The following is a 1134127-nucleotide window of genomic DNA, read 5'->3' on the forward strand; positions in this document are numbered from 1 at the left end:
GGAAAGTTCTCCTTAAAAAAAAAGTTGATAAACTTGTTTTAATAAACTGGTTACTGATCAGTAACTGATGATATTTTATCAGTTAACTGAATGAAATATAATCTGTTACTGAATAGTAATCAGTTTATTGAAACAAGTTTATTAACTTTTTTTTGGATGATGTTTTGAAAGTAGTCATAATGATTAACATACTTTCTAAATTCAAATTTATAATATTATTTATTTAAAAAAAAAACAGTAAATAATGGTATAGGTCAATGGTATACTTATTTTATTAGTGGTATACTTACAACTATGCAATGATATATACGCTATCTTTCAGTAACAATACCGGTCTCTATATGCAAATATTTTCACAGAAACAGATCTTTTTATAGAAGACAGATTAAAAAAATTCTTTTTCAGCATTAAAGTGTAGATAATAACGAAATGCGATGGCAACAATTTTATATGAAAAACAAAATAAATTATAGTTTAATTATCGACTTCTGCAGTCGACTCGTGACAACATTTACTGCACATAAAAGTTTTGGACTTTTTACATATAAAACAAACAGCGCTCGCACTCAGATTTACAAGAAAAAACAATACGTGCTTTCAGATTGAGCCTAACCAGTTTTAGTAAAAGAGAAATAATGCTTAAAAAATTTTATGTGTAAATTTTTATGCGGAATCAGTATGAAGAAAAAAATGGTCATTTTCACCTGTTGTTCTTTATTCAAATTAAAAAGGTTAATTTTTCATCAAATAAATTTTGTGATTATTTTATTGTATAAAAACTTAGAAATTGTTGTCGGTTTAATATATTATAAGATCCTTTATTGGTTGGTGTAAGGTAATCCTATAAAGTAAATCTAATAAAATTTTCGTCAAATTTGAATATAGATTACATTTTTGCAGAGTGTCATGTGTAGATATTTATACACATAGCATATATAGCACGTACGTACAGAGTATTACTTGTGACTGTTCTATCATCGCGGCATGGGAAATCAGTAGATTTGACGTTTCCCAGGGAGCCAGGTAAGACGAATGATGAGTAGTCCTTTCTTTTGTAGTCCGCGAGTAAAAACTAGCCCCATTAACGGGAACATTACGGGCAATGAGAACGGAATGAAAGGCAAATGCACAGACATTATTATTGTTAGAATTCATCATCGCTATGTAAATTGAAAAAGATTTTTTTTTATTTTAATAATATTTATGTAAAATTGTAAATAAAATCATTTTTATTGGAATTAAAAGTTACAAATACAATATTTTATATTAAATATATTTATTATTACGAATTCATATTTGCAATGTAAATGAATTAAATTAAACGTGCTAACTTTGATAAAAAAAACCGATAAAAAACGATAGAAAGTGCCAGAAACCTGATTCAAAAACAATAGAATTTTAACAAAACTATAAAATCCTATTGTTTTTGAATCAGGTTTCTGGCACTTTCTATCGTTTTCAATCGGTTTTTTTATCAGGAAAATTATGTTGAAAAATGAAAAACTTCTAACAATAAGACAAAGGCTACGTTCCGTTTTACGCATGATGCGCATAATGTATCATTTCCTTCTTTAATATTTAGGGAATTACAACGATAAAATGGTGCCATACGCATTATACATGAAACGGACGTAACCTACATCTGAATTCAAGATAGTCCACGATTTGGTACGCGGAACGAAACGTTTGAAAATAATCGTAATTGGTCACGCCTCGCGCGGAAACCGGACGATTCTTCGTCTCGATGAACTCGATCGAAGGGCGAGCGTTCGCAGCAGGGGCAAATTCTTCCGATCGACTGCTCAACCCTTTTTCGTTGTCGAACACGACCAGGTGACACATTACGGGCGTGTCATCGCGGGAAAGAATTCGACCACCTCGAACTCGGCGAAAACTTTCCGCGCGATTGCGCCCCGAGTGCGTGACACGCAATTGCGTTCACTCTTGCGACAAGATCGGTACAGATGGGCTCGTCAATCTGGGAAAATTATATGTCTTTAGAAACTGCATACAAAAATATAAAGCTTGGAAATCCTTTTTAATTCGTCTCAATAACTTTGTGCGCGTACAGAAAATTGAAATTAAGGTTAATAATAACAAATAACAATAATTTTTTCTAATATGTCTTTATTTAAATGGATACTATAATACGCGTATAATATGTGTATATTAATCGTCATTATCATTGTATAAATATTATATAAGTATACATTTTTATTTTTTTCCAAAGTTTTTTGAAATAATTTTAAATTATTTCTAAATTATTTTATAAATAATATGCACTAAGAGATTTGTCCTACATCATTTTATAATGAATTAGATGTTTGTACGATAATTTGCGATAATCGATAATGTTTATCGCGCAAGGTGCGTTTCGAAAACAGGTTTTTCCCGGCGAGACGAAGAGGAAGAAGAAAAGTAACCGATCATTCATTCCCGCATGTATTGCCAGTGACGTGATTAGCATGTCACTTAATTCGCCGTGTCCGGCGGACATTTATTTAAATTTTACGCTCTTCCCTTCGTCCCGCAGATGTGCGAGTTATACGAGCGCCTTTCGCTACGACGAAGATCCGTGAAATCACGCGCACCCTTCCGATGACACAAAAGGACAACGTGCTCGTTAATTGGTCCTGAGATATTATCGCCGTTTGCGTAAAAGTTCTTGTCAATGTAGTCGTAGTGTCGTTGTTTTAGCTATACAATATATAATTCTTTTAATAATTAAATAAAATATATAAAATAATAATCACATTTTAATCATTTTAATTAATAAAATAAGCGACATAAATGAAAATACTTTAATTGAAACGTTTCAATTTTTTATATAAAACGTCTTCTGTAACTCGATCATTTAGCGATTAACATTTTTTAAAATGAAATGACATATTTTTATCGACGCAGTAATATAGTTTATAAAAAAAAACATTAAACGTAATTTGTTATATTTAAGCTCATTTTGAGGTCAGCAAATCCTTTACAAACTACATTACTACGTTGATGAAAATATGCTATTCTATTTTAAAATATGATTTCGAAATCTCATAAAATAATAAGCATAAAATAAAATGCTGCCTATCATGATATTTCCGCCTTCGAAACAATTTTGAATATTTTTCGTATTACTAAAAACAATGCGGACATTCTAAATGATCAAGTTACAGAAAACACTCTGTATATTTCTGTAATAAACTCTGTATATTTCTGTAATAAACACCTTTTTGAAAAAAAAATTGATAAACTTGTTTCAATAAACTGATTACTGATCAGTAACTGATTATATTTCGTTAATTAACTTATAAAATATCATCAGTTACTGATCAGTAATCAGTTTATTGAAACAAGTTTATCAACTTTTTTTTCAAGAGCGAATTTCAGATGTACAATTAACACCGTAATATTTTTACTCACATTGCAATGAAAGGAAATAGAGGGAAAAAAATCTACATCTTGAATTAAAATACACACGAATTACATGCGTCAGGAAGATGTTATAACTTTTCATTGCGCAAGATAAAAATTGGAGCTCTTACTAACGTTAAATAAATAATTTTCAAGGAGGTGCGCGAAAAATATCGTCCGTATCCGATAAGGAGGGTGAGAGATAAGCGCGTTCGTGACCAGTCCTTGATGTCCCAGACGAAGAGCGACCCCGATCGTACCGGGAGCTTAGACGAGCTCTCGCTCGCATACTCAGGTGTTCGCTCTCACAGGCTCGAGGCGCGGGACGTGAGGCGCGGGACGTGTGTTTGAGTGTTTGACGTTCGCATTACGAGCGAAACCCACTCGTTGCCCTTAGCATACGTAGCATACGTGCACGCATTACATATATATGTGACGTATGTACAAAGCGGAGTCCGCGCGCTTCAAACGCGTGACGAATGGGCATTCTCCGGAGTCCGGGCAGGTTTGCTCAACATCCCTTCCAATGAAATGCGATGAAATGCAAATAGGGAAGAAACCGGGGAAATAATGGCTCATCGAGCCGCTTTGTATCAACGCGGGCGTATGCGAGAATTCGCGTTCGAGAGGAGCATGATGCGCGCGATGAATAGCGCACCGGAGATTGCCCAATTTCATCTCATTGAGAGAAACTCATAAATGTTGAGAAACTCGTAAACGTTGCGCAAAAATATTATATCGCGTTGTAAATACAACTGCGCTGGACAACAGCTGAAATCAATTTCTGTTTCTCTCCCTGATTTATCTATTATAGTTGCCGTTGTATTTGGATATTGCTTTCGCAAATAAATAAGTTATTACTTTAGGAAAAATAAAAGTAAGGAGCAAAGTTTTTAACAGTATACTTCTACTTTTGGAATTTAAAATTATTTTTGTGCCACATGTTTGTTTTTTTTTTTTTTTAATGCAATAATTATCACAGTGGTGAAACGAAATTTTAATGCTACATAAAAAATAAAAAAATATATATCTGTAAACCGGCTCCTAGAATCTAAAACTCGTTGTGCCACAAAACCGAGCACTGTGTACAATTTTTTTCAATCGCGCGTTAATTTACTGCTCGACGCACTGCGCATCGAGAATTAAGTGATTCGTGATCGGGGATCAAGGGGAGCGAGTTCGCCCCGTAAAGTAACGGCGACGCGCAGGAAAAAAAAAATACACGTCGAAATTCTCGCGCCCCTCCTAGGAAATCCACGCACGGCTTATCCCGGCTTATTCCGGCTTATCCCAATCATTGCTGCCCCGCTCGGCTCCTTCCTGGTGCCAATTACGTCAAATCAACGTCACGGTACAATGGCACATGCGTGCGTGTGTGCGCGTCGAGGATATCGCGCGGTACGCAATATCGAGACACGAGGCGGCGCACTGAAGGGACCTTCCTGGCTATTCAGTTTTTAATTTCCTGCCCTGACCCCGGGATTAAAGGGCCGAGTGCCCTATTAGGTCGATCCTCCGCGAGATCCTCGAGTCGCGATCTTTGCGTCGCGGAAAAGGGTACCGATCGATTTCTCTACATGCATTTTTTATGCGGAATTATTTTGACCTGTCTAGACAGGTCTATGAATCGAATGTATGAATCGAAAAATTTGTATAATTATTATTTTGTGTGCAAATCGATATGTAAGATAGGTCAACAATGAGCAATTCAGTTTAGATGTGATAATTATAAATAGAATCAACTATGCAATTTACGAAGTAAAATGCATAATTGATGGTGGACGTTTTGGACTTACTTATCTTTTTCCAGCATGTTAATATGTTCAACAAATTAAAATTTTAAATATAAAATTAAATTACTATATTTAATTAATAATATAACAAATGTCACGAAAGCTTTGTGATCATGGTCGAAGCGCTTATATAATTACAATTTTGGACTTAACGTTCTTCTTATGAGCTGTCACATTCAAAGACAAATTCCATTTTTTGTAAAAAACATTTTGGAATCAGTATATTATTTTATAATTATTATAATAATTATTTTTATAAGTTAGAAGAAGTAGGTGAGAAGATTTAAAAAATACCTTTTGCTGATTAGACTCTCACATAATTCCTTCAAATAATAAAACTCGTCGATTCATGTTATACTTGTGAAATAGATTAAATTGAGGGCGAGACTCTTTTGATCTTCCCTCTCTTGTGACAAATAATTTCAGTCAAGTAATTTGAGCATATGTTGCAAAATCAATAGACAAAGAAGAATATGAAGAATATTTAAATGAAGATGACGTTGATTTTTTCTAATTTTGAAAATACTTTCTCCATTTTGTGGTACACTAAAATTACGTCTCGTGATTGATGTCATCGCGATTTATATCACCGGCAGAAATAACGACATTGAGCCATTAAAGAACACTCGCACGCTAAATGTGCGCGTGGCGCGTACGTTTCTCGTTTTCATTCTCGTTCTCGTCCTAATGACCGGCTGTCAATTTCCTTTCCACGAGCACACGGATGAATGGGACGCTTTGGGCAGCTCGTTTGCAGGCGGGGGTGGCTCGCGCCATTGTGATGCCCGAGTTCGTTCGTGCCGTTCCACCCGGTAGGGTCAATATTGTACGAGCGACGGTGCGTATCCCGTGTTTTTCTGTTTGCGTTTGTGCGCTACACAGAAGAACGGAGGAGAGAGCAGGTTCGCGAAATTAGCGCCAATTAGATTCGTATGGCACTGCGCCGCCCCTAGCAAGGTGCGGGGCACCTTTTGGCGAACGATACAACGTTACCCTCTGTTACCTTCTTGAAAATCATCAAACGAAACCAAACTGTTCGAACCAGCAGAGCAAACAGTGTCCACAGTCAGACCGGAAAATTAAACTCTGAATATTTCCTCGTGCATTTTTAAATAATTAATTATTTGCTTTCTTCGGATTACATATTTAAATTTTAATTCATACTTAAATTTGAGAAACGTTATATTTTCCAAGGGTTCGAATTATAAAAAATGCAACTGCGAATATTATTAAAATTGAAAATTCAAGGAAGGTTACTTTTATTTTCTATTTATAATCCTAAATATTTTGATGATATTTGTAGTTAAATTCTTTCACACACAAGATATTTCAAAATATCATTTTAACTTTTAAATTATCATATATGAATAACTGAGATAATTCCTCGCTGATTCGACTTTGCTCTCGCGTGCAGAAGAAAACCGAGATCAATTGCGCGGCGTGAAATCGAGAGAATCAACACTCGTGAAAACGTATGTCGTTTCGCACCGGCTGAGCCCGTTCACCGATCCCGCGGTATCGCCGCGACGGATCGCCGCCGTAATCTAATCCGATCAATCGCGAGCGATCCATTACCGTAATCCACTTTGCGCGGCGTGCTTTCTGATGCAGATGTCCCTTTCGTCGTCGGTGGAATAAAGGGTCGTGACGGAGCGATATGCAAATCGCCGGATCCTCTCGTGCGCCTCCCACTTTTTACGTCAATCGAATCGATTCGCTTTTTAGGACCAAGCTCATTTCTATTACGACTCTATCACGACGCGTGCTCAACAGAAATTCCTAGGTTGGCCCGTACACTAGCAAAAACATTGCAAAATATTACTGCAATGTTCCAGCAATATTGTAGCAACGATAAAACGTCCGCGAAAATGTTAATACGTAATGTTGTAGCAACGTTAATACAATATTATATATATTGTTGCAATGTTGCTGCAACATTACGTATCAATATTTCTGAAGTGAACATTTGACCGTTGCTACAACGTTTCAGCAACATTGCAGTAACGATAAAATGTTTGCAGAAATGTTAATACGTAACGTTGCAGCAACGTTAATACAATATTGTATATGTTATTGCAATATTGCTGCAACATTGCGTATCAACATTTTACTATTGCTGCAATATTTCAGTAACATTACAGCAATATTTTGCAATGCTTTTTCTACGCTGTGCTGTATGGGAAAAGTTAATCTGACATTTGCCGTACTTATAAGCGTGACGTTTCTCCAGACTTCTCTCAAGCTCACGAGAGACCGGAAGATAGAAATAAAGAAAGAGAGAAAGGATAATTTTCTTCCGTAAAGGCTGTCGAGCGATTCCCTCGCGCCTCGCGACGCGTCGCGCTTGCGTTACGACGGCGATCACGTTTTACGGCTCCGCGCGCGATGCAGGCGGAATAAAATCGGCGGGATGTGGTCGGAATACCTTGCGGCCTGTGCCTTATTTTGCGGCCGGCGAAAAACCGCAGAGACAATCGCGCGAGATGACTCGCCGGCGTTCGTCCCGCGCAACATTTTACGAAATAACGCGCCTCCGCGTGCGCTGACTCGAGAGCGCGAGAGTGCTGCGTCGACGTGACTTCGGCACGGTATGATCAACCGAATAAAATCGGAGTGATAGTTGGATTCATACCGAGGAGCCTAGTTGATATTCCTCTCAAAGTTGATATTCCCATTAAGAACGTTTCTCAGTTTTTAAGGCTATCATAATTCAGTTTATTTGTGTTAAAAAGTAAAAAAAGAATTAAAGTTATTTACATATTTAATTTTATAGTTTTCCAAATAATTTTGATTGTCGATAAAATAAATTTGTAGGTATTCGAGAAAGAATTATGAAAAAAATTTTGAAACTGGACTTTGGAGTAGTAAAATAAATTCTTTTACGAAAAAACTTTTTTTTACCAAAATATTGAAAAAGAGATATAGAAATTATTTTACTTGATATTTGTTATTATCCGTTTAATACTTCTGTTATTTTGATACTTAAATTTTTTTTTATTTGCAATTTTAAATTGAAATTGAAATTTTATGTTGTTGCAATTCTTAATGAATTGATAGCACTTTTTCGTTAATAAATAAAAACGTTTTTATGTGTTTTTTATTGTCGATTCATGAATTTTTAATGATTAAACACAAAAAAATGTTCTTGCTTAAAATAGACTTTAAATTAAGTTTCTGTTTTTTTTTCTTTTTTTTTATCGACAATAATTAAAATATATCCATGGTCATCGTTATTTACTGTAAAAAAAAAATTTTTTTTAACTAAATGTAAAAAATTGAATTTTAGAACAATAATATTGTATCAAAGAAAGTACGTATCCGAGTGAAAAATTTTTAAGGTCAATCTTCCCTTTTTATAGAGCTAAAAAATGACTTTTTCCATTTCTTTTGAAAAGTACTTGGGTCCAAAACTTACCTGAAAAAGAAATTTAACTGGAAATAAAAAAAATATCTAACTATCTTCTAGAAAATCTATCTAATCGAACTTACAATCAATTATACATTCTTAAAACAAAAATATGAGCGATACCCACGTTCACAAGTTCTCTATTGTTCTTTCTGTGCCATCTCAAAAAGGTATCCCATCGTCTGCTTAAGTGTCGAAAGAGCGTGTGACAGGATACCGAGAAATTGCGTAAATTTGGGGAGAAGAAATATACGTTATTCTGTTTGTGACGAACGCTTCGTTGACTTTTCGCCGTCACTCGCCCGAAGAAAACCCCCGTAACACGATATGTCGATTTACCTGAGCTGCCTGATCCCCGCCTGGCTGTCCGTTCGTTCGTCCATCCGTCTGTCATCGAGAGAGCAGCCCGCGTCGGCTTTTCGACTTTCCGACTTTGATTGACGTCCGAATCGGTTCAATCGCTAGCGAGACTATCGTGTGCGTTTTTATGCGACTCGCTCGATTGAGACCCCGTCGCATCTGGCGGAGAGAGACGTTCGATACGCCATAATTACGCACCATCCGCTCGCATTATGCCACTCCACTTATCAATGGCCAAGTGAGGAGACGGCATGAAAGAAAAAAAAAATAAAAATAACGCGAGCGAAATATGTTATGATGATTACACTGAAAAAAATCATTTCTTTTTTATTACAATCAAAATATTTGGCACGTATACTATGACTGGCAATACAAAATATTTTACTTGCGCCAACAAAATTGATTATAGACAGAGAAAATTTACAAATTCGTTTAAATCAGCACATCGTTTAAATCAGCACAACCAAATTATTTGCTTAATACTTTTCATTAACATTAATTTAAAGTTTATTATTAACAAAACAATTTACAATCAACAATTAATAAATATTGCAATTAATAAATATTGCGTTATTTTTTTAGTAAAATTCACTGATGCAAATTATTTTATGATAGAAGAATGAAATTGTTAATATTTTATTTCCTTAAATTCTTTATTTAGCACTACTGGAAATAATAATTTGGAATTAGGTGTAATTATCAAATTTAGTAATAGTCATGAAATCCTTTTTTCAATGTTCTAAAATATTATTGTCATAAATATATTTTTCATTAAAACAAGAAAAAAAATCTTTTCAGCAGGGACTAAATAGAAAGAATCCAATTTTTTAATTGGAAGTAATTAAACATTTGGTTGAGACTATATTAATCAAATGATATAGTTAGGTCTACCAAATTTTTATTACAACAAAATTCTTTCTTTTTAGTGTATTTTCTGCTGTTTAATTGTTACTATTAATACGATTGTTTTTATTTATCATCTTGCAAGAGAAATTACAACTGCAAAATCGATTAGATACAATCGAACGCACATTCACACGCGCGTAAGTTCCAATGAAATGTTGTGCCTTTACTTGTCTCCCTCGCGGAAGTTCTTTGGTTTCTTTTAATACCTATTTAACAACTTCGTGACTATGCATATATCAACGTCGAAATCGCTTCGTTCCTCTCGGCTCTATTTTCGGGATTGAAAAGACATCCGGCGACGACGCAACGTGTTCTGTCGTGTGCCGTAATAGAGACGTTCGCGTACGTGACGTGTAATTAAACCGTATAGCGTATAATCGCGCCGATTCTTTGCGCGATCGGGTATTTGTGATCGTGTTCCCCCGTGATGCTGGCAATTACCGGGAGCTTAGGGCATCGGGAATAACGCCGCGCCGGTGCTCAAAGATCGGACCACCCCTGGCCATCCCCTGGTTCTGTCGCGACGAGAGAGAGAGAGAGAGAGACACATGTCACGTGTCTGCAAATATTCATATCCCCTCGGCAACGAAAAGCCGAAGTCTCGGCCGAGACTGAGGGTAGGCCGTAACTTCGCGTTAGTGAAATTTGTTTGTATGAATCTCGGATTTTACGATGACAGATTTTACGACGACAGAACGATCGCGACATTTTTGAAATCTCAATATATTAGGTAAAGGTAAAGATTAAGGTAAAGAAAAAGAGTAGATACTAAATCGAAATGATAAAAGAAAAATTAGAACAAGAATTTAAAATAAAGATAACATGAAAATCAAGGAAGGGTTTATTATTTCTGTTATTTTTATTACGAAGCATAAGTAGCGTATTTTTATTTTTCACAAAGAAAATTGTAATTATAAGAAATTTATGTGTAATAAAATTTTAAATTTTTAGCGTGCGAAATAAAAATTCATGACGCTTAACATTTATTTTTATCATTAAGTATAGGTTTTTTATTCTTTACATTCTAAATACAAAAGGATGATAAAGAAATTGTAACTGTAAGAAATTTTTATATCAATTACAATTTCAAGTTTTTAGCATACAAAATAAAAACTAATATCAATTAATATTTCGATTCTGCCTTATTACTTTTGTCCACGTGCAATGCTTTCGTATCTCTATTAAATATAACTTTATTTATTCATTTATGTACGTGGTGTCTGCCGTTAGAAAGAAAATGCGATCTCGACCTTTCCGCAACAGGACGAACGTGACGGCGAGGAGCTCGGATCGGTTCGCGTCATCTTCGACGGGCAGGCGGGCCCCGGCGTGAGGGTATATACGACTCAATTGAACTCGAGTCGCTCTCCTTCCTCGAGCCCGATATAATCCCGATATAATGCTAGCTCGCGTTCCGGGAGCGCGTTTCAATTCGAAAACGACACCGAGCGCGGCCGAGAAAGCGAGCGGCGGCGCGGCGCCGGCATTAAATCCGGGGATGCGTGTTTGCGCATGTTTTACATCGGCGCCCCGTCTGTTTGCAGACAGTAAATTATGTCGCACAATGCCGGCCGAGCCCCTTTCGCTCGCGGATTATAAAACGGGGAAAAACGGAAAGAGCCCCCGGATGCCCTTTTGTCGGCCCGTCATGGAGATCGTTGACACCTTAACCGGTCCTTATCCGGCCAACTGGAACGCGCCTTTACCTCTACCGAGAAAAGAGAAGTTTTAAATACGAAGAACTCGCATTGTAATTATATCTTCTCCAGAAGAACATCGATATCTTCTTGTCACCTTTGTTTAACGAAAAACTTGTATCAGAAACTCTTTATAATAATAATTGTTGCTTACATAAAAGATTAAATTAATTTATGCGTGAGATAATTAAAGCGTGAATGAAAAAGAGAAGACACAAAATAAGATGCTGAAATAGAATTGCTGCCTGAAAAGATGATACAGAAAGCGCAGAGTGGATAAAATGTAAAGCACAAGAACAAGTTTAAATAGAACAAGTCATGGCAACGTCAAACTGGCATAAAAATGAATAGTGATTGCTCGGTAAATGACTTTCAAGAAATTTTGGAATCATTTAGACGTCACTTTGACTTGCTCTACCTGAGTACATTTATTCAGATATGTCAATCGCGACGAGATCGCAGAATTGCACGATGAGGATCTTCGATCAGCGTTTGAGGTAGGCGTCCCCCTTTAGGGTCGCGTGGAGGGACGCGGCGAAATTCCACGGGACTACGCTTTTATCGCGACGAGGAATCCAATTACATCGGACGCAGGCGCCGCGACGCTCCTCGGCGGCCATCGCAACATCGCCATGGTTACCAGGGAGGAGACGAGGAGGAGACGTCGCCGTCGGTTAGCGATCAATACCGACGCCCGCTGCCGTCGCCGCCGCCCTTGCCACCTCCGTCGTCTCCTCGTCGTCCTCCTCGCGAGATTATTTTCGGCGTCGGTAGATTTTAGGGCCGTTAAATGTACCAGCGTTCACGGCTGCGCCGTGTAATTCAGATTTTTGATACGCACGTTATCTATTAAATTTGAATAATTCTGTTATGAGCCCACATATTTATTTTAAGAATGTATAAGTTAAATATGATAGTCAGGCTTTTCATTCAAGCTAAAGATTTCTTCTCGATAAGTAATATTGCTTCAAGAATTTCTCTAAAAACACACAGTATTCCTAGAATGTTATACGAATATTATTAAATATTAAAATAATATTCCGGGAATATTATTCAATATTGTTTTAATATTATGAGAATATTGTTTTAATGTTATATATGTCCGTTTTGACATAATATTCGTGGCACTTTATAAAAATATTTTACGAATATTATTGTGGTTAAAAGAATTAATGTGAATTACTATGTATAAAATATTTATAAACTTTATAATTATTACATTTAAAAGTTGTATTCTCGATAATTTAAAATATTGAAGTAAATAATGTGATTTATTTTTTCATATATTATTTATATAATACTATCAGGACATATAACCATTTTTTCTTAATATTCATAAATATTATTTAATATTAAATATTATTATAGTACTTATAGGTTTTCCAGAAGAACTGAAGTTCGTTTGTAGTTATTTGTAAGTAGGCAGTACTGACAATGAGACTGCGGTGACAGTTCCTCGGAACTCTACACGCTGATGTCTACACACCGGATTCTTATGTAAATTGCATATTTTTATAGAAAGCAGAAATGTAAGGTCAAAATAGAAATTTGTCTTACTGAAAATGCATTCTAAAAATGCATATTTTTTACATACCGTGCATATTTGCACATTTTATGTGCACGTATTCGCAATAAATGTTTGCATAAAAAATCTAATGTCTACTAATATCTGGCAAATTGTCTGATAAGTACGGCAAGCGGGGTTATTAATTGTAACGTACAAATCTAAATTTTATCGTAAAAAAATTACAAAATAAATTGAAATAATAATTTCCGCGAATCGCGTAAGTGATCTCGCTGCTACCGATAAATCTGCATAGAGATTCTTTCTCCTCGCTCGATCTTCGATATCCGGAAATTTTTCTCTCAATATCGCGAAAGCAGGTACAGAGTGAACGCAAGGCGTTTTCTCCATTAACCTCCAGCTAAGAGCATGGAGTGAAGCACTTTGCTGTACCAAAAACCCAGCGGCTGAGCAGAAGGGGTCGATATAGGACGGTGGACGCTGTGTGTGCGTGCTCGTGCACATTAATAAAAATTTCACCGGTGGATGCGTCCGCACCATAGCGAGATCTCGCCGCGGGTACGTGCCCAGGGCGAATGCGCGCGGGAAGACGTAGTCGTTTATAGGCACAGGTAACTCTTTCGACGCGTACTGAAGCTTTTCCCCCCCGCAACCCCCTCGGACTCACTCTCCTTTTTCCGGGCCGTCGCCCAGCGGGGCTCTCTTTACGTGTGCCTCTCCCCTTTTATTTTGATTTATTCGACGTTGACTCGCCTCAACGCCCTTCGCCGGGCTCGCGCCCCCCGTGCCGTGTCCCGGTGCCCCCGGTGAACGGATTGTGACTTACGTCAGCGGGACTTCAGCCCGAGGAAGGGCCTTTTTCTCTTTTGTTTAGCATGCGCGTTAGCCCTTCCTCAGCGTTGATACGTTGTAATAGACAGACGGCTAAATGGTTGCAACATTTTTTTTTCTTTTCATTTCATTGTCTTAATTTTGGATTAAGAAGCTTCATCGACGCTGGGATAGATATCAACGCAAAGTATTTTTCTCTCTTCTTGGAATTAAGAAATTTTAATATTAAAAAATTATTTTTCGCGCTTACAGAGAAATACTTGCTGGTAATATGAAAGAAGATATCGATAGTGAAATAACACGATTCGTGACGTGTCGCAACCTCCCTCCTATAAAAAGGACCCGTCACAGTTTTCCCGATAAAGATGGAAATTCGCGGCGTTACCCCATCGCATTACATTTACCCGGAACGACGCGACGAACGGGTAACACATGTCGATGAAACACGGGCGAGGAGATGGAGACGATGGGGTTAGATTCGAACGCTTTTTACCCCAAAAGTGGAGTTTAACGTCGCCGGCCCCGGGGTCGTAAATCAAGCGGCGTAAAATCAATTACCACTTATCGCCTTGCACAATCGTCGAGTTAAAGAATCGCCCTGCGAACCTGTCGCCTCGTAGTTTTTTGCACGCGAGCTCCTTTTTTTGCAGATTGTCCAGATGTCGAACGTGCACGTTAACTTCTGCACATTTTCCATAAATGTGGTAAAGCGTTAACGAAAAATCGTCACGTTATCTCGACAAAAATCTTAACGCGAATGATGATAAGTGGTATTAGTTGAATCTTTTAATATACAATGTTAATTACAATTTTTTTACAATTATTTTGTATTTAATAATAATTGTTATAACACCGAATAACATATTGTATATATAAGAAATTTATTAATGAAAAATAGAATGGAATAAAAAAAATAATAACGTAATAAAAGAAACGAAATTAAATCCATTTCGAGGACGTCGTCGGTCTCGTGTATCGATGTGTCCATGGAGATGGATCAGAATGCGTCCTCCTTCAAAGGATACCGAAATAAGAGCTCTCGCAAGGAAGCGCTCGTCCGCCGTCTCATCTCCGCGTCGATCGACGATCTTATCGATCTCGAACTGCAATAGATACCCTTATTCTCTTCTTTCTTTCTCGAGAGCTCGTCCTCGGGTGACGCGTTCTCTTCCGGCGGGAGGGAAAAGAAAAGGGAAAGCGAGGCGTAACGACACGGTAGCGATCGCGGCTCTTGCCGATTTCTCGCGCCGTAAAACACGAGTCTTCTCGCTGTCCTGCGCGTGCAGGACTCGCCGGGCCATTTCGAGAGGATCACTCACAAAGGACGCTGTTGGGGTACTTTAAAAGGAGCGAATAGAAAAAAAGCGAAAGCGCAATAAAACACTTAACATATACGTACAATAATGGAAACTTTAACAATAACGGAAACGGAAAAGAAAACTACATAAAAAAGTTTAATGGCATAAAAAAGCAAGTTTTAAAATATCAAACTAACATTTTGAAAGAGATACATTGCACTCGGAGAAAAGAGAGTTTCTTCTAGTTAGAAAAGATTTGTATCAAAATAATTTGTGCATTGCTATACGATTGAAGAAAAGTTTCTTGGATTTGAAGCAATTCTTTGTTGTTCCTTTTATTAGAATGAAAGAAATAGTTTGGCTGTGCAATACAAATCTCTTTCTTTAAATAAAAGAAATATATTTTTAAAACCAGAATAACTATAATAAATTATTTCTTACATTTCTGTCAGTACTTTCTTTGAATTGAAAAATTACTTGTTTATGTTTATTACTTGTTATTACTTGTTAAAGAAATAATTTGTACAATTGATTTACTATAAAAAAGGGCTACGTAATAGCGTCATTTCTTGAAATTTCTTGAAATCAAATAAATTTTTATTTTACTCAAAGATATTTTTATTTTAATTTTGAAAAATCCAGTTAAAGAAATGATTTCATCAATTTAATCATAACTTTTTCTTGGGTGTATTATTATGTATAATATTACATATCTCATGGCAATATAAGATATCATTTATAAATCACCCAACATGTTTTCCAACCGGTGGCTTCTCGGCCATTATATTGGCCGCTTCGACTACCGCCTTCTGTTTGCCTTTCCCAGATATACGTATAATCTGCCGATTTTCTCCCGGCGTTTTCGCGCCTTTGCATTGTCGCGAAACGGGTAAATAAAACGAGCGGGAATCCTTCGGGAATCCGCTTAAGTGTCCCATTTTCGATCGCTGACGTTTTGACGTTTATCGGGCAACTTTGCGAAAGGGTGAACCGGATCCCTGGCCATTTCCCAAAGGCACATCTCGAAACACGTATTTAATTTCCCAGGGATGTGTCGACAATGGTAAATCAATATGATTCAGCGAGTACTTAGTCAAGAAAATGAATGACGCTCGCGTCTTTGGTATCATCACAATAAGTAATAAGTTACTATCACTAATCCTATCAATTACCGCGACATCTTCATCTCATTTATCGCGGAACAGAAGAAAACTTCTTACAAAATATCTTTATAATATAAATAAGTAATAGTTCTGAAATATTAATAAAAAATGGTAGTTATACGTCCATTTCTGATAATATTATATGAATATTATATGAAGAAGTAAAAATAATATTATTTACTTCAATATTTTAAAATATTGGAATGTTATAACTTATAAATGTAATAATTATAAAGTATATGAATATTTTATGCATAATAATTAACATTAATTTTCGACTACAATAATATTCGTAGAACATTTTCATAATATTCCACCGATATTGAAGTAATATATTATACCATGAATATTACGTGAAAACGGACATGTAACATTAACACAATATTTCCGTAATATTAAAAAATATTAAATAATATTTTCAGAATATTATTTTAATATTATTTTTAATTTTTAACAATATTCGTATAATATTCTAAAAATATTTTGTGCTTATAGGGATGAAATTCTCTTCCGTACAGCCAACGTGTATCGCGATTAATATTATCGGTACTGGCCCAAGTTTCGATTTCATAAAAACGTTCCCCCGAAAATCTCGAGAATCACCCTCCTGTCGATCGAAAACTCGTCATATCTGGTGCGTACACACGAGAGAGAAAGAGGCGCGCGCAAAAAAAAAACTGTTTTTAAACGCGCTTCACGAGCAGCGGATTAGCTTGCTCTCGATCGCTCGGCTTTCAACGTGCTTGTTTGAGCCTTCGAATGGGAGGAGCAGGACGCGGGGGTGCCTCCGGAGGGAGCGAGGGCGCGCCGGGACTCCGCGCCGCATTCATCTCGCCCTTTAATCCGCTGATTCCGCTCTCGGCGCATGACGACGCTACGCGTCCCCGGCTCCGATTCGATGCCATTCTCCTTTTCTGCGTCCTTCCACGAGACGTTACGAGCGATTCAATTCGAATACCGGGATCCCTTTCAGGGAATTTGTAACGCTATCCCTGTTTGCCGACAGGACCCGCCCTGAACCTGGCGTTCGTTCGTTCGTTCGTTCACTCGTCCGTTTCTTTCGCTCACCCGCGGGACGTTTACGGCACGAAGGTACCCACGCATCTCTGTGCACGTAATTGCCGATTAACTTTTTGATGCATTGAAAAAGATTCCCCCGCGGAAGTAAACCTCGCGAACCGGGATTACGGAGGAAAACTTGAGACCTGAGTCTTTTCCGCAGCATTAGAAAATTATATCGAACTTTATTGTTAATGTGTCATCGGGCGATATGTATGACGTACTGTTTAATAGATCCTGAATTATCCTTTACGATGTGATTGGGTCTGAGTGAATCTTGTTTCTGAAGAGAAAGTTTAAATAGTTTTGTGAATATATTTATCGTGGCGCTGAATGATATTCTGGAAGATTTTCAGTATGATTATATAAATTACTAAAAAGTTTTTTTTATATTTAAATAAATACATTGAGGGAAATATTTGATGAGACAAATCAAACGTTTAGTTAAATAGCGATCAAATGACTTTTATAGTTACAATTACTAAATAAATATGTAGTTGTTTTGACGACCAAACAATCTGCAGCTTTAACCAAACAATTGTTTTTGCAACTTATAGCCAAATGATTCGTTAAATGTAACTAAGCTTTTGATACCATAGCAAATACAAAATTCATTTAATCAGTATTAATTAAATCACCAGTAACTAAACGTTTGATTAATATTTCTCTCAATTCATGTATGTTTATTTTAACGACATTTTCTTGATCTAAATAAATATTAGCTATCAAATATTTAATTTTAACCTTATATTTTATTTTTGTCAGATTTGATTTCGAAAGACTAGCAACGAAATATTTTACATCGTGGTGAAAGCTAAATAAATCAATTGTGAAGAAAAAATTATTTTGAGATAAATTGTTAAAAATTATTAAAATGTAAAAGGAGACGATTACAAAATATATTTTTAATAGAACGAACAAGAATATGATCCTAATTTTAAACCTAAGAAATATTTTTATAAATCAAGAATATGATGATAAAATGAATATACTTGAACAGAAAATTATTTTTTTTAGTGCAGGATTACTGACAAAATCCAACATCATTTTCACAAAGCGTTAAAAAATTGTATAATATTAATGTCTAAATTAGATGATATTTCTATGTTATAATTCGTATAAATTTTATTTCTGAAAAAATTCCGCGAGAGAATACTGTCCCTTCCAAAACGAAAGCGTGACGTTCGTACACATATTTGCACTTGTATACTTCACGGTTGAACGATATTTTACGACGAGGAAGTCACGCGGGATTTCAAGAAGAAAACGGAAAACAGATCTGTCATCGTTCAATCCATGGAAAGCGATGGCGTGCCGTTTTCCGCGGCTCTCGCAGCGCCCGTAAGTCCTTTCCTCGATCGAGGACGTGAGGATATATCAATTGACGTCCGCGTTTGACGGACGGGCACTCGAGCATACCGAGTAAGGTAGCGTGACGTGGATGTATCGATATTGATACGTGGCGGCGGCAGCCAGTGATCGATAAGCCAGTGATCGATAGGCATTCGCCGCCTCTGATCCGTGTAATTCGCGCGCATAAGAGGATACCGGACGGACGTATTGTCCGACTGTCGGCTCCTCCGTTTGCGGATCTCCTCCCCGCTTGCGCATTTTTGGAAGCCCCCGAAAACGAGGGAATGCTGCAACCAGCTACCTGCGGGCCCTCCCGATTTTGACGGAGGTTGCCCCACCCGGGGCGCGGCGGGCGCTCCATCGGTTCCGGCTTCCGTCACGCGCCTCGGACACGAAAACGTCCGCGCTCGATCGCGCCGAATCGCGATTTTACGCGAGCGGCCTCGAGGGGAGAGCGCTTCGTGTGTGGAAGATAAAGAGAAGATTCTATTCTGTGCCCGCAAGAATAAGGCAACACTCGAATTCTCTTACGCACGTTGGAGAACGCGTGAAATTATTTGAAAGGAAAAAGTACTTCGCATACGTCGGATGTCTTTTATATATTTTATTTTTGTCAGTTTCGATTTCCAAAGACTAGCAACGAAATATTTTATTTTGCGATGAAGGCTAAATAAATCGATTGTGGAAAAAAAAAATTATTTGGAGATAGACTGTTAAAAGTTATTAACATGTAAAAGGAGACGATTAAAAAGTATATTTTTAATAGAACGAACGAGAATACGATCCTACTTTATTTTATTACTCAATCGCGCGATAATTGCGGAAATTCAAAATTATCGCGACAAAAACTCTTTAGTGAATTTCAGATCTAAATTTAATCGATTATTCAATCTTTTGGAAAAGAGGCTGTTCCAAATACTTGCTAAGACAGAGAGCAAATTAATTTTGTTGCGTTCCACGAGAGTTTCTCACGGATCTCCTTCCTTTTCGAAGAAGACCAAAGGAGGAAACGTTTCGTTCCGAAGTGTCGTGAAGGTACACGTATCGAGCCTGACGCGATGATCGAGAGCGAAATTCGCGGAGAAAAGGGGCCCGTTGACGCGAGGAAAAGACCGAAAGGAAAGAAAGAGAAGGAAAAAGACGCGAGTCTTGGAAAGCGGCTAAGGTGCAACGCGTAGGTGCAACGACGCGCGTCGTTCATCGCGGATTGAATGGTGACGTTACATTTCAATCCGGAGCAGGGGTGGAGGGCGGCGGGAGGAGGAGAGAAAGGTGGCAGAGATCGAAAGTGGGTCCGGCAGGTAGCAGTCCGCCTTTAACGGCTTTAACGGCATTTCGGAGGTGCCATTTACACCTCCGAAAGCATCGTCGACGACGACGACGACAACGACGATGACGATGACGACAGGGGGTTGCAGCGTCGCCCTCGGCTCATTGTCGGGCCCCGCTTTGCCTGTATACGGTAGCCATTGACGAAGCGACTTCCCGTCACGCCAACTGCCCGCTCTCTTTCTCTCTATCTGCATCTACGTCGTTCCTCTTTCCGTTCAATCTCGCAATGTCGCGTGTGTAAAACGTGCGATCGTACCGCGCTCCGCGTGGGACTTCTGACCGACCTATATACGATGAAAGAGGACGCGATGAAAGAGAGGGTGTATTTGTAAAGAAGTAACTTTGTGAGAATTTATTTGGGAACGCGACGAGACCAATATAGACATTTATTTTACCAAAATATTGAAAGAGATAAAGAATACGTTCAAAATTATGTGGTTTTGAAAAATCTAAATTCTCAAGTTTTCTATCTTTCAATTGGAATTTTCGATACGCGAGGATAGACGTAAAGAAATATTAAAGTTACGCTTTTGTTTTGAAAAGAAACATACTCTTTCGTAGAATTTTTTCAGAAATAAAATTTATAACTTGAAATATTATCTAATTTGGCTAATTTAAACAATTAATATTATGCAATGTTCTAACACTTAGAAAACAATGCAATTTTTTCAGTAATCTTAATTACACTGAAATTTAAAGATTGACACTCGCTAATCTGAATCAGTGGAATCTTACTGATTTGCAGTATTATATTTATAATGTAATTGTCAATGACCATTTACTATTTTTTTATGATTTTGATTAAGAAGGGGGTACTCATTGATGAATTACTGAAAAATAGTGCATACACTGAGAAAAAAAGTTATAGCGGTGGCAACTAAAGGGGACAATCATACAAATTTTGTTAATAGAATTGTAATATATAGTTAAGTGAACTATATTATAGTTATTGCAATTAATGGTTAAGAGAACTAATAAAAAATAATTGTAATTACTATATATTATATAGTATATTACAACTATTTTTTATTACTTCTCTTAACCATTAACTTAGTTGCAATAACTATATACAATAGTACACTTAACTTAATATATATTATAATTCTATTACCAACATTACATGGCTGTCTCTTTAAACGTAGTTGTCACTACTACAATTTTTTCTCTAAGTGTATATCACTGATTGATATAATTATAATTACATCACTGAAATCAGATTATTCTTTGTCTTTCAGTGAATAATATACTGATTCCAATTTAGAGAGCAGATAGTTTGAAATACATACTCTTTTAAAAATGTTACTATATCCTCTACTATAAAGCATTCTTAGTACTCATCATTTAAGTTGCAACTAATTAAACGCATACGCACACCTACTTTATTTCACCGGCCGGTCTTTAATTTACGACTACAGAGCAACAATATCCCGAATCGCTTACAATGTAAAAGGAGAAAGGGCTCGAACGGGGCGCTTCCGCAGGAAGGATTTTGGGGATGGCCCGAGGATGGTCCCAAGGAAGAGCGGACTCGCGCGAAGTTTAGCACCTAGAAGACAGTTACGAGGCGCATCGGGCCGCGGGCGAGTGAAGAACGCTAATTTCACAGTCGTTTAAATGGCGATAACTCAACGAGATTTACAACACGCGCTGGAGGATTTCCAGCACGTGTACGGTCTGCGGGAACCGGGGCTTGACATCATATTCCATTAAAGCCGAAACCGGCCGCGGTTCTCCGCCTCGATTTTACGATCGTCTCGTCGTCAAGACGATAGAACCTCGTACCCCTTTACATAATACTGCATAAACGTTACCTTCTATTTTTTTAATAAATATATATTTAGCTAAAACAATGGCCGAGACTCGTTAAAGTCGTATCCATTTCTCATCTACGTCTTATTGTTAATAAAAAATATTTATTTCTTTTAATTTCATTAGTTTCAAATATGAAAATAGTCTCAAAAGATACATCTATACTAGAGAGCCAACGAAAAGAGATTCAACTTTATGTTATCTTCACCATTCTGATCTTACGAATTTCTATATCCAGAGAAAAGTTTCTTGGAGTCAAAAAATATTTGTTTGAATCAAAGAAACTTGTGCATTGCTCAAACATGATTAAAAAAAAGTTTCTTTGATTTGCAGATTTATTTCTTACATTTCTCTGCCAGTACTTTCTTTAAATTAAAAAATTACTTATTTCAATTAAACAAATAATTTGAATAAAAGTTTATTTACTTTAAAAAAGACTTCTTGAGATCAAATTTTATTTTTTTTAAAGGTATTTTTACTTTAATTAAAAAAATCAAATTAAAGAAACGATTTTTTAAATTTAAACGTAACTTTTTTCTCTGGATGTAAAAATATAAACAAAAGAAGAGAAAGTTAACAAGATCTCAAAAAAAGTTTTATTGGTAGATAATTATAAATTAATAGGTAATTTTCTTAATCAATTTCTTAATCTTCAGCTTATTTCGTCGCTGAGAACTAAACGAATCACGACGCGTCCGTCGGGAGCTCGTGTCAGAAATAGAAGAATCCTCTCGGAAGGGTCCCATGGTCTCGACGTTCAAAGAATAGTCCCGCGATCGCGTCACTTCCGATCTGGGTCGCACGAATTCCCGGGACACGTGGCCGATGTCGCGGAAAAGATCCGAGCTTTCTCGCAAGGCGGAAGGAAGTTCTGAGGCTACGCGTCGCGATGAGTCGCCGCCGTCGTCGCCGCCGGTTTAACGAGCAGACTCCGGACGGCGTCGTCCAAATAAACAGCGCGCCATACGCGCCCCCGCGGCTTTTATTATCGACGAAAACGACAATTTTATTGACGGAGACGAGGACTGTTTGGAGCAACCCGGGCGGGCTTGCGCGCCGCGGACGTAAAATAAAGCGCTTTGACGAGTGCCGACAACGCCTGACAACTGCCAACAAAGGCCGGAGAGACACTCAAGCCCCCGGTGGTATCTGGTACGCGCGTGATTTCTCGGTCAATGAGCCAGCCCCGTCTTTTTGATCTGGCTGAATTGGCGTACCGAGCGCGTTAAAACAGCGCGAAATATTTTACAGCAAATCGCGCGACGGCAAATCGCGCGACGTGCGCGTCTCGTCGCGCGCTGATAATCTCATTTTATAACAGATAGCTCAAACACGCCGTGCTCTCTAAATCTCGCGGAGTGAAACGCCACTCTGAAAGAGTGAAAATTGAGCTTGTGCAATCTTCGAGTGAGATTTTTCACTTCACACTTTGAGATTTAGAGAGTGTATTGATCATTAGAGGTCCGCAACCAAGTTCTCTTTCCCACTCGAATGAGATCTAAATTAGGCACGTAAACGAAAGAAAAAGACGTCGACGCAGGGGTGCGAGGTCGCACCCTGATCTCCCGTGGCGGATAAAACTGGACCGTCAAACTGGACGATGTCCACTTCTCGCAATTACCACGATAACGAAAATTGGCCGTGCGCTCGTGTCCGGATGGGCGGTGGTCGATCTCGCCCAGATTTTTCACCCTCTGCTCTCCCACTCCCCCCTCGTTGTTCCCAGAGCTTTTACCTGGTATTACGTCGAGTCCGCTTCTTTTTTCTTCTCGGAGCGAAAGACGCAGCTGCGCCGCAGTTTTCTGAACGCCGTAGGATTTAATTGACAGACGGGACCTCGCCACGGGGCAACCTTGTATCCACCTTCCGTGCCGCCACCCTGTCGCCTCCCTTCTTACATATATATATATATATAATTCGATCAAGCGCCCCGTTGACGCGTCCCGACACTGTTGACGTTTGGTTATTTTGACGTCACGCTGCGAGACGTCGTTGATTCAACGAGAAATAGCGAGACAGGATGGGAGAGAAAGAGAGAGAGAGAGAGAGAGAGAGAAAGGGGCGGCGAGGACCATTCTCTCGCTAGAACAACCCTTCTATGGGCCCTCGTGCTTCGGGGACCGCCCGCTGATGGACCGAGCCACCGTTTCGGTCCATAAACCTGGCCTGAAGGCGCCCTGAAATTAACGAATCCCGGAGAGAAGTCAAGACCAGAAATCGTAAAAGGCACACAAGCTTTCGTATCGCCACTTATCTCGCGATAGTTCGAACACAATCATTTGTAGATCGAAGAAAAGAGTGAATGAAGCTAACGATTCGCAATAATCCCGGAATTCCTTCTTTATGATCCTGCCTGCTTTATGATCCTGTGATTTCAATGCGCGTCCAACGCTTTATAAACTAGAATAACCCGAGCGGAAATAAACCATGCGCGTATACAAATAACAGGCGAGTAACTAGCGAGTAATTGGCTAGGCTTCTTGTTACTGGTTCAGTTATTAGCTACGCTCTGGTTTATTCTCTAATCGGACACTTACGGTTCTGAAACAAATGCGCCTTTGATAGCTCCATAACGTAACTATTAGTTGCAATTGTAAAAGACTTTTTTTTATCTATATCAATTCAACGATTAAGTGCGAGATCGTTATTGAGGGGGAATCCGACGGCCAACTATTAAATTCAAATGTAGTAGAGGCTTTCTCGAAACGTGAACGACGATACGACGATGACGCATGCGGAAAATATTCGGAAAATGGGTATTCGAGAAACGCTTTCGGATATATTCTCTCCCGCTCCTGCGACGAGAACATTTTGAGAAAATTTTACCGTTAATCTGAAATGGATGAATCGCTGTCCTCGATGAAAAATCACGCGGAGGTGCGCGGGCGATGACATCGATCTTTTTCCTATGAACACGCCTATGCAGCGAGACGAATGCGAGACGATTAAATCCGCCAGCACGAGTCATCTCGCGCACAAAAACCCGCTCGCCGTTTTTCCATCGAACTCGGCTAGGCCTTCACCCTTCGACTTCGTACAAAAGAGATCGGAACGGGACCTGATGATACAAAACGGGGCGTTGAAATACTTTTCGGCCACGAATCCCCATAACCGCCGTGAAATCATAAAAAATGAACCAGTTACTTATTTTTGACGAATAATAAAATAATTAAAAGTCAATGGGACTATTCGTTACAACATCGAAAGACGCGATCGTAATAATTATTTACGTTATGTTTATAATTTGTAAAGCAGATTTCATTCCTCAGCACAGTTTCAGCTTTCGGAATTTCTCAATACTATTTCAAATTTTACAAATATAGGTGATAGATAAAATTATGTGAACATTTAGAAAATACGCAATTAATTTTATTAAACTAACTTATTTTATTACTAAGAGGTTGGCCGATGATTTGCCTTTAATACAAATTTTAGCCTTGAAGTAGGATCATTACAGGAGCATTTTACAATGCTCAAATCGTCGATGCAATGTTATATATTCCTCTTATGCGGAATCACTGAAAGGCAGTAAATAATCACTGATGATCACAGCTGTAAGTACAACACTGTAAATCAGTAAGATTTCACTGATTCAGATTTAAAAGGCATATATTTCATAAAATAAAAAATACCGTAAAAAGTACTCTGACATTTGAAGGAGAAGATGTCGTTCCTAAGCGCACGAGGGATGGCACCTAACGCGAGGGGGTGCATCACCTGGTGGGACCATCCATCATGAGAAAAGGAAGGAGGGCACCAGCGAGGGCGAGGGAGTCTGAGCGAAAGGGATGCGTCCGCAATTTGTACTCGTCACGTTTCGCGCTGGCGGCGCTCTCCAAGAGCCGAAAGGGGTTGCAGCGGGGGTTGCAGCTCATAACCTTGTTACACATCGAAACTATATATTACCATCGACTATCTCCTCGCGGCTGTGCGAGGCAGCGCCGCGCCTGTCCATTAACTCCTCGTCGTAGGATATTAACGTTTTGTATATCGCCGAGGGCGGAAGGGAAGCGGGGGGGAAAATACGATCCCGGTTGAACTCGTAAAGCACACCCGGTGTACAAGCCGCCCACGTGGAATCTTCCCGCTATGCGAGCCTCCTTTGACCCTTGCACCGTCAAACGAAGGGTTCGGCGCAACAGTTTGAACGACCCTTTGCTTTAGGGAGAAAAGAAAATTAATCCTAAAATTGTAGAAATCAATCTTGAAACGACAATTTCCATTTAATGTGATTTAACTTAACTTAGAGACAGAGAAAGAGAGAGAGAGAGAAAGAGAGAGAGATAAAGCTTAAATTTAATTTCTTTTAAATAGAAGAATTTATATTTAATTGTCAAGTGGACAAAACAAATTTAAGTTTAATCATTTTGGATTGGCCTAAAAGTTTCTTAATTTATATTAAGATTATTGAAGTCTGATCACACTATAAACGACGCGCAATATTCATTATGATAAAGTTTGTATATCGGTATCAAATTATTTAAATTTAATTCTTTGACACGCGTGGAATACAAATTTTTTCGTTTTACGTCAGCTTGCATTTTTGTCCTTTCCCAATAAGAAAAGGGTGAAGCGCGCTGCCATTTGAACGTTTTAATGCGGGCGTAATTGAAGGACGCGTAAGGGGGCTGATTACGGATGACGCGAAAGGGGTCGCGGCACAAAAGTACGGCAAAGACAATGGCGAGCGGTGACACAGCCGGCAGTGATTAAAACGGGAATTAGGAAATTAACGGGGTACCCCCTAACACCCTAATTGCGCCTTATCGCCCTTACGGCAGCACGTGTCGCTCGAACTGTCAGCCTCGATCACGAATCTCTGAATCTGTCAGCTTTGCGAAAGTCCAACTGTCTCCTGTGGCTCGAGTCGCGGCGCTTCAGGCGCTTTAAAACTCTGTTTTCCCTTGACTTCGATAATTTGTACGTCCTACAGCGTTCCCCCGAGCAGCCGGATGGTTCCCCGGAGGATCGATGAATCGGTCGATCGATCATCCGGTGCGTCTCTTCTTGAGCGTGTGCCGCAGCCGGAAATAGAAGGCCGGTCTCGAGTCGGTTTCGGTCTCGATCGGTGTTTGTACAAGTTGACCCTCGTAGACCTCTGGCATAGAGGTCCTCGAAAGGTCCTGGAGAACTCCTCGAGAGTAATCGAGGACGCAGATGTTTATTTTGACGCGTCGGCCTCGCGACTTCTCTCGAGTGCATAAACGGGTCCGACGGCGAGGCGTTCGCTTGAAAGCGAAGCGCCGCCGTGGAAATCCTTAAAAAAATATTTTAGCATTAATAAATGCTGCGCACACAATTTTATATTAAATATTAGAGTTTTATTAATAATATTTAATAACGAGGACAGGAAAGAAAGAAACGAAGATTACGTTAGCCGAAAAAATGAAAAAATAAAGAACCATTTTTCAATCTTATCCGACCAAAGAATTTAGAAACCAGTAATCTCAATTACCCATACAGCACAGACTAAGCAAAAACATTGCGATATATTGCTACAATGTTTCAGTAATATTGCAGCAACGTTAATACAATATTGTATATGTTGCTGCAACATTGTATCAATATTTCTGAAGCGGACGTTTCACCATTGCAGCAATATTTTGCAATGCTTTTCCTACGCTGTGCTAAATGCAATGTTAATTAACATCTAAAAATATATATAATTAATAACAGGAAGATAATATAAGACAATAGTTAATTAGCGTGAAAGATTATTGCAGAAAGATTATTTACAAAGATACTTTCGCAAGTTCGATTTACGTAGAACAAACTAGTTGCAAGATGCAGTTAAAGCGAGTCTCGAAATCGAGGCTACCGAGGCAAAATTAAATAACAAGGCACTCTCGGAACACGGTCCACGGACTCGTCCCCAGTCAATCTGAACGTAACGGCCGAGTAAATTTGCGCGTCGAGAGAGGAGCGAAGGGGGCGGGAGAGAGGAACACTGAAGAGGACAAGAGTAAAAAAAGAGGATGGCTGGAGCGGCAGGAGGAGGAGGCAGGGGGGAGGACATGGGGAGACGAGGAAGCCGTTGAGGCGCGATCGACGATGTTCCCTTTGTGCGGTTTCGCTCGCCGTCGCGGATCGACGCGAGCGAGAGAGAAGGAGAGTAGGAAGGAGAGAGGCTGAGAGAACGTCTTCCAGCGAGAAAGAGCGTTCTCCATTGACGAAGCCAAAGTAACCGTGTAATCGAGACCGGCCATGGCGCAGTTTCTGGGCCTTTTCTCTCTTGTCTTCTTTTTTTTTTTGCCAGCGCTTCCTGCCGCCGCGCGAAATTCGCGTTCCCAGCACGCCCGATTTCGCACGATCGGCGTGACGCGCGAAAATGTGGATTTTTCCAGCGAGCAGACCAAGAGAAGATAGAAAACAAGTATCTTATATATTTTACGAAGACCAGCATTTTTATTTCATTTTGTAATCAAGAGACATTATGAAGAAAGCTTCCTTGAAATTCATTTTGATGTGAATCCTTGCTTAAAGAGATCTCTAAATCTTTTTTTATGATAATTATAATAACTCGATACACACAAAAGAAATATTAATCAAATGTTTAGTTAAATATGATCAGATGAGTTTTGTGGTTACTGATATACCAAAAACTCAGTTTCGTTTAACGAACCATTTGGTTCCAAGTTGTATAAAAGTTGTTTAATTAGGGCTACAGATGGTTTGATGAAAACAATTACATATTTAGTAATTATAACTATAAAATTCATTTGATCACTATTTACTAAACGTTTGGTCTATCTCGCCAATTACTTCTTTCAGTGTATAAAAAAAATCATGCGTATAACAGATGAATATCCTTTCAACCCTACAACAAGTCTAGACTTACGTTAAAAAGGAAAGCTTTAACAGAATTATTAAATTTAATACATAGTTATTAATACGTAACTGCATCTTTCAAAAAGCAATCTGATATCAGTAATGAATTTAATCAAAGCCTGTAACGCGTCTATTTTACAGATATCACCTTAGGAAATAATCGCAAACAAGTTCTAATTTTTTTTTCTTCCTTTCCCTGCTTTTTTCCACCGGTGTCGATTCAAGACAAGACGGCGTATAATTCGATATCGATATCGCAACTTGATATCCAGCAGTCGAGTCGTTCGCCGACCACGCGCGTCGTCAGTTCCCTGTATAACGTTTCCACGCTCGTCTAGGTGTAACGGACTCGTCAGAGCCGGTTACAGCGACATGAATTAGCTGATTCTGATAGCTCTCCCTCTCCCTACAGTCCCGTATTTTCGTAACGTACTTAGTTCTGGCGCATAATGTATGTCTCAATTATCATATTGAATTTCGAAAGCCGATAAAAATGTTGCAGAAAAAACGTCTTACATTTATCTATTAGGGGATAATTTATTTATCCTAGTGCGATATTATTCTACACGGAAAGAACGGTTTTGTTGAAGTACCTAAACATTATACCGGATACAGCACTGAAAATAATTTTGTTGAGCATGATAAGCGATCCTGCAAAAAGTGACATTCTAGCAATCAGCTCTGGAGCGTCCAAGATGTTTTTTTTTTTTAATGTCTAGCAAATTTATTTTTAGGTTTCTATCGAGCTAAGTTTTTAGATATTTTAGCAAAGCCGCATTTTTTTCGTCTATGAGTTCATCGTTAGTCCTAAATCTATCATTAATGTCAAAAATTCTGAAAAGACGTTCCCTGTGGGATAATTAAATTGAGTTGTTATCCTTGAACTCTCGAAATTGAAGCGCTACGAGTTATATCCCATCGAACGAAGGAAGTTCCTGCCGTCGTTTCTGCTCTTTTTAACGGCGAACCGCTCGACGTCCCGGCGAAACAGGAGTTTGACAGGAGTCGGACAGTTCGTTCGAAGGAGCACGTGCTAGTCGTTCTATGCGCTCGCCAGCTGCAAATATCCTGGAGAAGTGCACGCGTGCACGCACGGGGAGAACACGCGGCCCATCTGGCGCGTGCGTGACCTCCTTGAATTATCCTGACGACTTTCGCTGGCAGTCCAGCCTCCACGCGCGTATTCTCGCGCGGTCTTCTCGCTTCGGACTAAGAACGAGGGACCTAACGATCGGAGCCCTCGAGCCGAGAGTGCTGATCGATATTGTTTCTCCCGAGACGCTACTTGAAGTTTCAAAGTTTAAATTCTCTTCTAGTCCAATGGAACGACCGTTTGCCTTGCTCAGATAGCCGCTTAACATTGTTACTTGCGATTTTATAATTTATAATTAAGAAAAAGGGGAAAAGCAAGGATCCAGGCAAAACAGAGAGTCATTACGACGTCAAAACGATGTCAAAGTGACTGCAAAATGATCATTAAAAGTCACTTTTCTGTTAATCACGATTCATTGTGATGTCATTTTGACATTATTGTGACTCGTTGTTCTGCTTGGGAACCTCTCGCGTCAACGAAATTTTAAGATATTTTACGTTGAATAAGATATTGAACGTTGTACATAAATAAAAACACATCTGTGCGCTACGTTTGTTCGTGTACATAGAAATAAATATATTCGCAGCCTCTCTTCCAGAGAGGATTAAATCTTCTCGCGACGGAAAGCCACCCCTCTCTCTTCGAAACGGGACCCTATCGATTAACCGTGCCCTAGGCGGGTAGTCCCGCCCTTCCGCCCCGTTCGCGTTCCCCCGCGGAACCGTTCCACCCTTCGGCCACCCCTTCTCGTCGCGCCGAAAAGAGACGGAGGCACCGGGTGTCACAAAAATAGAGACGATGGGGTGGCTGGCCACCCTTCGTCATGCCGACCAATCGCGTCGCGAGCACGCCTAATGACGTCATTCCTCGTGCCCCCTTCCTCATGCCCCCTTCCTCGTGCCCTCGTAATTAGCCAATCCGATTGCAGGGGTAAGTCGACTCACCCCTCTCGGCCGGATTACGTTTACGAGCCAATGATTTTTGCAGCGCGATTTGCGTATGCGTGCGTGCATATGCGTGTGTCCAGATTGCAGACGGAGAGACAAGAAGGGCACACAATGGTGCCACCCTTCGCGCTCCCTCCACCCCTTTCTTCTTCCCTTTCTTCGTGCTACGCGAGATTCTTTGTCCCTCGCGTTCCCTATTTACGCCCGTTCCTGCCTTTTTACTTTGGTGTTCCGGAACACAGCCCCCTCGACTGCCATCCTCTCCCTCACCTCCCCTGCTCCCTTTCGAGAGTCCCTTTTCGCTTCTGGTGTCTCGCGCTGCAGAGCAGTTTATTATTTACATGACAAACGTTGCCGATCGTCGCCGTAAACGCGGATCGCGTGCGTCGCGCGCATCGCGTGCACGCTCGATCCTGGCGAAGGATACCGATGCTGGTCTGCAGGTCTTCGCGTTCGCTGAAATTTTTCCACTGATTGTAAGACGAAAGTTCCTTTCGGAAGGAAGACAGAGTCCCCGCGAAATCTCACCAAGAGACTGAGAACTGCAGAATTGTATTATAAATTGCGACGGCTTTAACCAGCGCGAAGCAATTACGCATTGAACCGCAAAGTATTTACAGCAAAATTTGAGGGCAATAGCATGAGAAAGGCAAGATTTACGGAATTATGTAACTTGACGCGAAATTACACAAAAACATTTAGACTGTTCAAAAAAGCTGTTTAAAGCGCGTTTAAATTGTGCTTTCTATTTTTGCATTACTTCAATTTCTACATTATCTAGGACTACATTATCCCTATAAGCGCTATAATATTCCTAGAATATTATACGAATATTATTAAAAATTGAAATAATATTCCGAGAATATCATTTAATATTTTTAATATTATTTTAATATTGTTTTAATATTATATGTCCGTTTTTATATAATACTCGTGGTATAGTATTTCAATATCCGTGGACTATTATGAAAATGTTCTACGAATATTATTTTGTGTTTAAAAATTAATGTGAATTATTATGCATAAAATATTCACACAAACTTCATAATTGTTACATTTAAAAGTTATAATATTCCCGATAATTTAAAATATTAAAGTAAATAATATTATTTACTTCTCATATAATATTCATAAATATCATCAAGAGTAGGCATATAACTACTTTTATTAATACTGAATAATGACATTATTTAATTATTTTATTTATAAATAATACTATATAATAAGTATTATAATAATACTATTATAAATAATATTCTAGCGCTTACGCAGGGACAATCTTGAATATTAAACTATTATATATTCGCTCATCTGGAACGAACAAAATCGCTGTCGAAGAGGTTCAGCGAGGTTTCAACGAACTCGTTTGCCGCCTGTGGGAAAGTGTGAAGATATCTATACCGAAAATGAGAGGTACGTTTATATCCACATTCGCCGCATTCCTGCCGGCGAACAAGGATGGAGGGGGCGGGTTTGTCGAAGGAAAAGAAGATCTCGACAAGATAGCCATTACGCGCGATGCACCGGGAGCGCGATGAAGAGCGCGGGCTGACTGTGAGGGGTGGTGGACCCGCCGCGTTTTCTCGTCGACGAAGAAAAGGAATCAAAGGCCGGCAGAAGGCCGCTTTCAACGGGAGAGGACCGACAATACCCTGGACGCGGAAGCTGCGATCCCTGCGCATGCATGTGGATCTGCCGTGTATCGGTATCGCTTTCCGCCGGGCTGGGATAATCCGCTTACATCGGTCCGGCCTCCTCCTCCTTCTCCTCCGCCCCGTAACGGCGCATTGTTGCCGGCGTATTGTGAGAAAACAGCATTTTCGACGCTCGAGGTGACGACAAGAAGAGGACTTAAACTCATCACCGTCACAACAATCGGCACCGCGCGGCGTGGGAGGACACCGGCCGATGCACCTGACACGCGGGTTGCGTGTGCGTGCATCCCTCGATAGTGTCCTTTCCCTCTTCCCCCCCCCCCCTCTTTGTGCAATTTGCTGCAGGAATGATGATGATAATTTTGGAGAGACCGCGGCAACCACGAAAGCATCTTAATCTGGCATTACTAACGCGGGGGGTATATTACACACAAATCTCAAATATTATAAAGCAGCGTACTATTTTCAAAACTGTTCTACGCCCGTCATTGCAATAGAAGAAAAGTTTTAAAATGAACTCGGTATTGAACTTTCTGTTGACACAATTTGTATTCAAGGATGAAACTTGATTTTAAAAATATTCTAAAAATTTTATATTATTATAACACTTATACGTATTCTAGTTTTTCATGCCATATATAGATGATGTAACAAAAAAATCTCGTGACCTGATTCATCTTATGAAACAATTCTCGAGGCTCAGATCTCGCGATATCGCGGTGCCGGATATCTCGATGAAGGGTTGCCGATCGGCGTGGACACTCCCCGACGGGGAAGGGCTCGTATAATCCCATGAATATATAATCCAGATGCAAACAGCCGCCACGCGTGCCTCGATTTAAACGGTCGCGATATTTCACGGATTATAACGCGAATATTTGCACTATTTTTCACGGTGTCACCCGAGATCGTTCGAGTGACGGTGTTCTAGTTCTGTGATATCTCAATCCTTCCGTTCTCACATTATTCATGAATGTCAGAAACGATATATACTTTATTATAATTATTTTAACGTTGTGTCTACTCGGCAACCAGTAGTCGCATCGCCTTTTTTTATTTCTTTTATTTTTATTTTTTAAGATCTTTTAGTTTTATTTCTTATATTAAATTGCTTAATTTATTATACATATATGAATTATTATATCTAAATACATTTTGAGAAAATTGTACGAATAAATCAAAAGATATATTTATAAGAATTAATTCTATTAAGAAGCGGTTTTGCTTTAATTTAATTTTTATTTAATTCTTAGCTTTTTGCAAGAGTTTTTTGACAAAGAGAGTTATGTAGAGGGTATATTTTGTGCCTTGCAATTGCCACGTTCGCAACTGCGGGAAGCAGCAAGATTGATTCGCAAAAATCGAGCTTTAAAAGGCGGCACAGATGCAAATACAGATAGTCCGATCTCGTTGCTTTTTTTACGGGATAAGCAAACGCGGTAAAAAAAAGTGTTGGCGTTGATGGATGAGATTGGATTATCGACTTCTTTGATACACAAAAAAAAAATCGTTGGTAGATAACCATAATAATCCGAAGAACGACGCTAACAAGATTGTCACTCGATACGTTAGAAGAAGAAACCTTTTCACTTTTCTTTTGTTAAAAAGTTTCAAAAACTAGGGGCCCAGCAAGCGGAAATGGATTCAAAATATTTAAAATAGATAGAAGTAGATTCAAAAAAGCAAAAATTTTTGGATTCGACAATGACCACACACAAATCCATTTTTATCCAATTAAAGTTCAAGAATTCCTCGAATCAATTTTAATTCATGAAGTGAGATTGAAATTATAGGATTTCTATTTTTTTCAATTCAAATAAGTTATGCGGCACGCGTAATCCATTTTAATTCATGAAAAGGAATTGAAACAAAGTGATTTTTCAATCTAAAAGTAGTTTTCGCTGATCATCCAATCCATTGTAATCCATGATATAAGTTTGAAATGATTTAATTGCCGTCTTTTAATCCAAAAAGTATTTAATTGTATTAAAATGAATTAAAAATTTTCAATCCATTTCCGCTTTTACTGGGGAGACAAGGGGCAAAACAGGTGAACGCGAACTTTTGTCAAAGAGTATTATTATTGCAATTAACGCGTGTACACTGCTGCGAACAGGATGACGGACTTAACAGCTAAAATTGATTAACACGCAAATCGGCACGTGTGAAAAGGAGGCTCCGGGATAATTATTAAGGCAGTTGTGTGCGAGGTTCGACGTATCGTCCTCCTCCTGGGACAATCTCCCTTTATCCATCGCGCGATAATTAATAACGACCTCGTCCAGGCCAATTAAACCGCTCAGTTACGAACAGAGTTTCATTATATATACTAATATATACACAATATATCCTACACATTGAAGCGAATCTTGCTGGATGAAATTAGAACGAACAAACATATACAGCGAAACTGATCAAAGAACTCCCTTTACAGTATAATCTTTCTTCTCGCGTGCTTTTCAATTTGAAGGATATTTACAATTGCGAAGTGTTCGTCCCACATCGAGCGAAAAATGTACTCGTTAATACTAAGAGCGAAGAACAAGTTGCATTCGTCCCTGCAACGTGAAAACGAAGATCCCACATTCTTTACGTAAATAATAGAGAACGAACGATTACAAGTGTCTGCAACGATTGCTATAGTCAATTGCGCACAAAATACAAAATAGAATCCCGATAAAAGTATATACTTACAATATCGATATAAAAATTGATCGTCCATTGCTTAAAGTCGCTTCCCAAAGTTATATTTATATTAAGAATTGTGCACAATATGAATAATTCTATTAATATTTATATAAATATATTATATACAATTCTTAATATAGTGATACATATGTATAGATTGCTATGAAAGTGTCAGCTTTAGTCATAAAATAGACGAAATATATATTTTTTAAATGATGTAACAGCCGACGCTCATACCTCGCGGATGTAACATCAATCAAAGTTATCACATTTAATTTGCATTCTGAATAACTCTATAACGTGATACGACGAACACTCGCCGTATCCAAAATGATGGAGGAAATATATGAAGAAAAGAAAAAAAAAAGACACAAAAGGATAGAATAAATAACACAATTTATTATTATATTCCCGTTTAAATAACACAATCGGCGCAAATAAAAATCGAGAATGTTAAAATAAAACAGCGATAACGCGCAGTAGACTAATGTGTATCGGGTAAAACAGTAATAAAATTTGTTATCTAGTAAAAGTAACATGTAAGATGGTTCGACGGCGGGCCGGAGTTTGCGAGACGCAAGTTCCACGCTCGGGATTGTATTGATACGTCGGGTGTGACAAACGACAACTGTTGGCGCAACTCGGAGCGAAGTTACACGCTCGAGATCGTGGATCACGATCGATATCACGCAACGTATGAGCGTAAGCTTAAGCTAAAATCGGCAACGTGCGTGAGCGTAGCCGATCGGAGCGATAAGTTAAAGGACGATAAGTTTATACAGGAGCATTCGAAGAGCACACGCACACGGGATGCATTCTCTCTTTCTCTCTCATATTTTTATTCTTCTCACACTCTCCTTCTCCCTTACAAAAATAAGTTGGACGGAACAGACGAGTATCCTCGTAAATTTTCTTACCCCCGTTTCGAAGGCGACCGTTTTTTTAGGCCCTCCGGCTGGAGGCTTGAGCTCCTCTTCCCTCGCCCTCATTCCGCGAAAAGACGCTTGGCAGACTGCAATTCGCGAAAAGTCTATCCGTGCTAAGAGTGCTATTAGATGGCATTAAGCAAAGTGCAAAGTGATTCTCGCAACCCGAGGACAATGCAAAAGTATTCGAGAGGATGAATACAATGAGAATTTATACCCGTATAAAAATAGAAAACAAATCACCTTTCACGGCTCTTGCCGTCAAAGTTTTCCGCTTCCGTGGAAAATAGTGGATTTCCCACCAAATCTTATAAATAATTCTCGTTGTGTCTCCATCTCGAAAATTCCGTCCGTTCCCTTTGATTTCTGCTTTTTGTGCATTATATTTCTCTAATGTATTCTAGCGTCACGAACAAATCGAAATGATTTTATTCTCTTTAACGTGGTCATCAATTTTTTTATGGATTTCTAATGGAAATGTTTTTTTCTTTTTCCTAACGCGAAAGAGTATTGTTGCGGGGGCATGTGGTAGACGACGCGCTGTACAAAAAAGAAAAAAAAAGAAAGAACACGTGAGACGTAAAATTAACGAAAGAGTTGTACGCTTTATTACATAATACTTCGAGGCAATGTGTCGAAAGTTGTAATATCTATATCTCTTGGGGCACCGCTTCCGCCGTCTCATTCTCGTGACAACAACGCGCATGTGTTCTCTTTTCCTCGAGGACGAGAGAACGTGAATGTGAGTCTCGCTGCGCACAATATTGCGATCTATATAATAAATAATCCTCTTCATTGGTTGCGATATTAGGATCGCCTCTCGTTGGAAGGGAAAGTTGAACGATCGACTCGATTAACAGAAGACGTGACTTAATTAACGGATTTAAATATTTTAAATTAAACACATAAAGTCAGCAGTAAAAAATGAACTATTCTGACGACGATAAAAAAAAAAAACACGAAAAACATGAATGCGAAGAGGGTTCCTAGCTGCAGTTACCTTCTCAATCTTTTCCAATTGATCACCTATATTACTGCAACTCGCATAACATGATCACCATAACACAGAGGAATATTATAAACTTCCAAGAGCGGATTATAAAAAGTCGTGATATACGGAAAATGTTATCGCGACGAGATTAAAAGGCAGCAATGTTTCATTCCTCTCGTCGCAATTTGAATTCCAAAAATATTTCGCGAAGTGGATTCTCTCATGTACGTTAGGCAGTAAAGACCCAGAATTATATACGAGAGCCACAGCTGGGCGCTAAAAAATGCGCAAAAATATGATAAATTCTGTATAAAAAATACTTCCGCGATAAATACTGTTTCGGATAATACTTGATCCGACTTTTGTTGCATGAAATATGAAAATATAGATTGCTCTTCCCTTAACGTTACAACACGTTAATCAGTGCAACGCTTAAATTAATACTGGTTTGATCTCTTTGCACAGTCACTGCCTGTTAATCATGTCGCGAAACACGAAAATGTAAAATACGAAGAGACAAATATCTTGCGTCTATTGTCTCCAGGGTGTATTCACTTCGCTCCGTCGTACTTTCCGCGTGCGAATTAAAACGTTCATTCGGCGACAAAAATAGAGTATAAAAAATTGTTCGGAAATCTTTAAAAAAAAGCACCTTTATGGCGCTTATATAATAGCAACACCGCACCGACGCTTCATTAACAACATTTTTATATTTAGTTCTGTGAAATATTAGATAATCGCAAACGTCGAAACGCAAATACAGTTCACGATCCACCCGCGCTATTGTAAAAAGAATAATTTAAACGTGAATATAAAAAAAACTAATCGTTTGTCGACAGGCGCTTTTCCCGTTCCAATTCCCAACCCTTTTCCCGTCCTTTACAAGCGCGTACAAGCTCTCGTTTAGGCTCTTTCGCATCTCACCACCTATCACATCTTACGACTTTGTCTCCGTGGGGTATCTACGCTTACGTTAGGCTTGTTTTATTAGTAAACAGACGCAAATACCTCTTGGAAAAATACAGTTTCTTTCGTACACTAAGGAAAGTGTGTTATACACTATGTTACACTTCGTTTTATTCGCTGAATCGTATCAATCGTCGTCGCGCTCATCGTCTCCTTGGACCTTGAGGCCGATTCAACCTTGAGTTGAAACTTCCAATAGGTGTGTAATCTCTGGCAAGAAGGGCGCAAAACATCGTTCAGCGAGACTTTATTTTGTGCTGCGCGAACGAATCGACGCTCACTCGGAACGTTCCCCGGCTAATTTCCACGCGAATCGGAAATCGATATACTGATGCATCGGGATTTGGCGAATCCATTTCTTATTCTTATTTCGTTACTGTTTTGTTTATAAAATTAAAAATCTTTAATTGACACGCGTAGAGATACGAGTACTTTAAATAGAAAAAGCGAGTTTAATTTGCATACTTTCCTCTCGTGAATCATTCTATTCAATTTAAATAGTTCTTTAAAAACTGCGATATGTACTCTTATGTTTTAAAAATTTCACATTAATAACAAGAATATATTTCTAGATTTCCCCAAAAAACAATTTAATTGACAATTTTAATTTCTAAAAAATCAAGAAGAAAAAGTTCTAAAATCCTTTAGAGATCTACGCGTTTTTTAAGACAGATAAAATCGATGTTTAATCCTGATGTTTCAGTATAATATTAGATATGTTTGGCGACAATCCTTCCTCGCTTTCACCCGCCTGTCATTTAACTCCGCACACTTTTCTTCATATAGATTTCTTCCTTTCTTTGCCTTCGCCGACGCTTCTTATCTTTCTTTTTTCTCTATCAATAATGACAAATCGCACGACTAGTCCGACTAAATAACAAACGTCTTTTGCAATTTTTTTGTTCGCTTTCTCTGAGAATCGATGCGCGACTGCGGGGAACAATGACGAGGAGGAGACGATCGGCAAGCGAATCGATCGAGAACGATGGAAGAAGGCGACAGCAACAGCAGGAACATGTTTTCACGGACACTTCCTCGATGGCGGACCGTAATCTTGTTGCTACTCCTCAACGGAGTTTTGTTTCGGTTCCGTTTAACAGGCACAACGCGGTCCTCGTTTCGCCGTTGCTAAGCCGATTGTCGAGAGGAAACCGATGGTCGTCCGATCGACGACAATACTGGCGGTCAAATTCACGAGGGTCTCAGACGACACCGCTTTCGAGGTCACTCGAGGCTCCTGATGAGCACTGCCAGTTCGCGGAACGAGGCGCCGAGTTTGCCGGGCGTCGACTGTTTCTTCAGCAGAACCGCCCGTATCGCCGTGAGCTTCTCATAGCAGGAAAGGCACTTGTGGTACCTAGAAAGAGAAGGAGAGAAATGGCTCGTGAGGTTTCCATCGATGGAGCGACAAGATAAAATGTTACGTCATGCCAGAAAATATTATCTTGCTTTTCTAGTATTATTAGCACAGCACGATAAACACTTAATATTCTTTATTGCTAATAAAATTTCCGACATTTACGCGTCTGAGAGAATAACTAAGGATTCGAATAAAATCAAGCAATATTTGACACCTCAGTTTCTAATCTAGAAAGATATTCAGAAAATTCAAATTATAAAGTTTATTTGTGTGTAATCTACCATAATAAATACATCAATAAGATAAATGGATAATTTAATAAATTGAAAGTCGCTAATAAAAACAATGGCGTAAAGTTCGAACAAAGATATTTAAATACAATGTGAGAACTCACCGTTCCTCTCGCGACACGTCGACACCGATCGTGTGAAGAGGTGCCTCCACGTTGGATTTTATCACCGGGGCAAAATTACGAAGGATAAGTCTCAGTGCCGAGCAAGCTACCGTTATATACCTGAAACAAATCCAATTTTGCCAACAATTAATGTAACAAGTACATATATCATTCAGATTACAGCCTAAATACATATGTACAAAGCAGATTGAAGATAACGTAAAAATGGTAAAATTCATCTTTAAAATAAACTGAGAAATATAAATTAGACAATAAATTAACTACTAATTACATGTAAAGTAATTTAGCTACTTTAATTGAGAAATAAATAAAGCGGGTTTCCATCATGTAATTTATAACACGTTTGTCTAGGAATGGCTCGAGCGTCCAGGATAAAAACAATTGTGGAATGAGGATGGGAGGCCGTCTCGTAACACTGGCCCCCGGTCACGCCTGGTCCGTTTGGTAAAACGAGCATTATTAGGCCCGTTAACGACGCCAATAAATAACGAAAGGCACGGAAGGCTTGCCTACACGATTCAGCACGCTCTCGCTTTCGGACGGACGGGCGATAAAGGGTTCGAGCTCCCGTTCGAATCGGCGAGACGAATCGCAAACGGCCTCATGAATGCAGCGCGCGCGACGCCGATCGACAACACCCCGTGTAATGCACCATGCACCGGTCGTGGCGATACGAATTTTATACGACTTGTAACAAAATATGAAATCGATGTGAGAATAGTCGAGTCGTAATCTTTGAGAAAAAGCGTGGATATATCACAACTAAAATGATTAGGTAATAGTTATTTTAGATAATAATTAATTCATTTAGATATAATTAAAATATCGTTAAAGATAATTAAAAAAAAATTAAAACTGTTCTTTTTCTACAAAATAAAATAGAGAAATAGTTTCAAGCTGTCTGATTGATTTAAACTTCGCAAGTTAATTAATATTTGATTTATTTCTATCTTTATTTAATCACTAGCATGCGTAATAAACATTAAAATAAATTCTCTTTTCTTATTCCTTATTTTTCTAATTTGATTCTTTATTTTATTTAATCTATCTTTCTATAATCTAATAAATAATAACGTTTCGCGACAGGAAAAGTGCTTTTCTTTCCAAAATCAGATCTATGGGGAAGGAGATAGACGGTAAAGGGGGAACAGAGTGGGGTGCGAGAAGCGATCGCAAAATTGGAAAACGATCGGGCGGGGCGCGAACCCTCCCCTGACATGTGACACGCGTCTAGACATTCTGGCCGACGATCTCTTTTTTTTTTCTCACGAGGCACCGGGTCCAGGACGAAAGGCCGCGACGAATGAGCCGTGAAAATGACGAGCGAACTGTATGCAAACCGCCACTACATAATAAGTCGTCCGAGATGTGTATATTTGTCCGCGTCGTCGATTTTATGACCCATCCGATTGCGAAATCAGAGTATAATCATATAAGATAATATCATGTACTACTATATAATTAACAGAAATATTTTTATTTAAAAATAAGAGTTTTTTAAGTTGATTATTTCTAAACGATAATTAGATGGAAAGTAATTAGGTAGCTAAAATCATTTTTTAATGTTCAATGTTAAATTAAGCAGTGAAATAATTGTAAAAAAAACTGAATAAAAAAACTAAATTAATAAGCTTAATGTCAAAGTAAATGCCAAAGACTTAATTTATAAATATAAGCTAATTATATAATTTCCGAATAGTATGTGGCAGGTACCAGCAAATGGCTCGACGGTCTCGCTATTATAAGTCGACGATTGTGAACGACAGCTGCTCAGCGGCGGATAATTAGTTTGAATTCACTTTTCATGGTATTAAATACATACACAACTGCTATATTAACCGGTTCACTGAAATTACTCCAGGCAATCGACACGAGTGGTCTAATTAAAGCAATATTTTTAAAAACAAAACTGTCAAAAAAGTCTTGCTTCTTAAAGTATAAAAGTGTGTATGCAAAATAGAAATTATAAAACATTTTTTAAAACAACGTGTTACAAATTTCAAACTCTATCAGACATAATATTAAAAATTATCAAAAAAAATTCAAATCGCATCAATTAGTATGGATATACAAGTCGATAATAAAAAAAGTACTGAAACTAAACAGCTGTTAATTTATATACACTAAAACAACTGTTTTTATTTTTAAATAAATATTTTTTTAATAATAATTTAATAATAAATCTGAGCGGAAAAAACTTTTTGTCAGTGTAATAAATGCATAAAATGAGATAAATTAAACATTACTCCACGTGTGCTGTAATACGTATTGGACAGAAAGTTCGAATAGAAAAAAGAAGGGTAACCCTTACAAGTTCGTCGAAAGTTGCACGACCGATCTACTGCTCGATACAACTAATTAATCGTTAAATCCATATCAAAATGATTTCCGGCTCGATTTAACCGAGATTGCAGATATAGAAAATTGAAAATAGCAAAATAAAATAACGTCAATTTTTCTGATTACAAAATAAAAATTTGTGACAAATACTACTGCGTGCTAATAATAAAATATAATAAAAATCCAGTGATATATTGCAATGAATTTTAAAAATATATTATAAACAAACATGTAAAACTAATCAGAGCAAAATAATTTGTTGTAACATTTTAACAGACAAATGAGAATCTAATGCTTTTTTTTTACGTAAAATATTTTGGCAAAAATTGAACGCAAGACCGAGTTATAATTAGGGCTTCTAAAATTCATGTGAGAGTGATCATGGATCATTATCGAGTTATACGAGGGCAGATTCTTGTAAGGTAACACGTGCGCAAAGAATAAAGGACGTGAGGGTGAATAATGGCAGTCCACAATAAAACGCGGAAGGAAACAGTCGTTTCTCGTCACGACAGAGTAACAGCTTGGAACTGAGGGCAGTCGGTTAATCGCCCACTTTCGAACGTCAAACGGACATAAAAAGACAAGCTCCGTTCCTCCCCCCTCTCGGATTTATAGCCGAACAGTCAGGAAGTGGCGCGTATCTGACGAGAAACCGTTTAAATTTGCAGTTATGGAATGTAACGGTAATCTAAAACTTTATCTCTCAAATAAAATGTCTAACTTTATTAAACATAGGTACAATAAAATTCAATTTGTTCCTTTTCAGTAGCGATCTCTCGGTATACAAAGTTACCACAAAAAAAGAGAGAGAAAGCAGCTGCTTCGATCTTTCTAGTTCAACTAATTTTCCAAAATCTACAAATTTAGACTTCTCAAAATGTTCTAGATTCAAAGTCCATTTCTTTCTTAAAATTTTAGAAAAATTTTTCTTTTTTAGACTTATTCATCCGATTTTTATTCTGCGTTATTCTTCAACGCAAAACGTGCCTCTAATTCTTGACAAGTTTCGATCGATGGCGACCGTTTGACGTTGAAGATGACACTCGGCCCTGTCTGTCCACTGTCATCGCGTCGCGCCGGCATATGCGATCGTGGCAGCACTTCAGATTTCAATTCGCGTCGCGAACAATACGACTCAGAGCGAACGACAGGAAGGATTCGCGCGCGTCTCGTCGCATTTGCATCTGCCGCTATCTCCTATTGTCTCGGCTAATTTGTGCACCGCCCTAACGTTCGCTTCGGGTTTCCCCACTTTAGCAAATTAGCCATTCCCATAGTGCGGCCCAGCGAACCTCGCATCATCCCCGTTAGAATATGGGGAGGGGGGAGGGGGATGCGACAGAGAAACCCCTCTCGGAAGGGTTGTCTCCATTTTCCAATACAAATGCCGCGCGCGGCATTTCGCCATTGAAGGTGAAGTAATCTTACACGATAATAGATGCAAAGCGTGCCGCGAAGAGTGATGAATATTCACAGTGTCATCGCTAAATATATACGCGTGATGCGACAATGAAGCGCGTGGACGCGCGTTGCAATCCGAACAGGAATGCAAATGCGACCCTAATTGTGAAGCGAATCGATTTGAAAACACGGAGTTTGAAAGAAATATCCCAACAAAAGAAACAGATCAGATTATGTTTAAAATAGCGATAAAAGTCATTTGCAAAATAATTACTATCTGTCGTTTATTGTAATGCGACAGATTTGTTTGAGGATATCGGTATATTTCTTAGAAAGTATTAGTAAAAAAAAAAATCTAAACCAGAATATTTCCTACTTACATTTCGTATTTACTCTGAAAGAGATCGCTAATAGGACCCAATAAGGAATTGCACAGGTCCAAGTTCCACATCGTTCTGCTAACAGTAATAAAAAACAATTATAAAACTAAATATACGCCTTGTTAATTAAAATTATGTCGGGTCGGTAAGACTACATACGGTTTTAATATGAGAATACCCAGAAGATCCACGATGACCGCCAAGTCGTTCATCGCGACTGCAGATTCCACCGCAGCCTGAAATCAATATTACGTTACATCATTCTCTTTATACGTGTTTCTACGCCGGATCAGATAGATGACTACCTTCATATCCTTATTGTGCCAGAGGGAATATATTATCTGTAATGAGCGATGCCGACTTTTAAGTACCGCCATCATCGAGTCATGGCTGCGCATCATACTGTTCAACACCTCGGCTTCCGACATTTCCGTCAGCACGCCCATCTGGGGATAACCCAGAGCCGTGGAACCGGTATAACTGTGCTGTAAAACATAAACAGAGGAATTAAAACTCAAGAACTTTCCTACTCGTTATACAAATATAAAATAGAGAATTTATTATTAATTTTGTTATATTTGCACAAATTTTTAAGTGAAAGGATTGCTTTACCGGTAAGAAATTTTCCACGTCCAAGCCATAAGGCTTATCGGCGCTCATAGGTACCAATTCCTCTTTCTCCGCATCCTCGACGTTGGTCCTTATCTGCGCGACGCGTATGTCGACCTTGGGATTCGGTGAAATCTGAGCTTTATTAGGTAGTTTCCTCGTGGTCGTGGAAGCGTTGCGCGCCGACAATGCGGTTGGGGTAGCGAAATTTCGATTGAGCGATGTCGACCTCGACTGCGCCGTATTCGGCCTATTCAGCGCAGGATCCGAAGGACTGTGTTTTATATTAATTCTGCAACAAAGAAATCATGTTAAAATCAAATAATCATTACGTTTTTCTAATATAATTAACTCAATCTTAAAATAATTAATTTTATAAGCATCATGAATATATTTGTAATTAAAAAATTATTTTTTCATCAAGATTACAATTTGAAAAATAAAAACATTACGTTTTATCAAAAAAGGAAAAACTTTTTTATTCATTTTTATTTACTTATATACTTAGTGATATTTACGTGATAAATATTTTACATATTTATATATTTATAGGGAACATGTCTTCACTTTCATTATTATCACACAATCTAGGCACTTACTGTACAGGGTAGTCGCTTTCGTATCCTTGTTCGCCGTCCCTGCTGCTCTGCCTCTTTAGGTAGTGCTTCGGGGAATCCGGGCTGGGTACTCTGTTCTTCAGCTTGCCGTCGTCCATCACGGGGATCACCGCGGCCATCGGTGCGACACGCGGTGTTAGAGTCGAATTCGACCTTTGTGGTCCTAAGGGTGGCGCCGGCGCCGTATGTTCATTAGTGGCTACCACCCTCTTCCCCGGAAACGGCGTAATGTTTTGCCGCAACGGCGGTATCGACGCAAAATTCTTGGACCCTCGTTGATTCAGCCCGTTGTTCGCTTGCAGATTCGCCCTGATCTGACTCGTCGACGTGATTGAGTTTCTCTGCACCGGTGGTGAGGACTTAATTGGCTGAACGCGTACCGGCACTGGCTTCGTCAGAGACACCGCGGGCACTGACGGCGGGGACGGCGAAGAGGGAGATGGCAACGATGGCACCTCCTCGCGCTCCATCGTGTTCAGGTTCGACACTGAGGTAGAGAGATTTTGCAGTATTTGTGGCTGCGCTGGATCTAAGATAGATTGACAGTATATATCAATGATATTCGTTCTTTTTTTCTAAGAAAAATTACTTAAAGATCTCTTAAAAGCATGATAATTGTGATCGCTCAAAAGACAAGCTAAAATAAATTTTGCCCCGTCGAATGAAAAATATCAGAGGTAATTATGTACAAATTAAATATATAAATAAAAAAAACATTGTCTATATTATTCAATCTTCTTGAAGTTTGTATTCTAGCATGCATTAAAACAAGATTCCGATCGAATGTCTTATATTAATGACGTTGTAGTAAAAATCTTGTTTCGGAACTTATCATAATTTAGTAAAATACAAATCGTGCAAAGGTTATTGAGACTCACCTACATCGTGAGGCTCCTGGAAAGCCTCAGGAGGTTCGGGAGGTGGTGTGCGAGACACTGCAACATATCATGCATGGCATGCTCATTCACAAACTATACAGCGTTTGCATTCGCATTTAAACAGTGTTTGACATTTATCGTGTGTGTTCGCTGGATGATCGTGAGGGATTAGATTAGATGTTAGACTGGAATTTTTGTCGCGCATATGAACACATACATACACACACACATATACACACACATACACTCGGTGAACAATAACATATTAAAAGACGGATGTGACAAATTACTTACACGCCCTGCTCGGTTGAAATATGTCCCTGTAATCGGTTACGTTGGGTATAACCGCGTAGGTGGCCTCATCCTCCGGATCAGTGCCGGATTTGTCCGCCTCCTCTATCGTTCGTACATCCAATCTGCATACACATTGTACATGCGTACAAATACGTGTTACAGCGATAGATGATAATGTAAAAAATCTGGCTTTAAAATTAAACTTTGTTCAAGAGGAAAGACTCACGTATGTTTTTTCAACCCGATTGGTCGTTCCCTGGAGAAGCTCTTTCTCAGGGAATTTCCGTGACTAAACGGCGAACTCACAGCAGATATTCCTCCCAGCGGAGCAATTTTTTTCAAATCGCACACGTACAGGAGGACATTCGCGGTATGAAGACTCGCGCCGATCTGAAAGTTTTGTCTTGATTAGTATTCTTAATTTTTCAGAAAAATAAAATCAAAGAGAAATCAGAAAAAATATAAAAAAAGATGACTATGCTAGTGTTAATTTTTCGGAAAAATAAAATTGACGAAAAAAATACGACTGTGATAGTGACAACGAACTTTATGATCAAATATTTATTATAACTCTTAAATGTGAAAACAATTTTACAATCATTAATGTAGAAGATCATAAAAATGGCATTATGTTAAAAAAAAAAAATTTTTTTTAATCTTTTTTTTTTCAAAATTTTCAAGAATTTTTTCCAACTAAAATCATTAGTGTCGACAAAAAGGGCGACATTATATGTATCAAGTTCGAAATCGCTAATGTCTTATCTTACCAATTGATTTTGAGCTACGGCTATATCCTGGACTTTTCCCCAACCGGTCGGTATCGTATCCAGGGTCCTGCCCGGTTCCCAGCCATAAACCTTTAAAACGTCGTGGCTACCGGCAAATAAGCATTCTCCGCCTTGACTAAAGTACAGGCACCTGAAACAACAACAACCGGCGTATCAATAACAAAAACTAGTGTGATGATCGGGTGATATCTGTTGTAGAATTATTACTATTGTCACTCACCGGATGGCCGAAGAATGACTTTGTTCCGTGGAAGATACGAGCTGAAACGACTCCAAGTCCCAGAAATGGACCGTTCGGTCCGCGCTACCGCTGGCTAATAAGAATTCGTGCGGATGGAACTCGACGGTCGTTGCCGGCCCTCTGTGTTCTGAAAATTCCCTTAGTTGTCTACCAGCCTTTAGGTCCCACAGCTAATTTGAAAATAACATAAAGGTCAACGTTTTCTGTTTCACACATATTGTAATAATAATACAAAGAATTAAAAATCGCGCAATACAAGATAAGAAGACTTAACGGTAACGATAAGACAAGATAAAAATATATTTATATATTTCTACGAGAAAATGACTCACCTTGACCATTCCCTCCTCACCAGCACTGGCAATCCACTGTCCATCAGGACTAAACTTTAAGCTATTTACAGTCTTGTTATGCCCTTTGTATGTAAAAATGCAGCCCTTTCTACGGATATCCCATAATTTGATCGCCGTGTCCAAACTACCAGATGCCAGCAGCTCCCCATAAGGATGGAAGTCCATACAACGTATCCCGGATTTGTGTCCTGTCAACGTGCGCGCTAGTTTGGCATGCTCCAGGTCCCAAATTTTCAGCGCGCCCGTCTGCGAACCGGCGCATACAAGGTCTTCCGTTTGACCGAAGCGTACGCATTCTATGGGAGTAGTGTGGCCACTCAGGCTCTAAAAAAAAGACACATGAATTATAATTTTAACAAATTTGAATTTAATAACAATAATCAAGAGGTATAACTTAGTGATTAAAATAGAAAAATTTTAATATAAAATTGAAAAAATCTACAGAGACAAATATTTGCTGTAAATCATCTGCATTTAATGTTGAATTTGACAAAGATAATGAAACTATTGTGCGACAATTACCATAATACAATTCTGCTTGCCAACGGCCCATAGGTTCACCTTTTTATCATCACCGCCAGTGACCAGGACACGACCCGACTTGTGGCCCAACGCCAAGCAATTGACGTTTGGCGTATGGGCGGCAAATTCCTCTGTGCCAGAAAAAAAAAGAGCATACATTTCACATTCATTTCACATGCGTGCTGACTTATTCAAATATACTGCAAGAAATGCAATGCAAAAGATGTTATCTCTTAATTGCATCTCTTGAATCGCATTAATACAATTAAATGGATCATTTTTGTCAATTTATTTATGAACATGAGGATTATGTAATTTTCTATTTGCATTAGAGAAAAAACTTGACCTATTTACTCAACAAACAAGAATTGTCTGAGCCTCTTGAAAGCCAAACTGATTGTAACTTTCTTAATTCTATTATATAGAAAATAATATATAATATATATATATATAATTTCTCATTAATTTTTCCTACTCTTGATTTCAGTGAAGTTGATCAGTTTGGTTTCTGAAAAATATTTGTAAAACTACAGACAGTTTTCTGTCAAGGACACAGATTAAATAAATGTCGATCTCTACTCTTCCAGCAAGTTTCCTTTTTAGACTAAATGTCATAATGAATTATGGTTACAATTGGAAAATGTTATTTTGGGGAAGAATATAAACAGAAAGTTGTTCGTTCATTGAGGAATTACAGTGGACACAGATTTGCAGGAGCTCATTTTCGTCAATAAGTCTCAATTATTCAGCACCCTCCTGCGCACTGTTAAAATATAGAATCGTCATTCCTTCAACGTGTATGAATTGTTCATTCGTAAAGGCAGGTGGAGATACGTCGTCCGTTATAAAGCAGATTCCGTCACCGTGGGAGAATGACTTCTCATTCTCGCCGCGGGACAAATTCCAGGTTGTGCCAGATGTAACCATAATTGGAAGAAACCGCGAGGTAGCGGCCTAAGTGGGCAAGTAAACAGAGACTGTTTACCCGCGGGGATCTCGTGGAAAAGCAGGATTCTCGTCGCGTAGGAGGAGAACAGAAAGAGATAAAGAACACAGGGGTGGGGGGAGAGAGAGCGTGAGAGAACGTGGGAGAGCTCGCACGGCGCGAGCGAACGAACGAACGAACGAACGAATGAGCGCGCGCGCGCGCGCACCAGGACACCCATTTTTTTTCTGATGAACGAAATCTTACGGAGCTTCCAGGACCTCCTCGTAGACGAGGCCATGTTCGTGCCGCGCGCGCGGACTTATTTGGCAGCGACGGCGGTCCGTGGTCCCGGTTGGCGCACGACGTACGTTCTCCTCTCGCTGCCGTTGCCGCCGCCGCGCGAACGTAACATGTTTATGCCAACAGCAACAGCAACAGCAACAGCCTCTTCTCTTCTCACGCGCGAGTCTCTCTTTCTTCCGCGACCGGGCACCGCGGCGCGTGTCGTCGTCGTCGCCGTCGTCGCGTGGCGTTACGTCGCGTCGCCGTTCTCCCGCCGGGGAGAACGTGGAAAATGAAACGCGACGCTGTTATTGTGAGAGCCGCGAAAAACGATCGCCTCTCTCTCACTCGAGAAACTGCCAGTGCCACCTCCTCCGCGCTGCCGTCCCGTATCTCATCTCATGAACCTGTCACTATCTGTCCCTCTCTCTTCCTCTCGCGCTCTGTCCAAACGTCCAACGGTCCGTCTGTGTGTGCGAGCTGACGTTACGTCTTCTTGTTAGATGGCGGCTAATCATTTTATCAATCGTCGATAAGACAGGCCTCTTAACCGCTGTAGATAATGCAGGAATGTGTAATTAACGGTCTAGTGGAGACTTTTTAACCTCTTCTCTTATATTACGGAAACCTAACCTATTTACAAAACTGAGGTTAGGTCATTCGTTTCAGCTGATCTGTGTACTTCCCATAAAAAATGTAAAATATTAGCGATTAAAAGACGGATTGGCTAACAAAGAAAACTTGTATTACTAAATAAAGCAAAATAGTTACGACTTACACCTGTTGACTGGCGATCCTTACGAAAGAAAATTTAATATTGCATATTCACAGACATATATGTATATATGCAAATATATTTACACCAATGTATATAAAGGCATATAATTTATATATTATGTACAATTGATGTAATCAACGTGACGTAGCATAATATCTAATTGTGATACAGATTGAATGCAGTTTTAGGTAACAATTTATGAATCTACTTACACATTGGAAATAATTTTCCATGCTCAATTATAATTGTTATACTTTTTTCTTAATTTTAGTAAATCTATTTAACAAGTGCTCCAAATTCTTGATCATATCGTAAGCATCATTGAGTTCGAATTTAGCAGAATGTCGTTGATACTTTGTATGCGTGCTGGCTTTGTGAAAAGTCGAAGATTTCCTTCAGCCAGGACCCTTGAGCAAAATTATGTGACGTATGTTCAAGGCCAGTCCCCTCAACCCCGCATTCGAGAGTACTTCTATTACATCGATCATCAAGGCATGGTATTTTTCGCTTTATCTGCTGGTTAAGTCTGGCAGCTTTTGCCATTAATATAATAAACAAACTATAACTCGTAAATAAACTTTATAATAATCACAGTTGTTCCTGGATGACGTCCGCATAAGGAATTTCACTTCCTGCTTTAAAGGTATGCAGCAGTTTTTACGTTAACTGAAAAAAGGGTCATAATGTAATTCACACACGCCGCGACCTCTGTCACAGATAAGAGATTCTTGGCATTTTTCTTCAAGCGCCTGGGAAAAAACAACACTGGACGTTACATGGACGACTTTCCGTTCTTGTCAATTTGTGGTGTGGAGAGGAACTATGTGAGATGTGACGATCTGCCAGTGGTTTTTACAAAGGTGATTCAAAAACGTAACGCGAAAACTGATGTGGAAGAGGATTGGTTCAGTTACGCACACGCAGACGATTTGCTAATGGTAATTTCGCGGAATTTAGTTGTAGATAATAAATTTACAATTTTAATAGTCTTACTGATATTGTACTACCATCAAATTTGCCACAGGTACCATTTGAGCCACAAAGGTTGTTTATGAATGTTAAAACGGGAAGAGTGTATCATCCCGCATCGGAAAAAGCGAACGGAATCGGCCTAGTAAGATCCAATCTGGCTATCGAATTTAGCACTTCATTTGACTTTGAAAACGGCGAGAGAAATGCGCCGACGCATTTCGTATGGAGAGATAAGCGATACCAGCTCGACACGGAATGGTATAGAGACAAATTGTCACATGGAGCAAATATAACGAAGCTTTGTTCATAATTTGTTAACAGACCAGACAACTATAAAAAAAAGGCTTCTCCAGTGATCTGGATGTACGTTGATCCTAAACTTTAAAAGGTTTTCAGTTATCGCTCTTTGCTCATTAAAAACTGATAAGAGTGTATAAACGAGTTTCAAATACAATAGCGATTAGAAATTTTATTATCTACATATTATCTATATGTTATAAATGCAAGAAATTCCTGCATTTTTATCCGAAACTATCTATGTTAATCCAAGTCTAATTTAAAATTTTATTTAAGTCATTTACTTTAATATTTAATAACTTAGTTGTAATTTCAACAACGTATTCAAAGTTTCCCTTTTCTATAGTTTTACCAAATAGAGATATATTTTATAAATCACGCTTTTATAAATATATGTATATAAATTTATATTATGTTTATGTGTGTATATACACTTATAAACATATTTCATTAGTATTAATATTTAATATCCTATATATATATATATATATATATATATATATATATATATATAGAGGATATTAAATATTAACAGGGTGTTAATACATACAGGGTGATTATTAATAGTTGTAACAACTATTTACCATAAGAGTGACTTACTGACTTCACTCTAAATAAATTACATGGAGCGTCGTCGGAAGTCATTTCTTATGGTAAATAATTGTTCCAATGATTAATAATCACCCTGTATATATGTATATCAACATAGAGATGAAATGTCAAAGATCCTAGCAGTGCTGTCATCGGAAACTGTCAATGCTTTCTTCTCGTCACTGAAAAATTATAAAACACATTTACCAAGTACATACAAAAAATACAAAATTCTGTTCCATAAACAGAACACTTTAGATTCACAAAATGTTACTGATTAACGTCAAAGATTAAAATAATTTTAATTGCTAGAGAATATTACAATGCAAAATGATTGAAATTCATTATTTAAATTTTTCTGATTGATAGTTCTCTTTGATATACGTTACATTGCGAATTTAAGTGAAAAGGATATTTGTATCTATTTGGCATCAAGTACAATCAACACAAAGTACAATCAAAATTAATTAAAATTGAAATTAACCTTCAGAACGTTTCTGATTGTTCTGTTTTTATTTCTTTCGCGATTAATGAGTATATAAATTTTTTCAATTGTTTACCTGGATATACATAAGTCATATAAAGCCGTTTTGTGGCCTGAGAATACTTGGAGACGATGGCCTGCTTTCGCATCAAAACATCTTAGGTTACCATCTAATCCTGCTGTAAATAATAACGTTGTCCTAGTCCAAACCAATTTTGTGATGCCTCCTTCCTGACTCATCTCGTGCCTAAGAGTCTGAAGAGAGACACAACTTTTAGAACTCTTAGAACTTTTATTGTTTGTATATTGGAGAAATTTTGGATTTATAAAGAATAATACTTGTTTTGAAATATCCCATATGTAAATTTTTCCTTCTACGTCGCTCACGACTGTTCCAGTTGCAGCAGCGGGGAATGTAGGGTCTTTGCAAAAAGCCGCGGTCTCTACATTATTGGTGTTAACTTCAGCTTCATTTTTTTTCAAATCTTGAAGTATACAGACTACCTGAAAAATGTTTCAATATTAAAAATTACTAATTTGATCTTTATCTTTAAGCAACGCGAAAAGCCTAAAAATAATCTCTCTTAAAAATCAGAAAACGTAAAGAAAAAAATATAGATATTACTTTCTTTGTACAAAGAAAATTAATAAGTTTTCTTTACCTTGCCGTTATGTGCTGTGCTTAAAATAGTCTGACTTTCCAATGACACTGAAATCAACAGATTATTATCCATGTAACAATCGAGAGCGATAACAGCGGCTGAATGTCCACGTGATCTTGTTTGATCAGGAGGAATGGTCGACAATAACGTGTTCGACTTTAAATCTATTACGTGAATCGTGCCGCTTTGATATCCTATTGCGGCGCGTTTCCCTGCAAAGTTTTCCTTTGGATTATAATGTATTCTATTCCTTTAAGTAAATCTAAAATACTCTTATCACATACCATCTGGAAGAATTATACCGCTCTCCGATTTATCACCGGTACCATGCGCGAAAACCTTATAATCATCCTTTCGTACTTTTAACATATAAACTTCTCCTGTTACGACACCTGCTACCAAGACGTCACTCAAATGATGCCACTTTATCCACTAGACAATATAACAAAAAAAATATCAATAAAATGCTGCAATAATGCTTAAAAAAATCAATTTATACTTTATAGCTCAACTTTTTGTACTTCTCTTTTCTCTTTTTTTGCTATGAGGTCTAATTAAATAGCTATTTTAATGTAGAATGTAACATTTAGCTATAAAGAACAATTTTAACTCTATACATATAATTTGACAATTGTGATCTACTTTCTTTTCAAGACACTAAGAGCACTGTAATTAGCCTAGTAAAATAAACTCAAAAAGCAGATCATGTATAGATAAGGTGACGAAAAACAATATATGTTGTACAGAGGGATTAATAACTGTAACGTTAAAAGTGCTCACAGTAATATCGTTCATTACGGTAGTTTCCCAGACGCAGGTCTTATCACTTATCCTCCACAGCTTTATCTTGCCAGACATATCAGCTGTAGCCAAGTACTTGTCATTGTGGTTGAAGTCCGAAAATATAACACTGTCTTCGTGGCTGGTGCCTGTGTTCAAAACACTCTCGCTCGTACTGGTGTTCCAAAGGTATCCCTTGTCATCCTCATCCCCCGTCGCCGCCAGTTCGCCGTTTTTACTTAACGAGCAGCAAAAGACTGTGGATCCTGAGATAGGTTCATAAAAGAAAGAATCAATGCCACTTTTACCGATAAATGTGTACATTTATTTCTGAAATATATGTAAGCTTAAAAGAACATTTATCACAAAAAGTGAATATAGGCTAGTGAATATAGGCTAGCGCGCAAACCAAAACGGCGTTCTTACCGGGAGTGTGGCCGCGAAAGACGCACACGGCGTCGTCCTTCTGCGTGACAGTCTCTTTCCACGACTCCTCACTGTCGGACGAACTCGCGCTCTCGAAAATCGGATCGTTTAATTCGATGACTTCCTCGATGTCGTCTTCCACGATCATCTCGTCCGCGGAGTCGAGATCCTCCACATCGGGCGGAAACGGCGGGGTATGTCTGTCCTGCATCTGTCGGGAGGATCACGATCAATCGGCCTTCATCGATTGGCACAGCTATGTCGTACTTACCATTACGAAATAAATACGTGGTACAGTCGTCGAGCGAGAACGATCTCTAATCTTCTAGAACCTCCCGATGTTGGTGCGTTTGAAAAAACTTAGTGCACGTGTTCCACGGCACGTGGTCATCAAGGTTAGACAACGTCAGATTCGAACTGATTTGAACACCGATGAAGTAATGAGAAGTTTGATTTTCGTTGCAGAATTTGCTGCACCTATTATTTATCTTCTCTTTTTCTCCAACATCTAAATTATATATCTATCTCATTTGTAGTGCAGAAAGTGCAGTCACAAAGTGGACGTTATGCGTTATCCCTGAAGTTTGCCGCGCGTCAGCGCCCTCTCAACAAATCTGTCGGCCGAATTTAAATTGATTTAAAAATCTCAATCATATGAAACAGAGAATTTAATTTTGAGGGTCAGAGGATCTAGTCCTTATAATTGTTTCCTTCATTACAAAAATTGTAATACGCGAATTATCAAACGCAAATAACTGCAAATACTTAATGATTTTTAATGCATTAAATATTTTTATAAATTCACCTAGAAAATTATTATCGAGCACCAAGCACCGATTAACTGTTTTTCTTAATCTAAAAATGTTAAATATTATTAAGAGTAAAATAGAAAAGAGTATGTGCCAACGATCAGCCTTTATTCAACAACTATGTCAAGCCTATTTCAAAAGGAAACGACGCAACGTTAAACTGTTAATTGTATAACAAGCTCTTTCTGTATGTATTTGAATTTTACATTAGTAAATATACAGGGTGTTCATTAATGGTTGTCCCCACGTTTTACCATAGGAGCACGCATTTGTTATTTCTAATATAATAATATGTTAGAAATACATATCCGTCGGTAAATCATGCTCCTATGGTAAAAAGTGGGTACAACCATTAATGAACACCCTGTATATATATGGCACATTCACACACCATACGCAATAATATGCAATAACAATAGTAATATGTTATGTACAGATGATCGAACATAAATAAAACTAGATAATATACGACAACGTTGCACAGATTATTGCAATACGCAACAAAACGTTTACACGAAACTTTGTATCTTTAACTCGGAACCATGACTCGGTCGAGATTACGCATTAGCGGGATTGTCTACACAGTAGAAGTTTATTTAACTGAAACCCGCTCAATTACTAACTGGTATCTTCTCATTAAATGCCTAACGTTTCACTTCATTAGTCCGCCTTCAACGACTTCTTCTCTTTTCTTTTGATAGGATTCTTCTTGCAGTCGTTGTAAATATTATTGAGATCGAACGCGGCCTTTACGTTGTCCTGAAAAATTGAGACAAATAAACAAGAGTGGACAGACGTAAGTCAGAATTTTGACAAGTTAAATCTGATATGACGACGTACCAATGAGAAAAGAAACTTTACGAGCTTCCCTTTGTGATCCGCGTACGGACGTCGTTCCACCTCCTTGCCGTCTTTAAAGAGTATCAGCGTCGGCAGCTGCTTGCTTGTGCTAGAGTCGCTGATATGATATTTCGCCGCGGCATCCGGATACCTTCCGACGTCCACTTTACCGAATTTGAATTTCTCCAATGCGTATCTAAATCAATTATTTTTAATAACAGCAAATATATTCTAGCGCACGGCGAGATAGAGATATCAGATTGTACAATTGATTAAATCGCTTACTCCGCAGAGAGTTCAGAAAATATCGGCGCAAATGTTACGCAAGCTGGATTCCATGCGGTGTAAAACGCCACCAACCAGACCGTTTTGGTGTCGCGCTGCAACTCTTCCTGCAGTCCGTTAGCTCCGCGCAAATAGATCACGTTTTCAGGTCCTTGATACGTCGGCTCTGGTAATACCAATCCGCACACTGCACACAATGTGCATTTGACCAGTATTAGATCGCTTGTGACAACAGACTCACAGTTAGATTCAAAATGTTTAACCCTTGAAAATTTGATACGTTTAAAACTATTTAATAAAGGTTATAAAAACATTTTATTTTATGACACTTTATAATATCTACTTTAATTTTTTTTACTAGTTTAAAATTTTGTTTTTGTATGAAATGTTAATATAGATGCTAAAAATATTTAATAAACACTTTTATTATATCATGAAAGTAATTAAATGATTCTCAAACGTCTATTAAATGTAAATAGTCTGCTTGGAACTATATAATTCACAAGATAGTCGTCGCATCTCCTCATACATGTAAAAATAAATGCAAACAGAATGCCCATCCGCACGTCTGCGTAAAACCACAGGATCAAATTTGCCACCTTCGTGTACACGAAGCTGGATGTCAAGTAATTTATCATGGTCACACTGCCGGTCTTCCTTGTTCTTATCATGATAACAATCATGAGGAAAAAGAGAATTTCCGTCTCCCTCTAAAAACAAAAGCGCAACATTAACTGAATACCCAAATACCCTATCAAAGTTATATTGCTGTGTGATAAATGTGTCTACTATTCACCGTATCAAGCTCGCAGTTGTCTTGAGCAAATAGATAATTGCAAACTCCAGGAAGAAGGCGCTTGGAGAAGATGTAGGAGACACTGAGGAGGATATTTATCAGGTAGTACGGTTTCACGAGTAACCTTAGATCCTTCTTGAGCGACATTTCGAAGTGAGGGAGAGGTAACTCTTCTACAATTATAGATCACACCTGGTAATGCACTCGGTGAACGGACTAATTATTATCGAACGGCGATTGCCGTACGATCTGTCACGCAGGAGGTCCCACTTATTTTCCTCCTGGCAATTCCCGAAGGTGATCACTATCTCGTGTACATGGTGAGTGAGGTGGCGTCAGCTGTTTTGTGAGATTCATTCATGCGAGGAAGAGACGAGAAAAGAGACATGGATTCTGCAGTAGGAGCAAGTAGGAGTGAATGAGAGTCAAACAAAAACGAGGCCACATTGATGATACGCCCGACGTGCGTGTATTATTCTCACGTGCAAATGAACATGCGTTAGACAATGTAGTACGGCACGCTCATTTTGCAATGTGTCAAATTCTATCGTGCATCTCCGCTAACTTATCTCCTCTTCCTTTTAAAAGGCACAAATTGACACGAGTAAACACACTCGAACACAGTAGACTTTTTCCTGAATAGAATCTGAAAATTTGTCGAGTGAATTTGTATGTAAATGAAAAGCGATGTGTGTCGCTCTGTGTTAAAAGTGTCGACTGTGTTCTCAGGAAAGTAGCTTTAGTGTGGTTTGAGTCTTCGCTAACTTGAGTTTTTTGCTCAACGTGCGAGGGTGTGTGTATGTCGGTAATCTGAAAAGATATGTAAAACGGGAAAACTATATGTATTAGAAAACCGTCTGGGAATAGGGAAAGGCGTAATGGAGACAGGCAGGGCGAACGGATAACACTTTGTTATATAAAATATCACTTTAATAGTACTGAAAATACACCGAATACATTTCTCGTCTTCCCGCCACGCTGCCTCGGCGGTCCACGAGATGGCAGGTCCGCTATCTCAAAGTCCGCTATCTCAAACAGCCTATCACAAGCCATACACGCAGTCACGTGGCCTGAGGAGCCAGTAATACTACAAGCCTCGATTCACGAGGTTTAGCTAACCAATCGCGTACAGAGATGCATCTGCGAAGGAAATCCGCAGCGCTACCGCTTCTAACCTAATAACCTAACCTCCATTGGGGCATTGGGGTTTGGGGTCTCCGTGAGAGCTGGTGAGAGCTTACTGGACGTCGCTTAAAGATAAGAGTGAGAGGTTAGGATTGATCAGCCTGATTCAGTCATCTGAAAGCAGCGAGCTGGCTAAATCTCTGGGTAAATTTTCGTAATTATCAATTAATGGTATATGGATAATAGCAAAATGTTGACATTATCAATATAATTGAGTCTGAAATTCTCTACTGACGATAATACACTTGACAGCAAAATTAAAGTGTAACTTATTCTGACTTCCAACAATAGGCAAAATTCAAGAAAATGTAACTTTGTTAAAAATAATTGTAAAAAGATGTTCAAAAAAGCATTTGAAAGCTTGAAATCTCTAGTTTCGAGATTGATAATTCATTAAATGATTTACTGTTTGCTAAGAAGCTACGAGGATTCAAATGGGGATGCATCAAAACTCAACATTGTTTACAAAATTTGTAAAACTTTGCGACGTGAAATAAAAATCACACACAAATACGGTTTACAGCATTTGAAAACATGAATCTTTACCTTTAATTTGCGTACTTGTTGCACGTTGTACGATTTTTTTTCACTGAGTTATTCAACCCTGAAGCAAAAAGGGTCTTTTTAAATTTAATTAAGAAAGGATAAATTTAATTTTTTGTGTTTTTTTAGAAATTATGTTATAACTTGTTTTACTAATTAAATATTATTTTATTTACTGTAATATATCTTTGGTATTATAAATTAATTTCTTTGAAATAATTTTCTAAAACTCACTGAATGGTTTTTGCTGTCTTCCCAGAAACCATGCAAGAGTATGTTATATATACATATAATGTGGCATTAATCTTTTTTCTGTTTGCATTTGATATTCATGATATTATAACAATTGCAATTTAAGTGAAAAATAGATTATTTTCTTTTGCCTTGAAATACGATTTAATTTATTAATCTTCAGTATGTTAATATTGTATATCAGTTTATTTAAAAAAAAAATTTTTAATGCGTTAAACAGAATATGTAGCACAACATATTTATTATTATTAATTTTTAAATTCAATCATGGAATTTTTTTAAATAAAACGCTTAGTCATATATTATTTTTTAAATTAAAAAGCTGATTCTTACTTAGCCAGTTATGATAACTCACACACGATAACGTGTATAGCATAAGAAGAAGAATAGTGTAACTTCTTTGATTTTCTCCGCTGTTCCTTCTAGTTGCATTAAGAGTTAGTGACACGATGACCATACACTACACAGTCTCCTTTTATAATTGCGTCGTAATAACAATGTTGATGGCAATTATGACATTATTTTACATACAAAATTATCGTTAAAAAAAAGAGATAAATAAAAGGCATCAAATGTGTGTGCGCATCTAAAATCTCAATTTCTTTCTACAAAATCCAAGTGCTACTTTGTATACTCTTTAAAAATTCTTTCTATGCCAATCCAAGTGCTAGTATCTTGGGTTGGAATAGAAAGATTTTTCAATAACGTACAGAGATAGTGCCATTTAGATTTTGTATTAAAATTAAAGATAATACCACATGGGTTGGAATAGAAACATTGTTCAATGAGAATACAAAGATAGTACACTTGAATTTTGTAGAAAAAATAAAGATTTTAAGAGGTGTACACATACACACACACACACACACACACACACACACACACACACACACACACTTGGCGTCTTTTTTCTTTTTTTTTTAAAGTTGAATAAACACAATAACATATAATTAACGCTCTATACAGTTCATAATTGGAAATTTATATTGTAAAATAGTTGTCCAAATTTTGATAAAATTGATTTTTGATATCTTGATGCACTAATAATGTTTTCTTGAACACCTCGTGTATGATTACATATGCTTCGTGCAATGTTTACATGGTTCAATGCACTGTTAACAAAAAATAAAAATATTGACGATATGATAACACTGATAACCTAGTTCAAATGTCTCAGGACAATGTGATGATTCAATAGACTGTTTATAAGGTACTTGCCTGAAAAGATTTATACTTTTAATGACACTTTATTTTTAATTAGCACTATTGGGTAAATTAATATATCTTTTTAATTAAATCAAGGTGAAGTTAATGACTTAGAAAATTAATGTAATTACGTTAAAAGTTACATAAATAAAAAATTAATATTAAATTAAAAATTAATTTTGCATTATTCATATTAAATTAGAAATTTGTAATTTTTTAAAGTTAGATTACTCAAAATAATTATAATATCAAATCATAAAATTTTTAATTTTTATTTGTAAATTAAGTTTATATGAAATAAAAACTGTTTTTTTGTGAGAATATATTTTTTGTAGAAATAAATTTTTAACTTAGGAAAAAAGTTAATAAACTAAAGTTTGTTTCAAAAAGAATTAATTAAAGTTAAAAATTAAATTATTTATAATTAATTTAAGTTAACAGTTATTAACTTCTAATTAATTGCTAACCAATTCTGTTGATTAATAACAATGAGTTGTGTTATCACTGGAGTGACTTATCTTATTAACTTACTGTACATAGTATCAAATAGATATTCCTGTCTTTCTTGTTTATCAAAGATTTTCTCTCTTTGTTGTACAAAGTTCATGCTGTTTAATACCTCTGCAGGCACTGTGCCACTGTGCACCTCCAGAAGTTGCAGGCAGAATGAGGCTCGTCAGCTTTGTAGGAATTTTATTGCTCTTTGAGGTCTGCTTGTTTGTCACTGCAGTCGATGAACAAAATGTGGTCAATAACAGCTTTCCTGTAATAGTGATCACCTGGAATTACACATCTGCAACGGAGAAAGGTATATTAAAATATGTAATTGTGTCAACTTGCCAAAGTGAGAGAATTCTAAGAAACTTCAGGCAGTCAAAAAGCACTGATAATTATTATTTAAGCATGGGACGTGATATATAATCAGAAGAGAAGCGCTCTGGACGCAATAGAGGAAGGATGTTCTCTGTGCGAGGAGCAACAGTGCAGAAAAACTGTGGGATTTGGCGGCAGTCCAGATGAATGTGGAGAAACTATGCTGGATGCTGTCATTATGGATGGGTAGTAACGATAGTTGAAGCAACAAAAGCAGCCTTTTTTTATTGTACATTAATAAAATTTAAATTATACCATGATTATATTTAAGAAATATTTTAATAGAGTGGCGATGGATGTGGGTGGGGTAGGAGGACTGCGGAACGTGAAGAACGCCATTTCGGTTGCTCGCAAAGTACTGGAGCACACAAAACATTCCCTATTGGGCGGAGACTTGGCTACGGATTTTGCTGTGAATATGGGATTCAAGAAAGAGTCCCTACAAACGGACGAATCCAAAGAGATGTGGTTAAAGTGGAAGGCGAACAAGTGCCAACCTAATTTTTGGAAGGTACTGAAAGAGAGGCCACTTTTGCATTTTCTTTCTACGTCTTCTCTCACGATCATTACCTCGATAATTTGTTGATATTCTTGTTATTTCTAGAACGTTATACCGGATCCAACAACCACCTGCGGACCATATCGTCCAAGTGATATAAAAGATGATGAAAGCACGCTAGTGGGAAGCGAGGATAATCATGATACAATCGGTGTACTCGCGATAGACTCACAGGGACGAACAGCAGCCGGGACATCCACGAACGGCGCCAAAAATAAGATACCCGGCCGCATTGGGGATTCTCCTATTGCGGGAGCTGGCGCGTACGCCGACCAGGAAGCCGGTGCGGCAGCCGGTACCGGCGACGGAGATATTATGATGCGATTTTTGCCGAGGTATCATTCGCGTTACGTATTAATTGAATATAAGTACGCGTTTTGTACAAATTCTATTTTACATTTTAATGAACTAAAATACAATTTTTTTTTTATTTTTTTTTATTTTGAATTTTGTGGTTCTAAATTTCTTACTTTAATTTTGAAATTGTTTAGCATTAAATCAACAATATGTTTATATATAATTTTTTTTTAATATACTTTTATATGTGTAAAAGTAATGAAATTAGTTCAGAAGTGCCATAATCTGATCGTGCATAGAGGAAACGTTGAAAAACAATGTATGTACAGAGGGTTGATATTTAATATAATAAGAGTAGTATTTTAATAAGTTCTAATAGTTTAGATCAAGTTGCATACTTTTTCTAGCTTCCTGGCGGTGGAGGAGATGCGTAATGGAGCTTCGCCGAGTGCAGCTGCTAAGACAGCGATTAACAGAATCGCCCAGCATTATCCTAGCTTCTTCGGCGGGGTGATCGCGTTGAACAAAAAGGGAGAATACGGAGCAGCGTGTAACGGAATGGCAGAGTTTCCTTACTATGTCGCAAATCCCACTCTGGGCCCTAAACTACTTTCGGTTGAATGCAGCAACTATAATCCGCAGTGTGATAAGGACGATATTTGCTGATTTCATTCAAATTTTAATATGTGATAACAATATACGAGATTATATAAACATTCCTAATATAATAATGTAAATAAACGTTACACTAAAACTTATAAAAAAAATCTGAGTTATTAAATGAAACACAAAATTACAGAAGCAAAGATTCATATCAATCCATACAAGTATCATGAGATTTACGATAAAATTTCTTGCAATATAAATGATAATAAAGTTAATGCAATTTTAGCGTTCCAAATCTTTTATACAGTTGTAGTACAAAAATGTACAGTTTTCTATTTTATAAAGTTAAATTGAGCTTATTCTGATGAACATTTTTTTTTAAATTTTTTATATAATTTTTCAGAATTTTTCAAAATTTCTGTATAATTTTATAACTTTCTAAGATTTTTTTATACAAATTGCATGTGTGGAACACTTTGGAAATACTTAAAAAGTCCATCTTACAAAATTTTTCATGTTAATTATGAAATATTCTAAGGTTTAAAAAATTTTTATAATTTCTATAAAATTTAAAAGTTAAAAATATTTTTTTTTTAATTATGAGATGTAAAATTTCAAAATTTATATGTAAAATTCTAAGAACAGATGTAGACTTTCTCAATATTTTTAATGAAAGGTTCCAATTCGTATAAAAATTATATAAGAAACATTTTTACCAAGGTAGTAAAATCACTTGCTATTTTATCGAAAGTTGTAAATTATTTATTTTTTAATAATATAATCGGCAATATTTAATTATCAATCAAAATTCTTGAAATATGAACAAGATATTGGGAAAATATGAAAGGTGGCATTTAATCTGAAAGTTCGCTCACGAATTCACAGTTCGTGACCATTCGTGACTATTCGTGACGCTCAGTGAGATGTATGTTAGGTTAGGTTAGGTTAGATTACGTTTTGTGTCGCCGTACGGATGGAAAGTATCCGCGTTTGATCTCTCAAAGAGTAAGATGATAAAGGATTGTAAGGACGCGCGGATGGTAGGACAAGTTAGATGCACGAAAGCGCGTCACGAAGTTCCTGCCGTTGCGTTGGTTGCCCTCGTGCATAGCCTGCCCTAATAAGAGGTATAGGTACGAGAGCAACGCTGTCAAAGTAACGTGTACGCGCGAAACATCTGATATGGATTATGCAACGATCGTCGACAACGCGGTCAGGCAGTTTTACTCGGCGGGCAGCAACGAGGCGCATTCATGGCTCCTGCGGGTGCAAACCTCCCCCGAAGCCTGGCACTTCGTGTGGCAACTTCTGGACCCTTCCAAGGTAGCCGCGTATCAGCCAAGATCGTTCAGTCTCCCTTTCCCCTTTGTTTTCTGCAAAACTTCTGATTTATTTTTTTAATACGTTTTTAATACGTCCCTTTCTTGCTACTTGCTGCGACATTTCCTACCTGAAAGACTCCAAAAATATTGTAATTAAAGTCAGACAGATTATTTCGACGTTGCTTTTGTAAGAGGACGAGTCGGAAATATTTTTAGACAACTGGTTTGAGAGAACGATGCCAATAGCTGATTTTTTTCTTTTCTTTCAATACATTAATGAAATATGTTATTCTTTCAGTCGTACGAGGTGCAATTTTTTGCGGCAACGACTCTACATACAAAGATATCCAAGCAGTGGAACGAAGTGCCTGAAGCTGAGTATCCGGTGTTGAGGGAACGTTTGCTCAATAGCGTGAGAAGATCCAATATCCCTTTATGCATCCTTACGAAGCTCTGTCAAGCGGTAATACATGCTCTTTTATTTAAGAAAAACAGGGCATACTGTAAATAATTAAATAGCTCTTCATATGTTCAAGTGTTAATTATCTAATGTATGATGATTTCAGTTAGCCGCGTTTGTAGCCAACGTTTACAGTGCAAAGAACAAGGAACAGAGTGGGAGTATAGTTGACGAACTGCTTGACATTTTACCTTACAATTCCACATCTGCATTAGAATTACTGCTTCGAGTGCTCTCGACGCTTCCTGTTGAGGTAAAGACATAATAAAATATACATGAATTGAGGTTGTGCCACTTGATATTTGCTTTTCATTGAAAGTTGAAACTGATTTGTGATTATTCTCAGTACGAGAAGAGACACGAAGCGAAGAGTGCCAACTTGAATGTCAGCTTGGTCAACAGCTGGTGCCAAACTACATGGTTCTTGCAGCAGGTCTTTTCAATGTGTAACCCAGATTCCCAAGGCAACGACGGTGTATTATACTCCTTGGGATTGGAATGCGCTCAATCATGGCTCAAAATTGGTCAGCTACCTTTAGAGACCACCAGCCAGATCTATCCATATTTATTAATAGCCGCGGCTCATTACGCGCCTAATAAGTAAGTTGTATTGAAAGAGCGACGAGAATTTTATTGTGTGGTAATAGAAAAAATGATATAATAACTAAGTTATCAAATTACTAAATAAGATATCAATTCTTTTCATAAAGAGACGAGAATCATGGCGATGATGAGAACATTAAGAGCTGGGAGATAGTACAAGATTGTTTAATCATGATCGTAACGCACTATGATCTTCACAAACGGCCGCAAACATTTTGGGAATGGGCTAAGAGTTTGGTATTGATGGCGAAGCAGTGTAACAGAAAATACTTTTGCGAAATATTAACTGCCATCGGAGAGGCTCACAGTCGGGCGTTTCTGATCGCCTTGGCCGAGAATTCTAACGAGGCACACACGTGGACGGCCATGGGACTGATCGAGCTGCTGTTGGAGTGCTCGGAATTGGAAGGACGTTATCCCACCGATGAGACGCGTAGCTGCATTCCGTTTGGATTCTGGTACGCGTTGCAGGACGATTGCGCTACGTTAGATGAACCGTTGGAGAACCGAGCTTTGGAGGCATTGAAGCCGATTTATTTTCGGCTGTCTCAGGCGTTGTTGCGAAAATCAACGTTGCCCACGTCTCCGAGCGAAAGGGGAAACGCGGACGAACGCGAGCTCTTCAGATGTTATAGACAAGATGTAGCAGACACGTTGGACTATTGTTACAGCGTTCTCGATACCGATCTGCTGGCACTTCTTGGACAAAGATTAAGCATGGAAGACTCGCCGTGGACCCATATAGAATCAACATTACACGCTTTCAAAGCTCTAGCAGAGAGCGTCGGCACTCAGGAGTACTGTTACATACCTGCACTGATAAACTTGATTATCGTTCACATACCTTATCATATTTATCCCGAGGAGGTACGTACGATCGTTAATTTTGTTAACCATATTTCTCTTTAAATATCTTCGTAATGAATACAAATTTATTTTTAATTAGCTCTTTTTTTTGATGATTTACTTTTAAAAAAAATGTGTTTTCGTAATAATAACGTCCTATAAATATCATTTCATCGCCAGGTATTAACGTCTGCTTGTTCGACGCTGGGTGCATACGCCGAATGGATAGGAGAGCATCCCGAGCCTTGGCTGGAGAAAGTGTTGCAGCTCGTTACTCAGGGATTGACCAGAAATTCCGCGACAGCGCCGATTGCAAGTATGGCACTGAAAGATCTGACGAGAGAGTGCGGATCGTATCTCGCCCCTTATGCACCATCTATACTTCACACTATCAGTCAGACACTACCGAATGTCGAGCCTGGCGGTGGGGAAGGTTTGCGACTCATGTATGCGGCCGGAAAGCTGCTTAATGTGTTGTCTTCTATGGAGGAGCAACTGGTGCATCTGGAGGCGACGTTGGGACTATGCGTGACGAAGATAAAAGAGTTCTTGGGACAACCGTTGTTCACGGCGCGTCTCAGCGTGACGAATTATCTGAAGATGGTTACTATGTTCTTTAGTACGATCGAGGGCGCGATCGGCAAAGCCGTGCTGGACGGCGTGCTGCCGGTGTTCAATCAGATAATCACACATCCCGAATGGAGCCAGGACAACGCCACGTTGGAGGCGATGCACATGTGCGCGCAAAAATCCTTGTCGGCATTGCGGCAGCCGGAGATCGAGGCACGACCCTTGCTGCCAATCCTGTCGACCTCCTACAAGATCTGGCCACATCCAGCCGCATTAAATCTATTGAAGCAGCTCGTATTGCTTTTCGGCAGGGATCCGGACAACATTGTGAGTCCAGTGCTCGCGGAAATGAGCTCATTAACATTGAATGGTGTGAAGGCATGCAGGTCGGTTCAGGGTGACCTGTCCGAGTGGTCAGATCTGATGGAAGCCTACATGGGTGTGCTTGCGCAGATCTGCAAAAAGAACGCCCGGTTGTTGTTGCAAGTCCCGGATCAAATACCAGATATGCTGCAATGCGGTAAGTACATCATCGATATATCCTTAGAGATAAAAAAGTTATCATAATACAAATTTGTATTCTTGTTCATAGGGATTGCTTGTCTAACGCTTCCGGAGACAGCTACGGCCAAAGCGGCCGGACATTTTCTTAGTCACGCGATTGTACAAAGCCCACACCTGCAAACGTTTATTCAACCGATCGGACAAGAACTTGTCGCCGCGATTTTACATTGTGTCGGTAAGTACAAGACCTCTAGACGCGGTGAACGCGAAGCTGTTCATCCGCTCGCCTATTTATTTCTTTTTTCATCTCTATTAGGTGGAGCAATGCCTCATAATAATTTGGATCCTCACACCGAAGTTCTGTTAGCATTAAACAAAACGTGTCCGGAATGGACCGCGCAATGGTTACGCACCGGACTTGAGAATCAAAAAAACCTCGCAGCCGTATTACAGAAGGATGACGTTGCGCGCATTTTGCGTGAGAGGACAAACAGGTCGCGACTTTGCAACGTACTAAAGGAATTTAGTATTCAATGTCGTCAGAAGACGGGTATTTGACAATAGAACTCTCGTGGTGACAAATTTTACTATATGAAACTATCGATTTAAGATATATGTAATACAAAAGTTGACATAATTTATCTCTTCATAATAAACGCTGTATATAATTGTGTTTTATACAGGCTTATGCATTTACTTGAATTGTAAGATATTAATCGTGTGAAAGAAGCACTTTAGTGTATCGAATATGAAAATGTCCGCGTGATGCAAAATAAATAGTGATAATAAAAAAATATTTATAGTAAAGATAGTAAAATAAACAAAAATACGAAAATGTAGATATCCAATTCCTTTTTTGTTTCTGAGAAATATGATGAGAATATTAAAATAAGTTTTATTTTGAATTATTTAATCCTTTTGAGTGAGTAGTTACCAATTTTATTTTAAAATAAAATATAATAATTTTTATGACGTAGACAATAACGAAAACTTATATAATAATTCTTAGTTTAATAAAGGATTGTTTGGAAAGGTACATACAACCAATCACAAAAAACACATGAAATCAAGAAATTGCGAAGAATATTTAGCAATTACACTTCTTGTGTTTTTTTGTTTAATTTTGATTTTTGTTTTGCTGTTTCGCAGTATAGAAAAAAAGGAATAGAAAAATTCATTGAAGATACATATTTCTATTTACGGACTTAATATCACTTTCTCAATATCTTACATATAATATAACATATATGTTGCCTCATATTAAGACGCCCATATGTAAATTGACGAATATGTAGTAAAAATCGATAAATCATTGTTCTAAAAATCGCGATATACATTATTAAATGATAAAATCAATCTACTTTTGTAATCTAATTAAAACCTAATACAGTGTGAACTGACTACAAAAAAAAGAAAAATGAAAACATATTCGTCCCACTAATATATATATATATATATATATAAAACTGATCGTCGTGCACTCACACATACACACACATACATACAGAATATATTTTACAGTAAAAATTAAAATATATTATAAAACTAAAAAAAGGAACAATGTAAATGAAATAAATATTTAAATCTCCATGATTTAGTACTAATTTTTGTGCAATATAAACAATTATCTCAAAATATATATCTGAATTCTTATTCTGATATATGAATTGAATTGTTAATTAGAAAATAAGACGTGTATATAAGATATATTATTAATACAATTGACACCTGTGAAATGTAAAAAATATAAACTAAAAATGCTCATTCGATATAAAATAGTCATCCACACTTATACTCTTTACATTGTACGTTACGTGTATAAGTTCAGTGCGTGTATATACATTTGACTTGAGAGGGTCTAATTGTAAGTATTATTTGGTGCACGGACATGCGATCATATGTAAGTACGAAAAACTGTTTAGGTGCGTCAATAATAAAAATAAAACGTGTATTAGCCCATTGAACATCTTCGGAGAAAGGTCTGCTTATTTTTATTATAAAATGTAGAAAACGAATGATGAAGGGAAAAGGAGGGGAGAGAAGGATGGATCGGTATAATATCTTATATTTACATATAATTTGCAAAGCTCTACCCCACTCAGAGACAAAACAGAATTTTTACTGAGGGGGTTCACCGCCGTTCGATAAGGGTGGTGCACCGAATTTCGCAGCGACGCGCGATTTTCTGGGTCTGGATGATTTTCCCGAGTTCTGCTGCAGCTGTTGTTGCGGTTCGCTCGATGCAGTCTTCTCTCTGGGTTTATTTGAGACTTCTGGCTTCTGTTTCTATACGCGAGAAATTGACGATTTAATTATAAACATTAAAGTAACGAAAAGAAACGACTTAATTTTTATTTACGAACCTTGAACGTTTCCTCTTGCTTCTTCTGCTGCTGTTGCAGCTGTTGTTGCTGCGCTTTAGGGCTGGAGCTCTTCTTAGAATTCGGATTCGGATTCTCCTTCGAGGCTTGTTGCACGCTGACATTTCTACTCTTTTTCTGAGCCTGTAACGGAACGAACGCGGTGCTATTCCTAATCTCCATCTTCGGTCCATTTTGAAATCCTTTCTGCGGACCCTGATGTTTCACTTGCTGCTGCCTAGCTTGGCTGTACTGTGCAATTTGTCCAAATGCTGGATTTGGTGGTGGCAATTTTGGATTCCATTTTGGATAAAATAAATTAGGTTGCATAGGCAGAGTCGGCGGAATCGGCGGTATTTTCATAGGGGCCATAGGAGGCACCATAGGAGGTCGAATATTTTGAATCCAATTATTTTGTTGAGCATTGAACCACTGCGGCGCCATCATTACTTTTGTGTCGTGCACCGGCACTTTATTCAAATTTAATGCCTAACAGTAAGAACTACATTAATAAAGGAAAAAAGAAAAAAAAGTGACGAAAAAAAAAAAGAAACTTTTACTTGTCATTATACACATTACCTTATACGCTTTTTTCGCTGCACTTTCCGCGGCTTGCTCGTGAGTGGTGCTAGGATCGCCTTTAAAAACTTTCGCATTATCCAGCATAACGTGGGCGCTAATTAAACCCGTTTTTTCATCGATAGCATAAGTATATTTTGGTACGCCAGCTCCGTTAAACGAGAAATGTCTCAATAATTGAGGGATATACCAGACTGGATTTGCCTTCTCCTTTTTCTGTTCAGTTTGTCGAGCACGCTAAACAATACATCATATAAAATTATTTAAAAATATGTAATAAGTGCACGCGCGATTTTTGGAGAATATAAATATGTACATCGAATAACTGTTGTACCAAAGGTGGAGGATTTTGATCTTTCTGTGGGACTGTCGTTTTCTGAAGCGTTGCCACGGGCATGGGTTGTGGTACAGATTTACTTTCTTGTTTACTCGTTTGCGGATTTAAATCGGGAATCTTTAGCATAGCTTTAAGAAACGCACTGGGATCCTGCGGCTATAACATAACAATCTTTTAGATATATCGACGAAGCAGATATAATTTTAAAAATACATTATTCAACAGTATTTACCGATTGTGTATTGTGGTTGTTAAATGGCTTGACTTTCGTCGCTTGCACTGGATTAGACGCTACTTTCTCCGGTGGTCCGTTCGGCTTCTATCATATAGCAAGGATTAACTATAAGATTCGTAAAAGGAACTTGTGACTTAATATACGTTACACTCACCTGAATCTTGTGCAATTCATTCCATAATGCTTGGAACTCGGACGCTTGATTAGGCGGTACGTTCTGAGGATTGTGAGGCATCGGTATTGTTTTCGGACTCAGTTCAATCATGCCATGTTGCGCCATACCCAAACAAATATCACGATTCAGTTTCTCAAGTTGTTTCTTAGCAAGCTGCATCTGTGGATACGCTTTAGATTGATCGCTCTTCTTACTGGGAGAAGCGGAACTCGCCGTTTGCTTTCGATACTCCGTCGATTCATTCGCCGGATTTCCTTGTTCCGTTCTCTCGCCGAAGCTGATATTTATAAAGTCCATAGCTGTCAAACGATAACCGCGAAACTCAGAGCAACCACTTAACGTAAGTCCACCTGCAATATAAGAATGAACAACGAATATTCTATAAAAATTTACATGCGTTTAATATCTAAAATTTCTCGCAAAATTTCTCACCCATGAAAGGTTTATCGAATAAAACATCATACATGGTATCTAATAGATTATTTCCCTTTCGTATTCCTATGATAGTGCCTTTGCTTCCGAGCGGTACACTAAAATCGCTTCTGACACTGCGAATTCTATCGAACAAACGATTTTGCGAATTCGGATCAGGCGGTACGCTACGCAAATGTAAACTCGGCTTGTAAAGTAACTGCGGTTTCACTTGCAGGAAGACCGTTTTTTCCTCGGTCTTCAAGTACTCCTCCACTTCCTTCTCGATCTCTTTTACCAAATCCGCTTCGACAATATCCATACCACAAGCACGGCTTTCTAAACCTTGTAATTCTGTCTTTAACCATGCAACTGTTGTCTTCAGCTCATCAGATCTATATAACATTTACAACACATTATATTATTACATCATATATTCGTTGATTGTAAAAATTTTGATGAGTTTTTAATAGAAGTAACTAACTTGTCTTGTACAATTGGTAAACATTAATATATTGTGTATGTAATTAAAATGTAACACTGCTGTTTAAAAAAAAATAGCTAAATTCGAATAAATTATAGGATTTTGAAAGTAAAAATAAGTGAAAAAAAGTTTTCACTTACGTGTAATAATGATGTGTGAATTTTGAAGTAAAAAAAATATTCAAAATAACGTAAAAAAATATTTGTGATGTAAAAAGTTCTGTGCCAATTCCAATCTATAAAAGCTGTGCTAAATTTAAACAAGATGATTTCAATCTTAAAAACAAATGTTTTGGATAGTCTTCTGATATTGATAAAACATTCATAATTTAGTGGATACGGACGACTTTTTATGAAGATTGCTGATATTACTAAATTAAACATTAACAGATCGACTCTCCATCGGCATTAAAAAAAAATTACATCTAATAAAAACCCATCAAAACTCACCCAATATATTTTAACTTAAGAAAATAATTCGCAATGTACCCTTTTCCGAATAACTCTTCTTCTTGGAAAATGTCATTTGTTACATTCTGGGCCAAGCGTTCAAACAAATTAGGACATTTCGTCATATAATTTCGAATTAGTTCGATCGCTTTTGTGCTGTATAACCATTGGCTGTTCTCCTTTCTAGTGTAACCAGGAACCTTTGAAAATTTCGACAAATTAAAAACGAGGAAACGTGATTCAAAATATGCGAAAATAATTCTTTTTTTTTACCTCTTCATTCCTTTTATTAAACTTTAAGTTCAATCCAAGGTTATATTTCGAAAGTTCATCTTTCGATGCTTGTATAACATAAATTGTCCCAGTGATTCTACTTAAGAGATGACTACTTATTCCAAGACGTTGCGCGGCAATACTGCCGTGCATATATCGTGTTTTCTGATGACTATAGGCTTGCTTTACAGCCTCGAATGTTGGCTCCTTTACGTTATTTATAGAAATTTTGATTCTGCGCGACTTTGAACTATCCTTATTTTGCATAACCTGTATTTATAAAATTCTCTTAAATCAAACTATATTCACCGTTTTAATAAACTTCAACGTAATTCAATTAAAATAATTAATCCCGATTAATTTGATGTAAAAAATCTAATACGACTGTACCTTTCCCATCGCACCGTAATAGGGATGCCCCAACATGAAACAAAAGGTTCCTGGTATAAAAATATCATGCATAGTTTCAAAGACTGGCAATTTCTTGCTGTAGGTAGAAATATTTCTGACTACAGTCTGATAAGCGTAAACCGTAGGATAATCGTTCCACTGCTTCGTGATAGTAACCTTCCCTTGAGCATCAAAAACGTATTTGTTACCCAGGAATAAACGAGTATAAAGCAATATTTCTGTATCGCCTATATTTATCCCAAGACGTGACATATGTCTAAAAACAAATATTATACAGAATTAAATATAAATTTATAAAATATTATATAATTTAAACATTACATTCTCAATATATTACTGTATTAAGAATGTATTAATTTCGTCTCTTACATTTCTTTGATTTGTTTACAGTGTGCGTGCCATTCTGTAGATAACAGACCCTTTACGTCTTCCTTCTTCAGATTATTGGGATTATAATCGCCTAATTGATTAATTAAACTGAGTTTCACGTTAACGTTAGCCACGCCAATCACAAGGGCTTCCTTCAAATGAGGCCATTCTACATATACACTCTTTCCTAGTATCTCCGAAGCTAAAGTTACCACATTTGGCGTCGGTTTTAATATTAGACTTAGAATCATATTGTCTCCGACTGAAGGTTGTTGAAATACTTTAACCTGCAATGATACGTGTGTAATAATTTGTTAAAATTTAGAACAAATCGAATTCGAATTGATGTATACCTTCGCTTTTTCCAAATGCGCTGAATGATCTAAATGCCGTAGTATGGGAAATCCTGGATAATAAAGGTCGAGATCAAAACCTGGAGACAATCCTCTGATTAATCGTTCTCTCGGAACGAATACCTCATCGCGATTCATTAATTTTACTTGAGCATGGCTAATAAATTCTGGAAAGTATATTGTTGTTTTATGAACACTTCCAGCCTCTTCGCTGTACGAAAACAGACACATCGGTCCTTGTTTGTTTCTTGCTTGTTCTTCCATTGTTAATCTCGATAAGTGCGGTTGCATAGCTATTGCAGATAAGTGAAGAAACAGAAGAGCAATTTAAATAAATTATATCATAATTTCAAACAAAAAAAATTTTTGTTACTTAATCTACATTTTTTTATTTTATAAAAAGATATTTTCGAGCTACAAAAAAATTACCTACCGGACAATAACAGTTTTTCATCAATGAATGGGATAAGTACGACTGCTTCCCATTCCTGTCGTTTTCCATTTAGATCAGTTTTAAAATTGTGTGGATAATAACTGATGATAGGAGAAGATTCCTCTGTCAATAAAGATTGAAATGCATCTGGCAACAGAGCCTTGCTATATGCTGGTAATACAGCCAGCAATTGTTGAAAGGGCAGGAACGGTTCTCCTAACTCAAACTCCAACTTTAAATCCTTAAAGTCTTTTATATCGGAAATATATGGTGCATAGTGATGTGGGTAATACCACGACCAGCTACAACAACCGTGATAGTAATAATGTAAATTCCATTGAATTGCTCTCACATAGCCTTCAGCTTGTGAACGTAAAACCTCCCTGGAAATAAAAATGCATACATGAAAATACTAGAATACCAATCTCAATAGACATTATGCATAAAATCATACGTCTACAAGATACTCACTCGTCGACGTTTTCATATTCTAATTTGTTCATATAGTAATCTTTCTTATGCTGTACAAATTCCATGTTATATATATCACTATCGGATTCATCGTCTATCATTAAATCCATATCTCTATACTCTATAAAGACATCATCATCATCGTCAAAATTACCTAAGGACTGTGTTGCAAAATATTAATTATCATTAATTTATCTGTGTCTATAGTAATCATTAGAAATCTGTGTCTATAGTAATCATTAGAAATATTTTAAATAAGTACCATCTCTGTAGTACTTTTAATAAGAGCATCTAAATCTTTGTTTTGTGTTTTCTTTGGAGACACAGAGTTGCTGTCTTCCAATTTTTTATACACATGACGTTCGGATTCATTGGGCCTTCTACCAGTCTTGGCTTCAAAAAACTTTATATCGGCGTAATGCTCATTGAACTGTTCTACATCTAAACGACTAAGTTTCTCCATAAACTTTTCAAAACGGTCAAGTTGCAATGTTCCCGCCTCATTTATGTAACCTAAAGAAAAACATTTACTTAACTGTACAAACAAAATTTTGTTAAGATAACAATTGATAACGTTACCTTCTAGCGTCGGTAATACCTCCATGTATGCACGGTACAGAATTGGCAGTGCACCGTTGGCAATATGTAAATTTGGCAGATGGGGAATAAAATCATTTCCCACTAAAAAACCCATTAAAACCCAATCGTCGATTATTTTTTCAATATCAAATGGAAAGGACAACTTATCCTTGATCGGCGAGAATTCGTGCTCAATGTACTTTCGCAAGAGCGACAAGTGAAGAAGGCAGAACTTTGTCTCCTCAGGGGTGGTCTTCACTTGCTGTTTACCAAACTTGACCTCCTCTCTCAAAAGAGAGAAATTTGGTTCGTGTGAACAGAGACCTAACATTATTAAATCGGCATCCAAACCATATAAACAGTGTCTGGAATTACTGTCATAATCCTCGCTGGCCTTCATGTACCTTATGTAATCCATAATCTTATGTTCGCCCTCTCCAGGGACCTGGTATAGATTCAATCTATTATAATTTATCAAATAACAAGTATTCTGCTCATATAATTTCTGTAAAGAGCAAATTACAGGGTCATTGCACGAATCGTTTAACATTCACCAGTAGATGATTATTTAAGGAAAATATTAAAATAATTTAAAAAATATTCAAAATAATAAATTGTAAGTTAATTGTGTTGTGTTAATAGTGTTTAAATCTAATTTCCATACAATTTGATAAAAATATAATTTTAAAAATACAAATGTAATTATATTGTCTTTCTCTTCAGCTCATTTAATTTGTTTTCTCACTGGTGCAATGATCCTATATATCTCTTTTAGGTTACATCATTTTAAGAATACCTCAGCACCACTGAACAGTATTTTGCACTTCTTCCATCCTTCATCAACAGAAATCTTATACTCAACAAAACGCTTGAGTAGATCACCTAGTTTGGCCATAAAGAGTGTTCCCGGAGTAATACAATTTGAGTCAAATCTCTTCTCAGTGGGTATCTGGACACCCTTAGCTATAGCTTTCGCCTCCTGTATCTCGGCATCCTTGGCAGACCTGAAACGTCGGCCTCTCTGCTGATTGATTTTGGCTCTAGGCGCAACGCCGTCGATTGCCATGAAAAACAGCTTCTGTGGGCGGATCATGTTGAACAGCACCTCTATGTAGTGAAATATATTCTTAAACATCATCTCCTCGGAAATGCGGAAGCAGATATCGTCGTTTGGATGGGAACATGTGTGTATGATACCGTTCATGTCCAAGTATAAATAATCGAATTCCGGTATCTGAAAAAAAGAAAGAAATCAACGGCGAATGATTAGATTCGCAGTTAGGAAGCTGTAAAAAATCATACTTTTTAATAAAAAAAAAAAAATTGCGCTGTTTATGAAGGAAGACAAATCTGGCTTGCGCGCAATAACAAAAAAAGGAAAAAACGAGGAAAAAAAAGAGGTGAAGGACAACATAAAGAAAAGGACCCAGGCTTTATGTTGCTTTTTTTTCACCTCCTCTCTCCCTTCCTTCGCTCATTCTTTCTCTCACTCTCTCCCTCTGTCAAATACCTGATGTTCCTTCACGACCTCGCTCAGGCAGGGGTACCTCTCGCTTATGTATCTGAAGAATTTCGGGACACCCATCTTGAGGCCTCGGCTTCAACGTCGAAATAATGTTTCGTCCGGCTAGACTCTGTGCCCTCTGAGCGCCTCGCGCGTTCCTCACGTAAGGTCGTTCTATCAAAATTAAAGTTTTCGTTTGCTGTATCTTTGCTTCTTCGACAGTAACGTCCATCCGCAGATCATTCACTTTATCTAGATGGGAAGACGAGTATAGGAATCCCGGACCCGGGATTGCAGTATAATCAGTAGATACACTCCGCGAAAAAAGTTGCCGTAGCTCTCGTAATTGTCTGCAAGGTTCTTTGATACGATTGGTTATTGCCCTTGGTTCCTACCTTGGTTCTAAATGCACAGACAAATCATGTTAAAAAATTAGACAAGGAGAAAATTGACCAATTGCATTTGAACAATTCGGCCAACTAATTAATGTGATTGGTCAATTCTCTATCTGTCCGAGATCTCAGATCGATTTTTAGCGAACGCAGCCAATGAGATATAAGGGTGCAAATCCATGGAGCGGAATAACGTAACGCGGAAAAAGAGTGGAACCAATCACGAGCGTTCTCAGTTTTTTAACCAGTTTCCGAAAACTGTTGAACGATCGTGATTGGTTCCTTTCTCGTTCCGCTCCATGGGTTTGCACCCTATACAACAGGAATGTATGTATGTAGTTATGTACACACATACATACATATATACGTGCACAGGCGACTTATAAGTTTATATTTTTTAACTCATTTACTGGTTATTATTTTCGTATTAATTTTATTTATTATTTTGAAGTTTTTTTTAAATATTTTTAAGAGACAAACGAGCGTTTTAACTTTCGTGTCGATTTGTGTCTTCTAAAAGAAAAGCAGCCATTGTTAAATGGAAAATTACAACTAATATTCAAATAACTGTAATTTTATGTTTTGCTGGATATGTAAAATATAATTTTAAGTAAATAAATAAATTATAATTTGCAGAAAATGGACGAGGAAAAAATAAATTAAAAATTTTAATTGAAAATTAATTGTTTAATTGAAATAATTAAAAAATTAGGTTAGGGATGCATGAACAATTTTAATTTTGAAGTTGACAATTTATGAATTTAATCAGCCACTTAGGTTAATCGGAATTGGTGAGATTGGTCGTAAATCGAAGGCCTGCACACAATGAAAGAGTATTTAGATATTAGGAATACAAATTAAAATTTCAAAATTAGTTTCTTGAACAAATATTAAATGTAACGTTTAATGGATATTAATAAGATATAACACATCAATGTGTTAATTATACAAAACACAACATAGCTTATTATTTACCTATAATGTTTATTGAAGAAATTGACTCTAAAATAATTCTAATTCCTATTCTTTATATTTGAAATTCCTCCATTGTGCGCAGTGGCGGCAATTCGATAATTGCACCCTAATGCCATCTTAGGAAATATCATGGTATTCTCAGGAGCTGTGATCAATGACTTGAAATGAACGCGGATGATAAGAACGGAAAGATACGGCCTACAGTGCGATTGCACTGGATTGCATTTTTCAACGAAGAACATGGGTTGGAGAAGTGGATATTATACTGAACATGTATGGGTGGTACATATATAAAACAATGGAGATATCTGCAAATTGTTCGAATACGCGTATCAACGACGCATTTGCGCCTCATTGTAAATTATGCTTGCCCACGGATATACATACATATATGCATGCACTCATAAAAAATGGCCGACGACGTTCGGCGCTTTTGAAATCTTGGTAATTATGTTCAAAGTTATTCGTAGTTATTTATTAGATAAAAATAGAGACGCGATGTCTAATTATCGCGAATTTGAAGAGATGATTTTTGTCTTTTATCGAATAATGTCTATATGACTATAAGGTTACATTGATTTTTCGAAGCAACATATGACGAGATTTGTTTACTTATTTCATAAATGTAACAATAATTATCGAAGACTGATGGCAGTCGAAAATTAGCAACAATTTTTATAAAATAGCTTGTGGGAGATAGTCGCCAAACTGCTTGAAAAAATTCAAAATAAATTTTTAACCTATAATATTCATAATTTATTAACATTAATTAATTACAACATAGCATTGCAAAAACATTGCAAAATGTTACTGCAACATATAAATATTTTTGAAGCGGACATTTTAACATTACTGCAATATTGCTAAAACATTGCAGCAATATTTTACAATGTTTTTGCAATATGCTGTGCTCTGTATGGGTAATTTTTAATTTACTTATTAAATTAATTTTTTACAATTAAATTTATTGTTTATTACATTGCCAATAATTTATGAGTCAATTACCAATAAGTGGAGTAGAAAGAATTTCTCCTGGCTAAAATATTCCTGATTAGAATTGCTGATGAAATTCTGTACTAAGAATGAAGAAATGATAATTTTAATATGAGCCACTTATGTATAAGTATTAATCTCTTAATGTTTTTCAACAGGTAAGCATTAGAAACAATTGATTTAATAGAGGTGCTTTCCAGTTTTGGTCTCATTGCTCCTGGATCTTATTTTATATGTATAAGTTCTCAAATCACTCCGGCGAGGACGACGCAAATTATTCGCGCGTGAGTGCGTTTGGAGCACCAACTGAAAGCTGAAAGACGATCGCTCCGTGTTCTCCGTCATGAAAAAACGGCGCGGTTAAGCACTTCTGGGCTGACGCATTGTTCAAACATTTTGATTGTTGCCACGCAGTTGGGCACGCGTTAGCTGCGCGTCCCATTCTGCTCGTTGTTTCGGCCGATACGAGTTTTGCGAGCGAGAATAGAAGCGAGCGCAAACGATCTCATTATTGGCGTCTCACCGAATAATATTATATACCGGCGACGGCAAGCGTTAGAATTTCGGAGCTGGCAGCAGGCAGACAGAAAAGAAAAGTGACGAGATAGACGAGAGGGAAGGAGAGAAAAAGAAAAAGAGGGAAGTGAGAGAGAGAGAGAGAGAGAAAGAGAGACGGGTATCTTGATAAATGGGAAAACGCGCCATTACCAGGGCCGCTATCGGCACCACTGATCTCTGCGCAGATCGTTTCGTCGTCTCTCGCTACACGTTTGAATAATTAATTTGTTCTCCGCGTGCATCAGGGATGTCATGCGTTACGCCACTTCGGGTGGCCGCACGATGTGTTTACGCTTACTGAGAATTTTTAAGGTAGTAGACAGTCATGTGGCTCGACACAGATTTTTAAATTACAAAAACGGGGATCTGCGACCCAGAATACATTTTACTCTTGATTCGACAGTACTTGCAGGTCAACCTGTCTAAATCTTTCTTTTCTTCTCCATTTACATTTTTATCTGATACAAAAAAGAATGTATCAGTTTGATGAGAGAGGATAAAACTAATCCATTAAAAAATGGAAAGAGAATTATAGAAAATAATGTAATGAAAGCACTTAATTTTATTTTTAAATAAAAGCATAAAATGCAAGCATTCATAAATGTTTTGTATGGATAATTACATTTTGCTTTACATGTTGATAGTTTTTAAATTCATGATAAGATTTGATTAAAACTCTGGATACATTTTTAGGCACCTCTGGTGCAAGTTAATTTTCATTACTTTTATAGTACAGAAAATTTTTCAGTGACTGTTATATATACTTTAACATCTCTAAAAAGTGTTTTTGTTCTTCAGTAATTTAAAGAAATTGTTTAGAACCAACTAGCTGAAAAAATCAGAAATTTTTGCATATTTTTATATAAAAATTTATAATTTTGAAACAAAAGTGATTAAGGAAAAATATTTTCATATACCTTAACAAATTGACATTTTAATTTCCAAATTAGAAAAGAAAAAAAATTCAACTATTCAAAAAACTGTTTAAAAAATTGATTTATCTGAATCTGAAAATAACATAATTTAATATGCATGAATGAATATAAATTAGAAATATACTGCATTTACATAATATATTTTTTTATTAACATAGCAAAATTTTACAAAAATTTTAAACTGATTACAAGAAATATTTTTGAATATTACCTATAATATTCACAAATATGATGAGCGATGTCCTTTTTATTTCAGTTTTAAATTATTGGCTAAATTAAAATTGTTTTTAATAATTTATAAAATTTCTTTAATATAAACGAGAATTAGTTGGAAATAAAGAAAAAATAATAATTTATAAGAATTAAAATAAATAATCATTCTATACACACAATAAGGTCACTTATGATTCAAGGTATAGTTTTTTAAAATATTTTGGTGAAAGGTCATGTATAAACTTGAGGCTGGCAATGCATCAGACTGGTTCCCTGAATGCCAAACTTTCTTAGAAAAGCATAGAAATAACTATTTGGCTAGGTGTTTGTAGTATTTTAAAGAAAAGGAACGAATTGGACATTTTTGCCGAATCATGTACAGAATGCTATTAACTTTGTTATACATGTATGCTTCTCTTGTTTCAGGTCTTTTATTAAAGCTCTTACTATCATTTATTAAAGCTCTTGTCCTAGTCTTTGGATGCTTTTTTTTTCATTCGATCCGATGTCTCGGCTCATATTTCGCTTCAACGAGCAGTGTAACACCTTCCGTTGCATTTATACGATATCTTTCAAATGTTTGAAAAACGAAACTGAATGTTGCGACGTAAGGATTTTGGAAACCTTAAGGAGAGACTAGAGCAGTTTATATAACGATCACTATCTGATAGCGAACTGGAAAAAAAGGAATACAGTGAACAGAATTTTTCACCAGGGAAAGAAGAAATACACGTTCCCATGTATGAAACCTGGAACGTCAGAATATAAATGTGAATCTTTCTTGCCGATGTTCTCTTCGCTGGACTCGATATGCTAAGCTGATGGACGGACAGACGAACGGATACATCGGTGAGCTGGTGGCATCGCAATCGATATACAGTCTTGATAAAGGGAGGCACATTGGCCGGTCGATCGAGACGAAGAGGATGAAGAAGCAAGGAAAGAGGGGGAGGAAGAGGAGGAGAAGGGAAGAAGAGGAAGAGGAGCCGCGGCGGTTTTAGATCCGGTGATATAGGTGGCACGATATATAAGCAGTTCGTTCGTTCGTCCGTATCTCCATCCTTGGTCGAGCATACATAATCGGTTAACCGTTTACGTGACACGACACCAGTCGACTCGATCGGTGACGAGCGACGCGGCGCCTCGGGGGAAAAAACACGGCATTTCGATAGAAGCCGGTCGGCAGGATACGCCCGGCGTATATAAACCGTAGATGGACCTCCCATGTGTTTCAGTTGTCCGAAAACCCTTATAAGTTTTAGACGGTCTCTCCTTTTCTATGAAAAGCACACCTTTTCCCTTTATCCTCTTGATTTTTCCTTTACCTGCCCTAATTGCTTCGCGCATTCCTCTTCTCATATCTCTTGGGTTTGCCCCGTTCTCCAGTCCTCTACGTCGCTCATCTCCTCCGGCTATAGGTCTCGCATATGCACATCGCTGATGCACACATGCGTTTACATACTAAACTAAATCGCGCGTTCATCATCGCAATCTCCTCCCTATTCCTCTCTCGATCTCGTCCTCTCGTTCGCCATATACTGTCGTCCTTGTCCTTGTCCTGTCCTTTCTCGTCAGGAGTCCTCCTTGCCCTTTTTTTTCCAGCTACCGGCGAACGCGCAAGTCGTCTTCTTCGCCAGTACCTTCCTCCCTCTCTCCTATCCTTCACTCTCTACCAACCCGTCTAACTCTTTTTCTTTTTCTTCCCTTCTTTCTAACTCCCGTCCTTGTCGCCGTTTCTGACCGTTTTGCTTTTACGTTCTTGCTTATCTCTCCTGCAACGAGACCGGGCGATCTCTCCTGTATTCCCGCTGTGTAATTGAACTGAACGAGGATACGCTTCTACTTGCACGTCGGAATAAGGAAGCTGAAAGAGAGAAATTGAAAGAAAACACGGAATTAGAAAAACCGGGATAAGAAACGACAATGTTGCAATGGTGCGTCGCGACTGCGGTTACCCTACTGGTTGTCCTCATCTACTTTGCGTATTTCTTCAAATTCAACTGGGTGAAAGTGAGTGGTGACCAAGCAACTTTATGCGATTTATTTTCTGTGTTTTTCGCTGCAAAGTGTTCTAAGATTATAACTTGGTACTTCTTAAAGGACTTCAGAAGTGAGAGTAGGACCCAGCAGAATGGTGGCGTTTGTTACACTGGTAGAAAAAATCGGAAGGTGGGCAAACTACCACCAGTTTATCCAAACGGATGGTTTGCCTTGCTCGAAAGTTCACAGATAAAGAAGGGCCAGGTGAAACACGTGTCGGCCCTCAGCGAAAATTTTGCGGTGTTCAGGTACGTCAAGATGTAGAATTTTCTTTGATTAGTTTCCCTTAACTTATTCCATATATTTTTAAGATATACCTGGAACTTGGAATAAAATATCCTGTACATTCATCATATGACGTTTTACCAATTTCTTAAAGAACCGAAAGAGGCGTCGTCAACATTTTAGACGCTTACTGCCCGCATTTAGGGGCAAATATGGCCGAGGGTGGCCGTGTCAAGGGAGATTGTCTGGAGTGCCCCTTCCATAGCTGGACCTTCCGCGGAGAGGACGGCTACTGTGAGAACATACCTTACTCTGAAAAGGGTATTAATCAGGTTCTACATTACTTTAGTCGCATATATCTCAGACGATAGCTATTTAGCCTTTTCCTACCGGGATATACGGTTGAGATATTCCTATCTGATGTATATTTTTTTTTTACATCCCAGATCCACATTCCTGCCTGTTTGTATATTTTAACATACAACGCAAATATTTGATCGCCCGTGGCGGATTGCGGCAACATATGTATATCGCGTGCTGATCTAATTATTCACATGTCTTAGTTTTATTTATTTGGTAGGAACCATTCTAGCTATATTTAATCATTTGTTTTTATTTGCCACAGTGCCACACATCGCCCGAGCGAAAGTCTGGAAGTGCTGCGAAGTGAATTGCCTTATCTTTGTCTGGTACCACTCCGAATCAGTTGAGCCGGACTATCAACCCCAATCGCACACATGCATCTCCAACGGGACGTGGCGTTACCAAGGTCGTAATGAGTTTCTCATTAACTGCCACATACAGGTTCGTTGCGCATTCGATTCTCTAAAATGCGAAATATACGTTCCATAATACAAAAACCGCTCGGGGAAGACTAGAAATCGAAGAAAAGAGTTATAGTTTGCAAGATATAATAAAACAAATAAATGACGCTATTTGTTAGTGTTTGCTTGAGTGTCGAGAGTCATTCTTCAAAGTTACAGACTAGAGAAAAAAAATTAGTCTTTTTCTACTTTATCTCTTTATTCTGAAGAGATTTTATTTTTAAGGGTCTCTCCAACAGTAAACTTAATAGATTGCCGTGTATTAGGAAATAGCCGAGAACGGAGCTGATCCTGCTCATCTCGACGCGGTGCATGGTCCGGCTATGTTCCTCCCCGGTAACTTTTCTTGGTTGGCTCATCACTTGTGGATAACCAACAGTGGATGGCGGCCACACTGCTCGTACGAGAACAAGACGGACGATGCAAACGCCGATACGGAAGTTACAAAGATGCGTGCTAAATTGAACGACGTGTTGATCCATCCGATTGAGAATAGCAACGAGGATCGTCACCTCGCGGTCACGGAAAACGGCTTCGGCAAAAGAGAGAAGCATAGAGCTGGCTTGTATATGTGTCACAAATTGGTTCTGCTGAATCGCTTCAGCGTGATGGAAATTGACGTGCACGCCGAGCAGATCGGACCTAGCTACGTCGAGCTGATGATCGACACATCGTTCGGGCCTATGTGCATCCTGCAGACAGTTACACCGATAGAGCCGCTGCTGCAACGGGTGACCCATCAAATTTTCTCGCCGCCTCTGCTTGCGCCATACGCTAATCTGATTTTCCTGGGCGAGTGCGTGATGTTCGAGCGCGACATCATGGTCTGGAACTACAAGAAATACGAACGACAACCGATCCTGGTGCGCGAAGACCGTGCCATTCTCGCGTATCGCCGTTGGTACTCGCAGTTCTACTCCGACAACAGTCCCACTTATCAAACAGCCGTAAAGGATCTGCAATGGTAATTTCTTTTCGAAATGTATGCTTTCTGTTATATTTATAAGTGTTAAAGTAGATATGTAACGATGTAAGATATATAACGTTTATTTTTAAGAAAACGCGCTTGATATATATTGATTATAGTATAAGTAGTTAAATTTTAATTAGGATGTCAATGCATTTTTTTTTACTGTTGCTTTATATGTTAGACTTACATATATTTGCGATGTATATACTAAGTTTTATGACAATGATAAATAAGTTGCAAAAAAACGACCTTTTCTTTGCCTAAATCACATATTTTCTCACTTTTAAAATATAATGTTTGATAGTTTAGTTCTTAAGACATATTTAAAATTTAGGAAAGATAAATTATGAAAATTATAAATGTAATTAAAAGCAAATCTATGAAAAACTTGTACACACAGTATAAAAATTTCGATTATTCAATATTTATCTTTTGTGCGCTTTTATCAACTTGATTAGTGAACTATTTTACGAATGAGTCTTAAAGTTCATGCGATAAGTGAATTGCATGTCATTGCATAAAACGCGATTTTGTTATCGTGTTATTGTTGAAACGTTAGATATCATTTAAAGTTACAAATAAGATTACGTATAGTTGTTCGATGCGTGTATTCGACGTAAATTTATTTTGAGTTAAATATTATTTAGTGATAATGTGCAAAAAAAACGAGATGCGTTACGTGTTGCAATTTTCCGATTGCCAATTCCATTATTGATTGCGATCAATTATTAATTATTTTCCACTATTCGTAAACGTTATCGAGGCGAATGCAAGCAATTTATGTATTTAAAATCGAAAGGATAAAGGATGAAAATTTAATGCTTGTTATGTCAAATATCTCACGTTTTCAATTTTTCGCCAATTTAAATATAACTTGCTTGCCACTTCCGGAAATTGTAAATAATTCAAAACTGGAAAGTCATAACATATACTTATTCACACATAGCGATACGCGGTTTATTGATAATTCGTTCACAAAATTTATGTGAATTATTCGAAACATAACGCGTCAAAACACATAAACGATATTAAATCGCAATTTATATTTTTATCGTAATTAACTATTACATCAACTCACGTAGTCTCTCACGCGAGACTAATGTCACTAATGTGAAGTTGGCCGCGCGATCTTAATGGTTATTGTTTTAACTCGCGAAACGTTGATTTGTCAAGCGAATTGTTATTTTATGTGATCGCATTTCTCTCTGTCTCTCTCAATAAGCCTTTCAGCCACAATAAAACATGCGTCGCATTCGTGGCGTGTGTAAAGTATTACACGATCGTCATATTTTCACGATCGATACGCACGAGATCGCACCTAACCCTTTCGCAAATGCAAGTGCCGAAAGAGGAAGAAACAGCCAGGATTGGGAACACGAGAGGAAAAGGCGGAGAATGAGAACGAGATCTGGGAGGCTTGTCCGGAGACAGCAGAGTAGCGAAAGAGTAATTTATTTATTTACTATTTACTTCTGCTTTTACCTACGACACCGACGAGAGACTATTAAAGACCGCTAACCTTACGGGAGTTTGTGTGACTGTTAAATTTTTAATGATAAACTGACGTTACAGTACTAATTTTATAATTTATTGTTATCTTGAAGTTTCATAGACATGCTTATGTATTTGTAACCCAAAAATTCTCGATTTTTATTAAAAATTGCAGTTTTGATGTTAACATCCAAGTTTGATTATCGACAGAGATAATAACTGATCAAAAAGAATTATAATTTTAAAGCAATATACAATGATATTATTAAATATAAGTATGTATATTTGCTTATGAAGTATTTGTATAATAAAAAAATCAAGATTTTAATAACGTATTACTCAAATATTTGTATTAACAATCATATAGTCGATAACGTCATCGCTCTTCAATTACCGCCGGGCCCCTGGGGCCCCAGTGACGGCCTCGAAAATTTATCCAGGGTTGACGGTCTTTAATAGCCTCTCGTCGGTGCCTACGAGATTGTGTGAGATCATTGCCGGATCTAGAACGCAAATGGCACCCGGAACATCGTTTGTAGCACTCTGTGCAAAAGTTGCGTTAGGTCCTATCCAGAGAAACTCGCATAGCTGTACAACGATATGCACAAGGAAACTGGTTGACCCATTAGCACATGCATAAGGAAATAGATCAATTAATTAACTTTATGCATATGGTTATGCAGCTATGCAAGTTTAATTGTCTAGAGAGGCATTTAGATGCGATTTCACTTCACATTGCTGTTAATACAAGCAATTGGAGAAAGATTTTCAGTGCTGAGTAAAAATTATTTGAAATACAAAATATAAATACAATTGCTTGTAATTTATATATTAATTGCCAATATAATATTTTGTATTTCAAATACTTTTTGTTTAACTCTGCAGATGTCACTTTCATTCCAGTGGCTGAAATTTTGTAGTTTGAACAGTTGCTTACTGCTTCTTGCTATATTTTACATACAACAGTTGTCGGAATGATTCTGCGACAAAAATCATGGTATAATCCTTTTTGTCACTCAAATGGCTAGGTCATTTGAAATTATATCTTAATATGCGTTATATTAATATACAATATTAATTCCAACTAAATAATTTTGATTAAGATTTTTCTGAAAACTAAAGAATTAATTTGTATAAATTGTTCTACAACAATAATGATTTTTTGTGAATTATGTGGAAGTAAAAATAAACAAAAAGAAGTTATAAGGTCACTACACTAGTCAATGAACAAATAAGAAATTGGATTAGTTAATGAACAAATATAAAATAACTTAATACAATTACATTTTCAAATAAAAAATTACATTTTAATAAAATCTCCATGAAAATTAGATTTTAACAATATCAATTAATTTTGCAGTTTATTATTTTAAAGTCTTATTATTTTAATAATTTTTTGAAACAGTCATTTATTGGCAACTGTTCAGCGATTGGTACAACGACCCTATTCACACATTAGTTTAGAAAAAAAAGTTACTTCAAATTACAGATGCATAATTTAAATTAGTTTTTAATAGGAAGTTACAATATTGTTTTAGTAAAAAAATTGCTGTAATATGCATTAAACGTAACTTCATTTAAATATGATGTATTAATATACTTATGTATTTCATTCCACACAGTTCATTCAACTATATTTATTATTGTTTTTACTTTTAATTTTTTGTTTCATTAATACTATTATTGAATTAATAAGATATTTTAAATTAGATGCTGTTGATTCAACAATATTTTTTTCTCTATGATTAAATTGCAAAGCGATAAAATTTGAAAAGTTGAGACAAAGATTAAGATTTTTCGATATTTTTGCTATTAAAGTAATATTTTTTGTGTTTAGCAGTGAAATGATGTTTTATCGCAAGTGCCATGAAGGAAGGATCAACAAAGATGGGAATACGAGAACGTAAATCGGAGGAGGAAAACGAGTTCCGGCAGCTATCAGACGACAGCAGAGTAAGAGTAAGTAATTTATTTATTTGTTATTTTTTACCTGCGAAATTGTTCGTTCAGAACCTTTACATCTTGGGTGAAAATGGTGCGCACAGAGTGCCATTTTGTAGCACAGCGTGCAAAAGAGATATTTGTATATTAATACATAGTTTATTAATTCTCTAACTATAGAACTGAAAAACTAGTTTTCCTAAATTATTCCAATTATGGATTCTTGCAAAACATGTGGAAGTAAAAATGTATAACATTTGAAAAATAAGATGGACATACTCATTTGTTAATAAAAAAGTAATTTTAAATTCCAGATGCATTATAGATTAAATTTGTCTTTAACAAAATTGATATGATTAAGTTACGAATGCAGGAAATTTTAAAAGTCATTTTAAAACGTTAAGATCTTTAATTTTTCTGCTAACAAATTTGGTTTACCTAGCATGTTAATTATAATTTTAACAATTTTTTAAGAAATATTATAGTATTAGAAATATTAAAACTTACACTATATAAACTATGTAATTTGTAGAAGGAAAACGTCTTATAAATAATTGCAATATCTCAAATACTTGAATATTTATTTTTATATAAAGATACAGTAATTAAAGGTGGTTAAATTCTTACGTTTTACTTTGTTATAATCTTATAATTATAACAATTATGTTAAAAACATGTTATAAAGAATTACACAATTCCAAGTATATCTTATATTTTTATATAGAGATATAAAGCAATTAATAATAATTAAATTTTTTCTTATGTTTTTTATGATTTATTTTTATGATTTTTTAATTGATTTATATAATATCTTATACTAGTCGTAATATTTGCATAAAATATATTATAGACCATCACAAAATTTTGAGTATATTTCTATTTTTTTTATATAAATGCAATTAAGATTTTTTTTATATAAATGCAATTAAGATTAAGTTTAAAGAGAATTTTTTTTTACAATATGTAAAAACTAGTTACAATTTTTTTCCTTTAGATATAAAAACATAATTTATGACGCTGAGAGCGCGAAAAAGATTTGAAAAAGATAATCGTACTTAAAACTGTTGAAGATAGACCTAGTAGTAGAAGATTATACCTAGAGAACGAGGTCTTCAGTTTGAACTCCGCTTTCTTGTCATTGCTTAGCTTTTCATCTATATAATTTTTGAACGTTGTACATATCTTTTTAACGTTTTTGAGCAGGACTTTTAGACGCATGCTGGAGAATGCGTAAGTCAAGCGTTTTCTGCTGTTTAGCTAAACTTCTTACCAATAAAAACGAAGGGATTATATGATGTAAGTGGATCTAATTTAAAATTGATGGTAAAAATGGTGTTTTCAGAGAACTTCGAGAAATTAGTTTGCAGCATTGTTTTTATCATTTCCGGCTCGAGAATTATCAACGACGGCAACGTGAAGTTATAGATTTCGACCATGCTGCGACCCTTGTTATTTTGATCTTGTCACAAAAATCAGAGAAATGCGTTTTCATGAACGCCACCGATAGCATGTGACCGAATCCTGGCAGGGCTCTATTCACGCACAGAACTCCATGTTTTTACCAATACTTATAATTTTGCATCAGATAGAAGTAAAGGACTGTAAGCGCTCCAACAGTCAGAGATAAAGCACGATGTTCATGTTGCTTCTTTCGGACGATAATTGACAATTGGGATAAATCGGTGTAGCCTTGACCGTGTATCATTTACCACTCACCGTGACACAGCGGAATAGCTAGATGAAGTGTACATTGATAGCGCCGATTAACAGATGAACGAGCGAAACTGCGCAATTGTAATACAATTTGCATTGACGATTTTCAATGTCGATAAGTAAATGTATCCTGTAATATTCTATAATCAAGAAACATTTTTTACATTTGACTAAATTGATCCCTTTAGTTGTCGAAAAAAGTAATAAAAAGTAATATTAAATATTAATATATTTAAGGAAGTTTTGAATTATTTTTACATTGTATTTAAAACGCGAAACAGTAATAATATTTTAGTACTAAAATTGAGATAAAAGATTGGAGAGGAATTTTTTGGCTAATATGTTGCGTTCTACATTAAATTATTGCTGTTTATTAAAACACACCTTGCGAAATTAGAGACACTTATAGTAATTATAACAATTTTATTAAAATGGAAAGAGAGAGAACATGGTTAAAAATTAAATAATTACAAAATTCATATTTTATATGTTTCTGTATAAACCAAAGGTTAAATTCTTCATCATTTTCTTATTCAATTAAAACGAGACGTATTATGATAGGCACATAAAAAATATTAAAATCACTAATGATTAAATATTATTTAACTTTTATATAAAGGTGCAGTAATGATTGATTAAATTTGAAAAGAATTTCGTATTTACGAAAAGATTTATTACAATTCTTTATTTCTCACATAAAACATTATTGCAACGCTGAGAGTTCGGAATAAGTTTGAAAAAAATATTCGTACTTAAAGCTGCCGAAGATAGACCCACAATCCGCCTTTTGGTGTTTGTAAAATGGCTCCAGGAATCATTTGTAAAGGTACTTGTGTCTTCGGAGATAGTTCCATTCTGTATTTTTTCAGAATCGTAGTCAGACCTGCTTTTACCTGTAGCTGGGCCATTCTCATACCCACGCATATTCGCGGGCCTTCGCCAAAGGGTAGATAAGCGAATCTTTCGATGCTGTGTTTTCTGTCCGGGTTGAATCTTTCAGGATCGTACTTCTCTGGATTTTCCCAGTATTGAGGATCAGTGTGTAGAGCTTGAATCGGTATTAAGATCTCCATTCCGGGTTCAATGCGATATACGAGTCCATCGGATCCTTTCAGTTCGAATTCTTCCGTGCACCGTTTCTTTGAGACCACTCCCGCGGGTATCATCCTCAGCGATTCATTGAAGACCTGATCCATGTATGTCATCTCTCTCAAACCTTCATAAGTGATTTGACCGTCGTATCTGTTAAGCACGGTCATTACCTCCTCGCGTAATTTCTCCTGTACTTCTGGGTAGCTGGCCAAGTGGAAACCGATGTAGCTCATTACGCTGCTGGAAGTTTCATAGCCATCGGTGACGAATGACATTGCTTGTCCTGCAAGCATTTCAGTATCGAATTTATCGCCCTCTGCTCGTTCCAATTCGGCCATCAAATGAAGAAAATCGTTCCTCGGTATTTTGTCCTTTCTTCTTTGTTCCATGAGATCCGCAACCAATGTCCTGAAGAAATGATCGACATGCTCGGGGATGAATCTCATCTTAAAGATTTTGTTCAACGACGGAACGAAGAATACGAGAGCGAACATGATTACATTTCGCGTAGACGGCTCAAAAATGGCTTGTCCGATTTTTCGGAAAGATTGATCCTTTTTCTCGTCATCGAAACAGTATCCATCTACGCCGAAACCGGCGGCGGCTACCACTTGTGCAGTATACCTGGAAAACAGGGACTTCAATTCGAATTCCGCCTTCTCAACATTGCTTAGCTTGCCATCTATATAATTCTCGAACGTTGCACACACCTTTTTAACACTTTCGAGCAGGATCTTTAGACGCATGCTGGAGAATGCGTAAGTCAAGCGTTTTCTACTGTGTAGCCACTTCTCACCGGAAAGAAGGAAGGGATTATATGATGAAAGCGGGTCCAATTTGGGGTCGATATCGATGGCGTTTTTAGAGAAACTCGAGAAATTGGTTTGCAGCACTGTTTTCACCATTTCCGGCTCGAGAATCATCAACAATGGCGTTGTGAAGTCGTAGATTCCAACCATGCTGCGACCCTTGTTATTCTTGTAGATTTCATCACAAAAATTGGAGAAGTGCGTTTTCATAAACGCCACCGATAACATGTGACCGAATCCTGGTAGAGCTCCATCCACGCATGGAATTCCACGTTTTTGCCAATATTTGTAATTTCGCGTCAGATAGAAGTAAAAGATTATAAGCGCTCCAAAAATCAGAGATAATAGCACGGTGTTCATGTTGCTGCTTTTGCACAATAACTGACGCTTCGGATAACAGTGTAGCCTTGACGACGTATTATTTGCGACTAGTCGTGACACAACAGAATGGCTGAATGGAGTGTACATTGATAGCGCCGATTAACTGATGAACGGCGAGACTGCGCAACAGCCAAATTTGTATTGGTGATTTCCAGTCTCGTTAAGTGAATTTTATTATCCTGTAATATAAAGTAACATTTTTTCACAATTGTCTGATCACTTCAATTGTCGAAAAACGAAATATAAAAATATATTAAACATGTTAAGGTAGTTTTGGATAATTATTGCATTTTATTAAAAACATGAAACAATAAAAATATTCCTGTAATAAAATTGAGATATAAGATTGGAGGGGAATCTTCTAAACAAGGTTGCGTTAAGCATAAATTATTTGGTATTTATTTAAATGGCGTTTTTTACTGCATGAAGACAGAAACTGTTATACTTATAATAATTTTATAAAAATCAGAATAGATAGAACGTAACCAAAAGGTACACGATTTCAAATTTCTTATCTTATATTTTCGTATAAATTAAAGACGTTTATATTCTTCTATATTCATTTAAAAACATATAATGAGATGAACATAAGAAATCTAATAATCATAAAAAAAAATTATAAAACTAATTACAAAATTAATCAACGAATAACCATAAGACTTTGAGTATTTTATAAATTTTTATATTAAGATATAGTAATGATTGATTACATTTGAAGAGAATTCCATTTTTACGTGGATTTGTTACAATTTTTTTTTTTTTTTTTTTCCATATAAAAACACTATTGCGACGTTGACAATAAGAGTTCGGAATAAGTTTAATAGAAAATGTACATATTCAAAGCTGCCGAAGATAGACCCACAATCCGCCTTTTGGTGTTTGTAAAATGGTTCCAGGAATCATCTGTAAAGGTATTTGTGTTTTCGGGGATAGTTCCATTCTGTATTTTTTCAGAATCGTAGCTAGACCTGCTTTTATCTGTAGCTGGGCCATTCTCATACCCACGCACATTCGTGGGCCTTCGCCAAAGGGTAAAAAAGTGAATTTCTTGATACTCTGTTTTCTGTACGGACTGAATCTTTCAGGATCATAGTTCTCTGGATCTTCCCAGTATTGAGGATCTTTATGCAGAGCTTGAACCGGTATCAGGATCTCTGTTCCGGGCTGAACGCGGCATACAAGTCCATCGGATCCTTTCAGTTCGAATTCTTCCGTGCATCGCTTTTTTATAGGTATTCCTGCGGGTATCATCCTCATTGTTTCGTCGAAGACTTGATCCATGTATGTCATCTCTTTCAATCCTTCATAAGTAATTTGACCGTCGTATCTGTTGAGCACAGTCATTACCTCTTCGCGTAATTTCTCCTGTACTCTTGGGTAGCTGACTAAGTGGAAACCGATGTAGCTCATAATGCTGCTGGAAGTCTCAGTCTCGAGGACGAATGACAATGTCTGTCCTGCAAGCATTTCAGTATCGAATTTATCGCCCTCTGTCCGTTCTAATTCGGCCATCAAATGAAGAAAATCGTTCCTCGGTATTTTGTCCTTTCTTCTTTGTTCCATGAGATCTGTAACCAATGTCCTGAAGAAATAATCGATATGTTCGGGGATAAATCTCATCTTAAGGATTTTGTTCAACGACGGAACGAAGAATACGAGAGCGAACATGATTACATTTCGCGTAGACGGCTCAAAAATGGCTTGTCCGATTTTTCGAAAAGATTGATCCTTTTTCTCATCATCGAAACAGTATCCATCTATGCCGAAACCGGCGGCGGCTGCCACTTGTGCAATATACCTAGAGAACAAGACCTTCAATTCGAACTCTGTCTTCTCAACATTGCTTAGCTTGCCATCTATATAATTCTCGAACGTCGCACACACCTTTTTAACGCTTTCGAGCAGGATCTTTAGACGCTTGCTGGAGAATGCGTAAGTCATGCGTTTTCTACTGTGTAGCCACTTCTCACCGGAAAGAAGGAAGGGACTGTATGATGAAAGCGGGTCCAATTTGGGGTCAATATTGATGGCGTTTTTAGAAAAACTCGAGAAATTGGTTTGCAGCACCGTTTTTATCAGCTCCGGCTCGAGAATCATCAACGACGGCGACGTGAAGTCGTAGATTCCGACCATGCTGCGACCCTTGTTATTCTTGTAGATTTTGTCATAAAAATCAGATAAATGCGTTTTCATAAACGCCACCGATAGCATGTGGCCGAATCCTGGTAGGGCTCCATCCACGCATGGAATTCCACGTTTTTGCCAATATTTGTAATTTCGCGTCAGATAGAAGTAAAAGATTATAAGCGCTCCAAGAATCAGAGATAATAGCACGATGTCCATGTTGTTGCTTTTGGACGATAATTGACGCTTCGGATAAATCAGTGTAGCCTTGGCCAAGTATTATTTGCGACTATTTGTGACACAATAAAATGGAATGTGTATTGATAGCGCCGGTTAACGGATGAACGGCGAAACTGCGCAACAGCCAAATTCGTATTGACGATTTCTAGTCTCGATAAGTGAATCTTATTATCCTGTAATATAAAGTAACATTTTTTCACACTTGTCTATATCGATCACCTCAATTGTCGAAGAACAAAATATAAAAATATATTAAACATATTAAGGTAGTTTTGGATAATTTTTGCATTTTATTATTATTATTAAAAACATGAAACAATAAATATATTAAACATAAAATAGGAAAGGCTATTATTAAATCAATATTGAATAAATGTCGTAAGAGCCATCACAAGATGCTCGTGTGAGAATTAATTTACTTTAATTGACAAACAATTGTTAAACAGTTCGACGTTTTGATCTTCTGGTTTGATTCATCCTCAGTAAGCTTATTAATCCACATGATAATCAAAATTATGTGCAAAAATATATATTTTTTTCCTTTAGAATGATGCGACGTAACAACGTTAAATAACAACAATTGCATAAGTTAACACACAAAGTATGAGACAGAGATAGTTTAACTTACATGAAGCAAATGTACAAAATCATAACGATGTGGATTGAACGAGCGTTTACAGAAAACTGTGCAGTGAAGCTGACAGTGAATATATATAATAAATAAACAGTAAATCCGGAGAGAAAAGTAAGAGATAGAAACGTCAGGCATTAGTAAACAGTTCTGTATATAACGGGTCTAAGAGATCTGTGTCTGTCTGCAAATTTAATGGCTGTTTTTGTTTTTGGATATAGATTATTTCCGTTACAAGTCTTTTGTTTTAAACTTTTTTTTTTGTCTAAAATTTCAACTTTATTCCAGTCTATTTCATATGATAAGTTGATTCTATAATTTATATTCTATGATCGAGAATAAATATATTTTCGTAATAAGATTGAGATATAAGATTGGAGGGGAATCTTCTGGATAAGGTTGCGTTATGCATAAATTATTGTTTATTATTTATTTGAATACCATTTTTTACTACATTAAGAGAGAAACTGTTATATTTATAATAATTTTATAAAAATCAGAAGAGGCAGAACGTAATCAAAAGTAGAACGATTTCCAAGTTTTAATCTTATGTTTTATATAAATTAAAGATGATTACATTTTTTCGTATTCATTTACAAACATATAATGATATGTACAAAAGAAGTCTTCATAATCATCAAAAATCATAAAATTAATCATAAAACTAATCAAGAAATAATCATAAAGCTTTAAGTATTTTTTAATTTTTATATTAAGGTATAATAACGATTGATTAAATTTGAAGAGAATTCCGTTTTTACGTAAAGATTTGTTACAATTTTTTCTTTCTCACATAAAACATTATTGCGATGTTGAGAGCTTGGAATAAGTTAAAACGAAATATTCGTACTTAAAGCTGCCGAAGATACACCCAAAATCCGCCTTTCGGTGTTTGTAAAATGGTTCCAGGAATCATCTTTATAGGTAACTGCGTCTTCGGGGATAGTTCAATCCTGTATTTTTTCAGAATTGTAGCCAGACCTGCCTTCATCTGTACTATGGCCATCCTCATACCCACGCACATTCGCGGACCTTCGCCGAAGGGTAGATAAGCGAATCTCTCTATGCTTTGTTTTTTTTCCGGATTGAATCTTTCAGGATCATATTTCTCTGGATCTTCCCAGTACTGAGGATCTTTGTGTAGAGCTTGAACCGGTATCACCAACTCCGTTCCGGGTTTAATGCGGTATACAACTCCGTCAGATCCTTTTAATTCGAACTCTTCCGTGCACCGTTTAAGCATGACTACTAGTACGGGTATCATTCTCAACGATTCGTTGATGACCTGTTCCATGTACGTCATCTCTTTCAAACCTTCATACGTGAGTTCATTGTTGTGTCTCTTAAGTACGGACATTACCTCTTCCCGTAATTTCTCCTGGATTTTCGGGTTGCTGGCCAAGTGGAAACCAACGTAGCTCATAGTGCTGCCGGAAGTCTCATAGCCGTCAACGAGAAACGATAATGCATGTGCTGCAAGCACGTCAGTATCGATATCAATGCCTTCTGCCCGTGTTAGCTCACTCATTAAGTGAATAAAATCATTTCTAGGTATTTTGTCCTTTTTTCTTTGTTCGAAGAGATCTGCAACCAAAGTCTTGAAGAAACGATCGATGTGTTTGGGAATAAAACTTCTCTTGAAGATTTTGTTCAATGACGGAACGAAGGACATCATAGTGAACGTGATTGTGTTTTGTAGAGACGGCTCAAACATCGTTTTTCCGAGTTGTTTGAAAGATATATCGTTTTTCTCGTCATCGAAACTGTATCCGTCTACGCCGAAACCAACAGCGGCTACCACTTGTGCAGTATATCTGGAGAACAGTTCCTTCAATTCGAATTCCGCCTTCCCGACATTACTCGACAGCTCTTTGTCAATATAATTCTCGAACATCACGCATACCTTTTTAACACCTTCGAGCAGAATCTTGAGTCTCATGCTGGAGAATGCGTAAGTCAAGCGTTTCCTGCCATTTAGCCACTTCTCACCGGAAGAGAAGAAAGGATTGTATGATAGAAGCGGGTCTAATTTGGGATCGATAAAGGAGGCGTTTTCAGAGAAATTTGAGAAATTGGTTTGCATCACCGTTTTTACCAGCTCCGGCTCGAGCACTATCAACGACGGCGTCGTAAAATTGTAGAACCCGATCATGCTGCGGCCCTTGTTATTCTTGTAGATCTTGCCATAGAAATCGATGATGTGCGTTCTCATGAACGTCAATGACATCATGTGACCGAATCCTGGCAGCGGTCCATCCACACACGGAACTCCATGCTTTTGCCAATGATTGTAATTTCGCGTGAGATAAAAGTAAAAGGCTATAAGCGCCCCGAGAATCAGAGATACCAGTTCGATGCTCATGTTGCTTCTTTCGGGCGAGAACTGATGGATGAGCAGACAAATCGGTGCGATTTATCCCACTTAGACTTCGTTACTCGTAACATAGCAGATTTGCAGTTGTAGTGTACGTACGCTGATAGTGCCAATCGTTAATCAACGAATATTCAAGTGATATTGCATATAATAAAATACGCATTGGCCATTTTCATTATTGCTAAGTGAATCTTATTATCGTGTAATATCGAGTATCATTTTTTCACAACGGATTAAATTAATTTTCTCAATTTTATCAAATATTTTGTATTAAAAAAATTTTGAATTATTTTTACATCGTATTCAAAACGCAAAGCAATAAAAATATGCCAGTAATAAAATTAAGATATAGAATTGGGAGGAACCTTCTGGATAGGATTGCGTATAAAAAAAGCAACTTCTTACCAAATTAAAAATCTATTATATTTATTTTAAAACGAGAAGATCATGACAAAAAATTATGATTCTAAATATTCTACTCTTTTTTTTTATTTAAAGATATATGTTAAGAATAGTGATATTTTTACTTATTTTCTTATTTACTTAAAAACTTATTATAGTATATGAAAAAAAATATTAACAATTAAAATTTCAAGTATATATTTTTTTATTTTTATTTAAAGATACAGTAATAATGACTAAGTAAAATTGGAATAAAATTCTGTTTTATATAAAGTTTTGTCATAATTCTTTCTTTCGATTATAACAATATTTTTCGCAGCATTAAAAGGAAACATTCGTATTTAAAGCTGTTGAAAATAGACCCACAATCCGCCTTTTGCTGCTGGTAAAATAGCTCCAGGAATCATTTTTAAAGGTATTTGCGTTTTTGGGGACAGCTCCAGCTTATACTTCCTTAGAATTATAGTCAGACCTGCTTTTACCTGAAGCTGGGCCATTCTCATACCCACGCACATTCGTGGGCCTTCGCCAAAGGGTAGATAAGTGAATCTTTCGATGCTCTGTTTTCTGTCCGAACTGAATCTTTCAGGATCGTACTCCTCTGGATTTTCCCAGTATTGAGGATCTCTATGTAAAGCTTGTACCGGTATCAGGATCTCCGTTCCGGGCTGAACGCGGCATACAAGTCCATCGGATCCTTTCAGTTCGAATTCTTCTGTGCATCGCTTTTTTATAGGTATTCCCGCGGGTATCATTCTCATTGTTTCGTTGAAAACCTGATCCATGTATGTCATCTCTCTCAATCCTTCATAAGTAATTTTACCGTCGTATCTCTTGAGAACGGACATCACCTCTTCCCGTAATTTCTCCTGTACTTCTGGATAGCTAGCTAAATAGAAGCCAAAGAAGCTCATTACGCTGCTGGTGGATTCATTGCCATCGACGATGAATGATAATGCGTATCCTGTGACCGTTTCAATGTCCAATTTATCACCCTCTGCTCTTTCTAGTTCGGCCATTAAATGAAGAAAATCGTTTCTAGGTATCTTGTCCCGCCTCCTTTGTTCCATGAGATCCGCAACTAACGCTCTGAAGTATTGATCGACATGCTTCTGAATGAAGCCTACCTTAAAGATTTTGTTGAACGACGGAATAAGGATCCCGAGAATGTATGCCATTTTGTTTCGCAAGGATGGCTCGAAAATGGCTTGTCCGATTTTTCGAAAAGATACATCTTTTTTGTTGTCATCGAAGCAGTGTCCATCTATGCCGAAACCAGCGGCGGCTGTCACTTGTGCAGTGTATCTGGAGAATAAATCCTTCAATTCGAACTCCGCCTTCTCAACATTGCTTAACTGTTCATTAATATAATTCTCAAACGTCGCACACACGTTTTTAACGCTTTCGAGCAAGAGCTTCAGTCGCATGCTCGAGAATGCATAAGTGAAGCGTTTTCTGCCGCTTGCCCACTTCTCTCCGGAAAGGGCGAAAGGATTAGTAGCTAAGAGCGGGTCCAATTTAGGATCGATATCGATGCAGTTCTCAGAGAAACTCGAGAAATTGACTTGTAGCACTGTTCTTAACAACCTCGGCTCGCGAATCATCAACAACGGTGTTGTAAAATCGTAGATTCCAACCATGCTGGCATCATTGTTATCGTTGTAAATTTTCCAAATGAAGTTGGCAATGTCCGTCTTCATGCAGACCACCGACAGCATATGACCAAACCCCGGTAGAACGCCATCCGCGCACGGAACTCCGTGTTTTTGCCAATACTTATAATTACGCGTCAGATAAAAGTAAAAGGCTATGAGCGCTCCGACAATAAGTGACAGCAGCACGACGGTCATGTTGCTTACTTCTCTCAGACTGCGAGTGATGGTTAGTTATATCAATGTAACCTTGACCACAAATCATTCGCAAACTACTCCCGTGCATGTTACGATATCAAGAGCGTAGGTTGATAACGACTATTAATACGAGCCAGTGAGACTGCAGGATAGTAATTCACATTGGCGATGTAGCTGTGTTGAAATGTAATATCAAGCAACATTTTTTCACAATGAAAAAGGTTTGATAACTATAAACTTAACAATTCGGAAATTTAAGTACTAGTTTTACGAAGTAAGAGGAACCAAAGTAATACTAAATATAAAAAAAATAATCACTGTAATAATTTTCGTACACTATCAATTGATAATGAAATAGCGACTCAACTATATTATACAGCTATATAGACCTTATGCACATAAAATGTCCCGCAAAAAAATTTTTTATATATAATTAATTATTTGTATAATGAACGTATTTGATATATAATTATTTATATGTAAAAAATTTTTCCCGAGATGACAATTATATTATTCTAGTTGGACAACTGTTGTTTTCAAATGGAACATTATGCCGTAATAATTAATTAATCATTTACTACTACACACTTTGGCATCAATTATATCATAATATATTTTTCAACGAGACTGTTTTGTGTAGATATATAGGCCGATTCATATATGATCAAAATAGCTATCTATTATAGCAATGATGGTGTAACATCCTAAGTTTTAAGAATAAGATTCTCGGATTCAAATCTCAGCAGGCTCAATTTTTCCGTCGCTTACATTTGTGTTATTATTTTTTTTTGTATAATTATTTAACGAATGATATATATTTTAGCTCACATGTAACTTATTTATTGTTTTATTATGACTTTATAAAATATAATTAGGGTGTTATTTGTACTCGAATTTTTAGTTACTAACACGACTTTTTTGTTTGAGAATGTCTAAATTGATTTCCTCAATCATCGAAAAAACAATATAAAAGAAAGTATTATATATGTTAAACGTATTAATAAAGTTAGATTTGGACATTATATAAAAACAATAAAAATAGTCTAATAATGAAATTAAGATATATGATAAAAGACAAACTTTCTGGATAAGGTTGTGTATAAATTATTGTTTATTAGAATTTTCATCGATCTTATTTTATTTATTATTGCTTACTGTTTGTTATTTACAATATTAAAAAATTATTTTTTACAAAATTAAGAACTTGTTATGATAATTATATTTAAAGAAGAAAAACATAATAAAAAAGTTATACAATTTTAAATATTTGTATCCTTTATTTCTGTATAAGGATACAAATTGGAACTGACGCAGCAGTCCTCGAGGCTGAAGATCCGTCTGTGGCCCGCAGACTACAGTCCATTATGTCTAAAAAATAAAAATTAAAAATAATTAAATTGTTATTTAATTTCTTGTTTATTTAAGAACTTATAATAATATGTAAATAGGAAAATGTAAACGCTCGAAACGATAACCGATTCCAAGTATATTTTTATTTTTGTTTAAAAATGCAGTAATAATGATTGATTAAGTTTGAAGAGTATTTCGTTTTATGTAAAGATTTCTTACAATTTTTTTCTTTTGAATATTAGAATATTATTTGCAACATTAAAGGTTTGGGCAAGTTTATAAGAAAATATTCATACAATTAATTAGTTCCGGACTCTCGAAATTTAAATACAATAAATGATTTAATATTGATACTTGTGATTGCGCACTTTTAGTGCGCTATCACAAGTATCAATATTAAATCATGCATTGATTCTCATTAAGTTATTTTCCAATCATTAATTGTATTAAAATATTTATACTTAAAGCTGTCGAAAATATATCCATAATCCGCCTTTTGGTATTGGTAAAATAACTCCAGGAATCATTTTTAAAGGTATTTGCGTCCTTGGAGATAGTTCCAGCCTGTATTTCCTCAGAATTATAGTCAGACCTGCTTTTATCTGCAGCATGGCCATTCTCATACCCACGCACATTCGTGGGCCTTCGCCAAAAGGTAAAAAGGTGAATTTCACGATGTTGTGTTTTCTGTCCGGTCTGAATCTTTCAGGATCGAAGTTCTCTGGATCTTTCCAGTATTCAGGATCAGTGTGCAGTGCTTGAGCTGGTATCAGGATCTCCATTCCAGGTTTAACACGGCATACAAGTCCGTCGGATCCTTTCAGTTCGAATTCTTCCGTGCAACGCTTTTTTATGGGCACTCCTGCGGGTAGAAGCCTCAATGATTCGTTGCAGACCTGGTCCATGTATGTCATCTCTCTCAAACCTTCATAAGTAATTTTACCATCGTGTTTTTCGAGCACGGACATCACCTCTTCGCGTAATTTTTCTTGTACTTCTAGATAGCTTGCCAAATAGAAACCGACGAAGCTCATTACGGTGCTTACGGCTTCATTGCCGTCGACGACGAACGACAATGCGTGTCCTGTCATCATTTCATTGTCGAATTTATCGCCCTCTTCCCTCTCTAGCTCGGTCATCATATGGAGAAAATCGTTCCTAGGTATCTTGTCCCGTCTCCTTTGTTCCATGAGATCCGCAACTAGTGTTCTGAAGTAATGATCTACGTGCTTTGGAATCAAGCTCATCTTAAAGATTTTGTTCAACGACGGGATAAGGATCCCGAAAACGAATGCTATTTGGTTTCGCAAGGATGGTTCGAAAATGGCTTGTCCGATTTTTGTGAAAGACATATCCTTTTTCTTATCATCGAAGCAGTATCCTTCTACGCCCAAACCAGCGGCGGCTGTCACTTGTGCGCTATATTTGGAGAACAAGTCTTTCAGTTCAAACTCCGCCTTCTCAACATTGGTTAGCTTTTTGTCGACATAATTCTCAAACATCACGCACACGTTTTTAACACTTACGAGCAGCATCTTCAGTCGCATGCTCGAGAATGCGTAAGTGAATCGTTTTCTGCTGCTTGTCCACTTCTCACCGGAAAGGGCGAAAGGATTAGTAGCTAAGAGCGGGTCTAATTTGGGATCGATGATGAAGCTGTTTGCAGAGAAACTCGAAAAATTGGTTTGCAAAACTGTTTTCACCAAATTCGGCTCGAGAATCATTAACGTCGGTGTAGTGAAGTCGTAGATTCCGACCATGCTTCGACCCTTGTTACTGTTATAGATTTTCTGAATGAAGTCGGTGATGGTCATCTTCATGCTTATCACCGACCACATGTGACCGAACCCCGGTAGGACGCCATCCGCGCACGGAATTTCACGTTTTTGCCAATACTTGTAATTATGCGTTAGATAAAAGTAAAAGGCTGTGAGCACCCCGACAATCAGTGACAGTACGACGGTCATGTTGCTTCTTTCAGACTGCAGATGATACCTTAGTCAGTTGTATCAATGTAGTCCTGGCCATAGATTATTCGCAAATTACTCCTTATAAGTGCAGCGGAATTGCTGAAGAGCATAGATTGATAACACCTATTAATAGGAGCCAGCGGGACTGCAGGATAGGAGTAATTCACATTGGTGACTTCCAACGTCGTTATGTTGAATTTTATTATCATGTAATATCAAGTAACATTTTTTTACAATGAGAAAACGAAATAGTTTTGGCAACGATAAATTTAACAATTCTGAAATTTAAGTATCTGTTATTACTTTTACGAAGTAATAAGAACCAAAGCAGTGCTAAATATTAAATAAATAATTACTGCTACAATTTATGTGCACTGTCATTTGATAATGAAATAGCAACTCAACTACATTACTCTTGTTAGCGTTCTAAATTTTCCGAATGAAGTCATGAAACCTTATCTTAATGCTTATCATCGACAACACGTGACCGAACTCCGATAGGACGCCATCCGCGCACAGAATTCCACGTTTTTGCCAATACTTGTAATTGCACATCAGATAAAAGTAAAAGGCTATAGACGAAAATCAGGGATACTAACGCGACACATTGCTTCTGTTAGACCGTAAGTGATGTCTTGATCAGTTATATCAATGTAGTCTTTCACTACAGGTTATACGCAAGAAGTTATGCAACAGAATCGCAGAAGGTTGATAGGATCTATTAGTATGATCAAACCAGACTGCAAAATAATAATTTATATTGACGCTTCCTGTATATTAATGAATCGTATTCACTGATAATATCTGTTTACTATCTTCATAAAATAGTACAATGTAGATATTTGTCCGAAAAACTCACGAAAGTGTTGGTTGGAAGATTTAGCGAGAGATCCGCGAATGACGAATTTAAAGGCAAGTTTTGTCCGAATTTTGTTCTGAACCACAACACTGATGTGAATTTATAAATTAGCTATTCATAAATATCGCTTAGTCGGTTGTTAAGATGGGCGCGCTTTGCCACCAAAACCGATTATTAAGAGGGCTCGACTCGCCATTTTCAGAGAAATAAATGTTGGACAACGTTCACAACGAGTAAAAGCTTCCCAGCACTGAAAGTTTCGCAAACTGTAAAAGTGGTAGTTCAGATCCCTCGCTCTGAAGTTTTTAATCCACCAGACTGCGAGGGGGAGAGATCAGACATATCAGGTCGAAATTATTGAAAGTGGAGACGTGTAATTGTACTCCATCAACACGACAGGTGTTTATTCCTGTTAAGCGCGAAAACCGAACAAGTTTGTCACAAACTGCAAAATCGAGAAAAATCATGAAAATTGAAATTGATCAGGAAAACCTGAAGAAACGAAGGAAATGTAAATATTAAAAAGTCTGAAATATAAGCGTTTAGCTCACTATTTTCTTAAATGCTCTTATTCTGCACTTACAATTTTTGCAATGATACATGTTAGATATAATATCTATTGACGAGATATTAAAGATATATTAAAGACTTATAATCTTATGGAAGTTTGCGTGGCTATTAAAATGTAAGTAATTAAGTGTAAGATAATATCGTATTAATTTTATGTACTATTATCTTGTTATGTAATGTTAAAACTACAATTTTAATATTATTATTTATTTTTGATTATTCATAGATGATAGCTGTACAAAAAGAATTATAATTTTGTAGCAATATGTATGACATTGTTGCATAAATAATTATGCATATTTTTTTATAAAATTATGTAATAAAAAAGATCATGAATTTAATAATGTGTTATTTAAATATTTATTAAATTACACTTATTACTGTTTGAATATTTTTGTTAATAAACATACATTTTTTTCCATTGTGGATAATGTCATCGCTCTTCAATTACTGCCAGGCCTTCGTATTTTTTTTGTGGTTACAAAATTTTTCCCAGGATTGACGGTCTTTAAATATCTTATTTTAGTATCTTGTCGATGATAAATCTAACATTTTTTTCTAGTCAATGCATTAAAACTGTATAAATTATTTCTTACATGATAGCCGAGGCACAAAATAAAACTTGATTATTACGCCGTAAAACACAGGCAGTAAGAAAATTGACTGTCCACAGTCGATTAGTCTGATCGTAAAAAGGTAGAAAAATTGTGTTTATTCAATTATAAAAAATATGTTTATCTTTATTTTAAATTTGATTAAAAAATTATATAATAGTGTCGCTATAAACAGTTTCGAAACTCATGATTAAAGCTTCTAAATATTCTTTGATTATTCAATTTGTAAAATTCTTTGTTTCGATTGTCAAACAAAACTTGGAAGCATTTGTAGCGTTAAATAGACCGTAGTCAAATCTTGAAAACAGCTACCTATTGTGTTTTCAATTTTTTAGATATTAAAAATTAATGCTTGTCATAAGATCTTTTTACGATTCTTAGTTTTTGTTGCAAAAAACGAGTAAATTTTACAGTAAAAAATTGCTATATTTTTTTTATTTTTACCAGTTGCCGTTTTGTTTAAACGCAGTGTTGAAAAATAGATATCATCAAGAATAATAGACCTATATTTCAATATTTTATAAAACTTGTGTTATGCTGTATGTTTTGCTTTCTTGCACGTCGTTGCGTGAGAGTAGCAGAGATCACTGTAAATACCGTTTTTAGAAACATTTAGAAAAAATTGATAATGACTTTATTTTATATTACTTTTTAATAAAATTTAAATATTTATTTAAATAATAGAGAATAAAAACGACTTCTCTATCTCTTTCCGTTTTTTCATTAAAAGATTCGTAAAACTTGTACAGTTAGATCTTGTTTTGATTCATCTAATTGAATATGCCCTGTTAAGATTACATATTAGTCATGTAAAATTTTCTACTATTACCTAGAAAACAAAAAAATCAGCGGATTTTAAAATTTATTTTCTTCAACAACCCCAAAGATTTTCTCAGCTTGGATCCTCGTACTGGATATGTTGAGAATCAAATGTTTGCGCATTCTACAATCCATCATATAGACTGAATTGATTTCTTCAATTGTTGGTAAAAAAATCCAAGAAAATATATATTATATCATATTAAGAAAATTTTAGATTATTGTCACATTATATTTTTACATGATAAAAACGATACCATAAAAATATTTTAATGGTGAAATTGAGATATATGATAAAAGAGGAAACCTTTTGGAAGATGTGTTAGGTATAAATTTTTGCTTGTTACTTGTTCAAGCGCCATATATATTTTATTACAACTCGTAAGTTTATCAGAATAATAATCGTAACATTTATAAAGCATTACTTGACCTCATCGAGTAGATCGAGCTTGCTTTTATCTAATGAAAACATGTTGCTTCAACATTCTGTTATTATTATTTGTTATCATCAGTGTATCATTAATAGATAAAATTATATATATATATATATATATATATATATATATATATATATATATACATATATACATACATATATACATACATACATACATACATACATACATATACACAGCCGTGTATATATACGATAAGAGAGTTCAAACTCGCTTAAATTTAAATATTGTGTGAGACTGAAACTAAACGTACACCATAACATGTGGGTCATTTCCTTATTGAATAATAGCCGGCAGTTGAACAGCTCGGTTAAACGCATTTGACCTTTTAATACAGGGTTGCGCATAAAAATCGTCTCCATGTCAATAACTAGTAAATCTTAATAATATCAATGTCAAGCTAAATTTAAATAATATAAAAAATATCAAGTTACATTCGACGGAGATTATTTCTAATTTTTACGATTAAAACTTAGAAAACAATTAAAGAACAAAATCACGTAAGCAAAATAACGTTTTTTATATGCGAAGTCTATTCTTTACAACAAACGTTGCACAACGAACGTTACGCAACGAGTTTTGATTATCTACGCGTGCGCTGGATCATTATTCAGTATGCGCGTTAATCGACTGTACTAGTCACTATGTGTCAGTATCTTAGTCTGTCTGGTATATGAGTAGACAGTCGCAATTGATAGTCGTTCGAGTGAAATTCTCGGAACGTTGGAGCTCTTAGTATCCGTTCATTCCTTTTCAGCAAAAATGATTGTGCTCGCGATTTCGACTCTTGTGTTTCTGGTAGTTCTCTATTTCTACTTGACGAGAAATTTTAACTACTGGCAGAAACGTGAAATACCTATTGCGGATGGAGTCTTGCCCGGCTTTGGCCACATGAAGGACATTCTTTTATTAAAGAGCACTATCTCCGAGACCCTTCGCAAGATCTACAAGGAAAACAAGAATCGCAGTATGGTAGGAATCTACAGCATGTCGACGCCGTCGTTGCTGATTTTGGAGCCAGAGCTGGTGAAAACAGTGCTGCAAACGAAGTTTGTGAATTTCCATGAGAATTACCTCAAAACCGATCCCAAATTGGACCCTCTTCTGTCGAACAATCCCTTTTTCACCTACGGTGAGAAGTGGCAGACCGGGAGAAAGCGCTTGACATACGCGTTCTCCAACGTGCGTCTAAAAATTCTGTTCGAGACCGTCAAGCAAGTGTGCTTGAAATTAGAGGAGTACATGGATAATAAGATAGGCAAAGCTGGAAGAGCGGAGTTTCTGTTTAATCGATTATTCGCCCAATTTACTGCGCAGGTGGTATCTACCGTTGGCTTCGGCATCGACGGCTTGTGCTTCGATGACAATGAGAAGGAGTCTCTCTTCGAGATGGGGAATGTCTTTGTCAAGCCGAGTACTTTTAACCACTTGCTGTTTAACCTCGTGTTTCTTATACCAACGATAGGCAAACTTTGTCAAAGTAAATTCTTGCCGCAGAACATCGATCATTTCTTCAGAACAATGGTTAGGGACGTTTTACACCAAAGAAGAAAACAGGGGATACGCGGAAACGATTTTCTCCAATTGATGGTCGATCTGGAAAAGATGGAGGGTGAAGAGTTTGAAATGGACGTCATCGCGTCCCACGCAGTGTCGTTCTTCATCGACGGCTACACCACCTCCAGCTATACTTTAAGCTTTGTCGTCTTCCACTTGGCTAATAATCCAGAAGTGCAAAAGAAATTACGCGAGGAGGTAGTCTCCGTGATTAACAAATACAATGGTGAGCTTACTTTCGAGGGAATAAAAGATATGACATACCTGGAAAAGGTCATAATGGAATCAATGAGGGTCACACCCTCGTTGGGATTCCTATACAAGGTTTGTACGGAGGATACCGAGTTGGCAGGGTCCGACGGACTCGTCTGTCACGTGAAAGCTGGAACTCCCATTATGATATCCGTCAGAGGACTGCACGAAGATGCCCGGTACTGGGAGAATCCTGAAGAGTTCGATCCCGACAGATTCAGCGCGGACAGAAAGCACAGCATAAACAGATTCACTTATATTCCCTTCGGCGAGGGACCGCGAATGTGCGTAGGAATGAGAATGGCCCTGCTGCAGATAAAAATGTGTTTGATTACGATTATGAGGAAGTACAGTGTAGAGTTATCCCCGAAGACGCGTTTACCATTGAAATTAACGGCTTCATCTTTCCTGGACTCTCCGGAGGGCGGCCTGTGGGGTTTCTTCCGGCCGCTTTAATTACGAACGACTTTTCTTTGATTTCTCCTTGACGAATTTTTGACGATTTTTTTATTTCGATTTTTTCTCCATTTGGATTCTTGTAATGTTAATTTTTGCAAGATTAATGCTTTTAGTAATATTTTTGGGTTGATTTCAAATGATACTTTAATTAATACGAGCTGTGTTTTAAAAGATATAAACGAAAAACGTTAAATTTACTAGAAAATTTGAAAGTTTCTATTTATTTGAATTATAAATATTATGTGGCTTTTTTATTTTTTAATTAAGTATAAATTAGATCTATTGTTCTTATTTTAAACGTTATTCTTTTTTTAGCAATTATTCTGTGGTACGAAGGAAAATTTTAGTTAATGTTTTTGAAATTATTTTCCTTATTTGGATTGTACGTTCGGATTAGATATCATACAAAACGCTAATGTTTGGGAACTGGTTGAATGGATGCAGTGGCATAATAATAACTGAACTATATGTCCAGATTAGATATTATTTTAATGAAATACTGTTTTAAATCTGTGCAGTGACGTAGTAGGAAAAGAATACGTCCAAGATATTTCCTCCTCTCTCTCCGCTCCTTGTGCCTTTTTTACTATAGTGTTGATAGCAACCACCAATAGAGTCATTATTAGATAGCTTTTTCAATTTATTAAAAATGTATTCATGTACTTGTTATACAAGCAACAAAACAGACGAACACTTATCGTTACTGTAGCAAAAAGAGGAGTTGATAAAAGTTTGACAACTTTAATTGCTCCTCTTTTATCTTTCGCCCGAGCAGCCGACGTAATTTATGATTTTCTTCGTCTTTTATTACAAACAAATCTTGAATTCTAAATATTGTTTTTTAACGAGGAAGTAATTTACTATTAAATTAGCGTCTTTATTGAGACGGCGCCCGGAGCGGATCCCCCTCCGTCTCCGCGCTTACTACGCCGTTGAAGCTATGTACTACCGTATTAGCATACTTAACAGTTATTGCGCACAACCGTGTTCAACAGGCTATCAATTACGTGTGGCCTCGGCAATATCGCGATTGTAAAACATGTATAAAAAAATGTTGCATTAATGCATTAATGAGAGCTTTTATTTTATTCTCAGTAATCGTAGTACATACATTCGCGATAAGATATTTTAGTCTAGATTGCGAAAGATGTTTTTGAGACTTTTTTTTCCCCCAGAAAATTGCTACACATTTTTCTACAATTTACACATCTACTTGTGTGTACATATTTAGCAAATATGTACATATTTTAATATGGCTAAATATTTGTTAGTTTTTACGCCATAAATTTAAATTAAAAACTATGACTGAAACTTCAACAATCTTCAAACAAGCTTTATCGCTGTTTATCGCTGTTTGTCACTGTATTTACAAAGAAAAAACCAATTTACAACTATCGTGATAATTATAGTTATTCTTAGACGATAATAAACAGTATTTTATACGTAGATAAAAGTTGAAGTTGATAGCTTCAGTAATTTCTAAGAAATATAAGATGTGTGAAAATGTAGAAGAACATATGCAACAGTTTTTTGTTTTTAAATTCTAAAAAACAATTTTCAAACTTTTTTTGCTTATCTTGATATTTTCGCGTTCTAGGCTAGAATCTTATCCTTTCGAATAAGAATATATAGCTTTAAGAATATTTTGTAAAACAGTAATTGCGCTCAAAATTTTATTGTAAAGTAAGTCTTGCATTATAATTATGTGATTTTATTACCGTAATTAATAAGACTTATACAATAATTAAATTTCTGTGAATTTATCGTAGGAGAAAGGTAGATTTTGTTTATAAATAATAAAAAATACATTTTATACATTACATACGGAGTTTATTTATCAAATGTACTCTTACATATATTGTGTACATACATCGTATAGAAACACTTTAGTATTTTTCTCACGAAAAAAACAATTTGCGTATTCTTAAACTGCGTTATAAAACTAAGTTCTTATTACGCGGATGGAGTACATTAATCATATACGTACATTAATATCTATGAAATAAGGCACTATATGGTGAAACCAAAGTATAAAATTAATCTCGCAGACGATAATCCTTAGGCAATGTGTGAAGGTTAAAATTAAATTAATAATCCGGAACGTAATTTCTCTGCCGGAGTGATGTCAGAGCTCAACGCGCGCATCGTGTATCGTGTAACGTATGACACCTTTTAAATCTTTATCGTTCTCATCGAACTGACGATCGATTTGTATTTCGCCAATTAAAATCTAGATTCTTTCATCTTAATTCGATGATGGAAAGAAACAGAGTCGGTGAGGGAGTGGGGTGGGGAGGATAGAAAGAGCGAATTATGCTTGCTTTTGGTGCCGATTTAACAGTAACAAAACAGCTTCTACGACAAATTCTTTAAGAACAAAAAAAAAAAAAAAACTGGGAACACGGAACATTAATAGCAGACAACTTCTCGGTGCGGGGGATTTCCAGAGGTAACAACGGTAACTCAACAATAACGTAATTTCACACATGGGCGCGGCCTAATTAACATTCGCCAACGCTCTTGGACACGCTTCATCCTTGTTTTCCGTCGAATGTCACACAAGAACGAATGACGTTTGCGGGCGCGAGCATTAAATGGAACGCGTCCATATATAACAATAACCAAGGATACATAACAAGGATGAGATAACAATAACGAATATACGTGCGTTTCATGGTTTGTGGCTGGCCAAGTGTTTCCGACAATTAAACATTTGTCATAGAATTTAGCTGCGAAAGGGTTAATTGAGCTCGGTAATCTCATTACACAATTTACAGATGCGAATGAAGTAAAAATGATATTTTCATCTACGGCTGGAATACTTCGAACAATTATCGTTCGCTTCTATTGATAATAATATGACTACATCTTTTCCATTTACGAATTATTTTCAGGTAGGATAAGTTATACGTTTCACAAGCAAAATTTAAACCTTTAATTTTCAGTAATTTAATTTCACGTCTATTTTTTTGCAACGTTCTTTTCATCGTGCGAGAATCGTATTTACAACATCGAGCAAATCGTAGAAATATAAATTTTCACATATGCCAGGAGGGAAATATAAGCGTAAACATTATTAATTGCCCAATTGGAATCGATTTGATTGATCGCCCTGCCGTCGCATTGTCAACAATAATAAAGCAAACTGGAAATGTAATGTTCTCGTAATAAAATCTAAATAGCAAATATTAATAAAGATAATAATATTAGGGATCGAACAAGTGGGGTAGGGTAAACAAAAACGGTATTAATAACGAGCGAGATAAATGTGTGTAAGTAACGATTATACAATATGTTTTAGGCAGACAAAACTAATAACTTCAACTGACCAAAATTCAACGCAAAATACAGAACATACGTTTCAACTTGTACGAATTTTCAACAACAAAGATAATGGCGTGATGTGTATCATCTGGATTTGGAATGCAACAAAGTGTATGGATCGGGAAGAAGTAACGATTTGTTTTAATTTAGATCCAGAAATGACTTTTTAAAATAAATTTGTCAAATATATTGGGTAACATTACGTTATACAAGTTCTCTTTTCTTTTTGTTGAAATATTTTGATTTGGAAATTTAACATATTTACGTTTTTGCTGCAATTTTGTTGGATAAGAGCATCGATATGTTTCTGGCTAAATTTGAAATTGATTTACATTCTGTAGAAACTCTATTGTTACAAGACGGAAATGCAGCGAATATGTATGATATAACGTCATAATGGAATTTACAAAACCTGTCAAAAATTATAAACAAAGAGGAGGGGGGGGGGATATCAAATGTTTCCGAAAGTATGAGAAATACATTTGCGGAGTACTTTGACGAGAGGTTTTGAGGATACATAACGACGATGATTTACAACACGAACAAAGTATCAACAGTACAATCAACAAAGGGTTTAACAGCTTTAAACACAACTTTTGGATCAAAAACTGAGAATGTCCGAAGACTCGGTGTAACGGGGAACATGGGACAAAGTAACAGGGTTAACGGGGTAACGGGATGTAACATTCGATAACTTATTAACAGAAACAACGTGTGCCAAACAGAAATTCAACGTGAACAACGGGAAAATCTTGGAGGGGACGAGTGGCTCTGTCAGGTGACCAAAAGCGTAAAATTCGACACAAACGTAAACAGAAACAGAAACAATAACATTCAGATAAGCAACATACGAGAAGCATTCAAAAGCAGCATAATACGTTTGTGCGTTGTATCTGAACAATTCTCTTTCGTGGGATGGTAAATCGTCTCCTTTCTTCACGAAATGTACCTTGAACGCCTTCGTTCGGATTGCATTATTCCGGAGAAAATTTAATTTCAATCGTTACTACAGGCAAAGTACAAATCATCCAATGCTGTGAATTTCTTTCTAGGAAATCGACACTGAGTTTGCCGAGTTCCAGTTCTCAGTGATCCTTCGTCTGGGTAATTAGCATAAACGATTTTGTTTCTGCAAAAGTATGTATATGCGTTTACCCTAGACCTTAAAACTAACTTAACATAAAGGAATTTCATAAACAAAAAAAATGTTATCGTTAAACTATTTTGCTTAATTCGTTATATGTATATTGACGTCACTGTTCTTATGATTGAAAAAAAAAAAAGAATTTCTGATTACTATATTTGGATAAGTGCTTACGGATTAATATGTAGATCGACCTAAACTAATTAATTAGTCCTCTTACGAAAATTAATGCTCTTAAGTAATCTATGAGTTGAAGCTATCAACCGTAAATTGATAATATCTGATTAACTTTCAGGCGAATAATGTAAAGTTTAACAATGAATGTACTAATGAAATAAATGTGAATATGTAATAAATGTAGCGTTTCATAGAAATGGGAAAAAAAGGGATTACTCTATAAATCAGAGCAATCATTGTACCAGTATTTAATTAATTTGTGGCATTATTAATTTACAGTTGACAGACGGCATCTCACAACGCTAAATACCGTAGCGTCCACGAGCTTGTCTTTATCACTACTCACATGGGTATCATTCACTTAGGTCTGGGCACGTCTCGACCGAGAGCGTGCCGGCAACGAAATTAAGAGTTACATCTAGACGCAAAATACCTACGATACGATTGTGTGCAGCAATTAAATTTTAGATATACGGCTAATTAAGTAATTCACGTTCTACATCGCATCTGTCGATAATGGCCAAGGGACGAATTTTACGACGAGTTCTCTGAGTTTCGTGATTTACCATACATGTTTTTGCAATTATCTGAACGTTGAATGATTAAAACCGAGCGTCAGAATAATTTGAGACGACACGTTGAAATACGGAGATCCTGAAAGAAACCTGTTGGCCTCGCAGAACGGCAAATTGCTTAACAGACGATTCTGCGAAACAAACATGTCTTCACATCCTTTCAACATCTCCGCATGATTGTCTAGATAATTTACTCTATTTTTACGTTTTTTTGTCAATATTGAGACCCAAGTACTTATTTCTATTTCTGTTAGATAATTGCTGCTGTATGTTCAGTAGAATTACGCTGAATCACTTTTGGCGCGTCGGCTGTAGAACGTATTATTTCGCGTATCGTGCTTTATATTTACATGCCTATTTCTTTCGTTTTTTTTTTTTTATTATTTTTATGTTCTTTTTTATGAGTAAAAAAATAAATGAAAAATAAAAAAAACAAAAAAAGATAAAAGAACTTAAAACTGAAAATAAAATGAATAACTGATTTAATTCGTGAAATCATCGAAATGTAAATCACTTTAATAAATTTGTTCAATGAGTAGAGGATGTGTCTAATTCAACAGAAATTAAACAAAATATGTAACATGTTATAATGAAGCATGATATATAAAGTTCACAAAGCGTAGTTAGATAAAAAAAAAACTAAAGTTACAACATTTCAGATTTGTCGGATAAGTCTTGAATATAACATTTGGATGCGTGAAAGTTTATCATTCTTACAACAATTAGAAAGTTTATGCTAACAGCATCATTATTTATAATTATTGGCGTAATAAATGATTCTCACGGTTTCATATGATTTTAAATAGTTTTTGCAAAGTTCGATGTTTAAAAAAGGAAATGACAGAACTTTCCGCTCCATTTCTCTTATAATTCAAGTTACACAATTTCTATTATAATCGAATCTGTATCTTTTAAAATACGCGAGCTTTTGTGCTAACGTAAGACGCATATACGATGAAAAAAAAGAAAAACAAGAAATATACAATTTGTGTGTACTAAATTGTCTTTGAATTTCACTTAAAAAATGTGATAAACTTTCGTTCCAATCTAATAAGCATATATTTCAGAGATCTATAAGGAGCGCTTTGTGCTTTGATATTAACGACGATTTCACAAAATAGGCAAAATAAAACTGAACGAAATAAAAATAACGGACAAATTAAAAAAAAAATAAAAAAAAATAAATAAACTAAATCTACGAGAATTTTATAACTAATTAAATTTAAGGCTTTAAGTGCCCAAAATGCAGAAGTACCGATCGATTTTTTTCGTTACCGAATAGTTTTTTCGCTTTCAGTTAATACTTACGTTCGATAACGACTTAATTATAATCTAATAGGATAAAATTGTACAATTAGAACAAGGGATAGTACCTTAGCTGATGGTCCCACGATGTCCCACGACGTCCCGCGACGTACGTGTTAGTGACTCAAATGGCCATTGTTCCGCTATGATTTGGTGCTCGCGATTTTCCGTGTGTGTCCAAGAGTTGTCTTCCAAAGAGGGTAGGTCCTCCGATGAATTTCCACGAAACACAATTATGCCTATGCTCGTTCCTGATTTCTTGATAGAGCTCTTGATGCTTGATAGGTAGAAAACAAAAGAAATCGTTGTCGATTAGAAAAGCCCTTCACTGATTAGCTTGGTCGAGGATTCTTGCACAGTCGGAAAGGTCCGCGGCAGCGGTTTTTTATTTTTTTTACTTTTTGTACTGAGAGTTGCTTCGAGTCAGTGGTTTTCGATGAAAATTCTGTTCTTCATCCAGATTCGAATCTTCGTGCGATTCGCGTCGAGTTTTGTGCCCGAGTGTGGAGTTTCGTTAGTGTTCGAGAGTTTGTTCCAAGTAAATGATTCTCGCCATTGTTTTCTGGCGGTATTTTACGGCGGTTTTTGTGTTTCTCAAGCGATTTTTGTTGCTCGCTGGACGTAATTTTAGGATGAGACAGGTGATTCGCGCCGCTATAGAGCCGCGTGTAAAAGTTTACTTTTTGCTCGGTTTTTTTTTCTGACAGTGGCGAAAGTTCATTCGCAAGGGTTTGCTGGGAGAATTTCTGAGAGAATTCTGTTTTTTTTTTTCAGAGTATCCTTGGATTGGACCAAAAAGGACTCCGCGTGTACTGTTTTGCGTAGCGTCATTCGCAAACGAACGTTTTTTATAAATTAGTTCGACTGTGACAATCCGATTGATTTTGGGACTCTATGTAAATTGATTCGATTAATGATTTCGATTGATTTCGAGACGACATCCGTTTTGAATGTCGATCCTCCCGCCCACTTCCCTGTGGATTTTGTTTGTGAAATTTGCGCGGGTCACTTTTGAGATCTGTTTTGAGCGCTGCTGTTTGCTCTCTCTCTCTTTTTTTTTTGTTGCTAATCATTAACCGTTCGAGAAGATAAGGTCAGGTGTTTGACGATGCACGAACTCGTCGATCCGAAATAACATTACGAATTTCGATCGAGAGCCTTATGGTTTATTTCTTCGCCAGGTTGGAACTCTGGAAGAACGCATATTTTTTTCCTCCGGTGCGATTTTGTGCGTTCAGATGCCCGTGCAGAAACTGTTTCGGCTGCACGTTTTTGTAATTTACGTCGTGATTTCCGTTTTTTTGCGATTTGGCGCTTTTGATCTGCTCTGAAGCCTTGACTTGCACGCCGTTGATTGGCAATGCGCATTGATCGATCGTCTCCTGTTTGAACCGTGAAATGATCAAAATAGTCTTGCTGAAACTGGTTCCACGTAAAATTGCTGGGCAAGCTCAAATAATGATCGATAAAATCGTACGTGAACTTGGAATCACGTATGTACCTCTTTGGTGATGTCGCAGCGCGTTAAAGAACGTAGGGAAGTGTAACGAGAAATGTTTGTTTTGCCTTTTATTATTTTCGTCGCGGTGCGATCCGCGGTAATGTCTCCTGTAAAATCGTACATATACGAAAAAAGGGTCGCGCGTGTCCTGCTGCGACCGTTTGGCGGTACTCTGCGAAATAATATAATCCTGAGGCGCGAGACTTGCACTTTGTGTGGCGTCGTATAGACCGAAGGGATGCCTGGTTGAGGTCGGAGGAACGATTCCTTCCAGTGCCGTGAGCCTTTCGTAAGGAGAGACGTTTTGTCCTTTCCAATCCAATTTTCGAGCGAGGCAGAGAGTGATAGAGATAGAGAGAAGGAGAGAGAGTCCGGACTCTCTCGCAAATTTCTCGCGCTGCGAAACAACGCGGAGTACGCTATAATGTGTGGGGGCGCGTGCGTGTTACGCATGTATGGGGTACGTTATGCTTTTTGCCATCCGAAGTAATCTGCTGCGTATTATCCGAAGTGCGCCGCGTGATGCACGCGCTGTGTAACCGTTTGTGCTTCCGTCCAATTTTCCAATGACTTGAGAGAATTTTCGTCGATAGCGTTACTATCATTAGTATTAGTATCGTTGGCTGTGAGGATAAGAGTGACGTCGGCATTTTACTTTTTTTTTTGGAGTAATAATAATAGTGATAGTAAATATGTGACGTTCCAGGTGTTGCAGTTTTCGATGGTGCTCCGAGTGTGTTGCGTTGAAAGTGATTCGATTTCGTTTTTGCTTTTGCTCTTCGGTCCGGCGGGAAGGCGAGGCACAGCGGTGTGGTGCAGCCTCCGCCAGTCAGGAGAGATTTCTGAGTTTGGAAAAGAAGTTGTTCGCGTTTGGAGATCGAGTGTTTGACGATTGAGACTCCGTCCGTCGAGAGTGGAGTAGACCTCTCGCCGAGACGGATGGTAGACGGTCCAACGAAAGAAATTGCTGCGTTTGGTCTTGAGGTCGGAAGGTTCTTTCGTTCGATACTAGAACTCGCGGAGCATTGTGTACGCCCCGAGGATGACTCGTTCGAAGGCGCTTTCGAGTGTGCAAGATAAATCAATCATTAATATCCTCAGGCTCGCCGGGTAGACACGTGAAAGCCTGTTTTTTTTTTTCCATCTTGTGCGAAAATGCGTAAATGCGATAACTTGAACGAATGATGCGCGATAATTGCATTGATAAAAATCCAACTAATCCCGTAGATGCAATAAACGTAATATACAGCCTGGTGTGGATTGAAAGAATCGTTGCGATCGTCGCTCTTGATCTCCGATGACCTCCCCCGATCATCGAGGAACGAGATCGCGCCGGATATACGTTTCCTTATCCGTTTCGGTCCTCGTTTTGGCGCCTCGCCGGATAACTGGCTTCCGCCCGACGCCGGATTCCGGCTGCACCCGCTGATTTTGATCCTCCCGCGCCGTCCCGTCGACTGGTTGATGCCATGATTGATGCCCTGATTGCCCTTGATTGCTGCTGCCTCGTTTTCCCGGGCCGTCCGAGTGATGAGACCTGGAAGGGTGTGAGCGTTAGCTACGAAAAAAAAAAAAAAAAACAACACACAAGGGCCGGTTGTTCACGTTTCCGTGCGTAGTGTTGAAACTCTAATCTAATCCGATTTCTACCAAATGCTCTTTTTTTAGTGACGCTAAGAAACTAAAGTGAATGCCTTTGAGATTTCGAATAGTACTAGTGGTTCGAGAAGTGTGCGTGCGCAGTGGTCGCCAAGCGTCGTCTTTGAGAATAGACACCGGAAGCACTTTCGTTCCTCACTGTTTTGCCTTTTGACAAAATTCGCGAACGCCCTGTACGCCTCCCGAAGAGTTTCCACGAATGAGCGATTTCCGCCAATTTCGACCAGTACAGGCGTATTCTTCGTGAGATTGCAGCGACGTTATCGGTGCGGTGGACCATTTTAGAGATATTTTAGACTAGCATCCGTTCCTTTTGGTTCCACTTTTGATAGGCGATTTGTATTTCGATCGGGAGATACTACTCGCGACGCTTAACTTCACGGTGAATTTATGTCGGAAAATTTAGCTGTGTTGAAGAAAGGTATTGGTGTGGTGAAAATTTACGACCATGCGGTTGTGGTATGTCGGAAAGTCTATTTTTTTTTTTTCTTTGAACTTTTTTGAATCAGATTGAGTATCAACATTTGACGGATATCTGGCAAATATTTCGTTGATAATTTTTTCGACAATTTCAGCTGTTGGGTAATTCAGTTTTTTCTCTGTCATAATGGAATGCCTCATCCAATCTGAATTTTCTCGTGAACAATCAGCGATACATCAATTTTGATTTAATATACTGAATTTTATCTCTTGATTTTTGACTGACAACAATGACAAATCGACGTTTCAGAAAAGAAAGGCTGCTTTCCTCGTCATAAATAGCTTTTAGACGTAAAACTTCTAAATTCTGCATCGAGACTGTGGACAAGTTTTCCGGATTTTCAGCTCGTCAATTGAATTTCTGCCTTTGCGTTCACGAAATGGGCCTGGGAAGTCTGTCTGCCGTGAATTCACGTATACTCGATTTTTTTTTTAAGCAGTTCGATCGTTTGTCCAATAGATACGATCACCTCGAAGAACGATATTGTACAAGCACTTTTGTCCTTGAATCTTGCACGCGGTTTAGCACCTACTTCGATTTTCATAAACATACAGATGTGTCCTCGAACGATTCGCAATAAATCTCACTTTTATTCCGGCGTAAAAGATCTATCTTGATCAATGTTCTGTCCGTTTGTTTGCAAAACTTGTTTTTGTCAAGGGAGCTCGTATCGCGTAGATAGCCAAGAAATATGCTGATTTAAAGGTCATGATACTCGCGGCGTCGACAATTCCGAGAAATATTCTGAAAAAATCGAACGACGGATTCGTCGATGAAGCATGTCCGTTCTTATTAGCTACACTTTTTTCGCCGTTCCATTGCCTGGATGACGAGCGACTATCGCGGAGGGACTTTGTCATCTCGCTGCGAAGATTTGGGAAGGTTGCCGGATAATTATCTTGCTGTAACGTGGTCACAAATGAATCATTCGGATCGCGGATCGATGAATCGAGATCGAAGCGATTTTGAGGAAGTGATCTTGGAGAATTCTCCAAGTGCCAGATTCACGTATTTCTTCCGTATATCAATTTTTTTTTTTCCAACGGTAGTACGAGATATCGTAAAGCACGAGCCGTTTACTTCATCGTAATTGTATTTCGCGAGAGTAATCTTTTCGGACGCTCGTACCACGCTACGGGGTTCCCGTGTGTAGAAATCTCAAAGTTTCTCAGATTCGCGGCACTTATACCGCTTACCACGATCGAATACACAACAATCAAATGAAACATCAAGTTCAAATTCATATGATAATACGCACTATTGCGAGCAGCTGGTAGCTAGATCCTGCGGTCTTGAACGTAAAACGCGTGGTTATTTCGCTAGTGATCCGTCGACAATACGTCGATTATACTCGCGCTTCGGACGGTGCGGACGGTGGAAGGAAGTGAGGAGAGAAAGGACACGAGCGTGGAAAGTGTAGCTGAGAGGAACAGAGCAGAAGCGAGAATCAAAGAGCTCGATTGGTTCCCTGTGTGTACAACCGGAACAACCGGCCCCGGAAAGACCGGAGAGCACAAAAAGAGGGCGAAGCGTGAATCGTGGAAGAGAAGCGTGGCCGCAAGAGAAGAAGACAAAGAAGTCGTGCCTGTTGTACTGCCGATGCAAGATGCTGGGACCGTGGGACTTGTTGGCATTATGAGTTAGTTAGCCCCTTTTAGAGGTTCTCTCTCTTCCCTGGGAACGCGCGTAAATCACGAAACGCGAGGGGAGGAACGGGAGCGAAGTGACGAAATACCTTTGTACTGATGCAGAACGGCCGGGTACATACGTGGAACGTACGGACGGGGGCAGGGGGGTACTTTTAAAGCGGAATTTTTTTTTTCTGTGCCTCGTTAGATTCTCGAAGGCCGCGCGACAATGCCAATATGGGCTGTGGCTCTTTGTTGCGCGAGTCCGGCCCGCTTCGCGTTTTGATGTCCGGAATCTTTTCTTCCGCTAACGATCGCGTTTTGGTGTTTTTTGGTGTTCGTTCGTTCGTTCGTTCGTTCGTTGGTGCTTGGCGTTCGTTCAGATCGTTAGAGTGGTTGGTCTCGACGGGTTTTTCGACGACTGATCTTTGTCGATCTGTTACACTGATTCGCAGGAATAATTGTCGTGAGCACTTAGCTCGGTATGTTATACAACTGCGACGGTCGATTTCACGGATTATTCGGGTTTGCGTGAAACTATTGGTGAAGCGTTATAATCGAGTATTCTCTATTCATGGAACGTTTCAAAAAAAATATTGTCTCTTTGATAGACCGCGATTTCTCTAATTCTGACACGTCTCTCTCGTTATTTGCTGCTCGTCGAGATTTTGCTATTTTTGGATGGATATATTAAATTGTCAATTTTTTCACGTCTATATCTTTTTTTTTTTTATGCGGAAACAAAACGGCTTTACCCGGTCGTTTTATGACTTTTGAAAAAGTATTATAAACGTCCAAAGACACTTTGTACTCGTCTCGATCAATCAGAATTATTTTTGAACCATTATTATGCCGTAATATTGGATTTTGGAATTCTGATTTGAATATTGTCGGAAAATAATTTTTTTTTTGGAGAGGCTCTTTTCTTTTTGTAGCGCAGTATTAAAAGCGACAACCAATCATCTTTGTTTTGTTTCTATTGTTGTAGCTATTGCTATAATTTCTTGAAAAACGTGTGATTTCTAATTAAAGCTTTACTTTAATTCGAAAATGTTCTTCAGTCTTTATATCATCTTTCTACATCTTGTTCTCTTTGAGTTTTTTCGAATAAATCCAGTAAATTCCAAGATATACTGTCGTATTCGAAAATTCAAAAGGATTCTTTCTTTCTTAAAACACTGTTGTAAAGTGACCATTTCATTTCAATTTCTTTTTTTCCCATTGAAACAATGTGAATTATTTTTGAAATGATATATTATATTGACGCTCAATTTTAAAAAGCCAGAAAATTCGTTTATGATCCAAATATGTAATAGTCATTATTTCAATTATTGAATTGCCATCATTGTTCTATTGCAAGCCTACGTATCTAATATGTTATTCCCTTACGCGAGCGTAATTTTATTCAGTGGTATATTTACTGATATAATTTAATAAAATGCAATGACAACTTGGCGGGATGTAGCGCGTGTAAAAAAATCTGTCTTGTTGTTTCGACGACGTTAAACGAATTTGAATGACTTATTCAATAACAGGCTCTATGAAAATGCTTCAATTCTATTTGAAGAAACCAACTTTATCTGCGTATGTGTTTTCCCATAATGTAACCGATTTCAGAAAAGTATCGTAACGAAAAAATTCAGGGAGTAACGCACTTGTTACTCTTGTGTGACGGCCGGGACTATTATTATTTAAATATAGTGAAATTTCAAAAACCAAAACAGTATAAATTTTTTCAACTTTACATACGGACGAATCTTTATTTTTGTTGTACATTCTCATCGGGGGTGTGCAAGCAAATCCAGTTAGATGCGAGGATCAAATTGATCAAATGGGATGTGATATTATATGTCGCGATGCATGTGTGTGATATTTTTAGTAATATATAAATTCTTTTGGATATGAAAATACATTTGAAAGATTTATTTTTGCATGTTAATGTTATTCAATGATCGAATCAATGCAGTGTTTACACGGGTTACGTGGTTACTGATACGATCGACATGCTCTTTGCTTTCGGTGTGAATATGAAGAATAGAAAACCCTTCCCTTTTACATTGATCATATATGCGAACAGGTGAAAAAGCTACCCGAATAGCATAATTTCCTTTGCGATGTTTTGATACGTTTTGTAAATATCTTTATTTATTTCAGTTACAAGAGATAATTTTCAGTATTGCAAAGTATCGTCACATTAATTGTTCTTAATTTTGTTTCAAAGTCTTTATAAATTTATTTAGGTTAAAGTACTATAATTGTTCGTTTTATATTGTGAAATCTCTTTTTTTCTAATATTTTTTTTTATTGAATGTTTCTGATTTAGGTATTTTGGAATATTTCATCTGGAATACTGAATAGTTCTTTTTTGGAGTATCAAAAATGTAATCTTTTCTTGACTTTTTTAATAATTCTGCTAAAAAAAAATCTATTTTGAAATTTGCATAACATGTGTATATTATTTTTATTGAAATGAATATATCTATTGTTTCGAAACGTGATCTAGAAAAGTATATGTTAAAATTTGATATTGATTTAAATGCCAAATAACAAACTAATCCAATTTAATAATTTTATTCAGTGGACGTGCTATATGTTAAAAGAAAAAAAATTACAAATCTTAATTTTATTATTACATTTTTTTTTCTTTTAGAAAATGGATAGAAAATTGCTATTGCTTTATTGTAAAAGATTAGTCAGAATATTTGCCAAATACAGTCATAAAATTAACCGTGAGATTTTTGTCAGAAATAAATTTTGTTTTGATATACGTTTACATCATACATTGGAAATTTGAATATAGAAATACATTTGAATATCTATTATAATTTAGATGCTTTCTGAACTAAATAAAAATTTGGATTTTTTTTGGCATATAAAAAAATTTTCGTTTTGCCCACTAGTTATCAGAAAAGCTTTATTTTCCCCAATTTTCCATCTTATTTGTATCCAATTTTGTATTTTAATGTACTTTCTGCAATATTCGACATTTATTTTTGGATGTTATTTATTAAAAATCGAATTGTATTTGTTTAAGTTTTGCAAAACATCAAGAATGGCAATTTCTGTTTCATGCAAAAAGTTTATAACATATGTTTATTATGCCAAAACGTGTAGCGCTTAAAATTCGCTACTAACTTTTGTTAATAGTTTTATGAGTCCACTATTTTATCACTGATTTGTCTAGATAATATGATTTTGTCGTTTGAAAAAATCTTATTTCATTATGTTTTAAACATGTTTCTGTATTTATTTTATTTTACGTAGCTTATATTTCGAAAAGTGTCCATTTTGAAAACTGGCAATGCAAATTAAATTTGTTTTAACAAATCGATTGAGTCTGAATATTGCTTGAAATTGATGCAAAGTAAGCATGCCGTTGATAACAGCAAATTATAATCACGTAGATAATTGTCCAACGAACGTATCTTATCATATTGCTATCGGTAAAGTTTGAGAAATTTCTGTTGAATAACCGTTAATCAAAATTGCATAATCGATTAATTAATTTCTAAAATACCGAAATGAACAACCGATTAGCAATATCGGGACAGTGAGAACATAGGAATTGTTCTTACAAATTTCACGATTGTTAAATAATTCTTGTATTTCAAACGCGTCTATTTTCAGATTGATATATATTGTTCTAAACCGTAACGGACAAATTATTATCTCTTTTTTGTATTTATGTATTCATACATTCTCGTCTGTAATTTGCATTCTATTTTATTAAAGTACCACTGCATTGATTTATTACAAATTTCTGAATAGCAAATTTTAATGGAACTTTAAATCTTAACGATTAAAATTTATTAATCGTAAAGCTGTTGCGATTGTACAATATTCTCATAGCTGTTTTCAAATTTCAAAGTTCTCAGATTGAATGGAAATTTTAACCGGTGTAGCCGGACGATGAAGTCAATAATTTTATTTTGCAAAAACGGGGGAAAAAAGTTTTTACACGGATTACTTCGTGGAGTGTTCGTCAATGTCAATGTCACTTTTGATCGCATCGTTTTCGAATGGCTAAGGCTAGAGGCAAAATTTCACCTGCCTGAATCTGCACATTTTTTTAAAATTGAAACTTAACCCCGCTATTATATTACGTAAGTTGCGTCGCAAAAATTTCGATAAATTCGACACCTTTACATATTATATGAAAGCTTACGTAAGTCTCCGTTACTTCGCGCGAAAACGATGCGGCGGGTGAAGGAATTTTTAATATGCGGCACATGACGTATGCGAGGTGCAGAGGTGTCTACGCATGCAGATTTATTGCAGGTTTGTTAAGCAGCTGATGAAATGGAAAAGTAGATCAGAGATTGAGTCGGTACAGAAACAGCAGCTTGAAAATTTCAGAGTTTGAATGCGCGCACACACACACGTACACACACATAATGATGTGTTAGTTGATGGCATGCATTTTGTTAGTTTACGCAAAACTAATTGTACTGATGGATCTGTACATCTAACTGTTGATCTACGATCGACTATGAAAGGTTCGCGCGCCTACGAGCGCAAATTCTGGACACTCGTAAACGCGCACGTTGTTAACAGCAATTGAAAACAAAAAAAAAAAAACGTTCTGAAAATCTACAGGTACAGGTGAGAGAAGCTGAGAGAGTGTGATATCACTACTCGCAATCTAAAAAACGAGAAGATTAGCCAAATGATTTTAGTATCTCGCCGGAGTTGCAAGCCATACTCGAGCGACACGTGAAAAATTTGGATCAATCCGCCGCGCTGTCGACTCGATTGCCCGCACTGTTAAAAATCGGCAGCGGAATTTTATGTAATGCAGCGCAAACAAATTTCGTTTGATGTAAATTTAACGTTGACAAAAGTGCACTAAGTTCCACGCACATGTTTTTCTATTATAAATACTAGTACATTAAATTTAACGTGCAACTTAAAAATGCAATTGAATTTCATGACATTTTTAACAGTGCACATGAAGATTTCACGAAACGTTTCTCTCGCAAGCGGTCATTCCGCGCTCTGTGTATCGGCAACGTAACGTAATCGGTCAGATTATCAATGAACGCGCGTGTGAGTAGTGATAACGCCGTTGGCAGGAGAAGCAGTTTGAAGAGAGCGCCTATGTTTTTTTTTTTTTTTAGACGAGTACAAATTTTGAAGAATCGACTATTACACACAGAGCAATTTTGATCAGACGTGAGAAAGAGAGAGAAAGAGAGATGATGCAAAAAGCAGACAGAGTTTTCGAAAATACAGCGGCGAAATGGTTTTGGACAAGACGAGCAAATTTCAAGTCACATTTTTGAGGAGGGATATTAGTGCCTGGATAGAGTAGGTCCGAATGATCAATACGCGCGCAACACGGAATTTCGATCGTAGATTCACGCTATTCTGTCTCGCGAATTGTTATCCCAAGACAACCTCCGTCGCGATTAAATTCACGCCAAGTCTCTCGGCACGTCGTGGCGATTAATTTCTTTTCTTTCTCGTTTTCAGCAATTTGACCGTTTTCTACCTGCCCGAAAATTTTCACCGATTTACAGAGTACTAATCTGATAAAATCAGAACACCATGAAAGGAACAAGGAACTACGTTCTCTTCGTTCGTGACGTCGCGCGTGAATCTAATTAATCATGCAACGAGTAATTAATCGCGCGGTCGGTTACGACAAACGTGTGCTTTTTTTGGGAGGGGATTTAAATCGAACGTAAATCAATTCGAACGTCTCGTTATAAATTTTCGTAGCGTGCTAGCGAACCGAATCGCTTCTGGTGTTCTCATTTCACGATGGATCGTACTGTATAATCGACTGTCCCGTTCGCGAGAAACTAAGCGAGTCGAGAAATTCGATTAAAAATTTTAACAATTCAACACTTTGGAAACATCGATACGTTCGTCTGCTACAGAAATACGTGACGGTAATTGCAAACAGATTTTCTATAATAATCGCCTGTAAACATATTTTCTTCTCGATGGCGAATGTTAATAGAATGCGAACGTATTTTGGCTTTTGTTTTGTACGAAAGCTACGACAAGTTCAGTTTTTCGCGCGCGACAGTCGATTGGCTATTTCGAGGAAGTGCAAATTTCCGGCTTCACGAGGCAGAACGTCGAAGATCCGCGGGGCCGAAAACCAGATTTTAGACGACTTTTAGCGTAGTCTATCGAAGCACCAAGATCACGTGCTAGCCAGGACAAAAACCCGAAACTATACTCACCATCGTGGGTGGTTGGTAGACGCTCCGATCTGCGACAGAAAATGATGGCGATCGCCTGTTAGATGACTGCGGCTTCTACTTCCTCTCCACTCCTCTCGTCTTCGAGCCCTCCGGATCTTCCCCGGTCGTGACCGGGATGGCCGATCGGCCGAAGAACCCGAGATCTCCTCCGTTCACCGTTGACCGTGACGCTCTGAGGTCATTGCAGGCCGAGCGAGCCCTTATATACTCTCTAGGCCCTTCCTGCGTTGTGCACGTGGTGGTTGATGGGGGCCTCTTCAGGGGAGGCCCCTGGGAAAACGGTTCGGCGCAACGCTCCTTTTCAGATTCCTTTTTCGCTCCCCCTTTTCTGTCATCTTCGTTTCCCCATCGCCGAGGGGAAAAGAGATCACGGGACGAGACGAAAAGATCCTCCCTGCTCCTCCCCAACACGTTTGCTTTGCTCCTTACCTGTTTCTGCACGTAACGTGCGCAGCGCGTCGGTTTCTTCTCCATCGCACCCAGGGGTGCTGCTGCTCGCCCCCCTGAAAATCCTTCAAGGGGGCGAACGGCCCAGGTGCCGGCGGAAAGATAAACCGAGAACTTTCGGCAATTTCTGCCAAATGGCATTTCTTCGCGATGGTAAATCCGAAATACTGTGTGCGCGGAAAATATCTCCAGGTGGAGAGTCGTCCGGGAGTGAGATTTATTTGTCTCGCTTGTCCCGTTAAAATTAAGAGCACAAATAGAATTTCCTGGCGGAACGATATCAAAGAATGTCTGGCCTTTAAATCATCGCCTATTATATTTATATAAAAAAAAGTGAGCAGTCGATATTCTTACTTTAGTAATGCAGAGGAAATAATATTCTTCGCAATTAAATGACGAGGCGTTACTCGTAATGTTAAGTTTATATTTATACTTATTCATAGTATTGTGATTCAGCAGTTTTCAGCGAGTTAGCAAATCTCGCTTCAGACGTTCTCATATTTTTATTTTATCAGCTTGACACGCAGATCTTGAATAATTGTCAATAAATATGCAGATGTAAAGCGAAACAAATGTCATTTTTTTCTATATTTAAAGTGACGCAGTTTCGATGCGACTGTTATTCCTTAACCGTCATGTGCATCCCCTTTGCACGATGACGCTCGAGTTACCGGTTTAACGTTTGTGTCACGGCAGCTAAATCGATTTCCTCTTTTACATATCTCAACGATTTCTTCAACCCTTTAATAATAGCCGCGAATCCAGTTATGCGAGTCGCATCCGTTGACCGTTTCTCGTAGACCGTTTCTTTCTTTCGCCCCTTGTCCAATTTTTCACTAACGGTACGCGCACGTATATGTAACTTGCATAATGTATATAAAAAGAGAGAAAAATCTCTTTGAGATGACACAGCTTGTGAGACAATTTTAGTAAACCTCTTTCCCCTTTAAATGTTATTGAAGTTTTCTGAATAGACAAATTATGGTTGAGAAAGTGAATAAATGCTGCCAGATATAATTCAGCTGTTTGCTGAACAAATATTTCACTCTTGCTCAAAAAATTAACTTTGTTTATTTTTAATCAATTATGCTACTTTTTTCTTTTATTGTGTATCACCGTTCATAATCGACAGCAAAATTTTAGATAAAGTAATGAAAACAAATTTCAAGCAGATACATTAAAAATATTTAACGTAAATTTAATATTGTCAAAAATGTTTTTTAGCTATAGTTACGTTAAATTTCATGTGTAGCTTAAAGATACGTTGAATTTCATGATATTTTTAACAGGTTACCCTTAAGAAAAAGTGTTTTAATAAACTGCTTCCTGTATCAATAATTGATATTTTACTGAAACACTTTTTATCATTTTTTTTAAGCGTTCTAATTAATTTTTTCTTTTTCTCTAAATTAATCTCCATTAAAAAAAATTAATTAAACTAAAATTTGTAAATAATCAAACAAATGATATATAACGTATGTAATTTAATTTTTCGTGCGCTAACTACAAGTTATTATACGCTAGTGTATAATACGTAATTGCAAAAATACAAATCTCGTTGCCTTGGGAAAGTATTAAGCTGAAGTGACCACCCTGATGATCGGGGTGCTGATTTTTGTGAATATCGACACGCGCCACCCGCAGCACACGATATGCTCCTGATGGGAACTGACTTGTCGATGATTCAGGCAAGATCGACGTGAATCATTCGGCAAGAACAGTTAAATGAATTCTCGTCGACGCGCAGCGTTAACTATGCGGGTACCAACTATATTTACAGGGGGAGATTACCGGGGTAGATAATTGGTTAATGACTCCCGCTATTCTGATCTTTTTCAGCATGTTCGTCACGGTAATATAAGCATGACGATATATTTGTTTTCATTGTACGCACCGGAGTTATAAAAACCTCGCGACAGAATTCATCCATCGTGGAAGTTTTACGTATTAATATAACAAAATCTATTAATATTGTATGTTTGAAAGTAAAATCGATAGAAGTGAGATTTTTCAACAGATCTTGAAGTAAACACGGAAAGAAATTTATTTACAAAGATAATTATTCTATTACAAAGTAACTGTATGATATTAATTGATAGGGATGCTTTAACGAAAATATTGCTAATGGAGACAATGACGAATAATCAGATGTGAAGATTTAAAATGTCGGTTAGAAGATGCAATCTTTTTTGTTTTTTTTTTCTATAGCTTAATTATTTTTATAATATGTTCAAATTTCTTTATTTCTTTTGCTTGATCTAATTTACTATTTAAAGAGCTTCGGCAAAGATCTGCACGGTATTTGAGAAGTATTGCATGCACAAATGTATTCTTCTAAATATTTTTATCGTTATTGATTTAATATAAAAATATGCTACGGCGGAACCCTTACAGAAATGTAATACTGACAGTATTAAATTGACGAGTAATTTAAGTAATGTTATTTATTTTGAGTATCAAACGTATTAACAATAGCGCACTTTTAAATTACTTAAACTACTCACTAATTTATTACGGGCAGTATTACATTTCCATTAAGGAAAGTTACTGAAGTTTAAGGCAAGATGCTGACGACCGATAAGAATTTCTTTCCAAAATTTCAATTTTCGCGACTTCAAATTCAATGATTTTTTTTTTTAAACTCTCCCAGCATTCTTTCTCCTTTTTCCTTTATGTAACTCGATTTCTATGCTTGTCGCGATTAGCGTAATGCCGCGATTACTCGTTATTTCCGATAAGGCAGATGGCCGGAAGTGTAGTCCAGTTTCTCGATGCGGCACGGGTAGTTATTTATGCAACACTTAGCGCACGACCCGAGGGGCGGCCACCGAATCTGGGGTGGGAACACAGTGCTTCGGCATTTTTGCATCCCCCTGCACATTCTCACGCGAGCGCCCGATACGAATGAAAGGCTACCTGTGCAAAAGTATCATTTTTCAGACAGGTACGCACGTGTGCAACTCATTCATTTTCATTGATTTGATCGCGACATTATTAATGAGCGAGGCGCGATGTAACGGCTGTGATAATTGCCTTTCTTGTCAAATAAGCGTATAAATTTACTCGCTACGCAGATGCATTTAATAATTTATCGCGATTATCTAAAGAATAAAAAATTCCGAATAAAAATGCCTCGTAACGAACTGTATGTAAAGAAGAAAGAGAATTATTAAAAATGTTTAAATGGAAGCCCTAAGTCGTATTTTAATCCTGTCGTACCGAAGTTTTTAATAACAAAAAAAAAAACATTACAAATTATAAACGTTGGTCGATTGAATTTAATTAGATTAAATTTCGTTATTTTAATATTTGAATTAAATTAATGTTATAGAAATATACGCTCTCGGAATGTGTGTAAAACATAAAGTAATTAAATTCGTAGGTCAAATCTTGAGCTAATAAAAATATCGTTGTTAAAAACAAAAGTCCTCTTTAATAGTAAATATTGATTTGAAAACATTTGGTACGTTTTGGATATACTTCTTCAGCCGTAAGATAAACATATAAGTCAATATAATCGCAAGGCACTCGTATTGAAACATTAAAAGTTAAATGGATAACGTAATAACTGAATTAATTATATAGCGCGAGAATAAAAGGCCTATGTCAGTCAGTGGCGAATAATGATTTTTAATTTTTTCAATTTTCAATTGAAATGCGCCGCATATTCATCGGATTTGAAACACAGTTATGAAGCCGGAATAGTAATTATTATGCTTTAAGAAGCATATGTAATATCCCTTCTCTCCGGAACAATTGTAAATTGTTTTATTGCAAAAAAATAACATCTCAGTCAGGGTTCGATCCTGGATCTTTCAAATTCCGCGGACGTCTTACCACTTCGACCACCGAGGCACGTGTTATTACATCACACCATGTGTTCCTATTTCGACAATTACGAATTGATTAAGGGTCAACGTCTTATGTTGACTTGCAATAGGAAAACGTCACGGAAGGCTAATCATACAAACGGAAAAACTAGAACAGATTTTTCTAACTTGATTACCGATATACAGGACTGTATTAACTTTTTGTTAAGATTGATTAAGTTGTTAATTGCGTTTGTCTATATAATTGATTCAGTTGTTACGTTATCCGTGTAACTTTTATTGTTTCAATACACGAGTGCCTTGTGTTTATATTGACTATATATTTATAGCTGAAGAAGTATTAGTACAAATCTGAAATGTAAATGTTTTCAAATCAATATTTTTAATTAAATTCAAGATTTGACCTACGAATTTAATTACTCTAAATTAATGTGATTATATAATTTTAATAAAATAGGAACATATAGTCAATCCAAACGTAATGTTTGTATCTTTTTATATTTATTTCTCTCTTATTTTATTTATAAAAATATTTATTTTATGAATTATAAATTATATTTTTATGTATTCTAATAGTCCTTTATAGATTCGTGCAAATGTTTAATTTATTCGAATTGGTCAGCAGAAATTAATACCTTTCTCGATTTCCCTATGACAATACAGAGAGAGCCTTAAAAATTCGCGAGTTTTTTGAGAATTCATAGCTTATTTCGCCTGTCGTGCAATGAATTCGAAGGGAGAGCACGCTGTTCCTTGAACCCTTCGACCTCCCGACCCTCTGAGCCTTCCTGACCCTGATCTCAACTACGGGTGCTATTGCACAGTCGCTTGGTTTCGTACATTTCTATACTCACATCTGCCTTATGTTCTCACGCTATTTTCCTTCCAGCTTAGAGTCTCCGGCGAGTAACGGCGATGAGCTTTGTTATCGAGATACAAGGGTTAAAGCCGGTGTCCAGAAAATAAAAAAAAATTAATTTCTTTTATCGCAACAAAAAACAATCTATATTTTTAGTTATTTCTCTCGTGGATTGTGTGTTTCCCGATTAGTTGAATATCGATATTTCGAAAATTAAATTAAAATAAATTACAGAATGATTTTGGAAACATGACCAAACTTTTACTCTATTAATTTAATTATATAGAATATTTTAAGTTTTTTGACCTTTAAACTTTCTTTTTTTATTATACACAGCCTTTTTCATTATAGTTCGACAAGTTTTAAAAATTGTTAAACTATTTTTACTTGCCTGCGGCAACGAAACTTTCTGTTTTGGAAATAATAAATAAAATTAATCGAAGATATCTTTAAGAGATAATAAAAAAATTTTTAATGTCCAATTTATCGCTATTAAATAAAAAAAAAGTAAAAAAAGATCAACTATCTACAAATGAAAGACCTGCAAGTTTTTTTTTTAATTTTCTTTTCTTTTTTTGCAACAATTAAATGGTAAAAACACTGGCCGATTCGAAAAAAATCACAATTTTTTTGCATATTGCCATCTGGTTTTGTTTGAGAGAACAATCACAAAAAATTACATGATTCTTTTGTGAATTAATAATATGATAATTTTATGAATAAATTGTAACTTTCATAAACTGCCAATATTAATTTTGCTATAAATGAGACATATTGAAATATTTACCGAACACATACGAACTAAAAATAAAGTTTTGAAAAACGCATTGTATTTCGATGGCAATTTGAATAATAGATTTATGATTTTCACTTGAACACTTTCACAACTTGAATGGCTATAAAATCTTTGAGATTTACTGTTACATTTTAATTACTATTAACGTTACTTTTAAGTACCACTGTGTTTTCAAGCAGAAAAATTATTAACGAATTCTCATAAGTAGTAAATAATTACTTCGCACAAGGAATAGAGGGAAGCGAGGAATGAGATATAAAAATCAACATGAGTGTAATCAATGATACATCAATTCAAATGTTTTAATATTTAATAAATCATACAAAAGATTCGGGAAATTCGAATGTTACATCCCGTCCAGTCAATTGTTTGTACACTGAAGCGAAAGTATCGACCTGTCAAATAATAAAAAAATATCGTTAAATATTGTACAATTAAAATAAATATCAAATCTATACAATAGATTTGTTCGCGTTGTTTGACATTTCCTAAAATTTTTGCATTTAAAACGAGATGAATAATATATTCAAGCGTTTAAAAAAGAAAAGGTAAAGATGCCGAGTTTACAAAATGCAAGCAACGCGAAGAGACATAATGTCAGATAAAATTCTGTGTTCAGAGGACATGAAATATAATATAAATGAAATATAAATATACCTTGTGTTCAATATTCGTCTGTTCATTTTTGTCCAAATGAACTTTGATAACTTGCGAGCCGTCAAGCTTTACGCGAATTCGTTTACCCACAATTTCTACAGGGTAGACAATATCCTCCAGTAGAGCGTCATATACCGCGGTCAACGTACGGCTAAAATAAAAACAGATTATGTAAAACTAAAATCAAAATTCAAGTTAAGCGTTAAGCATGTATTGAATATACTTTCTGTAAAATATATTCAATGTTTACACAATGTTTACACATAAACCAAGTATTAATATGATTTAAATAAATTAATATAAGTAAAATTATATCTAACTAGACAAGTATTGCAAATTCAAGACAGATGTTATGTGTACATTAAAGACATTTTCTGAGAATATCATATTTATATGTAAACAACTTAATAATAATACAATAAATATTAATATGATTAAATCACATTTTATCCAATTAAATGAGTATCATGTTTCCTTACCTTCGAGGACGCTTCTGCTTATTCTTCGTACGCGTCTTCCTCGTTGGCTTCGGTAAGATTTTACGTTCGCCAACGAACATTACGTGCTTGCCAGAGAACTTCTTCTCCAGTTCGCGCACTAACCTCGTTTGGACTTTTTGGAAAGCCTTCAGTTTCGGCATTGGTACATATATGACGATCGACTGCAAAGAATGCAAGCAGCTCGGTACAGCTCTTCACGGTATTGAAGAGAAAGGTAAACGCTAACGTGAAGAACGAAGGTTTACCTTCTTATTGTTTGTTTCCAGTTCCTTCGCCTTGGTGATATGAAGTTCCCTTAAATGCGACTTCAGATCGCTGTTCATCTCCAGTTCCAGGAGAGCATTCGAGATGCTCGTCTCGAACTGGTCGGGCTCCGCGCCGCCGCTTTTAATTATCTTTGCGTTAGCCGTGAACATCTGAAAAAAAAAGGTTTTGAGGTTAGGACATTGTTTACGAATGTCAGCTACATGTACACGCGTGATGTTCGCCGGGACGTCGCGTGACAACGTTAACTCCGACGTAGATTCAGCGAAGACTCTGGGGATCGCCTTTCACGATACGAGAACGATCATCGAAAACACGGGAGTCGTCGACATCGCGGTGGACGCGTGGGACGACGGGAGCCGACGAAATCCGTCGTAATCACGTTGTGGACGCGCAATCTGGGAGAGACGTTGGTCGCCTCGCGTATCACGGATTCTTCGGTGTCGCGTGACTTCATACATTGCTTGTAACATTAAAAAAAAGGCCGCAAAGCCGAACGTTCGAAAATGCCCACCTTGTCCACCTGACCACCACATGGAAGAGAGGCCGGGAAAAAGGGATAGCTAGTATGGCTCCTTGCTCTCGACCTCCGCAAGTCGCTGGCATCGGCCTCCGACCGACCACGTGGTCGCGCGGTTGGTCTCCGGCGAAGACGATTTGAAGTGCATGTTGTGAACGCGTAGAGGCGCCAGTGAAGGCGCGGATATTATCACATTTATCACAGTATTTATGGCGTAAGTCGTGTATTTTTTACGTAAATTGTTTTCCGAAAATTGTCCTCAGCGAATCTCGAACGAATTTTTGATTCCTTCGTACATTCGAGTTGATATTGCACAGATTTATGTAGTTTCTTAATGTGTGGTGTACCACACTTTTCTAGGCTGCTCCAGAAGACATGAAGGAAGAAGTGTTTCACAGTATAATGTAGTAATATTGTTTTACATAATTTAAACATTTATTTTGAATAATTTATTTGATCGATTGGATATATATTTTTTATTCAGTATATGTTTAACTGAATTAATTATACGTAATTTATATGTATAATGGATACAGCAGACGATTTTTCAAATAAAGGTATTATTTATGATTTGTGTGATTCATAAGTTAATACCAAAATATTTGTCTAATAAACATTTTTTGCATTAAAGTACTAGTCGAAAGAAATACAATGCCTCAAGGTATATCGTTAGTCGATCCAGGTGCTGTAACAAAATCAACCCAACAGGATTTAATGGCATTGGTTGCAGAAATTGAAAAAGTAATATAATTTTGCGTAATATTTACAATTCAATTATAATTTTATTAGATATATACGTACTGATTTATGTATTTCTTATATAGGCAGACAACTGTGTAAAAGCCAATGCATGTAACAAGTTACAAGTGATCGCCGAACAGATCAGATTTTTGCAAAAGCAGGCTGAGGGTATTTTGTTGGAAGCAGAACGGAACGCCAAACTGCATCATGTACCTTGCAATTTCGTAAAGCAGCCCAATCACATATATCATTTGTATCAACGAGAATCAGGACAGTTTTACTTTTCCATGCTCAGCCCAGAAGTAAGTATCTTTCTATCATATATTTTTTGTAAAATCTTGTGTATTAACTTTTTCATTATATCAATGTCAATATAGGAATGGGGCAGTTGTGCTCCATCGCAGAACTACAAGGGCTCCTTCAGATTGGAACAAGATCGTTCGTGGACCCCACTGTCTCAATTGCAGGTGAAAAATGACGAATTGAACTTGCTGCAAAAATTCTTACCTTCCAACACGTCTACAAACGCCTTATTACATTCTGTTATATTAAACACCAGTACGTAACGTTATTAGTGAATTTGTTATATTATAATTAAGTTATGAAAAATGCAATTTAAGAACAAAACACGTTGATCGAGAAAAATTTAGCAACACTATTGAACTAACTTATCTTAGTTTGATGGATTAAGCGTTTTCGTCGTGTAACTCAACAAATTTATTTCGTGATTATAATATCGAGCTATTTATAATCCCTATTTGTAAACGTACATACAAATATACTTTACATAGGTATATAGAATAGATGGCTATATGGGTATCTGTATTTTATATTACTATTATAAATTATATACATAATTTTTCAAAGTTACGTATATAATTATATACATTTTTTATCGTCTGAAATCGTATCTATTTTGTACAAGAGTAAATTGTACGCTAATACTTTAATTCCGGTGTAAGTTCAGTAATCAACTGTGCAATTAATTAACAAATGTTTTTCTCTATATGCAATAATATGCATAACATAGCTATGGCTGATTATTTTTGTATCTATTCATAATGATCTTTAGATGGCTGTCAAAAGATCAATATGATCCTTGGAATTATAATACATTATGCAGTATTTCATGTAGCATGTCATTACACTTCTATAGGCAGTAAATAAGATGTGTCCAGGTTTTACTCTCTCTCTCTCTCTCTCTCTCTAAAGTACTTGGAATACGATTTCAATGAGCAAAGTGAGTACATATCGGTGTAACTCATAATTAAAAGTTTTGCACAATTAAATATCTATACATAGAGAATCCACTCCCGATAGAATATTTTTCTTGAAAAGTTTCTGTGAGATACACCTTATATACTCAACTTTCTGCAGACCAACTTGTTTTTCTTTGCTTAATCAGATCAACTGAATTATTGATGGTTGTGTTTTTTAGAAGGTTTTTGGGTATTAAAAAATTTCGAAAGCAGAGTCAGTCGAACAATCCATGGCTAAAAAGTTTGTTCAAGTTATCAATATGACGCGAGTTGGTCCATAGAGAGTTAAATATTACTATAATTATTTATTAAATAATAAAATACCAATTACTGAAAACAATCTTAATATACAAAGCTGAAGGATTAACAAATACTAAATTTTTTTACCCTTTATATAAAATTAAACCTCTAAAAATGAACAAATCTACACCGAAATAACGATGATCATTGACGGGAATTGCGACGACTGGTTTTTGATTTCAATGTTGAATCTGTATGTCAAGTAGTGTTCACTTTGTGTGCTGAAACATATAGATGATAAATTAGCAAATAATTAAATACAAATGTACTTCTAATAAACGGGCAAATTTTTACATGAGACTGGTATCCTCAGAGCTGCATCATCCTGTATAACACATTCATGTGTTTGAGTATGGAAGAGATATTGTACCAAAAGCTGCTTGTCTTCTCCCACACATGGATCATAAAATCCAGGTAATTGACTCTGCAATAAATGTGAATTTTATACAATTTGCAAGTAACATTTCAATCTTCGTATTATATACGAAATTGATTACAAAGTTAAAAATATTTTCTGTGAAAGTAAGATGCGAATGGTAATACATTTCGAGAATAACAAAAATTAATACATATAAAATATTATTTGTATAAAATACAAAATATGAAAAAATGCAGATCATTAAAAAATGATTATGCGCAGACTCGATGTACGAGATGAAATTATAAGAGCGTACCTTGGATGCTTTGTGCAGGATTAGTTTAGAATCCTTGACTAAACATTGCAGAGGAATCGTTACGTCTATCATTTCATCTCTGTGTCCACTTTCTTCTGCAGTAGTTCTATCCTGGGGATAAACAAATCGACCATACAACGCTTTGGTAATGATTAGTCCTTTCTTGGATTCCTCCTCAGCTCTTATCCTGCTGACGGTTTCCTTCATGAGTTCGGTGGCTGCTTTCGCTTCCCTTTGCTTCTCCATCATTCTGGATTTGTTAAGCTCTTTCTGTTTCTCCTTCTCGCGTTCCGTCCGCTCTTTCACAATGGGATCGATTACGAGTTTTTTGATGACCGTCCAGGTGATTATAGGTGCCACAGTGGCATAAAAGATCGGAGCTGGAAGAACTTCGTCGCACAGATGGATGGGGAACGTGTACGCTTGCGAGGCGCGACTCAATCTGAGTTTTAACGTGACACCAGTTGGAACGCCGATGCGCACGGCCGCCGAGACAGAACTATGTTTGGAGACCTTCTTTTCTGCACCGTACTCGAGAAACGCACCAAATGTTCCGGCTCTGTAAATTATATATCCAGTCGATTAGTAACTCTGTTGATGAAGTGATGCGTAACTTCGTATGAAAACGATTGACTTGTAATCAGTAGTTTCCAAATTCGATTCCTTATTTTATACATGCCTCAAAGCTTTAATAGATTCGTTAGACAAGTGATCCAAATTTAATTTACTACTATATTAAATTTGTTGTCGACAGAATAAAATAATGTTAATGGTACTAACTTGACACTACCACGAAGCTTGAGTTGTTTTTCTTCCATCTTATAAGTATAGTTAAGGCTGACGAAAGAATGTATAAGTCCGAAATGTAGAGAAAATGCCGTATACGATCGAGATGTGTCTCTTACAATCATGGTGCTCATGGCGTCTTGAATGCCAGCTCTATACGTGAGGTATCCCACCGTATGTTTGTCCAATTGCATTGCAAGAGCTGTAAACAAATAAAACAATCTTGTTTGAGATATCTTTTTATATATGGACGTGCAAATAATATAGAAGACTAAGAATTGCATGATTACAATTATACTATGAAAACCGCAAATAAACGTACTCCCAACGTAGCCAGCCTTCACGCCATGCGATGTGAATTGCAGTATTGTCGCTCCGTCGCAAAATAATCTTTTTGTCAATGTGCGAAATGCTTTGAGGGAGAACGTTGGACCGTTGCCAGCACCGACCTCAACTTCGACCCAACCTTTCGAGGATATCAGTCGCTTTGCTGAGACATTAATGGACCCGGAACCTGTACCGTTTTGGGTCCCAAGCTGACCGGACATAGTTACAGTGTCCCTCAAGGTGAGGGGCGCTTCAATAGACTGTGCGAATGACATCCCACTGACCTCGATACACGAGAACAAGCCATTGCTGAAATCATAACTTTTTAGTCAAGAATTCCAATTGATTTGTTAATACTGTTTAATAATTAAATTAATCTTATTGTAATAATTTAGATGGAGCAATTTTACCTGTCGTTGTAATCTTCATCATATTTAGTGAAAAGATCAGTGGCATTGATGTTTACTGTTACAGTGCCCTTAGGATTGGTGTGCTGCTGCAGTCGTCTCTCCTCTCTCTCCCGCGCCAGCCTCTCATATTCCTCACGAATCTCTTGAGGCGTTTTTGTACGCTGCACAATCTCCCATCCTTCTGTCTCTAATCCGCGAATTCCCAGTGAGTCATAAATTGCTCTCTGATGCGGATCGTTCAACACTACAACACAAAATATTACTTTCAAGATTCATGCATAAGTAAATTAAACATTTTATTATTTCTTACGTACAACAATGATAAAGAAATGATGAAATTCATTGCAAGATAGGAGCTATATGATGTGAAAGCAATGATTCTCAATATTCTTCTGATGTAAATCAATGGTACATTGCAATACCTTCGTAAGCTTTCTTCGTTCGATTAAAAAGAATTTCCGCTTCTTTTTTAAGCGTTGGATCCGCGTGCTTGTCCGGATGGTAGAGTCTACTAAGTCTGCGGTACGCATTGCTGATATCCTCGGGACTAGCCTGGAACATTAGAGGGAATCGTTGCAATGGATAATACGCGATTGCATCATGAGTAAAAATTTAGCTATTATGAAAGAAAAGCTCGAAAGGGACGGATTTAAAATGACATCCATTCATGTTTAACACAGAAGCTGAACGGATTCGCATTCTACAGTAGGAGATCTGCTGCAGGATAAATAATATGTTAGGAACGAGCGATTGGCGCGACAGCGTCGTGTTTCTCGCGATTCCTAGTGTCGGTCGCGGAAAAACGAAGGATCGTCTCCCAGGGCTCCGTTACGTCAGCGATTAGCGTACGCGAGGCGAGGGTGTCACGTGTAAGGACACGAGGCCCCCCCTGGACTCCACCCTCCGAAGAACCGGGCAGAATCGCACGCGAGGAATAATCGCGAGGAACGGACGGCCTTCTCACATTTCTTGAGATGTTCAGGAACGTGTAATAGTCATCCTCGATCGTGGTCTCGTGGTCGCTCTCGTCGTCCATTTTTAAAGCCGCGAACTTTGCACGCGCGCCGTCCGGCTGTCCGGTGATGAGTTCGCGGGCGATCCGTCCGTCTCTTCTCTCCCAGCTTTTTATAGGTTACGTGCGGAAGGGACAAACAGCGGACCGGTAGGATAGGCGGATTCCCTGAGCCGCCGTTAGATGGCGTTTGCTGCTCCAAATTCCGAAATTGCTCTCGGCGTGCGTGGGGGGACATCCCGGAGCGGAGCGGTTGCTGAGAGGGAACGGGAGGTTATAATCGTCGAGCAGAGAAAATTGGGAAGATGTAATTAAAACCGTTGACAAACCGCTCGTTACCGAGTCGCTTGCGAAGTGTATTGCCGAGCTAAATGCGGGACGTGGTAAGTGAACGTCGCCAGCGAGATTCGCAACGTGTAGCTCTCGTAGTAGCGCCACGATATCGTGTCTCACGTCCGAATCTCATTTACGTTTAGTTTTTGGGAGTATTTTGTGAATATTTATTGTGAGCCTTGTAAGGTGTTACACACAAATCGCGACAAAATAAATAAAAGCGTGAAATTTAAATAAACATAAACAGATGTAAATTTAACGTGCTGTTTGGTGCAAAGTAACATGAGAGACATACATTTAAAGGCATATTTAATACATTTAATACAGATGTATACATTTGATATATTAGAAATCTCTTTCTATAAGTTGTATATCTATAGAAATTATTATTCTATACGTCACTCGAATATTATATATATTTTTTGTGTTAACATTAATCTGTTTTCATGTGCAGACTGCTTATTGAGTGCCACAGTGACACAATGCCTGGAAAGATAAAGGTGAAGATACTGGCAGGCCGCAACCTGCCGGTGATGGACCGTTCCGGCGACACGACAGACGCTTACGTGGAATTAAAGTTTGGCAATATAACTTATAAGACGGACGTGTGTCGAAAGTCCCTGAATCCGCAATGGAACTCAGAATGGTACAGATTCGAGGTTGACGATGCAGAGTTGCAGGACGAGCCGTTGCAAATCAGATTAATGGATCACGACACGTATTCTGCTAACGATGCGATAGGCAAAGTTTACATTAATTTGAATCCGTTATTGTTGCCTGGAATGCTGCCACCAGTGAAAAACATTTGGACTCTAGAGGCAGCTATGAACACCAGCTCTGGTTCACAAGGTAATACATATATAATATATGAGATATTTATATTATATATTTTGTATATTTTTTAAATATTTCTTCTTTGCCTTGCACATTTACTCACAGGCTCAGTTATGACCGGATGGATACCTGTATATGATACAATGCATGGTATACGTGGCGAAGTTAATATTATCATTAAGGTGGAGCTATTCTCTGACTTTAACAAGTTTAGACAGTCGTCCTGTGGAGTACAATTTTTTTACTGTAAGCATATTTCATTCCTGTGGGCATACAGATGATTTTAAGAGAAAGATGAATATTATTACATAGAATATTTTTATATTGTGATTGCAACTGATTTTATGATTTATTTTTTCTTCTCAAGCTGAGTGTACTCTTAGTAAACGAACACCGAACAAACAGTAAATTCGAACGTTTGTTGTTATCATTTAGTAAATATGTATGTTAAAGCAAATGCGAATAGAATGTTTGATTCGCGTTTAGTTCGACTCACTCCCTAATCAGCACACAATATTTTTTAAATGTTTTTTTAATATTTAAAAAACGTAATAAAGAGAAAATATTTAAAAAGCATGTTAAAAATATTGTCATCAGCAGACATAGATATGTTTGGAGCTATTTGTTTGGTGTTTGTTCGTTAAGTGTGTACCCAACTTTATATAAAAATTATCTTTCAAAATTTAATATTTAATAAAAATATAATTTACATTATTGTAAATTTAATCAAAGAAATTTTGAGATTTGCAATAAGTAACCCAGATACATTTTAGCACCTAATATACCATATGGATATCATGCACAAATGATACATGGATTTGTTGAAGAACTTGTGGTCAGTGACGATCCGGAATATAAGTGGATAGATAAAATAAGAACACCCAGAGCGTCGAACGAGGCACGGCAGACTCTATTTTTTAAATTGAGCGGAGAAGTTCAGAGAAAGATTGGATTGAAAGCCCTGGATCTTGGTGGAAATGCTGTGATTGGGTAAATTTTATTCTTCCAACATACAGCTTTCAATTATTTTCATTATTTTACGATATCGCTAATAAACGGAAACTAGATAAGGAATTGATTTAAGACGGTTCAGTATTTTGATATTGTAATTTTATTTCTTAATTTAATTCCTTTGGTACATTAGGTATCTGCAAAATTTCGATCTGGAGGGCGAATCCGGTATCGTTGCCAGAGGTATAGGCACGGCGGTGACGCTCGTAAAACTGCATGACGTTCTCGGTTTCCCTTGCGACAGCGTCAATATTGAAGAGTAAGCATGTCTCTATTATGGATCCTCTATCCAATTATGGATTATCGGGCAGTTCTTGTCCAAACGTAATTGCGCACGTTCGGTCGTAAATGATAAACTGGTAAATAATCGCGCAATTACGTCTGGCATCGTACGAGCCAATTAAGTAGGTGTCGCCAACTCACATAATCTAGGATAAAATTGGCACTCGCCGAATGAGCTATTTCGAGAATTTCGTACAAGGAATTATAGCCATATTTATACGGCTAAAGCACTCTATTCTGCGTGGCTGAAAATAATTTCTGATAGATAGATGCGGGCGACCCGAATTTATTGGATGAAATAATCTAATCTGCAAAGAGCAATTAGGTGATTATTATCGATTAGCTTTCATTACTTGTTGTTCTGTTATCACGAGTAGATTGACTCAAATTGCATAGTGTCGTTAATAAAACGTTGATATCTAAATTGACACTCAATGTGTCGAAATTGAGATATTTTGTTTAATTCCATATCTATCAATTTAACTTAATTTTTGCGTAATAGAAGCAATTTTACGTTTTTCTGTTAGTTTTATATTTCTTTTTTAAAAATAAAACTATTCTTCCTTAGCAAATCGCTTCTAAATTAAAATCTTTCCTGGCCGCTTGAATCAGATTCTCCGTTTCACAGCTGTTTTTCATTATATCGCACTTTTCTAGGAAGTTTATACGAAGATTAATGGGTACTTTTCTTCTTCTCCCTTACCCTTATACATAGGATCGCATTCGCACTTTCCTCACGCACGATAGCGCGAACGGAACGTTATGCCGACGACAGCGCGCCGTTCACCCCCATATCTATTCCCGCTTCGTATCCCATTCGCATAAACAGAAATCTCGCGTTTTACGCGCACTCTTCGTCATCTCTAACGCGCCTGGAACGCGCCGCTAAAGTGCCCGTGATTCCCAGATATGTCGGCGCGCGAAGGAAACGTGCCAAGCGCATTCCGTTTTTGCGAACCAACACGTTGAGCATGTTGAATCTAAAAGTAACAACCGCGTCCAGCGGCTCGGATCTCACTCCGCCCCCGGAAATTGGCCGGAGTTTAATCAACGAGACGGTGAGATCTATACGTACCATATTAACGCCCGAGGACGCGAAGAAGGAGTCTAGGGATTGTCTTTCCAAGCAGATCAAACACTTGCGCAACAAATTTGATTTGGTCGGCGAGAAGGGTCACTTCGTCGAGGAGACCGAACACGATCCGGACGACATGAATCCTAAGAAGGAGAGAAATCTCAAAGAGACCAAGGCCAACGGTAGTATAATGGCTGCATTACTGATCGGATCTATACGGAACATGCCTTTGGAAGATATCGGGAATACCGATCCTGTTTCGATTTTTCTCAGCGACGATCAACCTAACGAGGAGATACAGAAAGAAACGTGCTGCAGAGAAAATCTTCATGAGAATACAGAGAGCAACGTTCAGAATAAACAGCAGGAACAAGATGAAGAACAGAAGCAGGATGACGAGCAGAAGCATGATGAAGAGCAGAAGCAGGATGAAGTGCAGAAGCAGGATGAAGAACAGAAGCAGGATGAAGAGCAGGAGCAGGATGTCACATCCTCGATCGATGAAACAGAGACGTCTTTCTTCGACGACGATAATTCCACGGGCGACGAGTCATCGGAGGACACCGCCAGTTACAATATCCTAGACGATTCGAGATATGATGTTGACAGAGACTCCGACAAGGTGGAGTCAAACTCGTCGAGTTTTCTAGAGAGGCTTCCCATCACGCACTCCAGCGCGGAAAGCTGCACTGATTCTACGCTGCAGATAGAATCGGACGTAGCGATGGAGGGTTCGCCCTCAAACCTGAATTTAGCGAGCACGGAAGACGTTATACGAAACGTTCCGATCCCCATAATCACCGTGAACGCTCGAGAGAGCACGGAGTCGGACACACCGATCGACACGTCCGGATTATCGAATAACGAAAGTCAGTCTGATGCCCCGAATCTCTTTGCTCCAAAATCAACTCTTTCGTCTGATAAACGAAAAATCGTCGACGCGAAACAGGTGTCCAACACTTCTGACAACAAGGGTCAAAAATTAAACTTGGAGGTGGAGGAAGACAAGCGACACAGCAGTGCTACATCCGAGTCGTCGATTCCCGAGACGCATCGCGTTTATCTGACGAAACATGAACGAGATTTATGTCGGGAGCGCAGTCAGTCCGCTCATCGACAAACCAGAGAATCGGCGCAACTCCAGTCACCGTCTCCCGTTGAAGGATCGGAAGATCACATGAATGTAGGTAGGAAAGGAAACAATCCGCCGACCAGTTCTTCGCACACGACGACACGGTCCAGCCTGTCGAACGAAGAAGCCCGCGCAATGGCGACCGTCGAGAGACGGACATGCATGCGCGATCTGATTAAGCTGATCGACACGAAGATGATGGTGTCCACGCGCCCAACGCGTCACAGCAAGAGAACCCTGTCGTCGAGAAGCATGAGGAGGAAGCGCGAAAGAAAGGCGTCCCACAAGGGCTCGAGAAAGGGGTCGAGGAACTCGTTCGACAAGTTTCCTTGCCGCGGCACGTCTATGAGGAGACGCGCTTCACACAAGCGTCACGAGAAGGACGTCCTTCGCGTTCCTCGCGTTCACTCCATTCCCGAGTGCCTTTCCTCGGGTCAGCATCCGACTCTTCATGCTGCCTCTCGTTCCTGCGGTTCCTCTCTCGTTAGCTTAACCGATCGTACGCGCGTGTCCGCGTCTTCAGCGTCCCACCGTCCGCACGACGGTTTATCCGGTACCTCGGGAAAATCACCGAGGAGTAGTCGCGGCAAACTTGACACGGTACCCGCGATATCCGTTAGTAACGCCTGTAATCTAGGGAAAACATATCATATTGATTGCACTATACCCACTAACAATGCTAATATGACTTACAACTCGCGTGTGTCCCGTCCTTCTCCCAATCTTAGGCAACAAGATGAGGCGTCGATCAGTCCGCCCTGCCCGCTTCCGACCGTTCCCACGGTGGCCACGAAAATGTCCCAGTCACCGGCGACCAAAACGGTCGCCAGCGTGCCGCTTCACCGGCGATCGAGCGACTCCGATCTGAGCGTTACTCCCAAAGGTGAGATGTTCCTTCAAGCAAAAGACGAGATAGGTAAATTCACGCAAAAAATACACTATGATTATTGAATACCACGATCAAAACACTTAGAGAGTGTTTCTTTTAACGTCAGTTTTCATTTTTATGAGAGAAATGATTGTCTGCGTATAAAATCATATATACATGTGTTATTAATGTTTGAGATTTAGTTTTTCTAACTATTTGAATGAAGAGGAAGAGAAAAGGTTGAATGAAAAGATTACATTGCCTCTTAGGTAACTCCCTTGGTAGCAGCGACAGATCGATAGCAGGACCTCTAAGGACACCGACCGCAGTGGTTAGACCTATGAATCAAGACACGTTGGAGATGTTAGAATACCCATTCATCACTATGCAACATTATCCACCTGGCTTCATATTACATATAGGTAACTGAGTATACTGCGCGTCTTCAAGATCACACTTTTAATTTATCATTATTTGATCATTATTTATTTATCGCAAATAAAAACATTAGTCTTCTAATGATAAATTTGATCAATAAATACATTTATAAAAAAGAAATGTAACAGTTCGTAATAATCTGAATTATATACATAACGAGAACAGGAGGTTTAGTGAGCTCAAAGTCAGTGAAATTACTCGAAAGGATAAGTAATTTGGAAGAGCCGGAAGGCCGTGATTCGTGGTGGACCGAAATTAGGATGGAAGTTAGATCGCATGCAAGAGCGTTAGGTTGCAATGTTGTTATAGGCTACAAGGAGGAAACTAGTATATGGTAAGAGCTTATTTGTTGCACGTCGATGCTATCATAACACACGAATTTTTTTTAAATAAAAATAATATTCACTAATGTAAAAAAAAGTTTTTAAGTCGTATTCAACAGTTTACGTGCAATTATTACCTTACAGCGACGACGTGTGCGTGTTAAGTGCTTCTGGTACTGCGGCAGTAATAAATTTTCACAATTCTGCTCAAGATTCGGACGGTGTCGTTCTGAATAAGCTTCAGCAGAGCGGCGTGCCTGTCGCTGCCGTGGATTCAGAAAAGGGCCAGCAAAAATCTGTGACGATAAAGGCAGAGAGAATCGACTGTGATACATCCGTCGTGACTCACCCGGAACGACAGAATGGGAAGGTGTGCAAGCATTCTTCCGAGAGTAACGATCACGAGGGCTCCGGCCAGTCACAGTTACGATGCAACCTGTGCCATCTCCCTTATAGTAAGAATAGCGTGCCATTTAGAGTCAACGTGTCCAAGTGTGCCATATGCAAACGTGCCAAAGTCCCGGATGTGATGTTCACCACTATAGAAGTGCCTGCGAATATCCCAACGACTGGAAGAGGTTGCTTCATTCAGGCGACCGTGTGCAAGAGTAAAAAGGACCTGCGGGGTGAATTAAACGCGAAGGAGATATCGGATTGCCTGCCGTTTTTGGAATATGAGCTGCACAGTTTATTGTTGAATAAGCTCAAGATCAAGGGTATGAACGCGGTTTTCGGCCTCAAGTTGCAGGTTTCCGTGGGAGAACGGTTGATAATCGGCATGGCGATAGGTACTGCAGTTTATTTGACGGCACTACCGCCGCCTACCATCCCGCAAATAGCATCCGGTAATTCGTGGCACAAGGAGGATCAATTGGGGGAAATGCAAAAGTCTATCGTCGAAACGGTGAAGAAGAATAGAGAGTTTTATCGTCTGAAACCTATCGGAGTCAACGTATGTGGGACTTAGAAACCGTTTTCATTTCAGAGAATATCTTAGGGTTTGATCGTTAATTATAATCGTGACGCGATTGTAGGAAGTCGAAAACGGACGCATTCCGAGCACTTCCGACACAGACGAGTCGGACGAGGATCTGCCGGAACTTGACCTTGGATTGGGCACTCGCGACGCGTGTGTCCTAGAAGTAGACGACATCGAGGACATGGACCGGATATCGTCGTTAATAGACAACAGGCCACCAGACGATTTCCACGTCGTTAACACGCAGACGATACCTGGTCTCGAAGATTTAGAAATCGTCAGGAATTTACAAATGTTCACGCAAATCTCAAGGGCTAAAATTCCCATGGGACAATTCGCGTCGATGCCATCGAAATATTTTGCCAGATTACTTCAGGTACAATTTTTCATCTCTAAAAAATATTTAGGAAGCACTTACTTTGCGGCACTTTTGTTCACATATGTTGGACTTGCGATTGAAAAAAAAAAAAATTTTCTTTATTTTCAGTCATTGTATTTTAAATTAAGAAGAATGGTTCCCTGTGCGTTATGTGATATGCAGTTTAAAGTAGCATTACCCGAACAAGACGAGATACAACTGACCGTTGTCGGTATGGCGCTTGGCTTAGGAGAACCTTTAAATACAAATAAATATAAAAGGAAAGTTGTGTGTCGTTCCTTGAGCAAGGATCAAGTAAGAAAATCAGGTACTTTTCGAAGCGATTTTTATAAATTACATTTACATTTCTATCGAAAATTTATTATTGTTAGCAATTATTACTACATTTTTGTTAGTTAAGCATTTCTAATACCATCCTTAATGCGCGTATATTTAAAAAAAAAACTAAAAAAATTAATTTTTTTTACTTTCTTTACCAGATGACAGTGATATGATATTTAGCCTTGATGAGGATCATATAGAGAACAATATTACATCTGAAAGTACGACACGCACTTGCTTAGGAAATCCCGCAACTTTAAGTGGTACTCCTGTACAAAAACCGAGACCACGCTCACCTTTGCGTTTAAAATCATTTATTCATAGACGTAAACATGTAAGGATTTTTTTCTTTAAATATATACATTATACGTAATTTTATTATCTAATTATTTGCATTTGTTATCGTAAGTCATTTATTTCTTGTAATACTCTCAATTTTTTAATTTATTTCATTACATAGGTGCCTTTGAAAGGAAGATACGGCGTAGATATAACGCCTTTATCTTACCTACCAGGTGGAAGAATAGAGAGATATCAAGGCAATCTGAATTTCTTTTTTATTCGCGAAAGCACATCGATACGGGAGGTAAGTTTTATATAGTTTGTACGATTACGATCATTCTCGACAGAATGTCACGAATTCAACGTAACAATTCTAACGATGATGTGTTGTAGAATGGTGGATTGAGTGGTTTCACCCACAGCTTTGTAATGGAAGTTTTGGCGATTGTTCGCGCGCATATTACAGCATTAGGTGGTAACGCTATGGTAGCGTTTTTCATGACGCAATGCGTGCTTCTCCATAGCCCTCACAAAAATCAAGTTAGTAAAAACATTACATTTTATATATTTGCACGCACGTTTTCGCGCTTGTCAGGATATATGTTATATTGTGTTACCAGGGTCAATGTCTCATTAACGTGGGTGGCGATGTTGTGACAGTATCTTATTACGCGGATGAGAAACATAGCGCCGTTTCAAATTGCTGACCCCAACCTCCACATTCGGCGCCGCCATGAACGACCATTTAATACAATGGCAATTAACATGACTAAATATTTGCCAATATTAATGTTGTTATAGATAGGATCGATTTTGTGTGAGACTTTTATTGCATTGCACAATGCTTAATCTCAGATGTCTCTTTGTAGCACTCAATATTGTTATTTATTAATTTATTTTACGAAGATATAAAAATTTAATTAATTTAAAATATTTTTTTTTGAGAATTAATACAATAGAACATAATGAAATATGACAAAGGTGTATCAGTCTGTTGTTATAAATTAAAAATATCTTGTATATTTAATACCTATTACGTGACTAAATATTTAAATGGCTTAGTATTAATGAATTTTAATAACTTAAACATAATTATATATGTCTCGTAGAAGGATATCTTAACCTATGAAATACTCCTATTATGTGCACAATCATATCACCTATTTTTCCAGTTGTATGATATTTTCAATTTTTTGTAATAATTAAATAAATATTCAATTACAGCAAAGTATTCCGTTATTGATAGTACAATCGGAAAGGTAATAGTTCTACATATAGAAAGCTTAGTCAGTAATAATTTTAACTGTATAGAATATGAAGAAATATACAAATTTATTTTTCTTTACCGATTGCACTACAAATGACAGACTACTTCATACATAACATACTCATCTATAGAATGCACAATTTTCTTTTGAAAATTTCTAAAAACAAGACCAAGATACAAGATTAAATTTAATTTTTTAAAGAATGATGAAATTCTGTCAAAAGTATAAAGGTTGCAGAACATTAAATGAAGCATTCGAATTTATCCTTTTAGAAAATCGATATGGTTTTTCTAACTAGGTGCCTTTAAAATTGTATAGAAAAAATTTCTTGTACATGATATAGTTAATAGACCTAGCGTAATCGTAATTTTCAAATTTAAATTCCTCGATGTCTACGAAATTGATAAAATAGCAATATTGTTTTGAAGAATGTAAAATAATTCTTAGATTATTTTAATGCCTTTAGTTTCTACTGGGAAAAAAGTACTAGTACAAAAGATAACTGCTTTATAAGAAATTATGTAAAGATACTAATTTTTATATTATTAATTTTGATAGCAAATGAGTGATCAGTGAGATGAAACAGTAACGCTTATTTGGCATTTTCAATCCTTTTAATTGTTGGTCACATTTAATTATATAAAAATACATATTGCTAATGAGCATTCTTCCATCGGAATTAACAAAAATATATAGTGAATGATAATGATAAAGAAATTACTTGTAATATATATTCAAGATTAATTTATGTAGCATAACTGTTATTTATTGCAATTGTATTCGCATAAATTTGTTGCTCGAATAACATACAACCAAACATGTCGAATTGTGGTCAGATGTCATTTTTCATAAATTAAATATCTAAATAAAGATTTCTAATTGACATTATCTGAACACAATTTATAAATTATATATTGTACCTATTTATCTGATCGTTTATACACAATGCTTTCTATTTGTGAAGCGAAATGTCTATTCGAATAATGAAACTCTAGTCAAAATGTCATTGTTATATTAATATTAAATTATGTTTAAAAAATATTTTTTTGTGTTGTCTTTTTGAATTGTAAGTGTCATTAAGTAAAATGACAAATAATTTTTAATCTCTTATTTAATAAATTTTAGAAATATATGTTATGATGTTTAGTAAACGAAGGAATATTTTTTATTAAAATTGAGACTTTCCAACATTTAAATACTTGATTTTATATTTTAGAATAAAAAACCGTAGGCGTTGAATGCATTTGCATATTACGCACTACATTTGTTGCAAGATGCTGTAATAACATTTAAAAATTTTACGGCAAAATAAAGAACAAATAAAAATGTAATAAGTAATCTGAGTCTCGGTAAACCGATCATTTCCGAATAAACTTGAAGTCAGTCGGGTAAGTGGAACATATTATGATATCGAATGATCATATTAGCTTTACTTTGCTACTCTAAAAGAATAGAGCTGAAGACCAAGTGGATCACTGGAATGTTTTATTTAAAGATTATTTCCTTAATAAAATATGGTGAAAAATTTAAACATAGTGGATACTTTTCACCTTAATCTTCTACTATTGCATTATATTTTTTGACGTTGGAAAAATAGTCGTCGGTAAATAAATATTTAAACTTTAATCATTTTTAACCTTTGGTGAACCAGAGAAAAATCAACATGACGAACCCATGTGAGGTATCTCATACCCCGTGCTACAATTACTATTATATTATTAATTTAGTATATCAGTTTTGACTCTGTCATAGCATCGATTTTTGTTTCTTTATAAAAAATAAAATAATTAAAAGAAAATAACTTTATTTTTTTTTTACAAGAAAAAAGTTATAGGAGGAAAAAATCTTATTGGGGTATATGTCCTACCTGATTCATCGAAAGTTAAACTATTATAATTTAAAGAAGAAAGAACTTATAAAGAAGAAATGTAAAATGCTTCTCGAAACTGATAGAAGTAGCATTTTATGTATTGACTGATTACGAGCGTGATAAAACAACAACAGTTCGTGTAATCGGACGATTATGTAAGAATTAAAAAGAAATTGAAACAAGTGGATATACGTTGAATCACTTAAATATACATTATTATTCGATAAAAAAAAACCAATATTCATAAAGGTAATATTGTCGCGACATACGTCGCGACTTATGGTATATGCAGACAGAGCGGACTGTCTGCACATAAGTCGCGACAATATTACATTATCTTTATGAATATTGATCTCTAAACTGATTGTCGAAATTTTCTGAATTATTTTACAATTGTGACAATAGTTAACGGGAAGTTAATTAGTACACTGATCAAAAAAATATTCAATTCAAATAAATATGTTATTAGTACTGTTTAAATAAATTCTTTACATCAAACAAATGAATATTACTTGTTTGAAATAAATATCACTGGTTTAATATAAAATAGTTATTTGAATAGACCACTAACAACATATTTATTTAAATCAAGTAACTTTCTCTCAGTGTAAAGAATTAATGCCACGCGCTTACGATTAGCGGCAGATCGGATTCAATAATCTTTGGTAATATGAAACACTATACATACAAGATATATATGTGCATGTTTAATTATATTATATTAAAAAATATTTTGTATGTAATTATCTATCCATATGTGTTATAATTAACAATTATATACGCCATAACAATTGTTTTTATTTTCTCAAATTTTTATAAGAAAGTGCAAAAATTATTTTTCTAATTTTTTTTCAACTTTTCTTTTTATTATATTTTATACAAACAGAGAAGGAACATGTGTGATTAATCTCATTGTACATGAAAAGGAAATTATATGTATAGCTAGATACATTTTACGTGCAGATAATTATAATTTTTTATATTTGATTATACATAGATTTTTTACAGTATATACAGCAAATTATATCAATATTTTTTTTAGAAAACAATTATTTTTTTTCATGTAATTGGATTTTTTACAGTATTCAGCACATATAAATATTAAAACATAATTAGATACGATAACACGTTTATAAAGATATTTTATATATTATTTGAATGTATTTCGACATATTACATGTGTAAATAAATAAACATCTTCTAAATTCTAAAATAATTTTCGAAATTAATCTTATTTACCCTTAATAAAAAGTTTGAACGCACGTTCTTGGGCGGACGAGATAAATTGTGCGCTGCCGGAATAGAATAGTCGCCTACGGCGATAAATGGTGGGCTAAATTAGGAATTAATACAACGGGATCTTGCAAGCGTTGATCGTATACCGGTGATAAAAACTACTTTGGATGCAGGACAGTCGGCAGGACGAAGGCGACGAGAGGAGAAACAAATATCGCCGCGAGAGTAATTGCTAAGACGACGACGGTGGGACATCAATCTCCGGAGTTCGTCCGTGCCGTTGTTTAACCGAAATTCGTAAATTCTTTCGGCTACGCTACTATGGGTATATGTGTTTTATGGCAGTCGCTCTCCTATTTATTTGATTGGTATTTGCGCCGAATTGAAGCGCAATACCATATTCTGCCTCCATTCAATCACGCTTTTTCTCTCTTAATACGTTTTATCTTAATCCTTGGTCACCCTTAATACGTTTTATCTTAACTCTTGATAAACCCTGCATACGTACGGTAACAATATTCTTTTAGAGAAAATGAAGGATAAAACTCTGAAAAATTTAGAGTTTTTTTCCTACGTGATAAGTCGGATCGACATCAAATTGATATCATTTTGATGGTTGAAATAAAATCAAATTTGACATCTACATGATGTTAAAATATTCGAATTTCGATGCTTTTTGGAAGTTAATATTGACATCGAATTGATATCGATTCGACATCAATTTCATTATTTCTCGGAAGTCGTTTAATACGGATTCAAAAGACGGAAAAATCATACCAGAAATTAAAATATTTAATTAAAAATACATTTTATGTAAAAATGTTATATACCTTCTTTTAAAAATATAATATACATTCCATAATACTTAAATCTGCCTATAATACTTCAATATATTTCTGAAATTAAAGTAATATAATACTTCCCAAATTGCACATAAAATAAAACAAACTGCCATTAGTATAATACTTTCCAAATTGCACATAATTTATAAATAATTAAAAATGATACAGTTTTGAATGTGCGAATGAATTTGTTAGTAACAATATTTTTTGTAATTTTACAAAATAAATGTAATGAATATTTTATAAAAACAATAATGAGTGGATGCCGTTAACATTCGGTGCGATGTCACATTTCTTGTTACTGCATTATTACATATTGATAAGTTATAAATAAATGTAAAAACATTTCGATAACACTGATAAGCTGGTATGTTTACAATAATTGACGCATCATTAGCGCTTTTTTATCTAAAAAAAATATATAATGAAACTGTATATAAAATATGTTTACAAGTTTTCTTATTGAATTGACATTTAAAATAATTTTAAAAATCTAATTAAAAAAAATTACATTCTAGTATAAAACAATACAAATAATATTTTTAACAGTAAACTTAGAATTTAACTTAATTTTCTTAATGCAACTTTAATTAATTTAATTTGTTGTGCAAATTTTAAATATTAGAGGAAAAGAGGGTAATATGGTACCCATTTCATTTTATTGAATAATTTTCTTTATAATTAATATTTTCTATTAAAACTTGAACAATTACATTTGTTAAAGTGTTATTTGACAAATTCTAGGCTCAAAGTAATGAGATATATATTATGTAGGACGTGATTTATAAAAATTTACATTCAAAATTTACAATTTACATTCCATTAACTTAAAGGAAACATAAAACATATATAAATTAGAAAAATGTATAATTTTCTTGTTATTGCGTTGTTACATATTGATAAGTTATAAATAGTTGTAAAAACATTCCATTAACTTAAAGAAAACATAAAACATATGTAAATTAGAAAAAATATAGTTTTTTTGTTATTGCGTTGTTACATATATTGATAAGTTAATAACTGTAAAAACATTCCATTAACTTAAAGGAAACATAAAACATATATAAATTAGAAAAAATATAGTTCTCTTGTTATTGCGTTGTTACATATATTGATAAGTTAATAACTATAAAAACATTCCATTAACTTAAAGGAAACATAAAACATATATAAATTAGAAAAAATATAGTTTTCTTGTTATTGCGTTGTTACATATATTGATAAGTTAATAATTGTAAAAACATTCCATTAACTTAAAGGAAACATAAAACATATATAAATTAGAACAAATATAGTTCTCTTGTTATTGTGTTATTACATATATTGATAAGTTAATAATTGTAATAAAGTTAAAATATATTAATACATTTTATTAAATTTACATACGTTAGAAATACATATGTTTAATAAATTTAATTTAGTTTAATAAAAGCAATAAATATAAAAAAAGAGAAAAAAAGAAACAAAAGAAAAAGCGACATAAAAAGATGATTATTTTCATTAACTATTAAGTTCTTTTAAAATATTGAAAAATTTTTTTTTATTATTTATTTATATTACATATGTATATGTAAAAATATATTTTGATTAAAATGACCGGGATGCGGGTATTAATATTAGTTAAGCTCACGTGTTTATTCTAGGTTTAATAAAACAATTTTTAAGCAATTACCAAGCAAACTCATTCCAAGACCAGTTAAGCCGTGATAAAGTTCTTGCGCCATGCCTTGAGGACGCATTCTGTGCGATTCTTCTTATCGCTGAAGATGTTTCTGAAAATCATAGGCGAAAACAAAAAAAGATGCAGAAATTACTAATAAAAAACCAGTTTTTTAAATATTTGCATAATAATAACAAAACTAAAATTAATTATTATTTAAAAATTTTAATTAATTACAATTAAATTTTATTTTTAATAATATAATTTTTTTTTATAAATAGTCAAAATGTTTGCTAAAAATGCTTTCATAAATAACTACTACAGAATTACTGTTTTAAATTGCCGCTTAGTGTGACGTAGACTTTGATAAATTCCTAATTGGTGCTTTCGGAAATATACGCAAGAATATACCTTTGTCTTTTTACCATGATATAAACATGGAGGTAATTCTTACCTCCATGGGTATAAACGTGGACAGAAATGCCTAGCCATCTGAATTTGCACGAATTTTGAGGCAAGTTCAAGACGCGCGCTCCTTTCTAAATATTCGTGCATTATGACCAATGATTATTCGAAAAACGGTAACGCAAATTTAAATTAAATAAAAATTAGTAAGTAAAACTAAATTAAAATTTTTTTTTTATTTTAATAATAAATAAATAATTTTTAAATAATGTAGTATTACTTTTTTTTTACTGAATTAGATTACGCAATTAGATTATGCAACATTCCACAATTCTTTCTTATTTTGTAAAACTATTTTTCATAAAAGAACAATGCAAAAAATTATATTTTTAATTCTTCTCTAACCGTACGAACAGAGATTATACGGCAGGAAAGAATCTAAACATCTTTGTCAATTATTGTCAAAATTAAATTGAACAATAATTAATTATTTATTTTGAATATTAATAACAGTACTTTCAATACTCAAAATAAATAATAAGTCACTAGCCAATTCAATACCAAAAAAGAATTATTATAGAATTATAGATTTATTATTATATTAAAATATAATTATATTATATTATAATATAATTCTGTAATAGTTTTTTTACAGTATTAAATTTGCTAGTGATAAATTAAATTAGACCATTTTATGCCCTATAACATTTATCTGAAACACTTTTCTGTAAAACATATATTTTTGAAGAAATGCGTCCATGTACAGTTTTCGCTAGGGCCCTAGAAATGTTTGACCTCATATCTCGCAAAGCACTTAAAAAAAAAATAATTTTATTTATTGCTTTGGAAAGCTCTTGACTCCAGCTATTAGATTTTGTAATAAAAAATAAGGCATTCTATATAAATAATTTATTTGTCTTCTACCTAGCCTTGGCGACATCCCTCCATGTCAAACTGGTATCATCAGTAGTTAGACCATTTTATGCCCTATAACTTTTATCTGAAACACTTTTTTGTAAGACTTATATTTTTCGAAAGATAAGCCCAAGTGCTACGAAATGCTACGGTTATAACTCGAAAAATAATTAAGGAAATATTACTTTGTTATAGTGATTTGAACAGCTCTAGAGACCAGCTATTAGATTTTGTAATAAAAAATTAGGCAATTCTTTTAAAAAAATTTACTTGGTCTACACCAAGCATTGGAGGCATCTCTCATTGTCAGTGCCGCGGTGCGCCCGCCTAAGGGTTAATATTGCACTTTAGCAAAAATAGAAATAAATACTATCAGAAATTTTTATTCTTTGCAACTGCGAGGATGTATTGTTGGTTATTTGTAACGAAAATTCCGGCTCACTTTTTTTACAAACATTTTTAAAAATTAATTAATTAATTAACTTTTTTTTAAAATTCAAGTTATTCATTTTTTTTCTTAATGCAGGAATCTGCGCATTTTCTTTAACCAAAGTGCAAAGATTTTTGATAGTTTTAAATTAACTTGAAACTGTGATGGAATAAACGCTTGATTGAAAATAAGTTCAAAATGGTGAAAAGTAAAAGAGTCTAAATAACTTTAACAAAAAGATATAATTATCAAATGACAATAAATTATATTGCATGATAAATTTGTCGGTTGTTCTCGTAAAAATTTGCTTATTAATACAACGTTAAAACACAAATTAAAAAAGAGAATTTTTCGTAATATAAAATAAATAAAACAAAAAACAAATCTAAAAGCCGGCTAATAAACTAAAGAATGATCACCATCTCTGTGTGTTCCGTTTGAATTCTTCGGCCAATACATCACGTGCCAATTTTTTCTCGTCGAGATTCGCGAGCAATTTTCGTTTCGCATCCAGTTGGTCCGCATTCTTCGCTCTAGTAAATTCGAATCCCCGCATGTGAGGGTAATATACATTCGACTTCAGCGAAAGAAAGAAGTATTACGAGCTGCTTGTTCTCCTCAGTACTCGCAACGCGCTAAGATTATGTTTTTACAACGCTAGTTATAAAAACCAAGCTGAGAAAACGTATTAAATAAAACGCTGGCTTATTTTCATTCGGTTAGAAAAGCGCATTTCTCCGGAATGTCGGACGCAGAGGTGTTCGCTAAATTGCCAAGTTGCCGCGTTTGCCGCAATTGCGAGACGTGGTCCGCGCAAAATAAGACCGCGTGGTGACGGGGACGTCGGGGAAATTTAAAATATCCGCAATAAAAATGTGGCGGAACAATATGTACGGAACAAGGCGAAAATAGAGAGTTACGTAGAGGTACATCTTCTCGGGGAAAATACAAGCGCGGCTGGAGAACACGGCAATATTTCCTCGCGCGCTTTACGAGTCGCGCTTACGTAACGCACTCACGTTAAACATATTAGACGAAATAAAGGGCGAAGAGGAGAAAAAGGAGGCTGACGAAGAGAGTATTCTCCGAGTACAAAGTGGTAAGGCGGACTTATTCTCTGTTAAACGTAATCGATAGCAATGAGACGCCTCTCTCGTGCGAGATGTCACAAAAACCCTGCACCGTTGCATAATGGCTTTTCTCGCCGACCCTCGACTCTCCTCGTCGGCGCACGATCGTCCGCTCGTGTGCCCCGCGACCGTTCTCATCCTCGTACCTAGCACTCGTCAACTTACTCGATCTCTCGCAGCTCGATTTCCGCAAGACGCCCCGCCCGTGTCGCCCGGAAATCGAGCCTCGTCGTCGGGGGTTGATCCCGCTCGTGGCTGGATCCCTGTTTTCTTCTTAATTTTTTCGTCCCTCTCGCCGAATCCTTTTTGAGCGTAGATAAAGAGATTCGACGCTACTCGAGCCGCACGCGGAAACGCCGTTGCACATGCAAAAACCGAAAAAAAAAAAAAACAAAGTCGCTGCAGGTTCACGCAGCAGACGTTGCGTTGCGTAAGCAGGTCTTCTGACGGAGTCACGTGTAATAACAGCCGCTTTGGTCTTGTAATTAGGAATCTGGGAATGTTATTTATAGTGAACAATAGATTCATAATATTGCGAATAAAAGAGCGAAACAGAGAAAGAGAGAGAGAGAGAGAGAGGATGGTGCAGTTACGTAATGTAATAAATGACAAAACATTCTGAGAGAATCATTTTATATGCGTGTGTATATATATATTTTTTTATCTGTTATATATAATAAATATGTATTATTACCTCGCAAGGTACGCGCGTTTTAGTGCGCGTCGCATCGGCCGTATCTTACCGTTCGTTCCGTGAATGATAACACATCCATAATGAGTTATGAATATATCGGACGACGTAAGACGTAGAGACGTTGGAAGCAGTGCGATCTCTTTGGGACAGGGGCGACTGGTCTGGCGAGACAGTTGGGAAAATAATTCGAATAGGTTCGCGATCAATTGGTTACGACAGCCGAATCGCGTCGCGACAGACAATGCGGATCGTCCATTCTCGTTATATGTAAACTGGATCTGTATTTTTCAAGATAAAAAAATTTGTTTGTTGATGACCACACAATTTTTTTTCAAAATGAGCTATGACTTCGGGTTTATAGAATACTCGTTGTACTGAAGAAAGTCCGAGATGTTTGTCCAAATTAACGATTATTCAATCAACAATTTATAAATTTCTTTCTTTTATGTGAAAGGTGACTCGTATTGTTAATCTTTGATTGCATTTGCATATTATGAGCTCTATTTTCTAATTTGTCATTATCGTTAACTTCCATTTAGCACCTGAATCGCCGTAATAATTTTAATTCTTTTCAATCTTTTTTTTTGTATTATTGATATTATTTGTATCATTAGAATTATTATACTCGCACATTTTCAAATTGTTCCCGTGTAATACAAAAAGAAATTGAAAAAATTGAAGTTATTAGCGGTGCCAAAATGGCACCGGTTAACGTTCTAGCGTTAATTCGGAGGTTTGTTTGTCCAAACGGTTGTGTAACATTAGTTCGAATCTCCATTCTTTTCCGTAATAAATATATAAGCTGTTCCAAGGGCGCCGACAGAGCAAACACATAGCGTTATCTAACTCAGAACTAATTTGTCCCAAGTCGCCAATAAGAGTTTCACTTAGCGTCACGTCACGAAACGTCAGTTGGTCAAGAATAATTGATTTTCATACATTTTTTTTATTTCCCCATGCTGATAATGTATTCAACGAGAGGAAATGGAGCAAAAAAGTCCAAAAATACCTTTTCATATTTTTCGGTCGAGAAAGTATTCACCGCTCGAGAATAATTTATTTTAACAGCTTTTCTTTTTACATTTAACGCTGATAATATATTTAACGAGAAATTCGAAAAGTTGCGAATATAGCGACCGTTCCACTTGGATGTTTTGATATCGAGAAAAAAATTCATTTAAACTTTTGTAAAATATAACTCCACCAATCTGTCCCTTTTTAATTTTGAAATAGTTTTGCACGTAAGATCGAAGCATAAGCCGAGCAAACCTCATTTGAATAAATGGAATTAAATTAAACAGCAAACGCAGGAGCGCGCATATAGATGAGCTCAAGATACTTCTAACACACGTTCCAGGAATTAATTTAAATAAATTGAATTTAATTAAATTGAATCTTGCGTTCAGACTAATTGCCCGTGTCCCCGATCGCATTGCAAAATGTTTTGATTTTATAAAATAAATCGCACGCGTAGGTCTTGTGCGCCACTCTTTACTTTCACGTGGAGAGGATCATTATCTCGCAAGCGACGCGAAGATGAGAGCTATTAATTGGAAACATTAGTCGGCGTGAAAATCGATGCGGCGCAACGTTCCTACGTTCTTACATTTGTAAAATGGCGATGTCAATCTGTCCTATAGTCTAGTAGTTAAAGTAGTGCATTAACAATTAAGTAATTGATTAATTAATAGACGAGTAAATTCGGTACAGCCACAGTGTGATACAGTGTAGATTGGAACGTTGTACATCATCGCGAGACACTTTTTCATTTGTGATGAGGACAACATGTAGAATGTGAGGTGTACAGCGCTTCAATTTTCAAGGAGCGTTTAATATTTTAGCAGTTGACACTCGTGTTCGGAGAAAGACCAAACGAAAAGGATGAAAAATGTCGTGGGATTCGTTTTCTTTTATTTTCGTAACTACCTACTTACTTCTTTTTTCGAGTGTTACACGATTTTATTGTGTTACTAGTGCTCTTTCGTGCGCCGGGATATTAGCTAAAGTGTGTTTTCGGAGAGAAATTATTTATATTAATTATGTTATGTAACGAAATTATTTTGCAATATAAAATTTTTGTGTTCCACGAATGGAACGTTGGCCGTTAATAGGTGCTGCAATTTAATATACGTTTAATTGCTAATTAAAATCCTTTAAACTTCTCGCTTTTGTTGAACAAAGAGGGAAAACTAATTGCGCTAACACGCTTAAAATCCATATTTAACAAGATATACACTTATACTTTCACGCCGGGGGGGGGGGGGTTTCAGGGCGCTCGAGGGGGACCAATTCGGTCTCTTGAACGCTGTTTAGACACAGCGAGAATGAAAATTTTTAGACCACTAACGATATTAAGAGTCGATCGTCTTTCGGCGAGTGATTGCGGGTTCCTTCGCTCCTTCTGCCTTCCGTTTTCCTTTCACATTTTCGCGCCACGAACGCTCTGTCGACGACGGGACGATCGGATCGAATAGGGAAACTTAAGGAGTAACTCGAATCGTTTATCGCTTGCGAATGGGGTGCGGATTATGATGTGCGTGCCTGGTTCTAACGTCGTTTCCCAAAGCGCAAGAAAACATGATCGACGTCTTGCCTCTTGACGCCTCTGTCGTACCGCGGCAAGTTCTCCTGGTATTCTGAAAGCAATTCAAATGCGAGCCATAATAATTATCCCCATCGCCGTAATCAATCCTTCTCAAGTTTGAGGAACATGGGGGTGGTGACGCGTATTCAGGCGCGGCATTAAGATAACATTGGCATTGGAGATTTCGCGGGCGGCGATAACATAAATTAATGTAGGCGCGAAGAGCAATTGCGAGAGGAGAGGGCTACATGCCTTTCACCGTTCAAACTAATTAACCCTGTATACGTGAATCTACGGCGTCCGTCGCGAAGTAACAGTAGCTCGTAGTTGTAAACTACTCGACGCGAGTCTACCTGTTCTGGCTACCCTCTCTAAAGAAAAAGTACGGAGTAAAGGGGACTCGAAGCCCTTAAAGCGCTGAAGGCTGAGCATGTAATAAAGTTTCGCACGGTTGTGTCAGATACATATGTGTCTTTTTCCCTTAAGTAAGAATTTTGCGAATTATTTATGAAAAATATTACTTTCAATCTTCTTATAAGATCTTCTCAAATCGTCGCTTTTGTATTTAGTTATTACCAGAAAATGAAATACCGGACGACAAATGAGAAGTTCGTTACTCGCTTAAAAATTCATTAAAAATAAAATGTTCAATAAGGAATGTTTATATGAAAATGTTTATAAAACCTTCAACCACAATATTTTATAGTGTATACAGATTGGTCATGAATTTTTTCAGATTCCCTTTTTTTTTAAGAGAATATGAATTGAACATGACAGAGCCACGTGTACACTGAGAAGGTATAAAAAAATGTATACGAGCGAAGAGTTATAAAGTCGTATAATTTGGCTGATAGGCGATTACCTCTGTCGTCGACGAAGTTATTCAGATCCTTGATGTCCCATATTCTGGCGATGGCGACACAGATTTTACGCAGTCTGGGCGGAAGCTCGTCGAGGAGTTCCGAATTGCATTGAGGAGGCAACGCGAGAGCTTCGCCGGACAGGACAGCCATTGTCGTGACGAACACGAGGATCATTAGCGACGAGCTCATCATTTTTGGGCTGTAAAGGAAGAGTACAATTGTTTGCGCCAATTCTCGGTTTCACCCAGAAAAAAATTACGTTCAAATTGATGAAATAGTTTCTTTAACTTGGTTTTTTTTTAAGTTGAAGTGAAAATACCTTAGAGGGAAAGACAAATTTATTTGATTTCAACAAATAATGTTATTAAATTAAAACACATATCCAGATGAAACAATGTCCATATGTTTATATTCTCGTTACATTTGTGAATCCATATTTCCACGCGTACAAAACCCTTTAAAACATTTATCATCGGTAATATTTAATCAGTCTACCAGGAATTACTAAACACCCTAATTTACGTAATAAAAGCGATATGTTATAGAAATTTATAAATTTTGATAAAAATAATATTAAATCATAATAATTTCGTTAATAGATACTAATTTTGAAATTTATAAATTTTGATACCACATTGCTTATATTATGAAAATTATAATATTTGTGTTGGATCGTGTACAAAATTGTTTTAGTAAAGTACCTAAATGTTGCCAATGACAGAGAGAGAGAGAGAGAAAGAGACGGTGGGGGAGGGAAAGTTTTAAAATCAATCCTTAAGTCATTTAAACCTGCTCAAATTTTGACAGCTTGAAGACAATCATCGTATTTGTCTGGTAAACGTAAAAAGATCATATCATCATTTTGATTCTTCATTCCAAGTAGTAGACGACCAATTTAACGCAATTTTTGTCGAATAATGTTAACGCTCATATAATATAGATTACTTTTAATTTTAATTAAGTCATTTTGTATTGGCGCGCGTTTCACGAAGATGAAAGCGAATGTTTGGGCATTGCTCAGTAGATGGAAGACCGGACCCTTTTTGTTACCTTTTTGTTAACCTTCTTGCCCCCTTTTTGTTACCCGATGACGCGCGACGTTGCGTAAGCGCAACGCAGTTCAGTTTGATGGCGTTTGTCGCGAAATAAAGACGTATTACAAGCTGAGTTTTTTCTTTGCCATTACAAACGAATAATATTATAAAAATAAGGATCTTGATATTTTTCACATAATTTGTTTTTGAAATTAATAATCAATTCGTCATATCTTTTCACTCTCATAACGCTATCATTTCTTGTTGAGGGAAAATCGCGTTCTCGAAGAATTTTACATGCCGATTATAAATTCGGCCTGTAATTTGTATGAAAATTAAAAATACTACCACTTGGGTTTTGCAGAAAAAGAATATTCTCTTTATAATTGGCGCAATTTAAAGATTCCATACATTTTTTTTAATGCATATCATTTAGGTTGAATTAGATTACACAATTACAAGATATTTATTTTAAGTACATACCACTTAGGTTGGAATAAGAGATTTTGTAAAAAATATTATTACATTTTACGCGGCTAGACTATTTGCTTCAGTATCAAGTTAATATATTTCTACGGGCAAGTTTACTCAGCAAAATTTTTCCATTTTTCTAGCAAAACGAATTTTATTGATAACATCGAACAATTGACTATCGCAACAAAATTTATTTGCTCTCCTATGTACAATAAATATGTAATAAACTAGTACAGTACAATATCCAATAGCAAATATATATAATTTTGTAGCGGCAGCTAAGTTATTTTTCTTCCACATTGTTGTTTCAATTTGGTTTATCATACGCGACTTATCAATTCATTCCGCATTCCATTCGCATTCGATTACGCTGAAAGAAAAGAACTCTGTACGTATATCAGGTATAAAAAAAAATCGAGCGCGTTTGAAGGATCAGAAATTATAAAAATTCCAAAAGTACGAAAGGCTCTGTGCAACTGACGCGTTTGAATGACGAGCTAGAAATTTTTCAAAATGTCTGTTCGATTTCCCCTCTCATAGGCGCGTTGCACCGTAAACAGAAGCGAGGGTGTCTGCATATATTGACCCGCGGCTATCGGTCCGACTTCCTAAGCATACGATTTCCTTGATACAATAACGATAGCGGACGTTTATTGAGGATTAGATGTCACGTACGCAATATCGAAGTTCATTCAATCCGAACGGAAGGGGAATGCCGTAACGCGGTTCTCGGCGAGACGCTCGACGTACAATGTATATTACAACGTGTATTACAACGTGGCACTTGCGATACAAAGGGCGATTAGCCTTACTTCAAACGTTATTGTGACATCGTGTATACAAATGAATATAACCATGTCAATCGATAAGGCAACGATATAATTAAGCAATACATTCGAGTACATTGGCATAAAATACCTTGTAAAGTTCAGACACTTGGGCCGACATTTATAGTCGATTCTTATATTTAAGATCGGCTTAAGTATCACCTTAAGATGCCATCAACCAATCAGATAGCCGTATTAGCATCTTAAGACAATCTTGAAATAAGAATCGACTATGAATACCTGCCTTAGATTAGTATTCATAATCAATTCTTATTTCAAGACTATCTTAAGTAATATCTCGTACAGCATAGAATAGCAAAAACATTGCAAAATATTCCTAAAATGTTTTAGCTGTTTAGCAATATTGCAACGATCAAATGTTTGCTTCAGAAATATTGTGATTAATATAATATTATTATTAATAATTATAATATTATTATTAAATAATAATTATAATAATTATAATTATAATATTATTATTAATAATTTATTAATCAATATTAATATTATATTATATTATATATGTCGCTGCAATGTTGCTGAAATATTGCTACAATGTTTCAGCAATATTGCAATAACGATCAAATGTCCGCTTCAGAAATATTGCGATCAATACAATATTATTAATTAATATTATGCAACATTATATATGTCGCTGCAATATTGCTGAAACATTGCAGCAATATTTTGCAATCATTTTTTTTATACTGTGCTGTATGGAATACTAATATCGTTCTGTCATTGATTGATCATATCTTAAGATAGAACTTGAGGTGGTCTTAAATATAAGAATTGATTATGAATATCGGCTTTGACAATTATTGAGACTGTTACCCTGTAACGGAGTAATCGCGAGGACATTTATTTTGCTACACGGAAAAAAAATTAGTATCAAATTAATAATCATATGTAGTATGTACATGATAAAATCTACTTGAAAAAATTTGATAATCTTGAATAAACATAATTTGCTTATATAAAGAAACAAGAATGTTTACATGTAAAATAAATTTTTTCATGTAAGCAAGTTATATGTCTATTTAAGATTATTGAATTCTTTCAAGATTTTATACTCTTGCTTATACAGAGAATTATTGATTTAAAAATAATTTTTTTCTGTTTTTTTCTATTTTTTTCTAAGCTCTGAGTTTTGTGATACAATATATAATTTAAGTCAACTTTCAATTTAATTGTTAATCTTAGATCAATTTCAGTTCATATATTATCTATGACAAATGTCCTTTTAAGGTAATATCCTCACTAGCGTATTTTAAGCTAGATAAAATGTTTTTTGTGCATGCCTAGAGGCGCAGCAATAATATTTCTTTATCTCGTGGATGTCATGCCATTTCGCGTGACTTTAACACGCGCGTTACCAGTATTATACTGCACCCAGACTATGCGTCATACCGTAAATGTATTCCGCCGCGACACGTGTAAGATGAATAGTTTGTATATATGACAGGAATGTTAAGGATGCGATAAGAGTCATCCAAGAAAGAAAGGTGGAGGTCGCCTTACACAGAAGGCGATCTGAAAACGTCTGATAAATAGGGCTTTTATTGATAAGAACAGGAGAGAGTCTTCCGGATGAATTCGAGGAGGAAAGAAAGCAGCGCATTACGCAGACACTCGGATGCACCGCCCGGTAGTCTTTACTTTGTTCGAATGGATAGCGTATCGAAGAGGAGCAAAAATTTCCATGGCGAACAAAGAGCGAATAAATTCGATATTCTCTCGTCTTTGTAAAAGTAGAAGAGAGCTAGCCGTATCGTTCGAAAACGCGCTGTTGCGTAATTTTACATATAAAAATTTTATGCGCGAGATTCCATCGAGGTAACTCGAACGAGATCTTCTCCTATCAGTTTCTCCTTAAAGAAAAAAAGACTCCATTTGTAAACATATGAAAATTAATGATTTTTGCTCCAATATACGAAGCAAGTATTGAGAAAGGAAATGATGAGAAACAAAGAAAAAGTAATGAGTTTAATTATCGGTCAATTAATGAGAAACATAAAATGCGTGTATTAGAAGACGTTCTCAAGATATATTTATGTTATCCTCGAATGACATCCTCTAGGATATCTCCTTGCAATCTTATCGTGGTCGCCTTAATGAGGAGGCGATTAATCTTCCTAAATTAACTGTCCACCGCAGGTCAATTTCCACATCCCGAGGTTACATCTCGAGGCTACATCCCAAGATTTCTTATGATATATGTGAACTCCGAGTATATTCCTGGAATAATATTTTACCGTGCGGTTATGCATACGACAAGCGTGAACGGTATACATACAATTGTAACACACGGATCGGAGCAAATAGGCAACCTGTTGCTGATTCACCGTCGCTCGCACTTGATGAACTCGGTAATCGCGTTTTATATATGCTAAGTCGGAAGCACGGACAGGTAGAATATGCGTATACGCATGTTGATAATGCCACAAGTTAAAATTTACTTGAATAAAATACGCCGTTCGTTAAAATTAAATCGCTGAAATAAAACCCACGGTCTTCAAGTCTCAAAGTAAAAGCAAAGAGAAAATGCAAATACACCAGGAAATTCTTTTCTTTAAGAAACGCTATTTGCCAGGACATTCTTCTTTTCAAAAGCATTCCGCGGCACGTTAACTTTCGGGAGAAATTTTGAAATTTCTTCAAGAAAGAGTTCGTCTCTTTAACGAACTTCTCAAAATCACCGCGATTGCTTAAGAGGAATGTCATGCATTTGAAAATGATCGAAATATCAAATTCTTTTTACGTATCTATTTTTTAAACAGGTACTTTTCTGCACATTTTACAATTACGTAAAAAAACAGTTCTAATAAAAGGATTTCCATCCTCCAAATTCAGTTGGAGAAAGAAAGAACTACTGTGTTGGGTCGTCAATCTCTCGTACGTTGTCTCGGTATTGTATGTATTAATAAGAATGTAATTAATTTTCACACCGAAAAAATTGTATTCTTGAAATATGTACTTAATATGTCCTCTTAACAGATATAAGAATATTTCCTCTTAAATTAAGAATATATTCTTAATTTGCAAAGATGATCGTCGCCGTCATATGCGCGCTGTGCGTGCATCACGTTTTCGATGATACGCATTTGTTCACGCCGCGCTGGATCGCGCCCGCACACACGGCAGACGCAGTCTCTTTTTATATTAAGAATATGCTTTTTAGAGGTTTTTCCTCTTAAATTAAGAAAATCCTCTTGGCGCGTATTTTAGAGGAAAACATACTATAGTTAAGTGGGATATTCTTAAGTTAAGAATACAATTTTTTCGGTGCAATGTAATTAATTTTTAACAGCTCAGGTGATTTGACGGCGGGGCGGCGAAATTAAAACGCGTGAAGAGAAGTAAATGTAGTATTGTTTGCATTCACTTATCACCAGCTGCGAGTGCACGTATGTAAATATTAGCGAAGCAACGACTAGGTAATACGACTCAATGCTAAAAACGTGTGTTTTCATGTATTTCGACATACGCGCGCGTCTCTCGATGTGTGCATAATTATCGCCTGTGTGTGTACCCTACGCGTTTAAAGCTTAGCGCAGTTGCAGTCACGAGAAAAAAATCAGGCATGACAATAATAAAATAAATAAAAAAAAAACAGCGATACGCGTATGAGAGTAAGTCGAAACTTACGGAAGAGAGATTTTGTACCGAGGATTCGAGAGATTAATGGTCGAGGGTAATTATGAAACTTTTGGCTTCTTTGTAAATGTTCTTAAGAGCGATTAGAGAAGGATGAACCTTCGATATTAAGATAGTAGCGCGATAAACTCTGATCGCTCTTATCCCGCAGCAGAACGGAAACGCTATTGGCTCGATATTACAAGTAACTTTTTAATCTATAATAAATGTCTGACAAACTCACATATGCGAAAATCATTAGATATTTTCTATATTTAAAAAATATGTAAAATAAAAGCACGTAGGGTATGAAACGCCTAATAATATAAATAACAAATACAAAAGATAATATAGTACGTGTAGACGTGCGTTAAAGGAATTCTGGAATAAGCCGCGGACTGCAAAAAACCAAAGGGTACGAAATTGAAGAAATGTATGTGTAAGAAGGGTACGGATACGAACGGAATACATTGGCTCATATTTCGCAACATATTGCGTTCTGAAATTTCCCGCTGAATCATTAACGCGCGAGTAACGTTATGCATACGCATATAAGTACACGTGTACCTTGAAAGTGCCTATTGTACGTTCGTGCTCCTTTCCGCCTTCTCTATAATACCGGAATAATACATATCACGCGAACCGTACATATCACGTGAATCGACTCAGCGTAGATACCTTTGAAGGCGTGATGAAATATTAATACCGTGGATGAGATGATGAGACCTTCTTTCGCCACCGCGAGCAATCGCACAGATGATCTGCAATCCAAAAGGATCGAGGATATTGGATCCTCCCTCGCACCTTATCTTTCCCGAGACACTGATTACTTTTCTCGTAAACCAAAAAAAAAAAGAGACGCGAATTTAATTTAACAAAATAATTAAGCTCATTTCAATCTGAAGTGGCTATATTAATAGATCTAGTCAGGGAACAATTGAAATATTCTTAATTCTTTCTACAATTGATAATCTCTTCTATAATACGATCTTCACCTAGGCGCTCAGACTTTAATAAATCTGGATCACAAAAGATAATGATCGAACTTCTCCAACTTCTCGAACTTCTGAATATCCTTGTTCACTGTATCGAAATTTCCGATTCACGTGCCAATGTCCCAATTTTTCTGGCTCGACTGCAGTCGATTTTATGCCTGCAGTATAAAAGTGTAATCCTTACTCTTAATCTCTCTTTCTCTCTCTTTCTTTGTTTCCGTTTTTCATTTATATCTGTCGTTCGATATTTTTATTATTCGTAAATTCTTGTGGAGTGCGTAGAAAACTTTCCCGATATTTCTGTCTATTCAAAAATAACTTTCTAGTTGCGAAGCAAGGAAATCGAACTGTTGAAAAAGTTTTCGTCGCCGATATCGAAACGTTATTGACGTTCTTCGCATCGCTTCCAACGAAAGTCAACATGATCCCTCATATTTCGTCGATTATGTTTCTCGAGGGTATCCAACGAGCGCAATCATTATATTACGTCACATTCGCTAACTTGAACGTCACTCGCCTCTGTTACGTCAAATACCCACGCATTGTCGCGCCGCGTCGTTGCAATTCCAGCGAGTACCTATAATTTTGGCAGAAAGACAGAGAGAAAGGAGAAAACGTCAGACAAGGAAATTCGCTTCGTAGGCAATAAGTCACTCACGTGGGCGTCCACGTGCAAGAGAAAGAGACCTCTGGCATTTCGTGACAATTCGCATTCCGAGGTATCGCATTTCGAGGCGCCAGTTGGCGGTCTAATGACAGAACTTTTCGTCTAAAACTGGACTTCCGTTTGTATTACGTTTATTGTACTTTAAGGAGCACTTTAACAAATCGAGCTCTTTCTATTACCGTGTTGCGCACACTGGTTGGGGATCCATTAGGACGGGGACTCCTTACAATGTACTTCCCCGTGACTGCAGCACTACCTTCGTCTTTCCATACTTTTTAATTTACCTACGAGTGTTGCAGAAAGCTTTTAATGAGTCTAACACGGAGAAATGTGGCATTAACGAGCCACGTGTCCCTGTTCACTGTGATTTTAACGAAGCTATTAATTTAACTGTTATTAAAAGTTTAAGAGTTACTGCACGCAGAAAAATATCCGTTCTACTGATAAGAAAAGAGTTTATTTTCTAAGCAATGGTTATCTTTAACGAAGAACATTGTTTGGGTGACTGTTTTAAAATATACTCAATTTTAGAAAAGCATTGTTATTTACTTAAAAAAAAAAGAATTTATAATTTTTTTAGAAAAATTTTATAAAATCGTATCGAAGAAAAGTCAGAATAATGAGCAAATCAAATTTTTTTATTTTAACTTAATATTCTTGATTGAAGCGTTATTAAGATTCGGAATACGTTTTGAATAAAATTAATGCTTATAATAAACTTATAATAAATTTGCGGATATATAAACTTGTGAAACACTTGAAATATAAATAGTATTTGCTGCTTAATTCAAGCAATTTATATAAAATATTATAAACTTATAAAAGAAGAAAATTAAAAATCGACTTACATTAATAACTGAATAGTGCTAATTGATTGACTGCTGTTAAGCTAGTAACAATTAATAGTCAGGCTATCTAAAGTCGTCCTTTTTATCTCAACGTTCACGCTGATTATGAGATAATTTCCGCTATCCGTAGATTTACCCTTGGTAATATCTTTTCCTTAATAAAAGGAACAAGTAGCTCTTAAGCTTTCCAATAACTGACTGGGAGGGAATTTTACGGTTGTCAACGGATAGCGGAAATTATCTCACAATCAGCGCGAACGTTGAGACGCGCGTCATTCACGAGATAAAGTCAAATTGGAAATGTCACCATCGATCTTATCGTTTTGCCGCTGCGATTCGAGCATCCGTGCAGCCGCGCACCGAAACCTCTCGCGTAGTTTCAGGACGAGATCGGGCGGATTGACGACGCGGCGGAACAACGGTCGTGCTCGTTAGATCAAGCGCGATTTGATGTGACGCGCACGGGAGAGCTGGAAGATGTCCGCGAATACGATATGAATGTTGATACCGGCGTACACGCGGGGCTGATATGGAATTACGAGTTCGTGCCATCGTATTACGATCGCGATTAAACTTGCGAAAGTTACGTACGGTATTAGAGACGCCGCAGAGGCCGTGTCGTGCACGAGATGGCCCGTCGCGCAACCCCGCCCCGGCCCGTACAGGGGATTAGCGTACCCGACGTCGCGTTCGCATCCCGGAGAAAGTTAGCGTTACGAATTTCGTAACTTTACGTTAAACAAAACCCTCTGCTCCTCCGCCCCCCGCCCGCCCTTGCCAGCCATTCGACCACTCACTTACATGCGCGATATTGCAGCCGCGAACTTCATCTCGCGGTTCGAAATACCATAATAGTTTCGGTACAATAAGGTCGCGCTCCGGGAGAGATTTTGTTCTCTGGTCGCGCTGCTCTTAAGCTGTCCGTGAGCAGGGCAGCGCACGATTCTTAGTATTTACTTCAATGAGAATGAAATTCCGAGCCCGGAGACCCGTCTCTTTACGAGACGTCCCACGAAATGTACAGTCGAGATATCGCGCACAGTCGATTAAGAGCCTTTAGTGAGAACGAAACGACTCAATATCGTCTGGGAAAGAAAAAAAAGGGGGGGAGAAAAAGGTATATTTAAGGGATAATTGCGAGATTCCGTTTCTCTGATTCGTTCCACGATGAAAACGCGCAAACAATGGAAGCTTCTGAGAAAATTAATTCTCGCATCTTACGCGAGAAAGAAGATATACGTGTATACATATACATATTAAACAGCAGTTAATTTACGATTTCGTCTTTTTTCTTTAATCTCTCCTTGCCCCTTCCCGTCCCTGCGGTGATTCCAATTACCGCGCGGGAAGATGAATCTAAAGACTAACGAGTGAAAAGAAAAGATAAGCGCGTTGAATCGCGCACATAATTAATTAAGGGCCGGCTTTGATTGAATGCTAATGAATGACATTTGTAACTGCCACGTGTTATGTCTCGTTTATAGTAATAAGCTCATAAATCATCGCGCGAAATCGTAATGTAACGGTAATACAGGGAGAATTAATTAAATCAATCCCGGTATATGCGATTCGTAATCCGATTGTTAATGTTCGTTTCTCGCGTATTAGAAACGTTCATCGTTTCATGCACGATCGAACTAAAATTCAGAAACGAAAATCCGGTCTGTCGTAATAATCAGTGCGGTACTTCGTAATCGAGTACCAAAGTATCGACAGCTGCTGAATTTATCGACGTAAAATTAATACACGTTAACTTGTAGACATTTTGGATTCTCATCGGAGCACGTTGATCACACGGAGAAAAGACGTTTGATGACTCTAATTACATGGTGAAATAATTATAGAATTGGTAAGCTTCATTTTTATAGTTATTGCACAATAATTATATATAACAAGATTATTTTAGATTAACAAGATAATAACGTTGTGTTTATAATTCTATGAACAAAATTTTATAAATTATAATAATTTGAAATATTAATATGGTATATCACGATAAGGATGTAAGATGGTAAAAAATAAAATAAACATTTCTGCGTAGTATAATAAATGCAGTGAGAAAAAAGTTGTTAACGTAACTAAATTCATTTCATTCAATTATTTATGTATTTAAGTTAAATATATAAGTGCTTAAATTAAAGTTTAAGTGTTTCATGCATTGAGTTAAATACATAAATACTTGAACTGAAGAAATTCAATTAAGTCGAAAAATTTAGTTAACAACAACTTCTTTTTCTCAGTATACAATCACAATAGTAAATATAACTATTTTTTAACGCTTATTTGCATAGTAATGATAACTAATAACTATAATTTGCAAGATTAAAGCAACTTAAAAATAATCATTGATACCGAAAATGACTATAAATTATAATTAAATTATGCAAATAATTGCAACCATTTTTTCTCTTGATGTACTTACGTGACGAGCTGCGAGGCTATTTTAAACGTATTTATCACGACAATATCGAAAGACGGTTTATCCCATTTCTCAAGGTATCAATTTCCAAGTTCGATATTTTTAATGTAGACAGACAGAAGTCTTCCACATTACCCAAATAGTCAAATAAAATTGAAACTCTCTCGCAATCAATTTCATCGTAACGACTTATTCGAATATAAACTTAAGATGTCAAACTTTGGAATTGATACTCTGAAAGATTAGGTGCGGCCCACATTTGTGTGCCAGCTTTCCGCGTCATCGGTATAAGTATAGATAAGCGTGAATTCTCAGAATTATGGTAAAATTATAAATTAAATTTTCTTTAAGAAGAACAGAGGATAGATCACAATTTGTTACAACTTTCCGAAATGTATCTTGTGTGTCGGTAATTAAATTTCTAATTAAAAGTTAGTCTGTTAAAGTCTACTTCATATCGAACCCAATAATGTCTTAATATACTTGTTCCTGTTCAAATTTAATTTCGCGGAAAAGTTTTTCGCGCTCGTTTCCTCGTGATTCAAAAATTATTAGAATCTCAAAAACAGTTTTACGAGATCGGAATTTTTGAACGAATATTTTTTTTCTTTACTTTTCCTCAATTCTGGCACATTCTATGCAATGTAAAATACAGCTGTTTAATGATGAAGTAAACGAATGATCCGATTTATATGTAGATGACGCAATATACACGTCAAATGACGTCGACGTCAAATGTTTGATCCGTATATAAAATACAGACGAGTTTTTGCTCGCGCGTTTTTCTGTGCTCGTAAAATTCATTGCTAAGCGACGAGAGAATTTTCAAGAAAAAAAATGTCAAGAGAAAATGTACATATCTTAATAAATAACAAGAAATGCCAATCGAGAATTAGTAATACTGAAAGTTTTACGTGCTTCATCAATAATAATTTTCTGTATGTTAATTTCAAACATCGGAATTCAGTAGGCAAATTGTATTTATATTTATTTTTATATCGCTGTAACTCAAGATAAGATCGTATTTTGTGCTTGCATTCCAGCACACGTACGCCGATGAAAAATACGAACGAGCGTTCGGTACGTAAATCAAATGATTGAGCAGGTAATCGTTGAAAAAGAAAATTTTCATGGCACTGAAACAAATTACGTTGGTTCGATTGCCTCAAATCGCTTTAACATTTCAATCCCTAATGAAATTATATTCTTCGCGTGGGAGTACACGTTATTCCTGGAAGAGAGTAGGTGGTGATACAGTTAATCCCTAAATTAGGTAAATATGAAAATCTTATTGTACATCAGGCAATAAGAAACAAAATCTTTAAGTCTTTCCAGAAGAAAGTTATCTACAACATATTTTAAACTTTCGTGTAAAAACTTCTTCTGTGAATTTCTCGGGCATGACTGTGTGAATTCTTCGGCACCGATGCGTACTTTTGCATAGAGTTCTTCCAATATTTTCAATTATAAATAAGAAGAAATATTTTATTTATTACTCTGAGAGAAAAAATTCTAAAATTTTAATAAATATTTTGAACTAATAAAATATTTACTAACGTTACATAAATATTTATTTGCATAAGAAAAAGTCATACTTAAATTAAATTAATGATTTTTGTATGAAACAAACATAAATTCACATGTAGTAAATATTTCATTAGTATTTTTTGAATAAATATTTATTGTTTACTAATTTTTCCCTTAGTGTATACATAGTTTTATATATTGTGACATGTGTTATATATTTATGTGATACGATAATTTATAATTCTATAAATCATAAACAAAACCGTACCAACCTGGCGCAAAGATAGCAAAGAAGATGGTTGTCGAGAAGAGATCGTCAGTATCGCGAAAGCAGAGGACCTCTACGGCTTCGTCGCTCCTCGTTCACCCCTTTTACCGCACGTTATCGCACTGTCAGACTGTGAGTTGGCTGTTGTCCTATAAGCGGAACCGCGAAATTCGCAAGGGGGATGAAGTAAGCCCCGATGCTCCGTGAATGACCTCTGAAGCTCTGACAGACGTCCGGTGGTAGAACAGTGGTGACGATGCGATAATGTTTTGGGGGGGATGTCCCGCGGAGTGGCGCGCGAGATGGACCAAGTGGACGTGGACGAGAAGATCGTGTGGAGATCGTCGTCGAGTGTCGCGGACGTAGACGTGGACGACGGCTCTCGGCGATGAAGGAGACGAAGGGTTGCGAGGGCGAGCGCCGCGTAGGGTGGCCGGCGAGAGGCCCGTGCGAGAACCGTGTGACAGTGGCGAGAACAGCCGGAGATCAGCCCTTAAATACGCGCCGTTCCAGCTGCCATGCGCGTTTCATGGGGCGCCAGAGAAATCATACGTCGACGCGTAACTTACCCTCTCTCGCCGCCCCATCGCTGCCCTTACCGCACCCTGGGCGCGGAATCGCGATGCGGCGCACATTCTCATTCGATACGCATGGAATAAAAATTTCACGATTTTGGTGGACAAACTTACATAACGCGAGGTCAAACTTGTTGCTTTCGTGGGGGAGGATGGAGAGAGAGAGAGGGGGGGGGCATGATGCAAGTTGCATGAGTTGCCCTGCATAACGTGAGGCGTTATGAGACAATTTTGATCTTTCTGAGATATGAAATATATAACATGTGATCTAATACTATACTATAAATAACGACAATAATAACAGATATCTAATATCTGATAAACAAGATAAGCCATGTACGGAAGTAATAATAATAATAATTTATGTATAATAATAAAATACAGAAATATCAATTGGAATTACGTGAAAGATAATCTTTTATGGTTTGTGTCATATTCGCAGTTTTAACATATTCTCTTTGTATTTTTATTATAATTTTTAATTAAAAATTATAATTTGTTTCCATAACTGACAATTTGTGACATAAAAAAAAATTAAACAATATTTGTTTAATTATTGCATGGAAAATATACTGTACGAAAGCAATTTTTTAATCTTTATTTCAGTCCTCGTATGACTTTTATCATTACACGCTGAGTAATTTACGTCGTTATTAAGATCTCATGCTGGTGTGATACGTGTCGTTTTACTTGTCTATAAATTTAGGTGGAATGTACGGCAAGTAAAAAAAAAGTAGTGGACAATTTATGTGTAGATAAAATATACAGTAAATTGTATACAATTTATGCGATATCACACATGTATGTGGAACTACTCATACGTCCCACAGACGTCGGAAATCTTCCTTGGAATAATTTTTCACATGTCTGCTCGTATTTTGTTAAACTTAGCAAAAAGATCATGTACATGTTTTTTTGCTCTCGTATAATCTTCTATTTTTTAAAATATTTTAATATATTTAAAAATCCTTATATCCCCTTTATTTTGAAAATGATTCGAAATCGTGAAAAATCGCGTACGTGTTCGATCATCTCGAGGGACTACTCTATCTCCCAACTCGCATAAAAGAGTATCGAAATGCGTGAACACGTACTTGGCGGTCTTTCATAATTTTGAACAGTTTTCGAAATATAGGGAATGGAACAGACTTTTTAGATGTTCTATATAAATAAATAAATTGCGCGCGATTTACATATTAGCCTGCCATGATAAATGCTGAACGTAAGTAACTATTAATAGCGTGATAGAAATTGCATTGATACGGTTCTAATTCAGATTTGCGTTCTACTAGAACTCGGAGCATTGTGAGGCGTCAGGTGCAATACCGAGCTACGCTATTAACGATTTTTCGCGAAGCTGTAGGCGACAGATTCTCCCACGTAAACTCGGAATTTCCCGCGTCGCGGCCTCTCGTCTGTTGTGTATCAACTTACAATTAAATGCACTAATAAGAGCGTTACACCTTTGTAAAGCTTTTATTCTAAATTATTGTCTTGAAATAGTCACGTTAATGAACCTAGCCTAGAAGTAACGATTCTTTTAAGGATTTTTTTTCAAAATTATTTCGTATATAATGATGACAGGGTTGGCAACGTTACTTTATAAAAGTAACGCATAACTGTTATCGTTAATTAAAAAGTAACGATCTTTTTTTTTAAAGTGGCATCCAATTGCAGTTTATGTCGCCTTGTGATTTCGATTAATCGCAACGTCGTGTATTGCATATTTATAAAGAAACAATAAAATTCGTTATCGCCACGGATAGAAAAAATAACGATCGTTGAAAGAAAAAGTTAAATATCTGAAAAAAAAGTGCATGTGCAACGATGAGACATCAGCTGAGCTGCTTCTGTAACGCCTGTAATAAAAACAAAGAAAGACAAAGTAAACAAAGTGTAATATGGAGAAAGAACGTGATAAACAAAACTATAAAAAAAAAAATATAAAATAAGAACCTAGCTAAAAGATGCACAATGCTGATTAAGTCATTAAAAATTTGCGCCACGTGAGATAATTGTGCTCACTTTCCACGAGGATAAATCTCCGGACGCTTTCTACGTAGTTACCTAAACACGCAAAAGAGTTTCGACTACACCCGATCCTTCTATACGTATCTGATATGTCTGGTGCGTTGTCTCAGAGTTTTGTATCTCCGCTCGTTCGCATTCCACCCGGTGGACAGCTAGGGTGTCCTCTCGATGTGGAGGAGCAACTTGCGGCTCCGGAATACAATAACTGAGCGGCGTGTGCATTGACATTCGTCCCTTGTCGACCACGTAGAGAAAACCATGTTGCAATTCGATTTCATGGAAGATCGAGTTCCATCGACTCTCTTATGCAGAATGCCCGTGACACCTTCGCGCCACGAGAACTCGTTTTACAGCGTACTTTTATGCGATTTACATTTGCGTCACTTATGTGACGCTAACGTACGATCACGTCTACGTATAATAAAATTTGTCTTTTTTTTATCTTCCTTTTTTGTTAACTAGTACGAAAGAAACTTGCCTCCTTCGACGTGACGACATAAGACCCAAGACAAACTTTCAGAGCCGCACAATGTACATACACATGAAAGAATCTTGCTAAAATATCTAAAAACTCAACTAGATACAAATGTGAAAAAATTTTGGTAAGATTGTCAAAATAATTATGTGAGATACTCAAGCATGCTTGTTAGAATATCGAAACTTCTTGCAGCATTGCCTGTCAGACTTGAAAATCATTTATACATTTACTTTGACGGCCTAAAAAATTATTTTCAAATTTGTATCTAGCTAAATTTTTAGATACTTTAACAAAGAAACCGTTTTTTCTATATAAAGAAATTTGATAAATTAAAAGTTTTTTATAAAGATGCCATGTTATTTATATTTTTCATACTAAATACGTAATTGGTTAATTTTTCTATATATACATAAAAAAATAGTTATTGAAATATTACTATTACGTAAATAGTAAGCAAATATTAAAAAATAGTTATATCCACTATAATTGTGATTGTGCATTTACTATGTAGAAATGTTTATTTTATTTGTACTACTCATATCTTGATATTTTACTATATTGATATTTGAAATTATCATAATTTCTAGTAAAATTTTATCATACTGATAGAACGATAAATACAAGGTTATTTCAGAAATGTTCATATATGTAAATGACATTTAATTATATAACATTGTTAAACAAGGTATATAAATATGTAGAATTCAATATTTAATTATATATAATTTTATAGTATAACACTGCGTAATTGTTATACATAATTATGCATAAATTTTTCATTGTAAATTTACTTGTAATTACATAACATTTATACACAATTATATAAAATTTCTTATAATTCATGTATAAATTTATATAATTATTATATGTATAAGACATCACGTGTTGTAGCTGTTATATAATTATAAAACGTAAAACCTTAAAAACATATATTTTATACGTTATTAATATTTAATATTATATTTAAACGAATAACAGAAAAAATTATTCCAGATGCTATTCCGCATATGTAAAAATCAGTAAAAACTGTTACTTTATATTTATTTATAAAAAATGTATGTATCTTAATTATATATACGTATTTCATTTATTTCTGATAGCATTTATTGAACTAAAAACTATCTCATAAAATTTCTCAAGATGTATCCATGAATATTAAATATTTATAAAATGTCAGTTTTTATACGATCTATGAAGTCGTGCAATGTTGACCGACGACCAATTGGATGGATGACTTAACGCTTTTGTAATCGCAAAAAGTTAAGTAATGTTAGTGACGGTGATTTGAGTGACCACGCTTGTCGCAAAAATTAAACGACAGATTATAAGCAATTCCTTGGGAAAAGAAACAGCATAAAATTAAAGAATTTTTTCATCAATATATTATATGTAAGATTGCGTTTAACATATTTGATATGTAATTTTGTATAATTATAACCAATTATATATAATTATATAAATAAACAATTTTTTACCAGAAATTATAGTATTAGTCGAGGGGAAATTCACAGCCGGCATTGGTGTACAAAATTTCGGCAGTGGACTGCCGAAAAAAGTAAGCAGTGACCTATAATATTGACGGCATTGTCGTCAGTGGTTGGGGAGTGGTGAGCTCACTTCAGAGTCGGTTTTTCGATCATGGGGTTGAGCACAAAAATTTTTGAATACTTCGGGAAAGCTTTAGAATTCTTGTGCAGGCATTGGCGTATGATAATGGGCACGCGGTAGTGTTCATAATTGCATGGCATTGCCTTAATTTTAATATAGGATTGACGGCATTGTAGGCATTGACTAACAATAAGCATTGTCGGCAGTGTACAAAAATGTCGGCAGTGTTTTACAGCAATGCCAAAAATCGGCATTGGTGTACAAAATTTTGGGTTGTGAATTCCCCCTCGGTATTAGTATTGCAATAATAATAATAAAAATTAACTCTTAACCATAATTATTTTACCAATTGCTATTACAGTCACAAATGCTAAACACGTTTTTCTGTATTGTATTGTATTTTCCTGCTTACTGCGTTGTCTCGCGGGCATTAATAAAACATATGTAAATTCGCACTCGACATCCCCGAAATTGGGTGCCAGTTGCCAAACTTTTTGCGGATTCAAGGAGAAATACCTCGCGCATGGCAAGAAGCGAAGGAATCAAAGGGAGAAATTGGAGCGACTTTTGCGAACGTCTCATTCGCCGTAACGCCCGGGATGTTGCCTCTGAAATCGAAACACTGCACGAGCGGTTTCTTGCACCCGTCGCCGTCGCGTTGACGCCTCGAGAATATTACGTCGAAACGCGAAACATGCCATCAATTGTATATTGTCATTTACACACAATATGCAACGTACAGTTTGTATATGCATACGTCTATCGTGTAGAAAAAACCGACGGATATTCTCCTTCGTCAGAACCAACTTGCAAGCGCAGTTTATAACATTCGGTTGCGCTTGAAAAACGCGACAGCTTCGCAGTAACTTTTCTTTTTTTTTTTAAAGTTAAAGCAAAAAAAAAAGTAAAAATTCCCCGCCGAATCTTTACGCGATCTCTGCAACGAATAGCGTTGAATATCGTTTCGATCTTCGAAACCCTCATGGAGAAATGCCGATGGAAACTCGCGAAAAAAAGCTATTGGAAGTTATTGGAAAACCATTCTGGTTCAGTATTGTACACTATTAGTTCCAACAGTTTTTTTACGAGTCCGTGCGAATCCAATAGTATTTTTCCATAAGGGAATACTCCGCCGTGACTTGTGACTTTGCGAAATTCGAGATTAGAGCTGCAAGAAGAAGGCTGTTTCAACGCGTTTCATCTACAATCTCGAATCTCGAAGCCGTATCAAAAGCGTTGAAAAAGAAAGGAAACGAGAAACAATCTCTTTTCATTCAGCTCTCTCTCTCTCTAATTTTTATAGAACCGTGAAATTGTTGGGAGAACGCTCTTGAAAAAGATGAGTGGAATCGAAACTCGATATTTTCATCGTTGCTTCCTCCTTGTAATTAATTCTTTACTCCGTGAACATCTGTCGGCTTATTGTTTGTCGTTCAATGTTGAGCCATTGAACTGTTTATAATTTAAATACAAACTCACGCCTCTTGTTTTCTTTGATCGCATTCGATTGCGATCGACAATAATACGAGTAATTGAGAATCTCGGGCTTCGTGTAACTCGATCAATCGAGTGTTAAAGATTAACGGCTGTGCACGTAAACGAGTTTGCGCGTATTACATTATTAATATATATGTTATATACAAAAAAAATATTGGATTTATTGCAAACACTTTTTTAACTAATGACCACCCTGCTACATTTATTTTCGAGACAATCAAAGCGAGCCGCTTTAAATCTCTAATTTATAAAAACACACTTAAACAAATAGACAATAACATGGATAACGATACCATAAAAGAAAAAGCTCTGTGGTTTTTGTTACCATATATTTCCATATAATACCAGACAGGTTCGAGACTATTACTAACAATTTAAATGTAAAATTGGCTTTTTTACAGTCTCAATAAATTAAGCAGAGTTATTAAAGTGCAGAAGAATGTTCTCCCAAAGAATTTAAAGGAAAATGTAGTTTACCAAATTGTATGTAAAGATTGCGATGCGTCATACGTAGGACAAACCAGTACAAAATTAAAAACGAGAATGAACATCACAACCACATTAATTGGAACACGAATAATCGTTCTGTTATTACCGAACACAGATTAAAATGTAATCATGATTTCGATTAAGCAGATGGTCAATATCTAAAACGCTCCATATTCAATTACAAAATAACAGTCTTAATTTGCAAACAGACACCGAATGCCTGCATCATGCGTACCTCTCATTATTGAAAAAATTATAAGAGAATCAATATTTTATTGAACAATGTATAATTTGTAATTTATTACAATTTCAATAGTTGATTCGTCACTGATTTATTTATATTTTTGTCCGACATTACCTCTTTTCATTCTGTCATATATTCTGTCATACATTCTCTGTTCTTATTTACATACGTATTTATTTATTCATATTATATATTTATGATTTGACCGCCAGACATTTGTTGCTTTGTTAATGTAATATATGTTTCGTTAATGTAATCGGATTGACTCTATTTAATATGTTCAGTAAACAGTTTTACTTGAGACAAGGAACACACTCTTTACGGAGCAAAAAATGTTTATTATACACTTTCGACAGAAGAATATTTCTTAAGGATAAACATTATCCACAAGGCTTCATTAGTCTTCATCAGTTTCAATTGATAAGTCACCTTGCGGTAGTTTTACTTAAAGAATTTGTTTGTCATCTAGAATAGAATATACAAAAATTTATAAATAAAAGTGTCATCTCCTTCGACATCGTTACGTGTAAAGATGCCGCTACGGATTTGGCAAACCATTGGTGACTCGACCGTTTCTTGCTTTGCAGACTGATGACAACTAAACATTTTTCAAAATTTTATTATCAAATACGCTGAGTAGTACTTCAAAGTGAGTCAAAACGTTTGCACGTGTTATTTAAGATAAATATTCATAATAATATTAATAATTGTAGTTGTGCACTTATACCCGCGCTATTCTCTCAGTAAAAAGACACGTGTCTTATATGCGCATTTTTTAAATTTGCTTTTGATAATAGTAATTATTAGAACTAATAATAATTCAGTTTATTCATTTAGAGTTTAAAATAAATTTGTTTATTATTTAATATCTTATTTAATATTTGTTTTAATAAAAGTATTAAAATAAATATTAAATAAGATATTAAATGATAAAAAAATTTATTTTAAACTCTAAATGAATCAAATAAATAAAATTATTATCAATTCTAATAAATACTACTCTCGCAAGCAAATTTTGAAAATGCACATGAAAAACACATGTTTTTTTTTTATATTGTTGATTAAAACAAAATAAAAAAATGTTATTAAAATTAAAGACATATTAAAATTTTAAACTCTAAATGAATAAAATAAATACAATTACTATCAGTTTTAATAATTACTACTCTCGCAAGCAAATTTAGAAAATGTGCATATGCATGAATTGAAGGAAAACCAGAGTAAAAAAAATGCATATAAGACACGTATCTTTTTTTATATTGTCGATTAAAACAAAGTAAATAAGTGTTGTGAAAATTAAAGACGTATTAGACCTGATAATAATTTTATTCAATTTATTTATTTAGAGTTTAAAATAAATTTTTTAATTATTTTATACCTTATTTAATATTTATTTTAATATTTTTATTTAGTATTTAACGTAACATTTGAATATTTATAATATCATCTCTTTTGCTTCATTTTTATGCACTACTATGTGAAGGAATTCACACAATTCAGAAAAGAAGGAGAGAAGCGAGTAGCTAGCTAAACCTCTAACCGATCAATTACAAATTTGTAGTTTGAAAGAAATAATCCTTAATAAAAGACCGACCTCAATTTTTTTCAAAAAAAAGGCACTATGGTCAAAGCTATGGATTATAGCAACAGCTCGTTGACGCGTGCAATTATAATGGATTCTGCTATTCATCTTGAGTTCTCTGCAGTTAGAACTTGATATCAAATTACCATCGTAATGATTTAAAATTAATGCGATGACCTGTGGATCAACATTCACTCAGGAAACGTAAGTATCACGTGATATGCGATTTTACACGTCTTGCTTTCAGTTGTGAAGGAACGGCTTTAGTTTTCCACTAAGTACATGTCCTAAGCACATCTTCTTTCTACAAGTATTTATAAAGTAGTGTATTTATAAAGTATATATATTTATAAATATTTATTGTCATAATATATATTATAAGCGATATATATACATATATGTGTGTGTATATGTGTGTGATATGCGACGTAAAACAACAATAACGCAAGAAAACAGAAAAAATTGCATGAAAAAAAGCTATTGTGCAGTGTAAAAAATCTAATATCAACCAAAGAAATTGTTACACGATGTACTTTAATAACTTTTTTTTAACAATTAGAACATTAATTTTAATAATTACGAAAGTATACTCTTTGATTTTTTTTATCACTACGGTATTACGAATATAACACATCTTAATTTAGTCTTAGTTTAATTGAAAAATCAAAAATAAAATTGCATTTAGCAAGTTACAATTATTAATTAACATTCTGAGTTGTGTAATCGTTTGGTTTTTTAAATTCATCAATGTTTTGCAACATAATTTATGACTTAAGTCATTTTTATGTTTATGTTTTATACATATTTTCTATTGTTCTTAGAACATTAGTATTTATAAATTTGTATATTAATACTTTGCAATTTGCATCATCTGACTGAGAAACTATGACTGTACAAATTGCACTCTTTTTACCTTTTTTAAACATATGAAGAAAATCACCTGTTAAATAAGGGAATTTAAACTGGCAAAAACATTACTCATAAAGTTAACAAACTTACATCGCAGTGGTTTCTGTAAGTCCTGAATAATTTTTGCAACGTTCAGTTTTTGCAAACTGCGCGCGTATATTTGTCGAACTTGAATACGTAACGGACATTGCATATGTAATTTTACAAATTAAATTGACGATTTAACAGTTTTGATGCTGAGAAGTACAAGCTTGTAAGAAGATTGTAAAACTCATTATTCAGCATTTGAAGAACTGCACCGTTGCACCTGACATAGACCTGCTAATTTTATATTTGATAAAATATTTCATTTTACTTTTAGTGTAAAGTTTATTCTTTTCTGTTGTAAGCAATAAGTTACATATTTTGCGTTTGTTTTTATTTTTCAAGTTAAAGGTTTAGAACAGTTTTTTGTCTAACTGTTAACAAAATTAATCTTAGATATATTGAAACTTTGAAATAATGAATAACAGATCTTTTTAAAATTTCCATAAAATAATTTACAAACTTTATTTTAAGTATTATTTAAATATACTTTAATTAATACTGCTCCTTCGGCAGACGACAAAGTTTTTAATAATTCTTAATTATTGATATGAATATTCGAAATGTACACAGTTCTCGTCCACATTGAATGGACCCGACCCTGTGGACACAGAGACGCTACTGCTATTACAAACTGTAAGTATTGTGTTTGGATCAACGTTACTTGGATTGACACAGTCGCATAATGTTGCATCAGAATCCCGATTTTTTGGACGCCAGGTCCGACAGCTCAGGAAAAACGCGCTTGGAGTCATGTATTGTGCGTCCGAGGAAATCACGAAAAGGCGATGGCAACGGTACGTACACATCATTATTATCATCATCATCATTATCATTCTGGCGTAACAGTCCTTGTTGGATATTGGCCTGCTCCAGGATCTCCACGCATCCCCTCCTTCATCCTTTCACCCCAATGCCTCGTAAGCATCCTCCTCCACGTCCTCCAGGAGGAATGCGTAGCGCATTCTGGATCTTTCTCCGTATCTTTGCTCCATTAGATTTTGAAGCATGATCAAATAATTAATAACTTTTAAATTAATAAATTCGTAATGGATCGTTAAGATCCATTCTTAGCATATATCCCATCTTAGGCGGCTTATCTTAATTGTCTTCATGATATCCAGGTCCTGATATAATTCATATACTTCATGATTGTATCGCTTCCTCCATAACCAATTATCTTTAACTGCTCCGAAGATTTTACGTAATACTTTACGTTCAAAACACTCTAGTTGCTTCCTATTATTTTTTGTTAGAGTCCACGCTTCAAAGCCATACATCAGTACCGACACTACGTATATAACGGTTATATATTGAGGAGAATGCACGCATAAGTTGACAAGATATAAACAATCTCGACGACTTGAGATGTAACATAAATGAGTGATCTGTTTCGTATATAACGCTTCCAACACGGATGATATCAGACTATTTTCGGAAGATCATAATCGTAAATAATTATACATGATAGCCGTTCGTAGACGTGCTTTCAGAGATAACGTAGATCCTGTACGCATCCCACGCGTTTTATCCAGAATTCCTTTTAGGGCCAAAGACTATTTAGTGTCAACGTTTCGATATTTTATACTATACCGATGAACTGAATGGCATACAGCAATTAGGAACGAAATTATGTTGCTCAGCAGAGTTTATTTGGTAACTGTGTCTTTCTATTTTATTTAAATGTAATGCCAAGTTCGCGTAATGAGAAAAGAAAAAAGTACTAAATATGCGTGATTAATAATTTTTCTTGGAAAAAGTGACACAAGGTTACTTTAGATAAAATAAAATTAATTATATACTATTAGTTCATAAATAAATTCAATTTGCAACTAAATATGAATTTAAAGCACGAACGCACATACAATAAAACAATTTTTTCTTCTTTCTTTTTCACAAGAACATTTTGTACGGTTCGTATTCGAGTTTCATGTGTAATCAATACAATATTTTCTCTCTGCTGCATTTCATATGCAACTTTCATGTTTATGTGTGCGTGACGTACAAATGTCAAGTCAATCCCACATGTCGTTTGTTTAATATAAATATGAATGATATGAAAAAATAAATAAATAAATAAATAAATAATACACAGATATAAATTTTTATTAGTAATTATACCGTGTTTTTCCCGCTATTAAATCTCTTTTTTTTTCGATTTGTTTTTAAGGCTTTATAAAACTTGATTACTTTGACGTAATAAACTAGTAACGTTTGATTGCAAATTTGAATTGCATATTTATGTTATGTTACCTTCGTACTTAAAATAATTTTGCCGACCTTGGAAAAGTCTGAATCATATCCGGCACATACCGATTATTTTAATTTAATTTAATTTTCTCTGATAAGATATAGATATTCTCTATTTCTTAAACAAGGAAACATTCTAATTTCAAATGTTGTACATGTCATTAGTAAATAGTTTGATTCTAGAGCTGGGTAAGTTAACATATTCTTTAAATTAAATTAGATTAAAGTTAATGGGGTATCAAATTAATTTTTTAGTTACGCTAAAAGTTACATAAACAAAAAACTAACTTTGTCTCGAGTTTCGTAAAAAATTACGACTCAGGATAGAGTGTAAGATAATGGACTGTATTTAATATTGCGATGTACACAGTGAGACCAATGCGGACTAAATTGCCCGGCCTCGTATCCGCAGTATTAAGGGGATGCTTAACACGGTCCTTTTTTACCGACTAAACACGATTAATTTTTGCAGACAAAATTCTTGTAATTGCATTTACAGATTTCAAAATCCTTCTCGTCAATGAAAGTATAGACATTAATGGACCTCATAGTAATTCACTTTATGCCGAAAACATTGAATTTATATCTTTTTTATCTAATCTTAACTGGCTCTGTAATCTAGAGTCTCAACGGGTGACAAATATTCACTTCATACAAATATTTAACGGTCTTTTCGTATAAAGTGAGTGTACTATGAGTTCCAAATTAGATGCCGGAACAAAGTAGATTTTTCAAAATTTGGCTTAGAAGTCTAAAAAAAAAGATTTTTGTCTGCAAAAATTTGTGAGCATATGTCCGGTCCGATGCTGGTATATCTCAGCTGATCGCAGCAAAAGAAAGAGAAAATTAGTTGCCCTGTATTGTGACAGATGGCAGTGTTCAAGTCGGACGAAGGAATCGATCTGTTTATCGACTGATTGGATTGAATCTAAGCTTATATCTTTTCAGGCTTGTGTGCCTAAAAAGATATCAGCTCTATTACATTTATTGCCAAAAGAAACTCATTTATACATAGTTTTTATTTCTATCGACTTTGATGAGTAAATATTTTTATTTTATGAATAAATATTTTCAATACAGATACATTATTATTATTATTATTATTATTACACATGTGTATAACCGACTATTCAAGCATTATTGAGAAAATGATAAAATACTTTCAGCAGCTATAGTATTATTACGGAAGAAGAATTGTAAACAGACCTCTCTGGCTGGATGTTCATGATTCTTGACTGTTATGCTGAAGATTTCAGGTTCGATTCCTCGGGACGAGATTTTTTTTTTTGTAAAGTGTAGTATTAAAAAAAATTAATAAATTCAAACATGCTTCTCTACAATTATATTAACTTGAATTTGGACACAAAAAATATGTCACAATTTTAACACTTTTTTTTTACGTTTCTTATTGTCAATTTTCATGGCGACTATATCTTTTGTATTCTTGAGAAAATTGAATTGAATTGATAGAGGAGAAGAGGGTATTATGGCTGCTGTAGACATTATGGCTACCGCTATTATCTCCGTTATTAGATGACAAATTTTAATGATTGTTTATGAAATTATTCATTTAGTAGCCCACTGTTTTTTAATGGCATTAATATGCTAATACACAACAGTCGACAATTATTATAAGGCAGTGTTACTTTTGAGCATTTCGAAACTTTTGACAAAGTATACTTTAACATTTAATTACACATATTTCCTTAATTTTTTTAATCTTGAGAGCGTATTATCACATGAATATATATATTCGAGTGTTTTTTTATATTTTTGCTTTTTATTTAGCTATACATATTTCGAGTTATACAAAATTATTCAATACTGTAAGATTTTCGATATGCAGCTACCTAAGCGGCCTCGTAATATGGCTGCTATCAAGATTTTCATATCGAAATATTTGATCGATAAGTCGATTGATAACTGCATTGAGATATCATTTTATCTTTATCGCATACCCGCTGTTAAACAAGGATAGCGGCGCACGCCGAGTCTAATCTCACCTAACCTATGATATAATCCGTCTACCTGTTCATGCCTATTTACCGGTTCGTACAAGCTCTTGTTCGTCCGCCTATTTGTGCTATGTTGGTTCGCTTATTTTTATTCGTACTCGTGGCTATCTGTTTACTTGTACTCTGCCCCGTATATTTTACGTATAATAAGATTATCGCTCGCACATTCGGCCGCATTTACTCTGCTGATTCGCCAGGCCGTAATTATTCGCTATCTTATTATGTTGGAGATTTCCGGATAAAATCACAACATCATTTAAATGTATGTATTTTACAATATTTTATTTGTTTCTATAACAGCGCATGATGTCGTACTTGTACATGTATTATCGAATGACGGACGATATCTTGTGCTGTTAAACTCAGTCTACATTTGCGTAAACGTTGTTGTAAAGTGGTCAAACTTCATCTTCCATGCTTATAACAGCGTTGGTTGTAAACGTGGAAGATGAAGTTCGACTATCTCCTACAATTACAATATACTATACAGCTGTAACAGCGGCTTACAATTCACAAGGGGACAACGCAATGTTCGGGTCACCGATTTGAACAAGAATTTTTTATAGTATAATACTCTATCAGAAGATTACCTGAGTAAAAGGACAGGATGCACCTTTTAACCGTTTTTGTACAAAATTATTGTAAAAAATATGGCGTTCCTTATATATCAGTTCTGTTACATCACTCGGCAAGAAGATAGCGTAGCTCAGCGTTTAAGCGCGCGACTACCGCGCTGTCGATCCGAGTTCAATTCCTGGCATTCTTTTTTTTTTTTTTTATGCAATCTAACAATGAAATTTATTTATATAAAGTAAAGTTAATTTAAGCAACAATTTTGTTTTGTATACTTTTAAATTTACATTTACAATTTCGTTGTATTATCTCATGAAATTTTAGGCCACTATTTAAACATAATTATAATTTAATATAAAAGTACAAACAAATGCGTAATAATGTGCTAACATTTTTATTTATCGTCGTTATCACTATCAACGTCTTGTACAAATTGTTTACAATTATTTGGATGATACTTGTCATAGAAGCACGTGAAACAAAGATTTTGCTCACACCATGCACACTTTATAAATGATATATCACAACACGCACAATTCTTTTTCAAAAGTGCTAGAGGAAAGCAGACGTCGTTTACATTTAAAAAAACTGATTTATCCTGTATTAATTTTGCAGCAAACCAAGCATACTTTAACATGGGAGAAAAGACGGGAGCGCTTAATTGATAGTGAACCAATGAATGTATTTTTATGGCATCTTCGCGCGATGCTATTTCTCGCTGATCTTTTAATAACGCAGAATTATTTTGTAAACGTTTTATCAAAATTTTAACCTGCCGATAAAAATATACGTCACACGGTTGACAAAGAGGCGTACATTTAGGAAGAATGAATTTTAATGTACAAGTCGCTTCTCCAGAATCATTTTCAAATATTATCATGTAAACTGCAATCTGTTTGCCTTTCCCAAGAATCAATAATTAATAGAAATTTTTCATTTTTTACGTATGGCACGAGAATACTTTTTAGAAATTCTTCATATAAATATTTTGTTAATTTTCCTGATTTAAAACAAGTAACTACAACATTTTTTAATTCTGCTTGTAATTTCTCTATAGCTTTTGAAACTATAGGGCCAAACTTATTTGTGGGCTCTTGTAGGCACAAAAAGACTCGGGGAAGCAACTTGCCTGACGCAGTTATACTGTACTGTGCGGTGTATGAATGAGTTATCTTATTCAAACTTTGCTTTTTCACTAATACGGTTTTAACTCCTTGATAGTCCTATGATCTGTTATATGTCATTTGATATTGGCAACCTGTTTGATCTGTGTTGATCACAAGATCCAAATCAAATTTAGAAATTAGTTTTCTCGTTTGTCTCTGAAATTTTTCTGCAGCTTCTACTGTTTCCTCCATGGTAGCGATGTCTCTTTTACTCACATATTTTGTAATTTTTCGCTGCTTTATTTTATGCTTTTGCTTGAAAACTGTTACCCATGTAGAACTAGCTTCAAACCGAAAGTCATCCGAAAGGAAAGGGAAAGCTGCTGTCATCGCCCATTGTTGCAATGTCCTAGTAGTAATCTATAAATATTTCATTTACATAAAAAAATACGCTACGTAGAGCAAATGTAATAGCAGAATGTGAAATAATATTTTTAAAAATAACAAAAAAAGTTTATTGCGATAAATTTGTTGCTTTTTACCTGCTCCAAAGAGCGTCTTGCTTCGATGAAACGGTGGTAAGTTTCAGAATCTATTGCTCTTAATTTGTCAATTCGCGTTCCACCTTTTTTAACGTCTTCCTTCCACCGCTTAAGGTAATCCTTTCTTTTCAATCGATGAGCACCCTTTTTCTGGAGATTGGCCAAACTCCATTTTGGATGTGCTTCGGCAAGAGCCACAACTTTCTGCTTATATTCCAACGGAATATATTCACATGAAGGTTCTTCAAAATCTTTTGGATTATAATCAGGATCGACCGTTGGATCATCTGTACACTAAAAAAAAATGAAAAAGTTGTGCTTTTGCAATTATCAGGAAATTTAATAAAATATCATTGCAATTGTAAAAGAAACAATAAAACACACCTCCTCAAAATCTTCTTCACCATCGTCTTCACTGAACAAAATCAGTTTTTCTTCCATTACAATTACACCTTCATTGAGCACATTTATTGTTGCTTTACTTATTTCATTTGCCATAGCCAAAGAGACAGAGCTCATTTTTTCAGGAGGATTATTTGTTAACAGATTCTGTTTTTCGTAAATAAATCTGGCAGCAAGAAGAGCGTTCGTAAATTCTCCCTTAAAATTTTCATCCAGCAATGATCTTTCTCCAAAATTCATGTCAAGTTTCTGACTGATTGGAGGTCCTGTATATTTTTCCATTTTTTAATCTTTGAACTATCGTATATTTTGTAAAAAATTTTTGCAAATAATTTTTTTCTCTTGTTTTTAGTTACAAGTTTATTTAACTTTAATTTCATAAACTTTATAAAAGCTTATTAAAACATTTTAGTTTATTTTGATAAAACTTTTTTTTATACTTTGTGATTTTCAAATCAAAGACAACTTTTATTTGTTTTGAAACTTCGCGGCTTTGTAGACATTAAATAGATATGTCTGTGATTTCATAACCAAAGTTAATATTTGTCTTCAAACTTCGTGCAATTATATTGTAAGCATTAATGTTTGTGATATTATGACCAAAGTTAGGATTTATTTGTTTTGAAGCTTCGCAGCATTACATTGTAGGCATTGTATATAGTTTGTTTCAACAAAATATATGATTTTATAATAAAATACTGTGTTTTTTACAAAAAAGTCAAGTTTTTCACTTTATTTTTGGGCTAGCCATATTACCACCACTTTTTCTTTTCCACCGATTATGCAGTGCTTCACATTTTTATAAATTACGTCCTAAGTAATAAATATTTCATTACTTTGAGTCTGGAATCTGTTAAACAACACTTTGACAAATATAATCGTTCAAGTTTTAATATAAAATATTGATTATTCACAAAGTTATCCAATAAAATAAAAATGGGTGCCATATTACCCTCTTCTCCTCTAATAAAAGAGCATTTATAAACTTACTAATATTTTTTAAAAATTGTTATATATATAAGTTGTAAAAATAATTTTTATGTTATACTAATTTGATACAATTGTGTCAAAATGACATTAAAATGATTAACGTAATTGATTGAAAAGTGACTTTTAATGATCATTATGTAGTCACTTTGACATCATTTTGATGTCGTGATGACTCCTTGTTCTGCTTGAGTAGTCAACATTTTTCCACGCATGCTATGCAGCTAACTAGTAATTCTTCTTCCGTAATGTTACTATAGGTGCTAGAAATATTTTATTATTTTCTCGTGAATGCCTAAATAGCCAGTTCTATGGTTTTGCTGTATGTAGTAAATTTATGAATGAATACTACATAATCATTAAATTTTTGATCAGGGATCGCCGAGTTCTCGCAATATTGCAAAATTTTTGTTCCATCGCCAACAAAAACGAGAATATTTTTTAGTAGAAAAACCCTAATAGGATGTAACGGCGCTCCGTGCACGCTAACTATCGTCGACCAATACACGTGTACTCGATCGATATCCGTAACGGCGAGGACACCGCAGTTGTCATAAGTCTACGTCACATCATGCTTTCTCTCTCGACCCAGCGTCAAATAAGAAAGATGCGTGAGGAGCTCTACTGTCTTTTTCTTTCTCAAGCGACAGGATTGATAGCGTCGGATTAGGATTCCCTTTCTCGGAAGATTTGACGAAGTAAGAAATCCGTTTCTTGCGTGTTTGTCGAGAAGCCGATGCTTAGAATCAGCTAAGCGGCAGTTGAGATTTCGCGCGAACGAACGACTCTCTTCATTTTGCCTAAGTACGCGTTGTCTCTCACTATCTTCTTCGGCCGAAACAATAACAGCAATTCCATTACTTCGTCAATTTCTATATTCAACTTAGCTAATTTGTAACAAACTTAATTAAAAGGTACGTTAAAATTAAATTAACTTAAGTTAAATTTAAAGTTAATTTTGAAAAGCATTATTTTTATTAAATTAGAAATTCATAAATCTTGAAAGTTAGTTTACTTAAAACAATTATGAATTATCAAACCAATTTTTAATGTTTTATTTGTAAATTAAGTTTATATGAAATAACAAAAAAAAATATTAATTTTTATGTAGGAACATACGTCTTCTGTTAATTTTTTTCTTTTATATAGATAAAAAGTTTAAGAAAAAAGTTAATAAATTAAAGTTTGTGTTTCAAAAATAACTAGTTAAAGTTAAAAGTTATTAAAATGTAATACGAGCCCTATATGTGCACCCGCAGTGTCAAATTAATAAATAGGTCGAAAAAAAGCAACAATGTGTAGATGGTTAATACAAAGATATATAATTAACTAAAAGTTATTCATTCCAACATGTACGTTTCAAGCTCTCTTGTCTTTTTTCAACATGTAATAGTATGCAATATGATTAGAAATTCATGAAAAAGTTAGCGCAATTAGAATATAAAAAAATTACAATCCAACTACAAAAGGTTAACTTGGAACGCATACAGACATTTTTTTATCAGAGATATTGCGATTGTCCATCCAGTTGTGAAATGATATCATTGACATCGGTATCAGAGATGTGAATACTCACCATGAAAACGTTATATACAGCGTTCTGTCCGTTGGTGATGTTAAAAACATAGTGAGTCACAATAGTAAAGTTATACATAACAAGAGCGTGAAATAACCATAGTTAGAGCTTGTGTTTCTCGCACAGTAGCATCGACTTGTATTCGAGGTGGGATTCGAAAGACTGTCAGTCTTGTTTTTAACATCGCCAACGGACAGAACGCTGTATATAATGTTTTTACAATTCAGACAATTCAAAGCAAATAAAGATGGAACAGAGCATGAGATGTTCCTTTGAGATGTCAAATCTTATCAACGTAAGAGTATATTAAGGAATGTTTCCGTTAGCCTGTTATTATCTCCGTTTAATACTGTAATAACAATTTTCATTTCTCGTCGCCTACGATTTTCTGAATCAAAAGAATTTTTTTTCTTTTTGACGACTCACTAGATGCTTGTAAAAGTTTATGCGCTGCGACTCTGTCGAGTTAATTTGTGCATATCCCAAGTGAATCCGTTTTAAACGCCAATATTAAAATTTAAATTTATTATATATTTCATCATATATTTCAATTAACTTTTCAACAGATAGATAAAATACTTTCATCCAAATATTCATTAAAAACATTGTAGACTTACTTGTTCCCCTGGAGTGGTTTTGCAAATTTAAATTCTAGATTTTAAACTCTTTAAAACTATTTTACACTTTTTAACATATCTTGTTAATTTATGAAAATGACTTGTCTACACAATACCGGCGTGCTTTCATACATCATATTCCACGCTATTAATCTCAGAATTTTATTTAAAAGACGATATATTTCTAAATATCTCTCAATGTATATATAATTTGTTGTATGCATTTTTATCAATAAAAATTAAATTAAGAGTATGTTAATGTTTCATATTTTGCACTAAACTGACAACTAAACGGCATAACAATTAGCAACGAAGTTTATTACTTGGTAATAGACTTCTTGTACTAGTATACTATTACTCATACTAGCATGCTAGTGTATTTTAAAATTGCATTTTCCCCTCTTCTTTTTTTAACGCAGTGATAAGTTCGGAAACGGGAGAGGGAACTAATAAACAAGTGCGAGATGTAATTACTGTGTCATTTTCTGATTTGTCACCCTTTGGTAACTTTTTGTGCAGTTGTGATTCAGCTTCGATTCTTTATCGGACAACGTGATAGTGTTATAATCCTGCTTAATTATGGTGTCAAAACGAAAAGGTAAATTTAAATCAAACTAAATTTAGTAAAGAAACATTTTTAAAAAATGTGAAAATATTTTTCGACGCAAAACTTCGACGATAAAGCGATAAAGTTGTAAGTAGATATCTGTCGGTGATAAAAAAACAAACATTCTTATACAATTTTCTTATTTTTACACCTTTCATGAGTTTATTAGTTCAGTTAATTTGTAATAATTATTATTTTAATAATTAATAATTGAACGATTGTCTTTGTTACCAAAATTGTAAATATTAAATTTTATTACAAATTAGACTTTATTGCAAGAATTATATTATAAAAGTTTACATAGTTTAAAATATTACATTTATGATCTTTATATAATCTTTATATAACCTCTTTTTAATTTTTAATCATTTGAGTCAATGCGAAAATTACTGGGCAATTAAATTAAGTATTGCACATTTTTAATGTCACAAAATTGCATACATTAATTATATACATAGGTGCTTTAATTATTTACATAATACCGACACATAAATTATAATTTTTTTCGACGCGTTTTGATATATTTCAAAATCGTTCTCAACAGCAAGTACAAAATTTGAAAATCGACATTGTGCTTACTATATGCATATAATTATATTATATATATGTATGTATGTATGTGCGTGTGTGCGTGCCTGTGTGCGTGCGTGTGTGCGTGCGTGTGTGCGTGCCTGTGTGCGTGCGTGTGTGCGTGCGTGCGTGCGTGCGTGTGCGTGTGCGTGTGCGTGCGTGCGTGTGTGTGTGTGTGTGTGTGTGTGTGTGTGTGTGTGTGTGTGTGTGTGTGTGTGTAATTTTGTGACATTAAATACGTAAAATATTATTAAAATCAAGCAACAATTTTTGCGCTGACTCTCGTAATTCTTTTCGTATCATTTTTTCGACTTTTTTAACACATTGTGAGTCTCGATTTAACTCATCCTTTTTAATTATTTATTTTTAAAATATTAAAAGTCTTTTTAATTTTTAATTTATTAATCCAATCTGTTCAATAACAGTAAAATCTGTTTCATAACCATAAGATCTGTTCAATAACCGTTTCTTCAATATTTTAATAAGAAATATTACATGTGTGTGTGTGTATGTGTGTGTGTGTGTGTGTGCGTGCGCGCAAAATAGAGAAAAAAGATATTCAACTGATATAACTCTCGTTTAAGAATTATACGAAGGTGTAACGAAAGCTTTTTATATTACTGCACACGGAAAAAAAATGACTTAGAAGTAGTAAATATCAGTAGCTAGTTCGATATTTTCTATCAGTGCTAAAAATTGACTATTAAAGATAAAGTATATATTTGCTGCAAAATACAGTTTTATTAACTAAAATAAAATGTGTGTTTTAACGCGTGTAGCTAAATAAGTGACAATTATTCCTCAATATCTTAGTCCCGGTCTACAATTAATGTTGCAAGCCTTAAATCGTAAAAATTGACCATGGTCGATTATTCTCCTCATATTCAACTATGATTGGTCAATTTCTTATGGCTTAAGGCTTACTACACCTATTGTAGACTGGGACTTAGAAGCGTGAAACTATATTATAGTGGGACTTAGAAGCGTAAAACTATACGCATTCACTAAACATTATTTGATTCTGGCAGCCAATATTTCTTGCTGTAACTGCTAATTTTAATAACTAATAAATTTAGCTTCGGCAGCAACGATATTAGCTGTCCCTATTTTAAAGACACATCTTAGTTGTTACAACTAAATTTTAGCTTTGTTGGCTAATCTTTTCTCTGCGTGCAACACTGAACGTGCTGTTTACTTTAGTAGCCTTGAAAATACATGGCACTTACAAAAAATTTTACTACGCATTCAGATTTAATTTGATATTCGCTCGATTAGCATCGATCACGGCGGATTCCATCGATAATGGAGATCTGTTGACGCAAGTGCTTAGAATTAAATTATTGGGCGCATCTGCTATTTTCTCGTTGTTGTATCATATCGTTCTCTCCGCCTGTTCTTCTTCACAAATTACGCACGTCAGATACAAATTAAGAGTAGATACAATCATCAATGGGATAGGATTTGTCGATATGTTTTCTATTCCCGTAAAAAGTTTTTAATAAGATTATATTCTGAACCAATCATAACTCATGATATAACGTGGATTAAATAATTCAACATTTCTAGTTATCAAATAGAGTCATATAACTTTATATTAATTTGCAAGTGCATTTATATGCATTTGTCACATGCTTCGTCAAGTGTTGATAACAATTCGATCTTGAAACAAATCTCAGTAGTCTTATGCAAAAAACCGAGAACACAATCTCGCGCTTTAATTAAATTGATATTTAATATCAGTGATGCTAATAATAATCAATTAAACTTACGAAAGAAGTGAAAATTGAAGAATAATAATCAAATTTTATAAAATCTTATTGTGAAAATTTATTGCAAAATTTATTGTGAAAAACGTGCCTTATAATTAATAAAATGTCAATAAAATAGTAGATTAACATTATTAAATTTAATCTAATGTGTAATTTACCTAATGTGTAACAGCAAGATAAGAGTTCATCATCCAGAAATACAATAATAAAGCTTGTCTTTCTACACAAAAAGATTTTACTGCAACATCTAAAAATTTAGCTAGGATACACAGCAAAAAGTAATTTTATGTTGGTTTACCATCAATATAATTATATAGAACTCTCAAGCATAATAACATTGCTCTCAAACATAATAACATTATAAAAATACATTTGACATTCTAGCAACCAGCTTAAACTTCCAATATAATTTTTTCAATGGTTCAACATAATTATTTACAGCTCTGTGTTTCAGCAAAATTGTTCTTTCCGTTAGATCAGACGTTAAATTATTTTACAACTAAAGGCGAAAGTACAGACGCTTGCATAACGCGCGCATAAGAAAATTAATCAATCAAAATCTTCCTTTATTTTCTTTTCCAGAAAATAAATGAAGGTCTCTGATTGGTCAATTTTCTTATATACATTCAATAATAAAATTAAAGAATCGCTTATTCTAACTTCAAAAAATAGGCGTAATTCAAGAAAGTGTAACTTCGTCAAAAGTGATTGGAAAAAAATGTTAGAAATAAGTTTAAAATCTTTAGTTTTGAGATTGATAAGTCATTAAACGATTTACAGATTGTTTACGAAGTTACGTGGGTTCAAATGGGGATGTGTCAAATCTCAAAATTTTTTACAAACTTTGCAATCTGTAAATCGTGTAAAGACTTATCAATCTCAAAACTAAAAATTTCAAGCTTTAAAATGCTTTTTTTAACATTTTTTATAACATTATTTTTGACATAATTATACTCTCTGGAATTACGCCTATTTTTCGGAATCGGAATATAGCTGATCCTTTAATTTTGCTGTTAAGTGTATTATGCATCTTGGACCTGGGGATCTGACGAACGTTGATCGGTTATTCGGTTCGCTGTTGTCAGGACTCGCTTCTGCGAGTTCTATCAAATAAAGTTACTTCGAGATGGCGTAACTTCACAGGTAGCAAGCTGATGTTATTTACCGTCAGCTTGCTATCTGGATTCTTATTTCTCTGAAATAAGGCCACGCAACCTGATACATCCCGAGAACTTCTAGGTCTCAAACCTCCGAAGGACTTTCATAGAAGATGTGTTTGTACGGGAAGACATAAAGCTAAAATATTCATCTGCTAGCTGATTCACGCTGTTGCTTATCTTCATCAGAACTTTACACGTAATACTTTAAAATAATTTTTCCTCTCTTCTCTCTCTCTCTCTCTGTTTTTCTCAATATATAAAGAATTTTTATTCATCTGTATAAGCCTTATTGTACAAATATTATACGCTTTGAAAAAAAAATTATAAGCTTATTGTACAAATACTACGTGCTTATTAAATTTTTTGCAAAATAATTTATATATTTATTTGGCATACACACGGAGAAAAAAGTTGTTAAATTGACTAAATTTTTCAACGTGATTAAACTTCTTCAGTTCAAGTAAACGTTTAATTCAATTACATAAAATACTTGAACTCTAATTTATAAACATTTATATATTTAACTTAAATATATAAATATTTGAATTGAAGAAATTTAATAAAGTTAAAAAGTTTAGTGAAGTTAACAATTTTCTTTTCTCAGTACAGTACAGAAGTATTTCTTTTCTTTATGGGGGAAATACTTTACCTGCGAGCCCCGGGGAAAGATAACGGCTTATACATAACTCGTGCAATTCCTATGGAGGGCAATCCCTTCCGTTAAACGCAGGACATACTTGCTAAAACCCCTATAAGAATCTATTACAATTCGTAGCAGGGGCCAATCGAAATTCGCCAGTGGCATGCACGCTGTTGGCCCCTGACAGTACGAAAGTACTATCGCACATAGTGGAAATGGAGAGAGAAGTAGAGTGTATCTGAGCAGAAGAAATTTCTCGAGGGAACGAACTAAATGTAAAACGTCAGAAGTAAATGCGCTTTCGTAAAAAAAAGAATTAAAAAAAGGCATTGTTAACAAATTGCGAGACTCTGCGTTGCTGAAGAAATACGTCATGAGTTTCTAATGATATCGTTCATTTTGATGATATCAGCCTGTGGTTTAGAGGGTAGGGGGAGTTGCCCTAACGCCGGACGGCACCTAATACCGGACATTAGCTATATCTATAACAGTTAAATCGCCACCGCGTCATTATTCCATGTAAGCCAAAAAGATGAAGAACAAACAATTAGGTTTCGAGACGTTACAATTACGTGTACATAGTTGAGGAAATTGATAGATCGTTGAGTTTAATGGAAAGCCGGTGCATCGTATAAATTATAAATCGTGATATCTACCAATTTGAGTGTTTTAAAGACGTGTGAGTTGCGTTATTATATTTTTTAGTATTTTTTTTATAAATATAATAATAAAACCTTTATATTTTGTGTACGCAATTGGTAAAAAGAATTTTTTTTTTAGATGGGTTTATTGTTTCCTGGTTCCGGACAGAACGATTTCCCCTATTGCCGAACAATACAAATATCAATCTTGCGTTTCTATTTCTATTGATATTTATTAATTTGGTTTTAGTGGTTAAAGAATACACCTAAGCAACGTGAATAGTAAAAAGAAAGGTTCGTGGGATGAAAATTGCACTTCAGAAAATTCTAGTAAAAGAAATTAGTCTGAGAGAGATATGATGGCATTGCAAGAAGCACTTTGACAAAGTAAATTGTATAAAATCTAATCAAGAACTTACTGCAAATTACTGCAAATTATATTAAAACTCTTCTGAGTTATATTAGTAAGTTTTACTGTGTCCGATACTAGGTGTCACTTGATAATCTCTCAAAATCATTAAGTTGACTATTAGGGTAATGTTGACTATTTTACTGCTTCATTTTAATTTCTATTGTTGTTAACTTAATAAATAATGCAGAATATAAAGAATATAATATATATTTTTTTAAATTTATTTAAGATAAAGCTTAAACGTCCGGCACTAGGAAAACCCCTCATATAGTGCAGCAACAATGAATTTCAAGAATAAATATAAGAAAAATAAAAACTAATAATCTAAAATAAATTTGAAGAAACAGCAAATAATGCATGACAATTTATACATTTTGTCAGACTATACACATGTTTGCACTTGTTTTTGAAAGAAAAATATTCGCAAAAAATTTTAAAATCATAAACATTCCAAACAGAATAAACAATCATCATAATGGCGTTAAAATGATAATAACTTATTAAAAGTCACTTTTCGATCAGATTTTACGATTAATTTTAACACCATTTTGACATTATTGTGATCTGTTGTTTTGCTTAGGATTATATAAAATCAAAAGCCATACTCATTTGAATTTATAGCTATGACGTGTAGCACTTTTTGCGATCGGTAGAAATACGTATAACATCAGGTGAGTGATTTACCGAGATCAATAAATTATTATATTCGTAGATGGCCACTAATCTTTCAGCATATTTTTGATCTTAGCGATAGACCGTGTTCTTGTCTGAGAGAAAGGTCAAATGGGCAGGATTATTATAATTTGTCCGCAGACACGATCGCAAGCGACGTCCAGAATCTACTTTAAAACTCAATTTTGTACAAGTTTCAAATACAGGAATCTCCCTTCCGATTTTGTCGTGTTGTTATTCAATCTAAAGGAAACATCTCTATCGGAAAAATATTGTCACTCTCGTTTTCATTACTTTGTAGAGTCGAATTTAAAAGCAGAGATATTACGCACGATTACCCAATAAACAAAACAAGGGTGACAGTTCTTCTTTTGTTAAATGGATTCGGCATCTGCGTCTCAAAATACATAAAATATGATTTATAAACGAATCGGAGAGTGGTACGCTATGCTCAAAATTTACCGAATATTTTAAGTTTACCTGATCTGAATATGTTACAAAATTATATGTTATTCTCTACGTTAACTTGAATATATAAATGAAAATGTTTAACATAGACTCAGCAATATTAAAATTAGGACATAAAACGTAGGAAATGCGAGTCAAACGCGGTAATTAATGCGTTAATAATAATAGTACATATATATCGCTTTTAGTACATCAATGTGCATACTCCGGACACGTCCGATATTTGTATGCACATTGATGTACTAAAAGCGAAATATATGTTATTATTGACGCACTCACTACCGCGTTTGACTCGCATTTCCTACGTTTTATGTCCTAATTTGAATATATAAGTTGACTACATATAACATTAATACAATATTCTTATAAGGTACTTGAGCCGAATAAGGCCCAGTACTAAATAAGGCCCACTTTTTAATTTACCATTTAAAAACCCGTTTTATGTTTGAAATATATGCTTAAAAGATATGTCATAGGAAGTAGATAAAGACTGAATAGGAAATTAATACCGGAGGCAACACGTTTATTCAGTGCAACAAAAGTTTGTAACAAAGTCGGTAAATCATTCGTTTTTATAAAAATGTGTTGTAAATTTAATAAGTATACATTATTTTATGGTTTATTACAACATATTATAATATTATTCAACTTTCTAATTGTAGGAAAAAACAAATATGTATATTAATTTTTTGGAATAAATATACTTTTTTATAAATAATGTATTAATAAATAAGGCCCACTTGTACATTTATCGTTATAGCTATTGTCATTTGTTTATTATGTATGTGGCTTGCAACAGACTAACGATTTTCAATGATACTAACTTTTCATAAGCTAAAATTGCACTAAAATAGTCAGAATTTCTTAAAGTTAAAATATTAATTATAGACAAAATTAAAAATAATTGTGATGTTTTACTAGTACAATAGATCTTAAAGGATTTCATATTTGTGATTAATAATCATTTTAACAGTGAGTTGAAAAATAATACTTAATTCCTTTGTCATTTTCAATTTATTTTTAATTCGGGCCTTATTAAAAGCACAAGAATTTAATAAGGCCCAATGTCAGAGTTTAAAAACATTTCTTTTTTGTTTACTTAAAAATGTTTTATATAGAAGATAATTTTATTTTGTCGAGTGGTTGAAATAAACATTTTATTCTCATTTAATTTATTTCAATATCTTTGTAAATAGAATTTATAAAAAATAAAATAAGTTAAGTGGGCCTTATTCGGCTTGGGTACCTTAATTTAATATTAAAATAATATTAAAAATATTGAACAATATTCTCGAAATATTATTTTAATGCTTTCAATTTTTAATAATTTTCGTATAACATTCTAAGAATATTGTAGCGTCCATAGAACAATAACGTTCTTATCCCATTCTCAGTTAAATCATTCAAAATCAACTTTTTAATTTGAAGTTCACAAACAAATTTCTTTCTATCGTTGGTTCTATCTTTCTCCGCGAGAGTACCTACATTCGAAGCTTCATACTGCGTCGAATACAGAATAAATTTCTATCGAGGAATATGCTTCTCCACCATACTACACGACGATTTCGATTTTCGCTATGTTCGCACGATCGAGGGACCTTAATCTCTCTGTCACATCCCCCGAGCAGATTTTTTTCGTATCTTTATTTAAACTAACTAAATGAATAAATAAAAGAAGAAACGTAATCTAGCGTCCGTAGGAGATTCGAGCTGTCGTCTCGAACGTTTTCATTTCCAGTCACCGTTCCCCAGTCGCGTTACATTTCTCCGTAACGGATAAATATCGCGGTGATGGCCCCATGGGATGCGCGGCGATGCGTGGTTACACGTGGGAAGAATCGGAGTGAGACGGAAAGGTGTGGTTCTCCTTCTTTGATATTTACGACCTCGCCAACCGGGGGTGTATTAAGACGGCGTGTCGCACAGTCCGTATTTCTCCCCGTAATTCACGGATACGCGGAAACAAACACGCGAGGCGAGATCGTGCCGAAGAAAAGCGGCGCGGCAGCGGTCCCAGATAGACAACTACCGTACGAACTTCTAGTTCTGTAGAGCGCGATGTATGCGCGACGCGTCGGAAATAAATTATTCACGCCAAGTAAAAAGTGTCGGCGGCAAGACGGTATCATCGCGAGAATGCCCAAGAAGAGGGTGTTCTGAAATATTTCATTTTACACCGTCATCTGACTAAACGAGGCGATGTATAGGGAAAAGGAGGCAGTTAGGATCGTGTCGACTGGAATAATTAATAAGAGGTACCGCGATAAGACAAATTAGGAGCGTAAGAAGCGAAATTTAATGCAAGTTGCTCGAAATGTAAAACCTCCGTGATAAGAGACAATCCGATAAAAGCCGAGTAAACACGCTAACGTGCAAAAATTTACATCGAATAAAAGTTTACATTACAATACAGGATCTAGGATAAAAATTCATGTTAACCTGCACATTGTGCTAGCTAAATGCTGTCTAGTAAAAGTTATTGTTACACAAAAATGTATAAGATAATGTGTCGTGAAATTTTTCTAGCTAGATACTGTCTTTTCAATGCGAGCAATAAACGTCAACAGTTTTTTTTTCTTTTTTTTTTTTTTAGACAGGATATTTGAAGAAAATGCGTTTTAGTAACACGGTATTAAATGCGGAGCTAATGCAAACTGAAAACAGTTCTTCTCTCTTGTAAAGTTTGTCACGATTTTCAATATAGCTTTCCTACGCATCCCCGTAACGTAATTAGCGAGATAATTTCCGAGAGCAAGTTTCGTCAAAAGCACTCGCATCGCTTGATGTAAAGCTTATTGTCGTCTAATCATCGTCTCCTTGCAGATTACATTATGAGCCCGCATTGGAACGAGTGCTCCACGTACGAAGATGCGTATAAGAAATCATTGGAGCATCCGGAAGAATTTTGGGGCGAGGTTGGCCACTGTATCGACTGGAGCAAGCCCTGGCACAAGGTCTTGGACAATTCCAACGAACCGTTCACGAAATGGTATCATCGAAGAAAAATCGTTATACTCTGTAATCGTAATTCTTTCGAGACTATTCGATTTTTACTTCAAACTGTATTAGATTCTTCTAGCTTTCATCCTATAAGCGCTGCAATTTTATTTAATATTGACTAATATTCTTGAAATATTAATAAAGGTAGATTAGTAAAGAGTAATGCTCAGATACGAGCAATTATTGGATCTTTTTAAAAATAAAAAGTATATATCTAATTCACAAACGGAATATATTGGCATACGTTTCGACTATACTATTGTAAGTCTTCCTCAGTTACATATAAAATTATAAATAAAAATAAACGCACGAACATAGCAAGAGCAAAATAAAATATAAACTAACGCATATTGTACAGAGGCGCAAATTAGTGGCAATTGTTTAAACAGGATGCAAGTGGAGCTACTTAGCTAGTAGTGCTCCTTTATTTCTTTGACGTGTCATGCAATTTGTTACACATTCTTGGTTCCAGAACAAGACTAGGGTCTAAACGAACAAGAATTAAAAATTGGAAAACGATCTGTGGATGAAATCATGCGTGGGTGTAAGTAAAGGGTCAAATTACACAATAAAAGATTATAAACTTACAATAACAGTTTCTTAAAAAAAAAAAATAAGAATATGTTGCGAAACGTTGGAAAATTTGAAATAATGTCCGTAGCTCATTGTGTTGTCTTATGTATTCGTAACTGACTTTTCAGAATGACATGAAAGAATAATTGTATGAGTCGTGTAAATAAATTGAGTGACAAAGTTCGTTCAGTTATTCAAAATAACACAATGAAGTCCAAAGTAAAGTAGAGTGACGACATATATAATACCTACAACCAATGGGAAATAACTAATAATTAATAAATAGATAAAAAATAAAAAAATAATAAATAATTAAAAATCAACTCTGAGAATGGGTCAGAAGTTAAAAACAAAAGAAATTAAAAGGTAGAAGTCAAAAATAAAATGAATAATAAATAGACGTCGACATATATTGGGATTGGATACTCTGACAATACGAACCGAAAGGCACCAATCAAGAGCGAGTAAGTTCATATTATTAAAATATTATAATACGAACAATGAAGTAGCTCAGTGTCCATGATAGACTCAAGTTCACAATTGAACAAGAGGAGAACCGTTGTTTGAATTCTTTGGATCTCTCGCTTAATGTTAAAAACGAGAAGATTTTAATTGACTGGTACCAGAAGAAAATATTCTCGGGCCGTTATTTGTCATATTTTTCGAACCATCCAGAAAGCCATAAGATTGGCGTTATTTATGGTTTGGTGGATCGTGTTATGTTTCTGTCACATCCTACCTTCTATGAAAAAAATCTGAGGTTTATTATAAATGTCTTCTGTGCAACGGTTATCCTCTCGAAACCATTTATTAAAACCGTAGGTTAATAAACGTACTGGCTAATTTTCAAAAATTTAATATCGCAACAAATGTTTTCGAACGCGAGGAAGCGAAGGGTAGGAACTTTATTGTTTTTCCATACTTCCGTCCGTTTACAAAATGTGTTTCACCGGTGATTGATAAATTCAAAACTTTAATTGGCTACCGATGTTTAATGTGACTTAATCATCTGATCAAAGTACACAGAGACAACAATTCTATATTATCTAATACAGACGTTATTTATAGGATTGGTTGCTCTGATTGCAACGCTTCTTATGTTGGACAAACTAAACGCCAATTGAGAACTCGTTTAAAAGAACATAAAATTATACCCGGATAAGATTTCTGTAATTACGAAACACATCGTAAATTCCAATCACAAAATGGATTGGGATAATATTAAGATTCTTGACCACGAATACATTCATCACAAGAGGCTTGTTTCCGAAATGATTTCTATTAAAGAACAGGAAAATTGTTTAAATTGTATAAAGAACACTGAGCTATTTCATTGTTCGTATTATAATATTTTAAATGAACTTACTCGCTCTTGATTGATGCCTTTCGATCCGTATTATCAGAGTATCCAATCTCAGTATACGTCGACGTCTATTTATTATTTAATTTATTTTTAATTCTACCTTTTAGCTTTTTCTGTTTTTAACTTCTGACCCATTCTAAGGGTTGACTTTTAATTATTTAATTATTATTTTCTTTTTTTACTTATTTATTGATTATCAGTTATTTAATTTATTTTGTTTCCCATTGGTTGTGTATGTCGTCACTTCACTTTGGACTTAATTGTGTTACTTTGGCAATAACTGAACAAACTTTGCTTCCGAATTTATTAACACCCATACGATTTTTCCATGTCATCCTCAGAAGCCAGTTACGAATATATAAGACAATACAATGAGCTACGGACAACCATGGTGTAAGAATACCAGGTGAAACATTGCGCATAATTGCGGCTAAATATAGAAAGAACCAATAAGAAGTTTGTCCCAAAATTACCGCGGAATTTAAACACAATATATTGAGAAAATTCTAATAGAAATACAAATCAATTTTAAAATAAAATAAAAGTATAACCCAGAAAGTTTAAGAGCTAATACAAACTTGATTTATGATATAAACAATGATGATATTAATTATTTACATCATTAAGAGGAGCAATATTATCTCTCATATTATAAAGATGAGGGTATTTCAAATTCTCCAATTTTTTGCAACATATTCTCATTTTTTTTTTTTTTTTTTTTTCAAGAAATTGTTATTGTAAGTTTATGATTTCATCCACAGATCGTTTTCCAATTTCTAATTCTTGTTCGTTTTGACCATGGTCTTGTTCTAAAACGAAGAATGTGTAACAAAACGCATGACACATCAAAGAAATAAAGGAAAGGACTACTGCAGCTAAGTAGCTCCACTTCATCCTGTTTAAATTATTGTCACTAATTTGCGCCTCTGTACAATATGCGTTACTTTTATATTTCATTTTGCTCTTGCTATGTCCATGCGTTTACTTTTATTTTTAATTTCATATGTAACTGAGGAAGACTTAGTATAGTCGAAACGTATGATAATATATTCCATTTGTGAATTAAATATATACCTTCTGTTTTTCACAAAAGATCCAATAATTGCTAATACCTAACCGTTACTCTTTACTAATTTGCGTTTGCTAACTACGACATTTATTTCTTAAAAGTAGATTATATATCCACTCCTGATAATATTATGCGAATATTATATGAAGAAGTAAATAATATTATTAATATTTTAAATCATCAGGAAAATTATTACTTTTAAATGTAATAATTATAAAGTTTATAATTTATATCAATTTTTTAAAATAGTATTCAAAGAACATTTTCACAATTTTCTACGGATATTAAAATAATATACCACAAATATTATACAAAAACGAGCATATAACATTAATACAATGTTCTCTATAATATTAAAATATTAAAAATGCTGAATATTTTCAGAATATTATTTTAATATTATTGTAATTTTTAATATATAATATTCGTATAATAATCTAAGAAAAGTATAGTGCTTATAGAGCAAAAGAAACATGAAAATTTTCAAACAATTTTTCAACTTCCGTTATATATCTCTTCTGTTAAAGTTGATTTCACTCTGTACTTTCAATCGCTGAACGTTTTAGGGAACCACCGAAAGTCTCGAAATTTGTCTCAGTGAAGAGTCTATTCCAAGTTGAAGGATTTCAGCCACTTTGAATTCATTCACATGTTACGCTAAGCTGTTTAGATGTAGATTTTAGACGCATTACGTGAGACTCTGTAGAAAGCTGTACTCGAGAAACAATTAATAGAATGCATTCTCTCTAATTGGCCTCGTGGGAGTACTCGTGCGTGCAAAACGGACATATATATACAGAGATCTCGCTTTTCTCTCACTCAGGTTTGTCGGTGGCGAACTAAACGCTTGTTACAACGCAGTAGATCGACACGTGCATGCCGGATATGGAGAGAAGACGGCTCTCATCCATGACAGCCCCCAAACATCGTTAATACGCAAAGTGACGTACAACGAACTTCTGGAGAAGACGTCCGTACTGTCGGGCGCGTTAGCGGATCTGGGTGTGCGCAAAGGCGACAGGGTGATTATATACATGCCGCTGATCCCCGAAACTATAATCGCAATTCTCGCCACTGCTAGACTCGGGGCAATTCACTCGGTGGTCTTTGGAGGTAATAATAAAATGACGGTAATCGCGAAGCGTTACGTGAATCAAGTTTTATTTTACTGCTATTATATTACTCATCTCTTTCACGTCGCATGGATTCGAGCCGAGAGAAAAATGTAAAGTTAACTGCAATAAAAATTAGCATGTTTGATCTATTTTAAAGACTTTTTATGTAAAAGGTGGATACCTATATTTTTCAGAAAGATTCATTAATCGTATCTTTAACGTCTTTTAAACTGTCAAACTTAAACGGTATAGAGACCTTGCATAATAAAATATATTGCTTCGACAGCGAAGAGACCTTGCATAACAAAAAATAAATAAATTATTAAATATTATCAATCTCATTATCATCAGTACAATGCAATTATACTTGTACATATATTTTTCAGGCTTCGCAGCGAACGAACTGGCGTCTAGAATAGATCATGCCACGCCGAAGGTTGTTATCGCCGCGAGTTGCGGCCTTGAACCGTCCAAAGTGATTAAGTATGTAAAGTCTCTTTATTCAAGGTATCTTAATGGATTTGCCACAATTACACTTTTAAGAAGCAGCAATTTAAATAAATACCTAAAGAACTCTCCATACAGCACTAAAATTTTTTAAAAATGTCTCAAAAATATTTGAACTAAAAAAAAATGAAACATTATATAAAGGTTGCAAAGTATGTTTGCATCATTTTTGAAATGTCTGTGAGATAGCAAAGTGTTCACGATTTTTGCATTTGAAACCTCAATTACTGAAATTTTTCTGCAATATTGCTGATCGCAATCGTCTGAATATATAAGTTTAAACATTATTTCTAAAGTTCTTTAAATTTCAAATACCTTAGAAATAATATTTAAACTTATTATATTTAGAGAGTTATACAAGTATTAAGAAGTTACAATAAAAATTATATGTAAAACATAATTAGTATCTTATTTTGTTTTTATTTATTATTTGCAATCTAATTAATAGGTGTAAATATAATTTCTGAAATATTTAATAAACGGGATACATAATGTAAGACAATATTATTTTATTTTATAACATTTTTGTACTCCTACTATGTAAAATATTTTAAAAAATAAAAATTTTAAGTACAATCTTTATTTAACATTCATCAATTTTTTTTAAATCAAAATAAACACTTTTAAACTAAAAAAAAATTTTAAAGCATTATGACAAAATGTTATTTGCTATTTTAACGTATTAGTACATTTTCTAATCCAATTTAAAAATTTGAAAATTTATTGCATGTAATAGATTTTACAAATATTTCTATTGCAACATTTCATATCAAGAAACCTTTCTGCTGTAAATTTTCATATGACATTTTGCAGAATCCTTTCAGGAGTATGCACATAAAATGTAAAAGGTTGAAAACTTCCCGAAAACTTTCGGTGCAACAATCAGTGCTGTATGGGTCTGTTTATATAATTAGAAAAAAGTTAGATGCATCACAGTGTAAACGTAATCAGAATAAAATTAACGACGACTTACGAGCAAAATTTAAACAATTTAAGATGTCGTAATATTCTTTTAGTCAAACGACATTTTAAAATCTAAGATAAACGTTTCGACAGCACTTCATAATATTCAATATTAGTATTTAATAAACCATGGTTTAACAAAAATCGTGAAAATATTAAATTATTAATCTCATTAGTAACATTATATGAGTCGTTAACGTGATAAAAAAAATCAACATGGTCAAAATTTCCGTTATCTTTATTTGTGACCATCAATTTAATCATGTCAAAGTTTTTTCCCACATTGACGACTTACATAATGTTACTGCGCTAATGAGATTTCTAATTTGTGCGTTATGTTTACGATAACATTTTTTGTTAAAACCTGGTTTGTTAATATTGAATATTATAAAGTGCAGTCGAAACGTTCGTTTTAGTTTTTAAGATATCGTTTGAATAAAAGAATATTGTAACACCTTAAATGATTTAAATTGTTGTTAATTTTATTAAACAATTAATTAGTTCCGAATTCTCAAAATTTAAATACAATTAATGAGTGGAAAATAGGCTAATGAGAGTCAGCGTGGATCAAAGAGCGCAACCACAAGTATCGATATTGAATCATTTATTCAATTTAAAATTACAAAACGAACGTTTCGACTCCCTTTGGAGTCATCTTCAACGCAACAAAAAATAGTACAGACAGATAGAAATAGAAGCCGTCATCAGTCATCGAAAACGGGAAGTTGCCAAAGTTGCATCCAAGTTGCCAAAGCGAGTCGAAACGTTCGTTTTGTAATTTTGAATTGAATAAATGATTCAATATCGATACTTGTTATTGCGCTCTTTGACCCGCGCTGACTCTCATTAGCTTATTTTCCACTCATTAATTGTTAATCTTATTTTGATTACGTTTGTAAAAGCAACCTTGTTCTCTGTATATTTTTATCATCTCATGTACATTGAAATTTAAATAAAAATGTTAACATTTAGTATGCGTTAAACAACACAATTTCTTTTTTAATTTATTTTCGTTTATTAATTTATATTCTCAACAGATCGAATGTCTGCTAACCGTTCCTGATTTAAAATGGACATTTGACGCGTTCAGACTTTTTACATTTTTTCTTCAACTCGAAATGCAGGTATACTACTATGCTAAACGGCGCTATGGATATGATCATTGCACCGAAGCCGAAGTGCATTGTATTTCAAAGAAGAAACGTGTGGGAATCTCCGTTACTCGAGTCGCAGTTCAATTGGGATGATCTCATGAAGCGATCGAAACCTCATCCGTGCGTAATGGTCGAAGCTAACGATCCATTGTATATATTGTACACATCAGGAACCACAGGTGATTCTTAAAACTCTACGGTGTGCGCTGTGCAGATTTTGCTAAAGAATCTAAAAATTTCATCTGGACAATACAGATCTAAAAATGATTTTGTTATAGAACTAAAATAATCATGTGAGATGCTTAAAGTTGGTTATTAGAATGTCAAAATTTTTTGCTCGTCATGCTTGAACTTTTTTCATAGTTACTTTAATGGTCCAGTAAAATTATTCTTAGATCTGTATTTAGTTAAATTTACAGATACTTTAGCAAAATTGTTCTTTCCGCGCACAATGTACCCAAGATTTCAGTCAGGAAAGGGCTTCATGCAAACTTTCTTACTTCTTTTTTTTTATTGCGAGCACCATTTTTCTGTGTGCACTTAGCATACATGGGCGGGCTAGCTTCCGATGATGTAATTCTTTTTTCTCGATTTTTTGTACTTCAAACATCTTCCCTTCCTTTCATTCTCGGAATTCTCTATTTTCATTTTTATAATGCATTATCTCTTTTTGAAAAACACCTAGTAAACGAAAATGGATTGAAAATTTTTAATTCATTTCAATTCATTCAAATACATTTTTTATTAAAATGCAGCAAGTGAGTTATGCCAATCCTATGTCATGAATTAAAATGGATTGGATGAGCCGCGGAAACTCCTTTTAGATTGAAAACAAAATTTATTTTATTTCAATTCCGTTTCATGAATTAAAATGAATTATATGGCTCACATAACTTTGGAAAAAAAAAATAGAAATCCCATAATTTCAATCTCACAAAGAATTCTTGAACTTTAATTGGATAGAAATGGATTTGTATGATCATTACCGAATCCAAATTCTTGATTTTTTAAATCCGTTTCTATCCATTTTAAATATTTTGAATCCATTTCCGTTTGCTAGGCATCAAAATCGTGCCCCCGTTTCGCGAACAATTATCACGAGAACTGTTTGATATTAGGGCAACCGAAGGGGATTATAAGGCCGGTCGGCGGTCACTTGGCGACACTCTGCTGGACCATGAAATCAGTTTACGGAATGAACAAAAACTCCGTTTGGTGGGTGGCCTCAGATATGGGATGGGTCGTCGGGCATTCCTACATTTGCTATGGTCCCCTTCTTTACGGAGCGACTAGCGTCATGTACGAAGGAAAACCAGACAGAACACCGGATGCTAGTCAATATTTCAGGTTTGGACATTTTTCGATTGAAGCAATATTGTTTGGAAAAGCGTTTTGTAATAGGACAGGGAAAATCTCTCTTCCACCGAAGTTCAATTTTTTCATCGCACAATCAGCAATTTGTTTTCATTATTCATAAGAAAAGAACAATTTTGCTACAGTATCTAAAAATTTACCTGGACACAGATCTGAAAATTATTTTGTTAAATCATCATAATTATTATGTAAGAAAACGTTCAAGCTTGTTGTGAAAATATCAAAACTTTTGGTAGCAATGCTCATCATGTCTTCCGTAATTATTTTAATGGTCCAAAATTATTTTTATATCTTTTAGCTAAATTTTTAAATATTTCAGCAAAATTGTTCTTTTCGTGCAAAAAAAAGAGCAATGTGGCTTAAAAAGTTTAAAAATACACGGAAAGAACAATTTTGCCGAAATACAGATCTGAAAATAATTATGTTGAATCACTTAAAAAATTGTATTGATATTTAATTATTGGTTGCTAGAATATCAGAACCGTTTGTTATCAGCAACATTACCATGCTTGTGCGTGTTACATAATTATTTTAATGTTCCCACATAAAATTATTTTTTATTTCTATCTAGTTATGTAAATTTTTAGGCGCTTCAGTAAAATTGTTCTCTCCGTGTATTTATTAACTGTTTAAGAAAGTTAATAAAATATTTGTCGATTTTTAATCTCGCGTTATTCTCTCTTGCAAGTAATAATTCTTAAAAAAAAAGTCTATATATTTCCCTGTGGTGCGATTCCTTCGCAGTTTGTACGCAAACGAGATACTAACACGAGTCTGACTTATTTCGTTTTTTACTACTTTCGTGGTCCTATTTCCATATGTCACGCTATCTCTAACGTTGATAATTAGAATGTATCGACAATTTACTTTAAGAAAGCCTCCTCTTTTCTCCCAGAATCATTGAGCAACATAGCGTAAACGCATTATTCTGCGTCCCGACTGCCCTACGAGTCATAAAACGAGCGGATCCAGAAATACTATTAGGAAAAAAGTATTCGTTAAAATCGTAAGTTTCAAACTAATCCAGTGATTATTCCTCCAGTCATGAATTTTTGAATTGCAATTGAAAAATTCAGTGACTGAACGAAGAAAAGCAAACCAAAGGACCGCAATCCTTTTCCTTCCTTTTCTGTATAATTTAAAAAATAGCATACGTATTTGTGTGTTATTCAATAAGAGCTTCTTCTTACATATAATTAAAAAAATTCTCGCAAAAGAAATTTCGGAAAGACGGATCTCTCATAGTCATTTTCTCTTACAGCTTAAAAACGATATTCGTGGCGGGCGAGTTCTGTGATTACGAAACGAAAGCCTGGGCCGAGAAAGCGTTCAAAGTGCCCATTTTAAACAATTGGTGATAGTCGGAGACCTGACACCACATCACGGCGTTGTGCTTGGGATATGGTCATAACGCTAATTTACCCAAGTTCTGTACGGGACTTCCTGTACCCGGATACGATAGTAAGTTTCTTTCGTTTTCAGGAATGCTTTCGCAGACTTTTTCCTTTATTATGCAAATAAAAAGCTACGCTCGGTAAATCGCCCGTATTTAAACAAATTCATCATCAACAGTACACATCCTGCGCGACGACGGGAGCCAAGCGTCGCAGCACGAGCTTGGACGTATCGCGATAAAGTTACCGTTGCCACCTGGATGCATGTCGACCCTTTATCAAGCGATCCGAGAGATCCAAACAAGTATACTTCTCAACATTTTCGGTAAGTAGATACGTTATCGCGTACTATTAGTCAACAGCCACAAAACATATATTTCAAATATAAACAATTCATCATAATCTCTTGTAATATTTTTAAGAACTTTTTATATTTTATATTTATAAAAATATTTCTATAAAAAAAAATAAATTTAATTAAAATAATTGAGTTCTTAAATCTCTTCAGGTTTTATAAATTTTCCTCAGAATGAGAAATCTTAGAAATCTGAAAATGTTTCAATTTCCCTAGTAACTTTTACATTATTGGCAAATTTATTAGTGCAATATTAGTCCAACATATTCCCAATGTAAATATATTGCCAATATTGGGCTAACGTTGCGCGAATTGTGACACACGTATAAAAAATTTAAAAAACAAAATCAGCATCTCCGAAAAATTATAAAATTATACAGAAATTTTTTAATGTATATAGAAACATTTTGAGAAAAAAAAAAAATCCCCTGAGAAAAAAGTTGTTGACTAAATTTTTCAACTTGATTAAATTTCTTTAGTTCAAGTATTTATATATTTAATTTATACATACTCTTTAAATTGGAATCAGTGTACTATTCACTGAAAGACAGTGAATATTCTGTTTTCAGTCATATACTTATAACTACTTCAATGATATATGCACTGTTTTTGCAATGATAATGCACTGATTCACTCAGTGAGAGTACCCCTTTCTTAATCAGAATCACTAAAAAATAATGAATAGTCACTGATGACCACAGTTATAAGTATAGCATTGCAAATCAAGATTCCACTGCTTCAGATTTAGAGAGTATATGTAGTCAAGTTAAATATACAATTGCTTAAACTAAAGTTCAAGTATTTTACGTATTTACATAAAATACTCGAACTAAAAAAATGTAATCAAGTAGAAAAATTTAGTCAAGTTAACAATCTTTTTCTCAGCGTAAAGAATTTAATTTCCTTAATTTTAATTTCCTTTTTAATTGAAATTCAGCTGGCGAAAACCTCGCCATCGCTTGAAACTCTAACGCCCATTTCCAACAATGTAAATTAACTTTCTCGGTTTAACTTACGTTTTATCTTTTTTCAATTCTTAGAACTAAAGAAAGATAAAGAGTAAGTTAAACTTAGATCAAAATTAATCTACGTTGTTAAAAATAAACATAAAACAATCGATGCCGAGGATATCTTTACCAATCGAGTAAGATTGACTTCGGATTTACCGTAAAATCTAAAAAGTTGCTAAAGTCAAACTCACTAAAAATCACGTGACTATCTATCTCGATAGTGAAAGATCCTGATGTTTTTGCAGGGTTACTACGATACGATGGACGCTGGGTACATCGACGAGTTCGGCTACGTTTATGTCACAGCAAGGGACGACGACATTATAAACGTAGCCGGCCATAGAATATCTACGGCTGCACTGGAAGATATTATTTTAGCTCATCCCGACGTGGTGGACGCCGCGGTTATTGGCGTGCCCGATTATACGAAGGGCGAAGTACCGTTGTGCCTTTACGTTAGACGAGAGGGTACATATGTCCATAATGCAATCGAAAGACAAACACTTATCCTTAATATCGATAAACGTCCAGTTTTTCTACACTGAAGAAAAAATTTCTTCCGATCAAATCGTTTTCTTTAACATATTAATTGTAATAAATATTAGTTAGTTAAAATAATTTATTTTTAAACTTAGGAAATATTTATTTAAATCAAGAAAATGATGTTAAATAAAAAATATTTTTTATTTTAAAATAAAAAATTTTTTTTCAGTGTACATAAATATCAAATGCTGAATATTTAATGGACTAATTCCAATCAAATTTCGATTAATTTAACAACTAATATCTGTACATACTAATTTCTTTGATAGAGATTTTTTTGTATTAAAAGAATTAGTGTAGAAAGATATTACTATAAATTAAAATTTCCTTAATTTAGACATTAATTTCTTATTCATTTAAAATCATTAAATTTTGTTGCATTAAACGAGTTGCGTAATTCTTAAAACTAGAAAAAGATACAAAATAAATTTCCTGACAGCGTACAATATTTATATTAAATAAATATTAATACTTATCATAAATTTTTAAATAAATACATTTTTAAATATTATATAAATATTTTATATACAATTTATAAATATTTTTATATTTTTCGTAAATCTTTATATTTGTTCAATCTAAAATCACAAAAAAATATTCATAAAATATTCAAATAAATATTTTGTCAATTTTTTATAAATATAGTGTGCTGCCTGAATTAAACCAGAATTATTCAAAATATTGATAGAAATATTTTGACGGAAAAAATTCTACACAAATTTAAGAAATGCTACAAAAATCCGCAAAAAATGCTTGAATTGGAACATTTTAATAATTAAATATATTTCTACAAAAAAATAATTTCTACAAATTTCTATTTTCAGAACTTTCTATTATTCACAAAAACTTTTTTCCATCAGGATAAATTATTTAGAAACATGTAGAATGTTGTAAATTGACCGAGAAATTCGTAGGAATCGCAAAAACGCGCGCGACGCACTACAAAAATACAAAAATTTGGAAATCTTTTCAATTCTTCAATAATTTTTATGTACACAGAAAAAAGTAATCAAATTAACAATTTATTGTTTCATATACACAACAATATAAAATTTGGGGAGAATTTGTAATCTTAAACAGACATAATTTACTTACATGAAACAAAATTTCTTCACGTAAGCAAATTATATCTGTTTAAGATTATAAATTCTTTCAAGATTTTATATTCTTGCCTATATAAAACAATGAATTGCTGATTTAATACTAATTTTTTTTCTGTGCAGATTTTCATAGCATTTCTTAAATTTGCGTAGAATTTTTCTACCAGAGTGGACAGTTGAATTTAGAATACGAAGTATTCTTCTTTCAGACGCGATAAGCAACGAGGAGGAGATAAATCAAGCGCTGGTCGCGCGGGTGAGGAACATGCTCGGGCCAATCGCGTCTTTTCGCGCCGCCGCCGCCATCACCGCGCTACCCAAAACACGCTCGGGGAAGATAATCCGCAAATCAATCGCCTTGTTGGCGCGCTCGAAGCAAATTAAGGTAGAGATGAATAAGCAACGACGAGAGATCTCCGTTCGACGGGAGCATAATACCGCGGATTGATCGAGTGAAAACAGAATTGAAAAATCAATCTCCATTTAACGTATCTCTCCCCCCCTCCCTCCCTCCTCGCCCATTCTCTCTCTCTCTCTCTCTCTCTCTCTCTCTCTCTCTCTCTCTCTCTCTCTCTCTCTCTCTTCGCTCACGGACGATTGAGACAAGTAACGATTGAATATTGTTAGCATCAATATGTTACATTGGTACGAGAAAATAAATTCGAAAGAGACTTACCCCTCCCGCCATTTCACCCCATCGCCATCGTCAACTTTATTCTCTTGGACTTTCAGATTCCAAGCACGATCGATGATCCAACGGTATTCCGCGAGATCAAGGAGGTGCTCCAGAAGCTTGGCTACGCGAAACTAGCCCCGGATCCGCAATAACAATTTGAACGAGCGACTTTTCCGCGCGCGCGCGATCGACGTGAGAGGAAAATAAAAAAAAAGAAAAAAAAATACGAGAATAGACAACTTTCCGGGGGGAGACCGAGTGTCCGTAACTCAAGCGCCGGCACTCTGCGAGATTCATCCCTCCTCCAATCGCAGGTTGTCCAACCTTCTCACGATCAGGGGAAAAAAGAATCGTGGACAATTTTCTGTTTCACTTATATTTCCCAGCGCTTTTTCCTGTGTTTGACAAACGAATTGAACGAATATTTGGAAAAAAAATGATCTGCGTGCGGAACGTGCAAACAGAGTAAGACGATTGTTTTTCGAAGAGCAAAAAAGTGCACACGAGGGGGGAAGCGCGTGATGAAGAACCACTAGACTCCGACGCCTTGAAGTTGTCCGTACTTGACTATCGATCAAATCAATTGCCCTAGCGATAGGAAAGCGCGGGATTGTATAAAAATCAGCGAGCAACTTGAGCAAACTTTCTTTTGTTAGCTCTGCAGATATTCATATCCTGTGCACCAAGAGCGAGAAACTACACCCAGTGCATTCGTAAATATCCCTATTAAATGTTACATATATAGAAAAAATGTTTTCTCCGACATGTAAAGAAAAAAGTTTTCTCAGACATGTAAAGAAAAAAAAAAATCATAAGCGTAAGTCATGTTACACGTCATGCGTTTCTTTTTTTCCCCTCCTTCTTATTATAATTCATATCGTGCGAACTCAAACCTATTTCCAATGTAAATTACTACCAGATAACTTTAATCTCGGTTTAATTTACCTTCTACCTTTTCTTCAGAATCGAAAAAAAGTGGAAAGTAATTAAATTAGCTATATAGGTCGTCATTGAACTAGAAAATATTGTAGACGAGAAAAACACGCGCGGGGCGCGGGACGAATTTGTTCGCCTTGAATATTTATAAATCCCATGTACATAAGTATAAACTTAGCTTATTTCATTTGCTTTTGGCGCGTGTGCGTATGTTTATGTAAAACATATATACATACATACACGCACATACATTTAGAGGAAATCTATCATATTGCAGGGATGTACGTGACGTACATGTACATCCACGTCCCTATTAAAATTATCAGGGCACACTTTTTTGCAAATTTGTTTTTAATGACAATATAATAAGAAACAGTATAATAATAATTGTAATATTAATTTTATAATTATAAATTGTTGTGTAACACTATTTTGTTGATTTATTCAATAAATTTCTTTTTCCAACTCTCTTACCACCACTTTAATAATAATTATTCAATAATAATTATAATATTAATCATATATTTCCTTAATGTTAATTTCGCAATCGATATCAATCACTTATTCCCAACTTTCCACGTGTCGCACCTCAGAAGAATAAAAATATCGTGTTTTTTCTTGTTTTATTATCAAGGAGACACGGTTTAATTATTTGATCTCGTCATAATTATTCCAATGCAAGTTGCCGTCATTCAGCTTATCTAATAAAAGGAACACACGCTCTTGAGTTTCTTTTTTTCGATTGTGTATGTCTCCTTACCTATATAATCGAATCTATTTGCTCTTGTATCAGGCTATAAATATTTTTTCCTTCTCCCCAAAACTCTCCCCCCCTCCCCGCCCGCCCCTCCCCCCCATGTTATACCCGTTGCGTCGTAGCACGTGGACGCACGTATTGTTTTGTATAGCTCTGCGATACATAGGTGTGAGTTGTGTTATGTTACATTATTACTAATTCACCAGAATTTTCATCATGCCCGTTTGGTTTGCTTAATATCTCGTGTGCTCACCTTGCATCGTCACATATTTGTCACATTCAAATAATGATCATTTTTTTTATTATTAATCTGTTGTAACACTTAAGCAAGTTTTTTTCCTTTACTCGACAACTTTCAGCACCTTGCCAATTGCGATAGTTTTATCTGAAATCATACAGAAAAAAATATATAGATATACACATATGTATTTGCATGCACATTATCGTGCATAGGATCGCGCGGAGGAAACAAAAGAAAAACGTAACGGCGATAAAAGAGGAAAAATCGCCACGTCATCATCGTGATACTCACTTTCATCCCTAAGAGTGAAGCGGCCCATTTGTTGGAATAACTTGAATCTTTCGAGACATATGACTCCCGCGCACTCGATTCTCATTATAGCCACCTGATCTTGCTTGACGAACCTCGGCCTCGTCTTGCTCTTATCGCCCGTTTTCTTGTCCACCAAACAGATCAACGCCTTCACCGTGACTTCCTCCGCGGCGCAATGGATGTGCATGACTGCGCTATATCCCGCGCATATGATGCTCTTGTGTTCCAGAATCACCACTTGCGCGTCGAAGACCTTCCCGGTCTTGATAGGATTGTTGCTGTCGCATAGAACAAATCCGGGACTGACGTCCTCCTCCTCGATGCCTTTCAGTTTAATCTTGACATTTTCCCCAGGTCCGACAGACGTCACTTCTTCGTCATCTGACCATAGCTGGTCCACTGTTACTGCCGTCTACGTGTATTTACAATGGAAAATTCTCATAGGCGTACATATCATCTTACTTATACTACAAAATATAAAGCATTAGGAATATAACAACTATAAACAAAATATTACAATTTTTCTATATTAGATTAGTGCAATAAATTCATTGTATCTCTTAACTAAAGTTAAAATTACAGTTCTAAAACAATTTTTGTTTAAAATAATACTTGTAAACAATTTTATTAACTTAATAATTTATTTAAAAATTTTTCAATTATTTTTTAAGAAACTTCAGATTCTACACATTTTGTTTAGAGTGAAATTTAATAGAAAGCAACATAAATTTTGCGTTATTGTAAAATATATTTAAATACAAAATAATATAAATTAATTCTCTATACATACCCTATTTGGCATAACGAGCAATGACTGTCCTTTTTTGGCTTCTCCCGCTTCAACCTTGCCCATGACTACTGTCCCCATATCTTTATATTTGTCGACGATCGGCATAATAAAAGGTCCATTGCTCTTACGATTAAGCGAGGGTAGTGAATCGATAAAAGGTATGAATGGTGGGCCGCTGTACCAATTACAGAGATGTTCGGGAATCGGATCCTTTAAGCCGATACCAAGCTGACCAGAAACTGGCATGAACGTAAGATCTTTCGCAGGATTAAATCCTAATTTACGAAGATATGGCAGTATCTTATCCCTGAAAAAATACATTAACATTTTACTATGCATGTGTGTACGCGAATCAAACATGAAAAAAAATATATATTTTACTTAAAGAAATAAAAAAAAGCAATCTTAATAATTTTAGTAGTTTTCTTTTAATAATTCTTAAATTACTTCCAAATAATATTTTGGATGAAATCTTTCCAAACATACATTCTCACAGATCTCTATATATATTGTTCCTAAATCTCATGTACATACATTTGATGCGTACCTGCATTCATTGTATCGGCCCTCGTCCCACTCAACCGTAGGATCGTCCATCTTATTTACTAATACAACCAAATGTTTGACACCTGCGGTTTTAGCGAGCATAGCGTGCTCTCTCGTCTGACCTCCTCTGTCAAAGCCCGTTTCGAATTCGCCTTTCCTCGCGGAAATAACGAGAACCGCCAAATCGGCTTGCGCTGCGCCGCCAATCATGTTCGGTACAAAGCTTTTATGGCCGGGTGCGTCTAATATTGTAAAGTGCTTTCGCTCTGTTTCGAAGTAGGCCCTTCCTACTTCCACGGTCTTGCCCTTTTCCCTCTCTTCCTGATTTGTGTCCAGTGCCCAACTTAAGTACCATGTTTCTCGACTTCTCTCTTTCGCCTCCCGTTCGTATTTCTCTAAGGTACGTTTGTCAACCATCCCCGTGAGTGCCATTATCTGGCCTCCAATAGTTGATTTTCCAGCGTCTGCAAAATACCAAATGTAATATTTTATAATCGATAACTTTATTAAAGATGTATTGAATAACTCTTTTGCAAATTCTTCTCTACTGAGTTTACATTTCACTTAAATTCCTTATAAACCTAGAATATTTCTTTATAACTTATTACTTACCCACATGTCCTATGAAAACAACGTTAACATGTTCCTTTTTGCTTTTAGTGTCTTCCGCTACTTTAACAGGTTTCTTTTTGGGTACTTTAACAACCAGTTCTTCATCTTCATCATTATCAGCCTAGAAATAATATTAAATATAAGCGTACAATATCTAAATGCTAAATAAATTCGTCAGAAACCAATGTATAAATTATATGTAACTTATTTAGGACACTATAATGAGAATATGTATCAAAGAAGCATGTTCAAGTTTCTAGTCAAATTAGACCTACTTCCTCATTTTCTGGAGTAAGTAGAGGATCCCCATCAACCGCTGCTTCTTCCCAAGAATCTGCAGGTTGATGTTCTGGACTGGTATTTAATTGGTCATTGACGTTCGGCGGTGGAGCCCCTCCCCCAGCAGGAGGTTCCTCGACTCGACTGCCAATTGGATCTGATAGAACGACGGAAGTAGAATTTCCTAAATTGAAAAAAATATATATATTTTTTTTTGCAGAACTTCAGTAATAATTACAAAATTTAAAATAATCACAAAGAGACATGGGAGGCTACTCAATTTCTTAATAAAGATAAAAAGAAAGAAATTTGATTAGATAACATTCATGTTAACTTGTCACTTAACAAACATAAAAAATACTTTATCTCCTAAATGCTTTATATTTGATCTTGTGATTTATGCACTCTAAAAAACAATAAATTTATTAATTAATTAAATTTATCTTTTTTGCCATGTCTAATATTTATGATAATGTTCCACATATCTAGAAAACTAAAAATATATTTCCAAATCTCTGTGAAGTAATTATAAGAAAATATGAATAAGTGATATATGAAAGTGTATGTCAAATCACAATCTTTCTTTGTTGCAAAAGTACAAAGACAGATTTTGATTCGCCATGCATTTATCATCGATGTTGTACACAGCTTGTTCCTAAAATATTTTTCACTTTTTCAAAATTAAATCTGCACAGATGATAAAACTTTCTATGTTACAGTCGTCAAACGTTGTAACATCAATAAAAAGGTGCTTCAACCTTTAATCGTAGTATGTCGAGTGTCGCATAATGCTCAGATAGAAAGTGACGGGACATTGTTAAGTGAAAACAATCGTAATTAAACACCCAACTACAAGATACACAGTGACAATCTCTTCCACCATGCCTCATTTCTCGCATTACAGTTCTGATCACACAAGAACCCTGTATTCGGTTTCAGTCATCGTGTAACAAGCAAATCGTATACTCGCGCGGTAACATTAACGTAAAAGAGCAGTCTGACAGAGTCGGTCTGGAGAGTCTTTTTATACATAAATGAAACCATATGGTATCTAAAAACGCGACGTCCGATCCGGATATGACGAGGACACTTCGCGTAAACGGGAGCAAGGGACGCGCAACCCTTCGCCACGCGGCCAATCATCCCGCGGAGACGGGGGACTTGGGGGGTGTATAGACGTCGAGGGGTTAGCCATGACGAGGGACCGCGTGCGTGCATGCGTGCATGTGTCACAACACGATGGAGCACTCTGCTCAGAGATAAAATTCGCGATCAGCTGGGGAACTGACCATGATGTATCTCGACGGGCACGGAGGTGGTGGTTACGGTGGTGTTGATCATCGTGGTGGAGGCGGAGGCGGCAGCGGCGGCGGCGGCGGCGGAGATGGTGGAGGCGGCGGCAGCAACTGTGGCTGCGGCGGTGGCCGCGGCGGTGGCCGCGGCGACATTGCAGGGGCTGCCGTCGGCCGTCGTGGTCACCACGGTCGCGGTCGCGGTGACGTTGCTCTGCTGCGACGACGACGATGATGACGACGAGTTGATGCAGAAGGAAGGCACGAATTCCGCAGCGTTGACATTCAGGGTGGAGAACTTGCTCTCGATGGACTTGTCCTGCGACGTAGGGGGGCCGACGATGTCGCCGTTCGTGTCCGCCTGCTGTTCCCACGAGTCTGGTGCTATGCTGTTCGCCATATTAACCAGTTGTTTCGGCGCACACACTACCGGCCCGCTAGGCTAAACGGATAATACGGATTCTCTCGCGAAGGGGAGTGGGAGAGAGAAAGAGAGAGAAAGAGAGAGAAAGAGAGAGAGAAAGAGATAGGGAGATCGGGACACGAGGAGTCGCACACGCCGCAACTGAATCGCCGCGCGTTCCGATCTGATCCAGATGATCCACCGGGGGTTACCGGGCTCCGGACGGGTCTTAAAAAAATAATTATTTTTCCAGCACACTTCTCGCACACACCACACAACGCGTACACGCGCGTACGATCGCTACTCCGCGTGCGTGCATACGTGCGTCCCCCGTGGTCTGCTTCGTTGCTGCTGCTGCTGCTGCTGCTGCTGCTAGTGCTGGTGGTGGTGTGCTCTGCTACCGCCGCACTTCGACCGGAAGTATCAAAATATCGCGAGATATCGCGAGACTCCTCACGGCGCCACATGGTGGGCGTGCGCGGGTGGTGCGAGCCAATCGCAAAAGAAAGATCCGGACAAGACTGGACAAGACTGACGTTTTAGTTACTAACCTGGAGCCAATCAGAGCTAATCGATCTAATAATTTGATTGCAAATTACAATTACAGCAAAAGCGAGTTTTTGAATTCATCGATTAATCAATCGATTAATTAAATTTTTAGTATTATTAACTTATTAAGTTATTATTAATTATTAACTTTAGATAACTTATTAATTAACTTATTAACTTCCTTCTTAAATTAAAAATTTACTTGTAAAAAAATTGTAAAAAAAAATGTATTTTTATGTAAAAAACAATATGTTTCTTTGTTAATGCATAGAAACTTAATTTGCGGGTAAAACAATTAAATTTATATGATGAATACTCTAATTGATTTGTTATTTAGAGCAATCCAATTTTAAAAACTTACGACATTCTAGTTTAATTTGATTCTTAACTGGCTTTTAACTGAGTTAGTTTTTTATTCATACAATTTTTAATGTAATTAAATTAATTTTGTAATGCATTAATTTTAATTTAATTTAGTTTTAAAAAAAACATTAACTTAGTTTGATTTATTATAAATTTGTATACTGAAAAAGTTTTTATATTCAAATAAATATATTTATTTATTTCAACATTATTTTTTCTGTATTTAAATAAGTATCAAATGATATAAAATAATTTATTTTTTTATTCATTTTTAAACCTAGGAAATATTTTTTTAATCAAGGAAATGATATTAAAATATATATTTACTTTAACATAAAAAAATTTTTTTTAGTGTATTACGCGACAATAACACTGAAAATTAAAATTCAACCAATTAGAATGAAATGATTAAAACTAAAATTACCTGATTGGTCGAATTCTGCAATTTGCAGTCTTTGAACTTCAATGTGCAGTGTGACAAGAGCTTTAATAGCTTCTAGGTTCAGCTGAGCGTTTTGACTGTTTTGACAACGAACGTCGTGGGACGATTTCTCGTAATTTTATTTTTGCTTATAACATCAAGATTTCGACCGAATAAACCGCCGGGAACATGGATTTACTGGGGTCCATCCTAAAATCCATGGAGAAGCCGCCGTCGGTGAACGAGAAGCAAAAGGCCCTCATAAAAAGTTAGTCAATTTCCAACCTAAGAATGCTCGTTCTAAGAAAAAAAAGAATGAACGGAACAATTTGAGAAATTATTTTGGCTCATGTGAACTCATTTCCAATTATGCAGAACAACAAGAGGAATTTCAGAAGTGTCAGAAGGCCGAGGCGGAGAAGCTCAAGATCTTTCGGCAAAAGGTGAAACAGTTTGCATCCTTTGTATCTTTCGACTCTTAAATCAGTCTGTCTAATGCAGTTTCCTACATAGGTCGAAGAGAAAATCAACAAATTTCTGCAAAATGATAATGTGAAAGAATTCAAATTTCCTGCCATGGACCAGATACACAGGAGTATCATGTGTGTTACTTTGAAAATGTAGAAGATAAACATTCCAATGACTGGACATATATCTACATTCAGACACACAAAAACTTATTAATCACAAATGCTTTCATTAATATATAAAAATTTAATTGCTCTTTAAATATTTAAGATTATAATTTTAACATTATAATAAAAAACATTTTAGATTAATAAGTTTTTGTGTATCTGAATATAAATACATGCCTGGTTACTAGGACGTTAATCTTACACAAAAATTTATTATTAATCTCAAATACTTTTTTTATAATGTTAACATTTAATTGATAAGATAGTGACTATGTAAAAGTTGTGTGCATCTGTTCTATATTGAAAATTCTAGTTCAAACATATCCAGAACACATTAGATTTTGAATTTATCACTATCTTTTGAAAGACAATGGTAAATTAGCAAGATTTTTTTTGCCAAGATAGTCACTGTGGAGTATGTATGAACATGAACCAAATGAAGACTATAATCTTCAGTCATGAAGGATTGACTTGAAAGAGAAAAATTTAATTGTAATCTGTATATATTTAAGATCATAATTATATAATAAAAAGCATCTGAGATTAATACATTTTTGTATAAGGATGTCTGGTCACTGTGAGACATTTACTTGTAGAACATTTTTGTTTAATATAATAATTTCCATTCTGGACCTCAGTCACGACGTGGCAGAAGTAGCAAATATCCTGGCATACTCTTTTGGTGAGGAAGGCGTTGATCGGTACATCATGATCTTCAAGAGGGAGCATCCACCTTCCGAAGATCAATTGAACACACTGCGCAGAGGTGACGAATGGAATGAGGAAGTTGCAAAAAAAATGAAGGAAGAGAGAGAGAGGAAAGCCAAGGAGGAAGCAGAATATGCACAATCTAGGAAACGAAAAGAGAATTTTGTGCCCAACAGTTTCTACAAAGATAAATATCAACACCTGATTGGCAAGGAGGCAGCCTTGGAAGCAGCTAGGAAAACAGAGGCCAATAGTAGTTATGGATGTGGTGAGTAGAAACATAGATAAAAATATGAATATACAAATCATCTAATTTTTACTGCAAAACAAATCATTTGCTATCTTATAATTTTATTTATATAATAATAAATATGTTAAGATTGTGAATTATAAATTAATTATATGCATCATTTATAAGGTTGTATAATAAACAATATTAACGTTTGTAGTAAAAAATGTAAAATTTAAATCTGTTTACACCAATATAATTAATCTCGAATTGAACTTGCTTTCCATCTTTCTAATTCTTAAAAAAAAGGTAAAAAGTAATAGAACGTTTAATTGCTGATTAGACCAGATACCAAATTAATGACCTATTTTTTTGCAAGAGAAAAGTTTAATTATGCAAGAAGTGCAATTAAAAAAAAAACAGATTATTGATTTGCTATAAATTAAACCAAGATTAAAGTTAATTTATATTGATGCAAACGAGTCTTATTGTGAAAAAGTTATTGTACTCATTCTGGATGTATACATGTATAATAGAATTGTCTTAAATTCTTGCAGTTCCTAGTGAAAATAAGAAGGATCAAAGAAGTATAGAACAAACTCTAGCCGATATACGTGCCAAGAAAAGGAAGTTGGAGGAAATGAATAACGAGACTAGCAATTGCAGCGACAACAGTACAAAATAGTGCTATTATATAAATAATCATAGGCATACATAAATTATATATACATATACATATATATATATATACATATATATATACATATATATATATACATATATATATATACATATATATATATATATATATATATATATATATATCCAATTAAACATGTAAATAATTCAACATATTAGTTATGTTACAAGTTATTACAAATTACTGCATTATACACACCATTAGGGAAGCCACGCCTAATTTGTAATTTGTCAAATTTCTCTTATTCGCGAAGTATTCTATGAGGTACTATAAGTTCTATGATGGCAGATTATGATTAATGTCTATCTGCATTAGAAGTGCAACAACTCACTTCTATATCGTCTCGTTATTGATACATGTATTTATTACTGAAGAGAATCGGGTCTCCTATTTACAATATAATACATCATCTCGTGTGTGCATGTACACATGCATACATGACACATAAGCATTTGTTTCTGTGATATTTTCTCTCGCCTATAAATTAAAAATTGCTCTGCGCGTCTCTATTTCAGTTTACAGATATTCCGTGGTAGAGTATTTAGGAATCGAAGTTCTCGGAGCCGGTCTCGGTTTCGTAGGCGATGGGGATTCGAATACGATCTGCTCTTTCAGAGCGAGTAGCTTCGTAAACTTCAGATTTGTAGCGGATTTGTACAGTTCCAGGCCCCGTACGATAATAACATCTCGCACATAAGCTGCATTGTTTTGTACTAATTTTCGCTAAAGAGAAGAAAGTAAAATCTTGTAAAGTTGGAATGATTCGTAACATAGCTTGATTTAGCGATGACGCTCGCTTACCTCTTGCTTCAATTTCGGATCCGTCAGTGAAACAATTAAATGTTGAACTTCGACGCGCATCACGGACACGAGCACACCGTCTATCGTGGATATAAGTTCGGGTGTAACTATGCTAAGACAGTCTTCCAACAGACTGACGTAGATCTTGGAAAAAGTCAATGTGTTGTACGTCAACGGTATCCAACAGTCGTTCGTCTGAAAGGATGGTATACCGATACCAAGATCATCGAGTTCGGTTAACAACTTCTGGAGATTTTGACTAGTTTCTAGATTAGTCGGCCGCCAATTATCCTCCGCCACGTGACGCTTCACCGTGCCGAGACAATTTTCACCCGCATCCTGGATAGCTTTGGCTAACGGAGATCTAAGTTGCCCGTCTAACTGATAACGAAAGTCCATGCCGAGCTGGGTCAACTAAAAATCGAGTTATTAACTTACATGCTGAAATTTGTGCGTATATACAGGGTGATTATTAATGACTGTTTCCACGTTTTACCATAGGAGCATGATTTACCGACGGATACGTATTTCTAACTTATTATTATATTAGAAATTACAAATGCGTGCTCCTATGGTAAAAAGTGGGAACAGTCATTAATAATCACCCTGTAGATATAAAGAGATTATACACCTACATATATATCTCAAGATTATTGCACAATGACAAGCATAGGCAACAGGAACGGAATAAGGAGCACTTTATACATTTTCCTTATTCAACATGTTGAACATTATTGAACTATTCCTAATTACTTTCAAAATAGAAAACTTTTTAACATTAGAATATAGACAATATATACCTGATCGCAGTGACATCGAACAGCGACAATGCACTCTACCAATGTGCTTAACGTAACTTGCGGCACGAATAATTGTTGAGCTAAGTGTGACGTTAGGTGCTTTATCTCCTGACTGCACCATACAACTAAGCCTTAAACGACAAATTAAATTAATCCCCTTGTTCGATCGCAGAACTTCTGCGACTTTCATCGATGCTCAATTACCAGAAGTGCAATTTGTAGATTTAGGGAAGGTTTTTAAGAATTCTCTCGCTATCTCCACTATGTTGCTGAAGGCGATAGCGCTGAGTTGCTTCACGTAAGCCACGGTCGAGCCTTCTTGCTTGATCCTCTTCAATCGTGCTTTCAGCACCGCGCTGCACAATCGCAGATACAAGTGACACGCTTGTGCACTCCTGTTTAGCTGTATCAGAAGCTTGACTGCGCGTCGAGCGCTTCTCAGACCGCCACCCTGCAACGACTTCGCTTCCGCGCTCAATTCAAGCTCCTTAGTCAGCACGTTCACCAGCGAGCGGCCTCTCTCGTTCACTTTTGTCTGGATTTCCGTCAACAGCGGCGTCGATTGAGCGTCCTTCAAATAGCCCTTCGCCTTCTCCAACAGGCCGTAAGCCTCTTCGAAGTGACGTTGCGCTATGCAGGAGTCCAGATCCTCAGCCACTTCCAGCAACCACTCTGGCGGAGGTTCATAGTACTCTGAATCATCGTCGTCCTCCATTCCTGGCGATGATTTGAATAATTGTAAAAATGCTCGACGAATAAAAACTCAAAAGAAAAAATATATAAAAGTAGAAAATATAGGAGTGTCTTGAAACGTACGAAGGATTCCTATGAAATGCAAAATTGTTTATTATTTTACCTAATGTATTTGATTCCAAAGACATCGAACGAGATGGAGCCGCTTTGTCCTCCTTTGGATTCTTATCATTATCCGGTGTATCGACTGAATTCTCCTCAGCTAATTTCGCCCTCTTTGCTTGTTCGCATTTGTCTAACCACTCTTTCTGCAAAATGAATTAATTCAAATAACATTCTTCCTCGTGATTTTCGATCGTTATTTTTGAACACACTAACTTTACTTGTCGCTGTGGCACACTGGAACACTCTCGTGTCAGAGAAGGCCAATAATTTGAATGCTAGTTTCACAGTGCCGTGATCCCTTACGTTGACGATCGCTAGGCTTTCTAGATTATAAACCGCTTGCATTTTATATCTAGGCGGGCCGCGTCTACCGCCGTTCGCCAGCCAAGACGCGACCATCAGGACGTCGTTAAACAAATATGCGTGAATTCTTTTTAATGGCGTGCCCTCGATCGGATCTAACTCAAGTAGAGAACCTTCATGTAAACACACGCGTCCTGGAGTTTCAGCTAAGCTCTGCCAAAGAAAAGAGAGAAATAGCTAAAATATATATTTTTTGTTGATATTCATACAAAATATCTGAGATTCAACAAGTTAATATATTTTTCAACTAAATTAAGTTAAATAATGACTCATAATATTAATTTAATTACATTGCATAAACAAAAACTCGTTTGAAAGATTAAATCAATTTAAATTAAAAGTTAATTTTAAAAAACATAATTTATATTAAATTTAAAGTATTTTTTTAATTAAATAAAATAATTATAGTATGGATCATTAACCATTTTTAATTAAAAAAAAATAGAGGTAAAAATTTGAACACTGAATTGAACTCGTAATTATTAAATTTTAATTTTAGTATTCAACTTTTAATTTTTTAAGTTAAAAGTTATGTAGTTACTATCCAACCCTGAATATATTTAGCTGTCTGGTCTAATACTAACCAAAGCACCTTCCACGTTCTCAATCAACTGAATAAGTTTCTGCTTCTGCTCCTCTTCCTTCGACATTGAATCAGTTGAATTCTCCTGCTGCGACTCGGGCAGATTCTCGAAAACTACGCCCGTCGTTCTGGTGGAGCCTAGCGTGCTCAGTAAGGCGCGTTGTTCGCTCAGAAGCTGGGACAGCTGGTACATCTCGCTCTCCAGGTGCGAGATCTCCTTGGCAGTTTCGATGAACTGCATATAATTCTGATAGACATTTCGTTTCAATTGGGCGGACGTATTGTTCGCCAGTTCCTGGATTTTCGAGCGCTGCTGCCTCAGTTCGTCTGCACCTACGCATTGTGCGCTCAACTCCTTCACAACTATGAAAAAAAAAACAAAAATGAACAGATATAATTAATTTTTCTCGTTCTTTGTACATTTTTATATTTGTCTCCAATTCTATACGTAATTAATTATTAAATAAACTATCTTGATTACACGTCAGATTAAGGAGACAGTACAGTACAAATCCTAAATTCTTCACGAGTAACTCACGACAAGTGTCACACGATAGGAAACAAAGTACGATCGGTCCCGTAATAAACTTCTTTTTTTTAAATCGTCCACGTTTTACGTTTACTTGACATAGCGTACGTGACCGCGGCGACTCACATTTCTCCGGGTTAAAGTCCTCGGCTGCGAAAACCTTCGATAGGTTATTCTCGGCCATTACGAGGGGATGGTTGTCCGCGGGGGAGTGTTTGCACTTTCGTCAACAGTATCGTGCCTCTGTCATGTTACGTTTCTTGTCGAATTCCTTCGTCGTCACCTGTCACAAATAAATCAACATGATTCGCGTCGGTTTACACCTCCGCCCCGATCTAACCTCGCTCATGCGATCACTCGCGATTGTAGATTGTACTCCAATGCCTCCAGTGCACTCTAGTCTCCAGTGCTTCGCCGAACGCGAGACCGAGACAGTCGATAATGTCGGGGCTCCTCGTTTTCCACTTACCAATCGCGTGGATTTACCTACCGTGGCGATAAACGAGGGCAGTTCAACGATTGGCTTCAGATGAATCGCTAGATGACGCTGTTTTTTTCTTTCAATGTGCATACATTTCGTAAATTTATTCCAATTTATTCGTGAAATTCTATCCTGTAAAATCATTATTTAATTACATTTGAGAAATATCTAATTCTCATTTTCACAATTATGACGATAATCATGAGACATGAGTTTTGGGGTCAAAACGATCGATCTCCGGTAGCTTATAACGGCAATTCGCAAACACTCTTTCAGCTGGGAGTGTGGCGTCTCCTGTAATCCGGCTACTCGGAGGCTAGTTGTGTTGGAGGATCTGAGGTCGGGGGCACCTGCTGGTGCGGGACTCACGTTGACTGGGCGTCCGCACTAAGCTCGCCATCAATATGGGCACCCTGGAGGAGTCCGGGGTGACCAGGTTAGCTAAGGAGAGGCGAACCGGGCCAGAGGGAAAACCCAGCAGCCAAAAGTCTCCGTGGCGGGCAGTAGTGGGATCGCGCCCGGGAGTGGGACCGCATTGGCAGCCTGGTTGATATGATCCGACACATAACTTTTGCACTTTTTTTTTTAATTTTCCAGTAATCTCCAAAGCCTCTTCATGCTCGTTTACAAGGATTCTGATTTTTTCAAACAATTTTTTGATGTATTTTTTTTATTATACTTGGCTATGTAACACTTCGAAGTTTGTCGAGAACGCAAAGACGATTCGCATTCTTGTCCTTTTCCTGAGTTAAATGTATCCTTCGTTATTAGTCATTAAGAATATGAATTATATTAATATTTTTAAATATTTTCTGTTAAAAAATTAGAAATTACCGAATTAAAATTTAATATCTTAGGGAGTGATTAACATAAGGTTTTATATCTTTTATATTTATACTGCATTGATATATTTTAGTTCATTTAACTCTGTATATCTAGAGTATTTTAATGTAAGTTTATTGAGTATCTACTTAATATGCTTACATTAAAACAATAAATTATTAAAATTAAATTCATTTTTAATGATTTATAACTTTCACGTTTTAAGATAAAATTCTATTTATAATTTTGTATATAAATATATTTTAAATTTATAATTTTTTAAATCTTTATTTTGTGTACATTTTAATAGCTAAAATTGATTTTGTATTTTTATTTCTAATTTTCTTTTCTTTAATGTTTATATATATGTTTATACAAATTTTTTTTTATTACACCCCTATTAGCAGACAATGTTTTTTAAATATTTATTCATTATAACGTTTTTTTAAATATTTAAAAAACATTGAAAAAAATATCTTTCCTAATAGGGACAGTATATAAAATTGAATAAAATTTTTCCCAAGTTTTAGAACAAATTATAAATCCACAATTTAAAATGAGTCTTGTTATTGGGACGAAAATAAAGGAAATTGCAAGGAGGCAAAACGTAACATAGCACATATTTGTGGAAAAACTTTTAATCCTATTATAACTGTTGTAATGAAGATGACAATGCTATCAGTCGCAAGGATTCATTCGAGGCAAGGAAATAACTTATAATAAGTAATATAAACACAATTGAATTGTGTGTAAATTAATTTCTTCCTGATACAGTAAATTTTGCCACCACAGTAGATTATATTTTCTGTCTTATCTAATATATAAAAATCTATGACTTCTGTTTTTCTTTCTTCGCTTGCTCTGCCAGTGCTTCTAATCGGTCATGTTCCGCAATTAAGGCATCTACTTCATTCGCTGGCAGAATTTTTGTTTTTGTTTGACCATTTTCGCGCGTTAGTATTGCCATTTCCACTGCAAATAAAGAAAAATATATATATCAGTAATTCTGCATTACAATATTATTTACAGAACAATATTGATAACTTTGCTTACAATCTTATCAACTTACAAAGTAAAGTCTCCAACTCGAAAATTCAAAAGCTTATGAAACTTTAGAAATACGTTGAAGTGATATCCTGATATGTAATAAACAATTTTTTTTACTGCCCAAATTTATTTTAATGGGATAAAATCAACCACTGAAAATTGGCCCATTTTTCGTCTTTATTTTATTATTGACTGACAAAAAAAGCAAAAATTTCATACAAAAAATTGAATCCCTTTAATAAAATTCGAAAACTTATTAAAATGTTTAATAATAAAATAAAAATAAAAAATGGATAGATTTTCAGGGGTTGATATTACAACTTCAGGATAAACAAAAAAATAATTTATTACATATCTTGTATGTATGTGCCAAAGTTTCATGTTTTGAATTTTTAAATCAAAAAACTTCCATTGTTAATATCGTCAATCACACCGATTGTAATGTAAATCAATTAAGGTATAAATGAAAATTTACCCTTTTCAGCAGAAAGTTTATTCATGTCTAATGTTTTAGAGAGCACTTTGATAGCGAGCGCCATTGCATCTTTCAGGGTGGTCTCGCCCTCTTTGTACTCTTGCTTCAAGGACGACACTGCTGCTGCCGAATTATTTCCGATACACGTCGCCTTCCAGCCTCCATAATTTCCGCTGGGATCCGACTGATACAACTGATAGCCATAGTACTTGTCCCATCCCATGTACAAGATAGACACACCAAAAGGTCTCTTTCCACCGTACTGAGTATACGCCTGTTTAACATCGCACAGCCATGAAACAAGCTGTTCGCAGGGTATGGCCTCGCCGTACTGAAGGAGGTATCTCTGTGCGATGAGGCGTAACTCGTTTGTCAGAACATTTGCATCTGAAGTTATGCCAGCCACAGAACATACTATGTCGTCGTTCAACTTGTAGATCTTTTCAGAAAAAAATACTTCATCCAACAGCTTGTTGGTGTTACGTTTTTCAGCTGCTAGTAGAATACCATCATTCGCTAATATACCTAGGCAAGTACCAGCATGGCTTATGGCCTCCATAGCATATTCGACTTGGTAGAGTCTCCCTTCTGGTGAGAAAATTGTCGTACGTGTATCATATCTACGTGCCTGTAAAATGTAATAAAACATAGCTCAGTTTTATACGAGTAAAATAAAACTCTTGTTGATCGAAAGCCTCAATAAAATAGAAGTTAAAAGGCATCCAATGCATTCCTTTATATTTTGCCAAGAGCAGTCAGAACTTCAAATTATAAATATAAATTGATTTGATTTTAACATCCTGTGTAATTAGATATGTACCATATTAGTAATAATTGCAATAAGGATCTGTTCATTCTTTAAAGTTATGATAAATGTTAGTCTTGATGACAGTGCATTTCCCACATAACCTATAAATAATGAAAATGTCGAGTACTTCAAAGAATATGATTCCAAAGCTGAGTAAATGTAATATCGAGCTACAGCGAGTCTTGTCAACTTACCATTTTGCAACGAGTTTCACGTTATTAAAGTATCTTTTAGTCCTATTGAGAAAATACCGCTCGTGAGTTCGACAGTATGACACCTCGGCTTGCTTCGGTTGCTTCGGCTCGAAGAATGATTGGCAGGTTGATTGGGAATGGAATTCTCGATTACTCGAAAACCGTCGCGCAAAATCGAGATATCGATGCACTTGCGATATTTGAAATCGATAAATACCGCGAAAATAAAGTGGCAGACATATGGTAATTGTCGATCTTTTCTTTTCGCAGCGTATATTTAATTGTATCTATCTTTTCATTCATCGCGTGTCTTGTAATTTTTATTTAGCAAATGAAGATCTTCACTGATGCGGAAAGGTTTCTTTAAATATTTTCTATGTACATAATACTCATAAGAAATTCTTTATTCAGTTTACATATAAGTTTATAAAGATTCACAATTACTCAAGATTAAACATACATATATAATGTATTTGTCTAGTGTGTACGTGTATAGATGTATTTATTATAATAAAATCAAGCATAACTTTTTCTTTCTTCAACTTACTTCCATAACTCTAATAGTTTCAACTTTGAAATATATTTCTGAGAAAACATAACTTTATTTTTTTACCCTGCATATGGAATAGGTAAGAAAAAATTTAAAGAGTGATTTTAGACGATAAAATAACCAAAATAAAGAAAATACTTAAGAATAACAAAATTACAATTAAAGCTGGTATTCATAATCCATTTTTATATTTAAGATTGTCTTAAGTACAATCCTAAGATGTCGTAATTTAATCACATAGCGTTATTAGCCTTTTAAGACTATTTAAATGTTCATAGAAAAAGTATGCTTAAACCACATAAATATTGGATATTATTAATTTAGAAAAAACCTTCACTGAACTCTTATTATTCTTAATTTTGTAAGTTTGAATTTTTAAATATTTACGTAAAAAAGGCTTAATACATGTAAATATTTATAATTAAAAAACAAAAATAATCAAAAATTAATCAAAATTTTTTATTCTTAACTTTTGCTTTATTCTATTATCTAGAATCACTTTTTAAATTTTTTTCCCACCTGTCACGAGACATGTATACCGATGTCTCGTGGCATATTTAGATAAATATACATATCTTAACATTACCTTTCTATTGTACAGGGTGATTCAGAACGACCCATGTGTCCCTGTAAAGACGTGTTCTTGGATAAATTCTGAGACGATTTTTCCTCTACGAAAATTTTGTTTGACGCTTACTTTTTGAATAATAAGAGGATAAAATTAGCGAATCATGGGCCGTGTACACATGGTAGACAAAGACGGCGCAACTCATCGTCCGACACGGGTAAGCGCCCGCGCTCGGACGATGAGTTGCGCCGCCTTTGTCTACCATGTGTACATGGCCCATGATTCACTAATTTTATCCTCTTATTATTCTAAAAGTAACCGTTGGACAAAATTTTCGTACAGGAAAAATCGTCTCAGAATTTATCCAAGAACATGTCTTTACAAGGACACATAGGTCTTTCTGAATCACCCTGTATATAGATCAGTTTTTTTTAAACACAAAACGGATTTTCTTGATTTGTATGTATAGTCGTGAGCTAAAAGGTTGCAACACATTTTCTTTGATGGTAGATGGTTTGATGCTTAATTGGTTTGATCCACAGGTAAGAACCAATGACGTTCGCCGTTTGATGAGCAAGTCTACATTTCAAAAACAATCGAAGAAAATGTGTTGCAACCTTTTAGCTCACGACTATACACACACATGTACGAGATCTTATTCTTTAATAAATGGTTATAGACGGTATTTATAGTCCAATCTCAAGAGTGTTTTAAGGGCGATATGCACACATAATCCAATCTTATATTAGAAATTGACTGAAGTCTGGTTGTGAGCAATTTTAAGATTCCTTCCACTAATGAAATAACTGCACAGCATCTCATAATCGTACTTGACATAATTTTGAATGTATATGAACGGACTATAAATGCCGTGAGTATAAGTAATATTCATTTTTTAACTCTTTATATGCAACGTTAATTATACAATGTATGTAACATTTAGTACCCTGAGGATTGTAAGACATAAAATTGTGAACGATGAGAAATGGTCTTGAAATATGTAATCGTTATTGATAGTTGGTCAGAATTATTTTTTTGCCATTTCTTCGCGCAACTTAAATTCTTTCATTTGTTCGATTAATCGTGCACTTTCCTCAGCAGCAGCAGTCTGAATATTTGTTAAATGCATTAATTGTTTATTAAATGCATCCCAGATCTCATTCCATGTTTGCCCCTTTTCACCTGAATCTTTATCAATTTCATTAACCTTTACAGTTTCCTGGATAGACTGACCCTGTTTGATACCCGATACTTCATTCTTCAATAAAGTTAGAAGTCTATCGGTAACTTGTTCACCAGACACGCTCGAACCGCTTGCAATACATTCATTTCTTTCTTTCTTTCTATTATCAACATTAAATGGTTCTGAGATTGTGTCTACCTCAGTTTTGTTAACTTTTGTTTCTCTACTTTGATCGAACATTGAATTATTCGCTTTTTCTTTACTTACGTGCTGAATATAATCTATTACGGATTTTCTCTGCTTACGAAAAGGATTCGTCAGATTCTGAGAATAATTTATCACATCATTAAAAAATTAAGAATAATACATTTAATATTCATTTATAGGCAAATTCAATCAATGTACTTATGAATATTTGATAAATATGATGCTTAAGTTTACATATTACCATTTCAGTGTCTTGTAAAGATTGTTTCATTTGTTTAATATTGTCATCTTCGGGAGCTAAATCGGGAGCATTATAAAGCGTGTGGAATGAATTATTAGGCAATTCAGGAACAAAACTAGCTTGCGTAGTTGTATCGCGTTCATTATCATCATTATCATCATTATGTACTTGCATGCTCTTATTAAAGTCATTTTGTAAGTCCCTTATAGGCGATGGAAAATTACGAGGAGGACGTAGTGGTATCTCTTGAGGCTACGATAGAAAAAATACATATATTGATACAAATTATCAATTACAATATAATCATACCGTTATTAATTTAAATATACATTTAAAACATTTGTGCAAAATGTATCTTACTTCTCTCATAGAAGTCTCTCTCATCATAGAAGATGAGGCTACGCTCGTAGAATGAACTCCTTTGAGATTTGCTATACGCATTCGTTCGTTTTCTCTATATTGTCTTCTTTGTGATTTTGTCAATCCAGATACAGGTCGTATCACTGGCCTATTTGCCGAAACTTCCATCGGGTTGTAAGTTGGAACTTCAGGGTCCTATCAAAATAAAATATAAATTAGTATTGGAATATAGAACCTATCCAGAAAAACTCGCATAACTGCATAACTATATGCATGAGGAAATTGATTGGTCCATTAGCATGCAATAGACCAATCAATTTTCTTATGCATATGGTTAGACAACTATATAAGCTTGTCTGGAGAGACCCTTAGACTAATCAATTTTTGATTATGTGTTCTATACTTCGTCCCAATTTTCAGTTGAGTTGTATGAGTCTATCATTATAGAAGGCTCTTCATCCTTTGGTTTAACAAATCCAGTATCTATTTCTAGTAACTTTCCTTTTTTGGGACATGATGCAATATGTTCCTATAAAATTAAAAAATGAAATAAAAATTGATATTAATACAACAGAAAGAATAGAAAGATTTTTCAAAGTAACTTGGAAAATTTGATACATATTATATTAACAAATAAATAAAACCATAACAATAACAATAAAATACAATAAATTTTTGAATATATTTAGCAATGCAATTTTGTCAGAGAAAAAGATGCTTTTAGTACAAAGAAATCGTATTGTATATTCCATAAATGTGAAAACCAAGACAACTCGTATATAAGATATGTGTGCAAAAACAATCCATACAAATTTATACCTACCCTAAGGTGGTCACAATCCACTATATGATTTTTGTCCAATGGACATTCTACTTTGTTTTTCGCATTATTACTGGATTTCTTGCATTTTATAATATGAGTGTGAAGTTTATATCTTGCAATGCGATGCGCAGGATTGTATGGACAAGAAACCAAGATGTCTGATTCCATTTCAAAAATCTAATTCTGTAAATGATATCAGTCATTATATCAAAAGCCACTTCCTTTTTTCATTGTTACTATATTCAGTATGAAATTTATTGCTAATAAATTCTGAAAGAAATATAAAAATATTTTCTAGTGTTATGTATTGACAACTTGAAAGTAAAAAAGCAGGCTCTTTAATCTTTTTATTTTACATTTGGATCGATACATTGATAATAAAATTTATGAAAAAAAAAATTATAAAATCTATGAAATAGTTCTACATGAAATATTAAATGTAGATCAAATAAAATATTTAACATAAATAGAAAGCTAAACAAATTTCTCTTTTGGAACAAAGTTACAGTAAAGACTAAAAAAAACATGTACCCTTTATTTATTTTTATAACATTTTAATAAGATCAAGTTTGTTGTCGAGTAAAATCATGATTGCAATGTCTATGAGAAATAGGACAAGTACGATATATAATAACAAAAAAAAAAATTTCCAAATAAAGATCAATTAGATATTCAAACAATGCCTAATTTTATCTTCCAATCCATAAATTGTCAAACATATATTGCACAGCTTATACAGTATTTCATCAATAGAAACTTAAATATATTTAGTTCACTAATCATTAAGTTGAAAAAATTCCCAAAGATGCTTTGTTGCGATTACAATTGTACTTACTTTCACAATCTAAGTAAAATTAAAGAAATCTTGTTGAACGTATCCAGTACAGAGGTGGTCTTCTTCCTTTTCTTTTTTATGACTCAAGATTTTTTATAAAACAACAATTGGCTTTTTTGCCTTTATCTCCTTTTACTATTTTTCTTTTTTTTCCTTTTTTTGTATAAATTTTCGATACACCAATGTCTCAAAAAGACACAGCAAAACGCTATAAAGATCCGTTATTTGCGGTCTTCTCTTCTATGGGCTATCTGTTTTTACAAAATTTTCTAATGGCGATTATTTTTATCCACTGATTAATACATAATTTGTCCACTAATTGACGAGTAATTATTCCTACCTGTTCCTAGCGAATTACTTGAGACTCGCTTGTTTCGGAGTAATCGCTTTCGGTGTAAAATATCACCAGATAACTCATTTGAAGAAAATAAATATGACAACTGGCAACTCTCTCTACAATCTACAACGTGAATAAAGTGAAACCGATGACCGCATCTGTTACCGAAAAAAGGGGGCGGGGGAAAGAAAGAGGAAATCGTCGATTTATACTTGCACTGTGTTGCAGGGTGCGTATCTCGAAGGTCAAATAATAAAGAGAAATCGACGCAAGTCGTTTGAACTTTGATTTTCGAGTCGTTGTAGACTGAGAACGTTCTCGATGTTCCCAATATATTTGTTCTTTTTCCCCGAGCTTTCTCTGTGGAGAGGTTACCAGAAGGTTCCTTCGAAAATGAAGTTATAGGTCGAAATCAGTCGAAATGCGCAATATGGTGTTAGCAGTGTGTGTTTACTTCGCGTGGACAGTTTTGATCTTCGTATGGAGTCATGTGACCATCCGCCATATAAGATTCAGGACCGAATAGGAGTGTTCCGTAAGGGCACAGATATAATACAGAGAATAATGTAGTTACTCTTTTTTTCATAAAAAATTTTGTTCATTAAAAAATTTTTCAAGAATACAAAATAATACATAAAATCAATTTGAAAATAATAGAAACTAGTAAATAAGATAAGAATTTAATTTATTATTTGTCTGTACACGTATATACGTTTCTGTTACGTTAGCTGCAATCCATTTAATGCTGCAAATTTGAAGTTTTTGATTGACCAATCGGAACAAAGAATTTTACAAATTGGCCAATGAAACAATGCTTCGAAGCATTTGTATCGTCAAGTGGACTATAGCCATGTGTCTAATCGGATACAATTGAAAATAAAAGCAGAACAAAAGATGGCGCGAGTACGTATTTTTTTTTTACATCTTTTCTTTTTTTCCAAAGTAAAAGAAAAAGGAGGAAAAGTGAATCGTAGTATTCTAAGGAATTATAATTTAAAAGTGGCTATAATTCAGAATGTCAAAACGGCGCAAAATTTGAATTTCAACCGCGAGTCGGAGAATACTGATAACTTCAATTTTTTTATATCAGACATTTCCTAATTTCGATTCATCTCTTATATTTAATTATCTAGGAAAGAGATAAATACAAAAATCTTATGTGAATAAAATAGGATACAAGCGTGAGATTGATATTTGTCATCAATAAAATATTATTAATGTGTTATTGATATTTCTCTTGTTTCAGATTTTTAATTCACTGAATTGATTGATTATATTATCCCATCTAGTAAAGAACAACGCATTAATTTTTCTTCATACACTTCACTTTTTATTTTTCTCTGACTATAACTTGAACTCTTTATACATCTTTCATAGCCTAAGTACGTGTAAATATAACAGAAATTAACATATCGTAAAACTCATCATATCCCTACATTTAGATTTCGCTATTGTAAATTCGTGGAATAATTGCGCATTTGTTAATTCTCGCAGTTTACAGTTTCCGTCGACATCCTCAGGCAGAAATGATGATCTCTGTCTGTAGATCCGGATATTTCTAGACGCGTATCTTCCAATTAATTAAAATCATATAAGTACGAATTTTCACACGATGCGCAAAGCGATATATTGCACACACAAATTTATAAATTGATCACAAGAATAATTTTGTACATCGAGATTAATCCAAAACATGTCACTTAATAATAATCTATAATTATGATCCCAAAACCTCAAGTTATAATAAGATATGCGTGAGATATAAATCCTCTTTCAAAGTGTAAATTAGTTTTTGACGTTAGAAGTCATATTAGAAGTCATAAGCGAGAAATGTAACACATGTAACTATAGTTTTATTCAATAGGATTTTATCAGACATATAAAGGACTTTATTTTGCACAATTTTAAGATTAAAAATTTAGTGCTTAATGTTTGTAAAGAACACACATCAATCTTGATGAATTCTATATAAAAAACAAATGCAGTTTTTATTTTTAAAAATTATTACCAGGATCTTATTTTGTACATGCTTTTTGTTCTTAACGTCAGTTGTCAGGTGTCATTACACAGATATTTTATATGGCAAAAAGCTGCACAACGATACCAACAAACGTTAAAAGCAGAAAGTGTATACAGAATAGGAACCCCGAGCAACTTAAAAAATCATATGTAACAAGCAAAACGTTTATATTTAAAACTTGAGACGAAATAAATTATTTAATATTCACATTTCAATTTTGGACTTTGCGTATATAACTTCTTAATGATATATATATATATATACATATATAAATTTCAAAAGAGCAAACGTATACCTCAAAAATCTAATTCATTCGAGCGCTATACACACATGTATAAATAATGTAAGGCAATAAATATGTAATAAACAGATATACACGTTTCGGTAAATAATTCAGTACAAATAATTCGCGATCTGCATCAATATAATTAAAATATATTACACAAATTAGCTAACGAAGATTTAGAGACACTCCTGCATGAGCTTACACAGATTTATATTAGTGGAAGTCAGAAATCCAATCTACCGCTATCGTCATTCGATTCTTCAAGTGTATTAAAATTCGGTAAATGTAATAAAATTCGATTTCTTACCGCGCGACGAAAATTTAGTTGGATCTTTGGCTGAGCGATTAACATTTCTCAGTTGTTAAGTTCATACAGGAATTTATACTCGCTTGAATACGCATTCGCCGTGTAATAATTATGCGTAGAAATCGGAAATTTCACAGATGATAATGCCCAGGTACGACGCTTTATTACAATTGTCTGTCTTCTTTCATGAAACAGCTGGGGCACGATTACGAATAAACTTACTGAATGAGGCATTTAAAAAGAGTTCTTCGGTTTGTCAATTTCCTCTTAGCAGAATACATGCTGCATCGTATCAATGTACGGATTTAATGTACAATATTGATATCTGTACATAGTTCAAGGAACTTTTCTTATTCAATGTACAAGTGATGTATAGATTCATAAAATATTCCATGTACATCAATTCCAATATACATATATGTTTTGTGGACTTGTGATGCATATAACGTTTTAAAATTTTAGGCACATCGAGCACACAACAATGATATACGTACACAACAAGTCTTAGTTACGGGAGCACCGTTAACTTTTGTACATATATATCTTCCAATATAATTAATAGTATACAAACTAAACACAGCAGCATTTTATGATTTCTATTAAATATCATAACGCAGCAGAACTTGTATATATTATTGTATGTATATTCGCAATATCTATATACCATTATAAGTAATTAACACTTTATAAAATATTTATTCTATTTCTTTAAATCTAAAAATATTTATAGATTTGATTTACTGCAATGTATAGTAACATTAATATACTTTTTTTTATCATTTGACGTTTGTACTACGGAGATATTCACAAACTAATAATTTTCAATGTTGATAATAAGTTTTGTATAACAAATAATAACAATATTCATCTCGAGAATTATCAAGGATATTTGTGTAACTATCTTATACATATATATATATAAAAACAAAATTATTTTGCAACGATTCATTATATCAGATTTTATATTTTAATCATCTCTCTCTCTCTCTCTCTCTCTCTCTCTCTCTCTCTCTCTCTCTCTCTATATATATATATATATATATATATATATATAGGATGCTCTTTTATATACTTTTTTTTATATTACTCTATCAATATTTTTAAGTTCACTTGATATATTATTTGAAATGTATGCGTACTTTGTACATGCATTTTATATAGGAATCTTTTAGATACGAATTGTTGTAATCTTTCGCAGATTTTACATAAAATTAACAACTTCTTGTCGCTATTAGTATAATTTATATCATATTTTTTTCGTATATTACTGTAATAGTATAATCATTATATCTGATTAGTGATCAAGCATTTTCATCAGTGCAATAAAATAACCAATATGGCATCAGGTTATTGTACTGATTATGCAAAGAATTATTAGCTTTTATACCAGATATAATATGAGGCAGTATGACAACGCTAAAGATTTTTGTTTTAAACATGTGTTGCGCAATGTGTTTGCGACAAAAATATGTATCTTGTTTTTCAATAGCAACAATAAACTTTAAAACATTTTGTATGTTTTCTGTAAAAAATTCTGATTTCTCAATCACTGGTAACATATTTCTCATTTCCATCTCTCAATATATTATCTATTTAAAAATTATATAGTTGACAATGTATATGCTCCAATAACTAAGACAAAATTATGTACACGCGTATAAACATGCTCCATAGATCAAGAATCTACAAATATATAGATTTACCTATTATATATATATGGTGTATATATATGTATGTAGATCTTTATATATAATTTTTTTATATAATATATATAACACGATACAACGAATACTGTTAGGTGTATCTTAAGTGTATCTTAAGGCACTCGTGCAAATAAAATCTAAAAACATTTGAAACAAATAAAGAAAAACAAAGTCGCTAACTTTAATAACAATTCATAAACACACCTAACTATTGTATTCAATTAAATATTGGTCCAGAACTAGAATTGATGCAAACGCTTTCACTCTGTGTTGTTAAACTCCCACAAGATAAATTAGGAAATAGCGTTATATATATATATATATATATATATATAAATGATCATCGAATACAATCGATCAATCCTGTATTAATATAACGTCTCATTGTAGCCTCTTAACAAGTAATATATTATTAAAACTCCGTCTAAAGCCAGGAACTAGTGCTTTAAGGAATGGTTTCACCCTTGACACGCACACGTTTTCACACTTTAGTTAAAATAACAATGCGAAGCACTTCTGCACTTCTGCATTGTTTATCATCAATCAATATTCCTATAGTCAATATTCTTTAAATAGATTAAAAATTAAGTGCGAAACAGGTGAAAAGGGAGGATGAAACTATCACTGTATAATATGTAAAACGTGTGTTAATAGAGACTTTAGGGTTGATATACATAAGGAGCATCACTATCCAGTGCTTGAACACTGCGCACATTATGAAATAAAACGTGTATGTTTAATTTAGCCCGTTTTTACAGAGAAATTATATATCATATATCGAGATTGGCCTCAATTCTCGCTCACTTTAAATTCCTCCTAATATTAATATCACGAGTTTTGTTTCGATAGATCTTCTGTTATGGCAATATAGGTACTCTCATCAATATCTAGTAACGCTAGATGCAGATTCTCTTCACAATCTTTTTCAACGCTTACCACAGCTTTTGCATTATTAACTACGATATGAGCTATGAGACAATATTTATTTTGCGTAGCCTGTCATAAAGCATATTTTAATAAATATAGCAATGATATACAGTCATAAACAATTCTTTTCACGAAGAATAAACGTATATAGGAATACTTTTTCATTCTTCATGTTTTACAATACACGATTTAATATTGTTACTTTTGAAATAACATCGATAAAATATACAAATAAAATAACATGTAGATAAAATATTACAAATAAAATTGAACAATAACATTTAAGCGAATAACGAAGGAAAAAGTTCAGCCGTTTGAAGTGCATTCGACACCAGCACAGTGAGAATATCACAAATCGATAAAATATAGAAATCACAAACAATGGTTAAGTAAACTTTTCACGCAAGATAAATTATTTTAATATCCCATAGCTCAGATTTTTTTATATATATTTATATATACATATATATAATATTGGAATGTTTCTCTTTTTTTCTTGCCCATTATCCTTATTATCAGAGATTGTACCATAAAACGTATTTTTTTTTCTTTTTTTTTACACAATTTTAACCGTATACATATTAATATAATGTTGCCAGTGTACTTCTGCAAACTGGAATGACGAATTAATTATATGTATATATCCATATGTACGTGTGTATTTATCTATCTACGTGTTATATATATATATATATATATGTTATATATATATATATATATATATATATATATATATATATTACATATCTCTTTATAATATAAATAAAAATTCGCAGTGTGAGCATATTCAGCGGCTGAACATCACTCGTAAAACTTTGTACAAATAAAAGACCAGAGTCTCTTTTGAAAAGTGTAAACAATCGAACGTGTATCATTTAGTTCTGTTAAAATCTTTGGCTACATCTAATTGCGAGCTAGAAGTAATCCTTGGGTAACTCTTTGTGTTAATGATCACTCGCATCGGTTGACTTAGCTAAAATCAGCAAACTTTTAAAGCCGTTCACACATTATCTAGCAGATAAAATTTCGATGCTCACGCCATTAACAGTGGCAGCTGAATTTAATGTATGATTCAGCTGCGATATAAAATATTCGTATCATTTATCGTTCATTTTGCAAACAACATTTGTAGAAGATTGCACTGTAAGCCGTTATTATAATCACAGTAACTGTATATATATGTATATATACATGTAATTCAAATAACTTACTCGCGATTATTTATCAATATTTTCTTTCTTGGGACTTTCCTGTGTATGGTCGAAACACTTTGTGACATCCTGAGAATAAAAATAATATATAACATTTATCATATGTATTAAATAAATGTTAATATTAAATTAACATTTATTTATTAAATTTATGAATTAAATAATTTATTTATGTATTAAATAAAAATTAATTTATTGTTAACATTTATTCAATGCACAAGAGTTAATTATTGTACTGTTATGCACCGGTAATAACTATAATAGTAATATCAATATTGAAGTACACACGTAATATACAAAGTACATAGTACCATGTTTATAAGTAGTTTAGTAAAGAGAATGCAACGTACCTGTACCGCAATTTGTAAAGGCGTTAATTCACCTACGGAGCAATCACTTCGTACAACATTCGCCGGTACTAGCCTGGGGCAAGGCTTGCCCGTGAAGAGTGTGAACAGTGCGTGAATACTTCTACGTTGTGTCAACTCTATGTGACGATGTTGGTATCCAGCCAAGTGCCGTCGATGCCGCGATGTTGTAGGGAACCATCTTTCGCACAGATTGCAGTATCGTCTGTGCTTTATCGTTGCCTGTGAAAAAAAAACCAGGATAAGCAAAGGATACCTCAAAAGAAAAGGGAGTAGCTAAAAAAAATTAATCTTATTTAATAACTTGGTTAATTTTTTCTCTCACCTTTTCATGATAAGCTAATTGAGTTATGAAATCGACAATGGACATCTCGCTCTTCTTATGAACGTCCTTCGTATCACTCTCAACTTTAATGCTTGATATTATAACTTCATCGTCTATCAATTTGGATTCCGCTATATCGATATCTTCACTGTCCTGAATTGTAATGACCGGCGGCGATCTAGAGTTCTCTCTGTCTGAATTCGCATCGAAATTTACGTTCACCTCAGGCTGTAATATCGGCATGTTATCCTCCTTCGGCTTGACTTCCTTTTCAACGCACGTATTAATCTTCTGATCGTTGGACCTCGATATTTTAGGAATTTTGTAAGACGACAGTCGATTCTTTTCTTTCTGCTGCGGAGTTCGATGCGGAGCATCGTCTCTTTGGTCAGTTGGATTCTTTCTTTTCTCGTTTAAGTGTACGGTACGAGTTGGGTTCTTGTTCGACACAACCTGATCGAATTGTTTAAACGTTTTCAAGGATATTGTATTGCATTCAGGCGTGTCTTTTACCATTTTTTTAGAATCCGTTTCGTTTTTCTCAGATGATCTCGATTTCTTTTTCATGAAGGAACTTTTACTATGTTTGGAATGTTTCTTATCAGACTTCTCGGCGTTAGATATATTTTCAGTCTTTTTGTGTTTATTTGCCACGGGTGTGGAGTTTGTCGAAGGCGTACGACAGCCTTGTGGCGCACTCGAGAGCGCTTTCGAGAAGCAGTTGATGTTGAAACTCGAGCCCTGCTTCTTCTCCGCGGCTGTCTTCGGTCTCGTATTATCTATCGCGCTGCTTTGTACATCGTATCTGGATTTTGAAAGGCACTTCTTCAAGGTTTCTTTGGCCGCCAAAACTTCTTTTATCAAAGAGTCGTTGCAACAGAAGCTTTCCCTCGTCGCAGCGAAACCCACTGCCTTGCAACATGGAACTTTCGAAGAAACCTCTCCCACAGAGCTAGCCGAGCTGTTCTCCAATTTAGATCTATCATCGTCATTAATATCAATGTCCAAGAGGCGTTTATTTTTACCGAGTGAGCGAGAGGAAACCTCGAATTTGTCATGTTCTAACTTCGCGGTTTGATCGCTCGACTCTTCAAATGTGCGACGTGGACTACAATACATAGGATCGAGTTTCGGCATGGATACATCCAGTATACCTGTGTTACTGTTGTCCGTGATCTCTAACTCCAATTCAAACTGGGTCGGAATTGCATCTGCCGAATACAATTGCTCGCTGTCGCCATCCTCGACCATATGGCTCTCCAATTCACTGCGACTGTTATCCGGCGAAGCAGGCAGGATCTCTATAGTCGACTGGCTCTCGTCCGAAGACTCGATTTTAATGACAGTGCTGTTGTTTACCTCAAAATTATCCAGCATACTCGCGGAGTCGTCCTTAAGCAGGTCGGTGTTATCCTGTAGAGTATAATCGTTGTCCATGTCGGTGGAACTCAGACGTTTTCTGTTTATCAAAACTTCGTCGTCTTTGCTCAAAAAAGAATCGGCATTCTTTCTTTGCTCCTTATTAGCTCGTAAACTTTCGACTTTTTCAGATGATGTTTCGCCCAGGTCAGACAATTTCACGAAACAGATATCTAACTTTGATGGTGTCTTCAGTTCCTTTAACGTGAACTTGGAATCATTTGAATGCTTAGCGAGAGTATTCCTCTGATCCATTTTATTTGAAATTGAATCCTCGTCCGCTTTCACCGTTTGTTCGCTATCAATATCAAAACTATCAGTCTTGTGCTTATCGCATTGAGAGGTAGTTTTCTGTGAATTAGCTGTTTCAGACGACTGATCGATTCCTTTATTGGACGAAGTAACATCCGCCTCCGATTGTGGATTATTGTCGCGAGATCTCGATCTACATTTATTGTCCTTTCGACATTCGTTAGTTGACTTGTAACCTCTGGCTGAATTCTTCTTCGGCGTGGTGCACATCTTAGTATCTTCAGAATATATATCTGGAAACGGCGCAAAATTCACATCAATTTTCAACGCGTCGCTGATTTTCTTACAATCGTAATCCGACAGTCTTCTCTGCTTATACTTGGCCGGAAGTAAGTCGGACGTTGAATTCGACCTGGACAGTTTGTAGTCACTCTGTTTTCTGTGACCGTCCTTGCGACTTGCAGACATTTTATCGATAGCTCGTAATGTAATGGGAGACAGAGTTAGCTTTAAATCCTTTACCATTTTGTCCAGGATGTCGTGCCTTTCTAGCTTGACCTCCGGTTGCCACTTCGCGCTCTTTGCGATAACGTTCTTGCAACTCTTACTCAGTTCGCATTTGAATTCTGCGCTGGCCGACGCTCTCTTGATGATTACCTTGGGAATTTTCTCAGACATACGTATCAAAGGCTTTTTCGTTTCGCATTCCGACGCGTTCGTTCGCGTTGAATCAGAGGAACTGCTGCGTTTCGTAGAATGTTCCGTCTCATCATCGCGTCCCGATGAGACGCAAAGTCTCTTGGATTTCTTGACCGGCACTTCTGAATGATTCGAGCTCTGTCTCTTACGTGTCACTTCTGGAGATAACGATCTGATCCTTTCTTGTTTCTTCAATTTCAATTTAGGTATCTTTTCCTCATATTTTCCCAAATCTCTCGAATTTTGAGAAGTCATACTGTTGCAAATCAAATCATCCGCAAGATCGGACCTCGAGGTACTTTTTATTTTCACTTTTGGTATAGTCTTCTTAATACTTTTGCGTTTAAGGCAAACCTCCGCGGTATCATCAGCTTTTGATATTTTATTAGAGTGCTTCTCGTCCAATTTAATCTTAATCTTGAGACTCTTATTCCCATAATTACTCGACTCGTACACAGAACTTTCGGAATTGTTCTCGCATAAGTCCTCGTTCGTGAGCAAGATCCGATCCGAGATATTTACTTGAGCAGGAGTTTCTTCGTGAACTGCCTCGATAGACGGGGTCCCCGGACGAGATCTCACGTTTCTGATGATCATCTTTGGTATCTTCGGATGGCAGACTGATTTGCTAGCTATGCTATCCTGTGTAATGGAAGAGGAACCCACCTTCGTAACGAACTTTGAGCTAGACTCGCTTTTCTTTATGACAATTTTAGGAACCATCTTTGTGTTAGCATTGCAATCCATCGCGTGCAAGTACGTTATTTTCTCGTAGTTACTGGAAGAAATTTGATTTTGCTCCTTGTTTTCGTCGTTGTTCGGTGTTGCGTTAGATTCGTCCCCGATCGCTGCCACTGATTCGATCGTTGGCATGGACTCATGAATCACCTTGTTTTCAATTTCAGTGGTTACCACCGCGACTTGAGAGTCCTTGGTAGTTGACATTCTTGAGAGGGACAGATGGCCTAAGAGCGAATTATCCTGGAATGAGTTAACCGCACCCGTAAAATCAATCGATGCCTCGTCGATGTTGCACAAACGATTAACGGCGTCCTCCTGGATCTGACTCGTCTCCCATACCATCGGCACCATGCTATCCTCTTCCGTGAAATCGTGCTCGGAAATTTGCGTTAGCGCGCATCTGTCCTCTACATAAATCCCGCAATCGGAAGAATCCATACACAGTAACTTGGAATCAATTATGCTGCCGCAATTCTTGAGATTCTCGTTCGTCTCTGGTTGTCGACCTTGCTGCTTATCGCCTTTAATGATGCTCTTAATAACAGTAAACTCCGATATATTTTGCTCGCGTTTCTCACATACGAATAAATCGCATACGTTTCCTTCCGTTCGTAAGTCCAAAGCAGTGACTGGTGTAGATATTATCGTGGAACAAGTGTCCACTTTGTCGTTTCCTTGATCCTTCAATGTGACTTTAGTTATCTGTTCATCGTTCTCCGGCCTTCCCGATTGTTGCTCGTTGCCTTTTTCGTCGAGCGTTTGTTCCACAAATGCGACATCGGATGGATTTTGCGAAGCACTCGGTTCGTCTTCTTTAGATACCGCAGAATTTTCTCCGTTACACGCGTCTGATTCACCCGTTTGATCGACATTAATCTCGGCCGAAACATTGGATTCCATTGCAGGCGCAGTTTCTTCTTCGTGTTTTCGATCGATTGAGGTTGATGAAATTTGTTGATGTACAGTTTCCTCCTGATTAACGGCAGAATCTGACTCATTTTTTGTCAAATTATTGATTTTATCATCTCTCACCAAATTATTGATTTTATCATCTCTCACCGAATCATTGACTTCATCATCTCGTTCATTCGAAGTAAGCACGGACTCTTGTACAACTTCCATATTTTTTGCTTCATTAAGTGAATCTTTAGATTCGACATTTAATTTAGACGGACTCGCAATTTTGGCAAAATCTTCATTGGTAATCTCTTTCGTATTTGCAATTTCAGCATTGGATTTATCTTCCTTTGAAGACCCTGTGCAATGTAGTTTCGAATCGTCTTCCACTGGATGTTCCGTTGAGGCCTCCTTTTTGTCTTTATCATAATTCATAGAACATTGGTTTTGTCTTTCTGAATCGCGAATTTTCTCATCTATTATTTTAGGAGAACACGATCGAGCCCTTTCAAGTTCAATTGCGCAATCTCGTTCTTCATTTCCATCAAATTTAGATTCTTCCTTTTTTGTATGTTCATCATTATTTTGCATATTCAATGACGTATTAAGCGTGCTTATCGATTTATCATTAATGTCTGCTGACGCATTGTCTTGATTATTACATCCATTTTCTTGCTCATTACAGCAAGCAGTGTCCGGTTGTTCACATCGCAAATTGTCATCTTGAATTGAACGTAGATCATCGATATAATTGCACGTTGTGTGATGCAACGTTGGCTCATTTATCACGTCACAATTCGCCTTAAGATTGCCGTTGTCGGAAGAATCTTGCTCCGGAAGCAAAAATGGAAAGGAATCCAGTCGTTTCTGCGCGGTAAATATTTCGCTGAAATTTAGTTCCTTAACATTATCATTGTTTCTCCTGCCGATGTGAGAGGAATATGATTTAATTGATTCCATCGTTTCTTCCCAACATGCAACCTTTGGTTCCACAAATAAATTCAAATCACGAAATTCGAACACGGAGCTTTCGTTATATCCTTTTTCGTATTCGAGAGGGTCCGCGAATCCTTTCGACTTGCAATGATTAACGCCGGCCACGGGTTCGCTGTCTAAGTGTACGCTTTTGTATTGCTTTTCAAGAAAATCCAAATCCACGATATTCTTCTTGGTATTTTCCGTGCTCTCCTGACTACTCTTGTTTACGTACTTGTCCGCGTCATCATTGAAGAACTCCAATTGCGACGTACCTCGGATCTTCGCGCAGTTAGCGCTTTTATGAGCAGTGTTTTTACTTTGCAAATAATCGACATGTTTTGCCACAGGCTTGGCATCGACAGGGTCAACTTCTCTCTTACTATCGATCTCTTCCTCTTTCTTTCTAACATCGCGATTTCTCTTGAATACCTTTCGTAACTTAGAGCAATTGTAGTAATCATATGACGGAGATTTCGCAAAATATGATTCGTGAGGGTTACCGTAACCGTCTTTAACGCGAGTCTCCATAATCAGCTCGCGATACGTACGAGGATTAGGACTGTAAGTTATCTTTCCGTCTTTGGTAGTGTACACAGGAACTGTATTTAAGTTCTCTGACTCGTCCGCACTGAAAAAGGTCGGGTTCACGTAGCCGCTGGTAGTTTCGTACAGGTCGAAGTTGCCGAATCTACCGTCGTCTCTCTTTGGTCTTTTCCATTTGTCGGCATGCCTGTCGCCGACGTCCGCAATTTCGTTCGGAGCAACATCAAAGTGATTGTAATCAAGATGCACGGGATTATCGTAACTGGCAACTTCCATGCTGGGTTCCACCGTACCTGAGGAAGTCGACGGAACCGCGCTTCTAGACGTAGCATCGTCTTGAAAATGTCTTGCGCTTCTGCACGAAGAAGCGACAACTATTTCCTGATGCTCCTTCTTCTGCACGTTGCCATTCCTCGATCCTGAATGTGGCGAGTTATCCGAAGAGGCTTTCAATTCCTCGTCGCAGAAGCTGGTGGTAGGAACTTTTCTTTCCGCATCTTGATGTACACTTCTCCTTCTGACTGTCGCATGCTCCGATCTTGAAGTTTTCAAGGCACTCGATGTTGGCGCAGAGTCTGTATTACCTGAAAGAGTATCATATTGTAAGATCACATCGCAACTAGGCGATTCTGTACAAATATTCAAGAACCTACCGTTATCTTCATATACATCATTGATCAATTCTTGTTCCGACAATGAACTTCGCCTCTTCTTTGAAACAAGCGTCTCGCCCTTCGTATCCTCCTTGGCTGCAATCACTGATTTGAGTTTTATTTCCGTATCGTCGCGATCCTCGTGAGTTTCATTACACGCAAACACTTCCGGTACACTGGACGGTGATCGACTACGCTTCTCATAATCCCGACGATCCGCTTTATCGCTAATCATCTTCTTGTCGTATTGAATTTCCGTTACACTCGCCGAATTCGATCGTGCTCCATTTGAGATCGAGCTAGTCAAGTGGCCGATTGTCTCGGCGACAGCATTCTTGATATTCTCATGCAGCAATTTCTCCGTTGTGTTCCGTTCCGTGCAGGATACATTTATCTCGATCTTGATCCCATCGAGAGAACCACCGCTTTTCGTCTCTTCCTTCAAATTCTGCATCCCTTTCTGGTGATCATCATCCTTGCGTTTCAGATTGACGTTTGTTACTTGAATGGCAAAATCAGTGTTTGCATTCTTAGTTACGAAAGTCTTACGTGTGCTCGCATGCTTCGTCTCCTGCTCCTCCGACGACTTAGATCTCGCAACGTCTTTCGGATACAACTGATTATCGCACGGTGACTGTGTCGCGGATCGCTCGTCAGGATTCGACGAACGACGATATTTCTTACTCGCTACATAATCAGAGGCCTCCTGCGTATCCTTAGCCTTATCATTGACCTCGCCAATGCTAAGTGATTTGTACTTTATTCTTCTGTATTCCTTTAGAAGCCGCAATCTTTCTGCGCCATCGACGCTAACGTTTTCGATCACTTTCGGTTTATTATGCGAATTACTGTCGGATCCTTTAGGATTTTCGACAGTACAAGATTTGTCTTTATGCGCTGCCGTCTCTTGAGTATGTTTATTGTGATGTATGATAGTTTCGCCGCACCTCTGTGTCATATTCTCCGATAAATATCTCTTTTTGTGAGACATCGCCTTCGAGTGATCCGCAAATTTCGACTGCCGAGAACTTTTCAGGTCCTTCGTATCGATTCTTGTTGATCTATTACCGTTGGCGCTCTTCTCCGAAGCAAAATCCTCTTTCGCGAATAATGCCTCGGATTTCCTCAACTTATCGCTACTGAGATATTTCGCACTGTGTGATGTGGATGAATTACTTTTAACATCTTTTGTCCTAGAACTCCTTGGAGTGTCGTTCGTCGGTGACAAATTTACCCTATTCGTTGCTGTTTGATGAGCCATTTCAGTCGATGCGCGTCTTCTTCCGGAATAACTGACATCATCTTGACCGCCGTCGAATTCAACGGAGTCAGAATTATGCGTGACATTTTGCGACGCGTTTTCCATTTTCGTAGAATTTTCGCAATACCGCGACGTGATTTTTGCATTCGTTTCTGACTTTTTCTGAGGTGCATTTAGATTTGCTGCTTGAGATTCATTAACGCGATGCTCGCTTATTAAGTTTTTATAAGTATGCACCGATTTATTTCCTGTTGACACGATCTTTAATTCATACTCACCAGAGGTCAGAGTCATATGCATGTTAGTGGCCTCCACAGTTTCCGTTTCGTCACCGTGCGCAAATATCTTTTCACTGTTATTTGCCGAGGCGGAAATTTCATTCGCGTGTTCTTTACCGCTTGTCGTAGAATCATTCTTATCGGTATTTGTGGAAAATTCAAATGTATCAAGAATGCCATCATGACTGAGCATATTATTATCATCGCCGTTGTTTTTGAAATGACTTTCCGTCCGGTATTTGTCTCCTAACGAATCGGTCGGTTTATCCCTGACGGTTTCCTCGTTCAAGTGATCGTAAGGCTCACTCTTCGTTGGCGATTGCGTGAAACTGATCATGGGACTGTTCTGTATTATCTCGATCGGATTTGTCGATATCGTGAGATCCTCGACGCGCTCCGACGATTCCTCGTTGTCAGAATGGATCGGCGTGTTCAGCGTGGTGGAGATCGGCGTGCACTCAGACGTGGGCAGGTCTGGCAAACTTATATCGTCCGGATTATGAGATTCCTCGCTCGCAAAACTGCTCTGCTTCTTCAGATTCGCGTCTCGGGTCGAATCCTTCGTGGACGTAGGCAGGACAGCGATTCCCTGATCAGCTGCTCGCGACGTTTGCGACGTATTCTCTACTGTTTTAGGTGGAGAGGGATCTTCAACGACGTATTTCTTCTTATTCAGGTTTTCAAGCGTTTCGGTGCTGTATGTGGTCGCGGCCGGTTCAGTCGTGTCGCCGTCGGTCTTCTTGAATTTGTCAGCCTCGAGAGTTATCGCGGCCGCCTCGACTTCCGTTCCCTGGAAGAACGGCACTGCATCTTGTCTCTCCAAAGTTTCGGTGACTTGACCATTGGTGACCTGCAAGATGCTACCTATTTCCAGATTGTCAACTATATGTATCGTCGGTACCTCGTCAGGCCCGTTGCTTATGCACTGTATGATATGGCCACCCGGCCGCACGAGAGTTTCCTTCGTGATTTCCTTGCACGTCGGATCCTTCGCGATCTTGACGTTCTCCGCAGACTCAAATGTTATCACGCTCGAGGTGATAACATTCTCCCCCGGTTTGGAGACCTCCAGATTCTCCAACGTCTTTGCCGAGAGATCCACGTTCTCGTAGCCCACGACCACTACCGGTGTCGAGTCGCTCAGAACGGCGTTCGGTAACTGTGTCATTTGGTTGGCACCTGTGCCGTCTTCGTCCTCCGATTCATCCCAGTTAGCGAGAAACTGCCGTACGTCGAGCTCTGGCTTGTCAGCGAACTCTTTGGATATTTTTTGTTGCATAGCCGTCGCCGCGTTGCTCGCATTCCCAGCTAAATTATCGAAGCTTCCCGTTTTTTGGACCTCAAAGTGATTTTGAGCGAGACTCTTTTGCGCAGGGTATCGATCTTGCTTCTGCATGCCTTCTGCGCACAGAGCGGTCGCATGACCGTTGTGTTGCTGCGAGACTAGTTGTTCCGGCTTTTGGACGTTATGATTCGCCATTTCGTTGGGAACGTTATTGCCGTCCTGCTTGCCCTGTTTGTCCACCGGATTGTTCATCGGCGCCTGAGAATTTACCGTTTGTTGCATCCTGGAAAAAGCTTCGGGCATATAATTGGTATTGATTAAAACACCATTCATATCGAATTGCAAGTTTATCGATGGCATGGCAGGGGTATTAACGGTCGATGTGGCGACGCACGGAGTCTGCTGCTGTATCTGTCCTGGATATGTGACGGACTGCTGTGATTTCAATAATTCTCTATACCTATGAACACATTCCTTATATTTGGGATGCGATTGATACCCGGATATCTTTGAAAACTCTCTCAGATTATGCTCCAACGAGTATCGCTGCATCATTATTTTCTGCTGATACGTTTGCTGATATCGCGGATGGGAAGGGGGGTGCATAGTCGCAGACGACTGCATCCTGTTCATCATAGATGCGTTATCGGTGACCTCCTGACAATCGTGCGAAGCATCTGTCGATAGATTCCGCGGGTACTGTGAATTAAAATAAGTGTTCTGCGCGGGTGGCATCATATTCGGATTCGGAACACTTGTGGACGGCATGTTGGTCGGCATTATGGCACCGCCGGTTTGATACGGCATTTGCTTGTTGTTGTTGTACTTTTGTTGAGGCATGTTAAAGCCCTGCTCCGGATGTTTGACCATTCCCTGATTCAGCACGTTCATGCTGCTCATCTTGGAATACTCTTTAACATTGTAAGGATACTTCTGATACTCTCCCGTGTAATTATAATTTTGCATAGGGTTGTAGTTCTGCAACATGCCCGAGGGTGGTGGGTAACTGCGGGAGAGCAGGCGGTCCTTGCGATGCTTCGTGTTGGATCCATTAGATGGTGGCACCATGCCAGACGGCAGAACCTCTTTGCCATCAAAATTGTCCTTCCTGAAATTATATTCGCCTCCGAATCGTCGAGCGTCCGCTTGGTAGCCGGCGGACGAACGAATGTTCTCCCTGTAAGCGTTGTTCTGATAACAGTACTTCTCCCATTGCTGATAACTCACGTTAGGATCCGAATTACAACACGGTGCCTTGCAGGGAACGAAAGATGGGGGTCCCGTTCTATTAGCGACGTGCGAATTTACGTTGGTGTTTCGTGGTCCTATTGACGCGTGTGGCGCATTCATATTCATTACGTTTGGTCCATTCATGTGCGAGATAGGCCCGTTTAAAGGCACCTGATTGTTTCTATAGCCTAGCTCCTCGTTTATACCGCCTATCGCGGCATTCCTTGGGTCCATAGGACCATTTAGATTGTCCACCATGGGATTTCTCGTATTCGAAGGCCCATAGTGGCCAATGCAACTCTGCATCTGCACCATCGATGCCAGGGGATTGCTGTCGGCGGCATTGTGACCGTGCGAGATGTTGCCCGGCAGATGCGGCTGAAAGTGATGTCTCGGATTGAAATTGGGATCGTTTTGATGTTTCTCAAGTCCGTCTGAACTGAGATTCAGGCCATTCAACTGCGTCGGACAGGTCGAATTAATACTGGGCATAAACGATAAGTGTCCGGAATTGACATTTTGAGCGGTCGATGTTACGTCATTTATTCCTGATTGCGGGGAATTATACTGATGCCAATCTGGCATATTTCCACTGTAGTTCATTGTACATCGTTTTGCTATTATTTTCTTGTGATTACATCGTTCTCCTTATTCGCAGAAATCTGTCCAAGTACTAAGAGCAGGAGGCTACCTAAAGACAAAAAAAAAATTACTCACTATAGAACTATACAAAAACTGTACATATCGTTGTTATAATTGTTTTTGACAGTATAAGTATATACTAGCATATATGTGTATATATATATGTATGTATATATATATATATATATATATATATATATATATATATATATATATATATAAAAGTCACGAAATTAATTGTTCAGACAGAATATTAGTAGAGTATTCTATGCTAGAAATTCACCAAATATTATAATTTTCTAGAGAAAAGTGAAATCAATTTAAAGTTAGAAGACCTTACTAGCGATACATTTTCATTGAAAATATGCTTTTGATTAGTATACAACAAACTGTTTATATCCAATATGCATCACTATTAATTTCGTTCCTATATATAAAATCATCTTTAATATTATTCCAATACAATTTCACCATCTTTTCCACACATTATCAAACTTTAGTAAAAAGTTAAAGATAAGAGAAGATAAAGCAGAATCAGCGCTTTGTTGCAATTTTATTCAAATATATATTTTTACTTTATTAACAACAGATCAATGAACTTTTCAATTATAATTATAAAATTTAATTGAGTTTTCATGAAACCGTTTAACTTAATTATTTAGATAAATTAAATTATTTCAAATTTAACTTAATTTTATATAAATTTAATTTAAAGTAATTTAACTCATTTGTGATTAATAAGATAAAGTTATTAACTTTATATTCTTATTAGTTAACTTTTTACATTTTAACTAGTTATTATCCAACCCTGATTATAACACAAGTAGAAACTTTTGTTGGAAATGTATTTTGCATAAATTTTCACGCTTTCAATCAAGTTTTCCTTAAAAAAATTATATCTAATATTTGATGAATTTGTAGCATAAGATAAACTCCTAATATTCTGTGTCCGGACAATAACTTTCATGACTATACGTCTCGAGTCATGTATATATAATCAAGTAAAATTATTTCTAAAGATAAAAATATGTACTTTTTAATATAATTAGATTCTTAGGCTGTATCTATGCTGTAGGAATAAATTATCTACATTTGACGAGCAAATAAAATATGAATTCGGGACACAAAGATAAAATTTTGATGAACTTTGACAATGAGGTATAAAAGATACATTATTTCTTTACTCCAAATTATTTTTCACAAACGAGTGAGGATCAAGTATCTTGTTTCTAATTTAATTCAAGTTGTGATTTAACACTTTGTACACACAATTTGACAATTTTCTGAGAAATTCTTTTCTTCAAAACTAAGAGCATTGTAACTAATCCTAACATTTATATACCATTTCTAACGCACATTTATATATAATTTCTTTTTTTTAATAAATAACCACCCAAATACTTTTTAGAGATATCAAAATATATGTGAGAATCATTAATGAATTTTCATGTTTACAACAATAATAAGAATTAAATCAGAAATGTAGTAAACCAACGTGTGTTAAGCCTTGTGTCCACAATATTAGAAATCGATCCGAGATCTCATTGTCAGACAAAGAGAGGATTGACTAATTGCATTTGAATAATTCGGCCACTTGATTAATGCGATTGGTTAATCCTCTCCCTGTCCAAGGCTTACAATTAGTCTGGAAGAGGATGACAATAGACAAATGGTCTTCATTTGTTACCGTTTGAAACCGTCACTAATTCATTATCTAAATAGTAAAGGTGAAGGAAACGCAAGTATGGTAGACCTGCGATTTAACTATTGATAACGCATAATTGAAGTCATAAAAACTTTTGGCTTTTTTCCTAAATATTAGGTGTTACCACCTAATATTTTTTTTAACGATTGTTTGCATAAAAAAACCAACCAGAAAGTAGATGCCATATTTATTCCATGGGCCGTAAAAGCTATCATACTAAAATGGTAAGTTTTTTAGCAAAACTAAAAAAAGTGATTTGTTACCGGCTCAGTTTTTATACACTGCTTTTTACTAATTGTAAAAAACGTGCAAAAATCCAAGTCATATCATTTGAGCGGACTTAAAGATTCGCCATTCTCTCATTAACATATCGAATTCTTAATTAAAAAATCATGATTTATCGGTTAAAGTTTTGTCCACACGTTTATAGTATGCCCGATGAATATGTTTATTATTCGAATAAATGAATAATTATTGAATATAAAAGTTTCTTTGTATTTATAAGAAATAAATATTTTTCATTTAATTTCAATAATTACATTTACGAATGTGCTTGTGAATATTTTCGATTTCGCGTTCACTTCCACTCTATCCACTGCCAGAACGCGGCTAACGCGGAAATCGAATTAATGCGACTCCTCTCTGAGTTATTGTAACAACCGGACTTGTAAGCAAGCGTAATCGTTTAGCTGCTGATACAGTACGTAAAATATTCTGCCTTCGAGCTTGGTTGAAGTTTGTGAAAAATGTTGCGAAGGAAAAAATAATTGCTATTGTTCATGTTTTTATCGGATAATAAAACAGCACATTAAATAATGTTGTTTCGTATAGGATCTTTTTAGTTAATATTTTATATGAACATAAAATTTATAAAATAAATTTCATAAATTTCGTATTTATGAAATAATCATAAATATTCAGGAATAAATATGAATATTTGCGAAATAATCATAAAATACTCATGAATAAATATATTTAAAAAACTAAAATTTTAAATAATTATTTAAATAAATACTTTTTTAATGCGAAAATTGTATGAATAAATAAATTTATAACCCAATTACGTACTTTAAGGGTTATAATAATAATGGGTATGTTTTTTATGTTTTCTGCGCGTGTGAAGATGCTAACATAGTGAATGGTATTACAAGAAAAATAACGCCTTTCTTTTTCTTCTTATGATTCTTAATGTTTCTTTACGTTTTTTAATTCCCCAGCTTCTTTTTACCTATTTGCTACAACATTCTTTTAAGCATATATTCTAGTCATAAAGTGGGTTTTTTAAGGTGATAAATTTAAAGTGGGCCTTATTTAATGCCGAGCCTTATTCGGCTCAAGCACATATAACATTAATTTAAATAAATCATAGGTAATAAAAGAAACAGCGAAAACGACATCAAGAGCAGCAGTGATAAAAACGATGATTGTACTGATAAAAGCAATAATAATGATGATTAGGATGATGATGGGTTGGACCAATATGATGATGACAGTGATGATGCGAGAGCGAAATAATCCTTATTACATTATATGTTAATATGTCAATAAATCTATCAATATGTTAATAAACTTATAAATGAGAAGAATTTAGAAAAGGATGATGGACTATGTGAGATGGATTTTCGGCTTAGAATTCTGCACACAGAAGTATATTATAACAAGAGAATTAATGATGAATAAATTAAGAGTAGAATGGGAGATAAGAGCTAGGAGATATAAGAACAGGATTAAAGAAGGGCAGGGGATATAGTTAAAGAATGCTGGTGGGAGAAAGAACAATATGGTTGAAGATGAATATGGCAAGGAAAGAGACAGGTATTATAACAGGAATGGATGGGGAACAGAAGTTAGAGAGATAAGAGAGATAGGAGAAGAAGACGATTTAGAGGCAGAATTGATAAACAGAAAGGGAGGTGTAGAAACAATGGGAGAATAGAAGGATAGACAAAGCAAGATACAATAACAGGTACAGGGAAATAGATGTAAAAAATAGGATTCCTGGGTATTTAGAGAAAAGGAATATTAAGAACACAACTAGAGGAAATATGAGGTATAACAAGAGCGATGATGAAATTAAGATGCAAAAATTTGGAGCAAACAAATAAATATTGGACAGACTGGGCATGTATATTCTGTGGAGGAAGAGATAATTTAGATCATTATGTAAAAAAATGCGAGGAAATTAGGGAATGATTTGTAGAATTAGGAGGAATTAGTAATGGAATTATAGAGAAAATTCGCAATAAAGATTTAGGTATGGAAAGAAAAAGAGAGAAAACTAAAGTAAAGAAATAGATGAGAGAGAGAGAGAGAGACAGAAAGAGAGAGAGAGAGAGAGAGAGAGAGAGAGAGAGAGAGAGAGAGAGAGAGAGAGAGAGAGAGAGAGAGAGAGAGAGAGAGAGAGAGAGAGAAGGTTAGTTAGGTACAGTAAGTGTAAATAGAAACGTGGAGTAGAAGTAGGAATAGGCTAAGAAAAATACTGTATTGTTGTAATAAAAAAACGAAGGCTGTAAGAAGTGATATTAAAATATTATAGATAATAAGTAGGTAGGTAAAAAACAAGAAGAAGGAATGTAATAAGATAAAAAAGGACAAATGTAAACACAAATGCAAAGGTAAATGTAAATGCAAAAATGTAAAATTATAAAATGGTAGAAATGCAAAGTAAAAGTAAAAGGAAACGTTAAAGTGGAATAAAGCGTGTAGAATATAAAAATAGATTAGGATATGGATGGATGGATGAGTGGTTAAGGATATAATTTGTAAACAAAGTCCCTTTCTTGGCAAATGTAAGCTTAAAGTGAAACAAATAAATAAATTTTATATATATATATATATATATATATATATATATATATATATATATAGTATATACATATATACATAAATGTAATATTTGATCACTTTAATATCTATTTTTTAATGTTTCATAAAAAAAAACATAATTAAGTCATATGTACCCAATATATCTGCCATACTTGCATTTCCTCTTTCATCTTCACCATTTAAATGACGAATTAATGACGGTTTCAAGCAGTAACAAATGAAGACCAGAAATGTGTCATCATCTCTCCGACTATAAAGAGAAACAGCCAGAAAACAATGCGTGTGCACAGAGTGTTAACAACAAATTCTCATTTTTATTTCTATTCCAATTATTTGGAGTAACTTGAAGAGTCCAAAACTACAGTTAACAATTATAAATGTGCGTTGCTCGGAGAATTCCGTTGTTTGGCGAAACGAGATATTATATCCACCTCGACATAGGACCGCAGAAGGGTTATAATACAGGTATGACCTAGATACTTCTTTGACATCTTCGCATGTAAAACCACGCACATATACGCACGCGTACACGCGCACGCAGCACGCACACACATACACACGCGCTCTTCAAGTCATAGTCGCCGTACGTGCGGAATGCAAATGATCTCGTCGAGCAATATACCGTGGGCAATTTTGTTACGCAAAAATCGGAGCGTACGCTGTCGAGCTGTCAAACCGCGGGTTCGAGGCCAATCGCGCCTGACGCGTCGGCCTCGGCGCTGGAGCGTGCACTAACAGGTGACACCATATTTACCGACGTTGTGGCCATTGTTCGCCACCCTACCCCCAGTCCGCGGTGCATCCCGTCTGTGATGTTTACGTTTCCACCTCGCGTCCACGCGTCGTCGTCGCGGACGCCAAGCGTGCCGCAGAGGATTCGCGATGCGGATTTAATATACGGGAGTAATGAAAAAAGCGCATACTATGATGTGCACGGGGCCTTGAAAGTACTACGACTGATAAACGGGCGATACGTATATACACACATACACACACACGCGCGCGCGCACACACGTACGTAGGTAGTATCACGACAAATTGTCGTCGCTCGCGTTAGACGCGCGTGATCGCGACGACGACGACGAAGATGACGATGACGACGACGTACGGCCTCGAGATAGATCGACGGTAGTGCCTCGCGGAACAAAATTCACGCTCTGAGACTTACCTGCACGTTAACATCGCTCACAACACGCACGCCATATTGGACACGACTACTCGCGAAAAAAAAAAGAGGAAAAACAAGTGTGCGCCCTCTGCAGTGGAAGGTGCGCACTTCATCCAGCGCGTGTCATACGTGTGTGCGTGATTGAGCGCACGCGCGCGTATTTATTACCTCGTACTTGAAACAAGAGTTATGCACACATAAAAAAGGCACATGAAGGAGTCTAAAGCAAATTACTACCTTTTTTTTTTATTAGAAAGTTTCTTTGATTTATAAAAATGCAAAGGACAATTTTATTTTAAAAAACTTATTGTTAAATTCATTAAACATATTTAAAAATTAAAAAAAAAGATGTTTCCAATATTGACATGAAATTGCTCTTTGTCCTTTTCATTTTTATAAATCAAAAATATTTTTTTAATTTAAAAAATCTGGAATTTGCTTTAGACTCCTTCGATTGAAATATTATTTTTTATTGCTCCTATCCAATTTAATTTTTTATCCAAATTTTATTTATACTTCATAAATAATATGTAAGTTTAATAAAATCTTTTCTCCCTGAAAATTCTTTGCACGGCTCTGCTTGCTGCGTACGTATGTATGTATGTACATGCATACGACGTGTGTATGAAGGAGGTTCATAAAGATGCTGTGCTAATCGCCTCAAGCCTTATTTATAGCCTCGAGTGTCATTGACTCGTTATGAAATAACTGCTCTTGCAGGTGTGAAAACCTTTTGTTATGAGGTGCGATGGTACGGAGTTTCAGCTGAAAACTTTATTTTAATATACATACTAATGACTCAGATGTGTCTCGTGTATGAACACAGAGACCACCTCGATTTTTAAGTATTCGATTTAAAAATTTTTAAATTCTTTTTACTGTGCCTCGTCAGACACAAGGTATGCTGCAAGTTATATAAAAGTTTTTTGCTTACAGATGTATGTACAAAATGTTTGAGTATTTTTTTGCTACTAACATACGGAAACACCTAATTTTTCATAATTATTTATTACAGGAATACACAGTTATGTATGTAATAATTTACAGTTTCTATATTAAAAGTTTATGTACAGTAACGCATTTTATTGCTCGTTTTTTTTTTAATTAGACAAAAATACTTGCAGCCTAAGTCACTAGCACTGAGAGAACATGAGTATATTTCAGATCATTATTTGCACAAAAATAGAATTTATTGCCTATTCAAAGAGAATGTGTGTGTGTGTGTGTGTGTGTCTAAATTACTATATTTTTAAAATACAATGTGAAGTAAACATAATCTATTGTTGAAGTTGATTAATAAGCTTTAAAAGGAAAATTATCAAACTTTCTCATAAAAAAGTATGGTTTAAAGATTAATCAAATTAACAGACAAGTTAATTAAAAAAGATATTATTATGCCGGTAAACATCTATACACCACAAACTATATTTTCTATTCTCAAAGGTAAAAAGTAGATTATATGTATAAGAAAAGCATTTAAGCATGTAGTTATTATAAACCACGACACTTGATTATTGTCCCACATTGTTTTCAATATACTTCAAGGGTTTAAATTCAATTTGACAGCTTCTTGCCGTATCACAGAGATGAGTTCTTGATTGATTAAAAATATGAATCTCAATCCTGCAATCTGTGAAAAAAATATAAATTGCGATTAAAAATTTTAATTAACAGGATAAAGTTTTGATAAACTGTTTAAACGCAAACTGTGTGCATATTAACTTTTTTGTGCTTTATGCAATTACCTCAATTACACTATTGTTATTTAATTTCATTTTATTGCCAGCCAAAATTGGTCTGCTGTCCACAAAAATCGGTCGCTTTCCTTCGGATGACAGAAAGAAGTCTCCATTATTCCTTAAACGGATAGTACCTTGTCGACGCGAAACTTTCCATGCTGGACCTTCCAAACTAAGATCCACATCGACAGTATGATCTTTTGTAGAACGTCCTACACTTATCTGAACAAAAATACAGAAAAATTGGAGATGTAAATCTCTTAAAAGAACTTATCATACATGAATAATTAAAAAATGTTCATTCTGTGTTTGCTTCTTACTTCTCTAGATCTCATGAGATATCGGACGAGCCTTCCCCTTAGAATCGCTAAGGTTTGATTATCAAATTCCGGAGGATTGCCGCCTGCTACTTGATCAACAAGTACCTGCCATCTGCCAAGCTCGTTTTCCAATACTTTAATTTCTCTCTTATTCTTTCTATCCGCTGTTGCCAATTCAGCGTCTATTAATTCATCTTTCGGTTCCATTAATTCGGTATCGTTGATCATATCTTCAGCGTCCGAAAAACTTAATACATGTTCACCACGTGGTAAACTTTGCACTGTTTGATCTGGAAGTAGGTGATACTGTTTCATCAGCTGCCAATGACTGTGTAATGCTTTCGCGGTCCTAGCTGGATAAAACGTATGTGCATTTGCTTCAAGTAATTCTTGAAATACTTCCAATGTTGGTTGAGAAGTCTGATGAGATAAAGTAAAAGATCATATACTCATGATAATACAATCATTTAGAAAATATTGAGACTAACTCAATGTATACAAAACATTATTTTTTTAAATAAAAGCATTTGTTGTATGGAATCTATTAGTACCCACCGATTTAATAGTCCCTAACAGATCCTCCTCGGCCTTGCTATACAATGTTCTTGCTTGAACACTGGCTATTAGTTCAGGATGCAAATTACGCATGGCTTGCACAGCTACGCGTGAAACAGCACTGTCATACAACAATGCGTACCATCTTTGCTGTATTTCCTGTAGCGTAAAGCGACAGGAAAATTTTGTACCTCGATGGACCTTAAACAAACAGTAAGAATATTAGAAATGTATTGTACTATCTTTTATTAGTATTATATAATATTATATAAAAGATTAATATCGAAGAAAAAATTAAGAGCAAGAAAGGTAGAAACTAATTAATACCATTCTTAAGTCATTTGTCTGTTGTACACCAGTAATCAACGCTAAATCATCAGCAGGTTTCCATCGTCCAAGGTCTTTGGTAGCATTAATCGAATGGGAGTGATTCTTACTCTTCTTATTCTTTCGTCCAAGATTCGAACCGCTCGGTCTACTCGGTCTGCGATTGCATCTGTCTGATTGCACCAAGGTGGTTGGAATAGGTATCGGAGTAGGTAGCGTTTGCGTCGGCAGGACATCCATAGGGCTGGCAGTTACAGAGATCATTCGTGATTTTGATGTTGACTTAGCACTCGTGGTAGGCGGTTGTAGATTAAATGTTGTCTCCACCACTTCATCGTCAAATTTCTTACGTTTTATCGTGCGTGAGGAGCTTTGAAAGAAAGAATGTCAATGATAGAAATATTTTATTTGACTGAGTCCCATTTTTATCAATATAGATTAACTTTAATCTTGGTTTAACTTATTTTCAATCTCATTTTAATTCTTAGAACTAAAAAAAAATAAAAAATAAGTTAAATCAAGATTATCAGATTTTTAAACTGTAAGTTCAGGAACAAATTTCAACTTTTTTATGAAATATACTCGCAATAAAAGATAGTCTGTACATAAAACTATTATTATTTGATATAATATTTGCAATTTTTTAAATTACTTTCATTTTCAGTCATGATCTACGAGCTGAGTCCACATTATGTTTATTGAAAAAGTTATGACAAGTTAAAATGACAGCCAATAATTAAAACATGACACAAACACTTTAAGAAACATAAAATACAAATTTTGAGACATTCATAGGACAAACTTTGCTCGAGAATACAAAATTCAATCCAAGGATTGTCAGGTAACCTCAAATTAAACCGACATTAAAGCTAATCTACATCGATGTATACGAAACGTAGTGTTAAGGCTAACAGATCACTTGACGCCTTACCTTCTCCGTTTCGTCGACAGAGCGTCCAGAGCTGACGATCCGATGGGAATGTTCAGGAACCCGTCTGTACTGTGCGTGAGTCCACTGTGGTTGAGGCTACTCGGAGTCGGGATATCCATCGTCTGGCGGAACGGACGCCAGAAGAGAGTCAAACCATAACACACGTTTGCTTCTAACGCACCTCGCTCTTCCTCGCGAATGAATCGCGATTATTCTAATTGCGTTGTAACAAATTCATGCAGCTATTCGAGATCAAAATAAAAATATCAACACGGGTAGTTTGACGCGAAGCGAATCGTAGAAAGGTGGACGTAAAGTGCAACTCAACGACGGCGCGAATCGATTCTCGAGCGGTCGATATCAAGGAAGGCGGCGACGTTAATCGATCCAATTAATCGCAGTTCTCGACGCTTGTAGAATTTTTAAATTCGTTCTATCACGCGTGTACAAATTAATTATTTAATTAATTGATCGAAATAAATAATGAGAGATGTTGCAAAGATGTCGTCTGTAATTTTTACAGAAAAGGATAGACGAAAATTATATCTCACTGCTCAACCAATGGTTTAACATATAGATTCATACGTAGATTTTAGAGCGACAAGATTTTGTTTTTTTTTTTTTAGAGGAGAGGCATTTTGACGAGAGAAAAGAATGGCGAAACAAGAGAGTCTAACCTCGTATTAAAAAAACGCAAATTCGCCGTCACACCTGTCGCTTGCCGAGGAAACGTTCGAAAAAGGCGGAGAGATCGCGTGGATTTCTCGATCGGTCGGCGCGCATGCGCAGCAGGCCACACTCGCGCGAGCGATCGGATCACGCTGGCACGCTGCTTCCTTCGTACAGTATGGCTCGCTCGATTCCGGTTGTGCTCGTTGTCACCACGTTCGTGAGGCAGGCTCTCCGTTCACCCGCAGGCACGACGCACGGCGAATAATCACCGTCGCAGCCATGGACGAGGAATGGGGTACGTATAGGCGTAAGCGTCCGCGTGGGGCTCCTGAATCGCAGCTTCTGCGATGTCCCCGAGATGAACGGGGGCGATTTATTGCGAGGTAGACTGACTTTTTAACCTCCACCCCTTTGCTGCGCCTCTTACAGATGTGGACAACGTCGAGGCGAAATTCGACCTCGCGATGAGATCGAACAAGTGGGAGGGCGAGGACGAGGAGGAGGAAGTCAAGGTAACGTGATTTCTTGTCGCATAAGCGACGCGCGGACCGTCCCACGCGTGCGGTTTCGCACACCTAACCTATAACGAACACATGTGTTCGCCACACTGTCGCATCCTGATCGCCGATTTTTCTTTTGTAAATTTCTCGCGACCTTGCTTGCATCCTCTTGGATTCGCGCGTGTGCTATGTCGCGTAGTACATAGTCATGAGAAGAAAGAATGAAAAGTGTGTATTATGATACATATGCACATAAGTAAACAAAGGAATAAAAACCAGAAAGTCATTCTTGTTTTTTTTTTAAATTTGTTTACTTGCTTAATATATCTAGTAAAAGTATGTACTTCTTGGTTTATATATTTATTGTAGAATCAATTGTATGTACGAATGAATTTACAATGTAAAATTTACTTGAGTATATATTAATTTCTTTGTTAACCTTTGTTGGTATGCATTTTTATATTATTTAATTATATGTTAAACAATTTATGATCAATATCTTATTCTTACGTTTTATTACTAATTATATATTAATTTGATTTACTTCAATCATTATTGCATATTTTTATCAGATCTTTATTAAACTTATACTAAAATTTTATTAAAATATTTATATATCGATTTGAACATATATTACATCAAAATTCTGTTACACTATAATGGATGTTTTTCAATAAAAAATACAGAAGGACACATAGTATAACAGTGAATTATTTTTTTATTCTTGTTTAGCATTATCTTTGTTATTTGCCAACTGTGTTACACTAGATCAACTATGTCTCTTACTGGAAAATGCCCATTTAGCACAATACTATTTTGTATACATATATATTCTGTTTTATTTATATTAAGTATATATTAAATAATCTAACAGGATAGCTGGGAAGACGTGGAAGAAGAGAAGAAAGATGTAGAGAAACCAGCAGAGGCTGGCCCAAAAGCAAAGCCGAAACCTAAAAAAGCCTTAGCTGAAAGAATTGAGGAACGTGAGGTTTGTCTTGACTTCTTAAGCTGCAACGCTACTTGCAGCTTGTATAAATTTTACTCATGTATTTGTAAAAATTCAGAAGAAAGCGAGGGAAGAGGCTGAACAGAAAGCGAAAGAAAAGGAGGAGGCTCTTACACCCGAAGAAAGGCGAACTGAATTATTAAGGCGTCAGAGGTTGCAAGAGGAGGCGGACCTACGACTGGCGATGGAAACTTTCGGTTTGTCGACTCTAGTAGATTTTAGCGATCGCAAATCACATAAAAAAGATAAAAAATGATTTTTTTTTAACGAACGATCTGACTTTTATACTATAAATTGATAGCTTTTTACCTTTAATGTAGTAATTTTTATTTGAGACATCTGAAATAGATATCTCATTATTTTTATCGGAGTTGCATTAGGCATTAGACACTTTATTTCATAAAGAAGAGAACTTTTTGATATATCTTTTTATTACTTTATACATTATAGGCGCACATTGCCATTGTAATATTACTCAGCTGAAAGATTGCGCTCTTTCTAAATATGCTTGGGATGATATACAAGCATTTTTGCTTTGTAACATAATAACTATTATTTTTATATAAGTATGATGTTTGACAAATTAAAAAGAAATATTAATATTGATCTATTTGGATGGTGATGCTACACAAATTGTTATATACATTAAATTAAATCAAATCATACAGTATTATGCAAGATAAAATATCTTTAAAAAAAAATACAACATATGAACACATACGCATGGAACATGTACATATGTTTTTCTTAATATTTTTTATTAACATTAATTAAAGATTGTGGCATAATAACTTCACATAATTGTAATCATTACAGCTATGCTAGACTTATACATTGGTTTATAATAGGAACTGCATCAAAACGGGCAGACAGATAGAAAGAGAAAATATATGAATATATATATACACACAAGCATTTAAACTTATTACAAACTCTACATTTAAATTTATTACTGATGTTGTTGTATTTTAATAAAAGTTGCTATTCTATGCAATATTTGTTGTGTTTGCATCAGTTTTTGTAACCTTATCTCTCATCTGTTATCTGTCTCCTGTATGATTCCGTTCCTGATCGATTCTTTTGATGCATATATTGTAACATATGACAGACACATGTCAAATATAGAAAATTTTATATTTGTTATATTAATTTTATATCTTAAAATGTAGTATTACAGTTCTAAAATAGCAAGCATATCTCTGCAGTTTTATAAGCTTTATCATTATTAAATGCGCAATTTATCATGAAAGTTTCACAAAAATAATTAATAGATTTAATGCATGTTATGCTGACTCGATAGCAAAAGATTTATAACATTTGATGAAACAATCCTAATGTTTATGTGTTTATGTATGTATGTATGTATGTTATTACAAGATGACAATTTCATGTTGCAGGTGTTCCAGAATCACCGAGCGAATCGCTCGATACTATGACACCCGACACAAAGGAGGAATTTGAGCGATTCGGTACAGCACTTTTGGAAAAAATTAATCAATTTAACAAACACGCGGAGTTTCCACCGTTTGCAGAAGAACTTATAAAATCCATTGCTCTTAATTGTTAGTATATCTGTTAATGATATCTTAACAAACAGTGTAACCTTTTGTCCATAAGATAAGGTTTTTATATTTGAAAATGGTTTCTTTTTGTTTCAGTATCATCACATTATTTGAAAAAGGTGAAAACTATAGTTGACAATTTACTTATTGAGAAACAGAAGATGGAGAAAGGTGACAAGGCGAAGAAGAATAAGGGAAAGGGAAAAGCCAAGCTCAAAATTGAGGGTGACAACACCTTGTTGAGTGAATACGGTGATTATGTATATGACGAGTTCGATGATTTTATGTAGCGACTTTTCACATATTCATACATTCTAGTCGCCTAAATACACGCAGAACAAATGTTAATTTGCAGAATTTATACAGAAACTTTATATTTGTAATTTTCTGCATATTGAATTGTAACCAAAATGTACAACGGTTTAATCTGTAATCCATGATATCGTTCACACACCTAACAAGATGAGAAACACACATAGCAAATAGAAGTGAAAGCTAGCATTATAATAATTATTGGCGGAAATGCTTAAAAAAAAATAAATAAAGGACACTCCGATAACTACGTGATGATGTCGCGTTCACGTAGTTATTCAGAACAATGGGAGGTTCTATAACTTACTGTTGAGTTTTGTCGGAATTTTATTCACGCGTCTGTCGTTATCAGTTTTTGAATTCTGATGTTAATATCAATAACAGGTTTACCTCTGAAAGCATTGAGTGGTATATGCGATTCTAACTTATTGATTGTGCATATATTAACACATTGGACAGCAAAGGATAGAAGTACACATTTACATCATTTAAGTTGTAATACGCGTGTCACTCTGTTAAAAAGGAAGAAACTCTCCTCGACTTTATATAGCTGCGCCATTTGCAGACTAAATCGTGTAATTATATTGTGGAAGTTTTATATATAACACAGCTTGTATTCATAAACGCATACACACGTAATTTTATTGAAGATCGATTAGAAGTTGGTTTTAAAGAGAGTATATTCCTAAATAAAGGTTGATTATAAATTATTCGCCTCTATAATTCTTGCTCACAGTTTACACTGATTGTACATTTATCGCAGAGAGAAAGAGAGGAAAAAAAGAAATGTCTTTTTTTGTATTTTGTTCCAACTGCGTTTCTCCACATTTGTAAATCGTACCTCGTTCGGCTGTTGATAGAAAATTGTCTACATCGTTCAGCCTAGAGAAATTAACGCGGGAACGGGAGTGGTATGTATCCAAGGAGTATTGTGAAAATGTTCATACAGTCATGTAACGATGCAGCATTAAATATTCCGATATCAGGAAAACTATTTTGCAAACTGAGAGTTGCGCGAACAATTCCTGAAATCTTTTTTACAGGTATTTACTGCTGCGAAGGAATTGAGATTGATTTAATAAATATCATTTATTTGACTCTTTGTTTTTTTTATGTCACAATTTGTCGAGTATCAATACTACAGGTCTTCTTCCTTACAAAAATTTACCAATTTTATACTGTATTAATTGCCTTTTTAAAAGTACTGCTAGTGCTTATTTTGAATATTAAAAGCAATGACAGTGTTTTCAAATAAGTAATTTAATACGGTTCTAACTTGATAAAGTTTAATTTTAAAGGTTGCCTTTACATTTAACATTACAATTCCTTTTATACTGTTTTTGATATTCAATTTTGATCCATTTTGCGATCTATAACTCTAAATATTTAAATTGTATGATCTCTTATCTCGATAAGATAAAAGAATGCTTACTTATATTCTACTTTTGGGTTCGTCTGTATAACATATGGATAAATTGATCGCAGGTAACCTATACTCGTGGCTGATTTCTTTCTGCACGCCCGAGAATTGTTACAATAAAAGCACGAAATCAGTAATTACGTATAATTACTCATGAGTTTATACGTGTACTAATTTTATCAATAAAAGTGTTAAAAGACAAGATAACTGATTCTACTGATACATTTGTTATTCTAATTTAATGAAAGTGCAAACGTAACCTTATAAGGTTTCAAAGAATGCCGAATATCTTGCAACGTAAAAATATGTACATTAATTCTGGTTTTCTATGTTGCAATAAAAAAATCACATTTTATTGATATCAGTTTTTTTTTTAAATTAATACTTAATATATACATATATAATTAATTTCATAGTGAAATTAATTCAGTGAAAGTGACTTTTCAGTGGAGGACAGTCATCCACAGTCATTCTACTTTTGTTTCTTTTTAATTTAGTTAAATAGAAAAATATCAAATTGTATACAATTATTGAATTTTATACTTTTACTGTAATGCAATCTAATCTGAAAAAATCAGATTTTTTTTTACTAACAGCTATCTGCTTAAGAAATAAATGACTTTGTAATACAGGTGCTGGCTAACTATGCGAGGGATGATATATTAAGGAACTTTCAGAAACAAACGTCTAAATAATTTCTCAAGTTTATGTGGCCTTTCGAATCTTCGTAAAAGGATTCTCGATTTAGGAAATGGCACTAACTGCGCGTTTACTACTTCGCAATGTAAACAGCGTGCTTTATCACTCTATCTCCAAACATAGCATCAATTCTAACTCTACGGCTACGGGAGAATCGAGTGACGACGCGATGAAGGATTGGAAAGTGGAGCTGTACAATACTATGAAGATCCTACCGGACTTTGTCAGTGAGAAAGAGGAGGATATCCTGCTACAAGAGGTTGACCCTTACATGAAAAGACTGCGCTATGAATACTCGCATTGGGATAATGTTGGTAAAATGTCTACTATCTTTGCTTTTCTGTATTTGAATTGTTTCGTCTTGAATTGTCAATATGTTGGTTCTTCTTCACAGGCGATACATGGCTACAGAGAAACTGAATGGAGGAAGTGGAGCGAGGATAGTTCGCGGATTCTCAATAGAATTCGTAGGAAAGCGTTTCCACCAGAAATGATTCAGCTCTCGCTTGTGCACATACTAGACTTGGCTCCTGAAGGCTGGATAAAACCGCATATTGACAGTGTCAGGGTAACGAAGCGTTATTTTTACCTTGCAAAAAATGCAGTGCAATCCTTTATTTATATTCAACGTAGATTAACTGTAATCTGGCTTTAATTCTGTATTGTTTCCTATTTATGAGAATTATAATTACTTTTTATCTTTTTTTAAATTCTTATAATCAGAAAAAGAGTAAGAGTTATATTCTTATAACTAGATAAAGTGAGTTAATTAAGTAAATTAAGATTAAAGTTGACCTGGCAATGGTAGAAATGGGCATTGAAGTGTTTAATTAAACTGATTCATTAACTTGCCTCAACTTATCAAGTAGTAATATTTCTGCACTTTTTATCATTTTCTTTTACTCCTGTGTTTTAAATAATTTATTTTTTGTTAAATATACATAGAAAAAGAATACTACACCATAGACAATGAATAATATAGCTGGAAATTTTGCTTTGAGCAATTTCTACTGGATGAATTGCCAATCCAGTTGATTAGATTAAGTTGCTCCTAACATGATTTTACGTAACGCCTCGATACGATTTCTTTTACAGTTCTGCGGGGGCATCATTGCAGGATTAAGTTTGCTGAGCAACAGCGTGATGAGATTAGCAATGGAAGGGCAAGAGAAGGAACGCGTTGCGTGCTTCCTGCTGCCAAGGAGATCGTTATACATCATGAGGTTCGATTTACTCACGGTTTTCATCGTGACTCTCTCATTATTATCGAACTTTCATAAATTCTTGTTCTCTTGTTATCTTATTATATTGAAAGTATTATAAATATTTGTTCATTTTTAGCGGTGTCGCAAGGTACAAATATAATCACGAGATCCTCAAATCTGAGGAATCGTACTACGAGGGACGACATGTACCAAAGGGTAGGCGCATTTCTATAATATGCAGAAGCGAACCCGATCCCGAAGTCACTTAATTTGATTATGTAAATCACACGTTACAGTGTAAAAATACCTCTGTAAATATCTAAAATTTAATCGCAATTAGCAGGAACAGAGAATTGTTAATAAAATATATTGTTTGAAATTAGTACGAGGTATACCGACATAGAAAATGTATTCGTATTCTACTTTATACTTGCGATATTGAAACTCGCGTTCGATCTCGTCGTTCGAACTTCCCGCAAAGATGGATGGTTCACCACGTGACTTTGTACAGACCGACAGATAGCGTTGGTGAGCGCGGCGCAGAGATTCAATCAGCGTGGCGGTCGTCTACGGGATCGTCGCACGTCGATGGTGGGGCCGTCGTACGAAACATGGCGTCCGCGAGGTTATTGCTGTGAGTGCTGCTCCGTTTTCTATTGTTAAATGCGGCATCGTCGCGCGGACTCCGGTCTGACGCGGAGCGTCGTGTCCTCGGAACCGGCGAGGGCATCTGCTTGAACCTCCGCCACCGTCCGGGTCTCGGGGGTCACTCGTAGGCGCGGTTAATCGGCCGTGTGAGAGAGTGAGAGAGAGTGAGAGAGCGAGAGAGGAGGTACTGGGCCCCCGTCAACACAGAGTGGGCGCTTGTGGGTATACACACCCTGATGCGCGGGATCTGAGCCTGAAGATTCCGAGTTCCGTTACGAGCGTGTCGCGATTTTTACCGCCTCGGCCGAGTTCACCGCTTCCGCGAGCAGCGACCCCGCGGCGTGCCTCCCCCAGGTAGAGGGCGAGCGGGGCCCTGTGCGCCGCTGCCGCCGCCGCCACCGCCGCCGCCGCCGCCGCCGCCACCACCACCGCACACACGAACACGCGCCTCAGAATGCCGGTCCTCTCCGTGATGAGATTGTTTTTGTACACGGGGTGGTAGAGGCTGCGAACACAGAAGATCCGTCTACTCTCGCCCCGCAGCCGCGAGAACGCTCGCCACGTTCTTCGATCTCCAATGGAAAACGGCGCGGCGGCATCGACGTGGTTGCGCATTGTGGTCCGAATTCACAGTCGTCGTAGTGCCCGCGACCGATCCCGAGTGCTGGCGAGGCCGATGCAAACGCGGTACCGACGGTGGTCCGCGCATCGTTAAGGATGCGTCCAGCGACGAGACAACGACGATAATACACGTAACATATGATCCCAATGTATCCTCACCATCGGGAAGCGGCGAAGTAAATATTGGACGGAATCGCGGGAGAAACAGTGAGTACCACCCTGGCGTTCTATTTTCCTCGTTGCGAGTGACACTGTCGTGCGCACGGAGAGAAGGGAAGGGTGATTTACGATACAGAAGAGAGGAGTAAGGAGAGTGTTGGGCCATATGCCGCCAGCCGGGCTTTCGGCGAGAGGCTTGTCTACCTTGATGGACCACGGACAACCGGATGCTCGTCATCGGAGCGAGCGTTTCCTACTCTACTCAGAGAATGGCTCCTCACATCCTCATAGTCCTAACACGGCCAATTCATCGCCACGGTATCAGTACAACAGCAGAACCAATAGTCATACTGCTAGGTAAGGATAGGTCTTTACATCATCGTGTCTCCCAAAATCGCATTTTCAGCGACGTTCTGTTATATTCGTGACAATTTCTTCTTGCAGTTACGGGTCCATATATGGACGTACATCTAGCAACAATATGTCGGATAGCAGCGTTTCTGACACGCATAGCGGCGGAACTGCGAGAACTGTCTCTCAACAGACTAGTCCATCCCACGGCACACATTCCTCTTCTCAGTCGCGCCAAGATAACAGCATCACCATCTTCACAGCCCTCTTCGATTACGTCGCTCAGGGTGAAGATGAGTTATCCTTGCAAAGAGGGGAAACTGTTGAGGTAATTTTTATCTTCAGACATAACTATTTTCTAATGGTGTAATATTTTCATACAAAAGAATACAAAATTATTACAAGACACAATTGTCATCTTCTGCAATAGGTTTTATCCAAAGACGCCAAAATCTCGGGTGACGAGGGATGGTGGACTGGAAAAATTCGTGGAAAAGTGGGAATTTTTCCAGCGAATTTTGTTGCAGAGGCAGAGAGTATCGACCGAGTTTCGTCGGTGATCGATAAGGTACAGCCAATTGAGATCGACTTCGAGGAGTTACAACTGGAAGAAGTCATAGGAGTTGGAGGATTTGGAAAAGTGTACAGGTATATACTTGCAAACTACGAGGTATGTTCGGAAAGTAAGGTTACGACAAATATTACAAATCGAAAAATGTGAATTTATTTGTGAAACTTACATGGAATGTTACATAGGTATATATATCTATTTTTCAACATAGTCACCATTCATTTCTTTACATTTAGTGAGCCGCGGGAACAATTTTTTTATGCCCTCGTTGCACTCGTTTCCCGCCAACTTCTTCGACCATTCGTAGACCGCGTTTTCTACCTCCAAATCGGACGAAAATCGTTTTTTACTGAGATACTCCTTTAGACAAGTGAAAAGGAAAAAATCAGAAGATGCAAGGTCCAGACTATGGGATGGATGGTTTAAAATATCCCAACCAAAAAGATTGGGATGTTTTAAACCATCCATCCCATAGTCCGGACCTTGCATCTTCTGATTTCTTCCTTTCCACTCGTCTAAAGGAGCATCTCAGTAGAAAACGATTTTTGTCCGATTTGGAGGTAGAAAACGCGGTCTACGAATGGTCGAGAAAGTTGGAAAACAAGGACATAAAAAAATTGATCCCGCGGCTCACTAAATGTAAGGAACTGAATGGCGATTATGTTGAAAAATAGTTATATACCTACATAACATTCCATATAAGTTTCATAAATAAATTTACATTTTTTGATTTAATTTGATGTAATATTTGATGTAACCTTATTTTCTGAACATACCTCGTAATTTATTTAAATAAAATCTATCATTATTATTTTTTAAAAATGTTTTATGGAAAGAATTTCGATATATTTATTCTGCAGTGCCAGAAATGAGTATATAAGTTCAAAGTTCAAAGTCTAATAAATCTTGTTTATTCTTTCTAGAGGTTTTTGGAAAAAACACGAGGTAGCTGTAAAGGCGGCGCGCCAAGACGCGGGCGAAGAACCTAGTGCAACATTAGAAAATGTACGACAAGAAGCAAAACTGTTTTGGTTGTTAAAACATGAAAATATTGTGCAATTAGAGGGAGTGTGTCTAAAGATGCCCAATATGTGTCTTGTGATGGAATACGCTCGCGGCGGTAGTCTTAACAGAGTTCTCAGCGGCAGGAAAATAAGGCCTGATGTGTTAGTTGATTGGGCGATACAGATCGCAAGGGGAATGGATTATCTTCATAACAAGGCTCCCATAAGTCTTATTCACAGGGATCTAAAGAGTTCTAACGGTAAGATATTATTTCAACATTAATAATGATAGTTGTATTTAGCAAAATGCGCGTGTTACTTTTATTGTGAATAATTTTTTTTTTTTACATCGACAGTATTGTTGAGCGAGCCGATTGAAAATGACGACTTCCAATACAAAACTCTGAAGATCACCGACTTCGGTTTGGCGAGGGAGGTCTATAAAACGACTCGTATGTCTGCGGCGGGCACGTACGCTTGGATGGCGCCGGAAGTTATTAAAAAAAGTACTTTTAGCAAAGCCAGTGATGTATGGAGGTCAGTTTTAATTGTTAGATTTATTATTTAAAGATTACATTTAAATATAATCAGTAAAGTTTCACTTTCGAAAATTTCAAATAAATTAATCCCAGAGCTGGTAAGAGTATGACATGGTAATAAGGTATGCGCAAATTTGTGTTCGGTATGTAAAATTAAATGCTCTGTGGCGAATTTGTTTAATGTAGTCAAACTGAACAACTCCCTCGCCATGGAGTTTTAATCGATATCCAAAATTTTGTATTTACTTTCTAAGAATGGCACAAAATAGTATCGAAATGTATAAAATAAATTCTACATACTGAACAAAAAATAATAATTTACACATTTACACACTTATTACCGCGCTATACTCTCACCAGCCCTGGGACTAATTTATTCGACATTTAAATACGTTTAGATTACAATTAACATTTAATCTTGGCCAATATATTTTTCCTAACTACTTATTTGATTGCTTTTTGTTATAACATTTAAAATATTTATTAATAGTTATGGCGTGCTACTGTGGGAACTATTAACTGGGGAAACACCGTATAAGGGTATCGATGCTTTGGCCGTAGCGTACGGTGTTGCCGTCAATAAGTTGACTCTACCTATCCCATCCACCTGTCCTCAACCATGGAGTCTTCTCATGGAAGGTAAAAGATTCATATTTAAATAAGATTGAAATGTTCTTTCTGAAGATATTGTTTTTATGCGCGTATTGTGAAGGAATATAGTACTAAAAGCGATCGTTATACAGCATGCTGGGCATCGGATAGTCACGCTCGACCGGGATTCACGGATATTTTAATAGCTTTGGACGAGGTGCGTAACGCATTCGCAGCAACGCCACACGAATCCTTTCACACCATGCAGGAAGATTGGCGGCAGGAGATCGAACAAGTTCTGCATGGATTGCGCATGAAGGAAAAGGTATCACTTAATGTTACACATTAATTTTTCTATATATAAACAGTTATAATTGTGTCTAATAGTCATAAATTATCTTTGAATTATATATGTGTAAATATGCTTAATAAATAATATTTTCAATCATTTTTTAAATGCTTTACAAAGGCATGCCGTTCTTTAGAAGAGGTAAGACAAAAGAGTTGATTAAAATATCATTGTCAAAGAAAACATTATATATTTATTTTGTCAATTATTAATAAAAAATAGATACTCTAAATACGTAAAACTCTAAATAAATACTCTAAATATAAAAAAATTACAGTTATACTGTTATAAATAAGTTAGATTATTCTGACATGCTTTCTTTTACTTATAAGGAGCTGCGCTGTAGAGAAGAGGAATTGACGAAGGCACAAGTGCAACAGAGACAGCACGAGGAAAATTTGAGGCAGCGGGAACAGGAATTAGCCGCGCGCGAAATAGCTATCTTAGAGCGGGAGCTTACTGTGATGATCATTCAACAGCAAAACACGCCTACGCCGAATAAAAGACGTGGCAAATTTAAGAAGTCACGATTAAAATTAAATAAGAAGGAACCTGGGAGCAACATTAGCGCTCCTTCGGGTAAGAACATCATCTATCTTATACTTTTATTACAGTCTATGTCGTGTAGTCAACGGGTTTCTTACAAATTTTATCGATACATCATTATTGTATTTCCTGCTTAAAATATATATTAGAAATTAGATGAATTAATATCGGGAACGTATCCTTTAGATTTTCGTCATACGATCACCGTTCAGGATACGGCCTTAGCCGCAGGCAAAGTGAGGAACCCGTCGAGACCGAACAGTCCGCCAGGGTCACCCAGCATTCCGAGGCTCAGAGCGATCGCATGTGAGTAGCCTTTTTCTTTTATTTTGAAATACCGCTTTTAGTAGTACCGTGATCATGACGCTGTATTGTGCAATATGAGTGACTCTACGAGTCAAACGTATTGGAATTGTAATCGGACAATTTGAGTGTAACACTGTTTGTTCGTGGTAGACACTTTGTACTTTTATTCGTGTCGATATATATTTAATTTTTTTTTCGGCATGGTGTGCACAATTATTCATTATTTTGATTATATTGATATTCTTCTATTTTATTTTCTATTCTCGCAAAAATCACGATTACTTTGAGCTAATGTATTATTATAGTACATACTTTACTTTACAATTGCTGAAATTAGCGTGCACAGTTATACAGTTTGACATATACAGTCGCTTATCGAAGAGTATATCCGTAAAGAAGCTTTACCTCCGCGCCGATTAAGCGAGAGAGATGTGAGAAGAGTAGTTAGTATCGTAGTGAGTAGCACTTTGTTTCTTTTTCTTTCCCCGTTTAGTACCAGCGGACGGAGTTAAGGGTAAGACTTGGGGACCGTCGACGCTTCATCAACGTGAGCGCGGGGCTATTATCACTCAGCCGCCGAACCCCGCCTCCCCTGGCGGCAAACGCTGGTCCCGTTCCGCGCCAGATCTTGAAAAGACACCTCTGCGTACAGCCCTGTTGGCGAGCGCGCACCGCTCCCCGCTTCTGCAGGAAATAGGTAACCCTACCACCAGAAAATTGTACTCTTCGGCCAATAACCTGATAGACAATCAGCCAGGATGTAGTAGCTATAACGATATGCCGCAAAACTCGCTCGACAGCATCGTGCTGAGCGGGCAGTGCGACTTCGGCGACGACTTTGTCATTTTGGACAATGACATATACGAGTCCGTAGTTCTGCATAACAAAAACAATCCCCCGAATAATCTTAAGGCCCATTTCTCGGAGGAGCCCTCGATAATCAACGACGATTATCCCCTAAAAGCGGTGGGTCATCGCGCGACCGCCACCACCACCACCGCCACAATCGCCGGGAGCACACTGTCGAAAGCTACGTCGCCCAAATGCCAAAAGCCGCCCGAGTGGGAGCCTTCGTACTCCACGAATTTCGTGCAGAACGTAGCGTCCACTCTGGTGGGTACCGCGAAGCGGGTCAAGAGTAAGAAGCGTGACAGGAGTAAGTCGAAGGAGTCGAAGCGCAGGGACAGTTCGGAATCGCGGCTGGCGTCCCTGGCCGATTTCTTCCGCTCACCGTCCGGCTCGCGTAAGAGCTCCCTCAATTCACCGCGTAGCGGCGAGAGAAAGAATTCGGTAACCATAAAAATTAACGACTACGACGGTCTGGAGTCGAGCCCCGAGAACTCGATCGGCGGCAAGACCCAGCAGTCCCAGCACAAGTCGCGCATTTCCAAGAGCCCGCTACGGGTGTTGAACAAGATGAGGACGTGGGGCAGCCGGGACGCGCTCGATGACAAAACCGCCGTGGTTAAAGTGGAGTACAGCGTCCTGGAGAACGTCATATCTATACCGCAACTGAGTCGTCGCGATTCGGGCGAACAGCAGGTGGGTAACATCGGAGTCTCGGGGGTACCCAGGTTTCTCGCGGCAAACTCGCGCGAGGGGATAGACTTTGAGAGTCTCGAGTCGGAACTGTGCAATTTCGATTCGGAGCATTCGAACGACAGTTCGAGATCCAAGAGCTCGTTGGGACCGTACCATGAAACGACGAGCTCCAGGCACAAAAGATCACCGATCGCCTTTGAGCTGGACGCGTCGTCCGTGAAACCGGTCACCGCCACCGCCGCCGCTGCCGCGTACCGTTTAGACCACGGCATCGAGATGAATTCCTTTTTGCATCACAAGTCCAGAAGTAACGAATACTTGCGCAGCTGCGACGGCGATAGCTTCGCGCAAACGTCGTCGCCTGCTTGCCTCCAAGAAGGAAACGATCATCAGAGCCCGCGTGCCAATTACAGTCCAAAGAGAAGTCTACCCGCGTCTCCCCCGGATTATGCCAGTCTCTGTCGTTCGACCTCCGAAGATACCGACGTCGTGTCTAAGAATTTTGCTGGCGAGCAATTTTCGAGAAAGAGTGACAAGTAATCGCGCGCGGCTTCGACGAAACGGATGTACTCCCCGCGACTTTTAGCATACAGGGCGTTCCGTGCGTGCTGCGCTGTGTTTCTCTCCATTCAAAATCCGGATTCAATTTCCGTTTGGGAAACGCGCGCGAATTCGCGATTTGTTGTGAAGAGAGCGCAGCCGAATTACGAATGCCCTGTATATGACGAGAACGCAAGTAGAGCCTGCAGCTCGAAAACGCATTTCGATGGCATGCCAACCTTTTTCCGCACACTTTTATCCATGGTATTTTGAATGATTTCGTACTGATCGTGTGTTTCTATTCTATCGCAGGCCTCTCTGAGGAAAGCATCTACCACACCCGTAAGTTTTCTCTTCACGCAACGTTGTTTTTTGTCGTATTTCACTTGATGTCCTCCACCCACTTCCTCCTATTCTAGACTTTTACACCAAACTTTATTTCTTTTTCGTTTTCCGTTCCTCTTTTTTTTTTTTATTTTTTTATAATAGAGCGACGATTTGTATTGCGTATTGTAAAGCTAAGGCAAGGATCTCAAGTAGACAATGTCTTTTTACTTTCGTAACTGAACGTTTTTGCAATGAAGCCTTATCACGTAGTTATTAGCTATTGCTTAGTTGATCACATAGTGATAATGCATGTGTACACCGATCGATAGTGTCTCTTTTCTCCATTGTCTCTGCCAATTCATTTGTGAACGACGCAATTAGATTTTGTTCTGGATGAATTGTACGGACTTCTCGTGGACGTCTGATCGAGCGATATTCTCGTTGTCCCGCTGTGTGTCTCGCGTCCAGTATATAGTATATTCCCAGATTATTTTACCGGGATGGGACTTGGTCTCCTGTGTGCAGCGTTGAACTTATTCAGACTTGCGAGGTGGTTTGGATTAGATTCGGTAAGGGACCAGATTTAGAAATTTAAGTTTAATTGCCCCCCACCCGCCCCTCTCCCCTGCTCTACGATGAGAAACGCGAAGAAGCTCTGGTGCATTTACGAGGGCTCAAAGTTGTCTCGAAAAAATGAAATTGTCGGAAGTATATTTAAGCATCAAACTCTTAAAACATGTTTATGCAGAGAGCACGGACTTGTTTTTTTTGTACCCTCACCCCCCTTCCCCCCACGCGCTATATAATTTACGAATTATTTATCCTAATTTAAGCCGATGTGATACTCGTAGTCCGAGTAAGCTAAAAAATCTAATAAGAATAATTAAAAAGAATATATATTATATATGTATATGTATACACAGTCTTTCTGGTGTTGGTTCTTTTCTGATTATTTATCTGGAAGACATAACATTTCTAACAAGCAGATCTAACAGCCTACCACTACGTGAAAGAGAGTCACACGCTTCGTCCATTACCGCAAAGTTCAACTTCAACGGTACTATTCTTTACATTGGAGCGTTGTCAAGGTTGTATGTCTGCATAGTCATAATTTTATCACGAGATCAAAATTACATCACATATATATATTGTATTGATATACGAAAAGAGAAAAAGAGAGCGAAAGAGAGAAAGATGGAGAGAGAAAGAGAGAGAGAGAGAGAGAGAGAGAGAGAGAGAGAGAGAGAGCGAAAAGGACGAAGAGAGAAGTATACATTTGTTAACGTAGCCCCTTCTTATTTCGTTGTTTTATGTGCATTTAAATCGATTTGCAAATTTATTAATTGTTAAATACAAACTTCCAGCGAACTATTCGTTTTCTGTATCTATTTGTTATGCCAAACTTCCAACGTTTCCGAGAGAGCAAAGATTTTTTTGCACACATCACATTCGACACACGGAGCCACACACGCACACACTTGTATTTAGAAATAGAAAATTTTTTTCAATAAAACCTTTTCAGTTGGACACGTTGAATTTTGTTTTTTCGTTTTGCTGAATTTTTACGCTCGGTCAGTGGTGATATTTGCTTTTGTGTTATATTTGATTATCAGCATAATATGTCTCTTGTACTTTTATTGGTGTACACTTGTAGGCATATATAATTTCAGACGATTATATTTTTGTTCATAATCAAATGTAATAGATTGCATTTTCGTCATCGCTTATCACTGTCACGTGTGATGTAAACGGGATTATATTATGTGCCGAGAGAGACGGCCGAGCGTAAAAAGAAAGAACAATCCTTGCATGCTTCCAGTAGAATCCTAACTGTTAACTCCGATTGGGTTTGGTTCCTTTCTCTTCCTCAGGTCCTAGGCTCGCTAAGAAATAAGTATTAATCGCGTGTTAATTCTGTTACGTTCACCATTTTTGGCAGTTGCGAAAAATAGGAGCCGCAAAAACATTGCCCGTCCGGCTAAATGCTTCCGCTACCGATTAATCCGGCTTTATGTGACTTTGTTCTCAGTCGTTTTGTTTTGAGTCTCGATGAATTGAAAGAGTGAAATGAGTAAAAGAATCCTTGTAAGTAAAAACGTTTGAGAAAAACAGCATCTCGATTTAATTATAAATTATTCTAAGTAGCGTTTGGCATGTTTCATATTTTAGATATGAGCACAGATGTCTTTCGAATCTATATCTCTAAATAACTTTGAACGTAATATGTATTGCACGAAGTTTGGATATTACGAAAAGATTTAATAGATCAGTAGAAACGTTTGTTTTGTGCGTTGAACTTTGCTTCTATTTGTAAAAATTGGCTAAGTCCAATATTATAATAAAGAAGATACTGAAAGATATTTCAGTATCTGAAATATAAAGCTTAAATAGTTTTATATATATATTTTTTTTTTCTTTTATTATTAAGTATTTCGTTGGCTTGGCCGATTTTTAATATACGCATTACATATCGTACAATTTGGGTGTATATAGTTTAACGGGATTAGTTCTTAGCAAGTAGAAAACAAGTAGAAACCGGTAGTGAAGATAATACTTAGTTTACATTTTTAATCACTTGCATGAATAATAATAATAAACAATTAATAAAACTAAGGCATGCGGATTACAAGCTATCCTATCGCACTACTAAACATTGAGTCGAAGTTCTGAGCGTAAAATGCAGCGATATATTAATTGAGGATTTAATTAATCACGCGAACAAGGTAAGCAATGCGTTTTCCCGATCGCATTTACGAATTTCAAACGGGAGAAGAGAAAAAGTGGCGTACATTATGCTTAAATAAGACCGTTAATTTCCGTCAGTCGTCCTTGTATAAATTCGCTTTAACGATCTTATTATTCTCGTGCGGACCTGTCGTCGCCCAAAAGAACAACCTGAATGTCTTTTATAGATTATACAGCATTACCACCTGATCTGTCGGCCGATAATTGGATAACGTCGGAATATCCGCTGAAGCCCGGGCTAACCGGGCCTTACATCATGCCGATGCCCGTGCCCATGCCCACCCTCTACAACGGTGAAGCGAAAAAACCAAAGCTAAGCATAGTCGAGCTGGTCCTGTACAACATTGCGGCGATGCTGGCCGGTGTAGCCACCGGCTACGACGTAAGAATGTCGAACATATCCCCGATACATCCGCGCCTGTATCCGAGGCTGAACGAGTGCGACGAGGATCAGCCGAGATGGTGGTTTCAAGCGGACACCGGGTCGAATCGTAACTCCTACCTCGGCGCTGATTATGAATTCAGCTCGAGCAGCGGCTATCCGCACAACACTTATCACGGACGGGCACACCATTACAGGTACAATTTGGAATCTACAAAAAAGAATATATGTTTTTATTATTATTATTATTATTATTGAGAAAGAAGAAGATGAACTCTGGAGTACTACTGTGCGAGTGAATTTTTACCCAAGTGCTAATTCAAGTTTAGTACGGTTCTTATGTCATTAAAATTTTGAGTTTAAAATAACATTTCAGAGATTTTGTTTACATTAAAAGAGAGTTATCAATACCTTGCAAAACTTATAAAGAAAAAAAATATTAAAAAATTCTTAATTTCGTGGGTAAATTTTCACCCGGAATAGTGTTAATTAAAAAAAATTTAAGCAGCACTCTAGGATTAAGTAAAAGTAGTCAGTTTAAATTAGCTCTACTCAATGCAGGTTGACGCAATTGTCATTGCAGGCCGTTCCTGAGTAACATGGGTGGCATAGCGCCTGGCCTTCCAGCCGCGGCGATGCCGGATAAGCCGTTGCGCTTCACGGACTCCCCGCAGCACTATACGAACACTACAACGGGCTCGAATGCCCCGACACCGAGCCCAAGGAGGAAGAGCAGCAGTACCAGCAACGAGGACGCGTACTCGCACGACGGGGCCCGCGTCGATCGTATGGAGAGGGTGCCGACGATATACATGGGTAACGTCGCCCCGTTTCCGGATTATGGGCCGCCATTGTACACTGTCGTACCTCCAGAATACTATCGGTCCACCGAACCACCGTACTTCATACCTGCGGAGTATCAGTAAGTATTAATATAAAATTTATATATCAGAATAACCACGAGATCAATGAAACTTGGGTAAAATTTTAATGGCATACGAATGAATCTTGCTTAATTGATTTCTTCTAGATTATAGACAGTTTTGGAACCGACTTGGAAAAATATTAAAATCATATATGCAGTACTGAAGCACGATTTTAGATCAATAAGGAATCTTTTATTGTTTTTAGCGACCGAATGCTCGAGTGTCCCGAGTTCCCGCACGCGTACGACAATCCGAGCAGTATGAGTAGCCCAGCCAGGCCGGTGTCCAGGCTTCTACCCTATACGCACCACCGCACCTCCTCTAACGCTAGCACGTCGAGCCAGAGCAACGTCAATCCCACATTCCTGGAAGATGAGGACGACTACGGCGTATACTCGCCGATACCGTATTACCAGCGACCCTCGAACGTTATTTCCAACTTGGCAACGACATACGGCGCGAATATACTCAATCATGAGTACGGCTCGCCGTTGCTAACTCGCCAGAACTCCCACGATTCCAACTCGAACTCCGGCGAGCGGCCGAGCAATCTAGAGGTGGTCACGCGGCTACGTTCGAGTCTGAAACGATCCAGTTACAATCCGTACAACTCACCGAGTAAGAGCGTGAGCAAAAACAACTCTGGCTCAGGCACACCGACGAATCCGACGCCACCGGACTCGCTCACGTCCGAAGATTCGAGTTACGTCTCCGCCAAGGACAGCCAGATCTCCATCAGCCGAGTGCGTTTCTCGCCGGTGACGTTCGATCGCGACGGCATGTCGGCACGCGATACCCAGAGAGAAACATTGCTGGACATTCCGGTTCATGGTCAGAACCAGGACGTCACGGTGCCCCTGCAGGCCAATCGGCGACTTAATCGGAACAGGAAGCCGAGCATCTCGGAGCTCGAGAGAGAGTTCTTGTCATAGCACTGGCTTATTTAAGGTCACGCGGCTCTCTCTCGTGTAGAACCGATTAGACCGAGCGGGTTCGTTGATATTTTATCTATTTATCAATATTTCTAGCGAACGGTAGTCCTAAGACAGATCTCTTTACGCCTCCGGTTACATAATCGCGATTACGAAACCTTGCGATCGTCGACCGGAAGAAGAATTTGCAAAACGAATTGCACGTTATCGAAGCACTGCCTTTCGCGGAAGATTCTCAATAGTAACAGTACATTAACACACTGGGAATCAACATTCCATATAATACATATACAATCCAGCGAAATTTACGTAATGTAGCGTAATACATGATTGAGTGAATTTTTAATTTGATAACGTAATGATATTTGATATACGCGCCGCGTGTAGAAACACGTATGTATATCACGAAGATTGCGACGCGACGTGGTATATATTTAAATTGCATATTACTACGAGAGCAAACACTTTTGTGCAGAATACAAAGTATATTACAGCTTCAACTGTTAACGATAAAATCTTCGAATTTAAAATAGAATGGATTTTCTCTCTGGCAGTCATCACAAAATTCGTAGAATAACAATTAACGTAGTAATGGAGTATCATGTACATCAATTATCTTCTATCAATAATTTGTATATAGAATGAGATAAAATTGCCATCTAACATCTTTGGTGGGGAATTTTATATTTAAAGATTTTATTAAAATTTAATTAATGGAATTAATTCCATTAAATTAATTTAAAGATCAAAAGTTTCAGATCTCAAAAACGATTTGAAAAGCAAAAATTATTATATCATAGAATGATCTTTTGTATATCATGCAACTTTTTTTGGGTAAATCTTTCTGTTAAGATTTTTGAGATACTAAAGATAATAATTGCCTGAATATGTAACAACATCGTTGATTAACAAGCATGCCATCACTCGAAACTATGCAATTTGACATTCTTTGTGGTTTATCAAGACATTCCAGAAACGTTATCGCATTTATATTATATAATCAGCATCTCAATGACACACGTGTATTTAAAGCGCGACGAGGAGAGCGATAGTCGAGCTCACGGTACAAAAAATTTATCGAGATGTGTATACACGTAATATGCAATTCCATTACACTAAGTAAGATTAAAGAAGGGAGCGAAGAGAAGCATTTTTCTTCGGCAACTAACGCATTCACGGCGTATTCGCTTTCGATATTTAATATCAACGTATATCAGCGTGACGAAAAGAAATTGTTTTTCTCGCATTTAATACGAAGTTATGTTGGTGCGTTACGTTCCTCGTGACAAAACTTTGGTGATATTTGGTTCGGCGTAATATAAAACATTCCAGAGAGATTTGTTGGAACGTAAGGACTGTTCTCACGGATACGGAATTAACATTTCGTATGTCGGATTTCGAATTGATGCAAGTTTAGATATTCGCGCTTTTTGATATTCGAAGAATCCAAAGTTACTTCTCTCAGAGATTTGTGATAAATAAAACTGCAAACGAAGCGAATGTCAATTCCGTATTGTTTAAACTGGTCCAGTTAGGACGAGGTTTTCTTTGCCGTATGTTTAAATAGCATGTACTGGTGGTTTTACCTTAATTTTCCTACTAGAAAGTACCGGCAGCAGTCTCTCGCGAAAAATTGTATAAATTTTTGTGTGCTCTGTGCAACTTGAACGAGAGCAATTCGCGTTAATTATAAATACGTAACGGCAGCTCGAGTATATTGTATATTAATAGAGAAACGTACGGTTGTTTTAGACGAATTATTAATCGATTCGAGCTGAAGAACAATCACTATTTATAAACTAATTTTATGTACTTTACAAGATACGGACAACTACGAAGTATTAGTTGTAGAATTATGTACTTAGCCGAGCTCTTTTCCCGCGATTATGTATTAGTCTACAGTATTTCCGACATAATCTCTCTCCTTCTTTATCGCAATCAGTGTAACTAGTCATTGTAATTGTATTTCAAGTTGTACCATTGTGATAGCGATACGATTCCATTTTCCTTCGTCTTGTGTGATGTGCTAAATTTAGAGAAGACTCTCTATCGCGTAAATGTACTCACTTTTTCAGCACTCTGTTTCCAGAGATTTCTCTGTAACTTCGGACATTCATGTACTGAAAAGAAGGAAAACGTTGCTGTGCCGCTATTAAAATAGTGCCTCTGCTCAATGATACGTTCATCGCGTCGTTCTGTTGCAATGCACAATTAGAGATGTACACGATTAAATACATCCACCCAAGATACTTCCACCTCTCGATTACGCCAATCGACGAAAGCGTGTCGACCGACAAGTACGCTTACAAAAATATGGAGGGCATGTACAGAGTTAGGATTTTCGACGTTTAAACGTGAATTGTATGTATCGTAGCGCGACGGACGTGATTAAATAGTCGCACCTTGCGCAGCTGCCACGCTTCTTTTGTACCTAATGAAAACAGCGCGCCGCTTCGCGAGCAATTCGCGCGCGTCTGTAGAAAGTATCTAAAGCGTGAGTCGCGTGCAAGTATAATTACACAACATATGCAGCTGTGCGAAACGCGGCCGGTGCATTCGCTGCAGGATCGTTGTAGAACGAAGATCCTCCTGCGATCCTATAACAATGTACATATAGAAGAAGAAAAAAAAGTAAGCACTGAATCATTATTACTGTTTAAATAGCGACTACTCACACATTCCTTATGCAATTGATATGCTGTGCTGTACAATATCCACGACGCTTCTCCGAAAGATATTGACGACGAAGGCCGGGTCTGCTTCGTGGATATCTTTGCACCGCATTCCACCAATAATGAACATAAGCATTTCAATTCGGCAGTACGGGATACCTAATCGAGCGTGTCGAGGGGAAGAGCGCGGGTTTCCGCTATCTTCCTTCCGATTGATATAATATAAAAGATATTAGGAAACGTTTGTACCCCGTGCTGCGTGCTCTATGTGCCCTGAATGTACATATGAATCGCTGAGTAATGAATTAGAACGCGACACACGTGACCTTAATTTATTACGAGACGATAGGGAACGCCTCGAATTTAGTTTGAATGTGAACTAATCAAAGTTACTTACACTGTCTTTACGCCGCAATTCGAAGCAATCAAAACTTATCTTGTTTGTACCGTGTCAATCTCACGTAGCGTATAACGGAGCCACGGATCCTTTTTAACTTCTTCGTCGTAAAAGCCGCTTCTCGTTTACACTGTTTTCCCGAATGACGGTCATCAGTATTGTAGATGTATGCTGTGCGATATACATGAAATGTGTTGGAGGAAAGAGAATTTCTTTAACAGTTTTGTTGCGAACGTGTCGTTTGACTGCAAAAAAAAAGAATGAAAAAAATTCATTAGCAATAAAATTCTTCTAAGAAATAATTTTGCGCGTACGATAGAAATACACAAATCTTTCTTAAATAAAAAAAAGCTTTATCGAATTGACGTTTACGCAATGATAAAATTTGTAATATTAACTTTACGTATTTATAATAATTTTATCGAATTATAACAGCCTCGTTTTTCTATTATAACAATTATCTCTTTCTTGCAACACATTTTATGAATATATCTTTCTACGCTATGCGAAGGTATTTCTGCGGTGCTAATATCATGTACTTAAATACGTTAAATAAGTGACACATAGAAATACAAAATGCTTCCAATGTGAGAGAGAGAGAGAGAGTGAGAAAGAGAGAGTGGGAATGAAAGAAAGAATGAGAAGATGTTGTGAAGGTGAAATGTGAATGCTGATATTTGAAAATAATTGTTCATATATAAATATATATATATATATATATATATATATATATATATATATATGATTTTTAATTATACAAGAATATGAAATGTTTGCGGCAGCTATTATTGTGTAATGGCGTATTCGTCGCCAACAGTGCTAGTCTAAGCTATATTTATTTTTTATATATATAACAAACACACCTTAGCATAGAGATTAAGGAGATAAGAATCCGATTTTATACTTTATTAGAGAGCATTTACGGAATATGTTTGACTCGTTGGGCAGTACGTGTATAAGAAACGTGTGTTCAGAATAATAATTCTATATATATACATATATATTAAGATAAATTACGTTGTATCATATCAAACGCAACTGAGGTCTCTTTATATATGTGTATATATCAGTTTATAAGTATATTTCACTGTAAAGAAAACTCAATAAATTTATCATGTATCGTTCGTATGACATATATTAATAACATGTACCAATGACAGTAATTTATTATTTCTTTTATAGAGATATCTTTTCTCGATATACATAACTTTAGTTTAGATGAGTTCAGACTTAAAATTATATAAGAGAAATAAATCATCTTCCTTTAAACAATGCTTTCAATATTAAATATTCAATATATAATATTGAATATTTTTTATTTTTTTCATTCACCTTCTCTCTGCCATTTGTTATATTATATGACACGCACTTTGATACAAGATAAATTTATGAAATTTATGAATTATGCGAGGGATGGGGGGGGGCACACGAATATAGATTACAAACATAATGTGAGATTCTCTCAGACACCTGTTTTTACGTAATATACAATATGCAACTCACGTTTACAACGTAGTCCTCACTAGTTTAGTTAGACCTAACGAGTGGACATCACCGGTCAAGGCACTGAAAAAAAAAAAAATACTCAGCCTCGTGGAACATATGATACTACATAAGATCCCGCTTTGAATTGCTGTTTCTTATGATATCATATTTAAAAGATGTAAATATATATACTTTACGACGTAACGGATTGTATCGAGATTGCATGCCGCTTACGCGAATTAGCAAATTGTACAATAACGACCACGACCAAGACGATTAATCGTAAACGAATTGTCTAATCGATGTACACACATTCAGCGCTGTGATAGCTCCTGTTTTTTTGTACGCTTCTGGCGTGTGTAGAAAGTTTAACGTAATGTATTTCACAAATATAAAAAAAACCGACTTATATCGACGCGGAGCTATCACAGTTTATATATATACATATATAAATACGCGAAATTAGATTTTTTTTCCGTCAGTATTCCTTTGTAATACATGAGCTGTAAAGAATGTAGGACTGTGTAACAGCAATTCATCAAGTCGCAAACAGTTTATTTAAGTATGGAGTAACTCTATAAGTATGTTAAGCTAAGTGCAATGTGTTCCACGTGTATTTAAGTGAGAATAATGAATCGCTTTGGTGCGCGCCTTAAAGTAAACGAGAAACATCGCAAAAACCCAAAGCTTTCGACGGGAAATTCTTGAATGTAACATAAGTAATAGCTTTTACGCGGCGATTTCTCGCGCGAGTTTGGGAATATTCACCTTCTGTATCCGGAAATCGAATTTTTTTTTACCGCTCACCCGGGCGACGGTTGCGTAGATTGCCAAGCGCGACGAGCATGGTCTCACGCAGGATCGTTTTTATCTAGCAGGAAAAGAAATGATTATTATATAACATGAATGAATATTAATTTCACGATGGATCCCCGAGAACTCGAGATTGTTTAAAAGCGAAAAAATATATCGTAATAATATATTCTGTCTTCGATTTTTTAATGTGTTGTCTCTACTCCTGACGAAGAATTCGAGACTCAGAAGGAGAAGTGTCTGTATGTCTGACTTGCACTAAAAGTTCTTGTATTTTTCCAAGTATTGTACATTATACTATAAATATTAATTATATAAAAATTATAAATAATAACTGGAGTATATATAAAAATAATAATAATAATAAAGTAGGTTTATTATTTTATTATTTTAGTACATTATTATAACTTTATGAATTACAAATAATATACTTACTTTTATTTTTATTTTTATTATTTTATTATTAATAAATAATTTTAAATAACAGCATCAATAAGTTTTAGCTCTTTAAGCCATTTTATATCTTCCACATTCCTAAACGTAATAACTCAAACAATTCAGAGTCGTCCAATAATATAATATAGGTCAGCGAGCTCAGTCTACAAAATAATTTTTATTTAGACCGAACATTATTTTACGAAAAAATGAAAATACGACTTTCTGATGTTGAAACAACGAAAAATTTAAAACATCGAGATAATTGTATTTCGTAACCTATTATCATTATTATCATTAAAAGTATTCTTTAAAAGTAATGTCACGAATTGTTTAATATAGATACGAGAGTGTAATAGCAAAATTTTTCGTTTTTATCGCGCCACATGTTACAATAAATGGTTTCACAGTAAACTGGAAAACGTTAAGAAGTGAAACATGGTCACCTATGATTGCAATTGCAAGGATGTTGTAATTACGGAGGGAATATTTGGAGAAGTTTATGCCGGTGTTTTGTTACTTCACAAAAGAACTAGACTTCTGTCACGGTGATAATGACATAAAAGCCGTTCTTCGTTGCAGAATCTACAGACGATAAAGTACGCCGTTATGACAGTGAGGAATATTACGAGGATATCGAATACGAGTGTAAAGGACTCCAGTTGGTGCCAGTAAAGTCATACACGATGATTAATAAAAATCGCTTAGAGATCACCGTCATTTCCTGGGGTGCCACGATTGTTTCTATAAAGTATCCCGATAAGTTTGGGCACGTCGCAGATGTTGTGCTCGGTTTCGATGATTTGAAGAGTACGTGCTTTGAATTTCTTGATGTATTTACATCATCCATCCTATATCCCAATCTTATTCACGGCTAACAGAAATAATTCGTTTCTTCAGGCTACACGAATCCCAAAATTAATCCGTTTATAGGATGCATATTAGGCAGATGCGCGAATCGCATAAGAGACGGCAGTATTGTAATTAAAGGTCAAACTTATCAATTAACGAGAAACGATCTCGGTAAACATCATCTGCACGGAGGTGTAAGTCTGCCCTCCGTCTCAACATTTCATTCAAGAAATAATGAGATTAAATGTCTCACTCAGTCCGCCTTCTATTTTAGACGAAAGGCTTTGGTCGGCGATTGTGGGAATCTTATATCGATAATTGCTCAGTCGTCATGACTTATATGAGCGAGGACGGCGAAGAGGGATATCCTGGTGCGGTATTGAGTACAGTGAGATTCAGGTTAACACCTGACAATAAACTGGAAATAGGTATCCGGGCGACAACGACGAACTCCACTATAGTGAACATCTCGCACGGTTCTTTGTTCAATCTCGCTGGACATGTAACTAACATACAGTGTCATCACAACTGAAGCTGAAACCACCTGAAAACGCAGAACTATACTTTAGAATAAATGCGATATTTTCTTTCTCTTATTTTAAACTAAAGAATGACATGGTTCTAGCTTTAAAATGTTAATAAGGATCGCATGACAAGTCTACTTATTTGAATGCAATACAGGACGCTGGTAAGAAGGAACTGTTAAAGCACAAGATCTCGTTGAATTGCGATCGCTGGACCTTCGCGGATTATACGGATCCGATACCAACCGGCGGTATTCGAGGAGTCGGGGGAACCGTCATGGATCTGCGTATACCAAAACTTTTGGAGGACTGTATTGAGAAGGTACCGAGTTGAAGTTCATGTAAATTCCAGTAGAATAATCCGTGTCCTAATAATGTGTGTAAAAAAATAATCTATGAATTTGCGTAAGCTAACAGGTTCCTTCGGGAGAGGGGTATGATCATAACTTTTGCGTCATGCCGAACTGGCACGGAGGTAACGCGTTCGTCGCTCGAGCGTTTCATCTCAAAAGCGGTCGGTAAGGCTTACAATTTCACTCACAGCACGAAAACTGTAGTAATATCCTAGAATTACAAATAAATGTGTGCAGCGTCTTGGAGATTTATTCGAATCAACCTGGCGTACAGTTCTACACGGGCGGCCGTCTATGCGATTCTTCCGAGGTACTGTAAATGTAATCTAATCGAGATACATAGTAATCCGTATTGAAATAATACAAGGAGTAACATTGTCGTAGGCTGGCGATAATACTGTTGTTGCATATGACAGTAGTTCAACTCGTGAAGAAGAGTATGAAGAAAAAGAAAACGCGACTGATAAAATAGAACAAGATGTGACATCAGAATCGTCGAAATTTATTTTGGGGAAGCAAGGTGCTCGCTACGCGAAGCACTGTGCTTTCAGTATTCAACCACAAAACTATCCAAATGCCATTAATTACGTGAGTAATTAAGGAAATAGTATTACGTTTCTTAATTCATTAATTTACAAGTTAATTTTTCTTTCAGTCGCACTTTCCCTGTTCTATTCTACGACCGGGGGAGATCTATACTCATGATTTAATTTACAAATTTGGCATTCAATTGGCTAATTACATGACGCGTTGCTAAATTAGGAAAACGTCAACTTTGTATCTGGCATAGAAAATATTCGGTAATGCTATAATTATTAACGTTACTAAAAACATAAGTATCCCAAGTAAAAACATTTTATTAATTTATCAAAACTGGTTTCCAATATTAGAAAAATTACAGATATTATTAACAACTGTTAATAAGAGTTTGTACTATCTTTAATTAATCTATCGACATATCACACTGGTATTACCACAGATTAAGCTTTCTTATTTCTTTTTGCTGCGAAAAATTTCGCAATATTACCAATTACAGATCCAAATGAATCGTTGATCGTCACCGAGCGTTGAATCCATTGAGGTAGTACTTTAACTTTATGACAATAACGTTTGTCTAACAGTACAACAGTCGAATAATCATTGATGTGACGAACGGATCGGCCAATACATTGATTCACCGCCTTCATGCAAGAATTTTCGTAAAAGCTACTTCCGGCGTCTGGTTTCTAAAATATAAAAATTAAATTTTTTCATATAAAATTAAGTTGATTTTCGAAGCTCCGTAATAAATAATTCTGCATTTAAGTATACGTACAACATGCTCGTTTAGATATTTCATTTTTTCTTGTAATTCTGGCGACTTGATGTTGGGATAGGGCAAGCCAATAACGATAACACATCGACCCAAATCGTCAGAGAAATTTAAACCCTCGCTTAATTTACCACCTACAAAATATTACGTAAACAATTTATTTTTGAAAAAATTTATATAATTAATATAAGTAAAATATAAAGATAAAATTCTTATAAAACTAAGATATAATTTATTTACCTACTACGCTGAATAGTAATGCTCCATTACAAGGGGATTGTGGATTCTTAATGGAGTGTGCATATTGATCTAATATTGTGTTAACCTACAGACAATATTTAATGATTTACAATAAAATAATTGATAATATTATAAATTTATTAATAAATGTAGCAAAAGTACCTGTGATGCTGATTTAGGTTCACGATAGATACATTTTTTAGCAGAAATTTTGGTTATAATACCAGATTTATCTAGATGCTTAAATACTGTGTCTTCATAGTTATAAGATGGGAAGAATGCTACTATTCCAGCAGGTACAACGTTACATAAATTTAATAGTGCTCTACCTAATTCATCTAGCTAAAACAAAGTATTAAGCTCATTGTTAATATCCTGCAATTAACTTTTAAATATCAAGATTTAGTAAATAAATCAATTCTACGTATATATCTATCTAAACAACGGAATAATGAAAAAGATAAAAATAATTTGATTACCAATCTCGTATCTTGTCGATTATGAAAATTAAATTCGAATTCAACTCCAGTCGGACCACGCATCACGACGTTGGATATAATATTCTCTTTAGGAATTACATGGTCGCACGAAAATGTCATAATTCTGTCTGATGTAGCACCCGCCATTAAGAATAATTGATCTATGAATTCGGATATCGGTTCCATCGTGCCACCAGCTAACACGACAGATCTAGCATCTCTCACTGTGTTTGCAATAACAAAAATTCATAAAGTAAACAAAATTCAATACAATAAACGTAATAAAAGTAAGGCAGCATATTAGTATTTAAATTCCAAATAACTATTCAATAAGTATGCGCTTACCGATATCATGAAAATGTGCTGCTGGGTTTAACAATAGAAATTTTATAATCCCTTGTCCAATAGTAGTGCCAGGTAAAATACATATTCTGCCGTCTGCGCAGCTGCTCTTTAAGGACTCCAAGAAGCTCAAGATCGCTATCAATGGATTTCTGGTCTGTTCCTCGTTACTTGGCGTATTCTCAACGCTAGCAGCCTCTTGAGAGGGTACGTCGTTGTTTTTGATAGAGTTTAAAAATTCCGTTATGCCAGATTTCTTTATCTTCTGTTCAGTAATATTTACGCTACTGCCATACTGCTCGACAAATCCTTGCAACTTATGAATGAGTTTCGAAGTTTTGACAAATTCCAACAGCTTGAATATATTTACTGTATCGATCTCTGTAAGCACTTCAAACTCTTCTATTTTGTATAATTTGGGCGTTATTTTATCGATCTTGTCATTGGGATGAGACCTCGTTGTTGCTCCAAAAAGAGTTAGAAGCTTCTTCAAGCAAAAACTTAGCTGGCCTAGGTACATCACGCTCTTAGCAGAAAACAAAGATTCAAATCTGCAATCATATTAGTCTCAGTCAGAATAATTTAACAATTTAATAACAATTGGAAGTAGTATATCATTAAAGCAATACCTTTTCTGATATTGCGACAGCTGACTGTAACAGTGGAGCAAATTTCTTCCGGTAATTAGAGAACTGTGCATTCCTTCAATAGCATCCAACAAATTATGGGCTTCATCAATTATTAATACATTTCCCTTTAAGTCTATCCCTAAACTGGTTCTGGTGTTTTTATGAAGAATGGAGTTGTATGGCACCAATATCAACTGTCCATTTTGCACAGATTTTCTTGAGCTGTAATATGGACAGGTGTTATTTTCCTGTCCTCTTTCCATTATCTCCTCAACATCTTGAATGTTTGATAGAATCTCAGCCATCAATAGCTTTTGATCACCCGGTATAAAGGGGCAACCTCTCGTCGTTTTTGATTTTTTTAAGCCCTTTTCCTTCTTAACAGTGGTCTTTTTTCTTTGCAGTTGAAGACAAATTTCATTAATCAAATTGATATGCTTCAATCTCTTGACACTTTTATTGATACAGTAATTTTGTCTGAAATTAGATAATAAGATGTTAATAAAAAACTGAGCAATATGCTCATAAATATTAAAAATAAATAAGAGATAGCTCTCATAAATATTAAAAACAAATGAAAAATACCTCGATGAAAGTGGCACCACAGAAATGTCTTGAGAATAGGGAGATTTTTTTAATTCATGGACAAACTGTGTCAACTGCGAATGTGTTCTAGAACAGAAAAAGATCTTGGTGTTTTTAAATAATGGTTCATCTGCGTTTTCCTCTTCAGAGCTTTCAGAATTTGACAATCCATCTTCCAAGATAAGATCCTTCTCGATATCGTCGCAGATATCAGAATTCACTTCCACTGTTGTATCAGACTCTGAAACTTTTTTTGTAGGTTGCTGCCTCTTTCCAGGTATTTTCTTCTGAATGGTTTTTTGTGATTCAATCATCTTCTTAAGTTTCTCTTTCTCACCTTCGTACTCAAGGAGTGCATTCAGTTTGGCTTGCAAAGGTTGTTTCTCAGCATTGAGCTTTATCTGCTCTGTCTGCACAGTAAACCAATTATCCAATGGCTTCTCGCAGCTCTTTAATTTACTATCTATCTCCACGATTGCCGACATCAACTCCTGCTTTCTCCATTTTTCATGATCAACCAGCCATTTGAGGGCACCACAAATCAGGGACAAGGATTTCCCAGTGCCAGTGGGGCTCTCAAAGAGGCCCAACTTACCACCCTCCATGCAACTATAGAGCTCTCTCATAAATCGCTGCTGGATCTCATATGCTGGGAAGGGAAATGGAAATTCCTCTGGAGGTTCCATTTCTACTTTCCTCTTAAAACTTATTGTATTAATGAATTCAACATCCAAGGAATCATAAAAATTTTGTATATTCCTTTAAGATGCAAAGTGTTGATAATTGTTTAAAGCCTTGGAATTACCTGGTTAAAAAAAATCGCTATTTAAAAATAAAAGAAAAATTTATCTTTGTAAGGAATTTAAATTTTTAAATAAAATAAAATTGTTCTTAAATATATCTCGTAACTGTTTTTAAAATCATTATTCGTTTTTAATGGATTGTATATTTGGAAAAAAAACATTGTGTTCATAATCTTTGCATGTGAAAATCAATTCATCTCTCACCTTTAGTTGTTGAACACAGAAGATCGTAAGTGTTAAATCATGTCACCTAATGAAATTCTATTTTATTTTGTATTCTTTCTACTTTTAGCCACGTTGAGCTTGCTGTGGTTTGCTGTCACTTGCTGTCGCGAAACTTGGCGAAACTTGACTCGAGTGTCTCGAGTTGGTCTTTCGGTTTGAAATTTCAAGAAAGAAAGAGAGGAAAAGTTTGTTTTTGTTGTTGAACTCTACACTCTTTCATCATTTTTCTTTTCTTTTCTAACGTCTAATTGTGCACCTATCTTATTTTAAGTGTAAAAAGTATACATAGTGTAGCAAAGAAAGAGAGAGAAAGATAATCCGATTTATGTACATGTTGGTTCTATCTCCGAGAGATGTCTCGATAGTCCCTTGACGGTCTTCAACTTAACCTCAAAAAATCCTGGTATGATCGAAGCAAGTATAATCGCCTTGTATCACAAGTGAACGTTATTGTTATCGAATTAAAATGTGTCGGCATGCATGAAATTTCTTACATCATAATATTATTGCTGACGCCGCATGTAAATTGTTGGAATACACTTTGTAAAGATAAAATAATTTTTGTTCAGAAGTATTACAACTTTCAAATGTGGCATGCATAATTTGCAAACATTATTTTGATTTGTATTTACAGTTGATCAAAGCCTCACAAAAGTGCCCATATACAATAAATTTGACAGACCTAAACACGAAAGGTGGCAATCATGAAAGAGCTGCTGACAAATCAAGCCACTGTGGGATACAGTAGCTCGTTTGTCAACAATAACAACAAAGATGCAGGCACCAGTGGTATCACAAGCGATAACAATTCGAGGAGATATGCCGTGCTCAGTACCGAATGGATCTCTGCCATCGGCGAGGAACTGGGCATGCATCCATTGTCGGATCCTCTTTTACACAGATTAGCCGAAGATGCTTCCTATCGTTTGAGAGAAGTTCTACATGTAAACACAACAAAATTTCTACTCAGTATTTAACTTTTTGGGATTTAAATTTTTCTCAACGAGTAAAAATCAAGAATTTTGTTCTAAAAACATTATATCAAGTTTAGATTGACTCAGGATTTCAAAGAGTTAATGGTTTGACATTTATAATGCTTCTTGTCCCTATAGTATTGCCTATTCTATTTCAGAAATGTGTTACAAGACTTAGGCATAGTAAGAGAAAACGTCTAACGTCCATGGATGTAAATGCTGTAATCACCAGCTTATGTGACGCTGATCCAGTCTTTGGTGCATCAGAATCCATGCCAGAGTATCATACAGAAGCAAAGGTGTATGTGCCCAGTGAATCTATCGTTAATCTTGCCAATCAGTTGAATGATCCATTGAATCTGACACAAACAAATGTGCCGTTTCTACAAGGTAAGTCTTTTAAAAATTTATACCTATTTTTATGATTATTTTTAATATATATATGGGGCATTCCACATGAAAGGGGTCCACCTAATTATATCCATTTTTAAAAATCTGAAAAAATTCTCAAAAATACTTCAATACATGTAGAATATTGTACCATAAAGCAAATTTTGGGATCGCAATGGGATCCTCTCACAAACTAATATTTTTTCCAATACAAAATTATAATTTTAGCCAAAAGCTAGATAACATCAGTTTTTATCGGTCAATTATTTAATACTGCGTAAATAATATATTTTTAACAAATAACTGTAAAATAAAAAATGGTTGTAAATTTTCTTTATATTTTTTAGACTTATTTATTTTGCAATAAAACGCGAAGACTTCACAACTATTTTAAAAAATGGATATAATTGTTTATTTCTTTATTAAAAACTAAAATTCAATTTTTTTCAATACTATTCAATTTTTTTCACTAAAATTAACGTTTTTATTTGAAAGTATGGGAAGAATCCTAAAAAAATTATGTCTAAAAATGTTTTAATTTTAGCTACAAATGTTAAAAAAAGGAAAATTTCTTTTTTAAATTTAAACAAAGATATTGATAGCCTTCAATATCTTTGATGCAAGGCATATAATACTTATTTTTTTATCATCAACCTTATACAATATGTCCACTAACATGTTTTCATTATCATTTAAAAAATCCCAAACAGTTTATTTTTAGCTGGACCCTTTTCACATGTAATGCCCCATATATATGATTTGATAAATCTTAATTTGAAATTGCTACTAATAGTACACTGCAGCTTTTTAATTTATACAAGAATTCTTTTTTTTTAGAATCTGAGATATGCGATATGAAGCTCACAGAAGCGCGTCATAACTATGCCAAACGTGCATTGAAAACTTTATTCAATGGTTCACAAAAAACTTTTCAGGTATACAGAAATACATATAAAATATTTTTTTTATTATTATCTTCAATTAAATGCAACATTTTTTTATATTAGGTTTTACTTAATGACTGTGCCACCAATGCACATTTAGGTGATGAGGGAGTCATTGACAAGTTGATGTCCATTGCTAGGTCTATGGTAATCTCGAATAACGCGCAATATACACGTGTTTCCACAAGAACGTGTCAACTTATAATTGCCATTACTAGAAACAGCGAAGCTGTCTATCCATATCATTTAACCTCGGTAATCAAATGTATAGAATAATTGCATCTTATAAATTCTATTCAAATATTTGTAGATATCTTTAATCTTCTTGTTTGCTTAAAGGTGGATAAACTAACGGAGTTGTTACTGGAACTGTTATTGGGTCACAGTTTCATACATCCGAATTTAGAGGTGCTCTTCAAAGAGTGCGCGCTCAAATTGATGCTTCGCTGGCCGTCGATTGCCGACAAGTAATAATATAAAACTTTTTCAATTTTTGTTCTCATTTTATAAAACATTTTTAAGAAACTAATTTTTTGAATATTTATGATATACAGATATATACCAACATTAGAGAATGTTCTTTTAATAAAAAGCGAAACGGAAAATAGCGATATTTACAAGAAAAGGATAATGGCAGTGGAATTGTTAGCAAGTATTCAGCCTCTTATATTTTTCCAACACGAAGTCTCACATACGCTTTCGATACAAAATGTTTTGTATTATTATGCTTCATGTGGTTCGATTATTTGGCAGCAAATGGCTGTTAGTACCGACATTATTCTACATTTATTCTAATTCTCGTATTTATTGCTTTTATTAATTTTTGCGTAATTGTTACAGCTAGCCGTTTGTGCCCTCACAAGATTGCAGGGTCCTTCTTTGGATCTCGCTCCTTTGATCGAGCATTACGGAGACTCGTTGTTACCTTATTTACCCGCTAATCGCGATGATGCGAAAAATAGCAGGAATAGGAAAATTGGCACACTGCCTATTATTGTGAAAAGCAGAATGAAATACGTTAAAGTCAGGCCATTGCTTAACAATAGAATGCTTTGGGACCGACAAACGGCGTTTCCGGATTCTACTCTAAGAGGACCGAGGCGGGAGATAAGGTGCGTAAAATTATAATGAAACTAATTGAAATTAATGTTAGCTACACTATATGAATGCATGATATCTTTATTATATAATTCGAACGTGATTACAGATTTGCGTTTGCTGGTGGTCGTCCGGTTCCACCCAATAACTTAAGACGTGTCAGTTTAAGAGCTAATTATCAAATTCTGAGAAGCGACCTTCAGGCCACTCTCGCTCTAGTCGCGTCGCGTAGGTTACTTGTAATTAAAGATAGAAAGAAGGGTCCCTATAATTTTTATAATTTAGCAAATGTTTGTCTATAATTGATATATGAAGATCGATATATAAGCTTTATTCGAATATTTTAGCATTACGTGTATGTATGTATGTATGTATGTATGTATGTATGTATGTATGTATGTATGTATGTATGTATGTATGTATGTATGTATGTATGTATGTATGTATGTATGTATGTATGTATGTATGTATGTATGTAGGTAGGTATGTATGTATGTATGTACGAACGCTGTCATGATTATTCGTTTTGTATTAATTATATCAGTGGATCGTTTCTATTAATTAAAACTCAAAGAGATCGTCATTGCTTCTTTTTCATGAAACTTTTTTTACTTTTATTATGATTTCTAGATGCCAAGTTTTATTGTCATCTCGTCAATTTTATTTTCTATGACACAAATTGCTGTCTGCGTCAGTCAAGAAAAAAAGTTCCTGAAAGTTTCTATGTAAAGTCTTTTTACTCTAAACTAACATTTTTTTTTTGTAAATTATGTAAATTATGTAAAATTTTTTGTATATAATAAGTGTAGCGGGAGAGTACGGGAAAGGATTTTTCTAAGTCTTACGAGTTACATTTGTACAAATCTTTTTTTTTTAAAGACAATCCTGTAGACCTTGCGGTAGCTCCATGTGCGTCAAATGCGAGTTATTTAGGCGAGTGTGTATTTTAACTGGTAGCTAAAGGGAGTTAATAAAATACATTTTTTAATTTTGTAATTTTTTTCATAATTCTAATTTACGTGATATCTACCTTTGCCGGATGTTGTCGGCTCAAAATCCCATTTTTGTAAAATAGCGTAACAGTGTCGTGTTGTATGATGTACATATCCTCCTTCTAAATAAGAGTTTTCCGTGATTATAAACAGATAAAGTATATTGTTGCGGCTATGACAAATAGCATTAATAATATAATATATGTAAAATATATTATTATTAATGCTACTTACTTCGTTAAAATATCCAAGATTCTTCTCATGTCTATTTCGCATACAAAGGTTATTGTTATGTAACTTATTATTATTGTTATGGCCATCATTATTATCATCATCTGCGAACTTATGGGAAGCACCACGTGCTTGATTGTCCTGGTTGCAATTTGAATTGTCTGATTGGTCACTGTAATTTTCTCGCAGCTGTTCCAATATGGATGTATAATTTTTTGAATCTTTCTCTCTATTCACATCGTCCAACCAATTTAATATGTATGCAGTTTTTTTTGCTATTCTTACTACCATCTCTCCATAATTTCCTGATATTGAAAATGGAATATCTTGTACTGGTATAATTTGTTCAAATTCTGACAAGGATTTCTCGAATTGAGACTGCTCATATTGAACACTAATTCGTTTATCATTAACGATATTTTCTTCTAAATTTTTTTGCAACTGATTTTCTGTGTTTATTTCTGTAATAAACATAACATTCTTAGATTTTGATTTCGACTTTTCAATCAACTCATTATGGATATTAAAGAACATGCAAATTTTATTGGATACATCATCCTCCGTATGTAATTTATTATATATTGTGTAGAGATAATGGAATAAATTTGTTTGAATTTCCTCTTATGATCTATGACGATGATTTATATCATTTGAAATAAAATTGAAAATTCTTTACCAGAACTGTACAACAAAATTTAAGTAAGCTTTGTATTTTTATTTTATTTATATTGCATATCTTTTTCGATAAATTTTCTCGTGCTCTAAAATTTATGATCAAAAAAAGAAAAATATAAACATTTATGTGCGCAAAGGGATACTTGCTATACTTTATCCAAAAAGATTCTATCTTCTTGACACATTCGACACGATATCGCTTCCTCGCAGACTCCAATCGCAGAAACATGGATTCTCTCATGAAAATTAAATGTTTCCCATAATACACCGATGAGTTATCATCATCCAACGTTTGGCGGGATGACTCCAATATTCTTTTACAAGCGGTACGTAAGTTACAGGAAGGTTCTATCGGAGGAACAAATGTATATATATACATATATAAAGAGAAATACTTAACATTAACAGTTAGCATTCTTACTTGTGCTTCTAGCATAGCGTTTCAAGAAATCTTTGTACACAAACTGGATTGGATATTTAACTTTGGCCAGAGGTAAAACATCAAGAATACCCGCATTAGCCAGCTGCCTGTGAAGCTCGTCTCGGTCCCATTCAGGGCTGTTCCACTTACGTCGCCTAAAAGAAACATTTTTTATTGTATAAAAAGGTAAACTCGCTACTCGTTACTAATAAATACTATACTGTGGCTTAATGCAGCGAACGTAATGCATGTCGCATTTATTTAGCTCCTCTATTAGCAGGTCCACATTACATCGCAGCTTAGACAGCATCGTAGACTTTTTCGCCTTTCCGTCATCCGGCTTACTTTTATTAATTAAGGAGTATAAAAACTTGTTCTCACTCACGTTGAATGTTATGGTTATTTCGTCCGGAATCTGTAAACGCGTTAACACCTTAAAGAGCATAACCCAAGTAGCAATGTTCTTAAAAATATTTTTAAAGTATATGAAAAATATTTTTAAAAATGTTAAAAATAATGAATTAAGTTTCTTTTATTTCATTGAACAAAGTTTATTTTAACGAAAGAATAAGTTTTAACGTTTGGAAAACGTTTATTTCAATACATTAAAAAAATGTCATTTAATGTCAAATAAATGTTATTAAAACATTTTAAAAATATTTGTTTAAGAGTCTCTGTTATTTATTAATTCTTATTTATTAAAGAGTCTTTAGAACATACGAAACATTAGATCAATGCAAAAGATACTTATCAAATGTAATTGAAAACAAATTTTTATCAAGATCGAAGTAAAATTATCGGCCTTCGATGTACTTCATTCTTTCGTTGAAAAATTTTTCAATCTCCTCGAAGAATTTTGATCCTTTTAATTTTATTCAATGGAAAGTCTGAAAAACTACAAATGACCTTTCGACATTATCCGCTTACCTTGTCGGTATTTTTGGAACATAGCTCGTAAGCAGAATATTTCACGATATCACAGTAGTGTCGTACAACGAAATTTTCATTCCTCACATTTAAATATCGCCTCGTCGCGGGGCAACTCTTGGCGCATATTTGGCGTATTAACGTGGACGAATCGTTCGAAATTGTCGACAGACATAGCTGCGATGGAGAAACCATCCGTCAATAAATTTTTCACACAGATATCGCTTATTAAATACCTTTAAGACAATTACATCGTTTAGTGTAGCGAACAAGTATATCTCGATTGTATTTATGCGGTCTTCGTACGATTGCATGATTTTAGACGGTTCCTCATAATCGATAAGACCCTCCTTTTGCAGATCGTTCCGGTAGGAGACCAGATATTTTTCCACGAAGTACTGCTGTATTCTCTCGTTGACATAATTAATGCAAAGTTGCTCGATGCCGTTGAAATCAAAGCACTCAAAACCGAAGATATCCAATATTCCTGAAGCAAAAAGTATCGATCGACATTAGTAAAAATTATATCATTTTATATGGATATCTCAAAGCTATCTCATTTTCTCGTTTAAATCCTGATGGAAAATTTTTAATGAAATTTTAATATTTTGTAAAATTTTTTATGTTTATTTTGGAATATTTCAAAATAAAAATTCATTACTCTCAATAAAATGTCATTAATTTCTACTTACAGAGTATCTGTGATTCTCTGTGTTGCAATTTCATCAAAAATTTATTACAAATTTAATCAAATTTCCTTACTTTCCTATTAAATAATTTTTTTTGTTGCTGAAATTTCATTATATTTTTATTGAATTCTCATTAAAATGTCATGTACTTTTTCTTAAATTCAGAAAATAATTTTTTTAGCGAAATATAAAAATTTTGTTGCTGATATTCATTGAAATGTTATCAAATTTAATGAAACGATTCAATGAAATTTCATTAAAATTTTTCTATCAGGGAAGTATTGGGAAAACGTTAGGGAAACATCTTTAAATACCCAATCGTTCGCTGTACAGATGGGCGGTCAAGACCTCATTCACTAAGTTGATCAACCAGTGGAAGAGAAGATCATACAAGTGGCGGATGATGCTATGCAATCGGTAGCGACAGACGTCACTCGTGTTGAGATTACGCCGGTATGTGGAGTGCCGGCGACAGTTACTGTGAGGATTTATCAAGGTGGTTGTAAGCAATTCGATGATGTCCTCTTCCTCAACGCAGGCGAGCCGGCACGTGTTCTCCAGGGCTCTTCTAGATTCTGAAAATCACGTGATATCTACCAAATTCTCGCTTCTCCCTATCGGCATCGCTCATCAGCAATGGAAAGCTCTTTCAACCGTAATAATTAACATACATGGAAAGAACGGTTTTGCTAAAGCATGTAAAAATTTAGTTGGATATCGATCTGAAAATAATTTTGTTCGACCATCAAGATAATTATGCAGGCTGCTCCCCTGGTGAAAATTTTTCTCAGAATTTTTTATATATATTTATTATGAAATATCTTAAGATTTATCAGATTTTTTGTTCTATCATTTCTGAAATGTTATAAATCTAGAATGTTAAAATGTTCTAAATCGAAACTAAATGTTATGAAATCTAAAAAAGTTATTTTTTTTTAAGTTGTGGGATGAGAAATTTTAGAATATTTCAGAATTTATATAGATGAAAAAATCTAAGAGGAAATGTAGACTTTCTAAGTATTTTTGAAAAATGTTTCAATTCGTATAAAAATTATGAGAAAAAATTTCACCAGGCTCAAACCGATTGCTAGAATGTCAAAACTTTTTGCAACACTGTTCATCATGTTCTTCATAATTATTTTCATGATCAAACAAAATTATTTTCAGATCTGTATTCAGCTAAATTTTTAGTAAAATCCTTCTTTCTGTATATAATTGTCGATTACGTACGTTCATCAACGATGTCAATCGTGCAATAGTCGTCGTTCTGCACGAACTGTATGTCTGCCATATGAACGAGCAGGGAGAGAACGAGGAAAACATCGTTTTTCTGATTATTTGTAAATCCTAGCGTATCCATCGCCTGTTGGGTCGCATAGAAACCGCCGCGGAACTCCTGGCGCATTCTTATAGAATCCCAGCCGCGGGTCCTCAGCATTGATTGCACTTCTCTCGACAATCCGGTGTTCGCGAGCTCTATGCCTCCTATCGTAGTTATCATCTGAAGTGGATTTAGCGAAACTTAGCAAAAGGCTCGACTAACAGTGTTTTACTTAAAATTAAAATGCGCGCGACCAGCTGAGGTCTCATCTTCACCTGATGAAATATCTGAAAATTGTGGAACCCTTTCGTGGCTCTATCCCTTTCCAGGAAATGAGAGGATATCGTAGCGCCGCATATTTCACCCATTTTGTACTCAAGCCATACGAGTTGCACATGTCTCGAGCTGACTGTGTTTCTTTCGGTGGACGCGGTTGTGAAAGCCGATATCAAACGGCAGGCGTCCGAAATCTTATGCAAGATATTGTAAACCCCGTCTCTTCTCTCATGAATGTGGGAGGATGCGCCGTTTCTGATCAGGAATTCCAACGCCTTCCATGCGTTGAAGGTCTTTCCTGTTCCCGTTTCGCCGCTCAAGACTATCACCTTTATGAAGAATGTGGGAGAAATTACTTATGTAGCAAATACAGGAAAAAATGAACAAAATCAATCTGATTCGTTCAGAAATAGTCACATTCAATTCGAGTGTACGACAGATTCCCTGATACCAGTTTTGAACCTGTGGTCTTTTCTCGGTTGAATTGTCTCGGGCTCGTATCGGTTCCGAATTGAAGAGACTGAGAAAGACATTACGGCGCCCGAAGAAGATTGCGCAGATCAAATCTTCCGAACGGTCGGAATTTACCTGGCTTGGTTTCCCGAGACCTTGAATAATCCTGTAACGCGCCCGGGCAGCCACGGCGAATATGTGAGGCGATACTTCCTTGTGGCTCATATCACATATGTTATCGTATTTGTAAGCTCGCGCAAGATCGTAAATATTCTCGGTGGCGATCTTGTCGGGGTTGATCGCCAGAAGAAGGCTGCCAACCCATGTGTAAATCTGACCGCTTTCCAAACGTTCCAGAAGATAATCTACGACTGTTAGAATTGTTTTCGGTTAATGTACTTGCGACACGTTTAGCGTTAGAGAGATATACATGTTTAAAATAATGTGCATACTCTTCTCCTGCGGTACGGCGCTCAGATCCCCCATCGCGTAAGACCTGATCAAACGTAGGACCAACTACTGAGCTCTTGCAATACGTTGTCAGCCACCGTGACAAAAATCTATGTTATCAAATATTGACGTACCTTTGTACACTTTGTGTTTATGTTTATACAGAGTTATTAGTGCGCGAGACTCATTGTTGACACTCATCAGAGATCGATAGTACATATGATTCAAGGTTTCCATCGTATATAAGTTTAAAAGGAAAAGTACAGGATGTGTATGTCGCTACGTTAAAGCAACTTTAAAAGCACGACGGAACGTCGTCTATTGATATGTAAGTTGACTTATTATAATTTTTGTAAAAATAAAAAAATATATCGGTCCGCAGTAGCGATCGTCGGACGTCTGCAAGGAATAAGTTACGCGTAATCACTGTGTTACGTATGCTCTTTATTTGCCATAATTTTTATACGATGCGACAGCATTGATTTTGCAGCTTTCAAAAATGTTCGCATTAGTCGCAGGCTCGCTCTCCAAAGATGTAGCGCCATGGCGGATGATTTACATCAATGTCGATTGTTCCTCGATAATATCAATAAAATTGCCATTCAACTTATTCCATATCAGATCTATTAATTTGTATTCGCTTATTAATAGTAAGTGGATTTGAACTACTCGGTACATTTCTACAAATACTCGATTGCAACTTGCGAAGATAATCCTGCGGAAAAACTAAGATTTCCCTAATCTCCATCTTGTTTTATGATATATTTCTTAGAAAATTAATGAGATTTTGTATATATTTATATATATTTCTTTTTTTTTCACTCTCACTCTCATTTTCCCTCCATTCTTATTTTCGCGTAAAATGAAAAATATGGACAAATAAACTTACAACGATCATATGATACTTAGTTTTTCCTGACATTCCGTCATTCTCCGGATATTATTTAAAGAGATATATACTGATTTTCACTCATCTCTTATTATCCTCGGAAAAGAGATAAATTTACAAATGCCGATATTTTAAAATGTCATTTGAATTAATGCAATTAAATTTAAAATCGAATTTTTGCATATTGATATAGTGTCTTTGAATGACACGACAAGATGTATTTGCAAATAAAGATTTCATTTAAATATATATGTATGTAAGTGTACGTAAAATATATATTTAGTGTATGTGCGTTACATACACTAACATGAATACATATTTCCACGAGAAATATTTTAGATTATTATTTTATGTACACTAACACAAATACGAGATCGTTATTTTGTATTTGCGAATACATTTGGACAGCACATCGTCAGACGGTATAATTGCGCAAAAGACAGGAGAATCTAAATATCATACACAAATTTACTTATAATATCGAATACGAATTTACTAGCACCAAGCACGTACCAAGCACACAATAAATTAAAACGACGTATGGAATTTACATAGTACCCTGGCTTCATTAATTGCGATTTACGTAATCCGTGCTTACTTGTCACGAGACGTATCTAAGAAAACTGTAGAAACGCCCGTGTAATTCTCACAAAATTATCCAAACGTATCTTTGAAAAATGAGGACAAACGAATCGTAATACGAACGCTTTTTGTAACATTAACAATAATCACTTGCGTTTAATTTTTGTTGGATCACAGCAAACTAGCTGTAAAGAGAAAATTTCCTCGATAAATACACAGTAATAAATAATATGTATTTAGAAAATCTCTTTTTTCTCGAGAAAACAGACTTTAGTATGTACATAAAAATTACAAATTCTAGGACGTTACGTACGTTTGCGTCCAATAAAATAACCTGAATATAAAAAATTCTGAATATCATCTCTCCAAAACATTGATTTTTCTCAGTTGCGAATGTACATCACACTTAAAATTAATCTCTTGCATTTATATTTACAATAAATTATATATATTACAAAAGTTGCACTTGATAAATATTGCAATTAAGGTTTCAGTCGAACTAAAAACATATGTAGGACTTCCGTTTTCAGCTGCCAAGATCATGCGGAGGAAGATTCCACACATATGTACGAAGCGCAGGTCCCAAAACGATCGCCGGATAGACAGATAAAGCGCGATCGCAATTTAGTGATGCGGATAATTCGCTAATTCCTATAATTTTACACTTGAGATCACGTTTAAGTGAGGAAATGAAATTTATCGTTAAATATTAACATAAGTGTACCCGTTCCCGTTACGCGCGCGGGCGCAATTTACACGCCGCCCGAAATACCCGCTCAGGAATAGACTTCGTGCGACATTCTGTGCACAACGTTACATAAATACGATGGCGATTTATATCAAACGAACGCGTAAATGACGCCGTTACGCCGTTAATGCGTGAAACGTGAACATCATTTACGCTGAGAATTAATTATGAGTACGAACAGATAGAACGAAAGATGTCTTGTACGTCCGAATCGAAGGTCGCCTGATAAGAATGTGATCGAATAACTATACAGATTCTTTCCAAATAATTCTTTCTAGCTGGCGTACGACGCCAGAACTATTGCAACTTATAATGTAATTGGAACGACTGTAGATTCAATTTAGATATCTAAATTTACTGAAAATGTAAATGTACTGAATTTAGTAAAAAATCGTAAACATTTCGTGTGAATCAAATTATTTGTTCGTAAAACAATTAAATGCCTTACGAAGATTTTCTATACTTCAAGGATGCGGACGTCTAGAGCGAAAAGAAACATTGCTATGCGCAAAAAAAATTAATATAGCTGGTCGGCGTGTCGTTAAAGCCGCAGTTTCCTAGGTGTCGGAATGAGGGACTTGACCGTGTTTCCTTCTATCTTGGCGTCACGTTGCTCCGTGTCGTTCAAATCACACGGCGATTTTATGCAGTCCTTCAGCTTGACGGACGAGCCGGACACGCATTCCGACGAGTGTCTTCTCGCGTGCGCGTTGACGCGACGTGTCGGGGTATGTTCTTGACGGAGTCTTAGCGTATGAGGTAAACGTTCAATTGGCTTACGATGGCTCCCGGCGGAGTTCAGCTCGGAGAGCAGTGATGGTCGCTGACGGTCCGACGAGTCACTCCAACTGCAATCGAAAAGTTGTCATTGTGAAAAGTAGATCGCGGAAAAATATAGAAGATAAACGAAAAGTTCTTAGTATTCTTAATTAGAATTCTGAATCCATCGAAAGAGGAGAATTCAAAACTCACCGCACACGGCTATTCAAGGCAGCGTGAAACATTACGGATTATAATCGAGTATTTCATCGCCAAAAATGGGAAATGTCAAGGTTCAATTATCATATTAACGACGGACTCTTACAAAAATGGACTATTACAACATGCCAGGAACGTTACTTTTATAAATGTAAATAGCAAGCAACAATCTACAATTTATATTCGAATAAAGATATTATATTAATATTCTCTAAATTATATTTACTACAAAGGATTAGGCTCTTTTCGATTACTAGGCACTTTAAAAAAAGAATGCACCTACTCGATTATTTTCTTTCGCAAATAAAGGAGAAACTGATTGGAGATATATAACAAAAAGCTGAACATAAAAGGAATAATATAAACATGGAAATCACAATGTTACAGTTTCGTAACGTTTGATCACTCAGTTGTTATTGTGTTACAAAATATAAAACGCAGAAATACAACAGTATATATATATAAAGCTACTACATTTTATTTATAAAATAATCATATTTTTAAACTGTTATGATAAAAACGTAGGAGCTGAAAATAAATTTGTCTACTTTTTTGACAAGGAAAATGCTTCGGTCGATCAGCTGAGAATCGCGAAGCAAATGAGAAGTCAGATTATCTTGAACCCATGCAAGATGTGAATGCAATGTTAATAACGGATTGTTACATAAGTGGAACGAAAATTAAAAAGGTGCATGAATATGAAGGCGTTAATTGCAGAGAGGAGTACATATCCCAATAGCAAGTCACACAGACTGACGCACTCTACCTTCCCGATCCTGAAGCTGTATCGCGTAGATTCACCCGAGCAAAGGGCGGGACCAGAGCAGCAAAAAGAACATTATTATTTATGATGCACATGATAGAGAACGCGATTGTGTCAATGATACAAGCGTAATTTGTGTAAACGTAATTTTTTATGATCAATGAGTATTGATAGTAAGAAATGTTGTACATCGTATAAAGATTTTTTTATAAATATTAGAGAAATTAAGCGTGTATCAAGAATTATTATAAGAAAGGATAAATGCTCACCTAACGAGAGGCCCCATGACACCATCCTGCGGGAGTGACTGTAGGAGCGAGGGACCCGCCGACACTGGTCGCGTCTATGCATTAAAACAATTTTTTAATCGAGAGCGCGCGATAAGATAACGTAAATGAATCACGAAACAATTGCGTAATAAAACAATCGCAAAAGCCTTTGTATCGTCACTATAACCGTAACGATACAAAGAATCAAGATAAAATGTATAAAGTATAAATGGATCAAAAGATTCGTGTCAGAAAGCGATACCTTCTCTGTTTGCGTAGCGGCGTTACAAGTGTCCGCGGAGGAAACGTTGTTGTTGCGTGTCGGCAAAGTACAGCTTTGAACGTCGCCGTTCTTAGGTCCTTGGAGCTTCGACATCTGGAGCTACAAAGATTAATATTTGATTGTCACTTTTGTGCAATTCGCTTCAAATGATATACATAAAGAGCGCTTTGAGAACGATTACCGATCAGATATCTCCGCCGGGAGAGGCGAGCTTTTCACAGTACAGAGCGGTAGGATTAATCGCGAGAATGGGATTTACCTCGTTATTTACCTCAAGTACTTCGATGGTACGATCTCGCACTTGTATCGTACGATCTCGGTCCTCCACCTGGCCTTGAAGGAACACCACTTGCCTCCTCAGATCCGCCAGTTCGTCCGCAATACTGGTACCGCCGCTTCCCGGTGACGTGCTCACGTCGATCGTGTTACTACCACCCTCGTTCAGGTTGCAGAAGAGGCCATTCTGTGACAATATCGACAATGTCAATTCTAATTTAACTTAGCGTTATCCTCAATTGAGCAGGCTCATTAAAAAAAAAAGAAAGTTTAAGTTATTTTAGATCTACTGGGCAAATTTTTTTATAGGAGGCATATAGACACTCACCTTCGGATTATCGAATGGGTTGAGAGTTTCCGTCTAAAAATCAATATCAAATGTTACCAGCTAGTACATTTATTTTTAACGTTGACGATAATTTTCATAGTTCATCATCAAGATCGAGTAAAACAGTGTTATAGCGATATGATTGTAAGTCTACTTCTCGTGATTGTAACTCTCTTCTTTCTTTCGTAGTTGCAAATCTCATTACTCTATTAATGTAGTAATTTCCAATAGTATACAAACAGCATCTAATAGTAATTTTTACTCGATCCTGTGTAAAAATATATATTATTAAAAATTATATTGTACGTATGATAAAATATATAAAATAAATACACATATACATGCAAGGTGACGCAAATTAGTGATAAAAATGTAAAGAAAATCAATGCAACATACCCTCGTCAAATCGTTCTCTCCTGACTTGAGACGCAAAATCAGGAAGGACGACGACAAAAATGAAAAATAAAAAAGATCGTGTTAATAAAATGGGCAAAAACAAAAATGCGCGCCGTGTACAAAAGTAACGGAATGATTGCGGTCAAACAACGTGTGTGCGGCGCGAACCAAAGGCGGGCTCGAGGTCTGTGAGCTCGAGCCTCGCTTCGGCAACGCGCGATTAAACGTGAAACACATTTACGGGGACAATCGCGAGAAGCGATGCAAGAGACGTGCAAAGTTTCTGACGAAGAGACGAAATGCAGCCGGTCGTACCTCCTGAAGGACCCGCTTGAGCTTCAGGAGCATCGTCTTTATGGAGACGATGTCCTGGAACATGTACTGGTACGTGCCGCGGTCTATCCTGAGGCTGGCTTCGTCTCCGGAATCGACGCACGAGGATGACACCTGCGGGACAGAGCGGAATATAAGCAAAGCTTTTCGAATCAAATTGAATTGAATGAGCCTAGGAACGTAGGAGACGACTTACGCTTCCCGACGTTCTCATAGGACTAGAAACTTGACGGTTGCGCATGTTGTCTAATGAACGTGGCGATTCCGTTCCCGATCTGCTACGCAACAGCCTTGACATCCTGTCACTTCCGATCCTGAAACAAGAACAGTGAAATCCATGTAATTTCACGTCGTCTAATCGCCGGAACTCTCCTCAAACCGCGTGCTCGGGAGCTCTCGAACTTTTAGGCTCGATGCTCCAACAACTATATCGAAATCCGAAAAAAATGCGCTATGCGAAGACGCATCTAATTAATTCGCTTTCGTTACCTTCATCTATCCCATGTCATTCTCTAAAACAGAATACGGAAGCAGCGTGACGTTTCGACGGGACGGATGACAATTAATCATTCCACATTGAGAAATAAATAATGTAGAAACGAGGATTACACACATGCCGTACATAAATAACAAGCAACGAGAGCTTTCTGCGAGTAAACGTGAACCAGCGGGGAGCCAGAAGGAATTGCAGCGCGTATTCGCGCATTATTATAATTCTCATCGCAGTCACGCTATCCCAATAATAAAAAGAAAAAAGGGAAAAGGAAAACGAGCACGCGGCATCTAATCTCCGCGCTATCTTGCATCTCTCCTACGCTAGAGTCGGAAATATCTGGAGAGAAGAGCCACACGCTTTTCCCGGAGGGAGCGGCAGAGTGAGAGGCACTACCTTCCGGAACTATTCTTGGCTCCTCGCGAGGAGGCGGCCGCGACAGAGGAGGAAGCGGTCGCGACGCCGATGCCCGTCGTGGAGGTGATCTGGCCGTTGGTGGTCGGCGTCCTGTGGGCTGCCGCGGTGGCGGCGACCCGTTCGTAGGCGTCGAGCTCTCGGAGGAGAGGCCAGAGTCGTCGCGTCCATCCTCGTGGGTTGCCGCGCTGCCGCCGCCGCCGCCGCCGCCGCCGCCACCGGTGGTGCCGTTCTCCAGGTTCGCGGGGACGCGGACGCGCGTCGGCAGGCCGGTGATGCGCCTCCGGGCGCCCTTCGCGGTCTCGGACGACGACGAGGAGGAGGCCATCATCCTCATTCGTTTCTCGGCGATCGCGCGCGGGTCATCGATCGCACACGTTCAACGCCGAGTCTTCTCGGGGAGCCTCCTCGACGTTGGCTTCGGCAGCACGCGGAGGAGGATCCGTCGCGTTTTCTCGACGCGCTGTGACCGGTTTAAGTTATCGTATCGCTAAGCGTGACAGTCCGAGCTTCGCCCGCGGGAAACGAGACAAAGTAAATAGAGGACGGTGCGCGGACGAGCATATTTAGCCGGATGGGACGGAATGCGTCGCGCTTTTCGACCGTCGAAGGCCGGGAAGAGGGAAAAGCGCGCGGCAGGGTGAGAAGCGAGGAACGTGTAACGACGTAAGGAGGCGTCGTCCCGCGACGATGAGTAATTCGGCAGACATGCATTTGCCGCGCTCACTTTCCCCCGCGAGAATTTCACGCGTTCCGCGTGTGCGTTTTCGCAATCCTTTCGCTAAGTTATAGCACACGCGAATTCGCGAGCGAGGACTGTTTCCCTCGTCGTTACACGCCTCGCTCGCCGATGAAGCGACGTCGCAATGATCGAGAGATGATGACATAAACGTGAACGGAGATCCTGGACATTAAACCGACAGGTGGACGGGGAGGAGGGCGATTCCAGGAGCAGGTAAAAAGGGAAAAATAGAAATCCAACGAACGCGATACGCAGGATCGATCTAGATCGCCGCTCGGATAGCGGTAACGCAATATTTTGCGGGTTGAGTCTAACGAGTCTTTTTCTTTTTCTTTCTCTTCCTTTCGATTTGCGTCGCAAGTTATTCGCGCCGTAAATTATCGAGCGCGGCGCGTTAAGCGCACCGAAAAATTATGCCTCTGTTTAATTAGTTTCTCGAAACGAGGATAATTTGCTTATTTCGCCGCATCCTCCCGCAAATTAATCGCGTCGCCAACGTGAATCCCGCCAACGTAATTCATGGTGTTTAGCGATATCTGGCTAGCCAATTCAAGGGTATTTCCAGGAGATTTCAGGAGAAAAATTTTTGTCTTTCCAGATAGATTAATTTTCATTACTTAATTTTCATTGACAACATTACGCTTAATTTGTATTCAAGTTAGAATTCTATATGACGAACGAATTAATAAACGCAAACAAATGTGGAACAATATTATTTGTGACATTATCAAAATGTCAAGTGGACATTCAATACGAATGATAATTTCTCTGTTATATTCTATTTTATAATTAAAAACTTTTAATTTTTTTCTATTAATAACTTGCTTTAGTGCACTTTTAAAATTAAAATTTATAACTAAAAATTATAAATTTATTACCATTTTATTAAATTATGAATTTAATTTTCAATGTCTGTACTTGCTTTTCAAGCTTCATCTAAAATTACTTCTTCCTTTTTCAGTTAAGTTTATTGCGTTTCTTTGACTCTTCAGTGTCGCGTAATTCTTTCGCTTGATTTATTTTTTGCACCGCTTTTTTATACCGAGCATGCGAACAAATGAATCATAGATTCAATTTTTCTAGAATGAAAAAAAAATTAAAAAAAATTCCACGTCAGTCTCAAAATTCCAGGGTTTTTTCAGGAGTTTTTCATACATTTATAAACAGGACATTTTCAGGATTCAAGGATATTTGAGGATCGCTAGAATGTAATTCGCTCATTAGCGACCTCCACCTGTTCCCACCTTTTCCTTCTTTTCGTTTTCATAACAATCTCAGACCCGGACTCGGAAGGAGTTGAGTCATCCTGTCGAGTGAAAGTTATCCTACCGAAATCTCTACCGGATAGCGTCCGCTGTTTTTCTGCCGGTGCGCGCACGATTACAATTTCAACTGCACCAAACAATTACCCGAGTGCATCGTTGTATTTCAACCTCTCCGAGAAGGTAAATCTGCGAATGCGATACGCTAAACCAATAGTTAATTAATTATTTAAATCCGGAGGGAAATCGAGCAGCCCCGTCGCGTCGTCGCGAACTGAATTAATCGAGACTCCCGCGCGCGCGACGCAATTTTGGCATGCCCCAATGCGGCGCGTCTCGCGCGAACGAGTTTCCGCTAATCCGATTAATCGATTCATACCGCGGGAAGAAGACTCGGGAGAGCGTGGTAGGTTTAAATTTTATGTGTGACTATTAATAAATCGCGAATCTTAATGCCGCGGCTAAATATATATACACATACGAACGCAGCCTCGCGTACAATGTGCCGTATCACACCGCTATCTTGGAAGACTCGGATTCACGTGACAGTGACGACGTTGGGAAGACAATGATGATAAGGGCCAAGAACGCGACTCGGAAACGGACTCGCGAACAAAGAAGAAGGAGGAGGAGAAGAAGGAGGAGCACTCGGCGTCGGGACCGAGCTTCACCTTTTCCACCTGGACTCGGGCGAAGCCAACACACGTCACGCTACGTCCCCTCGCATAATTTCGCGGCAGGCAGGCGGCCGGGATCAAGGATTCGCGCTTTCCGGCGCGGAAACGTCGGTGCCCGCCGCGAAGCGAGAGATCCCGCGATTGTCCCACGATCCACTGGATCGTATACCCGCACTACACATACACGCGCGCACGCGAGCGCGTCGAGCAATTTTTTTTCGGAGCGATATCACTTCGCGTCAGGAGGCCGGGTGCGTCGTCGCGTCTATAGGAACCTCGGCGTCGAAGGGGAACTCCCTCGCGAGCGCGACGACGCGACGACGCGACGAGGACTCGAAGCCCCCAGGAGTTCCGGACGGGGCCGCGACGCCGCGCCGGAGTGACCTACGGTGATCAGCCACCGGCAGGTAGACACGGAATTCAGGATCGCGAAGGATATCCTTCGCGAGGGGATATACACAGGGAACGCGTGCGCACCTCGCACTACAGCGACGAGCCACGGTTCGATATCGTCGCGGTGGACGACGAGAAGAGAGGAGGAAGAGAAGTCGGAGAGAGGTAGGGAAGAACGGTAGGGGGAACAGCTGCAGACAGCAGGGAGGAGGCAAACGCAAGGACGGTGGGGGTGATAATGCAAAAAGCTGCGGGAACTATTACGATTTAGGAGTTAACGATATACCGAACCTCCCTGTAGAATACGACTTCTAAACCCGTGGTCGAGAAAGTTTTCCCGACTTCTTTCACCTTTCTTCCGAATGTATTGCGCTTTGCATCTTATGATTTCCGAAGATACTGGAGATCATCAGCTTCGAAATCCCGATTGAGATAATGAATGGATTACTCGCGTCAAATGTAAAAATTATTATTTTACGCTTCGCTTCACAAATTATTTTACACTTCTCACTTTTTCTTAATTGGTATTTCAAAGATAATGATCTCTGGGAATTCCAGTGTCTCCAGGAATTCGCTATAAATAGGTTTTTGCTGCTAGAAGTAACGCGATAATGGAGTGAGGTGATTATTGAATTCACGCTGCTTCCGTCCCGTGGAAAAAGGTGAAACTCGATCCTGACGCCGAGTCCTCTTCCACTTCAATTAGGTGCAACGCAATGAATATTTCATCAGCTGTCAGTCCTAAATGAATGTGCTAAAATTGACATTAGCTGGGTCAATGACTAGCTCCGCTTGAGGCAGCAAATAGCTCTCCGATGAAAGAAAATTGATTTATACATATTAAATCGATATTGTTCAACCAGGTCGTTCCATATGCGGAAAGAACGGTTTTGCCGAAGTATCTAAAAATTTAGCTGAATACAGCGCCGGAAAATGATTTTGTTAAATTGTCAAAATAATTACGTGGAACGTTCGAGCAATGCTGCAAAAAATGTTGACATTCTAACAACTAGTGTGAATATGTTGACCTGGTTAAATGACCTGGTTAAACACTATAAATATACGAATCACTTTTCTGACGGCAAATCAATTTTGCGACTCAAGTGCCAGGTCATCGACTAAACGCGCTATCGCGGTAATCGTAGCGGACGATAAGAGAATCTGTTTCTAAAGCGTAGAGAGATATTTTCGCTCGTTAAAGCACGGTATCGTTTCAATATCCCAGAAGGCCCTTTATTTTTGTCGGGAGAGCACTTTATGGACAGTAAGGATCCGCTGGCATCTCTCCGGCGAGGTAAACGATCAATACTCCTCCAGCTGGCCGGCCCTTGGCCCTTAAAACCACCGCTTACAGCCGTCGTCTCCCCCATGCTCTCGCCACTCCCGCTCCTCGACGAGAGTTTTCCGCCGACTTGACTACAGCAGCGCGGCGAGAACCCGAGAGATTTACGAGGCTCCGCGAGATTTTTCGTACCCGTACCCTCCTCATCATCCTTGGTAGCCGCTGGCACTCATTTCTCAATCCTCGAGAGCGAGTGCAGTCTACCGGAATCCTGCACCCTCAGGGAATTCCTCTTTCCCTTTCGCCGAGCGCCCATCGAGTTCGCAATCCGCTCACGTCTCGCGGTAATAAACGACCCGGGATGAAGAGGGATGCCTATCTCGGAGTGCCTCAGCCCTATTGTTCGTTTTTTTTTTTTTTGTACACGCGACGTTTGATGCTATCGTTAACTAGCCAATTCATTTAGAAACAGCGGTCAGATCATTTCCTCGCACGTTGCATTTACGTATAGCATGCAACTTTACGGTAGATATGCAAGCGATACGCTCGAGGATCATTGGCGGCATTATGCGCTGTTGTCGACCGCGGCTGGCTATTATCGCTGAGAGGAGGTTTTAGTAAATAGACCGAAAGAGTTCACCGTTACTGACAATGAGTAAAACGGCGCGAGGAAGCTCCGTGGTTACATCGCGTAAGTTGTTTCCGCTACGACGAGCGCGACTGATCCGAGAGAGCAACACCTTTGAAAATGAAAATTGCCGCGCGCGCTCGCCTTCGCTTCTCTTTAACGAAGAGTTATATTGCCGTGCGCGACGTTGCATCCAGATGCAAAGGGAGAAATCGGGGAAACGAATCGAACTGCCTCGAGAGACCTACTAGAATCCCTCTCCCTTTTCCCCCCTCCCTGACCATTGTGCGCTCGACTCTTCTCCGAGTGCGTGAGCATTTCGTCGCAGATTGATCAATACGCACTTTTCGCGGCCGCGATGATACCGCCGCGGATCAAAAAATTCCGCGCCATCGCGGCACGGTAGAGCCGAGCGAATGACGAAGGAGGAGCAGAAAAATACCGGCTCGCGGCTAACTAGTAACGCTCTGATTAACGAGGAAATCGCGCCGTTTGGCTCGGCCCGACGTCTTCGACGTGCCGCGATCGGCTTCCGGCTACCTTCGATTCTCCGCCGTCGACGAGGGCTGAGAAACCTATTGAGCCATCAATAGGTTTCCCCCACGTTTTCCGCTGATCATTCAGCACCTGGACGAGCACCGAGCGCCACTGTTACTCGGCGGCGAGTCTCGTTACATCACGGCCGTCCATGTGGGTATGGGTCCGTCATACGCGGCCCGGGGAAACCGGTTTACACGGTTGAGCAAATTGTGTAAACCGCGGTCTTTGCCCCTTTTTTTTCTTTCTTTTTGCACAACGGCCAAGGTCGCGAGAGCTGGCTCCTCGTAGCGATCAGCAACCCTCCGACTGACCCAAATCCCAAAGGCAAGGGCGCAGACTTTTGCATAACGCATTAGACAATTAAGCGATCAGAGTCCTTTATTTATATCCTGGAAAGGGAAGTAAAGGATTCCGATTGACTGATTCTCTTATGCATCATGCGTTATGCAAGAGTCTATGCTCTCGTCCTGTCCCCGTAATTGGACTCCGGAGCTAAACGCTAAGTCCTAAATCTCGCACACCGCCACGGAGTTGAAATGAAAAGAGAGTAAAACAAGTGGTTCACGAGAGGAAGTGTGTTTTAATTAAATGCAATGGAGAAGATCGATATATATGCTTATACAGTAGTACGTATACGAGGAAGACAAAAATACGATACACCGCAGTCATGCGTAATGCCGTCGTATTGCCGTCTTCTAGAACTGGTCGGCGCTACGCCGCACGCTCTCTTCTTTCTCACTCTCTCTTTCTCTTCTTTGCGATGCCATTCTTACAAATTACGGATACACTTGAGTACACGCTTGTGGATATAAATACTCGGACATAAGCGCCGCGAAAACGTAGCTCGACACGACGTCGTCCAATTTCGCTAATTCAATTCTAGGAAAAGCTCCGATAAGAGTTTATCGAGGAGAGTAACTTTCTGGATATACGTATTAGATACTGGAATACCGTTGCGGGTCTTTTATTTTTTATTTTTATTTTTTTGGCCACAACAGGAAGCTACTGGAAATACAAGAGTTTGCGCAAGAGAGCAAGCCGAAACCAAAGAGTTATGACGGGCAGACGCGACAGAAGAGGAGTGGCTCTCCACGCAGGAAGAAGTAGAAGGAATAAAGCGGCTGCAAAATAAGCTGCCATTCAATTCCAGAAAAGTAACAATATGTTTCTCGTAAGTACTATGCTAAGTATAAGTGTATGTACGTTATGTTAATACGTGTTATCATCGCGCGTCGGTAATCGCGTACATGTATCACTGATACATTTTAAGGAGACGCGGAATTACGCGAACTCTTCAAGCCGTGTCGCCTCCCGACGCGCTCTTCCCGGACTCTCTCCGAAATAAAAGGTACACGTCATTTTTTCCCCCCCGTTTCGCGATTCAGTGAACTTAAAAAGAGCACCTATGTCGAGACAGGTATCTATATAAACGCATCAGCTTGCCTGATCATTTCTGGGGGAAAGTGGGAGAAAACGGGATCCGCTTGAAGACGGCTCAACATCACGCTCGTACTTCACTCATATTAGGAATCGAAGATGTGAGATAACGGTGTCTTCGCGAACGATAATGCGGAGGAAGATTTCGTGGACATGGTCACGGTGAAGGAGGATGGCACAAACGGTCGCGAGGGACTGAAAACACGCGCCTTTATTGTAACGTAACGGCGACTATCCAAAACCGAAAGATCGAAACAATTTAAAGTGTTTCGAGCGTGAAATTGACTACTCCGAATTATTCGACTGATTAAATTAACGGAATGCATACGTTATCAGGCGTATGACTAGACGTAGTATTAAAACTGCATTGTTCTCTCCTTCATTCAAAGGAGGGAGAGAAAGGGGGGAAAGAAGGGTAACATCGAGTCGATTACTCGTTCATCGACTCTCTTCTACGAAGCTACGCGTTTACACCTAACAAGCTCTCTATAATGCCACGAGTATACGATTAATTAATAGTTATTTGGTAGCGGGTGTTAAAGTGATTACCCCTTGCGTTACGTATACGTATGTTTAATTTATTATTAAATAGTATTAATGGTTACCGTTTAAAAGCGACGGCTGTTGGGGTGACTAGGATGAGGACTAGAGGGTGCATCTATCATACTTGGAATTGGAACCCGGTTTTGGAACCATGGACGATAGGACGACAATTTTGGAAGGACTCGGCCAGCTCGGCCATTGTTATTGAAAAAATACGAAATTAGAAAAATAATCTCTATCAACCACGCCATCAAATGCGCTCGCTCAATACCGGATACGCCGCGAAGAGTCGCGCGAACTTCTCCGCCCGGAGGAAGGATCGCTTTACGCTCAGGCGAATCCTCGCAGCATTGTAACCAGGACGCGGCGAGACGACTTGTAAACGACAAACGGTTTACACCGGTAAACGGTATTTCGGCGGGTTACTCTCTGTTCGGCACACTATGCTTCAACTACTTCTCGACTATACTTGAGAGAATCGGTAATTCTTGCGGTTATAATAAGGACGCACTGCAATCTCAAAGAAATTACCTTGTAACGTGAAATCACGTTAAGAGCTATACTTTCCTTTAAAAAAAAAAAAAAAACCCGGAAGAGGAGTGAATTAACCAATTGATCCGCGGGGATAGGACAACCTGTGTGAGGTAGCATCTTTCCCATCTACATCCGGTTTAAGAAATTGGGCGGGATGGGATAGCTGATTACGTTATTAGTTGCATACATATATTGATATTTTTCTCGGGATAAATTAATACCTCTCTCTCGAACTAAGAAAGACACGCAACACAGCACAAGTTTCGGAACGAATAATAATTACACGAAGCTTGTTAAAAGATTAGAAAAATATATCTACAAATATTAACGTTAGTGTAAAAAATTATTAGATTAGAGGACTGCGCGTAAGAAAATCTTCTTCTTACATCAAGTAACAATCGGGTTGCAATTATTCTTTGAAAATTTTAAAAAATGACTAACTCATCGAGCTACTTTAACTTCGCAATAAACTTGGAAACGCTCTGCATACTGAAAACAATTTTTCACGACATGTATCATCCCTTTTCTTTCATTTATCCTAAGCAAAAGTCACAGACGCATAACCATAATCAGTCGCTAGATTTACAACACCGTATACGTTATCGTTATCATCGCTCGTTATCATTCTTTCAATCGCCCACTCCTTTCTCTTTCTCTCTCTCTCTCTCTCATTCTTGACAATGACTATCTTTAACTCGTGAGTGGCTACGCCACGAGCATCGTGTGGCAAATAAAAGATCTTTATCTTCTCATACGATGAAATATCTCGTCTCGTCTCGCAACACTCATATACCTTCCAATCATCATTATCTCGAGAGCCTTGTGCGACGAGTTCATTTTAACGCGGTCTGTTTTTTTTCTTTTTTTTTATACGTTTCCTTTTTAACAAGACGCGACCACTCACGCGTTAGGCCTGCGTCCGTGTGTTATTATTATTATTACTGTGTCTCGGTAATCGGCTGCGTGCGGTTATCGGTTTTGCCTAGTCGACATTCAAGGGAGGACCGGCGGACCCCGTTCGCTAGTTAGGGTACGTCAGCTGGTAGTAGTCTCCACCCGCGGAGTCCTCATCGGGAATTTGCAATTGCTTCACCCGTTTTACTAGCGCGCTAGAACACAGAATACTGTCGCTGAATTGTGGCGTCTCCTGTGACGGATGTGTGCGGGCATTTCATTAATTTATTTCATTAATTCTGTACAAGCGAGAGGATGAAAGGCCACACGGTGTACGTATGTTTCGTACGACTTCGATCATCATAGGGAAGAATAAAACGCAGTCAGATACACAAGAGTTCGGCTGTTACACATTGCAGATAATTTGTGATATTTTCGTAAAAGAAAAAAATGTCTTGCTCTCAATTGGCAGACTGATTCTCGTACGAAAATATCGTTCGTTGCCAGCAGTGAAACAATGCACTCTTGTAAGCGACTACATTTCTTCCCTACAGATCTGCGTGTATCGACATATTGTTCAACACAATTTGCAAAAAGGAAATATTTAGTTTCTCTACACGACCGCACACATTGAGTCCGGCTGATCGTTATCACCGTTAATGAGGAGCAGAACGAAAACGGGCTGACGAAACGGACGAGTACGTGATGCTGCGTCTTGACGAAAGCTTCTAGGGTGTCGATTAAGAGCAGACGAGATCGAGGACAGGAGCGAGGACGGAAGGACATTCGAGGGAGAACAAGTCTAACATGTACTTCACAACGTGTACACTTCTTTTCTCGCTTGCCGAGAAAGCTATCGAGTAAAAAGGAGCCAGCGACGTGAAAGAGAGTAGGCTGTTATGCGCGTGTGGCCATGACGTGCTCGAAACTTACGCGACTTACTGCGGTAGCGCGATCGTTATTAATGTGTGATACCGCGATCCGAAATGCTGCTTCTAAAATACTTCATGCTCCCGATACGAGAAATATCGCTTCTCTCAATTAAGAGATAGAGAAGATGGAGCTTTACGCGTGCAATTTCCCCGCGCGATGTGCTTAATGATTTCTTCATTACAGTTTCGTATCATTTTCAAGATGCGGACTAAGATTGTAAAATTGCATATATATCGTATCTACAATAGCATATGGTGCGTATAGGATATGGAAAAAAAAAAAAAATCTAAAGGGTTATTACATGTGACACTCTTCCTCTCTAAGACTTGTAAACTGTTATTCAACTAAAACGGAATGATAATCATATTGTAAGAAAAAGAAATTCGAAATATATTATAATATAGTGCGTACAAAAGAAACGAAAACATCACGGATACAGAATCATCTAGAGAGAATCAAGTTTTTCATTGTGTGGAAAATTCATAAAAGTGCAAAAGACGCAATTTTCCCAGAGATGAAACATTGATGGTAATTTAAAATATATATACATATATATAAATGCTCCCATCTGCACACATCAATTTCTCATAATATATGATATTTTAATTAGTATGCACTTTTGCGAAATATTTTGTACACGAAATGATATACAAAAGATTCGAAAGGTCATACTGACTGTTGAAGTTTAAAAATGACTTATAGCTACAGAGGACACAGGCACAGCGGATATATATCAATTTAATGGTTGGATGACACATCCTTTGTCTCCCTTCTTTGCATAGTATGCATACTTTATCGACTAGCTACGTTACAGCTATTGACCAGGTACTCTTTCACTCTTCCTACACAGTTTACTGTCTCTAATTAAAGCCTGCTATAGTTTCTACACTTTTACAGTCTCTATTTGAGAACTCTGCTAAACGCATCAAAATTAATTAAAATTATTAACCAAATTTGCATTCAAAGTTATAATCGATATTACGTAACTAGAAAAACAAAAATGATTAATACAAGCGTACAAACTGATGTACAAATTCTTTTAAGACACAAAAAGGACAATGATGCAATTAGAATATTTAAGCGATACAAAGCGGAAAAGCTGTACAAAAAACGGAAAAAATTGTACTTTACTGGATTTTATCTATATGAACACCAACGAAGAAACGGTATGTGTTCCTTCGTCCCGATCGAAGGAGAGGAACATTTTTACATAATCTACATATAATTTGCAAGTACGTCACGCGTTGTAAATCTAACTGCGGCAAGTTTCGTTAATCATTTCCGAAGAAGCATCATGCATCACGGAGTTTTATGTTTCGACTGCAACGGAAGCATGAAAAGTAGCGAAAAATGCGAATACACACCCAGATTCGGTGGCGGCCTGATTGTTATTGTTACTCGTCACGTTGTTGACGGAATTGTTGTTGGCGGAATTGGAATTCGCCTCCTCCATGTGCGCAGTGTTCAGCAATGAACTCCACTGCCTCATCACTTCCTCACCCTGAGCTTCCAGTTCAGAAATTATAGTTGCGTCATCCAGCTCGTGCAATGCGGGATTAGAATTTAATCTAAAAAAGAAAGAAAGACAAACAGATGATAATTTGAGCCGACGATAAAAAAATGTACATTTTCTACATTTGGCCTAATCTGTAAATATATATATATATATCGCTTATCAAAAATAATATTGCTTAATGCTAACCGCTGTTGTTCCTCGTAAGAGCTCGCGTCGCTGCCGTCATAATCTAACATTAAATCATCTGAAGCGATGGACTCGCAGGGTGATAAAGTGTCTACGCTTCCCGTTCGATGTAAACGCTGCCCATGATGAGGACTATTCACTATACCTTTGATGTGTGCACCATCTGTAATGCAAATTGCATACATTGATAGTAACTATATTTCAATTAAATGCCTATTTAATTAAAAAATATATTTATTTTTAAATTTGTTAAAATAGTAATCATTAAAATTCAATAAAATTTTAGTAACTTAGAGCAGATATGATATATATTTCGAAAAGAATTTCTAGAAAAGAAAATTCACACTCACTCGTCTTGGAATTCGTCTCAATCAGAGTTGAATGGCTATTCTCGGTGATTACTTGACCACCCAGAGCGGACTGCGTTTCGGCTCTCGTCCTCGGATTACTGTCGTCGAAGATTAGTCCGGGCTGATCAGCGATCTCATCGTCGAAGAACTCTCTACCCTCGGACAAACTGAGCGAGTTGGAGGCGTTCGTCGGCGTGCCCGGACCGTCGTCCTCGAGAGTGTTGTCCGAACGCTCGTGCGCGTGTTCCTCATCCTTCTTAGAGGGCTTTCCATCCGACTGAGTGATGCTAGCGGTGGGACTGTCGAACAAGCTATCGACCGGCGAAGTTTCGTCATCTATCAAAGTAGTCGTAGTAGCGGCGGCGGCGGCGAATGCCGGATCCTCAATGGTGAGCAACACCGAGCGCAGAGCGTTCTTCGATGTCGCACTACTTTTCGCGGCAGCGGTGACTGCCTGCGCGTGCTGGGCGATGATAGAGTTGGAACGTTGGTACTCGTCACTGGAGCTTAACGAATACTCATCCGCCATAGCTTCACCATGGCCGTATTCAGGATCGTCCGAGCTGGGTGGACTAAAATCTGATTTGATGGACGGGACTTTTTCTGTGCGTGATCGATCCTTGTAGACTTTCTCCTCGCTAAAACAACCCTCGTCGTAGCCCTCCGAGGAGGTGGTGGACATTGACGCAATCGAGTCGGTATACCTATTATCCTTGTTGACGATTCGCTGATATTGCGTAGCCCGCTCTCGCACGAAGCCGGCGTTCAAACTAGCCGCGGCGGTCGCGAAAGATTTAGGCAGCGGAATCACCGAGATCTCCGTGACCGTGCTGTCGTCGTCACGGACGTCTCTCACGTCGAAGCTCTTGCCGGTCACTACCATACGTAGATTTCTCGGTCTGCCGACGCCGCGTCTTCTCGCGGAACCGTCGTCCATGTAATCTATCGATCTGAACCTATCGTTGTCCTCTGGTCCGGTCGGTTGGCTGCCAACACCCGAGTCCTCCGTTACCGAACCTTCCTTCGAACTGGACGAGCCCTTCGACGTCGATGTAGATATCTTTCTGCTCTGATTTGCTGCAGTCTTGGCAATTTTGGAGTTGGAATCGCTCACCCGCACGGCAAACTGCGGTAGCGGCAGATGACTGGTGTGCAGCGTGTACCTACTAATGGGTTCCGGAATGTTTGAGATTCGTTTGCTCGCGTCTGCGTGTTGCGTCATCGGATTGCCGCCATAAGCCGCATTACTTGTTTGCGACAGACGAGGCTTCGCCGGCGGTGTCGTGCCGCACAAGTGTTGCGGCACGTGCGCAACGACCCTATTCGGCTGTTGCTGTTTAACAAAATAGCTTTCCGATTGTTGCTGCTGCTGCTGCTGTTGTTGCTGTGGATATTGCTGCAGCTTCTCTTGATTGTAGTGGATGATGGTGTGACTGTTATAGATATCGCTGACCTTGTTAGTGAATCTCGCCTGCGGCTGCCGGTAGCCGAAGCGGTTTGTCCTGACGCCAATCCCGCTCGAGTCTTTCTTTGGCGGTGCTAGTCGTGGCGTCGACCTGCCGGATGATGAATTATGGATCACATTGCTGTTATCATCATCCATCATCCGCCTGCGATCCTGCTCCGGGCCAGCTGATTTGGATCGTGGATGCAGCAGGCTCTTCTCGTTGGTGGTGCTGCTAACGGCATAGTTTGCTATCGGCATCGGGATCCCGCTGGTGGGTCGTCGCCGGAAGCCGAAGGACATCGCGGTGCCGCGCGTGTGTGACGTACCGCGCTTCGTAGAGCCCTGAAACAAAGATTCATCGTTAGAGAAGCGAGATTAGATAGCATATTCTCATGTAAAAAAAAAGTGAGGAGCGCAGAATAGATAGACATGAAAAAAAACAAAACGCAACGTTGTAGAAAATAGAATTAAAGTAAATAACATACACACATCATTCTTATTAAAGATTCTTTTATCTCTTTCGATACGATTCGATTATTAAGAGTGCAAGGATCATTTATTACGAGGTTCCTGACGGGTCTTTGATCGGTCCGTCTCGATCGCTATCGCGTTTCTGCAGCCGTCACGAACAAAGGGTACTTCGTATCAAGATACAAGAGTTAGGATTATCAGCGGTATCGTTCCTAGTCACGCGCGTTAGCCGTGCCGATTATATTCGCGGAAGAAGATCGATATCCCGTATAATTGAATTTCAGCCAGACGGTGAACTTCGCCTTCAACCGATTATATACTATACACATCTTAGCCATTTAATCCGAGCACGATTTCGCTGCTTTCTTTCGTACTCTTGATTGATATTTCGTTTCTACCGAGCATCTCCTCGGCGTTAGGCTATCAAAAGTGCGCATGCAGCACGTTTTGTAAGGTCTGTTCGACGAACCTTCCGCGTAATTCCCAACTGCAATAATATTAATCGATATTCGTGTGCGAATTATATAACGGCGCGGCGCCGAGAGCGCATCTCGCTGCGTGCGAGAACAATGTGCACGCAACCACCGCGTTGTCCATGATCGAGACGACTGAGGACGACGATTGGAACACGCCTCTGTGCGCCTCGCGACTCGCGCGGAAACCGACTCGCGACTCCGAGAGCCACCGAGTGCAGCCGCCGCAACCCCATTTGAACTCCAGAAATAGCGTAACCGCGGCCGATAAATCTGGGATTGCATTCGCGGACGCGTCTGCGAAGAGGCTCTCAAAACCCTGACTCGCCGCGTCCAACACAGACGTCTCGCGACAGTCGCAAGTTAACTGCGAGGACACCATTCGGATGATTGCGCATGTGGTACACCTCGCAAGTTGCAGTGTGACAAATATATAAAATTATTGCAAGCAGCTACGTCTGCAGGACAACGAAGATCAAATCCAAATTGAGCCGTTGAGGGACGTGTATCCAAAAACTCTTTCTGAATAAACGACATCAGGAATCATTTCCAGTCCCAGAAGCAAGAAACGAGTTCATCGTGCTCGTAGTCTTCGATAAAAGACCATAAAAATTCGCGATCGACAAGATTCCAATAAACAATGACAGCGATGATAATTCTCGACGATAATCCTACCCGATTGTCACGCGCACTGTTACGACACCTTCGAAAGCTCGAAAGCAGATTCTCCGTACAAAGAGGAGGACGAAAGAAAGGACGAGGCTGTGTCTCGAACACCATCCCTTACCGCAACGCTCATGCCCTTCTCGTTCTCCAGCGAGTCGTCCTCGCACCTCGTGCTGCCGTACCGGTACTCCATGATGGTTGCTTCCGGGCCAATGTCACACAGCCGGTCGTCGATCGATCTCTCACGGGGATAAACGGGGCTGCCGTCTCTTCACGTCGCCATGCCCCCAATATGTATTTTTAACTGGCGCGGAGGACGCGTTCTTGCCGAGAGAGAAGGATGACAGAGAGCTCTCTTCGTGGTCCGTCACATCGCAAGGATGGCATACGACGGTGAGGGAAACGCGCGACAGCGCACCGACGTCGCCCTCCGCCGTCGTAGTCGTCGTCGTCGTCGTCGTCGTCACCCCCGCGTTGCACGCTCTTCCTTCGTCTCGCTCGCTCCTCCGCGACTTCGGCCTCGTCGTCGTGCGAGGCTCGGGCTCGCGTAGGAAAGCGAACGCAGGGATCGATCCGGCGGTCTGCGCCGGCGTCGCGACGCCGACGTGGATACGGCGACGCAGCCAGGGGCTGATTTTACGGATGCGCCCACGTCCCGGCTTCCATCCGGTATACAGGGTGTTCCTCGAGAAGCGTGAGGTGTGTCCGTTTCGTTCAACTCCGATTTTGCCCTCCAGATCATTCATACAGGCTCGATGAACACGAGGAATTCGAACGAAACGTCCCGGTTCTCGTTGGCCGGGCGCACCCCGGTGACACCACCCGACCAAGGCATTGAATCCAAGCGTCTAGAAAACGATATCCTACGCGACTCGTCCCCCGCACTCTCGCCACCAGGGTTTCGCTGAAGACGAATCGATTTCACGTCCCGCGAGAGAGAACGATCGCTCTCATTCACCCTGTATACCGCTTGGATGATTCATCTGGGTGGCGCGCGTCGATCGCAGCGCATCGTTATCAAAGAGGAGCGTTTCCTCGCAACCTCGCAACGCGATACGATTACACGAAATCAACGAACCGCGGCGATTTCCTTCGCGCGAACGACTTTAACGGCCCCATTAGGAAGAATCGCGAGAACGTCACTTTGAGCTTAGCGCGAATCAGTCTCAATCGAGGAGCAACATTGATGTAAAGACGATTACGTAATGCCAAGTACAGAGGTACAGAGGTCTGTATACTGAAAAACAACATGCTGCAATATGAATTAAAACGTAGCTCGATTCAATTAAACATCGAATCACGGGATATTACTAATATATGTAATTCATTCAATTAAATTTTATTCAATTATATTCGCTATTGTCTTTACTTTTAATCTTTTCGTTTCATCAGTACCATTACTGAATTAACGAGATATTTCCAATTAGGCTAATGTGTATTCAACAAGCATTTCTTTTTCTCTGTGTATAGAAACTATTAGTTTTACGAAGAAATAAAGATTCAATCGCGATACGATGGAAAATTTTTCGTAATAAACTCGGCTTTTGTCTCGTCATCGTTTCTTTTTTCTAAATTAAGATCTTCACCGTAATCGATCTTGCTGATAAGGCGGATAGGCGCGATAACGCCGCGGACAAAGGTAGCTTCGTAGGGTAAAGACTGGAGTTCAGGCGAAGTTCGAAATGAATCGACCCAACTTCTTATCCACGTCGTTCATCAAAACCTCTTGTTCACGTCTCGCGTGCACGCGCGTAACCGTTTCACCGAAGGAAAGGAGGCGCTTCCGCTCTTACACGTAGACATCTCGGGAAGATTTCTGGTTGAAAACGCGGCAGCCTCTACCGCGAGGACATCGGGGAACAATGGAAAAGAAGCGGCATTCTCGATCCGGCGTGTGATCTCGCCGTGCGAATCAGCACGATCGTGCGCGCGGGAAGCGGGAAGGCGAGGCAACGCCGGGACGAGACAATGGGGAGAGAAAAGACGAGAGTTCTCTCCGCGATTTCTCCTTCTTCGCACCTGAACCGTGCACGCGCCGCGCCGGGCCGCCGCGCCGGCTTCTCTCCGGGCGTTCTCCACAGCCTCACCGGTTTCCGGCGCGCGGCTACCGTGGAACCGGCACGCGTAATGACGAACAATGAAAAGCATATCGTCGTCGTCGTCGTCGGCCGAAACGAGATTGGTCGCGTGAATCGCGGCATGACTCCCGAGTGAGCATAAAAGTTCTCACAAGAGGCGCACGAGGATCCTGTTAAGAGGACGAGGAAGCTTCGACGGAACCGTTCGAGAAGCGGGTTTGCGCGCCGCTCGCGGAAACCAGCAATGATTAATGAATAAACATCGATTGCGTTAGTGGAAAGCTGGATGCTGAAATTCACGCGGCTTAACGGATCTCGTTGGGATGCGAAGAGAGATACGAATCGACTCTATGGCATTCGATTATTTTTAACCCTCCGTGATCTCTCACGTTCTTTTCGCTGCTTTCTCAATCCAACCAAGTGTCTATTAGAGTGTTTGAAAGGGTTTATTAGTTTTTGAAAGGGTTTAAGCTCTCAAAAGTTTGAAAAAATTTTGGCACATTCCAGGATACGATGTCACAATTGTTTAATTCAAAACGTTTGTCAGAAATTTTTTTTTATACACTGAAAAGAAATGTTTTTTAAGTTCAAATAAATGTATTTTATTTAACATCATTTCCTTGATTAAAAAAAATATTTCTTAAATGTAAAAATAAATTATTTCATACCCTAACTAATATTTATTTATAAATCGAGATAATAATATTAAAATAAATATATATTTACTTGAACATGAACTTTTTGCCAGTGTACGTGTCCGAATTTGAAGCAGAATAATTAAAAATTGAAAATTCGCCTGAGTCTCCAAGTGCTCGATTGGGGACTTAAAATCGCGCACCTTCGCAAACAATTAACTCGAATATGCGAAGGCTATTTCCTACAAGATTATATTTATTATGCGCTGACAGTGAACAGGATAAGTGCAAGTATAAGACAACGGTGATCACGTTTCATCACGTCACGTCCGCTCAAAGATAATTTATTCGTGCTCATGAGAAAGTTAACGCGAGCCGCGAAAGTGGAGATCGGCATAACTTATACAGGATATACATTCGAGATACGTTCGGCAGTCAAACTTTTTTTAGATTAATCGTTTAGCAGAGGCATTCAAGCGTGCGAGCGATTACGCGGTGCTTATCTGCAAATCGTATATCAAAAGCGTTGACTTCAATCGCGAAGTCGTCCGAAGGAAGGGTCGATAATATTAATTGTAATATCTATTTATATACATATCGCGTCGCAAAATAGAGCGGCTTGAGCATGTACATCGTGCAAAATTGACCTGTTTAGACTCATCCAGAGAAAACTCATATTTAACTTGATGAAATCGTTTCTTTAACTTGGTTCATTAAGTTGCAGTAAAAATACTTTTGAGGAAAATGAAAACTCATTTGATTTCAAGAAATGACTTATTGAATTATTAGCCCATTTTTAAAGGAAATAAATTATTTGATCAAATTATTTGTTTAATTTATTTAATTCAAAGAAAGTACCAATAGAAATGTAAGAAATAATTTAGCTGCTGGTACTAAAGATGTATTTCGTACATTTTTAAAAAGAGATTTGCGTCACACAACCAAACTGTTTCTTCAATTGTAACAAAAGGAGCAATAAAAAAATGTCTTCAAATCAAAGGAATCGAAGGAAAATCTTTTCTTTAACCGTGTAGCAATGCACAGATTTCTTTGATTCAAACAAATATTTTTTCACTCGAAGAAACATTTCTCTGTGTGATATGCGCGTCATAAAATAGCGAGAATTAAGCTTCAGACACAATGAACAAAATAAGGAATAGAAAAACAGGAAATAAGGAACAGTTCAATATGTTGAATAAAGTACACTTTTCCTTATTATACATATTGAATTGTTCCTTATTCTTCTCTGTTGCTATTCCTGTGCCTTTCGTTGTGCATTAGGCTTTATCATTATTCAACGCGTCGCGTCAACCTTCAACCTTCGTGTTACAACGAAATGTCATCAAACGCAATGTGTTTCGTCGCGCGTCGTCGACTGTGTCGGTTTTCTTTTTTTTTTTTTTTTTTTATGGAAAGGAGCAGAACGAGTTTGGCAAAGAGCGAACACGGATGCGCGCGAATGATCTATTCGCGGGTCGAAGCGCAATCCCGTTGCGGGTGGAATCGCGATTGAGGAAGGGCGTTGAACCTCGACGTGGCCTTCAGCCTAGCCGCCCGCGCGATCAGCCGGATTTTCCGCTACACGCATACATCTAAGGTATACGTGCGATAGTTGGCATAGTGCACATTCATACGTACATACATACGATTCATACGCGATCCCTCGTGGATATTGCGCAAATGCAATAACGGCAAAAGAGCCAGGGACACGCTCGACATCGATGAACGCGGACCTTGAAGTTCAACGTCCATCGGCGATATAGTCGACTTTGTTTTTAGACTTTAGAAGCGACTCTACGTTATCGCGTAATAGATAACAGACAGTGAAGCTCACCTGTTTCTGGGCCTTGTCCATGATACGGTACGAGGGCGAATTGTGATGACCGGATGCTGCGACGACGGCGCCCGCCTTACGAGACACGCATTGCCCCATATAGATCCGCCAACCTTGTCCCGACACCGAATGCTGTTCGCAACAAGAATACACGAGTTAGCAAAAGTACAAGTACTCCGTAAAATACGCGTTCGTGCGCTTGCGCTAATTGTTCAAGCCGTTTAGAAGAGAGCACGTAGAGTTGGCGAGAGATGATTTACATTCGCGTAAATTAGTATGCAGGCGAGAGAGTTTTTTCATTGACGCGTTATTATGCGCCCACATAGCACTGCTGACGACTGCACGTGCACAGCGGAAAGGATTAAATTATGTGTGTGTATAACAGTCCTCATCCCAATCGTACACCTGACTTCCCATTCACCTTCGTTAATATTTGACTTCGCAGACGTCCGACGACGACGCGAAGAATCCTCGCTCGATACCATCGAACGAAGCGACGATCATTAGGCGAAAGGAAAGTATAGGCGACGGAGAGAATATATGCAACCAGAGTGTGCTACCGAGAAGTAGACAAAGTACCACCACCAGAAGTGACATGTAAGTCCGGGAAAAGTTCCGCGCTGATCGATAAAGCCTATTTCTCAGTCGAAAGGAGAAAATGCGCGCGATTCAACCGGCGGCACCGGTCGAGGTGCACCATCCATGATTTACCTTTCGCGCTGCGCCACTCAATCTTGCAGGTCACGAACCGAACTCGCGTCCCCATTAGATGCGCCAGTGTTGCGATATGCAGAAGGGGATAGCGGCGAAGCGCGTGAGAAAAAAGAAACAACATTCTTCAAGAAATGTAAAATGCGCACTCGAATTCTTTTTTCCTTCTCTTTAAAGGAATCACGTGAGAAAATATTTAAACAGGAATTAGTATGGAAGAGATGTATTTAAAGTGGAAGAGAGCCGTGCCTAATAAAGTATTTCATCCCTCTAATGTGACCCGATTACCGAGAATACTGCGGCAAGATAAATCCGTGTCTTATAAAGGACGTGACTGTTAAATTCGGAATATAGGACGCGGATTTTAGAGGCACGACGAGTCTCTCGAGAGACGCTCTCCCCGAAAATTCGGCACGGATCGAACGCAAATGGATATTGACCCACGAGCGTGGAACGTGATAGCAGTGACTCACTAAACGTTCAATCTTTCACCAGATGAATATTACGATCAATACGTCGTCGCGAAAATATATAATAATATTTATGTATATGTCGAGGGGGAATTCACAACCCAAAATTTTGTACACCAATGCCGATTTTTGGCATTGCTGTAAAACACTGCCGACATTTTTGTACACTGCCGACAATGCTTATTGTTAGTCAATGCCTACAATGCCGTCAATCCTATATTAAAATTAAGGCAATGCCATGCAATTATGAACACTACCGCGTGCCCATTATCATACGCCAATGCCTGCACAAGAATTCTAAAGCTTTCCCGAAGTATTCTACACAATTATACAAAAAACTTCCAAAAATTTTATTTACGAACTGTATCTATACATTTTAATGTAATTGCACATTATTATGTGCTGTCTTATGCATATAACTTCAAACAATGGAACACTAAAAATAATAATAAAAATAATCAAAATAATGACCTTGATATTGTATTTGTTTGTAATCAAAATAAATTTTAAACATTCTTCTTTAAAAATTCTATACATTTTACTGTAATTGCACATTATTATGTGATGTCTTATGCATAGGTATACCTAACTTTAAACAATAGAATACTAAAAATAACAATGTCTGTTAAGTTAGCACCCCCACCACAAAATCGAAACGCCACTTATGCCAAAATTAAGTGCTTTTTATGTGCTAATTATGTACCCTATTTGAAATTTTTGTGCTCGAGCGGTTTAGCAGGAAAATGAGATTGAAGGTGGGGGTGCCAGCTTAACGTTAAGCCAGCACCAACTCACATAAATAATTAATAAAATAAAAAAATAAATACACTAGAATTAAGTGCTTTTTATGTGCTTTCCAACGATATATAAATAAATGTTCGTACTCAATCTCTTCGACCAGAAAATCGTCCCGAAAGTACGAATACACATTAACGGTACAAGAGTAAAGTACCAGAAAGAAAGCAATTCTGAAATTGATTATAGGCTTAAAATATTCTTTTATTTATGTGCTTTCGGAATATGCAAGAAAAAATTTTTGTGCTCAACCCCATGATCGAAAAATCGACTCTGAAGTGAGCTCACCACTCCCCAACCATTGACGACAATGCCGTCATATTATAGGTCACTGCTTACTTTTTTCGGCAGTCCACTGCCGAAATTTTGTACACCAATGCCGGCTGTGAATTTCCCCTCGGTATATGTATATATTTTCAATTTTGTATTTATCTTATATTTATATTTCTTCTATATTTCGAAATATATTTATTATAAATTTATTAATATATTTGAAATGTATAAAATATATGTCTAAAACAGGTAATTTAATAAAAACGTTCCTATGATTATCTGTACCTGTTCCTTCACGCGCGAATTATTCCTTGAAGTGAACGATGTGCTCGGCACCGGCCGAGACTACCGGCTTCAAAAAACATCGTAAGGAGCACCCGAGGAATTTTATTCGAAATGCATCGCATAGATGGTGAAAGGTGACCGGCGTGCTACGATCTCCAAATGTAGGACGATAAATGGCACTGGCCCGATTTGTCGTAGAGAGCATTGCGGATTACATTAGTTCGCGTTCCGCGCGGTAACGTCTTGCGGGATTGTTGAATAACGAGGGATCATTATGAGGGAAATTCGAAGGATCCGAAGCGAAGGAGCTCAGAGAATAAATGGAAGTGTCACGAGATCTAACGATGAGATGGTGTAACGTAGATACGGGGTTAAATTGTAAAAAGTTCAAAGTTAAATAATAAAATTAAAAAAATTAATAATTTTTAACTTAACTTGGTTCATTTTTAATAATTTAATTTTTAACTTTAAGTAGTTATTTTTTTAACTACATATTTAAACTTTATTTTCTTAATTTTTTCTAAATTAAAAATTTATCTATGTAGCAAAAAAAATTATTAAAAAAAACACATTCCTATATAAAAAACTATTTTTTGTTATTTCATAAAATTCATTCACAAATAAAATATTAAATTTGCTTGATAATCTATATTATAACTATTGAATAATCTAACTTTAAAAACTTACAAATTTCTGATTTAATAACACTTTACAAAATTAACTTTAAATTTAACTTAATGTTATTTTAATGTGTTTTAAATAGTTTTTTAAAAATTTTTACATAAATTAATTTTACAAACCATTAACGTAAATTAATATATTTTTTAAATTTACTTAAAAAAATATAGTAACTTAGCCAACCTTGCATATATTATATATATACAATATATATATACGTCAAAATCTAGTGTGAAATGCATAATTAGAGAAACTACTTCGCTTCAGTGTCGAATCGATTAGTTTTATTATATCAATATAAAATATTCATTGTCTCTCCATTAAGAAAGAAAAAGGATATATGTCACATCTCTAAGTATTACCAAAATTTTTTTACTTTTAATTTAGAGTTTTCTATTATTACGTTTAAGTGTCTTTGTAAAATTTAAGCATATTATTTTTATTAGTTCAAAAATGATTAAATTTTTTATTTGTCATTGATTCTTACATAATTTTATAGTATTTATTTGCAAATTTGATAAGGAAATAGGAAACATTTAAATCAAACTTTTTATATGTAATAAAACTAATAAATATTCATGCAAAGATTTGTTTAAATCTACTTATTCGTTTAAAAGTTATTTGCTTAAAATTGTAACAAAACAAGATCATTTGCATTATAAATCAAATTTTTTTTCTTCTTTGCAGCTGATTTTAAGACCAACATTCGAACATTTGTGACCAAAATTTTTTGTCACCGATTAAAAAAAAAACTATACACTGAAAAAACAAATTTGTTGAAAAATTTAAATATTTAGCTCGATACGCTCAACTAAACATTAGATTGATTCAACAATTATTTAGTTGTAAATTAACAAAAAATATAGTTTATTCATGCCTATCATTAACATTTTTAAATTAAGAATATCGACGGAATCAACGCAATATTTGATCATAATTGACTAAATATTGTAGATTTTTAACAAATTTATTTCTCAGTATAAGAAGTTTTCAGTTTTTAAATTTCGATAACTTTTATCTCGTATTGTACAGCCAAAAATATCCTTAAATGAAGCTTTACAAGTAAGATTGGAAAATGAAAGCTTTGAAAAAGGCAAACCATTTTCTTTCTTAAATGAGAAAAGCACTAAAGCGTTACTTTGATCTCGGGACTTCGTTTTCAGTTTCAATTGGCAAAAAATATCACAAGATCCCTCGTAGCAATCCGACGACTTCGGATGAACGTTCTTGATTTACCGTACGGAGCGATGTACGGTAAACGATCGCGTCTCGTGCATCGTGACCGGTGTCTCTCGCGTTGCGCCATAAATGTATGGAATCTGACCTTTCTTGCGCCGCGTTCGGCTCTCGCGCGAAATCTCCGCTTACCGTTAGCGGGGCTTACCGCCGCGAGGTGCCTCCGCACAGGTGCGGGTAATCCCCCATAATCGACGCGACGTTTTCATTACGTTATTCCCTGCCTCGGGGAAAGCAAAAACGATCACTGACGATCGGCGCAAAGAAAGAAAGAAAGAAAAAAAAAAAGAAACAGTGGACTTCCGCAATACACAAACGGAACGATAACCGCTCGTTGACTCGACGGGTCGTTTACTTCGTATTACTTGCCAATTCTTTAGCCTCGTAACGGCCTCCTAGAAAAACGGTGAACGTATCGCTGTTCGTATACATTGGATATCTGAATCCTGGAATCGCCCTCAGGGGCCCCTCGGAATCCTGCCTCCGATTTCTCCGAACTTGCGGCTTCTCGATCTCGCGAATTCTCCTTCTCAGATCTCAACTTGCTCCACTTGTTTTACGAGTGGAATAATATGGAATAATACTTCTCACAGAGATCGAGAGTAAAAGGAGCAGAGAGGACAGATATTGCGAGATAGAAAGAGAAAGAGAAAAAGAGAGAGAGAGAGAGAGAGAGAAAGAGAGAGCGAGAAGTGATTAGTAGTGCGAAAGAATAACGTGCATGCACCTCTGCCTATTCCCGCGGATTAGAAGCATACGCGGGTTGAACATCACCGCGTCTCCGCGATTCCTTACTCACAAAAATGAAAATCCCTGCGGTTCTATGCCTGGCCTGCCGTAGAGCAATCTCGCATACACTGGAAAAAAATAAAGTCGTCCACCTTCATGCGAGGGTCGAAGAGCTCGGCCGCCTTCTCGTCCCGTTTCCGAACGCGCGTTCGTTCGCCCACGACAGGGGTGGGAGGGAGTGAGGGGATGGTGGTGGATCCTCTATCCCGTCGTCGGAAAAAGGGTGCTTTCGACGTGAGAGAAACATCGCGATCGAAAGGTATAACGCGCGTACTCCGAAACTCAAGAAACGTACCGCGTGTCTTATCTCTGATCGTTATCAATCGATCACTATCTTTTGGAGTAACGCGCTCGTTAAAAAGAGAAAAAAAGAAAAAACGTTTCGTGACGTAACGCACCGCTGAGCAGACGTGTACACGCGCTACACGTTTATTTACGTGACACGAGATTGATTTACACGGCTGGTCGTTTCGAAAGCTCAGATGATCGCGAGGATCCCCACGACGACAACGACGACGACGACGACGTACAGCGCGGCGTCGATCACGGTTCCCCGTTACTCGCCCATCGTTTTTCGACAGCGAGTATAAGGTTAAGGGACTCCGCGCGACGGTGAAGGGTCGATCGCGAGGGGGAGGGGAAGTGTGCGTGTGTGTGCTACGACTCTTACCTCTTCTGCAGCTGAATCTCCCGGGTGAGTCGCGCGGATACGTGGTACACATCGTAGGAGGTAAACGCGGAGGTGGGGAGGAACACCTACGAGCAGCGACGCACGAGTGACCGTGCGTGCATGTCACCGCGATTTGCACAATTTGGACGGATGACGACGGGTGTCCCCGAGACGACGAGAGTGCAGAGATTCCCTCGGAGTAAACTCGCGTCCTCGCGACGTGCGTGCGACGGGTGTCCTTCCTCGCGTCTCCGTTGTTTCCCCTTCGAAGATGCGACGGTGCACCACGCTTCTCGGCCGTGTAACGTCAAACGTTCGCGCACGACGACGACAGTCACGACGATCCGCGTTCCTCGCGCGAGCGATCACGTATCGAGTGTGTGCACGGAATCGAGAGCCGAGCCGAGCCGAGCCGAGCTGTAAACCGCGCCGCGCCGCGCCGCACCGCACCACCTGTCACTCGGATTCGATAGCACGGAACATGCGTCGTGCGACGTCACCCGGCGCCCCGCCAACGCCACGGCCGCGGCCAATCAGCGCTCGATTCGCCGGATCGCGCTGAACTTTCGTTCGCTGAACGCGCGACGCTCCCCCGCGGAGATCATCGGCATCAGGTGATCGCGACGATTTTTGAGAATCTCGATTGTCGCGATTCGAAGTATCGAAAATTCTCGAAACTTCGATTCTCGGAAGTGTGAAAAATTCTACGAGTCCGGAATGACAATAACCTCTTTGCTTATTATGACGTTCTAATGTTTTACTTTATAGGCTCCGCAAATCTGTTTGTTTTGTCCGTGCTTTTCGCTGCACCTTTTACACTTGTCGTAAGATACACACATTTTTCGATGCATGCGAGAGAGAGAGAGAGAGAGAGAGAGAGAGAGAGAGAGAGATATGTCAGCTGGCAAAGTGCAAAAGGTACAGCTGAAAGCAATCACGTGATCACGAGCTCATAAACTGTCATAAACTTAACCTCACTTTACGTCTCGTGGAGGTTACGTAAAAGCATTTGTATTATCCTGAATAACAGGACACGAACGCGATGAATGCCGTGGACGCCGTTGACGCCGTGGACGAAGACGATCAGTCCAAGGCGGTGATGCTGTTCGGCCGAGACATTAGGAAGATTCCCTGTTTCAAGCAGAGCATGCTGTCCGGCATCTACAGCGGTCTCGCGGCCGGCCTGGCCACCTTCATGTTCACGAGTCGCGTGAAGCTGTCGACAAACGTGGCCCTGGGCTCCTACATGGGCGTTGTCGTGGCCTATTGGTGTTACTGCCGGTATAATTACGTGATGCAAAAGTACGCTATGCAGGACTTGCAGAACGTCCTTCGGCAAGCCAGCGGCAGTCGACGGGAGCTCAAGGAAGCCTCTCACGAGCATTAGAGAAAACTTATCGACGCTTAAAAACTTTCAAATAATGTACGACAATGATAGATACAAGATATGCAAACAATATTGCGCTATCGTATAATGTAATATATAAGATTATTGTATATTGTTTATAAAATGAGTGTAAAAGATTGCCTGGGTTATTTTTCATTTTTTTGTTTGCATTGTATATAACATTTACATATTTCATGTTTATGAGATTGTTATGTAATTTAATTGTATATGTATAAAAATGTAGTAATTTTGTTTAAGAATTGACACACAAATTCATAGATTTTAATATAAAGTTGTAATATTACGATAATGTAGCCATTGGGTATTTTCCAGCAAGTAACAGTTGACACAGTGAATTATTTTATTCTTGTTTGTCGATGTTAAACGAGGATTAAATGTTTCACTGTGTTATTCTGTGTCCTTCCATGTCTCTTGCTGGAAAACACTTATTGTGACTATGCAATTGTATTGTATTTTAGCGCTAATAGTGTGAAAAAGTAATATATCGTTTTTTATATTTTTAAATGCAATAATTGATACAATACTGATGTCATGATTGTATAATTGATTGAAATTGTGCTGTAAAATAAAATTATTTTTCAAACGTATATATTTAAATTTTTTCTTACACACTGTAGATATGATTGCGTTGCAGATGGAACCTAAAGCCTAAATTTTATATGCAATTTTTCATGAATCATAGAAATCTTGGTATTTTCTACAATGCAAAGGTAATACGATAAATAATTTTCAACATCCTATGGAAAAATACATCAAATTTCTATGATCTCCATGATTGTGTTTACATGTAAGACGTAAATAATCTGTAAAGTGACCTCTGAGAATCTCGCGAGTACGATTTGAGTCATTCCTACAACAGTACAGTATTTTCGGAGCCGCGAATGCAACACGGCGCGCGGCACGGTGTAAATAAAATGTGTAAATTTAATAGAACTAACGCTTCAATTCGACAAGAAATCTGTGTGCAATAAGGGACGATAACGAGCGGATTTGGGAAAATAGATATGATGTCGCAGAACGATACGAGCGACGATGAAACCGACCTGCAAACGCCACGGCTGTTCCTCAACCCGCCGATTTCTCACAGCGGCCGCAACAATTCAGGTATTTACAAACGATAATAGATCTTTATATCGACCTCAGGACTACAATAAGTTTATATCTTTTCACTCACACTGAATCTCTCAGACTCGATGCTTTTATACGCAGCTCCAAAGATGCATATTTCACAACGGAGCAAACTCCAAACGAGCAATTGTAAAATAATAAGATTAACATTCAAAATGCAAACGATTAAAATTTAATAAAGAAATTTCTAAAAACGTAAGTCGAAATTTTCGCTGAATCTTTTGAGCGAGTCACGTTTGTAGTCCTGGAATCTGTTGCAATCTCTCTTAGGATATGATTCTGTAACGAGTGTTCTCAAAGTTATTCGCAGTCCGATCAGTCCCACCTCCTCTGTTTCGAGTTCCGTGATATTCGGACAGATCCCCGACGAGGTGCTTCGCGCCTGGAGTCAGCTGCCAGAGGCGATCCGCTTGGATCCGAGTTTGGCGGTCTTTCAGAGGGAATATGATCGAATAAGAGAAACGAGGTAAGTGGGTCTAGAAATCGATATAGAAATGGGTTTCTGTACAACGAGAGATAACGCGCGATTCTAGATCTCCGGACTACATGAAGAGAGACTGCCTGGTTGTGAATATGTCTCTCGGGACACGGCCCGTGATACCAACCAGGTAAGTCACTCGCTATCCTCTTTACTTATCGCGGCTCACGGGGACTTTTAACGATCCCCTATGAGTTCTCGGAACAAGCGGATGTAATAATCCTGATATCTTCACAGTACTCACAATCAGAGCAATGCCGACGAAGACGGGCAGGACGTGCAAACGCAGGAGAAGCAGAAGCCACTTTGCCGCTACATCAAGTTAATCGCCCTCTCCTGCTGTTGGCTACTATTCACAGTAAGAAATCATAGGACCAATGTCAATTGGCAAATCTCACGTCGTTTCACATTGCAGGTGATACTGATGTTCAAGAACGAAAAGACCGAGATGATGCATCAGCTTTCCGTGTCCAGTGGAGAAAGTAAGAGTATCCTTCTAGTCGATCGGGAAAATTCGAACTGTGAATTTTCGTTTATTTTGAGCGAGATGAGATTCAAGAGAAACAAAATTTCGTAAATCATATATATAATATAGTATCAACTGGATACTTTCATTTCCTTAATTATAATATAGATTACCGAATCAACGAGCACGTTATGAGCAAGTTGATCAGCGTGACGATGGAAGGACCATTGCTACCGTTAGGCAAGAAAGGGCAGTGTTTACCTGCGAATTTATCGACGCATTATTTAATGGTATGGCTGCAGCTTCTGGCGGACGGGAAAACCAATTCATGGCTCTCCTCTACCGAATTGGAGAACTCGAAGGTGTCTACATCTTTAAACGCGCGCTTTGCGCAAAATTATTCCACGTACGCTCACGTTCGCGTCGAAAGTAAACGAGGCCGAAACTGAAACAGAGAAAGAAGAAAAGAAATTAGTCATATTAATAAATTATTATTTTACATATCCTTTTGCACACATCTCATAAAAATAATATAGTATCTTAATTATATTGCCCTGTATGCCGTATGTATTTGCCCAAATCAGAAACATTTGCTGACATTTTGCTTACTGGATAATTATGTCGCTAAACTAGCTATATTTGTTAGCTGCAGAATGTAAGCGACGTGTGGATCTTGCCAGTACTGCCCGAAAATCTGGTGAACATCTTTCCCGATCAAAGGTACCAGAAGACCTTCCAAGTAAACGTCGACAGAAGGTGCATTATTCATACTTTTCTATTGCTTAAATAAAATCTATAAATTTTGCCGGCAATTGCCAGAAGAAAGACGTAACAGATTCTCCTAACAAAATTATCGTTTTATTTATAGGATCCTATCGGGCGGCGTAATGTTCATCAAACTACGCACGAATTCGAAGTCTAGTCTTTCGTTTTCGATAGCCTACAATCTGTCACCGATAAACACCGATACTGGCATACCGTACGCCGCTGTCATCTTAATCGGCCTGTACATCATGATCATTTTCGAGGTAAATCATATACGCGAATTAAGGTGTATTTATTTCCTGTCGATTCTTAAATGCTTTAATTATCACGTTTGACCGAATCAGATCGTGCACAGAGCTTTGGCTGCCATGCTGGCGTCCACAATGTCCATCGCGACACTGGCGGCTCTAAACGAGGTACAGGCAAACATGCCTTTTCTTAAGTTTGCGATAGAATTTTGTAAGTGATCAATTTAAGAAGTAACATACTTGTATTTTTAGCGACCGACTATGAACGAACTAATTTCTTGGATAGATACAGACACACTGCTGCTATTGTTCTCCATGATGGTGCTGGTTGCCATCATCGCCGAAACTGGGGTGTTCGACTGGCTGGCGGTTTACGCTTACAAAGTGAGAAAAACAAACTGCCTAAGATGAAATAGCTAAAGCAATCCTGACGACGCCTTTATTCGCCATTTGCTTTTAGATAACCGCCGGAAAATTGTGGCCGCTGATTATGGCCCTTTGCTTCTTCACTGCGTTTCTGTCGTCGCTGCTGGACAACGTGACGACCGTCCTGCTAATGACTCCAGTAACTATTAGATTGTGCGAGGTGATGGAGCTAAACCCGGTGCCAATCTTGACCGCCATGGTGGTTTATTCCAACATCGGAGGTGCCATGACCCCGGTCGGCGATCCGCCGAATGTTATCATCGCTTCTAATAGAGATGTTAAAGATGCTGTGAGTCACGTATGCGAAATTTACACATCTGGAGTCGGTCGATCTGATAATCAACCAATAATTATCGCACCTATAGGGAGTCGATTTCGGTACGTTCTCGTTGCACATGAGCGTCGGCGTGGTACTGGTGTTGATAGTGGTCAGCGCGCAAATTCGCTACATTTTTCGAGACGTCACAGTTCTCAGGTTCGACGAGCCGCAAGACGTACAGGTATATGCAAACTATAAATTAATATAAATTATAATATATAAATATAAATTATAATCTCACGCATAATGGTTCATCCGTAGGAATTGAGGCACACGATCGCTATTTGGCAACGAGCGGCGGCCAGTCTGTCCAATTACAGCAAGGACGAGAATCTGGTAAGGGAAACGTTGCTGAAAAAGGTGCAACGTTTGTTATCGCAGCTGAAGAAGAAATTAATCACAGGTAGCGCGGCGTTAGAGAAGTACAAAACCACGCTCGAGGAATTACAGGAAAAGGCAAGCTGAATAGTCCTTTGTCTTTCGAGAGCTTCATTATGCTTCGATTATCAACCGCATTTCTTTTAAGAATATGTCCTTTTTCAGTATCCCATTAGGGATAAATGGTTGCTAGCAAAATCGGGATGCGTGCTTACCTTTGTGATCACGCTCTTCTTCCTGCACAGTCTGCCTCATTTAAATCTGTCTTTGGGTTGGATCGCTCTAGTCGGCGTTTTACTGCTTCTAATATTGGCCGATAGTGAGGATTTCGACGGTCTCATGGCACGCGTTGAATGGAGCACCTTGCTATTTTTCGCATCCTTGTTCATTCTCATGGAGGTAGAATCAAGAAAAATTCCAGCCAATTTTAGTGTCTAGAGATTCCTCGAGACGGAGTCTTCTTGGATTAACATTCAAAAAAATCTTGTAGGCTCTCTCGCGTTTGGGCCTCATCACGTGGATTGGTCAAAGAACTGAGTATTTCATTTTGTCGGTCAACGAGGAGTCTCGATTAGCGGTTGCTATATTGTTGTTGCTCTGGGTATCAGCTCTGGCTAGCTGCTTCGTCGACAACGTACCGCTCGCTACCATGATGGTGAGAATCGCCACGAATCTCGCCCAAAATCGTGAACTCGATTTGCCTATGCAGCCTCTGATATGGGCACTGACGTTCGGGGCTTGTATGGGAGGTAAGACATTTTAGATCCAAACGATCCTCGAAAGCCAAATTAATTCGAAACTGCAACAAAAGTTCGAATGTAAAATTATCTTTCGAGCTTTGTCACGATTCGATTCTCTCGATTTGGTTCGTGCCACCACGTTGAATCAACGATAATCAAAAGACATGTCGCAAAAGCTGGCGTTTTCGAACTAACGAATAAGAGCGCCCGTTTTTTCAATATTCACTGAACAGTTATTTTTAAAGGAAATGGAACTTTGATTGGAGCTACTGCCAACGTTGTTTGCATGGGCGTCGCGGAGCAACATGGTTACAGATTCAGTTTCATGCAATTCTTCAGGTAAGTGAGAGCGCGACGTTACGAATCGCTGCGTCTCGCGGTTAATGGAAAATGAGTCATTATTGCGCGTTTCAAAGATCTTGTCATTTCCCGTCATTGAAGTCGTAATTAAAGCCATGACTGCCTTGATTCTATTACAGGGTAGGATTTCCTATCATGCTAACGAGTACCATAACAATTATGGTTTATCTGATAATTGCTCACGTCGTCTTCGGTTGGAACGGAACATAAATAACAAGGACGTATGAGTGAGGATCTGTTTAATGTACAATGGTACTTGTACTCATAAATATGTACTTATTACATAACTTTTTTAAGAGCAGAATATTCATTACGCAAAATTACTGAACATGGTTCCGTAAAATATTATATAGAGAGCACAAATCAATATGGACAAAGTCGTTTTACACATTTCCAATATTTTTACATGTATTTGTATGAAACTGCTGCAGAAAAAAAGAAATCTGTATATAACTGCTTGTAATACGGCCGAACTTTTTTATTCTTCTCCCAAATCTTGTTCTTATTCTAATGACACACGCGTGTAAGATAAAAAAGTTGCGTATTTTGTCTTTCATTCGTTTGTTTTGTAAGGAAACTATGCATGTGGCCACATGGTCACGTGGCGAATATGCAACGGAGAAAGCACTAAAGAAGAATTTCAATTTATAGGGGACAGCTATTTCTGTGAATAGAAGAGTTCTGCTGTACGTAAACTCACAAGCAATCGTATAATAATGTTGTATTATATATTTATAAGTCTCACTTGCAAAATAAATATTGTTTCCTCAAAGACTCTTGTTATTTGCTGGCCCTTAATGATGAAACACAATAACATTAAATTTTAATATAAAAAAATTAAAATTGGCAAATTGCGCGTAATTGCGTAAAGGTTTAATGATCACATAAAATACACATACATGCTAGACAATTCGTTGAAATATTTTTATTAAAAACGAGACTCTGGGAGAAAACGATCTCAATTCCAAAGACTGTCGCCTGACGGATTTCGACAAAATCAAATAACTTATCGCAACTTATATTTGTATCATTCTAATTGTACATGCCCCACAATTCAGCGTAATATACACTCGAATTAAACTGAGCGTCAATATCTATTCTTCACAAAAATAATATTTTTATAATCGACAGTAAATTATCGTGTGATGTATTCCGTTAACACGAAATTTATTAAAACTTGTTTAAATACAAGCGTGAACGTTACGAGTTTGCTGAACTTGTTTGCGCTCATCAAACGACGTCTAGAATTGTGTGCATGGCATAAGAAAAGAAAAATTTCTTATAAACGGTAAAAAAGGTTGCGTTGGCTGCAAAAATATTGTCGTATTTACAATGAATATAAACGTACTAGTAAAATGTCATGTTAGAAACGATGTCTCTGCTCCACTGTAATCCTGTTATCTATAAGTACTACAGTTTCTGACGCGTCAAATTGTTTCTCTTCCATTTTTGTTGAATTTTATTCTCATACGTGCATGACAGAAGCGATATATACTTTTATATAAACTGTATGTTTGGGATTTTTGAAGCTTCGATAATCTGCAAAATAAAATCTATAAATTAACAGTGTGACATCTTGATCAAAATCATTTAAGCCTACTTGTGATGTCATCTAAACTAGCGGAAAGAGGTCAACATTCCTTGAAAAATTGTCACGCGAATGAGTAGTCCTACAGGTATAACGAAGGAAATCATCATCAGTTCGAAAAAAATTTAAACATAAACTGGTCAATTTTACTACTCGGTTACAATAAGGATTATATTTGTATGAGTCTGATTTTTATGCGATTATACAATGTTCTCGTCAAGTCATGCCTACGCTTTATCGGGGTATGAATCGTAAACGAAAACCTGCGTCTACATTTTATCTGCTACCATTGTACCGTATCGCGAACGAACTTAACTTAAAGAAACGAAGAATAAAGATGCAGAAAGAGACACTTAGCGCAGTAAAGGCATTCCTCGAGCTCGCGTAACTACCTGAGATATCTTATATAGTTTTCAGTCGTTGAAACGCACGGATTCCTATATAACACTGCTGGACTACTTAATACTCGGATAATACCGCCAAAAAACATACACGAGCGAAAGCTAGCTAATAAAGTGTACCCCAGTTTATAGGAATAAAAACTTTCGAGATACGATTAAAAAAAACAACTGATTTGAAGAAGCCAACACGTATCTTTCAACGGAACATCATGTACATCAGTTGCGTGGAATCGTGAAAAAAAATGCAACAATACAAAAATGTAACGACAAAAATTGCGAAGGATACAACTGGGATGAGATATGTAGTATCGCGTATATGTTTTTCCGAGCGGTGTAGCAGTCTTATATATTCGATATTCTAACGGTACAAAAAGAAAAAAACGCACGCATCCACATCAATGTAAGATAGCGCCGAAAGCAGCATCTAGAAACGCAGTTGGTATTAAACGTCGTCCTGTCGTCCTTAATATCGTGATTAAATCTTTGATCTTCCAATGGTGATGTACTGTGAAAAGAAGCTGAGACAAACAAGACGGAGTTACGCTCTAGGTGTTGCTAACGATGTTACTATCCCAAACAAACGATGGAAGAAGCAAGTCCTTATATTAATTATTACAACAAACCATGCAGTATTAGTAGCACTTGTGGAATGCCTGTCACGAGATTGATTTGTATATGTGCCGAGGCGCGTATTAACAAGCGTATGATACTTTTGTTTTCCAGAAATACTTCATCGAGAAATAGCGACGCGCATATTTACATTCTTCGCAAGTGTGCGTGCCACGCAAGGTACGAAAGATCCTGTAAAGAGTAAGTACAAATTATCTAGCTTTGATTTCAAGTGTGCTAGTGCATTGCACGGGTTGCATCCGCCTTCTGCATCGAGGAGTTTCTCGATTCGAAGGATGGCCGCGTGAAAGTAATAAACTGCTGCGAAAAATTATCATTACATTCATTCACCGGCGATGAGGTAACTAGGAAGTGCATTTAGATGGCAAGTGTGTGTAGATGTGCAGATAACAAATAAAGTGTAACATCCTTAAAACCTAAAATAAGACTTAATGGAGTCCTCTCGAGATCTACAGTAATTATACAGTAGTTCACCAGGAACAGAACACTTGAATAATTTCTTTAGATTTGAAGATGTCTAAAAGAATATATAAAAGTGTAGAATATATAGATTTCATTGTATAATTTTGTTACCTTTTTAATTTTTTAATTCTCTAAGAATTGCAAAATCGCAATTTATTGTCCAATTATCGCAGGGCGAGTTTTATTTCTATTATAGAAAAAGAACATTCTGTTCAAATTTTTTTATTATGCGAGATAACAGTTTTATTTACCTGATAAATTACTCTATATCACTAAACGATAACCTATTTATAATTTCGACAAATTTCTGATTATTCCAACATCTCATGTAAATTGAATAAGACAATTATCCATTTTAGTAACAACTACTACAATATGTAAAAGGTGGAAATATATCGTTCCACTAAATAAAATGGAAAATTTCGAAAAAATTATCTATATCTATTTGCCTCTTAAAATTATAACGAATGACGTCCTGCATCTTCAAATCTATAAACATTACCCAGTTGTATTATTTCTGGTAGTTTGACTGGTAAATTCTTAAAAAATATGTAGAAATTATTCGATGATATATGTGTATGTACAATAGTTTCCATATTGGCAATCGACGGTATCTCACTCTCATACTTATTTACCGGACTAAAAATTCTTAACTGAATAAAGCATCATCAAATATGAGATGTAACATTCAACACATATATTTGCTTTGTTTGCAAAAGATTGTATGTTCAATGTTTCTACACTTTAACCCTTTACACTCAAATTTGTGTTACCATTGATGAAAAAATATTAAGAAATCAATGGAAATTCCTTCCAAATATTATTTTAATGATCATTAATGTTTTTGATGAATTAAGCGAGAAACATAATAAACATTTAATAATATCCGCATCGACTGAATTATATAATGAGTGGAAAGGGTTAAAGATGATGAAAAGTCATTATGGCTGTGTATTTCTGTTTTACTTCAGAATATTACTATGAGTACAGGAAATATGCGCGTTTTCAAATATCACTTGTGTATACAGATCATCAATGCAAAAAGAACGTCAATTTTCAAAGATTTTTTCATTAATAATTATTTTAATGTCATAATATATAAAATGCATATATATGCGATGCAAAATTTAACAAAAAAAATTATATACTTTGACTTTGAATTATATATTTTATAAGATCTGACAAAGAAAGAATGATACTCGTCTATTTTAATTTAATAGATAATGTAGCTTGAAACTTAATTATACGCAATATACACACGATGGATTTTTCATAAAAAATCGTAAAAATCTTTCAAAACAGACATTTCTTGCGACTATAAAATATATGTTAAAAAATTTAAGTGTAATGCAAAGCTAATTACAGATCATCTTGTATAAAATTATAAGATTCTATTCGAGCAATCCTTGTCCAGTGTGTGTAGTATATAAACCTGCAATTACGTTTTTATACTATGGCAATGAAACCTTTGTTAATGTTTTAGTTTAGGTTGATTTTGATGAATAGCGATCGTTTCCTTCTTTCTAGATGAAGTATCCCACAACCTATGTTTGTGTCACACATTCAGATATATGTACAATTTATCTACGAAATATAATCGATGAATAATTGCCTCACACCTATCAAACAATTAAAACGTCTCAATACAGATTTACACGGGACTGAAATATACGCGATAATAGCTAATACTCATAAAAAAGTTGTACTTTCTCGCGTATTGTTGTGTTATGCTAACGAAATAAAGACACGATTAAAAACAAGTGCAAGAGACATCTGAATAACAGGTAATGCCACAGAGTGCTTTACAACATACGCTCCTAATGTATTATTGCTCTTTGCACTTCTTCAAAATGTTCGAAACGTCGCTATTTTTCCTATTCTAAAAACTCGTGTAAAAGTCGCTTGATATCGAAACCCAAGCAAGTTAACGACACAGCTTAGTAAAATATGCCTGTCTTTGAGTACTTGGAGTCGATTCTAAATCATCTGAATTCGAATTAAAACAAATGGATCGCAACGCGCGATCATTCCCGATTTTTCTCCTTTATAAGTTATCGTTTCACCGATTTATGTCAAGACTTCGTAAAATAGTGGTGCCTATACTATAGCGACGAGACTGTATATTGTCATTAAAAATATTATATTTTCGTGGATATATTTGGCAAGCATGCACGTTGATCTGGAAGATCTTTTCTTTTTCTTTTCTAAGTGACGATCCAATGAAAATCAATTATATAAGATAACCAATGAGATAATTAATGATAACTACGAGAGGACGGCTCGCAGTCTCTTCCAACGTGCCTCCCATTGAGACTTATCACCGACAGAATTCCAATCAAATGCAAACCCAGGACTGGCTATACTTTCGTTTGAATAAGCAATGTTGCTGTGGCTAAAGCCGGAATTGAGATTGGCCAAGTCGACGGTACCTAAGATTCGCACGGACGAAAGTCGAAGCTTACTCATTGGGGAGCTAAATACCAGTTTACGGCCTTGCTTACTGTTGTTGCCGATGTCTCCAATACTGCTACAACTATTACGATCGTTCTGTAATTGTTTTACTTTGCGGGAATACTCGGCGAGAAACGATTTCGCCATAGATCATTGCCGATACGCCTGCGGCGATATGCCGTTCCCAGGAGTCACGTAGTCACCGATCATCAGGCTGGGATTCACTGGATAATGAGAAGTGTTGCCGAGGACCAGCGATTGCTGGAAAGTAACACCAAGCTGTAGCGCGAAAGTCACGCAAGCAGACGTATTGCTTTAGTTTCCGTCTCTCACGTAAATTTATTAAATGTATAGCAAATTTTATATAAAATTATGTACACACGCATATTATAACAATTATCTCATGCTTGTCTGATTTTACCTAAAGCATTATTTTAAATAAAACACATTCTTTACTACTTCGATAACTCATTGTAAAAATGCAAATTTTAGAATTGTACTCACAGTGGCAGGCGACGTAAACATATTTGGAGTTATTCCACCGCCTATCAATTGTGCCGCTTGAGTGCTTGTAGCCGTACCTCCTACGCGACCTCGTCCTGTACTCGAGATAGAACCTGGATGAATGTTTGGTTGTCCTCCTGTTACATAAAAATTCGTACATTGTTTATCATGTACGAATAAAACGAGTAAAACAGTTTAAAAATATAACTCACACTATATTAAACTACTCATATTAAATTTTCATTAAGCAAAAAGATTATTATTTGAAAGAGAAAATAATTTTAAAAATTATGTTTTAAACATATTGTCATTGTATATTAAAAAGATTTTAATATTATGCAAAATAATTAAAAAAGTATATTCATAAATAATTTAATAAAAAAATATTCATATTATTGTATCCATCACTATCAGTGGATAATAATAATAGATTACTATTATAATATTTTTTTATCTAATCAGTTTAGCGGAAAGTTTTCATATATTACAGTAATGCAATAGTTGTCACTTATATCTAAATGTTGGGAGGAGAATACATCGTTTTTTTTTTAAATGGGATATTAGAGAGTATAGTTAATTTATAAATCCGTACTACTAAAAACAAGTTTATTTACACGAGTAGATTCTACAAAATATATATAAATAAGAACAATTACAAGGAACTTTTTCTTCTTTGTACAAGTGTCTTCCATGATGTAGATTAATAAAATATATGTCCATTCCGTAAGTACCAGTATAGTAAAAAGGTCCGGGCAATAATTTGATATTTATGTAATAAACAATTAATCTGTAATTATAATAACTTCAGCACCTAATAATCAAAAGTAATTTATATTCAATTTTTATCTAAACGTATTTCAAGTGTAATTATTTATCCACAGGAATTTTTACTCTACAATTTTTCAACACGTATAAACAAGAATATATACAAAGAAAAATTTTCTGTACTAAGAACATCTAATAGCTTCAAATCATTCTTGTACTACATAAATAAAATGTTTTGGAAATATTATATTTTATGCTAATATATATTTTTTAATTGAATGTTTATATGGCAGGAGTTGTTGAGAGAGGTTTCAATCAAACAGAATAAAAAAACAAAACTTGGACAAAAAAAACATTAATTATAATACTCTTATACATTACGTAAAAATGCATGGTAAATGATATACTGCAGAAAACAGTAGACGAAGGAAATAAACTTATTTTGAGCAACAATGGAATTTAGGATGTCTCAGATTATAAAGACTGGCATTTATTATCATTGAGAGAAATGTTTTATATTTACGTATTTTATGTTTTAAATATTGCATATAGCGAATACATAGAATGTGTACCGAGATCATTCAATGACCATCCGGCACCCTTCGTACATTTTGCGACACAGGACTTCATAAATATGTTTTGCACGAAAATTAGATGTCGAAGAATTAAAACCACTGGGACGTGATGCATGTGGCAAGAACGTTTGATTACAAACATTATATACTCCATACGACACAATTAATACATGTAATGGTACACTGAAGAGTCAAACCAAACCTTACCTATTGCCAGCAAATTATTTGGATTTACTGTTGCGCTTGTATCCATCGAGACTTCCCCCAGACCATTAACCGACATTCCATTGACCATATTCACCGCTTGCCGTGCGCCCTGCGCATCTAGAGTCGTCCAGTAAGCTTCGCTCGGCGAAGTGTTATTTAAACCGGGTGGCGGCTGTGCTGCGGCGCCTGTGTATCGGAAGTAAGGATTTTTCAAGTCTAAGGTGTTGTTACTGCTTTCCAGATTTGTTCCTTCAAGCTTCAGTTCTATTGTTACATCGTAGGATTGTCTGAAATAAATATATTATGTATTATAATGTAGAGAAATAAATTTATAAGTAATTTGGAATTAAACAACGGTACTAAAGCTGAAGTGAGAGCTAGACACTCTCTTACCTTTTATTTGCTATAAGAATGACTTTCCCGGAGAGTAGTTGCCCACTTTTACAAAACAATGGGTTTTCTAAGAGGCAGCGTACTTGATACCAGTGTGTGAGAGGTTCCGTAGGAGCAGTACTTAACCAAACTTGTTGTGTCGAACCGATAAACGCTACATCGAACCAAAAAGCTAAACCATGGCATGTACCACTCTCCAGTATATGAAAATCGACATTTATTTCTGAAAGAGACATAATTTGTTAAAAATGTTGCGTGTTATATCTCAATATATCGTAATATAATAATTTCTATTTTTCCATACCTATTTTATGTAAATCAGTCTCATCAGCTGTTTGGAAGTCTACTATGTGCCTCACAGATTTCGCCATACATATTCTAATATCAAAAGTATCGACAATGGGTTGTCTAAAATATTCTTTAATGGCGTTATTTCTCATGGCAGAGAGATCTACTCCATGAAAACATGTCTGATACCAAAAATTAGCCTTATTGAACTGTTCCATATAAAGATTTTCATCGGAAAAGGGCGCGATATGCAGATCACCTCTGGAGGGAAACATTCTTCCACCTGTGGATCAAAATTTGATTAAGAAAAAAAAACCAGCAAGATAAGTACGTAAGTCGCGAATTCTTTGATATATTTACCTGGACTTAACCATTTTTTCGCGTGCAGATAAGTTTCGAGCATTCGTTCATTATACAACATGTATCCCATAGGCTCACTCACTATACAGTCTACTTGCTCGGGTAGATCAATCTCTTCTATTTTTCCAGCTATGACTATTATTTTATCTGATAAATTATTAGCTGCAACTAGAAGCTCGGCATGATTTGCCATATTGCTAGCTTCCACGGCGTATACTTTTTTCGCACCAGCTTGTATAGCAAAGAATGATAATATGCCGGAACCAGCGCCTACGTCTAGTACAACTTTATCCTTAAAATCAGATAGATTTCCAAGAATCGCTCGTTGGTATGTACTAGTCCTAATGTAATCCTGCATCATATTTTGTTGCTGCGACAGATAACCGTAAAATTGGAAATACTGCATCGCCGAGGACTCTTCTGTTCTTTCATTGAATGCCGATACACCTTTCCCCATCTTGAGTTTTACTACGTGTGAGTGAAAATTGCGGAAATCTGTAAATTAAATATTAAAGTCAGTACTTTTTACAGGCACATCTCTCTGGATGTTACTACAATAAGAATATATGCTTCCTCACTTTTTATCATGTAAAAGCTTAATGAATGAGAATCTGTGGAAGACAGGGCTGCAAGAGTAAAGTTGCTGGCTCACCTGTTTCATTAGCAAATGTAATCAGTAAGCTATCTGTATCGAGTGTAAAAACATAACTCCGAGATGATACACGAGAGCATTCGGTACTGGGAGTCACTGGGAATTCCAACAAACTTGCTTTCTCCCTGCAGTTAACATCTCCTAAAATGGACATTGAAAATGTTAATTTTTCTTCTCATATTGCATTATACATAATCAAAGAAAGAAAGAAAAAGTACAAAGAGTAAAAAATATAATTGCATACATTAATAAGGATAGTCGCAAAGATTAGAAAGATAATATATGCAACTCTGGTTAAAGTGCTTCAGATCAATAACTTCCTACATTTTAAGTATCATCCTCTATCCTCATCTAATGGATAATAAAATAGCTTTTCGGATATAAAATACAACAATGTTGATATAAACAATAGAATTAGACTGGAGTTGTCATCACAAGGTTCGTTTATCGGTATCAGCCCAACAAATGACTAGAAGCAAATTCGCTCAAACATGCAACCAAAGGCGCGCACACACGCACACACGCACACACGCACACACGCACACACATACACCCACAAGCAGAAGAAAAAGAAAGACACAAATTGGGGAAGAAGGAAAGGACGCGAATCGGTCGAGGATGCTATCGCGATATTGACCGGCAATCGAGCGGGAGGTATTCGGAGACCGTCCCCTCGAGTCAGGGAACGGGAAGAATCGGCACGGCGCGACGCGACGCGATGGGAAGTGTGGTTATGTCGCGTCCGGGCCGCGATCGGTCGCGTGATCGATCAGCCGCGCGTCGTCCGTCGTCGTCGTTTGACGATGCGCCACTGGGGAGCGAACGGTGGGTATCTGTCGCGTCCGTACCTGAAACGAACTCAACGCTGAGGCCCTGCGGGTCGTAATTGATATTGAGCGTGACCGGTTTGTTGTATTTCGGTGTGGACAGTCCATTGTTTGACAGAGTCGAGACCGTCACCGCGCGAAACGTCTTCGCCATTTTTCGCTACACCGCGTGCCAGCGCTTCCCCGACGCTGTTTCTCTCTCCCTGCTTTCCGTCCGTCCCTCTCTGGCCTCGCTATCACGCTCCCTCTCTCTTTCTCCGTGCCTCCACCTCTTCTTCTTCTTCCTCCTCCCCTCCTCCTCCTCTACTTCTAGTACCGGTGGCTCGTAACGCTCCACGTTACGCAGCCGCTCCTCTTTTCGCGCCCGCCGCACCACTCGCGTGAGAAACAAAAGCCGCCACCGCCACCGCCGCTGCCGCGAGTACGTACGACACCTCGGACAGAAGAGAGAGAGACAAACCCCCGGCCAGGGCCGTCGTTGCGCTACGCTGCGCCGCTGCTGCTGCGAATTGCGAAATCGCGCCGATTCACGCTACTCGTGCTGACTCGTGCTCCGTCGACGCGTGCCCGGATGCCGCAAGGTGCCGCGAAAATTCGCTCACGACGCCGCCACCGCCCCCGCCTCCTCCACCCTGGGCTCACCGAATACGTAGACGTGCAAATCCTATCCTCATTGCCGACCGACCGTCCAGCCACCATTTTCGCCGTCATTGGCGTTCGAACGACGAGATTCCCGCCAGTTTTGCGCTAGTCAGGATCGTAGCTAGGCCTCGGGTGAATCGGGCGACTGCCACAAACGCGCAGAATAAGATATAAAAATTCATGGTTTTACGCGTTTACGCGTAAGATGTAAATAATCTTACATTACGCGTTAATAATGTAAACTGTGTATAAAATGTCATCTATACTGAGGAAAAAAGATCATTAACTTGACTAAATTTTTTAACTCAATTAAATTTTTTCAGTTCAAGCATTTATGTATATTTTTTTTTTTTTACTTGAATAAAATACTTGTGAATTTCAGTTAACAATATATATGTAACTTGACTACGTATATATTTAATTTAAATACCTAGTTACTTAAACTGGAGAAATTCAATCAAGTTGAAAAATTGAATCAAGTTAATAACTCTTTTTTCTCAGTATATGTAAACAACTACAGATCATAGAAGATTTGAACTTGATATATAACATAATGAAAATTGATCATTTTTTTAACTTTTTGATTTTTAATATTATATATTTTTACTTTAATACATTAAGATCAGATATATTAACGATTTTAAAACTTAATTACTTTTTTCTGTACTATGCTTTGTATTATCCGATTCACAACAGTTTACATATTTTACATTTTTATTATTTGCGGGAGAAAGGTTCGTGTAAACGTCACGTATTGCTTACCTTAAAAAATGTATGTTACAGATGGTTTTATATATAGATACATTAAATTTAATGTATAATTTAAAGATACATTGAATTTCATACTTTTAATAGTGTACGTCACGGTTCCATCTCTAACAGCTGCTTTTAACGACACGCATTTGTCACGAAATATTTTAATACACACGATCTGCATAACGATTATCCAAGTTATCCTTGATTATATTGTAAGAATTAAAAAATTTCATACAATGCAACTTTTTTTTACATCTTTATATTTCTGCAATCTATTTTACGACTCTAATCTAAACCGCGATATTCGCGGAATGGAATCTATTTCAAACTAAAATATCTACACAAACGAGAAAAAGTGCAGATATCCTACATAGAAGACTCTCGTCTATGGTAACTCTTGTTTTATTCTGGATAAAGATATCACTTATGACAACAGATATCCTGATCCGAAACAATTAATGTCGCCATTATCAATACTATTGCGGTGTATTTACATAAAGATAGACCGCAAATACATAACTCGCAGAAAGAGATGATGCATTTAACACAACGATTTTATCTTCATGCGTGCCAGCGATAAAACGCCCGATGAATTGAACGAGCTCCGCTTTGTTATCAGCGCATCCGCCTCGCGTACTACATGCGTGCCGCTTTGATAAGCGTCGAAAATCGCCGGGGCTCGTGCACGCTCGACCGATCAAAGCAACTTTCTGAACGCAAGAGACCCCGCGTTGCACCTCTTGCTCAGTCGGACTGGACGGCTTGTCAAAGCGGAGGCGTTCGAATCTGCGTATCACACTTTGCGTTGATCGCAGGACGCTCGAAACAAACACGATCCTCCAGAGGTGCGTCGATGATCCTTATTTGATTTGCCCAGTATTTTCCCCGAAATCGTCTTTAATTCGATTTAACCGATCTATACTACGTATTTTTTTTTTAAATACCTCTTACAAGATATAGAAATACGTATATAAAAATAATGACAAATAACAAAGACAAGTTATTAAATGTCCGAAGAAAAATTAGCATATTTATAAAAAGAGAAAGATAAAGAGATGTTTTTGCTAAGAATAATTTATAAAATTGTAGAAAGAAATGAACAAAATTGTTGCTTTAAACTTGAAATAATATTTCCTTTCCAAGTCCGTCGGTTTTTTTTCTTTTTCTCGTTCTTTTAAATGAGTTCTCAAAATATTAATCAAAGCGTACAACTTTGTTCTTCCAAGTCCGTAAAAATATTACCGTGTTTATACAACGAAAGATTTGAAGACGGGCCCGTTTCTTTACATTCTGAATATTTAACTTAAATTTTAATCTTTGTAGATAACCGTTAAATTGTTTTCCTTCAATAAATTGTTTTAAATAAGTATTATTGCAAGGTGTAGATATCGGGAAAAAATATGTGCATTTTTCTGATTATAACAAAATAAATGCATATAAATGCATCTAATGTGTTTATTTATGTACATCATTTTAGATATGAATATACACGTGCCTTTTTTTATTAAATATATCACAATAAATCTCTATATAAATATATAATAAAATTATATTACTAAATAATAAAATATATAAATCTCTATGCAAATATATAATAAAATTATATTACTAAAATAAAATTTTGTGCATTTATTACAGCGCCGAGTCCCAATTACTCCAAATTAAACTCTCTGCATTTATTTGTATTAAAATATACACATACCTCATCAAAATACATAAAGATGTAAAGAACTCTATTGTAAAATCCGAAATTACAGATCGCCTAAAGCAAATTTTGCTGGTGATGGTTGCCAATGCAATGACCAGTGGTGCAATACTAACGTATTGATTTACGTACAAAATACACTCAATTGTATTTAGGGGGTCATGTGTCTGTTGGAAGACCAATGCGGGACAACGAATACGTGCATCGATTGCATTTACCCATTGTATCGTTTGAGAAGTTATCTCTTTTTCGCAAAAAATAAATAAAGACGAATTTAATTCCCACGTTTTTCCAAGGCGCCGAAGTATCACACAATTAATTTCCGTGACATTTTTTTCTTTTAATCGGATGAAGTATTTCACGGAAGTATAGAGTTTTCTAATTGTGTTCGCGCTGCCTCGGAATTCAAAGTAATGCGAGGAGGATTACCGTGGGGCTCCGTCTCTAATGGAACGCCCCCGTGTATACGGGGACTAAAGGGCTAAGGTAAAGAGAAGCGTCCGTAAGCGGACGAAGGGTCAGGAGCAGCTCTTTCGATCAGCCAGCCGCGGCGAACGGGCCGGCCGAAATGTCGGGCGTGCGCGCGCCTCGTGTACGCGTGTGTATGTACGCGATTACATGTATCTGGCCGGCTGCGCGGCGCGACGCGCCGCGACGCCTTTGCTATTCAGGGTACATGCGCGAATTTCGCGTGCCGCAGCATGGAACGACGGTGGATTTGCCCCCTCCCGCTTTTTCCGGACGCACCAGCAACAGCAGCAGCAGCAGCAGCAGCGGCGGCGGCGGCTGCGACAGCAGCAGCAGCAGCAGCAGCAGCAGCAGTAGCAGCAGCAGCAGCAGCAGTAGTAGCGTTCCCCTAGCAGCGCGCTTTCCTCCGCAGTGTGGTGACTGTCGCGGTTGCCGATCGACGGCTGTCACGAAGGCGAAAGGCGGACGGCGCGAGCGAGCACCCTCGTTACTATGGTGAGTACTGCCGCAATGCCGCTGTTCGTCATTGTCGTCGTCGACGGTGCGGAAAATCGCTCGACAATTTTCCGTCCCGCGAAAATGCTTCACGCGAATTGACTGTCGCAGCGAGCTCGCCGCGACGAGCACCCCTTTTCCCCTCCCCTGTGAACATGCCATCAACATCCCATCAACATACCATCAACATCCCATCTTACCGCGATGCTCCATTTTTCCCCTCGCCAAAAAAAAAGAAGAAAAAAATAGAAGACACGATTCACGATTTGCACGAATCCATGGATTTCGCGATCTTACTACGCGCGCACGGCGATACGTGTTCCATCTGGCCCGCGGGCGGATTGACGTGGAACGCGGATTAAGTCGAGCGAACATCTGCTGACGATTAACGCGCGCAAGGAGCCTATGCGCGGATTCGCGCACAGCGTTTCGCGGGGACGGACAGAACACGGCATTCACCAAATGTCTTGCCAGTCGCACTTGGCCCCGCGAACATTCAACTTTGGGATTCAATTATTTAGGATCGATGGCATTTAATGTTAGACCAAGGCTCGTACAATCGTATTTATAACGTTCGTATTTTAATGTTTAATCCAGATAGAATCGTATCCTTTCTTGCGCGAGCCTCGTAAGCAGATCCAAGGGTAATCCGTCATTAAGGGTAGATAGAAGCGCGTTAACGTCTCGTGTTTCAAGGTTGATTACGCTGACAGATTGCCGAGATTAATCTGGATTAATGACCCGATGGCTTAACCTCAACCACAGTTCCCTCAAGCGAATTGTCCCGGCTGGGTGTCCGCGTTGCTCGAACCCGCAGCGGCGGGGACGGGACTCGGCACGAGAGGAACCGGAAGGACAGGCGGTATACGTTTGGCGTTCGGTGTGCCAACGCGTCCGGCACCCTTAATACCCATCCAAATCTAGCGTTCGCGATGAATGGTCTTCGACCGCGACCGTAGCGCTACCTTTACGTGGTGCCGATTACTGAGAGAGTGGGGTTGCCACCGGGGGTAGCTGATACCGGAAGGTCAATAAAGGAAGTGAAAATGTATTTAGCTTAACTTATCGGGAAGTTCTGGAGAACGCCGGTAAGGACATCAGCCGGAATGTCCTTAGGAGAGATCGACGAAAAAAATCGCCGTCGGCGAATGTGACGATTTTCGGTTCACCTGAACCTTAGATTCACGAGAGACAGATAGGGAAGGGTTAGGTGAGAGATCTCTTTCTGCAATTGTAATTAGCAAAAAGTAGAGATTGATCGTTTGCGATCAAAAGTAGGTCGTGGAGGTCTGAAAGAGCAATTCCCATGGGAAATTGCGGGCATTACATAAAAGGGAACTCATCACGTATTCTGGCGCGTTGAGAATTGAAGGGTAATTGGATTGCATCGAACCAACTGAATTATAAAAATAAGCGCGATACACTACGCCTGTCCTGTATACGGAGTAAACAATCTATTCTATCATTATCACAAAAACAAACACCCCATTTTGATAAGTATTATCGCTCGACACGATTCAACACGGTATTTTTCCTTTCCTTCTTCGAAGAAGAGATAATAGGAAAAAAAGGGAAAAAAAAACGTAGCTGTGACTTTCGATTGAACGTTTCCTCGGATAGATGCGATCGACCACGACCTTGATCGATCGCGAATGGCTCCAGAGTACACGTTTCCGGGCAGTATGCCAACTGTTCCTTATTGATAATCCCCAACGTCGCGTCCCTCCGTGAGATCGGTCACGGAAGGCCTCTGTCGAGACCTGGCAGGCGAGATATCCGATTTACAACATTATATATCATACGTTGGTATTATAAGTCACGATCAATATGACGACGGAGGTGGGATGGACGGAAATGGATGGAAAATGGCAGTGAAAGAGAGAAAGATAGGAAGATAGGGAGGTGGGAAAGAAAGGGAGACACATGGGCGCCGTGAGCAAAATCTCCAAGGGGATGCGCCTTATAATCTTTTCCGGCTGCTCGAAACGGGGGATGGAGAAAAGTTTCATTAAAAAGGTGCTATTTCGTTAGACAGACCACAGGTGCTCCTGATCGATAACGCGCATAAACGTGTTTAAACGAAGTTCCCTCCTATTCAAGCATGTCGAAGTTTCTCCCATTCAAGTGTCCTAACGCGCTAACATTCCGGCTCCTGCCATTACCCTCATTTTCTTCCGTGAATTACCGTCTCATACTCCGCATTATTTCACGTTTTACTTAATTATTACGTTACCACCCCTAATTGTACGACTGTCGTGATTTAATTGTTCGAGTCACGTGTATAATTATACATAATTACGTATGATGACGTGCTCTTAAACTAGATTGAAAAAATTTTGCTCTTTCTATTAAGTTTTGATCAAATAAAATTGGAAAGCTGAAGTTCTACGAAGAAAAGTAAAAGAAAAATTTCTCTTTTGAATTAAAAAAAATATATTGAAATCCGTAACAACAATTTTACTTTAATTTTGCTGACATTTTGGTATCTGAAACACTTTTGGTCTTATGTAATATCCCGATAGAACACTTATTAAATTATGTGATGAAATCTTGCATAAAAATTATAACCTTAATCATGTAGAAATATTTACAAAAATAAACGTAAAAATATTGCCTTTTTACAAAATATTGATAACTATTTGATCCTATTAATTTCGTGATAGTATTTCAACAAAACTGTAACGATATGGCGAATCATTTTAGCGATACACTTGTACAATTCAATTTGAAAAGAATTGTTTAAAAATCGAGAAAAATATTTCATAAAACATTTAGAAATATAATTAATGTATATATATGCTAATAAAAATGCATAATTATTCCTAAAGTATTATGTAGAAATATATTGCAATATATAAAATGTTACACATTTATTATGGAAAAATTTTTAATAAAGAATCAATTGGTTTTTGAAATAATTGTAAAATATCTTTACTTCAAATTTGAATTTCTAATTTTTGACAAATATTATTTAGAAATTTTATTCCGATAAAACTGCAGCGTTATAGCGCATCGTCTTACAATTAACGCAATTATTGTAAAATTTTCATCAATTCATGATTGCAATATGATGCAATAGTTGCACAATACGCTTATCAAAATATTAAACTGTAATGTTTCGTCAAGTGTGCGTCAAGTATTCTTCCTTTTTCTTTTTCGTCGAACATGACTGATACATTTTATTTTGATGCTCGTTATATTATCGCTTGTTATTACTATCGTTGTCTTGGTATTATTATCGTTATCTTGTTGCTCGCTTGAAAAATTGTGCCGACGCCCATGGGCAGCTATAGGTAAGAGGTATCGAGGGAAGCCAAAGGGGTATCAAAACCGAAAGAGAGACAGAGAGAAAGGAACAGAGAGAAAGAGAGAGAATCACATGGTGTCTACCGAGCGGTTATCGACCAGTAGCAGGGTAGCCATGTGCCCTCCAAATCAAAGGGCGCCACAGAAGACTGCTACAGGGTTGTACACCGGGGTCGACGGGAAAGAACTTCTTATTAGTTGCCGAAGCCCCCTCCCCGATACCGAAAGTTGCGTTACAAATTACGCGACCTCGCGAGATTGCGCCCCCGAGAATCTCGTCTGGACCGGCAACGTGCTCGGAAAGCAAATGCGGACCCCCCCCCGAGGGGGGTTAGCTCGCGCAAATATCCGCCCCGAAATTCGCTTCAATGCGAATCGATCAAACTTCCGTGCTCCGTGTCCTACCCCGCGCCCTTCGTCCGTGACGCGATCGTTGTGTTTACATAGTAGGAGATTATCCGGAGAAAAAAAAAGAAGACCCTAGGTCGAGGTAGTATTGAAATATCGTGTTTTATTCGCGTGATTTTTATTCGGATCAGAAATTCCGTTCTACAGCCCCCGGCTATAATATAACTACGTGTCCCGGAGACGTCGACGTTTCCTCGCGCTTTTAAACCTCACTGGACAGCCAGCGAAACTTTCAGACGGCTGTCTAATTAGCAATACCGAGGGCACAGTCTAACATTTCCAATACTTTGATGAACGGAGTGATGCACCGGTTGGATGCATCCTCGTTTGTTGGCACCCAATCGCTATGTAAAGCTACCTGTGTGCATATGTTGATTCGATATCAAGACAGTATTTACCATCCACTTGAGCCTCAGCCGTAATACCGGAAATTTTAATGAAATTATACCGTTGCGTCGGGTTACGCTCTGCGGCGCGGTACATCGCTAATATTTAATCAATCGATCGCGATCAGTCGGTGTGACGAGGATGAACTTCTACATCCTACGGCTAATCACTAATTCGGGTTACACCGGGTAAGAATTGGATTGTCCGTCGAACGATAACTCCGGTGCCTTATCTGTTTGGGAATAACTGGTCTCTCTGGTCGTCCTTCGTCATCGACCACTGTGCCTCGTTTCTGCCTCGTGTTATTGATCATTATACAAGTAGGTATACGTTGTGTACGTTTCTCCTCTCTCTCTCTCTCTCTTTCGTGTGGTGGTAATCGCGAGCACGTGCCGCCGTGCACGGTATCGTATCATTTTCGCCGCTAGCGCAAGCTTCCGAGGCACGGCGAATGCAAGTTACAACGTTATCCGATAACGTCGTATGAAGCGAAACGCGGGCGGAATACATTTGCCGCGGCACGTCGCGCATTTACAGAGCTAATTGGAAGATTAATAATACGAGGAGAACTCATGAATTTTTCCGCGCGAGTCGCGGCGAGCGAGCGATTCCGGTAGATTAACCGCGTTTGCGTCTAATCGCGTTTTCAGCCGCGACGAAAATTGCTCCCGCCGGGGCTATTCGCGTGTGTCGCCGCGATATATTCCGCGACGACGAATACGAGACCGCTGACAACGCGTTTTTAATGCACACGCACGCACGCGCACGCACACACAATTTGATATTCATGTACACGAGGACTTTACGCGAGGACGTATGTATGTACATACGTACGTACGTTGCAACATGTTCTCGCACGTAATATTTCATGTCTTTTCATGCAAAGAGAATATCGGGCGAGCTTTACATTGTAGAAGTAAAGCTCGCCTTATAAAATGAAGATGTGGCAACTATTCCGATTTGCCTTATTTGCCGGCAACACGGGTATACGAATGTAAGCAAGACATATATACGTTTGACAGAACCGATAAAAAGCTCGACAGTAACACCGCTGGGCGATCCTGAAATACTTTTAAACTCTATTTTTACAGATGTACCCCCAAGTGGCAGATATATCCTTCGATCCAACTTTTACAGAGAAAACACGCGTCGATATAGAAATCATTCCTAGAATAAAATTCTGTCGAATAAAATAATTGATGGACCGCTGTGATTCGACATGCTTCCAATATAAAGCGACATACGTAAGCGGCTGTATTTTTCAGAGAGGGGGAGGAGAAAAAGGGGGCTAATCGTACATGTATCGGAGAGATCAGAAGTACACCGATATACATGATACGCGTGGGTCGCTATGTATTATTCGTAAAGTTGTCCAAAGTTGTCCGACTTCGATCTGGATTCTATTGTAAAACACGACGTTTCAGATATATATTCTGCGTTTGTGAAATCGCGAAGGGACTCGACAGGGAATCACATACGTCATCTATTTTTCTGCGAGGCTCCGCACGGCAACTGGATATAAATATCATGCACGATATCGTGAACATGAAAAATCGCTTATTCCGTGCAACACGTACTCTTTCTCTCTCTCTCTCTCTCTCTCTCTCGCGTCTCTCTTTCCCTTATTTCCGATTTCTAATTAGAAACGACGTTCACTTAATCCCGTTTATCGCGCCGTACCTGTCCACGCGAACCGCGAGGTGAAAAATCGACGTCGGCACGTCGGCGACGGAGGCGAGCTAGACGTTCGCCGGCCTGAAAACGCGCTACTGCGCGCTGCTACTGAATATGCCGCCGAATTACCACAATCTGCTAATAGATTCTGCCACGTGATCTGCGTGATCCGTGCGCAGCACGCGCACGCACACGTGGGACACACGTACACACACACACGTCTCTCTTTCTCTCCCGCGTGTTACGACGATCGGTCCTTCGATCGGCGTGGTGGGGCACATTACGAGAAGTGGCCACGCGAGTAGGAGGAAACCGGCGGAAACGTTTCAGTGTCGAATCAACCGTGATTGCGTTGCCGTTTCGCTGTGCATCCGCGCGCGTCCTCGTCGTCTTCGTCGGCCTCGTCTTGATAGAGTCTTCTCAGTCGCGTGACTCCGAGATGGAAGGACGGTGGCATCATCGGTAAAAAGACACCGTCACCGGTGTCGTCGTCGTCGTCGTCGTCATCGTCATCATCGCCGCCGCCGCTCTTCCCGACCGAGATGCGCGTTTCGATCGTCCCACTCGTCGTTTCCGCGAGAACTCCCGTGGGTCAACTGGATCAAGTGCCAAGCGAAGCGGAGCGGCCTGATTAATGCCCCCGAGAAAGCCGGCTTCAAAACTGGAGTGCTTCTCCGTCGGCCGCGACGAGCGATTAGACGCGTGACGGGCCGCGCGATGAAAAATTGATTCGCGCCACGACGATGAGTGCGTTAATTTGTCTGGCTCCGCGCGGAAGCTTACGGATGATAAGTGGCTCTAGTTAAGGAAGCTGCGAGATTAATCGGCGGTCGCATTTATCGTGCTCCGGTTTCCGGCCGAATCACGAGCCGGTTGGTACGTAAACAATTGAGTAACGACTAACGCATTTATTATACGCTGAAATTAGAAACGATATATCAAATTCCGGCGCCTTGAAAAGTCCGCGCGGGCGACTATGCGCATAATGGATATTTTTAGGTATCTTAAGTACATTCCAAGAAAACGTACATTATAATTAAAGACTGCTCTATTAACGGCGAGCACGTATTGCGACTCTAAGGTCGCGCGACGCGGCGCGCGTGGCTTCGATGTCGAGCGACGAGCGTGTTTCGCGGAAAACCGATCGCCTTCCGATTGGCATTCGCGTTCAAAATATATATTTTCACGGGTGAGAGAATATGTAATGGACGGCGAGGTCGCGTCGACGGTATTGCGGCGCCACTCGAGAAGATTCGTAAGATACGCGAGACACAAATAAAAGCCGCAAACAAAAGCGCAAAACAGCGCGATAAGCGTAGACACGCGCGCTTGAATATGCTCGACTCGAAACGAAGAAGGAGTGATAAGGTCAGTTTTCTTGGCTTGATGCAAACGAGGTCTGGCCGCGGGTCTAACGCGGGGCATTAACTCGAATAATGAATGTTCGCCCCGGTCTCGAAGCCGGTTAAAATTTCGATTAGTTCGGTTCTAAAGCGAGGAGATTTAATTAATCGGAGTTGCGGAGCGGCGTGTCGGTGGAGCGCCCTGGGAAGTGCTCGATTTATAAAAGTTCCGGCCGAGTTGGCGCGGTTTGGCAATATCACGGCGTTTCTACTCGGATACGCGAGTACAACGTCGCGGAACGTCGCGGCCGCCGTTTGCGTCCGTCGCGTTGCACCGCGTGCACCTTGAACGATGCAAAGGAGGGGGGGGGAGGAGAAAAATAATTCCGCATAATAATCGTGACTTGGAAGGATTCGAACGATTTGTTGATTAAACTCGAATCGTTTCTTATGAGCAACTCCCTTCCCCCGCAATCTTAATAGGACAGCCACTTTATACGATCTATAATTTTCAACAGAATTAATAATAATAATAATAATAATAATGCGTTGAGAAAAAATTACTAAATTTTAATAAATATTTGTTTGAATACTTGCAATGAAATGTTTACGTTACATAAATATTTACCCAATTGAAAAAAGATAGGTAAATTAAATTAGAATAGTTTTTGTACTGAATAAATATTTGTTTACATTTAGTAAATATTTTATTGCAATTATTGAAACAAATATTTATTAAATTTAGTAATTTTTCCTTTCTGTGTATATAATAATAATAATAATAATTTAAGACAAAATACTATTTACAATCTTATATATCAAATTATGAACACAATTTTAATTGAAAAAAAAAATATATATTATATAAAGCCTATTTTACACAATCTATAATTTGCGGAATTTAAAACAGAATTCTATTTATAATTTTATATATTATATCAAATTGTGAGTATTATCATAAACGAGAAAAAATTGTTGTATTAAGTCTATTCTAAAATAGTCGTACCGTACCATAAGGTCATAAAGCTGTAAACCGCGATTGTACGTTCCATTTCTACCAATTAAGTTTAAAGCGCATTATAGCTTTACGGCTATTGTAGACCAGACTTTATACTAATCATAATTTGATTTGAAATTACGCAAAGAATATTTGATTGTTTTTTTCTTTGACAATTGTTATTAAAAAATAAAAAAATATGATATGTTTCGAATTCTATTTATACAGAAAACATGTGAACAAGCAAGACGCATGAAATACGCGCCGTATAAATATCCGTGAATTGTAAATGACATAAACCTATTGTCATATTTAACAATCCACGTGACAGTCTTGGTTTCGGAAGCAAGTTAGAATACTTGTTTATTAACTGTGAACGTAAGAAATAACCTTGCTTATATGTAAAATCTGTCAGTTATGAAAAATAAATATGCTCGTGCCGATGCATTGGAAAAAATGATTTAAACTAAAATGTTACTTGAGTAAATCTTCAAATTGCTTTTTATTTAATTAAAAAAAATTTGATATGCTACAGATTCTTCGATAAAAGTTCGTTATGTACCATATCATATTTAACATGGTACATGTTAAATATAATATGGTACATGACAGAATATTTTCTTTGCTCTTTTCTCATATGCCACAACTTACATTAAATATTTCTTTTACGTTTACGAAGTTTATTTTTTATAATGCAAGCGGATATTATTATTATTATTATAATTGTGGACAACATCGGAACTGATGTTATTATTAAAGAATTCTCCATAATATACTTTTATTTTACATGTATTTCTCAATAAATGTCATGTTATTTTTAGCAACCCAATTACGTCAAATATAATTTGATATAAAATTATAAATAGAATTCTGTCCCAAATTGTAGATCGCTTAAAGTGGGCTAAAAGCTTGAAACTTTATAAAAACTGAAAGATTTGAAATTTATATATAGAATATTCGAGTGTTTTTTTTCTTTGACAGTTAAATTATTAAATCTGTCGCAAATTATAGATCGTGTAAAGCGAGCTTAAAGCGAGGTCGGATTGCCGAATTACCAATTCGAAACGCATGCAAGTCTTTTGCTCTACAAACGTCACCACTTTTTATATATGTATACGCAAGCCTGGCCCGTTTCTACACAGGTACGTACGTACGTTCAATAACGTGAATGCGTCTCTGATTAAATCAGACGGTGAATTGCCCCGTTGATCGATATGCCGCACCGATTTGCAAACTGATTTAGATTAGAGACCGACGATCCTGCCTAGATTATGTAGACAGCACGGTTAGTTGGTGCGGAGCTGATCGGCCATGAAATTCTCAGGCGAAGCATGGAAACGAGGCAAGAAGAATCCCACTCCGCATTTTCCCGCATTCAATTAGTAATTTATGCGAATCCCCGCGGCGTTCGTCACAGCCGTGATTTAAGCCCCGATTTCAAAAGCTCGCGTAACAACGCGAAATTTCTGGCAAACAAGACAGCCATTGTAATTATTAATCGAGACGGCCAATGGAAAACAATTTCGCACGAGTTCGATCGATCTGCGAAATTTCTCGCGTGACGATCGTCGCGCATATACATTAATATACATATATATATGTGCTTGGACGCTCGAAAAGAGATCGTGCGGTTGAATTATATATTACTGTATTTGTTCTATCTATTTCCAACGCGGGGAGATACATATTTAATTATTTTTCCCGTAAATCTCATTATCATTGCAGCGAAAGATCGCATGTCGCGAACACGGCGATTTATTTCCCAGCGAGAATTTATTTTTACGTAAAATCAATGACGAACGAAAATTAATTTTCGAAACCGCACATCGGTCTGCTCGTTAGAAAAAAAAAAAATAATAATTTTGCGAATTTTGCGATGACGTAATGCGAGGTTTCATTCGAGAGAATCAAGGAGGTAGAATAAATATGCGACGACACTTCTCGTCCACAACTGTGGGTGGCACAATCGATAAGCTTTCACAGTACTGCGTGTTACCTTAAGGCCTTGTTTGCGGCTTACAATAGAAGGTCTTCTCATATAAACTTTACACGCATTTGTATGGATATTGTGAGCGCGCAATCGAGCAGCGAGCTTCTCAGGTAGGCGAAGTACTCGAATATTCGATGCGATTATGGAATCTCGTTACATTAACGATACCACAGCGATATTACGAATTCCAATTACACCGAATCTTCCGTCCGGTGATTTCGCATTGATCGAACACCGTGAAATAGGCGCGTTTATAAGAAACCTTATTGACACCTTACGCGATTTACCGAGGAAGCCGCTGAATTAGACGTACTTATCACGGGCGCTTAATTACGCGATCGATCAGGTTTCCGTTTCTCCCGCCATTTAGTTGAACCAAAATTTATCGCAACGACGCGAATTTATTGTTTCGCTCTTTCCGTCAAAGCGAGTGTTTACCAATTCGATTTGCCGTTTCGTCGGTTGCGAAAGGCAGTCATTTTCTCGCGTAACCCGGCTGCGTTTCTCCCTTTGGCAAAGATATTGTCGCGGTGATGGAAAAATGTTTTCGGAATTTTCAGAAAATCAGAAACTTCATCAGAAAGTTGACAGATTAAATTCGAGGGAGAAGAGACAGAGGGGGCGAAGTGACGCTTTAAGTTTAAATAGATTTTTAAACATGTTATCGTCGTAATAAAGAGAGAAGAATGGAGAGAACCTCGCTATTCTCTTTTCGTCAGAATGAATATTCATCGCGTTCCAACACATTTTTAAAATAGAATTAAGCTCGGATTGATTCACCTCATCGATAATTGACTCTGACGATCAACGACGCCGTGATGCGCTTTAAAATGTTTAATCGGCAAATTTCCGCCATTTCGTCGCGATTCTTGCTCGCTGCAAAACGCCACTTTGTGTCGCGAGCGCGAGATAAAGGCGATGAGATCTTATCGGCGTGTCGGCCTTTTTTTTTTTCATTTTTCCCCCCTCCCGCTGACATCGCCGGAGGCGAGGCGAAAGAGAAGTGCGTTTTGCGATCCGCGCGCGATACAGGATAGACAGCGTTAAATTCTCGGTGTCGCGTAATTTAGAGCGGCCGTCCTGCACATGACGCGGCTTACGTAAGAACGCGCGTTACGATAGCAACGACGCGTTGAAAGTAAATTAGAGAAGAGAGAATTTTCGAGCTACTTTGCGTAACGTTCAAAAGAAGGAACATCATTATCGACTTTCAAAGAGCGTACTGTGCAGGTACGCATTCTTCGTTTAATGAGGTGATGAATAGAGAAAAAAGGGGAGACAGCGAGAGAGAGAGAGAGAGAGAGAGAGAGAGAAATAAAGATAAAATTTCTACTCGCTGCAGCCTTAGCAGAAAGGATCTGCAGAGAAGCGAAGAGATAAGAATTAAATGCGTCGAGTACTAGTTCTTAACGTGTTATCATACGTCGTGAATACCGTGCTGAGCGTCTATTGTCTCTTCGCGCGCTAAAGAGACTATAAAATCGCGAGGGGGCGATATGGATGGAAGACGACGGTTATTAATGATAGACGCGGCTAACGCGAACCGCCTGATACTCGCGGGAGTAAGAAGTAGCGAGAGCAATTGACGCATCTCTGGTCTCTGTCTCTCTTTCTCTTTCTCTCTCTCTATCTTTCTCGCAGAGTGCGCGAGTGGCCGAGTTTAAAAGGACAGGCTAAAATTACGACGCTGGCCACGCGGGATTCCCAGGTTTCGCGCGGCCGCATCCCGCGGGAGAGCCCGCGCAAACGTCCGCGCGTATCTCGCGCGTTAGTCTCGTTCGTAAGATAAATCTCGAACGTTATCGTCGCTCGTTAGCGACGACGGTCCTTCGCTTTGAACGTCGCTCGCTTTATCGCCAAAGTCCGCGGGATCCTGACGGATGTTCTTCCGGCGACCGCGCTATCGGCTTAGTCGGTACGCCTGCGCTCAATTCCTCTTTCTCCTCCTCTTCTCCTCTCCTTCTCTTTCTCATCTTCCTCCCCCCGGCCTCCTCCGAGCGAATCCGGGCCTTTGGGAAATGCCACATGACCCGCGAAAATAATTAAACCTCGGGAGAACCCCGTGTAGTCCGTTCGATCGAGAATCGACTCGGCCGTAGCGCATCTCGAGAAGCGGACGCGACAGAGAATCATAATAATTAAATCCGTGTGGAGAGCCGCAATTAGTCGTGATCATCGATATGCGGACAAAGTGATCGAAAGGTTCGTTCGCGCATTACAATTTACCGGGACTTTACATCCCCGCGACTAAGTGTAATAAATTACAGCGGCTGCGTATCGTGCTGCTTTAGATGTAAAAACCTTGCGGCGAGTTATCACGAGCGTTACGACAGCTAATTACTTTTATGACAGGGCAAGAAGCAGCTCGCGGTTCAGGAGAGGCAGAGGAAACGACGGAACAGCCGACACATGTAGCATTCGGGTGAGTGAGCACATCTTTGTTTCAACTTTCAGCCCCGGGGCGAACTATTATGGCAACTCGACGTTTTCCGCCCGAGATCACGCGGAAACGGGATCATCTGCGCGTCGAGCTTTAATACGGGATGGCGGGAAATGCGTTTCAACGTCAGGTTTTAATTCACGTTAGCTCTCCACGGTTAATCTTCATCTACTTCGTTTCATCCGCTGTGAAATTTACATTTTATATACGTGTATAAAATTCGCACGATATACATTTATATTATACGTACGCTAATGCTCGGCGAATGGGGGGTGCCCGCCTCTTCCTAGAATGGGATTGAACCGTGAATCAGATTAAAATTGGAAACCCACTCAGTCCAGAGAAGATACGAGAATAGGACGTGAGAGTAACTGCACCTCGCGCCGAGCAGGAAAGTTGCTAGAGTAAGTTGAGGTGTGGTAAATTTTTAATCTACAGCCCGATTCATCTTCCACTCTCATTTTTTGAGCGAGATTAAAACCATTAAATATAGCTTAACGTACGTTTCTCAAAATGTAATCGAATCATCATTTTCTTTTTTAATCTCTTCCTCCTTTTTTTTTAAATCGTGTCACTCTTCGTCTCTCCGTTAAAATCGTTACTCGTAGTATATACATCATTTTTATCCTCGCCATTATTCTCGAACGTTTCTCTTTCTGTGAGTTCAGGCATCAGTATAATGAAGCCGTCCATGAAAATGGGAGTGATCGCCTTGATAGGGATCTGCGTAGTCTTTTATCAATATCACCTGTCCACCGGGGTTACTTTTGATCAAGTAACGGCCTTCAATGCCGATACTTCCGCGGATGACGCTGGGGATTTGCCGGGCGAGGAGGGTGACAGCAAAACCCCAAGGCTCGCCGAGGAAATGGTAAAAAATAACGATTAATATTTATTGCGCCGTACCGAGATCAGTATTTCCTTAAAAACTTATCTTGTCTAGCAAAGTATTTATTATTATATAAGGTACGCTATACATATATGGCCTATCCCTAAGCTTTGCGATTTTTTTCATTCTTTGCCGAGTCCAAAATTAAAAACTGATGGCCAAATTCAAAGTAATTTAAAATATGGAACAATTTTAAATATTTACGTGGGTGCAGTGAAGATTTTCAGAAAAAGTGCCAAGTATTAAGATACTCGAGATGATCTAATTATATATTGTCCTTTTCTTAAAAAAATGTTAGAAAAATAAGTAATAACGTGATCTAATATTACACTTATAAATTTATTAACATATTGGCATGTTTACTGACATATTAAATATAAGAGTACACCAAAGACTATTTTCATCAACAACCCATTAAGTAAACAATTGACTTATTTTAATTTTTTTCCCTTAAAATCACAGCCTGTGAATCGGAGTTTAATAGATGGATTAAAATTTATGATCAAAAGTGACAAAAGTATGAAAAAAAACATTACGATAAATGTGTGTGTACTCATTATTAATCTGTGATTAATTCTTCCTTCCTAAAAGTTTTCTTTGATCAAGCAGGACGGTATAACGAAAATATAAATTCAATACAGCGTTGTAAAGTTTATACTTTAGAATATAGAGCTCCAATAATATAAACTGCGAAGATTAATAACCATGAATAGTTACAAAGCACTTTCCCACGAAATATTAGATTATGAGAAACACAGTCGAAAAAATTCTACTTTTGATCTCACTGTCCACAACAGAATACATAATACTGAGCAGTCAACTGTCGCAAACAAGTCACGTTGACAGTCTGTGCGACATACTAGCGTTATTTCACTCAATTTAATAATGTAACTATTTAGAAACAGCAGGTAAGCCATATATTAGGGTACACTTATCTTTTATGTATGCATGTTAATTATTGGTACGAGAGATCTATACTTCATCAGACGAGTTATCATTTCTCTTTGCAGATTCGATACGCTGTGTACCGAGTACAAATTACGAACGGCCTGAGTCCGGAAATAAGCTCGATGCTCGTGCAGGAGCTTATCAATCAGTTAAGCAAAAATGTCTCGGTGGCCTCCAGAAATAATTTCAAGTCTTCGCCGCAATCGCACCCCCTGGCGACGGTGGTACATAAGGCGGTAACGTCGTCTCGTCCGTCGCCCCCTCCCGAGGAATCGTCCGAGGAACCCCTGTATATCATCACGCCCACATATCGAAGACCCGAACAGATTCCCGAGCTTACGAGGTTGGCCCATACCTTGATGTTGATAAAAAATGTACATTGGCTCGTCATCGAAGACGCTACCGTCGCCACCAAGCAAGTTACCACGTTATTGGAAAGAACGGGCCTGAAGTTCGATCATTTAATCGGTAAATTAATATCTGAGATGTTACAAATTTGCCATGCAATTGTATACGTGGGTATACTGGGTAATATAAGCGATACGAATGAATTGTGTTACGTTTACGCGCAGCTCCGATGCCGGAGAAGTACAAGCTCAAGAAGGGCGCCAAGCCGCGAGGGGTGTCGAACAGAAATCGCGGTTTGCAGTGGATCAGAGCGAACGCCACGAGAGGTGTGTTCTACTTCGCCGACGATGACAATACATACGATATTGAACTTTTCGACGAGGTACGATCACTCACGAAAGTGTATAGCCTAACTTCGCTAAAGACCTCTCTAAAGAATTTATCTTAACGCGTGCCTTTCAGATTCGCAAAACGAAGACGGTGTCGATGTTCCCAGTGGGACTGTGCACCAAGTTCGGGCTGAGTTCGCCGATTCTGAAGAACGGCAAGTTCGCCGGGTTCTACGACGGTTGGGTGGCCGGCCGAAAGTTCCCGGTTGACATGGCCGGGTTCGCCGTGAGCGTTAGCTTCCTGCAGCAACGGCCGAACGCCACCATGCCGTTCCGCGCGGGATACGAGGAGGACGGCTTCCTGAAGAGCCTGGCGCCGTTCGAGCCGCGGGACGCCCAGCTGCTCGCGGACAATTGCACCAAGGTGCTCGCCTGGCACACGCAGACGAAGAAAAACGAGCCGAGCGCGCCGCTGGACATGAAGCTTTACGGCGCGACGAACCTGGTGAAGCTCAAGCAGCAGATCGTATGATGTCGGCAGGGACAACGAAGATGCGTGGACTCAAACCTGAATCTTGTGTGTAATCCCGCCCCTCCTTCGCACTAGTTCATCGGTGTCACTCCAGGGGAATTCCTAGGTGCGGAAAACTGTGCGATTCAGTGCCTAAAAGTATATTATATCCTCTCTCCCACGGCGAGAGCGGGAAAACCGTTATTACCTTTAAGCATAGCCGGTAAAACGAGTCGTTTTTTTATCAGCTTTTACACACATCCGCAACAAGTAGCTCGCCTCGAAGACGGTCCGCCCTTGCTCCGAGAAAGGATACCGCGACGGGGAAAGAGAATAAAGTAGGATTCCCGGGGCAACGCTACGACCGCAGCGACTCGATTCAATGCAGTGATAGAAATTTACGCGTAGAGTTCGGAACCGTCTGTTACCTGTTACCTTTTTGGCATTTCCGCTTTCGCGCGCGCCACGTGAAACGACGTAAACGCGAAAAGAAAGGTGAATTTCCATATGAATAATACTAATCGATGCATACAGCGCGATAGGGTGGGAATGGTGTTCGTTAGTTATGAAAATAAAAAAAAAAGAAAAACATTTATGCGATTTCGAAACATCTCTGACGCGTATAAATGGCGAAGTCGCACACCGCGTAGTTCAACGACCAAAGAAAGCAAACGAGTCACTCGCTGTAACGTTACAAGCTCTTACACTTACTTTATTCTATCTGAGGGACACGTTCCTAAATTCTATAAATAGATCTATTCCATTCTATTACATTCTATTCCATAGCGAAGTCCATTCCTAAACTTGCTCTAGTACGACGCGAGATCAAAGATGATTCGATCAAAGAGTGAAAATGTATCCGGGCGATCTCACGCCCCTTAAATTCACGCTGATCGATCTCCCGATGATAAACCTGACTCGTTGCTCGTTAATCTAATTATCAAGTATAATGTTTAACGATCGTCGTTTAATCCTGTCCCGCCTCTTTTACGCGATTAGCAAGCATAGGCGATTACGAGTTAAAGAGTTAGAGCAAGTCTCTTAATAAGAATTCCTCGTAGCTCTGAAAGGTTCCGAAAAAGAGAAGATAAATCTTTAAAAGCCGAATCACGAAAATCGAAATATAAATCTCGAGCTTTGTCGCCAATTGTATTAGAGAAATTATCATTTACGCGAAAATATGAAAATTTGCACAGATATTTCCAATCGATAGATATCAGGTTGAAATGCACGAGATATCTTTGACTTATACTTTATTTAGCTTTCAGCATGAATCAGCATTGAAAAAATACCAAATATGCGCGTTATCGCAACTTAGTCCGAAGAAATTTTTCAGATTTTTAAAAGAACCTCATTGCTTTTGACAACTGAATATCAATGCCTATACGTGACGAGTGTCACTCGCCGAAACGAGCATCTTCTCTTGCATCATATTTGACTGAATAGAGAATACTTTTTAATTCTCGAGATTTGCGCTGCTCTTTCATTTTCGTTAACACGTTAAGCGCCGAGTTGATTGTGCTAACTTTTCTGTTTATGCCGCCATCGGTTCGCCGATTTTGAATTCTTCGTACCAAGTTATTTAAAATAAAATTTTTTAATAGCAAGGTGATGTTTTTTAGGGTGTTGCGCATTTCATACCGACAGTCGTCGATAATCGACGCGGCCTGAACGAAAAGTTTACTGTCATGGCGCTCACCGTTGTTAATTATGTAACCTATTTATTTCATCGTAATGCCGTTCACGAAGTTATGAACAAAATAGCGAATTATAATCAAATAGACGAGCGTTTCCGTTACCTATGTACTTGCGTGCATGTGCGTAGAAAATCTGTACTTCCTAGAAAGGAATACAACATTTAAAGTTATACATACATTTGATTATTCTTGCACAATATACTTCGCGCGAGTTAGGTAGTATTAAAAAAAAGCTAGGAAATAAGAAAAGTGTGCACTGACAATGAGTGCGAAATCCAAAGAATTCGTTTCGATTGCCTGCCGACGGCATCGGAATAGTCAGACTATCGAATTACGATCGTACAGTGGAATCTTAATAATTCCGAACGTTTTCATTCCTAATTTAACATATCACTATAAAAATTCAACCAACATTAGATCAAATATACAACTTTACGTAATCTTCTATAACTTTACTTATGCAAACATTTCCCGTATTATTACACAGAGAGAAAAAATATCTTAAAACAAAAATTTTACTTAATACAAAATATTATTTATTCGGCGAATCTCAAGCAAATCTCTAGCTTATTTACTTGTAAGTTAAACATTTCTTAATTGAAATATTTATGTAAATAAAATGAAGAAATATTTATGAATTTTATTCAAGTAATTTTTTCTGGAAACTATTTTGTTAGATTATTTTTATATCAAGAGACGCGGTCGCGTCAAGTGACAGGCGAAGCGAAGACAGCCCGAGCCTCTTTTTTCGAGATAACCAGATTTTTTAATCCAAAAAAATAATTTAATTAAATTTAATAATATTATTACTCTCTTTATCATTATGTAAAATCATTATTTAAATGTAAAAAATGTAAAAGTACAAAATTATAAACTTAAAGTAATATCTACTTAAAAGTAAATATTTTTATTTAAACAGAACAAACAAATTCTTGCATTAAAATATATAGTTTCAAGAAAATATTTTTTCATTAAAAAAATTTTTCTCTCAGTGTACGATTTATTTAAACAAAAATATGACGTAGTTATTTTTAATTAACAATATAAAAAAACCATTAAACATTAGTTACATGTATAAAGTAACAATTAATCGCGGAGCATTAATTGTCCATCAGTTTAATTAGTTCGGCCATTAGAAGTTCTGCTGTACAAACGCTCGGAAGACTGCGCAAAAATAACAAGAAAAGTTTCTTTCCTCAAGTTTCATAGCTTTGTAGTTATATATCTAGTAGGCACTCTCGACCGTACGTCTTTAAAATCGATATCGGAAAATTTCGTGTCGTTGATTAGATCAAGGTGCTAATTTAAAATATTTTCCTAAGAGTTCCCAATAATTTTTTGCGACACTTTAATTTTCAAAACTGCTCTACTTTACCTACTTTTTATCTAGCGCGTGACGCTTTATAGCGATAGATATAATTCCGGGGTATGGATGATAATTTATCGCTATTACGCCCTATAAGATATATATATAGTCACTATATATGACACCAAAACTCGAAAAACTGTAGCATATATACATAATATATCTATAGGATAATTGCACTATTTAGAAAATGATCAAATGTCGAAGCGAGAAGGCGCATTAAATTTTTCCCATTACATATCCTGCCGGAATGTGCGAAGGTGTGTACAGAAGATTATTTACGTTTCATTATTGATTTATATGGATACGGTCCGCAATAAACTTACGACAAGCAATATGTGCGATTTTCGCGCAGTTAGATTGTAGAGAGAGAAAGAGAGAGAGAGAAAGAAAGAGGACGCAAGCGAGCGAGCGAGCGAGCGAAAGAGAGAGAAAGAGAAGAACATAAATAGATGAACGATTTTACCTTTGTTTTATCATTTAGAATATGTAGGAAGTAAGTTTTAATTTTTAATTTTAATTCTGAGAAATTCTAGAGAGTACTTAGCGCGTTTATTCGAGGCCGTTTGTGATATACGATTGTATTGTTTTATAGTGTCGGTTCTACGCGATGTAGGCGAATGAAAACGTCCCCGTCGCGAGTAATGCTCAAATTACCGGCAATCCAGAGGCTGAATGTACATGCGCAAGCCGGAAGTTGTACATACATATCTTTATTTCTAAACGAAACAATTAATTCTTTGTTATATATATAAATATCACACCCAGATTTGAAAGAACTGGAGAGGATGGGAGCACTTTTTCATGGTATGACAATTACAGTGCACACACATTTCCCTCGCTTTTCTACTGTCATGAATTATTGAATGATCTTTTTCCAATTTAGTATATTTGCAAGTTTGCAAATTCGGAGTACAGATTTAAAATTATTCCGATGCGCATAATACTCTTGCTTTCATTTTTACTTTTAAGAATATTTTTGTATCAGGCCTGATTTTCTCTCAAGATACAGTTCTTTGCTATAAATAAATAAAGAGGCTTAGAGTAAGGAAGATTCGCAAATTGCATTTCGGTACCTTTTACTATACCGTTACGTGCAACATTTATATTCGATAAAAAAAACGATAACATAGCAAAGTGACGAGACGAAGGAGCCATAACAAAAATAGAAAATATAAAAAAAGTTCTCGATCGAGTCGTCGATCAAATGCGTTTAATGTATTGTGCGCTGACGATAATATACGTGCCGTGAAATTACAAATTGACAACCGTTGCTGTACAAAATTATCTAGCAATTTTGCCACAAGTTTCAGTTGTGAACAATAAACTTGTTCAAAAGTAATTATCACTCCCTTAACACCCTTCCTTTAAGAGTTTTGTCTCTCTCTAAAATGACATTATCACGTATAGAAAGAAAACGCGAGGGAAGGCGTCGAATACTCAACATAGAAACAAAATTCTCTTTTAATTTTGTACATTTGCATTCGTCGTAAATGTCACCAAGAAATTCGTTGGGTGTAGGGCTGATCTTCCCAGTAAAACACTTTGCTGGCAAAGATAACAAATTGCAGGCAATTGATCGCGAAGGTCGTGAGCGATTCGCAATATATCTGCCACCTTTCCGGCTTCTTTATATTTAAACGATAAAATACGTACGGTAGAATGAAGTAACGCGGCTCTACCAGTAATTGAGGTATCAGCACCACGCATACGCATATAACATAATTAATTTGCGTGAGAAACCTCAGATGCGCGATGTTACGCCACATGGCATACAAGCTCGCGCCGTAAATCGGTATCAGCAAGTACCTGAACGCCACGTATCGGCCCATGAATCGATTCCACACGTAAAACCAGTAATGCCGATTGTCAGCCAAGACGTACGGGTGAACGAGGGTGTTAAGACGTATCGTCGCGGCCATCAACGCAACGATGCAGCCCGCGAGAATCCAGTGGTGACGAAGAGATCGTGAACACGCTCGCAAATGAGGCACCACGTATGGCCACGAAAACAGAGAGACGAAGGCGGAGAAGTAAAGTATCTGGCAAAGGTGAACCGTTGCGACATGAGCGGAACGATCGCCGATCACTATGCCTCTGTTCCACACGACGAAGGCAACGAACGTGAGACACACCGTTAGGTAAGGAAGTAGACTACCGCATATCTGCGCGACGAACTTGACGAAGGACAGCGGACCTAGGCGCATTTCGTACGTTATCTGCTTCCAAATTAACTAAAAGTGATTCAAGTTTGCCAGATTAATTCCCCTAATGCATTCTCTTTTCACAGTTTCTCCTTAGTGAAAATTTTTCTCATAACTTTTATACAAATTGGAACATTTTTTTTAGAAATGCTTGAAAATACTCAGAAAGTCTACTGTCCATTTCCATTAATGTAGATTAATTTTAATCTCATTTTAACTTATCTTGATCTCTATCTAATTTTTAGAACAAGAAAAAATAAAAAGTTAATTAAACAGAAATCAAAGTTATCCTGCATTGGTGGAAATGGACATGCATCTCCTAGAATTTTTCATACACATGAATTCTAAAATAGTTTATGATTTTTTATCCATAATTTCTAAAAAAATGTTTTTAACTCTTTTAAATTTTTAACATTTCGTCAGAAATTATAGAACAAAAATTCTTAGAAATCTTATTTCATAATTAACATGTATAAAAAATTATGAGAAAAAATATACTCTTTCTAAGTATTTCTAAAAAATGTTACAATTCATACAAAAAAATTCTGAGTTATAAAATATTATACAGAAATTCTGAGAAAAATTGTCACCAGAGATACTTCATAATGTTACTTACACGAAAATGCAATGGAGTGCTAAGCACTCCAGGTGGAACTGGTTGCTCCATCCTGTGACTGAGTATATCTAATGCGCGTTCTACAGTAAAGAAACCAAGCCAAATGATGTTCGTCTGACGAACGAGCACAGCTAGCAAACCTGCATAATTTATTTACTTTTTATTTGTATCTCTTCACACTGGAAACTTACATTAGGTGCAGAATAGTTACCTGCAAGGGCCGTTATCATTGTGCGTTTATGTTGGTGCAGATACAGCATTAAGAGCACCAAATTCATGGACACAACGTCCGTGTAATAAAAAAAGCACCAAAAATACAGTGGTGGAAAGAGGGTAAGATTATACGCCGACGTGAGTGTCGACCAATCGTTCCACTGGTTTGTCCCGATAGACTTACAGTTTTCCTTTATTATCTCATAAAGGAGATAAAGATTCACGCACGTCCCCAGTAAATTTATGCATCTTATGTACGCGACGTTGCAAAGACGAAAAGGCGATAGAATCGCGGTAGTGATAATATATAAGCCTGGCAACGTGGTGATTTTTGGATCCCACTGAAAGCACAATTTATGATTTATTTCTAAATAAAAATTATAAGTAAAAAAACCGCGTGCGTTTAAGGGCATCGACAAATCATCTCCAAAATGCGGTTTACCTGCGTAAAGTTTCCCGCACAGTATCGCAATGTCTGAGGTATATGGAAGGCCTCGTCGATGAAATAATCCGGTTGAATACGATTCAAGTATAGAAAAAGCGATATGGTGCTCGTGAAAAAGATTATCAACGTAGAATATAGGAATGCCCTATAGCTCGGTCTCGCGTAACCGAGCCGAGATAGGAAGCTCATGATTTTGTAAACAAATTACAAATATTCGCAGGACTCATCAAACTTCAATGAAACATACGAAGAAACTAAAATGCCACGTCAAACGCATCCTCGCACTTTAACTTAACCTAACTAACTTCACCGTATTTCCAAAAAACCTTCCAAAAAACCAAATCGCAAGAGTGTATCGTTATTGCAATCAAACATTTAACATTTCGTGATAAGATATATCGTAAAATGTATGGGAGTTTAATGTTACTCTGAGCCGGTGCATCGGTGACACGAGCAGCGTGTTTACAACCCGCTCGGCGGAGAATGGGAAAATCGAGGTTAGGTCGTCAAAAAGCACGGCACGTCGCCCGAGTGTTGGTACACTTGGCGAAAGGAGCGCCGAACGCGCGTAGTACACGAATTTTATCGTTTCCGTCCTAACACGGTTTTCATGCAACTGACTGATTCGTTTCGTCGCATCTGTACCGATGATAATTTACGCGAATGCAATACGGACAAGGCGCGAATTGTAGAGGCAAATACAAGTACAAATTGACTCACCGTTCGCCGCTGGTCGTTCCAGCTCGATCCGTCCAGCTTCGCCTCGGTCGCAGCTCTCGCAAACGCTTCTCCAAAGATCCTCCTCATGACGATTGACGATTAGTCTCGATTCACACTTGGCACGACATTTCGCTTTCGACATTCACGTGCGTCGAAAACTCGAGATACGGAATACGGAGCAACGGAGAAGACGCGATTGAACACGCGACGCGATCTTGCATCGTCCCGACTGACTGACCGTTGCCACCATAATGCCAGTTACAGCGGCTATAAGCTACATACTCATTGGAGATAAACACACTCGCGGAAACGCAATCCGAGAGCGAATCAATTGTCATGCGACGTATATGCGTACAACACCCGTGATACTTCGTTGGACGCTTCCAAGAATAAACAGTCGCCGTGTTGTTGTGTCCTTTCGTTCTCGCTTGACTCCGACAAACCGACGACGCGTCCGAAAGACAAAAACGTTGCTACCTTCATACCGACGCCGCGCGGATACGACGCTAGTTGAATCAGAAGCCGAACTGCGACTGCTCCGACTGCCGTGCCGTTTGGAAATATACATTAGCGACACGCTTGGAAAGACAACAGCGAGCACGTAAATCTCGCGAGCTGGAAACGCAATTAAACGCATGTCGAAGCGTCACTGCAAGCCGTTATTTGATTACACGTAATCTATCACGTAAATCGCGAGTACGATTCACCGACTCCGCACGCGAAAGCGCCATGGCCGAACTACGGCACGCGTTCAAACACTTCGGTCGCTCATCTAACGGTAATCAAACGTAATTGGTCGGATTCGCGGGCGAGAACTAATGAGAACCAATCACATCAATCGCTCAACGCGCAAACTAGCTGCTTTGTCGTGGCGTCTGTTATCAAAATAATCGGTACGCGTTTGATCTTTATTGCCTTTCTGAGCGGAATAATCGTTGGCTGTTAAGCAAAAGTTACAACGAAACATTAATTTAGAATTTTGATATTCTCCTCAGAAGATGCGCAACACGATTGAACGCGACAAGACTTCCTATCATGCATCGCAATACATCGTATTCGACTGACGACGGATGTTGGCACGAACGCCCGACACTTTATTTCGCTTCCGACATTTCACGGCACTCTCGAAACACTCGCTCGCATCAAACACTATCGTACGGGATGACGAGAATGTGAATTGAAATGCCCTGCGACGCACAGAGAGACCTTCTGCCGTGCTCCCTAACCTGCCCTAACCGACCGACTGCCGGCACTGCGTACTGCGTAGCGGCGTGACTGGCGCGTGGCACGTCCACGCGCCTGCGCGTTGTTGCGCCGCTGCTACGCCGCTGCTACGCAGTGCCAGCACTGCCAGCAGTCGATTGGTTAGAAACCACGGCGGAAGGTTACGGTGCGTTGCGACGCATTTCAACTCGCGTCTTCGTCGTCCCATAGTCCGAGTTTTTCACGTAAGCGAGTGTTTCGAGAGTACCATGGAGTGTCGAAAGATTGAAGTGAAGTGTCGGATATTCGCCACGTCCGTCGTGTCGAATGCGATGCATGGTGAGAAGCTGTTTCGCGTTCAATCGTGTTTCGCATCTTCTGAGGAGAATATCAAAATTCTAGATTAATGTTTCGTTGTAATTTTTACTTAACGGGTAACAATATTTCACTCAGAAAGACAATGAAATTCAAACGCGTACCGATTATTTGACAATAAACGTCACGACAAAGCGGCTAGCTTGCGCGTTGAGAGATTAAACGTGATTGGTTTCCACTAGTTCTCACTCGCAAATCCAACCAATCACATTCGATTACCGCTCGTTGAGCGACCAAAGTGTTTGAACGCGCGCCGTAGTTCGGCTATGGCGCTTTCACGGAATTGGTGTATCGCTCTCGCGATTTACGTGACGGATTACGTGTAATCAAATAACGGAGTGCAGTGACGCTTCAAAGTACGTTTAATTGCGTTTCCAACTAGCAAGATTTACATGCTCGCTATTGTCGTTGCAAGCGTGTCGCTAATATATATTTCCAAACGGCACGGCAGTCGGGGCAGTCGCAGTTCGGCTTCTAGTTCTGATTCGACTAGCGTCGTATCCGCGCGGCGTCGATATGAAGGTAGCGACGTTTTTGTCTTTCGGACGAGTCGTCGGTTTGTCGGAGTCAAGTGAGAACGAAAGGACACAACAACACGTGTTTACTCTCGGAAGCGTCCAACGAAGTATCACGGGTGTTGTATGTATATACGTCATATGATTCGCTCTCGTTTGCGTTTTCGCGCGCGTGTTTATCTCCGCTGAGTGTGCAGCCGCTGTAGCCGGCATTATGGTGGCAACGGTCAATCAGTCGGAACGACGCAAGATCGCGTCGCGCGTTCAATCGCGTCTTCGTTGCCCCATATCCCGTATCTCTTTTCAACGCGCGTAAGTACCAAGAGTGTCGTGCCAAGTATGAATCGAGACGAATCGTCGTGAGGAGGATTTTTGGAGAAGCGTTCGCGAGAGCTGCGGCCGAGTCGAAGCTGGACGAAGCTAGATGGAACGACTAGCGGCGAACGGTGAGTTAATTTGTACTTGTATTTGCGCCTTATTCCCATTGCGTTTCCATAAATTATCGTTCGTACAGTACGGCGAGACGAATCAGTCAATCGCGTGAAAACCATTGGGACGAAAACGATTTGAAGTTTGTGTACGCACGCTCGGCGCTCCCTTCGCCATGTGTGCCAACACTTGGGCAGTTCGGTGCTCAGTGCCGTGCCTTCTGAGGACCTAACCTCGATTTTCCGTCGAGCGGGTTGTAAACACGTCGCACGCGTTACCGGTGCACCGGCTTTTACATACATTTTACGATATATCTTATTACGAAATTAATCGTTGTTTGTTAAATGTATGATTGCAACAGCGATACACTCGTGCGAATCTATAGGTTTGGGAAATACGTTAAAGTTGGTTAGGTTAAATTGAAGTGCGAGGATGCGTTTGACGTATTTTAGTTTTTTTGTGCATATTATTGAAGTTCAATGAGTCTCACAAATATTTCTAATTTGTTTATGAAATCATGAGTTTTCTATCTCGGCTCAATCACGTGAAACTAATATAAGTCTTGATAAAAGTACTTAACGTGTACGTTTAAACTTTTGTATCATATCAGTATATTAATGAAACTTGCAGATAAAGCATTTATTTGGCTGTTTTCCAACAAAGTACACAGTTGACACAGTTAACACTGTGTTCAACACAATAGGTGCTTCCTATTTAGTGATACAAGTCGATACAAGCATCGTTCGAACTTTATTGCTCATTGAATATAAAAAAAAAGGTAGAATGATATTTGTGGCGACTTGTATTATTAAATGGAAAATATCCATTGTGTTTCAACTGTGACACAGTGTTACACTGCTCGATTCTGTAAAAAGCTGAGTATAAATGTGTAAAATATGTCAGTATCATCACCTTTTTAAAATATTTTATGTCTAAACTGTGTTAATTATGTTAATTTATAATAGGAACATAATTTTGTATAGAGGAAGAAGATTATTGTTCAGTTATTACTATTATTAGAAATTGAATTGTAGAGTTTCTAATTGTGTTCCAACCAAAACCTTGCACAATGGAATACAGTGTAACATTAATGTGTCGTAGCTGGAAAATAGTCTTTACTTACCAATAAGTAAAATATACAGCATTTATTTTGCGACATAAATTTGTTAAACATTCTTTGAGCAAATAATATTTTATTTAAACGACTAGAATAAGATGTAATCAAAATCTAAACAAAAATAGATTATTTCAATGCTATTTCAATACCAGAGGTTTGAGGAATCATCGATGAGAAAGGCATCTATGACACACTGATATTATACTGTGTTCCACTGTGCAAGATTCTTGTTTGAACACAAAACTCTACAATTTAATTTCTAATAATATTAATGACTGAACAATCTTTCTTTATACAACTTATATTGTGTATATTAAAAATGAACATAATTAACGCATTTTAAACATATAGTATTGTAGAAAGTTGATGATACATATTTTACACATAACACTTGGACTCAGCTTTTTATCAGTACAGTTTATCACTACAGTATCGAACAGTGTAACACTGTGTCAATTATATCAACTGTGTATCTTATTGAAAAACAGGCAAATTCTGACTTTGAAATGGCGCAAAAGTAAGATTTTTAATTTTTGAAATAATTTAACTCTTTTTAGAATTTATTTGTAGATTAACTTCAATTTACTTCTCTAATTTTATTCAGATCTTTCTCATGTTTTTGTGCAATAAAGCTTGTCCTAATCACGCCATTTGCATAATAACACAAGATTCCTATATAACAATTTATAGAATCTTTTATTTTTTTATGCTTTAATCAATCCCATATAAATAATCGATTTTTGTTTAGATTTTGATTACATCTTATTTTAACCGTTTAAATAAAATATGTGTTAGAAGAATGTTTAACAAATTTACTGCAAAATAAATGCTATACTTATTGGCAAGTAAAATAAATGCTTCACTCGCAAGTTTTATTCCTGTTCCAATACGATACAAAAGTTTAAACCTCGGTTTAAACGGACACGTTAATTACTTTTATGTATAGACTTACGTTTCATTTTATAAAAATCTGAAAAAGTTCTACCCTCCCAAAAAAATAACAAAAGACTCTTTTCAAGCAAAGGACATGTGTAAGAAAATCAAGCGATTTGTTTATTAATCATTTTGTTATTTTCTCACATAATTCTTTTACATGTCACGCGAAGACAATGATTTAACAGTGATTATTTTTGTTGTGCCGAAAAATAAAAGATTGTAACAAAAAATAAAAGGCGTTTCGACTCTTAAGTACGGATTTTGCTTTACGTCATTTAACATGCTCTACAACAAAACTTTACACTTTTAGTTTACTTATCGAATTTTTTTTATCGCGTGAGAAAACATGTAAAAAAATGCAGTAAAATAAAACATAAAATTGCATATCCGTTTTCTCAATCGAGGAGTCGATGGGAGTGTAAAATGATCAACGTTGCTTCATACTTGAGGGTTAAGTCTCACAGTTCATTGTTGCTAATGGCATCGAACTTGTTAAGTCTGCTTTTATTCACTGGATATTATGTAGGTGTAAAAGCTATCTTCGAAATACGATGTAATCGTATGGCACCAACTGCGCGACGATATTTCCTAACATGTACCGCCGCGGAATAATATACGCGAGTAAAATTACATATGTAATTCTCGCTTGTATTGTCATATAAAAAAAGGTAATATAAACTATTTGAGACTCTTTGTCGTGTCAGATAAAATCCAATTTCTCAAATCGCCGAATACACTTCGCTTTTCATAAATCTGTTACGAGTTTCGCAATCTTAAATGCAATCTTCTGAAGAAACGTAGATAACTCGCGAAGAGAAAAACCGGATTGCGAATTATGCGACTCAAACGCAATGCTATACTATACACGTTACAGTATCAGATAAGCGTAATTCTCGGCAAACAAAAATGGAAGACGAATATGTGTATATACATACATATACATATTTCATATATATATATATATATATATATATATATATATATATATATATATATATATATATATGTACGTATGTATATACTCTATACTTATACATTTTACAAGCAAATTTGCTTAGTGGGGGCCTACATTTACTAAAGTTAAGAAGTATTTAGTTTCAAGCATATCTTATATTCCAAAATCATCTGAAGAACGCTCGTCGCTCGCACCGCGAGCTGCACGTTCAATAATCGATATTTAATGCCTTATCATTACGTATATTTATATCTTGTATCGCGGAATGGATGTCAATTACGTGACTACCAAAGTAATGTTTTTTTTTTCTTTATAGTACACTTGCGTACGGATAACTCTTGAATGAAGAAATTCGCGCACCTGTCGCATACCGCGTGCGTTTATCGCAAATATGGCATTACGATACGGTGGTACAGTTGATTGTTCCCTTCGCTCGTAGTATGGCATAGAGTAATTGATAACTAAATCAATTTGGCTAAGATAAAAACGGAACTTACTGACAATGAGTACCTAACGCAAGAACACTTTGTCAGGATCGCATCTCGCGATTGTCGCGCTTCGTTATGACGTACGATTGAAAATGTAGAAATGTACCCGTCAACGGTATATATTTCTCGAAATTTTATAACTTAAAAAAAAATTAGAAATCTCGGACATGACACGACTGTAACAAGTAATATCATGTTGTCGTCCATAAATTTATTCATGTTCTCTTAATCTTAATTCTTAATTTTATTTTCCCGCATATACTTTTAAATTCTCTCTGGCTCTTGCAAGTTCAAGAAGTTATAGCAACACTCCAATGATAAGCCGCGCGATAAGCATGTCGATATGTTTGCCATGCCATGGGTGGTCGATCCTCCGATTGCGAAGCGGTTTATGAAACCGCGATTATGATCGTCAATAGAGGAGACGCGATTTTAACGATTAACGAACACATTAGTTTATATCGACGTGGTCGCTTGACAATCGGCTCCGTTTTGCGTTTGCTGCGTGCTGTGCGGCAACGTCGAGAGCTCGTTCCTGCTAAGATGTTGGACGATCCCCGCGCCGAGCGAGTCACCGATAACGTTCACGGTCGTTCTAAATCGATCTCTGTAAATAATGCAAGGACACATTGTGTATGTTGCTCTTGAAAATCTTGATTGTAAAGTAAAAGAGAATACACTTACAGTAACCAGTCGACCGCGAGGATTAAAAAGACATCGTCGGCCGGAAGATGTACCGTGTTTAACACCATCACCATGGTCACTAGGCCGGCCTGCGGAATTCCAGCTGCGCCGATGCTGGCAGCAGTCGCCGTGATACTGAAACAGACATTAGATGCGAAATTAGAATATATATCTTTCTTTCGCGAGATGAATAGAAAAACTTGAAATGCATAGGAATGCTCACCTTATCGCTACTAACTGTCCGAAGGAAGGAGATAGGTTTCGCACTTGCGAAATAAAAATGGCAGCTATAGCTTCGTACAGGGCGGTACCGTCCATGTTTACGGTAGCGCCAATTGGCATGACGAATCTGGTGACACGCGGATCGATGCCGTTGTTCACTTCGAGACAATTGATGGTGATTGGCAGTGTCGCCGAACTCGAAGACGTGCCGAAGGCAGTGATGAGCGCCTCTGCTATATTCCATATGTAGCTATACGGGTTCTTCTTCGTACAGAGGAAGTACAACCCGGGCAGCACCAGAAAGCCATGTATAAGCAATGCGATTATCACGGTGAGGAAATACATTCCGAGCTGGGTGACTAGGATTTCGAGCGATTCTATCTCCGTAATTTTTGAAGCGATCAGGGAGAGCACACCAATCGGCGACAACCTGTACACGTAACACACAAGGTTCTTAATTCGAAGGCGACTCCGTAATTCGACGAAGGAGACGTGACGTGTCAAATTAGAGTCGAGATGCTATGGTAAAATTATTATAACAGAATATAACGCAATCATGACGATTACGCAATTGTCAATTGAGATTCTTCCTTGGAAAAATTAATACGTTTCGAGAAGCGCGGATATTCTTATTTGCGAACTGTACCATATGACCCATTTTGTGATCACCATCATAGCGTCGGATAGCGACTGGAAGAAGTTCAACAACGGCTTCGTCTGCGGTCCCATTTTACTGAGAGTGATGCCCATCACTATCGAGAACACGACGAGTCCGAGGATATTTGAGCCCGAAACTGACTTCTGGATCGGTTTCCAATCATCGTAGGGAACTAACGGACAGTATTTTAAACGTGAAATTTACAAGCGAAAAAACGATCAAAATTGAAATATACTTCTATCATTAAAAAGATTATTACCGTGTGCATTCGTTTTAGGCTCCTCCATTATAGTTTGATGTTGAAAAATACAAGCCTCCACGATATTTGGCGGAAACATGTTTCTGACTAGGTCCATTAACGTGTCAGCGGTGGAAACATTTGTTTTCGACGTCTGCGCTGCTTCCTTGGCTTCTTGACCTCTGCCAGGTTGAATCGAGCAGACGAGGATTATTCCTAAAATCAAAGTTTAACCGGTAACTGGTTGCGCGCTCAGCAGTCGGATATTTACCATTGTTTCTTATTCGCTTAATTAATCGCGGAAACAAATAAGCGGCGAAGAACGTCAGCGGTCGCGATGTAAAATCGGCGAGATAAGGTGCGATAACACAATGACGAGAAATCGTTTAGCTGGCGTGATGATATCGGATCGCAAGAAGAAGAGGAAGCTTTATAAAGAAAAAAAATCGAGCATACGATGATACGTAAGCGAAGGAGTTTCGAGTTATAACCGGTATAATCTCCAGACGAATGTAACATAAAACGTCATATTTGTCCGATGTTGCAAAATGTCGTGAACCCTCCGCGATAATGTCTCCGCTGTAATCTGCCGCTGCTAATTTGCGTTGTTTGACACGACGTTCGCGCTCAATTCTCTCCGCTCGGTGGCGCGCGTTAATTAACCGAGATGAGTCACGAGAATTCAGGACTATCATTCCCTTCGCGACCAGATATGTAAATGCGGCGGGTGTATTGTTGTCATCTGGGCATCTGCCGTTTGTCACATAGCGTTGATCCGTTTCTGAGAAACGTATCATTGTCGAGACGTCCGAGACACCGCGCGATTCCTTAATCGCGATTCGCGCGCCGTCGAGCAATTGTTTCGTTTAATCTCGTAAGCACATTGTTTAAAACACTAAATGTGTCCAGCTGTGGAGACGATTACATTAGAGTTTCCTATTTCTTCAACATCAATTACGTTTCCAATTTGAATGAAGCTTTCTTCAGTTTATCTTTCAGTTATTGCTCTTGTTTGCAATACAAAATAAAATCTCGATAAACCATGAATAATTAATTGTGTCGATCACAGTGCGATGAATCGAATCAGAAATTAATCCTATATTGAGCAATTAACAATCAATATTAATACCATATTCTATATAAAATTCATATAAATTTCTTTTAAAACCGTACATTTCGGGGCTACCATCTTCAGCGTTACAAATTTATTGTGTTTAAATAATATAAATCTCTGATAATCGCATCAGGTAAATATTTTCAGTTTCCAAATTGTAAGTCTGTAAAGGTATTTATTACGCAAAAACATCGCGGATTAACTCTTAATTGCCCAATACAGCATTAATTTTTGAAATTCTCAAGAGTTCAAAAAGAAAGCTTAATTTGAATCAAATCAGCTTTTCTCACTGACCTAAAATAACCGCAAGGATGGTCGTGACCGTGTAGTAGCCGATCGCGCGACCGCCGATCTTGCCGCTGAGCGACATATCGAGGGAGCCGATAGCCGATATCAGACTCGAGATGATTAACGGCAGAATCAAGCTCTTGAGCATCCGCAGGAACAGGTCGCCAATGTAACCGATGTACATGATCTCGCGGGGCGTCCATTTCTCACGTGTGCTTCGCAGGATTATGCCGAGTACCACGCCACCGATAACGCCGACGACTGTCAGTAAAGTCAGCGTGTTATGTCTCAGACACGTTCGCACTTTCTCTCCCTTGGTCTGCGGCCTCTTGCTGGGTTCTTGGGGATAATACGAGCTCCTCTCCTTGATCTTGCCCTGATTCTCCGTCCCCGACAGCGGCGACCTGGAACGAACGCATCGATAACATTTTCTTTCACATTTCTTCCTTCTTTGTTAAATAACTCCTTTTTCTTTTAAACGTTCAATCAGCAGCATTTTGTTACATGATATTGCTTCGAGGGGTAGTTATTGAGAACAATTCACTGATAACGTGTCGATCTCGGAAGATACGAGCTTTAATGCCTTTTGAATCTACGCGCAAATTTAATTTAAAAAACACTGCGTAGTCAACATGTTAACGTGTCAACTTCGAAATGATCACTGAAACATATAACATCAGATGCTTGTCAGTGGTATTCTCTGGCAATACGTGACTTTTACGTAGAGATTTTACATAGAGATGAAATATTCCTTGGAAAATAATGACATAAATATGACTTCCCGTAATGTGTGTCATAAAATGTCTCGTAATGTCTATTGCGTCTCTACTATCCTATATTGACGGCAAATGTAATTATATAAGTGTAGGATAAAATACATCGGACTTTGTTTTACTTGATATGTAGACTATAATTCTTCCAAATTACCAAGAAAATCATATTCTTACGGAAATTTATAATCACTTACGAGATATGCATAGTTAATATCGGTCTTGGCATTAGCTTTAAAAACACAAGATTTTTGTTTCTAAATTGTACGCTTATTTATGATGCACAAAAATTAAAATAAAAAATTGAAATAAAATATAGTTTAATGAATAACTTTTAAAATCATTCGAAATTCATTTATTGTTACTGTTATTATGATTATTGCGATTTATATGTGATAAAAGGATACATGATAAAATAATTTCGATAAATAATTTTCTCAGCTCAAAATTATAAATAGATTTTGCTTACTCTGTTTCGCCAGCTTCCATAATATTTGCTATAAAATACATCGAACTTTATTTTACTTGATATGTAGACTATATTTCTTTCAAATTATCAAGAAAATCATTCTCACAGAATTTATAATCACTTACAAGATATTCATAGTTAATTCCAATTAATATCGATCTTAGTGTTAACTTTAAAAACACAAAATTTTTTCTAAATTGTACGCTTATTCATGATAAATGAAAATTAAATTAAAAAATCAAAATAAAATATAGTTTAATGAATGGATCTTAAAATCACCTATTTTTACGAAATTCATTTATTGTTATTGTTATTATGATTACTGCGGTTATATAATAAAATAACTTTCTTGATAAATAATTTTCTCAGCTTAAAATTATAAATAGATTTTGCTTACCCTGTTTCGTCAGCTTTCATAATACTTGTGTTAATATATAAAACGATTTATAAAATAATAATAGGAAAAAATTTATTTTGAAAAAGTAATTAATATCTTCCAACGTCGCTGAACATCGCGAAACACATTACATTTGGAATATTTTTGTTTCTACACTTCTGTTAACTTCCGAACAATCGTACGGCTTATTTCAATAATTGACACCTTTTTTATAGTGGAACTAAGATTAACACTCGATTTACACGTGTCCCGATTGTTGGCAGCGGCACTTCGCACGACGTTGCCACAAACAATTCTTTTTAAATCAAATTTAGTGGCACTTTTTAGACAGAATTACCATAGTTAACCGACAACTGTTTTAAACCATCGACTATTTCAAGCTGACAAGATTTTGACAAGATTTCCTTCAGTTTATTAAAGCGTACATAATCCAATCAGCTACGAGGAAATATTGCTAATTGCATAAAAATTGCACGCGCGTGCATCTAGGAAAAAAATTGCAAGATATCGCTGATTTGAAATCGGGGAAAGTAATAATACGATTACGGCGATCGATTAGAATTCGATAACGGCTTGAAGGACAGAAATATTCGTCGCTGTAAAGGCGAATCACCTTTATCGCGATGCAGTACGTGATAAAACGCGGAAGTCGATCGACGGCACCCACGCGCGTTATACTTGTATGCAGCTGGCAAAAGGCGACAAATTGCACTGCGAATTGTCATCGCAGGAACTCTTTTAGCATCGCAAGATAACGATCTGTCAATCGTTATCTCCCATTGGAGAACACCACTATGTACCAATTAAGAATGTATTTTTATTATTACGTTGCTTGCCGACATGGAGTTGTTATGGAATTAAATGAGGATTAAGCGAATGATAGAGGCTTTAGTGTCACGATTATTGCTTTAATTCGACAATATGGCGCAGGTGTAGCTTTGCAAATACGTGGAAATTAAATTAACTTGGCGCCTTAAAGTACATACAGTGCTTTCTCATAATTTTTTAAAAAATTATTACTTAAAATTAAAATATATAATTAAAAAATTTTTTTAATATTATCACGTTAAATTGGTAATTTTGATTAAGGAAAAATAATCTATAAAATACAATTAAAAGAATAAAAAAGTAAAAATATATTCATTTTTAAAGTGAATATAATATAATAATATACGTTTCTCAAAGCAAGACAAAAACATAAAATTGATTAATATAATTAATGTAGTTTAAACTAAAGTAATAATGTTTTTGCCTCGACTCTCCTTTATAAAGATTCTTAATTATGTTGAGAAAGATTTGCAATTGGTAAAAATCGAAATGTATATATTAATTTATTATTTTTCCTTTATTCATTTTAAAATAAATATATTCCTATGTAGCTTTTTGATCTTTTTAATTCGTATCATTGACAATTATAATTTTATACTTGCATAACTTGTATTTGCATGTGTCAAGCTTGATAAACTTACATTTATTACATTTTTTATTATTGAAGAACGAAACGCGATCAACTGGAACACTGAGCAATCTCAGATTATATTTATAGATGACCGCGTCTTCTAGTATTCATCGGTTGTTTCTATGAATAAATAAGTAAGCCTCGCGTATGCAATCACACGACTTTTGTTGTAACTCAAGTTTCTAGCAATTTTTACGGTCTTAACCCTCAAGTGGGCTCGCCGCGAAACTGAGTGTCGCAAAATTTATTTTTCTGAAAAATTATTGATAATACATTTTTCTTTTATTGCCAATCTTCTCCTGTTCCTCATTCAATATCTTAATCATGAGATAGCATAGTTATCGCATTTTTCCTATTAAGTAATTAACCTTTTGTCCATTTTAAACACATTAAAACACGTTTTGCGCCACGGAGTACTGCGCGCGCTTCAAAACGTAAGAAAAATCGTGTTTATATAAATATTTGTAATAATGTGAGATGTTAATCATGCCCTACATTTTAATTTGTTTTTACTCGCATTAATGTTTAATATCCCTTTGTTAAATTTTATTTTATTTTTTTTTTAAAGTTTTAAAAAGTTAATTTTATATCATTATTCAGTAACAGCAATGTTATTATTTTTCTACGTTTGATTTTAAATGGATGTGTCTTTATTTTTAAACAATGATCTTACTTTTACTTTTTTAGTTACGTCTAACCAAATTAATTTCATAAGAGAATAGACACAAAATTTTAATACTATATTTTATTATAAATATATTTTGCTTGCTTTTATAACGATTTTATAATTATTTATCTAATTATTACAATTGCTAAATAATAAATTTGTGGTGCGGTACTCAGTGCCGCGCGTGTCCATTTAAGGATTAAGCGATTGCCGATTTAAACGTAAAATTCGTCCCACGCGATTATGCGGTGACGACATAACAAGACAACGAAGAAGATGTAAAAGACATGAGCTGTGAGCCTATTTGAATGGACTGACAATGAGTTATTAGAACGAATTACGCACGTTTGTCAATCGGTTGTAACCTTGGGTTTAAGCAAAATCGTCGTAAAAATGTCACCGACCCCCTCAATGACAGTGTATCTCAATCGTGCCGCTCGAAAGAGAACCGGTCAGAGAGACAAGCATGAATTCTTTATCCCCGATTGCGTCATCGAGCAAGGCCACTTCGCGTCTGTATCTAGCGCTATCGAAAAGACGCTGCTGTTGCGTCCTAATGCTAATGATCGTGATATCATCGATGCTAATACACAACATCGCCGATAAATCATTGCTTATTTTGTCGACAATGGCCAGCGAGAGTATCGGATTACCCGTGCGACTTAATAAGCGCAAAATTCAGAGCGTTTAAGCATGGACCAGAACACTTTGCGCATTCGGCGATCTCTGCCAAGTTCTCTCGAGTACCACGAATCGTCTTCGGAGTGCACCGGTGTCTGACGGGTGTTATACGTATATATACACGCGACCGTAAATCGACGACGCGAGCTCGCACCCATCGTGTCGTATCGCGCCCGATCTCTCGTTGCTCGCGTTTAATAATACGAAGTGAGGGAGGAGCGGTGCGGCGACAAATGCAGACAGACTCGCGAAGCCTTCGGTAACGCAACGAAGAGCCGCGACAATCGCACACGCGACTATTACTTTTATTCGTATACGTGGCCGTTCGGTCACGGATCGTTTCGCGGATTATTTCCATTATTTCCGCCTCTCGCACCGAAGTTCCGGCACTGACCCGTGTTGATACGGCAATGTCGTCGAGGATCGTGACCTACTTCTCACTGACACACTGGCCGGTATTTTTATCTTATCAGGAAATTCTCTTTAAACACAGCTGTATACGTCAGCGAGCCGTCTGGAATTTTTCCATTAAATTTCGCAACGGGGCATTCGTTGCGGCGCGAGTAAACGAGGTCCAGAGATAAATGAGAATTTTCGAGGTAAACGAACGACGACGTATAAGAGATGGCTCTTAATTGCGGCAGTTAATCCGTCGATAGCGCGACACGATACTCTTGGCGCATAACGTCATTCGCAGATGCTTGTTGACACGACCGGCCTCGCGCGTTGACCGTTGAAAAATAATCCGAACCCGCGGACAGATGGGAAAATATCGTCCCTGAGAATTAATCGCCTACGATGACGGAAGCCACGCGCGTTTCCGGCCGGAGTGTGTCTCTATATATATGCTTTCGCATTGTACGGTTTTTTTTCCACGGTTTTATATTACTGTTAATCGACGCAGCGGTTCACGAATACGAAGTTAAAGGATATCACCTTGTTCGCTCGTTTCGGAATAACGGTCTCAATTGAAACCTTTTCGGTTTAACGAGATGAACGTCGGAAGTAAAAATTTTATGGTTCTCGAATACCGAGTGACACCATACGTCGTATATATTTCGCCGGAAGCATAAAACCGACGATCGGCTTGCACGGCTTTTACGGGGACTAACGCTATTAAAAAGCAGCCGCAGCTAGTTAAAATGGATTAGCACGGAATGATTAAGCGCGGTTAGAAGTAAGAATAATAAGTAGCCGCAATTTAGAAGCGAGAATTGAGCATAGTTAGAAACAGGAATGATATAGCCCCGTTTCCTCTCTCTCTCTTTTATTTTTATTTTACTCTACTGTAAATACTTTCTCTCTTATACATTTTCTTTTCATTCATCTCGTTTGTCATATCTAACTTTGATAAGTTTATCTGTTTGTTTGTTACTTCTTTTTTAGGTTTTTCTCTTATGTAGTCTGTTCTTTATTATCATCTTTGTTTATTTTTTATTTTTATTATTATTTTTTTTTTATTACTATTTTCTTATTTTTTGATTTTTGTTTTATGTATGTTCTCTCACTCTGTTTTCAAATTACCTTGTATCTGTTACATTCTTAGAGAGCTGCGCCCCAGAATTTCAATAAACGTTAAATCTCTCTCTCTCTCTCTCTTACGTTTCAGTTTTTAATATTGTTCCGAATGTAAAGCGGCGCGAATGAATGGATAAATAAGTCAATAAGGTAAACATTAATTGGACTCGAGCTGTCGTAGAATGACACCGCATTGTGCTAAATACTCAATGTCACGACGTTGGCTCGAGTAAAAGTTCCAAAATTATCTTCGGCAAACAACTTGTTGAATACGCTTATGTAAGAAGTTGCACACTGCATGATTTACGATGCAGGTAGATCTCTCTCTCCCTCTCTTTCCTCTTCCCTTCCTCTCTCTTTCTTGTTTATTTCGAAAAGCCGACGTCATTGGACGTAAACCTAAAAAGAGTCTCTTGTTCTCTGCCTATAATTTCGTTGACGCTCAAAATTTCATTCACAGAAAGAAAGAAAAAGATGGAAAGAAACAGAAAAATATATGTAATGACAGAGCTTGTTACTTCGCAAATATTTACCTTGAATTTTGACATCTCGGTTAAGATTTTTTTCGCGAACGTCGCGTCGTTAACTATCGTACGAAGAATTTAAGTGCGTGTCAGAATATAGCGTCTGATTTCACACGTTATACCGCCGACAGATAAAAACCTCCGTAAAAACGCCCGGCCTTTTGACTTTCCTGTCTTTATCGCCTGTCCTATTGTATTTGAATAATTAACACGCGAGAATAACTTACCAGTACGTATGGTAACCGGTTTTACACGTATTACGCGTGTACATTGTAACCGACATCTTTATACGATCGGAAGATGTAAGGTTTCGATGAAAAGTGAGAAGGAAAGAATTACTTCTCCTCGTTTAATCTCGCGGCTGTCAAATTATTATTGATGACTTATGTCCATTTCTATCAATGTAAAGTAACTTTGATCTCGGTTTAACTAATTTTTTACAGGACTGTAGCGCGAACCTGGGAAAAATATATTTCTTGACTTTTCTCAGGTTCCCCGATCACTCTTTGGAAAAATTTCCTGTAGTCAAAAAGGAGCATTTAATAAAAACAAAGAAAAACTATTGACATTTTTTTACTAATTATTAGAGGAGAAGAGGGTAATATGTGGTACCCATTTTTACTTTATTGAATATAACTTTATTTATAATCAATTTTTATATTGAAATTGGAACGATTCTATTCATCAAAGTGTTGTTTACCAGATTCTAAACTCAAACTAATGAAATATGTATTATTTAAGACGTGATTTATAAAAAAGTGATGCATTACATAATTAGTAGAAGAAATTAGTAGAAGAAAAAAACTGGTGGTAATATGGCTAGCCCAAAAATAATTTTTTAAAAATCGATTTAGTTTAAAAAAATACAAGATTTTGTTAAAAAGTTATATATTTTTAATGTTCCATTGTTTAGAATTTTCCCGATTTAAAATTTTCCTCAAAGACTTTAGTTCAAAGACTTTAGAGATATCATAAGAAATATTATTTTATCTCTGTTTAACATTAAACAACAAACATAAAATGATATCTCTAATGTTTCTGAACATCACTCTTTAAAGTAACAACTGATTTATCGAAGAAATATTTCGATATGAAAATTTTGTTTAAAAAATTGTATTAACAAAATCCCATGTTATCGTTTAGCTTTGCACAACTCGATGTGTGTACAGCCGAATAAAAAGTTAAATAACCAAAAAATACTCGAGTTGAATAACAAAAAAAAACCGCTCAAGTTTAAGAACAATGAGAAAGTATGTGTAATTAAGTGCTAAAATATACCTTGAAAAAGTTTAGAAGTGCTCAAAAGTAAACAATTATTAACTATTGTGTATTGGTACATTAGCGCCACTAAAAAACGGTAAGCTATTAATTGAATAATTCCATAAACAGTTGTTAGAATTCGTTATCTAATAACGGAAATAATGATGTCAATCATAATGTCTACAGTATCCATAATATCCTCTCTCCTCTATGCAAACACAAATTTTTTTAAATATATGAAAAATAATATTATAGAATAAAATTTTTGATCATAATTTTTAACGCATTTTTAAAGCAAACTTAAAAAAAGACTTTATTTCACTTTTGAGAAGAACATTTATCTTTTTTTATTTGTGTATGTGAAATAAAGATAAAACATATCTCGCAATAAATCCGTTCGAAGACTGCATGATTACTGAATCATTTTGTAAATATTTTGTATAATTTTTTTTTTACAATCTTGCTGTGAGCGATTTCTGAAACATCATTGACAAATATAAAATTATATCTTGGCGTTGCAAAAATCTGTACATTTCCATAAATAATTTTAAAAATTATATTTAATGATGAAAATCAAATTTGAAAATTTAGAATTGATTTTATTTTAATTAAGTAATTTAACTTTATCTTGGGTTAATAAATTTTTTGATTCCCTTACCGCTGACAACTCTAATTAGAAAGGGATAAGTAGCAAGTTAAACTGATGAGATCAAAGTTAATTTACACTGGTAGAAATAGACACTTGGAATTTAATCCCGAGTTAAGCATTCGTTATTCCATGTCGGTACGATATGATTGCAAAGCTCATTAAGAGCAGGTAATTCTACGTAAGATTGCTCTCGCGAAGTGAAAATAAACGAAGACGCCTACTCTGGTAAATCAAATTCTATCGACTGCGACGATCGCATGAAATAAATTTGCGATAAACTTGTAGTTGTAGCGCTTAGTGTGATAGAAGCGGAGCAGGTATTTTCTTATCAGCAATAAGAATAATCGTGTGCAACTTCTATGCCGTATTCACGTTTCGCATTCGCGATACATCGACGTATTCCCACCAGATGTGGCTTATACTTGCGTGTTTTATTTAATTATAAATCTTCTTAACCAAATATTGTCTTCATTTCCTTCTACTTTTCGCCCAATCTCCTTTTATATTTTTTTGTAATGGAGGAGCCTCTATCAAATTCAAGTTTTGAGATACAGTTTAGGCGATCTAGAATTCGCGCACAAGGCAATCTTTTATAAATTTTTTTCTGCTGTCAACGCAGAGGTGAGTTGAAGAAGCAGAATGCGTGTATATGCAGATCATATGTATCGAAATGGATGATATACAAAACTATAAATAAAATGTTGCCATGAATCGTGGCCTGTGTGTCATCTAAAAGAATCGCGAGGCACGTCCTTACGAGACGAGACGAGACGCTCAGTCAACATACTGCACCGCCGCGGAAGCTGCATCTACGCACATTCTCATTACAATTGGCGATGATGTCTTATGCGCTGCACGCGCGCGCGGTCGCGACCGTTTCGTCTTCTCCCTCTGCGTTCCTTATCACAAAGAACGGACCTAACAATGATTTAATGAGCAGCCGCCGAGCACCCGCTGTTGCCATTATGGAATTCTGTGCCAATGAATCTCGCTGCCGCTGAATGCGATATATACGACGCAGCGTATAAATGGTTCACAACTGCATGTATGTACATACACGCGCAGGGTTAACTTCCATTCACGCCGCGAGTGCTCGCCGTTGAAGTGCGATCTGCGACTTTTAATAGCGAAGTCGCAATAAATTCGTGGCGATTGAATTACGTAAAATATCGCGTCTTGATCTTCGGCTTCGCGCGTAAATCAAACGTTATGTATGCTATGTCACGGAAACTCGCAATGTCATATGTTAGATAAACGCGCACCACGCGCCTCTCCCTTGTAATGTTTATTTTCTAATCGCTACGATATATTTTTTTTCGCTATGACATTCGTAAACGAGTTAAAAATGTCGACGTATCATATCGCGATAAAATATGCGTCAGCTCCAGTCGCTTTAGCCTTTAACGTTCGTGCGATCCAGCTAAACTCTTAATTATGTAATGCATAATTAGTACGTCATTAAAGCTTCTACCATCACTAAATTATTCTTCATTTACGATTTAATCGCTACATCGTATAAAGAATCATGATCTGCTCAAAATAAACGTTAACGGTGTACTATAATTTAAAATTTAGCTCAGACACGATTGAAATCATGTCGTAACAGACATATTCTATCATATGATTATTAATGTGGGCAGAAAAAACATTGCAGACGTCAAAAAAAAAAAAAAAATTATAAGATACAAAGACGTAAAATTATAAGAGATAGAGATACGCGACACGCGGTATCACTGTGAAAAAGAATTGAGGTTGTTCCTCTTATATTACATATAATTTGTTAGCAAAATTAATTTTAATTAACCTATAAAAGTGGACACGCAATCTAAATAAACCGATATGAATGATTTATACTTTGCCACCCGATAAATGTATGTATGCAAAAAGGTGATAATTAAAATTGAAAGAATTAAAAGTGATATAAAAAGTACTCAAAAGTTTGAAAAAATATACATTAACTAACGCATTTGCCAAATACTTTGTGAAATTAAAGCGTGTGTTTCTATTATAAATTACAAAAAAAAAACACATTTGAATAATGCAATACAATATGCCATAAAAAAACTGCGTTTATGCTGGTTCTTAGAATTACGTATCCTTATCGGAAACTACGTGACACGTTTTTTATAAGTCGCAGATACTAAATTCCGGAGAGAACTAAGTCAAAAGATCTACATGGCACAGAGGACAAAGTTTATTTGGGACATGTGTCAAGTATAATTATCAGCAGACCGACGTCGATGGCTCGTCATGATAAAATGTAATACAATCCAAACAAATGACCAAACAAGTGCCAGTTGCATCAGAATAAGAAGGAAAAAAAAAACTTGCTCTAACAAGGATATTCGCATACCGCGACGTGCACACAAATGCAGCCTCGATCACGGCTTCGCCATTCGTTGATCAGATAATTTATAAATCATGTAAGGCAATAGTTAAAGCACAAGAAGAAATAGAAATGACGATATCTCGACGGGGAGGCTGGTACTTACAGTTCACTTGCCACTTCCATGATGCGCTTCCTGAGTCCTGTGTGTTCCAATAACAGCTGCGCTCGGCAATCGTTTACATAGAGCGTTCACTTCCAGTTAGCCGGAAGCCGACTGTCGTCCCGATGGGGAAGAGAATCGCCGGATCCGTCGAGGGGCACTAAGAGCGAATTTGCCTGCCTCTCCCTCTCCCTCCTGCCTCGTTTCTTCGTGAGTGAAACGGCAACGTGTCGAGATGGCGAGTGACGCTCACGGTGCCGAGTTAAGCCGAGAGGGATGAGAGACACGACGGAGGATAAAGGAAGAAAAAAAAAGAGGTCGAGGACGGGCGCGCGATTAACGGTGGGATTAACGGTGGGATAAGGGATTAGATTTCCTCCCTTTTTTTTTTCCTGCCTCTCTTTTATCGCCGCCGATTCGCGCGGCAAACAGAATTCTCCGTAATTCAGTTGGCAATTTCGCGGGACTTCGGTCGTTTCGGCGTATTCTAATCAGCCAATCGGAAGCTGACGCACGACGCTGTCGTCGTCGACGCGACGAGCGGCGTAACGGCGCGCTGGACGAACTGGATGGACGCTCGGCGGTATCTCGTTAGCCAGGAGAGGATGTGCGCTGATGGGGCTCTCAATCTGTGCCACCTTGGGTGGTACGATTAGCTATGGCGATCTCCCCTTGCTACGACGATCTCTTCCTGCCGCTACCGGCTAACCTATCATCGCGATATACTGTTACGAATAGGCGCGCGCTGCGTACGGCGGCTACGACCCCATCGGAAGCGACCGGCCGGGTCCCTATTGTCTGTCGGCGGTTTGTCCACTCGATTATAATGATCCGCCGGTGTTGTGCCGCGGACGGGGCCGGGGGCGAGTCCTCCTCAGCTATCCGACGTTTCGGCGTGCCCCTCGCTTCGAAAACTTCAAGTCTCCCGTCATCCGAAGAGCGCCAGAGGTTCCCAGGCGCAGGTAGTCCCGAGATTCGCAGGACGTGATATCGCGCCGATCGATGAGCGAACAGTTCGCCTCCGTCGTTATCTGCAACAGAACATTGATGATGCGCCGTATATATACATATACGTTAATAACAACGCTGAATCTTGATATCCCCCTAAAGCTCCTCTTTTTTTTTTTTTAAACCTGTACTGTCAGGACTCTGTACACCTATCGACGTTTTTTTTTCAGCATTTATTTTTAACGCCACCGAGCGATCAAACGCGCGATATTAATGAGCAATAATCGCCAGTCGTGTGTTTTTACGTAACACGCACGCCGGGGACAAGTGCTCTCCTCGCGAGCGCAAACAAATCCGCTCCAATACATAATCCGATTTCGTTGCTGTTTACACTTTTCGGCGTACGCGCCCAGCAACAGATGTCGGTCGTCGAGCTTCGACACTTGTTATCCCGTCAGCGGGAAGTTACAGATTTGTCAGATTGATATCTTCTTTCTTTTTTCTCTTCAATTATCTTTCCAACATGCTTTAAACATCTTAATATTACTTTAAAAGAAATCCATCTTCTTCCACCTTCTCTCTCTTTCGTTCTCTTCCCCCTCCCCCTCTTTGTCACCCCCCTCTATTTCTCTCTCTCTCTTTAAACGAGCCGATCGATGAATTCTAGTCAACGCAACTGATGCAACACGTGCGCGGCGTGTAATCTGTTACATAACATATTACATTTATCGTAAGAAGATAAACAGCTGATATACAAGACATGATAATTAATCGTAATAAAAACTACATCCACCCCCATCTTCCTGAATTGCACACTTAATCCCCACACTCTCCTCACTCTCTTCCTCTCTTTTTTTGGCGTTATTTTATTAGTTTGTATTTTCTTTCTTTAATAGATTTATTCACTTTTCTGTTTTCCGTATCAACGTGTTCGTTCTTAGAGGGCTTGAACGCCAATAAACGCTCTATTTATCGCTTGAATTGTTAGCAATATTAAAACTAAAAGTCCAATAATTACAAACAATCGACGTTGGACAACTTATCGTGTCGGAAGATTGTTAAACGGCCGACACACTCGAGGTGCGATGTAATTTATTCGCGATCGTTGTTATTGATCAAGTTTGCGTATCGTATGCATCTGATTCAATTAGCTCCAGCGGCGTGGAAACGGAAGAGGCTTGGGATTTACAAGGTGCGCTCAAGTGGTCTGACAGCTTTAATTGCGGAAAAGATCGGCTCGCGAGCTAATCGCGTGGAACAGCTTCGTTTCACGCATCGACAGCTAGCTTTCGTCGATTCGGCGGCGTTAGGCACCGCCTAAGCTCACAATCGCGCGCAATCGAGCGCGCGGGATGTGAGATAGGTAGGTCCTAAAGCGTGTCCCTTACGATGTGTGCCCTTGTTCCAAATTTAAGCTCTCCGATTCTCCGCCGCCGCCGCCGCCGCCGCCGCCGCCGGCCGCGTCTCCGCATTCCCGATTAATTAATTCCGATAACCTTCGGACCCCATAATCGTTCGCACGAGTGTTCGTCGTTAACCGAACCGTACATAAACGTTCGCACACGACCTTCGTTGACTTTTTGTCATTTATAATTTTCCTTCGGCGGAAGGAAACGGGAGATGAACTTGCAACCTGGAAAAACTTTCGATCGCGTGGAAAGAAAGAAAATAAGAAACTAGGTGAGAGATCGAACTGAAGGAGGCGAGATGTGTCGCGTGTTTTCTGTACTGTATAACAAGGTGCATTTGTTTACAGTAGAATGGAACACAGTAGAATGGAGACGCTGCTCGTCGCGTCTTAAGCGACCCAGAAAAGAAAAGATAACCGCTTTTCTGCAAGAAAAACACCTGTGTGTAATCAAGCCCGGGGTGAATCGAGACCGCACGGGTGACAACTTGATTTTGTAACGCGAACCAGACATATGGGATCTTTTTGCGAATCGATACGGGCTCGCGCACACGAGAGAGAGCGATCAATCAAGGCGCGAGCAATCGGGACGACATGTGCACTCTGTCGTTGTTCGCCGTTGCGATAAACACGTCGCACACAATTTCAAAGGGTTGAAACTCTTTCTCTCCTCTCATTTCTCTCCCTCGCTGAATTTCCTATTGGACGATTATACTTTCGTTCACTGCGCATCGACGTCGCAAACGGCGGCGTTTCTAAGTTCATCGCATTCGAGCGGTATCGCAATAAAAAGAAGGAAAAAAGGAAAAAGTACACCGTCGCGGACGATTATCGCAACGCGCCGCGCAACTGATCGCGCTACGTGCGGACACGAACGATTGCGTGCGTGCGTGCATGTATCTACAATACGTACATCGCGATTGGTCGTGCTGCTGAATAACGAGAATCCTGTTTCTGCGCGCGACGCGGCGACGATCGCGAGACTGTGGCGGCACGGCGTAAAGTTGCTTCTTTATAGCACGGTGTGGCGGCTAGGAGAGCCGAGCGCGCGCGTGTGTGACGTTCGTGCCACGCGTTCGAAAAGCGCGCGAGAGAAGGGTTGAGTCGGCAGAGGGGGCGGGAGAGCGCGGCCGAAGAAGGAGAGAGAAAGAAAGAGAGAGAGAGAGAGAGAGAGAGAAAGATAAATCGGCGAGCGATATGCGATGAGCGAAGCAAAAAATTGTATCGAGTCCACGCGCGCGTGCGTGAGTGCGTGTGCGCGTCCTCAATGATCCGCGCTCTCATCGGAGGTCTCGCCTTTCTCTTTCGGTTCGCACCAGATAGTTTTCGGGGGGAGGGATCGTCGTTGTCACACACTCGCCCTCGCCTTTATCTCGTCCCATCCGGTGTCATCCGGTAAAAACCGGCGGCGAGCGAGGATCCCGCGAAAACCGGCGGCGAGAGGAAGAAGTGAATGACTCTCGTAACACGAACGGTACTTTGGGTGGTGGTGATGGTGGTGGTGGTGGTTGTACAGTATGGGGGAGGTAGCTTTCCTCTCATAGAAGGGACGGAAGGAGGGTTCGCGTCCCGCGCTCGCGCTTTACCCTCCTCCTCTTCCTCCTCCTCCGTCATCATCATCACCACCACCACCACCACCTCGCGACTCCGGCGGCGGTCGCCATGGCGAATTCATTGTCACCCCGGATTCTATCCGGGCGCCTCTATTTCTATCTGACGTGCGCAACGAATCGGATGTCAGGAGGTACTGCCCACGCGGCGCATATGGGATCGATAAAATGCCTCCTCCTGAAATTCGGACAGGCGTCGCATAGCGCGCTATTCGCCTTCACGCATCTCGTGTCGTTTTAAATCTTGTACGACCACGTGCGGCAGAGAAAAAAAGAAATTCGTGCGACGTCTTCGGCGACATGATGGGCAAATTCGAGAGCGCGGGAAAGAGATACGCGTGCGTGCGTTCCCGAGCTTCCCACTCGATTCGAGAGATTGTCGCTGAATGAAATTCGGTCTCGTTCGCAGCATCCGCGTTTTGGCGCGCGATCGAAGAGAAACGCCCTCCCTCGTTGAACGAACCCTTTTCCCCTCTCTCTCTTCCTTTTTTATCGATTTTCAGGACTCGGCGTCGCGTGCGCAACAGGAGGGACAGGGAAAAAGGTGGGAGAGAGAGAGAGAGAGAGAGAGAGAGAGAGAGAAAGAGAAAAAGAATTTTGCTTTTTTTTCAATACGCTTTTACAGGAGGAGCGTCGCGGAAGACGAAACTGTCGTCCATTTCGCCTTCGTCTCGGGGCACATAACTCGCGCGATATTGCATCTATAACATGAGAGGAGAATTGCCGTATCCGGCAGCCGCGAGACTCTGTACTTGACATCACGCGACGTGACCCGCCGCTCCTGTTGCGCGTGGAAACGACCGCGGAATCGCGACTTGTTCCATCGATAACGCGAGCGCAGTAGTAATTCGAGCCAATGCCCGCGCTTCAAGTTTGAAAAGCGCGCGGGCGACAGGGAAACAAGTTCCTCTCTCTCTCTCTTTACTCGTCGCACCTTTGTAGGTGGCGCCAGCAACCGCTTCCTTACCTCGATGGATCACTCTCACTCCGCTATTTTGGGCTATATTTGTAATGCAAAGCGATATTATGATAAGAGAGAAAGAAAGAGAAAGAATTAACCTTGTATGCGTAACTAATTGTGCAATAGCTTTAAATATCAAAATAATCTTAATGATTCCAAATTGAATAATGTCGAAATATCCTTAAGTTTCTGTAAAAATTATCTAAAATACGGAAAAAGATCTGATTCAAACATGATTGATTGAAAGAATCTTATGCACTGAAGAATTAAAAAAAGAAACAATTGACTATATTATTTTTGAAAGAAAGAATAGATAATTCAGTATAGATTTTATAGAAATTATAGATACTTGTTTCAACAAATGTTATCGTGTTGCATTATGAACAATCGGAAATTTCACAATGTAAAAACACAATTTCTTACAATTTTTTATATTATTGAATATAAATCTATATATTTAGTAATTTGCAGAGAATTGTTTTTCGTATTGCCTGTAATTTCAGAAAAAAATTTTGATACAGTTACAAGATTAAAATTTAAAGGCTGAAAAGATTTTTTTCGAAAGATAAAAAGATTCTTCTAGAAAGGGCTTTTATCAGGACCCAATCATTCTGTATCCAATAGATTTTTATCAATGGAAGTTTTTCGAAATTTTAAACATAATTAAATTATACTATGTTGTTCTTCTAAAAAAGTGCAGTTTGTTCTGGAAACTCGAAAGCATGTTTATGAATTTTGACAGATTTTTTGATTATTTTAAATAAAAAATAAAAGTGGAAAAAGTGATCAGACGCAAGAACCCATTATGACTGGGCCAATAGGTACACTGAAAAAAAAGTTGTTAACTTGACTAATTTTTTCAAAAAATAAATACATAAATAATTGAACTAAAAAAATTTAATCGACTTGAAAAATTTAGTCAAGTTAATAATTTTTTTCTCAGTGTACTTTTTTCATATTTTATCACAAAGTTTATAATTATATATATATATATTTTTTTTTTTTTTTACATACATTTATACAGGAATTATATATGTTTGTAGTTATCTTCGAAATTTAAGAAACTTCTATGGACAAAAATCAATCGGATGCGAAATATCATCGAAAATCTTTTCATTAATCTTAGAACTACGTGCATATCACATCACATGCATATAAAAATGCAGGAATTTGACAAATATTAAATTAACTAAATAAATTAATTTATTATATGCGTGGGTTACGCATTTGTTTAGTAATCAGTTTTTTTTTCTAATGGCTGTAGTTCGAGCTTTTAGTCCATAATAGAAAGGCCTTAGATATTAACAAATATAATGTAAGTTTAACAAATGAGAAATCCGTGCATTCTCCGATTCGCGATCGATGTATAAAAGCCATATCGATTAGCTCTCGACAAACATCGGGGCGGCTCGAGTTGCCGAAACACGATTTTAGCCCTTCCTTCTTCCTGCTCTCTTTCCATCTCGTCACTGAGAATAAAGAATAACCTCAATATTTCTCTTTTTATTTGCAGGAGAACCATCAGAATGGAGGTCGAATAACATGAATAACGTACATTTGCTATTGTAATTTAGAGCGGCACGTGTTTCGTAAGGCGAACGTTCGTTACACGCGCGGGCCGAATCCGGATGGATCAGAGGGACCGAGGCTAACGGGATTATTAATCGGTAAGTGTTCGTCGCGGCTCGGATGAGAACCGCTGGTACGCGTGCGACGCGAATGCGCGGATGCGAGCGCGAGGACGGGAGCGCTGCGTACAACTGGCTACGTTAACGGTGCCTAATAACATTGCCTCTCGTTCTCTCTCTCTCTCGCTCTCTCTCTTTCTTTTCTCCTCGCAGTATTTCAGAGAATCATATTTCGTCACGCAATTAATCGTACGATTCGATTACCGTCGTTCGTTCATCGCAAAGAGCAAAAAGGGAATTGACGAGAAGCGCGTTAACCGCCCACGTGTCCCCGGACATCGTTAACGCAACCGACTGTACATATACTTGTGCGTATACGAAAAACTGCGCGTTCGTCGAGAACGAATATTCCCGGGGCCGCACGCAAATGCGTCTTTGTACGGTTTAATTGCCGTGCGCGCGCGCACGTGTCCGCGGTCGTATTAATTGCATGCTCTCTTTTCCACGCTCTAGCCTCTTTTGCTCTCCGCTTCCCCCCTGTTTTCCCTCCGCCCCCGCGCGCGAACGCAAAACGTCGCCCATTTGCGAGCAATTTATTCGGCCCGCCGTATGGGTCAATGCTAGATCCGCCATGTCGACGTCCGCGAACGGATTCCACTCGAATCGTCGTTGCCATCGAATATTCGTGACTGGAATCATTCGCCTACTCTCGAATAGAGATGAGACCGACAGGTTCTCCTCATAGGATAATCTCTCGAAACATTTCTTACGCAGAAAGAACGAGTTTACCGAAGTGTCTGAAAACTTAACTGAATACAGATCTAAAAACAATTTTATTAGACCATCCAAAATTATTGTGATGGATATTCAAACATGAGAAATGCTACAAAAAATTTATAACATTCTAGCTTTTCGAGCGTCTTAATTATTTTCAATTTCAACAAAAAATTATTTTTAATAGCAAATTTTTACGCGCATCAAAAAAATCGATTTTTCCCTGTACGTTACAGGTACCTGCAAGCAAACGAGTTTGAATGACCGGTCGCCAGTCGTTAGAGTGATGACTTTAGAGTCACAAAGGTAGAATACGCCTCGCTTTCTCTTTCTTTCAGTACAGTTAGAACAATGCTCGCACAGAAATATTTACAGGTTTTAGAATGTTCATCGGCCCTTAGAATGCTCGAGACGAAGTTTCAGTGAGTCAGTTCAAAGTATTCCGGACGTATTTTGAGATTTAGGGCCGCAGACGCCACGCAGCTTAGCCAGCTGACGAGTTTATTCTTGCTGCAACATTTGTGAAAATTCACGATAAACAAGAATTATTCAGGGAAGTAGGATGTAAAATTATATTTACATACACGGAAAAAATGGTTTTGCTAAAGTATCTAAAAATTTATTTATAGGATACAGATCTATGAAAATAATTTTTTGCTGGATCATAAAAATAATTATACCGAATTCTCAAATTGATTGCCATTAGAATGTCGAAATTGTTTTGCAGCACTGTTCATTATGCTCGAAAGCCATAATTATTTTTATGGTCCAATAAAATTATTTTTAGATCTGTTTTCAACGAAACTTTTAGATGCTTAAGGAAAATTGTTCAAATTCTTTTCGCGTGTAGCTGTTCTCTTCGTAATTTTTCTGTCGCTTAATATGCCGCGCCTCACCTGTTCGGCATAGTCCGCAATAACTCCTGCGACAGACATGGATGTAATTGTAGGAACGGTGTGCCGACGATAGGGTGAATCGCTTGTGATAATTCCGTGTAATTTAATTCGGAACCGTAGACCGTCTGAGCCTCGTTTACGCTCACCGGGTTAATACCGACGAAATCTAAAAAAAAAGAGAACAAAATGAAAAGAAAAATGCACGTCAGGTCTCTCACGACAATTGGCTCCTCTCGCTGAATGAATGCGTAAAAAAATGATGTTAATTAATCTAAACGACATATATGACGCATTTCCGCGCCGTTAAAATGCGTTATCGGGATTAATTAATACCGTCGGCAGATCTGCGCGAATATTGAAATAGTCGGGCAGGTTTGCGTTTATAATCAATAAAACGATGCACGCGAGGCAGGGATAGCGTGAATGCACGGCGCCGGCAATCGCAAATTTCAGGTATCTTCTGTTCCCGCAATTTTCGAAATTTCGAAAAGGCGTCGCGTACTACACCTTTTTTCGCCTACATAGACGATTTCGATATACTTCCTTCTTTTGGCAATAGCCCTTTCTTCTACGAAAGTCCCGTGACGGTTAATAGATCTTTTTCCAAGTGGTCAATGCGAATAGCTGTATGGTCGCTCTGGGTGGTTACCTGATTTCCATCCATTGAAGAAGAGAACTGGGACGCTGTAGCTAATAGACCACAGAATGTGGTGCTCGATGATGAAAGGAATTTCGCTCGCGGAGGTAGCCTCGTGTGGGTCTTCCCGAAATTTCACCTGAAACTCCTCGGCATCGTCGTCGCCGTCGTCATAGGTCGATCCTTCCTTTCTCACGATCGACTCGCTCGGTACGAAGCATTTGGTTCTCCTGGCTAGATAAGCTTGTCCAGGAATATCCTAAGCGTATATAATTTTTAACATGAGAACATGAAAATAACGCTAAATGACACGGGATGCAATAAATTCAATGAAATAAAATTACTATTATTTTAACGATATTCAATAACGTTTTCAAACATGTACAACACCAATATGAACAAACTTTGACCATGACGTGGAGATGTTTTTAAAACATTTCAACAATGTTTAAAAAAAATCATGTATCGAATAATCCTTTTGAAATGTTTACACGATATTATTTCAAAACGTTCAAAAAATACACACATAAGATCAACATTTCTAAATTTGCTTTAATGTTTCTTGCTCACTGGGAATATATTTCTCAATCGTTCTGCGTTTAAGTTGTAACTTGTCCCTGAAGAGGTCGTAAATAATATCACATTTTGAATTTTTACATGTTATTACATTTTACAACTTAAAAAAAAAAAAAAATTAAAATGTTTAAATACTCGATTTATTAAGTTTTTTTTACGATTTTTATATATTTATAATAAATAGCGCAAAAATGAATTATTGTGAATTTCATTAACAATTCGTATTTTTAAAAAACTCAGAAAATGATAGAAACAAATTTAAACTTTATTGACGTTTTATCTAATGTTATAATTAAGTTGTTTTAATGGTATTTGCATTTGAGCTACGATAGAAAAGTTATCTGTATTTAAGAATATCTTATTTAAGCAATTAAATATTAATTTAAATGTGTTTTTTTTATATAACTTGTCGAGTTATCTAATCCAATTTGAAAATTACTATTTGTTCTCTCTCTCTCTCTCTCTCTCTCTCTATATATATATATATATATATATATATATATATATATATATATATATACACACACGTAAACGCCCGCGCGCGCGTGTGTGTGTGTGTGTGTTATGGGCAATTTGAATAATTGGGAATTATTTAAATAGAAACATAATGATCGACCAATGTGAATAATTTCTCATATGTTCGATCAAAATGATTAATAGAAAAGAATAAATTTATATTTTTAATCTTACAACATTAATCACATTGTCTACTTATCGGTGGGCACAATCTATAATAACCGGTTCTTTGATTAATTTAAATACATATATGTTTTCGTTATTTAAACGTCTTAGAACTAATGGGCATATTATGACTATTTTGACTGGCCATTAAACATAATACCCAAATTAATCAAATTGACTGTAACATATATACTATATACATATGCGCGCGCGCGAGTGACTTGACGATATACCTTGTCTCCGTAGAGCTTCCATCTATCCGATATCTTGTCTGAAACAACTAGAAACCTTTCTGCATTCTCGAGGAATTCTTCCCATGTAACTGTGCCTGGGCCGTCCATCAGTAGCACGAAGTCTAAACATCGAGAAATTTATTTTGTCTGAATTACCATTTATATGCAACGCGCAACAGCTGTAAAGGCTTTTCCGCAATTGTTGCTTTCAACATTTTCGCGTATTCTGTTTTCGAGTTTCGGGACGGCACCTCGATGATCTCAATCCTCTATACAATTTTTATCGATTAACGCTGTCTCACACGATTTATCTCGGTAGCGTCGCTGGAACGGGCAAGGAGGAAGAGGGAGAGAAAGAGAGAGAGGCGGAGAAGACATAACAGAATTATAGAAGATTTCGTCTAATTTCGCGTAGCGACGAGTCCGAGCTGCGACGTCGATCGCATGATAAAATTGAAAAAGGGGAAGCGGTTCACCCGAGAGAACAGCGTGCCTCCTCTCGTTCCCCCTCCCCTCTTGCCGCTACCTTCTCGCCAAACTCTCTATCGCGTCAATTGTCGACTATTTCGCGTCGGACGCGTCCGCTGATGTTCGGGCATAATCGGGTCCCGCACCTCGCTTTCCTACTCCCGCATCGCGCGTTGCCCTCGTCCCGCCACGTCCTTCTCCCTCGCTACCAGGGACTGTCGACGTACGCACGCCGCCGCGCCAATAGTACACTCGATGGTGTGTGCGTGTACCGGTGCATTATACGTCTGTGTGTGTTCATCAGTCGCGCTCCAATCGGATTGCGGAGTTAAGCCAGTGCCGTACCGCGAGCGGGCGCAAGAGCGCGAGTTTCGCCCCTTTTCGTTCCCTCCCTCCTTCGCCACCTTTCGTCCGCGAGTCCTTTTTGGGACAGCTTCGTCCTTTATTCGACAATGTGGTGCCGTCGGCGTGTCGTCGCGCGACAGAATTTCTCGCTTGTTTTACGCCTGCGCCTTTATCGCAAATTCGAAGTATCGACCTATCCCAATATCGCGTAACGCATTTTTAATAACAATGACGTTATTCCATACGAGCGGCGATGCGGCGATATGTCGTAGGAGGCCGGTTCACTGACAATGACGACGATGATTCTGCAAAGATTTTTTTCACGAGAAATGTCCATGGCGCGCAGAAAACGCGCGCTCCGCCAATCCGCTCGACGAGATAACGCGCGTTACTCTGGCACGCCGAGCTGTTACCGTTATTAATAAGGTTTAGATTAATGTAACGCAAGGCCAGCAGATAAAATAATGCAATTTACTAATTTGTTAAAAGTATTGGACAAACATTTCGTAACTTAAAAACGAATGATAGTAAAGTTAACAGATACAAATAGTACATGTATCACAATTGCATCAAACGAAGTATGTCTAATGTTGGAAAGAGCCATTAGTCACAACAAAGCTGGCATTTTATTTTTATTCACTTATTAATTTCAGACAAATTTTTGGCTATGTAATTTTTTACAATAAAATATTTTTACAATAAAATATTTCCAAAAATTTAAATTCATTGAAAATTTGATTGACATATGTTACGTCTTTTTTAAAATTGCAGATTCTTAATTCGTTTTGTATACACGTAGATAAAAAAGTATAGAAATACATAGAATAGTATGATCCTTGTTTGGAAACTTTCTTTGTTTTAGTGTAAAGAATGCCATTAAATCTAAGACAAATCATTGAAAATAAAAGGAGCTTTCAGCAAGAGACACAGGTGTCATTCTGTCTTTGTTATTCGACGAGAGATAAAGACAGATTGATTCTGTGTGTTTTACGCTAGAAAATTCCTAAAATAACGGTGTCTCAGGTCAGTTTTTTAACAATAGTAGAATAGTAAGATTGATTCAAATTTTGATATAAGCCTGAAAAATGGATAAAGCTGTATTTTCTCTAAAATGTTTTAAGATTGTAGCATTGATTTTCGCGCGTTACTTTCAATAAATCTCTCTGTGAGAATGCGATAGCAACAATAACTGACACAAGATTCACGCGTCGAGAAATCACTCGCACGAAGGTACGACACGGCTATCAAGGCGGTCTTAAGTAAACAATTCTTTCGAGTTACGATCGGCGGAATATTCGTTTGTATCTAGGAATACGAAAAAAAAAATGACAAAGGCAAAGTGGGACTTTGCTCGTCCCCCCGTTTTTCGAGTCACTCGTACGGCATTGGCATAACAAACGGCGATGCGCGCGCACGCCGTTCCCGGCCGGTGCAAGGGACGAGGACAGTGCATCGATACGAGCGAGTGATCGAGAGCGAGAGGGGAACGGGCGTACGAAGGAAGAAACGAGTGAACGAGAGAGACAAAGCGTAACGAGGATAGACACAGTTTGTGAGAGGGCAACGGGGTGAGCGGGGTGGTGTGGTATACCCCGTCGACTCATCTGCGTGTAGTCGTGCAACGCGTGCGAAATCTACGAGTCACACTACTTCCGAACTGGCTCGTGTTTACACGGCAGTAAGTTCAGTCTCGCTCCCACTCTTTGCTCTCTCGCACCCGTGAACGTCTCTCCCGCGCGCGCGGTTTCCGTCTCTCCGTTAGGCGTGTGCGCGGGTGTGCGTGTGCGCGTACGCGACTCGTGCGTGCGCGTAACTTCGCTGCGTGAAGTTTACGTGTCGCGCGTCGTGAGTGTGTGTCGGTGGTAGCTGCGCGCGCGCCTGTGTGAGTCGTGTGTGTTATGTGCTTGCGCGCGCGCACGTAGCACGTATGCGTTATGTACATCGTGCGGCCGCAGTGATACACCGTTCCCGTGTTGCGAGACGCTCTCGGTCGGAGCGCGCGCGACAAAGCGAGATTCGCCGAGGACGAGAGCCGCGCTCGGCGGCGGTAATGACAACAATAACGACAACGATCACGACGACGTTGCGATGCGCGGTAGAGAGTCGAAGGCAACGACAGTGATTAGTGAAGTGCGAGCAACGGTGAAGTGAACGGACGATAACGATAACGACAACGACGACGACGACGACGACGACGACGACGACGACGTCGACGTCGACGGCGACAGCGACAGCGAGTGAGCAGCAGGGTCGTGCTCGCGGTCGAAGACAATAGAACGCGCGCAAGAGTGGAACGCGAGGCCTACGGTGGCACGATACCGGAAAGACGACGAGGTTGCTGGAATTAAGTACGGAAGAACGATGAGAACTTGGTCGGCGACAGTGGTGGCGACGACAACCACGACAACGACGACGACGAGGCGCCCGCAGCGACGCACCTGAATCGCTGACGATTACGACGGCGACGTCGTGATGCGTCGTACCGTGTCCCTCCAGTATCGCGCAGCAGCAGGCACCTCGCTCCAATTGTGACGCGACGTGTTCGTGACGTGACGCGACGGAAAGCGGGACGGAGGAGAAGTTCTTGTCGGTGCGCGAGTGAGCGAGCGAGCCAGCAAGAGGCACGGAGAAACGGTGCGGAGGAAGGAGAGAGAAAGAGAGAGAGAGAGAAACGGAAACACCTCCCGCGATCCTCCTTTCTGAGTGTGTGCGTGTGTGTGTGTATGCGTGTGGCGGAGTGAGACAGAGACAGAGTGATAAAGAGAGAGGGACGTGTGGACTGAGGCGACCGAGTGTGTGCACCTTTTCCTCGCGGGTCTCGTTTCGTTTGACACGACGTTGCACGTCGACGACGTAAGCGTGCGCCGGGCGATTACCGTTCGCCGTTCGCTCGGGTGAGCGAGACAGACGCCGTCGCCGCCGCCGCCGCCGCCGCCGCCGCCGCCGCCGCCGCCGCTGCCGCCGCCACCGTACACGGGGAAACGCGCGTAGCGCGCGCGCGAATCCCCGATCTCCCGTTCTTTTCATCACTCCAGGCCGTCCAGCGGCTTCGCGTTCGAAGGAACAGGCGGAGCGCACTTGTGTTTACGCTTGAAGCATTGACCGGCCACCACGGCGACCATGTACGCGAAGGGAAAAGGGTCGTCAGTGCCCTCGGATTCTCAGGCGAGAGAAAAGTACGTATTCGCCAGCGATGCAGAAAAGACAGAGAGAGAGAGAGAGAGAGAGAGAGAGGAAAAAATAAAGATGATTGGTGTTCCATCGTGAAAATTCCGACCGGCCATTGATCGTTCGCGTATAACTCCATTTTTCTCGGCCTCCTGATTCTCCTCCCCCCGCGCACCTAGCCCCCGCTCGTTCCATCCGCGCGGGCTCTCCCTCCACCCTCCCTTCTCCTCCTCCTCCTCCCCCCCTCTGCGCTCCCACCACCCCCTTCGCCGTCGCCGGTTCTTTTTGCTCCGAGCGTACATCGCGAGCGTATATCGCGACCGGAGAACCCGGTTCGTCGGGTTAATCCAGTTTACCTACCGATGGCCGATGAGCCATTCGTTTGTCTTCCTTCCTCTCCCGCTTTCCTCTTTGTGCGTTTCTCATTCGAACGTGTACGATGTTCTCTTTTCCCCCTGCTCCTTCCATCAACCACCGTCGCATCCTCCCGTCGGTTCCCCTTTCTCCCCGCGAGATCGATTCGAGACTTGACGCGCGAAAGGCTCGATCGCGTCGACACGCGCCATCACCGAGAGAAAACTCGCGAGAAGTCGCGCGAACCCTCGAATCCCCGCCTTCGTGCCGATTCCCGATCGAATGTCGGGATCCGAGTGGCGCGAAACGATGCATTGGCGATACCGAGATCGGTCGGTGATTAAATCGCGCTGATTTAGAAAGCTGAATTATAATTAATCGATCGGCGATCGCGGTACTATTTGCTTCGATTCGAAATTGTCATTTCGATCAACCGCGTGAACGCTATCGGGTGATAGGTTAGTTTTTCACTTCAATTGATCAATCGCATTATGCGTGAATGTAACAATTTTACAGAGCAAAGTTGCACTTGCGCAAAATGCGATCGATCGATCGACAAGCGAGAAAACTTGCTGTCACGCCAGCGATTTGACTTTTTTACAAGCTAAGATTTCATTTCTCGCGTTCTCATTTCCTTCTCATCTTTCACCGCTGTGTCGCATGGCGTACGACGTTTGTTTGAGGAGCGAGAAACTTGAATGAAGAGGCTTAACGCGTTCTAGCTGCGGAATGGGGTCGGGGGAAGTCGTTAACTGGAATTAGCCGGTCATAAACCGCCGATGCGACTGATTGCCGTAACAGTTGCAATTAACTCCGACTCGCGAGATACGTCGACCCTTTCTAGACCGTGGCCCTAATTGCGACGCGGTCGCGAATTGTAATTCGATCGATCGATCGATCGGTCGGTCGGTCAGTCGGTCGAGCTCGTTCGATCCGAGAGACTCGTGGAACGCGCACCCGGCGCTTCGAGGCCGAAAAATCGAGGCTGGAAAAACGAAATAGACTCGACCGCGACGCGACGGCGAGATTCGTGTGCGTAACCCGCTTTCTCGCGAGAGGCGATTGATCCGCGCGCGCTGTCACTCACCGCGAGCGGTGCCGCGTACGCGCCCGCTGCTCCGCTCCGATTCGCCGCCGATCGGTGGTTTCCGATTCCCGCGCCATGTTTGTATCGCCGGCGCGCTTCTCTTGGTGCAATGCGCGCGGCTCCGCTCACTTGCACGCGCGATACACCTAGCCGCGGCGTTTACCTTATACTACTGCCTTGCGCGGGGAAAGTCGGCGTTAACTTCACGTTTAACGGATGGACGCGTGAAGAAACGCTATTGTCGACAAGCAACTTAAGTACGGGCTTTCTAAAAAAAGAGAGAGAAAGAGAAAGACCAATGACGAATACTGATTCCTCGTTTGCGTAATTCGATCGCCTGCCTTTTCGCGCTCCTCCTCTCTGTCTCGAAGTTTGTTTTTTCGAATTAACTAAGAATAGGCCGAGGCTATCATAGCAAGATGCCCAGCTTCGTGCTGAAATAATATTTTATGTTTTAATTTAAAATTTTTGAACTGCGCGTCGTTACTTTCGGTTTCAAACACAGTTCTTCTAGATTAAAAATTAATTTAATAATAGTGATGCTAACTTACGTCTTTAAAATCCCCTTACCCCGAAAAAAGTAAAAAATTTGTTGCGAAAAATATTACTTGGATTAGGGTTATTTTTTTGTTCTATCGAAATTGTTTTCTTACTTAAAAATGTTTAATTGCTAATCATGCTTTCAGGTTGGCTCTTTACGTGTATGAGTACTTGTTACATGTAGGAGCACAAAAAGCAGCACAAACGTTCTTGTCCGAGGTATATAGAATAATTCTTTCTGATCTTTGCAAATACTCAACACATTCTTGTATATAACTTTACTACAATGTGATTTACTTTGCCTGTCTAGATCCGATGGGAGAAGAACATTACACTGGGAGAACCACCTGGGTTTTTACACTCTTGGTGGTGGTAAGTACACGTCGCATTACCAGTGAAGGAAATATCACAAGTGTATTTCGGGATAAAATAATTATTGTAAAATTTCTTTTTAGTGTCTTTTGGGATCTGTACTGCGCAGCGCCCGAGAGAAGAGACTCTTGTGAACACAGCAGTGAGGCCAAAGCATTTCATGATTATGTAATTATATTAACAGCCATAATACTTTTTTGTACTTTGCATACAATTATTATTGACTTTTGAATATCGAAGTAACAATTTTAATATTAAATATAATATATGCACAAGTTTGTAATATTTTATATATTACTTATATGTTATATGTGTTCTGTTATCAGGGTTTTGTGAATAGTGCTTATAACGTCAATGGCATCGCACACGTAAGTTGAAACATTTTTGTATCAAATATATTAATTCATGTCATTAAACATACATGTTTAAACTTTTCATTTTAACGCATATTTACATTGATAATTATAAAAAACTATAATTGTCTAAATATACTTTTTTAAACCTTTAACATGTTTTTAACATTAAATTTAAATTCTTTCGCAAAGAAACAATGAAACATTGAGGACTAAAATTACGAAATTTTTACAGAATGCTGGACCAGCCCCATCTCCAATTGGTCAAATGCCACCAAATGACGGAATGCCTGGTGGTCCCATGCCTCCTGCTTTCTTCCCAGTGAGTTTTTATTTAATAACATAAAAATGTCTATATCATTTGTTTTTTTTTATTTTTTATTTACAGAATACATAAAGTGAAAAATATTCTTTAATTAAATCGGTTGTCACATAATTATATTTTAATTGCATTTATTACATTTGTTGAAATAGATTTTGATAAACTTAATGAATTAAATAATACTATTTCAATTTATTACTTATAGTAATTGTATCTTTTCTAAGATTTCAAGTAGGATTTGCTAAAAAAAATTATCAGATTTAAGAAAAAGATACTAATGTTTTAAATTAAACTATTTAAGATAAATAATAAATTTAAGATAAATTTAAAATAATTATATTAATCTAATACATACGTATATTTCTACACACTAGATATATGTGTATGTGTGTGTGTTACATACACAGTCGTGTTTATTATTGTTATGCATAGTTCTTGTTTAAAATTTACACTTGATTCAAAGCATAATACTTTAATAAAACTCAAAGCGTAATAATTTAAGCTATTTTAAAATAAAGTAATAAACATTGTTATCAAATCTAATAGTTAAAAGATAGCAATTTTATTTAATAGATTAAAAGAAAACCTACATGAATAAAGTCTTTGTTAATATTTAACTTATTGTTTAAAAATAATAGAAAAAAATGAGAAATATTTTTTTAAATAAGTGACAGAACCGATCATTAAAAAAACAAATTTTTTTTTATTGAGTTGGAAAAACGTGTTATATGTTATACAATTTTTTATGGTATATAATTTAAATAAGTATATATATCCCTATATTATCGATGAATATACACACACATAGCCGTAGTCATGATCAACTTGTTTTGAAACAAGTGTACATTCAAAAGACGTTCTTATGTCATGCTTGTCTATACTGTATATATGTACTTACTTTCTCTCTGCTCTCTATCTAATACTTGTATGTGCGTTCTTGTATCATTTTCACTGTTTCATCTTCTTGGCGCATAAAGCAAATCTAGAAACTCTATGAAGAACAGGATTATATAGATGTTAGAAGACATTTAGAGCACAATATTGTGGTACAGTAAGCATATCATGGAGAGTATGTTACTTTGTGCTGGCGATGTCACAATAGTATATGAGAATATTACAAGTAGAGATATAACTGTTTCACGTTTAGCAAACTTTTTTGCAAAATACAAGCTTTAATACTTTCCTGAATTACATGGCCAGCCAAAGTTATACTCTTTAAAATGTATGGGACAACTAACATGGAAGCCTGCTTAGAATGTAGTCTAGTTTTTGTTTCAAGTGATCCATGACTTTTTTTATATTATTTGAAACGTTGATTTCATAGATATTAATTATATATATTATATGATTAATTATATATAATTTATAAAAAAAGTTTATAAAAGATTTGAAAATTTTAAAGTATATGAGACATACGTGTAAATATGTATAATATATAATTCCATAATTTTGTAATTCATTGGTCATATATACTTGTTGAAGACGCAGATTATACGAAGATAGAAATTTTCAATCTTTTATTGATATCTTAATAATAACATTTGTATCAGCTATTCATTATATATAGAAAATATAAAATAATATAAAAATATAATTATATGAAAATGTATATGGAAACACAAGAAGATCAAGAAAAATCATACATTGCTTGTCAAAGTAGTCGTCCCCTACTAGATTAGACAAAGATAATGTGCTACACAATATATAAGCGGTACAGTTTGTTTCTAGATCTCTCTACATACATAGGTATCCTGCAATGCTTAGGAGTCATCATATCTTTTCAACGAAGTCGTTTTACATTCTATAACGTTGTACATTTTATAACTGATTGGCATCTTTTCATATTCTTGTATGTCTCGTTTCACAGTTTAATGTTAAAAGTGATTTCGCATATAGGTTGTAATTATGAAAAGAAGGTACACAACGACAGACACTGAAATGTCATTAGAACGATATTTTCCTAATTACAACTTTCGGATAACTTAAGATGCTGAAATCGATCATAGTATTAACACAATCATCCCCAAAGCCTTCTAGTCTAGCTGTTGCCTGGATCGCAGTGTTGCTACATGTCTGTCGTTTGCGTTGCTTGTTGCAGAACAACTCGACAATGCGACCATCTCCGCCCACACACCCCTCATCACAGCCATCCCCCCAGCACCCCCAGCCACCCCCGCCCCCACACTCGCAGATGATGTCCACTCAGGTAAGCCTCATTCAACACATACACTCTCACTCATGAAGAATCACTTGTTCCGCTATGTCATCGCACCATATCATGGTACAGTTGAATTTCATAATCGTCGTTACATTCGCTATAATTGTTTTCTTCGTGATGTTTTTCGTGATGTTGGTTTTATACAGAAATATATTGCACAGGATTTATCGAAAGACTTCTACGATAGTTTAGAATATTATGTTTACATTTACGATAAATGAATCTCTCATCTGCATTGTGTAATGATATAACCAACTAATGTGCTGCGATGAACTTGAAATGCATATTTTATGGCCTATCATCTCACGGATTGCTTATTGTGGCTGCCTGATATTTATACTATATCTAGTCAATTCTGTGTATAGTAATCATGATTGACTTTATGGATACTTAATTTACACCTTGCAATTATGACTGAAATTAATAAGTTTTGTTACGTGATTAATTTAATGAATGCTAGTTTTCTTTGTTACAGTTTATGGGCCCTAGATATCCAGCAGGACCACGACCTGGAGTACGTATGCCACAAATGGGAAATGACTTTAATGGAGTAAGTATAAAAACAGATATTAGGATTAAGTGCTTTCATAAATTTCTATTAATATTTGAAAATGGTTTGAACAAGTAAATAAAATAATACGTGACCATAATTCATGTTTTTGTAATTTTAATTTTTAAATATATTTATATATTTAAGTGTACACACACACACAAGTTATAAATTTTGTATACATATACAAAATTTAAGTATATAAGTTTTTGTTATTTTTTTTTTTACAGCCACCGGGACAGCCAATGATGCCAAATAGTATGGATCCTACCAGGCAAGGTAAGAGATCATTTATGTGCCAGTATTACATTACTTTTTTCTGGCATTGATGAGAGTTGTGAGAGAAGAATGGCATAGACGCATGCGTACCAAAAACCACACAGCAATAAACGAATAAGTAATATTTTAAATTGGATTGGATTGCTGTGATGTGGAGTGGATTGGTTTTTGAATTGTCTAGTTACAAGCAGTGGTGTAGTTTGCGTTCGATTGTTACTGTTAGATATATTCAGTCTTGTGTAATTAGTATGTAAGTATGTATTTCAATGGTTCTCTTTATTAAATATTTTATTTTTTGTGCTTTTATATATATATATTTGTTATTTTTTTTACAAGTAATTCATGTATACATATGATATGTATTTTATCATTTCACAATTAGATTCGAAAAAAATATAATTTACAATATTCTGTTTTTAAAGTATAACAAATTAATGAATATTCTCAGATATAAAAATATGAGTTTCTATGTATAAATAAATATAGATATAAATGGCTTGGCTCTCAATACATTTATATGATTCAGTTAAACACATAGCTGTCAAAATTTATGATAATGTTCAAGAATAACTTTTGAATAATTCTTAATAAATGTTGTTATATTAAATTCAGAAATAATTTCATCTGCTATACCACTGCAAAATAACTAGGCTTTACCACCATGAACCCGATCTTACCTACCTGCCGTACTAATGTGTGCTCTTGTGTTCCTCAGGCGAAGCTGGAGAATTTGTAGGGTGGCAAGGTAGGAAGCAACCCAAATCACACTCACATGACTTAGTCAAGCCTAACTTTTATTTTTTCTCCTCCTTGCCTTTAATTTTTTTTTTTATTTTCATTTTCATATAAAGATAATTAGAAAAGAACACCGGCTTTGCTCTTTTGCAAAATGATTTGCTCATCCGAACTAGCATCCAGCATGACAATCGCAATTAAGTATATTAGAAGTGTACATAGTTATGTGTATAACAAGTGATATTTCTATATAGTTTACAAGAAATTTGTTTCGCACAATATATACAATAACTTTGTGAGATATACAATAACCTTGTTGTTTCACGTTTAAAAAATATCTTTGCTAATATATGTGTGCAAAATGTTACATTGGAGTTAAAAATATTCATGAACATATAAATATATATCTACAATAATTGTACATACAAATGCATCATTTTTGCGGAACTTTTTTTGTTGAAAAAAATGGATATATTTAAATAAACATAAAATATATCTGTATTGATGTGTTATAACAAGCTTATACATTTAATGGAAAATGTTTGCGCATTATGAGATCATGCTACATGCAAATGGAAAAGATAGGCTGATCATGTTTGTGTTTAACAATTATATTCTTAGAATATTAATTACCATGTTACGTTATGTTTTTACGAAATAATTTTTAATTATGATCTATGGGTGTTACACAATATGCTATCGCATAAAGAAAGAAGTTGCTTTTATCTGGCATTAGATCTTTTAAGAATTTTCAATAATAGAGTTAACAAAAATTATTTTTATCTTTTTTTTTACTTTTGAATACTAAGTTAATTAATAATTGTTTGCAATTTAGTACTATGTTGTTTCTATCTTTAGCATGAGCTTTTCACTATGTTAATTTGTGTGGTGACAGTTGCTTTAACCGGCATGTCATCCACCGGCTTTATCTCGAGCTCGACTTTGGCAAAGCATGACTCTCAATTTTCGGCACTTTGAACCCGCACTTAATGTTACATCGCACACGAAGCGCAATCTTATACACAAGTTATTTTATCTTAGATTAGTTTATAAATTCACGATTTTTATCGTTTAGTTCACAAAATCGTAATTAGCTGTTAGCATTAACATAAAACTAGAACAAACGTTAACATTCCCGATATATAACGATTGAATTTACCAAATTTTACCTTCTATCATAGGTCCTCCGGGAATGAATCCAATGAATCCAAGAATGAATCCTCCGCGAGGACCGGGAATGGGACCGATGGGTCCTGGAAGTTATGGTCCAGGTATGAGAGGTCCACCGCCTAGTAGTACTTTGGGTCCAGGTGGGCCAGGAGGCCCTGGAATGCCACCAATGAGTATGGCCGCTCCGGGTGGTAGACAACAGTGGCAACCCAACACATCTACGGTATGCATAAATATATATCAACTTTTCTTTCTCGATATATTTTTAATATTAATTTTAATTTAATGATTATAAATACCTAACATTTGTTGATTGTGATGTGAAGCCAATGAATTATTCGTCGTCATCGCCGGGTAACTACGGAGGGCCGCCTGGATCAACGGGGCCGCCAGGACCTGGTACACCTATTATGCCTAGCCCACAGGATAGTAGCAATAGCGGAGGGGAAAACATGTATACCATGATGAAGCCCGTACCTGGTGGAAATATGCCGGGTGTAAGTTATTAAATAATAATTTATAAATAATTTTTATATATATATATATATATATATATATATACAGGATGATTATTAATGACTGTTTTCACTTTTTACCATAGGAGCACGCATTTGTAATTTCTAATATAATAATATGTTAGAAATACGTATCCGTCGGTAAATCATGCTCCTAGGGTAAAACATGAAAGCAGTCATTAATAATCATCCTGTGTGTATATATATATATATATATATATATATATATATATATAGAGAGAGAGAGAGAGAGAGAGAGAGAGAGAGAGAGTTATGATTAAATAATAATTTATGAAACAAACAAATGATTAATATTCAAAGGATTTACGTGCAAGCGAGATGATATTATAAACACATTTTAGGATTTTCCAATGAGCGGCGGACCTGAAGGTGGTCCAATGGGTCCTATGGGTCCTAATACAATGGGTCCGGTTCTAAACGGTGATGGTCTCGACGGAATGAAAAACAGTCCAGCGAACGGTGGTCCTGGAACACCACGGGAAGATAGCGGTAGCGGAATGGGTGATTATAATCTGGGTGGATTTGGAGCTCCTGGAGAGAATGTAAGTATGCACAGGTTGTTTAACAACTTTTTCTAATGGTTACTCGACGTGTTGTCGTGGATTTGTATGTCATTGTTTTATCGCCTGTTTTATTCATCACTTTTATATATATTTAATGATTAAATTTTCAAAAATTTATTTTAAATTGTTATCTTTCTTAATTATTATCATATTTTTGTGGCATACGGATTCATGTTACAACTTAGAGCCCTTCTAATCATCTCAATTAACAGCCACAAGCGCTTCTATCAATACGGCGGATATTCACGTATTTTGCTAAAATAATATGGGTTCAGTCTCGTTCAAGGGATTTATCCTCAGCCTTGCTCCAACAGGCTTGTTAATGCTTTCTTACAGAGTATCATTTGTCCCTATAAATTTTTCGGAAGGTGTTCTGTTTAATCACGCGTCACATGGTATTTTGGTAAATTTAATCAGCGTCATTTGGTCGCATCTAATATTTGTTATAACCATATATTCGCTGAAATTATCTAACTACTATCACACTAACAATACGTCTAACGATACAGTTATAAAGCGGGCAGAAAAAGGTGAGATTTAATATTAATATCAATATGATGTTAATAATAATGTATCTTGTTATATATATATAAATTTAATTTATAATTATCGAATTTTGAAAAAGAGATTGATATTGTGTAAAATGTATTCTTGTTTAACATAATATTATTTTTACAAATTTATAATTACAAATTACACATCTATTTAGAATTTGTTTTAAAAATTTTATTTATATTAATTTTTTTATAAATAATTTATATATAGAAGTGTCTCTAGTTCTTTCTGCGTGCTTTATAAGGTGAAATATCAAATTACTTTCGTACGACAAAGTAATCGACTTTTAAGTCAATGGTGAACACGATTTTACGTGTTAATCTTATATGTTGTTATATGAGATTATCAGTAGGATATGACAAGGAACAGTCACGACGCTTTCATCTTTGATTTTGTTGAAACTTTGGTGATTTATCCGAATTGAGAATAATCGACAGTATTTTATTAAAGAAAATTTGCACTTGTAAGGCTGGAATCAGATTGATCTCTAAAATAATATTTGTAAATTTATTTAAACTTTATTTTTATAAATTATTGAACAATAGAGCTCTATATATATAATTTTATACATACAATTTTTATTATCATTTTAATTCTATTTGACGCTCTGTTAAAAATATTTTCTTTTCAAATACTGTTTTTATTGTACTTATGCGTGATTTCATCTTTTAAACGGAAGTTTCTTTGAGTAATAAAGAAACGTGTTTTTTTTAAGCTTCAGTTATCTTGCACAATTCACAAAGTTTTGTCGTAATCTGAAAAGAGACGGCGTCGCGGACGTTCCTTGCGAGCCTTGCGAAAAGAGTTATCAGTAATCACGTACGTGCACCTTCTCTGTATTCTCGACAGTTTTTTTAAAAAGTCGCCTTGGAGCCAGCCCCGAGTTCGTAGATGCCGCTAGACGTGGTGTGCCGGTTATATACATGTAATGCGGAAAAGCATCGTACGCGGATTCGCTGCGTATTCACGTGTTCCACGGTGCGTTCCGGCTAGTTTCGCTATAGTCCGGCACATGTAGTTTCGCCAGGCGGTTCAAGCTTGTAGCAAGTCAGAGCGAAAGAGAAAAAAAAGAAAAGTAATAACTCGTGTCAAACGCAGCGTAACGTGCGGTCGTTATCGATTGCTCCTGCTCGATTAGGATTAGCACTTAAGCGCTCATTAATTGAACTGCTATCTCTAAGTGGCACAAATACTTGAACAACGATTATTCTTACACGCGCGCCTTGCCGTGTATAGGAATATGATATGTATATGCTTTCTTTAAATACTCAAAAGGTTGCAAGACTAGATATATTCATTTTCATAATTATTTTTTTTTTAAATGTTACTATGAATATACCAGGGATTGAAAACGTTATTGAAAATATTACTTGACGGTATTTTGCTGTTTTATAATTGAAATATGTAATTGAAATATATAATATACAACACTATATAATATATAATATATTATATAATAATTATACTAATTAATTTTTATTTTGATTATTATATAATATTAACCAAAATAAAAAATCAATTAGTATAAATATTATTATATTAGTATACATATATAATATTAATATAAATAATATTGTTATACATAGCTTTTTAATATTATAACAATATTACTATTATTATATTATTTGTACTACTACTTAAATATTAAATTGATACTTTTCTTTTTTGTAACGTAAAAGTTTGCTATTTTGGTTGTAAAAAATTGCCTTTGGTATAGAATGATATAATTAATTATTTTATAAGATTTGATAAGAATATGTGTGGTAAACACGATATCGGAATAATTACTAGTAAAGTTATTTCGATCTTCAGTCCCTGGATTATGCCTATATTTTATTACGGAAGCTAGTTGATATTTACTTAAGATTTGTCAGATTATTTTCTATTATTTATATTTATTTGACAATTATACATATATAGATCTTAAGTAAAGGTGCCTGAAAAATCACGTGGAGATTGTTACATAAAACACGAAAACACATACACATTATTCACACATACACAAATACGATAGGATATACGTATATAACTCTGTCTGCTACTGTGATTATTGATCGCATAATTATTACTCGATTTTTACACTCTTGTTTTCTTTTTAATTTCATTTTCTTAATTTCGAACGTACTATTCTGACAAGGGGAACTCGTCTAGCAGTGCATTACCGATTTAAAAAAAATTTTTGTGGGCGTATAGTACTCACTCGCACATTTATTACAGTAAAGCCGTAAGTTGCAAAAATTAAGCATTCTCGAGAAAATGACGATTAAATATTTTCATCCATCGTACCGTTAGAAGAACGATTGTCGAGTCAGCGACGTAGTAAAACGGTTTTGTTATTGTTTTCTTTTGTTTGGACCTTATAAAAAAGCTAAAAGCTGTAACGGTACTATAGGTGCTGGAAATATTTAATCGTCATTTTCTCGAGAATGTTTAATTTTTGCAACTTACAGCTTTACTGTAGTAAATGTGTAAGTGAATACTACACATCCATAAAATTTTATTAAAATTGCTGATGCACTGCTCCCGGATCCCCCTTGTGAGTTCTACTGATGTTTGACCTGTTCTTCATTGCATATTATAGAGTTAGCGGTGTAAATTGTAAACGATTTTACGGCAGGTGATAATCCTCTCCCCCCGAGAGGAGAGGGTATCCCGCGCGGTCTCCTTATACTCACGTGAATCTCTAGCGGTCTCAACTTTCACACATCTTGCAATAACGATCACGAGACTCTGTAATAAGATGAACAGTCTAAGCAAGCTCGGACCGGATCCCTTCAACTATTTGCTCACAGTCTATTCCCGATACCAGAAGCAGGCGCTCTGTATCCTTCTTGCAGTCGTCTTTAGCATTGCGAATGGAAATTGATATATTGTACGTACGTTTCAGTCACGAGATACACGCCAATTACCGTTTCTTGCTCGCGAAGCAAAGTTGAATGTATAGAAACGATCACGACGGATTGACAATGATTTTTGACGAGAGAAGCTCGCGTGTTATTGTAGAATAACTCCGATAGCCAATTCGCGCTTTTTCAATCGGAGTGTCGAAATTTTTTGAACGAACAGATCAACAGCGACGTCGCGTTGTGCTTCTAATAGTTCTCTTATGGATCCGTGCGGCAACATACTGTAATTAGAGTTGTTCCTATTTAAATCCGTGCGGAATCAGTCGACGCGTGTTTCGCGTGGCTCGTTAGTGCTTAGTTATTTCACCGTTGTTTCTCGTGCAAAGTAAATATAAAGCTCGTCACTTGCTCAATTTTTAGCGTTCACAGCTCGTAATACGAAGGGGGTGGAATCTCTCTCTTTTGAAAGCAGAATTTTTAGTCCACGTACTATTAATCGTTGAGATTTGATGCGACTCGAGTAACGACTATTCATGTAAATTAATCGATCGTAGCTTTCACCCTTGACACTGGTGGCCGATTGACATTGTACAACGATTAGAGGCGGACCTCTCAGCGAACGGTAGTTCGGCAGCTCGAGATTACGCGATATTGCGAGGCGAATGATTTATTGCAGGTAGCTTAAACGAAGTACTTGAGAGAAAAAAAGAAGTATATAAGAAAAATATATATTATATATAAATATATATATATATATATATATATATATATATATAAAGCATAGTATTCCTTATTTCGCATGCTTATTATATATGTATATTTTATATATATATATATATATATATTATATATATATATATATATATATATATATACATATGCAAACGTTAATATTTTTGTATGAATATAAGATACGTAGACATGCGAGTACTGAACCTTAGAGAGCGAGTATAGATAGAGAAAAGGAAGATAAAAATGCGATGAGGGTGAGAAGCGAGAGATTTTCCCGGAATCCATCCGTCCGCATTGATTATAGGTCAGTACTGGACTATACTGTGCTGCTATTAGTTATGTTTAAATTAACTTATAGTGCCGAGACATCGAATGGAATTTTATGTAAAAAAAAACGAAGAAAAAAATACACGGAGAGAATGCGGGTGAGAGGGAGAGAGAAAGAGAAGAGAGGAATGAATGTGCGTATGCGCAAGTGCATGCTCTGGAACCAAACGGCAAGACGCTGCAAGTTTTTTTTTTTCTTTTAATTGTCTCGTTGTGAAGGCTCGTTGTTTTTTTTATTTTATTTATTTTAAAAACGCTATCTTGCTGCGAACGTTCCTGAGCGTTCTTTAACGCTTTTCATTTCGGTTTGGGTTCGTGGATTAACAGATTGATTATTACGAAAACGAGGTGTTCTGCTTCACACCATTTATATATATATGTGTATATATATATATATATATATATATATATATATGTATATATGTATGTGTATGTATATATATATATATATATATATATATATATATGTATGTGTGCGTGAGTACATGGCACAGGTGGTAAATGACATGACGAACATCGCGGGGTGATAAAATTGACGAGATGTTATTTGGTAAAGTTTGCAACGCGCGGACGACATTGGTGGCGGGTTTGTCTTGTAATTAAAGCTTGACTTTGATCGGAAATTGCCGCCTGTCACGTGAGACATTGCAGGATAGCCTTGCAGAGCGCACTGCTTGCCGTTATCCCGGAGCACTTGCCGTCTTGCCGTTACGCCTCATACGTCAAACGGAGAAAAGAAAGTACACGCGCGCTCGTGGAGTCGCATAATCTTTTCTTTTTAATGCGAGGACGTACAGCACACGAGTCAATGAGTGAAGAAAAAAGAAAAAAAAAACAAACTCGGCAAAGCGGTGCATTGAGGGTACGAAGCTCGAACGCGATTCGTTTGACGAAAATCGTAATTGTCGTTTCCGCCTCAAGCGGATACATTAACGTCGACCTACTCTGCACGACGTTGTTCCTCCGTTCGTCGGTAGAGCCTCGCGGCACGGACTGGCGCGGTTTGGTACCCTTAATGCCAACTTACTTGATATACTCCTCGTTGTAAGCCGAACGTATCGCTGAATGATAACATACTTAATATATGCCTATAAGCCAGGCGAGATCGAGACAATAAATGTAATCCTGTTACACTGAGATCATTGCGTTTTTCTTTTTTATTTACGATTCAATCCGAGGGGTGCTGGCTATCATCGTATTTATATATAACTATCCGTCTCCGTGTATTTGCACTTGTGCTAATCACACAACACACATCACTTGTGTTTCACTCGTCACTTTGTTCGTACCATCCGTCCGGCTAGGCATGATCAGTGTCTACCTTTAATCACTGCTTTTAAACCAAGATCGATGATCCTTCGACACTGATCTCTGCTAAGTCGGACGTTGCACTACTATCGCTGGCGGCTGTGGAACACATTGTCATGATCGATGTTGCACTCTCGTTGAATGTTTTTTTCTCGCGTTCACTGCGTATGAAATACGTAAAACCGGACTAGAGCAGAACAGATAGCTGTATATAGTACTAGCCTGTACTGACCTGTAGCACATGGATGCGTCAGCGCAAAGCGTATCGATGGATTTCGAGATCGAGACACGAAAAATAATAAGCGGGGACAAAAATTCCGAAAAGGGGGCGGAAGAGTTTCTTCCGCTAAAAAGGGGGAAAAACATAAGTGTGTGAAGGACGACACGTCGAGTTTCTCTAGAGTACCTTTTTTTTTCACTATACTATACCTGTCGTTTATAGTCGGTGAGGTGTGCGTGCGTGGGGGGAGCAGGCGACGATAAATGATTTTTTTCGTTGTGTTCAATTATTATTATTATTATTATCATCATCACATCATCATTAATGTTATTATTCTTATTGCTGTATTATGTTCGGCTCGACACGGGCTTCACTATCTTACGTAACGTCCATGTGTTGTGGGTCAGAGCACCCTTAAGCAAACAGTACCTCAAGCCCCAACTTTTCTTCCGGTTTCCCGACAACGAGACCGACACCTTATCCAGTGTCCCGTCCCACGGAGTTTTTCGTTTCACGAGCCCGGCCCCTTCACGACGCACCGCCATCACGTTGCGCTTTTAAAAGCGTTTTATTCACCGGCCAGCGTTTTCGCACACGGGGGTGAAGACGGATCTTGTTTCGCGGGACTTCTCGGTTTCGTTTGCCGTCGTGGCTTCCGCGAGTCCGCGAGGGTACGTTTTTCCGCGCCGTTGTTATCCGGAAAGAAATTATCGAGCAGATTCCTGGCCTACCCGTTCCTTGCGCGCGACAACGAGAGGGAAAATATCCAGCTGGACATTTCCCGCTCCGACTACGAAAACCGAATCACCCTACTGGGGGGAAAAAAAAAAAAAATTCCGACGCGCGATTACCGAGAGTCCCGCGAATCTCGCTGGTGAAAGACGCTGCGCGCGGAAAAACTTGGGCAAGGTTGATGGGCTTGCCTGATCGTTTACGTGTAACCGGCCTGGTGTTGGTTGATTCGCAGGATCAGACCGAGTCGGCGGCCATCCTGAAGATCAAGGAGAGCATGCAGGAGGAGGCGAAGAGGTTTGAGAAGGACTCAGACCATCCCGATTATTTCATACAATAACTCTTCACGAGTCGTTGGACCCCGAGACCAAATTAACGATATAAGAGATAAACGCAATCGATTTCCTTTCTTCCTTTAGTCCAAGAACTATTTCCATTCTTTTTTTTCTCTTTTCCTCCCCTTCCCGTCGTAGAACCACTGCTCCCTCCTCGTACGTTTTCTCTCCCATTCGTCCCTCTCACGGATGAAACCTTTGCTGCACCTCACCATGTATAAGATCTTCCTCTCCTCTCTTCTTTCCGAGCCGTCGAACGGCGTAGATCGATCTCCGTGAGGAAGGGCGCAAGAGAGATCCTCTTCTGCGCGCATTGGCGACTCATCCTTTTTATCGCGCGCTACCGCAAGGAGGAGGACTACGATGTCAGGATGGGAGAGACCTTCGAGACAGAGACAAAGAGAAAGAGAGCATCGATTTCGCGCGACTCTCACGTCGGCCGACGTTCTCGCACAGAGCGATGTTGTACAGTATCGAAAAACATTGATAGAGTGTTGTTATCCTTGGGGTGGATACGCCAATCTGAGCGAACGAGTAACGCGGTCAAGCTTGAAACTTCCTGCGACTCGCTGCTCTCAGTCGAATCGGATACTCGCGGAACGAACGTTTTTTTTTTCTGCATTTCTACGTGATTAGATATCTCTCGAATTTTAACAGGCTGAGAAACTCGCATTTACCGTACGTTCGTTATTCGTTCGCTTAGCGTACGGTTCACCCTTAGGCTGCGACCGCGAGTATTGTTCCAGTATCTTACTTAGTACATGACGAAAAGAGAGAGAGAGAAAGAGAGAGAGAGAGAGAGAGAGAGAGAGAAAGTGTGCGTGTGTGCGTGTATGTGTGATAGTATTATACTAGTGTAAAAGTTAAACTCTTTTGAAATTTTTACGATCAGGATCACGGTCGTTTTCAGGCTAAGTCCGCGAAATTTTCTAAATGATGTTTTTGATCGCAGTCGTCATCTGTTCCGTACAACAATCTCCATTGAGATTCTTGTTATACAGCCAAATTCGTACAATCATTGGATTTATCGATCCATCTAGATTGATCCACCCATTGGATCGTTCAAGCTAACTATGACTAGCTCTTCCTTTATAGCTTGATTTGATTATGATTTGAAAATAGTCAGACACACCAGTCTGATTATAGCCAATGAGACTGTGAAAAATTTATCGGTAATTGAAACCCGATTCGAGGATACAATTCTCAATACAATTCTCAACTATTCAATCTACCAGAGAGCGATCACTGACTGCGATCCTCGACATTTAACATCGTCACCGCCGCATCGATGGAGATTGCGCACACAAGGTGATCCAGGTCGTCGTAGAATCCAAGAACAAGGACAGCAATTGATGTCACACGACATGAACCACGAGAGGGGTCAATTGAAAAAGAAAAAGGAAAACGAAAAGAAAAGGACGTTGTCATATAGTCATGGATACGTAAAAGCACTAGCAATGGCGTGACAGAACATTTTGTGACCGCGAGGACGAAAGCTGCGTCGCCAGAACGTGGGAAATCCTTGGTATTCCGTCACGATCGAGGACCAAATTCATTTCTATCGTACGATAAGTATGCGATTCTCTCGCCATGAGCTGAGCAAATTACTTACGATGGAAGGAAGGGGTGTTCAATCTACCTGTAGCCGGTTACAAAGTATTCTGTTAGGACCTATACTTTTCGACGATTCGTTTCGCGATGATCATTGGCGGTCAGTGACGTTTCGCGTTATCATATCACGAAAATAGTTTAACTTGTCTTTAAATAACTCCGTGCTCTTTTATGAAATCAAACTTGGGTATTCGTGGAAATTGACATTCCTTCACGAACTCCTTTACACCGCTGAAGAAAAATTAACACACTGTGATTAATCGTGACTTATATGATGTGTATTTCAATTTCTAGCACGTTTAATATTTATTCTAACGAATCGTAAAAGATGGTCGAATTATATCTTAATTGTCATTAATTATTTTCTAATTATTAATTATATTGTGATATTCTTTTTTTCTTCGCGTTGTCATTCTTTCACGCGAGTAGTGCAATTTCGACTTATTTAAGCACAGTTCTTACACGATATTATTGCACAATAATTCATATTAAATAATATTGATGCATAGTGGCTACTTGGATCTTAAGTCATCGAACACTTAGAGAAACTTTGTGAGAAACACACGTATCTAATGGCTGAATTAACGAAAATATGCCAGAAAAAAATGATTGCGTGTCTGAGCCATTGTGCTTTGTGACCGGTCATGAATGATTGTTGGGACTTCCATTGTAACAATCTTAATAGACTATGATTGGGTCGAGCGCGACACTTTTATATGATTCCAATTCGTACGTGAGAATAATATGTACGCGACAGAAATCGCTGTTAGATTTTATATACGATGCGTTTGCCACTTAACATCGACTCGTTTTTGCTTTGACGACATCCTATTCAGGGTATCTAAAATACAAAAAGTAATGGAATTTCACTGTTGTATCATCGATCATCAATTATTACATTTTTTAAGACTCGTTTCAAGCGCATCGTTCCTTTGATGAAATCAAAACATACCCAGTAGTCCCACGATAAATTATAGAATTAATTTAACACACAGCTGAATATATATATATATATATATATATATATATATTTCTTCTTATTTTTGGAGAAGATAAGAGGAAAAAAAATGATAATCTCGATCGCTCTCTCTCTAGCGTTGAATTCAGGATATCTTATATGGTATTTTGTATAAAGAATAGAATATGTGAGTTCCATAAGAAGTTTTTCTGCGGATCTTCTCTCTGTGAGCGCTTAATTCGTTTAGTCTGTTCTTTCTGGATGCACCTTGTACGCTTTTCCTCTTCCTTTTTTCTCTTTCCAAAGCGTAAACATATAGTTGCTTCGTTTTAAGTGCAGAAAGCGTGATAAGAGTTGCAGCTAACAAGAACAGATCTAAATGAGATCAATCGAGATGTATCGCAACACAGAGAAGAATATTGGTAATTTTATTGTCGAGTTACTTTGGTCCAAGTCGGATAAGATGATGGCAATGGATCATCGCAATCCCTAGATGGGAGTTGCGCCTTATGTTACATACGTCCTTGTATATGTATATTGCTAAGTTCTTAAATGTATGTATTCGGACTCGATCATTATCTCGTTCCTCTTCTATTCCTTATTTAAGAATATCTTTCGGCGGCGACACGTGTAAGTGGGTGAGTGTAAAAAAAAGGAAAATGAAAAGAAAATCTGTCCTTAGGAAAAGCGCGTTCAACTCTTTCACTAATTTAAGCAACAGTGAATTATTAGATCACGACAAGCAAACGCGGCATGACGATTTCTCTTTTGTGATGATTCCCTCGTGTGTGTGGGACTAAATAGAAATTAGGAAGCCAAGCCGCCAGTGAGAGAGTTGAAAGCGAAATTCGAGATAGTGATCGAGCCCGCGTTTATTAGTTTACGCATTCGCGATCGAGAGGGACCGATCCGATATCGATCGCGACCATGAAGGGCATGAAGAAAAGAGAAAAACTTAGGTATTATAAATCGAGTCGCGCACACAGTTCTTCGCGGATCCGGAACCGGAGAAATCGGAGCGGGCAGGAGTTTGATCGCGCGTGGTCGACGATTCGTCGAGAGGGGCGACTTGTTCGACGAAGGGCGCGTCCGCATATTCGGAGCAGCGTCCTCCCTCCCATCCACCCTCGCGTCCAGCCCACCCCTTCTCCCCTTGTAATTAATTTACACACGCGTAACCATTATAACACACGCGTTTCACACATGGGCTGTAAAACTCGCGCAGCAGACCTCACGCATTCTACGGATTCACACATGATCTATCGACATAATTATAGAAATACCTATTACGAGTATAGCATTCAGTAGCATAAATAATAAAGTAATTAAATAAATGTCATCTGTATATCCTACTAAGCCTTGTGTTTTGCGTGCTCCCAATCTCGCGCGACGACGACGGATAATTAATTCAGATGGCGAGTCAGCAGCGAGGATCAATGTTTTTCACGAAGATTTGCAAGTAAGTGAAACTGTGTTATGCAGCAGTACTTTGAGAAAATATTCATACAAGTTCCATGAAAAAAAATATTTTTTTCCGTTTTGTTGTATAAATAAAATCGACACTGTATCGATATTCTATTTTTGAAATGTAATACAACATGTGTAGAAGAAACTTTCGCGAGATTTATTGCGAGATTTCCTTCTCTAGTAGAATTTAGTTAATTTAAGATGTGTGTATTAAGATGTGTTAAAATTTACAGGTAATTATAATGATTCTCTTTTGCAGCACATAAACGTAATTTTATCGAATAAAAATGCAATGCGAATCATCCGCACAATGCCAATATATTCCGACACAATAAAAACTATTGTTTTTTGTTATTATATAACTGACACGACACCTTATTCACGTGGACTCGCACGATGTCTAGAGCGAAACCGCAATCGTCAAAATTTATTGTAAAAACTACCATTGTACTTTATCGTTGTGAAATTATCGCGAGCAGCAACTTAAAAGCGGTTTAACGTGATTACAGATATTTACTGTATTTTCCAACGTATTTAATATAAACGTAGATTATTTTTTTACAGGATCTGCTGTCAAACCTGCTGTCCGCTTACACCTATTATTATTACTCGCGCGACATTTCTACGAAACATATATTTATATGTAAGGGTCTGTCACTTACGGAAACTCGCGTGTTCGCATGCGATCGTACCCTCGTATAAAGATAGGAACGACATCTGAAATATTAATATGCTCGTAACTGACACTTTACTGTGCGGGAAAAGCACTTTCCGCGAGAAGCCTCGAGAATTTAGACATTGTAGTGCCAAGAAGGTTGTTTTTTGTTTAATATGGAACCCAGAGATCGTTACTACGATATCAGTAAGAGGTATCTGAGGTGGATCGGTCAGTGGCCTTCTCAAAAGCCGAAAGAGAGTTTGTTTTTTTTTATCTTTATACTATTTTTTGATGCAAACGTAATCGTTGCACAGGTATCGTTAACATCCCTTCTTTTTTTGTAGGAATTAATAATTGAACTTCGTTATTTAGTACCGAGTTGATTAAACTCGTTTGTAATTAAACTTATAGTATACGTGAATGCCACAATTTTCAGGTGGCAAGATTTTTCGTGTGCGATAACATGCAGTGCATCTTCGAAACTTTACCTCCACACTTGCTGGCAGTGATTGTTCCGGTGAAAATTTTCGTGTACCGATTTAACAGGCGGAAAGTACGTTCTCTTGATACGAACGGTATTCCAATCCGTAAGCCATAGCTTCATTCGAATAGTTTTCTTGCAAAATCTTGTTGACGTAACCGTTGATGATCTGTCGAATACATCGTTGATGTTTCTAGATTAAACATCTCACAGATCGCTTATTCTTAGACTGGAATATGCTCAAAACTGAAAAAGAACGTGATATTATGAGAAAGTATGCCGCAACTGGCAGATGGTACGTGTCGATATACGGCTGTAAGTAATTTCTTGACTTTAGCTGAGACTGAAAAAAATTTATTTTTCTACGTACATAGAAAATTAAACACAAAGTTAGCAAGAGTTGTGAAGAAAAACGTAAGGCGCAATTGTAAGAATAAAATGTGTTAAATAATTTTAACGACAGAATTTTTATTTAAAAGACGAGAAACATTTTTAACAGAGGCGATTTTTAATTAATTTTGATCTCTTTGTAGTGTACATTTACATATCTACCGTTTCGTTTACATCAACCTCTCTCGCACCACGCATTTTGGACATCGTATTTCCTTTGAATACTTCTCGTCCTATAATGCTACCGTATCCCGCGTACTACTACGTTGACGAAAATGAATATTTCTATTATATTTTTCTCCATATGATAATTTCTTCCACTATAATTGTAACCGCAATAGTCGCGCACGACTGCATGTTTTTTACTTACATCGAACACAACTGTGCCCTTTTCGCTATCGTCAGGTAATAATTATAATTTTATACCGAAAGCGATAACATTTCTTATAACTAAAGAATGAATAGAAATCTACCAAGAAGAGTAAATATAACGTAATAATAGTTTTAGCTCGTGTATATTCACTTGGAAGAGACAGAAATTAATTCACCGAAAACTCTCGTAACAATGTTATGTTGCATAAATACTTGCAGATATAGATTTGATCAAGTATCACGTGAACGTAGTAATATGGAAAAAAGTGCGATCAATTATCCGGATTACATGTATCACAAAAACGTTGCGATTTCGGTTTACGCTCATCAAAAGGCTTTGCAGTGAGTGTGTAAAAAATACCGCAGCACATTTTTCTTTTCCTATAATCTTTTTCTCAAACGCGATGCTTTTATTTGATTTTTATTCAGATATTCGTTATCAGAATATCGTGTTCTTACTATAGATATGCCAAACTTCTCGAAGATACGTTTTCGATAGCGTTTGCTATACAACTCCTACTAATTACACTTTGCTTGAGCATTACTTTGGTACAAGTGAGTTACTTGCAAACAGATAAATATACACTGAGAAAAAAGTTGTTAATTTGACTAAATTTTTCAACTCGATTAAATTTTTTTAGCTCAAGTATTTATGCATTTGACTTAAGTACATAAATAGTTGAGCTGAAAAAATTTATTCGAGTTGAAAAATTTTGTCAAGCTAACAACACTTTTTTTTCGGTGTAAGTGTTTCGTACACATGACGTAGAATTAAAATAAGATTTTACCTTTCTTTCATTGAAGCTTTCGTCACAGCTGCACGATTCAGCGGAAGCGTTGAGATACATAGTCTTCATCATGGCTCAATTGTTTCACCTGTTCTGCTTCAGCTTCCAAGGACAAAAACTGATAAATCATAGTCTCGAAACTTGCGACGACATGTAAGAGACAGTATTAAATTAAGAATAAATTTGTAGGGTAAGAAAGAAAATATTTATGGTATGGAAAACTTCCTGCAGAATTACATGAGTTCTATGATTTAACAATAATACGTTATATTGGATTGATAAAATTAAAACGCGAAAATAGAAGGCGGTTCTTAGTGCCAATTAATAATATTTAATTTTTAATTTTACAATTTCAGGTAATCCAGGTTCGAACCCTGGCTGAGGTGTTATCTTTTCGGAATAAAATAATTTACAGTTTTTCCGGGAAGGAGGGATATTATTGTATATACTTCTTAAAGCATTAATATTATTATTCTGATTTCATGACTGACAATGAGTTTCAAGTCCGACAAAATGCGGCGCGCAGTTTGAGTTGGGAATTATAAAATTAAAAATTATTAATCGGCACCAACAACCAAGTACCGCTGTGACTGACATAGGCCTTCAATTTTTGCGTTTTAGTCATTTAACTATTTAGTTGTTGCGTATACTTTATATGTACAATGATAATATTATAGATATCATAGTTTGTGGTATAAAATACCTGTGAAGGAACAAAGGATGCTCCTGTTCGTGATGAGAAAAAGCATCGAAGCTACTGCCTTGACCGCTGGCAAAATATACGTGTTTTCTTTAGAAAATTTTACAACGGTAAATCAATATTATAGATATTACTAAAATATTTTTTGTAGTCCGAAAAGATATGTAAAATCTTTAACCGTTCTCACATCTAGGTTGTGCAAAGCTCTATGTCGTATTTTACACTATTATCGTCTTTGGACGTGTAATCGATACCTCACGATTACGGCAGAAAGCAGTAAAATATCCGCGAGAAGAATATTTCGCAGAAGTATAGTATTATAAATTATATATCAAATAAAGTAATATATATTTGCTATAATTTAATAAAACAAAATTTGATGAAATTTTATTTTATCAAATATTTTATCGAAAAAAATGTTAAAGAACCAAAAAAACCTTTGCCTTTCGATCTTTTTCAAAGACATTGAAACTTTAAAATACAAAAATTTTTTTGCGTTTATTTTATCTTTTGTTATAAACTTGCGAAACTCTCGAGTATACGTTCTCGAATGAACGTATCGTTTGCTATACAAATATTGGTAGTGATCGTCTCGATTTCTATTTTGAGAATTTAAGCACACATATAGTACGGAATAAATTGGAATTATTTAATTATTCCCCAGATTCTTCTATTTTGTTTTTCTATAAAACAAACTGAATAATTTTGATCAGAGTTTATTCCCAATAATTTTGTAACACGTGCTCTATTTTAATCAGTGTATCCTTTGAAATAATTTCACGGAAAACACGTATATCGTTTCGCGCACACACAGTGTTCTAAATGTATTTTTATATAAAAAAATTAAATAAAGAGGAAGAGCCAACCCTACTAATTATTTAAAATTATAGAGCATGAATATTTTACTTCGAAGACGATTGTCACGCAATAATATTACACGCGTACAGCGTCATACGAACTTTTATTCTCTTTGATATCCCGATCGATATGTTTCGCATGAAAGAAAATTGCCTCGTCCATTGACAGGCGGCTTGCATACATTTTTTATACGAGGCATGACACGCAAAATTATTATATCAAGAGTTCCCGACTTGTGTGGTATTTTCCTGCGTTTGCCATTACGCCCGCTGAAATATTAATTAATATCTCACAAGACAAAACAAGACGAGAAATTGAGTTCACTTTGTACCGCCGAGGGTGAAACATAGAACTGAAAACGATGAAGTCCGCGCGGAATCATTATTCCAGTATTGCAAAGAAGATGTTATCACTCGCCGGTCTATGGCCTTATCAAGAAAAAAGAACGAGATTGTTTCGAGTGAGCTTGATGACTGTGATCACTCTTTCGATAATGATTCCTCAGGTTGGGACCCAGAGAAGTTTTTCGTAACACTTCTATCACGTACTCTTTGTATTAGTTTCAAATCTAATAGTCAATAGTGTGCATGAAAAAATTTATTAAAATATAATATGCAAGATGATGTACAGGACTGCCGCTGACACGTAATTCTTCTGCTTTTGTGCAGAGAGAAATTTCACCGACCGTCTCTTAATATTTTCATTTATGAACCTTTTATAAATAAAACATTTGAACATTTGAAACATAGATAAAATAAAACGTTTAAAAATAATTTTTTGGAAATATTTTAAATATTTATTTTTGTTCTTGATTGACATGGTTTTATGTGCACTGAAAAAATTTTATTAATATCAGAAAATAAACAATTATCCTATTCTATCAATTTCAAATTTTGTAGAATGGTTTCGTTAAATTCATGCACAACATACTAGTTTTAAAAGAAATTAAATTTGACAACAGTTAATGTTACAAATGGAGAATTGATTTATAAAATTTAATTTACATGTCTCTTGTTAATGAGCTGTTGAACGGTGCATAACTTGCACACACATGCTCGCCGCGATCCTGTTATTCTAATTTGTTAAACTCGCTTTAGACAACATATAATTTAGGATAAAATTCAGGTTTATAATTTCATAAAATTGATATAAAATATATATTAAATGCATGCGAATACCTTTAACCGTTCTTTAACACAAAAGAACATGGCATATGAAATTATAAATATAACTCTATCCTATAAAAATTAGATGCAAGTTATAGATTATCTAAAATAAAATTTAATAACGAATATTTCTAGATAGCCGAAATTAATCACTGTAAAGGAAACGTACAATGTATTTTCCTGACAATACCGGCAATTATGTTGATGATTATAACTCTCGTGAAACTATACACGTTCCAGTTTAACAGTAGTAAAGTACGACAATATTGAATTTATATCAAATGTTGGTCAAAAAATGATTGTTTGAATTAACTTTTGCAATCGCGGACCTTTTACGATTCTTGGGATTACTCAATAAGGTTTAATATTTTTATCGTGAATGTTTTTAGATCAAAAGTCTTACTGATCATCTGCGTAACGACTGGAAGAAGCTAAAAGGCGCGGAAGAATATAAAATTATGAAAAAATATGCCGCAAACGCGAGACTGTTTTCTCTTACAATATGCTGTAAGCATTACTTGCCCCATATCATTTTTTATTGCAATGGTCAACAAATAATTATTTTGTTTTGTTGCAGTATGGTATTATATAGGTTGTATTTTGTTCTTATTAAGTGGTCTTGCACCGGACATACTGAATGCCGTATTACGTCTGAATGAATCTCGACCTTCAGCTTTCCCTTACCCGGCCTATTACTTTGGCCTGGACAACGAAAAGTACCTTTTCTACATTTATTTCCATATGTTTGTGTGTTGCGAGATAATTATCACAGTGTCAATCGCACACGACTGCATGCTATTGGTTTACGTCGAGCACGCCTGTAGCATTTTCGCTGTAGCTGGGTAAGAAAAATCGTATTTTTATTATAATCTCTCAATCAGGACTGATTAGGTGAGCGAAATTTGCAGATTTCGATTTGAAATTTTATCACGTACCAATTGTGGCAACAAAATGAATAATAGTCTGAATGCGTACAATCAGAAGATCGCTAAATCCGTGTATGCACACTGGCGAGCTTTAAAGTGGGTATGCAATATGCACTAAATCGTACATACGTGTGAAAAAAACTATTCATATATTATTCAACAATAATTCAACAATGATTTGGAAGAAAAAATTATCAGATTGGCAATAACAATACTTTAAGCCAAGAATTTGTAATAATATTATTATCAAAATAATCACATTGTGTTCTTTAGATGATTTTTTAATATTGAAATAAAAATTTGATATTTTGGTGAAATTTAAGATTATCAAATTTTTGAAGAAAAATTTTCGATAAAATGGAATATATTAATATAGAGTAATATATTAATTTTGATATAATACAATATTAATGTTTGATACTATTCTTTTTGTGTACCTGTCGCAAAATTTTTTTGCTGCAGCTTCGCGAATCTTCTTGAAAATACCTTTTACGTTGCCTTTACCGTACAAATAACAATAATTATCGTAGCGATGAGCATCACTCTGCTACAAGTACGTATCAATTTGTTGTTGTAATTTAACTTGTGGTATTCGTACATTTCGTATTATGTTACTCGTACATCGTGTTACGTCACTCACATTTAAAAGATTTATGATTAAAAGATTAAAGTGTGAAATTAAAATATCATATTTATCGATTTTGAGGTCGCGGTACAGGTGAACAAAATTACGGAATTGATGAGGTACTCGTTATACTTCCTTTCTCAACTGATCCACTTATTCTGTTATAGTCTGGAAGGCCAAAAATTGGTAGATCATAGCGTAGAAATACGCGATAGGATGTAAGCCGACGATTTTAAACGTTGCTGCACTGTCGAAAGTTTGATAATTAGTGAGACACAAAATTATTGCAGATATAATTCTTTCTGGTACAACATACCCGTGAAATCTCAAAGATTGCTCCTGTACGTGATGCGCAGGAGCATGAAACCGAATTCTTTGAGCGCCGGCAAGATTTTTGTCTTTTGTCTGAAGAGCTTTACCACGGTAAGGACTATTTACGAATTAACGTTATTACAATATATTCTCTCAAAGTCTCTCTTAAGAACGATAGATATTATTTTAAAGGTTCTACAGTCTTCGGTGTCGTATTTTACCGTACTTGAATCCTTCCAATAATTTATAATGTAATTCAGATAGTTTAATATTTGTGCAATCATAATTGTTGTAGTAATTAATAAAGATTATGAAAAGAAAATTTTTATGTAAAGGGAGCATGTTTTTCGCAACATTTTGGAACAATTGGCAACATGGCCGTAAATGGGCAATTTTTGGGGTGGGGGATATTGCCATGCGTGGACGGCAAAATGAGCAAAATCAAGATTCTCTTACGGTTCGCATGCGCAATTTTTTCACGTGACTCTGCACATTTCGTGACGCATGCGCAGAGCGTAGGGTCGAAATGCATGAGCGAAGATAGTACACTGATCTCTCATAACCTATAACCGAGACAGGCAATAACAGAAAAATGCCACACGCTAGTTCTCCCTCGAATGCCGCAAAAACGTACTTCCTTTGCATAAAATACCGTATGCAACATGGGGCCGAGCGCGTTCTCAACTGAGGACGATATTTTCAGTACGAGGCGCGTTCAGTACGCGCGCGAAGCGCGGCATGACGATTTCTCTTTTGTGATGATTTCCTCGTGTGTGTGGGACTAAAATTAGGAAGCCAAGCCGCCAGTGAGAGAGTTGAAAGCGAAATTCGAGATAGTGATCGAGCCCGCGTTTATTAGTTTACGCATTCGCGATCGAGAGGGACCGATCCGATATCGATCGCGACCATGAAGGGCATGAAGAAAAGAGAAAAACTTAGGTATTATAAATCGAGTCGCGCACACACAGTTCTTCGCGAATCCGGAACTGGAGAAATCGGAGCGGGCAGGAGTTTGATCGCGCGTGGTCGACGATTCGTCGAGAGGGGCGACTTGTTCGACGAAGGGCGCGTCCGCATATTTAGAGCAGCGTCCTCCCTCCCATCCACCCTCGCGTCCAGCCCACCCCTTCACCCCTTGTAATTAATTTACACACTCGTAACCATTATAACACACGCGTTTTACACATGGGCTGTAAAACTCGCGCAGCAGACCTCACGCATTCTACGGATTCATACATGATCTATTAACATAATTATAAAAATACCTATTACGAGTATAGCATTCAGTAGCATAAATAATAAAGTAATTAAATAAATGTCATCTTTATATTTTACTAAGCCTTGTGTTTTGCGTGCTCCCAATCTCGACGACGGATAATTAATTCAGATGGCGAGTCGGCAGCGAGGATTAATGTTTTTCACGAAGATTTGCAAGTAAGTAAAACTGTGTTATGCAGCAGTACTTTGAGAAAATATTCAAATACAAGTTCCATGAAAAATATATTTTTTTTTGCGTTTTGTTGAAAAAATAAAATCGACACTACAATCTACATTGATATTCTATTTTTACGACTGACTGCTGCCAACCTTATTTGGTTGTTAAAAAACGTAGGGAGTATGCGTTTCAACGAAGGCCTTTGTTACCTTAGTTCTCAGTAACAACATGATATGATATCAACTCTTGTACATGAACTTCTTATTCACCAAGCTTGTTTTAAAGCGTATAATTATCATTAATTATTTTATTTAAAAAAAAATAATAATAAATGATATTATTCGTCTATTTATCTTCTCATTGGTTATCAATGAAGTTAGGTAGCGCAAATTGATTAACCAATAATGTGCGTTGTAAGAGTCCGTGTGGGAAATTTTAGTGTTTTACAGTTGTAAGACATGTCGAAATGACAAACAGTTATTGATTTTGACTAAATTAAACTCATTCGACGCGTTTTTGCGCGAAATGAACGAATCTGATAGAAAAAAGTGTCGGACTCTCCCGCGAACCGAGACATCAATTGTTATCTTGCCTATGGACATCCCATCAGGAGTCCTAAAGATGTCCGTTCGCAATCCTTGGGATATACATATGCAGATCAGGACTATTTTAGGATATTTAAGGCATATCCGTATAAATATATTATATTATTACACCACATAATTCCAATTAAACAAAACAATATTTTAATAACATTTTAAAAAACATTTTTTGCCAAAAAAAGAACCAAAATTTTCTTTTTGGAAGTTCCCAAGCGGTTACCCATCCCAGTCGCAACTCCGGTGAACGTTGCTTGACCTCCGTGATCGATGCGAACTAGATCCCGCGTGATGATCTGTGAATTTTATGCTAACATGTATATATAACTGATTAAGTAAATTTATATTATTGATAAAATCAATTATGTATAATTAAACCATATTATTTATATAAATATATATAAAATATAGTTTTTCTACTGATTTTTACTAATGCGGATTAGCATTTGGAATAACTTTTCTGTTATTATTTGTTTAAGTAAGAATGCACCTAGAAAATATGTCAATATAATACCTTAATTAAATTAAGTACAAAAAAATTTTTATTAGAGAAACATTTAAAAAATATTGTCTACTAATTGGAACGTAGGTTGAGGTTTCTTCATTCATAAATCTATTTTGTCTATTGATACCGTTGTAAAATTCTTTGATACGATTAATACTTGTCCTTACTCTTCCTGTCTAAATGTATAAGCATTTAAAGGATTTTACAACAATTGCAAAGCTGTATTTTCCGCTAAACGTAGCCAATATGAGCAGCGGCTCTAAATCTTTATATGTTTGAAATTGTGAAATTAACATTTAATTATATTATATAATATGTCAAAGAAATTTTTTTATTTTATTTTTATTCATAAGGGATTAAATATGTGATTTATTATTATAAAAACAATGTATAATTTTATGTTGACCTTTATGATTCAGAGTAGTTGTCATATGTATTATAGGTCTGTTTCTTATTGCTGAAGTAGTGCATATTCTGCGTTAAAAATAATATTTAGATATACGTTTGAAATTTGATAAAAGCAAGAAGAAAAAGCTAGTGCAGTCCAGTGCAGCAATAAAAAACAAATCTTGCATAAACTTAATTTTCTGATACAATACAAACGTTTTTTTTTATTAGAATAATTTTATATGTTTAAGTATGATATGTAATAAAAATTTTCTTAAATTCTTTATATACATGCTTGCATATTATATATATTCTGGATTAGAGTAGGCAGTCTCGATTTTTTTTGTTTGAAGCGAAATTCTTAATCTCAAACTTCTTTGCTCAAATTCAAATTTTTATTAAATAAAAGTTTATCATTAAAGGAATTAGTTATTTGATAATGTAACAATGTAGAAAAGTATTATAACCGTGAATTTTTCTATTTTCTCTTAGCTTTCCTAGTTTGTGCCATATGACAAAGAAATAGTCAAAGGACGTCCTTAGGATCGACTTAGGACTTGGCCGACCTAAGGACGTCTTTAGATTCGGCTTAGGACTTAGATGTTTTGAGGACATCCTACAATGTGCTGTGTGAGTGACTTAAAATTACGTCCAGTGGGTATAACGTAGGCTGTATATAGAATTCTTTTAGTTTATTTAATATTTCTCGGGTAGTTCTAAAATTGTCATCCTAGTATAATGTCCTATGTCCGTCCCATTATTGTCCGGGAACATTCAGGACGAATTCAGGATCATCCCGAAGACGTCTTGTGCTATTAGGGCAGTTTTTCCGAGGAAAGAGGAATTATTGTATATTACTTCTTAAAGTATTAATATTATTATTCTGGCTTCATGACTGTGTTTCAAGTCCGACAAAATGCGGCTCGCAGTTTGAGTTGGGAAATGTAAAATTAAAAATTATTAATTGGCACCAAGAACCAAGAACCGTTATGACTGATATAGGCCTTCTATTTTTGCGTTTTAATCACTTAACTATTAATTAGTTTTTATGTTTTCTTTATATGTACAATGGTAATATTATAGATATCATAGCTTGTGGTATAAAATACCTGTGAAGGAACAAAGGATGCTCCTGTTCGTGATGAGAAAAAGCATCGAAGCTACTGCCTTGACCGCTGGCAAAATATACGTGTTTTCTTTAGAAAATTTTACAACGGTAAATCAATATTATAGATATTACTAAAATATTTTTTGTAGTCCGAAAAGATATGTAAAACCTTTAACCGTTCTCACATCTAGGTTGTGCAAAGCTCTATGTCGTATTTTACACTATTATCGTCTTTGGACGTGTAATCAATACCTCACGATTACGGCAGAAAGCAGTAAAATATCCGCGAGAAGAATATTTCGCAGAAGTATAGTATTATAAATTATATATCAAATAAAGTAATATATATTTGCTATAATTTAATAAAACAAAATTTGATGAAATTTTATTTTATCAAATATTTTATCGAAAAAAATGTTAAAGAACCAAAAAAACCTTTGCCTTCCGATCTTTTTCAAAGACATTGAAACTTTAAAATATAAAAATTTTTTTGCGTTTATTTTATCTTTCGTTATAAACTTGCGAAACTCTCGAGTATACGTTCTCGAATGAACGTATCGTTTGCTATACAAATATTGGTAGTGATCGTCTCGATTTCTATTTTGAGAATTTAAGCACACATATAGTACGGAATAAATTGGAATTATTTAATTATTCCCCAGATTCTTCTATTTTGTTTTTCTATAAAACAAACTGAATAATTTTGATCAGAGTTTATTCCCAATAATTTCATAACACGTGCTCTATTTTAATCAGTGTATCCTTTGAAATAATTTCACGGAAAACACGTATATCGTTTCGCGCACACACAGTGTTCTAAATGTATTTTTATATAAAAAAAAATTAAATAAAGAGGAAGAACCAACCCTACTAATTATTTAAAATTTTAGAGCATGAATATTTTACTTCGAAGACAATTGTCACGCAATAATATTACACGCGTACAGCGTCATACGAACTTTTATTCTCTTTGATATCCCGATCGATATGTTCCGCATGAAAGAAAATTGTCTCGTTCATTGACAAGCCGCTCGCATTCATTTTCTACGAGGCATGACACCGCGAAATTATTATATCAAGAGTTCCCGACTTGTGTGGTATTTTCCTGCGTTTGCCATTACGCCCGCTGAAATATTAATTAATCTCTCACAAGACAAAACAAGACGAGAAATTTAGTTCACTTTGTGCCGCCTCGGGTGAAACACAGAACTGAAAACGATGGATTCCGCACGGAATCAATATTTCAGTATTACAAAGACGATGCTATCATTCACTGGTCTCTGGCCTTATCAAGAAAAAGGAACAAGATTGTTTCGAGTGAGCTTGATGACTGTGATCACTCTTTCGTTGATGATTCCTCAGGTACTAAAGAAGTTTTTCGTAACATTTCTATCACGTACTCTTTATATTAGTTTTAACTCTAATAGTCAATAATGTGCATGAATTTATTATAATTTATCAGTGTGCATTAAAAATTTATTAAAATATAATATGCAAGATAATGTAATCTACAGGACTGTCGCTGACACGTAATCTTTCTGCTTTTGTGCAGAGAGATTTCACCGACCGTCTCTTAATATTTTCATTTTTGAACCTTGTATAAGTAAAACATTTAAACATTTGAAACATAGATAAAATAAAACGTTTAAAATTAATTTTTTGAAATATTTTAAATATTTATTTTTATTCTTAATTGACATGGTTCTATGTGTATTAAAAAAATTTCAATAATATCAAAAAATAAACAATTATCCTATTCTAACAATTTCAAATTTTGTAGAATAGTTTCGTTAAATTCATGCACAACATACTAGTTTTAAAAGAAATTAAATTTGACAGCAGTTAATGTTACAAATGGAGTATTGATTTATAAAATTTAATTTACATGTCTCTTAATTGTTAATAAGCTATTGAACGATGCATAACTTGCACACACATGCTCCCGGCGAGCCTGTTAGTCTAATTTGTTAAACTCTTTGTAGATAACATATAATTCAGGATGGAATTCAGGTGTATAATTTTATAAAATCGATATAAAATATATATTAAATGCATGCGAATACTACACAAAAATACATGGCACATGAAATTATAAATACAACTCTATTCTATGGTAATTGTGCACTATAGTAGACCCAGCTCCAATTATGTTGACCTTGCCTCTATGTTATAGAGGCAAGGATACTGAACAACTTTTCCTTATAAATTAATTGGCGCTCTCCTACAGATTTCGAGATATATTTAGGCAAAGAAAAAACAGTTTTTCTTAACTATTTCAGAAAATATTTATTTTACAAAAAAATGTGTCAAACAAAAAATGAAGCTTGTGATAAGCTCTAAATATAAGGTTGTGTATATATTTTATCTAATTCCAATACTTTAGGTGTTAAGCAAAAAATCATTTTAAAAAAACTTTGACAAATTTAAATTTTCACATGTACAGAGAACGCGTAGGCAGGGGAGGGGCTTCCCCTGCATCCTCTCCCCGTATTTTTTCTAATCTACCTCGTCTCAGTTGGTCCACTAATGACGGGGTGGGTGTGGGAGGGAGTTGGCCATAATTTAAAATCTAATATCGCAACGTGGTCAATTGAATATCCTTGGCCAAATTACAACTAAAATAGGATTAGGTTAGGTTAGAAAAAAACGGGGAAAGGGGGCGGACCTTCTCCCCCGCTCAAGCATCTACATTTCATCATCAAAACTACTGAAAATAAAAAAAAATTATTTTAAAACAGTTTTTCTACTATAACAACTACAGTAGTGAAGTTAGGTAAAATATGCATATAACCTTTTTTACAGAGCTTATCACATGCTTCATTTTTTGTTTGACACATTTTTTTATAAAATAAATATTTTCTGAAATAATTAAGAAAAACTGATTTTTCTTTCTCTAAGTATATCTCGAAAACTAGACGAGAGCGCTAATTAATTTATAAGAAAAAGTTGTTCAGTATCCTTGCCTCTATAACATATGTCAAGGTCAATATGATTGGAGCTGGGTTCTTTATAGTGCACAATTACCTATTCTATGAAAATTGGATGCAAATTATAGATTATCTAAAATAGAACTTAATAACGGATTTTTTTAGATAGCCGAAATTAATCTCTGTAAAGGAAACGTACAACGTATTTTTCTGACGATACCGGCACTTATGTTGATGATTGTAATTCTGGTGAAACTATACACGTTCCAGTTTAACAGTAGTAAAGTACGACAATATTGAATTTATATCAAATGTTGGTCAAAAAATGATTGTTTGAATTAACTTTTGCAATCGCGGACCTTTTACGATCCTCGGGACTACTCAATAAGGTTTAGCATTTTCATCGCGAATGTTTTTAGATCAAAAGTCTTACTGATCATCTGCGTAATGACTGGAAAAAGTTAAAAGGCGCGGAAGAATATAAAATTATGAAAAAATATGCCGCAAATGCAAGACTGTTTTCTTTTGCAATATGTGGTAAGCGTTACTTGCTTCATATTATTTTTTATTGCAACGGACAACTAACAATTATTTTGTTTTGTTGTAGTATGGTATCACATAGCTTGTTTTGTGTTCATATTTATTGGTCTTGCACCGAACGTACTGAATGCCGTATTACGTCTCAATGAATCCCGATCTATAGCTTTTCCTTATCCGGCCTATTACTTTGGCCTGGACAACGAAAAGTACCTTTTCTACATTTATTCCCATATGTATGTGTGTTGTGAGATAGCTATAACAGTGGTAATCGCGCACGACTGCATGCTGTTGGTTTATATTGAGCACGCCTGTAGCATTTTCGCTGTAGCTGGGTAAGAAAAATCGTATTATTATTATAGTCTCTCAATCACGACTGATTAGATGAGCAAAATTTGCAGATTTCGATTTAAAACTTTATTACGTACCAATTGTGGCGATAAAATGAATAACAGTTTGTATGCGTACAATCAGAAGATCGCTAAATCCGTGTACGCACACTGTCGAGCTTTAAAGTGGGTATGCAATATGCACTAAATCGTACATACGTGTGAAAAAACTATTCATATATTATTCAACACTAATTTCCATGAGTTGAAAAAAAAATGATTAAAAACTAAAAATTGGCAATAACAATACTTTAAACCAAAAATTTGTAATAATATTATTATCAAAATAATCACATTGTGCTCTTTAGATGATTTTTTAACATTGAAATATAAATTTAACATTTTGGTGAAATTTAAGATTAATTAATTCTTTAAGAAAGATTTTTGATAGAATAGAGTATATTAATATAGAGTAATATATTAATTTTAATATAATACAATATTAATGTTTGATACCATTTTTTTGTGTACCTGTCGCAAACTTTTTTTGCTGCAGCTTCGCGAATTTTCTTGAAAATACCTTTTGCGTTGCCTTTACCGTACAAATAATAATAGTTATCGTAGCGATGAGCATCACTCTGCTACAAGTACGTATCAATTTGTTGTTGCAATTTAACTTGTGGTATTCGTACATTTTGTATTATGTTACCCGTACATCGTGTTACGTCACTCACATTTAAAAGATTCATGATTAAAAGATTAAAGTGTGAAATTAAAACATCATATTTATCGTCTTCGAGGTCGCGGAACAGGTGAACAAAATTACGGAAATAATGAAGTACTTGTTATACTTCTTTTCTCAACTGGTCCACTTATTCTGTTATAGTCTGGAAGGCCAAAAGTTGGTAGATCATAGCGCAGAAATACGCGACAGGATGTAAGACGACAATTTTAAACGTTGCTGCAATGTCAAAAGTTTGATAATTAGTGAGACACAAAATTATTGCAGATATAATTCTTCTTGGTACAACATACCCGTGAAATCTCAAAGATTGCTCCTGTACGTGATGCGCAGGAGCACGAAACCGAATTCTTTGAGCGCCGGCAAGATTTTTGTCTTTTGTCTGATGAGTTTCACCACAGTAAGGACTGTTTATGTTATGACAAATTAATGTTATTACAATATATTCTCTCAAAGTCTCTCCTAAGAACGATAGATATTATTTTAAAGGTCGTGCAGTCTTCGGTGTCGTATTTTACCGTACTTCAATCCTTCCAGTAATCTATGATGTAATTCAAATAGTTTAATATTTGTGCAATCATAATTATTGTAGTAATTAATAAAGATTATGTAGAGAAAATAATATTTACATTTAATTTATTACTCATAAACAAATTTCCTATACATTTTAAGTATCACTCTTGAATATAATGTTGTCCTATCTTCGTTTCACCGACATAAAAGAAAAAATAAGCAGAAATAAAAGATGAAAAAAATGGATGGGATGGAACGAAGGAATGAATCCGAGCGTCACAGACTCGAGCATACACAAGATGCCACGGACTGTGCGACAGATTAGAGATGATGAAATGGAAAGAAGGAATGCCCGTCCCGCTTAGAAAGGCTGCTTATTTATACTAGTTTTGGCCGATGATTCTTAGGGTCGTGTGCACTGATTTTATTTATTGTAACGCCTACGCGCTCTTCCACGAGTTTCGATTTAATAACGTATTTTGTCTCTAACGCTTCGCCGACCAAACACGTGTCAGGCGTCAAAGAACTCCGTCTACTTAAGGAACCTCATAATTTCTTTTTGACAGTAGGCTTCTCGGTAAAGAGCGTAGGTGACTCGTTAGCAAACTGCAGAGAATATCAATTTTTAGAGTGATTTATTGTAGTGTAGGCTGAGTTTCTGGAAGCCGAAAGAGCTGCGTACTCGAGTATATCAACGCCTTGGCTTTAGCGTTTGGTGGGAGAGCTTATGCGTATCTTTCTGTCGAACAACGGTGTATCCGCTTGAAAGAAAAGAATTGTTATTACGCAGGACGTAACAGAAGCATTTATATATCTTTGATACTTTTCGAAATATAAGTATTTTATTTTGTAAAGTGTCCTAATGTATTTTTATACTGAAACGAGGTGAAAAAAGAGCCATTTCTGCCAATTGGTTCCACAAGAAACTGGAGTGCCACACGGGTCGTTAGTCACGCAATAGTATTGAACGTAGCATTTATCCAACGATATACAGGATGCATATGTATGTACATACAGGATGACAGACACCATAGCGTTTATCTTACAGCTAACAATAATTAAGTATATGGACGCACAGTGTCGGAAGTATTCTCTTGAATATTCCGACCATATGTCGCACAAGAAAGAAAATCGTCTTGTTCGTTGACAGGCCACCATTCGCGTTCATTTTTTACAATATCCGAGATGGTCAAGCACTTCTGACTTACGTCTATTTATCTGCTTGTTATTACCCTTGAAAAAAAAGTTGATAAACTTGTTTCAATAAACTGATTACTGATCAGTAACTGATGATATTTTCTCAGTTAACTGACGAAATATAATCAGTTAGTGATCAGTAATCAGTTTATTGAAACAAGTTTATCAACTTTTTTGTTTAAGGGTATGCCCGCTGAAATATTAATCTCTCACAAAGGCAAAACGAGACGAGAAATTTAGTCCACTTTGTGTCGCCGAGGCCATTGACTGTGGCCATTCTTTCGGTGACCGTTCCAATGGTTGTAGAACAAGCTTTTTTCTTCACTGTAATATCCGTTATACTAGTTCTAAGTGTAATAGCCAATACTATGCATAAAGGAATTGATTAAAATATGCAAGGCAACACAGTCTACATCTGTTATGCTCGCTTTAGACAATACATAAAATTAAAAAAAATTAGGATTAAACTCCATTTATGATTTCATGAAATCCATATAAAATGTATATTAAAATGTATGCAAATATCAAAGTACATTGCACATAAAATTATAAATATAATTTTAATCAGGTATGAAAGAAACTGAACGTAAGTTATGGATTGTCTGTGAGATGTGAGATATGACGATATTTCTAGGTGGGCAAATTTATTCAATGCAACGGAGACGTGCGATGTATTGTGATAGTCGTACCGGCGATTCTGTTTATAGTTGTGGTTTTTGTGAAGTTATATTCGTGCCAGTTTAACAGTAGCAAAGTATGCCATTACTGAAATTTATATTATACATTCATCGAAAAATGATTATTCTTTGCGATTGCAGTCTCTTACGATCTTCGGTGAGCTATTTAATGAGATTTAGCGTTTTTATTCGTCGATATTTTTAGATCAAAAGTTCCATTGATCATCTGTTTAACGACTGGGAGAAGCTGAAAGGCGCGGAAGAATACAAAATTATGAAAGCGCATGCAGCTCGTGCGAGACTGTTATCTTTGATATATTGCTGTAAGACTAAATCAATATTATTTTTATTTTAAGGAATGACAACGCTGGCAATTATTTCGTTTTGTTGCAGTCGTTGGGTACGCGGGTGTCATCTGTTTTCTATCAAATAGCCTTGTACCTCAAGTATTAAACGTTATGTTACCCCCTCAACGAATCCCGACCCATTCCCATGCCTTACGAGGGGTATTACTTCGTGAATGGCGAAAAATATTACTTCTACATTCTCTTCCACGCTTCTGTGAGCCTAGAGATAAATGTAATAGCGGCAGTCGCGCACGACTGTATGTTTCTGGTTTCTACCGAGCACGTCTGTAGCGTCTTTGCTGTGGCTGGTAAGAAAAAATCATATTTTTTTTTGTATTCTCTCTCGTTACAATTGATTAAGGAAGCTGGATTCGCGGATTTCGCTTCGAGACTGTATCACGTAACAATCATGATGCAATGAATATTATTCTGCATGACGTATACAATTGAAAAATCGCAGCTTCCGTATACGCACACCAACGAGCCTTACGGTGGGTATGCAATATTGCATTTTAGAACGCATGTGTCTAAAGAAACAAAAAAGAAAAAAAGTAATAAAGATTTTGTAGTGGAAATAATATTTACTTTATTTAATTTAATTTATTATCTCAAACAAGTTATCTATATATTCAAAGGATCATTGTTGATTTAATTATAAATCTCATTATTATACGGTTTTTATAAAGTTACAGGTCTTAAAAATATTAACAGCGATGGAAAATAAAAAAATGGGTAAGAAATCAATTATTGTAACCGTTAACAAAAAGTTCAGTACAATTTAATAATAATAGTGTAGTATAATTGATTTTAACAGGTTTTTAAGATATGTCAACATTATTATTTCAAAGGAAAAGAAATAAGTCTTAATTAATAATATTAAATTGTATCGGAATGATGAAATTAAAAAAACACAATATTAGAAAGTCTACGTTACAGTGGTACTTAGTGTTGAATAATAACGTTTAATTTTTATAATCTTCAACTTAAACTACGCACCCCATATTTGTCGGACTTGATCACAGTCATGAGGTTTCAATTACTTTGCCATGTATGAAATTTTTCTCTCCTCCCTTTTTTCCGGATAATCAAACAATGTAGATCAATTTTCCTGATCAAGGGTACAACAGACCCTTTCTACGCACCATACAGCAATTCGAATATCTTTATTCTGTAATTGTACAATGCAGCAGTTCTTTTAAATAAGAAAATTGAGTGAATCAAAAATTTAAAAATATTATGAGTGTAATTGAAGTTTGTTATTAAAATTTTTATGTATGTGAAATATTTTTGACGTTTCGGATATTTATGAATAATATTAACTAATATTTATAAATGCTAATTTCTGCACGTAAATTTTAAACGTTTTAAATAATGTTGTATGCATTTTAAAAAATTATTGGATACACGAGTTTTTTCAAAACATTGTTTAAACGTTTTAAAAACGTTATCTGCAAATCATGACCAAAATTTATTTGTATTAATTTGCATACAACGTTAAATATGATATATTTGAAAACGTTACATGTTATTGAATGTCGTTATAATAATATGATAGTAATAAATTTATGCTCACTGAAAATAATTAATCGGTTAATAATTTAACATGTTAAAACTTTTATTACAAGGATAGCAGTGACACACATAATATAAAGTAATTAAATAAATGTCACCTTTATCGTACCAATCCTTTTGTATTTGCGTGCTCCCAATATTGCATGATGACGATAGTAATTAATGAAGATGATGAGTCACGTAATATTTCTCCACGTATAATCGAGAGAGCAAAATTACATTCTCACCGAAGCTCTCGTGCAACAATGCCGTTTTTATCTATCACTGAAAAATTGTCGCAAATATATTAGTTTGAAAGATATAGAAACTGTTCAGTATGAATTATAAATATTTACTCCCTTGCGTATTCTGCGTATTAACATTCTTTATTCAAACTATCGAATTTTTTAAAGAGTCAATCGTCAAACGTTGTCTACTCGTACCTATCATTGGTACGCATTTTATATTCATGCGAGACGTGTCGCAAATGCTTGACATCTATGAAAACTCGCGTGGCCGTTTAACGATCGTGCAATCCGACCATGGGAAAAAGACAACTGTGCGGAACAGTATCTAAAACTTATTTTTAACTGACATTTATCACGAGAAAAAAATTTTTCGAGGGAGATCTCGAAATTCAGACATCGTGCCGACCACTTGTACGAGAAGTATGGATCACGATAGAAATTACTATTACGATATCTGTAAGAGGTATTTGGTGGTGGTTGGTCAGTGGCCTTATCAAACGTTCAAAGAGAGTTTATTTTGGTGGATTATTATACTTATTTTGTATATTAGCGCGTATGTTACACAGGTAACGTGGAGAACTTTATTTTAGAAAAAGAAAGAGAAAATTAGTAATAAAAGTTCATTAAGATTCCGCACCAAGATAATTTATTTGTAACTGAAATTACACGAACAAACGCAACTGCATTTTTCAGATAGCAAAATTTGTCATATGCAGTAATATGGAATGTATTTATGAAGCTATAAGTCCACACACGGTGACTATTATGATCATGGTGAAAATTTGTACGTTTCAGTTTAATAGCAGAAAAGTACGTTTAATTAATACGAATGGTATTGATATTTTTATCTTAAGCCACAAATACTTTCTGTTGCAAAATTTTTGATCTTCTTGGAAAAATTATTATATCTCGAATAATTGAAAATATTGTATCTGTAGTATCGAGTATATCAGTGATGTTTGTAGATTAAAGATCTCACTGATCGCTTATTCGCAGACTGGGATATGCTCGAAACTAAGGAAGAACACGATATTATGAAACGATATGCCGAAAATGGCAGGTGGTACGCGCTGATGTACGGCAGTAAGTAATCATTTAATTTTAGTTGAGATTCAACGAAATTGATTTCCTTGTGCAATTAAAAAATTAATTGAATATCACGTGGTTTCTTTGCATTTGAGAATGCGCTGTTTAAATAAAATAAATAAAACATAAATAGTTTTTCTAAACCTATAGTTACAAAGAAGACATTAATATTATTTAATTTTGACGTTATCAAAGTATTAAAATATATACATATTGTATGAAAAAAGACCCTCTATTTTTTCTAAAGAAAATCGTCAGTCAGTGCAAGCTAAATTATTTAAATGTACAATTTTGTTCTGCTATAATAAAAAAATTGAAATTTTTTAAACATTTTATTTGACAAAAAAGCCATCATACATATAATACATATTCATTAAAAGAGAAAAATAAAAGAAGGAAAATTCTAAAGAAAGTAGGAATATTTATAAAAATAAGATAATAATACCAAATGTGTTTGGTATCTCACAATTTTTAATAAAAAAATAATATATTTTAATAGATATCCGTTTTTACGAATTTTATTTTGATTGCAGCTTTTATTTACGTATCTACTGCTTTGTTTTCATCAATGTCTCTCGTGCCACGCATTTTGGATGTTGTATTTCCATTGAATACTTCCCGTCGTATAATATTACCATATCCGGCATACTATTTCGTTGACGATGACCAGTATTTCTACTACATTTATTTACATATGTTAGTTGCCAGCACTGTGGCTATGACGGGATTAATCGCACACGATAGCATGTTTTTTGTTTACATCGAACATATATGCGGTCTTTTCGCCGTTGTGGGGTAATGATTATTTATACCAAAAGTAAGATCACATCTCTTTCAATTAAGAACAGTAGCGAGATTCTGTAACTCTTAACGACAACTTGGGATATCGTTACGTATCGTTGCGCAGCTTTTCTACTATGTATAATATCTGCGCAACGACGATGTAACGATACCGAATTGTCACTAAGGAGTTACAGAATCCCGCTACAGAGTTGGGCAACTGAATAATTAAAAAAGTTAAAGGCTCTATATACAAATTTTCAATATAATGTATTTTGATTAATAAGAGACAGCACAGGATGTTTTTGTGCACATAAGTTTATATAAAATAAGAAAAAATATTGTTTTTTATATAGGAATACATATTTTTTTCTTTTATATATACATATATAAATAAATACATATATATATATATATATATATATATATATATAAAGATATATATTATATACATATATAATATATATCTTTTGTATATATATATATATATATATATATATATATATAAATTAGTAAATTTTTAGTTTAAAGTAAAGTAATAAGTTAAAGTTATGTATTTTGTAGATACCTATTTGAAATTAAAAATTATTTCATTTTTAAAATTAACTAAGTTAAAAATTATTAACTTTTTACTTTGTTATTTAACTTTTAACTTTTTAACAAATTATTACTCAAACTTAATTAGGAAATAAATAAGATAAAAACTTGCTTAAAAAAATAAAAATTGATTTGCAGAAAACCTTATAACAATATTTTGCATTAAAATTTACAGATTTAGATTTGAGCATGTGTCATATATACGTAACAATACGGATAAAGATCTGATCTATTGTTCGAATGACAAGTATTATAAAAACGTTGCGTCTTCAATTCACGCTCATCAACAAATTTTGCAGTAAGTGCATAATATCATTTTCTTGCACTAATCTTGATACTAATTACTAAAGTAACATTTGATATACTATGATAAGAGACGCATTTATTTTTATTTAGATAGTTACTCGTCATCAGTATTGTATTCTTACTACAGGTTTGCTAAACTTCTCGAAAATACTTTTATGATAGCGTTTACTGTGCAACTTTTGATAATTACAATTGGCTTGAGCGTTGCTTTATTACAAGTGAGTGATTTACGTAAATAGAGTAAGTACTAGAATTTTATATAATGAAGAATTAAAACAGAAACATTTACTTTCTTTGTGTTCAAGCTGTCGGCGCAATTGCACGATTTACCAGAAGCGACGAGATACGTCGTCATGGTTATTGCTGAATTGTTGCACTTGTTCTGCTTAAGCTACCAAGGACAACAGTTAATAAATCACAGCCTTGAAACTTGCGTCAAGATGTAAAAGACAATATTAAGTTAAAAAAAATATAAATTAGCTATCTGATAGTTATAAAAGATATACTTTACATAAAAATACAAGAGTTTAATTTCTTTTCTTTTTTTAATTTAATCAGACTGTATCATTATTTAATGTTTGTTCTGTATGTATAAATGATAGTATATTTTTATAGATTTCGCAGCTCGTGGTTTAACATACCCGTAAAAGAACAAAAGCTGCTTCTGTTCGCGATGAAAAAAAGCATGGAACCTAATGTTGTGACTGCTGGCAAATTATATGTGTTTTCTTTACAAAGCTTCACAAGGGTAAAACAGTTAATATGACATGCTATAAAATGTAAACTAAAAAATATATAAAATGTGTAATTATTCGCGTTTAGGTGGTGCAAAGTTCGGTATCGTATTTTACGTTACTATCATCCCTAGACGAGTCGTGATTAATCAAGAATGGTTATGCCAGCATGCAGTAAAATATCCCTGAAACATTCCACAGGAGTATAATATTACTAATTACATATATATATATATATATATATATATACATATATATATATATAATAAAATGATGTTTATATTTGCTATCACATTTAAAATTTTAGAAGTACAATTTAAAAAAAAATAAAATTTAATTTTATTGTTAAGCGATCAAAAGTTTTTTTCTTTCATCTTTTCCTGAAATTCTCATATCAGACACAAGCTTTCTACATATATATAGAAGGAAGATTTTGCTTCACTATTTTATTCTGATTGATACGTGCTGTTTGGAGGAAGTTTTGAAAATGGGCCGCTTATCTCAATAGAGTTGCGTTATTTTATAGAAACAAATATTACTAGTGTTATGTAAATTCATACATTGCCAAAAGAAAATTGCTTAGCGAAATTCAGTGCAATTAAAGAAATATGTATTTTTTTTCCAGTGTGTACACTGCACTAGTAATTCAAACTATATTTCTCAAAGAGTCAGCTATTCACTAACACACCTACTGTTAATACCATTGTTATATTTACATCAGAGATAGCGTAATTTAGCGTAGATATATATTTACAATTAGTGTAAGTACTTGTCTGTTACGAAAATCTGCAGTCATCGTTATAAAATTATGTGCTCCGACAAAAGGAGTGAAGGATAACTCTGCTCTGGAGCTTTTCAACTTCTGTTCGTTACGGTCGGTTTAACCATTTCCTTAGTACAAGCTAGTGATTTACTAATCGTCAAATATAAAAGAAGTTTGTAATGTAATAAAAACTTAGAACAGAATTTTATTTCTTTCGCATTCAAGCTTTCGATACAGTTACATGATTTTTCGAAAGCAGTGAGTATTTCGTCTTCACTTTTGGTCAATTGTTTCACTTGTTTTGTTTCAGCTTCCAAGAACACAAAGTGATTGATTGCATGCTTCGAAACTCGTGACAAGATATAAGAAACGATATTAAGTTAGATATTAATTAATTTTTAGTATAAATTTAAACCTTGTAAGAGAATACTTTTACAGAAACGTTTACAACAATTTAATTATTATTTGGAATCAATAAATTGTATTCTTTCTCATTATATTTTGCATGTATAATGGTGAAAGAACAAAGACTGTTGATGTTAGTGACGAGTGAAAGTATCGAAGTTGATGTCTTATCCGTCAGAATACATGTTTTCTTTAGAAAATTTTACAACGGCAAAACAATTAACGTATCACGTAACAATCATGATGCAATAAATATTATTCTGCAAGATGTATATAATCGAAAAATCGCAGCTTTCGTATATGTACACCAATGAGCCTTACGGTGGGTATGCAATATTGCATGTTAAAATGTCTAAAGTTTATGTGTCTAAAAAAACAAAAAGAAAAAAGCATTAATATATGTTGCAAAATTTTCTTGCTGCAGACTGGCTGAACTTCTTGAATACATTTTTTGCATTTCTTTCGTCATACAAATGATGCTAATTGTTATAACAATGAGTATTTCCATGCTGCAGGTACGTGTCTCTACTTTTGTTACTTTTGTTCAATGTATGACACTCGTACATTTCGAGACAGCTTGTGTCACGTTATTACTCGCGTTGTGTGATAAATGCAAAAAAAATGAAAATATTGTATTTATCGTCTTCGAGATCACGATGCAATTAAACAAAACTATGGAAGTGATAAAAACTTAATATACATTATTGGTCAGCTGTCGCACTTATTCTTCTACAGTCTGCAAGGCCAGAGATTAGTAGATCACAGCACGCAAATACACGACAAGATGTGAGATAACGATTTTAAAGTTTGCAAAATATTGTAAAAAGTTTCATGATTATTGACACAGAAAATTATAGCAGATATAACTCTTTCCGGTACAATATACCAGCAAAATCTCAAAACTGCTTCTGTACGCAATGCGAAAAAGCATGCAACCGAATTACTTGAGCGCCGGCAAGATTTTCATATTTTCGCTGAAAAACTTCACCACGGTAGATATTATTTACATACATTATTGCGTTATGCGTTTTATTAAAATTTCTTTTAAGAATGTTGATATTTTAAGGTTTTACAGTCTTCGATGTCGTATTTTACCGTACTTGCGTTCTTCATATGATAAGTGATGTAATTCGGATAATCTAATTTTGTACAACTACAACTACATTACAGTAATATAGATTTTGTAGTGGAAATAATATTTACTTTATTTAATTTATTATTTAAAACAAATTATCTATATATTCAAAGTATCATTGTTGATTATACGGTTTTTATGAAATTACAAGTCTTAAAAATATTAACAGCGATGGAAAATAAAGAAATGGGTAAGAAATCATTTATTGTAACTGTTAACAGAAATTTCAGTACAATTTAATAATAATAGTGTAATATAATTGATTTTAATCATAGGTTTTTAAGACATGTTGACATCACTATTTCAAAAGGAAAGAAATAAGTCTCAATTAACAATATTAAATTGTATTGGAATGACGAAATTAAAAAACACTATATTAGAAAACCTATGTCAGTCACAGAGATATTTAGTGCCAATTTATAACTTTTAATTTTTATAATCTCTAACTTTAACTACGCATTCCATATTCGGACTTGATCACAGTTATGAGGTTTCAATTATCTTGCCATATATGAATTTTTTCGGTCTTCCTTTTTTTCCGGGTAGTCGAACAATGTAGATCAATTTTCCCGAGGAAGGGTACAATAGACCCTTCCGATGCACCATGCAGCAATTCGAATATCTTTATTCTGTAATTGTACAATGCAGCAGTTGTTCTTTTAAATAAGAAAATTGAGTGAATCAAAAATTTAAAAAAATTATGAGTGTAATTAAAGTTTGTTATTAAAATTTTTATGTATGTGAAATATTTTTGATGTTTTGGATATTTATGAATAATATTTACTAATATTTAAAAATGCTAATTTCTGCACGTAAATTTTAAACGTTTTAAATAATGATGTATGCATTTAAATAAATTATTGAATACAGTTTCTTCAAAACATTGTTTAAACGTTTTAAACGTTTTTAAAACGTTTTTAAAAATTTGTTTAAACGTTTTAAAAACATTATCTGCAAATCATGACCCAAGATTATGCGTATTAATTTGCATACAACGTTAAATACGACATATTTGAAAATATTACATGTTACTGAATGTAGTTGTAATAATATGATAGTAATAAATTTATGCTTGCTGATAATGATCAATCGGTATAATTTAACATGTACAATTTTTATTACAAGGATGGCAGTGTCACACATAATATAAAATAATTAAATAAATGTCACCTTTATCGTACCAAACCTTTTGTATTTGCATGCTTCCAATCTTGCATGATGATGATAATAATTAATGAAGATGATGACTCACGTAATATTTTTCCACGTATAACCGAGAGAGCAAAATTACATTCTCACCGAAGCTCTCGTGCAACAACGCCGTTTTTATCTATCACTGAATAATCGTCGCGAATATATTAGTTTGAAAGACATAAGAACTGTTTAGTGCGAGTTATAAATATTTATTCCTTTGCGTATTCTGCGTATTAACACTCGTTATTCAAGCAATCAAATTTTATAAACACTCAGCCGTTGTCTACTCGCACCTATCATTGGTACGCATTTTATATTCATGCGAGACGTGTCGCAAGTGCTTGACATCTACAAAAACTCGCGTGGCCGTTTAACGATCATGCGATTCGACCATGGGAAACAGACGACTGTGCGGAACAGTATCTAAAATATTAATTTATCTATAACCGACATTTATCACAAGAAAAAAATCTTTCGAGGGAGGTCTCGAAATTCAGACATCGTGCCGACCACTTGTACGAGAAGTATGGATCACGATAGAAATTACTATTATGATATCTGTAAAAGGTATTTGATGCTGGTTGGTCAGTGGCCTTATCAAACGTTCAAAGGGAGTTTATTTGGGTGGATTATTTTACTCATTATGTATATTAGCGCGTATGTTACACAGGTAACGTGAAGAACTTTATTTTAAGAATAAGGAAGAGTAAATTAGCGATAAAAGTTCATTAAGATTCCGCACCGAGATAACTTATTTGTAACTGAAATTATACGAACAAATGCAACTGCATTTTTCAGATGGCAAAATTTGTCGTATGCAGTAATATGGAATGTATTTATGAAACTTTAACTCCACACATGGTGACTATTATGGTCATGGTGAAAGTTTGTACGTTTCAGTTTAATAGCAGAAAAGTACGTTTAATTAATACGAATGGTATAGATATTTTTATCTTAATCCACAAACACTTTCTTGCAAAATTTTTCGATCTCCTTGGCAAAATTATTATATCTCTAATAATTGAAAATATTATATCTGAAGTATCGAGTATATCAGTGATGTTTGTAGATTAAAGATCTCACTGATCGCTTATTCGCAGACTGGGATATGCTCGAAACTAAGGAAGAACACAATATTATGAAACGATATGCCGAAAATGGCAGGTGGTACGCGCTGATGTACGGCAGTAAGTAATCAATTAATTTTAGTTGAGATTCAACGAAATTGATTTCCTTGTGCAATTAAAAAATTAATTTAATATCACATTATTTCTTTGCACTTGAGAATGCGCTATTTAAATAAAATAAATAAAATATAAATAGTTTTTCTAAAGCTATAATTACAAAGAAGACATTAATAATATTTAATTCTGACGTTATCAAAATATTAAAAAATATACATTTTTTATGAAAAAAGACCCTGTATTTTTTCTAAAGAAAATCGTCAGTCAGTGTGAGTTAAATTATTTAAATGTACAATTTTGTTTTGCTATAATAAAAAAATTAAAATTTTTTAAATATTTTATTTGACAAAAAAGCCATCATATAATACATATTCATTAAAAGAGAAAAATAAAAGAAGGAAAATTCTAAAAAGAGTAGGAATATTTATAAAAATAAAATAATAATACAAAATGTGTTTGGTATCACACAATTTTTAATAAAAAAATAATATATTTTAATAGGTACTTGTTTTTATGAATTTTATTTTGATTGCAGCGTACGTTTACGTATCTGCTTTTTCGTTTACATCAATGTCTCTCATGCCACGCATTTTGGATGTTGTATTTCCGTTGAATACTTCCCGTCCTATAATGTTACCATATCCAGCATACTATTTCATTGACGATGAACAGTATTTCTACTACATTTATTTACATATGTTAGTTGCCAGCACTGTGGGTATGACGGGAATAATCGCGCACGATAGCATGTTTTTTGTTTTCATCGAACATATATGCGGTCTTTCCGCCGTTGTTGGGTAATGATTATTTGTACCAAAAGTAAGATCACATCTCTTTCAATTAAGAACAGTAGCGAGATTCTGTAACTCTTAACGACAGCTAGGGATATCGTTACGTATCGTTGCGCAGCTTTTCTACTATGTATAATATCTGCGCAACGACGATGTAACGATACCGAATTGTCGCTAAGGAGTTACAGAATCCCGCTACAGAGTTGGGCAACTGAATAATTAAAAAAGTTAGAGGCTCTATATACAAATTTTCAATATAATGTATTTTGATCAATAAGAGAAAGCACAGGATGTTTTTGTGCACATAAATTCATATAAAATAAGAAAAAAATATCGTTTTTTATATGGAAATATATATATATATTTTTTTTTTGTATTTATATTAGTAAATTTTTAGTTTAAAGAAAAATAATAAGTTAAAGTTATATATTTTGAAGATACCTATTTGAAATTAAAAATTATCTCATTTTTAATATTAACTAAGTTAAAAATTATTAACATTTTAATTTCGTTATTTAACTTTTAACTTTTTTACCAATTACTACTCAAGCTTAATTAAGAGATAAATAAGATAAAAAATTGCTTAAAAAAATAAAAATTTGTTAGCAAAAAATCTTATAACAATATTTTGCATTAAAATTTACAGATTTAGATTTGAGCATGTGTCATATATACGTAATAATACGGATAAAGATTTGATCTACTATTCAGGTAAAGATCTAATCTATTGCTCGAATGACAAATATTATAAAAACGTTGCGTCTTCAATTCACGCTCATCAACAAATTTTGAAGTAAGTGCATAATAACATTTTTTTCCACTAATCTTGATGCTAATTATTAAAGTAACATTTGATATACTATGATAAGAGACGCATTTATTTTTATTTAGATAGTTACTCGTCATCAGTATTGTATTCTTACTATAGGTTTGCTAAACTTCTCGAAGATACTTTTATGATAGCGTTTGCTGTGCAACTTTTGATAATTACAATCGCCTTGAGCGTTGCCTTATTACAAGTGAGTGATTTACGTAAATAAAGCAAGTAGTAGAATTTTATATAATAAAGAATTAAAACAGAAACATTTACTTTTCTTGTGTTCAAGCTGTCGGCGCAATTGCACGATTTACCAGAAGCGACGAGATACGTCGTCATGATTATTGGTCAATTGTTACACTTATTCTGCTTAAGCTTCCAAGGACAACAGTTAATAAATCACAGCCTCGAAACTTGCGACAAAATGTAAAAGACAATATTAAGTTAATAAAAATATAAATTAGCTATTTGATAATTATAAAAGATATACTTTACATAAAAATACAAAAGTTAAATTTCTTTTCTTTTTTTAATTTAATTAGACTGTATCATTATTTAATGTTTGTTTTGTATATATAAATGATAGTATAATTTTATAGATTTTGCAGCTCGTGGTTTAACATACCCGTAAAAGAACAAAAGCTGCTCCTGTTTGCAATGAAAAAGAGCATAGAACCTAATATTGTGACTGCTGGCAAAATATATGTGTTTTCTTTAGAAAGCTTCACAAAGGTAAAACAATTAATATGACACGCTGTAAAATGTAAAAAATATATAAAATGTGTAATTATTCGCGTTTAGGTGGTGCAAAGTTCGGTGTCGTATTTTACGTTACTATCATCCCTAGACGAGTCGTGATTAATCAAGAATGGTTATGCCAGCATGCAGTAAAATATCCCTGAAACATTCCACAGGAGTATAATATTACTAATTACATATATATATATATATATATATATATACATATATATATATATAATAAAATGATGTTTATATTTGCTATCACATTTAAAATTTTAGAAGTACAATTTAAAAAAAAATAAAATTTAATTTTATTGTTAAGCGATCAAAAGTTTTTTTCTTTCATCTTTTCCTGAAATTCTCATATCAGACACAAGCTTTCTACATATATATAGAAGGAAGATTTTGCTTCACTATTTTATTCTGATTGATACGTGCTGTTTGGAGGAAGTTTTGAAAATGGGCCGCTTATCTCAATAGAGTTGCGTTATTTTATAGAAACAAATATTACTAGTGTTATGTAAATTCATACATTGCCAAAAGAAAATTGCTTAGCGAAATTCAGTGCAATTAAAGAAATATGTATTTTTTTTTGTGTAGACTGCACTAGTAATTCAAACTATATTTCTCAAAGAGTCAGCTATTCACTAACACACCTACTGTTAATACCATTGTTATATTTACATCAGAGATAGCGTAATTTAGCGTAGATATATATTTACAATTAGTGTAAGTACTTGTCTGTTACGAAAATCTGCAGTCATCGTTATAAAATTATGTGCTCCGACAAAAGGAGTGAAGGATAATTCTACTCTGGAGCTTTTCAACTTCTGTTCGTTACGGTCGGTTTAACCATTTCCTTAGTACAAGCTAGTGATTTACTAATCGTCAAATATAAAAGAAGTTTGTAATGTAATAAAAACTTAGAACAGAATTTTATTTCTTTCGCATTCAAGCTTTCGATACAGTTACATGATTTTTCGAAAGCAGTGAGTATTTCGTCTTCACTTTTGGTCAATTGTTTCACTTGTTTTGTTTCAGCTTCCAAGAACACAAAGTGATTGATTGCATGCTTCGAAACTCGTGACAAGATATAAGAAACGATATTAAGTTAGATATTAATTAATTTTTAGTATAAATTTAAACCTTGTAAGAGAATACTTTTACAGAAACGTTTACAACAATTTAATTATTATTTGAAATCAATAAATTGTATTCTTTCTCATTATATTTTGCATGTATAATGGTGAAGAAACAAAGACTGTTGATGTTAGTGACGAGAGAAAGTATCGAAGCTGATGTCTTATCCGCCAGAATACATGTTTTCTTTAGAAAATTTTACAACGGCAAAACAATTAACGTATCACGTAACAATCATGATGCAATAAATATTATTCTGCAAGATGTATATAATCGAAAAATCGCAGCTTTCGTATATGTACACCAATGAGCCTTACGGTGGGTATGCAATATTGCATGTTAAAATGTCTAAAGTTTATGTGTCTAAAAAAACAAAAAGAAAAAAGCATTAATATATGTTGCAAAATTTTCTTGCTGCAGACTGGCTGAACTTCTTGAATACATTTTTTGCATTTCTTTCGTCATACAAATGATGCTAATTGTTATAACAATGAGTATTTCCATGCTGCAGGTACGTGTCTCTACTTTTGTTACTTTTGTTCAATGTATGACACTCGTACATTTCGAGACAGCTTGTGTCACGTTATTACTCGCGTTGTGTGATAAATGCAAAAAAAATGAAAATATTGTATTTATCGTCTTCGAGATCACGATGCAATTAAACAAAACTATGGAAGTGATAAAAACTTAATATACATTATTGGTCAGCTGTCGCACTTATTCTTCTACAGTCTGCAAGGCCAGAGATTAGTAGATCACAGCACGCAAATACACGACAAGATGTGAGATAACGATTTTAAAGTTTGCAAAATATTGTAAAAAGTTTCATGATTATTGACACAGAAAATTATAGCAGATATAACTCTTTCCGGTACAATATACCAGCAAAATCTCAAAACTGCTTCTGTACGCAATGCGAAAAAGCATGCAACCGAATTACTTGAGCGCCGGCAAGATTTTCATATTTTCGCTGAAAAACTTCACCACGGTAGATATTATTTACATACATTATTGCGTTATGCGTTTTATTAAAATTTCTTTTAAGAATGTTGATATTTTAAGGTTTTACAGTCTTCGATGTCGTATTTTACCGTACTTGCGTTCTTCATATGATAAGTGATGTAATTCGGATAATCTAATTTTGTACAACTACAACTACATTACAGTAATATAGATTTTGTAGTGGAAATAATATTTACTTTATTTAATTTATTATTTAAAACAAATTATCTATATATTCAAAGTATCATTGTTGATTATACGGTTTTTATGAAATTACAAGTCTTAAAAATATTAACAGCGATGGAAAATAAAGAAATGGGTAAGAAATCATTTATTGTAACTGTTAACAGAAATTTCAGTACAATTTAATAATAATAGTGTAATATAATTGATTTTAATCATAGGTTTTTAAGACATGTTGACATCACTATTTCAAAAGGAAAGAAATAAGTCTCAATTAACAATATTAAATTGTATTGGAATGACGAAATTAAAAAACACTATATTAGAAAACCTATGTCAGTCACAGAGATATTTAGTGCCAATTTATAACTTTTAATTTTTATAATCTCTAACTTTAACTACGCATTCCATATTCGGACTTGATCACAGTTATGAGGTTTCAATTATCTTGCCATATATGAATTTTTTCGGTCTTCCCTTTTTTCCGGGTAGTCGAACAATGTAGATCAATTTTCCCGAGGAAGGGTACAATAGACCCTTCCGATGCACCATGCAGCAATTCGAATATCTTTATTCTGTAATTGTACAATGCAGCAGTTGTTCTTTTAAATAAGAAAATTGAGTGAATCAAAAATTTAAAAAAATTATGAGTGTAATTAAAGTTTGTTATTAAAATTTTTATGTATGTGAAATATTTTTGATGTTTTGGATATTTATGAATAATATTTACTAATATTTAAAAATGCTAATTTCTGCACGTAAATTTTAAACGTTTTAAATAATGTTGTATGCATTTAAAAAAATTATTGAATACAGTTTCTTCAAAACATTGTTTAAACGTTTTAAACGTTTTTCAAACGTTTTTAAAAATTTGTTTAAACGTTTTAAAAACATTATCTGCAAATCATGACCCAAGATTATGCGTATTAATTTACATACAACGTTAAATACGACATATTTGAAAATATTACATGTTACTGAATGTAGTTGTAATAATATGATAGTAATAAATTTATGCTTGCTGAAAATGATCAATCGGTATAATTTAACATGTACAATTTTTATTACAAGGATAGCAGTGACACACATAATATTAAATAATTAAGTAAATGTCACCTTTATCGTACCAAACCTTTTGTATTTGCGTGCTCCCAATCTTGCATGATGACGATAGTAATTAATTAAGATGATGAGTCACGTAGTATTTCTCTACATATAATCAAGAGAGCAAAGTTACATTCTCACCGAAGCTCTCGTGCAACAATCCCGTTTTTATCTATCACTGAAAAATTGTCGCGAATATATTAGTTTGAAAGATATAGAAACTGTTCAGTGTGAGTTATAAATATCTACTCCCTTGCGTATTCTGCGTATTAACACTCGTTATTCAAACAATCAAATATTTTAAACAGTCAGCCGTCAAACGTTGTCTACTCGCACCTATCATTGGTACGCATTTTATATTCATGCGAGACGTGTCGCAAGTGCTTGACATCTATGAAAACTCGCGTGACCGTTTAACGATCGTGCAATCCGACCATGGGAAAAAGATGACTGTGCGGAACAGTATCTAAAATTTATCTATAACCGATATTTATCACAAGAAAAAAATCTTTCGTGGGAGGTTTCGAAATTCAGACATCGTGCCGACCACTTGTACGAGAAGTATGGATCACGATAAAAATTACTATTACGATATCTGTAAGAGGTATTTGGTGGTGGTTGGTCAGTGGCCTTATCAAACGTTCAAAGAGAGATTATTTTGGTGGATTATTTTACTCATTATGTATATTAGCGCGTATGTTACACAGGTAAAGTGAAGAACTTTATTTTAAGAAAGAAAAAGAGTAAATTAGTGATGAAAGTTCATTAAGATTCCGCACCGAGATAATTTATTTGTAATTAAAATTATACAAACGAATAAAAATGCAACTGCATTTTTCAGATGCTAAAATTTGTTGTATGCAGTAATATGGAATGTATTTATGAAACTTTAACTCCACACATGTTCACTATTATGATCATGGTGAAAATTTGTACGTTTCAGTTTAATAGCAGAAAAGTACGTTTAATTAATACGAATGGTATAGATATTTTTATCTTAAGCCACAAATAGTTTCTTTCGTAAAATTTTCGATCTACTTGGCAAAATTATTATATCTCGAATAATTGAAAATATTGTATCTGAAGTATCGAGTATATCAGTGATGTTTGTAGATTAAAGATCTCACTGATCGCTTATTCGCAGACTGGAATATGCTTCAAACTAAGGAAGAACACAATATTATGAAAAGATATGCCGAAAATGGCAGATGGTACGCGCTGATGTATGGCCGTAAGGAATTGTTTAATTTTAGTTGAGATTCAGCGAAATTTACTTTCTTGTGCAATTAAAAAATTAATTTAATATCACATGATTTCTTTGCACTTGAGAATGCGCTGTTTAAATAAAATAAATAAATAATAATTAGTTTTTCTAAAACTATAGTTACAAAGAAGACATTAATACTATTTAATTCTGACGTTATCAAAGTATTAAAAAATATACATATTGTGTGAAAAAAGACCCTCTATTTTTCCTAAAGAAAATTTTCAGTCAGTGCAAGCTAAATTATTTAAATGTACAATTTTGTTCTGTTATAATAAAAAAATTGAAATTTTTTAAACATTTTATTTGACAAAAAAGCCATCATACATAAAATACATATTCATTAAAAGAGAAAAGTAAAAAAAAGAAAATTCTAAAAAGAGTAGGAATATTTATAAAAATAAAATAATAATACAAACTGTGTTTGGTATCACACAATGTTTAATAAAAAAATAATATATTTTAATAGATACCTTTTTTATGAATTTTATTTTGATTGCAGCGTACGTTTACGTATCTACTTTTTTGTTTACATCAATGTCTCTCGTGCCACGCATTTTGGATGTTGTATTTCCGTTGAATACTTCCCGTCCTATAATGTTACCGTATCCAGCATACTATTTCGTTGATGATGACCAGTATTTCTACTACATTTATTTACATATGTTAGTTGCCAGCACTATTGGTATGACAGCAATAATCGCACACGATAGCATGTTTTTTGTTTACATCGAACATATATGCGGTCTTTCCGCCGTTGTTGGGTAATGATTATTTGTACTAAAAGTAAGATCACATCTCGTTCAATTAAGAACAGTAGCGAGATTCTGTAACTCTTAACGACAGCTAGGGATATCGTTACGTATCGTTGCGCAGCTTTTCTACTATGTATAATATCTGCGCAACGACGATGTAACGATACCGAATTGTCGCTAAGGAGTTACAGAATCTCGCTACAGAGTTGGGCAACTGAATAATAAAAAAGTTAAAGGCTCTATATACAAATTTTCAATATAATGCATTTTGATCAATAAGAGACGGCACAGGATGTTTTTGTGCACATAAATTTATATGAAATAAGAAAAAATGTCGTTTTTTATATAGAAATATATATATATATTTTTTTTTGTATTTATATTAGTAAATTTTTAGTTTAAAGAAAAATAATAAGTTAAAGTTATATATTTTGAAGATACCTATTTGAAATTAAAAATTATCTCATTTTTAAAATTAACTAAGTTAAAAATTATTAACTTTTTAATTTGGTTATTTAACTTTTAACTTTTTTACCAATTACTACTCAAGCTTAATTAAGAGATAAATAAGATAAAAAATTGCTTATAAAAATAAAAATTTGTTAGCAAAAAATCTTATAACAATATTTTGCATTAAAATTTACAGATTTAGATTTGAGCATGTGTCATATATACGTAATAATATGGATAATGATTTGATCTACTATTCGGATAAAGATCTGATCTATTGTTCGAATGGCAAATATTATAAAAACGTTGCGTCTTCAATTCACGCTCATCAACAAATTTTGCAGTAAGTGCATAATATCATTTTCTTGCACTAATCTTGATACTAATTACTAAAGTAACATTTGATATACTATGATAAGAGACGCATTTATTTTTATTTAGATAGTTACTCGTCATCAGCATTGTATTCTTATTATAGGTTTGCTAAACTTCTCGAAGATACTTTTATGATAGCGTTTGCTGTGCAACTTTTGATAATTACAATCGCCTTGAGCGTTGCCTTATTACAAGTGAGTGATTTACGTAAATAAAGCAAGTAGTAGAATTTTATATAATAAAAAATTAAAACAGAAACATTTACTTTCTTTGTGTTCAAGCTGTCGGCGCAATTGCACGATTTACCAGAAGCGACGAGATACGTCGTCATGATTATTGGTCAATTGTTACACTTGTTCTGCTTAAGCTTCCAAGGACAACAGTTAATAAATCACAGCCTCGAAACTTGCGACAAGATGTAAAAGACAATATTAAGTTAAAAAAATATAAATTAGCTATTTGATAGTTATAAAAGATATACTTTACATAAAAATACAAGAGTTTAATTTCTTTTCTTTTTTTAATTTAATCAGACTGTATCATTATTTAATGTTTGTTCTGTATGTATAAATGATAGTATATTTTTATAGATTTCACAGCTCGTGGTTTAACATACCCGTAAAAGAACAAAAGCTGCTCCTGTTTGCAATGAAAAAGAGCATAGAACCTAATGTTGTGACTGCTGGCAAAATATATGTGTTTTCTTTACAAAGCTTCACAATGGTAAAACAATTAATATGACATGCTATAAAATGTAAACTAAAAAATATATAAAATGTGTTTTTATTCGCGTTTAGGTGGTGCAAAGCTCGATGTCGTATTTTACGTTACTATCATCCCTAAACGAGTCGTGATTAATCAAGAATGATTATGCCAGCACGTAGTAAAATATCCTTGAAACATTCCACAGGAGTATAATATTACAAATTACACACATACACACACACACACACACACACACACACACACACACACACATATATATATATAATAAAATGATGTTTATATTTGCTATCACATTTAAAATTTTAGAAGTACAATTTTAAAAATAATAAAATTTATTTTTATTATTAAGCATCAGATCAAGAAATTTTTTTCCTTCATCTTTTCCTGGAACTCTCATAACAGACACAGGTTTTCTACATATATATAGAAGAAAGATTTTGCTCCACTATTTTATTCTGATCGATACGTGCTGTTTGGAGGGAGTTTGGAAAATGGGGCGCTTATCTCAATAGAGTTGGGTTACGTTACAGAAGAAAATATTACTAGCATTATGTAAATTCATACATTGCCCGAAAAAAAATTGCTTAGCAAAATTCGGTGCGATTAAAGAAATATATATATTTTTTTCCAGTGTGTACACTGCACTAGTAATTCAAACTATATTTCTCAAAGAGTCAGCTATTCACTAACACACCTACTATTAATACCAATGTTATATTTACACCGGAGATAGCGTAATAGATATATACTTACAATTAATGTAAGTGCTTGTCAGTTACGAAAACCCGCAGTGATCATTATAAAATTATGCTTTCCGACAAAAGGAGTGAAGGATAACTTCACTCTGGAGCTTTTTAACTTCTGTTCGTTACGGTCGGTTTAACCATTTCCTTAGTACAAGCGAGTGATTTACGATTCGTCAAATATAAAAAAAATTTGTAATGTAATAAAAACTTAGAACAGAATTTTATTTTTTTCGCATTCAAGCTTTCAATACAGTTACATGATTTTGCGAAAGCAGTGAGTATTTCGTCTTCACTTTTGGTCAATTGTTTCACTTGTTTTGTTTCAGCTTCCAAGGACACAAAGTGTTTAATTGCATGCTTCGAAACTTGCGACAAGATATAAGAAACGATATTAAGTTAGATATTAATTAATTTTCAGTACAAATTTAAACCTTGTAAGAGAATACTTTTACAGAAACATTTACAACAATTTAATTATTATTTGAAATCAATAAATTGTATTCTTTCTCATTATATTTTGCATGTATAATGGTGAAGAAACAAAGACTGTTGATGTTAGTGACGAGAGAAAGTATCGAAGCTGATGTCTTATCCGCCAGAATACATGTTTTCTTTAGAAAATTTCACAACGGTAATACAATTAACGTTATAAGACTATGCAAAATAGTACCTAAAACCTACTTTTCATTTTGTAGGATGTGAAGAGCTTGATGTCGATGTACTTTACATTGCTGTCGAGTCATGATCAATTTCCGACAATTATGACAGTATGTAGTAAACTGTTCCTGTAGGAAATATTCCACAAGAGTATATTAATACAGCGAATAAAATAATGTTCTTATTTGCTACGTCATGTAATGTCACAAAGGTAATGAAATTTTATTTTGTTACAGATATTACTAAGCGATATTAAAAAGCTCTCCCACCCGATGTCTCTCGGAGACCCCAGACACACACATTTACAGAGGATTGTGTCTGTTAACAGAGAGTACTTATTTCGTTGCACTCCGATCGATACGTTCTCTCTGGAGGGAACTTGGAAAACGAGCCGCTCTCGTCATCGGGGCTACGTTATAGTTAATGTCAAAGAATCAAACACCACCTGTTCCTATAAACTCCACGTGCCGGTCGTTGATTGACGTGACACGCAAGCAAAATTATTACGCGAGAATTAACTATGTATAACGGTTTCATTGCAAGGGAATACCATCTTGAGTGGTGTCTCGTGTCGGAGAGTGAGCGATCGGTTGTACGAAAGTTCGAGATTACTTGTCTTGCGATACCGAAGACGCAATATCATTTTTCTAAGAACCATGGAGATCCGGAAAAATTATTATGATATCGTCTGTAAAATATCGTCGCTCACTGGTTTGTGGCCGTATCTGAAACCGAGAGCAAGAATATTTCGCGTTGGTCTACTGACTGTAACCATGCTGACTATATTCATTCCGCAAGTAAATTGATATAATACCCGCAAGAAGAATCTATCGCAAGAATGATAAACGCAATGGTTTTAGATAGCGTATCAATTTACGTGCAAGACAAACTTGCAATGTATATTCGAAGCGATGACGTCATACTTGCTGACAGTTGTGGCTTTTGTAAAGGTGTATACGTTTCAATTTAATACTCACAAGGTATGTTTCATGATATATATGCATATTGTGTAGTTAAATAATCCAATACCTATGATTCTAAAATAGCAATTAAAAAAAATATTTTAATAATTTGAAAATTATATGTATATATATTTTTATATATTTTTATATACACTTTTATAAATACTGATATTTAAATTGAAAATATTGGTATTAACCCTCTGTATACATCATTCGACATAAATGACTTAGCTTATTTCTTTTTTTTTTTTTTTGAAAATTGAGAACACTGTAATGATTATAATTATAACATTTAGATTAATTGTCTCGATTACTGCCAGTGTATTTATTACTGTTGCTTTTTGCATTTGTAGTATTAGAATAAAAAGTATGAGAACGTTATGTAATAAAAATGTTTCAATATTAAACTAAAATTGCCATATAAATCTAAGCACAACAATATAAAATATTTGATAAGATTTATATTTATAAAATAATTAAAGACTGCAACTGAGCATGTACACGCCATCATTTTCTAAAAAGAAGTAAAGCAGGACTGTATGTTTTAAAAGTACAAGAAAACGTAGTATTTTTATATCTACCTTTTTATATCTACTAAAACAATTATATAATAATGTTTAAATATCATTTAAATGAAATAAGCATAAAAATGTGATAGATTATTTTTATTAAATAATTTATTAATATGGCAGCATTAGAAATCATCAATCATTTAGAGTAATGCTTGCCTGCATTACTACCGGCAGTAAATGAATTCTATTTATAAATATACGTACGGCAGTAATCGGGGGACAGTATTCAGGACATCGATTGGCATTAATTGGGTCAATAGGATACATTTCATTTTTTCATTTTCATTTTTTCCATTATATTTAAATAATTAATCAATTTTCGAGCTTATTGTTTTTATTTTGCGTATATTAAAGTTGTTGAATAACCATAAAGAAGAATGATTATTATATATTTAAAATAAGCATTTAGTCAATTGCCACTATGTGCTTAAAGCGACAGTAATTGAAGCAGTTACCCTATACATATATAACATTTTTCAAATAAACAAATACTTTTTAAAGTATTTAAAGAATATGTAAAGTTCTTGAAGAAGTTTTTATACTTACAAAAGTAATGAAAATTACCTTAGAAGAGTCGTAAATGTAACATGTGTAAAAAAGGTGCCGAAAAACGACAGGTGGTGCAGAAGATTAATTGATGCTTTGTCAGATTAAAGGCCTTACCCAACACTTGTTTGTCGACTGGAAAAGACTGGAAACTCCCAAAGAATACGAGATTATGAAACTGTATGCAAAGAACAGCAGACGATTCTGTATGGTATATGCCGGTAAGGGCTAATGAGAGGGAGACTTTAAGTTGTTTCACTCCCTGTGCGTTTCTTCTTTTTTACAAATCGCTTTGTACATTGCAGTATATTACACAGTAGCGACATTTACGTTTATGTCAATGACCTTTATACCGTTCGTATTCGACGTCGTATGGCCCCTTAATGAATCCCGTCCCGTACTACCCCCGTATCCGGGATATTATTTCGTGGATAATCGGGAATACTTTTTCAAAATATACTGCCATTCCCTCATCTCTTGGGAAATCATTATGGTCGGGATAGTCGCCCACGATTGCATGTTTGTAACTTACGTCGAACATGTTTGCAGCAAATTTGCCCTGGTCGGGTAAGGAAAGAAGACTTGAAAGCTTGATGCAAAAGAAATGTGGAATTTTTCCATCAAGCTTTTTATTACATAAAATATTAGACTTCAGGGATGGCAAGTCGTTACTTTTTCGTTACTTTATCGTTACTTTTATTTTTTTATAATAACAATTTGGTAATAACGCTACAATTTTTTATTATGGTAATAATAACGCTAGAGTTGGAGAATAATCACTTTTAACAAACCGCTTGTTGTCATTATGCAATATTCATTGAAAAAAGTAACTCGTCAATTGACTCGTTATATAACGAAGAAAAGTTACGCAAAAAGTAACGCGTTACTTTGACTCGTAACGAGAGAAATGACAAGTTAGTATTTTTCAACGAGTAATGATAATGAGTTAATTGTCAAAAGTGATTGTTCCAACCCTGGCCTTATTATTACTGTTATGAAAAATTGTAACATTATTACCAAATTATAAAAAAGTATTATAAAACAAGTAACGAGTAACGGCGTTACTTACTGTAACTCGTTATTTGCCATCCCTGTTAAAATTAAAGTTAAACATAAAGGAACATGAAAAAAAATTGTTTTTAGATAAAAAAAAATATAAAATAAATTTTTTAATTCATTAATTGATAAATTGCCATGCATTGATCAATCGATGAATTACAAAATGCGTCTACACTGAAGATTGTAATAGCACTTTCGTTGACATTTTGTTTTTAACTTTTAATTCTTTTGAATCAATTTAATATTAAAATACTTTTATAATTTAATTTGATATCAGCAAAATCAAGAAAGAGAGAGAGAATTACTTGCAGATTCCATTTCGAAAATCTTTTTTGTAATTGTGACGAAGAAATAAAGATTACAGATAATTCTGATGATACTTATCGCAAAAGAATCAAGTTATTTGTACACGAACATTGGGAGGCTTTAAAGTGAGTGTGACATATTGTGCAAAAACATAAATGCGAAGCATTTGCCATTTAAAGATAAAACACTTTTTAAAAAGGTATCTTTTGCATTTATTTATTTATTTTTTCATTTGTCATAGATTTGCGGAAACTCTCGAGGATACCTTTGTTGTACCTTTCGCCGTGCAAATATTGATAGTGACTGTAGGGATAAGTGTAACCTTACTGCAAGTACGTATTTAATTATGATTGTTTTTCCTATTAAAATTATTTTAAAAAATGTGATTTTTTAAATGTCAAAGATTACGCAGCAGGAGGGCGAAGTTCTAGAATCGATCAGATACGTGGTGTACGTCATTGGACAACTGATCCACTTATTCTTTCTCAGTTTCGAAGGACAGAAACTAATAGATCACAGTCTTCAGACGGGCGATAAGATGTAAGGTTCATGAGAGTTACCTGAAAGAAAAAAGTTATCAAATGTTTTATTACTTATTTGTATACAACTTGCATATGTTCGAAACGTGACAGATGCAATAGCGCCTGGTACGAGGTGTCCGTGAGATCGCAAAGGCTAATCATGCTGGTGATGATGAAGAGTACACGACCGAGTTTCTTGAGCGCCGGCAAAATCTACGTTTTTTCTCTGGAGAGCTTCACCACGGTAATGCGCGCGGAATTATTGCGTAATTGTTATAGAGCTTCTCGAATGCGTGACACGACGTTCTTGTTTTCAAGGTTCTACAAACTTCGATGTCGTACTTTACTGTTTTCGCATCCGTTCAGTAACCCGAACTGTTTGTGCATCTGACGTTACGGTGACACTCGTCGAGAAAGCGATATTATGTGTCTTTGATTCTATTATTGTAATTACACTTCTATTAATCGCTCTGTTGTCTTTCATTTCCCTTTTCATTTAAATTTATACACTCTCTATAATACATACACCTTAAACTTATATGAATAATATGTATATAAAAGAATACCGAATATATGCCTGACATTAGTATTGATCTTTCTGACGTTGCAAGTGGATTCCATAATATTCGAAATCACAGTTAGAATTCACATATAACTTGAAATAATTTCAATTATTAATTGCGAAAATAGTCTCGTTCTATTCTAATATATTTTCATATAATATATAAAAATAATTGAAAAACAAGAGCGTAACATTCAGTATCACATCAAAATAAAGTATGCACATGGCCTCAGCAATACCTCGTAGCGATATTGATCGTAGCAATTTTTCGCCGAAGTACAAACAGATACGTATGACAATTACCGTAGGCGTTTATGTATTGCAACAAAGTATGCGGACGAACCTTGTCCGGAGAACTCTTATTTAGTTAAACGTTCCGATCAATACGTTCCACGAAGAAGACACCTTTTGTGAAACATGACACGTGGGATTGCTATGTTGAAAATTTCCGATGTACCTATGTCATACTTTTCAGAATTACATCTGCTAAAATATTAATACGTTACTCATAACGGACGCGAGATGGAAATTTAATCGACCTGCTGTCGAAAGTGAAACGCTGCACGCTGCTTTGAAAACTATAGAAGCGGAATCATTATTACAATATTACAAAAAGGATGTTATCACTCGACGGCCTGTGGCCTTATCAAAGTAGAGGAACGAGGTCCTTTCGAGTGAGCATTTTCACTGTGATCACTATTTCGATGATAATTCCTCAGGTCCGTAAAAGTTTTTCGTAACACATTTTTACTATACGTATTCGCTATACAACCAGATTTAAATCTAATAATATTAATAATGTATAAAAGTTGATTAAAATATAATGTGGAATGAAATGCAGCTCATCCGTTAAATCCGCTTTATACAATTGTGATACACTGAAAAAAAGTCTGGTTATAACTACCAAATGTACAGTGAAATAATATCAATTAAATATTTTGTCAATATAACTAAAATTAATTTTATGTTTCTAAATGTTTAATAAATATTATCAAATCTGATGTAAATATTTAGAAAAGTAAAATTATTTTTGGTTACGTTTGCCAAATATTTAATTGATAGAGGAGAAGAGGGTAATATGGCACCTACTTTCATTTTATTGAATAACTTTGTTTATAATTAATATTTTCTATTGAAACTTGAACGATTACATTCGTCAGAGTGTTGTTTGACAGATTCTAGACTCAAAGTAATGCAATATTTATTATTTAGAACGTGATTTATAAAAATCTAATGCATTGCATAATCGGTGGAAGAAAAAAGTGGTTATAATATGGCTATCCATAAAAATAATTTTAAAAAATTAGTTTAGTTTGAAAGAAACACAGTATCACCTTGTCACAAAATTATATATTTTTAATTTTCTATTGTTTAGAATTTTTTGATTTAGAATTTTCCTGCGTTTAGAAGCTTTAGAAATATTAGAAATTTCATTAAAAATATTATTTTATCCCTATTTAACATTAAACAACAAGCATAAAATGATGTCTCTAATGTTTCTAAACACCGCTCTTTAGAATGACAATCGATTTATCGAAGAAATATTTCGATATAAAAATTTTGCTTAAAAAATCATATTAACAAAATTCCATGTTATTGTTTTAACTTTGTATAACTCAAAATGTATACGGCCAAAAAAGTTAAATAACAAAAAAACTCGAGTGTATGTACCTTTGTGTAATAATACACTCAGTTTAAGAATAATGAGAAAGTATATGTAATTAAAGGTTAAAAGTGTATCTTGAAAAAGTTTAGAAGTGCTCAAAAGTAAAAATGCCTTATAACAGTTGCCAGTCATTATGTATTGGCATATTAGCATCACTAAAAAACGACGGACTACTAAACGAATAACTCCATAAGCAATTGTTAGAATACGTCATCTAATAACGGAAATAATAGGGATAACCATAATACCCTTTTCTTCTTTACTATTTCACTATACATTTGATAGTTATTACCAGCCTTTTTTTTCAGTGTACATAATTTAAAAAAATGTATAGAAGCTTGATAATTTCTTGAAAAGCATATAAATACAATTGTACATTAAAGTACATATAAAAACATAGATTTCTATTCTGTCAAACTGGATGGAAATTATAAATTGTTTAAAGAAGAAATTTTAACGATATTTCTAGGTAATCCAAATTATTCGCTACGACGGAAACGCACGTATTTTCCTGATTATACCGGCGGTACTACTAATAGTTACGATTCAGGCAAAACTATACACGTGCCAGTTTAACACTAGCAAAGTACGCCAATACCAAAATTTATATATTATACAACATTTATTAGACATTATTAAAAAAATAAATACTTGAATAATTCTCCATGATTGCGGCTTTTTACGATTTTTGGTTGTCCGTTGAGATGTAATATTCATCGAGGGTGCTTCTAGATCAAAAATCTCATTGATCATCTACGTGACAATTGGGAGAAGCTGGAAGACGCGGAAGAATATGAGATTATAAAAACCTATGTCGCACGTGCAAAACTGTTGTCTTTGATATATTTCTGTAAGAACAAATCCCTCGATATCATTTTTATTTTAAGGGACAACGGATTACTTCATTCTTTTTGCAGTATATGTTTACGTGTCCACCTCTTTATTTATGTTAATTACCATCTCATCTCAAATATTGAACATTATGTTACATCTCAATGAAACCCGACCATTAATGATGCCTTTCGATGCGTATTACTTTGTGGACACTGAACAATATTATTTCTACATTATCTTCCACATTTGGGTAAGCATAATTATAATTTTAACAGGGGCAGCCGCACACGATTGCATGTATTTGATTTACATCGAGCATGTCTGCAGCCTCTTCACTTTAGCTGGGTAAGGCAACCTTTTACGTTCTTTCAATCCCTGGAAGAACAGAATAGTTAACTAAATGTTTGCAGGTTTTGTCTCAAGACTGTGTCACGTAATGATCGTAATAATGTTTCGAATAATAGTAAGAACGGCGATAAGATTTACAACCAAAAAACTGCGATTTCCATTCATATACACTGGCGAGCTATATGGTGAGTAAAATGTGTACTTATAAAAGAAAAAAAATGCAATTGTCGATGGCGGTTGTAAAATTTGTTTGCCGCAGGTTCACGAACTATTTTGAAGATTTTTGCATTTCTTTCATCGTGATTTCAACGATAATTACCATAGCAATAAGCATTATCCTCCTACAAGTATGTGTAATTTATTGCAACTTACAGTATTTGCACATTTCGTATTAGGGCACTTGCGCTTACATGACTAACGATTGTGAAATTAAATGTCGCATTTATTACATTCAAAATTGCGCTGTAGTTTGAGGAAGTTCTACAAAAGGTAAAGTCAATTGCATTTATCATTGGTCAGTTGATGCACTCGTTTTACTACAGTATGCAAAGCCAGAAATTGATGAATCACAGCATTCAATTGCGCGAAGAAATGTAAGATATCAATTATTTAATTTTGTAAAATTGGAAGTTTAGTGACGAGACTGATACACAAGTGTCTGTTGCAGATACAACTCTTCCTGGTACAAAATACTCGTGAAATCGCAAAAATTATTTCTGTACATGATGCAGAGAAGTTTAGAACCTAATTTTTTGAGCGCTGGCAGGATTTTCGTCTTCTCTCTAAAGAGCTTCACCACCGTAAGAATTATTCATCATTCAAATATTGTTACAATGATTTTATTTGATGTTCCTTTTTTACGGATATTCTTATTTTAAAGGTTTTGAAGTCTTCAATGTCATATTTTACCGTACTTGCATCCTTCCAATGACCAATAGTCAATATATAATACCGATAGTATCTCAGAGTATTCATAGTTATATTATAGTAATAGAGATTACGCAGTGGAAGTACTTACATTTAACTTATTAATGGTTAACAAGTTACGTACATTGTTAAAATATATATCGCTGTTAAAAATAATTTTTAATATTTTTGTGAACATCTTCATTATATCTTCCACCATGCAAACGTTAATAACGACTATAAAAATCAGTATTACCTTACTGCAAGTATGTAGTTAATTATAATTGTTTCTCGAATTCAATTTATTGAAAAAACGTGATTCTTTTATGTCAAAGATCACGCAACACGTGGACGGCGATGTTTTAGAATCAATCATGTATGTGTAGTACGACATTGGACAACTGATCCATTTATTCTTTCTCAGTTTTAAAGCACCGAATAGATCATAGTCTTCAGGCGAGAGATAAGATGTAAGGTTTGCAATGAGAGCGCAGCAAAGTCTTTCGTTTATTCCCTGGAGAGCTTCACTACAGTAATAAGTGCAAAATTATCATGTAATTATTATTGAGTTTCTTCATTCCGAGGTCATAAATTCTTATTTTCAAGTATTTGCAAACTTCGATGTCATACTTTACGGTGGTCGTTTCAGTATCTCGAACTGTTTATACATTTGACGATATTACTGTGGCACTCATGGAGAGAATAATACCATGTTCTTTTGATTCTCTTATTAGCTTGAGAGAATGATTTTGTTAAAAATACAGATATGAAAATAATTATGTCAAAAAAAAAAGATTTAGGCAAAGTTACCAAATTTGGTAATAATTACTAAGTCCTTTTTCTAATGCAATGTAATTACTTTAAATATTTAACATAATTATTTTTATATCTATAGTATATTTTTATTTAAATCTATCTTCTCATTGTTTTCAGTATATAATTATACACTTTTGTCAATTGTTCTGGTGTCTTTCATTTGCTTTTTAATTTAAATGTATACTCTCCCTTTAATTATACATACATTTTAAACTACGAATATGTATAAAAGAGGAGATCAAATATATAAGCTGATATTGATGTTAATTTTTTAGGTGCCCAATGTAGATTCTATGCTAGGTTTTTAATTACAGTTGTATTATCATTTATATATAATAATTTCAAATAATTTCAAGTATTATTTGCGGAAATAATTTTGTTCCGATGTATGTAATATTTTCCACTATTATATCTGATAAAATATTAATACATTTCTTATAACGAAGACGAGACGGAAGTTTAATCGACTTCGTGCCGCCGAAGGTGAAACGGTGTTTTGAAAAATATGGAGTTCGTGTGGAATCATTATTACAGTGTTACAAACAGAATGTTATCACTCGCCGGGCAATGGCCTTATCAAAGTAAAAGAACGAGATTGTTTCGAGTGTGCTTCTTGACTGCGATTGCTGTTTCGCTGATCATTCCACAGGTCCTAGAGAAATTTTTCGTAATACATTTTTGCTTCGTATTTGCTATACTACTTTTAAATCTAATGAAGTTAATAATATGTACAAAAATAATTAAAATACGATGTGGAAAGCAATGCCGATCATATCTGTTAAGTGCGCATTATGCAATATATAATATAAAATATTTAGTATAGAATAATATAGATTTCTATTATAAAAATATAGATTACTATTCTGTCAAATCTAAGATGCAAATTACAAATTGTTTAAAGGAGGAATTTTAACGATATTTCTAGCTAGCCCAAATTTTTCGCTGTAACGGAAACGGACGATGTATTTTCTTGATTATACCGGCGGTACTACTGATGATTACGATTCTGGTAAAACTATATACCTGCCAGTTTAACAATAGCAAAGTACGCCAATACCAAAATTTATATATTATATACAACATTTATTAGATATTATTTAAAAAATGAATACTCAAATAATTCTTCGTGATTGCGGCTTTTTACAATTTTTGGTTGTCCATTGAGATACAGTAATTATCAAAGGTACTTCTAGATCAAAAATCTCACTGATCATCTGGGTGAAGATTGGGAGCAGCTGGAAGGCGTGGAAGAGTATGAGATTATGAAAACCTATGCCGCACGTGCAAGACTGTTGTCTTTAATATATTCCTGTAAGAACAAATCTCTCGATGCCATTTTTATTTTAACGGACAACGGACAATTATTTCTTTTTTTTTTGCAGTATATCTTTACGTGTCCCTCTCTTTATTCATGTTAATTACCATCTCACCTCAAATATTGAACGTTGTGTTACCTGTCATCAATGAATCTCGACCATTAATGATGCCTTTCGACGCGTATTACTTTGTGAATACTGAACAATATTATTTCTATATTATTTTCCACATTTGGGTAGGCGTAATTATAATTTTAGTAGGGGCACTCGCACACGATTGCCTGTTTTTTACTTATGTCGAGCATGTCTGCAGCCTCTTCGCTCTAGCTGGGTAAAATAAACTCTCTTACGTTCTTTTAATCCCTGAAAGATTAGTGTGTTATCTAAATAATAGTATAGTTATCTAAATGTTCGCAGGTTTCGTCTCAAGACTGTGTCACGTAACATTTGTAATGATGCTGCGAATGGTAAGAACGGCGACAAGATTTACAACCGAAAAATTGCGATCTCCATTCATATACACTGGCGCGCTATATGGTGAGTATGTAATATTATTCTTTGTAAAATGTGTATTTATAAAGGAAACAAATGCAATTGTTGAGAATTGTTGTAAAATTTGTCTGCTGCAGGTTCGCGGAACATCTTGAAGAAACCTTTTCAATTTCTTTCGTCGTACAAATGATGATAGTTGTCGTAGTAATGAGCATTACCTTGCTACAAGTATGTGTTAATTTATTGCAACTTTCGATTTTTGCACATTTCTTGTTAGGGCACTTGCGCTTACATGACTAACGATTGTCGTAACGAGATTAAATATCGTATTTATTGCATTCTAGATTGCACTGCAGTTTGAGGATGTTCTAGAAACGATAAAGTCTATTTCATTTATCGTTGGTCAGTTGATGCACTTGTTTTGCTACAGTATGCAAGGCCAGAAATTGATGGATCACAGCATTCAATTGCGCGAAGAAATGTAAGATATTAATTATTTATTTTTGTAAAATTGAAAGTTTAGTGACGAGACTGATACACAAGTGTCTGTTACAGATACAACTCTTTCTGGTACGAAATACCCGTGAAATCGCAAAGATTACTTTTGTACGTGATGCAGAGGAGTCTGGAACCTAATTTTTTGAGCGCTGGCAAGATTTTCGTCTTCTCTCTAAAGAGCTTTACCACCGTAAGAATTATTCACATTTATGATACTATTACAATGATTTTCTTTGACGTTCTTTTTTTATGGATATTCTTATTTTAAAGGTTATACAGTCTTCAATGTCATATTTTACCGTACTTGCATCCTTCCAGTGATCAATAGTCAATATATAATATCGATAGTATCTCAAAGTATGCACAGTTATGTTATAGTAATAGAGATTACGCAGTGGAAGTGCTTATATTTAACTTATTAGTGGTTAACAAGTTACATAAACTGTTAAAATATATATCGTTGTTAAATGTAATTTTTAATTTTTGTGGATACCTTCATTATATCTTCCACCGTGCAAATGTTAAGAACAACTATAAGGATAAGTATTACTTTACTGCAAGTATTTAATTATGATTGTTTTTCGTATTTAAATTATTTTAAAAAATATGATTTTTTAATGTGAAAGATCACGCAGTAGAAAGGCGAAGTTTCAGAATCAATTAGATACGTCATTGGACAACTGATTCATTTATTTCTTCTCAGTTTCAAAGGACAGAAGCTAATAAATCATAGTCTTCAGACGAGTGATAAGATGTAAGGTTTGCAATGAGAGCGCAGCAAAGTCTTCCGTTTATTCCTTAGAGAGCTTCACTACAGTAATAAGCGCAAAATTATCGTACAATTATTATTGAGTTTTTTCATTACAAAGTATGAGTTCTTGTTTTTAAGTATCTTGAGTATCTGCAAACTTTGATGTCATACTTTACGGTGATCGTTTCAGTATCTCGAACTGTTTGTATATTTGACGATATCATGGTAGCACTCATGGAGAGATTAATACCATGTGCTTTTGATTTTTTTATTAGCTTAAGAAAATAATTTTGTTAAAAATACACATATGAAAATAAATATGTAGAAAAATGAATTTAGGCAAAGTTATCAAATTTGGTAATAGTTAGTAAATCTTTTTTCTAGTGCAATGTAATTATTTTAATGATTCAACATAATTTTACTTGTATATCTGTATTTTGAATTAATCATTCTTCCCATTTTTTTCAGTGTGTAATTATACACTTCTGCTAATCGTTCTGGTGTCTTTTATTTTCCTTTTCATTTAAACTTATACTCTCTTTTTAATTATACACATATTTTAAACTACGAATATGTAGAAAAGAAAAGACCGAACATACGCACTGATATTGTCAATCTTTTTGGTGCCACAAGTGGATTCTATTGTTTCCATTTACATTTGTATTATCATTTATATATAACTTGAAATAATTTTAAGTATTTGCGGAAATAATTTCCTTTCAATGTAATATTTTTGTATGTAATATTTTGTACTATTAAATCTGATAAAACATTAATACATTCCGCATAACGAAGACGAGACGGAAGTTTAATCGACTTCGTGCCGAAGGTGAAACGCTGTTTTGAAAATTATGGAGTCCGTGAGGGATCATTACAAATTATTAAACAGAATGTTATCACTCGCCGGCCTATGGCCTTATCAAAGTAAAAGAACGAGATTGTTTCGAGTGTGCTTCTTGACTGCGATTGCTGTTTCGCTGATCATTCCACAGGTCCTAGAGAAATTTTTCGTAATACATTTTTGCTACGTATTTGCTATACTAGTTATAAATCTAATGAAGTGAATAACATTTGTAAAAGTTGATTAAAATATGATGTGGAGGCAATGCAGTTCACATCTGTTAAGTTTGCATTATGCGATATATAATTAAAAAAATTTAGTATACAATATAAAATTTCTATTATAAAAATATAGACTTCTATTCTGGATGTAAATTATAAATCGTCTAAATGGGATGTGATTTTTACTGTTACTTTTAGATGGCTCAAATTAATCACTGCGACAAAAACTTACGATGTATTTTCCTGGCCATACCGGCGACACTATTAATGTTTATGATTTTGCTGAAAGTACACACGTGCCAGTTTAATATCAGCAAAGTATGCTAGTACCAAAATTTATACATTATATATTGTTTGAAAAATTATACTTAAATAACCCTTCACGATCACAGCTTTTTATAATCTTCTGTTATCGGTTGAAATTTAACATTCATTGAGGGTGCTTCCAGATCAAAAAACTCACTAATCATCTGCATGAGGATTGGGAGAAGCTGGAAAGCGTGAAAGAGTATGAAATTATGAAAACTTATGCCGCACACGCAAGACTATTGTCTTTGACATATTGCCGTAAGGAAAAATCGATTGATATAACTTTTATTTTAAACTAACGATTACTTTGTTTTTTTTGCAGTATGTGGTTACGTGGGTGCATATTTGTACATGCTAATTACCCTCTTACCTCGAATATTGAACATCATGTTACCTCTCAATGAATCCCGGCCGTTAATAATGCTTTATGACGCGTATTACTTTGTGGACAGCGAAGAATATTATTTCTACATTTTCATCCACAATTTGGTAGGCATGAGTATACTTATGGTGGGCATACTCGCACACGATTGCATGTTTATAACTTACATCGAGCATGTCTGCAGTCTCTTCGCTATAGCTGGGTAAGGAAAACTCGTATTTCTTTTACATTCTTTTAATCCCAGTTGATCAGGGGAGCCGAATTGTTGCTTAAATGTTCACAGATTTCATCTCGAAACTGTATCATGTAACGATCGTAACGATGCCGCGAATAATAGTAGGGACGCTTACAAGACCTATAATCGGAAGATCGCGATTTCCGTTCATGTACACTGGCGAGCTATATGGTGAGTATGCAATTACACTACGTCAAACGTATAAGGAAAGAAAAAAAATTATCGATACCTTTCGCAAAATTTGTTTGTCTCAGGGTCGCGGAGCATCTTGATGACACCTTCAGTTCTTCTTTCGTCATACAAATGATGATAACGACCACAATGATAAGCATTACCTTACTACAAGTACGTATTAATTTGTTGCAGTATTCGCACATTTCACGTTATATCACTTGCTTTTATATTATTAACTATTGTGAGATTAAAGCGAGATATTAAATATCGCATTTATCGCATTCGAGATGGCACTGCAAATTGAAGAATTTATAGTAACATTAAAGTGTATGGTATACGTCATGGCTCAGTTGATACATACATTCATCTATAGTGTACAAGGGCAGAAATTGATTGATCATAGCACACAACTGCGCGAAAAAATGTAAGATTTTAATTACCTAAATTTATAAAACCGAAAATTCGGTGACGAGATTGAGATACAAGTGTTTACTGCAGATACAACTCTTTCTGGTACGAAATACCCGTGAAATCGCAAAAGCTGCTTCTGTTCGTGATGCGAAGGGGTCTGGAACCCAATTTTTTGAGCGCCGGTAGGATTTATGTCTTCTCTCTAACGAGTTTCACCACGGTAAAAATTATTCACGAATCCGACGAATTGTTATAACGACTTCCTTTGGAGTTCTCTTAAGAGTATTCTTATTTTTTAAAGGTTCTGCAATCTGCAATATCATATTTTACTGTACTTTCGTCCTTTCATTGAATTAATAGTCAATATATAATACGGATAGTATCTCTTGTACATCTATGATTATGTCACAGTAATAGAGATTATAGTGGAAGTAGTAGATTTTTAACTTATTAATGGTTGATAAGTTACCTACCCCATTAAACTATATATCGTTGTTAAATATAATTTTTAATCGCATTGTTTCACGGATGGAGTCACAAGTTAAGAAGTAACCAGGGATGGAAGGTGAAGAGATAAGTAAGAAATCGTGACATTCATTTTAGGTGCTGAAACACGTTCATTTTTTGTTCAACTTTAAAGGTAAATTATGACGCGATGTAACAAATATTAATAATGGACTAGGTTTTATTTGCATCTAGGGTATATGATACATAGTAACGTCGTTAGCGCGAGTTGCGAAAACAAGTGAATTCAAATCATGAATTGATGAAATTCGATTTAATGTCAAGCAAAAATCACGCGTTATTGGTATCGGTACTGACGGGCACGTCATAACGCCCGAAACGGTCATATACTACACTTGTGAGTGAATTCTCAATACTATTATTACAAAAATCATCAAAGTTAAGCTCAAATAAAAAGAAGTGAGTCTTAAATACCTTAAATATTTAGTTCGATAACTTACTCACTTATATTAATTAAAATCTTTTTCGTGTGTAAGGCGAAAATTGTAGCGCGAAAATATTACTAACTTTCTTCGGATATTTTGTAGTAATTAAAAAGAAAATCACGTTGTGTGCAGTGTCAACGTGTATACTCGGTGTACCACCGTTTGGATATCCTGTAAGAATTTTGAGACCGTCGAGCCTTACTCTACAAACGAAAAACAAGAAGAAATGCCGAGTTACAGAAATTCGACGAATAATCATGGCATTTATTTCGGTGGCTCGTAATGTCGAACTTGAGATCGTGAGTTTTACGATCTAATGGGATATGTACGTGGATATATGCGTACAGTGTATGCACAGACTCACGTTGCACGCAAGAAGAAATGTCTGTCGCGTTTTCATCGCGCATCAAGCGGTGCATTTAGCTTCGTACATCGGAGAAGATATTATATATCTACGATTTACTGATATAGAAAAAAAGAAATTTAATTTTGTGCCATCTGATGTAGTAAAATAGACAAAATATTCAGGTTTTTCAAAAATACCGTGCAATGAGAAAATACTTTTGCATCAGGCTTACACCGCTCAAATGTACGCTGAAGACACGAGGTGATGAAGAGAGACGGCCTCCTTCTTGACTTTTTTCGAAGGTAAAAACGTCACCTAACGTTTTCGAATCTACCGGATACACTTCGGCGCCTGCATAATGCCCTTGTCACATGATCTCTCTTTCGTTTCTTTATAATTATTGTAGTAGTATTGTCTGTTTTCTCGCGACTGCGTTCGTACTCTTAGGCGATTATCGCGCGATCGATCGTGATAAAGTTGACATTAGAAAAGATCGTGACGACCTGGCTTGGATACGTTATTTTTCACGTTACAATTGTATGAATGTATATAACTGTCAACATAGTATGTATATACATATTTTTCCGTGTACATTACGTCCGACACTTGTTAATTATTCGTGATGTACGTGTATGGTATCTTTATATATTAGTGTTATCGCGCGTGGTATACAGTATACGATATATATATATATATATATATATATATTTATGTATATAGATATATCTCTACTATCTATATATATATGTTGTATATTTATATATAACTCTGGGTACAAATAATGCTTACAAAAATATTAATTTGGGAAGGCAAACTTTCAATTATAAGTTCGTTAGTCTCGAAATACTCACGAATGCAACAATAACAGTGGCCGATTTTATCTACAATACCGAAATCATAGGGAAACCGCCGTCCGCGTCTCTCTCTCTCTCTCTCTCTCTTTCTCTCTCTCGAACTCAACACAAGTCTCCGCGTGCTAATTCGCCTCCCTTTTTCGGAGTACAGCCGCCCTAAAATCTCAAACTAATCATTATCTCTCGGATATCAAAACCCGCCTCTCCCCTTCGATGTTGTATTCTCGCCCTCTTTTTTCCTCTCCTTTCTTTTCCTTTTATTCGACACCTTCCTGGCTCAAGCTAGCAGCTGTCAGGGACAGCAGTAACAATAAGTTACTAATTGTTATCGTACACTACTTACAAACTTTACTTACAAACTCGCGTATTATCCTAGCGTACTATCTTAAATCTTTTGGTAAATTCGACGCCAAAAAGGATCCTGGCGTGATCAGTGATTACCTTCGGTATTTTTCAATATATGCGTTTGATTTCACGAGTATCATATCGTATAAAGTATAAAGAATGATCGAGATGACATTAGACAGAAGTATATACCGAGACAGTATATATCGATGTCTTGAACATCGACGGTTTACCGATATGCCGATAGTAATTCTGATCGCACGAGAGCTCCATTACTCCACGCCGCAAACACTGACAGTTCTAATATTTATCCTAACTGCGTTATCGATTAATATCGTCATTAGACCCAAAAAGGAAGACTCTTGTGACGTTTCTTACTTCCTGCTGTGACTTAACCCTCTCGCCTCTCAAATTACTCGCCGCTCGGAACGATAAAAATAAGAATCATTTGACGTTGCACGAAATGTTTCTTTTTTTTTTTTAATCACGTTCCCCGAACTCGGTGAAAGTTCTTCCGTGCGGCGCAGGCAGTCGCGTGGATTTAATTAGACGTCTCATTCGTTGTATCAGTAACATTTCGCTAGTTACGTGTGTTATATGAAATCACGTATCATGCAATGTTTCGAGATCGGCAAATATTTTAGTTCAATAAAAATCAGATGAAGAGATTCGTCAGCTAGTATCCTTGAAAATACAAATTTCCATGTCATATATTAATTTGCGAGACCAATTAGAATTCAATTACTGTCGTAAAAGAAACCAATTGCTAAAATCTTTTAAAATTTCCGTATGTCAAAATGATTAAAACTGCAAACGCGCGCCTGCACGATAAAAATATAAATAATTGAAATCAAATGAATTATAAACATAATTACCTGTAGATAATGCATCGTAGAGACTTGCAATCATACGTGTTACGTACAAGTTTGTCCTTCAATTTTACACAAAAAAAATCACTGGGATTCGTTTAGCAAAGTTCGTAACTTGCGGAAATCTTTAGCGATCATATTGCCAGAGACGATCGGGTTAAAGTTGAAAAATTCGGTGTCTATTCTAACGATTTCGCCTAGTGCTTTGGTGAAAGCTATCCTGGGCCCTGATGCGCCGCGCGGCGTCTAAATCCTGGACAGTCGGCCTTCCTCACAATCTCTCCACGTAGTTGCCCGGGAAGGTGCCGAAGTAGCCGGTCCTCTGGCTGGAGCCGACGTACCATCCGTCGTCGCACTTCTCCATCACGTACACCGTGTCGTTCTCCTTCAGTTCCAGCTCGTCATCGTTCTGCGGTTTGTAGTTGTACAACGCCCGGTACCTGTCGAAATGCAAACACCTGTGAGTCCAACATATCTCTTCCCTCCCTTGTCATTGTTTGATAGAATCACCGACGCGTGAATAAGAACAAAGCGGATAAAAAATTTATTAGGCGCATCAAAAGTCATTAACGCGTTTCACGTGGATCATCACCGTCAGTTCGGACTGTTTAATGTATTTTAATTAACAAAAAAAAAAGATCATAAAAAATATCTGTTATATCATTCCCGATAATATAAATCGCTGCATAATGATCATGTACAACGTAATGTTAATGACCGGTGATCGGTGATCACCAATTACCGGTTTTTACAATGTTATAAACATTATGAGAGCACGTGTTATTTAACATGATAAACCTGCGAAGTTTATCACCGCAGGTGATTTACGCGCCGGAGATGACGAGTTACATAAAATTAACGGCGGCATGTTGTATACAAATTTCCGTCTCAAATTCGAGAAGGTGTAAGATAAGACTTACGGGATTGGCTCCGAGTGCGTTTCGATGTGCAGGGTTTCGCTGAGTTGCGACACGTGCAGCTTGCTCCCTCCCATACGTGGCTGAAAAGTACGAAGAGAAAAGACTTCGGTAACGCTTTTGCTTCATTAGAACCGTCTCTCTCTCTCTCTCTCTCTCTCTCTCTCTCTCTCTCTCTCTCTCTCTCTGTCAACGAAAACGTGGCCATTATCCGACGGCGTAATGAAACGTTATAAAGAAGATTCAATCACGCCGCAGAGTAATTATGCCATGACACGAGATCGCGCGATAGTTACCAGTGAATTATAATGGGGCTGGGTTGTGTTGATATTGACTGGGATGGACGGCACGTAATGATGGGGTCCCATACTCATTTTCCCTCCGGACGAGCCGTTCGCTAAGAGACTGTGCGCCGCCGGAGACGCGACCGGTTTGTTCTGAATCGGTGTCTCTGAAATAAAAGCGGGTCCTTGTTGTACAAATTTCATCGATTCGACGAAGAAGCTCTATTCAACGTCGCTCTCTCTTTGTCAAATTTTTCTTTCCGTTTTCATCTAATCGAGTTTCCCTGATCAAATTACCTGATCGAAGTCCAGGTTCTGTAATGACTTCAACGTAGGAAATCGGAAAGATCCCCTTTCTGGTTCCTATACGCCCTTCGTACCAATTTTCGTCGACTCTCCTCGTTAAAACCACCAATTCACCTGCAGACAAGTATCGCGAGCGTGTTGAGAAGCAGTTCATATTTTTTTTTTCATTTCCTCAAATCAAGTTTACAAAGTTCTACTCGCAAACGGCGGACTCACCTTTCACCAAGGACAACTCGAGATTAGTCTGAGCGACGAAGTTGAACTTGGCCCGCGCCTGTCCCTCGTGCGCCTTCTTCGGTGTCGTTCGCATCGTACCGTCGTACGGTAGGATCTGAGTGAAATTAGAAATTGTTAAAAAGGCACGCTTCGTAGACGGGTATCCGGCTTTCACTTTTCGCGTCTACGCTTTTTAAAATCTAGACCCGAGGACTCGAGCGATTACCTCGACGTAGTTGGAAGGGAACAGTCCGATCATCGCGTTGTATTCTCCCTCGTACCAATTCTTGTCCACCTGTCGTCGAACGAATATGAGGTCGCCGCGACGGAAAGTCAATTCCCGGGACGACTGGCCGACGAAATTGTAAAGCGCTCTCGCTACCAGACGCGGCTCCGGTGTTTGATCTTGGGATCGACTTCGCTGGCTCAAATCGTCCACGAAATCGTCGTAGCGATTCAGGGGTATGGGCGACTTCTGCGATGGTCTGAAATTGTTGGAGTGTTTTGTCGAGGAGGATAGAACGGTTTCTCTCAAGCGCGGCGAACCAGGATTGTCGTTCCGTTTGCCCCGAGCAAACGCAAACTCTCCTCGGCATTGTGATGATTATCGAATGTTTGCGGTCGAAGGAATATAGATTTATTTTTTTCGACATTTTTCTCTTTCCTCGGGATTTATTCGGGCTATATTAATCCAGCCAATGCATTTCCGGGTCAAATAATCGATCATCTTAATTGAAGATTACGACGGAATTTTAATTTTGCAATATTTTTTATTTTTTTTTTTTTTGAAAAACGATGAAAACGAAATGGTGATGATGAAAGTTTAAAGACACGTGATTCTCGGTGCGTCGATTAAGTTATAAGAAGTTATAAAATGTAAGAAGTTTACTTGAAATTACATTTACACATCTTCCTTTCAGCCTCTCGACTCGGGACTTTCTATTTCGCCATTGAGAAAATCTAGGGCTACTAGGATTCTTCTCTGAACGTCAATGAGACCTCTCGCGGGTTTTTCTACCTGCGCGTGCTCGCCTACGCTTTCATTGTGACGCCCGCTCACAACGCACGATGCGTTACGCAACGGGCATTGAATAGCAGGAAGTGTTTACGAGTCGACGAGTCGACAAGCTGAAGATGCGCATACCTTTCGCCGATGCCGTTATTATCTTCGAAAATATTACTCTCGCATTTTCGAACAAAAAGGACGAGGGAATGTAGAAAAGATACGTGACAAGGATACGCTATCCTTTTTAATCGTTAAAAGCAAAAACTTTCAATTCTTCTTCAACGAAGGGTGATACCCGAGGTTCGAAAAAAACGAAACGCTGCGATTCGATCCAGCGCGGCGCGGCGCGTTATCCTTTGACCGCGACGAATTAAAGAAAGAATAGAAAAAATAGAGATAGTGGTTCTTTGCACTTACATAAAGTTGTCCGTGTGCCTGCGGGAGTCGATGTCGTGCAACTCCTGAAGGTACTTGCGACGACGCTCCTCCTGGTAGACGCGCCGCATGTTCTCCGCGCTGCGACGTGCGAGCTCCTCCTCGCTCAGCGGCTCCTTCGCCTCTGTACGCACCGGCGAGCGATAGTGAATCGTCACCTCACCCTCTACATAACGCCTCGGCGATTCTGCATCAAGCGAGACGCGTTTAGAGTCACCGGTCGATCTATCCCATGCGCAGGCGGTACGAGACGTCGCCCGTTTACAATTTTTCGATATCCTACACGAGCCGTTCTATATGTACGTTTGATACTCTCTAAAACTTTATTCAGCGCGCAATTAAATAAATTAAAAAAAAAAAAAAATATATATATATATAGAAGAGAAGATGATATTATGGTTGCCCCCATTATCTCCGTTATTAGGAGATGAATTCTAACAATTGTTTATGGAATTATTCAATTAGTAGCCTGCCGTTTTTTTAGGGGCGCTAATATGCCAGTACACAATAGCTAACAATTGTTATAAGGCATTTTTACTTTTGAGCACTCTTGAACTTTTTCAAAGTATATTTTAGCATTTAATTAAACATACTTCCTCATTGTTTTTAAACTTGATCGTATTATCACACGAATGTATGTTCATTCGAATGTTTTTTTTTTGTTATTTAACTTTTTATTTGGTTGTACAAGCTTCGAGCTGTGCAAAGTTAAACAATAACATAGAATTTTGTTAACATGGTTTTTCATATCGAAATATTTCTTCGATAAATTATTATTCTAAAGAGCAGTGTTCGAAAAGATCAGAGATATTATTTTATGTTTGTTATTTAATGTTAAACAGAGATAAAATAATACTTCTAATGATATCTCTAAAGTCTTTAAACGCAAGAAAATTTTAAATTGGGAAAATTCTGAACGATGGAAAATTAAAAATATACACTTTTTTAAATATTGTGTTTTTTTAAGTAAACCAATTTTTAAAAATTATTTTTAGGCTAGCCATATTATCACCACATTTTTTTCTTCTACCGATTATACAATGCATCAAATTTTTATAAATCACGTCCCAAGTAATAAATATTTCATTACTTAGAATTTAGAATCAATGTTAAACAATACTAATATGAATAGAATCGTTCCAGTTTCAATATAAAATATTGATTATAAACAAAGTTATTCGATAAAATAAAAATGGGTGCCATATTACCCTCTATTATATATAAAATCGCACAAGAAATATCAATTAACACTAAGATTTAGCTGTAAAAACAGAATAAGGCTCATTTTTAGTGTTTTCACGGTCTACATGTACCTTATTGTTTATAATACTCTTTATTGCTTCTCCTTATTGTTTATAATACTCTCTTCTTCTCTCTACATTTTGCGCAATTTCGTTCAATTACGCTCTGACCCGTGTCACGCACGACGCGCGAGAGAGTGTTGTTAATTTCGATTTAAATTATTTGATTGATGGGAGCGTTTTATTGGAGGCGCGGTTTGAAAACGCGTGCTGTGTTTCATCGAGTTAATCGTCGTCGTCAACCGCTCCAATGGACTCTGCCGTTGTTAAAAATGATGGCGAACGTTCGACGTCGATTTACAATTCGCGATCGTTTCCCGACAACCTACGCGAAGTGTATCAAGTACGATCCTCGCATCATGATCTTCTATTTTCAATCGCAGATGTTACTTTAATTAGGATTAACAATAATATCAGATTATCGAGAATTACATTCGCAGAAGACGGGAGTTGAGCGACTCGGCGCCTCTCGCGTTTGAAGAGATGTTCAAGCCCGACAGTGTTATTAGAGCATGCGACGATCGTGTCCAGTCAGATAATATCATGAAGAAGAATTGAATCATATAAAAGACCACGGTTTAACCTACATCGAGGCCGCCGCTTGTTTATCTCATTCCACTGGAACATATGGCTTCTTCGCAGAGAGGAGCACGATACTTGAGTCGCCGGTCGTCGACACCGGCACGAAGCAAAAATCTAGATACGGTGTCCGAGCATGATTTCATGTAATGCTCGATTACATTTGATTACGCGCACGTGATGCGGCATAAATAAATGTAAACCTTATAGCGAAGTGAATGCGCATTACGCCAATATTTGCGAAATTATAACGGTTGTTGTCCTCAAGCACGCGGATTGCTTCCGAGTTGGATTCTCGTTCCTACGTCAATGGCTTGGCGCATTTACAGACGATTATTATTTATTTATGCAAAAGCACGTAACAACTAATGACCGTACATCGATTCGCGTGACGCGCGTTTCTCTCTCTGTTTCTCTTTCTCCCGCGTCCCCTTTATCTCTCACTGGAATACACTTAAAAACTAGGAAGCTCCGTATTTCAGATGCAAACAAAAGCGCGGTGCGCGCACCTGCTTTCGTGCGCGCGAGATAATGACGAGAGTTTATCGCGATGCCGCAACAGCAGCAGGCACAATGTGTGCTCGCGTGCGTCGAGTTGCAGCGAGACCGTGCGACTGATAAAGCAAAACGCGGGCCTGCAACCGGTCAATCCCCGATAAAGCGCAGTCGCGGTGACACAGGTCGAGATGCGTCGCGTCGCGTCGCGGGAATGCGAACCCGTTGACACGCAATCAAGTGTTTTGAATTCTGATTGCGAAGGCGTTCATTTTTATACTCCGAACAATCGAAAGAGTGGAAAACTGCGGAGTGCGCCACGGATGTGCCACGAGAGAAAAATGTCAATGGGACACCTTCGCGCCAGAGGTGAGAAAGTAAATTAAACGCAGGGAATGAAAATGATTTGAAAAAAAACATCAACTCTCTTTCGCAAATCGGATTTCAGATCAGGAACTTTCCTTCTCTAGTGAAACCTTATGATTCCGTCTGACCCCTTTGTGTTTCGTGTCGTCATTACTCGTGTAACCCAATTTGTTGCAGCGTGTACGCTAACTCATCACAAATGCCAAAACAAGAATTTCAATTTCTCTCTCACTCTCTCAGAACGGCGCAACACCTTTCACCAGCAGCTTTCATTGAATGAGATTCTCACGCGATCGATCTTTCTTTTTCTCTCTTTCTCTCTCTCTCTCTTTCTCTTCTTTTTCTCGTGCTTATCCTGAGCAGAGACTATTTTTTTTGTGGTATCTTATTATTCTTTATCTGATTCTCCCCCAGAGTATATAATTTAATTCCACTTTACCGTTTTCTACTCTCGCGCTTTTAGAATCTTTCGTGGATTATGCGAAGCTAAGTTTTCGCTATTATGACAATTTGTTATTTGTGTCTACGCTAATCAATTTTGAGATTAAACGCGAAGCTTAAACTTTTTTTTCTATTCTATTGCGATTCTTCAAATAGCGCGATTTAATTTATTTGCGTGATACAGATGTATTTCAAAGTACTTTTGTATTTACTCGATTCTGCCATGTAATCAAGTTTTTCAACTTAAAACGACGTTTTGAAGAAAAGGGCATTCTACCTAACTGGTACTTGATTCTTACTTATTTCTATTTCTCTCTCTCTCTCTCTCTCTCTCTTTCCCTCGATCATCACGTCGACGACACCAGCTACAGCTAGGTATGCCGAGGCGATTCTAACGGGGCGCGCGGCTATTTACGCGCGGCAGGAAGAGCATTATTTCAGGAAAATTATGCGCATGTTTACTGACTGTACGGAATCGGTCCGTAGACCGTAGACGGAAGCGCGCTTCCGGCAGCGGCGTGAAGTCCGCCAATCGGACTCGTCTGATCGAACAAAGGGCTGCTAGTGGCTCGGTCACAGTGGCGGGCATCAGGGTCAATCGGAAGTATCCCGATCGATGCGGGATCCGCTGCTGTTCCGCGTAGATCGCTCGTCGAGCTCTTGCAATTGTTGACCAGCTGCGGCGACTGCAGCTCCTCCGCCAACGGGAGATCACCGCAGGATTTGCGCAACGCTCCGGACAATTGCCGTCTTCTGCCGGGATCTCTTCCGCGCGGCTGATCGTTCCGAGGACTTTCATTCGCGATCTTCGACAGAGCGTTATCTCTAACGACGTCGTTAACGGCGCGTCCGTTCTCGGCGACGGTCAGCAGATCTTTCACGTGATCCTCGTGACTACGCAGAATCGCCACGTCGACGCTATAATCGTTCAGATACTTCCTCTCGTTCGCCTCCATACGCTCGCACTGCTCGTTCACCGTGCTTAGGTCCAAGGGAGGAGGAATTCTCGCCGCTTTGACCTCCCGCCGCGGGGCGATCAAACGGTTGGAGGGCGATTGGAGGATCAGCATGTCCGTCGTCGATTTGGACGTCGATTGTTCGCGGTTGATCGAGCGTGTCCGATCTGCAATCTCCTCGCGCTGCCCCGTTGATCGTTGTTCTCGGCGTTGCTCGAGCTCGACGCGACTCGATCTTACGGCACGAGGCTCGAACGCGCGATCGTCCGACGACGAGCCGAGCGACTCGAGTCCCTCGGGAACGTTAACCGCCCGGGCGACGTAGAGCGGAGTGTCGAGGCTCCGCTTCAGAATCGTCAGATTCGGCAAGGATCTGCAAAGATTCCAGCAGGCCCCGTCGTCGCTCCTCGACGTCTTCGCGCCCGTATATTCACCGATATTCGCCGAAACGGAATCCGATAGTCCGCGGTAGTCGCGAATCATCCGAGAACGAGCTGCTTCGTCTCGCGAGAATTGGTCCCGTTCGAGTTTGAATTTGCTCTTCTGCTTCAGTCGGTGTTGCCCGCTTCCGTCCGGCGAGTTCCAGCCATTCTTTCGAGCTTCCAAATTGAGCTTCCTCGTTCCGGCTCCACCGAAGATATACTCCGGAAGATTTCTCTCCTGGCGCCAGGCGTCAGAATTAATCTCCTCGATGCGACACTGGCACGATTTGTCGCGCATCTCTCTCTCGTTGGTCGCGTCCCGAAACCGAACCTTCTCGAGGATCGGCGAGCTCTCGCTCCGTTCATTACTCGCCTCATCGAGTTTAACGGACGTTACGTTCCTCACGTCGGCTCGCCTTATCTCGCTTCCGGGTAAGATGTTGACGAGCACTCTGCCGTCCCTTCGAGCGCGACCGCCGCCGCTCCTACGATTGACGACTCGAGACAAGTTCCTGCTGGCGAACTCGGTTAACGTGTCCGTCTCCTCTTCCTCCTCCTCCGGAGTGCGCGTCGTCTGCGCTCGGGACTTCCGGTCGTTTATACTGCTCACGGACGATTGATTGCTCTGACTGGTGAGCGTCTCGGTGCTACCGAACCCGGTGCAACGCCTAGTCACTTCCTGGCTGTTCCTCCCGACGTTCTCGGCGACACCGGTGCAACTCGGTTGCACGTTTCCGGGTGTATCGGCGAAGAACTGTCGCCGGAGATACCGATTATGCTCGAAGATCTCGTGCAATCTCTCCCTGCTGTCGCTGAAGTGCTCCTTCTCGAGTCCCGCGGGATACGGCGCTGACGATGCGCGCGCGGCAGGACTTCCGGAGGAGGAGCGTCGCGTCTCCTGCAGGCGGCAGCCCCGATCCCTCGGGGCTGACACGTGCGAGACGGGCTCGAGACATTTTCCCAGATTACCGCAATAATAGTCTCTGTAATCCTTGTAAAAGTACTCTCTCTCGAAGTCCGTTCGCGGCTTCCAGCTCCACCGGGAGCTCTCCGACTCGAGACAGTCGTCCCTTCGTAAGGGCGTGTCGCGGTCATCCTCGAAATGCACCGTGCACGCCCGTTGCATTTCCGGCATGGAGGCACGCTGACAGGCGCGCCGCTCGATCCGCGCGTCGTCACGTTTGTCGCGTCGGATCATCGCCGACGATTTGTCCGGATGACGGAGCTTCACGAGGTCGTCGATGTCGTCCGTCAGGCTGGTCCACTGTACGCTGCGCTCCAGGTCCGCGACGCGCGGCAATATCGCCCGAGTTCCCACTTCGTTCACCGTGTTCCTCATCGTGAGAACGACGACGACGTACGTCGAATGTCAAGTCGCGGACTCGTCGCGAATATTCTGAGGAGAGAAACGATGAGCACTCCGGTACTTGGCGCGACACTGCGTTTGCCAAACTCCGCGCGTCTCCTTTCCCGAGCCCGACGACGGCTTTTATTCCCCTCAATCGACCTTACTCTTCGTTGGACCTTACGAACGGAAATCACGGTCAAATCGAACTGCATATTAATCTCCGACCGATAAGATCGAGGACGATCTCTCGCCGCGCCGGATATTGCTCAAAATCTAATCAACGAGCATGAATAATTCCTCGCGGAATTAATCGCGCGATTTCGAACGGAAATGGAAAGCGCGATTTATCCGCGTTGAGCAACCGCGCCGAGACTCTTGGCGACCGGCAAGCCGCGCGAGTGGAGGAGAAAGACTCGATTTGTTGTTGTCGCCGGGTGATGACTCGCAATCGTTTATTCAACGCGGCGCCGATGCCGCGTCCGACCGCTTCTACGTCAGTTTGGGCATTAAGAGCCGCGCCGTCGTAACGGTGATTCGTCCGCGGACGGATGTGCAACGCCGAGCTGCAACGTCGGCTATCGAGGCTTCGGCTATCGAGGCTGAAACGATCGCGTCGTTCCGTGTCACGTTTCCTCGGTGGTGGTGTGCCAATGCTTGTTTTCGTATCTGAGGTAATCGCGCAACCACGCCGATACGTAATTCCCCGATTCCGATAATAATTCTGAGGTCGCCGTCGTTTTATATCCTCTCTACCTCTCGACAATACCGCGAGAACGAACTTTCAATGAAAGTCTAACTCGTCGCGTCGCCGTGAAACCGTGCCGTTATTCCCGGCGACACGTAATGACGTTGACTCATTAACCACAGACCTCGTAATGTGTAATTAACGTGAATGAACGTGGGTTTCCGCGAAACTTTCGCGCACCGTCACGGCGCTAACATGGCGCAAAAATGTCGCGAAGAATACGACGTTTAGGGAAAACCGTGTTAGAAGCGAGAACGTTCGCAGGCAATCGCGAGAAGCGTTCTCCTTATTAAATCGACCTCCCTCCCCTTCCCCGTCGTAAGGACTTAAGTGTCTTAATGAAGCGCATTTGTTTGTTGTACCGAACGACGGAGCGGGAGCAAAATCTTTCCCTGAGAAAGGTGCTACTTGCACTCTCATGGCCATTCTATGCAAACGAGTCCCCCCCTCGGCGCAATGTGGATCAACGCATTCACGAGGAAGACGGTATACCGTGTCGCTCCTTTCTTTCAACGAGAACGATTTCACTGACAAAGTGTACGCGTGTCGCGCGACTTATTTCCACCTGTTATTTCGCCACTTCCGCCGCTCAACTACCTGTCAAAAGCCTCGTGCTCTTAACGGACGGAGACGCGGATCTGCGCGAGCAATTATAAGTTCGATTTGAATTTCGAAACGCGAGTAGTCAGCTCGCGTTTCGTCCGGCCGTCGAATTTTCGCGGTCAGCGCGAAAATCTCGAGTTTTCAACGGGTCTGGCAAACGCGTGTAGTTCAAAGTCCGCTTCTGTCCTCGGCGCCGACGAGACGGACTCACGTCGAAGCTCGACGTAATATCAGACGCGATAACATTTCACGTAGCACACGTAATACGTACTCTATCGACTCACACTGGAATTCACTCGAAAGCTCGAAATCGTCGCGATGCAAATCGTCGAGCGAGCCCGCACGAAGAATTTACGAACTGTTGATCAAATTGGCGCGATTATCAATCGTGTATCGATAATTCCGCGCGATTGGCTTATCTTCGCCTTGAGGAGAGGAACTCGCGTAACGTTGCGGCGTATCTCGTTGACACCTGTTATCGCTACCTGCGTCGCGCGACGCACGCGAAACGCGTCTGAGGAAGGCGCCGCGACGTTGGCACCGGTTATCGCGGCTCCCTACTCCTTGAAGAACGGTTCACCAAGCAGGAACCGCGGGGAACGTCTTCGGGCGGAGTTGCGGCTCGCAGCAAAGTTTCCAACGGTTTCCGACCGTTTACGAAACCAAGGCTCCTCGATGTATTTCGGGACGCCAGAGCGAATTCACAAAAGAACGATTAAAAGTTCACAGGGACGACGCGTTCCTCGTGGAAAAAAAATCATGAATTATGCCTGCTAAAGGTCGCCGCCACGTAGCGTTTATAAGAAAACTCGTTGTTAATAAGTAAACGTCACTTTTCTTCGAGTCGTTATCCGCAGAGATAAATGTATGGTCGTCGTACTAAAAAGCGCTCAAGGCCGCATACAAAAGCCACGTTGTTGTAAGACGCTCCCTCCTTGCGCGCGATACGAGCGCGGTCTGTAATAACAGTGCTGTTTTGCGCGCTAATCACTTTCCAGAGCGCGGCAATTATTCACGACGCCAGCTGGTATTAATATCCACACGCTGGTATCACTTCTCGTAGGTTTCGGAGAACGGATGCGATGGGCTACGGATTCCATCACCTGGGTATCACGTCGCCGACGATACTGCGGGAGAGGCAGGGTAACGCACACGCACATTAATCACGGAGAGATTAGATAAGAAGGGACACGATCGACACGAGCGTCCACGTTTGCAGCAAATATTTGGAATAACGACGCCACGGCGAGATGCCGAGGTAGAAGATGCCGAGGTAGAAGACGCAGACGTGGCGAACTGCGGACAAGCGAGTTCCCGTCTTGATCAGCTATGCTAATTGCGTTATGCAACGATAATGACAATTGGCGCGCAACAGTCGAATTTATTGCGCGATATTAACCGAAGTGTGCGTGGACATCGCGACTGCTTTGGCGGCATCGGCGCTGAGATCGTCGTCATCGTCGAAAATAATCGTGACCGCCACTTGCACCAATTTTAGCGACACGTAATACCGCGTATGCGGTATTATGATCTAACGTTAAGCGATACGATCGACATCATTAGCATCAAATTTGCCGAGACTCCGCGTCTTCCTGTTTTGAGGTTTGCGAGTTACCGTATTTCGTAACGATCGAACGAACGATTTTTAAATAACTTCTCCGATGTAACGTCGATGTAACGTCACGAATGAGAGAATATCGAGCTATTTATATTTTCAAGAAACTCTTTCTAACACCAAATAATACCATGAGTTGCGTATCTTGGCGCGTCGTATTTACGCGCATTGCGCTCCGAGGCGCATTGACGTGTAAATTGAACGTCAGCCAGTTCACTGTTACCTTCCCGTTAGACAATTAACATGCGCGATTACTGTTTAGCGGAGTCGCGAGTGCCCTTGACGTTATAAAACTGATGAAATAATTTAGGATCTATCTCTCTGACATCTTGACACGCGCGATTATTCCGTCCGGACTGATTTCCAAGGCTGGATTTTCCGGGCTGACGATAACACCTCAATTATGCGAATTGATCGACAGGCCGAACATAATCAATCGGTCACGTAACGGACCATAAACACAATTTTCTCTTTGTCCACGCCGAACGTTGCCATCACTTTTATCGCGAATCGTTTCCTGCGATTATCCATTTCCCTTCTCTTGTGTAAGGAAGAGAGAGAGAATGCAATATCTTTTTAAATACTTCTATTTTTAAATACTTCGAATTGTCGTCCCTTTAATACGCACGCAATTAATTAATTCTCCTCGTCGTTTCACTTTTCAACTATTACAACCAAGCCATCGTGAAAAACATTTCCAATATTTTACATATAAGAAACTACGAAAATAAATGTTTTATTTAAGGTCTAATCTTGCACTCAATCTAAAAAATATTATTAAAAAAAATGATAAAATATACAAATATCTCTAATGTCATGCAGCGACGCATTCCACGTTGACGCGTTTCACGTGCCGTTTCTAGATCTCGTGCATCCACAGGAAAGCACAAGCGAGTATCAAATTTCTAATCGGGGCTGCACCGGAGCGACTCGCCGCGGTGATTTCTCCATATGCGAAAGTGCATATTATTTTCGATGCGTCTCGCGCCGATGCTTCGCGCGCGGCTTTACAACTCGAGTCGAGCCGAGTCCAGTTCGAGCGGACGAGCGCGAGGGAACGTGAATGAACAGCTCGCTGTTAATGAACGCGCCGACGTTTGCACTCGGCGAGGTGGGTTACGATTGTTCGCACTCATTTGCTCGAACTGGACCCGACATTATGCGAGCGTGCGGATAACGAAGTCGCGTGACGTATCAGCCGGATGAACACCGGCGTGCTTCCCGACCGACCGACCGCGCGATTATTGCGCTCACGCTCAATCGCTCGTGCAAACGTTCGTTGCACAATCTTTTTCCCGAGCACGCGTCGCTCATGCATCCCGAGTCACATGCACCATGATGCATTACGACGCGCGTTTAGTCAACGTTCGCATTAAAAAAAAAAAAACGTGCGCGAACTTTAGATCGATTGGTCTTAAATCCGACGAGTACCACGAGGTGTATGCTATTCGAAGAGTTTTACATAATCTCTCTTTTATTTTTCACCTTCGCTGAATTTAGAGTTAAAAATGAAAACGGAAAACGATTTGTTATAATTATCTGTGCGTTAGTAGCATATGACTCTTTCGAACAAAATTATCCGTAAGTAAAAAAAAAAATTGTCCGGTTGGTTAATAATACGTTTAGTTTCTGTGGAAGCTAATGTACCAGATGTTACGAAACACCCAGCGAGGTGAACACGCCGGCCGCGTGTGAACGCACACGGACAGACGCACATAGAGCAGCACACAAGAAAAAAATATACGTAAGAAATGATGAGCATTGTAATCGGCATTACCTTGGCGATCGTCCCTGCAGTGCTGGGATTTTGGCGGCGGCGGGGGTGCATTCGAGTATTCTATGAACGAGCGGAAAAAAATTAAAATAATAATTAGCCGTTCTACAGCTACGAAAAATCAACTCGCGAGGATTTAACGAAGGATCGCACACACGTTGCCGAGCGAACCTGTCGGTCAACTTGACGCACGTTCTTCTCTAATATCTAACGATATTGGTGCCACGAGAAGCCATAATGATTTCTCGATCCGACTGCACAATTTAATCAACTTAAACTCTATTTTCTTAAACTTCTTAACCGAAAAAAAGAAAAAAACTAGATTTATATTTCTAAAGACACAGAGAGATTTCTCGGCTCCCCCTTCCCGCTTCTGGAATTTAGGGAGACTCAATCCAGTCTAGGTGCTCCAAACGGCTGACGAGATTTCAGACCTTCGAAGGTGACACCTTCGAAGGTGACGGTAGGTCGCGCCATGTAGACGGGCAGAGTCGGCCACCAGGTTCTGTGCTTTCGCGCGGCGGTGGGCGAAGGCGGTGGAGGCGGCGGTTGATACCTGAACCTCGGTCTGTGCTTTTCCGGGTCGAAGGGTTGCCCGGCGAAGATGGTCTGCTGCGACGGTTTGAGAATCGACGCCGGGGTCGTACGCGGTCGCGTCGGCGACGAGGACGTCGCCCGCGGTCGTTCCATTTTCCTCTTATCCGCCGACGAGGAGGAACGCGACGAGGAGGAACGTGTCTTCGAGGTGTTCCGGTGGATCCTGAGATCGGCCGGCGACGACAACGAGCGCATGTTGTCGCGACGATTGGGGTAGCGGTGCGCCACCCACTTTCCAGCGAGGTAGGGCGCGATGTCGCGAAGTTCTCGCACGTCCGGCGCCGACGTGAACATCTCGCCCATTATGGAGGTTCGGCCACCACTAATGTCCGGTGACTCGAATCTCTTTCGCATTTTACAAACTGGCCTCTTCGCCTCGAGTTCCTTCGTCTCCGCTTGTCTGGTCACATGGTTGGTAATGGTGCTGGTGGCTTGGGGCTCCTTCAATCCAACCGTCTTGCTGATGACGTCGATGTGCGGCATCGAGAGGTTCTCTCGGCGCAGCGGCACTCGTGGGATCGGTGGCGAGTCGCCTCTTCGTCCTATTCGCGGTCGTCCTCTCTTCGTCGTCTCGAATCTCCTGCGCAGCCACGCCACGTCGACGTGCTCGTGCGGCTTCAAGGCGCTGCCGCGATCCTCTCTCTCGCTCGCCCTCTTCAGCAAACTCCGTGCCAATTCCGGATCGCTGCGAAAGCGCTTTGGCGCGGCCGCTATCCTGACGCGTCGCGGCAGGTCCTCGGCGCTCTCGAATCTCGCGCGTAATCTACGCACCGTGCCGTTCCGTACCAGCTTGAGGTAATCGCGCCAGTACCTCTCGGGATCCGGCGACGAACTGCGCGGCCAACCGCCGCTGCCGCCGCCGCCGCTGTCCACGCTGCAGGACGAGTTCGATCGCGTGGTCGCGCGACATGGACTGACGCTGCGCGGCCTCGCGTCGTGTTCACGCTCCCGTGAACAAGAGCGGAACGACCGTCGTTGCTGTCGCGTGCCCATCACTTCCGGCAGCGTCGGTGAGCTGGCATCGATCTTCCGCTCCCGCGGCGACGTCGATCGCGATCGATCGAGCCTGCCGGTGGTGGCGGCGGCGGCGGCGACACCGCCCAGCGAACTGTACTTGGCCGATTCGGTCTCGCCAAAGAGTTCCTTCAGATCGGCGAAGCTCTGCGACGATGGTAGCTTCTTCCTGCCGCGAAACGTCCATGTAGTAGTCGTCGTCGTTGTCGCCGTAGCCACTGGTGCGACCTCCTTCTGCTGCTCCGCTCTCTTCTCCACGTTCTCGAAGAATTCGATTTTCCGCAACACGTCCTCCGTCTCGGGTCCGTTGCTTCGCTGGATCACCGTCCTTACCGAAGTCTCCGAACTCTCCGTCATGCTGTCTCCATCGCTACCTGAGGCAATCTTGCTGCTCGATTTTACTTTCCCGGTCGGCACCGTCATGCTCAACAAGGGTGGTTTCTTCGACCATTCCTCGAGCACGGTCTCCACGCGTTGCTTGTCGCTGGGGCTCTCGTTGTTGGGCGTCAACACAAGCAGGAAGTCGCTTTTGTCTTTGGATTTTACCGTGTCTTCGACGTACGGCGCTTCGAGGGAATAACAGGTTCTGGGAGAGGTGCTAGCTACGCTAGGCGTGTCAGGCGGCCTTGTGGTGCTCTTCGCGGACGGTTTTGCCGACATCTTCGTGGCCGCCAAGGCAGCGGCGATGCTACCGCGAGTCTCGCGAGGCGCCAAAGGCGCGGACAGTCTTCTTAGCGACATCCTGTCCAGTACTTCCTTGCCGAGAGTCAACGACAGCTTCTTCTTCTCCAGCTCCGACATTGGCGGCGAGACCAATCTCTCCGATTCGGACCTCTCGATGCTCTTCAAACGACCAATGGAATCGCTCTTCTTCAGGATACCCTCCGAGTCGCTCTGTTCCTTCAACATTGTCGACTCGTTTGTCGCTATCATCGAATGACATCGTACGTGGAGACTCTTCGAATCATCTTGAGAATAATCCTTGGAATTGCCTTCGGGCGGCACGACGATTTCATAACTCGTTAAAATTTCATCTTCAGCTACGTGAGTAGCTTCCTTAATAGATCTCTGGTGCTCGCTAATTTCGCGATGTGCATCGACGACGTCGCCGTTCGATCGTCTCTGAGGATTGTCGCTACCATAGATTTCGTTCAACTGCTTCTTCAGGTTGGTCACTTGCTCGATGGACAAGCTACTCCAGAACTTTTTGCTGCCGCCGAGACTCCTTTGTAAGGATGGGTGATAATCCGCAGATCTGCCGGTACCTCGAAAACTGGCGTTCGCCTTCTTCTGCATTGTAGTAGCAACGTTCACGACCGAACTGCCGCGCCACAGAGGTTTATAAGTGTCCTTTTGTAAAATATCCATTTTCCTGGAGGATTCCAGCTCGCTTTCCTCGCTCTGGAGTTTCCGGAAATACTGCAAAATATCCTCCACGGAGCGTTCCTTGCAGCGTAGACCACAATCGCCATGCCACCTGAATTTATCAACGTCTTTCGCGCTAAAAAGAAAGTCCTTATCACGCTGGACACTCTTCAGTTTTCCATAGAGCGCCTTCAGTTCCTGTTCCGCCTTCTCCTTTAATCTAATCTGTTTCCAACGATCGTAATCAATAATTTCTTCATTTTTCAGCCGCGGTCGTAAATCCCCCGAAGAGAACGTGCGTTCCAATTGGTCCATCCTGCTGAGACTCGCGTAGAAGTCGCGTAGATCCTTATATCGCGTCGATTTGCGTCTGTGATGCAGCAATTCGAGTATATATTGCTGATAATCCTCGCGATCCATGGACGATAACGAACCAGTGCTCTTCGTCAATGACAAGTTTGAACCTAGCTTTTTGGCATCCTCTGCTTCGCCGGCACTTCTGGCTCTTACTTTTTTCGTAATCGATCGCGAACTGTCCGAACCTTCTTGCTTGGACATGTGAGTTTGTCGAGGCGCTTGCGATCTTGCCGGAGACGGCGAAGAAGACCTCGGCGAAGACTCTCTCGATTCGGGCAGAGTCTTCAATGGCGGCTCGCTTAGACTTCGCTCCTTTACGTGTTCCCGCGACGTAGATTCTGGACTACGAGCGCGCAATGTGGTGGACGAGCCAAACTCGTCAATGCCCAGCAAGCTGTCGAACCTCCCGACCTTCTGGAGAATCGATCGACCAGGCCAGCAGACCCCGTACGGACTCGAACTCCTGGACGAGACGACGCTCTCGCGCTCCCAGTTTTTGAATTTTGAGTTCGAGACCGGCCGCTTATGCGCCAGGTATACGCTCAGGGACTTCAAGGATGGTTCCGACTTGAAGCTCTCCCTCCCGACATCCTGAAACATTTTTGCTCGCTCGCCGACGAGAGTCGGCTTCTTCGCGTTCTCTTCGTGAGATTGTGCGAGCGATGGATGGTTGTTTCGCAGAAACAGATTCTGGAAGAAAGTGTCTGTGCGCGTGGCCTCCTGATGTCTCTTGATTTCCTCCATGGTCAAAGAGGTAGTTCTGGGATCCTGCTCGACGACCGGCACTACCTTCTCCACTCTTCTCAGCAACTTAATCTCATCCTTCTCGGCCATCTTTCTCCACCCGTTCAACGTTCCGTCCGCTTCGCTCTTGTCTTTCCGCGCTTTTCTTTTCACGTCTATCTTCTTTCTGTCGCCGTTTACAGTCACGCGTATTGTCTCCGGCTTCCTCAGCGGAGCTTTGACGATCGTGTGCGGCTTGTCGCGAGGTCGCTTCCTCTTGTTCACCTCGCTGCCTACTTCGGAACAGGACGACGACACCGAACGCAGAGATTCTTTGCTGACGACTAATTTCTCTGATTTCGGCTTCGCGACGCTCTTCGTTCTCTTTGGCTCTGTCTTATTAATCTGTGACGATGTACTTTTCGTGGGAGATTTTATTTGAACGCTCGACGCTCTCTTTGTCGCCGTAAGCTGTTCTGAACGCTGTTCGGGCGCTTTTCGTAATAGTTCCTGTCCCTTAGGCGAAACCGCCACGACGACTTTGAGAGATTTATCCACCGGACGCTTCTGTTTACTCGCCGGTGAACTATACGAAATTGTTGAGCTCTTGACTACAGTGCCTGACGAAAGTACCTTGGTCTGCACGTCCCTTATTTCTCTCTCTTTGTGTTTCTGCAGTGCTTTCTTGATCTCTACCGGCGAAGAGAGTTCCTGTGATCTGCTCAGCCTCCTGCAGGATTGCTCTTGCTCCTTCTTCGTCAGACGAAATTTCTCTCTTTTCGCAGTTGAAAGAGGCTCTGATTTTGTTGTAATTCTTTCCGGAGACTTCGGTCTCGCTCTGCTAGCGGAAGCTACGTATTTCGATGGCACCTTTATCGTCGCGAGTTTATCGACCTTTGCCGAAAAGTCACGAATACTCTTCGACGCCGGCGACGTCGAAGAACAAACATAACTTTTCGCACTGCTCGACAGCTGATTTAATTTTTTCGCTTCGAACTGGGTCTGCGACAGGCAGGGATCCGATTTTCTCTTGCCAAAGGTGCTGGAGAACAAAGTGGACACCTTGGCGCTCTTCGAGGGTATCGGACTGCTGGAAGACGTGCGCACGATCGCGCTGTGAAACTGTTCGCGACTTCGTCGATGCCGCTCGAGGTTGCTGCAGAATCTTTCTCTCAGCGATCTGATGCTCGACGCGCCGTCGGCATGCGCGAAGCACTGTTCGTGCCTGGGTTTCGAATATGCGGCGTACGAGTTATCGATCAATCGCGTATTCTCTGAATACAATTTCAAGGTTCTGCTATGACGTGAGGACTTTCTTCGGGGCGGGGAGGGAGGTCTTGGCGCCGACATAGCTTGCGGAAGAGCTCTACCGGACGACGAGAGACTGCGAGGAGGAGCTCTCATGACCGGCGGCGACAATCTTGAATCGATCGAAGACAATACCGACCACTCGTGACGCGTTGAGAGTCCTGTCGCCTTCGTGGATGAGAAGGTGATCGTCGACGTGCACGAGGCGCTTCTTCGATGCACGCGGATCCTCGTCAGAGTCGGGGAGATCGGGAAATATTCAATCTCCGAGTCGTCTGTGGACAAAGTTTCGGAGTTTGGTCCGGGTTCTCGATGTGCCATTGAAGGCCCTTTGCTTTTACACCCTGCCACCCAAAGATCAGTCGTCTAAAGGTTGTCCCCCGCTCAAGGCTAAGCTGGTGGCCGCGCCGTGCTTCGTCGCGCGGCGCGACTGCGTGCCGATGCGAGAGTTCGCGGCTCCTCATCGTGACGTTACTGCGGCTGGCGGTGCGCTTATGTAAAAGAAGGATTGCAAAAAGAGCTTTTCGGAAGTATACCGACTCGCACACCAATATCGACAAACTATCGAGAGAAGAGCTGTGCCATATTTAAACTTAGGTGGGAACGCCCGAGGTCAGGTTGCATCAACATTTTAGTTGACTAATTTCGATTATCGATTACCTGTCCCAGTCTAGATCGTAGCCTCGGCCACGACGCAATATCGGGGAAGGAAAGTTTTAGGCTGACGGAGAGAAGCCGATGTGTCGTTGATTGATTAATTAATCGATACCGGCGAGTTGAGTCGCCCGGTAAGTTTATCGGCGAAGTATCACAATAGTTGCGCTGTCGCACAAACTTGGATAGATCCATTATCCCACGGCAGCCTCTCCTCCAGCCTAATTAATCGCGATTAGTGTTAACTGACGTTGATGCAACCGCCCACGGGAGATTACACATACAAAGAAAATTCGTACATATCAAAGCTGTGTGCTTCAAACAAAGCACTACTCGCATGTCATGCCACGCGCTTCTCAGTACAGATCAGCGCTGTGAGAATTAAAATTTTCTGGGAGGAAAAATGGTTTCGACTCTCGTCGATACATTTAGTCATCCGAAACATCGAGGATATTTCTTACTATTGTAAATAATGGAATAGAAGAATAATTATAAATCAAATGTCAAGTCTTCCAACAAGAAAAATATAGAAATAATTTTTCATAATTTTTTTTTTGTAACGAAATCAACTTTTCAAAATTCTTTTCCTCGTCACTCGAAGTTTCAGGACGCATGCGTAATTGACAAAACACAATGATAATTAATAAAAACGCACACATTGCAAGCAACCTTAAAACATACACCTGCATGCCAAAAGTAAACTCAGGTTACACGGCCGATGTTGATCAGCGTGCTGATTGTAGCATATCAAGACGTATAAAAAAAAAGTAAGGAACAAAAGGAAAATATAAAAACGCATACAGCACGAGGATCGGAGCGACTCACCCTTTGGACGTTCCGGAGCTGGCTTGCGTAGCCCATGGAGGGGTACGTCACCACCGCTCTGTACCGTTTTGTATGCCAGTCTCTGCTCTAGAAGACTGAGAGGACTGATGTCTTCTCGTCGGCGGAACACTAGCGTGGAGTCGCTCTCGTAACCTGACTCTTTGAGAGCACTTTGCAAACGAGAAACGCTGATGAGAGTCACTGTCGGATGACAGCTGGATTCATTTAAGTAGGGAAGGTCATGTGGTCGACCGAAAAAAAGCTGATTTTCATAAACTTTTTTACGGCACAAGACTTTTAATGAACTGTCCATAACTTTTCTGACATACTTCTTATAATTCGTAGATATAGAAAAAATTTTTTAAGGCCAAATTAATTCAAATGTGGCGGCGTAATGACGCTCACTTTCCAAGTTTTCGAAAAGGTCAAATGCAGTATTTTTTTATCTCATTCTGAAATACAAAATCGAACAAATCTGTCTTTTTGATCAAATTACACACCGAAAAAACCTAAATCCGTTAGTAAAAAGTAATAAAATAAAAATTCTACGCAGTTTAAAAAAAAATGCCAAATTTTCGCATAAAGTTTTCATTTTTATCAAATAGTTTGGAAATGAAAAAATAGTTTGGATAAGTTATTCTTACAAGTTTTATAGGTACACTCGGTAGAGAATTTAGTGAAAAATAAACATGCACCGTCCCAGCTATATTAATCAAATATTTTTTAAGTTATATTGTACGCCGTTTTGAAAGACGTACTTTCGAGAAAAATGCGTTTAAAGTTTGAAACGCGCGTAAAGATCTAATGGACGCAAACGTATGAACTTGTCTATACGTTAATATGTCGTTAATAATGTTAATATGGAGACTTAAAATTTGAATTCTTGAATGTTTCGGTACATATGTATGCAATAAAAAAAAATCGATTTTTACGTGACCTTCCCCCCTTAAGAACAAGAATTGACATTGTACTTACTGAGTTATGTACGGCTTGGCCGCGGCACGTGCGTTACTGCGTTGATCAAAGGGCTGAAAAAGAGGAAAACGCCGTTACCGGTGCCGTCCTTTTTGTCGACGGTCCTCGATCGCCATTTATTGTCTACGAAACATGCTACGCATACGCTACTCGAAATAAAACGTCGCACGGTGCGAGGTACGATTACTTGCTAGATCCGGCAAGTGGTTTTTAATCGAAATCAGCAATCGCATCGAGCAGAACATCGAGCAGATCATGCCGCAGTCATGTAATGCTAAGCCAGGATGAAGGCGGGATGTGGCAGGATTAAGCTAATGAGACATAATCCAGAGGGGATGAGAGATTGGGGGAGGTAACAAATATGTAGGAACTCAATTTACGAGAAGATCGACAAGGACATGATAATAGTCGTTTGTGACGCAAAATGTATGTGAGATATGAGCGATTTTGTGAATCGTAAAAGAAATTATGTCATTAACATACAAACCATTAAATTCATCAAGAATAAAAAACAATAACTGATACTGCTCAAAAAAAAAGATCAGTTATCCGCTTCTATAACTTTGCTCATGCCGTATCAAATGGTGTATTAAAAAAATTGTTTCGAAACAATGTCTTCGGAATTCGCGATGTGTACAGAGAAAGCGCTAAAAACGTGACTCTAACTTCTTGGCGTGTAGAGTAAAGTACAATGATTCAGATAGAGATGTGCGACACAGGCGTGTAAAGAGTAAAGAGATACAGAATAATGACAAAGATGCAAAGAAGAAAAGTGAGGGAGAGACGACTTGACAGCCAAATAGAGATAGACAGCAGACAAGAGAAATATATAGACAGATAGAGGACAACGTCATCGTGCACTCTACTTGTCGACGATGTGGCAGCCGTTCTAACCCGTAAAACGGCTTGCTTGGTGATAACGGAGGGTGTTGTCGGTGATGGTGGTAGCATGATATGATCGGTGCTGGAAAAAGAAGAAGAAGTAGAAGAAGAAGAGAGAGGCGGCCGCTGCTGTTGTTCTTGATCTGGATGATGGGGTTGTTGATGATGACGATGCTGATAATGATGTTGATGCTCATGATGATGATGATGATGATGATGATGATGGCCATGATGATGATGACGATGCTGCTGCTGCTGCTGCTGCTGCTGTTGCTGCTGTTGCTGCTGCTGGATGCTGCTGTTGTTGCTAGCCGAGCTCGACACAATCGCAGCGACGGCCGGAAGCGGCGATACCGCCGATCGCTTGATTCCAATCGGATGCGATCGGCGTGCCGGACAACGATCCGGCAACACAAAGCTCTTGGATCTTCCATCCAGCATGCCGGCGTTATGCCAATAGCAGGGATCGTCGGCGGCAGCGGGGGCACGTTCCAGGGGTCGGATGATGCGACTGTCCCCGGTATCGTCACCGGCGGCGGTTGAACGATCGCTCGACCGATCGGTAGGCTCAACCGACGAGATTAAGGACGACTTAGACCGGTCTTGGACCGGGGTTTTGGACCGCGCGCGCGATCTACAGGATAGATCGATCGACCGATCGGTCATGCCTTCCGATGCCACTGGACGCGCCCGCCTTATGCCGCCGATGAACTCGGAACTTTTCGTGCTGCTGATCGCCGGTATCCTTACACTGTCCTCCGGCCGATAGGAGAGGCTGAGGACGCGGGATCGCCGGACGCCACCGCTCAGAGGCTCCATCCTAGTGTGCTGAGGATGTCCGTTTTCGTTCAGCCACTGTCACCCGTGGTCGTCATCGTCATCGTCGTCATCGGAGGGGATGGATAGCGGTGTGGGATGACATACGAGCGGGCACGACACGCAAAAAACATCGACACACACACACACAATCGGAGGGACATCGGTCACGATTGTCACGAGCGGAAGATGGTCGGGGATCCGGACGATTCGGCGATTCGCAGGATGAGGGATTATTCAAGATGGAAGACATCAGATGCAATCGGTAAAATGACACACCGTGCATAAGTCAACACATGGATCATCGTACACGCGACGCGATATATAATATATGCAAACTCTTCGCACCCGATAAATGCTTCTTCGTATAAATCCTTCGATTTAGTTGTCATTATCGAAAGATTTATGACACTTTAAGTAATGTTGAGGAAATCCCCATGGAGTTAAGAAGGATTGCAATGAGCCCCGTGTGCGCGGTCGGATGCAAGGACATCGATTATCGGGGCGCGATAAGCCGCCGTTAGTTATCACGTTTGACGTTAAGTCGCATGAGAAAAATCACTGACCGCTATTCTTTACCGAGATTAACTTTACTAACGGCGTACACAGCGTCGGAAATAAAGATGTACACCTTGAGGCGTAATAATCACGTTGTTGAAACCGACAACGTACGTTAGCAAAATTGAAAATCATTCTGGAGAACGCGAAACGGCACACCTTTTCATTCGTAATCTCGTAATTCCGATTTTACGACAAAGTTCTACGAGAAAAGGAAAAGAAGATTTGTGTGGCAACATGGTAATTCTACTAGATCCCTCAAGGCGATGAGCTACCAGGTTAATTCCGAAGTAATGGAAAATGTTAATTTTAATTGAGTCTTACCATCTACATGGGAGAGAAAGACAGTACCAATATAGATAGAACGAGGAGAGAGTAGAAGGAATAGAAAAGACGGAGACATTTCTTATTTAACTATGCATTAATATAAAAATGGCGTACCCCGTCAAATATGTCCATGACCTCGTCCCACCACTAGAATCACAGAATTAAACACAGTGTTACTATGCGCTATCTAGAAGGGGTTACTGAAACATTTAGATTCAAATAAAAGGGGGTAATCGAACGGTATCCGGATATTCTCGCCATTTTCCATCTAAAATAGCAGAAGACGATAGTCTAGCATTAAATAAATATGTCAAAGAGAAAAAGCTAACATTACGAATTTCTTTAAAATAGATTATCAATTATAGTTACAATTAAGTTTGTAACATAAAATTACACATTTTAATTTTAAATTGCTGCATTGAGAAAAGAACCGTTTACTTTTAAGATATTAAAAATGTTTCACTTCCGTCTTCGTTTTTTAAACACTAAAAAATGTTTTAATTATAAACGATGTTTAGATTTAAAAAACATTAAAACGTTTCAAGTTATTAAAGTTTTAAACGTTTTAGTATTTTAAATCCAACCACCGATTAAAACTAAAACATTTTAAAATATTAAAATAACGGAAAGAGAAATAAAACATCTTAATATTTTGAAATTGGATACTTCTTTTTTTAGTGCAATTACGTAACAATACAGAAAATTTTAATAAGTACGCTGTTACACTGCGTCTCGATTTTAGATGGAAACTGGCGTGATATTTAAACATAGGATCAACTACAAGCAGCGCTACAAAAGCTGTGTGAAAATTAACGGGGTTGTACTACGTGGAGCTGCAGCGTACCCCGAAGGATGCGATTCTCTCCACTCGAGGGATAATAAAAATTTATATATGTATATATGTAATCTCCATTATTTTTAGTAGTTGCTCTCTCTCTCTCTCTCTCTCTCGAGGGACTCTGCGCGCTCTGGATTCACGTGCGTGCTTGGTGTATACTGTAAAACTGTGTCTGCGCTGTGTGTACGTGTAAGTTAAAGAAACGCAATAACCACCGCGAGGGCGGTTGACAGAGAGCAAGAGCTCGCAATTAATTAACTCGTGATCGCCAAACAGAAAAGCTCTCAATAAACGGAGGAAACGTATAAGTTGGCCGGCAAAAGCAATTCGTTTTATTGAACACGTTCGATTGACGTGATTACCTTCCTTCTCGTCCGCGCGTCGTAAGTCGGCTAGAAGCAAAGCCATTTCAAACGATCATGTTCCAAGTGTGAGTTCAGGTAATCTTGGGAATCTTTCGGTGAAATCGCGGTCGCGCCGCGCCGCATTCGATCGCGATAAGAAAATAAAAAAAAAGATGGGCGGAGGGGGGGGGGAAGAGAGACGTCTACGCGAATTTCTACTACCGCGATTGCCACGCTCGCACGAAATATGGTTCGATATCGCGCGATACGAAGTGATTTACTGCACGTTCGATCAATTTCTCAATGTGCGACGATATATGACACTTCGACGTAGGGATGAATGGCCAATCTTAAGCTCACATTCACGTGCACGCATCCCAACGTTAGATATTAACCGTGGCCAACTAAACTTTGCGTTCTTTATTTATGTCTAAGATAGAAATCTACATGGTGCACGTTATACATATATACACAGAAAAAAATTTAGTATTAAATCAACAATTTATTGTTTCATATGTAAGCAAGAATATAAAATCTTGGAAGAATTTATAATCTTAAACAGACATATTTGCTTACATCAAGAAAATTTTTCTCTTCATGTAAGCAAATCGTGTCTGTCTAAGATTATAAATTTTTCGAAAAAGATTTATATTCTTGCTTATATGTTTATGAAACAATGATCGTTGATTTGATATTAATTTTTTTTCTGTGTACATGATAATATACATATATGATTTTTTCTACATTTTCGTATGTACTTTAATTAAAATTATTAAACGAAAGGGGGGGGGGCTATCGATGCGAAACGTTTCCGTTAGAAGATTCGATTGTCCCGTCAATCGTTACACTTCGGACGAGCTAATAATTTCTACACGGTGTCGTATGACCGAATCTTTCGATGTTATGGGAAGGTGCGCTTCAATTTATATTACTGGCAGGTCTGTCTACTTTTTCGAGTTGAGAATGGCAAAAGTCGCCGTACCTCTTTAGCTTCCTTCTCGGCGATCGACGAGTGGCCCGGTTCATAGTCCTCGATGCGGCCAGGCTGATTTTTATAAATCTCCGTCGAGTATTTCAGCGCCCCATTCCTAAAGCAGAATGTAAATCGCGCCGTTATCAATAATCTTTAAAAAAAAAAATGTTATATTAGAGATTTCAGTTTCTGAAAAACGATCCGTTCCATCTGACACGGAAATTTAATCGAAAACTGAAAATCGGTAAGGCGGACACGCGAAGAGAATTTAAATGATCCAAAGGGGCACATCCTCGCCGGGAGCTGCCGGGAAAAAGCAGGACGGGAGACGGGAAAGTTTCCGAATTCTCGCTTACTTTCTGGGCATAGTCGCCGTGGTGAAGTCATTTTCTTTGTTGCGCAGCCGTCGGCGGCTATCGAGAGTGACGGATCGATCCGAGTATGCGCGCGGTTCCGGTTCACTCAAATATCCGCTGCCGCTTCCGTAGCCATATCGCCCTCCTGAAACAAGAGTGTTTCGTTTTTCGCATTTTGTTTGCAAGCTGGTTCCTCCTCCGTGCTTCCGTTTAGTTCCAGCAAAAAATCTACCGGTAACCAAATAACGTTCAATTAACAGCGCAAACAATTCGGTGTTTATCTTTGGTTTAGTTCCTATGACGTTATAATAGAAATATCACGTTACGCGAACACATATATGCACACGCATACACACATACACGTATACTGTGTTACGTAACGTTAGTATAAACATTATTTGTGAATTAATCATGGAGAGATCTGTGGTATCGAGATTAACGATGTGATCTCAGTTCACACAATTAAGATACATCTCGGTCAGATACAGAATTAAATTTTAATTTCGACCTTTCCGGTAATACGGAGTTTGGATGAAATTTTTGCCGCGAGAAGATCGACTTGGCGCGATGAGACAATGTCTAGAGACGCGAAGAAGGCTCGGACGCGGAAAATCGGACGTGAGAACTTGATATCAACTCGACAAGTTCCCTCGCGACAGCGAAAAATTCAAGAAGCGCCAACTCGAGAAGTTGTTCCGACTTGGCTTGATATATTCGACGAGGGCTCGTATTTCCTCGTCGGGATTCTCCAAATTCTAAGACGTCCAATTCGGGCGTCTACGTGAACCAAGCGATCTCTCATAATAAGTCAAAGCACACGTTAATGGTAACGATTAATCGAATCAACCACGATGTTAATCTACACGAGAGAACGCCTCCTGCCGGGTAGAGGCAAGTGTTAATTACCAGCCGGATGTTGTTAGATAAAAGATAGGCGCAAGGTAGTCGTTTATGTATCTGTCGCAAATCGTTTATTACTGTTTTTCACGCTCGAACTAGGCGCAGCTGTTAAACGGCGGGTATATGTACAGCGACAATTGTTATCTTTGCGTTACGTCAGCTGCCGATCTATGGAAAATAGCAATATACACCCTGCCGCAATACACGCGTTTTCGCTGTGCGCGATGGGAGATTATCTCTCCTCGTCGCGCGCGCGTTTTATTTTACAGATATTAGTTACGCTGTTGTTATACAAATCGCAGCTAGAGCGACTGCGTTACGCAGCGCACCCACGCACGGCGTAATATTAGTAGCAAATGTCGCAATTCGACCACCGCAGCAGTAGTCATGCGCGGAAGTTGCATATTCACCTCTTCTTGATTTGTATTTTATGGTTACGTAGTCATCTGCAAAAGCAAAAATTGTGGAATTATGCAACATGCGAAATGCCCGTTCGCCGACTAACGTTATTATTCCGAATACGCGCGCGTATTTATCGAAACTGATATTAAATTCCTCACTCATCCCGCAAATAACGATCACGTTAATTGATATTGTATGCCAGACGTAAAACAAAACTTGTTACTGCGAACGACTGTTTATATCTCTCGCGTAAAACTCTATCTAATAACCGCCCGTAATCACAAAACTTACCGTTTCTATCCGCGCGGTGCAACGAGTCGTACATTTTCTTGTACCATTTCGCTTGATTGCTTTCCTTGACTTCCTAAAAGTAATTTATCGAGAGAGTACTGAGAAAAGTGCATCGTACGTCGCGATTTAAAAACAACCACACTCGTTTATAGCGCGATGATTAAAAAATTGCGATATATATAAATTCGCCAAGTATCTTTCACCCTATCGATCAGAAGACGTGTACTTTCAATTTATTTAATAATTGGCGACCTACCGATCTCAACACGAGAGGGATACCCTCCTTAGTCATCGGGCCGATCCCCTCGAATTTTCGAGGGCCCAGATCGGCCATCTTCTTCGGCGGTTCATTCTCCACTTCCGGCTCACTCTCGTATTCTTTCTTCAGCGTATAGACTGAACGATTCAATGTCACAAGAAATCATTAGCACTCGCGTACGCAATCGGAGAATAGGTCGACACGTATGCGTAATTAGACACAGCTAGTTAGCGAGCGTTAGTGATAAGGGCTTTCGATAGATATGGACTGTCGAAAATCGGTGCACGTATAAATTTGGCGGTTCTCGTATGGGAAAAAAAATCATCCAATAAGATATAATCGTAACACTACGACGTTCGATTACGTAACTTACAACTGATCGATATACTTACTTATCTCTCCCGGAGAGATCAGCGGTCGTTCGTCGCTCAAAAATCGATTATTGGCGGACACGCTCTCCTCCAAGTAAGCCGCACCTTTCGGCAAGTGCCCCTCTACAAAATGAAATCGCAACGTCGATTTAGTCAACAAAGTCGCAATTTTATGACTCTTTAATATCTTCCGTCCTCCCTCCGATAAACGGAGGGAATACTTTCGTAAGCGTGCTGACCTCGCGCTTTCTGCAGCAACGTGATGGTCGGATTCTGGGCACGTGGCAATCGCGGCGTGGACGCGAGCGCGTTCAGCCCCTGGGTGGGCGCCGAATGCGAATTGACGATTCGCGAGATACCGCACTCCTTCCCCTCCTGCTCGCCCTCCCAGGGCGGGAGCACCTCCTTGAACAGAGAGTTTCGCGTGAGAATGCGTACCCTTGAACTTTACGATTCCATCGTTTTGTGTGCGAGAAAAGTTGAAAGCAGCTTGAACAAAAGGACCACCCGTACAACCTTCCGTTCGTTTCTTTACGAGGGGATTTTTATTACTGCGATCACTAAGGAGTTGTGAAGTTCTGATTGAATTTCGTTTCAAGTTCGCTCGCCAAACTTAATTTTATTCAGTCGCGAGTACAGCTGCATTTTTTAAGCCGGACAAATAGCTGGCGTCTCGTAATTGAGTGACGTACCTCCTTTGGCTGCCTTTTCCGGCTTAGCACAGGACTCTCGAACGGCACGGGACGAAATTCCTTCCTCTCGGGAACGGGGCTCGCACCGGCGCTGGCGGGGCTCCAAACCGGAGGAATCGGCTCGCTCTTCTTTGGTACTTTGGTACGCTCGGGACTCGGCGCCTTCTCAACTGGCGTTTGTCCTGGCGACCAAACGCCTGGCAACGAAAAATTCGCTCTTGAGAATTATAATTGACGCTGCGTGCCCATGAGACCTTTTGTTAATCAACACTCAGGCAAATGCGGTTATCGTCGGACGAGAACTAGCAACAGTTCTTACTCAAAAAGGAGGTCAGGCCGATCGATTACTTTCCTATAAATGAATCCATCATCATTCTTTCATCATTCTTAAATTTGCCGTCGCATAATTAAATGTATTAGTCACTTCGGTATGGGGGAGATCTAATTAAAAAACTATCGCCGATAAAGGAATAAACTTGTCGAAAGGTCTTTGCTCTTGCAACAGCCGCACTACGTGGCGTTGGTAAATTCGGTAGATTGGCGCTAAAGCTAACGTATGAAATATATACGGGCGCGATGCTAATTTTGGCACACGGGGGGGGGGCGCATTACATAAGGGATCGCCTTTTTCTCGGCTTCTTCCTACATTTCGCTACGTCACCGCCTATTACTAATTCAGCCCGCTTAAAAACGGCTTCTTTGACGTAAACGATCTATTAAATCTTCTGTAACGTTTACATTCATCCGTATCACGTATATATTCGTGGGCAGTCTCGGGAAGAAATAGGGTTACGAAAAAGAGTATTTTTATAGCATACTTTTATAGCCGTTTCTAACGGCTTTGAAAGTAATTTTACTTTCTTAACGACCGACTAACAAAGGATTTATTAACTCGTTACCGCGGTCCAAATAAGAACGAACGCCGTGTCGCAACGTATCGGTGACATAAACGAAGCTATTGACGGGACGGACTCTCCGCTTCGAATGTCAGATGGGGGGACACACAACGTTACAAGCACGATAAAGATACATCGTCGCCGCGCGATGAGTCAGGCGCACATATGCTCGTCGGAATTGAACCTCTCGGCCAATTTGCAGAGCCGTATCTTTCGCGGTCGCGCGCGGCAACAGGAAATCAGGGGTGGTTCATTTGGGACGCGGGTAAAATTAGAAGCTCGCCCGTGTGGGCGGCGTTTAAGCATTATAAGATACGCATAATTGCAATTGGCCGAGAACAACCTCAACACAATGCCACGTTTTCTGGAGCGACACGCGTTTTCTGCGCACGACACGTTAGCGAGAGACGTTACACGCGAACGTGACGTAAACCAATAAGTCTGCAATTGAGTATCGGACGGAAGGCAGAAAAATTGTGAGAAATAAAAAGAGTCCAGCTACTCGATTCGAATATCGCGAATTTTGTCGCGAGCGAATAGCACCCCCGACGCGTCCGCGATTGCTCAGATAACGCGTATCTCTCTATCCGGGAATATTATAATCGATGTTACACACGTTAATCTACGATACCGTTACGACAGTAGCGGCTATACATTTTCGCTAATTGCAACGTACGTGCGATTAATCAAAGCTGTCGCGACGCCAGCTGCATCCAGCGTTCGAAACGTCAAAAACATCGAATTGCCATCGTTTTTGGATCGTGTACGGACATGCACGCGCTATTCGCAACTAACAATCACGGCGGGGGCGATGGTAATTAGTCGAAACACCAATACCGTAAGGACGACGTTCTCAGGTAACCCAAATTAATGCGCGCCTTTCCCCCCCTGGACAAATTGCCGAACGAGATTGCGAGTATTACTCGGAAAATACGTGCACTGAAACACCCACACGCGCACGTGTGGCAAGGACTTAATTACGATCTCGCTACTAAGAACACACGTGCCTCCCCCCTTTGCCCCCCCCACACACACACACACACACACACACACACACACGCACGCACACACATAATGCGACCTACACCCTACACGTAATTAATTTTATTACATCTTCGAAACGGGCTTGGTTAACGCAATGGAGGAACACTCTCCCGATGGCAATTCCATTTCTCTTATCGCGTCGTTACTCATCCACTTACACCGACTCAATATTCGAGAAGTTAAGTAATTAATTTTCGAACGTTTCATTGAAAATGTTAAAGGACAAGATTATTCTTGTAGTTGCTCGAGAACGGGCAACGTCGGATATTAATATTTCAGTGCTACATCTTCAGCCATTATGCAAGATGCACGACGACAACGAAATTATTCTGTTAGTTTTCTCACACATTTCCTCGCGCAGGTTTACCTGGCTTCGCCGACGAGGCTTTAAACGTGGGGGCGAACATAACGTTCTCTGAAAGCATTAAACAACATTTTGTCAAACAAAATGTCTCAGGTTCTCGTCGTTTCGTAAATCGCAGTTTTTCTTTGCTAACGCATTTTTCAAGCAGATTTCTCTTTTCAACCATCTCACGATTTCTAATAATAATTAATTCGCGTGTCCACGAAAGAGTTTCTCTGCCCGAACTCGTTAACTATAAACACGCCCGCGCAAAACGTCTTGATGCTTAGATCGAGAATCAACACTGCGCGACGATGCAAGGCTCGCGTTACGCGTCGCGTCCAATACCCCGTTTGGAGAGCTCTTCAAAGTTTCGCGATAGAGACTCGCCGCGATTCATTAATATAAAAGTGATCTTGATGGACTGGCGCAAAACGAGCGCAAAAAAAAGAGTAAAGCCAAGTAGACTGCTTTATTCCACAGCAGACTAAGCGTGTACCAGCGCCATCGTGCATTTCGAAAATTGATCAAATAATTTGCGAGCCTTTTGCCAAATTATTCCATTTTCCTTCACGACGTCTCTTCAATGTCTCAACGTTAAATAAATTCTTCCATCGCGTTGACAGATTTATTTATCTGTCCAATTGGGCGTCGCGTCGTAGTGCTTTCACGTCGCGAATTTTCTCGCCGATTTGAATGACGATAATTCGAGAAACGCCCGTAATTCTTTTCCGAAGGTTTCCTTCGGGAGGAGTTCCGCTTCCTCGCGATCGCAAAACTACCTGTTGAAGAAATTCACAAACACCCATCGCGCCTTCACCCCCTCGTTACACCCCTTCGATAATGCGTCAACTTTCCCGAAACGATCACTCACTTTTCTCCAACATCGTCACTCTGCGATCTCAACGATTCCTTTTTTTATCTGACGCGACACTGTGGTATCTCGACGGGACACTCTCCTCGGCGAGGCAAACGGGAAAGTAGCACGGTAGGTGCCAGCCGACTGAGGCGTCGCGACGCCAACGAGGCTCGACGCGACGCCGCGCGACGCTCACTACGCCGACGTCGATGACGACGACGTCGTTCGAGGCTGCTCTATACGAAATCTCTGAGCCCACCGCCAGCCAGCCGAGCTATATACGTGTGTATACGTTCGCTTGGGAGATGGATCTGAGTTTTTCTCAATTTTCAACGACGTCGACGTTAAAACGCGCGCGAAGCAACGTTAAAATGAAATGAATGACGTTAAAAATATCGTACATTGTTCTACAATTCATTCGGAATATCTCGACTCTTTCAACAATCAATGCTTTTTGCAAATGATATTTCACGTTGCGAAGCATAAACTGGGAAATGACACTTTTTGCAAACTGTGTAACGCATGCTGTTGATGATTAAGCAAAATTGCTCACGCACCTTGGCGAAGTAGAAATCCCCTGCTGATTTTCAAAGCTTTGTCGATCTCGTGCACCAGATCGCTCTCACCTCTGTCTCCTCTCTTCGCAATGACATCGCAGCCGCTCCCTTTGATTAAAAAAGCATGCCCACATCCACCAAAAAGAAGAAAAAAAAAAGAGAAACAAGGTGCGGTAAATTAATTTCGAGCAGCGCGCGCCGTAAGAGTTTGTTAACCAGTTAGTCTCAAGCCAGAACCGAAAGCGACAAAGGAATTCTTCGATGCGAGATTTTTCGAATATTCGTCGGTAAAAAAAGAATTGATGTATCAATTGGCCACTGCAAATACAAATAACTTGTATCCACAGACGGATGCCTAAATTCGCACATTTAGCCCCGACGGGACGCGCGCGCTGTGGCTAAACTTTCGTGCTAAAGTTAGAATAGAAAATAAACGGACGCTTCGGTAACCGCGTCGAAAGGTTCACGAGACTTACGAAATACAAATAACCGCGGTGAGTTAATAGTAATGGACGAGCGAGTCGTGTAACGCGCGCTTTGGCAATACGTCAATAAAAATTAACATTGTTGCCACGGACAAATGACTTTCGTCAAATATCGACTGTTACGTCTAACATTGCCGTTTTCCACATGTGTTTTTGTTCACGCTGCGAGAGCATTGGTTGGCGTCAAAATGTTTGTGCAAAACATGCACTCATGCCGCATATTGTAACATATTCATAAAGCGTTACGTATTATCGACAAATGAATATTCGTGGGCCGGCAATTTAAAAGAGCGAGCATGCAACGGTGAAGAAGCGATTTTAAGTGAGACGTTACCGATTTTATTCTCGAAATAAATAATGTGGCAAGATGCACCGAGAGAAAAAATTCCTGAATTTTAATAAATATTTATTCGAATCGTACTAATTAGATATTTACTTCTGATATTACACATAAATATTTCCTCTATAAAAAAGAATAATAAATTAATGGTTCTTGTAATAAATGAATATACATTTACATTTAGTAAATATTTTATTAGTAATATTCGAATAAATATTTATTAGAAAATTTAATAATTTTTCCCCTTGACGTATTATCACGATTAAAGCTTTAAAAAAAAAAAAAATTTTTCGACGCTTTTAAAAGGGAGCGAATATTTAAAAAATATTCGCTTTCAGATGCTAAGAGAGAAGTCCTGTAAATTATTCATCGATTATCGTTATAGGAGCTTCAAAACACAGCGATCGGCTGCTTTTTAATTACAGATAGAGCACATACGCGGACAGTTTAACGGGCAAAAATCCTCGGTCACCATGAAAGCGAACTCTCAGGATGTGTGGACGAGCGGGCCAGTAGGCCACGTCGCGCGAGTGATTCAAAATAGCTGAAAACAAGACGGTGGTTCCGGCGCGCGTTGGCCGAAATGGCGAACGCGTCCTATGAGCGACTCTGGCCTATTTCTTGTCGCGGCGTCTTATATTTAGATTCTCATTCTCCAATGAATCACGCGGCTCGACGATCGCGGGACGAAGGAAAGAGTGCGAGCCGCAGGCCAGTACCCTTCCACCGTCAGACGTGCTACCATCTAAATGACCACGTTACAGCGAGAAACACAGTTGAAAAACGCATATCGTGTCGAATAGAATTTTGTGGGAGATTTGAGAGACAGTAAATCGCGCTGTCGAAGCGAGAGACTCTTCTCTTCGAATTACTCGGTATAATAACGATGACGAGATTAAACAGTCCGCGAGTAATCGGCTCCAGGGAAGCGACGCGTAAACGACGTGACGCAATTTGATAGCCTCTGTGCCTCGGCGTTGATATATTCGTTATCGCAAACTGTCGCGGTTCATTATCCGCGACACTGTCGTAGCGCCGAACGCGAATGTTAACGTAATAATTTTCCACAGCGTCGCTTTGATGAATCGATCGCCGTCTCGGAATAAATGCCGAAATATATACGAGCATGCAGCGTCACAGCGCTCGTGTCGATCGTGTCGCCGGATTTATGTCGCGGAATATTAAACCCCGTTTCGTTCACACGATACCAGGGTGGCAGACCCCCCGGGCAATGAGAGGGAGGGGCGCGTAAACACGTATTCGTTAATATCACGTTAACACGCGTGTTTCGCGAGTACAATCGAGATTTATTATTTATACAAGACTGATCGCGTCGCGTCGTTGCGAGACGCATTATTAATCGGATTACGGAATTGGAGCAGTCTCTGGACCGCGCGATTATGATGCTGGACGACCTGCACCAAAGCAAATAGATCTCCACCGTGCTGTAGCGTACGCCGTTCGACGCGCTTTCGCTTCATCGCCGAGAACTAATCTCGCTTTCGGAACTGTGTAGGAAAACAGTACTTAAGACAGTAATGAGATTTCCGATTCGGTTACCACCCGCGTGTCTCTCCCGTATTGAGAAAGTTTGCTCGCGCCGAGACGATCCGACGAGAACGATGGCGTTTAATCAGAGAAATCCCTAATTTTTTTTCTTGTTAAATCTCTATTTTAATCAAGAGCTGCGATATTTTAAAACATACAGCTCGATTTTATTGGACGGAAAATTGAAGATGAGAATTCGCAATATTCAAAAAATATTTCAATCAGTTGCGAGATGAATGTCACTTTGGTCACGCGAATTTTACATCATGAAATTTTTATTACCACTGCTTTCAGTTTTTAAATCAAATTTAGTAGAGCGAGTTTGTAAAAGGGACAATGAGCCGAGTAAACATTAATTGGAGATCAATTATTCAGTCTGCCCGCGGTTTTTTTTTTTTTTCAACAGTCCTTTCGTTGGCACCAGGCAGGTAGATAGAGAGAATTAGCATAGTATCATCAGGAATGTTAGTGACGACAAACATTAAGGCATCTACGGACGTCGGACAAGAGATGCGCGGGTTACGTTAGTGATTGTTAAAGAGCGTCCCTTTGCGAGGCACTGAGAGTCCAGGATCATTCGACTTCCGAGCGGGACACTCTCTCTCTCTCTCTCTCTCTCTCTCTCTCTTTCAGCAGCCACCAATCATCAGGGCAACACGACGAGCAACACAGCAAAATCCATTGTCCATTCCATTCGCCGTAACTCACCGCCCTCGTCGTCACTCATCGTGGAGATCTTCAGGAACTCCCGCAGGTGTTTCGGCAGCTTTCGGACGTCCTGGAGCTCCTTGCCGTCGATCAGAAATTTCACGTTGATCAGGGAGTCGCCCTCCTCATCCTCGTGCTCCGTCCCGCTCTCGTCGAGATTGATCCCAAACTTGTTTAGCCGACTGCGCGCCTTCTCGATGAACTCCTTCGCCATCGCGCTCATGTCACCGTCCGCCTTGCGCTTGATGTCCTCGTGCGAGCTGATCTTCACGACCTTATGGCTCTTCCGCTCCTGCCGCTCCAACACCTTGTGCACGTACTCGTCGTACATCCGTTGGCGAAATGCCTCCCCGTTCGTCGGTAACGTCGTCGGTCTCTTCGCTTCGTTCTTACGCTGATTCGTCTTCTCGGTCAACACCTCGGAGCCATTCCTCGGTGTCCTCGTCGACCGAGTTTCCGCGTAACGTTCGTTAATTTCGGTGTCGTTAGTTTCGCGAGGCTTAAACGTTTCGTTCTTCGTCGTTCTCTCCGGGTTTCCCTTCTGCGTGATCACGTGGCGTTCCTCGTGTTCCACACTCTCCGAGGATTCATCCGCGCGATACCCGTTCTCGTGACGTACTTTCCTCGAGGACTGCCGATTGCCCACCTTTTCGATCGTCTCTGTACGATCTTTTTCTACATTCTGCGATTTCTCCTGCCAGGATTCTTTCTGAATTTCCGGCTCGCTTCGACAGATCTCTTTGAAGCGTTTCTCCCCGAGACCTCCTCGCTTATCTCCTACACATTTTCCGCTATTTTCTGCCATCCCATGGACGTCGATCGAACTTTCACACTCGCGTTCGAGATTTGCGCTAGTTTTCTTGGAAATTTCTTCAGGGACGTCAGCGAGAGACGATCTCGTCGCGTCATCGCGCTGTTTCGTTCGATGAAAATGCGTTTGGAATTCTTCGAATGCCTTTCTCTCCTCCTCTTCCGCTATTAACACATTCTTCAGTTGCTCTTCCAACAACTCGATGTACCTCAGCTGCTGAGCGAAGTATTCTTGAGGTAAGGAGCCCGTCCTGCCGCCGTCGAGTCGCCGCCGTGACGTATCCGTTTGTAACTCTTTTAATTTATCCATGATCTCCACAGCGGCCACATGCTTCAGTTTCTCCGCTTCGCGGTGACCTCTTCGCGGCTCCAGACGATTTCTCGGCGGATTCTGATCGAAGATGCTCCTTGTATCGATGCACGATCTGTCGACTGTGACCGTGCGCTTCGGCAACGGTGGTACCTCGAGTTTGTCGTCGATCAACGCCGGATTCACGTGTTTGCCGAGATCGGCCGTCCTCCTGAGAGGCGGCGTCTTCTTGTCGACGACGGCGTCCATCGATCGATCGGTAATGGGTCCGTTCAGCGTGAACGGACACTTAACGCTATTCGCAAACAATCTCTCCGAATCGCGCGCTATCGCCGCGTCGTTATTCACCAACGGTCGATGTTCAGCCTGGGTGGCGGAACGTGTCGCAATCTTAATCCGATCGGATCGGGTCACGTGACCGTTCGGCTTATCGTCTCTCGATTCGCCATCCTCGCCTCTCGCCACCGCCACGAATAGCTCGTTCGCGGTGGCGCTTCGGCTATCGTGTCTGGCTAGATTCAACCAGTCGCTCGACCGAGATTCGGCCTTGAAGCATTCTTGACCCCCGGCGTCGTCCGTGGCGTCATCGATTATCGTCTTCGTCCGTTGAGTCGCGAGTGTATCGTTTCGTTCTTCCTTGATGATCTCCAGCAGCCTGCTGCTGGAGCTCTCGATCGCGGTATCTCGATGTATCGCTCGAGTAGTCGGTTTAGGCGTTTTCGAAGCTGCGTTATCCTTCTCTTTGATCGGGCGAATCTCCACCCGGTACTGCGGCAGAGGAACGTAATGCGGCTGCTCCTCGCGGTAACTGTAGCGATTTAAGAACTTTCGATGGAGATCCAGGAGAGTGTCGGCGCTCGTGCGCACCTGCGTGGCCTGTTGCGATGGCGACAGGCACACCAGGAGCCTCGGGTCCTCCGTTGTGGTGAGCGCGCGCCACCGTGGTTCCCCGTGGTTTTCCATCTCGCCTTCCGACTCTGATAACTCAATATTAACGCTCTTCGGCAATTTGGCCTGGTCTGAAACAGCGTTCGCAATGTCGTTAGGACGAGGCTGCTCGCTCTCGTCCGGCGTTTTCGTTAGTAGTCCGCGTCGTCGATCACTCACTCCATGCATCGAGTTTAGTCGGGCGTTATCACGCCGACGTGCACTCGCCGGCGTGTCACTCACAAACCTCTGCAGAGTCCGCAGACTCTCGAAAATGTTGAACTTGGGCGTGGTGATCTCGCCTATCACCTGCGGTCCACACGGCATCGACAGAATCCTCTCGACGCAGAGCTCCCTCAGAGAAGGCGGTGGTCCTCGCGATACGTCATTCGCAGCTTTCTCGGAAGTTTCCACGGACGTTTCTACCTCTCCCTTCCGTGGTACTTGGTAAAAATTCTGTACTGGCGAGTGAGGGACCGGATGCGTCAATTCCGAACTCTCTTCCGCGCTCTTCAGCGCGGTGAGCTTCCGCTTCAGAGATTCCTCCGCTTCGTTCTTCGAGTTCTCCTCCCTCGTCTCGCGGACGATCGCGCTGATGTCGGTTAACGACGCTTCCAGCGGACGGTGCCTCACGGTGTTTAAGGACGTGGTGCTGCTGGACGAGTCGTGCCCTTGAATGTCGCCCAGCTCTACCTCGAGTGAGGGACTCTCGCTCGTCGGGACGTCCGTCTTTTGAAAGCTCGCCTCGTCGTCGTCGGATGAATTCCTCGCGTCGCTCTCTCGAGATAAGCTGCGCGTTTCTTCTTCGTGCTTCTCCTCGTGCCTCTCCTCGCGCTTCGACTCCCACGTCAAATATTTTGAATTGCGAAGACCATCGTGTTGGTTAGCGCTCGTGCTCTCCTCGTGCCGTTCGATTATTCTCGTCTCCGACGTCTCGTTCCTCACCGTTCGCTCGCGGCGAAAGCTGGACATCGATTTCTCGTTCCCGTCCTTCCCGTTCTTTCCCTCGGGTTTTTTCTTGCTCTTCGAACCCGAGGAACCCATCGTCGACTTGTCTTTTACCGAGGAATTCGAACGAGTGTCTGATTTATCGCACCTCGGTGGTCCGCCGTGATTCGCCGTAAAATTCTTCCTTTCCGAATTCGTATCCTGAGCCGAGGAATGCCCGCACACCTCGGTTTCGCCCTCCTGCCGGCACGACGACGCGTTTCGATCACACGCTGCCAGCGGCGCAGCGGGCGTCGCAGGCTTCCCTTCCTCGCGACGCGTTATTTCCGTGCTCGTCGCGCTTGCCAACGCGACGAGGTGCGCGCCGGTGCCGCGCGAGCGTGACAGATCATCGTCGCGAATACCCGATGACGCGATCGATTGACCGCCCTCGGTCGAAGAAGCTCCGGCGTGCCCGGTTCCCGCGCGTCTCACCCGATTTACACGACCACAAATCTCATCAGCGTCAACGATCGTCGACGACGAGGCGAGGTCGCGCGAGCTCGAAAAATCGTCGCGAATCGTCCTCCGGTCTTCGATCGAGTGAAGAGGCTCTCGCGAGCTCCGGGAAGCTCCGGCCGTCGCGGCAGCTCGTCGTCGTCGTCGTCCGTCGTCTGGCGACTCGCGCGCTTCCGCGCGGATAAATTCGTCGTGCTGCGTTCGCGCCCGTCGCCGTCGTTCGCCGCAACGTCGGACGGCTGATGAACGTTCGCGCCACTCGAGATATAGTCTATTTCAGGTGGCGTCGGCGGTCTGTGACGTTCGCGGCCGAAACTGGACGACCTCCTCGGTAGAGGCGGCGGCGGTTGCCTCGCTCTCAACAGGGTTACTTCGCTCGCTGACGAATTTGAAGATGAATCAACTTTGTCGTCCGCTCGCGACGCGCCATGATTAACGATCGCGCGCGTCTCGATGGAATCTTTTCGCGGAACATCGCGATTCTCTGATTCCGCAGGTAATGCCGCGACTCGAGACGAAAATTCATTTTCCTCCGCTTTACTTACGTCCGCGTCACCGATATCACTTACTGTCACGATACTTGTTAAGCTTTCCTCTACCTCCTCCGTTTTATTATTTTCCTCACCAACGTCTTTCGCAACATCATTTTTCACAATCTCAATTCTCTCAGCGGTACAACGGTCCTCGAGCGTTAAACTATCTTGCGTTGCGCTTGCTGCAATTTCCAAAGATTCATCATTCAAGGCGTCGTTTTTCGCCTCCATTTTTTCGTTCGTCGGTTTTTCTGAATCGGTGTCTTTCGCTACTTCAGTTTCGCGACTCACGACGCTTTCAGAGGAACTGGGCTCAACCTTTTCAATCTCCTCGCGAGTCTTCGCTTTATCGCGCGAACATAATTCCAAAATGTCATTCTCTGTCGTATCAGTCTTAATCTCAATGTCGCATTTCGACTCCTCGGCAACCGGTTCAATCTTCTCAGGCTCGATTCTCCTTGCTTCGACGTCATTCGCCGTCCTCTCGACGGAGTGCCTGTCCTCGCGACGATACTTGCTGATCTCCTCGTTTATGAAATCTCTGATGTGCTGCGCTTCGTCCTCCGACAGTCTCTCGCCCTCCTCCTGTATGATGTCCAGAAAGCTGCTGGCGTAATGCGACGCCGACATCGTACGTTTCTTCGTTTTCCGGCGGAAGGAGCCAGATGCTTTCTCGAAGGATCTGCTCTCCTCCGTCGCGATGACCCGCGGGACTTTCTCGAGAGATCCTTTTTCGTCCTCGACCACCTCCTCGGAGAAACTCGGCAGCTGAAGATCCTCGATGAAATTTCGTAGCTTTTTCTCCACGTCTTTAGGCATCACCGTGGCCCACATCAGAGTCGGTGATTCCATTTCCAATTTGGAGAATTTCTTCTGCGGGGCGAATTGCTGGCCGATCCGATCCCTCGGCTTGAACACCTCGCGATCCTCGGAGTCCCGTTCTCCTATCGACTCCTTCTCCGCATCGGATTCGAATTCGACGATAGCTGAGCCACAGTCGGCCTCCGCATCGCTGTCGTTGACTTCTCGGATCTCCAACCGAGGTACGTTCGCTCGTGCGTGTCTGGTCTTCGCGTAGCCAGAAAGGGATCGCATCGGTTCCACCGGCTCCGATACCGTTACTATCGTCGACTCCTTCGACGCTCTGTCGCCGCTGCTAGTTTCCAGGATACCCACCCCCGCGATATGGCCGATCGTCGCCTCCAGAGGTAAACTGCTGACGGTCGTGATCTCGATTATCCTGGGACGAGATTCCGCTAGCTCGATCTTCTTGATTCGGTACTTGTCGTCCGGCGGTACTTGTCGTCCGGTCGAAATCTGCATCCCCGATTCAACGCCGAGGCTCCATCGCGATCCCCGTCTTCGATCGAACTGACGCTCTCCGAAATAGGACTCTCCACGATGGGGTCGTTCGTCTTCGAGCCGTCGCCGCCGCCGCCGCCGTCGTCGTCGTCGTCGTCGTCGTTGCCGTGTTCATTCCTCGAGATCGCTGGACGGTTCTCCTCGTCGGGCGTTCTCTGTTCGACCTTCCGCGAAGATTCCGTGACGCTCGCCGGTGGCTGAGGAGCTCGTCGTCGGTTCCGATTCCTGCGGCCGCGGTTGCGGTTACGCGCGCTGCTCTGCGGCATCACGGCGCAATCCTCCGCGTCGGTCGCGTAATCCGGAAAATCGCGGTGTCCTACGATGTCGCGAATTTTGTGGAAAAACTCTCGCAGAGCGTGTTTTCGCACGTCGTCCTCTCTTTCACCCTCCTTCTTCTTCTTCTTCTTCTTCTTCTCTTTGTTCTCTCGCAGGACTCTCGTCGGAAATATCGCGTCGCGGTCGTTTTACAGTAACTTCTCCGACCTCCTCCGGGGGGTCTCTGTTTCTCCCCGTTTACTTCTATATACCTAATATCCGTCGCGGGTTTCTCGACTCGGGATTTTTCTCGCGCGCCCACGTACGTGCGTTTGACGCACCCTTATTTTCACGTTTAAAGACGACGGCTCGTTACGATTTTCCCGCATCCTCCGGACAGGAGTAACGGGATTTGAAAGTTTCCGAGAGTATTACGAAAAGATGTTATCGTAGAATTGCATTTTGCAGAAAGTTACAGTTTCGATCTCTCCCACGAATTTCTATTGGACACGAAATGTTCCATTCGGACTCGAAGAAAAGATTATGGGAAAGATAATAAAATTAAAGATGATCCCCTCTCAAATTTTCTAGGCAACTACAATAGACGATTGTTCTTTAGTTTGAGTACAGCTACGATTCTTTAACGATCGATTTCCGCATGCATCTCAATATCCCTCGCGAATCCCTTCCGCTCAGAATTCTCGAGAAAGTACACTGCGCCAATTTTTAAATACACACGGCACGCTTTATCTGTACTCAGATCAGAGCTTCCCTTTTGCGCGAGACAACTCGGCGGGCTTTTAGAAAGATCGTTCCAGACAATCGCAATCGCAATCACAGAATGGTGCTTAATGAAAAAAAGAAGAAAGAAGATATCGTATACATGTACAGTGTTTCTTAGCGATCATGCAGAAATAAGCGTGGTCCAGCCCAGCATTCCCAAATGTATATTCTCCCTTTTCTTTTTAGCCGATAACGAGGTGCTCTTACCTTTTTTAGTGTCGCCCCGTTGCTCGCTCTTCAGCGCACCGTTCTGATTGGCGTAGCTCTGCTCGACTTTTGTGTCATCTGAAAGAAACGGTTCGACGTTGCGATGAACATCGCGAATGTCGTCTCTCTTATTTACTAAGAACTCAAACAATTTTATTTATTTACGAAATTTATTTAATTTATCAATGAAGCGAAAACTAAATTATTCTTTAAATATATGAAAAATTAGATGAAAGAAGTAGAAAGAAGTTAAGAAATCTCAATAAAATTGTGTACAATTTACGTTATTCAGCGCTTCGATCGACGAATTCCTCGACGCGTTGCACTCTTACAACAAACTTCAGAGACGCGAATCGGTGTGTCTCTTTCGCACACGGCACCGGTTAAGATCGGCGAAAATCCGCGATTTCGCGAGTGCACGCGCGGAATACGACGACGACGACGATGACGACGACCGCGCGGGACGTCGCGCGTGAACGAGGCACGAACGAGCGCGTTAAATTTAGGCGAGAATTTCGACGACGACCATCACGACGACGACGCCCATGTTAAGCGTCGAGCAGCCGCGAGTGGCAAGCGGCACTAACCGCGACCTGCAGGGTATGGTGAATCGCGATTATGCACTGAGCCACACGAGTAAACCCAACGAAACCACCCACGAGACGCGCTCGCGTCCCCACCCGTGTGGAGTCACGTGTTTTGTGCACGCATCCACGTCGATCCAGGTGGATTTGTATCGCTCACACACGATTACGCGGCCGAACGAGTAAGGATTTCAATACGCCGGTGACGTCGGTGTCGGAAGTTCGCACCGATTGTCTGTGTGTCGGTCGCGCGGGGCGGCCCCGAACTCTCAGGTTCTATCCGAAGGATGTTCGGATGTTCCGCTCGAGAGGCGCGAATCGCTCCGGCACTTAGGTGCGCTGACGTGGAGTACCGAGTAAGCACTTGACGATATTACGAAAAATCCTACAATGAGAAACGTGTCTGCTGTTTCTTTCTCTCTCTCTCTCTTTTTTGAAAGCGCACAAACTCGGGATATTTATGGACACAGCGGTGTGCTATATACGAGCACCCACATGTACAGACGTGAAACTGTAACACGCATTAGCGCACGTATACGCGTATGCACACGAGAGAGTCCCCCCTCTGAATTCATGAATAGCGCCGCTTCCGAGTTGGACTTCCTTCCGAGCGCACAATGCCGCCGGCGCGGCGGAGTGACTCTGTCGCGCGAACGCACCCATCTATTCTCCGCACTTTTCATTGCGTCACGGCAGTCGCGAACGGACACACGCGCGTATACAACGGCGGTCGCACGAGATCCGGAAGTGACGGAACATTTTTTTTCTCCCTCTATTTCGAGCAAATGGCCCACCGTATCTCGGTGTACTTCGACTCGCGCATGGCGCGATTCGGCGAAAGGGGCGCGTAGCTTTGAAGTAAGAATTCTGACGGGACGCACGCGTCCCGACGGTGGCCGTAGAAAAATTCGTCACACGCGCGTAAACACGCTCTACCTCGCCGACGTTGCGACCTTGCGGGTTACGCAACGAATCGCCGCGCAATAAAATATATATCACGTTAATTGCGTAATGGAATCGAAGAAGCTACGCGGCTGGGCTGTGTCACGGACGTGAATATCGCGATAGAGAGGGATGAGAGGGAGAATATCGAGGTTTAGCTGCGGTCATGCGTGTACATCATCTAACCTCGAGACTTTTTGCAAAAGCAAAACAAACGTTTCCTAATTGAGACAGTCATTCTTTTCAATTATCTATGCAAATTATCTATGCAAATCCTGACTGTCGCGAGGAAGACGCGGGTCTCTCGAAAGAAAATTACGACGGCGACTTTTTCCGGGGGAGGATTCACAGAGGCCGTTTCGCGCGAGCGACTTCCAGCCGATCCGGGCAATGCGACGGGACCCGTTCGCCATCGAGTACAGGCGCGTTAATACGCGCGATGGACGCGATGGGTGTGCCGTCATGCCCCGAAGGTGCCAAGCCCACGTTTCCGCGGTACGTGCGTCTTCCATCTTCGTCCTCCACGGCTGCCCTGCGCTGCGCCCTTTTCGTCCTCCGTGTCGTTCGGCCGAGCGAGCGAGGTTGAAACCCCTCGCCGAGGAGGGATTTCCTTCGATCCGATCGTCGCTGTCGCTCGTCGCTTGCGCAATCGGCCAGCGTGACATATTTTATTGCTCGGCGGCTGTGTCCGTTGCATAATCGATCACCGGCGTTACGCTTCGCGTAGATTCGACGAAATATATGTATATATAAGACTCGTGCCCTTGCATTGAAATTTTACGCAATTTTTTTGCAGAAGTTCCTGTGTGGTTTTTAATTACATCACTTTTTTGTATAATTAAATGTCAATTAAAGCGACGACGATTTATTCAATTTAACAACGCAATCCTAGATAGAAGCAGAAGAAGCATCGTTGCATCAATTTTTGATAGCCCAGTGTGAATTGTTTATCGTTATCAATTTCGACCGCTTAAAGCGAACACTACACAGTGTTTTCCAACAACTGCAAACCCACAACTGCTCTAAATATCTAATGCGCGGCTTGCTCGCGCTACGATAAAGGAACAATTTCCGTTCGTACAAGCCCGTTCAACAAACGGGCATTGTTATTTCCGGCGGCGCGGCGCATTGTTCGATCGAGGCTGCGACTGGGACTTGACGTAAATCGAAAGCAGTTCCATCGGCCATACCATCGGCGCATAAATGTCAGACCACAAAAGACTGAAGCGCGAAGAAATTGTTATGTAATCGTAACTTCGTCGATAGCCTCATTATCCTCGACAAAATGCGTCGCTCAATATTGTCGCCATCAGAAAGCTATAATACAGACAGCAATAATGCAGCACTGTTTAAATACGGATAGCAATAATGCGATACTGTTTAAATGTGAATAATCGAAATGTTTCGTCGCATAAAAAAATACAAAGGGAGGACACATGCTCTCTTTGCAATCGAATTTCGTCAATAAAATTTCAAGAGCGTGCTTACGTGACACGGCACTCGGGTTTATTAACTGGCAGCGTCGATGGCACTTATAACTCTCGTGCATCCTCTATTTAAAGAATCGGATGACCCTCAAAAACGTAATGACGCATCACTAATTGCACCGCCTCGTTCGCCGCGGTAAGAACAGCCCATAAACGACGATCGAATTTCAGTGGCAAGAAGCGCACTGTCGCGAATTGATGTTAACGCGAGTTGGATTGTTTACAAGTGCAAAACTTCGATCATTACCGGTCCATGAAATTCACGATTGATTGAGCGCGCTCGAAGCATCTCGAGAATTACCAGTGTTCGATTACGTTACTTAAATTACGTTACGTTTACTCCATAAAATTTTATGAGAACGCTATAAATATTTATGCAGATGCGCGCCCTCTCTCCGATACATCTAGACGCGTTGAATCTCACGTTTTCCGTATCGCAAATCTCTCCGTGATCGAACTTAATCGCTACCTACCGTTCCGCGTTTCGACATCGAGCAAGCTCGAGCTCTCGTCCGGCGGCGTCCGGTCCCGAGAAAGGTCCGAGTTTTCCTCGATCTTTGCGAGATTATCGAATTCCATGACCCCGCCGCCGCCGCCGGCGGTCTCGCGACCTTCGCCCTCGGGTCTCAACCCTTCCTCCCTTCGTTCGACAGATGTTCCCGTGCGCTCCACCTCGTCCTTGAAGCGAACAGTCTTGTTTTCGCGCGCGGGGGACACCTGTTCGCCGTGTCGGCTCTTCAGAATCGGCGCCCTGACGAACAGATCGAGCATCGTGCGTTCGATCCTCAGGTGTTCCTCCACTATGCGGTCCAGGGTATCCGCGTACGATCTCTCGCGATCATCGCGCAAACTGTCATTTTCATGGATCGGACTCCGGAACCCGTTGGGAATCCCTAGATCCCGATGTCCGTTTGTCCCGAGTCCCGTAGGAATCGCCACGGTGTTCATCCGCCTGAAATCAAGGCTGTTCAACTTGTTCTCAAAGTTCTGCCGGGACTCCGTGTTACGGAAGCACGGTGGCGGGTCGATGAGGAACTTCAGCGCTTCCAGGTGCTCGTAATATTCACGCTCGAGCTCCCCGGCCCTTCTTCCGGCGACGTTGACTTCCTCCCGCCGTCCGGTGTCGTTGCCTTTCGACGTTTCCACACTTTTCACGGGGATCTTCCTCTTCCTCTTCAGGTGGACTCCATTAACCGTCATGGGGATTCCCACGCTCTTCAATCCGACTTGGTCGTCGCCAATGAGCTTTTTCGATTTCGAACGGGTCTCGTGCTTGCCTCTAGCCCTCGCGATTCCGCCTCGTCGTTTCCACGAAGCGCCGAGGCTACGTATCGTGGTCAGAAATCGGACGTTGGTCCGCGACAAAGTGACCTTCGCAGGTTGCTCGGTCGAGCGACGTTGATGAGGACGACGCTGACGACGCGTGGGCGGACGACGCGTGGGCGGACGTTTCGTCATCACCAGCGGATCCGTCGTCTCGCAGCTACGCCGTCGCGACGTGTGTCGCTGATTCAGCGTCGTTAGACACTGTATGCAATCGAAGAGCTTCATTTTCGCGGAAGATAATTAATTCTTTAATTTCATCCAATTTGTCACCTCAATCAAGCTTCATTAACTATCATTGATCCAACGCGCCCACGCTGAATTTACTTTCATCGCGCGATTTGTCACGACGGGTTCACTCAGCGCGCCCTTTCTTTCCTCATTACGCAATCGCATGCAGATTCATTAAACAGCGATTCGCGACCATTGTACCGTCGAATAATACGCGCATTGTTGACGATCGCGTCATTCACAGGCATCCCCGCCGTTGTATGCGTTTCCTGATTGAACACTCATCGGTATAACCCTTTATATTAACTTGAGCATTCACTGAATTGTCGACCAAATTTGACAAAAAAAAAGAAAGTTTTACACGCGAAATTACGTTGCATGGTAAAATCTGGAGGATCGAGGGATCGATCACCGTAATTATCAACGGCCCGTCACACTCTCCGTCTCTTCTCGTTGCGTCTTAAAAAAAATGATTACATCTCGTCGCGCCGAAAATAAAGTTACGTGATTCACAATCAGACCTGTGCAACTTTTAATTACATACAGCATTCATATTTCACTTTTTTCCATCGGTTTATAACTTCCTCCGAAGAATATCGGGCGATCGATCCCCGATCCTCGATCGCGAGACGAAAAAGATGCTCGCGATTTCGACTGCCTTCTTCGTCTCAAATAAGCGACGCGACTTGAAAATCCGATTGCTCGGCGCGGCGCGCTCGACAAGGTGTTCCCCGATACTGAGCGGGAAGGTGGGTCCGCAGGCGGCGACCCCAAGAAGGAAGAAGAAGAGAAGACGAAGAAGAAGAAGAGGGTCGCCTCCTCGACGTTAGGGTCTTCCCGGAGAACGTAGGGTGCGCCGGCACGGAATTGCCGCGCGTCGTTGTGGTGGCAGGTGTACGGTCGTGTACGTGAGAGCGTACGTGAGAGTTGGAGACAGGTGAGTCGTGCGTGTGCGTGTACAACAACACGCACGCACGCGCGGCGTGGGTATGCCCCTGTCTGGATGCGCACTGTACCGCGACGACGAGCGGGCAATTTGGAGAAAAGAGCCGGTAATAACGACCACGAGAGTGGGATGATCCGTGTGCATTTATGGTGCGCGTATACGCGTCATACGTCGTGTGCGCTTATTAGGTTCGTTTATTATCCAATCCTCCGGCCATCCGATCCGGAGGATTGGAATAAGCCGCCAATTATCGGCGATTGATTGGACAAGACGAAAATCTGTAATAATCCCCAGCTTTCGTAACTGATGTCTCTCGACGCTTCCGAGAATTTCCGAGATGTTTATTTTACTAGATTTCCGTACTTTTGTAGCTACGTATTAAAGCAAATTATAATAATAAATGGAAAATGATCCAATTAAGATCATTGCGTGCCATCGCGTGTCAGTTGCAAAGAAAATTTTTAAAAGGAGATCACTCCTTTCTCCTGTAACAATTGCAAGACGAAGGCGGAAAGCCGGCAACGATTAATTCGGCCAACCAAAACGTCACTCGGCGCTAACTTCAGCTTCCGCGGTTGTCGCGCATAAAGGAACCGGCCGCCATTGTTCACCGTTGAGATCATCGGAGATAATTAAACTACGCGCATTGTACGCTCAGTTAACTGGCAGGATTATTGTGCTCGATCAAACATCGACGGTCATGCGTGGATAATTTCTGGGTCCTCCGACGTAACGCAACGCATGAACGATCGAGTCGGACATTAAGCGTCGGGATTTGTGAATTATTAAAAGTATCAACGCACGTTAATCGTCGTCCAGCGATGTCCTGAGGTATACACTTACGCAATTGCGATGCCTATGAATCAATTATCGCTCTATAAATTAATTGCGCTACTCGCAATTATTTCGATTACCAACGCCGTAGCTACGCTCGTACATACCCGTAAAGACAGCCGCGTTAAAATTTAATTGAAAAATGACGATTTGATACCGCGCGAGATTAATCAGGAATCGATATCGAAGTTCGTTGCTCAAACAGCCGCGCGATTAAATTGGAAAGTGCTCGTAAATTTGGCATTGCGTAATTTAATTAATCATGAACCATTCGATGCATTCGTAGAAAGTTTCCATCATACGGCGGCTTGTCAATTGTTAATATCGATGCGCACTTGTTATCGAGCAATATCTCTTGTTTTACACAAAAATACAAAATTTTCAATTATGCTAAGAGCCAATGCTCTATCATCATCGTGGAAATTGATGTTTACATAAAAATAAAAATAAAAATAAAAATAAAAAAAAAACAAGAAAAAAACGGCGGACTTACTGGCACCGTTCTTCTCCGCGTCCGTCCGTGTGCGCGTTGTCGTTGTGGTTCTTGTGGTGGTCTCTGCGGCACACAAATGACAGAATTACAATTACTTCCCGCTTCATAAGCGAATGAGAGATCGGTTTACGCGACGGAATACCTACTGTTCTGAATTTCGGTGGTGTTCTCCTGCAGGCTGCTCCTGTAGATCCTCCTCTTTGGCGAGCCGATATTCTCTCTGCGACAGAGACGCAAAAGCAAAAATGAAATTTCCGATTAAAGTGCATCGGAACGATAAAATTTCGCTTTGCCATTACAACAAAATCCCAATGTGCGCGATCACTTACTGATTGAGACCGAGTTTCAACTGTTCTCCAGAATTACGTAGCAGAGCGTGTGCCTCGCTGTTGGTCAGATCTCGAGTGCTTCTTCCGTTAATGTTGCTGATCAGATCACCCTCTCTCACCCCCTGCTGAGCTGCCTTGCTTCCCGGATTCACCTGAAACAACGATAAAAAAGTTTGCGGTTAAAAAATTTGACGACGGCACACCTGAGAGTTGATTCGCGCTTCGCTTAACGCGAACCAATGCGAGCGGACGCGATTTAATTCGTATCGTGCATCACGGCGCGAGTTATCAAACCAGAACGGTGATTGAGAACCACTGCAGTCCCTCGTTGCGCCTAGAGGCAGGCAACTTCTCAGACGTCGACACGCGACGCTGCCTGAAAGCGGCCGTACAGGCGAAGCGACGACAAATTACTCGTCACAGTAGATCGAAATGAAATATGGTCGTCGTGCTTTTGAAGTCGATATCTTGTGGGTAAATAAATTCCGTAGAATACGCTCAAGACAGATATTGTAATCCTCAGTCATGCAAATTTATATTTTGTTTAAGATTATTAACTTTTCGTACGGCAAAGAAAAAAGGAATATCCGTTTATTTTTGATACAGAGTTAGAAAATTGGAAGTTAAATTTAACATAAGGTAAATATGTTAGAAAGTAACATAAATATTACGTAAAAAATTAACACAAAAAATGTAACACTTCGATACAGTTTGGAAACGAAATATTGGAATTATGTTTCTTCAGCAAAATTAATATTTATAGTACGTAGGCGCACGTACATTTGATTCATTTATTTATCTTGAACTGTATGTTTTAAATATACATTACTTTTACGTTTTTTCTTTATTCGCTTAAATTATTATTTTGACACTGAGAAATGTTAAATATCAATTTATCACAAAATATTCAAATAAAATAATCAGTGTAATCACGTTGTGTTAAATTGATACTTAGATAAATGTTAAAAATTTAACACAAACATTTTAACAAGGACTGGTTTAAACATAAATACAAAATATTTTCACTGTGTAAAAACGTGACTCTGTGAAACCGAAAAGAAAAAAGTCTTGTCTTGCAGACAAAATCGGATGAACGAACTTTTTGTTGACATTCAGTGACAAAATTGAATCAACAATTCATACAGAATCTTTTACGATAAATGTCGAAAAATTAACTTTCTCTACCGGCGACACGTCCCTTTCCGCGCGTCGAGATGAGATTTAAGTCCCAGACACTTAAGATTCTCACCGTGCTGTCGCACTTCCGTTGGCCGGATGCGACTCGGAACTTCAACATCCCGGAGAACTCCCTCGCTCGATACCCTCGTAGTTGACAAAACGCTATCGCGGAAACGTGAAAGTGGCCGGTCAAGAAGGTTTGTCCCGGTCTCGTCCCTTTGTCACCGCAGAAACTTTTATCGTCAAACGTTGCGAGAGCTTTGAAAACGTTCAACTTCGCTTATTCCGTTTGTACGAAATAAACGGCGCGCATATGTGTGTGTGTGTGTGTGTATAGCGTCGTTTCACTTTGTAATCTGCTTTTGCTTTTATACCTATTGGAAAATTTCCAAAGCTACATGTGGAAATCCTCCCACCTATTGAATTAATCAAGGCATTCTACATCCCGAATCGTTTCCTTTGATTCATTTGAATAGACCCGCAATATTCATCGCAGCGAGTTACACGCGTTACGGCTGTAAGATAAAAATGAGAATGACGATGGCGAGATCGTCGTGGACTTCACAGAATAAGAATCGATTTATCCCGCGGAAGAGACAAATTTCGTGAATATCTCTCGATCCCGAGATGATGACTAGAACGATCGGCTAGAATCGGCTAGACGGTGCGCAACGCGTCGGAGACGAAAGAGCACTGAGAGCTGCTCATCCTGTGAACGGGATACACGTTGTCCGGACCCCGTCGTCACCGACACACCGGCGCCAGACTTTTCGGCTACAGTGGAACAACAGGGGAGGTTTTCCGGCTGACCTTCCACGTGCTACTGTTTGGACTTCGGGACCCGAGGGGGGCGAAGGGACAAAAGAGGTGGTCGTAACAATAAGATGTACGGACGACCCGGTTTCCCGAGCGAAGTACTTGATTTTGTTTACGCAACGTAAACTTGGCTTCCGTCCAGACCGCATTGTTTCTCGCATTAACTTGATTAGAAATGCACGCCGTCAATCGCGCCCGTTTCTTCTAATTCCAATTCATTTTCCGAAACAGTGCCTGAAAACTTCGTTCGTTGTAAGGAACAGCAGGTGGCCGGAGATAACGCTTTTATCATTCAAGTCGCATTAATAGAATGAAATAGACAGGGGTAAACTTTCGTGCTCGGATGGATTCATTACAGGGTGGGGGAAGGAGGGGGGAGGGGGAGACTAGCGCGAGACAGGAGGCAGAAAGCCAAATTATCGACCCGGCGAGCAAACGAGCTGCCGCGTAAACACGCTCGATGTGAAACGGGTGGACGAGCGTTGAACTACCAGAGACAGAATTCCACGTTTCACGCTCAGCGCGTAAGTCTTTCAAACTTTTAACTATGCGAGACGCACGACTTGCCAGGCGCATCGACAAAAGTTGGTGGAACACTCTGCTTCATTACCAACTAACGCGAGTCACTTTCGTGACTGAAGAACTTTCCGAGATGTTTGCGACTACGTATCCTTCTAAACTCTACGTTAATAGTTGCTCCGCGTATAAATAAATAAACTTGAAACGGACGAATTATCCATTCGTTTAAAGTCAATCGTGTGCGAATCTTCGCGCGAAATGCGCGAGACATTTTCAAGACATCGAAAACGTCTCGACGTGACGTCACTTTTCATAATATTGATAACTCAATCTTCTATTTCGATCCACGGCGCGCGCTTTTGAGACACTCATTTTACGCTCAAGTGCCACACAAGTTTCGTCCGATTTTAACGACCCTTTAAACGTCGTGCGGCGAGCCAGGGGAAGCCGCAAAAGCGATTGGAGAAAGCGACGGAGAAAATTGCTTTCGGGCAACGCGGGATAATAGCATCCAGAGGCGAGAAACGCGGCGACGGCGACGGCGGCGGCGGTGGAAAGCGAGGGGAAAAATCGGATAAGATGATGCAGGAAGACCGACCGGTCGGGGTTCGTCGTGACCAACTCCGCAGGGTATCAGCAGGATAATAAGCGATCGCAAAGCTGCCGAACCCGCCTGTGGGTGTTCGCACACTTTGCTTCCATAATTCGTTTCACGACCGTGCGAATAATGCCATTTGAGGATGCGCCTCATCCTCTCTCGAGGGATTCGGACACAACTCCGAATGAAAGGAATATCCGAATAAAAAAGAAAAGGGAGTAAGGTAGATCTTCCTTTAGAAGGCTGAGAGAAATTTTTGACTCCTCGCAAGGAGTCGCAGATTATTTTCCACTGTCCGAGTTCGAAATCGATTTTTCCACCTCGGAAGCAATTTGCGCATTACCGGGCGCCTCGGTAACTCTCATCGAACGCGAAAACCCGTCGGTAGTGTTTAGTATTTGATTATACAACGTTGTATCGGCGCTTCCGAGGCGATTTATATCTCTCGCGGAGGATACGCGCGCGGCAATCATGCGGCGCGGCAGACCGAAAAATTGAATATTCCCGAGCGCGCGTTCGATGCCGATGCTCGGAACGGTGAAACCGATTCCGCATTTTTTTCCGCGTATTTTTCCCGACCGTTACGCGCGAATTGTCTCTTTGCGTAAGTCTGTGAGAACAAATCGCGCGACTTAACGGTGACGACAACCGTTGGAACTTAATCTTATCGATCCTACGCAACTTTGCGACGTCCGTCTTTAAATATGCGTCCCTTTTCTCACGACCGGGTCATTTCAATATTAATCAAACTGCATCGCGCGAGTTTATCTGCGCGGCGCCGCGGCGTAAAGGAAGTTTTACGAGGGACAAGCGATTTTCTTCGCTCCTCTTTTGCGACCGTTTACCACGTGAGGAATATAGGGAACGATGACCTCGTGCCAACTTTAATTGACGCAGCCAATTCGTGTCATTACGTGATTATCGCGCAATAAGACGGCCCGTTACGAACAAAAGACGCGGTCGAAACCGAGAATTTACCGTTCGTCGTGGATCGTTAGCGGCCTCTCTCCCGTTCCACGTACCGTAGAATTTCATCCGCTACCGAATACGACGTGAAACTTCACCACGCGAAGCCAATCGCACGCGTAACGATCGGTTACGAAGAACGGGGTATGCAACAATGCGCGGGGATGCATAATGCACTCGGCGACGAGTGCAAACTTCCGTGCTTTCCGCGGAAAAACTTGCCAGATATAAGTTACGACATCTCGGAGAATCTCGGGCGGGATGGAAATGGGGGAAATTGCAAAACGCTAGGCTGGTTGGCCCAGTTGCGCATTTATCACAAAATAAAATAAAATTTTTCCTCGCGCTACGACGGCACTTCCTACGAACGGCTACGCCCCGTTCCACGCGTGTGACGCATGGCCGTATAAATTCCGCGTGGGAGAAGTTCCCAATCCCGCTCTGAAGTTTCCAAATTCGAATGCGCCGAATCGAATATGCGTAAAATGCGCTCGATATACGGCGCCAAAGTACAATAATTATGAGATAAGGGAGAATTGAATTGAGCCGCGTGAGGAGATATTTATCACAACTTAAGGCGGAAAACTTTTGACTCTGCACGCGGGCAACGTCCTCGAGACACGTCGACCGTATTTACGCGGAAAAAAGAAGGGACGGGAGACTCGTACCCGGGAATTGCGTATGCATAAGGAACGCGTAACAAGTCAGAGATTTCCAGGTAGTCAACACTTTCGAGGCACGTGAGCTGAATGCAACTCGCTTAAGTGTATCTCGCTCTAAGAAAACGCACGCCGGATCTTTCAATATCTCATTTCAAAATCTGTTTCCGCGAAGGCTGTATCGCGAGGTGAAATGTGGCCGCGCTCGAGACAGACACTAAATTGTAATTTAGCTGTTGATCGCGGCCACGCCGCCCCGGCGATAAATCTAGGGAACACCCACCACGATACGCGGCATTCGTGCGAGATAACAGTAATTTAGAAATGATATTACGCACACGCTTGCACATATGTGTAATTTATATATATGTATATATAGTGCAATATATACATACACACATATATATATATATATATATATATATATATATATATATATAAAGTCACAATTTATTGATTTCGCTCGTAATATCCAATTCAATTTTAGTTCACGACTCGGCACATAATTATCTTAAAAGTGCTTCGGTGTATAGTGAGCAGCGGAATAGTTAAAATTTCGTAATTAAATAAAAGTGTCGTAATATATGAATTTCGCATTAATTCGTAATCCAATCTTCGCGCTTTCACGAATATTAGAGGAACGGGAATTTCTCTCCGTTTCACCGCACGGTCCGCTTTATTAATTGCGACGAGACAAAATTTTTATTTTTTTATTCTTTTTAACGAGAAGAAAGCCGTACGCGTATTAATTACCGTACTTTCCGAGTTAGATGTTAAGTGCCGCGGAATGAAAATCCCGCGCGCAAATAAATGATGAGTTATTACCTACTAATCGATTACTTGTATCTCCGGAAACAGTTAGCGGCGCAAGTTTCTCCGGCTGTTGTTAGCCCCATAAGCGAGGCGCGCATTAATTATAATTCAATCGAAGATGCACTACGTCGGAACGACGACAACGACGACGACGAACTTCGACCATTAGCTGAACGGGACTCGCGGGAAACGAGGACGACGAAGGCAAATCGCGGTGTGGCATTCAAAGGAGACAGGAAGAAAGGACCGACGTCGGTCCCCTGAAATGCATTATGCATTCGGCTAGTTCCTCGCTTTAACCAAGGAAGGTTGAAGGCTTAATTAGAAGGCAGACTAGAGAAAAGCAATTAAACTCACTGCGCCCCGGGGGCAGGAAAAACAGATCGCGATATAAACGTCAGCGTCGTTGTTTGACTGGCGTTTGCTTGTCCGTTTGTCGATCCTTCGCGTCCTCGTTGCCTTTAAAACGGTAATTATACGCGAAATGACGAATCTGTCCCCATTTTACAGGCTCTTGTCATAGATCTGTATTCTGAATCGTTTTCAAGTTTCTACTATTTCTAGTAGAAAATTTAATAGATCCGTCGCTTAAGGAAAATCAAATTGAATTGATATTCAATCGAAGATCTTCTTAGAGCATGTCTGTAACTTAATAAATTATTTTTCGAAGAAGATTCGTGCAATTTGCTCGAATCGATCGATAACACTCGCTCGGTGCACGAAGCGCATTTGTTGCACCGTGTATTTTTAAATAGTGCCGATCGCTATGCACGATCCATTACGGTAACATTGGCACTCTGTATAAATATCCATATAAATTTGGTTTAGATAGTCACGTTTCGCGGGTATTTATGCAGAATCCAATATTCCAGCCGCGAAATCCACTCGACGCGACGCCCGCGTATCGATATCTATCGTATGAATATTCGCCGATCGCTTAAAACGCTCAATATCGTGTCTTATAAAAATAATCAAAAAATCGTAAAGCAAAATACGTCAAAAATGTTTTCGTATATTCGGCACAGCCAGATATCTTTTTTTTTTTTCAAGGAAAATTTTTAGTCCGGCACGCATACAAGTTGATGGAACGATAACACAGTTCTGACGATATAAAAGCAATAAAGGGCGAATTATTCGCAAATGTAGCAAATTAAAGTTACTCAAAGAAAAACTGAAAAGCCAGGCAATTAACTGTTTAATTTGATTTTTTATTGACCTCGCACAAACTCTCGCTGCTAATTCGACGAAACAAATCCCAATTCGCCCTTTTAATTCTCCCTCGAAAGAGGAAACTCTCTGGCTATTCCGTTTGCACGATTTTTGGAAATGGAATGAAAGTAAAAAATTTCTAACGGAATTGTCTTACCCACCCCCACACGCGCCATTTCTCCTATCGCGCTGCGAGAATACTATCACGTTCACCTGATGCGCCTGTGTTTCCGCACTACGGCGGATTCTTGCTTCACGAATTATGGAACATTAATGAATTTATCGGCGGAAATGCCGTGTCGCACGTTCGTCAGTCCCGCGTAAAAGTCGACTAGCTGCCGGTGTGTGTCCGCGAGACGACGACGACGACGACGACGACGACGACGACGACGACGACGACGACGACGACGACGACGACGACGACGACGACGACGACGAAAATGACGAGAACGTCTAGCGCGTCGACGCCCCCTCGAATTATCGGCGTCACACAAACCAGACGCTCGTGTTCCCGGCAGCTTGACAACGGATATTAACCCGCTGCGCATTCCGTCGGCGATGTCGCCTGGATATCGTAAATTGACGAGGCGAGAGTAAGGACGACACAACAGCGGGACGACGGACGCGTTCGGGGAGGAGAGCGTGTACCGGCGTCATTTCATGAATTTACAGTGGCGGATGTACCCTCCCCCGATAAGCAGGATGCGATAAGCGGGATGCTCGGTCCTCAATGAGAACCGATTCTCCAATCTTTTCGCTAGACAACGTCCTCTTTATTTATGGAACCCTTCAATTTAGTTCGTGCAAACTCGTGTCAAGTGCTTGGCGCGTACTCAAGAAATCAACGACGCCATGTGACTGGCGTCGCACGACCCTCGATTATTTATACCGTTTAAAAAGAGAGAAAGAAAGAGGCGAAGAGAGAGAGAGAGAGAGAGAGAGAAATCTTATCAACGTGGATGCTTGAGAAGAGCAAGGTGAAGGTAAAAGTTTACCAGAGATAGAAACTTTGCGTCTCGATAAGTTGTGCATAATTTTTCACACACGCTGGGTAAGCAAAGAAAGCGAAGAAAGCGTATTACCTTTCGCGATAATTCCTTACGATCATCTTAATTGCTCATGAATAACGCGCGCGCCAGAAATTCCCCTTCTGTTTGCCGCCGCGTGCGCGATAAATTAAAATCCAAACTCCTGCGCGGAATACAAGGCCGGATTAGTTGCGATGAAATATTCGCATTCGGTAACCGATCCCTGCATTCGGCCGCCACTAATAGCCGTGGATTACGTCGTAGGCCGGGGCTAAGTCTCCAATTAATTTCTACACCCAATTTTCCGAATCCGCCGTCGTGATTTATCATTGCGTTACGGTATTGCGACTCACGTCCCGTTAAATCACTTGCATCTTCGGGCCCGTGGGTATTTCGCTTTAATCGCGAATGTTTTAACACGATGATGAATAATGGCACGAACCTAACTCTCAATGGCCTTAGCTTCGCACGATTCTCAACGCTCGGGACGCATTCACGTGTCGGAAATCGTTAGCGCGAAAGCGAAAACGCGTCGGTGAGGTAACTCGTTTAAAAATACAGCACGCTGCCAAGCCGTTCCGGAGACGGCGGAGGCCCTCGCCCGCGGATATAATTTCAATAAAAGCATATACCGCGGTCATCGGGTTCTTTGACGCTCGCTCCTCGATACCGGCCATTCGGTGACCTTCGATCGATGAGGAGCTTGCTGCACGAAGCTTTCCGAATTCAAAATAGCCACGCTGCAGCTCGTCGCGTCTCAAGTTTCTCTCTCGAACATCCCAAATAATCCCACATTTACCATGCGATAGCAAAGTGGAGCATACGTAAAATTTCTATCAGCTGAATTGATCCAAAGGGAGATAAAAACCGGTTGAAATTTCCTTCTCGCGAGACCCCTGCGCCCGATCTTCATCGTCGTTCTCCCGATTTTGCGTTCTAACGGGGGATCATCTTTAATTTACATAAAAAGATCGATCGTTGTCAATGCCGGGTCAAGCCGATCCTATCGATGTCACCTGCAAGTCGCCCGATAATAACCCCGCACAATAGTGACCCGCACTCGGCTTGCGATCGATCGCGCTACCGTTTTTAGTCGACATAAATTCACTGCGCTCTACAAAGCGAGAATAGTTCATTCTTTTGGTGATGTTAAAAAACATTTCCTTTACACAACATAAAACGAACAGCCGTCGAGTGAATAAAAATGAGTCGACGAAAAGTTGAAAAAAAGAACGGGATGAAAATAGGGTTGAAACAACAAGGGGATGCGAAATTACTTTGAGACACTCGATATTGCGGCAAACATGTTCTCCGATAGAACTGCATCGCAGCGAGACAAATTCGCGTGTAATGTAATTTGCAAAATTGCAGACTTTAATGACGCATTCGAAATATACACTGTTAAAAATGTCGTGAAATTCAATGTACTGTTAAGTTACACATGTACATTGAATTTAATGTATTTATAACTGAAAGGTATATTGTATACGTGTGCATAAAATTTAGTGCGCTTTCGACAACATTAAATGTTTTTGATGTATCTGCTTTAATTTTGCTTCCTTATATTATAATCATATTTTAATATATTTGTTTAATAAATTAATAAAACATTGAATTTTAAACAAACTGCGCTTTTTTAACAGTGTAAATTTTCAAACGGAAAACATATAACAAACTCCTAATGAAATATGTGTATACTTAAATATATTTATCTGTCTTTATTTTTCTATTCGTTGTGACTATATTCTTTGTGACTATACGTTCTACATTCGTTTTATTTTTCCCCATGCTCTCAATGCGTGTGCTCCTTTCCTTCTAAACACAGGAAGTATGTAGAAAAGTATATATAAAAATATATACGACTTCTTGCGTATGAATGAAAAAGAGATATTGAGAGATACATCAATTTTGCTTTATATACCTGAAAGCTTTCGTCCGCTTCATTTGCCCGTTTGAAACGTTGGACATGTGCTTGAAACGCATTATTAGTGAAGAGACTAAATCGCGTAAAATTACACATGTTCAATAACTATGTAGTTGATCAAACGCTTTCTAATGGCCATTGTTTCGTTACAAAAAAATGCAATTAATGTCTTTAATTACACCCATAATTCGTAGATAGTTCAACGCAAATTTTTAGAACAATTTTTTAGTAGCATGTTAACAATATCGTTCATCTGATCGAAGAACCAATCTTGACATTTTAATTAAGCACAATCAAATTTGCGGAAACTCATTATTAATATTACGTCTCAGTTTTCGAGATGTCTACATATCCACCGTTCTCAACTTATATATCTTTTAGCATGTTAATTTTACATTTCGTAGTATCGCTCTGTATCTCTTCTCTCTCTCTCTCTCTCTCTCTCTCTCTCTCTCTCTCTCTCTCTCTCTCTTTCATGCACGCAAAAGACCGTCAGAGATCGCGCGAGCGGACCTTTGCGCACTTTGCTCGCTCGCTCGCTGCCACTCACCACCGCGTATTTTCCTCCCGTATTTTCCCCCGGACTCGTTTTACTCGATTGATTTTCCGGCGAGCTTTCCCCGCGCCGTCACCAACGCAGTCCGGTCTCGCTCTCGTCGAGGCGTCGCGACGCCCCCGTCACCGTCGCGCGCACAATCGCATACTCATTCCTACTTACGAGCGAAGCTGTTCGCGACACCACGCGATCACGCAAAGCGATCGCGAGTCCGCTTTTTCGTCCGGAAAATAAAAGAGGGAACAATGACGACCAGCCGCGTGTATCTCGTGGCCGATGCGCCGAGTCCGGTCGATTCACTGAGCGAGGTGGACCGGCCGCCGATGCCTAGGACAATATTAGAATCGGGATCTCGACGCGGTCTGCCGCTCTCTGCGTCGCACTTTCGTCGGCTCGCGCCTCGTCCGTCTCGTTCTCGCGCCTCTCGTCTTGATCTTGGTCCATCCCACGCTCCCCTGACTCCCCGAGGCTCCTCATCTTCCACACCGTGTCGAGCCCGACCCGACGTAATCCCGCGTCATCACGCACGGACGTTACACACGCGCGCCTACATCCGACACGCATCCCCGTCGTAAATAATTCAGATTGCGTGGCTATCAGGCTTAATGTTAATACAACAAAATTATAATTACCGAGAGGATAAGATCGCGATATCTTCACACCGAGGGAAATATCAAATTTCCTCTTATCCGGAGAAATCCGCCTTTGTGTGTGAGAATGCAAGACGAACGGGTTTCTCATTGTCAGACGTTCCATTGACACGTACATCGATCGCTGACTTTGGAGCTTACCTCTTCTAAGCGCACTGAACGCGATTACATGGAACGAGACGCCTATTTTTTTTTTCTTTCGTGCGCGACACACAATACGTATTATGTGACGACTATGCGATCCCTTACACGAGGCCTTCTTACATTTCCGTTACACGTCGCACGTGCGTGTGGAAGGTAAACGCACCGGCTCGCGTTCCACTTCGCGTACACGCGCGTGATACTTTGCGCGTTAGTTATCGTTCGGTGTACGCATTACGCGATTGCGTATCGCGGCTTTATTCGATGTACCGTGGAATTTAACGCACACGGCGCGGCGCGACGCGACGCGACCTCGATCGAGAGATAGTTGTGCAGGTAACAATTCGCAACTCCTAATCGCAAGACAAACGCTCGGAATTCCATAGGAGATTCTCTCCCCGTGCGTGCGTGCGTGCGTATAACGCGGATAACGTCGCGTCGTTAATGATTTTGGGTCAACGATACCAGGTGCATGCGAGATGAGACGATTCCACCTGACGTAGTGGGTGTGCCAGCAGGGTGTGACAGTGGCGCGGTTATTTTTTTTTTTATGCGTCTTAGGTCAATGTTAATGAGCCTAAGCAGCTAGTTGACCTTAGCCTTTTGGATCCCGAACGAATAACGAGCGCTCACGCGCCAGGATGCGGCAAGCGGATCTTTTTTTGCGTCATCGGAATCTTGCCGACGACTTAATTTCCTTCGTGACATTTACGTCGAGAAGCGAAAGCTGCGCGTCTAGCATCTTCATTTTACGAACGAGTATCATTAGGCGGGATTATGATGAAACTTCAAGAGACGATACCCTTTCCAATATTACGATTTTTTTTCTCCGCTATAATGGGGATATTGTTCTGGCAAAGAGATACGGTACCGCGCTCGCCAGACGTTTTGTGTCTCACGGGTATGTAAAATATTATGTAAGCAAAAGCGAAGCACATAATTGAGACATCCGAGAGGACTCGGTTTGCAACACGGCCGCGCGTGTTTCCGGACGGTATCGGCGGGCTCTCCGCATCGCAAGTCTGGAATTAATTAGGCACAATCGTCGCTCTTGTTACAACGTTAATCATAAACTGAGATACGCTGCATGGTTACCGCCCCGAGTTTCTTACGCCGCACCTATCGTGTGCCTTGTACTCCACGTCCGTTTACAAAGAAGCCTACTTAAACCTCGTCTGCGACGTCGGCCACAGCTCGCATCGGCAAAAAGAAGTCAGGCAGTGACAGAATACTCACGACGACAAATACGCAGAAAAAAAATTAGCATCAAAATCAACAATTCATTGTTTCATATAGGGCTATTAAATTGGCTATTATGAGATGCCCTTTTTTAAAGGCTTATAATTTATACCATTAACTCGTAATTTTATATCCAAATTATAGTAAATATATTTAAGTTTTATCGCCAAAAGTTAACAATCATAATAGTTATATTTTATTATATATAAAATTTTTTATCAAAATTGCCAATTTTGCTAATTCAAAAAGAGAGTTCCTAATATGAGACATACAGGTTTTTTTATATGAGACAAGTTTTATCGATTTGGATCTTACTAGGCTCAAATTAGGCTCCAGATTCAAAATCTAGTTGACCAATCAAATAGTTCTTTCAATACTCAAAAACTTTTGTACGTAACATTTTTCTCCAAAATCTATTCTCTTTGAGATATTTTAAAGTCTCATTGCTAACACTGAGGGCCATAACTTTCAAGTCTCATAATTCAAAAGTCCTCAATGAAAAACTTTATTATAGCATTTTGAAAAGTTCTCGAAGTCAGAATACGTAATAATAAATGGAGATTTTTAGAGTGTCTCATATTATGAGTTCCACGCTTTGTGATTTCATGATCACCAAATCTAATATTTACAATTAAGCAAATTGTCACATCCCGTATTTTTCTATTAATACGACTTTACTCTATCACTGCATGAAGAATTTATTGTCAAATATTTATTTATTTTATAATAAACAAAGTTTAAAGACTCATCTCAATAAACCTTGACAACATCCAATTTCAAAAACTTTTTTTCAACAACTACATCCATTATCTAATCACAAATTTTCTACTAATTAAATTTCACCCCAAGAGTAATAAGTTCACGATGGTACCAACATATATTTATTAATGTAGTGAATGTAATGAAACCTCGCTACCTCATATTAGGAACCTATCCCATAATAGGCGACTTTACTCTACAGGTAAGAATATAAAATCTTTTTGGAAGAATTTATGATCTTAAACAGACATAATTTGATTACATAAAGAGAAAAATATTCTCCATGCAAGCAAATTATGTCTGTTTAAGATTATAAATTCTTCCAAGAAGATTATATATTCTTACTTATATATGAAACAATAAATTGTTGACTTGATATTAACTTCTTTTCTGTATATAGATACGCAATGTCTGCGGGAGGACACGCGAAGCTTATAAAATACATTTAATTAAGCATTGTCACACCCGAGATCAACGATCTATTATAGTCGCGCGAAATTCCTGTCGTTCGAATACGCCGCGACGATGACGGACAAAACGCGCGCGACGAACGAAACTTTACGTCCCTCCAAATCCCTCTCTGATAAATGAAAACGCCTGATCCTATGGCGGATCCCGCAATATGAGAACCTCTGGTGTAGCGGATAACAGCTCGGACTCCAACCTGGGTGGTCAGAGTTCAAATACCGCCCGTCATCTCTCGAGTTTTCTGATACACACGCCATAGTTCTACGGTGATTCAAAACTCGCTTCATGCCCGCGGCTTCGCGCGAGCTGTCGATAAACATCGACGACGTATTGTAACATTTTCGAACCCGTGTCGCAACTGTACGAACGTAAAGAGCTACGCAAAGTGTCGCTCGCGCGCGAAGACTGAGACGTGCACACTCAAGTGCGCAGCGAGGCCCCATCTCGTCATCTCTTTCTACTTTATCGTCACCCGGCGACCGACAAATATCTTTCCTCTGGACGGGACCGAGACGAGATCTCTCGAGAAGATCCTTTCGGGTCCGCCGGGCGACGGACCCGAAAGGGAAACCTCTGCGCAAACCGAATCGCGTTACGCCTTGACGCAACCTCGCGCTTCTAATGGACGTCTGCATACGTTGTGTAACGCAATTAGAGGTTCGGCGTGGCGTGGCGCGGCGGCGCGGGAGGTTCGGACAAGACCGCAATCAGGAGGGACGTGACTTTCACCGACGTCGTTGCCGCCGATATGCGAAAATGCGCGGCGGGCCCGCGTACGACGGGCTCGCCTCATCTTCCGCCCCTTTCGGGGTATTATCTCGAGGGGAGAGGATTGCAAGGACCCCGGGGATAATGGCGGTTGTCGGAGCGGGTAAAGATCAATTCGTCGGGGTAATAATGCCGGGCGGACACGCGACGCGAAGGAAATCGCCGCAGCCAACCGCTGCACCGAATATATATTGGCGTTATCGAGCGGCGAACTGTATTTAAGAGTCGACTTTCATGACGGCGAGCTATTTATAAAGCCGCGAGAGAACCGCGTTTTTTATTAACAATATGACACTGCCTCCCGAGAGTTCAGTGCTCTCTCGGGCCAGGCAAAGAAAAGGGTTTCTTTCGCTCGATTAGTTCGGTCGCATTTAGATAAAGAGCTCGGCGTGACAATCTGCGTGAAAGGCGTTCCATTCTACTCTTTCCTCTTCTTTTTTTTTTCTTCTACTTCTCGCTTTATTTATTCTCATTTACGTCTCTGTCGTGGACAACCCGTTGCAACTCTCTTCGGGCGGCGTTACACGGCGCCGACCCTAAGGAGATGTACTCGAGAACACAATAAGCGAATGAAGCTTTTACGGATGGCCTTGCCTCGAAGAATGCGGCCTCGATCAATATTTTTTTTCCCCCGAGGTGTGTGCGCGCCCGCGCCCGCGCGAGCGCGCGCGCGCGTGTGCATGGAGCAAACGTTGTGCGCGCAAATATTTGCGGAGCTATATACTTTCACGATACTCTATTCCGGAGTGTGCGCGCGTGTGGAGAACGTACACCGATCCTATCCGGTCGGATTCAAAAGAGCTTGATTTATATCCGGTACGCATTCTGACGAATCGCATCGGATACTGTCGTGCATTTTCTATGACGCGGAGTCTCGAGTCCGATCGGCGGAGAAAATCGAGGGATGCGAGAGCCGGCGGGCGTCGTCGAATCGGCTTCCGTTACACTTCGCCTTCGCTAATCCCGACGTCGCGTTCTCTTGCCCCTATCTAATTGACGACGGTTCGAATCGACCTTTTTGCGCACACACACTGGATAATTATATCCCGCGTGTTCGCCGATAAATACCAGGCGTCTGCTTCCCGAGTAGCGCCGCGAGCCACGCGGTTCTCGCGATTGAGAGAAAGAGAGAGAGAGAGAGATAGAGAGACAAGGCTCCGGCTCTCGCTCCGGCGTTCACTCGGCAATTAAAGCCTCGGGCGTTCGCTTGAGTTACGATTGTTACAGAATTGGAGGCACCTTTTGCAAAGGAACGTAAAATCCCCGCCGGCTGGGCGGCAGAGAATCCCACTCCGCGGAAACTATTCGCGATATTCGTCATAAACGAGAGGTCCCGCGAGATAAAAAAGAAAAAAATAATAATAATAAACGGAAACTGGGTCACAGAGACATTCAGAGAGATAAATGGTCGCGGCTCTTACGGCTTTTAAAATTATTCTCAGGGATCCCTTTCAAAGGTTCATTCAGTGCCAAGTCCACTCGTGAATCTAAATTATTCTTAGCTTACGAGCGCGACAAGCGTTTGATCTCTTTTGCGACAGCTCTTCGGCACGCGCGAGTAATCGCAAAAATCGAAGCGCGTACAGGGATATAAGCGTTACGCACCTTTTTCCGATACGTGCTCGGCAAACAGGCCCACTGCGCGTAACTCGTGTGAACCATTGTGGATGGATTTTTCCCGATCGCAATCTCGCCGCTCCTTCCAGCCTCTCGCGCGATTTTATCTCCCTGGTACTCTCGGCGCTCTGGTGCAAACGCGCCGCGCACTTTCCTAAATCATCGTCGCACACAATCCGGCCGCAATGCAATTTCGCGCTTCCACCAGTTGATACAGTTTCACACTCGAGTCGCGTCGCCTCGCCTCGCGGAGGGCTGACAGTTTCCTCGGTTTCTCCTTCTCGGAAGATAAAAGACACGCGTCCCAAGTAACGCTCGGCGTTTCTCTTCTTTAACCGTCACGCGGACGTTAAGGCGACGAGGAATCTCTGTCGTCGACACTGCCCGTGTGCATTATCTCTCGAGACGCGCACTTCGAATATTCCACGACCACTTCACGAGCGCGCAACTTCCGCGTTTCTCGCCGCGCGACGCGACGTTTTCCCGGACGCTCTACGCGCGGACCCCCGACCCGCGCACCAGCAGTCCACGATATAGGTACTCCCGTACGCGAGAGAACAGAGCCTTCTTGTTCCCGTGCGGAGAAAAAGAGCCGTCGCCGTCGAACCTCGCACCATCAATAATTATGACTCAGGCGTCCGTCGTTTCTGCTCTGCGAACAGTTGTTTTTCATACATTAATCGATCCTTTCATCGGCGTATCATTCTCACTCTCACGTTACTCTCGGCACCACTGACGTCTCGAAACAACGACGCAAATTCGATAAGGCGATTCCCGAGCGTTACCCCACCGTTTTCGATATCCACGATACGCCGATAGCGCGGAATTAAAAGTCCATTAGCGGATATAGCGGATACGAATCGAGGTGTACGCCCTGATAACGAGCGCGCGCGATCGCGAATCCGATGATGACGCGGTCTCGAGAAACACGTGCGCTTCGAGCGAGCGGCGGTCGGAGCACGTCTCTCGATCGTACGCGGGCAAGGAGTCGCTGCCACTGGCCCAAGGAACGACGGCACGACTGCCTCGACGCGGCAAAGGCATATGGGACCCTCAGGCCCGTAATAGCGAGGCTCTATTCCGAGACTCCGAAGGAGAAGCGGAACGCTTCGAGAAGGATAGCGCTTAAGCGAAAAGGATTTCAATTTTGAATCTCTGTTCTTCGCGCAAAATTTTCGCCGTAAAATTATTTCAACTTTGATGTGTCTGATATCAACTTGAGAGTTCATTTAAAAGTTTATGATTATACAATATAGGAATAAAACGGAAAAGACGTGAGATAAAATTTTCAGTCGAGGAAGGAGTCCGAACTTCTATTATAGTTTCAAGAGACGAAAAATAAAGTAAAATGGTGATCTCTCCCGGTTCTCTGATAGAATCTTCAATCGGCGGGCTCCTTCCGCGCTGGTCACGTCCCTGGCCGCCGCTAACTCGTTCTACGACGATAAGTATCGAGAGTAGACGACAGCAGGGCTGTGGAGAGGCGTAGCCCGCGTTATGCGGGCGTAAGTGAGCGCTAGCTACGAAATGGGGCGAGCACACACTCTCGCCGATGAGGGCAACGTCGACAGGGAGAATGCAGGCCCGAGTGAGTCACTGACTCTCCCGCCGGAATGACCAATCAACTAAAGAGCGGAGCGGAGCGGCGAGAGCCCCTTCTGCGCTAGCAAAACGCACGCCGCCGCCGCCGCCGCCGCTGCCAGACGCGATGCGGCTTAACCGTCGTTGTATGTACAACACACCTAACCGGAGTCATATGTTGTATACGAGTGGCTCGTCAAAATGCTATTAGCGGCCGTTTGCCCCTAAGCCCATTCGAAGACCCTTCGTCTTCGCCTTTACCGTCGCCGCGTCGCGTCGCGTCGCGCCGCGACGAGGTGGTTGACCACGTCTCTCCCCGCGCATCGCGCTTGGGGTTACGCCAAAAAGGGCCTTCACCCCTTAAACCCAGTGGCCCAGATACCCGCTGACGTAACTGACGAGCCTTGATCGTGACGCGCATCCCTTTTCCTCCTACATTTAACGTCCTTACGAGATCTATGAGCGGAATATTTCCTTCGAGGAAGAGAATTTCTTGCGAACGCGCAGCCGTTACGAAAGCGGACGTGCAATCAAGGCGCAGTAAACCTTCGCGGGATTCCTGACATAATGTATGTACAAAGAACGTATGTACCTCTTCCTACCTGGGATAAGTGCGCTCTCCGGGATCGTAAACGCGAGTATCGTGATTGCCGTCACGGCAATCTATTCCCTGACCTTGTCGTTATCGCGCTCGTACAGCGATAGGGAACAAAGGTGTTATCAGGTGTTCGGAATTGCGCCTTCCATTATTCATTAGAAGCGAGCCCGGACGCGGCGGTTCCTCTCTTGCATTTATTCGCGCCGCGCGCCGCGAGACCAAGATCGTCGGCGGATTTACGGCCGGACATCAAACTTACGCTCGCGCGCGATCGAGTGCGCACAATTATTAAATCCCTCGGCGACAGCCGATGAGCGATCTCTCCGCCTTCGTCGCTCCCAAAGTTATTTCAACGACACCTACACCTTCATTCGCTGCTGTCATTAAATTTATCATTTAAAGAACTCTGTTATTTCACGCGGCGTCGCATTAGTATCTCCAAGAACAAGAAATTTCTAATATCTAATATAATACGTAAAAAAGAAAAATTATATTTCTGAAATAAAAAGATGTGTTGTGTACTTTGCAAGCCTCTTAACACGTATTCTTAATGAATAAAAATGTATTCTTTTTTTTAGAATACCCTTTCAACACCCAGAGAAAAGTTGTGTTTAAATTGATGAAATCGTTTTTTTAACTTGATTTTTTTTAAATATATATTTCCTAACTAACTTTAGGACAGTGATACTCTGTATGCAAACTATTTAATTTCATTTAATGTTTGCAACAATATAACGTAATTTAACATAGCCACAGTGCAATGTAGTGTATGTATGATGCTCAAGCGTCATGATATTTAAATATTTAAATGAATCGATAAGACGGCATTAAAAAGTGGCTCGAAGAGCTAATCTAATCATCTCAGTCAACATACATATTTTAAAGATCAGTGTTTGTAATTTGTATTAGTTTGCTTTTAATCTTTATAACTGGCAGAAAAGAGAGTGTATATACGTTCCAATAAGATTCAACATTTCAAGATTCTACATTTTCTTTCATATTTGTAAAAAACTCAAGGGCAAATCTTATAAGAACTTTTATCTTATATAACCTTACAAAAATTAAGATTATTTGCTACCGATCTATCCTTTAGAGGAATTCTCTCTAAAGTTAAGCAAATCCTCTTGGTGTCTCTCTTAGCGACTACTATAAAGAGGGAAACTCTCAACTTGAGAATTTTTTCAACGATTCATGTAATTCGAATAGCAATCTTGAGATATCGCTTTAAATCATTCTCTGAAGCAGAGATAAGATTACTAATAATATTTGGTAAAAAAAAAAAAACAAAAAAAATATCGATGCTGGGACAAGGTATCCCTGAGGCCAATGCCGCAGCCAGTGGCGTAGCGAGTACGCGGGGCGCCGACGCCTACTCTTATGCAGCCCGGCGTGCGAGCTGCAAGCGTGGTGCGCGAGTTGCAGGCGGCGTCGGCGTCGGCGATCGATTACTTTTACCAGTAGAAAGGAGCAAAGCGCGCGGCGGCTCCACCTCGTGCTCTCCAAGATTTGCCTCTCTGTTTCTCTCTCTCTCTCTCTCACTCTCTTCCACCCGAGAGCGTAGGCATATTAATGGCAACGGTCGTTGTTCCTGGCGCAAAACACTCGGTATTACTATAAGTTTCTATTAGCATCTCGCGTGCGTTACTTGTCGCTGTTAACAGTTTTGTTAGGCGATGGTTTCCACGCTCGCGACGTTGAACAATGAATTGAGCCTCAGCGGCCCCGCGCTCTCTCTTTCCATCTCTCCTGCGGTTTAAACCGCGGAAACGCTCATACAAATAATGTAATTTGAATTATCTGGCGCAAAGTTGAATGCAACGCTGCAATTTTAATCGTCGCAAATTTAAACGTGATAATTCGCCGCGCAAGATGTTCAAACTCAAACGCATTCGCACATGAATATATATCGAAATGCATAATTTATATCAAATTAATGTGTAAATATGCAACCATAAATTTTACTTCATTACAGTGCTTCGACGGAGCGAATATTATTGCTTGCGTTTCGATTATTGCCAATTATTATTCAGTTATTGCCAAACAGTTGAAGCACGCAGGTGCGCAGAGCCGTAATTCAACCGTCGGACATCGAAATGATTTTCGGCTGATCAGAATGTCGGCTGCGCTCAAAAGCGATCAACGTGCGGCCGCACGCTTGAAATTCCTTCAAGAAGCGAGAGCTCGCACAATCGAACCCATTGAGGCTAACGCATACTTTGTCGGTCGCGGTGGAATATCTATTTTTAACGTAATGGCATTCGCGGTGGCTGTTTACCGGCATCCGCGAGTAGTTCGCGTCCACCGCGATCGGGAGTACCGAAGAGTCAATAAGTCGCGCTGTCGCGTCGGCGAGTGTGTACGCACGCGACCGAGACCTCTCGGTCAACGATTCGGTGAGCGAGTACATACACGCAGCGGCAGAGATAAGTGTGAATTAATGGCCGTTTGCCCTGGGGTCGAAAGGTCGAGTACACCAAATTGATACCGCGTACAGTACGAGAGAGCAAACGCAGCTGCCCGTTTCTAATGCCTGAGACATACGTAGCTGAACGATCCGTCTATGCGGCCCGGAAAAAAAATTGCATCGAGCTGTTTAACCCTTCACCTCTTGCTCGCTCGCGCTCCGCCTATATAATGTGCATCCTACTTGCGCAGAGTCGGGAGAACGTCGAGCCGGATCATTCCATCGGCGGATGCGAAACGAGCTAATGTATCATCGATAAGCACTCTTAATGAGATAAAACATCAGGTTTCTCGCATGCTCGGACGAGTCCGCGCTGTATGCCGGCAGGAAACTTGACATCGAATGATTCTTCAACTTGCATATAGTCGATAATAAAGAGAAAATCTATATATATGATGTTAAAAAAAACAATATATTTAAAAAATGAATTAATAAATAATAAGTCACATCGGACTGACAAAGTTAACCTTTAAGTAGTTAGGTGGTCAAAATCACGTAGGTAGATGGGATGCTGACAACACCCCAAAGAAATGTTGTTAGAGTAAAGTCGCCTATTATGTGATAGGTTCCTAATATGAAATAACGAGGTTTCTGCTATATTAACAAACGCATGTAGTTGGTACTATTATAAACTTATTATTCTTGAGGTAAAATCTATTTAGTAGAAATTTTATTATTAGATCATGCGTGCAGTCGTTGAAAAAAAGTTTTTGAAATTGGATGTTGGCAAGATTTATTGAGATGAGTCTTTAAACCTTGTTTATTATAAAATACACAAATATTTTACAATAAATTCTGCACGCAGTGATAGAGTAAAGTATTAATAAAAAATACGAGATGTAATGATATGCTTAATTATAAATATTGAATTTGGTGATCGTGAAACCGATTTTCTTTTCCAGAACGGGGTTTCTAATCCTGTACTTCCTCATTGCTTAGAGTGCTGTGGCCATCCCACCCATCTACTTAAAGGTTAAACATAATAAAGGTTAAAGCATGCCTATGTCAATCACACAGCGGTTCCCAGTGTTGAATAATCATTTTTAATTTTTACAATCTCCAGCTTATTCGAACTGCGTGTCGCATATTCGTCGGACTTAAAACACAGTCGTGAAGCTAAATACGTAATTAGAACTGCTTTAGAAACAACTATAAGATTCCTCTTTCCGGAAAAAAACTGTAAAGAATTCTATTGCAAAAAAATAATGTCTCAGCTAGGTTTGAATAAATTGGAGATTGTAAAAATTACAAATTATTATTCAGCACTAAGTACCGCTGTGACTGACAAAGGCATGCTAACTTTATGTTAAAAAAAAAAATCAAAGTTTAATCTAACAACAAGAGTCGCGTGTCGCGCGCGATCCACGCTTGTCTGAAATGCAACACGCCGCCAGGAAGTGCGCGAGGAATAATAAGGTACGCCATATAATTTATTTGCTTTCATAATAGAGTCCGTTATTCGAGCTTCGTGGATGAGCGCGGACGTTTCGTTTGACTTGGGCGTTACGACGAGCGAACAATGACGTATTGCGGTGGTGCAACGACTGAGCAGCGCCACCGTGTTGCGTGTCTATTTTCGTTGGATTAAAACCACCGTCATCGCCCGACATAGCGGTAAGTTATCCGCGCGCGCTTACAGATCGAAAACGCCGCGATTATTTATACATTCGACTGCTTTCCAAGGCGAGCCGCGGAGTCGTAAAGAAGTTTCAGGATGTTCCGCAAAATGGTTACGAGTGAGAGAAAAAAGTATGCGCATAAATTAAATCGCCGCTTCTCCGAAGAGCGCTTCTCCGAAGAGCGAAGAGCTACGAAGAGCAGCAGCCGGTGTCACAAGTGTACGGTACGAAAAGTTTCACTTCTGACTGACACCTTTCATCAAAATGGAAAACACGAAGCGCACGGAGAACGCGGCCGGGGGATGATATTTCCGCAACGCGCTGTCGATCGGAGAAGACGAAGCTCTCGAAACTGGAAATCTCCCTCTCAAACTTACGTACAAACTATACAAGTTTCAAGTATATGTAACAACGCAAGAAACAAGAAACGCCTCTCGAGGCGGTGCACAGATATGATATCGCGAGCGAGCTAATTCGCTCGGTAAAAGGCGAAATTCTGAATGGTGGCGGAATTTCGTGCTCCTCCGAAGTCGATCGCGCGCACACGTTTCGGTTTAGCGGAGAGGAAAGGATCCGACAGAGGCGGCCGTTTTATATATCCTCGCGCTAGCATTACAACGAAATATCGCGGCGCGGCCTGTCGGAAAACGTAACGGAGGAGGAGATTGCGAGAGTAGGATTCTGGAACGGGGCCAGGACGGTTGCTAAGACCGAGATCGGCCTTAAAGTGGAACTTTTCAGTCCTCGTGAAATGTGTCGCTCCTGGCCGAACGGCCTTATTAACATTTATAGCGCCAGATTTAACGGCGCGTTCGTCGTAAATTTTGCAACTCCGCGTTCGTGGAAAGCACCGGGAACCAGCCGCTTCCCTTTAATCCTTGACGACGCGACAGATTAGCCACGCGAAATTTGTACACGTCGCCATTTTTGTATGCTCTACAAGCAGAATTACACAGAGGATTTGTAAAGTCGACGTACAACTTTGAACGTTCATAAATTTCGAACGCATACACAAAAACCATTTGAAAACTTTCTCAAGTTCTTTTTTTTATGTATGCTGTATGCTGAGTTGTGAATTGAAATAATTCTTACTTTTATTTATTTATTTATTTTTTTTAACAATATTATGATAAAGTTTGGAGGATTAAATTTTTAAATACAATTTGCAGAGTCACTTCGGATGTGTATGTACATCCAAAGTTATTAAAGTTTAAAACTGCATACGGGATTTGTAAATGCTCTGCGTTTATAATTGAAGATCACGCGTTAAGGATGTATGGGTCGTTCATCAAAATGTTACCAAGAATTTAAAAAATTTCTAAAATAGAATATTCTAGTATCACGTTTGCAGTGATACTTGCAAATTTGATGGGAAAGTAGCATTACCAATTAAATAAAAACCTTTACATATATTAATAAAACTAATAGACACTCGCGCAAAAATTCATTTACATTCACTTTCCCGTTTAAAAGTTATTTATTTAAAGCTGCAGCGAAATACAGTCATTTTCGTTGCAAACAATTATAAGTCGAATTTTTCATTGTTCTCTCCTTTGCGGTTAATTTCAGCGCCAACATTCGGACATTCGCGATCATTTTTTGTTCAACTTTCAGTAAATTTCGATAACTTTTAGCTCGTATTGTACAACTGAAACATCCTTGAGCAATTTTATACGAGCAGTTATTAGAACCATCGATGTAAAAATTGCGCATGGACAGCGCGATGTACTCTTGAGAGATAATTAGGCTACATGTTATACAATTGTTCGCAATAGCTAACCGGGTCACCGTGTTAATCAAGACCACCGCAGGACGGAAGACTAGCGGGACGCGGCCTTTAATCCATTTGCGCTCATGAGCATAAACCGCCCATTATCAACCGCGGCCATTCCGGCGTGCAGCCTGAGAAAAAAACGGCACACGCTCGGCGCGAAGGGCGTTTCAAGTTCTTAAGCTCCTCCAACAATTTCATTTCGTTATTACAACGATTCATTCTGTCGCCGGGAATAAATCTTGATTAAATTCATTTCGCCCGTCCGCTCGAGTTACGTTCTCTTCAACAATTACGCTCCGAACACTTATGCAGTGTTCTCCCTCAATTGAGGATTGAGAGAGAGAGAGAGAGAGCGCTCGTTCGTGTATAAGGATTAAAGAGACCGCTAACGCAAAAACGGATGGAAAAAAGCGTCGGTGTAATGCGCGCGAGAACGGAGCTTTGGGCGATGACTTCCGCGGTAACGACCTGGCAAAAGAAAGAAAAAAAACCCTAGAAAAAGAAGAGAAACGTCGCTGCGTAACGCCGATCAACCGAGAACCGGTATGCCGCGCGTTCGCCTTTCGCGGTGTGCAACGACGTGCGCTAATTGTGGCACGAGAGTCACGAGACGCGCTCCTCGCGTTACACAGGTTCACACACGGATTGCGTCACGAATGCGTGCCAGTTTCTGCCTACGTGCGGCCTTGAAACGCGATGTCAATGTCGCGCGAGACTCTTCCGTTTTCGTTTTTCTTCCCGCACTCGTGTGCCCGCGGGGTTCGCCTTCCGCCTTCGAAATGCCCGATTCGAAATAATACGAGTATAATTTTTAAGAACTGGACAAGGAGGAGAGTCCAGCTTTATCCCTAGATCTTCTTAAGGTGTATAAATAAAATATGAGCGGTTTTTTTTTTTATTCAAAGAACCTTAGTTCTTGCTATTCTGCCCCATCGATTTTAAACCACGCACACGTGTGTCTAGTTCTTATTCTTACTAATCCTATTCGTCTCGGGCTGTATCTCGCTTTCATTCTTTTTTCATGTCACGCATTATCAACCAACGCAGAAATGTGGATACACGTAGAAATATATTGAGCTTGGGTCCATGGGTTTGCTTTGTAAGCCTAAATGACTACGGATCAGTCATTCCTGCGGGACTTACATCGACCCTTCTTAATTCACCGGCAACGACATGTATGCTCAATGTACGCTCAACATGATATGACACATATACATATAGTACGAGACGTTAATACCGAACACGTGCTGCTCGCTCAAAGGAGGCAAATTTTCTGCACAGACGGCACTGATAAGTACTTAGACGCGGGCCGTATGAAAGAACGTCGTTGTACCTCTTCGTCGAGCAACATTAACCAATCGAGTAATGCTCAACCTTGATTTTAAGCTGTATACACACGTTGCCGGTGCGTGTAATCTTCGGTGTCAGTGATCGGTGGCAGCGAACTTAAGAAATATAATCGAAAAATCAAAATGCTTCGATCCGTCTAAAAATTATGTTGCATATTATTTAAAGCAAAGCTGATATTATATTAAAATTTTAAACCCCATGTAGGTTCTACACAGACAATGGGAAAAAAATTATTAACTTGTCTAAATTGATTATCGACTTGACTAAATTTTTCAACTTAAATACACAAATACTCATAGAAATCGAGTTGAACAATTTAATCAAATTAACAATTTTTTTTTCAGTGTGAGAAGAGTTTAAGTTAAAGTTTTATACGTGACATTTTATGGCAGATGCATCGAATGACTGATGCATCACGTTACATTTAAAATGCTTCGACGTGCATAAAAGTTATATGAACAGTTAGAGCAAACCTTTTTGTGAATTCTTGAAAAAATTTAATACGGATTCATCAATAATTTTTACATGAGTAAAATATTGATAAAAGTACGTTTATAAATTATAAATTATTTTTAATGGCCCAAAAAAATTAACGAAAAATTTGACAATGCTGTTAAATAATTGTGAAAACTGTTACAAAATAATAATTAAAAACTGTTGTAAACTTCCAGGTGTAGATAAGCGATTGAAATATGCGTAACTGTTAGACAATAAGCATTAAAACGTCATAGGTAAGCTGTCCACAATCGTACACTCACGTCCAACATTTTTTAACGGCAAAAACTAAGAATGCGTAAGCAGTATGTAAAATCTTATTAATACGACTACCAGAAACATTTCATTATTTTAATTTTATGCAGTTAAAATTAATAATGAACTCATGGAATCCCAAATACATGCCATTTCAAAAATTATTATATTCTCAACAACAATAGTCATTTTTGCTGAGATTGTATCGATCATGTATCCTTTAGATAGCACGAAAGTGTTACAACAACGTATGCACCCAGACAAAAGTTTCGTTTAAATTGTTGAAATCTTTAACTTAGTTTCTTTAAGTTGAAGTAAAAATAACTGAGAAAAATAAAAATTTATTTGTGGATTTCAAGAAATGATGTTATTAGCCTTTTTCAAAATAAATAAATTTGTTCATAATTTTTTAATTTAAAAAAAGTGAGTAATGACAGAAATGTAAGAAATAATTTATTTAGTTGTTCTGGTTTTATATATTCACAGAGAAAAAGATTTCTTCAATTTTAGTATTCGTTAAGTATAGTATTTATTTAATTAAAAGTTGCTAAAAATTGTTTTATTAAAACAACATAAGCTTATACGAAACGTTATTTGTTTGAATAAAAATTTTAGCGTTTGATTCAAAAAAATCTCTATTATTTAACGAAAGTAACTCTATTATCGGTCGTATTTATTGATTCAAACTTTGATTTGTTTGACTCATTTCAAATAAATGTATTTTGATACAATAAAATTTATTAAGTTCAAAGAAATTGTTTTCTCTGTGTTGAATAAAATATATTTCTTTTATTTAAAAAAGAAATTTACCTTGCACAACTAAACGCATCTCTTTAATTCTAACCAAAGGGACAACCAAAAAATTTCTTCGAATCAAAGTAATTGCTCTTTAACCGTATAGCAATGCGCAAATATCTTCGATTCAAATTTTTTTTACTCGAAAAAACTTTTCTCTGGGTGTGTGATAAATTTTCAATTCTTTCCTAAACGGTTTGCAAATTGTTATAGCCTTTTCACGTACTCGTTTATAAAACAAATCTCTTTTTAATAATGCAGGGAATAATTTATAAGGGAACATGAAACAGCTCGAATAATCAGTCTAAACGGTTAGATTAATCGAATGTTGAGTGTAGTAAATGTGTCTGGAGAGACTCACTCTAAACCTCGCAACTATCGTTATCGAAGGAAACTATCGGTGGGAATACCGACGCGATAGATAAACGATGTTTCGCTGAGCCGAAAATACTGCAAACTCCCGTAATTTTAGCGCGATCTTTGACCCACGTTGGCCAGAAAGAAGGAATGTTTTCACGTTCCGCGCGCAAAGCGTGCAGCGTTAGCGCGTTGTAAACGTTATATTCGCGTCACGCGCATGATATGCAATTCAAACAAAGTTCTATTTCACGGCGTGCGCCGCAAATTGCGCGCTTGTAGCGTTTATGAATCATTTGCCGCGTCACAACATCACCTACGTTACATAATAAAAGGTCGCGTGTCGCGTAGCAGCCAGCGGCGGTGGACAAAAGCCGCCGCCGCGCGCCGTGGCAAACGCATCCTCGAAACTGGCTGAAAAAAAATTTTCGAACGCGAATCTGCAACGCGGTAGAATTGAAATTCGAACGGTAGTCAGAAATACCGCTGACTACCAATCTCGAGATACAGCGCGCTATATCGAGTCTCGATCCTCAAATAGAGCGCGTCGTCGGACGGATCGGAATTACCAATTCCAAGAACGTTAGCTTAGGAATCACGCTCGCGATATGCTTACCTACGAGAACGTTCGATATTCATCGTCGATCGCATCAATTTTAACTGCGGAATATTTAGAAAATGAGCTCCGACCGGTTGGTTCCGCGTGCCAGGATCGACCGCGAGGCCGTCACGGTCGCTCTGACTCGCGTTATCTTCATAATCAACGCCAGACACGTGGTCGATAAAAAAAAAAGGAGGAGGGGAAAAAACTTACACGCTCGAATATAACGAGATTCCGGCATTACGGAGGCACGTGGTGGCAGGCAAGAAAAAAGTCATGCCAAGGCCCCTGTCGCGTCGACCTTCGCCGTGGCTTCGATCAAATCGCAATCGTCTGAAATCGTCATCTAGCCGACCGTGTTTCAGAATCTCACGATTACGCATAATACATGTTGAATAAGCTATCGATCTTGTCTCGCTGTCGTGCACACATCGGAAAAAACAGGAAAACGTCGCGTTCATCTTGCACGGATTTTCTAATCGCGCATTTGAAAATTGCACAACGCACCAGTAGGCCTATTCTCTAACTTTATAACGACAATTCGGTATCGTTACAGCGTCGTTGCGCACGTATTATACATGGTAGAAAAGCTGCGCACTGCATATGTGCTAATAACTTTATGAGCAAAAATATAAAAAAAAGTTCTTTGCGCACAAATTATTCAGTTTTTTTTTAAGGGAAAAGGGTTGTCACATTTAGATACTTGTTAGCATTCTTTGTTATTAAATTGACTTGTAAGTTAATAATATAACGCAATGTTACTATTTCTTGTTCACTCGAACTGTGTTTTAAGACCGAAAATTTATTTCGCGGAATTCCGTGAACTTGAAAAGATATATAAAATTACGTAATAAATATCAACATTAAGATCTATGACCGATAAGTTATTTCGTTCGTTATTGTGTTTTCGCATAACGGTCGAAGTTCTCTATTTAATATGATAAAAAAGTTTCTATATTATCATGAACTGTATAATTGGAATCTATGGAATCAAGTTTATCCTGCAAGTGAATACAGATTTGTGCAACGATCGCGAGGAAAAATTACGGTGGCGAGGAAAATCGCACGGTATTTCGTCCTGAATACGATACGACGATTATCTCTCTGCAAAAAGCAAGAAAAATGGGACGGATTTTTATTCTCATAAACTGGGAAGAGTCGTCTATAGAGTGATGAAGCTGATACGAGAGTGGGTACGGATTTGCAGTGGTCGCGAAGAAAATTACGGTGTGGCGCGCGTTACAATGATAAAAGTGTACCAACGCGACACGGAGCGGATCGATGCAACTTTTTCCACTCGCGCGATTATCTCGTTTTCTCCGTTTACGGTGACAAACGATAGGCCCGAGATGCGGCCCGAATTGGATAATAGCGAGCGGAAGCAGCGTGTATTCTCGAGCGTTCTCTTCCTCCTTCTCCTCCTCCTCTTCCTTTTCCTCCACACATTTTTATCTGTTCCTTCTCAGAAAAGATTTCTAAAAATATTCTCGATGTACTAATCTTATTGCAATCTTGTGCAACATAGAAATGCAATAGTAAAAAAAAATCCTATCCTTTTCCTTCGAATTAAATAAGATTGACTTAAGTACCATTTTAAAACAAAAATAATACGTATAAATTAGAATTTACATATTCTTACAATTAAAATAAAAATTTGCTTGCTATTATAATGCACGATTATTTGACTACTACGAAATTCGGTAATAGTTACTAAACCTTTTTTGAGTACAATGATATTATTTCGTTGATCCAATAATATAATTATTTTCATATTTGTATTTTTAACAAAATCCTTCTTTAAATTTTTTTTCGGTGCAAATTTCCATTATCTAATTTTAATCTGTCTAGGCAAATTGATGGGACAGTACTAAAATGATTTTATTCGAAATATAAGAATTTCTTCATTTAAAAATTAGATATCCTGCTCCGAATTAATAATTATCTTTGTCCCTTAACATCAATCTTATTTTATACCCAGAGAAAAGTTTTTTCGAGTAAAAAAAAATTTGTTTGAATCAAAGGAATTTGTGTACTGCTATGATTAAAGAAAAGTTTCTTTGATTTGAAGAAATATTTTGGTTGTTCCTATCATTAGAAAAAAAAAAAAAAAATGGATGTGCAAATTTTTTAAGGAAAGAAATATATTTTTAAAACCAGAATAATTGAATTATTTTTTTACATTTTTGTCAGTACTTTCTTTGAATTAAAAAATTATTTATTTATAATAAATTAAATTAAACAATTTAAACAAATAACTTATTTACTTAAAAAAAATTTAATATGTCATTTCTTGAAATCAAATCAATTTTTATTTTCCTCAAGATTATTCTTACTTTAACTTAAAAAGAAGTTAAAGAAACGATTTCATTGATGTAAACATAATTATTCTCTAAGTGTATATAGAAGAGTAATAGCATTAAATTCAGAAATCTTTTCTGGGAACGTACTTCTTTTTTTTTCTCAATCACACACGCGGCACAATTTCGTAAAAGGAGCGATAAACTATCCACGAAAATATTCACAATCGCGGGGATAAACACGAGCTGTTGGTCGACATTAATAATGCGATGAATCGGAATTGCGGAATTGAGCTGTAATACGATATTTGTTAATTAACGATTACAGTAATACGCCTTCATCAAATATTCAAATTCGGAATGTAATGTAATTATAATTACATATTACTACGTCACTCCGTGTGCATCGCGTCGCACATAAATTACATCACTAGCGCACTTTGCTTTAAAGCAGGCAAATAATTACTGTCATTAATAACAATTAGCATCGTGCACAGAGTGATCAGACGTCCAGTATTTCGTTGTACGATATAAATTACAGTTTCATGCGATATATTGTGCATGTTCATACGATGCACGCGTTATTCGTACTATACATCATTTTCCGCCGAGAAATGCAATCCGTTCTACCGTGGCATAACCCCTATGCCCAAAATAATAACAAACTCGCGCAAAACTGCATCTAAATGAAAAGCAATCAAGCGAAATTAGAAAAAAAATCACGCGATCACGTGACCGCGAGAGAAAACGATTCTAACCTTTCGAAGACAGGAATAATTATACATTTCGATATCGCGATCACATGATCGCGACAGAAGGTACCGTTGACGTTCACTCACCCTGGAGATGCGCAGGGGTTGATGCGTGTCGTAACCACCGTGCATGCGGAAGCCCCAGGGGGATCCGCCGAAGAGGGTGACTTCCCTCGCGCTCATCCCGCGTCGGTGCCCCCGATGCTGGTCGTCGGCACGGAGCGCATCCGGTGCGGTTGTTCCCGCGTTGCGCGTAATTCGCGGCTACGTTCGCGGCACTCGGGACCGCATCGCGGGGCAAGACGGGAGTCCTTCTCGGCGACGACGCCGCGTTCACTCGCGGTTATCGCGCGCGTCACCGCGTTCTCGCGTGGGCCACGCGGGTGGCACGAGAAAACGGCACGGCACGTCGTCGACGACGGGTGTCGATTACGCCCTCCGCGACGCAAATTCGCGACGACAAATCGCACGCACACACGCACGCACGCGCGCGCGACCCACACTCGTCCGTGGCTCGCGTTGAACTGACGGCGCCGCGTCCTTCCTTCCTCCCCGACGATTACGCCCCCGCGCGCGTAGTAACCCGCGCGCGTACGCGCTCCCTCCCCCTCCCAACCCCCGCTTGCTCGCCCACCCACCTGGTCACGTTTCGTACTCCGCGAGGATGCGTGCCCGCCCTCCTCGGGGGGTGGCCGGGAGATATTCGGGGGTTTCTGGCGTCGCGCCCTTCCAGAACAGAATTTCCCTCATCCCGATGCCGCACGATTTTCTCAGAGTCGTTTAGCGACGTAAAATCATCTCCGCTTCATGCTTTCGCAGAATATTTTCTTTACGAAAGAAATCTCGACGCGCGACATTCCGTTAAAGTAATAGATGATTATTATCGAATTAATTCAGCTCGTCTTACATCCCGCGCGCGCTTTTGTCACGTTGCGAGCATTTCCACGCGCGATCAATGCCGTTTCCCTCTGCGATTAAAGAGAAAATTTGTTACGATCCTTCGACAATCTCCGCACGACTCGATTCGTTGTCGCGCAGACTGTACTTTCCCGGTACCCTAGAACATAAAATATATCGGTTAGATATATGTGTGGCCATAAAGATAAGAAACCGCTAACGTATCTTTTGGTTATGTACATATCAGTATTGAATTTCTGCAATAAGACTCTTGACTACAGAGTATTTAAAGACCGATATCCCTTTAGGGACGCGAAAATGGCTGAATTGGGATCGGGAGATAGATGTCCGCGAAGAGAGGAGAATCGAGAGATTACGACGGTCGAGATAAATTCGTGAGACTTCGACAAGCTTATACAAGTAGAAAGAGCAAGCAGCTTCGCGACGGTATCAAAATTGACGTCTACAATTCTAATTTCTTTTACCCATTCTCCTTCGACGTGAGACGCTGCTGCAGTTCGACGCGAGCCGACCGCCATTTTGTTAGGAAATTCGCGCTATTGTCGAATACGGGTCGATGTATCGATGCGAATATCGATTTTAATTCGCTTGCACGACGAACCTCAGCGAGATGGCGTAACGGTCCAATGAAGGAAGATATGGTAGCGTTGCACGTGGTTATGTGTACAACGCATCTGCGTACTTTGTGTTGACACGTTCCCGAAATTTGGCGAATGATAACTGGATCAAACTTTGGATCAAGCTTGAATTGTAATAGTTGATTGTCTCGCGATTATTACAATTGCTGAACGCCATGTCCACCAGCAACGCCGCTGATACGCGTAAAGGCTGTGCCGGCAATGACAGGAATCGCTACACCCATGGATCAAGACGGAGAGGTAGTTTATCGTCGCCTGTTAATTTTTAAGTAGGTAGACGGGATGGCCACAGTACCCCAGATAACGAAGAAATACAGGATTAGGAATCTTGTTCTGTTTCTGGAAAAGAAAAATAAAAAGTATTGTTCACTATTGTCAAAGTTCCTTTTTTTTTACATTTCTCTATTTTCAAAGGGTTTAATTAATGTAAATTTAAATATAACATAGTATACTAAATGAACAATATAGTAATAATATTTCTTTAATATGTTGTCAGCATTTCATCTACCTATTTACATGATTTTTAATAATATTGATTAGGCATATTAAGCATTTATTTTTACTGAAGGTAGCTACCAGCACAAATCTGGCGGAAGGGGCTTCAAACGCTCATTTGATCGGTCACCGCGAGAGAACGTAAAGAGAAATAAATTAGATGTCGGCAGTAGACTAAAAGAATCTGACATAGGAATTACAGAATACATCGACAAGCACCCTGGCTTTTCTGCCATCATCAAAGAAAGATACACCGATTTTCATGTCAATGAGATAGATCTTGAGGGACAAGTAACAAAACTGACTCATCAAAACATCCCACGTGATCCCTCTAATAATGAAAATCTTGAAGATTTGAAAACGTTGGTGTCGCCGGCGATATGGGACGAACTGCAAGTCTTGGGAAAAGAAAATCCTTCGAGTGTGGAAATTGATGTGACTAGTATTGATAAAGATGCACGTAGAACTATTCATATGATTGCGAAGAAATTAGCGAATGTTGTCAGCCAGACAGTAGACAAAGGCGACAAAAAGTTCCTCACAATTGTTCCGAATACTGAAAACGATAAAAATGGTAAGTTTATAAATTTTGCCATACAAAAAAAGATCTCTATATAATATTTGATTATTGTATCAGCTCACAAGATGCGCAAAGATAAGAGAATAGATTGGAGCAGATGCGGCGGGGATTACTGCCACTTTCTGCTGCACAAGGTAAACATGGACACAATGGGTGTTGTGAATCAGTTGGCAGCGAACTTGCGGTTACAGCCGAATAACTTTTGCTACGCCGGTACGAAAGACCGCCGAGCGTGGACAACTCAGTGGATGAGTTTGAGGAAGGTAGAGCCACAGAGCATATTGAGGGCAAGTAAAGGTATACGTGGTGCCTATGTAGGGAACTTTAAGTACGCTAAAGACAGCCTGAAATTAGGAATGCTGCGCGGCAATCAATTTAGGATCGCGCTGAGAAATGCTCGTGAGACAGACGAAAAAATCGAGCAAGCGATGACGTCGTTACGTGACAACGGCTTCATTAATTATTACGGTTTACAAAGATTTGGCTCCGTACCTACTATACCCACACATGAAATTGGGAAATGTCTACTTCAGGGTAATTATTATTTTTTTCCATTATATCTCTCAGCGTTTTTATTAATTTATAATATATTCATTATGCTATCTTTTATCGATTAGGTAAATGGCATGAGGCGATCGAATTAATTTTAAAACCACGACCAGAAAACGACAAGGAATTAGCAGAGGCTAGACAAATCTACGCGGAAACTAAGGACGCCCGTGCTGCCTATGCGAAGCTCAAGAGAATCGACACGATCGAGGCTAGACTTCTGAAAGGCCTCCAAACAATGGGTGACAAAAATCCTCAAGGCGTGCTCGACTCAGTCCCGCGAAACATTCGATTAATGTATATTCACGCTTATCAAAGTTTCGTGTGGAATCATGTCGTGTCGAAAAGAATAAAACAGTTCGGAACAGTTCCAGTCGTAGGCGATTTAGTTTATGACAAACAGAATCGCAAGGAAATTGTAAGTGACGAAACTACGGATTATCCTTTGAATGACAATGATGACATTAAAGATAAAACCGATACTGCTTTCGTCGAAGAAAAAGATATTGATCCAATGTCGAGTGAAGCGAGTAAAGAAAATTTGGAACAGAATGATTTTCCAACAGTGAAAATTCTTACAGAAGAGGATCTGTCAAATTATACCCTGGCTGATGTGATCATACCCCAGCCTGGATGGAAAGTTACATATCCAACGTATGCAAAGGCTTGGTTCGATAAATTTTTAGCAAAGGATGGATTAACTACCGATCTCAGGCAAAACAATAAGTGAGTTACTTGCAAACGTAACATTGCGATGAATTGTCATCTGTTATCTCTTTTTAGAAAATACAGCTTGAGTGGAGCCTATAGAAATATATTAGAAATTCCGACGAGTCTATCTTGGAGAATTATGCATTATGAAAATAAACATGACGATCTAATTTTATCAGATATTGACGAAATGAGGAAGTTCACATCCCCACAGGATAAGCCAGGTATAAATTAGTTACTGTTACACTTATTCGAGATATTTGTTTAAAAAATAATTCTCACTACACATTATTTTCAGATGGAAAGAACAAAGCGTTGATTATAGAAATGTGTTTAAAGCCTAGCAGTTATGCCACAATGGCCCTACGTGAAATTTTAAAGAACGATACTTCAGCGGAAACGCAGGCCGCTCTATCCGCTGCACAGGATGCAGAGAATACACAACTTGATACAAGCACTGTACATGAATGCAATAGCAAAAACCTGACGGAAAATGAGGAAAATAATATAAAGAAAAGTTCTGTCAAATGCCACGAAGATGTTGATGTAAAAACAGATGAAACAATGAAGATAAGTGATACAGAAGACATATCTCAGATATGTCAAAGTTCATTGTAAAATATCTTTCATAAATAGATTATTATCATATACAGTTTTTATTTGTTTAAAAAAAATGTTCAAAAATTGGCAGAAATAGACACAATCAATTTGTTAAAAAATATTTTTAATAGAGTAATTAATAAATGAAATATTTTTTAATAAATTGATTAATATTGATAATTTTATATTTTGTTAAAAGATATTTACTTATATCATTACAGACAAGCGGCCATTAAACCTGCCACATTCTCAAAGTCAATCTTTTCAGTAATATTTTTAGTTTTGATGTTCTCATCTTGATTTGCAACAAAGATGATCGATTTATTCTCTTCTTTCCAACCATATTTCTTGACCCAATGTTTCAATGTTGCATCTATAAAAATAAAAATAACTTGATAAATTTTGTACTTATACAATATCAAAAATACAAAGTTCATATATCATACCATCCACATCACCAAGCAATTGTGCCAAGAGTTGTCTGCTTATCGTTTGAAACGTAATCCCTACTACGTGACACACAAACTTTCTTATTGAATCCTGGAAACCTACGATCCTTTCACACAGCTCTGCCATGGATAACACTCTATCCCAAAAATGTTGGAAATCGCATCGTTCCAAAATATCTCCCAAATACATGATTTGATTAATTGGACTATCCGACATCTAGAGATCAACAAAACTGTATGTAGATACATTTTTATAAAAAAAAATTTGTTCTGTCACTTGGAATGAGACTTACAAGTTTCTCGCTGAGCAAGCACTTGCACAGTACAAAGTCAGTGTGTGGCAGGTTGGTCAACGCCTTGAGCAGTATCTGACACGCGATATCCATGTTGAATCGTGCTGGATTTAATTGGTAAAGTTTTAGCACAGCCAAATTTGCCTCCAAATCGTAAGCATTCTCTCTCGATTGTATCTCCACATACTTTTCTAAAGTCGTGAGGTTTTCCGGGTTGTACCTGGAAGCACATTTCATCGTGGTCAGTACAAGAAAAAAAAAGTAACGAGCTCAAAATCAAGAAAATATAACGAGAATCACGTTGACAAATTTTTAATTTCTCCTTCCTGTGCAGGTGTAACGCACACCTCAACGAGAAGCATGTGAACGTCAACGTGTGTCATCAGAAAATTTACTTAAATAAGCACAATAAATGCCGCATGTATAAAAAGCGACAAGTGTGATACCTTTCGATGCCTTTGAGCATCGCAGCTACAGTTTGACGCATCGCCTCAGCCATTTCTGATAGTGAAAAAGTCTTATAACACAAACCGTCAGCGTGATCAAAACTGTTTCGGACGACACAACCTCAAAAATGAGAGAGAACGTCCATAGACATTTAAATACATGTAGATAGAATATACGGTTACTCATTGACTGAGAAATTTCAGGAGTTACCAAAGTTGTCCTACTCGACAGCCAATCATGGGAGAGAGTGTCACGTGTGTGTCTCGCTCGTCGGAGCTACACGCGAACCGTACTGAACTGTCCTGACTGCACCCAACTCCGAAGCGAAATGACAACAAGCCAAACGAGAGGTTGAGTGACGGAACGCCGGAATTGTTAAACGAACGTTTTTTAAGCTTCCAGTTGTTTCAAGAACAAGTAGCGGCGTCCAACGAGCATGGCTAAGCATCATCCGGATTTGATCTTCTGTCGCAAACAACCGGGAGTCGGTAAGTTGAGGTTAAAACCTAACCTCCAATCCGTCAAAGCCAGAATTGTGTATTTTTCATAAATTTCAAGATTACGTCTGCATGAATTATTTACACATTGTTTACGCTATGTTTACACGAATCTTTTTTATAGACTATTGTCAAGCAACGTAAATGATTAGTAATTAAATAGCATAATACGGAAAATAATAAAATTATAAGACTGCTAACAGATCGCGTCGAATAAGCCTAATTTCGTCAAAATTGGATGTGAGGTGGGGTATTCTAAACCACTAAAATAAAAATAACATTAAAAATAAAAAAAGAATGTAATTTTCATTATTTCTTAAAACCTGATTCTTTGGTGATCAATAGATAACTAGTGGATTATTTATATCTATATAATCTATAGATAACATGTAAAACATAGCTTACATTGTACATGTATTATACATGTAGATTGATATTTTACATCTATATGCCTAATCCAAAAACTAACACTTTACACTAATTGCTTTTTTTCAGCTATCGGTCGGCTGTGCGAAAAATGCGACGGCAAATGCGTCATCTGCGACTCTTACGTGAGGCCGTGCACTTTGGTTAGAATATGTGACGAGTGCAATTATGGTTCTTATCAGGGACGTTGCGTGATATGCGGCGGTCCCGGCGTGTCCGACGCGTACTACTGTAAAGAATGCACGATACAAGAAAAAGATGTAAGAACATCATTTAACTGTTTCTAAATGAATGCCAATTATACAAACTAAATAATCTAAAAAATAAATTGTATTTTCAGAGAGATGGCTGTCCCAAGATAGTCAATTTGGGAAGCTCAAAGACGGATCTCTTCTATGAAAGGAAGAAATATGGATTTAAAAGAAGATAATTATATAGAACTTTTCTACATATAATGTTACAAGGGTGCCAGGTAATTTATTATTTTTATAACTGTAGGCATCATGATGGTGACACAATCTTGTTTTGTACAATATTACAGATAATTGTGGATTTCCTTAATTTTAAATTTTACGCAATGCTCTGTAAACTATGTAAACTCGAATATAAGTCGAGACAAAGTTATCCTAACAAAAACATTTTGTAAAAATAAACTTTCAATTTGTTACATGACACATTTTATGTACAAAATTTTTGCTCCGTGAATTATGCCTGAAAACATAATTTTTTCGAGATAGAAGTAAATTTTTACAAAGTAAACCTAGCAAAGCTGCAAATAAATGTTTATTGCATATCTGTTAAAAAAAATTAATTAAAGCAATAAACGTGTAAGATACATCCATATAAATATAAAATTGCAGCATATACATTATAATATAATAATATATAAATGTGTATCAAGAAATACCTTCCCTACTAAAAAAAATATATATCAAACTCATGTTAAAATTAGTAGTGGTTCTCCTGATTGCGGTAACTCCTTTGTTTCTTGTATTTCGACGACTTCCCGCTTTATAATATTTCCTTTTTCGTCTACTTCATCGATAGATAATAAAATATTAGATATCACAGGTATGGACTTGTCACCGCCATTCTCGGCCCTTTCCTCTTGTGAATCCTGTACAGCTTCCACTTCTTTTTCCGCGTTATCTTCAACAATCTGGAACAAACGTTGTAATATAATCTTTACATAATAAAGTAAAAATCTTACAAGGGAACTGTCACGTGTGTTCGGCGCCGATTTGATTCTCCTTGAAATATGTTGTTAAACACGAAAATCTAAGAGATCCGTATTTTTTTATATTGGCGGAATCTCATGTTTAGAGGATGAAACACCCTTTGGAAAAAAAAACTGGATTTCTCTTTTGAGGTGAATATCGTCGAAAGTAGAAGAGACAGAAAAAATTTTTTTAAACAAAAGTTGTACGGTTTAAAAAGTACTTTAAAGTTGTAGAGAAAAAAATTTTTTTTGTTTTGTTTAACAAAATACGCTACCCAACGTTTTTTCAAATTTTTTTCAGCCAAATTAAAGGTTATTTTTTTCAAATCCAATCACATATAATAAAATTTAAAAAATTTGAAAAAACTTTAGGTGGGGGTTTAAATCGTACAACTTTTGTTAAAAAATTTTTTTCTGTCTCTTTTACTTTCGACAATATTCGCCCCGAAAGAAAAATACCGTTTTTGTTTTTTCAAAGGGTGTTTCACCCCCTAAACATGAGATTCCGCCGATATAAAAAAATACGAGTCTCTTAAATTTTCGTGTTTAACAACATATTTCAAGGAGAATCAAATCGGCGCCAGACACCCGTGACAGTTCCCTTGTTAGATATTAAGATTACGATGAAACACTTACTTTTACTTTCGTCACTGAGGTAGCTTGACTTAGCTCTATTTTGTATGTCTTATCTGGCAAGTTCGCTTCTTCGACGGGCGACACGTTTTCTTCGTCCACAGCTTCATATCGGACCATCTGGAGCCTATAACACCCGTCTTCGTCTTGCGTATAGTGGAAACGTTTGTGTCCACTGGGCAATTGCAATTGATGGGCTTCTATAAGGTGTTTTGTCAGCCTGTAACTCTTCCGATATTTAATGGGGCATTCGTGGCAACAGTACCATCGCACCGCTAAACTGTGTACTCGTTCTACGTGCCTGTACGTGTAATATATTCAACAATCATCAAATAAAGAAGTCTTTACTAAATAAATCTTTACTAGATATCTTTATGATTACCTGTCCAAGGCGTAAGCGCCCTTACACGTATAAGGACAGCCCTCAAAATGACACGAAAAGTTCGGTCCATTAGTATGAACAGTCATGTGAGAATCGAGATCCTGTTGCGACTTGGCAGCGTGCGAGCACAACTGACATAGAAACGTCCTGGTCGATATGTGACGGTATCTAACGTGTTTCGCCAAACTCGCCGGCGACTCGCAGCTCATGTCGCACAGGGTGCATTTGTAATTGAACACATGGGCTCTCATGTGATCGCGCAAGATACTTTCGGTCGGATAAAACTTGTTGCAATGGGAACAACGGAATCCCTGCACTGTAAATTCACGACATGTTTTAAGGAAAAATGAGAAAGAGATATAAGAAATCTCGAATATACAACAAATTTATTACCCTCCAAGGGAATCTGTCGCTGGCAATGTATGTGGAATTTCGTCTTAGAAGCGAACGTGACACCACAGTTCGGGCAGGCGACTATTTTCTCTTTAGTATGACATCTTACGTGATCTCGCAGTTTGTACAAGCTGGGATATTTGCTATTACATCCAGTCCACTTGCACTCGACCCCGTCTTTGACTTTGTTACCACGCGGGCAGTCTTTCATATGTATGGAAACATGATACAAGTACATCTGATAATTTGTGAACAATTTCAAGCACTCCTCCCACCTGCATATATGTGGAGGTGGAGAATCTATGATGTTCTTCCACTCTGGGTCCCTGTGACATTTCTATAAAGATAATACAATTTTTAATCCCGTATTCAAGTCTCCATCGACTATCGACATCGCTACTTACTGGCAACTTGGTTCTTCCACGAACATTAGATCCGATACACTTCAGCTTGGTGTGATAGCTGTGATAATTGATATGCCGTATTATTTCGTCAGATGCATCACTGTTATATGGACAGTCTTTCCACTGACACACGTAAACCTCATTGTCGTCTTTCATGCTGATCTGTACGCTCGGTATGTGACTCGAAACGTGTCTTAAAAATTGATCCAAGTAATTGCTGCGAAATGTGCATGTCTTCCACTCACAGGCCAGGTTCAACACCTCATCCTTCAGCTGCGTTCCGACCTTACGTTTCTTTCCGCCGCATTCCGAGACGGAGTCGAATTCCGAATCCGTGTTGTACCAATCATCATACTCAAACTCCTCAAGCTTACGCTTGAGGCTCTGCTCCTCGGAATAGGAATGATCCTTCTGCGATTCAACCCATGTGCTGCATCTATCCTGCAGTACCTTGTTTGCCATCAGCATCTCTGGATCCGCCATTGTAACGCGAGGACAGCAAATCTGGCAAACCTCGTGTTGCGTCTCGCACCTGGAACAAGGTATTTCAGGTGGTGTCAGTCGAGAGCGCATATGCTTCAAGAGTAACGATTACAATTGTAAATTCATACCTTTAAACGTGCCACTGTAGAGCAACGTGAAATTTCCAACGTGAAATGGCAATCGTGTCGATCGACGAAAGGAATTTCACGGTTTCGAGACAGAATATGAGCTGAAACTACCGACTCCTGATCGGCTCCCAACTACTTCCAATCGAAGTGTCGGATCCTCGTAACACTGATCGTCACGTCTGTCGCGCGACACCGCGTTGGTTTCCGTCAGTCTTACCGCGTGCTTCGAGCGACTTTTCTTCGTCGTTCGCTCGCCTCACTCGCGCATCCTCCCGACGTTCGACCTCACAGACAGTACACCCGCTATGCGTCTGTTCCTGGCTCGGATATCTTCGACGCTTCTCCGCGAGTGTCACCTCGTCGATAGAAGACCTTCTCGAGGCGCGCGAGTCGTCGCATCGCGCGGGACATCAAGTTACCATGTTGCTGCCAGCTGGCCTGCGAGCGACCGCAGGGACACGACCATCTGCGCTCTGTCTTCTGGTTGTTATTCGTTATGCTCGCACTTTGCTCGAAGAGAAGGAGGAAGGGTCTCAGCACGCGGGTTTTCACAAATTTTGAGTTTTCCGTGTTCAGGTTATGCCACTCGGGCCCGGTTTTTCATTATCTGGTTAACTTGTAATTAAACTTAACCTGGTGTTTCAACCAATGAGCTTGACTTATGGCATCATCACGAGTGAAGCTCATTGGATAAAATATCAGGTTAAGTTTAACCACAAGTTAATCGGATAATGAAAAATCGGACCTCGGTCGCGTGTCTTCTTCCCTCCCTCCCTTTCTCCGCTTCGTACGTTGTCCATCTCTCCACCAATGTAGATTAACTTTTATCTTGGTTTAAGTTTCCATCTTTTTGCGGTTCTAAGAATTAGAAGAATTAAACTGGTTGAATCAATGTAGTTTAAAGTAGTTAACAATGTATTTAAATTCTATATTGGCAAAAAAAGAACACATAAAAATTATTAACTATACAATTTTCAAGTTGTATTTATATACAATTTTAATTTTAATTTAATTAAAAGAGAGATAGGCCTACTATTGTATTATACACTAAATGCGGTTTAGATTCAATTATTAATTTAATTTATACATAATATAATTAAAAATATAATATAATTTTTTATATTACATTATATATATTAAATTATATTTTAAGTTATTTTATAATTTGTTGATCTAATGGCAAATTTTTTCAATCGTTCGATTGATCGGCGTTATGTGCTAGTGCAACTTTTACGGAGCAAAGTTGCATTTACGCTTATTGCGATTGATGAATTAAAATCGATGAATTAAAAGACTCGCTTTATTTTTCCTCCTTTTTTGACATAAAAAATATGAATTGCATTAATATAAATTGCATTAATGTGCAAATTTACACGAAACGTAACAGATAGAAGAATAAGAATGTTTTCTTAAGGTCACGGAAAATGCGGTGTGGCGGTCGTGAGAATATCGGGAAGCCGATCTCTAGAAGCGCTGAAAAGGATGACGAGCATATCCAAGCTGGAACCGAGGAGAGCCTTCCTACGGAAGATACGCGATCCGGAAACGGGAGAGGTCATCGACAATGGACTCTGCTTGTGGTTTCCAGGTGCGCGCAAATTCTCGCGCGATCATTCTTTTAACAAGACATGTTCGATGCGTCTTCCTTACAATTTTAAATTATATCAAAACTTTATTATCACAACAGTTTTTGCCTTTAAATTTTAGATGTTTGTTCGAGAACAATTTCTAAAATTACAATTGAGTAGCAAGAGGAAAGAAAAGAGATGAGAAATCATCTATCAGATGTACAAAACTCAAACATACCTGATTAGAAAATCTTGTTTCCAGGTCCGTACTCGTTCACCGGTGAAGACTCCGTCGAGTTTCACGTACACGGCGGATCAGCGATTTTAACGCGTTTGATGCAAGTCCTCTCGAAGCTGCAGGTGCAGCCGGCGCTACCAGGCGAGTTCACCAGACGTGCCTTCTATAACAATAAGCTGGACCTGACGGAGGTGGAGGGCCTGGCCGACTTGATAGAGGCCGAAACCGAGTGCCAGAGGAAGCAAGCGTTGTTGCAGGCTGATGGTATTCTTCGCAAACTGTATGACAACTGGCGGAAGGTATTGTCAGAATCCGTGGCGAGTATCGAAGCGTACATTGATTTCGGTGAGGAAGACAACATCGAGAGCGACGTGGTACAAAACGCGCACCACGCTCTCAGACAGTTGATGCGGGATCTGGAGGAGCACTTGGCTGACGGCAGGCGAGGCGAAATTCTACGCAACGGAGTGAGGACCGTGATCGTTGGCGAACCGAACGTGGGCAAGAGCAGCTTGTTGAATCATCTGGTGCAGCGAAATGCCGCCATCGTCACACCTATCGCTGGTACTACGAGGGACGTCATCGAGCTGACCGCCAACATCTCGGGCTATCCCGTGCTGATAGCGGACACCGCCGGTATCACGGACGACACCGGGGATATCGTCGAAGCCGAAGGTGTCCGTCGAGCGAGACGTCACGCGGAGAATGCCGATTTCGTGGTCGTCGTGGTGGACGCGTTTAAGTGCGCTAGCAGCGGCATGATGTACGAGGATTATATACGCGAATACTTGTCGTCACTGGGGATACTGGAACTGTTGACAAAAATCGGGAGAGAACGTTATGTCGTAATAGCGAATAAAAAAGATTTACTGAAGGAGGAAGAGAAACGGTGTTTTAGCGATACCGAAGCGATTCTGACATCTTGCAGAACGGAGGACGGTTTTCAGGACCTGCTGCGGTCGCTGACAGATCGCTTCAGTAAAATGTATGATACGAATAATATAATAATCGTGACATTTGACATTTACAATCATAATTACGTTATGACGATGTTTTGTTTAGATGTGGTAACCCGTCTGCGGAGAGTCCGACCATCAGTCAGGCAAGACATAGAAATCACTTGGCGCAGTGCTTGAGGCATCTGCAGAGTTACTTCGAACTGTGCGCCAACGAGCAGCATGACATGGCCATAGCGGCGGAGGAGATTCACAAAGCGATGCGAGAACTCGGGAGGATAACAGGACACGTTAGCACTAATGAGATACTAGACATTATATTCAAAAACTTTTGCATTGGCAAATAAAACGCTGCACCTAAAATGCTGTTTTTGTATTTTCCTGTAAGACGCTTTGTAATATTTTAAAAAAGTAATCACGATCAGATATTATTTAAATGTAAAGTATGTCTCCACAAGCTACTTATACATTCTTAAAACAAACGGAGGTAGATTGCAATGCTAAAGACCTAAACGGAAAAAAAAAGTTTTGCTAATGTATCCAAAAATTTAGCTGCTGACAAAGATCTACAAATAATTTTGTTAGACCATCAATAATTACATTGTATGCTCAAACTGTTAGAATATCAAAACTTTGCAACATTACTCATCATGTTTGAACATTTATAATTATTTTAATAATTAACTTTTTTCTGTATTCAGCAAAAAATTCTTAGATAATTTTGTAAAACCATTCTTCCCGTGTATATTTTAAAATTATTTTGAAATATATCTGATATTGATTTCCCGTCTGCCATAATGGAAACAGATTAAAAATTGAACTTATCTGTGCATACATACATATATATATATATATATATTTTTTTTTTTTTTTTTTTTTAAGAAAATGTTGACTAATTGCAAAGCGCGTTGCGACAGCATAAAATAAAATAAATGGAAAGCAGAGGGCCTTCATAAGCATCGTATGTTTATTAACAATGTTACACGCACAATCATACATAGAACAACCTTTTGCCTGATTATAAGATATTGATACCCTACGCGTTTATACACAGATAGGGCTCTGTTACGTGGTTTCAAGTCGTTATCTGTATGCCATGTCCGTGTTGTGTGCTAATTGCATCTCGTTATTATGACGGTTATCATAATAACTCCGCTCGCTCTCGCAAAAAAGGATAATTTAACTTGGTATAACAACGAAAGTAAAACAACTCGATTGAGGCAAAACAAAAGAAAAGGAAATAAGTCGTATATAAAAAAAATGAAATTTTTTAACTTGAATAACTTCTTACAAATTTGTATGATATTTGGAGTAGAGAAAAACGTGTTTCCCTATTTAAAAAAAAGAGGAAAAAAAAATAGATTCAAGTTGTTACGATTAATTATTAAATGGTATCATTACAAAGTCTATTATGTAACTGCTAATGAAAATTTTCGCCTTTCAATCATGATTAATGGCGTTGATTTCATTTTTACAATGACAGCGTCCAAATTTTAACAAATATATCTTTTCCGCATTATTTGCACGGTGACTCCTCGTCTCTACTCATTAGATTAATTTAATTCGCGTAATTTGCGAGTCACCCAAGAAATTTTATGCGCGCAGCGAGAGGTCACCAAGGATTATACTATTAATATGCTATTAATATGATCAGTCCATATAAAGAAATCGAATGGCTTATAAATATATATAAAGATTTGGCGGATTCATCACGCGACTTATCGCGTCGCACAGGATTCATCGCTAATCCTTTATTTTTGGTGTCCTCTTTTTTTTATATTATATAAATCCGATGTGTAGAATCCTCGGAGAGTAGACTGCTCGTTTGTACAATTGCATAGAATAGTTTGAGATCTATCCGAAAGCAAACCGATTCACGCTGCACGTCCGCATTAACGTCAAAGACCGTTTTCATTTTCTATCTACACATGTCTACTTTCTTCTTTCATCCAATTTTTTTTATATATATAAAGCCTTAAATTATCGGGCGAGATTGTCCGGTCTCTCAAAAAGAAACAAAACTTTGCTGCAAATTTAGTTTTTTTTCCCCCGCGAGACCGGACCGATCACGCGCAACTGTCTCATGTAATCTTTAAATACTACTAACAATGAAATTTCGTCCAATCCTTATGTATGAGACAAAAAGAAATCGTAGTAGAATTGAAAGATTAATGCGAACCTAGGGAACCGCAATCAAGTACATCCGTCAAAACAACAACAAAAAATCCAGGAGTGATTAATACGTGAACTGACGATTAAAAACATGAACGGAAAAGAGAGCTGCCTTTATGAAATATACAATAGAAAAATATACCATATTCTTTTATATACTGCTTCAAATAGAACTATTCAATGTAATTTTTATCATACAAATTGGAAAACGTTACTTGTTAAATATAAAAATATGTAACATTTCTCTTATATTTCAAGCAGAATAACCAAACATAAATTTTTATCGAATCGCTTGTAAATCTTAATCATGAAAGTTGATAGATGTAATTGGACCTCTGATATAAAATCAAAACGAAACTCAATCATAATTTATATTTCAGCAATTATCTTTACCTCGCTTAAAACGCATACAGAGCTTGTGCGTTCCGTTCAGATATAGGTACGGATGAACTAAAGCGGTTCAGAAGGCTCCTCGTATCGTGGCAGATACGAACGAGAAAAGAGAAGCGAGAAGAAAAGTCTGTCGAGGATCGAGTCGAAGACTCATCGATTCCTTCTCTCGTCCCTAAATGATCCACGATCCTTCGACCAACGACTCTTCCTCGCATCGTGGGTCCACATTCATCTATTTTACTCTCCCAGTTTCTTCTTCATCCAACACGTCTCTTACATAATGGCCAAGAATATGAGGAAAGAAAAGCGACAATAAAAGATATCTATCGTGGACTTCAAACCGAGATTCGCAATAATTTAAAGCTTTGTGAGAAAGATGTACAGCGATGAAAGATGAAGCTGTAGAAGGCAAATCATGAGTGTTTCGCGATAACGCAATACTCAAAAATGCAACGCGGTAATACTACATTGATAATTTATTCACGACCCACGAAATGCGTATTGGACCATGGAGCTCATCCTTCTATTTCTAAAATAATCCTGAAAACCTGTTTCGTCTATTTCCACTTCCTTTATTCGATAATCTTTTTCCTCTCTTTCATTTCTTTCGATTTTATTAAATAAATTAAAACTCTTCGAGGTGATTCTTTGAAGATCTCTTGTACCTAGCTTTTAACAATTAATCAGCTAAAGTATTTTCAAAAGATGAAGAGCAAAAATTTATTTAGAATAAAGGGGAAGCATAATACACATAGATGTGTTAAATTTAAATGGATAAGAAAGAAAAATTATCAAGAAAAATGGAAACTGATGAAACGGATTTTTTAAATCGAACTCAAGATGAGGAGATAATTTCCTGGAAATGAGACAAGGAACGAATGGAAGATAGAGTTCTTGGCTCGATCCACACACATGATAGGCCTTTTACTTATTCGCTTTTCTCTCCTCTTCCATATTCACACTCGTTAAAGGCGCTAAGTTCGGCGATAATGAAATTATCGCGAGCATCACCCAGCAATTCGTAAGCGAGGATAGAACAGCACCGCTGAAATAATACAATAAATTTTTAACAGCATGCTGATTGTGTATTCGTTAAAAATTTCGGTTCAATTTCGCGAGATCGTTCAGGAAAGCTCAGTGGAGACGTTCACTACTCCGATCGTTTTCATTCACTCGTTGCGAATTCCGACGAACTGAAATATTGTCAACGTTACTCGCACTCGTTTCTCTTTATAATAACGTACCGATTCACGTTGCATAAAATTGGAATGTGCGCGTCAAGATTTAATTCCGTGCAGAACTTATTAGGTTTTGTGAAAAATATGAATTTTTTTTTTAAATTACTTCAATGAAAATTGATTATACCCTATAAAAAACGCATGCATCTCAACGCGCAGTTTTAATTCCCGCGTCGGAAAGTCGCTCGTAAATTTCGAAAAGGCAATCTGCCTTGATATCTTATCGAACAAGATCTTAGAGAAATCTAAACAAACGACTGCAAGTTATTACATTACGGGAAATCATCGGAACTATCGAAAGAGAAACTCCATTAAAAAAGAAAAAAAATACAATCGACTGAAGGCTTCAACGTCGGGGACAATCAAGTCGCGTCGTTCGGTTTCTCGAAACGGAATTGGTTTTAACTCGCGGAAATCTCGAGATAAATCGCAACACCTCGGAACCGAAATGACGACAAAATACATCGCCCGTTCTCACCGGGATATCTCGGCTCCGATTCCGAGGCAATCGGGATCAGCAGCCGATGGCACGCATCATCTCTTCCGCACGGAAAGTAAAGGAGACGAGAAACCTCACGTTCGTCGTCTCGCTCTAACAAATGTATGTTTATACGCACATACACATTCTATACTTTGCATGTAAGTAATGCCTATTTTCCAAAGATATACGTTATGTTGAGACATGCACTCTCTTTCACAATCACTGAATCACGGCTCGCTCGGACCGGTGTCCTCCCCTTGATTTTCTTTTTTTTTTCTCACCCTCGACTCCACGCCGCTCTCGATTCACGCGTTTCTATGATCCCTTGACTTGTGCAGATTCGTATCATCCCTCCTGTACTCGCAAACTTTTGTACTCTGGATGCATTTACGCACAGGTACACGCGCGTCAAAACATTACAGAAACGCGCCGCCGCGCTGAGAATCGCGACGCCGCTCTTCGAAGGGAGGTATGCATACACGATTTCGCCTGTTTTCCCGCCGGAAAGTTAAAGCTCGATCTCTCGTGCTGGCAACGTCAATTAGTACCGATCGCTCCTGGATGATTCGAAGGAGCCTCGAACGACGAAAGAATTCAATTTCAAGTCGATCAACTTCAAATTTTAAATTTCAAATTTAGTGTACGGATTCGATAGAATTATATGTTTCCTTCTTGCGTTTTGTCTCAGAAAAGAAAATATATATACAATCGGTATTAACTGACGTTACTATCGGCCCTAACGCTTATAATACTAACAAATCTCTCTCTTTCTCTCTCTCTCATTCTCTCTCGCTATCTTACTATGTGCTACTTTTACACAGCACTCGCTATGTACAAAAGAATATACTATTTACAGATTACAACGGTGATTTACCGTGAAATTTCTGAACCATCGCAACTCAAAATGGCGTATGCACACGCAGATATATGTAGAATTTTACAAGGGAAACAAAATGAAGATATCGAAAGTAAAAAAAAAAAATTAAGGATTATGCCGTTAATTGGTGCTACACCAAATGTATTCGTCATAAATTGTTCCTCGAGGATCAATTTATAGCCGCGATTGACTAATTCCGATCAACAAATTCTTTACTTCTCCGTCCTCAGGAAGAACAACACGACGCATAAGGAAATATGCTAAATCGGAATTAGGATGAATTTAGAAATTGAAATTTGCAAATGAATCTAGAAACGCGACGAAATCGGTCTCCACGGGGACGGCATCCCCGCGTTTCTAAATTTATCCAACGGACCAAAGGGATATGTCACGATCCGTGAAATGCAACAGCTGACGACTGGATCGGAAGTTCTCTCTCGATCGAGCCGTCTCGCTGCCGAGACGCGCTTCGCGTGTGTATGTGTGTGTTCTTCTATTGTACGATTCGCGATGTTACTCTTTTTCATTTAGTATAAAAAGTCTCATCCGGTGACACGTCAATTGGTACGTAGGCAAATCCGAAATTCGTTACACACTTGACCTATATACCTTAGACTCGACATGCGTACTTGTAATGAGGAATCCTTAACGATTAATCCTTACACGCGTATTAATATGTGATGCTTATGAGTTTATGAGCTACCTATACTAAAGGAAAAAACATACACCACTGAAAGATTATATTTCCTTATATCCGCGATCACGCGTTATTAGCTACACTCGGATCGCCGCGCAAAGCTACTTTTCTTTTTTTGTCTTTTTTTTTCTCTTTTTGCACTGTGCATACGCTTAGTGGAGATGTAATGTTTCGCGGTAAATGGGAGCAAAATTCGAACGATACGCGTCACTCTACACTTGATAATAAAAATCGCTACACGGTTCTGCCTCGTTTACGATTTCTTCATCCTCCCCTCTCTTGCTCACATGTAATCTCTCTTACGCGCACTCATCCCAGACATCATTACACCACCACCCCATATACAAATAGTGAAGCACATTAAAAACATAGCGGTATGCTAAGTATTATGTAAATATTGGAAAACTTCCACTAATTCTATGCAAAGTATAGCTTGTAGAATATCATTCATTAAAACTAGAACTTACACAATAATTGAAAAGAGAGAAAAGAATGCCCGCCTCATGTGCACCGTGAGCAAGTATTTTTTTCTCTATTCTCTCTTTTTATCTTCTCTCTGTCGAAGCGGCGCTCCGTTCTCCGCGCGCTCAGATACTTCTACCCTTTTTGCGCCATTCGCGCGCGTGACTCGAAAAAAGAAAAAAGAAAAACAAACAAAAACTAATTCAATTAAAACGGAGCGGGCCACCCCGTCTTGATCGCGCACAGTGGTCGTGATTTAGATACAACTTCATAAATAGCGTGTTCCTGTATATCGATGCCATCCTGAAGATTCACGCTACAGAATACATTACATTGTAAAATTACAATTGAGCTTAACTCACTATGCCCTGCAGTGTCACTCGTATGACGGAAACAAGCTAAAATTATCCCGCTCATCCTCGCTCGTGTTAAAATGCATTCTTTTAGATGCGCATACGTGTGCGCGCCAACTACGAGGATGTCGGCCGCATATCGTGTCTGCGTAAATTCGCCAAAGTATCGTCTCCTCGCTCAGACAATCGCGTCCGATCGCGTCTCTCGGATTGGCTAAAATTTATTTCAAACTGGATCATAAATTGAAATAAGTTTTACCACATCCCTTGCGATTAGTACGAGTAAGATAATCTGACAAACTTCGCGCACACCTTCACAAAATACCTGCAAAACGCTCGACGCGACGATAAATAATCGACTCGGCGCATCAACTCGTCTCTCGGATAAACAAATAATTTCTACGTTAGAGAATGGATATATAAACAGAGACGAGTCCTATCTTACAAATCTCTATCCAGCGCCTACGAATCATAATATGAGAAAGTGCGACCATTTGTTCCCAAGTTTCGGTGTAGTATTTAAAAGAAAAATTTTAAGTGAAAAGATCTGAAGATTTTACTTATTGAATCGCGGTGGTCTCCTCAACCGTGTTATCAGCTCCGTCCTGACAGTCCTGGCGTAATTCGGCGTGGCGTATTGATCGGTCACCGCGATCGTGCTCTGAAGACTCTGTATGAATATGGACGAGTCCTGTATCTGACCTACGCTCGCCGCTGCCGCCGCGGCCGCCGCCTGATACTGATACTGACTATTAGTTATGTCGGCGGTCGGATAGTGACTCGGTTGCACGAACTGCGGCGGATTCTCATACTGCGGATACGGGATCGAACTCTCTGCGGGGAACTGCGGTATCACCGGGTTGACGTTGACCGGCGTAGTGGGGTAACTGTTCGGGTCGTAGGTCTGATACTGATTCAGTTGACCGAGTTGCGTGGTGTTGAACGGCGGTGACGGCGGAAACTGCGCGGCGGTCTCGGAGAATAGCACGTTCGCGACCGTCGGCTGCGGGAAGGGTTCCGGTCTTGCGTACGGCGAAATATTGGCCGTCACCGCGCTACTCAAATTCTGCACGCTTGGTATGCCGGCGGCAATCGGCGAGGTGCCATATCCGTGGAAGGTGGTCTGCGAACGGCCAGTGTGATCGCTCAGATCCTTCACGCCACCGCTCTGTAGCGAGCTCATGACACTAAGCTTGGACTTGATGCCGCCACCAGTGCCACCGATACCGATGCCGCCTCCGCTGATCTCGTTACCATGCTTCATACGCGCATCCTTCATACGCGCATCCGTCAATAGCGGATGCCGCACGTTAACGATGCTCTGTGGGGCGCGCAGTGGCGGAAAGTTAATCGGTGCCATTTTCGGCATCGAGCCTTGCTGATGTTCCAAAGCCTTGCGAGCAGCTACAAATGCGCTGTTGTCGTTTCTTTGACAGGAACCAGACTGCGGACCGTACGTGTTAGATGGCGTGTAGGTCTCTCTGTGCATAACTGGCGTCGTGGCCGACGACTGCTGCGTCGCCAATCTTAACGGCAGATTGGCGGTCATCGATCCAGTAATGCCGGTGCTCTTATAATCCGGATTGTTTACAGACATTGGTTTCTTGTAATCCGATTGAATTGGATAATTCTTGATACCTGAATCCGTTTCATTGGAAAATTTCTTCGGCGTGGTATAATCTTTTGGATTTTTCACTGAGTTCTCGTGCGCGGTACTACTTACACAGGTACTGACAGGCCGTACGCTATTAAATGTGGAATTGCTGGACTGCTTCGCGGTGATCGATGTATTTTTCGTCGCGTTGTGCGATTCACTTGAAGACTTCATAGTATCATTATTACCATCATGTTTCTTCATCGAGGAATTAATTTTGCCAGCGGTGATCGAGCTCCCGGACGTTGCAATAGGGTGCAAAGTAGCATCTTTGGTGCCCGCTGTAGTATTCGTTACCTTAACAGGCAACTTGGATGTTCTGTTCTTATTTCCCATGTGGTTCTGTCCACCTTTTCCTTTGTCGGAGATCTGATTGATGACTGACAATACTTTGATGTCCGTATTATTGTTCTGATTATTAGATGCCAGATTATGGGGCTTGCAGGTGATGGTGACAGCTGGCAGGAGCAAAGCGCTGGCTCACTTCTTGGTCATGATTTTCAGATATTCCAGAGCATTTTGAGCAGCACTGGCTTGAGCATCTTTACTAGTCGCTCCGCAACCATAGCAAACTGCTACTGGCAGGGTAGACAGTTGCACAAGGCACTGGAATTTACCTAGAAAACGAGACAATGTTGTGTTTAGATTGCAGTTATATCACTGTTTGTAAATAATTTTTATCTTTTCAATATATACAATTAATTCAGTAATTTTGATAAAAGTTTGCGTCACGACTCATGATAATGTGGTATTAAGAGGTCAAATATCACATACATACAGATATCAGTTGACTTATATAATACCATGTGCAGTTCAACGTGTAATTAAACACAGATAAACTTGAATCCGTGTTCATTTACATGTGAAAGAAACATAGAGTGGTGAAACGCAGAGTGGCGAAACGTTATTTACAAGTAGTGGAAGGAGTAATCTATAAGCAAAAAAACTCAAATATTGTACAATATGGCTGCTTTAACATCAGCTAAAAGGAGCCTGAGAAAAGAAATTAAATACATTATTAAAAACATAAGCATAGAAAAAAGAAAGGAGCAATCTGTTATTGTGTTTGAAAAGGTGAGTCTGAGAAAGGTTAACAAATCAATAATCTTCAAGCCTCTTCAGAAGCCTGTTGAAGAGGTTATGTTTTAATAAAGAAGCATACTTTATAAAACAATTAGAACATATTATTTCATTGGTATTGCATTATTAACAGCTACGCCACTTGAAGCAATATCAGAACAGCAAGAGAATTTCTTTATATTTGAGTACTAATGATGAAATTGATACTGTACCCATCTTGAAACACATATTTGATATGGGAAAAGAAGCATTTGTACCACAATATCAAGGAAAAACTATGGAAATGGTAAAGCTAAAGTCAATGGAGGATTATGAAACATTGCCACTAACAAAATGGAACATTAAACAACCAAGTACTACTGAGAGTCATGAAAACGCATTAGAAACAGGTAAACCTTACAAAAAAACAATATATTTTATGATAGAGCATATCTTGTAAAATTCATTGTTTAATATAATTGAAACTGTATAAATTCTCTACTATAGGTGGATTAGATTTAATAATTTTACCAGGCGTTGCTTTCACAATGAGTGGTAAGCTTTGTTCAATAAATATTACACATTTTATAATCTTGTAATATCTTTATCATTGAGGAAATCTTTATTATTAGGAAAACGTTTGGGACATGGAATGGGTTACTACGACAAGTACTTAAAAAGATGTTTTGAAAAAGAAAAAATAAGACCTTATCTAGTTGCAGTAGGATTTAAAGAACAAATACAAGAAGACATTCCTGTTAATGAGCATGATGTACCGGTTGATATCGTACTTACTGGATAATAAATAATATAATAAAAAAATATGTAATTTTATTCTATGCACAGCCATTTCTGATCACAGCCATCTAAGATAAAAATTCTTTCATATACCTTGTTGATCAACTTACCACTGATAGATTTCTCTTCAATATCAACATAAGTTACTTCAAATTGTTGCTCTGACGCAATTTCTTGTAAAAATTGTACCAAATTTACATCCCCGTCATTGAAACAAGTATTCTGCAACAAAATTAGAATGACTTACAATTAATTCCAGTTTACGTCAATATCATAGAGACAAATAAATAAATTTATTTCTGGCTTGGTAACAAGCAAGAAGAATTAAAACATTACAATTGCAACATTTTTTCTGCTATTCTCTTCATCAAACTCTTGGATACAAACCTGCAGTTGGAAAAGCTTAACACCTGTGGACGACTTGAGACTCTTGTGAAATTTCGAAACTTGGATACTATGTATTGTTGTCAGTGTTGAAATTTTGCTACCTTTCAGATCGGCATAACGGGCGCTCATGTTTGTGTTTCTTTGCACAGTCTATAATGGACAATTAATATACATGTAAAACTTTTCGTTAAGCACATATGTAAAAATGCTTTATAATATTAACAGCTATTTCACATTTACATAAAAACTTAAATGAAGTGGATATGACCCAAGCATAATTATTCTCAAGAGAAATAACTGTAAACAACTATACGGAAATTGCACAATGAAATGCGATATTAATCTAAATAATAGTCCGTTATAGATGTAAACTGATCGGAAAGATAGCTCGTATTATATAAAGTGACATTAACCCTTTGCGGTTCTCAGCTTGCACCAAAAGTTACATCACGATAATACCGTGCAGTCGACTAGGCAAACCGTAACGGGTTAAAGCCAAAATCACTTCCACTTCTCTAATTGCATACAATCGCATACATTTGCATATGCGTGCACACACACAAACATACACATACACACAGACGCATTAGAGATTTAAAATAATCATTAATTGTTTTGCTTCTTAATCTTTGTGGTCCCGTGTCTCATAGCCATTGCAAGATTTTTATTCTTTCAATTATACATTGTTTCATTTTTATTCTCAAGTACTTTTATGAATTTTAAAAGACAATGAGAAATGTTCTTAGCTCTGAATTAATTTTAATCAAGGGGATCAAGGTATATTAAAATGCAAATAAGTTAAAATATTCAAAAGCCAAGATGATGAATAGGGATTAAATACACATCGACATGTAAAGACGAATAATTTCTATTGTCTAATATTGTAATTAGCAAACAAAAATGAACAAGTTCTTACCTCTTCTTCGTCCACTGTGGGGGTTTGGCTATTCATATCGTGTAAAGCTTGCCACATCTTATGAGCAGCTTGCCTCTTGGCAACTTTTTTACTTTTCCCTTGACCGACCTCGCGATATTTTAGGATTGAACAAACAATAGTAAATTGTCTCTCGTGAGGTAAACCTTCTTCACCCTCCATCGTATATTTCGGGGGTGGCCAGTGGCGAGACATACACATTTCTTGTAAGGCTCCGATTGGATTGTTCACTATTTTCTCCTCTCCATATGACTGTAGTTCTTGTAAACTTTGTGAGCTATACAAATATAATATATTTTAATATAAAAATAATATATAGGATTATTACATACCGCATGTATTTTTTTTCATATAGTTTCAAGTACTTGGAGCGCATGAAATTAAATAACATTACTTACTCGGGTAAACTATTTGGAAGTGGAGATTCTACGCCTTCGTTATTCACGCCGATTAATTTATCCAACACGGCCTTTGCGGCAGCGTGTTTAGCCTCTTTCTTAGACCTACCAGTCCCCATTGCTGAAACAATTGGGTCTGCTTCTAAATAGTTTTGTATTTATCAAAAAACGGCACGTCGCGTTATCCGCGAGAACAAATGCGCTACGAGTTATACGTACCAACGACGTCGGTGACAGTGACTCTGTATCGAAACGTAGGCTCGTGAATCGCTCCCTCGATCTGGACTAACTCATATTTGGGTATCGTGCCTCTGCGAGACAGCAATTCCTGAAGAACGGAGACGGGGGTTTTACTGGGTATCGACTTCATTTCTAAACGTGCCGCTTCGTGCAACGGTAGCTTCTCCAACATCATTGCGTGCAGTGTTACGCGGACTCTATTACGACGATTGACGTTGTTTGTTGAATGATTAGGAACGCCACCCACACCAGCCATCATGTTAGGCCCGACCTGCGGTGGTTGGTGCATTTCCTCCATTTTAGTATTCTGAAATTAGACAAGTGTTGTGAAGTCATAACCTTCCTCCAATGTCGAAGCGACTGATGATATACAAAGGATGATACACAAAGCGATCGAGTCCTTACGCGATGTAAAATTCAACGATATTTTTCTCGCGTTTGCCTTGTAAAAGTTTACAGAAGAAAAACTATAAAAGAACGTTCTTTAATTTGAAACAATGCATCGAGAGACAAAGCTTATCCCACGCGTCCTTACACCTGTATTTATCTTATCGGGCAACGACACCGCGTATGTACATAAGAGCCAATTAGCGCGTTCGTGTCTCTTTACGATTTCGTTCTCGGCTATCTCGACCTATAAATATCAAAATCGTGGCAACTACTCTGAATTTTCGGCGGTCGTGAGGCGGCAATAAGCGAGCCGTCATCGACCCGCGGTCGAACATGTCTGGACGTCTCGGCGCGAGCGGCGCGGCCGGATCGGAATGTCGACGCATCCGCGCGCGAAACGCGACGGGATCATCGCGGTTTCGTCGCGACGGCCGAAACGGGGTATCGGTCGACCGCGAGGAAGACCGGCATGGCCGCCATGATTGTTATAAAACCCATCGATTGACCGTAACGGAAATATGTGTGGGACCGACCCGGCCGGGAACGAGGTGTCGTCGCGCGTAGAACGCGCGTACGACGTAAACGCGACGTCGTCTCGCGACCACGGCGACGACGGAGGCGACACGATTCTCAGGAGCAACGGCCGCCGTCGTCACCGGTCGGCGTACAAGCGTATATATACATATATATACGCGTGTATGCGTGCACACGTATCGTCCGTGACTCGCGATCTCGCGGAACCAAAGTCACCGGGGGGGACAAACACGCGCGTCCTTCGGCACTTACGATTTTCGGGGAGACGTAGCTGCGTGAAGAAAATGTTCAGCCGGCTCCTCGTCAAGCCAATTCCTATGCGAAAAGCGAATCCCGCTTTTTGTGATCGATCCAAGTCTCACAAAAAGCTTGATCCGTTTGACGACAGAAAAATGGTTCACTGGTTAGCGGAGAATCCCTTCCTCGTTCGCAGCTCTGCGATATCTGTGAGGCTGCCCATGACCGTTCGTGCATGCGTGCGTGCTCCGCCGATATGTCTCTAGAGTTCTCTAGAGTCGGCTAGGGCTTTTCACCTAGGGGAAACGCGCCGCCGACCGTCGGCGCGCTCGCGACAAATTGAACGAAGCTTGCGAAGATGTTCGAGATCCTGATTGGCGCACGTCGTAATGCGATATTCATAACGTATTCGATTTGCTAATTCGACCAAACTTAGAATCGATACTCTATTTTTTTAGCTACAAAAAAAATAAAATGTGCAAAAAATGTAGCTAAAAAAACCTGATCGGTATGGAAATCAAGCAGGAAAAATAACTTTGCAACTGTTGTAAAATTCATTAATATGATTGTTCTTTACCTTAGGTTTCTACCGGATTTAAATCTAATTATAATAAAGAATTTTACAATAGTTACAAAACTGCTTTTTCCGCTAAACGCAACCGATTATGGATGGATTGCACAACTTGGTGAAAATTACAGATTTGTTCTCACATGCTCCAATACTGTTTTACTAATCATTCCAGTTTGCCGCAAACGTATTATGGCTCCTGCACATCGGATTTCAATCACTTTCGAGCAGGTGATTAATTGGCTACCGCATTGTATGTTACCGTGAGGTAAGCATTTCCGTGTCTAGTGTGCAGCAGTATGTGCAGGAGCCATTAGAGCACGTTAGACGGAGTAGGAGCATGTTGGAGTATATGTGATATGATAAACCGAACGAAAGTAAACGAATTCACTAGAATATTAATAATTTTATTAATCAATATCTAATGAATTTGCTCACTTTTATAATTTTCGTCAACAAATTGTTCGATCTACAATCGACCCCCAGAACATTCGAGAAATGGCGCGAGGATCATGTAATTGAGGAAGAACATTTTTTGCAAGAGATAATCGGAGAAATGACTCCGCGAAGAATTTCTCTTTTTTATTTCGACACGCACGGAGGTATGTCTGGTTTTAATTAATTACCGTGCATCGGCGCATCTACATCATTGCTGCGTTAATGGCGTCGCTTTTTTTCTTTCTCCGTTTCTCTCTCTCTCTTTCTCTCTCTGCGTCACTTGCTCAGATTCGGTTGGCTTCGCGTTGTTCCGTATGCGAGCTGATGCGAGCCACCGCGGGCCGTTTGTTCTCGAACGGCGTTATTTAACAACAAATTGCGACGGGATTGTTTAAACTGAGGGTGCGAGCATGGGTCGCTACAGAAGGTAAAGTAACAATGGTAATGGTGAACGCGAAACGAGCGCGAACAAGTCGTCCGGAGCGCTACCTATTCTCCGCGTCGATAGGACACCGCTTGCGTGAAAGCCTTTCACCTTTCTGTCATGAAAGTCGAATCTCCTTTCCAAACATTGCTTTGATTTTTCATGCGATGTATATTCGCTGCGATTATCCTGGCCGCACGCGAGATTCGCGCAAACGAATGGTTTGCGCGAATGGAATCCCGCTTCAATTTTCCAGCTGACTTCTCGCGTTAGAAATCGAACTTGAACATCTAACCATGCATATGCAACTCATTTCAGTCGTAGCCGCGACAGGGACAGGCGACGGAGATCTCGCACTCGCTCACGGAGTAGGTCGCCGCGCGACAGGAGGAGCTGGGGCGGCAGCGGTGGACGCGACAGGCCCTCCAGCAGTCGCAACAGTCGCGGCCAGCCGGGTGCGAATCTGAGGAAACCGCGATGGGACCTCAGTCGGCTGGAACCCTTCAAGAAGGACTTTTATATTCCTCACGATGCGGTACAGAACCGAGATCCGCGTGTCGTGGAACAGTACAGGATCGAAAAAGAGATCACTCTCAGAGGCAAGAACATCCCGAATCCTGTTTTTGACTTTGATGAAGCGGGTTTCCCAGACTATGTCCTCAGAGAGATCAAGTAAGTGATGAATGTTGAGCCATAAGATCAAGATTGTAATTTGACTAATCAAAACAAACGTTTACTAAACTTAAGATTGAGTTTTTTAAAAAATGAAATAGGCCTATATGGCACAGGGCCATAGCAGGATCTTGCTATATTTTTTGTGATTTTATATACAATTTTTAATTCTTTCAAACTGTGTGCCATTACTTTCAGTTTCAAACACAGCTTTTAAATTGGATCAAAATAAATAATATCACAAAATTAAATTGACATGTAGGTCTGTAAATAAAGTAATAAGACTGACTGCGTAATATATAACAAATATTATTTCGGCATCAAGATCCTGCTATGACTGTATATAAGCCTGTCTTATCTTTAATTGTATATAATTATACGGGTAGAGAAAAAGCACTGGAACTGCGAAATATCTCACAAACTAAGCATTTTAGAAAAATGTTTCAGATAAAAATTGTAGGATTTCAAAAGATTTATTTACTGATCTTATTAGTTTGACTTTAGATGGCATCACCAAGGTCAGATCGAAATCATATTAATTTTTTTAAACGGAATATCCTATTTTTGATTCCAGAATCTAATAGCTGGTGTCAAGAGCTTTTCAAAACACTATAAATAAATTTCTTTTTGTTAAGTACTTTCCGAGTTCTGAGACTTGAAAGTTATAGTACACTGTAGCTTTCAAACCTAACTTGGAAAGTACTTAATGAAAAATAACTTCTGCTTGAAATTTACAAGATTACAATGGTATCACAGAATCTATCACGTAATACCAAAAACGCCTATTTTACAACCCCTTCCCGGAGGAAGGGGGGAGGGGGGTGAAAAAAGTTACAGTGTACTGTAACTTCCAAGCCTCAGAACTTGGAAAGTACTTCACGAAAATAAACTTATTTATAGTGTTTTGGAAAGCTCTTGACACCAGCTATTAGATTCTGGAATAAAAAATAGGGTGTTCCATTTAAAAAAGTTAATGTGATTTTGATCTGACTTTGGCGACACCATCCAAGGTCAAATTGATAAGGTCAGTAAATAGATCTTTTGATATCCTACAACTTTTATCTGAAACACTTTTTTCTAAAATCTTTAGTTTTCAAGATATTTCGCCATTCCCGTATTTTTTTTCCATCCTGTATACAAAACGTGATCTAGATTTAATTGCTAATTATTAGTTTTCTTTCTTGTAATTGTTTAGGACTAGTTTTGTTTCAAGCATGATATATTAATTTGTTTCCTTGTTTAAATTCGAAGAATTACAAAGACAAAATGATACATCATGAAATGGAATGTAGACTAAATTCCAATCCAATCGCAATCTCAATCTGTAATTTGATTACGGTTTTATGAAGGACATGTTTTGATGTTTTGTAATTTATAATTATGATGAGTTTTTTTAAGCTATCTTTATTTTGCATTGTAGAAGACAAGGTTTCAGTGAACCCACATCGATTCAAGCGCAAGGATGGCCTATCGCGTTAAGCGGACGGGATATGGTGGGCATTGCATCCACAGGCTCTGGAAAAACATTGTCTTATATACTGCCTGCTTTGATTCACATCAATAGCCAGCCAAAATTGAGCCGCAAGGATGGACCTATCGCATTAGTATTGGCGCCTACGCGAGAGCTCGCCCAACAGATTCAACAGGTCGCTGATGATTTTGGACATTCGTCGGCCATCAGAAATACTTGCCTGTATGGTGGAGCGCCGAAAGGCGCTCAAGCTAGAGATCTGGACGGCGGTGTAGAAATAGTCATCGCTACACCCGGTAGATTATTGGATTTTCTCGAGTCCGGAAAGACGAATCTGAAAAGATGTACATATTTGGTATTAGACGAAGCTGATCGAATGTTGGACATGGGATTTGAACCGCAAATCAGAAAGATTATAGAACAAATTAGACCGGATAGGCAGACGTTGATGTGGTCAGCCACCTGGCCTAAGGAAGTAAAAAATTTAGCCGAAGACTTTCTTAAAGATTATGCTCAAATCAATGTTGGTTCTTTGCAACTTTCAGCAAATCATAATATATTGCAAATAATTGATGTGTGTCAAGAGTATGAAAAAGAAACTAAGTAAGTATGAGAATTTAGAGTTTGATTCTAGCTTGTTCAGTTATTACTTTAGCAATTATTAATCATAATTAGCTAATGAAAGAGTTATCATGTCGCATTTTTATAGATTAAGTACTCTATTGAAGGAGATAATGGCAGAGAGTGAAAATAAAACCATAGTGTTTATCGAAACCAAGCGTAGAGTGGACGAGATAACAAGGAAAATGAAACGCGACGGTTGGCCAGCGGTTTGCATTCATGGCGACAAGACACAGCAAGAACGAGATTGGGTTTTACAAGGTATTCGCAAATCTACTGTCTTTTATCAGTACTTTTTTTTTTTAGAAAACATTTTTCTAACGATATGTGATCACGCGTGATTCTACATATGTTTAATTTGTAGATTTCAGAACAGGCAAAGCACCGATCCTTGTTGCTACAGATGTGGCTGCACGCGGTCTTGGTAAGTCATTCGAATTTTTTGACTATTCATGACGCAACGATGTCATTATCAATCAGTTTGTTCTGCAACACGGAAAACGAACTGGTTAATATTCACGGTATTAATTTTTCCCCAAAATATTATGAACATTTTTTTTCTCTTTTTTTTACAATGCTCTATTCTGACAGAAAGTTTAACAAGTCTTGATTGCAATGTAATGTTCGGTTAAAAGCCGAAAGGTACAAGCAGTTTGCATACGAACATTTTTTAAATCATGAGAAAATCTTAAAAGTATAATTTTTTGTGCCGTATGAAATATACTATATATAAATTAATCTTATATAGTATAAAGTTGATAATATTAGACAAGTTAAAATCGCATAATACAGAAAGTAACGGAAACCAAATATTTCAAAATTTGGTCTATCAAAATTTTCTTACGTAACTAATTGGTTTAATTTATATTTCATTTGTTAAATGTATTATGTGTGCAACGCTGTCGATTGTAACATTTACATTACATTCAAGTTTAGGTTCTTTTTCTACGAGCGGGACATTACAATTTTAACGCGTTGTAAAAGTTTAAAGTCAACAAGAATGTAGGAAAGGAATAGGGCAAAAAAAGCATATTAAAGCAGGAGGATGGTTGGAGGTAACCATACAGCTAACGCGGTTGGATCTTTGTTTGTATTGCAGAGGCACATTGCGCGCAGGCCCACGCTGGGTAATGCAAAGCATATCGGGGGTGCCCGCCGCCGCTCTTTGTTCGGTGGTGCACTGGTTTGCATTGTCTGCGCTGGCCGCGACGCCGTGCCTCTATCCGTCCGTCCGTCCGTCCGTCCGTCCGTCCGTCAATCGCGTGTGAAGGGCCAAGTCCGGGCCAAATCGGGATCTACTACTACTACTACTACTACTACTACTACTACTACTACTACTACTACTACTACTACTACTTTACCTACCTACCTACATACTGGATATCAGTCCTACTGCGCTGCGCTGTACGCCATCCGGGCTGGCTGGCCAGGTCGTTGTTGCCAGAATAGAGTCCCCTGCGCTGGCACGCTCAAGCTAATCAGACAACCAACAACGTTGGTCCGTTGAGGCGGTGGCATGTGATAGCAGATATGCCAGAGCCTCTCTTAGCGCGCCCTGCGCCCTGCGCCTGTAGCGACAGAGTGGCGGAGGCAGTAGCTGGAGCGAGCGCAAATAGCCAGGCCCTGCCCGTACGTTGCTAGCGAAACACTCGCCCACTGCCTAATATTTTAGTATTACATAGTTCAAATTTGATTAATTGACATACATACATACGTACATATACACTACACACAAAACACACATACATGAATTCATATACGCGTATATATAAAATACATGTACATATACATTTATTTACTGTTCGTGTAATTATTACTTTGTGGATTATGTTTGTCAAAATTAAGCTAATTAGCTGTCTATGTACATGTATACATATGTATACGTGTATAAATGCGTAACATTTACAAACCTACCATTTTAAACTATGCATTTTTCTGATCCTTTTTCCTTCTAGTCCTTGTGATAATCTACATCATACATCAGTCGCATTTTATCATACTAACTATTGTATCATCATGTGAACTTGTTATGAAATAATTCTGATCTTTTTTCTAATTACTGGTTGCCAGTCTTGTGTAAAAAGACTTTAAACACATTTCACTTTTTATTTCTTGATTAATACTTGCAACAACATAAGAATGGCATGTTATATTTAAGAGAGAAAGATCAGGATTGTTCTCGGTTCAGCGGTTTGGTTTTTGTTTCTTATTTTTGTGTACATGGTCTAAACGCTCTCTAAATAAATATGTGTAGAACATAATTATTTATTAAATGATAAAAAAATAATGGTGTACCAAGAAATTGCTTTTTAGTGGAATTTCTTATATATGAAATTTTTTTGTCATCAGTGTAAAGAGAGGAGCAACGCAACTTCTCGGAGAGCGTTATTAAGCGTTATAATTTACTACGACATATATTGTCTGGTATATTCCATTCATACTCGACTCGCGGTGTTTCACAATCCTTGCGACACTACTACTTTCTTAACCCATGTCTGTCCTCAACGCTGGAAATTTACGAAGAACCGGCCGGTCTAATGCCAACTCTTAATTTCAGACGTTGAAGACGTCAAGTTTGTCATCAATTTTGACTACCCCTCCTGTTCCGAGGATTATGTCCATCGTATCGGTCGTACCGGGCGCCGTCAGAAAACCGGCACGGCGTACACCTTCTTCACGCCTAACAACGCTAACAAGGCTAACGATCTGATACAAGTACTCAAGGAAGCAAATCAAGTGATAAATCCGAAACTACTGGAGCTTGTCGACAGTAAAGCTGGCGGCTATGGAAGGAACAGAGGTATTTCTAATTCTAAAACAATTGTTGAAAGCCTATATAAAGATCGTTTTAACCGGCATTGATAGGTGGAAGAAATCGATGGCGGTCACGAGGCGTCGCCGGTGGAGGTGGTGGCGGTCGTAATGGAAAAGAACGCAGCTACTCGCGAAGCAGAAGTCGAAGCTATAGCAGAGAACGCAACGGCCGCGGCAGTCGACGAAGCTATAGTCGTAGCTACTCGCGAAGTCGTAGTCCCGTCAGCAATCGTAACGGTAAATCGCTATGCTATCCGAAGAACTGTTGATCCCGTGGGGCGACTAATACTAACGAGCAATCGTTTCTTCCCAGAAGTTATCGGCAAAAGTTATTGGAGTAGCGAGAGATGATCTTCCAGCGACGGATAAAGAATATGCATGTTAATGCATAACGCAGGTAATTTTTTTTCCTTTTTTTTAATCTCCGATAGAAACGATGTGTTATAACGAACTGTTTATAGTTATACTATAACTATTACTCAACGAGACATTCGCGAATTCGCGAGAAACGATACCTTTATGCCGAATTCGGTGGAGCACATCACAATTATTATAAATTAAAATATTGATTATGGTTAATTACACATTTCTTGATTATATAATATTATATATTATCAATTATACAACTTTGTTTATAATACATAATTATAAATTTATAACTTCTTATGTATAGCAATTTTCAACCTGTATCAATGCACACCACGTGTACTCCGCCGAATTTAGCTGCCAGATTTTTGACATGCGATGTAATATTGTTTGCTGATCACGTTTATACGAATTTCTAATGTCAGCTTCATCAATAATGCTGACCGTCGCTATATTATGTAAGGCAAACTTTTAAAGCCGGGTCCACTCTCAAGGCTACTCGAACAGAGATTTACTATGTACTTGCTAGTGATAGAATGTGCTGTCATATCTTTTACTTCCTTTTGCATCTTCATGCTTCATCTAATTTCTTCCTTTTTCAAATGTTGTCGATATACACCGGTCTATAGATTAGATAGCGCAAATCCATTACGGCACAAATTACTACTATTTATACGTTTTTATAATGCTAATCCTCACGTTAATCTCATAATCGCTCACCCGATAGTAAGAGTGGGTGTTAGGCTGTGTGAGCGAATGGTGTATAAATCTAATTATTATGTGCGAATTAAACTTCCAGTATATAACGGTACTCGAGTAGTACATATTTGTAGATCGTAATAAATTATAGATGTCTAGCGCGCTTATTTGTAATTCGTCCGTCTATATTTAGGCAATTATGATAAATGATAATAACATTCGATGTACAGTATTTCAACAACGTGATAAATAAATTCATAAATGTCGACATTATTCGTCTTTCTAACGTCTTGTGTGCACGCTTCTATGTTCGACTCTTCCAACGATCATATTGCATCAATAATCACTTACCTGTGAATAAACTTGCCGACAATATCCGTAAATCATACGCACCATGGAATTAGTAAAGAAATAAGTAAAAAAAAAATCAAATATATATAAAAGTTTATGGTTGTTAATTGTCTAATCGAATCTTTCTATGGGAAAATGGCAACCAAGTGACTCACGTGTGAGAACAGTTTTTGCCTGTTCTGTTTAATTTTTATCTTAATTACAGTGGTAGTACTTAAAGATCTTATGGTAATTTTAGAATACCAAATTCCGTTTAGCCTCTCAACCCGGTACGTCAATCTTATTCGGTTCGCTTTGCGGATGGCCGATACTTTGCGGCCACGTGGTACTTGATGATAATAATGATTATTATTGAACTAATATGTAAGATGTATACCGGTGTGTAATTGACGATCTAATAAGTTCACGTGGGAAGATTCTTTCTTTTTTTTATCGGACTATGTGCCACGATACAAATTTATTATGTTACACATCTTGGAATATCGTGCGCTTAAATGCACTTACGAATCACAAACATGCAATATCTTTTATCTTACATGCATTCTCTCGAGGCGCGTGCTCACTCGAGAATCGATTGTTCCGTCGTTTTCGCCTGGGGAGGATACAATCTTTACGATTATTGTGGACAACGTACAATATCCGCTCGTCGAGCGTACTTATCCGGAACGAGCGCGGTTTTTTTATTTTTTTTTTTAAGGGATTACTTAAGAAACGAGGAGGGAGGTGATCGACGTCGAACGACTGGATCGCGATTACGGCGAGGAGGTCCTCTCCGCAGCCTCGATCGAAACTTCGGGTTGCATCTTTGAATCGATTAAAAGACACAATAAGTTTCTAGGATATTCTATTGGCCATCGTGCGTTTCAATAAATTTATTATAATTCGGCGTAACAATTTGCTGTGTCTGTCAATTTCAGAATGTTAAACGATTCGTGTATTGCACCGTACTTCTGGTAGAGGCCGCGAGTGGATCCGCTCGCCGTCCGTTCGTGATTACAAGAAAACGATACACCCTACTGATGTTCTAATTGTAATGTTAACGCCGAAGTGCGATTTTCTCATCGGGCTGTATCCTCGGCGATGTAATGTGCCGCGGATAACGCGATTTCCTCGTGGGACACGTGATACACGGATATTTGTACGTGTGCGCACACGCGTGTAACAAGCTCCTCGCATGAGTTGGGGAGTAAAGGAGGGATTTATTTTTTTTTCTTTTTTTTTACAGGGCTCAGCATGCTTCGTTCACATATATTACAACGTACGCATATAACAATAACATTAAAACCCTTTTAGGTGTGTCTTCGGACGTGGGAGAGAGAGCTCTATGGCGCGCTTATAATTATGTCCGCGATACAACAAGATCGTACTTTGTGTGCGTGCGAGGATCATATATTCATGTATAAGTTTGTATGTATGTGTCCATGGTGAGACATTATGTGTGTTCTCGGTGTGCGAATCGATCTCGCCTGGACCGAAGTGACACCAAGCAAGCAGGTGACAAGTGTGAAGGTGAGGATGAAAATTTTACACGGTCGTCCTTAACTTCCGGTCACCGCGCGTATTCTCCTCAGTAGACGCAAACGCTATGTATGTACTGCCGATACTCTACTCCGGGAATTTCTTTCATCTCTTTTTTTTTCTTCAGCGATATAACACTGGAACTGAGGAGGATACGCATCTGTCGGTGACACACGTGTGCTTGCGCGTGCGTGCAGCAGATTCGATGAAATCTATAATTAAATGTCAGTCAATTTTCCGCAGCCGCTAAGGTAGTCGGAAGCCTCGTCTTCAAGATCCAAGGAGCAGCGGCTTCTCGAGAAGGGGAATCGGCAAACGAGGCAACGCATTGGAAGCAGTCTTCGATCGCAAATCAAATATGCAAATCGAGTCCAATTCCTCGTTTTAACATAAGCCGCGCAATACGAACAACTCAAGAAGAAAGAAAGATGTCTCTCGGAGAAAGATGTTTCTCCGAAAGCCTTCTTTCTTCTTGAATTGCTCGTGTTACGTGGAGAAAGAAAGCTCCTCGCTCGTTATGGTTGCTCTGTACGGATTGCGATGTGTCAAGAGATCCTATGATTTTACGTGCAAAACGATATAATCTCTCGATCGATATAAATCTTCTCTCGTGACTTCTCACGTGGAAATGAAGTCGAAATACTTCGGAACACGACGCGCTTGTCATCGAAATGGTTTGGATTTTCTCTTCTCAAGAATGGTGCGAAGAGTTTCACGCGGATTACCCTATCTTAACGATCCTTGATGACCCTGCAAAATTTCGCAGCTATTTAATTCTGTTAATTCGGACCGTGCAATGCCGAGCATCGGATGAACTTTCGCTATCAGACACCTGAGCGCCGGTACGCTGTCGAGAGTACGCTCGTTTAACACATTCTCTTCGCGATTTATTCTATGTACAGCGACGAAGCGCAGGATAAATGCGCGATTTATCGCCGATCTCTACGTGCAATCGTTTCGCAAATACTGGCTTTGTGTCCCTTTAAATCTCTCACGTAGACACATACGGAGAGACATCCTTAAATATACACGGAGTCGCGCCCGTCCCCGGGAGCTTCGCGCGGAAGCCGATAATACCGGGTGTTTACGCAGAAACCACGTGTCCACGCGTACTATATCCAAACCACACACAGACACACACACACACACACACACACACATGTAGACACGATACAGATAGGCACGAAGTAGAATACGAAATGGTTTAACAGGAAAATGAGAAATGAAGAATTTGTCCTATCCGTCTCTATTATACGTCTACGATCCGATTACTCTATACAAGAATGCTTGAAACAGTCGGCATAAATAATGAAGATTAGATGTTCCTTCCTATTATTGCTAACATTACGTTTGTGATAATATCGTATCGATTCTTGCTCATCTAACTTGGATTACGATATTGGTTCGGATACCTTACGCATAGACACGCAACCGGTGAATCGTTCCCGATTCTATGTATACATCCGAATCTACGCAAATGTGTCGGTCCTCTATTCGCGTCGGGATTGCGCGAAGTGAGAGATGGAGAATTTGATGATGAGTCACGGGTCGAGAGATTACAATGTGCATTTGTCCGATTTCACCAATATTCAATGTTGAATTCCCAGGAAAATGGTAATCGATATCGCTCGGCACTACGAGGTGTACTATTGCTCTATGGTGGGAGAGTAGTCTCCTCCCCGAAAGGGGGTTGAAGAGAAACAGGTGTAGGTGCAGATGTATCCCGATTGCCGGAATCGTCCGAATAAAAAAAAAATTTTTTTTTCGTCAGCAAAAGTAATGACGCGGTTTTTTCATTCTCCCGGGATTTAGACAAGCCTGCCTAAACGATAATCTCGTGACTGTGACGTAAACATAAACTGAAATCCTCGCCAGCCCCTCTACTCTTTCTCTATACCTTTACGGTAATATTTTCGAAAGGTGCAATTTGTTATAAAAAAAACTGTCACCGTGAATGACATTTATTTCTGCATTTACGACAATTAATTTTTCACGAGAACGCGTTCCGAATCTACCGCGCTTCGCGGAACCAAGAAGGGCTTGTTGTACCCGGAGATATATTCACTTTTCGCTATCTATAAAAGCGAATGTCGCATCGAAACAACGAAATCGATTTATCAATCAGTTTAGCGTGTCGACCCGACAGAATATAATCTTATAAATTGTAATTTCCTTTTTATAGAAAGAAGAAGTGACTTATCCCCACATATACGTCTGTCCCTAGATATAATACGCGGTCCTACGGAGGTGCGAGATACTCGTCGATGTCATGGGCGGATTGTCGAAGATCCGCGAGATTTTCACTTTTTACGCACGCGCTATCGGTTGCACGAAGTAAAAGGAAGATACGACGACGAACGGGGAAGAACGGGTGGTGCGATCGGACACGTCGCGCAACGACGAAACTCATCCCTTCGCGAATCATTCGTCGGATGCCGAAAGTACCCTCCGAATGATTTCTCAGATTCGAAATTGACGGCGCAACGTGTCATTTGCCTTGATCGCGCACTTCTCACTCTTCGCTATGTACCACACGTATAGGGTGGGATGTGTTCTCGAGTTTTGCCGTCGTCGACGCCAGCAAACGCGCTATGTTGTCTCTCGTTTGAAGGTAGCGTCTTCCGGCGTGTTTCAAAAAATACAATCGTCCGCACTGCTTTCTCTTTTTTGTTCTTTTCTCTTTTTTTTGTTTTTCTCTTTTTCTTTCTCTATGAGCACGTTCTGCGTGTCTTCGTCGTCTCCTCGTTCCATCCGCGAGGTCGACGACACCGCAGCTTCTCGACGGACAGGTCGACGGGTATAGATTTCCAGGCGCGGCGTCGCCGATCTCTTCTGAGCAATATACGTGGGAGAGCCCCGTGTCGCGTCGCCGGGAGTCCTTACCCGGGCGAACGCCGATTCGGGGCAGCGGAAACAGGAAATACGTTGTACGCGGTATGCGCGCGACGCGACCGCTTTGCCGATACTTTGTATCGCGAGCCCGCGACCGCCGTTGGCTCGCACTCTGTGTCAATCTTCATCCGGGCTCCAGATTATTTTCGCGAGGAAAGAAAACTGGACTTATCTTCCATCACTCAACGTTTCTTTCACAAATTCGTTTAAAAAGCTTAAAATCTTTACCGATAACTTTAAATAATCACTTTTGCGAGCGTTGTCTCGTTTTTTTTCTCACGAAAAGAAAGACTGCCCGGATAAGAATTGAGCCTAGCGATACCAAGACATCGGTGGAAGAACAGGGGAATGTGCTCTGAAATCCACCGACATGATTAAAGTAGAACCCTTGCCTTTGAAATTTCACTTTTTGCGACGACTATTTCCTGATACATTTCTTTTCAAACTATATGAGATAAATAAAAAATGACAATTCAAATACGGGTTTTCGAAAGTGCAATCCTCATGGCTTGGTACCGCTAGAATTGATAAACCCGCCAGCTCATCAACAGGCTGTCCTGTACACCCGGAAGATCATCGGAACGTTCAACACCTTTCTAGATATATAGCTTTCAATATTCATTTTCCAGCGTCAAACGTTCCGCTGCTTCGTGTACATACATCTGATGCAGCCTTGAAAAGGGATAATGGCGCGACACCGCGAGCCAATGTCGGTCATTTCGTCTTCTTGAAATAACAAGGCGCAGCTTATTCTCGTGCGCTTGTCATCCTACGTGGAAATCGAAACGAACTACGTTGTCTCGACGTCGCCGCGAGTTATCTCACCGTTAACCTCACTTCACGATAATATTTACTGGATCCGGCGAACTGTCCGACGTTAATTTCGCAACGACGAACGCGTCCGCGGTCCGACGACGCGCGATCTCGCGCAACGTAGATATATTTATACTTATAAACTTTACGCTTTTTTTTCTTTAATTGTTAACAGGCCGTGGCTATACAGGGCCCACTACGCTTTCATTTCAGTCTGTGGCACGCGGTCTTCCGAGCTTATGAGGTACGATGTGCATGCATACGTGTGTGTCTATGTACGTGTGTGTGTGTGTGTGTGTGTGCGCGTGTGTGTGGGTGTGTGCGTGCGTGCGCGTGTGTGTGTGCGTGTGTGTGTGAAATGCAGCTAAGATGTTATATTTCATCGTCCTCATCATTTTGACCGTCGCAATGTTTAGCGAACATCGCTAACATCCTCGTTACGCTTTAAGTGATCCTTGTCCTGGAATATATCCGTTTCAGGCGCGGGCAGTGAAGGAATCTCCTCGTCGAATTGCCTCCGATCGGAGCCTCGTCGAGCAAATGCGATCTAATTTATATCACTGGTGTTAACGGATTATCTTACGATCAAAGCTTGTATAAAGCTTTGCCTTGATGTTTGTTCAAGGATTTCTGTGATTTGACGGATCGCACTCGGCTTGGCTTCGCACACGTATGATTTTGTCTCAGTGCACATTTTTTTTTCTTCCTCTTCACTTAATTCTTTATGCCCATGTTGTCATCGCCGCTTAACAGATAAGTAGACCAGTAGGCAAAGTTGAAAAAAACGAACGCGAGGGGGAAGGAAACGCGGGCGATGATGTCGATCCTCGCGCTACCGTGGGCACGACAGGTGAATACTTTCCGCAGCAGCTCCGACCAACCGAGCGCTTGCGACGGCATCGTCGCTAACGTGGGCGGCGGTACCGCGGACGAAGTCGGTGCCGCGATCGGCGGCGAGGGCGTCGCGGCGCGCGACAAGGTGCGCGACGGCGTGCCCAAGGGCGACGCGGAGGAGGCCGGCGAAGGCCATCGCGACGGCGACGGCGACGATCTCGCCGAGCTCCTGCGCGAGTGATGTCGCGGTGCCCTCATCGGCGAGCACCGGCCGGCGACGCAGTCTTCGTCGTTCAATAGCGAGAAAGACGGCGACGGCGAACGATTCGGATGATAACGCTGATGACGATGCAACTGATGATGGTGATGGTGGTGATGATGATGATGATGCTGTTGCTGTTGCTGCTGGTCCTGCTGGTATGTACGCGGCAGCGAATGATGCTGCGTTATCGTCGGATTACCGCCGATCTGCTGTTGTTGATAAAAATGATTATGATGGGAATTGTGATGATGATTCTGAGAATGATGATGATGACGATTCTGAGGATGATGGTACAATTGTCGTTGACGAGGACGTGAACGTTGCTGTGGCGGTCGTGTCTGTTGAAACTGTTGTTGCTGAGGATGGCCGCGAGCCACTTCCCTTGTTGATCCGAGCGCCTCCTCCTCGAGATTTATTCGTCCCCCTCCTCCTCTCGAAACAGGTACGTGGACCAGTACGCGAGGTTGAAGAAAGCGAATACGATTGGGAAGAAGATCCGTGAAATGACGTCGATGCGCTTGGACCTCGTCGGGAACTTGGACAGCCACGACCTGCAGCAGTTTTTTTTCCGTGGTTGCATATGTATTTCGCACTGCTGCAATTTATCCATCGACATGGAATCCTCCGGGTGTCGGACCAGAGGCTTCTGAAAGAATTCGTGTGACATTGATCCGTTAGTTTTTCGCACACTTTTTTTGGTTTCTGTGCTCTTTAATTTCAACAATTTCTATTATTCTAATTCTAATCGAAAGAATCTCGATTCATTCCTTATTTTGCCGAATAAAAGACTAAATCTATAATGTATTTAGAAAAATCATCAACTCTTCTTTTAATACATAAAGACTACTTGAAACGTTCAATTCCTTGCAACAAATGACCATGTCAAATGTAATATCGAACAAAACGCTCGGGGAACATCATTTCTTAGTATGCTGACCATGGCGAAATTGGCAGATCCATCCGGCTCGAGCAGTTCCGAGGATGGATCGATCGACGACGAATGTTCCATCTCGCTCGTCGGAAACTGCTTCTTTATGTTGTCGCTGTGCATGTCGCTTCGCGACGCGTAGTTAACCAGTGCGAATTCGAGTAGCGCGCCAAACACAAAAGTCAAGCACACCCCCGTCCAGACGTCGATAGCCTTCGTGTAGGAGACTGGTGGCAGTGAGGCGTTTATCCCCGATGTTTGCGTGGCCATCGTCAGTAGTGTCGTAACGCCTGGACGAGAGAAAACTTTGTAGAATCTCGTGATTACGAGGAGAATCGATAAACGTTGTTGAAAAATACACAAGCGGAGCAAAGGAGCGTCCGTAAAAGTAATCAAATTTGTCTTCTTTTATAAGATCATTAATGGTTAATTCACTTTTAATTTAAGACAGATTTAAAAATATAAATTCAAACGTTAAAACTTGGCATTTGGATAATAATTTATACCTAGTGACACCCGAGCAGGCACGGCGCTCTGATCCAGCCAGAAAGACACCCAGGACACGATAACGAGCATGCAGCACGGGATGTAGATTTGAATAAGATAGTAACTGAATTCCCTCTTGAACAGCAGGTCCACTTTCAAGCAACTGTACTCTCCTGTTTTTTTTTATTTTTTTTTATTTTATCGGATCAGAATCGGGTAGATTGTATGAGTTTATTCAGGTTTTATTTCTAGACGCAAGTCTCCACTTACCGGTGTTTGTCTTGCTATTGCAGTAGTCCGTGAGAAATTTCTCGAGGGTGAATCTGGGTAGATGTAAATTCTTGACCACTTGAACGGGATCGCCTTCCTTCCAGAGAAAGACCAAGTCGTCCGTCGTCCATCCGTCTGTCGGAACAGACCAATGATTATTACTGGACGTGTAATTATTCTTATTAACGTTTAATGAAAAATATTTATTGCAGAGTCAATCTCGAGTTATACAGGATGGAAAACCGAGTTTTCCGAGTCGCCGTAATTACTTACAACTGGCCATACGAAGTGAGCAAATTTGTCGATCCAGGGGATACAGTTTCAAATTCATGGGACACGAGAGCGTCAAGGATATCCTGCACCAGGGGAAGAAAAACAACGTTGGTTTATATAATACGAGTGGAAGTAAGAATCCAATTCGCAGTGTAACGAACGCGCGCGTGTTTGGTCATCCCGCACGGTACACAGACTAGATCCGCGGTGTGTACATTAGCGAAGCGAATTTTGCGACGTTTGATTATTACGAGAGAGAAACGCAAGCGCGATAGTTAATATGCTCCCGCCGTCTCTACGCCGAGGTTGCGCAATTTTAATATCGACCAACATAAAACGTCTCTCCCGAGCGAAGTTCGCAGTCGCAGAAAAACGAAGGAAAAAAAGAGACGCCTCAACGATCCTTCGTAAAAAAAAAGTCTGGCAATTCCGCTGATTAAGCTGACTTTGCGTTCGTCAGAAGCTAATTATACTCGTAACGCCGGTATACTCACCGTATGCTGTAAAGAACCGAGCCATTCGGGAAAATTCGTATGTATACGTTGGGCATAATGATGTTGTGAAAGTGACCCTCCTTCTCGTTCGAAAAGAACAGATCCGGCATCCAGACGCGATTAGCTTCCGTCAGAGTTAAATATTTAAGTCGACCTGCAACGTTCAACGAACAGCGGGTGAAAAATCGACGTTACATTAACGAATATGGTATCGCTCTCGTTAGCGCTCATTCAGTAAGCAGAAAGCGCGGATACGAGCGGCAATTTGCGAAAGGGAGATAAAAATAGCTGCTATTAAATTTGCGTAACGACCAGCGCGCGAGAATAAAATGTTACGACTCACCCTTTGCAACGCGATATAATTGCAATATAAAACGAAAAAAAAAAAAAAAAGAAAGAAAGATACACGTATAAATGCCCTTTGTGCGTCCAAACTTCTCGCGTTGACCGCATGGATATCGCATGGTTTGTGTGATATTACCGCGCAAAGATACTCTGACATTTATCGAAAATAAAAGAAGGATGAGCTTTAATCGGACTTTTTGATTTTTCCGCACACTGCAACCTAACAGGAAATACATTCCACCTTTAAAAACTGTTATTCTCATATACAGCGGTACCGTACTGTACGTTTTGCATGACTGCTACATTACCGTTCCTATTTTATCGGATTGTGACTTTTTATCGGCGTTGAAACATCGATATCAAAAGCAGTGAAAAATACAAACTGTAAAAACGAGTTATAAAATGTTATTGTGAGCTTTACGTACCTCCGAAGTCATTAAACCGTAATCTCTCATCCAACCATTGTTCCCGAAATGTTAATTGTACGGAGTATTCCTGGAGAGAAGAAGAATAATTGCGATTAAATAGCGTCGCGCGTTATTAGCGGCATTGAGTGATGTAACGAGTTATTCCTTTTCTCTTCTTAGTGAACGATAGTCTTTCCAATTATTAAGTTTCAAAGTAAGAAAAGTAAAGGAGAACGTGCGTAACATAAAGAATAAAGAGCAACAGAAGCCTAAATCCATCTCGAATCGGACAGTATTTATTATGGCAGTGCAATCTTTTTTGTGAAGAATGAAGAGAATAGCTTCGCGCAAACGATATAGCTACGCACTTGATGAGGAGTTGCAATTATAAATTACAATTGTATTTTTAATTCAATGATTATCGTTCTCAGAAACGAGTTCCGGTATCCGTGATACTTCAACGCAATGGAGGATCTCTAATAAGACTACAAAGAAACTTGAAGAATGAAAGAACTTATTTGTAATATGTAAGATGTAATCTTTTCCTTTCCTCTATATACATGCATATACACACACACGCATGCATGCACGCACGCACGCACACACAAAACACACACACACACACACACACACACACACACACACACACATGTATATGTATATACATGTATATTCGAGAAAAATCTTGTACCTATAAAAAAATGATTATTCACACATCTCAACGTGTAACAAAGAAAATTTCGTTTTATCTGTAACGCCACTTTGTGACGTGCAGCGCCAAACTGGTCGTCAAATATTCTTACCATAAAAAAAAAGAAGCGATTGTCGATACACAGATATGGATTGCAATTATTATGTTAAAGAGCTGTATTCTCACAGGTCGAATATATTTTGACATTGTTTCGCCAATTGACAGAGCATCGTTCTCTTTTCAAAAATTTCGAAAAACACTAGCGATCTGGTACCACATATCACATATATTATCGCACAACGAATAAACGGATTACAGCAAGGTACAATAATTAATTGAGGCAGGACAATTTGATTAAATTTTTTTAACAAAGTCGCGTGATTTTAATCCAAGGATCGACGAGATCAATAACATTTGTGATTCGTTCATCCACATCTGTGGTATTAATCTCCCTTGGCGTAATCGCGCACGTCGACAAGTTAACTCGTCACGGATCGAACTGATACGTCTAGGTAAAGGGATGTCATTTTATCGAGTCGCACCCGAGGCGACGTGCAACACGCGTCAATCCGTGACGAATACCTATCATCTGGTGATGTGTTGTGTCGAGAAATACAGAACAGAAGAGAACCGGAGAAGAGATGTTATATCGCGCAGAGCGGTGGGAAGAGCGTCTCGGGAAGACGAAATCCTGATTGGATGAATTATTGAAACGCATCCGGGGACGCTTTTCCGCAGTAAAGCGATCACATGCGACTCAAGAGCGTACAAGCATCGACAGGACATCAATAGCCGATCTGTCGTCAAATGCTCCGAATAACACTGGCGCAGCCAAGGAGATGGGGCGGTGGGAGAGTCAAGGGCCATGCAAAAGCGAACACCGAGGACCTACCAGATGTAATCAGATCAAATGCCAGAAATGTCTCGGGCACTATTGCGCAATCTGTTAGCGGTAAAAGAGAACGCATGCAGTTTCGCTCACGGTGCATTTGTGTTTCCCAGCTGTCGCCAGCGAGATCCGTTCCTGCGGCAGCGTGCGAGGTAGTCCTGTGCCCTGTTTCCTAATTTCAGAAGGGGGATAAAAGGGAAGTGCTTTCGCAAGTACATATTTCTTTTTCTTTTCCTTTCCTTTCTTCCTCCTTGTCTCCTTCGACCTACCGACCGCCAATTTTTCGTTCATCCTCCGCTCTCGGTACACAGTGCAATTTCGCTGTTTTTTAACGTGAAAAAAGTTTCGATGGCCCTTCTCTTCTTTTTTTTATTTCTCGTTCTAACTTCTTTTCCCCGTCGGCTTGCGGTATTTTCACTTTAAAAGTGTGCGAGCGCTCACACTCGCGTGTGTTTCGCTATTCTCCGCTCCTCCGCTTGTAAACTCGTCCGATAGCACGTGGTTTCGTTCCGTCGTTAACTTTTTTTTTAGCGACTCGGCCGTATTCGCACGCATCTAATATCGGCGGAAAGTTTCTGAAAAATGGAGGAACATGCCGCCAAACGAGGATTCACCGGTCACCCTCTTTTCGAGCTTTCGTTCGTGCCTTTTACTTTTTTTTTTTTAACACAACGCGTCGTTTTTCTTTCTTTTTTTTCCTCTAGTAATACATCACTCACAAAGAAATAAAATACGCTAAACACGTTTGCGTGGATGCCCGTTTGTACTTCAAGGTACTTATCCTTTTCGTGTAATATCGGCGAGCTTTCCTGGGACAGGTATCGTGTGCAACACTCTACCGCGATTGCGACATGCGCTCGCGATTTTCGCTCTCGAGATAAAAGCGATTGTCGCTTTTGTATCCGTATGAAAAATATCTTGCGCGCATAAACGACTTTATGGAGATTCGTCTATTCGTGCAGCGTCGGAATATCTCGAACGGGGAAATCGAGTTGCTCTTTCGAATAGTATGCACTTTGTGTAAAACTCTACGACAGAACGCCGACAGAAGAAATTGCCATTAGCGGAGAGAGTTTTTCATACTCGATCTGATTAAAGTGGAGGATTGGAATTATACGGGTACGCCGCCGGTCGCAACGTGTTCTTGCAGCAACATCTTCGTAGAGAGACCTAAACTGCCTTTCTAAGTCAACAATACAGCTCGAATACGTCCCGTACGTCGCGCGAAACGAAAGAAATATATGCGATCATTATTAAAGAAATTGTAGACATTCCTTTGCAACCCATTAAACATCTTTTAATAAAAATAACACTTTCATTACGTCATCATACGTGGAGATACTCGTCGTAGCCGAGGGTGTGTGCGTATCATATCGTATCATCGAGTGCACCCACGATGATAACGTAAAATTATAATACCAATAATAACACAGCGACAACACGTCGAAAGGGGGGGGGGGGAAGTTTCATACATAATCCTGGCGTATAAGATCTAGCACACAGTCAATATTTCAATTTTATGCTACACAATGACAAATGCAAGCGCATCCAAAAAATCATCAAAGTGTTCTATATATATATATATATATATATATATATATATATAATTCAAAAAAAGAGAAGAAAAAGGGGGAGAATAACCCGGCCGCGATGCAGCCCTCGAATTTATACGTCGAAAGAGATCCCAGCCGTACGAGATAGAGGCTGCCCAGCCTCCGATATTCCTGGCAACAACACCGGAAGCTGTTGCGCGCGTAACAGCTGGCTCGTAATTTTTCCCTGGCTCTTACCTTTAACAAACGACAGTCATCGCTATCTCTACTACCTTTCTCTTCGAGCGAAATTCTCGAGTTACGCGCCAGGGCGATATGTTTGCCGTTTAAGCCGGCCGCTCCGACGAAACGAGTGCTCCTTTTTCTCCCGTCCGTAATTAACGCGGAAAGGGTGATTTGTTTCTGTCCCCTCTTATCCCCTCTCCACCCCTCCCCAATTCCCCCCTGGGAAATCGCACGAGATATTTAAACGTGTCTAAAGTGCAGACGCACTTACACGAACGGAGAAGTACAATACAACTCGATTATCGCGCGAGACGACAAAAGGCTAATTGGTCGAGTCGGAGTCTCTCTCGATCCCCCTTGCGAAACGGGTCGTTCTAATAAGTAAGAAAGTATAACGTATCGTCGCTGTTGTTCCGGCAAACGTCCTGATGGCAATGGGATAGTGGGATGTGTCGCGAAAATAACGCTCTCGCGAAACCCTCTATGGACCGTGTTGTTATTGCAGTGACTTTTACCTCTTCTTTAATACGCTCGTATCCGAGAAAAAAGCGACGTAATATTTATCGATTGCTATTAAAAGTTTATTTCGCTCTCTCTCGTTCTTTTTCTTTTTACATGACGACGTTATTACGACGAAGGCAATTGTATGATTAATTCGATCGTGAACGCGTCAAAAATAGATCGCGGGATAGTCGCATAATGCGATACATTATTGCTGAGCGAATAAAATAAGAAGAACGGATAAAATATAGCCGGGAGAGAGAAAATTCAATTAAAGTTGGAAGTTTTCACATCACGTCTTCGAACAAATTTGCTCTACTAATTTCCTCGATCACACCGGTGAAGCTCTCCCTTCGGGATTTTTAACTTCGATCCGGTCGCCGCCGCCCAGACGTCGTGTATTTTCCAAAGTTTTGTTTAGGTCACAGAGGGTTCCACGAGATTTCTGGGCCAAATACCGCCAGAGTCAGCTTGCTCGGCGACTCGTTCGATTTCCGTTACCGATGAGTAGCCTCGCGTGTCAAATTTTGTTTCGCCTAGACGACGCGCACAAACAGTGCGCGGCTTCTTCGTGCGCGCTCTTTACGGAGAACGGGTTACGATCTCCCTCGGTTCTCGTCTCTCGCCGCTGTTACCGTCTCTCTGATATGTTCGCTCGCACAATGGAAACTCTAACAGCCACATTATTTCCCACGCGAATTTCCCTCCCATCCCTCAGGATTTATTCCTAAGCGCAGCGGTGTGCTCATTCAGTCGACAAATATTTGTCGGAATAAGTGATGCCGTACGTGCCCGTATTTATGAAAACGTGATACAGAATGAAAGAAATAAAGGAGACAGAGAAGAAGAAGACAGACAGAGAGAGAGAGAGAGAGAGAGAGAGAGAGAGAAACAGAGAAGCGGAAAAAGAAGACGAAGAAAGACGACAGAAAGGATGGATTCTTGCAGGGCCTAAAATTGAACGACCGACTCTTCTCACAATGCCTTGTGCGATGAATGCATTTAACCCCGGGGTTCAGTTTAATGATCACGAGCGCATGATGTTCGAATAGCGAGGTAGGGAGAGGGATATGCGATGTATGTGAACAAATATCGTTTTGTTTTTTCTTTTTTTTCCGTGTGATGCTGGCGTGTGAAGCGTAACGAGTCTCTGATTCGTCGAAACAGAATGCCAATTATCTCGACGAGTTTCGCGCGACGGCCCGGACCGGGGAGATAGAAAAATCAATGATCAACTCGCGATGTCGAGGAGAATTCGACTGGGCCGTCATTTATTCGAAGAAATCGTATTCGACGTATGTCAAAGCGAATCGAATGTCAAATGGCAAAAGAACGGCGATGTTCACCGTGATGCGAAGAATCCTCGAATGACTAACGCTACGTCGAGCTATACGTGAAAATAGAAATTCGTACAAAGTTCATCGCTCATATTCGTTTTTCGCGCCCATACACGTGTGCGACAAAGTCCCCGCGCTCCACGGCAAAAGATGTTGCGTGAAACAGCTTCCGAATAGGAAAGATGTTCCTCCAATCTCGCGTGATTAGAGAGTATCAGTATTCCCGTGTGCTCCACTCATCTTGATATAGGAATTCCGAGGAGAGAAACGCGCTAAACCCACTTAACGTTGACGAACTCCAGATACAAGACCTGTTTACATTTGTAACCGACGAGCCAGAGACACGCGTGCGGGTGTGCAGGTGTGTGTCTGTGTGTGTATGCGTGTATATATATCGAGCTTACTATCTCTCGTCTGTTCGGCGAGCAAACCTGAGGCCCTGCAACGTGTCTCGGAACGCATTTTGAATTGGATTGCGAACGCGTGCGAGCGCCCGTGCCTGCGATCGTACTTCGCCGCTCTCGCGGGCACATGTCGGTCACAGTCTCTATAGCAAAGGTTCCAACAAGGCACAAGACGTGGTTGCAACGTACAGTCAAAATCGAATGTTCGTACGATCAGTAGAGCAACAGACAGATTACCGATCGTACGTCGCAGGCGCGACGGCTTCACCGTGTCCCCGCCCCGCCTAAGCACCACGGACTCTCTTTGGTCAATCCAAAGTCGATTTTTCCTTAGCGAAAGCTCATTGCCTCCTCATTAATCTTCAACATCGTACGTTCGCATGTATCTCGAATTAGATTGCTTTTCCATGTGCAAGCCGTATATACATGTATGTATATATATATATATATATATATATATATATATATATATATATATATATATATATCCACCGCTTGCAACACGGAGAGCTCGCATTAAGATTTAAACGACACGCGACACACGCCAATCGTTTCTCCCCTTCCTTCTCCCTTTCCTCTGTAGGAGAGACCGACTCCTGGAATCGTCCAAAGACTCCGTGTGCATCGATTCTGGGACACGACAAAGCCGAGACGCCCTCTATAATATATGTATATAGACGTAACATGACAGTCAATGACATCGAGAAAAATCAACGAGGTGCGACTTGATTAGCACACATCCACTGTCAGCACGACGCACGAGAGAGTATGCATATATATGTATATAAGTATGTACGTGTGCAGAGATGATGTCACGCGCGCGGGACGAGACTGAGGTAATATATATATGCATATATACGTATACATATACACGTAATACAGATACAAGTACAAAGAAGTGCAAATCTTACGGCATCATATACACGTGACGTTTTAATATAATTGTACACAATATGTGAGGATATACAACAGACTGTAGGCCTTGTTGATGATTACTTGTATATTGCACTCACCATATTATAATCATCTATTTTGCTGATAGAGCGGAGAAAGATGTTGACCTTCACATGTGTCGGGCCATCTAACACGTCGACCGGAACAGAACAAAAGAAATCGATTAATTAAATCGGTCGCCGTGAACCGAGGATCGCTGGCTTTTTGTTTTTTCTTTTCTTATTATTTTTTTTTCCTTCAAAAAAATTTGCTTTCGCTTTCATTTTTTAATTTACCGGGATAAATACAGTTTGCGGTGTGGGTGGATCTCATAGATGAATGAGAGGAGGTAAAGGGGGAGAGGGGAAGGAAGGGAGGGAGGGAAAGGAGACGCGGGAGTATGACAGGGGGGGGTGTTCGTGATAAGATGATTCTGAGACATCGATTCTCTCGAACGCACGTGTCGCACGCGTCAATGAATCGATCGCCAATTCCGCCGATCGTGCGATACGCATCCGAGCGAATGGACAAAACGATAGAGAGCGTTGTTCACCACGCACTTCTGTGCCCCGCGATAAAATCACGATGAACCGCACAATATACTCCGTGTACATTTGAAAAATCGTTATAACCGAAATAAAATTCTCGATAAAGTGCCATTCCCGTGACGTGCACTCTCGTTCTCCGACAATTAATTTTTACGAATGACATTTGAAACTTCGCTTTATTTCAGTTTTTAATCAGGTTGAAAACGGTCCTGTCCTCCGAGAGAAGAGGACCACCACCGTCACCGCCACCACCACTACCATCCACCTTCCATTACCTTGCCGCGAGGCACAGAACGCGTATCTCGTTACGCGGTCCAATATGTGTCGTATAAAAAAAGCGCAAGAGTTTGGAGATGAGCTTGGATATATGCAGATACCGCGTGAGGTCGATATAAAAATTTAAATAAACGCGCTACGCGCTACGACATTTAAATGGCATGGGGTGATGCGATGGGGCGAACTATACTGCAGCGAGATTTAGCGAGCGTACATTTAGCTTCTCCTTCTCCCGCAGCCCAATTAATAAACCCACGCAAATAACTAAGTGGGTCGTATGAAAGCTACGGGTCTACTACGAGAAAGAGAACGAAAGAAGAACTTGTCTTGCGAGCTAATGTTGGAGCTAGATAGATTTGGATTTGCGGATGACAGTATCCTATTGCTGTGCGATTTCTTGCGGGAGCTTTGTATCGCGAAAATGGAGTAATACCCAGGCGTTAAAAGCGACGATTATTGATCCGTGCGCGCTTCGCCAAGTGTAAATAATCCCATAAGAATACAGGTAAGGAATAAAGTCGATGTGCGTACGTGCCGTTGGCTGCCTACGCGTAATACACCGAATGTAAAATGCCTCGGCTGTCGCTTCACGTGTAATCTCGGTATATATACAGACACCGTGGGTTGGCTGAACTTTAAAAGAAGCTGAATAACAGTCAAAATATATCCCGAACGTTCCGTTCGAGATACGCGAAAAGGTGTAATGAGCAAAGCGAAATGAAAGGAAAATAAGAAACCTATAATGAAAAAGAGAAAGAGAGAAAGAGCAACAAAACTAGTTGCAAATGCGAGATGTGAAAAGATGAGGCACGCAAGGCGACAGAGAGGAGAAGATTCTACATCCAGATGCTCCGCGGGCATCCAAGATACTAAGGAAAAAAATTACTGCGGGCTTTCTCGGAGCTAACTTTCTCGGAGCTAATCAAAGTTAATCGTGATCCCATCACAGTCGCCCTTCGACGCCCCTTCGTTTCTTCCCGCCCTCCGTAATGAGCCCGACGAGGGTCAGCTGTTTCCATCGAGAGTCGACGTCTGACGCAGAAGGAGTGCCTAATCGTCACGTTTTCGCGCAGCACTCGCTTCTCTCGCTGGACGCTGCTCCCGGACGCGCGAGCAGTCGGCATACACACCTTCGCCGACGTTGTTGTTGTCATCGTTGTCATCGTCGTCGTCGTCGTCGTCGTCGTCGTCGTCGTCGTCGTTGTCGTCTTCGGCGCGGTTGCGCGGCATGGGGACTAGAAACACCTAGGAGAGAATCCTAGAATCCCATTGCCATGTTGCTCGTTTGTCTCTGTCGTTGTCGCGTTAACGCGATAATTAGCGAAATAAGATGCCGTACGGATCGCAAGATATTTTTATAGATTTTATTTTGTGCGAGGCGAAAATTGCGCGCGATCGCGACGTCGTTGTCCGTGACTGTCAATGTCATGCCTTTTTTGTGCCAGGTAGCGGGAAAATAATAATGCAATGGTAATTCGCGGGCTAATATTTCATCGGGCTCGAAGGCAGTGATTTAATCGATATCGCGAAGGAGCAAAGTGCAATGGCAGACGAAAATGTTTACCGGCCTGTTTTGCATTTTCGTCTCGCACATGGAAATATAAAATACATGTATTTTCATATCGATTACCAAGTTTCTGCTACGTAAGTTAACATATCGTGCCTTGCGTCTCTCTTAATTTGCGCATCATGAATAATTTAACTTTAACCTTTTACAAAGGGCAAATCTTCCGGCGTAAAAGAGCGCACGTATTTGATCGCTTTTGCTTACAAATGGCGAAATAAGTAAATGGTTCAATCGAAGGTATTCGAACGGTATTCGTCATCAATAAGAGAAAAGAGAAGCTCGATAATTGAAAAGTCAGGGAAAAATATATAAAGCGAGCGCGAATCTAGCGTAGGTGGAGACGCTTAGCGTGCATATGCGCGACATTTGTAAAGGAAAGGTGGACGTACCTATTATGAAAGAAAGAACGTATCGATTTAACGGAACGTCCGTTAAATCTTTGACAACCCCTGAAATGCAATTCTTTTCGCTCCGTCAACGTTCGCTAAACGCTGATTGTCGAAGCAGCGTCTGGTTTTAACGAACTGTTGAAAAGTCGCGAACCCACGTCGATCCCACGTTCATTAACGTTTATTTCAGAAAAAGCGTGACGATTTCACGGAGGATCTGTATCGCAGCGAAACTCTCGTAACAATAAGTCCGCGCGTTCAGGACATTTCAGGCTCAAGGCACGATATATATATATATATATTATTTTATTCTGTCATAAAGAGAAAGAGGAAATATTAAATATCGAGCAAACGATATATATATATATATATTATTTTATTCTGTCATAAAGAGAAAGAGGAAATATTAAATATCGAGCAAACGATTTATGAGAAATTGCTACACATTTTTAATCGTGATAAATCGGTAAATCTCTCTTCTTACTCTCCGAAATATTCGTCCAAGGTCGAAGCGTACTTCTGACCCGCGGACTTTATTAAACGCCGAGCAGATTAGGAAATGTTTTGTGTCGCTAATCGGCGCATTGCAGTTGCATTAAACTCTCGTGATCTAATAATAAGCGGGCGGGCCTTCGGATATTGCCGCTCCAGTGTGAGGCTTACTGGACAGTCGTGCGACAATTCGTGGATTGCTGGAGAACGAACGTTTCTGTATTTCGAACGAATTCGCGCGCGACCGTCAACTACCGCTTTACTTTTTTTTTCCTCTCCTCGCGAAAAACTGATCAATGACACGTAAAAGGTAGATTTCTCTCTCCCGCGTACTTCTTTCCTACAGGTACACGTTCTGAAACGTAAATTGCAGTTTATAGCATAGAGAAATTAACATAAAGGGGAAGATGCAGCGCGCTACTTTAAAGTCATATTAAAGGATTGAGTTAATCTTCTTGCTGGCGCTTGTAAACAATTAAATGCAGTCAAACTCAATGTAATAGACTTCCAAGAATAATTCTACTGTCGCTTGCGATAGTAATATCGCAAAGTTCTATGTTTCCTTGCAGCAGGGAGATAAAAGCCAATTAGAGTTAGTGCGTGGAAATAAGTGCGTAAATATTTATGACAATGCTGTTGAAATAACAAAAATATGATAAGAAAATCAGAAGCACGATCCCACTCAGTGCTACAACTGAATTGATTCTTGTATTTCTGTCTCTCGACGTGGTTGTCATAGATATTTATGCGCTTATATCGTCTAATTATACACGTACGTATAAAATTAGTCCTCTCATTATATTCAAAGAGTCTCTTTTTTTTTCTATTCTTCAACCAGGTTCTCTCTCTCAAATACTTTCCATCTCTTCCTCTCTCTCTCTCTATCTTCTGTCTTCTCTATCGCGTCATCTAATATCTATTCCACGCGATAAATGGTAAGAACATTGGCGCCGATGAAGTGAGCTTCAAGAGCGACAACATCCGAGTACCCCTGATAAAGAGATGGCCATGCTTAACCAACGAGATGCGGATCTGAGAGCTATCGCGATTAACCCAACACCACGTCGTCGGCGGGAAAACGAGCACGCGTCGACACAGCATCGGTTCACGTAGCTGAGAAATTTCAAAGCTGCTCATTTTAAAGCTCCTACGGAGGATATCACTGTTATTCGCACCGTTATCGTAATTGAATTCTTACAGAGTGTCGCCGTTACGTCGTGTGTACACAAGTTTCCAATAAAATAAATATATTAACACTGTAGCGCGTGTATTTTCGCAAATCGAACTAGCGGAGCTACCTTCTTCAGTAATGCATGTTGCGGATATCGACTGCTAAATAAATTATGGTAGACACACACACACACACACACACACACACATCCACACGCCCACACACCCACACCCATATTACACACCTCGTCATGCCCGATAAATTCTTAATGTCATCATCTTTTCTCGCACTTAGCGCGTGAATATTTAAACGGCGGTCTGCAAACGGCGGTGGGTTAATCACGGAGATCGATCGGTAAACGAATGCGACTCAAAGTGCGGCTCGCTTCGGTGAAAACGCGCGCTGGAAATTGGAGCTCTATAACGAGAACCCCCAAACGACAAAGTCGCCTTTCGCGTCGTCACCAGACCCGTGTATAATTAATTGGTACCAGGCCTGTCTAATTGCACTGCCTCCGCGACCGACGTCGTCGTCGCAATTGGCAATTCGCGGTTAATCCCTCTGTTCTGTCTCGTCGTCGCCGTCGTCGTCGCCACCGTTTCCGAAGAACGACGACGCGTCGCGCCGCAGCAAACCCCGGGCTATTTTCTGCTAAATGAGCGTATTTGCTAAACGTGCGTCGCATTGCTTCTAAAAGTACACCGCGGCTAAATCGTCACTTGCTCCGACGTTTAGCCGTAAAGCGAAAATGCATACGCGACGCAAAGATATCTTGAAAAAGTTAACCGGCAGAAAAAAATCCATCAGGTTTAATCGCAGGTGTATTTACATTTATAATTCTGATTTTTTTTTAATCCAAGTTTCGCGTTGTGCTCGATAAAAAAAAAAGTATATTACGTATTACGGCATCCTGCCCTACTCTCCCCCTGATAAATGGTAGACGAGAGAGCCCCGCACCTGCATATACTCGGCACGAAAACGGAGAGAAATGAAGCGTGTCCCGAATGTAAATCTCTCGGCTCGCGCGCAATGCGGCCGTTGAAAAATTTATCCTCGCAATTAAATTGCATTAGTCGTTGATACGCGCCGGCGATTACACCGCCGACGTGACTTGCGCCTTCGAGTCATTTCCGCAACGATTACAAGGGACCACATTTTTTTTCTTTTACCAAGATCGTTTCCTCGGATATCGCATGTAAATGTTTAATTTTCATATAGTTAGGTTAGCTTAACTGGTACGGCGTACAGGTACAACGGTTAATGTTTTCTGTTATAGCAATTATAGAAAAAAAAAAGTCATTACCAAGAATGAGATAAAAAGGGTTGCACACTACCGCAGAGATGTAGCAGCACGAGAATGCCTTAGCGAGTGTGTTGTCGCACGGTGCAGTAAAGAATTAAAGAATAAGTCAACGGTACATCTGATAATGTATGTACATGTGTAGGCAAGTGTCTTCTATTATATGAGATATACATAGTATTACATTGCGCATGTAGGTACGTACGTATATCTAATAAATAAAATAGTCAAAGTGTGTCATTATAATACTGCGAAAAAAAGAGAAAAAGAGAAAAAGAGAAGGAAAAAAGAATTATATGCGCGAATAAACGAAAAAGTATAAACAAAAGAATGAAAGAGAGAGAGAGAGAGAGAGAGAAATCTAGAAAGATATAGAAAAAACGACGTGTGTGGGTGTACATGTTGTGTATGTGTGTGTCTGCTGTATTTTGCGAGGCAGCGTGTATATGTATGTTTGGCATTAAAGACTCAACGCGGATAAACATAATCGAAACAAGTCAAAAAGAGATGAAACTCCATCAAATCATCTACCACACAATAGCGGGTGAGAGCGATACTATATACTCTAATGGAATCTCATAATTACGCACAGCACGACGCTAAGTAGATATATATAGAGGAGGAAAAAAAAAATCGCGAGAAAGACACCGGACCGAATCCGGACTGTCGCGGGGAATGAGATTGCGCCGGAACAAGAAAAACAGCTCTCCCGGAGCAATTTAATGTATGGAAATATAATTTTCGTGCATAATTAAGTTAGTGACAGCTGTATTAAAATGGAAATTCATGGATTATTTTTGTTATTATTTAATTTTTACACAATTATACACGTGATTGCCTCGGGCGTTGCAATTTACTTCGTTTTACAATCTTCGCGTTTTCTTCGCTCGGCTGCAGCTCATTAACGCGCTCGTTAATAAAAGTAACGACGATTTCTTTCGCGCATAATGCAGTTATCTCATTTGTCGCGCGACTGGCCACGTGTGAATTAGCGTCGCATTCCTTCGTCATTCCTCTCATTCTCATACAATCTAAATTTTGCGAGGATGCAGAAACGCGTCTTCGCCATGCGTTTTAGTACAGCTGATTCGATATCGATCAGCGCCAGCGGGCGAAGGCGGTAAAGTGAGCGCGCGTCGTGCTATTCGTAAGTCTCAACTCATTCATAGACATACAGAATAGATACTTGCTTAACGTAGAGAACATGACGGTAAGTGGAGATACAAAAGAGCCACGAGAGCGGACCTCAAGATATGCAACGGGTGTATTGTTGTTTAGCACGAGGAGAAGAGAGACACAAAGAAGTAGATTGAAAAATGTGTCGTCTATACATCGTGAGATCAAAAAGGGCATTAGAAGGATACTATACAGCGACTTAATGGTAACAAGTAAATTAACGTGTAGTGTGCACAGGCGTTTCCCATCGGTGTCCGGAGGATACTCTATCGACGAACGCGGAGTCGAGTTTTCCTTCGCGAAATCTTCACCGTCATCTTCATCGTCGATTTGACGAGAGAAATCTAGAATCTAATTTCGAATTAAGGAACCTTCTCTGAAACCTTAATAATGTCGTTATGGCATATCGTTGCGCAGCTATTACGCAATACAAAAAAACCTGCGCAACGACGCTGCAACGACATCGTTAAGGTTACAGAATAGACACTCCTAAATCGGTGTGTACGTGCGCGTGAAGAACAAGAATTTGTCCAAGGGCTGAAGACTTTTCTACATTACACATATCGAATTATCATTACGAAAAAAAAAAGAAAAAAAGAAAAAAATCCCGAGAATAGGTCGTTAGGATATCCGCAGATAACGATGGGATTTTCCTGTGTATCGTGATTTGGTATCGGTAATGTAATCGTTATACACCTCCGCAGCGCACGCGGCATTCGACGCGCGTGGCCGAGGAACGCGTTAACAACGCGTGTCGTCGTCGTGCGTTACGTCGACGTATAGTAGACAGCTTCTTCACAGGCTATATGCGCTGACTGTGATACGTGGTAACGAAACACCCAGCATTAGATAATTGTATTGTTTACTTGTGTATATATATATATATATATATATATAATATATATATAATATAATATATAAAAAAGGCACATGTGTGTGTCTGTGATCACGGGGCGTTGCATTCTTTTTCAACTTACCATAGTAACGTCATCTATTTTTGAGATACTTCGAACAAATATGTTGACGCGGACAACCGCGGGCCCATCTAACATGGCAAACAGAACAAATAAAATTAATCAATCGCTGAGCAGCAGTCAGATACATCGAGAGGTAGAGATGTGTGCGTGTGTGTGGTATGATGAAATTCATAGGTCTCCTTCTGAACCACCTGCGATTGACGATGAGTTGTGAGATGTGCTTAATGTACCTTATATATTCGGGACATCTTATATCTGTTCTGAAATTTTTAGGATTTGTCATGGCGCGTGCGACAGTCTCGTTTATCTGTCCAGCGATCTTCCAAACGTCGCTCAGCCCCATCCTTTCAATTTATCCGTTGCCATCTCTCCTTGTCCCCTGTGTGTGCCACACGTACGAACGAATCGGAATCGGATTTAACGCCCGACGGGCGTTTCGACGCGTTTATCATCGTTAAAACGTTACGCCGCCCCGATATAGGGAAAGCGTTTAACCGTGATCTTAAAATGCGGCAGTAAACTTCGCCTTGAGTGTAAAGCACTGTTTTACTAACCCGTTTCGCGTTTCATGATCGTTTTTCTCATATACATCCCTCAACGTAACGCGAAGATAAACGCTGCTAGAAGCGCTCCGCTTCTAATTCGTCCATTCAAGTCTCATCCGATTGAATCGCGTTTAGCCTTGGCGTTTGGCGAGCTACGTTCGATCGCATGGAGAGAAATTCGTGTTCAGCAGTAAATTCAGGTGGGGAAACGCGATCCGTAGATCGCGGAAAATCTCCACCTTCCTTATATAGTATACGCGTTTTCTTCGTTTCATGACCGTGTGCGGTCGAATGGCTTTCCTCGAATCGTTTTACCACGGGGATATTTATCCGCGGGAACGAAAAAGTCTCGTCGTCGCTCATTGAGAAATTGCGACCGCGGAAATAATGCATTACGATGCGCGGGGAGGAAGGAACGTCGTCGAGCGCGCTCTCTATTCCGTGAATTTCGTAGAATCCTCCTGCTGCGCGAAATATATCGGTCGCGCGATACCGCGAAACGAATTCTCTCGTACACCCGCTTGTTTACTCGCACGGAACACCCGCGCGTTCCCGAAGGTAATAGCCGGTGTCGGGAATAATCGATACACGCGGGACGAACGACGCGAATCGACGAGATACGGATCAACGGAAGCTAAATAAATTGTGCGCGCCGGCATACAATCGAGCGAGTTGAAATATGAAAGATCGGATAAGCGGAAACGCGATGAAAAATCGATGACAACCGCCGCCACCGCCGCCGCCGTCGTCGTCGCCGGGACATATCTGACGACGTGCCTCTCACGGTAGCGTCGAATTTAAGCCGATCTCGGGGGCGAATCAGGAACTCCGCGATCCGACAAAGTGCGCGGATTTCACCCCAACGGTACAAGATATCGGTACAGATATTCTACAATATTCCTAATATCGTACGAATATTCGTACAATATCGTAATATCGTACATATATTCGCACGATATCATGTACTTTTAGGATATGTAGCATCCGCGTATATTTGCAGGAATGAATTTTTTGCCTGCCTTTTTCTTCAACCCAAAACTCCCTGAAGCACAAAAATCTCGAAATATACTCTATACAGAACGAACGTACACAGAGCAAAATCGCAAAGAGATGTAGAATCGATGAAAATATTCATGCCGCGAGGGACAGTTGGAACTTCGTTTGCTTGAACGGCGGTTTCGAGCATCGTCTCTCTTTTGTGCGCGCGAACCAAGAAGAGAGCTTCGGGGGGAGGGGAAAGAAAAAAATTGACGCGCGCCTTAGACACGAATAAAAGTGGAAAGGAAAAAAAAAGATATATATCTCTCTTTCTTTCTCCATGGAAGAGGCGAGAGAGGCTCGCCGGGATTTCTTTGCTCGGAACGGCAGAAAACTTGGAGAGTGCCGCCCCTGTTTGCGACTCCGGCGCGTTATTATCGAACGAAATTTCCATGTTGCCATCACGGTCCGATTAGTGTCAAAGCGGGACGACCGCGGCCGCCCTTTGAACGAGTTTACGCACAAAAAATGCGAATACATGACGCGCGTCCAACGTCGCGCGGTCACGGAACGTGAGGTTTCGACATGCTCGGAAGGTGCATTGTTTCGGATAGCGAACTCCGTCGCAACGTGCGTCAACACGTCGAGACGTTGAACGCCTTCGCGCGTCAATCGTCGCCGAAGTTACGCCACGTTTGACGATAGATTAGAAATTGACGCCACGTTGAAACATCGGCGTCACACATGCACACACACACACACACACACACACACACAAACACACACACACACACGCACACGCACACACATACAGCGTGGAAAATGTACGACCGTTGCTTCACAAGAAAGGTGGAATAACACGCGATCTGCAAGCCTAAATATTTCAATCGGTTGGCAATTGATTTATTTTCTAGGTGGGCGACGCGCGCGCGGTGCCCTTTCGATTTCTAAATTATTCCGAGAATAATGTAAGTCTCTTCGCGGAGAGAGAGCTATTCTCATCGCCGTATCACCTATCGAAACGCTCTCGTTCGACAGCTGCACCCGTCAGATTTTAGATATCAGAATTATTCAGAACGATATAGAATCTATGTCACAGATTAATAAGTTGACCGTCCCAATTTTAATCCGCGTATCGCGGATCTCTATATCGACCCAACTAATTTTATGAAGATTGAACCGCGTCTTATTCCAATCAGATCTGTGGACTGTCAGCAAAACGGCCGGCGGGCAATCGACAGCTATCGGAAGAGCGATTATAGCAACTCGCGGTGGTGTCGTCATTATCAGTGGTTTAACCGCGTTTAAACGTTGGCGAGCGTTGGTGTCAGCATCACACGATCGGCGGATGCATTCTCTCTCCCCCCCCCTCTCTCTCTCTCTCTCTCTCTTGTTATGTCATCATCGTAGGAAATCTAGCAACTCTGTCCGTAGCAGCATAAACGTGCCAGCCGTATCGTCCTGAGCCATACAGAGTGTTTGCGTACCATTCCGCCCTACATGAACCAGGACAAGACGTCGGACACGCAGTGCTCATCGTCGCCGTCGTAGTCATCGTCGTCATCGTCATCGTCATCGTCGTCGTCGATTATCACCTCGACCTACTTTTAAAATGTTTTAAATCCGTGATCTCGTCACGTGAAACGCGCAAAGAGGGAAATGTTACGAATAATCCGACCTCCTCGTTCCGGAAGCACGAAAGCCTACAAGTTCAAGGCGTCTTTGCAGAGATCAGCCGTGGGGCAAGAACGAATCCTTGCTTAAAAAAAAAAAATCGTATTCCGACGAAAGACACTATTTTTAACATCCATAAAATCGAATCGCGTAAATGCGATTATCGACGCGAATAAAAAATTTATATTTTCTTCTATTTAAATATCCTTTCTATTTAAATATCCTTAAACGGAGACGATGAGACAATTATTTACAGTGCGCAGAAAAAAAAAGTAAGTATTTGTTCTATAAAGTAAAAGAGTGTTTATTCAATCCGATATTGTCAAAATGTAATTGCAATTGTATAAAATGGCGAATGTAATCTATATACTTTTACAATACACATTTAATTAGTTGCAAGGAGATCTTTCTGCAAGACTTTCGTCATTGTAGAAACTTTCCCTCGGTTATCACCTGCGAAAGTATCGAACGGTATCAATACTCGTGTTGTTGGAAGGCAAAGTTTCGAAACCAGAGTAGAATTTAAGTGTCCCCAAGTTTTCGTGATAAATTCTCTCTTGTCGAAAAGCAATTGGCATAAAGTGGATCGACTCGCTTGTACTCTGACCGTAAGCAACGTATTCTTTGCGCAAGAAAGAAACGGGGGAATATACAGCTTTCCGCTACAGAGGGAGAGCGACGCTGACATTTGAAATTTAATTATTTACGTCGTGTACTGCAGAGTACGTTTGCGAATTTTCGTAAGACGCGCGCACACACAATCGGTCGATCTGTGACATATAAGTACAGCATAGAACCAATATAATTTCGTTATTTAATTTATTAATACATCGAGATGAAGAGACTCTACTATCTTTAGACAGGTTTATACCTCGACTATCCCGAGGAATAAATAATGCTCTCGCTCCTCGAATCTATCGATGATCGCCATCAAATTTTTAAGTCAAGCGTTTCGCAGTGCCCTGTATATATATGATACTCCAGACCGATCGATCGTCCCTTCGTGAAATCGCTCTTTGATCTGGTACTCGCGGTGGTGCTCGCAGCGTGAGCTTTTACGCGGAGAAGAGGTCGAACACGAAGAGGCCTTTCCGACCCTTAGGTAAACCTAGCACGTTCGCTTCGCGTATACCGAACGAACGGGAGTACAGAAACGCACTCTCCCCGATGTAACTTCTCGACGTGCATTTCCGTGTGTGGCCCGAGCGGCCGCACTGGTACGTGTAATCTCATTATCCATTGTGAAACACAAGTTTTGCTTTGCACTCTCTCTCTCTCTCTCTCTCTCTCTCTCTCTCTCTCTCTCTCGACAGGGTGCAACGGGCCGGCCGATCGTCCCTTCGCGAAATCGCGTTGAGTGTTTTCCCACTGTGAGCATTGCGAGGAGTTTTCCGAACAATACAAGAGTCTGACAGATTTCTTAAGGAATATCCTTTTATATAGCCCCTGTGCGCGCGCGCGCGCGCTTCTCCTTTTTCTTTTCTCTCTTATCTTGGAAAAATCCTCGTGGAGGGACGCGTCGTTTTATAAGTTCCACGTGTCAAACTCGGAACTCGATATAGCTCGCCGCCCCGCCCCGACCCGCTTCGCTCCGCTCCGTTCCGCAATAACGAGGGAGACCGAGAGAAATAAGATTACTTTTGGGACGGAATTCCCCTTCGGTAGCGTTACTTAGATTGAGGCACGCGGTATGGTTAAAGATCAACGTGCGGCCGAGCGGCTGTTGCGAGCGACTGCAAAAAAACTAACGACCTGTGGTCAGTGACGTCGGAGGCTCGCTAGGAAGTGCGGACGGGGAGGGAGTCCAAGGTACGATCACGCGTATTACCGAGCGCGACCATATCTTCGATTCTCTCCCCATCCGCATCCTCGCAAATCCGATTTGGGTATTGCTCTTTCGTTCGGCCACTCCTTTCGTCCGTCCGATGCGACGTAACTAACATACGCAAAATGTATATAAGCTGGAATGCCACATGCCTGCGTCTATGCTATAAAGTGCTAGAGTTTCTGGGGTGAGGTTTCTCGGGCGCTTTGGTCAAAGGTAGTGTGGTGGTGATGTGGTGGTAGTAGCGGTGGTCGGTCCGTGTGGATGTGGTGTTCCTTCGAGAAGAGGCTCTGCTAGCGGTGGTGGCTAGCAACGAGGCGAGGCGAGGCGAAGGCGAGGCGAGGCGAGGCGAGGCGAGGCGAGGCGAGGCTAGGCTAGGCGAGGCGAGGCGAGGCGAGGCGAGGCGAGGCGAGGCGAGGCGAGGCGAGGCGAGGCGAAAGGGCAATGAGGGACTAGGGGGCAAAAGAGCGTGGGTGAAGGAGGACAAGATGCTGCTGCTGCTGACCGGTACTCTGCTACGTTGCTGTTCACTACTATATGTTGCATGTGTTGTTGCTACCGCATTTGCCAGCCTGCCTGGTCTTTCTCCAAGGTAGTATCGAGGTAGTCTCGTCGCTGCCGCCGCTGCCGCTGCGCCGTCATCCGGTTGCTGGATTTTCGCTCTTTCCCTCTGATTTCGTTCTTCCTTTCGCACACATACACGCGCACGCACTCGCACACGCACACGCACACGCCAACACACTCTTTGACTTCGAGATCAAGACCGCCTAAACCTACTTTTGCGCCTACTGCGTTTTTGCAAAGTGACAGAGACAAATAAAGAAAGGGGTTAATCGCGTCGGCAAGAGAAGAAACGGCGAGTTGCGGCCAGTTGCGGTTTCAAAAGGCTTTGTTTTATTGTGTTATTAGCGTTTATATATACTTACCATCTTGATGTCACTAATTGTCGCAATGCTTCGCACAAACAGGTTTACCCGGACAATGGCCGGCCCATCTAAGGGCAAAAATAATACAGCTCCCTTTTAGTGAGTCAGCATTTCTGGTGGCTTACATACTCTACTGGAATGTGCCCGACATTATCTTTTACCGCGCTTTCGTTGACTACTAATTTATGCGATTCCCACTGAGTCTCTCGATGCGACTCAGGGCTCTGTTCGAAGGACAGGTGCGGAATGATCGAGAGTGAGTCGAATCAGTTACGTCGTTGAAACTTGATTGAGATCCGAGTCACGCAGTACTGTCAATATCGAGGGATAACCGTTCTATAGGCGCTTCACCCCTTCTCTCAACCCCACCCCCTATTTTCCTCGAGGACCGGCTATTTGGGGATTAGCACGGAGGTCACGTACTTGGGATGACACCTCAAGAATTTAAGATACCACGAAAAAACTGTAAAGTCATGGAAAAAGATTGGCGCGAGGTACAGCGATTTGTAAAAAGTAAAGGCGGAGAGAAACTCTTCTGGAAAGCCCCCTTGAAAAAGCTGGGAGCAGCGTCGCCGTCGCCGCCGCCGCCGTGCGTCGCCGTCGCCGCCGCCGCCGCTGCCGTCGTCGAGGAAAATTTTGTAAGAGTCCCTTTCCTGTCGTTACCTAATTATGACGCGCTATAACAAATTGCGGGATCGTGACTCACGTGAATTACATACCTGGGCACGGTTCTCGCGTGCGGACTTTAATCTGGAACAGTATTTAAACCTCAATCGATTCATGTATCTCACGACATACATCTCACGATAAGAATTGTTTTCGTTCGCCTCTCGTGACAGCTCGATGAGAAGTGCGGTGCATAAACTGTCAAGTAAGCTTTGGACTGTGAGATATATGTGTTGTCTAGCGTTGTATGTCCAGGTAATTATCATCTATTTAATACACTCGAACGCGTGCGATTCATATAGGCGTGCAAGAATTCCAAGAGATTTCGCGAACATTTCGAGAGTGACGGTGAGTTCGCGAAGCGCATCAAGCATTTTTTTCCTCGATATCTCTCGGTCGAACACGATTGTCACAGTGCGGCCGAACTTGTTTGCGTCAAGTTATTTTGCGTGCCAAGCGGTACACCGCGCGTGCATCTCGCGTTTGCATAAGACGAAAATCGTGGAATGAGATAAATAGATGGACGGCTGCTTTAATTATACGCGACAAATGCCCTCCCACGTTACCTCTCTCGTCTAACATCTCGACGACGTTTCTCTTTGAGACGAAATCTCTCGCAGCAGTTAGTGTCGTGATCCTCATTATAGTCCACGTGGCGAGGGTCCAACGCGAAATCCGGTCGCGGCCTGCCAAATCCGGCCGCGGATAAATCCCATAACTGCATTGGACGGCGTGCCGATCGCGAGCCAGGGACTCCAGCCAAATCGATGCTGCGTGTATGTTTACCTCTCTCTCTCCCCTCCCTCCCGCCCCTACGCTCTCGCATCCACGCGACTCTCTTTCCGTTATGTGTGTTAACACCTGTTCCGACAGGCACCCGAGCGTCTCTCTCACCCTTCGCCCGTAAACTTTCGATCGCGGAACAACGATTGAGTCGTAATGCAAACACGAACGTGTGCAAATATGTACGTACATACGTGCCTGTTAACGCGTCTCAATCGATGGGATTTTTATTTGGTTAACGTTTACCGTGTCTCCCCGCGTTCTCCCATGCACTTCTTAGCCTCTCTCCCTTCGTGTTTAATCGAAAGCACTCGAACTATCTTGCCGCTCTCCACGCGATCAACGTTGGGAAAAGACTAATTTGATCTCGCGAAATATGCAACGCGGAACGTTGAATAAAAGCAAAATAAACGAGTGCCTCTAGTTTAAAAAAAAAAAAAAAGCAATATACGCGTGCTCCGTTTAATTCAACATTAATGCTAAATGCGTTAAAACCGTTCCAAATTTGCCGCTCGGCGAAGAGTTAATTGACAAATAACGTGTGTAGAAATAAAGTTGTAACACGACTTTATGTAAAAGTTCTCATTCAATCACCGAGCAACGTGAGCCCTTGATGGCTCGTTAAAGGTGATATTCAATCTTCATTCATTATTTTCACCCTGATTTCGTTTGTAAAATTTCATTTGTACACAACAATGCTCGCTTGTTTCCCTGACATTTCAGCCATTTCGTGCATTCATACGCGCATGATTGGCGTATCTAGACCAGCTTTATATGGATTTGATTGAAAAGACGAATTCCTTCTCTTCCACCGTAGCGAGCTTAACCGTGTGACAGACTGGCGTGATTAATTACTTGGCAGTTCATAATTCGGCAACAAAATCCCCTGCAGTTCCGCTAGCGCTCGCGTTCACGTATTTCCCATCTTTTCGCCCCTGTTTCAGTTATGAATCTTCTCCAAGTCACTTACGCTCGTTACCGTCGCATACGGTAGTTAGTATTCAGCCTAGATTTGCGCGGACCGTTTTACAGACGGAAGAGAGGGGAGTCGCGCATAAGATACAGCTAATTCGCAACCACAAAGGATATAGGTATGCGGATAGCGTAATGTTCTCTCTAATGCAGAGACCCACCATTGTGCTCGTCGCCCAAGACTGGATTCTGTCTCAAGCGGCAGCTTGACATTTAATAACAACCATTTTCCTACAACGCATCTTTGTTTGCTGAATTTAATTTTCGTAAGGCAGGCCAACAGTACATTGCCTTTTTGGCGCGAACGCAGAAACATGTCAGTAGGAAACTAATCGAAGCTATATTTTACGATTTATTTGTACGGCTAGTTTCCGCGTACCGAACATTTGCATTCCATTACTTGCGTTATGTAGCGAGATTCTTTGACCAAGATAAGAATAATTTCTCAAGAAAATAATTTCTGATTTTCTTGTTAAAAAAGTTCAAGTATCGGATATTTGATTCTCAAGTGAAGACTCAAAGAGATACTTAATGTAAAAAAAAAAAAGAAAAAAAAATGGAATTTTCCAAAACGAGTCTTGTTAAGAGAACCAATTCGAACTTTATTAATATAGTTTAACGGACGAGCGAATTTTGGATGGTTTTATATTAAGTGACACTTTGTTCCTCCCGGATGGAATAAAGCGTCTTCTTCTTTCGGAAGAGGTACTCGAATCCTCGAAATCAATTACCCTCGCGTGAGACCAGGAGAGTATGTAAAATGCCTCCGCGCGTAATTATTCCTTTTTTTTTTCTTTTACTTGCCCACTTGTCCAATCGATAAATTCCTGTTCGCCCCTACTGCAAATAAATTTGCGAGTATCGCAAGTATAACTAATGCAAAGACATTGGGCGAAAGATTGAACGACAACAGTTCATCAAGATTGTAATATAAATTGACTGCACCGGCGGACATTGCGAGCGTAAATAGTGTGTTTGATCGATATTCGAATCACGTAATTCATTACGCCGTTACATATTGCAGCATGTTAATTGTAGGCCAAGCGCAAATATAAGTTCCGCAGACCCATAAATTACAGATCTATCGTTGGCTAACGCCACCAAAGATTTATGAAAATAAATCGTAATTTTCGGACGACCTATATCCATTCCTTCAGTGAAAATGTCAACTTTGGCATTAACGCGACGTCAAGACGCGCTTTATTACTCATTCAAAGTGATGTACGTAAAATGCATTTATTTTTAAAAATTGGCAAAAATTGCAAATGTATTTTTTTTTTAATTTAGTAGAGTTGTTTTCTTAATGCTAAAACTGCAAAATTTTACTTAGCAGTAATTAACGGTTTAATAATTTGAAGCTGTGGTCATAACTCGAATGTAAATGTCAATGCGACAGGTGCACAAGTATAATTTAGAGAGATGAGAAAACACACGAAAATATTTGCCAAATTTGGGATGATTTCGTCATTCTCGAGGATAAGGGTAAAAACAAAATACGTCGATATTCGCTCTTGCCTAATCGAGCGAGAGCGAAGGAGAATGACGAGAGTTTGGAGGGTGCATGACGCCGGACTCGAACGCGTCATACGTGGCACATTTACCGCTTTCGTGGTCGATTAACCCCGCGCGAACGTCATCGACGATAAACCGATCGTGATTACGGACGGGGCGAAATTACGAATGTGCGATCGATCGATCGAAGGACATACGACTATCTCCAAATTATGCCCGGAGGGGCACGGATACTAGGACAGATACTCGGCACAGAGTATTAATATCCTCGCATCGCACCGCACCGCACCGCACCGCATCCCATCGTATCGCATCGCATCGCATCGTATCGTATCGCATCACATCGCATCGCATCGTATCGTATCGTATCCAATCGCATCGCCTCGGGTTAGGTGCGCAATCTTGAAACGATGTTCTTCTCCCAGCCGTTCAGAAGTGGCGGCCGGGCACGAAGCGCTATGAATTTCCACCCTTCTATCGTACACCCGGCGATGGCAAAAACTCACGAGCGAGCGAGCGAGCGAGCGAGCGAGCGAGCGCACACTCACGGCGCTGATACTCCAACGATAAAATTAACGAGCGTCGTTTATCCCTGAGGCACGCGATCCGACTTTTAAGCGCCGCCCGCAGCCCGCCGCGTCGCGCCGCGCCGCTCAACAGTCGGGGGATAGTGCAGCCGAACGCGAAATGTGCGGGCGGATGCCTGCGCCCCCGAAGACCCGCGATTAAAGAGACCCTTTATTACCGCGCGACACGCCTATAAACAGGTGATAAAGAAATTACATAAATCGCTTTCTTCCGAGTTTCAGAACGATACCAGGGTGCACGCGCCTACGGTAGGCACGCGGCGCGTGCTTAGAGAGTATTTTAACCGTATTCGTTCGTTTAACTGCTACACATAATTGCGCTCGGTACGATTTACTTAATCCCTCTTTCACACCTGCCTGCAAGGAGGATACAGTTTCCATCGTAATTTCAATTCTAAGCTCGGCAACGTCGATTGCGTCGTCTCTCTCTCTCTCTCTCTCTCTCCCTCTCTCTAAAGATTCATGTATAATAAATTGTAACTAAGTACTTTCTCAAATTTGTCATTTGTAAATTATCTTTTGTTCCGCGAACAATAAATGGTATTGTACCAAAGTGTTATTATGCAGCATTAATCAACCTTTTAGCACACAAATAGATGTTACGCGTTGTCGTATCTCGCTAAGTAAAAGTCAGTCGAGGAAAGATAATTTGATACGACGGGTAAATTTTTGCGGATGTCGCAACACCGAGTGTTGTAAACATGCGGAATGATAATATCTTACAGATTATTCTCTTTGGCAACCCAAAACTGGCGACGATGCGTAAAGCTTATTTTTAACACTCAAACGTAATAAACACACGAGCGGGTGTTATTTAATTATGTTTGATATAATTATCGTTGTACTCGGTCCCGTACAGCTTAAGAAGCTAATCGGTTTCGATAAACGCGGCTGGACCAAGCAAATGTCGTTTCCCTCGTCGCCGCTGATACGAGGCAACGTTTCACATTTCTCTACTTGGCCTCGTTTATTTATCACGCCGACGATATATCCCGAATTGCCCTTCCGTTCGACCCGCTGACTGCAGAAATCGCGATATTTGCAGTTGATGATCGATATCGAAATTCTATCCGCGAGCCACTCGCCGCGTCGCGGATCAAAATTGCCTTATCACAAAAAAGGGAAAAAAAGATCGATATACCTTTTTGCGCGTAATGTGGAGGAGATTGGAAAACTATTTCGGTCAAATTACGTGTCATTTCGTGGACACGTTGCTTGGAGATACGCCGAGATGAATACGTGAAAAGCCGTTTCATTGTCGTCAGATCATCGCGTAAAGTGCTCTCTCGTTAACATTTGCCCTCTCCCTCTTGTCGGAAAACAACAGATCAACCTATGCTTCATCACGGTATACGATAAACCGGTTTATAATAAGAATTCACGTGTTTTCTTCATGCTCTCTTCGGAATTAGAAAAGATTTGTCGGAACTAAATCTTTCTTTGTACACACATAAAGTTATTATATATAATATGATGCATACAGAATAACATATAAAATTATAACTTTCTAATGAAGAAACATTTGTACCGTCAGATTGTGCAAATCTTCCAATTTGCTCGCACATTTTTGCCGAGCCATTAGTATAAAGAGGAAGAATATCGTACGGAGGGAAGGAATGGTGCACGACGCATCCAAGAGACAGTCGCAAGAATATAATATCGCGAATAATGTTCAGCAAGTCTCGGAGACTTCCCGAGACTGATCGTGGCTCGTTTTGAACGCGAGGCCGCTCAAAACGTTCAGTACGTCGCTCGCATTCGCGAAGTTTTCGAAGAAATTTCTCACCGCTCGGTATGCATTCACTCGGTACGGACGTGCGGAAAATTCTCGCAATTCATCTCGCTCGCTTATTATACATACATGCATATATTATATATTATATATATATATACATACATATATATATACATATATATATATAAAATATAATATAATATCACGCATTGTCAATGAACTCGCGCGCTCGTCTGCGTCGCAATAACGACGACGTAGATCGTGTTTGCATCGCGCATTCAATTCTCCGCACTCGGCGAGACTTAAGCCTTTCTCGCCGCAACGTGCGTGCGTATCTTTCCGTTGCCCCATTTCCTCCGTTTTCCTTCCCGCTTCCTTACATTTTTTTTTTGTTTACACCCTCACGTTCACATTTCTCGGCTGATTCGCCGCGAGATGTCGGTACAAAATTACGGTACATGGTGAGGATGGGCAGAGGAAGTAAACAGGGACTCACAAGAATCTCTATATTTACCTGTTCCGTTCTCCCCGCTCGGCCGGATGCGCGCATCGTATCGGCCTGGTCCTAGGATGTTGTCGAGCACTTGCTTCTCCTTCTCCCGAAAGTTCACTTTCTGCGTACATCTGGAAGAATATACCAACAGCACCGTCGGTATCATAAAGGAAAAATAATCTAGTTTCTGAAAAGAAAATTCTACTGCCCTACTTGTCGCCGTAAATAGATAAAGATTGATAAAATTATAGAAAACACATTTGTTACATTGTAGAAAATAATTTATATAATTCGTTTGAAATTTCAGAAGAGAGATTTATTTATAAGTTTACCGTATATTTTAATGTATGTTATATACATATATATGTATGCATATGCGTATTTTCAGATTTCTCAAATATTTTTCGTGTTACGCGACACAAAGTTATAAATAGAATTCTATTCAACACGCGAATTGCAGAACGCAGTTTAAAGTGGAGTTCTTTTTTTAAAGAAAAATGTACACGTCGTCGGAAGGCATACGTGCATTCGCAAATCGTCCTTTTAAATTTTTAAAATTATTTTACAAATGCCATCTCGTTCGATTTTGCTCGTGCATCCGGCATACCAAATTTCGGATCGTTCAATTCGTGCATCCGCATACAAAATTTCGGAGCAGGTTGGTCCGCTCATAAACTTTAGTTCCGTATAAACTTTATGCACCATAGCAATAATCCTGTGGGTCAATAACATGCGTTTTTACGAGCCACAAGTGTTCGCTCGCAGAATTATGTTTCAATCGCCAGAGATGCTCTCGCAGAATCTTGTCTTTTGACGTCGTTCCAAAAGCGCAACTATTTTATTATTAATTCACAAGGCGTCAACGTGAGTCGATGGAACGCCATCGAGGCAAAACTTATACGCGAGAGACTGCCAGTAACAATTTGACACACGCTTCATTGACGTCCGTCAATGAAACAACCTACCTCGATGGATGCAGCAGGACCGCTAGTAACACCAGTAACGGTAATACTCCAGGCCACATTGCGCCGGCCTGCAACCGAACAAGATACACACATCTTCACAAAAATTCAATGGTGGAACGAATCCCTACGCGGACTCGCATTAGCGATGATTAAACTTGTATCTCACACCGCACCGATGCAATCTACGTAATTACTCCCCTGCGGCTGCGATATCTCACCTTTATTTAGACTCGTTTTTATTTTAGTTATCGGCATCGTGCCAAGTATTAAAAAAAAAATTAAAAAAAAAACACGTGCCTGCTGTTTTTCTGCCGGAAAACCACTCGAAACCACAAAGGTCCTATCCGTTTAGAATTACATCCCGTTAATTATAGTGATTTTGACGCGAACTCGACTGATGTTGTTTCCAAACTAGAACGACTTAATTGCGATATCGTACGCGCGATAATATTAATAGTGGAGAAACCCGACGAGCCAAAGTACAAAACCGAGGAGATGCCTCCATTTACCATATCTCACCAACTTCCCGATGATTGATCGAATTAAGGTGACGTGTATGTGGGGGATCAAAGCGCAACGAGGACCGGTGTGCTCCTTTGCGCGTACCGCACAAGAGTATCAACTGTCTCGCGAGATTAAATTGATTACACGCGGGGGAGGAGAAGGAGGAGGAAGAGAACGAAGAGAAGGAGGAAGAAGAAGAGGAGGAAGAAGGAGGAGAAGAAGGAGATACACAATCTCCGTTTATTTTTCTATACGAATATAGGTATCGCTCGATTCTCGTGGGTTTCAACGTCGTAAAGAGTCGCAACGTGCGACGCTGATCGCTGTTCGCGTGTCACTGAGAGCTGGGCTGTTAGACTTGAGTTCTCTTTGCATTCCATCCGCACAAGTGACAAGGTCTATTCGCCCATCCGTCCCGCCTATTTACTCATCTGAGGAACTAATTCAATAATAATTGCGAATTGGACTGCCGCCCCGATAGTAAATCGTGAACAGAAGTCGGTGAAAATGGTCACATTGCGTTTAAGAATTGGATCGGTGCCAAGATACGCACATGTGGCCTATTTTCGTTGGGAAAACGTGGAATTTTTATGGATAGATAAGCGATTGTGAGGGAAATCTCGTCTGCACGTGACCGCGCTCGTAACTTAAATATATACCGCGATTCTATCGCGCACAATACCCTACTCACTAAATGTATTTTCGCGTGTGGTTGGAAATCGCCCACGGATAGCTGTGCAAACGATTCGCAGAGAGCCACGAGTGTCTTAAGAGCGTGGAATATGGTAGATATATCCCGGGCGCGATGTCCGTCGGCAATATCGCCGGGTAACCTGAAAGTTTCGAGTACCGTGACCCGAACCCGACCCGCGTTACAGCCGACCCGACCCCGAGCTCGAAGTCGAGATATCCGCAGACTCCAAGTACTTGAGAGACCTTAATCGGCTGTTTGAATGCTTCGCGGTCAATTCCTCTCTCTCTCTCTCTCTCTTACCCTTTCCCCAGTATAATGTTGTTATCGGGATATATGTATAATTTTGAATTTTAATTAAAAAATTATCTACAATTTAACCAGGAAATATATTAGAGCACTGACGCAATAAATAGTGATCAATCAAAGGGGTAGTTTTATCTGAACAAAACTTTAGTTCAATTTGAGAACTTATTTTTAATCGCGTGATTGTTTCGAAACTAAAGAGATTTAAACGTAGTACTTTACACGTGCAGACGAAGCATGTGCAAATATTTACACAAAATTTATGTGCACTTCGCATACGTTCGACACATTAATCTTTGCTATTTTATGATTTCCGTTGTAGAACACTATGCATCGCCAATTTAGTTATTGTTGGAGTCATCGGTAATTGGCACGATGTACGCGACGAAGTACGTCACCGCAGAAATGATTTTGACAGACGATCCGGGATACTTTATGGCGGACAATAACGCACGAGAGGAGAATGATTAAGCGTGATTACAGCTAACAAGGTTCGTACGGCGAACGGCAAACAAGTGAGCGGGCAAGTACGTAACAAGAGTCCTTTTCAGCATCAGCAATGTCAATGTCGTTCGCGGCATCGAGGAAGGCACAAGAGGTTACCCTTATCGTCGCGCAATATCTCCGTTCGTCGTCGAATTACACTCGCTCCGCTAACACGTATAACGTTAGCGAATTAACTTTTTTCGACCAACGCTCTCTCTTTCTCTCTCTTCTGCCAATTTCACTGATGATCCATAGATATTTCAAGTACCATGAAACTGAGTTAGCTCATCGCCCAGAACAATGCGCGTTCGTCGAAAAAGAAAATTTCGAAACGAAATCTCGTACTCTTCGCAAAGAGAGATTTTCAGAAAGAAGAAAGCTAGGAGAAACTTGCAATGATTCTCTCTCTCTCTCTCTCTCTCTCTCTCTCTCTCTCTCTCTGAACGAGTATTAAAGTAAACGTTTTCCAATCGCTCCGAGTGTCAGTAAGATTTACCGAGGAGTGTATTAAGAATATTGATCTCTTCTGGAGGTCTAATAGAGCCCCCCCATCTTCATACAGAAGCTACATGAATAGACCACGCGAACACCATAACTCATAATTTAGGTACGGTGCTGACAAATGGTGACAAAGAAGAAGAGCGTGCGGGTAGGTTAGCGGAAAGGAGCAGGCACAAGCGATTTACGACACATGGACCACTCTCCTTCCGAGTTGCAGTTCGCCGTCTGTATTTCTGTCTCTTTCGCGATTATCGCGGAGTAAATGCCCTAAACGAATACACGATACGAGACATTTCAGGCGCGACAGATTAGCTTATCGTACAAAATCACGGATCGTCAACGCGATCAGTCATCGATTGGTAAAAGCCAATTTGATGGGGAATAAATAAAGCGCTCGAAAATGCAACTGCGCCGTAGTTTAATGACATCGTATATTTGACACGTCCCTGCAATTTATCAATCTTGATGCGACCTTAATGGCAAAATGTACATACGTCATGTTTATCGTTAAGCGAAATCCGACGGAAAAACGGAATTAGCATAGAGCGCGTGATAAAATCGAAGTATTTATAGATCCTGTCCCAGAATTATCCACGCATCGGTAAATGTTTTCTTTTTTTTTTGCTTTTTTGCTCTCTTCTCTTGATCTTATCGATTCAATTTGACGAACGCGTAGCTAACGTTAAAGGAATCTTCACCGCGATATTAATTATTTTAATACACGAAAATGAAGGTAAAAAAAAGCTTTTATCAGATTATACGTAACGACGAATCGAGATCCCGCACGAGAAGATGCAGTTTTCTGGTCGTGCGATCTTCGACAATGTCAGACGATTGACCCATCAATCCGTTCGTTCGTATTCCGTTACGCTCGTATCCGCGAATCCGTCTTTCCGTTCTGCCAATTGCCCATATTTATCTGTCTGTCCCGTCCGTTTCGGCGTTACCGTCGATCCGCCCATCAGGTCCATCGGTCCATCTATCAACCTCTACCCGTCCATCCCGTGTCACCCAGCGAACTGCATGCATGCGTGCGTGCATGCATGCATACTTATCCAATCTACCTACCGATCTATCCTCCCACTTGCTCCCGCGAGCCTTCGTCTGGCATTCGTCTTTTCGTTCCTCTCTCGTTTTATCTATTTATTCTGTCATTCTATCTATCTACCATTTCGCAGTCGTTTGCCTTCTTTCGCTTCGCGCTCCCACTTGGATCTTACACGCCGCCTCGATCGACTTGTAGAACGACCTATCGCGCGCCCGTTCAACTCGTTCTCCACTCCCGCGAGAGTTCCGCGAGCGTCCCGGGGATTCCCCCGAAGCGGCGATCCTCTCGCGCGGACGTCGCTCGGTCGCGCCGCGCGAACCAGATCCGGACGGAGATTCGCGCGCTCGCGCTCGCGCTCCAATCAACGAGGAGGCACACAGCCGTCGTGAACGGGACAGAGGACAACAGAGCGGATGCTGCTGCTGCTGGACCCTTACCTGGAGAGGCTGACAGTCCTAGACGCTGGACACCCCGCTGCTACGCTCGGTTACTGGCATAGCGCCGCTCTTCTCCGGCACGACACTCTGACAGGCCGCCGAACTCTCTTTCTCTCTCTCTCTTTGACTGTCTCTTCTCTCTCTCTCTCTCTCTCCCTCCCTCTCCTCTCTCTCTCTTTCTCTCGTTTTCTCTACCTCTCTCTCGCTCGGCTCGTAAAGTGTCCTACCTCGCGAGGTTCGTCTCCTGGACTGCCACCGTGGAGAAAGCTACATGCACCCATACCTACTACCTGGTTGCTGGCGCTATTGATCCCGGACCCCCAGACACCCACCGACCCACGCAGACGCCTCGCGTTGCTGCGTCGCTTTAGCAACGTGACGTCATTCACCGCCCCGCGACGCCCAGCCCGCCGCCAGATTTTCTATACATCTTTCGCCTCTCTCTCGCAAGCCTTTCCAACGCTGCTGCCGCCACCGCAGCTGCGGCCGCTACCACCACCGCTACCGACGACGACAACGACGACGACGACGACGACGACGACGACGACGACGACGTCGACGTCGGCGCCACCGGTTCCTCTCTCTCTTTCTCTCTCTCTCTCTCTCGATCCCAACATCCCCGTGCAGTACCACAACATCGCGTTACTGATCTCTCGACACCAGATGAACGCCCGATTTTTCAACTGCAGCTACATATATATAGCTCCATTGATAAATTAAATATATCTATCAATCTTCTATCGGCGATTCATTAATAAAAGTTAACGCCAGTAAAAGTACACTCATTTTTCATGATTGTTACAATGATTGCGAAATTATTAATTTCTTTCGCGTGCGAGAGACTCAGAGCGCGGTACTCTATATACATTGTCCTTCGCTCATCAATGAATGTCAAGGGATACGTAATAATAGTTATTTATTTGACACTGTCATTATGATCGGCATTGAACCGGTAACTGGGCCACTCCCAATCATTAGTATGTTACGTATAAACGGGGTGTTCATTCGCCCCCCTCCCGCCTCCGATTCTCACCCTCGAGCCAACTAGAGGTGTGAAAATCCGTAATGAGAGACCAAATGCGAATTTCACGCCTTTAATGAATACGTACGTACGCACAGGAGAATCCTAGAGGCTGTATTTCAGCATAATGATGGCAACGTGCTTCCTTTAAATGTCCTTTTAATTACATTTAAAAAATAGGTCGAGGTGCAATAATAACGATAAATAAAATAATAACAGCAAATACTGGTAGAGGATAATAAATGATTCTGTAAAAGAAAATTTTGCAATCTGGCAATAATTATGCAAAGTCTTTCTATCATTATTTTATCTTTCCGTTAATCCAGATAAATGTCTCTGTGTAGAAGCGCGTGTATATGGGTTTCGTGCAAGGAACGGAATTACGTAAAAATACATCAAGTGTCCTAGATTTCTGCCACGCGATTCCTGATCGAATTTCGGTTCTTAGACGATTAGACACGCGTCCTTAACGAAAATGTATAAATGTATTGCGCCTAGATTATCCTTCCCTTCGGCGAAAACTTGCATCATGGCATCTACATTATCAAAGTGTCAGAAGTCATTTTATTCTACGTCGCGTGCTAACTGCGAATTGCAAGCTCGCAGCCGAGATTAAACGTCCAACGCGCGTTTCTCTTAAATATATGCGATAACCTTTCAGAATTACGCAGACACGTCAACATTCATCTAATGCGATGAACATCTTTCATTATTTTCAGTAAGTAATATTAAGATGTATCACGTCATGAATATAATGTGCAATAAAACTTTTCGATATTTGTGCTATTGTTACCTATCTTTTTCCCGAGACCTACAAGGAAGGGAGGGGGGAGAGGTACGAGAAGTCGGCCAGTTATTGTCCTGAGAATCGATATAAAGAAAGAAAAAAGGGGAGAAAACTGGCGGAAAGCAACAATTAACCCCTTTGTTACGGAGAGCCACCATAATGGCTTTCGTAATACGTTCATTATATGCGAGGAACAAGTATAGTTGCTCGTCAAAAATTTTCATCGTGCCGAGACAATAAAAAATATTCAAAGTTACCATTTTTCATCGAAACTGCGATGCAAATATCTAATGCCTTGATCATTAATCTACGATACGATCTACGTGACGCATTAATCAATTATTAATCTACTTTGCATTTATAAATAATAATCCGTCACGAGAAAAAAATTAAACGAAAGAAAAGTCGGAAGAGTCCTTTGACGTATTGAAGGTTATCGAAGATACATGTTTTTTTCTGCAATCGATCGCGGTCAGCAGGCATCCCCTCTTTACAAAATAAATAAGAAAAATATGCACTGCCTTGCAGATCGTATTGTTACCGCGTACAAGTGCAACTGTACCATGCGTGAACGTCATAGAGCGATAAAATCGTGATCGCGTACTCTCAGGAGGAAGTTTACGTTGGTAGTTGCAACTGACCAAGTCTCAATGATTTCGATCTTATAGAACGCGGACTTGAAGGAAAACCTTGATGCGCTGATAATAATATTATCTTATCTTACCGTTTATTTTGAGTACCTTTTCCTAGTAATTATATATATCATTTACATATATCAGAAGCGTCATTTATATAAATTAGAAGACAAAATAAGCAAACCAATTCTTGTTCGGTGTGCGAGAGGCAAAGTGGACCGGAAGTGCACGTGTCGATAGAAGGGATTGTCGAGTCTACGGAAGTGAGATACGTGCGCCCGTGCTAGATTGTTCGATTACGCCCGATTGTAAGTGCATGTTTTGTCCCAATTGATGCGGTGTACGCGAGTGCGTAATATATCGCGAAACATTGCTTTTAGTTCAGTTATTATGCTCCAGTACGACTGTACTGACGATAAACGGTCCAACGATTCCAACATACGGAATCTGCTTTTTCTTACGATATTTTGTTATTTTCGTCATTAGATCTAAATATATGTAATAATCTGCAGACGTGCAGCGTGATGTATACGCTTACTAAAAATGTGAACATAATAAGGCTCTGCGCACAATAAAGGAATATTAGATATTGGGAACAATTGAAATTTTAGAATCAGTTTCCTCGATAAACACTACAGGATAAGTCCGGTATATACGTTGTATCTAACGAGAACTTGATTTACCAAGCACTATTTACTACGTTTAAAGAAAATAAACCAATGAAATTCACCCTATCTATTACCATAAAAAATTAGAAATATAAAATATTTATTTTCCTAAAAAAATAACTTCAAAAAACCCTTGCATTTTTTTTATCGAATATCAAAAGGAGTAGGATTTATTGGTTATTTATGAGGGACAATCAAGTTGAACAAAAAATACAAGGGCTAAGCATTTGCATTTTCATGTACTCTACTATCTCGCTTCACTTATGTATCGCGAAATAATTATTACTAAATCTTTTTCACTTTCTATAGAGTGACTAATCATTTTATATAGACTTTAAGACATTTCCGCGCTACTCATAACATTGACAAATTAATTCACAATGATTTCGTTAATATTAAGAGTAAAGAAAATAAATTACAAAACAATGTTAATATCCCTTAAAAAAAAAGTTGATAAACTTGTTTCAATAAACTGATTAATGATCAGTAACTAATTATATTTCGTCAGCTAACTGATAAAATATCATCAGTTACTGATCAGTAATCAGTTTATTGAAATAAGTTTATCAACTTTTTTTTCAAGAGATATAACATAAAGACATGTAAAATACAGAGTGGTTGCGAATAAGTTATATCCACTCCTTTTATTTTTTCTGATTTCTGCGGTATAAATATCGAGAAGATACCCTAAATATATACCCTGAATACGAATACCGAACACGGTACCGAATAAGAATATATGGCATAAATGTGTCGTATACGACACATTTATGCCATATATTCTTATTTGTATCTATTGTACGTCACGTTTAATGTTCGTCGAGAAAATTGATTCAAAAATTCTAATTTCTATTCTTAACATGTAATATTTTTCCTTTCTATAACTTTCAGCTATAATACTTCGGACAGCAATAAGAAAATAGATTAGTTTGCATAGTTGTGCAATATATTATGCACATAAAGCTGTATAATATGGTTTCATCAGTATCATGAGTATTTCGTCATGACAGATAATTGACTAATGTTATCTTAATGTATCTTTCAGATGCACAGCGCAAATCAACAAAGACCCAATTAGTCAGCATTTTAAAATTCTGATAACAAATTTCCATTCATTTTTTATGCGTCAATAAAAAATAATGTCGAGATATAATTGTCGATAAAGCATTTGGCAAATTCGTTGCACCTTTCAACATCTGAATGCTGACTAGTTCGACTCATCTAGATTCATTAAAAGTCGCTTCAAACCTTCGAAAAGCTTCGTCTTTTTCTTTTCTGACGGAAAAAAAGGAGAGGAAAAGAAAGAAAAAAGATCGCGGTAGATAAAAGTTATACGGCAGAAGTTGCTTCATCAGGCGTTTCCTGCATTTGGAACTTGTAATAACAAACCTGTCGTGCCACCGGGAGGCGACCGCGGAGGGAGAAAGGGGTCGAAATATGACCCATTTTCGTTAGCCTCCGGATTGAAAGTATTTCCGACATTTGAGGGTTAAGCTGAGACGGGAAAATGTCGGACGGGAAACGAGCGCGGGGAGAGGGTGAAAAAGGGGGCGTTCGGTTGTTCGCCGTCGTCGTCGTCGTCGTCGTGGTGGCTTGTCGTGCTATAACGTGAGCTGACGTATGTCGATATAGAGGCGTTTCGCGTGTTCGGTCCAGCGGCGGCGGCATGGCAGCGCCGTCGGAGTCTCCCCGGGACCATAACTCGATATCTCCGCGAAAATCCCTCTGTCGCGTGCTTTACAACCCATACAACACCCGAATTGAATGTTGGCCCCAAGACGAACGACCACCTAGTAAATATCACGCGGTCGCTCCTTCGTCTTTAACCCTTTGGCTGCGAGCGCTATAGTACATGTAACTAAGATTGCAAACTCTGTGATAAAGCAATTCCGAGTAAATAAGCTTCTTCTTGTTTGCGACGAGTGTTGATTAACGCGGAAATAAAGGAGCAAATTCTGACGGCACACGAAATAATTGTGCGCGCATTTAATGTTAATTAAATTATACTTTATTAAACTTCGAGCGCTCGTTCGACTCCCTTCGATTCTCTTCCTTCGTTTCAGACTCCCTGCGCTCGCGAACAGCAATTTTATTTAAGAATAACGCGGCACCGTCAAAGAATTAATCTTTTCCGTCACCGACTTCGTGAAGTACTCCTGGATAATTCTCCCACCACCTTGTGTTTTAATCTCTTACTTGAGATTAAAATTCCGATCTTGGTCCTTCATTTTTCACAGCCACGACGTATATATCCTGGAAGTTCGACAGTCTTATTCGTGCCTCAAATTCCACGCGCGGGATACGCGATATTTTTCCATTACTCTAAACTAATATTCCGAATCATATATTTTCTGAATAAACATAGCTGCCGTAAATAACTGCGAAACGTAACCGCGTACATATTGAACGCGTTGAATCGATAATCTGCGATAAACGAAATCGTTCGGTAACACATTTTATGACGAATAAACAGCCGTATATATATATATATATATATATATATATGGATACTTTTTGCAGAACGAGACAAAATCAAGAGGCATCCGCTAAAGTATGATGCGTGGCAGATTTCTTATTCGCGAGATCAATGGCTCGCGTATGCCATCAAAGGTGCAATGTCGCGCGAGGTCGGTCGTTGCTTACCCGATCAAACATAATGAAACAAAAGTGGACAACGAAATGCAACACGCGCGGCCGACCGAAGATATTCCCGGCCCGAAAGCGTTGCCTTTGCTCGGCAATTGGTTCAGATTCCTGCCGTACATAGGTAAGAACTCTCTCAAAGCTTGTTCGAAAAACGCGTTAAAATGTTTCTCGTTATTACTCAACTTTAAATTTAAATGCAATATTTTAAGCCAGATCGCGAATATCTATTTGTGCATAACAAACAATAAAAAATTTATTTAACAAAGTGCCAATTTGCGTTTCAAAATATTATTTTGTACAATGTATTTTGATCTATCGAACGAGTGAACCGTTCGTTTGAATATATATTTCCGTAACATATTTTTTTTATTTCTTAATTCGCGTAAACGACGGCGCGGCGTACTGATTGGCGTAAACAATGTAGGTGAATACGGTAGAGCAGATACTTTCACGCAGTTGCGGATGCTGCACGAGCAGTATGGCGATATTGTTAAACTGGACAATATAGGACCTCGGCGGCCGAACATCCTTCTGTTTTCACCGGAGCTATGCGAGAAAATGTATCGAGTGGAAAGCGCGTGGCCGATGCGGATTGCTATGGAGACTCTACATTACTATCGCCAGAACAGAGAACATATTTACAATGGGCAGTACGGTCTTGCAACAAGGTTAGTAAAATGCTTTGGATGAAATATAATTAAGTTAAGAGATATAATTATCTCATTTTTTTTTACAAGATGCATATGACTGTTGAGCTTCAATTATTTTCTTCATAATTCTCAAAAACATTAATAAAGAAGATTTAAAAAATATTCTTGAGATCTTAAGATCTTAAAATCTTAAAGTAGAATTATTTGGAAAGAAGAGTGTCAAGCTCAATGGACAGTCACCTTTGAACGATAATATGCGTGCGTGCGTGCGTGCATGCGTATGTGTGTGTGTATGTGTGGAGGGGGGAAGGGTCTATATATGTGTGTGTGTATGTGTGGAGGGGGGAAGGATCTATATATATATATATATGTATGTATAAAAAGCGCCCTAGTTTCATTGTACTTCTTCTTATTCTTAACGTCTATTATTAAGATATTTAAAAAATCTAAAAATAGAACTACAAAGAGTACGATTTCATTAAACGGCTTATGAATCGCAATATTCTTCTGCTTATCTCATATCGCTTCAACGATCTATTACGTTCTGGGCTAACGTCACGGCTACTTTCGAAGTTGAGTCATATCTCGCTAAATTGCTAGATTAATAACGTAGCTATTATGGCTTTCGAGATTTTAACGTGGATAAATGCAGCCGTTCTCAGCGCGGTACGTCAGAGATATGGTCCAGCACGAAGGTCGTCAATATCCTGAAAATTCGTCAGAATACGGGGAACACGAGCTGACGAAGCAACCTTCCTCCCTCATCGCTATACCAACTCAGTCTCTCTCTCTTTCACACACATACACACACTCACACAAACACATGAACACACACGTATAGACGCACTTTCTCTCTGTCGCTCTCCTTCTCTATCTATGTCCCGTCGGTCTCTCCCGTGTCCTGTACGGTCGATAGTCCGGCGAGTGTACAGAGAGCCACGGAGACCAAACACGGAGGCCTACATAAATTGCGTACGATGCAACATCTCGTCTCTGGGTGAAAAGGGCGCTCGCTTGCTTTCAGCCAGGGCAAAGTGTGGCACGACTTTCGGTCAAAAGTCAATCCGCACATGATGCAACCGCGAACGGTCAAGGCGCACGTGGCGCAGACCAGCGAGGTGACCAGAGAGTTCGTGGAGAAGATGCGTGCACTGCGCGATCCTAAGAGTCTGGAGCTGCCGAACGACTTCAAGAACGAGATACTGAAGTGGGCTCTAGAGTGTAAGTAAGTGATGCGAGTTATTTACGGCGTCGATGTCTCTCGCGTTCCTTTTCGAAAATGGAGCATCTAGAATATGTACCAGATACACATGCACATAAGTCTCGCTCGTAACAATGGAGCTGATAAATTAGCTCGCACACCAAATTCAATACACCGCGCCGCTGCGCTGGTACACATTCGAGCGAATCGTAATACATTTATCAGCTGTGCGACGAGAAGAGATACAGCTGAAGGTTAAAAATAAATACACCGCTCTATATATTCCGAGTTTAGGACTCTCGAGATCACGTAACGAGATCATTTACCAGTTATGTAATTAACACACAGCAATATGCTCGATCGCGATGGATTGTCGGCTAGGGTGCTTGAAGTCTGATCTTGCCCCGGATTCGGAGCCGCAAATAATGATTAATTGCGTGCAAGAGATGTTCGATCTCATGTACCGCATGGAGATTCAGATGTCTCTGTGGAAGGTGTACAATACGCGAAATCTTAAGAAGTTGTTCCGTGCGCTGGATACGCTTAATGGGTAAATATTGAAACTTATACTCGTTACACTACTACGTCAGCATATTACTCGCAAACTCCCACGCGAATACGCCAACTTGTTACTTTACATCGTCATTACCGTAATCCTCCGATATATTTCCACGACATTCTCCTGTCGCGAAGTTGCTTATCAATAATGTATCGCGCATCGTCTCCACGTTAATTACTTTTTGCTTACAAGAAAACTCAACATTTAATGTTTTATCCACCGGTTACTTCTACGTTTCGCTCGCGCATAATTCATCCAGCACGTAACTAGTTTCAAAAACACGACTCATCGTCGCCATCCTGCTTGCGCAATTTTATTTATGATCTCTTTTAGAATTGCTCGTAAACATATCGAACAGGCTAAGATAAAGTACGAGACAACGGATAATAGCGCAAATCTGCATGATCGTAGTGTATTAGAGAAACTTTTGAGTATCGACAAGCAAACGGCGCAGGTAATGGCGCTCGATATGCTAACGGCTGGTGTTGATACGGTAAGTGCGGGATTCCAAGATTTTAATAGTTCAATTTTTTTCCGAACAAAAGCTCATCTCTTCCAATCAACTAAATAATAATAAAATAATTACCGGAAAAAAAAATTTTGCACCTGCAGCAAAAGCTGTTTAGTCGAGAATTTTTTTAACTGCAACCAAATATTTTGTTATAACACAAAAATGTTCTTGTGCGAAATACATGTAAAAGAATATTTGTTATATTATAATTAACTAAATAGTTTTGTTCGGTATATTTTAAGCAAATTATTTAATGTAACAATGAAACATTTTTTTAGTGATAAACGACTAAAATAAAAAATTTTTCGTTTTTCTCTCTTCAAAGTGATGTTGGCATTTTATATATATATTTTTTAAACATTTATTTCTTATATAATTTAACGGCTAAAAGATTTCTTTAAATACATCGAAAATGCTTTGCAAAGGACAGAATTCTACTAATTAAATCGAAATTCTAAAAGTAGGACTGTACAAGATTAAATATCGATCTGTTTCAGACCGGTAACGTGTTCAGCAGTTTGTTGTATTACATCGCGAATAATCCGGAGAAACAGGAAAAACTGCGCGAAGAAGTAATGTCCTTGTTACCGGACAAAACATCGCCCGTGACGCAGGACGTTCTAAATCAAACGAGATACGCTAAGGCCTGCATCAAGGAATCCCTTCGATTGTTCCCCCTCGCTGTTGGCAATCTCAGAACTATGCGAACGGATGTTTGCTTAGGAGGATACAAAATACCGGCAGGGGTGCGTTTCCTTATTAATTACTGATTTACAATTAGATTTGAAAATATATCTGATATCGGTATCTAATTAATGATTATAATATTTATGTACTCTTTGAAATATTTAAAAGATCTATAAAAAGCTAATTACGAAAAACACAAAAATGTAGGTAAAAATAATATTAAGAATAATACTTCATTTGACAAGCTCCATTACTGAATTCTTTAGGAAATTCTTTAAAGTTTTCTTTTGACTAAAATTTCACATTTTTTCAAATATTTTTTTCATAATTGTGCAGTTTTATGTAATAAATTTAATAATTAATCGTTTAAATAAAATTCTGTTAGAGGTGTTCGCTTAGGTAAACTAAATTAAAAAAATAAAATTTCAACATCTATTCATAAAGTATAGTTTGCAAAAATTCATTCGCGTTCTCATTCGTTTATTTAATTCATAAACTAACAATACATATTTCAGCATTATTGTTAAGAGAAACTTTTCTCCGCGAATTAGAAGAATACACGAGTTTATCGGGTACATGTATCGCGAAACAAATAGCATCAATGAAATTGTGTCTCTCAATGTTCTCCTTTCTATGTCGTCAGTTCGATGTCATCGCTTGTCATTCTGTGATCTCGAAGAAACCCACGCAATTTTCGCGAACGCAGGAATACATTCCCGAGAGATGGTTGCGGGGCAACACGGAGTTTCCATCAGCCAAGGAGGCGCATCCCTTCGCGTACATGCCATTCGGATTCGGACCTCGCACCTGTATCGGCCGACGATTTGCCGAAATGGAGATCGAGACGTTGCTCTTGACAGTTCGTAAACTTGCTCGTTTGCATGCCCGCGGGATTCAATCAGGCAGTTAACACGATAACCACATTTCCATTTCGAAGTAATGTATCTTATATGAGGACGGAGGTCAACTGAAAAAACTTTGAATTCACGACCACGCCTAAATTAGGCGTAAATTACAATAAAAGTGATAACGATTTTGACAACAATTAATATGCTCGAATCCCGATTAACAAAGTAAACCTTTACACAATGCCAATCGATTAACAAATTCATCCATTACTAAAATCTTTTCTATTTTCCTTTCTATTTTTCTTTAATGTAGAGTGACTATGCAGTGTTCCATAAAAAAAAAAAAAATGCTTAAGTATTTATAAAACAATGCGTTTCAAAATAAAAGTTGCACATAAAACAAACGTTACCTGAAGAGGTACGAATAATGGAAAAATCAATTTTTAAAAAAATTGATTCTTTTTTTTCAAGGGTAGTATTCTAGTTTAACGGGCAAAAAAATCGATGTTCTTTTTTTCAATCAGTTTTTCAATCTTTATACTATTAAAAATAAATCTGTAAAACGGTTTAATAAAATTCAAATATTGTCGTTGTTTTTACATTTTTTATACTGCAGTGTATGGGCCAAACAACGCTTTTGTAGAACTTCAAATGCATTTTTCTCAAATCTATGTGTTTTAACCTTGTTCCAGGCTTTTCTCAGAAACTGTAGAACCGATCGATTTCTGCCCTGAAGCAAAATATTCGCAATACTCGTAGCTATAGTTGGAATTAAGATTTCTTTTTAATATCTTGAAAAGTTTTTTACAGCTCGCAAAAGTTAAAAAAAATTTTGCAAAATTCCGTTCTTCAGTTTTAGTTGATCGCCATTTTGTTCAACATGCGATAAACGATTTGTTCTATCTTCAACGATAACCATATTTGTACTTGAATTTTTACTGGAAACATTTCTGAAACGCGTTCATTTCTAAGTATTTAAGCTTTTCTTTTAAATGGGACACCTTGTGCATCACCTGTTCATACTAGAGACTCTATTTTCTTTCATTGTTCGCCATTTAAGAGCTCTGTCAAGAAATGGAAGAAAACTATTATCATGATTAGTGGACGTTCTGTTAATCTTACCGCATCGCACTTGTTCGCGCGCGCTTTCACACGAACGGCCGAAGCGAATGTAAACGTCCTTTAAATGAGCGTAGCGCGGAAAACCGATTTTTGTACGTTTATTTTCAATTTACTCGCATGTCTTGAGTGGGAGGCGACGTTCTTCTTTTCACCGATGTTTTATTCATACGTGATAAGCGCAGATGTTTAATAAGTTGAGAGGTTTAAACGAGCACGCGCGCGCGCGCGCGCAAAAGTATATCGCATGCCGAGATAATAACAGAAACAGACGACACGCTTGCATAATATGTAGGTTCTCCTTGGAACCGACGAACTACGCGTGACTGTGCATGGCAGCGAAATAACGATGTTGCGCTTAAAGCACGAATTCCCGGAAAGCTAAATATTCTCGCGGATTCCCGTTGGTCCCTCTCTCTCCTCGTGAAGAATTGAGAAGCGTGATCTCATAACTCGCTCTGACAGCTTCGTGTGCACGTTAACAGAAATGACTTTTTAATTCCGGGTAATATGCATGTATTCATCCCGCAAAATGCTCGCATACACGCGTTTCAATTTACATTACGTATCCCGAGTATTTTATTAATATTAAAACACTTGTTTCACACGCGAGCTAGACATTTGATTTTTCGAGCGATCCTCCTGACGCCTGACGCAGAAATTAGGATGCAATCCTCTAATGAGAATCACGAGTCTCGGAATCGCGCTTTTCAAATGAATTGCTGATTCTCGAAATAGTTTCCAAGCGGAAAAGCCGCGGGAACGCGACGCCTGCACGTCACCCTCCCGATCGCGCGCGATGCAAACTGCGAAAGTAATGTAACTGGAGATGCGTTTTTGTTTTATCTAGGTCATGCGAAATTTCCGGATCGAATGGCATCATGGACCGCTCGAGTACGAAAGCCGATTTATAAACATAGTGGTAACACCGATGCAATTCAAGCTCGTCGATTTGTAGATCGTCGCAAGTCGCAAATCCTTCCTGCGACCGATGTGCACGCTTCACGAAGAAAACGGTCGGAAAAGCGTGCTCTGTGTGTCAACGTCGTGTCGACGATATTTTTTTCCTTTAATTACGATAAATGTCGGGTACAGCTGCCGGTTACGCAAGTTTCTTCCGACCCGAAGAAGCCCGACCGAGGTGGAGAAAACGCCACTGACCAGCCACAATTCTTACAATTTTAATCAAGGTTCACCGAAGATAGAAAGCGCGACGTTTTACAAGAATTTTTTAACGCGGTCGCTACAAATTTTTAGCAAATTCGCGGAAGAGCGCGCGCGTCCACGTGTGCGTGTACGTGTGCTCCAAATGGTATAAAAATACGAGAGATATAAAAGTGTAAATTGTACATATATCGCTGAAATTTTATTTACCAAACAATGCACTTTTTTATATTTATCTTTTATTTGTGATAACCTTGGGAAAGTGTATTGTAACGCTATTTTATACATATTTGTACTGCAAATGATAATAAAGTTAAAAATATTTATCACCGTCAATGACTGTTTTATTAAACAGTTATCGCACATATTACTGACAAGATTCTAAATGAAATTATGGGAAAAAAGAGAATAAATAAGTTGATGTAGGATGGTCACATGCGTACACGTAAGCCGATAAATTGCCGTTATTCAGGCGTACCTGATTCGATCGAGCTAACGTCATTACGACGCTAATTTCGTTTGTATGTTATTTAGTTTAATTTTTAAGTAGGCAGGTGCCGGGCACAGCCCGGGCATAATTTTCTTAAATATTTCATACTTTTAAATTGCAATATTTAACAGAACTCGTCGACTAATTACCTTCCTATTACACGGTTACACAAAAATAGACTTTTTTAAAGACCTGAATAGAAGTGGATTTCGATGGATTTTTAGTCACTAAAAACAAATCCGGCGGCTAGAGTTGGCTATCATGTCACAATTTTGAGAAAAATGGCGTCAAAGAGATAAAAATACGACGATTTCTAGGATTTTCGGAACGTTGCAGAGAACTGACAATTTTTTTTTTAATTTCATTCACTCAAAAAAAATGTTAAATTTTAAGATATTAAAATGTTTGATCTGTCTTTATTTTTTTTTAAATATTTAAATGTGTTTTAGTTTTAGAACGGTGTTTAAATTTAGAACGCTAAAACGTTTACAGTTATTAAAAATTTTAGTTTTAAACGTTTTAATATCTTAAATCTGAACACCGTTCAAACTAAAATATTTTTAAGCATTAAAAAAGTAGATATAGAAACAAAACATTTTAATATCTTAAAATTAAATACTTCTTACTTAAATGTTGCTGCTAAACATAAATCCGTTAACTAAATATGCTATCGCATCACAATAAACCACTGATATAACTCATATATAAGCACCATGTGATGTGATAGCCAAATTTAGTTAACGGACTTGTGTTTAGCCCTGCAAAAAATTCAGTAAATTTACATATAATAGATGTAAAAATTACACGGTTAGTTCCGTAAATATAAAAAATCATGTAATTTTATAGAAATTATGTAATTCCACAAAAATATGTAGATGTACTTTTATTGAGTAAATACATCTTATTTTGTACGGAAAATTACGTAACAAGATATTTAAATATTACACGTAATTATTTAAATTTTTAACATTACGTAATGCGACAATATTCCATATATCGCTGTAAAATATATTATTAACGTTCACTGTGCATGCGTGAAAACTGCTAGCATCTAGCATCACTACAATTGATCAATCACAATTGAATACTCTCCTCTCATTCGAATGTGATCGGTAAATTCTTACGGCTTACAACTTGTGCAACCGATATACAATGTATTGTAGAACAGGCTTATGTGCGGTACAGTAAGTAGTCATTCTATTGTTTACAACATGTATGATAGAGAGACAATATTTGAATGTATAATATGTAATACAATTGCAAAACGTATTGACCTTATCATTTCTATAACTTTCCATACATGTTGTAAATTTATCTCTGCAATCTGCTTAATTACAAACTACAAAATTAATCTTACCCTTGTATATTGCAAATTTACAAACGCGTAGAAATTTTATACCTATTATAGTAATTTTGAAAAAATTTGTTTACCGGTGAGCAGTAAAAAATACTTCGGAAATAACTATTTGTACTTATTGCAAGAAAATAATGCTGCAATGGATATAATATTAATACCGAGTTCACAAGATCAGTGTCCCTTAGTTTAGCTGTATCTCAAAGAATCAAATCGAAATGAGACAAAATGCATGTTAAAACTAAAAGTTGATACTTTCGCGTGGTATTAACAAAAAAAAATAAAAAATAAAAAATATGCCGGTACTATAATAACATCCTGAATATCTCGAAAATCGTCGATTTTTTTTAAATCTCTGATGCCATTTTTCTCAAACTGTGACAGCCAATTTTGGCTATTGAATTCGTTTTCGGCGAAAAAATTCATCGCAAAATACTTTGTTTACTCAGGTTCCAAAAAAAGTGTCGACTATGGTTCGGTTAATTATACCGCACAGCGTAATAACATTTGCAACAAAGCTACATTATCGGCCTCATCTATCGCGAGACGCATTCAGGAATTAATTTGAGGTAGAATTAACCGCATAACAGTGCTTTCGACGTTTGAAGCGGGTTGGGATTCCAAGATGCTCCCTGTATGTACATACATACATATGTTTACGAAAATCAATTTACGCTTTACAACGCTTTGCAACGGAAAGCAATAAAATCATTCTTGCGTGCGTCGTATGACGTGCGACACTTCACGTTCCCACGTGGAAAGATAATGCATAATCGGCAAAACGAATCTTAAAGCGACCCAGTTCCGGTTGACCCCGATAATATAGCAGGATAATAGAATACTGCACGTGTAAATCTGCAATATTTTTTTCTTTTTTTTTTACGCCTATCTCGTAGTTTTCGTTCGCAAGACAACACATACGTGGCAGAAACGAATATATTTACATATGTTACAGAGATGAAAAATAATGCGCGGAAAAAGAAAGCTGGATAAGGTAAAACGCGAGAAAACCGACAACGCGAAACGAAATTAATGTCGAATAAAATTTGCGTATTAACTACGTCACTATTCGCTTATATTGTGCGATTATCGGGTTTTCGAAGAATTTTATACTTTTATAAACCAACGCGTGACTAACTGCACATTAAATTTAACAAAATTTTACACATATATATATATATTAAGAATATAAAATTTATCTGCGCTTCAATGAATTAATAAAATAAATTTGTAAAGCGAGAAAAACGTGAAAAAGTGAATCAATAGTAGTTTATATTTTCAGTGCGAGAATTGACTTTAAACCGTCCAAAAATAAACTCGATTACCGATTACACGTTTCATTTTACATAATATGAGCCGCACAAATGCAAATCCGCGTATCGGTCGTATCACTTTGCAGATATTTACGTGGCAAATATTAAATAATAAGTAAGAACATCTCGTTTTCCACCTTACGGAGCAACTCGCGTCACCTAAACGCCCGATGAGCGAGCGCATTTATCAAAGCGCGCGTATCGTCTTTCACAGTCGCGCGCCTATCGTAAAATAGTACAACTCGTATAGAAGAAGCTCGCTAGAGCGAGCTCGGAAACTCGAACACCAATACCGCTTTCACTGCTGCGATAACGACGCGTCGCCGACTAGCCGTCGCCCCGGGGCCTTATATAACGTAGCGCCGCAAAATCGTCGGTTTCAGTCTCCGCCGGGACAGCCTCGTTCTCTCGCGTCTTCTACCTCCTCACGTTCCGCCCGCCGTCGCCGCAGCCGCACGAAAAAATCTACCGGCCGACGATGACATCGAAAAACACGATCATGGATTCGGACTGCATGACACTAACGAGATTCGTATTGGCGGAGCAGCGTAAAGTGCCAACGGCTACCGGCGATCTCACGCAGCTGCTCAACAGCATACAGACCGCCGTAAAAGCCGTCAGCTCGGCCGTAAGGAAGGCCGGTATCGCTAACATGTGAGTAAACGCGCGCGCGCGCGCGTGTGTGTGGGTGGGTGTGTGTGTGTGTGCGTGCGCGCGCGCGTGTGTGTGCGTGCGTGCGTGCGTGTGTGTGTGTGTGTGTGTGTGTGTGTGTCGCTTCTGCAATTGGCTTGGGACGAAAGCTAGGTTCGAATTCATAGGCGTCTCTTAGATCTCGAGATCAATCTTTCCGTCTTCGTTTCGCGTATGATAAAACGTAGTACGCGCAACGAAGACAGACTGATCTCGAGATCTCAGAAACACGGACTATGAATTCAGACCCTAGTCTTGTTAACGTTTGCGAGGAAAGAAAAAAAAGAAACGCGACCGTAAAACGCGTGCATGGAATGTGCGACTCGTCGCTTTCTGCGCAGCCGAATGGGCGAAAAAAAAGCAGCGCGAGAGAAATGGAAAACGTTTCGCGATCTGATAAACTGGGTAGAGACCCTAATGGGACATTTAAATAGCCGAGATAGAGACACTTTACGAAGATATTCAAATTAATCCAATTATAATTTGTAATCTGCATGATTCCGAAACTACGCTGTTTTTACGACTATACGTTTTGCATTACACAAATATCTTGCGAGTCACGGCGATGTAAGTTACAAGATCACTTCGTAACAAACACACAGAAGATTTTCGTACCATTATAGCTACAGCAGTTTATGCGATTTTACATGTTCACCCCCTCCCTCCCCGGCACACAAAACGGTCAGGAGTTTAGCCCGATTCGCACTGATACGTGGTGCAGTGTGTAGGTGTGAAGTCTCCGTAGTGTCGTAACTATGAGGCTAACGTTTGCTCTCGACCGGCGCGTGTCTCTATTTTATTCAAATGTATTCGGCGGCAGTATAGTCTCGTGCATTTACGGTCGTGCTCAAGCTGCCAATACACGCCAGTAAACATTAATCTCTACGCCCTGACGATTCTGTAACCTTGCATGTAAATAACATATAAATGATTTCCCATTATTGCGGTGCCTGTGGTGCGCGCTACACAGACATGAATAAAACAATTTCATGACTGGTCGCTCTCTATCAAGTTCCGAAACAAACTTTCCCTATCAATAATCTAACGCCTTGAATTAGAACGTTGGATTAGATTTACCTATAAAACACTAAATCCTGGATTATGCAATCAATAACTTTTATCTTGACTTTTACAATGTATGTGAAGTTAGCATATCAATTGTCAGCATATCAAAAAAAAAGTGGAGTTCTCTTTGCATACAACCGAGTTCTATAGTTCCTGATAAGTTATAACAATAGTTCTGGTCATTTAGCATAAATAAACGGAAGTTGAGTAATGATATGCTAACTTCGCGCGAAGTCAGCATATCATATAATATTTTCAAAATTTAAACCAATGAATTTTATAGTTTTTGACGAGTTCTATAGTTCTAAAACATAGTTCTGACCATTAACTATCTCTAAATAATTAATAACAATTATTATCAGCATATCGCCCGTGCTAGAGTGATATGCTATGCTCCTGCGACAAGTTCTCGGCTCGTTCAAGATTTTAAACATTAGTTCTAAATCCCCTGACGATAGTTCCGTACAGTTCTGACAATTAATAATCTCCAAATAATTATTAATAATTATTAAGAGCCGAGAACTTGTCGCAGGAGTATAACATATCACTCTAACACGGGCGATATGCTGATAATAATTAATAATTATTTGGAGATTGTTAATTGTCAGAACTGTACGGAACTATCGTCAGGGGATTTAGAACTATTGTTTAAAATCTCGAACGAGCCGAGAACTTGTCGCAGGAGCATAGCATATCACTCTAGCACGGGCGATATGCTGATAATAATTATTAATAATTATTTGGAGATTGTTAATTGTCAGAACTATCCGGAACTATCGTCAGGGGATTTAGAACTATTGTTTAAAATCTCGAACGAGCCGAGAACTTGTCGCAGGAGTATAGCATATCACTCTAGCACGGGCGATATGCTGATAATAATTATTAATAATTATTTGGAGATTGTTAATTGTCAGAACTGTACGGAACTATCGTCAGGGGATTTAGAACTATTGTTTAAAATCTCGAACGAGCCGAGAACTTGTCGCAGGAGCATAGCATATCACTCTAGCACGGACGATATGCTGATAATAATTGTTATTAATTATTTAGAGATAGTTAATGGTCAGAACTATGTTTTAGAACTATAGAACTCGTCAAAAACTATAAAATTCATTGGTTTAAATTTTGAAAATATTGTATGATATGCTGACTTCGCGCGAAGTTAGCATATTATTACTCAACTTCCATTTATTTATGCTAAATGACCAGAACTATTGTTATAACTTATCAGGAACTATAGAACTCGGTTGTATGCAAAGAGAACTCCACTTTTTTTTTGATATGCTGACAATTGATATGCTAACTTCACATACATACTTTTGCATCTGCTGAATAATTGTCTATTGAATAGATAAAGGTCATCTACATTTTTAACGATTCTATAATTTATTTCCTGAATAAAAAGGTAACGTTAATATGTTTACTATGTAAATGTTGCAAAAGACATTGTGGCATTTGTTCAAGTGGTTTCTTTTCTTAAATTCCTCTTCTAATTTCAAAACTATTATACAAAAATTTTAATTGTTTCAAGTATTACTCGAAACTCAAGTAAACTCTTGAAAGTTTTAAGTCTTTAGTTTCTCTTTAGATAAGATTCAATATCTAAATGTTCAAAGTCCAAGAATTTCTGTCTACATCTTATTATGAAATCAAGAGTGCATTAAGACGCAAGTGCACTAATAATATAGAGTATTGTAAAAAAAATATTTATTTTCAAAAAATTCTTATCTTAACTAATATTTAATATGATTATCACACACCGAGGGAAAAATTACTAAATTTTAATAAATATTTATTTGAATAGTATTAATAAAATTATATGTATAATGAATATACATATTTACTAAATGTATAAATATATCAAAAATCATTAATTTAAGTATCGTTTTTTCTTAGTATAAACTAAATATTTATGTACCGTAAGTAAATATTTCATTAATAATATTCGAATAAATATTTACTAAAATTTAGGAATTTTTTCTTTCAGTGCACAAGTAGATACTAAAAAGTACTTTATGTTTATCGCCAGCCACAACTGATCGGATCGGCTATGCTATGCTCGCTAGGTTATATTAATCAGCTGTTAAACGCACACGACTTTATCAGGTACGGCATCGCCGGCAATACCAACGTTCAGGGCGAGGAAGTCAAGAAGCTGGACGTCCTGAGCAACGAGCTCTTCATCAACATGCTGACGTCCTCCTTCACCACGTGCGTGCTCGTGAGCGAGGAGAATCAGAACGCCATCGAGGTGGAAACGGAGAAGAGCGGCAAATACGTCGTGTGCTTCGACCCGCTCGACGGCTCCTCCAACATCGACTGCCTCGTCTCGGTGGGCTCGATCTTCGGAATTTATAAAAAACCCGAACAATCCGAGGAATCCACGCTGCAGGCCGCACTGCAACCGGGACGGAACTTGGTCGCAGCCGGATACGCTCTATACGGCTCGGCGACTATGATAGTGCTCTCGATCGGTCACGGCGTTAATGGATTCATGTACGATCCGGCCATCGGGGAATTTATACTCACCGAGAGGAACATGCGTATGCCCGACAGAGGCAATATATATAGGTATGATAAAAAGGGAGGGAAAAAAACAGCGCGGGGAAAGACAACAAAAAGAAACGAAAGCTACGGGATGAGATATACGCGACATACAGCTTCGAGAAGCTAACGGCTTCTCCACATCCGTATCGCGAGTAAATGCATCGAAGAGCTGTCACACGCTTTCGAAGGATTACGAAAACAGATATAGTCAGATATAGTCAGCATTATCATACGCTGAATTCGATGATAGGATAGTCCATATCCAGTCGACACAGTTATGTGTTCGCTATGTAATAGCTGTAAGTTTCAGTATCACGTTTTATATAATGTGAAAATTGCAGCAGCAATGTTGTAGTTACATTGTCATTTCGCTCTTTTCTAAAAGTAATAATGCTGGCATATTTATATTATCTTATTATAATTAATTACTACCGTTTTGTATTACATTTATATAATTCCAATGTTCAAATTTTACATACTGAAGCATCATGTAGTTGTGTAAATAATATGCACCATTTACATATTTATGTTACTTAAAAGAAAACAATAGATGCAAGTAATTATGATATAAATGTCACGAAATACATTGTAAGAAATTTTTGGTAAAATCAACTAACGTTTGGATAGTTATAATTACTAAATATATATAGTTGTTTTGACCAAACAATTTGTAGCCTTAACCAAATAATTATTTTCATACAAAAAATTACAAAAAGTTTTGTTAAATGTAACTAATTGTAAATTTTCGATACCAGTAACTACAAAATTAATTTCATCACTATTTCAACCAAACATTAGTTGATCCTACCAAGCAATTTCTCTCATTGTATTTGTTATAATAAAGTATTATTCCCAAATTATTTATCAGTTACACACCGTGTCGATTGGATATGCATTTAAAAAAGTAGTATTTAATTTTAAAACGTTAAAATGTTTTATTTCTCCGTTTCTTGAATATTTAAAAATGTTTTAATTTTAAATGGCGTTTAGATTTAAAACACTCGAAAGCTCGTTTAAAGCTGAAACAGCTTTAGTGTTTTAAAACTAAAACGTTTTTAAGTATTTAAAAAATGGAAACCGAAATGAAACGTTTCAATATCTTGAAATTAAACACGCTCTTTTTTCTTTTTTTTTCTTTTTTTTAGCACGTCAATTTTTCATAGGCAAAATTACATCTTTCGGGAGACTCGATCGTTATTGAAATCACGCATGATTATTTGCAGTATTAACGAGGGTAACGAGAGCACGTGGGACTCGTCCATCAAGGAGTACGTACATTCCAAGAAATATCCCGCAACTGGAAAGCCCTACAGTGCCAGATACGTGGGCTCGATGGTAGCTGACGTACATCGAACGATTAAGTACGGCGGTATCTTCTTGTATCCCGCGAGCAAGAGCAGTCCCAACGGCAAGGTAATTGCATGACGACTTGCCAACTTTTTATCAAAACTATTTCATACCGGCGAGGAACAAGATAGATCGAGACAGATGGAAGAGCGATAACCGTGTATTACAACGCGTTGTATCTCGCGTTACACATCCCATTTATCTTCGCGTTTCCTTCCCCGAGTCTCTCCCTCCCTCTCTTTTTCGCTGCAATTATTACCCAACATTCTGATCTCCCGCTTATCATCGCGAGCGGATTGAGTAATGAAATAACTCGCTCGGGCAACTTTGCCTTGCAAACAGACGTTTACGTTACCGTCCATCCGATAAACGCGCAGGAAAGTATCGGACTTTGGAAATTATTTCATCTAAGCTCCGATATTCGATTTGAACTTGGACTGACGCACACGGCAACATCGGCGATTTCTACGTAAATTTCCACGAAACATTATCGGGCTTTCGCGCAATACTCGCTACGGTAAACAACGCGATTGCAGCCCTCCATCAGAAGAGCGATACCGGGGTCAGAATTTCAAGAGAACGTGTTTATCGATAATTAACTTGTTATTATTACACTTCAGTTTATCATGTTGTTACATATGCATTAGTAACAATACGCTATTTAAATGCTCCGCGTCTGTGCCATATATTTCGCGCATTAAAACGTCGTGAATGCAACGGATCGAATCAAATTAAATCGAAAGTCAACTTAAATAACTTGTCGTAATTCCAGCTACGACTTCTGTACGAGTGCATACCGATGGCCTTCTTAGTCAAGGAAGCCGGCGGTCTGGCGACAAACGGAAAAATTGATATTCTGGACATCGTGCCGGAGAGCATTCATCAGAGATCGCCCATTTTCCTGGGCTCTAAGGACGACGTTAACGACGCAATGACGTTTATGAAAAATAAGGCCGAACGATGAAAACGAAGAATCTCAAATACTTACGCAATCTCAAGAGCCTCTTTTATACGACGGATTGTTATTTCACATTTTGTAATAAATTAATTTTTGTATTAAACTCTCTGCGTTTTGACTATTATATTAGTGAAACGATTCCCCTCTCTCTCTCACAGTTAAAATAACCGAATAATTTGTTATCGCTGAAAAGTAACGCCAACGCGGGAAATAATTAATAATAATTAATTACTCGAAATTGTAGTCAAACGAAGCGCGGAAATGTAATAAATCTCGTGTCGTCAGGCGCTTTTACAGGTCATTACGAATAATTATGGGCGATTGTTGGCAAATCCGGTAAATCCGAAAATTCATCATGTGTCCTCGCGGCGAGAGAGAGAGAGAGAGAGAGAGAGAGAGAGAGAGACCTGAAATTACGCTAAACGTTAACGCGTCGGATTGTTTAATTTATTCGGCGTGCGCGCGCGAATACAAATAAATCATCTGCATTCGTTTAAAGCGTTCGTTAACGAAATCGTAAGTAATTACACCGCGAGAGGGGGAGAGAGGATTGGTATAGCGATCTCGTTAGTATCTCTTCGAGGAACTCAATCTAAATTCGATCGGCACGCACACGTCGCCGCGATAAGGGACACCGCCGTATCGGACAATATTTTTTTTTTCTTGCACTTTGCCGGGCGTGGATGCAATGCAACGAGCGATGATCGACGCAGCGTGCATCATCGTCAGCGCGTCATTGCGTCAAGCTTAACCGATGTCGGACGATCATTTCCGTTCTTCCGTCCGTCTAACTGTTACAACGAGACGGCGGACGTTGATAACGTTGCTATTTATTCTACACGCACGCCCCGGCACTCGACTTAACCTCTTCACGGCGTGCAGCCCGGAATGCATCATAGGAGCGCGACCGACTATTGATCGGCCGGTCGACAGTGCGCCAGCGCAAGTCGAGGCCGGACGAAGAGAGGCATTCATGAGCGCGAGCCGCCCTCGGCCTTAGTGCGTTTGGTCGACATTTCGCTGTCGTTATGCTCGTCGTCGCACGGAAGCGCCCCTAGACGCTGCCATAATGTCCGGTGGTACGTAAAAACGTTTTATCGAAGTAAAAATTGTCGCATGCTCAACAGCCCGCCGCGAAATCGTCTTTTTTTTTTCGCCCCCGAGTCGGGAAACCGGCTCGTCTCGCCGCGATGTAAATTATATAGAAAACGCAGCGTTCGTCGACGCCGATCGAATGTGTCGCACCTACGATGGTCAATGAGTCAGCGACCGAGATCAAAACGCAATTGCGACGCACGAGGTTTTATGTATTACAAGTTTTGTATTTAAACATATATAAGTATGCAACGTATTTTATTAATTGTTGAATGCTTGCTTCTATAAAAAAGAAAAAAAAAAAATGGCGAGATTTACCGATTATATGGCGATATTAACGACCGTTTGTTTCGCTCAGCAAGACAGGGATTATATCGGCTTCGCGACGCTGCCGGAGCAAGTGCACCGAAAATCGGTGAAGAGGGGCTTCGAGTTCACCCTGATGGTATTGGGTGAGACCGGTCTCGGCAAGTCGACGCTCATAAACAGCCTCTTCCTCGGGGACCTGTATAAAGACCGGCGAATTCCGGATGCGGCGGGTGCGTGTGATTTTTATTTATTGATCCCCCCTGAATCTCAAAGCGATGTCCTCAAGAAGTGGATTACCCTTTAATCAAACCTGTTTGCCCCCCCTCCCCTCCCCCATTCCCCTCTCCCCTGTCTCTCGATTGAAATCACGCGCGGTCAATCCAAATAACAATGACACCGTTTAACGGCGATGGAGGAGGGAGGAAACGTAGCGCCACTAGGATAGTCGCCACGCGAAAAATACTTGATCAGCTTACGTTCGCGAGAACGTAAATCGTCCATCCCGATCTTGACGAGGAGTCGATAAATGTTCATCGTTCACTTTCAGAGCGAGTGGCTAAAACCACCTCTATCGAGAAAAAGACAATGGATATAGAAGAGCGTGGCGTTCGGCTCCGCCTAACGATCGTAGATACGCCAGGTGAGAAGTGTCGCCGAGTTATTCATCTTTTAAAGTTAAACAATATACTATCTGTATATTCAATAGACGCGTAAAACTAATTAAATTTTTGTAAATAATGATTTCTTAAAAGTGTTGGATAAATGGCAGAGATTTTTTTGTAAACTTCATTCAAAAAAGTGTTTAATTTTAAGATATTGCACACAGAAAAAAATTAATCAACAATCATTGTTTGTCATATATAAGCAAGAATATAAATCTTCTTCGAAAAATTTTCTCGACGTGAGCAAATTATGTCTGTTTAAGATTATAAATTCTTCCAAGATTTTATATTCTTGTTTATATGTGAAACAAAGATTGTTAATTTGATACTAAATTTTTTTCTCTGCAATTATTTCTATTTCTATCTCCGTTTTTTTAAATGCTTGAAAATGTCTCAATTTTAAATAGTGTTTAGATTTAAAACGTTTAAAACTGAAATCTTTAACAGCTTTGAATAAAGCTTTTAAACGTTTCATGTTCCATCAGTGCAGATTAACTTCGGTCTCGGTTTAACATTTTATCTTCTTTTTTTTAGTCCCAATTAAAAAGGATAAAGTTAAATCGAGATCAAGGATAATTTACATTGGTAGAAATAAACGTCAGTGTCTTAAATATATAAATATTATTTAAAGCTAAAGTATTTTTAAGCATTTAAAAAACGAAAGCAGAAAAAAAACATTTTAATATCCTCAAATTAAACACTTCTTTTTTTTTATGCCTGATTTCGTATGTTAATGATACGATTGTAAATGATAAAAAAATTCTATAAGTAACGATACCGTTCAAGGATTCGGCGATTCGGTAAATTGCGAGGATACGTGGAAAGCATGCTCGGCTTATATCGACGAGCAGTTTCGCCAATATTTCACGGACGAAAGCGGATTAAATAGGAAAAATATTCAAGATAACAGGGTACACTGCTGCCTGTACTTTATACCACCGTACGGCCATGGGTATGTGATAATCTCCATTTATTCTAATTTTATTCTAATGCACAGGCTTAAAAATGATTTTACCTCCGCAGTAATATCGAACAATTATAATCAAACTCAATTACAATTCCAACTTTGATACCGGTCATTCCTTTATAGCCTCCGGCAAATTGATCTCGAGGTGCTAAGGCGTTTACATCGGAAAGTTAACGTCGTTCCCGTGATAGCGAAAGCAGACACCTTAACCACTCACGAGGTGAAAAAGCTGAAGGAGCGTATCTTGGCAGACATCGAGGAACATGAGATTCAGGCATGCAAAAAGCTTTTTTCGTTCTTTTTTTTTGTGTGTATGAAATAACGCAATTTTCGTAATTATCTCAATAATATTTTGCAACATTGCTCATCCCCACGATAAATTAATTTTCGTATTCTCGTACAGATATATCAATTCCCGGATTGTGACAGCGACGAGGATGAAGAGTTCAAGCAACAGGATAAGGAGCTGAAGGCTTGTATACCGTTCGCAGTCGTCGGAAGTTCGACGGTGCTGGAGGTTGCCGGGAGGAAAGTTCGTGGCCGGCAGTATCCGTGGGGTGTAGTGGAAGGTGAACTTTTATTTACGTAAAATTAATATTTACCGATTGCACTGATTTCACGAGCTAGGTAAGTATAACCGTTGAAAAAACGAAATTTTTAATAACGTGTAAAAAATTTTGAAAACACTCGCGCAACTGTAAATCCACGTACGCAACAAAATTTGCTCGATCTAGTCGAAAAATACGATTTAATTATCATTATTAGATAAATATGCGCTAATCATTTGAAAGAATTAAGATAATAATCATTCTGGTGCAGCGATGTCAAAAGAATCGTCGATTCAGAACAGGAAGATTTAATATTCTCGATACCTTCTATTGTATAAGAATTCCGGCTTTTCAATTAGATTATAAAGCAAAAGCCGAATCAAAAGCAATTGGGAATTTAATTCATAAAAGAGTCTCTCTGAAGCCCAAGTCTTTCGCGAATATCATCATACTGAGAGAAAAGTACTTGGTATTTGTGATAATTCTAAATTGCATAGTAAAATAATTATGACTATAGGAACATTTTTATAATTATCGCTGCTATAATAATGTTAAATAATATTGTGTTCATAGTTCTACCAACTATAAAAAAATTTTACCAAAAATTTTTTGTTATTCTATATAAATTACTATAAATTATGATAATTTCAAATATTTAAATCTCGTAAAATGTCGAGATATGAAAGGTAAAAATAAAATTAACATTTCTGTAAAGTAATAAAGTAACAAAAGTAATCACAATTATAGTCAATACAGCTATTTTGTAAATATTTGCAAACTATTTACTATTACAACTATTACTATTTACACAGTAATAATCAGAATTGGATAGTAACTAGTTAAAAAGTTAAATAATGAGGTTACAAAGTTAATAATAACTTTTAACTTTATTTAGCTATTTTTTAAACATAAACTTTAATTTAGCAACTTTTTTCCCCCAAGTTAAAAATTTATCTATGTAAAAGAGAAAAAATTATGAAGGAAAAAATACATTCCCACATAAAAAAATAATATTTCTAAACAAAATTCTTTATTATTTAATATAAACTTAATTTACAAAAAAGTATAAATAAATTTATCAAATTGGTTTGATGATGCATATTAAACTGTTTTGAATAAGCTTCAAAAATTAGCAAATTTCTGATTTAATGCTTTAATGAATAATGCTATTCAAAATTAACTTTTAATTTAACTTTATTTAAATTTAACGTAACTTTTAACTAATTAGTTTTTTGTTCATGAAATTTTTAACGTAATGAATTTTATAAGCTATTAACTTTAACTTAATTTAAAAAAATATATTAACCTATCAAACTCTGATAATAATTGGTAACTGTAATGTTTACATAGTTAACACAATTATAAATATAAAATATATAGTTGAAACTGAATTACAGTTAAATACTGGTAATTGTAACCATTATTTTTCTCTCAGTGCAATTGACGTATTCGAAAGCAGTAGGAATTGAATGCATTAAAGTATCTCTGGCCTTCGCGTGTCAGTGCTCGATCTTTAACATTTCGATTCTGATTGATCATAGTCGAGAACCCGAAGCACAGTGACTTCGTCAAACTAAGGACGATGCTAATATCGACGCACATGCAGGATCTTAAGGACGTCACGCAGGACGTTCACTACGAGAATTTTCGGGCCCAATGTATTTCTCAAATTTCGCAACAAGCCATCCGGGAACGGAGGTATTTACGCATGTAAATAAATATTGCATTTCAGTAGGTATACATATATATGGACACGTTTATCGCGTGTTCGCAATGCGTACAGGATGCCTCGAAAGTATCGCCTTCATAACAATTATTTTAAATCTGTGTTTCCAAAAATTCCCCTACAATGATAACAAAATGATAAAAAATTAATTATCGTCACATTGATATCCTTGAAGAGCTTGTTATCCTTTCGAATATCCTGTACACTTTGCATGATTATTAAAAGCATCTGCCAGTAATAGTTTCGAATTAGATTTTTGTGTGATGGTACATACATATAATTCAGAGAATAGTTTTGTATCAATTCTACATCGTAAAAATTGACGTAATGAACGTCAGATTGACTCTTTCGTAAAGTTGCATGCTATAACTAATGCTTCGATTGCATCTGGTAGATTATTTGTAAACCCCCTTCTCGAATAATCAAAGATAAAAAGTAGGTCTCTCATCTCTTGTTTACAGCAAACTGAAAAGAGATTCCGGACCACACTTCGAGAACAGTATATCCGACACGGACCGACTTCTTTTGCAGAAAGATGAGGAGGTGAGCACGCAATTTAACGGTCGTTGAACCTTTTCAGAGAATTTTTATTAAAAATTTTATTTATATAGATTATTAAACAGCAGGGTTGGATAGTAACTAATTAAAAGTTAAGTAATAAAGTTTAAGAAGTTGATTAATTAATTTTAATAACAACTTGGTTGATAAAAAATTTTTAAAATTTTTAATTAGTTATTTTTTAAACACAAATTTATTAACTTTTGTCCCAAGTTAAAAATTTATGTAAAACAAAAAAAAATTATAAAAAAAACAATACATTCTCACATAAAAAAAAACGATACTTCGTCATTTCATGTAAATTTATAATTATTTACAAATAAGATATTAAAAATTTGTTTGATTATCTGTTGTAATTATTTTAAGTAACATAATTTTCAAAACATACGAATTTTTAATTTAATAAATAGCGCTTTCCAAAATCAAATTTTAATTTAATTTGATCTCAATATAAATTTTAATTGAATTACTGTTTTGCTCAAGCACCTTTTAATGTAAATTAATTTTATAAATTTTTAATTTAATTAAGTTAAAAAATATATATTAACTTACCCAACCCTGTCAAGAGATAAAAAAAGTTTTATCAACACTTAACGTATTAAAATATTTATTTTCTTTAAATATTATTATTACGTGTTCCCGAAAAGGTTAATTTAATTCGATTCGATTTTTAAGAAATTTCTTGCACCACTCGCTATCATCGATTCACGTTTGCAGATACGAAGAATGCAAGATATACTGGCGCAGATGCAAGAGAAGCTCAAAGCGACCGGTCAGGTCGGCGGCGGCGGCGGCGGCGGTGGTGGTGGTGTCGGATTGCGTGGCCGTGTGGGTAGTCTCGGCAATGATCTCGATTCCGCAGACGTGGATAAGAAACGCAACAGTATTATAGACGTTTGAAGCGTAAGATTATACGGGGATGTATGTACATACATCCGGGACATACAACGCTTTACTCTCCCGAGAGATCTGTACATATTTCGTACTTGACTAGTTTCTCGATCGCAGAAAATTCTCGAGAGTGTAGCTTTAGCATGAATTCTCTACATTCAAAATTTATATAAATTTTTAAAGTACATCATACTTGCTCTATTTATATAATAATCGAAATTAAAATTGATCGATCGAAATTAAAGCAAAAAAATAAATTCGTCTCTATTTGCGGTAGATAATCATTAAGATTATTTATTTATTTCTTCATTAGGTAATCATGAAGACTATTTATTTCTTCTCTCGATCACGTGCTATATCACCGCGCAGAAAACAGACAAAATATAAAACCAAAATTCATTAAATATGCTTATCCGCCAATTAATATTCGATCAAATCGAGCTTGTACAGATCTGTCGACACTCTCCGCTGACCTCGGTGATACGTGAGATATAGGAATGTATTTTATACTTTAAACACGCATAGCTAATTTATACAAATAGTAGACACGCGTAATCTATAAAAAAATTTACGGGAGATATACACACATACACCGGAAACGGACGCGTAACCAATGGCACAAGTCCTAAAATTAACAAGGAGGAAAACTCCCGTTCAGTTTATTGTTTACACTGTTACACTGAGAAAAAAAAGCTTCAAAATTCATTTGTGAGATATACGTATAGGTTTGTTTTTAATGAATAAATATTTAAATATGGCAAAATAAAATTTTATTCTCAGCAAATAAATCAATTAAAAAATGAAACACATTCTGTCATCACAATCAATTTTTTTTGTAAATCAATAAATACCGAAAAAAAAACATATACTTGCTAACATTTCGACTTCTTTTTCTCATTGTAGCACAAGATTTATAATCCCGAGTGTATGCCAAAGAATTGCGAAAGGTATTAGTGATTAGAATTAACGTTCTAAATATACGCACAATAATCCATATAAATTATATAGAGTTATATAAAAAGAGTGAGCTGCGAGAGAACTTTTCGATTCGCGGGGAGACCAAAGATCCGCATTTTTTTTGCACAGTCACTACTTTAATAATTTTTTAATTGTATAGCCCACACTTCAAGTTTATTTCTCGTGAGAATGTATACATGTTTTGTAAACAATAAACACGCCGTATAAATGATACGGTCAACTCAAATCTCAACAATTATTTCAATCAAATTTTGTCATTTTTAATCAATTCTATTTCCTACATTCCACACATTCCATTTTTCATTTGATAATAATCTTCCGATTGTTTAAAGCAATTGGTTTAGGAAACAAACACGTTTAAATTTTTATTAAAATAAATATGTGATAAAAATCAATTAAAGAAACATCGTAATTCATCCTCAAGATAAGTTCACCAAATTTATTCATCGAAATAACGAAAAACAAGAATCTATGGCTAATTAAGAAACGTACAAATATCGCTGTTTTTAATATCTAACATGTATTTATATATAATCTAAATATAATTTTTAATAAATAAATCTCTTAATATAATTTCTAAATGTAATTTTTTGAAACACATATTATTTTAGTCCCGCATTTGTCTTCCGAAGCAAAGTTTTTAATTTTTTTAATATATTAGATTATTTTTCACATTTAAAAAATTATATTTATATTTAAATAATATTTAAATATTTTATAAAAATTTAAAAAAATGTTATAATGAAAAATAAATACCCAAACTCCTTAAAAAAAAAAACATCGTTTGATTGGATTGTATTATCTCGGAAAATAAATTATAAAAAAAAAATTCTGCGATATTTATTTTGCTTAGCGTACACGAAAGAATGTACGATCAAAAACTTGGTTCCACAGAATTTGCGCTTTTTTCGCAATTTCAGGAATTACCTCCAGCAATCACGTCGCTACGCGACGCACATTTTTGTAATATTAAAAAAAAGTAAAAAAATTTTTCACGACAACAAATCGATTGCACACACGCGCGATTCTCACGTTTCAACATATTCCGCGTGGATTTATTGATGCGCGAGTCGCGTATCAATAAATATCGAATTTGAAAGTGTACAATATCGTCGCGAACGATCTCGAATCATCCTTAAACGTTCGCAAAAATCATAATCGGACGCGTCAGCGAAGAGAATAACATATCGTTGAATAAAATCTGTGTGGTACTCACCGTTCGGCGTCCTCTGGCACCTGGTGCTGCTGCTCCCGTTGTTCGGTTGGTTCAGTAGATCTCCTCTCCGAATCCCTCGTCGTCCGGTTGAAATCTCGTCGCACGTACGCACTCCGGCACTCGTCGTCCCATCTCATCATCCAATTCGACGAAATCGATCACGCAACGCGCAACGAACGTCCATCTACGCACTGGGAGATATATTCTCATTGCGAAAATTACGGCGCACACGTACCAGCGTCGAAATTCGAAACGATAATTGCGCGGGACGATCGCGGAAAATGGCAGACGACGCCGGCGAAAAGGATCCGCACGCCTTTTCACCGAATCGCAAATATTTATGAAAAATGTTCACTCGATCGAAATACATGCGCAATCCACTTCACTCGCGATCGTCGTCGCTTTCGATGACACTCGATCCGATCGAGATCACTGATGAAAGAAGCGGAGGCTGCGCGAAGCGTCCATCCTCGTACAATTCTCGTGGCGCGAACGAGGAAGAAACGAAGCCGAGTGAAGTTGTGCGCGAATCGAAGATAACGGCTGACGTCGCGATGGAAGATTCCAGTTCCAAGTAACGGCTTGGAGCTCTACGAAGCTTCGAGCAGCCAAATGAGGCAGTCCGTGATCGAATGGGGTGTTCAAACACTCGCAATCGACGTACCAAGTCTGACAGAACCGCATTGTTTCTCACACTACGCACTGTCCTTCTACGCACTGTCCTTCTCTCCGGTCAACCGTCGAATTCGATGGAATCCGATGGAAGGTGGAACTATCGAAAAGAATGCGGCGTACATTTGACTTAACTCCGCAATTCTCACTGTCACACACGTCGTCGCGTTCACTCCCGTTCCGATTGTCGCAATATATCATCTCCGATGGCACTCGATTCGATGGAATCGCCGGTGAAAAGGCGCGAAGCGGCGCCCCGTGCGTCCGTGCGCCACAGCGGTTCGGCCGGTACAGCCTGAGGACGGGCGGTCACGCGAGCGGCGAGTGGTGGGGATGCGCGCGCAACGCTACTACGTATGACGAGCGTTGCTTGCGTATACAAACTACTCGACCTCCGTGTGACTTTCGTCTTTGGACTAACGGCTCGACGATGCTCGACGATGCCCAACGAGGCCGAACGAGGCCGAACGATGCCGAACGATGCCGGTGGAGCGGACTGGAGCGAGTGGAACGCGACGGAGTCGACGGGGACATGGAACGGATCGGCTCCAGGACGAGTGGCGTCGCGACGCATACATTCGGTGAATAAAAACCAGGAATGCGAACGCGGTGAAGCGGATTGACAATGAGTTGACGACACGACGAGCTGGAGTGTGTGATTCCAAATACTGCCGTTTAAGTATGCGTACAGTATTATTAATTACGATACCATGGCGAGCGTTAAAATAAAACGAGCTTTTTGATTCATCGATTGATCGCATTATGAGCGAGTACTTGCAACTTTGCTCTGTAAAAGCTGCTATTATTTCAGCAGCCTTATAAACAACTTGTCGTGGTAATTTTGCGTTAACCTCCTAACCTCCTAACCTAATTATTCTTTAGCTTCTATAAAACGGAAACTCGAATAAGCTTCAAATAAAAGAGAGTGTATAACTATTTATTCTTAATTATATCATTCAAACGGAAATGTGCTATTTGAAATGGATTCTCTACACTGAAAGAAAAAAGTCGAAATATTACACTGAGAAAAAGATAATACTTACAAATTTATTTTTGAGATATATATTTATTTCACTGAAATAAATGTTTATTTATTACATAAATATGGCGAAACAAAATTTTATTTCTCTCAAATGAATCAATAAATAAGATAAATAAAATATATTTTAAAGAAATGCACATTCTCCCTGGCGGAAAAAATTTTATAAAATTTTACCCAGTTTAAATTTAAGAAATGCTACGACAATCTATCAAAAATGCTGAAATTAAAACACTTGTTTTAATAATTTTAATAATTTTCAATTTTTAATATTACAAAAAATATAAAAAAATATAAAAAAGTATTTCTACAAAAAAATAAATAATAATTTTTACAAAATTCTATTTTTAATAGAGTTAACTTTATTAAAATCACGATTGTGTACTTATTTATAGAAATATTTTTCACCAACGTAAACTATTTAGGAATGCAATCGCAAAAACAATACACTACAGTAGCTCAAAAATTTACAAAAATTTAAAAAAGTATTTCAATTCTAGTATTTTTATGTAAATTTTTGTAGCACTTCTTATGTAGAATTTTGTAAAATTTTTTCTGACAGGGCTATTATCACAATCAAATTTTTTTGTAACTATAATAATGAGCATCGAAGAAAATATCATAAGTAACATTTGCATCTAAAATGCTTCTCAATGCAACGAACAAATGTTGCCTTTGACGTTTTTTTCGACATCTTTTGATTATAAACATATTTGTGATGACGAAAAATACAATTCTGTTAAATCTCTCATTTTTTTTTACTAAACTTAGGAATAAAATTTTATTTTGTATTTAAATAAATTTATTTCAGTAAAATAAATGTATATCTAAATATACATTTTCAAGTGTCTTTTCCTTAATGCAAGTCATTCATGATTTAATGTGTAATTCTCTGTACACGAACTAATACAAGTAGACTGAATTGTTATGATTCGTTTTATTCTTGTCGAAAAATCAATCGGTGAATCGGCACGTATGCCAAACGACAATGGAAACTCGATTCTGTCTATTCAAGCTATTCACAAATCTCGTACAAATAGCGAACCACAATCGCGTATCGCGCATAACTTGCTCGTCGCTACAATGAGTTCACTACGCATTTCGTAAAGTTTCATATTTACGGAAAATAAAATGATATTACGATGTATATATTTGCTACATCAGCGTACGATAATAAATTGCCAATTGGAGAGTAAAATTATTGATACAATAATAAATTGTCGATCGAAAAACGAAATTATTTGAAAGGTTAAAACGCTATAATAAGCGTTATCGTGTGCCTTATATGCTGAAGGCCCGTTCACCAGAATTTGAAAAAACCTCGGTTTTAAAATTAGACTTCGTCTCGCAATGCACCTAGTTCTCGTAATTCTTTTTACAACGCAGCGTCCAAAAAACTCGCCATAGAGCGACTTCTGTTTATCTAGTGCCTATTGTATGTATGTATAATGGCTGCGTTCACTTTCGCATTCACAGCGCTTGTAAACATCATTTGTACTTGTTTAATATTTATAAACAAGAAGGATGAAATGTTGCTTACAGCGCGCGAGCGTCCAAAGTAAACGCATCCAATAACATCCTCTGTTTATGACGTTGAAATATTTCGACAATATTTTATATTCTCTCTCTCTCTCTCTATCTCTCTCTTCCTTCTCTCTTTTATCTTTATGTCTCTATACCTACCTATTTATTTATCTATCTGTTTGTCTATCTATCTATCTATCTATCTATTAGTCTATCTGTCTATCTGATAGTCTATCTATTAGTCTATCTATTAGTCTATCTGTCTATCTATCTATCTTATATCTATCTATCTATCTATCTATCTATACGTCTCTATCTCTGTTTCTCTCTTGGAATTTTATGGAAAGATAATTTTAAAGGAGTTGGACATTTATAATGCGTTAGTTAAAACATTCCTCTAATGCGAATCGTTCTTCTTTAAACGTGGATTAAATACAGAAGAAAAATGGTGTTCTGAAGTCGCATCGTTTGCTGCAATTTCAATCGTGGTACCTATTGCGATATCTTGCGACACATCGTTTAAGTCTTGCAACGTATCTGCCTACGGGAACAGGACAATGACGCAATAAAAAAAAAAAACTATTAATCTAACTTATTGTCATCTCTGTCTCTTGAGTAAGCCTTTCGTGCAAATTATATGGTAGCCTCTCGATCTAGCAAACGAATCTTTCGTGGAATATTGGCAAATGCGTTTTTCACGTTGAATTAACAAATTGTAAATTGTTACGCTTTATCTTAGTCTGTTAATAATATATCATACATAAATTTATATCGACAAATAAATTCGGGATATTTATGTTTTTACTAAATACAGTGAATTTTATGCCGTGATGTAATGCTCGGAATTTTTTTTCAAGTTAATCTGTCTTTGTAAACGCGGTCGTCCTCTAATTGTTGCAAACCAGCGTATAATTAACAATAAGAAGAAACACGACTTTTCATTTTATTTTATTTCTTTTTATTTTCTTAACGTGGCACAGAGCCAGAGACCGTTGCGATTATACTGAACGAACGATTAGGGTACATCGCAGTAAACCTGCGGTTTTATTATTAGCCGTAATTACGGTTATGCGATCGCATTAAAACTTCCCGAATAACGAATATTGCGTACTCCAATCGTCGTACCCGTTGGGACTGAATAAGGCACTATAAAACCGTGGATGCCGAGACGAGCCATTTCAGTTTCGCGAACGCCCGTACAATTTTACCGAAATTTCTAATGATCAGGAAGGTTGGTACAAACCAGATAGCGTTTCGTAGAATTCGCTAAGACGATTTTGTGTAAGTCAGTGAATGGAATAATTAATTAACGTTAATTGACTCTACGTCGTAGCGAGAAAGAGAATCATCCCTTTTTTTATCGTAAATATATTGCAAATATCGTTACATCGAATGCTGCGTAAGATAATCGGTATGGCAAGGTCGTCTTCTTGTTAGTTCAGTTTGGAGCCTTCATTGTTCATCAATACGTGTATGTATAAATTCCGATTCATCAACACGTGTCTTCTTTCGAGCAGGCAGCACTACTAGCGATGATCCTGGTAGGAGTTCAGAACGAACCGCAAGGCCCAGCCTATCTTCCGCCTAGTCCTCGACCAGCTGGAGGAGGTGGGACTGGTCATCCAGACGATTGGGCTGGTGTAAGTATGTATTACATATATCTTCGAAAAAAAAAAAAGAAAAGGAAAATTTGGACTGCATGACAGTTTAATCGTCGGAGATTCGCTACATCGACTTTATTCCCGGAATGTGCGATACGTAATTCTCGTGGCATCTCCTTGGTTCCGATTATTAGGATCCGGCGAACTATGAATTTTCGTACGAAGTGGTGGACGCGGCGGCGGGTCTGGATTTCGGGCATCACGAGATGAGGAAGGATATGGAGGCGACCGGAACCTATCACGTGCTGCTGCCGGACGGTAGGACCCAGATTGTCGATTATATCGCCGATCAGAACGGGTATCGGCCGATAGTGCGATACGAGGGAACCGCCACGTATCCCGCACCCGGACCAGCGAGACCCAGCCAGGAAGAGGGCTACAGATACTAGAGGCCTGATTCTTTTTCGCAAACTATCGATTTTTAGCAGATTAGAAAAATCGATTAAATATCATTATGGTACTCTTGAATAGGGGTCGGCGTTTTTCGTAAAAATTTTCTAACAAGGTACCAAAGACAATTTTGCGGGTCAAGAGACCAAATCGAAGATATTAAATGTACGTAAAGATAATGCCAATATATTAGAGCCGACCGCTATATTTATATTACATTTATGCTACAGATAATATTTATAGTACATAAAAGAAAACAAATTTTCACAAATTTCTCCTTGAAATTCAACGTATAATAGTAATTTTACGATACGATCTGCTAAAAATCTTATCGTTCCCTATTGTATAACTACCATTTCACTTTCCACATTCCGAGAGAAACCTTATCATTTCCTGTAATTTGAAAGATGAAAGCGACTTCAATCGTTGGAATACAATAGGGTACTTAACTTATTGTTCTTTAACGTTTGCACTTTATTAAAGAAATGATTGAAACTTTATTGTAATCAATTGCGTTCTCTCGCTAACGGTACCTAGTATCTAGAATTGCGATTAAAAACGATTGAAAATTTCCTATCGTTTTCTGTTTTTTTTAACAGAATGACTTTTGACTCAAAAAGAAATCCAAACCCTCACAGAAATGTAATATTGACATATAAATTGGCGACTAATTTAAGTGGGTAATTTAAGTTGGTAGTATCTTAATACTAAAAATAAGTAATATATTACTTATTTTTAGTATTAAGATACTACCAACAGTATTTTTTAAATTACTGAAAAAAAAAATTAAATTACTCGCTAATTTATTACTATTCAATATTATATTTCTAGAAGGAAATGGTATGATTTAGCGAAACATTAATCGTGATCGTAACAATTGCGGTTTTATCTGTAATGTGTAATAAATAATTTGGGGAATTGCAAAGAAATAACGAAATCTCTTTTCCCGTATTCTCTTCGATGTCTGAATCCCACAATCGGCCACAATTCCAAACCTCGATAGACTACGGCATTAATATTAAAAAGGCCAAGCTACGTTCCAATCCAGATTCCGGATTTCAAAAGCGCGGAAGCTGGGAATTGAGATTGTCTCGTACAATGTTCTAAGACCCTGCACACAATGAAAAAATATTAGATATTAGGAATTAAAGGTTTAGAATCAATTTTCTCAATAAACAATATAGATAAATAATATATTGTGTGCTGTCTTGTACAACACATTTGTGTCTTACATGTCATTTGTTATCTATTGTTACGTTCAAATATTTAATATTCATTCTTGCTCTTAATATTTTCTCCATTATGCGCAAACTCTAGAAAACAAGAAAGATAAAATTCTTGTTCTCTTCTTGTTTAGCATGATATTGAAAAATAAATAATGTAAGGCAAACTTAGAGAACATTATTTATATTGATAATTAATTTGTACTTTATACGCAGGTAATTAAAAAGTTAAATAATAAAATCAAAAAGTTAACAATTTTTAGCTAGTTATCTTTAAAACATAAGCTTTAATTTATTAGCTTTTTAAAAGTTTTAAAAGTTTTAAAAGTTAAAAATTTGTCTATGTAAAAGAAAAAAAATTATTAAAAAATATTTTTTTGTTATTTCACATAAACTTGATTTACAAATAAAATATTTTTGTTTGATGTTCCATATTATAATTGTTTTGAATAATTTATCTCTAAAACAAATTACAAATTTCTAATTTAATATAAATAATGCTTTTCAAAATTAACTTTAATTTATCTCAAGATAATTTAATCCATTAAAGCCCATAGTCAGTCGAGCAAAAACAAGGTTTATAACAATTCATAACATTTAGTTGCAAAATTGGTTATTGAAACATGCTTTTTATGTCAATAATGTTTTTTTCATGCTGCGATCCTATTTCTAATTCTTATTTTTTAGTTTAGTTTGCTGGTCTGGCCATACAGGCTTTAATAGGTTAATCTTAACGTAACTTTTAATTGGGTTAGTTTTTTGTTCATGTAACTAAATTAATTTCACAAGTCATTAACTTTAACGTGATTTAGTTAAAAAAATATATACTCAACCCTGCTATCTGTTTTTCATAAATATTCAATTTGTAACGTCAAGTCGTATACAGACCTAGCAAACAAGCAAGAACGAACGACTTGAACGTTTATCCTCATTGAAACAAGTTGACTATTGTTTTTTTTTTTTCTTTTAAATAATAAACAATAGAAAAATGCGAAGGTATAAAGCGGTAAGTTACACAGGAAAAATGTCTTATTGTGAACATAGCATTGTTCTTAGACGCTGAAATAATCACAATATAAAGGAGAAGTAAATGAAAAACACCGAATTAGCATTTTCATTAAGCATAAATCATTTAACAATCACGTATCAATAGCCAAATCAAAATTAATACATCATCGCGGACAAAATTCTTCCGCCATTTGCAACGCTCCGCGGCGTGAGAAAACACGCGTGAGCGCGCCACCTCGGTATTATCAAAGTTTCCAGAATGTTCGAGAATACTCCGCGCAGCTCCGCGGGCATACGTCAGCGGTCAGATCACGTCAGATTGGCCAGATTCATTTCACGGCAGCTACAACACTCCGTTGCACGTTGCGCTCTGTGTCTGCGGCAGTCGGATCCGCGACCAATACCGGTCGGGTTTGCATTGCGAATCTGACAGTGGACGGTGTCGTTCTCGTTGTACGATAATCCACCGCGCGAGACGAAGCGTCGTCTGCCTTCGTGGTGCGAACGGGACGCCCGCGGAGCATTTTACGAGCGAGTCGTCGGAGCGAAAACTTCGGAGCTCTTTGGAACGCTCACCTAACCGTAGCTCACGAGAGCGACTCGCAAGTGTAAGTACCGTGTGCATGACCAGGAAATCGTTGCTTCATCCACGCTCATTCGGCGGGCGCACGTTGATCTGTCGACGCGGGTAATTGCCTCGTTACCACTTGAAACATAGGTTATGTTACACAGACGAATCTCAGTTGCTGGAGGATCGAGTTTTCTGGAAGTTGCATCACGCTTGCGTTACCTCCCTCGGCACCGCGCGCGCCCCGATATTGCACCGAATTCCAGTGTCCGTTTGGGACTTGAAAACTAGGACGTTATTGTCACATTCCCGACAAATATTTGGAAACATGGCAAGATGGGGTGAAGGTGATCCACGTTGGATCGTGGAAGAGAGACCCGACGCAACCAATGTTAACAACTGGCATTGGTACGTTGATCGATATAATTGTGCTAGTTGGGATAACTTTAAATCAATAATTTGATCTTAGTAAGCAATATCAGCATTTGATTGGTCAATTCAATTTTCTTTATACATTTTTGAACCTACCAATATTATACTGTAGGACGGAGAAGAACGCCTGTGCATGGTCACAAGAAAAGTTGAAAGAACTTTTCGTAAATTTCAAAATTGAAGGAGATGGAGGTTGGTAACATATATGCGTCAAAAGAGTTGTGTCAATGTTTTTATAGGAGTAATTGTATTCTTAACAAATATTTGTTTGTAGTATTATGTAAAATAACAGAAATGGAAAAATGTGAAGGTGAGGCGTCAGCAAATAATAGAAAAGGGAAACTCATTTTCTTTTATGAATGGAATATTGTTCTTAAGTGGATATTGGATAAACAATCCAATAAAAACATTGAGGGTAAAATCAATATTCCTAATCTCTCTGAAGAAAATGATATCAATGAAGTAGATGTAAGTATTTTTAATCACATACAAATTTTTATTTATTTTATTTTAATCTTTTTTTTGATTTCTCTGTAATTGTTTTCCTTTGATATTTGGTCTACTACATAATTATAACGTAAGGATTTAAATGAATGCATATTTTGTGATTTATAGATTGAAATTACATTAAAAGATAGTACGGATGAAGGGGAAAAAATAAAACAATTCTTACATACTAAAGGTAAAGATGTGTTAAGAGAAAATTTAAAGAAATATGTATCTTCTCTAAAAGAAGGTAAGTTAACAAATTTTTAATCTATGATGTGGACTGTCCGTTTTATATTTAAAGTTTCTGTTTACTTACTGCAAGGGTTTTTGATTGATGAAGTTATACGCGAGAAAATACATCATGAAAATTCTTGCAACTTATGTTAAAATAAAAAATTTTTTTAAAACTAATACAATATTTAAATAAATAATAATAAATAAAATATTGTTTGTGATCGATTAAAGAGACTTGTAAAATATACCAAAAATTTCTCTTGTTTAAATGATCAATAAACAACACATGTATATATTGAATTGAATTGTGTTTGTTCAAGGTTAACAAAACGTTTTGACAGTTGCTGAATTAAAATAAACATTTGCTTTCATATATAAAATAATAACGAAATGAGAGAGTCTTTGATATATTTTAGCACTACAATTATTTTAAATATGAAAATGTCAATAAAGTGAAAAATGTACATTGCAAGAATAATTTAGCTTTTTGACACGTACATACATCATTTTTCACACATACATTGAATATATATGTGTGTATATTTTATGTCAAAATATGGAACAAGTTCAAGTTGGCAAAGCGACTGGGCATGCTCGCCGAGCAATTGAACATGATTGATTGGATCCACAAGTAAGAACCAATCATATTTAATCATTCACTGAGCTAGTTTAGCCACTTTGTCAGCTTGAACTCATTTTTTTTTTGTCAACGCTTTGAATCAAAATGTCACTGTTAATGCAGATTTAAGAACAGTCAACTAAGAGATTGGATTGAATCTTTAGACAACTTTTTATTGATCCACTTTGATCTATAGGATGCTTAAGATAAGATGAAATATGCATAAATAATGCATCTTTATTTCATTCTCCAAAACGTGATATCCAATTTTTCAAGAATCTTTACAAAGACTTGGCAATCAAGCCAGGAGTTTTAAAAAATATAATAGCATTTCTATGTAATTCATCTTTTTTTATTTGCAGAATTTACAAAAGGAATGATATTGCCTCAAAAAGATAATGTAAAAGAAAATATTTCAAATATAACATCTGGTTTTAATGTTAAGGTATGTATAATATATGTTTGATAAAAAGATAAAACAATTAACAAGACTTTATTTTCTTCGAAGATGCAAATGAACGCTGCAGTGACACCAACGAACAATAATAAAACAGCAGATTGTAAAATTTCAACTACTACGATTAAGCAAAATGTGAAATTTCAATGCAGAGCGGAAGAGTTTTATAATGTCCTCTCTACGATCGAGGTAATAATTTTGCGGCATTATTGTCTCAAAATCGACATTATTAATATAGATTAAATCACTAGCCTACTTATAAGAGTCTTTAATTTTCGCAGATGGTACAAGCCTTCACAAAGAACCCAGTAAAGCTAGAATTAAAGAAGAATGGTCAATTCGAGCTCTTCGGTGGCAATATTCACGGTGAATTCGTAGAGATTACACCAACGAAGATTATTCAGAAATGGCGTTGTAAACAGTGGCCGTCCGGACATTTTAGCGATGTAACGATTGATATCTGTGAAAAGAATGATCACACTGAGGTTATTTTGACGCAGAGCGGTGTCCCAGTAAGGTAGGTTTGAGAGCAATAACTGTCTAATACAATTTATCGCTATTATTGACAAGTAAATTTGAATGTCGCAATTTTCAGCGAGGAGCTCTCTACAAAGGAGAATTGGGAAAGGTATTATTGGGACGCCATAAAACGGACCTTCGGTTTCGGATACTTCATGTGATCTAAATTCACTCTAATGGATATTTATTTATTGCTAAGTAGAACAATCGTGGAGATTGCTTGCGATCGCACACAGTTACGCGAACGCTTGACTTCTGCGGGAGCATAGACGAATCTGGTATGAGAAGGAAACGTATACATAATACAGATTTATTCTATTCTCTCTTCGTATATTTGGTACCGCCTTGTGTAAAACTTGAAATTAATACTACTGCGCACACGCTGCATTGACATTGTGCGACATTATGACAAGTGACTTGTACATCTCTACCTATTAGATGTATCTGTCTAATAAATCATGCGATACGGATCAATGTTTTTCAATCTGTTCTTTCCATATGAGAATGACCGATAAATCAAGCCTTGTCCCTTTAAGTCAGAACGACACAACTTTAGTCAATTGTTAAATGAACATTTTGTACTTGCAGTAAGCTCCGCGTAATCCTTGATAAAAGAAAAAAGTATAATACAAAATCAGTCTTCTCATAAAAAGAACGGACATTCTTTTACATAATAATAATAATAAAAAAAATTGTTTTTCATGAACTTCAATGCGATAATTTCATGTATTTAACTTGGTTTTTTCAATGCGATTGCGCTTGCGTTTGTAAACAAAAGTTGAAACGCTGTACAATCCTGGAGCTGCATCCGCCATGCAACTCGCCAACTCGCGATCCCCTTTTTCGCACGAGGACAGGACCAATGTCCTCGGCAGCTAGACAGACGGGAGCGGCATGAATGGGCAGATCCAGAGAGTGCCAAATGCGCGCGCCTTCGAAAATCAAAATCAATGTAGTCCGTCGTCGTTCGCACCGGTTCCGTTCGCTCGCTCGCTCGCTCGCTCGCTCGCTCGTTCGCCCGCTCGCCCGCGCGGATTGCCCACGCCCTTAGTGCGCCTCGCGGTCCCAGCGCGAACGTTATCGGAGTATAGTACCGTTTGTCGTTTCCCTCTCTCTATTACTCTCGCGTCTTCCCATCTCTCTTGCTCGCGCGGTTGCACAAGCGCACATCGAGATGCATGTATGTGCGCATACCAACTCATCCTCCCCACTTTTTCCGAGTCTCCCCTCTTATATTTCTAATTCGACTCCTTGTCTTTTTCCTTCAATTCTCTTCCAAATACCCTTTCTTTGTTCCTCTGGTCAATCCTCCCGTTTTCTCTCTTATCTCGATTTCTTCTCCCTCGTTCGCATCCCTTGACCAAGTCAGTCGAACGAAATAGCGTAGAGAGATAGAAAGAGATAGAGAGAAGGAAGGAAAAAGCGAGGGTTAAATTACCTCCCTCGTTCGAGAGAAGCGTTCTCTCTACCCACCAGTATCACCACCACTATCATCACCATCACCATCGCAGTCAGTCTTTACTCCGATCCCGCGCCAGCACCATCGGCGAGCTCGCGATTTACGCGTGGAGCATTCCTCCGTGTTCAACGCGGCTCCTCTTACGCGCGTCCTCTCCCTTCTACCCTTATCTTTGTCTCGCTCGTACCTTTTCCCTTTCTTACCCTTTCTCTCTCTCTCTCTCTCTCCCTCTCTCTCTCTCGCTCGCTTTCACTCGATCGCATCCTTGCGTCCGCCTGTCCATCTCGCCCCATATTCAATCTTCCCTCCCGCTCCATCTCGTTCGGAGCGCGTTCGAATACGCGGGTGCACGCGCGCATCCGTGTCCCACACCTCGCGAGCGTGTCGGGGCCGCGTTAACCCATGCATGTAACCGTTGACGCGTCTGTCAGTCGGTCGACGACAGTCTAACGCGCGCGGGCCTCGTCGCGGCGCATCGCCGTCGATCACAATCGGCGAGTGAAATCGGCTTCTGTCGCTGAGACAGAGGTAGAGGAGGGAGAGAAAGCGGCGAGCAGCAAACAACAACAAGCACCATCATCATCATCGCCGTCGTCGTCGTCGTCGTCGTCGTCGTGGCAGCGTGATGATCACGGGCCCGCCGCCGGGCCGGTGCTCGTCCTCGTCGCGCGTATCCCGTCGTCGGTGATACGGGGTTCGTCGTCGTCGCGCGCGCGCCGATTTCACACAGCAGACATGTGAGTGCAAGAGCGCCTTCTCATCCCTCCCGCCCAGCCTTTCGCTCGCCCCCGTTCGTCCTCACCCTTGCGCCCTCGCGCCCTCGCTCTCAATCCCGTGTGCACCGTCCGGCCGAGACGCACGGCGGAGAAGCGGAGCCTGTCTCGCGGACTCTCGCAACGCGCGCGCGACTCGCGAGAGAGAAGGATCTCCGTGACGACGAGGGGTGGTCGGTCGTTTGTTCGCTCACTCTCGAGAGGGAGAATCGGCTGCTCCTGGCTCGCCTCGCCTCGCCTCGTCTCGTCTCGTCTCGTCTCTCATCGCATTGCACCGCAGCCTCCGCCGCCTCGCGCCAGGAATATCGAGAGGATGCGTGACGCACTCGACACGGGCGAGTATAGCTCGGGGGTATAGAAGGTGGCAGCTCTCTCTCTTTCTCTTTCTCTCTCTAGATCTATCTATCTTCTCTTTTCTCTATCTTCCATCCGCCCTGTGTGTGTGTGTGTGCGTGCGTGCGTGCGCGCGTGCGTGCGTGCGTGCGTGCGCGCGCGCGCGCGTGTGTGTGTGTGTGTGTGTGTGTGTGTTTTGTCCCGTTGTCGCTATCGCAGCGTCGATTATCGGCCGGCAAACCGCGCAAATCTCTCTTTCTCTCTCTATCTCTCGGTGTGTCCTCTCGCCGAGAGTCGAGAAGAGCTAGAGATCCGGTGTGTGGTAGTCTCCTTCGCGTTGGGCGGGTACGGCGTAACGAGCACGCCGCCGGACGAGCCACCCTACTTTTCCTCGGGGTGGTTTACTTTCTCGAGACTACCCTGGCACTAGTCGTGTCGCGTCTCTCGCTCGGCTCGGCGGCTCGGCCCGTCGAGAGAACCCTGAGTAACGCGATTACTCGGGGCGGCGGGCGAACCTCTCCGTGGGCGAACTCAATTCGATTCGGATTCGAAATCGGAGCGTGATGCGTGCGTGCGTGCGTCGGGGTGTGAGTTCACGGGCGGGGGGATGATTCCGCGCATCAGTGCGGGGCCGCGTTCAATGATTTCTCACGGCAGATACGGGAGAGTGTTTTTCGAAGCAGGGTGCTTTCTCGACGTCCCTTAGGTGTGCCACGAGATTCGCGCGACCCAAAGTGGACCTTTCTGCAAATTCACTTGTCCCGGAGCGTGCAAACGGGCGTTCGCGATCTCGAACTCGTTCGACGACGGCAAATTAAATAAACAGATTTGCGAGTATTTCCAAAGGCGCGAGTTTCCTTTCACCCTTTGACGGTGTTCCGGGAACGAGAGAGGAGAAACGTTGACCCACCACAGTAAGAGATTTTCGCCACGCCAACCACGTTCGGAAATAATCATCCATTCACATTGCGGCTCGCGCGAAAGTAACGCTGTAGCTCTACATTCATGAATCATTTAGCGTACGTGAAAAGAGAATCGATAGATTATACACAATCAAATACAAATCGCGTACGATGCGCGTGCATTGTAGTCGTTCTGTGCTTGCTTCGACGTATTTGACCAATCTTGATTAACTTGATTTTGCTGTAAACTCACAGCAAAGTTTCCGTCACGATATCCATTTGTTATAATCCTAGTTTAATTTATTTCGAGCCGAGAGAGAGAGAGAGAGAGAGAGAGAGAGAGAGAGAGAGAGAGAGAACAGAAGCATTATAGTCTTCGTTAATTTCTTACACGCTCGACAATAGAAATATTGAAAAAAAAGTCGGGACCGCAGGTGCGGCAAGTTGCGTCAATTATTTATCTATAAAAATGTACGCAGAGAGATTTTCCGCGTTATTGACGAGGGTCACGGTACGTGAGAGTTTTTCAAGACGCAGGGAATTCGAAAATAAAACTGATGATAGAGACGGAAAGAGCGAAAGATTTTTGTTTATCAATAAGATAACTGCGCGTCCGATTTGCTCGTTTTCCGCGGTCTGCACTCGCATGTACGTGCATACGCGTTTTGGTTCACGCGTTTATGCATGCGTACGTGCGTGTTTGCTGGCACGGGAAAGGGCTTTCGCATACGCGATTTGAGTTTCTGCACGCACGAGTTAATAAATAGATAATTGGCGGTTTCTCTCTGTCCCTCTCTCTTCCTCTTTCTCTCTCTCTCGCTCTCTCTCTCTGACTCTCTCTTTACCGAGAATATTTCAATTTAACATTAATTGCTACGGATTACATTTAGCTGCTAATTACGCGAACTCGTATTTTCTTGAGAATTATAACACTTGCGGACGATGACTTTATTTCTAATTTGATTCATATTTTTAGTTATAAATCGATAATGTGAAAAATGTGCAAAATCCTCAGCCATAAAAAGTTGAAGAATGATATAACTGTCGAAAAAAGGATGCGAATGCAATTTAGATACAATCGCTGTAATAATGTTAATGACGTGTCGATAATTTTCATCGTGAATACCGAATATTATAAATAAGCTCGTTGGGCGTAAAGTATTTAAAAAGGAGAAAATTATTTTGCACAATGGTCGCGAACATTCGCGACTTAATCCAGCGTTTATCTTCTCATGGGCGGAGACGCGTTTCCGCTTGCAATTCGCGACTCGCGATCGGCACCGACGCGACGCGACGGATGCGACAATGAACTTCCGGCTTTACGTAAGATTATTATAGTACTCTTATTGCCGTACGTGTCGTCGCCGTTATGTCATCACCGCCTCGAGTCGCGGACGAACCTCGCCGATTTTTATCGGCGCTTTCCGCGCTTTGATAGCATCGAAATGTCATTCCGATTTCTCACATAAAGTTTCTTGGCGCCTGGAAGAGATTGCGCGTGTATATTTACAATCCGTATCAATTATCTGGCTCCATCCCTCTTAATTGAGGGGCTGGATTCTATAAGAGGAGACACGCGGATTTCACAGGATAAGTGTTGTCCAGTGGGTTAACTTGAGTTTAAACGCAAAAAAAAGATGCGTTATGAAATTATCTACAGGTATCAATTGTCAAAATCGAAATTCGAGCGATGATCCAAAATTAGCCCGGTGGGTAATATTTATCCCGCGAAATCCGCGCGTCTCCCCTTATAGAATCCAGCCCTTCAATTTATTGAATATTTTTTTCCTCATTATCGAAAACATGTCGATACTCGCGGAAAAGAATTTAGCAATCGATCGCGCACGCGACGCGCCAGTTTCAGTTAGCGATTAGACAAATGTCGCGAATAAACATTTCCAAATTCAAGAGCGGTGCTTGGCAATCGCTCGTAAAGGCGAGGATCGAATCGGGCGGATGTAACATTTCGCGCGACGTCAAACTGCAATTGCAGTTCCGGTCGCGTCGCACGGCAACTTCGAATTTTCCTTTACACGACCTCGCACATATCAGGTCCGTTCTTCCCAGTTGCACTTTATTAGACTTTCCGTACTCTAAGTGAAACGGCGTGCTGTACTTCACTCTTGGCGAGGAAAAATGAGAGGGGAAAGACGAGGGGGGGGACAAGTGCGAAAAGTGGCAGCTCTGAGAAGAGAACGAACCTTTTACAATCCACGATAACAATCTGTCGGCTGTCTTGCCTTTCAGTTGAACGTGGCAGCTACCAACGATAATGATAATGTCCGCTATGGCATTTTTACCTTATCGGAAAGCGGAATATTTCGTTTAACTTTGAATCTCTTCTTCTTCTTCTTCTTCTTCTTCTTCTTCTTCGCCTGCGCGATGTAATCCGCGATAAGGGAACTTTGCGAAAGATATCTGAAGATTTTTGTATGTTGAAATGATTGTAGACGCGCGACTGTAATTTCGTATTCGAAAGAGAACTCTGGCCGCTCAGGGTTCACGACATCCCTGAATTAGGGGAGGCCTAGGTCAGGGAGACCTAGAGGTTGAAAGTAACGGGGGGTATGTTGAAACAGAGCTTATAACTTTATCAAGAAAAGAGAGCATTACAGGATTGAACAAAATAATTGTCGGCTTAGTGCCGCTGTGTTGGCAGCATGATAATTGTCTACCATTTTCATGTGACGTACTCTGTGCGTGACGTATCTGTGCATCACGTAGGTAAATATTTTTCGATGTAATTATTTTGGTCTCATTAGTAAATATTGAACTTTATTAGCGATTACTTCTACTTACATACTCGAGCGAATCGGTGTATAAATATGCAATAACACTTTATATTTTAAATTTTATTCATATAATTGCTTGACATTAATAAATATTCATTTCTGAGGTTAAAAGTTACATGCCGATGGGGCAAATTGTATCATATTAAAATTTCCTCTTACACAAACTGTTGCATCTCTATAAGCGCGGTAATATTATTTAATATTAAATAATGTAATAATATTCCTTTTTCTGACAAGAAAATAATTAGCGACAATAATGAACGACTTAAATTGAATCTCCTGAAGACGACTAAGACAATAGTTCTTTCTTTTTTAGTTTAAAGAATTTGTTTCTTTTTTAGTTTTTTCTCTAATATAATGAATTGGTTTCATTAAAGCACAATGTTATGTTGTGCTTCTTGTAAGGAGAAAAATCACGTTTTATTGATTATTATAATAAGTTTACTTAATATAATACCATATTATATTAAGTAAAGAAGACAATTTATGTTTGTTCATTTATAATAAAAAAATAATATATAATAATAATAAATATGTTGAGCCAATGATGTGTTTGTTATGGCTGTTAATCATTTAATATGAATAAGTGATTAAAATCAATTTCAATGATTTTTTGCAAATTTTGTATTATTTAACTCGTATTAATACATGTTACAACTTGCCCCAACGTTGTCACTTCCAACCCCAAGCCGGCATAAAAAGTAACGTCGCGCCTTGGTCTATTCAAATGATTATAACACTTTTTATAAATTGAATTAACGGCGTTTAGTTTCTATGAAATTAATCTCGAATTTTCTTATTTGTATATATAAATTTAAAATTTATAACGAAAACTCTTTTTTGTCTTGTGAGAACCAAAAAATGTTACTTTCAACCCTGGTCTCCCGTACGTTAACGCTGGTTCAAACGCGCTCCGCGACTTGGATCCTATGCATCTTGAATTCTCGCTTCGCTCTTTGACTCAAAGGGTCGAGGGTCTCGGTGCGAATGCTACAAAGGGTGTATCAGAAGTCGCGCGTTTTCTCGAGCAGTCTCGCGGATTCTCAAAGGCTTTGGGAAGCTGATCAGCTCGCCCGGAAGATTTACGATTAGGCGGACCTTATTCCTCTCGCTTCCGTCGCCAAAAACCCTTTCCTCCTTTCACCATTCTGCTTTTCGTAAATAATCGTTTAACGTGCCGCTTGTTGTACAGCATTTGCCTTTTAATTCGTTCAGAATTTTACCTTCCGCCTTTATCGCCCTCCTTCTTATTTTCGTGCCGCGTTAGTAGATGTGTCGCGAGTCAAAGAGCCTATCGGGTTAAACGCTGTTTAAAATTTCACCGAAGAAAGACCGACTCGAAATTTGCGGAGCAAAGCAGATCGGGGACAGGTAGGACAGGGGGAGAGGGACCCGGCGGGACTTCCGATGCACCGTGTATGTATCGACGAGAGATACCTGGTCGACTATGTGTTATACCCCTTTACCGAATTAGGTTGTACATACATCTACCGTTTTCTCTTAAGAGACATCCCCGACCCAGCTGTGTAGCTGCCGGCCGATATAGCACCCTCCGCCTCGTCGTCGCAGGTATGGCGCGCGTTACAAGTAATTCGATCGACATGTCCCATTTATGTCTAGTAGCGAGCAAAATGTAATAAAAGCCGCAGCGCGGTAATAGCGAGTGCCACCTGTTTCATCCTGGGAAACGGGGAGGCGTGCGCGACGATTGATACACGCCGATTGATTCCCTTTTTTATTCCCTAATCGGAATCCTTTTTGCCCCATTCTCTGCCCTTAATCCACCACCATCGGTAGTGGTGGTGATGGCGGTGGCGGCGGCGGCGGCGGCGGCAGTGGCCTCGACAGAGGAGGAGGGAGATGCCAAGGCGCGGCGGCGGTACATCTTCGACCGCGTGCAACCGCGCGATTATGCAAACGTCTCCGCCCGATTTAGTCCGTATATTCGCCCAATTTAAAGCGTGATCGATACGGCCGGTTATGCACTTACGCTATGATATTTACCGAAATAGTGGCTTATTTTTCCTGGCGAGAAACGGAAACGTAAATATATAGGCCGCGAATTTTATCATTCCTGACATGTTTTTCGCTTCCCACGCCTACCCCTCGGCATGAGAGGGAGATGAATGTTTAAAGCGTCCGGAGAGAGGAGACGCTTTATTATTACGTCCCTCCGTAACCTTTCCGAGCGAGAAACAAAGAAGTGTTCTTCATTAATGAAATATCAAAGGTTATTAACGGTGGTCTCGGTATGCCACGCGGCACCTCGGTAGACTTCGATTTTCGAAACGCGGTTTTCGCGCCCGTGGAGGATAGGACTTTTTGCAGCGGGAGAGATGCGCGCGAATCCGAAGTGATCGATTGACGTTAACGCGAACGGGCCCGTAAAGATACGCGCGCGACGCGTTTATGCGCGTGCAAGGAGAAGAATACGTGTGTGTGTATATATATATATTTTTTTTTTCATCGGCAAAAAGAGCAGCGTATCGGAAAATTTATTTATAGTTCAACTGTGTATAGCCGTCGCTGGAGTGGCCGCAACGGCCGGCGGCTGTAACGCCTCGTAATAAGCAAAGAGATGCATATAAGTGGATCACGACCTTCTGCTATTTTTTTCCCATTTAGTCATTAATGTTTCATGAGCCTGTTTATATATATATATATATATATATATATATATATATATATATATATATATGTATGTATGTATATGTATATAATATTATATAATCAATTTGGGCGCGCGAGAAAGGCGCCGGCGACGACGCCGAAACGTCTCCTCTTTCGGAGACGCGGGATGCCGGCCGGAGCGGTCCCGCAAAGCCGATCGACTTTTCGTTAATGCCGCGACTTAGACTTAGTTAGCCGCAATCAATCTCGGATCACGTATCCCGATATATACACTCCGTAATAAAAGAACCGGCGCAGGTCGACCGAAATCGATAGCCGATAAAAGTGTTTACATTATTACACGCGGCTGAAACATTATTTTTATATTTTCCGCAAGCCGGTGCATTTACAGATCCTCCTGCAGGATAAATATCTCCTTGTCGGGCGTAATCGCGATTGTACGGCGGAACGTGGAGCGTCGCTGATGCGAGAAATATCGCGTTTATCTTTCCACGCGGCTCTTCCGCAATTGTACCTTTGCTTTCTCTTTCTCCCGCGGAGTCTTTATTGCCACGGAGACGCGTAATATTATTTTGATAATGAGGGAAACCGTGCTCTTCGTACGTCGTAAATAGGATCAACGAGATGATTTGCTAAACTGTTCGGAAAATTGTTTCAAAAATTAAACATCCTTCACTTTATTTTACAATCTGCAAGCTCCAACGTTTATCTTTAGGCTCTGCGCATAATAGAGGAATATTAGATATTAGGAATAGGAATTAAAATTTTAAAATCAATTTTCTTAACCCTTAAACACATTTTATCCGGGGAATTACGTTAATACATTTTTCGTCTGGTATACTCCACTCAACTTTGAGAAGCTATAGCTTTAAATCAATATTTCTCAATAATCTTTTTTTTTTAAATAAAAGTTTAGAATCTTAGAAATGTGACGGCACGATCGGCATTGCCGAAAAATGATTTATTGTGAAGTTATAAAGAAAAAATCATTGGCTAAATAAAAAATTATTCAAAAATTCACTTTTCATTTAAAAAATCATATGTAACAAGAAATTTTTAAGAACTTTAAAGTACGGCGTTTTAAAGCTGAAAAGCCATACGTTCACAAAAAATTATGGCTTTGTCATTTCTTTTAAAAAGTGTAATATGTAACAAGGAGAATGTGAGGTATTTTTTATTAATTCAAGGTGTCTAAATGTGAAAATTGATATTTTATGATATATTTTGGACTCCGCTCAAAAGCCCCCTTCTGCACAGCACTGTATAGTATTCTAACTTTAAACAGAGTATATGTAACATAAGCAAACAGATCTGTTTTTTTTTCCCATATAAGATTATTCACAAAAAAGTTACACGCAATAAAGGGTCCCATTGACACCAACAAAACTTTGCTGCAGTACCATTTGAACGGTAATTAATCAAAAAAGTTAATCAAACATATCAATCGAAAAGGAAGAGTCCAAATTTTTTTTCACACCCTGGTCCAAACCTCCTATCTTATTCCATCTTCACACAGTAAATTCGAAGTTTCATAGAGAGGTCTCCCGGACTCCCTTATGTGTTTAAGGGTTAGTTAATATTAAACGCAACGCACAATGAATACGAATAAGACGCAAAACGTAAATATGTCATACACGATATAACATAATTTATTCCTGATAGGCACATTATGTGAATATTGCACAATAATGGCATCATGAATTAATGAAAATTTTACAATATTGCGCTAAGATGATACGTCATACGCAGGAATTTTATCGAAACAATATTTCTAAATAATATTTGTCAAAGATTAGGCAAATCTAAGTTTGAGGTATAATTATTTTACAATTGTTTCAAAAACAGTTTGATTCTTTAATCAAAATGTTACCATACTGAAATGTGTAATATTTTATATTGCAATATTTCTACACTATAATTTAGAAATAATTATAGACATTTTTGTAAACATACACACGGATTAATTATATTTCTAAATGTTTTGTACATAATACAGCTAAAATAATTTTTTAAATTATTAAACAATTTTTTTCTAAATTTAATTTTGCAAATATTCCAGGATCAATCGACATATCGTCATAGTTTTGCCGAAATATTATGCGAAATTACATGCGCAAACAGTTATTAATATTTTATAAAAGGTCGATACTTGTGCATCCACAGTTATCGATTCTGTTTCTGGGGAAATTTTACAAACTGAAAAGTCACCATCTTTCCGCATTCTCACAGTTCATAATTAACGTAACAATTAGAGCTTATTGGTCGTTACATTAATCATAAACTGTAAGCACGTAGAAAGATGGTGACTTCTCAGTTTGTGAAATTGCCCAGGAACAGAATCGATGACCGTGGGTGTACATCTATTTTTGTAAATGTATCTTTGCATATATGATTGCAAATTAATATTTTATGCAAGATTTCGTCTTATAATTTAATATAAATATTGCTCGAGGTTATTTATTTATAATGTTTATTGAGTAAACTGATTCTAAAATTTTAATTACTCTATTTTCAATATTTAATATATGCTCTGAGAAAAAGGAGTTATTAAATTGAATGAATTTTTTAACTTGATTAAATTTCTTTAATTCAAGCATTTATGTATTTACCTCAAATACACAAGTCAAGTGGATCGCGAAATTAATAAAAGTGTTTGCCAGCCGTTCGTATACGGTGGACCATAGTTGAAAAAGAAATTCCGTCGAATTTTCAGGATGAAGCTCAGTCGGTTTTCCGCGAGCAAATGTACATTTATTTATTTCTGCACGAGAGAACCGTAATACACCGCGAGCGTGGGAAGCTCCGGAGGACTTCGATCCGATCGCGCGATACGGCGAACATTGTGCATTACGTATTATTAGACACGCATCCTGGCAGCGAATAATCGCGCTCGCGCCCGCGCGGCCTACCGCCTGTCCACTTAACGTAGAACATCGCGGACAGTGACGCAAGCGATTTTAATACTCATCATCCGCCGTCTGTATAGGTGCGCCAAGTAGATCTCTTTTAAAAGATCGCCCGTATTGTTCGCGATGAATGCGCACACGCGCGACACGCAGTTATCTGCTTGCTGCAACCCGTAGCTGTCACCGGGCATTATTTTAAACGGCATTACGGACTTTCCGTAATGCCGCGGTGCCACGGGAATACGATAAGTGCTCGAGAGAGCGCTCCGAACCACCGATCCGCGAAAACTGTGACTACCGTCGCGTTTTTAATTATCTTCACGGTGCGCACCCCCGCGGATGTCAAAATTATTGGCAACGAAATTTTACCACTCAAGAGTTCCAACGGCGCGAATATTATTCTCTCTCTGTAAAAGCGTTTCACGCTTTTCTCTTCTACTCTGATAGTCGCTCTGCGAATAGAAGTAGGAAAGCCTTAAGCCGTAAGAAATTGACTAATCGCAGTCGATTGTTCTCATCTCATCGTATTCAGCTGTGATTACTGGTCAATTGGCCAAGACACTTCCACTTGGCGCCAAAAATGCTCCGAAGCTTTCGATTGAGCAAACGGAACAATGAGTTTTACGAATCGACCAATCAAAGAACGTTTCCAAGAGTTTATAGCGTCAAGTAGCCTAAATCGCGAAATGACGTCAGTTAGAACAGTTGTTCTTACACGGAGGAGCACTCCGAGAGACGCTCTCCCGTGATCTCCCATGAGATTTCACTTGGCGAGTCGTCGTGCTAAATCACTTCCGCCGGCGCGATTTTGCTCCGGCTCTCCTACATTGTCCTAAACCGGAGGCGGGTGTCCGTGATGGTCCGGTGGTGATGACCGACACGGCGGCGGCGACGGCGGCTTCGTTAGCATTTTCCGGAATCGGCGCGCGGAAAACTGGACACGCTACGCGACGCCTGAACGTCGGTTGGGCGTATTAACAAACTAATTAAGGCCGGCGTGTTCGTTGTATACGGAGGCAACGGCGTTAACGAGACCGCGCGTTTCTATGCGTTTCTATATTTATTTATGGAGCAGGTCGCGCGACGGTGTAGGGTCAGCGCAGCCGACTATAATCCACCGAGCGTCGTTCTCGTCGCCGTTATAGCGCCCATTCTCCAGATAGGATACACGGTGACGAGGCGGTGTAGCCGTAGCTGCACTATTGTGACCCGCTACCCTATATGAACCAATGCGAGCACGACGATGGGAACTGGTGGTTTTCCGCTCCAGCGCATAGCCGCCTTTACATCCGCGAACGCGGCAAAATCGAGACCGCCTTCCGCGGGTGGGAGAGATCGCGCGTGCTGCTTGATTATCCGTGTTAATCCCCGGCGTTCTCTCTCTCTCTCTCTCTCTCTCTCTCTCTCTTTCTCTCAGCGCTTGAGAGGCTAACTACCTAGAGCGCTCAATAAATGATGATCTCTCTCTCTCTCTCTCTCTCTCTCTCTCTCTCTCTCTCTCTTTCTCTCTCGCAAATACGTTTGAAGTCGATTAACGTCGAACAAGGATTGTCACTCCCTCTCTCTTAAGAAATAGTGTCTCAATAAACTGATTACTACAGTTAATATAAGGAAATATCACCAGTTACTGATGTAGTAATCAGTTTAATGAAACACTTTATTAAGTCTTTTTTTCTTTAAGGGCTTAATTGCTGTAACTTTGCATTTGCTTTTGGAAGCTAGGCTGATAATTTCAATAACGTCATTAAGGATGTATCGGACATTCTATTCCCGCAAAGTAAATAAAATTTGAAAATGTATTGGAAATGTTAACACTTTGAATAAATTATATACGAATGAAAGTTTTGTGAATAAAATCATATTTTTATTTAATAACACATTTTTTATAGTTTATTTACTCTAATAAAAATTAAATTATTTTTTACAACATTAAGAAAAATCTCAATTTATTTTGTGTGAGTACTTCAAGTATTCGAGATGATTTATACAAAGCTTTATTGTGATTGTCCATTTAGTTATTTTGTAAATAAATAAATAAATTTTGTTTATTTTACAGAACTCATCTCTGCATCGCAATGAAACTTTACATAAACCAATAATATTTAAAGCATTTAAATAAAGGAATTCAGATTTTTTCATTGTTTCATTATTAATTATATTTTCATTACAGCACATGTCTACTTCTTATTGAAATAACTTTTTATTCGGATAAAAAATTGCCAAAATTTTTTTCTACCACTTTCAAATATAATATAAAACGATCTATAATTTTGTTCATAATTTTCTTAACGTTTTGAGAAATGTTCTATGCATCCTTAAATCTTCACGCGTACTACCGTATCATTCGTAGGCAGGTGCACGGTTGCGCGATCTTTCCTTTTACGACGATAAAGAACTCGGGTTGAGATGACGCGCGACGGGCTTTTTCGCAAAGAAAAAAAAAAAGGAACCGCAGAGTTCATAGTGCGTAAAGTAGCGATAACACCGTAATGTCGCGGCCGACCTCTTGGCAACTATCCACTGCGATTTAAACGCCTTCGTCCCGGGACCACCTTTAACGCTCCGCTGCACTTTAGTAGTCAAACTAAACATCTTGTCGCGTATAATTTCCACGTGTATTACACGTACCACGCTTAGAGTACACTGAAGAACGTCCTCCGAAATATCATGAGATTTACCGCCTACACTTATCTAATTCTATCACGCGAGCGACGTATAGAATTCGCGCCTACTCACGCGCGCGAGAGACATCGCAGAGTCCGCGGAAACGTTAATACCAGCGAAGTATATGCGCTTTTGTTCTCGCGGTGAATGTTGACCGACGTAAAACGTCATTGACTCAAGCCAAGTGATATCGCTGATTTTTCGATAGTTCTCCGTTTCCACGTGCGGGAAAATTAATTTTTTTTGGGGGACTTGCTCCGATGAGGCGAAGAGAAGCGTTACATTCGGATGTCAAAAACGTCATTATTAAGAAATTCGATTCGCGGAGCTTTTTTATACACTCGACGTATAATGAAATGAGGCTACCTAGAGGGATGAACAATTCAATGCCGTCGTTAGACGGCGCGTAAGGTAAAAATTGCAAGCTCGCATCGATTTTCGAACGACGTCCCGTCAACTCGCTTCCGATTATCTCGAGGCGGACGCGAACGCCGTTCGACCTTCGCAAACGTTACGAGAAGCTCGATACTGAAGTTCGCGCCTACTCTCTCGCGCGAGAGACACTACAGAGTCCGCGGAAACGTTAATACACCAGCGAATAACAAACAGCGAAGTACGTGCGCTTTTGTTCTCGCGGTAAATGTTGACCGGCGTAAAACGTCATTGACTCAAACCAAGTAATATCGCTGATTTCTCGACAGTTCTCCGTTTCCACGTGCAAAGAAACTAATTTTGGGCTTCTCGCGGATACGGGATGAATCTGAGGATTAAAAGGGCAAGGCGTGTATCATTCAAACCTCGCGGCGGACTTATTTATGCGCTGCACTCTTATAAACCTAAAGAGACAATTATGCGGAGAAAGGGATTGACTGGACGCGCGCGCGCGCGCGCGTTTAGTTAAATAACGATCAAATAAATTTTATAGTTATAATTACCAAGGACATTAAAAAAAGAAGTGTTTAATTTTAAAAGACATTGTTACGTTCAGCCTTAGAAAAAATAATAGATTCAAGGGACTGTCAGGATTTGAGTAAGGCTGGGAAGACGCAACAAAGAGTTTTTTTGCGTGACGAGTCGAACGCACTTTTTGTAACTCTGGAATATGGGTCAGTGTGTAATGAGACGCTATAACACATACCTATTTCCAGGAGTCTCCTAGTCGTGCGATCGTCAGTCCTAATTTGAGTCAGGGAATTTAATCCCTTTAACTCGGGATTGGACCAAGCGCGATGTAATATTCGGAGGACGAGGTGAGATAGGTTAATTTAAAGAAATTAAGTGAATTGTAACAATTATGATTTTCTGTAAATATCAATGTAAACGTATATTCTATGATTATTATGTATAATTGAGTGATTATACAACACTAGAAAAATTGACATTTAAAAAGTTATTATAATTTGGTTTGCCGCAGTTTGTTACAATAGTTGTATTAATTTAAAGGAATAATTAAAAAATTTTCTATTACAATGATCATGTTAAATTAAAAAAGATATTTTAAATATATTTCTGTTACAATGGCTGCGTTAATTTTGAAAAGGATAATTTAAACATATTTCTGTTATAAAGGCTACGTTAATTTAAAGTGAAACGTTAAATACATTTCTGTTGCAAAGATGGTGATAATTTAAAATGGGAGAAGCGGGTTGAAAATCCTGAGGAACTTCAGGTTTCTCGGGTTGACGAACAGATTCCTGAGGATGCGCCCTAGCTCTCTCAGGAACTTCTCGTAAGCCTGGTCGAGGAGGTACCGCGCCCGCGATACCTCGATTCCTGAAAAGACATTACACGGTCCGGCGACTAAATGTTCGCGAAGTGTCCGCGGTCACTTACTAACAGCAATTTTTTTATTAGTAAATTTAACGGAAAATTTTTTTAAACAATTGGAAAAATTGATTAACTTATTTTTCTTAGAGAATTATTAGCGGGGAAGTTTAATAGGATCTTCGGCGATTATCTAGGCGTTGTTTCTCGATAGGGCGTCGGTTCCCGGTCGCGAAGAGCGTTGGTCACAACGAGCTTAAGTTATCGCGCACAGCTTCGAATAAAAAACTGGAAAGATGAAAAGAGTTGGTTATTAACAAGCTTAATTTATCGCGCATAGCTTCGAATCAAATGACTGGAAAGATAAAGAGATGAAGAGAATGAGAGTTTGGAAGTAAGAACTTTTTTTTATAGGGCTTGGAAGAGGATGTAGGGTTGGTGAGAGAGTTTTGATTGGTGGAGACCTTTTGTAATATCAATTCCTTAATTTGTGAATTTATCTTGTTTCCTGAAATTCTGGCGTGTTCGTTGGATAATTCACTAACGCTAATTATTTTTTCGGATGGTCTTTCATTGACTATTTCTCCGTCTCTGCCCGAGTTTTCTAAGAAGGATGGATTGTCGCATCGCCCTATCACTTGAGGGATCCCTTATCCACCTATTTCTCATTTTAAGAACATTTATAACCATGATTTTTTTATATCGTCCGTTTGCTTAGGACCCGCTTTCATATTCGTTAATGCGAATCAGCTGTTATCACTCTTCCGACTCGTGATGAGATATGCATGAAGGTAGACCAAAGCCAGATCCATGAATTTTAATTTATACTTTTAACAATTCTTGTCCGACGTCTTGACTCGATTTTATCTCTTGTCATCGCCAGACTTAATAAAAACTCAAGATTTTCCCTTCAAATCCTGGCTTTGTCCGTTGTTCTTACGGATCATTGTATCATTGGGATGAGCAAATATTGCTCCTGATTCTGTCAACGCACGATTTCTCCTTTTTTCTACCTTAACTATTTTACCGCTCCAGTTGTGACACTCGAAAGTGATATTTCTCAGAACCAATTCCTTCGGTTTATCACGTTTTTCTCGTAATAAAACGAAAGACATCCTTTATTTGCGAAAAGGAGAATCGTGGAGTCCCTCGGACATAACAATATTAAAATGTTTTCCGTTTCTCTTTCCGTTTTTTAAACACTTAAAAATGTTTTTGTTTTAAACGATATATAGATTTAAATCAAGCCTGCAGTTGGTTTGCACTTTTCGACCAATTTTGCTTACTGTCATAGCATCTGGAGTAGATTGTGCGCGGAGACAAAAAACGCTCAAAAGCTCAGGCAATAGCTGTAAATCGCACACGACACTATAAGGTTTTAGTGCTTTGAAATATATTGCCCCGCACGCTGTTCATTGTTTACAAAATTACATTATTTATTATTGTTATTATTACTATTATGTTATAAAAATAAAAAACTAACACTTTAAATTAGAATACGTATGTTAATTGTGTATGTGTATATATGTGTATATAAATATATTTAAATACAATAGGATTCCGTATAACGCTATTGCCCCGATATAACGCGATCAGAAGATAGAGAATTTATTCAGTTCTAACATGTTGTTTAAAATAAAGTAATTTGCATAATATAAAAGAGTATTTATTAAGTTCTCTTTTCGCGCTCTTCGTTTCGTATAACGCGAGATTCCTATAACGCGGAACGTATCTCTCGCGTTATAGGGGGTCCTGCTCTCTGTATTTTAAATTTAACATTAATAGATTTCCATATCACCCTTGAGGTACTTTTTTTTTAGTGGTTTTTCCCGTAGGCCTATGCCATAAAAATTGCAAAAGTATATTTGAATTTTGATGCTTTAAGAGATGAAAGGTCAACATTAATTTTTGATGAATTTACTCGTATCAACGGGAATGAGCGTTATTTATCTCCGCGCGCAGTTTAGCTGCTATAACAGTAAGCAAAATCGGTTGAAAAGTGCAAACCGACTGCAGGCCTGATTTTAAATATTAAAACCTAAACGTATAAAACTGAAATCTTTAACAGGCTTTAAATACACTTTAGTGTTTCAAATCTAAACACCGTTTAAAACTAAAACATTTTTAAGTATTTCAGAAATGGAGAAAGAAATAAAACATTTTGATATCTTCAAATTAAACACTTCTTTTTTGAGTTTATGTACTTGTTTAGACTAAATAATCTGTAACTTTAACCAAACAATTGTTTTTGGTTAAAAACAACTATAACCAAATGGTTCGTTCAATGTGACTAATTGTAAGTTTTTAGTATTAGTATAACTACAAAATTTATTTGATCACTATACTTAACTCAACGTCTCGTTGATATTTCTCTCAGTGAGTACTCGAGAAAGAATTCGCTTTCGCGTAAACGTTTCATTCACACGAGAGGGAGAACGTTGATGCGCCGCTGTCCAGTATTCGCGATAGTCCTAAAATATTCTTGCACGGCAAAAGGTTTAAATATCGCTGGCATTTCTATCATTGCAGTGCGTCGAGCATGCCATGCGCACTTAATGGGGAGGTAATCGCGTTGCACACCTGGCGCAACATGCATCCTTCCACGCCCTTGCCGCAGCAGCAGCAGCAGCAGCAGCAGCAGCTCGACCGCCTCGCCAGGGATATCGAACTGGCCGCATTCGATGAGGAATCTGTCGCAATTATGGCAGTTATCGAGTATGTTACTTCATTCGAGCACATCTTATCTCCCCCCCCCCCGTGTGTTCCCGCACAGCGAAGACAAGAAATTATCGCGAAATTCTTTCGAAAGTATCTTTCGATCGGGAAGGCCGTTCGTCTTCGGCGGAGAATCGGGAGGGGGACCTTAAAGAATTTTCGAACCGCTTTTAATTTCAAATTAAACTTTAAGTCCGCACAAAACCGTTTATTAGAGCAAAATCCATTCAAAAGTAAATTAAGGAGCAACTTTGCTTACTGATTCTCATCTTCGAAGCTTAACTCGCACGAGGGACCTTTGCCTTCCGATCGTACGTAAAATCCACTGACGCGCTAATGTTCTCGCGTAACGAAATTAATCGAATCGGGAACACTTGTTCCAGTCTCCGAAACCTTTTTTTCTTTCTACTATTCAATGTAAGATCCTTTGATCGTCAGAACGCTTGAATGGCTACAAATTAGTTATTGATGCACGTGAATGTATTTTATTTGCCGCGTCTCTACATTTCATCCGCCTGTGCTACAAATGTCAGTTAATTGTACGAATTAACTTGGCTTCGCGACGGACTTTTTGGACGCACCGCTGCACAGATGGATCTAATTCGAGTGACACTCGCAAAATTTCCTGAACCGTATTTTAAGGCCGCCACGGAACGAAGCGGTGGTGGCGCGCGTTTAAGCAGACAAGTCGGCAAGTGAAATACGTCCGTAATTGGAGCGCCGCCGCGCCGCGCGCGCCGTACCCCCGCGAGTTGGCACCGTGTCTTTGTCTGACGAGGCGAGTGCGCACGAGGAACGCGATCGAATTGTGATTCTAGACGATAACAAGTTCGAAACTCGTTGGGGCCGACGACGCGACGTCTTCCGTGCAAGCTGCTCCGATGACGTTACTTCCTTATTAAAACGCACTTATTATATCGAGTATCCACGCGCACCGACACGCAATTTCGCGTACACTCGCGTCGAGTTTATGTTCAAAGTGAGTCTCGTTGTAAGAAAAGTGTAACTTTCGGATCTGAAAGTTTAACGTGTAAACGAATCTTTTTTAATTCGCGTAAGAGAACGTACGAGAGATTTGGCTAATTCTTCGTAATGAAATTAAGATTCGGGAGATGGCTTTTTCCGTGTTAGCGAAAAAAAAGGGTCAGCTGTCTATAAATCATCGATAATCCGTTCTCACTCTCGAGTTCGATAAGCGGCGTATGTAAGCTGACACACGAGGGAATCGCGGAACAGCCCCATTATAGTCACGTGTACTCCGGAAACGGAAGTGCGAGCGCTTGATAGGTTTGAGACACATTTAGGCCATTTGAGGTGTACTGGACGCCATGAGTGGTTTGCGCGCGAGTGGCGAATAAGTAGCTCCTTAAAGATGAAGTAGCGGTCAAGAGGGAGAGAAGAGAAGGTGCAAAGTCTTTTACGCGGATTCAGCAGCGAAAACGGGGTTCCGCTCCAAGTGCCCGCGGGCACTGAGTTGCGCTTTTCGCGGTTCGGCTGACTGTAGTCTCGTGCCGTGCCAAAGTATGACAAAAGAACTTTCTTTTTCTTCCTCTTTTTTCGTTCTTTTTTTCTTATTACGCCATTAAAGTGTCTCTCTCTCTCTCTTTTTTTCTCTCTCTCGGTACGCAGTGGACGGCAGACGCGAGGATTAAGGCAGGACGTCCGTCCCGCGAAACAAAATGCGAGCATTTATGTCGAATAGGGGATAGCTATATGTCGACAGCATGTAGGGGAATTAATCTGGGGTTGCACAGATTTTACTTTTTTACTAAAAGTCACGTATTAGTTTGTATTTCAAGTTTTTTTATTTCTCATTGCACAGAAATAGCTCCTGCGAAAACATTTCTATGTTTCTCACAGCTTTCAATATTCGACGTTCACTTGGTACTTACCAAGCAAACACCGAATAAAATAAATATGTCGGAAGAAGTAAAATGTCCCGAAAAAGTATATATCAATTCCGATCGTTGATATACGATCAAGCCCATTAATCTTACTATGCTAATAAATTTTTGATATGATTTTTCAGTATATTTGTTCTGTCTTTACTCGTAGACTCAATGTCTCCACCGAGAGGAGCAAACGTGGGATGTAGTTGACACTACCTTCCACCTAGCAAGAGCACGACGACGGAGGCGGTGGACGAGGAAGGGGAGGAGGAGGAGGAGGAGGAGGAGGAGGAGGAGGAAGAGGAGGAGGAGGAGGAGGAGGAGGAGGTGGAGGAGGTGGAGGAGGTGGAGGTAAAGGTGGAGGAGGGGGAGGAGGAGGAGGAGGAGGAGGAGGAAGACGAGAAGGACGACGACAACAACGACGACGACGACGAGAACGACGAGGACGAGGAGGAGGAGGAAGAGAAAAGAAGAGATCGCGACGGTAGCATCGGTCGTGAAGGTGGTGCCGTTCGCCGAATTCCGGTGTCCGGCGGCAAGGAGTAGGGAAGCGTGGCGTTCGCGCGTTCGCGCGTACGTGCGTGCGTGTGTACGTGCGTGCGTGCGTGCGTGGCGGGCGTGCGTGCGCGCACGGTCGCGTGGGCGAACGCACGCTCCGCAGCATACCCGCCGCGCGCATGGTAAAGGGGTACGCGAGAGGCCGGGCGAGGGTGAGGCGGGCTGCTACGGCGGTGGTGCCCCAAGGATCGGGATTCGAGTCGAGAGCTCCGTTCGAATCAGAGAACGCGCGATCGCCCACGCGAACGGTAACGCGCGAATCGGACGCGGAACGCCGAACGCGAAACGAGGGTAGATAAGGCAGCAAGATGACTTTTTTCGAATTAATAACGAAATAAAAAGAGAGAGAGGAAGAAAAGGAGAAAGAATAAGAGAGAGAGAGAGAGAGAGAGAAAAAGTGTGAGAGAGACAGAGACAGGGAGAGGATAAAAGAGATAGTCCGTCAGACATGAACACTTCGATGGTGGAGATACTCGGCAATGACAGCTACAACGTCAGCACCAACGGTCTCGACTGCGGCGGTGAGCCCCATCAATATTCGACATGGGAGCGTGTGATTATAATAGTGATCGCCGCCTTCCTCAGTATCATTACGGTCCTCGGCAACATTATGGTCATGGTATCGTTCAACATCGACAAGCAGCTACAGACAATCTCCAACTATTTCCTCTTCAGCCTGGCGGTGGCCGACTTTGCGATCGGTCTCATCTCCATGCCCCTCTTTACGGTGTACACGGTGCTCGGTTACTGGCCGCTCGGGCCCCACGTGTGCGACACGTGGCTCGCCCTCGACTATCTCGCGAGCAACGCGTCGGTCCTCAATCTGCTCATCATCAGCTTCGACAGGTACTTCTCCGTCACGCGCCCGCTCACCTATCGAGCCAAGAGGACCACTGTCAAAGCCGCCTTCATGATCGGTAAATGTATCAAATTTGTGACATTTAATCGAATGTAAATGAATAAGGTATCCAATATCTCTAAAATCTAGGAAGCCTAGAATTGTCAGAAAATCCTTTTCTACTTAAATAAATTGGGGAATTCTCGAAGGGAACTTTATCGAGACTCGAGAAACTTTGGTCGAAATTTTCTCTTCGAATATTTTGCTTTTAATTTGCGATTTAAAAACTGTCTCAATTTTGAAAAATCAGCTAGAAAATTTTTAGGTAATTTTTTTTTTAAGATTTAAGTAAATATAATTATTTATATCGTGCTTATAAAAATGAATACATTATAATAGTAAATTGTAATAAATTATGGTTTTTCAATATGCGTTAATATATAAATTTAAATTAACAATAATTATTACAAGATCGTGAACATCATGAAGTCATAGCAGGAGTCTTGGTGATCGGTAATATTTCTGTTGATTTTATTTACATTTTGTGTACATTTTCTGATTCTTCAAACTTTACCGTTATTTTCGGTCTTGAGATGTAATTCTTAAATTGAATGTTTTGTCCTATTACTCAATTTTTCTTTGACGATAAGTTTTAGAATGCTTTGGTTGTTCTCGTAGATAGTCGTTTTCCTTTTCACTTTCAAATCGAGATCATTTAAAATTCTTTAAATCCATATTGACTCTCTACATGCTTCCGATAAGGCAATGAACTTGGCTTCCATTGATAATGCGACACATGATTGGCGCTTATCTGCAGCACCAGCTGATTGCTCCGCTAAGTATGAAAATGCTGAAACCAGTATATTATTGCCGACTTATACGTTCCTCCGTTCAATCCGCGTTTGTATATCCAATCAATTTTTCGTTTTTCTTAGCATCTCCCAGTTTTAAGCGAAGAGGTGATGTTTCTTTGAAATATTTAATAAGTTTCTTCACATTCCAATTGGTTATAGTTAGAGCTGCCCTTTGTAAATGCAGCAGCAATGTTGGGTCTGGTGTTTGTTGAAATGTACAATAAACATCCAATTGCTGCGCGATACTCGTCATTAGTCTGGATCGTTACGATATGACTCGATAGAATATCGCAATGTTTGACTTTATCCAATTCGAACTTGGCTGCAATGTTCCAAATGTAATTTCTGGGTCAAGCAAAAAGAAGTCTCAAGATTTGATTACTCTGAGTAAGCCTAAGTGGTTCGTCACCAATCCAAGATTTTCGATGTTAAATTCCCCCTTCAGTATTTTCTCGATTCGCTGAATAGCTGTTACTGATGTACTTGCTACAAGAATGTCATCAACGTATATGAGAATGTATAAACTTTCTTGCGATCCGTGGTACGTGTATAAACAGTTATCTGCTTTGCTTTGAATAAGTTTAGCCTTAACTAAAACGTTATGTAGAGTTTCATTCCACACTCGAGTAGATTGCTTCAAGCCATACATGCTTTTATTTAAGAGACATACTTTTTCTTCGGCTTCTTCAGCTTTATATCCAGGCGGTTGATACATAAAAATTTTTTTTTGTAACTCCCCTAATTTAAGAATGCTGTCTTCGCGTCAAAGTGATAGACCGCCATTTTTAGATTTGCAGCAATGAACAGTAAAACGCGAAACGTTTGTTGTCCCGCAACGGGCGCAAACACTTGATCGTAATCGATTCTGAATTTTGGGTTAAAGCCCTGAATAACGAGTCTAGCTTTGAATTTCTTGATCTTTCCATCGGCATCAGTTTTCAGTTTCTATACCCACTTACAGCCAATTAATCGCTTTAATTTGTGTATACTCACTTACAGTTAATTAATCCCTTTAATTTGTATACTCACTTACAGCCAATTAAATTCTTGTCCGCGGATAAATCCACCAATTTCCATGTATTGTTATCAATTAGCGACCTAATCTCCTCCTCCATGGCAAGAATCCAATTATCGTTGTTTTGACAAGAGAGCGTTTCGTTGTAATTGGCTGGTTCACCATTGACAACAACGCTAATTTCCTCACTTAAACGCCTAGGAGGCATATCTTTCATTGAACGATCAAAACGCTGTGGTTTCATTTGGGACTATAGATTGTTCGACATTATCTGTCATTAAAGAATTACTACTTGAGGCTTCGCACATCGCTCCGTCGAATTCCTTGACGTCACTGTTTGAAATTTTTCTACATATTGTTATTTAGCGAAAAGCACTTTTGTTGTCGATTCGTCGTTGAATAGATGAGTCTCGATGAATGTTTCATTATTAGACTTTTTTTCTACAATATCATCAAATTTGGATGGCAGTCTTTTTAATAGATTTAATTGATGATTGCTTTTGGTTTACATACACGTGTCGTCGATGAATTTTACGTCTCGAGAGATAACAACATTCTCGAATGCAGGTAAGTATGATTCTACATGCTTTCGATTTCATGTCGAAATTCATTAAAATTCCGCTCCATGCTTTTAACTCGAGCTTTTTACGATATTCATCGGGGATCTTAACGAAACAATTTGCTCCAAATCTTCTTAAGTTGAAACAGATAGGCTTTTTGTTATACCAATGTTTATACGGTGTTTCTGTTACCTTCTTCCAAGTTAAACGATTTTGTATGAAGTTTGCAGTTGTCACAGCTTCACCCCAAAAATTGAATTCCAAATTAGCATCCGTGAGCGTACACCGTGCCATTTCTATTAATGTTCGTTTTTTTTTGTTCGGTCACGCCGTTTTGTGCTAGTGAGTATAAAGCGGTACGTTGTATTTTAATACCGTTTGTGTTTAGATAATTAAGAAACTCTGTGCTCATGAATTTTCCTTCTTGATCGGTGCGTATTGATTTAATTTTTCTGCTAAACTGAACGAGCTCATTCAATTCTTTGAACTTCTGAAACGCTTCAGATTTTTCCTTTAGAAGGTAAATTGTTGTATATCGAGAAAAATTATCGATAAAAGTGAGAAGATATCGTTTATTCGAAGAGGTTTTTGTATGCATCAGCCGGGTGGTAGTCTTTTGATCACGTTGCGATTGATCACCAACCAATCACAGTGCTTGAACAATGGAAAAACTTTAGACACCGGCCGCTGTGAAAGGCTGTGGTCAACAATTGCAACATGGTCAAACGAGACGCTCACGCATCGGCTCACAAATGTCGCTGTGAATAAGATCTAATACGTCTGTTGTCCTGGAAAGAAAATGTCAACAAGTGATCTCATCGAGGAAATGAAGCACGCGAGTTGCGGATCGAATTGCTAATACATATGCAACTGACTGCGTGTATCAAGGCCGAAATGATACAGATGCAGTTTCCTAAAGAATCCGAGAAGGATTCTTTAAAATCATTCGTTGACATTTTTTTTTTGTCACGGCTTCTATATCGCGATGACGTAAGATACGGTGCCATTGATGAAGGCAAAGCTTCTGGTTGTTCGCCATATAATTGACTTTGTTTGCCATTCGCATTTTGTAAAGATTTGCTTCGATGTCATCGACAGCAATTTGTCGGCTGCTCCATCACCGATACGAATTTCACAATGGTCTTCGTGATATTCAACTTTGAATCCTTTACTCGCCAAATGTTTCACAGAGATTATTAATTTGTTTCAATTGAAGGCACGTATAAACGAAATTAAACCTTAACGTAATTTTTATGAATTATTCATTTTGTAATCCAACACCATGCATTCGTTGAAAAGTAATCGAGACGACGCTGATCGTTCCAGGATCCGCTTGGGGGATATCGCTGCTTCTTTGGCCACCCTGGATCTACGCGTGGCCGTACATCGAGGGTACGAGGACCGTGCCGAAGACCGCGTGCTACATCCAATTCATCGAGACGAACCACTACATCACCTTCGGCACGGCCATCGCCGCGTTTTACGTTCCTGTCATGATAATGATAATCCTCTACTGGCGAATCTGGAAGGAGACGAAGAAACGTCGGAAGGACCTGCCGAACTTGCAGGCCGGCAAGCAAGACACGAGCAAGCGCAGCAACTCGAGGTGGTAACTAACACTTTCAATTGTTTCTCCCTCCGAACTTGTCGTCAGCACATCACCAAAAAATCGCAATCGCAACCCCTGCACAAGAGAGATGGTAACACATTGCTCCATTTGAAGATCAGCCCTTCCCTTAATTCAGGGCACAGATATACACCAGTAAACTAGTTTGAAACGTGTTAGATTAATTAATTGATTGCTTTCTCCCTTACATATTATTTTAGTCGCAAACTTGTTTTCCTCTCGGATGTTAAATCGAACTGAAATAGTTATTTCGATATTTCCTGTTATTCTTTAATGTTTGCTTACAATCTTTATGGAAATATTTTTCGAGATCTACGGATCTCGTTGTTTGAATTTTTTTCCATTTGTTTCCAATCTTAATCCGATAAAAATATTTGTTCGCATATTTGTTCGCATAACAAGATGTTCCTTTCGACAACGCGAGCAATCGTGCGAATTCTGCGAATATCGCGAGGTCGAAAGATTCAGGTACGGAACGATGTGCTTATTTGTCAAATTTTTCGTGTAGCGACGAGGCTTTAAATATGGAGGATTGCAGAAGACAGCGAAGCGAGTCGAGCACCGCCGATGATGTCTCGCACCCCACGCACGTAGCCGTTTCCTACATTGATAAGCATTACCCGCAATACAAGAGCGTAAGTAACAGTCGTAAGCATTAGCTCGTATACGCGGTTACATCAGCGCGAATAACTTGGCGCACATGTTTCTCTCCCATTTATTCATTTCTTCAAATGCCATTGGCAATTGGAACTTTGCATTTATACTACTTATACAACTATGCATAATTCCGGATTAATAATTGTTATTATCGTGTAAATTTCACAGTGCCTCATATGTCCCCCCGTATCTCTTTTCATTTTCTCTGTTAAGTCAATAAAAAAATCGACAAGAATTCGACATAACGTTACGATGAAAAGTTACGTTTGTAGACGCAATCTCAGATCGACTACTGTCGCGATTACGATCTCATCCATTTCCACTTTTTCGAACATACAGCACAGGCCGTTCTCTTGGACCTGGCTGAAGATGTGGTGCATCGCATGGTGGCACAGCGGTCGAGACGACGAGGACGACGACGAGGACATCGCCGGACCGGAGAGCAGTCGCACCGGAATCGGTTACGAGGTCGACACGCTCACGCCGATGTCTGCCGAGACGCCGCTTCCCAGCACGGCATCGCGGTGTCCCTCCATCAGCGCGATACAGGCCGCAGGGATCGCCCTGGACAAGTCAGCGTTGCAGCACGAGTACAAAAGGCCGACGCGGCCGGCCGGCCTCAAGACTCCGGTCTCCAGCGATTCCGTATGTGACACTTTTCCTTTTTTCGTTTATTTCAATTTGGAAGCGGAGTCGAGAAAAAAATATTTCTTTCAACGTATTTTTAGCAAGAGAGAAATCAACATTATTCGTGGTCATTAGAGTTACAGGGTCAAGTCATTAAAGTTACATATTATTTAGCGATTAAGTGTCGATTAAAGACGTTTAGGTTTTAATGTTTTAAATCAGGCACGCAGCCGGTTTGCACTTTTCGACTGATTTTGCTTACTGTCATCTAGACTGCGCGCGGAGACAAAAAACGCTCAAGCTCAGGGATGATAATAGCTGTAAATCGTATACGACACTATAAGACTCTAGCGCTTCGAAGCATATAGTCCCGAGCATTTATTGTTTACAGAGGTCATATTATTTATTATTATTACTATTACTTTATACATTTAAAACTAACACTTTAAAGTAGAACGTAGATACATATGTTAATTGTGTGTGTATATTTAAACACAGTAGGATTTCGTATAACGCGGCATTCTTATAACGCGCTTTAAAAATTATGCTTTAAATATTACGCTTTAAATATTAAAAATTGCGCTACTGCCTATAACGCAATTAGAAGAAAGAGTATTTATTCCCCTGATAAGACGTTTATTAAATTATATAACAAAATCTTGCATAAAAATTAGAATCAACAATTATGTAGGTTTGTTTACAAAAGTAGGTGTAAAAGTATTGACTTTTTATAAAATACTGATAATTGTTTGTTCAATTAATTTCGGAATAGTATTTCGGTAAAACAATGACGATATGACGAATTATCTTAGTGATATATTTGTAAAATTAAATTTTGAAAGAAATTATTTAATAATTAAGAAAAATATTTTTAGCTGTATTATGTATGAAACAACTAGAAATATAATTAAACCAAATATTTACAAAAATGCACAATTATTTCTAAATTATAATGTAGAAAGATTGTACAGTATGAAATATTGCACATTCAGCATGGTAACATTTTAAATAAGGAATCAAACGGATTTTAGAATAATTGTTAAATATTTATATCTGAAATTTAGATTTTTCTAATATTTGACAAATGTTATTTAGAGATTTTATTTCGACTAAATTGCTGTGATTTAACGTATCATCTTAGCGCAATTATTTAAAATCTTGTTAATTTACAATGCTATTATTGTAGAATGTTCGCACAAGATGCCTATCGAAGTCAGTTCTAACATAGTGTTTAAAATAGAATAATTTGCATATTATTTTCTATTATATTATAAAAAAAAAAATATTTATTTAGTTTTCTTTTAGCGCTCTTGGTTCCGTTTAACACGGAACGTATCTCTCGCGTTACAAGGAGCTCTACTGTATTTAAAATTTAACATCAATAGATTTATATCATTCTTAAACTCTACTATTGGCAACGCGTTTTTGTTTTTTAGTAGTTTCCCCCGTAGGCTTATCCATTAAAATTGCAAAAGTTTATTTGAATTTTGTCGCTTTAAGAGAAGAAATGTTAACATTAATTTCTGATGAATTTACTCGCATTAACGAGGATTAGCTCGAGCGTTTTTTGTTTTCGCGCACAATCTAGATGCTATATCCTTTTCACACCATGGATGCTGTGGAACTAAGCAAAATCGGTCGAAAAGTGCAGACCGGCTGCAAACCTGATGTATACGATGCACGTATCTCTTACACTTTCAGATTTATACGGTTTTGATCAAATTGCCGAGCAACGGCGGAAAATACAGCGAGGGGCCGAGCATAAAGATGATCAACGACGAGACCGTGTCGATTCAGTTGCCCAGTATGTTGGAAGACAGCGAGGACGACGGCAGTGCTGGAGGCGATGCCAGCAAGCTGTTCCGTCTCGGCGGCGGGACCATCTCGAGCATCTCGAGTCCGTCGACGGTGACGAGGAGACCGTCGCAGATGCCGGACATCAGGATACCGCTGAACGCGAAGAACATACCGAAGACGCTGACGACGGGCAAGGGCATCCTGAACAAGCCGCCGAACAAAAAGAAGAAGAAGCTGCAGGAGAAGAAGGCCGACCGGAAGGCCGCGAAAACGCTGTCGGCTATCCTGCTCGCGTTCATCATCACGTGGACCCCGTACAACATTCTGGTACTCCTCAAGTCCATCACCGCCTGCTCGTGGAACATACCCCAAGAACTGTGGGACTTTTTTTATTACCTTTGCTACATCAACAGTACCGTGAACCCGATGTGCTACGCGCTGGGCAATGCGACTTTTCGCAGAACCTACGTGAGGATTCTCAAATGTAAGTGGCGCAGCAGGAACCGCGGCACCGACCGGGGATAATATCGGTAACTCGACGACGATGACGCGCGCTTCGACCTTTTTGCATCGGGGAGGGGGGAGAGGGGGGCAGCCCTCTCTTCACGCTCTCTTCCGATATCAGCACACCACAGAATTGGGAGTCAACGACCACGCGCGCGCGCGCGTGTTCATCACACGAATACACACACACACACACACACACACACACACACATATACCGGAGCAACGCTGTATTATTATTACTACTACTACTATTATTATCATTACTATTATTATTGTTATATCGCCATTTACTTTTTCTCCGTTTTACGCGTTTCTCAGAGCGCACGAAGAAGCGGAAGCGAGGAGACCGGCGACTGCCGCGAATGAGTTTGGCACCCGCGACTGCCAAACCATCCTGTTCCTAACGACATCGCTCGACGTTACCGGTATACGTCCGTTACCGGTCGTTTGAATCGCGCATCTCGTCGGACCGCCGCTGGGGTCGTATTCTGTAACTCTTAACGACAGCTAGGGATATCGTTACGTGTCGTTACGCAGCTTTTCTACCATGTATAATATCTGCGCAACGACGCTGTAACGATACCGAATTGTCGTTATGAAGTTAGAGAATAGGCCTACAGGATCGCGCGCGACGTCTCACGTCCGATCGGCTGCTCGCGCTGTCGTCACGTAGAAGAAGTAAGACTGTTTCCTTCCGACGGATTCTGTGCCGAATCGTCACGAAACGAGAGATCGACTCCTCGACGACCGCGTCGCGTTTCCGCGCGCCAACGACCGATCAGATTTTTCAGGGGAAATTTTATTAATCGTCTGTAATTACCTGGCTAATTCGGTTATCCCCCGACGTAACGTTGGAGTTTAACGCTCTCTCGAACATAATTGTATCACTTCGTAATTACATTGGTTTATTAACGCAGAAAAAAAAAGAATTAATCGCGATCCAATACACCCTTATCGGGGAATTAACGACGTGACACCGGGCGACGTGAACGAGTCCCCCTCCTCTCCGTACGAACGTAGGGATTTGTTTGTTCATAATATTCTCGGATAATATCTCGAATTTCGACGGCACTGATATCGATCGTCTATATCGAGACGCGTGAATATTTAATGAGGCAGTGGTTCTTAAGCTTTTTTCAGTGGCTCGACTCTCGGGGAGGCCGAGGGTTCTCAGTTCGGTTGTTACCGGGGGAACCTCGACAGTCGTCCCACGGAATTTTTTTTCATTCTCTCGAAAACTGACGTGGACGACGCCGTGCAATTATGTCATTACGGGGAATCGGAAAATCGTCAGGAGAGAAGAGTAGGACGTGGTCTCGTTCGGCCGTCGACAACGCACTGCAACGCACTACTAGTCAAAACGCGCGCAGCACCGGTCTCCGAGTTTCGCAGAGAAGTAATCGTGACACGTGGATACTGCCATGAAAATATAATGTTCATAAATATCTCTCCGGATGTCGCGCGCACCCGCGCGAGTCGCGCGAGTTCGGAATCATATTGCGTGTTTGGTGCCCTCGGGGGGGGACCGAGGTGCACCAGTACCTTTTCCTCCCCCGATGCGATCGTCATCGTCGTCGCCGCGGAGGAGGCGAGTCGCGCTGCTCCCGGGAGCTTCTCTTCCGGAGGTGGAGAGAAGAAAGGGTGCGGCGACGGTGGCGAGTAGCAACGGGGAGAGTAGACGAGGAAGAAGAAGCTAAATCGCACAAGAAAACCTATTTAAGTAAAAAAATAAAAAATAAAAAATACCAAAAGGATAACGATAATCTTCTGTGCGCCGCGTAGAGTCGCGGCGGGCGACGCAAAACATTCGATGTAAATTCTACGACGTAGCGAAGTGTAAAACTGTAAATGAATGTGTTTAAATGTAATAATGCTGAGAGGGAGAGAGGGGAAGGAGGTGGGGAAGAGGGGATTCGATGATAGGGGCTGGGACAGCCAGCGGAGTACGGGAGGATACTTAGCGATTAGGAAAAACGAGAGAGAGGGAGGAAGAAGAGCGGGAGATTTAACGTTAAATCGAATTCTTCCGTAAAACTAAAATAACATTCTAATTATACGTGCCAAACGAAGCTTTAAAAGATTATACCAAGATTATACGACGTGAAAGAAAGAGAGATAGGGTGAGACGAGGCGGAGCGAAAGGGAGGAACGTAGCGCACTCTCGATGCTATTGAGAAACGAGATACCGAAATATATAGTTAATAAAAAAAAAAAGATTAAATAAACTAACAAATAAAATAAGAGCACTGTGTCGAGCGATACACGACTTTAGCGATCGAAGGCTCGTAAATCAAAGTCAACCGTACGCGCGCCGACATGCCTATAGTGACCTCAAGACTGCGAGCTCTCCATTTTCATCCTGGCGACTGTACATTTATAATTAAATACCTCGCGTAATTTTACAATGTAGCAAGAGGACGCGATCTTTTACATAAGTGTACTTTGGGCAGCTTTCTTTTTCGTTTTTTTTTTTTTCCCCACGGTGTCATACGTGCTCACGTGAATGTCAAAGTCGAAAACTAAAACTGATTCTCTCGGTTAATTTCCACTTGGCGCGAGTGCTCTCCCGGGATAATCCCAGGAGTGGAGTTTGAGGATGTTCTCTCATCCCTCGCGTATCGTATTCACCCTCGCCATTCGAAGCAAGAAACATAATCGCTGCTCGAAGAAGTGCGACAGCGACGTTCCTATGTACGCGTCGGCACGCGTGCGTTTGTACCTTGTACAAAATACCCACGCACACTAAACACGCACTCTCGCGCGATCAGCATATACATATATACACGGTGCAGTGTCGCGGATAGTACGTACATACACGCGGGGATGTATTTTACGGGGATGAGAAGAGGCCGTTCCCGGTCGAGTGAGAATCACGCGAGAGCCTCTTCTCGGTTCTTTCCCACCCTCCCCTTCCCCCACTATCCTCCCGCGAGCGAGAGGAGACGTTCTCGCGAGATTCTCGGCCGGGGAGATCCCGTACGTTGTGGATCGGCGAGGAAAAAAAAAGTCTCGACGACAGAAACGTTGATCACGGAACGAACCTAGGTACATCAGGTGGAGACCGCGACGGTAGTTACGTATCGGCAGCGTAATTAAGTACGAGTATAATAATTAACCAATGATTTTCGATCTATTATTCGGGTACTTTTTGATACGAGGATTCGCGCTGATCGATTTGGAGAACCGTTACACGAGCGATTATACTGATAAACTGATACGTGATTTCTGTTTCCCCGAGGTGCGATGAGGCTAAAGCATCGAGCTGTTTTTTAACGAATTTAAAAGCATTCCTCCTCCCATAGATGTGTCAAAGAGTTTCGAGAAAGATCTCCCGATAACAATTAAGGTATTGTAAGCGTATATAATTATCGTTTGTTAGCCGTAAATCTTTAACGAAGGGGGCAATACGGAATGTCGCGACAAAAAGACTAAGAAAATCTCAAAAAAGAAAAAAGAAAAAAGAAATAAAAATAAGGAAGACGTATATCCGTATAATCTCTCGCGTTTTCTGGCATTTTTAAACATACGGGGGAAGGAAATAACGTAAGACTCGTGATATTTTTTTACCTTTATAGTCGATCTCGCGCGAGATTTGATCCTGCATGACGCGAACCTTAACGAAGCGCGTCGATACTAAAGTGCGGCGGTAAAACGCGAATGGGACGGGTGATACAATGACGTTCGACGTTATCGTTGCGCTTGCACTTTTCTTCGTAACGCAAGAAATGTCGAGAAAACAATGAAATACGGGGACATTTCGAAACGAGAATTTTAGGCTTATAGCGCTTATAGCTTTTTGTCAAATTCGCAATTCTACGAGCGCGAGGACTGAAACAGGCGAGAGTTCCAGGCTTTCGGAAACCCCGGGCAAAAACTTTTTTCGCGTTTTTGGAGAAAGATTATCGTGATAATTTGCGAAAGGCTCGAAAGACGACGTTTCAAAGACTTCGAAACTTCATACTTTGATATTTTGATGCACACAGAATAAAATTGGAATTTATAGATCTGAAATGTATCTGCGGAGACTGCGTGTGGATTTTTTAAGAAAAAGAAGAACAAAATGATGAAAATTTATTTAAAAGACGGAGAGGCATTGATAGAGTGTCTACAAATTCATTTTTACTTTCTCGATCCAGAGAGATAAAGAAAAATTATATATTATATTTCTCGGAAAGTAAACGTTTAAGTATAAGGATATTAATGTGGCTATTAATGTGGCAATTAGTATGGCAAGAATACTCGCCGTATTTTAAACACAGGCGTAAATGTATGAGTCCTTTTGTATGAAAACTTGTGTTTTTTTTTAAGGAGTGTCAGAAATGCATCGTAACTTTGGGAATACATTATAGAATCCGTCGTCACGTTGAGGCTCCAGTTCAGCAGTAAGAAACATTACTCAGAAATTCATGACAAAGTATTTACCCATCTAAGGTGAATGTTTCAATTAGTGACCATGTCCTAGTTAGTGACCAGGCACATATTTATTGGAATTGCAAGGAAATTCTGCAATGCATAACGGCAATATTAATTTTTTAACGTTCTAATTTCAAGGTAGTAGCGTTTTTATCAATTTTCTATCTTAATTGACTAGTTTAAGCATATTAAATGTGAGAGCGTTATCATTCAAAGCGTGTGGCGTGTGTAACGATCGTTGGCTTATATGACACGCTAGATTCATAACGCACTTGCATCAGTTAGGGCCACTTGCACCAACGCCGATTAACTTAACTGCCGATTAAGTGTCAAATGTGATTGATTATTTTAGATCAATTCTACGACAAATGCGATTGATTAATTCCGATAGAATAATCAGCTGATTAAGTTAATCGGCGTTGGTGCAAGTGGCCTTTAATATATGTTTAATTACACGTTTTATCAGAAATAGTAATAAAAGTGATCACTTAATATTATTTGGATGTAGAAAAAGTTAACAGTAAATGCATATGTACTACATGGCTAGATGAAAATCAAATACAATTGTGGTGGTCACTAATATGTACCGAAAAACGCATGTGTCAAAATAATGACCGATTAGATAAAATAGCTCGAAATAATGTGGTTTTTTTTTTCATTTGCGTCAGGAAATAGTCTTGTGTTATTGTCAAATTTTAGTTTATTTTATATTACCTTGTTTTGCGGATTTTTAACGTTAAAAAAGTCCACACAGTAACTTAAAGTAATGTAAATGATTTCATAGTCTTCATTAAAAAAAAATTATTATTTGAGACATGATTTTGATACCAATTACTGACTGTATTATTTCGTTAACGCATTTCATCATAAAAATTGACTAAATATCATTGATGAGTGAATATTTTCTCGGGAAAAAATTTTTTATATCAATTATATATCAAATATTTATATATATTAAAATATATATAATTATGCATGATTTATATATGTAATTGTATATGATTTTGTATAAAATATGTCTATATATATATATATATATATATAATTATACATATTTTATATTTAATTGTATAGAAAACATTTTTTACCGGGTGTAGCTACCGCTTGACGGAATGATAAATTTCATTACTAAAGTTCATTACTAATTTAAAAAAGAAAATTGTCACATTAAAAAAGTGAATATTTTTGTTACGTTACTTTTACAAAATTATTTTTTTTTAATCGAAAATTGAATTTTTTCCTTGTCCAAATAAATTTTCTCATGAAAGTTGCAAATTTATTCATTTTAACCCTTAAATACTTGGCACTTTGCTTGAAGTAGACATATTGCAATCCCGGTCAATAATCAGACACTATTAACACATGCTAAACTAGACACCAATTATTAATCGGGCCAAACATAGGTCATTAATTGAGACAAGGCAAACTTGAACGGTCACTAACATGTACATTTATACATAGCGATATATCTGTTATTTAATGAATATGTATAGCATCACAAAATTATTAGCGATCATTTTCTGTCAATCAAATGCTCTAGCTTTCCTACAATAATAAGAGTTTCACTTGAAAGCCAAGTTTTATTTATTCAAATCTCATCCATTACTTTCACAGATTTTACTTGGTTATTAATTGGGACATTCACCTTATATGTTCTTACGCAAACATTTTATTTATTTATTCCAGCACCGGAACATACTTTCAAAGTTCGGTTTCGCTTCAGAGCTACACTCTGCGGGATATTTTATTTCGATATTTATTACAAAAGCTCCGTAAACGTAAGACAAAGAGCGTGTTAGAGTCGCGACTGAATTGCAACGTGGGCTTACGCACGGTCGACTTCTGGCCAGTGTGGAGACCTCCGATCGAGATGTCGATAACGTGAGATAATAACGCTAAAGCACGACTGAACGAAAAACTGATTGAAGCTGCTAATGCTATAAACGATTAACTGCCTCTCTTTATTTACCTGTTTTTCTTTGTAGTACATCACGTCGAGACGTAATGTAATGCGCACGTAGCGCCAAAGAAAAAGAAAAAAAAAGAGAAACTTTCCTTCGTCGAATGCGTTGAAATGTACAAAGCGAATATATTTCACGATCGTGTGTTAAACGTAAGATTTAGGTATTTTCAAAGGAAATCTCAAACATATATAGCGCATGTACCTGGGTACCCTCTTACGACACTGCACATTCATACATAGTTATATATATATACACATATATATATATATATATATATATATATATATATATATATATATAATATATGTAATATATATATTATATATGTAATATACATAATATTATATATGTAATATATATAATATAAATATATATACACTTGGAATATACGCGTACGATGCGTGCTATTTATCTCAAAACGAATGTTCTCGCATAAAAGCGTATACTGGAGATAAACGAAATGATGTACGACTTTTTTTAATCGTAGATTATTGTAAACACCGATGTAATCAGTCTATGTTTATATACGTGTTTTATATTAATGAAGAATTTACGATTCGAGAGTAACTTATAAGATGCCAAAGAGACAGATACGTGAAGATAAAAAGAAAAAAAAAAATGAAAAAAAAAGAAAGGGAGAGAACGAGAGAAAAAGAAAAGACGAACGAGCGTGTAGAAAATTGTGTAATGCGATACCGATAGAATTTGGAAGAATATACTCCGTTGTCTGTGACAAAGAGATGTAAGTAAGTACGACACAGTCCGAATATTCCTTTGTGTTCGCATTCGATTTTCTCGACGCCTCCTTTTCAGTCGCACACCTTCGCACACATTTCCGCTCGTTCCTTACATACATACGTGCATACATACATACTAGACCCTATCTTTTTTCGTCTCTAATTTCTTCTCTAAAATCTTACATGAATTTTACTTTTGAACTAACTGTCCAACAACATTTCCTATACGCTTTTACTATAAAAAGAAAGCTGTAGGTGGAAAACTATAGGTTTTTTCCCTACTCTTGTACTCTTTTTTAGTCTGTCCCCCTAAACTCTTACTGATCTCCTTCGGACTCGTATTTTCTAGTTCATTTCGGGAAATCCTTGCTGTCATTTTCAGCGGACTGTCCTTTCCTACGTGGTAACTGTAGCGTGATAGGCTGCACCGCGTCCTGATGTTGCTTCCTAGGCTGAGTAGCGGAGTGGCCGGCGGTGGTAGCCGCGGTGCTGCTGCGGTGAAAGGTGATCTTCAGATTTGGCACGTGTTGCTCGGTGCCGGCCCAATCGAAGTTGAAGATGGGTGCCTCCGGGTGTCCGAGCGTGTCCGAATCGGGCGTGTTGACCGGCGTGGTCGGTGTGGTGATATACGGGCTCAGTTCCTGGTGTACCACATCTGGCACCCTCTGCAGCGCGTCCGACCACGCCGGGCTGGTGCCCCAATTCTCCAGGGGGGTGGTGTCGGGCGGCGGCTGTTCGGTCGCCGCGGTGGTAATCGAGGACGGCGGCGGCGGCGGCGGCGGTGGCGGTGCGAGCAACGCCTTCGTCGGTAGCCGCTTGTGCAGCAACAGACCGCTTCGTTCCGCACCGCAGCAGTAGTCCCGGTCGAGGTCGGTAAGGTAATACTTGGTACCCGGTACCGACAGCACGTCCGCGCAGCCACTGGCGTATTGCGTGCCATGACACTGCACGAATTTGGCCCGATAACCGGCCAGATGCAACGAGCTCTTGTGGTACTGCTTGTGGTGGTACCTGACTGCGTCGTCCAGGGCATGCTGCTGATGACCAGAAACCGTACCCTGGACGCCCCTGCCCTCGTGTTGCTCCGCACCGCTTATCGACATGTCCACTGGTTCCGCGTCATCCCGCAGAAGACGCCTGTTGGGGTAGTCCGTCGACTGCGCGATCTTCGAGGCACCATGCGACTCCGTCTCGGACCGGTCCGAATGAAGCGACGGCGAAAGCTGAGCATCAGTGTCGTTGGAATACGTCCGAACGTATTCCTGGGCTTGGTTGGTAGCGGATCCTGTGGAGGGATAAACGGTGCCGCGACCTTGACCGCTGGCGCAGAGCCCGTACGTGAACTTTGTTTGAGACGAATACTGATACAACCATGAACTGGAGCGCATTACCTCTGCCTCTTTATCACTGTAATTTATTGTATATCGCGCTGTTTCATCAAAACTATTTTGAATGAATTGCATTATCGATTAATTAGGTAAATATAAAATCTCATAATTTAGTTAAATAACTAAAATGAATGATAAAACAATTATAGTACCTGAGTACTTGATTTGTGCAAACGATTATAGGGTGCTGACACTCGTCGGAAGTGTCCTTGACCTGCAGCACGCAATGGACCCAGAACCACCTCCCGGAGCGGCATTGTAGCTTTAGTAGAGCGGTCGTGGATCGCTCCTGATCTGACTGGATGACTAAAACCATATTAAGAGAGAATAATTTAGAATACAAAAAAAGATCGCGAGAAACTTTTTTAAAGCATTATTGCTGTAAAAGTCTATTGAAGGATTTTTATTTTCTTCATTATAGAGAGGATTCTTCACAATTACCAGTTTGATGCTTGCAATAGGCGGTCCTTATAGAGTCCCAGTGAAGTAGATTGTACCACGACACATTGATCAGCTCGGCGCGCGTGTACTCCAGATGACTTTCCGCGCTGCGAAAGAAGAAACCTTCAGGAAGACGGAACTTTGAGGATAATTTTTTCTTCATCGGTGAATTATACGTTACGTTTTATCGATGTGCAGGTACTTCATGTCCATCGAGTGAATCGTGGTGAAGATATTCGTCGCGCCCTGGACGATGCTCTCTCGCGTCTCCGGCAGAACCACCGGGGTGCACGATGCCAGGAAAACAAACTCGTTGCGATTGCATACGGGAACGAACGGCAAAAAGTGACCCTCCACGAGAATTACCTGCGGTAATTAAAAGCGAATGATGCGCGAAAAGTGGGTGATGTCTTGAAGTTAATCGACAGTTTTTAATCACCTTTTGATCGCCGAACCGCAGCTGCCTCCGAGAATTTCTTGACACGTTGATTCGACAAAGAAACAGTCTCCTGTCGCTGGGAATGGGACTGTTTCGGGATAATTGATTTTGCACGACCATATGATCCTGCTTGTCGATCACATCGTACACGCTGTCCCCGTGAATGAGTAAATCCTCCTGAAAATCTTTCGTCTTATCACGATTCGTCTCGCTGTTACCGCGAAACATTTACAAAGACTACTGATTATGTATCACATTTTATAAGATTTTATGAGATTACTGTACCATAGAATGCCCGAGATAATCTGCCGCATTTTCCGATATATATAACAATTTTCCTTGCTGCGTCATCATCATAATGAAGCCGGACATCGCCTGGAAAAGATGCATAGATTGTGTCTCGAAGATTTGTACTATACAACGAATGAATGCGACAAATAATCAAATGCCCAAAACAAAAGTAATGATAAGTAATTTTAATAGAAATCGAATTTAAAATAAATTACTTTTGAAAATCCTATATTAGGTGTTGGAACATTCGAGGACTCGGACGGGCAGTTTTTCAATGCTGAAATAAAAAAATAAATAAATGAATCAAGGTTGTCGAGATAAAATATGAACAAATGTTTAAAAGAACAAATAAATTAATGTTATAGGTATATATTAGTATACATATCTTTTACTATAATATTTATTGAAGAAACAAAATGAGACACACATTGCGTCAAGCAAAAGAAATCGCTATCAATATGTACGTATGTGGGTTTACTGTCGACAAAAGCGCGATATGCGAGAATCTTTATTTTCATTTTTATTTTCTGCTACGTGGAAATGTGTGAAACTTGATAAGCTCGCCCGTCTATCGCAAACTATAAAAAAAAAATTGTTCTTTTGGCCACCTTCTTGATCAGTGTCGCAGAAATGTAAACGCGAATCTAAGAAAACGCGAAGAAAACAGCTGGAAGGCTACGTAGAAGAATAGCGGAACAATCGGTTGGAAAGTATCATCGATCCGAGGTCATCAGAATACCGCCTTCCGTCAGAATGCTAATTAAATTCGATATTTTTCAAACGTACAGTTTTCCAATTGTTTTCTTAGTCCCTCTTATCTTAGATTTTCTTAGACCGCATATCGATTCTTCGCGCATGCTCTTACTATGTTCTTACGTCTTATTGTGTCTCGAGTCTTAATCACATGCGATAGTCTCGGGGCACGCGCACGGTCTTCCAACGGACCAAGAGAGAAAGAAAGAAAGAGAGAGAGGAGGAGGGGGGAGAGGAAAAGGAGGGGAGAGAAGGAGAGAGAGATCCATTTCAATCTTGTACTTTTTCACGCGATTGCCCGCGCGCTCGCCACCCTCCTCGCACGGGGCTTCCCCGAAAAAGTAAAAGGGGAAAAAGGTATGCACCGCGAGAGAGGTGAGACGAAGGAGAGAAAGAGAAGGGTGAGGAAAAATGCGTATGCTAATGCAGCACGGCAGCGTTTACTAACGGCGCTACATGGGACTATAGTACCCGATACCGCGAGACAATGAGCGCGAGAGAGAGAGAGAGAGAGAGAGAGGGGGGGGAGAGAAAGAGAAAGAGAGAGAGAGACGGTTAGAAAGGGGGAGGATAGGGGCCAAAGGGAGCAGAGAGGAGAAGAGAAGAGAAGAACGCGAGAGAGGAAGGGAAGCTGCGGCGGGCGGCAGAGGAACGATAGGGAGAAAGAGGGAGAGAGAGAAAGAGAAAGAGAGAGAGAGAGACAGAGTGAGAGGGGGACGCAATGCGGGGAGGAGGAGTGTGGGTTACAGGAGCGTGAGAGTGTTGTTGCAAAGGCCGACAGGTCAGCGGATCACCCGGAACTCGCGCTTAGACTCCGCTGAGTTTGAACGCGCGCCGGCCGATCTTGCCTTCTTGCATCGTTTCGCTTCGCTTTGCTTTGCGCTCGCCTTGCCTCGTCTCTTCTCTCGTCTCCTCTCCTCTCCTCTCCTCTCCTCTCCTCTCCTCTCCTCTCCTCCTCCTCTCTCTCTCTTGCAAATCTCTCTCTCTCTCTCTCTCTCGTTGTTGATACCCACCGGGATACCGCGTTCTCCACCGTTTCTCCCTGTGTCTACGAGAAGCTTACAGCCGGGTTACCCGGCCGACTCCCGCAACCGAATAGAAATTCTCCTTTGCGCGGGTCGTTTGCGCGGGTCACCAGCCGATTACGGCCGACGAGGCGAGGAGAGATCGAGGATCGAAAGCGGATTCTCCAAATTCGGCAAACAATCTCAAATTGAAACGTTTAATCGATAACACAAGGATGACCGAGGCATCCTCGATTAACGTTAATAACGAACGTTTTTCGTATCAAAAAGATGAAACGCCGCGCGACATTTTGCGACCTCCGCTTTTACATGTTTTCTTATTACTTGCCATAAAGCGATACGTTCCTTTTTTCATCGAGATAGACCAATATCAAAATTATAAAACATCAATAGCGCATTAACAAAGTTTCGGTCATTCCCATTTTTTAATCAATATTTTTATTATTGACAGTTTTTCATCAAATTATCCTTATCAGAATTAGTAAATTTTCTCACGTGTTATTGAGACAACTATCAAAGAGCCTTTATTTAAAGTTTAACTTTGACGATTTTAATCTCTCGCGCATATTCGTTCAAGTAACAAAAGAAACAGATGTTGCTATCAGAAATGATCTCAAGATTTATTATATTCGTTACACACGGTTATATCTAATTGAAAATTGCTTGTCAAATTTGAAGGCATTTTTACAAAGGAAACTTATTAATAATTCTTCGACAACAATAATATTAACTTGACGTGTTTGATAATCCGCGCACAATGTATCCCGATCATTACGTACGGGCAACGCAGTACGCTGAGTATCAATGCGCTCGCTGAAATATCAGAGTACAAACGCGGGGAATTGCATGGCACGAGCGCTTGCCGGCATTGAAGTCTCGGCCGATGGATGCGAATTACTGTAAAGATATAGTAATCGCGATACGCCGATGGACGCGCTTTATCGCCGTTCTTTATTTTATGGAGTAACAAGTTGTAACTCGGTGTGACGCGACGCGCGTATCGTACCGTAATTTTCCCGATATTGAACGTAGCTAAACCTTTTGAATAACTCAAGTTCTCGATAATAATAGTTATCCTGAAATATTTACATCCAACGCTGATATTTAATCGGGCACTCTTGTTGATTATCATCAACAGTGAATGTTCAACATTCAGAATTAATTTCGTCTACACAACGCGTATTAAAAAATAAGAAAGAAGAAAAAACCAAAAATCATATTCAACAGTTGGCTGTTAGTAAGTATCTCAATATTTTTCCAACGCATCTCAGAGCTTGAGAATCCTTTGGTAGTAAATACCGCGCGTCGCGCTTTCGACATTACGAACTGAATATCTTAACAAGTATTTCTTTTTATATAAAAACTTATTGTACACAGAGAAGGGAGAGAGCTTTAAGATTTAAAGACGTGGGCAGGCTCGCCGTTCGCCGTACCTTGCTGAAAGTAGTTGGCTTTTCGCAGGAACACGCAGACCAAGGCCATAAGCTGCAGCTGGGAAAGCCTCTGGCGTGTCGAGGGCGGTAACGGCAGTAAGTCACGTAGATTCGCGATTTCGGCGTTTATCAGGTCCCTTCGAAGTTTGCTGGCGCCTTTCGTAGACTTGCTCGCATCTATCCTTCAAGCACACGCTGACGTTACCGTCATTTGCCGCGGCACGCGCGTGCGACACGCACGTGCGTATCGCGCCATACATACGAACGCGTCGCGCATTTGTCTCCCCGGTATCGTTTCGCGAAACCGCTGGTCGCTACCCACTGTCCACTTGAACATCCCGGGAACCGTGACATCTCGTACTTCGGCGAGGAAGGCCCCCCCCGAGTCCTCTGGGGCAATCACGAGGGGGTGAATCATGAACTCATCCCCGATCGGCTCGAGGAGGGTCAATCGACGGCTTCTCCGCTCGATCTCTTGCGATTAACGTCATTTTTACCTGATCTCATCCAGTCGCAAAAGTAACGCAGAGGACTTTGGAGTGATCCTTAATGCATCATATCGCGCATTCAAAGGAATCCTTGATCCTCGCCGAAGTACAGAGCGACAACTCCAGCGGTGACGACGAGGGACCGGGGGGGAGGGAGGGAGGGTGCTGGACCACGGACGTAACTTACCGATTGAACATATTTCGGTGGCCAGGAAGACATCAGTCGATCATTGGTGGACAACGAGCGGGGGGACATCCGGGTCGACAGGTTCTCGCGAAACTGCGGCTACGATCTAACATCCGGGTCATAACGCGCAACTACACTGAACACGTGGATGGACTGGCGGAGGCTGGTTCTCCTACCACCACCAACGTCGCCGCCGCCACCTCCTCCTCCTTCTCCTTTTTCACCTCCTCCTCTTCCTCCTCCTCCTCCTCCTCCTCCACATCTCCTCCTTCACCGCCATCACCTCCTCTTCAGCCACCTACTACTTCGTCTTCGCCGCTTCTCCGTCCTCCTCTCGCTTTCGCCCGCGATACCGAGGTCTTTCCTCTTCCTCCGCCTCCACCTCCTCCACGCCGGTTAATCTTTCGGTCTCGCTTTTACGTTTGTTCGCTATATCTGCTCGCTCGCTCTTAGGTCACGATCGAGAGCGCGGAGTCTCCTGGTACCTCTACAACCGCCACCATCATCGCCACCACCTCCGCTACCGGTTGCACCGTCTCTCTTCTCTGCATACAGTTTCTGCGCGCGACTCGCGACTGTCGCTCAGCTCGGCTTGAGAAATTTTCGGAAATTGTTATGCAATGCGCTAACCGCGATTCAGATTTGCTCGATTAACGAAAGAACGAACGAGAACGTTGGCCTCGTGCCGTTGTTGAAACTTCAAAAGAACGATTTTGATCAAATTGAACAAGATATAGATCTGTAAATAATTTTATTGCCTTATCAAAATAATTATGAAGGACATTAAAACGTGATGAGTAATGCGTTAGAAAGTTTTGACATTACAGTCAATTTGAAATTTCAATATAATTATTTTAATAGAATCTAACAAAATTATTTTCAGATCTGTGTCCAGCTAAATTTTTAGATACTTTTAACATTGTAACAATCAGTTTGCAAATCCTACACAATTATTTTAATAGTTTAACGAAACCATTTTCACATCCATATTCAGCTAAATTTTTAGATACCTTAGTAAAACCATTCTTTCCGTGCACAAATTACATAATAATAAATATATAAGAAACATTACATAATTAAAAACATTTTACTGTATACCATAATTTTATATTTAAATAACAAAAGAATGCAATCAACGGATTTAAATATAAAAAGAAATTTAAGAAATATTGTCTGCACCGATTGGAACTCACACTTTGAGTTGCTAATTTTTATACAAAGATTTTATAATTTAAAGAAAAATTTGCATTTAAAAAGTTATATTGTAGTTAAAATAGTCGCGAAAGTGCAGATAAATTTCAATGTCGGATATTGTACACGGAAGTGTATAATTTGATTTAAACTCCCGAGGGGGGTCGCCGCGCGGTCATTGCACTCCAAGCCGAGCACCCCCTGGTTTAAATACCGTTGGAGCTTTGGTATAAATCCTGACGCTCTCTTCTCTCGTATCGATTACCAAAATCTATAAAGAATCGTAAATCCTTTTAACAATCAGTAAATTTGTATAAAAATATTAACAGCATTTTTTTGTGAAATAAAAATCGGAAGATGGAATGTGAAAAAGGTGTTCCTCGTTTTTCGGGAATATAAATCTTTATTTCAAATGCTTTGAAACAAAATACTACAGTACTTGTGTGTAAGAAAATTGACACGCTCGGGTCCAGATAACCACGATCGATTCGTAACATCGTTGCAATTCATTAAAAAATTTCCTGCCCCCTTCTGCCGACAAAATGGCGGACGCGTTGTTCGATTAATCACTCGCGACAGTCACGACTCCAATTCCCTATCGGCCGGCCAATCGGAAGGCGAACGACTCGGCGACAACTTCGGTTGTGTTCCGATATTAACTGCCAGTACTGAAAATGTATAGTATATGTGACGTGAACTATAAATTTTCAGTACTGACAGTAAAAACGGAACACAGCCTTCGTCACGCTCGCCGAGCGATCGTATTGGTCGGGACGTGCCGCATTGTCCAACATTCCCGCCAATCGGCTCGTCGAACGCCCCCGTCGCGTCGCATGAAAACGCGGCTGTCGGTCACGTGGCGGCGCTGCGATCGCGACGAGCAGCGTGGCGCACCGATCGACCAAGAAAGGTGTGTGCGCAGTGCGCGTACGAGTGCGAGATTTCTGGATGGCGTGGCCGCTGGCCGCACGGTTTACTTGAGCTTGCGTGCCTTTGAGAGGTTGTACACACCGATCTAGATCCAGAAATGACGGCGCACGATCAAATGCGAGCTATGCTCGACCAGTTAATGGGCACAGGACGAAATGGTACATACGTTATCTCGCCTCTCGCATCGTTCTCGCGGCGATTTCTCGCGCAGTGAGTGCGAAGTGCGGGCCCCCGATAGTTGAAAAACGCGAGACCGCGGCCATACTTGTTAACAATGTAGCACTCCACTTCCCTCCCCGCCTATCGCGACGTACAACTTATCTGTTTAATTCGAACTGTTAATTTCGGATTTGCTTGCAGGTGAAAATAACAAATTTCAAGTGAAATACTCCGACTCGAAGGTCTGCAAGAGTTTTTTGCTGGCCTGCTGCCCCCATGAAATCCTCTCGTCGACGGTGAGTATAATTATTCTGTAATGCAGAATCCAAACACGAATGACACACCGTTGGCACTATGCGCTGAGAATAAATGCACCTTATATATAAATCACACACAGACACACATACGCCGATATCCCAATGCAAGGAAAGACTATAGTTACTTTATGTCTCTTCTCTGATTTGTTTTGTTATTTCATAAATTCTGTTTACACTGACTTCAGCACAATCTATTGCTCAGTCTTCTTCTATAGTCGATATTTTATCTATTTTATTGATGATACAGGTTCTTAAAAAGGATTATCATTGTCATCTCCATCACACTTACAACCTTTAATTTTTCAATCAACCTCTTGATTCGAGACATACGGATGAGGGTCGGTATCGAGACCCACAGACTATGAATCAGTTGCTCTCGTACAGAATCATACACTTCATCTTTCTACTCGATATAGTATTATTAATCATAAAATTAGTAGTACAACAATAGTGTAAATGCAAGAAATGGAGACCACAAAATTTTTTGACTAATTTCTAAGCCTTATTTTTAAATGTGTTTTAAAAAAATTGAACCATGTTATAAATGATATACAAAAATGTTAATAACAATAATGCATTCAATCATTTTTCAATAGAAATTTTACTATTAGTGTTTTATTAATAAATATTGATAATATGAACATAATATTAAATATATATATGGATATATAATTCTACATTGGCTTTAATGAATAGTTGAATATAATTATTCTTTATATATGCATACTTGCATTTGAATTCGAATAGCATTGTTGCTATTCAAAGACATAAATAATGTAACTAACAAGTAGATGAACTTGCATAGAAAAAAATAAAATATAAGAAAATTTTTTTAGACAAAATTGCTTTTCTGTCTTAATAAATCTTTAAATTTAATATGCTCCGTTGCATATATTTTACAATCTAGTTGTACATTTAAAATGTATTCGTTAAATCATTGTGTCATCTCTCACTAATTTGTCTCGTTTTCCCCGATTGTGTGTTCTTTACCATCAAGTCAGACCGTAATCAAGTCCATTTCAAGAGTATAAAGGGCAATAAATTGATAATGATAGGTCGCGTCCGTATTCCACTTTACCGCCACGGTCGTAGACTCATACCCCCTGACTTGTTTAGCACCATGTCATGCATACACTTTACATAATTAGAGTATCCCTTCGCATTGTACATAGTAGAGATGTGTGAACTATTCGAATATAAATTGAATCGAACCAGATAAAATTTGATTTGGATCTCTATGGTATTAAACTCGAAAATTTTGAATTAAAAAAATTCATATAACATACGTTGATCATTTTACAAAATCATACTTGAAATAATTTTGTAATCAATATTAACGTTATCATATAAAAATTTGTTTCTATTTATATATTGAAATTAACCTAACAATTATGATGTTAATTAAAAGTTGTATTTTAATGATTTGGTTCGGCGTAAAAGAATTTGATTCGCACATCTCTAGTACATAATATTTTTTTTTTTTTTTTTTAATCAGGTAGGAGAATGTATGTATATAGAATATTGATTAGCTGTTTCGAATATAGAAGCTGAAGAGCATTTACTTTTTTTTTTACGAGTTATTACTTGCTCGTACTTAGAACCTAGACGGATTTAGAATAGACAGATCCGCATATATTGAGATAGATTCGCCAATATTTCATTCGCTAGCGCTTTTTCCTCTTCACCTGTGCCAATCGGTGTGCTCAGTACCACACGTAGGCGTTAAGTAGCCATAGCTCGTAAGAACGTCCTTTGTGGGACTAATAAGCGAATTTTAATAAGGGATAAGCGCCGGAGGGGAAGCGTTTCGCCTTATTTGACACGTATACCTCAGGAATTGATTACGATCAATTCACACTGGATATCGTCGAAGTGCAACACGGGGCAGGCATTTTAAATCGTACTACTGTACTAGACACGTAGATCCTCGGGCTTAGAACAGCCAATATACTTGGCGCGGCCTGGAAGCACCGAGCGCGAGAGAATATCGCACCCACGTTCGTTCTGTGTTTTCACTTTTTCTTTTCTTTCTCTTTCCAAGCCGCGGAGCGCCAATCTTGGCTGTTCTATTCCCTAAAACGCCGCGTTATGAATCTATGTATATATATATAATATCTAACATGTACTGAGAATATACTGCAATCTTCATCGCAGTGATGTCAGGCAGCACAGATGACTGTGGTGACTTAAGATGAAGACGCAATCGCACGTCCTGCATATATGCGGTCGATCGAGCAACACTTTTATCAGTTACAGCACGGTTAATAATACATGAGCGAACTACATAACTAAATGCTCTAGTACTGCTTCGCGCATTTCAATGTCATCTTGTGCGAATTGGTCACAGGGATGTTTGCTATCTCTCTTTTTTTTCTCTTGTAATTTCCTACACTTGGCCGCCTGAAATCACCCCTCGTCTTTAGTTTTATAACTAGATCGATGTCCTGATATATGCAAATGTTACCTTCTCTCGTTACCGGGAATAATAACGTCAAGTTGCTTCTATCACAAGCTTTATTACAGTCTGTGTGACAGACGTTTCAATGATTCCATTCCACCACGTGCTCTCCCTTCTCTCCTGCCTTCCTCTCTCTTTCTCTCTCTCTCTCTCTCTCTCTCTCTCTCTCTCTCTCTCTCTCTCTCTCTCTCTCTCTCTCAATCTTTTCATGTCTCAAGCGGCTACTGACATAGGAAAGTTCTTCACGCGGGAAATGCCAGTGCTCGCTCTAAGCGGAGCTATTGTTTTTTTTATCTTTAATCAGTTAACTCTCAATGCCATCTGCGGATATCGGAATTTATTTTACATAAGTATCCGCTCGTACGCGTGTAGATCTCGTGTTAGGACCTGTCACTGATCCTAATTGATGCTAAAGGATCTCAAAAGGTATTTTGAGTTTTCTTATATATCGAATTTATTGATCACTTCTCTATTACAGAGGTAAGGAGAGTCTAAAGTTGATAATTAATTTTATCTTGAGGGGAGGGGGGGGGTAGATTTATTATCTTTAATTAATTTTTTTTTCTCTCAGAAAACAATTATTCACTTATTCACTTCCATCACTTCTGTGTTTCTTGCTTCGATTTCTCTTTAAAGATTTTAATTAGTTTCTCTGTAGCTCTGTAGCTCATAGCTTGAATAGCAAGGAAGATGGAAGGGAATATTACCTCATTTTGTTCCCGGTGCCGCCGTTATCCCGAACCTAATTTGTATTCAGATTCAAATTCCGGATGAAGCGTGATTCCGGTAGAACTGGCAAATATAAAGCAGTTTACACAGTTAGTAGCAATTCTACTTTCTAACGCGTAAATAAACATTGAAAGGTTTGACGCTTTTAGAATGTGACATTTCGTGGAATAAAAAGAGTCATTTAGATCGAGTCGAATCGTGCATTATCTTTGAAATATATGTGAGAATATATTGAAACGTAACGGTGAGAGATAGCAAACATTCCTGAAGGTCTCGCGGTATGATAACTATTTCCAAAAAATATTGCAAACGAAATATCGAAAAAATATTGAGATTAGAGAACAAAAAAGATAGAAAATAAAAATGTATTTAAAAAAAAGAAAGAAAAACGCGAAAAATACTAACGTTCAAACGTTTTCGAACGAGAAGTATGCCGATACGCAAATCCACTAATGTCAACGTAACTACAGTTCTATTTCCAGAGTCTCTGGAAAAAGCAATTCCAATCAGATCCATTGTACAATATTGTTGCGAGTATTGTCCGCTCATATGTCCGTGTTGTACTTGTCACTCTCACACGCGCGTTACTGTAAGTACTGAAAACGAGAAGAGGACGTACGTATTACACCTACAATTTGATTTACCTTTACCATAATTCAAGTGCTAGATATACATATATACATGCATATCTAATTTATATCTATATATAAATATATATATATCTATATATATTAATTCGATACGAAAGACGTGAGGGCGGGCGGTTACTTCAGCCCCTCTACCGGTTTTCCACACGGTGGTGAGGCTGAGTAATGTGCCGAAAGAATAAATTCCCAGACCCCCCCTGAAAAGGCCTGTAAACAGTGAATCGGTGAGTAGCGTCATACTGATTCATGAGACGATATCTTAATGTCGCTTCTTACTAATAATGCCGTTTACGGCAGGTAGGAATGAGAAGTTTTGAGAATGTGTGTGAGAAAAATATATATCATCCTGTGGAAGTATGGGTGCAGGAAATGAAGCAGTGATCTGTAAGTAAAAGATTTGCGAATTGCCAAGTGCATACGACGTACGCTCGCTGTTGGTTTCGCTCCTCGCGCGAGAGAGTTTCATTGCAGGGGAGGATTCTTCCTCCGTCTCTCGATTCCGTTCTAAGAGAGTTGCGTAAACGAGGAAAAAACCATTTTTCACGCTACGTTTTACATCGTTTGTTATTCGCCGCGCGAATAATCGGCATAGAGTTCGAGATTTTAACGTAGATTTTTTTTTTAATATGAAACGCGGCCTCTTAAATTCGCGAGAATCAAGGAAATTTTCAGCAGAGCTTTTCGGAGCTCATTATTTCTATTATTTGCGCGAATATTTATTAAAACCTTTGGCAATTTGCAACATCCAAACGTGTCTCATGCAAGAGAAAATATGAGAGGTGGCATGACGCAGAGAGAGGTGTGATTAGGCGGATTAGTACAACAAGCGCCAGTTCCATTAGAAAAATTTCCGTCAACCATTGGATGTGTACGTATTGAATCCGTTTTTTTTTTTTTCTAAAAAAATTCGTTTAGCAGCCAACACGTAAGACACGATTCGTGCCGTACGTAAAATAGTATTATAAATCATTATAGGCTGTAAGTTCTCTTTCGTAGAAAAAAGTGAAACATTATGAAACTTAAGGTGTGTGCTGATTATAGCTTCATTGTCATCGCATTCTCGTGTCAGGCGGAGAACTGTTGCCACCCTGTAAGTGAAAAACAACTAAACTATTTATCTGTACAAACTGCATTTCTACTTTTACACTCGATGCTAGATCGTCTGACGATCTCGATCGCTTCGTTAATTGTACGCTCTATCCTAGCCCGCGCGTGCGGGAACACGGGAAACTTACGTTTCCGTGAGTTCACGTAAAAAGAAATGAAAAGAATGAAAAAAAAATAAAAAAAAGATAAGAAAAGATGAAACCTATTGAAAACCGTCTTATCCTAAGGATATAGGCGATGTAAGCTCAGAATTTTTGTCGTATCATCTCTTGTCTCTCTCCAGATTATCGATTCGTGCTATTTTTTCCAGTCGCGGCATCGCGACCAAGTACGTTATATTCTTCTGTCAAGTAAGAAGTATCTCGTAAATACGCAATGTCGGGAAGGGTCTCTAACTTGTATAACGCATAGAATCGATAAGGCGTACGATCGGAGGGGCCGTAAATCTAATCATGATTTGATTTGTAAATCGTAGCGCATGGACCTGGGAGAATGCCCCCAGATTCACGACTTGGCCCTACGGGCTGACTACGAGGCCGCGCAAAAGAAGAACGACCACTTCTATGACATTGATGTGAGTACTGATCTTATTGCATTTCATTTATAATTAATTATTTGAAATTATATTTTATATTTTTTTTATATTAAATTTTTTCATAATAGATAGAATTACAAACGCGACATTATTATTGGCAGTAATAAAAATGGAGTTCTTAATCGTAATTTATCAGGCGATCATAGTCACAAATACCAAAAACTTTTCTCTTAGTGTGTAATTGTACAGTACGCATATTATTCGCCCATCCAATAATGTTTTCGATTGAACGCAACGATCGTTCGCAATTTTTTATTATCGTCGAGAAATTGTAGAATTGTAGAATTTTGATTGAAATTTTCAACTTTGTTTCTCTCGAATTTTCAGGCGATGGAACACCTTCAAAACTTCATCGCCGACTGCGACCGCCGGACAGAGCAGGCCAAGCAGCGACTGGCGGAGACGCAAGAGGAATTGAGCGCGGAGGTGGCGGCGAAGGCGAACAACGTCCACGTGCTCGCCGAGGAGATCGGTAAGAAACTAGCCAAGGCCGAGCAACTCGGCGAGGAGGGCTTTGTCGAGGAATCGATGAAACTGATGGGCGAGATCGACGAGCTGCGCAAAAAGAAGAACGAAGCGGAGCAAGAGTATCGAAACAGCATGCCTGCATCAAGTTACCAGCAACAGAAGCTGAGAGTATGCGAAGTGTGTAGCGCCTATCTTGGAATACACGATAATGATAGACGATTGGCGGATCACTTTGGTGGAAAGCTGCATCTCGGTTTCATCAAAATCCGTGAGAAGCTCGCCGAGCTTCAAAAGACCGTCGATGAGAGGCGTAAGGAAAAGCGCGAGTCTATGCTCGACAGGAGACGGGATAGAAACAGGGAAGATCGCGACAAAGATCGCGATAGGGACAGGAACCGCGGAGGATTGGGCTACAGGGACCGCGACCGTGACCGCGATCGCGATCGGGACCGTGACCGTGACCGCGATCGCGATCGCGACCGTGACCGCGACCGTGATCGCGATCGCGATCGCGATCGTGACCGCGATCGCGAGCGTGATCGCGAGCGTGATCGGGACCGGGAACGCAAGGACAGCGGTAGAAGAAAGTCACGATCTCGTAGTCGCAGTCGTGGAAGAAGGTTTGTACATTTCACGTCTTTCCGATTGTAGCGAGTAAATTAAAAATGAATAAGATTACCGTTTCTCTTTCAAATCTGTGGGTGAATTACGATCAGTGAAATTTTCAAAGTGCCGAACGGATTTCCCATTGCCTCTCACATCTGTTACTTTTCTTGTTTCAGATCAAAACGTTCTCGTAGTGGCAGTCACAGCCGTCGATCTCGTTCTCGTCGCAGTGGATCTAACGACCGTAAGAGATAAAGACAAGATGTATAAGGAGTATGCTCAATGGTTTTTTTTTTCTTCCTCACACGCGCACTTTCGTACGTGTAATGTATAACACCAATTCGTGCGCACGGGACGCGTATGCGCTGATGCATTTGTACTATAACAAATGCGATACTCCATTTTGACATAATCTTTGTACATTACTTGTCACCCGATCGATATGTTATTACGATATGCTATTTATGCCGAATCTATTCCTATCGAAATATGTCTTAAATTTTGTTTTAGATCTACTCTACATGTAATCTATTTTGTCTTTTAAAATAATTTTAATCTACTGTAAATAAGAATAGCTTAAGTACAACTTGTATTGGCAGTTGTTACATGTTTACCATATTTGAGCATATACAATAATAAAAGGTAGCAGTATAAACAATACACTCAGCGTTATATTGTTCTTCAACTTTCGCAGAATATATCCAATTAATTCAAAGCTTTGTCGTAGAAACATTAAATTACAAAAATATTAAACTTGCAAAAACAAAATAACAAAATTGTTTCTAATTCCCTCGTTACTTAATATTTGAACATTATTTGGAAGAAAACGTAGCAAGTATAATTTTGAAATTTTGTGTGAAGAGCGCAATGATTAAAACGACATCTTCTGGTTACAACATGAATTAAAATAATTCTAGCACGGAGTATATAGTCAACGTAGTCTGCAAAGTCTAGTCTGGATTTTATCTGGGACGAATCGTCCAATGAACTCTATAGGGTGTCTTCAGACTTCGCGTACCATATTAAAGAATTTTACAATTGCAAAGCTGCTTTTTCTGCTGAACGCAGCCAATTTCGATACGAAAATGTCGAGAGCGTTTTGAAAGAGAGAAGCTAAAGAGATTCATTATAGTATAAAGTTTATCGGAATTTTTTTACGTGCATCAAACGATTGACCAATCATTTCCGACCTAAAGAACGCATTGTGATTGGCAACGCGCGATGAACTTAAAACACCCTGTATTTACAGCCCTCTTCAAATTCACCATCAATGTTTACACGAAAGTTTGAATCACTATTTGTTGTGGTCGAAGCGGCTCAAGCGGCTCCGAAACAGCGTGACGAGTGTTGATGGTGATCGCGATCGGTAAATGTTACTCCACTTTGCTACGTCGTTCGCTGTTTATTATTGTAACAATGGAGTATGCATGAAAACGAACGACTTCGCACTTTTAAAGTATTGTCGTACGTAGGAAGTATTTTGGCAGTTGATATTATGTGTAATTAGACGCAATTCGCACGAGAGGATGTTGTCGACTCCAAAAACAAAAGGTGGCCTATTCTTGGCTTCATCTCTCTGCGACGGACTCGAGGACAATAACATAAGGTAGACGATTGCTCTGCAGCTAATATAAATCTCCATAATTTCATTCGCCTTAGATTTCCCAAGGGAATACAAGAAGTGTCATTAATTTGATTTATGAATCTTTCCTTGCAGGCAAGTAGCAACCCTTCTGTTAAATAAAGATGCGGATCCTAATGTTTTGATTCCGACACACGGAGTTACTCCGTTTCACTTGGTTATCGGCAACGATTCGGAGGAATTCGCAGAAGAGGTGACCAAACTGTTTCTACGTCACGGTGGCAATCCCAATGTGAGGTATGGCCTCTAGATAATAACATATCTCTTGATTCTTCATATTTATGCGAATGCAAATGCATCAAACGTGACATGTTCTCAGATCGAATGAAGGAATGACTCCAGTTCATGTGGCTGCAGCTTGGGGCAGAATAAACATATTACAGCTGCTATTGGCAAATGGTGGTGATCCGTTGTACTTGGACAATGACGGACATAGTCCGTTTCATTATGCCTTTGAAGGCAAGTATTTTAAAGCTGTGACAATGCTTGCAAATCATTGTGAGAATGCTCAAGATGAGGATGACAAACCAAAGTATAACATGGTACTTGGTAAGTTTTTATTATCTGAGAATCAATCACATAACTTTTTCCCTAAAGTTTGTACATTTTCACTCTAGGGAAAAAGTTATATGCTATCCTGTGCAAGCATTTAACCCACAGATAATTACTATCTTCGTCCTTGATGTTGTAGACAAAGTTTTAGTTACTAATGGGGATATAGTTGCTGAGTATGTTGCATCAAAAGATACAATATTAGATACAGATAATGCAATACAGAAAAGTATACTTATGGATTCTTCCAATTACAAGTCAAACTCTTCCTCGATGATTGTAGACTCGAGTCTATCAAATGTTTGTGTTATTGAAAGTGAATACAAACAACCAAATCATTTTAATGAACATACCTCTAAAATGGATCACATGCCGATCGCTCGAATGCAGAATCTTTTGCGAACCGATAAGAATGAACTGTCAAATTACTCGTTTGTCGATCTCGATTTTGATTTTGCGAACCTACATCTTTCCAACGTCATGCAAAAGGAAAAGTGCCTCGTCAGTCAAATCATTAATCATCTTTCGTCATCGTTAACGAGTAACTGCACTAATTATGATACATTACATAATTACAAAAGAAACAAACAAGAGGAAAGTAGTATTGCAACAAGCAATTCTGATACGTCATTCTATCAGATGAAAGGTACACGTTATAAATATAAATATAAAAAGTCAAGATATTCCTTATGTAAGATAAAAAATAATCTTAATAAAAATATCTTAAAATTGAGAACTCCAAATATGAGAAGACAATATAAATATAATGTACAAAGCGCTTCCAAGAGGAATTACAAGGAAATTTCTGACAAAATCTCTTTATCACCAACTCATATGCTGGATAATTCTATCATTAGTATGTCACCAAACTTCAATACACCTACTCACAGAAAGAAAAGAAATGCTTCCAAGATGCCATTAACACCATCGCATATTTGCAATGATTCTATCATTAGTAAGTCACCTAATTTTACCCCAGTTTGCATGAAAAAGAAAAATTTAACAAAGACGTCTTCTGTAGATTACCATTCTTTAAGAATATTCAGGAGTTCTCCCAAATATAAAACTCAAATGCAGCAATACCCTGAATTCAATTGGTATAAAAAGCATGTCGCTCAATCGACACCAAGAAGAAAGAAACGATCGATATACAAGTTTCATTCCGGCAGAAAAAGATTTGATCCTTATCGGTATGAAAGTGATGTCACGTCCGATGAATTTACTTCCAATAATATATTAAAGCCAGTTGATCTGGATAAAACAATCCTTTTCGAAACAGTTGAAGAGACAACTTGCTATGATATTCTAGATACGAGTAGTGACCTTTCGTCATCAAGTTTTAAAAAATCTTCGAAGATGAAACGACAAAATCAATGTAATAACCATTTGGCAGTAAAGCTGGATGGAGGAAAATATGATGAGGTTGATATAGATAATAATAGTGATGTAAATTTTTCAGATGCAAATAGAAGTTTCCATCAAATTGAGAAAGAAAATGGATGTGATAACAAATTTAGCAATAATAAATGTACGAAATCTGAAAATAACGAAATAAATACTGAATTTATAACAATTAGAAAAAATATGTCTAACATTAAAGCACTGGAAAAGTCAATAGACACTAATGATATAAAATCAACAAATACAACTGAGTCGGAATCATTGCATAAAGAAAATTTTGTAGATTGTGATACTAAGAAATTATTGAATGAAGATTTAAATATGAATATAAGTAAGACTTGTAATTTACATGCAAAAAATTGGTACAGTGATAGATTTCACATATCTCCATTGCATAAATCTATAGAAAGTGATTTACTGTCTGCTGCAAATTTACCATGGAAGAAACAAATTTATTTATTGGATTCTCAAAGATTATGTTCCTCAAGAAATACTGATTCCAAGAACGTAGAAGGTTTGCTGAAAGCAAAAGACTTAGACATGTATAAAGTTGAAGATAACTCGTGAGTATATCTTAACATTATCATTTGAAAGAACAATTATTTAAATGTTGTAAATTGTAGGTCTCTCCTATCATATGTCAGTGCTCAAGAATATAAATATGAAGATCCAGAAGAAGGTGTAGTTTTGTTAGAACGGCGACTTTGTGTTACGCCATTTACGTGAGTTCATATAATTATGATTTTTATTTTTACAATCTATATTAAATTAAATTACAGAAATATATCGCATCTCTTTGTTTCAACAAGGAGAAAGTCAAGTTTATCAAGTTAATTATCTAATCTTCGTCTTATCTAACGTAATCTTAATTAACTTAATCAAAATTCTTATCAACTTTTTAGTACTCCCAATAGAAGTGAATGTGATGTTAGAAGTCAAATGTCTGGTAAGTCAGAAGTAATTTCAATGTTACTATTGATTATAAAATTATTATATTGATAGAATTGAAAAATAATTTATGACAGGTGTTTCAAGTACATCCATGTCTCAAACTTTACCAGAGGAAATACTATTTATTGACGATGTTGCTCTTAGACGAGAGCTTAGACAGCTCGGCGATCAGCCTGGTCCAATCACTAATACAACTAGGCAACTTTATCAGAAACGTCTTTTGCGTTTAAGAAATATAAAAAATGTTAACTCTTCATTAGTCAAATCACATCTGCAGAATACTACCATCACTCCAAGAAATCAGATCTCAGAAGCAAGCAACAAAATCAAACCTCATTTAGAGTTTGGAGATTGGTTAAACGATCTAGATACCTACAAAAGTTTGGAAAAGCAAATATTTCAAGAATTTACATCACTAGATCCGTCTCGGAGATGGCGCGAAGGCACAACAAAAGCATCTTTCACCTATTTACTATTAGATCCGCGTATAACGAAGGATCTGCCAAGTCGTAGTATTCGCCTTACAAAATCAGAAGTTTGGTCAATCTTTCTTAATGCTATATTTTACGTTGGCAAAGGCAAACGTTCCAGACCTTTCGCCCATCTTTACGATGCTTTCAAGACATGGGTGGATGGTACAAATAGAAAAACCAGTACAAATAGAAAAATCAACTGCATTCTTAATGTATGGAACAACGATCATGGGGTGATTTGTTTGCATGTCTTTCAAAATATTATTCCAGTAGAGGCTTATACGAGAGAAGCTGCTATGATAGATGCAATAGGAAAGGAACATTTGGCAAACTGCAAAGGTGGACAATACTATGGCATTGCAGCAACGTGGAGCTTGCAACAAAAACAGGAATTTGGTAGATACTTATTATACAAAGCTTTACAAATTTTTCTGCAGGAGGGAGAAAGTCAGCTTTTCCCTTACAATTTGTAATGCAGAGTAAGATAAATGTAATATAACAAATCAGTTTTTATATTGTGCCAGACTTTATGTAGACAGTATAATTATATTGTATCAATTTTTTTAAGTATAAATAACAAAATGACGATTATAATGCGTTTCTACTTAAATTAATTAAAAGCTCGCATAATATATAACTGTGCAATTTAATGAAATAAATATATATGAAAAATATTTTTAAGAGAAGCTTAACGAAGAATGTTTATTGCTTTAAGTTAAGAAAAAGAAAATTAGTTTATAAAAAAGGTCATATTATGTATAATGTAATTAATGAATTGCTGATATTTAATTTATATAAGTGTAAAATTATAATATTGTATGTTGCATATTAATTTTTTGATGGGCAGATAACAAAATGTCACAATTATAGTATTTGTCTACTAAATTAGTTAATAAAATATACAATTGTGTGCAATTTGATAAAATAAATGTACATGTAAAATATTTTAAGAGAAGCTTGTCAAAGAATGTTCATTGCTTTGAATTAAGAAAAAGAAAATTAAATAGATCATGTTAAAATTATTGTATATGGAACGTGACTAATAAAATAATTGATATTATATTCCTTTAATTTGTAACAAAAAATATAAATGTGGAATTGTATTTAAAAAAAAAAATGGACACACTAAGTATGTAAGCAGTTAATTTATATAGACAAATATAATAATAATCTTTGTATATTTATTAATTATACGTTTTGCAAAGTATAACTACATGTATAAAGTGAATTAAATCTAGTACTTTTTCACCAAAATCCTTGCAAATTCTTCTTGAATATTACAAATACGGTCTATCAGGTTCTGTAGTCTTTGCTTTCTTGTCTCTGCTTCTGGGATACCATCTATGCTTGGTGGTATACGTGATCTTAGCCAATTCCTCTACAATCTGGTATGGCTTCTTTTTCCTGAAAACGTCTGCGATGTCCTTGTCTCCAATACACAGCACAGAAGTGTCAGGCTTCTCCTCGGGTAGGGGTAGGGAATACTCGTATGGAAACGATTTCTCTGGATGCCAGCAAACAACCATACGATCGTCTTCCATAAATATTACCGCTTCCGAGGGTAAAGTACTGTACCTTGCGTGTCTCGCGGAGCGAACGCAAGTTTGGATAGTGCGCAACACGGGATTCATCTGCTGTGACAGAAATGATTAGAAATAACATTAACTACTCACTTATACTTTAATTTTAAATCGTCAACAACACAATTCAACAATCTTGTCCTGCGAATTTCTTTGAAAAATTAAGAGCATTGTAGTTATAATTGCAATATATACAAATTAAGAGAATGACTTGTGTAAAAACTTCACCATCTTTAGAAAATATATATAGTATATGAATAGTTATAAATTTTTTTTAATAAACTCAATACTTTCTATGCCAAAGTATATATATAAGTTATTGTATGTGATTTTTTCTACGTACAAAATAATTGACTAAAAAAATGTTGTAATCTAACGTGTGTGGAGGTGTCAAAAAGCAACAGTTTGCAATTCATTCGTACCTCGCAGTGTTTTAATTTTGTGTTTCAATATGTATTTTCATAGATTTCGAGGAAAATTCGACACGAACGTTTGATCGTAACGTTTGAACCTAACCTCTTCGTCAAATCACTGCGTTTACAATTAGCGTGTTTGTTTCCGTAAGAGCATACGTTTGATTGGTTCGTTTTTGATTGGTTCGTTTCGTACTCATTCATACTACTCGTGCGCACGCGTCGTCGTCCAGGTATCCGTCCGTGCGTGGCCATTCGAGGGATCGGCGATGATCGGCGACCCTACACAATCCTACATGCGATCCGCACCAAATACATATGATCTAACGGTGGTGGGACGAGTTGTGACGAGTGGACACTGGACAGTGTGGGATAGTGGACTAGTAGCAGAGACTGGAGAGTGGAGTACGCAGGAGTACGCGCGTAACGGCTGCCAGGCTGCGTACAAGAGTCAAAAAGTCTGTTGCGTCAAGCGGATCCCGATCCCGCCGATTAATCGTCTCGCGTTAGAGAAGCGCCTGGCAAGAGTGACCTCGAAGTGACGGAGGGAAGCATGGTAACGATGAATTGACAGACGTGCACCAGTACCTAGTTCTTGCACCACATGTAGAGACCGGTAGAGAGGAAGTCGTGGCGGAGGATTCCGGACTGTCGACGTGCCTCCCGAGACGCGTGACGATGCGAGTTCGCTTCGTCGCTTTAGCGGTCGACGTCGGATACGATCGCGTCGCGACGTTGCAGAAACTGTAGATGAAGCTGTGCACTCTGCCTGGTTTCTAATCGAGCCAGAAGATCCAGTCTGTCGAGTCTGAAGGTTCAATTTGTCCGACGAACATCCACGAATTAGCTACAGAATTAATTGTCTTGTTCTTTCTCTTGATACTCCTCGTGCCTAGAGGAGAGGTTTTATTATAATACTTTTGGTGAAGGTGTGATAAACTAAAGCGACAGGATGATGATGGGTGATCAGTTTCGTAGTAAAGTGGAGCAGTACTCGCCGAAGTCTTCGCCGAGGGGAGCACGATCTCCAGTTGTATCTCGTCAAGACTCCACAGGCACGCTAAAGACAACCATTTCCCTTGGAAAGAATCCTTCAATTCTACACAGTGGACCATTCTATCTGATGAAGGAACCCCCAGGTAATGATGAGACAGTTATGAAAATAAAAAAAGTATCTTTCTCAAGAATCTTTTCACAATATATAATCTTGAAAGTATCTTAAAAAACTTGACTTATATATAAATAAATAAATATACTGTTTTCTTTTAGGAGAAAGTGAACTTACCGGAGCAACAAATTTGATGGCTTATTATGGCCTGGAACATTCTTATAGCAAGTTTAGTGGTAAAAAGCTTAAAGAGCAGCTATCATCTTTCTTGCCAAATTTACCTGGTATTATAGATAGGCCTGGGCATCTAGATAATAGGTAATTCAAGTTTTATAAGAGCGTTAAAACATTTAGATAACAGTTCTATTTATTTTATTTCTTTTCTTTTTAAGCTCATTAAGATCAGTGATTGAGAAACCTCCTATAGGTGGTAAAGAGTTATTGCCTTTAACGAGTGTACAGCTTGCTGGTTTCCGATTGCATCCTGGCCCAGTAAGTAATTTTATATAAATATAGCTATTATTAATAGATTTTTTTCTAAAATGTGTGTATATGTGCAAATTGCTAAATTGCATAATGTAACTTTGTAGCTGCCAGAGCAGTATAGATATATAAATCAAGCCCCTCAGAGAAAACATAAAAATAAGCATAAGAAACATAAGCACAAGCCTGGGGAGGTGCTCAGTGGACAGGAGACCGCGACGACGGACGTGGGTGGTTCCGATACGCATGAAAAGAAACATAAGAAGCAGAAAAGACACGATGAAGAAAAGGAGGCTAGGAAAAAACGAAAAAAAGAGAAGAAGAGGAAAAAGCAGAAACACAGCCCGGAGCATACCGGCAGTCTCACACCGTCTCAGCATTCCAATTCGTGATCTCTAATTTGTCCTTTTCAATTCATGCCAAATTTTTGATCAAAATCTAAAAGAGCGAATGATACAATTAAACTTTACATACATGCGCGTGTATATTTTATTTCTTTGCGCTAGGGCTATAAATATACAGATAATGTGAATACATTTGTGTTAATTGTTTGTATGTCTGTGCAACTTAGAGAATTTAAATTGAAATTTAATTTGAAATTTGCAAATTCAGATAGATTCAGATTTTTCAAATATTAAGATGTAATTTGAAGAATCAAATCAGTAAATTAAATAATCTGAATTTCCTAAATACAGCAAATCTTTTGAATATATTTACAATCCTGATTTATAATACATAAGTTTATTTTTTCAATGTTAAATAACACGACGATGAAAAGAATTCTATGTGTAAATGTGCAGATATACACATATTGTATATACACAGGCGCATGTGTATATATATACATCGCATTATAAAGCAATATAATCTCTTTTCTGTTCGGAGGATTATGTATAGGTCTGCTTTTAGATGTGTAGACTTGTATAAAAAGCTTTATGCTTTACAAAATTGTTTGCTCAATCTTCCTTCATTATTTCGCACGCCAGACGCGAACGTTACGGTTACATGTGCCCCGGTAGAAGTGTCTTCATGCAAAACTGGTTAAATTTCATGAAATCATGATTTTAAAATGGTAGAGCAATTAATGTAAATTTCCACGTTTTATTTTTGAAAATTTTACGACATAGGCGAAGTTTAATTATTGCAATCGATATCTTTTAGCTTGTATACTTGTTTTATCGAAAATCGTGCAGTATCGTTATATGTATATTGTGTTTTCTTAAGCACTCTTTCGCGACTTTTGTTTACTTGAAAGTTGCTTGTATTATGGTGAAAGGAGAGTGTAAAATATGGCCGTGTGTAACATAACAATTGCGCGCAGGATACGTTATCTATCGGTTGCTTATGCGGCATCGCGTTATATAATAATTGTAACGTTACTCGAGAGTGTAAATATACGTAACGGATTAACAAGAAACTATTGTAAAGAGACAAGATCTGTGGACATACTGCTGTTCTGTGTGCACAGTGCTCATTTACAAAGTTCATAAGTGTACAATCCACGCTTTAAGTCTGATGCAACTGGTTTAGCGCAGAGAGAGAGAGAGAGAAAGAGAGAGAGAAAATCCGGGAGATGTAATATTTATAGCGCGAAAGGAGATGCAGAATTAAAGTGATCAATTTCACAACAGTATGTGGTCTCGTTGTTATTTCTCATTCCAATTGTCTTTTGTTTTCCTTACAACGACGTAAACATTAAACGAACCTAATAAATGTCGAATACTATTATAATATTTTGTTTGTTTTTGGAAAATTTAATTAAGTTATTATATACAGGGTATTTCTTGTAACTTAATTGTTTAAAAATTCACTGTTTTTTTAAATATGAATTTATGTTTAAAATCAACGTATCTTATACGGTTGAATTTACTTTTTATGAAGTACACTATTAAATTCATGAAAATGTCATCCCATTAAACAAAATATTGATCTTTAAATCTCATAAAATAACAATAGAAAAAATTCACAATATTTGTTCCTTCAAAATAAACAATTTTCCTTCTAGCATTTCTTTGCATCATTAAAAAGAGAGATATTCTAAATAATATGCATATAAATACAGTTTTCCAGCTCAATCGATACGAACAAATGTTGGAAGGAAAAATTGTTATACAAAAATTATTCATAAAACTTATTTTTGTAATGAATACTTTATTACAAATGCGATTTTAAATTGTTTAAAAATTCAACTGCGTATCGCATTGCGATCAATTGCGATTCAAGAAAAAAATCGCAATACCAACGATTGTAAGAATCGCACATCTCTAATTTCAGATTTCAGACCATTCCCAATCGCGTGCGTGAACGCTGTGAACTGCGTGATTCAAAACAAGCTGGAATGCTGAATGCTGAAGTGATGTTCAAAAATTGCGTCGTCTGTTTCACACAGTTCCACATGTTCCGGAATTCGTGTTGCGTAGCACGACCTTGCATGTGACTCGTTGACGAAATCGTTGCACAGTGTAAAGATGCAGCGTAGCATACTTCGCGCGACGAGTTTCCAACTGTTGCAGAAACGTTTTTTCAAGAAGCATCATGTGAGGGTTAGATTCGCGCCCAGTCCCACTGGTAACGATCGTCGACCTTTGTTTACGCCGGTTTTCTCATCTTTGGACTTAATTTCGTTGATACAAGAACATCGATATTAATTCTGATATTAGATGTTATTCTACGAATGTCAGTTTTTTAATTCAATGTTGTTACAGGTCACATGCATCTGGGAGGATTGCGTACTGCGATGTACAATTATTTATTCGCACGCAGCAACAATGGCACGTTTATTTTGAGGATCGAAGACACTGATCAGACAAGGACAGTCCCCGGGGCGATAGAAAAACTCCAAGATGATTTGTTGTGGGCGGGGATTATACCAGACGAAGATCCTATCAGAGGTGGCCCTGTTGGTCCTTATTTGCAATCGTCAAGGCTTGAATTATATAAGTATGTGCATTAGTGTTGAACCAGTTAATCAAATTTGTCGAAAACAGACTTTACTATTTCATAACTATTTAAAAAACATATTTAAATTGTTACAAAGTCTCTTAGATTCTGTTCTATATTAGTAAATGAAGGTGTTAGCTACTAACATTTTGTTGACTGCAAGAATAAAATCTTAAATAACTTTTTCAATCTTTTAAATTGTGTTATGAAACTATTATTATTTCTAGAGAGCAGGTACTTAAACTCTTGAACAACGGATCTGCATATTATTGCTTTTGCACAGAGAAAAGACTGGAGTTACTGAGAAAAGAGGCAATGAAATGTAGACAAGTGCCTAAATATGATAACAGGTGTCGGCATTTCACCAAGGAAGAAGTGAAAGAAATGCTCAGGAAAAACTCGACCTATTGTATTAGATTTAAAGTATGTCTCTTCTAACTTTACAATTTGACAAATTGATAGGCTAATAATTGTAGATTATAGAGATTGATGAAAATTTCAGTTACCATCTATATCAGAAGCCTTTCACGATATAGTTTATGGAGAGGTGTTGCATGATGTAACTAAATCTGAAGGAGATCCAGTCATTATAAAATCAGATGGTTATCCTACTTACCATTTTGCAAATGTAGTTGATGATCATTTTATGGAGATATCTCATGTCTTACGTGGTGTTGAATGGCAAATTTCTACACCTAAACATATTATGCTTTATAAGTAAGTAAAGGTAATTTTAAATGTCTCAATATATAAATTTTTATGTAATTAGCTATATTATAAATTATATTTATTACAGAGCGTTTGGCTGGGATCCTCCTGTATATGGGCACTTGCCTCTAATATTAAATGCAGATGGGTCAAAGTTGTCGAAAAGACAAAATGACATAAAGATTGAATCATTTAGAAAACAAGGTATTTTTCCATTAGCATTGTTGAATTATGTGATAGGGGCTGGTGGTGGTTTTCATAGAGATCAGGAGAATCAAGATCTTTACAGTTATCCAGAATTAATTAAACAGGTAAATGCTACTGGCATAACATAATTTTCTTTTGTATACAATTTTCCGTATATATTAGTAAAACTTGCACAAGATTCATATATATTTTATTTTTTTGTTCTAGTTTGACATTAATAAAATAAAATCAAGTTCTGGCAAACTTATGCACGAAAAATTAATGGAATTTAACAAATTGGAAATGGCAAATTTATTGCAAAATGAGGAGAACCATAAATTTTTTATTGAAAGAATTAAAAAACTAGTATTAGAAACATTTTCCGAATGGTATATTTAATCCCATATCATATATCATAATAATATTCTTATTAAAAGAAAAATTTTATTAAACTATTTCTATTTTAGGAAAAATGATGGCAATTTACAGTTGGACGATGATCATATAATAACTACGTTAAAATGGGCCCAAAACAGAATATGGACACTCAACGATCTTGTCAAACAAGATTTAGCGTTCTTATGGATTGCTCCGTCTTCTACGGCAAATGTTAAACAAGCTGAATGTTCGGGTACTATAATTTCTTTAAACAAAATATATTAAATTCCGTTTATCAAAGTTACATCATACATTATTGTGTTATTTCAGATGCAATTAAATTGTTGAACGCGGAATTAATCGAGATAGATGCTAGTAATTACAAGACTGATTGGATGGCATCATATCTGAAGGATTTTGCAAAGAAGAATGGAGTCCCGTTTACTGCTTTGATGAAAACTCTGAGAAGCGTTATTAGTGGTGTAAAAGTAAATAAATATAACATACGAATTTATTTTCAGTATAATAAAAAAATATCAATATGTTTAATGTATAATATTAATACTTCATAGGTCGGTCCACCTGTTGCTGAAATGATGGAAATTTTGGGAAAAGACAGAACATTGTTGCGATTGCAGCGTTGTGTTTCCTGAGAATTTACATGCATTTAATTGCAAATTGCACTATCGAAGGTAAGACACATTTAAAGAAATAAATCCAGTTTACAAATGTTTTTGCAAAAAAGTTGTAATTCTGCAAAAACAATTTTGCGAGCTCATGAATGTTATAAAAAAATAATTGCATTCCACTGCTGGAAAAGACAATGTGTATGCAATTTATAATTCTAATATAATCAGAATTATAAGTGAAATATTGCTAGTCAAATATTTTATAAATTTAATTTCAAAGAATTTAATAAAAATATTTTGCTCTCTTAATATATCCATAAATATATTAAGATTTGTCTTTTTTATGAGCAATAGCATCAATTTTTTTTTACATGCATTAAAAATTGGCAAAATAATATGAATTTATTGAATTAATATTGATATGTTTATTATTATATTAATATATATTTCCATACATATTAATATAATATAATAAATTTTAATATATTTTTTATATATTCACATATATTAATATAATATAATGTTACATATTAATATATATTTATATACTTCATAAAAAGAAATGTTTATAAAAAATATGTAGAAGGTATCTCAAACATTGAACAACTAAAATATTAATTTGTAAAATATTAATTATACATTTTTTACATAATTGGTTTAAGACAGTAATATAGAAACTTTGAAATACAGAACTTTGTGATATAGTTTTATTAGAGAATAGTGATTTTTTTTTTATACAGAGTGAATAACTTGTAATCATCAAGTTTCATTTTATATAATGCAATATATAATTTATACACTTAAGTACAAAAAGACTAATACATGCAGAAATTATTCATAATTATCTTGATGAAAATAGATGTATAAAAGTGCTTGTATATAACAGATTGAACACATTTACTCTTAAATAGCTTTTTCGATACAATGCGAGATCTTTCTTATACAACACAGGATTTATAATACAAATGCTGGAATAGCACATTTGATATCGGCATTTATAATTTCTAAAATAAACTTTAAGAATTCACTTTAAGAAATCAAGAATAAAAATGTTTTACAGTAACATTTAAATTCTTTGACAATGACGAAATTAAAATTGTAGATGAGAATATGCACGAAGTAGATGTCCATTCCGATTACAATAAAACAAATTATTATATTAGCTTTTATTAATATTGCTACATTAATATGATTATAAATCCTGTTATTGTATCAATGTTAAGATATTGCTTGATAAATTGCCAATTAATATGCCTGGTATCGTAATGATTCTGAATTATTTTTGGACAAAATATCCTTTTTCAATTTTATTGTGACAAATCATTATGAAACTAATTTTCGTATAAATATAAATCTGTGCTTGTGTAAATTTATTAAAATTAACAAATATTCTTTAATTTTAAATATACAATGTGTACAAAATAATACGATGAATAAATGAATTATACAAGATTTTCTTTATATCAATCACAATCAATATTACTTGACAAAATATAAAGTCTAAGCTATCCTAGTGCAGTTTCAAAAGAGTGTAGAAATATAGGTCAAAGTCAAAATTGAACAGTGTAAATTAGGAAAGGTTTGACACAGACTAATTTACATCTTTATGTACACATTTAAGTGTATATACAACTCTTAAATTTTAAATAACTTGACATAAGAAAATCTTATAATTAAAATAAATTCTGTATATTGTTAAAATATTCGGATAAATAATATTTTAGTATCGTAGAGACGATAACTTTTCTTGCTTTACAGATTAATTTTTATCACAGTAGTTTTAGATTTATCTTGTAATGTACTTATGGTCTTACTCTGGAAACCAGAGATTTTTTTATGTCTTCTGGATCTTTTAACACATACTCAGTTAGTGTAATAAGGGAAGAAAGTATATATCTTTGCACGTCTTGTTCATTGAAAATTACATAATAGTAACACATTTGGATTAGTAGATCAAGCGGTTACACAAAAATTATCACAGATAAGAGGGTAAAATGCTCTCGAATGCATACATTTGAAGAAAAGCATAGGATATATCACGAGTGAAAGAAATGTTTAGAAAACGTATAGATGCAAATAGATTTCTAGAAGGCTACGAGTACTAGAGTACTATTCTTTTCGAACTTCTTTGAAGCTTACTTTTATCGATCGATTACATACATTAGTAATAATATAGTAAAATGGTATATCCCTAGGAACAGTAATTGAATAAGATTAAATACACGCCTGATTGTATTTATTAACATACTTTTCCAACATTTCATCGTGAGGTAATACGATATTCGTTAATTGTTTCACTTTCACTTTAATAAGTATACAAAACAACATGTACATTTTGAAAAGGAATATATTATAATAATACATTATACCTTATTATACACGTGTGATTCTCACACGGTAATTCGAGATTGTCAACTCTGTATATTAGTAATCTTACTGCAGGAATATTGGAGAAATACACACAAGATAACATATTGACAGAATCATCTCTACCTATAAAACTCTATATATATAAAGAGCAAAAGACTAAGTTGTAAAAATTGACAGATACTAAATAAATATAGACATTACAGGTCGAGGTATTTGTGTTAAGAAGATAAAAACATTATCTATTTAAATTTATCATTTTTTGGGGAGGGAGAAGAAAAAGTAATTTAATCTTTAGATATTCAATAAATTATCTCTAAGATCGAGATATCAAAATAATTACATAAATATACAATAGAAATTGTTATATTTAAATGTTATAACTCTGAGTAATTTTTTTTAAATTCTTGCTCAAAGATGTTACACTATATAAACTAAAAGTTATCCAATATATTACTCTACATAATACTGTTTTATACTATTGCAACAATGTAATCTATTAAAGTGTGACGTTTTGTTGCTTGATTGTAGTGTAATTTTTCGTAAAGTTTACATAAAAAGAATATGTATAAATATTGCATTCACGAATTATGATTTCGCATTAAAAAATAAATAAAAGAATATACAATACGAATAATGCATAACATTCATGTACATGTAACGTAGACTTTAACATCCATATTCCTTGTCTGTATGTAAGATTAGTGACTCTAGAATAGGCACTTTTGTCCTTTCAGATATACATTGGAATGTAAAGAAATATTTTTAACGTTTCAAGCAAATTGATTAAGTTTGTTAGGGTTTTATATTGTAAGACGTTGTATAAAAGACAAAAATATATAAGTAGTTAGAATGCACTAACGTTAGAACCTGTTACAAGTTACGCTGCCAATAGTCTGTTTTCTGTTGTGATCTCTCACGTAATTATTATTATTAGTAGTCAGTTTGATTATACTTCGTTTTAAGTTTCGTCAGCTAATCGTTTATATGCTAATTAATTATTTGTTTTATCGTATAAGACTAAATATGTTGCTACAGTTTATTTGCAACCGTGAGAATTATGTACGGAGTGTAATACTGTAACAAATATGATTTTATATCATTTTCATATCGAGATTCTTTAATTATCACGTATAATGAAATAAGAACAAATGAACAAATAGCTATCAAAAGGTAAGAAAATTATCCGGCAATTTTTTCGATTATCAATAACATTTGATTATTATACTGATAAAAATTAGTAGTGGACGACTACAAATATAATAATTATATTATTATACGCACGATAATTGATCATTGGAGAACGTTTTATTACAGCTTATAAAAATAGATAAATTTGTAACTGAATATGGAGAAGAAGATGAAGATTAGTTTTATTAAGGAAACAGGGCAAGAAGTTCACAAACAAGGTGCCCAACCTGCGGTCCGTAGGAAGAACAAAATATTCTCATCATACATCGCAATAACTTCTGCGAATCTTAAACTACTCTAGCATACATTTTGCATTTCTAGCTCTTCTTAATTATCGTTTTTATTGCCATAAGGAGATATATGTAGGATCACTTTCATGTATATCTTGGCCCAAGCAATGCTTTTCAAACTAATTATTAACATTGTCAAATAATTAAAAACAGAAAAGAAAAAGAAAATCGAAAATCTATGTGTTTACACTGTTTACAAGATTATATATTACATTGTTGGTAGACAAAGTAATAGAAGACATAATAAATTGACTGAAGGAGTTAAGGAACTCAGATGTAATATAGATTGATTAGGAAAAACACAGGAAACGTTTATGTAAGAATGCGATATTCGCAGGTTTAAGATACTTGTGCCGCGCGTGTAAGACTTATTAATATTAAACGGTAGGAATACATGCAATAGTTGCTATACCCGAGACGTTGTAAGTTATTTTAACAATAATAGTCAGTGATATAAAAAGTTTGCCATTTTACAAGGAATATCTACTCCGTACATATGTGCAGTTCATGTGAGACCTTTTTCATCATGGATTCTATAATGTCTCGGTAAGAGAGTGAAGTAAAGTTCATCCCCTTGGGGGATAAATGCGTCCTCCTATTTTTGTACTATATATATAAGTGTATGCTTAGATATATATAAATAGAATTGTAAAGGAGGATGTATGAAAATGACCAATTTTGGCCATTTTCATACACCCTTTTTTGTCACGTAACAAATTCAACTTCCTTCGTGAGTTTTAATATTTAGAACTCACGAGGGAATAAATATTTGGCACAGTATCCTTCTGTTCTGTCGACTTATAATTGCGCATTTGGAATGACATTCCAGAAGTATCTTTTTCGTTATCTACGCGATCGTATATTTTTCGCTTCGGGGATATGGAATTTAACAACATTTCTACATAAACGCGACTTAGTTGTTTAAATCATTGATGGCTTGTAAGATGCGTTTGACATGTCCCACCTTGATGATGCCCAGCTCCTTTAGATCGCGACGAGCTAAAGTCAATAGCTCTCTACCGCGTATATCGTGAGATACGAAATTCTCAGCGTATTCTCCCAGTTGCATATTCTCTAGCCAGGTGCACACCTCTTGCACGCCCCACGTGGTGATCTGATCTCGCGCCGTCTGACCACCGCTCGAGTTGCCAGCGAAGCGACGAAACTTTAACCAGAACAACCCTCGGTGACGATTTTTTTTATCTCCCTGCAGATCCAGAGTTCGAGATGTCGGTTAGTAACACGGTTAGTCAGATTAGTAGTAAAGCGGTATGCTATTTTTTTATATGGCATACGTTAGATACATGCTAGTCATATGCAGGGGCAGATTTGCACTTGGGATTAAATGTGACATAATGGATTCGTCAGGCATACAAAGTAGCTTTCGAATGGCCTATGGTCATTTGCGATAGTGTGATTCAAAGTTGCGCAAATATCGCATATCAACTTTCGCAGATACATTAATGAGACAATTATATATAAGATATTCCATTATATATTTATTGCTGTACTTTAGCAAGATTCATATACATTCGCTAAAAGATACATCTCTCATGAGGCTCATATAAAATCACGAAAGTTCCCCTCTCGTTGTTACAGCGCTAATTAAACAGTGCAGCAAACTCTCACGAAATTATGAGAAACAGCGAAGGCGCGAGAACATAAAAGCAAAAGTTAAAGTTGCATATAATTCAAGTGCATACTCGGATGTGTGTTGCATCTGCTAATGTAACTCAAGATAGATACAGCATCGCTAAATATCGCATGATATACGTTATGTCTCACTGTAGATTATAATAGAGTCGCAAGCGAGAATAAAATGAAAGGCAATCTAAAACAACAATTCCATCTCTCAGTAGATGTAATACATGCACGCGCCGCACGCACAACACATACACACGTGTACAAAAAATAATCAGCACCACTGTTCCGCTACATTGCAAAACTAAGTCTCTAAATGCTAATTCTCTATTTTTCTAGTGTCATAAGCATTAATATTTAAAAGCATATTACCAGCATTGGGATTGAGCACTCAATCAATCCGAAATAAAGCATAGGATAATGTATTAATTATCATTTGAAAAAACATTTACGCACAATGAATTGTAAAACTTCTCTCAAAAGATATTGTAAATTTTTGTGTATAACGTATGTGTAAAGAGAGGTGCTTTCATAATATTACATATATCTTAGTATTATCCAACTAGTTAAATCTCTCAAAACTTATTAACAAGAATAGCGCTCTGAACAGTCTCCTTTTGGAATACTTATATTGGCAAGATGGAATATCGAATACGATTAGAATAAGATAATGGAAGACTTTATCGTTAATTTGTTATTGTCAGTGTGCTTCTCGCTCGGTTTTAATAACCTTGTGAAACATTAAATACTATAAATAGAATAGAAAAATTAATTGTACCTCCCATATAAAAATCTAATTTTTTAAATTATGTTTGTCAACGAATATAGTTAAATATTTATAAAACGAAATTTTTTATAATTTAAATATTAAATTCAATTAATATTTGTTATTCCGTCAATTATATATATATAGTAAATATCATAAAATGTAAACATTATCACAATGCAAAATACATGACAAAAACGTGAAAATATAGTTAATTTTATAATTCGCATCTTTAAATAATTGACTTTAAACAGCATTGCATTAAGCATAACAAAGAACTATACCTGCTCGTCGGGAATATTTTGCAAGTAAACCAGTCCTGTGCCTCCTTCGTCAAAGGTACACTTTCGTAATTCCTGTTCCATACTAGCTAGAGATAGGGACAACTTGTTCTCTAAATCCTCTCGTAATTTCTGCGTTAAACAAATAAACTGTTAGTTTAATTAACTTTCGTTAACAGGTTACAATTATAACATTATAATTCGTTAATATGTTACAGTTATAAATATTTGATATGCTTACCAAGTTATGAGCTTTATCACGCAGTAGCTCACAAGATTCTTCGTATAATTGCCGCGCGCTTGATACTAACTCGGTGACCATAGGTCTCAGGCTAATCTATTAATAAAAAAGTAAGGAAAAGTATGAAAATAGGTAGACTGTTGCGGTAAAGTTTCTAAAGTTAGTCTCTGATTAAAACTTACCCCTTGTAAAATTTTACCATCCGGGTGTACTTGTTCAAGCGCGTTCGCTGTTCGCGAGGCTACTTGGTACAGATCCGGTTCTAGGCTTGGGTGTGATATAATTAATAGTTTTACCCATTTGACTAAGGTTGTTACGGCTTCGATGAAATTGAATAGAATGTTGAGTTCCTCATCATTCAACTGAGGAGGTTTATTACATATTTGCAATTGTGGTCTATGCTGTGATGTCGCATTGCTTATAGTGGAAGCAGATTGAGTTACGGCGCTTAATGTATTGCGTTGCTTCTCCTCCCACGCTCTCAACGAAGTTTCAAGTGCCTGAGATAAAAATTTGCAATTATATATACACAAATTGAAACCATTTACTTCCATTAAGAGAAACCACGATAAATATTTACCCTATTTCGATAAAGCATTTGCATGCGATTCTTGTGTATAATCCTTATAATACCAGGTGGTTGAATCCAAGCCTCGCCATCGACCTGTATAGGAACACCCTCTTCTCCCAAAATATTAATCTGAACTGTCTGGCATTGGGCTATCCTGTGATGCTGCAAATTGATGAGTCGCGAGGCAGCCATTTGAACAGATCCGAAAACCGCCACCACTTCCAGTATACGATCGTCGAACGACGGTGCTAAGAATAAATCTCCTTCCTTCGAACCTCCCCAGAAATTCGTGCCGCCCATAAAGCTGTCATTAAAGTTTGTTCAAAACTTTGTTCATAAAATTTTAATTTAAATAATTAAAAATCGCATATAAATATATCTATCGTCACAAATACCTTGGTATATTTAACACGACGATCCCTTGCAAAGAAGGCAACGGTATCCTTTGGCCGTCGCACTCTAGCTGAACCCTCTGCTCGAGATTTTTGTAGGTCTTCTGTATCCACTGTTTAGAGCCCAAGACACCGTACCACATGTAATTTTTGGCGCGCGATCGACATTTTTCAGGGTGTTCTTCTCTCTTATTGTGAAAGTCGAGACTGATCTTCGCATCTATGCCAATACCGAAGTAATTGTTCATGACGCACCGTTCGAAGTAGCCTTCCCTGTGATACAGAAAAAAATGATTTGTGAAATCTGTGCATTTGTTAAGTGTACTAATTATATAATAGCATGTGTGTGAATTTTACATCAATGTTTCATCTGGATCCATTAAAGGCGATACCGCTGCGCACAGAGCATCCGCATTTGCCAGCAATGCTTGACTGATGAGACCAGCTCCACCACTTACATCTATATATTTACAAAAGACACGTAAATAATTTATATGATATAAGAAAGAACATATTCGACATTGCATTTTTTACTTACTTGGCCACATGGGCAGTCGAACCAAAGGATTTATTATAGGGAGTTTCTTTACGTCCTCTGTTTTGTCCACAGATTTCGCTCTTTCGTGACGCAAGCTCACGCTCGAACCACCTAGACGTGCGGTAGTTGCTGCCAACGACACAACTTCTGATGCCTTCAACAAACTACCACTGCTTATACGTCGTGTAGCTTGCGGAGAAAAGCCCGAATCAGGTAGCTCTACGCTTACTGCGTCACATAAAAATATTATTAGCATATGTATTATAATTGTCACGTAATGATACTACACTAGCTAGTCAAACTTACGTCTTTCCATACTGTTGCCGCTACTGTATTGCTTGTCATGTGGATCCAGTTTATAATCTACATTAAGCTTGTGATGACTTTCAATCGACAACGATGGACTTGGTGGATCAACGATAACACTAATCTGTGGTGGAAAATTCGTGGCGCACTTATCGTTAGTTTGTGTGTTGTCTGACGAGACAGTGAAGCAACATACTGGTCTCAGCAAATCCGATGCTCTTTCTTTTTCAACGCTTTCAAATCTATTCGCAAGTTCCACATTTGCTTGCGTCGACTTAATTCCTGAGATACGTACGCACGTTGCTAAACCGTCCGTTTTATATTTATTCAGCATTCCCTGCTAATAGAAAACACATTAATCTTATACATTTTGTTTCAATTTCTAGAAATCGTTAAATCGAAACATATTCCTTTACCTCTTTATCCATTTTTATATTTTTTGTGTTCTTCTTGAACGATTGCTTTCCGATGTCATTTCCTTCGCAGAATTGGGCGATGCCAACATATCTATGCGATTCTTCGATCTCTAAGCCCTCTCTGACAGAATCATACTTCTCACCCATTATCGCACTGATCACATCTTGCCCAAGAGAGCTCAAATCCTCCAAGCCGCTTTCCGAATGTTGAGTTTCGCTGGAAAGCATGTCGGAATTATCCGGCGAGTCAATATGCCCGATCTCTGAGCTTTCCGATTTTTTCGTGGAATCAAATATATCGCTGTCTATATGCCCTGCAAAGTGTGAGAGAAATTATCTAATAATTAGATATAATATATAAATAAACTAGCGCTTCTACAATGCTTCTCGCATTGGTGAATACTTACCGATTTCACTCTCGCTATTTCGCACGGTGTAACTCCTGGAATCAAAAGTTTCGGAAACCATACTATCCGTACTGATAATACTGTTGGTACAGCTACCTCTAGCTTCTACTTTCGTTAGCACAGGTTTTTGCGCGTGCTCTGGCGAAATATTTTTAGACTGAAGCGAATCCGTGTCAGGAGAAACGATAGTGTCTTGCATAGTCCCATCGTCCGATGGTGTACTTGTGTCTAAAATGGTTACGGTTACAGGAACATCGGAGAAAGTTTCTATTTGCGTGGTATCAGACGACAGGAAATTATCATTAGTAACCGCCTGAGTTTCTTGTTGATCGTCAGTAGTTTGTGCTGTTGCCTCGTCAAAATCAAGAACTCTAAAATAATATCGAAATACGTGTAACTTTCAGAATTCAGGTATTAATGACATGCCGTCGAGTTCATGTTGAAAGTTACCCTTGTGGTATGTTTTCACTGTTTCGTCTACTGTCGGCGAAACCGTCGGGCGCAGGAAGAGTTAGCAATTCTTCAGGTTGCGAGTCTCTCCTTAAATCCGGCATAGGGCTTAAAGATGCCACGTTAGGGGTAGGACTTGGACAAGGTGAAATCTCTATGCTACTGATGGATCCTAGAGTCGGCATTAAATTACTGTTGTCGGTCTGATCTATTTGTGATAAACCTGGGATATCCAATTGATACTTTTTGTCTAAAATATGCATAATATGAGAAACAGCTATGTAAACCACTATTTTAATATTGGAGCATTAAGATGAAGAGAACTTACTTGTCATAATATTTATAGGAGAATTGTCGGATATTATGGCGATATTTGGCATCTTATTGCCCTGTTTCTCATCCAAAGGATTGTTCTGTTCATCAACAGCAGTTTCTGTATGTTCCACCAATCTTCTGATAGCTCTTTTCAAACTATTTGCTCTGTAAATATTATTAAAATATATATCCCTCTTTATGTTTTACAGTATAACGTTATGAATATATACCTAGACATCACAACGTCTTTCTCCATGTAACATTGTCTTCTTTTAACTTTTTTTAAATTTGTTATTTCTTTCTCCGTCTTTTCTAAAGCCCCTTTCTCCTGGATACTGCTGAAAGTGTCGGTTTTTAGAGTGCCAGTGTCAATGTCTTCTGTGTTATCGGATAAATAGTTTTCTTCTTTAGATAGTGTTTGCAACAAAAGGTCAAGTTTTTGTTGAAGTATTGTGCATTTTTCTCCCAATTGTTGGTCCCCTGTGTTTAGACTGGCTTCCAGTATATGTGTTGCAAAATCTTTTACTGTTTCACATAAAACTCTGTAGGAGAAAATATTGGTTGAAATATCGTAACTTAAAGCTTGCTACTAATTCGTATGTATACGCACATACACATGCAACTGCATTACTCACTTGGCACTAGATATAACTACGCTCTCCTGATCAGATTGTAAAATGTTTGTTATGTGAGCAAGAACGCTGTCTTCATATTGATGAGCTATGCTCGATTTTATAGCCGGGTCGGGCTGAGTCACTTTGTGACATGGCAGAGATATGCTGCGTTCGAATGTCATAATGCTCCATCGATCCAGCATTTTCGTGCCCGCTTTTTCGTACTTTTCCAGTAATTGAGGTAAATGTGTGTCATCGTCGCACGACGATCCCCAACCCAATACGCGCGCCAAGTCATTTCCTGTTCCTAAAGGTAGTACCCCAACTTGACATTGCTTCTGCAAATTTAAAAAAATATAGATATAGATACCCCTCTCCATTCTGTGCAGTGCATTTAGTAGTTAGCATATGTTAACAGTTCCTAATGAGAGCTGTAGATTAGATAGATAGATTAGTCATGCATATGTACACTTACCGCCTGTAACAAAAGTTAACGAAGCTTCACATAATAAAGAAGCCTAAAGCACACCGGTTTCATCTGGAATAAAATCATAAAAGAGACACGCCATGCAATTTATAATCGGAAACTTGAAAAAATTAATACCACTGGCTGCAATATTACAGATCTAAACATTAGTATTACAACTCAAACTCAGTATATATTATATGTGTGTATACATTATATTATCAACTCAAACTCAGTATATATTATATGTGTGTATATGTATTTATATATATGTGTATATATATATATACTCTTTTGAAATATATATTTCAAAAGAATTAACAGAACTGAAGAACAAAGTTTTATTTTCAGAGTCATAATAAATTAAAGGAAATATTTGGAATGTCTTTTTGGTCCATTTTTCTTTTCCAAAACGACTAAACAAGACAAGTTTAAACATACATCTTCCAATACCTTCGAAAAATCATTGCAAAGTTATTAGGAGAATATAACTTAGTTAATATTTGAACACGAAGTAATGCAAATTAAATTCAATCCAAGTTTCGCACCCTCTTCAAAAGATTATAATTCAAAAGAGTTAATCAAACTGTAGTAAATTACAAATCTCAATTTCAAGGATTAAGTTCTCGATATTGAGAGGGTAAAATTCAAATCTGATTTAGCCATGTTATCTCTTATCTAAATATACTTTTGTAATAATAACTCTGACAATATTTCGAATATCGAAAGACATGTATTTCAATTTTCGTTTGATTTAAATGTTTGACAGAGAAACATTCAAACATTTTATTTCAAATGATATTTTAAAATGTTTAAAAATAAGTATATGTGTAAATTCACTTTGCATTTACTCTCTGAAATTGACATATAATTGAGAATCAATCTGTATATATAAAAACATTGCATATTTAAACAATGTACATACATACGATAATGCCTTTCTATTCTCATTTATATCGCATTTTGGTCATAATTTATATGCATGCATTAACGCAGGAAAGTATCATTAAGCTACGCGCAGAAAGAAATTTGCTTAAACAACGCAGCCTTGGTAGAGCGCTATTAGATTTGAAAGAAAATGATAGTCGCTAAGAAATCTCATGCTAATAAAGATAAAGTCATCAGTTTTAAAATACGTTTACTCACGTGCATTCCAAGCCGATCAATTTCTGAAAGCACCCATCCTACAGACCCATCACCACTACACACTAAAATCCGGAACGGATCAAAGTGTCGAAACAGTCTTAATCTGAGCAAAAAAAGTACGATTCGTATATTCGATACATTTACCTGTTCACCTTGCTATACATGTGACCACAAATTATAGATTCGTGATCAATTAATCGCTATTATGTATAGATTTACTAACCCTGGGCCTGGTCCTCCTTTTATAAGGTCGAACACTTGTGCGGGATTCAGTAATTGTTTAAATCTCCTAAGAAACTTAACACCTTGATTGTCACCAGATTTACTGTTTACAAATACTAAAAGTGGACTGCATCCCGTAGGTCTAACTGCTTCCCAAGCTTCGTCGCTACCTGATAATAATTTTGAACCACATATATAATTATTGCCATTATACTAGTTTTATATATCTACAAAAATTGTCTACATACAAATGATACAATATATTTTTTATAATGCGAATAGACAACGCGATTACCTATACTATGCAAAGCCGTAGGAGGCACTACACTGAGTTTAGCTGGTCCTAGTGGACACCTGATACTTATGGCAGGTCTGCATGCTGTGTGCACAGTCGCTTTGCACCATAAACATCGCCAATCTTGAAGCCTATGGATGATACGTTGATTTTGACGTTTTACTAAATTTTTATCAATCGTTTATGTACCAGGATGTAAATACCTAAGTACAGAGCCACATGTCTTTTCACAGACAAAGCATTTTGAGGACACTGGTAAATTTCCCTCCATCCACTGATGTGGCATTGTGATAGTCTACAATGTAGATTAAGCAATAGAAGAATTATGTATTTTCAATTCTACATTTATCAGATGAACAATTTTGTAAAGTGTTATTAAAAGATACGTGCATCTGATTAACATTATATTTTTATTGATTATTAATTCCCAAAAATAGTTTTAATAAAATAACATATATGCACACCCCATCTTGGTCCTCAATAATATCTTTTCCAATGGATGCTAAAGTGGTCCACTTGCAATTATTTATTGCTTTTGCACTGCATCTTTTATGTACCTTGTATTTACAAGCTTCACAACTTAAACCATGGGAAGTAACACCTGTAACAATACAGTATTTGTAAATTCAATTATACACTTCAGGCATGTTTGTAATGAAAAACAAACTTGTTTACCATGTAGGGCATCTCTGCAGACGTTGCAATACGTAGGTCTGGCATGATTAGTTGCATACCATTGATGATTACCTCCCAGTAATTCGGCAGTTCCAGAGTCACCCTGAGGACGATTCTCCGTCGCTGTTCTTATTGCGTTCAACCAGTCCTCCATGTCTCGTCTGTTTTTACCACAAAGAACCAAAGACCGAAGCGGTGTTATCACCTAATGCATAAAAGATAATGTACAAATTATGATACACTATATTGAAAAAGAATATAATAATGTTTTTTTTATATATATATATATATATGTATATATATATATATATATATATATATATATGTGTGTATATATATATATATATATATATATATATATTATATAGTTTTGTGTAATTTAATATTGCTGACTGAAACATACCAGCTGTCAAAAACTTTCTAAAAAGCAAATATATCAAAATGGATCCAAAGAAACTCATTTTTTTTTTATGTACACGTAAAAGAAAACTCGGGAGTCAGGGAGATAAAAAATTCCTAAGTTGACAGATTCGAGTCTCATATATTCTTTTCAATTCACCGGCATTCTTCGCGCAAGATTATGACTTGGGCCGGTGTTCATAATCGATTCTTATATGTAAGACCGTCTTAAGTATCATCTTAAGATGATCTCAACTCAATCAGAGAGTCGTATTAGTATTTAAAAAAAACATTAAAGCATATATAATATTTTCTGATATATAAGCTTATATATCTGATATATAAGCATCTTAGGAGATTACTCAAGACGGTCTTGACTATGAATACTGGCCTTAGGACCTCTTTCACCTATCTGCGTTAAGCTAACCAATCGATTAGTCCATTGGAATTAACCAATCGCATTGCCCGTTATGTGAAATGACACATGCGATTGGTCAATTCTAATGAACTAGCTAGTTGGATTAGCTAAACGAAGATTGGTGAAAGAAATAGTGCTCCAAAAACGCGGATGAGCATCGTGGGAATACCGTTTTCAATCGAGCGTCAGTCCCATGTGCTCGTTTCAGCTGCTCCGTTTTGCAAACGGGAGGACTGCTGACTACGGACCGGGCTTGGCGAAACGAGCTATCCATCATCGAAACTCGACGTTACGAAACGTCGCTCGCGACACTGCTCGTTCGGCCGACCGGTCCGTCGGCTATAAACAATCGATAATGGCATTGTTACGGGGCCGCGGCGGGAAGCGATTATTAAACCGGTGGGATATTCGGGCAACCGGGCGACCTAATTAGACAGCTGGGGACGCATCGCCGCTGCCGCCGTCGTCATCACTACCACCACCATGTCGCGACTGCTGTCGCCACCCTCGTGAGCGCACGAGGATCCCACTTGGCACGCGCCTAGCCTTCGCCCAACCATACCTTGAATCGGGAGCGGGCCCTCCGTTGATTCGACATTTGAATTGCGACTCGCAGCGCGACGACGATAACGACAACGACGACATCCGCGCGAGCCTTGGCGCGAACTTCCGCGTTTACCGCTCCGGAAAGCGTTGCCTCGCCAACCGACGGCGGCGTGCCGTCCGTGGCGACATGTCACGACAACGGTAGTGAGGCACGGGTCCGATCGGACGAACTCCTCGCGACGGTAAGCGTGACCACCACGGCCAACGACGGCGACGCATCGGCCCGTTGCTTCCGCGAGACGCGGCTGGGCGCGAACGGCGGCTTCGCGCCGTTCCTCTGCGTTCCTCTTCTGACGCGACTTTAGCGCGCTGCCCTATTTCCCATGGCGCATGTGTCACGTCGCCGTTCCGTGTCGTGTGGCGTTTATAAATAAAGTATCCCGCGCGCGTGCATTGTTCGCTCACTCGCGCTCGTTCCTTCCTTTCTTTCCCCTCCCCTTCCTCCGCACGCTCCGGCGTCGTTGGACTGTCGTCGCCGCCGCCGCCGCGTGTCCACCACGTGCGTGCGCCATTGTACTCGACGCCGACGCACGCTTTCATGAGTCACGAGGCGAGAAAGCGCGCGCGGCGCGCCTGTCAATAAGCCGGCTCGGCCGCGCGCTGCGTGAGGCATTATCGCGTGCTTATCCACCGCGAATAATACCACGCGCCCTCCCTCGCGGCAGCCGTGTACGTGTCGTTATTGACAGGTAGACAGGGTGTATCGGAGGCTTTTCGCGCGTCGCGCTATCTCCCCCGACACGAGGGTCGCCCACGCGGCGCTGGAGTTTGAAAATTCCGCGATTTCCGAGCACGCTCGGATTTCGCTCTATTTCTGAATTAAAAAAAAAAGGTGATTGGATTACCCGGAGATACACTCGTTATTTTTTTTTTTCCCCCCGGAGACACGCACGCACGAAGCGTGTCTAATGCGTATTGATCGCGTATTCGTTGCTCTTCGCTTTTTGTTGAGTCTATGAAAGCGCCTATCTTACCATACTTAAATTTTTAAGGGAAGTTTAGCAGCTCGGTTGCTCGAGCAACAGAGGAGAACGCAGAGACAACCGCCGCTGAGGGTACTCAGTTGTCTTATTTCGATCTTGAGAAGAGCGCACGTATATATGCTTATATCGCGCCATGGCGCCGGTATTACATCTCGAGGGCAATTTATACAGGAAGGTAGAGAGCGGAAAGAAGGGGGAAAGAAGATGCTTTCCACGTGGACGTCTAACGGAAGAATGGATGAGACTTTCCCGATGATCGCAGAACGCCTCTTTAGCTCAGGGGCAGAGCACTGGTCTCATAAACCAAGACAATGATCATGTAACTTTTTCTCTAGGGTGGAAACGTGAAAAGTGGAAATCTTTACCATTAGAGGTAATGGAGAAATTTTTCACTTTTCACGTTTCTGCCTTATGGAAAAAGTTACATGGTCGATACCGGGGTCGTGAGTTCAATTCTCATAGGAGACAATTCTTTTTATTTTTTAAAAGGTCACGACCCTCCGAGCGCATTATAGGGACCTTATTCGATCGTTAATATCGATCAGTAATGTCGAATCAGTACGCATCAATATTTTTATAACCTAAGATTATTTCTGTGAATCCTATCTATGATCGCGGAACTCTGAGAAGTTTCTTTGATTAAAAAAATATTTATTTGAATCAAAGAAAGTTCATTGCTACACAGTTAAAGAAAAACTTTTTTGATTTGAAGAAATTCCTTGCTTGTTTCTTTTATTAGAATTGAAGAAAGTTTGATTGTACAACGCAAATCTTTTTTTTTATAATAAAAAAAATATATTTCTAAAATTTGTTTTCTTTAATTGAAGAAATAAATTTTTAAAATCGGAACAGCCAAATTATTTCTTACATTTTTGTCAGTACTTTCTTTGAATTAAAACATTATTTGTTTAAATTACACAAATAATTCGAATAATTTATTTACTTTAAAAAAGGCTAATAATGTTATTTCTTGAAATCAAATAAATTTTTATTATCCTCAAAGATAATATTTTTAGTTTAACTTTAAACAAATCAAGTTAAAGAAACGGTTTCTTCCATTTAGATATAAACTTCTGTGAGTGTGTACTAACAGAAATATTGATGCGTCCTCTTCGTATATTCATTATCATTATTAATGTTTCTATCACACAATGATCCTAAAATTCGAGAATGAAAAAAAATTTAGATCATTATTAATATCCTACATCAATTCGTCAACATGAACTCATACACTGAAAAAAATTGTGTTTGAGTAAATATATTTATTTTAAGATCATTTCTTCGATTAAAAAAAAAATATTTCCTAAGCTTAAAAGAAATTAATTTTATATTAAGATTTACTTAAATCAAGGAAATGATGTTAAAATAAATATATTTACTTGAACATAAAAAACTTTTTTCAGTGCACACGATTAAATAATATTGTCAATATTCGATGGTTCTGATAGCATTATTAACCATGTAAGATCCTTGAATCCTACTATTTGTATAACATGAGAATATATGGTTCAGACACGTTGTTTTGTCAGTAATCGTCGATAAGTTTTTTTCGGTTCCTCATAAAAAAATTCTTTACCACTCACAAGTCACGTGAAGGTTACGAAAAAATTCGGGGTATCTCTTTGTTAATAAAATAAAACAAAGCCTACACGATATATGACAGCGTGAATGACGTGCGAGCATAGGTTTCTATATATTACACCAGACCGCCAACCTTTGACCTTCATATTGTTAAAGCTACGGTCGTTATGTTCAGTATGAGATAAAAATCATATTACAATGGCTGTGTTCGCTTTGGCGCTCGCAACGCTTGTAAGCATTATTTGTCCTTGTTTAATATTTGATAACAAGGATAAAAGAATACTTAAAGCCCTAAAGCGAACACAGCCATTGTAATGTGAGTTTTATCAATATATTACATCTATAGATATATGAAAGATAGACCGAGTGTAAAGTGTGAAACTTGAAGATCATGTGGAAAGATACGGAAAACAGGGTTGGTAAAAGAGAGTAGAAATAATTGTGTGAATCGGAGAGGGAAAGACACATGACAATTGCTTTCTGTTTTTCTACCCGATCTTCACTATTTAACGTTAGACACGCTCCAATTCTCATTTATGTTTGTGGTCAAATCTTGAAATTATACAAGTTTATTTTTTATTAGCATTGATTAGCTAAATAATTATAGCTTAATCATGTACAATTAAAAACGTATAGCATATTAATAACATAAAAACATATTTAAGAAACGTCACTCAATATACATGGTATTATCCCATAGCAAACATGACTACTAGCTTGTATCTTATCATACGAATTCAATAGGAATTAGCGATGTAGTATAATATAGACACTCGGAAAAATATCAATTCTATTTTTTCTGCCAAAATTTACTTTTTCTCTTCTGGTAAATAACGATTATGTTTAATAATAATAATAAAAAAAAAAAATTTTTTTTATAATTGTCTTAAAATATACTTAAAATATTAAGAAAGAAAAATAATGATAAATAAATCGAATATTTATTGTAATTTAATATTCTTGACTGAAGCATCGAATCACAAAAATTCAGAATATTTTGAATAAATTTGATTGTGATAAACTCATGATAGATTGGCGAATGTATGAACTTGTGAATTATTTGAAATAAGTTTATTTAATTCAGATATCTACTTTGCTAGTTTATTTTAAGTGAATGTTACTTGTTTCAAATAAACGAGTCTGACAATGAGTATTATCGAGAAAATGTTCGTTATAAGAACAAGCCTTACTTGAAAGACGGAAACTGAAAATCGAGTAATCGCTTTTCTTAGCACGAGAACAATATTTTTCGACGTGTGCGTGCAGAATATCCCAACCGACTGAATGTTTTATCAACCAAATCGCGAAAAGAATTTCGCATAAATCAAACTCCTTCTCTCAGGGGAAGAGGGGGAAGGGGGGGAGGTCTAAGTTTATTATATATCGAGACGATTATTGGACATCGGGGCAAATCGGCGGGAATTATTGACGACGTGTGGGTGGACTCGTCTCCCCGACACGCCAGCCGGTATTTGCTTTATTGTCGAGGCCACTTTTCCAGCCCCGTGAGTGGCGGCGTAGGTGTTGAACACATCATCGGAGCGGAACGGAGACCGTGCGCGCCAGACGCGTTGAATATCAGGTGAAATCGGAGGGGTTCGCGTGTCATGGTGTCGATCGGTCAGGTGTCTGTCTCGGGCGCGTTCCCTCCGTCTCTCTCTTTTGTGTCGCGTCCATTCTCGTCCCGCGGCTTTCATGTCACGAGTCGCGATATCGAAATTCGAACGCTGCCGGCTTTTGTGCGGCGTCGCGTGACCACTCCCGAGGCCGATCTATTCATCGCGCGGTGAAAAAGACCGGCGATTCTTCGTCTCGCACATTCGCGTAGTCTCGCCCTCTCTCTTTTTCTCGTTCGCTCGAACAATGAATACAATTGCGCGACATTATATCCCGCGATGTTGTTACACTGTAAAATGTCGCGTTTTCGTCGCATTTTCGCGCTCCGTGAGATTCAATGCGGTAACGCTCGATCCACTCTTCATAATCGAGTTTAATTGGCTTCAATCCGAATGCAATTGTTGCGTCGATTTTGAATCGCTTGGCCGCCAGTATTGTTCGAAATAACTCGGGCACGGCATTACTGCGACTCTCCCGACGGACGTGGACGGCGGTCCCGGAGCAGGAAATTATTTTCCCATCGAGCACTCGTAAAATACGCGTGACTCGCATGCCGAGAGACGAGGGGAAACGCGCGGCGCGCGATTACTACTCGCAACGTAATCATCTTGTATTCCGAGAAATCGACCACCGGGGATGATCGGGTGGATTGAGGGACACGAAAGGGCGACGAAGGAGGAGGAGGAGGAGGAGATGTAACGACGGTAGAGGTAATGGACTTCTCTTGTTGGCGTGACGCGCGAATATATCTCGCTACAAGGGCGCAGAACATCTCGAGCACGCTGAAAAGGGAAAAGGGCACGCACATCTCTCCCCCCGTACGTCGTTCGATTAATCATCGTCGCCGGTCGACTGCCCCGATTAATCATCGCGCGGTGCCGCGTGACTGATTATCCCTGTGGACCGAGTCGGCGGATTCACCTCGGGGTCTTCGCCAGTTGACCGAGAGATCCGGAACGCGGCTATTACGACGAGCTAGATCGGCAGCGAAGCGCGCTCACGTTTCTGCGAACTCGAGCGAAAAATTACTTCGTATTAGACGCCGAATCGAGTTTTCTCGACTTTGAGAAAATTAATTTCCTCGAGCACTTGAAAAGCGTGTCGGACCGCCCCCGCCCGCCCCCACCTCCCGAACTCACCCTCCGCGCTCAAACCGGGACGAGATCTTAATCCATTAACAGTTTTATTGTTAATAATCGTATCCCCGCTCCCGCTCGGCCTTGGACGCGCCTGAGAATGCCGGAGATATTTAGGCACGCACCTTCAACTAGGTCAGGCACGACGCGGATACGTTCTACTTAATTCATTTAGAGCGCGCGGTTTCAACGCGAGAGCTCGCGGACGGACCACACACGTACGCAACACCTCGATATACGCGGAAAATCCGATATTATCGCTCGATGCACGTCTCTCGCGTTCGTAAAAATACGAAAATTTCCGGAATCGCGCGAAAGTAACTCGCCTAATGAATTCGGGTTACCGAGTAGCGATACCGGTAATTACTGTCAGTATAATAATTTGTATAAAGTATCGATTGTGCGAAAGCCTTTGGGCGACGGTTTTTATCGTGTTAAGCTATAGCCTGAGCTGTATACGAAATAAACGTCGTTAATATACGTAGAACAAAATCGATGGCACCAATATAAAAAGTCTCGCAGAACTATGACTTTTCACGAGGATTATTTGTGTCGCGGTTTTATTTCTGAAAATGTTTCCGCGCTCATCGAGTAAAGCGAAAATCTAATATTAAACAAATGCAATGCTGTACAGATGGGTGTCATAGTACCTTTACGGAGCGTCAATAAAATTGGCGTTGGTGCGCGAAAAAATTGTAGCTAAAAATGCTCGCACAAATACGTCACGATACCACTTTCCTCGCTTCATTATATTTCCCATTGACGGCATCGAAATACATTTGTTACATTTAAATGAAATCATAAATAAAGAAGGTGGCTGAACTTTATCATTCAGTTTGAATACCATGGGCATCCCTTCCATCAATATTTTAAAGGTATTAGATGAGCAAAGGTAAGAGGAAAAGCGAGGGAGGACCCGACCGGGCAAAAGCCATCACTTCTCGTTGCTCCTTCCCACCGTCATCATCCCCTATTACGCCACAAAAAATGAGTCACGTTCTTGGGGATGGTTCCTGCCTTTCTCTCTCTCTCTTTCTCTCTTTGAACCCCTTATATACCGTATATATCGTGTCATACATATTTTATCAACAAACAGCCTCCAGCATAAGCGGAGAGAGAGAGAGAGAGAGAGAGAGAGAAAGATAGACAGACAGACAGATAGATTGAGAGGACACCACGTCACGCAATTCCGGCGCGTGCGGGCGAGGAGAAAACGAGGCCGCTCTGAAAGCTCTGAATTCTCAATATTGTGTACTGGATGTGTTGCCTTGTGCGCCGTCCGCGAACCGCCACCGCCGTGACCTTCTGACCTGGAAATCCATCCCATCCTGACGCGAGCTGCCGATTCCGCGGAAGGGGCCGTGGAAGGATCGATCGTCCCTTAAATTACCGAGTGCCTTCGGCCGTGCTGCGGACATTATAAACAGAGATATCAGAGTCTCGCTTATCAATCAGAGTTACCGTGCGCGCGCCCCTGAAACGCTGCGATAACGGGCCGCGAGATCCCTACCGATGAGACAGATGGATCCGGGATCCGAGGTCGATAGACACATCCGATGGGTGCTTGAAATTCGCTTCGCTGAACACATAGAACGGAGATAAAATGGGGAATCGCGTAGTCGCTTCTGGCAGTCCTAGCAGATTTTCCCCGACGTTTTTCTTCCGCCGTACAACAATACGTTTCGTATGATTGTACGTCGAGATTATCTCAGCCCCCGAAGATATTTTCAGCAGCTTTTAGCCAGATATAAAATGGAACTCTGTCAAGCCCACGGGTGAAAAATGACATTCTAATACTTGTCGCAAAAAGAGGTCAGACGTTCTCGGATCACAGACTCGATTTCAGGTATACTGCCTCTCGATTACTCAGGCGTCACGGGTTAATGCGAAAGCTCATTATCATTCGCTTTGAAGGCGATCGGAGGCTTCTTGTCCCTCAACAGTCGAATAAGGTATTATTCTTTCATGTGGAATTATACGTCACTGAAAACAGCGCTATACTTTTATTGCGTTACATTACACGTGGCGATCAGAAATATCAGTAGCAATTTATTCTACGAGTTTCCTGCGGATGGATATATATATATATATATGTTTTCCTAACAGAAAAGTTTCGTATCAAGGGAGCTCGAAAAATATTATAACGAAATAAGACGTCAAACGTTCTTTTACGAAGATGACGATTCTCAGATCCAATAAGCTCAAAGCGAGGACGATTTGGAGCTTCAAAGGGAAAGGGAAAGTTTACGATAACAAATACAAATATTTTTATTGCGCGCAGGCTGTATTTTTATCGCTTTCCCGTCGAGGCGCGAGGTTTCGGCTACTGGAGAGGCGAAATTAATTGAATGTCTAAGCCGGTACGCTTGCGATTTAATGAGAAAGCGAGTATTAAGCTCCCGATACAATGAACGGAATACGGAATAAGAAATAAGGAACGGTTCAATATGTTCCTACAGTAAGGCGTATTTCAATATGTTGGAATAAAGAATGCCTTATGTTTTCCTTATTCAACATATTCAATTGTTATTCTCTATTCCCAATTTTGTTCTCATTGTGTCTGGGGCTTTAGATTGTAAGAAATAAATCGAACAAGAGGTAGTGAAAGAGAGAGAGAGAGAGAGAGAGAGAGAGACAGAAAAAGTGTCGCATCCACTTGCGAGTCTGTCACGTGCTGTCTGATCTTTATCAGAATATCATCCCTCTCGATTCACGTAATCTAACGGTCGCGGATGTAATCTAACGTGTCGTGGCACAAATTTATTACAGGATCGTAATCCGAGCTTTCTGTGTGCTTTCTCCCTTCCTCCCTCTCTGTCTCTCTTTCTCCGCCCGTTCACCACCGCCCTAAAACCACGCACTTTAATTAGCACTGCACCAACCGCATCGACCATCCCCGACCCCATTTATGTCGCGACTCATTACATTATTCTACATACGCCTCCGTCTATTTTTAGTTGCACGTAGCGCGTGCAATGAGCACCGCCGGCTGGATCTAAGCACGGGTCTTCTGCATAATGGAACGCGCATATTTGCTCGGGAGGATACGCGGCACGTGAAAGGTCCTTCCGCTTACGTGCGGATGTGGTCATGGCACACGGACGAACGCTTGGCTCCGCAACATTACAGCTAAATATACATCGAGCAAATGGGGCAACGATATATACTTCATATCGGACGCGTATAATATATTTATTACTGCTATACATCGTTCTTTATTTTTTTTTGTAAACGTAGCGCCAGAGGCAGAGTGCTCCGTTAAAGGCACGCGCGGACGATAAAGGCACGAGCGTTCGTTTATCACGAACGAGCATTTCCCTGTTTGACCAATAATTTTAATGGGACGAAATTGCACGCTCGTCTCTTTGGGTAATTACCCGAATGGCGAAAGGGCAGCGTGCAGCCTTTTGCAGCTTTAAGAATACAAAAAGGCCATAATTACCATCTTTTTTTAATGGAATGGTATCGTGCGGCGAGTATACTCGACGCGCGCTGAAAGAAGGACGGCCAAGTGGATTATTCGAGCAATTTGCAGCTGAATGACAGCGACAATCGCGGCATTAAAATTAATTAAGCCCTGATTCGCGCCGATTACACGGCGCGGCCCCGGCGCGCTTAGCGAATGACACTTGATTACAGTACGGCAAATTCCGCGACCGTCGCGCGAAATATGGCGCGCTCCAGTTAACGGCGGCGTCTCCTTATTCAATTAAGGACCACCATCGCCTCGGCTTACCCAAGCGAATTCGGGTATCCGGCTCGCGTAGCGGAATATAAAAATTTCACCAGTCGCCAGTTGCGCGCCCCGCTTCTACGCCGAATCTCACCGATTTTCAATGGACACTTGACCTTTGCATCGCGTCCCGATCCCTATCTCTATACCCCGTCGAAATGTGGGTCGTAGCTAAATTACGAGCCACGACGCATTTAACCAATATTGAGGGTATAAAATAGCGAAATGCGTTTGTTTTATTTTTAATCCTTAAGAGTTTGTCTGTTTGTCCCTCTCTCTATCTCCTGAAATGTAATGGAATTATCATGAGTGACGCAATCGTAATATAAATTTAATTTTATCGAATTAATCTCGCAATATAAATTCTACAATCCCTTATCATCGCGTCAAATGAAATATTTCCTCGGATACAGCCGTTATTTCCATAATTCGAGGATTTCGTTGATACAAAACATACGGAGTTTGTTGGATGGATGGAAAAAAAAGCGAGGGAATACTTACGAAATCTCGTATAAAATTTTTTGAAGAATAACTCGGGGAGAAATAACGTGACGCGTTTTATCGGGGACGATAATTTTTGTCGCTAAATAAACTTGGAGCGATGGAGAAATATTTATCGAGACCGATATTTGAGATATTGGGGTTGCCCAGAATGGGTCGATCGTCACATTGAAATGCGGGAGGGCATGAATATGTTCTCCGACAAAAAAAAAGAACAGATAGGGGCGAGGTTATATCGCCCAGTCCTTTTATTTACTGCGCGCACATTCATAGGTCGACGCGTTGGTGGTCGAGAGCGGATTTCACGTTCCCACGTCGTACAATGTAAAAGCGCGATTATCGCGGTGATGGTCGTTGACGAATGAAACATCCGGAAAATCGATCCATTAACTCCACCTTCCGTCCATTTGCGATCGATAAATACGTATCCCGCAGACCCGTTTTGTAATTTCGCAGTTATTAAGGAACGTTTATTCTACAATCCTTCCGTGGGAATCAATTTTTTAACGACGGCTGGCTGTTACGCGCAATGAAAACCAATTAGACGCGATTTGGTTAATTAATCTGCACCAACTCGCGTCCAATTAACTTGGCTGTCCGTGAAAAAAAAGAGTAATTTCTAACAACAAGCACGAATATTCTTCCACAGTCTGGTATTCTGTACGTAATTATCGATAATCCCACGCTTTATTCTTTACTCTGTATAATCCGCTCTTTATGATGTACATTTGGATTTTCCGATAAACAAGCGCCTTGTTATCTCGTTATTAAGTTACGTCAGATCTTATATAGAGACCAGGTGTATGAAATACATCAAAGATTAATAATACAACCGCGTCTGCTGTGATTAAAGTGAGTGAGAGAGAGAGCAGCTTTATTAATAATCTACATCTTCCTCGAATTAATATACGGAAAGGACAATTTTGCTGAAATACGCATCTGAAAATAATTACGTTAAACCATTACAAAATTTATATTGGACATTTAAGCTGATTGCTGGGCTGTCAAAACTTTCTGTATCATCATACTCGAACCTCTTACATAATTATTTTGCTAATCCAACAAAAAATTATTTTCTTGTCCGTATCAAGCTAAATTTTTATATACCACAGTAAAATTGTTCCTTCCGTGTACAAATAGAATTTCGTAAATAATATCACGATTTAAATAACCAACTTGAACGATCAACTGACGCAGCAGTGCATAAATAATCTAAATTAATCGTGTCATGAACCAAATAACTTGGGCGAGAAGACACTCTGGTGATCCTGGACTTGGGCGAAATACCGGGATTTCGCGTACGAGCAAGGCGAAGCCTATCACGAATTAACCCCAAGGTTTCACGGCTACACGACGCATGCGTTTCTGTTTCGATTTTCTGGATTACAATTATTACGTTTACACGTCACCATCGGGTTTAGTAACATCCGTAGTTATGAAACTGGCCAATTACAGTCGTTCCATTCTTCAGAAGAGTACTTGTGATTGGCCAGTTTTATAACTGCCGATGCTATTAAATCCGATTAACGGTGACGTGTAAACGTAAAGTAATTGTCGCTACTTAAAAACGTATTTGTCGTCGACGGACGTCACCGTTCGCCCTTATCAACGGCGCATCGCCTCGCGTACACGTGCAGTCATTCACGCACGACAATGTACGTACACGACAATAGATCGGGCGGAATTATATACGTCTCGGGATGTTTGCGCAAGAATAAGAGGATGGCAGAGTAAGAAGAACCTCTCGTCCCAGTTACGTGATATTATATTTCAACAGTAATTGCATCGCGTTTGCAATATTCATAGCAAAGCGCAACGGCGACATAAATCGGGGCCACAGGCATCGTGGGGAGGCGCGTGTAACGTATATAAAAAATTCAGATCAATTAAAATTCGAATCTCGCAACGGAGATTCAGATCAGTGGTTCGACTAAAACCTGTGACGATTTCAGTCACCACACTAGATTAGTTACACACTAAAGGCTGCCACGAAAGAAAGTTGTTAAATCAATTCAATTTGTCAACTTTATTAAATTTCTTTCGATGTATTTAATTCAAATACATAAAATACTCGAACATTAAGTTAAGCATTTATATATTTAATTTAAACACCTATTATATATATTTAGTTTAAATACATAAATACATATTTGAAATAAAGAAATTTAATCAAGTTGAAAATTTTAGTCAAGCTAACAACTTTTTTTCTCAGTTCATATAAAACATCTCTAAATACAGTGGCATAATACAATCAATTTTGACAATAAAATAATACGTGTATATTCTGTTAAATAATATGACGGTGTCAGATTACTAGATATTTAATCATTTGAAACATTCATCCGCTTTTACATTTATTACAACTTTGCCAACTTGACGCACGGCAGCTTTTAGTGTGCGCTAATGAAATATAACGCGAGTGACCGAATTTGTTATTAAACCACTCCGAGAGGACTGGAGAGGTTCCGCGGTTTTTCGGAAGAGGAAATCGCGTAACGCAAAAAAAAGGCTTCGACGCTATTTTATTTATGCCGTGACATTCTCGACGTGACATTCTCGAGCGGCCGCTCCTCCGATGACGTTCTGCGCGAAATTAAATGTATTAGAATTTTCCGCGAACACAACAGGCGCTCTCTCCGAATCTCTGACGTCAATATATGACGGCGTCGCTCGATGATCGCCCGGGAATACCGCCGCTGAGAAAATGACATCGTAAACGCGGTATCCGAGACCGAATTGCCGATTATGCTTTGCGGCCGCACGTTCGAACGTGCGATAAACATTCATGCGCGCATTTGAGAGCATAGCGCTATAAATAAGCGCGGGCATGTAGGTGGTCCATCACGTTGATGCACTGTGCACATAGTCCAGAAGTGCCTATATTTATTAATTTAAGACGTGCATCGGACTGACATCGAGTCGTCCCTTGTGCCCTCTTTTACGCGCGCGTAAAAATATCTGGACGGCTAGACCCGGAACTTTTAGGAAGAAAGAGCGAGCGAGAAAGAGAGAGAGAGAGAGAGAGAGAGAGAGAGAAATCTGCGCGAACTTTCATCTCGGCGATAACGATTGATGCGAATTAATGCGTGACAACCGAATAATTTTGCGGCTCGCGCACAAATTCAAGTGCAAGCTCGCGCGGACGCGATATTTAAATAGCTCGTCGCACCATCGTTTCGGTCGGGGGATTTAATTGGATGCCCGAGTGGCACGAGGCTGACGGATCAATATCGTAATTAAGAGTTTTCCCAAAATGGCATTCTCTAAACATAAAGAGAAAGCAAGAGAGAGAGAGAGAGAGAGAGAGAAAACATCTAAATCAGTATACTCGTTAGCAATTCCCGGCTGTGCGGCGAACGCTTCACGTGCGTGCCAATAAAGCCGCGTCTCGCTCTCTAGCTCTCTTTCTGGCCGGGTCGTAAATGCGGTTTACGTCCTACAAAGGAGGGCAGACATATAATACTGACACATCACCTTCTTCCGTCGAAAGGGTCGCGCTTTGTCGCGCTCCGTCCCTTTCACCGTCGTCGGAAAAAAGTTTGACGAGGATGCGCCCGGCCGAGCAATTCTGGTGTCGCGGCGTGGAAAATTAGCTACGTCGTAGGTTTGAAAATAAACGCGCGCGGTCCGCAAATAATTCCCTCCGTAAAGGACGTAAAAACCGTAAGAACAATCGCAGCGTATGAAAGAAATGTCCTGCTCGCGCACCCGACAATGATATATAGGGGAAAATTGCTGAAAGCGTATCTTTCCAACATTTTTACATTTTTATTTTACATAAGCAATGTTTAATGGCCAAATAAAAAGTAAATGAGAATTAAGTAATACAGACAAAAATTTAACAAGTTTCATTTTGTTTTGCGCATACTGCTATCAGCATTTTAGAAAATTAGGTATATTTGATGTAATTTTTTCGTCGACTTATTTAGCTTCTACTGATGTAATTATGTAATTTTATTTGGAATGGAGATATTTTCATAAAAGAAAACTTGCTGTAGAATATTTTACATTCATTGTATATAGATATTTGCAATTATTATAATAAAACTGAATCGATTTTTTATAAACTCTAACAAGTCTCCTAATTTCCTTTACAAATTTTACTCTATAAAGAAACTATATTAATGTAAGATTAATAAGTGATAATAATAAAATTAGTAATTGCTATGAATAAAAATTTGCCAATTAAGAAAATAAACTTAAGCCAATTTTATTTCGATGTTCTTACATTTTCAGTATTTTATTTATTAATTGTTAAATGTTTAATTGCTTTTTCGATAAATTATTAATAGAATAAATATTAATCAATCGTTTCTTATAATTTTGATTACTTTAATTCATAAATTCAATTTTCGAAGACGATACAATTAAACCAGACCATAGGCATGATTTAAGCGATTTCTAAATCACACTTTTCGCAGAATGTTACAGAAAAGCTTATAACAAACTAGTTTATTATTACTGAAAGGTTTAACAGGTATAAATAATAAATAACTGAAACATCGAGCTGAAATTTCGAACTTTGATTTACATCCAAAACAGCACCAAATGCGAAATATAATAAAATAAAAGTTAACTTGAGTGGTACGCATTTGGCAACTCTTCCCTATATATATATATATATATATATATATATATATATATATATATATATATATACACACATATCTCTCTCTCTGACTTTTCCTCTCTCCTGGTCTCGCGGAGACCGCCACGATTAACTTGTTTGCGAAGCTGCGGCTCTGTGCGAAGTGCCCTTATATTAGGTACATCAACGCACATGCAACTTCAACGTGCGGTCTAATTGCGTTACGCGTCACGTATACCGAGACATTACTCATATCTCGATTCTCGTAACAGTACCTTTCAACTACCTCTTCCTACCGTCCTCTTTATCTCCCGTCGACGAGAAGATCCATCGCTATGGCATCTCAAGTGTTTGGTTTATTCTGTGCGTCAAAGCTGAATGCCCGTGCACGGGATACGGGAAAATTGCGGGAGATACGTAGAACCCGGAGAATATCGTCGGCAGACCTGCTAAAATTATCCTTCGGCGCGCGGTGGATAAATAATAAAAGGAAAACACTAGACTTGCGGATATATAGACACAGATATCGCCGTGCGACATTCCGCGGGATGGCAATCTTTTCCTTAGTTGTATTTTACAGTGGTAAAAATAGCCGGACCGATCGTGAACGACATCGCGCTCTCGTGGCTTTTACGTAACGCCGCATCCATCTTCGTTCGTTCTCCCTCGCGCACGGGAGATTTTTGAAATCGCCGATTGCAGCTGATGAGGTGAGTCGCACGAGGCAATGACGCTTGCCCCGTTTTTCCTTCCCCCTCCCCTCCCCCCCCCCGAGTCTTCTCCGCTGCGTTTAATATTTTATAAATTCTGCGAGAGAGACGCGAAGCTGTGGTAAAGTTTGCGAAGCAGCGGAAACTCTAAAGATATATCGGCTGGTGTTTCGCACGGATCGGCGGCGGATCGAGAAACGAGAATTAAGTCACGTATCTCTCGTTCGAGCGATACGTGAAACTGCACGTTTCGAAAGTCCACGAAGAAATCAACGGAGACAGATGAGACAGACGTACCTGCCGCCGGATATACAATTACGGCGCGACGTATCGTCGAAATTTGTTCCTTCTATAGTAATCGATAGAAAATAGACGTCGTATCGCGAGTTCAACAGCGGAGAAGTTCCGAACGACGCGACGGGCGAGCGTGCTTGGAAATTTCTGTTGCAGCTCTCCTATCGCGAAGCTCGCGATTCGAGAAAAAGAGTTTAAAAGCGACATTACGATAAGAAATAACACATAAAAAGAGGCTGTTTTGATACACCCACGACGGCGCGGTAGCAATTCTGCAACGTAATCTCGCTCGTATAAAACGTAGCGGGGCTACACGAGAGATTCCGTTCACCGGCGAACGTGTATATGAGGTATATAAACGATGTAACATAAGTAACGAGCCGCGGCTTTTTATTCCCATGGTAAGCAGCGTCGACATTAGGCGGTCGCTTGCACGTCGTTTGCACCAAACGTCGCCCGTCGTCGACGCAATAATCTAAGAGTCCCACGGCAATAAAAGAAACGAGGACGTATCGTCGGCGCGGCGAGCGTGTGTCGTGCGTCAACGGACTCCGCGGGGGAGATACGCAGGGTGGCCGCCGACTCGGAGCTGATCGTTCTCGGAGCGTTTCCTCCAGCGATTCTCGGTCACCTCTCGGTCGACGGGCTGCGGAACGAGATCAAAACTTTGCCTCGAGCAAACTGGAGCGCGTCGCGTCGCGTCGCGTCGCGCGAAGTGGCGCGAAGCCAACGCAAACGAATTTCCTTGCGAGTCGCTCGACAGTACGCGGAACAAACGACGTAATTTGGCGAGAAGTAGTAGCGCCGAGTATTATCCTACATATGCACGCGCATACGTACGTGGCATATATATGCATCTCGAGTGGGTAGAGCGTTGTAAAATTTTACGAGAAACTCGCCCGGGATATGTCCCGGTGGCGAATAGCATGATTCGACCCCGGGCTCCCGGCTCAACTTCGCTAATGGCCATTAAAATGGCCGGGGGTGCATCACGGATATTACCTGCACGCCTGCACGCGCTATTACTGCAACCCCTTATCGCGACTGGACGCTCGTTAAAAATTTATCTCCACTCGTGCAATGAACATTCTAACAAACGCGCGCACACCCACGCACGGACATTCTTTTTCTCTTTTGCTGACGTGCCTTTGTAAGTTTTCTTGGACACAGATGGAAGTGCTAAACGAGATCTGGGAGCGCCGCGAGAAAAGACGTCCCAGATCCATCGCGCGATCTTTTTGGCAGGGGACGTGTACAGCCTCGTGAAAGAGCAAATTTTTCTTCGGCCATTTCGTAAGAAAAAAACTTGAACTTCTAACGTGTAAATTTAGCGTCCGATACGATAGAGTGAAAAAAAAGCAACCTCAATCAGGATTAATCGAGAAACGATGTCTTGTTATCTATTTCTACGAAATTTCTGATGAAATTCAGTGCTTGTCAAGCTATTTATATTCCGACATTGAAGCGCAGGACCGATCCTCGTGTTCGAGGCTGCATTTAACTCGCCGTCTCACCGTTTATAGACAAATTCTAGGGCAAGTCAGTGTCCAAATGTCACAGACTATTTTTAACGCGTGTCGATTTGGTCAAACCCGCGAACTTGTATAATCGCGCGATAAACAGCATTCTACTCTCAGGTCGCACGTGGAGATCGATTGAATAATCACTCCTGCTTATTAGCGGAATTTAGAACCTCCGCGATGGATACTCGAACGGCTAGCGCTAGTCCTCTCCCGTTTCACCCTCGATACACTCGATTCGAAAAATTTTATCGAATCTGGTAATCAATGTTTAAAATAGCTTTATTATCCGTACTTTCGCGACCATCCTATTCCCTTCTTCTTCCAATGTGAAACGTGCGGTGCCTCTATCGATTTTGTGATAAAAAAACAAAAAAACGATCGAAAGGAAGCAACTTTTCTCGGCGTGTAGAGCGAGAAAAAAAACACGCGGGCTAATGCTACCTACTTCACGCCATCCGCCGCCGCCTCTTCGCCCGTTCGCAGAGGCTGTTTTTGGCGCAACTTTCTTTCTCGCGGGCGTATTTAGGTCTCTCCCGCGGGGTCATCGACCCGAGAGGATGCTCCGCTCTATTCTGTCAGCCCTCGTGTATAGTGTGCACCTTCCTTTCCTTCCTCCCGATGTTATCAACCCACGTCATCGTGGACCGTGTGGACCCGCCTCTCGTTTACACTGTCGCCTATATTGCATTAGCGAGCTCTATCCTCCTTCAACTCCCCCCCCCCCTCCTCCTCCTCCCTCGAGGAAGACGGGAAAGACGATGGGGAAAAGATCCATCTAGAGAGTTTCTCTCGTCTCTTATAGCCTCATCGGCTCTGTTTACCTACATCGTGTCGCTCTATCACTCGGGCCAAACTGTATAAATATACGCCCGGTTGGCTACACAGGCCGATGCTGCCAGCCAGACGCAACACTGAAAACCGAATCGATACGGAAAATGAATCTCGCCGGGTACACATCCGCACGCGCCGCTATCTCTCCCTCTCTCGTCTCTCTGTCCCTACGGCTCGATATTTCTTCCGCGTTGTATATATCCATTAAATTCCTATTTTTAGGGGAATTCTCCGTGCGCGTTCCCCAACTGGTTTACTCTGTGTTTGATTGATCACGCGCGCACGAGAGAGAGAAAGAGAGAGAGAAATACGTGCCGCGAAAAGATTGTATTCATAATGCAAACTTCCGAGGGAGGAAAGATAGAGGATCCCGCCACAATCCTTAAAGAAATTGGATTTCGGTGAAATTGGCTAAAAATTGGACATGTTGTATATTTTGTTATCCTAATGAAAAGTCTCCATGGTCGCAACTCCCAATAATTGACCGTTTGACCTCTATGAGATGCTACTTCTCGAAAGTGTCCAATGTCACAATGTCTTATTTTCAACGAGTTAGGTGCATGCCAGCTTCATTTATTCAAGATTACAATTAATCTTATTAATGATGCAACTTACTGTACGTACAAAAGCAATAATCCACACTTTGATTGATTTGAATTGTCGTCAAATAATTTTCAATATATTTATTAGATTTATTCAGTTATAATATTCTCTATAATATTATTATTATTATCTGGAAACTATTTCAAACTATTAAAGCATATAAAACTGGAAGATGTGCAAGACAGACATAAACCAATCCCATCTCTATTTGACTTGATGCATACTTGATGATACTCAAAGATACACAGTTAACAGTAGTGAATATGCGATAAGCACACGCAGAAATCATATAGAATAGTTTCTCTCTTTTTCTCTCTTCTCCCCCTCCCCCTTTCTCTCTTTCTCTTTAGGAAAACTCTAAACTATAGAATCGAATAGACTGCGCAACTTTTAGTATTATATATTTTTAATGTTTTAAACCGCTTTTTTCTATCACATTTTTCACTTATTTTTTCGTGCAGCGACTATTGTATCTCAGTGAACTACTTAATCACGCGGTCCACTGAACGAATGTCATATTCTATTCGTCTACGAATATCTATCTCCCTTATCGTTTTCGTCCAGTAATATTGCTAATGCACTACTTTTTTATGTTAAACATGTTTCAATAGAGTTTGTCAACATACATTGATAACTGAATTTATCAATCGATTATGTTTTGCTTTTAATTCCAAACAATGTTTTTAATTAAACTATGCTTTAAAGCGTAACGATTTAGAATATTTTTTTTTGTTTTATTAAAAGCGCTTTAATCATATGTAATTGTTAATATTTTAGGCGTTTTTCTTTATTTTATTTTAAGTTGAATCTTTTCTGTTCTTGGAAATGATAAGTATTTTTAGTTACTTTTTTTTATTCCTTTTCTGTTTATCACATACTTGTCGGCGTGTAGGTGAACTTTTCTCATATATCCATAAATATATGGGACCTACGGTTTTATAACGCCGATTCTGAACAACCTATCGAAGAAAAGACTTTTCTGGGCAGAGTTGCCAAAATTGCACACAGAAATAATTAAAACATGTAAATAATGACATAGGCATGTATCTCACTCGTCGAGAATAAGATATTGTGACATTAAACACTTTTGAGGAGAGTAGCGTCTCATAAAGATCAAACGGTCAATTAGCGGGGGTTGTGACTATGGAAACTTTTTGTCAGGATGACAAAATGTACAATATATCAAATTTTTAGCCAATTCCACCGAAATCCAATTTTTATAAGGATTGTGCGGGGTCCTTTTTAAAAAGGACGTACACACAAAATACATTCCCGAACGGAAAGTTCTGTTACATGTAACGCCGAGTTGTGAAACGCGCATCGAACTGCCAGCGCGCGAGTTCTCCTTTAGTTCCGTGCGTCTTTCAGCAGTTTAGTATCATGTGCCGAAGACCCGTCGAGGGTGAAAGCGAGATCGAATAGAAAGGAATCGTTGTAGCGAAAGAAAGAGAGAGAGAAAGAGAGAGCGAAGGGATCTTCCGAAAGGGATTCTCCCGTTGAGCCGAGCAGAAGTTGGGAACACGAGCAAGACGTTTAATAAGACAAGGCACTCGGATTAGAGAGGACTTTGGCCGAGAATTCCGTTCAACTTGCTGTCGAGCAAGTCCGGTCCTTTGTAGTCGTGAGAGAGATAAATTCTACGCCGTCGACGGTGAATAATGTACTGGGCGCGACAAAGAATGAAAATTTAAGTCACCACGCTTTTCCTTAGGCCAAGCCTAACGATGCGAGAAATTATTCACAAAGCCAATGGCACCGACCACCCACTTAAATCTACCCTAAACGCCTAACACACTTGGCCCAGTTCCAGCCCGGGCTGAGAGCCGGATCCGTCCAGAAGAGATAAATGATATAACGATATACGTCACCTTAATTACATTTTATGCTCTGCAGGCGCGCTTAAATCCCACGTCATTATAAAAGCCCACGATTTTTTTATTCAGAGTATCCCGACACGATCGGACGTTCGTGTTTCATGGAACGTGAGTATCGCTCGCTGAACGTGATGCCGCTTTTTTTTCTTCCTCTTTTCATTTTTGCTACACGTGCACCAGGAAAGACGTCATCGCGCGCGCCCGAGCTCCATCCGAGGCGCGGATGACGCTCGCCGGGGGCGCGTCCTCTTTGGAATTTCTATTCGAGGTCTGGGGAAACGCGGACCAGGGAGGACAGAATAACAGCCGCAGGTGTCGGGATTTGAAATCCGCATTCGGAGAGTTCAGCTCTACGAATACGAATAGCTGCGCGCGGGCGCAATATATATTGCACCGTCGTTGTTCGATCGTGCCGCATTCAGGATGCGACCCGTGCGGGCGATATCCCCGGATAGCCTCGAGATAACGTCTCTCCCTCCCTCTCTCTCTCTCTCTCCTTTATCTCGATTCTCAGTATTTTGTACCGTTTCATCGGCGGCGGTCGTCGGAATCGTTATCACTTAAGGCGATGCTGGATCGGTCTCGGTACGCGATTATTTTTGGACACTCCGATCTTTTAATTGACTTGCAGATTACAAAATTCTTTTTCACGATTAAAGTAGCGTCAAAAACATACATCGGAAATTACAATTTAATACGAAAAACAAAAGTAGAGCGAAAAATTATAATTTAATTATCGACTTCTGCAGCCGACTCGTGACAACACGACATATAAAAGTTTTCAACTCCGTACGTATGAAATAATTAGTTTCCAGCATATGAATTAAGCGAAAGCACAATACGGCGCTAGCAGATTAATTCTAGAAGCTTCAGTATGAGAGAAATAAGTGTCTGAAAATTGTTTACGTAAATTCGCACGCGGAATTGGTGCGAAGAGCAGTAATCGTGTTCATGGAAATCAAGAGATCTTGCATTAGATGGCGTTGAAATCGAAGACAAGGATAAGCTAATGTATTCACGAGTGCGCTCGACAGAGAGCGTTAGCCCGTTCGCTTTAGCGCTATTTCCCTTATACCTCGCCTCGCTCGCGACTCGACTCTCTATCGAAGAAAAATCTGCGGTACCGATGTCGAGTGAGTTCGTCCGTCGTTCCAGCATCGCTTTAAAGCCGCGACGTACACATCGAGACGTGAGATTCCGCGTATCTTTAAATTATTTCAAAATTGTACGGGATATCCTGGAAGCTTTGTTATTTGCGCTATTTGATACCGGACCATTAAATCTCCATGAGCTGTCACACTAATGAAAAGTTACTGTAATTCAAACGGACCTGGATAGAATGTCGTTGTTGGATTTAATTGCAAAGAGATATAATGACGAGTATTTTTCTTTGATCTTTCACGAGTTACAATTTTATCGCGTGATATATAGGAAGACGGATTAAATTAATCGGGATTAACGATAATCAACGTCGGTGCAATCGGGTTTGCAGGAACTCGGTGCTCGAAGCGGCCTCGTTAAATCTCTTTGTTTCGCCGGAGCGTGCGGGATCCTCTTTTTCTCTCTTTCCTCTGCGAAATCGTTTTGCGATCGATCCGGCGTCCCTTGCCGCGGGAACGACCAGCCAGTCGTTAATGCCATTATGTAATAAGGATCGCCAGAGGACTGTCGTGTCCAGGGGAGTTGTCATTTATATCCGGCGTGACAGCTGTTAGCACGAGAAAACACGATTATCCCTCGTCTCGATTATCCGCGTATTAACGTTAGACAGGTAAAAATTATCTAGCCTCACGTATCGCCTACTTTACATTCGCGAATATTAATCATCGGTCTGGGCTCGAGACTGACCTTCGCATGGCGCGTAACGTCGGCTCGCTAATGTCTCTCCAGGGGAAAACCTCAATCGTCGAACGTGTCGCGCGTGTCGATACAAGAGCCGGCGGCCACCGAGTCATCGGTCGCCTAATACGTACATTAATTTTCACATCCACGTAATGACGACAGGATATTACAGTTTCTCGAGTAACGCGGTTTGTACACGATAAACCGTTATTAAATTTGTAACTACCTCCTCCTACTCCTCCTCCTTTCTAAATTCCGAGTAATACCTCGTATTTATTGGCAGCTCGAAATATCGTCGTCTACGTTCCCTAAAGACTCCCGACAATCCAATTCCGATAATCGAAGACTCGAAGGACAGAGGGAAATCTGTTACCCAACCCGTCGACCCCGTGGAAAAATCACTCGATCCTTAAAGATGCTGTTGATATCTTGTTTCGAACATAGGATACACCCCCAACTTCCTTTCATGCGACCATTAAGTGCTTCCACTCGACGTGTAATGCGAAACTGCGTTTCGCCTCGAATTTGCCGGGGAGTAACGCCCACTGCGGGAGATTGCACTCCGTAGGACACGATCGCCCAGAAAGAAGTGGCAAAAGGAGGCGAGAGGTATCTTCGCCGCGAAACGACAGAATACACCCTCGCGAGAAAAAATATGAAATACGTATAGGAGAAAGGTGGGCAAGATGACGAATTATTAATTTTTCCAAGTTAACAACAAATGACGAATCTTATCCATCATTAAAAGTTATCTTATCCACATGTGGAGGCAAAATGACGAAATTGACATGTTTTAAAATATGTCAATGTAAATTTTAAAAAATTCTAATTTGTTCTACAACAGCTTCTAATTTTTACTGTTGATAAACAAAAGACTTCAGTTAATATGACAAAAAAAAGAGGATTGTTATTTCTACATTATCATAGAAATTAGGAAAAATCGACAAAATCTTCATCTTACCCCCTGTTCCCTTATACACAAATCATCTCCGAGCAGATTTAGAAAGCAATTTTTTTCCCCACAGTGGATTATCTTCCCCATTCGATAGGCAAACAAGATATGAGTCAATTTTTCTCAGGCAGGTGATAAAACAGATTTAAATGTTGACGCTGCAGCGCCAATCGCGCAAAACAAACAGAATGTCATTATATCTTGAACTTTAGAATATCGTCAGCTTAAACTCGGGCGACACGGTGCAATTACTGCGATCATCCGAGGCGCTATAATATCGAGAAATATCAACTATTCTGTCGGGGCTATTAAATTATTTCGAATAGCACCGCGGAATTTGACCTAAGCCCTTTTATGAGCGAGTGCATGCCATAAACAATGCACCCACCCGTGCAACGCGTCGTAATCGATAAGTAAGCAAGTTACATAAATAAATCATTATGGAGGGGAGAGAGGGAGGGGACTAGAGAGGCCAATATTCATTTCGCCTCGGCTCGGCGATAGAAGGGTAAATGTCTCCTATCTAAACCTACGACATTTTCTGCCGCATCGTTTTCCAGCCAGGCCGCAATTGCTCGTTCCATTTCGTGCGAGAGATCGTGGCGCGCATGTATATAAGATTGATGCGCGACTGTAACCCTCGAGATTCGACGAAAAATGTCAAGGGTGGTGGTGGTGGTGGTGGTATCGGGATTTTAAGGAATTCTACGTTTCGACGCGCGTGACGATGCGAACGGAAGGAGACGTTGTGTGCCTCGCTCGCGCGGATCAATATCTGAAATGATTGGCATTCGAAACGAACAGGTCTGGAGGAAAGAATCTCTCGACGAGAGAAGGAACCGGTAATTACGTATCCCTAATGACATTATATCAGATCGAGAGGACTCCCTCGAGGAATCGTAACGAATTTACCAAAAGATTGCGACGCGATCAGCTCGTGTCCTTAAAGGATTAATTCACCGGCTCGTCCTTCCTTATTTCTACTTGGAATGCCCGCGAATACTCTTATTCGCTTATAAGAAGAAAGGGAATATATTCTCGGATATAAGCTGGATTTTGAGTTTCTTCCGAGAAGGCATCAAAGGAGGATCTCGGTAGGAGTCGCGTTCTCTCGCGAAAACTTTCGAGAAATCTCCCTCGAAGTCTCGTATAAACTTCCACACACGTCGTCGCTCCGGCATCAAAACTTCTACGCGAAGTTACTCCTTTACCGATACGCGCGCATTACCCGTGTCATTCCGTCCCGTACGCGCGTGTAACTGTAAAACTCCTTAAATCTCCGTTTCTTATTACGCAACTCGCGTGATGCCGAGACTTAATGGTTTTCTATTTTCGATATTTCGTTGGCATTCTCGCGCGTAAGGTGTACGCGAAATTATTCGCCCGATGCGACCGTACGCGAGTAGCATCATCCCTCACATAGAGTTTAAAAATAAATAAATAAATAAATGCACGATGAATTCAACAAATTTTCTCTCTCGCTCTCTCTCTCTCTCTCTCTCTCTCTCTCTGTTAATCAAATGCATGAACAAAATGCATAACATTTTGTTTCATTGTCTATACACTAGCAATTACCTGTTTGCAGATAAAACACCGAATTATACCAATTGTTAAACGCGCGTAACGGATAATCGAGCCATTTCCATACTCGATTACAGTTTACTCGAGGTAATACAATGCTCCATGTAAATAACAAATATTGATATTCCTCTCGTTGCAATCTCGTGACTGTAAACTCGTAATCAATATTCGTCAGATTCTTATTTACATTGGTTGCGTGCACTTCTAACGATCGATAATCTCCTATCAAATGACTATTTGTCTAATTTATATTCTCCTCTCTGCCGACGGCGGTATACGTATTATTCCGAGTTTGATAAGTAAACTCGGAGAACAGCGTTTCATAACCTATGCCTTCGATAAAAGTTCCGACAGAATCCAGCATGTTCTTTGAATTATCAAACACGAGTACGAGACGGCCCATATCGATCGGAGAACGGGTCTTACCGAATAATAATTTTTATCAATTTGAAAAAATATAAAATCTTCTTGACAGAATTTAATAATCTTAAACAAACGTAATTTGTTTACATGAAGAAACAAAATTTCTTCACGATGAAAGATTTTATATCTTGCTTATATATTGTTGTGCCTGTTTCCGGCCGAGTTCGAGTTGCAGCTGTGGCCGCAGGAAGATCGATTTATCGATTTTTTCGGAGAAGCGCGTTCCTGCTTGACGTTCTGTTTTCGGAACGCGAAGCCGTCGGGTTGACATTTCGTCTGTTACGCTAGCGATTTTGTTGTACCAAAGTTCTATCATTAAAGTTGGGGTTCCTTTTAAGAAGTGTTGTGTCATTTCGTGTCGCGTGTTCGAGTTTCTTCGTGCGAGCGTTACGCATGCCTTGCCCTACAAGTGCAATAATATAATAAAACTATAGGTTTTATATCTCTCTTCTAGAAGGATTTTCTTCTATTACTAAACCTTTATTCGTGTTAACTAAAAATTGAGTTAAATTCAGATGAGATGATACTTGTCGAAAGATTTTTGGGCTGTTGAAGCAGTTTTAACTACTTCGCCAATATTATTATTCACTACAGAAGAAGGGAGATTTACTCTGGACACAGATGCTTTAGATCATGCAACAGGAGCGGTTTTATCTCAAGTTCAGAAGGGTGTAGAGAAGGTGATCGCTTATTATAGTGGGGTGTTAGGTATGTCCGAAGGAAATTATTGTGTATGAATTGGTGTCGCGGGTTCGAGTTTCCTTGCGTGAGCGTTCCACGTGCCTTACCCAACGAGTGCAACAATATGAAACAATAGATTTTATCTCTTTCTTATATATGAATTGTTGATTTGATACTAATTTGTTTCTATGTATTGTAACTAAATTTTTAGAATTAATAAAAATGATATTAGGAGTACAAATTGAAAACCGCCGTTTTTTGTCAAAATTTGAGGATTGATTGTTGAAAAATGGTTACATACTTATTCTTGAAAGTATTGTCCATCGCTGGCCACTACTTTTTCCCACCTTTCGGGCAGCATACGAATCCCGCGTCGAAAAAACTGCTCGTCTTTTGCGGCGATCCACGAATCGACCCAGTTTTTGGCCTCTTCGTAATAATGGAAGTGTTGCTCAGCCAGGCCATGCGCCATTGATCGGAACAAGTGGTAATCTGAAGGGGCGATGTCAGGAGAATACGGCGGATGAGGTAAGACGTCCCATTTCAATGTTTCCAGATAGGTTTTAACGACCTGAGCAACATGTGGCCGAGCGTTGTCGTGCAGCAACATCACTTTTTCGTGTCTTTGCTCGTATTGTGGCCGTTTTTCCTGCAATGTTCGGCTCAAACGCATTAGTTGTGTTCGGTAGCGAGCTCCTGTGATGGTTTCACCTGGTTGCAACAGCTCATAATAAATCACGCCGAGCTGGTCCCACCAAATACACAGCATGAGCTTCGAGCCATGGATGTTTGGCTTGGCCGTCGATGTTGATGCATGGCCGCGGTAGCCCCACGATTTTTTTCGCTTTGGATTATCATAATGGATCCACTTTTCATCGCCGGTTACAATACGATGCAGAAAACCCTTCCGTTTTTGCCGTTGGAGCAGCTGTTCGCACGCGAAAAAACGCCGTTCGACGTCTCTCGGCTTTAATTCGTATGGCACCCAGTGTCCATGCTTTTGGATCATTCCCATGGTTTTCAAACGATGTGAAATAGCTTGTTGAGTCACGCCCAATGAATCTGCAAGCTCCTGTTACGTTTGAGATGAATCTTCATTCAGTAATGTTTCCAATTGTGCGTCTTCAAACTTTTTCACCTGTCCGGGACGCTCCTTGTCTTCTACGCCGAAATCACCACTTTTGAAGCGTTGGAACCATTCTCGACACGTTCTTTCACTAATGGAAGCCTCACCATAAGTTTTTACAATCATTCGACGCGCCTCAGCCGCAGATTTTTTCGAATTGAAGGCAAAAAGCAAAACTTCCCGCAAATGACGCTTATTGGGCACAAATTTCGACATTTTCGATCACAAAAAAATATATAACGCCGATAAAAATTCCCAACTGCAATGATAAGGAATTGTTGCCAGATGTCCAACCTTACATTTAAAATTTTTTATCTAACGATTGGCGCCAGCATTTACCGCTGGCGCCATCTACTGGAAAACGGCGGTTTTCAATTTGTACTCCTAATATATAAATAACTCAAATGAATGAATCAAAATCATTAGAATATTAAAGCCTTTTTCTGAATCACCGCTGTTATTAGTGTGTACATACATCTTAAGAAAATTTATTATTATAAAAATTCTAATAACTCATACGTTACGATTCTTTTATTGAATCTTCTTCAGTGAACCGCAGCAATTAAAGATTACATCCACAAAAATAAAAAGGAATTTTTAAGCCTCTTCCCGCATCACTCAAGCTTCAGAAAGTCGAATAAATAAAATTGTTTACCGTGAGTTATAATCTAAAGATAAAGAATCCAATTATAAAATAAAGTAGTCAAATCAAATGTTAAAAAAACTTACAAAAACAAAACGGAAAAAAAACCGACCAAATAATGAGACAGCGGACTATGTCGATGTAAAAACACAACTACAATGATGTGGAAAGAAATAATCGAGTTAAATAGTCTCCCCTCTTTACGCAGCCCACTGTCTTACAGCCAATAAAGAACTCATTATCTACGTGATGCTATCTATTAATTCTGTATAAATAAGGTCGAACAATTCTGTATCACTATGACGATTCAAACCTGAATTTTTTTTTTTAAGAATATTATTTCCGATATGAGGCGTTTAGTATTATTTAATTCTTCAATTATTAAAATATTGTTCCAATCAAATTCGTAATTAAAACAATCATGAATAAATTTTTAGATACGGCAGCAAAATTGTTCCTTCCGTGTATGTTTCAAATTCGAATATTCGGGGCGAGAATATTATTTAAGTTCGTAATGTGCAAAAACAGGCTTCAAAAAAGAGAAAATGATCCAAATAAACAAGTTTTGCATTTTAAGTAAAACAATAAATCTTTTATTATATAAATATATTGAGAAGTCAACAAAGATACTCTGAATTTTCTCCAATACAAACATACGTTTCAGATCTTATTGGCCCTTCTTCAGCGTGCAAAAAATTAAAACTAGACATTTAATATCCATTTAACGGTCATTAAAATACATAGATGACATTTAACATTATCTTTAGAGATACCGTCATAATCTTGAATGTTTTACCCAAATTCCACATGTTAACAACAATTTTTATAATCTTTGGCTAACGTGAGCTGCGCGCCGAATATTTGTCGAATTTGAAACACACACGGAAAGAGAAATCTTACGGCAGCATCTAAAAATTTAGTTACACAGAAAAAAATTAGCATTTTTTTTCTGTGCCGATTAGAAAATATTTTTATGTTGGACCATAAAAAAAATAATATTGGAAGACGCCTCAGCTTGATAATGATACTGCAAACAGTTTTGACATTCTAGCAAACAAATTAAACATCCGAGACAAGTTCTTAAATTGTTCAACATAATTATTTTCAGATCTGTGTTTTAGTAAAATCCTTTTTGTGCAGCTATTGTATGATACCGAAATACAAATTACAAATACTTTTGATGAAGTATGTATATAATTCTCTTTCTTGGAAAAACTGTAAAGAATTTTATTGCGACAACATTCTTCGAATTAATTGGAGGCGAGTTCGGCGAAGACACACACACACACACATACACACAGATATTCTGATCGATACTCCGCTGATGTTAATTAAATTCAATCAAAATCGCAATACTCGTCCTTAAAATTAACTCACGATTGCGGTCGGCATCCGGATCAGATCATATATTCAGAAATCAAGCTCGAGTTTTGCGGCAAGATTCAATTTCTAATCTAGCATACGCATTTGGTGTGCTATTTGTCAGTTTTTGAGATTAACCCTTTCAATGCTTTTATTTATTGCCACGATCAGTATTGCGTTTAGATAACATAAAATTATCTATATAAAGATAAAATAAGTTACATGTATCTTAGATAAGATAAAGATCACTTAATTTTAAAACGATATATTCCTATGCTTATTTCTAAATCTTTATTTTTGTCTTAAAAACAAAAGTTCTGCAAGCAGGCTAAACTGATCTGACAAAAAATATTCCTCTTTGGAATCGACATGCATAAATAAAGTCAATGTTAAAAAATAGAATATATAATTCATATTATATGATGACCAAATTCCTTGTAAAAGTATTCAAATTTATAATTTTGGGAAAATTTATAATTTTGGGAAAATTTATAATTTTGGGAAAATTTATAATTTTGGGAAAATTTATAATTTTAGGAAAATTTATAATTTTTAATATTGCACTATTATATACTGATCTGTGTAATCTGGGCTGCATTCCGATTTATATTCTCAGTACTAAAAATCTATAATTCACGTTATATTATAGAGTTTCTGCTGTACCAGAGATAAATTTCAGAACGCAGTCGTGTTATCATTTAGAATAATACTTTATTCTTCACCTTATTTTAGATAATTTGAAAAAATAACACTTTTTAATTTAAAATAAGATGAAGATAATATACATTATAATAATCTACACTGTTAAAAATATCATGAAATTCATTCTCCTATTTTTTTTTTCTAAAAAAAAGGCATGTAAAGAATATATCGAAAATATCGAAGTTGTCGCTTTTCAGCGATGCCAATTGGTTTTCTCGCTGTGCTAACTTCGTGGGCGGCTGTTATCGCGGAGATCGCGTATTTTGATTATATGTATCGAGGGCTTAATAGTGCAATATTAAATTTTTAATTTATATGAAATTATGTGATATCAAAAGCTCCGTATAATAGCGCGCGCCTGTTTTGTCTAATATTTTTAATCCTCAGCTGAGTATCGTAGACCCAAGCTGTTTACAAAAATGCTTGGCATTGATAAATCGTTTGCTCCTTCTCTTCTGAATATTTCGAATATATTCAACGTCTCGATTTTCGCACCTATTTTATCTTCTTCCTGCATATCAATTTAAAAAAAAATTGTTCAATTTCTGTGCATTACGTACAGAGATATACGCAAATGAAAATGGTAGGGTGGCAAAATATCGAATCCAATATAGTGTGTCAACTGAGGGTTAAGTTAAATATGAAATTTATTTAAAATACATAAAATTTAATGTATCTATAATTGAAAAATATGTGCACGAAATTTACTGTACTTTTCATTAATTGTCTTTAACGCAGCTGCTTGAAATTTGCTTCCGTTACATTAGATCAAATCTTGCTGTCTACACTATTAAAAATCAGCAGTAGAATTTAATGTAGTGTAATGGAAGCAAATTTCAAGCAGGTATATTGAAAACATTTAATGTACATTTAATGTAAATTTAATGTTGTCAAAAGTTCACTAAATTTTATGCATGTGCTTTTTAATTATAGACACATTAAATTTAATTATATTAATTATATTAAATTTAATGTGTAACTTAAAAATACATTGAATTTCATGGTATTTTCAACAGTGCAGATAAAGATAAATCTGTTTCTTTATCTAGATGATTATCTAGACAATTTTATAGAGACGTTATATAACAGCAAACTCGATTGTGGACGCACAAACATGCTCCTGTGTTCGCGGTTTATGTACATTTCTATCGATACATATCAATTTTGATTTTAGTTTAACCGAGGAGATAACCACTTAATGTAATTGTGGGACAGTGTCCCTCCAAAATCATTATGAAATCTTTATGAAATTCTCATCTAAAATCATCTATAGAGTAAGATAAAGGCATCGGTAATATGAAATAATCAGATAAAATCGTATGAAATCAAATGAAATCGTTTAATCTGTGGAACATTTTAACTAGTGATTTTGACCCCCTCGACTTTAACTTATTTCTTATCTTCTTTTTCTAAATCTTAGAACCAGAAAAAGGATAAAGAGTTAGCTAAATCGAGATCAAAGTTGATGTATCGGTGGAAATGGACATTAGGCAAATGCATAAACTTCAAACCCAGTATGCCATTAGCATTCACAATATGCCGTTTGTTGGACTATATTTACTATTTACGTGTTCGTAACGCTGAAAGGATTAATAATGGATTTGAAATTGTAAATTAGCGCGGCCAGACGATGGATCGGCCGGGCATTGTCTGCTACTCGCTACGTTTTACTACTGCGAGCGATCTGAGATCCGTTCAGTCGCCAGAGGACAAATACTCTACGTGATTGCATACGTTTTCCTCGTTTGCCCTTCTATCACTCAAAGTACATTAATATTCAACAATTTGTACATGAATTTTAATGCTTCAATCTCTATCCTCGGGAAGAATTGCAAAATCCTATTCCAACAGTCACATAATAATTCAGCTTACAGAAAATTAAATGCAGTGTCACTCGATCGTATGTAACCACGCAAAGTGCTTCCCCTCCTTGAAAAAAAAATCAACAGATTTCGAGACAGATTCGTTCCCCTCGGCTCCAGCGTTCTTCTTCCACATTCGGTATGCTAAGAAAAAGTGGACAAAAAAAAAGAGAGTCGAAGACAGACTCGAGGCAGACAGACCGCGAGCAGAGAGAACCGAGGGTAACGAGAGTGCTATGCGTGCGAGTCCCAGGGATGCACTCACGTGGGGCTATCTCCGATGCGGCGCGTGGCAGGCGGGCGGGTGGGTAGCCGATTCGGTCACGACGAGGCCGGCCGGCCAGCCGGACGGACCGCCCGGCGGAACTGCTGCGACGCGCGATGCTGCTCTCAGAGTGGTGGCCCACCGCCGGGATGTACAGCGTCGCGCGCCACAACCTCGCGCCGTGCATCGCGCGGGCTTTGTCGCTCGTGTCGCTCATGTCGCTAGTGGCCAGTGGTGGCCTCTCGCGCCGCCGCCGACTCCCTCCTCCGAGACTCTTCTCTTTCCTCCTGTCCCGCGGCACTCGGCGGCACTCGGCGGCACTGCGCGCGATTCTCTCGTTTCAACCGCCTCCTCCTCTTCCTCCTCCACCTTCTCCTCCTCCTTCCATGGGATCTACCTGACCGTGATGATGGTTATTCCTGCCTCCTGGTCGCGGGAAAAATCATCTCGATCAGTCGCAGAGCATAGTGCACACGGGAGATTCAGGAAGTCGATTCTGTATCACATAAGTTGAGTAAAAATTACAAAAGCGAGCAAATTCACTAGCTTTTGACCAATGAAATTACAAATATTTTAGTGAATTACTCACTTTTGTAATTTTCACCAAGGTAAATAATATAGAATTGACCCCCAGGAGATTCATGCCACTCGCTGTCTCGCTCTCCCGCCTCCTCTACCTTTTTTTTTATTATCTTCCTATCTCTTTCTGTCTTTCAGCAGTTACTAGCCAACCTCTACCTTCTAGGGACATTGGATGGACCTGACAGAGTCGGCCATCTACCCGATATAATTGTTCATTATATATTTAATAACTATGTTGTAAGGGTAAAGTAGGAATGATACATCAAATTAATTCTGTCGATAGAGCGATTTGCGTTTGTACCGACAATCGCGCGCGCTTTTTCTGTCATTCAACCCTAATATTTTGTCATTCTATTATAATGTATTAAATTTTATCGACATGTCTATAAAATACATAGTTGAAGTATTAAAAGTTACATAATAAAGTTATATAATTACCTTTAACTTAACTTAGTGAACTTTAAATGATTTAATTTTCTGCTTTAACCATGTTATTTTTGAAATTTATAAACTTTGATTTATTAACTTTTTTCCCTAAATTAAAAATTTATGTAAAAAGAGTTATAAAAAAAATATATATTCTTACATAAAAATCAATTTTTCTTTGTTATTTCATATAAATAAAATATTAAATTTCTTTGATGATCTATATTATATTATTATATTATTTTGAAAAAGTTAACAAGTCATTCAAAAACTCATGAATTTTTAATTTAACATATGGATAATGTTTTTTAAAGTTAACTTTTAATTTAACTTAAATTAATTTAATCTTAACGTGGCTTTTAACTAGTTAGTTTTTTGTTCATGTAAATTTTAACGAAACTAAATTAATTAATTTTAACTTTAATTTTAATTAAAAAAATATGTTAACCTTGTAATATTTACCTTACGTTTGACTCATAATTTGTAAATTTTTCACTCGTCTTTTTATAAATCAAAACTTAGTAATTAATTAATTTTAATATATATTATAATTAATTAAATGTGGATACCTCTCGGGGGGACATTTTTAACGGAAGAATCAGAATGCACTCTAGGAGGCGCAGCTGTTGCACATGGACCGATCGTATGTGCGACTTGGCCTTCGCGTTGGCCAGTACTGCCAGTAGGCTTCGAAAAATTCGATATGATTCGATAGTGACACACATTAGTGACAATTGTGACGATAAGAATTGGTGGAATTTAATTTTGCACACGTCTCATGGAAATAAATAAGAGAAACTCGTAGCATAGTAGTTGCACTTGCTGGACAAACGACGGTATTGCGCGAAATCTAATAATTTTCACGTGACACATCTATTTCTCGTCAATTTCATCGATCAAGGTTACTCTTGCGTACACATATGCACCCTTCTTTAACAGTTTTCACCCATTCGCGTTGCATTCTCATCGTGATTCGCACGGCCGCTAAACGTAACCGACGTGCGTGCCTGTAGAGATCCATCAGGTGGAATCTCGTTTCTGCTCGTTTCTGGTGGTGTCACACGCTGCTGTGACGAGTCGCCGATGTTGTGACAGTCGAAAACAACCTGGTGGCCACGACGGAGAAAGCTCGGCACAAGTGTGTACAGGTGCGTGGCTGTCGCCGAAAATGAGCTCGCATCACCATCTGAATTCGTCATCGGGCGAGATAAATCACATACACTTCGTCTCTGAAGACATCGGCTCGTTGTACGTCTCCGAGGAGTATGCGGACGTCACCATCGTGGTAGCGGGTCAAAAGTTCCGTAGCCACAAGCTCATTCTTGCCGCGCGCAGCGAGTACTTTCGCGCTCTGCTCTTCGGGGGCATGAAGGAGTCCATGCAGAGTGAAATAGAGTTGAACACCGCGTCGTTGCCCGCATTCAAAGGCTTGCTCAAGTACATTTACACTGGACGCATGTCCCTCACCAATGAGCGAGATGAGGTACCAATCTCGGAAATTATCTTATCTCAAAAAATTTACATGGGCTTATCTATTTTCTTTTTGTCCTTTTCTGATTTTTGTTCTGTTACAGGTCATTCTCGATATTCTCGCGTTAGCGCATTTGTATGGGTTTATGGACTTGGAAGCAGCTGTATCTGACTATCTCAGAGAAATATTAAACATAAAGAATATATGTTCGGTTCTGGATACTGCTATTTTATATCACTTGGAATTTCTAACTAACGTTAGTATTATATTAACATTTTTATTCCAAAATCTGCTTGGTCTTCAAAATCTAACATACTTATGTAATTAAGATCTACACAGTTATGATTTATTAATTAATGTAATTTGATGTTCAGGTTTGCTTTGAATACATGGACGTCCACGCATCTGAAGTTATAAAGCATGAGAGTTTTCTCCAGTTGAGTTCGTGTGCTCTAACTGAATTAATCTCCAGGGATTCTTTCTGCGCACCGGAGATAGAGATTTTTTCAGCTGTACGATTATGGGTCAATGCCAATCCTGATGTTGACCCAGCTGAAGTACTAGGTCTATATGAATGATGGCTTGCATTTAAGCAATGTATATCTTCAGAAGATACATAAGTTTTCACGAATTATTTTTACAGCTCAACTAAGATTGAGTCTAATACCACTATCGGACCTTTTAACTACCGTAAGGTCGTCTCAATTAGTATCGTCAGATGCGTTATTGGACGCAATCACTGTACAGACAGAAACTCCCGATTCAAAACTTCCATATCGTGGCCATTTGCTTGTCGACGAAAATGTTGCTGCTCTGTCTCACGATGCTGAAGTGTTACAGGGAGAAATGCGTAACTACCTACTTAATGGTGATACTCATAACTATGATATGGAACGTGGTTATACCAGGCATACCATATCTGACACAGAGGAGCATGGAATTCTTATCAAATTAGGATCACAATATATTATAAATCATATAAAAATGTTACTATGGGATCTAGATTTGCGATCTTATTCTTATTATATAGAGGTATGAATATTTTGCAGTAATAGTATCGTGCATATATATGTATAAACAAATATATGTAGATAGATTTTATTTTATAATGGTATTTTATTAAAGGGATCTATGAATCAAAAGGATTGGGTCATGCTTGTCAATCACAAACATTACTTTTGTCGCAGTTGGCAGTATTTATATTTTGAGCCAAGGGTAGTGCTTTATATTCGTATTGTAGGAACAAATAACACAGTAAATAAGGTGAGTTTTCTGGATTACACATAATCAGAGTAGGTACATATATAATAAAAATAATGCATATATAGATTAAATAAAATAACAATAAATGTTTAGTTTATTAAAATGTTATAATATATATGTATGTGTAGATTTACTGTAACAGTCTAAGCGTGTTAAAGCATTTGCTGTTTTAATTTGATAGGTTTTTCATGTTGTCAATTTTGAAGCATACTACACAAATCATACTGAGAAACTTTCACAAGGCTTTATAGTACCCACCAAAAATATCGCTACTATCGAGCGAAGCGCATGTGTCATTGAAGGTGTGAGTAGGTAAGCAAAAATTTACATTCTACTATACAACATGATATCTAATATATAAATTTTTTTCAAACTTTATTTCTTAATTAATTAGGTCACGTAATAATTTATTGAATGGAGACACGTCTACTTACGATTGGGACAGCGGTTATACGTGCCATCAACTCGGCTCTGGATCTATTCTAGTACAATTAGGCCAGCCATATATGATAGCATCCATGCGGTATGATTTCTACTTATGTGCTCACATAATATATAACACAGCTGTCTTTAGAGTTGTTTTTGTATTTATACAGATTACTACTTTGGGATTGTGATAATCGCTCCTACTCGTATTACATAGAAGTATCAGGCAATGCATGGAATTGGGTATTAGTTGCTGATAAAACTAAAGAGACCTGTCGATCTTGGCAGACGATACATTTTCATCCGCCCCGTCCAGTAGTTTTTATAAAAATAGTAGGCACTCATAATACTGCAAATGAGGTAATGTCTAACTAGATCAATTATATCTCCAGACATTTTTATAAGATGTAATAGGTAACTGACGTTGATGTTTACAGGTGTTTCATTGTGTTCACTTCGAATGTCCAGCACCGGTAGATGAAAAATCCTCAAAATCGCCAACACAAGAGGGACAAACGTCAACGTCATCAGACGGTAATTTTTTACCTCTTCCTCCTCCACCACCTTCTCCACCTTCTGCTCCTGAGGTAGCTACGGAAGCAGTCCACATCGATAGTGATGAATCGTAACTAGAATAAAGAGTCTGCATAATAAACAAAGATGAAACACGAGTGACAGCTCTGTCAATGATCCTGTAGTTGCTGCTCTTGTTTTCTGAGCTAGATGAATTTAAACGATTCGTCGAGTGTCCTCAATGCAAACTTTAAGACTGTTCAATAATAATGATTCTATATAAAATTGTAATTAGTCATCTCGTTTTTTTGTTTACGAATTCTATTTTTATTATCATATCGATGATGCATAGTACGCGCAGCAGCTGTCAATTTTAATCAATGATGTAATAATTAGCCATCTTTTGCACATCCATACTCGATTTTGTTGGTTGGATGCCAATTTAAAGAATTTAAGTACACCAGTTATGAATCGAGAGTTTTAGAGTGACACAAAGCCATGTGTCATCTTACATTTCAATACATATATATATAAAATTTTATTTTTGTATGACCAAATGATTAATATATGTGTGTTATTATTTAACTGTTAAAAAATTAACGTAATATATCTTAATATACAATTTTTTATATAATGTGCAATTGATGTGCATTTTCTACTTCTTAAATATTGTTTTAAGTATCAATTATTGTAAAGCTCAAAATATTTTAATCGTATAAATGAATATTTTAATATTATTATATATATGTAAGTTATATCAAATATTACGTTATATATTATATAATATTAAATATTAGATAATAATATATACATATCTGTAAATATTTGCAAACGCAATACGTTGATCGTATGCGCTTATGTGTTTGGCAATTCTTCAATCTTTGTCGATATCTTTAGTAATATAATGTACTAAACTAATTTATGTTTATCAGATAAATGATATTGATTTATTAACTGAGCCAAAGTCAGGAAATTTTCAATCGAATATGCATAATTATAATCATAATTATGATTATAATTGTGATCATAGAAAGATTGAGTTTTCCTACTTCTAAATATTTTGAAGCTAAAACATGACAAACAAATTAAACATGATTATAAATTGGCAACTGCTACTAATTGTTTTGTATAGAAACTATCTTTCAATTCTATGTTACCTAATATCTTATAAGCACGCGATTATCTATAATATTAATATTCTGTTACAATTCAATGGTGACTGGTTCTACACACAGTATTTCTCGTCGTACAAGTACCTTCTTTGTAGACATTTTTGTTGCGAATTTAATCTTGTGTATATACATATAAATCATTATTTTTCTAGTCTACATGTATTGAATGTAATGCAAAACTTGATTGTAATAAATTATACGAAATGTTTAATTGCTGCGATCAATAAAATATAATATTTTAGAATTTTTGACTCGAGTATTATTTCAATTATCATTTGATTATTCAATATCGTTTCTTTTCTTTTATTTGCGTTGCTGTTGTAGATTAAAAGATCATTTATGGAAATCTTGTTAAAAATAATCTTGTTGAAGGTAATTTAAATAAAATTTATGTTAATTATATTTTCTAATGTGAACAGGCCAAGGCCCAACAAAGGCTATAGCGCCAGAATGATGAAGATATCTTTTAATGTACGCCTATATTTGAAATATAAATAATTATTGAAATATGATTTTGTCATATGATTTTATCATTATCTCGATTTGTCGTTAATTTAGTTAATAATATTTATATATGTATCTATAAAACAAATTTTTTTATACAGAGGCTATGAATCGAAAAAGATCAATTGAAAAATATATATTGTGAAAAAGAAGAAGAACAAAAATATGAAAAGACATGTTTCGCGTTGTTCTTTCTCATCTTCAAGCGAAGCAAGTTTGTAAAATCGCGCGGCGGAAGTTGCTGCGAGCGGAAACTCGTTTGCGCATGCGACAACGTCGCTGGCGATAGTGGCTCCAACAATGACAGTGACGGGGCCAACGGGCGCCATTTTGTTCGCTCGTTGCATCGCAAACAGGCGAGGTACAGCGTGCAGCTAAGAGAATAGTCGTTTTCGCTCGGGGGAAAAAAAGCAGCTTTCTAGCAAAGCCTTGGACGTCCTACGCCCTCGCTTCTCTCTTCATTTCCTCCTCCTCTTCCTCGTCTCGTTCCCCTCGTCCCGCGTGTCTTTCTTTTCTCTTGTTCTACGTTGAGCTGCAAGCAGCGTTGATGATTGGGATTCCGCGGGACGATCGGCACAAAATCACGGTCAAGATCCGCAACAACATGAAGAGGAGCTCGAGTCGCGACACCCCGCCTCCTCGTGTCAAGCGGAGTCGATCTTCCATGGGACGGTAAGATACGGCCTGCGACGCGGCGCGTGTGTCCAGGGGAGCTCGCCCATCTCCCCGGTGGCAACTTCACGCGGCGTCAGCCAAAAACAAGTTGCACTCGACTCCTGCGTCTTTATTTTCTTTTTTTCCTTTCTCTCCCTGCCTCCCTTCAACCCGCTCGTTTTCACTTGACAGTAGTCGAGATCGTTGATCTGTGATTTATAACGTCGATGACGTGATACACTTTTTTTGTTGTGATAATTCTGTGTGAATGTAGATGGGGCTTTGTGCGTGTGAGTATACATATGTGTGTGTATATGTGTGTGTGGTATTAGTCGAGTGACCCTACCTCACCACCTTGCCTCCATTGTTGCAGCGGCGAAATGTTGATACACGTGTGCATACGATCTTCGGTAAAAATTTTTTATATAAATTGTTCAGAATTTTTGTATATTTTTATAACTTTGTATTTTTTTACATAAATCGAAACACTTTTCAGAAATACTCAAAAAGTCTACATTTTAGAATTTTTTATATGTTAATTATGAAATATTCTAAGACTTCTAAATCTTTTTTGTTCTACAATTTCTGATAAAGTGTTGCAAAATCTAAAAAAATTGAAAGTATTTTTTAGAAATTATGGGATGAGAAATCTTGGAATATTTTAGAATCCACATGTATGAAAAATTCTAGTAGACTTAGGCCTGGTTTTTCATTATTTGGTTAACTTGTAGTTAAACTTAACCTGATGTTTTTATCAATGAACTTTATTATGGGTGAAGCTCATTAATCATAAGTTAACTGGATAATGAAAAACCTTAGACTTTCTGAGTATATTTCTGAAAAATGTTCCAATTTGTATAAAAATTATGAGAAAAATTTCCACTATGGATGTGTCTCGCAAAATTTTGTATAAATCATCTTGAGAACTTAGAATACTTATAATTATTAAAATTATTAAAATTGAGATTTTTCTTAATGTGAAAGATAATAAAATTTTTAATAACACTAGAGTAAATAAACTCTAAGAATATGTTATTAAATGATAATCTTATTCACACAACTTTCGTACAACTTATGTATACAGTTTATTTGAAGTGTTAATATTAAACACATTTCCAAATTTTATTTCGACTACATTCCGTTTCGCGCACGATGCGTATGGATGTATCACTTTATTCTTGTAATTCCCCGAATGTCAAACAAGGGCGAAATGATACATCATGCGCATTATGGGTGAAACGGAACGCAGCCTTACTTTGCACCACTTTGCAGGGACTGCATGTCCGATACATCCTTAAATTTCCATACTTTTTAGCTGGCATGTATTGCCAGAACATCCTTATTTAAAATTCCTATATTTCGTATAATTTCTAGGTACGATGATTCCAGTGACGAGCGCATAAGCCCGGAAAGGATTCGGCGACGGAGTCGAGGGGCCAGAAGTCCCAGTCCACCCACGCGGGCGTCCTCTCACGCCCGCTACGTTGAATCCAGCTCACATCGCGACGAGTATTTGCGCGCGTCGCGCGACGTGCCGCGGGAGCGACCCTACAGCTACAAGGTACTCTGCGTCAGCTCCATCCATCCGAAGGCCAGTGACGAGGTGATCAAGGACACGCTGTACAGGGAGTACAAGAAATTCGGGGATTTCTCCATTCAGATCTCGCACGAGCCGGACGAGCGCGTCGCCTACGTGTGCTTTCGAAGCTCGGAGGACGCCCGAGACGCTAAGCACGCGAAACCACGTATCATCATGTACGATAAAATGGCCCTGGTGGATCCGGTGTTCGACAGGCCAGAGACTTATCGTCGTCCGCGCTCGATCACGCCGCCGGATTACGAGAGGTATTACGCCCGTTCGCCGGGTCCTACGGACCGACACAGGCCGCTCGAGAGATACGAACGTGTGTACGGGCCACCGGTGGGTCTGCCCCCTCATCGCGAAATGCGCCGCGAAACGATCCCGCCGCCGCATCACGAGTTCGTTCGACCACCGATACATCCCCATGGACCACCGCACGTTCACCCGGGACCGCCTCATCATTACGGGCCGCCGCGACACATGATGATGCGCCATCCGGTGCATGGATTCGAGCGAGTGGAGAACAAGAAGGACAAATTCCCCAATTATCTGCACCACGTGTCGCCGGAGGATGATCCTCTGGCGACCAGAACTCTGTTCGCCGGCAATCTCGAGATCAATATTACGGAAGAGGAGCTGCGCCGTATTTTCAGCAAGTACGGCATCGTCGACGACATCGACATAAAGCGTCCACCACCCGGTACTGGCAATGCTTACGCTTTCGTGCGCTTCCAAACTTTAGACATGGCTCATCGATGCAAAGTAGAACTGTCGGGTCAGTATATCGGCAAGTTTCAGTGTAAGATTGGTTATGGTAAAGCCACCCCGACCACTCGGATATGGGTGGGTGGTCTTGGACCATGGACCTCCGTGCCGCAACTTGAACGGGAATTCGATCGATTTGGCGCTATCAAGAAGATCGATTACATCAAGGGCGACAGCAACGCTTACATCCTCTACGATTCGATCGACGCCGCGCAAGCGGCAGTCAAGGAGATGCGTGGCTTCCCTCTAGGCGGACCGGATCGCAGACTAAGAGTAGATTTCGCCGACGTGACCCCAGGCTTTAATTTCAAGCCCCGATCGTATCCAGAGGACAATAACGACTTCAGACCGCGTCCAGTCGATTACGAATCGCCATACGATCCTTACGGACCGGACGGCGAGTTCGGTTACGGACCGAGAGGTTTCCGGGGTGGCGGCAGAGGTAACGCGCCATGGCACGACAGGAGGGGAAGTTCTCGAGGCGGTTACAGAGGTTCGTATCCCGAAGGTTACGTTCGCGACGAAACAGAGTGGCCCAACAGAAGACCACCGCCTGAATTAGAATACGAGACACCGCGCGGTCTGAGAAGATCGCTCTCGCGCGAACCGGGAGTCGACAGATCGAGATCGCGTTCACCGCGTAGGCGACAGATGGATTCCGATTCAGATTCGGAGAACGCTCGCACCGGCATGCTGTCGACGTCTCGCACGCTTCCGGACGTCGCGCGCAAATCAATCGCGGTTTGGCAAGGCGCGCTGATACTAAAGAACTCGTTGTTCCCAGCCAAGTTCCATCTGACTGACGGCGAGACAGAGATAATAGATTCTTTGATGAAGGATGAGGAGGGCAAGCACATGTTACGTATTACGCAGCGATTACGTCTCGATCAACCAAAATTGGATGATGTGTCTAAACGGATCCAAACGTCGAGCTCGCACGCTATCTTCCTTGGCTTGGCTGGCTCGAGTACCGCGATCACGAACGACGACACCAACGTGCAGACGCGGCCTCTGCGCAATCTTGTCTCCTATTTGAAGCAGAAAGAAGCTGCCGGTGTCATATCGTTACTGAACAAGGACACGGAGGGCACTGGCGTGCTCTACGCTTTTCCACCCTGTGCATTTTCAACGGAACTTCTGAAACGCACGTGCCCCAGTTTAAGCGAAGAGAGTCTTAAGGAGGATCACTTGGTGATCGTGGTGGTCAAAGGAGGTAGCGCCTAAGAAAAACTTAGCTTCGTATTGTGTCCGTATTTTCTATATCGTAAGTGCGAAGATTCTTCAATATGCAATCCTTAAGGAGCTTTTTCATCCCTGATCGTGTGTGTTTGGCGAAGAAATGCTTCTCTAAAAATGGATTGAGCGAAAAGTACAACGTTCTATAGATAAAAAAGTGAAATGAAGAAAAATTTTTAATCTCTTCCACATAAAATGTTTAGTGCTGCAAATCTGCATTTTGTGCTGCACGCAGTCTAAAATGTAGCGATTTGCGCTGGTAAATATTTCATATGGAAGAAATTGAAAATTTTTCCTCATTTTACAGTTTTTATTCAGATATCAAACTGTACAAACTATAATTACGTTGTGAATATTAAAAATGTTGTACTTTTCGTTCAGTCCATTTTCTAGAATACATTTCTTCGTTAAACAGCCGTAGTGGGCAGGCATCTTAAACTGCTGAATAATGTACAGGACTTGTTAGAAGGAGAGCTTGTGTTTTTTGATCGATGTAAGTATTTCGCTTTCTACTGGCTTCCAGGTATGAGTTAATCTCATACAATTATAGATAGAATCGTAATGTGTATTGTAACTTTGATACTTTTTTTATACACATGTACATTGTATTGGGAACGTTAAATGTATTAACGTTTATATCCTACAATCAGACATGTGATAAAAACCCGCGATGCCTAATGATTGAGTAGAGTTTACGAATCGGCTAGATTTACACAAAAATGTTGTGAATCTGTACGTTTACGCATAAATCTACGCGGTCGAAATAGTAGGCAGTGCGTGTTTTTATTGCGCATTATTATAAAGACTTGATCCTTGTATAGTTGTTGAACTTAATGATGGATAAGGTTGACGTAGTTTTGAAATATTACTGAAAGATATTGTGTGTTTGCTGTACAGTAATCTTGATTTGTGATATACTTTTCCAGAATTATAACTTCTTTTCTATAAATGCACATCATCGACGTTACTGTTAGCACTGAGAAATTAGAGTACTTATTTTCTATCAAAAAACACAACTTTGGTTCCCTAGTTAGTTTTATCAGGTAGCAGCGATTACCAAATGGTAAAGTTTCTATCAGCAAGAGCGTTATTGACTATACTGGATATTATTACAAACATTGTAATCCTCATTACAAGTGATGCTATAATTACTTTATAGTGTAGTATAAGAATCTATTTGTATTATATACATATGTACTTTACAACTATACGTACATACTAGTAATAATTGTGCACAGTTCTTTCACATTTGCAGACATGCGTATAATTGCATTTTAATGTGACATGAATTTTATTTCTTATGCCAATGTAAAATATCTTTTTGAGATATATCTGTGTGTATGTATATGTGTGTGTGTGTGCACATAAAAATTATATAAACATTTGACGAATATTTCGTTTTAATTTTAAACTAACAAAATTAAGAAGAATTCTTTATATAATTTTAAATTTATAAATATTAAGTATGTAGATGTTTACATTTTCATTAAAAATTATGTTTTGTTTAAAAGAATATATCCTATCTAAAAGTAGAGTACTTTCAAGTATAACAAATGCATTGTGCAGTAGCTTTGATGATATGAAAACACACATACATTACAAAAAAAAAGAATTAGATGATATAAAATCTGAATGTGGCGAAAAATGTGAAAGGCCTGGTTAGAATATATTTGATATGGAAAATTTATATAATTAATCATTTCAATTTCTGTAGATTTCTTTTGTGCATAACATTTAAGTGATTGTGCAGTAAGTAAAATCCGTGAATGCTAGTTATGACAAAGTTTTTCAAGTTTAGACTGTGCCCAAGAGTGAAGACAGTGAGGAAAGAAAAAAAAATAGCAAATCCAAGAAGAGACAGAAAATTTGTTTACCGCAAAAAAATTAAGTTTATCGCATCTGTGTTTTCATAATGTCGACAACAGTTTATCCCCTTTTTTAGTGAGGACCGATTTTTCTTCTTCTAAAGGACAGTGTTTGGTGGCAATAATAAAACGAAAATGAGCTCTGAACATGTGTCTAGTGAAAATGTAAAAAAAAAAATAAAAGTGATTGTGCTCCGCATTCCGGTATGGCGGAGAGTCACCTGAACGCGCGTCTGAAGGATATATTCTTATATTTCTATTCAGATACGTTGGAGGAGTGAAGAAGGGGCGTCTCCACCACACTTGAATGCGAATTGAAGGTGCAGTGGTTAAGTATATTTAGTGTTCGAACGGAAAAGAAATAGATGCAGTTTATGTAGAGAGAAAAAAATTACAAAATGTGTCAATTTTCTTGGTACCGTTTTTCACCTATCAAATTCGACCATTCTCGGGAGCTCGGTTGAATGTTACAGTGATGTACGCGATGTCTCCAATGAATGCTTCTATCCGCGATAACCGAGGAAATTAATAAGTAAAGGAAAAAAACTCAAATGGCTTGTCAGACGGATTTAGGGCCAGTAAGATATCGGACGTTCACGTCGAGTCGGCGTCGCAACTCGTCGAAATTAAGATGCATGCATGTGGCCGAAAAGAAAACCAATTAGACTGCTTTCGATCTTGACGAGTTTTGCAATAAAATTCGCGCGATCTTCCGTTAAGTTTGTCCCCGTTAAGTGAAGTTTATCGTGCAACAATACATGGTGCTGTGATATCAATCGTTTTAGCAATGACAATTCCGGGAAGGGGGATGGGAAAACGAGTCGAAACGCGGCTACTAAATAGGTACTCGTTAAATTCAAGTGTTTGTGCTCATAGCTGAGAATCATTTTTCTCCGTGTCTCGCGCGGGAGGGAAGGAGACCGCTCACGTTCATTCGCGTACATTGTCGCCCGTAAAGCGAGGAAAGCGATGCGCTGTGACATTCTTGGTGTTTCCTGGTGGCTTGTGGCATTCCCTCGGGTCGCGAAACTAACTCTCTCTCCGTCGAGCGCGTCGTTGTCGAAATTATCCGCGTGATAAGAGAATAGCTGTGTCTCGTCTACGACGTATCGAATACAAAATTGTGCATCTGGAAATAGTATCGCGAAAGGGAGAACTATAAAGAGAAAGAGCGAGCGAACGCGAGAGAGAGAGAGAGAGAACGAGAACTGCAGTAGGCAAAGACACAGTGGTTTTAACAGGCGAGAGAGTCTAAAGAATCTGAATCGTCTCGATTCTATGTGCGGGCCAAGTCGAAAAGTGAGTTCGGTTAGTGGTTTGCTCCCGGTTCCGATTTGCGTCGAGTGCTGTGCTGCCTCTCCCGCCGCCGGCAGGTTTTTCCGCCGTCCTTCCTCTCGTCGGTCCGGCGTGGATTGCGTCGAGTTTCGTCGTGGCTCCTGCTACCGCTGTGTAAAAACAACAAATTGTAAGAATCTGTTTCAGAATCCGCCCACGGAACGGAAGGCAGATGATAACGCTCGCGATCAGAGATCGTCTCTTGCTTGATCACTGTATCCAGATCTGAGTAAAAAAAAAAAAAAAGTGAAAAGAATAAATCATAGACCTAAGACAATCTCATGCCAATCTTCCCAGTTTCTCTCACGGGTGTTTAGCACGAACTTACGTTGCACTCTAGTCGCACGATAGAAAAACGGTCGCGTTGATTCCGAAACGAAGCGAGATAATCTGTCATAACCTCTAAACTTAACCTAACGAGGCAGGTCGCGCGCGCGAATATTATTGGTGAGTAGAAATGTCATTTTTACGCATTTTATTGTAAAACTTTGCACCTAATGCTCGGTAACTGAAAGCAATTAAAAATAGACCGTAGCCTTTTTTTGAGAAAGGGAAGGAGGAGGGAAACGAACTATTCACGATGCAACAGTTGCTGCACAAAGGTACAGTGTACAGTATACTATTGAAAGGGAGAAAAGCTTTCTTTTTATATAGAATACATATATTCGTTCTGATTGCATTTTTCATGTTCATTTCTTTCTCCTTTGAAATTCAAGTGCACCTTCATTTCGCTTTAGACGCAGAAAGTACAGGTGGGTGTAACTCGAGCCGACAGACCGGATTCGAGAGTGTGTTCTGCGCAAGTGTGTTCTGCGCAAATACGTTTCTAACGTGTTTTGCGCAGTGAAAAAATTGAGAAACGAGTTGAATTGAGAATCTAGAGCGAACACGCTTCCGTAAGTTCAACCGGCTTTTGCTTACTTGCTTGGAGCAACATTTCTAACGTGTAACTCGTCGCGCCTGATCTAATTTTGTTTCTCATAGATTAAGCAAGAAAGAATTAATAATTCTATATACGCTAACAAAAGTGCAAGTTACTCTAGATGCAAGTTGCTCTATCAGTTAAATTAATAAATTAATTAAAAGGTATTATATATTAATATATAATATAATATATATTATAATATTAATATATTGCAATATATAATATATTAATAAATAAAAGCAAATTAATTGTAGATTTGCCCTGATGAAAATTTTTCTCAGTGCTTATATGCAAATTTTTTAAAACAAAAATATTAAGAAAGTCATCTTTTTTCTTAGAATATTTTTAGAATTATTCTATAATATATATTTATATTTATAATATACGTATAAATGTATGATAAATTCTAGAAAAGATTTGTAGACTATTTCAATATTTCTGGAGCGCTCCAATTCGTATAAAAACTCTGAGAAGATTCCAAAATTATACAGAAATTCTGAGAAAAATTTTCAGGATTGTTGAGCAAAATCACTTTAATTCTTAGGTTCATTCTTGATTGAAAAAATTCTACATAAAAAGAAATGCTACAAAAATCTACAAAAATTGCTAGAACTGAAATACTTGTTAATTTTAGTAATTAAATACATATTTCTAAGAGTATTTCTAGAAAAAAGTATTTCTAAGTAAAAGTATTTCCAGAAAAAAAAACCAATAATTTATATAAATTTCTATTTTTAGTATAACTTTGTACACTTATTCATAGAAATTTTGTTCGCCAGAGTAAGCTACTTATGTATAATAGATTTTTGTAGATTGACGCACAGTTCCACCGAGAAATTCGTGAAAATCACAGAATCGACGCTCTACAAAAAACAAGAAAAAAAAACGAAAATTTCGAAAAGTGTTCTAACTCTAGCAGCATTTTCATGTAGATTTTTATAACACTTCTTCAACATTTGTGTGGAATTCTGGTGTAGGATTTTTTCCACCAGGGATCCGCCGCGTCGAAGGGTGACAGAGACGACACTTTCATTTCGAACGTCTTATTGGACAGTGTATATATTATTTTCAATTTCCACAACTTATAGACAAAAATTAATCGCCGCTAGATCCGTGATTGAGAAATAATTGAAGCTTATATTTATAAAAAGGAAGAAAAGAAAAGTGGGAGAGGGCTTCGCTTTCAAGTCTTAATTACAACGGCGTAATCACGTCGCGCACGGTCACTACACGCAGACGGCCAAAAAGGCCTGTCCTGAGAGACGTCTTCGCGACGTCTGGGCATCGGTAACAGGAAGAGACGCAGAACGTGTAAACGGGACATCGGGTGTGTGCGAGGGGGATAGGGAGAGAAATTACGTGTTAGGTGGTGCACGGCACGCTGCTTGCTCCTTTTTCCGGACACGTAACAAAAATACACACTTTCAGGCAAACATTGTTTTGAACATCGATCGTGCGTTGTTGCAAGATTATTCAAGTAGAGGAGTAAAGCTAAATTGGCTGATTCTTTTTCGTTTGCGATATTTAATGCCTGTCTGACATTAATTACGCGTAGCGAATATATCGAATGTTCGTGATGCACGTGGGTGTGTGTTTCTTTATTTTTGAAACTTATATCGCTAAATCTAAACCTAACTACGTTGAACAACGGGTAAATGTTCCGAACATAATTATGAATGGTTCCCCGCCATTATCGCGTGTTCTGTTGTCCACTTAAGGACCACGTTCCAGTTTTGCGAGGGTCGTTCTTGCTTTTAAACGGAAAAATGTAATTTGTAAAAGAAAATGTTAATGGTACGCTGGTAATTTGTCAGCATAGACTCGAGCTGAATCTATTATTTCGTAATCGTTTAAATTTATGAAGTCAATCTGCCATGACACTGCGTTAGCAGAGCTTTGATCAATTACATTATTTTTTACTGATTAAACTATCTAGACACGAATAGATTTAATTGCCTTGAAGAATGAATTCTTTTAAAATCATTTTTCCTTATATTTTATTCAATTTATATATATTTTTTTAATTCAATGTTTATTCAATTTAAGTTTTTTTTAGTTTTTTTTTTTACATTTTAATCATCAAAATTTAAATCGAGTAAAGAAGAAAGGCATGAAAAAGATTTCAACACGCTGTAGTAAATATCATTCATTATTTTTTCTTCCGTCGACGATAATGAAATTTGAAAAGATTTGAACGTATGAGACACACGAGTCGTGAAAGAAAAGAAAAAAAGGTAGCACCTAATCATACCCTCGCCATAATTAACTCCGCTCGAGGACTTCATGAATAAAAAATAGCGCGGCGAACGTGAGAATACCCTCCTGCGATTAATTCAGCGAGGAACGAAAGCATAACGTATAACATCTTTAATGAAGACGTTACGCGCGCGCGCGCGCGCGCGTGTGTATATGTGTAACGGACGTGTTAATTACATTAATTAATTATGTAGAGATGTTCAGTCTCCTCGGAGTGTTGAATATGGAAGGCCGTGTTTGGTTCGAAGATAAACCTTACGAAGATAAATCCCTTCGATACGTTATGCTCACATTTGCCTCTTCTTCTTCTTTCTTCGTTTTTTTTTCCAGAGATATCGATGATTAAAGTACGACGAGGACAACGCGACGGTCCGGTTGACCAACGTTCGGCTCGCATTTCCTCAGTTAAATGACGTAAACACATGTAGAATTCTTGACATTCGTATTTGTCGATTTCACGGTAACGCTCCAACGCGGTTCTTACATAATCTGCATCCGCAATAAATTTCGCTTGGTCTCTACTTTTTTTTTTGCCACCGTTCTATACATGTACGTACGTCGAACGTGTCTCCTCTCTCGCCTTCCCGTCTCCACTTCGTCTCAATTCCTACTCGCTCGAATTATCTAGTATAGACGAATAGACCTACATCTAGTCTCATGCTAACTCATGAACAAAACTATATCGTCTCATATACATATTTGTATTGTATATATATATATATTTATATATGTATGCATATTTTATATCAGTCACGAAGTCGTCGAAACCAAGCCTGAGGGTAATTTGATTCGATACTACGATTGTTTAATGAATCAGTCGTAGCGTCATTACGGGCGCGTCGCCCGTATTACACGCAAAAGGAGCTTAAAATCGTAACATTACCATTAAGCAAGTAAGTGACAAGAGTGCGCTGAAGATTCATTTTTATCCTCTTTACTTTTTTTAATCGGATTGAGAAAAGGAAAGAGAGAGCTCGATGGGAGCAAAGATGAGAAACTAATCGAGTTTCCGCGACGAGCTGACTTTTTTCCAACTGCGCAGGAAATATCGTTCCGGATATTGAGTCGTGGACTCTGATATGTTTCACACGCTGCATCATAAGATTCGTGCTAAACCGACCCGCGGCGAGGTGCCCGCCAGAGTATCAGCGTTTAATCCTCGCAATAAAATATCCTGAACGCAAATTCGTCACTTTTTTTTTTCAAGGTACTTTAACTGAAAGAGCCCGAATCGAGATTTGATTGTTCACGTCACCCTCGGTTCTTCAGCGCGACTCTTGCGAACTCGAGGAAAGCCTCTCTCTCTGTGAGCACCGTGTTTTGTTAGAACGAGTAAATCCGCATTGTCGCCGTCACCGAGCGACTACTCCGCTTGTTTCGCCTCCTGAGATAGAAAGGATAGCTGAAGAGGAGCGACAGCGAGGGCCGTTTGTCGAGAGAGCGCCGACTTTCGGGGAAATGTCGATTGTCGATCCTTTCCCTCTTCTATTCCGGTAGAATCTCCGTTCGAGAGACCTCTCCATTGCTCCTCGCGCCCCTCTAGACAGCTCCAACGTCGCGGATTACTTTAATAGACCATTCGATGGGGATACTGGTAGCTTCGCGGTTGGGAGCTTAGCTGCAGCTGAGCGGCGGGGTACGGATCGTAGGTCTGAGAGCACAAGAGAATACAACGTTTTTCTTTCATCTAAATTCTCATTCTTTTTTTTTTGTATCGTTCGCTCGAAGCGACTGTCGAGTTTTTAAAATTCACCTGCGTTCGCTTCTTGGTCACCATGAACCTCTTCTGCGGATAGTACGCAGCACGCTGAGGATAAAGGAAATCGTATTGCGGGCTAACGTGATTGCCGTACGGCGCGGCGCCCTCGTACTGCTGATCCAACTGCTTTCCATACTGCTCGTAATAGCTGGGCGGGTGAGTCCGGACGATTCCGATGTCGGAGGGCGACAGCGTGTCGTAATGCCGCGAGGAATACACCGGCGTCAGCAACGGCAGGACTAGAAAGGGATGCAGAAAAGGATACAGATCTGATGAAAAGGCAGAGGTCACCCTCGCTAAAGAAATGACCCTTTCATTATTTTTATTTTCGCGCAGGCTAAGTCAGACGTAATTATACAATCGAAGAACCGTTATCGACACGAACCGTTTCTAGGGTCCTCCTCGTCGAGGAAATCGCCGTCGGCTATCTCGTACTCGTCGTTAGCGTACTTGGGCCAGTTTCTGTTAATGGAACAAAAAGCGGATGTGTTAAGCATATATTTATGGGGGCACATAAAGGATTTAACGAATGCCGATCATTACCCGTTGCGCTGTTCATTCTCCCAAAGTGACAGGAGAGTCAACACGTCGTCGGGATTGATGTCCAGAGGCAGCTCTCGCTTGTATCGCGGTTCCTGGTAGAATGGAATACTGAAAATTTAAGATAAAAAAACATTTTTATCTGATAATAGCTTTCGCAGTAGGTTTCATTTTTTTAGAGAAGTTGACCCGAGAACAGTTACTCCCGAGGTGTTTTTTTTTACACCTCAGCTCCAAGAGCGTCCAGTGAGCAGACGATATTTTTTTAAATGTTTATCGAATAAAATTTGATCAAAAAAACATTTTAAAAAAGTATTGTCTGCTTACTGGAGCAGTGAGAAAATAAGCTCAGCACAGTAAGTTTTTATTACTAATCGAGAATTCGTATTTAAAAAATTTTGTTTTAAATATTAAGTATAAATTTATTATTATTGTTATTATTTATTGCATAATGCTACACATAAATGATACAAAGGCAGAAAGATAGATACAAAGTCGACGAAGCACAAAGCAGACGGTTAAATATAAAATAATAAAGAAACATTGTTTTTCGTGTGGACATGTTTTTTTAAATAATTTTTGGCTTGCATAGATAAATTTTTAATTTAGAAAAAAGTTGCTAAATCAGTATTTTCATGTGTTCAAAAAATAACTGGTTAAAGTTAACAATTAAATCATTTGAAATTAACTTTTAAATTAAGTTAAAAGTTATTAATTCTTTTACTTTTGATCTTTCAATTAGTTATTACTCAGCCCTGATCGTTTACACAAAAAAGACTATTGGACGATTATTTTCAAATTAGGAGTGGAAATCTAAAAATAATTGTACATGCCTATCCGCGAGTGAAAACGCGCTGTGTGCCTAACGACAGAAGTTTTGAGAATTCTTTAATGACCCGTCGCGATAACGCTAAACAGGTGTGTCAAGGAAAAAAACAACGATCTAATCGCGGTTACAAAAATTGTCGTCGTTTAGCCGCGAAGCGTTTTCACGCTCGGATCGATGTCTCGCAATCTCGTTTCGGAATCGCTTCGTAAATTCATTATTCCCCGTTCTGTTCGCGCGCGACGCGACACGTCTATATTTCAAGATTGATCGATGCTTATCCGTGACGCAAAGCGACGACGACGACGACGACGACGACGACGCGATCACCGACGCGACGGCTCGTCCCCGCTCGTCTCGCGCGCTATTGTTCCTCGGAACGAACGCTGGTATTATCTCCGCCGCTGTCGCAAACCTTCCGTGTCCTCCTTTATGCGCGCGAGTCCCACACCGCGATAGCTCGCATTCAGAATTGCACCCGTGATACAACGGGGACAATACAATACGTCCTCGATCATGGGAAACAATTGCGGGCGACGATCGTCGTCGTCTCTGTTGCCGATTAACAGAGGAAGCCCGCAACAGTTATCACTCTGTCGCGTATCCTTGCGACGGAACGGTCGATGATGCTGCCGATCAACCGCGATAGGCTGGCCGTGCGCCAAAAACTCATAGGATACTTTCATTCAGCTTTTCGACGTTTACCAGAGGCGTAGTAAGGACGCTAGCCCTTCGGCGCCGCCAAGGCTGACTATACCGCCGGCTCTTACTACTGCGTTTCGCCCATCTTGATCTCTGAGCTCTCCTCCGACTTACGCCCGTTTACACCAACGTAGCTTAACTTTAAACTTGGTTCGAACTCACTTTCTAACTTCTGCTAGTTCCGGGAAGCGATAGAAGAATAAAAAGTAAATTATAAAATTTAGTTTAAAGTTAAGCTACATCGGTTCGAACGGACCTCAGACGCGGTCATTCGCGCTTTACGAGTATTACACGCGTGTTGTAAAAATAAAAGAAAATTATATCGATACGATTTGGAGTCTCTCGCGAGAGACTGCGAAAATGAGTTCTGCACCGCGCTGCAGTTATCAAGTTTATAGGAAAAAATGCGTCCGCCACTCTTAATTTCCTCAACGTCAGTTTTTCGGGACGCGTGACGCGTCGCTTACAGTTCCTCTATTAATTCACTTGATTACGTCGGTGTCCCCCGCTATTGATTCGCGCGTTCGCCGGGACGCCTCCATTCAAACTCTCGAAACCGGGGGCCGTTGCCTAATGCGTCAGCGGGTTACCGTCGCGTCGGCGACGGAAGGACGGCGGTGGCACATCCCGCACATCCGCAGCCGGAAGTATCGTCGATAAATTCGCGGAGCGTGCTTGTCAGCTGATTGGTCGGCGGATGCCGCCGAACAATCAAGCTCTGACCTAGTTTCGCGATCCCGGCTCCATTCAGCTTTTCGGTGGGCCCGTTCTCTCTCTCTCTCTCTCCCGCGGATACTCAACCATCTCCACCACCATCATCATCACCACCACCACCGCCACCGCCACGACCACCTGCGTCACGCGTATCGAGCGATTCGTGCACTGCACCAAATTCCCCTCCGCGTGGGGGTGCGCGCCAAGTCCGTGTGCCACAATGCCGTATGCACACAGGCGGACAACACGTATTCGCCTAAAATCCACGTCGGCGCGCACTTTGCGCCGCACGCGAGAATATGCGAGGTCCAGGACACGAGTCGTTAATTTGCGGGGACAATAGCGATTTTTTTTTTTAGAGCGTCAAGGATTTTTTTTCCGAAATTCCGTGGTCTACGATGAATTTAATTCCACTTTTTTAAATTTAAATTGGTCGAAAAATTAGAACTTTCAGAATTGATGTTCATTCCAATTCTTAAAAAAATTCCTTGATTTTTTTTTTAATTTTAAAAAGCTTCAATTCTAATTTTTCTAATTTAAATCAGTCGAAAAATTAGAACTTTTAGAATTTACATTAATTTAAATTTTTATTTAAAAATTTTCTAATTTTCTGGATGAATTATAACTTTTGCAAGCCGAAGTATCGAAGAAAGAATTTTTCGCGAATTAAACGATTTGGGTACTACCGTTTTTTTTTTTTTTTTTAATTAAATTCGCTTCCGCAAAATTTTAATTAGATGTATTAATATTGTGGGAATCAAATCAAATTACATAATATACATGTTATTAATTATAAACGAAATTCTGTAAATTAAGCCTCTCGGGTGAAGAAATTTTAACACGATTTACCTCGCCGCGCACAACACACGTTCTCTTTTTCCATGGAAATGTATTCAGAGTGCTTTTAACGGCGAGTGCTTCTATTATTATGGCGCTCGCGTCTAAGGATAACGCGTTATGTAATCGCGTTTACTATAATGGAAACGGTTACCGCGGTTATAAGAATTTTATCGAGGAAAAATTAATTGTGTCCGGCGAAGTGACCTGTGACATTTGCAACGGTCAGGCGATGCATTCCCGTACATTTTTCGTGTAAAAATAACGGTCCGCGATGGCGATGGCTGTTAACTTTGAGACGATAATAATGTCCGCTCGACGAGAGTCCCATGTGTGTGTGTGTGTGTATGTATTTAATTTTAAACACCGGCCTTAGGCGATTCTATGCGAATCATGTGCGAGCGCGAGCGCTTTTATACGGCTTTGATATCGAGCGCTCGCGTGTTCACGCGATTTCCTGAAATTAGATTCGGCTCTCGATAAATCTGTATCGCGCTCACCGGGAAAGCATATTTTTATCTCGCGACGTCTCGCGATCGCGAGCCGGACGTAACATCGCGTTATTAAGTGTCTTGTCCGTTCGGTTTATTTTCGCGGGGGACTAGACGAGGGAAAGGACACGCCAAAGGGTGCGTCGATTGAGATTGTCGATTAATTCCATGCGTTTCAGTTCATTTCACGCGATGAATAGAGAAAAATGTTGTGGTATTTGTAACTATAGTGGCATAGTAAGATAATTATAATTCGGGGAGGGCCGGGGGAGTAGTCAGTAATCTTATATTTATAGTTCTACCAACTATGAAAAAATTTTACTACAAGTTATGATAATTCATGTATTAAAATAGTACAATATTAAGATATGAATGATAAAAGTAAAATAAACGTTTCCATGTAGTAGATACAATCACGTACAGTTATAGTGAATACAACTATTTTCTTAACATTTGCTTACTGTGTTTACATAGTAATAATAACTAATAGCTATAATTTGTATGGCCAAAACAACTATAAATATATAATTGCACTGAAAATCACTATGAATTGTATAATTAAATTATGAGATAGATAGAGATAGACTGAAAAGTGTGTTGAAGAGCGCGCCGAAAAGCATATTTTATTGTCTGACCACTTCAGGATAAAATATTCCAAGTTGCAATCAGGTAGAATAATAGATAGATGTAATAAGATTATTTTAAATTTAACGATTAGAAATATTGAAAATGATTCAAAATTGAGGTCGAAACATCCGTTTCCTTTCGGTTTACATGTATTATTTTGCAACATTAAATAATAATGTGTTTGTGATATTAGAAACGTAACTGAATAAATAATTAGAACAATAATGTTTAGTTAGGCTTGTATGTTCTTATATTATATGTTTTTAAATTATGATAATTGCATGATTTTTTTTTTCTCTCAGTGTGAATCCTCTACTTTGGAAAACGAATACCGTACAACGTTAAGTGCAGGCCAGCTAATCAATTCGCCGAGATACCGGATGCGACGATCAATCAGCGCGAGATTTCCAGTAATTTCGTTCGGTTGCATATTTGCAACTGCACCGGTCGAGCGTACGTTACTGATACGGTCTCCGGTGACACAGGCAGTTCCCTCTTTCTCCCTTTCTCTCTCTGCAAATGGTTCGATACGACTTCGGTCGTCAAGTCGACCGCCGCCGTCCCTGCACCGAGGGCAACGCCCTCGCGAGCCCTCTCATCCCCATTCAGAAGAAACGCCGGAGGAAAAGAGGGATGCCTGGTGGGTGGAAAGGGTGGAAAGGGCGCGCACGGGTGATGCATAGCCCTCGCGCGCCGGGGTACACCGAGTCGATCCGCACTTTACGTGGGGGGTGCCCGTTATCGCGCGAGCTCCAACGTGCACAACTCCGCCGACGTTGAAGACGAACGATCCGAGAGAGAATTTAGAATATCGCAAAGCAGAGAGAGAGAGAGAGAGAGAGAGAGAGAGAGAGAAGGGGGGGAGGAGAAAAAGAGAAAATTGTAGCTTTCACAAAACTCATTTCGCGTTTCCTCACTATTCCCGATATTTCATCATCGACGCGACAATTCAATACTGGTCTCTCGCGGCGAGACAAACCAAGTTTCTTCGCAAATCGACCGGCGAGCAAATAACGTTTCGCAATTTCGATTTCTTCGGCTTCTCAAATAAGCGCGCGCAGAATAGAGCGAAGCCGTTATCTCGGAGGGGTCCTCCGTCCTCATCTGTCTCATGTGTCCTCAACCCCTCTGGGTTCGCGAGAGGGATTTTGTTACCTACCACAATCTAACAGCGGTTGCCCCCGGGAATATCGATCACGCGGGTTATCGATTTCGAGGGTGAATTAGGAGAAGTAGGACGCGGCCACTTACCTCCTCTTAACTTGAGCCTGCACCGGTTGCTGGGTAGGCAGAAGGCTGGGTAGACGTTTCGCTTGGTACGAACTCGTCGGAGGCTGCAGCGTGGTGCTCGGCCGCGCGGTTGCGGTGGACTTTTCCGATCTCTTGCGCCGATCCTCACCAGGGTAGTACCGCGAATACGGCATCGTGTCCCAAACGCGCGGCATATCCTCCTCGACCTCGTTCACGATGACTCTACCGTAGCTGTGCGGGGAGACACGGATATTCATTCGGTTAGGGCGGTTAAATCTTGCCGATCGACGTAGCGCGAGAGTGTAAGCTTAATTGTATCTATATCGCGCTCAAGGAAAATTAAGGGCATTTCATTAAGCTCCAGATGGAAATGTGACAAGCTGTAAAATACACAACGTTCGTCGATCGAATGAAACGTTCCAAGCGAACACCAACTAACAGTTCTATAACTGTTGGTTATAATTTCCGATTCAACAATACACATTAATAACAAAGGTGTTATATAACAGTTATATATTGTTGAATGGAAAATACAAAAAAACTAACAGTTGTTCGAATGTTACTCGGTGTTTGTTGGGATTGAAATCGTTGCATAATTTGTATTGAATTTTCTAATAATTTATCTTCACTCGCTGACGCGAGAGCTAGGTATACTCACTCGTAATTCTTGTCGTACGGCGAATACGCCTCGTGCTCGTACATAGCGTTGCTGGGCGATTTCTGTACCGGGGATGGTTTATCGTCCTCGATGAGAGCCGCTTTTAAGCCGCCCAGTCCCGAGGCAGCGAGGGTCCCTGTACATACGCGAACAAATTGTAGTGCGATATTTTATCTTTTAACGAACGCGCGTAACTCACGTTTCTCCGCGTTCGATGTGATGGATTCACCGGCGGCAACGGCGGCAGCAGCAGCAGCAGCAGCGTTGGTAGCCTGTCGGTTCTGCTGATTACCGAACATCAGCATTTCCTGCGTGCGTTTTGCTGAAAGCGACATTGCGGGCCGTTGTGAAGCGGATCGAGGGTGAATCGAAATCGTGGGATAACGCGATATCTAAAATGTCCGATCTTGACGGAGGGTACGAACGATCGACTCTTACATTTCGGCTTCATGACCTGGTCCGCCTTCTTCGCGTTCTCCATCAGACCCGCTGGCAGGCAAATGCCTATGGAGACCAGCGAGAACAGCAGCGGCAGCAACCACGCCCAGTTACACGTCATCTGCGACAAAGATTTTTATTGCCGGTGTGTTCCTCGATGACGCATTGTTTTCAGTGTCAGAGCCTCGTGATACTCCTTTTCTTTTCACGCGCGTCCGTGTCTTTCTCGTCTTCCCTCGCCCTCTTCTCCTACCTCCTCTTTCCCCGCCCTCCGCCTCGAGTGCTTCTTCTCGACAATGGATCTTCGAGATCAAGCTCGCGAGACTAGGGTTCCTCGGGTTTTATCAACGATCGAAGCTATCTACCGGGTCACCGTACTAAAGAAGCTTAAATGTCATATAATGCGAAATGTCGAGAGTCTATTTCCACGATGCGTGGAAAGACCGATGGTAGGAGCAATAAGGGCGCTCGATAAAGGGTTCGCCGTGTGTGTGTATGTGTACGTTTGCGGTTACATAAAAATATTACGTCGTGGAGTATATTCTATTATAAAATTTCTCTTCGGGTACGTACGACACCGTCGTCGCTTCGGCCGACGACGTCACCTCGTGTAATCGACGCGGTTTACTTTCTTTGGCTTGGTGACGCTATCGTATGACGTAGACGGTGAGATAGGGTTCCCAGCCGCTTTTACGTCACACATGTGTAACTTGACAGGTTGACTTTATCGAACTTTGTTTTATCGCGTGACGGCGAGATACAGCCCCACGTGTATAAGAAGATTCCTCGAGAAATAATAAATATATCCTAAGGGGGAGGGTGAGGGGGGGGGAGGGGAGAAAGCGCGACTGTTTTCGCTTGGAAAACCACGGGAGACTTTCCGTCGCGTAAATTGTTGTAATTTAACATGCGTATAAAATTTATGCGCGTTCGTTGGAAAATCCGTTAGATTGAACAGAAATTTCATAAAGCTGGAGGCCGAGCTGCCGGGTGCTGCACGATCGAGTTATCGTTTAATTGCTCTCAATTGGCATCTCATTAACAAATTACGGGGGGCTCTCTCTCTCTGAGGGCAAATTAATCCGCGTAAATTACGTGAATTCTAATGGTGATGCTGGAAATGGCTGCGGAGATAGAGAGAGAGAGGACGACGCGCCACTCTTCGAAATGTCAGAGTTCAAAATTGCGTGCGGAAAACGGCGTGTGTACTTTACGCAACTGCGTATATTATTATTAAGCGCCGCGACAGCTGCCTCGTCGCATGTATTGCATTAAAGCGAAAAGCATGGCTCGTGTTATACATTATCTCGAAAGTTTAATCCGATTTGGTAACTGAAAAATACGCGACCCCTGACCTTTCGAATTTTGCAACAGACACCTTTTTTGCGTATCAAAGGTCACTTAATTTTATGGTATGATTGAGACTTTACTTGCCCCGATAAAAGGTGTCCTCTCTTTCTCTCTTTCTCTTTTTGTTCAATCGATATAGATTCGACAACATTTTTCACGTCAGCAAAGTTTTGTTGGGGTCGATGGAACCCCCACATAGTGTGTGTGAGAGCAGAAATTATCATCACGATCGTCAGAGTCGTTGCTTTCGCGATAGTGCCGTTATTGCCGTGACGCGATGACGCGTTCTCAATTAAACGAACGACGGATTAAATGTTTGAAAATTATTCTCCGGTACTGACATTCGTCTATGTCTGAAACGTACGGCGAAGTTTGACAATTAAAGCGAGCCGCGCAGTAACGTCAAACCGGATATAGTAGACCTAGAAATCGTACACTTGTTGCATCTACAAATACTATAGTCATTTATCGGCGTGTACGAGCTGCACGGCTAGGCAAATCGCAATTAAAAATGCATTCCACTGAATGAGAATCTCATTGACGAGAAAAGCGTGCATAAAAGCCTGCCCTCGCGCACACGCACACGCCGTTATCACGTAATTAATTTTAATTTACTGTAATAGAAGCGGAAAGCACGGACGCACGCGTTATCATCGTTTCGAAGAGGACTAATGACGTAAAGTTATATTTAATCTCTCGAGAAACACATACACATACACACGCGCGCGCGCGCGCACGCTCACATAGCCAGCTGTTTGAGTTTCTTAAAACAATTAAATGTAGAAATGTGTGAATTTTTTTTCTACAAATATCGACGGAATTTATTAACATTTAATGGAGCAACGTGTAGCGGGATTTGAGACCGTGCGCGCAACTACCTGTATGAATGCGCCGAAAGTGGCCGGCTACGTGACGGGCGGTGAAACGGGCGTTTGCGATAATAACATTCGTCGCTCAAATTTCAGAAAGCGCTGCCTCATTTCCGGATAGCAAGAGTGAAAGAAACTTTGATCGAGCAGGTCGATCGTCTACCTTTCGAGACGCAGCGACTTCGCAGCGGCCTGCCCCTTTACGTGTGTGAACGCGCTCTCGTGCACTCCCTTCCTTCGCCTTCGCCTTCACCTTCGCCTTTACACCTCTCGCGGTGATCCTCTCGCGCGGCTGGCAGCACCCGAAACAGGTGGAGGAGAGAACAGGTCGCACGTCCTAGCGGATCCGCCGGCTCGGGGTGGAATGAATGTCGGGGCTCGGCAGGACGAGTAGAAAAGCGGGTACGGTCGATCAACCAACCCCCACCTGGCTTGAACAAGCATTCCCCATCTCTCGACTCGCGGTGGTGAGCACCCTACACGACGACGCGCCGCGCCGACGAGGCTGCGCGCGCGCTGCATTTTCCTCGCTCGCGACGCGGTGCTCTCCGCTCTATGTCTCTCTCTCCCTCTCTCTCTCTCTCTAAAGCACTAAACAACATCCTGTCTCTCTACCTTTATGTCGAACTGAATTTTATAAGCGAGCTTTTAGATGTTACGCAACGGAGCTCTGGAATAGCATTCCTTATACATAAGTAAGCAACGTCTCAACTCCCAAGATGTTTAGAAAAGTCCAACTATTTATTAAAAATTAATTGCTAAATATTGTTATTACTCGCCCAAACATGTCACAGTCACTTTTACTCACCTATATCCTTACACACGTCTTTCATTTCTTTTGTAATTATTTCCATTGCAGATAACTATCATTTTTCTTTTTTTCTTTTATTATCTTCATTTTTTTCTTTGCAAAAGCTTTAATTGTCTGTATAAATTTGAATTGTTTATTTTTCGTATTGCCATGCGCTTCAGGAGATTTAATCCTAGAGCGCGTAATAAATATTGATTCTCTTTCTCTCTCTCTCTCTTTCCTGGTGCGTGTGTCGCGCACACGCGTATAAGTGCACGCGCGTACCACACACACACACACACACACACACATACCGTCTCCCATCGCTGATACGAGAGACGTCTCTACCCACGCGATGACCCAACTACGTCTTCCCCGACGACAGATCCCGGCTTGCTACGTGGCGTCGCGTAAAGATCGCTTTGCGTGGGACTTATGTTGTTATTTTCTCGTCGAGAACCTGTCAGCCGGCATTATCGGCGTCGCCGGTGGAAGATTCTGCCTCGCGGCTGTTATCGAGCGTCATCGGTTTGGAAATCACAATATCAAGGGGGAGCGGAGGCGGGGGGAGGCAACATCCCCGGTCTGCTCTTCAGCTAACGATGTCGAATGCATAATGTTGTAGCCTTGAGCTTTCTTTCTCCAACCTTAGAATCGTTTTCGCATCGAGAGTTCTCCTGTGACATTATTGAATTGTACGAAAACTCCAATATCTTTCGATAAGGTGGAGGAAAAGGAGTTTCTACGCTATCTACGCAAATCCTTGATTCGATATTTGCCGTAACTCGATATTTCTGTAACGTGAACGGCATTTTTCTTCGACGAAGGGAGCATAAATCCCGCGCTTTCCCCGGTAGCCTTTGAAACTGAATACCGCCGCTAAACGTACACGGAACGCATCTTGAAAGAATGCAGCCTTCACCTCGGCGAAATCGAAGAGAAGCTGCAGAGTGTGCGATTATTGGTATCCTCTGTCAAGCTGTCTCTGCTCTCTGCACATCTCATATCTATAATTTTTTTTCCATAAATTCACAAGAGCCGAGGATCTTGCATTTCTACCTTCGGTTTAAGCGTTAAATCGACGAACCAGCGTAGGACGAGAAAGAAAACGACGCTGGTCTTTGTTACTATCAGCGTACTCCATCGCGAACGTTGAAACACCGCAGGCCACAGACACTCGGAAGAATTAATAGAAAGGTAAAACACTGTAGGGACATAGCAACCCCCCACTGCGCCACGTAACGGCTACGATGACGTTACCCCTGCTTGCCTTTAATTTTAATGCGGCGTTTACGCAAACGTCATAGGGGTAGTTTTCTTTGGCATTTGAAACGGTGACGTTATATAAGTATACGCGCGACGCGGCTCTACCGCGGTCTATGACATGTATACTTAAGTAGTAGAGCCGTATGTATTTTCAGCCGACACATTATCTACGTCCCAATCTCCATTTTTCAAACATTTATTCCGTCAAATGCGAACCGCTCCAATAAAAGAAATCGACGATTAGAGAATTAAATTGTAATATTAATAGAAAGGCGAGGCAGAATTAATGAATATTCAATAAAGACGGAAAATCGGAATATTCAATAGGGACGTTTCAATTATTTTTAAATCTAAAAAAAAAAATACATGAAAAGTGACAAGATCAATAATAATTGTATCGAGCTCTTATTCGCTTCAATGTTTGTACCTCGGATTTGTGAATTTATTTTTATTATTACGTCGCGCATGTTCTAACAATAAATTCTCCGATTCTTTAATTTTTTTGAAAACTTCCATCTACAAGCGGACGTAATTCTTACTAGAAGTACGATCGAAGGTTTAGTAAAATGAGAAACGTGAAAGTTTTCAAGTTTTGTAATACGAAGGCAACACTTAGCCGCTTTCTTCTCTACGATTCTCAAGAGTCATGTTTATATCCAAAAAAATCGAAACAAATTACGTCTTGTGGGATATGGATATACATATCGGGTTTAGGGAGGTGAAAATTCAACGACGATCCCGCGACGAGGTCAGCATCGCGGGGCCTAGCGGGTCGGTGAGGGAGAAGAGATTCTCTTTCTCTTTCTCTCTCTCTCTCTCTTTGGCCTCCACCCCTCGTTCTGTATTCATCCCCAATCACCTAGCTTCAGCCCCCGCAACAGGCCGTACGCCCACGCGAGAACGTTACGCGCCCACGCGAGCATTCCCTCTCCTCCCACACACCGAGAATTGTAGTGAGATCGGGTGGTTGGGAGAAGAGGAGGAGGAGGAGAAGGAGAGAGCATATTTTTTTTCTCGCGTCAGCAGACCGATGCTCGACGACCTCCGCGTCAGGGTTTCCCACCCTTCGACCGGTCGAGTGGCACCTCTCGCAACGTATGCGCGGAAACAACAGGGATGATAAATATATAATTCTCGCTTTATACACATTTCGTTTTTCTTTTGTTTCTATAAAAACTCGAAATTTGCATGCTTGAAAATTTATTGGCGGAATATAGGTCACTCTCTTTATTTCGAGGAGACGGTCTTTTTTATTTTTATTACCTTTGGACCGCGCCGCGCGGAGCATTGTGTCACGCAAGTATCTGTTACTTTTGTAAAGGGTCGGTACGTGATGATGGGAACCCCTGCTCGCCCGTTGCTCCAACTCTTGAAATACGTCCAAGACTCCTGGGGGTGACGTCGCTGCACTTAAAGTAATATCACGTTCGATAACATCAACGGATGAGCACTCGTGTGGCTGTAAAGGGGTTCACTCCTTGACGAACAAAACGAAAACTGACATCGAGGTCGTAGACGTGGACTATTTTTGCGCTTGCTGTAAATAAAGTTTGCCCTGCGACAATATATATATATTTTTTAATAATATATACGTACTTTTGTATTTGTACAACTTTAACGTGAGTAATTTCGGTTTCGATGATGAAACTCGTCCGCTTTGGACGATCTATAAATTCGTGATAAAATTCGGGGAACGGGGATTCTATTTATAATTTCATGTCGCGTGCTTTTTATACGCGTGTGCACAGCTCAGGTCAATTATCCAGTGTATTACACGACATATAAAATTATAAATAGAATTCTGTCCCAAATTCTATCGTGAATTATAAATGATCTAAAAATGAGCTTGTGCCGATTTTAGATTTGTACTCGAATATAATAACGCGATGTGTCTTTTCGTGGCACATATTAACGATGCTTAAAAAAGCATTAAATATCTTTGAAATGTAGTTCAACCTTAGAGCAACTCATTTTTCTGACGTTAAATGCTACTATGGATGAAAAGTCACCTACATAATTAAGAATTCTTTTAGAGTTTTTTTCTAATTTATAGCTTGCAAAAGAGGTGTTACAATAACTGAATCTATCACTAATGTAAATAGATTTTATTAAATATTATTTTAAATCTATCAAATCTACCAAATATTATTTTTAATCTATAAAATTAAAAACGTTTTCAATTTTAATAACAAACACTATTTAAACTTGAATTAACATATCTTAATGAAACTCTAGGGTTAATAATACACATAAAGAAAATAATGTTGTTAAATCAACAGCATCAGTATAATTGGAAATATTTTATTAATTTAATAACAGTATTAATGAAGTAGAAAGATTAAAAGTAAAGCCAGTAACAAATATAATTGAATGAATAAACGCAGTGTCAGTGAATAAAATTTAACTGAATTCAACTATATACGTTTTAATTTACGTTATAGCATTTTTCTAATATGTAAACGTGCTTAATTTTATATATTATATGTGTATGAAAAATTTAGCACATTTATATACATAACTGTAGTAAATTGATATATATATATATATATATATATATATATATCAATATTTATGTTTAGTAAATTGATATATATATATATATATATATATATATATATATATATATATATATATCATATTTATCAATATTTATATTTATACACGCATATGAAATGACATGATATATTAAAAAGACACGTTCGTCTCTCATATTTCAAAATTAAAATAATTTCTGCCTGATTTGTTAGCTGCGATTTATCGCAGGCTATCGAGCGTCATCGACGCGAACGGCAGCTACGCGATGGATACAAATGGCCGGCGACTATTTCCATTCGTATCACCGTCGTAAGGCGTAAGTGCGCGCAATCATTCCGACTGCCCCGAGCAATCTCGATCGGAAAAGAACCGTTCCGAGGCGCGGTAACGAGTGATCGCGCGGGCGTTGTTCTATTAGTGGTCGGCACTATACGCGAATAGATGAATCGCCCGCCGCGGTTCTCCACATCGTTTCGCCACTTCAGCGCGAAGGGTCGCTACGCTTCTCTCCCGGTACATCCGCCCTCGTATCGTAATTGACTTATTTTCGTTAGCGTCGTCAGTGTCGTCGTCGTCGTCGTCATCGTCATCCTCGTCGTCGTTGCAACCTGTCGCAGAACGCTTGCGCAAATTGGTTTGCGCGGATATATACGACACCGGGGGGAGGACAGGTGCAGCTGGCGCTTCCGGTGAATTACGAGAATCCGCATCGAAGAGTTCCGCTTTACAATCGCGGAAGAACAGAGGCACGCGTTCATCCCTCTCGCCGGGGTGCAACCACGTGGAAGAATTGTTACCTCGAGATTGATCGGAAGATCCATCTCTTGGTTCTAGAAGACTACACTCTACTGTAAAACAATTTGTCAAAAACTGAAATATTTAGCGATTTACGTTCATAAACTAAATATTGAGTTGGTTTAGTAAATTCTTGATTGAAAAGTTTCAATAGTTGCCATGAATGAATGACTATACCTTTTTTTTCTACAATTAAATAATGGTTAAATCAACCCAATGTTTAGTTAAACGTGTCGGACTATATATTTTAATTTTTTCGCTGAGTGCAGTAAAACTAGATGCATTAAGAACAAGGAACCGTGCACAGGCATTAAGAACAGGGAACGATCAGTGTTACGCTTAGATAACTTATCTAAGCGCGAAATTATCTAGAATAAGACAGATTACATGCAAATGTTATGTTAGGTACCATGAAGATGATTTAATTTTAATTGATCTAGATAAAACTAAAATTCTATATGGTTATATCTACATAATTTTTAGATAATATCGCTGTCGAGTAAAACGATTTGAAATATGAAAAATTAATTAAGATATGAATACCTTCATATTTTTATTTCTAAATCTTTATTTCTTAAAAAAACAAGAATTCTTCAAATAATTTAATTTGACAAAAAATGTTTCTCTTTGGATTTAAATCAATTCGCAAATAAAAATCAAAGTTAAAAAATTGGAGGAATATATAAACTCACAATATATGTATAATGACTGACAAAATTGCTTGTGAAAGTTTTTGAATTTATAGTTTCGGGGAAATTTTTATATTGATGTTATTGATCTGTGCACTCTCTAGGCTGCGTTCCGATGTACACTATCAGTACTCAAAATCTATAGTTCACGTTACGTATATTTTCCGATTTTCATTACCGACAGTGAATTTCGTAACACACCTTATTGACACCTTTGACAAATACTACTGTTAGAATAAATGATAACTTGGAGAATAAGGATAATCTCTCTCATTCTCGTTATTGTTCACATTATTTTAGACAATTTGAAGGAGATAACACTTCTATTATTTAAGATAAAGATAAGAAGCTCTTTCTTTAATGAAGCTATTTCTTTATTCAAATGATTATATCTAGATATCTTTATGCAGATAACAGCAGACACCGGGGGCAGTTCAATATGTTGAACAAGGAACATTTTATACGTTTTCTTTATTCATCGTATTGAACTGTTCTTCGTTTCTTATTTCCATTATGCCTGTGGTTTTCATTGTGCGTCCACCCACATTGAGATAGATATTTAATAAAAGATACCTTAATTACTAAAGATACCTTCAAGATATTTCTAGAAGATATTCGTCTAAGAGACATCTTAAAAGATATTTCTAAGATATTCGTCACATAAGTGTCTTTAAAATTTCTAAAAGACATCTTCACAGATATCTGAAGTGATTTCTCAAAATGTCACATAAGATATCTTTTAGATCGCTAAAAGCTGTCTTTTCGCAACTTTCCGAAGAAACGCACGGACAAAATATCTTTTAGAAATCTAAAGTAGTCTTTTTGTTTATGCGGACAGCGTATGTAAGTTCTTACGTTCCGGAGATCGATCTCTTAAAGAGTCTCCCGCTGGAGCATTTTGTATGTCAGGGAGCGTTATCGTTTTCCTCGAACGCGTCGTGTGTCGCTTCTCGCATGACACGATCGAACTCGGACAATTCCATTCAGCGACAGCACGCCCACTCGAGCCTTTGCGAGCCGAGATTGAGAATTTGACGCGAGAGTGGCGACTGCGAAAAGTGTCAGAAACGGAAAGACTTCCCGTCGAAGGCTTCTCAAACGACGTATAAAATTTTCCAGACGTTGAAATAACGAATGAGAAAATTTCTCGCTGTTGAAAGAGAGAAAGAGAGAGAAAGAGAGAGAATTAAATTCATGATCCAGACGAGATTCCAAATACGCCTCTCGCGCCTCGTTCCGAGGGAATTAATTTAATTTCTATGAATGTAACATTGTTTTTTTCCCCTTTCTCTCGCGCCTCTCTTCATTATCGTTGAATTATCGCGGAAAGGTACTCTCGCGACGACGTTAATCCTGAAAACATAATGAACTTGCCCCTCTTCATCCTCCTCCTCGCGTGTGTAAATGTTTTGCGCCTGGAAAATCTTATCGCCAACGTTTGCCCGCGATGATTTATGAGCCACGTTATTTTCGCGTTCGCGTAGCGGGCTTGCTTTCTTTTTTCCGTCCCCCGGTTGAAAATAGCAACCGATCATTCGCGATACGCTATGCCGTTCATGACTCGTCGGCACCCAAACAAACGGGCGGCTGTGTGAGAATAGAACGTATCGTCGACGTGGAAGAAGATCGATTTAATGCAAATTCGCCGGGAGAATAATAACGAGAGAAAATTTATATTAAAAAGGAGCGTAACGTGCCGAGTTATATTGCAATATCGGAGATTGTTATCGAGAAATATACAAAGACTCATGAATGGTGCTCCGGTAATCTTTCGCCCTTTATTTTAATTTCGAAGAGATTGCGCCTTCCGCCTCTCGGCGATACTCCGTTTCTTCTCCCTCTTAATCAAGACCGTGGCCAGGTTTTTCTACGCAGAAATCTCTCTCTCTCTCTCATCCCTTCCTGCCTCCGATATCACCTTCCTTTGCCCCTCGTCTTCTCGAGCGGCCCGGGTTCGCGCGAACCTCTCTCTGACTGATGCCGAGCGTGATGAAAGTTCGGACAAAAGAGGAAAACGGACGGCACGCGATATTGGCCGAGTTTCCGGTTTGCACGCCATACCCACGCCTTTTTCGACGAAATAGGGAAAGTCGGAGTTGCGAGCCTCTCACCACCGTCAAGAGAGAAAGAGAGAGAAAGAAAGGGAGAGAGAAAGAGAGACGGTCGATCGGCCCGAGCGATTGCCCGTCGACGGGGGTTTCGCAAAATCGCGCAAGTCTTCGTCGAGAGTATCGCATCTCTTCCTCTTCTCCCCCACCTTCCCTTCAGCCCCCTCGTAGGCCGGACTCCCATTGACGTCAGTGTCTGAATCCGCGAAGTGGCGAATCCCCGTGGCACGGCCGGCCGAAGAGAGAGGGCTTGATGGAGGGGCGAAACGGTACCTCCATCCCCTTGATGGGGGGAGGGGGGTGAGAGCGCAGTGGCGTCACGCGAGCCGCCACTGTTTCTGTGTATCATTCACGAACAAATTAAAATTGTGCGCTCGTCGAGCGTGTCTTGATCGCCGGACGACAAGTGTTGACGCTATTTTTACGGCTCTCGACGAACTTATATTGTAATGAATTAGCCGGACTGACGGCTGTGAAGAGACGCTTTTTATTCGCTGATCTCGATAGTAAAAGCGTCGGATGAAAGCGATGAGCGATAAACGATTGTACTCCTGACAGAAAAAAAAAAGAAAAAAAAATTAGAAAACTAATTTTGTAAATAAAAATAGTACGCGGCCTTTGAAATAAATGCTGCGCTTAAAACAGGGGGTTGGACGTTTATGGGTGAAATATAAATGATCTACATTACGCGTATACAATGTAAACTGTATTTTACGTGTCATCTATGTAAACAACGATCAATAGATCATAGAAGATTCAGATTTTATCGGAAATCGTGAAAATTACATTCCATTTTTTTATTTTTAATATTGTATATTTTCATCTTATCAATAAAGTTAGATATATTAATAATTCTGCAACTTAATTACTTCTATATCGTGTTATCCTTAATTTGTACACTAAGAGAAATATTACTAATTTTAATAAATATTAATTCAAAAGTTGTAAATGTATAAATATATTAATTTAGTATAAAAACCACTAATTTAAGTATCATTTTTTTTTATAGAATAAATATGTATGTACCGTAAATAAATAAATATTTCATTAGCACTATTCGAATAAATATTTATTAAAATTTAGGAATGTTTTCTCTTAATCATCCAATATGTTCAACTAAACAATGGGTTGATTCAACATTATTCAGTTGCACAAATAAAAGGTATAGTATAGTTTATTCATGTGAACCACTAATATTTTTAATCAAGAATTAACTAAAGCAGCGTAATATTTAGTTAAATAACATTTTAATTTTTCGACCATCTTTTTCAGTGTATGTAAACATAAACAATAATCGTGAATAATCCATGTGTACGCGATCTTGAAATTTACGTCACAACTCTGGTGTAAATCTAAATTATGAATGAGATGTAGGTGAAAATTTCCATTAATCATTTCGCGCGATTAATAAGAGAGAGAGAGAGAGAGAGAGAGAGAGAGAGAGAGAGAGAGAGAGAGATTAATTGATCTTTGTTAGGTTCAATAGCTACATTTTATAAATGTACATAAAATCTAAAGTATTACTTAATCTTACCAATCTATATGACTTCTAACTCTAATAATACTTCTATTATTGCACTAACTTTACTTTTAATGTAGGGCACTAGCGCTTTCCTAAAGCTTTACTGTCCTTTTTAATTTTACTTGGTAAATTATTATACACTTTGAACCCTTCATATAACATTTTTTGTTCTTCTCTTGTCTCATCTGCTTCTAAGTAAAGTACCTCTTTGTCTCGTTTGTACTTCTCCCTCGACTCCCAGTAACTTTATTTTATTTTTTAAATATCACTCCCCAATTACCATTTTATGTATAAAAAAGAGAGTCAGAAACGCATCAACATCACGTAATTTCTTTGTATCGCGAGTTCCGGATGATGAAGAAAAAGGATTCGGTGTCACGCCTACGGTTTCGGCGCGAATTCCCGACGGTGCAATTAGCCGGATACATTTGCGAATTAGTCGGTGCGATCGAGCGTTTTAATGGCACGCCGCCACAAGGCACTCCACGCGTGCTACGACCCTGCACGACGCGAAATGTAATGAGTTCGTGGAAGGGGATGGTCCCGAAGGAGCGGATCGATGTTCCCGCTGCGTAGTAAGGGACGCCTGTTGATACGCGGCGAGAGCGGTTTCATTCATGAAAACGGCGGCGCGACGGGCCTCGCCTATGATCGCTCTCGTTCGCGTGGACGCACACGTCCCCGCTCCGCGTCCTGACACTCCTGACACGTTGTCTCGATGCAAATGCGATTTTTAGCCGTGCCATTTGCGTCGCGTCATTTCCCGAGATTATCCAGAATCTTCCCCATCGCGTCTTGAATCGCGGGGGAAAAATAAATCGCGATCTCCGGCCGCGTCGGCGTTATTGTGAGGGAAAGGTCGCCAGTGGGAGAGGAAAATCCTCTTAGCCGCATCTTTGATCCGCGTAATAATGTTCGATTGCTTTGGACGCCAAAGTCTCCTTTAAAACGCGTGGCTATAGACTGAGCAACTTTTGCGAGAAGCACAAGCAACGATGTTTCTGAATTTGGTAGATTAATGTAATAAAAAATCGTCATTTTTCGCAATACTTTCGCGTCTTAACACGTAACGATAATTGAGTCATTAGCTTGATTACGGTTCGGGGAATCTCTTTTATTAAATTCTAATTCGAAAAAATGAATACCAAGTGCGAAGTTAAAACATTCGTCTTTCAGCTTTGATGACTAGGTGTCGATCAAAAATTTTTTTCACTACTGAACAGAACGTTTCGTTACTACATCGACAATTTCTTTAATTAATTAAGATCGAATTTAGAATTTATACCTGAATATTTCATGATTGGCCCGGTTGTTCGTCGACATGTTTTGTAGACATCCATTTTTCCTTAGATTGTTGAAAATCTACGCATAGAACCGTCATAATTATTTTTATTAAGCATTCGACTATCCAATTATTATATTCAATTTTTTTTAGAAATCTAAGAACCGGTCTTACCAACTTTGATTAGCTTGAGCTGCTGTATGAGAAGAACCTCCCCTTTAAAAAAAACACTGTAAAACTTACAATTTATCATATTATTTTGTTTTTCTGCTTACCTAGCGTCACCTGTCTTATTTAAAAACTACGTTTGCCTTGAACTAGCGTCCTCTCGCGGTGAAACGGTGAAACTTGGCGGCTGGAGCTCGAACGATAAACGATAATTATAGTCGGTGCAGGCAATAAGAATTTTCGAGGGTGCTAAATAACGAATGTCGATTCGTTTGATGACAAGTTGTTCCGTTGCTTTTTTTTTTTTTTTTCCTTGTCGCTCTGGCACATTGAACCAGTCAGGTTCCTCTCTGATTGAACGCGATGAGCGACAAGCAGTGAACGATATCCAATGAGAGCTCTGCTTTCTTCAACATGGCGAAATAATATCCAAAAATATAGAGCTCTCATTGGATATCGCTCGTCGGTCATCGCGTTCAGTGTGCGAGCCTGCGAAGGCCGATACGAGGCTCTTGAGATTTTTCTCTCGATTTTGTTTCGATCGTCGACCTGACGCTCCTGCGTTTGTCGCTCGGAGCTTCGCGCGGCGAAAAGTTACTCTCGTTTCACGGAAATCGCTCCAATCAACGTTATTTTCACCGTTTTTCTTCATCAGAACCTCGGTGGATTTAGAATTACCGCGGATTGGCAGAGTGACATTTCTTTTTGTTTTGATCGAGCTTCCGCGTTTCGAGCTATTACGATCAGCTGTTACGGTTTTCGGTGACCTATTCTCGGTGGACTGTACCGGACAGAGTCCGCATAATGCTGTAAGCGCTTGTAACTTTCGCGACTGCTCGAGCTGAATCCTAGTAGACAATGAGTTTCTCAGAAAAAGGGCAAGACAGCATATCCAAGGAGGAATGGATGTCGAAGCTGGAGGAGAGCTCCTACATACAAAAGATGTCGATGAACAACCTAATCATGAATTATCTAGTCACAGGTAATAAACTCTAGAGTCTATCGTATCTTATTAATGAAAGGAATTATCTTACTAAATAAAGGAAAAGCAGTAACAAATTATTTTGTCGAGTAGAAGGATTCAAAGAGGCTGCTGAGAAGTTCCAGCAGGAGTCTGGGGTAGGTCCGACGGTAGAATTGAGTTCTCTAGATGACAGAATCCGTATTCGAGACGCCATACAAAACGGCCGTATCCAGGAGGCGACGGACTTGGTGAATCAGCTGCATCCTGAGCTGTTGGATAATGACAGATATCTCTACTTTCACCTGCAACAGTTGCACCTGATTGAACTGATACGTACAGGCAGAGTCGAGGAAGCACTCCAGTTCGCTCAGGATCAACTCAGTGAGGCTGGCGAGTCGGATGATAATATACTGTGTGAATTAGAGCGTACATTGGCACTGTTGGCATTTGACGAGCCGCACAAAAGCCCTTTCAGCGATCTTTTGCATCCAACACATAGACAGAAAGTGAGTATTTATTCTGCTAAGATAAAAATTATATCTTGCGTTTTATTAATCTTGTAAAATTTACTCTTGGTGCATTTACAGATTGCAAGTGAATTGAACGCCGCTATATTGAAAATGGAACATAGAGAATCTACCAGCCCTCGACTCAATAATCTGTTGAAGATGATATTGTGGGCTCAAGATGAGTTAGACAAGAAAAAAGTGAAATATCCGAAGATGACCGATCTAGGTAGTGCCACAATCGAGGATACAAAATAATTTATGAAAATAGACAGAGACTGGGAGTGTTCCTTAGTTTTATTTATAAATGAGATAAACAAATGTTTTGAATTGATCTTTAAATGTAATCTTATGTAAATTGCTGTTTATTTTGTAGGAAATTATATTCAAATTTTAATCTTGTATAACAAATTAGATATAGAGATAACGTGTAGTATCATTAATGTATTGATTATAATAAGAATGTAATGATTAAATCGGTACATCATTGTTATAACTGCTGTAAGAGATAAGAATTATTGCAATATTTCTTATGTCTTACAGAACTTTAACATTGATACGTGATACAGATAGAGCTGATGGAGGTGTTTTTGGATTTTGCATATATGCAACATTATTTACTAGAAATATATATACCATGCGCAAAAAAAATTTACATATGAATCTGATTATCAGTCGTTCTATAATTGTAAAGATACATACAAATATAACATCTTACAATATGCATAGCATAATAATCTTAAAACAGTAACAGCCTTTGTAGAAACGCCCATGTCGTAATGAATTTTAAGCTTACGGAAAAATTTATTTTGCAAAACATAATTTTCTTCAAGCTTCAAGTTAAAATTTTTAGATAAAAATCTCCAAATATTAATGTCTTATGATTTTTTTCTACATTTTTAAATATATTTCACAATAGCAAAGTTCGGTGTATAATTATTACTAAAAAAACCAACTACCAACCAAACATGTATTCCATTGCTTTTGAAACTAAACTGGCGGACTTCTGTGGAACATTCTCCGGCAGTTGCGTGGTCTGCGGGCTAAAGTGTTGACTGTAACCTGCCGCTAAGGCTCTCAGTTTCCGTCGTCTCATGGTAGGCGATGTGAACGGGGTTTCGCTGATTCTGCCCATCGAGAGCGATCTCATACTTCCGTTCAGCTTGGAACGATTCTCCTTGTCGCAGCCCAGGACGACGCCCTCGTCCGTACACGGTATGACGCCGATCATGATCGTGCCCGAGACAATACTACCATTGCACATGAGAGCCTTTTGCGCCTCCTGCTCCGACGCGCACTTCAGGTGTATCCAGTTGCTCTGGAGCTGTGGAGCCGGATGTTTATCCATTATGCGAACTCTGCTGGAGATGTGAGATAGAACGGCGTTGACATCGATCGGCTGGAAGCCGAAAACGGTTACCCATTGCAGCAAACTTTGGGATTCGCTAGTGTTCAAATTTATCGAACTGTCGGGAAACATCAGCGGACTGCTTAACGCGCTTGTCATGAGTCTAGATTGATTTGCAGGCGTGATCGGGATAGCTGGAATTGCGGCTGACGTAGGCGACGTTAACACGTGCGGGACTTCCAGAGTGTCGAACAGTCCGCGCGTTGGCGGCCCACCGGTATGATTTTTTGAACTTATTTGCGGCGTGGTAGGGGTTGTAGTGTTTCCGAATACCGCCTTCTGACGATTAGACCGATAATCTGGAGATCCATAGGACACCGGAGACATCAGGCTGGCATTGGTGATATTCAAATGGCGTGGATTATCTTGAGGGCTCATTATATTGATCTTTGAGGGCTGGAATTTTGGAGACAGACAAATATCAGCGATACAATGTTGTATTTTTATAATGAAATTTAAGAACTGTAATAAAATGACACTCACGGTGTTGGTGTCACCCAAAAGGAAACTTGGCAAATACGAAGAACTACCTGGACTACCAGGGCCTTGAATAGGACTGTGCATCGGCGAACCTAGAGTCATTGGCTCCATCTAATGGAACGAGTATTTTAAAAAATAAATTAAATAACAATCACAGAAATAATGTTATTAACAAAATTCTAAAAAAAAAAATCAACATAAATTATATGAAACGGAATAAAGGAGAAAGCTCCAAAGTGTATATTTTTAGGTTATTCCTAGGACGCCAGTCTAATAATTATCTGAACACGTTCGAGATATTTCGGTTATATTATACCTAGATTACTTACGATGTCGGAAAGTTTTCTGCCACTGAAATAACTCGCTAAGCACTACGATAAATAATAATATCTATTTTCAAAAACGAGGGAAAGGACCTTCAATCATATTGACGGTAAAGATGGCTCTGGGGGCCAGCTGGAGAGAGTAACGGACGGACGGACGGACGGACGGGTGCGCGCGGACCCCCAACCTCGATGGATCTCTGATGACGCCATGATCTACGTCGCCGTGTTGCACAGCCGCGGATCGTGTAGGCGCGGATCCAGCCAGCCAGGCCCCCTTTCTCAATCATGAGTATCGTCGGCCGCGGGGTCTACCTCCGGACGTGAGCGCAACAGCGACGACCGCCGTCTAATCCGGTAATCGCTCGCATCCCGTAACGCCCGCCCGCCCGTCCGCGGATCGTGCGCCTGACACGTCCGTCGCGTAGAGAGAGCGGCGATAGAGATAAAAAGAGCCGAGGTGTGCCCGCGCACGCAAGAGGATCCACGGCCTCTCCTCTCTGCCGCACGCGCAAAGCGCAACGCGTGTGACTCACGGCGGGTGAGAGAACCTAACCCGTGGACCCGAGGGACTCATCGGCGAGGGTCCGCCCGCACCTGCCGGTCTCACCGCGAGCCCCCCCGGGGGGAGGCACCGTTGTTGACTCCTCTGGATCATCTTCTCTACCTGTGCTCCGAAAACGGATACGGGCGATCCCTCCTCCCTCCCACGGACCTCCCCCCCAGCGAATGACACATCTCGGCGGAACGAACCGAAATCGTAAATCGTAAATAATGGTCGTCAAATTAGAGATAGATCCCCCGTAGATGTATTTATATCCCGTATGTATCTGTCGTATCACGGTATGTTTAACATTTCTCTGAGAAATCCGTTATTTGTCACGTATCCTCTTTTCCTCTTAACCTGTGTGTTGGGGTGAAGTTGCTGTTATACTTTTTGCTCGCTCTTTGCAGGAGGATAGCGAGAATGTCTGTGCCACCGCCGCCACCGCCTCCGCAGGCCGGCGCCTCCGCTGGCCCGCCGGTGGGCGATAACCGGGGCTTGTTGCTGCAGTCCATAAGGGCGGGCAAAACTCTGAAGAAGACTGTTACCGTAGATAAGAGCGGGCCTGCTATTTCTGGTAAATAATCGAGATCAAAGTTCACTTGTATCGTGTCAATTGAATTAAATTTAAAAGCGAAAGTGCACAAATTGTTACAAGATTAGAAAGTGATGAAAATCGTTTGTTTCATAGGGAGAGTGAAAAGCGAATCGACGAGTTCTTTGTTAAGCAATAGCAGTAGTAGAACTAATAGTTCTAGTGTAATGAGTAGCAGCAGCAGCAGCAGCAGCAGTAATTCTAGTAATGGTGGGCCCATGTCACTGGGCGGTTTATTCGCGGGTGGTATGCCGAAATTGAAACCTACGGGACTGAGAGGGAACAAGACCGAGAAGGAGGGACAAAGTGTAAATAATTCTAGTTTTCTTCACTCGTCACCTGGATCGTCTCACAGTATAAAACGTGGCCCGCCCCCAGTTCCGCCGCCAGCCGCACAAAAACCGCAAATATTCAGTCAGGTAGAAAATGAGCTTCTCAATTGGCTGTCACATATGTCATGCGTGTATCTGTAAAGTGTTGTTAATCTCGTTCAGGGGCAAAGTAGCACCGATTCCACGACGAACACTCCAGAGATTACGCCCAGGGGATTCGCGAGATCAACCATCGTGCCTAAACCATCTGCCACTCTGCAGAAACCGTCGCCGCCGCCTAAAAAGCTGAATTTGACGAGCAGTACGAACGTGGCGAGAGCGCAGAGCATGCGATTACCGCGATCGCCACCGGTGCTGGTGCCGACACCGTCATCTTTGCACCAGTCGCAGGATTGTTTGAACGAGGCCACCACGCCGCAGCCAGTGAGACCCGCGAATCGAATTCTCAGGCCTCCCGTGACGAGACCACCGTCACCACCGATTCCGCGAGCGGCCATGCCCGTTATGAGACCACCGTCACCGCCAGCACCGCCGGCCTCGCGGTCGCACACGCTGCCCGTGACCGCTATGAGAGCGGCGCCGCCGCCGCCGTCGAGAGTTACGGTCACCGCGCCGTGTATACCGCCACCACCACCGCCGCTTCCGCATCGTCCTGCACCCACGCATCAGAGACTGGCACCGCCGCCACCACCGCCGCCAACGCCTCCTACTAGGAGTCTGTCGGTGCGCAACGGCAGCGGCCAAGCGGGTTCCGTTGACCTGGAAGTGCGATTCGCCGAAATGTTTCACACCTCCTCATCTTTTCCACAGCCGGAACCCTTCAGGGGCTTCATCAAGGTTTATAGTAGCAGGAATGGTAAGAGTCCCCGGAACAAGGTGTTTTTTAATTTATTTTTATAAAGCATTTAACGCTTGAGATAATGATAAGGGTTGTTACACTATTCTTAATTCTTAGAACTGAATACACAGCGCTTCCTATGATACCGCACATCCATATGCGTCCTTTAATCGTATCCTGAGTACGTGCATGTTGCATTTAAAATTTATTAACGCAATTCCTCGCGGAATGCGTGTATAATTCATACGCATGTTTATTACACGATGCGTCTGACACGTCTCACTATTTATGTTTTTATATTTTGTTTTCAAGGTTTCTTTCAAAGTATTAAACTTCTGTTGACGCCGCTTCTCTATCTTTCAGCAAAATACGAAACACGACTACAGCGCGTATGACACAAATAACTCACATTTGTTTATAACCAAGGCATGGATATACTTACACATTAAGCTGCATGCTGCTAATTGCACTTTCATGAATCTTTATAATAGAATTTATAAGTTCGCTTACATTGCTCCGCTCCGAATGGAAAATAATCGTGGCGTTTCAAAAATTACAGCAGCAAAGCAACAAGCACCAGCTCCACCTCTTCAATCGTCTTCTACTCCTAACACCCTGCATTCGTTAAATACCTCATCTGGGAGTAAACAGTGGCAACACAATGCGACCTCTTTGGCATATTGAAATCTGTGCATACTTAAATCATTGCTTCGTGCATTGATTACCGTTTAAAAAACTTCTTGATGCTGCCACAATAAAATAAAATGTTAAACTAAGTGAGCATGAGAAGGTGTGAATCGGCGCAGAGAGTATAAAAGTTTGAAAGAAAGATTTCGAATTCGTGAACCCAGTTATACAATAAAATGTTTTAGACAATATTTTCTGTACAGTTTATCTTAGGAAAAAAAAATTATATTTAATATAGATTATACCTATATATATATATGTGTATAAAAAATATATATATTATATATATTATATAAATATATATATTTTATATATATTTATACATGTGTATATAATATATAAAAGAATCGTTAGAAACTTTAGGCCTGTTATTATCTAACAGAGATCTAAAAGAGATTGAAGCAGAAGGCACATTTATTTTTATTCTAAAACCAACGTACTCATTTAATCTTTTTAATCATTGTATTATATTTTTCTTATTTACCTCTGTAAAATTAATAAATATTACATTAAAATTATTCAGAACATTGTATCGATGTACAATAATTCGTCGATCGTTAATAATTATTTGTTTAACCGTTAACAAAAGCCAAAATATATGAAGATGCAACTTATTTTTCAATATCAATAAATGATTGCACAAATATACATAATCAAGTCACTGATTTAAGATTAATTGTATTAATATTATATAATAAAAGTATAATCTTTATACATACATGCAAAATGGTAAGGGAGGTCAATATATTCTCAAATGAAATAGAAACATTTTTTATCTAACAATATCTTTTATTACTTTCTTTTCATAATAGATTAATATTAAATGTGTAAATCTTCAAATTCTATTGCATTGTCACGGTTGAACAGTTTTAGTACAATGCGTTTTAAAGGAAGATAAATACACTATTTATGATAAATTCTTTTTTAGGGTAAGAATTACATTCTGTAATTATCAAAAGAGAAAAGAACGCGTTAAATTAATAAATAAATGGCGCATACATTATTAATGATTGCTATGTTCGTTTCGGGAAAAGTATTTAAAAAATAAATAAGATACCTTTGGCGATAAAATGTCGCGAAAAAAAGTAAATAATACCCGTGTAATTTCGATTAAAGGCGATACTATTTTCATCATGATGCGTACTCGACATAATTTAACGTATGATGATAATATCACATTAGATAAAACTTAACTTTTTATAATTCAAGCTCCTTTTCTATGATCCTACGATACTCGTCGAAGCCTTCTTCGATACAGCGAACCGATCCTTCACCGCAAACCCATAATTCTGTACAAACCATTTGGATTAAACGTTCGTCGTGTGATACTAATATTACACCAGCCTGTAACAATAAAATGTTGATTGAATCACAAATATACATATGGTGTATATGAATGGAAGGATTTTGAAATTAGATTTCTAACAGTCGTTTTAAAAAAAATAACTCACTTGGCAGTTATTGAGAGCTTTACCCAGTGCTTCGATCGATTCAATATCGAGATGATTCGTGGGCTCATCGAGCACTAGGAAATTCGGCATTGCGGCGCACATCAAGGCGAACGCTACCCTGGATTTTTGTCCTCCCGAAAGGGAATTTATGGTTTGCAGAGCTAGATTGCCGCTTATGCCAAAACTTCCGAGCATTCGCCTATATTCTTCGATTGGTTTACCTGTCGAAGTGAACGGTAATTGTTAACAATTGTATAATAACGGTACAAAATGTTTTTTTTTTTTAAATAAGCCGCATCGCGAATACGTACCAGGAAAATGCATTTGTAACAATTCGACGGGGCAAACACGCATATCCAGCTGATCAACGTGATGTTGACTGAAGTATCCAAACTTCAAATTTCTATGTACATGTACTGTGCCCCTCGTCGGACTCAACGCGCCCGTGATAATTTTTAAGAGGGTAGTTTTACCTGCACCGTTCTCTCCAACGATGCAAATGCGCGATTGCAGGCTGGCAGTAAGATTCACATTGCTGAATACTATGTCAGTTCCGTTGTAACTGTACGAGACTTCGTTGAGCTGCAATATCGGCGGACTTAGCGGTTCGACGTCGGGGAAATTAAGGGTCACTTCGCTCTCCTTTTCCATTGGCTTTAAATCAGGTCTGACGAAATAATGGATATAAAGAAAATGGTAATTTCGATGATGAAATTGCTTATGCGATAAAATCGTTTGACTTACAATTTCTCTAACATCTTTATCTTGCTTTGTACACTAGACGCGCGATTTGCATTGTATCGGAATCTGTCGATAAATTCCTGTACGTGCGCTCTCTTTGCCTGTTGAGCCTCGTACTCTCGTTGCTGGTTCCTCTCGCGTTCGCCTTTCGTTTTTACGAATTGTTCGTAATTACCGCGATACGCCTCTATCTTTTGTCCACGCAAGTACAAGATGTCAGTGGGCACCTGTTGAACATATAAAGATAAGATAAAAAATGATAAGTATATTTATAGCAAAAATTGTTTAATTATATTCATTTTTAGAATAAAATTTGAATGTGAAGATGTATTAATAATTACTAATATATAACACACACGCACACACACATACACTTTATTATTAAGTAAATACAAACATGAATATACCGTATCTAAGAACTTTCGATCGTGCGACACTACGAGTAACGTTTTTGGCCACGTTTGCAGATACTTTTCCAACCATAGTATGGCTTTGATATCGAGCATGTTCGTCGGCTCGTCGAGCAGCAACAGGTCCGGCTTGGAGAATAATGCTCTCGCGAGAGCGAGCCTCATTCGCCAGCCGCCGGAGAATGATTTCGTTGGCCACGACTGTCTCTCAACGGAGAATCCGAGTCCCGAGAGGATCGCGCTTGCTCTAGCAGGAGCCTTGTCGACTTCTGCTAACTGCATTGCCTCGTACACCCGAGCCAATTCCTCGCCTAACGCGTCCCTGGAGCCATCCTTCTCTATCGCCGCTTGTAATTTCGTCTCCTGACTGAGCAACGCGCTCCGTTCCTGATCGCATTCTAGAACGGACTCGAGCGCAGACGTGTCGTCGCCGGCTACCTCCTGTTCGACGTGTAACACTCGCACGTGCGAAGGTATTCTCAGCTGCTTGCTAAAAGCAATTGATTGGCATTAATCTAAGATGTCATTCAATTGGACTAATGACGATATATCGCCGTAATACCTTGATATCATTCGAAGCAAGGTGGTTTTGCCGAGACCGTTTCTACCTATCAGACCGTATCGTCTGCCAAACGCAAGCGTCAAGTCAGCACCGTGCAATAACACTCTATCGCCATAAGCGACATCGAAGTTCTCTATTCTGATATCCTGGGTTTTGTTCATCCCACCTTTCGTTTCCATCCGACTGTCCTTCTTACTCGTCATTTGACTAGCGCTGGCCGCGCTTTCAGCCACGTGATTGGCAGTGTTGACACGGGAAGCCGATCCCTGCTCATTTACAATACGTTTTTCTTGTTTCTGTTGCAACTTGGCCTCGGCCTTTTCCAGTTTCTTGGCATCTACTTTCTGTCGCAATAACAAGCAATATTAACATATAAATGACGCCTATAGATAAGATAATTAAATGCCAAGGCAAACAACATACATACAAATAGTTTCATAAAATAGATGAATAAGAGAAAATAAAAATCTAAGGAAGTAACATTCATTATTCAGAATAAACAAAATACAACCATACATTACCATCACGTCGTCTCTAGTCGTAACCCATATACTCTTAATCTGATCGACTTGTGCCTCTAAGGTAGCAGCGAGCGAGCCCAGATGCACTGGAGCGTTTAATACTTTGTTAACGCCGTTTCTTCTCCTGTCCATCTCGTCGTCGTTCGAACTACCTTTCAGTATTTCCAGCAGGTTCGCGCATATTTGCCTGCAAGCAGAAAATAAAGTGCAATGAAGCAATCAGCTATCGGGGAAAGGAAGATCGACGATCGTCCTGCGGACGGTTGAGCTTGCATACAAGTGGGGAAGGTAGCATTCTCGCGAGGAAAGCGCGCCGTCTCGTCGGCCGACGTTAATTAAAGAGTGACAAATGCGGACACATTTACAGACCTAACCTCGTTTTCTGATTTGTCCGCCACCTCGTGCAGCACCTGTCCGATCGCCTCGTACACCTCGTCGCCGTCCTCGAAGTCGTCCTTGGAACTGTCCAGGATACCTGCGTGCGGAAGGATACGCGTGTCAAAGCGAGGTTTGCCGATATCGCATGAATTTCTGTAAGTTATTCAGAAACGTACCTTGCACGTATTGATACAGATCGTCGTCGATCGTCGGAAATTGGCTGCGAATGTACTCGCCGCAGGTCGCCATAATACTCGCTAGTTGGTTTCTAGGGGGTGAATGTTAAAAAAAAAGGGAGAAAGGTCCCGGATCGGGAGAGCCACACCAACGGGTTTCGTTCCTTGACAGACGGCCCATCAAGTCCCCGTCGAGCTGCGCGAACACATGTTCACCGCCATCTTGGAACTCGGTCCAGCACTCGGTGGCTCAAGAGCGCGTCGTTACCTCGTCAGAATACAGAGAAACGTTCCCCAGGGCGTCGCCCATGATCTTTCCCGCACGTGAATCGCTATTTCTCTGAGCGTTCCGCGTCAGCCCGCTACGCGTGAACATAGCGAAATTTTCTTTGCCGTCCAACGATCGCGGCGGTGACCGCCATCTTGTAGCTGTCAAACTGGAGGCCTCTTGCTGACGATGCGCGAGCTCTCGGAGTTGCGTCGTCCGGGCTCCGATATTCCGCATTCGACGCGACCCACGAACACTCGCGATTGCCGTTTCGCGCGTTGGCCATCGTCACGACCCACGGTCCTTTAGATTACCGCGAAAGTCGCGGCGACCGTCGTCATCGTCGTCATTCGCGACGCGCGATTCCGCGCGTCCCGCTAGCCAGGCTCCTCTCGCTGTAAATAATCGCTGACGACGGGGTTGGGCGAGCTCTCGATGCACTTTCGCTGAGGTGCACGCGAAAAGGAGGTAGAGAGGAGTAGAAGAAGAAGGAGGAGGACCAGAAGGAGAAAACAAAATCGTCGGCGGGGCGTTCGCGCCCCGCCAAGAAGAGACGCCCTGGCGGAGACTCGCGGGAACGACCGGGTGACCGACGACGGGGAGTCGAATGTCGAAGTGCGCGCGAACATGGACGAGCACGAGATACTTCTTCTCCCGCCCTTTTCGGGCGCCAGCAGCAAGGAACGCGCCAGGAAGAAGCTCTGGCGTAGCGCGGTAGAGATAGTGGCGAGCGACGACGAGGATTCGGACGTGGACGAGCACGAGTGCGCGTTCTTCCCGGCCAAGCGGCACTGCTCGCAGTTGTCCAAGACCAACGAGGATCCTTCAGACGCGGTAACTAGTCGCATCACGATGATTGTTCTATTTGATGTTCCTTTGTTACCTATGTGATATTACATTAATTGACTATTGGACGCATGACCCGATGAGAACAGGTATATGAATTCCACATTGTATCCACATGTCTTATATGGACTGCATAAACATGAATTTAATAATTGGATATCTACTGAATGAAGATTTCATTTAGAATGTAACATAAAGATTTTATTACCGAGTCAATATAAATTTTCCTTAATTTAACATGAATTCTGTGTGGACACTTACATATAAATTTTAATATATTTTGTGTATTAAATTATATAAATAAAATGACTAAATGAAAGTGTTCACACAATTTACGTTGAAAGTTTGAAGAAAATTTTTATCAATTCATCAATGAAAATGTTAAATTCATGTCCATGTAGTCTATGTAAAACATATAAACACAACATACAGATGAAATCCATATTGTACCTATTCCCATTTCAAAATATGGGATGTTATATATATATATATATATATATAACAAATTTTGTTAAAATTTAATTATATAAGAAATAATTATAGATTGTGCTAAGTGAAACGATTATTTCTATAGGAGCAGCACACGAGTGAAAAGGCGGAGACACCGGCCAATAACGTGGGAAATATCGATTACGACGAAATTATATACCAAATACAGATCGAGGAGAAACTCAAATTGTGGCAGGCTTTCCAAGAGGAGGAGGGATCAATGGACAATAGCATCAATGAAGTTTTGGCTTACTACAGAATGATGCATCCGCCTGATCCTCTCGAGGAGGAGTCCGTTGGCTCTAGGTTCCATTTGTCCTACAGAGGGAACGATATGGAGGACACGGCAGTGACGATGGCGATCCGCAATCACGGCTTAGTCCAGTCGGCCGAGCTCGCTCTTCAGCCACACTATTGTAAATGTATAGGTGTCGATTGTTCCTTTTCGTCTAAATGTATGTATGAACTGGAGGACTTTCCCTATGGGACGGTCTACAGCAATGTAGAAACGGGAAGATGCAATGCATTGGATGCGGACAAGGTATACGAGTGCGATCAGCCGGAGGACTTTCTGGAGCGCGCCGTGGGAGAAGCGATCAAAAAGAAAGGTCTAAGCGCCCTGAGTGTGGATTACGGTTGAATAATACTCTTTTAACGCCCACTCTAATTCCTTTTTGGTGTATTTATATATAGTAGCGTAATACAGCCCTAATTGTTGTGCTCTGTAAACCTATCTCGCAATTTTGTTTTATAGTTGATTTTGTCATAACGACGGTTATAATGCGTTATTCTTCGAGCGATAATCTCGAAACATTTATACTCTAATATATACATATATAAATATTACATTCCGATGTAACGACTCGCTTACGACGAGACAACTCTTGAAGTTTATTTTATTTAGTAATATCGAAGTTTATTGTAGCGGTTCTTCTGTTTTATTAATCCTGTCAATAATCAGCCATATAGTATTAATACTGCATTAACTATATTTCCATACACATAAATATATGGAAATATAATTATTGTGTTTATATATATATATATATATATATATGTTAAATCAAACTAGCTTTGTAAACGATATACTTGAAGTATAAGCAGCTATTTTGATTATAGTATAAAATTTGTTTTAATCAGAAAACATTTTCTCCTTTTTATTCAAGTTATTGAACTTGTGACTTGCTTCTTCCTCTGTACTTCCTACTGTTATATTAATTATATTATATATGAAGCCTATGCATCTTTTTATTGAACGACGTAATTGCAAGACGAACAGAGGAGAAATGAAAAGAAAATTTTTAGTGATCAGAGTTCATCACTCGTAAATTTATTTTACTGTTTAAATTGTGCGGTTCTATCGAGATTGATCAATCAAATTGAAAGTTGCTAAAAAAAAAGTGATACATATCATACCACGTGGTGTAGATTTATGCGATTGGCTACCCAATGAATTTCTAAAATCTTGAAAATTTCCCTAGTCATTAGCCAATCGCAAAGCACTATTTTTCTGCTAGAAGAATTTTCATTGCATATTGGCAGCGCTAAAGAAAAATCAACATTAGCTTCAAAATAGAAAGAATTCTAAACAAATTCTATTCGGATCAATTCGGATGTTGAATGTGACTTGATGTGACTGGCTAGATTTACTCTTTATTTCGATTAATTGATTTAAACCGAGCACTCATGCCATGGCGAATTCGTCGATCTCGTCGTCCATACAATCTACTAGTGAATTCTTAACGGAGGAACAGGAAATGGCGATTTACAACAACATAAAGATGGTTAGGTTACGCGAAACTTAAACGGGATATGAAGTACGCGAATTATCTCTTGCTGAAGAAATATCTTGAATCTGTTGCAGAATCTGCGAGACATTCACAAAGCTACGCACGACATTAATCAGGAATTCAAAAGTATACAGCAAGACATGCGCGTCACAGCCGCTTTGGTTAATGCGATTGAATCGAAAACTCCTGCGGGCAATCAGGATTAATGTGCCGTTGCAAGAAAGACTAAAAGTACGAGAGTGTATCTCGATAATGCAAGAAATATCACTTGCAAAATTTGTGATTTTCTCAAGTTGAAACAAAGAATATTACCGAAATATCTGATAAGATTACTTGTGGCAATATCAAGATATTTAAAGATTCTTGTGTGATAAAAATAATTTGTATAAGATTGGCTTATTTTTCATGATACTTCTGCAAAAGTTAATTTTATAAACGTTACCAGAATTAATTCAAAGCCATAAAATTTTTGTAAGATTTAACACAAAAAAAATGGAACATTTAAAAATTGCACGTTGACTGATTAGAATTTCGTAATGTAGAATACAAGTTGATTTTAATTTTTCTCAACTTAATCCAACGTGAAAATAGAATAAATGGATGAAGATAAAATGATAATGACTCAGCTTATAAAATCAATTGTAATTTTTAAAAATTAATTTGCATATTTATAAATTATTAATGTACAAATTTATAAATAATTAATTCTTTCTTTTCTTATTTTTATTATCTTTTCAAACTCGCGTCTATTGTGCAACTTCTATTGTACTTGTGCTCATCACAGTTTGATATCTATTCTATGATCCTTTCTGTTGAATATGACCTTGTATGTTCTGAGTATCGATGTAAAACTGTTGTGCATGGTCAATCGTGCGTCAATACTAAGCACACTTGAGAAAACACAGATGGGAATGGTTTTTAATACACCTGGCGCAGATATATTATAAAATCGAGAAAATTACCTTGCAGAACGAGTTGCGTCGCGGGACGTACGCTGTTCCTCGTTTAAACGCGTTGTTTGCTGCGATAGTCCGCGAAACGCATTGTTTTATATCTATACTGAGTTACTAAAATTTTTAATTAACAATGTGCCTCTTTGTACGTCTGGTCCTTTTTTCCTGTCTCGGGTAAGAAGCATGCTTTTTTATCTCATTTTACCTTCCCTTTTGCATGAAAAAATGATTATTCATTAAGTTTTTTTTTTAATAAAAGAATTTTTTAAATAAAATTGAAAATTTCAAAGAAGATTTTATTTAATAGACATTGCAATTTCAATAATAAGATGACCTGCTTATAAATTCTACTATAATAAAAATTATTTCTGAAGATAATTACTTGTATATGTTAATAGGTTCATTTCAGTTTATTTATATCATTATATATTGCATTATATTTTAATGACGCTTTATTAATAATAAATTTTAAATATATCATTAGCGAAATTATATCCCTTCTATAATTTAACGAGAAGAAATTTTAACTATCAAATATAAAATGTTTTACAAACTATTTTTGTCAAGTTCTGAAAAGGATGTTTCTGAGAAATACTTTTCATGAATTAGAATAAAAATAAAATCTAAATTATGTAATTAAAAAATATTCATACTGTAACTCTAAATAATTTTGTCACAATGTGCTGAATATATAATACTATTGCTACTTATTACATAACAAATTTATGCGCGCGACATACTTGTATTTTTGAGATAAGAATTGCATCTCACAGCATCGTAAGTCTTCTGGTATTCATAAACGATATATAGTACAACAACGATATGCAATCGTACACAACAGCATGTATTTTTTCGCCACCAATAGGCGGCGAGCATTATAACTTATCTTCGCGATAATTGTGTAAGCTATAAACGATGATTGTCAAGTACTTTTAGCGTGCAGTACTTGTTTTTCGACTTACTTGCATTTTGCTCTTTAAATCTGCATATCGAAGACATCGGTAAATGTGGAAATTATTGGTTTTGAAAAGAGGAATCATTTACATTCGTATTGAAAGTTTCATGTAGAAACTTGTGACTAACTCCAATTTTCTGTCTTTACCCAGCATGAGCATGGCGACAAAAAGATCCATTATAACTACAACGTGGGGTTCTGTGGATGGTCAAGAGATCAAGAAATTCACGTTGAGGAACGAAGCTTGTCAAGAGGTCGATGTCATAACGTACGGTGCGGCGGTGACTGCTATTAGGACGCCAGATAAAGAAGGAAATGTAGAAGACGTTGTGCTTGGCTTTGACAACATCGAAGGTACCTTCATAAAAATTACTTGCTTAGCATAAAAAAATCTTTAATAAGATGTTCGCTTTATCAAATTGATTATTTTATCATCATTGGTAACCTGTTTTTAAAAATATAAAAAGAATTTAAGGTTTTGTATAATGCAATATATTTCAATGATAAAATAAAAACTGGATACAATAGTTTAAATATAATAATTGGAATATAAAAATATTAATTTAAAATATCAACAATGTTTTAAAGCATGAAATGCATTTTTTGTAATTTTATAATAACACGTTTGGAGTAAAAATAGTTTTAATCAGAGATTTAGAGATGAGGTTGCAAATCAGAGTTATTTCGAGGAATCGTTTGGATTGAGAAAGACAATTATATTTTAGGATATCTGTCACCGAGTAACCCGTATTTCGGTGCCACCCTTGGACGAGTCGGAAATCGCATCGGCAACGCAACCTTCGTCTTGGATGGCGTACGTTATAATGTATCAAAGAATATTGGTGAAGACAGCCTCCACGGCGGTTTACGCGGTTGGAGCTTCAAGGTATGGAACGCAACGATCGATGACGATCATGTGGTGATGACCCTGGTCAGTCCGGACGGCGACGAGGGCTATCCGGGATCAGTAACGGCGACGACCAGCTTTGAATTGAGCGACGACGGAGAGCTGTGCATAGAGATGACGGCCGAGACCCTAAAGGCAACGCCGATTAACATGGCGAATCACGGATACTTCAATCTCGCTGGTCACGTACGTAGTACATTCTTTTTTTTTTTATTCAAGGAACAAAGAATTTGTGTCTTGAAAAAGAAACAAAGAAAGAATGCAAAACTTTGGTAAAATAATGTCTTCTAATACAACATGTGTTCTACATTGAACGAAAGGAGGAACAAATTAAAAGAATTATTTGGAGACCTTTCACTGGAGAATTATGATTGCACTTATTATACAAGAAAACGGTAACCGATTAATTCAATTGTAATTCCAGTATAATTGTGTCTCACAATAATTAATTTGCTGCACAATTGATCGATCGACCGTGACGAAACTATTATGGATCATTAGTTACAAATTTATTTTTTCAGGCTACAAATGCAGAAGAGCTGTATAAACATGTGTTCACATTGAACGCCGATCGTTGGACTGTCACCGACTCCGGGAGCATTCCTACCGGCGAGATTCGGTCGGTTGAGAACAGCATAATGGACCTCAGAAACCCGACGACACTAGGTGATGTCATCGACAATGTACCAGGTGGCGGTTACGACTATAACTTCTGCCTGCCGGAGCCGTACGATTCCAAGATAATCAGTTTCGTCGCCAAAGTTTTGCATCCAGTTTCGGGACGTTACTTAGAAGTGTACGCGAATCAACCGGGTGTGCAACTTTATACATCCAACTCTATTCCGGAGAGAAACGAAACTGGTATTATGGGCAAGAACGGAGCGCAATACTTCAAACACGCCGCTTTCTGTTTGGAAACGCAAAATTATCCCGATGCCGTAAATCACGAAAACTTTCCAAACAGCGTAATAAGACCGGGCGATATATATAATCACATTGTCGTATACAAATTTGGAGTAGAAAATTAAATCATTTCTATCTTCTTCCATGAACTTTTTCAAAAATTGAATATATGAAACAATAGGAAATTATGTATCATTGATGTTCTGTAATCATGATTGCGTAAAAAAAGACAAACGTCTATATATATTTTTAAACTTAACAATTACAATATAAACTAAGCAATTTATTCAGACTTGATCTGTAAGTGGTAATTACTATCTCCCATAGTGATGGAGAACACATCTAACTAGACAATGATGGCGAAAGATTAACTTCCAAAGGATTGTGTTTCTTTTTAGCAGTCGAGGAATCTATATTTTCTAGTAATCTCTCCTGCCGTTGTTGCGTGATGGGTTTTGTAGGTGGAGTGTAACGATCGGATATCCAGCTTTCCATATTGTATCCAACAAATCCAATAATAACCACGACAGGAAAAGTTAGGTATTTACCGAACTGGCCCATGGACCTTACTAACAATGGCCACATTTTTTTAAGAGGGTACTGAAATAGAAGCAAAATTATTCTAATTGTTCTTTGGAGAATGTAATGATTTGTAAAGATATACATCACAATATACATGTATCATGAACGTCAATATATAAGTATTAAAAAGTTTAGCTCGTAACATATTGATATTCGTATTATGAAGAAGTGTAATTACTAAGTATAAACGCAAGAATATGTCTTCAAATTCTTTAAATTTTCACTCACAAATATATGTACTTACAAAATACTTTTTTTCTTTTCGCTCCCCGGTCGGGGAGAATAACAGCTTTCGTTTATTGTTGCGACGATATAGCACAGGTTCCTTTTTTTGTTTATTTAATTTTCTCTTAAGCTTATAATGTATCTTCTAACACAAAGTCTAATGATTACATCAGCAATCCTGTAAAATTTTGTAAATGTACTTATAAGATCGTCACGTGTAGGTTATGTGAGTATTTTATAAACAGGTTGGCCAACTCGTAGTGTGGAATCTATTCCAAACTCCCTAAAAGAATGATCACGTGTCTGATCACGTGATATTCACCAAATTCCATCTGTATATCAAATTCAAAAATTGAATTGTTCAAATATAAAAAATATCTTTTATATTCAGATGAGAAGAAATTTAAAGAGTAATTCTAGATGATAAAATAAAACAAAAAAATTAAAAATAACGTTAAACCAACTCTGTTTTAGATAATTTGTATAGAATTGAGGATAAAGCTTTCGACTTGTGAGCAAATTATAGATTCCTTACTAAATTTGGCTATATAGTATTGAAAAATTAATTTGATTTATAACTTACTTCACAAATGATCTATAAATTGCATCAGAGTTAAAATAATAAGTATTTATTATTTTATACCGTGTATTTTAATGTATAAGTGCATATTAATATTATATTATATACATTTATGTTACATATATGTGTGTGAGGGAAGCAGGGAAAGAGTCTCATTCAGCCTCGTCGAATAATTATAAATTATTATTTTGGTTTTGGCTAAATAATCCCTCTCACTTTCTCGTGATCTACAGTTGTTTTTTTTAATCAAGAGGTGATTATTGAACTGATTGTAATCCCCATTCTCGTGAGTATTTTTTCAAGTAACGATTGTAAAAAGTATGGATATAAAGATTAATTTACAATGTGCTCATTGCTGTTTCTTGTTTTCTGTCCATTACTTTTTTTTTATCTCTTAGCACACTATTTTAACGATAATTGTGTTTTTATCTTTTCTAAAATCCGTCAACTTGTATCTCACTGCAATTTCAATAAAACAAGAATTGCACGAAGATATAAAAAGTAAAAAAAAAAAGCAAAGAAGAACACATTGTAAATTAGCTTTAAGAGTCGTATGTAAGCAGAGGTAAGAGAAACATCGTTCAACGCGAGCGAACAAAGAATTAAGTGTAATGTCACTCTCCGTCACTCTTTAACTTATAGATCTCGGTTATGAAATACACGATACGTCACACAAGTCGTTTCGATAACCCGGTATCTGAAGGTGAAGATTATTGCGTGTGGATTCTCGTTGGAATTTATCTCGATCAGTTGAAATTCAACCTTGGTGCTTGCAAGATGACTACGAAGAATTTGATTAATTCGTTCGACGATGCAGTGTCCGAGGCTTTGTCGGGATTGGCCTACACGTATCCGCAATTAGAGCATCATGTATCGCACAGAGTTGTACTATCAGCAGACGTACGTACACATACCCAGATCTATAGATATAATGCTATTGCTTTATTATAATTGAACACTGTAAGGTACATTTATTAAGCATTCGATACACAGAAGCAATTTCATTTTTCGGTACTTTTACAAATAATAAAAATTTCTCTCTTAATTTTTTGTTTCTATAAATAAATTTTACATTGCAATACATTTATACTAATTAAATTTGTAAAAACATTGAAAATGAGTAGAACATATTTATAAGTTCTTCAAGTTTAACGATTTATCGTTCAATTCGAAAGTTTATTAAATACGTCTATACGTTACACTGGAAGAACGGTTTTGTCAAAGTTTGCAAAAAATTTAGCTGAAACTAATTTTGTTAAAATAATTATGTAGGATGCTTAAATTGGTTGCTAGTATGTCAAAATTTCTCAGCATTGCTCTCAGTATGCTTGTACGTTTTTCATAATTACTTTGATAGTGCAACAAAATTAATTCTCAGAACTGCATCCAGCTAAATTTTCGATACTTCAGTAAAATCGTTCTTTCTATGTTTTTTATATGTTCTTGGCGCAAGACTGGCCTAGTTTACACCGAGTACTTGATTCTTGTATTAACGAGTAACTTTCTATTAAATTATCTTAATTTCGGCAATAAATTTAGGAAATAATATATTAAGCTAGTACATCAACATAATTAATTAAATGTACGTATCATGTATACATTTACACGCATCGTCGAAAATAAAATAATTTAATAGAAAGTTACTTATTAGTACGCGTATCAAGTGTTCGGTGTAAACTAGGACATTATCGTGTCTCTCTCGATACCACTGGATCAAATAGTCGATTTGTATGACTCTTCTTCGTAAATACAATAATATATTTCTTCTAGAATCTAAATTTATATGTATATGTGTTTATGTATTGACGTATATTTCAGCATAGGAACCGTCGAGATAAAGTGGCCTTGGTCTGCGGCGGCGGTAGTGGACACGAACCATTTGCCGCAGGTACCTAATTAATGCCGTGTCGTAATATATTATGCGTTTAATTGCATCAAATTGAACGTCTTAATCACCATAAATCTCGTTTGTCTTATTTACATATAAATGAGAAGTATTAGGGAAGTTAAGAATTAATTAGGGAATTATCGATACTCTAACATTCTGTATCTTTTATTGCATTTTTTTTGTAGTCGATTTCGAGAACTTTTCAAAAGAGAACTATAAAAAAGTTATTTTTCATCAAGTACTTTCCGAGTTATGAGGCTTGAAAGCTACAGTGTACTGTAACTTTCAAGCCTCATAACTCGGAAAGTACTTAACGAAAATAAACTTATTTGTAATGTTTTGAAAAGCTCTTGATACCAGCTACTAGATTCTGGTATCAAAAATAGGGTGATCCATTGAAAAAAGTTAATGTGAATTTGATCTGATCTTGGCGACGCCATCCAAGGTCAAACTGAAAAATTCAACAGATCTTTTTAAATCCTACAACTTTTATCTGAAACATTTTTCCGCATCTTTCATAATTTCCGAGATATTCGGCCCATTACGTTTAAAATTGTTCACCCTGTATAGTTTTGGATTTTCACGTTGTTACTCAAACGCCTTGAGACGTTTAGATTAACAGAAACCTTAAAAAGAACGTAATATATCGTTGATACAAAATCTTTTATATATGTTTAGGCTTTGTTGGTAGAGGCATGTTGACAGCTTCTATAGCGGGGTCTATTTTTGCGGCCCCGCCATCTATTCATATCACGTTTGCTCTTCGGTGTATCGCGGAGAATAACAAAGGTTTTTTCTTTTTTGAATTTCACCTAATTATTGTTAAAAATTTTTTTTATTAACGTGGCATTAACGCCTCCTTTCAGCTGGTATTATGGTCGTGGTGCCCAATTACACGGGGGATTGTCTGAATTTCGGTATAGCGATCGAGAAGGCTCGACAAGCGGGCGTCACGGTAAAGTTGGCATAAAAATTGCTCCCATCGCTCGCAAACAATGATATATAAATGCATCAAAGCTATGTTCGAAAATTATATCCCCATAAGATCAGGTGGAGGAGGTAATCGTCGATGACGACTGCAGCATCCCCGAAAACGAACGGAGCGTCGCCGGTAAGCGCGGACTGGTGGGCATGCTGTTCGTTATCAAGATCGCGGGTGCTTTCGCCGAAAAGGGTTTTCCTCTGTGTCAGGTAGCGGAAATTGCGCGACATGTTTCACAAAGTATCGCGACCTACGGAGTTGGACTGTCCGCGTGCACTATACCAGGTAACGCAATCGAGATTCGTAAGTTGTCGTTAAATTCGCGCAGGTAATCAAGTAATCAAGATATAATCACCGTGTAATCATCCACGTGCTGTTATGCGCGGCCAAGCGCAGATTATCAGAATTCGAACAATGTCTGTTCCTCTATTACTATTTCGTTGCTCAGCCACTTTTCTCGACATTTGATATATTTACAAGGTATAGCTTCGCCGGATAATACTTAACTAAATGGGAAAAAAAAGCCACTTGCGATATCGATCGCAATTGACTCTCGATCGTCGTCTCGTTGAAAAGAATGTTATATTTAATATGATTTATCTACTTAAATTTATAATTTATAAAAGCTTGAAATTATTTCGCGCGGGGTGTCAGGTTCTAACGAGTTTTGTCGAAAGGAAATGAGATACACGAAGGTCCGTGATATTGTGCGGCTTTAGAATTAGAACGATTTAGAATCACTCGATATGCTGCTCTGGGAGAATATTGAATGCAGGTCAAGGTCTTATGTTCGAGCTTGCACAGGATGAGGTAGAGTGTGGAATGGGGGTGCACGGAGAAGCGGGATACGAGAGAATTAAGCTTAGGACCGCATCCGAATTGGTGACGCTAATGCTGAAGCGCATTTGCGAGGCCTTATCTTTGTCCGCTAATGACTCGGTCGCGGTTATAGTCAACAATTTCGGTGCTTTAAGTCAATTGGAGCAAGGAATCGTCGTCTATGAAGTTGTAAATCAGTTGCGTGAGTATTTGTTTGTCGTTTCTTTCTTCTTCTTCTTTCTCTTTTTCATATACATCATGAGTCATAGATCATGAAATGACGAATCGATTACATCTGTTACATCAAATTATCCTCAAAAAGAAAGTTATAAATGTGAGCAATAAATTTTTTGCAGGAAACATGAGTATACATCCCGCTCGCGTCTATTCCGGTAGCTTGATGACATCTTTAAATAGTGCCGGGATACACATAAGTTTGTTAAAGTTGAACGAAAGCCATGGGGACGTATTCATCGAGTGTCTCGATGAAGAAACGGCCGCACCTTGTTGGCCAGGCTGTGCCTACAGTGTACCTTCAACTTTAACGAGCACCCCATCGAAAGATACGGAGAGGAAAGAAGTGAAGAAGATAGGAATAGCGTTGAACGTGCGCGACCAGCATCTGATTAAATCGTGTTTGAAAGACGCCTGTGTCGCCGTTATCGAGAAGGAAGCGTATCTCAATGGACTGGATCGCGGTTGCGGAGACGGAGACTGCGGATCGACGTTGAAACGATTTGCCGATGGTATACATACAGCAATGTGCACTGTTAAAAATGTCATGAAATTCAATGCATTTTTAAGTTACACATTAAATTTAATGTACAATAAATTTAATGTATCAATAAGTAAAAATCATGTGCATGAAATTAGTGCACTTTTGACAACATCAAATTTACATTAAATGTACATTAAATGTTTTTTAATATATCTGCTTGAAATTTGCTTCCGTTACATTTCATTAAATTCTGCTGCCGATTTTTAACAGTGTACAGCAACGTGCATTGTTAAAAATGTCGTGAAATTCAATGCATTTTTAAGTTATGCATTAAATTTAATGGATCTATAACTGAAAAGCATGTGCATGAAATTTAGTGTACCTTTGACAACATTAAATTTACATTAAATGTACATAAAATGTTTTCAACGTATCTGTTTGAAACTTACTTCCGTTACATTAAATTTTGCTGCCGATTTTTAACAGTGTAGCTATTTACGTCTCTTAATTTCCAATAAGTTTACTGGCTTCATCCCGTGCGTTTGTGCCCAGGTATTTTAAGTAATTTGGATAATTTGTCCGTGTCGCATCCGGCAGCGTTATTAACGGAAATCGCGAATATTGCGGAGGAACGCATGGGTGGATCTTCTGGAGCACTCTATTGTTTATTTTTTACGACTAGCGCAAAAGTGTTGGCGTCATTCGAGCAAGAGGAAGACATGCGACTGATTTGGTTTAACGCATTTCAGAGTGGATTAAATTGTTTGGAGAAATACGGAAAAGCGAAAGCTGGCGATAGAACTATGGTTTGTGTGTGTGCATTTACGCACATTATTAAAGTGTACATATTATTGTTACAGTAGAGTCTCCTTAATTTTGGCCCCCGTAATCTTTGCATTCCTTCACACGTACTTTACAAACACTAATATCATATCCCTTCCTATTACAGAATACCCCCATCACAGCACGAGTCTACCAATCACCGTGTACTTTGCTCGCGCAAGTACACGGTGATTGGTGGACTCGTGCTGTGATGAGGGTATTCTATAATTTTAGCATTTTCCGCTCTTATCGCCCCATCGGCCAAAATGAAAAAGACTCTACTGTATTGCGATATTAACGCTACAGTAAGATTTTGGAGCATAAAGATTTTTTTTATGTTTCTTTTTCATATTTTACTTGTCGCAAAAATAATTGAACTTATTGCGCAATGTATGTGGGATATAAAAAATGCAAGGGAAAATTTAATTAATATTTTTAGATCGATACAATGCACGCGGCGTGTACGACATACGAAAAATTGTTAGAAGAAAATCCGAGTGATTTTTATGACAAAATAGCTACGGCGGCGTGGGAAGGATGCTATTCTACAAAACATATGAAACCAAAGTGAGTGGATTTAAAAATTAGAGACATCTAATTCGAAATGATATAAATTATTGTTCATAAATTATTCAACATTCTTAATTTGGTTTTATTACTCTCTTGTGTAATAAAACGTATAACGTAGCGGTGCGTCTGTTTACAGAGCAGGACGAGCTAGTTATATAAAACAAACTCAATATTTAATGGATATGGACGCTGGAGCGTATGGCGCAGCAATATGGATTGCAAGCATTGTACAGACGATTACGCATTTCAAGGAATAACACACTCCTTTTTCTTTTGTCTTTTTTTCGTGTTTCCTATTCAATACTTGATCGTTATCGTAAAGATTATTATAGAAGAAATAAAAAACTTAATAATAAATAACAAGTTTATTAAAACATAAAGGAATTAACTAACGATTAGATATATATCTATATATTAGATAACTATAGAACATTTTCTCCTATAGAACATTTGAAATAACGCCGATATTATGTCATATATACTATATCTATATATTGACTGTATGACTATATGAAATAAAAATAGTTGTTTTTGCTTTTGTAAATACAATAAAAGTACATTTTTTAAAAATATACATTCCCGATAGATATATAAATATTTAATAACGTAGAGATTCTCAAACTTAACTAGATATCTCAAACTTAACGTGAGAGATGACATAGAATTCGCATTATTGTTTGGCAGTATTTTGCCGATTAATCGGATTATAATTTATCTGCATCGACGATCCTTAAAGTATAGACAGATCAAACTTACCGCTTTATTTTATTTTACACGCCAATATAGAATAAATAAGTAATTGTGTGTGTTTCACGAGATTAGCCGAAGAGGTTGGTCACAAAGTTGTTAAATCCGTTACTGATAGACGAGAAGATACCGCTATTGGCATCGGCCGCGGTATTAATTCCCGATTGGGGCCGATAATGTAACGTGTGATCGCGGTGCGGATAAGGCCTTCCGCCGCCAATGTTTCCGTTATATAAAATGGATCCATTGTCATCGTCGTATTGTCTCTGTTTTAAATATAATGAACTTTAATGTATGTAGGAGTAAATTTTTCCCTCCTTTTCACAACATAATAAACAGAAAAAAAATACATGTAGCCCATTGTATTCTACGCCAGATTGACACCCTCTTTGTCTAAAATTGTATTTTTGTCAAAAGCATCATTTTATCTATTTTTCGCGTAATTGTTATCGATTATTTTTAAATTCAGATTCGAATTTAGCATGCAAAATTACATTGAAAATGACTACTGCACTTTATTTGCAACAGTGGAGGATTCGAATAAGGAAATAACGAAGAAAACTTTTCTGAAGGAAAACTCTTTCGTTTGACTAACGAAATCAAGATTAATGCTTAATATTTTTCAAAAAGTCAGAAATTGGAATTGAAAACTGGAACCTTTAATTTACTTCTAAATTTTGGTACCTTACAGGCTACTTTTATAAGGCTACTTAAATATAATTTTAAATAGGGAAAGGAGGGTAGTCGATCTCTGACGTGAAATAAATTATAAACGTAGTCAATTTAAGTACGCGACAAGGAACGCGTGAATCTTTTTGTTGTGACGACTTTACTTACTTTCGTTGAATAAAGGGTTACGTTGAGGAGCGTCGGATGTTGTTCAATCACTACAAATTCCACCTCACGAGGTATATATCCGTTCGAAAATACCTGACGAGAATCGCACTTGATGTATATGTATATGTATGTAATAGGCAAATAACGCAACGAACCACTTCTCGTTTCATCATACACATTTTACATTCTACTAGCACGCGCAAGGTAATAAGTGAATGGTTGTATTGAATAGTTTATCATTACGTACCTCTAACTTGTAAATACCAGGCAAGAGAATTCTCCAAAATTCGCCGTATTTCGTTGTCGAGAAACTGACGTCTCGTGATTTCACTTTAACGGAAGCCCTCTCGATGGGATTACCATTTTCGTCGAAAACAAAACCGTGAACGCCCCTGTGGGCCTCCGCTAGAAATTTGATCAGAGACTGAAAAGATAATAAATGCGCATATTTTTATAAAGAAGAGAAAAACGGAACGTATATGCAATATCTACGATATTTAAAGAGTTACGCTGAACCATTAAAAAAAAAAAAATTTATCGGACGTCTAACTTGGTTGTTATAGAATGTCAAAACTGTTTGCAGTAACATTATCGTGCTAGGGCATCCTACAAAATTATTTCCTCATCTGTTCCAGCTAAATTTTGAGATCTCGCAGTTGCAAAATGAGGAATTCACCCTAAGACCACAGAATCGGGTCGGACACGTCTCGTGTGTCACTCTCTCCCTTTCTCCGTGCGATCTTTATTTCAAGAGCCACTCACCGCTCGATTCTCCGCCCAATAATGCGGCAGATCCGTGGCCGGGGGATACTTGCAGCAAGAAAGCTCCAAGGTGATCTCCATGCAGCCGTTCCACACGTAGTTGAAGTCTTGCATACCGCCGGTAAGCGGGTACCACTCGGCGCCGTTTGTAATTCCACGTTTAAATGCGGGCTGAGACGACGAGCACGGTAATCCCTGATACATAGACCCGTGGTTTCGAGAGTACGTCAACGATAAATGTTGAAACACGTCGTCATCCGGCGAAACGCTCGGCGTCGACGAGAAACTCTGAAACACTATTCTCTCTATATGACATTGTTATCGTTTACTATCGTTACGCTATCTATCTGTAGAGTACGAGGATGTTTCGTGTAATCTACGTGCTGTTCCCGAAGATCTCCGAAAGGGAGAGATTTTTGCTTCCAATTTCTCAACGAATACTATACAGTTTTACCTTTACACGAGAGATCATCTCCTTTTCTCGCTCGTGCCGTCCCGTATGCGCCGCGCACACTTTCCTTTCCTCTTTCCCTTTTATTTTGTCAGAGCAAAACTGTACGCGTCCGTTTCGTGCCGCGTCTAATTGTGCGCGACTAAATAATATTTCATTTTTATACGTGCGGTTCACTTCCAAAAAACAGCGAAGCTACCGTTCTATCGGCGTAAACCGTGGACCTTGTCATTTACCTTCAATGTTCCAACGCGACATTCGAGCCAATCGTGAGCGATCGTGTACCACTGCGAAATGTTTCTTTACGCTTTGCAAAGCAAATGATGGAGTAAATGTCGCTATATCGAGCACTAATAATAAAAGATAATCATGTGTTGCACAATACCTGCACATAGCGGCGCCGATCGACATATTCCTGACGGCATGAAAGTTTATATAATATCATGATAGCTTCAAAGCTACGCGCAGCTATGGTCACAGCTGTCTATGTTAATACATCGACGGCTCGTGTTGTACGTAAGGGAAAAAATTCGAAAATCGAGCGATCGTAGTGTCGCTGGAAAGATTGCACCCGGAAAACAGTAAATGTTTTCCCAGTGGAGTTGCTTCTCCCCCTTTTCTTCGGAATCGCATCGCGTATTACGAGAGCAAAAAGGAGGATCGCGCGATAGCGAAGGGGGGAACGACTCCGCTGCTCGCGATGAGCCCTCAACCCGCCCTTTAACGATTTTAGCTCCGCGCGCGCGGCACAGGATCAACCCATCCCAAGGTGATTCAACTTACGCGAATTTGGGGTATTGTCGAAGGGATAGCTGGCCACGAGCGCACCGCCGTGCAGACTGCCCGAGAGCACGAACTGGATCTTCGACACCCATTCCTTGACGGCCTCGGTCTCCGGCTGGCTCTTCTTATTGTTTTGCTTAAAATAGTCCGGGAAATTGCGGTTTAGATCGAATCCGCGCGCGTTGTACCTGCAAAATCGAACGTCGAGATCACGGAGATGAAGAATCGGCTGTTTAATAAGCCAAATTCTTTTTTTTTTCTTTTTTTCATTCTTTCTTTCTTTCTTTCTTCGCCCGACATCGAGGAACGAAACGAGAGGAGCAGCTTTAGCGAGGCGCTTCAAGATATCTCCTTTAGAGCAGAAACGGAATAATTTAACGACGACGTTTTCGTCAGCGCCCCTGACGTCTGTTCATTTGTATACACGTATTTTTTTAGTTAGTCCCTCGAAAGAAATATATCTCAAAAGGAATAGTCATTCATCATAATTTCTTTTTAGTGTCCAACGCTAAATGTATCGACCGTTGGGTCTCAAATAAAAATTTCAACATTGGTTATTAATATAAAAAAAATGACTGGTATATTATTAAAGAACTGCAGTTAGCGTGCACTTGTAACTTTTTTGCCTTCTTGTAATTTTTTCCAAGATTTTTAAGGGATTTTTGACATGCCGAGAAATGGAAAAGTAGAGATTGTTAACATAAATGTCTAACCTGCCTTGACCACCGTCGCAGCGACCTTCTTTAGAGACTTCAAAGCCATCAGGATTCATTGACGGTAGAATGTGAATCCTTGTATTATCCAACAACCATGTGATGTATGCGTCCGATCCGTATGACGTCACGAGAGACTAGAGGGAAAAGAGGAAGCAGAGATATATCTCTGTAAGAAACACATTCGTCATTTGTCGAGTAAAAATAAGTTATTAACGTTTACTATTATTAATATTTTTATATTCACTTTGAAATCGAATGTCCACACTCGGGATTTATTGATCGATATTGATGAATAATTATAAATTGTTGTTATTTTACCAGACGAGATCTCTCGTTCGAATAAATCTTCTCTTCGTAAAGCATCGTATACGCGGTGAACCAAATTGCAAAGGACATGCGCTGCGCATGTTACTCGTCATTGCGAGTAACGTCATGTGGAAATTCCAACGCTTGACATAATTACGTACATGAATGAGATGCAGCATTAATTCGCGTCCCACAGCTTCGTTTCCGTGTATGTTAGCGATATACTTTACATCGGGCTTTCCGATCATGTGCTCGTAAGGTGAGGACGACACGACCATCACCCATAAATCACGACCTGTCGTACGAGGATCGTTTTTATAACATTTCGCCTCCTCTTTCACACTTTCAAATGTAAGTTTGGATATTTAAAATGTATGAATGAAACGTCAGTTTGACAATTGAAATCAATTTTCCTTTTTTTTTTTTAGGACATGCCATCTAATCGCGATCTCGTTCAGATATTTGTAACATCGTAAGAAGGTAACGTACCTTTCACCGACTTTCCTATCGAGTACAGCGCGGTGAGATTTTGAAATCGAAGGGACGTTGCGCGAAGAAAGCGGCTCATCTGCTCGTAATTGTGATACTTGAACTCGATGTTGTACGGCTCTTCGTACGATAAGTAACGCGGATGATACAGGCGAGGTACATCCCCTTTGTTGTGGAATTGCATTCCGTGAATGCTTCCACAAACGAAGGCGAGAAAGAATAGCGGGCGATACATTCTGCAATAATATTACCGCAATACATACCGATGTCATGGATGCACTTTGTGAATAGATACACGTAAAGTCCTTTAAAATCGACATTCCCTTTCATTCTCTAAACCAAATAATAGATAATAAATATAAATAAGAAATCAAAAAGAGAAGTGTATCAAAGAAAAAGACCCAATCGGGAAACAATATTTTTAAATGTTTTTTAAATATTTAAAAAACGTTACAATGAAGAATAAATTTAGTTTAAAAAACATTTAAAAAACATTGTCTGCTGATTAGAGAGAGAAAGAGAAAAAGTATACACACCGTGTATTTTGTATAAAAATTGAAAATTTATACAAAAATACTTGTTAACACTTTGCGCACGAGTACAATAGTGCGAAACGTTAATACAATTGCATTAATGAAACGTGTGAATGCTTTACACTCTTTCAATAAAGGTAATCTTCATTTGCATTCATAACATGAGGTATATAATTCATCGTCTTCCTGTTATTCAATTTCTTTTGCGCGGCTACACATGCAATACCTTATATTGTCATGTCACGCTTAAATATTAGAACGTACTTAATCATTAGAACTTTAATGGTTACGTTACCTGATTGCCTAAACGTATCAGCAGTGGAGAGATCGCACCGTGGAATCCGTAGAATTCGATCGCAAAATTAGCGATCTTCCGCGTTCGTGTGCGCGCAAAACTATCCGCGAAAGCGACACGCGAGGCAATGTACTTGAGCGACGAGTTCTTTTGACGCTGGTTTTTTTCTCCCGTTACTTCCAGTATCGAATCGTTCATACGGGGACACGGCGCCAGCACACGCACTTTTTCTTCGATCGTAAGCGCGGACGGCGAATGAATTGACGAAAGAAACTTACGAAAATTGCGAAAGAAGAAATGAAGAAAAGAGGGAGAGAGAAGCGATCAAATGAGAGAGAAAGAGAGAAGAGAGAGGGGGGGGGGGAGGAAAAAGAAAAGATGAAAAGAGAGAGAAAGAGTGAGAGAGGAGAAGGAGAAGAGATAAACGGCTGCAAGACCCAAAGAGAATCTAAAGGCCAGCCACCGTAACAACGTTCGAGGAGGAAGGTGTAGATCTCGGCTCGGTGAGAGTAGCGGCGGAGAGATGTGTGATGATACTGTGAACTTACAAAGAGAGAAGCGAAATATGCCGTGCACTCACTACCACCACCGGCAAGCAACACCAAGCGCCAGTAGCAGTACCAATAGCAGTAGCAGTAGCAGTAGTAGTACCAGTACGAGTGTCAGTACCAGCACCAGTATCAGCACCAGTACCAGCACCTAGCTAAGCACCACCACCGCCGACGCCACCACCACTACTAATGAAACCCACTTCCTCCGTCGCTCTCTGGTATCTGCTGCTGTCTGCTCGCCGTTGTAGACCAACTACTCTGGCACAATGTGTCCCAGCTGGGAGACAGCCCGTTTACTGTCTCATCTCAGCACTACCACACTGTCGAGCGGGCACACAATGAGCAACGCCGTCAAGCGTATCGCGGCGAATTGTTATTTCACGTACATTTAGCGTGGACGCATTTAGCGTGATATCTGGAAATCTCCCGCGGACGCGGAACGTGGCTTTCGCACGGTAACGTAATAAAGACAAAAGTGTGAAACGCGTGGCCCGTAAAAAATTGTAGGAAATGTCAGACTCTCCATGAACCAGTTAACGAACGAGCTTTTTGATACAACATTGATAAAGAGGCCCACGTAAAAGTAGACCAGGCAAAGGTCAACTCTCGAAAAATATGTACGTGAAATTTCTCGTCGCGTTGAATGTATTTTACATTTATTATTCATTCTGCAGATAGTGAGGCAATTATTACTTATTCCTAGATGCGCATCAGATTGATGAGAGGGAATCGGCGAGACGCGTGCTAATTTTAAAAGGATTGTAATTTTTCTTCCCGCGCCATTAACACAATTTGCGTTTCTTTACTCGGAGGTGTGCGAATTACGGCGCAGGCTCTAATAATTACTTAATTAACAATTCTAATAATTGTCGGCACTCTTTACGCATCGCAAACTATTTTAATTTCACGATATCACCGCGCTTTACACGTAAAGAGGACGTATGAAACTCGCGTGCGCGGCTACCAGTTTATACGAACCACTACCATCGTCGTTTACCACTACTAACCGACATCACCACTACCAGCACCGGTGTTAATTGAGGTGAAGAGGTTTTCGTTCTTGATGTTTGGCACACGAACCAGCCAACCAAGCGACCGACCTATCCACCCACCCATCCACCCATCCACGAGCCGCTGTTACAGGCGAGTTCGTGTCAGCTTTAGGCGCTATATTTTCGAATATAATGAGCCGTCTGTCTATCCGTGCGCCGAGGGCACCACCACAGAGATGGTGTGCAGGTCGATAGAGAACATTCGTAAGATCACTGACGTCCACCACACGTACTTTCGACGTGCTATTGAGGACGGTGTCCTACTAGCGGTGCTTGCTTGCCTGCCTGCCTGCCTGCCCGCCCGCCCGCCCGTCTTTCTACCGAAGGTGTGGATCGCGGTTTCGGATGGATCGTTGAACTCGCGAGCGGAAGGTGAAACACTTGGAAAAAAAAGCAGCCTCGGCAAGAAGTGTGTCACCGAGGCATCGCTGATGACGCGGTGTAGCAAATAAAATGAGAAAGATGGGGAGAAAGAGAGAGAGAGAGAGAGAGAGAGGGGGGAAAGGAAAAGAGCGTCCGAACTCTTGGAGTTCCTGAGGAAGTAGACTTCGCTCACGGTCGATGTGGTTTACCTTGAAACGATCAACCGCCTCCTCCGCTTCGACCGTTAAAAGGAACCTCATTGTAACGGAACCGTTATCAAACAACGTACACGTTTAAGATTCAATGGATCAAAATGTAACTGTAAATGAGCGCAGCCGAGTATGTTTGGAAAATCGAAAGAGCCCGACGTCGAATGTTTGTCTCTTTCGTAATAAAATGAGCTTTTCAAAGAGCTGGGGAAAAAAAATAATGATACGGCGAGACGGATAAAGGCTTTTTTCCGTTTGCTTTCAGACTGACTGTGTGCGACAACAAGTAGTAATGTAGATTTATTCATGACCACAACAACTACGGAGAAATGTGACAGTAAAAAAATAAGCCACTGAAAATTAATTTTCCCTCCTGTAAGATAATTATAATTCTCAATCATACTTTTTGTCTTGTTTCTCTAAAATATTATTGTGTACATAATCACATATGTACGAATGTATCTCATATTTACTCACGTGATTGTGTATATAAAAAATATTGCATTAGAATAAAATTATTATACACGCGAGCGATGCGCATCATGCGTGTACGTGTAAAATGTTTTGTTCTCTCTGACGTAATATTATTATATTACGTTGCATCCGAAATTCAGAAAATCTTTTCCGTAACAAAATTAGATATTTTCAAGAAATAAAAATTATATCGTAAAAACACGACACACACGCACTCGAACACGAGTTGATTCAGTTTAAGTACATTCAGCGTTAGCGTTATTTCCGTTATTTATAAGAGTTTTATAATGACCACTTTTATAAAATGTGTATTTCGTGAGAATATGACAATATGTTGGAATTTATCGGGAGGGATAATATTCCTCAACTGGATCAAACATCGTTAAAATTACAAGTTCAATACTGCGATATGCTGCCAAGTTCTTAATGAATCATTAATTTTAAGACGTATAGGGATGACTAGATTGACGCAAACATGCTTATCCCTAGTTTCTTATGAACCTTTGTCGCGTTTAAACATTACTATGAGTTATTTTTACCAATATCCATTTTTACTAATATAAATTGTCATTTTCCACTCAACAAATTGTAACCGTAACAAACTAACTGTAAATTATTATGCAACACATTCGTTAAATAACATTACATTGATGAATGTGAAATTACAACTAACATTTATATAACTGTAACTTGATGTTTGCTGGGTAATTACATGATTCCGTTTTGCTACGAACATTAAACATCTTTTATAAAAAAAAGTAGATTTAAAAAATATTTTTACAAAAAATAATTTTGTGTACTAACTGATCATTTTCAAAGAAAGGACGCTTTTTGTAAAAGATAGGTATGTGTCATATACTATTTAATGATTTATGATAATGATTATTTTTTCAATAAATATGAGAATCTATTACTTTTGGTTATAGCAACTATAAAAATGCAGATACTCACTTTCAATTTTCGATTGTATACCATATCTGGTCTATGGCGACCAATCGAATGGTCTTCGAAATCCTCCAAGTTGTTGTACAGCGTGTTCACAATTACCACGATATATCTGTTGACGTACTTCTCTGTAACTCACTTGTTGTATATTATCTTTGTCATCGATAACGTGGAAGAATTCGCTTCGACTTCCCCATTTTTCTTTTCGACAATTAGCTTATTGTTTAAAGCAAGTACCGCGGTAATCTATCGCAACCAAATTATCAATTTAATCGAAATTCTGCAAAATAAACCTTGTAAAGCCGAGAACAAAGACGAGCTTGATATTCAGATGAAATATGATCGTGCGATCAGGTTGGTATATCAATATTATCTATCGATCGAAAATATCAATATTAATAAGTCAATAAATCGAAGCATTTAAGAAAAAAAGTTTCATGTAAAAGTTAAAAGGTTTCAAAAAATGCATTTAATGGCAATACTATTTCCTTCGGCGCAAATATGAAAAAGCGGTCAAAAAACTTGAAATTTAAAAATTTTTAATAGAAACCCCACTTTTTATTCGATATTCATGTGGCATCGAAGCCTTTTCAAAACACTGCAATGAAATTCTTTTAATAAGTAATTAAGTAATTTCCGAGATATGAGTTGACAAATTTCAAATATACATACATGTATATAACTAATACGTATATGTATGTATAACTATCTTATTTAATAAAATTGTATACACAAATAAATATATTAAACTAGAAAATTAATTATATAAATTAAATTTCGGGATTAGGAGGGATAGTAAAGATGCGTACAAGTATCAAATAAATAATTAAATTGATTAGCAATTTAATTTCGTGATATTATATTTGAATTCTTTTTTAAAACCGTGTTTTAAGTCCGGCAAGTATGCGGCACTTAGGGGAAATCTTGTAAATGTTTATAAAATTTATATAAAAAAAATAAATAAATAAAATTATTGAGCTTTGCTCTTGACCAATAATGCCGTATTCATTATCAATTATAATTATATAAATTAAACTATGTAAAGTTTGATTTTCTCAAATACTTAAAAAAAATAAACTAAATCTGCATTATTCCGCAATTGCAAATGTATCACATATATGTATTTTGCATATTTATGCATTTCACCGTTATGGTATACAATGGCTGATGCTTCTTTTTGTCTTACTTATTGAATATTGAGAGTTGTCAGTCTATACAGTAAGGTCGCCCATTATAAGATACCTTTTTTTAAAGAATTATAATTTATTTAATTTATATCATTAACTCTAATTTTTATATCCAAATTATAGTAAAGATATTTAAACTTTATCACCAAAAGTTAACAACCGATAACAATTATACTTTGTTGTATATAAAATTTTTTATCAAAATTGCCGATTTTGTTAATTCAAAAAAAGGATTTCTAATATGAGACATAAAGGTTTTTTTTTTTAAATGAGATGGGTCTTATCGACTTGGATCTTACTAGGTTCAAATTAGGCTTCAGACTTAAAATCTAGTTGACCAATGAAATAGCTCTTTTGATATTCAAAAACTTTTGTACGTAACATTTTTTTCTAAAATCTATTCTTTTCGAGATATTTTAAAGTCTCAATGCTAATGCTGAAGGCCATAACTTTCAAGCCTCATAATTCGAAAGTCTTCAATAAAAAACTTTATTATAGCATTTTGAATAGCTCTCGAAGTCAGAATATGCAATAATAAATGGGGATTTTTGAGTGTTTCATATTATGAGCTTCACGCTTCGCGGTTCCACCATCACCAAATCCAATATTTGTAATTAAGCAAATCATCACATCCCGTATGTTTCCATTAATACGACTTTACTTTTGTCACTGCATGCCAAATTTATTATAAAATATTTGTTTATTTTATAATAAACAAGGACTCATCTCAATAAATCTTGACAATATCCAAATTAAAAAAATTTTTTTTTAACGATTGCACGCATGATCTAACAATGAATTTTCTACTAAATAGATTTTTACCTCAAGAGTAATAAGTTTATGATGGTACCAACCACATGCGTTTATTAATGAAGCAGAAACCTCGTTATCTCATATTAAGAACTTATCCCATATTTGAGGCAGTCTTTACGCTGTGACAGCTTTGTGCCATTCCTGTCGTACAAAAATTACAATGTTGATTATTATATATTTCTAATGTATTTTTTTTTTTTTTTAATGTATGCACAGAACGTATTCCATGCGTTTCGTACTTTTATGTAGCTTCTCGATGACGGGGGCTTTCGTAGCAGGATTACTTGATGTTTTAAAGGGTCAGTTACCTTATAACATGTGGGTACCTTGGGAGTGCACTTCGTTGTTTACATTCTTGTCTACGTCCATTCAAGAGATCGCAGGTGTAACTATTGCCACGGTTGTAAATGTTGCGACTGAAACCACAGTATTAGGATTTTCCCTACAAGTGTGCGCACAATTTGAAATTCTGAAGCATCGCCTTCAGAGAATGATGGAAAATAGTAACGAGAAAATGTCTCCGAAAAACTCATTGAATAATGGGTCGCATAAAATAAACAAGTTGGCGACGCACATTTTCCATCATGTATGCATAATCAGGTTCGTCAAATAAATAATAAAATTACTTTATATGTATCTGTACCTTTTTTTTTATTAAATAATCGATTGAATAATGCTCTTTACATGTATAAGTACGTGTGCTCTGTACATGATTGTACAAAGTATGTTAACAATTTCATTTTTCAACTATATATTTGTAATACATTATTGATTGTAATACATGTTATTTGTGATAAGATGTATAAACATTTGTAGACTTGCCGAAAAGTTCAACAATGTGTACAGTCAAGTGATCTTCATTCAATTTTTCGTCAGTGTTTTGGTATTGTGTTCGATTGTGTACCACCTGTCTTCTCATTTGACAGTTGTAGACGTCAGTACCTGGGTCGTCTTCACAGTCAGCATGTTTATACAAATTTTTATTTATTGCTGGTCTGGAAACCAAGTTATAATCAAGGTATAAGTTATGGCTGCTATAAAGAGAAATATATTTGGATAAAAGAAAAATAATATTATAGCAAAACGAAAACCGTGCAAGATTTTTGCCATTATGCTTTTTTCACTATTTTTCCACTCATTTTGATCAGTTTTATTTGCGTAGAGTTCTGAATTGGGCGAAGCGGTATATCACATGAACTGGATGTCGATGACACTCAACGAACGAAAGGATTTAATGATGATTATGAAGCGTAGCTCAAAACCCATTAAATTTACCAGCAGTTTTTTAGTGACATTATCCCTGGAATCTTATACCAATGTTAGTATTTGAACTGAAAACTTGTCTATGATATTACTTACAAGTATGACGCTTAATTTTTAATAAATTCTTATTTTATTTTACAGCTTCTAAGAGCGACTTTCTCCGCATTTAATGTTCTGCAACAATTTTGAGACTTCATTCATTCCTTCGCAATATGTATATCACACAACAAATAAACCGTTCATTGTAAAATAAATAAACGCAATTACTGATATGAACATTGTGCATAAAACCTCTAAAATTTGTCTTGGACACTTTTCTTTACATTCTCGAGATATTTCAAATACAAGACGCAGACACGTACATTGTCATTTAAAAAAAAAAAAGTTTGGATTTGTAAAATTTTCAAACTCTTCTTATATTGACTTTTTAATGTCCTGTATATAATTTGATGCTACGAAAGACATAGCGCTATGATTATACATCTTAGTTGACGATAAAGCAATTAAGTACATTAAAAATTTTTGTGTTTCTACATGCTATATATTTTTATTCAATTGATTCAAACTTCTCTACTTCTATTACCGACCTTCTGTATTCCTCATTCAACATCTCAACCATAAAATAGAGTAGTTGTTGCATTTTTCCTATCAAGTAATTAACTTTTTATCCGTTTTGAGAACATTAAGACACCGTTTTGCGGCACGAAATGCCGCGTGCGCCTCAAAATGTAAGTAAAATCTTGTTTATATAAATAATTGTAATAATACGAAATGTTTGTTTCCTACATTTTAAATTGTTTTTACTCGCATTGCTGTTTAATATCTCTTTTTTGCCAGCGCTAATTTTGAATAAATTGGGTTAAAGTTGGGTTACATTAGGTTGTGTTACAGATAAACAGCCCATACAAAACAAATAGAAACTATTTTAGAGACATCCTAGACAAACCTTTCCCTTTTCCTGTTATAAGTCTCAAAAAGATTCTAAGTACTTAGATATATAAAGGAAAATAACTTTGATTATTTATAATTATTGTTGTTATTTTTTTAAAAGTTTTAAAAACTTTATTTTTCATCATAATAACAGTAACAGCACTGTTACTGTTATTACTTTTCTACGCTTGATTTTAAATAAGTGTCTTCATTTTTAAACAATTATCTTATTTTTAATTTTTTAGTTACGTCTAACCGAATTAATTTCATAAGAGAAAATAGACACAAAGTTTCAATATTATATTTAAATTTTAATATTATATTTTAACGCAAATATATTTTACTTGCTTTCATGATAATTTTACAATTATTTATCCAATTATTATAATTTTTGAATAATAAATTTGTGATGCGGCACGCAGTGCCGCGCGCGTCCATTAACATTCGGCCAGAAGGTGCGCCCGCTTAAGGATTAATTCGGTTAAAAAGAAAAATAAAAGAAGAACAGTACTATTTCCATGAGATATTCTACATCTGTCAGATACTGAAGGTATGCAAGAGTCGATGTGTTCTGCCAGCGCTCTTCGTACTCGGTAAGCAGACAAACAGTAATTACATATAGCTAAAGAATATACAGTAAATTATCTTACTGAAGTATTCTTAACATTGTGATATCAAGGCGATAAAATAAGGGAAGTATAATCGCTTACTTTTTCTTATTCACTGAATTGTTGCCATGACTTTTCTGACGTGAATGGGAAGAAACATTTCATTCGATGGGAATATGACAACGTGTTTACAAGGGTAAATGCACCCCTTGATCAAGTAAGACGACCGTTGCATACTATACAGCTGTTATTACGCTGTTCGCGTAAACGGAAAATAAACGTGCACTGTAATAAATTATAATGGGTTCTATGTTAAAGACCGCTGCTAATGTATAAGGCTAAGAAGTAGAAACGAGTGAACTCATAGTCTCTTATAACACATTGTCTCTTGTGCAATTTTATTTAATTAAAATTTAATTGTCCCTACAATATTAAACCAAACTTACATCCAACTTCATTCTGTTGTATATTGCTAAAAAATGTGAAAAGTAGTGTCCCGAGAAAAGTGCTCGGTTTGTGTGCGATAGGTATTTGTAACTTTCTCTTTTCTTTCTCTCTAGTACATTTCATGTAGCTTACATAATATCGCCCGATTGTTAATTCATAATAATATTATATACAATCTATTACAGTGTATTACATAAATAATATTTGTCACAGGCAGATAATCATAATTTGTACAAATAATAAATATGAAAGAATTTTTTTTGCAATACCCGATTAACCATTCTTTTATAAATTTGACATGTAGAAGCACGCTATATCTTTGTGCAACATCTCAGGAAGCCAATTGTAGAGAGAGTTACGAATATGCAAATGTTTTCTCTAAATTTTTCAATGTACACTGTCGGTGGTGTGTGGAGGCCGATCGAGTGGTCATCGAACATTGCTAAGCTATTGTATAATGTGTTTACCTTTATAGTAGTAGGCTTGTTATACTTTTTGATGATAACTCAATTCCTGGATATCATTCTTGTTGTCGATAATATCGATGATTTCGCAACGAATACTCTCATGTTTCTGACTATTGTTGCCGTTACTTGTAAAGCGACTATCGTCGTAGTACGTCGAAATGCAATCATCACCTTGGTGCAAGTATTATTGACGCCACCTTGTAAACCTCAAAATGAGGATGAAATGGCAATACAAAAGAAATTTGATAAATTTATCAAGTGAGCATTGATTTTTCACGAGAAAGCTTTTTTTTATCAATTTTTTTTCTTTATTGAATTTTGTTTCAAAGATTTATCAATCTGTCAGTTTTTAAAAATTTTGTTAAATTAATAAATATTTTATAAAAAAGTATCTTAATAAATTAAAAATGTATATGTATATGTATCGTTTTAATTGCGTGGCATATACGTATAAATATATTTTTTTTTTCACGAAATAATCATATTTTGCACTAGACTTTGTTATAAACTTTTGTAAATGTTGAAAGCACAAACAGATTTTACTTAGCGTAAGTATAGAAAAGTTTAAACATGTATATCGTAAATATAATCTTAATTTTATACATTTATACTTTTACAGATCGTGCTCGATAAAATATTCACTTTTGGCGACTTGTTCTGTTTCTGGCGTCACAGTTAGATCTGTACTAAATGCCATGCAAGGTTACTTACCTTATAGAGTGTGGCTGCCATACGATTTTAACACATCTCCGATGTTCTGGATTACGTCCATCCAACAAATCGTAACTGTAGTTTTTGTTACCATCATAAACGTCGGCACGGAAACGCTAGTTTTTGGATTGTTTCTGCAAACATGCGCTCAATTTGAAATATTTGAAAATCGTCTTCGTAAATTAGTGATTGATAAAACTAGCAAAATAATGACAAATAAAGTTGAATGTCTGAAACACTCATCTCTTTCGTCAAATAAAAAAAAAGCGATAATATCGAAATATGTACATCATCACCTCGAGATTTACAAGTTAGAATTACTTTTTTTGTACATGCACACGTATCTAATTACTTATATATTTCAATGTATTAATTAGGGACCCTGACCGAAACCAAAACCGATAACCGGATCATAATCGTTGTTTTAGTTCGACCGAAACCGAAATCAAAATATTGTGCAGGCTAATCGATCGTAACCGTAACCTGACCAAAAATATTTTTCCGGTTTTTTCGGTCAGATTTTTAAAAATGCTATTAAAGATTATACTGAAGATCAGATAAAAACGAGAAAAAGCGCGTGCTGTGTAGATTTCTCTCTCTACGAGATAAGAATAAAAAATAAAAAAATACATGGCATCTATATTTTATTTCTTTTTTTTTAATTTTTAATGCTCCATAGATATGCAATTAAAAATTAATTTTTCTTTCAATATGTGAATGAATACAAAACATAAAATGAATACAAAAGAATAAGATTTTTGTAATGTTAAAACTAAAATTATATTTTAATTTTTCCGTTTCTTTTGGAGCACCGAAAAAATTTGATAATTTTAATTGAACTTTTAAGACCGTAGATATATATTTTTAGGTTCTCAATAAATAGCAATATTACAGGGTGTCTACAGAGGGTTACTTATTTATTTCTTTGCTTTTATTATGATAATTTGATTAAGATTATTATGTTATTTTATAGAGAAAAACTACCATTAATTTCAGTAAAAAGAAACGACCATTAACTCTGCAACTTGGTGAGAATGTTGAAGTAAAACAAAAACAAAAAAAAACAAGAGATTTTGAAAAACCCGAAACCTCCAATGATTTCTAAACATTTTTATATTAAACAAGTGTTGTTTACAATAAACAGAAATTTTTTATAATATAATATTTATACTTGTATTATTTTTATACATTATTATTTTTATACGTTATTAAATTTTATAATAAGTAATTGTACATCTGTAACCGTAACCGTAATTGAAAAAGACCGAAATCCAAACAGTGACCGTAAACGTTATCAGTACAAGACCGAACCGAAACCAAAACCGAAAATTGGATATAATCTCTGACCGTAACCGTAACCAAACCAAAATTTTATTACGGGCAGGGTCCCTGCTTAAAATCATCTAACTGCTCTAATAAACAATATACGCTAGAATAATTTAACGGTTATTATAATTAAGCAAGTTGCAATTTTAGCTGTAGTAGTAAAAAAAAATTAGACCTTGCGTTTACAACGTAATTTATTATCATTACAGATACGCCAAAACGGTAAATGTTATATTCAATCAGGTACTCTTTGTTCAATTCTTTGGTAGCATATTGGTTTTGTGTACAAGTGTATATTATCTGTCAGCACACTCTTCGCTATCGGAAACAGCCACTTTGATAATATATACTATTTGTATGTTTGTACAAATCTATGTCTACTGTTGGTCCGGGAATGAAGTCATACTTAAGGTAAGCCTACATTTCAAGCTTAAGACTTCAGGTACACTTTGTAAAAACTCAAGTGAAAAATTCAAAATCAAATATATCTTATGTTGGCAGAGTACGAAGGTAGGAGATAGTGTATATCATATGAATTGGCCTTTACTGTCAGTCAACGACAGGAGAGAATTGTTAATGATCATGTTACGCAGCTCACTTCCTCTAAAATTTACCAGTAGCTTCTTGATAACTTTATCTCTTCAGTCTTATAGTAATGTTAGTATTATTTTCCATTACTTTCTTTTTGCAAATGTACCTAATTCTTCATATTGACATATTTCTGATTCCTTTTTTTCAGATCTTAAAAATATCATACTCTGCATTTAATGTATTAAATAAGTGAGAAATTATATAAATAATAAAAAGTGCGCTTGGACATGACAATAATGTTCTAGCGTTTTGGTAAATCACTGTAAACTTCTGCTCATTTATCTCGCAACCCTTTTCTTAACCGAACTGTAAAGATGACGTTGCGTTATATCTTCCTGTGATATCTCAGATGACACGTTGCCACCAATAATTATATAGAAAACAAATATAGTTCTCGCCCAGCAATAAAAGTCATCCATTCATCTAAATTAATACTATTATACGAGTATAAGAGATTCTAAGCACAATTGAAAAGAAGATAACACCACCGTCTAAAATAAAACGTACGTGATATGTAATTTAACACATACACACGTATATTAAGATACAATACCTTTTGCACACTGTAATGCAATGCAATAGTTACGTTTAAGGCACTAGCAATAATAATTTTGGGTCTGGCATTATAACCGATAACAGAATAACTTGTCCATTTACGGCGCATTTGAGATACAAGTGTTAACTTTACATAAGAATTATATATCAGTTTATCTTTTTTAAACAATATTTGTATTATATTCGACATGTACGTATTTGCAGTTAACTTAGGATCTACTTAAATAATAAATATACTATTCATTTTCTCTTCATCACTACAGTGTGACTTACAATTTTTTACAATAATGTGATGAGACTTTGAGGGAAATATTCCGTTCAGTTCCGATAGAGACAAGGAAAATATTTTATTTCATGGGAACGTAATAATGCATGATATAGCAAAGAACAGTAATTTCCGTTGTAAGCAGAAAAACTTTCACAATTATAGTATTCACAGAAGCGGAAAATAACTTCCACCCCGTATTAAATGATTCAATGACATTATGTCGATTTTTTAATGATAATAATTGATGGCCCTACAATAGGGTTGATATGTTTAAGTATGTAAAATACTGTACATAGCCGCAGTCGCTAGACTTGGTGCTCGGTTACATTTAAATGAAATTTATTGACCTTCACGATAGTAAAACATGTTATATCCGTTACTTCTGTTGTACCAGTGAGTAGCTGATAAAATTGTAAAAAGCGACATTCTCAAAAAGAGGTGAGCAATATCTATAAATACTGTTTTTTAGTTGTATTTTTATACAAATAGTACATTGCATTACGATTAAATAAGATCGTCTGATATATATATTCTCAACTCGACATTACATTGTACATAATCTATGTTAAGTTAAATAAAATTTGTTATATTTACATTCAATGTTAAGTGATTTGAGCAGTTTGTAAAATTTATCTTATATAATTCATAAAATATTATATTGCCTGTTACATCGAATTCAATTAATTTAGCATATTTAAGGAAAAAATACTTTTCGCAATGTTTTAAACTACTTTTTCTAGATATTTTACATATAGAAAGAGGCTGCACTCTTGAGCGCATCGATAAGTTCGTAAAAAGAGGTCCAAATATGCAAATATTTTCTCTAAATTTTTTAATACACACACTTTGTGGTATATGGCGACCTATCGAGTGGTCGTCGAATGGTGTAAAATTACTGTATAATGTATTTACCTTTATTGTAATATTCTCGCATTACTTTTTGGCATTAACTCAATTTATGGATATAATTCTTATTGTCGACAATATTGATGATTTTGCTACTAATACTCTAATGTTTTTGACTGTTGTTGCCGTTACTTGTAAAGCGACTGTCGTTGTGATGCGGCGGAATGCGATCACCAATTTGATACAAGTATTGACGAAGACACCGTGCAAACCTCGCGACGAGGACGAAGCGGCGATACAAACAAAATTTGATATGTTTATCAGGTAAATACGTATAATTATTAGCAAGATCTTATAGTGAAATATTAGTTTAACGCGTAAAATATCGTTACAAACATTTAATTCCCGTTGCACGCAATATTTCTAACTTTCCTCCGTATTAGGATTTAATTTAATGAAAGTTCTAATTTACTTTGCATCTCTAGTAAAACCTTTTATTTATTATTCCATCTGATATTACATTTTAGTATTATTGCCACGTTTAAAAATGTAATAATTTATAAAAATAAAAATGTAATTATTTATATTTAGTTAAATTAAAAAAAACTTTTTACAAATTTAACTTTTTTGAAATAAGGCTGTACATATACGCGCATATTAAACATGCAGAGAAATAATTCGGTCATTATGTATTATTTATGCAAATTAAATGTATAAATGAATTTTAATAATAATAAATGTAAAAGTTATGAAATCTAATCTCGTTTTGCATTTACAGATCGTGTTCGTTAAAATATTTACTTCTGACAACAACATCCGTTACAGGCACTACAATAGGATCAGTATTAAATGTTATGCATGGACATCTGCCTTATCGAATATGGCTGCCATGGAATAATAATGCACCCATGGTGTTTTGGATTATATCCATTCATCAAATCATAACTGTAATTTTTTCTGCTATGATAAATGTGGGCACGGATACCCTTATCATAGGATTGATTTTGCAAACGTGTACTCAATTTGAAATTTTTGAAAGTCGTCTTCACAAATTAATAATTAGTAAAACAGTTGGATACCTAGGACGTGCATTTTCTTCATCGAATCAAAATAAAACAGAAATATCGGACTGCATATGTCATCATCTTAGTATTTATAAGTAAGTTAAAAATTGATTTATATTTGTATGTATTTAAATGCTTCTTTGTTATGTACGTAAGTAATCAAATACATATACGTCAATTATTTTTGTGTCTAAAAATCCTTGTTGTTTTTAATCATTAACGTTTATAGCAAACAGATGTTTAAAGTTAAAAGATAATATAAGTGATTATTATTTGAAATTAATACACAATTGTTACGAGTTTCAAAATAAAGCGTTTTAAATGTAACTTTGTTACATGGCTATTTCGTAGTCTTAAGTTACATAGAAATCAAAATGACAATTAGGTTTAAATGCTTGATCACACAAGATTATTTAGGTATTTTAATAAATTTTTTATATACACAAATTATTTTACAATTTTTAGATTTGTAGGAATCATGTTATAAAATTATACATATATGTATATCAAAACAATAGCTATCTTACTCATACAGCAATACAAGACTAACATGAAATTATTATAGATATGCCAAAACGGTAAACATTATATTCAATCAGGTGCTCTTCGTTCAATTTTTCGCAAGCATATTGGTATTGTGTACAAGCGTGTATTATCTGTCGATACATATTGCAGAACTGTTTGGAGCTGCGACTTTTTTAGTGTACACTATTGGCATGTTTGTACAAATCTACATTTACTGCTGGTCTGGAAACGAAGTCATTCTTAAGGTAGCTATCGATACTCTATAATCCATATAAAATTGAACTAATTTGATGGAAACTAGAGAGCGTTTTTGCACAAACCAATTATTTTACAAGAAAGGTAATCTAGTGATTTATCTGGTACATTTGGAGCAAGTTTATATGTACATGTGTACAAATGTGTAAAAATGTACATATACATACTAACATTCTATGTACGTATAAATACACACGCACATATGCACGTATACGAAATACTAGTAATTGATAAATATTGTGATAATTACATATTATTACAAAATAATAAATACATTTATATTATGTTGACAGAGTATGAGCGTAGAAGATGCTATATACTGTATGAACTGGCCACTATTATCAATTAATGAAAAGAAAGAATTGATGATGATCATGATACGAAGTACAATTCCTATAAAGTTCACTAGTAGTTTCTTTATAACTTTATCTCTTCAATCTTATAACAATGTTAGTAGTACTGTTATGACAAGTATTTTGATTCCAAAAAATATAAATATCTATAGTGCGCGAGATTATCAACAAATTTCTGTATATGTTGAAAAATATAGTGAAAATAACTGAATACACTATTGTTATCTCTAATTTTTCTTTCAGATCTTAAAATCATCATATTCAGCATTTAATATACTTCAAAAGTAAAATATAAATAACCGAAAGTGTAGTTGGGCATGATGATCATGTAGTTTTTCGTAAATTAGTAAATTCTAAAATTTCTCGTTACATATTTATTTCAATCTTACTCCTTTTTACAATTCTAGAAATACGTTATTGCGTGCACATATTGAATAACTTCGGTATACATATATGTATCGATTTAATCAAAAATTTAATTTATCAAATATTATTAATTATGTTCAAGTTAAACAATATCAATAAAAATTTTATAGAGAAGACTACTGTACATAGGAACATGTTGTAGCTTAGGACACTAATTATTTATTTTTAAATCTATTATGTAAGCATTTTTTATGTTAATATTTTTTTCTTTAATAATTGAAAAATTTTTATAGGAGATTTAAATATGAATACGATACTTTTATTATTATAAAATTGACTTTCTCAAGGCACTATTTAAAGAATTTCGAAAAATCCTAATTTTGCATATAAATTTCTAACTGCATTTATTTGAACATTTACTTCAATAACAAAAATCACTTTTTGATATCATACCATTTTTGAGAGCTCAATTTTGGAAAAAAAAATTTCGGAAAAGGCGAGCTCGAGGAAATTCATTCATATACCAATAAAATTAGAAAGTATCAACAGTCAAAAACTAAAATACTACAACATAATATTAATATAATAAAGGCAGAGTAATATAAACAGAATGATTGCGAGCAAAATACCTTCATTTCCTCTATTCTTTCTGACTTCTGCGGCGTAAATCCTCGTGTGGCGTAAATACCGGAACGTAAATACTCTACATTTTACACAATGTATAATGAAATGTATGTTTTAATTTCATATACAAGAGACACTTAATTTAGGTTTTGGCATAGAATCAAGAAAGAGGAATTTTCCAGTCTAAGTACGTCATATATAATAAATTTCGCTTAGGAGTGGTATGTAGCCATTGTACACTTGCTGTAGTTAGCATACGTTTAAGTAGTCAACATGGAAAATATATAAATATATTATACCTATTATAATTATGCCCATGTGTCGCTACATTGTCTCTTATTTTATGCAATAAGATAAGACTTTGCAAGAAATACGATGTGCTACTCGGTTGTGATAAACATAAAAATTACACAAATATTTTATTGGATGGGAATATAACAGTGTGTGCAATTGTAAGGGATGAGATCCCTCGATGGTAAGTAAGAAAATTTTTACAATTATATAATTCACAGGAGCAGAAAAGAGAGGGAGACTCCTTAATAAATGTCTAATTGTAAGTGACATCGTGTCGATTTTTTAATGACACAGTTGATTGCAATGGAGTTGACATGTTGAAGTAAAACCGTACATAGTCTGTCGCGAGACGTCCTCGGTTACAATTAAATAAAATTTATTGACCTTCACGATAGTAAAACATATTATATTATATCCGTTACTTCTGTTGTACTGGTAAGTAGCTAATAAAAAGCAACATTCTCAAAAAGAGATGCGCGATAAGTATCTATAAATATTGTTTTTTACTCGTATTTTTACACAAATAATATACATTGCATTACAATTGAATAAGATCGGTTAATATATATATATATATATATATATATATATATATATATATATATATATATTATGTATTGATAATACACGCTTGTACACAATACCAATATGCTTGCAAAAATCACTTAACACTGAATGTAAATATTACAAATTTTATTCAACTTAACATAGATTATGTACAATGTAATATTGGGTTGAATATATATATATATATATATATATATATATTCAACCCGATATTACATTGTACATAATCTATGTTAAGTTGAATAAAATTTGTAATATTTATTTATTAAGTGATTTTTGCAAGCATATTGGTATTGTGTACAAGCGTGTATTATCAATACATATTGCAGAACTGTTTGGAGCTACGACGAATGTACACTATTAGCATGTTTGTACAAATCTACATTTACTGCTAGTCTGGAAACGAAGTCATTCTTAAGGTAACTATCAATACTCTATAGTCAAATTAGACTAATTTGATGAAAACTTACAAGTTGTATTTTTGTACAATTTAATTATTTTACGAGAAAAATAATTTAATACCTGACACAAGTAAAACTGGTTTCTATATCGAAAAATATTGATTATAATTCAGTGTTATTACAAAATAATAATTATATGTATTTATGTTGGCAGAGTATAAGCATAGGAGAGATTGTATATTGCATGGAATGATTGACCATTATTGTCAATTAACGAAAAGAAAGAGCTGTTGTTAATCATGATACGAAGCACAGTTCCTATAAAGTTTACCAGCAGTTTCTTGATAACTCTATCTCTTCAATCTTATAGTAATATTAGTAGTGTGACAAATACTTGGATTGCAAAATAAATATCTGTATGTACACATGCGATATTATCAGTGATACATTTCTCGCAAACCTGTTAAAAAAAAAACAACTAAAATTCTCCAACTATTTTATATATTAACGTTACCTCTAATTTCTCTTTCAGATCTTAAAAACATCATACCCAGCATTTAATATTCTTCAAAAATGAAATGTAAATAACCAAATGTGTAGTTGGTGTTATAATTATTACACAGTTTTCTATCTGAAAAAGTTTATGCTAAATCTATAGTCGCAGCTCTCGAAATTTATTATTGAAGCTTTTCCGTAATACTGATTAGTTTTCTCGCTGTGCTTACTTCGTGAGCAGTTGTCACCGCGGAGATCGTGTTAGGACTTATGTGTATAAAGGGTTAATGTGTGTAAATTGTAAATTGTATAATAGCAAAAGCTGTGTAGCGCGCGCTTGTGTTACTATAATAGTGTCATAAAAATTTGATGGTAAATTAAAAAAAATTTCTGTTTATGTATTTATTTCTACCTTTTCCTATCTTACACTTTTACAAATAATAATGTTATTGAACACATATTATAGAATACATACATTTTATGCAATCTAATGAAATGTATGTTTCAAAATTTCACATACAAGCGCCACTAATTTAGACTTCAGTATGGAGTCGAGAAGAAGAAATTTTCCAAGTGCGCGTCATATGTAATATATTATGCTTACAGCTGATATATAGTTATTAGATACACTTGCTGTAGTCAGCATATGTTCAAGCAGCCAACTTGGAAGATTCATAAATACATTATACAATAGCCATACAGCGCTGCATTATCTCTTATTTTATGCAATAAGACTTTGCAAGAAATAGAACCTACTGCTTGGGTCCGGTAAACATGAAATTATACAAATATTTTATTCGATGAGAATATAACAATGTGTGCGATTATGAAGAATAAGACCCCTCGATGGTTGTAAATAAAAAATTTTTCACAATTATAGTATTCGCAAGAGCGGGAAAGAACAAGCAACCCCGTAATAAATGTCTAATCGACTTCATGTCGATTTTTTAATGACATAATTGACTGCAATGGGGTTGACATACTGAAGTATGTAAAACCGTACATAGTCTGTCGCAAGACGTCCTCGGTTACATTTAAATTTCATTAATCTGCACAATAATAAAACTGTTATTAATATTTGTTACTTTTTGTTTCATTAATAGGCCGGTAGTAAAGTTGTGAGAAGCTATATTTCGAACTAGATCCGCGATAAATGTTTATAAATATCGCTTTCTACTTGTAATCTCAAGAATGATAAGTTGTATAAAATTGAATAATGTCATTCAATTTGCGATTCCGTAATGCAATTTATGTGCTAAGTGAATAAAACATGTCATAGACATTTATATGCAGTGTTAGGCGTGTGATTCAAACACTTTGTAAAATTCATTAATCACATCATCTATTTTATAAAATATTGTACTATCTTGGTATTAAATTCAATGTTTAAATATTCTTTATATGCCTACAACTGGACATTCGGTTAATGCATTTTGGAAAAGATACTTTTCTTAATATTTTAAATCAGTTTCTTAGACATTTTATTTTAGATAAAAAGAGCTTACACTTTTGCGCGCATCGATAAGTTGTTCGTCAAAAGAGTAGCGAATACTTCAAATATGCAAATACTTTCTCTAAATTTTTTAATATATACTCTTTGTGGCATATGGCGGCCTATCAAGTGGTCATCAAATAGTGCGAAACTGCTGTATAGTGTATTTACCTTTATCGTAATATTCTCACAATATTTTTTGGTGTTCACTCAATTTATGGATATAATTCTTGTTGTCGACAATATCGACGATTTTGCCACTAATACTTTAATGTTCCTGACTATTATTGCTGTATGTTGTAAAGCAACTGTTGTTGTGATGCGGCGAAATGAGATTATTAATTTGGTGCAAGTATTGATGAGAGAACCGTGTAAACCTCGTGATGAGGACGAAGCGATGATACAAACAAAATTTGATAAGTTTATCAGGTATGTATAATTATTACAAAAAGATTCTAGAATGTGTGTGTGTGTGTGTGTGTGTGTGTGTGTGTGTGCGCGCGCGTGTGTGTGTGTGTGTGCGTGCGTGCGTGCGTGCGTGCGTGCGTGCGTGCGTGCGTGCGTGCGTGCGTGCGTGCGTGCGTGCGTGCGTGCGTGCGTGCGTGCGTGCGTGCGTGCGTGCGTGTGTGCGTGTGCGTGTGTGTGCGCGCTCGGGCGCGCGCGTGTGTGTGAAACATTAATGTAATGTGTGTAAAATCACAAGAAATTAATTCGCGTACTACGTTATATAATGTTTTAAACGATTCAATTAAAATGATTAAATGTTGTAACTTTAACGTGTCTGGCAAGGCCTTTTACTAATTGTTGAATTCTATTTCATCGTTAAATTTTATTTTAGAGTTATCGCATTTCTGAAAACTCCATTACTTGTACTTTGTTGAATTAAACGATTTTCTGTAAATTAAATATTCTAAATATTATTTTATCATAGTATTATATACACTCGGAATAATAATTAAATTCCGTCATTATAAATTCATGTAAGTTTAAAGTATAAAATAAATTCTAATTATTATAAATGTACAAAAGTTATAAAGTATATAAGTTTATTTCTATATTTACAGATCGTATTCTATAAAATACTCACTTTTGGCAACAGGCTCGGTTATTGGTACTACAATAGGATCTATATTTAATATTATGCGCGGACATCTGCCATATCGAGTATGGTTGCCATCCAAGTACAATGTTCCTTTGGTGTTTCGGATTGTGTCCATTCATCAGATCATAACTATAATTTTGGCCACTATGATAAATGTTGGCACGGAAACCCTAGTTTTCGGATTGTTTATACAAACGTGTGCTCAACTTGAAATTTTCGAAAGTCGTCTTCACAAATTAATAAATAGCAAATCAGTTGGGCATCTCGGCCATGGATTCTCTTCGTTGAATCAAGACAAAATAGAGATACCGGATTGCGTACGACATCATCTCAGCATTTTCAAGTGAGTCGTGTAAGAGTTTGTTTTTACGCGCACATTTACTACATATCTTTTTAAATGCGTTTATTTAAATTCTGTATCTGAAAATCATATTATTGTCTATAACGTCAACTAATTGACTTTCATCGTGGAGAGATATTAAAGTCAAAAGATAATGTAACTGCCGTTTGGACTTAATAAACAATTGCGAGTTCGAAAACGGAGCATTCTCAGCGTTACTTTATAAAATTATTCCGTGGTAAGTTGTGTAGAACTTAAAGATAAGTCTAAATGCTCACTCGGGATTAAGCAGTTTTTGTTCTAATGAATCATACATGTGCTAAAATTCTTTCATAATATATCAAGATAATAATTACCTTATTCGTATGCAGTTATGCTTAGATAATGTTATGCTTAGATAACATTAAATTATCTGAATAAAGATTAATTTTATCAAAATCGGAGGTGATAGGGGTGTTCTGGATAATTATCTCTTATTCTAAACAATTATCAAATAATAAACTTACCTAGGTGCTTCACGGATATCATATTCTCTCGCTGACATCTCGTTCTGCTGCTTCCAAGCCAAGCTTCACCAAACATGTTAAGACGATTGTCCGGGGTGTATGAAGTTAATTGGCACCTTTGTGGTACAAAATTGTAGTTTTGTTAAGAGTTTTGGATTATTCATAGAAAAAAAAGTACTTGATAGTTTTTACAAAAAGTTTGCCTATTATATTGTAACAAAGAAAATACACTTTAAAAAAATGGGGGTGCATTACACCCAACACTAACACCGAATAGTTCTGAATAGCTAATTTGATGTCTTTTAACAAGTATTAAAGTTTTCGATATAAAAAAAAAACTGTTGATTGAGGGGAAAAAAAAAGAATAAACAAATAAATATAAACAAATAAATATCAAATTTGAATAATTATGAATAGTATGTACATACATACAATTTCTTTCGACGAGTTTTAGAGTTCTCGATGCATTGTAGAAATAATTCTGCTCAAAAATGTAAAAAAAAAATTGGGATTGAATTCTTCAAAGTGATATAAGAAATATAGTCAAAACTTCAAAAATATCAGTTTTACATAATTTTCTCGTTAAAATTTTTGATAGAATTTTGCGGCAGGTATTCAGAACATTCAACAGAACTTTTAGAACTCGTAAAAATTTTTTTTACATTTTAAAACTACAAGGTCGATATCGTGAAAAATTCTTTAAGAGTTCTTAAAGTTCTGTTGAGTGTTCTAAATAGTCGCCGCGCAATTTTATCAAAAATTTTAATGAGAAAATTACGTGAAACTGATATTTTCGGAGTTTCGACTATTGTTTTGATATTATTTTTAAGAACTCAATTCCAATTTTTTTTACATTTTCAGGCAGAATTATTTCTAAATGTATCGAGAATTTTAGAATTTATCGAAAGGAATCATATATGCTATTTAGAACTATTCAAATTTGACATATATTTTTTCATTTCTTTATTTTTCTTATCTTGATCAAAAAAGTTTTTTTTTATTGTACTCTAGTACTTGTTAAAAGATATCGAATTAGCTATTCAGAACTATTCGGTGTTAGTGTTGGATGTGAAGCACTCCCATTTTTTAAAGTGTATTTTCTTTGTTATAATATAATAGGCAAACTATTTGTAAAAACTATCAAGTACTTTTTTTTCTATGAATAATCCAGAACTACGATTTCGTACTGCAGGGGTGCCAATTAATTTCATACAACCCGGACAATCGACTTAACACGTTGGTGAAGCTTGGCATGGAAGCAGCAAAACGATATGTCAGCGAGAGAATATGATGTCCGTGGAGCAGCTTGGTAAGTTTATTATTTGATAATTATTTAGAGTAAGGGCCTCATCTCAAGTTTTAATAAAAATGTACTCATTCGATGCGTTTTCACTCAAATCAAAAGAATCTTGAAGAAAAACGTGGTGAAAATGAGTACATTTTTATTAAGATTTGAGGTGAGGCCCTTATTTTAAATAATTACCTTTATATTTTTACTTATAAAACTTTTTTAAAAGCAAAAATTCTTTAAATAATTTAGTTCAACAAAAAATGTTTTTGTTTTAGAGGAGTATAAAATTATAATGACTACTAAAATGCCTTGCATAAAAAATTTTCAAACCATTTATAATTTTAAGACAACTTTTACATTGCGCTACTATTTTTTGATTTATGCAATTGATGTATGATGCAAGTTATTACTTACTTCAAAAAATTCTCTTATGATAATGAGCTTAGAACAATACTTCATATTCGTTATTGTTCACATTGACTTACAATTAAACTATTTGAAAGAGATAAACTCTTTTTCTATTTAAGAAAAAAATAGTATATATTCTAATAATCCAGATAAAGATAAGAGAAAACTATTTCTTCATTTAGATAATTTAATTTAAATAATAGTAAATTGGTCATACGCAATGCAAAACTGTAATAAAATCATTGCAGATACGCAAAAACGATAAACGTTATATTCAATCAGGTGCTCTTCGTTCAGTTTTTTGCAAGCATACTGGTATTATGTACATCTGTATATTACCTGTCAATGAATATTACAGACCTGTCTGGAACTGCACCTTTGTTAGTATACACCATTTGCATGTTTGTACAAATTTATGTTTATTGTTGGTCTGGAAACGAAGTAATTCTTAAGGTAATTATCGATATCAAGTTATTATAATAAAAAATCGCGAGAACTTTCATAGTATAAATTTTTTATTTATTTATTTATTTATTTTTTCATTTGGAATTATTTACTAAATGATAATTTTATTTATTTTATGTTGGCAGAGTATGAATACAACAGACTCTATATATCATACAGACTGGCCAGTGTTATCAGTTGACGAAAAGAAAAAATTGTTGATGATCATGATACGAAGCACAATTCCTATAAAATTTACCAGCAGCTTCTTAATAACTCTATCCCTTCAGTCTTACAACAATGTTAGTAATGTAGCAGTGACAAATACTTTAGCAAAGAACTAACGTCTGTAAACGATACCGTTCGTGATACACTTGTGACGTAAATGTTCGGAAAACACAGTCGAAACTTTTAATAATCACACAATGTTCCATATTAATGATTTCTCTAATTTTCCTTTCAGATCTTAAAAGCGTCATACTCCGCGTTTAACGTACTTAAAAAATGAAATATAAAAAACAGAAATTGTACTGAAGCAAGATAATTATATAGTTCTTTCAAAATATAGTTTTTTCAAATTATATAGTTTTTTCAAATAGTTCTTTCAAAATATAGTTTTTTCAAATTATATAGTTTTTTCAAAAATTAGTGACACTAATTCCTAAAATTTCTGTATTCATTTCAACCTCACTCAATCTCATTCTATTCTAGCAATACTGGTGCTATCGTACGAATATTGAATGTCATGTACAAGTGGCACTAATTTTGGCTTTAGCATGGACTTAAGGAAGAGAAATTTCTCAGTCTACGCCATATGTGATATATTGCGCGTAGGGTTGATATGTAGTTATTACGTATACTTGCTGTACTTGACATATGTGCAGACAGTTAACTTAGAGAATATTTTATACATTGTATGTGCGCCCGTGTCGCTGTATTATCTCTTATTTTAATAATATAAGACTGCGAGAAATACGATCTATCGCTCGGGTCTGGTAAACATGAAATTATACCAGTATTTTATTCGAAGGGAATATAATAATGTGCGTGACATGTAGAGAACGGCAATATCCTCGATGACAATTGCAAGTAGGAAAACTTCACAATTATAGTTTTCATAATACGGAGCGGAAAAGAACGTATAGAACGTAAGAACTCATAATGAATATCTAATAGGCTTTATGTCGATTTTTTAATGGCTGCTATTAATGGTACTAAGGTTAAGAAAAGTTCAGGTATGTAAAACTATATGCGTAGTCTGTCGTAAGACGTGCTCGGTTACTAAATGAAATTTATTGAGCTTTACAATAATAAAATATATGTGACTGATTTGTTAGTTCTGTTATATTATTAAACGAAGGTTTAAAAGAAAAGATATTTCAAGAAAGAGTGCGCGATAAATATTTATAAATGTTGCTTTTTAACATTTACATGAACAATAAGATTTGCGTTACAGTTGAATAAGTTCCATTCGATTCACAATCGGAGATTTTAATGTACGCGAGCTATGTGGTGGATGAATAAAATTTATCACGATCAAACAGTCGCATGCAGAGTTAAACGTGTGATTTAAAGCCAGTTTGCGTAATTTATCAATCGCACAATACATTTTATAGAATGTTAAACTGTCTTCTGTATTAAATTTAATTTTTACTTACTTTCATATTATTATATTGTATGTATACAGCTCTATCTAATAAGAATATTTAAAAATAGACGTTTTCTTCGCAATGATTTAAACCACTATTTTACATATAGAAAAAAACTAAATTTGTAAACAAAATTGATAAATTGTTGATAAAGTGTAAACTTAAAATATGCAAATTCTTACTCTAAATTTTTTAATGTATACATTTGGTGGTATATGGCGACCGATTGAATGGTCATCAAATGCTGCCAATTCACTGTATAATATATTTACCTGCATTGTACTAATTATGGAATACTTTTTGGTGATAACTCAATTTCTGGATATTCTACTTGTTGTCGATAATGTTGATGATTTTGTTATTAACTCTTTAATGTTCATGAGTATCATTAATGTTGTATCTAAAGCGACTGTCGTTGTTGTACGTCGTAATGCGATTATTAACTTGGTGCAAAGATTGTTGAAGGGATTATGTAAACCTCAAGATGAAGACGAAATAACGATACAAACAAAATTTGATCAGTTTATCAGGTAGGTATCATGCAAAATTATTAGAATAAAGGAATTCGGCGAAACATTTAATCGCGTAAAGTGTAATCGCGTAGAATGTCTATGCAATAATTTAATTCGTGTAGGATTGATATGTATCATTTCTATTATATTCAATTAACATTGACAAGTGTTGATGTTTTAGCATTTCCTACGAGTTTTCTACGTTTTGCTGAAGTTTGATAATTTTATGTCTTAAAACAATCTTTTCCTTTTTAAATAATGTATTCATTCTTTGCATTTAATTAAAATAATGGATATATCTTATATAGAAAGCTCATAAATATTATTTTGAGAGAAAGAGAGAGAGAGAGAGAGCCCAGATCATTATCAGATATAGGCACGAACACACATACACACATTAATCATTATAATTCATATAATTACAAATTTATGCAAAATTTGAAAAAAAACAAGTATACTGATTATCATAAAAGTGTAAAAATTAATGAAATATTATTTTGATTTTAAATTTACAGATCGTGGTCAATAAAATATATAATTTTGGCATCAAGCTCTCTTACAGGCGTTACAATAGGATCAATATTAAATGTTATGCATGGTCAATTACCTTATCGAGCATGGTTGCCATGGGATTACAATAATGTGCCTCTAGTATTCTGGGTTATATCCATTCATCAGATCATAGCTTTAATTTTTGCCACTTTCATAAATGTCGGCACGGAAACTCTAGTTTTCGGATTGTTTATACAAACATGTGCCCAGTTTGAAATTTTCGAAAATCGTCTTCATAAGTTAATAGTTAATAAAACAATTGGACATCTAGGACATGCACTCTCTTCGTCGAACAAAGACAAAACAGAAATATCGAAATGCGTATGCCATCATCTCAGCATTTATAAGTAAGTCGCTTGAAAATTGATTTTTATACATATAATTGCACATTTCTTTATACATGCGCGCACGTGCGTGCGTGCGTGCGTGCGTGCGTGCGTGCGTGCGTGTATGAATACGCATACACTTGTATATAAATGTTACAATATTATTTAATCTAAAAACTGCTATTATTATTTATAACAATATCTTTATAACAATAAAGTTGTATAAAATTGTAAAATAATATAACTAAAAGCTATTTGGAAGTAATTATTGCATTATTGCTTAATAATAGAATATTATTAACGTGATTTTAATAATATAACAATATTATATTAATATGTATTATTATTATTCTGTAATAAGTATAAAAGTAAATTATATCTTTACTGAAAAATCAAGATGTCTTTGTTCTATAAATAATAATTACAATTTTTCTATAGTTAAAAAAAATAATTTAATTAAAAATAATTTTAAAAATTTAATAAATTTATAGAATTATGCATAATATACAATTGTCAGGATAAATTACTTTAGTCAATTGCAAAACTAATATGAAATTATTACAGATATGCCAAATCGGTAAACGTTATATTCAATCAGATACTCTTTATTCAATTCTCTTGTAGTATATTGATACTATGTACAAGCGTGTATTACTTATCAATACATATTGCGGAACTGTCTGGAGTTGCATCTTTAATAGTGTACACCATTTGCATGTTTGTACAAATCTACATTTATTGCTGGTCTGGAAACGAAGTCATTCTTAAGGTAATTATCCATACTTTATAATTCAAATTATCCAAGTTATTGTAATAGGAAATCGCGAGAACTTTAGTCTAATTAAACTTTTTACGAAATTTAGTGAAATAATATAACAATATACTAATATATTTAGAACTATTCTATATACATGTATACATGTAATATATAATTTTCCATTTACATATATGTATATCAAAGTTTGATATTTTGTAATTGATTACTAATTACACAATTACTGGTAATATAATCTTAAGATTGATAGATTACGATTACACTTGTAATCGGTAATTGTCCATGTAGCGATTATTATTACAAGTAATCTGTAATTGTAATTTGATAGAATTACACTCACACTTACTAAAGCTATTATTAGAAATGTAAAAAATGTAAAAATAAAAGATGTGACGTAATGTACGTAATGTTCTTTTGATAATCAAGTGCTTAACTAATTCCTAATCAATTATTTTGGTAACAATGATTACTACTAATTATTTGTAATTACTAACAATAAGTATTTCAAATTATTGTACTTAGTAATCTGACAGTACAATTACCAATAAGCATGATTACCAAAGTACTTGATTATTTTGTAATTAAGATTACGTGAATCGTTTAAATAATTAATTACCAAAAGTAATCAATTACACACAACTCTGTATAATATTAGTCATATTGATAAAATCATTTGGTATTATTTGCTAATTGTAAATGATAATTTTATTTATGTTATGATTGGCAGAGTATGAATACAGGAAACGCTATATATCATATGGATTGGCCATTATTGTCAATTAGCGAAAAAAAAGAATTGCTATTAATCATGAAGCGTAGTACAATTCCTATCAAGTTCACTAGTAGCTTCTTAATAACTTTATCTCTTCAGTCGTACAGCAACGTTAGTAATGCTATTATTTACAATTGGTTGACTGATTAAATGTTGTATGTATCATCAGGAGATTTTATGCGTATATTTTAATTTAATATTTGTTGCGTATATTCGGTAAAACGCGACTTGTGCTTTTAATATAAGTGTATAATCTATTAAGTTTATAACGTCTTTTTTAATTTGCTTTTCAGATGTTGAAAACGTCATATTCCGCATTTAATTTACTCAAACAATGAAATATAAATAATTAATAATCTAAAGCTCATTTGAGCATTGACAGTTATGTAGCTCTTCGTAAATTAATGAGATCAAATCTTAAAATTTCTGTTTATATATTTATTTTAACCTTAATCTTTCTCATGACTTTAAAAATATTGTTGGTGCTGTTGCACGCACACATTGAATACATATATTTTACACAACGTAACAAGATGCATGGTTTAGTTTCATATACAAATGGCATTAATTTTGGCTTTAGCATGAAATTGAGAAAGAGAAATTTCTCAGTCTATGCCATATGCGCACATTTTGCGTAAAGTTGACAAATGTAATTATTGTGTACACTGACTGTAGTTAGCATACGTGGAGACAGAGAATATTTTGTACATTGTGTGTCCATATCGTTGCATTAGCTCTTATTTTATGCAATCAGATCAAAGGCTTTGTGCACTGAGAGAAATCGTTAGGTAAGCTCAACTAACGTTTGGTTGAATAGTGATCAATTAAATTTTGTAGTTACTAGTAAAAACTTAATTACATTTAACAAACTTTAACTTTTTGTAATTTGTTGTATGAAAATAATTATTTGGTTAAAGCTACAAATTGTTTGGTCAAAACAATTATATATTTACTAATTATAACTATAATCTCATTTAATCTATAATCTAATTATAACTATAAGCTCATTTGATTACTATTCAATCAAATGTTAGTTGATTTTACCAAACATTTTTCTCATTGTGAGAAATACGAATATCTATTACTCGGTTCTGGTATAAGTAGAAACATGAAATTATACAAATATTTTATTCGATGAGAATATAACAATATGCGACATTATGAAAAATGGCCTCTCTTGATGGCGATTGTAAGTAGTTATGCAATTATAATATTCATAGGGTCGGAAAGGAACGTACATCTCATAATAAATGTCTAATCGACTTTATATCGATTATTTTAACGACCCTTATTAATGGTTAAGTTCAAGTAAAAAACTACGTATACAGTCTGTCGTGAAACGTATTCGATTAAATAACATTTATTGAATTTTACACAATAATAAAACGTGATTTAAAACTGCTATATTTCATAATATTGTCGTACTATTAGATGACAGAATAAAAAAGAAAATTTGAAACAAATATTCCAAAAAAAGGTGCGCGATAAATATTTATAAATAGTCTTTTGTAGCAATCATATGGATAATACAAATTGCATTACAGCTGAGAAAGCTCATTTAATTCTTAATTCGAGATTACATTGTACGCGATTTAGATGGATGAATAAAATTTGTCACAATCAGACAATGCAGGATTAAGCGTGCGAATTAAACATTAATTTACAGAATTTATTATAATCGCGTAATCTATGGCACAGACCGCTTTCTATATTTTATTTAAATTTTATAAAATTGTATGTATAAAACTTCATCTAATAAAAATATTTAAAAACTGACATTTCTTCGCAATGTTTTAAATCATTTTTTTTTTTAATATTTTACGTGTAGAAAAAAAAATTGAATTTGTGAACAAAGTCGATAAATAGTCGATAAAGGAAATTGCAAATATGCAAATTCTTTCTGTAAATTTTTTAATTTGTACATTTGATGGATATAACTGATTGAATGGTCACCTCAATTCCTGCGTATCCTATTCGTCGAAAATATCGATGATTTTGCTACTGCTTCTTTTATGTTCGAAGCTGTGTAGCTGTTACATGTAAATCGACTGTCATTGTGATACGTAATACAATCATCGGCTTGGTGCAAACATTGTTAAACAAATTACATAAACCTGAAGATGAGAATGAAGTGACGATACAAACGACATTTGATAATTTTATCAGAGGTAGGTATCATATAAAATTATTAGAACAATCTGACAAAACATTGACGTAATCGTGTAGAATGTGTTATACTAGAATTGACAAAGTTACTTTATGAAAGTAACTCCTTACCGTTACCGTTACTTAAAAAATAACAAGTTATTACTACATATTTTTGATACTTTTTTCTTGATGTTAGTAGAATATTATATATGATTAATAGAATAATATATATACTTCGACGTAACATATTACTTTCCAACGGTCTACACAATTATTTAATTCATGTACGATATGTGTAGTATGTATCATTTTTATTGTGTTCAATTATTCCTCAGCTGACACACTATATTGGATTCGATATTTTGCCACACATGGATGTACGTCATCCAATCATTTTTAGTTGCATGCATCTCGGTACATAATGCATAGAATTTTAACAATTTTTTTGAAATGATACGCCAGAAAATCAAGAAGACTAAATAAGTACAAAAATCGAGAAGTTGAATATATTCAAAATATTAAAAAAAAAAAGCGAACGATTTATGTAATTTACATGAATGCCAAGCATTTTTGTAAACAATTCGGGTGTAGGATATCCAGTGTATCAGCTGAGGGTTTACATTGACAAATGTTGATACTTCATTATTTCCTGCGAGTATTTACGTTTTGCTCAATTTTGTGAATTTTATATCTCAACAATTTTTTTCTTATTTAATAACGCATTGATTCTTTTAATTTAAATTAATAAATCTTTTTATAGAATAAATTCATAAATATTATTTCAAGAGAAAGAGAGATATCAGCAAACGTAGGCACAAATTAACATTCAATAATAAATTTGGAAATATAAATATATTTTGTTTATCATAAAAGTGTACAAATTAATAAAATATATTTTCGATTCTACATTTACAGATCACGTGCTTGATACAAGTTTTGCTTTTGTTGGCAAGTTTTGCTACAATAGAATCCATATTATGTGTTATGCATTTTTTTCGATAAAAGTAGCGAAAACATTAACTGCAAATTAATATAAAAAGTCATTTTACATATCATTTTAAAGAGAAAACTGAATAGAAGAGAAAGAAAGACACATATTTATAAAATATTTATGAAATATTGTAAATCATACACGTTCCGCACATTTGTAATAATTTTAATATGTGTTATGTAAAAAAAAATTATGAAATGTAATCCCTTTGCTGTGTCTCAGATCCAACTTTAGCTTTATTTCCAACTTCATGTGCTTTTCTTAGATTCTTTTCAGCCATAAATTAATATTTTGCGAAAGTAGAACTTTTTTGACATTCAGGTTACATTAACATTGTTTTGCAGAAGTTTTACAGAAGAAAATCTACTAAAGGCGCGTTCACTCAAGTGTGTAAAGTTGGCATCCCTATGGTACGAAATCGTACAAAAAAAAAGGAAAAGTTTTTGATAGTTTTTACCATAAAGAATAGCTTCATAGTTTTTACAAATAGTTCTGCCTATTATAACAAAAATAATAAATTTTGAAAAAGGGGGTGCTAACTTCACACTTAGCACCGAATAGTTCTGAATAGCTAATTTGATGTCTTTTATTAGCTAATTTAATGTCTTTTAACGGGTACTAGAATTCTCGATATAAAAAAACTTTTTTTATTAAGACAAAAAAATAAAAAAAAATAAATGTATGTCAAATTCAAATAGTTCTAAATATCATATACAATTTTTTTCAATGAGTTTTAGAGTTCTCGATACATTTTAGAAATACTTTTGCCTGCCTGAAAATGTAAAAAAAAAAATTGGGATTGAATTCTTAAAAAAGGTGATATCAAAAAAATAGTCGATACTTCAAAAATACAAATTTACGTAACTTTACGTAATTTTCTCATTGAGATTTTTAAAGGAATCCGCGATTAAGGCCAAGCGAGCAGGCTAGTGCTCTTTGTTAAGCGCACTCGCAAATACATTGTTTTTGTCTTCGATTTCAGAGCCATTTATTGCAAACTCTTTTAATTACCACGTCTTCGCGCCGATTTCACACGCCAATTTACACATAAAATTTTAAATTCATTATTTCTCTTGTACTAAAATTTCTAGGCCCAATTTGAAAACACAATATTGTTCTTTGTTATAATTCTGAGAACTCACCAGACTTATTTTGTCTGCGTTCCGAAATTCACTGCCATTATTGAACATTAATAATCACCCTGTATATATGTATGTATGTATATATGTATGTATGTATGTATAACCATCAACCATTATTCGTGTAATTTTAGTTTAATATTTATGGCTTACATCCGGGAAAACACGGCCTGTATTTTTAACATAAATGTGTGATATGTAAAACTTATAACGTCTTTTCCAATTTTTTTTAGATTTTGAAAACGTCATACGCCGCATTTAACATACTCAAACAATAAAATAATTTATAATCAAAAGCTTACTTGAGCATTGACAATCATGTAGCTTTTCATAAATTAATGAGATCAAATGTTGAAATTTTTGTGTGTTTATTTTCACCTTATTTTCACTTTATTTCGATTCCAGAAATATCAATGCAAAAATATTGAATGCGCAAGTTTTGAATATTAACATTTTACACGCAAAATACACGGTTTGTGTTTTCATGTATAAGCAGTACTAAATTTGATTTCAGCATTTAAGTTAGAAAAGAATAAGTTCTCAGTCTTTACTATATGTGATGTATTGCGTATAAGCTTATAAATTGTTTTCTCGCACATTTGCCATACTTCGAAAGTATATAGAAAAGTAACTTGAGAAATATACTCTACTATATTATACATCATCCGTCTTATTGCTACAATGGTGTTGTATTTTTATGTATTAATATGAGAAGCTTTGAAATAAGATATTCGTCGCAATTCCGACAAACATGAAAAAATTTACTAAAATATAATAATGTGTATAATTGTAAAGGTTATCATGATACGTTCCAACAAACCGAATATCATAAATCCATGCTATATAACATAGATATAATACACCTATATATGTTACATATATGACATTCTATCTACGTCATATTCAGTATTTGTTAAGATAGTACTTATAAAATTTATTAATAGATACTTTATCAGTTTTATATAAATATTAGTATCATTGTTATTTTAAAATAAATATTTTACATATTAAAAGAAGATATTTGTGATACTATCAATGTTTGTCATGTACGTGACGATATAATATGTGAAAATGTTGCCAGTATTTTTTATAAATGCACAATCTTTATTAATAATTTTTCCAACTTTTTTTTCAGATTTTTAAAAAGTTGCAATTCAACATTTAATGCATTACAAAAGTGTGTGTGTATGTGTTTGAGCATGTCTATAATGTAGTATTTGATAAATTCTAAATCTTATAATTTTTTATTAAACACAGTTTAAATACAATATTCATTTTAGTATTATACGCCCTGCTCAAAAAGATTATTCGAACACTGGCACAGCTAGGCAGGCGCAAATTAAATGTACACATGTAAAACAATCTAACGTATACAATAATTTTGACATACAGGCAAAAATCGTTTTGAGTAGGGCGTTAGTTAAAGATAAAAACAATATAATTTCTTTTTGTATGTTACCTGCGAAGTTGTTGTGGATGTACTGGAAGTAATCTATAGTCTCCTGGTTCACTTGTTATAATCCGCAGAAGCGGATATACGGAATTAAGTTAGAAAATACTACTTAGATGCGTTGCCTCTCCCGTTACATTATCTCGCCCTTTTATGCAATAAAGTAAGACTTTATCATTCGCGGGAATTACGATCTTCCGCGTTGCCGCTAATGAAAAAGCAATACAAATATTTCATTCGATGGGAATGCGACGATGTGTGTAAAAGACTGTATAAAAGGTCGGCACTTCCTTGATCGTAAGTAAGATGATATTTATAATTATAGCATTCACATGAAGCGGAAAACAACATGTACCGTAATGAACGACTTCATGCTAGTGAATGACTAATAAATGGTTAATGAAAGCAATTAATGGTACTAGGGTTAAGAAGTTAGAGTATGTAAAACTATACACAGTCTGTCGCAAGACACGCTCGGTTACGTTTAAATAAAATTTATTGATCTTTACGATAATAAGATAAAGTGTTATATCATTGTTACATCATAGTACTCTGAGAAGCGCTATTTCAAAAAAGGTGCGCGATAAATGCCTACAATTTATACATTGCATTACGGTTATTTGTCGTCCAATTTTCTATCGGGCATAGCACATCTGAATGCAATCTGTATATTAGATAAATAAAATTTATCACAATTGGCCAATTTTATTCATAGTCGGTATTATTCAATACGATTTCAACACCAAGTTGTGGAATATATTTGCATAATTCGTCTTATAAAATATACTATTTTGATATTAAATTCATTTGTTCTTATAATTAACCTTCATAAGTATACACCTGGATATGTAATTAGTACATTTTAGAAAAAAATAATTTTTGCAATACTTTAAATCGCTCTTTTTTAGATATTTTACATGTAGAAAGCGGCTGTATTTTTGTGCAACACGTCGATAAGTTGTTTGTAAAGAAAGAGATCCAAATATGCAAATACTTTCTCTAAATTTTTTATTATATACCGTTTGTGGTATATGGCGACCTGTTGAATGGTCATCAAATGGTGCCAAGCTACTGTATAGTGTATTTACCTTTATTGTAGTATTCTCGCAATACTTTTTGATGTTAGGTCAATTTATGGATATAATTCTTGTTGTTGACAATATCGACGATTTTGCCACTAATGTTCTAATGTTCTTGACCATGATTGCCGTTTGCTGTAAAGCGACTGTCGTTATAGTGCGTCGGAATGCGATCTTCAACTTGGTGCAAGGATTGTTAAAAGCACCATATAAGCCTCAAGACGAGGCTGAAGTAGCTATACAAATAAAATTTGATAAGTTTATCAGGTGAGTCATTATTAATAAAATGTTCCAATACTATAAAATATCGATATTACCAGTTTAAAATATTCACGTAATGATTTAATTCAACATTTATATTCAACACGTTCTGCACGTACTATTTTTGAATTACCTTAGTTTTATCAATATTAGTTAATTCTTTAACACAAAATTTTCCGCGGCCCACATACCTTAGAACTGTCACTTCCACATGCAAGAGTACAGTAATTTTGTACATTCAGTTTAATTAATAAATTTCTTCGTTAAAATATTTTTCCGAAAAATGATTTTAAATTAGTGTATTTAAAATCAAACACACATAACGCATATAGAGACTAGTAATTAAACTCAATTTAATTCATAATTATAAATTTTTGTTTTATTAAAAATTGTAATAAAAGTTTATAAAATTGAATTTCAGTTCTAACTTTCTAGATCGTGCTCAATAAGGTATTTACTTTTGGCGTCGTGCTCCGTTACAGGCCTCACGCTAGGATCGGTGCTAAATGCTGTACATGGACGTTTGCCTTATCGAATATGGTTACCATGGGATTATAATATACCATTAATATTTTGGATTTTAGCTATTTATCAGATACTCACTGTAGTTTTCGCTGCTACCATAAATGTCGGCACGGAAACCTTAGTCTTCGGATTGTTTATACAAACGTGTGCCCAGCTTGAAATCTTTGAAAATCGTGTTAAGAAATTTATAATAAATAAAATAGTTGGACGTGCACTGTCTTCGTCGAATACAAATGAAATAGGTATATCGGAATGCGTGCATCATCATCTCAGCATTTACAAGTGAGTCACGTAAGAATTCGTTTTTAATACAAATTTTCACCTGTTTACGTACATGTGTACGTGTGCGTACATATTATTTAAATGCTACATTTAAGAACCATTATTATTTATAACGATAATTATTGACAGAAAATTATTTAAAGTTAAAAAAATAATATAACTGACGCTATTTGGAATTAATCGACAATAGGTACGAGTTAGAAAACAGAGCATTTAAAAATAATTTAATTATATAATTATTCCTCTGTGGTATGTTGTGCAAAAAAAAATAAAAATTAAAATTAAATTTAAATAGTTTGCTAACTAGCTCTTATTTTAATAAATAATATACTAAAATTTTCATATAAATTTTAAAATGATGAAAATCACATGTTATAAAATTTTACTTTACGATTATATATAATTATCTTATGCAAGGACTAACATGAAACCATTACAGATATGCTAAAATGGTAAACATTCTGTTCAACCAGGTGCTCTTTGTTCAATTCTTTGCAAGCATACTGGTATTATGTTCAAGCGTGTATTATCTGTCACTGCATATTACGGAATTTTCTGGAATTGCGTTTTTATTGATGTATACTATTTGCATGTTTGTACAAATCTTCGTTTACTGCTGGTCCGGAAACGAAGTCATACTTAAGGTAACTATCTGTACCATGTAATCTATACTAAACAGATGCATCTTAGTTATGGTTAATATAGATAATAAGAGTGAGTACTTTTGTACAATTCAATTTTTTACAAAATTTTGAGATAATTGCAAAAGAATCTTCCAAATTTGAAATTATTCTAAACTTGAAAACATTAAGAATACATTTTGCAAATACGTACGCGTGTGTGCCTGTGTAAAATTAATAATATTAATAAGATTATTTAATATTATTGTGTAATAATAATAACTTAATTTATGTCTTATTGGCAGAGTATGAGCACAGGAGACGCGATATATCGTATGGATTGGCCACTACTATCAAGCAACGATAGAAAAGGATTGCTAATGATCATGATACGTGGCACAATTCCTATAAAATTCAGTAGTAGCTTCTTGGTAATTTTGTCTCTTCAGTCTTACAGCACTGTTAGTATCATTGTCATAAATATTTAATAATAATAAATATTTACCATTAAAACGATAAGATATACCGTTTGTGATAATGTTTGTTACGTATGTACAAAAATATAGTTGAAATTTTTTGTAAATGTATCATATTATGTTTTGAATTAATATTTTTTCCAACTTTTCTTTCAGATCTTAAAAGCGTCATATTCAACATTTAATGTGTTGAGAAACTAAATAAGTGAGAGGGCATTTAAACATCGTAACAATATAGTATTTAATAAATTAGCGATTCTAAATATCTTATAACTTTTGTTTGCACACATATTTATTTCAGTCTTAATCCCTATTCCGATTATTTAAATAGTAGCGCACGCAGCAAGCAAGCACGCACGCACGCACGCATGCACTAAATGTACACATGTAACATACACATATATAATTTATTTTGACATATAAGCAGAAATCGTTTTTAGTCGGCCATTTATTGAATATGAAAAACATGATTTTTTTCTTATTCGTTATCTGCGACATTCTTTTGTGGACGTATCAGAAGTAAATCCATAGTTTTTTGGCTTACTTGCCAAATGGATATACGGACAGTTGTGCAATTATTAATTACAGTAATATTTATGCAACATATTTGCCTTCAGACTCTTAATAGTTCTTCTTTTTCTTCTGTATATCAAGAATAAAATTGGTCAAACAAGGATCTATATCACAATCAGTGCTTCAATGTGAAATGCGAATTAGTAATTAACAAGGCAGTTAATTATATAAAACTTTCACCCATATCATCAAATAAAAAAAAAGTAATGATATTGGAAATATAAATCATCATCTCAGCATTTACAAGTTAGTCTCTGAAAGATACATATATTTTACAAATGTATTCTTTAATTTATGCATTTTAATATTTATACTCTTAAATATATTTATCTGTTTGATAATGATAATACTTGATAAAATAATATTTATGATTATAACATGATTATTATGAGAATAGTCACAAAATATAGTCACTGTAATATACATGATGCGTTCATTTAGATTTCTTAGATTATTGCTAAAAGCTTAAAAGGAAAACGTTTCCAAGCTGATTTTATGAGTCTTTCTTAATAAAATTTACACAATAAAATCTAATTTCATTTAAGATATAGTTCTCAAAAAAGTAAAAATACCAGAATTTCTTTGATTCGTAATATTTTAGGTATTGAGAAATCATCAGTAAGATGTCTTTATCATTTGAAATGTAATAAAATTAACTTGACATTGTTACAAATATATGCCAAAAGAGTAAACATTATGTTCAATTAGAGGCTTGTTCTTTGTTCAATTTTTTTGGCAGTATCTTGATATTATGCATAAGTGTATTTTACACTTTTCAGAGACCGGAACTACGACTTTGCTAATGTACCTCATTTGTATGTTGATGTTCATACAAATATACGTTTATTGCTGCTCTGGAAATAAAATTATGCTTAAGGTAAATAATTGTTTATAGTTCACAATATATACCCTATGATCAGAAAGTACCGGGAATTTTTTATTTAAAAGTACCGCGCATGCGGGAACCGGTTTATTTTTTTTTCTTATGTTGGTACGACCTTAAGACGCACATCTGTCAGGTTTTAGTGTCATCCGATCATTAGTGTTTGCCTGGCGTTTGTTTACATCAGTCAACTTTTTTCATTTTGCCGCATTTTACCATGAATAATTTTGTTGAACAAAGAGTTTGTTTGAAATTTTGTGTTGCGAACGAAATTTCGTGTGCCGATGCACTGAAAATGTTGCAAAAAGCATTTTGCGAATCTGCTCTATCAAAAACAAGAGCATACGAGTGGTATAAAGACTTTAAAAGTGGTCGTACAGTGGTGGAAGATTTCCCTCGTTCCGGACGTCCATCGACGTCGAACACCGATGAAAACGTGAAGAAAGTGAAAGAAATGGTGCTTGAAAATCGTCATACCAGCTTAAGAGAGATGTCTAGTGAACTTGGCATTGCATATGGAACGGCACAGCATATTGTGGTTGATGTTTTGGGTATGAGACGCGTGGCAGCCAGGCTCGTTCCGAAGGATCTGAATTTCTTGCAAAAACACCACCGAAAGACAGTTGCTGAAGAGATGATTTCTGAAGCCCAAAGTGATCCAACCTTCATGAAACGGATAATTACAGGCGACAAGACATGGGTCTATGAATTTGACATGGAAACAAAGCAACAATCGTCCGAGTGGCGCTTCGAAGACGAGCCGAAACCGAAAAAACCGCGTCAAAGCCGCTCAAAAGTGAAGGTGATGTTGACTGTTTACTTCGATTGCCAAGGCGTTGTGCACTATGAGTACCTTCCACCGGGCCAGACAGTCAACAAAGAATATTATTTATCCGTTTTGAAGCGTTTGAGAGATGCTGTACGTCGCAAACGGCCGGAAATGTGGGCCGACAATTCTTGGATTTTGCATGATGATAACGCACCATCGCACCAAGCCCGAATTGTACTGAATTATTTGACCAAACATCAAGTAAATACCATCAAGCAAGCACCGTATTCACCTGATATGGCCCCGTGCGACTTTTTTTTGTTCCCCAAGTTGAAGTTGCCACTTCGTGGAAAGAGATTTCAGTCGATCGAGGAGATCAAACAGAATGCGACGAGGGAACTAAAGGCCATCCCTTCGTCGGTCTACCAGGGATGCATGGAGGCCTGGGTCAAGCGTTGGCACATGTGTGTTGCTTCAGATGGATCATATTTTGAAGGAGATAAAATAAATTTGCCTGAAATTTAACTCTATTTTGTTTTATTTAAAAATTCCCGGTACTTTCTGATCATAGGGTATTGCAACAAATAAAACAAAAAAATATATATAATTTTAAAAAATATATATAATAGTAAATATAATTACGTTAAATGTATTGCACACATGTCATGATTTATGTTGTCCATAATCGATAAAAGCATCAATCGCTTTCAAGCCTATCATTCTATCGATCTATGATTTTGAAAATTATAAGTGCTCTCTAAATTGCTATGTATGTGTGTATTACTTTGTTGAAATTGAAATCGATAGTAATATTGAACTTAACTGCTTGAAACGATGACATAAATCAAGTAATAAAAATCAATAGAGGTGCACATCGATCGAGGGTGCGAATGAAATATCCTTCTCGGACACACACCTGATTGACAGTACAAAAATATCGATATAAATTTATTCTACATAATAATATATATTTCTTAGAACTTTATAAAACCTTTTAAATTGTTATGTGTATCTGATTTTATCCATACACACACACACACACACACACACACACACACATATATATATATATACACATATATATAAAATTTTACTTAAGGAAACATTTTCAAGTATTTTAATTTTTAAGTAAGTATGAAATTATTAATGATTACCCAATAATAAAGTTTACCAGTGTAATTGATAACTGTATCACTTCAGTTTTAGAGCAATCTTAACGATTAAAGTACTTGTTTTATGTTTCGCTTAAAGAGAAATATAAAATGTTTGTAATATTTGAATGCTTTTTACATGTAGGCCCACGAAAATAAAGCCTTGTAAATTTTTTACATTATCTTCATTACTCTTACTTGTAATTTTTGTTCCAGATTCTGAAGATGTCATACTCAGCGTAACGTGTTCACAACAATCTTAAAATACAGATAATCGAAAATGTGTTTGGATATAATGATAATCTTTGAAAAGTTTTTGATAAATTAATAATTATAAAAACACTGTAACGTTAAACTATTATATATGTAGCATAAAATGTTATTTTTGATTTAATAGAACAAATATTTGTTGCAACAAGTTAAACATAATCTCAAAATTTTGTTATAATGACAAGTTCTAAATCCATATAAATACATGGGTCAAATAAATGGGTCAAATTAGATGTAATAATACATAGTATATTTAATCAAAATTAGGAAACATTATATATTTAAGAATATTTTATTCATCATCAATTCTACGAGATATAAACTGTCTTTTCATTTCAAATGTAACAATACCAGCAGCTACACCAACATTCAAGCTGTCAACACCGTTAGTCAATGGTATATTAATACGAGTGCAATTTCTTTCACGTAATAATTTACATGATTGGAGACTTATACCCTCAGTTTCGCCACCAATAACAAGTACCATTTCTCTTTTTGTAAAATCTACTTCATAATAAGATTTAACTGGAAGTTGAGATATTACCTTTCTTACTAATAATTTTGTTTTTGCGGTTGGTTTATACGTTTTAGTTTGACTTATCAATTGGTTTATTTCGCTATCTTCAGTTTGATCGTTATTCGCATCTAGATTATCTTGTTTCATATAATTATCATTGACTTCGAGGGAAGGAGTTACATTTGACTCTGGATTAACAGTATGATCTCTTAAATCATTTTCATACGCTAGATTATTGTCTGTTAGAAAAATTGCAGACTCATTACTTATTAACGTTGGAATTTCATCCCATGAAACAGATGTAACTATTGGTAATCGAAAATGTGCACCTGTGGCACTGCGCACAACTTTGGGCTCCCACAAATCCACACATCCTGAAAAAAGCCTAAATTAATAACTAAATCTATTATAAAATTAATGACACTAATTACCTTTCATTAGTAATAACTTTTCGCAACCAACTGCAGCAGCAGCTCTCAGAATACTCCCCAAATTTCCTGGTTCTCTGATATTATCACAGATAATAGTTAAAGGGATAGCATCATTAGCAGGTTTCTTATTACTTACATCTGGAATTTCAAAGATTCCTGTAACAAAAATAACAATAATTACACAAGTGTCTACATTTTTGGGTTATGCTAATTAATAGCTCTCTTTCAAAAGATCTATAAAATCCAAATATTTATATATACCAATTATTCCAGGAGAAGTTGTCAAGTTGGACCATAACTGAATTGTACGATATGGAATTTTATACAATTTTACTTCTTTAGGAAGTGACAGTGGCAATACGTCAGATAATCTGTTGAAAAATATCACTTTTGGAACTACCCCTGCCTGAATTGCATCTTCAATTAATCGAGAACCTTCTAATAGCATCTGACTGTTTTTTTCTCTTCTCTTTTTTGTTTTGACATCTATCATTAACGAGCTGAAACATACAGTATTATTTAAATGTAGAATTTGTTATACTTTTCAAGTATTACTTAGAAATTATATACCTTATCATCTTATCATCTGCTTTAAGAGCTATATATTTTTGTTCTATCGCAGTACTTTCTTTAATTTCATTTTCCTTTTGATTCTCCTTTTCTTTTCTTTGATGTGTCCTAACTCTTGATCTTCCTCTATGTGCTTTAGGAGCTCTTTGCTTATCAACTTTGGTTGTATCATCAGTATCAAAAAGCTCATCTTCATTGACAATAGCAACAGGTCTTCGATTAACCCATTCAGTACTGTATCTGCATTTATTTGCCAATCTTAAGTCGACTATTCGCGAAAGTTTCGTACCGTGAATCGACCTAAGTGATAACTGCACAATACTTGACAACATTCTTATTTGGAAAAATCAATTCCAAGTGTCATTTATAACCATTCAATGAATAATTATTTTAATAATCACTATACTATAATAATGCCTTGTGATAATATTTTATCTTAACACAATGGCACGCTTTAATCAAGTTGTTTACTCAAGTTATTGAAAGTCTAAATAAATTTACCGCATGCTCCAACATGCACTCGACGCCATGAATGTCCATGAACGCTTTAAAACACTCAGTCGATAAAGTCGATAACTGGCAAGTAGACACGACAAATTAGCGAAGACTCAAACCCCATTAGCAAAAATTCGAACCAAAATTGTAAATATCAAGATCATATCTACATGAATTATTTACATATTTTTTGTCATATTTAAACTTGTTTCATATAGACAATACAAGCAATGTCAATTATTATAATTGGATAAATACAAAAAGAATTACAAATCATATATAAAATTGTTTAATTAATATATCTAACTTTATTTTTAGTACTTGTAAAATTTAAAAAAAAAATGCAATATTCAAAATTAAAAAAAGAAATATCATTTTTACTAAGTAACATTAAACTAACAAAAATAGTTATTCCTAATATTTCATATTCAAACCTTTTGACAAAAAATTTAAATTTACAAAAATCAAATATGAGAAGACTATAATCAGTAAAGAGATTGCGCTTTCTAAAATTCTAAAAATATTTCCAAGTTCGACAAATTATGGTTCAATTTGCAAAAATCAACAAAGTTTATTTGATATAAAAATATTTATTAATTTTTCAAGAATATTTCCAGATTTCGTCTTATCCGCTTTTTCTTGTAATTTTCTTGTAACGCGTAACTTGTAAAACTTGCCACATTGTGGTAGAAGCTGTAATACAAAAATGATAAAAGAACATAGAAAAAATGTCAGTTTTTAATTAAAAATAAATTTAATTAAAACTTAAGTTAAAAATTAATGAATATTTTTATAAATTATTTTGTTACATTAAGAATGCTATGATTACGTATTATAATTTATATCATATATTTGTTAGACAATAATTCTAACAAAAACAATTTATGGTAAAAGTTTATAAAAGGGGAGCAGTCTCTGATGACTTTGACATATGTTATCAAGGAGAAGGTCCTAGATAACTTTTCTTTATAAATTAATCGACGCTTTCATAAAATTTTTGAGATATACATAGAAAAAAACAGTTTTTCTTAATTCTTTCAAAAAATATTTATTTTACAAGAAAATGTGTTAAACAAAAAATAAAGCTTACAAAAAACTCTACAAATAAGGTTTTATATACATTTTACCTAACTTCAATACTTTAGTCGTTATAGTAGAAAAACTTTTAAAATCAGTTTTTTTATTTTCATTAATAATTTATTTTCAGTAATAACAACATACTCATACATATACATACACACGTGTGGGGGGGGGGGTGCAAGGAGATGGGCCTACGGCCTATCCCTTCCCGCACTCACCCTGTCTCGGTAGGGGACCTCGCTTTACAACCTATCTATCGGGGTGAGTGCGGAAAGAGTAAGCCGTAGGCTGTGTGTGTGTGTGTGTGTGTGTGTGTGTGTGTGTGTGTGTGTGTGTGTATGTGTGTGAGTATATGTGTAGTTATTACTGAAAATGGATTATTAATGAAAATAAAACTTATTTTAAAATAGTTTTTCTACTATAACGACTAAAGTATTAAAGTTAGGTAAAATATGTATAGAACCTTATTTGTAGAGTTTTTTGTAAGTTTCATTTTTTGTTTGACACATTTTCTTGTAAAATAAATATTTTATGAAATAATTAAGAAAAACTGTTTTTTTTTTTAACAATATCTCGAAAACTGTACGCCGATTAATTTATAAGGAAAAGTTGTCCAGGATCCTCTCCTTGATAACAAATTTCAAGGTCAAAGTCATCAGAAGCTGCTCCTCTTTTATGAACTTTTATCAAATTTTTTTCTAGATTTTTTAATACATCTATTTTTACATAAAAAATATAATTTTTAATTTTAATACAATTTTCAATTATTATGGAATTTATTAACATATTAATATACATATGTTAGATAATAATATGAGATAATATTGTTAGATAATAATTTTATATTCTGATAAAAGTTTATTTGTGGTCCATATAATATGTGGTTCATTATAATGGTAACATGCATCGTGCTATTGTCAAAGTTTAAGTTTCTGTCGTTTTTATGTTAAGATTATTGTAAAATATTAAATGCAGAATAAGATGCCTTAAGGATCTAGAAAATAAAGAAAATAATGTAGTTATACGCCATATTAAATAATACTTCAAAGATAACATTCATCTTAGTACTGACTGTAGCATAAGATTCCAACGATAACGTTACCAAGAAGCTACTGGTAAATTTTATAGGTTTTGTACTACGCATCATAATCATCAGTAAATCTTTTCGTTCGCTAATTGTCAGTAATATCCACTCCATTTTATACACCGCTTCACTCAAACCAATACTCTGCATAAATAAAAAAATAATTAATATAAAATATATCACTATATATATATAATCTGTAATTGTAAAAGAAATGTGCTACACAAACATATTTTTCTGTAATATAATTTTTTGTTTGTACAAATTGTTTATATAAGTAAAGAAACAGAGAGTTTTAACTACCTTAAGTATAATTTCGTTTCCTGCCCAACAATACATAAAAATTTGCACAAACATGCAAGATGTATAAATACCTAACTTTATAAAGTCTGTAACTGTTTTATGAGAAGATAAATAGTATACACTTGTACACAACACTAATATGCTGACAAAAAATTGTATAAAAACTATTTGGCTAAATACCTTATTGACCATTTTGGCAAATCTAAAAATATACGTTTATTATATACTGTAAATTGTACAAATAATATATAAATTATTCTAAAGATATATATACAAAAAAACGTAATAATTTTTTCAACTTCTTCACAAACCTAATTATATATAAATGATAATGGATATTTTCTGATAATCTGCTGGTTTTATTTGTAGCGCTGTTTAATTCATTTTCTTGTTTTTCATCAGACTCGATTACTTTCCGAAGACGACATATAAGAATGTCAAATTGTGCGCATATTTGTAGACAAAATCCTAATATCACGGTTTCCGTAGCGACGTTTACGAATGTAGAAAGAGCCATAGCTACTATTAATTTAAGGGATGTAAGCCAGAATAGAAAAGTTGAAGTATAATCGTATGGTATCCATGCTCTAATAGGCAATTCACCTTGTAAAGCAATGAGCACTTCTCCTATCGTAATACCAGTGAGAGAAAACGATGCCAAAATCGAATAACTCATGGTGTATGACCTATGTACACAGAGTTTTATATACATAAATATAACGAAATAATTATATATAAGTATAATGATAATTTTTTTCTAAGAAATTTCATGAACAAATTAATTCTATGCATTTTATTTTTTCAATTTTAAAATATAAGAATTTAACTACAAAAATTTAGTTTAGCAAATTTTATCACATTTCATGTGATAACGAATATGACGAGACTATTTAGAATTACGGATTATTTTTTCGATTATCATCTTGATTGAATTTGTTCTTTTATATTTAATTTACATTTGATCAATATCAATAATAAATAAGATTGCAAATAAATTATCCAAGATCGCTTACTATTAAGAATCATATTAGTATTTCTGAACACTTGCCTAATTAAACGATCATATTTCATTTGAATATTAATCTCTTCTTCGTTGCAGGCTTTGCATGGTTTCTCTTGCAACATTTTGATCAAGCTGATGAATTCACTACGGCGAGCTGTGGCAGTAACTGCTTTACAGTATACGGCAATAGCCGAAAGAAGTAATGACAAATTCGTAGTAAAGTCATCTATATTGTCAACAATAAAGATGGTATCGATCAATTGAGTAAGCACAAAAAAGGTCAACAGATACAGCGAAAAGAAGTTAAGTACGCTGTACGAGCATATCGAGCATTTCGAAGACCATTTGATCGGTCGCCATACACCACCGATTGTGTAGAATAAAAAATTGAGAGCGAGTATCTGCATTTCTATGATTGCTGCAATCTAGTATAGCCAGAAAACATCTTAGTTTATTCAGAAATAATTCTTGCTAACAATGTATTAAAATAATGTATTTCTAATGCGCGAGAGAAGTTTTTCTTTACTTCTATTTAAATATAAAGACAAATTTTTTGACTGTAAAAATAGAAGAAAATGTAATACTTTGTAATAAACTGGGAAAACTTATTTAAGGAAATGTTATTATAATTGTTATAATAAAGTAATATGATCACATCATACTGTGAAAATTTTGAAATCTAGACAAAATTATGAATTTAAATAAACGTAAAAGTTATGTTTTTGCTAAATGGCGCTATTTTTAATTTTTAAATTAAATTTAATTAAAAACTTTAAATATATGTAATTTAGCTGTTCGTACATTTATGTAATTAAAATGGACACTTGTCGATTTTACAATATATGTATGTGATATTTTACAGCATGTGAGACTTTCCCAGATAACAAAACGTGTCTCAGCAAAATCATGCAAATCTGTGACTACTTATAAGGCTGACAACTTGCCATATATTTGTCTTCAATTTCGAAGCGACACGTAGACAACAATATACCTATTGCCAATAATTTAACGGTAAGTAGCATCAAAGTTATCTCGGCAAAATAGCAGCATTGTATGATTCTGTAGTCATTATGGTAATAGCAAGAATTTTGATGATAACATGATGATTCAAAGTTTCCAACAAGTTGCTATTTAAAGTTGTCGTATTGACATCAAATGTCAACAAATGCAAAGATAGTTGCTGCAGTTCTGATAGCTTAATACAAATTGTGATGCAAGCAATATGCTATACAGACACGTTGCTATCTGAGATTATCTACAATAGTCTTGTTTCAACTTGCACGTACCTTATAAATAGCTTCGAAATATTTCACAAATTTATTCTTTACATATACTTCATTGTAATACAGCTCTGTCATATGATTCTTATAATTTTTAATATAAAAAACATATAGTTTATAATAAACAAAATGTGTAACTTCAATTTGTACGTACAGTTTTCCGTATAGAGAAAGATAATTAATACAGAGAGAACGTGACAAAGGTTCTTGAGATACTACGAATAATTGCGTACATTTTCAACCCCACATGGTACATTGAAGTTAATGAGTTATTAACAACTTATAGCGACTCTTACTGGCGCAGCTGATACGTACCGTCGTGCTGTATTAATTATGATCTAAACTTGTCATTTGATGGAATTGTGGATGATTAAATATTTTAATATGTTGCTGTGCTCTCCCTCAGGGAAATACATCATGCTGGTCAAGGCAGTATTTATTATAAAAATTTACCGATCGATCGGTTCTCACATTTCTTAATACTAGTAATTAACGACTTGATAGACGTTCGTTCTTCCGCAATCTATATTTTTTGTCGGTATGCAAATGTCGTTGTTATGTGACAAATGTTGTCATCTTACCATTTGAATTCAAAATTAATTCTAACATGTTGCATTGTTCCCAGGAAATAAACTACACCTCACGGAAGCGTTTTACTCTGACTCTTGAGTTCCCCAACTACAAACGTAGTATACGACGTGTTTAGTTACGTTTATTGGAATGGAATTATCGAATAAGAAATTCGACAGTGTCGACCTGCAAGGCTCTTGAAAAATCTAAAAATCACAATAAATTCCATTAATATTTTTCCTGATATAATTATCACAGTGAGTGATCCACAGATGAAACGTGATTTGGATCGAAAGGAATTAAGAGGCTTATATGTCAATAATAGCAAAACAGAGATCACTTTGAACGATGACTTATATCAAGTTAAAAATAGTTAAACTTATTAAACACCAGAAGTTCATGGAGGTCACTTGGAATCTTAACAGATATATATAAATAGATCAACTAAACAAGTCGTAATAGCATTTGAAGTAAATACATCTGTAGATCTATTCTTTGCGAAGAGCTCGATGTGTCAACATTTATCGTGCTTGTTTACAGATTGAAAAGTGATTAAGGAAAGAACTGTGAGAAAGTTTTGTTACAGTGCAATGCCAGTTTATGATCATTAATGTGAAACAATCTACCTTCTTTTAGCATTGTTTTAAACTTTACCTGACTTTATTCAAATCTGCTTTGCATATTTGACTTTCATCAAATCCGCTGTTAATAATTCTCTAACGTGATAAACCTGAAGAGAATTAGTTATCGCAAAGACTTGAACTTCGTCGATATCAGTGAGTTCTTCCAATTAATAGACAAGTAAAAATAATTACATGATAATTACAAGTGCAATTTAATAATATTTATTTATTATTTTTTATTTGTGTCTTCCGTGTTAATGTGTTTTTACATGTGTAAATGTATAGCATACACTTTTTTGTAAATTTTTTTTTTTATATAAAAGAATTTAATATTAAAAGTTTGTAAATATGGAAAGGGATGCAAAGTAAAAATCAGTTAATAAAGTGAAAATTTAGACATTTCTCTTTCTATATTATTGTTATTGTATATACCTCAATCAAAGGAAATATAACAAATAAAATTTGAGAAAAAATCCATTTTTGCTTAAAAATATCTAATTTATGATATCATTTCTCTAGTTATTATTGATAAAATGAGAAGAAAATATTCCACAGGTCTGTATGCAAAGTTGTATTACACAGTGGCACAAACAAATCCGGAACGAGACAAATTGCATTTTGTAGTTTTTGGACTGAGTACGAATCCGCTTTCCAAATTGCTCCATCACGTCACAATTTGAGAAAATTGGCAATTAAAGTTACAAAAAAGGATTATTTTTATTTTTATATTTTGTCATATTATAATTATGAAATATGATGTGATGGAGAAGTTCGACTGCAATCAAAATTAAGTATGTAGTTAGGATTTTCAACCCTTAAAAGAAATTTTTGGTGTCAGCTCTGATTGATAAGATATTCATATAGGCAGAAAGTAATTGCGGAAAGTTGTAAATTCGATCATGACAATTCCTAAGCAACTTTCAATTAAATTTATTTCAACAACTTTATGTTTCTAAATTGTTGAATAGAAATTCGATGTCAAAGTTGAGAAATTCAAAATGGCGGATTTTTATACAAGTAATACAAAATAAATCTGTAGTTATAAAATTATAATAGCTTCTTAATTTAAAAAAAGTAATAAGTAATTAAAAGTTATGAAAGCAGAATATTTGTTGAAGACCATTCTATAAGTAATAATACAACACGTATAATCACAAAGCAGTATAATTTAGTACTTAATAAATATTTAACACTAAAATAAAGATTTTGAACAATATTAATTATATTAAAATACATTTTAATATATTAAATATTATATTGTTAATTATTTCAGACAAAACAGAAAAACAACATGCTTTTAGTCCATTTTGGATAAGATTCCGTTTATTATTATTTTGAAATTGTGGACATTAATAATGGTGATGATAATCTCTTTTCTTACATTTTTGTTTTACACCTCGCTCGGTAAAAAATATTTTATATATAATAATAATATACAGTTATATATAATTATACATATATTAAATATGTTCATATATATATGAAATTATATATAATAATATATAATTTATGCATGATTTTTATATATAATTATATACAATTATGTATAATCGTATATAATTATGTATAATTATATATAATGACTACATGAAATTATGTGCAATCATTATACATGTATATAATTATGTATATTTTAATCAATATATAACAGAAAGTAACGCGGTAAATACGAGTCGGGCAAATATTTATAATATATTTTAGAATATATAGACATATTTAATGTATAATTATGAATAATTATGTACAATATAATTATGCATAACTAATCATATACGAAAAATTTTTTACCAGTCGAGAATGTGCCATAGTTCAAATAAACATAAAAATATATACGAATAAATAAGTATATACATACACGCATACACATATGCATATATATATATATATATATATATATATATATATATACACGTCACAACAATAAAAAGTTGTTACAAAAAAAATATAATTTACTAAAATCAATATTGATCAAACAACAAGTTTTTTAGGATTTTTAATAAATTTAATTAATAAGAATTAAACAAAAATAAATAAATAAATAAAAGTCGCAAGAAGGAAATAAATTTTCAGCGAGAAGAAAATAAAATTTAAAACTTACGCAACAACCGCGGTTTACTTTTATTAGCCTACATAATTTTAACTTTTAACAATCTTAAGTGTACCAAACTTTATGTGATTTTGATTTTTAATAAGATTTTAATTAATTTACTCTCAAATAAAATTTCACCAATCATAGAAAATTTTCTTCTAGATTTTCCAATTTATCTGTTTTAACATAAAAAATACAATTTTTAAGTTTGATACACTTCAATTATTATGGATTTTTTAAATATATTAATATATGTTAGACAATTATATTGTTAGATAATTTATATTCTAATGAAAGAGTATGTTCTTGGTTCATATAATGGTTATAATAGTAACATGCACTGTGCTATTGTTAAGATTTAAGTCTTCATCGTTTTCCTTTAAGATTGTTGCAAAATATTAAATGCAGAATAAGATGTTTTAAGGATCTAGAAAAAAAGTAAGATAATATAAATTACACGCCATATTGAACATTGAATACTTAAGAAATAATATTCATCTTAGTACTGACATTAGCATAAGATTCCAGTGACAATGTGACTAAGAAGCTACTGGTAAATTTTATAGGTCTTGCGCTACGCCTCATAATCATCAGTAAATCTTTTTGTTCGCTAATTGTCAATAATATCCACTCCATTTTATACACCGCTTCACTCAAACCAATACTCTGCATAAATAAAAAAATAATTAATATAAAATATATCACTATATATATATATATATATACAGGGTGTTCGATAATGGTTGTCCCCACGTTTTACCATAGGAGTACGCATTTGTAATTTCTCATATAATAATATGTTAGAAATATATATCCGTCGATAAATCATGCTCCTATGGTAAAACGTGAGTACAACCATTATCGAACACCCTGTATATATATATGTATGTATATATATATATATACATACATACATACATACATACATACATATATATATAATATTTATAATTGTAAAAGGAATGTGCCACACAAATACATGTTTCGGTAATATAAACTTCTGTCTGTATAAATTTTTTGTATATGTAAAGAAACAGAAAGTTTTAACTACCTTAAGTATAATTTCGTTTCCAGCCCAACAATACACATAAATTTGCACAAACATGCAAGCTGTATAAACACCTAACCTCATAAAGGCTGTAACTGTTTTATGAGAAGATAAATAGAATACACTTGTACATAACACTAATATGCTGGCAAAAAATTGTACAAAGAGTATTTGGCTAAATATCTCATTGACCATTTTGGCTAATCTAAAAATATACGCTTATTATATACTGTAAATTGTACAAACAACATATAAATTATTCTAAAGATATATATACAAAAAAACATGTAATAATTTTTTTAACTTCTTCACAAACCTAATTATATATATATGATAATAGATATTTTCTGATAATCTATTTGTTTTATTTGTCGCTCTGTTTAATACATTTTTGTAAACTTCTTGTTTTTCATTAGACTCTATCACTTTCCGAAGACGACATATAAGAATGTCAAATTGTGCGCATATTTGTAGACAAAATCCTAATATCACAGTTTCCGTAGCGATGTTTACGGATGTACCAAAAAACAGAGCTAATATTTGTTGAAGGGATGTAAGCCACAATAGAAAAGTTGAAGTATAATCGTATGGTATCCATGCTCTAACAGGCAATTCACCTTGTACTAATACAGTGAACAAAAATCCTATTGTACCAACAATTAAAGAACTCGATGCCAAGACCAAATAATTTATGGTGATTGACCTGTGTACGCAAAGTTCCATCCAGAGTTACAATCAGGATTGGAAAAGTTATTTTGTAAAAGTAATTAGTTACAGTTACAGTTTTTTTCTTTCACAAAATAACTAATTACAGCTACGAGTTACTAACTTTGACGAGTAACCCGTTACAATTGCAGTTATTGAAAAAGTAATGCGTAGTTACTTTTTAGTTACTTTACTGTTAATTTTTTGTAATATTTTAATGCATTACTCTACACACACACGCACACGCGCGCGCGCGTGTATGTGTGTGTACGTTTTTAATAATGCTCATGAACGTTGCAAGCCTTAAGTAGAATACGTCTAGGAGCGAAATCCGTATGCTCAACATCACAGCGTCCCTAAATTTGACAACATGTTTTAATACAAATAAAATAATTTAATAATGTTATAAACTATATATATATATATATATATATATATATATATATATATATATTTTATAACATTATTAAATTATTTTATTCGTATTAAAATATGTTTTCAAATCATACTGTGATGTACGGATTTGGCTCCTAGACGCATTTCACTTAACGCTTGCAATGTTCGTGAGCATTATTAGTTCTTATTTAATATTCGATAAACGACAAGGATGAAATGATTCTAATTGTAAGAATGTTGTGAGTGTATTGTGGAACACACTCTAATGATTTCTCTTAATGAATAATGTTGCAGCGGCCGATTTCTGGCAACTTTGTATAGATAGTGTATTTAATACACAGCAGTGTACTATATTTACTTATTATCAATAAATAGTTAGCAGTTGATTATGATATTTTCTTATCTTCAGATGTAACTTTACATTAAATTGATAATAAGTTTGAAATATGTAAAGTAATGGTAAAAGTAACAATTATTTTAGTTACCAGTTACTAAAAAAAGTGTAATTAAGTTATAATTACAAATGGAAAAAAGTAACGAAGAGGGGACTGTAACTGTAACTTTATTATAACCCAGTAAACAGAAATGGATTGAAAATTTGTAATCCATTTTAATTCATTTGAATACATTTTGGATTAAAAGATAGCAAGTCATTTCAATCATATGTCAATAATTAAAATGGATTGGATAACCCGTGAAAACTTTTTTTACATAAGAAAATAAAATAAAATAAAAATTACTTTATTTCAATCCCGTTTCATAGATTAAAATGAATTATATGGTCTACATAACTTTTTAAAATTGAAAAAAAAATGGAAATCCAGTAATTTCAATCTCACTTTATGCATTAAAATGGATTCAAGGAATTTTTAAACTTTAATTGGATAGAAATGGATTCGTATGGTCATTATCAAATCCAACTTCTTGACTTTTTGAATCTATTTCTATCCATTTTTAATATTTTGGATCTATTTCTGTTTGCTAGGAAGTAACGAGTTATTTCTCATCCCTGAATATAATTAATATAAATGTAATTAATATAAATAATATTAATATAATATTAATATTAATATAATTAATATAAATATAATTAATATAAATAATATAAATGTTTTGATCCTAATAAATTTTTGGAAAAAATTAATATGTACATTATTATCTTAATTCATAAATATATATATAGTATATATATATATATATATATATATATATATATATATATATATCTACAAAGATTTAATTTAATAAGTTTGATAATATGAAATAACGATTTAAAATGAGAGATTTTTTCGACAATCATCTTGATTACATTCTCTTTTTTACGTTTAATCTACATTTGATCGTTATCAATAATAAATAAGAGAGATTGCAAACAAATTTTTTAAAATAACTATTAAATCGGTATTTCTAAATACTTGCCTAATTAAATGATCGTATTTCATTTGAATATTAATCTCTTCTTCGTTGCAGGCTTTGCATGGTTTCTCTTGCAACATTATAATCAAGCTGATGATTCTACCACGGCGGATTGTGACAATAACTGCTTTACAGTATACGGCAACAATCGAAAGAAATATTGACACATTCATAGTAAAGTCATGTACATTGTCAACAATAAAAATGATATCGATCAATTGAGTAAGCAGCAAAAAGGTCAACAGATACAGCGAAAAGATGTTAAGTACGCTGTACAAGCATTTGGAGCATTTCGAAGACCATTTCGTCGGTCGCCATACACCACTGATGGCGTAAAATAAAAAATTGAGAGCAAATATTTGCATTTCTACGATTACTTCTTGTGCTTCTGTTTTAACCTGTATATAATACTGCATATATGTATATAATCATAAATAGCTTCGAGAGATTTTTATATATTAATTTTTTACATATATTCTATTGTAATACAGTTCTATATAAGTCGTATTATTCTTATAATTTTTAATATAAAAAACATATAGTTTATAATAAACAAAATGTGTAACTTCAATTCGTACGTACAGTATTCCGTATTGAGGAAGATAATTACAGAGAGAAAGGTTCGTACGACAAAGGTTCTTGAGATACTACGAATAAATGCATACATTTTCAACCCCACATGGCACATTGAAGTTAATGAGTTATTAACAACTTATAGCGACTCTTACTGGCGCAGCTGATATGTTCCGTCGTGCTGTATTAATTATGACAATCTTGCCATTTGATGGAATTGTGGATGATTAAATATTTTAATGTGTTGCTGTGCTCTCCCTCAGGGAAATACATCATGCTTGTCAAGGCAGTATTTATAAAAATCTACCAGTCGAGAGGTTCTCACAATTCTTAATACTAGTAATTAACAACTTAATAGACGTCCGTTCTACCGCAACCTATATTTTTTGTCGGTATGCAAATGTCGTTATTATGTGACAAATGTTGTCATCTTACCATTTGAATTGAGGAAAATTAATTCTAGCGTATTGCATTGTTCCCAGGAAATAAAGTACACCTCGTGGAAGCGTTTCACTCTGACTCTTGAGTTCCCCAACTACAAACGTAATATACGACGTGTTCAGTTACGTTTATTGAAATGGAATTATCGAATAAGAAACTCGACAGTGTCGACCTACAAAACTCTTGAAAAATCAAGAAATCATAATAATAAATTTCATTAAAATTCTTCCTAATATAATTACCACAGTGAGTGAATCCACAGATGAAAGATAATTTGGATCTGAAGAAATTAAGAGGCTTATATGTCAATAATAGCAAAGCAGAGATTACTTTGAACGATGACTTATATCAACGATGACTTATATTAAAAATAGTTAAACTAATTAAAAACCAGATGTTCATGGAGGTCACTTGGAATCATTACAGATGCATACGTACCAACGGTCCGAGTATATCGCAATAACATCGGTAGTAAATATGTCTGTAGATCTATTCTTTGCGAAGAGCCCGATGTGTCAACATTTATTGTGTTTGTTTACAGACTGAAAAGTGAAGTGAGAAAAGTGAAAGAGAAATTTTTGTTATAGTGCAATCCATTTTATAATCATTAATGTGAAACAATATAGATTTTTCTAAAATTGTTTTAAACTTTATATGATTTTCTGGATTTTCATCGAATCTGTCAATAATTTTTTTTTAGCGTAGTAAACCTAAAGAGAATTAGTTATAGCAAAGACTTGAACTTCCTCGATATCAGTGCGTTCTTCCAATTGATAGACAAGTAAGAATAAGCACATGATAATAATTGCACGTGCAATCTAATTAATGTTATTTATTATTCTTTATTTGTATGTTTTTTGCATTAATGTGGTTTTACATGTATACATGTATGTATAATATATCTATTTTTTGTAAAACCTTTTCTAAAAAAATCTTATATCAACAGGCTCGTAAATATGGAAAGAGATGCAAAGTGATAATCAATTAACAAGTGTTAAAATTTAGACGTGTCTCTCTACATTTTTGTGTTATCCTTTATATATCAAGCAAAAGAATATAACAAATGGAATTTCAGGAAAAATCCGCTTTTGCTCAAAAACATCCAGTTTATGATACCATTCCACTAATTATTATTGATAAAACGGAAAAAAAATATTCCACAGGTCTGTATGTAAAGCTTTATTATTTATATCATCTATTTATGTTATTTTACTTTTTTTCGTAAAAGTAATACAAATGTGTAATTATAAAAATTTAGTACCTTTTTAATTTGAAAAAAGTAATAATTAAAAGTTATGAAAGCAGAATATTTGTCACAGACCATTCTATAAGTAATAATACAATATGTATATACATATTGCTGTATTGAGTTTTCAATGAATATTTAATATTTAACTCCAAAAAAGAAACCTTCGAACAATATTGATTATATTAAAATACATGAAATATTATGTTGTTTCAGATAAGACAGAGAGTCAAAAATATTATGTTTCTAGTCCATTTTGGATGAAATTTCGTTTATTATTATTTTGGACATTGTGGGCTGCATTAATAATGACGATCATAATCTCCTTTCTCACATACTTTTGTTTTACACCCCGAATGTGCCATAGCTCATATAAATATAAAAATATACACAAATAAGTAAGTATACATATTATGTCACAAAAATTAAAATGTATAATATGTGTCCTCTCGTTACAAAAAAAAGTATAATTTATTAAAATCATTACATTTTATCACGCAATTAATTAGCAATCAATATTGATCAAAGTACAGGTTTTTTGGAATTCTTAATAAAAATTAATAAGAATTTAATTAATTTGTTCTGCAATAAAATTTCACCAATTGTAAAGAATTTTCTTCCGGATTTTTCAATTCATTTGTTTCTACATAAAATACTACAATTTTTAATTATTATGGGATTTATTAATATATTAATATATATTTTTAATTTGTATGTGTTTCAGCAAATACACATCATCTCGTAAGATAAAAATGCAATGGCGCATGATAATTTAGATTATTATATATTTATTATATATTCGTGCTTCACACTCTTCATAATAACAATAGTAATATCAAAATTAACCATATGTGGTAAACAAGAAATACAATACATTCAGCTAACAGAAAAGTTCCTTGTTTTAAACAAATTGTTATACATTTCTATTATATGTTACATATATTACTGCAGTGCAATTTTACAGCAGAATATAGCTTTATAAATACTCTAATATTTACTTTTTATTTATAATACAATGTATATAATGTTATAAGTTCAGAAAATTTTGTAAATATGATTTGTGTATAATTTTTTATTTGATTTCAAGAAATGTAATAATTAAAAAATTCAAAATAGCGCACGCGCGAGCGTTTATGATAAAGGGTATAATCAAGATAATGCCATAAATGTTTTAAAGGATCTTTCGATTGGTTAATTATAAAATTCTCTGTTCTGATAAATTAATCGAATGTTTAGAAGCATTTGTAGTGTCTGATGTATTACAGCCGAAATAAGTAAATTGCATTTCTTTTGTTCTTTTTTAAAAATATATTAAATGTAACGATTTTACCCAGCTGTAGCATTTTTTATAATAGCAAGATTTAATTTCACTTCATTTCACACATTTTACTTAACATTAATATAATTTACATAATAAAAATTAAATACTTATATAATAAAAATTAAATTATCTCACATGCACACATACATTTTAGTTTATACTTTACTGATAACATTATAAAATTTTATATACCATGTAAAAATAATTACATATGATAAATTACGTTTGAAAATTCTTTCTCTTTTTTTCTCCTTATTTCAATCCTAAAATTTAATTAAGTCCTAATTATTATTATTTCAATTTTTTAATTTCCATAGAAAATTTTATTTCATTACAATCATACGCATGAAATAATATCTCATATGTATGAAGATTAATTTTTAAACATTTTCTATTAAAATTTATTATATACCAATATTCTATTTAATAATTAATTTCTGACAATACAATAGACCACTTACGTTACAGAAATTACGTTATTGAATCTTCTTGTTCAGTAAATGATTGCGACTGTTTCAGAATTGACTGCGATTCTCGATTCGATTTTCCTTGAATTAATGTTGTTGAACTCAACATAACAGAAATCTGTTCTGGCAAAGGACACGCGATCAATAGAAGATTCTCCGCATTATAATATTTATTCAATATTTGATGCAATTGCGTGAACGCGGCGCAAATGTTATTCTTCACTGGTTTAAACAGAATAAACTCGGTTTCTTTGTTAGCTAAATATAGTTGCATTGATTGCTGTATCTCAGGGCACTTGAACTTGATTACCCTCAATACATCGGCCACAATAGTTGCTACTTCTTGCGCACTCCCTAGTGCATTTTCTTGATTCGAGCTTATATCAAGCAACTTTTCTTTCTCCAATAACTTGATAATAGGAAAAATCAGTAAATAAGTTGCATGTTGTATTAATCGCTGACACGTAAGTCGCAACTTTGCATCTACGTGTTTCCTCGAATCGATAAGTTGCTCTTTCATCTGTGGCGCACCTTCCAGAAGAAACTGCAATAACGCGTTGTTCGACAAAGTGAAGAACCTAGAGCTCTTTTCGAGCAGGCCAAATGCAGCAGTCTTCACTTTGGAGAAGTCCAAACTATATTCTTTGATAGTAAAATCCACTTGAAACGGAGCAATTTGTTCTCTAAGAATGAGCAAGTGCTTTATCTGAAATAACTCAGCGTCCAATGTGCTTGCTCTCTTCTCAATTTCCTGTCTAGCGTTCTCGATGCTCTGAACACAGAGGGAAATGGCCTCCTGGCTCAATGACTGGAAGACAGATCTGTCGACGCAACGGTAAAGCCTTGACAAGCACACTAAAGTTCTGCGAACTGTAGGATACCACATAGCATGCAGATCCGCCGGAGAACTCCCCATGTGTGTCTTCTGATAAATGGAATCGATAACTATATGATTTCGAGAAACTGGTTCTAGAGCAGAACTATCAGTGGACGACACCGAGATCTTCTTCATGCGAGTTTGACGAGTCGCTTCCCTGATCGATTCCGCTATGTCTTCCATCATCTTGAGTTTTTCCGGGTACGCCAAGTCGCCTGACGAAGGATTGTAATTGAGTACGTCCGATTGCAGATATAAATGCGCACGAAATACTAATCTTTCTTGCACATCGTGCAACAATTGCAAACATATGTTTCCGAAGCCTTCCAGTGGTTCAAAGTTGTTCTGCACATGTTCGTCTAGCATCTCTATCCTTAGAATGCAGCAAATTTCTGCTAACGTCTCGAGATGATTGATATGTATTATGAAAGGTCTCAATGCATCATACAGACAAGTGCATAAGCTCTCCAGGTATGTGGTCAATCCACTTGATTGTTTTGAAAAGAATTCATAAAACAATTTATGTTCATCTATTGATGCATGTAAGAGTAATGCACAAGAATGTCGCACTAAACTGCAATGATCGCCATTATATTTTTCCCTTATGGAGTTGAGAGACTTCTGTATGCTCGTACCTAGCACCAAGCCTCGCTGACTCCAATAATACTGATGGCACTCGACCAACAAGCTATCATATTCCTGTCTTTTGTACGATTTACTCTCGATCTGTCTGATAACTGGCTTTGTTTTTGACAAGATTGTCTGAAATCTCCCGTAGAATAGAGCGAGAGCTGTATCCGCATTCTCCGATGAACTTTCGTTGTCTTTCAAATTCAAAATGCTTTCGGTGGTTCTAGAGAACAAGTTGGAAATGTAATTCTGTATTAACGCAATCGCCTTTGACTGACAATGCTTATATCTCACTAAGTAAATTCCACTTTCGTTGTACGATGAGTTGTTCTGCATAAAATCTATGTTTGTGTCAATCTTATCTAATATAGTAAAGAACATATCGCTGTTCACCGACAAGGTAGGCGCATCCAGCTTTTCTGTAATCACGTCGATCTCCTTGAAATATTTCACATACTCCGTAATGCCATCGATTGTCGAATTTAGCTGCTTTTGATCACGGATGAGCTGTTCGCTGGCCTCGTATAACGATGTGGTCTTGCTGGAAACCTCGGTGTATTGCTTATAAAGAGCAGAAAAATCGTCCAACGTTTCCTCTATCTGAGAGCAAACATCCTGGCATTCGGATCTCCTCGATTTCAGCTCGTCAAGATACAGACTGTACTTGATGTCGTACATAGATACAAATTTCCTTTCCAGAAGCAGGAAATGTTCAAGCAACTCCTGATACCTTTCTATTGGAGGGATGTTCTGCTGAGAATTCTGTTCTTGCAACTTGTCATCGCTTTCGATTATACTGGACTGCAGATTCGACAACGGAAATATTGAAGTAACGACGCTTTCCAGATTTGTCAAGCAATCCTTTTGACACTCGGTTAACGGAGCCAGGGAATTGTCACCTTGGTCCCACTGAATGAGGTTATGTGGAATCACCTTAGCCTGAGACATTTTACTTGCAACAGAAACTCGAGAACATTGACATAATCACACGTCTCTCTCGTGATAAGAAAACCAAAGTCCTATCAATATCCAACAAACCGAGGATGAATTTGAATGAGCGTATTTACAAGTCGGCATCATCCCAATAACGTGGCTAGCAGAAACTGTTGACGTGTAATGACATAACTCTGCCTCACTCTGCCTTGTCGACTGCTGTTACGACGAAGCATATAGACGTGGCTACGAAGCTCCCCACGTTAAAGTGAATGAAGGTGGCGTGATAAAAACAGATATCACCGGGAAACATTCCGATTCTCTCGAGCCTCTCTCTATCCTCGAAAGAAAAAAATTGTGACGTATGTGTTGATATGCATGTGTATGTGTTTGCCGCTCGATTATAATTGCGAAGCCAAAACTGGCTAAAACGGTGTCGCAAGGAATAAATATTGTATTTATATGTGATACAACGTCGAGCAAGATTGTAGGGAACATCACGTAACGCGAAGATGAATCCCGCGGAAGCTGAATCTATAGCTGACCTGGTTCAGAATATGATTATTTCTCTGTGTGGCGAACAAAAGCCAGGTTAGTTTTTCCGTAGCTGTGTACCACTGTCAAAAATTGATCTGGTGAAAGAGGCAACGATACGTCCGTCGTTTCTTTCTAATTGATTGCAATATTATTCATTTCAAACGGTGTAACTAAATATTATTAGTGTCTTGTCGTATTTCTGTAACAAAACAGTGTTTATATCGCGTCGTATTACGAGCCCTTTACAAGCCTGTTTGAATTATATCGTACGATTATTTTTTTTAATATATGCTTTGAAAGTTAATAAGTTCAGAGCCAGAACTCTTGACAGACATTTGACAAAATTTGATTAATGTGTTATAAGCGAGTATAAAGTTTACTTGAAAAAGTTGTCTAATTTATCAAAGACACTGGATTACAGATGTAAAGCCTGAGGATTGATTAACTTTATCTGCTAGAAGAATTGTTTTAAATTTGGATGAGAGTAGTGATCCAATCTTCTCTAACAGATTTGAATTTTGTATACGTAACCAGAACGCCTTGCAATTGTCAACAGCATTTCTTAGATTTCTTCTTTTAAGACACTTTATATAAATTGTAGCTCATAAATTTGCAAATATTACACAACATGTATTATAAAGTATAATAAAGTTATAACATTTTTTTTCATGTCTTACAGAATTGATCAGAAGATTTATGCGTTTTTCCCTTGGCTTACTGTCATCTACTCAAGGCATAGAAACACTAAAAGAGGATGAAATGACTGTAGCGACATATATAAAGAGTAAATTATCACCACGTGATGCAGTACAGTTTGATAAGCTGCATAATGATTTAAAAGATGGGGTAATAACATTTCCTGATTTACATCTTTCTAAATACTTTGTTTCATTTATATTTGATATTTATTTTATTTATATCTGGTATATAACTAAATGTTTCTATATTAATTTTATTCTTTCGCCACTTTTATTCTTTAGCCACTGAAGAATCGTATAAACATTCTGATATTTCTACTAAATATGGGCCAGTCAGTGGAACAAATGAAGGACAAAATCTTTTCATTTCCAGACATGAAATCGGAATTAATCCCAATTGCATCTACTAGTGGTAAGATTAACAGAATTGATATTTATCAAAGCATTGTCTAATTGTATTTATATTTAGGACAATCGTCACAAACGTCATGTTCTCCAGCACAAGTTGTATCGTTGAATACTACAGAGACAAGTTTAAAAGGATCATTAACAAATCCAAGTAAAATATTCAATGAAGAATGTATTTCAGAAGATGTACTAGTCCAGGAATTGATATATGCCTTCCAAAGTATTGAAGGAAGAATTTTAAAATTAGATTCCAGCTATGGTTTTCAGATAGATCCTGCAGCAAAAATTAACAGATCACAAAAACAAGCTGTTTTAAGACTGAGCGAACTGGGATACTTACATAACGTAGTACAAAAAGGATTGGAGAGAATGTCTGTAGCTGGTGCAGGCAGAGTCACTGATAGTTTTGTTGCTGCATTACATAAAGAATTATTAGAATATTACAGATTAATAGCCATAATGCAAGAAGAGGTGAATAGGTACGAAAATTTAACTATTAATGTAGTAGTATCATGTCTTGAAAGTATATTATTTCATAAATACACTAATGATCTAATATTTTTTTTGATTGAACATTTATAATATAATATTATATTGTAAAATAATTTAAATGTAATAATTAAAATAGATCGCGAGTTACATTGTCTCATTTACATCTTTGGGCATTCGATCCTTTGGAAACTCTCAAGTGGCTAGCGAGTATAGTAAGAGCTTGCCAAGGCCAAAAAGGTGGTGCACTAGCATCTACTGTTTATGAATTCAGTTATCACGGGGATTCTAATGTGAAGAATTTAGTGAAAAGAATTTTGGAAAGTGTTTGCAATCCCTTGTACAACATGTTAATGAGATGGATTGCAGCTGGAGAGCTAGACGATCCATATAAGGAATTTTTTATTCAAGCATGCAATGATGTTGGTGGAGACAGAATGTGGCATGAGAAATATCAAGTAAGAAATTCAATGGTGCCATGCTTTCTTAGTACAGCACAAGCGAGGAAGATTCTAGGAACAGGAAAAAGTATTAATTTCTTACGTGAAGTTTGTAAAGACTTTTCACCATGGCAAGATAGTCAAGCAGATATGTTCAAGAACAGTAATAAGGACTATAATGGTTAGTAATAACCATACAAAATTGATTGACGACTATTGTTACAAGATGATTTTGTAATATCGTTTTTCTCGATAATATACTGAAAATATTTATAATTTATAACAATTTTTGCTAATGTTAGACCTATAGCTTTGTTGAAGGATGTTTCATTTTTAATTATTATTAATTTTTTAGTTGAAATCTTTTTTGATATGGATCCGGATGGTCGTTTGCAAACTATGATGGATGCTGCCTATAAAGAAACTTCAGCAAGAGTTGTTGAGATATTGACAAAACAATATCATCTTATGGATCATTTACAAGGAATTAAAGGATATCTATTGCTTGGTCAAGGTCACTTTATTCAACATCTCATGCACTTATTAGAGTAAGAATATTTCTTATTAATATAATTAATATATATTAATTGCATATGTATATTAACAATATATATGCAGATAATATTTTGTATTCCAGCGCGCATATTCTAGATAAAAAATTTTATTTATATATTTTAGGCCTGAATTAGCTAAACCAGCAAGTTCTTTGTACCCTCATAACATATCATCTATTCTTGAAACTGCAATAAGAGCAACCAGTACAAAATTAGATGAATTAGATGTGCAAAAACGTTTAGATGTTAGGTTATTAGCGCCTTCAGAAAGTGAAACAGGATGGGACGTCTTTATTCTAGATTATAATGTCGATGGACCTATAGGAACGGTAAAATATTGTTACATTAATTACAATATTTTTTCTTCATATTAAATACTTAATGAATCAATAACTTCATAGATTTTGGAGCCATGCAGACAAACGTATCAAAAAGTCTTCTTTGCCTTATGGAAAGCAAAAAGAATGGAGTCAATTTTATCTGCTATTTGGAAGCAACAGACAACGTCAGCGAAAATGTTTAGAAAAATGCTGGAAGTATTGCCTATCCAGAATCATATTCATCTAATTACTAGTAGTATGGTCCATTTGGTTCATCAAATGCAATATTATTTTTTATTTGAGGTAAGATTGTATCACATTAAATTATTAACAATGATCAAGAACCATATGTAATAGTGAATAACTTTCTGAAAAGTGGTATGTACTGAATATTAACAAATGAAAAATTTGTATTAATTGAAGGTAATCGAATGTTCTTGGGATACGTTTGCCAAACAACTTCTACAGGCATCATCCCTTGATGATATAATTGCAGCTCATAGTCATTTTGTTGATTCTGTAAGGCATGGTACATTATTGGATGAAAAATCGCAAGTAAATATTAGATCATATTATGACAATATGTATGCATACAAATGCATATTTTTATACTGATTTTATACGTGATGTTACAGGAACTTATGGATCACTTACGCTCAGTTTATAGTCCAATACTAGATCTTCAGAATCTCGAGGAAACTTTTCTTGCGCGCGCTACTCAGGAATACGAGGCAAGATTAAATGATAATTCTGAGCATACATCACGTGGACAAATGCAAAAATGGGGTCGTACAAATAAAAAAGATCAAGAAATTATAGAAAGAGAGGCAGCGTTTTCAAAATATTTAAACACACTTTCAATACAATTGAGATTACTTTCAAGAACCTATCAGGTAATCAATGAAGTGAAATATCTTAATACTGTTTTTGTAATATTATTATCGTTATTTTTTTATTTACGTGATTCTATTGTAATAATTACATTTCTTTTTTATAGCTTTTTCAAATGTATTTTTATCTTTCTTGAAAGAAGATAATTTGTTTTATTTTGTAAAATATATATATTTTTCCAGGATCGTGTGAAAAAGTTCTTATTAATGCTTGCTTCCGCTGAAGATGTGTCGCTGCAGTTACTTAGTGTACGATTAGATTTTAATGAATATTACAAGAGTAAAGACAGTCGATTAGGTGTGCCATTAACATATCAACATCGCAAACAAAGTGATCAGACTTTCTTTGGATGCAAGTGACAGTTGGCAGCAGAAAATTCATTAGAAATCTTCAATGATTCAAGTCACCTTTCCAATAAATGCTGTACTGAGCAGGATCCATCTGACATTAATAGTAAGGGTACAAGTATATCTGATTTGTCCAATAATCGTCCCTCTTCATTATGCTCTCTATATCAGCATCATGATACTACTAATTTTTTTTATAAATTCTACTCGTCCAAAATAATGACAGGCATCGATGACTCTGTCACTTTGCACAAGAACAAATGTAGAACCAATTTGAGAAATGCCGAGTTAAGTAAACATACATTTAGAATATTTTTGGAAAAACAAATATTGTCACATGTGGAGATAGAAGTTCAGAAAAATATCCAAGATCCTCAGACCCCGTTAACATCTAATTTTAATTTTGACGATCTTACCTCGAGCAAGATACGATTAACACTTTCTCCATTTCAAACAACTGTATTAGATAAGGAGTTATCTATAAAAAATAATTTAATGTTACCAAATTTAGAAGCTAAAATATGTTCTAGTAATAGAGCTACAGAAATAACTAATGCAATCGTAAATCGCAACACTACTTCAGAAATTAATGTATACGAGAATCCTATTCAAAACAAATCAAAAGTTTCCATTCATACTGCACCTGCGTCTAATCAAAATATCACAAATCCTAAAATGAATATAGTAGTTGATAAGCAATCCAATTGTGCATTGATGTATGCTAATAGTCCAGAATGGTTTCAAGATAACGAGACTGTATCAGTTCATGGTTCTCTATTAAGTGAAACTATTTCGGACATTAGCGTATTTAATTCAGATTTAAGAAGAAATACTAATCACAAACGATGTCGATGGAGACTTTTTTGTTGCGTTAATTGAGTTTGACATTATTAATAATCAAAAAATATATTTGAGAAGGAGAAATTTATTGTCTGAAAGTTTTACATTTTCTTATACTTTTATTTTTTTAAATAATTATATATGTATATATAATCCGCTATATGTGTATATATATATAATCCAGTATTTGTGTATACACACATACTGGATTAACAATTCATGATGTTGATATTAACTGTATTGATAAATGTTGATTTATGAAACACATTATCTTTATTTTTTATTAATTTATGCACTGTTTGCTGCATTTCTACAAAGTTTAAATATTTTGGATTTTGTAATTAGAGATTCTTAAAGCATAATTCATTAACTACTTGCAAATTTCAGTAGATGTGAAGAAACTTAAAATTTATATTTCTTACTATAGAGTATTGATCAGATAGTATCTTTTCTGCCATGTTCAATTGAAAATAATAGTAGTATTATTTTTATTTCAGGTAGTATTTTTTCTGCCATGTTCACTTGTGAATAATAGTATTATTATTTTTAGTAGTATAGTAGTATTATTTTTATTTTTTTGTTACAATATATATTTTTGATATAATAAAAAGTATGATTACAATACTTTTTTTTATCTGTAGAAAATGTAATACTTTTTATTTTTATTAGAGATATATATTGATCTTAGTTTTGCAGACTTTCCTTATTAGATATAAAAGTACACATTCTCTTTGTACATATACGCTTCATAGAATATATATGTATATCAACAATTTGCCATATTTTTAACAAGTTCACATTCATCATATTTAATTTTTCTTGCCATATTAGAAAATTACTCCGAAAACAAGCTATTTTTATATTATTAAAATTATATTGCTATGTATTTAATATTTATAATAAATTTATTATATCTTTTTTTTTTCTCTTAACATTGAGCAATGTAAAATGCAAACTGTGTTATTTTAGATCATTAAATAGAACAAAGTAATAAATTAAATATAATATCCCAATATGTTTCCCGTTATTATATATAATATTAAATAGAATATATAATACTGTTTTAATAAAATTCGTACAAATATTAAAAACATTAATAATTTTATAAATATATGTATAATATTTAAGTATAATTTTATTTATCATCGGTTTTGCGAAATATAAAGTGTTTCTTATTTTAAGTATAACAATATACATCAGCAGCTATATAACATTTGAGTTGTTGAGCTGTTAATAGGCGATAGCATTAAGGATATGTGAATATACACACATATACATATATATAAATACACATATGTATATACAAAGACAAATTTTCATATTACACGAAATAATTTATAATATGTGATTTCAGACTTGTTTTTTTAACTACAAATATCGGTTTTTTTTTGTAAGGTTTAATATGTATTGAGATTAAATTAAAAGTTGAGATATTAACGATTAAGATTATTTCATTAGTAATTTAGTTTTTACATTTAATTTATATGCTCTAATTTAATTTAATCAATTAGTTCATTGCGTTATTTTCTTTTCAATTGCATTATAAAATGAAATAAATATAAACTATGTGTATAGAGGGAAAAAGAGAGAGATAAGAAAAATTAAAAGGCAAAATCTAGAAATATTACTTTTCCATATCATTATATTACTTACATGTTTCTTTTACACAATAGACAAATATATTAAATATATATAATATTTTCTGTTAATTACTACTTCTATAGAAGTTCATATGATAAAGTAAATTTGATTTATTTATTAGTTGCAGAAAATATAATCGATTAATTTTGGAATTGTAATGGCATCCAAGAAAAAGAAGGCCATGGATACATTGTAGGTAATTGCATACAATTATTGAAATCTTCAAACTTTGCAATCTCGACGTTTGAAATACCATTGTGTATACCCGTATAATTAGCTGTATTATTATTTGACACATGCGAATGCTGTAAATGCTCATGTATTTGTAAATTATTGATGACGGGAGACTTTTGATTGCAGATACCATAATAAGAACGATCACCTATAAAAAAAGAATTTTGTATAATGTTATTTAATATTACAATTCATTTTATTATATAATTCTCATTATATATGATTTATATAAATTTGCTATTAAAAAAGCAATTCGTTGTTAATAAAATTATCTTCTTAGTTCTTTAAAAGTATTTTGAAGAATGAAGTTTTTTCTCAATTTTTATTATTTATTTATGAAATATTAGGTTTAGATAGTTAGATTATATAAATTGATAAAATCTTTCAGCATTCAAGAATTATACCTTTCCTGGTCTCTTGCAATATAATCTTTGCATTTGCAGATAACTCAAAATCTATCTGAAAACATTTTTTCGAAGATTTTACTAACGTGCCATTAGTTAAACCGATTGATTTATCAACTAAGAGAGTATTAATCAAATAAGAAAGCTGTGATTAATACATTTAAAATATTAAGAATTTCTTAGTATGAAGAACGGCGAACAATAAATAAAGTAAGATAAAATTTCTATTTTTTCTTATTGTTAAAATATTATTACCATGTGATTTCATATGATGATGTAAGGCGCCGAGTTTGCAAAATCCCCTGTTACAGACGGGACAACGTAAAGGCCAATTACCAGTATGAGAATATCCATGAGCCCTTAAATCACCGGGAGTTGGAAAAGATCGCCCACATTCATCACATTTGTGTGGTTTTTCCTGCATTTCGAATTGTGTATATGTTAGATATATATTACTAGCATGCATTTTTCACATTTTTAATGTATAGTTTCTATTGACAATTACCATACAAGCGTCTGATAAATAGAATACCTTTATTATGAAGAAAAATGATTTTTACAACACGATTTATTTTATGTCAATTACCCGTTTTCAAGTCGTATTAATATGTAATACTTTGAAAAATTCAGAAGAAAATACCTTATAATGTGTCATACGGTGGTAATACAAATTCGATGATGCTGTGAAACGCTTCCCACACATTGGACATTCGTGAGGACGTTCACCAGTGTGAATCCTAACGTGAGTATTCAATGAGCTGCTTGTACTAAACATCTTACCACATATTGCGCAACCATGTGGCTTTTCGCCTGAGAATAGTTTTTTTATAACATTATAATTATGTAGTTATCCAAGTATGAAAAAAGCTAGTTTTCAAACAAATTTTCGTAATTTTTTATAAAGTTTTTAATAATTTTATACGTGTTGTTAAATATTTGGTAACGTGCGTGTGCGTGTGCGTTTGCGTGCGCGTGTGCGTGTGTGTGTGTGTATGTGAGACTATTTGTTTACAAAATTAAAATGAGAAATACATTATTATTAACTTTCAAAAATGCGCGTATGCAAATAGATTGTTTGTATAAAATGTATTACAATATTAATAGAATTTGTTAGGATATTATTCTATCTCTCCTAGTACAAACTCATAAATTCTAAAAATAAATATATAACAAAGTACAAATGACAATCTGTTTATATTACCAACGTTTAAATGTCAATAATAATCATTGTCAGCATAAACACATTAATATGTTTATTATATTGAAAACTTGTAAAATGTAGAATAATTTATAACATAAACTTTCGTAAACAATAAAATATAAAATTCATAAAAAATAAATACCAAAGAAGTTTCTTTTCTACCGTACGAAATCAAAATTCAAAAACCAAGTAAGAATGTTTGGAATATCTTACACTGAAACTTTAAATTTTAGAAATAAACCATTATGCTATAGCAAATTAATAAAAATATGAATTTGTTATTAATTATTTAATATTCAATATTATTAAATAATAATAAATTATTTCTAATATTAAAAAATTTCATGAGACAAAATTGTTGCTCTGTAGAATTTTCAAAATTTTTAATTTTTCTAATGTTTGTAGAAAATATATATGTATAATGCATATCGTTATTTTTTGTTATTGGAAAGTTCATTATTTTAATCTCATTTATGCTCAATTAAGTATATGTGAGAAATATAAGCTGAAGGGAGTGAAATTTATAGGGAGTTTTTAAATTCCGATCCATAAAAGGGGGGGAGGGGAGAGTTTAAAGAAACATAAATTCTTCACATATATTTTTTTCATATTTACCTGTATGCGTTCGTAAATGTCTTTTTAACAGAGAAGGCCTGTCAAAACTTTTACCGCAAGTTTGACAGGGAAGACGTCGTTGAAATTTAAAAGTACTAATAACATCAGTTTTCCATGCAGTCCCATGTCTACTCAAATCCAAGGGTGCATTCTGTGTTACGTTCCATACTATTAACATATTTACTCAATTAGTTATAATTATGTGATATTGGACTTGTAGTATAGTTAATATGTTCGTAATATTTTGAAAAAAGTCTTTATGTTTATTTTTGTAATAAATTTAAATTTATAATTATAATAACTTAAATTCTATGATTATAAAGAATTTATGTATCGCAATTTTATTGAAAATTGCCGGTACGACTTTAATACTTAGTGAGTAAAGTTACTGAGACAAGAAATGTTTTTTACGTAAAAATATATATAGTTTAAAAAAAAAAGAAAAAATATCGTTTTAAAGTATATCTATTATTTTATCCACTTCCATATATTTTTGCATGCTGCTGTGATTTAGTTTATATGTACATATATTAATCTTTGTAATGTTCTACGCTTACCGGACATTACGATAAGTTGCTGTCAGTCGATGACAAGTTGGACGAGAACAATTGATTTTAGGACAAATAAATGAGTCTGACGTATCGAATTACACGATTCTTCACACGCGTAGCATGTTACCACTTCGGACAGATTAAACGCGTGATTAAAGGTAAGAAACGGTGTAACCGCAGACGACCCTCCGGCGCATGTCGAAGGCGGCGTTTTCGCAAAGGGCGGAGTTTGATCGTCGTAATACGCTTTGCAATTGCTTGCGGTACGCCTCGAAACTTCTGCATAATATCATTCTCGTTTATATCATTAAAATTGCAATGAGACAATAGAAGAGTATCACATTAAATTAGAGTGTAATTCTTATGCTTTTCATCTCGTTATTCACATAAAATTCTCAAACGAAAATTCTTTTCGTCTCCACAAAATTGTCTGGTATTAATATCGGCTGATGAAAAGCCGAGTATCAAATTAATATACGTAAAAATTATATATTTCAATTTTATAATTAAATAATCTATCAAATTTTCCATATTTTAATACTTTGCCATGACTTTCAGCTTCAGAGATGATATCGACCCATTATACTGCTATTGGCGTCGTCTGATACTAACAATAGAGAACACGGTATACAAGTTTCGCGTAGCACAGCAAGAAGAGAACACACAAAATGTTTTTGTTCATTTGATAATTTCTTTTATAAGAGAGGAGTTTATACGTTTATATTTATCAAGTGATAAAAATTATAGAATATGTCGATTACATTTTTTAAAATTTAAATTTAAGAATGCATAAAGTACTTTTTTTAACTGATGTCAGATCAGACCATCTAGTACATTTTTTATGCAACTCGGGAATTTTAGAAAAGTTCTATTAAGAGCACACTTATCTTGATATCGTTTAAATCTTTTCGTAAACCATGAGGTTTTTCTTGAAGTGAAAAAAAATATAATACCTTTTTGTATAACTTCATCCAATTATTATTATTGCTTTTTATTAATAAATAGTTACTTTGCCATAATTGCATGTATAAATACGTTGAATGAATATATTGCATGAATAGTGATTTAAATCTAAAATGCCATAAATCTAAATTGATTAATATGCAACGAGAGATACTTTCATAATTAGTCTTCTGCGCTTAATTGGCATTGAACGGAGTTATGTCTCGTTGAATATATGTTCATAACATTGTTCGCCCGTTCCTTGAAATTTATTTGTTTAAAAAATTGGTATCGCCGTTACAAAAGCACGTTACACGTACGCGTCCATTAGATCGCGAGACAGACTCTATCATATGAATAAAGCTTATGAAGCAGGTAGCCGGTAGTGCTTTGTCACCGTACTCATTATTATCCACGGTATTTGCCTGGGAGCACCGGTACGAAGGAGGAGGTGAGATAATTCGTCGTGTGGCATCGGGCCATCGGACGTCCTGCCGTGCGAAACCCTCATTTGTCAACGCGGAGGATATTAAAGCCATTGAATGCTCCGCAGGATCTTTACAAATCGGTTCTTCATCGACTAGTGTCGACAATGTGCATATTTTTGCTGTGTAGCGGTGTAGTATTATCCAAACCGATCGATTTTTCCGTAACGTATAAACTACCGTTAAATGTTCCCGAGACTTTTCTTAGGGGCTCGGATATTCGGATAACGCGCGCTCTCGAAACAGTAAAATTTTCGACAAGCCAAAGTTGAATGAATACCGAATTGTCTTTTCTCGAATTGACAATCGTGTAATTTTTAAGATTTTTTTTTCTTTTCAAGGAAACAAAGGAATCCTGTTATTGTGAAATGTGTTTTTCATTCAGTTTATTTGATCATAAAATATTTTTGCAGTGTAACATTGACGATTTTATATGAATATGTTGGATTAAAAATTTCTATCATGGTTACTAACACACACATACACACATTCACACGTTTGCAGATACATTCTAGATAATATAGAAACCTATTTGTGCCTTTAAATCCTGGCTATCAGTAATGGATTTATTTTCTTTCAACTGTTTATATTAAAGTTCGAGTTAAAATGGTAAAAGCATTAAAAAAAATTCTATTTAAGTAACTCGTATGCAACTTAAGTTAATCGCGTGCATTGCGCGTTATATTACAATTGTCACTTATCAAATCATGTTAGCATTAATTGTTGCATCTGTTAAAGGGACAATAGGACACGAGGAACACGAGTTGGTTGATTTGTTCTACGCGCTCGTTAATCGTCACGTTTGTAAATGTCTCTTTACATTCCGCAGACGTACTTTAAACGTGCAGGGTTTATGAAGCGTGTTTCTTTTCACACATTTATTTTTTACGTTTCAAAACACTTTAGAAATATCACTGCAGCAGCAGACAGCTTAGAAAGGAGAGACGCACGCCGCGCTTGCTGCAGCATTTGATGGATTTAAAAAAACAAAAACGAATTGAAGGATACAATGTTTCTAAATATTCTATTCTCCCGCAGAGCCGCGTTCAATTACTATTAAGTCTGAGTTAGATTCATCGTACCCAGATTCGGTACGGGTTGGAACTTCATCTTTCTAGTTTGCGACACGTATTCCAATTCCAATATGATTAACTCGTTTTCGCCCGTGCGAAGATACGGAGCTGGAACGTACAGGGTTATTTGCGGGCCTACTAACGGCCAGTATCTACCGAGATTGTGACCGTTCACGAAGGCTACGCCTTTCCCCCAGCCGGTAGTATCCAGATACGTGTCCAACGGTTGCCCGTCGATCGTGAATTGTCCACGCAAAAATACTGGACCGCTGTGCAGAGTTCCGCTCTCCGTACGTATGGTCGTTACATTTCGGAGAGACGATACGTCGGAAAACGTATATCCTGTCATGTTCCAATTTCTCAGCGGACTGCCGCTAATAGTCACGTCCGATATTCCCTGAGATGTAATGCAAAAAAGAAAAAAAAACACAATCAGATATCGCACAGTGAATTTAATGCTAAAATTATTCACGTTCGTTGAATCGTAAACTGATATCTCGCAGCACGCTCAAAACATAACAAATAACGAATGATAAAAAAGATTGTCACTATACGCGATCGTGCGCATAATTTATTCCATTTTAACACTTTCCGATACCTTGGAATCGCGAATTTCATTGCCGAAATTCAAGCGCCCTTGATTCTCCACCAACAGGCTCAAGCGACGGCCATAAGGACTCTCAAGTGGTATAGTAAATATTTTATCTATGCGACTGAGAGTGCCGGATAGGCGATCATCCACGTAAACCAGCGCCCTGTCCTTCGTCGTTGCTCGCAGTATAGCCGGGTCTGAGATAAAAGGCGGCAAGTTCGTCTCGTAAAGGACAAATCCTTGGTTTACAGAAAGAGCCTCGAAGGTTTTAGGCTGGTCTCCAGTCTCCCGGATCACCGCGAATGGAGATCGACCGTCGAGCAATTTCAGTACCGGTTCCAGCAATACTGGACCGTAATTACCTTTAGGGGATGCAGTTGGGAGAGACATGTTTGGCAACGGCAGATACTGTAATTTCAAAGCGCAAAGTAAATCGACTTGTATTCGGAATAGATATCGTCAGAAAGAAAATCACGTACGCGACCGATGACGTCCCTTATAGCAAAGTACTTGTCCGTCGGATCTCCGGCTTCGGTCAAAGGAGCATCGTAATCGTACGAAGTCAATTGTGGATTGTACACACCTTTTCCACCGTTAGCTCCTGTCGACGACGTTTACGTTAAAGTGTTGTTACGTTTGCCGATATAACTGGTTTTATTAATTCAATCTGTTAATTTTTTTTTTTTACGAGAGCTTGATTTATTGCTAATTCGCGGCTAATAAAAAGTTTACCAACCATTAGTGAAACCAAAGTTTGTACCCCCGTAAAACATGTAAAAATTAACGGAAGCACCTACAGTAAGCATTTCTCTCAATGTTTTTGTAACGGCTGACGTTTTTATCCTTTGGAAGGTTTCGCCCCAATGCGTTAACCAACCTGGATAAAACTCGGAATTCACCAACGGACCCTACGTATCAATTTTCAAATTTGATCAAATATCTCGATTTTTGTTAATAATTTTTTTTTTAATTTATGTTACTTCTTAATATTGCTTACTCTTGGCTGATAAAGGCGCATAGATTGAAAACTGCTGGTCACGTTGCTGGACGTTCCAAAATCGACGGTGGCATATGCACCAGGTATGAATCCGCATCGAAGGTAAGACACGGATGCACCGTCGGTTGTATACAGAAGAGCTTTATTGTCAATTTTTTTGACGAAAACTTCTTTCAGTATATCCAAGTATTCCGTGTCGCAAGCATTGTAACTTCCGTATTCGTTTTCTATCTATTAGCGCGATTAAAATTATACAAAATTACAAGGTGACACAACGATAAAATGATAATAAGTGAAATTGGTAATTGACATGTTAAAATGAAAAATATTAAAAAGCATAACTACGTTAATTTACAACTCCTTCGTAATTATTAGCTTTATTGTTGATTATAAATAAATAATTTTCAATTAAGAATATTGAGGGTACTTTAGCGGATAGCAAAAAACAAATTTATCAGTGCAGAGCAATAACATCTCGATAGCAATATTATCTCAAAAAACAATAAACATTTTGAGAGATATAATCATTCTGAGGTAATGCAAGTTATGCAATTATAATAATATTTTTTTTATCTCGTATTACCTGAACCATAATTATTGGTCCCCCGTTACCTCTTAAAAGTGGCGTTACTTTGTCCAGCAGTTGATTTAGATACGAAGTAGCGTATCTCACAAAATCTGTAGAAATAAAAAAATTACTAAATAATATAGTTGAATTCTTCAATTGTAATAATATAAAATGTGTCATTTTATTTCTCAATATATTTTAATATATTCATACATCATCTGAGTTTTCGTCAATATGAAATTTATGAATATATTGTAAACTATTTCTTTAGCTTTATATTTAGAATAATAATAAGTAATAACGTAATTTTTATTTTTATTTTATTTTCTCCATTTTTATTTTACTGTATTTACAGCAAAATTATTGCGATATAAAAAAGAGTAAATGTTTTTTCAAACTTAAAGCACGTTTTTATAAAAGAATTCAGTGAAATCAATTGTATCTTACCTGCATCTTTTGTACGTAAATTTATATTTGGTACTTCGCGAAGCAACCAATACGGCAAACCACCCTAAAGGTAGACACGTCAGGATTATAGAATATTTTTTGAATGCTATTTAGGAAAAAGAAAATAAAGAGAAGCGCATTTTTACGTTTCGCTTCGGATATAAAATAACAGATTGCAAAGATAGATTGTGCGAGTAATTTTCAACTAATTGTAAGCAATTCATGCATATATTTACCAAGTCCCTTTCCGCGCAAATATAAGGGCCCGGTCGCAACAATACGAGTAAATCTTCCTCTTGCGCAATATTTAAGAAATTTACTAGATCTGCGTCACCGGCCCAGTTAAATTGACCTGGTTCTGGCTCGTGAAGACTCCATTCAACATAGCTATATTACGAGGGTACAGATTTGTTGATTTTGAATTTAACAAATCGATAATAAGCAGATAACAGATTTAATAAACAGATAAAAGATCTACGTGTCACGTACAACATACCTACACTCATTGACAACAGTTTAAAACTTTCCTGCGTTATCATGTAAAATGCAAAATGTAAATTGAGATTGAACTTACGTAGAGACAGCGTTAAGCCCCGCGGCTCGCATTTTTCTTAAACGATCCCTCCAATATTGTCTGGGCGCTCGAAAGTAATGAAAACTACCGGAAACATACTGGAAGGGTTTTCCATCCAACAAAAACTGATTGTTCTCGTAATCGACTTCGAAACTGTATCGCCATTCCGTGTCCTGCAATCATTTACTCTCAACTCTTGCTAAAATAATTTTATAAAAAGCGATAATAGTTATATTACATTTCTACAATATTGCTTACTTTAACCATTTTTACACAATATTTTATTATACTTTTGTCATAATTATATACGAAAAAGAGACATATTTTTAAGCTTATTTATATATTTTTTTTATTTCATAGCTTAATCAACGTTATGCATTTTCGTAATTTAATTGTAAAATATGCTGCACGTTCTACTTATATGCCACATCTGCTTTCAAGTTATTGATGCAAACTTTTGTGTCATATTATAAATTTTTATTATGTTTTTACGGGTCAATTAGCAAATTATAATGAAAATATTATTTGAGGTCAGTTATTATACTGTTATTTTACTGTCTTTTCCTCATCTTTTAACTTTGCCCAGTTGATATCCCGAATGTGATAGCTTAATCATAGAGATAATTATGTGTTCTCACAGAAACATATGTTACGCAGCAAACATTCTGTAACATTTTTTTATCGTTTCTTACAACGCGAATAAATCTCAAGTACACACATGTATTATCTAACTGCATATATGAATTTTCTTTTGTCCATCCATATAGTTTAAATACATATTTAAACTTCATTAAAAATCTTTAAACTTAAAAATTAAACTTTGATTAAACGGTTTTTTTAGTAAAAAAAAGTATGATAAATATTCAGCTTTAAATACAAGTTCATTCATATACGCCTATGAAAAAAATAAATTTCAAGTTACATTTCAGTTTCATTCAATCAACGATGATTATATCTGGGATACGAGGTCGAGGACAATTGTCAATCGGTAGAACCAATCTACCTTTATGACTACTTTATGACTTGCACATTCAAAAATTTTATAATTTACGCAAACGTGTACATGTACACCATGTATGAATCGTGCTTAAACTATGCTATTTTATTTTATTAAATCAAATGTAGTATTCTATTCAATACATGTTATTCTTATTTTCAAAATAAAATCGACAATCTTAAATATTCTAGTTGATACTGTTTTGTTCTTGGTTTACCAATGCTTGGCTATAATAAAAGTAGGATAAAAGTTATCGTTAATTTAAAAACTGCAAGTTTCTCAGGTTTATTCTTTTTCTTCTTACAAAAGATTTTGACGATAAATACCCGAATTTTGACTCTAAAATTAGATGCAAAAAAAAACAATGAAAAATGTTGCTTATGTAGCAAAAATAATTTTTTTTGTTACAGTTTTAGATAAACAACTTTTAAACAAATAAGTAAATTTAAATAAACTTTTGTATGAATATTTATTAGAATTTTATTAGTATAGATAAAAAATTTGAGTTAATTCGTACTACTATCTCAAATTTGCAAATAAATACTCCAACATACGATTTTATATAAGAATAGATAAGCAAACAGAAAAAATTAAATAATTTTTATATCAATAAAAGAATTGCGCTCCAATTTTACACAGATATTCAAACATAATAAAAGTACGATATAAAAAGTATTTACAGTTTTATCTACTTTCATGCAATTGTGCAAATCAATGTGTCGTGTAGAGAATAGATTAAAATAAAAATAGTTCCATTGATTCATATGTTTATATTGGTAGATGAGACAATACGTGAAGGACTCTCAGTAAAGATTTTTTCAAACATTAATCTACAGATTGATTTAAAATTTTAATTAAACAGAAAGCGGAAGAAATTTTTATATTTCAGAAAAAAACGTATAGTAGCGTATCGCAAAATTGTAGATCTGTACGTAAAAAAAAAAGAAAAAAAGAAGAAAGATTATATAACAAACAGCATTCAACATACGTTATTCGGTAGATTAATTGTCTTTGATATAGCGCTACCTAGTGCCAAAATTGTCACAAACGTTAATGACCACATTTTTTCGAACAAGTTAATTTCTTCGTTCTACTTCAATATGCCCTCTTCTATACGCTTGTTAATTCACTATCCACGCTCGCGCGTCACTGACGGATTTGACGGCGTGCCTAAGATAAGTCACTAAGATAAGTCACACTGACATTTGAAGTTTATCATCGGGGGGAGGGGGGAGGAAGATACTGTACTCTTCGATCGTGCGATTGCTCAAGTATTGGATCGTTATCGTGTAGTTAGTCGAGCGTATATTTTTGAATTTTCAAAAAATGTTATCGAAATCATCGCATTGTGAATTTGTAAATAATGCACTCGAACTTTCAACTGAAAGATTCTTAATGCGGTTCAAATACATTCTTAACATATGCTTTGCGATTACTTAGAAATAAAGTGGAAATTTCGCTTATACACCCCAACGTAATTCATTTAAACTTCACATGTCGTTTCACACATGATTTTATTTGAAAACATTTAGACGATTATTCAATACTTGCAACATTTTATAAAAATACAGTACAGTAAAAATAATGTTTTCTCAATAAATTCAATAAATGAATAAAATGTTGAATTAAGATGTATTGGGTCAGTGCAAAAGTCTTGGTCCTTTTCAGCGTTGCTTTTATTGCGGCACGTTAACTATGGCAAATATTACGGCAAATTATATATTGAAAAGATGAGCTGTATATAACGAAAAGTTCCAGTTATTTCCAGTGCTATCTTGAGTCTAAAAAAAGAATATAATTTGCATGCGATTAGAATGTACACGAGTTTCAGAAAGGAATAAAAACGGTAAATGCATAAAACATTTGTGATAAATTTGGAAAGTTTTCAATGTCTTTCTACAGCGTCAACCATTTTTATTTCTTTCCGAAATTCGTACATTCTAATCGTATGCAAATATTTGTTTAGGCTTTACTTGTACAAAGTGTGGCACTGTAAATAACTCAAATGACATCAACTTCTTTAATAGATAGCTCTTAGAGTCACCTTTCCAACAATATACGATTCGCCATGGTATCTGCCAATGTCAACATACTTAAACAAGAGTAACACCATCTCTTCAAAAAGAGCAAAACCTTTTGCGTTCGCCTAATAATTAATAAAAATATTTTGCACGTCGTGTATTTTATTTATCGGCAAGCCTATCAAATATGATGAAGTACGTACTGTCCAATAACTGTATATCATAAAAACACAAACATAAAGAAAATATTAGAGGTTTTCCGTTTAAACCTCATTCGCACGTTGGAAGCCGTTGTGATAGGAGGCCAATGCCAAACCGACAGTTATAGTTCAATTTATCTTCTCAGCCAAACCGTAAGTATTAGCATACTGTTCCACATTCATTTCAAGCAAAATTGAGTTGTTGAAATTTATGATTTTGTTAAGCAATTATCTAAACGGACAACATAATTTCATTGACTTCTTGATAATTCTCTCAAATAATTATTGTATTGAACTCAACAGATTCTCGCAATGTAACGAAGTTAGTCACGAAATTTTACACACAGCTGACCCAAAATTCAAATGATTTCTGCATATTTCCGTTATATATAAAATATATAATATATATAACATAAAATAAAAATGTAAAATAATATAATATAAAATTCGAATTAACAAATTTGCAAATTTCAATATAGTATACATTAAATTCGACTCTTTCACTATTAAGATTAATTCCAATTTATTTGGGTAATTTAAATATTCAGGCTTGAGTAACTATTGATTATTAGAAAGCAGTTATTAGAATATTTAAATATCAGTATAGAATCCAAATTTATTGTATCATTTATTTATTATTAATAATTTTTTTTTAAGATTGAGAAAGAAAAAGGGAGAGAGAGATTTTTAAAAAATATATATCCTATCACATTTATATCAGACACATTCAGATTATCGTTTAAAGGTAAACTGTGCGGATTAAGCCACGAAATACATTTTTGCGCCGCTATATGTCGCACACTTCTATCAGAGCTATTCGAGTTTTAACTGTACCTAAAATTTGTTATCAATTGCGATATCAAATTATGTATTTTACTTCAATCGATTCAAAATTTTAATAAAATTTTTTTATTTTTAAAAATTTCAGTAAAAATGATTTATTGTAAATATATTGGATTTATAAATATATAGTTCATGCAATTATTATAAAATTTTATTAGTTTACTAATTGCAAAATCAAGAATAAGTCTTTTTTTTAGTTTTCTTTGACTCAAATATATTTGATTTAAATAATTTTTTTATTTTCAGTAGACTTTGATTAGTAGTTTATCTCATTTAATTTCATTATTTATATTTCATTAATTTTACTTTATTTTTTATTTTGGTGCAAATTTTTGTCAGTATAAGCTTTTTTTTTTATTTGGTGCGAATATGACACTATCGATTTCATACGTGAAGGCGAGGCGCGTCTAAAAAACATCGTAAAGACAAAACAAACTTTCTAAGATATCTTTACCAAACCAACTTTTAAAACATCTTATCAAAAGACATCTACAGATTTTTTGAAAAATTATCTAAAAATTATAATCGATCTCTTATAATTTTTTTGAAAAATGTATAGTTATTTACATTATCAGCTGTGTAACATTTATTGATTAAAATATATAACATGGCCAATCTGGATAACACAGCTTACATATAGTGAATGCTTTCCATTTAGTGAGACAAGTCAACAATAAATATCATTTTATCTTTCTTGGCATTCAATGAGTAACAAAAACAAAATAATGTTGTATCAACTTATGCTATTAAATAGAAAGTATTTATGCGACTCTTTCAAATCGCAAAACTGTAAATTTTAATTAATGATAAATTAAGTAAAATTTGTTAATGAGTACGAGTATAAACCGTAAAAATGTTATATGATTGACAGACTTTTTCTGATATTTCTATAAAACAATTTTGAAATTTTCAGACATCTTTTAGACAACTTTAAAACTCGGTATTAATATTGACATAAAATATTTATTATAATTGTATTAAAAAGATTCACATGATATGACATTTTAAGTATAAAAGAAGTTTAAAATATTTTTAAAAACATATAACTTTTAAAGCGCTTATCTTAACTTTGTCTTTATTGAAACATGTTTTATACAATTTTATTTTTTCGTTGCATGATATCACAGTGGGAAAATGATGATTTCAGTTGTACTATGTGCTTAGTGGTATTTAACGACGTTTAACCAGACACACACACACAATTTGGACATTATTATTATATAAACTCGTATCCTGGTTACACACGAGTGATTTAGAAACTTGAGGTCATCAAGCATTTGTCGTGATGAAGGATAATTGAGCTGCTAATATAAAGATATATATCATATTCGACAATTCTCATTAATTGAGAGTTTTCCTCATTCTTACACTTAGTACAGGTTGTTACTAAAATATTTGAACACACTTGCAATGCCGGCGGTTCTTGAATTATAAATAACGTAGTCATAGGAAAATAAAATTTAGGGAGACGTACGAAATCGATGATGCACCTTGAAAACTCTTGTAATAGATTTGACAATTCGTGTTACTTAATTCGTTTAAGACTTAAAAAAAACCAAATTGTATCATTAAAACGCTGTAAGAACACAATGACCGCATCGTTCCTTCGATTAACATGCGGTGGTCAACAAATTTGTGACAATTAAGCCACTTAATGCAGATGACACACGTGGAAATGTCTAAGACATGTACGTCGTTGCATTTGGCTTCGCATACTCGTAAATATTTTTCAGAGACTAAGTTAATTGGGGTTAATGGAGAAACAACTGTGCTGCAGCATTTTGTACATTTGATAATCAAATGCACATAGTATTAATGCATAATTTAGAATTAAATGGTACACTTTTCCAGGAAGTATAAGAAAATTAATTAGTTATTCTTTACAATTGATTTTAAAATTTAGTTAATTCTTTGACGATGCAAAATTTTCCTATTAAAAAATTTATTACAATAATTAATATTAATATCTTTTAAGATAACATAAGAAAGTATTATAGTTTTTACTTTATTTTATATAAGATAATATATAATAATTTTTTAATATGAAAGAGGCTAGATAATCAAATCAACAAATTGTGTCTTAAATAATCATCTTTAAATCTTTCATAACAAAAACTTATTTTATACTGCAATTGTAATATATTTATATAACTTTTGTTAAAATATTGTGCGTATCTCAATTTTACGCTATCGTAATTCAATTTTATAAAATTTAAAAAATTACAATAATTAAATAATGACACAAAAGCCGATTTTAATACTCTCAGTATATTATACAATAGGTATAACAAAACATAAGCGTGAAAAAATTGTAATTTAATTTGCAATTTTTATTATTTACATAATTAACAACCAAATAATAACTGAAAATAAAATATTAAAAATATAGGAATACATACGTTATTAAACGTACACTTTGGTTCTAAAATATTCTTATTAAATATTTGTGCGCTTTTATTTGAAATATAGTATTCATGTATTTCTACGTAATCCTTTTATCGGAAAAATCCAGTGTAATTTTCGGATGCGCTTTATTTCTGAAAAAAAAATGGTTTCATTTCAAAAGATCAATCAGATTTCTCTACAAAAAAATTTCTCTTTCTTCATATTATAAAGTAAAGATCATTCAAAATTAAACGAGGAATAAACTTATATCACTTTTTTATATGTCTAAAGTTTAATTAGCAGTAGAAATTCTATTTTTACTTAAAACTTCGAAACATTCATGGTATCTTTCCAAGAGGATTTCTGTGTCTGATTATATAAGATATTTTAAAAGGCTAGTTTAAAATTTTGCAGATTTACAACGCTTATTAAATCGGGTAAATATGTTAACAATCGTCAACAAGATTTGTAATATTCAGTAAAACAAAACAAAAATTCTTAATTAACCTCAAGTTCTCAAACCGATTCTTTTATAGTAAACAATGATTTTCTATTACGTAAGTTATAAAAATAATTATTGATAATTGCACAAAATTATTTTATTATTTTATTTTAATCTCTTGTAAAAGGCTTTTTGTGCATCGTTTTTTCATTTCAACACACGTTTGCCATCGTTAGATCTCGTATTAAAAAAAATAACGTGCAGTAAATGTATCTCTATTAGCACAATTATGCACGTGATTTCTTTGTTAGAAAGATGTAACGGTGTTATTTAGATTTATTTCTAAAATTACCTGGCAAAGTACTATCTTGATTATCGTATGTCTATTGTGCTCAATAAATCTAGTACTTACATATCAGAATAATGAGACATTGTGATAGGATAATTTTTTCTGTCCTTTTCATATCGTAATAAATAACGAATGGCCATAGACAGATAACATTATCGAAATTACAATTATAATATAGCAAAATATAAAATTGTTTATTACTTCAAAATAATATTTTGATTTGCAAATTAATATTCTGCAATCAATATTCTGAATTATTTTGTTGAAACACTTGGCATTATTTCTTTACGTCTCTTTTGGATACAGTTAAATCTTTTAAATGCGAGAGCACTATCACAGAATACGTATTGAAACAGCCAAACGCTTCATTAAGATATAAAAATTAAGTTAGATATTTTTATTGAATAGTGTCACGTCGAGCTTTTTCAGCGGAATTGCGAAACGCTTTCCCAAAGTATTGTTATAAATAAGGCTAATTAATGTATCACTTCCTGCAACGCCAGCGATTTGTGTACATAATCATTGAACATTTTACATATTACACATTTCAAATAAAACTTACAATTTAAAATTTCTTCTTCAAATATCTATTGTATAATTGTAATAACTATTACAATTAAATAATCACAAAAATTACGTGCTAATTAATAAAATAATTTGTCAAAAATCATTTTTTTACAACATATGCGTAAGTCCATACTAACTATTATATATTTTGTTTCTATAGAAAATTTCTTCATTTTATACGAAATAAAGAAATCTTCTATAGATACTCATACGTGTATTGAAAAGTTTGGAAAAAGGAGCACAAAGTATTAAAAATGCAACTAAAGCGAAGAGACCCGTAATTAATATTCCACGATTAACTTTCCGATCCTGGAAGATACCACTGGAAGTGGTCTTACTTCTATCACCGCGCGCGTAAAATTGCAGGTTGCAAACTCGATGTGTTTTTCTGCTGTGTCCTATGTAACGGCGCCGCGTCCCGACGTGACGTTTGGCGCCGGCATCCCTTCTCTTCGGTGGAGAACAAGCGACTTGAAAGACTTTTCTTAACTCGCGTCTCCGAGTATACGGTAGTCGTTACGCTTGAGTCGTCGGTTTCACACGATTTGCAAACGAGAATAAGATCGAGCACATTTTCTAATAAAGCCCGCGTTGACGCGACATTACGCGAGTGCGCGAATTTCGATTTTGTGAGCCAACCAGCGGAATTCTGAGTAAGCAAAGTTTGAATTTATGCGCTGCATCGTTCACAGTCAATACATGTTAACGTATGTAATACAAGTCAAAACTTTTTTTCTTTCTTATCTTGCCGATGTCCGATAAGTTTAGATCATCTAGAAAATTTTAGATATTTTTAAATTCTATTAATTAAATTGCTGTTAATAATATTATCAAAATATATGTTCATCGCACACAATTTTGGATACTGTAAGAAAATAAAAAAATTGATTTTACATTATATAATTGATTATTGAAATCTGATTTTCACGCGTACGTACCGTTTTGCAACTCGCGTGAATTTTAATAAAAGATTCCCCAATATATCTTGAAAAAAAAAAATCTTTTCTTTATAAAACACGTGTCTAGAAAGAGCGCGCATTTATTACAATTTTGAAATTGTCTCGGCATTATAATATATAACATCTTTCAAATAAGAATAAAAATTCTGTTAAAGCCTACCTGAAACTGACGAAAGGATTCAATATTCATTTACGTCTTCAACGCTCGCAACAAATTCCTTCCTCGAATTGTTTGTAACTGATCGTGGAGGAATGCACATAATTTGAAAATTACAGCCGCGGGGGCTCTTGTAACCTTACCAGTCTAAAAAAAACATGCAAACTACACAGATTAAGAGTGTCTGCAAAAATTTGCTGAAAATTGCAAATTTTTGTGATTACATATCACCTGTGATTTCCGCACGTGAATCATAATTAGGCCGCAGACATGATAACAGTAATAACGCGGTAATAACAGCGAAAGAAAAGTTGTATGCCTGTGAGAGGAGTCATTTGAACGCTGGCATTTTCTCTGTGCCCTTCACTACGGAGTTTGCTCCTTCTTTTCCATTTCTGTTTTTCTTTCACTCTGTTTAGGTTCAACGTCCTGTCATTCGGCGTTAACCATAAAAATATTGCCACTGACCGTCGCTCCTCGAGAGCGTAATTTTTGCGAGACACTTTAAATGCGCGCGCGCGTCATTGATTGTCGCAATATATCAACATTATCGCAACGTAAGATATAAAATTAAGGTTACAGTATTACCATACAAAATTTATTCGCTCAAACGCTACGTGATACAACTATGTAGAGTTATAAAACTAATATCATTAGAGTGAATATGAACAAAGTTCGTGCCAAAAGTGCGCTTTCTAATTATGTAAACCGTAGCTGTTGATTTCTTTATTTTCCATGCTAATGTGTACTTATGTCATAACTTATCTGTGACACCTGAGGAAAACTGGAAATTATCTTTGCGATTCGAATGAGATAAAAAGCAATGCGTAATACAAGGCTAGTAATTACTCACTGTAAGTGTGTATGCATATGCATGGTTTAAGGATGTCATCAGTTCTGAGATTTCTGTTCCATTAGAAAAATCAAAATGTGGATACAATTGCAATAAATAATAATTAAGTTGCAAGTTATAAGCATTTATAACTTACAACTTTGATTCACGCGCCGATTACCATTCGGTACTTTTATGACGTAAAGTCTTTTGTTAAGACTCAAATGCAACTTCCAATAATTAGAATGGTATTAATGATTAATTTAATATTATAATAAAAATTAATGTGAATACGTAGAAGTTGTCGAGACTTTTTTTCCATTTTTTTATTTAGCTCTTAAAATAATATTAACGTCCTCTCCTATTAATTATTATTAATGGTTACTTGTTTACTTACTTTATAATATGAAATCTAGTTAGCTTTATTATACCTAATCGAGGAATGTCCGTTCATGCGAAAAATAATTTCTTGTTGAACTGTAAGTAGGAGAGATAGAAGAAGTAGGCGAGTAGGTGAAAGGAAGAGAAAAACGATTAGAAAGAGGAAAATACGATCACACCACTATGTACGTGTATACATGAATTGTCCACCTTATTTATCAAAAAATTAATTGCATACGGATAACTGTTTGTAATAACCTATGTCTTCAACTTGCAATTTAAGTAATTTTACTATTCAATGTTACAGATATCCGAATAGAGAAAAAAAATAAAGACTTGGTGGAACGTGGAAGAAGAGTGATATGAAGAAAACGAAAATCAACTCTTCCGAATATGGTACGTTTCTTAATAATAAATTAAATTAAAGCGATCATCAATATTACAAAATCCGATAGAAATAAGTATTTTATTCACCTGCGTATTATATTAATTGAATCAATATCGAATTAATATCGAATTAAATAGACTGAGCAGTTTAAGGAAGCGAATAAAAAACAAAATTATTTTTAGTTCATTTTTTAATTCACTTTATGGTCCTAAGCAATATCGTGAGCTCGCTGCGTTTTTGTTTATTATTTATTTTTGACATTTTATTATCTTCGTTCTTGCATTTTTTCACAAAATGCTTTGATATCTTTCCATGTTTTACATAAAACAATTCTTTTTCATCGTATTAAAAAAAAAAAGAGTTTTATCATTATACACGCGAGTCACATTGTACTAGAAACATTGGTCTTCAATTTTCTTTTTAAATCTGTATTAAACGTAAAAAAATAGTTTTTAAACATTTATTTACGTTTAAAAAAAAAAAAAGAAATAAGGATTAAAACATTTAAAACGCGTTTTTCTGAACATTTGTTTTAAGCTATAATAAATTTTTAAATCACACAGTAATATTAACAAATACACGAAACATGGAAAACTGCTAAATGATAACACTCCTGTTTTCGCAAAGCAAAAGTTCTAAATTTAGTTGAAAATTTCTTATCCTTAAAATTCGAGTCATTTATTTCGGCACGTATATATGTAACAACGTTAGGATAAATCTGTATCGCACGACGGAGACATGGCAGCTTGAAAGGCAGCAAGACTGACCTTTCGAGTCGCCGAAGAAGGATGTCGATGTAAGTCGGAGCGCCCGAGATCGAAGGTTGTCTTCTTGATGTCTCGAGGTTAGCATGCATTTTATGGTTTACATGCACTCTCTAGCGTTTTTCCTTCTGGCGAACTGGTTTCGTCGTCATTCACGTTGCAATACATAATAATGTATATATTTATTACTACATATATCGATCCTACTGTCATGTCATAGACCGATATTTACAGTCCATTCTTATATTTAAGACCGACTCAAGCACTGACTTAAGATGTCGTAAACCAATCACAGAGCCTCGTATAAGCATCTTAAGGTAGTCTTGAAAGAAGAACGGACAATGAATATCAACTGGAAAGTGTTTGTCAATAATATTTATGTCAGTTGTTGTGAGATAAGTTTTATATGCTGCAAATTCATATACCTAGCAACACACATGTAATAATATATAAAGTTATTATAGAAAAAAGAAATATTCGTTAATTTTTTACGATTTGTTCCTTCGTCGATTTCGATTTTTTTATTTTTTAATTAGTTATACCCACAGATTATGAATAAATTATTACCGCACATTTTGTGTACATGACACAACGATTTGACATCAATATGATATCAAGAAAATTATTTGATGCTCAAATTTCATTATTCAAAAATATTCATAAGAGAGAAAGAAAGAGCATAGTTTAACTTATAAATATTAATGAATGATTTGTCATGAACAAGCGAGGTTAAATCTCTTTATTACGCAGCTGTTGTGTCTAACAATTGTAATTACGAGTACAATTGATGATTTAATTTCAATTCTCTGAACAGGAAATTCGCAAATTGTTTTCCTCATCTATGAACTAATAGACTTGTCTTTTTAATTCTTGTTAGATTTTCTATGTAAATACACGATCGTCTTCATAATACATCACCACATTTGCGTGTTACTGTTTTCTGGAAATCATTAGATACATGTAATGACTCTATATATGTATATATATATATATATTTTTTTTTTTTTCATAAATTAATTGTGTAAATAAAATCCGTATGACAAGCAAATACGTTTTGTACACGTATTTCTAATGCCGATGTATTTCTGTTATTCAATCAATCTGACCAATCCGGAATTGAAGTGTTTGAACAACCGTGACACAAATTTCTATTACTCTCGTTAAGTAAAAATATCCGTGTAAAGAGAAACAGATTTTCTCTTAAAGAAATGAAGAAGAATTTTATTTTTCAAATTAAATTTTACGATTTTAGATAAAATACATTTTTACAGCTGAATGTGTTTCATGTATTTGCATATAAATATTACAGTATCACTACGTTAAGTACAATTATTAAGATTAAAATTATAATTTTATGTTAATTTCACGCACAAAAATTTTTTGACGTGAAAGTTTTTATAACTGTACATAATCCAATATTGGATTTTATAACGCATCTCTTTTTTATGAAACTCGATAAATAATTGAATTATCAAATGCCGTAGTGTGTTGATGGCGCCCGATTATACAAAATTGATTGAGAAGCTGTAAATTAACTTCACCATTGTATAATGCAAAGAATTTGTAATTAAAATTAAGTATAAATAATCAGCGTAATTACAATGTGCAAATACAATGCGCAAAAAATTTTTTTTAAAGTGTACCACAGAGATAGCAATGCGGTAGCCAAATTTTTCAGGTATAACGTTTTATCACAAAAAATGGGACATGGTTAATAATTGTATTAAGCTTCATCGTTATTTGTCGTCATCGTTAGAACTACTATAATAATTTATGTGTAATTTATTTGTACATCGAAAGAACGATTTTGTCAAGTAATCTAAAATTTTAGCTGGATACAGATTTGAAAACAATTGTGATACATCAAAGTAATCACGTTGAATTATCAAACTGGTTGCTAAAGTGTTAAAACTTTTTGCGACATTGCTTATCATTGCTCGAACACAAGTCATAATTATTTTAATGGCCCAACAAAACTATTTTCAGATCTGGGCTCACCTAGACTTTTACTCAACAACATCGTTCTTTCCGCGTACACGTAAAAATAATAATTCTTTCTGGAAGAATACACAAACGAGACCGAGGTAGAATTAGTAAGAATTTAAGAACTCTTAATTAATAAATGTGAGTTACAGAAATAAAAAGAGTGTTCCCTTAAATTGCAGCACATGTGAATGCCAAGCAAATTCCTAACGGTAAGGATGATCACGTCGATTCTGACACAAATGTGGACGCCGTGCAGATCGCGATCGGCAATCTCGGCAGGTGGCAAATCGTCGTATGCCTGGCGATTTCTTTGGTCAAATTTCCGGTAGCGTGGCATCAGCTAGCGATCGTTTTTATGGCGCCTCATCAAGATTATAATTGCACGGAGCCTGCTATTGCGGAGGAATACTCCAAGGACCAATGCACAGCCAATCTTAACAACACATTGGTAAAATGTACAGAATGGGAATATGACAGAAAAATATTTCCCGAGACCATCATATCGCAGGTAAATATATCATGAACGTGAAAATCATTGTTTTACTATAAAAATCATACTCGTAAAATTTATAAAATGCGGTCGTGCACGAGCGACGAGAAATTTCTTTTATTCATTTAAAAATTAAAAATTATTTAGACAAATAAACAAACTGTTATCGTTTCAGTGGAATCTAGTCTGTGATCGAACGCACTATGCGAATATTCAACAGTCCATCCTTATGTTCGGAGTGCTTCTCGGAAACATAATCTTCGGCAGTTTAGCAGACAGGCGAGTGCACGTATTATCGCATATATGATTACAACTCGTATAACCATAAAACAGTTACGACGAAATGAAAGGTATATGAATATTTACAGATATGGCAGGAAAACGCCGCTGATGGTTTCTGTTATTCTTCAACTTTTGTCAGGTATTGGATGCGCCGTGGTACCTTGGTTTTATGCATTACTGCTGATGAAGTTGTTAAGTGCCTTAGCTACCGGAGGCACAATGGTTACTAGTTACGTTATTTGTAAGTGATTTTTTATTTACGAATATAAGAAGCTATTGACATACATTAAAAGCGTAATCGAAGGAAAGAGTTTCGATAACTTTGAATAGAATAAAATAAAATCGTTATTTTTGTATAAAAATTAGTGCCACGTTTAAAATGTCAATTTAAATGTTGTATTAAAATAAATTTCTTTATTAATAAAATAAATCTATTATAAACGTTATTTTCAATCTTTCAGGTATGGAAATAGTAGGTACACAATGGCGTGTCGCCATCACCGTTTTATATCAAATTCCGTTCAGTTTAGGCCACATGTCGCTAGCAGGACTTGCGTTCTGGTTTCGACATTGGCAACAACTACAGATTGCCATCACACTTCCATCTATTGTTCTTTTAAGTTATTGGTGGATAGTACCTGAATCACCCAGGTGGTTATTAGCTATGGGAAAACAGAAAGAGGCATGCGAAATATTGCAGAAGGCGGTCAATATTAATAAAGTGGAAAATTTAGACATTCCCGAAGTAGTGAGAAAACATTGTTTGCATCAAGTAAGAGTTTCTTTTCATCGAGATATTTTGACAAATATATACAGGTATCTTTCTACTTACGGCTACTTCGATTTACGCAATTTCGAACTTACGACCGTGCTATTGACTAAAAATGAACTAATGAATTATAACAAAGCTCGTTAAGTATTCGATAATCAGCGATTACAAATAAAATATTTTCGAATAAAAGTACGAGCTAATCTGGTTTGTTATTTTTAAATAAAATGTTTTCATAAATTTTTTTTAGTATTTTCAATAATGAAATAAATATTAAGTTATTAATTTCTAATACTAAATGTTATTTAGAAAGTTATATTTTTAAGAAAAAAACGTTTCTTAATCACTTGTTAAAATTAAATTGTGTTTAAATTAAATATTAATTTTATAATAGTAAATATATTAAAGGATACAATCTTAAAAAATTTTTGGTTTGTTAGATCTTAAATAGAGCCCTAAGATTGTTTTTATTATTTATCAGTAATAAAATTATTATTTTGCATAATGTTTTATTTGTATAAAAAAGAATTTACATAAATTATTTGTATTATTTATATAAAATAGTACTAAAAATATATCGCTTTAATCGATGCACTTGACGCTGTATTGCTATTCGACTTGTGATTTACGAATCTCGAAACACCATAAGTAAAGGAATACTTGTATTTGTACTCTATAGGTCCATGCACACAAATGTATGTAATATAATTATTATTAAAGAATTAAAACAAAATTTTTTACACGATTTAGATTATATATATATATTAACTCCATTTAACTTAACATTCGCTTTTGTATTTTAGAATCTCAAAAAGTCTACGCTGGATTACAAGGCTTCGTTTGTCGACTTGTTTCGTACGCCAAACATGCGAATCAAGTCACTTTCTATTTTCTTCAACTGGATCGTTTGCGGAATGGGTTTGTTTGGCATATCGCAGTACATTGGCCAGGTCGGTGGCGATATTTTCATTAATTTCGCAGTGTCCGGTGCCATACAGATTCCTGGCAATTTCGTCGCTTGGTGGGCAATGAATACATTAGGTCGACGGATTACCCTGATTTGCAGCAATTCTATAAGTGGCGTAGCATGCCTATTCTTAATCGTCGTCTCAGACGGTAAGAAATCTCATTGCATGCGTACAAGGCATTGTTTTATAAATATGTTTTCGCAACGTTCCCCCTTGTTTTCGAACGCTTAATGTGGAACGAGTTTTGCGCAAAAATGATTCTTATTATATCTACTGTGTCTTAGTAATACGATTGTGATAACTATGAATCACTCAAGTACACCAGTGCATTGGTAATTCATTCATTTGCCGTAGATATGGCATGGTTAAGACTGCTCTTGGTATGCCTCGCTATTGTCGGCATGTCGGTGTCGTTTACAACAGTATATCTTTTCTCCGGAGAACTGTTTCCTACAGTCGTGAGGAACATCGGAATCGGCGCGAGTAGTATGTGTGCTAGAGTAGGCTCTATCGTGGCACCCTTCGTAGTATCTTTGGTAAGTTAAATTAGATACGTTTAATTAGGCACGTTTAATTAAATTGTAGAAATAGATGTTAACATCTCTCTCTCTCTCTCTCTCTCTCTCTCCTTTCCCGTTTGCATAAAAATTTAAATTAAATTGTTACCATAGTTTTAGCTAAGCACCTGAAAGTTGTCAGCTGCTAATAAGTTTTCTAGATTACCAATCGTAGATATTATTGCAGAATTACATCGAAACATGGCTACCACCAACTATATTCGGAATTTTGCCTCTAATTGGATCCGCATTGTGCCTATTATTGCCGGAAACTGCCGAATGTACATTACCGGAAACGCTTCAAGATGGCGAAGAATTTGGAAAGTAAGTAATCAAATGTGCGTTTTCGTACAGATACCTGATTTTCTTTTGTACAAAAAAAAATTTTTTTAGTACTTTATTTATATATATATATATATTACCAATTTCTATACATAAGCATATCTATACATTCTATGTAAATGAGTATTGATTTCTTTGTGCATTATCCATTTCCAAAAAATCTCGTTGTATTTTATAAATAATGCAAATAGAACAATAACGCACGACAAAATTCGTGATATTTGGGACATTTAGCTCTTTGCATTTTTTTATACCTGAATTACTTAAAAAAATAACTTAATATATACTCGTATATAGAATACAAATATAAATTTTCTGCAATTTATATCCAAATGTGATTTGAATATGGTCTAAATTATAAAATATATTGCTATTTTATATGCAGGAAGCGTAAGTTGAAAGAAAAACGTGGAGATTGCGAAGCAGAAGCGACATTCTAAAGAAAATCTACCGTTACAATGAAGTGTTAAATATTTCAAAAAAAGCACGTCCACGCGCGAACACACACACACACGTATGTACGCACATTGTATCAAATTATGCCAAGTGACTCGAGTGTTAATCGCGCCGTTGAATCAAGTGTTAGTATGAAGCAAACTGTGTGCGCATATTTAGAAATTCTATTTATTATATTATTTTTATAATGTTAACAAAATTACCTCTATAATCATTCATCTTGTTTCTGGCTCATATTTTTCATAATATTATAATTTAGAACTGATATATATATTATATAGAGAAAATAAATATAATAAACAATATTTTTAGAAAAATATGTGACTCTATCACTGTACTTTGCAAGAAATTCAAAAACAAAGTTTAGCAGCAAGTATTAATTTTTACTGCCAAGCAAATATATGATGATTATTAAGTAAGATGTACTGGACTCGCCGAATGTACTGGATTGGAACAAAAGGTTGCAGCGTTGTTTAAGTAAAATTCAAAGACAGTGTTTAAATATTTGTACATAGATTTATTTAACTACGTATGTGCCACTACTTTTGTTCCAATCTAATATATATAAATAAAAATTCTCTTTTGTAAGAAAAATGTATTTTTTATTTATTAAAAATATTTGGTATAACTCAAAGTCGATAGCATTTTGTTTTCCTTTATTCTTCAAACGTATTGTAATCGTTGTTCTTTCACAAATTATATCATAGTGTTATATCATGTATGTAAATATCTAATAATAATTAGTATTACCAATCATTTCTATTTTTTTTTCTACCGAAATATTATTCGCCCGCGAAACTTTAAACCTAACTTGTATAACATGTAAAATAATTTTGGTATATCATACATCATTGTACTCATTAGAAAAAACGCTACAACTTTTATCATATAGAAATATTCACTTCACCATGCAAAAGTTATACAAGCCTCTTCGTTCTGTAACATAGATAATTTCTTTAAGTGTGTTCACAATAAAGTTTAGCTCAAGCCATTTAATTTGATATTACATTTATTGGATGGCTAACTGGGAGGGCCCCAACTGCCTATAGCGTCGATAGCCAACACACGTTTGCCTACAAATCTTTCGTACACAAAATCTTTTATCCACAAAATCGATCGCACACAAAAATTTTTGCCTACAGTTCGATAGCCTACAAGGTCTATTGCGCACAAATATAAAATTGAGAAACGAATGTACGTTTGCACATGACATTATTGCGCACAAGTCACATAGGGGGTGAGTCGTAGGCCTACCTCCTTGCACTCCCCTCCGTGTGTGTGTGTGTGTGTATCAAAGTATATTATACTTATTATTATACTCAAAAGTTAAGTTAAAATAATTCTTATTTTAAGTTATTTTAACTTAACTTTTGAAAATAACTCTTATTTTAAGTTATTTTAACTTAACTTTTGAGTTATTTTAACATAAAATTTAGAGTGGACTTTCTGGTATATTTTATTTTTTATTGTGTAAGTAACATAAGTCAATAAATAAAAATAAACTTTTTTTAACGTAACAAGTCAATAAAATAAACAGTTTTTAAAAATTCAATATTTTAATATTTTTAACATTTTTTTTCTAATAGTCATTTTCTTAATTTTAATTTTTTCTATGGCTTTGTTTATTCTTTTTTCGTACCATACATGACGTAATTTATCCATATTACTCTGTAATACAAAAAGTGTTGTAAGAATTTAAGTTTTATCAACCGTAAAGATTGTCCGATATAACTTGCAACTTATCTGTCCGATAGAACACGAACAACACGCAACAAAAAATTGGCTGTTATTTGCGTATTAGTAAGCCTAAGAGATTTATAGCCTATAATTTAAAGGATAATAAACGTTGTTTCTAGCAATAAAGTAAAAACCTACTTATACTTACTTTCAGACAAGCTACAACAGTCAGAAATTATCTTTGTTCATTGAAAACAGCTGTATACAATACAAAATTTATTGTAACTTGTCAATACTACTACCGTTTGTTCTAATATGATATCAGCCGCACCCCCCTTTGTCAGTCAACACGATTGTTTCACTGACGTTGTCTTCAGAAGCAATGCCTTGAAATAATTTTTGTTCGATACTACCCGCTGTCCGGTACTGCCCGACTTTCCCCTAATCTTTGCGTAATATTTTTACGTAATTTTGAAAAGTATGATAAATATTGAATTTTTAACTGTAGTCTAACATAATTGTCCTAACGATCTTTTTCATCTTAGAGACATTTTATGGCAATTTTGTCTGTGACGTTAAGAGACGTCAGGGGAAAAATCCCTTAAGGGTTGCAGCGCAAAAATCGAAACCGCGTGGATGTGGAAGGGCATAAATCGTAGATTAATCGTACATAATTGTTTCAACGATCCCTTTCATTTTAAAGGCATTTTATGAAACTTTTGTCTCTGACGTCAAGGGAGAAGTACCTTAGGGGTGACAGCGCAAAAATCCAAAATACTCTGAAATGAGAGCGCATAAATAGCGCATAAATCCTGTATATTTCATTTTTTGGAATTGTTATTAACCGGTGGGGGGTGGAGGGGGGGGGCTTCCTGGCAGCCTACTGAGCCCGCCACAAAAAATATTTTTTTTTGGCTAAACGGAATGAACGCAAAATTTTTAACTTGTGCTAAAAGAGAAACATAAAATTAAGCATTTAAAATTTATATTTTCTGATTAAATCTAACTGATAATCAATTATCGCATTACAACTAACAAGGGGTACTTGCCAGCAGCGACATCGCCGATTTTAATAATATTTTATGGATGTGCAGTAATCACTCACGCGGTACTACAGTAAAGCCGTAAGTTGCGATATTTAGGTATTCTCGAGAAAATGACGATTAAATATTTCCAGCATCTATAGCACTGTTACAGAAGAACGGTACTATAGGACTTTACCGTTACGTAAAAATAAGTGTTTCTATACACCTACAACGATCTCCGAGTAAAACGGTTGTGCTTTTGTTATTTGTTTTGTCCAGACCTTATTGTTAGCTTGTATACAAAACTCCTTGTCTAACGAAAAAATTGATAATAACGACATAATCTCAACACAGTCGTATTTCGAGTTAAACTTGTTCCCACAAACATGTATTTCGCAAAAAATATTCGTGCTTATTTATTGACAATATGGATATTCCAGGAGTGTCAATGAGCGCTAGTTCAAATGAAGAACAACGAAAAGATTTCTTCTGTAACGATATTATAAGTGCTGTAAATATTTAATCGTGATTTTTTCGAGAATGCCTAAACTTACAGCTTTACTGTAGTAATGAGTGAATATCACACACTCATAAAATTTTATTAAAATCGATGATGTACCGTTGGCAGGTTTCCCTTGTAAGTAGAATAAAAAGATAAAAGTTAAGACTGCACACTTCTCATTCACTTACGTATTATAAGAATATGCCACGTTTATAGTTATCATCTAATTTATTGCGGGCAATATTTAAGTGCAATATTACCCATTTTATTGCATTTGAATTGCATTCGTTCGCATAAATCAACTCGCATCTAGCTATTGTTAAACATTCCTGAAGTAGTCACAAAATGTTCATGAAATTAAAAAGTAACATTTTAAGAATGTTACGGCCCATCTCGAAATACTTAAAGAATGTAAAAGCAATCTTCAAATGTCAGTAAAATTTTGAATTTTTCAAGAATATTTAAAGGACATATGGAATAATTTTTATGTATTCGGAGAATGTTCCGTATGTTTCAAAAAATTGTCATTCTCTCAGAAATCTACTCTTTCTGAATTAACTTTCAACAAAACTAAACGAAATTGTACTGTCAAATACATTTCATTTACTTTCATGTTGAAGCTCAATTTTGGAGATTCACCTACGAGAAATACTTTCGTTAGGATACGGACTATATCTATCCTATATGCAGAAAATAACGCGTTACTTACAACGCCGTTTCAGTTATTAATTTCTTTTTAGTAACATTTTGGACATTTTCCAAATAACGTAATTATATGTTTTTAGTAACAGTAATAAATTTAAGGATTACTTTTGACGCTTTGAGCATTGATGATAATTATTAGTAACATAATTTCCATTGTGTATTTAATCGTCAGTATTTATATATAGTCTGTTGTTATATTTAAGATCAAGAGACGCGGTAATGTCTCGCGCCAAATGAACACGTAGCAAGAGAGACCGCGTCTCTTTACGCGAACCAGCGATTTCCGAGTACCGGAGATTATCAGAGTAACGGTTGAATCCATCAAGTTCTAAGTAGTCTCAAACGATAACTTGGGTACGAATTGTACAATATTATCTTAACCCAGATAACAAAATATCCGTAAAACATTATTATATCTTTTTAAAGTGTTTTATGGACATTTTTAAGAGATACTATTGGGGTAAGTTAAGTTTTAAGATAATGTAAATCAATCGCTTATTGTCACATACATTTTAAGAATGATTTTAAGTCTGAAATTATTATGTTAAAATTTTTAAACACAAGACTGAAGATGTAAATGTGAAAATTTGCTGAAATTAGTTAGTTTGCGAGATAAAAGGAGGTGGCCACTTAATCGAGAACACTCTGTATGTATATATATGTAAAACGTTGATATTTAGTACGCATTTGTAGCAATTATTATGTAAGATTATTTTCCGGACTTTTCTTATGCTGCAGACAGTTCTTAGAAATGGAATTCTTGCGTTGTTTGTTTTATAATCGAACATCTTACGCGAGATAAGTCTTCCATTCCATATGCGCAATTAAATAAATGGTGAATAATCTACGATCATCGTGTTGCTGTATTTATAGACTTTTGGTCTAGGAACTAAAGATATAACCTTCGGTCAACGCGGACGCAATTATAAATCACAATCGACAATGGAGAATAAAAGAGTCATTAAAATTTTATCAACATAATAAAATTACGTAATAGCTCTGGTAGAAGTTTCACGTATTTTTTGAATAGTTACAAAACAGTTTTACTACTTCTGTTTAGTGATTGAAAAGTAGAACTACTGAGAATAACAAACAAAATGTAACGCTTTGCATGTAGTTACTATGCACGAAAGATGTGCAAAATCTGAATCTCTTTACTGAACAAAAACCGGACAATAAATGAACTATTCAATTGATTAATGACAACAAACGGAAAACCCAACTTACGCTATTTATTAATATTAAAAAATAACTGAAGAGATATCTACATATGTTTACAGGAAAATTGTTTGAGTCATAGAATAAAACTCTACTCAAGTTTTTGTTCATTTCCTACGCAATAGTGTTACAAATTAATAAGAATATAGTAATAGTAGACAGTAACTGGATGAATGTATAGAAAAACTGCATAAATTTCTACTAAGAAATTTCTACTAAAAAGAGTGATTTTATTTACCTAAATTAATTTTTAGTTTAATTACTGGAAAAATGAAGTTATTGTATAAATATTAATCTTATTTTAATATCTTGATTTCAATCTTTTCATTACCGGAAACCATTTGTTTTAATATAGAATTTTTAGAGTTATCTCAACATTTCGAAATGTGCCATTCTTAACTTACAATGCTTGATATAAGAAAACGATCCACTTTTTTTATGCGTATACGTATATACATATATAATACATATACATATAGATATTCTATAGTACATATATACATTTATATACATACATATATGCATATTCATATAAAAATAAATTATAATTATTTTATTTCACGATTATTGATAACTTTACATTGATAGAATAGATTTCTAAAATCATTCATTTCTGATTTGTTAATCAAATAATCATATAAGTTAATCAACACTTTTACGATGTAAAAGAATTATATGGTAATTTATTAATAATTATTTTAAAGTGAAGAGTATTAAAAAAAACATAAAAGAGAAAATAAAAATAAAAAACGAGATATTTATTGCGGAAATAACTAACATCTACATGAAAGGAAATACATCCAGAAAGAATTAACATTTTTAAAAACTTTACTTAAAATTAATTAAAAAGAATATAAATCAACTTCGTTATTAATTTACTCGTCCGAAGCTTAAGTTACATTTTATTCAGCATCTCTCTACACCGGAAACATTTTTTATCTCAGAGTTATCGACATTTAGGATTGGAAGAAGGTATAAAAGCCGAACCCACAATACATTAGCGTCATTCTCTCTTGCATCGTTCCAGAGAAAGCTGCTTTTGTACAAGTTACAGTTTAAGCAGTAAGTATTTTAGCAATCACATAATCTTGTTTTTCCAAATATTTAAAACAATTTAAATTCGTTTTTGAATCAATAATTTAAAATATAAAATTTGTTCTAGACTTATTTGTGATTTTTACCTTATAAAAAGAGCAATATTTTCTTTAGTGGCTAACAAATCTTTTTATTAAATTTAATGTTAACAATTAAAATCCATAATATAAACTTACTTTCATAGGTAATTGATAAATTCAAGAGACTTTATCTCGTTATATCTAAATATAAATGATAAATATGTAAGAATATCATGTTGCTTCATATTTCGATACTTTTTACATATAAAGATAGCATACGTAAAATTGTTGAAATATCGTTTTTCATTATTTTTTTTATAATAACAAAAATTCAATATTAAAAATTTCATGTAACTAATATAATATTTTAATTAAAATAAAGTTTATATAATTTCAGATAAAAACTTATGTTAAAATATTTTTACTTTTATAAAATTTAATTATATTTTGTTAAATCTTTTGTTTTATTCTGTATCTCCAAATGTTTTTTAATCAAAAAATAATTCATATTTTTATTTATTCTGCACTATCATACGCGAAAACTGCTCTGAAAATGAAAATAAGAACCTGTAAATCCTGTTTGTCTAAAAAAAAAAGTTGCTTCGATCTTGCCGCAGGCAACATTAGTGAGAAGAAGATTTATTCGGGCTCGTGTTACTACTCGTGTTAGCAGTGCATTATTGACATTAATAATTTAAATACTGAATATCTGAAGGATTCAATAAAAAAATATTACAAATTAAGAAAACAATTAAAATTATATTATTGACAAAAAAATTGTAATAATTTTTTAAATTATAAAACAGTGCCAAACATTTCAAGGTGAAACGTGCAAAAATATTAGAAACTTTAAAAGGTTACATTTATAAATATAAAAACTGTGTCGTATCAACAAGCACAGCAATATACAACAATTATATAACAATTATAGCACAATTTCAAGAATATATTAATTATGTATATATATATATATATATATATATATTTTTATCAATATATAATTATATCAATTTAAAAAAGTCACTCATAAGTTTGCTTAAACATTTCTTTTTTTTTGCATAATCTTCTTAATATGAATCACTGAATTAAATTTGTTATTAAATTATTATAAATTTATAATTTTCTTGTTTCAATTAGATTTAACAATTTTTACATCTCATACAAATTATATTTTTTAAATAATTCTAAAACTTTGAGTCAATTCTACTCTACACAACAATATGAATACAATAAAAATATTATAAAAATAAACATTCATAAAACTGTATAGAAATATCATTTGTGATTCTAATGTATGTGCAGTTCCAATAAATCATAACCATTGTGTGTTATTATCTTTTTCATGTAAATGATACATCTTGCAGCAATTGTAAAGGAATGTCGATTAAATTATTAGCTTTGTAATCAATATTGTTAAGAGATATTTGTAATCGTATTCAGAATTATATGAATAGACACACAACATTTAATTTCACGTAAAAATTAATAATTACTCTTTTTTAATTAAAAATTATTTAAAATTGCAAATGATTTTATGCTTTAATTATTATATAACTGAAAGTTACAAGCGTTTGAAATAACCGTTGTTTGTATAAAGATTGATTTTTTTTTACAGATATGTTCCACTTGCTGTTCCTGGCCTGCCTGACCATGGCAAGCGGCCACACCTTTAATACCGTTTATTCATGGAAACAGGTCGAATTCAAACTTCCAAATGATACCATCCGAAACGAGTACATAACTTCCGGCGATTATATCCCGGAAAATAACGTGCCAGTAGGTTTGGCGACTTGGCACAAAAAAATGTTCGTCACGGTACCGCGGTGGAAGAAAGGTGTTTTAGCTACTTTAAATAGCTTTTCAATGAGCGACAACGAGGGTAAGTGTAACCAAACATAGTTTACTAAAATACATATAATGTACTTGTTTGGTCTGCATGAATTTTATAACGTCAAGTTTATATTTGGCACCTACAATTTGTGTATATAGCAGATAAAGAGAGAGGAGAAGAGGGGAATTATAATAGAGATATAAAATCTCTTCACAATTAAAAATTATATACGTGAAGAAACATTTTAAAAACGTCTTTCAAAATAGAAATTTTACACGCAGGAATAATGTCATAGATTTCAAATGTACACTTGCAGTTAATAAAAAAATCTTTCAAAATACCTTTGCCTTGTGATAAGGAGACGTTATATCATCTTTAATTATTTATACAGATAGTCCAGTCTTAACACCGTATCCTAGTCTTGAAGCAAATAACATTAGCTCTCCTGACGGTCTCGTAAACATATTTCGTGTCAGAATCGATGATTGCGATCGCATGTGGGGTCTTGACACAGGAGTAGACGACATTTTGGGAGACCTCAAAGTTGTGCAACCGATGAGACTTATTGTCATCGATTTGAAAACAAACATGGTGTCGTTTGTTCAAATTTATGGATCGATATTAATTCTGAAAATCTATTTTTTATTGCAAGTTATCTGATTCGTCCATTTGTATTGCAGGTTATACGCAAATACACGTTAAAGGATACGGATGTAAAGCCGGAGAGTTTTATTGCCGATCTTGCGGTCGATGTTACACCTGGACAATGCGACAAAGCATACGCGTATATGAGCGACTTCTCCGAATACGGCATAGTGGTGTACAGCTGGGAAGGAAACGATTCTTGGCGCATTAATCACCACTTTTTCCATTTTGATCCGTTAAACGGTAATGTCGAAAGATAATTATATGTTGCTTTGTTCATGCATCGTAAGATTCAAATTATCAATCGACAGACCTTCGATCAATTGCAAGGCTAAACAAGCTAAGGCTTTTCCGGCTAAAATTTATTTTATTGTCTTACGATGTGCTTTACTGTTTCTGACAAATATTGGCAGGTGATTATAATATTAACGGCTATAATTTCCAATGGACTGATGGCGTATTTGGAATGTCCCTGTCGCCGATTTGCCCCGATGGAAATAGAACTCTATATTTCCATTCCATGTCTGGTATCACGGAATTTTCTGTGTCTACGGATATTCTGAAGGACAATGAATCGAACAGATCAGAAATCTATCAAAATTTCCATATTGTTGGCACTAAGGGACCGTTGACTCAAGGACCATCTTCTATTATCGATCCGAGAACCTGTATCAACTATTTTACGCAAATAAACAGAAATGGGATCGCGTGTTGGGATATTGCAACGGAATTGAATCCAAACACATTCAGTAAGTATCGCATGTTAAAATGCTTATATATGTTAACTTGCACTTACGAATGCATCGATTTTTGTACAATGTATCAATATTCTATTAATTTTTTAATAGACTGATTTTGTTTCCATCTTTTTCATGCAATTTCCTACACGACAAAAGACTTTTATGAAAAAAATTTATTAATTTACTAAATCTTTTCTTAACATTAATATTGATAATATTGATTATTTATTTTCTGTTATTCTACATTATATTTAAAAAAAATAATTAATAAAAACATTTGGCGAGTCGCACAATTTTACATCATTTGTATCATTCGACAAAATTTGATAATATTTCCGATATCGGAAATATAAAACTTTGTCCAACTACAATGTAGTTCGTATATTTCATCAGAGATGTCTCTAAAGTCCACAAATAGTAAACTATGTAATTTTCGTTGAAACACTCCATCATTTTTAACTCTTATAAATGCGACTATTAAAAGTGTTTTAAAATTAATTAAATGATAAATTATTACGATTCGTTCGATTGTTTTATAAAGTTGTATATTTATGCGTTAAAATCGCGTGTAATTTTTGTTTGCAGAATTGGTGGCGCAGGACAACACAACATTGGTGTTCAGTCAGGATATAGTAATCGATGACGAGTCTCGAAAATTATACGTGCTCTCTAATAATTTGCAGAAATTCATGAATGAAAACTTTGATCCGTTAACAATGAACGTCTTTATTACTTCTGCCGATCTCGAGACATTAACATTTCTCTGCAAAGATAATGCAGCGCAATGATCAAAGAGAGAAGAAAGAACACTCAATTATATAAATATAATACTACACATTAATGCAATGACAAATGTACTGTAGATTCTACACAGTAAAAAATAAAATGCTAATTTTGTAAACACTTTTGTATGTTCCAGAAAGCCCACTCTAAATTTTAAGTTAAAATAACTCTAAAGTTAAATTAAAATAACTCCTATTTTAACTTAATAACTTAAAATAAGAGTTATTTTAACCTGACTTTTGAAATATTTTAACTTAAAATTTAGAGTGGGCTTTCTGGGACATTTTATTTTTTACTGTGTACTTTATGTTTGTAAACTATGGAATTTGTGTTTCGTAAGTAATTACATTAGTCTCGTCAATATTTAACTCGATATTAAACTGTAAATTTTTCTAGGTATTAACTTGTTACCTATTTATAACTTGAAATAAATTACATGAAATAAAACAAAAGAAGAGTATTTCTACATAATTCTACAATAAGTAATTAAGTTCTTTAAAATAAAAGAATGAAAGAATATGTGTGCTATACAAACTTGCTCTTTACTTTTTTAATCTTTTCAATAAAATCGATCACATATTTAATTGCTTTCCTCTCTCTCTCTCTCTCTCTCGTCACTTGTAAAATATATTCTTTCTCATTTCATGTTAAACATGCCAGAATATATAAAGGTTTACTACGTAACGAAAGAGCAGTCCATTATTTCACAACCCACATCGGACAAATAATGTTATTTAAAAGTGAGGTGTTGAAAAAACTTGAAAGTATCAATTCCCTTCAAGCAGGCATTATGTATTTCTGACCGCGGTGGATATCGCGGAATTGAAATTTCAACGTATCATTTTAAAATAAGCCGTCAACTACGTCGCTAGCTAGTCAATCCCTTGATAATTCAAGGAACTTTTAACTGCAACCTTTATAACTCCCGCGGTAGCTTCCGCCTCTCCCTTCTCCCGTCAAACCCGTCCTAGGAGCGCTACTTTCTTCCGCCCCCTTTACGACTGGTCTACTCTCTCTTTACGGAGCTGTACATCCTAAATAATTGATCCTAACGTAGTTGCCGGTGTTTTTATAACTGTTTTACCGCCCGCTCTCGCCGCTGTGATATACATTATTTAGTCGTCGGTTTTTAAAGCGAAGTCGCCGGGGCGCGGAGGTGCGAAAAGACTGAAGGCCTATTCGTCGCCGCGCGTCTGCAGAATTAAAATGTATGCCAGCGGTCGTCGCTACCTACATTCAATTAAATCGCCGGATTTCGCGCGGGCGGCGCCATTAACCGCGGCGAGTAATCTCTCCGCGGAATAAGAAAACGGCTATTTGCAGAGATTGCGTCTTCCACCTTTATAACAATCCTCACTGGATTATATCAGGAGGGAGGTCCATGTATTCGCGCTCGATCAAACTCTCCCCTTCTCCGTATATGCGGGATATATGGAACTCCTATATATGGAACTCCTGGGCACGTTTCAGTCAAATCAAATTATGCATACTGATGCAGCGGAGTATCGATCACTCCTATTGAAGCCGAATGATTTGTATGTAAACGAGGCACAATTTTTCTTTCTGTATGTAAACGATAATATATCTCTCTCTCTCTCTCTCTCTCTCTTCCCGTCTCTCTTACTTTAACATTTTTAGCAAGTAATATCTTACATAAATTATTCGCGAGGCAGTAGAAGACCTGTATCGCCCTCGATTCGCATATAGTCGTCCGTACAAACAATACGTATATCCCGTCACACATTTTACAGCTGCTCGTATCCGAGAAGCCTCGTTTCCACGTGCGCCCCTGCCCCCTACCCGGTAGAGAATTTCTGTTCCACCGCTCAAATATTCACGATTTGTCAACTCCCTTAAATTATTCATTTCCCGCAGGTATCTTTGTTATCTTATCGATAAGTCGAAAGATGAAGGACAAGTGGATTCCGATAGAAGTCGCCGCTTCCTATCTTCTCGCTCGTACCGCCTTCCACATCCTCCGTCTACCTACCTACCTACCCCTGCCTCCCTCCCTCACACTCCTAAGAATGAAGGTGTAGAATGCAGAATGCAACGTCGTGCTCTTGCAGAGAGCACTTTGACACGGCCCCACGGGTACATTACTAGGATTGCTGCCACCAATTGAACTCCCCCAACTCGCCGAGACCCCGGCCCGAGTCCCTTATATCTGCAAACACAGCCGCCCGAGGCGACACCGCCGTTCAAACACTCAATCGCTCGATTCACAACGTTGAAGTAACTTGAAATTCTCCATTGTTAACGTTATTTGACTTATCCGCACTGATGCCAGCGCTGATCTCTATAATAGGTAATACCGTGAAAGGATTCGACGTGCGCCGGCATTGTTCAGTTAAGTTTTGCGAGCGCGCCATGATTAAGGCCCACCTACTACTCTCTCCTATTGCTCTCCGCATCGCCACATGTCACTGACACGTCAGCGGATTGGTCGCGGATTGTATCCCCGGGAATAACGCGAGAAAAATTTTTAACGGAATGTCTCATGCGCAATTTGTGAATTTAAAAACTGTTTTTTTTTATATTTTAATTTGTCTGCTAGCAAACTATTGCTTTAACGAGCCATGAAGAAGATACAAAACCCAGGATTTGTGTGTGTGTCGATATCAATCATTTTTGATATTTTCATATTAATCTTTTGTAAGACAAATTTATTAACTATTATTTAGATTTATATTGTAGATACACTTATAAGGAAAGCCCGGGCATCAGCGATTTTAATAAAGTTCTATGGGTATTCTATATAGTATTCTATATAGTATTCAAATATTTACTACAGTAAAGCCGTAAATTGCAATATTCAGACATTCTCAAGAAAAAAAAAATATACAGTAGAACCCCCTATAATGCGAGCGATACTTTCCGCGTTGTAGGAATCTCGCGTTAAAGAGAGCGCAAAAAGTTAAAACCGAATAAATACTCTTTTTTAATGTAACAGAAAATAATATGCAATTTATTTTATTTTAAACAGCATGTTAGAACTGGATAAATATTTTTTTTTTTCTAATCACGTTAGACGGAGGCAGTAGTGCAATTTTCAATTCGCCTTATACGGGATTCTACTGTATATACATATAGAATTAAAAAAAAGATTTAAAAAAGTCAATGGCGTAGCGTTCGGCGTTAAGATGTTGACTGTTACGCTCAGGATTCCAGATTCGATCCCCGAGGATAAGACTTTTTTTTCATTTTAAATCTTATAATTCTTAAATTGTTATATACAATTTTTAAACCGTTTTTAATTATCTAATATAAAATATGTTATTTGTTAAACAAACCAGGAAAATTTAAAAATGTACTTTTATTATTAATTAAATTAAAATTTCTCGTAAACATAAAAAATATATTTGCAATCAAGATTTGCAATGACAGTTTTAAGAACGTCAAAATAAGTGTTTCTATAAATTGTCATACCCATAACGGTCTCCAAGTATAACGGTTTTGTTATTTTGTTCGAAACCCTAGCAGGTATATAAAACTCCTCGTTTACGGAAAAATTCATAGGGGAGACCCGGGTCTATTCGGAACACGGAATTATTTGAAACAAGGAAAATATCTTTGTATAGGTACATGTCAAAAATTCACTTTAAATAAGTGAACGCGTCCTAATGTAACGATGCTGCTGATAAGGTTTCGTCGGCAACGACGTCATATTAAAGTCATGACAGTGAAAAAGATGTTTTGCAACAATCAAAGTAATTTCTCTTAGCCAGCGTTTCTTCGAAACTCAAGTAAGAAAAATAAGATTCTTTTTGAAAACTTTGAATGTCGTGTCCAGTTGAATGTATTTGAAATAATTTGTCTATTTTAAAAAAATTGTATATAAAAATATAAAAAAATGTACATAACAATTTAAAAGTATAAGATTTCAATAAAAAAAAATCTTATTCTCGGAGATCGAACATGAAATCCTGAGTGTAGTAGTTAACGCCTTGACGCCGGATACTGCGCCACTGACTTTTAAAATTTTATACATATATATATGTATATATATTTTTTTAAGAATGCCTAAATGTTGCAACTTACGGCTTTACTTTAGCAAATGTTTGAACAAACACTGCACACCAATCAAATTTTATTCGGTGATGCTCAGTTGCCGGGTTCTGCCTTATTAGTATTATTTCAGGGAACAAAGAATTTCCGGCTCCGTTACTCTTATTTGCAAAAGTAAAATTGATCGCATCGTGTAATTGTTCGTATAAAACTATAGGACGATTGTTTAGCGATCGTAAATTAAAATTGTTTAAAAATCGTACGCGTTTCGTGTATAATAAGCGTAATATCTCCACAGGGTATTGCATTTCTCGTTTTTTTCTTCCAGTGCTGCTGCATTCCACGTACCGTGCGAACGCTATCCTGCGATATGTTCAGTCCCACGTGTACGGTGCTGCGCTACTTTGTGCGTTATTTATAAATATTTATAAAGTCTCGCGTAAAAATTTTACCCAGAAATATATGCACACATTTCTTACGCGATTCTGTTAAAACAACATTACACAATTTAACCCTATATTGCAAATGTTTTAACTTGAATGAATTAAATACAAATAATACACTTGCTTAGAAAAGCGAGAATGCAAGTACGACTGTTCGCGAGACGAATTAAGATCCAATCAGGATGCTACTGTCTGATTCTATTTGCGATTAATCAAAAGTGGTCCCGCAGTATTCGTGTAAATGTCATAAAGCCAAATTTCCTCGAAAGCACTCACATTCGCGGGCAGTATATATTCGCGCGCCCGCGCGAGGGAGAGAGGCAGAGAAAGAGGGAGAACTTTCCTCCCGCGAACGACCGATTACACGTCATCGAAATCCACGATCGAGGGATCTCGAGGTAGCGATCGTCGGACAGATATACCCGCTAATACACGGCTTCTCACGCCCATAGTACCACTTTATACGACCGAAATTCCCAGTAAGATGCAGGAGGACACCGGCAGGGCGGGGAGGAATTCGTAATACGGAGGGCCGCTCTACGACTCCGCTGGGAGGAATTCCGGGGTACGTTTTAAATTGCTGCATCCCCAACCTTCTTGTTTATGTATGCTACCGTGTTTCTTATTCTTGTGCGGCAGCGAAGGAGAGCGCGCGCCCCCCTAACTTTATGTGCACAGTGCCGACATAAGTATGCAATCTATGCGTCGGTGTGGCCCGCGTGGGCACGTGTGGGTGGCACGTGTGTATGCACACGTGTGTTCGTGTATATACATACGCGCGGTGTGTGCGATCTATACACGTACGTGTGTGTATGCACGTGTATATGCGTGAAAGAGCGCGGCACGACTGAAGAAGCCCTGTGGAAAACGTGCCACACACGCGCGTAACGCTCCCTCGCGCGCGCACGTATGTGTGTATTGTATGGCGAAACGTGGCCCTATGTTTTCTCCCGCCGTGTATTTGGACTCCCTACGATCTGCGCGTTTCCTCCCGTGGATTCTTTTCGTGTTTCGAACAGCCCAGACTCTTCCTTCGTATTTCCACCCTCGCCACCACCACCGCCGCCGCCGCCACCGGGGCGCACTCTTTCGTTCCTATCTCTCCGCCACAATTGCTGTAATCTACGATCTAGGGTGGTGAATTTAACTGTGGATCTCAGCCACGGTAATTTGTAAAGTTTTTAATATTGCAGACTCGAACGGGATAGCATGAGGAAATGATTTTCGAAAAACAGATTTTCGAAAAACAGCAATTACAGGACGGCGAATGCCAGATCCGATTAGCTTAATAATTTTATGCATTCTTTTAATAAATTAATACAATTTTACATATCATTTTAAACATATTGTTTTAATTATTTTGATCGTTAATCATGTTTACGGTTATCTTAATCATGTTTATATGATTAAATACCATCAGTTTATTTTTTAAATAACAAAGTTATAAATTTAAATAACAACGATGGATTTTCGCATCTATGACGCAATAGAGAATGTCTTTTCAAAGCAATAGAATATCATAATCCAACTACATAATCATTTCATATCATGTACACACGTATACTTGTATTCTACAAAAAAGAAAAGAAATTATCTATACAATTATCATAATTATTGGAATCATAAAATTCAATATTATAAAATCATAAAATTCAATATTATAAAATATTAAAACTGAAAACTAATTAATTACTTCTGTTGGGCAAAATCTTTCATTTTATTTATTTATAAAATATAACTGAAATATAACTGAAAATTTTATAAAATATAACTGAAAATTTGTATTTTAATGTATAAAATTTAAATCGTATTTAGTAATTAATTTAATAATTTTAATAATTTAGTAATTTAATAATTATTTTTTATAACAATAAAAATATTTTTAATAAATATTTTTAAATCAATCGCAAGGTGAAAATAAAAAGATTACGCAAATGCATGAAATAAAAATGTTTGTGTTGCACGATAAACAAAAATGTTTATACGAAAACAATGTATATATTTTTTATTAAACTAATAATTATATTTAATTACCAACATTTTCAATAAACCTTCCGAGATCATTTTTTTTCTCTTTTTTATTTTATTTTTTTTTTCAATTCACATATCTGTCATTTTAAAATTGCAATTGTAAAGTTAAATGTAATAAAAATTTGTGCGTGTAAATTTGAATATTTATTTAATAAAATAGTAAAAACAATTACTACAAATTAATTCATTATAAATATTGATATTTAAAAAATTGTGATTTGTAAATGCTTCGTATATGTATTTTGACTTTTTTTTTCTTTGTTTATCATTGTAAAATTGTTTCCTTCAAAAATACTTTAAATTTTTAGTTATTTAAAATAACTAACTTGTATTATTATTGCATTTAATTTTTAAATTTTTGTAATAATTTGTCATATATTTCTGTTTTATAAAATTTCCTTTTTATAAAAAGATTTTTTAAAAGTAAAACTTTTTTTTTATAATTATCAGTTTGCCGAAATGGTCAAGTAGTTCGCTCATTTATTATTATACATTTATTACATTTAGTATATTGCCGAATTCCTTAAAACAACTCATTTGTTTAATCTTAAACTTATTAAATTTCATATAAAAGACACATCCATGAACTAGAAGCACACATCATATTCCGCCAAAAAAATATGGTTATATTAAAAAGATTACTTTAACCTTCGGTATAAAACGTGATTACACATATAAAATATTAATAAAGCTGTTATTATACGCTTGGCAAAAATATATAACCACGTGCTGTATGAAACTATATGTATATGTTAACTATTAAGCGTAACATTTCCAACTTCGCAGCGTTGATATAAAACGCACCATTCTTGTATTTTTATGCATAACTAGAATATAGTAATATTCTTTTCGTAATAATTCTTTTATGGTGCTCTCCACATGTGCTTCTTGTATTATGTATTAAAAATACCACCGTTAGCTAGCAATTTGGAATCAAATTTAAAAATATAAAATTATAATAAAAAGAAATATATTTATCTAAATTAATTTCCCTTTCCCCTTCTCTTTCTTTGTTGGCGAGTTTAATCACTCGATCGATATGTAATTGTCGCCTCTACATCTACATTCGAATTTAGATTGGGCTTTCTCTTGCAACACTTAATTAATTTTTAGTGGACGTTTAGACTTTGTAAGAATTTTCTAAATTTTACGACGTGTTGTTCCAATTTTGTACTATTCTGCGTGATTAACGATATATTCGACTAATGCATCGATAAGCTTGTAAACCTCTCTCTCTCTCCTACTTCTTCTCTCATTTTTTTTTTATTTTTTCGTTGCACCTTCTTAATATCGTCAGAAAACAATTTGTGCCGAGCTACGCTGGTACGAAATGGCTGCGCGGCGGCGAATTGTGTTCCCGGCCACGAATATCCGGCGTTATACGAACAAACAACGTAAGCACAGCGGCAAGTGGAGAGATAGAGATGTAGTGGCTAGGCGTAGGTTTTGATGGTAGCCGTTGGTGCACTGCGATGTGGTATACGTGGTAGGTCGGTTAGGGCAGGCCGGTTGGTCGCGGTGCGCGGGGCGGCAGAGGGAAGGTTTGGATATCTTGTCGAGGATAGGCTGCCGGGTGCAAGTAGGTTTAATATTTGATACCGCGGGCTGGTCATCCTGCCGAGGCGATAACACAGGCCCCGCGGGAACCTTCCGCCCGACCATCCCTCGGAAAACGACTGCCGCCAAACTCGCACAGTGTCCCTCCGCCCTATCCTACCTATACACCCTCCTCTACCCGCCCCGGCGATTCTCTCATCTGCGTCCTACGTATTGCGGAACGGTCCGTTCCGTCTCTTACCAACCCGCTCATTTTCTTTTTCCTCTTTTCCTATAGCAAAGCTCGTCTCGATACGTCGTCGTGACGATCTATGGAGCGTACCTAGCCTTTTCCTCGTCTAGTTCCGTCTTTCAACTTCCGACATCCGATGCGAGGGACGATTGATCATGGGGTCAGCAAGGGGTAAATAACCGATATTACTCACTGACGGCATAAACTGTTTACGACGCACGGTATTGGCGACTTATAGAACGCCGCTGCTCACAAATAGACTGGACACCCCGATGTAAGAGTCATTTGTAAGAGAATCATCGGATGCAAGAACTCGCGTAATGAAATATCGGAATATATTACGATTTCTCGAGTCTACGACAACAATCAGGGATATTAAATAAGCAAGAGCACATAATAAATTATATATGCATAAAAAAAGGTCAATCTTTATACAGGTCAGTTTCATTGGCATCTGAGGATCATATATATAGGAGGGAACGGCTTTATTCGTTTATTCGATCGACCGAAATCCCGAAGCCTTGCGGGACTAACAGAGGGGTTCTGCGAAGGGTTCACGGCACGTTAAAAATTTACTATAAAACAGCTCGCACAAGTCTGCACTTACTGCGAAGATTTGCTTGCCCAAATTTTCATGTACACACACGGTCATTAAAATCATTGCATCGATACTGAGATAAATGTTTAAAAATATTGTCGTTATCTAGGGACTATAGCACATCCAGTAACTAGATTAGTTTCGCATTAGAGAGAAATCGTAAAAACGATTAATCGAATATTATACATGATATTTCTTATATATCGCGTATTCTTTTTCGAGATCAACAAAATTAATTATTATTTTCATATCGCATTGTTCACACGTACTGGTATGATGGCTATTCTTATTATTGCCCTACATAAATTCAAGAGTAAACGTATTCAACTGCTGAAAAATAGTGTTAAAGTGTTGGCGTATAAAATATAACAAATGGTGCTCCCCTTACCGTCATACTCTTTTGTCACTTTAATTGCAGTTTTGACTACACATGTGTTTCAAGGCCGTTTTAATGACAGCTTTTAATGCTTTCGCGTGACTTGAGTATTTCAAGGGACGGAACGAGAAATAAGCAGGATGTATAATTATAATGCCAACTGCATAAGATACCTATTTTTAACGTAATTCATATTTTTTCGCGTTGTCGCGCGTATTTCGTATCTTTACTGTCACTTTGTCATTGTAAACGTGGCATATAAAAATAAAAATTCTACCAGCAATCTTGCACTTGTATGTGTGTGTGTGTGACATTAGAGAGAAATTTATTGAGCACCCATAGTTTCCATTTGCTAAACTAGATATACTTACAAAATAAATCATAAAATAAAGTAAATGAGTTTAAATAAAGTTCAAAAACATTAATTCGCATTTATACAGCGCGCAATCAGCGTTATGTGAAACTGCCGGATGTTAAAATTTATATATTTTAAATGAAAATTGCATGCAATGTTATTATGGACAGAGCAAATAAGCGTTTAATTTGAGAACTGTGCACGTGCCGTTGCACTTGCTCTATGGTATTAAGAAATATATTCTGATTAATTTGATATAAATATTATATTAATGCGGATTAATGAATTTCAGTTATTTCGACATTTCGTCGTGAACATTTAAAACAGATTTTACATGCGTAATTTTCTGCGTTCGGTACACTCTTGTAAAGGTTTCATGCGGGGAAACACGTACACACGCGTGTTCGCCAAGCTTACGATATAAAGAATATCGAGTCCAATTTTTGATAACAATATAAATGTTACAATACGGATTACTGAATTTTGGTTGTTTTCAGTCGCGCTGTAATATAATGGAGATTTAAAACGGATTTTATATACGTAATTTCCCTGCGTAGTCGAAGCCATTGATTTTACCTATCGCACATCTCTAACGGCAATAACGTCTGCAGATTCGAGAACGCATTTTTTTAGGAAAAAAAAAATACAAAGTAACATTTACAGTATACACACGTATATACGTAGAACCGGATATGATTTCACTATTATGTCAAGAGCGTCCTGACAGCGAGTTTCGCTTCGGGCCAACGAAAGTGCGATGTGATGTGTACCAGATGTAAGAAAAAACAAAAAAAAAAACCGTCATCCGTTTTTCGTACTGACGCGCGCGCGACGGTGAGACTTATTTGGGGATGAAGTTCACTCCGACGACTTTTCCAACCAAGGAAAAGTGTGTAGCGAGCGGTGGAGAGATAGATTGAACCAGATGGTGAAGAGAAAGCGCGCGTACCTACGTGTCTACGTACGAATTACATGCAAATGATAAGCATGAGAAAGGATTTATCGCGTGCCAACAAGATGAATATTATAATAAAATATATGTAAGTATTTATGTCGTCGAAACGCGATGACAATACAATTTTATATTTGCGTATAATCAAAAGAGAGAGAGAGAGAGAGAGGGGGGGGGGGAGAGACTGATAAGATAGCTGATATTCGCTCTGAAGAAGAAAGACGCACCGGAAGAGGTTACAAAGATGTACCGGTGGGAAGACAGGGAAGGTAAAAGAGAGAAAGATGGACTTGGTTCAACTAGAAATATAGAGAGAGGGTGTAAAGAGGATCGAGCGCGAGTGGCGGTGGCGATGGCGGTGGCGGTGGCGATACCGGTGGCGGCGGCGGCGGTGGTGGTGGCGGCGGCGGCAGCGGCAGCGGCGGCGGCGGTGGTGGCGGCTAGGGCCGGTGACGCGCTGGCGGCGACGACGACGATGACGACGACGACGACGACGACGACGACGAACGACGGTGGTGGGTAAAGCGTAGACGTGGAAGGGTGAAGGGATGCGAGACGCACACATACTCGGACAGAGACGAACACACACGAGGAAGGATGGACAAACGGGTGGTCGCGGTTAGCGACACCCATGCGAGGCCTGAAAGCAAGGGCAAAGATGGCCGACGTGCATGAGATTAGGGGCGCAAGCGTAACCGCGCGAAGCTCCGCCCCCGTTTGGCGAAGCTCTTCGTTCTGCTGGCTGATGCCGAGCTCACCCCCTTTGCTCTCCCTCCCATACACGAGCGCGAACCCTCTCGTCGTGGGCAAGCGCCACGCTGCCGCATCGTCCAGGACCACCAACCCCCGCTGCAACCCCACCAGCACACCACGTACACGGACAGCGCTCCTGCCATCCCCCTGGAAGAGTTCATCCGCGAAGCGCTCCTCGCCGGCCAGTCAGCGCCAAAAAGTGCAGAGCTTCGGGACAAGAGTCCGTGTCCTGCCCTGCGCGTAACCTTTAACCCTTGTATATGGCAGTGACGAGCCGGTGCTTCGTCCCTTTCCCTCCGCCGGTGTCACCCCGGGAGTTTCGTGGGACACAAAGAATCTGGTGACTCGATTGCTCTGGTGGATCGTCTCTTTCTCTCTCGATCGGCTTTCCCCGGGCCTTCTTTGGCGGGAACGTTGAGGGTGGACCCTGGTGAACGTCGAGTGAAGTGTCTGGTAGCGGTGCAATCGATCTTAGTTCGCGGAAAGAAAGGTGTTGGCAAATACGCGATCGTTGATGATCGTTGGTCGTCATCGGTAACGCACACGGGTGCGAGCGTTCCTTCGTTGACTGTGTGATCGCGGTGTGTTCCGTCGGTGTCCAGTCTAAACTGACGATAGAGATGCGGAACCGCGAGTCTCCAGCGTTCTCCGGCGCTGTACGGGTGAACTGATCTTCGGACCGAGATCGACGATAAGTGGTGGGTGCCGAGATCCCTCAACGGATTATTTATCGGTGCGTTCTCAACTGCGGATTCGATTGAACCTGGGCTCGACACACCGCTCGATTCGGCTCGTATCGCACGGTGAAAACGTACTCTCTAATTGAAATCACGCTTTGACAACCAGACTTTTTAGTCACACAGATGCGAATGCGTCTTGGAAGCAAAAAACGCAGCCGTCGCTGCTGGTGTCACGCTTATCGTTCTGTCTGAGGCTGTCGATTCGGGAAACCAGCCGCGAACCCCTAAGCCGGGATAGGCTTAGTGGCACGCAAAATGATGTACTCACCGGACAAAATGATGGGGAGCAAGGGACTCCACGGGGCACCGATCACCGCCCCGGGGTGCTTCCCCTCGGGGAGATACTCGCCGCCGCCTTATCGCGCCGCGCCGGATCCGATGCCGCCGCCACCGAGGCGATGCATGCCGAACTCTACGGTGAGTCAAATCGTCTATTCTCTATTAGATTTTCCTCCAATCTCACATGCCTCGTCCGCGATAGCTTCGAAGGTCATTGTGAAACCGTCGGCGAGAGTCTTCGCGATTTGTCTCGGGTTGCGAGACGTAGACGCGGTGTAACCACGAATTAATATTTACGACATTCACGCGACGAGACATTGCTTTTCTTCCGTACGAATTATGTAATTCCTATTCGTTATTTTACGTTGTATTGAGTTAGAAGGAACGTATCACTGCATATGTGCGAATGTACGGCAACTCTGATAAGAAAATCTTTTTATAATATATCTTTATATAGCAAGACATGTAAGAATGAAATCTTCAAAAATACAAATCAATGTACTAATCTAACGTAATTGTCGTAAACGTTAGATTATCGTATTATAGTTCTAAATAATACAAAAATTGTGAATAAAACAATAGATGGTAGGATCAAACTTATTGAATATTTCTTGAGTCAGTCTTGAGTTTCTTAATAGTTAATCGTATTATAATACCTAAAACGTTTTATAAATATTCTAATGTATTTAGTAATAGAAAGACGAAGACTAGTTTCATTCATCGATTATGTCTGCTTCGGTGAACGAAACAGTAAATCAAATCGAGATTTTATCTAAGAAAGTACATGCGTTTCGTCAGTTAGTTGCCCTTACAAGTTTGAACAATACCGTAACAAGATTTGCCGAGAAAGTTGAAAGTGCTGTCGTTTTTTCTCATTCTTTTCGATAGGTGTTTAATTATCCGATAAAAACATATATTTAAATAATACCGACTGCGAAAGTTAACGGAATTGAATTATTCTACAAATTAATTTACGATAATAAGTTATAATATTTTAACAAATAAAAGATATAATTTGTTTAATTTGTTTTAAGAGTTGAGAAATGTTACAAATTCGCCAGAGACACTTTAAAAGAGTATCAATTCTCTTCCATTAAAAATTTAAATGAAATCTGCTTATTAATCTAACAAAAATCGCATAATACTTTTGCATAACATTTTTTTTTTTGCATTTTTATTACCGAAGACGGAAAGTCAACCAGTATTATCTAGCATTTCTAAAATACAAATATAATATGTATTTTAGATTTAACTCGATTAATGTATTGTATATTACATGCGATGCATTTGAATGTATTCGTGATTACATTGTATTATTTACCGCGCATGCAATATTACACGTGCATTGTGAGAGACCGATATGCAATTTGTTTGCAGTTATTTAAAATACATTTGAAATGGTAAACCGGATAAACGTAAGAATACGACACTACGGAACATTTAAAGAGGGTGGCGAGGCATGTCGTTGAAATTTCTCTTCATTCGTTTTCATTGCCCGACACTTGACCGCGTCGGTATGCTGTATACTCGTATTTCTCATACTTACTGGTGACATGTAGACACACTCAATTTTAGTGCGAATATATCTATAAATATAACTGCGAGAAATATCACGAATACATACGAACTCGTGTTTCTTTTTATATATTCATGAAAAGATCAATATTTCTTCCCAGTTGCGTATATATTTATAAATTATCGTCTTTTTGGAGAAGTCCGCTTTTTTTCAGAATTACATTTAGCTAATGAAACAGGTGTTCCTAGAGTTATTTTTCTTTTTATTGATTTTACATTCTAAGTTCAAAAATAATGAAGCAAATCCGTGAACGATTGTATTGTCTCTGAAATTCGCATAGATTTGTCGAATTATGAGAATTACCAACGTTTACTAAAAAATTAGAACATAAATGATAGGTTATATTTCGGTACTAACAGTAGTATCATAAATGTACAGTATTTAGAAAATTTTTATCCAAATATATCAGAAAATGTATTTGTACGTTAATAATCTTTGAGATAATAAAGTTATAGTTTATAACACATTTCGCTTGATGCATATATATAAAACTGACATTTTAAATAATTTAAAAAAATCGTTTGACCCGAATCTAATTACAAAATTATAAATAGATATTTCATCGAGCGTGGTACAATTGGATTTCATTTCAATGGGAAATTTTGAGAAAAGACTAATACGATTACATTGATAATTTTAATCAAAGAAAGTTGACTCGGTAGCTATCTTGAAATCAGGTATGCGAATCAAGTAATGACGAGAAGCTTGACTGTAAAAAAAAATCGACAAGATCGTACGTAAATAATTTTTTAGTCTATAAACCTAAAACAAGCTTAAAATTCTATTTCTTGTAATTTCTTTTTTCTTCTTCACATATAAACAAGAGAGAATTATGTCAATTATTTTCTGATAAGAGATCTCGTCTCCTCCAATTAGACCAGCAGAAGCAAATGAATATCATAATTGAATTTAAACTATTATTCACGTCGAATATCATTGTTAATACAACAATCAATCGCGCAGCGATCTGATTGCGTCAAATTGCATTACCGGGCTGTCGTAGAAACGCAACTTCGGTCGATGCAAAAGTGAAATTGGTCGGGGGAAATATCCGTAGCGATAGAATTTGTGTCCGGCGAGAAGCGCTCAATAAAAATAACTTTCGATTCGCGGTGCAGTTAAAATTAAACGTCTCAAGGTTTCATTTAAATCATATTCCACGATTTGCCGAAGCGCTGCATTTAGAGTGTGCACGTAGGTATCGAGCGATATGTTTTTCTATCAAGGTCGAACGAAATATCATTAAAGGAATCATTTACGAATCGTAACGGCAATTGCTTTGCCCAAAGGCATCGTGCCGTCGTCGGAGGCTCGGGAAGGAATGTGAATGTAACGTGCCGTGCGCGCGCGAAAAAGTCTCGCTACATAAGAACATTTAAAATAAATGAATGGAGAAATTTTTTTTGATATTATAACAACGAGGATTAAACCGCTCGAGTAAAGTCTAGGATCAGAGCGGATATCGATTATTTTAATGTCTTACGACCCCTACGGCGAGTTTACTTAGTTGTGAATATGCCGCTAACTTTACCTTACGCTGTTAGACCTCATAAATTTAATAGGAAAGACATGAAAGCCATTCGTCACCATTTTTAATATAAAATAATCGGCGCAATCCCGGAAAAAAAAAGAGTAAAAGCTTGCGCGAAATAAGCTCGGTCTTCAAAAATATATGCGCTTTACATAACTATTATTTCATATTAAATTTATCCTCCGATTGTCCCGCATCCTTTTTCCAATTGCAAATTCTTAGAATAATGGTCTGCCGCTATTATTTATTGTATTCTTCAACTTTTGGTATTAACATTTTCTCCGTGTAAAACGTTTATCGAAATCAAATGCTTTTCAATGTTTAGCATTGAAAAGCGAATCAATCCTGGTATTCATTTTTGAGATATCATCGTTTACAAATTATGCAAAAGGGTATAACAATTTCTTTACAATGTAATTACGCAAATTATATAAAAAAAAATATAATAAATTAATAAATATATAAAATATACAAAAATATACAAATGCATAAAAAATAAGAAAGGAAATAAATCTAATAAATCTAATAATCTTTATATTTATACTTGGACGACACACGGCGAGATTTAATCGTGCCGTTTATATTATTGCAACTTAAAAAGGGGAAGAAAAGAAAAAAGAAAGAGTTTTAATCCTATTCATCGATCTCAATTCATCTTATTTTACGGCAATACTCATAAAGCCCGCGAAAAACTTAGAGATATCTAAACGAAATCAATCACAGTTGAGCCACCGTTTTCTCTTCTCCACCCATTTCTCGAGGCAGGCTCTCATCTCCCTTGTTCTTCTTGTCCTTCACTTTTCCGATCCCCCGGTAGACTTCTCCGACTACCGAGGTCGAAACCAAAACCATATCGAACGACCGAAGCGTCGAGTTTCCCTCCCCCGTCGGCGCGATGCGTTCCCTGGGCTACATCGCGGGCTCCGCAGTCTTTAGTTTATTCATGTGACGTAATAGGATAAAAACCGTCGCTACGAGCTGAGTGCCTAGATGAGATTACAGCCGTACTGTTACGCCCGGTAACGCGAATCCGATGTAATCGCCCCTTCCTTTGATTTTTCTGTTCAGTTCTCCCGATAACGCGCGAGAGGTGGCTCCGCTCGGAACGCATCCCGGCGTACTTATACCACCACTCTTTCATCACCTCCCCGCCTACCACCTACATTTTCCATTTCATTCGCACTACCACACTAATGCTTTAAAGGCCTTTTTCTTCCGGATACGATTTTTCTAAGTACGGATCGGACACGACTAATGCTGCGATCGAGCTGCGATTCCGAGAGCCGGAAACACCTACGCACGAAACACTTTTGCCACATTTCTTCACTCGATTTGTTTATTTATATTTAACTATCTCCCTCTCTGGGAACTGTCTGCTCTTCAAAAAGAAAATTGCATTTTCTCTTTAAATAGCACACTGTAAAAGGATTTAATTTATCCAGCCGTGAAGAGACGCGACACTCGATCGACACACTTATGACTTTTTAATCGCTGTAAGTCGACGCTCATTTATTAAAAAAACTGTACTGTTAATTTTGATAAATAAAAACTGTCAGAGATACAGATAGTTTTTCATCGCTATGGTGTACTTTGAGATCGATCTAAAATATCCGACCTCTGACAATCATGAATACATTATGATCTTCAAATTCTACACGAACGCTAAAGCGGCTAATATTACTTTAAAATCAAATTCAAAAAGAAGATAATTAGAAAGAATGTGATTATTTTCAAATAGCGTAAACTTTTTCAGAAACAATTCGTTTGACGAAATGGCAACGAATCAATCGGTAATCACTGGTCATTCGGATGTACATTTATTTTGATGCCGCGCAAGCGCGCAACGAGCGAATGTTCGCGGTTAAAAGAAGGTATCGATGAAGGTCGATCGTTAATTGTCTATCGCTATTAATTGTCTATGAGCATCAGGCGTGGTTTTCACCTACGGTGTTAATTATCTATGATAATTAATACAGGGACCCATTACGTATTCATCGGCTTGATGATAATTATTCACGCTTCGTTGGACGTTACTTTGCATGTTTTCTGGTTGACAAACCTTTCATCTGGGTGGCATATTAACGATCCAGCTTAATAAACGCAGCTACTCTTTTTACACGTCATTAATCTTTTAATTTTCGCCTGTCGCCGCAATGCAGTCGAACTTTGATATCAAACATTTGGATGCTGCATATATATTATTCATCGCGCGACCATGTCGCGGTGGCAGATGAGCGATGCTTTATTACGACCTAAATTTTCTTATCGTTATATAAAAAGATGATAATGTGAAGGTCTTATTCTACAATTCTATTCTTTTCTATCAGAAAATAGAAAAGAATATGTACATATATATAGTATATAAGAAATTTCTCAAACTAAATTACATGTCACATAATTTATATAATTTATTAGAAAAATTTCTTCGATTGTTTTCAGTCTTTTTTTAATTGTATTCGCATCTCTCTTATTATTAAAGAAAAATATGTAGGAAATTGAGACGAAAATGAATAATGGATGTAATATTAAAATCAATATTGTGATACTAGATTATCTGCCGAAAATCATTATTGAATCAGTTCACATACCGATATCACATCAATTTAGGTTATTATATATTGATATTAATTCCAACCAATTTAAATACTTTTAGTCTTTGTTATATAATACTAATAGAAAACAAAAAATAATTTTGTGAAGCAGCCACACATAAGTAATACCTAATATTAATAGATACGTAATTTTACCTTGAAATTTAAGTAAAAGTCAAAAGTCAAAAGAGAGAAAGAGGAAGAAGGGAAAGAAGAACATTTTAATTTACTAAAATTATAAGATTAAAAAAAATTCTTGATATCCTGAAATATGTCTAATAGCGAATTATTTGAAAGATTTATCTTTTGAAATAAAATTTTAAGTAAACGTTTAAAAAAATATTGGAGTTGCACGACTGAATGAATAATTGTAGGCTACAAATTTCTCCTGAAAACTGCAGGGAAAAGCAGAGACAGGTAATAAACATCGTGCGAAGAGTCGCGGCCAGTAGCGATTATCGATTGGTCCTCTATATTCGGCATGTCATTATCAATTAACCATTGAAAGTAAAAGCTCTTTTGCTATCGGAGCAGTATGTTGCATGTAAAATCATCGGGCATGAGTCATTTCTTAATTGCCGTCTTTAAATTATATATTTTTATTTATACGAAAAAATGTTAATTTTTCGACAAAATTTATTAAATTTATAAAAATTTATCAGGTTTATGCTACCTCAATAAATATATGATTCCATGTAACATTCTCAAAATTATTATACCATAAAATTTATAAAACATCAGATATTAACGTTTTACGAGAAATGCAATAGTAAATGTCATCAATTCCGCTTGTTTTTGTCTTTTCTTTTAACCAAATCAAATAAAAGATCGTACTTTCGCTCGAGGGCTAATTTTCCGAAGAAATCTTGATAGATGGTGACGAGACCACTGCGCCTCCCATCAAAATCTGAAAAGCGACATATGTGTGGCGTCGTGACAAGCGATTGTTCGTGCGCGACACGACGGTAGTAAGGCGACAATTAACGTCAGAAGTGCTTCACGGGGCGTGCTTGAATTATTTTATACACGCGGGGATGGCTCGCCGGAGGGGCGAAGGGATGCTCGTAGCCGTGCATTACGGCGTATACGTGCCACGGCTCCCCGCTTGGCCACAAGATTGCATAATCGATATCCGGCCTACACCTGTGCCTCTCCACGAGTACGCACCTGTGTATGAGCGAGGAAAAAAAGTAAAGCGGTGTGAGTATACGTGTACGGTGCTCGAAAAAGATTATTCGTGGATATTCGCCGTTGGAATATTCGTGTCATGCGGCCTGCCGAAAACCGAACTGACTCACTTGATACAGAGTCAGATATAGTCTTCCGAATCGTTAACATGGAGGGTTTTAAAATAGATTGTCAAACTTCGATTTGTGTTTTTATTCAACCAAAGAGTCGAATAAGTAAACGTTGGCAGTTTCGAAATTATATGTGTATGAAAATAAAAGGCTTTCACAAATTGCCGAGATAAGTGAATAACAGTGAATAAAAGCGGAAAACAAAACTATATATTTTTTTTTTTTTTTTTGTTAAACTTACAAAGTAAACTTTGTTTGAACGAGGAGATTCAATTTGAGACATAGTTATCTAAATGTTTCGTGTTAAACATTAAAAAGTTGTAAAAATTAAATTTTATTGTATTTTCAAAAGAGAAAACTTCATTTCCAGCTATCTAAGAGATATATTACTAAGAGGGAGAGGGACAGAGAAAAGAAAGAGAGTCTATCGACTCAGGATTAGAACCTTTCGTTCAGTCGTATTTCATATATGCAATCTAATCGCTCCGTTAGAATAAATTCGAGACGTCTCCCCATCTCCAAACAAATTTGGATATTCCATCACGTCCTGTTATCCGCAGTAATCGTTACACGCGCTATTCGAGTCACTTTGAATTATAAAAAGTTAAATTTCTAGTGACGGATATGACGTGAAACGTAGGGAAGAAATTAAAAGAAGGCGCGGCGGCGTGAGAAACGTGGCTCTACCGACGATGCATTGCTCGTCTATGTCTGCGGAATACTCCGAAGTATCGAGACACGTCGACGCCGGTCGAGTACGTCGATCATGGTCGTCTGCGATAGTGAGGGTAAAGTAGGTGGAATAAGAGTAGCGATGGGAATCGATGCATTCGAGTCGGATATCAATTACTGCACAGATATATCTGGCCCTGTTAAAATTAAGGTGACGCGCGATGTATCATCTATCGTAGACAAACCAATTTATTGTAATCAAAAGTATAAACGACGAAGCCCATTTTACTTAAAACGATTACAGTGATTATTCGACATATGTCAAATTTCTTTATTCGAAAGACATTTCTTTGGCGTATCGACGTAATGAATAGCACACGATCGATAAATCGAAACAATTTGTGAATTAGATCTTCCTTTGATACAGCGCCAGTACTTTGCTGTGGAAGTCTATCACGATTTTTTACAAATCTCTAATTTCAAGACCCCTTTAATATCAAATCAATTAATCGAATAATTTTTCCTAACAAAGTCAATATTCAGTTGAGATTGAAAGAATTGTTTAAAGTTTCGATATATTATTTTCATTGTCGAATTTTTATTGTGTTGATTTCCTTTTGGAATAAGTGATTTCGATGTATTCAAATTGTTCAAAAATTAGGAAAAAAAAAAACAGAATCAGGCAGCTTAGCTCCATCGCTACGCGAAGATGGTTCACCGTTTCACGATCGCTTCACCTACGTTTGCCGAATGTATATTTCTCTCTCTCTTTCTCTTTCTCAGTCGTAGAAGGCCCGCGGACGATCCCGCACACGGGACACTGGGGACACATAACACCCCCGGTTACATCCAATCACTCCTGATTTATATTTACTACTCACTTGGCCCCCTTATTTATTACGTTTCACGGAGACGCGCAGAACGAAAATGTTAATTTGCGCAATTGAAAATTATGGCGGACCGCTATGGGCGAGACACTCCTCGAGAATGTAATTCTTAGCAGAAAAGCTAGATAGAGAAAACTAGTTTCTCGTAAAAGAAAGATCCAAGATTCCATGTTTCGATATTCTGGTATATCCGGCACTACTGTATCGGATCGAGCTTTCGCCTTTTTATTATCATTATATGTGAGAATTTAAAAACAACCTATTGAAAGCTTTGAATAATTATAACAACGCCAAACACAGTTTTTATTTTATTTTATTAGATTAATACAAAATATTTGTTTCCTTCGTAACAATAAGCTTCGTGTCAAGGAAAATTTTTTAAACTGTGGTTCTTTGAAAAAAAATTTAAGAAATGCTTCTAATAGAAAAAAAATATATTGAAACTTGTGGCGGCAATTTTACATCAATTTTGTATTATAAATTTATTTGTAACTTCATTTAGCAAGTATGGAAATATATCAAACGGAAAAATCTTTGGGAGATTCCAACCTAATAGAAAGAAAGTATTGCGAATAAAATCTATTCATTACCTTCGATATAAGAAAAGAATGATTAACAAATAAGATTCAACACTACGAATGCTTAATTACGAGACAATTCTAAATATTTCTAGTTAATGTTTTAAATTGTTCCCAAATTACCGCAGATAGGCATTTTAATTATCTTCGAATTTAATGTGTATAAGTACGACTGAAACGGGCAGCCGCGAAAATGCATTTTCAAATAAACTCGCTTTCAGACAAATAACGTGCGTATTTGAAACTGGACGTAGTTCCATTTTCAAACTCTCTATGATATCCGTGCGCACAAATGCCACGCAAAACCTCGCAATACAGCTCGATATAGGGCTTGCGATGTGTCTTGTACCATGCGGCTTTTACACAGGTAAATCTATGTAGACCTTGCCTTCCACCTATAAATAAACCCTACGCGCGCGTATACAGGCGCACGTAAACCACCTTTCTGGACATCACGAGAGTCTTCTTGCTGTATAACAGTGAAACGTGGGTGGTTAGATAGACGAACGACACTTCCGCCTTGTCTCTCCAAGTTCCCCGTTGCATCGATTTTATCGTTCCCTACTTTATGAAGATTATGCTGCAGTTCAAACACGATACTAATACTTGATCGCACATTTCGAGTGAAAAAGCGAGAGGCTCAATTTTTTTTTATCTTACTTAAAAATATTAAAAGTCGTTGGGGCGACATCGAATGTTCTTTAACCGACAATGAAACCGACAATGAAACAATTAGGAGCAATTTTTATTATAAAAGAGTATACTATTCTAGGTGCATTACGTCATATCTGGAAATAGTATTGAATGCGCGCGTGGGTTTCACGCGTATTTCCGGTCTAAATGTTGCACATTAATTACGTTCCTAGAAACGACTCGGAGTCAATCCTTCCTCGGGAAAAATTCGATTGGTCGCCGCGTTATTCTTTTCGAGGAATTAAATAGAATCTATCGTCGGAGTGGTAAGACCAACGGCAAACGATGCGTGTACGCGTGTACGAAGCTACTCGTTGTGCCTCCCTACAAATGGGGACTCTACAACACGCGCGTATACCGCAACAACCTGTACACGCACAACGACGACGACGACGACCATGGGTGGCCGCACGGAAAGGTGAACATTATTCCCATACCGTTCTCTCCGCGGTTTAACGCTCTTATTATTATTTTTATTAGGGTGCCGTGGTATATAATGCCATCAACCCCCACGAGTACGCGTTCGCAGGAAATAAACCTAAGTGTATAATTACAATAATACTTATCGGGGCACCCTCCATGGGTTCTCTTCCCTTCCACGCGTACCCTTCCTTCCTTCCTTCCTTCCTTCCTGAGCTCTCGCTCCCTCTCCTTGCTGTTTCTCTTGTCCTCTTTCCTGCGTGATTAAACGCAGTGGCCCTGCCACGTTATACGCGCGTGTATCTTCGAGCGCAGTATATCGAAGGGACGAAACTTAACGAGTACTAAATTTACCGCGAACTTAGTCTTGATCCCCTCGTCGCGATTAGTTTCTGCAAAGATGGACGCGCGATGACCAGCCGAGTCCTACCGGGGATATTTAAAAATCGAGAGTTGAAAAAACAAGAGAGTTAATTATTGTTTGAGCCTAACAATCCGGTCCGGTTTTCAAAAATTTGCGCGCTTAACTGATAATTATTTCAATTGTTTTTCATACTTTTCGAATATATTTGAAACGGCAAGCAACGTACGGAATCTAACGTTGGAATAACGTAGTTTAGTCGATTTATTAGTGCATTACTACTGTCGCATACTTGCGACAGATTGAAATTGTTCATTGAATTAAAATCACGCGATTGCATCATTCATTCGCGTACTGAGCGCGCACACACACGCTCGACTATGTTTAACACGCTATAAAACATATCCAGGACAGTGTCCTTATCCAAGAAGCACCACACGTGTGACCCGCGTGTATCGTGTCGTACAGGGGTTAAAGGATGGGACACGTACGTGTACCGGATGTCGTTCGATCCGTGGGCGAGATCGTAACGGCGCGGTACAAACACGGACCATTCCCCATCTGAACTCTATCCGAACTTCGTAATTCTCCCATTTAGGAATTCAGTCACGTATACTGCTGTGCCGTGTTCGAACGCACACACCGCAGAATTGCTTATCTTTTATAGCCGCGTTTGCACGTGTTCCTGATATACATACGTATATTTTATGTGTGGAGTGTACAAATGTTTGATACACGTCTCGTTATTAAAATAAATTAGAACGTAACGACGTCTAATAATACCGCGAGTATTTATATCGACAAGTAACCTATACAGGTAGAACGCGACATAATTATTTCAATAATTTTATTTTCTTCCCCGGATAATTATAATAAAAAGCAATTTTTTTTTTTAACATTCTTCGTTAAAATTAGTTTTCTTTTAAGCTGTCGCCTTTAAAATTTTATCAGACATGTACCTGTAGCATATACTAATAAATCCAATTTTGTTTTAATATTCTGTAATAGAAACAAAATGTGTGAAACGAGCAGTGTGCTACAGACTTTTTTTTACTTAATGTTGTACATATACTGAAAGAGTGCCATAATTTTTATAATTCTTAAACCTGACTTTAAATATTGTACATTTGCATAAAATTCGTCAACGACATAAATTCATGGAAAAAATCTAAATCGTTATAATAGTAATGCAAATAAGTTTTAAAAAATTACGTTTGCTTTAATCTCATAACTAAGTAATTTACTATTTCTCTTACATCGTTTCAATACTTTTCTCAAATGTCTCGTTTTGAATCGTACGAAAGTCTTCTTTGAGAAACGAACGATAAGATTGTTTAGATAGAAGAACAACACATTTGGAATCATTCGTAAAAATATCGATTATTCTGGAAACTTTTGTTCAGACAAATTGAAAGTATATCGCGTTTTTAGGGCATTCGTCATTTCTTTCCCTCTTACTGAGAACTTCGCTCGGTAATGACAGCGTTATCACTTTGCCGGACCTGATATATCGTCGTCAAAGTATAGTTTATGTCCTATGCGAGGTTACCTCTATTGCCGGCACATCGTATAAAACGTACAATCAATTTTTGAAGAGGACATTCAATCGATCTGTCTTGCAGCATGCAATCGAAGACGTTCCCTGAATAACAAACTAACCGAAGCGGCTTTGGCAGCCGATTCGTGCACATGTTGGCTCATGCAGTATTATTTGTCGGATCACTATTTCTTGATCCACTCGCGTTTGCACAAACGAAATGAACTTTCGCATGTATGTGGAACTGTATGTAAGAACGCCAGTACGTTGATCTGATTTTTCTTTCCTATAACGAGATATTTTAATGCAACTGTGTCGCGATACAAGATTAAGCTCGATACATCGAATGACTTCTCACCGCAGCAGACGCTACAAGTTGCCAGATGCAACCGCATATATTCAATAGCCTTAATGACTGAACAGTAATTATCAATTGTATCGGGTTGCGAAATCACTGCGCGTTTAACTAACGACCGCAATTCACGTCTGACTCTAAATGTTAAACGATATTGCTTGTAAGGCTTTACATATTACTAACAGAATGTAAATGAAAGGAATAACAAATGCTCTTTTACAGAGAATCGAGTTTACTTATTTTGCAATTTATTGTACACGAAAATTCATCGATTAAAATTTTTGCAATTATTATACACGAAAATACATTAATTAAAATTTTTGCAAGGTTGTTGAAAATTCACTGGCGTCATTACTTTTTACACTTTTGCACGGCGCCGCGCCGCGTCGCGGGTGGCAAAGCGTTGGGCGTGCATTTTTTACTGTCGCTCGTAATCATGATTCGTAATCATGATGATCTAATTAATCAATGTCCATGATAACTGATAAATTCGCGACAAGTAATTTTCCAATATTCTACGACGTGTTATTCCGTGTAATTTGTTTTTTTTTTTTTTTTTTGTTGAAAGTAATGATTGCTGGCTATTGAATAACCGAAAAAGCAATACCATTGTGAGAAACAATTATTGGTTCATTAAAATGAAACGAATCGTTAGCGAGGCCATACATGAGAAAGTTTGATAACTATTTTACGGGATCGTATTGCGTATTGCGAAGGGTATCTCGTTTTAATGGTAAAATAGGATCATGGACTGGCAATTTGGCAGATTTTTATTATTCTATCCTTTTATCACGCTGAACAAAATCGGCGTGCTTTTTGTCAAGTATAAGATTATATATTATCTATCGTACTTATCACACGTACAGACGCGCACGCACGCGCACGCGCACGCACGCGCACGCACACGCGTACAAAAAATTTAATGCTTTATCTTTCATCGCTGTATGAAAAATCTACAAGATTAATTCTCGCAATAGCCGTTCTTTTTTTTTATGTGTTCAAGATCCAATCTTTATTTAATGCGGGTGCGCGTTTGTTTAGCTTCTCGTATGCATATCGTTGTTAGAAATTATTACATCATCTGCAAACGTGGAAAACACGGGTTTTCGAGCAAACCGTTACCACAGTCAATAATCATCGGCAGCGCAGTACGACCGCGCGCCGCAAAGTCCATTTCACTTGTTAAGCCAGAATGTCTACGAGCAGTTATACGTTTTGCGTTTACGCTAGAGAAACAATCACGGGACACACTCATAGGGAGCACCCCCTCGTCAAAATCAAGAGTCTATTATTATGACCATATGTTTACGCCACGATTGTATCTTGACAGAGAGGGACGAACGTGTTGGGGTGAAGGGGCACGGCCGTGCACCTGCTCGAACACAACAGCATGTGGATAAGAGCGCCCGTGGTGCGTGGGTAGAGCAAACACCCACGACGAATATGTGTCATTCTATAAACAGGCTGGCACATCACGCCGCTCTACCGATTATTTTTTATTTGGTATATTTCTTTTCTCGTTTCCCTGCTCTCTAGGCAGGCGAAAATTCGATTATCTTCATTCGCGTAAATCTCGCATGTGAAAAACTATGCGCTCGCATATTCATATTGTAATATCCTTCAATAAAATGTTCTTGGGTATCCACGTTTCAAAATGATTGCAAATTATTATGCTAACTTGTTAACTCTCCCCACCTTCGTTCTTCGTTTTTAATTATAGTTTCCGATCATTAGACTCTGAGCTCTCTTTGCTCATTCAAATTCGCATCGGCGAGTAGCTGAGGAAAATGACTGATGGTGTCAGACGAAAAAAAAAAAAAGAGAACACAAGGAAAGTGTCGTCATTAATAATTTAAATTCAAAAATTGATATAATAAAATTCTTGATTTTCTTATTGCATTAAAACTCACTTCTCTCGGGAAAAATCTCTCGAGATAAGCCGACACGGACGGCATCGAAGAGAAAATCAAATAGAATCGTTTAGGAATCTAATATACTTATGTTCCCTCACCTCTCTTTCTCTTTCTCTCTTTCGTTCTCTCTCGATAATATCGTAAAAAAAAAGGTTCAGAGTTAGACGTTCAGGTTAGACGGGCGGATATACCGCGTCGGCTTAAATTAGCATCATTGGCGGATAACTGAAATCGACCGCGAAATATCTTACAACGTGGGCCTCGTGCGGCGCGGTGCGGCTCGGTTCCTTCTCCCTCGGAGAAACGACGGTCTTAATAAAATTATCGTCAGGCCGAGTTTCGAGGACAAATCGACGTTTCAATTTTCTTAATGCGCTCATCTCCCCAATGGGGATATGCCCACGAGCCCGGTATGGGCAGGAAGGATATGGTCCTGACGGTAGGTCGTAAGGATCAGGGCTGGATTACCGACTAGGTATCACGAGGGCATAAAGTCCGAGCCTTAAAACCTCCGGATCTCGAAACGCATTATCATTACGCTCACAAAAGCCTTCGAATATTTGGAAATCGAGAAGAAGAGCGGTTGATTTAAATCTGGTAATCATTTATTTAGTCACTGGCCGAACGATATGGGGCATTTAAGGGGGCAGCGTTAAATTTTTTTTTTTTTAAATCGCATCACCAAAAGTCCTGTAAAACGAGTGTACGTTTTCGCACACAAAAAATTGTACAAAAACGAAATCTCGTTTCGAGATAACTTAACGCACGATACCACGACGCGAATCTCCAAGTTTAGGGCCTGTGTCGTCTCGTGGGCTTCACTGATAAGAAAATATATACTCGAATGTCCTTCGAATCGCTGTACTGCGAACGGTATCGTGAAATTTAACAGAGGAGATGGCCGGGCTCGTGTGTCGGCGACACGTGTCGCCACGTGCCGCCACGTGACCGAACAGCTACGCGCTATTTGCTCTCATCCTTCCTTAAGTGCATTACTACTATTCCAATTATAGGGGTGGTAAATTAACGTGTCACAGTATTCCGCCTCGGACCCTTTCGCTGTCCCTTTCGTTCCCTGATGTTCGGCGCGTAACATAGTTGCGGATTTGATTTGTCATAACAGATTACCCAGCCGCGAGAGCCTCGTGCCCGACGAAGAATTTAAAACCGTAGCATTTTAAGCTCGCGATAATAATAAATTTCAATAGTAAAGTTACCAGCAAATAATTAGCAGCGCGGCTGCGGTAATTATATTAACGGGCGCGAATGTTTTATGCAAATCCGTTTTTCATTCTGCTTAATTTTCGGCAGGTACCTACGCTTGAGTGGCAGCGATATTAAAAATTGCATTAAATTAATGTAACAAATATGTTTCTTTCTCCATTGTACGTTATGTTTTTAATATAAACACACAACGTAAATTAAATTGAATTAAAAAAGCGGCAATTAGTAATGTATTCGAAAATTGCTTATGACGAATTGATTTGTTTTATACTCATGACAACATATATACCATTCTAGCTTATAACTTTATTTAATGTAACTGCTATAGAGATCACTACGTTTCAGTTTTAAGTATGAAACGGCAATCAGAGATGAATTTTATATATCCTTTATTTAATGACCATGTATTTTATTTTATACGTATGTAATGATTAACGCCGGTAAAATGAGATCGGTCCCTTCCACCCCCACACACAGTGTTTTCCCGTAAAACACTAATTGCATATTTTAAATCGCAATCGTACCGCCGCAGAACTCTATTATGCGTAAATATAAAATTTTATCCATATTTTCCGATTATTCGTGCGTCACCTAGCATTAAATATGTAAATCAATTACTTATCATTTACATTTTTTATTCGTAATGATTTTATCAAATATCCAGTTGTATTAACATACGTGATGATGCAGTAAAAGGTAATGTATTTTCGATCAGAGTGCACTTTTAACATTTCATATTTTAATAAATATAAAAAATAACTTTTATGCTAAATGTCGTGTTTCTCGTTGCAGTGCTATACATTACATTATAATTAGTTACATTTATGTGAGACTACAATGTATGAAAGCATTAATTTAAAAATACTCTCCGCTACAATCGATTACGATAGAAGGCAGATAAAATACACGATATCTCTCGCGAGTGAAAATAAAACAAAAAGATTAACATCGAGAAAGCAAGTAACGATCTGCGCACACAAAAAAGTTTAACGAAAAAAATTACTTGTTGGGGGAACCTGTAAACAGAAAAAGGCTAAAACCTGTAAACGGAAAAAGATAAGAGAGATTTTACGCAAATAAAAGAAATATAGCAAAAAAAAAAAACGCCAAAGAGAGCAGAACTTTAGGGAATTTAGCAAAGATTTGATGGACTCGGATAAACACGGATCTAGGATAGGATCTAGGATAGGATCTAGCTACGTGAAGAGTGATACAAAGAGTGAGCCTCACGCGAATGAAAATGAAGCAATAACGAAAACTGAAATACAGCAAAGTACAGTGAAGACGAGGAGGAGAGGCGTGAAACGGGTGTGAGGTCTTTCCTAAGTGCAAATCTGTGAAAGCATGAACCGACAGATAGATCCAGAGGTAGTAGGTGGTCTCGGCGAGCAATGCTCTAGACAGAAGAGCGATGGAGACAGATATAATCGCAAAGAGGGAGGAGATCGACGGACTGGTGAACAGAGGAGACAAGAGAAAAAGAGAAGAGAGAGAGAGAGAGAGAGAGAGAGAGAGAGAGAGAGAGAGAGAGAGAGAGAGACCGAGAGAAAGAGAAGGGGGAGGAGAAATGGAGAGAGAAAGAGAAAGAGAGAGAGAGAGAGAGAGAGATGGACGGTCGAATTTCGTCCGGGAGTGGCGCAGCTCGTTTGAGGGGAGCGTGAATGGGTGCGCGGGAGTTGATCTGGGAGAAGCCTCCATTAGATGATGTCTACCGTCGCCATATATGCGGCGCATTATTGCGGCCGCGTGTTAACTAGACGGAACGTCCGTACGCAATTACGTTCCGACGATCGCTGCGCATACCTTAGCGTCTGGGTTAATTCACACCGAATTGCTGTAACTCTTATCATCCTAAATTTAATATTCCATACAGCATTAATCCGCGGAAATGATAAAAACGTTGCGAGAACGCGAGCTTACCCCCTTTCGCGTATGATCAATAATCGCAGAGTTCAAGATGATAAGTCAATGAGGTTAAATTAAATTAATCACAGGCCTCTAGATCGAAGCAACGTAATATTTCAGATAAATGGAATAAATTTATGTTCTCACTACACTTTTTCAACAATGTATATATAAATAAAAAACGATCACAATCACGAATACTTTAAAACTTGATTAAATCTTTAAATTATCTGAACCATACTTGAATAACGTACAATATTCCAAGCATATTATTTTAATGCGTAACACAGTTTAAAATAATTTCGTACCCGTAATAATTCTAATCATGTTTTTTTTTTTTTTTTTTTCAAATAATATATATAAGTATTAAACAATCGCATAATTTTTAAATTAATGGCAGCTGGAAAAGTGACGCATAAAATAGAACCATTTTTAAAAACTGCGTTTTTTATGTCACCAATTATTTGCAGAGATCACCAACTTTACAAACCGTTGTGCAAAACGCGCGTAGATGCGTGAAACTAAATTGCAGGCTTGAACGAAGATTAAAAGTGCATGTCGATTTCCTATTTACACGTTTGCTACCCCTTAATTTTCATCTCTGTTTAATGATTCGTTCATAATTTCTACGATGTCGAAAGTGTTGTCCTTTCGTTTGGGAAAACAACACTCGCGTCTGACGAGTGGCGCGCGTGATGGATGAGGAATGATTACGCAAGAATATCACTTTATCATATTTAGCAACAAAATCGAGCGTGAGACCCTGCAGGACACCCCGTACGTCTCGTGCCAAGTATCGCACTCCGTGCGTCATTCGCGTGATAAATAAATAGAAATTCAGTAGTCTTATTTTACCTTTTTTGTTGCCGAGATTTACTTCACGGGGAAAAATTAGCTATATTAAATTTCAATCTACTCTAAGCACAATATTAAACTTTCAACAGTCAAATATTTCGGTCTCCATACAAATTCTATTTCTTTAGTTTAGCTTATTAACCGGCGTTGTAATTTTTAAAATGTGTCTAAAGATAAAATACCGAATGTAAATATAATTCCTGTACTAATATTCCAACTTTTAAAACTGCTAAAATCGTGAAAGCAAAAAGTAATACAATCTCTATAATGGCGAAAATTCTCACGTTCATTGGAGCGAGAATATAATGCTGCAAATTAGCGAATTCCGCGACAATATGCAACGGCGTATCAATTTTTGATCACACGCGGCATTTAACAGCGGCGTGCAATAATATCGTTTTCGCGAAAATGTCCGATCATTATTACGTTATCGATAGAGATGACTTTTGATTGCCCTACTCGAGTAATAATTATCCCTTTGTGCTGCAAATAAAAATGAAACCCGCAGTGCTAATACAGATGTGCATTTTTAATATTAGAAGAATAATTATATTCTATTGCATAAAAAAAAAACAAATTTAATTTACGCAACGTGTTACGTTGCCTTGAGAGAGTGCTCTAATTATGTAATATAATTAGCATAAAGCCACTGCAAAATAATAATACGGAAGATGAATACGCGTAATTTTCCGTGTTGATTGTATCAATAAAATGTCATAGCGGTAACATGTGTACGAAAACGAAGGTAAAACAAACGTATGATTTATAGTCGTGTAATCGTCGCGAGTCCACGATGCGAACGAGAGAAAAAAAATTAACGACTGCGTCCGCACCTGCGCTTGCACGTGGCAAGTAGATACATATGTGCAAGGACAACGTGATGCTTTTATATTTGAGACACAATAATATCGCGAACTGGAGCATTTAACAGAAATTAAAGCCCTTCGGCGGAGGCGATAAACCGATAGTTCGTTAAGTTTGCATCCGTGCGTTTGATTGATGCGCGACAAATAATGAACAACAGTTGTGGAATAAATTTTACGAAAAAGCTCGAGATACGTTGGCGCTGTAACAATTGGAGTCACAAGACCCGTACGATTTTGACGAATCGGCGGCGGCTGTGCCCAAAGCATATAGCCTGCGCTTCTTCCCACCCTTTCTTCTTTTTTTTTTTTTTTAATATTTCCATCCCGCACGTCATTACGCGCGCTCAAAAGTAGCGTAAACACGTAGAATTGTTGACAAAATTACCGTCGATTTTCAACGGCCGGTCGTAATTAGTTGATGAGAAACTGATGAGTTTGTTTCTGCACGGAATTCCAAGTCCATTATCATTTCTAACTAATTGACTTTGATGTTTAAGGCGTCTAATGAATTGCTAAATTGATGATTATTCACGCACACGTGCGCGGCTAGACGGATGCGCATATGCACGCACGCACATACACGCACGCGATCTCTTCTATAATTCATACGTAATCGTTACTTTTCACCTGCTATATCTCTTATTTTCTCTCATGACCTATTTCTTTCGTCGTCACGGTTGCACACACACGCGAAAGTCATTGACTCGAATCTACACGTTTTAGCTACACACAATAAAAATCGCCGCTATAAGCATCTCTAAGCGAAATCTTTCAAATATCATGCGAATAGTCGGCGTTGTTATTTCTATCCAAAACTACGTATTATTTTTCATTTTTAGACTAACTTGAGAGAGTTGCGAAGAGTTTCCAACTGTTTGTTTTTCTTTTTTTCTTTTTTAAATGCAAACTTTTTTTTTTTAGATAATATAATTTTCCAAAGTAACGTCGTGCGGACAAATGAATCAAGTAATGCAACGAGAGCAATGGCGGTTCGCGCGATTCCTTTTCAACAAGCCTCACTCTCTATCTTGCTACTTGCTATAAGTACCTTTTAATTGTTACCTATCAATCTGGCTGCTCCGTCGCGGAACGAGAGCAAAGGAGAGTAACGCGCCAACGATCGGCAACGCTAAACGTTCCTTCGCCTCGTGTGGCTTTACATACGCTGTGTCTTATACCAGATCGCTGCACGGCCGGAGAAGGATAGGAGAACGAGCAAGAGAACTGAGCATGGCGGCTGAGTATAGTGTGGATGGTTTGGATCGATGAGAGAAAGCCGCCGGTCTGATTGGCGGGGCCGCGGGGGCGGAACAGGACGTAGCCAATGAACGTGGCTATCCCCGACATATAGTGGTTACGAAATCACTGATTTTTACGCTCGGCGCCCGTCAATTTCGACTCCACTGTAAATACCGTAAATCGAATAGTCGCAATTTAGATATCGTACCGCCGCACAGCGCCGAGATAAGTCGGCGCGATATTTGCACGGTCGACATGCTCCCACGTCTCTCCGCGCGCTTGCAACGTTTCGCAACGTGAAATGGATTCGTTGTCTGGGAATTCGATGCGGAGAACGAAATTCAATTCGGCAATTCTTCTCTAATTATTACGATTATTATTGCACGTAACAAAGAGCCGCGCGCACAGCCGCGCGCTGAATCACGAATCACGAATCGCCTCGCACCTCACCTTTCTGCCTCGGACAGAAGTGCATCGGACCATTCGATTTGGGCAACGCGCCCACACGCGGAAGAGTCGCATATAGGCGTATTACTGAATTATTCTGCTGCTCTTCTCTCGCGCGTCACGTGATGAGTACCGATTACGATATAGCAGCGAAACGTTACCAATGCGTATTGATTCGGGCGATAATTCTGATGTACCTTGCATTATCGGCCGCTGAAATTGGTATAGTGTCATTAAATTGCGGGGAAGGAGGAATAAAATGTTACGATATTGCATCATTCATCTCTGATATCAGGGTAGCTTCATAACTCGCTCCAATGACATAAATGCTTTCATAATCTTGCATACACGCGGGCGATAACATTTTCCTACGAACAACGGTGGAATTTATTTTGCATTTTTAACAAAAAAAAAACTTTTTTTTTTTTTCCATTAACAAAGAGAATGGAGAAAAAAATTGTTCAAAAAGAATCGTTACATAATTATGCGGCAATTTGTAATTGCACTTGTAATAAAGAGTGACACTTTTTGGAAGATATAAGCTTTTCATCTAATCAGATATAAACAAATTAAATAGCGCAATTTTACACGTTATTCAGAAAAAAGAATCTCTCCCGCGAGATTATTTTTCGCATTTAATTTATTATTTAGCGATATCTTCTCCCGGCTGCCATGCATGCGAGTGTGCTGGTGTCGTAAACTCTAAATATTTTTGGCCATATATTCTATCTGGATAATAAATAGTACGAATACGTCGTGATTTATAGCGTTTCATTGTTTATGTAGGAACGCTAGAGTGAAATTTTCATGCGATCTCGGATAGAAAGCGTCGCATTTGTTTATAGACACAGTCTAGACAAAAAGAGCTCGATAAGCGTGCGAAGTCTCGCCGTCGAGTGAAGCTATCTTCGGTGTCATAGGTGCGCAATAATTGATTATTATTCACTGATTTAACAGTCTCCTTGACAGGCATGTTGAACTCTGTCTGACCTCAGCAACTCCGGTTCGGCCATTGATCTCACGAAAGCAAGAGTTGTCAATGCGCCGACCCAAATTTCAACATCACATTATTCCTTTTTACGCTTTTCGACGCTGTTCGAAATACGTGTCGCGATAAGAGCTTCGGTTCCTATCGAAATGCATTTATCAAATCAATCCAACTAACACATACCGTCTGCATGTATATCTATTAATAGTTATTACCGATGTGAATTCCAATTCCAATCAAATATGCATTGTGTTGTATTAAATATGAGAGAAGTATAAAAGATTCGTGCGAACAGCAATCACTTGAGAAATTTCATAACGCCATTATTCCGTTAAAAAAAAAAAAAAAAATTACATTATTGTGTCAAAGAAACAATATGCGGTTTGCTGAGCTCGAGAATAATTATGTAAACGTGTTGACATATACGTACGCTCGATGATATTAAAGAAATGTAATTAGATATAAAAGTTTCAAATCTTGGCATCGCGTATTCCGGAGAAAATTGTTTAAAAAATAAAAAAATTTCAAAAAACATAATATTCTTAGTTATTAAATATTCCTATAGTGTTGAGAGATAATTGAAACTTGAGATACATGGTAATATATGTACATCAATGATTTAAAATTTAAATAAGTGTCACTGTCTCTAACAGTGGCTGATCTTAAATCGTTTGTACTTAAACATTTGTTAAAATGAGAACAAAGTTGGAGACGTTTTGCATTAAAGAGCGCGGCTTAAAGGATGCAATATCGCGTGCATAAAGCAAGCGTTATCTTATTGGCACTTAAAATCGCATGTGAATTTCAAAGAGGACGATTTCGAAGCATTACACTTTTATTAAAACGTCGGGACGCAAAACCGAGCGAAATAATATTAGAAACGGCGGAAAAGCACGACGTCTGATCGCACAAGAGCGCTGTCCAAATTTTGTCAGAATCGCATTAATTTATTCTACCTTCCGTTAGCGCAACTGTAGCGAAATGTCGTTTCTGAAGTCACTTAATCGGGTTTCGCATTGAGAGTAAAAAAAGAATCACCACGGAAAGAGTTAACGGAGAACCTACGGTAGGGCGGCTGTGAACCAGAGACAGATAGATAGATAAAGATAGAAAGAGAGAGAGAGAGAGAATATTAAATTAGGAAATTTCATAAATTCTCTTTAGCGATCTCTTAGACGATTCGCGCTTCAAGACCCGTGTTTTTCCCCTGAAATCGTAATGAGCCGCGTCAGGCTAAATCTACATAACTAGCTATCCGTTCTACATTTTGCGCGATGACAGAGCACCGACGATCAGTTTCTCTTTTTTTTTTCTCCAGCGTATTTTATACTTTCATATTGTTCGAACGATTGATCTCGAAAAAAATAATTGCGAGCGGATCAGATAAGTTGAGAAAAAATAATATATCGATTGGCTATTGTTTCCAGAGATTTGTGAGATGAAAAATAATGCGACCGAATCTGCATTTAGGATAGAAATTGAGGGGAAAATAAAGGGACGATACAAAAGTAGCGATCCGCGTATCAATTAAGGACGATTGATATTTTTCCGATGCCGACGCCGTTTATCAAATAAATATTTCAAAATACTAAAATAAATACATTTTGTGTGAAAGCAAGAATTTATTTCACGATATATTCTTTCGTTATAAATGTTTTATTGATAAAAAAAAAAGACAAACGCTTCTGTTTATACGTTTACAAAAAAATTCATTTCGCCCCGATTCGCGCAACGTAATGTTATCGATGACGATGAATCGCGAGAGGAACGTGCTCCGGGAATATTGCGAGAAAGTACGTAAGATTCTTCGCGGAAGTTTCACCGGTAATTATCTAAAGTTACCAAGGGCCACGGGAGTCAAAGTGTGAAGTCGTGTTCGAAGTCTTTCTGCACTTCAACGCTCCTTCGCGCCGGTTAATAACAAATGAGCCGGGCTGCGAGCCCCTCACTTTTGTTATAATCGGAGACACTTGCCCTCGTACAGTTACCGTCTACCATTCTGCATTATTCAGTGAATTCATTTGTAGCATTCTAAACAGCCAACTTATATCTTTCGCTTCCTTAACGCTCTTTTGTTGCTTACGCTTAACGGGGGATGCTGAACAATCGTTATATAATATAAATTTTGCATCTTTTTCAGTTTCTTTATCGACGAGACTTTAAATCCTTAATAGAATTCAAGTCTTGCTTTGTTATATTTTATGACGAGTTTTTGCCTAAAAATTTACTCCGCTTTGAAAAAGGCGTCAAAAATAATATATTTTAGTCAATGTAATATAAATTTGGCATTTTTTAAATTTCTTTATCGATAAGACTTTAAATTCTCAATATAATTCAATTCTTGTTTTGTTATACAATATTTTATGAGTTTTTTTTTTGCTTAAAAATTTACTTCGTTTTGAAAAAAGCGTTAAAAACAATCTATTTTAGTCGATCACATTACTCGTTTGTCTTGGATCTTAATTTAAACACTAATTGTCTGATATATTGACGACATTTATCACGCATTTGTTGACCAAATAAAGTATATCAAACTAAATTTCTGAATAAATTAGACAGGTATTCGTTTAACGAAGGAAAAATCATTGTTTGTAAAAATTACCATTACTCTTTATGACTCATGATACTGTTTAAATCAGTAGATAACATTTACACAACAGCTCTAAAGACTTTGCCTTATTTTACGAGGCAATCAGAACAAATATCGCAGATTTAAAACAAATTTTTTTTCCCTGTCAGGAAACGCCGTTTCACATTTTGCACTTCGCACCGCTGCGCCCCACGACAATGTTCAATCAAATTTTTCGTCGTGCGTTGCCTCTGCTGCGAAAAAGGTCAAATTTTCGATATTCGTGCACCGCGCCATACCGTCCAATCTAAAACATCAGTATGATCCTCCGGCAGCAGCACGGTGCAGCAGTTGATTTACAATCGGCCGCGGGAATTCGCTTGATAATCAAACGAGAGTTTCGGATTGGATTTGTACGGCGCGTTGCACTGTCTCTCTATATTCGGGCCGCGCCGCGCCGCGCCGCGCCGCATGAAGCGTGTGCGCGCGCGCGCGGGCGAGCGCGGGCGAGCGCGGGCGGCATCGGCCATGTGAAGGAAAATCAATTAGCCGGGCAAACTGATTCGACTGCGTCTGTTTACTCGTGCGAGTACGCCAGTGTGTTTCGCGTCGTAGCACGGGCGCTTCCGCGCATATATGTATACACGCACTCGTACGTGCATACGCACGTGTACCGAGCCGCTACGCACACAACGTGCCGATGCAACGAAGGCTTTTGTGCGCCGCTGATGCACCGCGGAGCTCTCGTATTACGCGCTGCTGCAGCCACACGCATGTGTCTTGATGTGCACACAACGTTGGCGTTCCAGCCACCTACGATCGCGCACTGTACAAATGCGCACACGCGCATTGCGTATTCACATTACATACAATCGTACATAGAATTTAAGAGAGATGACGTGCGTTATAGCGCGCGGATGCTTAATGCGCCACAGCGTATTGTTGCGTAAGCGTATTAGCCTCGTTCAAAGAATTCGACTAGTCGGCGTTTCTGTCTGCGTGCGACTGTCGATGGGCGCTATCAGTCGGCTAATGATTTCACCTAATTTTAGATTAATTCCTTTATCGATGAAATTTAAAAGAGAAGAAAGTATATATTCAATCATTAAGATATTCTTTTCTTAAACGCTTTAGAGAGAGATGTCCTGAATTATAGATAGTTTTCAGTCTCCTTTGTGTTTTTTCCAAGAGAACGAAATTCTTTTTCTTTTTTTCTTTATAAACGTATAAAACGTTAAGAGGGTTTTTTGTGCTTGGCGATTTAAATCCTTCAAATCCCATTCGGCGTTCAAATATATATATATATATATATATATATATATATGTGTGTGTGTGTGTTGTTTATTCAGTATTAAGACTTTACTCTTGTTTTTCTCAACTTAAATTGTACAATTTCTTTACAATAACATTTTTATATATTCAAAATACTGCGTAATATTGTACTAAGACGAATATTTCAAACGGTATTATTAAATATTTTATAAACACTCGCAACGTGTCCCAAAATAATGTTTGAAAAAAAAAATAGAAAAATGTCCATACATTGATTTCTGTCCTTAGAGAAACGTAATTCGAGGTGTTTCAGTTCGTGTCATTTGGTTATCTGCGGTTAGGAAATATTAAAGTTAAACTATATCTTATTGATGGTAATAATCATATTCAGATGTCAAGCGGATCTTCCCAAATCGTCGAGATGTATTAATGAAAGCGTCAAGCAAATAACATCGAATCACACGATATCTTGTCTAAGACGTCAAACGGATGGCGAGATAATATCGTCAATGAGCATTTGACAATCGCGCAAGTGCAATTGATATTCATCGAAACGAGAGACACATTTTTTTCACATAATTCTTCAAGCTCGAGCTGAAAATACCTTGGTAACCAGGCCCGAGTTGAGAGATACCGTTAAATCCGGTCTAAAATCAACCGAAAAATGAGTTCTATCAAATTCTTTTTTTTTTTACGATTGTTTGTCTCGATGAATATTTGACAGCCGGGCGTAAAAGCGCAGCGGCGTGGCACCAACGGCATTCACCCCCGGCCGGAAGATGACAAATGACTGAAAAATCATGTCAAATGCACACCGAGTGGCAGGGTATATCTGCGATCGAAGCTCGATGATATATCGTGCGTGCACACGTCGATTCCAAGTTAGCGCCACGGACGCGTTGGGACGTGTGACACGTTAATAAAGTACGTCGCTTCGGAAGAGTGATGTATTCATATTAGTCTCGGTGCCCGTATAATGACATAATCATTGTCATCAAGAAGCGCGCGAGTGCAGAATTGGCCGACGCTTTAATAAGGACGATATTGAATTACCTAGTTCTGCGCGAATCCTAAAATGACTCATTTAATTTGCGACGGCGTCGCGACGCCGGTATGCCCCGATTCTGTCAATCTTTCGGCTTCGCTTTAAATATAATATAAATGTATACGTATGTATATATCATGTACGTATATAGATACGTACGTATAGGTGAGAGAAAGAGAGAGAGAAAGAGAGAAAGATAAAGAGAGAGGAAGGGAGAGAAAGAAAGAGAGACGGGCAATTTCGCGCGACCGTCCGTCTCGCGCACGCGTGCGTGTCCTGCGGCGATCGGCAAAAATAAAATATGCAGACGAGATAAATATTAAGTGCCGTTGACAGGTAAATCGCGTAACACGTTCGATTTCCATTTGGATGAAAATACTTCTCGGCTACGGTCATTAGCCGCGCATTGAAATTTATTAGTCTACGTGAGGCCCCCTAGAACCGCGCCGCGCCGCGCGTGACAGCCCTTGTCGAACATAGATCTGCGCTAACAAAATGTACATTTCCGTGATACGATAATCCGATGTTGATTTCACTTGTACTGTCCTATCACGAACATTGTCTCGATGCGAAACTGCTGTCGCAGATAGTCGATATTGCATCGGATTATTTATTTTGCACTTATTTTTCTTTTTTTTTTTTTCTTATAAAACATATTACGGAAAGGGAGCACTGGAGTTTTAGAACGGAACGAGATCAAGTTTCAGAACGAACGCGTTTTTATTAACATTTACGTCACGAAAATAGAAAATAACTGATAGTTAACTATAGATTCATTTTAAAAGATACGTCATGTTAGTATTGAATCCCCACTGTGCTCGAAGTCAGCGTAAAAACGCCACACGTCTTTCCCGCACACTGAAACATGATAAATCTTTGTTCAGTCATTAAAACATATTTCAATTATATTTGCAAATTGATGCAAAACCTCATTTTTTTCGTTTTTCTCAATTTCGTTTAGATTCTCATCTCGTGTGCTGCCATTTCTACGTGAAGGAAAAGATATTTAACTGGATAAAATTGGTTATCTAGATAAAATTCGTTTAGTACTATAAGAAAATCTTGATTCCGATGAGAAATGGCATTTTTTTTCGTTTTGCAGAGTCGTATATTCGAAGACGCATCCATTGTGTGCAATTCTTGGTCACCGAGGCATAATGTGAGTACCTAATTACGTTTTTTTTTCCTTTTTTTTTTCATTTCTTCCTCTGTGCACGTAATTAGGGATTGATTCCATTGATTTGACTTTACACCGCGTGTTGTTGGGTCAACCGTCATTACTACGTGATGTAATTTATGAGAAAAATCAGCTATTTTATTAACCCTCTAAATAAACTTATTTAGAAGGTTGTTAATAAAGCGCCGAGACGGATTAATTACATCTTTACGGAACGACGTCGCCATGACATCATTTTAATAGAACAACCCGATTATTTGAGACGTCTTCAGACGAGACAATGTAGTTATACATCACGTGTCGCTTCTCTAATTATTAAATTCACATAATATGCACGACAATTTTCTTGCATTGTAATTGTATAAGAAAATGTAAAAAATGAAAAAGTTTATCAAATCCATCAAATATACATATATATACATACAACACAAATATTACATAATTGATTTAATTTATCATTATATTAATTTTCTGTTTTGCAAGCTGTATATTTAAAAAAAAAATAATGTTGAAAATTAAATAAATGTTTTTTTGTAGTATAATACTTTTAAACATATATTCTGTTTCATTACTCTCTAAATTTTTTGGAGTAGAATTTTATCTAAAAGAGTGGAATTCCACTCTAAAAGTATGAAAATCCTGCCATTCTTTATCAAAACTGGCAGGATTTTCACACTTTTAGAGTGGAATTCTACTCCAAAGATTTTACAGAGTATACTACGCTTGTTTAGATTCTTCATTAAATAAATTCGATAAAGAAAGCATATTATCGTAAACGAGAAATATAAAAAATCCGAAAAAAACTTGCTGCCACATAATTATAACTCTTTTTATAGAATTTAAAGACTCTCTTTGTTAGTAAAGATTTGATTAGATCTCACTCTCCCGGAATTATAAGTGGAGAAAAGCAAATAGATGCTAAAAGGAAGAAAGAAGAAGCAATGATAAAGGAATAAAAGGAGAACCGGATAGAGAGAGAGAGAGAAACAGAGAGCAAGAGGGGAAGAGAAAGAGATTATGAGACTGTTGCTGTATACGAAATGCCCCCATAATATTTATGCTTTACGGAGCCACGTAGTTACGGTGGCCGGGCTCGCATAAACTCGCTAACTCGTGGTTACGATTATGGCCAGTAGTAAATTGATTATTTAGATATACGATGAGGCGATGCAGGATAGTCGAGTGCCGTAAAAAGAGCTATGTGTCACTTATGCTCGCCACGGAAGCAACAGATACCCGCGAGCGACGCGCTACGACAAGAGTCGCCCGTAGACCCGGCGCTTTTTCGTTGCTCTTCCGTACCACGTTCTTGTCTCTTTGGAGATGGCCGCACGAAATTATTCGTACATCAATGTATTATATTTTTCGTGTAGTAATAAAGTAAAGGTAACGATTTACGTTCGCGTAGAGAAAATATTACCGATAAAGATGGTGCGCTGGCATGGACGCGCGTTACATGCACATGTAATAATAATAATAATAATAATAATAATGGATAGTGCCCCAAAACACAATGCGCGACGATAATGCGATGGAACCGCAACGGAATGACCGAACGCAGCGGAAATGGAAATCGATAATGCAGATTTAACAACAATAATACCAGGGACGAGATACAGCGCGGCAAGTCGCGCCGTCGTCGCCGGCGCGCTTCGGCGTCACGGACATAAAAAGACGTTAATATGATAGTATTAGCGACAATAGCAACGCTTAATATTAATGTCGTTAAGGGAGCGGAACGTAACAGCGCTATTATAAATCGATGATACCCGCTCCGGCGCGGCGGCGACGGCGACGGCGACGGCGGCGGCGGCGGCGGCGGCGGCGGCGGCGGTGGCGGCGGGGTCGAGTCGCGTCTGCGCTACGAATGAAACTGAATTTGATGGACCCACAGCGCGAGAAGCCCACGAATAATGTTCTTTACTCTAGACAGTAGGTACTCCGCCATGCAAGTGATAATTTGAACAGTCTCCCCGTTTTCGTGTCAGACGTCAGATTTTCTGCAAGAATTTACTTATTCATGCGTCAGACTACTCCGTGATGTAGGTTATCGGACGGAAATAACGTAATTGTCCCAATTTGCGATATCCGATAGCCGACGGGTCCGTGGCGCGCTCTCTCCGCACTCCGCATTCGGACCCGAGTTGGTAACCGCGAAGCTCTGATCGCTAATCAATTTCGTATACGGACGATACGTAATTGAACCGCACGCCGCCGCCGCGTGACGAGATTTTATTTTATTTTTTCATCCGCGCTCTCTTCTCTCTCTCTCTCTCCTGCAACGCTTCGCGCTCCCCCTTAGTATTGATGCCGATGTGCTATTCGTATCTTATTGACGCAATGAATGCGCTACTTGGCGACATTTATCGATCGAATCTCGCGGACGGCTCCCTGACTAACCGCCTGGCTCAGACACGACTGAGCTTTAATTGCTAATTGATTTTGTGCACACGTTCGAAGGTTTACGTGCCATATTGATGTGTCCGGGGCACGTCTAATTTTGCATTCGTCTGCTTCCCGAACCAAGTGGATTAAGGGAAATTGGGAATTTTCTGGGAATATCATTTTCCAAGAAACACACCGCGTGTGTCTTTTGATAGCCAAACGATTATATGCGCGTCTCAATACGAATGAATTATGCGCAGAACGCGCATCGCGATATAATCGGCTTATTTTGCTAACGCTTTTACACCTTAAGGACATATGCTCGGATTACGACCTGGAATTTCACAATGTGACAATCTTACATTCTCTTTATACTAATTAACGTAATGTGAAAATTAATAAGGCGAAATTTCCAAGGACTCGCTAACGAGATCGGTGATCCGTACGCATCGAAACGTTATAGATATTCCTTGAATACGATCAACCTACTGACTCGAGTATCATAATTCTCGGGACAACGTGGAAACCGCGCGCAGAAAGAAATTAATAAATAACTTTTGTTCCGTGCTTGCCCTCTTTCGTCGGATCGTCTTTCTAAATCCTAATCCCAAGCTACGGGGATACCTGATCCTGCGCAATCCTACGCAATAGACTTGGTTACGTCTTGTTATCAGTTACGTTGCTGGCCACTTAATCAGACCCGCCGTCGCTTCTCGGATAAATTACGTGGAGGGTTTGCAGGGTCTGATAATTCAATTGTAATTGCCTAATCCTCATAATACCTTACTTCCAGAAGACGTATCTCGACCACTGGGGTCGGCCGCATCGAAAAATGACTCTATTAACCGCGACGACGTACAGTATCGCGCGAAGGGGAAGAAACTTTGCTAAACAACAGAAGGAAGTGTTAACTACGTGGCTAACAAGAGCAATCTGTATCTCCGGTGGCACCATTAAGCATCGTTCACAACATACGAACGTTTATACTGATTCAACTATGTGCATGACTTACTTTTTAATCACATTAATTGTACGTGCAAAAAAAAGAAAAAAAATACAGCGAAAAGAAAGTTTTAGTTATTTCTATGATCGTTATTCAGCTCTCGATCACATTAATCAAGAGGCGCGGTCGCAACTCGGCTTGTTTTCTCTTTTTGGAATCTACACTGCAATAATATTTTATTGTTTCGTTAATTGATAATCTCTAATAAAAAGACTCTCAGCACTTTAACTAAATTCGATTAATTTTAACGACGGAATGTGAATACAAAGTTAATTGATTCGTTGCAATACAAGTTGAAAAAAAAGGGTAATAATGTGAGAGACACTTTAGAACCTTCTTCCCACCTCTCGTAACTTTGACTATTACAATTTTGTATGTGCGCAAGTGTACGTGTGCACGTATGAAGATCGAATGACTACTATTTAAGTGTTACGTTGAAAGAGGGTCCGGGGTCCGTCGCGCCTCGCCCCTTAGCCATGATTTATTACCCTGCTAATCCTTCGATTAAGCAGCACGTCCGCGTGAAAAACATCGTAATTGTAGACACAACTTCCTACGGGAAGTGATCATGTCTCACGCGCACACACTTCCGCGTAAAAGTGATCGTTTCGAACGCATTTTTATACACTCAAATAGCGAAGCGCTTTACGAAATTTATTTGTAAACTTGGTGCTTTTCCTCATTCTTTCACAAATCAACTCAAACTTTCAGCAATTTTCAATGATATCTATCATTGTTTACGACTCAATATGAAAAATTACAAAATGAAAAAATTTTTAATAAATTAAGTGAAATATGTTTAAACAAAAATAATTATTTAAAAATTCTCTCATTAAAGAATTTTTCTTTTTTTGTTTTGTGTACAAGGTTCGTCAATAATTGATGTACGTCTATGTGACAAAAAAGACATTCTATATTTTTTATTTCGTGTATCTCTCTTCTTTAGTTAACACATGTCGATTGTCAATTCTGGCGGAATGCAGCTACGCATTTCGTTACGAAAAATACGAGGAATGACAAGACGACGAGAGGGAAATTTCGGAATTAAAAAGAGTGACGGCAGTTCAGCAACCTAGAGACAGCCGTAGGTACGCCGTACTCGACGAAGACACGAGGAGTTCATAAATAATCGAAGCGCTGGAACACGCCAGTGGTTTCCGCATGAAACATTGATCGGGCAATGCGGACATTACAGGTCGTAATGAAATAAGTGGGCAGTGAATCACTTTTAGCTTTACCCGCCTCGACCAAGCTAACGATATTTTGATAACTCTTCCGGATTAATCTGGACAGGGGCAGGCTCGGCGGAAAATAAAGAGTTGTTGATGAGACTAATCAAACTTTTAAAGATACTGTTATTTCGTACAACACTAAGACATTAAATAGTAAAATATATTATATGTGTCAACGTTAATCATAATTTTGAATTATAGGTACATGAGAATATTTTTCTGAGAAAGTTATAATATGTCAGAAGACTTAAAAAAATTCGTCTATTCGTTTATTTATTTTTTTGTGAATATATTTCAATTAAAACTTTGTTTATCAACTGTCATCATATCACATTCACATTCTATCGCTAATCAATTATTAGACAATTCACATTACGTATCGTTCTACTAAAATCCATTATTTTATCATAAAAAAATTTAACCAAACACGTAGATATCGCGAATTTAATTTTTTCTTAAATATTTCAATATTTTTATCACTGAGAAACATGTTTAAAATCTTGCCTCGACTCTCTGCGTATTAAGTAACAATTTTTACGTTTATAATAAATTATGTTACAATCCAGTAAACTTACTCAATTTGTTCACATTTGCAAATAGTTCATTCGCGCAGCAATGATATCAAATAACAAGCAGCTCATCCTCACATAAATAGAAACCCAATAATTATTACTTAATAGAGGAAAAACTCATCCAACAACAAAAATAGTTTAAACTATGTTATTGATTCTCTTTACAAGCAAAAATCATTGAGACAGATAATTTATAGTAATATACATTGATACCACTTATACCAAGTTAATCGGCGGCATTTTAAATTAGCAAAGGCGCAAATTTTATTTAAACGCAGGTTTAGAAAATATCTTCATGCTGAAATGGCTTCAAAGGCATGCTACAAGTTACATGCGACTTATAACTGCGATATTCTTTGAGCGTAGATCGAACCTAGTAACATGTCGCAAGTGACAGATGTAGTTGATGCGGAATGTCCCATATAATATCGATCTCACCACGGTGTACAGGCAAGTCTAAGTGATATGAGGCTATGAATGCAACGTATAGCTTTCATTAAGATACCCTCCTAAAAGAGTTGCTTTAATCAATAACAAAGAGAGTATAGATGGAAACAAATTGACTGCAACCGTAAAGTCGATGTACACGGTAATCGATATCAAGTTACATAAATTTTAATTAAATTGCATCAATACGAATTTACATCGGCAGTTTATAACGCTCTATCGGTGGAAATAATAATATTGTTACAAGTAAACAGAATTTGTATGTTTTTCTCAAAAAAAAAAAGAAAAAACAAAGACCGCGATAAAAGAAAGAAAATGAAATGGGGGGGATGAGTTGGAAAACGTTAATGTCTAAAAAATTAATATAAAATACGCGATTATACGCATTCGCGAAATTCTTCCTACATCGGCAGGTTGTAGAAAGAGAATTTTGGCCCAACCCTCCTCGCACATAACGCGCCATGAAATGAAATCACACCCACCCCCCTTGTTACTCCGTTCTGCGCTGCTCATAAATTTCGCCGTAGCGTAGTTTAAGCTATTTTCGTTACCATTAAATGTTGACTTCGCCGAGGGGGACCGGATCTCCAAACATGCGAAAGGGAATCGGGATGATCCTCGCCCCCGGCTCGTCCAGTTTCGCCACCGCTGCGCGATACTGACGGATATATTCTGTCCACCGTCCCGAGGGGGACTCGGTCAAGTATCCATCCTTCGGATCGATTCCAGTGTAACGGATGAATTTGATTACCGAACATCATAGGGCATGTGTACACGCGCTAATACAATGACGTTACCGGGCTCGGGGGGATCGTAATCTAATGCCATTAATCCGTGCAAATATCACCGTTTTTCCAATTATATTATACATATCTGTTGTTTATCGTACAAAACAATTCCGTACGTGCAAACACAATCTATATTTTTTATGTCCCGTGTTAATTATGGACATTGTTTTTACAAATGATTTCGTAGAAAAAAAAAAAAATTTCTTATTATCATTTTCCTGTCATACGCGGAATAATTCCGTAACAGATGGCCAAACTCTCTCTCTCGAGAGAGAGAGAGAGGCGTATTCTATTCATCTTAAGACTTAGAAGAGTTATATAAACGTGGATTCGAAAACGATCCCTTACAGAGTTAGAGATACTTTTTCCTTGCGGCAACATGTTCGTAGTTCACACGACGAGTAGATGTTTTGACGAAACTTGTAACCTTTTACGAGGCTGCGTTCGCAAGTTATCATGCGCCGTTCGGATAAACTCGCGGAAAAGCAATTTAACGTTCCAATGTAAAGTTTACGTATAACGCAATAGCGTGGTGTACATCTTCGATATTTCTATGGGATTTTCTTATCACGCTTCAAACAATTTTTCAAAAATTTTAAATACACGCGTTGGTTGAGTTATCGTTCCAGATTGCAATTAAAAATCTAGTAAAATTAGTAACAAGATACTTTTTAACAATAAATATCTATTTACAACGCCATTTATAATATATCACATGTTTACATAAATGAAATTAATTAGTATTAATAAGCATTAAGAGTATTAGTAGGTAGAAAGTCCTGAAAAAACGGTGGGATTCAGTATTTTTGAGCAATAGAAACTTTTTGTGTAAACCTAAAAAAACTTGCAAAACGCGAACATCTCGGTTAACAAAACTATTTTTGGGATATCGATCGCACAGCCATATTGGCGTCCGGTATACAAACTCCCTGTTGCCCAGACAACGTGAAACGAATTAAATTCAATAAGAATTTATATAATAAATAATAGACTGTAAATAATAACGTACTATTATTTACATTGTAATTGTACAACTATGATGTTTAATCCGTCTCTTTAAACGTAATTTAAAATGAAAATATGTAAATAAGTGTCCAATCAATAATAGAAAAAAATATACACGTATATGTATATACGTATACAAATATAGAAATGAATTTGGCGTATGAAAATTGAGAGAGAAAAAGATCCTCTAATTTAGCATTGAAATACTTGTTTAATTAACAATCTCAATCTCTATTTACGAGCCGACAGTATTGTTGATAATATTAAACAATGATTTTTGAGTACTAACTACAAAACTCGCGCAATATTTAATATTCAATAATTAAAATTGTTCAAAAATTGATGCATTATCAAGTATGCGTATCAATACACGTTATAATATAAAAGACACTTCGCGCGTCTGTTTGAGCGTCAAAATGTTATTTAATGCTTTAATTATTGATATATTATGCACTTTATGTTACAGGGTGATTTATTCGGTGGCTTAAACAGCGGTTTGCAAGATGGCTTACTTTCAAGAGCGGAGGCTTTGGCAGCAGATTTGGGGAAGCACAACGCCGGGACGCCGATGCCGTTGAAGCACGATCCCGTGTCTGTGTATCATCACGGAGCACACATGCCTACCCCCCATCCAAATAACCGGCCACATCATCAGGTACAATCACACCTCCTTGTGAGTCTGCATTTTTGATATATTATTCTATCATACGTTATTACATTCTACAATGACGCTACAGAGCGAAAACGCATTGTCTTATGCAATGGTATGTCAATAGACTCTACACAAAGACATATTTTATAAATCGATAAAGCTCTCATTGGCGGAGAGAAATTTTCATTTTCATTTTTTTTCCTTTTTTTACAAAAAATTAGAAAACTGCGATTATTAATCGTGCAACTTAAGCTGTTTAAATATTATGTGAAATATGCATAACGCAACTATATTTAACTACGGTATTCAATGATTTATGTATTTTCCATTTCTATTCTTATACCTTGTATTAGATATACGGTAATTGTAACCGAGAGATTTAATGATATTATTGATAATAAAAAAAAGAACAGTATTATTCGTGCATGATAATTACCGTGATAAAAGCTGAGGGCCGCTGTTGCCGTTTCGTAACCCCCCCTCCCCCTCGCTTCCTCCCCACACCACCCCCCCGTACACAAACCGGGGGTGGTACATCCATAAAATGCAACGAATCCAACGGTCGGTTAAAATCGTTGCCAATAATTAATTACGCGCGGCAATTAATTTTGAATTCATATTTAATCGGTAGATTGAAAAATTTAATTTACGCAGTTTATTTGTTAATATTGCGAACAATGCAGACAACGATTTTAATTTCCTGTGTTTTAATGGTTAATAAACCGCATTATATTTACAATCGTCGCTCGTAATCGTACGATAGTGGCATGATTGTACACCGTTTTGGAGATGGAGACGATACGTTTTGAGTTCGTGCGAATTGTATTTCAATTTGTTGCCTCGTGTACCTTATGCTAATCTGAGCAATCTGATGCTGATGAGGGCAGAACGACGGGAGAATGACGCTGGGGTGCCACCGAGTAACCAATGCGCATCGATCCGGAATGATCTTCTCAAATGTTGGGGCGTGTTGCTTGTATATTATCTCCGTGTCGCGACTGCTCGTAATACCCCCGTCCCCCATATCTTGATAGAGCGCAATGAATTCTAAGGGTCCACGGGACCTGTGTGTCTGCGGCGAGGATTCAATATGGGTTTCGCTCAACTTCTCGTGCTCTTCCCGGCTTTTCGCGGGATTTGCGTGCGTGATTTTTATCGTCGTAAACCGCCGCCTCTGATCCTTCACGACTTCAAGATACTTCATAGATACAAATTACTTAATTTTAACTCGATCGTTGTTCCCGTTTCGCCAGCGGTGCTATATTAACTTGGTTTCATAAATTCAACTTTCTGCCTTGACATTTCGATGCTACGTTTCACAAAACTTTATTCAATATTTTAATTCAGCGAAATAATATGCTAATGAATTGTACAAAAAATATATTGTAGTTTCGTATTTTTCGATAATTAGGTACGTCTGTGGAAAATGTATATGATTATCTCAACAAATATGTATTGTAAAGAAAATCAAAGTTAATACTCTGCAAATTACAATTAGTGCGTTATTAATTTGTCCCATTGCAAGAGATATGAGTAATCCAATTTCGGAAATTGTCCGTTATAGAATTACGTACAAATGATTCTCAATTTGAGTGACCGAGCAGCGAAAAAGAGAAAATCAAATTTCACAACTATTCAATTAAATATTGCACCTTTCTATGTACGATAAAGACACATTCAAAGTGCGCTCCATCGAGTTTTAATAGACGCATCGTATTTTGGCATTGAATTTCTGCAGAAAATACGTTCACAAGCTAGACGTATAGAAGATAGTGATAAGTAATAAATACAAGGCAAGAAACAGTTTCGATTTTAAATGCGTGGATCATATATAGCGGGAAAGAAAGACAAATAATATAAAAGCCAGAACAAGTACCGAGTTGATGTAAAAACAGCGCGCGGGCATGCGTATTTACGCGCGCGCGCAAATCGGGAGCGTTACACAATACGGATGGAACAAGGAGGGAAGAAAGAAAAATTAGGGGTGAGGTGGGCAATAGAGCAAGGAGAAAGAGCAAAACATAGGAGCCGGCTAACCCTACCATCGTGTCAGCGTAATGATGAAATATTGCGCAGGTCTCTCGGGCCCTACCTCGTACGCCCCTGGGCAAGTCCACCCCCGACAACCCCCGACGAAACACTCCCCCCTTCCGCCCTCCTCCACTCCTCTCTCTCTCTCCCCTGTCCCCCCCGTGCGCTTGTATATTTGCTACCGGTGCTCCCGACAGCTTCCACCTTCTGCCTTTTCCACGCTGCCCGCGCCAACGTCCGTGCAGCGCAACCCCCCTGCATTTCTGATGTAACTGCGCTATCCCAGGGCACCACCGCCGACCGAAACCGTGCCATCCAGTTAGCTCACTATACTGCCGTTCTCATGAGAATAGATGATGCGCGTGTTGCCTACGCGTACATATATATATGTACGTGTACGTGTATAAGCCTCTGCGAGGTCGTATAAGCGCTTATGTATGTACGTGAGGTAATGGCCGGATTGAGAACGACGTGGATATTTTTAGTAACTATTTTTATAGTGATTTTGGAGCTATATTCGGTGCTACGTACTACCTGAACGCGATACAACGCAGTTTTATGTTCACAGAGAATAATTCATACAGCAAATAAGTGATAACGAAAGAACGCCAAAGATTCGGATTTTTAAATCTAGATAAACTTATTAATTAAAAGATAATTTAGCAAATGACTCGTTCGCCTCTCATTGCGCGTTTCAATATTTTGTCTGAATTATAGAGATTTTTATGTGTCATATAAAATATTTCTTTTTACAAACATAAAAGCAAGAAAGTTCGTAAGCAATCGCACTGCACCGATAATCATTTGCGATATAAATTGTCCTTTAATGAATATATGCATAAAAAATAATTTTATTTCTGAAATACACGCGTGAACTAATTCTAATTACATGTCCTGTCCCCACGGTCAAAACCATGGCGTCTAGTTAATTCAGTATACTCTCGTGAGACCAGACGATTTCATGTGTGCAAACAAGATCACACGCGTATGCGTGATACTTTACATACCTGAGTATGTAGAGGACGCAATAAATAAATAATGTATTGAAAGAGATTAACAATTAAGATAAGTTAATTGGAAAAATTAGTCGTAACGCGGCTTGAACGAGAATCATAATGCGCGCATATCGGAGCATTCCCAAAAAAACACAGAGACGGGATTTAAAGAAAATAAGAAACGCGAGATAAAGTGTAGAAAATATCTTCTTCGTATTTTTTTTTTTTTTTTTTTTATAAACAAAGTGCCATTTCGAAAAATAGCTTTTCCATCTATTCGTTCCTAATTTGCAATTTATCACCTTTTACTCGTAACAATGCATTTTCCGTTTCGCTTCGACAGATGTAACCGATATTGACTTTAAGAAAACAAGTTTACAGCGTGCCACCTACGTAACAGCGGTCTAAGCGAAGAAAAATATGAAAGAAGTTCATAAATAATTTGTAAAGAGTTATACTGGAGGTGCGTTCTGCATTCGTGACGACGGCCGCGGCACGTGCTGCATAATTATACGTGTTAGCTTGTACATATTTCCTACTCTCTCTCTACCGCACTCGACCTAACTTTGCTTTTTATCTCCTTCATTCATACCTCCCCACACCACGATGGTGTGCTTCATCAAAATGCAAACTCGGCGATACGATACGCATCCGGCCTTTCAGCATATACATTCGTATTTACACGTTTCATCGTACCCTGTGTATTTCCTTGAACAGTGCATATTTGGACCGAATTTTTCGATTTGTTTTCTTTCTTTTTTTTTTGCTAGCGTTTAATTACTTTCATCACTTTCTGATAATTAGAAAGAACCGTCAATAGTAAAAAACGAAACTTCTTGTTAATGAATGGTTAAAAATATCTTTGCCTTATATAGTTTGCGTTTATAATAATTTAATTATTATTAATATTTAACAGATATTATACGAATAGTTATCTCAAATCAATTATAGATTTTCCTTTCATTGACGCGTCGATGTATTGTTAATCGCCGTATTACTAGTCACGACATTAAAGAATAAACTAAAAATATTGATAAGAGAGAAGAGAGAAGTATCGAAGCATTTAAATATGATACAAGATCTCGTTCTAAATTAGCTGAGGAGCGTTTGAAAAAGAAAGACTGACGGGGCGCGGAAAGACCGAATATTAAATATTAAATTAACGCTAAATCTCAATTTGAATTTTATTTTACTCCAATATATAATTAAAAATAAAAGCCAGGCAATTAACATGACGAAAGGATATCGCCATTGCATCAGTGTACTCGACTAGTTTACTAAAACTCGTAAAACAAAAAAACAAAAAAAAATGTTAAGACAATGCATTTGAAAATCTGCTCGACAAGAAAGGAAAATAACACGAAGAACTTTAATTGGCGTGTTCCAGATGAGCCATCCAGGAATGGAGAGCCTGGACATGCTGGATCCAGCAAACTCGATGACGACGCTGACGCCGATGTCCGAGAGCACGGGTGGCGGTCCGGGACATCACGCGGGCATCCACGGTCCCTCCGTGTACGGCGGCATGAACGGTATGATGAGTCATCACCATCATCACAGTAACCTAGGCGGCGGTGGCGGCAGCGTGCCGCATCCGGCGCACCATCATCCGGCGATGGCCGCAGCGGCTGCGGCCGCGGCCGCGGCGGGCCTGCATCCCGACGCCGATACCGATCCGCGCGAGTTGGAGGCCTTCCCGAGCGATTCAAGCAACGGCGCATCAAGCTCGGCGTCACGCAGGCCGACGTCGGCAAGGCGCTGGCCAATCTCAAATTGCCGGGGGTCGGCGCGCTCTCGCAGTCGACGATCTGTCGCTTCGAATCGCTCACACTGTCGCACAACAATATGATCGCCCTGAAGCCGATCCTTCAGGCATGGCTGGAGGAAGCGGAGGCCCAGGCGAAGAACAAGCGACGCGACCCGGACGCGCCATCGGTATTGCCCGCCGGCGAGAAGAAGCGAAAACGCACGAGCATCGCCGCGCCGGAGAAACGCTCGTTAGAGGCGTATTTCGCGGTGCAACCGCGGCCATCCGGCGAGAAGATCGCGGCGATCGCGGAGAAACTCGACCTGAAGAAGAACGTCGTACGAGTCTGGTTTTGCAACCAGCGGCAGAAGCAGAAGCGCATGAAGTTCGCGGCTCAACATTGACCCGAGGGTAGCTTGTGACAGCAGAACTGACCGTACCAGTTGCCCAGTCTCGAGCCCAAGCCCGAACCTCTGACTGAGTTTCAGGGTTGGCCGTGAAATGCCCAAAACTCTAGAGAGGTGGGCTTCCCCCCCAACTCTCCGTCGGTGGATATCGCGCGCGGTGAGGTGATTTCGAGTCATCGTCGATTCGTCGCCGCGGCGGGATATCTATCTGCGGCAGTCCTTTCGCGGCTTTCAAACAAATGGCTCGATGCTACGGGCGGATACTAACGGTATCGGTACACGAGGCTGTCACAGGCTGAAGTCGACGACGAGTCGCTTGTTATCACTGCGCGTGTGTAATATGCTTGAAACGCATATTCTGGAATCACCGGTTGCAGGGAGCTATTCTTGACTCGTTTCGGTTCGCGATTCTCTCTCCTCTTCGGCTAACACGATTACCTCTCGTGACATCGTACCACCGATGCAATGAAATGCTGGTGACGCGTTTACGAATGTTTCACGATGGCTATCGTCGCGATATGATGGCAGTAAATATGAATCCGTATCGAAATCGTTCCGATCTATAAAATCGATATCATCGTTTTTTTTTTCTCCCCTCCCGTGGAATGGAAGTTGGGATGGAAGTTGCAAAACGATTTCTAACGTAGGGAATGAATCGACTTTTCATTAGACTATTAATTGATAAACCTCTAGACAACTTTGCTTTCGTGAAAGATGACAAAAACCTGGATCTTATATATTCTAACATTGAGATTAAGCAAGTAACTTCAAACGCACACGCGCGACACGCCTCTTTATTTCGTTCGAAAATACGAGTAATATACAAATAATGCCGAGAAAAACACCGGTCGCTGCAATAATGCATAATGCTTTCAACGATATGATTTTTAGAAAATGAAAAAACTCCGCACTAGAGAATATAAAGCGCTTTCTTCGTATTTTCATTTACATTAGCAATAAGCATTGTAGCGGATTTGTGCTGCAAGATAATATTATAAAACTACATAAATACCGTCCGATTCGCGCGTTTCATTTGAAACGGGATATGATGTTTGATATCTCTTTTAAGAACAAGATTACAAATATACTATAAATATAATCCAGTAAAAATTGAAAGTACGTTGTGAAATATTTGTTGTTATTAATTTAAAGAGAAATTTTTTAATAAATTTTTTTAAAAATCATCTATTATACACTTATACTTTAATACATCCTTTTATCATGGATAAAATAAAAAATTGCTTAAAAATTCGCGTTCAATATTATAAAAATTTAACCATCGGAGACGCGAAAAGAGGCGGAAAGTGGATTTGTATCGTACAATGCATGATTTTACGAAAACAATTCGGCAAAAATTTAATTCAATTTAGATATCTTCGTTAGTTCCAGTTAATATTTTCTCCCAATTGTTCGAAATAAAGAATTTTCGTGCTTGCAATCCGTAAAACTACGAGATCAAGAAGTACGCTACCAACGATAGCAATAAAACAGTTTACGATGCCATTTGCCCTTCGACCCCTCGTCGTATGACATCCGCGGTTAAAATCGCTGTTCGCCGCCGATTTCACGATCATATTTCTCGCAAACCAATATGCGAAATCCTATAATCCATGTAAATGCACAATACAAATGGCATTTCATATTTCTTCGCTAGAAAGTAAAAAAACTTAACAAATATTTCTATTACAACTTTTGTTTATAGCATCACTTTTTATAGCTGCAAAATTGTATCAAGGTTAAAAAGAAATAAGAATGTGTAAGATTTTTAAAGCGTACATTATCACTCTTAGATGTCGCATCACATTGCAAGAGAAATTATTTATTAACCGATCGATTGGTTTAAAATAATATGCAAAGAATACCTAAATGTTAAAGAAAAAAAAAACGTTCTAGTGCATAATTCTTTCAATTCCTCGTCGTTCCTCGTCATTCTATCATTGCAAAAAAAAATTAACAGACAGGAAAACGATTAGTAAATAGAAAAGTTGGATGTAAAAAAATTTGTTGCGTAATTTTTTCCGCAAGACGATGATATCTAATTGGATGAGAATGAAATTTTTAAGTATTCGCATAACGTCGACATATTATTTCTTGATGCGACTGGACCATCATATCGTTAACAATCACGATTTTAACAATTTTCCGTCTCTGAGCTTAATATTTTATCAAGTCAAACGAATCGGTAACAATATTTACATCGCAAAATAACTCGTCGGAAACAATCGTAAATCACTAAGTCGCCATTGCAATAATTTACTGAGCAATAATCATTGAAGGCACGATCGAATGTTGGGAGAAAGTCCTGACATTTTAAATTGTTGAAAAAGCATGAAAAAAAGAGAAAAAGAGAGAGAGAGAGAGAGACTTTTCGTCGTTCGTTTTTCACGGACAAACTTGTCGTGACAAGTGAACGGCGAAGAGCAAGGATTACCAACGCGTCTTGAAAAGTACAATTCGAAACATAAAATATAAAGTACGTATTTGTTATAAAGACGACGCGCGGGTACGTCGCGCCGAAGAAAAAGTGATATTAATCCTAATGAAGACGCTCAGTGCAGTGTAAGCAGTGAAGAGAACGATAGTGCGCGTGTGAACGAGTGAATGTGTGTTGCGTATGTAAGGAAGAAGCAAGGGTGAAGTTTAGAAAAAAAGAAAGGAAGGAGCAAATGAGAGAAGAGAGAGAGAGAGAGAGAGAAAGAAATGAGAGAAAGAAAGGAAGAGAGAAAGATAGGAGAGAAAGAGCGTGAGAAAGAGAGAGAGGAACAAACTAACAGAGCTAAGAGAAAAATGTTTTACGTAGTGATATTGGACAATCAGTGAAAAGACTGTACCATATCATATTAAAGCAATACTGTAGTACGTAGTAAACGAATTAATTATACTCTGTTCGTATTTTTTATGATCGTCCGCGCATCCGCCATGCGCCATGCGCCGACTATTTTCGTAAAAAGAAGGAGAGAGGGGAGGGGTAAAAAAAAGAAAGAAACAGGGCGAACGACACAACGAGGGGATTGTTTTAAGTCTCGGTGCATATTCTGCTTTCAGACTCGACGCGATTAATAATAATCTCCTTATTGATCCGATATCAAGGATGCGACCGGCGCTTACGCTCTGGTCTCCACTTTTGCGCGAGTCAACGCGTGCGCCGTGGAAACACGCGCGTTTGCTCACGCGACATGCGTGCGTCGGGAAGAGGGTTTAGTTATTTTTTTTTTTTTTCTCTTTCGATTTTGTTTCCCGATAAAATACGGATGCGGATAATCCGAAATCGATGGATCTAAGTGTCTACGTGTCTATCTCTTTCTGTTCGCCGACATAGAGAATATCCGTCGGTATCGCGCTGTTCTATTGACGACAACGAAATTCTCGAGTACGAGATAGACATCCTCTTAACGAAAGGTAAGGCGCAAAAGCGACTCGAACGAGAAAGCATGGTCAGTTTCTGATACGGTCGGAAGTCGAAACGGTCGTGCTGCAAGTCGCGATTGTTAAAATTTTCAGTGTCATCTTCTAAAGTTGGACGTACGCGTTAGTGATTCATTTCGCATCTGTGACTGAAAATGCATTTCAACATGTTGATACATTCGTCGTTAATATACATTAACTCTTTGCCTAAACACATTGAAAACGTTCTCGTGTCTTGCAAGTTCAGTATGTAATTTATTTGAAAATTTAAAAAACCTGTGACGTTGCATTTATTTAAAGAAAAATGATGTTAACTTTGAACAATCTTACAACTTTAATAAATAAAGACAAGGCGCAATCTCGGCCACCGACACTTTTAAATATTACATTGTTAGAATTTCGTAAAACCAGTGGTTTATAAATAGAAAAAAAAATACTTGAAAGATAATTTAAAGTCGCAATCTTACGATCAAAATGAAGAGAGTTTGTTCAATTTGGACGAACATTGGAAATCCATTCTCTACATTGGCAGGTCGAGAAGGGTTAACCAATTGAAAAGTTGCCTTTAGAAATCCGCCCTCTACTTTGACAGGTAGAAGAGGATTGAGCAAGTGACATGAGGTGGTATCCGAAATGTCGGCTTCTCCTTTGATTTCAAATAGATTTCGTTTTAAGTTGCAACGTATTATCACTGAGCTCTGTAATATTAATTAGATTAAAGTTTCATTCATCAATTCTTTTATTCTATGAAAATATATCATGCGTAATCACATTTCTAATGAAATCTTTCAGCAAACTCTATGCATCGATTTGCTTAATAATATTGCTTATTTTATTTAAGTCTAATTTTCACTTTAATTACTTGTGATTTCTTAACCAACACGTTATCGATATGAAAACCTGATTATTTTACTATCATAAAGACAGATAATGTCATTCAATCTTAACAAAATCTTTTTCCACGATTACTTTCGGATGGATTTTAGTTAATGATAAAATATTTTGTTGCTTCTTTCAATTTTAAATTCTGAAAAAAATGTATGCTTGTACCGAACAATGAAATGCGTAGTAAAAATTGCAAGGAAATTTGTCAACGAAACGCGTAGGTCTCGCGTATATCCAACATTAGAAGAGTATTTTGTTTAAAGAGGATGAGACACATCCAGGCAAACGAAAATACTAGTAATAGTTAAAAGTAAAAGTGAAAAACGGTAGCAGTTTTTAAATTGTACATATATAAGAGGATAAGTATTTTATAGGAGAATAATATATAGCCTATTTGCCATTTTACTAGGTAGTGAGAAAGACGCTCTAGTGCAATATAGGAGTCTAGTGAGAAGTTCATTATTTATTATTCTCTTTCGTGTCCATGGCGCGTCCATTCCAGCAGAGCAATATCAGCGGATTTAGCAATATCAGCTTCTATCCACGGTCATTGAAAACCACAAACCCGCCCTGCATCGCGACCGTTTTTTTCTTAGAGAAAAAAAAAAGAATTTATTTTCTTACACACGCGACTGTTCAATTGCGTAACGTATCGATTCGTTAGCGACACAATTGTATTACATGTGTTTTCTAATCACTGCACTCCTTTATAATTCATACTGAAACCCTGGCGAGTTAGAAGGTTAGTTAAATATTGCGATAAAAACCTGCCATCTCTCTTTTATTGTCTCTTAATCTTGTTCTTTTTTTTTTATGTTTTTCTTTGTATGTTTCCCTTTATTTTCAATTGTATAAAAGTTATCGTGATTATAGCCAACGATTATAAATAACGTTCTTGATAATGTTGTTGTTACGTAACTAATAAAATTATGTAAATATGATTCGTAACTCTATGAATTAGGTTAAGAATACGTTTCACTTGGACAGAATGTACTTCAAATAAGAGAGGCGCCAGGAAGTATGTAGAATTATACATTTATTACACATGTTAAGAGAGAGTTGTCACGAAACATCCGGCATTAATTACATTAAATTTGCATAACAGATTTTATAAAATCTTTTATTTTCCAAAGAAATTATTAAAAGTTTTTACGCCAAAAACATGATTTATATAAAAAAATGTTAACATTTTTTTTGTCAAAAAAAATCATCGTTCTCTATCAGCAGTGTTTCATGGGAAAAGATAAAAACAGGAAATGTATAAGCAAGGACAGAAAATAAAAAATTCCAGGAATATAAAAAAGAAAATAAAAAATTAATTATTCTATTATTATTGCGATATATAAAAATATGAAAAAGTACTAACACAAATTCCATATACTTCCTGTATATTGCCAAATTTTCAGCGTCACCAATTAATATTTTTTAGCTTAATCATATCGTTATATATAAAATATATACAAATAAATTTTTCCACCATACATTTTTCATATTTATTCAATTACTAAATAAAACATATAATTGGTTGTGAATTACAATTTATCGCGCTTACACCATACGTCATGATAAGTTTCGATTTAAATGAATATCGTTGTATCATATGAAAAATTACTTGGAAAATTACGCATCGCATCATTATACGCGAAACGTTTTATCGAATGAAACATCCTTTCAACGAATAATTCTTTGGTTTCATTCACTCAATTTTTTCTTATCAAGAATGTCGAAAAACCGATAACTTTCAAAATTAGCATCTGAAAATAAAAGACGTTCAACAAACTAAATTTTATTAGCTTTTTTTATTATAATTCAAAGCAGAATTTTAATTTGAGATCCGAATTTAATTATGAAGATATGCATTCACGAGAATTAAAAGAAATGTCGACGAAAGGGTTTCTTTGACATATTAGCCAAAAAATTAAGATAGAGCAGTTGAAAGAACGAACTGTGGTTTCGAGACACTCTGTATACATGAAAAAAAGTGATGAACCGACGATAACTCTCGTACGTATATGGCAATAAAAGTACGCCTCTATCCTTGCGTCATCATATGAAACGTGAGCATTAACTCGTCAATGCACAGGTTTATAGTAAGTAATTATCGTTTAATAGAGCAATATTCTAAAAAAGAAGCAAACGTTTACTCTCTCAACGAAAAGGAATCTCGAATGAACAACGTTTATGTTAATTAATATTTAGTATTTTTAATTAAAAGATAACGACGTGTTTTACGAAATACTTGTAATAAATAAAAATATATAAAACATCCCGAGTGATGTTGAATGGTTATGATTTTCTATTGCGTAATATATAGATATCTCAGTTTTAATCAAATAGGCTATTTATGAGTAAGACTGTAAAATGGAATAGAAAGTCTCCTCAAGCGCAAGTATAGCGCAAATATACATGTTTAATACAGGGTAACGAGTCATATCATAATGTGTTTTATCAATTGTTATCGTCATGAAACTGCACTTAAGAGTCTTGCCAAATGATGCGATTAAGCACACGCGACGTCGACAAACTACATACGTCGCAATAACGACGTTGCGCAGATTTGCGCGTCTCCGCAATACGTTTCTATATTAAATCGTAGTTTAAACTATTTATTCCGGAACACGTGCAGGTGTATTTCTTTCGTTGATAAAAAAAAAATTATCGGATATTTTTTAACGAATTCCTTAACGTGTCTGTCTCTGGGAAACATTATCTCTAATGCTTTTTCGACCATACATGATCTCGAATGGTAGAAAATGTTACGTGTAAATGTATAAATTATATCTGGTTATATTATTTAGAAAACGGTCATTAAGCGTTCTCGCTACGGCTCACTGTAGCTTACTGCAGCTAATCGATTGTCGTCATCGAGAAATTTATATTTCTGTCTCGTGGAGAGAACGCTTCGTACCTACTTTACTGGGAATTTTTAATTTCTGATAAAATCGGTCGATACATTTACCAGATGGTTTACCCAAGTCGAGCGCGAATGAAAAAGTCAGAGCTATAGCGTTCCAAGAGATTCCTGCACAGTCCTACACAAAAGATAAACTATCCAATGTTTTACGTGCACAGTCGAGCAAACAGATAGTCACAGAAAAATAGGTTAAAGTGAAATTAACTCAACATCAATCATTTGCATTCCACAACTCTTTCCGATTTATCCTTACGAATATTACCGTAACGCGAATTATCTAACCGGACGAACTACGGCGAAAAAAAAAAAAGAAAATGATCGCGTTGTACCGTCGTCGCATGGTACCCTATATACGCGTAAACAGTGAAGACTCTTACGTACGTCTGTTTATAATTTATTCATTTTTATGGCGATTGCGCGGATCATCAACCGTCGCCCCAAATAACCGCGCGGCACGATTTCAACCGAAAAGTATTAACGTCAAAACGTTACGACGGGAGCATATTTGTATAAAGAAATATGAAAACTAAATAATTAATATAAATAATTATTATCAGCAATTATAGATTAAATGTTTATACATATAAATTGAAGGGGGGGAAAAAAGAGCCAAAATGAATTGTTAAATTTAAAAGTCTTACTCATAGGTGTTCACGTGGCCAGCTTAGGTAGCTAAATTTTACATAGAGTGACGCGCGATGTCGTTAAGAAAATTTCACTCATCATTTGATTCGGAATTGCCAAAGTCGATAAGCAATCTATCGCTCCGATTGACTTAAAAAACAAACAAACAAAAAAAAAAGAAATTAGCTACATGCCGTTTCGTCGGACGACATCGCGTCGATTCCTCGTTATTCGGTTCGTTAAGATACTTTACGCGTAAACATTTATAACATAGAACAAACGCAACTCTCTCTTTAAAAACTATTTTAAATAGCATCGATACGATAACGTAAGAAAGAAGTAGAGGATATCTATCTTCCATTATAAGGAGAATCGCTTTCGTTCTACATCTATTCGTTCTACACTCTTTATCAGGCGTCCACGGCGCTTATCTATGCATTTACAGACTGGTAAAAAAAAAAAAAAATCTGAAACGATCGCGAATCGTCATTTGTATAATAGAAATAACACTACATATTTATGTTTACACTATGTCTACGTACAACACATACAACGTGTCCCATAATAATTCCAGATGTGTCAGAATATGAATCTATATGTGTGTAATAACGATCGACAAATCATAATCATAATTTCACAGCGAATTAAATTCTTATTAATCTCTATAAATTGTAATTAAATGCGCGATCAGTGTAAAAGTGAAACGCTATTTATGAGTAAGACTGTAACTATCGCGAACGATATAATAATATAATAAAGACATATCATAAAAGATACTAGTTTAATTGTCTTGTAGAAATTTCTATGTAAATATGTTGCGTGCAACTTGGAGCAATGTTTCAAGACTACGTTTATGTATAAATGAATCATATATCCCATAGAGCGAGCTGTTTGATGTTACATTCTTCTTTATTTGCTTAACAGACGCTTATGCTCTTACATTATCATAGGCACCTTCGAGGCTCTGTACATAATCGACAAATTGTACGAATTGTAAATCTATTTGTAAATTACGTAGTATTAATTAGTTTATTAGTTGAATTATATTCGCTTCTAATATGTAGCATAATTCGCGTAAGTACACGCCCTCGTTACGTTGCGTATTACGTCTCAAACAGTAAATTATTTTAATTTTGAAGCGCGTATTAATAATTTGCTTTAACTAATAACGATATTAACTTCCGCATGTAGTTTCGCCCATTATTATCGAAATGAAACAAAAAAGGAAAAAAACGTATTCTACGTGTCGCAAATATATGCAAATATATCTGATAGCAACATTTTTTCACAGATTTGTATTAATTCATAAGCATATGTTATGCTTCTTAAAACGTACCAAATTGCGCGCAATGTACGATAAGGGGAAAGAGAAAGATTCCTCCATACTGTACATATCATGTGCCATAATTCATTTACCATACTTTGTGTCCAACTTTGTTCCAAGTACCTACTCAATTATAAATATTATAGTACATAGTATAATAAAGTAAACCTTGATGTTATTGATAATTTTATTGTATACCTTTCACTTTCCACTTTCCAAGTGTCTAAATTCTAAATGATTGAGAAGAGAATCAGCACGATATTATTATTCTGTACCTTTCAGTTTAACTTCTTTCACCGTTTCATCGTTTCCAAAGAAGAAAGGGGGAAAGGCGAATTGTGCAAGAGATTCAAAGAGTAGACTTATTTTTTGTTTTTTCAAATAAATCGGTTACTACACAACTACTGTATCCTGAACATCGTAAAACTATTGCACTTTAAGCAAAACACGACCGATGAAAATTTAGATAGATCTAAATATTAATTCAGCTTTCGTGGCTAAATTTTTCTTGTTACTTTTTAATATTTATTATTAAATACACATTAATTTACGCTGAATAAAGTTTTCAAGCAAAGCTATCCCAGATTTATGTAAAAAATAAACTTATTTTTCTACAAAATCATTCCTCTAACATTTGGCATCTCTAATAGAAATAATTATTAGAACATTAATATTCAAATTGTTTTTTTTTTTTGCATATCATCGGCATAAAAAAATTTAACTTATTACTTATTTTATTGTTTTTCTCGATTTTGCGACTTTTACTTTTGCCTTAATATTTTACCGTGTAATAAAATTATATGCACCATTGTCCATCTTATATTACAAAAAATAAAACACGAAAAAGAGGAAAAAGGATTACGGACGTCAAAACTTTACACAGCAAATACCTAAAGTAGATCTTTACTTTCACGAATAGAAACTAGAGGTAAAATAAACCCAAAGTGCGATAAAAATGAAAAATCTTGCAATGAGAAATGTTAAAATCATATTCATATCAAGTTGAATTATAACCAAAAATATTATATATATAATATAATATAATTGTCACAAAACTTTAAAACAATTATGTAAATGTATTATTACACACACATACACATATACAAATTTACATATGTATATATAAAATTTGTACGTATAAGTGTATGTAAAATGTTAATATAATTACATAAATATATTTTAAATATTTAATATACATATAATTAATAAAATATAACAACAATCTAAAGAATAGTAAATCAAGCAGAAAATATAAAAATATCAATTTTGCATCGTAATTATATATGTAAATATGGAACATTACAAATATATGTAAAATAATAAAAAGGATTCGCGACGCGACGCGCAATTTATAAAATTATCAGTTTAACAATGTATAATTTGTTTTTACCGTTAAAAATCAGTGCGATTGTTACAAATATTGCTACGCAAATATCACTATGCATGCAGTATAATCTTGTCTTTTTAGCTACTGTTTCACATATTTTATTTAAAAATAAATAAATTAATATACGGAAGTATTATTATACATAAGTATAAAATAAAATCTTGATGTTTGTAAAACTTATTATATATGTATACACAATTTTATAAATGCGATTTTAATTCAAATCTAAGTATTTGACACTAAACTCGTGATAATATCTAATCTGTAAGAAACAATGTAATGATAATCATAATCACATTGAACAAATAAATCACAATATTGAAAAATAGTAGCTAAAAAAAACAGATTAATTGAAAAAAGTTAAAATTGACTCATAATTTCGCGACGTCCCTCGACGTCCATCGATGTATCTTCTACTGCACTCACATTTGCGTCAACATTTGGAAGTAATCCAACAGTCCTCTGCGCCGTCCATACCATTGCACTTCACATTTTATTTTATACAATACACTCGCGAAATTCACGGAATTGTTATTTTAATACCAAATTAAGTAATTTAATAATTCATAAATTTAATAATTAATGGGTATTTATTGTGAAACGACATTTACGAATTTGGTTAAAGAGTTCTATACGTTACACTTCTCTTTATATCACTTCACTTCATGCACTTCACCCGCGATGCAAAAATCATGATTTAACTTGCAAATTTATTTAAAAATTATTTATAACGAGAAATACAGAGTGTGTTTATAAATCTTTTTAAATTATAATTTATCGCGAAATATTTATAAATTAAATTTAAATTACATATTTATAAGGCAAAATGAAACCTGCAAATTTTTGAAATATTATATTATATAAATTTAATTTATATATTTATTATATCGCCTAATATGTATGTTTTTACGAGGATTTCCTCGCTTTGCAATATTTCTGCGAAAATTGCTCTCGCAGTATTCCTGCTTTGCTTGACAATACTCTTGCAATACTCAACTTTGCAATTTCCTTGCGAATATCGTTTGATGGAAATCATAATACATATGACGTATAAAAAATTAAAGTTCAAGAATTGAAATCTGATAATCGTAACAATATCTGAAAAGTATTTCTTGCAAATCTAATTTCGCGAAATTTCTATTCTCTATTTGAGGAATCGTAATGACACACGTATGTAATTGCAATTTAGAGAAAACTAAAGAAGAAGCTGAATCAGAAAATTTGTGGGATATTCAACAATCACGATTTTCGCGAGATTTCTTAATTTCTCGAAAACTAATTTCGTAAAGTCTAATTTTTCTTATGTGTGCCTTATGATTTTATTATATAAAATAAAAAAAATTTTTAATAAATAAAATAAATAGAAGACTAAAAATCGCGACTTCTATTAGCATGTCAAGTTATCAGTATCAAAGTTTCTATTTTTAACTCGCATAATTGTTTCGTGATTACAAAACTAAAGTGTCAATTTCAACGTTAAAATCTATATCAGACTAGGAAGAGAATAAATAGTACAAGTCAAAAATAATAAAATATATATTTTTTTTATATTTACATAAATTATAACTTTCCTTAGAATATTAATTTATAACTACTTCAGCAAGATGTAAAATTGACAGCTTGTCTTCGTTATTTTCATTTCAAGATTTTTCAAGATGCAGTAAACAAAATGTAATTATGTACAACATTATTAAATTGTATTCAATATTCAAATATATGTAATATATTTGCAAATATATAATAATTGTTTTAAAGTTTTTATTTTATATATAATTTCAATATAATGTATTATAAATCAAATGTGAAAGAATATTTTAATAAAATATTTCTATCTCAAGCATGTCATTTTAATGATTGTCGCATTTTAAGATGTGAAATGAACTAAATTAAATATGACTTATACCATTTTTTCTCTCAACATTTCTTATGCAAAAGATCACATATAAAATTCTACAAGCAAAAATCTACAAGCTTTATGAGAATCGCACTGATTTCAGATTTTGATAAAATTTCGGCGAAAAATTCCCTCCACCGTACCCTAAATTTCACTCACCGATTTCGCCATTCAGGACTGGATTTATTCTTTCATCTGGATCTGCAACAAAAATATAACGTCGCTCGATTAGATTTAAGTTACACAATATTGTACAAATAAATATATACTGTTTGAAGTAAAAATGTCTATTTCCGAGCCAGCTCTACATGGGTTAAATTGAATCTTGGATTGCTGCATCTGCATCAATCCAATTTCACAAATGGCACTTAATTATTTCAGAGTTTAATTGAATACTAATGTTCCTTTGAATGAAATACCTATTTATAATTTTTAACGCAGAATTATTATTTTTATAAGTATATAATTTTTTTATATTGTATATTTTATTCTTAAAAAAATTTTTATTTTCTCTTTATTTAAAAATATGTATATGTTGGTATTTAAATTTATTTGTTTACAACAATATAATGAATATGCATCATAATGAGTATATTTTTTCCTATAGACCAATCATCGCGTTCGATAAAATATACGAAGAATTGTATTATTCTATTAATGTTATGCTATATAATTAATTTATTATTACCTATTTTAATATTCACTCAATGAAAAAGAACTATAAAGCATCATCGGGTTAATATGTATTTCAGTTTGATGTAATTAAAAGTATCCAATTTGTTATGAAACGTACGTGAATACAGTTATTAATAATCGTTTCTTTCTCTCTTTCTCTCTTTCGCACACAAAACTAAAATCCTGAATAAAATTCTGTATTACAAATTGAGGAGAATTATCAATTATTTAGATTTGCTGAAAATGCAATAGAATTTCGTTGTATTGTAAAATTTCCAAGAGTTATCAAATGTTATTTTTGATGAAGATGGCCGAAGAAACTATCGGCCAGAAGTTATTGTATTGCATTAAAGTATTAGTATTGATATTAATTACAATATATTAAGATTAATCCTTTGAGTTACGGTGAACATTCAACCACGGCTCATTAAATAATCATTATTTTCCTACAGGAGATGTATAATGAATTATGCACATCGGTTAAAATATCCATCCCAAAATATCGGTTGAGCGTGTATTACAATTACAATTACAATGTATCGTGACGAAATATAATGAAAATGTAAGAAATAGAATCATTATGCATATCACAAATTGTAATATCATTTTATTTGAGGAATCGCTTTACGATTTATACTTTAATTGAACATTATTACGCAGCAGAACAGTATTATGTGTTTTAATATCATGATTGTTCGCGGTATATACGTGTCGCGTATATAACAAATTCGACCTATACGCGACTTTGACCTCGGCATTTCTTAACGACAGGAGCGTCCTACTGGTACGCCTGATTGATTGTGAGTCGGAAGTAAATATGACGAATGAATACGTGGATATTTTCGTATCGTTCTCCAGTTCCTCAAAACGCGGCGAGAGGAAGGTATTGTAAGTACAATGAATAGATCATTAACGAAATCATACGCACATCATATGTACGCGTGTAAAATGTTATAAATTTATCGGAGACATATTCACTAGAGAAGTAATTAATTTTATGAAAAATATACTAGTAGATATTTATTTATACGTAGCGAGCGTTTAATGAATGCGCGATAATTATTTCAAAAGTTATTTATAGCAGTGCATTAAATGAGTATTGTTCTTATCAAAACGGAAAGAGAGAGAGAAAAGTCTCTTCCGTACATTTATTAAATTTATAATAATTGTCAAGCGCTTTTAAATTTGCTTTTATAAAATTAATTACGTGACTTATTATTTGTTATCGTTCGATATGGTAAAAAAATAATCTTGTTTAATTTCGTGAAATGTCCAGGACATAAAAGCGGAATGGATAGCTGTGTCCGCGGAAAATAAGTATCGCATGCAATGTTTTTATTGAACCGAATCTAGACACTGGCACATTGCGTGATACACCGCAGCATTGCGTGGAATTATAAATTTATACGGCAGGCACGTGTAGGCCGTTAAAAAGATTATTTATCCAAATCAGAATATCGTACCTCGCGGCTCGCATTTCACGCGAAACGAACGGCATTTTTATACCGACGAGTCACAAACGGCATTTCCTGATAATCATCAGAAAACTTGAGATAAATATCACCTATGGCTCGTTACGTGCCTGTATTTTAATTGGGTTAATAGCTTGTCTCGAATTTTTCGTTCACGTTGTGAATTAGAGTGCGCATTATCACATGGATCACAGGTATCGATGTACGACACCTGTGAAGTGTGAAATGTCTTAAACGGAAACGCTTTTCGATAATTAATTGTGCAGGTAACATCATCAACGGTTGACACAGTTCCGTCATATCTAAATAATGCGATCCCGTGCATCTATTACGGATGATGCAATTAATTACCAAGCGTCAAGTGAATGTCCACTACGGACGACAGTTTTCATTAGAATTTCAAGGTATCGTGTTTTATAAATTCGTATATAAAAAATAGAAGGGAAAAAGTATAAAAAATTGTAAATATAAATATTTCGGGCGTTATATCACGAGCGAGTTGCACAATACTATGTGTGATATAATTTAAAAAGTAAAATTTAAATTAACATTTACATATCAATGATAATTTTATTCTTCAAATCTGTTAGTTCACTTTATTGCTTCATTTATTCAAATAATATTGAAGAAAAACGCGTCGCGGTGGAGAAATGTATTTTATTTGTAACAATTTTCTCGCATAGTAAAACATAAAAATAATTACTATAGATAAATGATAAAAAGTAAAAAACGATTGCATTAATTTACATGTATCCTATCAGTTAATATTAATATTTCAAATGCGACTAGTAGGCACAGCATCCGGCTTCCCGCACATAGAGCGATGCAAAACACGGTTGTGATTATTTGCAAAGTTGCGTTGCTGCGCTGCGTGTGTCGAACCACACTGCATAATTATCTATTTCGCAGGTAAATCGTTATACAACGCCGCGACCGTTTGCAACTAAATTTTACAAGGGACAATGTTCAGCAACAAGACGGAACGATATATTTACTAGCCGTGAGCTATTGAGATTTACTTGCTTCAATAATAACTATAGATATTACACGTGCACGTTAATCTACAAGTAGAAAAGATTAGAAAGGTAATTGAGAGCGAATGAAACGTGTAAAAACTTGATCTCGTATCGAATGCGAATGTCACACTTCGAAAGTTAAACGAGCTAAGTTTCAGGAAACGTCACAAAAGCAAACACAAAATAAAATACGTCGTGTTGCGTTGTAATACCCTTTTACAACCTAACTTGATTTTAACAAATCGTTTATTTAAAAAAAAACGGCCTTTTATTTAAAACAAACTTTGAAAAAATATTTTGCTGGTCTAAACATTGTCTTATATAAAGATAAGAAAGAAATACAATCAATAAAACAAACATAAAATGAATAAAATTTCCTTAAACTTTTTATTACGTCTTTATGATTTCATAGAAAAAAAAATGGCACGTCTTTTTAGATTCAATTTTACTAAAGCAAAGAGCTTTCGTCAAAATCCTTTGTTTACACGAGAAAAGTTGGTAATGAACAAATATAGGGATACTGATCTTTAAAATTCATTACCATTCTCAAAAAAAATGTCTCGTGAACAAAGTTACTTGAAACGAATAATCTGTTTGATACAGTGACGATAAGTCCGTGACTAAGAAAAAGCCGCGAGGGAAATGAGTTTACGGTATCTGCTGATTAATTGGCATGGCGGGTAAACATTGGTCGAGAGACCTAAGGCTTGTTTGCTTGTATATACATCGGCTGTAAGGATGAAGGACTATATAGGTTCGTTCACGTATTGAACGAGCGCACATTGACACGAACACTCGCGTACGTGCGTTCTCCAGAACATGTGGCAGGCGCGTACCTACCCGTGTAGCTTTTGTGTTACAAATCATGTTTACATTATCGCTACACTTGTGCCGCTGCTAACCGGTGTTCTATACGCGCACTCATTCTCGACAGCCTAATAGCCCGAGGAGGCTAGGCAGCCAATTTACTGAGCTTGAGGGCTATGGCGATTAGTTTGATTTTCGGATTCGTTAGGTTTGTAGCCAACGAAAAAAATCGGTTCCGCGGGGAACGATATGTCGACTATCGTTCCGAGAGAAGAAAATATTTAGTTACGAGAGATTGTGCAAGATTTCTTTTCGTGTTTTATTAATACGAAAACGAATAATGCTTAGTTCGTCATGCGCTCACACGCAAATTTAACTTAATTTATTTAATAATATCAGTGAGCTTTCGTGTAACGATGAGAAATTACATTGATCACAGTCAAATTTTTATCAAAAAAGCGATATGAAGGTTGCTCTTTCGCGAGATAACATCATAGTTACTACACCCTCATTTTTTTAGACACCATTTAGGAAGTGCTAATGTTGAAATGCAACCGCGTTTCGTAAGAGTAAAGCTCGGATGAGTATAATAGCTCTAATGCGACGCTATTACTTCGACGTCTAGCGTCGCTCTGCTGGAGTTACTAATACCGCCGTATTAGCAACCAAGTTAAAAGCAGAACAGACTATAGCCGTTAAATATTGATTCGGGAACATTTAACCGTCTGCGCCAAAACTAATCAGTCGGAATGTACTTTTCGGACAAAATTGCATTTTCCATGTTTTGCACGTCACGATTAAAAATATCTTTCGCCCGTATTATATTAACGTTGATAAACTTTCTCACTTCTCTACAGATATCTATTATTTTACTTGCATTTAATTGATAGGGACAGTATTTTTATGCCAAAAGGCCTCAAATGAATATAATAGATAATATATAAATAGATATAATAAACTTAAATGTTTCTTTGACATTCGAAATTAAAATTTATAGCTTCGCGATTTTGGAACGCGACGCGTAAATGGAAACAAATAGGATATTGCGAAACTAGACTCGGTAAAAAGACAATTCTCATATATTATTAATAATTGTTTATTATCAACGCTTTAACATCGTGATGTTACACATACGATATTAAATAAATTATGAACCGTACGTGGCGCTTTGATTTGAATATCTATATATTTCGTACAGATACATTCTAATGACCGATAACGGCGCGGCGTCAACATTAACAATAAATCTAGTCTGTAGACTGGTGAAACTTTATTTTCAAGTTATTAATTTGCATTCTGCTTTATGATCCGAATTGAAATAACACGTATCCATAAGTATATGAATTCATACTGTATACGTGTGCTACGTGAAAGATAGTTGGCTATACAGGTTTGAAAATATTCTATATAATTTATTCTTAGAGATTTTAAATTTGACGTCGCAATATATAAATAATAATCTGTATTTCTTTTTAAGCGATCAAACTGCTGTCGCGCAGATTTCTAAATAAATGTCAAAAACGGGGAGGGGGGAGGGATGAAGCTCGACGGTACGCGAGTTTGCGAAATTCTTTGCTAAACCGATATCACAATCCCGTTGGCAATGACAACCGGAGAGAAAACGAACGGGAAACTTTTCTTTAAGAAGGAGCGTAGTATATTAGCCCCGGCGATCACGTCACAAAAGTTATCGCGATACAATGACCATCCTCATAAATGATTCAAAGCAAGCGCGGAATTGTCGGGAGTTATGTGACATTGTTCGACCACCCGGGTATGTATCCCTTCTTCGCCTCCCTCTCCCAAACAAAAGACTTTCTGACACGCAAAATTGACCGAAGGAAAAGAGAATAAAAAAGGGATGTGACTGGAAAAGGGATGAATGTGTGCGGCCGGCGAGTCGTGTCGTGCAACGAAAGGTTGAAGAGAGAATGAGAACGTCGCGGCATCGCGACGAGACGCAAAAGGAGAGCCCCTCCCTCTCTCTCTATTTTATTTTCTTTCTCTCTCGCGATAAGGACAGCCGTGCTAAGCGCGGGAAGGAAAACCGAGGAAGCGAAAGGAGGGTCTCCAAGATGTCGTGACAGTGAGGGGTTGGATATATCGTTCTACGAGCCACTGCAACAGATATAACGGGCACGAACGGGGGTCCGGAGCTGCCGACGCGAGACCCGAGCGATGAAGGTGAATTATACATTACGCAGAACACAATCGCCCCTCTCTCGTCTCGCGGCCCCGCGTCTCACGGCCCTACCCGAAAACCACCCCCGAACCGGCTTCCACCAAACTGCCCGTACAAATGCCGACACTCGGGGATACCTCCTGATGCCCGCTGTCGCCCGGTCTGTCGCTCGTCGTTCCGCCGAACGCGAATGTCTTCGATTCTCCGGCCGAAAATCAGAGATCGCGGAGAACGTCACGCGCAAACGCGATTGACTTTGCCTGTCTGTCGGTCGGTCGCAGAGTCAATGGACCGCATTTACATTTCCGTTCGATGTTACGCGTGTTCTCGCCGAAATTATCTTTATTTAAAGTAAGTCGCATTATCGCGTGGTAATAAAAACATTCCAAGAGTCTTCAGCAAACTTTATTTGAATCTGTTAGCCGCAAGACGTCGATACGTTGCTGCAATTTTGTGACCCCGATTCGGACTCTTTTTTTTTTCCTTTTTTCTTCGTGAACAATTAATTTTTTTTTTATAAATTTATCTCGTGCTTTTCTCCAGAGAAGCGAGTTAAACATTTTTAATTTACTCATTTATTGTAAATTTAAATGACCAACGTGAGAAAAACTGATTCGAATGTTGTTAGATAATCTTTGTCCATTTTGCACAACGGAATCCTTCGTGATTTCGTATTTAAGCGGAAGAGTTGATGCGACAAAGACGACGGTCCTTCGTATTTTTACGAGAGTGTTAATGGCGTCGAAAGACCCTCCCGCCTCAACGAGAATCTACCCTTACTTCTTCGCTCGTCCCGTAATTGAAAAAATATGAACTTTTTTGTCGCCGCAGGAGAGTACTTTCTACCACCCTCGTTACCCACCGCTGTCTTAGTTGGCGCGTTATTATAAAACATCGTGGCTCCGTAGGCGAAAAATTAAGGCCAATCTCGTCGAGAGAAAAAAATTGATTCAAACAGAGTTACGCGATGTGATATAAGGGAATAATATTATTTATATTCATAAAATTAGAAGCATGATCGTATTACATTTTCCCAGATATACTATGCGGTTTTTATACATAGAATGTTTCATAAAATATTCACGTGTGCTGAAAAGTTACATCATCTTAACAAAAATCTATCCTAACTGAACATTTTTATTTTTGCAAAGCATCTAGTAAAACCTAGTGTACAAGAAGTTACATATGCATATATGTACATATATGTATATAAAAAGCGTAGAATAAATATTTTAATTGGTTACGTAATGGTTATGCAGTTTTCGAGGAAAAAAAGTTTATGTTTTTTTATTTTTTTATTTTTTCACGAAGTATAATCTCCTTATTGATTTTACCACGTTTTAGTGTTCCGTATAAATAAATAATTGCTTTAATAGATTTTGTTTTACAAATAGTTAAAAATGAAAAGCTTTTTGTACAAATCAAAAACGATGGATGTAAATAACAAAATCTTATTTCACCGTCACTAAACCTTTACAATAGAATTTTTATACATAAAGTTCAATTATCTATTATTATATCTATAAAAAAGAATTAAAGAACTGCTAATCAAAAAATATATATCCACGATTAGTTTACACGAAACGTATCCAGATATTTCAGAATATTTCAAAAACACTTGTCATACATATTGCTTATTATTTTTTTCTTAATTTATATATATCAACTGAATTATAATCACGTTCATTACGAATAGCGTGCACGTCACATTTATAAATTTGTATGTATTTTCTTTTATTGATACCAATCTACATAATCAACAAATTCTTAATTATTTTGTTACAATCGCGCGAGCAATGCATTTCTTAATAATTAATTCTAAGAACCACGTTGAGCATTCGATAAAACTTATTTTTCTGCACGCAGTTTCCTAAGGTGTTACCTCGCGCCTCCACAATAATTACCAAGAATTGTTAACGCGTTAATCCGCGAGCCCAATTGCCAGTGGTGGTTGAAAGACGCCATCGCAGGTAAAAACAAGAGCTCGTCTCCGCTAATCAAAGTGTTTGCCTTCGCTTAATCCTAGCTTAGCGGAGACTTAAATATTCCTTGTAAACTCCCGGCCAACGTCGGGGATTACTAAATGGGAGCAGCGCGAAGGGGTCTTGTCTTCGACTTAGCTAGAAAGTGCCAAGCTTGACTGTAATAGGATAAGACCGGAAAGAGGAGTTTTCTCCGACGACGGTGTACGCTTCAAAGCGTATAATGTATCGACGAGGAAAACCTCCGCCTCCGCTGTTTCTCCCAATGTCGCGGCTTAACGGTCTAAAGCCTCGCTCACTCGGTTTTGTTCCGTAATGACCCAGTGGAGATTCTAATTGTCGCATTACAGATTGCGCGGCATCAATTTTAATACTATTTATAGCTAATTTCTTAATTTAACGAGAGGGCAGCGAAGATTAATCATTCCGAGCAGAATGAGGCAAAAATGTGCAAAAAAATAAATCATCTACGTACAATCGTACACGTTTAAGTGAAAAATTAATTATTCCTCGATACTACCTACGTGTCAATTGAGCTCGTAATCTCATAAATCGCACGATATTAAAATGTCCACCGTCAGGAAAATTTCTTTACTCTAAGAACATCGTCCTCCGCGTGTCTCATCAAAGGGAGATGGGATGTAAAGGGATGACGATGAGAGCGCGTGCAAGTCGCACTTGAGCATCCTCGCCCGCCTTCTCGCGTATACTCGTGTGTATGTGTACAGTACACACACGGTGTAACATTCTGTAGGGTTACACTTGGTCATGCACGCGCGCCTACCAGTAGCGTGGCAGGGTGTATCCATTGTTATGATGCACACACAACAACACGGAACACCCCATTGCGCTGGGGCGCCTTGTCGCATCGCGTCGCGACGTCGCGCCGGGCAACGCACACGCTAAGAGACCCGGAGAAGTATGCATGTTTTGAGAGAGCGGTATTATATCGAGCATAAAGAGCGGCCGCGTCCCAAGAGGATGTGCAGCGTGTACGTGCTCGTATGCCTTATTCGATCCCCGACCCGACTCGCAACGAGAACCCCCTTCTCACTCCCTCTCCTTTCTCGTCTCTCTCTCTCTCTCTCTCTCTCTCTCTCTCTCTGTCTTTTACTCGGTGACCCTCTCGATCCACCCTACTTTCACCACATGCGTCTCCCTCGGTGTCTATGTGCCATCATATCCTACCTCGTTCTTTCTCTCTCTCGTTATGCCTCTTATTATTTCACTTCCTCCTTTTCCCTCTCGCTTCAATAGTATGGGATGAGACTGAACAGGTTGATAATCTCCGTATAATGCAAAAACACATTCTGCGCCCCCCTGTCAGGTCTCTCAACCCTCTTGTGTTTTTCTAACTACTTCAAATCGCCACTCCACCCTTCGAATCTTCTATTGTCATCTTATTAACACGTTTCCCCCTTCTTTCCCCTTTCATACACACGTACACATTTTTTTACCAATAATGTAAATGCTGGAATAAACCAAAAAAATCTAAAAATTTGAATAAGTATGTCGTTCTAATCAGAGAATTTTTAGGTTTTGTGAGTAATCACATTCTAGTGATCGCTTAACTTTGATATTTTCCTACTAAGTTATTGTTAGAAGAATTGCAATCAGTGAGACCACATCAATAGCTTATGGTATTCTGATCGATACGGCAAGTTTCGTTTCGGTGAAATTGAACGTTAAAGGCATCGCGGCAGGTTATATCGATATCCACGTGTATAGAATGAATGATTAAACACTTTTGATTTGGGTAATTAGTAAAATAATGATTTTAATATTCAAAAGTAGCCACACCTAGTTCAACGTCATAGTAATTACTACACAATATCTTTTGAAATTTTACTGCCTCTTGGCATAAATAAGATTCAGAAGACTAAAGAGGAAACTGTTCTTTATTCCAAACTCCTGCGCATCTTAATGAATAGAATTGAAATTGAAATGACGCGGTCAACTGGCAAAGCAACGAAAATTTTGCGACTACGTGTCAAAATAAAATCAACTCGTCGCAATTCGTGAGTATTCGCGGATTACGTGTATAAACCTCGTAGGAATGGTCAAACGAAGCAACGTCGGTTTACCCAGGGAATTACTGCGCGGGCCAGGCAGCCGATACTCTTAAAAGATTAATGCGTTTCTTTTCTAGGTAGTGACGTGACATTAGAAGAAGGAAAGCTACGTTGCTCGGTCTCTGGAAGTTGGCTTGCGGCAGCACCAACCTGGCCTGGTCCGTGAACGCTATTCGACATCGGTGTACGATCGTGGAATACAGTCGACTCTGGTGATCCGTTGGACTCGCAGGACTCGCAACCATGATTCTTTTTCTACTTCCGTCTTCTCAAGTTCTGCTCTGGGCTTGGCTGCTCTGGGCTACCCCATTCTACCCATCTATCCGCCGCCCGTCTTTCCCATTGCCTGTCCCCCTTCGAGTCCGCGTGGATCCCTTTCGACTTCCACTTGTCTCCTTTGCCTCCGCCGCCGCCCTTCGATTTGCACGGTTCTTCCAAACTGATTCTTGTCGCTCCACCCACTACCCGCTGTCGTTCCTACGCGCGACATTAAGTGCCCCCGCTTTGATTTCCGTCGACAACGAAACACGGCAAATTTCTATTGACCCCGTCTACCGTTTCGTTATCGCGTTAAATTAGTCGATAGTAATGATTATCGACTATCTTTCTCCTTCTCTCTCTCATCGCACTGCGTTTTCTACGCGCCGTGCCTCGAGCTTGGATACAGCGAGATTCATTACCTTAAATATATGTACAGTACCGTTGGAAGGTTTAAAAATGTGATTTAAACATACCTCGATGTCCATTACGCTCGAAGCGCTGAGCGTCTGATAAAAAGTAAATTTTCATAAGAGAAGAGCTAATCAATTTTTTAATTCAATCTTAAAATTCAATAAAATGGCGCATGGAATATGTACCGAGACGAAAAGTGATAGAGAAACATGTGCGTACATAAACTAATAATATTTCCATAAGCGTAATAGGCGGTATTATCGGTAAATGCATATCGGTAAAGAACACCTCATATACGAATCTGTGAGAGTTAAGAAGAAGACCGAGCATAACGGTACTGCGTGACAGTGTCTTCTAAATATTCAAGCGGGGCAGGTACCTAAAACTTGGCAGCTTTATCTCGGCATTACTCGAAAATTTATTCATATATAATGAACGACTGAATAATGTAGGAGGTTAACCCCTTGTTCTGCGCCTACAAAGCCTACGCGAGGAAACTGGGAACTCCGAATATTGCGAGGAGGAGATGGAAGAGTAAGAAGTAACAAACGCGGTACCAGATTATATTTAACAGCCCGGATGGGGTCTTCTCAGATTGGGGGAGAAATGTATTTTCCATGGAATTATGTGGGGATACAGTAGAATTAAGTGTACCATATTTGATTATTACCCTTTTAATCTGACTGCACGGCGGATGTTCTCTCTCGTAATAGATACTCTCGCGTAATTGCGCCCTCCATTATCCATATATATATGTCTACATATTGCACAATCTTTAACATGAAATTTGTCTTTCCGCGGGTACAATATAAATAGCAAACCACGCTTTTGAAACTAAATACTACAGAGAATTAGAATTTTTGAGAAATATATCTTATTGATAAACGTGTGTTTCGCCGATGAGGAAAATATTTCAGATTCGGTTCAAAGGCGGCCGCATCAAGAAAACGTCCTTGCATCTTACATAATACACTATTAAGTCCATAATAGAATAGAAAAGGGCGCTGAAATAAATCCGTTTCCAATACTCTTTGTAATTTGAGATGATCGGCTTGGCGTAGCCGTATGGGACTCCCGGCTACTCTGATATGTGTCACCAAGAAGTAGCGCTGATCTGTGATGTGATCCGGTGGGTGAAAAAGGTTGCGAGAAGATCAGATCAAATGGATTACGGAGGAGAGAAAGTAAGAGAAAATGTCCCTCTGAAGAAGAAGAAGAAGAACGTAACTTTGTTGACAGTGATCCGCCATGCGTTTAAGACCTGTATTTACAGTTGCATTTCTCCAAAAGACTTGTCTCGGGACATGACACTGTCTGACAAATCGATCTTAAGAATCAACTTTTCAATATATTCGTCATATTTGCGATCAAGATTCAATTCACTTTGGACGAAATTTTTCTCGAGACACGAGCTTTGTTTCCTGCATTTCAATAATCGGTTCTTGAGACAAGATTACACGTATACATGTATTAATAGTTCTTGAATTTTGTAATATTTCTTCGAAAATGAAAAAGAGCGCGAACTGACGTGAAACTCGAATTGACTCAAAGTTTAAGAATACATTTTTAAAGCATTAAATTTAAATATTTAAGTGGGTAAAACGACTGCAAGCCAAGTGATGCATTTACAAATCAATAAATACGAGCATTCTTTTACATTATATTTGCGCAATTGTTAGCATCGTTTTTAGAATCTCCGTTTGAGATTTCGTTTAGTTTGCGATATCTGCAGATGTTAAACAAATAAAACTTCAAATTTTTTGCGATCGTCTTTTTTGCATCTTAATGGGATTCGTAATTGTACAATAGTTAAATGCGTGTCGCGTACGATTAACAACGGAAGCACGTGTAAAATGCCGTGCGATTATTCTACTCTGATGATTAATACATGCGATTATAATTGGCGATGTTTTCGCAAGCGACATAAATACATCTAACGAATCTAAGAGGCGGGGGAAGCCTGAGAGGCGTCAGTGCGCAGAAATTATGAGGAAAGTAAACTATTGTTCGATGCTCGTGCAGAGAATTAATTATTTATAATTTTATTTGTGCAGACAATAATTCATCCTTCTAGATATAAATTATTCTAAGCATTATTCATATATCATAATTTATACGTATACACTACTGTTTTGTAGTTTCAGCACAGTCATGCCGCTCTGTTTCCATATCGTATCGATGATTGACAATTTCTTTATTTTATTAAAATAATGAATCCGTCTGAAAATATATTATTAAAAAAACATAGTGCATATATTTGCCAGGAGCTCGATATTAATCTCAAATATCAATAATATCATAAAAATCTCTTAGCAAATCTGGCTTTACGAAACGATCGGGAACGTAAAACCTTCAAAGTGGTAAAGTATATGTCGAAGAAAAGTGCGGCGAATAATGCACACTTTCGGCATAATAATGGTACCTGGCTCATCCTACGCTATATAGGAACTTCAGATATAATGGTCGGGGTGGAGTATAGGGAGGAGAGGACTGAAGGGAGAGATCGGGGTAGTGCTTGCTAATGGAGGCGCATTGCTCCCGTCAAATATACGTCTACTTATCAGCTTAATACTCACGCACGTAAAACAGCAGAAATAGCGAAAGCAAAAAAGATGTGCGCTATATGCGTTAATATAGAGAAAGACCGGTGCATTGTATTTCCGCGACGAGAAAAAATATGTGCTTATTCTCTCACAAGATTAAATTATTCTTCTGTCAAAATTATGTTCGGCACTAATAATTAAAAATACCCCAAAGTTGATTAAATTACATTTATTCTCAAAATTATGTTTCTCTTTCGTTGTCTATCATAAATTTAATTAGTAAATTTAATTATCGATGTTACCACATGTAAAATATATTTAATTATTGCGTTAACGTTAATACAGGTAGTCAAAGATATCATTTTTTTCTTTTCTAGCCTAAATTCATTAAAATTTTAACGGAAAAAAACATTTAATGTATCTGTCAGATAAATAAAAATGAAGAATTACAAAATTTTTTAACAATTCCTATTGAGCGAAAAAAATTATTGAGTTAACTTCAACCCTTTTATACTTTTAATTTAATTAGAAAAAAGTTTTACAAACAATTTTGGAAAATTCGAATTGCGGCAATCCTACTTACGACAGAACTTGCTAAAAAAAATTGACGAACTTTTGCACTATCTTGATACAGTCATTATCCAATCTCTGATTCAAGAATGCAATCGTTCGCGAATGCAATCAATGCCTAAGTATCGATTCGATAATCCGATAATCCATCGACCTATCGTAACCGAAACCTCTGAGATCGCGAACAAGAGAGAGAGAGAGAGAGAGAGAGAGAGAGAGAGAAAGAAAAGAAGCTGGACCAAAGACAGAGAGCAAGAATGAGGGAAAGAGAGAGAGGAGGGAGGGAGGGAGGGAGACGCGCACGAGAGAGATAACCGGTGTACGGATGCTGCGTGCTTCTCCATTTTGTCTTAACGCGGTGTATGCGGTTGCTAGGCAACAGCCCTTACGCTCCATTCATATATAATTCAACAGCCAATGCGGGCCACGCGGGCCCGCACCCTCGCTCAGTCATTCGGCTTCGCGCTGCTCCGAAACGGCGCGGCGCGGCTGAAACAGTGGCACGGTGCTTATAAAGCGCGCGCACGCAAAAGCCGAAGGCTTTCGCGTGCACGCATATTCCGCGGCTGCTACTACGCTTCTTTCCCCTTTTTCTCCTACGCCAACCCTCACCGGTGACCCCACCGTGTGGTCGCTCCCGTACTCTCCTCCCGACGTTTGATATAGTGTAACTTGTTTCGTTATTAGCTCGGGTCACACTATACCGAAAGAAATATTTGTATTATATTTTGATAGGAAAAAGAGTTTCCGATCGTATCAAAGACTTTTATATTTTTTTAAGAGTAGACTACTAAAAATCCCAACTACGCGTTTTTGTCTCTGTTATACTTTTCACCGATAATTATATCATTCTCAATGACGAGCAGTTTTAATCCCTGTTGGTATAGTTAAGAAGCATTAATCAGAAAAGATTGAGATGTATCGTAACTTTCCTGTGTACGTATGTAAAAGTTTTATAGTATCACGACAATTGCACGAAAAGTAATTTTTATAAATTAATCTTCTTGTATTTATTGACATTAAATTTGATTATCAAATAAAGAAACAATTATCAAAAAGTAAATGACATTTAAAAGTACTGATTGACATTTGCAGGATAATAAATTAATGATGCGTTGTAATACATAGCAATTTTGACGCGGCAATCGACGGCTTAATAACGTTGAATATCCTAGCAGGCAATGGTGTCCGTTATCGCAGTCAACACGTTAAAATTACAAAATTCAACAGTAAATAGTAAAAAACATTACAAAACAAATATGTTTACTTTTAGTAAATGTAGCTGATTTATTTCTTTAAATAAATAATTTAATACAAATAAATAAAGACACAAAGATCTCGATTTTTTTTTAGAACAAAAAAAATAATACGAATCAAATCGTAAATATCGGTGCATAAAAATTTTTGGTATATGCTACATCTAAAATATGTGTGGCAGATTATTATCTAATTGATATCATTTTTTATCAAAGAAATTTGAAAACAAACACTTAAAAAAAAATAGATGAATAAAGGTAAATTTGTAATAAAAATGTGGAATGCAATAGCAATTTTAAATTTTGATGACAACTAACTTGTTTGTAGCTGTGCGATGCTATATTGCGGTAAGACATTGCCCTGTTATATTCTAATAATTAATGATTACGGACGTTAATTATTATCTTACACATGTCAACGTAATGAAAATCTGGCCAAACATGCCACCATGCTTTGCCGTTAAACGAGCACTTCGACTCTCACAGTTTGTAACTCTACCAAGTTTGTAACCGCTTGCCAAATGCGGTTTTTTCAAATGTCATTTCCGCGTCTGTAGCCTCCCCCCCCTTCTCTCTCTCTCTCTCTCTCTCTCTCACACATAGATACGTACTTATACTCACGCGGCTAATTCTGTAAAAACGTGTGTAAACGTACGTCTTTTTTTCCTCGCTCGGTCTCTCTCTCTCTCTCTCTCTTTCTCTTTCGTTTTTTTCTCGCTTCTCTACCTTATAGGTCCTTTCTTGACCCTTATTTTTCTCCTTTACTTCTCCTGGCTGCGTGTTATTTTATTTAACGTTCGCCCTCCTTTCGCGCGCGGTCTTCAATTTTTCGTCCGTTTGTGGCCGCAAGTATATCTCGAACTTGTCCGGCATCGGGGTGAACATAAACGAACGATCAATAATGAACGAGCGAAAGCCGAGGCTCGATGTCGTAAATCAGAAACGTTTGTCCCTCGGATTTGTGGTCTCAAAGAGCTTGCTGGTGTATCTCGCGATCGAAATAGCTTAATACATCTGCGATCCTAATCGAAATAATTAGAATGTACGTTATCATTATTAATGTAATAATGACAAACCCGGGGGAGGAGAGGGAGGATGGGAGGGACTTTTTATCCTACACACGCATACTGCTATGTCATAATTTTATTGACCAAAAGATATCTGTTCTGCTTGACTTTCTGATCAATAACCATAATTAAGGTACAATTTAGTAATCTCTAGCATGAGCAACCGTCCATAGAAATGCGTTCCATCGCCACATCAAACAGATTTTTATTTATACACGGGAAATTATTGGTAATGATACTTTCACGGCACACACAGGAAGTGACATCCTGCGTGTGTCGAAAAGGACTTTAATCCGAGCGTCAACAGAGGCATTACCGCGCATCGATGGCCTCGACTCTCTGCCCATCCCTTCATATTCCCACCTCAGTTCCCTTTAACCCCGACCATTGGCTACGGGTATGGAGCCTAGCGAGCGAAGCGAGGAGTTGGCGTCCCCAGCTCACTCGCCTCATGCGATATTCATGGTTCATTATCATAGCGAATCATGGCCCATCAGCTTTTGATTGTCCGCCAGCGTTGTTAGTCCTAACTAATGCGACTGCAGTGACCACGATGGCGAGGATGGCCGGAATGTTGTATTAGAGGATAAGCGTCATCTTTCCTTCACGATTACCCTGGCAATACGTTTTCGCACAATGACCCGTGCGATGTGACGCGTCGACAAATTTTTCCCAAAAATAATTATGTAACTATATCGAACAAACAATTACGATTTTCGGAATATCTTGGACAGAATATGTAATATTGAATGTTTGCACTTGAACATATTTTTAAGTAATCATTCGAAATTAAAAGACATGCAAGTTTTACGCATATAATCCCTTAGCAACCTTTGTGAAAATTCTTTTACTTTTAATACCAATTAATTTTACAAAAGCTATAGTTATCATATTTTTAATAAAATTAATTGTTTGTATGGACAGATATCGAAACAGATATTTTTTTCTTATGCAAATTGGACAAACTGTCTGAAAAGTAAATCAAATAAAAAAATATTAAATCTGATAACTTATTGCTTTAATTCGCTCTATCCTAAAACTATTTAACTCGTTAAATATTTGTGAAAAGTAAATTTTTAAAAACTTGTTAATTTCGAATTTCGAGATAATGTGGTTAAAACCGAGAAAAATAAAAGTTACGCAAAAAGATATTGCATTTTTAATGTAACGAGAATGTTGCAACAAAATCTTCACGGGGGAGAATAGAATGCAAAGTGCATCTATTTCCATGTTCGCCACTCCAATATAAATTTTAATAAAGAGACGTCATAATATTGTACGGTCTGGCAAAAGATAAGTTAACTTATTTATAATTTGATAAAGACATTGACTAAACTAAAAGAGAAGCTTTATCTTCTTTAAGATGCCTTATTCACGAGTATCTATAATATTATGTGAGTAATTTCGTCTCTCTCTTGATATTCTGTTTCAAAACTACATTTCCTATATATGATATAAACAGAATAAACTCGTGCCCATTTGCGTATAATGTATTTTATCGCGGAAAGTAGAACTGTTCCAATTTGTTTCACCTAGTTGATCTGGTGGACAAAGTTTGGAAGCTTCTATTGTCCTTTTATACAGCTTTATCTGTTTACATATTTCTTTTTTCCATAATTTGCCATCGGTTGTGCATAAAATTTCCATACGTGTAACGTAAATGAATAAGTACGTCAGTGTAAATAAATTGCAAAGTACATAACAAAGTCTATAATTTGAAAGATTAATTACGAAAATATCCAAAGTAAAATTTTGGTAATGATGAATAATAATCTGTCGTTCACATTAAGAGAGAAGCGATACCAAAAATCGATGAAAAATATAAACGTGTCAAAGAATATAAGTACACAAATATAATCAATTTAGTTTCCGCATCATACTCTTATAATTCATAATGCAATTATTTATCTTACTGTTTCAACAATACTAAATGTTAAAGATCGCAGTTTAATAATTATGCAGGAAGATTACAAACCACCAACGCACAATTCTGAAACACGAATGCTGAAAATGATTGGGGAACATTTTGCAATTGTGCGAGATCAATGATTTTAAGTAATTCTTGCAAACGAGAGAAACCGTTTTGCATACATCATCGTTGATGTACCGTGTGAAGTCGTTTGATTAGACAGCCTAACTAAGTTGGCACGCCAGGCGAACGGCAAACGGCCTTTTCCTCTCTACCTCCCATCACTGCACCTTGACTCCTGCTCGACCACAGTTTCGCATTAAGTATTCACGTTGACCCCAATTTGCGTGCAAGGAGTGTTCTAGGAAACGGAAAGCGCGATGGTATGCAGATCCGAAAGAAGAAAAGCGTGAGAGCTTTCCGGAAAAGCACTTTTATCTACTGTACAGAGACAAGGTAGATATCGAAAATCGCATTTGACTTTGTGTGGGATCATTATTAGCCTTGCCTCACGATAATTAACAAATGAAACGAAAGAGAAATATTACACTAAATTCACCGTAGCGTCGAATCCTAAATATTTAATTGCCTTTTTCTTCCCTTTTTTTTTACTTGCCTTAAAAGTACTAAAATTTCTTTCGTTCTCTCATTTGCACCGCTATCCTACGTCCGGTTCGTATTAGCCTTTAATGCATTGATTTTTTTCTAGATAGTAATCAGCAAGTTTCTTTATTGCTTTAATATTTAATTCTTTATCGACAATGCTGCACTATGATTAATATTAATTTAAAACGTACTTAAAATTATATATGTAAACAAAGTCTTCTTTAATTGCCATTAATTTTTTTGTCGATAAATCATACTGCTTATAACAATTAATGTAAAAAATTACAATATTTTAACGGAATATGATTGTTATGATTATATATCGTGACATATATTTTTCTACTTTTTATAACATAATTATTTTTCATTATATATCCACAAAGTTTCTTGTAATAAAATTGACCAAGTTAAAGATATTTCTCTTTACTAATGGAAACAAATATTTGTAAATAAAATGAAATAAAGCAAAATTTCCTTAAAGACTTGTAAAATGAAAAATGCCGACGAACACCAAATGTCTCTCGTAATCACTATTAAGTGCTGAGTATTAAAAACTACTTTAAATGTAATCAAAGGGTGGTCAGCCCACTGTCTGTTCCCATTACAAATGTGTTTCGAGTACCGGATCGAGTGGGATAAGCTCGTAAAATCCCAACACTTTCATACCCCCTTAAATCGTCCTAAAATTAGTACCGAAACCTGTTCCGTTATATGCAATAAATATTATTGTTGTTGAACAATATAATATTCATTATGTGTAATAATGAAAATAATATTTTGCAAATAATATTGATGCTAATAAATTACTATTTATTCAGAAGTATTCTTCTATTTATTAATGCAAAATATTTTCAGGATATATTGTCAATAAGAGGAGAAGATGGTATAATGGCCTTCCATTTACATTTTGTACAACAACTTTGTTAACTATTAATATTTTAAATTAAAAACTTAATGTTTACATTCGCCAATATCTTATTCCATAGATTCTAAAATCAAAGTACAAAATATTTATTATTTAAAATGTTATTTATAAAAATATGATACTGCATAATGGAAAGCATAATCAAAGAAAAAAAACAAGAGTGGTAGCCCTGCAACTAAAATAAAATAATATTTAAAAGATTGGTTTTATTCAAAAAGTATAGTTTTGCTACGAAATTATATATTTAGTCAAAATAAAGAAATATTTTGCATAACATGCAAAATGTGATTCTATACTTAATGACTAGAATTCTTCACTTAATAATAGAGATATTATGAATTACGATCATGATATCTGCAAAAGCCATAATACCATCTTTTACTCTGTATGGATGTGTACCGTGTATATGTGTGAAAATCTTTTAAATATTTAGTCACAGACGTGACTATAAATAAAGTTAATAAGAACCGAAGAAACCTTTATCGTTAAAATAATTAATTATCCGATACATTTTGATTTATCTTCAATTATACAATTTTTCTCTTATAACATGCGCTAGTATTCAAATATAAAAATAATCAGTAATAATCCAATAATTAAAGAATTTAAATAAATCTAAATTATTAGATTTACATAAGTCTAAATTATTAAATTATATCTATCATCCGATGATCGATAAGATTTCTGATTTTTGAATGTATAAATATACTTTCTGTAACAATTTTCGTAGCTTCGGTTTACATTTTTTATATTGCTACGTTGCTGATCCACTTGCATTATGTTAATTTTCAGGCAGCTACGAAACAGCACGGAATTCTTTCCATGTTTCTAGGTTTGAAACTTGTCTGACGATAATTACATTTGCAAAATTCATCAAAAAATTGGTTTGATAATCAAAATCGATTCTCGTTTAACATTTTTTGTATTAAAGTTTTGTAAAAAAGCAGGAAAAAAATATTTGCAGCCTATGTAGAATTTGAAATCAAAATCAAGTTGCATTGACAAAAGTGGATTTCTTTTTATATTTTTAAAATATGCTATCAACAAATTCACTATAAATTTTAGAAACATCACACTGATGTTTATATTATAAAAAAAAACAACAAGAAATTACAGCAATATACCAAATGCCACTGACGTTCGAAGATTTATTACACGGAAAAAAATTAGTGTTAAATCAACAATTCATTGTTTCATATATAAAGAATATCAAATCTTCTTGAAAAAATTTAATAAATTTAAATAAACATACTTTGCTTACATGAAACAATAAAATGCCTTCATGTTAGCAAATTACATTTGTTTAAAGTTATAAATTCTTTTAAAAAGATTTGATATTCTTGCTTATATATGAAACAATGAATTGTTGATTTGATATTAATCTTTTTTCTGTGTAGATTTACTGTACACTAACAATAAGTATAAAAAAAGAGATTAACTTTATAAAGCTAACTTACAATGATTTTACAGTTTCTTCATACAACATCATTTCCTTGCATCAATAATTACATAGAAATTGACACACTTTCAAAAATTTGTTTAACGTAGATACTATTTGTAGTTTCCTTTTAAAAAAACAACATTTACCGACGAGTCATTGCACTATAATAAAACGGTGCTTAATCTCTCTTCTTATCATCGAAATAATAAATGTAATGAAATTTTGGTGTCTCAGAAATGCCAATGTTATTTTTGATATTCGCCATCGTCTCTCCTTACAGGCGTCGGCAACGCTTCGCAAAATCCATCGTGAATTTGCCGATAGCGTGTCCCAGAAATACGAAAATCAAGTCTCGTCGTGCAGCTTGATTTCGATCGCAGGTAGACACACAGGATGTGACAAGCACGAGAGCCGGGGGTATGTACAGCCAATCAGTGGTTTTTCCTAGACTGGCTGTCATTCAGTCAGCCAAGTGGAAGGACAGGAACGGCTTGTGGTTCGGCTTTCGCATTATTCATTATGCAGCTCACAACACGCCGTCACCTGCCACCGCAGTCCTGCATACACAGCCAGGTCGGGATTGACCACACACGCGTACCACGTGTACGTGCAATCGCGAGCGAGGATGTGTGCCTGTGTATGTGTGTGTTGTTTGTGTATACATATGTGCATGCGTATCTAACAATAAGCCTACGATAGAAATAACTGCGTCTCCACGCAGCAATGTTACAAGTGGCAATAATAATCTCGAGGTTTCGTCAAATTCTGGACTATATCGCATTCGACTTCTGATTGTTGGGTCCGTTGTTATATCGCTGATAAAACATGAAAATCTTCTATCTTTGGAGAACTAATTCTTTCCATTATCAGAATTGCGCAAAACGTGTTAAATTGAAAAGATTGAAGATTGTTCTTTTTTTATGCATATGCACTTTTAACCTTTAAGTAGGTAGGTGGAGTGGCTACAGTACCTCAGGCAACGAAAAAATGCAGGATTAGAAACCTTGTTCTGGAAAAAAAAAAAATAGAAAGTATTGTTCACAAGTCTTAAAACCGTAAAGTTCTTTTTTTACATTCTTCTAACTTCTGACTCCTAAGGGTTTAACTAAAATTGTAAATTTAAATGTAACATAATTTAATATACTAAAATATGACAATAATAATATTTCTTTGGGGTGTTATCAGCATTTCCACTTACCTACTTAAAAGATTAATAAAGAGACAAATATTAATTTGATTCTATTTTTTCCAAAAAGCCAATATATTTTCCGAAATTATTCTATACTTAACATCAAAATAAGACAGTATCAAAATAAGGGAGCACACACACGTACAAATAGTGTATTGCAATTTCGCGTTCATAACCGACGAATTGCGCGGCATGGCATCTACTGGCATCGCGTTCAACGTTATTTTTCCCCAAAGGAAAAAGAAAGATACGAATCGCACGAAGTGAATGCACGCGCGACAAAGGATCGCGAATGTATGCACAGAAATGACTCTGATCAGAAGCGCGGCTCTGTTGACTGACAGCACCCCATCCATATACAGGCAATATGTTTATACTAGACTGATAATGAATTCATGCTGTGCGTAGGGCCAAGCTACTTGTGAACAGGTTGCAGGAGCATTACGGATCGGCTCGCACAGATGCTCTTTTGTCGGCAGATGAGTGAGAGCCCAGGGGATAACGTTGGATGATATCAGATCTGTCGGATCGATATAAGAATCAGGGGAATCGGGGTAGAACGCCCCCAATACTAGTGCACGGTTAGGTATCGCGTGAGTGTGTGTGTGCATATGTGATACGCAGCCGGGAAATCCCACGGGTCCCAATGGGAAACCATCCACGGAGCTTAATGACAATTCTGGCTATTCTATATCGCTCAAACGCTCGTTTGCGCTCGTTTGTATGTACAATCATTGGTATTTAAGCATGTATACCCGCGAAATGGCGACGTTGATATTAGCTAGTCCAAGCTCAGAGAGCGATCGCGAAAATACACGAAACAATAGCACAAATTTCAAGAAATATTATTTTGTAATAAAATATCGCTTAATGATTTATGAGCCTCAAGAGAACAGGCATGTTAGGTATTATTCAACAGTATTCAATGTAAATCAAGTATACAGATTTCAAAGACGATCAGCAACGAGAGAGAGAGAGAGGGGGGGAGGAATCATGGGGGAGAGGAAATGCAGATAAATAAAAATAGATTTCAATAATATAGCACAATAAAAATATAAAGCCTGAGTTTCATTTACTGAGAAACAAGATTTTTAAAATGTAAATAAAGTTGATGATTTTGCCTGTGATTTTGTATCATATGAAAATGCACGTAACGTCAAATAGATAGGTTATTACGCACGGGAGAAAAACAAAAACTGTATTTTACTTAAGAAAAAAAAACATGTGAGACGTTGATACCTTTTTAACTGGAACTGGAAAGTAAGAAGGAGGTTTTTGGCGGACTAGAAACGAAGAGAGACGATCGAGATGCAACAGACGCAAACGTCAGGTGAAAAGAAACTTGATACGAAACGGAGTCAAAATCGCGTACGGAGTACGAAATCAAAATCATGTAGCGTGTCATCTGTCGGGAAAATTTGTAACTGCATAGTTTATATCTATCGCTGTGGGTAAAATGGCGTACCTACCGAGTGGACGCGGAAATATTGTAATGCAGATTTTGAACATCCGAATGTAGGTAACATCGCATATACCATCGTTTATCGACTTGCGTTTAGCTAATTCGAATTAATTTAATCGCGTATAATTCATAATCGATTAGATTAGAACAATCATGAAACATTTTATAAAAGCGAAGAAAGACCAGGCTTGGGTGGGTTAATACATTTTTTAAATTAAAGTTAATGACTTATATAAAATTAATTTAGTTGCTTTAAATTACATGAACAAAAAAATAACTTTTAATTAACTTAATTAAAAATTACGTTAAGATTAATTTGGGTTAAATAAACAATTAAAATCAATTTCCAATATAAAAATTAATTTTGTAAACGCTGCTCACTCTAATCCAGATGTAAAATTGCCACCAGCAAATAATTATTTCTATTAATGAAAATACAGAAAGAATATCGATGCAAGGAGAATGACAATGATAAAAAAAAATGTGTGTATATACATACGTGCAGATGCCGATCCCGGGCCGGTTCTATTCGAACGAGACAGCTGCTTCAGAATTTCGCGAAAATATGATTTGCGGGATGTATGTACCTGCGAGAGATGTACCCGTTATTACTGTGATATTCGTATACAATAGCGTCGTAATTTGTTCACACGTAGCACATTTAATACCACATTATTACAAAAATATGCGACACTTTGCGCGTAACATGCGTGATTAACTATTCGCGCGCGAGATTTTTTTTTACGGTAGCAATGATCGCTTGAGAAACACGGAGCAGTTCAATCCGATCCAATTCGTACGCCATAACTGTTAACTGTTCGCGTCTCTGATGAACTTTGCGTCGCACCGAGAAAGTATTTCAAAATTTTAAAATGACGTCACGCCGTCGATTGATGGTGCGCCGCCAATTTCACGCGGTACGCGACTCCGCGTAGAAAAATGTAATTCTAAATGTTTCAGCAAGTATTGAATATTAGGCGAGTGTTTTAATTCATCGATTGATCAATCGCATTATGCGCAAATACAGTTTTTATAGAAAAAAGCTGCAATCGCGTATAATCGACAGATCAATCGATGAATTAAGAAACTCACACCTACATGGTCGAAATAGCCAATACTAAGAATAAACTAATGTAGCAATTAAAAAAATAAATACATTTATAGATATACATACTTGCCAACGATTGCGTTAACCGTCTTTTGCATTTTCAATGAAAATGGCGTGATGAGCGAGCAGGAGCGCGCATCGATATACAGAATGGACATCTGATGACCGTGGTGGGGATAAAAAGACACATAGAGTGAGAAGCAGACAATACGAAAAACGTTCGTTCTCTGTCTACTAAATCTGATTAGTTGTTGGGGCCCCAACAACCAATCAGACTTAGTAGACAGAGAACGAACGTTCTTCGTATTGTCTGCCTCTCACTCTATGTGTCTTTCTACCCCCACCACGGTCATCAGCAGTCCATTCTGTGTGTCGATGGGAGCACGCGAACTGGATTCCGTGATCGACTTCAGGCGCGCTGAAACGATCGATCGCCGATGCCGGAATCGATATATGCAACACGACGACTACATACATCGCGATGTTTGACATACATTACGACCAACATGTAACGTTCTGCGGCAGATTCATCACAAAATCTGGCGCACGATACGTTATGACAGCGAATTGAATACGATTTTGTAGCCGACCGTTTGCAATCAGAGTTTACAATATTTGTTTCAGAGCTTTGCTTCGAGTAACAACACCGTTGACGTAGCGCCATCTTTACGCAGCAAGTTGTTTTACAATTTAACGGATGGTGTTTTGAAGAAATGTTCAAATAAACATTGAAAATGTGTGGAATAGCGAATTGTTAGCTAGGGGACGAGTAAGAGGCGAGGTTAATTGTACATACACCAAACGAAAACACGCGCACACCTGGCGACGATCATGCAGTCGTTGCGTCTCATCGACGAGATGTATGCGAAACGATTTCAAGCGTGCCGACCGGACTCCGGCTAGTCGAATGCAAATCCCGAAAGATACGCCATAATAGCGACTGCGCTCAATTACAAGTGTCCGATACTTCGCAATTAACTTTTGCACACGACCGCTTCGGTACGGCAACACGATCGCGAGAATTGAGAAACGAAGTACGATTTTGCACATTTATCGTCGCGCGCGCCGCGATTTGTTCAGACGCGTTTGCGAGTGACCATGGTTCACGAATGATCATAGAGCGGTGTAAAGGTGCGCTCACATGGGATGCGGAACGGCGGAACTGCGGAACGTTCGTGATTGGTAACGGCTTCATTCCGCCGATTCCGCTAAAATGTATTTTTTTATATCCTATTGAACGGAAATTGCGGAATGCGCAATTAGCGTTGATCAATCGCAAGAGCCTTCCCGTAGATCACTTATATGAGATCTGCCGGAATAGTGTTTGTCACATTGGCTTTCATTGATTACGTATTTACAAGTTTCGCTCTATGGGACAGGAAACAAACTGATGATCGGAAATCACAAACACATACCTGTAACACAATATTATTTAATATTAAATTGTATTCCTGGAATATTAGATTTAATATTAAAAAATATTCTCGGAATATTATTTTAATATTATTTTAATTTTTAATAATATTCGTATAATATTTTAAGAATATTGTAGCTTTTTATAAGGTACAGGGACGACTGTGTATGTCTACCGATTTTGATTTACATTTTCGCTCTTAATTGCTTCAAAAAGACAGACAGATACATTACAACATAACAACATTTATTTATCTACCATTGTAGCAATAAAATCTGCTAAATTATTCATTGTTATTTACAGGCTTTTAAAAAAATTAAAACAAAATCATAGTGCATTTGATCAAATTGTATATTCTGTACGCAATTGCAAAAAAAAGAGAAAATCGCAATCCTTCTGTAGAATAAAAGTACGCATAAAAAAATGGCCATATCCACGATCCACGATTTAGCTGATACGATTTTTCGAGACGCTATACGCCATCTCTACAACGTGAACATACACTACAATGCCAATGTACATACATACAGTCGGTCAATACCTCGGAAAGCACGTCAATCGCGTCTGTTGGCACACTTGGCGAAAAGATGAGTGCCAAGCGCGCGCACACAAACTTTAAATTTTTCCTATCTTAACGGCTTATGCGCAATTTATGCGAGCGCAATCAGGATAAGACACAAATATTGAAATGTGGAGGCAAATAAACAGTAGATATTCGTACAAATAAATTGACTCACCGTTCGCTGATCGCTCCGTCCAGCTTCGTCTCGTAATCTCAGCCGCCGCCTTCGAAGATCCAAGATCCTCCTCCTCTCGATACTAGGCACAAACGCGCGACACTTGGTTCGTTTTTGGTACTCACGCCCGTCGAAAACTCGAGATACGGGATACAGAGCAACGGAGAATTAAGACGCGATTGAACACGCGACGCGACTTTGTGCCATCCCGACCGATCATTTTCATCTGAACGACACGAAGAATTCAAGATTCTCCTCACGACGATTCGTCTTTATTCATACTTAGCACGAACGCGCGAGCCTTCGTTTTCGAAACTTTTGTAACCCTCCTAGTGCTCACGCGTGTCGAAAACTCGGAATAAGAGGCAACGGAGAAGCTGCGAAACACGATTGAACGCGACACGACTTCGCACCATGCATTCGACACGACGGATGTCGGTACGAAAGCCGACACTTCACTTTCGGCAGTCCACGACACTCTCGAAACACTCGCTCGCATCCATCACTCGTACGGGATGACGAGGATACGAGTTGAAATGCGCTGCGACGCACCGCGACCTTCCGCCGTGCTCCCTAACCGACCGACTGCTGGCACTGCGTACTGCGTAGCGGCGTGACTGGCACGTGGCCACGTCCACGCGCCTGCGCGCCACTGCGCCGCTACCACCGCCGTAGCGCCGCTACGCAGTAGCAGCAGTCGGTCGGTTACGTCGGTTACGAGGAATGTCGAAGGATCGCGGCGCGTCGTGGCGCATTTCAACTCGCATCCTTGTGATCCTGTACGAGTTTTTGACGCGAGCGAGTGTTTCGAGAGTTTCGTGGAGTGTCGGAAGTGAAGTAAATTATCGGGCGTTCGTGCCAAGATTCGTCGTTAGTCGGATGCGATGTATTGTGCGATAAAATTTGAATTTTTTATAATTCCTGAATTATTATTCACATAGATGACACGTTATAGTTTGCATTGTATACACGTAATGATTATTTACGCGTAAACAATGTTGTTCATAAAGTAATGACAACGCTTCAACTTTACAGTAATTATAAATGAATTTGTTAATTCATCGATTGTGATCAATGTATTATTTAGCGCAAATTAAAATAGTAATTGCCGAGACTGATTAGAGAACGAAAAGAAATACGTGATAAAATAGATTAAAGCATATAATCTTTATATGTTTATAATTATTTATTTAACTGGCAAATTGAATATTCCAATACATTTTACATCAATTTCTCTATTGCACCACAATTGGATTATATGTACATTGTAAAATTTGAAATAATAAATATAATCAATATGATACTACTAAAATTACGCATTAAGTATTCAAACGGATGATAAATTTAACGCGCAAATTCTCTAACAAACAAATAAAAATTAGACGGAAATGTATTTTCGCTAAATGTAGCGGAAGATTACATTCAAACATGTAATATGTTTTAAATATAATCAATTGTGGTACAATAATAATTATCTTCTCTTCTATATATTCACAAATATTGTCATACGTACATACATACATTCGTACAGCATGCATATATTGTATGTATTTACATATGTTTCATTCAGCTTTTCTCCTTCTCTTTTAACAATTTTATTTTTCGACCTAACATATCGTATACGGAGGGGTTTGGTTCTGTTTCTTGATCTGTGTCAGAACTACAATCACTGTCACTAGAATTATCGTATGTTCCAAGACCAGGTAATATGCCAATACATTTAAGTCCATTATATTCATCGCTCGTATTTATTTTATTTGCTATAGTCTTATCGTTTTGTTTATCTGATTCGAGACTAGAAACAGAGGTATCTGCTACTGGTTCACAAGATGCATGCAGTTCTTTCTTTTTGCTAGTATTGGCATCTTCTTCGGATGGCGACAATTTTCTTTTTATTCCTTTAAGTGCATCTATTTTATAAACAAAGCATTAACGATTAATACATTATACACAATACATACTTGTACAACTTTTTCATAAAATATTCTCAAAACTGTACCTTGCTTTTGTTTATCAGATCGTTTCAATACAACACCTGCAGGCAACTTTAACTGGGAAGTGCGGCTACCAAAAAAAAAAAATAAAAAGCTGAATAATTTTTGTTATTAGATTATTCAATGATTTAAAAATTAATTTCTGGGTATAAAGTTTATTCGCTATCATAATTTTAAAAACAAAGAATTGTAGTAAAACTAAAAAATATACTATTACATTATATTGTATTATATTTAAATTTGTTGTTTATACCTTCCACAGGCAGTATTTTTACTGACGGACGGATTCTTCAATTCTTGCTTTAACTTTTCATTTAATTTCTGTTCTTGAAGAGAAGCAACGGCAGCTTTAAAGTCGCGCATCTCTTTCTCTTCCTCAAGATTCTTTTTACGTTCCTCTTCCATCTTGGTTCTATCAACCAAGTCTAAAAACTCTACTTCATCATCATCTAATCCTTTGATCATGTTCTCTAAAAAATACATATATGTATATATACTAAGATATATTTTTTTAAATATAATTTTAAATATTAACAACAGATTTAACAATATTGTAAATGGTGTAATTAAAAATATTAAGACATTTTCATAATGTTGAGATAATTTTAAATTATTTCAAATCATTCTAATTGTTATAGAAGCATACAAATTTACTCATCATAACTCAACGATATATTATCTTCAATATTAAAATAGAATAAATCAATTTATTACAATAAAAATCGAATGCATATTGATGCTCTATAGATCAGCGATTGAAGCAAAATTAATATCAGGTTTCACTTACTTAATTTATGAGCTTCTTCATATTCTATGTCTCTTTTATTTTTCTGTTCTTGTAATCTCTCATATAAGGATCTAGGATCGTAAGTTTCCTCTGGAGCTTCTGTAAGTCGTTAAACAAAATATTTATCAATTATCCGTGAATATTCAAAATCGGTAAATTTACTTTCATAATTGTGACAGTACAATATATACAATTCTCAAACTAAACACGATTAGAGTTTTGCGTTATACAAAATGTAGATAGAACATTGAAGTTAACCTAAAGGCTGATCAGCAGTCCGTACACGTTCCCATTCCTCCTGTCGCATTCGCCGTTGTTCAGCGATTTCGGCTTCCGATATAAAACCCGAGCTCATTTTCACTGTTTTCAAGTAATCGTACGTGTTTACCAAGCACAACCTACAGCGGTCGCAAAATGGTTATCCGTACCTCGATGAACTCAACCAAAGTATACGCGATCGTTATACTTTGTTGACAGGATTATTGACAGGAACACGATGCGTACATTTTACGTATGTAAATGCAAGTTTTTTTTATCCGCACTCTAATAGAGATATCCGCACTCTAATAGAAATATTCAATAATTGAGAGACAGATATCACTTGGCATTGGAAAATAAAAGAACATATGATACAATATGATACAAATCGAATGATTTGTGCTTGCGGAAACGTAGAGCTGCTCGATACAACAAAGTGCATATACTGGAGTACAGACGCGTATGTATCTGCACCGTGAATGAGGTGCAGATGATAATTGGCCAGTCTCTCCTCAAGCCTGCCCAAGATGCTAGAAATTTGTCCGCAATCTCGGACCGATTTTTAGCATTGCAAATACAGCTTAACGCTTAAAACGAGATAAATTGAAATAAATACATATATATACAATCAAGCGTAGGAGAGAGAGAGAGAGAGAAAGAGAGAGAGACAGAGAGAGCAAAGATTCTCCAAGTGCAAAAAGTGCAAGAGCAACGCGAACGAGCCTGTAATCGTATGTACTGCGACGCGATTGGCCGAGTTCGCTAACATCAGACTTTGAATCGCGGCATCATTGTTCAGTACACTTTTAACCATCGTGTTACTTCTTTTTTACGATACTGCTATCAGTTGCAATCGTTATCTCTTACGTTATTCTCCGCAAGTGAGAACAAAAGTGTGTCGTAAGTGTTTGTATCTCGCAGACGTTTGTATTCCACAATCTTTCGATGCCTTCGGTGATCGGCTCCGCGTACACGTTATTGAAGTTTAATTGTTTTCGTGTACTACTCCAAGGGAAGAGCGCGATGAGATCACGGATGGTGCGGCATTAGGCGATTCACCGTTCTGTAATCAACTCTAGGACAGTGTGGGAGCTTTCCAGCTTTCCATAAGGTATTTCGATAAATATAAATAGCGATAATTAGATGCAAAGTATAAATCCTGATTTTCGCTGATTTCGCGGCATTCCCTAACGGACAAAGTTCTACACAAATTTAAGAAATGCTATACAATCTACAAAAAATGCTATAATTGGAACACTTTTGTTAATTTTAATAATTAAATACACATTTGTACTAAAAAACAAATATTTCTATAATAGAAAATAATTTCTACAAATTTGTATTTTTAGTAAAACTTAGTACTTATTTACAAAAATTTTTCCATCCAGGTAAGCTGGAATGTTGTAATTTATTGTACTTTGATGTACTTTCACAGAGAAATTCATAGAAATCATAGAAACGTTGTACTACAAAAATACACAAATTTAGAAAAATTTTAAAGTGTTTCAATTCTAAAATTTTAGATTCCTGTAATGTACATTTGTGTAGATAGATTATATAGAATTTTTTCTGCTTTAATTTTTTAATTTTTTATATTAATGGTTCAAATTCGAAGAATAAAATTATATAATTGTGAAGAGCATTTGTTACATTTTTCACAACACTGTCTCAAGTTTTCTTGAGTAATTGACAAAAATATTCTGATACATCACTAGACCCACTAATATTAATTAAAGTCCTTAGCAATTTCATAATTTTACATAAATGTAGCTTTTAAATAAAAGTTTCTGATATATAATATTTTATTTAATTTTACTTCATTTATTATTTAATTTTATATTTATATTGGAATCAATGATTCATGTGCTCCTACTATTACTAAGAAATGTTTCTTTTAATTTGCCATATGTTGGATATTTTTATCAGAAAATATATTATACTTGTTGCAAACTTTTTGGGATAAATAAATAAACAATCGTTTGCATAATAAAAATTTATTACATTTTCAACTGTTTTTTTATGAAACAATATAAATATTAACGAGAATGACATAAAATTAGAAGTATTATGATCTGGACATAACTAATAAATGATTAAATAAACATGAAACATTGAATAAATATTGTGTTGAAATGAAATTATAAAATTGGAAAATATTTAAAAACATACACAACATAAATGAAACAAAAATATATTTTTTTAATTATTATCACATATTCAAGTGAAATTTGAACGTTTTAGCTGCATCCAGATTATAATATATAATTTATTTTAACAGTTTATATTAACAGTTTATATAAAATATATTTTATATGAGCTGTGCGAGGATTTATCATCCACCTGTTATCATATCATTTAATAGTTCCCTTCAATTTCTATGAATATATTGTCACCATACCGTGTCTGCAAAATCAGCAGACGGAACAAAAACTTGATGCAAATATGATTAAATATTAATACATTGAAATGCGTTGAGTGTAATTCCATTTAATAGCTGGAATATCGTAGTCACTTTGCTGTTCGAGTGTGAATCAGATTTCTGAGATTCACTTATAATAATAATCTATGTATATTTACATGATAGTAAGTGTTTCGCAAAATATTAATTACTCTAGTTTTGGCATACTAGAGTAATTAATATTTTGCAAAGTACTTAAAACTTGACTTTTCCTTGTTGAATTTGATCATAAACTTCTGATGTTAATAACTGATAGCCAAGCTTCGCGTTTAAATAATATATTTTGTCTTGAATTTTGTGCAGATTATATCCTTCTGCCTGCAGGTCTTTCTTTTTCATTTTGAATGTTCCTACAAACCGTGAATATTTAGCATTTATTACATGTAATCTAGTTTCATCTATTAATATTAATCTAGTTTAATATATTAACATATGCGTTCTTCATGAAAATTGCATATTCAAATAAGGCGCGCTTTATGTTTTAGCTTTTTTCTAATTCCTTAATGTTTAACTTATAATTAGTTGCTAATTACACGTTTAAAACATATAAGAATATATAATGCTTATTTTTGATATGCAATACTTAGTTTGCAAACATATTTTTTTCAACATAATCATTATTTCTCTAATTCAAATTTACAAAGTTATAAACTATACGAACAACAAAAATATTGATTATATATATTTATATAAAAAAATACCTGTGAGATCAATTTTTGTCAGAATCCTGATAAATTGCGGCCTGGCATAGACAGGTAATTGTTCCTTAACATCGACAGTTAATTTATTCATATCCAATGTTCCTTCTGCATCATAAATTGCTGCCATTCCTGCTTTGCCTTCAGCACCGTGAATCTGTCGATCATTGTTATTTTATAGCGTTACCATTAGTTATTTTCTGATAAAAATTATATAACAGTCTATAAAATCTCGCAATTTTTATGTTTAGTTTTTATCGAGAATTATTGTAACTGCATGCCAATTTACCATTATAACTATACAAATTATATTTCTTACAGGAAAACACGATATTAGTAAGATAGTAAAATAGTTCTTATTACCTCTACACCATATACTATGCAATCTCGATAATTGACAAAATTACTTATTACGGCTTCAATTTCAGAAGTCGATACATTTTCTCCTTTCCATCTAAATGTATCTCCAGTTCTGTCTTTGAAATACAAATATCCAAACTCGTCGGAAACAAGAATGTCTCCTAAATAATTATAAACAAATTCACAAAATTGTAAATCTAAATCAAGTTTAACAAATTTCGCACTGATATTAAATTTTGTACAAACCTGACAAAAACGCAGAATCGCCTTTTGTGAAAACGTTATAAATTACTTTTTTGGCAGATGCTTTTTCATCCACATATCCTAAAAATGCCCTGGTTGGATTGTTCGGTAAGATTTTTCCGATAAATGCACCAGGTTCATCTATGATTAAATAAAAGATCTGATTTAAATTAAGGATTAAGTTGTAGTACATAAAATAAAATAAAAATAATGAGAGAGAAAGTGAGAGAGAAATAGTATTAATTAATAAATTTTTTACTTAATAGAGTATAAGATTATTGCTCTTTTATTCTAATAAAATTCTTAATTACACGTAATAACAGTTACTAAAATGTTAGATACAAAATTAGATTAAATGTCTCATTCAATAATAAAATTTTCCGAGCTTTATCAGAATCCTAAATATTAATCTAAATATTAAAATACTAATATTAAATTAATCAATTTTATTTATTTGAACTTACGTGGTTCACAGACTTGACATAGTCCTTTAGCATTGCGTATAGGTTCTCCTTCTTCATCAACTTTAATAAGAGAAACAGGATATACCGATGGAATAATTCTTGAAATAAAACCTATTGATCCCATTTTATTATCTAAATTCACTGAAAAAGAACACAATTTTAACTCGCTCCTGAATGTTTGTTTTATTATACTTTTAAAAACTTTAGTTCCTAATAAGAATATTACTCGAAACATTGATTGTGTAATTAAAAAAAATGAAAAAAATTGACTTTGCTAATTACACGTTTAAAACATTACGTAAAAATTGTTGAGTAATAGCAAGTGTGAATTGATGCGGTACTATCCACACAGCATATAATATTTATGATAAATATTTATGAATATTTATTTTTTCATATATTATACAAAATATTTTATAGATATTTTATATACAAAGGAAAGAAATCATAAAATCTTTATTCAAAATGTTATTAAAATATAGACTATATATTTTATATAACATTTATAAGTAAAAAAATTAATATTTATAGTAATATTGTATATACATATATTTTATAAATATTTTATCAAATATTCAAATCATTATTTCAAATATTTTGTAAATCTTTATAAATATTGTGTGTTGTCTGGGATAACCACGCAGTATTTTACTTATCTTTGGAGAATAAAATATTTAACTAAATATTTTGTAATACTTACTGACATTAGCATTGCCTTCAGTAGCACCGTAAAACTCGAGCACTTGTGGAATTTTAAATCGTTTTACAAATTCCTCCCATATCTGTGGCCTTAATCCGTTGCCGACAATCATTCTAACATTATGTTCCTGATCCTCTTTTTTAGATGGTACTGACAGAATGTACCGACACATTTCCCCTATGTATTGACCAATCTAGTTTTTTTTAAAATATTATTTAAGATGTGAATGATATTCATGCAATCTTAATCTTATTGGTATGTAAAAGTCAAAGTCAAAAGTTAAAGCAGAATGATATAATTCATTTTATGAAATTAAAGTGTGAAAAGTACTAATTTTATGTGTTGTACAGAACAAATTAACATAAATTGTTATATGTAAAATTATTCAATCAATTTACAAATAAAATATTACACTCACTGTGCATTTGTATTTAATACAGTCAGCAAAGTACGCGCTGGCGCTAAATTTCTTCCTAATTACTGTTGTATGTCCATGTAACAAAGCCTGCCCTATTGCCATTACTCCCCCGGCAGTATGATATAATGGCAAAGGTGTATATATTCTATCAGAATTATTCAAGGCTCCTATGTAATGTACTGAACCCGCAATAAACATATATCTGCAAAAGACAGAAAAGTATACGTATATGATATATATTTATTGTCATATGATATATGTTCCGCTTTTTCTTTGTAAGAAAATTGTATTTTTTATTGTTTTAATTTTAGAAAATTTCCGGAATTTTGAATAAAAATTTCTCAAGTTTGCGTGGTTAAAAAACATTCCTTTACAAATCTTTCGGTATCTCTTTCATTCTATAACTTTTATCAACAGTTTCGTTATCGTTATAATGTCATTGTGCAGATACAATACGTGGTGAGAAAGCTGCGCAATGACATTCTAAGAATTATAAAACTATTAAGGATAATAGAATAATCTAAAGAATCTATGTTTAACGTATTCACCTTGAGTTAGTAATAACAGCTGCCTTGGGAAGACCTGTTGTACCACTGGTGTAAATATATACAAGCTTATCGTGATAACTACTTTTCTCTTGTACTGCTGGCAATGTTGCGGGTGTATCCGCCAACAAGGCATTCAAGTCTTTTTCTTTTAACGCAATTGACATTGGGTTCGGATGATTTCCGAATCTGTATAATGTTAATTTAGTATCCAACGACGAGGCGATATCTGTCACAGCTGAAATTAATAATTTACTGGAATTAATAATTGTTGAAATAGTGTCGAAAAATTGTTCGAAAGTAGTGACTGAAGAAAATCAATTATTGCATTTCTACGTTCAAACGTTAATTTTTATGTTCTTTCGTTTCTAATGTAAAATAGATAATAATCACAGTATTAATCAGTGTTCTTCTTACCGTCACAAAAATCGATGCCATATATAAGCGCTCGACAATTTGCAATATTGATACAGTGCGAAAGACTGCTTTTACGTAAATTAGTGTTAATCAGAGCCGTTATCACACCAAGTTTGTTCAGACCTAGCCAAATTGCAACGAATTCCGGTCGATTCTCCAACAGTAAAGCAATTGCATCCCCTTTTTTATAACCATGTGTTTTAAATATCGTTGCAATTTTGTTACTGAAATCCTCTATCTATGAAAAATAAATAAACTCATGTATACAATTGCGTGATGTTCTTATTTTATATTGTATAGGTAGATATAAATGTGGCATATAAAAACAAGATTCTTGATCTGTAAAAATAAATTTTACCTGTTGATAAGTCCATTCTTGATCTTCAAATATAAAGCAAATTTTATTTGAATGACGTTTAACATATTCTCTAAATACATCGGCCACGTTCCTGTTCTTCTTTGCATGACCACGTATATTCCACAGCAATCTAACATATCTTGTAAGTCCCCTGAAAAAGAAGTATAATATTCTTGATGATCACAAGGTTTTATATTATGCTCAAGAATGGCTTTTAATTTTTATGTAATAACGTTTAAAATGAAAAAAATATATACTGAACAAAATTTATTTCATTGTTTCATACAAAATTTTATTCGGGTATAAAAAAATAAAATATAAATTAAAAATATTTAATGTCCGTACTATTTTATTTGATGTATTGTTTTATGCATATTCTTTAATTCTTTGATTGATACTGGCTAATGATGAATAACGTTAAGCAAGAAATTCGTTATATCTTCTCGAGATAAAGAGAGAGGGTACTACTTTGCAGTGTGGAAGAATAGCTAGCAAGTTATAAAACATAATAGAAAAAAGAATAATCTATTCCTCATTTTATATTATTGTATTTTTTCGAAGACACACACCCACACACACACACACACACACATGCTAGAAACGATCATTTTTAGCTTCTACTTTTAAATCCTTTACATTAGTTCCGTATTTTGAAGCATTCCAATAATAATAATAATAATAATAATAATAATAATAATAATAATAATAATAATTTGATAATATTAAAATAATATAACTAGGCAATGTAAACTAGTTCGCACATGAATTTTCTTTAATATTTCGTGTTGCAAAGGGTATTGAAATATTGTAGCCTAGATAGTCATGACCTAGATATCAACTACAGCAATGGTCATAGCCATGGTTATAACCATGACCGTGATCATGACCGCGACCGCAGTCAGATATATCTCGGTCATGGCCACAGTCACGGTCATAAAAATTACAACCACTACAAAAAAAAAATGCATCGTCAAACGACTCGAATTACTGCAAGCGTGCAAAAAACATCTTCCTGTTGATGTATCTATTTCAGAACGATATACTCGTATATTGAAGTGAGACAAAAACAAAATATGTATTAGAATACTTTAACGCTAATTTTTTTGTGAGACTGAAAGAGAATTTATGCGAGAAACTTTGTCGGCATACATAACTATAATAGAACATTATTTTACATAATGAATAAAAACAGGAATGTTAATTTTTTCTTTTTGTTACAGACTTTGCTCTAAAATGAACAGAGATACATCCTGTTTTTCGATAATATAAATATCTTAATATTTTTATGAAAAGATAACGATAGACGGAAAGAACGGTTTTGCTCTAAATAATTATACAGGCCGTCAAACGTGATGAGCAAGGTTGCAAAATGTTTTGACATTTCAGCAACTAATTTCACTATCTTACATAATTATTTTTATGGCCCAACAAAATTATTTTCAGATCTATATCCAGCTAAATTTTTGGACATTTTAGCAAAACCGTTCTTTCTGTGTACAAGTCCTATTGTATACTGCAGATGAACAAAGAATTATAGAATTAGTATAAATAACATTCACGCAATAGAATATTTTAATTAAATGGAAATTAAGTCAACATTTTTTATCTCCTTATTGTGAAGCTGAGTTTTTATGTACCTAAGAATATTACGCAACTACGTGAGTGTGACACGCGATATACACATAACTCTTGTTAGTCACATTAAAGCATAGTTCAGTAAGTAAACTTGTGTCACGTAAATAAGCTTTACGATTTATTTAAAATATTATAAATATGCTATATAATTAGATCTCGTTTGCTTTAATTTCTAAATTGTTTTCTTCTTGTACAATCTCCCATAAAAGTGAAATAAAAATAAATATTGCATAGCATGTTTAAAATGTCGAAAACGATAACAAGTTGAAGTAAACTTTTTTGCCCTTTTTTTACTTCAATTAATGTCTTTGTTTTACTTTTCAATGCATGCTTTTATTTTGTCTTATTTTAACCATTTCTTTGCTTTGTTTATTAATATGCTTTGTAAATTTAATTTTTGGTGAAAGTTAAAGATCTTCCGATAATTTTGCGCGCGTGTCTTCTATTCGCACTCCTTGGAACTTGATGTCTAAAGTCTGAATAAGAATCCACAATGTACTCATTATTTCTAATTACTTCTATTGTATCTAATTACTTGCGTGATAGAAAATTATAGACACTTATCTCCGATTTATTTCTTTAAGTATTTAATAAGTAAGATAAGCACGTTTTTTATTTCCTGTAATTTTTAAAAGACAACCATAATTTTATCGTTTTTCTCATAACGATTCAAACATTTTCTGAATGTGTGAATTATCCTTCTTTATCATACAAATATTCTTTAACACTTTGAATATTTGGGCAAAGCGAAAAAAAAATATAATTCATTTATTCGAGTGAATTAATAAATCAATCAATTGAAAAAACAAAATTGAAGGAAAATAATGTGAGAAATTTTTTTTATTTTTTTGCTTTACAATCTCCCACGAAATTTGATTATACTGAGTCATCATTATACATCCAACATCTGATTGAATTACGTAAATTGTTAGCGAAGTCTATCATCATATTCCTATACGAAGTTCAATTATTTGAATGATAAATTATTTGAAATAAGATGTTATTTTTATTCATTTATTTTTATAAAAAAGAATATAAAAGCCAAAGCAATCCAGTCAACACAGTTATATGTTCGTTATATAATAGCTATAAGCTATATTGCAGTATCACATATTATATAATGTGAAAGTTGCAGTAATTGTAGTTATATTACAATTTCGCTGTTTTTTTTTAAGTAATGATACATTTACATCATCTTATTATAATCTTATTAATTACGTTTTTATATAACGTCTATAGTTCCAGTATTTAAATTTTATATATAGAAGCATCATATACTTGTTATGTAAATAATAATAGCATTTGCACATTTATATTATATAAAAGAAAACAATAAATACAAGTAATTAATATAATTGTAATTAGATATAAGTAAGTAGATCATCATCATCACGAAATATTATTAAGTATTATTAAGTATTATTTTCAATTATATAGCAGTTATAAAATCGACTGGGAATGCTCGAATAAATTAATTGTGCGAATTCTTAAAAATCTATGGAGCAATACATCGATTGCGTATGTTAAAGAGAATTAAATATGACTAATCTGAAAACGGGAATAATATTGCGTCAATACCCTGTTTCAGTATCCCAGGAAAAGTATGCAAGTGGCACCAAAAAAAAAACTACATGCTCGAGGTGTTTTTTTATTCTTCTTTACTGTTACCGCAGATCTTTCCAATGGCGCAGTCTTCGATAATTTTAACATCTGACGCGACTGAATCATTAACGATTCGAGTCATCACAAGCGTGATTATTGTTACGAAGTTATGAAGGTTATAAAGATACAATCTTTATACGATTTGTGATTTACAGTTTGTGGACATCTTTGTCCTTTAGAATGTCTCATTGACTTTCATCTTCTGATTGAGAAAAACAACGCGGTATTTCTCTGATGAAAATACAGCGTAAAGCAAGCGTAAAGCGTGAATTGGAACATCGAAACATAAAGAAAGTATATGGAAAAAGCGATGAAAGCGTAATCGAATTCTTTATAGATAGCGTATAGATTGAAATATCAGAGCCTAAAACGCTTGTATAACGCTTGACAAGTTTCTATTTTCGCGTTGTTTTCCTCATTTAAGAAAAAAAAGATCAAAGCTGGGTGACATTTGAAATGAGTTCTATCTTAAAAATATATTTAAAATGGAATTAGCATTTTACATTGTTTTCTATTTTAAATGTAAATGTCTTTTGGAAGACCGTTTTCATTTTACATTTGAAATGAGAATATCTGTACATTTAACCTTATATATGCATAATGGATAAATGGTTTTTTCCAATTCTCTACAAATTTTTGCTAGCGTCATTGACGCATAAGAGGGATTAAACTCTATGGTTGGCCAAAACACAGTTTCTTTTATGACAACATTGAACTTAACGTTAACAAGCATTTGTCTTTGTTTACAATTCAGCAAACACCGAGTTACATATAATACAAATGTAATACAAATGTTGGTTGTAATTTTCCACTCAACAATGTAACTATTATTTAATTCGTTTTTTATATAATAATTGTTGCGTTACAAATTACAACATTTGTATTACATGTAACTTTGTGTTTGCTGAAAACTTTCAGTGAACCACAAGAATGATTCTATGAATGTTGTAAACAGCAATCCTACCCGTCGTTTTATTATTATATATCAAATCAATGAGAAGAAATAGAACAATGACCAAACTCTTACTTCTAGGGACACTAGTAAATAAAAACTGTGTGCTAAAAGAATTAGTAAAAAAATAAAAAACAATTGTTGCTTAAAGGCAAACAACATGCTTATTAAATAAAGCTGAAAAATGAATACCCAAATAAACATATGTTAAAAAAATTATTTTGCATTTGATAATCATGTAAAATACCTATTTATTTATAATTTAAAATGGATTCAAAAAATCAATTTTACATTTGGTATTTTAAATACATTTTTTAAATGTATTTTACATTTGGCATTTGAAATGCAATTCGAAAAGTATTTTACTCAGTCATAGTAAAAATTAATATTTGCGATGGCTAGGCCAATGAGATTGTTATAATAGACAGTCGCTGAAAATCTTATCCTTTAATCAATCGTGTATCTTATATAACAATGATTAGGTAACTGAGATATAATATAAATCCAGATAATATTTCTAATATCATATCTAAAATCGAAACATAAGACGTCTTAAAGACATCTTAAATCGCCCTTTTGCGATATGATCACAAGTAAAAGACGCCTTATGTTTCGATTTTGGACACAATGTTACCCCTAATAGCACAAGATATCATATGAATATTCTAGAATATTTTAGATATCGTGCGAATATTCGTACAATATCACTCGTACGTATATTTATACGATATCATTATATTCATTTGATGTCATGTGCTGTTGGAGGGGTCCGTCTGAAATCTTGTTCGACTCACTTGAGGTCACGTGGTGTTGTCTTAAAAGCAACGTAGAACCATTTCAGGCGGCCACCAGCGACGAAGTACGCAACGGAGACCACGATGAACAGTTGCATGAGATAAATCGGGCCCATGTAGAAGACTATTGCAGCCAGTGCGCTAAATGTAGCTGCCAATAGCAGCATAATGAAAGCTAGGCGTCGTAGAAACCGGCCGACCGATTTCCAACGATTTCTACTCGCGTCGAGCTCTCCTGCCGCTCTCGACGCCGCGTTCACGCTCACGCTGACACGTGTTGTCTGGGCGTCCTGGTGCGTACCTGATGGAGCGTTCGCTAAGCGTCCCCCCACTCCGGACGTTGCCCTCGACGCGTCACATCTGTTGACGTTGGTTTCGTGTAGCGGTGTCGGCGCCGATGCCAACGCCGGGGCCGACGCCGACGTCGACGTCGACGCCGACACCGACACCGAGGATATGCCGAAACGGCCCTCGCCGCGCTCGATATCCTGTAATATGAACGATTGAATTTTTTATCAGCGCGAATGCTCTCCGGAAGAAACGCCCTCCTTCTAAATAGGATACGTTGACCTTATGACTTTCAAGTTGCGAGTCATCACGACCTGATAAGAAACTACAGATTGTTTTCGCAGAAAGGCTGCTATTCCATGTGCAGCAAAGAGCATGCAACGGAATCAAATCAGTGGAACAAATCAATTATCAGTTAAACTGAATAATTGTTCAATTAGATTCAATTAGATTGACACAAAACGTTTTATCTTTCTATACGTTTGTGATGTACATACTTTTAAATAAACCAAGTCCGATGCTCTTCGCATCTTGCAAGTCTTCAAAGTAGATCGAAAGATCGAGATTTTACAAAAAAAAGAACTTTCTTTTTGCTGTAATTAAATATTCTCGGTTTCCAATTAACTTCGTGTGTAAAACGCTATGTATATTTTCATAAAGATCTTACAGATCGTACACATTGCAAAGTTATATAGCCAACTACTTTCTAGCAATTTAGTTTCTCCTATTACCGTCGTATTTCTAGTTGCATGACCCAGTTACGTTAAAATATCCAATTTTTTTTAAGATCTTGATACTTGCAGTGCAAGTCTCAATTGCAAAAATAAAACCAAACACATTGCAATTCAATTAATTTTTATTTATAGTAAAATATATATGTAGAAGGTAATATAATTAATTCTTCTATATTTTATTTAGCTGCGCTACTTAAAAACTGAAAGAATATGAATTACATTTAAAAAGATATAGATACAAAATTATTATATAGAGTGTCCCTGTCATTCGTCGAATTTTTCTTTATCAAAATTTTAATTTAGTATTATCTTTTGTTACAGTTTGTATGTGTATTTAAATATTGATTTAATATTTAAATCTCACTATCCAAATCTCCAATTACAGTTCTATGAATATTAAATTATTGAAGATAATTTAATAATTACATAAATCTCTATAAATTTTAGTTTTTGACGTAGCACTGCAGCGTGGCAAAACGAAATATATGGCGTCATCTAACGTTACATGCTAGAAGCTACGATCGCAAAATTTTGGCTGATGCGCGCACGCATTTCGCCCTGTCGATAAAATCGTGCATTCGCCATCAATGACGCCTGTCACTTCCGGTTCTCGGGGCAATACCCGATTATTTCGTGTGTAACATATTGTACTTACTACAAAAGCAGGACCGTATCTCCACGCGGCATGCGCCTTAAACGGAGCTAGCACGCATTTTTGTAAGACTCTTTTAAATCGCGTGTTTATCGCGCGTAAAATACGTCACGCTCGAATCGCCATTGGGAATGGCCACTCGCTTCGCGGCACTTGGCGACTGATTGCGAGTCACTCGATGATCTTACTTGACATCTCCATCCGCACAAATACAGTAAACGTAATTAGGGTTTATGTAACTCGTGAAGAGTTTACGGTGGATTTCACCTGACGGATAGACTTCCGCAGTCTCTGTACTATAATCAATAATACGACAATACCGCTCTCTCGTGGTGAAAGGCAGTATTTTTTTAAACAATAGTTTTGATTATTGATTGAGTTTGTAAAAAAAAACCGAGTTAAATTGTTTTTATAAAAATGTGTCTTCTTAAAAAATCGTGTTGCTGTGAAAAAACTACAACTTTATATGTTAATTTAACTTCGAAGTGTATCAATTAAAGTTAAAAAAAAAGTCCATATAAATGTTAATTTAATACTTAACATAAAAAAAGTATCATGTATATTTCAATTCCGTTTTTACTTGTATTATTTTGAATTAATTACATCAAAATTAATTATATCAATTTTATTTATTAGGTCACATTTCTTCTTTTTCAGTAGTAATGACATTTTCAGTTATTCAAGATTATATTATTTTATTATTTACTGTTTTATTAATTGTATGTATACACACTACTTTGTTAGTGCAAAGACAAAAAAATATTGTGCACAGAAAATATAATACATACATGCTTGATGTATCTAATTTAATGCGACACTTTTAGATATTTGCAAGACAAAGTTCACGTAGAGGGTCACAACCTGTTTACATAAACTTCGTATCATTATATTTGATTTCAACCATGATTCAGCGTGAAATAAAACAGATATCTGGATAATCAAAACATATTAATATATCTTAAACTTATATGCCTTATATCTTAAATATGCCATAAATAACAAAGAATAATACGCCATATGAATTGCAATAACAAAAACAGTTATGATATCTAATGAAAAAATTACAAAAAAATTTTGAGATGATCATAAAGCACATGTCATTACAGCACATTATATCACATTTGGAATATGTCAAGGATGAAAAATATAGATGGTTCTAACATTAATATGCATGATAATCCATATGGAAAGGAACTATTGAAATGTTATGTCTAGTATTAAGGGACATTATTATTCATTACTTTTGGAAACATGAATAATTTACTATTCAGTTACTATTTAGAACTATTCGCCAATAGTTGTAGTCATGTAGTATTATGGAACCGAGTATGGAACATTACTATTTATGCACGTAATTGTCAATAGTTACTATAGAAATTGAATAGTAACTACTGACGAAAACATATGAATAGTTCCTTCTCATACGGGAATTTATACTTTATTATAAAATTATAAATTCAGCCTCATTAATTTTTATAGCGTTCATTAATGTCCTTTTTGAGTTAAATCTGCATTTTAAGCAGGTAAAACATAGCGATGTCTCTGTCTGTAATGTATATACCATAAATAATAATAAAAACGTTACTATTTGCGCAAAGATATTTTATCAAATCGCTGTTGCGAATGTTTGAATTCTATAGTTAAGAATTTTGCCCAATAAAACGCAAGCACCGATGTTATCACAAACTTTGCAAAGCATTCGTTGCAGATTTTCCAGAAGGTATAATATACATACAATTTTTAATATACATACAATTCTTAATATATCTATTTTAATGCGATACTTTTAGATACTTGCACCAAGACAAAGTTCATATATAGAGTCGTAACCTGATTACATAAACCCCGTATCATTACATTTGATTTTATAATCATGATTCAGCGTGAAGTAAAGTAGATATCTGGATCATAGAAAGATAGAATTTATGTGTCTTAAACTTTATACCTTAAATATATGCCGTAAGGATAAAGAACATGCCATATCTATTACAATAACAGAAACAGTTGATATGTAATTAATTAGCGAAAAAATTAGTTAGCGATTTTTTTTACTTATTTTTGTTCTTTTCTAAATTTGTTTTGCGCGCGCAACGTGTTATTCATTTTCAATTATATCTCTAACAATAATTTATTTCCTTCACGAAGAAAAATCTACAATACGAAAAAATTAAAGAGCTTTAGTTCTTCAATAGTATACCAGCAAGTTTTTCATATTCTTGCTTTTTTCCATAAGAATAAATTTGCTTAATAATTATAATAACGAAATAAATTTTTACAAACTATATATTACATTTCTCAATAACTATGTCATGACATTTTATTAATATATAATGTCGAAATGTTAAAGAAAAAAAGTGAATTTATAAATACAATGGAAAATATGCACTTTTCATTTTATATTGAAAAATCTGCGCATATTTAAAAATATGAAAAGTAAGATGATTTTGTAAAGTGAGATGACGTCAATTCATCAGCATATTGAATATTGAATATCAAATCAAAAAACCAAAGTAGGTAGCCTATACAAAGAGATTCAACATATAGAAATCGGTTGCTCAAAAGCCATTAAGTTGAGAAAGTTTGAATACATTAATTAAATTTAAGAATTGTGTAAGGCTATAATAGGTACCAGTTTTTATAAAATTTGCTAACTAAACCGGTTTGTCGGATATCACTTATACACAGCATTTGTAAAGTCTGTCCTTTATATTTCGGTAACGGTGTAAAATTATGTAAAACTGTGAAATACGTGTTCTCTATCATTTCTACAGATTCTTAAAGGAATAGGAGGGAGGTAAAATAGTCCTTCGAATACGCATTTCGCAGTTTTTTATAATTTCGAACCGTTAATGGAACAGAATACAGTAGAAACTTTAAATTAAATACCTTGTATATTAAAAACCTATAATATTTTAAAGATACTGTCAAATTCTGTAAATGTAAGATTAATTATAGTATGTAATTTTTTACATAAAAATCTTGTATGTAAATATAATTAAATAATTATATTTCTTTTAAGCTTTGTTTATTATAATTGTCACGTTTATAGTAAGAAAAATAGCAGCGATTATATTTTAAATATAAAAAGAAAGTGTACATATATGTATATTAAAAATATGATACGTTAAGTAATATTTAATAAGCTTAAATCATTGTCTCATTATTATCTGTCTAAATGCATGCAAATTAAAATAAATAAAAATGCAATAAATGTAAATACTTAATGAATAATGGAATACTTACATAATTTTTATCGGCCATATGCGCAACGTTTATTTCATTGTTGTGATTAACTGACAACTTTGATATAGTATCCGCCATTTGTAATGTAACGTTGAAAAGCTGTACAGATCGTTTTTATAAAAAATATTTTTATAAAAAATATATTAAATAGATATTTACATTATTTAATTGTAATTATTATTTAATTTATTTAATTTATTGAAATAATTTTTTATTATTATTACATAAGGATCGAAATGTATATAAAAATGTATATAAAAAATATATACTAAAAATAGCAGCTAAATCTCTTGATAATTTTTTATTTTGGTATATATATATATATATATATATATATATATATATATATATATTATTAATTATGTGTAAACAACTTAGAAACACAAAACTCGCGTTTTACAACGCGCACATAGCACATACACAAGCAGTTCTAGCGAAGCACTGCGCCGCGAATTTTCTAACAATTTGGTGAGAAGTAGGAGAAAATTCCGCAAAGAAAATTAGCTTCTGTGCAGCCAACGGAACAAGAATACCTATGTATGTACATCCACTGACCGATTCGATTCCTGTTAGTGCGCGGACTAAAATGAAATAACAGCAGCAAGTCAGTTAGACCGCTCATGAAAGCGTTCTCCCTCCTTCGTTTCACGTGCGTGTACCGGTTCTTGAAACTGCTTGCAACCATTCACTCGCCTATCCATCGTAGTTTTTGCTTTATTTCAACGAGGAGAGGGAGAGAAGAGATTGTAAGTACGCGTGACTGCGATTGCACCAACAAAAAAGTAAGATGAAGCGTCGATGGTACATGACCTCGTTTCATAACAACTTTTATTTCACCGTTCGCAAAACTCGAATTCATTCTCATAACATCATCGGACAGTCTCAATTATTCATAAATTTTACATATGAATGTATAAAACATTTTTATTGTTAAAACTGGTTTTCCCAAATCGCCACGTTCTTGTTTTTAATATTTAAAAAAAAATGTAAATTTTTTTTTGTGAAAATAAAATTATCTTATATAATACACGTTAATATTGTTTTCATATTTATATGTTAACTTGTATGTTAACTTATATGTTAATTTATTAATTTACTTATATAATATACTTATATGTTAATATTCGAAATTTAATAGAATTACGGCGATGAATTAGAAGTCTCGACAACTGTTGTTGTTTTTGTTATACTTTTAATTTTATTATATATCCTTTATTTATATAAAAATTTAAGTAACAAAAAAATTTTGATGGATACGAAGTACACGTCATTACATTACATTTGGAATATGGCAAGGATGAAGAATATAGATGGCTTTAATATTAGTATTCTAATATGCGTGATAATCTATACTTTGGCGTAAGGTCATACATTCAACCTCGTCAATTTTTAAAGTGTTCGTCTTTACATTAATGTCCTCTTCGAGTTGAATCTGCGTTTTAAGCAGGTTACGTAGCGATGCCTCTGCCTGTAATATATATATTTCGCGGATAATAATAAAAAAAATTACTTTTTGCGCAAAGTTTGTGCAATTGCTGTTGCGAATGTTTGAATTCTATAGTTGAGATTTTGCGCAATGAAACGCAAAGCGCGTTGTCACGAACCTCGCAAAACATTTGTTGCAGATTTGCCGCGACATTCCGTAATTCGTGTATCTCTTTCACGAGATTAGCCTCGACCAAGTCCTGAGTAAGCTCGATCCCTGGACGTTGATACCGATGGCCCAATCTCGTATATGCCAGAGCCATGTAACCTTCTTTATCAGCTATTGATTTTTTTATATGCGTGATTTTATTTGACATAGCAGTAACTTGTTTTATTACCTACACGAAAAAAGTACGATAAAATTACGAAACACCATAAAGTCTAAACAGAGTCATAAAGATTCATAAATCTTTAAAATTATTTTTGTGTAGTGTTTAACATTTTTTATAATCTAATTCTAAACTTTGTGTTGCTTGAATAATTAATAACACAACTTTTGAATTAAAATGATAAAATAGCATGAGGAATAAAATTTATTTTCTAGGCTGTTTGAATTTGTTTTTGAAATTAATCGAAGGTATTCTTCCAAAATTTCGTTATAGTTTCTGAGAACAGATATCCATAAAAATCATTTTGTAAAGCGAACACTAAATAACAATTATTGGGTTGTCGGAAAAGTTATGACGTATTTTTGTATGTATATATGTATGTATATGTAAAAATGCGTCATGACTTTTCCGACAACCTAATTGTATGCACTGAGAGAAATGTTTGGTAAAATCAACTAACGTTTGGTTGAACAGTAATCAAATGAGTTTTATAGTTATAATTACAAATATATATTGCTGTTTTGACTAAACAATTTGTAGCCTTAACTAAATAATTATTTTCATACAACAAATTACAAAAAGTTTTATTAAATGTAACTAAATTTTTGTTACCATTAACTATAAAATTCAATTAATCACTGTTTTACCAAACAATTTCTTTTAATGTAATTACTAGTTATTATTTTCTACTCAACAATTAACTGTTAATAAAAAACGTATTGTACAACAGACATAGTATTAAATGGAAATTAGCCTTATTTTTCACACACCTCCGAGTGCTGAAGTTCCAATTTGGTTTTAGCTTCTCGGGTCTGTTCGATGCGCTGCCTGAAAGCTTCATTTGTGACGTCTTTCTGTCTATTTAAATTGTTGATTGTTTGCATAATTATAGTATCGATATAAGAGCGTAACTGCTTCGCGCTATTCACTTCTTTATTCGCACTGACAACATTGTCGTTCGTTTGCCGTTCCCATTCATTTAACATTACTCCCCTGCATTTAACAATCTTTTTGTACGTGACGTATTCGATATTCTTGAATGTAATTACATACATATATCACATAGATATGTTAATAGATTTATAATTTTTATTTTAATTTTGCACAAACATCTCTTTCTTCTTTAACATATTGTCTTAGATCATTAATATCAAATGCAATAATAATGTGAAAAACTAATTTCAATGTACAGAACAAATAAAATCCTCGCGTTTATTATTTTTGACGTCATAATCGGTATTTTTAAACGGTATTTCTAACTACTGATGATAATGTATGTAAATGATATACAATAATTAATACTTCCTGACAACATTACGCACTGTTTGTCGAGAGGCGAAGTTCCATGGTAGATACTCAGATTAAAATCAGTCTCTCTTAACGTCAAATTGCGACGATCAATGCGTAAATTGATTTCCTTATTTTCGAGATCGCGATCGATGTGGTACAGCGTGGCTTTCAATTTACGAATTTGTTCGCAAATTTTCTTTAATATTCGATCTAACAAATTTTCCGATTCCTGTATCACCTCGCGCTCTTTCAACAAGTTTCTTTCAACGTCGTCGTGAACCAAGTCGATACCTAATCTACCTTCTCTGTAATGTCGTTTTAAAAAATTAATTTTAAGAGAAAATGCAAATTGGCTCAAAGTCTAGAGAACCTTAATGACCTAGCAATGAGACATTTTTCGCAAATTGCGAGATAGTTTCTCTTCACAGACTTCAGGACATCCGTAAACCGTTCTTTGTACACGGACAGCGCATCGATTTCCAGAACACTGTTCTTTCTTATTCGCAGCAATTCCTTTTCACGGAATTCGACGTCATTGATTTTTTCTAGTAATCGATGATCCGTTTCCTCCTTATTAGTATTCACGATTTCCTTGGCCGATTCGCAGGCAAGGGTCGCTTCGGTTAAAAGTCGATCCGATAATTCTCGTTGCCCTTCGGAGCATCGATACCTGAAGTCATCCAAGTTACACTCGTGTATTAAAATAAAAAGACGCGGAAGAAAGAAAAGAAGAGTCAGACTTCGAATGCGGTTGTATGTACGTGCACGCTCGCGTGTAATATCTTGATAAGAACTTATTTGCTTTCTCCATAATTATAATACATATCCGCGATAGAGCAACACGTTAAATTTTAATTGGTGCAACTTTATATCAATTTTATATGAAGTACTTTGCAATTTTAACTGGATACTTTTTAATTTTGCAATTAACGTTGCACGCATGACTTAAATTTGTACCTGAACTGATTGTTGAGATGCCAATCGTCCAACGTAAACTTTGTGGGAAGAAACGGTACACAACTTACATTTGTTTCGGTTTTCGCCATTTCGCAATACGATTTTACTCGAGACTTCACGCAAGTTTAGTGAGATATGTTTCGATGATTCACGAAAACTCTATTCCAATCATGGTGTAAGAATACACATAATACAGTATTCTTACACCATGATTTCAATATGTTTGTTTCCAAGGAAACGTTTCCCCTTACTATTGAACTTCATGAGATTCAAACACACACACACACACACACACACACACACACACACTTGCTTAACTGTATAATAATGTATGCACAAGGAAATTGATTGGTCTGAATTGATCTATTACCACATACTTATGCAAAAATGGTTCCCGGTACAGACCCTCTAATTAGAGGGTCTCTAGTTCCCGGCTATAAATGGTCCCCTGCGAATGTATAATACTTTACCATCGTGTAAAATAATTAATTTAACATTTTGAGGTTGGATAGTAAAATTATAATAGTTAAAAAGTTAAATAATAAATTAAAAGAAGTTAACTTTTAACTTAACTCAGTTAATTTTTAATGACTTAATTTTTAACTTTAACTAATTATTTTTGAAACACATAACTTTAATTTATAACTTTTTTCAAAATTAAAAATTTATCTACTACGTGAAAAACAATGTAAAAGAAAAAAATACATTTCCATATAAAAAAACAATATTTCTTTATTATTTCATATAAACTTAATTTACAAATAAAATATTAAATTTCTTTGATGATCTATATTATAATTGTTTTGAGTAATTTAATTTTAAAAAATTACGAATTTCTAATTTGAATTTTTAACATGAATTTTTTTTTAAATTAATTTAATTTAATTAACTTTTAGTTAGTTTTTCTTTATGTAACTTTTAATGTAATTAAATTTTTTAAGCCATTAATTTGGCTTTTAACTTAATTTAGTTAAAAAAATATATTAACTTATAATATTGTTAACAGCAGCATTAAAGAAATAACCAATAGAAATAACTTTTTGTCATTTTATTTTAATTAAATTATATATATTTTATATAAGTTTATTACAGAAAATTATCCTTATCTAAAATCGATAATGTCGATAGCATATTCATCTGATATTATCATTTACATTGAATCTCTTAATTTCTAAACGAGGGCGCTTTCACATTGGTATTCAACACGCACGATCGTCTTCTTGCCGACCTCGTGATAATGTTTACTTGTGTCCTTATAATACAAAAGTATTACGCGTAACTACTGTATTCAATCGAAATGAGACGGAATTTTTTTCGAGATACATAAAATTTGTAAGTTTTTTAAAGAGATAAATTACTAATATTAGAACCATGAATATTTATTGCTTATTTGTTTCGTTCTTTAATCAACAATATTTGTTTCATTGTAAAATCAGTGACTGCTTGTAGAGAGAAATTGAAGAAATTCTTTTTAAATTAAAAGGACTTTAAATAACGATCAATATGATTGTTAAGAATGACATCAAAACTAAGTACCTTTACCTTTAACTTCATTATAAGTACGTTGAATCTTGTAAACCGACATAATTTATTTGTACTATAAAAATGTTTATATTCAAATTGTTTTGTATCAGAAATATAAAATTTTACAGATCGATTCCTGCATGTATCTCCTCGCTGCATGGATGTCATGCCACCACTTGACTTGAACAAACTCAAGAAAAGACCATTAGAAGTTTCGGAACGACCCAAGAAAAAGATAGACAGGTTCGATGGATTGTCAGAGGAGGAGGTACAAAAATATACGTTGGAAGATTATCTGGAGATGAATCTGGACATAGTGTTTGTCGGAATCAATCCGAGTTTAACAGCCGCGCACCGTGGTAGATATTACGCAGGTCCCGGTAATCACTTTTACAAGTTGCTACATGAATCGGGTCTAACGCCACGATTTGTCAGTTTTGAGGAAGACTATAAACTGTTGCAATACAATATTGGCTTGACAAATATCGTATCACGTCCTACTAGATCTGCTGCAGATCTTAAGCGAACAGAACTCAAAGAGGGTGCTAAAATAGTGGAAGAAAAACTAAGATTATACAAACCCAAAATTGCAGTATTTAACGGTAAATGCATCTATGAAGTATTTGCTCACATTACTACTAAATCTAAATTTTATTTTGGATTACAACCAGAACGCATTGATAATACTGCAATTTGGGTGACACCGTCGAGCAGCGCACGGTGTGCTAATTTTCCCAGAATGATGGACAAGTTGCAGTTTTACACGGCATTGAAAAAGTATCTACATTTTCTGAAAGGCGAAATTACCGACGTCGATGTAAAGGAATTCTGCTTTGAGAGATGCAAGCAAATTATACCCAGCACTTCCAAAATGTGGCGACGCAAAAACATCTCTACTTTTCTTTATGGAGGTAGAGTTGTTAATAAAAACACGCTTTGTTTAGATACATCTGAAGAAAATATTGCTTTAATTCATACAGCAGAATTTTTAGTAGAAAAAACTAATGATGAAAAATATGATGAAGATGAGAATATGTCTATTAATAAGAAAACATGTAGTCAAGAAAGTGAAAGTCAAACATCATTTAACGAAACTATAGGAAAAATTGAGAGAAATATGAAAGAAACGGAAAAGCTTCTAGATTCTGGTGATGAAGTAGTAGTTAAGTCAAAAACTAAACGAATCTCTAATATTAATAGAAAAAAAAGTAAAAATTATCCCATTGTAATTAACAATACTTTAAATCATGAAGATAATGCAACCAATTTTAAAAATAATGAAAAACGTGTATCTTCAAGAATTGTTCCCAAAACACAAAATTACTTGAAAAATTGCAATAGTCATGACACAGATTTTATAAGTATAATCAAACAAAGATTATCACAGAAAAGTAGCAATGATAATAGTGCATGCACTGTCTCAAGATCAAAATCTAATTCTAAAAAAAATAAAACGGTAAATATTAATGATGAAGATACAAGTGTATAATTTTCAATTCTAAATATTTACAATTTAGCAGTATGTGTACATACATCTTATTCTTTTGTAACTTGAAGTTTGTTACCAAGATATTTATTATATATAGACAAATAAAATATAATAAGTCAAACTGATATAAATTCCACAATGAAAAATCCTTTTTTTATTATTATTAGCAATACTTACACAATACTTATGTAATAGTAAAGTATAAGAATCGTTAAAAAAATGTTTATTTTATACAAAATGAATTTTATCTTTCATATTTGCACAATATATTATATTAACTTAGTCAAGACAAAACATTTGTGTGAATACATGCACTTAAAAATTCATCAAATATATAATCTACAGTTTCCTTGGTTTTAATATTATAATGCAAGATATTTGATAATAGTATTGAAATTTCTGAATGTATATATGAACAATTTTTTCTACTTTTATTGTTACTTAATATAAGCTCATTATTTAAACATTATATTTACACTTAGAACTAATTACTTCAGTCACATATAAACAATATATGGAATACAGATTGAACACTTGCACATGTATGGTTATTCATACAATGTCTCATATTTAAGGATTTCATCGTCCAAACCCACCATCGGAAAGAGATGTTACTTTCTGTTGTATTATTTTACCATAACCACCTCGTCCACTATCAAAGTCTGATCGATATTCATCCCTTACCTAGAATAAAAATAATATATAATGTCATAGATACGTGTCTAAATTATATTACATAAGATACTGATATAAAAAAATAATTACTTGTCCTCCAGTCTTGCCACGGCCATACTGTCTACCTTCTATAAAGCCAGCATCCCAATCAGTTCTGATTATTCTATCATCTAAACGAGTACCATTTATGTATCTCATACAATGCTCGGCATCACACCTTTGATAATATTCGACAAAGCAAAAGCCACATGGTGTTTTCTTGTACTTGTCGAGACCCATAATGATTCGCCTGATGTCGCCACATTTGGAAAACAATTCATATATTTGTTCTTCAGTAGTATAGAAAGATAAATTGCCAACGTACAAAGTACAAGAATTCCTTAAAAGTCTATCTTGTTCAGCCCTCGTACCCTACACATGGAGATAAAAAAATAAGTTATTTATAAAGTCGAAAACTGTATATGTTACACATTTGCATGCAGTTGCACTGATTATTTTTAATTAACTTTGCTTAAATTAAGAATTAATTTTTATTAATTAACTTTTCTTAATTAAATCCTTTCAATTGTTGACACAATATGACGATTAGAATTAAAAATTATAAACGCATGCATCTGTAAGAAACGCAAATACAATTAAAATAAAATTGAAATTATTCACTAAATAGTTTGAGGTTATAAAGTACCTTAAAATGTTGATCACGATAGGAACTTAATTCAACCGACGGCGAACTACCTGTATTTACTTTGATCGACATTTTTCAATGTCAATTAATATTTCACAGTTATAAAAGCCAATTTTTGTTGCAATATAATGCATCTGCAGATACCTACAGAGCAAAAATAAAATACGATCGAAGCTTGTCGAAGTTTGTCGAAACTCGTCGAAGGATAAAGAAAACAACGCAAACGATACGAACAGAAGAAAATGGAAAATTAGATCGAATCCCTTCTTCTTTTCGATGAGTTTTAGAATGCATCAAAACTCAATGACCAATCGATATTCATCTTTTGGAAAAATATGGTATAAGGCATTTGACAATTGGTTCTTTATGCACACAGCATTCAAAAGCCAATGACCACATTCAGCAGACTCAACAATTGAGTGAGCGCTCGTTATTGGTGCATTCTTTTAGAATATCCAATCAGATCTTTAGATCTAGAAGAATGTACCAATAATAGTGAGCTCTCATTCAATTAAAGAGTCCGGCCATTATTGGATGCGTTTGTGAAACGTGCTCGCCATTCACCGTTCTTTTCGTGGGCTCCATTGGGCTTCATTCCAAGTATCGGTAAGATGATTGCAATTTATATTCAATATCGAATGATCGCATACGAGGCAATGATTAAAATTCACGTAATGCTTTATTAACACGTGTGTATTATCGACTCGTTGTTAAATACATGGCGTTAGAATTCTCTTAATCTCGTAAAGTTATTCGGCATATGTCTGTGAATTCCTAACCTAAAAGCACGTCGCGTGCTATGCAAGCTTTCCGCCATTCTTGCGATTCCCTTTCAACGAAAATAATTATTTTGCGGGTAATTATTTAGAATACGCTCCTCGTGATTATTGATGAAATTATACTTATTCGACGCATTTTGATATACGAAACTAGCGGAAAAAAACGCGCATGCTTTTTGAAGATAAGGAAATCGGTCAGATCGACAAAATACAATATCACGTGAGCGATGCAGAGGTCCCAATTTAATTTTCAATTCAGAAATCTCAATCAATATTATTGTGGCCATCGGGATTAAAATTGCATTTAGATTGTTTATCTTTTGAGTGTGGCTTTCCTTGTAGAGCAGAATCTTTTTTAGGTAGCAAGCTAAATAATAATATATTACATCAGCTGATGTAATTTGTTGTTATTTTAATGTCAAAATAATGGGTGCTTTCCAGCTACGACACAAGTTGACACTGTGTAACATAGTGTCCATTAGTGTAAGAGAGAAAATTTTAGTTGTCTTACACTAATGGACACTGTGTTACACAGTGTCGACTTGTGTCGTAACTGGAAAGCACCCAATGTCAGCCTGCTACTTGAGTTTGCTCATGCACTTCACAAAATTACAAATTAGCATGCTTCTGTCATTTTATATCAAAACATGTTCTTATCAACATTTTTAATGATGCCTTTTAAATAATTGTTATGTTTTATTAATTTTAATAGTTGTATATTAATAAAATAATAATTTGTATTATTCAAACATTATATTGCAGGGCTTTTGATACATTAGAAAGTATTGAATAGACAAGCATCATGCAGCTGCAAATTCGTGGAGAACTGCAAACAACTGTTGTTGAATGTGAAGAGAATGAGAAACTAAAACACATAAAGGTATTAATATTTTTTAAATAATATTTTAATAAATATGTCAAATTTCATATCTGAATTTGTCTTTGGATAATAGTGTTAAAAAATGTAGCATTAAAATGATAATCTAGCATTTGTTTACTTTATAATGTTAGAACGAGCATTAATGCAAAAATAATTTGTAAACTTATGTCAAAGAGAAAGTTATTTTTTGTTTACTTTCACTTTTGATAAGTTTACTACAATTATGTTTGAAATCTTTTAAACAAAATGAAATCTTTAAACAAAATTATGATAAAAGATTAAAAAGAAAGAAACCATTTTTACTAACATTATGTTTAATTATTTATAGGAAAGAATTGCTGGTCTCGAAAATATTGAAGATGAGTTTCATCTTTATTGCAATGGAAGTCTGTTAACAGATGATATTTGTGTAAATGAACTTGAATCAGAGGTACTTGAGTTGACTGTACCTTTACGGGGAGGTAAGTTAAGATAGAAAATAAAATACACAAATTTAGATGTGTAGCACATTTTAAAAATATTTAAAAATTTTCAATGTAGATAATCAAAACTGTTGATCATATTTGTATATTGTGTTCATATTTAAAAAAAAGTCTTAATTTTTAAATAAGATATATTTATTATAAAGACATAAACCACAAACAACAGATTGATTATAAAATAACTTTCCTAATTTATAGGTAAGGTTCACGGTTCTTTGGCGCGTGCTGGCAAAGTAAAGGCTCAGACACCTAAGGTAAAGAGATGCTTCATTCTTGATTCTACTTAATTGAATTTAAGCGCTTTAGATTTATTTACAAATGAGAAAATAGTTTTATTTGTTAAATGTATTAAATATATGCCTGCTTTAAAGAAAATTATTTGAGAAACTTTAATTTTATAAATTATCTATATACTTAAAATATGACATATGATTTTACTAATATTAATGTATATTAATAGGTTGAAAAGCAAGAAAAGAGCAAAAAGAAAACTGGCCGTGCTAAACGACGTATTCAATATAATCGTAGGTTTGTCAACGTTGTCCAAACCTTTGGCCGTCGGCGTGGACCTAATGCCAACACAAATTCATAAAAAAAAGTGTTATATATAATTTGTTACAATAAATCCAGCTACAATGCCATAATTGAAACATAAAATGCATATTTTGTAATTGACTACTTAGACTAGGTTATATCTTTTACTCTATAATTTAAGATGCACACAGTCTGAATTTGGTATAATTCTGTTAGGAAAAAAAAAATGAAAAAAAGAAACAAAATAACATTTTGATATGTAGGTACACAGCCAAAGAATTTGAGTTTAAAAATACAGAAAAGTACAATTTTTTATCCTAAAACACGACGGTATGAATGATGTTATACACAAAATTTTGGATTTTACCATTGGGAATATATTTGGTAAAGATATAACTTGCAGAGAACCTGTTCACCGTTGCGACGATTACCAGCCAGGTTCTTTAGTAGAGCTGGGTAGAACCAGTATTAAAGTATGAAAAAAAATAAGATTAATTAATGACTTTTAGAAAGCTATATATCTGATATAAGGCTTTGTAATAGAGAACTTGAATAGAATTTTTTTGTTCAGATATGTTTGCTAGAATTAAGATATACTTTAAGAAATAGTGCTTTCAAAAATAACAATGATAATATTTTGTGTAGATATGAGTTTTAAAATATAAAGTTAGAACTCACTGGAAGGGAAAATCTCACACACACACTTTTCCATAAAATTTATAAAATTTAATTAAAAGATAATCTTTTCTTTCTTTTGTTTGCATAGAAAATTTTTATAGATGGCGGCAAATTTTTGCTCTGTCATATTATTAATGCAAAATTAAACGCATTTTTTAAAATACAATTTTGACTTTTTTTTAATTAATTTTTTTAAGGAGCATGCACATTTTTATAACAAGACCAATATCTTTATGACGTAAGTAATAATACTGTTTTTAAAGACTAATTATATTGTCTAATAAAAACATCTAATTTTTTAAGAAAACGTATGCGGTAAAAAAAATTTTATAATATTTAGTCAGAATTTTATTTGAATTATGAAATGGAAGTAGATCTCTCTCTCTCTCTCTATATTGAGTTAGCCTTTATCTCAGTATTGGTTATGTCGGTCATGTTACGTTTTCTGCTAACAGATCGGTTCAAAAATTTGATAAAAAATTAGAAGTTTGTATAGTTTATTAATGCACGACGAGCCCTAATATAATATAATTTATTTATCAAATTTTCGTACAATTTATATTTTTTCAAATTTTCACGAGAAACGTGAGCAATGGTAATTACGAGATTACATAAATTTCTAAACCTATGTACAAAATTTTATTATGATATTAAATATATTTTTTTACATGTTAAGTTTTTCAAGAAAATTTTGATGCCGTGCGGGCTGTGCGCTGTACCTGCAGTAAAACCAGCAAATCTGTCAGATGACAAAATGTCACCTTACAATAACGAGTCAGGAGTCAAGAAACTAGTTCGACCATCCGAACTACCTATTTACTCCTTAGAAGACAATTATTCTAAGCAAATCCCATGGTAAAGCGCAAGTAATTCCAATTATAATTATTATATTACAAACGGGAGTTTTAATTTATAATTAGAAAATATTTCAATCTTGTGATAGTGTTACTAGAGAAACAGGAAACATTGTACATTCTTTATGAATGCTCTTATAAGAATTAATATTTCTGTCATTTTGTTTTATATAATGTTTATTATTAATTGTATAACAGCACAGAATGTCCTCCTTCGGCTCTAGAACAAAACATTTCTAAAATTCGCAAGTCACTTCAAGCAGTTATGTCAGAATATCAACATTACACTGGTGTTGTCTCGGACACCATCGATACTGGTATTGAACACAGCAGATGTAAGTGTTACCTAGGCATATATTTAAATATGTTTTACAAAATTATTTTATTATCACAATAGTAACCTCACTATTTTACTTGCAGCTCTTTTAGATTATTTACGTGAGGAAAGTAACGTTATGCCACGAATGGGTGCTATTGCTATTGGTGGAATAGCTGGATTAGTGCTTGGACTTAGAGGACGCAAATTCAAGCGAATAATGTATTCTAGCGCGGGAGCTCTTACTATGGCAGCTATCTGCTATCCTAAAAAGGCAGAGGAGGGATTTGACCTGGCCAAACATTACGTGAACGTCGGCTACAATTTTATTTATGGTGGTAATGGACATTGAATTATTTTCAACAAATTATTTTTATATAAACAATCAATATACATTAAAATTATCTATAAAACTAAAGACTGTACACAATTGTCAATATGTATAACACATGAATATATGTCGATGGTTTATTATAAATAATTTCAGTCAAACCGGGTGACAATCGACAACTGCAAATCACAATGCCGGAAATGCCGAAAATGCCAACATCTTTTTCGGAAATTGTAGATTTAGCGATTGTCACAGGTTCAACAGTGGCTACCGCTGTTGGTAGTTTTGCTCAGAACACATACGCATCTTTAAGCGATAACAAGGAGGTAGGATGCAACGAAGAAATTTCTCTATTGCATCGTCCCTCCCTTACACCTTAATGCAACTCCCTTTTATTTTTTTAAAACACTTGGAAAGAAAAGATAGACCAAGAGTGTTATTAGAATTTTGTTTTGCAAATTGTTGATTATTGAAATTAATTTTGCAAAAAATGAAGCAGAAAAGAAATATGCGCTATAAAAGTAGCTATATAAAAATAATTGTAGATTGCAAACGTATTGCCGATCTGTTATGAAATATTGTCATACAAATCTGTTTAAAAATTGCTATGCACTTAGCTTATGTAAACAGCGATCAAGATAAAGTCAAACACGACCACTACGTAACATTTTCTAACACTGAAGAAATCTCCGAACCGATAATTGAAACGCCACCCATACTTTTGACAGATAAACGTACAGATGCTTCAAGAAATTTGTTTAAATGGAAGTAAACTTAGGTGTTTATGCTTGCATTTTCCTATTATATCTTTTGTTGATTTGTTTACTTATGTATTATAATACTCTCATTTTATTCTCTATATGTCAATTTACAATGTTTAATATAAGTGCTATATTTATTTTTTTCCCATTTCTGTGTTTCAGGAAAACAAATCGACAACAAAATTAGACACTAAGCAAGATTAAGAGTTTTGCGATATACACTGTAGCAAAGAATGTACAAAAGTTCTGTTAATAACATTTTAGAAAAATGTTATGAATTATTTGAATAATAAATCATACATTACCATATATAAAACTTTATGTTCAAGCTTATGTTTGAGAAAAGTAATATCTGACGATATATTACACATCCCTTTTAATTGGAAATTTTAATGATATATAAGATAATACATATAAAAAAATATATATATAAAAAAGAACTAAAAATTGCAAGATAAATCGCACGCGTAAGATGATGTGTCAAATGATTTATATTTAATATAAGTATACATAATTTTGGTAGTGACAATCTAATATTTATTTGTGAAAAAGTTTATATAATTATTGTTTATATAAAAAGATCCTATATATTTATCATTAATAATAATGTATGTTTTTTAATTTTTTAACAATACAAAAAAACAATCTATATTAATGATCAATTACTCCTAATGACTAATATACTAATAATTAAATCTCAATAATTTCACACCCTTATAAAACCCTATTGCCATTGATTGATATTAATGAGAAACTTGTAAATATATTTAAAAAAAAAACTAAATTTGCAAAAACATTAGGAGAACATAATCGGCAAAGAGGTTGCGATTATGTACAAGAATGTCCAAGAATTTTTTCAAGTTTGAAAAATTTGATGCATTTCTAAAAATTTTCTGTATTTTTGAGAAATTTGGCAAAAGTCACGAAAATCGACAAAGTATTGAAATATAATTAGGTTTAAGAGAAAGCAAAACATAATACCAAGCATTTTAATTAAAAAATTAGCTTTATAATTCCTTTCTTTTATTTAATTAAATATATACTTTATGAACAAGATTACGATTGCAACATGTATATGTATGCATATATGCTATCGGAACTGTTTATTCATTTACAAATTTACATCATTAATTGTTAAAGTACACGAATTTCTTCGAGTAGAAGTTGAAAATGAGATATTTGCTTTTTCAGCGGGATACTGTGATTCGGCGCGAGGCGCAGCCGCGTCTCCATTTATCGACTGGTTATTCTCGGCACCGCTACGGGTTTTCGATCCTCACCCTGGCACGAGACCAAAACGGCACTCTAAACCTGCGCACTTGCAGCCTCGGCCAGCCTCGGCATGAGGACAGTCAATCTAACGTGCGCCCTTAGGAAACGCAAACCGCTGCGTAGATCATGAAAGGGGCGCGCGCACACCTTTACCCCCTACTATCCTGACCTGTTCTTCGCATGGGTCAACACGCGAGCCACCGAGAGGTGCGATTATATCGCAAATGCACCTGCTCTTTCTCCCTTTCCCTCCGTTTCTTCTCTCTTTCGTGTCGTTATTCGGGATGTGGAAGTCTATGATTAATCGTACGAGCCCGAAACGTCGCTCCTCCACGAAGTGCGAAGAAATATGAAATTTGGAGAACGTTCGCTCTCAGATTCGTTCCGGAGGTTCCTCGATCGGATGGAAATATGACGTTCCTTCCCCGGATTATGCTCCGAGGAGGGTGTTCCGCGTTGTGCGACGCACAGTGAAAGGGTTGCTGGCGCGCGACGCCTCCACGCATCCCGAGTCGGATGCTGTAAACTCGATACACCTTCGTTGTATTGTTCTCTGAGCGACAAAATTAAAATTTTTTAAAATAAGTATCGTACAAATTTACGGTGTTTATGAATACGATGAGGGACGGCTGAGGATGCATCGGTAAATCTCGTGTTAGGCAGTATGTGAATTTGGCGCAATTCAAGAACAGCTTGGCGGATCAAGGTGTCACAATTCAGGTAAGTTTTCAATCTGAATATAAAAAGCAGTGTCGTTCACGTGCAAATATTTCCTTCAATAAAAAATATTAGATTGAATAAAAATTTTCTCTGTCAATATCTTTCTTGTATTGGTAATCATGATTTACATTGAAGTATCAGTATTATTATTTTTAAGAATACTGAGAAATATTTAATAATTATTTTTAATAAGATATAAAACACACGATTCATGCGTGATTTGTTCTTTTGTCTTTGCGTTTCTACCTGACATCCGAGATTGACGTATGAGAGACAATATCTCACCGATATCCCCTTCACCACCCTCCTCCGAGCATCCGGCGATAGCGAAGAGGGATGGTTGTGAAATAGGCCATAGCAACAGATGCTGTCTCATGTGCCAATTAATCTTGGACAATGCTGTTTTTTAACTCGAGAATGTTTTTTTGTCGGTCCTTTGATAATTTTATTGAAAAAAAAAGTTCTAGAAATTGGGAGAATTCATGGATAAAAAATGGTCCGTCAGGTTTTGCGGGACGAACTTTTATATCGTAATTAGATAATTGGTCGCTGGGATCGATGTCGTGGAAACTTTACTCACGCGAGAAAAATTGCGCAAGAATATATTCAGAACACATTGAGACCTTTCTACAGTATCGTGTTCAACGAACGATATTGCGCTAAATATCGAATATATATATTATTTTAATTTTAAAAAATGTAGTTCTAGTTCTGTAAAAAAATTAAGAACTTGAATATCATTTTAATTTTCTTCTATTCGACGTTTCTTTCTCTCCCAATCAGCAATGTTTTTTTTTTAAACGTTTTTAAATATTTAAAAAGTATTGTCTACTGAAATTAGATTTTTTTACTAATTTCAAGAATAAAATTCGAATTAATTTAATCGATTAATTTAATGTTATTTTGAACTCGTGAGACTTTTTAAATCTGTCGTAAAATTTGAGTTTTATCGATTGCATTGTGTGCAATTACGATCTGTGCATGTCTTAATTATTCAGATTTATTCTATATATCAATTCTATTCGTCGCAACGTCTCTAACGTGTCAACGTTGTAAAAGCGTTGTATTTTACGTAGAGTGGATATGGTAACTATGAACTCCGAAAAGTCGGCTTGCCGCCGAAAACCACTAGAGAAAAGTAGCAGCAGTAGTAGCAGCAAGAAGGTACCCGAGCATGTCGATGATGTAGATAAAAAGAATGAGGACGGTAATGATTCTCCGGATTTGTCTCCCAATACTCCTACGTACAACGTCACTGCCTCTTGCGCCGAAGATACCCCCAATTACCTCGTCTACAAAAAGGTATTGTTACGATCGAAATTGAAAGATTTAATAATGAAATGTCGTTCGACGAAATATACCAGTCCAACTTTAGCAATTTTAAATTATTCTCAACTACTTTTTAAATAATTTTTTTTTTTTTTTTCAAATCAAATATGGATTTCAATGGATTGCAAGCGTTGTTATTCTGCATAAAACAACTATGCTACCTTTTAGATGGAGTCGATCGTGGAAAAGATGTTGGACGAATTTACCGGTGTGCCCGTAAAAACGGTCAAAACTTTAATGACGAAGACACCGTCTGTTTTTACAGGTAAAAGCAGAAAAACGTTTGTATGTTAAGCATGAGACTTCTTACTGTCAATTCAAAATAATCGTAAGGAGAACAAAAGGCTTAACAAAAAAAAATAATTTATAATTTATACTTCAGGTACAGATCTTATAGCGTGGATGATGAAGAGCATGGAAATAGATGATCAAGGTAAAAAATCTATTTTCTTGGTATTATACATTTTAATTGTTAGATCCTACATTTACGTGATTAATATAATATAATCTAGCGTATAATATGTGTGTTAATCAAGAGGCTCTTCACGTGGCTCATCTCATGGCATCCCATGGATATTTTTTTCCTATCGACGACCACTGCCTTACCGTAAAGAATGACAACACATTCTACAGGTTTCAAACACCGTATTTTTGGCCATCGAATTGTTGGGAACCTGAAAACACCGATTATGGTACAAAAGGATATTAGTATTATCGTTAGTGTAATTTAATCTATCGTTTATGTACAAATCATTTAATTAGATTGAGAACGTACGTGTTTAATAAATGTAAAAATTGTCTCTAAGTTTTTTTGGTTTGTCAGCGTTACCCAAAAATAATTGATCGAGAGGAAACTCAGTATTTTCTTATTATCGATTTTATCGAAATCTCAATTTGTATAACTTGTTATTGTTATTTTCGTAGCTGTATTATGATACGCCCGTTGGTGCGTGTTACGTTAAATGTTACAGCTGTCTATTTATGCAAAAGGACGATGCAGAATAAAACGCGATTGGAATTGGCGGATTATGAGGCGGAAAATCTGGCTAGATTACAAAAGATGTTTTCGCGAAAGTGGGAATTTATTTTTATGCAGGCAGAAGCGCAAAGTAAAGTCGACAAGAAAAGAGATAAATTAGAAAGAAAAGTCCTGGATAGTCAGGAAAGAGCCTTCTGGGATGTACATCGGCCAATGGTAATGTTTCCTGCATTAAATTAATAAACGAACGTTTTCAAACAAATTGTTCTCATTGATCAAGTATCGATTGACAACAATTTATGTTTTATTACATATTTTCAGCCCGGATGCGTAAATACTACGGAGCTGGACATTAAGAAGGCTTGTCGTAGTTACAAATCTGTCACACAACCAAGTAAGCATTTGCAACTGGGCGTCGCAGGTGGCAGAATATCGCCGTCTGCAGAATCGAGTGCGACCACATCGATAGAATTTTTGCAGAAGGAGATCGAGACTCTGAAAGACAGACTGGACAAGCCCGTCATCAAGGTCTCGAAAGTAGCCGAAGCGTATGTCAATAGAATTATTCGTTTTTAACAAAGTAAATGGATAATACGTACATCTGGGCACATTTGTATTAACGTTTGTAAAAGCCACGCTTGAGGTTTATAGAGAAAGTAAAGGTGTCCGTTTCACATTTTATTTTATTGTGCTCGATGATGTAATATTACATTTATTTAAGCTTCATTAAATGCGTATATGTTATATGCGTTTATAGGCTAATCAATACGCGATATTTTTAGTTTGATCGGATACTTTGAACAATACACGGAGTACGATCCCTTTTTCATCCAACCCGAGCTCACAAATCCATGGATATCCGATAGCCCGGAAATGTGGGAGCAGGAGAAATTAGCGTAAGTACATTATCATAATAAAGAGAAAAAAATTTTTCGCGGCATTTCCAGCAAATTTTATTTAGACGTTACGTATTATATGTGTGTGTGTGTGTGCATGCGCGCGCGTGCATATTTATATTTATAACGGATTTATGCAGGAAAGAAATTCCTACAAGAAGAGTAAAGAGGTGGGCGTTCAGTCTTCAGGAACTCCTACAAGATCCCGTTGGTAGAGAACAATTTATACGCTTTTTAGACAAAGAATTTAGCGGTGAAAATCTCAAGTACGTATAACAGATCTCACGTAAGTTTTCTTTTTTTCCTTCAGATAAACATTTCTATTTCCATTCTCGTATTTATACTTGTATACTCCTATATATATGTCTACACACATAATACGATGTTGAATTTGCATCAGGAAGACGAGATCATTTATGATATGTGCAGATTTTGGGAAACCGTTCAGGAATTGAAAACTTTACCGCAGAAAGACGTCCAGACGAAAGTCGAAGAGATATGGCGTGAATTTTTGGACACGGATGCCAGTTGTCCCATCAATGTCGATTCTCGATCTTACGGAGTTACCAAGAAAAGTCTCGAGAAGCCAGACCGATGGTGTTTCGACGTTGCTGCGGTATGAATTAAATTTATTAATTAGTTAATGAGAAATAAAATAAAATCAATTTAAAATATAAATTTTTAAAAGAATATATAATATATTATTAAACTTTTATTTATTGTTTTGTTATTGAGAAATAGAAAATTAATCGGAACAGATCGTTCAAGTTGAGTATTAAACAGGATTAGTACATTTTTCTTGAATTAATTTATATATACACGGTCATACATAATGTCTAAATAATTTTCTAGTTTTTTTTCATTTTTTAACTTTTGTTATTGTTATTATTATTTTCTAGGCGCATGTATATCATCTAATGAAAAGTGATAGTTACTCGAGATATTTACGCTCGGAGATGTATAAGGATTTTCTTAATGGATCCAAAAAAAAGGTATAACTTGTTCTTTCTACATGAGATCTTCCTTGTGAGATCATATTACGATCATGTAAGATATGTTGTTATATTATTTAAATCATACGATTAACAAAAGCTACTTTGTTTTTAACATTTCAGACTTCTGTGAAAGGTATTCGCTCTATCGTTTCCTTTACAGGACGAAGAGATACAACAACTTCGTAACCTGCCACTTTCTAACACTTGTTATAATCTTACATATTCTACTTGCTACTTGCTTTTTTTTGTTTCCATTAAAAACTGCACAAAACTGACAAGAGAAATATTTGCGTTTTAAAAGAAAATTTTTCCTATCTAGTTTCGTCTTACACATTGTCGACACATATCTGTAATTAAACATTTTATATATCGGTAATTATACACGATAACGAAACTTTCTTAAAATCTTATCGAGAAATTGTGCGCTCTTCAAATCCATTATAACAAAAGATTGATTACAAATCAATTCTTGCATTCGTCCAGTAATTCAAATTTATTATTTATGATATTTATTTGACTATAAATTCTTGTAAATTTTAAAGTGTACACTTTTTTATTTAGTTCATTTTTATTTAGTTCTGTCAAAATATTTAATGTTATAAACTCAAAAATTTTGAAAAGGATAACCTGTTATTCAGTTTTTGTTAAGACAAAATTATATATATCAAGTTTTAAAAATTTTAAACCGTAAAATATATTCGTATCGTATTTTCATTACATATTCACGTAGAGTCGCACGCTTATTTTGTTAGGAAACACATTTAATACTGCGGTATACTTTTGAATAATCTAAATAAGTAGAAACAATGCGTGTAAATAACGCGTTTTCTTAATCTGCGAAATGCATTAGGGATATGAAATTAATTATAATAGCGAACTGAGGAATTAGAGGAATGTTAGAATAATACAAATCGTATGACGTAAATTAATTGTACAAGCGATACAGGATTATGTATCTTCAACAACTGAAGCAAAAGAATTGAGCAAAAGACACGCACAGATATGTACAGAAATATATTTTGCATATAGCTTTACGTAAATAATCTCAACATTGCCCAAGTTTTAAAGATTACGAAAGATGTTATTCCATAGATTTTTCTTTTCCGTTATATTCGCATTCGACATACACAAAACTTATGTCAGAAAACTCGCAGGATTAAGTTAAAAACTTAAAGCTACAATAAAATATATCAGATGAAAAAGATATTTATTATTTATTTCATTCAAAATGCGTCTTTATCTTTTATTTTCCTGTATATTACGGCACCGACATCCTCTATGTTGTTTACAAACTCTGTTTTGAAGTTATTTTCAACTATCCCATTGTTTCAATGTAAATTAAATAAAAAGATTGAATAAAAAAAAGAGAAAGAAAAACGTTGATTCAAATACATGAAGAATATTCAGAAATATTTATTTTTCTACTGTTATGATTTTTATAATCTAACTATTGTAGTTTTATATGTATATATCATTATATATTTCTGACTATTCAACATTTAATATAATCGAATATATTCATTGCCGTTATATAATTTAATAACTAAGTGTCTCTGACTGAATGTGATTCGAACTACTAGAAACTTTCCTGATCACTTTGGCACAAAGTCGTCTAACGGAACTCTTGTAATACATATGTATATTCTTATCTACGTCATTTTCTAATGTTTTAGGTATTTTTATTCGTGAGATAAGTTTATAGAGATACTTCTCTCTCTCTCAATGATATTTTGTTACTGGCAGTAAAAATTATTTGTAAAAAATAAACTTATGTTAATAAGCTACGAATCAAGCAGTAATAAAAACTTGATGGGTGCACGTTTCAGAAAGGCTCGTAGAAACAATTAAGAAAATATTCGATAAAAATATTTTTCGGATAGTAAAAAATTTATTAGTATATATACATGTCTATTCTTCTAATGGATGTTTTTGCGAATGGATATTCCTTTCATCTTCTACAACAATTTATTACCGACGTTTCACTAAAATACAAAAATATTGTTCTGTCTCCAATGATAGCTGTTTATACAAGCCTTTGTTACATGACAATTTATGTAGCATAATCTTATGTAGCAATAATGGCACGAATCGTGAAAAATACTTATCGTGATAATAAATATCTGCTGCGGAGATAATTGTATACAATTATGTCGTGCTGAATTCGTGGATACAAAGCTCGATATGTCACATCTAATATTAAAAAAAAAAACGAGCTTTCCCAGATTTTCGTCCTATAGAGCACAAATTAAAAAAACACAAGTATCAAATATGCAACGATTCAAATGTTCGTTGTCCCACTAGTTTAAAAGTATCTAAGAGTATTGTTGAAACTCTAACAACCTATAATTGTCGCAATTTTAATACATAAAGTCTTTTATTAAACGCTCGTTTAACTCGTCGAGAAACCTTGGTCGAAGCGCCATATAGATCGCACCTACGCTAATCCTATATCGCTTCTACGTCCTTCTTTTTGTTTCTATTGATGAGCGGCACCACCGCCCAGAGAGCGGTACCTAAAATCAAGATAATTCCGAAGGCTAAGAAGATCGGCTTGTACGACAGCACGTTCTCAAAGATGACCCCGCAAACGGGTGGCCCGACGAGCTGCAACACGCCATTAACGAACAACGATATCCCGTAAGACGAGCTGAGCTTCTCCGTTCCCAACATGTCCGCGAGGATGACCGTCGTGATGCCGATATACATGCCCGACGACAGACCGAAGAGACCGCAGAAGAATGACAGCATAGTGTAACTGGTCGCCATCGGTAGCAATGCTAAAGCGATCCCGCTGGTACCAAGTCCGCATACAAAGTAGTAATACTTGGGTACAAAATCGATGTCGGATAAGGACGCGCCGCCGATCCTGCCGACCAGATCCAACGCCGAGACGATGGACAGGAGCAGAGCCGACGAGTTTTTGTCGAAGCCCTCGGCGATCGCATAAGACGGCAACAGGATCATGAAATTTGTGTTGCTAATGGCCGACGTGGTATTGGATATGAGGATCACTAAATAAATGGGATCTCTCAACACGCTCAGATCGAAGAAGGGTGCGTTCTTGGAAACGCCATCGCGCTTCTCCGACGTTGTCTTCACCGATCTCGAGCACGCGTCGTCCCGTCTGACTTCCTCGACGCGCACCTTATCATCTTCCTTTGGGTTCTCCTCCACCTTCGAAGAATCCAATTGCGACCTATCGTCCTTCTCTCTAATGGCACTATCCCGTCGCGATAAATTCTGCGTATCGCCATTCAAATCATCGCCGTCTTCCTTCGCAAGACTTGGACGAATCGTCATGCAAAACTCGTTCGCTTTCGCAGTATATTTCTCTCGTGGAGTCTCCTCCTGTATCCGCGAGTCCTTGTTCTTAACGACGTCATGTCGTAACCTCGGGATTGCGTCATTCGCCTTGTAATCCAGTTTCTTCTCTGGCTTGCAGGATACTTTCTCATTAGTTGACTCTAGCACCACGTTAGGCACAAGATCCGAGAACTTGCGTATCGGTTCGTCGTTGCCGAACTTCGCGTCCCCTCCCAGTTTTTCAGATTCCATTTTTCCGCCGACAGACTCGTCGAGAGTCAGAGCTTCGTTATCGATGCCCTCGTCCAGAGGTACGATTTTCATGTGCTGCTCGACCGGATGATAGAGGAGACCGCAGACCAGCGTGTTCAACGTGATCGCGCCCATGATGAGTACCGCTCCTCTGGAATGTGACAACAAAACCTGATTTAAGTAAGGTATGCATCCAGCTTTATTTTTAAAGGGCAAGAAAGAAATAGTTTGACAGAATTTCAAACTGTTTCGTTTGCTGTATTTTTGTTATATTTGTCGTTGAACTGATTTTTTTTTTTTGTAAATGTTTTTATACTTATTTGTTTTATACTTATTTGTTGTTTTTATGTTTTATACTTATTTGTTCGGTATTACGTATAGGGAAAGTGACTGCGGTTTTCCAACGGAATTAGTAATTAAAACATTTTATATATCATTGACATAGGTATCTGTAGTACAGTATGGATTTTCTCTCCGCTATCGAACGCAACTGGAGGAAATTAGAATTTCCGAATTGACGAGGCTTCATTTGTACGACGTCTGCGGGATCTTTCTTGAAACGAAGAAGGTTTCGGTGTAGGTTTGCGAAAGATTTTGTGTCGTGTGGCTTCCCAAGTTGCTTCGGAGTGCACTTGTACTTTCCGATCCCTCGAAAGCAGTTGGAACTATGTATTAAGTCTTTTGTAGAAGCACTCTCGGTAGAAAGATATCTTGTTCTCGAAACAGGAGCCGAGAGGAACATCTGAATAATTCACATTCAGTTTTTCTAATAATGCTTGCTCCTCGATGTTCTCTTAAATAGACATTATCAGAGATATATAATTTCTTAGTAAATTACCTGTATCCAAAGCAGTCCAAAAGGTATTGCAGAAACGGCGGTAGCACTATGGTGCCGATCGCGCTACCGGAAATGCACAGACCGTTCGCCACCCCTCGTAGCTTCACGAAGTATTGGGTAACGATGTAAACCGTAGGTGGAAATGATAATCCAGCACCAATCCCGACCATAAGACCGTAACTACGTACGAAAAAAACAAAAAAACAAATGTTATTTTCATCAAAACTTATAATACAAGTTTTTATTTTCTGCGTGTAGAAATGTTTCATTTAACATTTTATATATTGTGTGTGCGCTATATTAAGAAAAAGAGTTATTAATTAAATTTTTTAACTTGATTAAATTTCTTCAGTTCAAGTATTTTATGTATTTAAATTTAAGTACATAAATACTTGAACGGAAGAAGAATCAAGTTGAAAAATTTATTCAAGTTAACAACTTTTTTTTTCTCAATGTAAGTACTCCACATGCAGGATTTTATCGGTTTGCAGGAGTTGTGTAATATACGCGAATCAGGGAGGCCTTTCCATCTCAGGTGTTTCAACAATACCGACTTTGTTACACAATATTTTGGCAGCATTTCGTTATAGTGGTTATTAAAATCAGAACTGTTAACAGCTGCGGTTTGCCTATTCATTTGCGACGCCTCTCGAACGTCAACGGACAAAGGTAATGTACCTGACGTAAAGGTAAGTAACTGAATTGGCGAAGTAGCTTAGCATCATTCCACTGGCCGCAAAGGTACCGCCGATGAGAGTCACCGTTTTATACGAGTACTTGGTCGACAGGATACTAGACAAAGGACCTGCAAAATATTGCATTACATTTTTACAAAATATGTTCATCATATATTATTTTTATTTACTCTACAACCCGGTGAAAAATTTTTCATGTATAATTTTGTGTAGTTATATAATTATAAATCAAATATGTCCATATATATTAAAAAATATATAATAATGTATAATTATATATAATTATGCATGATTTTGATATATAATTATATGTAATAGTACATAATTATATAATGACTAATATATGAAAGTATGTGCAACCATTATACATGATTATACAGAGTGATTATTAATGAATGTTCCCACTTTTTACCATCGGAGCACGAATTTGTAATTTCTAATATAATAATATATTAGAAATACATGTCCGTCGGTAAATCATGCTCCGATGGTAAAAAGTGGGAACATTCATTAATAATCACCCTGTATATAATTGTATATAATTTCATATAAAAATCATGCATAATTATATATGTTTCAATATGAATATCTTTGATATATAGTTATGTATAATAATAACTGTATATAATAATAATAACTGTATAATAATAACTGTATAACTGTATATAATTATATATAAAAAAATTTTGCCGGGAAAGTAAATTTATGTAAGCATAATGCAGCGAAAAGTATATAACGGAAGCAAAAATCATTTGATAATATACAAAATAAATTTTTGAGTACTTATTGTTCGTATGTATTATACATATAATTAGAAAAAAAACTTATTACAAATATAGCAAATATATCTAGAATCTAGAAACAAAACGCGAACTGCATTCTCGGAAAATTTTAAGTTTTAAATTTTCTATAAAATTTTAAATAAAATATTATTGCAAGGAGCTACTTACCTAACGAGCTGTACAGGAAATAGCATAACGCCGGCATCCAAGAAGCCGCCGTGGAGGATGCCTTGAAAACGTGCAGAAACTCGACGAAAAGTACGCCGAAGGACTTGACGGTGCCGGGGATGAGGAAATTGACGAGGAGGGCGGAGAAGAGGACCACCCAGCCCCACCCGCCATCCGGCGGGATCATTTTCGTCTTCCTCGTCTTCTTCCTCGTCGACATGTTTTTTTCTACCGCGGTGCAGGTCTCGTGCGATTCTCGACTGCAAAACGTTCATAAAGGGGACGTGATCGTTATGCGTGGATTATAATAGACACTTTCTGCCTTCCGTCGCCGCGAAGGTAAGAGAAAGATTATTATCGCGCTGTTAAAGGACAGTTTAGCCTAGAGCGTCGTCCTTGGCGCGATTACGGTCTTTCATAACAGCGCGATACAGGAATCGACAGCGTTCGATGAAATCATCGACGAATCGCGAGATTGCGGATTATCCTATTGTATTTTGCACGTGGGGAGAGAACGTGTACGATCCGGCGAAACTTGGTCGTCCTCGAAAATCCCGTTCGCCGTAAGCTATTACCATCGTCCTGTGTAAAGATCTATCCCGCGTTGTTTGCGCGACGGAATATAACGTGCTTTCTTTTAATAATTGCACGCTTATTGGCCGCACGCTTTCTCAGAAGGATTTTCTTTTCGCACACTCAGCCGCGTGCGACAGCTTCGCGCTCGTTCACCTGTGCGCACGCACGGAATATATACGATTTTCTTTGGAACACGCGTTCATTGGAACCGTCACGTGTACGTGTCCCGGTTACCATTCACGATCGCGCACGCGAACGCCGGAGGGGAAAAAAAATCCCGCCTGTATGTACCAACTCGCGACGAGTTCGGAATAATTATTCTTTCCATTTGCTCCTAAACGGAATAAAAGGGAACGCAGTTGAAGAAAACAGAGTGATTAATCATTTTAATTGCGTGGGAAAGAACAGAGTACAAGGTACGTATTAATCTGCGCGTATCGGTAATCTGCATATCTACATACAAAAAGATACAGGATGAAAGTCGTTGAACAAGACTCTCGTGACTCTCTGCTGGTCGTATCCTTCCACTTTGGCGGATAGCACGCGTCAGGTATCACGAGATCTCGGAATTAAGCCGAGGCTTAACCCTACGAGCGCTACGGTATATGTTATTTAATAATAAATAATATTCTTGAAATATTAATTGACATTAATGAAAAATGATCATAAATACATGTTATATTTTACGAAATGAAACGTTGCACTTCTCTCGCTCGTACCCAAAGATAAGTAAACTCATGTGCTCTAAATGTGATGTTTAAATTAACAAATGAGTGATAAAATAAATAGCAATGATTTTACATACATTTCATCATTTCGCGCTTCAATGATTCCAATTAATTAATCAATCGCGTTTTCAATTTATTAGAAATCTCGAGTAATTCAATTCATCTTTCGGGTTAAATTTTTATCGCAACTCTAACAGCACAAGATATCGTACGAATATTCTAGAATATTCTAGATATCGTACGAACATATCGTGATATTGTGCGTATATTTGTAAAATATCACAATATTCGTTCGATATCTTGTGCTAAGTTAGGAAAGTCTTACAAGTTCTCTTTTTGGAAAACTTTAAACAAATGAAAAAAAAACCACTTCCAGCTGAGATTATTAATTTATTTGCAATTGAAGAAACACCAGAGTTTCTTATTATGAATTATTGCAATAAGCGCATCTAATGCCTATCATGTTTCCGCGAAACGATACGGTGTTTAACGTGTCGATACGAAGGTGAACACGTGATAAACGATAAAAATAAAATACTTAGAGATACTCACGCTGTATACGCGTACGTGTGTGTCTCGTCTTTATCGTGTTAATTAGCATCTCGACGAACGGGCGCGTTACGTTCAATCGCACAATGTCGCACTCGAGTTTCTGACGGATACTCTGCGTGTTACGCGACTATCGCGTGGCGAGTAGTCATTAATTTGGAATTACGACTAATACGTGGCTTTTAGATTTGAACTTTTCATCGCGTTTCTGCCCCCTCTAATTTAACTGAAAATTACTGAAAACGCAGTGGAAGTTTGACAATTTAATAAATGCCTAGCCGGAGCTTCCGGCGAAAAGGATAAGGTAACAGATATTTAACGTAAACTTTGCGTAGATATATTTCCCAGGCGTTTAACGATGATTCGACAAACGTTTGTGCGCATAATGCAAAAGTAAGGATGCGTTCTACGAATTTGACGGCGCAATCCTTAACACCGGTCCGCGAAACTTTTCAAATCATTCATACACTTCAATGGAAGTATTACTTCTTCCAAGTGCCTTTTTCTTCTTCCAATAAGAAGAGAAGACAAAATTTGGCATCGTGAAACTTCGCGTAACTTGTGTGACGCTGTAACTCCGCTCTTTGAAACGTTACTAATTAAAAACGTCTATCAAGAGGGAAATATAAATTCTTCGGCTATTTTGGATTCTCTCCGGTTCTCTCAAGGTGGTGCGGATGTCGTTGATTGGCAGTCTCGAGGATCATCCGCGTTTGCGTATTTGCGTCTTCTTCGTTCCGAGGCGAGCGAGGTGTGTGCCAATAGTAGTACGGCGCAACGGTGAGAAAAGTCCCGTAATCGGCCACACGGTTACACGGTCTAACACCACGCTACCAGTGGGCACATCGCTCGTGGAGGTACCAACGCCTGGATACTATGAATGATTCCATTTACTACGGATGCGTAAAACGCTCGGACGCGCTCGCGAACGCGCGTCGATCACCGCGATCGCCTCGCCGCGCCGCGCCGCAACGCGCCAAGCCGTTCTCCAGTTTGTACGAGACGCGTGGTACCGATTGACCTCGCGAGATCTCACATTAATAACGTTTTGAAAAATGCCTCTCACGTGTTACAAAGTAATAGGTTTCGTAATACGTGCGTGTGCAATCTCTGGGGTTTTTTTTTTAATTAAAAGCAAAAAAAATTGTTTACAGATATTATATGATCATATTTCCATTGAAGCGTTTGACATTTTTATCAAAGTCAGTATTTTAGCGCTAGTGACTCGTGTCTGATGTAATCTCGTTTCGATCAAATCGTTTTCAAATGAACGATACGTCTATTTCTGCGAAACTTGCTAAACTTGTCTCAATCCTTTTTAGACTCCCGCTAAACTTTGTCGTTCATTAAACTTCCGCTGTTGTTCCGAATTTAAATTCTCCGAATCTTTCGCTGCGTTTTCGTAAGTGAGGTACAACAACCGGGGGGAAAAAAACCGCCTCATCAAACGATATAAGAGAAGTCGGAAATGTTCAAAGGAGCACGCTCTCTATTAGCGCGAGGCAAACATCGAAGAAGGACATTTCGCGAATCTTTTAAATAGACAAAAATATAGGAAAAATACAAACGTGAACATTGGCCTTCCCGGGTCAACCGGGCGGATTTGTGTTTTTAGTAATCGAAGATGAATAATTGAATAATTCTGACGAAATTACACCGAACATTTTCCAGAACATATGCTGCCAAGTGAATAAATAACCGGTTCTATTAATACGCTCTTAAGGCCGAAAGTTTGAATGTGAACGTATCATTATACTTCAAAGGTTAATGTCGCTGTTGAAGCCAAAAACCGAGTCGTTAAGAAATCTTATGGTTTTTCAATCGTTAGGTACTTACATCAATTTTACACAAGACGATTGAAATACTTTCTCACTCTTACTTTTTGTATGTAGTAAGAAAAAAATTAAAGTGAATAAAAGACATTAGTAATTTTCGATCTACTTTCGATCTCTGGCAAAATTGTTTGTACATTCTGAAAAATGTTAATTGTTTTTGTTAAATCGATTGATCAAGTATCAGGAATCAAGTATGATGTATGTACAAATTTTAAGCCGCAAAATGAGAAAAACTGTAAAATTATACCAAATATAATTATATTGTCACTCTGTCATCAAACTTATGTATTTGATAAGCGTTAATAATAGTTTTGCAATCTGTGTATATAAAAAATAAAACGTAGTGTAATATTAATATCTGTAACAAAATTACACACTTATTTTTTATGCTAGTAAAACAATCGTTTTTAAAAATATTATAAAATTATTAATAATTAATATAGAGAATTTAGCAATATCTATGCAACAAAATTAATTTATTGCGCACTCAATTTCGATGCATTTTATACTCGACTTATTTACGTTATTAAATTTTACTTTAAGAAGGATTATACATAAGTTTTCCTTGCAAATCATTATGAGAAAAATATCAATTAACGAGCAAATGATAGAGCTGTCTAGTTTGTAATAAAGCGACTGTAAAGTGTAATAAGAAATTCTCGAGATTTTATATCGTGTAATTCAACATTCATTCAGTAAAAAAGCAGCAATGGCGCTGCGGCGTAAACAGCGAAAAATCTTTATCGCATTGAATAATTTTACGTTCAAATTTTACTCGATATTTATTTGATACTGGCTTTTACGGGCCCAGCGCACGAACATCGACTTAGCCAGGTGTATAACAAGCCTTATTAATTTAAAGCGTTCTGTCGCCATAGCACGCATGAAATAGCGTGGGCAATTCTCGGCACTAACAAACGGCACGCTCGTTAACGTTCAATCGCCTTGAAGCATTACGATGAATTAATATCCGTAAACAGAATCCGAAAGGAGAAACACGTTCCGATACGAAGGTAACGGGTGGATACGTTAATACACGCACACACGACACGCGCGCGGTGAAGCTAAAGAGTCAACCGGTAATCATCCCTTATTAAAGGATTAATTACAGGTGTTTTCTTCCGCGATGCGTACGCTTCGTTATTGGTAAATAAAATGTTTAGACTTCTCTCATTATTTGAATGAAGCTGAATATAAAATATAAATAAGAAAAGAGTTGAATCACTATTATATTCTGTATACGCGTGACATATAGCTAAAACGTACGTAATGCGTGGATTCTAAATGATGCATGTTGCTTTTGGCAAAGTCGTTGTTTTTAAAAGTTGCGCACTACATACTCTTTGCTAGTGTGCGGTGTGTGTGGCTAGATTAAGCTATTAATTGTGACATCAAGCCGATCTTATTGAGCAACTCTTGTTCCTTCTCACATCTTTTTTCTAGTATTATAACATCAAAGTCTTTTGCAATTAAGTACTACTTTGCTCCACGAAGGGCAAAATTAAATTTTATTCATGTTTTTTGAGCAAAATTATTTTTTATTCATTTTGAAATAAATATTTATTAAAATTTGATTTCTTTCTGTTACCTTTCTCCATTTCAATTAAATAAAGTTTCACGTTGCAAACAACAGCGAAATTTTTTTGTACTTCCTTCTAAATAATCCTACGTAAAATGTATATCAATTTTATCTATCTTGAAAAATGTGTATTTTTGTGCACGCATCTATACATTTATTTCTAAAGTTGCACGCAGCTGAAGCAAAATATAATAGCACGCCGATGACAAACGATACATAAAGTGTAACAGATATATTTACGAACAACGAGATATGTGTTTCCGTCTAATTCTAAATCAAGCATATATAAGATTGCATGACGATTGAAACACGCGATACGCAAGGTTACCACTCTAATAGCATTGGCCAACACATCAAGCTCTTTTTTTATATTCCTTCAATAAAACTCGAATTTTTTTTCTCTGCAGTTTGAATCTAAGTTTCTAAGTCGGAAGGAATTTTATCATTTTGTGGATTTTGAAGACATGCCCGCATTTATCTTCTTACAATATTTATAAACTTCAATAATATTGTAATATTATAACACAAATGTATACTCACGTACGCTTGAATACGGGTTTAAATAAAGTCTTCAAGTGCTAGAGCTAGCATATTTAATTATTATTCATTATTATAGCAAATTAATATATTTAACACTTTGCGGTCCGTCGACAACACAGTATCGTCACGTGAATCTCAACGTTACAGTCCATCGATGGCACAATGCCGCTGTCGTGTAAGAATATTGAACTTAATTAAACACAAGATACACAAAATACTTTAACTGCTGTTTTTATATCAGCACACATTTACAGTACAATATGCGACTGACAATGAGTAGCTTTGTATTATAATCGTAGTTTGTTTCAGTCAGATGGTACAGCAGGGTGAAATATACGCAAAGTGTTAAGTATATGAGAATGGAAGAGATTTTTTTAAAAATTAAATAACGTAAATAATCGCAAATGTAAAAACATTTGTATAAAAATGAGAAATCTAGGAACACAGGAAAATAATGATAACGTCCCAAAGTAACTCTTAGATTCCTAAACTTTGACTAATAGCAAAACTTTCAAATTAATCTTAGATTCCGTGCTAATTGAAAATCGAGATTCTAACAGGGTGAAGAGAATTCAATTAAGAGTTGATTAAATGCAATAACTAACACATCCAGCGATTTAAAGAGAATATAAAGGTATCCAAGATTCTAAGATGAGTCAACTATATTGAATATCGGGGGAACGTTTGCAGAAGTTTGCAAAGTCATCGATGAGCATTATTTGGCCAACCACTTTATCCAAAAACAATAATAATTGCAGGCGCACTGACCTGGTAGACATTTCCTCTTGTTTCGACATCTCTTCTTCGTCTTCACCGCTGCTAGTAGTGGTGGTGGTGATGATGGTGGTGGTGGAGGAAGGTTGGAGGTGGCGAAGCTCAGTCACCCGCGGAGAACTATTCTCTTTCTTTCGCTCTCCTCACTCTCTCTCTCGCTCTGGCAGGAGGGCAACGGGAAGCAGGATACTCATCGGACGTTCGCTATCATCCTGTGTCTTGGACTAGACTGCACACTGGCACCGGAGAACCCGTTCCTCTCCCTCTTCTTTTTTTCTCAGCTCTTCTCGAACCGGCGCAGGAACACCCGAAGGTTGCCCTCAACTTTTATCGTACCAAAACGGTCACCGCGTCGCGCCATTATAAGACCGGTGTGCACCACGGTGTGCACGTTACGGTATGCACGTAAGGATTGTTTTCTTCGAGTTGGCTAGCTGGCTGGCTGGCTGACCGGCTCGCTGACCGACTGGTTGGCAATACCGACTTTTAACTGAGCTACCACACGGAGGTGCTCTTGGTACACCGCGGCGAGACTACAAGGTGGAGACAGGTCGAGTAGCGTGATCCAGCGCACGATCACCGAGAGGGTGGGAGATTTCTTCGCATGCACAACCACCGCTTGCTCGGCTCCCACCATCGCGGGTTACCGATGGCGCGGCGCGGCGCGGCACGACGCGATTCCCAAAGACGACTTAGGTACCGCAAACATCTTGTATACACTTTGCAAATATGATCTCGAGAATATCCATCGTGTTTACCTCTTCAAGGACTTTCAAGGATCCAAAAGGATACATTGCGACGGTTTCTCAATTGAAATCCTAACTCTACTGTGATGAGACGCGAAGAATAAGAAGAAATGATCGTATGCAGTAATCGTTATAAATGTAAAAATTAGATTACCCTAACAGCACAAGATATCGAACGAATATTGTGATATTTTACAAATGTACGCACGATGTCACGATATTGTGCGAATGTTCGTACGATATCTGGAATATTCTAGAATATTCATACGATATCTTGTGTTGTTAGGGTACATTACAATTATTACATTATTTTAATTAATAATTGATAATTGAAGGGTGAAATATTGTGAGAAAGCAAGAATTGGAAGATTTTAAGATTGCGTTTTCTATTTTGGCATAGTAGTATTGCGAAAATTTATTGTATTTACTTCTATTAACTCTCCAACACCATCGTCAATGGTATTTTGTCAAAATACCGTGTACATTAAGCTAGAAAGATACAGAATTCAGTCGCTCTTCTTTCTCCTCCAAAGGCGAATCCTGTCCTTTCTTTTAGACCTTTTTCCTCCGCTTCTGTGCATGCTCCTTCTGGTGCTTCTCCTTCTGCTTCTCCCCCCACCCCCTTGCTCGGCGGGTCTGGCTCTTGGGATCGTCATTCTGCAAGTTCGCATCATTAGTTTTTATTTTGCGACGGTACCGTGCTATTTTTATCCCGCAGTACTCCTCCTTTCTTCCTCTACATCATTATCACTATCTTCTTCTTCTTCTTCTTCTTCGTCCTTCTTCGCCCGTCCTCGAAGACTACCTGCGCGCATGTAGTTATTATTATACGGAACTTAAGTCCAAGGAACCCAAGACAGGACAGAGCGAGGACCCACTCCTTGACCGAAAAGTTCAAAGAACTTAATTCGGCAGAATTAGTTTTACGCCCACCGCTCGCAGATATTAATGTAACTGTTTTTCAAGCTATATCGATATTCATCGTTGGGATATCATTCTCTTCATTTGTTTTTAATTTACATTGGAAAGCAAACGAAAGAACGTAGTACATATATCGATTGCGAAAAATAAAAGATAAGAGAATAGTTGTTTCTCTTCCCGTTTGAGCAAATAGGAACTCTAGAGATGAAACAGCAAACGTTTAATTTTCAAGCAGCCAGCGTTTTTCCGATCTTGTACATACGTATACGATCGAATCGACGACGCCGCGACGCCGCCGCGCGGAGGGGTATTCTCGCGCTTCTCTCGCATTGCTTTTTTTTTTCTTCGACAACGCGGCATACCTTTCACTACCTTCGTAGCCTTCTACGACGGCGCGATTATTAGCATAATGTTTTCCATGTTCGTACTTGCATTGCTTTTCGCGAGCACAGATCCCCATGACGCGGCGCGGCGCCGTCGCAACCACACGACGTACTCGCGCGCGCGCGCGTTCAAGCCTAAGCAAAAGCACTAACTCGAGAACTGGTTTTCTACCTCGCGGAATACTCGAACCGGCGGCGCGGCGCGACGGACAAAGAAGGCGGCATTGATTGCCAGAGATTACGGTAAAAGTTAGCGCTGTTTGTTTCACTCCTTTCCCCCTCCCGTTTTTTTTCCTCTTCTTTTTTCTTCAAGATAAGGGAAAAATTTATCTGGACGTGTCATATCCTCCGCGACGTGAGACCGCAGCCGCATGTCAGCCGAAAAAATGCAGTATTTGCATTTTCGCCACTTCCTGTTTATGGAGAAACGGTCTAAATTGAGTACGGCTGTAAGCTCGGGTATCAAAACGGCGATCCCAAAGCGAACGATTATTTCGATCTCTCTGGCGTTAATGGATTCTACAGAAATGTATACCGTTATGACGACCTTGCTACTAATGGCGTCTTGTTGCTGAATAAGAGAATTACCGTGTCTTCATCGTGTCTTTTAAAAGAAAAGGAAAAAAAACGAATTGTGTGCACGCAGCATTAATAGCATTCTATGTCCAATAATTTTCGACGAAGTCCGAGGGAGCCTGTAAAACAATCCGTATATGTAACATGAGACGTATAGTTTTCACGATGCAAAATATGAAGAAGAGAAAAAATCCGAATCTAATCGAAAGTAAAATTGAAATTCAAAGATCTAAGATTTCAACGAAGAATTTTAATAGAATAACTTGAAAACATTTCAATATAATTTAAGCATAAAAATTATTGTAATTATTACAATATGATTTACTCATTTATTGTAATTTACGCGATATGGTATGATAAAGGAATGGCAGTATATACATATATATATATATATATATATATACATACATATATATATATATATATATATATATATATATATATATATATATATATATATATACATACATATATATATATATATATATATATATATATATATATATAGTATTTATAGTTGTGTATGGGCATCCAGCGTGACTGGAAGTAATCACGTGGCGTCAATATTAGCCCGGTCTGGTCAAGAATAGCCCTGATGGGAATCCCGTCTGACCACCTTGCCCCCCATGATCGGTCAACATCTAAATTAGGATAAATGTGCCGTTGTAGATGCGATGTATTATCGTTATTTGCTTATCAGCTGGCCGGATCGTGACGTGGCCGCTATTAATCGTCGTGCTTTTTGTTATGCGAGCCGCATAAATGTTTCAAATTAAACCGTAATTGAAACAAGATTTTATTTTAAATATAAGATGATTCTGAAGTGTGATACGATTTGTCATACAACATTTTGATCTTGGAATTTTAAACAGTGTATAATTTCGCTGTAATCACTTTCTTTTGACTTTCTTTTCAATTTTCAAGATT

At 37.4% G+C, this 1134127-nt stretch overlaps 108 protein-coding genes, 11 long non-coding RNA genes, 1 other non-coding gene and 1 pseudogene across 286 annotated transcripts; 66 read left to right on the forward strand and 55 right to left on the reverse strand.

The window, feature by feature from the left end:
- Nucleotides 1–8427: 8427 nt before the first annotated feature.
- LOC113003629 lies at nucleotides 8428–11280 on the reverse strand. Its single transcript, XR_005574375.1, has 3 exons — nucleotides 11081–11280; nucleotides 8729–9184; nucleotides 8428–8610 (listed from the first exon to the last, which is right to left on the reverse strand). It is a non-coding gene; the product is annotated as an uncharacterized LOC113003629 (long non-coding RNA).
- A 24244-nt stretch (nucleotides 11281–35524) lies between these two features.
- Nucleotides 35525–49811, reverse strand: LOC105204781 (katanin p80 WD40 repeat-containing subunit B1). 3 transcript variants are annotated; one of them, XM_011173974.3, is made up of 15 exons: nucleotides 49422–49811; nucleotides 48230–48360; nucleotides 47687–48031; nucleotides 47334–47524; nucleotides 47093–47243; nucleotides 46552–46715; nucleotides 46326–46447; nucleotides 46032–46088; nucleotides 45136–45682; nucleotides 44540–44828; nucleotides 44233–44412; nucleotides 44087–44163; nucleotides 43928–44005; nucleotides 39783–39902; nucleotides 35525–39385 (listed from the first exon to the last, which is right to left on the reverse strand). In XM_011173974.3, exons 1-15 carry the CDS (start codon nucleotides 49453–49455, stop codon nucleotides 39253–39255), a joined length of 2619 nt encoding a protein of 872 aa, XP_011172276.2. In that variant the 5' UTR covers nucleotides 49456–49811; the 3' UTR covers nucleotides 35525–39252. The 3 variants fall into 3 exon arrangements, with proteins under 3 accessions (XP_011172276.2, XP_011172283.2, XP_011172294.2); XM_011173981.3 differs by having other exon boundaries at nucleotides 43928–44002; nucleotides 49422–49810; XM_011173992.3 differs by lacking the exon at nucleotides 46032–46088 and having other exon boundaries at nucleotides 49422–49810.
- Nucleotides 39869–41426, forward strand: LOC113003630. 2 transcript variants are annotated; one of them, XR_005574374.1, is made up of 3 exons: nucleotides 39869–40010; nucleotides 40155–40578; nucleotides 40890–41426. It is a non-coding gene; the product is annotated as an uncharacterized LOC113003630 (long non-coding RNA). The 2 variants fall into 2 exon arrangements; XR_003268599.2 differs by having other exon boundaries at nucleotides 39899–40578.
- Nucleotides 49812–50095: 284 nt separating the features above from the next.
- Nucleotides 50096–51668, forward strand: LOC105204765 (UPF0598 protein CG30010). 2 transcript variants are annotated; one of them, XM_011173964.3, is made up of 5 exons: nucleotides 50096–50405; nucleotides 50489–50709; nucleotides 50812–50860; nucleotides 50935–51155; nucleotides 51242–51668. In XM_011173964.3, the coding sequence occupies exons 2-5, from the start codon at nucleotides 50647–50649 to the stop codon at nucleotides 51497–51499; spliced, it is 591 nt and encodes a 196-aa protein (XP_011172266.1). In that variant the 5' UTR covers nucleotides 50096–50405; nucleotides 50489–50646; the 3' UTR covers nucleotides 51500–51668. The 2 variants fall into 2 exon arrangements, with proteins under 2 accessions (XP_011172266.1, XP_011172260.1); XM_011173958.3 differs by having other exon boundaries at nucleotides 50099–50405; nucleotides 50489–50714.
- LOC105204758 (angio-associated migratory cell protein) lies at nucleotides 51639–54883 on the reverse strand. The gene is made up of 8 exons (XM_011173950.3): nucleotides 54701–54883; nucleotides 54430–54640; nucleotides 54004–54269; nucleotides 53508–53655; nucleotides 53224–53435; nucleotides 52901–53065; nucleotides 52638–52816; nucleotides 51639–52259 (listed from the first exon to the last, which is right to left on the reverse strand). The coding sequence occupies exons 1-8, from the start codon at nucleotides 54701–54703 to the stop codon at nucleotides 52187–52189; spliced, it is 1257 nt and encodes a 418-aa protein (XP_011172252.1). The 5' UTR covers nucleotides 54704–54883; the 3' UTR covers nucleotides 51639–52186.
- A 442-nt stretch (nucleotides 54884–55325) lies between these two features.
- On the reverse strand, nucleotides 55326–58091 carry LOC105204748 (thioredoxin-related transmembrane protein 2 homolog). Its single transcript, XM_011173940.3, has 5 exons — nucleotides 57160–58091; nucleotides 56893–57073; nucleotides 56364–56550; nucleotides 56079–56274; nucleotides 55326–55997 (listed from the first exon to the last, which is right to left on the reverse strand). The coding sequence occupies exons 1-5, from the start codon at nucleotides 57304–57306 to the stop codon at nucleotides 55899–55901; spliced, it is 810 nt and encodes a 269-aa protein (XP_011172242.1). The 5' UTR covers nucleotides 57307–58091; the 3' UTR covers nucleotides 55326–55898.
- Nucleotides 58092–58335: 244 nt separating this feature from the next.
- On the forward strand, nucleotides 58336–62841 carry LOC105204737 (N(4)-(Beta-N-acetylglucosaminyl)-L-asparaginase). Its single transcript, XM_011173931.3, has 6 exons — nucleotides 58336–58488; nucleotides 60973–61153; nucleotides 61248–61404; nucleotides 61504–61729; nucleotides 61823–62112; nucleotides 62482–62841. The coding sequence occupies exons 2-6, from the start codon at nucleotides 61012–61014 to the stop codon at nucleotides 62738–62740; spliced, it is 1074 nt and encodes a 357-aa protein (XP_011172233.1). The 5' UTR covers nucleotides 58336–58488; nucleotides 60973–61011; the 3' UTR covers nucleotides 62741–62841.
- Nucleotides 62842–63613: 772 nt separating this feature from the next.
- Nucleotides 63614–67824, forward strand: LOC105204726 (importin-13). The gene is made up of 8 exons (XM_011173921.3): nucleotides 63614–64003; nucleotides 64301–64465; nucleotides 64569–64715; nucleotides 64809–65062; nucleotides 65173–65932; nucleotides 66092–67001; nucleotides 67074–67220; nucleotides 67302–67824. Exons 1-8 carry the CDS (start codon nucleotides 63863–63865, stop codon nucleotides 67541–67543), a joined length of 2766 nt encoding a protein of 921 aa, XP_011172223.1. The 5' UTR covers nucleotides 63614–63862; the 3' UTR covers nucleotides 67544–67824.
- Nucleotides 67825–68158: 334 nt separating this feature from the next.
- LOC105204713 (5'-3' exoribonuclease 1) lies at nucleotides 68159–76667 on the reverse strand. 4 transcript variants are annotated; one of them, XM_026133879.2, is made up of 18 exons: nucleotides 76415–76667; nucleotides 75701–76138; nucleotides 74905–75349; nucleotides 74588–74838; nucleotides 74326–74486; nucleotides 73855–74237; nucleotides 73422–73714; nucleotides 73069–73355; nucleotides 72679–72955; nucleotides 72289–72558; nucleotides 72055–72215; nucleotides 71104–71477; nucleotides 70651–71021; nucleotides 70494–70580; nucleotides 70241–70417; nucleotides 69925–70161; nucleotides 69349–69834; nucleotides 68159–69271 (listed from the first exon to the last, which is right to left on the reverse strand). In XM_026133879.2, the coding sequence occupies exons 1-18, from the start codon at nucleotides 76487–76489 to the stop codon at nucleotides 69104–69106; spliced, it is 4941 nt and encodes a 1646-aa protein (XP_025989664.1). In that variant the 5' UTR covers nucleotides 76490–76667; the 3' UTR covers nucleotides 68159–69103. The 4 variants fall into 4 exon arrangements, with proteins under 4 accessions (XP_025989664.1, XP_039303024.1, XP_039303025.1 ...); XM_039447090.1 differs by having other exon boundaries at nucleotides 70494–70577; nucleotides 72016–72215; XM_039447091.1 differs by having other exon boundaries at nucleotides 70259–70417; nucleotides 72016–72215.
- A 1260-nt stretch (nucleotides 76668–77927) lies between these two features.
- LOC105204704 (cholesterol 7-desaturase nvd) lies at nucleotides 77928–84838 on the forward strand. 2 transcript variants are annotated; one of them, XM_026133959.2, is made up of 7 exons: nucleotides 77928–78219; nucleotides 78927–79638; nucleotides 80901–82484; nucleotides 82575–82762; nucleotides 82894–83060; nucleotides 83365–83543; nucleotides 83830–84838. In XM_026133959.2, exons 3-7 carry the CDS (start codon nucleotides 82398–82400, stop codon nucleotides 84529–84531), a joined length of 1323 nt encoding a protein of 440 aa, XP_025989744.1. In that variant the 5' UTR covers nucleotides 77928–78219; nucleotides 78927–79638; nucleotides 80901–82397; the 3' UTR covers nucleotides 84532–84838. The 2 variants fall into 2 exon arrangements, with proteins under 2 accessions (XP_025989744.1, XP_025989745.1); XM_026133960.2 differs by lacking the exon at nucleotides 78927–79638.
- Nucleotides 84839–90034: 5196 nt separating this feature from the next.
- Nucleotides 90035–92127, reverse strand: LOC105204693 (probable cytochrome P450 6a13). The gene has a single exon (XM_011173884.3). It carries the CDS (start codon nucleotides 92045–92047, stop codon nucleotides 90431–90433), a length of 1617 nt encoding a protein of 538 aa, XP_011172186.2. The 5' UTR covers nucleotides 92048–92127; the 3' UTR covers nucleotides 90035–90430.
- On the reverse strand, nucleotides 91746–95334 carry LOC113003643 (cytochrome P450 6a2). Of its 2 annotated transcripts, XM_039447688.1 has the most exons (3): nucleotides 94953–95334; nucleotides 92794–94497; nucleotides 91746–92139 (listed from the first exon to the last, which is right to left on the reverse strand). In XM_039447688.1, exon 2 carries the CDS (start codon nucleotides 94301–94303, stop codon nucleotides 92798–92800), a length of 1506 nt encoding a protein of 501 aa, XP_039303622.1. In that variant the 5' UTR covers nucleotides 94304–94497; nucleotides 94953–95334; the 3' UTR covers nucleotides 91746–92139; nucleotides 92794–92797. The 2 variants fall into 2 exon arrangements, with proteins under 2 accessions (XP_039303622.1, XP_025989743.2); XM_026133958.2 differs by lacking the exon at nucleotides 91746–92139 and having other exon boundaries at nucleotides 92337–94497.
- A 152-nt stretch (nucleotides 95335–95486) lies between these two features.
- On the reverse strand, nucleotides 95487–97447 carry LOC105205428 (cytochrome P450 6a2). Its single transcript, XM_026133957.2, has one exon. The coding sequence runs from the start codon at nucleotides 97315–97317 to the stop codon at nucleotides 95806–95808; it is 1512 nt and encodes a 503-aa protein (XP_025989742.2). The 5' UTR covers nucleotides 97318–97447; the 3' UTR covers nucleotides 95487–95805.
- Nucleotides 97448–97993: 546 nt separating this feature from the next.
- Nucleotides 97994–99627, reverse strand: LOC105204684 (cytochrome P450 6j1-like). Its single transcript, XM_011173876.3, has one exon. The coding sequence runs from the start codon at nucleotides 99579–99581 to the stop codon at nucleotides 98073–98075; it is 1509 nt and encodes a 502-aa protein (XP_011172178.2). The 5' UTR covers nucleotides 99582–99627; the 3' UTR covers nucleotides 97994–98072.
- Nucleotides 99628–100706: 1079 nt separating this feature from the next.
- LOC105204669 (cytochrome P450 9e2) lies at nucleotides 100707–102944 on the reverse strand. Of its 2 annotated transcripts, none has more exons than XM_011173853.3 (2): nucleotides 101393–102944; nucleotides 100707–100949 (listed from the first exon to the last, which is right to left on the reverse strand). In XM_011173853.3, exon 1 carries the CDS (start codon nucleotides 102896–102898, stop codon nucleotides 101393–101395), a length of 1506 nt encoding a protein of 501 aa, XP_011172155.1. In that variant the 5' UTR covers nucleotides 102899–102944; the 3' UTR covers nucleotides 100707–100949. The 2 variants fall into 2 exon arrangements, with proteins under 2 accessions (XP_011172155.1, XP_011172146.1); XM_011173844.3 differs by having other exon boundaries at nucleotides 100790–100949; nucleotides 101397–102944.
- A 3901-nt stretch (nucleotides 102945–106845) lies between these two features.
- On the forward strand, nucleotides 106846–110681 carry LOC105204661 (cytochrome P450 6j1). Its single transcript, XM_011173831.3, has one exon. It carries the CDS (start codon nucleotides 106981–106983, stop codon nucleotides 108481–108483), a length of 1503 nt encoding a protein of 500 aa, XP_011172133.1. The 5' UTR covers nucleotides 106846–106980; the 3' UTR covers nucleotides 108484–110681.
- A 19824-nt stretch (nucleotides 110682–130505) lies between these two features.
- On the forward strand, nucleotides 130506–136290 carry LOC105204640 (uncharacterized protein C1orf50 homolog). Of its 5 annotated transcripts, none has more exons than XM_026133836.2 (5): nucleotides 130506–130523; nucleotides 134877–134925; nucleotides 135000–135109; nucleotides 135193–135411; nucleotides 135487–136290. In XM_026133836.2, the coding sequence occupies exons 2-5, from the start codon at nucleotides 134895–134897 to the stop codon at nucleotides 135673–135675; spliced, it is 549 nt and encodes a 182-aa protein (XP_025989621.1). In that variant the 5' UTR covers nucleotides 130506–130523; nucleotides 134877–134894; the 3' UTR covers nucleotides 135676–136290. The 5 variants fall into 5 exon arrangements, with proteins under 5 accessions (XP_025989621.1, XP_025989620.1, XP_011172108.1 ...); XM_026133835.2 differs by lacking the exon at nucleotides 130506–130523 and adding an exon at nucleotides 134463–134582 and having other exon boundaries at nucleotides 134729–134925; XM_039446472.1 differs by lacking the exon at nucleotides 130506–130523 and adding an exon at nucleotides 134590–134772 and having other exon boundaries at nucleotides 134853–134925.
- On the reverse strand, nucleotides 132702–134393 carry LOC105204653 (40S ribosomal protein S7-like). Its single transcript, NM_001304603.1, is given in 5 exon segments — nucleotides 132702–132822; nucleotides 133085–133235; nucleotides 133564–133745; nucleotides 133830–134000; nucleotides 134363–134393. Coding segments are annotated over 4 exon segments (582 nt in total). The 5' UTR covers nucleotides 134363–134393; the 3' UTR covers nucleotides 132702–132744.
- Nucleotides 135814–140029, reverse strand: LOC105204633 (dnaJ homolog subfamily C member 11). Its single transcript, XM_011173785.3, has 8 exons — nucleotides 139830–140029; nucleotides 139288–139417; nucleotides 138866–139109; nucleotides 138451–138764; nucleotides 138123–138330; nucleotides 137343–137901; nucleotides 136963–137092; nucleotides 135814–136889 (listed from the first exon to the last, which is right to left on the reverse strand). Exons 1-8 carry the CDS (start codon nucleotides 139899–139901, stop codon nucleotides 136867–136869), a joined length of 1680 nt encoding a protein of 559 aa, XP_011172087.1. The 5' UTR covers nucleotides 139902–140029; the 3' UTR covers nucleotides 135814–136866.
- Nucleotides 140030–140071: 42 nt separating this feature from the next.
- Nucleotides 140072–150553, forward strand: LOC105204624 (C2 domain-containing protein 5). Of its 2 annotated transcripts, XM_039446470.1 has the most exons (15): nucleotides 140075–140260; nucleotides 140665–141059; nucleotides 141150–141290; nucleotides 141818–142034; nucleotides 142189–142314; nucleotides 143053–145427; nucleotides 145682–145834; nucleotides 146016–146184; nucleotides 146318–147125; nucleotides 147208–147528; nucleotides 147640–147838; nucleotides 148011–148186; nucleotides 148313–148438; nucleotides 148528–148674; nucleotides 148755–150553. In XM_039446470.1, exons 2-15 carry the CDS (start codon nucleotides 140693–140695, stop codon nucleotides 148839–148841), a joined length of 5412 nt encoding a protein of 1803 aa, XP_039302404.1. In that variant the 5' UTR covers nucleotides 140075–140260; nucleotides 140665–140692; the 3' UTR covers nucleotides 148842–150553. The 2 variants fall into 2 exon arrangements, with proteins under 2 accessions (XP_039302405.1, XP_039302404.1); XM_039446471.1 differs by lacking the exon at nucleotides 146016–146184 and having other exon boundaries at nucleotides 140072–140260; nucleotides 146386–147125.
- Nucleotides 150554–158506: 7953 nt separating this feature from the next.
- Nucleotides 158507–177646, reverse strand: LOC105204614 (myosuppressin). Of its 3 annotated transcripts, none has more exons than XM_011173762.3 (3): nucleotides 174731–177646; nucleotides 162031–162230; nucleotides 158507–161220 (listed from the first exon to the last, which is right to left on the reverse strand). In XM_011173762.3, exons 2-3 carry the CDS (start codon nucleotides 162221–162223, stop codon nucleotides 161132–161134), a joined length of 282 nt encoding a protein of 93 aa, XP_011172064.1. In that variant the 5' UTR covers nucleotides 162224–162230; nucleotides 174731–177646; the 3' UTR covers nucleotides 158507–161131. The 3 variants fall into 3 exon arrangements, with proteins under 3 accessions (XP_011172064.1, XP_039302458.1, XP_039302457.1); XM_039446524.1 differs by lacking the exon at nucleotides 174731–177646 and adding an exon at nucleotides 170513–170653; XM_039446523.1 differs by lacking the exon at nucleotides 174731–177646 and adding an exon at nucleotides 169844–169919.
- A 5831-nt stretch (nucleotides 177647–183477) lies between these two features.
- Nucleotides 183478–218461, forward strand: LOC105204605 (acyl-CoA synthetase short-chain family member 3, mitochondrial). The gene is given in 14 exon segments (XM_039446525.1): nucleotides 183478–183551; nucleotides 184797–185020; nucleotides 204054–204219; nucleotides 208059–208348; nucleotides 208737–208833; nucleotides 210945–211153; nucleotides 212093–212321; nucleotides 213244–213354; nucleotides 213610–213809; nucleotides 213921–214027; nucleotides 214029–214067; nucleotides 215353–215575; nucleotides 216960–217135; nucleotides 217483–218461. Coding segments are annotated over 13 exon segments (2055 nt in total). The 5' UTR covers nucleotides 183478–183551; nucleotides 184797–184908; the 3' UTR covers nucleotides 217579–218461.
- LOC120357072 lies at nucleotides 189433–191441 on the reverse strand. The gene is made up of 2 exons (XR_005574269.1): nucleotides 190710–191441; nucleotides 189433–190587 (listed from the first exon to the last, which is right to left on the reverse strand). It is a non-coding gene; the product is annotated as an uncharacterized LOC120357072 (long non-coding RNA).
- A 326-nt stretch (nucleotides 218462–218787) lies between the features above and the next one.
- Nucleotides 218788–223984, reverse strand: LOC105204597 (eukaryotic peptide chain release factor GTP-binding subunit ERF3A). Its single transcript, XM_011173738.3, has 7 exons — nucleotides 223189–223984; nucleotides 221896–222083; nucleotides 221621–221741; nucleotides 221010–221472; nucleotides 220463–220769; nucleotides 219652–220084; nucleotides 218788–219504 (listed from the first exon to the last, which is right to left on the reverse strand). The coding sequence occupies exons 1-7, from the start codon at nucleotides 223589–223591 to the stop codon at nucleotides 219461–219463; spliced, it is 1959 nt and encodes a 652-aa protein (XP_011172040.1). The 5' UTR covers nucleotides 223592–223984; the 3' UTR covers nucleotides 218788–219460.
- A 983-nt stretch (nucleotides 223985–224967) lies between these two features.
- Nucleotides 224968–227647, forward strand: LOC105204590 (sperm-associated antigen 7 homolog). The gene is made up of 5 exons (XM_011173726.3): nucleotides 224968–225195; nucleotides 225303–225370; nucleotides 225441–225529; nucleotides 226201–226538; nucleotides 227057–227647. Exons 1-5 carry the CDS (start codon nucleotides 225117–225119, stop codon nucleotides 227182–227184), a joined length of 702 nt encoding a protein of 233 aa, XP_011172028.1. The 5' UTR covers nucleotides 224968–225116; the 3' UTR covers nucleotides 227185–227647.
- On the reverse strand, nucleotides 227543–231536 carry LOC105204581 (exocyst complex component 8). Its single transcript, XM_011173713.3, has 8 exons — nucleotides 231260–231536; nucleotides 230606–230967; nucleotides 229872–230174; nucleotides 229657–229801; nucleotides 229005–229517; nucleotides 228801–228931; nucleotides 228001–228414; nucleotides 227543–227922 (listed from the first exon to the last, which is right to left on the reverse strand). Exons 1-8 carry the CDS (start codon nucleotides 231315–231317, stop codon nucleotides 227716–227718), a joined length of 2133 nt encoding a protein of 710 aa, XP_011172015.2. The 5' UTR covers nucleotides 231318–231536; the 3' UTR covers nucleotides 227543–227715.
- Nucleotides 231537–233056: 1520 nt separating this feature from the next.
- LOC120356813 (proteasome subunit alpha type-4-like) lies at nucleotides 233057–235115 on the reverse strand. 2 transcript variants are annotated; one of them, XM_039446582.1, is made up of 4 exons: nucleotides 234961–235089; nucleotides 234779–234867; nucleotides 233959–234586; nucleotides 233057–233408 (listed from the first exon to the last, which is right to left on the reverse strand). In XM_039446582.1, the coding sequence occupies exons 2-4, from the start codon at nucleotides 234779–234781 to the stop codon at nucleotides 233266–233268; spliced, it is 774 nt and encodes a 257-aa protein (XP_039302516.1). In that variant the 5' UTR covers nucleotides 234782–234867; nucleotides 234961–235089; the 3' UTR covers nucleotides 233057–233265. The 2 variants fall into 2 exon arrangements, with proteins under 2 accessions (XP_039302516.1, XP_039302515.1); XM_039446581.1 differs by lacking the exon at nucleotides 234779–234867 and having other exon boundaries at nucleotides 234961–235115.
- Nucleotides 235116–235345: 230 nt separating this feature from the next.
- On the reverse strand, nucleotides 235346–240542 carry LOC105205418 (protein D7). 2 transcript variants are annotated; one of them, XM_039446565.1, is made up of 8 exons: nucleotides 240068–240542; nucleotides 239728–239978; nucleotides 238893–239075; nucleotides 238473–238598; nucleotides 238070–238264; nucleotides 237710–237961; nucleotides 237529–237585; nucleotides 235346–237421 (listed from the first exon to the last, which is right to left on the reverse strand). In XM_039446565.1, the coding sequence occupies exons 3-8, from the start codon at nucleotides 239058–239060 to the stop codon at nucleotides 237404–237406; spliced, it is 816 nt and encodes a 271-aa protein (XP_039302499.1). In that variant the 5' UTR covers nucleotides 239061–239075; nucleotides 239728–239978; nucleotides 240068–240542; the 3' UTR covers nucleotides 235346–237403. The 2 variants fall into 2 exon arrangements, with proteins under 2 accessions (XP_039302499.1, XP_011173087.2); XM_011174785.3 differs by having other exon boundaries at nucleotides 235346–237585.
- Nucleotides 240543–240691: 149 nt separating this feature from the next.
- Nucleotides 240692–241882, forward strand: LOC120357078. Its single transcript, XR_005574278.1, has 2 exons — nucleotides 240692–240967; nucleotides 241311–241882. It is a non-coding gene; the product is annotated as an uncharacterized LOC120357078 (long non-coding RNA).
- LOC105204566 lies at nucleotides 241372–263865 on the reverse strand. Of its 2 annotated transcripts, XM_011173695.3 has the most exons (5): nucleotides 263789–263865; nucleotides 253394–258138; nucleotides 247212–253324; nucleotides 246869–247108; nucleotides 241372–246587 (listed from the first exon to the last, which is right to left on the reverse strand). In XM_011173695.3, exons 2-5 carry the CDS (start codon nucleotides 258048–258050, stop codon nucleotides 246525–246527), a joined length of 11073 nt encoding a protein of 3690 aa, XP_011171997.2. In that variant the 5' UTR covers nucleotides 258051–258138; nucleotides 263789–263865; the 3' UTR covers nucleotides 241372–246524. The 2 variants fall into 2 exon arrangements, with proteins under 2 accessions (XP_011171997.2, XP_025989690.2); XM_026133905.2 differs by having other exon boundaries at nucleotides 247212–258138.
- Nucleotides 263866–264777: 912 nt separating this feature from the next.
- On the reverse strand, nucleotides 264778–268000 carry LOC105204558 (microspherule protein 1). The gene is made up of 6 exons (XM_011173682.3): nucleotides 267661–268000; nucleotides 266730–267099; nucleotides 266403–266603; nucleotides 265848–266267; nucleotides 265534–265749; nucleotides 264778–265418 (listed from the first exon to the last, which is right to left on the reverse strand). The coding sequence occupies exons 1-6, from the start codon at nucleotides 267777–267779 to the stop codon at nucleotides 265329–265331; spliced, it is 1416 nt and encodes a 471-aa protein (XP_011171984.1). The 5' UTR covers nucleotides 267780–268000; the 3' UTR covers nucleotides 264778–265328.
- Nucleotides 268001–268452: 452 nt separating this feature from the next.
- Nucleotides 268453–272812, forward strand: LOC105204555 (eukaryotic translation initiation factor 3 subunit J). The gene is made up of 6 exons (XM_011173668.3): nucleotides 268453–268627; nucleotides 268762–268844; nucleotides 269707–269823; nucleotides 269900–270038; nucleotides 271239–271403; nucleotides 271500–272812. Exons 1-6 carry the CDS (start codon nucleotides 268612–268614, stop codon nucleotides 271691–271693), a joined length of 714 nt encoding a protein of 237 aa, XP_011171970.1. The 5' UTR covers nucleotides 268453–268611; the 3' UTR covers nucleotides 271694–272812.
- A 208-nt stretch (nucleotides 272813–273020) lies between these two features.
- On the forward strand, nucleotides 273021–275424 carry LOC105204544 (alpha-ketoglutarate-dependent dioxygenase alkB homolog 7, mitochondrial). Of its 3 annotated transcripts, none has more exons than XM_011173646.3 (5): nucleotides 273021–273432; nucleotides 273768–274144; nucleotides 274229–274402; nucleotides 274930–275057; nucleotides 275176–275424. In XM_011173646.3, the coding sequence occupies exons 2-5, from the start codon at nucleotides 273887–273889 to the stop codon at nucleotides 275306–275308; spliced, it is 693 nt and encodes a 230-aa protein (XP_011171948.1). In that variant the 5' UTR covers nucleotides 273021–273432; nucleotides 273768–273886; the 3' UTR covers nucleotides 275309–275424. The 3 variants fall into 3 exon arrangements, with proteins under 3 accessions (XP_011171948.1, XP_011171957.1, XP_039302517.1); XM_011173655.3 differs by having other exon boundaries at nucleotides 273021–273268; nucleotides 275176–275400; XM_039446583.1 differs by having other exon boundaries at nucleotides 273021–273200; nucleotides 275176–275400.
- A 458-nt stretch (nucleotides 275425–275882) lies between these two features.
- On the forward strand, nucleotides 275883–292754 carry LOC105204537 (mitogen-activated protein kinase kinase kinase 11). 4 transcript variants are annotated; one of them, XM_026133906.2, is made up of 15 exons: nucleotides 275883–276824; nucleotides 276912–277146; nucleotides 277249–277466; nucleotides 278313–278653; nucleotides 278750–278930; nucleotides 279423–279571; nucleotides 279676–279848; nucleotides 279993–280013; nucleotides 280205–280451; nucleotides 280605–280724; nucleotides 281218–281421; nucleotides 283119–283148; nucleotides 286046–286457; nucleotides 286844–287182; nucleotides 287392–292754. In XM_026133906.2, the coding sequence occupies exons 1-15, from the start codon at nucleotides 276634–276636 to the stop codon at nucleotides 288116–288118; spliced, it is 3588 nt and encodes a 1195-aa protein (XP_025989691.2). In that variant the 5' UTR covers nucleotides 275883–276633; the 3' UTR covers nucleotides 288119–292754. The 4 variants fall into 4 exon arrangements, with proteins under 4 accessions (XP_025989691.2, XP_025989693.2, XP_039302461.1 ...); XM_026133908.2 differs by lacking the exon at nucleotides 283119–283148; XM_039446527.1 differs by lacking the exon at nucleotides 281218–281421.
- A 1066-nt stretch (nucleotides 292755–293820) lies between these two features.
- Nucleotides 293821–296554, forward strand: LOC105204521 (galactose mutarotase). 3 transcript variants are annotated; one of them, XR_005574272.1, is made up of 8 exons: nucleotides 293821–294730; nucleotides 294821–294966; nucleotides 295047–295274; nucleotides 295454–295618; nucleotides 295714–295810; nucleotides 295887–295959; nucleotides 296034–296237; nucleotides 296305–296554. XR_005574272.1 is itself a non-coding variant. In XM_039446579.1 (8 exons), the coding sequence occupies exons 1-8, from the start codon at nucleotides 294607–294609 to the stop codon at nucleotides 296404–296406; spliced, it is 1143 nt and encodes a 380-aa protein (XP_039302513.1). In that variant the 5' UTR covers nucleotides 293821–294606; the 3' UTR covers nucleotides 296407–296554. The 3 variants fall into 3 exon arrangements, 2 of the variants coding, with proteins under 2 accessions (XP_039302513.1, XP_039302514.1); XM_039446579.1 differs by having other exon boundaries at nucleotides 295714–295814; XM_039446580.1 differs by having other exon boundaries at nucleotides 296034–296424.
- On the reverse strand, nucleotides 295210–300401 carry LOC105204529 (ATP-dependent DNA helicase DDX11). 2 transcript variants are annotated; one of them, XM_039446552.1, is made up of 10 exons: nucleotides 300244–300401; nucleotides 299237–300041; nucleotides 298652–299128; nucleotides 298026–298573; nucleotides 297681–297904; nucleotides 297364–297543; nucleotides 297202–297286; nucleotides 296965–297095; nucleotides 296677–296875; nucleotides 295210–295316 (listed from the first exon to the last, which is right to left on the reverse strand). In XM_039446552.1, exons 2-10 carry the CDS (start codon nucleotides 299920–299922, stop codon nucleotides 295279–295281), a joined length of 2568 nt encoding a protein of 855 aa, XP_039302486.1. In that variant the 5' UTR covers nucleotides 299923–300041; nucleotides 300244–300401; the 3' UTR covers nucleotides 295210–295278. The 2 variants fall into 2 exon arrangements, with proteins under 2 accessions (XP_039302486.1, XP_011171924.2); XM_011173622.3 differs by lacking the exon at nucleotides 295210–295316 and having other exon boundaries at nucleotides 296489–296875.
- A 174-nt stretch (nucleotides 300402–300575) lies between these two features.
- Nucleotides 300576–304666, forward strand: LOC105204507. 4 transcript variants are annotated; one of them, XM_026133803.2, is made up of 9 exons: nucleotides 300576–300667; nucleotides 300899–301208; nucleotides 301397–301628; nucleotides 302466–302563; nucleotides 302636–302827; nucleotides 302912–303039; nucleotides 303127–303334; nucleotides 303413–303684; nucleotides 303780–304666. In XM_026133803.2, the coding sequence occupies exons 2-9, from the start codon at nucleotides 300969–300971 to the stop codon at nucleotides 303970–303972; spliced, it is 1563 nt and encodes a 520-aa protein (XP_025989588.1). In that variant the 5' UTR covers nucleotides 300576–300667; nucleotides 300899–300968; the 3' UTR covers nucleotides 303973–304666. The 4 variants fall into 4 exon arrangements, with proteins under 4 accessions (XP_025989588.1, XP_025989587.1, XP_011171902.1 ...); XM_026133802.2 differs by having other exon boundaries at nucleotides 300603–300678; XM_011173600.3 differs by having other exon boundaries at nucleotides 300661–300807.
- On the reverse strand, nucleotides 304061–310301 carry LOC105204494 (myosin-K heavy chain). 4 transcript variants are annotated; one of them, XM_011173585.3, is made up of 13 exons: nucleotides 310108–310301; nucleotides 309791–310026; nucleotides 309202–309531; nucleotides 308836–309106; nucleotides 307920–308180; nucleotides 307153–307403; nucleotides 306917–307093; nucleotides 306211–306404; nucleotides 305990–306144; nucleotides 305716–305916; nucleotides 304897–305354; nucleotides 304701–304784; nucleotides 304061–304627 (listed from the first exon to the last, which is right to left on the reverse strand). In XM_011173585.3, the coding sequence occupies exons 1-13, from the start codon at nucleotides 310139–310141 to the stop codon at nucleotides 304544–304546; spliced, it is 2736 nt and encodes a 911-aa protein (XP_011171887.2). In that variant the 5' UTR covers nucleotides 310142–310301; the 3' UTR covers nucleotides 304061–304543. The 4 variants fall into 4 exon arrangements, with proteins under 4 accessions (XP_011171887.2, XP_039302484.1, XP_039302482.1 ...); XM_039446549.1 differs by having other exon boundaries at nucleotides 304546–304627; nucleotides 304701–305354; XM_039446550.1 differs by having other exon boundaries at nucleotides 304061–305354; nucleotides 307168–307403.
- Nucleotides 310302–310528: 227 nt separating this feature from the next.
- LOC105205408 (putative mediator of RNA polymerase II transcription subunit 26) lies at nucleotides 310529–355173 on the reverse strand. 19 transcript variants are annotated; one of them, XM_039446544.1, is made up of 16 exons: nucleotides 355038–355173; nucleotides 346027–346210; nucleotides 336379–336510; nucleotides 328775–330563; nucleotides 328425–328587; nucleotides 328087–328290; nucleotides 316147–316264; nucleotides 315933–316064; nucleotides 315618–315641; nucleotides 315222–315254; nucleotides 314889–315080; nucleotides 314597–314716; nucleotides 314335–314408; nucleotides 314069–314084; nucleotides 313297–313305; nucleotides 313083–313172 (listed from the first exon to the last, which is right to left on the reverse strand). In XM_039446544.1, exons 2-16 carry the CDS (start codon nucleotides 346093–346095, stop codon nucleotides 313164–313166), a joined length of 3084 nt encoding a protein of 1027 aa, XP_039302478.1. In that variant the 5' UTR covers nucleotides 346096–346210; nucleotides 355038–355173; the 3' UTR covers nucleotides 313083–313163. The 19 variants fall into 19 exon arrangements, with proteins under 19 accessions (XP_039302465.1, XP_039302462.1, XP_039302463.1 ...); XM_039446541.1 differs by having other exon boundaries at nucleotides 314877–315080; XM_039446545.1 differs by having other exon boundaries at nucleotides 314069–314121; nucleotides 314877–315080.
- On the forward strand, nucleotides 341823–344271 carry LOC105204472 (cytochrome c oxidase assembly protein COX20, mitochondrial). 4 transcript variants are annotated; one of them, XM_011173574.3, is made up of 2 exons: nucleotides 341823–341874; nucleotides 343316–344271. In XM_011173574.3, exon 2 carries the CDS (start codon nucleotides 343328–343330, stop codon nucleotides 343670–343672), a length of 345 nt encoding a protein of 114 aa, XP_011171876.1. In that variant the 5' UTR covers nucleotides 341823–341874; nucleotides 343316–343327; the 3' UTR covers nucleotides 343673–344271. The 4 variants fall into 4 exon arrangements, with proteins under 4 accessions (XP_011171876.1, XP_011171868.1, XP_011171864.1 ...); XM_011173566.3 differs by lacking the exon at nucleotides 341823–341874 and adding an exon at nucleotides 342882–342899; XM_011173562.3 differs by lacking the exon at nucleotides 341823–341874 and adding an exon at nucleotides 342966–343109.
- Nucleotides 344420–346002, forward strand: LOC120357074. 2 transcript variants are annotated; one of them, XM_039446585.1, is made up of 5 exons: nucleotides 344420–344797; nucleotides 345122–345287; nucleotides 345355–345429; nucleotides 345537–345657; nucleotides 345715–345997. In XM_039446585.1, the coding sequence occupies exons 1-5, from the start codon at nucleotides 344698–344700 to the stop codon at nucleotides 345874–345876; spliced, it is 624 nt and encodes a 207-aa protein (XP_039302519.1). In that variant the 5' UTR covers nucleotides 344420–344697; the 3' UTR covers nucleotides 345877–345997. The 2 variants fall into 2 exon arrangements, with proteins under 2 accessions (XP_039302519.1, XP_039302518.1); XM_039446584.1 differs by having other exon boundaries at nucleotides 345537–346002.
- LOC105204392 (P protein) lies at nucleotides 346094–349383 on the forward strand. The gene is made up of 12 exons (XM_039447639.1): nucleotides 346094–346171; nucleotides 346412–346521; nucleotides 346634–346793; nucleotides 346875–346946; nucleotides 347031–347162; nucleotides 347239–347493; nucleotides 347570–347704; nucleotides 347785–347979; nucleotides 348067–348300; nucleotides 348392–348650; nucleotides 348887–348980; nucleotides 349121–349383. Exons 1-12 carry the CDS (start codon nucleotides 346094–346096, stop codon nucleotides 349209–349211), a joined length of 1815 nt encoding a protein of 604 aa, XP_039303573.1. The 3' UTR covers nucleotides 349212–349383.
- Nucleotides 355174–355622: 449 nt separating the features above from the next.
- LOC105204401 (histone-arginine methyltransferase CARMER) lies at nucleotides 355623–387261 on the reverse strand. 5 transcript variants are annotated; one of them, XM_011173498.3, is made up of 7 exons: nucleotides 386002–387214; nucleotides 358278–358418; nucleotides 357626–358120; nucleotides 357282–357548; nucleotides 356978–357200; nucleotides 356585–356871; nucleotides 355623–355848 (listed from the first exon to the last, which is right to left on the reverse strand). In XM_011173498.3, the coding sequence occupies exons 1-7, from the start codon at nucleotides 386141–386143 to the stop codon at nucleotides 355820–355822; spliced, it is 1584 nt and encodes a 527-aa protein (XP_011171800.1). In that variant the 5' UTR covers nucleotides 386144–387214; the 3' UTR covers nucleotides 355623–355819. The 5 variants fall into 5 exon arrangements, with proteins under 5 accessions (XP_011171800.1, XP_011171805.1, XP_039302493.1 ...); XM_011173503.3 differs by having other exon boundaries at nucleotides 355623–355824; nucleotides 386002–387213; XM_039446559.1 differs by lacking the exon at nucleotides 355623–355848 and having other exon boundaries at nucleotides 356277–356871; nucleotides 386002–387213.
- Nucleotides 363000–380877, forward strand: LOC105204445 (galactosylgalactosylxylosylprotein 3-beta-glucuronosyltransferase P). Of its 6 annotated transcripts, none has more exons than XM_026133813.2 (6): nucleotides 363000–363170; nucleotides 375628–375697; nucleotides 376384–376586; nucleotides 377615–378020; nucleotides 378125–378282; nucleotides 378363–380877. In XM_026133813.2, the coding sequence occupies exons 3-6, from the start codon at nucleotides 376395–376397 to the stop codon at nucleotides 378759–378761; spliced, it is 1155 nt and encodes a 384-aa protein (XP_025989598.1). In that variant the 5' UTR covers nucleotides 363000–363170; nucleotides 375628–375697; nucleotides 376384–376394; the 3' UTR covers nucleotides 378762–380877. The 6 variants fall into 6 exon arrangements, with proteins under 6 accessions (XP_025989598.1, XP_039302512.1, XP_011171825.1 ...); XM_011173523.3 differs by lacking the exon at nucleotides 363000–363170 and adding an exon at nucleotides 369657–369821 and having other exon boundaries at nucleotides 378363–380611; XM_039446575.1 differs by lacking the exon at nucleotides 363000–363170 and adding an exon at nucleotides 371200–372427.
- Nucleotides 387262–390672: 3411 nt separating the features above from the next.
- LOC105204348 (excitatory amino acid transporter 1) lies at nucleotides 390673–409504 on the reverse strand. Of its 2 annotated transcripts, XM_026133805.2 has the most exons (8): nucleotides 409376–409504; nucleotides 406110–407137; nucleotides 395230–395627; nucleotides 393843–394037; nucleotides 393572–393755; nucleotides 392927–393355; nucleotides 392704–392838; nucleotides 390673–392626 (listed from the first exon to the last, which is right to left on the reverse strand). In XM_026133805.2, the coding sequence occupies exons 2-8, from the start codon at nucleotides 406127–406129 to the stop codon at nucleotides 392476–392478; spliced, it is 1512 nt and encodes a 503-aa protein (XP_025989590.2). In that variant the 5' UTR covers nucleotides 406130–407137; nucleotides 409376–409504; the 3' UTR covers nucleotides 390673–392475. The 2 variants fall into 2 exon arrangements, with proteins under 2 accessions (XP_025989590.2, XP_039302496.1); XM_039446562.1 differs by lacking the exons at nucleotides 406110–407137; nucleotides 409376–409504 and adding an exon at nucleotides 395728–396247.
- Nucleotides 409505–412218: 2714 nt separating this feature from the next.
- Nucleotides 412219–420937, reverse strand: LOC105204357 (ubiquitin-like-conjugating enzyme ATG10). 5 transcript variants are annotated; one of them, XM_011173420.3, is made up of 5 exons: nucleotides 420800–420937; nucleotides 416459–416580; nucleotides 414981–415227; nucleotides 414332–414497; nucleotides 412219–413945 (listed from the first exon to the last, which is right to left on the reverse strand). In XM_011173420.3, exons 2-5 carry the CDS (start codon nucleotides 416564–416566, stop codon nucleotides 413855–413857), a joined length of 612 nt encoding a protein of 203 aa, XP_011171722.1. In that variant the 5' UTR covers nucleotides 416567–416580; nucleotides 420800–420937; the 3' UTR covers nucleotides 412219–413854. The 5 variants fall into 5 exon arrangements, with proteins under 5 accessions (XP_011171722.1, XP_025989595.2, XP_025989596.2 ...); XM_026133810.2 differs by lacking the exon at nucleotides 420800–420937 and adding an exon at nucleotides 419710–420337 and having other exon boundaries at nucleotides 413476–413945; XM_026133811.2 differs by lacking the exon at nucleotides 420800–420937 and adding an exon at nucleotides 417517–417674 and having other exon boundaries at nucleotides 413476–413945.
- On the forward strand, nucleotides 417740–419642 carry LOC113003624. Its single transcript, XR_005574274.1, has 2 exons — nucleotides 417740–418501; nucleotides 418581–419642. It is a non-coding gene; the product is annotated as an uncharacterized LOC113003624 (long non-coding RNA).
- Nucleotides 420217–440494, forward strand: LOC105204377 (single-stranded DNA-binding protein 3). Of its 6 annotated transcripts, none has more exons than XM_011173442.3 (14): nucleotides 420217–420447; nucleotides 422567–422639; nucleotides 422731–422792; nucleotides 422876–422960; nucleotides 423119–423160; nucleotides 423381–423467; nucleotides 425566–425673; nucleotides 426161–426235; nucleotides 426466–426514; nucleotides 427230–427259; nucleotides 428431–428642; nucleotides 428746–428916; nucleotides 429297–429497; nucleotides 430923–431425. In XM_011173442.3, exons 1-14 carry the CDS (start codon nucleotides 420392–420394, stop codon nucleotides 430929–430931), a joined length of 1260 nt encoding a protein of 419 aa, XP_011171744.1. In that variant the 5' UTR covers nucleotides 420217–420391; the 3' UTR covers nucleotides 430932–431425. The 6 variants fall into 6 exon arrangements, with proteins under 6 accessions (XP_011171744.1, XP_025989592.1, XP_039302497.1 ...); XM_026133806.2 differs by lacking the exon at nucleotides 430923–431425 and adding an exon at nucleotides 436474–440494 and having other exon boundaries at nucleotides 420392–420447; XM_026133807.2 differs by lacking the exons at nucleotides 427230–427259; nucleotides 430923–431425 and adding an exon at nucleotides 436474–440494.
- Nucleotides 440495–440647: 153 nt separating this feature from the next.
- On the forward strand, nucleotides 440648–449201 carry LOC105199457. 6 transcript variants are annotated; one of them, XM_039446554.1, is made up of 15 exons: nucleotides 440648–441581; nucleotides 441704–441820; nucleotides 441946–442063; nucleotides 442282–442543; nucleotides 442730–442852; nucleotides 442975–443065; nucleotides 443315–443451; nucleotides 443976–444108; nucleotides 446412–446529; nucleotides 446600–446864; nucleotides 446931–447044; nucleotides 447411–447501; nucleotides 447655–447791; nucleotides 447864–447996; nucleotides 448078–449201. In XM_039446554.1, the coding sequence occupies exons 1-15, from the start codon at nucleotides 441441–441443 to the stop codon at nucleotides 448126–448128; spliced, it is 2031 nt and encodes a 676-aa protein (XP_039302488.1). In that variant the 5' UTR covers nucleotides 440648–441440; the 3' UTR covers nucleotides 448129–449201. The 6 variants fall into 6 exon arrangements, with proteins under 6 accessions (XP_039302488.1, XP_039302487.1, XP_039302492.1 ...); XM_039446553.1 differs by having other exon boundaries at nucleotides 447864–449201; XM_039446558.1 differs by lacking the exon at nucleotides 448078–449201 and having other exon boundaries at nucleotides 447741–447791.
- A 1984-nt stretch (nucleotides 449202–451185) lies between these two features.
- Nucleotides 451186–457079, forward strand: LOC105199459. 2 transcript variants are annotated; one of them, XR_005574270.1, is made up of 9 exons: nucleotides 451186–453281; nucleotides 455012–455131; nucleotides 455266–455383; nucleotides 455454–455718; nucleotides 455785–455898; nucleotides 456269–456359; nucleotides 456513–456649; nucleotides 456722–456854; nucleotides 456944–457079. It is a non-coding gene; the product is annotated as an uncharacterized LOC105199459 (transcript). The 2 variants fall into 2 exon arrangements; XR_005574271.1 differs by lacking the exon at nucleotides 456269–456359 and having other exon boundaries at nucleotides 456599–456649.
- LOC120357076 lies at nucleotides 456531–460995 on the reverse strand. The gene is made up of 5 exons (XR_005574273.1): nucleotides 460859–460995; nucleotides 460185–460356; nucleotides 457084–459715; nucleotides 456748–456995; nucleotides 456531–456673 (listed from the first exon to the last, which is right to left on the reverse strand). It is a non-coding gene; the product is annotated as an uncharacterized LOC120357076 (long non-coding RNA).
- A 379-nt stretch (nucleotides 460996–461374) lies between these two features.
- LOC113005999 (odorant receptor 13a-like) lies at nucleotides 461375–464976 on the forward strand. Its single transcript, XM_039446572.1, has 9 exons — nucleotides 461375–461553; nucleotides 461681–461797; nucleotides 461953–462070; nucleotides 462607–462868; nucleotides 463626–463748; nucleotides 463884–463974; nucleotides 464062–464198; nucleotides 464372–464504; nucleotides 464579–464976. Exons 1-9 carry the CDS (start codon nucleotides 461410–461412, stop codon nucleotides 464633–464635), a joined length of 1182 nt encoding a protein of 393 aa, XP_039302506.1. The 5' UTR covers nucleotides 461375–461409; the 3' UTR covers nucleotides 464636–464976.
- A 1176-nt stretch (nucleotides 464977–466152) lies between these two features.
- On the forward strand, nucleotides 466153–467559 carry LOC105199460 (annotated as a pseudogene).
- Nucleotides 467560–467628: 69 nt separating this feature from the next.
- LOC105194377 (odorant receptor 13a-like) lies at nucleotides 467629–471978 on the forward strand. 2 transcript variants are annotated; one of them, XM_039446571.1, is made up of 9 exons: nucleotides 467629–468657; nucleotides 468786–468876; nucleotides 469088–469174; nucleotides 469707–469968; nucleotides 470609–470755; nucleotides 470891–470981; nucleotides 471069–471205; nucleotides 471379–471511; nucleotides 471581–471978. In XM_039446571.1, exons 1-9 carry the CDS (start codon nucleotides 468514–468516, stop codon nucleotides 471635–471637), a joined length of 1149 nt encoding a protein of 382 aa, XP_039302505.1. In that variant the 5' UTR covers nucleotides 467629–468513; the 3' UTR covers nucleotides 471638–471978. The 2 variants fall into 2 exon arrangements, with proteins under 2 accessions (XP_039302505.1, XP_039302504.1); XM_039446570.1 differs by having other exon boundaries at nucleotides 467630–468657; nucleotides 468786–468902; nucleotides 469057–469174.
- Nucleotides 471979–473978: 2000 nt separating this feature from the next.
- LOC120357077 lies at nucleotides 473979–475173 on the reverse strand. 3 transcript variants are annotated; one of them, XR_005574275.1, is made up of 2 exons: nucleotides 474978–475173; nucleotides 473979–474420 (listed from the first exon to the last, which is right to left on the reverse strand). It is a non-coding gene; the product is annotated as an uncharacterized LOC120357077 (long non-coding RNA). The 3 variants fall into 3 exon arrangements; XR_005574277.1 differs by having other exon boundaries at nucleotides 474973–475107; XR_005574276.1 differs by having other exon boundaries at nucleotides 474962–475096.
- A 195-nt stretch (nucleotides 475174–475368) lies between these two features.
- LOC105197931 (odorant receptor 13a) lies at nucleotides 475369–478733 on the forward strand. Of its 2 annotated transcripts, none has more exons than XM_039446568.1 (9): nucleotides 475369–475656; nucleotides 475791–475907; nucleotides 476063–476180; nucleotides 476716–476977; nucleotides 477615–477761; nucleotides 477897–477987; nucleotides 478075–478211; nucleotides 478384–478516; nucleotides 478591–478733. In XM_039446568.1, exons 1-9 carry the CDS (start codon nucleotides 475513–475515, stop codon nucleotides 478645–478647), a joined length of 1206 nt encoding a protein of 401 aa, XP_039302502.1. In that variant the 5' UTR covers nucleotides 475369–475512; the 3' UTR covers nucleotides 478648–478733. The 2 variants fall into 2 exon arrangements, with proteins under 2 accessions (XP_039302502.1, XP_039302503.1); XM_039446569.1 differs by having other exon boundaries at nucleotides 476716–476878.
- Nucleotides 478734–479762: 1029 nt separating this feature from the next.
- On the forward strand, nucleotides 479763–480429 carry LOC120357075. The gene is made up of 3 exons (XM_039446587.1): nucleotides 479763–479896; nucleotides 479961–480032; nucleotides 480159–480429. Exons 1-3 carry the CDS (start codon nucleotides 479849–479851, stop codon nucleotides 480402–480404), a joined length of 366 nt encoding a protein of 121 aa, XP_039302521.1. The 5' UTR covers nucleotides 479763–479848; the 3' UTR covers nucleotides 480405–480429.
- Nucleotides 479838–491799, forward strand: LOC105199461. Its single transcript, XM_039447640.1, has 23 exons — nucleotides 479838–480719; nucleotides 480783–480902; nucleotides 482106–482223; nucleotides 482308–482569; nucleotides 483373–483492; nucleotides 483609–483699; nucleotides 483771–483907; nucleotides 484000–484276; nucleotides 485035–485169; nucleotides 486586–486702; nucleotides 486849–486966; nucleotides 487034–487295; nucleotides 487361–487483; nucleotides 487558–487645; nucleotides 487767–487891; nucleotides 487966–488098; nucleotides 489946–490065; nucleotides 490214–490331; nucleotides 490403–490667; nucleotides 490736–490873; nucleotides 490966–491056; nucleotides 491173–491309; nucleotides 491384–491799. Exons 1-23 carry the CDS (start codon nucleotides 480579–480581, stop codon nucleotides 491592–491594), a joined length of 3447 nt encoding a protein of 1148 aa, XP_039303574.1. The 5' UTR covers nucleotides 479838–480578; the 3' UTR covers nucleotides 491595–491799.
- Nucleotides 491800–492585: 786 nt separating this feature from the next.
- On the forward strand, nucleotides 492586–495565 carry LOC105199381 (putative odorant receptor 85d). The gene is made up of 9 exons (XM_039446573.1): nucleotides 492586–493069; nucleotides 493338–493457; nucleotides 493589–493706; nucleotides 493771–494032; nucleotides 494114–494236; nucleotides 494320–494410; nucleotides 494527–494663; nucleotides 494738–494870; nucleotides 494952–495565. The coding sequence occupies exons 1-9, from the start codon at nucleotides 492929–492931 to the stop codon at nucleotides 495000–495002; spliced, it is 1176 nt and encodes a 391-aa protein (XP_039302507.1). The 5' UTR covers nucleotides 492586–492928; the 3' UTR covers nucleotides 495003–495565.
- Nucleotides 495318–579585, reverse strand: LOC105199464. The gene is given in 30 exon segments (XM_039446588.1): nucleotides 495318–498454; nucleotides 498935–499014; nucleotides 499228–499382; nucleotides 499513–499635; nucleotides 499738–499852; nucleotides 499964–500222; nucleotides 501161–501365; nucleotides 511827–511886; nucleotides 518667–518836; nucleotides 519642–519694; nucleotides 521274–521378; nucleotides 522339–522371; nucleotides 524389–524494; nucleotides 524736–524880; nucleotides 526046–526081; nucleotides 526329–526401; nucleotides 526585–526724; nucleotides 526980–527081; nucleotides 527198–527363; nucleotides 527651–527847; nucleotides 529958–530005; nucleotides 531350–531457; nucleotides 534431–538030; nucleotides 538033–539783; nucleotides 539819–540134; nucleotides 541064–541141; nucleotides 547904–547966; nucleotides 548050–548123; nucleotides 548233–548384; nucleotides 579167–579585. Coding segments are annotated over 30 exon segments (8778 nt in total). The 5' UTR covers nucleotides 579263–579585; the 3' UTR covers nucleotides 495318–498285.
- Nucleotides 579586–579753: 168 nt separating this feature from the next.
- On the forward strand, nucleotides 579754–583623 carry LOC105199384 (pseudouridylate synthase 7 homolog). The gene is made up of 6 exons (XM_011166468.3): nucleotides 579754–580875; nucleotides 581204–581704; nucleotides 581768–582244; nucleotides 582328–582985; nucleotides 583043–583194; nucleotides 583269–583623. The coding sequence occupies exons 1-6, from the start codon at nucleotides 580791–580793 to the stop codon at nucleotides 583586–583588; spliced, it is 2193 nt and encodes a 730-aa protein (XP_011164770.2). The 5' UTR covers nucleotides 579754–580790; the 3' UTR covers nucleotides 583589–583623.
- Nucleotides 583607–584902, reverse strand: LOC105199386 (eukaryotic translation initiation factor 3 subunit K). Its single transcript, XM_011166470.3, has 4 exons — nucleotides 584759–584902; nucleotides 584313–584532; nucleotides 584017–584236; nucleotides 583607–583943 (listed from the first exon to the last, which is right to left on the reverse strand). The coding sequence occupies exons 1-4, from the start codon at nucleotides 584809–584811 to the stop codon at nucleotides 583786–583788; spliced, it is 651 nt and encodes a 216-aa protein (XP_011164772.1). The 5' UTR covers nucleotides 584812–584902; the 3' UTR covers nucleotides 583607–583785.
- A 125-nt stretch (nucleotides 584903–585027) lies between these two features.
- On the forward strand, nucleotides 585028–586354 carry LOC105199389 (PHD finger-like domain-containing protein 5A). Its single transcript, XM_011166474.3, has 3 exons — nucleotides 585028–585247; nucleotides 585752–585942; nucleotides 586023–586354. The coding sequence occupies exons 1-3, from the start codon at nucleotides 585196–585198 to the stop codon at nucleotides 586110–586112; spliced, it is 333 nt and encodes a 110-aa protein (XP_011164776.1). The 5' UTR covers nucleotides 585028–585195; the 3' UTR covers nucleotides 586113–586354.
- LOC105199388 (histone H4 transcription factor) lies at nucleotides 586133–589233 on the reverse strand. The gene is made up of 5 exons (XM_011166472.3): nucleotides 588714–589233; nucleotides 588310–588646; nucleotides 587917–588232; nucleotides 587538–587835; nucleotides 586133–586841 (listed from the first exon to the last, which is right to left on the reverse strand). The coding sequence occupies exons 1-5, from the start codon at nucleotides 589194–589196 to the stop codon at nucleotides 586620–586622; spliced, it is 1656 nt and encodes a 551-aa protein (XP_011164774.2). The 5' UTR covers nucleotides 589197–589233; the 3' UTR covers nucleotides 586133–586619.
- A 335-nt stretch (nucleotides 589234–589568) lies between these two features.
- Nucleotides 589569–592449, forward strand: LOC105199387 (tRNA modification GTPase GTPBP3, mitochondrial). Its single transcript, XM_026133946.2, has 4 exons — nucleotides 589569–589807; nucleotides 590739–590912; nucleotides 591155–592115; nucleotides 592193–592449. Exons 1-4 carry the CDS (start codon nucleotides 589630–589632, stop codon nucleotides 592431–592433), a joined length of 1554 nt encoding a protein of 517 aa, XP_025989731.2. The 5' UTR covers nucleotides 589569–589629; the 3' UTR covers nucleotides 592434–592449.
- A 586-nt stretch (nucleotides 592450–593035) lies between these two features.
- Nucleotides 593036–600792, reverse strand: LOC113003642. Its single transcript, XM_026133951.2, has one exon. The coding sequence runs from the start codon at nucleotides 600747–600749 to the stop codon at nucleotides 599316–599318; it is 1434 nt and encodes a 477-aa protein (XP_025989736.2). The 5' UTR covers nucleotides 600750–600792; the 3' UTR covers nucleotides 593036–599315.
- On the reverse strand, nucleotides 600701–605633 carry LOC105199396 (RISC-loading complex subunit tarbp2). 5 transcript variants are annotated; one of them, XM_011166493.3, is made up of 7 exons: nucleotides 605406–605633; nucleotides 604209–604536; nucleotides 603990–604131; nucleotides 603574–603868; nucleotides 602658–602807; nucleotides 602381–602492; nucleotides 600701–601030 (listed from the first exon to the last, which is right to left on the reverse strand). In XM_011166493.3, exons 2-7 carry the CDS (start codon nucleotides 604525–604527, stop codon nucleotides 600894–600896), a joined length of 1155 nt encoding a protein of 384 aa, XP_011164795.1. In that variant the 5' UTR covers nucleotides 604528–604536; nucleotides 605406–605633; the 3' UTR covers nucleotides 600701–600893. The 5 variants fall into 5 exon arrangements, with proteins under 5 accessions (XP_011164795.1, XP_025989735.1, XP_025989734.1 ...); XM_026133948.2 differs by having other exon boundaries at nucleotides 600894–601030; nucleotides 603990–604110; XM_026133947.2 differs by having other exon boundaries at nucleotides 600894–601030; nucleotides 603990–604125.
- Nucleotides 601272–602294, forward strand: LOC105199395 (5-formyltetrahydrofolate cyclo-ligase). Its single transcript, XM_011166489.3, has 4 exons — nucleotides 601272–601487; nucleotides 601627–601882; nucleotides 601980–602027; nucleotides 602105–602294. The coding sequence occupies exons 1-4, from the start codon at nucleotides 601377–601379 to the stop codon at nucleotides 602272–602274; spliced, it is 585 nt and encodes a 194-aa protein (XP_011164791.1). The 5' UTR covers nucleotides 601272–601376; the 3' UTR covers nucleotides 602275–602294.
- Nucleotides 605634–606639: 1006 nt separating the features above from the next.
- LOC105199394 (probable ATP-dependent RNA helicase DDX17) lies at nucleotides 606640–613736 on the forward strand. Of its 2 annotated transcripts, none has more exons than XM_026133870.2 (8): nucleotides 606640–606823; nucleotides 607139–607492; nucleotides 608913–609566; nucleotides 609673–609845; nucleotides 609949–610008; nucleotides 612142–612384; nucleotides 612450–612635; nucleotides 612712–613736. In XM_026133870.2, exons 1-8 carry the CDS (start codon nucleotides 606807–606809, stop codon nucleotides 612747–612749), a joined length of 1725 nt encoding a protein of 574 aa, XP_025989655.1. In that variant the 5' UTR covers nucleotides 606640–606806; the 3' UTR covers nucleotides 612750–613736. The 2 variants fall into 2 exon arrangements, with proteins under 2 accessions (XP_025989655.1, XP_025989656.1); XM_026133871.2 differs by having other exon boundaries at nucleotides 612715–613736.
- A 497-nt stretch (nucleotides 613737–614233) lies between these two features.
- Nucleotides 614234–687293, reverse strand: LOC105199392 (glutamate-gated chloride channel). 17 transcript variants are annotated; one of them, XM_026133875.2, is made up of 11 exons: nucleotides 651936–652791; nucleotides 651427–651494; nucleotides 650483–650592; nucleotides 643714–643781; nucleotides 623355–623424; nucleotides 622585–622738; nucleotides 622091–622173; nucleotides 621818–621952; nucleotides 621568–621720; nucleotides 621071–621351; nucleotides 614234–620351 (listed from the first exon to the last, which is right to left on the reverse strand). In XM_026133875.2, exons 1-11 carry the CDS (start codon nucleotides 651936–651938, stop codon nucleotides 619752–619754), a joined length of 1725 nt encoding a protein of 574 aa, XP_025989660.1. In that variant the 5' UTR covers nucleotides 651939–652791; the 3' UTR covers nucleotides 614234–619751. The 17 variants fall into 17 exon arrangements, with proteins under 17 accessions (XP_025989660.1, XP_011164784.1, XP_025989657.1 ...); XM_011166482.3 differs by lacking the exons at nucleotides 614234–620351; nucleotides 643714–643781 and adding exons at nucleotides 620489–620776; nucleotides 637766–637833 and having other exon boundaries at nucleotides 651936–652742; XM_026133872.2 differs by lacking the exons at nucleotides 614234–620351; nucleotides 643714–643781 and adding exons at nucleotides 620489–620779; nucleotides 637766–637833 and having other exon boundaries at nucleotides 651936–652488.
- LOC105199391 (cytochrome P450 CYP12A2) lies at nucleotides 657746–668231 on the forward strand. Of its 2 annotated transcripts, XM_011166479.3 has the most exons (9): nucleotides 657746–658150; nucleotides 661031–661277; nucleotides 661581–661824; nucleotides 662831–663027; nucleotides 663356–663557; nucleotides 663900–664059; nucleotides 664575–664823; nucleotides 665408–665623; nucleotides 667582–667689. In XM_011166479.3, the coding sequence occupies exons 2-9, from the start codon at nucleotides 661064–661066 to the stop codon at nucleotides 667687–667689; spliced, it is 1590 nt and encodes a 529-aa protein (XP_011164781.2). In that variant the 5' UTR covers nucleotides 657746–658150; nucleotides 661031–661063. The 2 variants fall into 2 exon arrangements, with proteins under 2 accessions (XP_011164781.2, XP_039302523.1); XM_039446589.1 differs by lacking the exon at nucleotides 657746–658150 and having other exon boundaries at nucleotides 661064–661277; nucleotides 667582–668231.
- Nucleotides 671341–677762, forward strand: LOC105198274 (fructose-1,6-bisphosphatase 1). Its single transcript, XM_026133876.2, has 4 exons — nucleotides 671341–671706; nucleotides 674914–675378; nucleotides 676578–676767; nucleotides 677474–677762. The coding sequence occupies exons 1-4, from the start codon at nucleotides 671531–671533 to the stop codon at nucleotides 677663–677665; spliced, it is 1023 nt and encodes a 340-aa protein (XP_025989661.1). The 5' UTR covers nucleotides 671341–671530; the 3' UTR covers nucleotides 677666–677762.
- LOC105199390 (septin-2) lies at nucleotides 677960–685625 on the forward strand. Of its 3 annotated transcripts, none has more exons than XM_011166477.3 (9): nucleotides 677960–678738; nucleotides 679113–679293; nucleotides 679611–679703; nucleotides 680512–680677; nucleotides 680816–680966; nucleotides 681096–681261; nucleotides 682782–682950; nucleotides 683428–683509; nucleotides 684242–685625. In XM_011166477.3, exons 2-9 carry the CDS (start codon nucleotides 679197–679199, stop codon nucleotides 684422–684424), a joined length of 1107 nt encoding a protein of 368 aa, XP_011164779.2. In that variant the 5' UTR covers nucleotides 677960–678738; nucleotides 679113–679196; the 3' UTR covers nucleotides 684425–685625. The 3 variants fall into 3 exon arrangements, with proteins under 3 accessions (XP_011164779.2, XP_011164777.2, XP_011164778.2); XM_011166475.3 differs by having other exon boundaries at nucleotides 679117–679293; XM_011166476.3 differs by having other exon boundaries at nucleotides 679117–679293; nucleotides 682782–682938.
- Nucleotides 687294–687706: 413 nt separating the features above from the next.
- LOC105199398 (pro-resilin) lies at nucleotides 687707–693087 on the forward strand. The gene is made up of 3 exons (XM_026133901.2): nucleotides 687707–687862; nucleotides 691362–691484; nucleotides 691640–693087. The coding sequence occupies exons 1-3, from the start codon at nucleotides 687722–687724 to the stop codon at nucleotides 691892–691894; spliced, it is 519 nt and encodes a 172-aa protein (XP_025989686.2). The 5' UTR covers nucleotides 687707–687721; the 3' UTR covers nucleotides 691895–693087.
- A 1327-nt stretch (nucleotides 693088–694414) lies between these two features.
- On the forward strand, nucleotides 694415–697918 carry LOC105199399 (activator of 90 kDa heat shock protein ATPase homolog 1). 2 transcript variants are annotated; one of them, XM_011166498.3, is made up of 9 exons: nucleotides 694415–694734; nucleotides 694859–695102; nucleotides 695239–695318; nucleotides 695401–695594; nucleotides 695742–695862; nucleotides 696831–696913; nucleotides 696977–697114; nucleotides 697207–697442; nucleotides 697521–697918. In XM_011166498.3, exons 2-9 carry the CDS (start codon nucleotides 695023–695025, stop codon nucleotides 697603–697605), a joined length of 1017 nt encoding a protein of 338 aa, XP_011164800.1. In that variant the 5' UTR covers nucleotides 694415–694734; nucleotides 694859–695022; the 3' UTR covers nucleotides 697606–697918. The 2 variants fall into 2 exon arrangements, with proteins under 2 accessions (XP_011164800.1, XP_025989662.1); XM_026133877.2 differs by lacking the exon at nucleotides 694415–694734 and having other exon boundaries at nucleotides 694748–695102.
- A 20739-nt stretch (nucleotides 697919–718657) lies between these two features.
- LOC105199400 (muscarinic acetylcholine receptor DM1) lies at nucleotides 718658–733297 on the forward strand. 2 transcript variants are annotated; one of them, XM_011166500.3, is made up of 5 exons: nucleotides 718658–719747; nucleotides 723424–723706; nucleotides 724233–724359; nucleotides 724721–725026; nucleotides 726710–733297. In XM_011166500.3, the coding sequence occupies exons 1-5, from the start codon at nucleotides 719279–719281 to the stop codon at nucleotides 727328–727330; spliced, it is 1806 nt and encodes a 601-aa protein (XP_011164802.1). In that variant the 5' UTR covers nucleotides 718658–719278; the 3' UTR covers nucleotides 727331–733297. The 2 variants fall into 2 exon arrangements, with proteins under 2 accessions (XP_011164802.1, XP_011164803.1); XM_011166501.3 differs by having other exon boundaries at nucleotides 723424–723703.
- A 91-nt stretch (nucleotides 733298–733388) lies between these two features.
- LOC105199401 (neuronal PAS domain-containing protein 4) lies at nucleotides 733389–741690 on the reverse strand. The gene is given in 9 exon segments (XM_039447228.1): nucleotides 733389–735833; nucleotides 735967–736120; nucleotides 736256–736362; nucleotides 736437–736627; nucleotides 736629–736871; nucleotides 736980–737069; nucleotides 737201–737262; nucleotides 740197–740378; nucleotides 740872–741690. Coding segments are annotated over 9 exon segments (2097 nt in total). The 5' UTR covers nucleotides 740883–741690; the 3' UTR covers nucleotides 733389–734776.
- Nucleotides 741691–742960: 1270 nt separating this feature from the next.
- LOC105199402 (putative RNA-binding protein Luc7-like 2) lies at nucleotides 742961–750738 on the forward strand. Of its 2 annotated transcripts, none has more exons than XM_011166503.3 (5): nucleotides 742961–743150; nucleotides 743353–743447; nucleotides 748885–748983; nucleotides 749332–750092; nucleotides 750255–750738. In XM_011166503.3, exons 1-5 carry the CDS (start codon nucleotides 743090–743092, stop codon nucleotides 750331–750333), a joined length of 1095 nt encoding a protein of 364 aa, XP_011164805.1. In that variant the 5' UTR covers nucleotides 742961–743089; the 3' UTR covers nucleotides 750334–750738. The 2 variants fall into 2 exon arrangements, with proteins under 2 accessions (XP_011164805.1, XP_025989608.1); XM_026133823.2 differs by having other exon boundaries at nucleotides 742992–743150; nucleotides 747126–748983.
- A 150-nt stretch (nucleotides 750739–750888) lies between these two features.
- On the forward strand, nucleotides 750889–756307 carry LOC105199405. The gene is made up of 8 exons (XM_011166508.3): nucleotides 750889–751444; nucleotides 751586–751684; nucleotides 751796–751957; nucleotides 752040–752269; nucleotides 752412–754236; nucleotides 754297–754395; nucleotides 754576–754619; nucleotides 754699–756307. The coding sequence occupies exons 2-8, from the start codon at nucleotides 751605–751607 to the stop codon at nucleotides 755568–755570; spliced, it is 3312 nt and encodes a 1103-aa protein (XP_011164810.1). The 5' UTR covers nucleotides 750889–751444; nucleotides 751586–751604; the 3' UTR covers nucleotides 755571–756307.
- On the reverse strand, nucleotides 756257–757260 carry LOC105199403 (39S ribosomal protein L42, mitochondrial). 3 transcript variants are annotated; one of them, XM_011166505.2, is made up of 2 exons: nucleotides 757100–757260; nucleotides 756257–756731 (listed from the first exon to the last, which is right to left on the reverse strand). In XM_011166505.2, the coding sequence occupies exon 2, from the start codon at nucleotides 756726–756728 to the stop codon at nucleotides 756375–756377; it is 354 nt and encodes a 117-aa protein (XP_011164807.2). In that variant the 5' UTR covers nucleotides 756729–756731; nucleotides 757100–757260; the 3' UTR covers nucleotides 756257–756374. The 3 variants fall into 3 exon arrangements, with proteins under 3 accessions (XP_011164807.2, XP_011164806.2, XP_039303164.1); XM_011166504.3 differs by having other exon boundaries at nucleotides 756257–756728; nucleotides 757100–757258; XM_039447230.1 differs by lacking the exon at nucleotides 757100–757260 and adding an exon at nucleotides 757021–757038.
- Nucleotides 757261–757363: 103 nt separating this feature from the next.
- Nucleotides 757364–760314, forward strand: LOC105199409 (mediator of RNA polymerase II transcription subunit 19). The gene is made up of 4 exons (XM_011166520.2): nucleotides 757364–758229; nucleotides 758360–758516; nucleotides 758591–758690; nucleotides 758789–760314. Exons 1-4 carry the CDS (start codon nucleotides 758043–758045, stop codon nucleotides 759071–759073), a joined length of 729 nt encoding a protein of 242 aa, XP_011164822.1. The 5' UTR covers nucleotides 757364–758042; the 3' UTR covers nucleotides 759074–760314.
- A 624-nt stretch (nucleotides 760315–760938) lies between these two features.
- LOC105199408 (probable glutamate--tRNA ligase, mitochondrial) lies at nucleotides 760939–772101 on the forward strand. Of its 2 annotated transcripts, XM_011166519.3 has the most exons (10): nucleotides 760939–761249; nucleotides 761387–761621; nucleotides 761849–762044; nucleotides 762124–762338; nucleotides 762418–762640; nucleotides 762744–762904; nucleotides 762983–763146; nucleotides 763224–763381; nucleotides 763466–763585; nucleotides 771873–772101. In XM_011166519.3, the coding sequence occupies exons 1-9, from the start codon at nucleotides 761150–761152 to the stop codon at nucleotides 763544–763546; spliced, it is 1533 nt and encodes a 510-aa protein (XP_011164821.1). In that variant the 5' UTR covers nucleotides 760939–761149; the 3' UTR covers nucleotides 763547–763585; nucleotides 771873–772101. The 2 variants fall into 2 exon arrangements, with proteins under 2 accessions (XP_011164821.1, XP_039303163.1); XM_039447229.1 differs by lacking the exon at nucleotides 771873–772101 and having other exon boundaries at nucleotides 763466–763914.
- LOC105199406 (diacylglycerol kinase eta) lies at nucleotides 764216–810140 on the reverse strand. Of its 10 annotated transcripts, none has more exons than XM_026133855.2 (23): nucleotides 809949–810140; nucleotides 777113–777317; nucleotides 776902–777038; nucleotides 776641–776732; nucleotides 776438–776568; nucleotides 776144–776312; nucleotides 775921–776023; nucleotides 774784–774786; nucleotides 774330–774646; nucleotides 773925–774236; nucleotides 773708–773859; nucleotides 773380–773629; nucleotides 772930–773300; nucleotides 772523–772836; nucleotides 772107–772446; nucleotides 771801–772028; nucleotides 771620–771722; nucleotides 771266–771535; nucleotides 770880–771174; nucleotides 770482–770799; nucleotides 770300–770395; nucleotides 770062–770190; nucleotides 764216–768577 (listed from the first exon to the last, which is right to left on the reverse strand). In XM_026133855.2, exons 2-23 carry the CDS (start codon nucleotides 777264–777266, stop codon nucleotides 768284–768286), a joined length of 4578 nt encoding a protein of 1525 aa, XP_025989640.1. In that variant the 5' UTR covers nucleotides 777267–777317; nucleotides 809949–810140; the 3' UTR covers nucleotides 764216–768283. The 10 variants fall into 10 exon arrangements, with proteins under 10 accessions (XP_025989640.1, XP_011164814.1, XP_011164813.1 ...); XM_011166512.3 differs by lacking the exon at nucleotides 809949–810140 and adding an exon at nucleotides 778492–778774 and having other exon boundaries at nucleotides 772107–772443; XM_011166511.3 differs by lacking the exon at nucleotides 809949–810140 and adding an exon at nucleotides 778492–778774.
- Nucleotides 810141–811597: 1457 nt separating this feature from the next.
- On the forward strand, nucleotides 811598–816045 carry LOC105199410 (BTB/POZ domain-containing protein 9). The gene is made up of 9 exons (XM_011166521.3): nucleotides 811598–812439; nucleotides 812531–812683; nucleotides 812802–812991; nucleotides 813071–813459; nucleotides 813553–813690; nucleotides 813872–814002; nucleotides 814085–814213; nucleotides 814287–814476; nucleotides 814554–816045. The coding sequence occupies exons 1-9, from the start codon at nucleotides 812125–812127 to the stop codon at nucleotides 814743–814745; spliced, it is 1827 nt and encodes a 608-aa protein (XP_011164823.1). The 5' UTR covers nucleotides 811598–812124; the 3' UTR covers nucleotides 814746–816045.
- Nucleotides 816046–816203: 158 nt separating this feature from the next.
- LOC105199411 (RNA-binding protein spenito) lies at nucleotides 816204–822798 on the forward strand. Of its 2 annotated transcripts, none has more exons than XM_011166523.3 (2): nucleotides 816204–816977; nucleotides 818334–822798. In XM_011166523.3, exons 1-2 carry the CDS (start codon nucleotides 816853–816855, stop codon nucleotides 820528–820530), a joined length of 2322 nt encoding a protein of 773 aa, XP_011164825.1. In that variant the 5' UTR covers nucleotides 816204–816852; the 3' UTR covers nucleotides 820531–822798. The 2 variants fall into 2 exon arrangements, with proteins under 2 accessions (XP_011164825.1, XP_011164826.1); XM_011166524.3 differs by having other exon boundaries at nucleotides 818349–822798.
- On the reverse strand, nucleotides 822273–824541 carry LOC120357050. Its single transcript, XR_005574238.1, has 2 exons — nucleotides 824011–824541; nucleotides 822273–823852 (listed from the first exon to the last, which is right to left on the reverse strand). It is a non-coding gene; the product is annotated as an uncharacterized LOC120357050 (long non-coding RNA).
- Nucleotides 824542–825699: 1158 nt separating this feature from the next.
- On the reverse strand, nucleotides 825700–838384 carry LOC105199412 (prohormone-2). The gene is made up of 9 exons (XM_011166525.3): nucleotides 838149–838384; nucleotides 835767–835887; nucleotides 835528–835650; nucleotides 835329–835464; nucleotides 834671–834901; nucleotides 829226–829333; nucleotides 829068–829144; nucleotides 828677–828921; nucleotides 825700–828574 (listed from the first exon to the last, which is right to left on the reverse strand). The coding sequence occupies exons 2-9, from the start codon at nucleotides 835885–835887 to the stop codon at nucleotides 828491–828493; spliced, it is 1125 nt and encodes a 374-aa protein (XP_011164827.1). The 5' UTR covers nucleotides 838149–838384; the 3' UTR covers nucleotides 825700–828490.
- Nucleotides 838385–849605: 11221 nt separating this feature from the next.
- On the forward strand, nucleotides 849606–851186 carry LOC105199413 (glucose-induced degradation protein 8-A homolog). Its single transcript, XM_011166526.3, has 3 exons — nucleotides 849606–850122; nucleotides 850216–850610; nucleotides 850692–851186. The coding sequence occupies exons 1-3, from the start codon at nucleotides 849999–850001 to the stop codon at nucleotides 850866–850868; spliced, it is 696 nt and encodes a 231-aa protein (XP_011164828.1). The 5' UTR covers nucleotides 849606–849998; the 3' UTR covers nucleotides 850869–851186.
- Nucleotides 851187–851273: 87 nt separating this feature from the next.
- Nucleotides 851274–853086, reverse strand: LOC105199416 (nucleoporin NUP35). Of its 2 annotated transcripts, none has more exons than XM_011166535.3 (3): nucleotides 852915–853086; nucleotides 852502–852609; nucleotides 851274–852414 (listed from the first exon to the last, which is right to left on the reverse strand). In XM_011166535.3, the coding sequence occupies exons 2-3, from the start codon at nucleotides 852607–852609 to the stop codon at nucleotides 851566–851568; spliced, it is 957 nt and encodes a 318-aa protein (XP_011164837.1). In that variant the 5' UTR covers nucleotides 852915–853086; the 3' UTR covers nucleotides 851274–851565. The 2 variants fall into 2 exon arrangements, with proteins under 2 accessions (XP_011164837.1, XP_011164836.1); XM_011166534.3 differs by having other exon boundaries at nucleotides 852828–853052.
- Nucleotides 853087–853454: 368 nt separating this feature from the next.
- LOC105199414 (WAS/WASL-interacting protein family member 3) lies at nucleotides 853455–856335 on the forward strand. The gene is made up of 5 exons (XM_026133787.2): nucleotides 853455–853588; nucleotides 853776–853942; nucleotides 854057–854379; nucleotides 854455–855148; nucleotides 855690–856335. Exons 1-5 carry the CDS (start codon nucleotides 853551–853553, stop codon nucleotides 855812–855814), a joined length of 1347 nt encoding a protein of 448 aa, XP_025989572.1. The 5' UTR covers nucleotides 853455–853550; the 3' UTR covers nucleotides 855815–856335.
- Nucleotides 856336–856585: 250 nt separating this feature from the next.
- On the reverse strand, nucleotides 856586–860283 carry LOC105199417 (ATP-binding cassette sub-family F member 3). 2 transcript variants are annotated; one of them, XM_011166537.3, is made up of 9 exons: nucleotides 860057–860283; nucleotides 859872–859977; nucleotides 859503–859689; nucleotides 858982–859325; nucleotides 858417–858909; nucleotides 858013–858236; nucleotides 857580–857935; nucleotides 857269–857489; nucleotides 856586–857161 (listed from the first exon to the last, which is right to left on the reverse strand). In XM_011166537.3, exons 1-9 carry the CDS (start codon nucleotides 860127–860129, stop codon nucleotides 857015–857017), a joined length of 2151 nt encoding a protein of 716 aa, XP_011164839.1. In that variant the 5' UTR covers nucleotides 860130–860283; the 3' UTR covers nucleotides 856586–857014. The 2 variants fall into 2 exon arrangements, with proteins under 2 accessions (XP_011164839.1, XP_039303582.1); XM_039447648.1 differs by lacking the exon at nucleotides 860057–860283 and having other exon boundaries at nucleotides 859877–859976.
- Nucleotides 860284–860496: 213 nt separating this feature from the next.
- LOC105205920 lies at nucleotides 860497–862803 on the forward strand. The gene is made up of 2 exons (XM_039447652.1): nucleotides 860497–861158; nucleotides 861745–862803. Exons 1-2 carry the CDS (start codon nucleotides 860952–860954, stop codon nucleotides 862297–862299), a joined length of 762 nt encoding a protein of 253 aa, XP_039303586.1. The 5' UTR covers nucleotides 860497–860951; the 3' UTR covers nucleotides 862300–862803.
- A 367-nt stretch (nucleotides 862804–863170) lies between these two features.
- LOC105199419 (galactose mutarotase) lies at nucleotides 863171–867767 on the forward strand. Of its 3 annotated transcripts, XM_011166539.3 has the most exons (6): nucleotides 863171–863443; nucleotides 863524–863680; nucleotides 864419–864576; nucleotides 865509–865711; nucleotides 866083–866450; nucleotides 866786–867767. In XM_011166539.3, exons 3-6 carry the CDS (start codon nucleotides 864536–864538, stop codon nucleotides 867290–867292), a joined length of 1119 nt encoding a protein of 372 aa, XP_011164841.2. In that variant the 5' UTR covers nucleotides 863171–863443; nucleotides 863524–863680; nucleotides 864419–864535; the 3' UTR covers nucleotides 867293–867767. The 3 variants fall into 3 exon arrangements, with proteins under 3 accessions (XP_011164841.2, XP_011164842.2, XP_011164843.2); XM_011166540.3 differs by lacking the exon at nucleotides 864419–864576; XM_011166541.3 differs by lacking the exons at nucleotides 863171–863443; nucleotides 863524–863680; nucleotides 864419–864576 and adding an exon at nucleotides 864703–865403.
- LOC105199418 (small integral membrane protein 12) lies at nucleotides 867383–867972 on the reverse strand. The gene has a single exon (XM_011166538.3). It carries the CDS (start codon nucleotides 867843–867845, stop codon nucleotides 867510–867512), a length of 336 nt encoding a protein of 111 aa, XP_011164840.1. The 5' UTR covers nucleotides 867846–867972; the 3' UTR covers nucleotides 867383–867509.
- A 737-nt stretch (nucleotides 867973–868709) lies between these two features.
- Nucleotides 868710–875160, forward strand: LOC105199421 (triokinase/FMN cyclase). The gene is made up of 10 exons (XM_011166544.3): nucleotides 868710–869454; nucleotides 870373–870442; nucleotides 871121–871231; nucleotides 871309–871397; nucleotides 871493–871709; nucleotides 872200–872445; nucleotides 872600–872989; nucleotides 873514–873767; nucleotides 874223–874350; nucleotides 874490–875160. The coding sequence occupies exons 1-10, from the start codon at nucleotides 869206–869208 to the stop codon at nucleotides 874608–874610; spliced, it is 1875 nt and encodes a 624-aa protein (XP_011164846.2). The 5' UTR covers nucleotides 868710–869205; the 3' UTR covers nucleotides 874611–875160.
- On the reverse strand, nucleotides 874749–880977 carry LOC105199420 (carboxypeptidase M). 4 transcript variants are annotated; one of them, XM_039447649.1, is made up of 11 exons: nucleotides 880821–880977; nucleotides 880273–880545; nucleotides 879445–879680; nucleotides 879117–879250; nucleotides 878647–878783; nucleotides 877934–878121; nucleotides 877536–877565; nucleotides 876700–876995; nucleotides 876185–876361; nucleotides 875938–876030; nucleotides 874749–875366 (listed from the first exon to the last, which is right to left on the reverse strand). In XM_039447649.1, the coding sequence occupies exons 3-11, from the start codon at nucleotides 879677–879679 to the stop codon at nucleotides 875172–875174; spliced, it is 1485 nt and encodes a 494-aa protein (XP_039303583.1). In that variant the 5' UTR covers nucleotide 879680; nucleotides 880273–880545; nucleotides 880821–880977; the 3' UTR covers nucleotides 874749–875171. The 4 variants fall into 4 exon arrangements, with proteins under 4 accessions (XP_039303583.1, XP_039303584.1, XP_025989603.1 ...); XM_039447650.1 differs by having other exon boundaries at nucleotides 880273–880502; nucleotides 880821–880960; XM_026133818.2 differs by lacking the exon at nucleotides 880821–880977 and having other exon boundaries at nucleotides 880273–880649.
- A 1832-nt stretch (nucleotides 880978–882809) lies between these two features.
- LOC105199465 (odorant receptor 9a) lies at nucleotides 882810–887388 on the forward strand. Its single transcript, XM_026133924.2, has 5 exons — nucleotides 882810–884220; nucleotides 886083–886466; nucleotides 886683–886884; nucleotides 887029–887184; nucleotides 887271–887388. Exons 1-5 carry the CDS (start codon nucleotides 883787–883789, stop codon nucleotides 887316–887318), a joined length of 1224 nt encoding a protein of 407 aa, XP_025989709.2. The 5' UTR covers nucleotides 882810–883786; the 3' UTR covers nucleotides 887319–887388.
- Nucleotides 884018–886314, reverse strand: LOC120357437. The gene is made up of 3 exons (XR_005574438.1): nucleotides 886175–886314; nucleotides 885876–886007; nucleotides 884018–884146 (listed from the first exon to the last, which is right to left on the reverse strand). It is a non-coding gene; the product is annotated as an uncharacterized LOC120357437 (long non-coding RNA).
- LOC120357436 lies at nucleotides 886493–889720 on the reverse strand. The gene is made up of 3 exons (XR_005574437.1): nucleotides 889582–889720; nucleotides 888770–888952; nucleotides 886493–888681 (listed from the first exon to the last, which is right to left on the reverse strand). It is a non-coding gene; the product is annotated as an uncharacterized LOC120357436 (long non-coding RNA).
- Nucleotides 888951–892476, forward strand: LOC105197849 (odorant receptor Or2). Its single transcript, XM_026133902.2, has 6 exons — nucleotides 888951–889194; nucleotides 889419–889839; nucleotides 890201–890602; nucleotides 891828–892029; nucleotides 892120–892275; nucleotides 892358–892476. The coding sequence occupies exons 2-6, from the start codon at nucleotides 889478–889480 to the stop codon at nucleotides 892400–892402; spliced, it is 1167 nt and encodes a 388-aa protein (XP_025989687.2). The 5' UTR covers nucleotides 888951–889194; nucleotides 889419–889477; the 3' UTR covers nucleotides 892403–892476.
- Nucleotides 892477–893021: 545 nt separating this feature from the next.
- LOC105199424 lies at nucleotides 893022–904986 on the forward strand. The gene is made up of 9 exons (XM_011166546.3): nucleotides 893022–894202; nucleotides 894657–895037; nucleotides 895508–895712; nucleotides 896016–896252; nucleotides 900313–900743; nucleotides 901379–901759; nucleotides 904210–904414; nucleotides 904552–904707; nucleotides 904869–904986. Exons 1-9 carry the CDS (start codon nucleotides 893841–893843, stop codon nucleotides 904911–904913), a joined length of 2403 nt encoding a protein of 800 aa, XP_011164848.3. The 5' UTR covers nucleotides 893022–893840; the 3' UTR covers nucleotides 904914–904986.
- Nucleotides 904987–905047: 61 nt separating this feature from the next.
- LOC105199425 lies at nucleotides 905048–921756 on the forward strand. Its single transcript, XM_011166547.3, is given in 13 exon segments — nucleotides 905048–906584; nucleotides 907082–907465; nucleotides 908009–908213; nucleotides 908947–909102; nucleotides 909285–909325; nucleotides 911014–911159; nucleotides 915678–916065; nucleotides 916495–916866; nucleotides 917306–917510; nucleotides 917792–917947; nucleotides 918119–918781; nucleotides 919315–919412; nucleotides 921555–921756. Coding segments are annotated over 11 exon segments (2532 nt in total). The 5' UTR covers nucleotides 905048–906222; the 3' UTR covers nucleotides 918236–918781; nucleotides 919315–919412; nucleotides 921555–921756.
- Nucleotides 921757–921836: 80 nt separating this feature from the next.
- Nucleotides 921837–923677, reverse strand: LOC105194421 (rRNA methyltransferase 3, mitochondrial). Its single transcript, XM_011159316.3, has 4 exons — nucleotides 923127–923677; nucleotides 922818–923056; nucleotides 922557–922712; nucleotides 921837–922499 (listed from the first exon to the last, which is right to left on the reverse strand). The coding sequence occupies exons 1-4, from the start codon at nucleotides 923456–923458 to the stop codon at nucleotides 921901–921903; spliced, it is 1326 nt and encodes a 441-aa protein (XP_011157618.2). The 5' UTR covers nucleotides 923459–923677; the 3' UTR covers nucleotides 921837–921900.
- Nucleotides 923678–925458: 1781 nt separating this feature from the next.
- LOC105199467 (odorant receptor 46a) lies at nucleotides 925459–928329 on the reverse strand. Of its 5 annotated transcripts, none has more exons than XM_039446478.1 (5): nucleotides 927137–928329; nucleotides 926692–926774; nucleotides 926400–926610; nucleotides 926089–926290; nucleotides 925459–925929 (listed from the first exon to the last, which is right to left on the reverse strand). In XM_039446478.1, the coding sequence occupies exons 1-5, from the start codon at nucleotides 927496–927498 to the stop codon at nucleotides 925696–925698; spliced, it is 1092 nt and encodes a 363-aa protein (XP_039302412.1). In that variant the 5' UTR covers nucleotides 927499–928329; the 3' UTR covers nucleotides 925459–925695. The 5 variants fall into 5 exon arrangements, 4 of the variants coding, with proteins under 4 accessions (XP_039302412.1, XP_025989635.2, XP_039302413.1 ...); XM_026133850.2 differs by having other exon boundaries at nucleotides 925459–925695; nucleotides 925774–925929; nucleotides 926400–926774; XR_005574260.1 differs by having other exon boundaries at nucleotides 925788–925929; nucleotides 926089–926180; nucleotides 926269–926290; nucleotides 926400–926774.
- A 7315-nt stretch (nucleotides 928330–935644) lies between these two features.
- Nucleotides 935645–939031, forward strand: LOC113003627. Of its 2 annotated transcripts, XR_005574262.1 has the most exons (6): nucleotides 935645–935838; nucleotides 935937–936183; nucleotides 936274–937013; nucleotides 937179–937395; nucleotides 937695–937876; nucleotides 938203–939031. It is a non-coding gene; the product is annotated as an uncharacterized LOC113003627 (long non-coding RNA). The 2 variants fall into 2 exon arrangements; XR_005574261.1 differs by having other exon boundaries at nucleotides 935645–936183; nucleotides 938203–938807.
- On the reverse strand, nucleotides 936674–941898 carry LOC105199426 (conserved oligomeric Golgi complex subunit 3). Of its 2 annotated transcripts, none has more exons than XM_039446475.1 (2): nucleotides 939261–941898; nucleotides 936674–936774 (listed from the first exon to the last, which is right to left on the reverse strand). In XM_039446475.1, the coding sequence occupies exon 1, from the start codon at nucleotides 941719–941721 to the stop codon at nucleotides 939271–939273; it is 2451 nt and encodes an 816-aa protein (XP_039302409.1). In that variant the 5' UTR covers nucleotides 941722–941898; the 3' UTR covers nucleotides 936674–936774; nucleotides 939261–939270. The 2 variants fall into 2 exon arrangements, with proteins under 2 accessions (XP_039302409.1, XP_039302408.1); XM_039446474.1 differs by lacking the exon at nucleotides 936674–936774 and adding an exon at nucleotides 938247–939062.
- Nucleotides 941899–942061: 163 nt separating this feature from the next.
- LOC105199427 (gamma-tubulin complex component 3 homolog) lies at nucleotides 942062–950849 on the forward strand. Of its 8 annotated transcripts, XR_005574258.1 has the most exons (15): nucleotides 942062–942297; nucleotides 942923–943089; nucleotides 943224–943353; nucleotides 943411–943828; nucleotides 943978–944459; nucleotides 944634–944826; nucleotides 944957–945161; nucleotides 945234–945455; nucleotides 945576–945707; nucleotides 945788–946045; nucleotides 946226–946496; nucleotides 948993–949063; nucleotides 949549–949719; nucleotides 949821–949943; nucleotides 950140–950849. XR_005574258.1 is itself a non-coding variant. In XM_011166550.3 (11 exons), the coding sequence occupies exons 1-11, from the start codon at nucleotides 942219–942221 to the stop codon at nucleotides 946400–946402; spliced, it is 2463 nt and encodes an 820-aa protein (XP_011164852.1). In that variant the 5' UTR covers nucleotides 942062–942218; the 3' UTR covers nucleotides 946403–946774. The 8 variants fall into 8 exon arrangements, 1 of the variants encoding a protein (XP_011164852.1); XR_005574257.1 differs by lacking the exon at nucleotides 950140–950849 and having other exon boundaries at nucleotides 948993–949067; nucleotides 949821–950076; XR_005574259.1 differs by lacking the exon at nucleotides 950140–950849 and having other exon boundaries at nucleotides 949791–950076.
- LOC105199468 (zinc finger protein 239) lies at nucleotides 948977–952837 on the reverse strand. The gene is made up of 4 exons (XM_026133851.2): nucleotides 951326–952837; nucleotides 950150–950319; nucleotides 949765–949927; nucleotides 948977–949253 (listed from the first exon to the last, which is right to left on the reverse strand). Exons 1-4 carry the CDS (start codon nucleotides 951501–951503, stop codon nucleotides 949012–949014), a joined length of 753 nt encoding a protein of 250 aa, XP_025989636.1. The 5' UTR covers nucleotides 951504–952837; the 3' UTR covers nucleotides 948977–949011.
- Nucleotides 952838–953674: 837 nt separating this feature from the next.
- On the reverse strand, nucleotides 953675–959715 carry LOC105199428 (beta-galactosidase). The gene is made up of 10 exons (XM_011166551.3): nucleotides 959540–959715; nucleotides 957555–957727; nucleotides 957217–957367; nucleotides 956981–957044; nucleotides 956549–956643; nucleotides 955966–956196; nucleotides 955705–955876; nucleotides 955448–955569; nucleotides 954975–955376; nucleotides 953675–954773 (listed from the first exon to the last, which is right to left on the reverse strand). Exons 1-10 carry the CDS (start codon nucleotides 959612–959614, stop codon nucleotides 954360–954362), a joined length of 1899 nt encoding a protein of 632 aa, XP_011164853.1. The 5' UTR covers nucleotides 959615–959715; the 3' UTR covers nucleotides 953675–954359.
- Nucleotides 959716–960883: 1168 nt separating this feature from the next.
- On the forward strand, nucleotides 960884–975323 carry LOC105199429 (organic cation transporter protein). 7 transcript variants are annotated; one of them, XM_026133895.2, is made up of 11 exons: nucleotides 965847–966011; nucleotides 967995–968083; nucleotides 968787–968919; nucleotides 971005–971333; nucleotides 971491–971594; nucleotides 971684–971838; nucleotides 972059–972369; nucleotides 973170–973482; nucleotides 973689–973870; nucleotides 974079–974215; nucleotides 974619–975323. In XM_026133895.2, exons 3-11 carry the CDS (start codon nucleotides 968910–968912, stop codon nucleotides 974671–974673), a joined length of 1596 nt encoding a protein of 531 aa, XP_025989680.1. In that variant the 5' UTR covers nucleotides 965847–966011; nucleotides 967995–968083; nucleotides 968787–968909; the 3' UTR covers nucleotides 974674–975323. The 7 variants fall into 7 exon arrangements, with proteins under 7 accessions (XP_039302729.1, XP_025989680.1, XP_025989678.1 ...); XM_026133893.2 differs by lacking the exon at nucleotides 968787–968919 and adding an exon at nucleotides 967791–967872 and having other exon boundaries at nucleotides 965848–966011; XM_026133894.2 differs by lacking the exon at nucleotides 968787–968919 and adding an exon at nucleotides 967794–967872 and having other exon boundaries at nucleotides 965848–966011.
- Nucleotides 975324–980782: 5459 nt separating this feature from the next.
- On the forward strand, nucleotides 980783–985065 carry LOC105199430 (protein yellow). The gene is made up of 6 exons (XM_011166557.3): nucleotides 980783–980878; nucleotides 982547–982810; nucleotides 983154–983353; nucleotides 983443–983650; nucleotides 983821–984156; nucleotides 984733–985065. Exons 2-6 carry the CDS (start codon nucleotides 982549–982551, stop codon nucleotides 984933–984935), a joined length of 1209 nt encoding a protein of 402 aa, XP_011164859.1. The 5' UTR covers nucleotides 980783–980878; nucleotides 982547–982548; the 3' UTR covers nucleotides 984936–985065.
- Nucleotides 985066–996369: 11304 nt separating this feature from the next.
- Nucleotides 996370–1047854, forward strand: LOC105199432 (inhibitory POU protein). The gene is given in 5 exon segments (XM_026133869.2): nucleotides 996370–997392; nucleotides 1025179–1025235; nucleotides 1033152–1033340; nucleotides 1037751–1038057; nucleotides 1038060–1047854. Coding segments are annotated over 5 exon segments (1170 nt in total). The 5' UTR covers nucleotides 996370–997230; the 3' UTR covers nucleotides 1038515–1047854.
- A 30867-nt stretch (nucleotides 1047855–1078721) lies between these two features.
- LOC105199434 lies at nucleotides 1078722–1104914 on the forward strand. Of its 7 annotated transcripts, none has more exons than XM_011166560.3 (3): nucleotides 1102801–1103108; nucleotides 1103213–1103335; nucleotides 1103429–1104914. In XM_011166560.3, the coding sequence occupies exons 2-3, from the start codon at nucleotides 1103293–1103295 to the stop codon at nucleotides 1104787–1104789; spliced, it is 1404 nt and encodes a 467-aa protein (XP_011164862.2). In that variant the 5' UTR covers nucleotides 1102801–1103108; nucleotides 1103213–1103292; the 3' UTR covers nucleotides 1104790–1104914. The 7 variants fall into 7 exon arrangements, with proteins under 7 accessions (XP_025989616.2, XP_011164865.2, XP_039303274.1 ...); XM_026133829.2 differs by having other exon boundaries at nucleotides 1103226–1103335; XM_026133831.2 differs by lacking the exons at nucleotides 1102801–1103108; nucleotides 1103213–1103335 and adding an exon at nucleotides 1078722–1079089.
- LOC105199433 (PSME3-interacting protein) lies at nucleotides 1079428–1081555 on the reverse strand. Of its 2 annotated transcripts, none has more exons than XM_039447344.1 (5): nucleotides 1081095–1081555; nucleotides 1080837–1080935; nucleotides 1080303–1080519; nucleotides 1080055–1080143; nucleotides 1079428–1079965 (listed from the first exon to the last, which is right to left on the reverse strand). In XM_039447344.1, exons 1-5 carry the CDS (start codon nucleotides 1081189–1081191, stop codon nucleotides 1079622–1079624), a joined length of 846 nt encoding a protein of 281 aa, XP_039303278.1. In that variant the 5' UTR covers nucleotides 1081192–1081555; the 3' UTR covers nucleotides 1079428–1079621. The 2 variants fall into 2 exon arrangements, with proteins under 2 accessions (XP_039303278.1, XP_011164861.1); XM_011166559.3 differs by having other exon boundaries at nucleotides 1080055–1080119; nucleotides 1081095–1081553.
- LOC105199469 (long-chain fatty acid transport protein 4) lies at nucleotides 1083118–1098346 on the reverse strand. 4 transcript variants are annotated; one of them, XM_026133827.2, is made up of 13 exons: nucleotides 1098249–1098346; nucleotides 1097716–1097814; nucleotides 1092799–1093286; nucleotides 1087756–1087906; nucleotides 1087398–1087635; nucleotides 1086984–1087218; nucleotides 1086436–1086637; nucleotides 1086018–1086210; nucleotides 1085318–1085458; nucleotides 1084857–1084994; nucleotides 1084614–1084771; nucleotides 1084254–1084407; nucleotides 1083118–1083902 (listed from the first exon to the last, which is right to left on the reverse strand). In XM_026133827.2, exons 2-13 carry the CDS (start codon nucleotides 1097791–1097793, stop codon nucleotides 1083748–1083750), a joined length of 2331 nt encoding a protein of 776 aa, XP_025989612.2. In that variant the 5' UTR covers nucleotides 1097794–1097814; nucleotides 1098249–1098346; the 3' UTR covers nucleotides 1083118–1083747. The 4 variants fall into 4 exon arrangements, with proteins under 4 accessions (XP_025989612.2, XP_025989611.2, XP_039303272.1 ...); XM_026133826.2 differs by having other exon boundaries at nucleotides 1098136–1098278; XM_039447338.1 differs by lacking the exon at nucleotides 1098249–1098346 and having other exon boundaries at nucleotides 1092799–1093158; nucleotides 1097716–1097820.
- LOC105199435 (tektin-1) lies at nucleotides 1098894–1102069 on the reverse strand. 2 transcript variants are annotated; one of them, XM_039447342.1, is made up of 6 exons: nucleotides 1101777–1102069; nucleotides 1101199–1101489; nucleotides 1100852–1101124; nucleotides 1100300–1100522; nucleotides 1099320–1099538; nucleotides 1098894–1099183 (listed from the first exon to the last, which is right to left on the reverse strand). In XM_039447342.1, the coding sequence occupies exons 1-6, from the start codon at nucleotides 1101863–1101865 to the stop codon at nucleotides 1099046–1099048; spliced, it is 1233 nt and encodes a 410-aa protein (XP_039303276.1). In that variant the 5' UTR covers nucleotides 1101866–1102069; the 3' UTR covers nucleotides 1098894–1099045. The 2 variants fall into 2 exon arrangements, with proteins under 2 accessions (XP_039303276.1, XP_039303275.1); XM_039447341.1 differs by having other exon boundaries at nucleotides 1099024–1099538.
- Nucleotides 1104915–1104997: 83 nt separating the features above from the next.
- LOC105199436 (nuclear cap-binding protein subunit 2) lies at nucleotides 1104998–1106398 on the reverse strand. The gene is made up of 3 exons (XM_011166565.3): nucleotides 1106150–1106398; nucleotides 1105555–1105875; nucleotides 1104998–1105473 (listed from the first exon to the last, which is right to left on the reverse strand). Exons 1-3 carry the CDS (start codon nucleotides 1106219–1106221, stop codon nucleotides 1105369–1105371), a joined length of 498 nt encoding a protein of 165 aa, XP_011164867.1. The 5' UTR covers nucleotides 1106222–1106398; the 3' UTR covers nucleotides 1104998–1105368.
- A 339-nt stretch (nucleotides 1106399–1106737) lies between these two features.
- On the forward strand, nucleotides 1106738–1108947 carry LOC105199438 (uncharacterized). Its single transcript, NM_001304590.1, has 5 exons — nucleotides 1106738–1106755; nucleotides 1107691–1107808; nucleotides 1108137–1108269; nucleotides 1108489–1108544; nucleotides 1108751–1108947. The coding sequence occupies exons 2-5, from the start codon at nucleotides 1107731–1107733 to the stop codon at nucleotides 1108880–1108882; spliced, it is 399 nt and encodes a 132-aa protein (NP_001291519.1). The 5' UTR covers nucleotides 1106738–1106755; nucleotides 1107691–1107730; the 3' UTR covers nucleotides 1108883–1108947.
- Nucleotides 1108948–1109870: 923 nt separating this feature from the next.
- Nucleotides 1109871–1112085, forward strand: LOC105199437 (MICOS complex subunit MIC27). Its single transcript, XM_011166567.3, has 6 exons — nucleotides 1109871–1110097; nucleotides 1110179–1110357; nucleotides 1110555–1110691; nucleotides 1110777–1111010; nucleotides 1111160–1111329; nucleotides 1111927–1112085. The coding sequence occupies exons 1-6, from the start codon at nucleotides 1110095–1110097 to the stop codon at nucleotides 1111966–1111968; spliced, it is 765 nt and encodes a 254-aa protein (XP_011164869.1). The 5' UTR covers nucleotides 1109871–1110094; the 3' UTR covers nucleotides 1111969–1112085.
- A 972-nt stretch (nucleotides 1112086–1113057) lies between these two features.
- LOC105199440 (regulator of G-protein signaling 7) lies at nucleotides 1113058–1119151 on the forward strand. Of its 3 annotated transcripts, none has more exons than XM_011166570.3 (12): nucleotides 1113069–1113756; nucleotides 1114833–1115058; nucleotides 1115254–1115350; nucleotides 1115468–1115518; nucleotides 1115598–1115777; nucleotides 1116057–1116280; nucleotides 1116386–1116612; nucleotides 1116847–1116960; nucleotides 1117101–1117226; nucleotides 1117390–1117576; nucleotides 1117860–1117952; nucleotides 1118076–1119151. In XM_011166570.3, exons 2-12 carry the CDS (start codon nucleotides 1114840–1114842, stop codon nucleotides 1118139–1118141), a joined length of 1584 nt encoding a protein of 527 aa, XP_011164872.1. In that variant the 5' UTR covers nucleotides 1113069–1113756; nucleotides 1114833–1114839; the 3' UTR covers nucleotides 1118142–1119151. The 3 variants fall into 3 exon arrangements, 2 of the variants coding, with proteins under 2 accessions (XP_011164872.1, XP_011164873.1); XM_011166571.3 differs by having other exon boundaries at nucleotides 1113082–1113756; nucleotides 1115622–1115777; XR_005574410.1 differs by lacking the exon at nucleotides 1118076–1119151 and having other exon boundaries at nucleotides 1113058–1113756; nucleotides 1117361–1117576; nucleotides 1117860–1117942.
- On the reverse strand, nucleotides 1119151–1133449 carry LOC105199441 (monocarboxylate transporter 1). Of its 3 annotated transcripts, none has more exons than XM_011166573.3 (5): nucleotides 1130569–1133449; nucleotides 1123994–1124253; nucleotides 1123027–1123153; nucleotides 1122349–1122528; nucleotides 1119151–1121661 (listed from the first exon to the last, which is right to left on the reverse strand). In XM_011166573.3, the coding sequence occupies exons 1-5, from the start codon at nucleotides 1130595–1130597 to the stop codon at nucleotides 1120401–1120403; spliced, it is 1857 nt and encodes a 618-aa protein (XP_011164875.1). In that variant the 5' UTR covers nucleotides 1130598–1133449; the 3' UTR covers nucleotides 1119151–1120400. The 3 variants fall into 3 exon arrangements, with proteins under 3 accessions (XP_011164875.1, XP_039303273.1, XP_011164877.1); XM_039447339.1 differs by lacking the exon at nucleotides 1130569–1133449 and adding an exon at nucleotides 1125850–1127982; XM_011166575.3 differs by lacking the exons at nucleotides 1123994–1124253; nucleotides 1130569–1133449 and adding an exon at nucleotides 1121969–1122252 and having other exon boundaries at nucleotides 1123027–1123087.
- Between the last annotated feature and the right edge of the window lie 678 nt (nucleotides 1133450–1134127).

The sequence above is a fragment of the Solenopsis invicta genome, chromosome 3, assembly GCF_016802725.1.
Source record: "Solenopsis invicta isolate M01_SB chromosome 3, UNIL_Sinv_3.0, whole genome shotgun sequence".
NCBI lineage: Eukaryota > Metazoa > Arthropoda > Insecta > Hymenoptera > Formicidae > Solenopsis > Solenopsis invicta.

Bases quoted from the DNA above. Each gene is read 5' to 3' on its own strand.
- LOC105204781 (XM_011173974.3), bottom strand. From the start codon at position 49,455: ATGGCCTCGTCTACGAGGAGGTCCTGGAAGCTCC. The intron at 46,716-47,092 runs GTAAGATAAGAC...CAAAACTTTCAG, and splicing joins CCGTAGCTCAAAATCAATTG to ATCGGCGCGAGTCTTCATAC. The intron at 44,006-44,086 runs GTATGTAGTCTT...TATTACTGTTAG, and splicing joins GGTATTCTCATATTAAAACC to CAGAACGATGTGGAACTTGG.
- LOC105204765 (XM_011173958.3), top strand. From the start codon at position 50,559: ATGTCGTTGATACTTTGTATGCGTGCTGGCTTTGTGAAAAGTCGAAGA. The intron at 50,715-50,811 runs GTATTTTTCGCT...TAATAATCACAG, and splicing joins ACATCGATCATCAAGGCATG to TTGTTCCTGGATGACGTCCG. The intron at 51,156-51,241 runs GTAATTTCGCGG...AATTTGCCACAG, and splicing joins ACGCAGACGATTTGCTAATG to GTACCATTTGAGCCACAAAG.
- LOC105204758 (XM_011173950.3), bottom strand. The intron at 53,656-54,003 runs GTGAGCACTTTT...TATATTGTCTAG, and splicing joins CCGTAATGAACGATATTACT to TGGATAAAGTGGCATCATTT. The intron at 53,066-53,223 runs GTAAAGAAAACT...AACATTTTTCAG, and splicing joins GCACAGCACATAACGGCAAG to GTAGTCTGTATACTTCAAGA.
- LOC105204748 (XM_011173940.3), bottom strand. From the start codon at position 57,306: ATGTCGCTCAAGAAGGATCTAAGGTTACTCGTGAAACCGTACTACCTG. The intron at 57,074-57,159 runs GTGAATAGTAGA...TTTTGTTTTTAG, and splicing joins ACAACTGCGAGCTTGATACG to AGGGAGACGGAAATTCTCTT. The intron at 56,551-56,892 runs GTATGAGGAGAT...CATTGTGTGCAG, and splicing joins GTTTGCATTTATTTTTACAT to TGTGCGGATTGGTATTACCA.
- LOC105204737 (XM_011173931.3), top strand. From the start codon at position 61,012: ATGAGGCTCGTCAGCTTTGTAGGAATTTTATTGCTCTTTGAGGTCTGC. The intron at 61,154-61,247 runs GTATATTAAAAT...TTATTATTTAAG, and splicing joins CACATCTGCAACGGAGAAAG to CATGGGACGTGATATATAAT. The intron at 62,113-62,481 runs GTATCATTCGCG...TACTTTTTCTAG, and splicing joins ATGATGCGATTTTTGCCGAG to CTTCCTGGCGGTGGAGGAGA.
- LOC105204726 (XM_011173921.3), top strand. From the start codon at position 63,863: ATGGATTATGCAACGATCGTCGACAACGCGGTCAGGCAGTTTTACTCG. The intron at 64,466-64,568 runs GTAATACATGCT...TGATGATTTCAG, and splicing joins TTACGAAGCTCTGTCAAGCG to TTAGCCGCGTTTGTAGCCAA. The intron at 67,221-67,301 runs GTAAGTACAAGA...CATCTCTATTAG, and splicing joins CGCGATTTTACATTGTGTCG to GTGGAGCAATGCCTCATAAT.
- LOC105204713 (XM_039447089.1), bottom strand. From the start codon at position 76,489: ATGGGTGTCCCGAAATTCTTCAGATACATAAGCGAGAGGTACCCCTGC. The intron at 74,238-74,325 runs GTGAGTATCTTG...TTTTATTTCCAG, and splicing joins GAATATGAAAACGTCGACGA to GGAGGTTTTACGTTCACAAG. The intron at 72,956-73,068 runs GTAAGAGACGAA...ATTTGTTTTTAG, and splicing joins TGTAAACAAATCAAAGAAAT to ACATATGTCACGTCTTGGGA.
- LOC105204704 (XM_026133959.2), top strand. From the start codon at position 82,398: ATGTTGCAATGGTGCGTCGCGACTGCGGTTACCCTACTGGTTGTCCTC. The intron at 82,763-82,893 runs GTACGTCAAGAT...AATTTCTTAAAG, and splicing joins GAAAATTTTGCGGTGTTCAG to AACCGAAAGAGGCGTCGTCA. The intron at 83,544-83,829 runs GTTCGTTGCGCA...GCCGTGTATTAG, and splicing joins TCATTAACTGCCACATACAG to GAAATAGCCGAGAACGGAGC.
- LOC105204693 (XM_011173884.3), bottom strand. From the start codon at position 92,047: ATGTACACTCCATTCAGCCATTCTGTTGTGTCACGACTAGTCGCAAAT.
- LOC113003643 (XM_039447688.1), bottom strand. From the start codon at position 94,303: ATGGACATCGTGCTATTATCTCTGATTCTTGGAGCGCTTATAATCTTT.
- LOC105205428 (XM_026133957.2), bottom strand. From the start codon at position 97,317: ATGAGCATCGAACTGGTATCTCTGATTCTCGGGGCGCTTATAGCCTTT.
- LOC105204684 (XM_011173876.3), bottom strand. From the start codon at position 99,581: ATGACCGTCGTGCTGCTGTCACTTATTGTCGGAGCGCTCATAGCCTTT.
- LOC105204669 (XM_011173844.3), bottom strand. From the start codon at position 102,898: ATGACCGTCGTACTGTCACTGATTGTCGGGGTGCTCACAGCCTTTTAC.
- LOC105204661 (XM_011173831.3), top strand. From the start codon at position 106,981: ATGATTGTGCTCGCGATTTCGACTCTTGTGTTTCTGGTAGTTCTCTAT.
- LOC105204640 (XM_026133836.2), top strand. From the start codon at position 134,895: ATGGATACAGCAGACGATTTTTCAAATAAAG. The intron at 134,926-134,999 runs GTATTATTTATG...TTTGCATTAAAG, and splicing joins AGACGATTTTTCAAATAAAG to TACTAGTCGAAAGAAATACA. The intron at 135,110-135,192 runs GTAATATAATTT...TTTCTTATATAG, and splicing joins TGGTTGCAGAAATTGAAAAA to GCAGACAACTGTGTAAAAGC.
- LOC105204633 (XM_011173785.3), bottom strand. From the start codon at position 139,901: ATGGACGACGAGAGCGACCACGAGACCACGATCGAGGATGACTATTAC. The intron at 138,331-138,450 runs GTACGTTTATTT...ATTTGTTTACAG, and splicing joins GAAGGCTGGCTACGTTGGGA to CTCTTGCAATGCAATTGGAC. The intron at 137,093-137,342 runs GTACGCTCTTAT...CATTTATTGCAG, and splicing joins TCCTGCACAAAGCATCCAAG to AGTCAATTACCTGGATTTTA.
- LOC105204624 (XM_039446470.1), top strand. From the start codon at position 140,693: ATGCCTGGAAAGATAAAGGTGAAGATACTGGCAGGCCGCAACCTGCCG. The intron at 147,126-147,207 runs GTATGTGGGACT...ACGCGATTGTAG, and splicing joins TGAAACCTATCGGAGTCAAC to GAAGTCGAAAACGGACGCAT. The intron at 147,529-147,639 runs GTACAATTTTTC...CTTTATTTTCAG, and splicing joins ATTTTGCCAGATTACTTCAG to TCATTGTATTTTAAATTAAG.
- LOC105204614 (XM_039446523.1), bottom strand. From the start codon at position 169,872: ATGGATCCCCAACCAGTGTGCGCAACACG. The intron at 162,231-169,843 runs GTAATAGAAAGA...CTTCCTTTACAG, and splicing joins CAACCAGTGTGCGCAACACG to CCCAAAAATGATGAGCTCGT. The intron at 161,221-162,030 runs GTAATCGCCTAT...AATTGCTTTCAG, and splicing joins TAACTTCGTCGACGACAGAG to AATACCAGGAGAACTTGCCG.
- LOC105204597 (XM_011173738.3), bottom strand. From the start codon at position 223,591: ATGGCGAACAGCATAGCACCAGACTCGTGGGAACAGCAGGCGGACACG. The intron at 222,084-223,188 runs GTCAGTTCCCCA...TTTTCAATTTAG, and splicing joins GCCCGTCGAGATACATCATG to GAAATTCTACTTCCGTCGTT. The intron at 220,770-221,009 runs GTACGCATCAAA...GTATTTTTTCAG, and splicing joins GGCCGATACAATGAATGCAG to GGATAAGATACTGCCATATC.
- LOC105204590 (XM_011173726.3), top strand. From the start codon at position 225,117: ATGGATTTACTGGGGTCCATCCTAAAATCCATGGAGAAGCCGCCGTCG. The intron at 225,371-225,440 runs GTGAAACAGTTT...TTTCCTACATAG, and splicing joins TCAAGATCTTTCGGCAAAAG to GTCGAAGAGAAAATCAACAA. The intron at 226,539-227,056 runs GTGAGTAGAAAC...AAATTCTTGCAG, and splicing joins CAATAGTAGTTATGGATGTG to TTCCTAGTGAAAATAAGAAG.
- LOC105204581 (XM_011173713.3), bottom strand. From the start codon at position 231,317: ATGGCCGAGAATAACCTATCGAAGGTTTTCGCAGCCGAGGACTTTAAC. The intron at 230,175-230,605 runs GTTAGTATTAGA...TTTCTTTGGCAG, and splicing joins AGAACGTGGAAGGTGCTTTG to AGCTTAGCTGAAACTCCAGG. The intron at 227,923-228,000 runs GTAAGCGAGCGT...TCTTCTCTTTAG, and splicing joins ATCCGAAATTGAAGCAAGAG to CGAAAATTAGTACAAAACAA.
- LOC120356813 (XM_039446581.1), bottom strand. The intron at 233,409-233,958 runs GTAAATTTTCAT...CTTTATTTGCAG, and splicing joins TAAACTTTCTGCTGAAAAGG to TGGAAATGGCAATACTAACG.
- LOC105205418 (XM_011174785.3), bottom strand. From the start codon at position 239,060: ATGGAATCAGACATCTTGGTTTCTTGTCCATACAATCCTGCGCATCGC. The intron at 238,599-238,892 runs GTAGGTATAAAT...TTAATTTTATAG, and splicing joins TGGATTGTGACCACCTTAGG to GAACATATTGCATCATGTCC. The intron at 237,962-238,069 runs GTAAGATACATT...TTTCTATCGTAG, and splicing joins GAGAGACTTCTATGAGAGAA to CCTCAAGAGATACCACTACG.
- LOC105204566 (XM_026133905.2), bottom strand. From the start codon at position 258,050: ATGAACTACAGTGGAAATATGCCAGATTGGCATCAGTATAATTCCCCG. The intron at 247,109-247,211 runs GTGAGAGAAAAA...TTTTTTTCACAG, and splicing joins AATTAGCTTATCATGAAAAG to GCAACGATAAAGCACAGACG. The intron at 246,588-246,868 runs GTACGTTGCATT...TTTTATTCTCAG, and splicing joins CTTTACAAATTGCGGTACAG to GATGTCACAAAGTGTTTCGA.
- LOC105204558 (XM_011173682.3), bottom strand. From the start codon at position 267,779: ATGGATATCCCGACTCCGAGTAGCCTCAACCACAGTGGACTCACGCAC. The intron at 266,604-266,729 runs GTATTAATTAGT...TGTTTGTTTAAG, and splicing joins AGACAAATGACTTAAGAATG to GTCCATCGAGGTACAAAATT. The intron at 265,750-265,847 runs GTAAGAAGCAAA...ATTTTTGTTCAG, and splicing joins ATCTCATGAGATCTAGAGAA to ATAAGTGTAGGACGTTCTAC.
- LOC105204555 (XM_011173668.3), top strand. The intron at 270,039-271,238 runs GTTTGTCGACTC...TTCATGTTGCAG, and splicing joins ACTGGCGATGGAAACTTTCG to GTGTTCCAGAATCACCGAGC. The intron at 271,404-271,499 runs GTTAGTATATCT...TTTTTGTTTCAG, and splicing joins AAAATCCATTGCTCTTAATT to TATCATCACATTATTTGAAA.
- LOC105204544 (XM_011173646.3), top strand. From the start codon at position 273,887: ATGGCACTAACTGCGCGTTTACTACTTCGCAATGTAAACAGCGTGCTT. The intron at 274,403-274,929 runs GTAACGAAGCGT...TTTCTTTTACAG, and splicing joins CGCATATTGACAGTGTCAGG to TTCTGCGGGGGCATCATTGC. The intron at 275,058-275,175 runs GTTCGATTTACT...GTTCATTTTTAG, and splicing joins AGATCGTTATACATCATGAG to CGGTGTCGCAAGGTACAAAT.
- LOC105204537 (XM_026133906.2), top strand. From the start codon at position 276,634: ATGCCGCCAGCCGGGCTTTCGGCGAGAGGCTTGTCTACCTTGATGGAC. The intron at 280,014-280,204 runs GTAAGACAAAAG...TTTACTTATAAG, and splicing joins CATGCCGTTCTTTAGAAGAG to GAGCTGCGCTGTAGAGAAGA. The intron at 280,452-280,604 runs GTAAGAACATCA...CGTATCCTTTAG, and splicing joins CAACATTAGCGCTCCTTCGG to ATTTTCGTCATACGATCACC.
- LOC105204521 (XM_039446579.1), top strand. From the start codon at position 294,607: ATGATTAATAAAAATCGCTTAGAGATCACCGTCATTTCCTGGGGTGCC. The intron at 294,731-294,820 runs GTACGTGCTTTG...TCGTTTCTTCAG, and splicing joins CGGTTTCGATGATTTGAAGA to GCTACACGAATCCCAAAATT. The intron at 295,815-295,886 runs GTAAGGCTTACA...AAATGTGTGCAG, and splicing joins TTTCATCTCAAAAGCGGTCG to CGTCTTGGAGATTTATTCGA.
- LOC105204529 (XM_011173622.3), bottom strand. From the start codon at position 299,922: ATGGAACCTCCAGAGGAATTTCCATTTCCCTTCCCAGCATATGAGATC. The intron at 297,544-297,680 runs GTAATCAAATTA...ACTTTGTTTTAG, and splicing joins ATCGACAAGATACGAGATTG to CTAGATGAATTAGGTAGAGC. The intron at 297,096-297,201 runs GTAAATAAATTA...AATATTTTGTAG, and splicing joins ATTACTATTCAGCGTAGTAG to GTGGTAAATTAAGCGAGGGT.
- LOC105204507 (XM_026133803.2), top strand. From the start codon at position 300,969: ATGAAAGAGCTGCTGACAAATCAAGCCACTGTGGGATACAGTAGCTCG. The intron at 301,209-301,396 runs GTAAACACAACA...ATTCTATTTCAG, and splicing joins GTTTGAGAGAAGTTCTACAT to AAATGTGTTACAAGACTTAG. The intron at 302,564-302,635 runs GTATACAGAAAT...TTTTTATATTAG, and splicing joins GTTCACAAAAAACTTTTCAG to GTTTTACTTAATGACTGTGC.
- LOC105204494 (XM_039446548.1), bottom strand. From the start codon at position 310,141: ATGGGGGATCTGAGCGCCGTACCGCAGGAGAAGA. The intron at 309,532-309,790 runs GTAAATTCCGAC...TTCTTCATAAAG, and splicing joins GTCTCGGGAAACCAAGCCAG to GTGATAGTCTTGAGCGGCGA. The intron at 305,355-305,715 runs GCAAGTATCCCT...TGTTTATTACAG, and splicing joins ATCTTTTTGGATAAAGTATA to AAATAAACACAGAAAATCAG.
- LOC105204472 (XM_011173562.3), top strand. From the start codon at position 343,038: ATGTTTTACTTTATAGGCTCCGCAAATCTGTTTGTTTTGTCCGTGCTT. The intron at 343,110-343,315 runs GTAAGATACACA...CCTGAATAACAG, and splicing joins CTGCACCTTTTACACTTGTC to GACACGAACGCGATGAATGC.
- LOC120357074 (XM_039446584.1), top strand. From the start codon at position 344,698: ATGATGTCGCAGAACGATACGAGCGACGATGAAACCGACCTGCAAACG. The intron at 344,798-345,121 runs GTATTTACAAAC...GTGTTCTCAAAG, and splicing joins CAGCGGCCGCAACAATTCAG to TTATTCGCAGTCCGATCAGT. The intron at 345,288-345,354 runs GTAAGTGGGTCT...GCGCGATTCTAG, and splicing joins GATCGAATAAGAGAAACGAG to ATCTCCGGACTACATGAAGA.
- LOC105204392 (XM_039447639.1), top strand. From the start codon at position 346,094: ATGGCTCTCCTCTACCGAATTGGAGAACTCGAAGGTGTCTACATCTTT. The intron at 347,980-348,066 runs GCAAGCTGAATA...GTCCTTTTTCAG, and splicing joins TCGAGGAATTACAGGAAAAG to TATCCCATTAGGGATAAATG. The intron at 348,651-348,886 runs GTAAGACATTTT...TTATTTTTAAAG, and splicing joins GTTCGGGGCTTGTATGGGAG to GAAATGGAACTTTGATTGGA.
- LOC105205408 (XM_039446528.1), bottom strand. From the start codon at position 346,095: ATGAATTGGTTTTCCCGTCCGCCAGAAGCTGCAGCCATACCATTAAAT. The intron at 328,588-328,774 runs GTGAGTGTGAAT...TTTGCATTACAG, and splicing joins TGAGACGAATTCCAAGACGA to ATGGTGCACACATCAAAGGT. The intron at 315,081-315,221 runs GTGAGTGTCTAT...ATATTGTCACAG, and splicing joins ACCCATTCGATAATCCGAAG to AATGGCCTCTTCTGCAACCT.
- LOC105204445 (XM_026133813.2), top strand. From the start codon at position 376,395: ATGAAGCCGTCCATGAAAATGGGAGTGATCGCCTTGATAGGGATCTGC. The intron at 378,021-378,124 runs GTAAATTAATAT...GTTTACGCGCAG, and splicing joins GAAGTTCGATCATTTAATCG to CTCCGATGCCGGAGAAGTAC. The intron at 378,283-378,362 runs GTACGATCACTC...CGTGCCTTTCAG, and splicing joins ATATTGAACTTTTCGACGAG to ATTCGCAAAACGAAGACGGT.
- LOC105204401 (XM_039446559.1), bottom strand. From the start codon at position 386,143: ATGTCGAAAGCGAAATGTCGTGCCAAGTGTGAATCGAGACTAATCGTC. The intron at 358,121-358,277 runs GTGAGCCAGCAA...TTTAATTTACAG, and splicing joins TACATTTGCTAATGAAACAG to ATTTCCGCAATTTTCACTCA. The intron at 357,201-357,281 runs GTATGGAAAAAT...TGTCTCTTTCAG, and splicing joins GACTGATTTACATAAAATAG to AAATAAATGTCGATTTTCAT.
- LOC105204348 (XM_026133805.2), bottom strand. From the start codon at position 406,129: ATGGAAGTGGCAAGTGAACT. The intron at 395,628-406,109 runs GTAAGTACCAGC...CGTTCGTTCCAG, and splicing joins ATGGAAGTGGCAAGTGAACT to GTCGCCGCTGTCGGGGACGG. The intron at 393,356-393,571 runs GTACAGTTCGCA...TTACGTGTACAG, and splicing joins ATCACAAAATGGGTCATATG to GTTGTCGCCGATTGGTGTGC.
- LOC105204357 (XM_026133810.2), bottom strand. From the start codon at position 420,298: ATGAAAAGAACGGGAGATCGGGGATTCGCGCGCGCGCTACGCGCGTTT. The intron at 415,228-416,458 runs GTATATCGTCAA...ATATACGCTTAG, and splicing joins GGAAGCTCTACGGAGACAAG to GATATTCCTGGACAAGCTTA. The intron at 414,498-414,980 runs GTAACCACCCAG...CTTTTTTTTTAG, and splicing joins CTTCAATGGATGGAAATCAG to ATTTCGTCGGTATTAACCCG.
- LOC105204377 (XM_026133806.2), top strand. From the start codon at position 420,392: ATGTACGCGAAGGGAAAAGGGTCGTCAGTGCCCTCGGATTCTCAGGCG. The intron at 422,793-422,875 runs GTAAGTACACGT...ATTTCTTTTTAG, and splicing joins TTTTTACACTCTTGGTGGTG to TGTCTTTTGGGATCTGTACT. The intron at 422,961-423,118 runs GTAATTATATTA...TTCTGTTATCAG, and splicing joins CCAAAGCATTTCATGATTAT to GGTTTTGTGAATAGTGCTTA.
- LOC105199457 (XM_039446553.1), top strand. From the start codon at position 441,441: ATGGAACCCAGAGATCGTTACTACGATATCAGTAAGAGGTATCTGAGG. The intron at 442,544-442,729 runs GTAATAATTATA...AAATACTTGCAG, and splicing joins GCCCTTTTCGCTATCGTCAG to ATATAGATTTGATCAAGTAT. The intron at 442,853-442,974 runs GTGAGTGTGTAA...TTCTTACTATAG, and splicing joins GCTCATCAAAAGGCTTTGCA to ATATGCCAAACTTCTCGAAG.
- LOC113005999 (XM_039446572.1), top strand. From the start codon at position 461,410: ATGGATCACGATAGAAATTACTATTACGATATCTGTAAGAGGTATTTG. The intron at 464,199-464,371 runs GTAAAAGACAAT...ATATTTTTATAG, and splicing joins CTTGAAACTTGCGTCAAGAT to ATTTCGCAGCTCGTGGTTTA. The intron at 464,505-464,578 runs GTAAAACAGTTA...ATTCGCGTTTAG, and splicing joins CTTTACAAAGCTTCACAAGG to GTGGTGCAAAGTTCGGTATC.
- LOC105194377 (XM_039446570.1), top strand. From the start codon at position 468,514: ATGGATCACGATAGAAATTACTATTATGATATCTGTAAAAGGTATTTG. The intron at 469,175-469,706 runs GTAAGTAATCAA...TTTTGATTGCAG, and splicing joins GTACGCGCTGATGTACGGCA to CGTACGTTTACGTATCTGCT. The intron at 471,512-471,580 runs GTAAAACAATTA...ATTCGCGTTTAG, and splicing joins CTTTAGAAAGCTTCACAAAG to GTGGTGCAAAGTTCGGTGTC.
- LOC105197931 (XM_039446568.1), top strand. From the start codon at position 475,513: ATGGATCACGATAAAAATTACTATTACGATATCTGTAAGAGGTATTTG. The intron at 476,181-476,715 runs GTAAGGAATTGT...TTTTGATTGCAG, and splicing joins GTACGCGCTGATGTATGGCC to CGTACGTTTACGTATCTACT. The intron at 477,762-477,896 runs GTAAGTGCATAA...TTCTTATTATAG, and splicing joins GCTCATCAACAAATTTTGCA to GTTTGCTAAACTTCTCGAAG.
- LOC120357075 (XM_039446587.1), top strand. From the start codon at position 479,849: ATGTCTTATCCGCCAGAATACATGTTTTCTTTAGAAAATTTCACAACG. The intron at 479,897-479,960 runs GTAATACAATTA...TTCATTTTGTAG, and splicing joins CTTTAGAAAATTTCACAACG to GATGTGAAGAGCTTGATGTC. The intron at 480,033-480,158 runs GTATGTAGTAAA...ATTTTGTTACAG, and splicing joins AATTTCCGACAATTATGACA to ATATTACTAAGCGATATTAA.
- LOC105199461 (XM_039447640.1), top strand. From the start codon at position 480,579: ATGGAGATCCGGAAAAATTATTATGATATCGTCTGTAAAATATCGTCG. The intron at 490,874-490,965 runs GTGAGTATGTAA...TGTCTGCTGCAG, and splicing joins ATACACTGGCGCGCTATATG to GTTCGCGGAACATCTTGAAG. The intron at 491,310-491,383 runs GTAAGATATTAA...TGTCTGTTACAG, and splicing joins ATTCAATTGCGCGAAGAAAT to ATACAACTCTTTCTGGTACG.
- LOC105199381 (XM_039446573.1), top strand. From the start codon at position 492,929: ATGGAGTCCGTGAGGGATCATTACAAATTATTAAACAGAATGTTATCA. The intron at 493,458-493,588 runs GTATGCTAGTAC...GGGTGCTTCCAG, and splicing joins GCCAGTTTAATATCAGCAAA to ATCAAAAAACTCACTAATCA. The intron at 493,707-493,770 runs GTAAGGAAAAAT...TTTTTTTTGCAG, and splicing joins ATTGTCTTTGACATATTGCC to TATGTGGTTACGTGGGTGCA.
- LOC105199384 (XM_011166468.3), top strand. From the start codon at position 580,791: ATGTCCACCAGCAACGCCGCTGATACGCGTAAAGGCTGTGCCGGCAAT. The intron at 580,876-581,203 runs GTAGTTTATCGT...TTTTTACTGAAG, and splicing joins CCATGGATCAAGACGGAGAG to GTAGCTACCAGCACAAATCT. The intron at 582,986-583,042 runs GTGAGTTACTTG...ATCTCTTTTTAG, and splicing joins GATCTCAGGCAAAACAATAA to AAAATACAGCTTGAGTGGAG.
- LOC105199386 (XM_011166470.3), bottom strand. From the start codon at position 584,811: ATGGCTGAGGCGATGCGTCAAACTGTAGCTGCGATGCTCAAAGGCATC. The intron at 584,237-584,312 runs GTAAGTCTCATT...GTTGATCTCTAG, and splicing joins GCTTGCTCAGCGAGAAACTT to ATGTCGGATAGTCCAATTAA. The intron at 583,944-584,016 runs GTATGATATATG...TTATTTTTATAG, and splicing joins ATTGCTTGGTGATGTGGATG to ATGCAACATTGAAACATTGG.
- LOC105199389 (XM_011166474.3), top strand. From the start codon at position 585,196: ATGGCTAAGCATCATCCGGATTTGATCTTCTGTCGCAAACAACCGGGA. The intron at 585,248-585,751 runs GTAAGTTGAGGT...GCTTTTTTTCAG, and splicing joins TCGCAAACAACCGGGAGTCG to CTATCGGTCGGCTGTGCGAA. The intron at 585,943-586,022 runs GTAAGAACATCA...TTGTATTTTCAG, and splicing joins GCACGATACAAGAAAAAGAT to AGAGATGGCTGTCCCAAGAT.
- LOC105199388 (XM_011166472.3), bottom strand. From the start codon at position 589,196: ATGGCGGATCCAGAGATGCTGATGGCAAACAAGGTACTGCAGGATAGA. The intron at 588,647-588,713 runs GTAAGTAGCGAT...TTATCTTTATAG, and splicing joins GTGGAAGAACCAAGTTGCCA to AAATGTCACAGGGACCCAGA. The intron at 587,836-587,916 runs GTAATCATAAAG...TTACACGTACAG, and splicing joins GGCGCTTACGCCTTGGACAG to GCACGTAGAACGAGTACACA.
- LOC105199387 (XM_026133946.2), top strand. From the start codon at position 589,630: ATGCGTCTGTTCCTGGCTCGGATATCTTCGACGCTTCTCCGCGAGTGT. The intron at 589,808-590,738 runs GTTGTTATTCGT...TGTTTTCTTAAG, and splicing joins CATCTGCGCTCTGTCTTCTG to GTCACGGAAAATGCGGTGTG. The intron at 590,913-591,154 runs GTGCGCGCAAAT...TCTTGTTTCCAG, and splicing joins ACTCTGCTTGTGGTTTCCAG to GTCCGTACTCGTTCACCGGT.
- LOC113003642 (XM_026133951.2), bottom strand. From the start codon at position 600,749: ATGGGAAATAAGAACAGAACATCCAAGTTGCCTGTTAAGGTAACGAAT.
- LOC105199395 (XM_011166489.3), top strand. From the start codon at position 601,377: ATGGCTGCTTTAACATCAGCTAAAAGGAGCCTGAGAAAAGAAATTAAA. The intron at 601,488-601,626 runs GTGAGTCTGAGA...CATTATTAACAG, and splicing joins CTGTTATTGTGTTTGAAAAG to CTACGCCACTTGAAGCAATA. The intron at 602,028-602,104 runs GTAAGCTTTGTT...CTTTATTATTAG, and splicing joins CGTTGCTTTCACAATGAGTG to GAAAACGTTTGGGACATGGA.
- LOC105199396 (XM_011166493.3), bottom strand. From the start codon at position 604,527: ATGGAGGAAATGCACCAACCACCGCAGGTCGGGCCTAACATGATGGCT. The intron at 603,869-603,989 runs GTAAGTAATGTT...ATATTTGTATAG, and splicing joins CTTCCAAATAGTTTACCCGA to CTCACAAAGTTTACAAGAAC. The intron at 602,808-603,573 runs GTAAGAACTTGT...TGTCCATTATAG, and splicing joins CCACAGTGGACGAAGAAGAG to ACTGTGCAAAGAAACACAAA.
- LOC105199394 (XM_026133870.2), top strand. The intron at 607,493-608,912 runs GTAAGTGATGAA...TTTGCATTGTAG, and splicing joins TATGTCCTCAGAGAGATCAA to AAGACAAGGTTTCAGTGAAC. The intron at 612,385-612,449 runs GTATTTCTAATT...CGGCATTGATAG, and splicing joins CGGCTATGGAAGGAACAGAG to GTGGAAGAAATCGATGGCGG.
- LOC105199392 (XM_026133875.2), bottom strand. The intron at 621,352-621,567 runs GTATAAATTATT...TCTCTCGTCCAG, and splicing joins GCCTGCTCGGGTGTCACTAG to GCGTTACGACACTACTGACG. The intron at 620,352-621,070 runs GTCAGCATACTA...AATCATTTTTAT, and splicing joins GATCTGCCAATTTCGCCATG to CAACAACAGCAGATCGGCGG.
- LOC105199391 (XM_011166479.3), top strand. From the start codon at position 661,064: ATGATGCGTGGCAGATTTCTTATTCGCGAGATCAATGGCTCGCGTATG. The intron at 661,278-661,580 runs GTAAGAACTCTC...TAAACAATGTAG, and splicing joins CAGATTCCTGCCGTACATAG to GTGAATACGGTAGAGCAGAT. The intron at 664,060-664,574 runs GTAAGTGCGGGA...GATCTGTTTCAG, and splicing joins TAACGGCTGGTGTTGATACG to ACCGGTAACGTGTTCAGCAG.
- LOC105198274 (XM_026133876.2), top strand. From the start codon at position 671,531: ATGACATCGAAAAACACGATCATGGATTCGGACTGCATGACACTAACG. The intron at 675,379-676,577 runs GTATGATAAAAA...GATTATTTGCAG, and splicing joins GACAGAGGCAATATATATAG to TATTAACGAGGGTAACGAGA. The intron at 676,768-677,473 runs GTAATTGCATGA...TCGTAATTCCAG, and splicing joins AGAGCAGTCCCAACGGCAAG to CTACGACTTCTGTACGAGTG.
- LOC105199390 (XM_011166475.3), top strand. The intron at 681,262-682,781 runs GTGAACTTTTAT...GATTGATCATAG, and splicing joins TCCGTGGGGTGTAGTGGAAG to TCGAGAACCCGAAGCACAGT. The intron at 682,951-683,427 runs GTAAATAAATAT...TCTTGTTTACAG, and splicing joins GAACGGAGGTATTTACGCAT to CAAACTGAAAAGAGATTCCG.
- LOC105199398 (XM_026133901.2), top strand. From the start codon at position 687,722: ATGCCCAACGAGGCCGAACGAGGCCGAACGATGCCGAACGATGCCGGT. The intron at 687,863-691,361 runs GTGAATAAAAAC...TCTTTCGAGCAG, and splicing joins CGTCGCGACGCATACATTCG to GCAGCACTACTAGCGATGAT. The intron at 691,485-691,639 runs GTAAGTATGTAT...TCCGATTATTAG, and splicing joins ATCCAGACGATTGGGCTGGT to GATCCGGCGAACTATGAATT.
- LOC105199399 (XM_011166498.3), top strand. From the start codon at position 695,023: ATGGCAAGATGGGGTGAAGGTGATCCACGTTGGATCGTGGAAGAGAGA. The intron at 695,319-695,400 runs GTTGGTAACATA...ATTTGTTTGTAG, and splicing joins CAAAATTGAAGGAGATGGAG to TATTATGTAAAATAACAGAA. The intron at 695,863-696,830 runs GTAAGTTAACAA...TTTTATTTGCAG, and splicing joins TGTATCTTCTCTAAAAGAAG to AATTTACAAAAGGAATGATA.
- LOC105199400 (XM_011166500.3), top strand. From the start codon at position 719,279: ATGAACACTTCGATGGTGGAGATACTCGGCAATGACAGCTACAACGTC. The intron at 723,707-724,232 runs GTAACTAACACT...TTTTTCGTGTAG, and splicing joins AAGCGCAGCAACTCGAGGTG to CGACGAGGCTTTAAATATGG. The intron at 724,360-724,720 runs GTAAGTAACAGT...TCGAACATACAG, and splicing joins ATTACCCGCAATACAAGAGC to CACAGGCCGTTCTCTTGGAC.
- LOC105199402 (XM_011166503.3), top strand. From the start codon at position 743,090: ATGACGGCGCACGATCAAATGCGAGCTATGCTCGACCAGTTAATGGGC. The intron at 748,984-749,331 runs GTGAGTACTGAT...TCGAATTTTCAG, and splicing joins ACCACTTCTATGACATTGAT to GCGATGGAACACCTTCAAAA. The intron at 750,093-750,254 runs GTTTGTACATTT...TTCTTGTTTCAG, and splicing joins AGTCGCAGTCGTGGAAGAAG to ATCAAAACGTTCTCGTAGTG.
- LOC105199405 (XM_011166508.3), top strand. From the start codon at position 751,605: ATGTTGTCGACTCCAAAAACAAAAGGTGGCCTATTCTTGGCTTCATCT. The intron at 754,396-754,575 runs GTGAGTTCATAT...TCAACTTTTTAG, and splicing joins CTTTGTGTTACGCCATTTAC to TACTCCCAATAGAAGTGAAT. The intron at 754,620-754,698 runs GTAAGTCAGAAG...AATTTATGACAG, and splicing joins TGTTAGAAGTCAAATGTCTG to GTGTTTCAAGTACATCCATG.
- LOC105199403 (XM_011166505.2), bottom strand. From the start codon at position 756,728: ATGAATCCCGTGTTGCGCACTATCCAAACTTGCGTTCGCTCCGCGAGA.
- LOC105199409 (XM_011166520.2), top strand. From the start codon at position 758,043: ATGATGATGGGTGATCAGTTTCGTAGTAAAGTGGAGCAGTACTCGCCG. The intron at 758,230-758,359 runs GTAATGATGAGA...GTTTTCTTTTAG, and splicing joins TCTGATGAAGGAACCCCCAG to GAGAAAGTGAACTTACCGGA. The intron at 758,691-758,788 runs GTAAGTAATTTT...GTAACTTTGTAG, and splicing joins TCCGATTGCATCCTGGCCCA to CTGCCAGAGCAGTATAGATA.
- LOC105199408 (XM_011166519.3), top strand. From the start codon at position 761,150: ATGCAGCGTAGCATACTTCGCGCGACGAGTTTCCAACTGTTGCAGAAA. The intron at 761,622-761,848 runs GTATGTGCATTA...TATTATTTCTAG, and splicing joins TCAAGGCTTGAATTATATAA to AGAGCAGGTACTTAAACTCT. The intron at 762,641-762,743 runs GTAAATGCTACT...TTTTTGTTCTAG, and splicing joins ATCCAGAATTAATTAAACAG to TTTGACATTAATAAAATAAA.
- LOC105199406 (XM_011166511.3), bottom strand. From the start codon at position 778,527: ATGTCGAATCAACGGAGGGCCCGCTCCCGATTCAAG. The intron at 776,569-776,640 runs GTATTTACATCC...TATCATCCATAG, and splicing joins ACATGTGGCTCTGTACTTAG to GCTTCAAGATTGGCGATGTT. The intron at 772,837-772,929 runs GTAAGTATTCAC...CACACTTTGCAG, and splicing joins AAATAGCGAGAGTGAAATCG to GGCATATAGACAGCGATATA.
- LOC105199410 (XM_011166521.3), top strand. From the start codon at position 812,125: ATGAGCTCGCATCACCATCTGAATTCGTCATCGGGCGAGATAAATCAC. The intron at 812,992-813,070 runs GTCTATATGAAT...TTATTTTTACAG, and splicing joins TGACCCAGCTGAAGTACTAG to CTCAACTAAGATTGAGTCTA. The intron at 813,691-813,871 runs GTGAGTTTTCTG...TTAATTTGATAG, and splicing joins CAAATAACACAGTAAATAAG to GTTTTTCATGTTGTCAATTT.
- LOC105199411 (XM_011166523.3), top strand. From the start codon at position 816,853: ATGATTGGGATTCCGCGGGACGATCGGCACAAAATCACGGTCAAGATC. The intron at 816,978-818,333 runs GTAAGATACGGC...TATAATTTCTAG, and splicing joins AGTCGATCTTCCATGGGACG to GTACGATGATTCCAGTGACG.
- LOC105199412 (XM_011166525.3), bottom strand. From the start codon at position 835,887: ATGACGTGTAACTGGGCGTGGTTGCTGCCGCTGCTGTTCTCGCTGGTC. The intron at 835,465-835,527 runs GTGAGTTACGCG...GCGTATGTACAG, and splicing joins CACATCGAACGCGGAGAAAC to GGACCCTCGCTGCCTCGGGA. The intron at 828,575-828,676 runs GTGAATTTTAAA...TTGTGCTCTCAG, and splicing joins TGACCAAGAAGCGAACGCAG to ACCTACGATCCGTACCCCGC.
- LOC105199413 (XM_011166526.3), top strand. From the start codon at position 849,999: ATGAGTTTCTCAGAAAAAGGGCAAGACAGCATATCCAAGGAGGAATGG. The intron at 850,123-850,215 runs GTAATAAACTCT...TTTGTCGAGTAG, and splicing joins CATGAATTATCTAGTCACAG to AAGGATTCAAAGAGGCTGCT. The intron at 850,611-850,691 runs GTGAGTATTTAT...GTGCATTTACAG, and splicing joins ATCCAACACATAGACAGAAA to ATTGCAAGTGAATTGAACGC.
- LOC105199416 (XM_011166535.3), bottom strand. From the start codon at position 852,609: ATGGAGCCAATGACTCTAGGTTCGCCGATGCACAGTCCTATTCAAGGC. The intron at 852,415-852,501 runs GTGAGTGTCATT...CCAAAATTCCAG, and splicing joins TTTTGGGTGACACCAACACC to CCCTCAAAGATCAATATAAT.
- LOC105199414 (XM_026133787.2), top strand. From the start codon at position 853,551: ATGACACATCTCGGCGGAACGAACCGAAATCGTAAATC. The intron at 853,589-853,775 runs GTAAATAATGGT...CGCTCTTTGCAG, and splicing joins ACGAACCGAAATCGTAAATC to GAGGATAGCGAGAATGTCTG. The intron at 854,380-854,454 runs GTAGAAAATGAG...AATCTCGTTCAG, and splicing joins AACCGCAAATATTCAGTCAG to GGGCAAAGTAGCACCGATTC.
- LOC105199417 (XM_011166537.3), bottom strand. From the start codon at position 860,129: ATGGCGACCTGCGGCGAGTACATTCGCAGCCAATTTCCGACGATCGAC. The intron at 858,910-858,981 runs GTATTACGGCGA...AATTGCTTTTAG, and splicing joins TTGCTTCGAATGATATCAAG to CAAGCAGCTGAGAATACCTT. The intron at 857,936-858,012 runs GTAAGTCAAACG...TTATTTCGTCAG, and splicing joins ATAAAGATGTTAGAGAAATT to ACCTGATTTAAAGCCAATGG.
- LOC105205920 (XM_039447652.1), top strand. From the start codon at position 860,952: ATGGACGAGCACGAGATACTTCTTCTCCCGCCCTTTTCGGGCGCCAGC. The intron at 861,159-861,744 runs GTAACTAGTCGC...TTATTTCTATAG, and splicing joins ACGAGGATCCTTCAGACGCG to GAGCAGCACACGAGTGAAAA.
- LOC105199419 (XM_011166539.3), top strand. From the start codon at position 864,536: ATGTGCCTCTTTGTACGTCTGGTCCTTTTTTCCTGTCTCGG. The intron at 865,712-866,082 runs GTACCTTCATAA...ATTATATTTTAG, and splicing joins TGGCTTTGACAACATCGAAG to GATATCTGTCACCGAGTAAC. The intron at 866,451-866,785 runs GTACGTAGTACA...TTATTTTTTCAG, and splicing joins ACTTCAATCTCGCTGGTCAC to GCTACAAATGCAGAAGAGCT.
- LOC105199418 (XM_011166538.3), bottom strand. From the start codon at position 867,845: ATGTATATTGTGATGTATATCTTTACAAATCATTACATTCTCCAAAGA.
- LOC105199421 (XM_011166544.3), top strand. From the start codon at position 869,206: ATGAAATACACGATACGTCACACAAGTCGTTTCGATAACCCGGTATCT. The intron at 871,398-871,492 runs GTAAAGTTGGCA...CCATAAGATCAG, and splicing joins CTCGACAAGCGGGCGTCACG to GTGGAGGAGGTAATCGTCGA. The intron at 872,990-873,513 runs GTATACATACAG...GTTTGTGCCCAG, and splicing joins GTTGAAACGATTTGCCGATG to GTATTTTAAGTAATTTGGAT.
- LOC105199420 (XM_039447649.1), bottom strand. From the start codon at position 879,679: ATGTATCGCCCGCTATTCTTTCTCGCCTTCGTTTGTGGAAGCATTCAC. The intron at 879,251-879,444 runs GTACGTTACCTT...CTCGTACGACAG, and splicing joins GATAGGAAAGTCGGTGAAAG to GTCGTGATTTATGGGTGATG. The intron at 878,784-879,116 runs GTACGTAATTAT...TTTTCCCTCTAG, and splicing joins TAATGCTGCATCTCATTCAT to TCTCTCGTGACGTCATACGG.
- LOC105199465 (XM_026133924.2), top strand. From the start codon at position 883,787: ATGATTTATGATAATGATTATTTTTTCAATAAATATGAGAATCTATTA. The intron at 884,221-886,082 runs GTTGGTATATCA...ATGTATGCACAG, and splicing joins AAATATGATCGTGCGATCAG to AACGTATTCCATGCGTTTCG. The intron at 886,467-886,682 runs GTTCGTCAAATA...AAACATTTGTAG, and splicing joins CATCATGTATGCATAATCAG to ACTTGCCGAAAAGTTCAACA.
- LOC105197849 (XM_026133902.2), top strand. From the start codon at position 889,478: ATGCAAATGTTTTCTCTAAATTTTTCAATGTACACTGTCGGTGGTGTG. The intron at 892,030-892,119 runs GTAAGCCTACAT...TTATGTTGGCAG, and splicing joins GGAATGAAGTCATACTTAAG to AGTACGAAGGTAGGAGATAG. The intron at 892,276-892,357 runs GTTAGTATTATT...CCTTTTTTTCAG, and splicing joins CTCTTCAGTCTTATAGTAAT to ATCTTAAAAATATCATACTC.
- LOC105199424 (XM_011166546.3), top strand. From the start codon at position 893,841: ATGCAAATATTTTCTCTAAATTTTTTAATACACACACTTTGTGGTATA. The intron at 900,744-901,378 runs GTATGTATAATT...CTATATTTACAG, and splicing joins AAATTTGATAAGTTTATCAG to ATCGTATTCTATAAAATACT. The intron at 904,708-904,868 runs GTTAGTAATGTA...TTTTCCTTTCAG, and splicing joins CCCTTCAGTCTTACAACAAT to ATCTTAAAAGCGTCATACTC.
- LOC105194421 (XM_011159316.3), bottom strand. From the start codon at position 923,458: ATGTTGTCAAGTATTGTGCAGTTATCACTTAGGTCGATTCACGGTACG. The intron at 922,713-922,817 runs GTATATATAAAT...TTTTTGTTACAG, and splicing joins AACTTCTCCTGGAATAATTG to GAATCTTTGAAATTCCAGAT. The intron at 922,500-922,556 runs GTAATTAGTGTC...GGCTTTTTTCAG, and splicing joins AAAGTTATTACTAATGAAAG to GATGTGTGGATTTGTGGGAG.
- LOC105199467 (XM_039446476.1), bottom strand. From the start codon at position 927,498: ATGCAGATACTCGCTCTCAATTTTTTATTCTACACAATCGGTGGTGTA. The intron at 926,291-926,399 runs GTTTGTGAAGAA...GTATATTTTTAG, and splicing joins TATCATTTATATATAATTAG to ATTTGCCAAAATGGTCAATA. The intron at 925,930-926,088 runs GTAGTTAAAACT...TTATTTATGCAG, and splicing joins GAAACGAAATTATACTTAAG to AGTATTGGTTTGAGTGAAGC.
- LOC105199426 (XM_039446475.1), bottom strand. From the start codon at position 941,721: ATGTCTCAGGCTAAGGTGATTCCACATAACCTCATTCAGTGGGACCAA.
- LOC105199427 (XM_011166550.3), top strand. From the start codon at position 942,219: ATGAATCCCGCGGAAGCTGAATCTATAGCTGACCTGGTTCAGAATATG. The intron at 945,456-945,575 runs GTAAGATTGTAT...TATTAATTGAAG, and splicing joins AATATTATTTTTTATTTGAG to GTAATCGAATGTTCTTGGGA. The intron at 945,708-945,787 runs GTAAATATTAGA...GTGATGTTACAG, and splicing joins TATTGGATGAAAAATCGCAA to GAACTTATGGATCACTTACG.
- LOC105199468 (XM_026133851.2), bottom strand. From the start codon at position 951,503: ATGTTAATAGTATGGAACGTAACACAGAATGCACCCTTGGATTTGAGT. The intron at 950,320-951,325 runs GTAAATATGAAA...AACTATTCTCAG, and splicing joins ACATTTACGAACGCATACAG to GCGAAAAGCCACATGGTTGC. The intron at 949,254-949,764 runs GTAATAATATTT...CTTTTTTTATAG, and splicing joins TCATCATATGAAATCACATG to GTGATCGTTCTTATTATGGT.
- LOC105199428 (XM_011166551.3), bottom strand. From the start codon at position 959,614: ATGTGGTCATTAACGTTTGTGACAATTTTGGCACTAGGTAGCGCTATA. The intron at 956,644-956,980 runs GTAAGATACAAT...TTATTTCTACAG, and splicing joins TTTACGTACAAAAGATGCAG to ATTTTGTGAGATACGCTACT. The intron at 956,197-956,548 runs GTAATACGAGAT...TCGCGCTAATAG, and splicing joins GACCAATAATTATGGTTCAG to ATAGAAAACGAATACGGAAG.
- LOC105199429 (XM_039446795.1), top strand. From the start codon at position 968,050: ATGAAGAAAACGAAAATCAACTCTTCCGAATATG. The intron at 971,595-971,683 runs GCGAGTGCACGT...GAATATTTACAG, and splicing joins TTCGGCAGTTTAGCAGACAG to ATATGGCAGGAAAACGCCGC. The intron at 974,216-974,618 runs GTAAGTAATCAA...TTTTATATGCAG, and splicing joins GATGGCGAAGAATTTGGAAA to GAAGCGTAAGTTGAAAGAAA.
- LOC105199430 (XM_011166557.3), top strand. From the start codon at position 982,549: ATGTTCCACTTGCTGTTCCTGGCCTGCCTGACCATGGCAAGCGGCCAC. The intron at 982,811-983,153 runs GTAAGTGTAACC...TTATTTATACAG, and splicing joins TTCAATGAGCGACAACGAGG to ATAGTCCAGTCTTAACACCG. The intron at 983,354-983,442 runs GTGTCGTTTGTT...TTTGTATTGCAG, and splicing joins TCGATTTGAAAACAAACATG to GTTATACGCAAATACACGTT.
- LOC105199433 (XM_039447344.1), bottom strand. From the start codon at position 1,081,191: ATGAGCTCGGGTTTTATATCGGAAGCCGAAATCGCTGAACAACGGCGA. The intron at 1,080,936-1,081,094 runs GTTAACTTCAAT...AACGACTTACAG, and splicing joins GACTGCTGATCAGCCTTTAG to AAGCTCCAGAGGAAACTTAC. The intron at 1,080,144-1,080,302 runs GTATAAACAACA...AAAATTATTCAG, and splicing joins AAAAATACTGCCTGTGGAAG to CTTTTTATTTTTTTTTTTTG.
- LOC105199469 (XM_026133827.2), bottom strand. From the start codon at position 1,097,793: ATGGCGGATACTATATCAAAGTTGTCAGTTAATCACAACAATGAAATA. The intron at 1,087,636-1,087,755 runs GTAAAATTTATT...TATTTTTCATAG, and splicing joins AAGAATGGACTTATCAACAG to ATAGAGGATTTCAGTAACAA. The intron at 1,086,211-1,086,435 runs GTGAGTGTAATA...AAAAAAAACTAG, and splicing joins GTATTAAATACAAATGCACA to ATTGGTCAATACATAGGGGA.
- LOC105199435 (XM_039447341.1), bottom strand. From the start codon at position 1,101,865: ATGGCGAAAACCGAAACAAATGTAAGTTGTGTACCGTTTCTTCCCACA. The intron at 1,101,490-1,101,776 runs GTACAAATTTAA...GGATGACTTCAG, and splicing joins CATCTCAACAATCAGTTCAG to GTATCGATGCTCCGAAGGGC. The intron at 1,100,523-1,100,851 runs GTGCGTAATGTT...TGTTAAATGCAG, and splicing joins ACTTCGCCTCTCGACAAACA to GGGAGTAATGTTAAATGAAT.
- LOC105199434 (XM_011166560.3), top strand. From the start codon at position 1,103,293: ATGACATCAAAACTAAGTACCTTTACCTTTAACTTCATTATAA. The intron at 1,103,336-1,103,428 runs GTACGTTGAATC...AAAATTTTACAG, and splicing joins TACCTTTAACTTCATTATAA to ATCGATTCCTGCATGTATCT.
- LOC105199436 (XM_011166565.3), bottom strand. From the start codon at position 1,106,221: ATGTCGATCAAAGTAAATACAGGTAGTTCGCCGTCGGTTGAATTAAGT. The intron at 1,105,876-1,106,149 runs GTACTTTATAAC...CTCCATGTGTAG, and splicing joins ATCGTGATCAACATTTTAAG to GGTACGAGGGCTGAACAAGA. The intron at 1,105,474-1,105,554 runs GTAATTATTTTT...TTTTTATTCTAG, and splicing joins GTGGCAAGACTGGAGGACAA to GTAAGGGATGAATATCGATC.
- LOC105199438 (NM_001304590.1), top strand. From the start codon at position 1,107,731: ATGCAGCTGCAAATTCGTGGAGAACTGCAAACAACTGTTGTTGAATGT. The intron at 1,107,809-1,108,136 runs GTATTAATATTT...AATTATTTATAG, and splicing joins AGAAACTAAAACACATAAAG to GAAAGAATTGCTGGTCTCGA. The intron at 1,108,545-1,108,750 runs GTAAAGAGATGC...GTATATTAATAG, and splicing joins TAAAGGCTCAGACACCTAAG to GTTGAAAAGCAAGAAAAGAG.
- LOC105199437 (XM_011166567.3), top strand. The intron at 1,110,692-1,110,776 runs GTAAGTGTTACC...TTTTACTTGCAG, and splicing joins TGGTATTGAACACAGCAGAT to CTCTTTTAGATTATTTACGT. The intron at 1,111,330-1,111,926 runs GTAGGATGCAAC...TCTGTGTTTCAG, and splicing joins CTTTAAGCGATAACAAGGAG to GAAAACAAATCGACAACAAA.
- LOC105199440 (XM_011166570.3), top strand. From the start codon at position 1,114,840: ATGGTAACTATGAACTCCGAAAAGTCGGCTTGCCGCCGAAAACCACTA. The intron at 1,115,351-1,115,467 runs GTAAAAGCAGAA...TTTATACTTCAG, and splicing joins GACACCGTCTGTTTTTACAG to GTACAGATCTTATAGCGTGG. The intron at 1,117,953-1,118,075 runs GTATAACTTGTT...TTAACATTTCAG, and splicing joins TTAATGGATCCAAAAAAAAG to ACTTCTGTGAAAGGTATTCG.
- LOC105199441 (XM_011166573.3), bottom strand. From the start codon at position 1,130,597: ATGTCGAAACAAGAGGAAATGTCTACCAG. The intron at 1,124,254-1,130,568 runs GTCAGTGCGCCT...AACGTTTTGCAG, and splicing joins CAAGAGGAAATGTCTACCAG to TCGAGAATCGCACGAGACCT. The intron at 1,121,662-1,122,348 runs GTAATTTACTAA...GTCACATTCCAG, and splicing joins TTGGACTGCTTTGGATACAG to AGGAGCGGTACTCATCATGG.